Source organism: Aedes aegypti, chromosome 2 (genome assembly GCF_002204515.2).
Source record: "Aedes aegypti strain LVP_AGWG chromosome 2, AaegL5.0 Primary Assembly, whole genome shotgun sequence".
Lineage (NCBI taxonomy): Eukaryota > Metazoa > Arthropoda > Insecta > Diptera > Culicidae > Aedes > Aedes aegypti.
In genome coordinates, this window is record NC_035108.1 from 318,505,212 (window position 1) to 319,609,489 (window position 1,104,278).

At 37.7% G+C, this 1,104,278-nt stretch overlaps 6 protein-coding genes, 3 long non-coding RNA genes and 1 other non-coding gene across 10 annotated transcripts; 7 read left to right on the forward strand and 3 right to left on the reverse strand.

Moving 5' to 3' along the window:
- Positions 1-13,325: 13,325 nt before the first annotated feature.
- LOC5568888 (m-AAA protease-interacting protein 1, mitochondrial) lies at positions 13,326-19,857 on the reverse strand. The gene is made up of 4 exons (XM_001658162.2): positions 19,340-19,857; positions 19,117-19,281; positions 18,650-18,780; positions 13,326-13,628 (listed from the first exon to the last, which is right to left on the reverse strand). The coding sequence occupies exons 1-4, from the start codon at positions 19,760-19,762 to the stop codon at positions 13,493-13,495; spliced, it is 855 nt and encodes a 284-aa protein (XP_001658212.1). The 5' UTR covers positions 19,763-19,857; the 3' UTR covers positions 13,326-13,492.
- A 51,240-nt stretch (positions 19,858-71,097) lies between these two features.
- Positions 71,098-187,054, forward strand: LOC5568884 (photoreceptor-specific nuclear receptor). The gene is made up of 11 exons (XM_021845788.1): positions 71,098-72,178; positions 93,153-93,299; positions 93,362-93,599; positions 133,572-133,675; positions 169,798-169,912; positions 170,368-170,921; positions 185,520-185,620; positions 185,684-185,794; positions 185,856-186,005; positions 186,069-186,233; positions 186,294-187,054. The coding sequence occupies exons 1-11, from the start codon at positions 72,124-72,126 to the stop codon at positions 186,474-186,476; spliced, it is 1,923 nt and encodes a 640-aa protein (XP_021701480.1). The 5' UTR covers positions 71,098-72,123; the 3' UTR covers positions 186,477-187,054.
- Positions 152,101-152,816, forward strand: LOC110676741. Its single transcript, XR_002500679.1, has 2 exons — positions 152,101-152,610; positions 152,672-152,816. It is a non-coding gene; the product is annotated as an uncharacterized LOC110676741 (long non-coding RNA).
- A 59,951-nt stretch (positions 187,055-247,005) lies between the features above and the next one.
- On the forward strand, positions 247,006-247,599 carry LOC5568885 (flexible cuticle protein 12). The gene is made up of 2 exons (XM_001658160.2): positions 247,006-247,230; positions 247,299-247,599. The coding sequence occupies exons 1-2, from the start codon at positions 247,103-247,105 to the stop codon at positions 247,486-247,488; spliced, it is 318 nt and encodes a 105-aa protein (XP_001658210.1). The 5' UTR covers positions 247,006-247,102; the 3' UTR covers positions 247,489-247,599.
- A 26,532-nt stretch (positions 247,600-274,131) lies between these two features.
- Positions 274,132-274,627, forward strand: LOC5568889 (endocuticle structural glycoprotein SgAbd-5). The gene has a single exon (XM_001658159.2). It carries the CDS (start codon positions 274,231-274,233, stop codon positions 274,543-274,545), a length of 315 nt encoding a protein of 104 aa, XP_001658209.1. The 5' UTR covers positions 274,132-274,230; the 3' UTR covers positions 274,546-274,627.
- Positions 274,628-385,805: 111,178 nt separating this feature from the next.
- Positions 385,806-858,379, forward strand: LOC5568887 (netrin receptor unc-5). The gene is made up of 12 exons (XM_021845790.1): positions 385,806-386,374; positions 419,785-420,194; positions 526,129-527,490; positions 546,590-546,806; positions 631,944-632,146; positions 638,877-638,955; positions 729,036-729,206; positions 729,278-729,325; positions 754,957-755,229; positions 851,815-852,151; positions 852,328-852,641; positions 857,232-858,379. The coding sequence occupies exons 3-12, from the start codon at positions 526,537-526,539 to the stop codon at positions 858,161-858,163; spliced, it is 3,528 nt and encodes a 1,175-aa protein (XP_021701482.1). The 5' UTR covers positions 385,806-386,374; positions 419,785-420,194; positions 526,129-526,536; the 3' UTR covers positions 858,164-858,379.
- Trnaa-ggc lies at positions 774,896-774,970 on the reverse strand. The gene has a single exon. It is a non-coding gene; the product is annotated as a tRNA-Ala (tRNA).
- A 69,814-nt stretch (positions 858,380-928,193) lies between the features above and the next one.
- LOC110675767 lies at positions 928,194-928,368 on the reverse strand. Its single transcript, XR_002499780.1, has 2 exons — positions 928,330-928,368; positions 928,194-928,268 (listed from the first exon to the last, which is right to left on the reverse strand). It is a non-coding gene; the product is annotated as an uncharacterized LOC110675767 (long non-coding RNA).
- Positions 928,369-937,516: 9,148 nt separating this feature from the next.
- LOC23687789 lies at positions 937,517-938,457 on the forward strand. The gene is made up of 2 exons (XM_011495066.2): positions 937,517-937,788; positions 938,058-938,457. The coding sequence occupies exons 1-2, from the start codon at positions 937,523-937,525 to the stop codon at positions 938,395-938,397; spliced, it is 606 nt and encodes a 201-aa protein (XP_011493368.2). The 5' UTR covers positions 937,517-937,522; the 3' UTR covers positions 938,398-938,457.
- Positions 938,458-1,022,678: 84,221 nt separating this feature from the next.
- LOC110675768 lies at positions 1,022,679-1,023,208 on the forward strand. Its single transcript, XR_002499781.1, has 3 exons — positions 1,022,679-1,022,887; positions 1,022,950-1,022,984; positions 1,023,056-1,023,208. It is a non-coding gene; the product is annotated as an uncharacterized LOC110675768 (long non-coding RNA).
- Positions 1,023,209-1,104,278: the final 81,070 nt, after the last annotated feature.

Consider the following 1,104,278-nt stretch of genomic DNA (forward strand, 5'->3'; position numbering starts at 1 on the left):
TCAGAATAATAGTAGTGAAAGCCGATTTTCATACAAAATTCTCAACTTTGGCATGCTGTAACTTTGTTTTGTTATGAGCAAAACGCATGAAATTTTGACATACAACTCTAAATATCTCTTCAAATTCATTATCACAAAATTCGTCATAGTACTGCACACTTATAAAAACTAATATTACGTACGTTGATAAATTTGATGGCAATAAAACTTAAATATACGTCATTCTTGTAAAAATACGTCCAATGTGATTGAAAATGTTTGTGATTCGAATTATATTCAGTCCATTGTGACGGAAAATTACGTAATTTGTGACTTAGATTCACGTCATTTTACTTGCTTCAATATGTCGGGAACAGATGACGGTAATTTCAAAGATTTTTAAAGATTTTTGAAGTGTTTGATTGAACAGTTAGGCACCAGGTGAAATCGCTCAAAATAATAGTAGTTTTGATATCAGCTGCATTATGCTTTTTAAAAATTTTCCTCACTCATCGGTGTGCAACAGTTTTCTTCAAAATTACAAATTTATAAATGATTCATTTTTATTACAACATTGTTGCTGAACAAAAATTTACTTTTATTTTGACAGATGCGCGTCCACATTCGAAACCATGGGTAGGACAAACATTGGCAAATATTTTGTGCACAATGTGGCAAAGAAAAATTTTGGCCCTGGACTGGAAATTTTAAGTATATATGTTTTAGAGGCTCAAACGTAAAGCGTGTAAGTGACATTTAAAAAAAACTTTTAAATAGATTTTTTTAAAACAAGGTATTTGTCCCTGACCCCCCTTATTGCTTCTAACCCCCTCATTTGCATGCGAGTCGTTACCACCAGACTTAGAATGCTTTTCGTCTTAACAAAGCTGGTAGCGACGAAAATAGGAAATTGAAGGAACCAGGAAAACAAAACCTAGAAAGAGCTAAGATTTAAAACGTTGATTCTTCATAGAATCAGAGCAGGCATTTTTCTAAGATCCAAGATTTTTTTTTTTTTTTTAAATTCCTCTTTACATTACGACAAGTATTACTGAATTTGTTTTATATTGATTTTCTCTAGGAATTTCATCGATTTTTTTTTTATTTTTGTTATTGTTTTCCATTGAATTTCTCTACGAATTTTTATAGAAAATTTCTCTAAGAATTTGATTTATGATACCTCAAGAATTCAACATGAATTTTCCCAAGGATAACTACTGAAATGGAGAATCTCCAAAGATTATTTCAGTAATAATCTTTGAGGATTTTTTCAAGAAGTTCATACACCCACGATTTTATCCAGTGATTCATCCTTCGATTTTTCTGGCACATCCTCCAATATTCCCGGCCAAACGTTTTCTTTAATTCAATCAATAACTTCACCAGAGATTCCAAAGGATTTCCTGTAAAATTTGATTTTCAGGATTTATGCAAGATTGCAACTTGAGATTTCTTCAAATTTACTTTCTGCAATTGCTCCAGAGATTGCCGAGATTTCTACAAAAAAATAATTCTTTGAGATTTTCTCATGTTTCTATATGGTGGTTTGCTGTTGAAAAGGAAAGTAACCGATTATCTAGATGCATGAAAAAATTGCTTTCAGAAATTTTTAAAAAGATCTCATTTTTTTATCGCAGCACGCAGTTTAGAAGAAATGTCATATCAAATGGACCTCCCTGTAGGAAATTACTTGACCCATTCAGTAAAGAGATTTCTTTGCTTTTCTTGAAAGAAACAGGAAACTAAGCATAAATCTTGGAAGTTTTTTTTTTCTTCCAGGAATGTTTCCTGGGAAATAACTAGAAAATTTTCTGAAAAATAAATACGTGAAGAATTTTTAAAGAAATCCTAGATATACCTCTTACAAAACTTGTTTAAGTCACCCTTAATGTGCAAGGTTCTCTGATAAAAAATCGCTTGAATCTCGGAGTAGTATTTCTTAGGATTTTCTTAAGAAATTTCTTGAAAAACAGCTCTATAGAAATTTATTATTATTAAATTAAATTTGAAGATTGCATGAAATTTTTTTGACAAACTATTCAATAAATGCTTGGTAAAACTGGTTGTTTGAAGAACCCCTCAAGGAATTTTCGATTTCTGAGAGAAAACGTGAATGAATTCTTGAAGAAATCCACATGAACAGGCGAAGAAACTCTTGCAGGGTTTCTTAAAAATAAAAAAAAAATCCTTTGAGCTATTGTTTTCAAACACTCTGCACTGAACCATTTTGAATTTCTTAAAAAGAAATTCTGTACGAATCTTTGGAAGATCTCCTAGAGTACACAGAAAGAAAAATCCGTGTAAATTTCAGCGTAAAATCGTGCACATAAAGGGAATGCCAGATATGTCGCAAATCTACACGTCACATCGTGTAAAATTACATCAACATCATGTAAGTTTCCGCTAAACATCGTGTAATCTAGCATGGACTCTAACCGATTACGCGTCAATCCGCATAAATTTACACGATGTTGATATAATTTTACACGATGTGTCATGTAAATTTGCGACATATCTGGCATTCCCTTTATGTGCATGATTTTTCGCTGAAATTTACATGGATTTTTCTTTCTGTGTAACAACTGGAGGATTCGGTTAAAGGATTAGTGAAAAAAAAAAATCCTTAAGAAATTGTAGGATAATTTTGGTAATCAAAGTAATACTTGAGGAAATTACTGGAGGTAGTAGTTTTGGAGTTCTCATGGACTTCCTGGATCAACATCTAAAGGATGTTTTCTATGCATCCTTTGAAAAATCATTGGAAAAAAATTTGGGAGAATCGGTTGAGATATTGCTAGAAGTGTTTCTGGAGAGATCCCTGTAGGAGACCCTGAAAGTATACTGAATCAGTATGATAATTCCTAAAGCTTTTCTTCGGGGAATCTGAGACGAAATTCTTGAAGAGCCTGTTGAACACGTTATAGTCTCCGAAGGTTACTTGGAGCTTGTACAATTTCGCATCAGGATTCATTGCAAGCAGAATAAGAAAAAAGAGACTTTAGACACCATTTTGGTTAAAATAGATAGTTTAGAGACCTTCTATTGAAAATAGAGATTTCTTAGAGACTTACATTAAAATAGAGACCAAATCTCTCAAAAGAAACTTAATATCAGTCCTGCCTTTGGAATTACTCATTGGATCAACTTTTGTAAATGAATGAAAAAAAAATGAATATATCTTTATTAAACAAATTTGTCAAAAATAGGCCAAACTACTTGCCTTTATAACCAAAGAGGTTGTTCTTATTTCCTCATCTATTTGTAGATAACAAATGGATAAACACCAAAAATTGTGCCAATTTGTGTAGTTTGTTTTTCTTTGCAAAGAAGTGACCCTAATCGCGAAAGTTTTCAGGAGAAACTGAAGATGCTTGACAAATGTTTCATCACGCAGAAACTCCATCAAATACATTATAGTGTATTACGACGTTGATCGAGTTTGGATGTATATTGAACAAATGATAAATTGTTTAATTTATTTTTCAACCTTTCTGCTGTCGAATCGTGGGTAGGACAATCCTTTGACAGTCCTACCCAGGTGTTTTCGTGCGTAGTACATGTCCTACCTGTCCTACCCACTTCCCGCGCCACTGTTTTGAGCGATTTCACCAGGTGCTAACTTTTTAACCGGTGTGTTGTGGTGGTGATTCAACCGTTGCACTGAATTTCAAAGCAGATCGTAAAATGGTTTTATGGTGATCAGCTTACACTGCAAGAGGTTTTATTTAGTTATATTTACGTCAAATATAGCATTAATTAAACATACAATTTTTAGTGCTGCTTTCCATTAACTTCAAGTAATTTGTATCTTCTAGATTAACAATACTTATTCTTCACTGACAAAACTCCTAATTTGACTGCGGAGCCATCTATTATTTTAAACTTTTCTATCGATCCTAAGATTTCATAGGGTAACCAACTATGACTGCAGCACCAACACTCAGCCAGAGTGTTTGCATATTATCCGTACAAATTTTTACACGGTTCAATATTTTGACATATTATATTCATGTTCAGTAAATTTGACACATTTCTGATTTCAAATATTTTAAAGCCAAACCAAATGTGCTGAGTGGTCTCACTGAGCGTCATTTTCTATGATTTTTAACGGAAGAGAAATGTCCTTCAAACTCACAGGATTTGAACGGTATAATTTTTTATTTCCAGTTTATCTTAAAGTCATGAACCTATAGATCGCCGTCAATAGAATCGAATTTTAGATTAGTGTCATTAGGAATTGAGGGAGGAACTGTCTCTTGATTGACTAGCGACCCTCGAGAGAAATGACTCCAAATAAAATGAAAATGATTTACATATAAAATGTTACTGCTTTTAATATTTCCTTAAACAGTATTTTTTATATCAGTGACTATACTAACTGAACTTTACTGTTCTCAAGGAGAAGACGACTTGAAATTTCCGTTTTAAATAGAAATTTCCTAATTATGAAATCACGACTGTATGTATATAACTGCAATTTTTGCCGCATTATTTGGGAAATCCGCGAATTTCGCGACAGAATTTTATCCACCCACGATTTTTGCGCTTGGCTGGCCAAATCCGCTACAAATCCGCGAAATCCGCGAGAATCGCGAAATTCGTGCCTGTTGTAACAGCCCTGCTTTTATATAGCCGAGCAAACGAGTGAAGCTGAGAGTGGATTGTGGCTGCTCAGTCAAGGATAACGGATCAATTGGTGAGCTCGTTTCATGCTACTATTTCTAATCTATAAAATATGTATGACTGCACATTTAATCGTTACAATGGTGGGATGTAAATATGATTTTTCAACAAACTATGAATGGTTCGTCACTGTGAGTGTCGACACAAACTCTGATTCATGAATTATTTATGTTTAACATTTTTTTTTCAGAACACCCCTTTTTACCTTTATTTTTGTAATAAAAAAAACTTTGAATGGTTCGACACTACAAGTATAGACTTGCGAAAGGTTCACTTTATTCAACAAACTTTGGATGGTTCGCCACTGTAAGTGTCGGCATGAGAATAATCTATGATGTTCCAACCAATCGAGTTTTTTGTTTCTTTTCAAATAAGTAAAATATAATAACACATGCTTTCGTCCTGACAGCTGTAGGAATGTTATATTTAGATATTTGTTCAACAAACTTTTAATGGTTCGTCACCTCAAGTGTCGGCAAAATTTTCCTCTACATAGAAATTTTTCATATCAAATGAAAATATTGTATTTAGATATAAGCATGTATAGACCTCACAAATCATTATTTATCATGGTCTAATCGCTAATCAAAGTGAATCCTGTGACCCAACGATCCTTCCCATTAATAAACATCCCTCCCAGTAACCTCTGTGGAGATGCAGAGGCAAACACGGTCTTCAAAAGGCAAAGGTTACACACTAACATTCCTTCCCCCAATCCCACCTGGCTGCAAGGACGTGGCCGGCGCCGTTATTGACCCTGTATAAATAGAGGCACTGAATTATGCACACTGAAAAAGATTATGGCCAATCCCAGCCGATCTTCTAGTTGATTCTTTGTGCATTTTCACTGTCGTCGGTCAATCATGGAATAGCAACCATTGATATGTGTAGTCAGTCTAAGCTAAGCTAAGCTAAACATTTTCGCTTTCAAACCTAGCATTAATAACGAAACCAACTGATTCTTTTGGAAAAAATAAGTCAGCTACTTACAAAAAAAAGAACAACATAAAATTGCCGGCAATAAATATAATAAAGATAGAACCCGAAGAATAAAAAGCGTAAAATTTGAGCATTAGCATTGATGACCGTACAATTCGTAGTTGCTACTTTGTGATTGACAAGAATGATCGAAATTGTACAGGGAACCAACAGATGAAGTTTGGGAGTAGCATACCATCTCCATCTAGGACTCTGAAATTAGTATTGTTAATAACGGCGCCGGCCACGTCCTTACGGTCATTGGGGAAGGGAAGGAATGTTAGTGTGACATCCATTGTTACTAAAGACCGAGTATACCTCTGCATCTTCATGGTTGCCACGGGAAGGAGTTTTGTTAGTGGGAGGGCTTAAAAGCTACATGATCAGGATTCACCTTGGTAAGTGATGCGATTCTTGTAACCTCTGTTTAAAAAGTTATTTATCAATGCGTCGACATCTTAAACATCACAATGAATCTCGAAATTTTATAAACATGAATGAGCGCTTATGTCAACACTTAAAGTGACGAACCATCCATAGTTTGTTCAACAAATTCATAAAAAAATACATGTCATGATATAAATGTGTTATTACAAGCATGAAATGAGCTCACCAGTTGGTAATTCATCCTCGACTGAACAGTCACTATTGCAGCGTAATACGTGTAAGCAGGAATATAAAATAACTCCGATGGCGAGCGAAGGAAGTGCTAACTAAAAAAAAAACACTCCGAGCGCGCGAAAAATAGATCGGATAGCTTGAGCCTTCGCAAAGCACTCAAGAAAAAAAAAAGGCGTAAAATTTGATTTATTTTCTCGCTTTAGAAATTTTTTTCGGGATCCCGGGAGATTGCAATATTTCTCGGGAAATCTCAAGAAAATTGGGAACTCTAACTACAACAGTCACAAATTACGCGAACAAATTTCGACTGCAAACTCAGAAAAAAACATGTTAATAAGTTAATAAATTTCAATAATTGTGACATCGTTTTTACATATCCTTTTAAATGTAGAATCACATATTTATTTCAATACTTATTAAGTAACACATTTTTGTGTTGTTTTATTATTTGCATCATGTGTTATTCAGTCGTATGACGTTCACAGCAATTTTTCGTTATTCTTAGGTTCTCGAAACCGATTATTAAAATCATGGGCAATTCGTTTGCTTTTCTACGTGTTCACCAAACCTTGCAAAAATCTTGAATACAAAAAGAGAGCATCGGAAGCCTAAGGGCTTCAAAATTGCATCTAACTGAATCCAGATGTTTGATGTTATTAACACGCGAATGACCGATAGTGGTTAAAGCGTCTCTTATAAAATTAACAAACAAAAATCACCTCAACGCTTCATGATCATGATGTTTCTTGAGCCTTAAACAGCCTAAAACTGGCGGCCAGCGTCATGTTTTGAAAGCATTTAAGTGGCCCACATAATCAGTTAGGCTGAGTACCACTATTCCATTACAATTTTCTTCAATCATTTTATGTGAAAACAAGTCCTTCAGAAAGTCCCTTAGGAGTTTCTAACACAGCAATTTATTTATTGATTCTCCCAGGAATTACGTTAAATGAAAGTTCTGCAAGAATTTCCTCAAGGAGCTGTTCAAGTATTTGCCCAGAGTTTTTTTTAGGAATTCCATCAATTATTCTTCCAGGAACTTTTCAAAAGAAAAACCTTCAATGAATTCCTTGAATGACACTTCTGAGAATTTTCCAGAGATTTTTTATGGAGGTATCCCTTCAAAAACTCTTACGTAAATAATGGGCGACCCCTGTATTCCTGCTCGAGTTCCCGGAAAAATACTGCAATTATTCCAATAAAGATATCTTCTGATTCATGACTTTTAAAAGATCTTTCCATTAAATGTTTCTATATTTTGACAAGGGATTGTAGAAGGAATTGTCCAAGAGTTTCACAAAAAAATGTAACAGGATTCCCGTACAGGTTCTTCAAATGATTCCCTCTGTGTTCGTCCCAGTGTTTGGTTTGGATTTTTTTTATACCAACAGTCCATTTCACAAGTCGTTTAGGATCAGCTGATCGCTCATTTTATGAATAAAAATTTAACTGGAGGCGTATTACTTAAAAGTAACAGCACTATTATCAATGTTGTTTCGTAAAATTCACTACATCTCCATAAGTTTCATCCATGATAACTCATAGGTAAATTATCCTAGGTACTTCACCATTTATTTCTCCAAGATTTATTTTTTAAGATTTGCTGCAAAAATCTTGAAGGTTTGTCAAGAATTACATATATGTTATGTTAGAATGTTCTTAGAAATTCTAACAAAAAATCCTCCATGCATTCCCTTAGCAATTATTCAATGTAAACATAATCAGATCAGCATTTTAATCTCTGTTAATTGTGAAGTATTCAACCCGGTGCTAGGCAGCCATGTTTTTGTGGTGTGCATCAAACTCAAGAGCAACAACGTACATTGGCCTAATTATATTAGGGAAATTTTCCTCCAATACTAAAATGTGTTTCTAGCTAATCACATCAACCAAAATTGACTTGCTGTACTGCAATCTAATAGTTTGCAACCATTTGTTTGTTCGAATTAATGATGTTATGCAAGAAAAGAAATTTTTCGGAGAAAAAGATTTCGCCATCATCGATTGTTAGACCTTAAAGGGATATTTGTTTACAAACATTGAGATGTCAGTGGGAACCACTTCCCAGTAGGAACCAGAGATGTTTGCTCGTTATTTTTCAATGGGGTTTTATGGGCGGTGTCAGGAGGCTGGAAGTATTTTTTAATTGAAATAGTTTACACAGACAAACAGACGTAACACATAGAACAAATCTCGATCAAAATCATAGTCACGAGGACATGTACGCCCAATGCTAAAAGTAGTGTGTTTGGCCGACGGGCCAATAGATGGCGGTAGTGTGTAAACGTCAATCGCGAACAAAAATTATGCGAGCGCTGCGGGTGGCGGATTGGCCATCTACCATATTTTTGAATCCAAAAAACAAATGCTTGCTGCAGAATTACAATGAAAAAGGTAAGCACCTTCTATTTACAAGTGTAGTTGTGTGAGGCAATGAAATGCGGCATGAAATCGGAGATTTTTTTTTGAGAATATAAATCTCATGTATATTGTCGCTAAATTGATAATGCTGTATCTGAAAGTGTTGATTAAATATTGAAATACAACCTGAAGCATTTTTCTTCGCATGAATTATCCATAAAATCAGGTGATAAGCAGTTATATTTCATCGATGTTGTAAATACCAATACCATCATAACAATATGTTAATGTTTTTGGAAGAAGCCATTTTGTGATGACGCACCAAAAGGCCTTAAAAAGGTGGTCGATGGACAATGATGAGAGTGTGACGTCTGTTTGTCTGTGTAGTTTATGTTTATTGTGACAAAAGGTGATCGATCGCTTTGCGTTTATAGCCTCGTTAAAACAACCAACGCACAAACCATATTTTTGTTTGTCTCTGTCATATTCACAAAAAATATATATTTAATTTAGTCTTTAAACGGAGATGAACCATCCAAGGGCTGAAAATCTCCCTAATAAAGATAAATAATAATAATAATAATATATTTAATTTCCTCCATGCCTACCTACGCGCCCGCGCCGCCGCCGAAACTTGTGAACGGCGTGATGCCGATTGAGCAAATGGACAAATGACCACAAGGTGGATCTGAAAATCAAATTAATTTTCATAATTTCCAGCCGATTTCAATAACAAAATTTTAACAAAACACTATACAAATTTACTGACCTGTACTGGGAACCCCATTCGGATGATTAGTTCCGTATTTTATGGATGTTCCGTGGAGTCCGTCGGATCGAATAAAACTACAGTGTTTGTAATTGAATCATAAACCAGTAGTATATTCAGACTGTTTCAACTCATATGGAACCATTGTAGCAGGTTCCTGGGGAATCAGTTAGAGATCAAAATGTGATGAGCACAAACCATTTCATGCTACACATCAATTCTTAAGATTATAAAACAGTGTCTCATTGAGCACAATCTAAAATACGGACAAACTACATTTAGTAGAGATGAACAAAGTGCTGAAAGATGAAGAGCAATGATTAAGGTAAGTATCTCCGATACTCCAAAAAGTTAACCCAATAGAATTAGATTCCTGTAACAAATGTGATGTAATATAATTCAATGTGGTAAAACTGTCCCAAACGACGCTTTTTCACTTAAACTTATGTCATAGTACAATAAAAAGAGTAAATCCTATTATGAAATTTTACTCCAATTAAAACTTTTTAGGCAAACTGCTTCTCCTAGCCGACCTTAACAATGTTACAAGGGATCAGCATCGGCAGGGCTAATCCTCTGCAGCCGACTCTTGCTCGGCGCGCCATATGCACTGCAATTGTAACGCAATGTGAGTGACAGCCGTAGTTACTGCATTCCAGTACTCGGCACACATTCGCTCTATTATGTTGTCGTGGGACGTGTCACTTCGCGTGTAGCGAACATGCTATTTCTCACAGCAATGAAACGGGGGCAATCGAACACGACATGCTCCGCTGTTTTTCTCCACACCAGCACAAGTGGGGCACGCAGGAGATTCTGAGTGCCGAACCTATGCAGGTACTGTCTATAGCAACCATGTCCTGAAAGAAACTGCGTCAGGTGGAAGTTCATTTCCCCATGGTTTCTACCATACCAATCTGACACATTTGGTATTGGCCGATGAGTCCATCTACCCTTAGTGAAGTTATCCCAGTCCTGCTGCCAGCTTCTGAGCGTTGCCTCTTTACACGTGTTGCGGACTCCTCTGGTACCTCTTTGGTTGAAGCATTGAACATCTTCCTTGATGGGCGTCATCCCGGCTATGATGCACTCGGCCTCTTTAGATACCATTCGGTATGCTACTCTGAAGCACATGATCTTGAACGTGCTTCCCAATCGCTTTAGGTTTCTGTTCGTTCTAAGCGCTTTTGTCCATATTGGTCTTCCATACCTTAGTATGAATAGCGCCACGCTTGCCAGGAGCTTGCGTTTGCTGGCAATTGTAGCAGAGCAGTTAGACATCATCCTCAAAGCGCCGCTATAGCCGTAGATGCCCTTTTACAGCCATATTCAACGTGGCTAGCGAAGCTGAGCTGTCATCGATCATTACCCCAAGATGGCTAAGGGATCGCTTGAACTCATGGTCGTGTAGAAATATGTGAATGGTAAATGTTTGCTACAGTAATTTTCGCATCCCTGGCTGGGCTGCATAACAGTTGTTTAAATTCAACTATGCTACATCCGTTTTGGCTGCTTTGATACTCCGCTTGTGCCGAGTGTCCGTTGTCTGCTTTGTCAACACATATCAGGAAATTAACGATTTGCTTACGATTGCTTGCCCTATGGCCGCATTTTCTGCACAGCTTACTTCTGTCGAGACCGTTGCATTTCCACGAAACACTTATAGCCCTTCCCGAAACACTTGAAGCAAACTTCTGGAGGCTGTTTTATGCTCATTCGGCAAACCGACCAGCCTACTTTGAGTATGCCCAAGTTCTTCGCTTTGTTAACGTCTGCAACTAGAAGCCATATCGAAGCCATCTGAGTGCCTTACGAGCTCTTTCTAATACCGTTTTCGTTTTTAGGAACTAACATAAACACACCCACGACAAGCAAATTGTAGTTCGCTCTAACCTGAATCAGGTTAGGGTTGAAACTGTGTTTTAGAACGCACCAGTTCCAACCTACGTTTAAAAACATAAGGTGGATGGCCTTACTGGCTATGTCGATGTCACACTGCTCTTTGAGGGCAGCCGAAAAGCTCCGCTGCATCGGTGATTACATCCAGATGTTTACACTGGAGTGTCGTTTCTGCAGTAAGGATCAGAATTCACTGCAATGCAACATTGCAACATAAGGTCATTGACAATTATTTTCGGGATGTTCTGTAGCTGATTTCAGGACCCTAAAAAAGGACATCATTTCGATGATTGCAATATATATCATGGGACCAAGGATTGAATCCTGATAAAATTTAGAGAATCTCTCACTCTCACTGATTTGCAGCACATCGTGGGAGCCTATTTATCGTATACTGCTACAGCTCTGATTAGACCGGGGAGATAGGCGGCATCCACAAATTACGTAACGCTCTAGGGGGAGGGGGGGGGGTTCAGGCTAAGGCGTTACGGCTCATACAAAAATTTGAAATTTTTCATACAAAGAGCGTTATGGACGGGAGGGAGTGGGTCGAATATTCCAAATTTTAGCGTTACGTAATAAATGGACGCTGCCATAGCAGTGCATGAGATAATCATCAGTCTCTCCTTGAGGCTTCCGTTTACTGCTCTTATTTATCGAATTTGTTACTAATTGTGGTACATTGCCAATCAGTATAAGTATAATACAAGTAAGTAGACGACTCTCCATATCTCGATATTTAAGGGACCATCGCGATAGGAAGAGATCGAGATATAGAACACATTTTTAACAAACACTAGATTGAAAATCACTGCGTTGCCAGGAAAACTAAAAACAAACAGACGTCATTTCGTCTCTGCAAATTGTTTTGAACCCTGCATGCACAAATTACGTCACGCTCTATGTGGGGGTCAAGCCTTACAAAATTTGCGAGGGACTCATACAAAAAACGTGACAAAGGGGGGTCGAAAAAGTCGAAATTTAGCGTGACATAATTTGTGTACCATCCCTAATATCTAGTCTAGTAACCATTGATAATGGGCATATCGTCATACGGTGAGAAAATCGGGAATGAAAATCACATCGAGATAAGGAGGATATCGAGATATGGAGGGTAAACACGTATGCAGAAAGAAGGGACCGAAAAAAAAAATCATCGACATAGGGAAAGATATCTAGATGTAGAACATCGAGATGTGGAGAGTCAACTGTACCAATAATAATGTACCTGGAACAAATTGCATAATAGTTATACCATGATATGAATACTGCAGTTGTTGAGAGGCCTACCTTAGCCGAGGAGTTAGAATCCTCGGCTACAAAGCAACGCCATGCTGAAGTTTCGATTCCCGGTCGGTCCAGGATCTTTTCGTAACGGAATTTTCCTTTACTTTCCTGGGCATAGAGTATCGTCGTACCTGCCACACGATATACGAATGCTAAAATGGCAACTCTTGCAAAGAAAGCTCTCAGTTGATAACTGTGGCAGTGCTCATTGAACACTAAGCTGAGAAGCAACCTCTGTCCCAGTGAAGACGTAATGCCAAGAAGAAGAAGAAGATGGATACTGCAAGTATAAACTGAGAAGCAGCCTCTCTTTCGTTTGTAAAAGTAGATGTCACAATCTAAACCCTTCCTTACCAGCAGTATCTGAAGAAATCTCGTGGAAAATTTCCACTGACACGCATCTTTTGTCTTGGTCCTTATCAATTCACACTAAATACCTATATATAAATATTCACCTTTGCAATTGAAAGCGGACTTACTACTAAGTATCATACTTGACTGTACTGCATTTGCTGATAATCTGTACGAGAATCCATTCTCTGATTGATAAGCTTTTGATTGATTGCAAACTGCAAATAACCGACTGAGTTGGAATTCTGTTATCGAAACTGCTGGAAGCCAGTTTCTTATCATTGCGTAAGTAGAACCCTATCATGAATATGCATTTATTCAAAGATGCAACAAAGATTAATGCACGTGCTTTGCAAGGATTCTTCATTTATGGTCGTTGTCGCATTACAGGCATTGGTCAACGAGTTGGCACCAAATATAACAAGGGTTCATATTCTTGTAGGTCACTAACAACCCTCGTCACGTTTGGTATTTATTCACAAAAAAATATACACAATCCCACTAACTAGCTACAGGAAAGTTCGATTTCCTTCCTTCGTCCGTCGATACGCAACCCCAGTGTTCTCATTCGTCAATCAGATCGCTGGGCTTGAAGTGACTCACCACGTTGACGGTCCAGTCCGAATCGACGCCTTTGGTAAACTCTTTGATGAAACGATAGTTGCAGATACTGATCTTGTCGCGGTACTCTGGCATCACTCTGAAAGATAAAGATGAAACAGAAAAAAAAGTTACCTTTTAAAAGAGCGAGGAAGCTGATATTCTTAAAAACACTTATCAGCTACAACTCTGCAGAAGACTGTTTTTTTTATGTATAGCACCTCCAATAATAACTTAGTTATTGATTTTCGTATGAATTAAGAATTTTTGGCTATAATAATTGAGCTGCTCTAGGCATCACTCGATACGTGCAGTGAAACATGATTTGTATGAGCTATCTTTACCGCTAGATGCAGTAATGTTACTTGGTTGGAAGATAAACAATGGAGTGGCCCTTAAACAAAAAAAATGTAAATCTCAACGGGGCACCCCATATATATGTGCCTTAGGGTGAATATGAATCGAAGCCAAAATTCAAATTTTCTAGAGCACAAATTTGGAGAACCGAACATCCGTTTGAGCCGAAAACTTAATCGATTGGTCACAACCAGCTATATATTATATGTCTATTATTCATCTTCACCTTAGGATAAGAAAAAAGCTCTCTAAAAATTACAACTCAATTGATTACTATACCAGCTGGCGCATTCAATACGATTGTATGGGATATTCGTTTCAAATATTGAAAATTGACTCTTTCACACTGTTTCGTTCCGTGTACTGGTTGATCACGTTCAATTGAACCTAGAATGACAAATTCACTAGTTCAAACCGTAGGACACGTTCCCCGACAATATAATAGAGATAATGTGTGCGGATGCCGAGTGCTGGAATGCAGTAACTACGGCTGTCACTCACATTATGTTAGATTTGCAGCGCCTATGGCGCGCCAACCAAGAGTTGGCTGCAGAGGATTAGCCCTGCCGAGGCTGGTCCCTTGTAACATTGTTTAAGTCGGCTAGAAGAAGCAGTTTGCCTAGGCTACTTCTGCTACATGTGTGTATTGTGCTATATGCACTGGCCCCTCCCCGAAGAAATACCGTAAGGTGGTTCCGGAGAGATAAGGGTCTGAGGCCAAGGGTAATATCGATGCCAGGGAATGAAATTATCGGTCACGGCGATAATCATAAGCCTATCGCTCAAGCCGATTTTCCGGCGAAAAGAGACGTGCGATAATATCCTACCCGTCCAGTACTGCGAGAGTGTGCTCTCACGAGATCTGCAGCAGCGAATTTATATTATCACCAGGAACGAAAAGTTGGCTTCCTTCTTTGGGGCGATCCATTAATTACGTAAGACAATTTTCTGGGTTTTTCAACCCCCCCTCCCCCCATGGTAAGATATTTTGTATGGAAATTAAAAATAAATTGTATGGCGCGTAAGAAATCTCAAAAATGAAAGTAAAAACATTAAAATAGATGATGTTAAGTTGTATGACCAGTTTTGTAATCTGTCACAGTTTGTTAAGTCAGGAAAAAGCTTTTTTCGATCTTATGCTTCATAAGCAATGGAGTGTTTTTTTTTTCAAATCATATCCTAATACTGAATGTTTTTCGGAACTGCTTCGAATTGCAGAATATTTTTTTAGTAATTCAGCAGAGAATGCAAATCAAGAACTTCGAAGGCTTTGTATTAATTCTGTTAAGTGTATTATGTTAACTCAGAATAACTTTTAAGAAATGACATGCAATGATTTCCACAATTATACACTCACAAGAACAATTCCTAACTGAGCGCTATCGGGAAATCCGATAAATATGACTAATTTCTAAGCACATATTGTTAGGAGCTGGTTCATACGAAAAAATAAAATTGTTATAAAAACTAAAATACATAATTAGTTAGAAAATGATTATCTCAGATAGGTTTCATGAAACTCTTTAAAGATTTATTCTAAGGATCTTAGTAGGAAGTATTCTAAAACGATATCTGCCAAAATTATTCTGTAAGAAACTCTGAAAGAATCTTTTGGAAAACTTCGATAAGAAGAATTTCTGGAGATATTTTCTTAGAATTTCTCGAATAATATAATGTCTGAAACATATGGGTCGTCCACAAATTATGTCACGCTCCAAGCGGAGTCAGGCATAATGTGACAAGCCTAACATTTTGTTTAGAGAGCTTATACAAAAAGCGAGAAAAGGGGGGAAGGGGGGGGGGTAGGCTGTTTCAAAATATAGCGGAACATAATTTGTTTGCCATCCCATATTCCTTATTCGGAAAGGGGAATGCAAAACGGTTTTCGATCGAAAGAGCATTCGAACGTAAACAAGAATATGGAGGAATATCGAACTATGATTCCGATTGGTCTGGTCAATCGGATCGGCGCCTATCAATGGATTACATGCATGCCCTGATTCGCTACTCGCCACATAGTAACGCACTTGCGCTAGTGTCTATGCACGAAAAATCGCTAAAAGGTAACGCGAAAAATGTTTGTATGGCGAAATGCATGTAACGAATTATTTCGCAAAATTGAGAACTATTCTCGAAAAAATATTTGGTACCGGTTGTGCGTGATGATGATGGCTATCACGCCTACCAAATATTGTTTCGATTAATTCTTCCATTCACGAGTAATTTGAAGTTAGATGCCTTTCCCCATACAAAATGAAACGAGAAAACTTCTGCTGATCAACTGTGGGCAAGAGCAAAGCAGTTAATCCATTCAGTAGCTTTTTTAACCGAGAGGCCCAACCCGCCAAAAACTACGGGGAAAATCAATTAAACTCAGAGACTTGCACTAAAATAGTCTATAAATAGGGATTTAACCAACCTTTAAAAGTCATCTAATGAAAGAACTCCCATAAAGTAATCAAATCGTTATTTTTCCTTTCAAAACATTTCATAGGACCTTTTTGTAGCCTTGTGCTAATGTCCGCAGCTATTAATCCAAACCATGAAGATTTCTGGGTTTAATTTCCGGATCTTTTCGTTAAAAAGATTCGACTTTCATGAGGATGAAGTATCATCGGGCTTGCTACACGATATTTGATTGTGAGAATGGCAACTTTGGCAAACAAAACTCTCAGTTGATATCTGCGGAAGTGTTCATAGAACACTAAGCAGCGAAGCGGGCTAAGTTTCAGTGGAGCGAAATACCAGCTAGAACAAGAAACCACTCAAAGCTGAAACTGTCACGATGAGAGGAATCCCAATAAATTGGTCGGATGAAGTTAAACTACTACTAGATAAAAACTTAACTTTCAAAAATCACATTGAGGGCATTCAAACTAAATGTAACAAATATATAAAATGTTTTTATCTACTTATTAGCAGAAAATTATAAATGTGTGTTTAGAACAAGCTTTTGATCTTCAAACAAATTTTCAGGCCAGCCATGTTGTATAAGGTACCGCGGGGCAAGTGGGTAAATGGGGTAAGTGAAAACAATTGATATATTTTACTGAATATGTGAATCAACGTTTAAAACTCATGCGTAAACCTTTGAGGTCATTGAGAACATTACGATAGGTAAGAGATTTCTGAGATTTTTCAGTTATTATTGCATAATAGAGTGAAAAATTGTTAACCTGTTAACTGTTACTCCGTAACAAGTTGGCGGCGTACAATCTTATTTTAATATTTTCAGTGGAAAAAAGTTGCGGAAAATAATTTTTTGTACCACATCTTAATTGTCCATTGTGACAGTTTCAAACTGCAATAAAAAAGTTTTAGAATTAATTCGACGTAGACCTAAAAATAACTAAATTTAAACACCGTCAATTTTGTTATCAGGTGGGGCAAGTGAAAAGTTTATCATTAGAGATTGAATTTGTGTTTTCTCTTTAAGTAGTCATAAGTAAACATAGTTTGCAATTATCATAGAAAAATATAACGTGCTGATAATTCAAGAAACACTATACTCAAGCGTTAAAAGCTATTAGAAATCATGGAAATTCTCTAAAAGATGTTGTCAAACATTACAATATCAATTTGTCTACTTCGGGCAGCCAATTAAAAGGAAGACGTTGACTGAAAAGTTGTAATATTAGAGAACACACGGAAATCTCGTGGAATGTCTATGTAAAGCTAGTTCAAAATATAAAAATAGGGTATAGGTCTATCCACATAAAAAAGACCCTAAATACGTTATTGAAGGATTCCGTTTGATTTCTCCCGAAGAGTTATCCGACGTCATATCCGACTTCCTCAAAAACAAATAACGAGCGGTGGAAACTCTACAGAGCAGAAATGCAATTGCTGTCCTATAATGTAAGAACTAACATTGGAAATGTTGCAGTTATAATGTTGTCGAATCATTTCAACTAACATAACTAAACAGAAGAAAATTGAAGTGAAAAGAATAACATTTTCTTTGTTTACATGTTACTTATGTTATTGTTCATTAGGAAGCCTTAACAAGTGTTAAAGCTAATATAAATCGTGAATATAATTGTTTGTTTCTGAATTTATTGTTCAAAACGGTAAACTTTTCACTTGCCCCACTTTTGGGGCAAGTGAAAAGTAGGGAGACATTTTTCAAAAACTTTTTCTGTATTTTTTTCTTCAATTTTTCATAAAAATCAATTTCAGCATGCTGCTTATGGTGGGAGTCAAGCTAAAGAATATACACGACCTCATTTGTTTCAATTTAAAGTCTCTAGAATTGGAAGAATCTCAACTATGCGAATTCCATTACCCACTTGCCCCACGGTACCTTACTGCAACAATATCGACCAGGGAGAAAGTTCTGCAGAGGATTCAATATAATTTTGAAAATGATTTTGAAGCCCCCTCCCTTCTATAGTAATATTACTTATCAGTTACATAGAACATCCAGTGTTCAAACATCATTGGAACAAATGGCGAATAAAATTATAATTAATGTTGGATAAAACCGCTGCAATCTTTTATTGCCACAATAAATGCATTATATATTTAGCTTAAGTTAGGTGAAATCAACTCATCTGTAAAAGTTCTGAACTGCTATGGCAAATGAAATGTAGTATGTTGTTAACACAATGTGAATGGAAGCTTATCTTAGTTTTACCAAATTAGGATGATAGTGTTCTCTAATACAGAACACCTATATATAAGAAATGAATGTAATGTTTAAAATGATACTAATAAAGAAATTAAAAAAAATCCAAGCTGAAACGTTATTATATCTAAACTCACCCAACATTCAACGGAATAGTTTCACCTCGTTCCACCATTCCTTTCAAGCCTTTTAGAACATGAAACACCATAGTTATCTCGACGAATCGCTTTTGACTCGCCTCGTCCTCTTCGTCAAACATCACGCCAACCTGAAACAAAATATTGAGAAATTCAATGAAAATTCAATTTCAAGCGTATGCTAAAATAAGGGCGTAAGTCGCATGATCGATTTCTCTTCATCGATCCTCTCTTCTGTGAATAAAAGTGACAAGATGCGGGTTTGTTTGCATTTATTTTACTCCACGACGCTAGGCAGCGATGCAATCTACCGTCCTGAGGTGAAAAAATGCTGACAAACATGCGTCTTGTCACCTTTATTCACAGAAGAGAGGATCGATGAAGAGAAATCGATCATGCGACTTACGCCCTTATTCTAGCACACGCTTGATTTCTTCATTTAGGACCAGTTTGCAATAGCTACGAACCTGATACGGGAACGAAAAATAGATGTCTTCCTTCTGCACCATCAGGTCATACCGTTGCGCAACGGACATCTTTCCGATGGTATTCTTCAAATCGTTTAATGTCTGTCGATCGACAAGACCGTCCAGGGATTTCAGTTCACCTCCCGCAAGGGATGCTGATACGACCTGAAATGGCGTCAGAACGTAAATCAATATATTTTGAAATGTTTAAATGAAAACTAACCTGCAGCGCCTGTTTGGCGCCCTGGACGAATTCCGGCAGGCTGAACTCCCGATCAAAGTACGGCCGGATAATGAAGTGTACCATTATCCAGTTTTTGATCGATTTCATAATCGATGGCCAGATGATTTCCGGGAAGTCCATCAGTTTAGGAAGAGTACGCCCACGTCCTCGGGGTGGAAGCTCATCCGGTGCTTCAGTAGAATAGCTGCACCTTTGACCATAATGGAAAACGCAGCCATTACTTCCTATTGTGCTGCATAGGGCTAACCGCCGCTGCTGAGGAATTACTCCTAATGGCTCCCGCAGTCGGGAGGCTAATATTCCTGAGGTAGATCGGGAGGAACTCGCTGGGAGATTACTGGGAACAGTGTGCAGGAACCGGGAAAACTGATTTAGTTTTAGGGCACGATTATAAAACGACATTATAGCACTAAAATTAATACGAAATAACACTCTCGGATCGGCGTAACACAAAAACAATAACAGCGCGGTTTAAAGGGAAAACTGACAGTTCGAAGCCGGTTGACAAGGAAACACCCTTAAAAAATCTCCTCTACATTGGATTACCCCAAGAAGATATTGTAAAACAGTTAATTAGATCTAGGATTATGAATATTTTCCATGTCTTTGGAAATTAAAATTTATCGTACTAAAATATCAGACAGAAACCTCATATGTATAATCCTAAAAACCTCATTATGAGACTAGAAGTTGAATGTTTCATAATAATATTTAGAAAACCATAAGTGAAAATCTTTTAGGGTGCAACAGAAACTACTCGAACTTGTATCTGCTGCTCGAACTACTCGTATCCGAAGATTGCATGCAAGCTACTGTACGCAAGACTCGATACAATATAGGGGAAAGTTTTACAATTATCCCTTCCATCAAAGGCACGTATATACGTAGGAATCTGCCAAACATCATGGAACAACTCTGGATTTATTCACAAATTTCATAACATTGAGAGGGGTGGATGGATGTCCTTCAAAAGTTACAGCTCATATTAATTTCGAAAAATGTTCATAAAAAATGTGTTACGAAAGGGTGGGTGGGTGTTAAAAATGTCCATTTTTGGCGTTATGAAATTTGTAAATGAAGCCTCTGTTTAAATGTTTATGTTCAAATACGTAATATGACAAAATAACTGACTTATACCTGCACTCCGAAGATTTTTTTTTTCTTTTATTAGAATCAATTTAAACATCACATTCATTACTTATAGATATATAGCCGTTCGGTGTTAGGCAAAACTATCATTTTAAATTGGTAAAACCAGTAGGCGAATTCCGGCGCGTATTTCCTTCGAAGAAAAGAAAATTTTCTTGCTGGTGCGTAATGGAAGAAAATTTCTTCTCTTCGAAGAAATTGTTCGCCGGAATTCACCTACAGGCCCATGGCAAGCGACGACTTATCGCCTGGAACATCCTGGCTACGAAGAATACTGTGTATTGATATATGGTTGCATATGGCTTGGGTAAATCTGAATTAAGCTTTTTAGAACATTATTACATTTTACTTACCGTAGCAGTCAAGGATGTCAGTTGCCTATAAGAGAAGAAAAACGCTTTCAATTAACTTAACCTAAATATATGACGATAGAAGATTGCAATGATTTTTGTCTCAAATTATTCATAATTTTATCTGACATTTGTTGCAATGTTTCAACATTGGATGATTGGATGTTCTATATAACACAGGAGAACTATACCAAAGAGGAAGCTATAGAATAATTTTCAAAATGTTTATTTGTAAATTATTATTTTGGTATTACAACAGCTTCTCTATACCTATTGGTACAGCATATACAACATGGCCGGCCTGATTTGTTAGAATATCAAAACCTTAATCAAGCATTAATCTAGAGAACCAGACAGCGGTTTGAGCTGAAACTGGTCACACGGTGGTGGTGACCAATCGATTAAGTTTTCAGCTTGAACGGCTGTTCAGTTCGCAGAGTTGTGCTCTCGAAAATGTGGCTTCGATGCATCTTCACCTTAATACAAAGTTTTGATTTTTTGTTAACCCAAACAACCTAAAGTTTATATTTTAATTAAGCAGTGAACTCAAAGTTCACATCTAGTAGATTTTGAGTTCCAATGAAACTATATTGCTGAATAAGGGATAGCTACTAAAAGAACTTGATTCTCGATAAAGTAACTCATGCAATTATCATCAACTAGAAAGTTCAGAACAAAATCAAGTCGAAGTTTGTCCCTACTTTATTATTAGGGGAACTGGGTGTAAAATGCACCGTTGGGGTTAAACGCGCCACCCTTGTTTTGAACGAACTACGTGCTTTGGGACGCTGTTTTTCACCCGATATAATGGAAAATGTATTAAAATGCTTCTCTATATATATTTTTTCAAGTGTTTTCCAGGTAAAAATCGTAAAAATTTCGAAAAAACGTTTTTCGCTGTTTTCGTTGTAATTTTGTGTTTTTTTTTCTAGGCCATTTTTCAGGCCGATAAACAACAAAATTTTTGAAACTATCACCGAGAATCGACTTGTGCACTCCCATAGTTTGTATTTCATGCAAAAAAAGTGTTGAATCTATCCTTAAAAAGCGTATTGAAGGACTTAAACTTTAATCAACTCGTGGGGCAAAACGGCCACACCTATTTCATAATACTTAAACAGCCGTTTGAATTCAAATTCCAGCAAACGTAATGCCAAGCTGTAGTTACGTGCCAATTTGAACCTTACAAATGCACATTTTTCGAATCAGCATGTATACTATAATCGAACAATAACATCTGATTAAACGCCCTTATGTATGCAACGTATTTGCAAGCATGATTGCCAATGCGTGCGTGCGAACGACTAACGCCGAGATCAGGTGGCGCGTTTTACCCCGCAAAAAATTAAAATGCAAATAAGCAAGCATTTTATAAAAATTGATTTATTAACTCCTGAAAAAAGAAAATGGATAGCTCTTTCTATTATTTGATAGAAAACATGTTTGTCTATGAGATAATGAATAAAAAAAGTCTTATAATAATGTTCTTCATAGTTAAAAACGCTTCCTTCCTTAGAGGGCGCATTTTACCCCCAGTTACCCTACATCATTCTATGTAAGGTGAAGATGAAACGAAGCCAAAGTTCAAATTTTCAAGAGCACGCACTGAAACAAGCGTTGCAGTAGGGTAACTGGGGGTAAAACGCGCCCTCTAAGGAAGGAAGCGTTTTTAGCTATGAAGAACATTATTATAAGCCATTTTTTATTCATTATCTCATAGACAAACATGCTTTCTATCAAATAGTAGAAACAGCCATCCATTTTCTTTTTTCTGGAGTTAATAAATCAATTTTTACAAAATGCTTGCTTATCTGCATGTTAATTTTTTGCGGGGTAAAACGCGCCACCTGATCTCGGCGTTAGTCGTTCGCGCGCACGCATGCGCAGTCATGCTTGCAAATAAGTTGCATATATTAGGGCGTTTGATCAGATGTTATTGTTCGATTATAGTATACATGCTGATTCGAAAAATGTGCATTTGTAAGGTTCGAATTGGCATGTAACTACAGCGTGCCATTACCAGCCCTGTCGTCCTGCTTAGTCGTGCTTAGTCGACGACTAAGAAGCTTTTCTCAGATTTTTTTTTTGAATTTTTCACCCGAAGTCATAGAAAAAAAAATGTGCAAAATCAACAACAATTCAACGCCCCATAAAATATCAATCAAAATTTCCAATCTGTACCTACCAACGCTCTGTTACCCTATTTCTTTCAGAACTTCATATAGAACATATTACCGCCCTGTAAAAATTCCATCGAAATTTTTGAGCTGTATCAACGCCCTAGAGTAATTTCACATTATTCCACGTAGATCAAAATTGAAAACTACAAGCTGTATCAACGCCCTGGAGTAATTTTACTTTGTCCCATATAGATCCGTAGCATCCTAACGCCCTGTATGACATCAATTAAAAATTCAAGCTTTATCAAAGCCTAAAAGTAACTTGACCTCCCTTATGTAGACCAAGTGCATCTTTACGCCCCAAATCACTTGAATATTTTAAGCATTATCAACGCCCTGGAGTAATTTGGACTCGTGCCATGTAAATCAGCTACATCTTAACGCCCTATGGGACAAATGTCAAGATGTACAAACGCCCTTGACTGATTTGATCTTGTCTCACGTAGATCAGGTATACCTCAATGACCTGCATCGATTGAAAGATACAATCTGTTGACGCCCTAGAGTGATTTGAACTTGTCTCATATATATCAGCAGCATCTCAACGTACAGGGCTGTAGGACAATATTAAAAAAATTCAAACTGTTTAAAAGCCCTAGAATAATTTAAGCTCATCCCAAGTAAATCAAGTGCATCTTGACGCCCTGTGTGACCTCAATAGAAACTCCAAGCACTATCAACGCCCTGGAGTAATTTGACCTTATCCTATGTCAATCAAATACATCTCATCGCCCTGTAGTCCATCAATTGAAAATTCAAGGTTTATCAACGTCTTGGAGTAATGTGACCTCATTTTACGTAGACCAAGTGCATCTTTACGCCCTGTTGGACATCAATTGAATATTCCAAGATTTATCAACGCCCTGGAGTGAATTGACCTTGTTTCATGTAAATAAGCTGCATTTTTACGCCCTGTGGGACAAATATCCAGATGTATAAACGCCCTTCACTTATTTGACCTTGTCTTACGAAGATCAGGTGCACCTCAATGCCCTGTATCGATTGAAAATTCCAATCTGTATTGACGCCCTGGAGTAATTCGACCTTGTCTCACGTAGATCTTAGATCTTAGGTGCACATTAACGCCCTGTAGGACATCAATTGAAAATTTCATGCAGTATCAACGTCCTTGAGAAATTTGGACTCGTGTCATGTAATCAATTCATATAAACGCCCTGTTCGATATATATTTTCCTTGTCTTAAGACCTTACCCTGTATCCATTGAAAATTCCAAGCTGTATCAATGCCCTGGAGTAATCTGAGCTTATTTCATGTAGATCAGGTACATCGCAACGCCATGTAGGACATCAATTAAAAATTCCAAGCTTTTGCAACGCCCTGGAGTAATTTGGCCTTATTTCACATAGTTCAACAATATTTTAACACTTTGTATAACATCAATCGACCAAGCTATACCAATGGTCTGAAGTAATTCTGTTTTATTTCATATAGATCTTTGCAAGATCTGGAGGATATTTACGCCCTGTTGAAAATCAATAGAAATTTCTTAGCAGTATCAATGCCCTGGAGTAATTTGGCTTTATCCTTTGAAGATCAGGTGCATCTGAACGCTCTGATTGATGTCATCAAAATTGTCAAAATATATCAACGCCCTGGATTAATTTGTTCCTTTCTCACGTAAATTAAATACATCTTAACGTCCTATATGCCATCAATTGGAAATTCTAGCCTGTCCAACGTCCTGGAATATTCAAAGCTTTTCTTATGTAGTTCAAGTGCATCTTAACGCCCTTTAGAACATCAATTGAATATTCCAAACTGTATTACCGCCCTGGAGTAATTTGACCTTATTCTATGTAGATCAGGTAGATCTCAATGCTCTGTGATGATGATGATGATGATGATTATTTAGCCACCATCAGCGCAAGGATTACCTATGGCTGCAGAATCATACCGGGATGGTATGATCTACCTGATGGTTTGTTGTAGCAGGGCTAGACAATATCTTTGAAGACCTTTGGAAGACAACACTAAGGCTGTTTTCTCATGACAAAAGGCTGGCGACCCCACGCACTTTCATCCAGTCAACAGTTCAATTAACTCCCTTAGGCTACCCCTCCCCAATACCCAATATATAGTAATATATCATACATAGTATTATTAAAGTATCTTACCGTAAAATTATAAAAATAAAGAAATTAAAAATTATACTCAGCTTAATCCAAATAAACTAAAAAAAAACGTCCGGAAAAGTAATTCAAGCTTGAAAGTCAACCAGATGAAATGAACATCAAAAAAATGGAATGCTTCTGATATTGAACGACCTCTTGAATATTTTGCATCCAACAGATCCAAAAGTTCTTCTCCAGAACGTATTAATCTGGAAAACGGATCACTTCCACAGGCTCGTCACGAACTCCAAATCTAGAAAACGGATCACATCCAAACTCTCGCCACAATCTCCTGGAACTTGTATCCGAAACGCCACAGCACACACGGAAACCGAAACCTCGAACAGCTTCTATGGTTCGGAAAATTTTCTCCTCCTGAAAACGGAGAAAAAAGTTGGACGTTGGGTAGATCTCAATGCTCTGTAGGTCATTAATTGAAAATTCCAAGCTCTATCAACATCCTGCAGTAATTTAACTTAAGTCTACATTAATGAATTGAATCGTAACGACATGTAAAAATCAATCAAATTTTTCATTCTGTATCAACGCCCTGAAGTGATAATACTTTGTTTCACGTATATCAGCTGCATCTTAACGCCCTGTAAAAAAAAACAATTAAATTTTGTTTGCTCTACGACCTTAACTAACGTATATCAAGTGGAGAGTAGTATTTGGTACTTTAGTTGCGTCGTCTGCTCTTGCGAGAACGAGCGATGCAATCAAGATCAATGTTGATTGTGTATATGCTGAGAAATTTATTTATTATATTGGTGAGTTCTTTCCGTTTTATATGTTGTTTATAATATCTATATTTTGTCTCATATTATATTTCCATACTATTTGTCAAACGATGTTGCTACTTTTCCTCGAATGACAGTTCCCTGAATAACCTTTTTCCTCGAATCCCATTTTTCCGAATGACCTTTCACTTCGAGAAGTGATGCAGTTCATGAAGGTGCAAGAATAGTTTTCAGTGACAGAGTGCTACCAGATGACTGGTCCGTTCACTACTCTGAAATGTAGGAAGTTGTGAAACGGGATATTCGGAGAACAGACATTCTAGGGACTGCATTCGAGGAAACGACATTTGGGGAATCAATATTTAGGGCAAAGTAGCACAATCCCTTAATTAAATGGGCTCTATGCGCTTTATCCCAAATATTCGGTGTTATTAGAGAAATTGTTGGTTAAATTATCTTGAGAGATCCTTTGATAACAGCACGTGATTATTAAGAGGCCCAAGACCACTCTCGAAGTTTGATGAATTATGTTAATGTTTAAAGCTGAAAAAATCTTCAACTTATATGTTCTTAAGACAGTCAGTTCATACCCTTGTTTATTTTGGACCAATAATTTTTAAGTGAACTTTCATAATCAAGTATGCAAAAAGAGCAGCATTTTCGTGTTATTAAATTTGATGAAATTATGTAATTGGTACCGTCGTTGGGGGTGAGAATGGGTCAAAAAGGGATATGTACGGTTTATTTTTTGAATAACTATCGCAATTTAACTCCAAAAAACTTTAAATTTGGTGTGTATGAATTTTGATGCTACATTAACAACTGTACAAAAAATCAAAGAAAAATATTTATTCACAGCGGCACCACAAGGGAATGAAAAATGACCCAATCTCACCCCATAGAGGGGGTGACATTGGGTCACTGTATTTGAAATAACTTGTTTTTGAGAATATGATTGCAAAACCATTCACAGCTGAAAAATATTGATGAAATACGATGCAAACAAGACGAAAAGATATCTAAGATGTTTCACAGGTGTGATAAACCCACTTAAAAGAACGATTATACACACTTAAATCAGAATGCCGATCTCAGCTGTGCAAATCTCGGTTTAAGTTCGTTTGCTGACATCTCAGCAAAAGTGACGTTTGATGTCAGCGGCACCCACAGGTGCTGCTATAAACAAACATGATTTTCTGCTGACATATCAGCTAAAACTCAGTTGCCGATCGCTCGGCTGTGCGGATCTCGGCAAAAGAATGAAAATTAGCCGAGCTCAACTGAGTGTGTACCAAAAAATTGTAGATCTATGAGAACAAATTTGTAAAACCAACATTAATCGTCAATTTTACATAAATTTTCTTGTTTTTTCCCTCAAATTGTCTTCAAAGTCTCATCCCCATTGCCATAAAGCTTGTTCAGTTTCCCCGAAGGTGTACTGAAACAGTGATTATTTTAAACCTTCGCAAATAGTTAAATTTCGGTGCGACATTCCTCGATCAAGACATTTCAGGCAGATGTTGACGTCATAATCCTAATATTTCAGCGATCCAACTCATTTGAACTTCCATGAGATGTTTCTATAATATGAAAATACTGATAAATATTTTAATTCCAAAAAATTAATCCATTTAATAAAATTTTACGATGTTGCTGCGCACGGAACACAGCTGCTGGTTTGAAAAGTTGTCAAAATGCGTTGCATTGTTATTCAATGCACGGACTACTCAAGTAGACTTGCTTGATGTTTCAGAGATGCTGTATTTAGAAAAAATAATCACATATTAATGAAAAAAGAAAACACTCGGCACCGTAAAATGTCAAGAAAGTGGACTTGCAATTTCATTTACTATCGTTCTTGCTTGACCCAATCTCACCCCCATTTTTGATGTTTTAGGCACCGTACCGAATAAAATGATTTTTTTGTGGAAAAATCAAATATATTCCGGAAAATACGTGTGAAGTGTAATGAAAAGACTTTCAACTTTCAACTAATATAACGATACAGGTTAAAGTACATGCGTGATACTTTGCACAGGAGAAATTTAATGTTGTAATTTTTATCTAGTTTCAACATACAAGTTTATTAATATAGTAAACAAAAACTACTATTTCTAAAAATGTCCATTGTGATGAATTACGTGTAATAATATGTTCCCTAACATATGAATTATTAATTTTAGTAATATCAGCGTTATTAGCTGAAATATTTCATGAATAATATTTTTCCGTTTTGACCCAATCTCACCCCCTAGACCCATTGACGGTACTTGACAATTCCAAGATTCACTAATATATCCAACGTAAAACTACAAAAGATAAAACCATAGCGAAAAATATTGAAATCCAGAGCAATTGTTGACTTTTTTTCATTTTGATATCACTTTATCAAAATCACAGCGATATTTTATTTTAATTGAAGCCAGCCGTAGCGGTAAACGCGCAGCTATTCAGCATTACCAAGCTGGGGGTCGTGGGTTCGAATCCCATCGGTCGAGGATCTTTCCGGGTAGGAAACTTTCTCGACTTCCCAAGGCATATGGTATCTTCGTACCTGCCACACGATATACGCATGCAAAAAATGGTCATTGGCACAGTAAGCTCTCAGTTAATAACTGTGGAAGTGCTCATACGAACACTAAGCTGAGAAGCAGGCTCTGTCCCAGTGGGGACGTAATGCTAGAAAGAAGATTTGGCTGAAAATTGAACACCTTTTCTTAAAGTTAAAAAAAAAATTCGAACATTCTAGATGTCCTGCTTTTAGAAAACTCAAAAAAAAGTCTTGGTTAACTTAATTATTTGATTTATTTTTTTAAAGGAAAAAATATAATATTTTTCTATATGTATGTATAATACAGTCATCTCTCCATAACTCGATATTGAAGGGACCATCGAGTAAGGGAGGTATCGAGTTGCAGAACACGAAATCAGTGCAACTGCGATCTAAGGGACCATCGAGGTAGCCATGAAAACCAACTTTTACTATGGTTCTCTAACTCGATATCTACATACGAAATATCGGGTAAAGCTAAGTATGCTGTTCCGCTCAAGAAAAGTAAAAATTTCTGCGGCAGAAATGGTCAAGAAATTTTCTACAGTGAGCTTCATTTGAAATTACGTTTCATTTAAACTGCGTACTGCGATCAAAGAAAAATGCTTTTCTTGACCATTTCTTGCAAGGAATTTTCCACGCACCGAGAAAGGCGATTACTTTTCTGTTGAAGTGCATACTTCACTTAAGGGAGAGATGACTGTATATGAATACTTTACGTTCAATCATTTGAAACATTGAATCTCAAGTATTAATTTGTTTATGCTAAAATTTAAAACTTTTCTTTGCTTCCTAATCAAATTTTCTTAGTCTGACAGGACTGAGAATACGCATAATACTTCGTTAAAAATGTTTCGAGTTATGGTTGAGTAATTATCTCTGAAATGTGATTACCATTGGCATACATAATTAGAATTACAGTTTGTGTCATATTTCGCTTCAATTTCATAAAACTAGAGGAGAAGCGTTTTGGTTAATAAAAATTGGGAGGCGAATGAACTGGCTAATCAAGTTTAAACCCTCATAAATAAAAAATAACTCAAAATGCTGAACCCTAGGCTTGACAGTTTTCAAAAAGCTCAGTTTTTTGAAAAAAAAAATCTATGTACATCTTCACGTATCTTTCTTCTCATATATTCCTTGAAACACAAAGCAATCTTAGGGGCATCGCATGAAGGAGAGATGTAGTCTTATTTCGAATTCGACTCCATTTTGAATTTTCTCTGAAAAACGTGTTTCACCGTTAGCGCTTCGTTTTGAATTCTGAGATCAGCATTAATAAGCTTATAAAAAAAGGGTTTGAGCAGCTGCATAAACTGTCCAATAATATTAACCGAATGAACGAATTTCTGATTAAATGCAAACATCATATTTTGTACAAGGCCATTTTGTTCTTAGTATATTTATCAAACAAAAAGAAGTACAAGAAAGTCAAGTAATGAAAAATATCATACAATTCAGTTGTATTGTCAAAATTATGCTTTTGACTGTTGCATCAATTTGCTTAAATTTTTTATAATTTTGTTTAAAAAGCGAAATGCAATAACAATATATTGTTTTAAAAGCAAAATGCCGAACATAAGAAAAAAATTAAATTTCAAGCAGACACAAAAACGTTTCCAAATAAACGGTTTGATGAGGTTTTTAGATTTGCACTCGATGATCCGTTTTACATTGAGTGATAAGTTCTAAAAGACTGAGTTTATTTCATGGATTGAGATTTATTTTTAAAGTGCACATCGTAATAGTCTTAGTTGTTAGACTCTAATAAATAGTCACAGGCATTGTTATGGTATATTGAATTGGTACAAGGAGTAAATAATTTTCACTTTTAACATTAGCAAATTTATCAACTGAATAATTTTAAGCCTATGTACATGATCTCTTCGTTCCATATTTTAATAGAAATGGTATACAAACTTAATACGTGCAAAAGCATATTGGTTTTCGTTTGTTAGGAATGTATATTGAAGTATTTGTGATATTTGTAATTTTTATATATTAAATATTGCTAAGGGTTTTTGGATTTCTGTTTATGATCTGTACAGACTAAAATTCGAAAACCCATAGCAAATATAACCTCCGTGATAGTTGATCCCTATATACTAAAATATGTGTGAAATTTCTTATGAGAAAACATCATAACGCCTGGAAACAGAAGCGCCCTCTGGGCTATAGTAACGCCCCCCTCAAAAAGGGACGACTAAGAAGCTCAAATTTTACGACGACAGGGCTGGCCATTACGATTGCTGGAATTTGAATTCAAACTACTGTTTAAGTGTTATGAAATAGGTTTGGCCGTTTTGCCCCACGAGTTGATTAAAGTATAAGTCCTTCAATACGCTTTTTAAGATTGAATTCAACACTTTTTTCGCATGCAATACAAACTATGGGAGTGCACAAGTCAATTCTCGGTGATAGTTTCAAAAGTTTTTTTGTTTATCGGCCTGAAAAATCGCCTAGAAAATAACACAAAATTACAACAAAAACAGCGAAAAACGTTTTTTCGAGTTTTTCACGATTAATGCCAGGAAAACAATTAAAAATATATCTTAAGAAGCATTTTAATACATTTTCCATTATCTCGGGTGAAAAACAGCGTCCCAAAGCACGTCGTTCGTTCAAAACAAGGGTGGCGCGTTTTACCCCAACGGCGCATTTTATACCCAGTTCCCCTAATGAGAACCATGAACGTGTTTTTAAATTTACTATTCCAACCACGATTGAACTATCATGAACGCTTTTTATTTGCGTTTTGTTCCCTCTCAATCCAACCGCGTCGATAGCCGAGCGGCTAGCGTTCGCGCTTGACAATCGCCAGATCCTCGGTTCGACTCTGGTCTGCTGCAAGTTTTTAACCATGATATAGTAATTTTTACTATACAAATGGTGCCATGGTAAAATTGAATGCACAAAATATTCTAAATAAATGCGAATTTAGTCTGCACAAATCAAGTGGCGTTGTGTATTTAATAACCTCTGATATAGTATTTTCAACCGCAACGCTGTTCTCAGTGCGGATCTGAACATCCGTTTGAGCTGAAAACCTAATCGATTGGTCACCACCAGCTAAGTGACCCATCGATTAAGTTTTCAGCTTAAACGGAGGTTTGGTTCTCCAGATCCGTGCTCTTGAAAATTTGATCTATGGCTTCGATTCATCTTCACCTTAAGCAGCTTAAATGAACTTTATGTGAATTAAAGTACGGTCAATCCAGCATTCTACGAGCGTTAATGGACGGTATGAATAAAAAGTAGTAAAGTTGAGTTTACTACATTATCGGTAGTAAACGCTATATATGGAACACGAGTGGAACATTTTTTTTTATTCTTTATTAGTATCATTCCAAACATTACATTCATTTCTTATATCTAGGCACAGACAAACAGACGTCACACTCTCATCATTGTCCATCGACCACCTTTTTAACGGTCGATTCAAAAATATGGTAGGTGGCCAATCCGCCACCCGCAGCGCTCGCATCGTTTTTGTTCGCGTTTGACGTTTGTACACTACCACCATCTGTTGGCCCGTCGGCCAAATACAATAATTTTAGCATTAGGCGCACATGTCCTCGTGACTATGATTATGACCTGTTTATCTGTGATCTAGGTGTTCTGTGTAATTAGACAAAACTATCATCCTTATTTGGTAAAACAAATTTAAGATTATATTAACATTTTGTTAACAACATATTACATTTGTCGTAGCAGGTTAGTTGATTTTACCTGCTTATAGAAAAGAAAAAAAAACACACACGAGTGGAACAAGTTTGTGTCTGACAAATCAATAATAATGAGAAAAAAAACCAATGAAATTCTCATGTGCAATTTTTAATCCCAATTGGAGAAAATGTACTCAAACTTAAACATTTTCCCTTTAATACACATTTCATAAACCTAGTTTTGAAATCCTCATGAATACCACACACATCTCCTACAATTTCCCTAGCTATTTCGTACTAAAAAAAATTACAAGCACAGACAAACAGACGTAACACTTAGAACAAATCTTGATCAAAATCATAGTCACGAAGACATGTGTACCCAATGCTAAAATTAGTGTGTTTGGCCGACGGGTCAACAGCTGGCGGTAGTGTGTAAACATCAAACGCGAACAAAATCGATGCGAGCGCTGCGGGTGGCGGAATGGCCACCTACCATATTTTTAAATCAACCGTTGAAAAGGTGATCGATCGACAATGATGAGAGTGTGGCGTCTGTTTGTTTGTGGCCTAACTGTATGCAATTTTCTTTTTTTTATATCTTATAGAACTTCAATTATTTCTACCGATTAAGTAAGTTCGAACGATTTTTTTTTGTGATGAAATCTGGTTTGAGAATATATCTTAAGCATCCTCACAACCTTTCAGGTATATACCATGTTTAAATGATTGTTTAGAACAAGAAGTTTAGGAATGTTTGTCATTACTGCACCGTATATGATTTTGAAATTTTACATTAACATTCTTTAACCCACAAAACTTCACAACACACAATTCGCCAATAGTTACGACTAACAACGTTTATTCACTGCAGGTTACATTGATGTTCGTGCTCCATTAGGACGAAAAAAAATCGTGTGACACGGTGATTAATTTCACACTACTAATAAATTTCACCCGAATTTACGGTATCGAGTTACAAAAGCAGTGCAACTGAGATTCAAGAGACCATCGAAGCCATGAAAACCAAATTTCACTATGGTTCTCTTACTCGATATCAAGATACGAAACATCGAGTAAGGAAGAGAAGACTGTTTTACAATCACAAACCGATAGTTTGACCCTACCTTATGGATTATAATGGATATTTCATAAAAACTGCAACACTGGCCTTGGGAATAAATACGTTCAAACAACAACCTCTTTTAAAACCTCTTTTTGTTGAGGTCAACAACTCCCACTTCGCCCAATTTTAAAATACTCGCATCGCCTACGTTATTGTGAGCAAATGACACTTTGCTTCTTTGCTTGTAAAGTCTGCAGTGCGAGGATTGTAATACACTGTTTTTATTAAATTACAGTTAACTCTCCCTTACTCGATATTCCGTATCTCGATATCGAGTTCGAGAACCATAGTAAAAGTTGGTTTTCATGGCTAACTCGACGGTCCCTTGGATCGCAGTTGCATTGGTTTTGTGTTCTGTAACTCGATACCTCCCTAACTCGATGGTCCCTTCAATATCGAGTAAGGGAGAGATGACTGTAATATTTTTCAATTTGTATTTCCAATATGGATGGAATAACTTTACCCTAGCAATAAAAATATGTGTCGATGTCTTTAATTTCTATAAGAAAGCAATAAGAAGTCAAACCAAGCATTCGACAACAGTCCATTACTATCCTACACGCTCAATTTCGGTTACACATTGGTTATGAGAGTTTTATTCAATTTCTGCTGATCAACTGTGAACATGAGCTAAGTAGCTAATCCATTGCAAAAAGATGCGTTTAATTGAAGTACTAATAGAACACTTAAATGAGAAGCAGGATTTGTATCTTTTGGGACATTATTTGGTAATAAAGATAATTAGTTGAATTTCCGAACTGTAAATTCGATGGAAAATGGTAAAAGAATGCTGCATTATTCACTTTTTTAACTTTTTCGAATATTACAACGTTTTAGGAGTATTTTAAGATAAAAACCTGAGTTATGAGCTGCGATGAATACAATAAAATAATAATTACTCTAAATATAACGCAACGAATGATTCCAAAAAGTCCCAAAATAAATTCTTACACACAAAGACGCATTACTATGTTGCTCTACGTGCTGTTTTGAGGACAGACGTAAAGCACCAAAGTTTTCCATCATCAAATTGGAAACCCTCCTTTCTCAACTCAAACAACCGCCCTTCCGATGCTGCTTGCCTTTTCCACACTTTCCTTGAATCTTCCCTCCACATGAACGAGTTATTTTTTTGCTTGGTGTCTGTATCCAGGCTCCCAAGTATTGGAAGCGATTTCCCCTTTCTTTCGTCTTTTGCTGATGATTTGATTTATTTTGATTTGATTTGTTGCGAGTTCAAAGTTTTCCTGGCGTTGGCTGCCATCACAAGTAGGAGACGACGAATCCGACAACGAGAAACAGGGGTTTATGGTGACTGGTATAGAAGAGGATCACTGAGAGGTAAATTTCGGAGTAGATTCAGGATGTTGGCTTCGAGAGAAAAAAAAAATGATGCCATCATCATTCTGAACCAACATCGTCGTGCTCGTCAGTGTAGTAAGCATTCCAACATCTCAATTCCTACCAGCACACAGGATCATCGTGTTCGTTTGCTGAAGACGTCGGTGAACACAACTTCAAGGTTTCTCTCCGCTTCCAAGTCGGTCTGGATTCGGAGGTGGAGGGTTGTTATGGTTCACAGACGGGTTCCAAATGCCAAAAGGACAAAAAGTGTAACATTTGAGGTAACTCAATCAGCATAAATTTGTTCTGCTTGACAATGAAGAGTGTGTGATTGGAATAACAGAGTGAACCAATCGTAGTATATTTCTGCATATCGGAGTATTATGATTTGAATGACGTTCTTGGGTGAAACATTTTGATATATTTTTAGACTAGTACCGTAGTAGTTCCTTACCTTACATCAGTGGCGCAAGAAGTGAGTAGGACAGGTAGGATATGTTTTACGCACAAAAATATGATTTTATATTTTATATTAATATAAACAATGAGCAATTCTCGCTGAAACCAGGCCGCCATCGGCACCCATCGTTAGAATTCCAATTTTATGTCACTGATCGCTAGTTTTCGATAAAACTTAAGGGTGGTCCTTTCTGTTTTCTCAAATTGGAGGACCCCTCGTACGCCAGCTAGCTGAACAGTTTGCGAAAAAGCCCATTTTTTGATAAATCTTGGGCATTTCTTCACGGGATATGTCTCATAATTTGCTTGGAACACATAGCAAACTTAGTGGCATCGTATAGAGAAAGGATATAGCTTTCATTTTTTTATATCCTGTAAATAAAAAATAAAATAATATGTTAATCAGTCTACAGTTCGAGAAGTCCCTTCTGCGCCAACAGCAGCCAGTACTTATAGCTCAGAAGTACCGTAGGTACGAACAGATAAAAGGTACCAAGTCAAAAGGCAGAATAATTAATATCACTTGAGATAGGTAGACATGACAGTCCTTTCCCCTTTAGAAACTTTCTAATAACTCTTTAAAAGCCAGCAACAAGTTGCAACAACTCATACAACGAACAATCGAAAATATATCCAAAGAATTCCACGATCTTATTTTAAATACACAAATTTGCTAATTCCAAGACTACAACAAAACATTCAAATCATTGGATTTTACTGCTCAACATTACATTTGACAAATTCGTCAACACTAAAGAACAATTTCGTTCATCTCCATACAGCAATCGCTTCACAAAAAAACAACTATGTTCACAATAAACGACAATTTCGTCAGCTCTGAAGAACAATTTGGTTCAACACAAATTGGCAATTTCACCACACTTTCAAAAACAGATTCAATTGGAAATTCGCCACCCCAAAGAAAATCGATTATCTTCAACACACGTTTCCATGATCCTCGTCGCCACTTTTATATCCTGTAAATAAAAAATAAAATAATATGTTAATCAGTCTACAGTTCGAGAAGTCCCTTCTGCGCCAACTGCAGCCAGTACTTATAGCTCAGAAGTACCGTAGGTACGAACAGATAAAAGGTACCAAGTCAAAAGGCAGAATAATTAATATCACTTGAGATAGGTAGACATGACACATTTAAACTTGAAAAAATTTTGGTGGTCATTTTAAATTTGGCCGCCATTTTCAATTTTGTTAGAAAAATCGATTTTTCACCATTAGCGCACCGCTGGTTTTGAATTCTGAGATCACCATCAGAAAGCTGAGGAAAAATTGCGTAAGATAGGCTACAAAAACTAGGTGAGCAAAGGTATTTACTCTATGATATGAACGATTTTCTAAATCATATTCTACTATTTTGACGTATATGGTGAGTGCAATTAATGCAAACATAATTTTTTGTACAAAAAAGAAACAAGTTTTCAATCGTTAGTGTATTATTTGAGACAGATGAAGAATAGGAGTATTAATTTGAGTGAAAAAATCTGGCGGCCATCTTGGATTTTGACGCCAGCTTGGTTTTAAGTAGAATGAGTTTTCACCTTGTTAGCCCTCAACATGTTGAATTTCAATGCTACCGTTACACTTATTTTTCTTCTAGTTCTTCTTTTTCCTCACGTTACGTTCCTGCTGGAACAGAGCCAGCCCTTCAGCTTAACTAGTTTTAAAAACAAATTATCAAATAGGATTTTTTTAACGCTTATTTGCTACCTGAATGATTCTTCTGCATATCTTCGAGTTGTAAAATAGCATTATTTCTTTCATTTATTTGGTCTAAACCATTGATACAAATGAACAATCAGTTGAACAGCTGAGATAAGATAAGAAAGATAGAATCTGATTGTTTTTTTTAACGGAGGCCTTATAATTCAACATGATGAGCACTGAGATGGTAAAAATCATTCAACTGCTAAAAACCAAGATGGCGTCGAAAGCCAAGATGGCTGCCCGTTTTTCTAACCTCGAAATTATACACCTGCCTTTCGGCATTACGTCCACATTAGAACAAAACCTGCTTCTCATCATTCAATTTCGCTATTGGGCGGTACTAAAAACGATACTTCATGACTTAGAAAACCAAGGATGTTTTTTGCTTTAAAATTTAATACTTTCATTATAAATTAATGCACTTTTGTCAATGGTTTACGTTTGAACTACAGATATTACCACAAGGCTTACTAATGTCCCGTCATGCAATCTATAAATTTCATACAATTAACAACAATGCATAGGGTAATTTTTTTTTTGTTTAATACAATCAATGTTTTTTACGGTTTTCATTTATTGAATTTATTTATTCATTATTACTGAATTCAAAGATATGTCGAAGAATTATTCTGTTGTCAGAAATCGCATTAAAAAAGAAAATTCCTGTTTAATAACCTGGATTTATAACTAATAAAGCTGAGTATCAGGCTCGGTTCCAGTAGAGACGTAACGTCAGTAAAATGAAGAATAATAAGAAGAAGAGTAAACGTAACCTTTTTTTATTGGTAGCCTCTAAATTCGACATGCTGAGTGCTATCAAGGTGATAAATTAATTCTACTACCTAAAATCCAAGATGGCCGCCAGATTTTTTCACTAAAAATTTAAGTCTTATTCTTTACTCGACTCGAATAAAACACCAAAGGTTGAAAACTTGGTTCTTTGTTGTACAAAAAATGATGTTTGTATTGATTGCACTCGCCATATACGTCAAAATCGTATAACATGATTTAGAAAATCGTTCATTTGATAGGGTAAATACCATTGCTCACCTAATTTCTGTAGCCTATCTTACGCAATTTTTCCTCAGCTTTCTGATGGTGATCTCAGAATTCAAAACTAGCGGTGCGCTAATGGTGAAAAATCGATTTTTCTAACAAAATTGAAAATGGCGGCCAAATTTAAAATGGCAGCCAAAATGTTTTCAAGTTTAAATGAAAGCTATATCCTTTCTCTATACGATGCCACTAAGTTTGCTATGTGTTCCAAGCGAATTATGAGACATATCCTGTGAAGAAATACCCAAGATTTATCTAAAAATGGGCTTTTTCGCAAACTGTTCAGCTACCCGACCAGAACCACATAACAAGATAATAACACATTCCTATCAGCAGCAGTTAAAAATAACAGAAGTTGATATAATTTTGTTATCAAAATAGCTTTGTTCTCAACTTGTTATATTTTTTGTAACATATTTATAACAAGATTTGTTATATTTTTGACATCGCATTTATTAGTTTGTTGCAAATACCATCCGATGTCATATATAGTAACATAGTTTGTAATAATTTTGTTATTTTGTAACATCCTTGCAACACATTCTCTAATAATTTTGTTATTATTATAACAGGGTTTGTTATATTTTAGTTTGGTTTGGTGCAAATTTTGTTGGAATTTTTGTTATTTTAACTACTAACGTTATATGTTTTATAACAACTGGTGATATAAAAAAAACATATCAGGCGAACACAATCTGTTATAATCTTGTTTCTTCCTTCTGGTCGGGTAGCTGGCGTACGAGGGGTCCACCAATTTGAGAAAACAGAAAGGACCACCCTTAAGTTTTATCGAAAACTAGCGATCAGTGACATAAAATTGGAATTCTAACGATGGGTGCCGATAACGACCTGGTTTCAGCGAGAATTGCTCAATAATTAAATTAAATGAAATATTTCTTGAATATTTCTGTGTTCGGATCCTATTCTTGGCACTTTTGATTCACTATGGCCCTGGTTTTTTTTTTGAAAGCTGTTAAGCTCACATAGGGCCACAATATGTGTCGTATTGTACATAATGTCGTACACTAAGCTGAGAAGCAGACTTTGTCCCAGTGAGGACTTAATGCCAAGAAGAAGAAGAAGAAGAAGAAGAAGAAGAAGAAGAAGAAGAAGAAGAAGAAGAAGAAGAAGAAGAAGAAGAAGAAGAAGAAGAAGAAGAAGAAGAAGAAGAAGAAGAAGTTCCTTCAAATTCAACTTAAGAATCAAATGTCGTAAACGAGATTTTTTTTCAATGCTTGAAAAAGTGCACGCGTTTGTCTGTGAATCTAATTTCTTGCGCAAGCTATAAAAGGAGCTCAGTTGAACATTCTTAGTAATGTCGTTGTATAATAACCCAGGTCTTTTTTTTTTTCAATTCGGCTTGTGGAAATTAGATTCAGCGGATGCTATGCCACGTGCAAATGTTCTGTGGAAACATGTTTTTCAAAGTGATAAAAGTGTTTTTTTTTCGGAAGATTATTTGCTTGCGTTTTACTCGAAACTGCTCTGTGATGGCTCCAGCAATTGAATTCGTTCCGCGCGACTCGTTTTTTTATCTTCTGTGGTTCGCGGATGCTCGATTCGGGATAGGTTATGAACTGCAGTGTTTATGTCTGCGGTGCGGTGCATTTTGATGGACAGTGCCAAGTAACGGTTCACGCTATTGTTCATTATTGAGGAGCGACGGATTGCAGAGGATTTTCGAAAAAGGTATTTGGTGAGTTTGTTCTGATCAGCAGCGCAAGATTACAATGCGTAAATATTAACCATTTGTCGGCCAGAACGTCTACCGAACGTATCCTATGGCACTACCCTTTCCATCAACATTCCTCAACATCCCGTAACACCTATGAGAGGTCGTAGAGTTCTCCGTATCTTTCTTAAGTAGGTGTTCAATCAATCATCCTTTCCCATTCCCCAGCTTTCGCAAGGAGTGGACGATTTGTCCTTTGAAGGAAGCACCACACTAGACAACGCACTATCATGCAACGCCCAGTGGCACAGTCGAAACACGTTCCTGATAAAAGTTTTCCGGACTGAATCGGGAATCGAACCCACAGTCTTTGACTCGATGCGGAGGAATCTATAGTATATGTCTCGGGATAAACAAGTATCGCTCTGGAGTACTCATTCAACAAGCAGCTTTGTGGAACACGACCAAAACATCATCGGTAGAACATTCCCAAATCCATTAGCGAACGGCAACTGCTCTACATGTTGGCCCTTGGAATCAGACTCGAAGAATAGATCAACCAATTCCAAAGTATTGGCGAATTGCAGCATCCTAAAATCTTGATGAAATTATTGGGGATTCAACGGCCGAAAAGTGCATCCCTGTCAGGAGAATATGAATATGTGTGTGAATACCGTTAACTATTGAGGTAAAAACAAAGTGGCAAAATTTTGTTTTATCTACTTCCAGCTATTTTTGAAAAATAATAAAACAAAACATTGAACAATTATACAATTTATTCAATACCGAGAAATATACAACAAAAACACGCACATAAATTTTATCCACGAGTATATTAATATTCATCTAATTTAAATTTTAAATTTTATGTTTAATAAACGTTATGTTGCCAAACGTATATTAGAATGGTGTGCTCAAATGGACCTTTGCACGAGTTCACTAATTTGACATTTGAGCAGTGCCATATTCACTAGTTACCATAGTCACGTAGATAACGCGGCACCGCTCAAACGTCAAAAAGTGAACTCGTGCATTGGTCCATTGCAAAGAATTATAAAGTTCGACACATAATAATAATACGGATATTTGCCTCCGTGTGTGCATACTCCAGAACAAGCATTCCCAAATCAGAACTTTTTGTTTGGAAACTCTTTTCTTATTTGTTTTCTGAATAAGGGTATGGTAGTTTGTATGAGATTTTTAATAAACATTCCCGACAGACGGAAGAAACAAGATTATAACAGAATGTGTTCCCCTGATTTTTTTTATATCACCAGTTGTTATAAAACATGTACCGTTAGTAGTTAAAATAACAAAAATTCTAACAAAATTTTCACTGAACTAAACTAAAATATAACAAACCCTGTTATAATAATAACAAAATTGTTACAGAATGTGTTGCAAGGATGACTGCTTATGACATCGGATGTCATAAATGCGATGTCAAAAATATAACAAATGTTGTTATAAATGTGTTACAAAAAATGTAATAAGTTGAGAACAAAGCCATCTTGATAACAGAATTAAATTAATTTCTGTTATTTTTAACTGCTGCTGATAGGAATGTGTTATAATCTTGTAACGTGGTTCTGGTCGGGTTGGGCTTCATGTGCACTATGGGCGGTTTCCATACAGACTGGCGGCCAAAAATATTTTTTCCATCTCATGTCGTATTTATGAGTTTTATGATACAAATTTGATGTTTTATTTTCAAAAACAAGTTTTCGAGACTAACTTTTGAATAGGGCCCATGGCGAAATAATAAGTTTTGTTACTAATGATGCATATAAGCCATTTATGCGTTTAACGTTGTGCAAACCATAGTAAATGTTAGAACTTACAAAAAAAATGATCATATGAATGATTTAGCGATATTCAGTTGTTTTCTGAATTATTTTTTACCTGTTTTTTCATAGAAAATGGTGAAAAATATTGAAAAAAAAAATAAAAAGTCCTCAATTAAAAAAGATCAAATTTGTGCAGCTAAATTCTTCACTATCCTTTAGTTTACATCTCAAAGTACTCTTGGAGATACATTTTAGCCTGGGACAACTTGGGACAAAACAGTATGGGATGGGGACGGACCTGGTGTAGTGGTTAGAACACACGCCTCTCACGCCGAGGACCTGGGATCGAATCCCATCCCCGAGATAGTCACTAAAAATTTCAGTGACGATTTCCTTCGGAAGGGAAGTAAAGCCGTTGGTCCCGAGATGAACTAGCCCAGGGCTAAAAATCTCGTTAATAAAGATAGAAAAAAAAAAAAAACAGTATGGGATGTGTCAAGTTTCGATATATAATCAAACATATTTTTTTTCAGTGCACTCCCCGCATTTTTCCAACCTTCTTCTTTTTGGCGTTATGTCCCAACTGGGACAAAGCCTGCTTCTCAGCTTAGTGTTCTTATGAGCACTTCCACAGTTATTAACTGAGAGCTTTCTTTGCCAATTGACCATTTTTGCATGTGTATATCGTGTGGCAGGTACGAAGATACTCTATGCCCTGGGAAGTCGAGAAAATTTCCAACCCGAAAAGATCCTCGATCGGTGGGATTTGAACCCACGACCCTCAGCTTGGTCTTGCAGAATAGCTGCGCATTTACCGCTACGGCTATCTGGGCCCCCTGAAAATTTTACCAACCTATAGTACGAATTTTCATTTCATTTTATTTTTCTAAGATAGCTTTTTGAATAAGCTTTCGGACAGTGTATAAAGATCTGTTTAAAATATTACGATTATGCAGTATATTGCATTCAATGTGTATCTTGTGTTTGCACTGAATTTTTCATTTTTCTTAATTACCCTAACTTTGACATACTGTATCATTAAAAATATAAAAGATCTTGCCCAGATATTCCAGTAATATCTTAATAGAAGTGTTTACTATAGACTGATGTACAAGAAAAACAAGTCATTTTTCCGATTATTGGCCACCTGATCGTCCATAGTGATGTGTCTAATCAAAGATCAGGATCCCAGCAAATTTTGATGGGAACGTGCGTGACGTATGAACGTCCATTATCAACTCTCAAATTGTCACGTTAGTTGTTCGACTGTAGTTTTTTTTGCTGATGTTGTATTAGTTTTTCAGTCTTGACAAAATTATCCAACATCCCAAATTGTCAGCCATTTCAGCTCTTTTCTTTCTTCCACGATGAAAACTTATAATATGGAGAGAAAAACTAAAAAGTAGATTGGATTACCTTGTACCTTTTAATTGCGCCCTAAATTTAGGGCGGCATTAAAAGGTAGAAGGTATGTGCCAGTTAAGTCAAATTAGGGTTATCCCACGGAAGAGCCAAATAGAGTCAAAATAGTCAAAGTTAGGTTGATTTGTGGCTCCGTGTACACTATTATACGTTGAAAAATCCGTCAAAAATAATGCACATAAATGGAACTGCGGCTCGGCTATTTTATGTGCATTAATAACGATTGAATTTTCAATGTACAATCGTGTAAAGGGAGTCGTGTTGCTTGTAACAGTATTTGGGAGTGGACATTTTGCGCTCAATAATGTCATAGAACACCAGAAAAAATCTTCTAATAATTTCTCCAAAGGAATATTTAGATAAATTATTGAAGGGTTTCCAGGAAAGCAACAGAAAATGTTTGCCAAATTGTGGCATCAAAATTAAAAAAAGTTGAATTTTTTCATAATTCAAAATAAGTTCGTAAAGATGCGTGGAATTAGGTTATTTTATTTCTTCAATATTAAGATACAAGTTGAACAAAAATCAAAAGGTTCATTTAATGACACTGCGGAACACGTTTTTGTCTCAAGCATCAAAATACTTAATTAGACGTTGCTGAATCCATTGCCGTTCTCAAAAATTTTTGAGATAATGATTGTTGAAAATGCAAAATTTCACTATTTTAACCAACTTGCATGCAAGTTCGCCAGCTTGTATGGCAACTTATTTGCTTAATTTGCCCCAGAATTCTAACTTTATGTGTAAACAATACTTATCAGTGGAGTTCATAATGCTATCGATCTTCAAAAGCTATTTTTTTGTGTTTTAGAAAAGTATTGTATTTTGCCATATAACAGAAACAAAGCGTTTTGCATGGGGACTGAAGCATGTTAAAAAAAATCTATTTAATCTAAATTTATCTTGAAATTTCAATCAAATTATATCTAGAATGATAGTTGATGACCAATTTCACATACTTGCCGTTTTGAATCACAAAAAAAAATTGATAAATCATACTTAAAATTTCATGTAAACCTACTTAAATTTCATCTAAAGCTAAAAATTGTAACGTGCAGGGACAGACTACTAGAAACACATAATTTGATTCTTGAGACACGCAAAAATGTCATTTTTATTACTCTGTGTGATCATTTGAATGCCGTTGATTTTTTAATTATTTCACAAAAACTCTATTCTACAGGTTAAGCTCAACTGTTTTAATATATGTGTCATAACTTATATGCTGCAAATATTAATGCTGATAAAACAAAATTCATAAAAAAACTCCGTTTAGATTTTTATTTAAAATTATAATTTTCTTTTTCAATTCTATTTCCATTCGAACTTTCATACAAAACGTTCGATTCTGTATACTGGCAAACAGAATCATATCATAGCAATGAAGGCCACGTTTGGTCGATTCGTCGTTCAAACCAAGGATGTAGGACAACGCCACGGAGGTGGATTTTAATCCAATCAGAACCCGGATTGCTCTATGATTGATGAGAGCCGACGAGTGGTGGCTGACGATGTACACATACATACAATGTGCAGAAGGTATAGACAGATGCGTACCACTCTGATTGATGTGGAGCTCTTGTTAGTCACATTTGTATTCATGAGCAATCTGAAATCATACCGGAAAGTGACGAATTGAGCCTGGAAGACAAAGGATTCATGTGATGTATGGCACAGAGATGGCGTTGGATAATCCATGCATGAAACTAATGAATGACTCGGGAAGCGGACCAAGCTTTTTGGTATCAAGTGAGGAAGATTTTTTGTTCTGTTCCTGACTCATTAAAATGATTGCCTCATTCCGCAGCCACAGGACGTATTTTATTGAGCCTTTAATCGAATGCTGAGAAAAGCAAACATTTCACGTCAATTCGCCGAGTGCAAAAGCAGTGAAGCAGCGAAATAATCTATTACCGTCAAATCCGTTTATTATCGTTATTTTTCGTGCTCGGCCAAACCGCAGATAAATTGATGCTGAAATGTGAAATAGGTTCGGGTAAATTTGCCTTACCTGTTTTTGACGCGCACATTATTCTGACAGCCTCACTCCTCCGCTCGAATCCTGCAAACGCAATACGAAACACGCCCAGACCGCATCACGGCTTCAGGTCCAGCGAGCAGGAGCGACGGGCGGTGATCGGTTCAACATCCTTTTCATCGCAAATCATTTCTATATTCTATTTACGCTATTATGAGCATTAAAAGTCTGATTTTATTATACCCATCACAATTTGCACGGAACCGTAACGATTCGTGAGAAAGGCAAACGCGCAATCGAAATGCGGAAAGGTTGGGATGCGAATGGGAAACGGCGAGCATTCTCGTGGTACCTACGTCACCGAACAACACCCACCAAAGTGATCACCCCTACGCAGGACGCCATTGGCGTAGTCAGTAGAGAGCAGGGTGTTGTGGGGTTACTGTGTGTTTGAAATTTTCAAAGCTTGTTTCCGGCACTCATATTCATCAAACATTTGCGGCATGATTGATTTCTAGGAAAATTTTTGAAGTTCACCTTCAAAAACATTAATAGAATACTGAAGCCCTGTCACACTTTTAGTACCAAACGCTTAAATTTTGTCACATTTTTACTCAATTTTCTTATGTTTTCCATTGGTTTAAGTTGTAGCGGTCCTGCCGACCGAAGGAAGCATTTCCCTCCCCGTATTGAATAATTCGAAAGATCAATGATCACCATTGATCTAAGAAAAGAACCGTTTTATTTTCCGATGACGCACAGTGGGACGAAATCAAAAAAACTGGGACATGTGGGTTTGCGCTGAAACTATTGGGTTTAGCGTTTCGATATGTTCTACAAAGTTTCATCATTTTTTGAGTACTTAATTTAGACACTAAAAAAAATTAACTTAAAGTGATATACAGTGAGAAAAAAAATTAACTTTTTTGATTATTGTCAAAATTGAAAACTGTCTAAGGAAGTATTGTAGGCGACCTCATTTCATGAAATTTTGTCGAAGACGGAAAAGTTCTATCTCCTACACTGACGAAGTTAGGGGATAAAAATGATGGGTACCCCCTTAAAACTCATATTTTCTCCATAACTTTTAAATTTGAATTTTTGCATTTTTACAATGTTCTACAATGTTTAAGGTGCTGTGAAAATACACATTTTTGCCAAAGGCACTGAAGCGCTAGCTCTTCATTTTGAAGATTTACGAACGATTTTCTGATTTTTTCACATCAAATTCAAGTGTGCATATCTTGTAAAGTTGCAAGTAGTAGCAGCTAATTTTAGCATCATGCTGTTCTTCAACCTATACTCTTTTAATATATGTACGAATAATTGCGGGGTCAAGTGGGGCTCATTGCAGTTTGTTTAATTGAAAATTGTATTTCGTATAAATAAATGTATGTTTTTTAAATTTTAATTATTGTATTTTTTCTATCTGTTATTTTTTATGTTTTGTTATGATATTTAACTCTTGGCCCGTTTTACGAACGGCACATTTATAATGTTTACTGTTCAAGTTTCAATTTGACACGGTTGGCAATTGTTGTTTCCGTGAAAATTACTGGATTTTTTTTCAAGTATATCAGGTTTTTTAATAGTTAAACACAGTTTTATTAATCCTTAAATACTCAATTTTGGTCCTATACTTGATACCGTCTGTCGCTTTTTGTAATTTTGCAAATCTAGGAAATCAATGCATATACAGATATAAAGCGCTATAATAGATATCTAAGCGATGTCATTGATAGCTATCAAAACTAGTTTGTATCTTTCTATGTTTTAAGGTGACACATCTCGGAATCCAAACATGGCAGGCACAATAGCCGGCTTGTGCCCCTACTCACGATTTCAAAGGCACTAATCTGCTGAAATAATGAACGCACAAAGTCAATCTTCTTATTTTAAGCTTTCTGCTAGTGCACAAAGCTAAAATAGAAATTGCACTGTAGTTTGATGCTTCTTTCGCGAGATTTGTGCCTTCAAAATATTGGTACATTATTGAGATTTGATTTCAAGCTGTTTCACCTTAATGTTCTTAGGAGTGAAATTTAATTATTTTTTATTAATAAGATTGTAGTATATACAATCAAATTATACATTTGAATCAGTTGAACAGTTGATTTTAACCTTATAGTGGTGTTTAGCGCTTTGATATACTTATAAAAATGATGTCAGATACATGGAAAAATAAATATTACTTTAAAAAATAACTGTTCAAATTTTGACAAAAACTGTAAAACATAACATTTTATCATCGTTTAAACTGGGCAAACATTAAAAATTCCATAGCAAAATGAATACAATACTTAAAAACTATACCACATAAATAAAAACTATAAAAAATATATGTTTAATTATAGGAAATACAATTTTTATTTAAACAAACTGCAATGAGCCCCGCTTGACCCCGAAATTACTCGTCCATATATTAAAAGAGTATAGGTTGAAGAACAGCATGATGCTAAAATTAGCTGCTACTACTTGCAACTTCACAAGATATGCACACTTAAATTTGATGTGAAAAAATCAGAAAATCGTTCGTAAATCTTCAAAATGAAGAGCTAGCGCTTCAGTGTCTTTGGCAAAAATGTGTATTTTCACAGCACCTTAAATATTGTAGAACATTGTAAAAATGCAAAAATTCAAATTTAAAAGTTATGGAGAAAATAGGAGTTTTAAGGGGGTACCCATCATTTTTACCCCCTAACTTCGTCAGTGTAGGAGATAGAATTTTTCCGTCTTCGACAAACTTTCATGAAATGAGGTCGCCTACAATACTTCCTTAGACAGTTTTCAATTTTGACAATAATCAAAAAAGTTAATTTTTTTTTCTCAGTGTATATCACTTTAAGGTAAATTTTTTTTCAGTGTCTAAATCAAGTACTCAAAAAATGATGAAACTTTGTAGAACATATCGAAACGCTAAACCCAATAGTTTCAGCGCAAACCCACATGTCCCACTTTTTTTCATTTCGTCCCACTGTGTGACGTTCCACACAAGTTAGTGGATTACATCAGATGTGGGTTTTCACTGGGTTAACTAGAAACAAGCGATGTAAGCAGAAGAGAAGAACCTTACTGCTTGAGGCTGGTTAACGTGCTCCAATGCCGGATAATGTTTTTGTTTTAATTTTGTTTGTGTGTCACCCGACAGCGCTGACTGAACGCTCCAACAAGGTCTCGGTCACATGGCTGCACTAACCGAGCCAGAGCGACGCTCGTTTTGGATTTTCTCTTTTCTCTCTTTATTTTCAGATTGGGAGATTGAGTTCCCCGCGGGAGCGCGATAAAACACCCCGATCGCTGGCGGTGAGGTCCCCAGTTTTGACGGTCCGTTACAGGAGGTGTTCGCGACAGATCCGGGTGTGTACGACGCTGGCGATTCCGTGGCGTTCGGGTTAAACCTACTTCTCTGATATTTGATATAGAGGGACGACAATTTTTCGTTCAAAGTTCAGTGGACATTTTCTGCCAAATTGACGAGCAGGTCATTTCGGGTCGAGAGTGTTTGATAGTGATATAAGCCTAGGCGTAGTGCTTTAGAGTGGCAAAATAAATCGAATTGTGCAGGAGAAGAAATTGAGTGTTCAAGTATTGTTTGATCCGAAAACCAGTGCCGTGGGTGCTCGGTACGTTACAAAGTCCAAAAAGTATTTTTTCGGTTCCACACTTCTTGATTTGAACTCTAATTTCGGGTAAAATTTTATTTTCCGTGTATATTCATAGGAGCAGTTCCATTTAAAAGAGTTAAATTCATGTGGCGTTTTTGTTGATTAGTGAACTTGACGTTGATAAAAAGTGTCAAGATTTAAATTGCAGCCCATTTTTTTTTATTACAGTTTTAATATAAATAACTAACCTAAATTATCTTTTTAGTTGACCGGTTTCGGGATCGATGTTGCCCATCTACGTTGTAAGAACAATAAGTGTTGTGTCGTGTCTCACGTCGCGTCTTATGTTAATACTCAGCCGTTATTTGGGCGTAGCCAAAGTAGAAGCAAGAACACGCTCTATCGTGTTATTTTACCTACCTTGATACCTTGATGGCTACAGCGTAGCGTCACGCCATTACCGGGCGTATTGTAGAGCTCCAACTTCGTCGGTCTTGGGCGAAATTTCTCCAGTTGCCCCGAACGTTTAGGGTCACCAGGTCCTCTTCCACTGCGTACAGCCAGCGTATTCGTGGTCTTCCCCGAAGCCACCGACCTCTGCCTGGTTCCCTGCTGAATATTATTTTCGCAATTCTTTCTTCCGACATTCGCACTAAGTGACCAGCCCACTGAAGTCTGCCGTATTTTACACGATTGATAATATTCGCATCTTTGTACACTTGATACAACTCGTGATTCATGCGTCTGCGCCACACACCATTTTCGAGTTTCCCACCAAGTATTGTCCGCAGCACTTTACGCTCAAAAACACCGAGAGCTTTCCGGTCTGACTCTTTCAGCGTCCACGCTTCGTGCCCGTAGAGAGCCACCGGAAGAATCAATGTTTTATACAGGGCGAATTTTGTTTCCGTTTGCAAGCTGCGGGACCTAAGCTGGTTACGTAGTCCGTAAAAGGCCCTATTCGCAGCCGCAACACGTGTTATTTTATTAAAACCAATTTTTATCAAACAAAAATTTTAGGACCCTACACGAAAAACAATATACAAGTTCGATCAACGTGTTTCACATGCAAATTACCGACGAAGCTTGCCGAGTTGGATAATTATGACGAGTGCTGTAAAAACCGAGTTCCGCAACGAGTTACGTACAACATTTTTTGCAATTTCGTAGAAGACCACTTGAGGGTATTCGAAATTATATCGGAATGCATTCACTATCATTTTACAATTTCTGAAAAATTGTTGTGTAATGATTCATTAGGCAACTCAAAACAGTTGCGTAATGAGAAAGCGTTGCGAAATGAATCATTACAGTACTGATGTCAGCTGCGTAATGACTATTCCCGCATTGCATTCTTCAGTAGGCCGTTTCATGACAGATAGGCGTGATGAAAAACTGCCGATAAGAAATTTCAAAAATAAATATTTTTTATCAATCTGCAGAATAGAAATAATAAATCACAGTAGAAGAATGTCGCTGACACTGCCTCGGAACATCTTTTGTTGGCAGAGATATGCGGGACTATGAATGTCAACGCGAGAATGTATGCAGATTTACACTTATGTACCGTACCTAAGGTACATGTTTTTGAGCGAGAAAAAAGGGATCGCCAGCGACATTTATCCTTTACAGCTGTCATTTGACCATTTTTCTGTGCGTTTATCGCTATGGTTATATGGGCCTCCAAAACATAATATTATTATATTTGAATATAATTTTAGTTACGGCCCAATTAGTTAAAACATGCTAATACAGGCAACTCTCCATGTTTCGATATTGGGTCCCTTCAATAGAGTTTAGGGTTAGGGAGGTATCGAGTTACAGATGGTGTTACTGTGCACGTGCTATAGTCTTATATGCAGGAGCCCAAACTCCAAGATAATCTCTAATGTAATCCTTACAATGATTTCTCCAGGCATTCCACTAGCGGTTTCCCTTAGATTCCTCCAGGAATTAATTTTGTTCGCTATCAAACCGGTTTCGATAGGGCTCCAGTAATAGCTTCAGAAATTTGCTCAGTAACTTTGCAAAGGGTTTTCTGCAGGAATTCCTCCAAGGATAATTCCAGGAATTTTTGCAGGGATTTTACTTACGATTTCACTAGGAGTTTCTGAAAAAGTTTCTGCTGGAATGCCTCCAGTGATTCCTGCATAGATTCCTCCAGTAAAATATGTACAACGATTTCTACCGGAATTTCTCTTAGGATTTCTCAGGGAACTTTCCCAAAGATTACTTTTGGGAGTCATCCAAAAATTCTTCAAGCGATTTCTCCTGATATTCCTCAAATATTTATTTTAGAGAACCATCCAGATTCACATAAAAAGATTATTACAAAATGTAACAAAAGCTGCTAAAAACAACAGAAGATGATAGAATTTTGTTATACGGATGGATTTGTTCCTAACTTGTAACATATTTTGTAACAGATTTATTACAACATTTGTTATAGTTTTGACATTTATGAGTTGGCTGTAAGTAACATGTTATTAAGTTATCATCAGTAAAAAAAAAGTTGTAATAATTGTGTTAAGTTGTGACATCCCTAAAACACATTCTGTAATTATTTTGCTATAATTTTAATAGGATTTGTTATATTCTCTATATATTTTGTGTAAATTTTGTTAGAACAGTCTGTCTCGAGGAAATTTCTATAGGGATTTATGCAGAGATGTCTTCAAGTTACAATTCGGAGATTACATCAAGGATTACTCCACATATTTCTTTAGAATTTCCTGTGATACTTTTCTTGCGATTTTTCTAGGAATTATTCCTAAGATTTCCTCCAGGATCGCTCCAGGAATTCTCCCGGAGAAATTCATCTAGGAATTTATGAAAAGAAATAACTTCATGAATTCCTATAGGGATTCCTTAAGAGTTTCGTTTAGGAACTGTTTCAGGTATACATCCAGGAAAAACGCTACATGAATAATTCTAAGGATTTTTCAGGGAATGCATGAAGAATTCCCCTTGAAATTTCTGAAGAAATCTGCAGGATTCGCTGTAGAGATTTTACTAGAGAAATCCCTGGAGTAGTCTCTACAGCAGCTCCTGTAGGAATCTCCGAATGACTCCTGGAAAAATTTCTGAAGAATTCCTGGAGGTATTCCAGAAAGAATAATATTAGAGATTTAGCTGGTGGAATCCGTAGATAAATCCCTGTTAAAACCCCTGTAGAGATTTTTCTAGGGAAATCCCTGGAATAATTCTTGGAAAAATCCCAGGAGAAATCTCTGGAGGAATTTATGTAGAAATTTTCCTAATATAATCCCAGAAGTAATTCTTAGGATAATATTTGTTGAATCAGGATCTCTGAAGGAATTTCAAGAGGAACTCTTGGAGGAATCCCCGGAGGATTTTTGAAGGCCCAGAACAAGTCCCTGGAGAAATTCCTGGAGAATTCTTGGAAGATTATCTAGAGAAATCATTAGAATAAGACATATAGTGAATTTCTTCGTGATAAATCTGGGAGAATTCCTGGAAGAAATTCTTGAGAAATTTGTGAGTCGTGGAACTCCAGGAGAAATTTGGAATCCTTGGAGCGATCGGTGGAGGAATCCTGGTAGAAATCTTCGGATTAATTCTTGGACGAATTTTGAAAGGATTAGTTGTGGGTATCTTTATATGGTTCCGAGGCGGAATGAGAGAAATATCTTAAGTAATTCTTGAAGAAATTGTTCTAGTTTAAGTCCTGGAGAAATTCCTAGAGAAAACCTTGAAGATATCCCTGCCAGAATCCTTAGATGATATTCTAGAGACATTTCTGATGGAATCCCGACTTGCTGAAACTAACAACTTTGAATTTATTTATCGGAATATCGGTCTATTTTGCTCGAAGTAAGAGGGAGCATGGAGAAGAAAGTAATGAATACTAGATGGATAGGTACCGTAAGGGAACGGCGAGAGAAATTGGATTAGATGTTGAAGAGGGCATACCATATGAAACAGTATTACTTGAAACGTGACTTCCTTGTGGCTAACGTCCCCTATGAGAACGGCTTGGGTGTGTTTTGAGAATGACACTACCAAGACAGGCTGTCTTGGTAGACAGGTAGACAGGGCCTTCTTTAGCCGAGTGGTTAGAGTCCTCGGCTACAAAGGAAAACCGTGTTGAAGGTGTCTGAGTTCGATTCCCAATTGGTCGCCGTTGAGTCAGAGGGGACCAAGTACAAAATTTGGGAAAATTGGATTATTCTCTCATTAGATGCTAATTTATCTTGCCTCCGTTACACTTTGATCAGATTTGAAGAATGCTGTAAACTGCGAGACATATGTAATAAAATTACTCTGGATGATCAATAAAAATCGATAAGAGTGTGCAGTCAGAATGGACCAAGAGCTCATTACCATAACAGCGAAAATAATCAGCGCGCTGAGGAATGCGAGGAAATGAAAACATTTCAGGAGATTTATCAGATTTTTCGACATCCATTCTTCTACTTATCCATTAATAGAAATTTATAATTTATTTCTATTATTTATTTCTGATTATTTACCATATTCGGATGGGTGGTCGGAAATTGCAACAAATTCTGTGCAGACAGAGCGGACCAAGTGTTGAAAAGCAATAAAATGATTGATTACTGTATTTTTTGAGTCAATTTCAGAGTCCGATAGAAGTTTACGGTAGTTCTATGGTGTATATATGAAAATGGACTTGGTATTTTCCAAATTGATTCCGCGTCTGAGCTGTAGAACATGACGTCACAGTTAGTAACCTAAATAAACGGCAAACTTACTCCTTCTTGGTTAATGTTTTTCATATAATAAAACACCAAAATACCAGAAGAAATCATTTGAAAATCTCCGAAGAAATTTTAGACCTAGAGGACTTTTGAGAGAAATTCCTGGAAGAATCTCAATTAAAAATTTACTGGAAAAATCTACGAAGAAATCACTGGAGTCATTCCTGCATGAATTCCTTGCGATATCTCAAAAGGAATCCCTCTAAAATAAATATTTTTTCAGGATTCGTTGGACGAATCCCATGAAGAAGAATCTCTGGCAAAAGTCTTAATGAAGAAATTGTAGTAAGGATTACAGTAGAGATTATCCCTGAAGGAATTTTCGGAATAATTCTTGGAGAATTCTTTGGAAGAGTCTCTGGAGATATGCAGGGAGGAATTCTTGAAGGAATCTCTGGAGGTTTTCCTGCATGTCTGCAGCCCTATTTGAACATGTCTCAAAATTGCGATTAATGACAAAAGCTATAATTCTCCAGCAAAAAATCTCGTTTTACTTATCCAAAACATGAATTATGGGGGACGGACCTGGTGTAGTGGTTAGAACACTCGCCTCTCACGCCGAGGACCTGGGATCGAATCCCATCCCCGACATAGTCACTTATGACGTAAAAAGTTATAGTGACGACTTCCTTCGGAAGGGAAGTAAAGCCGTTGGTCCCGAGATGAACTAGCCCAGGGCTAAAAATCTCGTTAATAAAGTCAAAAAAAAAAAAAAAATATGAATTATGACTTGTCGAATGGTACCAATTCCTTATATTTTTATTTTTTTTTCTGATTTTGTAATAACGGAAATGGAATCGAGTATGATAACTTTATGTTTGAGAGGCCCATATAGCCTTAGCGGAAAACGCGCAGCTTTTCAGCAAGATCAATCTGAGGGGCATGGCACCGGTAGAGAATCTTTCCGGGTTGGAAATTTTCTCGACTCTCAAAAATTGCATCTAATTGTCAAAATTATAAGTATCTTCAGTCTTAAGGAATGGAGACGGACTTGGTGAACGTGTTCTACATGGTTGCTATTAATCATCTTGACAAAATAATGGTCACAGACATGTGAGATCAATATCGGCTCTTAGTTTTTCAGCAAGACATAGTCACATATTGCCCTTCAATCATTGTTCATCAGCTTTAGATATAAACCCTTCTATCATTTTACATGGGCGAATGATCGAGACAAGCTCTGTGATGAATGCAACCCCATCGCTGACGTATTGAACTCGATGGCTTGCTGATAAATTCAGTCTGTATGTCTGTAACGAAAAACAGAGTCTAGACAAATTAAACTAATCAACCAACAATTCACCCATTCGTTTCAACTTTCCACTTAAAAACTTTTATAAAACATGATTTGACAATGTTCGCATTTATTTATGGGGCACACTGCAAAAGTTGGCTTTACGTTAGATATCCTTTGTAGTTCAACGTTTCAGGCACAACGGGTGCGAAGACTGTATACAGTGATCATTTTTAAGTGAAATTTTTGAGTGAGCTCGCTCGCCCCCCATGATTTAAATCCTGACAACGCCCATGGCCGCCGCATGTCCTTTTCTAAACGACGGCTCTGGCGCTGACTTGCTGGGCAAACAAATCCTGCCGCGAACGGGGGTGAGCACGAGTCAGCAGCTTTTAGCCATTATTGCAGGCCACAGTCAGTAACCAGACTATACGTCCGGGCAGAACACGTTTCCAATCGACGCGACCACGCTGACGACGGCGACTGAAGTGAGGTTTGACGAGACGATGACGGAAGGCAGCGATGGAATGGAGTTCTCACAGCCCATAAAACGCCAATGGAATAAAAGATTTTGTTGTGACACACAATCCACCCATTCGCCCGTCAGCCAGCCTCTCTGTTCAATTCAATTTCATATTTTTGCATTGATTTCAACGGCAGAATTTTATGATATATGAGGAGGACGAACAACGGGACCATAATTCTCTGCCTGGCGCCAATCATTGCCGATTGAATGATTTTGTTTTGGTCATTTTACTGAGTAGTGTTTGGTTACGCCCGTCTTAGGGACCAAATTAAGCTGTTTGTGACGCATGGAGAGGTATAAAGGTTTCCAAGTTCCAAGTTTGTGGGCAAATTTGTTCTACGTATTCGAGTTTTGCTGCCGAGAAACGATTATTGTTAGAAATTATTAACTTATTTGAATACTGAATCTAAACTCAGGAGAGATCCAAACTTTTTTGGATATCGTAATGATTGACTGGATGGAGCATGTGTTGGAGTTGCTATCATCATCCATATGCGTAAAAATCATCAACTTCTGTCGTCATTTGAAACTAAAGTTTTTGAAACTTTGGGTGTTTCTGTTGAAACACAGCTTGGTTTGCTTCAAATTTACTTGCGGAAATTGACTCTCAATAAGTCAAAACATTTTATCATTGGTGACTTTAATGCCAAACATCGCTTATGGAATAATTCGTAAAGCAATTCAAATGGCAGAATTTCTTTTTATGAGTGCTTTTCAGGATATTTCTCAATTCAATACCCTTTACTTGTTTTTCCTTTTCTAGTAACCCTTCTATGATTGATTTGGTGTAAGCCAACTCTAGTCACCTTTGTAGCCAACTGGTTACTCATGCTGATTTTGATTCTGATAATACAACTATCTCAAAAATACTTATAAACGATAGGATATTGACAGATAAATCAGAAATATGTGAAGCGTTTAACTATTATTTCAAAAACATACCTAATGAATTGTTTTCAAATTTGACTCAAACATTCAACAATACACCCCGAAATTTCACTTTAGATAGATCTATTCAAAATTCTATTGTAATGCTGCCCGCTTCAAATAATGAGATAAGTAACTGCATTCGTAACCTCAGTAATTCAAGTGCAGTAGGAGTGGATGGTATTCCATCAAAAATTTTAAAACAAAATGAGGAAATTATTGCTCCTAAATTAACCTGTTTAATCAACCAAGCCCTCGACGAAGGTGTTTTTCCGAATTGTCTTAAATCAGCAAGAATAGTACCAATATACAAAAGCGGCCATAAAACGTGTGTTGGAAATTATAGACCAATAGCTATCCTGCCAATTTTGTCCAAACCGTTTGAAAGAATCATTCATCAAAGACTTTGTATTTTTTTTTGATCATCACAACATAATCAGTGCACACCAATACGGATTTCGACCAAATTCAAATACTACTAGCGCCACTGTAAATTTAGTTAATGAAATTCAATTGAACCTAGACCAACGCAAATTATGCTCAGCAATATTTATAGACGTGTCAAAAGCATTCGACTGTGTTCCTCACACTATATTATTACAAAAACTTCAAAACTATGGTATAAGAAATAAGGCTTTTGTGCTGCTTGAATCGTATTTAAAAAATAGAGTCCAATGTGTAAGAATAGGTTACAACACTAGTACATATTTAACTGTTGATTCTGGTGTACCACAGGGCTCGATATTAGGTCCACTGCTTTTCAATGTTTTTATCAATGACATTTTTGATTTGCCTTTGAGAGGAAAACTCCAACTCTATGCCGATGATGCTGTCTTAGTTTACAACTCAAGTAGTGTAGAATCTTTATACCAAGATATGCAGCATGACTTAAACTTAATACATCTCTGGTTTTTTCATAATGGATTGACGATTAATGCATCTAAAACGAAGTAGGGTAGGTGTACCAGTTATGGACATAGTGGTTCCCTATTTCGCCATACGTGATTACTTTAATGTCTTCAATTTTTGAAAATATTTGCGTGTTGTAGTAGTTAGATTTAAGATATACCTTGATATTAAAACATCCAAAAAGATTAAAAAAGTTAGAGTTATCAAAATTTCAAATATGGCCAAATAGGGAACCACTATGGCCATAACTGGTACACTTTCCCTATATTGTATTCTCCAGTACCGATCGCTTAAACGTTTTACCTGACTTGTGGTTAGGTGAAGAGAAACTAGAAAGAGTTTTTTCTCTAACTAACTTAGGACTCATAATTCAGCAAAATATGAAATGGAACTTACACTTTGAACAGACTCATAAGAAGCTAAACAAATTTCTTGGTATACTTCGACAGAGTAGTTATATTTTACCCATTAAAGAAAAAAAGAATCTGTTTTACGCTCATGTCCACTCACAGATTTGTTACTTAATTGTAATATGGCAAAACGCACCCAATTACGTTATTAGTAAAATTTCAACAACATTAAACAAATTCATGAGAATTATCTTTTGGGAAGACTATTTAGACCCGAGTATTAGAACTGCAGATCTATACAAAAACAACAAAATAATGAACTTTAATCAAATTAAATATTTTGAGTCGGTTTTGTTTGTATATAAAGTTAAAAATAATATTATTAAACATAGTTTAGATTTTCAATCTCTGAGTGAGCTACACCGATTCAATACTAGAAACATGAACAATATAAGAATGATAACACCAAGGACTAACTATATCAGATACGGTTGTATTTACCCGGCTATATTGAACTTCAATGATTTACCTCTGAATTTGAAAAACATTCCTTCGATTTATACATTCAAAAAAGCACTGAAGATGTACGTATTGGAAAACATTGTTTAAAACTTATATTTTATTAGAAAATTACATAGAATACTCTCACTTGCACGAAATACTGTCGATATAAGACCTCCCAATCAGTCCTTAGACTGTCTGAGGTCTACCATAACTTTATTCGTTATTCGTTAGGGGAAGAAAACAAGATTATCGAAACATTGTAAATTATTATTGTAAAAGTTTTAAAGGGGTTTTTACGCCTGAGATTGACCCATATAAATGATGAAAAATGTTTCCATCTTGGCTTTTCCCCTTGTTGAAAAAATAAATAAATAAATAAAATATTGAAATATCGTTTTGATCCATATTACGGACACTTAAGGACTCAGGGAAATATAACCCAGCAAAGAGCATACAAAATAAATCATTCTGTATGATTCCTTAGCGCTATCGAGCGTCGGAAGCCCTGTACTTTCGAACGGTGGGTGAAGAATACGCTTCCGCAACTTCAATAATTTTAAATAAATTAAAATGTGTGGTCTTTTCATGATTCTTATTCCGGACGCTTCCTAACTTTTGCCTCATATTACGGACACTTTGAATCGAATTCCGGACAGCTCATGATAATCATTAATGGAACAGTCAAAATATCAATTGAAATCGTAAAACCACCAAAGAGACATCTAAGGTAGTTGGGCATTATAAATTTTCAAAGATATTTATGGAAAAAGTTTACTAAAACGAGCCTTGAAATTGAGAATTTTTGAACAGCAAAAATTGAAACATTTCGCGTGAAATGTTTCCCATACAAAGTAGAGTGTCCGGAATTTGAAGCTGTCCGTAATATGAATCAAAAGGGTAAATGTCTAATAAAATCCTTAGCCGAGCCTAATATATTCCTTAGCCGAGTGGTTAGAGTCCGCGGCTACGAAGCAAAGCCATGCTGAAGGTGTCTGGGTTCGAGTCCCGGTCGGTCCAAGATCTTTTCGTAAAGAAAATTTCCTTTGCTTCCCTGGGCATAGAGTATAATCATACTTGCCACACGATATACGAATGCGAAAATGGCAACTGTGGCAAATAAAGCTCTCAGTTAATAACTGTGGAAGTGTTCATAAGAACACTGAGCTGAGAAGCAGGCTCTGTCCCACTGGGGACGTAAATGCCAAGAAGAAGAATCTAAGTTAAGTTAATTGTAAGCGTTTTTTCTCTTATAAACAGGTGAAATCCACGCACTTGTAGAAATTCTGAACTGCTACGGCAAATGAAATGTAATACGTTGTTAATAAAATGTGAATGAAAGCTCAATTTGCTAAATCATGATGATAGTGTTAGCTAACACAGAACACCTAGATATTAGAAATGAAAGTAATGTTTGAAATGATACTTATAAAGAAATAAAAAAAAAACTTTTGTTTTGAAGTAATGACGGCATATATCAGTAATCGCTATCTATGGCATCGATACGCAACATTCTAACACGTTGGTATCAAATCGATTTATTTCACTTTGAATAATTCAATATCGTTTCACATTGACACTGCATCGTCATTGAGCACAAAACCCATGAAAAAATCAATACACCATATAAAAAGCTAAAAACCTTAATGGCTGAAATTAAACCGTTCAACGTTAAATACATCCTCTTTGTCATTTTGTGACTCCCCATTTTGAATTCGGGCTTAACGGTACAGCTTCAACGAACGTCCTTCCTTTCCTACCGGATCCCCTGGTGCTTGCCACGGTTCGTCCTCACTAGCACCAGCTGCCATGCTGTGGATCCAATCCATTTCCCTCGCTGTTGACTCTTGCGAGATGTTGTGTGATTGTACACTTTTCGTACCGTTCTCATTTGTAGCCGTCCCTGGCCTCCACCAGCCCACCATCGTCCAACGAAGTCCTTTTTCCATTATCCTTGTATGCTGGTGACAACGGCCATTAGTGAGTGGCGTTGGTGTTGGTCGTAACCACATAAAAATCATCCCTTCTATCACTACTGGCTGCAACGTGTGTTACTCTGGGGAACCGTTTATGGCAGAGGTTCCCAAATCGTGGCATGATGTCTGGCCAATAGAACGGCAAGAAATAAAAATTTCGTAACATAAAACCAAGCGTCAAAATATTTGGAATATTGATCGTTGTGAAGCCAATAAATTGTATGCATTTGTTGATTAAAACAGCTATTGTGAAAAATCGCTTGTATTTGAACAGATCTATCTCAACCATCCGTAAATATATGCATAACGTTCTGATAATAGGAGAGTTTATGATCCCACCTTAAAAGCCATTTAGTAACCAAGTGTGTAGCTGATTGATACCAGTGATGGAAAGTGGCGAACGCTTCATCTGAACTGGAACAAAAACAAATCCAAACGCTCCCGAGCGCCAGAGCGCTGGCTTACTCGCATCTGTCGACTCCCGAGTAACTGAAGCTAAAAGTGATTCGCGAACGTGTTCGGAGCTGCTCAGAGTCATATTGTGCTTTTGGGAAAAAAGCTGCTTACCCTCCGAGATTTATGGGTTTTAAGGGCTTTTGACTACAAACTAATAGTTTACGATATGATGGTTATACAATTAATTTGTCTGTCAAAACCATAATAAATCACACCTTGCTCGGTTACTCGCGAGTAAACGCTCGAGAGCTTGTTGCTACTTCTTTTGACATGTTCTCCCGAGCAGACGGGTGCGGGCTTACTCACACCTAGCCAGATCCCGAGTCTGTGATGTTTGTTATGCGTTGGTATACACTCGTGAGCTGCTTCGTGATGCGAACTTTTCCAGCACTGATTGTTACTGAGCAAACGAATTGATTTACACGTTATTTAAAAATGCTGCGATGAAGAAGAGATCCTCTTCTATGATCCAATGGTGACCATTCTTATCTTGGTCCATTCATTAGCTTAAAAACAACGAGAAACTCACTTGGTTACCATAGTCTTTCGGTATCATTCTGTTCCATGTTTGGGACCCACTGACTAATGCTTCCCCATTTATGTCACCACATACAATCTCCTTTGCTCCAACGCAACAACTGATAGGAAGCTCTCACGACTCGTTCTCTCCCGCAGAGCAAGAGAGGATCCCCACTGAGCGCATCTCTTGCGCCTGCATTTCCGTTTTGCTATAAATTCGCTTAGGTTACAAGTGCTTTCCATCGCAACTGAAGCTCCGCCTCCCAAGAGAGGCGTGGTCAGCAGGAAGAAATCAAATTGCGGCCGATGGTACATGTGTTGGCAAAGTCAACAATAAATAAACGTCAGTGAGTGTGAAATGTAGAAAGAGGAAAGAGCGTATCAGAGTTCAGCAAGCATCGTTGAGATGCTCGACCTGAGGGATGGGGATTTTCCCATTTGGGATGGACGGACTGGATGGAATGGCATGGAGAGCTATGGAGTGCTATGTATTTGTAGGAGCTTACGATTTGTGGGATCATGACATGACGGAAATGGAACATTTTATCAGAAAAGATTATCAGTTTGACTTCCAATAGTGCATTGCAGATTTTTGATACCCAATGTATAGTGCAATGAAATGTATTAAATATACTCGTAAAATCTTGGAAAACAATATGCAATTCTAAGTGTGTAACCTAAGTCACTTCATATAGCTCTCACCTTTGCTGCTCTGAGTATATATTCATACCGTAGCAGAAATCTCCCAATGAAGCATATCAATGCTTGCTCTCCGCTGCGATGTTGTCGTTTGCCATTTGGTTTCCTTTCTTCTACACTTTGCCACCCAACCACAGCGACGAACTGGATGCTGTAGTATATAACGAACCCTATCCGAAGCTTTGTTTTATGATATGTGCTTCCTCTTTACTCATATAATGACTTGAATACACACCCACAGTAGAGCGCAAAGCTTAACTGGTGGTTCTTTGAGACGATTATGGTGCTAAACCTCAAGAGATTGTTTGGCGCCAGCTGGTCGACCCCCAGATAGGGATAGTGGATCATATGTAAGAAAAAGGAAGAATTGATAAACACAGTACCGAAAGGCGCAGGAAGGATAGTATAAATGTGATTTATTACTAATAATTAATTTCATAAAAAAGGATTTTATTCAAATTGAGAGTCTATTGGAATGTTGCAATAAACAGACGTAAAAGAATATTGATGGAGTAACAAATTGAACAGTAGGCTCAGCTTGTAATATAAACACTATAAATAAATGAATCTTGCCTTTTTTGAGAACACAAAACATTAGTGTCTACAAGAGAAACATCAAGACGCCATGATTAACCTTTACAGTACTAAATGTCGACTTCAAAGTTTCTAAATTATGTAACTTTGCAGTCATTTAATCAATTTTGATGAAATTTTCAAGAAAAATCACATATGAGTCATGCTTTTGATTCGTGCATTGAAAATTAAATATTTTGTGATGATTTTAGTCTTAGGCCCAAATTTGTTGGGGTACCTTAGGAATTTCGAAATAAAAACTATGTGAAAATTAAAGACATCTTATAATAATTTCAGAAAGTGAGTATAAAATTGATCTACTTGGCAGAACGTATCAAGTGTTTTAGTTTGGAGAATATTGCATACACATATGACAAATGGTGAATTTGCAAAGAAAGCTCTAAAGTCATTTTCATTTATTTTAATTTAAAAAAATATTTTTTCAAAGTTTTATGTTTTTACTGAAAAGTTGAAATTTTGAGCTTTCATTCCATGAAAAAGATTGGAAACCAGTTGAGCTGTTCAAAGTTATGATTAATATTAAATATTAATTAATAAAAAATTAATGCGCTGAGACCTACTACAGTGTGTGCCGATGAAAAATGACTGATTTTTTATTTTCAAAAAAATATATCTTAAAAACTAAATAACACCCATCGCTGAAAATTTGATGGTAAACGTAAAATTTTCTGAACTTCCAAGAAAAAATGAGTACAACAATAGCCCCTTTTTGGTCCCGAGGCCTTCAAAACATGGAAAACGGAAATCATTGATTTTTTTCCACGTAAAAAAAGTGAAATTTTATATCTTTACTTAAAAGTCAAAATCTTTAGCTTTCATTTCGTCCAAAATTTTTGAAAATCGGTCAAACGGTGCGAAAGTTTGCAAATTTTGCAAAATCGTGATTTTTCTGATCACCCTATTTCAGAAATGGTCATCCCAATCAAAAAATTCAAAAACACGTGTATCCTTATTTCGGATAAGGAACAAAATAGCAAATTTTCATGGAATTCGGTGATTCACTAGATCGGTTTTTCATGGAATAGCTTTATTCTTCTTCTTTCTGGCGTTACGTCCCTACTGGGACAGAGCCTGCTTCTCAGCTTAGTGTTCTTATGAGCATTTCCACAGTTATTAACCGAGAGCTTACTATGCCGATGACCATTTTTGCATGCGTATATCGTGTGGCAGGTACGAAGATACTCTATGCCCTGGGAAGTCGAGAAAATTTCCAACCCGAAAAGATCCTCGACTGGTGGGATTCGAACCCACGACCCTCAGCTTGGTCTTGCTGAATAGCTGCGCGTTTACCGCTACGGCTATCTGGGCCCCTGGAATAGCTTTATATTGTTGGTGAAATTTTACCTAGATATTTGATGTTGAACCAAATAAATAAATTTTAATCGTCTTTCTTCGCCTAGGTTCAGCTTTTGGGTGCAGGTTGTTAGGCCGAATGCCGTTGGACCAAAAGGCCGAAATAACATTTGATCATTCATTACTATTTCAGATGGTTAACACATTCATCAGTCCTTTCTAGTTATATTTCACAGCGAATATTGTGGGCTTCTAGGTAATGCAATCCTGATTTAACAACTAACAATCCATTAGACCCAAAAATCTTTCGGTGGCTTCTAGGTAATGCAATTTATCCTGACCCATTCTTGTTAGTTACCCATTTGACCCGTTTCGGATAAAGAATTTTATTAAAAAAAATCACCCTAAACTCAATTTTAAATCGATTTTTCTGAAAATTTCAGGAATGGTGCGTCTACATACAGTAATTTTGGGTGAAATTGATCATTTTTCAAGGTTTTTCTAGTCTGTTTTCTATAATGTTAACAATGCCAAACAACAAAATGCAGGAAAACAAGTACGAAGGTGATCCTCATCGACTCATGTAGCGAAATTTTCTAACAAATGTCATTTAGGCGGCATCCATTTATTACGTAACGCTAAAATTTGAAATTTTTGACCCCCTCCCCCCCCATCCGTAACGCTTTTTGTATGAAAAATTTCAAATTTTTGTATGGACCGTAACGCTTGAGCCTACTCCCCCCCTCCCCCTAGAGCGTTACGTAATTTGTGGATGCCGCCTTAGGTGTTAAAAAATATCTCTAAAATAAAAAATCAGGGGATCTCATTTCGGGGTGGAATTGATCACTTGTCAATGCCATTATTGGTAGTTTTCAAAACAACTCTACATAATAAATTTGAGGTCCCTGAATCCGAATATGCTTGTCAAAATCTTAACAATGTAATACTTATATAAATAACGAATAGTTAAATTTCAACCGGAAAACACCTAAATGTATGCAATTTCCTAAGGAAATCAATGATATCTAACAGAAATTCAATTATTTCAACCATTTGAGCTAATTGGTACGAGTTTTGGTGATGAAATCTAGTTTGCGGATATATCTCAAGCATCCTCACAAACTTTCAGGCTTATACTATGCTCAAATCCTTGATTAGAAATAGAAGTTTATAGGTGTTTGTCAATACTGTACCGTGCATGATTTTGAAATTTTACATTATTTTCATAGTAATAAGCATTCTTCAACGCAAAAAAAAACTTCACAACACACAAATCAACAATAGCTACGACAAACAACGTTCATTTACTGCAGCTCAAATTGATATTTGTGCTCCATTACGCATAAATAAAATCGCTTGATACGATGATCAATTTCACCCTTCTGATCAATTACACCCAGTTTTACGGTATCTATTTTACATATATTAAGGAAACATATTTAAAAGGTTATTTGGACTTTGAGGGTTTAGTCGTAATTTTCGAACCGATTTAACCCAGGAGATCCCCTCCTGGGTTAGATCGGTTCAAAAATTACGACTTAGTTACGATGCAACGAGCTTTCACGGTAGGATGAATGGGCTAAAAAATACAGATTTATGCCTAGCAATCTAGCGCATATAGAACCTGGCTCTGATTATTCAATGCAACTATAATATGTCCTTCGCAGGGGCCTAAGGTTTACATTAAACATGGGACGAGTAGGCGTAGAAGGGCAAGATATGTAGATGCACCATTCCTGAAATTTACAGAAAAATCGATTGTAAATTGAGTTTAGGGTGATTATTTCTAATTAAAATCTTAACCCGGACCGAAACGGGTCAAAAGACATATTTTTAAACAAGTACTTTTATTTGAATTATCGATTGCAGATGAATGTTTGCATAACGATTTATTTTGAATGGACCTATGATTTTACATATATTGGAAAGTCATTCTTGGTTTTTGGGTGGCTTTGATAATGGATGTATAAACAAATAAAAACCCTTAACCAGCACCTTATTCTAAACAGACTGTTCCGTATTGTGAACATTAATTGTTTCTATGATAAAAATAGCGAACTTATAGTTCGAAAAATGATTCGTTGTAACATTTCGCAAGAGGAATAGATTCATTTCATCATCCTGATCTATTAGAACTAAGTTAAGTTATTTTTAACATTTATCCAACAACATTTAAATTTCATTTACTATAGCACTTCAAAATTTTCACAGGGTCATAAAAGTCACCAGCATACAGATAAAAAACGCTTTTGATTAAACTTAACTTAAATATATGAATTACTTCTTCTTCTTCTTGGCATAAACGTCCTCACTGGGACAGAGCCTGCTTCTCAGCTATTAACTGATTAACTTATTAACTGAGAGCTTTCTTTGCAAATGTTGCCATTTTCGCATTCGTATATCATGTGGCAGGTACGATTATACTTTATGCCCAGGGAAGTCAAAGAAATTTACATTACGAAAAGATCCTGGACCGAGCAGGAATCGAACCCAGACACCTTCAGCATGGCTTTGCTTTGTAGCCGCGGACTTTAACCAATCGACTAAGTAAGGCCCAAGCAGTATTATGTCAATAAAAGATAGCAAAGATTTTTTTTTCTAAAATTAAGGATAATTTGTAGAATAAGTTCTTCCAATGTTTCCACATTGGATATTTTATGTTTAAGCTAATTCATTACTAATATACCAAGAGAGGGAGCTTCAGATTGCCCTTCAAAGTATTATTTAAATCCTATATAATGCCAATGCATATAATTTCGAATTAATACCGTGAAGAGTCATCCAATGATAAAGGCTTTCGATCAGCTTACTGAAATCTGTGAGATTGTTCTAAAAAATTAGAAAAAAATACTAAGTTGTTTTGTCACATCGCTTATTGTAACCACATAACAGTCACATTGAAATTATACATGAGTCGCAATGAAATTTTTATTAGAATTATTTTCTGACTATTCACACATTATGCGATATTGGCTATACAAAATTTCAGCCTTAAATAAGCTCTTTCAAGTTCTTGCTAATTTTTTGAAGTTTTTATTTCATCCCATACTGTCATAAAATGCACACTTGTTACTACTTTTATCGAGTGTTACAAATATTCAATTATGGGCAGTATAGACCTTTCTTCCTAGTATTACAACAGCTAGCCCATGTTGGTACAGCATGCAACATGGCCGATCCGAAAATTTGTTTGACGATCAATAAATTGTTTTTGAAACAATGCTTCAATTTTCTTAAATTGAGTGTGGTCAGCCATATTAAATTAACACAGGGAAAGTGCGTTAGCAAAAATAGGGAAGGGCCCAGAAACTTGTGCTTGGCCATCCCCATTTTATTTGTAAAATAGATGATGAAATAAAAAAACTGAATGTTGAATATATTTTTTCAAATTTCTGAATGTTCATTGTTCGAAATGCAATAGCAATATATTGTTTTAAATTAAAACGTCTCATACCTACTGCCAAATCCTTCATTGTCATTTATGTACCAAGTACATTCTAAAATTGGCAGAATTCGTTTTATGAATTTGTGGTCGTATTGTAAATCTTCTGAACTAGCTCAGGATTAAAAATCTCGTTAATAAAGATAGAAAAAATAAATGCGTTTTGGGGTCATATAGAGCACAAATTTAAATTGCAATAACTTTGTGACATTTTAACAGATTTTTGACAAACTACCGAAAAGCTAAACATTGCATATACTTTGCAATTGGATTGAATGGACAAATTGATGTGAAGTTTTGCGAAAAAGTTACACATCTTCTCAGTGAGAATCGAACTCACCACTCCCTGATCTCTAGTTAGGATGCGTTACCCCTACGCCATGAGAGGACTCATAACGCAGAAGTTAACCTGAATACGATTTCAGCTCAATGATCACGTGGTCCTTTTTCGCAAAGTGCACCTCTTTCGGAAGAAATTGATGCCCATCCAAACACAACGCTTTCTGCTAACTTCACATCAATTTTCGCAAAACTTCACATCAGTTTGTCCATTTATTCCAATTGCAAAGTATATGCAATGTTTAGCTTTTCGGTAGTTGTTAAACTTCCACTCGGCTGGTTAGCCGTAAACCACGATTCATAATTAAAAAAAAAAAACAAGTATTTATCGAGCAACGGACTCATGTTCCGTAACCAGTCGCTTGAGAACGTCGCGACCCATTGGAAGCCCACACAATAGAAACCTCAGCCAGCGCAGTTGCTGGCTAGTGTAGTGTGCTATTTCCATACATAAAAAATAATGCGCTCTCGGGCTAGGCATTGGAAATGAATTGAGTTTGGATGGGCATTTAATTCTTTTAAGCAAGTTTGTAAACCAAATTGAACTGAGTTTCAGTAAAAAATATATACCAAAAAAATAAATAAATGGGAGATAGTTCATCGCCGTGAAATGCGGGCGCCATTGTTATCTAAAAATAGAAGATCACTAGCACTTGAACACTGAGGGTGTCTGTTAGACCCAAGCAGGCATCTTGTTGATTCCATATGTAAGTGCTGGTGATCTGGCAATACTGGTGTAGTAACGACAAGTGGTCAATGCTCAAGCATCAATACTTTGAGGATGCTGAGACCGGCAAGCTTTTTTAACAACCCCAACATCTAGAATTAAATTATGCAAACAATGATTTTAAATAACAATTCGGATCGTTGTTACTAGAAAATGTTTATATAGAATAACTATATATACTTTGTATCAATTCATTCAGAGATTTTTTCAAACGAACTCACTTTGGGAAATCAGGCGGTCATATATCGAAAAAGTTTTATTTCCTAAACCATTTTTGGTTATTTTCTTCTTATTACTAACAATATTATTAACATAAATTAGGAATTTGAAGATGCTACTTGCTTTAGTTGCTGAGATATACAGTATCGAAGTCAAAAACGGATGCAAAATTTACACTTTCCTGCGAAAAAAACTCTTTCTTCAAATTTATTAAACAATTACAATTTTCGTTAATGCTCTTCATCTAAATACGCTCCCATAAAAGTTTTTACACAAGTTTTCTGCTGGACTATTAAAATAATGTCATATCACTAAAAGAAAAAAATAAAGAGAATGAAATAAACTGAACATTTTAGAAAATAATTCCAATTTGGAACTTTGATCGTCAAGAACTTTTTTTTCTTTGCATTTCACACTTATGTTTCGATAGAAATCAAACTTGGAATTTCAACAAACATGTCCCGCAGATAAATCTTGCAACAAATTGCAATTTTGAAAGTTAGTTCATTTATCATTTTTTGTAATTTGATTTTTTTTACCGTGTATGCTTCAAATAAATTCCCTTCCACATTAACAGACTTTATAGATGGTCAGAATATCGTTATTTTTATGTGAGCCTACAAAATTTTTGATTTATCTCGGACCAATTTTTTTTTTTTTGGTAGCCGTCTTCAGGATAGGGTGGTCAAAAAACATGATTTTAAGAAATATAAATTGAAGCGACTTTCAATCTTTTATTTTTAAGGAAGGTTTTTTTTCCAAAAGAAGTAGCCTTGAACTATGTTATTTCTCCTATACATGCATGGTTAAGATTTTTCGAATTTCTACTACACATGACATATAGAATTTACTTCAAAAAATGGAGAGTTACTATTTTTTTTAAAGAAAAATATGATGCGAGAAAACAACAAGAAAGCCGGCTTTACGATAGTTTTGGTATTAGAGTGGACAAACCACGATCAGGATGAGCTGGTACCAGTACAACTGGAAATGTTCGTAGAAAAGCATTTTCCAATTCCAAACTGTTGAGTAGTGCTTTGGATATTGATGAAAAATTTATTGAAAGGTTGTATAATATTCTGCTAGCAATCAACTGTCAACAGCCAATAAACCCAAACAAAATTATGAGTATTGTAAAACTACTTATTAACTATATTTCAAACAATCAGAGAGGCCAACTTGCATGACGTTTTCCTTCGCGGTTTGCATGAGTCAGATCAGATAAGTTCCAAATAAAAAAAAAGTTTCTGTGAGTTACCCTGAAGTAGTGCAAAATTTTATGATATTCGAGGATTCTAAATGCGATTTATCTGGTGACACCTTAGAACCATGTAAAAACGCTGAAACGAACACTTTACAGCGAGCCATTTTTTCGCCGTTACCAAGGATGAGAGACAGTGCTAGATGATCGCATGGACGTCGTTGATGAAATTGACGAAAATTGTGTCGATTATATAGAAGTTAACTCAGATGAAGAATAGTGTTGTATTGTTTCAGTGATAAATAAGAAAAGGAAAATAGTAAAAAACAATAGTGTTTTCATTTGAATTGAAATAAAAACGGAAAAATGTTTGGGTAAAAATTTTATCGCTAGTTTCCTTAGTATCGTGATTTTGAAGCATTTGCATAGTTCTTCATAAGGAAAATATAATATTTTTTGTAGTTTAGTTAGTTCTAGCTAGACATTCTCACAGAAAAAATAACGTAAAATATAAGAAAACTGAAGTGTTTGGAAAATCGAAGGTGTGCTAGCATGGTTAGCGTTCAAGAATTGCGTTTGTTTTTAGCGATGTTCTATGGTTTAATCCCGTTGCCGGCACTCTAGTTTTTGTGTATTCACATAGTGATAATTCTTGGGAACAGTTGGTGAGAGAAAATATGATGGAGTGGAAAAGATTTTTTTTTTTCAACCTAATCATATTTTCGCTCTCCAACTGTTCCCGAGAATTATCACTATGAGGATACACAAAAACTAGAGTGGAATGATTTTCGGTCATTCTCCATCGTAACTCTAGGGAAAATAAAAGTGAGCGAAAAAAATGTTCACGTGAGGAAGCGAAATAGGATTATTCTACGTACCAAAAATCATAGATATCGCATCATTGATATGAAAACTCAGAACCCTGCTAAGGATTAAACACTTAAAACATTAAGCTTTGTAAATTAAATTTTTGATGAAACACAAATGGGTAAAAAACTTGGCGTAAAGCGAAAACAGTTCATGTCCAAATTACTACGAAGCAGCATCATAAAAAAAATCTCCAAAAAATATAAAATTAGAGCAGAAATTTAGAATTTAAAGAACACATTTGTTCAAAACAAGGATAATTATCATGGCTGAATTTGACCAGATTTTTTCAAAAGTTTTAACTATCTGAAAAGCGCCTTCTGTTTTTGTTAATTGATGCATTCCTCAGTGCTTTCCCTACTGTCTATAAAAGGATGTGTTTCCAGCTGTTGCACACTGATCAATAATATGTCACAATTTGATCCATAATATGGAAATTGATTCATAATAGGGTGTTCAGAAACTGATAGAATTTTTATTTTTTATGCAATCCTGAGGTAATATTGTACTCAAAACAGTTTAATAATCGAAGCTTCATATTAAAATGGATTTTGTTAAAACTCCTATGAAGTAAGGTTAACTCATTGTCTTTCGACTGTGCCATGGAAAACTTTAATTAGACGTGTACTCACAGAGTTATTGACAAAACACTTTTGTGTGTTTTTGAGTTGGTGAACCCAAACTTTTGAACGAGATTGTAACTTATTTTTATAAATATGTTTGAAACTTGATGTGGCAAGCGTACCTTAAGTGAATAAGTCTATTCTATATGTTATTTACGTTTGCTTTATTCATGTGATGCAAGATATGAAAGAGCTAGCTGCGATTAGATTCGAGTTTAAGTGCCGTTTTTGATCGCTATTTTCCCACTATGCACTGTATAGGTTTCCTCATAAGTTCTTTCGCAACTGTTATCACATGGAAACGTGAACTCTTCCGATGCTATACGTTATCCGCTCTTGACTCATCTGCCAACTGTTGTTCCCTACACCAACTCGTTTACTTTGTGCGGAAACCAATGTCAAACCTTCGGCAGCATCCACCACCCGCCACCCTCTTTCTCTCTCGCTGACTTTTCCTTCCCCGCTCATTGATATCGGTCGACCGTCATCGCTCTCATGACTCGACTCAGCTGCGCTCTATATCCACAATGTGTTGTCGACGTCATCTTCCCTGGAAGCTGGAACCGTATAGAAGACAGAAATACGATATGGTGGTGGAGGAATTATAATGCCATTTGGTATATAACGGCACTGAGCGGACAGAGAGTCATTGGTGGGTGATTCTGCCTTGCCAGAGCCCACCATTTGTGTCGTCGGAGATACGCGTCAGAACGGGACGGAAGTTGGCTGAGATGAGACAAAATCACCACACCACCACACACAGGTTAACATCCACGGAGAGGAGGAGTTAGCCGTTGATGTTGCTGCAGCTGGATGGTGTTGCGGCTTATGGCAAAAGTAAAAAATGTGGAATTTCGACATCAAGTAGGACGAATCATAAATTCTCCTCCGCTATTGCATGCGTTTTCCCTGATCTCCGGGAGATGATGATGACGGTATCGGTGGTGATGTATAGAAACGGTAGTGGCCTTCCGCGAGGGTTCCTCACATGACGACATGGTTGTTGTTATCGAATTAACGGAGTGATTTTTAGTCGCTGAACGGATCTCGAGAAGTGCGCGTACGGAATTTATCGGCTGCTGCAAATCGTTGCAGTCCAGTGTACTTGTGGATCAACGCTGCTTTCACCGTTAGACAAAAAAAAAAAGAGCTAAGTCCAACCGAACGGTACAAGAGAGCTCTTTGGATGCAGAAAAAGTGCAATCGCTTAGCGAGGAAAAAATCGCACCGGCAACGTTTGACAAGAACTGTGACGGCGTCCAGAAGGACGACGTTGCGTTGGTGAAGTGCCTGGATGTGCGGTCATAGCGATACTCTGCCAGGACAAGTGCAAAGTTAATTGAATTTTTCGATTTATCGTGGTAGTCGTTTGGTGGATGCACTTTCCGCGAAGCTTTTCACTCTGCTGGTCGCGGTTTTGATCGTGTGATGTGACAGTGGTTGAGCCATCTTCAATTAATGTGTGCAATTGGAAAGGATTAACGACGTGACGTGTGCACATGTGTGAAACAGTCAGTGCCTTTCGTATCTAACGGCGAGGAAAAAAGGTCGAACGTTGTTCGATAACAACGAGAAGTGTTCACGGTGCATCGTCAAAGATCAGATGAGATAATTTCGTTCGATAATTTGGAGTGCAGGAAAAAAAGTGTCGCGTTTTAGTGGTGCACTAACAACAAATGAATGTTTTCGTTTCGCAACATGGAGGGATCGACGGTTTTGCAGGATTCTAAGCAAGGTAAGAAGGGGTATCCTATTCTTGACACTTTTTGTTTTTTTTTCTTGCTTGGGCCCATTTTTTGCAACATTTCAAGCGTGGAAAAAACATGTTAAGGCTACACGGGAGACCGTGTAATTTTTCCTATCTTTTGTCTCACTCTAACAATTATCATCAAATCTTTGTGGAAGCAAATCTCGAGTTTTAGTGAACCGATGAAGCTGAAAATTTATAGGGTTGTGCACTACATATATAGAATCATAGTGATACATTTTCGCGTCGATATATGGAGTGGTTCCTGGGATTTGCTTTTTTAAATGGTTTCTTAAAGTGAAACATGGAGGTGCCCGTCTTAAGAGGATAATAATCATTATCGTTTTGCAAATTTTCAAAACCAGTTTTTTCGCTCAAAATTGAAGCAATGTTCATGAAGATCTATCATTGCATAGCACTTACTATCTATAATTCAATGATAGATTTTCACGAGGATTTCTTTAAATTTGAACGAAAAAACTGCTTTTAAGTTTTCGATGATTGCTGATGATTGAATGATGGATTCTTGAGCCTTAAGTTACAAAAAAATAGTAATGGGAAAGATTACAATAGCACTGTGGAACACGTTTTTGTCTCAAGCACCAAAATACCGCTATTCACTCAATTAAGGGTTGCTGAATCTACTGCCGTTTTCAAAAATATCATAGCAAGTCTAGTTTTTGAGAAATTGGCTGTTGAAAATTCAAAAATTGACTATTTTAGTCAACTTGCATGCAAGTTTACCAGCTTGTAAGGCACTTTATTTGCTTAAATTGCCACAGAATTTCTGAAAATGGCAACCGATTCAGCAACCCCAAATCTACTCGAGACACATAATTTGTTCCTTGAGACACGCAAAAATGTCATTTTTGTTACGCTTGTTAGGCTAAAATCGTATGAATGGGTCGAAAATTATTGGGTCGAAAATTGGTGCTCTTACCTTACTACAGTAGTTTACAAGCGTGAATTTCATCAAGAAGCCTAAATTAGATCAAAGCTTGATCAAAAACAATCTTAATTCAAAATTTACTAATCAAACTGTTATTGGATTACGTTTTTCTAAGGGATCCAAAAAATAATTTACATATTCTGAATTGGAATTCTCGTTCTTTGAATGGTAAAGAGGACGAGCTGTTTAATTTTCTTACAGTAAATAACGTGCATATAGCAGTTATTACCGAAACGTATTTAAAACCTGGATCTAAGCTCAAAAGAGTTCCTAACTTTGATGTTTATCGTATTGATCGACTTGGTGAGGCATGTGGGGGAGTTGCAATCATCATTCATAGGCGTATAAAACATCAACTGTTTTCGTCATTTGAAACTAAAGTTTTTGAAACTTTAGGTGTTTCTGTTGAAACACAGCTTGGAAAATATACTTTCATAGCTGCCTATTTGCCTTTTCAATGCTCTGGACAGCAAGTTAATCTGCTCCAAACTGACTTGCGGAAATTGACTCGCAATAAGTCAAACATTTTTGTCATTGGTAACTTTAATGCCAAACATCGGTCATGGAATAATTCTCAAAGTAATTCCAACGGCAGAATTTTATTTGATGAGTGCTCTTCAGGATACTTCAGCCCTACATGTTTTTCCTCTTCTAGAAATCCATCTACGATTGACTTGGTCCTAACCGACTCTAGTCATCTTTGTAGCCAATTAGTTACTCATGCTGATTTTGATTCTGATCATGCCCCTGTTATATTTCAAATATCCCATGAAGCGATTCTCAATCTTATCAGCTCCACTTTCAATTATTTTCGAGCCGACTGGAATATATATGGAACGTATATTGATTATAATCTTGATGTTAACATTTCATTACAAACTAAACATGATATTGACAATGCCCTTGAAACTTTAACAAATTACATTGTTGAAGCCAGGAGCATTGCAATTCTAAAATGTGAAGTAAAATTTGAATCAGTGATTAAGGTCGATGATCATAAACTCTTGATCCGCCTTAAAAACGTGAAGAGAAGGCAATTTCAACGCACTCGCGATCCCGCTATGAAAATTATATGGCAGGATTTGCAGAAAGAAATCGAGATACGTTTTGCACAATTAAGAAACAAAAATTTTGAAAATAAGATTTCTCAATTGAACCCTGGCTCTAGGCCCTTTTGGAAATTATCTAAAATTTTGAAAAAAACCTCAGAAGCCAATACCGGCATTGAAAGAGAAAAACAAATTAATACTAACTAATGGCGAAAAAGCTCAAAAACTTGCTATGCAGTTTGAAAGCGCGCACAATTTTGATATAGGACTTACTAGTCCAATTGAAAATCAAGTTACTCAGGAGTTCAAAAATATTCTCAATCAAAAGAACGTTATCGAAAATACCTGGAAGACTGATTTGGATAAAGTGAGAACTATTATTAAAAAATTCAAAAACATGAAAGCTCCTGGCGATGATGGAATTTTCTACATCCTCATCGAGAAACTTCCAGAAAGTAGCTTATAAATTTTAGTTCATATATTCAACAAATGTTTTCAATTAGCATATTTTCCTGACAAATGGAAAAATGCTAAGGTTGTTCCAATTTTAAAACCAGTCAAAAATCCTGCAGAAGCTTCTAGCTATCGTCTTATCAGTTTGCTTTCCTCCATCAGTAAACTCTTTGAGAAGGTCATTTTGAACAGAATGATGGCCCACATCAACGAAAATTCAATTTTTGCAAATGAACAGTTTGGATTCCGCCATGGACATTCGACCACTCATCAACTTTTACGTGTAACAAAGTTGATCCGTTCCAACAAATCTGAAGGCTATTCTACTGGTCTTGCTCTTCTAGACATAGAAAAAGCATTCGACAGTGTTTGGCATGAAGGATTGATCGTAAAATTAGAAAACTTAGAATTTTTTAAAGTTATCTGTCAAATCGAACACTTCAGGTTAATTATCAGAACTCCAGATCTGAAAGACTTCCTGTAAGAGCTGGTGTTCCTCAAGGCAGCATTTTGGGACCAATATTATACAATATTTTCACATCTGACTTACCTGAGTTACCTCAGGCAGTGTTGTGAACAACTCAATTTCTCACAACTCACGCTTGAGATTTTTCATGCGTGAGTTGTCAATCATGCAACTCAGCAGTCAAAAAATCATGGATGAGTTGGCTCACCTTTTTAACTCATTGTCTCGTATTTCCATAGTTCCCCGCACACGGCAATAATTTCTTGTTAGTCTGGTAAAATCATGTCAATCCTTTCTAACGTAAACAACAACATTCGGGTTTCACGAGTTTTTGCCGGGTTTTGCGACTGAATCATTTTTTACGGTTTGAGTTGATTGAGTTGATTTTGCATCAAAATCTCAAGCGTGAGATTTGCGAAGCACATCTCTAGTGAGTTTGCTCTCACGGGAGAGCGTATTGATTGAGATTTTGAGTGTGAGTCTATCAACACTGACCTCAGGGATGTCAAAAATCCTTGTTTGCTGATGACACAGGCCTCTCCGCCAAGGGACGAAGCCTGCGTGTCATCTGTAGTCGATTGCAAAAAAGTTTGGTTATATTTTCTTCATACTTGCAAAAATGGAAGATTTCTCCTAATGCTTCCAAAACTCAACTAATAATATTCCCACATAAACCAAAAGCTCTTTATTTGAAACCTTCAAGTAGACATGTTGTCATGATGAGAGGGGTTCCAATAAATTGGTCAGATGAAGTTAAGTATCTAGGGCTCATGCTAGATAAGAATTTAACTTTCAAAAATCACATTGAGGGCATTCAAGCCAAATGTAACAAATTTGTAAAATGTTTCTATCCCCTTATTAATAGAAAATCAAAACTTTGTCTTAAGAACAAGCTTTTGATATTCAAACAAATTTTCAGGCCAGCCATGTTGTATGCTGTACCAATATGGACTAGTTGTTGTAATTCCAGGAAGAAAGCTCTGCAGAGAATTCAAAATAAAATTTTGAAAATGATTGTGAAGCTTCCTCCCTGGTATAGTACCAATGAGTTATATGTTTAGGTTAAGTTAACTGGAAACGTTATTTTTTTTTCTCTTATTAGCAGGTGAAATCAACTCACCTGTAAAAAATCTGAACCACTACGACAAATGGAATGTAATATGTTGTTAACAAAATATTAGGATGATAGTGTTTTCTAATAACACAGGACTCCAAGATATAAGAAATTAATGTAATGTTTGGTATGATACTAATAAAGAAAAAAAATCATAATTTTAAGATGTTAGTTAATTTTGCACCAAAAATGGAGTTAAGTTGGATATACTACAATTTTAGCCCAGCACCCTCTGTGTCCCAGTTTCGGACAACTTGATTTGTTGTATGGAATTTTTGTAGCTTTTGCATAGGGAATTTCGAAGCACATTATTTGTCATGGATTCTATCGATCATGGCGCGGTAAATGGCTGGGCATGGCGTACCATTGGTACCTCGCGTACCTGCAGGAATAAAATAGACCCCTTTGTGCGGTCCTTAGCCTCTTGCCCAGCAACTCCTATCCCTACCTCCTCGTGGTACTGGCCGTGGTACAAGTAACCTTGGGGAAGATCGGGTAACCAACCCCCGGTGGGAACTTTGGTCGTATGCTGACAGGGAAGGGGGGGTTTGCTTTTGCTTTTGCCTTTGCAAACCTGGAGCGTCTGTACTCCATGTTAGGAGCGGCTCACGACAGCGTCTGTTCCCCATGTCAGGGGCGGCTGATCATCGTCCGAGTGCCAGAGAAGGACTCTAAGCTAAACTGCGCACTATGGCCCTCCGAACATTTAGGGGGAATGGTCCTCCGGAAATCTAGGGGGTTGGTGTCAGGCCCTGCAAGCCAACCGTAAAAACACATCAGCACAGGAACGTCAACGAGGGAATACGGACCGGAACAATCGGCAAAGACCACAGCGACGAAAAAGAACTAGCGATTGGAAACTCGGTACGTGGAACTGCAAATCTCTCAACTTCATTGGAAGTACTCGCATACTCTCCGATGTACTGAAGACCCGCGGTTTCGACATCGTAGCGTTGCAGGAGGTGTGCTGGACAGGAGCATTGGTGCGAACGTTTAGAGGTAATCATACCATCTACCAGAGCTGCGGCAACACACGCGAGCTGGGAACAGCTTTCATAGTGATGGGTGATATGCAAAGGCGCGTGATCGGGTGGTGGCCGATCAATGAACGAATGTGCAAGTTAAGAATCAAAGGCCGATTCTTTAACTTCAGCATAATCAACGTGCATAGCCCACACTCCGGAAGCACTGATGATGACAAGGACGCATTTTAGGCGCAGCTCGAACGCGAGTACGACCGCTGCCCAAGCCACGACGTCAAGATCATCATAGGAGATTTGAACGCTCAGGTTGGCCAGGAGGAGGAGTTCAGACCGACGATTGGAAAGTTCAGCGCCCATTGGCTGACGAACGAGAACGGCCTACGACTGATAGATTTTGCCGCCTCCAAGAATATGGCCATTCGTAGCACCTATTTCCAGCACAGCCTCCCGTATCGGTACACCTGGAGATCACCTCAGCAGACAGAATCGCAAATCGACCACGTTTTGATCGATGGACGGCACTTCTCCGACATAACCGACGTCAGAACCTATCGTGGCGCTAACATTGACTCCGACCACTACCTGGTGATGGTGAAACTGCGCCCAAAACTATCCGTCATCAATGATGTACGGTACCGACGCCCGCCCCGGTACAATCTCGAGCGGCTGAAACAACCGGATGTCGCCAATATGTACGCGCAACATCTTGAGGCAGCGTTGCCGGATGAGGGCGAGCTCGATAGGGCCCCTCTTGAGGACTGCTGAAGGACAGTCAAAGCAGCCATTAACGACGCTGCCGAAAGCGTTGTCGGATATGTGAAACGGAGCTCAAGAAACGATTGGTTCAACGAGGAGTGCCAGGAGGTTTAAGAGGAGAAGAATGCAGCGCGTGAAGATCTCGGGTGAACACTCCAGTACGTTCGAGTATCGACGGGGACTACGACAGGGCGATGGACTTTCGTGCCTGTTGTTCAATATTGCGCTTGAAGGTGTTATGCGGAGAGCCGGACTTAACAGTCGAGGCACGATTTTCACGAGATCCAGACAATTTGTTTGCTTTGCGGACGACATGGATATTATTGGGAGAAAATTTGAAACGGTGGCAGATTTGTTCACCCGCCTAAAACGCGAAGCAACAAGAGTCAGGCTAATGGTGAATGCGTCGAAAACAAAGTACATGCTGGTTGGCGGAACTGAGCGCGACAGGACCCGCCTAGGAAGCAGTGTTACGATAGACGGAGATACCTTCGAGGTGGTGGACGAGTATGTCTACCTCGGATCCTTGTTGACGGCTGACAACAATGTTAGTCGGGAAATACGAAGGCGCATCCATCAGCGGAAGTTGTGCCTACTATGGGCTCCAGAAGAAACTGCGGTCAAGAAAGATTCACCCCCGCACCAAATGTACGATGTACAAAACGCTCATAAGACCGGTAGTCCTCTATGGGCATGAGGCGAGGACTATGCTCGAGGAGGATTTGCTAGCTTTTGGGGTTTTCGAACGCCGAGTGCTAAGGACCATCTTCGGCGGCGTACAGGAGAACAGCGTGTGGCGGCGAAGGATGAACCACGAGTTCGCTCAACTCTACGTCGAACCCAGTATCGTGAAGGTAGCTAAAGCTGGAAGGATACGCTGGGCAGGGCATGTTGCAAGAATGCCGGACAACAACCCTGTAAAGATGGTGTTCGCTACGAATCCGGTCGGAACAAGAAGGCGTGGGGCGCAGCGAGCTAGGTGGATTGACCAGGTGCACCAGGACCTGGAGAGCGTGGGTCGCAGTCGAGGATGGAGAGAAGCGGCCATGAACCGAGTGAACTGGCGAATAATTGTTGGCGAGGCTTTATCAAGATAATTGATGTAAAGCCAAATAAATAATAATCTATCGATCATGTTATCAAATATGCATCAAAATTGAGAGAAATGGATATTCAGAACAATATTGTAAAAGGTGTTGCTTACCATCATATATGAAGAGATTTATGGATGGACATCAACAGAATGTCAAAATTTGTATTAATATGTTCAACTTTGTTTTCGCATATTAAAAAATAATGTGTCTCATTGCATGCCAAGTATCCACGAAAAAGTCCAAACGTGTAACCAATCATCCATTTCAATAGAATTTTGATTCAATAGCGTTAGCATCAGCGTAGTTACGGTAAACTTCGTTGATCGAATACTACTAATACTCATGTTTTTTTTTATATCTTTTTCAAACTCTGCAAAAAAATATAAAAATTTCCTTGAAAACTAAAAATTTTTGTTTATTTTTTATGTAAAACAAATTTTTTTTCAGAGTTTTATAATTTTTTCTAAAAAGTTGAAATCTTAAGTTTTCTTAGCTTAGCTTAGCTTAGACTGACTACACATATCAATGGTTGCTATTCCGTGATTGACCGAAGTCAGTGAAAATGCACAAAGAATCAACTAGAAGTTTGACTGGGATTGGCCATAATCTTCTTCAGTGTGCATAATTCAGTGCCTCTATTTATACAGGGTCAATAACGGCGCCGGCCACGTCCTTGCAGTCAGGTGGGATTGAGGGAAGGAATGTTAGTGTGTAACCTTTGCTATTTGGAGACCGTGTTTGCCTCTGCATCTCCACAAAGGTTACTGGGAGGGATATTTGTTAATGGGGAGGATCGTTGGGTCACAGGATTCACTTTGATAAGCGATTAGACCATGATAAATAATTATTTGTGAGATATAAACATGATTATGCCGACACTTGAGGTGACGAACCATTCAAAGTTTGTTGAACAAATACCTAAATGTAACATTCCTAACACTCCTATTCTTATGCCGACACTTACAGTGACGAACCATCCAAAGTTTGTTGAATAAAGTGAACCTTTCGGAAGTCTACACTTGTAGTGTCGAACCATTCAAAGTTTTTTTTAATTACAAAAATAAAGGTAAAAAGAAAGGGGTGTTTTGAAAAAAAAAAGTTAAATATTAATAATTCATGAATCAGAGTTTATGTCGACACTCACAGTGACGAACCATTCATAGTTTGTTGAAAAATCATATATACATATAAGGACTAATCGAACGCGGCACTTTTTCACTTTACTCGTCCGACGCGCGACATATTTGATCCTGTCCTCATCGCTCGCCCCCGCAGGAGCAAGCGTCAAGGTCGAAGGATCAAACACTACTCAAAAAAGTTGAAATCTTAAGCTTTCTCTCCATAAAAAATATTGGAAATCAGTTAAGCTGTTTAAAAGTTATGTTTTTTTTTTTAATAAAAAATCTAATGGCACCTATAATGTGTGCCGATAAAAAATGACTAATTTTTTATTTTCAAAATAAAAAAAATGTCTCAAAAACTTAAAAACATACATCGTTAAAAATTTGACAGTAAACGTAAACTTTTATGAATTTTCAAGAAAAAATGAGAACAGCAATAGCCCCTTTTGCCCCCTTCAAAACACGAAAAAACGGAAATTTTTTTTTTCATGTAAAAACAATTTTTTTGAAATTTTCTATTTTTTCTGAAAAGTTAAAATCTTTGGCTTTCATTTCGTGCAAAAAGATTGAAAATCGGTCGAACGGTTAAAAAGTTATATTTTTTTTTAAATAAAAATTAAGCAGAATCGCGATTTTTTTGGTCACTCTATTTCGGAAATGGGCACCCTAATCAAAATATCCAAAAACACGTGTATCCTAATTTCGGATAAGGAACAAAATAGCAAATTTTCACAGAATTCGGTGACCCAGTAGATCGGTTTTCCATGGAATGGCTGCATATATGTATTTAAAGGAACTTTCGATAACATTCTTGCATGTATTTTATTAATAACAATAAAAGTTATTGTTTTATGTTCCTATGAATGATGAGTGCAACACCACATGGTCCATTCAGTCGATCATTACGATAAACAAAACAGTTTGGATCTATTTTAAGCTTGGATTCAGGTTTCAATAATAACTGCTTTATGTATCCCAAGTAACAATTCAACAGTAACTTGGCTTTCGTATGGATTCGATTATGTTTTATGACAGTAACGTGAATGCTATAATAGTTAGAGGTGACATTTAACGTTCCCAAAAGATAATATTTTGTAATTCGGCTCTTGACTGTTTTCAAACCCTTTTAGAGCCAAAACATAAATTTAAAATTTTGTGGCTACAGAGCCAGCTTTATTGCAGCATACAATATCTTATTTCAACTGCTTGCCGTGGCTGAACGACTTTTAAACTACATGACTTCTACTTGGTTTCTGATTACTTACCTTATTAAATTTCATACCTCTCAAATCAGTATTTGGGTTATTTTTTCTTTTTATTCCTTAACTCTATTTGGTTAACGACTCGTCGACTTTGGCCACCACTGGGCTGAATTACTTTACGACTTGTACATTGTATTGTATGAGTCTAAGATCTATTTATTGTGCGTATTGTTGTCCGTCGTCTCATCTCGAGATGCGGTACCTATTCCGTGTAGCAGCTGATGTAGTCGCGGTTGCCTACCTATCGGGCGGCGTTGATGTCTGTTTCTCCGAGCTATAGTCCATTGTTCGATGCCTGGTTTTGTTGTGCCGTGTAGGGGAACTGGGGGTAATATGCCCATAGGGGGCAAAACGCTCCACCATCGATTTGGGCGAACGATGAGTTTTACAATGCTTTTTTTCACCCTAGATCATAGAAAATGGAAGAAAATGCTTTTCCTAATATGTTTTTATGTGTTTTTCTCAATCAAATCGATAAAATCGTATAAAAACGTTTTTCGCTGTTTTCGTTGCAATTTTTTGCGATTTTCAATGTCATTTTTTAGGTCGATAAATAATCAAATTACTGAAACTATTGCCAAGAGCCAACTTGTGCACTGTCATAGTTTGTATTATGTGCAAAATATATGTTAAATTTGCCCTCAAAGAGCTTATTGAAGGACCTAAACTTTAATCAACTCTGGGGGCAAAACGCCCACCCCTATTTCATAACACCAAAACAGCCGTTTGAATTCAAATTCTACCAAACGTAATGCGTCGTTGAAGTTACACAAAACATGGAACCTTACAAATGTACATTTTTCGCATCAGCATGTATACTATTATTGAACAATAACATCTGAACAAACGCCCGGATGTATGCAACACATATACAAGCATGATTGTGTGTGTTCGTTTACAGCATGGCTAACGCCGAACTCAAGCGGGGCGTTCTACCCCGCAAAACAATACATATGCACTTAAGCAAGCATTTTTTAAAAATTAATTTATAAACCCCAGAAAAGTTAGAATGGATAGCTGTTTCTACTATTTGGTAGAAAACATGTTTGTCTATCCGACCATAATAAAAAAAGAGCATAAAATAATGTTTTTCACATCTAAAATCGCTGTTCTCCTTAACGTGGGCAAACTACCCCCAGTCCCCCTATATATATCATATCGTGTGCAGGAATGCCTCGAAGAGGGTCAATTTGCTTCAGTCTAACTCCGACCACAGTTGAGGATAGATGTGGAGGGGCTCCATCATCGCTCAATATTGTGGGTCATTGAGTAATTGGGCGGTTTTTTTTTGTTGGGGGGCTGGGAATCGAACCCATACCATCCGCTTATCAAAGCGAACGTGTAGCCAACTACGCCACGGACCCTCCTTAAAGTATTTGGGTTCATCAGATGCGAAAACATCATTAGCATTGCAAATTTAATACTTGCCACACCAATAAAACGTCACTAATATTGCGTTATTACTAAGGAACAGCAAGCGTGTGTTAGAATAAGGGCGTAAGTCGCATGATCGATTTCTCTTCATCGATCTTCTCTTCTGTGAATAAAGGTGACAAGAGGCAACTTTGTTGGTAATTTTTCTTCTCAGGATGCAAGAATGCAACCCCGTCTAGTATCCTGATGTTAAAAACTGCTCAAAAGTTTGCACCTTGTCACTTGTATTTACAGAAAAGAGGATCGATGAAAAAATCGATCATGCGACTTACGCGCTTATTATAGCACACGCTTGAATGGAAAAATAAAAAAACTTATACACCCGATTCGGTTTTTGCGCAGATTTTTTTTTTACACGGCCGTGCAAAAAAAGTTTCTGTACATTTTTTTTTGCCATAACCTTATTTTTGTATGAAACGTCAAGAAGTGTTGTTACCTACTATTTTGGTTTTTGAAAAATTGAACTGAAAACTTTTTTTACACGGTACGCATCTCCCGTGCAAAAACAGAATCGGGTGTATTTGTTTTCATTGTTGTTGCGTATATTATTCAAAACAGCACGCCCAAACTGTCAAACTTTATTGAATGCTTAGTTACCATAAAAAGCGAAAAGAAGCTGAATCATCTTCAATCAGCATTTATTAGGGCAATTTTACATCCACAAATGCCGAATCATAACAGTGTGCCCTTATTTGTGTATTTATGGTGAAAAAACAGCATTTGTCGTGAATCCATCAATTATGGTTCCGCCATATTAATTTCACTCCGGTTGCCACAATTTCACTATTTTCAAATCATATTATCTCCATGAATTCGCTCATAAGATGTTATGGTATGATGATTTAACTGACTATAAATATAATTTGAAGCACGCCCAAATAAACCAAGAAATGTTGAATATGCTTCATTATCCACCTGGCGGTTTCTTTTAACAAATTTTAAATAACTTGAAATACACCACTTTCCGAAGTGGCACGCGAAATTTGACTTCCTTTTCATCACATTTCACAATAAATCTCACTCGGCACTAAAGATTTAAGCACTATATCAAAATAAATCACTTCAAATATTTAGCTAGCACCAAGAAATAAATTATTACAGAAGTGCCAATATATTTTGGTTTGTTTACGTTGGAATAAATCCGGCAAGATCGACGTTATGATAAAATCATTTTCAATATGAAGCGTCATTCATCCAGAATAGGTGGCCTCAAAATAGCTACCATAAATGTTATTTTGCTTAATTCGTGTGACATAAATATACACTTCATAGCCTCTTTCAGAGTGGGCCAACTACCCGAGGAGGAACTAATAACTCCCAATAACTTATGCATACCATATTTTGGTATCACACCAAAATTAAGTATTGTTCAGTTGTCAATTCCTCAATTTGGTATTATAATGGGGAATGCGATGAAGGCAACAGTGCCTTGTGCCTTGGTCGTGGTTTTATGGGCGTTTATTTATAGCACCCTGGAAGTAATTCGTAAAACTTAAAATGTTACTTGGGATGTTATTGGCTGTTAGAAATTCAAACAGCTCTTTCTAAAAAAACACGCATTCCAATTCAGAATATTCCATATAATATTTTGATCTATTAAAGAAACGTTATCCAATACCAATTTTATTGGTAAATTTGACACCAACCGGATAAAAAGCTTTAAATCGGTCAATATAAAGGATACAGAAAAAAATATTTCATCAAGGTTGCTTGAAATTTCTATAATGTTGTCAATTTTATTTCTATGAAAATTTGGTTCAACCTTATATCATACAACACCAATCTAGAGGCCTTACTAATACAAAAAACATTGATAAAGATCGTCTTAGTCATAAAAATCACTTCAAAACTCCAAGCACATATTTCCTCGTAAATCTGCTTGCTGGAACACTGTGCATTGGTTGTAACATCACAAACACAATTATTTTGAGATGTTGCTTCTACGGTAAAATGAGAACACTTTCAATTTCAAATTACGCATTAAAATTTCCATCACCCAGGCAAAGTACACTCTTTGTTCCGAAAAAATCCACAGCACCTTGTAACAAAGTATGACATACTGTTTGCTGGCAAATATAGCCAGCTCTGCAAACAGCGTTTAATTTCTTACGCCTAACGAAAGACGTCTCGATCAATTTGTATCAACACTCTCTAATGCTTCTTCTTTTCCTTTTAATACAGATAAAAGTATATCGTTCATCAAACTGTTTGCAATCTGTTTGTAGACTACGGCACACCATCCACTCATCCAGCTTTTTCCTCTTTTTCTTCAAGTCGTATTAACAAAGAATCTTCCAGCAGTTAACTACCAGTGTCAGGTCGTTACATTGCTTGCACCAGTCAACAACGCGACGTGGGTGGATGTTTGTGTCATATGAATCACTTTGTTTCCGTTTCCTTTGATCTAGACGATGGCCTGCGCAGATGCACACTGGAGCTTGACAATTGTCGAACTGCGGTGGATTCGCCATGTTGGTGGCGAAAGAGATGTGCCGACCGCAAGCTGTGCAGTGTGGAACCGATCACCGATATCGGCCGCCATTATGGATGAGTGATGAAATATTTTACATTCTACATTGTATACGAACTAAAAATGGGTTTGATATGAATATTCAGTTTGTATGGTAAATAATTGCGAGTTTCACTTAGCTCAATAATTATAATTTTCTCAGTGTAAATGTTCCTTTCAGACATACTCGAATACCATTATGTGGGAAATAGTTCGCTCCAAATGGGGTTTCAATATAATCATTCGCTTCTTCTTCTTTCTGGCATTACGTCCCCACTAGGACAGAGTTTGCTTCTCAGCAACACAGTTTTTGAAAAAGAACTCTGTTTGCCGAAATTGAAAAATTCAATTTTTTATTTGAAGAATGTCCGAAGTAATTTCTTGGGGAACCTCTGCCTAAGGCAATGCTTGGAGTGCGCTTCGGTTACTTTGTTTTCACTGCCGGAGTGAAAGTTTTTTTTCGGTTTTCACGTTTTACTTGGCAGTGTAGTGATGAATTTGAAAGTGATTGGCAACTGCCCTATCAACTATGGAATATAAATTGGTGAGCTTGTTCCATGCTCTTATTTCAAATATATTATACATGTAAACACAGATCTTTCTGTGACAATGGTTCTTATGTTACATTCAGGGTTGGGAAAAATCTGAAATTCACTCTACAGTAGTCAAACAAAGCCAATCACAGTCAGCGAAGCCAGTGAAACTCACGCCCATCGCTGCTGTAGGCAAAAAGCCTTGAAAATTGCAAAACACCCGTTGCTAAGGGCAACCCGAAATTACTGTAGAAAAATGTTCTATTTCCCGCTGCATTTCCCGCATTTAGAGCCTTCAATGACACTACTGATTTAGGGAAATTCATGTACCCAATATAGGCTACTTGATGAGATTCACGATTTTAAACTACTGTAGTGAGAGAGCCACGTGATTTTCGCAAAATTCAAGCCTACTACTATTACCATTCCCAGCACTGGTTACGTTATTGCATTTGTTAAAAAACATTGATTAATGCGTCACTACAAGAGCCAATAAACATCTATACTTTTGTTTTTGTAATTATAAATAAAAACATTGAAAGGTTAGATACTAGGAGTATCAATGTTTTCTTAAGATACGAATATGAAGGCATATCTATTAAAACTATATGATAACATGTGAATCCTTTCTACTAAAAGAAATTTCTTCCTGTGATAATCATGGAGATGCAAAGGTATGTTTGGTCTCTAATAATAATACATATCACAAACATTCCTTTATTCACCTAACGACCGTTAAATGAAAACACAAATCGCATGTCTGTTTTTGTTTTTACAAGATCTCCGAATGGTTCGCCTTCATGGGTGTCGACATATTTTATATTTAGTCATCATCTATGCCAATAGAGATCACTTACTTAGCTGACTCCAGATTGAGCAGCTTTTGAGTCCATCCCGACAAACTACACTAGGTCTTCAGTAACAATGGATGTCACACTAACATTCCTTTCCAGATTACCGTAAGGACGTGGCCGGCGCCGTTATTAACTCAGTAATGTTTGAAATTTTCGAAATTGTACATTGAAGATGGTAAGCTACTCCCAAGCTCCACGTCTGTTGGTTCTTTGTGCAATTTTGGTTGTTCTGGTCAATCATGGAGTAGCAAATACGAATTGTACGGTCTAGAGTTTTCAATCCCGGGAACATTTCCCGGGAAATGAGATTTCCCGGGATTCCCGTTTCTCGGGAAATGATTTCCTGTTTCCCGGGATTCCCGTATTTCCCGGGATTTCTGTATTTCCCGGGTAGTACTATTGAAAAAGGATTGACCATCCATTTTTAAACCTAAACTATCGTATAATTTACTTTTCATATCAGTCTTACCAATGCAATTATCTTGCTAGATCATAGCTATACTTGGATATTGATTTGTTGTTTTTTTGTAATCAAATAGTTGTTGATAAAATTGATAGCTCTTTGACGATATGTTTTTTTTTTTTCAATATAGATTATATGCTATACAAAATACAGGATTTTTCGAGGGATCATCCATGAATTGAGTACGCTCATAAAGTTTTCATGGAAATAACCATCACATTTTCCATCGTTAGACTCTAGTTGGTTTTTATTCTAGTGTGTGGAAGGTTCAATTTAATGTTGGTACAGGTCGGACTCGATTATCCGTTGTATCATTTTTTTTCACTCCGGATAATCGAATCTTCCTAATAATCGAATCACTAAAAGAAAAAATAAAATCTGCATTAAAGAACTTAAATATTATATTTTTTCGTTGTTTTGTTTGTGTAATGCAGTGGCGTAGCCAGAAGTTATTTTTAGGAACATTAGGGGTCTTGGGAAGAAATTATTTTGACCGGCATACAAAAAACCTCTTTTTCAAACCCCCTTTTCTACCTTCCTGCAAAACCATTCCTATTGTATATTGCAATACCAAATTATCTCAAATTTATGCATAAAATCTCAAAAACAAGAATATCAAAGAACAAACTCCGGATAATCGAATCCGTCCTGTACACATTGTTTGAGCTTCATACGATGTGTCAAGAATAATCTCCACATGGACTCAATATCATAATTTGTTTTGTTCCGAAACCTAGCGTACACAACGAAATCGATAGATTTTTTTAGAAACATCAATAAATTAAAAATTCTGTTCGCATCCTTCCATAATCTTAGCAGTTTCTGGTGAAATTGGTCAGAATGATCATGGAGAATTGAGATTGATGTAAGTTCTGAAGAAATTCAGAGGAAGCAATAGCTTAATTACTATACGAATTTGAATTTTGTTTATATGAGTTCTCAGAGGCATTCTTGAATGCATTTTATTGTTAGTCCAAGGTTATTTTTATCAAGAATTTCCACAGGAAATTACAGAAAAAAATTTCCAGTTTTTTCAGTATATAACTTACATTTTCATCTTAATACTATCTATTTTTTCAACCGGGAAGATTGCCTTTGGTTGCTAACACCAGAAGATTTTCGTGCCTTTGTATGCTGTATTTTCTTGGTTTTCATGTGCATCTGAGAATTCACTAGCAAAAATGCTTCGTTCGTCCTTTGGTATTGATTTGTCGAAGAAAAGGCTCAAAATGGCACATTTTCACAGTTTTTACGAAATTGGCCCTAACTCAAAAACGAAAAAAAGTACGTTTCAAAAATTTCAGCGATTAAAGCTTATGAAATTATCTTCTCAAAAATATTTTTTTTAAATATTCCACGAGATGGAGCATAGTTTTTCCGGCTTTTCTTTACAAATTTTCTCAACGGTGGAAAACTTTTTCCAGTGAATATTTTTTTAATTTCTGAGAAAATTTGCTTTCATTTTCATAAAAAAAAACTTTGTTTCTACGATGCTTCGTTCTTGAGTTATGATTTTTCAAAGTAAGTAGTGTCAGGGGAAAACAAAAAATTTCCAACTGAGTTTTCCGGGAAAATAGGCGACCCTGAATTTTTCTCAAAGTTGGAAAAAGTTTCATGAAAATCTGAAACCTTTCGGCTCAAACCCGTACGGAAATAAAAAAAAATCCATCCAAATCGTGCAAAAGCACTATGGGCGTTTTCCATATAGAATGGCGGTCAAAAATATTATTGCCATCTCATGTCATATTTATGAGTTTTATGATACAAATTTGATACATTGTTTTCAATTAACAAATTTTCGAGACCAACTTTTGAAAAGGGCTTATAGCGAAAAAAGAGTTTTTTAACTAATGGTGCATATAGGCCACTTATGCAATTAACGTTGTGAAAACTTACATAATAGTGATGATATGAATCATTTAGCGATATTCAATTATCCCCTGAAATTTTCTTTAGCTGATATAAAAGAAAAAGGTAAAAATATTGAAAAAAGTGCAAATATGTGCAGCTGAATTCTTCAAGATCTTTTAGTTTACATCTTTGAATAGCCTTGGAAATGAATTTAAGCCTGGGACAACTTGGGACAAAAAAGTATGAAATGTGTAAAATTTCTTTAAAAAATCGAATATGTTTTTTCATTGTTGTCCCCACATTCACCAGAACTAAAGTACGAATTTTTATGTCGTTTTATTTTTCTAAGATAGCTTTTTTAGTAAGCTTTCAAGCAGTGTACAAAGAAATGTATGATATATTACGATTCTGCAGTTTATTCCATCCAACATATACCTTGTATTTGTACTGACTTCTTTGTTTTTTTAACAACTCTAACTTTGGCATACTGTATAAATAAAACTACAGAGGAAATGCTCTAGTACTCCAGGAATAGCTTAATATAAGTGTTTAATATGTATCGATGTACCAGAATAACCTATCAGAACAAGTAATTTTTTCGATTATTTGCCACCTGATCGCCCATAGTGAAAAGTTTGGGTTCACCTGAACTTACTTAAAACACGAAAATTCTGTGAAATCTGGAACCACCAAATGTCCACAACATTTGCTTTGAATTGAGCCAGAAATCTCAAATGTAATATAAAAAAATCGAACTTTTGCCCCACTTTACTAAATAGTCAAACAAATCGGACCTTAATGAACTTTAGAAATCTAGGACCTTTATGAACTCCCCCCATGAAATCAATTAGGACGCATTTTTTTTCATCGGCCTAGGAGGGGCAAAGCAACGCCAAATTCTCTGAGTGATTTCTGGAAAGAACTTCGACAGAAGTCTGGAATTATCCAAAAAAATATCATAAGACAATATCTTGCAAAAATTCAAACAATACAGGTAGGAGTTCGACCTACTTCGTCCCAATCGTCATTATTCGTCGTATCAAACTTTAAGTGTTCCACTACGGAGGATATTTGAACCTACCAACTGTATAGATTCTTCTTTCAAGTTTTATTTTGTAAAAGCAGTTATGGTTCGTCCACTTGTACACCAAACATGCAAAAAAACTACTGTATTTCGATTAACAACTTCAGTTAAATAATCCATTTGGCACTTTTTCTTTCACTTAACCGGGCACTTATTTACATTAAGGAAAACTCTCGTACATCTTCACTGAACGATTTCATTCCAATCACACGCCGTAAAACTTCTGTAATTCACGTTGTTCTCAGAAATTGCCTCAACGACCGTATATAATTGAGAACGTAAACAAAGTTTTTCATTCGTCCGACCTGAGAAAAACAACTTGCACGCATTTATATGTGCGTGATGTTCGGAGTAGAATACGATTCATTTTTCGTTTCAGTTTTCGCTGCACTAAGAGCCGCCAGGCCAAAAGTCATTGTGCTCCTATGTTTGGGCTGCATTTTGATGGAGACAATGAATTTTAAAGGGAAAACCATATATTCCATCATACTGTTGAAATGGAGAGGGAAACCAGAAGGTCCAAATAATCTAGTTAAACATGTTATTATAATGTTCACTATATCCCAGTGAGCCGTTAGTTGTGAGACGAATCAAAACTGATTACGACCGATATGAAAAAGGGATTCGACGAATGTAGGCAATAGTAAGTACCGTTTTGACTCAAATTCCGAACACTTAAGGCCAACAGTGACTTCAAATGCATCTGATTGACATAGGGGGGCTGGGGGCAAGAAGGTCACCTTAAGATAAATAGGTTCAAATCATGGTTGATTAGCACAATTTTTGAAGATTATTCCAGTGTAGGGTCAAGCTTACCTCTTGTTCTAAATGATGTTATCGATAGATTTCAAAAATATAAGAAACACATGATGATTTGAGATTTTTGAAAATGTCCCTTCTTATGAGGTTTTCAAGCGAGACACGGGGCAAGAGTGCCACTCGTATGAGGCAAGAAGACCACCAGAGCAAAATGACACAAATTGTGTATATAATTGTTTCCCCGCCCAAACGATAAATTCTAGAGTAAGTAAAGATAAAAACTGAGGGATAAAACTTGACTTATAGTTAAAAAGTAATTTTACGAATTTAATTTAGTTCTCATCTTATTTGATTGTAACAATAATAGTAAAAATTTTCAGAAACCATTTTGAATGTCCAATATGGTTTGTTTTGACTTTATTTAGCAGGAAACATTGATTTAATGCAATATTAATCAAGAAAAATAAAAAATCATTTGATTTTATATGAGAATATTGCGGTGTCCCTCTTGCCCCATAAGACACACTGTTTTTATATATGTAAAACTTAATGTCGAAAGGACTTTTTCGATAAAAAATCCTCGCAGCTATATTAAACAGTTGAAAATCACCAATACTGTGCGGAAAAATCAATATGTTTTGTATTTATTGGGAGTCAAACCTTGTTTTCCAGTCTTATATTTCTTATAATATTTCGCATTTTTTGCTTTGGTGAGTTAAAGAAATTTTTCTAATTTTTTGTACTAAACATTTCTAACTGTAATATTTACACAACCCTCAATTAGTTCTCAATTTATTTTTATCCTGAGTTTAACATAAAAAAAATGATTTGAACTACGTGAAATTAGAGGTGGCACTATTGCCCCGGGTGTCGCTCTTGTCCCATGTCCCTCTAAATTAGCTGATATTTGTGTAAATGTTAATTTCTTCGCAAAACCTAACTGTTAGCTGGTGGGTGTACTGATAATAATGTTGATTTAATTAGTTTAAGTATTGTTTTTACGTAAAAGCATGGGACAACATTTTGATTCAAATGCCGAACAGCACGAATAAACCGTATTCAAATTAATAATTTCACAAATAAATCGATCTGAGCTGATTCTACTGGTCTCAAACTAGGGAATCATCACTACCCCCGTGGTATAAATTATATTGGAGACGTTCAAATTGAATTGCAATGGACTGCCATTTCCTTGTTATTTGGTGACATATTTCAGCGAAACATTTCAACCAGATCGCCATACAAAAACCAAGTGTTCGGAATATGAGTCTGTTCGGAATTTGAGACAAAACGGTAATAATTTCATTGCATTATATTTAATTTATTGCTTCGCGTTGAAAAATGGGTTATCCAACGTGCGAAGTTTGATTTTTGACCAGCTTCGCCACATCGCAAACTAGATTCTCAATAGTGCGCATAATGCACACGGCGGAGAACATAGATGCGCTCTAGGGTGAAGCGACTCACGACGCGGCGAAGTTGGTCAAAAATCGAACTTCGCATGTTGGTTTACCCGCTTTTAGTCGCGAAGCAGTATAAACCATCAAGATTTATCAAAATATTGTTTGACATTGGTTTGTGCAATGTTGATTATTCAAAACTTAAAGCTCAATACGATGGATATTAGCACATCACTCAATTAACCTTCGTAGCAAACGAGTTAGTTTGAATTTGTGTTTTCGACAGCCAGGGAGGCGGGGTTGCAACGTATCCCCCTATCTTCCTCTGGCTACGCGCACGCAGCGCAATGATTTTTTGTGGTAATTGTATGAGTGCAACTCAACTTTAGAAACGATTTTACATCTGATTTTCATATGATTTCCCCCTGAATGGAAGTATGCATAAAAGTCTGTATTTCCGTTACAATCATTGTCTGAGGGATGGCTTCTTAAAAGTAACGTGATGAAAATGTCGAACGGAGATTTATGCAAATTCGGCTTTTCGCAATCCCATTAAAAGGTGCTGCTGTTACTGGTATTACACCCAAGGCAGACGAGTGAACCAACAGAGCGGGACAATTTGCTTTAGCACATTTGCAGCGTACTGATTTAATGATTGTCATGAGGCGGCATCCATTCTGATGGAAAAATATGAGGCACGTGATATTTACAATGCTTATCGTCGGTCGTATCATCTAAGTAACTAGCGAGTTGTTGCTTTACGTTTATCCCATCGTAATCTGGCAAAGTGGAAATTAATAAGCACTTCACGTTCTGCTCTGTTCACAGGTTTCAACAAGACATCGATTGCCGATTTCTACGACAAATTGGAAAAGGACGAAAATGGCCTTCAGAGTGGACGAGGATTTGGCATTCCAGACGACACAAGCCATTCAGCTTTGGCACGGGCGGAAAATGGACTCTCCGGAAAGACAGGTGACTTTGTAATCCTCTAACAGCATTTCGAATAAATTTGAACCGACAATCGTTTTCTCTAGATCATCGGAGCTCGCCCATATCGTGCTACTCTCCGCAGAATCGATTGTTGCCTTGGCCCTCGCAGCATCTGACTCCAGTTAGCGAGGGCGGTAGTGCCAGTGCCCGGAAAGCGCAGAACCTTGGCCTGATTTGTGTGGTTTGTGGTGATACCAGTTCCGGAAAACACTACGGAATTCTTGCCTGCAATGGATGTTCTGGATTCTTCAAGCGCAGCGTTCGCAGAAAACTGATCTACAGGTAATTGATCAAAATATTATGCTTATCTGATAGACGACCCCTCAACAAGCCGTGATTGTGTTTTCCTATTTATGTTGTATCATCATAAGTTATATTTAATTTACAAAGAAGGCACCCCTCTTTTGCCATAATTTGCCTCAATTGAAAACGGTTCTGTCGGACACCATTTGGCCAAGTGTATCCTCGACATAATTCCAATCGATCCCTCGAGAAAACGCCGTAATCTGTGGCCGGCTGATTCACCCTCCATTGTATCGAGATAGGTTTTTGCTGATTTCCAACGTCCGTGTCGTCTTTGATGGTTTGGATGATGTTGCTTTGAAAGGGTGTTTGAGGTGGACTGTATATTCGGTGATTTGATAAATGTAGAAAAACATTTAAAGGACTAAAGGTAGTGCATGATGACAGTCTGTAATCAGCGTTCAAAATGTTTTATTAGAATGAACTGTTGGTGATTCAAGTTAAAAATATCAAAAACCGGATTGTTTTGAAGCAACATACAACGTAAGAGCTGCACTTACCTAAGGCTGAAAGCCTCTATAATAATATGAATCTTGATCTATACAAAGTTTGCAACCTATTTCTATTTTGTTATACAAAATGCTCGAGCTTGTGGGTCTGTTCAACAAGTTTCTTTATTATGGTTTGAAGAGAGTTTCTACTATAGCATGATAAGTCTGTATCAATATTCCAGTACTAACGTGTTTGAAACATTTTTCAAAACTTCTTCATAGTAGTTTCCACTTACATCGTCTTTCAAACTTTTTTTTTTAATTTTGAACCACCCTTGCTTCTACAGAGATTTTTCGTTGCCAAAGTAGCCATTTCAGCATTTGTATATCGTTTGAAATATAAGATAATACTTAAGGGAACGGACCTGGTGTAGTGGTTAGAACACACGCCTCTCACGCCGAGGACCTGGGATCGAATCCCATCCCCGAGATAGTCACTAAAAACTTCAGTGACGACTTCCTTCGGAAGGGAAGTAAAGCCGTTGATCCCGAGATGAACTAGCCCAGGGCTAAAAATCTCGTTAATAGAGATAGAAAAAAAAAGAGATAATACTTACCGTTTTGACTCATATTCCGAACACTTAAGGCCAACAGTGACTTCAAATGCATCTGATTGGCATATATTAGCTGATATTTGCGTAAATTTTAATTTCTTCGCAAAACCTAACTGTTAGCTGGTGGGTGTACCGATAATAATGTTGATTTAATTAGTTTAAGCATTGTTTTTACGTAAAAGTATGGAACAACATTTTGATTCAAATGCCGAACACTGTGTTCATTCTGTCTCATATTCCGAACACCTTGGTTCAAATTCCGACCAGCACGAATATCCCGTATTCAAATGAATAATTTCGCAAATAAATTTATCTGAGCTGATTCTACTGGTCTCAAACTAGAGAATCATCACTACTCCCGCGGTATAAATTATATTTCAGACGTTAAAATTGAATTGCAATTGACTGCCATTTCCTTGTTATTTGGTGACATATTTCAGCGAAACATTTCAAACAAATCGCCATACAAAAACCAAGTGTTCGGAATATGAGTCTGTTCGGAATTTGAGACAAAACGGTATATCCATTACGAAAATATTCTGGACCGACCTCCAACATCCCGGATACCTTCAGCATGGCGTTGTTTTACAGCCATGAAAGTTACCACTCGGCTAAAGAAGACCCCTTCTGTAGATCCTTATACCTGATATTACAACTGATACTTATACCTGATAAGATGTAATGGTATGACGGAATTCTTTAGAAGTTATCATGACATCTGTTCCACTGATACATAACTGTGACTGTTAATATAAGTTCCACATAATATCTGTAGAAGATATCTGATTCTGTTTAGATTTTTAAAATGATTTGGGATGATTTTATGACAAACTTTGGATAAAAGTGGAATTTATCAACGGTTTCTTCTCAAGAACCATTATTAGCTCTAAACGTTTCCTAACATCCATAGCTCATTCCAGAGATTTCAGAGAAAATACCTCACATATTTCATGCAAAATCTTTAGAGAATGTCTAACTAAGATTTTGTAAAATTCTAATAACATATTTGGAAGAAATCTTGAGGAAACATTTTAAATCTTTCGAAGACCTTTCGGGAGAATTTCTGAGGAGACTTTCAAAAAAGTCCCGGAAAAGTCTGATAAATGTTTGGCAGGATCTGTTGCTAGAAACTTCACATGAACATGACTTTTAGAAGTTCAATTGGATTTTGACATTCTATTCTCAGCTCTGCAGAACCCGCATTCTATACAGTGCTGTGGCGATAGCCTCCCAACTAGCGCTATTGAACGCGTTCTTAACGTCTATCGTAACTACGGCGCAGTCACGATTTCCTCTTCGTTTTTGCTTCGATGCCTTCTCGGTCTTCTCCAGGACCGTCCTAATTGCGTCTACCGTAGACTTTCCTTTTCGGAATCCGAACTCTCTGTACATTTAGCCACCCTGTTTAGGATGACCCATTTCAAGAGTTTTCCCAGTGTATCCAGCAAGCATATAGACCTATATGATGATGGAACACCGGGAAGTTTTCCTGGTTTAGGTAGCAGCACCAGCTTCTGGATCTTCCATATATCTGAGAAGTGACCTTCGAGCAAGCATTTCTGTATCACCTTCCAGAGCACATTCGGTTACGCTAGGATCGCCGCCACATTCGGTATTCTATCCGGCCCGAGAGTCCTTCTCACCTTATATTTTCACCGCTGCTACAAGCTCGTCATTGGAGACCTGATGATCATCGACGTTTGCTTCTCTCTCGTCGACATATCGAGGCCACGGTGTCAGATCATACGTTGGGAAGAGACCGTCGACAATAACCCTCAGCTTTTTAGCACACGTTTCAACTAGCATTGATGGACCCTTAACTTTCGCCATGAGCACTCGATAACCGTCCTCCAGAGGCTGTCAGCTGCTCGGCACAACTCCTTGTAGCACTCAGACTTGCTTAAGGGATGAATGACCCTCGGGTTAAAGTCCCCCTCACCAAACAACAAAAACTTGCTCAGCGTTATCTCGCGTTTGAAAGCAGCCCTGGTTGCCTTGAATACGACCTTTCTTTGGTAACGCCTCCTGCCTTTAAGGCAAGCAGCGCGGAGGGCGTTGAGTGCCTCGTTCCACCAGTACGCGCGACGTCGATCGTTACGGGGCTCCCGTGTTCGTGGCATTGTTGTATCACATGCCTTTGCCATCACTGTTTTCAGCCCTACCGCATCCAAGTTCAGGGCATCGCTGTTGATGCGGAGTGCCTCAATGAAGAGATCTTCGTCTTCACTGCCGGTAGCCAGTTGTGTTCCTCTGCACTACCGCAGTGTTGCGCTGGGCAATCCTTTAGCGTATCGCCTGGTGATTGCTATGTCTGAGCTCTTCGCTTACTCTCCAGTTCATGTTGTCCGCCAGTTATGGACTACAAATGTTAGGTTAATGTTCGACTCCCGACCGTCTTTCCGAAAAGTGCTAACGGTGCCTTTGTTACACAATTGTACGTCCAGCTTTGCAAGAGCCTCCAATAGCTTTTAGCCCTTCTACCCCACTCCTCGGACCATGCATTGAAGCCACTTCCAATCAGCACTGATTTTCGACCAACTAGCTCGTCGGTCAACTCTTCCAACATCCGACTAAATGCTGCGAGCGTCCATCTTGGAGGCGCGTAGCAGCTGCAAAAGTAGATTCCGCTGATTTAGGCGATCACGAACCCCGCGTTTGAACTGACAATCACTTCCTGAATAGGAAACCTACCCGTCGCTCGTATCGCCGCTACGCTTGTGTTTTGGGCCTCCCAATTGACGTTATTGAGTGCACCATGGTACAGTAACCCCACGCAGTTGAATCACCCACAATTTATGAATCAGCTGATTTTAGAAGGCAAAATTATTATCAAACTTATCACAAAACATCACAGAATCATTTTTACTGATAAGCAACACATAGTGTTCAGTCGTTTCAATGCTTTTTATCTAAGTAAAAAAGCTCTAAATCGCGGTATGCAGCAACAATATTACTAAACTCTTTTTGTAGCTATTTGGGCTGTATTTTTGGGTAACTTTGTAAGCCGTGTGACTATTGACGCTTAGCTAGAAACGACGTTTTAAAGTATGTTTCAAAGATTTTTGTGAGAGATTAAACCCCAGACACCATTTATAGATTCAATAAACATAGCTATGAAAGATAAATGCGTATTTGGCTATGATTTTTGAGTAAAATACTTGATCAATAAATTGTGGGAAATATGCACACCAGTCACAGTTTATGAATCAGCGTTCAAACTACTAGTGCTCAGGATTTTTATAAATGATTCTCAGTTTTAAATAATTTCCAATGTTAAATTTTGTTACGGGAGTGGTTTGCGACCGTTAATAAACTACGGATTTTTTTTGTGGAAAAGGAATCTGAACATACAAATGAATTTCCATGATTTTGAAAAAAAAAAACAAATTCTTATGAAAAGTTATTTAGGGGGTTATATGGCTATTAAAATTCCAGACGTTGTTTGTTTAAGGGCTCAAAGATTATTATGTTGAATAATTTTTGGACAAATATAAAATCCTAAATTTATGAGGAACAAAAATAACCAGTATAGATGTAAAAATGTAAAGATTTTTTTAGTTACACCTGATAGGTGGGAAAAAAACTGGTTTGCATCCTCTCTGATTGATATCAATACCAATTGTTTGTCATTTTTATGATCACTTTTGTTGCACGTAAGTTTTTTTTAGATTAACTCCCAGGCTAAACTGTTGGCTCTTTTATCAGGCACATTGAGAAGTAAAAGATATTCACACTTTTAAAAAATAAAAATATCGGACAACTTTACTAATAAAAGAAAAATTAAATTTATAAATTTTCATATAACACATTCAGCTTCAAAATTTGCTTCTTCTTATTGGAAGAATAATGATGACTGTTGTTCGACACGAGGTCCAACCGCAGTTTCGTTCGCTATGGGTTGATCATAAACAATTTAGAAGTTTTGAATATGGAAATCGATAGCAAAGCTCATCGATTTCATCATAACAAACTCATTGCGCAAATCGATTAATTGATCAACTTGAACATAATGATCATGGCACAAGCTAACCATAAGCAAAACACACTGAATCCATGAGTAGATGCATACAAATCTGAAAGGAAAGCTTCGGCAACTTATTCGGAAAAATTTTGGAATCCCTGTTATCGATTCATAAATCAATCGATGAACCAAAACAAAGGAATTTGATGTGTAAGGTACCGCGGGGCAAGTGGGAACGAAAAAAACGATAGTTCAAACAAATTGTTCAATAATATTTTCAAATGTCAATATTTTTCAAATCCAACAAATCGAATAATTTCGAAATTGTGAAAACCTTGGAAGAAAGTTTTAGAATAAGCCAATGGACGTAGTTACCTCGCTAAGCGGGGCAAGTGGGACACATCCAGTTTCATGCGTCAATCCACATCAGTAAGTCAACCATTACAATAATAGGATTGATAAGTCATGGATTTTTAATTTTAAGTTCATATTCGATGTACATAAGGGATCAACAATAAAATACGTTACGTTTTAGGAAGAAACACTTTATTTAATAGTATGTCACCTCACATTTAATATTAACTGAAAATTCCTCAATAAAAGCGTAAAGAGGAATAAAACATGTTCAAAATATATCTTTTATAAGTTGTTAATTAATATGTAGCACATAAACAATCAATAATTGACGAAATTATAAATATGTTTTGTTATTATTTATATGCATGGCAGAAAATCACCTTATGGGATGGAATTGTTTTCCATCACTACTTCATTTGGTAGAAATAACAAATAAAGTTCAAATAACATAAAAAAGTAATCTTTCTCATGATGCATTTCAAATTTCAGCTGTGTGTTTGTTCAATTTTGAAGTCGTATTTCAAAAATAAAAAAAATAAATAAAAAATAAAGAATAACAACACTTTTCTTCTCTCTCTTATGCAATTACGTAATTTGAGGTTGATCTTTTTTGATAAAAATCAATTGTTTGAATGTTTTAGTGCTACTCTCTAGCAAAATGTTTGAAACGTGTACGAAAAGTTTTGATTCTGGTTTTTGTTTTGATAGGTCCCACTTACCCCAGGTACAAACAAATTTTGGGGTAAGATAGACCATCGAAAATTTCATATGAAATGAAAACAAAATACTGGTTCATCGTTAGCAGCTGGTAATAATACTAAAATTATAGCTTACTGATGGAAATTCGATTTAAAACACATTTATTTTTTGCGAGTCAATGTGAAACGTGTCACAATTTGTCATGCAAGTTGAAAATGGCGCTGAACTGACAACTGTAACATGAACCACATGGTAATAAAAATAACAATATGTTTAGTACTAAATACATTCCTTGTCATTGTATCTTCAACTTTCTAGAAGAATACCCCCATGAAAAACTTTTCCTAGTTGAGCTATGACGAAACGCCCCACTTACCCCGGATTCTCACTTGCCCCGGGGTACCTTAACACACATGAAGTTTGCAACAAAATCACATCAATTCGATATGGACGTTCATGAATCGATCCATAATTTTAAACACCCAAATCGAACGTGTGAATTTTTATCACTGCAGTAAAGGTAGTCGAAGAGTCAAACATTTACGAGTTCTGCAATCTAATCTATCTAATTACACTACCTGCCATCATCCTCCAAATAAACATAGCATATAAATCCACATCCTCCATATAAGCACATTCTCCAAATAAGCATATACAGTTAACTCTCCCTTACTCGATATTCCGTATCTCGATATCGAGTTAGAGAACCATAGTAAAAGTTGGTTTTCATGGCTAACTTGATGGTCCCTTGGAACGCAGTTGCAATGCTTTTGTGTTCTGTAATTCGATAGGGTAGATGTACCAGTAGTGGAGGTACTATGCACGATTCAACTTCATTTAACCGCCTAAATTCAAGAAGCGCAATTAATGTACATGTTAATGTTGTAACGGGAAGGAACGACCATTGACTTAATGAGAAAAATTATTTTATCGTAGTAATCCACGGCATGTCAGTGAAAAATAATACCACCACTATTGGTACACTGTTCCTTTAGTTGTGGTATATTTTTAATTTATGTTCCTATAGTTGCGGTATCCGTTGTTTTCTTATGGGATCCTCCACTATAGGAACACTTTACCGCAAATATTGGTACAAGTAAGTAAAGTTTTAGCAATTGTAGTGATATTTCTTTAGTTTTAAAGCAATTACACCGCTCTTTTCAACTATTCCGTGTATCAACAAGCCAATACATCGATTGGCAGTGTCAGTTATGTGGTTAATGTAATAAAATCAATGAAAACAGCACTACCGCAACTATAGGAACACCCACAACTTAGGCAGTAGCGTAGCTAGGGGGGTGCGGTGGGTGCGGCCCGCACCGGGCCCCGAGCTCACAGGGGCCCCAAAATTGCAGTGCGGATTTCTCATAGTATTGAAAGTTTGACCTAGCTTATACGATATTGACAATTTGTATGATCCCAAACCAAAAATTTGTATAATGAGCATAGGTTTTGGAGGAGATTTGGATTAGCTATATATAGGGCCCCTTGATTATCCCTTATTTTCAATACTGTAGGGCTAGATTTAGAGTCAGCAGAGGGGCCCAGGGGGATCGTCACTTCGGGCCCCCACATTTTAGGGGCCTCCACAAATATTTGTTAAGTAAGTTATTTTCCTTGTTGTTGTTCAATCAATTGGGCGCATTAAAGAACTGAGCCTTCGAAAAGGGCCGCGTTTAGTTAAACCTCATATGGAAACTTAAGTAGGATCAGATACCTTTTTTAAATGTCGAGTCTGATCACGGCTTTGGTTTTATAAAAAAATACTTAATGAATTTTGATTTCCAATTAAATACACCTTAATTTGTTGACCTCCAAAAATCTGGAGCGTTGGTGAGCTTTTAGCTTGTGGTAATCAAAATTCCTTATTTTTTTTCACCATATATTTTTATCTTATATAATAATTCAGGATAATTCTTTTAAAAATTGGCCTGGGAATTTATATGAAATTATGCCATGGAATTTACCACTTTTTTTTGTTAATCTTATTTTGAGAATCCTCCAATGTTTCGTTGAAAAAAGGAAAGATTCTTTCAAGAATTCGTTTAGAAATTTCAGGATTTTAATTGGATTTCTTTAGAATAAACATTATCAACAAATTCAGGGATCTTTTTCCAGTGATTTCATGTAAAGAACATTATGAGCAATGCTACCTGAAATTTTTCAATTATTTTCCGAAAGAATTGCTTTGGGCGTAAAACCGCTATAAAATAGCTAGTAATAATCGATTTGATATTACGATATGGGCGGGTTTTAAAAAAATGCCACAGGGATTCCGACAATGATAACCCTGATTTTTTTCAACGATCCTTGAAGATTGCATACAAGAATCGCTCTAGGAATTTATCAAGGTTTCAAGCAAGAATTTCATTGAGGGGACTTCTAAACATTTGCCCCTGAAAACCACTGAAGGTATTTCTTGGCACATCCTTGGTCAAGTCCGACAATTTCTCAAGTATTCCTTTACCAATGCAATAACTCCAGGGATTCTTCCACGAATTATACCTTTTCAAATATACTCCTTGAGATTTATCTGAGGACTTTTTTCTGATGTTTTTTTTTTAATTTTACGAGAATTTCTCAGATAATTGGGATTTTTTTTGGATTCGTCCTTAATTTTTCACTGGGAGCCCTTCTTGAATTTGTTAATTACTACACTGCCCATAACTGCAAAACAGTCACATTCGCCATTTTTGACAAATTGGAGTTAATACCACGGGGAGTCATCAAATGATAAATACTTTCGATCAACTTACTGAAATCTGTGAGATTGTTCTAGAAAATTCGAAAAAAATACCAAGTTGTTTTGTCACATTGGTAATTATAACCGCATAACAGTCACATTGAGATTATAAATGAGCCTCGTGATGTAATAGGAATGAAATTTCTATCAGAATTATTTTCTGACAATTCACCTAGTATGCGATATGAGTTGTACAAAATATCAGCCTCAAATAAGCACTTTTGAGTTCCTGGTATTTTTTAGAAATTTTAGTTTCCTCCCATACTGCCATAAAATGCACACTTTGTATTCCATTTACTCAATGCCTACTTTTGTCGAATGTTACAAATATGCAGTTATGGGCAGTACAGGATGTCCTTAAATTACAAAACAACAAAATATGTGAAAGATTATCTCTCATTTAAAACAATAAAAAATCTATGTTGATGTATGGTTTTTAATACATCTATGAAATAGAGAGAGATACAATGATTGATAATTTCAAAATTAATGCTTCTTACTGAGATAATCAAATATAAATTTATTGGAGACGTTTTCTTCTGAGGGCCGCTAGCCATATTAGATATAATTTCTAAAAGATGAATTTAAATATTCTATTTATTTTTGAAATTATCTACAGAATATTGGCTTTAGACTGGAAACAGAAAATAATTCAGCTCAAATCCATTGAGTTCGAAGGGCATTTCCCTTCCATCATAAAGCTCGAAAAACGGCGTTCGTTAAGATAGTCAAACACGATTGGGATGGATTTCACAAATATTTGACATCAAAAATGGGTCAAATTTGTTGCTTGAAAATATAATATTAAACCATGTAGGAATGCTCAATGTATCTTTTTCGGTTGCCTAGAGGCATGTCTTCAAATTTAGTACGGATAATATGCGGATACCCTGTACGAGAAGTTCTTCAAGTGATAAAATCAAAAATTTCCACAGTAACTTCTGCCAGTTTTTTTTATCAATAATTCTATCAAATATTCCTGCAAAATGTCTTCTAAGACTTCTTTTACAAGGAGTTTTTTTATCCAAAAATTTAGAGAATTTCGGTAGAGTTCCAGCAGTTCCAGAAGTTCCAGAGTTTTACCTTAGAAAAATCTGTCCATGTTTTTTTCTTCAAGGGCGATCCATTAATTACGTAAGACAACTTTCGGGATATTTTACCTCCGTGTTAAATATGAATTGTATGGCGCGTAAGAAGTCCTGAAATTATTTTTTGAACTTTTAATCACGATTTTTCTTAACAAATACTGAAGGTACGTGTGATCTCGCTAATAAAAGACATATTTTGCAAATCTCTTTTCGAGGGGCCCCCAAATCTATCTCCGCACCAGGCCCCCAAAACTCTAGCTACGCCACTGAACTTAGGGAACACTTACCCTACCTCCCTAACTCGATGGTCCCTTCCATATCGAAGAAGGGAGAGATGACTGTAAATCCACAAATTCAATGTTCACTAGGCCCGCTCAGTAGCAACATTAAAAATCATGAAATGTCATGTAGATTCTTGAAATACTTGGTTCCGGTTCACCTCCGGTTATAATTAACGTTGTCTGAGACAGTGTTCTAATAAACATATGATCTATATAGCATTTAATTACAAAATAATTGAAAGTAAACAACTGATTCATAAATCGTGTTCACATTGATTCATATTTGTGGACAATTTTTTTGCCGATTCATAAATTGTGGTTTAAGACAATGTTGAAATAAGTAAAAGTTTCAAATGTTTTCAACAATTTTAATGACAACATTGTGCATGAACTGCATGTATATACCCCACTGTACCATTCGGCATTGATTTCATAAAAACATATTGTTTATTTTGCTCTCTATAATTTTTCAAATTTAAGCTGAGCCTTAAATGATTCATAACTGTGGGACCAGTGTACCCGATACGGTTCAGCTATTATCGCAAAGTCGCATTTAGTTTCTGTTTTACAACAGTTGCTGCGCGGTGTCGCAGTGATTCAGGTTGATCTGCGTTACCTCCGTTATTGTTGGGCTGCGGTCGCCTTTTGGTACGCACGGCAATCGAAGCTCCACGTCGAATGGGTGTTTCCTTCCTCCAGTTATCAGAGAAAGCACCTTTGTCGATTCTTGCAATCTTTCTTCACATTTCCTGCACAGTTCGGTTCTGTCTGGACCTTTACAGCTCGGCGCCGGGTGTCCGAAGTCCATGCATTTGAAGCATCGCATCGGTGGCCTATCTGCTCGTGTGACGAGTCTCAGTGGGTGTGGAGGTTAATAATTGTAGCCTCCCGCAATTGCTGCCCGGCAAAACGGTGGAAGACGCGGAGCTCCATGCTGGACACGACCTACCTATCCAACGATGTATTGAAGAAAGGAAAAGATTGTATTCTCAAGCTGCGCACGGTGCTGACAGCAGTGTTGGCAAGCTTTCTATTCCTCTTCTCACAATCAATGTCAATTGACAGTGATCCGAGGGGTGTGTCGTAACGTATATTCGACTATGACAGAGGGTGCATCCCACAGTGGGCATATCGACCAGCCAATTCTCATCTTGCCTTTCTCCACCAGTTTGTTCACCGTGTCAACTGGTAGCCGAATCGTCGCTGACAGTGTGCCAGCATATGACTTCCTCAGACGGATTGCCATGGCCTCCTCTTCAAGGTTGCATTGCTTACGCAGCTCCTCACTAACATCGTCGACGGTTGTTATCTCGTCCAACAACTGCTTCCTGAGTAAGTGCCCTTACGTTCGCCTCGTTCGCCAAAGATTTCGCGACTAGCTTCTGGTAGGCCGAGCTCTTGATCACTGGGTCGCTCTTCAGCTCAAACAACATCTCCCCTTGCTGGGTGCGCCGCGTTCTAACCATGTTTTTCCGAGGTCCTTCAGATTCAGATCTTCCTAAACTTTTCGAAGGATATCTGTGTACGTTGTTTGGTCGTTTTCCTTAACAATTATTTCATCGCCTTACGACCACTCACGCTGCGTGCGTCTCTTCGCTTTCTTCGTCCCGTCCTTTTCTTCTCCACCTTCTCTTTCTGTTTTTTTTTATCTTTGGCGTTGACGACGGTTTGTCATCCGTCATCGTCCCGTCCTTTTCTAGCACACGTTTTCCTTGCTCATTGCGCTGCTTTTTGGCATTTCCTTTTCTCCTCTGTCTTGCTTCTTCGTATGTTCTCGTTCCTCGTACCTTCGGCTGACAAGCGCTGCTTGCTCCATAACCGTTTTCAGTGCCTTTTCGGCAGGCACTGCTTTCATCTTCATCGCTTTCTGCTCCTTCATGGCAGCGTTGACAGAGGATTTGATGCTCGTCAGCTTGCTCTTGATCGCGATATGCACCTTGTGCCGGTCCTTGACGAACTGGATGAGGTCATCGACCTTATTCTTCACCCCGTCAACATCGAGTTTTCAGGTTTTTGCCCTCCTTGAGAAGCGTTGTTGCTCGATTTCGGTGTGTACATTGGACCAAGTGCAGAGCTAGATCGGCGCAAGTCAAGAACTGAGCCTACTTCACCCAGTTGAGGTGGTGGGTTTAGAATGTACTTGGAGGCCTGCCAAGGTTTTAAAAGGACGGGGGCAACCGTACCATTAACATACTTTTGTATTAACCCGTTTCATGGCGTTGTCATCTATTCTTACAAAGGGTGCAGAATAGCACGGTTGTCAGCTCTGTAGCGTGGTCCGTAGTCATGTCCAAGTTCTTATGCTGCAAGTCTTCCATAATTAGGACTCGCTGGCCTGGATCCTAATGCGCTGAGTGGCGCTTCTGGTGATATGCTAAAGTACTTCGAAAGCGGTACGGGTCGCTTGTACGGAGATATGCTTGCGGACTTGTAGGTTTTTATGGGAGTTCAAAAGAGCCCTGCAACAGAATACAACATAGGTGACAACCTCAACAATCTGTGGGAGTCTATCCACGGTGCGATGAGCAAAGCAGCACGAGAGGTGATAGGTTCTGCTGAGAGACGACCCAGAAATGGTTGGTTTGATGAGGAGTGCCAGATTGTGACGGATGAGAAGAATGTTTCGGATGTAAGTGTCTGGTACCCAGCAGTACAAGGAAGCTAGAGCAGCCGAGAAAAGAATTCACCGCAGAAAGAAAAACCGTTATGAAGAAGACACCATTACTGAGGCGCAAAACAGCTGTATGAAATACTGCACCGTACTCTAGTTTCGGAGAATACAACTTGCAGACTCACCATCTGTTCATTGATTTCAAGGCGGCGCACGATTCAGTAAGAAGAAATGAGTTAAGGCAGATAATGATAGATCACGGTGTTCCGACGAAACTGATTAGACTGATTCGTGCAACGTTGGATGGATCGAAATCAAGTGTGCGAGACCTCCTTCGTAACCTTAGATGGATTGAAGCAAGCGGATGCGGTTTCGAACCTTTTGTTTAACATTGCTCTCAAAGGGGCTATTAGAAAAGCGGGCGTGCAAAGAAGCGGTACCATCGTCACCCGGTCGCATGTGCTCCTGGGTTTTGCTATATAAGACACTAATCCTTCCGGTTGCTCTATACGGCCATGAATCCTGGACGTTAAAAGAGGGCGACCGGAAAGCGTTTGGAGTTTTTGAGCGTAAAGTGCTGCGAACAACACTCGGTGGCAAACAAGAAAATGGCATCTGGCGGCGTCGCATGAATCATGAGTTGTACCAAGTATATAAAGAAGTGTAGCTCATAAAACACGACAGGCTGCGTTGGGCTGGTTACGTGGTACGAATGCCGGAAGAACGACAAGCAAAAATGATATTTAGTAGAGAACCCGGACGAGGCTGTCGGTTTTGCGGTAGGCTACGCACACGTTGGCTTTTTGCAGTTAAAGTGAACTTAAGGACACTTAACGTTCAGGGCGACTGGAAACGATTGGCTCAGGATCAAGCCCAGTGGAGAAGAATTATCCACCAGGCATAGATTCAACGTAGTGGATTCTAGTCCATCAAGTATCAAGTAAGTAAGGTATTCCTGATAACTGTTACCTATGATCCAGTAAATTATGACAAATAACCTTTTTAAATCAAATGATATTCATTCCCTTTCTCATGACAACTTAATTTGAATACACTATGTTTCTATATAAAAAGCCCTTTTACCAAATCCACCTACGATCATCACACGGCTAACTCCAACCTGCCTTCAAAATGACAGCCAGCATAAGCAAGAAAAATGAAAAATAAAACAACTTTCATATCCACCTACAAAACCCGGTACCTGCCCCTAACTAAATAATGGCCCCCGTGGGGACTCACGCAGTTTATCCTCGCACCTATACGGACATCGTTCGTATACCATTCGGCCATGATGGTTCTCTCCATGCTGTTGGACGATGCGGACGAATTGATGGTTGGTGCACGGTCTGTAGGCATCAATTTCAGTCAACCTGCTACCGATTGTGCCATGTCGATTCTGCTACCTTGCTATCATGGCATAGAACCTATTCCTGATAGAATCGACCGTAATCCGTACAAATTTTCCACTTGTCCAAACTCCTCGCACACACAATGAGAGCGCGGTTCATCGGTCGCTTTGCACTACTCGTACGCATCAGCAGCCACCCGAGCAGGGAAATATAACTAATTGAAAACAAATTTCGATATTGTGATATCATCATATATGATAACTCATGTACCGTAATTTCGGGTGAAATTGATCATTTTTCACGTTTTTTCTAGTCTGATTTCTATAATGTTAACAAAGCCAAACAACTAAATGCAGGAAAACAAGTACGAAGGTGAACCTCATCGACTCATGTACCGAAATTTTCTAACAAATGTAATTTTAATGTCAACAAATATCTTGAAAATAAAAAATCAGAGGATCTCATTTCGGGGTGAAATTGATCACTTATCAATGCCAATATTGTTAGTTTTCAAAACAACTCTACATGATAAATTTGAGCTCCCTGAATCGGAATATGCTTGTCAAATTCTTAACAATGCAATATTTATATTAATAATGAATAGTTAAATTTCAAGAATTACACGGAAACGCCTAAATTTATGCAATTTCCTAAGGAATTCAATGATATCCAACAGAAATTCAATTATTTCAACCATATGAGCTAATTGGAACGAATTTTGGTGATGAAATCTGGTTTGGTGATATATCTCAAGCATCCTCACAAAATTTCAAGTTTATACCATGTTCAAATCCTTGCTTAGAAATAGAAGTTCATAGGTGTTTGTCAATGCTGCACCGTGCATGATTTTGAAATTTTACATTATTTTCATAGTAATAAACATTCTTTAACGCAAAAAACTTCACAACACACAATTCGACAATAGTTACGACAAACAACGTTCATTTACTGCAGCTTACATTGATAGTTGTGCTCATTTACGAAAAAATAAAATCGTGTGATACGATGATTAATTTCACCCTTCTGATCAATTACACCCGATTTTACGGTAGTGTTGTCACAAAACTGAATTTCTATACATATTGGGCAGATTTCGCACAAAATCCAAAGCAGCATTCCCATAAAATCATTGGCATGATTCTCACTCTCAAAATATTGGTTATTTTTACAGAATCGTTAGCATGGTTTCACACAATCCTAGGCTTATCATCGAATTCGTGACATATTCGCCACAACATTTTTGGCAGTGTTTCAACACAGGTAACTTTCTGACAAAATTTTGACCACGATTTTCACAAACTGCTTGATAGTAATTCTCATAGGATCAAAGTAGAATTCTCGCAAAATCTAGGGCAGGATTCTAATAGAAAAGAATTCTGACATGAATTTCATACTGGATTCAAGCAGGAGTTTTGAAACACTTCAATTTGGATTTAGGAATATCAAAAGTGGGGCTTCCTTAGCCGAGTGATTAGAGCCCACGGCTTCAAAGCAGAGTCCTGCTGGAGATGTCTGGGTTCGGTGCTCTATCGGTCCAGTATCATTTCATAATGAAATTTTTTTGACTTCCCTGGGCAAAGAGTATCTTCGTACCTGTCATACGATTTACGAATGCGGAAATGGCAACTTTGGCAAAGAAATCTCACAGTTAATAACTGTGGAAGTGCTTATTGGGCTCTAAACTAGGAAGCAGGCTTTATCCCAGTGAGGACGTAACACCAAGAAGAAGAAGAAGAATATCAAAATAATATCAAATTTCAATGTCAGATTCAGATCTAGAAAGCTTCTATCTAAAACTGTTGTAATAATGTTACAGAAAAAATTATATTATTTTGATAACATTTTGTCATCAGTTTCTGCTCGGGCAGTTCGATCCAGATGGGAGCGAGAGGACCACAGGACAAATATCAAAATATTGAATCAAAATTTATGTATACGGGCAGGATTAGGTGGGATTACATTCTTATGATTTATGGGATTTCTTGTTCGTCGCCGGAGTGGTTGGTGCTCGTCCGGGATCTGAGCTCGCTTTTGCGACTGATGCCGCATCCCGTATCGTATCGTTGTGGTGGATGATGATGCGCTACGTACGCTTTGGATTTTGGTTCCATGTCGGATGATGGGAGTTTTTGTTGAGATATTCTGTGTTTCCGGCGGTGGTAGTCAGTGTATCAGGATAGAATGGCTGGTTGGAGGTGATCCGATGCGGATTATTTGTTTGATGGGACTCTCGTTGCTCCGGATGGCGCTGCTCAATATCTGCTGTACTGTGGAGTCGAAAGCGCGACTGTCTGAAATGACAAATTCGAGTTAGTTTTTATGATAGGCCATAAATCAGGGAATGTGATTTCTGCGCAGAAGTGTCCTCTTGCCGGCTGGCATGAAGTTGGATGGGGCATGATGTGCATGCCAGCGTTTGTACGATTGGAGATTTGGCGTTTTGTGCTTCTATAACGACGACTGATAATGTGGAGAGCAGGTGAGATTTCAGGAGTCGTTTTACGATTAAGTGCAGGTGCTGTTGTGTTGGATAATTATGACCAGTTTGTAATTGAACGGAATACTGGAGCTATGATTTGACTCAAATGGATATTCAAGTCCAATGCAGAATATCGCCCTCAACTTCTCTATTGGAGCATTGAAGGAAGGCACATCAATTTCCACAGAATCATTCGATTTGCGTTGATACAGACAGCTTAGTGAAAATGTCAAATTCTCATTTCTCACGCTTGCGTGAATTGTGCGAAGCAGATCTCAAGAATGATCGCTCTAACAGGAGAACACTATGATTGATATTTGAGTGCGAGTCTACTGCCATGCTCACCAAATCACTGTGCACTTGGTCTGTCCACTTAGCTCACTGTGCTCCACGCCTTCTTGTAACAACCGGATCAGAAGCAGCGTTGTTGTCCAGCATTTATAAAACATGTCCTGCCCACCATGTTCTTACAGCTCTTAGAAAACTTCTGAATACTGGGTTTGCCATAGAGCTGAGCGAGCTTGTAATTCATTCTTCGCCACCACACACCGTTTTTCTGGACGCCGCCGAAGATCCTCCTAAACACCTGACGTTCAGCCCTGGAGCTTGCAGGTCTTGCTCGAGCATAGTTCGCATTTCATGTCCGTAGATTACTACCGGATTTTTTTCTGAAGCTTATAGTATGCACGTCCTTCACTGATGATCTGCCTCCGTATTCACGGCTAGAAGTATTATCAGCCGTCAGCAAGGATCTAAGATAGACTAATTAGTCGACAACCTCGAACGAATCCCCGCCTATCGTCACACTGCTTCTTACCCGAACCCTGTCGCGCCAACCCAACTAGCATGTGCTTTGTCTTTGACGTATTTATCACCTGCCTGACTTATGCTGTCTCGCGTTTCAGGCGGGTGTACAAGTCTGCCACCTTCTCAAATGTAGTGGTTATTTTATTTCATCACATAAGTACTAGGCCTTCTCAAATGTTCACCTGGCAATGTCCATACCATTTGCGAAGCAATCAAATTGACTGCATCTGTTGAAAATCGTACCATGGCTGTTGAACCCAGCCCTTCGCATGACACTTTCAAGCGCAATATTGCACAACAGACACAAAAGTCTATCTACCTTGTCGTAGTTCTCGTCGTTTGAACCAGAATTGTAACGTTCGCCTGAAATTTTCACACAATTTTGCACATCATCGATCGTCGCTTTTATCAGTTTTGTAAGCTTCTCGGGAAAACTGAACTGTCCACATAGCTCAATGCGGTCGATACTATCGTTTGCAACATTGAAATCGATGCATTGGGACCTTTTATACACGCCATTTTTATAGATCTGGTAGGGCCGATGTTCCCTTAGTAGACAGTCTCCTATAGTCGCACTAGTGGCTTTTTACGGCCGTTTTGCTATAAATCTATGCAAAATATTATTTAACGTATAGGTTAGGAGCTATTAATCTAAGTACCATTGATACACAGCTCGATTTTGTTCAAAAAATGATTGAAATCAATAAGTAGATGAAAAAAAACGGATTTAGTACTAGGGTAGGTGTACCAGTTATGGACATAGTGGTTCCCTATTTCGCCATACGGGATAACTTGAATGTTTTCACACTTTGAAAGATTTTTTGTGTTGTAGTAGTGAGATTTAAGATATATCTTTATGTTTAAACATTCAAAAATATTTAAATTGTGAAAGTTATCGAAATTTCCCGTATGGCCAAATAGGGAACCACTATGGCCATAACTGGTACACTTTCCCTACACCATTTAATTCCACTAGAGTTTGTATCCTTTGACAGATACGCGTATTTCGACCTCAACTGTAAGGCCGTCTTCAGTGTCGTGTACTACACTCGACTCAAGTTTAGTACACGACACTGAAGACGGCCTTATAGTTGAGGTCGAAATACGCGTATCTGTCAAAGGATACAAACTCTAGTGGAATTACATGGTATAGTGAGCAATTCTCGCTGAAACCAGGCCGCCATCGGCACCCATCGTTAGAATTCCAATTTTATGTCACTGATCGCTAGTTTTCGATAAAAATTAAGGGTGGTCCTTTCTGTTTTCTCAAATTGATGGACCCCTCGTACGCCAGCTAGCTGAACAGTTTGCGAAAAAGCCCATTTTTTGATAAATCTTGGGTATTTCTTCACGTGATATGTCCCATATTTCGCTTGGAACACATAGCAAACTTAGCGGCATCGTATAGAGAAAGGATATAGCTTTCATTTAAACTTGAAAAAAATTTGGCGGCTATTTTGAATTTGGTCGCCATTTAGAATTTTGTTAGAAAAATCGATTTTTCACCATTAGCGCACCGCTAGTTTTGAATTCTGAGATCACCATCAGAAAGCTGAGGAAAAATTGCGTAAGATAGGCTACAAAAACTAGGTGAGCAATGGTATTTACCCTATGATATGAACGATTTTCTAAATCATGTTCTACTATTTTGACGTATATGGCGAGTGCAATCAATGCAAACATAATTTTTTGTACAACAAAGAAACAAGTTTTCAATCGTTGGTGTATTATTTGAGACAGATGAAGAATAGGAGTATAAATTTGAGTGAAAAAATCTGGCGGCCATGTTGGATTTTGACGCTATCTTGATTTTAGGTAGTAGAATTAATTTTTCACCTTGATAGCACTCAGCATGTCGAATTTAGAGGCTACCAATAAAAAAAGGTTTCGTATACTCTTCTTCTTATTATTCTTCATTTTACTGACGTTACGTCCCTACTCTATACAATGCCACTAAGTTTGCTATGTGTTCCAAGCGAAATATGAGACATATCACGTGAAAAAATACCCAAGATTTATCAAAAAATGGGCTTTTTCGCAAACTGTTCAGCTAGCTGGCGTACGAGGGGTCCACCAATTTGAGAAAACAGAAAGGACCACCCTTAAGTTTTATCGAAAACTAGCGGTCAGTGACATAAAATTGGAATTCTAACGATGGGTGCCGATGGCGGCCTGGTTTCAGCGAGAATTGCTCAGTACTAAATTCGGTTTTTTCATCTACTTATAGGTTTTGATTTGTATTTTGCCTTCGCCGTGAAGCTAGTCTACTATAGGTACATCGACTCTATTTAGATAGTAAAAATCTGGTCCGTAATTGATTGGCCGTCAACGCATAGCTTGATAACTTCTCATGAACTCGTTTACTACAGTTCACAGACTGCAGAAGATGACCCAATCCAATGTTATACTTTTTATACTTAGGTCTCATTTAGTGAACTGATCGCTTGGAAGTTTTATTAATTCCACTTGCCACGTGAACAATATTTGTTTGGGAAGGAACTAGAAGAATTGGGAAGAATGCAATGTGAAACCATTTAATTCAATTGACCAACCTAAATTCAATCTGAAATCTCGAGCATTGTCTTCTCTTTAAGTTGTAGTAAGGACTTGAGAAAAAGTTATAAAAAGTTATAGAAGCTTGATTCACTCAATAGATTAGTATCGTGTTTTTGATACTATACAATACAATATTTCAAAATCACAGCTCTGTTCAACAATTGCATCGTCAAAACGACGTTTCATAAAAAAGCTCTTGAACAAAAAATGATTGAAATAGACCTAATTACGCCAACACGACACTGACACTGACGGCACTGCAGCAGTGCCCTTGGAAACATCCTCAAATTGTCGTAGGTATTGTCAATTCGTCCCTTTTATACTACAACTAGATAACTCGAAAATCGAAGTTTTCGAAGACTTACCTTTTTTCAAGTACATGGTTCTCCGTTCCGGAGTGTTTTTCAATTCGTATTTCATGAAGTATACGTCAATTAACTCATTCTTTTTCCTATCGTGTGCAAATTTTAGCATCAACCGTGAACCGAGAACAAAAAAAAACAAATATTTGAAAAATTTGCGAGTTACCTAGTTTAAGCATGCACTATCATTCAACAATTTCAATATCTTTCAAGATACCTAGTTTAAGCCAACGTATAACAATAACTCAACTACTACATAATTGTTAGTTTTTAAGATGATTTGCAAGAATGAAGAATGTTAACTAATGATAAAAGAAAGATTTATTCACACCGGATACCTTTCTGAAGCTAACAATGTTCAAACATATATTTTAAGGTGCTAAATTAGAAAAAAGAAAACTGTTTAAACGAGCATCGTTATTTGTTATAAAGCCAGTTTAAGAACAATACTTTGGTATACTCAACTCAAAAACTTCATATCTCGAGTTATCCAGTTGTAGCATTAAGGGGACGTAATAAATCAGATATTGTATAATGCTACGAGATGAATTTAAATATAACAGCATGTGTGTGGTCAACACAATAGAAATTATCAACAAATAACCCTTTAGTACACATTTGTTGGCCCTGAAAAGGGCCGATTGAATTGTTGAATTTGAGTAACACGGACACATTTTGACGGCGTACTAGTTGAAATCCTCCTCGCCCAATGAGGTTTGCGGTGGCGATGACGATGGGCGCTTCAACAAGCGGCTTTGGCTGGTTTTCTTCAGCCATCTCGTACAAACTTTGCGTTAGCACACCGATTCCTGCATGGCCGATTCTGGAAGCACGAGTAACTTTAGAAATATTAAGTGATTTCACAATACGGACGCTAGATTTGCAGCAGCTTGATGATCAAGAGCTCTGCGGCACAGGTAGCAAGGAGCTGAGCAGATGCGGCAAGGCTCTTACTAGCTCGAAAGCGAAAATAGAATAAAACCGAATCCAACGAGGGAGGTATGCTTAGAATAGCAGATGATGCTCCTCCTTTTCGTATTCTTCGCTTTCTGATCTGGGAAACAGGCTAGATGAAATTGATGTCTTGGCAAGGGATGTACAAGATGAGCATTATTGCATCCTGACGGCACTGTAGCTGCGTCCTCGGAAACATCCTCAAATGGCCGTATTGTCGATTATTCGTAATAATGAGATTATTATTATAACACATTAGGACATTTTAAACAAATAACTCTGTAGAAAACATTTGTTGGCCCTGTAAAGGGCCGATTGAATCGTTGAATTCGAGTAACACGGACACATTTCAACGGCGCACTGGTTGAAATCCTCCTCGCCCGATGAGGTTTGCAGTGGTAGCTTCTTCGGGGTATTCTTCATCGCGGCGGTCTTTGAAACTAGGTGAGGTTTTACTTAAGAACTGTCTTCTTTATCTCCTTATCCTTCTCGGATGCCAAGCACAGCCACAGTTTCCCCGAGATTTCAGTGCATTCTTGCCAATCTTGCAATCTTGCCGAGATGGCTTTGGCTTCGGACGCCATCTTCTCCCGGTCGATCAACGGTCTGTTTGATTTGAGCGAAGCAAGACAAAGGGGGGGGGGGGGGGGGGGGTCCTTCGCTATCGATGTCTGTACCTGAGAAGCACGCCTGGTCAGAGCAAGCCGATCTATTGCCTGCTGAGATGCGATCCAAACGGAGAGTGAACAGCAAATGACGTCAACTTTTCTCTAACACCCCTATTCATAGATTTGCTTGAAATCAACGTTCTCTTTTAAACCAATTATTAAACTATTTGGACAGGTATGTGGGATTGAGTAAGTGAACGACATGAGCCTCTGATGCCTTGTCTTTCGATTGAGGTGCTAATCAAGGAATTTTGTTGAGCCAGCAAAAAGTAATAAACGTTTAAATCAGTCTTCCCATGAACCGAACCGATGTGCAACTTTGGTTTGAACCTTGCAACTTGTGTTGAACCGCAAACGCGCTTCGTCTCTGTACCAGTGCACTGGTACACTGCAGTGTATCAAACCGAACCCGGTACATTGTGTACTTCGGTTCAAATAATGGCACAAAGCAGGCAGACAGGGAACGGTTGAAATCCACGCGGATAAATTTCTGCGATCATATATGGAACTTCTTGACTCAAACCGTAAGACCCTTGAGGCTTGAATAAATGTTTCATTTATGCAGATCAACTAAGGTCAATATTTTAACCCTCTAATACCCAACCCCGCCTTTAGACGGGGTACACTTTGGAATTTTGTGTATTTTTTCGTAGCTCGGAAATCAAAATGATTTTATTTTTGGCTTATACCTTGACACATAACACGCATATAAGAAAAGTTTTTTATGACTTTTGAAACTTTTTTGTATTTTTAGAAATTGTTTGAAAAATTGCATTCTTATATAACCTACAAATGCCTGGGCTTCATTTAAAGTGTAATATAAAAAATCGTACCTTTTATATTTTTCTACGATTAACCTATCACAAACAAAGAGCCTGGTGGTATTAAAATCATTTCAAACCTGTTTTTCCGTTAGTTACACGGAAAATAAAACACGCTCCGAAAATATATTAAAAATTTAATATTTTCAAAAACACCGTAACAATTAAAATTTTTATTATTACCAAAAATCAACAACTAGAAAAGGCTTCAAGAAAAAATGAAAAAAGCTAGGGATGTTTAAAAATAAAAATTATAAAAATCAATAACCAAAATTTAAAAATTTGCGAATAATAATAAATAAATGCCCAAAACGTGTTTAGAACGATTTAAGATAACGAAAAATAATACTTAAATCGAAAATAAAAATTTGGGTATTAGAGGGTTAAATAACATTTACCGGTAACTTTATGAAAAAAAAATTAACTGTATCAAACAACAAGACACGATGAGTAGAAATTGGTAAGTGTGGATATCAACAATTTTCTGACTCTCGGTTTGTGTCATCGTTCTTAACCTCGGATGCAACCGAAGATTTGCACCACAATTTGAACCGCGGTTGCAATAGAGGTACAAATGGTCCGGTTTTCGAACCGGCGTTTGCACCGTTTGGGTTTAGGTTCAGTTTCGAGTGTTTCGGTTTGCACGCGAAAACAGAGTACAAGGAGAGTACGAAACCGCCTGAACCAACGTGTTCGGTGTTCGCTTGGGAAGACTGATTTAAACTATTTCATGCCAACGTAACGCTCTTGGTTTTGAAATTCCAATTTCACTCCTGTATAGAGAAGAAAGATGTAGTCAAAAGTTGTATGAGAGAAGTTTTTTGGTTTGTTGAAGCGCTTCTTTTGGCACTAGTTGCCAGATCATTAAATCACCAAAAAGTGAGAAAAAATATATTTCTATCTAATTGAGATAGACAGTTGGTGTCTTCAGCAAAATTGTAGCACATGTCAATCCAAGACAACAAATTTCTATCGCTTCTTTATAACAAGATAAATTTTTAAATTTTTCGGTAGTCCTTAATGCATTTTGTCTTTTTCATACAAATTTTACAGATTTCAGTGAATGTATTGCTATAACATTGTACCGAACTCGATAATGCTGTGTAACAAATCTGTTCAACTGGTGTGATTTCACCGTAATCCATAAACGGTAAAGTTTATCCATCACTCCTATCAGCACCACAAATGCGTTTCCACTAGCTATCAAACATATGGGCGCATTTTCCAACGGATTACCAGTAGCTAGATAGAAAAATTACATGCCATAAAATATCAATTTATCATAACACCATTCATCAACCACCGTAATCTCTTGCCAAACTCCTGTTGCATATAGACCCGTCACTTATGCAAAGCGGAACCCTCAATTCCCACTTGTTCCAGTCGGATCAAATCCTGCACTATCCTCTCTACGCAAGTCGAAAAAAGATTGTAACATTCTGTTAAAAAGCAACATATTCATCCCGGTTACCACCGTGTCCCATTCGGTATTTATGCTGACTGATTTCGATGAATAAAAACACCAACTGGTATCCTAAAAATTTCGTCGAGGACGACCATGTCACGAATCCCTCCCCTCGTTCAGTAGGCTGACAAGACCATATGATTCCGGTCGGAAAAATCGTACCGTGTCCTCTCTATCTGACTCGGAGCTAAATGGCAAAGTGCATTAACTCTGGTCTACGAACAATTGAATAGCGACATCTGATAAAATTTTGCCCTAATCTTTTACCTCGCTCACCCTCCTCCCGGCAGAGTAAATTCCGGAATCGCTGATTAATTAGAATTTAATTTATTGAGTGGCACTCTTGCTGGCACCGGTCCGTGTCACCCTCCGCACTATGGTGGACACAGACTACAAAAAAAATCCTCAATCGAAAGAAAGATTGAATGAAAAGATCATCTCTCCGCAGTAGGGTGCGGCTCATTTATTGAAAGATCTGATAACCAAAAGAGTACACTAGCTCTTCTGGTGTCAACTCATATTTAACAAAAGTAACCTCATAATTTGAGTAAAAAATATTTAAAGATATTGCAACCTACTTGTGTGTGAATTTCTTAATTTTAAAATATGACCTTAGAAAAGTTTTGATTTGTAAAATAATTTGAAATCTTTCAACATCATTCTATTCTAACATCAATTTTGTCTAAAATAAAGTCGTTTTCTTCAAATTCCCAAAAAAAAAGAACATTTTTTAGTCACAACTTTATGAGAATTCTCCGCCTATTCTAAATCTGCTCAAATGCTATTGATGGCAATTAGAATATTTTTAATCATTTTGAATAAATCGTGCTATTCAATTGGAGTTTATCATTTTATGTGCTTTGAGTTCAAAAGAGCACACGATCTTTTGATTTTGAACTTTTTAAAAATAAGCCGCACCCTACTTGGCAGGGAAGGACGCTTCTCGACAACCCTCACTCACTCCCTCTTTTCGGCAGGCAGAAGTGGCAGCCACGATTCCATTGTGTTATCGATTGTGTTTCGTTAAATTGATACCGGGGATTAAGTTGTAGATTCGGTTTGAGTCGGGACCAAAGCTAGAAATTACGGGAATGTTGGTGCGAAAAATGTGTTTTACTTGCACTTTGACTCGACAGGAAGCGAGAGGGTTCCACAAATTGCGGGTGTCAGAAAGATGTTTAAATATTGACACAATCGAGCACCGGGAGCGAAAATATTGATTCTGGGTGAGTGGCTCATTGAGGAACATTAGGTGGAACAATGTTTGAAGAGGATTCAGTAAGTTGAAATAATTTTGTCTAAAAGTCATCATGTTCTTGGTAACAAAAATTTATATATGGCAGCTACGATGATACTCTATGCCCAGGGAAGTCAAGGAAATTTCCATAACTAATGTAGGAGGTTTAAGTAGGCAATGAGGTATTATATAATTGAAGCAGGCTATGATTAGCAGAATAGGGACATTCGATGTTTTGTTATTCATTAATCCTCGAGACGCCAAATATACAAGACGAATCACTCAAAGCTCTCCACTGTGTTTCAATACTTCAATTCAGAAGTGGGATGATGATCACGCGCGATTTTTCAAGACGAGGAGCTGATGATGAGAATTTTTCAACCGTCAAAGGCGTTTCGAATGAAAACCAAATGAAATTGTCAAACCCAAGAAATATAGACGGCGGTACTGCAGAAGATATTGAGCCGAAACCGATTCAACGGTTGTTGGTGAACGTGGAGTTGTTACGAATGTTGTGAACAAGAATGGAGTTGGAAGTAATTCAAGATCGATGATCGGCAGTACGGGTACGAACAGCGTTCAACTATTTTTACATCCTGAAGATGTTCGTAGTTTGATTCCTGAATTCACCCCGGAAAAGATCACTGTATAGAAATGGCTAAGAAAAATCGAAAATTTGAAGAACGTGTATAGCTGGGAAGAACGAGTGGCGCTTTATTATGCAACAATACGACTGGGTACGGTTCCTCGGATTTGGTACGAAGGTGTTGAACAAGCTGTCGACGACTGGAATGATTTTAAACGAAGAATCGTACAGGCGTTTCCATCAAGAGTCGATGAAGTGGATATCCATAGTACTTTGATAAGAAGGGTGAAGCAACCGGACGAAACATACGAGAAGTTTATTTATGACGTTGTGGCTATAGCATGGTGGACCTAACTGATGCAGTTATTATCAAGTATATTATCAATGGCATTCCGAACTCAAATTTGAGGCTGGCGTTGAGTACAGCTGGACATAAATCTGTTAATACATTGTTGGAAGCAATTTTACGGTACGAAAATCAAACAAATATGCAATCAGCGGAAGGTGTCAAATTTTCAAAACATTTTCAAGATCATGTGCGAATGAATAATAAAAATCGTTGCTGCTACAACTGCGGAGAACGTGGACATTTGGCAAGAACGTGCTTTTGGAAAAATGAACAACGATTTCAAGGAAGTGGCAGTAATCTTCGACAACGTTATGATGGAGATGCAAGATACAGAGCTTCTTACTCAAGCAACGATCAGCAAATTAATAGTTTAGGAGGAGCAGGTTCTCACGACGATCATGGTGGAGAAATATTTAGAAACCAACAGCATAGGAGCGATGGAGAAAACCAACGAAAACAAGAGCGTTACACGATGAAGGAACCTAATTTGATTTCGGCCATAGGAGAAACCGATGCAGACCACCGAGGAATGAATACTGATGATTTTGAGCGTTCTCGAGGTAGTATTGAGTTTAGAGGTAGGAATATTCTAGAAAAATCATTTTTCAATATTTTAGTTAGATTTTCAAGTTTTTATAAAGAATGTTTAACTTTATTTGACACAGGGAGCCCCATTTGTTTGATAAAAAGTAGCGTTGTTCCAAGTAATTCTAAAATTTTTAAATATTCTGAACAAACATACTCCGGCCTAAATAATTCAAAGATTGATATTTTAGGGACATTTGATACAGAAATTGTTATTAATAATTATATTTACAAATTGCAGCTTAAAATTGTAAAAGACTCTACCATGGAACCGATGTGCATTTTGGGGTCGGACTTCGTAAAACGGAATAACTTGTTGGCTGAATATGACGGTAACGCGATAGTTTTTGGTAAGAAAAATGGAGAAGATAGGAAACTTTTGAACGTGGTTACAATAGAAGATGATATTCGTCCGGATATTTATGATGTGGAGGTAAGCTCAGGCACTTTCTTGAATACTGATTTGGATCAATTAGATATATGAGATACAAGTATTCCTTTTATATAAGTTACAGATGTCAGATCTCTTTTTAACAACGTGTATAAAAACGGATTAAGACCAGTTAAACCTAAACACTCGTATACTATGAAAGTTGAATTGCAAAATAACAAAAATTTTAATTTTCCACCACGTCGGTTGTCCTATTCTCAGAAGTTAGAAGTAGAATCGCAAATAAATAAACTTTTACAAGAAGGAGTAATACAAGAAAGTAATTCACCTTACGCTAGTAGAATAGTATTGGTAAAAAAGAAAGATAATTCGTGGAGAATGTGTGTGGATTATAGAGAATTAAATAAAATTACAGTAAAAGATAGGTATCCAATTCCACACATTGAAGACCATTTAGATAGCCTGAGAAGTAAGAAATATTTTAGTACTTTAGATCTCAAAAGCGGGTATCATCATCTTTTGATTGATGAAAGCTCTCAAAAGTATACAGCATTTGTAAGTCATATGGATCAGTTTGAATATAAGAGAGTACCTTTCGGCCTTTGCAACGCACCTTCAGCATTTATGAGATTTATTAATACAATTTTTAAAGATTTAATTAAAAAAGGCGTGATAAGAATTTATATCGACGACATTATTATTGCAACTGAAACAATTGAGGAGCATTTCGCGGTACTCAAACAGGTATTTAAAATCTTAGTGGAAAACCATTTACAATTACAATTAACCAAATGTAAATTTTTGAAATCTAAAGTAGAGTATCTCGGATACAATATTAATTCGGAAGGAATAAGTCCAAGTGAGAAACATGTTGAATGCATAAAAAACTTTCCAGTTCCTAAAAATGTGCATGATGTTCATAAATTTATTGGATTAGCAAGTTACTTTAGAAAATTTATCCCAATTTTTTCAGTTATGGCAAAACCACTTTATGATTTAGTAAAAAAGGATAAAAAGGATTTCAGGTTTGCAAAAGAGGAAATGGCTTCCTTCGAAATTCTTCGAGAAAAACTTATTGCAGAACCAGTATTAAAAATTTATTCTCCTTTTGCTAGGACTGAACTGCATACAGATGCAAGTGCTCTTGGATTCGGTGGTGTTTTAATGCAGGAACAATCAGATGGAGTTTTACATCCAGTAATGTATTATAGCAAAAGAACAGATTCACATGAATCAAAGCTACATTTTTTTGAACTTGAAACATTGGCAGTAGTAAACAGTATAAAGAGATTTCACATTTATTTACAGGGAATTAAATTTACCATAGTTACTGATTGTATTGCATTGAAAGAAACACTAAATAAAAAGGACATTAATGCGAAGATTGCTCGATGGGAAATTTTTCTTTCTGAATACGACTATGATATAATTCACCGTAGTTCTTCAAATATGAAGCATGTAGATGCCTTATCACGTTTGCCAATTATTTGTGCATTAGGGAATGAAAATAATAGTTTTGAAAGAGCATTATTGGCTAGCCAGATGTTGGATTCTAAAATTGAAGAAGTTAGAGCTCAGTTAGAAAATCGCGAAGATAAAAATTATGAGTTACGAGATGGAGTCGTGTATAGGAAAAGCAAAGATAATAAAATAATGTTCTATGTTCCACAAAATATGATAAGTCGAATTTTGAAAATGTATCACGATGATTTCGGCCATTTTGGTGTAGAAAAAGTTTATGAACTTATTAACAAATCATACTGGTTTCCAAACATGAAAGAGCAAATTAAGAAATACATAAATAATTGTTTAAAATGTATCGTATATTCTAAGAAAAATTTTAAGAAGGATGGCCCTTTGAATATAGTAGAGAAAGGAAATAGACCTTTTCATACGATACACATTGACCATTATGGACCAATAACGCTAAGAAATTGTAATTATAGATATATTTTTGTGGTAGTAGACGCCTTTACAAAATATTTAAAACTTTATCCTTGTAAAACAACAAATACGAGTGAAGTAATTAAGCATCTTAAACATTATTTTAGTGCATATTCAATACCTGATCAAATTATTTCTGATCGTGGAAGTTGTTTCACTTCGAATAGTTTTAGAGAATTTTATGTCGAATGTGAAATAAAACATATTTTAATAGCTACTGCATGTCCAAGAGCAAATGGTCAGGTAGAACGGTTTAACAGAGTTTTAACACCAGTAATAGCTAAACTTGTTGAAAGTTATCCTACAAGAGGTTTTGGTCCAATTTTATTAGATGCTTAACATTTTATTAATAATACTTTTTGTCGGTCAATAGGTAATACCCCTTCGCAAGTACTATTTGGAATAAACCAAAAGAAATCAACTATTAGTATTATCGAGAGAAGTATTAATGAAAATAAAGACATTGAAAGAGATTTGATTAAAGTTAGAGAAAAAGCAATTGCCATAAATAAAGCAATTCAAATTTACAACAAAAAGAAATACGACTCCGAATGTAAGATTAACACAAAATATCAAGAAGGTGACCTAGTTTATATACCACATCATGTTATACCTGGGAGTTCATCTAAGTTACAAGCACAATTCAAAGGTCCTTATATTGTCAGAAAAACGCTTCCAAATAATCGTTATGTTGTTAGTGATGTTAATGGTATTCAGCTTACACGTGTACCCTTTACCGGAGTTTTTGATCCTGTGAATATGAAGTTATGGGATATGAAAAACGAACTAAATGCACATCGGGACGATGTGAATGTCAGGATGGCCGAGTTGTAGGAGATTTAAGTAGGCAATGAGGTATTATATAATTGAAGCAGGCTATGATTAGCAGAATAGGGACATTCGATGTTTTGTTATTCATTAATCCTCGAGACGCCAAATATACAAGACAAATCACTCAAAGCTCTCCACTGTGTTTCAATACTTCACTAAAAGATCTTGGACCGACCGGGAATCGAACCCAAACACATTCAGCATGGCTTTGCTTTTTAGCCGTGGATTCTAACCACTCAGCTAAGGAAGACCCCGGATTACTGTACTTGTAGGTAGCCATTACGCAAAATGTCGTAACCATTGTGATGTTATTTGATTTCACCTCTTTCACATTCAGTACTCCACCATCACAATTCCTGTCAGCAATCTGTACGTCCCACACCAAGCATGATTGACTCGTTTTTTGAACTTTATTGAATTTGGCTGAAAACGTTGTCAGCGCTTTGGCACGGAACGAAAGTTGAGTGGTTTTCCGCCTACGCCACCCATCTTTGTATCCACCCCAATGCCAATGGCGGCGCATCACAAAACATGGCGTCGACTTCAACAATGGCGTGGTGCTGTGCTTCCCCAAGTCAATCGGATTCAATCAACGCCACTGCCAAAAGTGGCAACACATACCTCTTCAACGGTACGATGTTCGATGGTGGCGTTTCTGTTGGAAATAACGGGTGGAAGGGCTCCAAGTGGAGGAGACTACAAATGATCTGAACTTGTAGCGTTTGGATGATGCTCTCTGTTGTGCCCTTCCAAAGTTCAGAACGTGGTTTGGCTCCGTTCCCGAACTGTGTCGATTGCCGCCGTATACCCTTCAATTTCAATTAACGTCGTCGTCGTAGTCGATGTTGGATGCTCTGGCTTCTGCTTCTACTATTTGTGCTCTTGTCGATTTGTGTACCCACGTGACCCTAGAACGTTGTAAACAGAAAAAAAACATATTTCTTGAAGTCTGTGCGCCAGCCGTTTTCCAGGCTAAGTTGCATGTCTGGACAAAAAATTGTAACATATACGTCCAGTAAACACACCATCTGTATATGAGATTATAAGAGTACAAGGTGAGGCGAATACGTACATCATACAGTAGCCTTAATGGGCATGTACGTATATGCGCCTCCACTTGTGTACTCTATGCGCTATCGTATACGAGTTTTGTGAACTGGGGTAGAGCTTGTTTTTTGAAGTTAGCCCCACTATGAACATTTGCATATAGACTGGCGGGCAAAATTATGTTTGCCATCTTGTATGTCATATTTTATGAGTTCTGTTACAAATTTCATATTTTGTTTGCAAAATGAAAGTTTCAAGATTAAACTACACACTTCGAAAAAATCTGTGTAATTTTGTGTCATATAAGACCGACATTATTAAAGCGACGTCAATACACAAATTGGGTTGAAACTTATTTAACGAGGCCACATCAAACAGATTTTGTAAAATTTTACTCGGTTATAATTTGTTCTTGTAATTTACCCGTATACGCTATTTCGTTGTCAACATTACCTCAGATCACATCTTTGATATTCGATAGGAAAAAACAATTGAAAACGTCGACTATTTCTTCCGATCCGATAATAGTGCGCTGTATAGAGAATTACCTTTGCGAAACATCGCATTAATCTCCACACTGAAATATCATGTGTATAGTAAGTGAATATATCTATATCTATATTTTGTCGTGCTTTTTAGATCACTATACACCAAGACAATATACTGCCTCTTAACACCATCCCTTGATCGTCACAATTCCAGTTATTTCGGTGGTAGTTCCAATGGAATATTTGTTTCTGTTTCGATGCTTCCATATACGATATTGTTGGTTCTGTATGTTTCGATGGTAGCAAGGGAAAAATAATTCAATTACGAGGAATGTTAATGTTCGTTGACTTCAAAACATGGATGGACGTTTGAGATCACCGGAGCTAACTTGTGTTATCAACGTCTTGTAAATTACAAGATTTATGCCTCAAAAAGAGTTCAGCATTTGAATAGTTGCGAATAAGTGTCCGGAAATGTTCAAATGGCTTGATTTGACAAAGTTGCATAATTGCGTTTCTTTATTATATAACGAAAATTGAATCAGATTTCAATTTGCGTCATGTTCATCTAAGTCAGATGCTTGCCCAATGTGTCACTGTCAAAATTGAATTTTTTTAGATGTGTTATGGTTGGAATAGGTCTATAGTGACATAATAAGTTTTGTACTAAAAATTATTTTGATATGTGATTAATGTTCCGAAACATTTTTTTATTATTTATTATGATTCTACATCAATCACTTGATTAAAACCTTCGCCAACCAATAAATTGCCAAGTTCACTCAGTTCATGGGCGCCACGCTCTATCCTAGACTTTCGACCCACGCTCTCTGAGGTCCTGGTGCACATGGTCAATCCACCTAGCTCGCTGTGCCCCACACCTTCTGCACGCCGCCGAAGATCGTCCTAAGCACCTAAGTCGTTCGAAGACCCAAGAGCTCACTTCACAAAAGCACACCGGAGGTTGTGAGACTCTCGCCGAAAGCAGCCCCTAACGCGACCCAGCCTGCCTACGCCTCTAATACCGCGAATTTCTACAATTGATGTGAGTTCCACCGGTGAGTGTCCGTCAGAGATTCCCGCCTTCATGATCGTCGTCATCACGCATCTTTGACGTCGTCATCACGCATCAAGACTCCATCATTCAATCATTAGCAATAATCAAAAATTAAAAACCATTTTTTTCGTTTAAATTTAAAGACATCTACATGAAAATCTATCATCGCATCACAGATAGCAGGTGCAATGCAATGATAGAGTTTCTTGAAAATTGATTTAATTTTGAGCAAAAATAAAAACTGGTTTTGAATGTTTGAAAACCGATGATGGTTAGACTAGAAAACTTCGGAGTATTTGCTAGAGGAACTCCGGAGGCGTCCCTGTAAGAACTATAAGGCATTTTCTGGAGGAACTCCGGAGACATTCCTGGAGAAACTATGGAGGAAATCGGAAGGAATTCCCAGTGGAGCTTCAACCAAACTACCGGGGAATTGCTGGATCAAATCTAAAAGAATTGCTGGTGGAACTCCGAAAAACGAATATGGAAAAACTTTGGAGCAATTACCAGTGGAACTCTGGAGGAACTACCGAGAAGTTGTTGGACGAAATCAAGAGGAACTCCAAAAGAATTTCTGGAAGAAAAGAATTCCTGGAGGAGCTCCAGTGGAGTCCATGAGGACTCTGAGGGAGCTCTGGAGGAATTCTCGTAGAAACTCTTTAGAAATTTCTAAAGGAACTCTGGGAGATTTCACGGAGGAACTCTGTAGGATTTCCCGAAAGAAATCTAGGGGAATTCTCGATGTAACTCCAGCAGAATTCATAGTGGAACTCCAGGGGATTTCCGAGGAATTACTAGAGGAACTCCGAATAATTCCTGGAGAAACTCCGATAAAAATCGTAAAGGAACTATAGCGGAAATCCGAAAGGATTCCCGGTGGAGTTCCAATTACAGGAGAAACTCCGTAGAAACTTCACGAGGAACTGTGAATAAATTCTTGGAGGACCTCTAAATGAATTCTTCTGCGGAATATTTTTTAGTGAAACGTTGGAGAAATTCCTAAGGGAACTGTGAAGGAGACCCCAAAAGAAATCTCGAAAAAATGTATGAGGAATTCCAACAGAATACCTGAAGGAACTTTGAGGAATTTCTGTAGGAATTTCGAGGAACTTCTGGAGAACACCTAAAGAAGCCCTGGAGAAACTCCAAGATAATTTCTGGAGAAACTTAGAAGAAATTCTTGAAGAAATGCAATTCTTGGAGGAATGCCCAGAATAACTCTGAAGGAATTCCCACAGAAACGCTGGAAGAATTCCGGGCGGAGCTCTGGAGGTTTTTTGGAGGATATCTGGAGGCATTACTGGAAGATTTTCGAAGGAATTGTTGGAGAAACCCTGAAAAAAAAATACTTGGAGAAATGCCAGGAGCAACTCTTAAGGAGCTCTTAAGGAGTTCTTGGAGGAATTCCGGAGAATTCGCTGAACGAACTCAGGAAGAATTGCTGAAGGAACTGCAAAGGAACACATGGGTGAAAATAAAAAAAAACCTGGTGGACATTTGGAGGAATTCCTGAAACAAAAAAAAAAAAAAACAAAGGAAAAATTCCAAGAGGAACTATGAATGAAATCTTAAGGAATTCCCGGTGGAACTCTGGAGAAATTTCGGAGGAAATGCTGAATGAAATTCAGAAGAATGGCTGAAATAACACCGGAAGAATTTCTGAAGGAGGCTCAGGAAGAATTACCATTGAAGCTCCGAAGGAACTTTGAAGGAATTTTCGGACGAATTCCTGGAGGAACTTTGGATAAAATTATACAAAAACTTGGAAGGAACTTCGGAGAAATTCCTGAAGGACTACGGAACCATTCCTGGAGGAACTCTGGAGGCGTTCCGGGAGAAATTTCGGATGCGTTTCTGGTGGAACTCCGCGGTTATTGCTTGAGAAACTTCGGAGAAATGCCTGGAGAAACTAATCCAGAGGAATCGCCACAGGAATTCCATAGGAATTTCTGGAAGAACTCTTGAACGATTCCCGATGGACATTCGGAGGAAGTTCCGAGGAATTGCTGGATGACATCGAAAGGAATGTGCCCGAGGAAATCTGGAAAAATTTCTGAAAGGAATTTAAAAAAATCTTGAAGGAGCTTCGAAGGAATTACACGAGCAACTCTGGAAGAATTCCCGGAGGAAGTGTAGAGGAATCCCTGGATAATCTAGGATGTTTTTCGAAGTAACTTCAGAAGTATTCCTGATTTCCGAGGAACTCTGAAGAATTCCAAGAGAAATAAAAAAACCCAGGAGGAACTGTGGAAGAAATCGGCAGGAATTCCCGGTGGATCTCCAAGAAAAAAAAAAAAAAACAGAATAAATCTGAAGACATTCCAGGAGGAATTCCGAAAAAAATCCAAGAACGAGGAATTCTGAACAAATTCTCGAAGAACCAAAGGAATTCCTGCAGAGACTCCAAAGAAATTGCTGGTGGAACTGCTGAACAATTTTTAGAGAAATTCCTGCAGGAACTATGGAAGAAATCCCGGAAGAACTCTGGAGAAAATACTGGAGGATCTCCAAAGGAATACCTGAAGGAGCTCCAAAGAGTTTCTGATGGAAATCCGGGGAATTTCTGGAGAAACTTTGAATGAACTTCCAAATAATTCATGGAGTAAATCCGACAGGATTCCCTGTGGAGCTTCGAAGGAATTCCTGTCGCAACAACGGTAGAATTCTCGGAGGAAATTTTTAGCAAAAATTCTGAAAGAATTCTAGAAGGAACTTCGGAGGAATTTATAAAAGGAACTCCGAACGAATACTTGGATAAACTCCGAAACTTATCCTGGAGGAACTCCAACAAAAATCATGGAGGATTACCCGGAGTAAATCTGAAAAAAATTCCGGAAGAATTTCTGAAGGAAATCCATGGAGGAATTCCTTGTGAAAGAGGAGTTCCTGGGAGAAACCCCGGAGGAATTCCTGGAGCAAATCTTCGGAATAATGTATGAAGGAAATTTCCAGAGCAACTTCTCGTGGAATGTCTGGACGAAATCTCCGGAGATATACTTGTGAAGAATTCTCCGGAGGTATTTCTGGAGAAAATCCCCGGAGAAATTCCTGATGGAAATCCCTGGATTAATTTCTGGAGCAAATCTCCAGATGTGTTTCTGGAGGAAAATCTTGGATGAATTCCTCGACGAAATCTCCGGAGAAATTTATATTAAAACTCTCCTGAGGAATTCATGAAGAAAGTTTCCGGAGGAATTTTCTGGGGACATCCACGGAGAAATCCTTGAAATCTTCGAGAAAATTCCTGGGGGAAATCATCAGAGAAATTCTTGGTCTAAATCCATAGGGGAATTCCTGGAGGAAGTGTCCGGATGAATTCTCCCCGGAAGAATTTTTGAACGAAATCCCCAGAGGAATTCTTGGATGAAAGCCCCATAGGAATTGCTATTGAAAATACCCTGAAAAATTTCTGGAGGAAATCCTCGGAGGAGTTCTTGGGGATGAGCCCAGAGGAACCTTTGAAATCCCCGGAGGAATTCCTGGAGGAAAACCCTGAAAGAATTTCTAGATGACATCCCCAGAAGAATTTTTGAATGAAACATCCGGAGGAATTTCTATTGTGAATTTCCTGATGAATTTTTGGACAGAACTTCCGGAGGAATTCTTGGAAAAAATCTCCAGATGAGTTTCTGGAGTGAATCTCTGGAGGAATATCTGGAAAATATCGCCAGAAGAGCTTCTGGAGGGAATACTCGGAAGAATTGCTTGACCAAATCCCAGGGTTTCTAAAGGAACTGGAGCGATTTCTGGAGGACATCCCTGGGGGACTTTATGGAGGAAATCTCCGGAAGTGCTTCTGGACGAAATCCCCGGAGCAATTCCTGGAAGAAAATCCGGAAGAATTTCTGGATGAAATCCTTGCAGGAATGGATTACCTGCTTTGCTCTTGTCCACAGTTGATCAGCAGAAGTTTTCTCGATTTATTTTGTATGGGGAAAGACATCTTAATTCAAATTTCTTGTAAATTAAAGCATTAGCTGAAAAAATATTTGGTAGGCGTAATAGCCATCATCATTACGCACAACTGGTACCAAATATTTTTTCGAAAATAGTTCCCAATTTTGAGAAATAATTCGTTAGATGCATTTCGCCATACAAATATTTTTCGCATTACCTTTTAGCGATTTTTCGAGCATATATGCTATAGACTATATGTAGACACTAGCGCATGTGCGTTACTATGTGGCGAGATGCGAATCAGACCAAGTGTATAACCCATTCCTATTGGAAATCCTCTGAAGAATTCCTGGACAAAATCTCGGAGGAGTTCTTGGGGTATATCCCAGGAGAAATCCCTGGAGGAAGCACTTGGATGAATTCCTGGAGGAAATCCCCGGAGAAAATTTCTGGTGCAAAGTTCCGAAGAAATTCCTGGAGAAACTCCTGGTACAGATTCCCTGAGAAATCCTTGGAGGAAATCTCCGGATATATCTCTGAGATTATTTCCGAAGGAATTTGTGGAGAAACTCCGCGGAGGAATTTCTTAATGAATTTCTGGACGAAATCCCCAGATGAACTCCTGGACGAATTGTTAGGGATCCCCTGTATAATTTCTGGTGGAAATCTCTAGAAAAAATCATGGACGGAATCTCCGGAGGAATTCCTAGAGGAACATCCCGAAGGGTTTCCTGGAGAAAGTCCGTGGAAATCCCTAGATGAATTTTTGGAGCAAATCCCTGGTTGAAAGCCTAAGCCTTGAGGAAACTCCCGAAGGAATTTCTGGATGATATCCTCGGAAAAAATTCTGATGGAAATACCTGTACGGTTTCCTGGAGGAGATCCCGTGAGGAACCCCTGCAGCAAATCCCCTAAGATATTCCTGAAAAAAAAAAATCACCGGAGGAATTCCTGGAAGAAACCCTATAAGACACATCGGAGGAACTTCGATAGAATTCTTGGTAGAGCTCCTGGAGATTTCTCTAGGAGGACTTCGTGGAGGAATCTTCAGAAGTACTGTAGAAATTCGTGATCAAATTCCTTACAAGCCTTGGGAGAAAATTCTGAAAAGTCTTTGCTGGAACAACGAGTACAATTTCAGGATAAATCCCTGAAAAAGGAAACTCTAGAAGTCAGGGAGGTAACCTACGATTAAATTACTGAAGGATTTTATTTGAGTCTCTGGAGAAATTACTGTGTGAGTTTTGGAAGAATCCCTGAATGAATCCTTCGAAGAACTCCTGAGAAAAGCCAGATATTCCTTAAGGAATTCTACCTGGTTTATTTCCAGCCTTTTTCGCCGACAGCAAGGACAACTAGTTGACGGACCATTGTGACCCACGGCATAGGCACTCACCACAAAAGCAGCTAAACGATGAGTACTAGCGCGTCGCAAATGTGACTAGCATAATGTACAGTCCACCCGACCCGACCGGATTTGGCCACGGTTATCACGCCAATACAGTACTTATTTCTTAAAATTCTAATACCTATTTTCATGATTATCTAAAGGATCATGGTTTTCTAGTCAGGATTTCGGAAAATCGTATAAATTCGATTGCTATGTTACAATTTTAAAATTCACTGTTCTTATTGGTAAGGACAGTAAAGTATTCAACAAGCATAATGAAGACCGTTTTATCTAAAATATAACAAACAATTACCCTGAAAAATGGTTCAACAACTAAGCTGAGCAACATGGAATTCATGAAGCATTACACTTCTTACAATCACATTGAGTTAAAGTTTTTTTTTTTTGAAGAATTGTGTAATATGGGTCGATTTTGCCCCGCACGTGGGCGGTTTAACAAAGTCGCTAAGAATAATCGTGATTCAAGCGTCAAAAGCAAAACAAAATTTCACAAATACAACACTTGTTATAATCTTTAATCATGTCTTAGGCTTCAAAAACCGATACGCTGCATTGAAGAAGGGTTTATTGATTCTTGGTTTCGATGTTTAGAGTAAATTGTTTAAATAGGATCTAATCCCGTCTTCTCCTACTGAGTAAAATTGATTTATGTAAAAGCTGGGTCAAAAAATGGGTGCAACCTAGTGTTGGTCAAATTTGTCTATAACATCGATGTTAATGAATCGATTCACATTTGAACTGCCGAATCGATTGACCGATTAAATCGAATCCTATGAATCGATGTTTTTGAATCGATTCGAATCGAATTTCGATTCAAAATCGCCCAACGCTAGTGCAACCTTATCGAGGATTTTCAGCAAGTTGCTAAAAGTAGACCGAATTTGTCGTCAAATACTTCCAAATGCATCCGATTTTCAAAAACTTATAAACGTTTGAATTTGAATTCTTGCATTTTATCCATTTTAACTAATAACTCTGTGTTAACTGCTAGGCGTAACTTAACAATAAGTCTACCGTTATTTTTAAATTTTGCCAAGACATGCAGCTTAGCCATAGAAAACTACTGGTACAGATTTCATGAAGATTTTCCTTCTCATAATAACGGTCTATGGACAAACGTGACACCGGTTTTCCATCGAAATACTCGCTTTGATAGGATTTAGCCGAGTCAGTCCCGCTCCCGCGCCATCATCTAGAGAGGGGTCACGCGGTGGCCAAACAGAAAAACAACTGACTTCAGCAAAGGTTCGCTCCCAATCCGGGAGCGAAGTGAAGGGCGAAAAGACTAAAGAACAAATACGAGAAAGAGAAAATTAAACCAAAATGCAAAAGGATGATCCGGTATTAAAAATCTATTCAATTGAGAACCGTCCACCCTCTGGCCCCGGCTCTAGTTGATTGTCTGTCTGCCCGGGAAAAGTGTCGAGGAGATGAGTTCAAGTGCCGGCGCTCTCCTCGGTTTTGGGAAAGTAAAGCGAGCAAAGTTCGTTCGCAATTTGGTTCCGTCGGTCGGGTTGGGTCGTTCAGCGACGGATTTCGAGTGGATGATGCAGATGGTCCAACCGAAACCGAATTGTCTGCCGACGGAAGCTCGAACTTACCTCTTCTCATTTAAGTTTTGCCGAGCGAATCCATTGGCGTTTTGTTGCATATGGCAGAATTTTCTAACTTCTGTCACTTTGATGATTTGCGTTGTTGAAGCGAGCTGGTATGGGGATTATGTAGAATGAAATTTTCGTTGAGGGCGTGCAATCCAATTATGTTAAGTTTTGCCTTGGCGCTGTCGCCGTAATTTGAGTTTCAATATGCGCATTTTGTCTGATTCCAAGGGTTGCAAAAGACGTTGTAACAATGTTAATGTGTTTTAATTTTTTTATTTCAGGTGCCAGGCTGGAACTGGTAACTGTACAGTGGACAAGGCGCACCGGAATCAGTGTCAAGCATGTCGGTTGAAAAAGTGTCTTAACATGGGAATGAATAAGGATGGTAAGCAAACATATCATTAAATCTATGAGCTTTGATAAACTTTAAATTCAATTTCTGAATTCTTGCAATATTTCAAATGTACAAATCTGACAAATGAATGAAAATATGGGGAGGAAGTTTCATTTCAGTTTTAAGCGATTAGTAAGAGGATCTATTGCAATTGCCTCCTAACTCTTCAGATTAGGTAATGCCATTTTAAACCGTAAAAAAGCAAAAGTTTACCATTTAAGATTCTTGAATACTTTTCTTCTTATAAATTAAGTTTACATTTCTTTTTTCAATCTGTGCACTTTAATCATTTATTTGTGCAGTAGGTTATTTTTAATTAATTAATTATCCTTAAATTTGATCAGAAGTTTAAATTTAGAAAATATAATGACACATTATTACTAGAGTAAGGTCGGACAAAGCTTCGACCTTAGTGAAATAATCAATATGTCCTGAAAAACTAAGACAGCTGAAAAAAAAAACAAATACCACAAAATGGATTTTCAACAGGATGGTTAAAACTTGCCTCAACAGACTTGTGTCGAAATATTTACCCGATTTAAGTTATAAAAATTTAAAAAAAATTAACGAACTTTTGCCCCACCAGTGGGGCCAGGAGTTCCAAACCAGTATGGGGCAAAAGTTCGCTAACTGAAACACAAAATATCGATATTTCTGTGACATGAATATTTTAAACTAGCCATAATGTAGTTTGCGTAAAAATACACACTAAACAGAAGTTTTATTTAAAACCTTAAGGTGAAACGTAAAAATTTGACAGCTGGTTTTTGCGTGATTTTTTGCTGAATCTAAATAAAATGTAACAATTTTAGGTAGTTGTAAAGTTTTTCGTTGAGATAACATATGACTCGAACTTTTGCCGTGTTGTTTCGAACTTTTACCTCAGTATGGGTTAAAAACGGTTTCCACACATCTATGCTCAATCCTCCTCAAAGCGTGCTTACACAACGGAGATTCGCGCTTGGGGGCTCCACTACATGGAATGGATCGATGGCTGGGTGTTCGTTGATTGAGAAAAATTCCAACTAAAAAGCATTCGAATGTCAAATATAGAAGTTAAAACCACTTTGACATCTGACCGCCGTCACATTAAACGGCTCTTCCTCGTAGAGCACAACGCCATTTGGCATAACTATCATTTGGCATAAAGGCCATTTGGCATAACAGCCATTAGGCATAATTAGAACAACACATTTCCTCTGCATTTGTCTCTGGATTTGTTAATGATCTGCTTAAATCAAACGTATGTCACCCTTGACTCTAGACAGTAGAATTTAAGGACTTCCAAGTACCGACCTGCGCTTTTCAAGTCACGTTTGTAACTGTAAGAATTAATTCGTTCATTAACCCATCGTCAGTCGCTCTAGTGTACTGAGTACACGCACTTTACGAAAAGTCGAAAAACACGTTGAAATCCATTCATTTTCTCCATTCCCTTAATCTACTCTTCTTTTTGCTTGTAAAGAAGACATTTTTTTAAAACAACAAAAAAAGTTCATACTTGTGCATAATAATATTTTTTATACTGAAAAATCATGGCCTATTCTTGCCCTTTGTTTAAGTAAGCTTTACTTGTCTTATAGTCAAACATTATTCTTATTTCAAGCACTAAAATGTCAATGCCTCAACAACACGTTTCTTACGCCAAAGAAAAATTGAATAAATTTGTGTTATATTTTAAATTATGCCAAATAGTCGTCATTCCAAAAGGCTACTATATCAAATAGCCTTTATACCAATTGGCCATTATGTCAGTTGGTTATTATACCAAACGGAATTATGTCAAACAGCAATATGAAAAAGGGCGTTATGCCAAATGGAGTACAGCCATATTAAACCTTCACCTCGAGTAAAGTGGAGCAAAAGTTCGAATTTCTCTTTATGATTTCTTACTCAATTCAAACTACATGTTATAAATATCATGGTAGTTCTAATGTTATTCAATTAAAGAACTTTCACTGCAAATGTTATAGCAATTGATTGTGATTTAGAAAAGTTATGACTATTTGTAAGTTTTTGAAGTTAAAATTGTAATTTTAGGATGCATTTTCATTGCAAACTCAGTCTTATTAAAGGTCGGAATAAGATTTGTTCGTAAGCTCATAATTATTAAATTTGGTTTTAAAGGCAGCAATTAAATGGTATTGAATCCTTGTCAGTTTCTCTATTCCCTTAAGTGTTATCATAGCCATTTAAAGAGTATTACATACGGTGTCCGGCCATTTGTCTGAATGTCGTTTGGCCGAACGTCATTTGGCCGAGTGCCATCTAGCCCACACGCTATGTCTTAAACAAACAAATAATTATAAAGATCGAATGTACTTCGGATTTTTTCCCTCTAGATATCAGTATTTAGGCTATATTTTCATAATCGGAAGGATTCAAAATATTCTATCAGTGAAATTATTCCCATACATTTTGAATGGGCTGAAATGTGTAGCAAACGCAATTTTCGTTGATTTTCATAGGTTGTATATGAAAAAATAGCTAAAACATGAAAAAAAAAATTAAACAAAATTTCACCGATGGAATATTTTAAAACTTTCTGAAATTTAGCGGAAAAAAATCCGAGTTGCATAATCTGCTGGTTTAGACATAGCGTGGCCCATTGGGTCGTTTGGCCGAATACCGAACAAAAAAAAAACAGATTGCTACAATGCACTGCGTTTTAAAACCGTTAGTTTTAGCGATGTGATTTGTTCGGAAAAGTTTCTTGGTATATTCAAGCGCAATTTTTGATGAAAAAGTATCAAACAAATAAACCTTATTAAAACGAAATCGACTGACTATTCCTTTACTTTAAGAGATAGAGAGGTGCGATGTCCAGCAAAAACACGCGTTTGAAGATATAACAACTTTGTAGAAGCCATGAAAAATGTAAAAAATCTTGTAAAAATTATTTTTGTTCATAACTTTTTACTAAGATTTTTTACATATTTCATGTATTCTACTAAGTTGTTAGATATCTTAAAACGCGTGTTTTGGCTGAGAATAGCACCTATCTATCTCTTAAAGTAAAGGAATTATCGGTCGAATTCGTTTTAATAAAGCTTATTTGTTATATAGAGAAAACCCATGCACTGACGCTTATAGGCAAAAGTTTGTTTATCAACTTCTGAAAGGAGGGAAATGGTACTTTCATGATTTGTAAGAGTTGTCTGCGCCATTTTGCGCCGAAATCAGTTGTAGGGGCCTAAACTACCCCTTGAGAAAAGAATAATTCGTGAATAACTTTTTCACTTCAAAAGATTGCGTTATGTTATGTTCAGCAAACACACGGGTTTTTTCATGACAAACAACTTTGTAGAAGACACAAAAAATATTGAAAATCTTGAAAAAAAAGTTATGATAAAAAATGATTTTTAGGGGCCATTCACATACAACGGCATATATCTCAAAAAGTATAAGAGATAGAAAAATCGTATCTTCAACAAAGTTGTATCAAATGGCCAATTCTACAACTTTGCCGAAGACACCATATGTCTATCTAAATGTTTTAAAAAAATAGTTTTTCTATCTCACTGCTTGGTGGATTGATTACAAAACTTTTTTTTTATCAAAAGATGCGCTTTAATTCACCAAGAAACTTCTCCGAACAAACTATATCACTAAAATCAACGGTTCGGGCGCTATTCAAAAAGAGCATGAAATCGACAAAATCCAACACATTCCACTGTGTGCTGATGTGTAGAATTAATAAGTGAGGCTCGAAAACTGATAGACAAATTAAGCTCCAAGAAAATAATAAAATCTGCCCGATGATTCGTGACGAAGTTGTGAACTCCACACATCGCGTGAAGACTTTAAGCTGATGGTTGCTTACCATCCATGCTAACTGTAGTTCACATTTGTTTTTAATTTCGGCCAAACGGCATTTGGCTCAATTGCATTCGGCCAAATGGCGTTTTACCATATGAAATTCGGTCAAATGGCAGACCCGTAATCTTATACACGGAATAGAAAATGCAATAATTTGTTAAACTTTATAAATTTTATCTAAATGACTCAATCTGTTTCAGAGAATGTAATGGACAATTTAGTTTTTGACGTATATTCGTCAAAAATGAAATTTATTTACACAAAATACAATCATACTGAGATGATCAGTTAAACTTCATGCTAATTTTAAATTTGTTTTATTAAGTTGTTTAATTTATTATTCATTTATAGAATTATAATTTTATAAAACAATTTTTCAGCTCCTAATCATTTTCATACTAAACAAATGAAAACAACTAAAGTGCGAAGCCACTAAAACGTGAATCGTTTTCTGAAAATCTCTATAAACAAATACAAATACTAGCTTTTTAGGAGGATGAGAAATGTATTGTTCAGCTCATTAGTGAAACAAGCTTGAAAAGTCAAATGATAATCTGTGAAAACGTTCAATAAGTGTTTATTCATTCCAATGCATAATGCTGAACATCGACATCTAAAGAGCATCTTCTCAGTTCCTTGTAAGGCAAAATTTTAATTTAGCTGTCATAAAAAGGCAATTCATACCGTATTCAGCCAAAGGCTGCATAGACTGAACGATCAATAACGTTAGGCAACGGACAACACAAAACATGCAGTAGTCCAGTGATGATTTTTACGTTTGACAAAAAGTTTCCACCGACTGGAGCGGGAATCGAACCCACGCTTCGTGGCATTCACAATACGTTTAAACGACTGACGACCAAACGTCGCTGACCACACGGCCGATTCTACCCCATTACCCCGAATGCCTTGACATGATAACATTTATGACATGTTCCTATGATATTGGGAATCTGGTTATGCCATTCAGAATTCGGGATAATGAAGTAGAATCTATAAGCGGTATCCTAAACTTGATTTTTTATTTAATACTGAAGGAAAAAATACAGAAAAAGTTTTTTAAAAATGTATCCTTCCTTATTACTTGGCCCATTAGCGAGGCAAGTGAAAATATTGTTGTTCTGAACTAGCGTTGGGCAAATTTGACCCGAACATCGATGTCACTGAATCGATTCAAATTTAATATATCGAATCGATTCACCGATTTAATCGAATCATTTGAATCGATGATTTCGAATCGATTCAATTTGCAAGCGGATATGAAAACTTACGAAAACGTGATCTCAAAAATATACCAAAAGCAATTTTATATGGGTTTTAAATTCCTTCAATTGATTTACGTTGGAGATTAAACATTATATATTAAACACTTCAAGTTTAATTCATAATTAGGTTTATAATTCATCAAATCACTAAAAAATTCTAATCAATTTCATTGTTTTGAATCGAAACAAAAAATCGAATGAAGAAAATCGATTCACTCGATTTTGAGAGCTCCTAACATCGATTCAAAAAATCGATTAACCGAAACGAAAAAATCGATTTTCGGAACATCGATTCAAAATCGCTCATCGCTATTCTGAACAAAAAATTAAGAAACTAAAGCTTGTATATATATTTGCGATGTCTATTAACTTTACAATCTCTTAACCAGTCCCAATACACAATTATATAAGTAAATAACATGTAAGCAATGAACATTTTATTCTATTAAATTCAATTTGTTTCTATCCAATCATGTTTGTTGGAATCATTCGACAACATCATAAATATAACATTTTCAATGTTAGTTATAGCATCATGGGACAACAATTGCATTTGTTTTATACAATTTGTAATGCTCGTATTTTTTTTTTGTTGAGAATGTCGCACATAACGTCGGATACATCCTTGCAACTGAATCCTTGAACAAAGTATTTCCGTGCGTTGTTTTATACTTGAACTTTTCAATCAAAGTTTTCCTATGAAACGGCAGTCCGACACATTAATATCGTAATGTTTGGCAACCTTCTGTGCAGAAGTTCCATGATTTATAATAGTTTTTAACGCTTTCAGCAAAGGTCTTTGAATTATCAGCGTGTTCTGTTTTTTTTCTCTATGATAAATGAGAGCCTCTTTTACTTATAGCTACTTAAAGAGCATACACAAATTCAATTTCTAAAGAGAAACTATTCACTTGCCTCATGTGATTACAAAATTGAAGGTGTTTCAAAATAGTTTTTTTTTATCTACGTTGAATTGACCCTGAAACTCTATTTGTGGATTGTGAATCGGGCACTCTAAACATTTCGGTAATTTGTTGTAAGTCAACTCACCCGAGTTAAAGAACCATAGTTAAAGTTGGTTTTGATGGCTACCTTGGATCGCATTTGTACTAATTTTGTATTCCATAACTCGATACCTCTCTAATTCGATGGTTCTTTCAATATAGAGTTATGAATAGTGGACTGTATTAGCAATATTTGTTATCAAGCAGTTTTATGTGATTTTCCAATGAACTTTATGTAAAATGCAACTAGCTTGTTGCTATGGAACTTTTGACAAATAATGAAGGCACGTTGAACCTATAAGGCGCCACTGCCTCCAAAACTATGACTTACTAAAACCATGAGAAACTCGTTTTGTACACTCAGGCAAATTAATTATCGAAATACATAAGAACCCCTTATGAAAATTCGCCACAAGGAATCGGGTTGAAATTCAGAAATTTGCCTTATGAAACCAAAATTTGAAAACAAAAAACGTTTACGCTGCAACCTGAAATCGAACCAAGAACTTTGCGATCAATATGCCTGTGCGTATACCACGCGCCTATCGACGCCTTGATACGGAGTGATGCTTGAACGGTACATAGAGCGCTCGCATTGCAATAATCGGTCCACCTTTCATAAGGCGTATGAATTTTGATAGTCCAGTTCACTACGTGTAAGACCTCTATCATCCTTTAAGACAACACATTTGTATTTCAAAGCAAACTAATGTTAGTATGAACTTCAGTAACCAGAAAATACATTCACCTACAAAGAAAAAATGAAAATGACGCTTGTGTGTGCTACATTCAAGCTTTTACCATTGTCGCATTTTTCATGAGTCATATTGAGCAATTCTCGCTGAAACCAGGCCGCCATCGGCACCCATCGTTAGAATTCCAATTTTGGTCCTTTCGGTTTTGACGTATATGGCGAGTGCAATCAATGCAAACATATTTTTTTGTACAACAAAGAAACAAGTTTTCAGTCGTTGGTGTATTATTCGAGTCAGGTGAAGAATAGGAGTATCAGGAGGTTGAAAAATCTGGCGGCTATCTTGGATTTTGTCGCCATCTTGGTTTTGAACAGTTGAATGATGTTTTACCATCTCAGCGCTCATCATGCTTGTCTCTTCATTTCATAAGGTAAATACCATTGCTAGTTTTTGTAGTCTATCTTAAGCAATTTTTTCTCAGCTTTCTGATGGTGATCTCAGAATTCAAAACGAGCGGTGCGCTAATGGTGAAAAATCGGTTTTTCTAACAAACATCAAGATGGCCAAATTCGAAATGGCCACCAAAATTTTTTTTCAACTTCAAATGAAAGGTATATCCTTTCTCTATATGATGCCACAAAGTTTGCTATGTGTTCCAATGGAAATATGAAACATATCACGTGAAGAAATACCTAAGATTTATCGAAAATAGGCTATTTCGCAAACTGTTTAGCTAGCTGGCGAACGAAGGGTCCACCAATTTGAGAAAACCGAAAGGAACACCCTTAAATTATATCGAAAACTAGCGATCAGTGACATAAAATTGGAATTCTAATGATGGCTGCCGATGGTGGCCTGGTTTCAGCGAGAATTGCTCATTGTAATTTTCAAGTTTGTGTAATCCTGTATTTATCACAACTGCCATCACATTCAAACGTCAAATTTATAATCTTATGATGCTTCATATGTCTGTCATATTCGTAATAAAAACATTTAACATTGTTCATCAACGTTTTGTTTGACTTTATTTGTTGTTGCTCATTTAATTCCAGCAATCCATGAGCCACGAATAAAGCCAACCAACTTATCACCTGTATGCTTGCTGCCTTACTTCTCTGCCCAATGTATGTATTGCTTGGTTTATTTCCTCATTGTTTGACTGAAATTTCATTCACAGGTGATATATTTTCAACTACATTGTTGTTTCAATATTCAACTCACGTTTTGCTTGATCGGCATTCTTGCTTACCGGAGCAAAAATGCCCGATTATCACACGATGATGTCTTGGAAAAGCATCCTATCAAGCCAACGTGACTGACGATAAGATTTTAAGCGCTTCAAATTTGATTACAATTTCCTCCTCTTCGCTCTATATTTCCGACCCCCCGCGAATAATGATAAAAATCGGATCCAGAAGCAGCAGCGCGAAAACAGCTTTGTCTCTCGGCATAGCGTCATTATTTTCCATTTTCCCACATCACGATCACACGGATCCGTCCCATTTCCCGGCCCCGGTTCCGTCTTCGGCTGAGGGAGTCCGAGAAGAGTAGGTTGTTTGTAAATTTTCGTAACCTGAAGGCATTTTCACAGCCAGAAGCCGCCGTTGTGCGCTTAACGAGTGACACAACTTTTTGCATTCAGCTTTTGTCATTCCATGGCGGGGAAAACGGGCAGAGGAGTTGTTATCGTGGGAGTTGAAATTTTTTGAGTAATTCACATTTACTAGCAGAAACCTGTGGAAAAAATCAATTGAGGTTCAGACTGAATTCAATCAAACCCGGTTTATTCCAGAGGAAAATTTTTTACACAGAATACATGTTTATTGTGTATGTTCATGAGTTACTATATGAACATTTTAATTTTAACTTTTTATAAATTTATGTTGTGTAAGTGCGAGAAATATTCTCAAAACATATACTCGTTATGCAGCCCACAGACACTTAGACAGTTTGACCAACATTAACTCCGCCTTTAAGTTAATCAACCTGATTTATGTTGCTGCAACCGTTTGACCGATTGTCAAAGTTCGTTTCAGTAACTTTATATTTTTTCGCACGTTTTGAATAATCTCGGCAAGTCTTGTCAATACGTGAATTTTATTTTTTTTTTAAATTCTGTGGCTGTGGGACGCATATTTCTACGATTTTTGGGCAATAATCGTAGTGAAGAAGAGCAGAGCTTTCAAAATTTATGTACCGGAAGAAATTGATTTCGATGAGGAATTCCTCTAATAATTCGCACGAATTATTCCGGAAAAACTCTAAAATTCTTAGGGGTCTCTGTCGGGGATGATTCTAAACAGTAATCGATATGGGAATGGCTATGGTTTTTTTTTTTTCAAATTTTCTATTTAAAAGCTAGTTATTCTACTAAAAGTTTTTCCAAGAATCCATGCGTTACACTAGGGATTCCACCTGAAACTGTTCTTGGGATCTACCAGGAATGTTATTAATAAATCTTCCAAAAAAATATGCACAGATTAAACCAGAAATTCCCCCGGGGAAAATCCTTCAGGCATACCTTCCAGAGAGAAAAATCCTCCAGGCATTATTCCAGAGATGCCTTCAAAGGTTTGTCTACTAATTATTCAGGATTTCCTGCACCGATTCCTTCAAACATCAATCCAAAAATTTCTTTAATGATTTCTTCAGTAATTTTTCAGAGCTTACTCCAAGGCTGCCTCCAGAATTTCCTCCAGAGATTGCCATAACAATGTCTTCAAATAGTCCTTCAGGTTCTAGAAGTTAGTTCCATGGATTGTATCATGCACTATTCAGAAATCACATCACGATTTTCTTCAGATACTTCTTTAGAAATTCATCACCATAAATTCCCCCAAAGATTTCTCCAAAACTTTTACCAGGGCTTTCGCCCAGGACTCCTCATTAATTTTCACCAGTAGTTGTTTCACTAATTCCAAAAGAAATTTCTCCAGCGATTTTTTCTTGTAATTTTTCTACAGAGTCCTACAAGGATTTTTCCAATAACTTCCCAAAGGATTTCTTCAATGATTCATCCAATTTCTCTTCAAGAATTTCACTTCAGGAAATACAGGAATTCCATCAAATTTCACCAAGAATTACTCCTGTCAAAAATCTTCCAGGGATTCTTCTAGTGATTTGCCTAAGAATATCTCCACACATTCCTTCAGCAATCAATCCAAACGTTCTTCCAGGGATTACTTCAGAGATTCCTACACGATTTTTGCTTTAAATTCATTCAAACATTCCTACAAAAATACATGCAGAGATTTACTCCAGGAACTCTTACAGGGATTCTACCCAGAATTTCTCTACCGATTCATCAAGGATTCTTCAATAAATTATTTTATAAATTCTTCCAATATTTCCTTCAAAGATTCTTCCTTGTATCCCTGAGTGGACCTGAGATTTCTGAAGAATTTTCTCAGATGATTTCTGATTCCTGAAGGAATTTATCCATCAATTCCTTTTAGTATTTCTTGAAGGATTTTTTTCAAAGAATCCACCAGAAATTACCTCGGACAATCCCGTGTAGTTCCTACGGAGAGCTTAAAAAGCCGTTTCTGCGATATATTAAGGAATTTCTCTAGGGAATTATCTGGAAATTTCTCCAGTGATTAATTTCTATGGTGATTCTTCCAAAGATTGAAAATCCGCGAACTTTTCTATGCGTAATAAAGGGCTTATGGGGTAGGGGTTTAACGTTATCTTACACTACATACAAAAAAAAAATCAAATTTGAATGGAGGACCAAATTTGTTGAATCGGAGTGACGCCAGTTTCGGACTGCTCTACCGGTCTTTGAAGCTGCAGGATACTTGAAGCATATCTTGGGTTGTTAATTGCTGGACCTTTTGACGGCATTGATGGTGATCAGGCTGATAATGAATTTCAGCGGCGATCGATGATCGAGGTTGATGAATTGAGGTCATAGACGATCTAGAAACAACGGAAGACCCGGTAGATGGAAGGATAGATGATAATTTATGGACACGCTAATCACCTGATAGCGCTTCAAAAGCGCGTTGAGCATGTTCCGGACAACTCTACTGGTTTTTGAAGAATCTGTTGCTTGTGGATTGTTCTAGTTCAACATCCATTGGAATAGGTAGAATTGCGACCTTCGCAACTGGCTTCACTACGCCGTCGGCATTGGCAGTCTTCTAAGGGTATGCGAAATACCGAATGATTCCGTCAAATACGCTTCGAAACGAAATTCCGCGGAATTCCACGGAACTCGCACTGGCGAAATTAGTATTTTGCTATTTCGTTTCGTTTCGCCAAATTGTTAAAATATTTCCACGGAAAATTGAAAACAAACGGAATAAAACGGAATTTCGCGAAATTCGAGTTTAATTTCTAACAAAAAAAAGCAAAGCGTTCGCTTCTACTCCTAGCAGCTACCAGTCAAAAATGGGTCCGTAGTATGGATCAAATCGACTCACATCATGGATCAGAAAACTATAACAGCAAATTATCTGCGAGGCAAACGAATGGTGTGCTAGTGGAAGCATACGTTTTAGCGTTTCTTTAGGAATCGTCTTATCTTAGATTCATAACTGTGGTATGGGTTTCAATGCCCCACAAATATGAATCGACGCTTCTAGGCATATGTATGACATTTTATTTCCTACGAATGGAACAAATGTGTTTAAGCATGTTATTGTTGATTGCGATGCTGTATAGATTTATGGTTCGCGTAGGTAAAATGGGTTCTGCGTAATTGCTACACAGAAAAACATATTTAATTTTAAATGTAATGTAAACTGAAGCCTACTGTAAAAATAAATCAAATTCGTGTGTTGTTACAGCATAATGTAAATTTAAATGAATATACATTCAATTTTCAACTAGAAATGGTTGAATATTACATGATCGTGTAAATTTAAAGTAAATTCGATTAAAAAATAATTGATTGGTCGTTGAAATTTAGGTTGATTTTGATGCTCCAAATATGTGCATGAAAATAAACTTAAATTTACAACATATTTTTAGCTGTGTACTCTATTTGATGAGGTATTCTCCGTTTAATCCAACTTTGATCCATATCTGTGTGCTATCCATAACTGTGGGATGACTGTAGTATTGACTGGTCCGCAGGATATGATAAACTGCACTGCCGTTGTGAAGTTTCCAAACACGCCCATTTGCCCGAAATTCCACGCGGCGAATAGCCCGGGAAAGGAACAACTGCGTTTGATGAACAACCGCAACCACGGTTTCCTCCGGGGAACATCGCGTGTCCTTTTGAGCAAATCCGTTAAAATATCGCAAAAATTGTTTGTACACAAATGTCAAAAAAAGCTGCGAAGCGTGAGTCTCTGATGTTCTGGTTTTTGCTCAGGTGGTGCAGATTATTGATGCGCGCATTAGTTCTCTCTCTTGCTTTCCCGCTATGACGTCACTTTTAACTCTGCATAAGAACAGCGGGAGAATAGAAGAGAAAACTACTAGCACGCATCAATGAGTTAAGGCTCTCCGCGATTTCGTTGTTGTCTCATAAAACTCTACATGTAGCAGTGAAATCGCAGAGATTGTTTGTCGCTGTCACCGTAAAAAATCGCGATGAATTGGGTGATCCAAAGCCACACCTCAAATCTTCAAGAGCACAAATCTAAAGAACCAGACGTCCATTCAAGCTGAAAAATCTATTGATTGGTTACTCGATGGCCAATCGATCAAGTGTTCAGCTTGAATCGCTGTAGGGTTCGTTAGATTTGTGCTCTTGAAATTCTGAGGTATGCCTTCGATTTATATTCACCTTAAACAAGGAAGATACATACATTATTTTATATAGAAAAATAAATCTAGGTTTATTCACGCTGTACCACACCACCAACTACTCTCTCCTCTTATAACGTTACATAATTTCCTCACGACCCCCTATTAAAAAAAATACGAATATTGATAATATATCATTACAAGTATTGGAAACCAAATGACGCAAGGCAAAGGTCTTAACCTTTTCAATACCGACATCAAGTTTCAAAACCCTCCAGTTTTGCCATCTTTCGATCGATTTTGATGATTTGTTTTAGTAAAAATCACAAATCAGTTATTAATTTGATTCATGCATTGCAAGCACCATCAAAATTGGTTCCGGATCTAGATTTAAGTTTGGTGGGGTATCTAGGGTATTTCACAATAGAAAAGCGCAACAATTTTTATTTTTCAATTTTCGCACATCTAGATCTCGAGAAAAAAAAATAAGCCAAACATTAAATTTAGCTCATTGAAAGACGGATTGTCTGAACGAACATGGGTGAACTTGTCAATCTTATTTGCGTTTCCTCTATGCTATGCAGTCCAGGTTCAAAACTTTTTTTTTCGAATTTTTAAAATATTTTTTAAAATACTCACGAGGCTCAAAATTCAGTGAAAAAAAATTTGTAGTCAGTTTTAAACAAAGAATCTGAAAATGAGATAATATCAACAATCTTTATTTCTTCCAGAAATCGTCCAGAAATTCCTTCACAGATTTTGGAATAGGTTCATTTCTCCAGTATTTGCTCTACTAAATAATAGAAATACTTTCAGTATTTTCTACAATTTTTACTCTAAAAGTTTGCATTCATCCAGATTTGATCCCTCCAAGAATTAATTCACAGTTTATGCAAGGCTTTTCCAGAAAATTTATTAGGAACTTCTAAATTACCCCAACAGGCAATCCTGGTTAAGTTGCTGTCGCAATATCTCTTGGAGTTTATTACTTTTGCAGTTCTTTTGAATTTTTCTTGATTGATTTCTTAGGTATGTGTTGATGGATTTTTTAAAATTTAATTTAATTCAACACTCCAGCAAATACTAAAGCAAATATTCCAGTGATTCCTCTGTTATACTTAATTTTCTTCTTTTTTCTTGCGTTGTGTTCCAACTGGGAAAGAGTCTGCTTCTCAGTTTAGTGTTTTCATGATCACTTATCGACTTGTGTCCCCAATCACATTCATTCAAGCCACAAAGCATAAAGTACAGCAAAAAAAAATTAATATCATTATTCCGTGTTTTATGGTATATATTAGCATATCCACATGATTAAAAAATGTGTAAGGCGTTTCTAAAAATCAAATTAATTTTGGACTCCTCTCAATATTTTTGAGATTGTTTTAAATGTTAGTACAGTGAATCCATAATTAAAAATCACCCACAATTTATGAATCAGATGCCTTTAAAGGACAAAATAACAGTAAAAAATAGCACAAAACATCACGGAAACATTTTCGCTTATAAGGTACCGCGGGGCAAGTGAGAATCCGGGGTAAGTGGGACGTTCCGTCATAGCTCACTTAGGAAAAGTTTTTCATGGGGGTATTCGTCTAGAAAGTTGAAGATACAATGACAAGGTATGTATTAAGTACAAAAAAAAAATCTTATTTTTATTACCATGTCTTTCATGTAACAGTTGTCAATTCAGCGCCATTTTCAACTTGCTTGATAAATTGTGACACGTTTTACGTTTTGCATTGGCTCGCAAAAAATAAATGTGTTATAAATCGAATATCCATCAGTAAGCTACAATTTTAAGTATTTTTACAAGCTGCTAACGATAAACCGGTATTTTGTTTTCATTTCATATGAAATGTTTGATGGTCTAACTTACCCTAAAATATGTTCATACCTGGGATAAGTGGGACCTATCAAAACTAGCACCATAATCAAAACTTTTCCTACATGTTTCAAACATTTTCTCATAGAGTAGCATTAAAACATTCAAACAAATGATTTTTATCAAAAAAGATCAATCTCAACTTACGTAATTGCGTAAGAGGGAGAAGAAATGTGTAATTCTTCTACATATATATGTTTTATTTATTTTTAAATTTTTGAAATACGAATTCGAAATTGAACAAAGACTGGGATGAAATTTGAAATGCATCATGAGAACGATTACTTTTTTGTTTTAATTGAACTTTATTAGTTATTTCTACCAAATTTAGTAGTAACGGAAAACAATTCCTCCCCATTAAGTGGTTTTCTGCCATGTATATAAATAATAACAGAACATATTACAATTTCGTAAATTATTGAAAGTTTATGCGCTACTTTTAATTAATAACTTATAAATGATATATTTTGAACGAGTTTTATTCCTTTTAACACTTTTATTTAGGATTTTTCAGTTAATATTAAGTGTGACGGGACATACTATTAAACACACGTTTTCTTCCTAAAGCGTTACGTATTTTATGATTGATCCCTTATGTACATCAAAAATTTACTCAAAATTATATATCTATGATTTAACAATCCTATTATTGTAATGGTTGTCTTACTGATGTGGATTGACGCATGAAACTGGATGTGTCCCACTTGCCCCGTTTGGCGAGGTAACTGCGTCCAATGGCTCATTCTAAAACTTTCTTCAAAAGTTTTCACAATTTCGAACTTATTTGACCAAATTCATGCACACACCAGCAAATGTGTTGCCAAAAAGTGATGGTGTTGTTGGATTTGAGAAATATGGATTTTCAAAATGTTATTGAACAATTTGTTTGAACTATCGTTTTTTTATGTCCCACTTGCCCCGGGGTACCTTAATTTATTTTGAGTAAAATTGTTTACGTGATGTTTTGTGTTGATTTTTGTTGTTATTTTGTCATTTAAAGTCATCTGATTCATAAATTGCGGACGATTCTTAATTGTGGATCCACTGTAACTGCTTTTCGACCCACTTCTTAGTTGCTACATTTAAATTAAACCCACTCATTGACATTGTGTGAGTGTCAGCTATGTTGAAATGAAACCTTATAAAGTTATTAAGAAGATTTCAAACAAACAGAAAAGAGTTTTACCAAAACATGTAAGGATTCCGCTGAGCAACGCTAAGGTTTCCATATGGTAGAGGATTTAAAAAGACGTTATTATTGCGGGTATATTTAAAAATTTGGACAGGCTCGCGGAAATAACGCGCAACGAGCTATCTCCGCACAGAACAAAAGTCACGCAGTGTGCGTTGAATCCAGTTTCATTAAAACATCGTCATTCCTCCACTACACATCTTCATGTCACGCCTAAGACTGATCATGTTTTTGGAGAAAAGTTTTCCAATCCTATTCAGCTGGGAACCAAAATGGTTCCGTAAAAAAGGATCCGAGACGGCACATAGAGACTAGTAATTTATGGGATTTCGAGTTATTAATTTAAACACAACATTGAAAGCTTCCTTTCTTAACGGTGATTCAAAATTTAAATCTGAAGGCATTGTACCGTTTTGACTCGAAATCCGGACACTTAAGCACCGGGTTAACTTCATGCACCATTTTTATAATTCATAATTTATATTTCCTTTATTTTCTGTGGTTTATCATGAAGTTAAATGTTTATTCTATTGCATGATGTAATAAAAATAGTGATTTGTTGCACAAAAAACGTATAAATATGCTAAAACATGAGATGTGTCTTGATTCGAAATCCGGACACTAATAATTGGTTGCTTCGAAATCCGGACACTTTTGCTTCGAATCCCGGACACCTCTTTTTGACTAAATTTTTGTATATTTTGTATAAAATTCAATACACCAACTCTATGTTCCATAATTTTGAACAGTTTATTATATGTAATCACAAAAGTCTCGAGTCGGAAAAACGCAGAAGCTGCCAGAAAGGTACACAAAGTTTTGGCAAAAATTACTTCACTCTCCTTATGCTAGCGCCTGTATTCACAATGCATTACTCCACCTATAGTTTGATTCATGGTCACACTCTTGATTTAATGCATCAGATACAAAAGTAACACAATTTCTTCTTTGTAATGTTCAAAAATTAATGTTCGTTGGTTAACTAGACACAACAGCTCCCAATGAACTGAATTAAACTTAGTTTTCTTCAAATATTCGTGTGCGTCCGGCTTTCGAAGCAGTCAAATAATATGCTGCTTAATCCGGACACTGAGAATTTTTCACATGAAACTATTAATCCGAGCATTTTTGTTCATTTCCACTTCACAGCAATAAGGCACAATAGTTAGCTCTTCACTCAAAACGCGATTTTGCACAATAACACTGTTTTCAATTCAATTTATATCGAATCTTCCTTCAACGGCAATTGTAAGATGCAATCTAGCAAGGACTGAAATGTGTGGAGTATCGATACGCATTTTGTTTTTTATTTCCATTTTTAATATATTGCAGCCTACTGCGATATATTAACAACTATAACATACAATTAAAGTTGAAGAACAGTTTTGTACATAATGAACATAGAAAAATTTGAATTTATATTATTAAAAATGTAAAAACAGTCATAGTGTCCGGCTTTCGAAGCGTCCGGCAATTCGAAGCAAAACGGTATTGCTATAGGCAGAGATCTTTAATAGCAGTTATACAACCGTGCCCAATTGCCAACTTTCGCAGCTAGTCTTCTACCAATTGTATTGTTCATCGGGACGCTGTAGTTCAGGGCTGCCCAACGTACGGCCCGCGGGCCGCATCCGGCCCGCGACTTCATTTTCTGCGGCCCGCGGAGGGTTCGAAGACTCTTCTCATATTTGGCCCGTTGAATATTCTACCATTCTAGAACATACTAAGCCTATTTAATTTTCAATTTATTTTAAATCTGAAATTTTAGCAAAGTAATTATTTGAATTGTTTGGTTGTTAACAAAGATGGTTAAAGGGAATAAGATGACCGACTCTTTATTTTTCCATACATTTTGCTGACGACACACTATTCAAGTAACACTAATGCCATCTGTTGAGTGAAAAGCGCGTAAACTTTATTTTCGGCTTAATGCAAATCATTGTGCAATTGAAAAACGATGAGCAAGAGGATGAAATCAAAACAAACACGCTTAAAAGAAAGATACACAGAAATGAGTGCGACCCACACAAAATCTGGCTCTTCTAAACCAACACAAAATTTGTGTAATGCTAAAAAATCACTCCTGTGCTGGTTTCTTTTTTTTCTTACTTTTTATGGCATTCAGAGATAATTGGGAATATCGAACAACCCCGTGTGAGCTGTGTATCTTTTTTTAAGTGTAAATGTCATAAACGAACATTTCGACATCTGGACTAGGAGAACGTTACGTTTTAGTTGGCTTTTGACTCACCAGAGCTGTTCATGTCGCCTGGAAAAGACCAGAGTCGGTTATCTTTTTCCATCTAACCATCTTTGTTGTAAACCTAGATACTTAATTCATTCAAATTCTCAATTTCAAATTATGGATGTTTCAACAATGTTTCTACCATGACTTTTTCCGACATTCATCTTTGACAGGATTATGAGAAAGGCACACGCTAAGAAAATAAGATACTAGATTGCTTAAATATCATTCTAAAACCATATTCGGTCTATTCACTCATTGCGCTGCATGTTAATGTATTAAGCTTTGGCTAGTATAAACGTATTTTATATCTGAGAATGATTTTTTGAAAATTATGCATTTAAGGCATAAAATTCTAAAATCCTATATGATGAATAAAAATAAGCCATTTTCTTTAGTAACAGTAAACAAAGGCAGGAAAAAAGGAAAAATGGGAAAAGCGCATGTATTTCTTTGTATTTGAATCATATCTTGGTGTATCTTCCAATCTTTTTAACTTTGGTCACAATCAATTTCCCACACTTGTCGCAGCTGTTGCCGACTTGCTCGCGAAGGTCGGAATGGAGCTCTCCCATAAAATAATCTGGAAATTGTAAAAAGCCTGCACGGAGAAAAACGAAAATACTAGTTAGTGTACGATATATTATTTTTTCAATATAAAGCTCTTTTAATCATTGAGAAGATTGGAAATTATTCACTGAATGATTAAATTTAATACTTTACCATGCTTATCCACGATTTATTTTTTGTTGTGCTTATGAAGTGAATTTTGCTAATCTTGGGACTTGTTCAATATATAATTTCATTTGTTCGGTACGGTATCAACACAACATCGCGTTTTCCAGCATTCTTACAAATAATACGCGTTTTAGTTATTTTTCAATACGAGTGCTTTTTCATGCTGTTTCTCGAATGAATCTCGGAAAGGAAAACGGATACGTGGGCAAAATGCTTGAAGTAGATGCCTAGCCGTTTATTACCAGCACTACCAGTCTGCATCCAGTTTCGCCATTGTGTCGTGTTCAGCTATCATCAGAGACATTTGGAAAGTTGCCACAGAAAGCCATTAAAAGCTCAGCATTTGAGAGTAAAATGAGAAACCGATAATTACGAATATGATGGTAAGTTTTATTACCGTATCCGTATCGACATTTTGTGATCATTCTGTTAAACATTTTCCAGATTATTTTATGGGAGAGCTCCATTCCGACCTTCGCGAGCAAGTCGGCAACAGCTGCGACAAGTGTGGGAAATTGATTGTGACCAAAGTTAAAAAGATTGGAAGATACACCAAGATATGATTCAAATACAAAGAAATACATGCGCTTTTCCCATTTTTTCCTTTTTTCCTGCCTTTGTTTACTGTTACTAAAGAAAATGGCTTATTTTTATTCATCATATAGGATTTTAGAATTTTATGCCTTAAATGCATAATTTTCAAAAAATCATTCTCAGATATAAAATACGTTTATACTAGCCAAAGCTTAATACATTAACATGCAGCGCAATGAGTGAATAGACCGAATATGGTTTTAGAATGATATTTAAGCAATCTAGTATCTTATTTTCTTAGCGTGTATGTAGTCGAAATCAGATTGTAAATTATTTCTGTCAAATGTACCAGTAATGTGGTGGGATGTATCGTAAACATAGTAAATTGGCCTGAAATTGCATGGTAGTTTCAAGAATGGGCGTAGTCAACTATAATAGTAGTTTTTACCCCAGATTTTTTTCCCGTGCACGATTTTAGCGAATAACATTGACTGGATTCTCACAGAATTTTTACCAGGATTCCATAGCCAAAATTTTCAACGAATTCAATTCATAATTTTGTAAAATCCGGGACAAGATTACAACATTACGTTATGTAACATATGACAGAAAACTAAACGAATATATAATAAAATTATGAGCAGGTTTGTTTCGAAAAAATAAGCATTTTTCAATATTTCTAAATGGCATTTCAAAATGATTATTGAGATTCCTAAGGAATCCTACACGGGAAAAAATTCTGTGGCAAAAATTACTATTATAGCTGACTACGCCCATTCTTGAAACTACCATACAATTTCAGACCAATTTACTATGTTTACGGTACATCCCACCACATTACTGGTACATTTGACAGAAATAATTTACAACAATCTGATTTCGACTACACTGAAACAAGCGTTGCAGTAATGAGAACCATGAACGTGTTTTTAAATTTACTATTCCAACCACGATTGAGCTATCATGAACGCTTTTTATTTGCGTTTTGTTCACTCTCAATCCAACCGCATCGATAGCCGAGCGGCTAGCGTTCGCGCTTGACAATCGCCAGATCCTCGGTTCGATTCTAGTCTGCTGCGTTTTTAACCATGATATAGTAATTTTTACTATACAAATGGTGCCATGGTAAAATTGAATGCACAAAATATTCTAAATAAATGCGAATTTAGTCTGCACAAATCAAGTGGCGTTGTGTATTTAATTTAACCCTCTGATATAGTATTTTCAACCGCAACGCTGTTCTCAGTGTACATACATGGTAAAATCAAGCGCATTTCTGGTCTGCTGAAAATTGCCGGTGCGAGCGCTTAAGTTAACCCCCTAAAATAGTAGTTTTTACCGCACATTTTTTTTGCGTGTAGGCACGAAAGTTGTAAAATCTTGGACATACTGACTAAAATTTTCGCAAAAGCTTGAACAGGATTCTAGCACATTCTAGATTATGCTAATAACATTAGGTCGGATTCTGACAGAATTTCGAGTACGATTCTAAAAAAAATGTTTGATTTTATTCTTACAGGATTCACAATTTCTGAAGTAAATTTTTCAAAATATTCTGGACTAGTACATTATATAATTTTGAAAGGGACTCTCACAATGTCCAGCAGAATGCTTAGCAGCAATTATCTTCTTATCCATTTCTTCAAATAAAATTTACTCGATTCACTGATTTTCGTCAGATTTTATGAACTTCATTTACTGACTTTCGTCAAACTTCATGGGAATATTTGTACGTTTAAAAATGTGGCCCCCGGCACAAAATTATTCCTGCAATGTGGCTCGCGGTTCAAAAAGGTTGGGCAGGCCTGCTGTAGTTGGACCGACATGAAGTTTGTAATTATTTTCATCCAGAATAGTACGTTTTTGTAGCAAAAGAACTATGAATCAAATAAGAAGATATAAAAACATCAGTGATATTGAGCACAAGGGGAGACGTCAAATCATTCCAAACAAGCTATTGCACCTAACGACGCACAGAGGTGACTTTGATCAGAAGCCTGGAAAATTTACCATTCGAAGTCGTTCGATTTTCCAGGAATCATTTTTTTTTTTTGCAACGCATAATAGGCCTATTGTCAAATTTCCAGCTTTCGATAAGAAAAAAAAAACTTTAACGTGTATTCCGCGAAATAAATTCAAAAATTTCGTTTCGTTTCGAAAAATTCCGTGAGATATTTGATTTCGTATCGGGTTACACGAAACATTTTTAAATTTCGTTTCGTTTCGTCATTATCAGCGCAAGATATTCCGCGTATCGTTTCGTTTCGTATCGACATGGAAAAAATCCATATCGCATACCCTTACAGTCTTCATAGTAATGACGCGAACAACACCGCCCTTCCCTGGATGCAATTGGGTGATTCTTCGAAGCGGCCACTGCACAGGAGCCCGATTTTCGTCCTTGATGATAACAATTTGGCCCACCCGGACCGGGACTGGTGATTTACAATCTTTCGTTGCACGTGACTGAAGTTGTGCGAGGTATTCGGAATACCAACGAACTCAAATACGCTGGAACAGCTTCTGGGTGAACTGCCAGTGGTTCAACCGATTGTCTGGAGTATCGACGCAGGTTCGTTCTGGAACAGCTTGAAGGTTTGATCCCACCAGGAAGAGACCGGGTGTCAGCACATTCAAATTAGCGGGATCGGACGGGATTGGAGTCTACGGCATCGAGTTGAGGCACATTTCTATATGCGCCAGCAACGTAACCATATCTTCATACGGCAGACTAATGCTACCGATTTCACGCAGGAGATGGTGCTTTGCTGACTTCACCGCGGCTTCCCACAATCCGCCAAAGTATGGTGCGCGGGGAGGGATGAACTTCCACTGGATCTGCTTTTCAGCGCACCAGGTCGGGATCTGATTTCGGTCTGCATCACTAGATTTCAGCATCTCGAAAATTCGATGGAAAGCATTAGCTGCTCCCTTGAAGGCGGTCCCGTTGTCCGAGTGCTGTACTCTGCTGAAAGAGGATGGGTTTGTTCTGGAAGCACTTGACCACCGTTGTACATATACGTACAACGAACAAGATTCCTTCCTCCGATGACCCAATATTTCTGGTGCATTGTTGCCAGCATCAGTTGCGGTTCGGCGTGGAGCAGAACCTTGTGATAGTGTTGGGCGAACAGTTCTGCCAAGGGATGTTTTGCAGATAGAATCATTGGATGCTTGACGATATCCGGAAGTTCGGCATTCAAAAGGTGTTTACTGACATGGAGGATTCCGCCATCGTGGACATGAGGCTTCAGCAGTTTGAACGAGGAGGACTTCAGCGAATTCTTATCAGTGGTTAGCTCTTCCGCGTAGAGTTGTGATTGGGCAAGACGAACTAGTGCACGATCTGCGGCTTCAAGGTCGGCTGTTGACAGAATGCTGCTACTTGACTTGTTTCAAGTTCGTGCTGCTGCTCGTAGGGCGTTGATGTACTTCAGACAGTACGCTAAAACATGGCGAAGTTTTGTGTATGTCGAATAACGTGTGAAAAGCTGATCGGGTAGTTGATCTTCTGGGGCGATGATCGTGGTGAGTGTTACCTTCCGAGCTTCTTCGATGGCTGTGGTGGATTCTCCTACTGGATCAATCAAAATTGGTCAACGATTTAGGAATTCCGATAGTCACTGCAGGCCCTTCCACCATCTGGTTTGGTTGATGAGATCCGTGGGTGGCAGACCACGGGACAGCTCGTCAGCTGGGTTTTCTACTCCTGGCACCTGTTACCAAGAATAAACATCGGTGGAAGATTGGATGGTGGAAACACGATTTGCAACAAATGTTTTCCACCGGCTTAGTGGACATTTCAATCATTGGATGACGGTGGTGGAGTCGGTCCTGAAAAATACTTCTGCTGGGGTTTTGATCGACTGCCGCACCTTGTGATACAATTTCGTAGATAAAACGGCGGTGCAGAGTTCGTGCCGCGCTATGGTGTGCTTCGTTGCGAGCGTGTTCGATGTCAGCAGTTGAACCTTCACCTCATCTGCATTCAACGTACGGACGTAGCAGCAAGCTCCATACGTTACTTCGGAGAATAAATGTAGCTCGGTTTAAGAAACATCAGGCAGTGATACGAAGCAGGGAATTTTGATTTCAGCGAGAATCGGGAGTGTTGCATGAAACTGCGTCCATTCATCTTGCAGCTTATCCAGTAGTGGACGGTCCCATTCGTACGGGGACTTATCTTCGTTCTTGAGCTTTCATAAACGTTGCATAAATAGCTTTGCCGTAGCTATTGCGGAGCCAACAAGGCCGAGAGGATCGAAGATCTTGGCGATGTAGGAGATACCAATCCTCTTCGTGAGAACGGCTGCCGGTAGTGGAAGGTCGACGTTGAACCGTAACATATCGGTCCTTGTATCCCACACGGTACACCTGGAGATCACCCCAACAAACTGAATCGCAAATCGACCACGATTTGATTGATGGAAGACACTTCTCGGACATTATCGACGTCAGAACTTATCGCGGCGCAAACATCGATTCGGACCACTACCTAGTGACGGTTGAAGTGCGCCAACGACTCTCCGTTGTGAACAACATTCGGTACCGACGCCCGCCACGGTACAATATGGAACGACTCAAGCTACCCGAAGTCGCAACTGATTACGCGCAAAGCCTTGAAGCAGCGTTGCCGGAAGAGGGAGAGCTCACCGAAGCCCCTCTTGAGGACTGCTGGAGTAGTCTCAAAGCAGCCATAAACAACGCAGCGGAAGGTGCCATTGGGTTCGTGGAAGCAAATCGACGGAACGGTTGGTTCGACGAGGAGTGTCAGATGGTTTTGGACGAGAAGAATGCAGCTCGGGCGATGATGCTGCAGCAAGGCACCCGTCAAAACGTGGAACGATATAATCAGAAGCGAAGACAGCAAACCCATCTATTCCGGGATAAAAAGCGCCGCCTGGAAGAGTTGGAGTGCGAAGAGATGGAGCAGCTGTATCGTTCTCAAGAAACACGAAAGTTCTACAAGAAACTAAATGCATCCCGCAAAGGCTTTGTGCCGCGAGCCGAAAAGTGCCGGGATAAGGATGGAGGTATCTTGACGGACGAACGTGAGGTGATTGAAAGGTGGAAGCAGCATTACGATGAACACCTAAACGGCGCAGAGGAGGAAGATCAAGACAGCAGGAAGAATGACTTCATCAGTACGGCGGATGAGGGAGACGTGCCAACTCCCACAATAGGTGAAGTTAAGGATGCTATCAAACATCTCAAGAACAACAGAGCAGCTGGAAAGGATGGTATTGGAGCGGAACTTATTAAAATGGGCCCGGACAGGTTGGCCACTTGTCTGCACCGATTGATAGCCAGGATCTGGGATACAGAACAGCTACCGGAGGAGTGGAAGGAGGGAATAATATACCCAATATACAAAAATGGTGACAAGTTAGAATGTGAGAACTATCGAGCGATCACCATTCTTAATGCAGCCTATAAAGTGCTTTCCCAGATCATCTTCCGCCGTCTATCGCCACTGGCAAGCAGATTTGTGGAAAGTAATCAAGCCGGTTTTGTGGATGGGCGATCGACGACAGACCAAATCTTCAAGTTGCGGCAGATCCTCCAAAAGTGTCGCGAATATCAAGTCCCTACGCACCATCTATTCATCGATTTCAAAGCGGCCTATGATACCATCGATCACGAAGAGCTATGGAAGATTATGGACGAGAATGGTTTTCCCGGGAAACTGACTAGACTGATCAAAGCAACGATGGATAGTGTACAGTGCTGTGTGAAGATATCGGGTGCATTATCGGACCCGTTTGAAACACGCAAAGGACTTCGACAAGGCGATGGTCTTTCCTGCCTCCTGTTCAATATTGCGCTAGAAGGTGTTATAAAACGGGCGGGCTTCAACATGCGAGGCACGATCTTCAATAAATCCAGCCAGTTCATTTGTTTCGCTGACGACGTGGACATTGTCAGAAGAACGTTCCAGCTGGTTGCTGAACAGTATACCAAGCTGAAACGTGAAGCAGATCGGGTTGGATTGAAGGTAAATACGTCGAAGACGAAATATCTACTGGCTGGAAGAACCGAGCGCGATAGAGCTCGCATAGGCAGACGCGTGACGATCGACGGGGATGAGTTTGAGATGGTGGACGAATTCGTCTACCTCGGATCGATTCTACCCCATTACACCGAATCCCGTTTCCCCGAATGCCATTATCCCGAATTCCATTATCCCGAATGTACCATTACCCCGAATTCCATCACCCCGAATGCTATTTCCCCGAATTTACAATTATGTTGACATGATGACGTTGGTGGCATTTCCCCACGATTTTCGAATTCGGGGTAATGTCATTCGGGGCTATGGGTCGTTCGGGGATTTGGATTTCGGGGTAATGGCATTCGGGTTAGTGGCATTCGGGGTAATGGTATTCGGGGTAATGGGGTAGAATCCTCGAACTGCAGCAGAGAAATTTGAAGACGTATCATTGCCGGAAGTCGTGCTTACTATGGACTCCACAAGACCTTGCGGTCTGGTAAACTTCACTTCCGTACTAAGTGTACCATGTACAAGACGCTAATAAGACCGGTAGTCCTCTACGGGCATGAGACGTGGACAATGCTCGAAGAGGACCAGCAAGTGCTAGGAGTTTTTGAACGACGTGTGCTTAGGACGATCGTCGGCGGAGTATGTGAGAACGGCGTATGGAGGAGAAAAATGAACCACGAGCTTGCGCAACTCTACGGTGAACCCAGTATCACGAAAGTCGCCAAAGCTGGAAGGGTACGATGTGCGGGACACGTTGTGAGAATGCCGGACAACAATCCCGCAAAAATGGTGTTCAACTCAAATCCGGCCGGTACAAGACGAAGGGGAGCGCAACGAGCTAGGTAGTTTGACCAAGTGGAGCAGGATCTTGGAAGTGTGGAGCGATCGAGGAATTGGAGGTTAGCAGCCATGGACCGAGTTACTTGGCGTAACATTGTGGCGCAGGTCATGTCTTGAAGGACGTAGAGCCAGCAAAAGCAAAAAAAAAATCCCACACTAATCCAAAAGTTGATACCGACTGATCATCTTGCACGGATTTTATCGCCAAGTCTTCTGGTGGAATATCGGCTAACGCTTCTGGAACTGTCCACTGCTGGCTACCTTCGAGAGTAAAAAGCCCTTCAAATCACAGTACCTATTCTCAAAAACAGTCCGAACTTTGTTGTGCTCCTCAAACTTCTCGCTACCCAGCATATCTACTTCGCTTTGCACATGCTGGAACTCCTTGTAGATTCTATCTAGAGTTTCCAACCGCACCGCCACTTGATTAGAGTCCCGTTGGTGATTGCACTCCGCAACGAACTTTTACACCGCACCGCGAACCGCAATCACACGCTTCAGCTTCAGAAGATCCTCTTCTAGGTTTTTTACGCGCGAAAAACGAAAAACGACACAAATCGATTCGAAATATCCTTCCTGACGCGGTGTGCCGTTCCTACGCGAACCGAACGTGAGTAGCACAAGATCGAACGATTTGCTTCTTCCCGTCGCGATGCACTACCCAAACGCGGATATACGACGGAGGTACCAAGAAATCGATCGAAATACTCCTTCCTGACAACGCGATAGACCGAAAAGGGTGCGATAATTCGATTTGATTTATCCTTCCCGTCGCGACGTACCCTTTTTACGCTACGCGTGTCCGCTATAACGCCACCACTATCACTTTGCCTCCATTTCTGGCCTCCGTAATCACCGCTTTTGACCACTTGCCTCCGTCGCTGATTGGCTTGGATTGTCCTCCGATCCGGCTCGAAGGATCAATGAACGAGCCCGGCAAAATACTGAGTGCCCGGCTCGTTTAAATGACAAAAAAAAAACTGTTTTCTGGCGCTTGGACATGACATTGGAATTTCTGGAATATCTCCGGTGTCCGATGACCAATATGCATGACTAATAAAGTTGTTAAAACTAGATCAAATCTGCCGTCAACTGCTTCCAGAGGCATCATAAATTTTTCATAAAGTTATAAGCATTTGAATTTATGCAACATTTTGCCTATCCCCTGCATATTTAGTTATAAAAACCGCATTTTCCAGAACAAAATGGGGCAAAAGTGCACTTATACACGATTACTTCGGGTAAAATTATCATCATTCAATTCCTTGATGTTTTTTTTTCTATGGAATATGACAATTTTCGAGATGGTGCTTCTCGTCTCGCATGAATGAGGCGTCTTGTTGGTTTCATTTTTTCGCACGGTGAAAGAGTCAATGACAATATTCCCGATTACTGACGCTGCTAATAAAGTTTAGTGGAAAGTCACTAAGTGTTCAAATGAACGTTAACATAGTAATAAATATGTTCTTAAATTAAAGTCTATCTTCTCAAACAACTGTTTGAGAACAGTAACAACGTAATTTTACAACAAACACTCGCAACAATCACAGCTTTTGTTCTTGGCAGTTCATTTCCCAAGGTTCATCCTTTGTGTCCACGTTTTATCAAACACACATTCAGAACCGCCCCCGCATCCAACTCGGAAACACCCACTTCGTAGACTGCGTGTTGGATTCCGATCGCCCAGTACTTCAATGTGCTTGGTGAGCGCCTGCAACCAAATCCAACCCACCCAATTTGAGAAAAACATATTTTGTTTGATGATGAGCCCCAGTAGCCGCTGCCTGTAAAAACTGTGGTCTGATTCAAGCTGATTCGCTCCGGAAAAGTTCCTCAGAGCCGTAACGATTGCCGTCGCACAGTGGACGCACTTCATACTTATGTTGAACAGAAGTGAAAATCTGGCTTGAATCGTTAGAAAATTTCCATTAATTTTCAAAGCATGACTTTTTGAGGTATTGCTAAGGCTCGTGGATCAATTTGAAAACAATTATAATGCCAGGATTTTATTCGATGAATTCTCCCCAGGATATTTATCAATTCAATACCCTGATAGACCTATTTGTATTTCCTCTTCTAGAAACCCTTTGATTCTGATCATGTCCCTATCGCGTTTCAATTATCCCAATACTAACAGCTTCACTTTCAACTATCTTAGAGCCGACTTAAATACATATACAACAAAAATCGATAGTAATCTTGATCTTAATATTTCTTTGCAAACAAAGCTTGATATTGAAACAGTAACTAATTCCATTGTTAAAATTCAAATCCGTTATTACAAATTTATTCAGCGAGATAGCCGACAACCAAGAATTTACGTTTTCAACTTCCAGTCGCAACCCCCAATAAAGTTATTACAAACAATGGTTTAAAACTCTTGATTCGTTTTAAAATCATAAAGAAAAGGCAATTTCAACGCACTTGTGATACTGCTATAAAAATTATATGGCAGGATCTGCAAAAATAAATTAAAATACGTTTTTCTCAATTCAGAAACAACTCAGAGGCCGTTTCAGAGGATAACAAATTCGTACTAACTATTTGCAAAAAAGCTCAAACACTTGCTATTCATTTTGAAAGCGAGTTTGAAATTCTTTGATTTCAGCTTATATCTTAAATTAAAAACTTCGTATGTTTTACTTTTGGCCAGCTTTGGACCACTGTGCGTCTTCCCTAGCTCGCATTGGTGGCGAAGCCGAAGGCATACACGCTTCGGCAAAAAAGGTCACATTAGTTCGCTTTAGGACGCTCCAGACTCAGACCACACCGCCAGCCAGAGGACACGAAGCGGGGTCGCGCGCAACTCATGGCAAAACACGGCAGGAGGCAGAAATGGGTTGGAAACGCCATGAAACAAAACACGTGCCGCGGGAAATTACATTTTCTATTTTGTGGCGAAAGCAGATATGTAGAAAGAATGTTGGACTCTCGACGAACCTGAAAAAAATCCTATCTCACTGCTCGTTTGGTTGCGCCACCTGGAGTGACGACATAGCGCACTCAGTGCTTCAAAGTTCGAGGGAAACATTGGATCTGTTTTTGGTTCAATTTGTGTCGCAAATTGCTGTTGGTTACATTTTTGCATACAAACAATACGATGCAGTAGATGTGTGGCACATGGCTAAAGGGTGTGAAGTGATAATTCATTTTTGGACAAGAACTAGAGAAACTAATTATATTTCAAATTGTGGTACAATGTTTGCACAAACAGGAGTGAATTGAAAATGACGTGTTATTGTGTTCACAAGACGAAGGCATAATTTAGAAGGTTTTTTATAGACTGCATAGTTTAATTTTGGTTTAGTAAAATCATTATTTTTATAATGCGATGTACATACTGAAATCTCTGTTTTGTATTGAAAATCTATTGAAGCTTCGTTGAAGCGATTAAATATGATTTTTCATCAGTTGATTCGAGAAACTTTAACCCACAGTTTATGTACTTACCGTTGGTGAAGAAGCAGAATAGAATTTATGTGGACCCTCATCAGCATTGGTATAGTTAGCTCCATTCCAATAACAACTTGATTCATTTTCACTTCAAGATGTTTCAAAAGTAATTCGCGATCTCTATGTGTTTCCGACAAAACGCTGCAGTCTTCTTTCTTTGTGATTTGAAAAAAATCCTTAATTCCCTTTATGGAGTTCAAGCTCTCCTGCCTTAATCCTACAAATTCGGAAATACTGTCTACAATTGGCAGCACCTTTTGCTTCCTCAGTTGCATCGAAGGGACTGGGTTGTAGACTGCTTCTATTTGCTGTTTTTAAAATTTGTCTAATAAATCGAACTGAATACTCCTGATGTGGGGTAATATGCAACACACAGTTCTAATTCCATCGAAAACTCCACTAATCACTTGTTATTTCAATCATTTAATAATTCACAGTTAATAAAGCATTGCAATAATTTGAAATTAGAAATTAGAAGTTATCCAACAAGGGTTGTCAAAAAGGTTTTTATTTGTTTAGTGTTTGAGCATAAAATTAACCAAACTTTTATCTTGTATTTTCGTACACTACTAAGTACTGTAACTGATAGCTAATACCTCGAATGGTATATTTCTACAATTTGTGTGCTGAGAGGAACGATTTTCAGTCTTACTTTCTTACGATCAAGCGTGCAATATGGTTTTCATCTCCAGTAAACAAACCAAAACGGTAAGATTACTCAAATTCTTGCAGAAATCTTCTGTTTTATAGCTTACATCAATGGAGAGTATAATAAATTATAATAGTTTAACTCAATGCCATATAAAACTTTAATTCGGTTACATGTTGATGTGTTGCAAGTTTTACCCCTGTTGCAAATTACCCCGACGGTAATACAGTAAGGACCCGATTTTGTCAGCCCCTCGATGAATTTTAGGCTGACAAAATGGGGAGCCTCACAAAATCGGGTCATTTTATTTTGTTCCTGTTTTATAAATTTTTATGTGTTACATGGTTAAATGGACTTTAAAGAGGGCGATGGACATGGCCGTAGCCAGTTTTTTTTATCAGGGGCTCCCCCTCCCTTATAATGGTAATATCGATTTTTAACACATAATAAAAGGCATTGCCATTGCCCCCTCTGGCTACGCCCATGCGTGCATGACATCAAACATAATCATCAATTTTAATGTAAACGTGGTAAAACATGACGATAACAATTTTTTGACAAATTTAAAATAGGCTGACAAAATCGGGTCAAAAAGCTGACAAAATCGGGGGTAGACAAAATCGGGGGCAGAAAAAATCGGGGCTGACAAAATCGGGTCAGTACTGTATATTGATTTTCATCACGCCAATCTCAGTTTTCTTGAAATTCTAGTGATAGAGGACGGCGGCGTCATTCTATTTTTCCTATCGTAAATAAACTGCTAGGTTCAAAATTTTATCAGTTGAAGAATTTTTTTGTACATTATCGAGAATAGTTTTCAATTATTATAAGTATAATAGCCAGTTAGGCGGCATCCACAAATTACGTAACGCTCTAGGGGGAGGGGGGAGTAGGGTCAAGCGTTACGGCTCATACAAAAATTTGAAATTTTTCATACAAAAAGCGTTACGAGGGGGGGGAGGGTTGTCAAAAATTTTCAATTTTAGCGTTACGTAATAAATGGACGCTGCCTTATATCGTATTAATATAAGTGGTTCTAATTAAAGTGAATGTGGCGAAACTTATAAAGATATTGAACATATAGGTTTTCCACTGCACTCGATATATCAATCTATGAAATACATTTATTAGCGATTTAAATAATAATCGTCATCTAAATATTCTGAAAATATTGTATTGGAGCAATATTCCGAATTTGATGCTTTGAGGAACGCCAGTTATTACAGGAAGTCTCTCAGACTTTGAATTCTAATGATTGGAAGGGCCCATACGCAGGTGTCAGTGACATTTTGGATGGTTTTGCCTTAAATTTACTCTAAAATTTTACAGTTTCCAAGTTTTTCAACGGCAGAGCTGTTAAATGTCATAAATATCATGTGGCTTTGACAATTGAATATTACTAATATCATCCTTCCCCGTGGAAACAGTAATCGGGAAAAGTTTTTCCCGGTGACCTTTTCCGAATCACTATCGGTTGGTAATATTTGCTGATGCTAATCTAGCATGGAAGGATATCACAAAAGATAGCATTTATCCAAAAATTTGTCATATAACAGCACTGTTCAACGGTATTTCAGGTTCAGTTTATTAGTGCGTTACAACTTGCAAAACATTTCCGATCATGTACTAATACAGATGGGATGTTTTTCTTCGCTTACTTTGATCGTGCTTCGAAATAAAATGGTCAGCGATTAGTCAGAGTGTACCGAAGGAAATTTTTCATATTTTGAGAAAAACGGTCTTAAAGTCTAACACTCTGCAAATTTTTAAATCAAAAAGTGTGTGGTTCAATATTTCCACAAATCTTTGTTTAACTTTCAAACAGTGAAGTGTGAAGTGATTAGCATGGAAAAACACTCTGACTGAAAAATTTCTTGGAAAATAAAAATCATTTAATGATTGCATTGTCAGAAATATTCAAATTTGCGTTCAGTCAGAGTGGACCAAGTGAAAAACTTGAGTACTGACTGAAATATGCGGGTCCAACAGGCGAGGCCTAGGATATTCCATCCAAACTCCATATGACTACTAAAAACTACCATCCGATCTGGAATCGACTTAAAAAAGCAGTAATCAATCAGTAAAATCAAATAGCTAGTCAAATAACCAGAAATCAAAATCAGATGCATCAAATTATGTAATATTTACGAATTTCTGTTGATGGATTTGAAGAAGAATCGTTCTATGCCAAAAATCTGACGAATCGCTTGGAAGATCTTGCATTTTATTGAATTCCTCTGCGCGATGAACGTTCACGTTGTTATGGTGAAAAGCACTTGGTGATTTTTATTGATCATCCAATGTAAATAATGTAAATTTATTACATATATCTCCCAATTTACAACATTCATCTAATATGATCAGAGTGGAAAGATATAAAATATTTTTACATCTAATGACAGAATATTCCGATTTTCCCAAATTGTGTACTTGGTCCACTCTGACTTGACGACGACCAAATGAAAGCGAATTCCGCAGTCCAGTGCACCAGTAATATACGGTCTGGGTAATGCCTATCCTAGTTCGGGTTCTTTCAACGTCCTGACATTACAGGTACATTTCCATTTCCATTCATTGTCCTTATTTCTTTGCCTGGTCCTTTGCCGAAAATATCATTCTCTATTTCCTCTTTCTAAATTTTTCGTGAGTTGAAAATTCAGTAGGCTACCTTAGCAGGGTCGCACTACCTCATCGCGTTGATGGGGTTGCCATTTTGATGAACAACAGAGATAGAAAGTGACGAACATGTCTACTCAACTGGAACAAAACAAAACAATAAGCTCGAGAGCATCAGAGTGCTGATTTACTCCAATTTGCCGTGCTCGCGAGTGAACGAAGCTAAAGTGATACGTGAACCTGTTCAGATTCAATTCGCTTTAGGAAAGAAAGCTTTTTTCGCACCGATATTTCTGGCTTTCTAGGGTTTTTTACTACAAACTCGTGATTTACTGTCGATTTGATAGATATACATTTGATTTGTCTGTTAAAAGCATAATGAATCATAACTAGTTGGATTACTTGCGAGTAATGGTTCGCGAACTAAAAGACAACACCGTCTTCCGTCATATGCAACGACTGTGAAGATACATGCTGATTGATAAAACGATGGTGGTTGCCAAGTGGAGAGAGCATATGGAAACGTTACTGAATGGTGGGAATGGAAGAGCATCGGAGATCAGAATAAACATCGACAACGATGGCCAAGCTGTGGAGCCTACATCACTAGATGAGGTTAAGAAGGTGATTAAGAAGCTGAAGAACATGGTTTTCCGGCCACACTGATGAGACTGATTCATGAAACGTTGGAAGGTTCGAAATCAAGTATACGGGTTGCGGATGAGATTTCAACATCCTTCGTAACCTTAGACGGATTTATGTAGGGCGTTGCATTTTCAAACCTATTGCTCAACATAGCGTTAGAAGGAGCAATAAGGAGAGCTTGCGTGCATAAGAATGGCACTTTTATCACACGTTCGTATATGCTTCTTGGATTTGCGGACGATATCGACATAATCGGGATTGATCGCCGAGCCGTGGAAGGGGCATACGTGCCTTTCAAAAGGGAGACAACGTGAATTTGACTCATCATTAATACCACAAAGACAAAGTACATGGTCGCTGGTAGACACCGTGGGCCCATAGGTGATGTTGGTAGAGAAGTGGTGATAGGTAGTGATATTTTTGAAGTAGTTGAAGAATTTGTGTACCGTAAAACGGGGTAACTTTGATAGTTTTTTCGAAGAAAACTTGAATATTTATGCATGTTGTTTCAAAAAATTTTAATTCATATTTTTAAAACAAGTTCTGGTATCCTAACTATCGATTCCAGTTGATAGATTTCCAAAAGATTTATTTTTAATGGATATATAATTTTTCATATAATCGAATGTCGGTTTTCTGTTTTGGGGTTACTTTGATAATGGAGCATCACTCGAACAAAATTGAATGAATTATAGAACATTTGTAGGGCGTTGCATATCTTTAGGCGTTTAACGCTATATGGAAAATTCTGACTTAGATTACAAAATTGGCCCCAGTTTGTAAAAATAGTATTCGCTAAGAGTTTCGAGTCCGAATTCGAGTTCTACTATAACTAGGCTGTCAAGTATAAGTGACGAACTCATTATGAGTTCATCAAATAGTGATCGTAGAACAGATTGTTTGAGAGCATTTCAAAATTGCTAAAATCTTATAAATTTTCCATATTTGCATATAAATCCTCAAATGTACTTGATTCCAACGGAAATAGCTTTAACATGAAGTGTCATACTAATACTCTTTACTTTTGCATTCGTTTTGCTTAACAGATTAATAGGAACTTTGTTATTTCGTTTAGTATGTTGAGAGTCTCGCATTATCAAAGTTACCCGCATTATCAAAATTACCCCGTTTTACGGTACTTTGGAACTCTAGTGAATTGCGATAATGATGTTACCCGCGAGGTAAAAAGGCGTATTGCAGCTGCGAGTCAGGCTTTTTACGGACTTCGTAATCAGCTAAAGTCCCGCAGCTTACAGACGAAGACCAAACTCGCGTTGTACAAGACTCTAATTCATCCGGTAGCTATGTACGGCCACGAATCTTGGACTTTGAAAGAGGTCGACCGGAGAGCTTTTAAATAACGGGATGCGTTCAGCATTATTTCATTATTTCTAAAAATTATCGTGTCATGAATTCATTACCCAACAGTTCAAAAACAGTTGCGTAATGAAACTCAAACAGTTTCGTAATGAAAGAAAACCTGGCGTGATAATCATTACGCAACTCATTTCAGTTGAGCTATGACTGCATAATTCAGTGCAGGAAAGTAGGCCGTTTTATGAAAGGTTGGCGTGATGAAAAGCATCCAATTACTTTAAGGAATGGATAAAAAATTTGAATATTCAAATGCCTTTTAACATGCTTGAATTGAGAAACCCATTTAAAATTGAGTTAAAGTCAATGCACACGTTAAGCGAATAGAAAATATTCTGTTCCCAACTCTTCCTGAAAAATAAAAAGCCAATTTACTCTTAAATTTCAATCAATCGTTGGATCTGCGTATTTGATTTTCCAGATTTATGCACATTGAAATTTCAGTTTTTACTTCGTTCACAAATACCCGCTCCTCTCCTACACTGTTTCTTATTTGTAGTACTGTTCTACTAAGTATCTTCCTTCATCTTAATTTATGTACCTTTAAATTGGGACAATGTTTGCTTCTCTGCTATGTGTTCTATGGACTCTTCCACAGCTAAATTTTCCTTTCACTTTTTACCAAACAAAATGAATCCCGTCTAGGTTAAGTCAACATCACAAAGTACACCAATTCAAACTTTCGGAACAACCGACGAGCGTCAAAGTGTCACACAACAATCTTTGTGTATTCAAATGATCTTCCACCCAGCTCCAAAAATTCGGTTGACCCGGTTTCACTGAAGCGTCGATAACGATTCCGATAGCTAGGCCTGGGCGTAATGTTTCTCGCAGTTTGAGACACGCGTTGTCAACCCCTTGATTACTCAACACATGTCGCCACGCAGCAGCAGCAGACTACAAAGGCACTAATTATTGTAACGCTATTTACTGCAAATTGGTTCAATACTGTTTATGAGCAAACCGACCAAACTCCAAGTGGTGCGGTGAATTTGTGCATAATAATTGCATGAGGAAGATCCACATAGTCTGAAAGCTGGAATATTTTATGAGGCCCACCTCGGAGGTAACCCCTTGCCGGAGGAGCGACACGTGTCCGCGCTCGTTTAACCCTTGAAGAGTGTTAATCTTTAAACCAACGCACACGTCAGTCTGAAAAAGACTCACAAAAAAACCGCGCAGGGTAAATCACATCATCTGAGAAAATTAATTATGCATAAAAATGTCGCTCATACGTACGCATGTTGCACCAGTAAGGACTGTACCGGAAAGTATTTGGCAATATATCCAACTGTCACAGAAGAATTTTCGGCACAGTCCTTAGTGACAGCAGCTTCCATGGTTCATGATCATCGTTGTCTGATTGAGGCGTTTTACCATTTTTGCTTTTTTTTTCTTTATTTTCCTTGCATGTGCGGCCCTTTGCTGGTTGCTGGAAATAATCGTTCACGCGAGCAGCAGTCCAAAATGAGCGTCAACCACGTAATACGGCAACAATCAGACCGGAGGCGCTGCGTGATATGGAACAAGGACGTGCCCTACGGGAAGCTGCGGTCGCGGTTGGAGTTTTTGGGTAAGTGTCTCCGTTTTGAGGGCGTTTTTTGCCTTGAGAGGATTTTTATTTTTACCAACAGCATGCCTTTTACACCGCTCTCGTGATAATCAAATTGAGCAAAATTGGGATATGAATTTCAATTGTGCCGTGGGAATGTCGAATACGTACGTACAATATGGATATTTCTCAGGTGGAAAAAGCTTAATATCAGCAATTTTTCATATGGATAGTTAAAAGTGATGTTAACTTGCTAGATATGAGAGATAAAACATCTGGAAATAATAACTAAAATATATTCGTCGCACAAACAATTAGGTTATGAAAGATCTAATCAAAATCTGCGAGCTAATATTATAATCATAAAACAGTATTCATGTTTGCATCTTTGTTCTATGAGCGTGCACTTTACTGACAGAAAATAGTAATCACCCTGTAATAATGATGCCATTCAATCCATTCAATTCTTTTTGCAGCCCGCCGGTATCCCTCGCCCTGCTCTCACCGTCGCGCTACGGTCCCAGCATCCTGCCAGCCCCAGCGCTTCCAACCAGTCAGTTCCTACACCATCATAGCCAAGTTTCGTCGCTGGTCAACAGCTTACCGCATCACCACCCGCACCATCCGCACCACGCCATGCACGGCCTAGCCAACGGACTCTCGCTGGGTCTGAATGGAGTCAGCGTGGCGAGCCATAATGCATCAGCGGCGGCAGCAGCTGCAGCCATCGTCAGTGCCAATAGTAACAACAGCAACAACAACAACAGCCCCCTAGTTAGCAACAACAACCTTAGCTCGACGGAGAATCTCAACGCCACTCAATCGTCGAACCATTCGAACACCAGTGAACAGCACTCGCCCAGTGGGGGTGGATCTCCGGCGCATCAAAACTCGAACGGGGGCTGTCCGAATAGCACCGGTGGGGGAACCGGTCAGGATAACTCTCCGGTCAAACAGCATACCCATAGCACGTCTTCGTGCGGGTCAGCAAGTCCGATCCTTCAAGAGGACACCGCCAACGATAATGATGGTAAGCAAAATTCAATCAAGCTGATGGAAGTTTTATCACTCTGCTCCTAGGTAGAGGGGAAAGGGTTTTCTCCTAAATCAGAGGTGCCCAACGTACGGTTCGTGGAGTCATTTTGTGCGGCCCGCTGAGTTTAAGGACTCGTCTAATATCTGGCCCGTTGACTGTTCTACTAATTTAAAGTTGAAACATACCAATTTGTAGTGAACCGAAATATTTGGACCGATGTGCAATTTTTTTTCTAAGATTTTGCCTAACTTTCAGAAAGGTTGGGCAAGCCTATCCTAAATGGTTCAATTTAAGAGAGCGTGTTATATGACGTACACAAAAGAAGACCATAAAATAATAATCATAATTTGATGCAGATGCGATATGGGAGAATCTCGGTCGCATTCACAGCGGAAAGGGAAATCACATACTACAACCTAATTTGACTAATGAAGTTGGGAAGGCGAAGGGTGACTAGGTTAGAGAGAGGGCTTCCCGTATATGGACGGAACATAAAATAACTATTTGTCACTTTTCGGTATTTTAATACCGCATAAATAATTGCCGGTTGAAGGGTGAAACGTTTTGTTTGAACGAGGGGAACGTGTGCATGATATAGTGCGATTTTATGGCGTTATGGATATTGTAATACTGCTGAAGGGTCCTGACACCCCAATGATGTATGAAGAAGGATTAAGTGATGACCATCGGAGAGTGGTGGCGGAATTGTTTTGCTTGAGTAGATTGTGAGATGACGACGATGGAGTCCGGTATTCATTTGGAAAAAAAGTGTAGGTGGATGATTTTATACAAAATAAAAATGATAAATTATCAACAACCAAATTTAATTTACCAGACGAGTTATAACTAAATATTCAACGATAAATAATGTTAACTGCATAATTGCTTTCAGAAATGTTTGCAATCTCGAGTAAAACTGAAACAATTTAATGATCTTGCATTCAACATTCGCAAAAATTGCGTGCCTACTTGCATCTTATAAATGAAGTTTCAAACGAGAATACCGAGCATTCTCGTTTGCAATTTCATTTATAAGATGCAAGTAGGTACGCAATTTTTGCGAATGTTGAATGCACGATTTTACGCTGAATATCAAAAATTATGTACATGAAATCATTCATATGCATTATTTATGATTGAATTTTAATTGGGTAAATTTATGTATTATTTTGCTTGCAACATTCTTTGAAGGAAGACGTTTCATGTTCAGTATTAAAGATTTTGCTAGCAATGTTGGATATACTGCCCATAAACGCATGTCAGCCTCATGTTTGCTGGATTTCCTATTCACATGGGACAATTATGCGTTTATGGGCAGTATATTGGGGTCCCGTAGCCTCGAGGTTACGCTTTCGCTTCGTAAGCGGAAGCTCATGGGTTCGATTCCAAATCCCACCACATAAAAAATACCGTCCAGCCACCAGAAGACGCCGCACGAAGGACTGTGTAGTAGGGAACACATCCACTCTTCGTCAGTATCGGATGGTGACTGAGACACACTGACCCTCTTTATAGGTTGTTGCCTCACACGATACATAAACATGGCAAAATGAACCACCGCACACCAATGGACTTCGATATGGATTGGACCATCGGCAGCACTCTCCTCTACCTGCTCGGTATGAGAGAAATAGCAATAAGAACTAGGTCCTAGTTACTAGGATATAAATAGATTATGTATATGATACTCGGCATCGTAGTGGCCAAGTGCATGGAGTGCCTAACAAATAAAAGTAAGAAAAAAATGTTGATAAACTGCCTCATTGCACTCAGGAATGCTTGCAAGCTTGAGTACAACTGTAACATTTCATGATCTTGCATCCAACATTCGTCAATATTGCATGCTTTCTTGCTTATTGAAAGTGAAATTGCAAACGAGAATGCTCGCTTTACACGATTATACGTTGATTATTCTGCCAAAAATAATGCACATGGGTAGATCGACGGCTTGGTCATTCCATGTGCATTATTTATGATTTATTTATCAGTCTAAAATCATGTAAACCGAGCGGTTTTGCTTGCAACATTCTTTGAGAGAAGACGTTTTGCGTTCAATATTTAGGATTTCGTTAGCAATGTTGGATAAAATAGCTGTGTTGGTAGGATTTATCATTGGATAATACATTACTTAGAGTAAGGTGGGGCAAAAGTTCGACCTTAGTGGTATAATCAATGTTTCCAGGAGAACAATAGCAATTGAAACAAAACAAATACCATACAGTGAACCTTTAACATATTAATTATAATTTTGCTCAACAAACTTGTGACAACATATTTACTTATTATTAGTTATAATAGTTTCAAAATTGATTGTCTAAAACGAACTTTTGCCCCACCGGTGGGGCAAGGGTTCGAATCTAGTGTGGGGCAAAAGTTCGCTGGCTAAAACACAAAATATTGATACTTTTATGACAGACATATTTTATACCAGCCGTAAACTTATGTTTGCCGAGAAATACACACAAAAAATTGCCCAAAACAGGGTTAATTGTATTTTACCTTAAAAATAGCATTTTTTTTTTTCAAAACTAAGAGGAAATGTAACATTTTGGGGACATTTTTCGCACGACCAAGCAAATTTTGTTAAAATTTGAAGATAATATGTGGATTTTAGGAAATATGAAATTTTTTCCGTGATTTTATACATGGGTCGAACTTTTGCCCCGCTGATTCGAACTTTTGCCCCACTATGGGCCAAAATCTGTTTCCAAGCATCTATGCAAAAACTAATAAACATCAAAGCATCCTTATGATAGGCCTAGAAACGCCCTTACATAAAATATTGATAAAGATTTTATCTTTATTTGGTTTCATACAACGAAAGTTTGACCAAATATCACAATATTCACGTCGAAAAACAACAAATAGCCATAACTTTTCCAAATCTTAATCGATTTTCATGATATTTGGAATGAAAGTCTCTTACTTGCATTGCATTTGAACCACCATTACATTTGTAAGTTTTGTTTTGGATTGAGCTAGAAATCTTAAAAAGAAACTCTTGCCCAACTCGAACTTTTGCCCTACTTTACTTTTACTTTTGATGGCGCTACGTCCTTCAAGACATGACCTGCGGCACAATGTTACGCCAACTTATTCGATCCATGGCTGCTAACCTCCAGTTTCTCGATCGCCCCACATATCCAAGATCCTGCTCCACTTAGTCAAACTACCTAGCTCGTTGCGCTCCTCTTCGTCTTGTACCGGCTAGATTCGAGGTGAACACCATTTTTGCGGGATTATTTTCCAACATTCTCACAACGAGTCCCGCCCATTCTACCCTTCCAGCTTTGGCGACTTTCTGGATACTGGGTTCACCTTAGAGTTACGCAAGCTCGTGGTTCAATCTTCTCCTTCATACGCCTTTCTCACATACTCCGCCAAAGATCGTCCTAAGCACACGTCGCTCAAAAACTCCTAGCGCTTGCAGGTCCTCTTCGAGCATTGTCCACGTCTCATGCCCGTAGAGGGCTACCAGTCTTATCAGTGTCTTGTACATTTTGCACTTAGTACTGAAGTGAAGTTTGCCAGACTACAAGGTAAGCATGAATTCCGGCAATGACACGTCTTCAAATTTCTCTGCTGCACTTGTTATCCGACGTAATGAACCGAGGTAGGCAAATTAGGCCACCACCTCGAACTCATCACCGTCGATCATCACGCGTTTGCCAATGCGAGCTCTATCGCGCTCGGTTCCTCCAGCCAGCAGATATTTCGTCTTCGACGTATATACCTTCAATCCAACCCAGTCTGCTTCTCGTTTCAGCCTGGTATACTGTTTAGAAACCACCTGGAACGTTGTTTCGACAATTTCCACGTCGTCTGCAAAACAGATGAACTGGCTGGATTTATTGAAGATCGTGCCTCGCATGTTGAAACCCTTTCATTTCATAATACCATCTAGCGCAATATTGAACAGGAGGCAGAAAAGACTATCGCCTTGTTGAAGTCTTTTGCGTTTTTCAAACGGGTCTGAAAATGCACCCGATTCTTCACACAGCACTGTACACTATCCATCCATGCTTTGATCAGTCTAGTCAGTTTCTCGTCCAGCTCTTCGCGGTCGATGGTATCATAGGCCGCTTTGAAATCGATGAATAAGTGGTGCGTAGGGACTTGATATTCGCGACACTTTTGGAGGATCTGCCGCAACATAAAGATTTGGTCTGTCGTCGATCGCCCATCCACAAAATCGGCTTGATAACTTCCCACAAATCTGCTTGCCAGTGGCGATAGACGGCGAAAGATGATCTGGGAAAGTAATTTATAGGCTGCGTTAAGAATGGTGATCGCTCGATAGTTCTCACATTCTAACTTGTCACCTTTTTTGTATATTGGGTTTATTACTCCCTCCTTCCACTCCTCCAGTAGCTGTTCTGTATCCGAGATCCTGGCTATCAATCGGTGCAAACAAGTGACCAATCTGTCCGGGCCCATTTTAATAAGTTCCGCTCCAATACCATGCTTTGTAGCTGCTCTGTTGTTCTTGAGCTGTTTGATAGTATCCTTAGCTTCATCTATTGTGGGAGTTAGCACGTCTCCCTCATCCGCCGTACTGATGCCATTCCTCCTGCTGTCTTGGTTTTCCTCCTCTGCGCCATTAAGGTGTTCATCGTAGTGCTGCTTCCACCTTTAAATCACCTCACGTTCGTCCGTCAAGATACCTCCATTCTTATCCCGGCACATTTCGGCTCGCAGCACAAAGCCTTTGTAGGATGCATTGAGTTTCTTGTAGAACTTACGCGTTTCTTGGGAACGACACAGCTCTTCGCACTCCAATTCTTCCAGGCGGCGCTTTTTTATCCCGAAATAGATTAGATATTACATTACAAATAGATTTGCATGATTGAAACTAAAAATAAGTGACGCGTAAATTGAAGAATTTTTTGCTGTGTAGGTTTTATCATTGAATAATTTCATTAGAAATGGCTTCACATGATTGAAACTAAAATTACGTTACTAGTAAATCTAAGATTTTTTAGTGTAAGGCTACAGCCTCCATTAATGCTACAAGTTTAAAAATTATAATATTCTGATTCATCCTTTCCAATAAATTTATCTTTAACCGCGCCCCTTCCATCTGTCAGATAATTAATATTAAAATTTATGCCGTCGGTCTCCAGACCAAAATGCATAATCACCCACAGATTTTTTTGCTACTGTCCCAACCCTTACCCTCAATTTGATCAGACAGCACTTGCACAAAAGTTATTCCAACAAATCCAACATCCTCACAGTGGAAAGATTCCACTTCGTCTGCCTCTAAAATGCAAATCAGTAAGATTTCCTCCCAAGACTTTCGGCACAAAAGGAAGAAAATAAAAATTCAATCAAATAAAAAGCTTTCCAAAAGGGATTTTGCATCAAACATTTTGTTGACGTCTTGGAAAATCAATCTCGGTGTGGTGTTTGTAGCTGAACTCTCTTGAGAGTCAACCGCGTGGGTGGGTGAACTTTTCCGACGACGACGGCTCACCGTAATAAGCCTACCACGTGACTCTCGATCGGTGTCTTCGCAAACAAAAAATCGGCGTTTTTTTCTCGCAAAGTTGGAGGCGCCCGTCACTACACATAAATTACAGCAATAATCATTTAAATGCTTCACAATACCTGAACGTGCGCGCCTCCTCATGTATCCTCCTCCCAGCCAGTGGAAAGGCGTTTGGAGATTGGAAAACTTGCCACTGTAAACTTTTCCAATTCGGAGCCATTTGCCGGGAAAGAGCACAAACGAGTTTTTCATTGAAATTTTATAGCCGTTTAACAGCCGTTTAGTCTCCGCTGCTGCCGTCGCCGTCACCAATGTTTTGCAATGCGCGTAGTGAGGTTTTTTTTCACTGGTTGGCTTCTCGCGGGTCACATTTAGGGGAAGGGGGAGAAAAGTCAGCCGATTTGCATTGGGAGATTGTTTGTTGGAAATTGAAACCGAAATTGAGCAATGTGCCGACGGTGATTTGTCTGAAACAGGTCCCAGGAGGCGTGAACCACGCATTAGTGAGCAACATCTGGTGCGAGCGAATGTATGATTTGTTGAAAGTTAATCTTTGGAATTTTTGCGTAGGCATGATATTGTTGAGGATTGAGATCTGGCATTTAATTTCCGTATCAGCTGCGCTTATGTTAATGGGCTATGGGTTTTTAAACTTACATTCCAGTTTAATTTTTTCAATTTGGATACTCGACATTTATAATAAGGATAAAAGTTAAAATGGTCTCGTATTACTTTTTTCAGTTAACATAATGAAGATGTCAACTAATTCATATCCGTGAGACTGAATTGGTTAACCCTATAAAACCATATTGGGGGGAGATCCCCTCTACCGGACAGCACCCAATACTGGACACCGTCGAAAAAAAAATGATAAATCATGGTCCAATCAAGATGGTATATCATAGGAAGCGAACTATGGAAAACAACGTTTGCGTAGATTAAAAAAAATACTTCAAATATGCATGCCTCTTTGAAAAAGTAGAGATGTGTGTTTGAACCTCATTAGTAATTATTTTGAATATAGCAAAATAGATTGGATCACGCAAACATGGTCGAATATAATCATACAGTTAACTCTCCCTTACTCGATATTCCGTTTCTCGATATCGAGTTAGAGAACCATAGTAAAAGTTAGTTTTCATGGCTAACTCGATGATTCCTTAGATCGCAGTTGCACTGGTTTTGTGTTCTGTAACTCGATACCTCCCTAACTCGATGGTCTTTTCAATATCGAGTAATGGAGAGATGACTGTAGTTTGAAAATATGTATGTTCTACCATATCGAAACTAAATGTAGACAAACTACAATGTTGGTCACTTCGGTCCCCCAGTTTTGGACAGCTTGATATATTATATGATACATTTTTAATTTTTGCATCACATTCTTAAAATTTATTCATTATTCATGGAGTTCTTGGATCATGGTATCAAACATGCAACTACATGCATTGCTTATGACATACCATAGCAAAAGAAGCAAATCCCTTTTCCAAGAAACGATCCAACATTGTAATCCAGTATTACTCATCCTAGAGTATACTACGTAGGGTTAGTGTTCCCTTAGTGGACAGTCCCCTATAGTCGCACTAGTGGCTTTTTACGGCCGTTTGGCTATAAATCTCTTCAAAAAATTTTTTTAGTGAAGGTCAGGAGCAATTTATCTAAGTACCATTGATACACAGCTTGATTTTGTTCAAAAATGATCGAAATAATAAGTTTTGCTTAAAATTTGAGCTCCTTTGCGCCTATAGTAAACCTATTGGTCCTATAGTAGCATTACTGAGAGAAACAATTTTTTATTATACGAAATAATTAATGAATTAAGATTTTTTTTTTATATCAAACGAAAGCTTTTGATCCACACTTTGTAGGAAAAATATAAAAGCTTTGTAAAAATACGGTTTTGATTAGTATTTTGCCAACGCCGTGATGCTAGTGCTACTATAGGAACATAAATTAGAAATAGTGCTACTATAGGCACATCTATTCCTATAGTGGCACAAGCGATAATAATTACAAACATATGAGTTTTCGTAGTTTTAATATTTTTTCCACAAAACCAAGATAAAAAGCTTTCAGATGATGTAAAAATAATGACGCTAGCGTTATTTTTCGATTTTATACGAATATTTGTTCTTAGCTAGGCGGTTATTGGTACATCGAGCCCACCATATCAAGATTTAATTCAAGTATGCTTGCCGCATGAAATTATCAAAATGTTCCTAACGAGTGACCCCTGGCTGGGACTAGGGGTTGTCTAACTGGATTCCGGAGAATCCTTACGTTTTTTGACTCCTATGTCCTATGTCCTGAGAATGTATATTGTGGATGCTGTGCAAAATCTGTCGATTCCTTGAAAACTCATAAGATTTCTAAGGCAGTCTGTGAATTTTTAGAGGAATACTGCGGATTCTTAAGGTGAAGATGAATCAAAGCCAAAATTCAAATTTTCAAGAGCACGGATCTAGAGAACCCAACACCCGTTTGAGCTGAAAACCTAATCGAGCCAGTGACCAATCGATTAAGTTTTCAGCTTAAACTGATGTTTGGTTCTCTAGATCCGTGCTCTTGAAAATTTGAAGTTTGGCTTCGATTCATCTTCACCTTAATTGTATTTTGAATATTTTTGGTAAGATCTTGAGGATTCTGAATAGGTTTCCAGAGGAATGTGGGGATTGCTAGTGGCACTCTAGAAAGTCCTTTTGAGAACTTCGATCGGAAACTTGAGAATTTTCTGCAATATCGCAGCGGAATCTTAAAAGTTCAAGTGCTATCTTCAAAATTATTAGCAAGCTCTTTAGTAGATGAATTCCTATCTTACTCCTAAGTAAGATTCAAAGAATTCTAAGCAAGATTCTGTGGATTCCTAGCAAGCTAGTTTAGAATACAAACGGGTTCTATACCGGTTTGTAATAATTTTCAGAGGAATTTTTCATCCATATTTAAAAGACAATATACACCGTCTTAAACCAAAGGCTGCACTTATATAATACAACGGAATTCATTGAAGATGAAACATTTTTGTTTGACGAAAAGATTCCTCCGACAGGGGCGAACCTTCACGAAATCGAACCTACACTCCGTAGTATAATACGCTTAAACGATTGACGCCGTTAACCTGACGGCTACGAAGCCCACATTTCTATGGAAAATCCTTGCTTAGTCAATATTATGTTCCAAAAAATATAATAGTTTCAGCTGTTTTTGTTTGCTCTTTGACTGCAATCAGTCATTTGATATCAGATGCCTTACTATGCAATGGGATTAAAATAGAAACCGTTTTTTCTTTAAGTTTATTTAACTAGAATCATTCAGTGTTGTAACACCTAGAACTTTTTTTTTCGTATATACGCTTCCAATGAAATTTCTGTATTCTTACACTACTTTGAGGAATTGTTCTATTCTGGGATGGTCCTGGGATGTTCTAGGACGTCCAAACTGTCCTGAAGCACACTCTTTGAAATCTACAACCGTAACAGTAATTGTTTGGGTTAAAAACAATAACATTACAAATTCAAATAGAATCTACCAACCTCTGAGAATCTCAAGAGCTATTTCAAGGAACGTTTGGGATATTCCAGGCCCTCCAAATTACCCTGGAGTTCAGAATTTCAGGTCTACACTTGTTCCAGTAGTTATTCTCGCTAAACTGAGTGAAGTTATATAATCTACAATGTTTACTGAACCTTGTCACGGATCAAAAGGCTACTTCAAGAAACGTTTGAGGTATTCCAGGCCCTCCAAATTACCCTGGAAATCTGAATTTCATGTCTACATTTATTCCAGTAGTATTTCTTGCTAAACTGGGTGAAGTTATATAATCTACCATGTTCACTGAACTTTTGCACGTATCAATAGAACGTTTGGAGTATTCCGGGCCCTCCAAATTACCCTGGAGTTCAGAACTTCAGGTCTACACTTATTCCAGTATTTTTTCGTGCTAAACTGAGTAAAGATATATAACTTACCAAGTTTACTGAACCTTGTCACGGATCAATAGGCTAATTCAAGGAACGTTTGGGGTATGCTAGGCCCTCCAAATTACCCTAGTGTTCGTAACTTCAGGTTTACATTTGTTTCAGTAATTTATCTCACTAAACTGAGTGAAGTTATATAATCTAACATGCTCACTAAACCATCTCATGGATCAATAAGCTCTTTCAAGGAACGTTTGGGATATTCCAGGCCCTCCAAATTACCCTGGAGTTCAGAACTTCAGGTCTGCACTTGTTCAAGTAATTTATCTCGCTAAACTGAGTGAAGTTATAAAATCTAACATGTTCACTGAATTTTCGCACGGATCAATTAGCTGTTTCAAGGAACGGTATGGGGTATTCCGAGCCACCCAGATTACCCCGGAGTTCAGAAATTCAGACAATTGTTCTAGTAATTTTTCTTACTAAACGATGAAGTTATTTAATGTTCACTGAGCTTTCTCACGAATCAAAAAGATATTTCAAGGAACGTTTGGAGTATTCCAGGCCCTCCAAATTACCCTGGAGTTCAGAACTACAGGTCTTCCCTTGTTCCAGTATTTTTCTTTCTAAACTGAGTGAAGTTATATAATCTACTATGTTGACTGAACCTTCTCATGGATCAATATGCTGTTTCAAGGAACGATTGAGGTATTGCAGATCCTTCAAAATTTCCCCAGGACTTCAGAACTTCAGGTCTACTATTTTTCCAGTAATATTTCCTTCTAAACTGAGTGAAGTTATATAATCTACCATGTTCACTGAACCTTCTCACAGACCAATTTCAAGGAACGTTGGTGATATTCCAGGCCCTCCAATTTACCCTGGAGTTCAGAACTTCAGGTCTACCCTTGTTCCAGTAACTTTTCTCGCTAAAATGATCAAAGTTTTCCCTTTGGGGCCGGCACGGTCATTTATGACCGCAGTCGGAAAATGGCTGTATAAAAAGAACCAATGAATAAAATTTACTGTCTTTGGAAAAGTCCTTGCAAATATACTTCCCTGTCAGGGAAAAAAAATAGGTGTATGCCTTAATGTCCTACTTGGCAACCTAGAACATCCTGAACATGCATAAGTCTGACAAATAGAATAATTAGTAGAGTAAGGTGGGGCAAAAGTTCGACCTTAGTGGTATAATCAATGTTTCCAGGAAAATAATAGCAGATGAAACAAAACAAATACCATACAGCGAACCTTCATCATATTGGCTATAACATTGCCAAACAAACTTGTGTCAAAATATATACCCATTTTTAGTTATAACAGTTTCAAAATTGATTGTCTTATTCGAACTTTTGCCCCACCGGTGGGGCAAAAGTTCGTTGGCTAAAACACAAAATATCAATAGTTTTGTGCCAGGCATACTTTCTACCAGCCGTAAACTTATGTTTGCCGAAAAATACACACTAAATTTTTATCAAAAAATGACCAAAACAGGGTTAATTGTAATACACCCAAAAAATAGCAGTTTTTCGCAAAACTAAGGGAAATGTAAAATTTTTGTGACATTTTTCGCACGATCAGGCAAATTTCGCTAAATTTGAAGATAATATGTAGATTTCAGGAAATTTGAAAAATTTTCCGTGGGTTTATACATGGGTCGAACTTTTGCCCCGCAGATTCGAACTTTTGCCCTGCTATGGGCCAAAAATTGATTCCAACTATTTATGGAAAAACTAATCCACGTCAAAGCATCCTTATGATAGACATTTCGTAGACGAAAAGTGATAAGCGGGGGGAGAGATCCCCGGCATTGCAATTCCGTAGATTTCCGTTGGAAAAATCCGTAAATTACCGTAGAATAATGAGAATTAAAAAAAAAAAGACAATTTACACCGTCTTCAGCCAAAGGCTGCACAGACTGAACGAATACTAACATTAGGCAACGGACAACATGGAACACCCAATAGCCCAGTGATGAATTTTTCGTTTGACGAAAAGTTTTCACCGACCGGAGCGGGAATCGAACTCACACCCCGTGACACAATACGCTTAAACGACTGACGCCGCTAATCGCACGGCCACGAAGCCCACAATTTCCGTAGCTTTCTGTAGAAAATATACATTTTCCGTAGAATTATCTTACGGATTCGTAGAAAGTGCTCAATTCCGTAGATCTACGGAAAATTCCGTAGATCTGGCAACGCTGCAAAAAATAATATTTTCAACTCAAACGGAATCTATTGACCTCTGAGAATCTCAAAAGCTTTTCCAAACTATCCTGGAGCTCAGAACTTCAAATCTGCCCTTGTGGCAGTGTTTTTTTTTTCGCTAAATAGAGTGCAGTTATATAATCTACCATGTTATATAGGGCCCCCATAGCCGAAGCTGTAAAGACGCGGGTATTCATCATGACCATGCTGAGGGTTCCGGGTTCGATTCCCGGTCGGTCCAGGATCTTTTCGTAATGAAAATATTCTTGACTGCCTTGGGCATAGAGTAAAGGGTGTCCACGATGAAATTGTCACACACAAAATTGATTCGCAAAATTCGAGTTTTCATCCGATTGCCATCAAAACTTCAAGGATTGAGAAATAACTATTAAACTTCATTTTACCATTTTACTCGTATTTTATTTACAGTCCATACGTAAATGCCCGCACCTTGGCCTCAACCCCGGCCATGAGATTCTGCATAACCTGTGAATCAACCGTTCTTTGCATGTAAACCCATACTTTCATGGACAACGAAACATATGAGAAGGCCGACTTCAAACAGATCCCCGGCAACCTGTTTTTCACGGCCAAGGATAAGTTCAGCGTTCCGGAGCATGTCCGCACTCAGAAGAGGTCCAAATTTGCGAAGAAATTCCTGGTGTGGCAAGCCATCTGCACGTGCGGGAAGCGGAGTGCACCTTTCGTGACCTAGGACACGATGAACGGACAAGTGTACATGAAAGAGTGCCTCCAGAAGCGGCTGCTCCCTCTCCTGAAGGCCCACAACGTCCCAACAATCTTCTGGCCGGATTTGGCCTCATGCCACTACTCCAAGGACGTGCTGAAGTGGTATGCGGATAATAAGGTCAATTTCGTGCCGAAAATGTTCAACCCTTCCAACACTCCGGAGCTCCGCTCCATCGAGAAGTACTGGGCGTTTATGAAACAGCACCTTCTAACACACTTAAGGTGAAGATAAATCGAAGCCAAACTTCAAATTTTCAAGAGCACGAATCTGGAGAGCCAAACATCCGTTTGAGCAGAAAACTTAATCGATTGGTCACCACCAGCTAGTGACCAATCGATTAAGTTTTCAGCTTAAACGGATGTTTGGTTCTTCAGATCCGTGCTGTTGAAAATATGAAGTTTGGCTTCGATTCATCTTCACCTTAAATTATTTTGCCGACCTCAGCAAACGGATTGCCGAGAATCCAACAGCTGAAATTTCGGTAAAAAAAATTGCCGAATCTCGGTAAACTTTTTACCGAAATATCGTTAAAATTTTACCGAATCTCGGCAAACCAAATTTTTTACCGAGATTTCGGCAAACGTTACCGAGATTCGGTAATGGTTTACCGAAATGTCGGTAAAAGTTTTGCCGAGATTCAGCAAATATTTTACCGAGATTCGGCTGTTGGATTCTCGGCAATCCGTTTTACTGAAGTCGATTTCGGAAATTAAGTGTGTAAACGACCTAAGGTAGTGAAGACAGTCGAGGAACTGAAGAAAGTATGGGTTCACATGCAAAAAACGGTTGATTCACAGGTTGTGCAGAATCTCATGGCCGGGGTTAAGGCCAAGGTTGCGGGCATTTCCGTATGGACTGTTAATAAAATACGAGTAAAATGGTAAAATGAAGTTTAATAGTTATTTCTCAATCCCTGAAAATTTGATGGCAATCGGATGAAAACTCGAATTTTGCGAATCAATTTTGTGTGTGGCAATTTCATCGTGGACACCCTTTATCTTCGTGCCTGCCACACTGTGGAAGTACTCAAAGAACACTAAGCTGAGGAGCACGCTTTGTCCCAGTGGGGACGTTACGCCAAGAAGAAGAAGAAGAATCTACCAGGTTCACTTCACTGAACACTGAAATTCAAATTCATCGTTAAACGCATGTACCATGAGCTTCTCAAGAGTGTTACGTCTGTTTGTCTGTGACAGTACAGTAGTGACGCCTCTACACGGATAGTCGTGTTCTTCTCTTCTTCTTAGTCGGGTGTTGAATCACTGCGTCCAATTAACTAGTTAGTCGTGTTGCACGATTGCTAAAAAGAAGTAGAGCTCGAGATTTGTATGACGATTACCGGATCTTTTCGTAAAGGAAAGAGTCTTGACTTCCTTGGGCACAGAGTTTAGGCGCATGCCTGCCACACGATATATCCATGCAAAAAGGTCATTAGCTGAAAAAGATCTCAGGTAATAAATGTGGAAGTGCTAAACTAACACTAAGCTGAGAAGCCAGCTTCCTCCCAGTGGGAACGATATGCCAAGAAAAAAGAAGAAGATTCGTCGACAAACACATATATTCAAAACGTGTTTCTACTCGTTTACGCATTTAGACTCTACTGACGTTTTCATAAACTGTTCTCAAACAAAAGGTGAAAAGCAGGGGGTTGAAAATAGTATATTTTTACGTGACATAATTTATGGATGCTTCCCAATAGATGTCGCTAATTATGACTGGAAACTTTGTCGAATACACCATGTTTCGGAAGTGCTTCGTTTCGTGGTTATTAATTTATTACCACTAAATCCTGACTCTCATCGCGTTGTAGATCTTATGTACTGAACATCCCGACAAGTAAGATAATCTAGAACATTCGAAATGATCTGATAATATTTGCTGAACACTCAGAAGGTTCAGAATATACGGTAGATTACAGTTCACGGTATGATGAACAAGGTTGTTATTACAAGCATAGACTTCAAGTTATGAACTCAAGAGCAGTTTGGAAGACCTAGCACCTCCCAAAAAAATATTTGTCATCATTTCTTGTTATGTTTAGCATTTTGAGCACCAAAACTATAGAAAGGCGTTCAAAAAACTGTATAATAGTTCTTGGAAAAAATCAGGCCCCAAAGGGTTAAGCCGTAATAGACATGACAACCCTAGTTGCGTATTTTTTTTTTGTCTTTAAACCTTATTTAAACATTCTGTTCTGACTGATTTCTTTATTTTTCATTCTAGATGATTCGATTGACGTTACAAATGATGAAGATGCGGAACCGGTGCAGAGTAATGTTACCATCCCAAGTTTGGTGAATCACCCGCTTTATGGTCAAAGTCCGGTAAGTAGAATTTTCTCAGAGCTTAAATGAATGTGAATGAATTAAAAGACGCCCATATTTCAGATGTTCAACTTCCAGGAAACCATTTATGAGACCAGCGCGAGGCTACTTTTTATGGCCGTTAAGTGGGCCAAAAATTTGCCCAGCTTTGCTAGTTTAACTTTTAGGGATCAGGTAACAGAGAATGGTGCTCACGTATGAATGTACCATAAAAAATAAGTATCTCACATTTTAGGTTATCCTGCTAGAAGAATCTTGGTCAGAACTGTTCCTGCTGAATGCTATCCAATGGTGCATGCCAATCGACACTTCAGCTTGTACGTTATTTTCGCTAAACGAACACTGTTCCAGCGTTAATAATTCCGGAGTTTTTAAACCAGGACAGGTAAGTGGATTGTGGTATCGAGAAACTATAAGTAAGTCTAATCAAGAAACTCATTTTTTTTAGCTTGCACAAGATTTGCGGGTATTGAACGACACACTTTGCCGTTTCAAATCAGTAATGGTAGACCCGGCAGAGTTTGCTTGCATGAAAGCCATCGTTCTGTTTCGTTCCGAGGCTCGTGGTTTGAAGGATCCAGTTCAAATCGAAAATCTACAAGATCAAGCTCAGGTACTTTACCAATCATTTGTAAACTATGGATTTTTCGTTCAATTATTTATATCGTTTTAGGTCATGCTAGCGCAGCATTCCCGCACTCAATTCCCTGGCCAGATTGCCCGGTTCGGTCGGCTGCTGCTGATGCTGCCACTGCTTCGAATCATCAATTCGCACAAAATCGAATCGATTTACTTTCAAAAAACAATCGGAAACACTCCCATGGAGAAAGTTCTATGTGATATGTACAAAAATTAGCGAGCAAACCTCGTCCTGTTACTGGCACAGATCTGTGAATATAGAATTAGTTTAGGCTAAAATGCACACCGGCTCCAAAACGCAAATTGCACACCGACTGCTAAAAATGCACATTAACCCACTCAACGCCAGCACAGAATGTGTGGCAAGTGAATCGAGAGACAGATTCAATTATAGGCTTACCGAGGGACGTTTGTCAATTTTCATAACGTTTTCTACCGGCCTTGCATGCGGGGAAGTAACTGAAAGTGGAAAAAAACGTTGCAGATATCTAAATTGGCGGTTTTGCGTAATTATTAGAGTTTGGTTTCATTTTTTTTTTTGCTCAACCACACCAAGCGTAATCGTTATTTAGGAATCTAGCCACACGGTCAACAAGCCTTCAGATTTGTTTCATAATATCGATGGAAAATATTTTAATATGCGCAAATATTGATGCATCCTAATATTATGAAATAAGATGTTCAAATATGCGTTTATCTTGCCATAAATACGTTTCGAGCTGACAATTTATTATAATTATCTACACTGCCCATACTTGTATAACAGTCCCATATTCTATGGGATTTCCTATATATATATATGGGACTGTTATGCAAGTATGTATAGGCAGTATGTTGAAATACGCGTATCTGTCAAACGATACAAACTCTAGTAAAATTAAATGGTTTACTACTAAATTTGGTTTTCATTTACTTAAGTATCTACGGTAGTGTAGTATCTACATTTACTTAAGTATGTGTTCAGCAGCTGTCAATTTGTGACCGTTTTCAAATTTCAAGAATTCCTCTCGGACTAACGACAAATACAGTTGAAACTAACTAAAACGATAATGACAAAATTTCTCTATAGCGAATTTTCCAACAAACATTCATCCATTAAGGTGATTATAGAACGAAGCCACACCTCAAATTTTCAAGAGCACAAGACTTGAGAATCAAACAGCGTTCCGCGTTGAAAATCTATCCTATTGGTCGCCATCTCGGAGGGAGGCACAGATACTACACACGAAATATAAGACAACGTTTGTTTGAACTGCAAGATAACTCCAGCTTGCCATCAACAATCAAGGCAGGCTTGAGGAAAATCGCTAGTTTTCTTTTGTTGTGTACTTTCGATCTTTCCTGACAAACATGGAAAAAGGACCAAAGTTTTCTATGCACTAAATATTAATTTTCATTGGAAAAAGTAAAACGATGCGTTTTTCAATGCGTTATATTCAATCTGACTGACAGGTGCTTACGTGGCATTACTTGCATTATGAGCATGAATTGATTTTCATTCGATTTTTGTCACTTTTGATGAAATGCGAAAATGGGTTTAATCAGTTACGCGCTTTTTCCATGTTAGTCTAATGTTTGAGATCTGGGCTCACAGTGACAGTACGTGACAGCGGAATCCCGGCTCACTATGACGTACAGAAATTTTGTATCGGTTTCTCCCTCCCAGGTCACCACCAGCAAGCAAGGAATTTGATTGGTTTTCAACGTGACCTGTTGTTATATACTCTCATCTTGTGCACTTGAAAATTCAATGTTTGGCTTCGGTTTATAATCACCTTAATCAAACATCATTAGATGCCATCCATAAAAGACGTAGAATTTTCCTCTGATTACGATATACTGATTTTTTTTTTGTTTGCGTAACGGATTGTATCAATTATCTTGAAAAATAGTTTTCGAGAGTAATTTTTATGAAAATGGTACGCTGTCTGTGCACTGGGGTCATATTGATCCCAACTTCAAATCACTGTAATCTCGAAATACTAATGGATTTTCGATTTTTCTGCAGTTTTAGAAAGCAAAAGTGATACTTATAATATAAGTTAAAGATATAATAAAATTCGGGGAAGAGTTATTGTTAAAAAAGGTCCGAAAACAGCGAACTTTCGAGACTTTGGATGCTTATATCTCAGATGGGGTTCTATATCAAATTGTACTTTTGTTTTCGCTGAAGATTTGTATTAGGGAAAGGACGAACATAGTACACAATGGTTAGTTGAGAATTTCAACGCATGACGGCGCTAGCTTAAAAAAAAATTTCTATATGGAGCTCATATATTTGTTATGACGTTCTATATCTGAAGATATTGAGTATTTAGGAGAATGCTTACTTCAACAAAGTTGCTCATTGAATCAAGTGCTATAAGTTGTATGTCTGCCTAACTAAAAACAAATGTCAGTAGGAAGCACTGGTGAGCATCAAATATTTCAAACTTATATATCTCAAGTATGAGTTATGATAGAAACCTAGTGTCTTTGGCAACGTTGTTAATTTGTTCGAGGGGTACCAAATGCTTGTTCAGTTGGTTCCATATATTGCCAGTAGGAGAAACTAGTGAATATTAAAATAAAAATCATTTATTTCTGGATGAAGATCAAATAGCAGGCTGTGTGTTTTGTTGAGTTGATAGTTAAGCCAAGCACCCTGATTAAGTGATTAGTATGGAAAAGTGTCACTAGTTGGCATTTATGAGCATCAAATATTTAAAACCAATATGCCTCAAGATTTTTAACTCAAATTTGATGATTGGTACTTTGGGAAAAGTTGTACTTTCATTCACCATTATCCAATTAAATCAAGTTCATGTGGTTTCTCCATAATGTGGCAAAGCAAACAAATATCAAAGGATTCTAAAATCGTAAACACAAAATTCAATGGTTCATAACTGAAAAGCATCTAACATTTTTGTCGACAATGCCTACCAAATTCTGCAAGAAGTAGCACTTTGATACGAGGCATGTTGTGGCCCAATATGAGCTCATTAGCTTTCAAAAAACCCAACTGCCGAAGTGAATCAAAAGTTCTCCCTAAATTTGTCAGCATTTAGCTACACAAGGTTTTGAAATATTCGGTTCACTAGTTCTCCTCAGATGCCACAAAAGAACTTATCAGACATGTCAGACTACCAATCAAAAAACTTTATCGAACAAATCAACCTTCTTACTGAACTTCATCGCAGTTATATAATGAATTCTGTATGGAATTCAACAAATTTTGTTCTGTTGCACAGCTCACTGCCGTAAATCGCAAATCAGTCCCATCTGTAAAAGTAGGCATTGAGAAAATGGAGTGTGAATTTTCCAAACCTGTTTTCCAAACGAATATTAAAAAAAAACCAGAGAATTGGAACATGTTTATATCTTAATGAAATATTCACAATTTGCTTTTCACTACGATATCTTTTTGAGAAAAATATAAAGGTGATCATGATCATCGATTCTTTTTTGTGTTACACGGTGCCGAAATCTTTAGGGGGACTGATATGTGAATACTTTTTATTGTGGAACGATTTGAATTGCTGTTTTTCTCCTACTTTTTCCGAACAAATCATCTTATCTCATTAAAGCAGCTGAAAGAGTATTGAAACATATGTTGAAAACTGAACTCAACTCATTTATGACGAAAATGCAGATGGAACTGACTTGCGATTCACGGCAGCTCAGCTCTTCCAAGTTTTTGAATTGGTCACTTATCCGGGAATCCCGGAACCTGTTACGGAAGCGCTTGGTGGCCAATGTTACTTTAGGTAACTGAATATATCTCTGATGGTTTTTCTATGGAATCCTGTAAATTTTGCTCAGTTCTATCAAATGGTGTAAATGGATACTTCTCCGGGAATCCCGGAACCTGTTGCCATTATTGACTTAGGAAACTAAATGAATATGTCATGAATTCTGTATGAAATTATGAAAAGTTCGATGTGTCGCATGATAGGGTTGCATTAAATGCTTGAATTGACCAATTCAACGGGAATCCCGGAATCTGTTAAGAAACTAATAGGTGGTCAACGTTGTCTCAGATAATTGAAGACATCTCTAATGAGTTCTGTATGAAATTCTGAAAAGTTTTATAAATCGCGTGATACGGTTCTATAAAATGAATGAATTAGCTACTTTCCCAGGATCTTAATGGGAACCCATGTGGATAATATTGTCAGAATCAGATAGAAATGTCTTGGATCAATTTGTTATAAAATTCTGCAAATTTTTATGTGCCGCATGGCTTGGTTCTACCAAAAACATAAATTGACCACTACTCCGGATGTCGTGGGAACCGTTCAATGGCCTCCAGAATTGGCCTTTTGGACACTTTCTAACTAGTAGGGTAAAAGCACCGGTTTTGGCCAGCGTAAGAGAAAATGTCAATAAAAATTAAATGGGAAGCCGTATTTATACTACAAATATGTCAAATGCAAGCTTTCAATCCATATTATGTGTGTAAAATATCAAAACTGAGCTATAACAATTTTTCGCTTTGAAAATCTAGTTGGTCAATATAGGCCAACGGAACCAGTTTCGGCCAGAGATTTATCTTCGGTTCCTAAATTGGCCAATCGCATTGATTTCTCATGGGAGTGGACAAATTAAGAGTGCTCTGGCCAAATTAGGTGTATGGGAGTTAAAATTATAAGGAAAATGAATTGTTTTTCTTACGTTTTGAATAAATTTGGACGAGTAAATGAATGTAGCTCTATCATGTGAATGTGATCTACTGAACACAAAAGGTTTCATGCTGATTGGCTATGTAAAACGGTGTATAGGGTAACCAATATAATTTGGACCCCTATATATTTTGGACCCCTGGTCCATTTTCTTGCAAAATTCCCAGTTTTATTCGAAATACCAACTCAATTCGCATGCCATATGGAAAGATAGGACTATTTCGTACTTGCATAAACCGCTTGTACATAGAAAATATGCTTATTTTATCTGAAATTAATGTAATTTAATCAGTTCATCCATGCAACCGTTACAACACGTTACAAACAGAAATTGAAGCCGTCAAAAAAATTTCAAATGTGAACAAAAACTTTTTTCAGATTTCTGAACTAAAAACGTAGAATTTATTTGGTTTTCCATTGGCAATCGATTGATTAGACCATGGGCAAGCATATTATACAACCAGTGTCGTGGACTTTGTCGCCAAACGGTAAAAAATGCCAGGGGTCCAAAATATATACTTTGAGGGTCCAAATGTATTAGTGAGTCCAAAATAATGAAAAACAGTGCTTCACAATTCAATTATTTTCGACGTTTTTTGGACTCTATATGACCGTATGGGCATTTTTATCTCGTAGAGGAAGTTTTTCTCAACATTTTGGCATGTTCTTTGACTTGGTTACGCTGTGCAATGAATTAATTGGGATAAAAAACTAAAATCACTTCCTTAGGGGGTCCAAAACACGACCGTTACCCTAACCCCTTATGGCTACAACTGGCGTATGGCTAAAACCGGTGCTTCTACCCTAGTGCTCTGAACAACAAATCAGTTGATTAGATACCATTTTCATGTTTGTCCGCCAAAACCTTATTTTTGCATGAAACGTCGAGAAATGGTGTTACTTATTTTGCACGGTTTTTGAAATTTTGAACTGAAAACTTTTTTTGCACGGTACGCATCCCCTGTGCAAAAACAGAATCGGGTGTAAATGCATTTTGCTCTTACAAATGCTTTTACAAAATGGCCAATCCCTGGTCCTTTTGGCACCGGTACTGAGCGGCCAATTCCAACTAAACCAAGGTTTTTACCAGATTCAGCAAAAATAAGCCATGACGATAATTTTGAGTACAAGGCGTTTATATTTGGTGAAAATTAGGCTTCAAAGCTCGTAGGTCAAATATGACCCGGGTAAATATGATCCGAACACCTTAAACGTAACTTTTTTTGTCCAGCCCTTCAGAATTCTCCTTATTTTTTTCAATCGTGAAACTCTTGTTTTCCACAACAAATTTAAAGTCACCAAATTTCATAACAATGGATTACCTGCTTTGCTCTTGCCCACAGTTGATCAGCAGGAGTTTTCTCGTTTTATTTTGTATGGGGAAAGGCATCTTACTTCAAATATCTTGTTAATAGAAGATTTAATCGAAAAAATATTTGGTAGGCGTGATAGCCTTCATCATCACGCACAACCGGTACCAAATATTTATTTCGAAAATAGTTCCCAATTTTGAGAAATGATTCGTTAGATGCTTTTCGCCATACAAATATTTTTCGCGTTACCTTTTAGCGATTTTTCGTGCATAGACACTAGCGCATGTGCGTTAGTGGAGGTAGCGAATCAGGGCATGCATGTAACCCATTGGAAGTAACAAACAAAAGTTGTGGCGCTTTGAAAGTGCGTTTCAGGTGATATTGACCCAAACACATGGAACTTATGATTCTCAAGCAGCAATCTTCCCTTGGAATCTAACTTAAAATTCTACTGTGCAGTCTTATCAAATTATGGTCTTGTTTCAGTCAGCAATAAATACCGATTATGCATTGAAATTAGGAAATAATTCGCTGATATTTTAAGCCTTAGGGGTGGTCCATTAATTACGTAAGGGTTTATGGGGAGAGGGGGGGTTTCAGATTTCTTACGCGCCATACAAATTATTTTTAGTTTTCATACAAAAAATCTTACTATGGGGGGAGGGGGGGTCTAAAAACCTCCAAAATTGTCTTACATAATTAATGGACAGCCCCTTAGCTAAAATCCAATTAACACGGAATGCGTTTGGTGTGTACTGTTTCATTGGGTTACATACTTATTAAACACTACAGCCCGAAAAAGAACTTTGGTTTCACCTTCCGACGCGTTGATTTAGTGTAACTGTGGAGAGCATATATTCTTATATAGTTTTACGTTTACATTTCGAAACGTTTGTTTTAAAATTCAAATTGTTCATTACGAATATTTTGCTTACTTGTAACATATAGATTCAATGAAAACCGGTAGATTAATCGCAAAGATTAGTAAATAGTTAAACACTGTGCAATGACGACACTACATGAATGTACTATATAGTGGGATGATAATTAGATATAAAACTGTAAATTTTACGCCTAGAATTGCACACTGACAAAATCAAACGAAGAATAATGAGTCCTTTCACCAATTTTCTCTCAGTGCACAAACGCTTGTTGTGAAGCAGATATTTCTTTTAATTGTACAATTTTACGAAGGAATCAATAAAAGGTATCCAAATAAATAAGTGGTTTGGTTTTATTTTACCAAAAATAAAATCCTTTTTAAAAATGATGAAACAATCATGATTAGAGATTTAAATTCTTGTGTCTGTCGATTCGAATAATTATTTTTTCGCGGAAACCGCTAACAACATGAAATTTTCAATTCATTTTTTTATACGGATATCATCGATTCTACCCCATTACCCCGAATGCCATCACCCCGAATGCCATTACCCCAAATGTTCCGTTTCCTCGAATGCTATTTCCCCAAATTTACAATAACCTTGACATGATAACATTGATGACATTTTCCCATGATATTGGAATTCGAAGTATTGTCATTCGAGGTTATCGGTCGTTCGGGGATAAGAAATACGGGGTAATGACGTTCATGGTAATGAGGATGTTCATGGTAGCAAAGGTACACATTTGAAATAAGAAGGAACAACAAGAAAAATCCTATTTTATTCCCACTCTTCTCATGATGGATTACTTGCTTTGCTCTTGTCCATAGTTGATCAGCAGAAGTTTTCTCCTTTTGTTTTGTATGGGGAAAGGCATCTAACTTCAAATTTCCCGTAAATGAAAGCATTAATCGAAAAAATATTTGGTAGACGTAATAGTCATTATCATAACGTACAACCGGTATCAAATATTTTTTCGAAAAATGTTCCCAGTTTTGAGAAATACCGTTTTGACTCATATTCCAAACACTTAAGGCCAACGGTGACTTCAAATGCATCTAATTGGCATAAATTGGCTGATATTTGTGAAAATTTTAATTTCTTCGCAAAGTCTAACTGTTAGCTGTTGAGTGTATCGATAATAATGTTGATTTAATTAGTTTTAGTATTGTTTTTACGTAAAAGTATGGAACAACATTTTGATTCAAATGCCGAACACTGTGCTCGGTATTCTCGCTGAAACCAGGCCGCCATCGGCACCCATCTTTAGAACTCCAAATTTATGTCACTGATCGCTAGTTTTAAAAAAAAACTTAAGGGTGGTCCTTTCAGTTTTCTCAAATTGGTGGACCCCTCGTACGCCAGCTAGCTAAACAGTTTGCGAAAAAGCTCATTTTTTGATAAATATAGGGTATTTCTTCACGTGATATGTCTCATATTTCGCTTGGAACACATAGCAAACTTAGTGGCATCGAATAGAGAAAGGATATAGCTTTCATTTAAAGTTAAAACAATTTTGGCGACCATTTTGAATTTTGTTAGAAAAATCGTTTTTTCACCATTAGCGCACTGCTCGTTTTAAATTCTGAGATCACCATCAGAAAGCTGAGGAAAAATTGCGTAAGATAGGCTACAGAAACTAGGTGAGCAATGGTATTTACCCTATGAAATGAACGATTTTCTAAATCATGTTCTACGATTTTGACGTATATGGCGAGTACAATCAATGCAAACATTATTTTTTGAACAACAAAGAAACTAGTTTTCAATCGTTGGTGTTTTATTCGAGTCAAGTGAAGAATAAGAGTATTACTTTGAGTGAAATAATCTGGCGGTCATCTTGGATTTTGACGCCATCTTGGTTTTAAGTAGTAGAATTAGTTTTCATCTTATTAGCACTCATCATGTTGAATTTTAATGCTACCGTTTCACTAACTCTTCTTCTTGTTCTTCTTTTTCCTGACATTACGTCAATACTGGAACAGAACCAGCCCTTCAGCTTAACTAGCTTCATAAACAAATTATCAATTAGGATTTTTAACGCTGATTTGCTATCTGAATGATTATTCTACATATCTTCGATTTGAAAAACAGCATTCATTCCTTCATTTATTTGGTCTAATACCTATGATCGAAATGAACAATAAGTTGAACAGCTGAGATTAGATAAGAAATAAAGAATCTGATGTTTTTTTTAACGGAGGCCTTACAATTAAATTAATTGAGATGGTAAAAATCATTCAACTGCTAAAAACTAAGATGGCGTCTAAACCCAAATGGCCACCATGTTTCCCAACCTCGAGATGATACACCTGCATTTCGGCGTTACGTCCACATTAGAACAAAGCCTGACTCTCATCTTTCAATTTCGCTATTTTTCACATGCATGTTGGGCGGTAGTAAAAACGATACTATATGGTTCAGAAAATCAAGAATTTTTTTTTTGCTTAAAAATTTAAGATTTCTATTCTTAATTAATGCACTTTTGGCAATGTTTTACGTTAAAACTACAGATATTACCACAAAACCTACTAATGTCCAAACGCGCAATTTATGAACTTCATTCAATGACAAAAATGCATATGGTAAAAAAATGTTTGTTTAGTCCAATCAATGTTTTAGAATGGTATTTACTCAATAAATTGATTTATTCATTATTACTGAATTAAAAAAATAAAAGATTTGTCGAAGAATTATTCTGACATTATAAATCGCATTATAAAAGAAAATTCCTATTTAAACGCCTGTATTTATAACTAATAAAGCTGAGTATCAGGCTCGGTTCCGGTAGGGATGTAACGTCAGGAAAATAAAGAGTAATAAGAAGAAGAGTATACGTAACCTTGTTTTATTGATAGCCTCTGAATTCGACATGCTACATGTGCTATCAAGGTGAAAAATTCATTCTACTAACTAAAACCAAAATGGCGTTAAAATCCAAGATGGCCGCTAGATTTTTTCATTAAAATAATACTCTTATTCTTCACTCGACTCGAATAAAACACCAACGATTGAAAACTTGTTTCTTTGTTGTACAAAAAATAATGTTTTCATTGATTGCACTCACCATATACGTCAAAATCGTAGAACATGATGTAGAAAATCGTTCATTTCATAGGGTAAATACCATTGCTCACCTAGTTTCTGTAGCCTATCTTACGCAAATTTTCCTCAGCTTTCTGATGGTGATCTTAGAATTTAAAACAAGCGGTGCGCTAATGGTGAAAAAACGATTTTTCTAACAAAATTCAAAATGGCCGCCAAAATTTTTTTTAACTTTAAATGAAAGCTATATCCTTTCTCTATTCGATGACACTAAGTTTGCTATGTGTTCTAAGCGAAATATGAGACATATCACGTGAAGAAATACCCTATATTTATCAAAAAATGGGCTTTTTCGCAAACTGTTTAGCTAGCTGGCGTACGAGGGGTCCACCAATTTGAGAAAACAGAAAGGACCACCCTTAAGTTTTATCGAAAACTAGCGATCAGTGACATAAAATTGGAATTCTAACGATGGGTGCCAATGGCGGTCTGGTTTCAGCGAGAATTGCTCATTCCGAACACCTTGATTCAAATTCCGAACAGCAAGGAATAAATCGTATTTAAATGAATAATTGGGATGGTACACAAATTATGTCACGCTAAATTTCAACTTTTTGGACCCCCTACCCCCCCTTTGTCACTCTTTTTGTATGAGTCTTCCAAAATTTTTGTAAGGCTTGTCACGCTTGGCTTGACCCCCTTCCCGCCCCCCCCCCCCTCCTAGGAGCGTGACGTAATTTGTGCATGACCCCATTTCGCAAATAAATTTATCTTAGCTTGTTCTACTGGTCTCAAACTAGAGAATCATCGCTACTCCCGTGGTATAAATTATATTGGAGGCGTTTAAATTGAATTGCAAGTGACTGCCATTTCCATGTTATTTGGTGACATATTTCAGCGAAACATTTCAACCAAATCACCATACTAAACCCGAGTGTTCGGAATATGAGTCTGTTCGGAATTTGAGACAAAACGGTAATTCGTTGGATGCTTTTCGCCATACAAATATTTTTTGCGTTACCTTTTTGCGATTTTTCGTGCATGTGCCGAGTAGCGAATCAGGCGATGCATGTAACCCATTGCGAAATCATCACCACCAACTTAGTTCTAATACCCTCCGTTATATGAATTATGGTGGCGAGTCGCTGCAGTCAATACAGATGTCATCATATTTAGCAAGGGTATAAATTTCAAATAAAAATGAACAATAAAAAAAATCCCATTTCATTCCCACTCTTGCCATAATCGATACTATAGCCATAATTGAAACTTCTACCCTAGTGAAAGGACTGTACAAAACTTTTGATGATTTATGGTTTGTATAAACTAGCGCCATAAGGATCAGTACTGTGAGTAGTATAACTGTTGTTGAACTAGTTTAGCACGCAACAAAGTTGAAAACAGGTAACGCAAATGTTGCATCGAAGTTACATCGCATGCAGAACAACCAGCAAAAAACACACCGCTAGTCTTCTACACCGTCTAACGCAGCGTGCAAGTTTCAGTACAATGTAGTGTAGAATAATATCGTGCGACATCTACATACCACTAGCTGCAAAATAGCTATGCTTTATTCATAGCAAAGATAGGGATAAGCAACAAAAGCTCATGACGCAAGGATAACGGAAGTTTCCTATACAGGAACAGGTTTTTAGGATCCAAAAGACATTTGTTATGCATTTGAAATGCCTCAAAAACTTGTGGACTTAAAGCTTCTTCGGGCGACTGACGTTGAAAGTTCATTTACGAATTTTACACCAAATCGATCATCATACACAGCATCTGAAACTTTTTGCATGAAACGTTAAAATATTAGGAACTTCCACTTTCTCATTCAAAGTGAGAAAAGTGGATTACAAAACAAGTTAAGGTTCAATTTATTGTCTGACAAACATGTCTATTAACGGCTTGGAAAATTTCAGATTAGAAAAAAATTCTAAAATTCGATTAGTTCACACCTGAGAGAGACTCGCGAAGAGGAAAAATACCAATGTCATGCAGCCCAGATTCCGCTGTTACAAAACGTCAAATGCAGCCCGCCGTTTTTATGGCTGCAAAAGTGGAAAGTAAACTTCGTCTTGCCATCAAGTAAGCTGTTGTAAAACGTCATGTAATCTCCCACACAAAATAACACATTAGTCTTCTCCCGATTTTCTGACTATTCCGGAGACTTTTCCGATTTTTTTCCTCGCACGAACACGTCGCATCCCTTGTCGAGTGCAACAGAGAAAAACTTACGTCGATCCATTGATCTGTTCTCAAGCCATTTCGTGACATACAAACCACACTCCATTTTTATTTATATAGAATAGATAGATAAACAGTTATTAAAAACCTCAGGCGACGGAGCAGTTTTTCCAAAGTTGCTGATAAATCTAAACACAAGATTAGTTATTTAGAATGTCTGCTGCGTTTGCTGGCACGAAATTTTACTCAAGAGGCTTTTTATGATTCGGTGTGATGCAAACGCAATCATATTTTGCTGAGAGGTTCATGTGATAGTTTGAACGGCTTGCGCATGATTGGTATAAACACAAGGTGGAATAAGAAAAAAACTCAGCAATCACAGAAAAAGAAGACCGCCTTCGCGAGTCTCGTCTCAGGTTCCCACATTTCTTTCAAGGTTTCCTAAGATAGATTCCACCAACATTTGTTCTGTAACTCCTGAATTTCTGCAAGCATCCCTAGAATAGTTTTCTGGAGCGTTTCTCCAAGGAAACCGTCAGAAATCAACCCAAAAAATTTCTTGAGATTCCTTTAAAGATTTATCCAGGATTTGCTTTTATTTTTTCCTTCAGTAATGTAATATGTTAAATGGTAATCTTTAAATATATTAGTGTTGAATTTCATGTTAAAATTCGAAGCACAGGTATTTAATTCAAATATTTTTTCCTGGAATCCTCAAAGTATTTTTTTTCTTGGAATTCCATTAAAGATATATTCAATTTGTCAACGACACGTCAGTAGTGTTTGATCCGTTGAATCTGTTGCATGCTCCTTTGTACGCGAGTGACAGAATTCGGATCGTGTCCGGTTCGCATAGTAACCGCAATATCGGTATCGATCATCCGTGTATATGTTCATGTATTCATTTAACAAAACGAATCCTTTCCCATTTCCAAATTCCCAGTGTTTTCTTGTGCAGAGGACTCCTCGGCTTCCATAAAGCAAGTAACACGTCAACATTTCCCTCCCATTCCTAAATTGATCTGCATCTGTATTGTTTGTTATAATAATGAGGGCACCAGTACTTACACATTGAAGATGCTACTGATCCTGAGTAGCATCTGTCGGTTCCCTGTGTAAGTACAGCTGTTCTTGCAATAACGGAGTAGCAACTGAGGGTGGTCAATCATGCTCATGCTTATGCTCAATTCCTTCAGGAATTGTTTTTGGAATTGCTTTGTTTTTTTTCTGCCATACTTGGTCGGCGTTAGGTCAGAGGGGACCAAGTACAAAACTTGGAAAAATTGGATTATTCTCTCTTTGGATGCGAAATTACCTTACCTCCATTTCGCATTGATTAGATTTGATGAATGCTGTAAACTGTGAAAGATATGTAATAAATTTATAAATTGATCATAAATTAAAACATTCCTCCAGAATTTCATCCAAGGTAACTGTATCAATTTACCAATAATCCCTAAACAATCTATACAGATAGAAAATACTTGCCAAAAAAATATTATGGGATTTTCTTAAGATATTTTAAAAAATTAGGGAAGAATTTTTTGAAGTAATATCTTAAGAAATATCCTTGGGAATCCGCAGATTAATATTTGGTAGTGTTCTAAGAGATATTCATAGAAATATTGAAGATCAACCCGAAACATTGAATGAGATCCTGAAAGAATCTTTGAACTTTTTTCGAATATACATTTCTGTTTCAGTATTTAGAGGAAATCTGGGAAAACATTTTCTAGAGAATTCACGGGATTAATTCCTGAGAAAATTAATGCGGGATGTATTAGATAAACTTTGAAGGAAATCAAAACATAACGATGTTTGTACTTCTACCTAATTCTTCGAACTCTTGTTAATTTAAAATAAATTCTGTAATACACCCCAACCTCTTTTTACGACCGTTATCGGGGGGTCGTAAAAATAATCGGTCGTAAAAAAAATCAGGGTTATAATTATGTTTTTGAAAAATGCAACGTCTAGATGCGGAAATACTGATTCGACATATTCGGCAAAGTTGAAGCATGGGTTGAGAACTTTCCAAAATGGCCGTTCAAGTTTTCATATTTTGGTAATTTGTTGATTGTTATCAAAAGAGCCAATTTTATGGGGGTGTGATATGCAAATATCAAAAAATTTAAAGATAACGATACCGAATATTCACCAAAGTTGAAGGAAGTGTTGCGTGCCATACAGTCGGCCGAATCATAAATGTTCATGTGACTGGCAACATTGTTTAAGATGAATGGAGTAAAGATCAAAACCATCAAACTTGAGCGGAACAGAAAAATATAATGCTTAGCAACATAGCAATACTCTTCAACCGTAATTCAGTTTTTCATGAAGGGTTCAATTTTTTTTTCGTGGCTGGCAACACTGCTTAAGTGAAATTGCGCCAACAGGCAGTACAGGTGTGCATGCAACTATTGTTTTGCGTATATATCAGGATTCTGACCACTTAGAAAGATGGCGTCTTCGGCAAAGTTGTTCAATAGCTTAAGGACTATCATTATTCTAGCCAAGAGATTCGAGATTTGGCCACCAGGCGGCGCTAGTGAGCATAGAATTTTTGTTTTGTGGATAGCTCACGATCCTGACCACTTAGAAAGATGGCGTCTTCGACAAAGTTGTTCAGTAGCTCAAGGACCATCATTAAAAAAGCTATGAGATTCAAAATTCCGCCACCAGGCGGCGCTAGTGAGAATGAAACTTTGGTTTTGCGAATATCTCAGGATCTTGGCCACTTAGAGAGATGGCGCCTTCGGCAAAGTTGTTCAGTAGCTCAAGGACTATCATTATTCTAGCCAAGAGATTCGAGATGTTGCCACCAGGCAGCGCTAGTGAGCATAGAATGTTTGTTTTGCGGATAGCTCAGGATCCTGACCACTTAGAGAGATGGCAACTTTGACAAAGTTGTTCAGTAGCTCAAGCGCTATCATTATAAAAGTTGTGAGATTCGAAATTTTGCCACCAGGTGGCTCTAGTGAGCATAGAATGTTTGTTTTCCCGATAGCTCAGGATCTTGACCACTTAGAGAGATGGCGTCTTCGACATAGTAGTTCAGTAGCTCCTCATATTGTCTTCAAACTCAGCGAAATTTGCTTGATCGTGCGAAAAATTTAACAAAAACTCACATTTTCACTTAGTTTTGCCAAAAACTGATATTTTTGGGTATATTACAATTAACCCTGTTTTGGGAAATTTTCTGGTGAAAATTTAGTGTGTAGTTTTCGGCAAACATAAGTTTCCGGGTGGTAACCCGGGTATCAATATTTTGTGTTTTACCAGCGAACTATTGCCCCACAATAGATTCGAACTCTTGCCCCACCGGTGGGGCAAAAGTTCGATTAAGACAATCAATTTTGAAACTGTTATAACTAAAAGTGGGTAAATATTTTGACACATGTTTGTTCAGTAAAATTATAGCCAATGTGTTGAAGGTTCGCTGTATGGTATTCATTTTGTTTCAACTGCTATTGTTTGTCTGGAAACTTTGATGATACCACTAAGGTCGAACTTTTGCCCTACCTTACTTTATGTGGAGTTATTGTTTTATCAAATTCCTAGAAGCATTCCTATGTGAATTCATTTCAAGTTAACTCAAGAGATGTTACCACAAACCTATCGAGTTTTTAAACATTTTTTGACGAATTACTCACAAGCTCCATTGCGGATTATTGACAAAGCCTTGAATGATTTCTGGCAAGATCTTTGGTGGAAGTTTGATTTTAGTTTAACTCCAAGAAATATTCGAAAAGTTTATCATGGCACAAAACCAGGAATGCTGAAGATCATCTTTTTAAAATCAAAACATGAAATGTTGTCCTTTGTAGCAAACCAGTTGATAGTTGATAGTTTTTGTCAGCCAGGGGAGGGTCGACGGCCCTCTCCCCGCCCCTCTCTGGCTACGCCCATGGTATTTGCTAACTTCTGATCCTATAATAATAGTATACATTAATTTCCCATTAAGACGTTAAAGGAACGTTAAAGAGCAACAAAGTTAAGATTTTTCATTGTTTTCTACTATATTCTTACTAATTTCCAAGATGTTTAACACATATATTTCATTTTGACAAGTGTCATGTAAGAAAAATGCACTCAAAATAACCTATCACACGCTATAAACTGCACTACCCCTATTATTGGACACTCACCACCACTGGATCAGCCACTCTTATTGCCTAGTTTTACCTCATGTTACATTCTTCTATAGATTTGTAATGTGAAAATTTGTGAGTACTTGTAATTTGATGTTTCAGTTTTAATTGCCGATAACGGTCGAATGGTGTCGAAACCATACACAACCGTATCTGGCAGGATTTTTTTGGCATCCAGATTTGCTTATGAAGGTTTTTGATGTAGAATTTTTGCAAGAATCGATAAAGCATAGTGGTACATCTTTACCCTATTAGCTTAGCTTAGCTTAGACTACACATATCTCAATGGTTGCTATTCCGTGATTGACCGAAGTCAGTGAGATTGGGGGAAGGAATGTTAGTGTGTAAAAGGTTACTGTGAGGGATGTTTGTTAATGGGGAGGATCGTTGGGTCACAGGATTCACTTTGATAAGCGATTAGACCATGACAAATAATTATTGGTAAGATATAAACATGCTTTTTTTTTTGGCCACTACTGTGCCGGAATCAGTTGATCTGTAGCTTCTTCTTTACCGATACTGATCTATTTTCAACTTATCTTTATTTACATCTTATTTTCACTGTCTCCTACTCTTTTACTCTCACACCGAGCAGGTAAGAGAGAGCTCTGTTGTTAGTGAGGCTAGCTGCCTGCGAAGTGGGTCAGTTTGTCTCAGTCACCATCCGATACTGACGGAGGATGGATGTGCTCCCCAAAGCACGGTCCTCCGTGAGGCGTCTTCTGGTGGCTGGACGGGTTTTTTGTGGAGGGGCTGGGAATCGAACCCATGACCTTCCGCTTATGAAGCGAAAGCGTTACCTCAAGGCTACAGACCCCCCTATATAAACATGCTTATATGTAAATATAATATTTTCATTTGATATGAACAATATCTATGAAGAGAAAGATAAGAGGTGACGATCCATTTAAAGTTTGTAGAACAAATACCTAAATGTAACATTCCTACAGCTGTCAGGACGAAAGCATGTGTTATTATATTTTAATTATTTGAAAAGAAATAAAAAACTCGATTGGCTAGAACATCATAGAACATTTTTATTCTTATGTCGACACTTACAGTGGCGAACCATCCAAAGTTTGTTGAATAAAGTGAATCTTTTGCAAGTCTACACTTGTAATATCGATCCATTCAAAGTTTTTTTTTTAATTACAAAAATAAAGGTTAAAAGGAAGGGGTGTTTTGAAAAAAAAAATTATGTTAAGCATGAATAATTCATGAATCAGAGTTTATGTCGACACTCACAGTGACGAACCATTCATAGTTTGTTGTAAAATCATATTTACGTCCCACCGTTGTAAGGATGAAATGTGCAGTCATTCATATTTTATAGATTAGAAATAGTAGCTTGAAACGAGCTCACCAATTGATCCGTCATCCTTGACTGAGCAGCAACAATCCACTTTCAACTTCACTCGTTTGCTTGGCTAAATAAAAGCACTCAGAGAAATAGGCGCGCGACCCGAGAGGGAAAACAACTGACGACTGCTCGGGCTTTCTAGACGCACTGCCCAGGAGCAAGTGTCAAGGTCGAAGGATCAAACACAACTCCTTAGTGGTACATCTTTAGAGGGATTCCACGGAGGCATGCAAGTCGATTCTGATCGACCATATCAAAAATATCTGAAACTTTGCACAGTTTTTCAGTTCCATCTAAATCGTCATTTTCCGATATCAAATCTTCAAGTTAAGTCACGACTAACTTTTCAAAAGGGTGTATGCGAAAATGGTTCAAAAATATTCAAAAAGCTGCACAGCAAAAACGGTTCGTTCGATTGTTAGACAACTAAAGAAACAAAGTTAGACAACTAAATAAAGATTCCAAAAAAAAAAATACACACAGTGTTGGGCGCAGTCGTCTCTAGTTCGATGAACACATATTGAAAGCAGCGTTTACTTAACATCAGCTTCAATGCTGTAAATATTTATTCAAACTTATTTCAAATACTCCAATAACATTATTAATAGCTTACATGATAGTTCCTAAATCGACACTTCTAGAGACACGTACCACCCAACCGACTGATTACCATACACTATTCACGAAGTATATAACTTTCAGACTGCAGTGTCACCAGTTTCACTGAAACACTCTTTGAACAATCGCAACACACAGTAAAAAAATTTTTTTTTTGCATTAGAAAACCTCATTTTTGTCACAAAAACTCAAATATCTCAAAACCCTATCGGAATACCAACGTAATTTTTTGAGGGAAAACGGTCCATTATATTAGCTATCTACCATAAAAATTTGGTGATGGTAAGCCAATAAACAAAAAAGTTATGACATTTCAAATATTTCACAAATTTGACACTTAGTGAAATTTTTTTTTTTCATTGTTAATTTTTTTTAGGACCGCAGTTTGTTGCTGAATTTTTTGTTAAGGGTACACCATGAGGTTAACAAGTTGTTTTCATGATATTTTATTTAATTATTCATAACTATTATAGCATCTATTAGAAAGTTAGACGCGATCCAGTGTTGTGATCTTAAGTCTTGATAGTGTCATATTTTTTATTGTACGTAACTGAAGAAAAATTCTCTCAATAGTGTTGAAACCTTTTGATAAAAGAAACCTATAAGAAATCTAATATTGAAGACAAAAGCTACAAAAAAAGTTTTCTATACAGGTATTCGACTAGTTTACCTGCAAAAAGTTTACCTCGTAGAGAACAAGGCGGGTCTATACCCAGATAATCTAGTATACGTAAAGCAGGTCGGTTTTCTCGGCGCTGGTTTTCTCCACAAAGTTAAAATCTGATTACACCTGGGTATAGACCCGCCTTGGTAGAGAATAGACTTTGTTAATCATATTTAGGAGAAAGCGAGTAACTTCAACAACATCAAAAACATGATAGGTACATACCATGAACATACTCACGAAAAAGCTAAAAATATACTACCACTATGGTTATAAAAGATTTAATTGTAAAATTTTTCTTCAGTCAAGCAAACGACACCAAACTAGTCAGTAAAAACTTAAAAGTGATTTTGTTTATTAAAATCTAACGAGCAACATGAGTAGTCGCTTTCTCAACTGTTGCAGGCCGTTTGCAGAAAAAAAGTGTTCGAAAGAGCTACGAAATCTCACCGAAAGCACCATAGATAAACTGAAAGCGGCTGGTTATGCTCCAATGTCTACATTGAATACAAATTTACGCATTTGTACGTCCTGCCTTTTAAACGTTGACAAACGGGCAATCTGTACATCATCGGTGGATCAGGTTGCAGGAAGTTCGAAAACTACAACAACTGAGGAATTACTAGATGCACCGACAACAACTGAGGAGTTACCAGAAGTACCAAGTGCAGATAGTCTTGCCACGGTACCATCAGCGACATCTGTTTCAACAAATCAATCAGAAGATGAGTGCATCCAGAAGGTCAACATCGAACGCTTCAACGAAGGGATAGCTGGAATAAAAGTGACTCCGATTAAATGGACGAAGATGGGTTACGTCAATTATCCCGAGAAAAAATACCGTGAAATCAACGAAGCTGTACGAAGAAACCTCTTCAAATTAGGACCTGAGGATGTGGAAAATACAGACTACGATGAGGTAATTATGAATATGAAGGAAAAGTTCTCGAATCTAGCCACGACAAGGAAAGAAAAATTATTGATTTTGTCGATGCTGCCAAGCTCGTGGTCTATTCAAGACGCCATTGATGAGTTCAAAATCAATAGAAATACAGCAAAAGAGGCAAAACAATTCAAAAATAACTGTCTTGCAACCAAAAATGCTAGGTCGAGTACTTCATTAACAGATGAGACAAAAGAAAAAATAATTCAATATTTTGAAGACGATGAAGTAAGTAGAGCTATGCCTGGCCAAAAAGATTATGTATCTGTAAAAAAAGATGGAAAGCGTCAAGCAATCCAAAAACGATTAATGATGACTACTTTGAAAGAAGCGTATACACGCTTCAAGGAAATTAACGAAAATATTAAGGTAGGTTTTTCCTCATTTGCAAGCCTTCGTCCAAGGCAATGCAAGCTTCTATCCAATTCAGGAACACATAATGTTTGTGTGTGCACAACACACGAAAATATTAACCTAATCTTACATAGTTTGAAAAGAATCAATTTATCAAAGGATATTAAAATGTTAACTGGTAGTCTTTTGTGTGAAAATACAACATCAAATTGCTATCTACGATCTTGTTCGGATTGTCCAGATTCTTCATCATTGGAAAATACTTTATTCGCTGAGTTTGAAGAAAATTATATTGATCAGTTATCATTTGAGCAATGGGTGACCACGGATAGGTGTGACCTAGAAACTATTGTAAAACCTGTAGATGAGTTTGTGTCATTTTTTTGCTTGAAATTAGAAAGTTTAATTCCTCACGACTTTATTAAAACAGAGCAATCCCGCTTTTTAAAAAATAAGAAAAATACATTACAAGATGGTGAATTTTTAGTCATTTGTGATTTTTCTGAAAACTATAGCTTTGTATTGCAAGATGAAGTGCAGTCCCATCACTGGAACGTACAACAAGCTACAATTCATCCATTCGTTATTTATTTCAATGGAAGTACACAAATTGAACATTTTAGTTTTATTGTAATTTCCGAAGATTTAAGACACGACTCAGTATCTGTAAATTTGTTCATTGCCAAAATGATTAACATTTTACGCGTTGATAAGGATAAAGAAATCAGAAAGATATTTTTTTTTTTAAAAAAAAGACACTGACACGTTAATGCCTCCAGTGGGCATTTATGCCCTTTGAAGGAAGCACCACACTAGACAACGGACTAGCATGCAACGCCCAGTGGCACAGTCGGAAAACAGTTCTCACGAAAAGTTTGCCGGCCTGAGGCGGGAATCGAACCCACACTCCCTAGCACGATGCGGCTAAATGCCTCGGTGACACTAACCGCACGGCTACGAAGCCCACTTCATGTCTGATGGAGCAGCATCGCAGTACGAAAACCGTAAGAATTTTTCGAGCCTATGTCAATTTAAATCAAAGTACGGAATTGATGCAGAATGGCATTTCTTTGCTACGTCACATGGCAAAGGTCCTTGTGATGCTATTGGAGGAACCATAAAGCGCATGGCAACAAGAGCAAGTTTAGCCAAAGAACGTGAGCATCCAATTAAAACTGCAAAAGAACTATTTGATTGGGCGAATCGCAGAAAAGAAGAAGATTTAACAAAATTATCATTTTGTTTTACTACTACTGAAGAGTACGAATTAACGGCATCAGAGCTCAGCGAGCAATATAATAACGCGAAAACGATTCAAGGAACCCAAAAATTTCACTGTTTCATTCCATTGTCAGAAAATAAAATTAAAGCAAAACTATACTCGAACTGTACTGATAATGATGCAAAAGTGTTCGATATTGTAAAAAAATTGAATAACAATAAATAAATAAATAAGTATTAATAAAATGTTTTCATGATCTCATAACGCATAACCAAATCCAAAACTTTTAAAGTTTATATATAACATTTAGAAACTCATCGATCATACTCTAAAAAAAAATATCCTGGTAAAAAAAAAATTATTTTTGTGTAATCTGTTAATTCATTTTAATTTATACATATATACATATACATATAATATTTATATATATATACATAATATTTATACATATAATATTCATAATACTAATGAATACATGAAAACGACTTGTTTAATTCACGCAAGGTCCTTAACAATAAAATCAGCAACAAACTGCGGTTCCCGTAATAATTTACATCGAAAAAAAATTTTTTTTTTCTACTAAATGTGAAAATTGTGACATGTTTGAAATGTCATAACTTTTATTTTATTGGTTTACCATCACCAACTTTTTATGGTAGATAGCTAATATAATGGACCGTTTACGTTGGTATTCCGATAGGGTTTTGAGATATTTGAGTTTTTGTGTCAAAAATTATGTTTTTTAATGCAACAAAAAAAATTTTTTACTGTGTGTATTTTTTTTGGAATCTTTATTTAGTTGTCTAACTTTGTTTCTTTAGTTGTCTAACAATCGAACGAACCGTTTTTGCTGTGCAGCTTTTTGAATATTTTTGAACCATTTTGACATACACCCTTTTGAAAAGTTAGTCGTGACTCAACTTGAAGATTTGATATCGGAAAATGACGATTTAGATGGAACTGGAAAACTGTGCAAAGTTTCAGCTCAATAGAAAAAAATGAATTAAAAAATTTACCAAATTTTGGTGCTGTTGCTTGGAATCACTCTTTACCCTGTTTCGGAAAAATATACTGAGCACATTTGATAAATACACCAACCAAGATTGAAAGTTTTGGAGCTTTCTCTAATAGGATGCAAAGCTTTTCATTGCCTAAATAAAAATTTGGTGCGCTTTCAAACTTTGTAGTAGATTATTGGGCTCTTTCGTTATAAGTTAATAATATTTTCTTTTCCTCTGTCAACGGCCGGAATCGGTTTTTTAACATTTTAGATAAATTCCAAAAAGCCTTAGAGCCAGCTTCCAATAGAGATATTTGATTTTAGAAATTTCCGTTTCTGGTCCTGAAAAATGTCAATAAGGGGTCATGCACAAATTACGTCACGCTCCAAGGGGGGGGGTCGAGCCAAGCGTGACAAGCCTTACAAAATTTTAAGAGGACTCATACAAAATATGTGACAAAGAGGGGGAAGGGGGTCTAAAAAGTTGAGATTTAGCGTGACATAATTGGTGTACCATCCCTAAGTATACGTCTACACGTACATAGGTGAAATGAATTTTGGGTTAGGACAATCTCAGTAAATCATACTAAAGCCACGCTGCAGTTCTTTCTTACTTTCTGTGTATTTCGCGCGTGATGAAATATGTCAGTTTTTTTATTTTGAGAAAAATATTTCCTATAAGTTTTTTTTTAAGTTATACACACCGAATAATCACAAGAGCATATGCAAAGTTGTGAAACTTTTTTTTTAAATTTACTCTTTTATTTCGATTGTTAAGTATGTATCTGTATTGGGTTCTGCATTATTGTGACTGGCAATCAATCTCAAAAATAAATACTTCAAAATTCCATCAGAAATTAAATGAGATACATCCTCAATGATACAATGAAGTGCTTGGAGATGAAAGTCAAAACTAACACACATCATGCCATAGCACCGATTCATCCAAATCAGAATCGAGTTTCTTTTCATTAACCCATCAGTAGCATATAAATTGAAATAAATGAGTATGTTGCCAATTGGATTCGATTCATTTCATGCCAAAGTGCTTTCAGTCCTCCTCTGGCCACAGTTGCCAAAAACAGGAGGGTGAACGACTTCCGTATGGAGAAAAGTTCCTCTCCAGAGCACAGCGATGCCCCAGAAAGGATGAACGAATATACCTTCCACCAGTTGGAGAACCCAACCCATTGTCTCACCGTCTTGATTCGATTTCAAAAGACTCTCTTCAACTTTAGCGCAAACTATCGAACGTTTCTGTTTCATTCCACTGCAGGATGAATGGACCACACGATACAAATACTTATCGAATCCGTGTTTGAAATGTTGACATTCGAAGTCATACACACGCAATTTCCTGCCATGCCTTCCCCTCTCTCCTTCTGTTTCTAGCCATCCACGTTGCTTCTTTAAATGGTTTAATAAAAATAATGAAAAAATTAATAAAAAAGCAGTCAGTAAAACTTCACATGCTTATTTGTTTATACAATCGTTTAAAACATCTGGACCGATATTCGCCAGAAAAATTGTTAGACGTAATTTTCATCTACGCCCTGTTGAAATTGTTGATTTCTGGTACATGAATGTTGTATTCAAATATCAAAAATTATATCTGATTGTTTTCAATTACTCATAATTATCGAATTTTTAGAAGCTTATCAAACCAATTGTTTATTTGCAGGATCAAACAGTTTGACGCATTATGGAGCCAATTTAATTTCATAACATTAAACAAATACCATTTTTCAACATAAAAACCTTCACAGTTTGAAGGTCATAAGTTAGAACGTTTGCAAATATATTTCTCGTCCGATGAGTTTTTTAACACGATTCAGCGGTTAGAATAACTGTAAGAACAAACTAACGCAATATACCTATTTCCTTTTTTTTTTGTATAATAACACTGAATGAAGCACCGTGTCATCGTTACTTGGTTTTGGCCCATTAGCACACGCGTCAATTGAAATACGGGAATTCTTGTTTTTCTCAATTCGATACGCTTTTACTCCCTTATTGCCACATCGTCATATCATCGACCGACACCACGAATCACATCAGCTTCCGAGAGGGTGGTAAGAGGGTGCACTTGATGTCGCATTTGTTTCGAATTCTTTTGTTCGGATTTCACTCCGGATCGTCAAACTCGGTGACTTCGAAAGGGGTTGGTGCGTTCGTTGATCGTCGCTGGAAATTTCGATTTTCTTGGATGTGGAGGAGTTTGGATGCTTACACGTAGCAGCAGCTCAGCTAGCAAGTCGATGAAGCACTCGAACAAGAAAGGAGCGTGTTTTATTATATTTGCGAGACGAATTTGGGTTGTTCCCTTCGCTTGCATGCATCGGGATTTATAGCTCTTGAATGGTGATTTAGGTATTCGTTCTGGTTCCTTATGGGACTTGCACTACAGGGGTGGTTGTGAATTGTTGGTGAGCCATCAAACATTTACCGATTAAAATTCCGACGTACTCATGGTAGGGGGCAGCGAAGAAGGGGAGTTAAATTGATTTCCTGATTTAAGATTTGAATGTGGTGGAATTCCATCAATTAGACGTAGTTTAGAATGATGTGAAACAATTCTCATATGCCTAAATGGAACATGGTTGAATTTTCGTCAATCAGGTGAATTGAACGTCAATCAAATAATCGAAATGATAAATAATCGAAATAACTGCGTGTTCAAGTTCAAGAAAAATATTGTTGCTATAATTACTATTTTTAAAAGCTTAGTAAATTGTATAAGTTGTGCTTTGTTTCATTTGCTATTTTTTCGGAAAAATGGTTTGTCTTGAGCTATAAATAAATAAAGCTATAGAGCTTAGCAGTATCTATGATTCTTTTTTTTTTTCTTGGCTATAACAGACTCCCCTCTAACCACAGCAACAAACAAACGAAAACGAGTGGAACACAACGACCAATTATATGAAAAGAGCATAATTGCGGCATTTCATTCCACCCGAAAGAAACTCCTCAATGAAGCCTGTATTTATCCCCCGATCCCCCGGATGTAGCATCGGAAAACGCAACTAGGAGACTGTCTCCAGCCGTTCAGTCGTTCGGCTGAAAGAAGAAAGGTAACTTCAAGCACCTAATTTCTTTCCTATTCATCATAATAGCAGCAATCATCGCGTAATGATCATCTTTTCACCACCGTCGACAAACTGCTCTCCTACTACTTTATTTTTTCGAATTTCGTTCCCTCAGGATACATTGTCGCAGTGTTCAGTGCTATGATTTTCGCCAGGAAGGGACTACTTTTCGTAAGATCTGTGATGCGGAAGTTCTCGTTCCATGCAGGGAGTCTTTTCAGCGCGGAAGTTTCAACATTTCGTCATGTACCCCCATGTGAGACTTTCCCCACACTATGACTTTCTGTCATGTGAGAGAAGTATCATGATAGTAACTGCATTTAAACCTTTGAAAAGAAAATACGAATAGAGTATATAAACTTTTGATTAAAAATACGTGGTTTTAGGTCATTATAATCTCACTGACACCCAAAAAACAACTTACACGCAAAATAAACCGTTCCGTAAAAAGAGAACATTCAGTCACGAAACCCAGAACAAGCTGTTTTTCGCTTTACGAATATACACCAAGAATAAAAATCATGGATTCAGGAACTATGTTCCACAAAACATTCGTAACGCTTGCGATCCGTGATTTTTGTTCTGGTTATCTAGAAAACTGTTCTCGGAAACAGGAACGTGTTTATAATGGTGTTTCGAAAACCTTGATTTTTATCATAAATAATTGTTATAAGATCCCTCATTATTGCCCCTTTTCTAAAGAGAATTTCAATTTTTAAACCTAAATATCCTGCGCTGCGTATATTTAGCAGCCTGCATATTGCGTCTGTTTTAGTTGCAGCGGAATACGAAAAAGACGGCACAGCGAATGCAGCACAAATCAGTCCCGTTGTAAGCTATGCTCTGGGTGATGGGGGAATGTAAATATCCAGCAGCAAACAGCTCTTGGCACCACATTTACAGCAACATAAATAACTGAAAAATGGTTATAATCACAAAAAAAAGGGATCACATGCCAATTAAACATTCATTGGAAAGCAAACACTACAGGCTCACATTGGCTTCTTTGCTGACTACCGTATGTTTGGTTTTGCGCATGCGTTACCATTTTTGACAGCGCGCATGAAAAGAGTTCACGTTATCAGGAACCACATCGCGAATATGATGTTATGGGTTCTAGATATCGTGATTTCAGAGTCATGGTATTGAAAGCGTTACTAAGCAAGCGTGCCAGTGGAACAGGCATGAACTGTGTTCTAGGATTAGTGGTTACGTTCATGGAAAATGAACGCAAAGACTCACGCTTTTGGGAACTAAATCATGAAACAGAAAAAGCAGTGCGTTCCGTTTACCATGACTGTTTGTTCACGAATAAGGGAACGGATTTTTTTGCGTGTATTTATTATTTTTTGAATTAGTAGGCTCTTATACTACTGATCATTCAATTAAAGCGAGCTGTGCATATTCTTGGCCGTACATTATTTTTCAAGAATGTGAATTGTTATAAGTTCATCATTGGCTCGTTTGAGGTAGCAACACGGTTTGTCTTGATTTGCTTCACATACATCTATGCTCCCGATTTTTTTGTCGATTTTTATGTGACTACGTGCTTTTAAATGCCCATACCTGTTTTATCGTAGCAACATAGTGCATACCTTCGTGATCGTCGTATAGTCTCGGTTGAAGTTCACGTTTTTGTGCTACGTTTATCTCGGTTTGTTTTCCTGATTGTGGCAAACAGTGGAACTCGCATCGTTTACATAACCGCCATCGAACGCCTATCTCTCAACCCATACACTATTTCATTGTGAACTGCATCATCAGAACTGTCTTGCAGTGCTGCCTACCGAAATTCACCATGGCTTGTGAGCATTGCCACAAAAAGGTATCCAAAAAGGAAAGCGTAATTGCCAAGGCTTCTGTGGAGCGACTTTCCACGCGGTGTGTGTGAACGTCGATGGGCCTCTTCAAGAGCAATTGGCTCTAAATGCGAAAAATGTTTTCTGGATGTGCGATGCATTTTCAGAACTTTTTGCAAATACAGTTTTCCACGAAATGATGAACAATGTCGACACCAAGTATTCTGCCCTGCTAGATGCAGCCCAATCGATGCAATCGAAAATTGAAAATTTGAAATCGGCAGTGGAGGCTTTAACAGCAAAAGTGGAAGACAAGCCTTGCACTCCCACTCCCTTCGTTACGCCCAACCTATGGCCCACCAGGAATAGGATCAACACTCCATTCGGCTCAACTAAACGTCGCAGAATAAACGATGAAGCTCTGACGAACGTGCCATTAGTTACAAGCAACTTTGGTACTAAATCAACTGGTGTCATCAAAACTGTACAACTCAATCAGCGCGACGACGACAATCTACTTTAGATGTACCTTTCTGCCTTCCACCCAAACACTTCAAGGGTCAGATTGCTTCACTAGTTAGTGAATGCTTGGAATTTCTCAACATATCTAAGGTTGTTAAATTAGTCCCCAAAGGTAAAGACCCGAATTCGCTGCAATTTGTGTCTTTCAAAGTTGGTGTCGCTAGTCAGTTGAAAGAAAAAGCTCTCGCCTGCGACACTTTAAGATCTTCGATCAAAAAACGGACCCAAAATTGTGAGCTTGCTGCCGACGGGACCACCATCTGTAATGAACACCACGGAATCGAGTTCAATTGCCTGAATGTTCCATCTAGTCTACCAGGACGCACGTTAGAAAGCCCTATGGAAGCTCCCTCTGACCCCGTAACAGTCGAGCCGTTTCCTGCCATCATCAATCCACATCAACTCACCCAAGACAAACCAACTACCAGTCGTCACAGTCGTCCTAGCCCTGTTTACGGAGGTTTGGAGGGGGTCTTCCAACCTTCACTTCCAGGCAAGTATATCCGACACATCAACAATTTCTTCGGCGCTTCGATTTTCAGTTCCTCTCAAGCTGGTTTTGACAACAAACGAACTCAATCTACTGGTCAGCTTAGTCCAAAACTCGCCATTGTTGAATCCGCTACAAGTCAACCAGGACGCACGCCAAGACGCACATTGGAAGCCCCTTCTGACCCCGTGACAGTCGAGCCTACTTCTTCAACCACCATCAATCTCGCTTCCTGCCGTCGCAGTCGTCCTGGTCCTGTCTACGTCTTCTGCAAACATGCCAGTCTTCGAAGATGTTCCTCGCCGTAGTCTCGATTCGGCTGTGAGCAGGAATTATGGTTCTTCTTCTTCTTTCTGGCGTTACGTCTCAACTGGGACAGAGCCTGCTTCTCAGATTAGTATTCTTATGAGCACTTCCACAGTTATTAACTGAGAGCTTTCTTTGCCGATTGACCATATTTTGCATGTGTATATCGTGTGGTAGGTACGATGATACTCTGTGCCCTGGGAATCGAGAAAATTTCCTTTACGAAAAGATCCTCGACCAGTGGGATTCGAACCCACGACCCTCAGCATGGTCATGCTGAATAGCTGCGCGTTTACCGCTACGGCTATCTGGTTGCAGTAATCGACTCGCTTCAAACCTACATGTGTACTACCAGAATGTTGGCGGCATGAATAGTACCATAAACGATTACCTGCTGGCCAGTACTGACAACTGCTACGACATCATTGCTCTCACTGAAACGTGGTTGAATGAACGGACATCATCATCGCAAGTTTTCGATAGTAATTATGCCGTTTTCCGTTGCGATCGTTGTTCATCAAATAGTCGCAAATCAGCTGGAGGTGGGGTTATCCTTGCAGTACGCCAACAGCTGAAACCACGCATGGTTCAAAACGACTCTTGGACAAGCGTCGAACAAGTGTGGGTCGAAATACCACTGTCCGACCGATCACTTTTCTTTTGCGTGGTTTATCTGCCACCCGACCGTGTCCGAGATGCATCCTTAATAGCAGTCCACACTGAATCGATTGCAACCATTCGTTCAAAGCTGAAACCCGTGGATGAGATCGTGCTTATTGGCGACTTCAATTTCTCTGGAATAAAATGGTTGCCCAATTGTTTTGGTTTCATGCACCCGGACGCCGATCGTTCTACGCTTCCAACCAGTACCACTAGTTTGCTCGATTCGTATAGTACCAATTTGCTGCAGCAAATCAACCCCGTTGAGAACAGTAATGGAAGAATTTTGGATCTCTGCTTCGTAAGCAACGTCGACTATGCTCCTGTAATCTCCGAGGCTGTTGCTCCGCTCGTCAAACTCGCTAATCACCACCCTCCACTGCACATTGTCTTAGAAAACCGGTCTAACGATTGCTTCAGACAAACGGTAGCTGCAGTATACTACGATTTTAAAAATGCTGACTTTGACGCAATTTCTGACGTCCTATCGAATATCGATTGGGAAGACGTTTTAGGTGATTGCATGCATAATTGATAATGCAGTGCAATATTTCTCCAATATAATGAACTACGTGATTGATAGACATGTGCCTAAACGAGTTAATTCCAAGCACACACAAACTCCTTGGCAAACAAACGAGCTACGGTCAATCAAAACTGCTAAAAGGGCGGCATTGCGATACTATACAAAGCACCGGACTGAATCGTCAAGACATTATTACGTTCAACTGAATAACGAGTATAAACGAATGAACCAATCGTGTTACCAATCGTGTATGAAAAACATGCAGCTCAAGCTGAAAGCGAACCCGAAATCTTTCTGGAAGTTCGTAAACGACCAAAGAAAGGAACCTGGTCTACCCACGACGATGATGTATGAGGGAAATTGGAGCTCCGACCCTAAAATCGTTTGCGACTTTTTTTGCCGATAAATTTGGTGGCGTTTTTTTCGGAAGAAGGGATTACGCCTCAACAAATTGAAGCAGCTGTGGAAGATGTCTCCTATCTCGGCGAATCAATCACTCATATCGATGTTGATCGATCAATGATTATGACGGCTACCAGTAAACTTAAAGCTTCTTGCTCCACGGGCCCCGATGGAATCCCTCCTATCTTGCTGAAAAAGTGTGCTTCGAGTTTGGTTGTTCCTCTTCAGCGCATATTTAGTTTGTCGCTAGCCACTGGCAAATTCCCAGACTCATGGAAGTCTGCATTCTTGTTTCCTGTTCACAAGAAAGGTGACAAAATGCACATCCAAAACTACCGTGGAATATCCGCTCTGAGTTCAGTTGCTAAACTCTTCGAGCTTGTGCTACTGGAACCTATATTTAGCCACTGCCGATATTACATTGTTGAAGAGCAACACGGCTTCATGCCTAAGCGATCTAACAGTACAAATCTGCTTTCTTTTACTTCATACATTACCGAAGGCTTAAATAACGCAAAGCAAACTGATGCAATTTATTTGGACCTCACTGCTGCCTTCGGCAGCATTAACCATGAAATTGCGTTGGCTAAATTAGAAAAGCTTGGTTTCGGTGGCAGAATTCTTGGCTGGTTGCGCTCCTACCTTATTGGCCGCCAGCTCGAAGTGAGAATTGGAGACGTCACCTCACACAAATGAAAGTTCCTCGTTTGTCGTTCGCCGACGATATGAAAATTTATTTTCAAGTAAGTTCGATCGCTGATGCTCACATTCTCCAGCAGGATTTGATACTCTTTGTGGATTGGTGCAGTACGAATCGGATGAGAGTCAACCCAAGCAAGTGTGCCGTTATATCTTTCTGCCGGAAGAAGGAACCTTTGTTGTTCGAATACGATCTTTTCGGCACTTCTATCGAAAGAACCAGCTGCATAAAGGATCTAGGGGTGCAGCTTGATAGCAAATTATCTTTCCAGCAGCACATATCATACATGGTCGGGAAAGCCTCCAGAAGCCTCGGATTTCTGTTTCGTGTCGGCAAGGAGTTTACTGACATCTACTGCCTGAAGAATTTATACTGCTCGCTGGTGCGTTCCACCATAGAATATTGTTCGCCGGTTTGGAATCCTTATTACAATAATGCAGTGGAAAGGATTGAAGCTGTACAGCGAAGGTTCATCCGTTTCGCCCTCTGACGCCTTCCATGGAGCAACCCATTCAGTTTACCCAGCTACGAGAGCCGCTGTCAGCTCATACAGTTGGAAACGCTGACAATACGTTGTAATGTTGCTCGTGCGTTATTCGTTTCGGATGTCTTCACTTCCAGGATCGAGTGCCAGGTATTGCTCAACAGTATCCAGCTGCAGGTGCAACCAAGAACCCTACGAAACCGGAGTTTTCTACAAATTCCCCTTCGGCGTACGAATTACGGATCTTATGGGGCCATTGTTGGTCTTCTAGGGCTTTTTAATAGAATTGCAGATTATTTCGATTTCCATTTGTCTAGAGAAGCGCTCAAGCAAAATTTTAAAAGAGTTTTTTGTAGATATGATATCATTAGTATTAGCCTGTTGATGGAACAAATAAATAAATAAATAAACCATCAGGTAAAAATATAAAGTCGTTACGTGGATGCTAAGTGGCACCCCAATGGCCCTAAATGCATCTGACTTTTTTTTTACTAGATGGAAATCTGCAAACAGACGCCTGAGAAGGTAGCTCAGGGAGTGTAGGGATGCCGCACAAACGACGACCCACTAAAACCAGCCAATGCATTGTATATGAGCAATTCTTGCTGAATTGCTCAAGTGGTGTACAGAGTGCTCTGACATTACCCTTGACCTCAGATTCTCATCTCCCCGGAACCACCTTACGGTATTTCTTCGGGAAGGGGCCTGTGCATATAGCACTCAACGCATGTAGCAGAAGTAGCCTAGGCAGACTGCTTCTCCTAGCCGACTTAAACAATGTTACAAGGGACAAGCCTCGACTGGGCTAATCCTCTGCAGCCAACTCTTGGTCAGCGCGCCATAGGCGCTGCAATTCTAACATAATGTGAGAGACGGCCGTGGTTACTGCTTCCAGCATGCGCACACATTCTATCTATTATATTGTCAGGGGCAAGAATTGAATCCAGAGAAAATTGAGAGAATCTCTCACATATCGCTCTTTGTAACTATCATAACATGCTGCACATTATGAGAGACTGTTTATCGTATACTGCTACAACTTTGACCAGATTGGGGGGATAGTGATGCATGATAAAACCCCTCTAAACATGCTCCAAGCCTGGGGGACACTGTCGCTATTGGAAGTTCAAACAAGCAAGAACAATAGATTTTATCATCGCTCTCTCTTTGGGGCTCTCGCTCGCTGCTTCTATTTATCAGACTTGTTGCAACTTGCGATACATTGACGATCGTGGACCGCAACAGATGGGATGTTTTTCTTTGCTTGCTTTGATCGTGCTTCATACTCAAATGAGAGCGAATTCTGCAATGCCTGGTCAGGGAACTTGTCCCCTCCGCATGTAGCGAGCATGCGATCTCTCACAGCAATGAAACGTGTGCAATCGAACACGACATGCTCCGCTGTTTCCTCCACACCAGCACAATTGGGGTACGCAGGATATTTTGGATGCCTGAAACTGTGCAGGTTCTGCCTATAGCAACCATGTCCTGACAGAATCTGCGTTTGGTGGAAGTTCACTTCCCCACTGTATCTTTTATATTAATCTGACACATTTGGTATTAGCCGATGGGTCCATCTACCTTTAGTGGAGTTATCCCATTCCTGCTGCCAACCTTTGAGCGTTGTAACTTTACACGCGTTGCAGACTCCTCTGGTTCCTCTTTGGTTGAAGCATTGAACCATTCCATGATGATAAGCCAGATGGGTGTCATTCCAGCTATGATGCACACTGCCTCATTAAAAACTTACCGGTATGCGCTCACTACTCTTAAGCACATGATCCTATACGTGCTTTCCAACCGCTTTAGGTTTCTGCCCGTTCTAAGCGCTTTTGACCAGATTGGTCCTCTATACCTTAGTATGGATTGCGCCACGCTTGCCAGGAGCTCGCGTTTGCTAGCAATTACAGCAGAGCTGTTAGACATCATCCTCGATAGCACCACTATAGCCATATGTGCTTTTTAACAGGCATGTTCAACGTGGCTAGCGAAGCTGAGCTTGTCATCGATCACTACCCCAAGATGCCTAAGGGATCACTTGGACTCTATGGTGCAATCACCTACCACTACCTCCTCAGTCCTGGGTTGGCCAGTCATAGTTTCCTACACCTCATTCACTCCACGACTATATAACCAGTACACCGGCGGCTTGTTCTCTCGAGGAGTGGCTTTCCTTGGCATGGAAGAAGCATCACTCGCTCGTGATATTACAGCAACTTGTTCTTCGCCGTTTAGGTTCGGAGTGTTTCGTTCGCCCCATAAGGCTTCAGTGAATACTTCGCCGTCGAAGCGCGATGTTTTCCAACCTCGGGCTTGGGTCGAATTACATCGCACTGCCTGCCGCCTGCCTGGTATTATACTATAGCGAATCGATTGATGTTCGCTATGAGTATAACCGTCATTAACGCGCCAGTTCATCGTACCTAAAAGGTTAGGACTACAGAACGTCACGTCGATAATTGATTCTGCACCATTTCTGCGGAAGGTACTAACTGTACCAACATTTGCCAGCTCTACATTTAATGCGGCCAAGGGTAGAAAATAGTTGGCCTCTTTGGTTGGTGCGGCAGCTACCATATTCATATAAAAGTGATATTTTTCAATAGTAGTTCAATACCTCCAGCAGTCCTCAATAGCTATCGAATACTGTTTGGGCTTCGTAGCCGTGCGGTTAGCGGCGTCAGCCGTTAAGGCGTATTGTGCTACGGAGTGTGGGTTCGATTCCCGCCCCAGTCGGAGAAAACTTTTCGTCAAACGAAAAATTCTTCACTGGTCCACTGGTCGTTCTGTGTGTCCGTTGTCTAATGTTAGTTATGTTCAGTCTGTGCAGCCTATGGCTGAAGACGGTGTAAATTGTCTTTTTAAATACCAAAATGAAGTATTGATAACTGAAAAATACCTTATTGTGGTATGATACCAAAATATGGTATGCATAAGTTATTCCGAGTTATTCTTTCCTCCTCGGATAGTAATAACACGTCAGTCTTTGCTTCCGAGACTGACTGCCAAAGCTGCTGCTGGGCTGCATCACAGTGGATTAAATTTAACTGTGCAACTTCCATTTTGGCTGCTTTGATACTCCGTTTGTGTCCGGACATTTGGGTCCGCCCGTTAAATGTCCGTTGTCTGCTCTGTCGACTCATATTGGGCACTTAGCGATTTGCTCACAATCGTTTGCCCTAAGGCATCTTCCACACATCTTACTTCTGTCGGGATCAGGAGGCTGTTGTATGCTCAGCCGGCAAACCGACCAGCCTACCTTGAATATGCCCAAGTTCTTCGCTTTTTTGGCCTCTGCAACCGTCAGCCTGATCGCCGCCACCTGGTTGCCCTGCGGGCCCTTTCTAAGGCCTGTTCATTTAAGAAAGTGGACACGTGTTTTTTACAGTAAACTGTTTATTTTCGAACAAATTCATGAGTTTACCTAAAATACATGGAAATCAACGTAATTTCGACCAAATTCACATAAATTTAAACATTTATTGAGCATTGCTGGAGAATGCTCTTACTTTTCTCATGATACCTCCCATAAGGTTCTGCACAACTTTTTTCGGAACTTTTCGTTGTGCTGCTGTTCGTTGTGACCACATTTTATTGAAAAAATCGATGGAGCTTGCTTCTCTTCCATCCTTCTTAAGATGTCGTTTGATTATTGCCCAATAGGTTTCAATGGGGCGTAGTTCTGAGCAATTTGATGGATTCGATCATTTTTCTACAAATTCGACTTTTTCCTTCTTGAGCATCTCCAAAGTAGCTGAAGCATAGTGAGCCGATGCTAAGTCTGGCAAAAACAATGGAGGCATGGTATGCTTTCAGTAGATGGGCAGAAGCAATTTTTTAATGCATTCAGTTCTGTAATTTTCGCTGTTGATTGAACCCGTCGTGAAATATGTAGTATTTTCATACTGCTGGAGCAAATTGCTTGGCATACCAAATCGTTTTTCCCAAATTTTTCTGTTGGGATGTATCGTACGTCGTCAGGAATATCTGTTTTGGCCAAAGCGTTGAAAAAAATCAATTTGGACACTTCGCGATTTTAGCCAAATCTCGGAACGACAGTTTTTCTGTACACCATTTGTGCAGAAAAAAATCGCGAGTCGCCATGTCAATTCGACCCATCGCTTGGAATTTATAATTTTTTTTATATCAATTTTTGTCTGCTGTCAAAATAAACACTTGGGTACACACTGAAACAAAATTTTATTTGTTTTTATGGAATTTTCACACCAAAATGTTAATATTTAGGTGTCCACTTACTTAAATGAACAGTCCTTAAGGTGGATGGCTTTACTGGCTACGCCGATGTCACACTGCTCTTTGAGGGCAGCCGAGACCTCCGCTGCATCAGTGACCTCATCCAGATTTTTACAGTGGAGTGTCGTTTCTGCAATCAGGGATCTTACGTTAACCTCATCGCCAAGTACTTCTTGTGCCAGTTGCTCATAGTGTGCGCTCTTTTGCTTGGCGTCCTTCTTTAAGACTAGGATCATTTCACCAATCCTAGTCCGCCTTATGCTCCGCACATCTGCGCCCAATGGTCCCTACTTTTCACTGTCTTCGGTTTAGCATTCTCCTTGGTAGCGGTTTCCAGTTTCTTTTTGCCAACTCGTATCCACTGGTTGCTATTGCTTTGCGCCCGTGGTTCCTGTTGAAGCACCTCAGACCTCAGACGTGGTGTTGACCTTTCCACTGTTGCCATGTCCTCTTGATTGCAGAGCTTGGCTCGTGCCAGCTTTTTCGCTTTAAATAACAGCTGCTTAAGTCACTTTTCCCTTAGACCATGTGTCTTTTCGCCACGTATTCATCCCCGGAAGGTCCCCTCTTCCGCATCGCGTATCGAATAATATCATCAGATATTTTCGCGTTGCCTGTGAAGGAAAACACTTCGGTCTGACACGACCTAGTGTCTTTTTGGCCTTCTACCTTGCCAAGTTGTTCCTTGGCTTTCTCGTAGTCCTGCTTTGCAGCTAAGACAGATTGTCGCAATTTCAGTAGACTTGTTTTCAAGTCTTTGCTGATATTGCTTTTGCTCTTAACAAACTCGATGATGACATCAAGTCTGCAGCTACCTGCTTTTTGGGGAGGTACTTCCTATTGCGATCCATGGCCTCGATTAGTTCCGGGCCATCGGTCACCTCACATGTTGCACTGGAGCGGCCAGTGCCTGCCGTCGTCACAGTATCTAGGCTTTTGCCCACACTGTTTTCAATAAAGTTGGTCACCTCCTTCCTTGGTGGGAACCTTGGCCGGTTACTGATAGGTCCAGGAGCCTCTCCTTCACATTCCGCTAGTTGTTTGTTTTGGTTGATCATCTCTTATGGGTCCCCCTAAGAGCCGCTATCCATCTCCGCTGGAATAGTCGCCTTTATGATCTCATGTTTATCTATGTAAGCAGGGAGGCCATGCTAGGGTTGACTTAGTCCTTTATGGGGTACTATGTTCAAAGCCGGATCGGCCGAGGGTCAGGTAATGGCATCTGAGCCTACTCCCGCCCAGTTGGAACAACCAGGCCACGGATTTGGAACGTTCTCTAAGGCTTGCCACGGTTTTACGGGACGGGGGCAGCCTGCGCCATTAACCCACTCGCCGTTTCGGGCCAGTGTCACCCGACCCTACTAAAGGGGTAGAATGTCGCCGCTGTCAGCCTCAAAACATATTATCCAGTACATATACCGTTACTTGTTCTTAGTCGTGCGCTGCCAGTATACATAATTGGGGCCATACTGGCATCAATTCTGATGTGTCGGATGGCACAGTAATCATTTGTTCATTTGTTGGCCTTCAGGACAGCTGGAACGAAAAAGTGCACCCAGGAAATGTCTGGAAACACAGAGCTGTGCAAAAAACATGCTTGCCATTCTGAAATTAATTGGGCATCTTCCATTATTTGAGAGTGAACTCAAAGAATGGTGCAGGAGACAATTTGGTTTTGTGTGAGACACAACGAACCACAATCTCTGCTCTTTTAATGTCTTTCGTGCCCACACAAATATTCACTCTAGGAAAATTGCAGCAGGTATGCTTTGAAGTAGGACAAGCTTAATAAGTGAAAAACTTATAGTTGTGGATCCTAATATAATTCGTCAAGTCAGAAACATATCTTGGTAATAAATCATTTTTATCCTGTTTAAGAGTGTTGACAATCACACTTAGTGAAATGTATTTATCCTTCCAGTCGTCGCGCGGTTTGCCATCGTCAGAACCACCACGCTGCTGTTGTGAACGAAAAGCGAGGTTTTTTCAACTGTGTTGTACAAAATACAACAGCGCGACGTCTGAAGTGTTAAATAAAATTTTTGACGCGTGTACGAAACATAAAGAATGAAAATGAGACAACTTGATTGACTGTTTAACGATAAACTTGCGACGATCGACGCGCCATCATATTTCATATAACGGAGGTTATTAGAACTAACTTGGAGGTGATGTTTTGGAGGTTATTTGGAAATTTGGAGGATAAAATCACCTCCAAACACTAGCGATTTTCCGGTGGGATGTTGACGTTTGATCACGAATACCACGCAGTCCATCGTACATTGCGAGTCACTGCAGAAACATTACTCGAGCGCGTCTCTTTCTAATTTAAGGTGCTGTCCCGCAGCAGCGCGTGCAGCACCGAAAGAGATTTGAGTCGCACCCCATCCCTGAGTGCATATATTCAGCAAGAACATTTTGAGTATCGTGGATTCGAATTCATCCGATCGAGGATCATTTCTGGTTCTGGGCATAGTTTATTACCGCATTTGCTACACGATATACAATTCAAAACATGATCAACTCTCAAAAAAACTAATATTTAATAACTGTGTGCTTACAAGAACACTAAGATGACAAGCAGGCTCTATTCCAGTTGTAACGTTTTACGTTTTTTCTTGAAAAAAATATAGTGAAAAGTTTGTGAACTTTTGACGTTTTTATCTTTTTAAGCAAAATCACTTGAATTTGAATTTGATTGAGCTCAGTGTTACGTAAAGTATCGATAAGGTTTGTGTCTTGACTAAATGTACTAAATTGACGTCACTCAGTATGGGATATGTGTAGTGATCTGGAAACCTTTGTAATGTTTTTATTCGTTTAGCTTGTTCGTTTACCGAAGGCGCGAACTCTCGCCATTTCAAATTTAATTTGGGCGCAAAAAGATTAAAGAATAGGCTCTTTATGTAAGTAGGTTTCTTGTCTGTTAGAAAACTGAAACTCGGTCATTTCGCTTCCAAATCGGCTGGTTTCCAGAAGTTTTCGCGAGTTTAGGTCAAGTTGTAATTTTTAATTTCTTTTAGTGACCATTTTTACAAACGTTTTCAAGTAAAGTGATTCGTTTATAGTCGGTGCGTCCGACATTCGCGACTTGTGGAATTTTATTTCAGTTTACACCCAAAAAAGCGCTTAACGCTTTTTGGGTAGGGCTGGAGTTCGTGAGTCGACCGGAGTCGACGAAGAGTATTTTGTGGAGTTTCCTGAGTCCGTGCAACCGTCAAGGCCCGCCCTTAGGGGTAGCTAAACGGAGTGTGGTGTTTCGCCAGAAAGTGGAGCGAAGAACGACCGTCGATCGCCAATCAATCGACGGAGGTCCCCTTTACGTCAACTCTAGGACCATCATATTGGAGAGCGCGGATTGTGCGTTGCGTTGCCAATTGCGCACCACGATTCCGGACCTGATCCAACGGTAAGGGTGCATTTCATCACGGGCGGTCAGAGCGCAATACGCGAGGCCGCACGAAGGTACGTTAGCCCTTGTCCGGAGGAAGACGGTCAATTCCCGGGCCGCACGACATCAGTCGTAGCGAATCGCTCTCCGGAAGAAATCGGAGGCCATCCGTCCAGCCGCCACCCACTTCGCAACTCTAATTTCGGCCATACCAGCACGGACTCCGCTGCAAGCTAATCAGGCAGCGACGGCGAATTGTTCCCCTTCGCCGCCATTTCTACGGAGGTTCTCGTCGCCATCGCTACGAAGGTTCCCGCCGCCATCGCCGAGGTTCCTGGCAACGAGCAGTGTTAGAGTTAGACATGGCCATGATCTAGTAAATTGCTATCCCGTCCAAACCCAAGCTAAAGTCCAACCCGAAGTCAATAAACTAATGAATTAATTGTGATGTTTTACGAAAATCGAGTAGTTTACGTTTTTATTTATTCCGTTTCCGTTTAGGTGCAAAAAGTCATACCAATTGCTCTAAGTTTACGTTCCGTTATTACTTCGATTTTCATTCTCATTTTTAGTTTTTCTGTTGAGACCAGAGGGTTGAACGAGTTTCAGTGGGTTTGTTGTCTGGAGGGGGAAAAGCTAGTCTTTCTTAGGTTTGCGCTTTGAATATGAGTTTGAGCCAGCGACCGTTCGAGGACCCCTGAGGTTAAAGGTCATCAGTAGTCGGGCAAATAAAAATCGGCCGGTGGTCTCTCGGATTCGAGAGTGGCGCTAAAGCCACCGGTTGTCACAACACCTCGAGCATTTCCGCCGAACGGTTACACAGTTAAGAAGTATCGCCAGAAAGAAGGAAGATATATTTCAAGTATCCTTCAGATTGCTCTTCTCTTCAAGTATTTTTTACGGTACTGTTGTTTCATCCACGATTTTTTTTTCTTTTTGAAGTCTGTATTGATTACCTCCATTCACTCAAAAATTCTTTTGAATTATTAAAACTTTCGAATAGATTTTTTTTAATTTTTTCGTTGCATTCTTTGTCATGTGGACTTTACCCAAGTAACACCGAAAACATCTTTTTGGATAACAGAAAGCAGATCTTGTTATATATGAGTTAAAAAGGTGAATTCAATAACATCTTGCGTTATATAAAAGCTATGCAAAAGTATTCACAAAACATATTTTGTCAAAACTTTCGAACCAAAAGTGAAAACATGCATTGGTTTATTATAGCTCTACAAACGTCACTTTAACTTTATTAGAATTGATACGTTATGTATCAACGTAAATGAAATTTAAGCTGTAATAATGCTGTTGAAGTGTATTTTATACAAGATTTTAATGCCGATAAATACATAGGCATAGATAATTCTTGTTCCCATTTGACATTGAGAAGCCTTCAAAGAATTTGAATCATCAGGTCTTTTTGGATCACCATTTTTCCACATAGCCATACTGATTTCCACTAGGATTTGCCAAATAAACTATCCATAGTCTGAACCTTTAGAAGATTGTACGAAATTAACCAAAAAGCGAGCTATTTTTTCAGGGCCGAAGTAACATCTTTTGTCTCTTCTGCTAGAACTCGATGCTCCGCCGTCAGAATGAAGGCATCCACCTAAAGGATTGAGCTTTGCAAAATTTAGGTAAATAATTGCATAAAAGTGTCACTTTCTGATAGAGCGCGGGTGAGGTTCAATGTATGTTAAAGACGATTTCGAACGTATTACACAATCCGGAATATTCAACATAATTTTAAGCATCAATGGAATCAGAACAAAAAACATAAGATCACGACAGAAGATTCTTCCATTCATACCTAATTATAGAAATTTACGATTACCGACCGTCATTATTACTGAAAATTTTACAAAACTTAAAAGTAAACACCGAAATTTGACGTTTGACAGATAACAATCTTTCTATTATGGAAGAAGTTATATATTAGTTATTTTGATGTTATAATTGTTATTGGAAAAGAAAAATAAATATGTTTTTCTTGCTTTGGTGAAAATGCGCTCTCAATATGTATTATAAACGTTGAAGTATTTTTTTCCTCAAGGTGTTGTTGATGTGCTCGGAGGATATTGTTTGAACGTATTTTCAACATTTTACTTAATCAAAACACAATATTTCACATTCCAGTGCATAATCAATCCAGATTACAATACTGGTTGAAGATCTGAGTAATGATAGTTCGAATCTATTTACGCAGCGAATCAAGAATATTTTACCAGTGGAATCGATTCGCTTTGTAATTTGGATTCACCGTAGTAAATTCTGCAATCTACATATGATATATTTGAAATTTTGTAAATTGTTTTGTAACTATAATCAATGCGACAAGAGAAGTATCAAAAATTAAAGAAAATTAAACCGTTCGGAAATTTTTGAACAGCGCTGTACGCTTCGCGAAGGATCTGCCATGTTGTTTCTTTGTAAGAATCAAAACAAATTTCGCAATACGGCACATTTCTGGTGAATTTATGTTAAAATAATGATTTTTTATAATGGCGCGTGAATTACTGAAGGCTGGAAATAAAAGTTGCACCTTCAATTTTGAACCGCATCTAAAACTTCCCTACTATCATTGAGTATGATCCATAACAATTTTCATCAGAAAAAAAAGTTATCGTCCGGTTCTCCGACATTACCCGGAAAACCATTACCCGGAATGCAATTTACCGGAAGACCATTAATCGGAAAACCATTTACCGGAATGAACCATATACCGGAAAACCACACACTTCGAAAATATCATGTAAATTTAAGTCTTCATAGATGCACATAAAAGAAGCGAATTATATGATTTAAATTTACGTCCATTCTTAAAATTACATGATACCAACAGAAAAAAAAAAACGGCATGACGTGAAATCTATAATGATTTACTTTTACATCATGACGTAAAAGTAAACCTTTACAGTTTTCGCGTCATGCCGTGGGATTTGTTTTTCTCTAGGCGAAAAGGAACTGAAACACTTACCCTCTTATCAGAATCTACAGAAATTCTCCCTTACTTATCACACTGTACATTCGCTATTCAGCAAGATTCATTTTCGAAACGGACTGACATCTTCGACCATAGATTAATAGCTTAGGAGCACCTCACTTTCAAATTGCTATTCACATAAACTTGGCCCAAGTCGGGAATAATAAGTCCTTCTGGATGCCGTTATACCAATTATTCATTTCACTAAGAAGATGAAAACAGCAGGTACACTTTGATTATTAGTTTTGATTCGTTTGAACCATTCACTTAGAATAGGTTTTGAACAATTCTCCACCGGCATTCTTAGCAAGAACTGTATGGCAGCATAAACAAAAGCCAGAAGATCAAAACATTGGATTTGGTTCCATATCCGGATTTTTGCGGTCATCTTCATCACTACTGCACTCGTAAAATGATCACAAACTGCTGTTAATAACATTATACCATCACCGATTGTGAAATGGCAATCGAAAATTATGTGAAATGGAAACTTTCCAAAACAATTTCAAACGAACTCACTCCTGACGTCGTGTACCGGCCATGTTTGCAAACTGACTTGGTGGGTGCTATCGTCTGAAAAGCTGACTTTCATGTAAAATTACGATTAAATGAACATAAATATCAGTTGTGCTTTAAATTTTCATAGCAAAAACACCTGGTTTTAAAAAGGGGTCTTTATTTTTAAATAAATTTGTAAAACTAGGTTATTGAACATTGGAATATTATAATACGTCAGAAGACACATACATTTCAATTGTTTTTAAGTTTAAGACACAAAACATTTAAGTGTAAAGAGGTTTACGTCACCCGTAATTCTCATTATTTTTAAGAGTGCATTACCCGGAAGGACCATTCACCGGACAATTATTTCTCTATTTCTCGCCTTTATCATTAACGTCCTTTTAATCGTTTTGCGGTCATTCAGGTCAGTATTTGGACTTGAAATATTTAAAATGATCACCAAAGATAATGGACAGGGGATGTTCTTCCTTCCAAATACATAAGCATTGAAGAGGAGTCTAAGATATCTTCATATTTGATCATGTCAATATGCACCATCTTCTTATATTTGCATTTCATAGATGATTCACCCTTCTTTTAAAAATAAGCTGTTCTTTCAACCTATTTTTACAGCTTGTCATGGCTGAACTGGCTAAATTTGGTTACAATTATGTAACTTTACTTTTGATATTCGACTGTTGGTTCTCTAAGTGTCCAAATGTTAATTAATAAGCAATGCTTAGAATTTTTAATACGATTGGTTGTGCTACTTTTCGCCGAGTGTCAATTCACCGAATGTCGTTTCTGCAAACGTCAATCAATCGAATGCAAATCCCCCGTATATCCCTTTTTCTAGAATGACCCATTTCGGGTCATCTGATATTCACCCTTCTTTATTTGGTTGGCAGTTCTTTCGTGTTCCACCGATCTCGGCATTTTTGGCAAAATGTGTTTAGTCGAAAATGACCAAATATCTTCCTCTTATGATTGCTTACTGTTCTTTCTAGTATATTATACTAGCGTTGGATTCGGTGTACAGACAGTCAGAGTTATGACATTCGTAGAAAATAGCACAATCAAGCAAATTCAAACGAAAAGTAGATCTTTTGAGGTTTAATATTCCGGAATCCAGAGTTGGACATCACAATGGCGTATAGTGTCCTTACTCTCGATCACCAAGGCACTCTTAGTTTCATCTTGATTTTTTAGATTTCCATGCACATGCGCTGCATGCACAGTTTGATGAGCCTGTTCAAGCCACAGCGACGCAATTTCGCAGCTAGATGGTTCCATATAAGTGTGCTTGCAGCGACTGAACAACGAAATCGCGTCGATTTTTTGTACATGTCGCTAAAAACTCGTGTTGATTTGGGGAAGCTTTAAAGCTAAAATGAGAACTGCACTGTTGTATGCCACTTTCCTCGCAAGATTAGAGTTTTCTTGTTTATTTTTTGATGCAATATTTGAATTGGATTCTTAACTGTGATTTGAAGGGAATAAGAAAACCATCATAAATCCAAACATTTTCAAATGCTGAGATGTTTCATTTACAACAATGCACCCAACCTTGATCGTTAGGCGATTTTTTCGATTTATATTGGCCTCGTTAATATTTGACATCAAATATACCCAACGAAAATAATTCTTTTCATTCTTTTTATCCTTGCCTTTAATGTTTAGTTTTATAGCCAAAATCTGAAGACTTAGTTTTCCGATCTATAGGGAGCCGGATCTTATTCTTGACACTTTTGATTCACTTCGACAGTGGGGGTTTTTGAAAGCTACTTAGTTCATATTTGGCCACAATGTGCGTCGTACTGTAGTGCCTCTTTTTGCAAATTTTCTGATAATTCGGCCGAGAAAAACCTGTGGAAGTGTCGAAGTAGCTCTGTTCCCTATCAGGCCATTCTTTTCCAATAAAATCGCAAATAAATGACATGTGCAATTAAATTTTGGTATCGTAATATTCGTTGCGACAAAGTGAAGCTATTCAGAAATATCAAGCTGAGGTTGGTAGAATTGAATATCACCGATTAAACATTCTAGTTGGCAAATTTTGGCGACGTTTCAGAGCTAGAGTACTTACATACTTGTCAAACTATGTACGAATGCAAAAGTGGTCGATTGACATAGGCTCTCAGCTATTAACTGTAGAAATGTTGTTTGACGATGTCTTTTGAAAAAGTGTTTATAGAAATTGAGGGAATCAAGAATGTCCATGGTTAGCGTGACATAATTTGTGCTGAGAATAAAATTGAATACAAATGTACTGAAAAAGGTCGTCGAAAATGGAAGATTTGGCTTTCCGGGTTATGGTGCATTCCGGTAAATGGTATATTCCGGTAAATGGTTTTTCCGGGTAATGGTACATTCCGGTAAGTGGTATTCCGGTAAATTACGTTCTGGTAATGGTATTCCGGGTAATGGTATAGAATCTTATCGTCCTCATTAAGATCTTATAACATGTAAATCATTTTTTTGATTTGTGGAAGCCATTTAAACCTAATGTCATTTTTGTTTTTATTTTCCTTTCATATTTCCCACTACGTTTTGCATGTAACTGTACATGCATCTGATACTTTTGTATTATAGATGTGTTTTGCAAGTTATATCTCTTGCAAATAGCGTCATTTGAACCAATCTTTTTGTATGCAATATAAACTAATCAGTTTGTATTTTATAGCCGTAGTATACAAACTCAATTACAACAAATGCAACATGTTGATAATTTCGCATAATAATACCTAATTAGAACTAGTGATTATTTGAGATATTAGTTATGTCTCTATCATGTTGAGAGTAAGTCTGTGAATCGTCTAAAAAATGTTATTATTAGTAGTTGTTCGATCTATAGGATGTTATATAAGCCGTCATTTTTTGCGCTTTTTAAGCTGTACAAGTGTCAGATTTAAAACATATAATATTAGAAAAATACAACATCATATGCTGAAAACTTGAAATATCAACTGATATATAACAAGTTGTGTTTCTTGGGTAGCAACATCATTTGATTCTTTTCTTATTCATTTGTCAATATATCAAACAACATTCACCAAAATTCTCCTGATGTCTAACCATTACACCACATACTTCATGCATCATTCGACACAAAATTCGATCGATTGGATTCCACTCGATGGAGCACTTCGTTACTGACCACTTCCCATCACATTTGGTCCTTCTCGAAGCGACACACAACACATAGTATGTGTATAGATCCAATTTGGACCGTTGGACAAAAAGCCGGGAAAAAGGTTATTATTTGACTAATTGGTGCGAATATGCACAGTTTAATTAATAAAACACACATGTCTGGCACTGTTCGGGACCGCCCTGGAACGACCCACGACTGTGACGACCATACGATGCCCGTTTGGTCGGTCCGTGATGAACGTGACAGTATGGAAATGCCTTTCAATCACGAACTTTTTTGTTTGACTTTGTACAATTTCAAAACGAGTACCGTGCCGCGGATGGTGTCCACTTAGCGTTTCCAGCTTAAAACACGAAAACAAATAGGATTTTCAAACTGTCCTTTTTCATTTTTAATGGCACTCTGTGAAAAGAACATTTTAGAACAAGATTTCAAATTTACTTTTCCTTAAATAATTGGGATTTTAAATTTTCAAAAATAATATGCAATTTCGTTTCTACATGGTACTGTAACGTTTTCTGAGCACAACAGTTTATTTTTCAGATTTTTGCACGAGATGGCGCAAGTGACTTGAAGGTGATTTTTCGAGTTATAATATATAACATTCAATAAAGTCTTCTTAACTTTGTTATTTTTTTATTAATTTTGAAGCTTAAGCATAATTCTTTTCAAAATTGAATTTATGAAAAGTTTGTTGAATATCAAGTTTGTCTGAAATCCAAATTGCCTTAACTAAAAGTAGTTTTCTCTAAATGTTTCCACCTCTAGATCATATTATTTTTGGCTTAAAATTTGAGGTTTTCTCGTTTTATGTCAAAACACATATGAATTTCAGATTTTGGAGACTAAGAGCTTAGTTTTAGGAAAATCGGTTTAAATACAATCTGTCTATGATGTACAATGATTTCTTATGGCTCTTGTTGTTTATGTATCTTTAAAGAAGACACCATACAATCAGATTTATGGTTTTTGAATTATAATTTTTTAAATTATATAAAGTGCCTATAAATCTTTTAAAGTCAAGGAAAATATGCAAAATTGTGATGGGAAATATCATATCGTATCCGATATGATATTTCCCATCACAATTTTGCATGCGCAAAGTTTCATTCAATTCGGAATAAATAACGTCTGCGCGATTTGTGTTTTGAGCTGGAAGTGCTCAACTGGGAAACGGTGGTCAACAGCCAAATTGGGCGCGAGTTGGGTCATTCAGGATTCACACCCCTTTCCTCGACTAGCGTGTCTATGGATGGCTTCACATGTAGGAAGTTGTACCTCTACGCTGCTACAATTGTTTCCCACCCCATGTCTATTCTTTTGCCGTTCAATTAAAGTAATTATGATGGTAATCGATATAAATTCCAAACCGTTCGTTCTGCCACTCCCATACAAAGGGGGCACCACTTTTGTTCGCTTTGTTTCAATTAAAAATAAAAATTTAATTAATCCAATAGGGCTACAGCGTCCCACCTTGGGGGGTCTGCTAGATTCCTTGCATGTAGGCGCTAGACCTGTAAGCCATCACGCCGTCGCAGCCAAATGTTTATAAGTCAATTTTGTATTTTATAAATGTTTAAGCTTAAAAATTTAATAATACAGTCAACTCTCCCTAACTCGATATTGAAGGAACCATCGATTTAGGGAGGTATCGAGATACAGAACACATATCTTCCAATTTTTGAAATTTTCAGTATTTCGACAAAGTACAAGCAAAATAGAAAATTAAATGTGAAAAATAGTAAATCTTTAGTTTATATATCAACGTGACACTTTTAGCATAGTCTTCAAAAATTCAAATTTGTATCACCCTGAAATGACTTGAAAACCTTCATTTTACTTTCAGTTTAATCATAATAATCAAAGTTTTGAAATGTATTAACATTTGGAGGTTATTTGAGAGTTTTCATGGAAATAAACTTGAATAGAAAACTGAACAGGTCGCATCGAGTTAGGGAATATCAAGTTAGAGAATTATAGACTTACAGAGGAATTAAAGTATGCTAGATTGAAGGGACCACGTATTCCATCGATTTAGGGGAAATATTGAGTTACAGAATATCGAATAAGGGAGAGTTAACTGTATAAAAAATGCCCTTGGATAAATTTAGTTTTTTTTATGAATTCTTATAGGAAATCTTACACACAGGGACTCATTCAGGAAACTATCCAGTTAATCCTCCAGGAATTCTTGTGATGATACCTTCTGGAGTTCTTCAGAAATTCCTCTACGAATATGAATTCATTCAGAAACAGTTCTAGAGCACTTTTGAATTCCTATTAATTTGGCTGAAATTTTGAAGGAATACTTTTTAATTCATAACGATTGTGAAAAAAAGGACCTTTTTTGTTATTTGAACCATATGTACGTATACGGTTTCATCTATTATACTTTCGAACAATTTTCTTCACGTCAATGTACACCGAAGCCGATCAAAAATATTTCGGTGCACGAGTCTTGTAGCTGCAGTGCATGCTTTCGATCCCTTCAGTCGACGAGAGGACAAATATAATGGGTGAACCTTATCCCAAAATGGGAAATTGTTCCCGAAATCGCGTTCGTGCCTTTGTTGATTGTTTATTTATTGCATTCGTTGGTTGTTTGTTTTGGTGTGTGCGAAGCTCGGCACAATCACGTGGATTCGTTTAAATTACGACACTTTGGGGCGCAAGGGTGATTAACCGAAGCCCTTCGGTGTCACGTGAATTAACCCAAAAAGGAAGGATTTTACAGTTGAGCTTATTTCATGTAACGTATGTGCGACTTATGCAATTGTATTCAATATCACTTATTTAACGAATTTTAATAAAGACTTCCTTCCCAATTTATTAGAGAAAACGCAAACTGTTGCATGAGTTCAACCACGCGCAGTATCATATCCATTCCCCACCTCAAATGAATCAATTAACATCAATTGCACCAACATGGAAGTGACATGTGAAATGAATAAAAATTAATTAGATTTTTGCGTGTTTTTCCTGGTCCTTTACGCTGGCAGGCGTACAAACGAGGGTATTGATTCAATTGCTACAACTCATTCATACAGATGTAAACCACTCCTTGCTGAAGTGCTCTGCACATATATAGGTATGTATGTGACAGTAATTAAAAATGCTTCTAGTGTGATTGATATCTCCTGATGATTAAGCATACATAGGTATTTGGGGAAAATAAATAGTAACAGTTTAGAGTGCATTGTAAATAGTCCACGATATTTTAAAAGTGGTTGAGACAAAATCATTAAGCAGAAAGCAACCACAAGTATTCCAGTTGTTTGAGATAAAAAAATCCTTTTATTTGGAATTTAGTGGAGTTTGAATGAATTTAATATATGAAGCCTCACCGTGCAATGTTTAATACAGCTCTCACTAAAGTGCACAGTGTAACCGTACGTTCAAACGTGTTTTCCGGTAAGGTTTAAGCACTACTTAGAAACAACCTCTCAGAAATACGGGTAGTCATAGCATTACTAAAATTTAGTAATTCATTATTATTTTCTTTATGCCTCTTTTTCATTCTGCTGGGATTTTTTATGCTATATTCGTTAATTCGCCTGGGTTGAAGCATTGCTCTGCTTCATCCCAGTCGAAATGACACTTAGTATGAAAAATCACAGCAAAATGAAAGAGAGGCAGGTAGAAAAAAGTCGTTAATGCTTAAACTTTAGTAATTGGGGACTATTTGAATTTCTGAGTGTCTACTTGTGTTGAGGGTTGACTTGTTTAAGACCTCTCAAGGGAAAAGGTTGTGGGGTCCAATAGTGTAAGAAAAGTACGAAGCATGATTGGTTACGGTGTTGCAACAACCAGACTCTTCTTGAAATACTCTACACTCATATTCTCATTAATTTTCGCACCAACCTGGTTTTACATCTAAAGTAGTTACAAATTAAGCTTGAAAATTTTATCTCCCATATTTTTTATACCATCTTCACGATAAAATTAGCGTTCTGTGAAATTTTCAGCATTTTCAATGGATATTTAAAGGTGGCCCAAATATTATGAAGGTTCCTTAGGAAAATACTATGAAGAAATTTTGAAAAATGTTTCAAACACATTAGTATTGTAATATTAGTACAGGCTTATCATTCCATAGTGAAACATCATTCTACAAATCATAATAAAGGAAGTTGTTGAAGAAACAAATCTTTTTAAATTTGTTTTGCTTGAGATTTTTGCAGAACTCGCCCAGTCTATAATTCCACATGTGACGAATTCCATCCAGAATGAGTCGAAAAAAATAAAAATCGTGCTCGATAGTCTTCGATTTGGATTAAATTTTACACATGTTTTTGGTATGGTAGAATAAGTGTTTTCCATAGAAAAATTGATCATTTTAACTCAAGTGTAACTTTTGAAAATGGCCTATAAATTTTTGCATGTTGATTTTAGAGAAACAGTAAACAGTGAACAGTTTGGACTATAAGAAAAAAGTATACACTGAAAATAGTTATTTATGTAACAAGTTGCAAAATGATGATTTTTTCAGCGCGAGTCGTACATTTATCCAACGAGGCTCGCCGAGTTGGATAAATAACACGAGTGCTGAAAAAATCGAGTTTTGCAACGAGTTGCATACAACATTTTTTGCAATAACGAAAAATGTCAGTAAAGTTGGATTTTTGGGGATATTTCAAAAAAATCCACATGGCCATCCATGCGTTGTAGCAACTCAGTATTTCTCAATCAGGTAGGCTGTGGAATGACTGTCACAAATTTTCACACTTTCATTGCTGATTCTACTTCCAAAGACAGACCAGGTAAGGACGTCCCACTTAGAATTTTCAACCATATTATATATGAATTGCCACGATTACAAGTACCGGGCCATAACGCTCCCATCCATTTTTTAGTGAACCCATAAATCCTCTACTTCTGCAAGACTCATAATCCCCACGGTCAACCAGCTTCTGATTCCAGGATCCGAATCCGATTTAATTCGTTTTTTTTTTCAAATGGATGAAGAATCAACTTAAGTTCTGATTCTACATCCATTTGACGAACCGAATTGAATCGGATTCGGATCCTAGAATCAGAAACTGATTTGAGAAAATCACAGCATTTCAATAAATGACGTATGTAGGTGATCCGACGCCGATTCGGTAACTTCCAAAGCAGTACTGAAAAGTGCTACTTTTCGATACTGTTATTAGTGCTGAAAAGTAACACTTTTCAGCACTGTTTCTATTGGTAGGAAAAGTAGGCTGTTATGTAGGTCATTTTCTTGATAAAAAGTAAGCCGATATGTAATCGAATAGCAAAAAATATTTTATTTATTTTCATAGAAAAATCAAAAATAAAACTTAAATTTTAAATAACACAAAAACCCCATTTTTAATATTTTTTAAATGTTCACCATATAATCTTGACAGAAAACAGATGTTTAGAACAAAGTTTCATGATGGAGAAATTTTTAATAAAAAAATTTTTCTTAGGAGAACCTTTGGTCGATTTTCAAAATTTTGATTTTTTGTCAAAATAAATACGTTCTGATGATACAGTAAGCATCTTGAAATGATTCTTAGCCATAATGATATAGTAAGGATGACTGCAGTGGTTGATGGTTCGGTACAGAATGATTTATTTGACAAAGGTATTCCTGACTTCATAATCTCTAGCCTACTTTAACGGAAAATGAAAATAAACAACGTACTAGATCAACACGCTACTATAACTCGGCCATCCTGAAGAAGACTTCGACCCGAAGTGTATTGTCATAAATCAATAGGTTTCCAATGCTTAAAATTACACGGATCAAAAACCGAATTGAACGGCACTTGATTCAATTGAAAACCATCAATATCTGCTACTACAAATCTGTTATTTGGAAGAATTTTCTTAATCTGATATGGACCTTTAAATTGTTTTTGAAGTTTACGACATACTCCAACTTCTGGTCTATTAGGAATGTAAACCAAAACACCAACAGTGAAAGTATTATTAATTTTACATTTTTTGTCATAGAACTTTTTATTGCTTAATTGAGCTGTTTTGATCTTTTCAGAAGCTTTTTGTCGAATATCAGTTAAATCTCTTTCCACATTTAATTTTGATTCTAAATAAGTTCTTATATGATCATCTGTTTTACATTTTTGATTGACTCCAAATAATAATTTTGATGGTGTTCAACATGTACTTCTGTTAACAGTATTATTTAACAACAATTCAGCTTCATTTAGAATTGTACTCAAACCTTTATACGGAAAAGAATCAATTAACTTAGCTATAAGCGGTGTAATAGTTCTATTGAATCTTTCAATTTGACCATTTGATTTTGGGCAACCTGAAGCTATTAACACGTGTTTCATATTTGAATCATTCATAAATGTTTTAAAACTATTTGCTGTAAAACATGAACCTCTATCCGAAACTAATTTTGTTGGAATGGAATAATTTGAACAATAGTTCCGAAGATGTTTCAAAACTTCGCTAGTATTTGTTGTTTTGCAAGGATATAATTTGATATACTTTGTAAACCCGTCTACTATATCAAAAATAAACTTAAATTTTGAATTATTTAGTTTTAAAGGGCCATAATGGTCAATATGAATTGTTTCAAAAGGTGTATTACCTTTATCGATATTATGTAATTGTCCATCATATTTACTTAACTTTTTTGAAAACATTACACACTTGAGACAATTTTTTATATAAGTTATCACTCTTTCCTTCATATTTGGAAACCAATAACATCTCATAATCATTTCACATACTTTATCACATCCAAAATGTCCCAAATCATCATGACATACTTTAATAATACGGTTAACCATATCATGTGGAACATAAAATAATAATCTGCTTTTGTATTTTCGATAAACCATTCCATCGCGTAACTCATAAAATTTGTGTTCAGCAGTTTGTAATTCATCTTTTAATTTGTTTATTTCTGCGTCCCTCAGTTGACAAGCTACTAATGCTCTTTCAAAATCATTACAAGTATTGTCTAGTAAATGTATACTGTTAATTCTTGATAATGCATCGACATGCTTCATGCTACTTGAAGATCTATGAATTGGCTCAAAATCGAATTCTGAAAGAAATATCTCCCATCTGGCAATTTTTGGATTTATATCTTTCTTTTTTAACGTATCTGTGAGAGCATTACAATCAGTTACTAGTTTGAAATGAATTCCTTGCAAATAAATTTGAAACCTCTTTATGCTATTATAAACTGCCAATGTTTCCAATTCAAAAGAATGCAACTTTGTTTCTGCAAGTGTAGTGCGTTTACTAAAATACATCACGGGGTGAAATTGGCCATCTGATTGTTTTTGTAATAACACTCCACCAAAGCCATGACTACTGGCATCTGTGTGAAGCTCTGTTGGAGCTGATGGATTATATATTTTTAGTACAGGATCACTTGTCAGTTTTTGCTTCAAAAGTTCGAAGGAATTCAATTGATCGACGCCAAAATCAAAAGATTTTTCTTTTTTACTGATTAAACTATACAATGGACTTGCAATCAAAGAAAATTGATGGATGAATCTCCGAAAATAACTGAATATTGCGGTATCCCACTTCTGAAGTTATAGTAAGGATGACTGCAGTGGTTGATGGTTCGGTACAGAATGATTTATTTGACAAAGGTATTCCTGACTTCATAATCTCTAGCCTACTTTAACGGAAAATGAAAATAAACAACGTACTAGATCAACACGCTACTATAATGATTATAGGTATTATTATCTCTAGAAGTAGCCATTTTTAAATTATATCGAGTTAAATGCAAAAAATATTGTTTAAATATTAGAATAGGCCATTTTCAGTAGTTATTATACACTGACGTAAAAATTCATCAACACAATGTTTTTAAAATATAGGGAAAATCATATAAAATTTCCAAGATAAGAAGTTAATAACAACATATTATGTTTTACTTTTACATATATGGCTTTCTTTTCAATTCTGATGAAGTAATTAAGAACAAAAGTAAAAGTTAACTTAGTATTATGGCTTTGCTGGCGATTTCTTTCAATCATCCATACAGTCGACTCTCCACGTCTCGATGTTCTACATCTTGATATCTCTCCCTATGTAGATGATTGCTTCGGTCCCTTCATTCTGCATACAATTTGTCTATCCATATCTCGATATCTCCATGTTTCGATGTGTTGCTGTTGATTTTTGACGTTGGATAACGTCTTACGGCAACATACTGGGGTACAATTTCGAAAAACGAAAAATCGCTCGCGTCACGAAAAGTGGTTAAATTTTGACTGTTAATAACTTACTAACGCCAGCATAGATTTTCAAGATTCTTGCACCAATCGATTGGAAATATTTCTACGAATCTATTCCAATAATGGAAACTATTGATTTTTATGAATAAACTATTGAAAAATTAGTACATATCGAGACATGTCTTATATTCCATAGAAAAGCACATATTTCTTGTTGTCATAAGGTTCTGAAGTTTACATGTACCGTAATTTCGGGTGAAAATGATCCTTTCATGATTTTCTTGTCTGTTTTCAATAAGGCAGCGTCCATTAATTACGTAACGCTAAAATTGGAAATTTTTGGCCCCCTTTCCCTTCTCCGTAACGTTTTTTGTATGAAAATGTTTAATTTTTTGTATGAGACGTACCGCTTGAGCCTACTCCCCCCTCCCCCTAGAGCGTTACGTAATTTGTGGATGCCGCCTAATGTTGAAAATGCCAAACAACTGAATGCAGGAAAAATTTTCTAACAAACGTGTTTTTAGTGCTAAAATCAACCCTTAAATAAAAAATCGGGGAATCCTATTTCGGGGTGAAATTGATTACTTGGCAATGCGATTATGCGATTATTGTTATTGTTTGAAACGACTCTACATAATGCATATGAGCTCCCTGAATCCGAATATGCTTGCTTACTTCTTAATAATGCAATATTTAAAGAAATAATGAATAGTTAATTTCAAGAATTGCTATGCAAACGCCTAAATGTAGGCCATTCCTAAGGAAATCCCTGATATCTAACAGAAATTTAATCATTTGAACCGTATGAGCTAATTAGTACGAGTTTAGAAGATGCGATTGGACTCTGGGATATATTTTAAGCATCCTTACAAACTTTACTTACTTTGAATAATACCGTTGTCGTCGTCGCTACCTACATGTAAATGCATGCTAGAGCGATCGGAGTACACCCGATTTTGTTTTTGCACGGATTTTTTTACACGGCCTTGCAAAAAAAATTCCATACATTTTTTTCCGCCATAATCTTATTTTTGCATGTAACGTCGAGATATGGTGTTACTTATTTTCCACGGTTTTTGAAATTTTGCTTTGCTTTCCATCTCATACTATAAAATTTTATTTCTTCACTTCCCCACACGTGGCTCCGTTTGGCACATGTCACTTGAGCCTTCATTAGGTGCCTTAACATAGTCTTGAGGTTATATGTCCTCTACATTCGGTACAATATATACGTAAGAACGGTCATCTACAGCAGTATGCTTAGCACATAATTGGTCACTACTTTCTGTGGGACTGTTATGCGTAGAAATTCACCAAAAACCTCGTATTTCTAGGCATAACAGTCCCACTTTGAATTTCGTAGCTAAATTTATTTTTTTCCAGTAACACAAACTCTTGACTCTATTGACTTGACGCTATTCTTTATACTATTGTAAACATTTTAATTTAATTTACCACACACCTGGCCAATACGAGGCCTAAATGAGTTAAAAAGACACTACACGTTAAAATGCTTCCAGTGGGCTGTTTGCCCTTTGAAGGAAGCACCGCACTAGACAACGGACTAGCATGCAACGCCCAGTGGCACAGTCGGAAAACATTCCTCTCGAAAAGTTTTCGGCCTGAAGCGGGAATCGAACCCACACTCCTTAGCACGATGCGGCTAAATGCCTCGGTGACACTAACCACACGACTACGAAGCCCACTAAATCTTTAAACGCGTTTTTCTCGATTGCATGTTTTAGAACATGGGACAATTATGCGTATAACGGCAGCGCACCCCCGTGCAAAAACAGTCAAACTTGTCAAACAAAGAGCTAAAACTAATCAGCAACAGCTTTGTTGATGTTTTGATTTGGTAATAAATTGTCGATCGAATCGAAATACGCACACAGAGAAGACTGCAAAAACGCTACCGCCGCCAGACCCGAGCGACGGGAACCTAGGTAAAACTTTGTTTGCCATTTATCTTCGTTGAAAACTAATCAACCAAAATTATAATTTATAAATAAATAAATTAAGGTGAAGATAAATCGAAGCCAAACCTCAAATTTTCAAGAGTACGAATCTGGAGAACTGAACATCCGTTTAAGCTGAAAACTTAATCGATTGGTCACACCCAGCTAGTGACCAATCGATTAAGTTTCCAGCTTAAACGGATGTTCGGCTCTCCAGAAGTGTACTCTTGAAGATTTGAGGTTTGGCTTCGATTCATCTTCACCTTATACTGCCTTCGCAGACTTTTGTGAAATCGTCACGGACCCCTAAGGGTCCACGGATTACTAGTTAGAATATCTTCGATTGATACAAGATCCAGAGATTAATTACAGAAGTTGCACCGAAATAAGACTCTTATTGTTCCAAGTTCCTATATTCATCAACCAGTTTATTTATTTTGCCTCGCAGTAACGCCTATGGCTATAACGCAAATCGATGCTGATGGATTCTGGATTTCATTCCCGACATAATCAAGTTTGTTTTGGACTGGAAATTAAATATCACTCAGAATGCAAATTAGCATAAGATCCTAACTCATAACTATGGAGTTCTTTCGTAGATCTTTGAGGAACTCTTTGTTTAGGAAGATGTAATGCCAAGAAGTAGAAGACAATTATATGAGCGGAAATTTTTGTTCTGATCTTTACCTGACCTTTATCTTTGAATACCTGTTCTGATTAGATCATCTAGGTTCGTTACAGTTTAGTGACATTTAATCAAATTATAATACAGATCGTATGAGCCAATGGTCATTGAAAATAACCTCTCTCGAGTGATTCTACGAATATCACCCATAGTTTCATTGACATTGAAATATGTAGAGCCAATCGCAAACAAAATTCAAAAGCTTAACTGACACCATGCTGCTATCCGAGCACATTCCGTCACCTCATTGTCTATTCATCAAGTCATCCTTCGAATTAGTCTGTAGCCACAAAATGGCTCAAGGTCAGCAAACACCCGAGATACCATCCACCCTCATTCGAAATGCATTTTAATCACATCGCGAAAAAAAATCTAGCGGGCAAACATCTTCTGTGACCCGATCGACAATCTGGCCAAACCGGTTAGATGAATTGACGCTACTACGATAGATAACGAGACCCGAAAATACTTGTTCTTCGTCCATTGATCATCAACCGTTAAAAACCCACAAATTTCCAACACAGCCTGTCACTATAGTTTTGTTCAATCATAGTCCGTTGCACTCCACTGTGGTGCTGTCCATAGGCCAAAAATGGCAAAATAATTTGTCTTGTTTTTTGGGAGCAACATGTCAACAATATGAACAACAATAATATATTTTGGCTGCGTTTCTAAAACGCATGGCAATAGAGTTTCTGGCTTTTGTCATGAAAGTGTACCAATTATGGACTCTCGATTATGCACGAAAGGAACTGAATACGGTGCTACATTACAGTACGATTGATAATGCACCGTAATAAGTACCTAATAAATTAATTGCTTATGAGTTATTACATTTCCCAGAAATGTTTTGTCAAATTGATATTAAGCCAATTTATCTCTATGCGTTGGTGGAACCAAATAAATTTTCGAAAAAGAAGCCGAAGTGTTGCGATATGATTCAAAACAACATCAATGAACACATATTGCCATTCCGGTTAGCGGTTTTAAGGAAAAAAGAGCGAACATTTAGAATCGAGTATTGCTAAATCTACCCTCTTCGCCATGGAATCAGCAGCTGCCGCTTGCGGACATTTTCGAACATAATGATTGAAGATCCTAGTACATTGTAATTTCATTTTACGAACTAAAACTTGCTCTAGGCAAAGTTCACCGTTTAGTAATTCAGAGATTTTTTCGAAAACTGGTTGAGGGATTTCATAGATTTCACCTCGACGTAATTCAGATATTTTCACGAAATTTCACCAAGGATACTTCAAGAAATCCCCCTGGAATTCCTCTAGAAATTCACCAGGGATTCTTCCAGGATTTACACCTTCAATTAGTCTAGGGGTCTTCCAGGGATTTCTTCTGGATTTTTTTTCAAGAATTCCATCAACATTTCTAAGCAATAACAGCTGTGAATTTCAAAGAGCAGGGCAGTCAACTGAGCGTGATGAAAGACCATGCACTCTTCTATCGCTTAAGCCGAGTTTTCGGAGAAACGAGACTTACGATACTACAGCCATTCCATGAAAAACCGATCTAGTGGGTCACCGAATTCCGTGAAAATTTGCTATTTTGTTCCTAATCCGAAATGAGGATACACGTGTTTTTGGATTTTTTGATTAGGGTGACCATTTTTGAAATAGGGTGATTAGGGATATTTGTTTCTGAAAATCTTAAGCTTTCATTCTATAAAGAAAGATTGGAAATCGGATGAGCTGTTCGAAAGTTATGATTTAAAAAAAAAAATCTAAAGCACTGAGACCTACAGTGTGTGCCGATGAAAAATGACTGATTTTTAATTTTCAAAAAAATATATCTCAAAAACTAAAAACATACATCGCTGAAAATTTGAATGTCAACGTGAGCTTTCAAGAAAAAATGAGGACAGCAATAGCTCCTTTGGTCCCAAGGCCTCCAAAACACGAAAAAAAAAACGGAAATTATTGATTTTTTTTTTCATGTTAACAAACAATTTTTGTGCAATTTTATATTTTTCCTGAAAAGTCAAAATCTTTAGCTTTCATTTCGTCCAAAAAGATTGAAAATCGGTCGAACGGAATTATAATATTTTTAAAAATAAAAGTTATAATATTTCTCCAGTAAATCACCCCCTCTAGATTTCACTCCTTGATATCTTCTATGGTCTTTTTCAGAAATTTGTCTTTGGATCCACCAGGATTGTTCTCAGAAACTTCTCCACGATTTCTTTCAACTACACATCCAAGGATACTTCAGAACGTCTATCTGAATTCCCTTCAGGGTTTTCTTCATTAATTCTTCAAGAGATTTCTCCAGGCAATATTCTATCAGGATTTACTCCACACAATCCTCCATAAATTCATCCAGATATTGTAGATTCCTTTAGAAAATGTTCCATGAGTTCTTTCAAGGACTTCTCAAACTTTTCCCTCACATACTCCCCATGTGATTTTTCCAGGAATCCGTCCAGTTCCTCCAGCCAATCCATCAGGATTTCTTTAAAAAGTTCTTAAGCTTCAGACTACATACCCGAGGAGGCACCTGTTTTATATTTTATCTTTCTATAATATCACAGTTTCGGCTATTAATCGTAAAATACCGTTTAGAACCCGATTCCATACCAGATGTTACACTTAAACAATTCCCACATTAATTTATCTCGGCAATTTTTCAGGAGTTTCCTATGTTATTATATTTGTTCATGAAGTCTCCTGGGTTTCATACAGTTCCTCCTCTAGGGATTTCTTTAGGAAATCTGTCAGGAGTGCTTTGCAAAATTTCTACTGAGATTCTTTTAAGAATTCCTCCAGTTATTTTTATTATTGAGTTTATAAACGAGGCTTTCAGCCCGTGGTTGGTTCACCTCGACATTCCTCCAGTGATTTCTCTAGGCGTAACTTTATGATTTCTTCCAGGAATTCTTCTTTCATGGTGGAATATCTGCCATTAGGAATGTATAATTATCCAGTATTCTTCCAACAAATACTCCTTGGATTCTTCCAGGATTTCATCTAAGGATTTTCCAAGGTATTTCGATAATGCTCCACAGTATTTTTGAATGATTATTTCAAAGATTTTTTTCTAGTTTGTCCTTTTTGGGTTTGAGGTGTAAATCTTGTCTAACTGAGCTTCAAATACGATAACACAAAGTAATCAAATGATACTTAGCAACTATGATCCAAATCATCGCCAACCTAGCAAAGGAAATCAAATTCTGACTTAAAAGACACGGACACGTTAAAGCTTCAAAGTGGACGATTTTGCCCTTTGAAGGAAGCACCACACTAGACAACGGACTAGCTTGCAACGCCCAGTGGCACAGTCGAAATACTTTCCTAACGAAAAGTTTTCCGGACTGAAGCGGGAATCGAACCCACACTTCTTAACACGATGCGGCTAAATGCTTGGTAATATTTACCGCACGGTTACGAAGCCCACTTTTTACCTGAAGGCGTTCTGGACAACTATCGGTGGTAGAGGTATAGTGTAATGAATAAAGTGATTGTAAATTAGAATTGAAGTTTTTAAAAAGTTGAAGAAGTTCCTGCCGAACTTAAGTGGTCCTTTCGCCTTACATGCGGAAAAAGCTTACCGCGATTGGTGTTACCGCATTTAATATTGGCATTTCAAACGCACACAGAAGTATTCTGAGAGACTAGTCAGGGGTCCCATACAAAAAGCATGGAGGTGGGGGAGGTGGACGAAAATGTCTAAACTAAGTGTGATATAATTTGTGTCCCATCCCTAGTTAGTTTTGAACAAGGAAAGATGATATTTTCAAAGTCACTTTTTGGGGCATATAGCTTTTCAAATATCACCGCCTTCACTGTGTGTGAAGTAATCTTAAATCACAATTCTCGACATGATTTCAATACATACAATCTCGAGATATTTTTTTTTGCCAAAATATGATTGTTTGGCAATTTCGAAAGATATTTTTTTATCCGATATTGTATAAAATGAGTTATAGTCACTTCGTAAAACAAATGCAACCACCGTGCACCGCGTTGCGCCAATTCCTAAGGAGTGGGATCGCTCAAAAATTCGACCTTTCCTCGGAGGCTGCGACCACTGGCTGCGCTGGTTGTTCGAAAAGAGGCGCGCAATGACACGACTTCACGCGCATCGCAGGGTTACATCACGCAGGCAAGGCCTAGAGCAGCATCCAGCGGTGTGATCCGATGCCGCCTTGTGGGGCGCCTCATTTGAATACTCGACTTGGGTAGACTGCCGAAAAATTCTGGGTAGGGAGTCTAGCGATCGACTCTCGATATAAATACCAAATGGAACCTCTAAATCTCGTTCAGTGTTTTGAAATCAAGCAATTTGTTAAGTTAAAGAGCATTCAGTCCTTCTCAGAAAGCTAAACATCATTATCGAAAAAATGAAACTGTTCATGGTTCTCGCTGCTGTTCTGGCCGTTGCTCTGGCTGCTCCTCCACAGGACGAACGGGATGCTCATATCACCAAGTACGAGAATGACAACCTGGGCCTAGATGGATACCGATTCCAGTAAGTGTAGCATGAAACCACTCAAAAAGTTGGAAGTTTAAAATTCGTATTCGTATTCGCCCTTGTAGGTTCGATACCAGCAATCGGCTCCAACGTCAGGAGGAAGCCCAGCTGAAGAGCTTCGGAGATGATGTTAGCGCCCTGGTCGTTCGAGGATCGTACTCTTACACCGGTGATGACGGTCAGGTTTACACTGTGAACTACATTGCCGATGAGAACGGATTCCAACCGGAAGCAGCGCATATTCCTCGGGCTTGAAGTGCTCGTCGAAGATCGTTCTAGTCAACCGATAGCCTAGTGTGATTGTGTGTATATTGTGAATTCTGTTAGGATAATTTTGATGAATACAGTATGAATTTGAAAATTGAACACTGGATTGTGTAATATGTCAGGGCAATAGAGGCACATGGGAGACAAAATAGTAAGAATTCAACAAAATGGGACAACGTAACGGTCCTTTTACCTTTCTGCATATCAGATTACATTTAAGATACAATGCGCCCATTGTCATCTAATTGTACTCGTTGTGTTTCACGACTTCTTGTATCTGATGGATAAGAAGCATACATCATCTTCGTAGGTTTGCTGTCCAGCATTAATACCCCGCTCAACGCATCTCTTCAAGTTTTGCTACCTTCTACCATGGTAGAATCGCCGTTGAGTTGGGCGAGATCGTGGTTCATTTTCACGACTGAACACTGTTCCCCAACGAAACTTGTCGGCTTCGTCTGCGCCTATTAGCATGTTCCTTCCCGACTAAGAGAATATAACAATTTTGTAACATATTAAAGTTAGAAATACTCAATTTATTATGAAAATTACTCGAGTCCTATCAAAAAAGTAACATATTTTGTTACAATTTAAAAAATAATTGTAACCTTTTGTAACAAGTTGAAATATCAATTTTTGTTGCAATATAACTTATTTATAACTTAATGTGTCACAAAACTATATCATGATTTCAAGTCCTTAATTTTTAACAGAATTATATCGTAGTTAGGGGCCCATTAGGGTGGTTCAGATAAAAAAAAAATGAAAATCCAATCTCCCATATATTTCTTACCATCCTTACCATAAAAATAGTGTTCTGTGAAATTTTCAGCTTATTCGTTGCTGATTTTAAGGTGGCCCAAAGACGGTGTAGGTTTATATGGAAAATAATATGGAGGAATTTTGAAAAATGCTCCAAACACGTTAGTACTGGAATGTAAATACAAACTCATCATCCCATAGTGAAAACTCTATCTTCAAACCATAATAACCATAAACTATAACCCGGCCCACATAGCCGTTGCGGTCACCGCGTAGCTATTCAGCAAGATCAAGCTGAAGGTCGTGGGTTCGAATCCCACCCGTCGAAGGTCTTTTTGGGTTGGAAAGTTTCTCGACTTTCCAGGGGATACAGTATCTTCGAACCTGCCAATCGATATACACATGCAAAAATAGTCTACAGGGAAAGAAAGCTTTTAGTGTGAAAGTGCAAACTAGAACACTAAGCCGAGAAGCAGGCTGTGTCGCAGTGGAGCGTAACGCCAGAAAGAAGAAAAGCATGGTTTGTTACAGTATTCATGGAGTCCTGTTACTAATATCTAATCAGGAGATTGATGAATATTCTAAATTCAAGGCCAGTGAATGGGATACAATCTTCTTCATTGCGTTTATCCTTTCTTGAATAACCTGCTTCTTTCCGTTTTGATTCGAAATCCGGACACCTAAGCACCTAGACAATTTCAACACAATATTTTTCAAGGAATTTCATATTATGGGATGAATTTTTTGGTTGAAGTATGTAAACAGCTGTCTTTTGAAAGCAATATTGAATTAAAAATAACGAGTAATATGATATAAACCACTTAAAATACACTAAACGTGTGGGATGTCATGCTTCGAAATCCGGACACTGAATAATGCATGCTTCCAATTCCGGACACTTTTGCTTCGAAATCCAGACACTATGAAATTGTCAATAAATTGGGAAAATTTAATAAATACAGTAAGGACCCGATTTTGTCAGCCCCTCGGTGAATTTTGGGCTGACAAAATGGGGAACCTGACAAAATCGGGTCATTTTATTTTGTTCCTGTTTTTCAAATTTTTATGTGTTACATGGTTACATTGACTTTTAAGAGGGCAATGAAAATGGGCGTAGCCAGTTTTTTTTTATAAGGGGTTCCCCCCTCCCTTACATTGGTAATATCGATTTTTAACACTTAATAAAAGGCATTGTCATTGCCTCCTTTGGCTACGCCCATGCGTGCATGACATCAAACATCATCGTCAATTTGAATGTTAACGTGGTAAAACATGACGATAACAATTTTTTGACAAATTTTAAATAGGCTGACAAAATCGGGTCAAAAAGCTGACAAAATCGGGGGTAGACAAAATCGGGGGCAGACAAAATCGGGGCTGACAAAATCGGGTCAGTACTGTATTTGCGTAAAAAATTTCCGACACATTCTACAAACAACATAAAGCTATGATGCAAATATAAAAAACTATTGAATGTACTGTAAAATCCAATTTATCAATTTCAGACAAGAAGGAACAGTCCACTCTTAGATGTGAACCTACTTAGAGCATAGAGCCTGTATGATAAAGTAAATTTTATCTTATCAGTTAATGCTCAAAAATGAATGAAATTCGATTGAAGCTCAACTTGATTATAGTAGAATAAATACTACTTATATGCAGTAAGCATTCAAGTTTATGAAAAGATTTGCATCCAGAAGTTGAAGCTATATTCTGTTCCCCCCACTGGACGAGGATATAACTGCTGAATAGCACTTTTAAAAGTATTAATTCCTTATCTGTTTTTGCTCAGCATGGATTTGTTTACTTCATATTTAAAAAAAAATGAATGAAATATTTCCATACCATCACTAAATGTAGTGCAGGTCTAAAACATCCATTTGTGTTGAATTTAACACTTGCTCTCTCACAGTCCATCACTTTTCCAAGATTTTAAAAACTTTCATCCTCTATAAATCACTTATTAACACTCTTATTAAGGTTTTTTTCATCTTCCTTCAACAATCACTATGAATGGAATGTTTGAAGCATGGGGTGTCCGGTTTTCGAAACGGTAGATTTTCATGCTCCAAAACCCGGACACCAGGTATTTTTGACAAATACTGGAAGCTTGTGCAGTTGTTATCACTTTTCACTTTATACAAACATCACTATAAACAAGAATAGTGTTCGGTTTTGCTCAATATCACTTAAGTATACTTCAATACTCTGAAATGATAAGATTTGTTTTAAGGGGAAGCTTCATCACCGAGCCGAAAAAACGGGAAAAACCCCGACTTTGGCGCACTTTTTGATTTTTTAAAATTTAACGGATTAAGATATCAAAAAATAAAACAAATCACGATATTGCTAAGATCTTAGGGAATGTTTTCGTAAAAAAATATTTGATTTTACTCAAAATTTGAAGGAGCTGGACTCTCGGGAAAATTAAAGTTTTTAGATTAAAAATCATCCGCAATCCAATAATTTTTGTGTTTGCACAACGATTTTGTGCATATTATTTCCATTTTCAGGCAAGTTTTTACACTCATTATAATCAGCAACTCATAACAAGTCTAATGGTATAATAATATGATGATGTTCCATACAAAATTATTGAGTTTGAAGCATTTGTATGAACACATTCCAAAAATTTACGCGCCGCGCCGCGCACCGACAGCAGATAACGGTTCATTTACTTGCATGCTGGAAGGCGGGCATTAGTGTGGGACAAAATTTAGATTCTCGCTCCAGTCCACTTTTTTGATTGCATTTAGGTCCCATAACAACTGTGCAAAATTTCAGCTCGATCGGAGAAACTATATTTTAGCGCCAGCCGTTCAAAGTTTGTATGGGATTTACTATGGGAAAACCTACTTTTGCAAAGAAAAATCGCTGAGGTCACCCATTGACCTCTATAAAAATTCTGAACACAGACCTCGATAGGTATTTTTACGATGAAGAATATTGCCGAAGACCGCGAAACAATCCGACACTTGTGAAAAAAGTTATTCAATGAAATCCTTTTGGCAAGGCGTCGTTGATTAACACGTAAAGGAATAACAATAATAACAAAATCGGGAAAATTTTCCGAATAGTCTATGTTTAATAACTTTTTTCACAAGCGTCGGATTGCTTTGCGGTCTTCAGCAATGTTGTTCATCGTAGAAATACCTATCGAGATCTGTGTTCAGATTTTTTATAGAGGTCAATGGCCGGCCTCTGGCGATTTTTCTTTGCAAAAGTAAGTTTTCCCATAATTAATCCCATACAAACTTTGAACGGCTGGCGCTAAAATATAGTTTCTCCGATCGAGCTGAAATTTTGCACAGTTGTTATGGGACCTAAATGCAATCCAAAAAGTGGACTGGAGCGAGAATCTAAATTTTTCATGTAACCTTGTCCCAGGCTAGCGGGCATACGGATGATGGAAAAGGACGGTAAACGGTAAAAACTTGTAGAAGATTTGTCTCTGTGCTTAGGTTTCCACGCCAGGCAAATAAACCTACCATGACCATGAAATCAAACATCGTATAGGAAAAAATTGCTTTAGAATGGCACAGATATTTTAGAAAAGATGAGCATTAGATATCAAGAAAACCTTCCTATATCTAGTGTCTCTATTTTTTTTTTGTTCAAAAAATAAATCTGGAAGGAGGCGGAAATTTTTATGCAGCCAGGATTGTAACGATTTAGGATTCTTATAACTGTTTTGAGCCTTGCTTGCAGTAGGGCAAATGTCAATGACAATAGCTTTGATCCTGATGCAATTATCTGCAGTTATATTAGTCATGGTTAAAATAGTGTTTCTGTCATTTCACGGTTGGTTGAATACAAATTTGACTTTGAAGAGGTTGAACGCATGGTCTTATTGTTGTGTATGACAAGTTACAGTTATGCTGCATTGTTTCTAGCGCCTGGAGTAAAAGGTTATGTGAAGCAAAGATGAAAAAAAATCCCGTTACTTCTCGATGCATATGGGTTAGAACAAGCTTCTATTGTTGATTTACTCTGAGCGGTTATGTTGGTTCAGTAAAGATTGAAACACCATGCCGCGTAAACGTAAGCGACAGCTCCAAGGAGCAAGTGTGTGGAAGAAAATAAAACACCAAAACAGGAGTGAAAGTGAAAAAGTGAGGGATCCCAATGACGCTCTTCCTCAGCACGACGTGAACGAAAATCATGATGAGGAAGAGACTTGTCCTGAAAACTGTGATTGTAAACGCGGAAACAGGTAACAGGCACAGAGAATTTACGAATCGGCAGTCTAAGTCGATGCCACGCTTCTTTTGTATTTTTTTCGGAAATTAGCAGAAAAGTTACGTGTTTGTTTGTTTACATTTATGCGCCACTCAATTCTCTATCGATTTACCTTCTGTGTGAGCTTCTCTACTGGAAAAGGGTGAGCTTCTCTACTGGAAAAGGGTTGGCTCAAAGCTTCGAGCTTTGCTACCAACACAGGCAAAATACAGGAGGCTTCAATGTGCTCTTTTGCCTGTGTTGGTAGCAAAGCTCGAAGCTTTGAGCCACCCCTTTTCCAGTAGAGAAGCTAGGCAAAATACAGGACGCTTCGATGCTTACTGACTTTAAAATGGCTTGCTCAATTTTCACCACCTAATAAAATTTCAATCTTGTCGCTCCCTTGCGACGCCTATGCACCTATTCGTTTCCATCATTTGCTTCTATAGACTCCCTTTACCTTTGAGTCGCATGACCGATATAGCCATAGAACAATAATAATTTAAAAAACAATCGATAAATCATCAGGAAAATCCATCATTTGCTTCTATAGACTCCCTTTACCTTTGAGTCGCATGACCGATATAGCCATAGAACAATAATAATTTAAAAAACAATATATATATATATATATATATATATATATATATATATATATATATATATATATATATATATATATATATATATATATATATATATATATATATATATATATATATATATATATATATATATATATATATATATGAAATTTGGCTAATTAGAAAAATGCAGTTCTAACTGGATCATGTGGTGACTGGCGGGAAGAGCACACATGAAAGAGACAAATTCTCTGACTGCGTGTCAATTCCCAATATCAGTCATCGATCGATAGAACCGTTCGGTTGATTGCCGTCAGTATAAGAGCACATTGAAGCCTCCTGTATTTTGCCTGTGTTGGTAGCAAAGCTCGAAGCTTTGAGCCAACCCTTTTCCAGTAGAGAAGCTAGGCAAAATACAGGACGCTTCGATGCTTACTGACTTTAAAATGGCTTGCTCAATTTTCACCACCTAATAAAATTTCAATCTTGTCGCTCCCTTGCGACGCCTATGCACTTATTCGTTTCCATCATTTGCTTCTATAGACTCCCTTTACCTTTGAGTCGCATGACCGATATAGCCATAGAACAATAATAATTTAAAAAACAATCGATAAATCATCAGGAAAATCCGGAAGTACTTAAATATCACTTCTAGAAAGATTCGCGAATCAGGCGAAACTGACAAAATGTACACAATTTAAGAAAATATAGCGTTGAAATTGTATCTCGATTGTCTATTCACTGCACTTGAACTTTTCCCCTATCGATAATTTAGCTATTCAAAAAACGCAAATTTGTAGAAGACGAAACTTCACCTCATGCCAAACCACACACTTTATTGGTTAGGGATCATCCAAAAATGACGTCCATCATTTAGGTGAGGGGGGGGGGGTCTACAAAAGTGTGACAGTACGTGTAGAAGGTATTGGAAAAAGCGTGACACAGGGGGGAGGGGGGTCTAGAAATCTCAAAAAACGATGGACGTCATATTTGAATCGTCCCTTACGCCTGTGTTTTTGTTTATCAAAGTGATGGGCGCATCTGAAATCGAAATCAAAACACGGCGAGAGTAAACGGCGACACTGCAAACAAAAAATAAACAAGGCGTACATGGCGGGCTTAATTGAAACCAGAATGTAAACACGGCGCAAAAGTAATAGGCGACACTGAAAATAATATCGTTTACAGGCTCATAGCATTGGGCGATACTGGCATTCTCGAGTACGTTTTAGGCGAAACCTTTAAAGATTTTTTGAGTACGAAATAGCTAGGGGAATTGTAGGAGATGTGTGTGGTATTGATGAGGATTTTAAAACTTGGTTTATGAAATATGTTTTAATGTGAAAAGGTTAAAGTTTGAGTATATTTTCTCCAATTGGGATTTAAAATTGCACATGAAAATTTCATTGATTATTTTCTCATTGTTATTGATTTGTCAGATAGGCCCTAATCGCGAATTCCTCTAGACTTCTTCTAATTTTGCTAAAAATTCCATGATAAACTCTTGCAGTAGCTGTAGCAGAAAATCTTCAAACATCAAACAAATATTTTAATATTATTTTTGTTACTGGCATTGTTTCACTGTGATAGAATCTGAACACATTCACAGTTATTAACTGAGAGTTTTCCGCGATTGTTATCACAAAGCTAAGAAAGGCCCGCTCAGTCAAATTCAGTAATGTAAAAAATTTCTTTGGCACATCTATGGCAATAAGCGTGGGATTGTGAATAAAAGTGCGGGATTACGTCAGATCGATCTGAACATCATTCGGCATCATACTAAGAATAAGTGAGAAGAAGACATAAAATGTTCCCGAAGTAACAGTAAATTACGATTCCACACATAAGGAGAGTTCCAGTTACCCATGCAGTTTATAATATTATAGCTTTAGCCATTTTTGATTACAGAAATCCCCGTTCCGTGAAAGTTTGAATCAAATTCGTCAACTCTAATAAGGGACAAATCCAGAGGGAAAATTGTATGAAGAAAATCGAGAAAAACTGCTCTAACCGCATATTTTACCATGTGCTGTAGCTGATGAAATTCTTTCGTTAGTGTGTGGATATTTTTTCAATCAATGGAGAAGATACTGCAACAAACCGGAAGACTTTTCGTTAAAAAACAAAACATATAATAAGAAAACTGAATTTTAGTTTTAACCCAGGTGGGACGTATTTTTCTATCAAAACACACAAATGAAATTCAGATTATTCAGATTATTTGTTTTGATGATTCTGACAATTTCCGAGACTGAACAAACAACTTTGTCAGGGATAATGTAGAAGCACCGGTTTTGGCCATACGCCAGTTGTAGCAATAGTGGGTTATACACTCTTTTAACACTTCAGTCGTCGCGCTGTTGTAAATGTTTTGTACCTCGCTTTTCGTTCACAACAGCAGCATGGAATTCTGACGGCGGCCAACGCGACGACTGGAAGGTTAAATATCAAATCACCTTTTGTGTAGAGCTGTATTCATTTACTCGTCTGAATTGTGATCAAATCAAATCAAATCAATGTGATTGGCCAATGTAGGATCCGAAGTTGAATCTCTGGTCGAAACTGGTTGTGGTGGCATATATTGACCAACGAGATTTTCAAAGCGAAAAATGGATTAAGCTCAGTTTCGATATTTAACCTACATAATATGAATTGAAAGCTTGCATTTGACATATCTAAAGTATAAATACGGCCCTTCATATACATATATATATTTTTTGAAATTTTCTCTTAGGCTGGCATAATCCGTTGCTTTTACCCTATCACTAATTAAAATTAACACTTCTCAAAATTGAGATGATTTGGAGCTGCCGCAGTTCTTATGGCAAAGGCTGCCGGAAATAGCCACACTAACATGAAATGTTCGATACGTTGCAAAAACGTTTCCAAAAAGCTTTGAACAAGTCTGTCGGTGTAAATCGATAGAGAATTGAGTGGCGCATAAATGTAAACAAACAAACACGTAACTTTTCTGCTAATTTCAAAAACAAAAATACAAAAGAAGCGTGGCATCGACTTAGACTGCCGATTCGTAAATTCTCTGTGCCTGTTACCTGTTTCCGCGTTTACAATCACAGTTTTCAGGACAAGTCTCTTCCTCATCATGATTTTCGTTCACGTCGTGCTGAGGAAGAGCGTCATTGGGATCCCTCACTTTTTCACTTTCACTCCTGTTTTGGTGTTTTATTTTCTTCCACACACTTGCTCCTTGGAGCTGTCGCTTACGTTTACGCGGCATGGTGTTTCAATCTTTACTGAACCAACATAACCGCTCAGAGTAAATCAACAATAGAAGCTTGTTCTAACCCATATGCATCGAGAAGTAACGGGATTTTTTTCATCTTTGCTTCACATAACCTTTTACTCCAGGCGCTAGAAACAATGCAGCATAACTGTAACTTGTCATACACAACAATAAGACCATGCGTTCAACCTCTTCAAAGTCAAATTTGTATTCAACCAACCGTGAAATGACAGAAACACTATTTTAACCATGACTAATATAACTGCAGATAATTGCATCAGGATCAAAGCTATTGTCATTGACATTTGCCCTACTGCAAGCAAGGCTCAAAACAGTTATAAGAATCCTAAATCGTTACAATCCTGGCTGCATAAAAATTTCCGCCTCCTTCCAGATTTATTTTTTGAACAAAAAAAAAATAGAGACACTAGATATAGGAAGGTTTTCTTGATATCTAATGCTCATCTTTTCTAAAATATCTGTGCCATTCTAAAGCAATTTTTTCCTATACGATGTTTGATTTCATGGTCATGGTAGGTTTATTTGCCTGGCGTGGAAACCTAAGCACAGAGACAAATCTTCTACAAGTTTTTACCGTTTACCGTCCTTTTCCATCATCCGTATGCCCGCTAGCCTGGGACAAGGTTACATGAAAAATTTAGATTCTCGCTCCAGTCCACTTTTTGGATTGCATTTAGGTCCCATAACAACTGTGCAAAATTTCAGCTCGATCGGAGAAACTATATTTTAGCGCCAGCCGTTCAAAGTTTGTATGGGATTAATTATGGGAAAACTTACTTTTGCAAAGAAAAATCGCCAGAGGCCGGCCATTGACCTCTATAAAAAATCTGAACACAGATCTCGATAGGTATTTCTACGATGAACAACATTGCTGAAGACCGCAAAGCAATCCGACGCTTGTGAAAAAAGTTATTAAACATAGACTATTCGGAAAATTTTCCCGATTTTGTTATTATTGTTATTCCTTTACGTGTTAATCAACGACGCCTTGCCAAAAGGATTTCATTGAATAACTTTTTTCACAAGTGTCGGATTGTTTCGCGGTCTTCGGCAATATTCTTCATCGTAAAAATACCTATCGAGGTCTGTGTTCAGAATTTTTATAGAGGTCAATGGGTGACCTCAGCGATTTTTCTTTGCAAAAGTAGGTTTTCCCATAGTAAATCCCATACAAACTTTGAACGGCTGGCGCTAAAATATAGTTTCTCCGATCGAGCTGAAATTTTGCACAGTTGTTATGGGACCTAAATGCAATCAAAAAAGTGGACTGGAGCGAGAATCTAAATTTTGTCCCACACTAATGCCCGCCTTCCAGCATGCAAGTAAATGAACCGTTATCTGCTGTCGGTGCGCGGCGCGGCGCGTAAATTTTTGGAATGTGTTCATACAAATGCTTCAAACTCAATAATTTTGTATGGAACATCATCATATTATTATACCATTAGACTTGTTATGAGTTGCTGATTATAATGAGTGTAAAAACTTGCCTGAAAATGGAAATAATATGCACAAAATCGTTGTGCAAACACAAAAATTATTGGATTGCGGATGATTTTTAATCTAAAAACTTTAATTTTCCCGAGAGTCCAGCTCCTTCAAATTTTGAGTAAAATCAAATATTTTTTTACGAAAACATTCCCTAAGATCTTAGCAATATCGTGATTTGTTTTATTTTTTGATATCTTAATCCGTTAAATTTTAAAAAATCAAAAAGTGCGCCAAAGTCGGGGTTTTTCCCGTTTTTTCGGCTCGGTGATGAAGCTTCCCCTTAAAACAAATCTTATCATTTCAGAGTATTGAAGTATACTTAAGTGATATTGAGCAAAACCGAACACTATTCTTGTTTATAGTGATGTTTGTATAAAGTGAAAAGTGATAACAACTGCACAAGCTTCCAGTATTTGTCAAAAATACCTGGTGTCCGGGTTTTGGAGCATGAAAATCTACCGTTTCGAAAACCGGACACCCCATGCTTCAAACATTCCATTCATAGTGATTGTTGAAGGAAGATGAAAAAAACCTTAATAAGAGTGTTAATAAGTGATTTATAGAGGATGAAAGTTTTTAAAATCTTGGAAAAGTGATGGACTGTGAGAGAGCAAGTGTTAAATTCAACACAAATGGATGTTTTAGACCTGCACTACATTTAGTGATGGTATGGAAATATTTCATTCATTTTTTTTTTAAATATGAAGTAAACAAATCCATGCTGAGCAAAAACAGATAAGGAATTAATACTTTTAAAAGTGCTATTCAGCAGTTATATCCTCGTCCAGTGGGGGGAACAGAATATAGCTTCAACTTCTGGATGCAAACCTTTTCATAAACTTGAATGCTTACTGCATATAAGTAGTATTTATTCTACTATAATCAAGTTGAGCTTCAATCGAATTTCATTCATTTTTGAGCATTAACTGATAAGATAAAATTTACTTTATCATACAGGCTCTAAGCTCTAAGTAGGTTCACATCTAAGAGTGGACTGTTTCTTCTTGTCTGAAGTTGATAAATTGGATTTTACAGTACATTCAATAGTTTTTTATATTTGCATCATAGCTTTATGTTGTTTGTAGAATGTGTCGGAAATTTTTTACGCAAATACAGTACTGACCCGAGGCTTTGACCTACCCAGCGGGAAAACTTACGCTCAATATGACACGAGTTTGTTTTTTAAGAGTTTAACAATCATTTTATCAGGTTACTATGATGAAAATTATAATACCATGTGGTTTTTAAAGTTAGGCATCGATTCGTATATAACTTTTTGAAATTAAAATGCATATGCATGTTAAAATAGATGAAATTGTACTGAGTGTCCGGTTTCGAAGCGTCCGGGAATTCGATGCAAAACGGTATATGAATCACTGTTTTTTTTTAAAGACATTACACGTTAATGCTTCCAGTGGGCTGTTTGCCCTTTGAAGGAAGCACCACACTAGACAACGGACTAGCATGCAACGCCCAGTGGCACAGTCGGAAAACATTCCTCACGAAAAGTTTTTCGGCCTGAGGCGGGAATCGAACCCACACTCCTTAGCACGATGTGGCTTAATGCCTCGGTGACACTAACCACACGGCTACGAAGCCCACAGCACTACATGAGCTAAAAGATTTTTCAATTATACTTTCCAATCCTGAAACATACTTAGTATGGAGTAAAACGTGCATTGAACCAATCATTTGTGCAAAACCGTTTGCAACCTGGGAGCATTTTTGAACTCCTCATTATACCTTCATATAGGTATAATGAGGAGTTCAAAAGCGCTCCGAGGTTGCAAACTTCTAATAAGTTAAAGTTATGTCGCGTCAATGATTCGTTTCACATAGCTGTTAATGTGGGAATGCTTTGCAAATCGATTACTCAAGTTGTTTGAATTCAAATTCATGAACAAAAAATCATAAGGTATTGAAGTCTCATATCAAATATTGTTCGATAGCGAAAATAAACTTCTTTTCACTGTAACAATGTTCACTATCATAATTTCTTACAATCTTACTGGACGCCAATGAATCACAACTAAATTATATCAGAATAAGTTATAAATATCACATTGGCTTGTAATCGTGTTAATTTTCTGTTAGAATCCTCCAATCGAGTAGTCCGACTATTGCAACCTCACGTCTACGGCATAAAGAATACAAGACAGTCTCTTTACCAGTGTAAATATCGATTTTGATTATAAACATGTGACGTCATTCCTATTGTAGAATATACGATCTAGATCACTAGATTATTTTTTTCAACACATTTCACAGTGGTTTAAATCCCAAAAAACACGATCATCAGCTTTTTCAGTAACAAAGAGTGAAAATATTGCCATACTATATTGGGCAAAGTTACTGCATATGTTAAGCAGCAACTTTTGACATTCACAAATTTTTGAATAATTTACCCATAAGTAATATAAAACTTTTATTTTCTCTGTTTACCATTAAAATCAACTGGTGTCTTCAACAAAGTTGTTGGCATTGTTAAATGAAGAAAAGTTGTCGAAGACACTTAAACTCTATCTATTAAAATGAAGGATTTATAGCGATTTTCGTATAAAAACCACTTCAAAAGTACAAATACTCACTTAACTTTTTTCGCAGCGATTTTAATGGCTTACAATGTTCTAGGGCTATGTATATATTTTAAAAATACAAAACTTTGCTGAATATACCAAGACAATATCTTAATTTTTTCTATGAGTTACAAGCATTTTATTGTGGAAAATTCACCCTTTTTACAATAAAATATCTCGAAAAGTTGCAAAACGTTGCAAACAAAATTACATGTATTAGAAAGACCAACATCTTTTCTATGTTTTCCTGATGGACTCATCCGTGTCTTCGCGTGTCTTTGCTTCTTTTCTGCCACTTGAAAAATTGAATATTTTTACTTATAAGTATTGATTTTGCGTATCTGAGCACTATTTATAACTATTTATAACTACGCATAATTGAGATGATGTCAATACTAAAATATCAGAAATTTGAAGAAAAAGTTATCTACTATCTATTAGTATTTTGTTACGATGTGGAACCATCTCCACCGTTTAGTTTCCATGGACTAGTTCCACTAACATTCTTTTTCAATTAACAAGTCCGCTTATTTGCCCTCCTACTTTTTAAAAAGGTTACAATTGAATGCAAGCTTTAAAGCGACACAATTAATTTCATTCGATCAGGATTTTGATATTACAAAATGACGTATTTCAGGGCCACTGCTCATATAAGACATCAATCTGACGGTCAAAATTTAAAAGATAGTAAAATCATCCACATAAACTTCTCTGACTGAAACTTTTCTGAAATGCAAGAGTTTATCTTCTTAATCGCATGCTAGAGTCGTCGGATCTAGTGGTGACGAGCTTATGGAAAGTGACATTGAAGTTTTCTCAACTATTAGTATCGAATAAAGCGTACATGCAGAAACTTGATTATTCAGGTGAGGAGGGAACTGAGTGAATCAAATATGGATGTTTCTATTTAGTACATGTTTATATTTAGATAAGAATAATTAATTGAATAAAATGAATTTGTTCGCCCATTGTATAATACACATAAACACGTAAAAAATGTGTGCGGTAAGAACTACCATTTTAGGGAGATCACTTGAGCGCTCGCATCGGCAATTTTCATCGGACCAGAAATGCGCTTGATTTTACCATGTCTGTAGTCGAAATCAGATTGATGAAATTTATTTCTGTCAAATATACCAGTTCACTATTAACGTAGTAAAATGTTCTGAAATACCATGTTAGTTTAAGGAATGGGCATAGTCAGCTATAATTGTAATATTTACCAAAGATTTTTTTCCAGTGTACATATGTAACAAATAAACTATTAAGATGAACAAAATAATAACTTTACGTTAGAAAACTTTAAACTTTAAGCTTTCAAAGATATTTATCTCAATTTTGCGTGGTTATAAATAGTTATAAGTAGTTATAAATAGTGCTCTGATATGCATAATTAATACTTTTAAGTAAAAATATTCAATTTTTCAAGTGGCAGAAAAGTGCCAAAGACACGCGAAGACACGGATGAGTCCACCAGGAAAATATAGTAGAGATATTGGTCTTTCAAATGCATGTAATTTTGTTTGCAACTTTTTGCAACTTTTCGAGATATTTTAGTGTAAAAAAGGTGAATTTTCCACAATAAAATGCTTGTAACTCATAGAAAAAATGAAGATATTGGCTTGGTATATTCAGCAAAGTTTTGTATTTTTAAAATATATACATAGCCCTAGAACATTGTAAGCCATTAAAATCGCTGCGAAAAAAGTTAAGTGAGTATTTGTACTTTTGAAGTGGTTTTATATGAAAATCGCTATAAATCCTTCATTTTAATAGATAGAGTTAAAGTGTCTTCGACAACTTTTCTTCATTTAACAATGCCAACAACTTTGTTGAAGACACTAGTTGATTTTAATGGCAAACAGAGAAAATACAAATTTTATATTACTTATGAGTAAATTAATCAAAAATTTGTGAATGTCAAAAGTTGCTGCTAAACATATGCAGTAACTTTGCCGAATATAGTATGGCAATATTTTCACTCTTTGTTACTGAAAAAGCTGATGATCGTGTATTTTGGGTTTTAAACCACTGTGCATTTGTTCGAAATGGATAGGTATGACGTTGTCAACGTCTGACAGTTTTTGGAATATATAACCATATCAATATTGTGAACCGTGCTCTCGTCTATTTCCTTTGAAATGTTCTGGATTTAATGAAAATCGTGAAGTGAATTAACGACTGAATACTTTTTAACGTGTCAGGTTCGCTTGATTTTTTAAAATAAGACTGCCGAGCCAATCCACCTGACACGTTTGTTGAAAATCGTTTATCAGCTGTTGAACCCAGCTCTCCACCATGTAGTCACAAGTGTTCACCTGACATCTTAACATAACTAATTTAGCAAACCTTCAATATGTTTGTTCTGTTCTAGTGGATTTTCACCCTTGACGAGTTCTACACTCTATTTTGCACTCAACCATTGTTCCTGAAACATTCTGAATCCGTCAAATTAAAAATGCAATAGTTATGTAAACAAACACTTTGAAGGGGTGATTATAAAATATACACTATATCTTGCAATCTATTGAAGTTAAGAACTTGGTAAGTTGGACAAGAGCAGCACATGGGAGACAAGATAGTTAAAATTCACCAAATAAATTAAAAAAAAAAAAACTTTCGAGAAGACAGACAGAATGCTAGGAATCATAATTAAGGCGCTATTAATTAAGAGCGCTAATATGTAGAAATTTTTCTCAGTGCAGGCTGGTGAGCTGCCCGCGAGAGCTAAGTCCATATTCTTCAAACAATTAATCAGCTTCTTCGGATCCAGCTTGATGTGTTCAGTTCCGATACCACCCATCCCAGCTCATTACTTGCGCTCTTAGTATCATTCAGGCGTTCAACGAAATACTGTTTCTACCTTACGATCACCTCAAAGAGAGAAATAGTATTGCGACTTTTGCACCCATTTAGACTTACCCCAAATTTCTTATTATCACAGTCGAATCTCGCATACAATTTCGCAGTGCAAATGTATACAAGCAAGGTCTGTCATAAGATAGGTTGTTTCAGCTTTTTGACAGTTGAACAGTTGGACTACCTAGTTAAACAGATCTTGCTGTGCGCGATTGTGTGATTTGTGCGCAATAAATCGTACTGTGATAATCGTTGAGTCTAATCGGGGGAAAATTTCGCAGCGAAATCATGCTTGGAGGGATGTCAAAATTATCACTGAAATCTAAACACTCGTGCAAGACCCAATATTTCGATGAACACTTTAGTGTTTTGTTACGTTCCTTGCTGCAGCATAACCAGTCCTGACTCCGTACAGCGTAGCTGAAGCAGCTCTCAGCTACATTGTTAATGACTGCTCTCATTGTACTCCAGGAGTCATCAAGTGGGTTTTAATCAAACTCACCTTCTTCTGTTAATGCAGTCTCAAGTTGACCAGTAGTTAGATCTGTTGTGAGATCACTCGTATCCTTAGAGTAGTGCATGTCGTATTACTTAGTTGCAATAGGGATATTCAAAACAGAAAAGAAAATAAATGTTTCTATTTCATTGGTAGTAAAAAATGAAATCTTGAAGCAAAAGTAACACCACCCGAGCAGAAGAAAAGTGCTACTGAATACCAAACTTGGAGCTTCGTGGCCATGCGGTTAGTGTCGTCAGGCATTCAATCGCATCGTGTCTTGGGGTGCGGGTTCGATTTCCGCTTCAGCCATTGAAACTTGTCGTCAGGAATGTTTCACGGTTGTGCCACTGAAGCACGCTTGTTCGTGTCTTCTTTTTTTTTAAATACCAAACTGAGGTACTCCATACCAGATAATTTCCAATACTAACAACCTGAATAAACCCTTCATAAGAGATAAAATACCACAAATAATATCGCATGCATGTTCTTCTAACACCAAACTGATAATTAGACCAGGTATTGTAATATCTAAATACTACATGATAGATTTTCATATAAAAGTGAATTTTTTCAATAGTGGTTCATTACCTCAAACAGTCCTCAATAGCTGTCGTATACCTCAATGAAGTATTTTTGATTGTTTGAAACAGTTTTTACAATACCATTATACCGTTTTGATTCATATTACGGACAGCTTCAAATTCCGGACACTCTCGTTTGTATGGGAAACATTTCACACGAAATGTTTCAATTTTCGCCGTCCAAAAGTTCTCATTTTCGAGGCTCGTTTTATTAGGGTTTTTCCATAAATATCATTGCAAATTTATAATGCCCAACTACCTTAGACGTCTTTTAAGTGGTTGAACGATTTCAATTGATGATTTGACCGTTCCATTAATGATTATCATGAGCTGTCCGTAATTCGAATCAAAGCGTCCGGAATATGAGGCAAAAGTGAGGTAGCGTCCGGAATAAGAATCATGAAAAGGCCACACGTTTTGATTTATTTAAAATTATTCAATTTGCGGACGCGTATTCTTTACCCACCATCCGAAAGTTAAGGGCTTCCGACGCTCGATAACGCTAAAAAATCATACAGAATGATTTATTTTGTATGGTCCAAGCTGGGTTATACTTCACTGAGGCCTTAAATGTCCGTTATATGAATCAAAACGGTAATACAAAATTGAGGTATTGACTACTGAACAATGGCTATATCATGTTTAAATTTTAATTTAAAAATTGGGTCCATAAATGAACCTTGACACTTGTGATCATGTTTGACGTTCGCTTAGTCGACAAAAACACCACAGGGGTTTTAGTTTTAACACTGAGGTTGTTCCTATCTGACATTTCGAAAAGGACACGGAAAACAAAATACACCTAAAATTTGAGTTTAAGCCAAAGGATGTGACAAAATCTAATTTTTGGACCTAAACTAACGGAAAACATTAGAAAATTGAGTAAACATGTGTTTTGGGCCTAAACTTAAGCGTTTGGCATTAAAATCGGGACATGGCTTTAGGACCCTATTGTGGTATGATACTAAAATCTGGTATTCATATGGCATTCATTGCTCCTCGAGCATAGAAGATGAACTTAACACAAAGAGTTATACAAATGAAATACAAACATCAGTGTCACCGCCCGGCAGCCAGTGAGAGAAACTGAATGTTTGAAAGGTTGTTGTCTGTGGTTTTTGCCGTTGGCACCAGCTATTAGCCTTTAAGAACGATGTAACAGCCGTTATCCTATTGAGGATCAATAAAGTTTCGATTTCGATACAGTTATTGTTTAGTCTCCTCAGAAACATCTGACTGAAGAAATCAATTAAGCTGCAAAGGTTCCGCTATTAAAACCTACCTTAAAGAAGGGGACACAACTTCCAGTGTGAGTGCTCGGATCCTTTATTACCTATCTAATTTTCCAGCGTAACCGTGGATAAGAATTTGGAATGCGGGACCAGATCTGATACAGTTGGTCATAGAATAATTGAATCACCTTGAGTTGTCGGCATTTGATGCACTTTTACACGTATGATAAACGGGCCAATTTTAATGGCCATGGCTGATAGAAAACAATTTTGGCGAAGTACATCCAATGCTCTGCACGTAGGATACCTTTTTCTTCTAATGGTGAATTATTGTTGTGATTGTAACCTCCAGCTAAATTACATTCCTTGGCCAAACATGTGGCTTTGATTACTGAGTAAATGACATCCATTAATAATTAATTCAATCGAAAATAATTAAACAAGAGAATTGTGTTTAATCCGTGAGGTAAGACTAGTCGACTTAGATGGCAAAAGCTGAATTGCTTCCATTCCAGATCAGCACGTCACGTCGGTTCATCCGATTCGCAGAGTAAGCCTGAATGAGAAAAAAGACATCGGTTTTGTGCGGGGGCTGACATGAGCCAATAATTAGCAACATTGATTCAACATAGCGTCCTGTGTTCTTGTTTTGATTGTTTTGAGAGGGGTAAAACATATGTTTTTATCGGTTAGAGACATTAATGACACCTCAATGATGCGTAAAACATAAAAAAATGATGAAAAAAATAAATGCGTCATCAAATATGACGATTCAACGCGACACTTTTAATTGGCTTGTTTAGGGGTATCCTGTTTTTTACATATTCTGATACTACGCTAAAAACTGAGCCAGAATCCAAAGTTTCATAATTTTAAGTGCCCTGGAACTATTTTTAAAACACGTTTGAATTTCGTATGGAAACCGCGTTTGAATCACTCCTCGGCAAATTTTAGTTTGGGACGAGCTGTCATTATGTAAATTGAAATGTCATTGATTCGACGGAATGAAATCTTATTTAATCATTTACTATATCAAAATTAGGATATTAAATCGCAATAAAAACGTGTTACAGTTAGAAAAAATGTGCTCTTCCGATCAAGCTACAAAAAAATGTTTTTTTTTCATCACTAAACAACCCAATTGCCAGAAACTAGCACTTGTAGCGTATGAGCCGTACACTCGAAAATCAGGAACAAGTTTAGGGTAAACCAACCAGAAAGTGGGTATCAAAACGCGAAGTACCAACACGATGTTGGGAAGTGGCGAAATGTATGCAGAATGACAGCCGTGCCAGTTCCCTGGTGTTGTGGGGGAATCTGAATGATCAACTGGAACTCCAAAATAGGTTCACGGTCGCATTTTGGACCCCTTAAATAAGTGATTTTGTTTTTTTGTTCCAATCAATGAATTGCACAACGTAACCAAGTCAAAATATAGAAAAAAAACCTTCTCTATGAGATAAAAATGCTCACTCGGTAATGTATGATCTAAAAAACGTTGGAAACAACACAGCGTAACAAAAATGACATTTTTGCGTGTCTCCAGGATCAAATTAAGTGTCTCTAGTAGATTTAGTTGTCGCTGAATCTGATGCCATTCTTATAAATGTTCCAGCACGTCACAATTTGAGCTACAGGTCGCCAAAGTTGTATAAAACACTGGTTTCATTTATGTTTACGTGGAATTTAAAGTATGATTTGTCATTTTTTTTAATGGATAATAGGACCTTAACTTTCAATTTAAATATAATTTATTTGAAGTTGCAAGATAAAATTTACATTAAATTGATTTTTTCAACATGCTTACAGCCTCCATGCAAAATTCTTTGTTTCTCTTATATGATAAAATTCAATGCTTTTCTGGACCATCAAAAAACAACTTTTGATCATCGAAACTATTATGAACTTTATTGATGAGAATCAGTAGCGCAACCAGGATTGTTCTAGGGAGGTTTTGCAAAATTTAAAATACTTTTTGAGAAATAAATGAGATAAAACAAATCAAGTTGAAGAATTTAAGTACGCTTTTTTGCACAGTAAAATGAATTAAGTAAGGTTACAATAAATTAGCGCGAGGTTATTCAGCTGCTCTTCTTCTATGTTGTTGTAATATATGTTTTAAGGTTTTAAATATGAGAATGACTCCGACAATAATCTTCAAGTGCAGCAGTATGCAAAGTAGATCAGCATGCTACACTAAACTGCCGGTAAAATACTTATTGTCACATCTTACTTAGTGCAAGCTAGAAAATCGAGTCTGAAGGCTTGATATGAGTTCTACTTTCACTGTGAAGATTTTATGTCGAAATATGTGAACACATTTTAAATTTTTTAATACGACAAATAATCTTTGTTTTTAAATGACTTTGTAATCCGATTGATTTGCAGTGCAGCGCTAATGCATCTATTTTTCTAATAAATAAATCCGAATTACAATTTTCCAACATTTTTTGAACAATCTGAAATTACCCTGAAATCGACTAAATGTTCTTCCTACCAAATATGAGGTGCAACTTTATACAACTGTCGGAAAAATGTTCATTCGACTAAATGTTATTCGACCAAATATCGTAGATTCGAAGAAGGTATACCCCTCATAAATCATAATTGATTTATTTTCGGAAAGAAACAAACACTAGTACAGATATATGGCTATGCATCCGAGACCCAACCTCGCTGGACTGCTGTTAAGGTGAAGATGAATCGAAGCCAAAGTTCAAGTTTTCGAGAGCACGGGTCTGGAGAACCAAACACCCGTTTGAGCTGAAAACCTAATCGATTGGTCACCACCAGCTGGTGACCAATCGATCAAGTTTTTAGCTTAAACGGATGCTTGGTTCTCCAGATCCGTGCTCTTGAAAATTTGAACTTTGGCTTCGATTCATCTTCACCTTAAACTATTCCTAGTAAATTATGAAAAACCCGGGGCTTACTTTTAACATCAAGAGCATTTCAAACAAGAAGGATCGTTCAGTAATAAGGATTCTCGCATGTTCCTTGGATAACGGCATTGATCAGTCTGAAGAGTATTCAGACAGTACATTCAGAGATCCCTCACCATTTTTTCTAATTGCTTGTCTCAAGTTTAGCCTCGGCTGGTCCCCTTATAAATACCAACAAAATTATCTAAAGTAATGTTGTTCAATTTGGAGACTGCTACCGGTAATTAGGACTAAACCAAAACTTTTTGATTAAAACAACATTTTCGTAACGCTTCTTGTAAAGGTGGTCTACCTAGGCTACGAGAAAAAATCTCCAATTTTTCTCAACACATCATCACAAAAAATTAACTTTCCAGGTATTTTAATAGAATTAAAACAACATATTTCCGATTTATTTAGATCAAAACCTTAAAAGTTGAAAAGGTTATAAATTTTTGCTATTTATACATGTTTTAATACATTCAAATTGGAAAAAATGGCAATCCAAACAAATCTTTCAACATAACATACAAGCATGCAAGTGCTAACGGTTTAATCGCCTTCTAGAAGCATATTTGGTGTATATATGAATGGGAAGAGATTGTTCTGAACTTTTATTAACTGTAGAAGAAAGTTAAAAAAACATCTATAAGGCGCAGTCATCCCACTAAACGGGGTAACGCATTAAATTTCATTCAACAATCGACCATATACCATACCATTCAACAATCGACAATATGGTCAGCGTTAAGTCAGAGTGGACCAAGTGACATTTTTCATGTTTTGTGAAAAATGGGTACAAAGTCTAACGGTCTGTAATTTTTGTAGTCGTTAAAATTTTTGGTTTAATATTTCTACACATCTTTGTGTTACTCCAAACAATATAATGTGAAGTGATAATCATGAAAAATCATAACCCAAATCTCTGATAGAACGATTTTCTGATGGACTATGTGTACTTGGTCCATTCTGACTGAACAATTTATGGGAAAATAACATTCATTCAATACTTGCATGATCAAACTTGATGCATATCTCTAAGATAAGCAGATTATCAAGACCCTTCGACAGTGTCGGAAATTCTTCAATAATCCATTTCGTCAATACCGAAATCAATGGCATTATGATAGCTTGAAAATTAATGTTTTGCAGGGTCAGGGTATTGAAGGCCAGAAATATTCAAATATGTGTTCAGTCAAAGTGAACTAAGTTAAAATCTTGAGTACCGACCAAAATAAGGACTGTTCATTTTATAAAGTGGACACTTTGTTTATGCTATATCTTTTTTATTTATTTATAAAATCTAAATCGGTTTTCTGTGCATCGTTCAACTATTATTCTACAATGCTATGAAAATATAAGAACTAAGAGAATGCTTTTGGTTGGAGAGCTAAATGGTTTTTCCCAAAACTCCTAAGAAAAGCTGTTCGTCATAGTTTAACATTTGTTTGTATTCTTTACTTTTCTAATAAAGGTATGGCTTTAAAAAAATCAATTACATTCCACCATTCTCTGACATAAGGTAACTTTGGTGATTTACCCATCTATGCCCAAATTTGCTGATACACCATCTTTTCAGCAAAAGAGAAAAGTAAAAAGCGTGTTCAAAACTAGTTTGGTTTACAACTATATTTGTACAATCGTGCGATTAAACCATAGTCTTAAGAACAAATTTTACTGTTTATGGTCGTTTTACTAAAAAGTCTCATACTTTTAAAATCGTGTACGCATATTTATCAATCTACAGCAAATTGTAAACGGTTTTCTCCAAATATTTCAATTGGTAAACTCAGGATAACATATTATGAAAATAATATGTGGAAAATTAAATCGATCTTATTACAGCAGTGTTGCCAATTTTGATGATTGTCAATGTATTTTGAAAGGTCTTCTAAGAATAAAGCAATTGTGTTTCTTTTGTGCTTTAAATGTGACGTGGGGACTAAATAAGTAACTTTATGAAGGCGTTAGTTATTTTTCATATTAATGCTATATTAGGACTTCCGTCAGGACATACTTTTGACCAAAAAATTCTACTAATATGGGGTCATGCACAAATTACGTCACGCTCCGAGGGGGGGGGGGGAGGTGCAAGCCAAGTGTGACAAGCCTTACAAAAATTTCGGAGCACTCATACAAAAAACGTGACAAAGGGGGGGGGGGGGAGGGGGTCAGAAAAGTTGAAATTTAGCGTGACATAATTTGTGTACCATCCCTATCTGTAAAATTATTGTTCCAAAAATAACTTGTTTTTTTTCCATCAGGCTTCTGACTGATGATGCTATTGAAGAACAAGCCTTTTTTGAAAATGAAAAATATAAATTGTCGAACTTTCCACCCAATTTCTAACAATTATTGATTTTGATAACCTCGAAAAATCGACCGTTCTAATCGTTGTTCCATATTCGTGTGAAATTTAATTATTATGGAGAATCACAACATTGTACAATACTAATCGAACGATGTGCAGAAAACCTATTGAAATTTCATTGATAAATTAAAAAGATACAGCATGCACAAGGTGTCCACTTTATAAAATGAACAGTTCTTAACTGGTCCAATAAGTGGGTTTCAGCACATTTCATACATACACCATAGAACTACCATAAACTTCTATCGGACTTTGAAATTGAATTAAAAAATTGCAATAATCAATCAGTTTACTGCTTATCAACACTTGGTCCGCTCTGTCCGCACAGAAATTATTGCAATATCTCACCAAATATGGTAAATAGTCAAAAATCAAAATCAAATGCATCGAATTAAGTAATATTTATTAATTTCTATTGATGGATAAATAGGAGAATCATACGATGTTGAAAATCTGACAAATCTCTTGAAATAAATAAAGCACGCTGATCATTTTCGCTGATATGGTAAAAAGCACTTGGTCCACTCTAACTGCACACTTTTACGCGTCCCGAATACGAACCGTCTTACTTGGGCTTTCCAAAACACTGCCCGAGTGAAAAAAAAATCAATCTGGCGATGCACAAACAGAACTCGCTTGCTTGGGCTTACGGACTTTTGCAAAGTTTTCTGTTCACATAACACTTGTTTCTTATTCCTTACTTTATGGATGCAGTTTCCTAATTTTAAGTTATTCACGTTTCCATTTTTTTCCATACGATTCGATACTTTTTGACTACCATTCCTCCATGAACTTGTGTTGAAAGTTTGAGAAACATGAGAACCAAGCGTAGCACGATGAAGGAGTTGAATACGAACTCATGTGTCGCCGGTGGAACGGTCAGGTCAGCGGTGGAAACTGAATGTTCGAAAGGTTGTACTATGTAAAGGGGGACGAGCATGTAGTGGTTAGAATACACACCTCTTACGCCGAGGACCTGGGATCGAATGCCATCCCCGAGACACTTATGACATAAATGTCATAGTGACGAATTACTTCGGAAGGGAAATAAAGCCGTTGGTCTCGAGATGAACTAGCCCAGGGCTAAAAATCTCGTTAATAAAGAAAGAAAAAAAACTATGTATAGAATCGTCACCCTATTATGAAATACGAAACACTTTTCTTGAAAAATATAATTAAAAACCAATGTCACATTACACTTAAAATTGACTGATTTTTCATGAAGAGCATTAACAGAAGTATTAGAAAGTGAAAAATAATCTTTTATTAGTTGCCTATTTATATAATACCATTTAAAAAAACTTCACACTGACGTTTTTGTAAATATGCCCTGTTAGTTTTGTTATAATAACATTAGATTTCTAAGTACACTCAATCCTTCTTCCGTTTTAGTTCCCTTTATTGCGGTGCTGTGCTCTAACAGCCCAAACGCATAAATTCAAGTCCTTTGCTATGACTTCAGTAGTACATACAACGTTGACGCATTCAACAAGGATGTTGCTGTGGTAAGATAAAAACTATGATTTTATCTTGCGATATGCATTGATTACTCTCGTGTACTGTCAAACGGAAAAAGTTTTTTATTTAACTGCTCCAAACGAACCCTCTAACAACTACCACCCATCAGGTCGATTCAACTGCTTACATTGCAACCAACAATTCCGCGGCGGTTAGGACATCCTGCACATCGCCAGACGCTTCCATGATGGGGTATGCTGGCTAGCATCCCATAAAGCAATTATTTCCACTTGAGAACAATCGAGACAAAGCGTTTCCCCCATATCGTCGCGACTATGATTTTGAAAACGGGAAGAATCATATCGTATACATACACCAGCAGGCAGCACCAAGTCCAAGTCCAAGAACTGTGAAAACGTCAGCTCAAATCTTTCGCTTGAACTGTCGGATGGTTTTATGACATTGCGTAGACCAGAACCCCCTTTTACAATAGAAGAGATTCGTTGGGTTTTGTTAAAGTGCTAGCAAGTAAATCCCCGGCGTTGTGATAAAACGATGATGGGTACTGGTCCTAAGGCACAACATTGTAAATGGATGGGGTTTGCCACTTTAACGCCATGTTATGAGTAAGCGCATAAAAATTGATTTATGTGAGTTGTCAGATCTTACTAATTGCCACACTTTCACTGTTTTTGTAGAACTGTTTTGAAAAATACTACAGTCAACTTTCCGTAACTCGATATTGAAGGAACCTTCAGCACAATTACGAAAACCAACTTTTACAATAGCTCTCTAACTCGATATCGAGATATGAAGATATCGAATATCGAGTAAGGAAGAGTTTTTTTTTGTTTTTATCTCTTAAGATTTTAAATGCTGATATACGATTTTTGATAGTTGATTTTTGCTATTTATTTGGTGAAAAATATATTCCTCAATTCTACTCTGGAATTTGTAATTGCTTAATTATACCCAATTATTGCAAGTTTCGAATTATTTAATTGACAGTTTTTAGTGCTGGTTATCCTTTTTCTTGCATTTGTTTCCAAATGTTTCCGAATATTAACACCTTACGATGTCGTCTTCAAGCTAAACACTCCACTAAGAAAAAAACATCAATAGGGCTCTGCACTGTTTTGATTTTGCATGGCATTTTGACGTTTACTAGCCTTGTTGTTTACTAATTTCACAGAGGAGTGAAAGAGACCGAATGATTTTTGTGCAGAGTTCGTGACTAATGGCAGACGTCACAAGATGAGCAACATATAAAAATTAAATGGAAATTATATGTCAGTACCGGTGTTTTTGAAGTACTCCATTTTCTGCTTGAATCCAGGATCGATTAAAAAAAAAGCGAATTCACTGTTTTATGACATCGGTTGAAAAATTATACATTGTTTTCACATTGATTTGAAACTCGGGAATAGTATGAAAATCAACTACCTCCCGAAAATTTCTTTATGGTCTCAAATATCAGAATATTAAAAGAGACACTGACCTTGCCCAGAACACAACTGGTAAGGCACCAACTTCACTCAGCAACGCAAATTTTAAACCGGTTCTAATATTTGCATATCTTTTGTTCCTTCCTCATTTTGTCACCTTGACATTCATTCCCAGCAGTCAAGAAAGCAACTCATCTCCATCTGGGGGCATCTTGGTCGGCATTTTTTTCGCTCTCGCTCGAGTTCCACTCTCGTTTTCAAATGTGTATCAATTTCACTAATGCGATCTTTGCTGCAGCCTGCTTAGTCCTGGGTGGCAGAACGAAGAAGATCCGATGTGTTCCGAGTGGTATAAAAGCCTTAACCAGTTCCCTACCTCATCATCAGTCAACTGTCGAACAGTGTTAAGTCCACACACTCAGTCCACAAAAACAGCACAGCAAGTCGCAACCCGACCATCAACTTTTCAAGATGAAATTCCTGATTGCATTCGCCGCCGTCGTTGCCGTCGCTTTGGCCGCCCCTGCTGATGAACGTGACGCTCACGTTGTCCGGTACGATAATGACCACAAGGGAATCGATGGATACAACGTGGCCTACGAAACCAGCAACGGAATCGCCGGAAAGGAACAGGCTGAACTGAGATCGTTCGGAGATGACGTCGCTGCCATTGTGGTTCGTGGATCGTATTCGTACACCGGAGCTGACGGACAGGTCTACACCGTGAACTACGTTGCCGATGAGAACGGATTCCAGCCGGAAGCTGCCCACATTCCACGTGCCTAAGAAGTGATCGAGAACGACTTTGAGCGAGTGTTTTTGTGATAGAATGGTGATGTAAATATACTGATTTAGGTATTTTGAAAAAGAGTGTTTTCTTTGGTTAGTATAGGATCCAACAGTCCCATTATCACTTCTAATCATTCAAACCTACCGCTAAATTTACCAATCAATGTTCAAAGTTGGCTATCGCAATATCGAATTCTTCATAGGGTGCAGAGCTACTTGGGCACTTCCATGATTCACTTTAGCATGGGGGGTTTTCCTAGGCCGATATGACCCATATTGTGGCCTAATTTGAGCTCAGTTGCTTTCAGAGAAACCCACTGCCGAAGTGAATCTAAAGTGCCAAGAATTGTCTTGTATCTTTTAGTACTGTAAAATGGGGTGAAATTGATCATTTTTGAGTGATTCTGTTCTATAGTTCCTAGTAGGATGTATGTATTATCCAAATATTTTTAAAACCTATACTGGTTGGATGTTTATTATTCAAACGAAGTTTTGATAAAATGTTTGCATAATGATAAAAACATATTTTAGAAATCAAAAAGTGGAGTTTTTGATTCCGGGGTAAAGTTGATCAATTACTGCGGTCAATTTCCTAAAGTAAAAAGATACGCAATATACTCAATTTGGGGTCACTGAGTCTGAATCAAGTCTCAAAAATCTTACAATCGGTCAATTTTAGAATTGAATGTTGTGAATTACAGAATACACCACATTAAACGCCTAAAGGTATGCAATTTTCTTCCAAATTAGCAACTTACTCACATAAAGAACATTATTTTCTCTGAAAATGATTTTCATCATCAATGCAAATTCAAAGCTGGCTTCACAGAACATATCTGGAATGTATGTAATAGTTTATTTAAATAATATTTTTATATAGCCTTGGCAATAGTCGATTGTTTGGAGGAGAACCATTCAACAGTCCATCAAACATTTCCTAAAAAAATATGTTTTTCCATGGTATAATTATCTTAAATGTCAAACGAAATTTAGGAACACCAAGAACAGCTATCAGGTAATGCGACATCATAGAAATTGTGATGATTGAAATTGTATCGTAGCTCTCTTAATAGTTTTTACATGTGGGTACATGAATGATCAACTTCTCCCCACTGATCAACTACACCCCGAATTACGGTAATGGACATTTCTTTGACTTCCCTGGGCAAATATACGGATATGAAATTTGGCGAAATTAAGCAAATATAACTCTCACAATCAGTTGATAACTGTTGACGTGCTCATTAGAGTGTTCCAAAATTTAACTTTGGCAGAAAACTTGGGGCTAAGGATATGACAATTATACTTTTGTATGGAGGGAACTTAGAGAAATGACTTTGTGAGGTTGCTCCGTCGAGAGTTTTGATTTTCGTTAACAATGTCAAACACATATTTCTAGTTCAGCTAAATTCCGTTAAATTCATAATTTTTAATTTCGTTTAATCCATTTGTATCATTCCTTGTATTATTCTTTATTTGTATTATTCTTTATTTACGAAAAGTTGGGAAAATTTGTAAGGAAATACTTGGTCGAAGACATCGTACCCCTAATTTTATGCATTCTGGAGTTATTCGAGATTTACTATGGGCAGAGTAGCGACTTTTTTGCATTTATTTACCTTGATACCTTGATACCTTGATACAGCGTAGCATCACGCCATTGCCGGGCGTATTGTAGAGCTCCATCTTCGTCGGTCTTGGGCGAAACTTCTCCAGTTGCCCAGAACGTTTAGGGTCGCCAGGTCCTCTTCCACTGCGTACAGCCAGCGTATTCGTGGTCTTCCCCGAAGCCGCCGACCTCTACCTGGTTCCCTGCTGAATATTATTTTCGCAATTCTTTCTTCCGACATTCGCACTAAGTGGCCAGCCCACTGAAGTCTGCCGTATTTTACACGATTGATAATATTCGCATCTTTGTACACTTGATACAACTCGTGATTCATGCGTCTGCGCCACACACCATTTTCGAGTTTCCCACCGAGTATTGTCCGCAGCACTTTACGCTCGAAAACACCGAGAGCTTTCCGGTCTGACTCTTTCAACGTCCACGCTTCGTGCCCGTAGAGAGCCACCGGAAGAATCAATGTTTTATACAGGGCGAATTTTGTTTCGGTTTGCAAGCTGCGGGACCTAAGCTGGTTACGTAGTCCGTAAAAGGCCCTATTCGCAGCCGCAACACGTCTTTTCACTTCGCGGGAATCGTCGTTGTCACATGTCACAAGTGTTCCAAGGTAAACAAATTCTTCAACAACTTCAAACACATCCCCATCAAGCACTACTTCAGCACTTACACCACCATGCCTGACTCTATCTCTACCTGCAACCATGTACTTCGTCTTGGTAGAATTGATGGTCAGGCCTATCCTCGCTGTCTCCCTCTTCAGAGGCACGAAGGCCTCTTCCACTGACCTGCGATCGATTCCAATCAGGTCTATATCGTCCGCAAAGCCAAGGAGCATGTGCGACCTTGTGATAATAGTGCCATTTCTTTGCACGCCAGATCTCCTAATAGCACCCTCAAGTGCAATGTTGAACAGTAAATTCGAAAGTGCGTCTCCCTGCTGAGTGATTCCAAGCAACAGCACCAAAATTTGGTAAATTTTTAATTCATTTTTTTCTATTGAGTCGAAACTTTGCACAGTTTTCCAGTTACATCTAAATCGTCATTTTCCGATATCAAATCTTCAAGTTGAGTCACGACTAACTATTCAAAAGGGTGTATGTGAAAATGGTTCAAAAATATTCAAAAAGCTGCACAGCAAAAACGGTTCGTTCGATTGTTAGACAACCAAAGAAACAAAGTTAGACAACTAAATAAAGATTCCAAAAAAAATACACACAGTAAAAAAAAAAATTTTTTTATGCATTAAAAACATAATTTTTGACACAAAAACTCAAATATCTCAAAACCCTATCGGAATACCAACGTAGTTTTTTGAGGGTCCATTATATTAGCTATCTACCATAAAAATTTGGTGATGGTAAACCAATAAACAAAAAAGTTATGACATTTCAAACATGTCACAATTTTCACATTTAGTAGAAAAAAAATTTTTTTCGGTGTAAATTATTACGGGAACCGCAGTTTGTTGCTGATTTTATTGTTAAGAGCCTTGCGTGAATTAAACAAGTCGTTTTCATGTATTCATTAGTATTATGTATATTATATGTATAAATATTATGTATATGTATAAATATTATATGTATATGTATATATGTATAAATTAAAATAAATTAACAGATTACACGAAAATAATTTTTTTTTTTACCAGGATATTTTTTTTTAGAGTATGATCGATGAGTTTCTAAATGTAATATATAAACTTTAAAAGTTTTGGATTTGGGTATGCGTTATGAGATCATGAAAACATTTTATTAATACTTATTTATTTATTTATTGTTATTCAATTTTTTTACAATATCGAACACTTTTGCATCATTATCAGTACAGTTCGAGTATAGTTTTGCTTTAATTTTATTTTCTGACAATGGAATGAAACAGTGAAATTTTTGGGTTCCTTGGATCGTTTTCGCGTTATTATATTGCTCGCTGAGCTCTGATGCCGTTAATTCGTACTCTTCAGTAGTAGTAAAACAAAATGATAATTTTGTTAAATCTTCTTCTTTTCTGCGATTCGCCCAATCAAATAGTTCTTTTGCAGTTTTAATTGGATGCTCACGTTCTTTGGCTAAACTTGCTCTTGTGGCCATGCGCTTTATGGTTCCTCCAATAGCATCACAAGGACCTTTGCCATGTGACGTAGCAAAGAAATGCCATTCTGCATCAATTCCGTACTTTGATTTAAATTGACATAGGCTCGAAAAATTCTTACGGTTTTTGTACTGCGATGCTGCTCCATCAGACATGAAATATATCTTTCTGATTTCTTTATCCTTATCAACGCGTAAAAAGTTAATCATTTTGGCAATGAACAAATTTACAGATACTGAGTCGTGTCTTAAATCTTCGGAAATTACAATAAAACTAAAATGTTCAATTTGCGTACTTCCATTGAAATAAATAACGAATGGATGAATTGTAGCTTGTTGTACGTTCCAGTGATGGGACTGCACTTCATCTTGCAATACAAAGCTATAGTTTTCAGAAAAATCACAAATGACTAAAAATTCACCATCTTGTAATGTATTTTTCGTATTTTTAAAAAAGCGGGATTGCTCTGTTTTAATAAAGTCGTGAGGAATTAAACTTTCTAATTTCAAGCAAAAAAATGACACAAACTCATCTACAGGTTTTACAATAGTTTCTAGGTCACACCTATCCGTGGTCACCCATTGCTCAAATGATAACTGATCAATATAATTTTCTTCAAACTCAGCGAATAAAGTATTTTCCAATGATGAAGAATCTGGACAATCCGAACAAGATCGTAGATAGCAATTTTATGTTGTATTTTCACACAAAAGACTACCACACACAAACATTATGTATTCCTGAATTGGATTGAAGCTTGCATTGCCTTGGACGAAGGCTTGCAAATGAGGAAAAACCTACCTTAATATTTTCGTTAATTTCCTTGAAGCGTGTGATTGTACCCCGTTTGGCATAAAGTCGTTTGGCATAAGGTCGTTTGACATAAAGCCGTTTGGCATAAAGTCGTTTGGCATAATGGTCGTTTGGCATAATGGCCGTTTGGCATAATGGTCATTTGGCATAATGGCCGTTTGGCATAATGATTGACTTAGAATGAATATAGGCATTTTTGAAGCTTTTACCGAGGTCAACACCGTCGAGCCCATAGCAAAAACTTTTGGTAGGTTCTCAACGAGCGTGGTGTTCGTCCAGAGATTTTTCAAAAATGGTTGTGACATTAGAGAGCATTTCTATTAGAGATGGTCGGGTCTCGGGTTTTCAAACCCGAAACCCGACCCGAACCCGAACCCGACGGGTTCGGGTCGGGTTCGGGTTTGAAAATTTTTATTTTTTCGGGTTCGGGTTCGGGTCGGGTTTGAAGGCTAAAAAAATATCGGGTACGGGTCGGGTTCGGGCTTGAAAAATGTCGGGTTTAGTCGGGTTTGGGTCGGGTTTGGTGAGAATTGTTCACAAAGTAACAACCTGAAAGCTTCCCAATGCATCAGAAACAACGAATTTATCATATTTTTTAACCCGGGTTCTATTCGGGTTTTTCTTAGAAAACTTGTTCGGGTTTCGGGTCGGGTTCGGGTTTGAACAGCGAAAAATTTTCGGGTTCGGGTCGGGTCCGGGTTTGCTTTTCAATTTTCGTCTCGGGTTCGGGTCGGGTCCGGGTTTGAAGGAATAAAATAAGTCGGGTACGGGTCGGGTTCGGGTTTGGAAAATGTGAAACCCGACCATCTCTAATTTCTATATAAAAATCGTGCGGGTCTGGTGGAAGATGTTTTCGGAATAATAATTTTCTCTATATCCCAGAACATAGAGTATATTTGAGCTTGTTGCGATGTACATATTTGAAAATAGTAAATTGGCAAAGAAAGTGCGCAGTTATTATTAAAGGAAACGTTCATAGAATATTTCGCTGCAGATCAAGCTCTGTCCCAGTTTGGACGTAACACTTGATGAAATTTACTTGATGAAAGAAGGGAAATTTATTTGCAAAATATTAAAAGCTTTACGATAGCAGATTATTTTTGGTTTAAAATGTTTAAAGCTCTAACGCAAATAATCTTCTCACATCATAACTCAAAGGAACAACACATTTTTAAAAGAAAATATTTGTGGCAAAACAACGATTCAACATAAATTTTAATTTCGGAACTGAACATCAAAAACACCGTCTATTATCAAAAGAAGGGAAAATTTGTGATTGAGACAATATTTTTCCAGCATATCTCGAAAGGAGATCATCCAACATTTAGAGCCAAAGTTGAATATTGGCAGGTTCTAAAGTAATTAACATTATAACAGCACGTCTTGTAAGAATTGATAAAACAGCATGATACAAAAATGGTTAAAATTTAGCTTTACTTATTATTAAATAAACACTATAAATATAAAGAACAACCTATTTCTAAAAGAAGGCAAAATTTATGGTTAAACCAAAAGAAGATTGGACGTTGAAAACTATTTCGACATAATAAAATGAGAAGACATTAACATTTGCGTTCAGAATCATCGAAGTGATTGTGGTACTTTTCCCCGAATGTCGTTTCTCCGAACGTCGGTCCCCCGAATGCCAGTCCTCGAATGACCGGTTCCCCCGAAAAGTGGTGCAGTTTAAATAGGTGCTATAATAATCTTCAGTGGCTGGATAGTGAACGAGATAGAACGATAAGTAATCAAAAGAAGGAGTTATTTTGTCATTCTCAGCTATACACATGGTGGCAAAAAAGCTGAGGACGGTAAAATTTGAAAGAACAGCCAATTAAATAAAGAAGGGGGCATATTAGATGACCAGTTTGTTTACAACCCTGAAATTTAAAAAGTAACGACAGTTATGAGTGCTAAAAACTATTCGAGGAAATTGGCTAATCGGTGAAATGGGATATTCGGGGAACTGGCATTCAGGGAATTGACGTTCGGGGAAACGACATTCGGGAAACCGACATTCGGTGGAAAATAGAACAACCCATCGAAGTAACTGCAGTAATCGAAGTCTCTTTTCGCTGATAACTTGAGCAGATCAATGTTATCGAATGCCGCCCTTTTGTCAGTTGGGAACAATTAAATATTTCAAAAATATAACTCAAAGAACAGCCTATGTATAAAAGAAGGTAAAATTTATTAAAATTTGAAATCAACAGTTTCTATACCTATAATTATGATTACATCATATTTAGAAAAAAAATAGAACGTTTGAAAGAAGGGTAAATTTGTGCTGAATATATCAAAATCTTCAGTGCAAAAATTTTTTCCAATAGCGATAGTCAAAAGAAGAATTAATATTTGAAAGAAGGGTAATTTCAAGATAAATAATAAAATACTATTGGCAATAACTTTCCTAATATGCTTTAGTTTATTCAAGAGCATATGATTGTTGAACAAAGTGTCACTTTATGTCAATTGACTCCAAAACAAGCCTGATGTAATCAGAGAATTTCAAAAGAAACGTAAAAACGAATGTCATTTTAAGAAATTCTTGGTTTCAGACTCATTATACCAAACGGCTATTATGCCAAACGACCATTATGCCAAACGACCGTTATGCCAAACGACTTTATGCCAAATGACCATTATGCCAAACGACTTTATGCCAAACGGCTTTATGCCAAACGACTTTATGCCAAATGACCTACCACCGAAGCGTGTATACGCTTCTTTCAAAGTAGTCATCATTAATCGTTTTTGGATTGCTTGACGCTTTCCATCTTTTTTTACAGATACATAATCTTTTTGGCCGGGCATAGCTCTACTTACTGCATCATCTTCAAAATATTGAATTATTTTTTCTTTTATCTCATCTGTTAATGAAGTACTCGACCTAGCATTTTTGGTTGCAAGACAGTTATTTTTGAATTGTTTTGCCTCTTTTGCTGTATTTCTATTGGTTTTGAACTCATCAATGGCGTCTTGAATAGACCACGAGCTTGGCAGCATTGACAAAATCAATAATTTTTCTTTCCTTGTCGTGGCTAGATTCGAGAACCTTTCCTTCATATTCATAATTACCTCATCGTAGTCTGTATTTTCCACATCCTCAGGTCCTAATTTGAAGAGGTTTCTTCGTACAGCTTCGTTGATTTCACGGTATTTTTTCTCGGGATAATTGACGTAACCCATCTTCGTCCATTTAATCGGAGTCACTTTTATTCCAGCTATCCCTTCGTTGAAGCGTTCGATGTTGACCTTCTGGTTGCACTCATCTTCTGATTGATTTGTTGAAACAGATGTCGCTGATGGTACCGTGGCAAGACTATCTGCACTTGGTACTTCTGGTAACTCCTCAGTTGTTGTAGGTGCATCTAGTAATTCCTCAGTTGTTGTTGTTTTCGAACTTCCTGCAACCTGATCCACCGATGATGTACAGATTGCCCGTTTGTCAACGTTTAAACGGCAGGACGTACAAATGCGTAAATTTGTATTCAATGTAGACATTGGAGCATAACCAGCCGCTTTCAGTTTATCTATGGTGCTTTCGGTGAGATTTCGTAGCTCTTTCGAACACTTTTTTTTCCTGCAAACGGCCTGCAACAGTTGAGAAAGCGACTACTCATGTTGCTCGTTAGATTTTAATAAACAACTTTTAAGTTTTACTGACTTACTGAATTTTCACTTTTAAGTTTTTATTGACTAGTTTGGTGTCGTTTGCTTGACTGAAGAAAAATTTTACAATTAAATCTTTTATAACCATAGTGCACAGTGGGACGGATAGGGGTTTTAGGAGGAAAGATGGAACTCACGCCTTCAATTGCGATTTTACGTAAAAATGATGTTCTACAAAGTTGTTTCTAATATAAAAACATTTTTTTTTGGTCGGAACGAAAATTAGGGTGGCCCTATGTAAAAAAGATAACCATTAAAACTTTTTTATTTTAAGGAATATTGACATAGCTTGTTCTACAAAGTTGAAGATCGGAGAATTTTAAGCTGATTTGATAAAAAAAAGTTTTTTTCTAGCTCAAAAATTTACCGTTTTAGAGCATTTTTCGCTATTGATGTAGGGTGGCCCTTCAAAAATAGGTTTTTGTGTTATTTTTTTTGTATTTTTAGATATCTCATCAAAGTTGTCATTCCTTCATCTTTAGACGATTGAGACGCATATTTTAAGGCCTATACAATTTTGTCGGTGAATAGTTATAAACATTTTTCATGAAAAACAAACGTTTTTTTACATGTAAATGTAGTTGTGGCTAAAAAGATTTATTTTTTTGCATGTCAATTATTATCTTTCGGCTTTAAATCGGAATAAAAAACTAACTTATTTCATATTCTTATATACGTACTTCCGAAAAGAGTCAAAGGAGCTCAGCAATATAAATAAGGAGAAAAGTTTTTTGAAAATATCTTCTAAATTTACCTTACGGTTGAATTTCCTGACATGGCTCATCCCAAACTTCCGAATACTTCTGTTCTGGGATTTGCCGGGCTCTTTGGGAAACATTGATTGGAAGTAACGAATGCTCAATTACTAGTAATTTGTCCATCGACAAATTACTAGTAATTTGTCCACCGTAGGAGATATATCGTATCTGGAACGGTATATTACTAGAGTACGATTTCTGATTATGACGCTGACTTTCAAGGCTAGATTAAGAAGAATAACTATATGCATTATTTGATCATGCTTAGATGTTTTGATTAATTTAGGCTATAATTTAGAGATAGCCATGCCTGAAAATTGAACATTATAGTAAATTTGGGAGTTCCTTCAGAAATCTGTTAGTAACGGTTATTGATATATGAACCAGTCATATCATTAGCAAACAGATCCACCGAAGTATAATACGATTATTCACATTTTTAAGCTGACAAACACTATCGTCATGTCAACACAATTCATTTTGTTTTCCCAACTATTCAAACATATAAACATGTTTTTTTTGGTTATCAAAAAGTCTTTAACTTTACATCAGAAAAAAATTGTATCAATATTCTTTTTTTTTGGCATCGCGTCCCTACTGGAACAGATCATACTTCTCAGGTTATTGTTGTTAGGAGCACTTCCACAGTTATTAACTGAGAGCTTTCTTTGCCATATTTTTCATTTTTCATTCGTTACTCGCTTTCTCCCAAATATGATTAACAAAGTCTATTCTCTACCAAGGCGGGTCTATACCCAGGTGTAATCAGATTTTAACTTTGTGGAGAAAACCAGCGCCGAGAAAACCGACCTGCTTTACGTATACTAGATCACCTGGGTATAGACCCGCCTTGTTCTCTACGAGGTAAACTTTTTGCAGGTAAATTAGTCGTATACCTGTATAGAAAACTTTTTTTGTAGCTTTTGTCTTCAATATTAGATTTCTTATAGGTTTCTTTTATCAAAAGGTTTCAACACTATTGAGAGAATTTTTCTTCAGTTACGTACAATAAAAAATATGACACTATCAAGACTTTAGATCACAACACTGGATCGCGTCTAACTTTCTAATAGATGCTATAATAGTTATGAATAATTAAATAAAATATCATGAAAACAACTTGTTAACCTCATGTGGTACCCTTAACAAAAAATTCAGCAACAAACTGCGGTCCTAAAAAAAATTAACAATGAAAAAAAAAATATTCACTAAGTGTCAAATTTGTGAAATATTTGAAATGTCATAACTTTTTTGTTTATTGGCTTACCATCACCAAATTTTTATGGTAGATAGCTAATATAATGGACCGTTTTCCCTCAAAAAATTACGTTGGTATTCCGATAGGGTTTTGAGATATTTGAGTTTTTGTGACAAAAATGATGTTTTTTAATGCAAAAAAAAATGTTTTTTTACTGTGTGTATTTTTTTTTTGAATCTTTATTTAGTTGTCTAACTTTGTTTCTTTAGTTGTCTAACAATCGAACGAACCGTTTTTGCTGTGCAGCTTTTTGAATATTTTTGAACCATTTTCACATACACCCTTTTGAAAAGTTAGTCGTGACTCAACTTGAAGATTTGATATCGGAAAATGACGATTTAGATGGAACTGAAAAACTGTGCAAAGTTTCAGATATTTTTGAAATGGTCGATCAGAATCGACTTGCATGCCTCCGTGGAATCCCTCTGCTTCAATCCGTCTAACGTCACGAACGAAGTTGACACCTCGTCTGCGATCCGAACACTTGATTTCGAACCATCCAGCGTAGCACGTATCAGCCTAATTAGTTTCGCCGGAAAACCATTTTCAGACATTATCTGCCAAAGCTCATTTCTTTTCACTGAGTCGTTTTGCATTTATTAGTGCAACATATATTCCCATAAACCAAACGAAATCGAGTGGCACACATATTTCACATTTAATTGTTGTTAAAGCTGGATTTATTATTTGGAAGACAGGTTTTAGCTATTTAGACTATTTTTTTCTTCATTGTACTTACACAGCAAAAAATATTAAATTTACATGGCACGTAAACTTCTATAATCATCATGTTAAACGAGTTATAACTGATGTTCAACGATAAATAATGTTAACTGACTCATTGCATTCGAAAATGCTTGCAGTCTTGAGTGAAACTGGAACATTTCATGATCATAGGTCCAACATTCGCCAATATTGGATGCTTTCTTGCATCTTGAAAGTGAAATTGAAAACAAGATCGCTCGGTTTACATGATTTCACGCTGAATATTCTGCCAAAAATAATGCACAAGGAAGGATCGACAGCTTGTAATTCCATGTGCATTATTTATGTTTGAATTTTCATGTAAACCGAGCCGTTTTGCATGCAACTTTCTTTGAGAGAAGACGTTTCGCGTTCAATATTAAGGAATTTGGTAACAATGTTGGATATAATAGATGTGTTTATAGGTTTCTTCATTGAATAATACTTGAGAGATGGCTTTCCATGATTGAAACTAAAATAACCTTACGTGTAAATCCAAGATATTTTTTGGTGTGCACTACATTATCCATTTATTTTCAATAGTGTTGTAATGATATTAGCACACAACCTCAAAACATTATTACAAGTCAACCAAAACGATTTGAATTTTTGGTTAATTTCGAAAGTAAATCACATTTTTATCATTTAATTTTGATTTAATTTTTCAAACTTGTTTTGTTTATGATTCAATTTTTCAAACTTGTTTTGTTTTAAATAATTTTTGTTTTAGCCTCTATCCTCTATGCTGTACAGAAACTGAAAAGGCGAGGGTAACCGTTTTCGATTAAACATATTTTACATGAGAACTTTTCGTATAATACACTTCACTTGATGGACGTTTAGCATATAATGAAACCGATGAAACCTGCTATATTATTTCAACAAGCAGTTTTTGCATGAAACTAAATAGTCCACCATATTATGAACTAAGCCTTACTGATTAACAATTTTATGTGGAATAAGATGCGCCATTGGATTGCTTCCGGTTTATAGGATCATATGTTAGATATTGTGTCACATTTCTATGATATTCTGCAAAAAAAACATTGAAACACATTTCTGTACTCAGTAAATGTTAAATAACTCCAAAACGCGTGAAATTAGGAGTAAGGAGCCGGATCATATTTTTGGCACTTTTGATCAGGCATTACAATCTCATCTGATCACTTTGATCATCTTCGGATGGGGGAGGATATTATCAGCAATCAAAGAGCGCTTTGATATAATTCCATCTCTCTATCAGATAATGATCTTGAAGCTTGTTCGGTGACATATGGGGATATTTTTTTTTTATTCAATTACACTGCTATGCTCTCATGGCTCACGGATATTTTACTCAGTTGAGATGACTGATAATAGTAAATTCTACATGGTGAGCATTTTCTTTTGCTTTCAATGCTACATGCTGAATAAGTTAGATTCGTTGATGAACCGCTGAGTATGGAATTCCTCTTCATCAATAAATGCCTGCAGTTTCATGGGAAAATATCACCTTTTCCATGAAATTTAATTTATGTTTTCATAAATTGTGACGTGATTTATAGGAAAATTGTACCTGCTAAGGTGAAAGTAAGAGGGGCAAAGTAATTAGAGAATCATTTTATCATGAATGTATCACGAAGGAAGCTTTTATTTCACTTTATATTTATTTAGTTTTATTTTTCGTTATTAAAACTTGTTATATTCTGTTTCTTTATTATTTAAGAAGGATTTCTGCTCATGCGCTCCATTCTCTGATCCTAATACTTGAGAGTTTTGTTTGTGGTCTTCGAGTTTTGCAAAAGAAAATTATGTGCGTAGCCGCAATATTCGAGGCCAAACCTATAAAAACATAAAAAAAGAAACGAATCATCTATTTACTACCGTTGATTGAAAGCTCAGAGAATAACCGGACGTGACAGCCGGGCTGTTTCGAATCTTTCTGTTATGGCTCTCTGATGCACGGATTGCTCAGATGATAAGATTTCATATTAAAACAAGAGAGTGAAAGATGAAGTTCAAAAATCAATCAATCAATTTGATCCGTATCTTGCTCAGAAGATCGAAAGATGAGATTAAATGCGATGCATGCTTTTGATTCACTTCGGCAGTGGGTTTTTTGAAAACTACTGAGCAGTGGCGAAACTAGGGTTTTCGGAGCCCGGTGGGGAGTCAAATTCGGGAGCACTTAGAAATAAGGGTAAGTTAATACTTTTGTAACGAATGAACGGCAACTTAAGCGCCACTCTCCAAGGGGAGATACTGCTGCGGCTGTTTGGGGGCCCGGCAGAGGCTCTTCAAATAGGACGAGTTAATAGACTGCTCAAACACTCGGAATGTATTCGAGTGTTTGAGCAGTCTATTAACTCGCCCGATTTGAAGAGCTTCTGCCGGGCAAACCAAAATTGTAAACCAACCAAAAATTTGTAAACCAAGATATCAAAGACAAAATGTAATAAGAGACTCAAAACAAACTTCAAAGAAAGATAAAAAATAAAATTCAGCGTGATGTAAGCTGAAGTCTACTGAGAAAATAAATCGTGTGTCGTTACATCATCATGTAAACTTAAATAACTTTGATAGTGTTTTCGATGAAAACTTGAATATTTATGCATGCTGTTTCAAAGATTTATAATTTATATTTTTAAAACAAGTACAGTGACCCCACGCAGTTGAATCACCCACAATTTATGAATCAGCTGATTTCAAAAGACAAAATTATTGTCAAACTTGTCACAAAACATCACAGAATTACTTTTACACTTAGTTTCTTATCAGTAAAAATAATTCTGTGATGTTTTGTGACAAGTTTGATAATAATTTTGTCTATTGGAGTCTGCTGATTCATAAATTGTGGGTGATTCAACTGCGTGGGGTCACTGTACTGGCATCCTAACTATCGATTACAGTTGAAAGATTGCCAAAAGATTCATTCTGAATGGATATATAATTTTGAAAATAATCGAAAGTCGGTTTTCTGCTTTGGGGTAACTTTGATAATGGAGGTACAAATCAAACAAAATTGAATGAATTATGGAACATTTATAGGGCGTTGCATACCTTTAGGCGTTTAACGCTATATGGAAATTTCTGACTTAGATTACAAAAATTACCCTGACTTAGATTACAAAGTTACCCCGTTTTACGGTACATTCCATTTTCAACCATGCTTGAATATTACATGATCGTGTAAATTTAGTGTGAATTCCATTGAAAAATAATGGATTGGTCGTTAAAATTTAGGTTTATTTTGATGCTCCAAACATGTGCGTGAAAATAAACTTAAATTTGCAACATTTTTTTTAGCTGTGTTACTAATTAAAAAAGAAAACAAGATCGAAACAACAGCCAATTAAATCTGAATTATTTGAATTCGAACAAGAACCATTTGATTCGTCTGCCTTCCAAGACGTAATCACAGCTTGCATTAAATTTCGCTCAAATATTTGCAGAGACTTGTCAGCAAGCTTAAAGAAGGTGACATCACTTAAAACCTAGCTCTAATTATTCCTTATTAGGGTTCATTCATAATTTCATAACGCCGAAAATTACCATTTTTGACACCCACTCATCCCCCTTTCTACACTTTCTGTAAGAATATTCTACGATTTTTGTATGAGCTGTAACATTTCGATGACAACCACCCATCCCCTTTAGCGTTATGAAATTGGTGAACAGGGCAACGTTGTTTGCCCACGTTAAGGAGAACAGCGATTTTAGATGTGAAAAACATTACCGTGGGCTTGAGTTCGGTGTTAGCCATGCTGTAAACGAACGCACACAATCATGCTTGTATATGTGTTGCATACATCCGGGCGTTTGTCCAGATGTTATTGTTCAATAATAGTATACATTGTGACGCGAAAAATGTGCTTTTGTAAGGTTCCAATTTTTGCGTAACTTCGACGTGGCATTACGTTTGGTAGAATTTGAATTCAAACGGCTGTTTTGGTGTTATGAAATAGGGGTGGGCGTTTTGCCCCCAGAGTTGATTAAAGTTTAGGTCCTTCAATAAGCTTTTTAAGGGCAAATTTAACATATGCTTTGCACGTAATACATACTATGACAGTGCACAAGTTGGCTCTCGGCAATAGTTTCAGAAATTTGATTATTTATCGACCTAAAAAATGGCATGGAAAATCGCACAAAATTGCAACGAAAACAGCGAAAAACGTTTTTATACGATTTTATCGATTTGGTTGAAGAAAACACATAAAAACATATTAGGAAAAGCATTTTTATCCATTTTCTATGATCTAGGGTGAAAAAAGCATTCTAAAACACATCGTTTATCCAAATCGATGGTGGCGCATTTTGCCCTCTATGGGCATATTACCCTCAGTTCCCCTATTAGCCTTACTATCTAGATCTGACCATTCGGTAAATGCAACGGGAACAGACCATGCATCAAAATCCCTCGAAGCGAAAGATGCTCGGTGGAGATGCTCTTATCCGTCGACGTGCTGTGAGCCATTTTACGAGACGCTTCGGAACAGCTGATCGCCGCAATGGCGTCAATTGACAGGAGACCTGGGATTAAATCCAGCGTGATTTTCAATAACGCCTCATCTTACCAAACAGGGACATGGAGAAAATGACAAAAATGAGATCCAAAAATGTTCGTTACTGCAACATTACACCTAGTTATTGTATCAGCTACCTCTTTGTTACCCATATTGCACATAAAAAAGCACTTTTGTGATCAGAAATATTTTAATATTTTTTCTCCATTTAAGTTTTCGCCTGGATGAAAAGCTACGCTAGAAATGCGCACAGTCATCAACCATCATCATCGCCAAAACTGACGACGATGATTGAAAAATCCCAGGTCTCCTGTCATTTGACCTGCTTCATAAAATGGCTCATTCCGAAACGTATGTGTATTACGGTTCTTTTGAAAATTTTCCGTTCTGCGGTAGCCGCCAAGTTCTACCGCAGCTGTCAAAGCTCTACCGCAGGCTTGAAAATCATTGTATCATTGTATCATTGATCATCAAGCCATCTAATCGAAGTGTGCTAGTAGAGTGCAAAGCTTAGGAAAACAGCAGAAAACAACAGTCATTAGCGTGGTTTCCAAGGTATCATCGCAGCCGATCGATGATGCTTTGTGCAAATCAGTAATATGACTGCTGCGGTAGCTTTCTGTTCAACCGTAGAACGGAAAGTTATCCCTAAAATTGCAATAATATCGGCGGTGTATCCGACCGACTCCTAAGCAATAACATTGGCGCACGGCATAAAAATTAACAAGGCAGGCTCTTTACTGATGTAAATATCAAGTTTGATTGTAAACATGTGACGTCACTCCTATCTAGAGGGTCTTGTTTCCCGGACTTTAAAAAATCCCGCGATTCGGGATTTTTATTTTCGAAATCCCGGGATCCCGGGATTTATTAAAATTCGTTTAAAACTGACGTAAAGTTGACAAAATGCAATGGAAGTGCAACATATCAATGCATTTTACTTTCAAACGGGCTTTAATATGTTTAAGGCTTTGGATAATATATTGAACGTTGTCAATTTGTATGATTGATTAAAGCTTCATTGGGTCTCCACACTTTCCATTAGAGAGATTATATTTATGATATATTGGTTTTAAATAATACTTTTCCTATAAGGGGGATTAATGGCATAAGGGACACATTTAGTTAAAACTTATTTCAACACCAGAAATAATCGTATTTTTCAGTTACCCTCAGCTGGATTCCAAGTTTGTAGTAAGTACGATGTTCTGAATTTATTCATGATAAATTTCAAGAGAAGCGAGATAGAAAATTGGGAAGGCTGGTAAAAATGTATCGGGGCAAAACGAAGACTTTCGTGGAATTTAGCAAAAACTTTATTTTTAATGTTTGTCAAACGTTCTGATATGTAAAAGGGCTCTCCTTCTATCACATTAGCAAGAAACAACTTCTCTCAAAAAATCTCTCTCTCAAAGTATCACTTGAAAATTTGTGTGGCTTGCTTAAGGCTTATGATGCTTCTTTTGAAATTTCGGGAAATCCCGGGATCCGGGGTTTTTAGGATCCCGGGAAATCCCGAGATTTTTGTCCCGGGAAATCCCGGGCAAGATCCTCTAGGAGTAAATACCATATACCTTCCGGACCACTAGATAATTTTTTTTCGCAAATTTGTTCGAGGTGGATAGGAACTAAACAGATTGTCGTTTTTTGGTCGCTTCGTGAGATCAAAAGTAACTTTGGCAGCCTTTTTTTGTCGCGCGTGTTTTATTTTGTTCTTAAATGATTGTATGTGTTGAATTGCGGAGTGCGATTTGGAAGCCCAAGCATGTGGTTTTGTTATTTTTCCGCATTCAATTTTTCCATTCACGCGTACAGTATTTTGCTACGGTGACCAAAGCCATCAGGGTCGTTTACACCACCCTGAGTGTAGAAATTTTATTTGGACGTTCAATTGAACGGCGAATTGCAGAGAGGTTGCAAATGCAGAATCCGACGAGTTTGTTCCAATATGAACCAATGCCAAAATATTATTCATAGATGCCAGAACGTCTGCCAAACGTATCCTATGGCCTTTCCCATCCCATTAACATTCCTCAATACCCCGTAACACCTATGAGTGGTCGTAGAGTTCTCTGCATCTTTCTTAAGTAGGTGTTCAATTATTCATTCCTTCCCATTCCTCAGCATTCGCAAGGACGTGGCCAGGACAGCTCTCAACTGTTGGAGGATGCGTCAATCTTGTCTAAGAGTTAAGGGTTAGTCCCAAATCTTTGACTTTGGTAACGGACGGGAAGGAGGCAACCCTCATGCAACGGTTTAGGACTGTACCACATACGAATTTGTGCGAATTGCCTAATGCTAATGCTAAATTTGTTCGAGGTGGATAGGAATGACGTCGTCAAATAGCTGTCAGAGTTCGGAATATATCAACTTCTTAATATAGTACACCGTGACTTTGGCGCAGACAATTGTAGCGATGTCACGCCGGTGGTTGTTGTTGTAGCACCACGGAGAGTCGGCGTACACAGTGCGTCACAAGGCAGTGGGTGGCGCACGCTATGTCTAAACCAGCAGATTATGCAAATCGTTTTTTTCCACTGGAGTTCAGTAATTGGGTTATATTTTCATAATCGGAAGGTTTTAATACATTCCATCGGTGAAATTTTGATTTTTTCCACTTTTTAGCTATTGTTTCATATACAGACTATGGAAATCACCGATAGAATATTTTGTAACCTTCTGATTATGAAATTATAGACCAAATACTAAAATCTAGTGGAAAAAAAATTCGAGGTACATTCGATTTGCATAATCTGCTGGTTTAGAGATAGCGTGTGGCGGGTTGGGAGGTGATGGTCTCGCTTGAGGTAAGAGCTCCGCTCACTGGTCGAGCACTAGGGTTCTTCTCTCAATTTTCAAAACCTAGGAAAATACCCGCATCGATCAGCGTGTTTTATGATGACGTTAAGGAAAACAGCAATTTTAGATGTGAAAATCATTAATTGAAGATGTTTTTCAATTGTTGTCGGATAAACCAATATGTTTTCTATCAAATAGTGGAAATAGCTATCCATTTTAGCTTTTCTGGGGCTGTGCTTGCTTAACTGCATATGTAGGGGAAGTGGGGGTAATATGCCCATAGGGGGCAAAACGCGCCACCATTGATTTAGGCGAACGATGTGTTTTAGAATGCTTTTTTTCACCCTAGATCATAGAAAATGGATAAAAATGCTTCTCCTAATATATTTTTATATGTTTTTATCAACCAAATCGATAAAAAACGTATAAAAACGTTTTTCGCTGTTTTCGTTGCAATTTTGTGCGATTTTCAATGTCATTTTTTAGGTCGATAAATAATCAAATTTCTAAAACTATTGCCGAGAGTAAACTTGTGCACTGTCATAGCTTGTATTACATGCAAAACATATGTTATTTTTTTCCTTAAAAAGTTTATTGAAGGACCTAAACTTTAATCCACTCATGGGGCAAAACGCCCACCCCTATTTCATAACACCAAAACAGCCGTTTGAATTCAAATTCTACCAAACGTAATGCCACGTTGAAGTTACGCAAAAATTGGAACCTTACCAATGTGCATTATTCACATCAGCATGTATACTATTATTGAACAATAACATCTAAGCAAACGTAATGGTTTCCACATCTAATATCTCCTTAACGTGGGCAAACTACCCCCCGTCACCCTATTGTTTTGCGGGGTAAAACGCCCAGTTTGAGTTCGGCGTTAGCCGTGCTGTAAACGTACGCACACAATCATGCTTCTTTATATGTTGCATACATACGGGTGTTTGTTCAGATGGTATTGTTCAATAATAGTAGACATGCTGATGTGAAAAATTGTGTATTTGTAAGGTTCCAATTTGCACGTAACTTGAGCGCGGTGCGTTTGGTAGAATTTGAATTGAAACGCAGGGTATTGACTACCTGGAAAAACCTGGAAGGTCAGGGAATTCCATTTTTGACTTGGAAAGGCATGGAAAATCAGGGCATTTCAGTAGAAGTCAGGGAAAAATATAAATACTATAACATCAAACAAGTTGATTGTCTGCAATTTAATACGATGTCCACTTAATAATGGAATGTATTTATTAATGGAAAAACCTCGCCTATTGTTGAACAGTATTTCCTATGGCGTGTTCAACAATTAACGAGCATTTTGACCGTTCAACAATTGGCGAACTACCCTACATCATTGAGAAAATGCTTAAGTCTGATTGTTCTTCAAAATTAATCAGCTGGTGTGCATGATTACTTGCGCCACTTCCATTTTAGCGTGAATTTGTCGTTTCTTCGAAAACATTGAAAACAATCTCGTCAAATTCGGTTTTCTTCTTATTTTAAAAGTAATTGACCAGTGTGTCAACTAAGGAGCCTTCTAGGGCTCTTCTCCGTTTCGATGTCGCACTTACGTCTTGCTCTCTTAACTGTTTGCTGCTTTGTTCTACACTTTTCAGATTCGTAGAAACGATTCGGTTGTTGGCATGCACAAGAATGGTTTAAAAAGAAGCATTTGGTCATACTTTATCCACTTTTTCACCGGTTTTGCAGCTTGCTCAGTTTTTGTGTTATTTTGCCTAATGGAACGTTCAAAGGTATCTCGTAAGTTTTTAAACTTCTTTTTTACAACATCACCTATAAAAAATATAAATGTTATATAAGTTATCATGTAAAATATTGGCAACTTCCTTGGCTTGGGATTACATTTTCTAGGGAGCGATGATTTTAGATATTTGATAGCTTTTGTTTGAAGTTTTGATTAGAAGTTGGATGAGTTTATCATAAAATCCAAATTTTATGTTATGTCCTGAATATTCTGGTCAAACTACTTCATAATACGCCTATCATTCATCAAAATCACTATTACTTCGGGAAAATAAAATTTCCAGCTGGCGAGAGGCTTACAAACTGAGTGTGGGTTATGAGCACAGTCAGACACTTGATTGTGCAATGTGGTTAGTATATGGGAATGCCATTGACGGTTCTACGAAGTTTTTAGAGACAGTGTGCACCGGGTTGCGAATAGCAGCAGTATCAGTAGGGAGATCAGTAGCATCCACTTAAATAATAGGACAAAATGCTGTACTATGACTAAGTGATGTTATGTGAGCTCCTATGGTGTTGTAGAAGTATAATGTATCTCACTTTCTGATAATTTAGGCCTTGATATTATTTATTTTACTTTTTTTTCTGTTCGGATGCGCCACGGCGACCATTATTTAGATCTATTGTGACATTACCCGTATCCTTAGTGTAATGTGTATGTCGCATTACTCCATTTATATTGATAGGTCATGAAGCATCGATTTCTGTACAGTAGTTTTGATTCCTCAGAGATTGATAAAAATTGAATGTGATGAAAGGGTCCTTCATAGAGACTTACATTTGAGCGAAGGCGCGCCCATTAGCAAAGATAATCGATTTAATTCCTGAGGAACCAATTGGTACTTCTAATATTTGACCATGCAATGGAAATCTCACATCCTTGTTTCGCTTTTAGTTTAGTCCTAAAAAAGTACTAGAAAAAAGGGACTTTGTGCTAGCAGCAAAACCATATCAAGCTAGAAAAATTGTTTAGTAATCAGCATTCACATGAGTCCTTGAATTACCAGTACTTAACTGTTCTTGTTGAGTTAATACTCATGATTGTTATCCTGGCTTCAAGTGTAGTCTCGGGACTGATGAACTCCGAGGCTTAAACCATCTGCAATTCAATTTCAGATATTGTTGTCAGTACCGCGAATCCTTGAACTACCAGAACATATTACCCTAGCCCGCACACTAAGCTCTTAAGGTGAATTTCACCGTTATCTCAACAGCTGAACAGTTCGGTGAAACAAAACTCCGTAACTTCGTCGAAATTTAACGGATTTCGGTGATTTTTCACAGAATTTTGTAAACATTCACCGTACTCCGTTAATTTATTTTACCGAACTGTTCAGCTGTTGAGATTTCACAGGGATCTGTAAAATAATATGCGACAAACAGGATGAGACTAGGGTTCAAATTGGTAGATCTTACCCCGCAACGCATCACGAAAAGGTGATCTACCCGCGTTACGGTTAATTTTTTACTTCATTGATAGAATAAAATAATTATGCATTATAAATACAAAGCAGCTCCACTGCAGTAATAAATTGAACAATATCAATTTTCTATATTTCACAAGATTTTAAAGACAGTCAATGAATGAAAGTACTACTTATTGAATAAGACACATCTTCTAAGTCCATACATATACATGTGTTAGTCATAGGGTCATGGAGGGCGATGGATATATATGGTATCAGTTGATTCTTAGCTAATGGTAATCTATCAAGTAACATATTCTAGAAAACAAACAGGATTGCTCCGGAAAAGTTGATCTTTTATTGAAGAGATTGTTCTTCTCGGGACCAACGACTTTCTAGTCGACACTGTAGAGTAGACTGGGGAGACTTGATCCATTTTTCTACTCTACAGAGGAATACTAAATCACTTCCTTAAGGTTAGGATGAATCGAAGAAAAATCTTAGATTTTAAAAAAGTACAAATATGGATAATCGAACCGAATTTTTTGCGTTTTACTTTGCTTCCAAATCCAACCCGGTATCCTACAAGAATCGGTAGTAGCCCCATAGGCCCCGGAGTGTACGAAACGTCTACCTACCGGTTTGTTCAGTTGCTTCGGCGACTGCGTCTGATAAATTTAGAATCCGTTCCATCCTCTAGGCAGGGTAATCCTGAGACACTGGAAGAGATGGACCGTGACCGGTCTTAGCCGTCTCCCACAGATACCGCAGAGAAAAAAAATCCCGTGACACCGGACTTAATCGCGTGGACCAACGGAAAATAAATCGGAATATAAATAAACAACATTTCTGAAGCGGCCGCCTACGGCAACCCGATTTGACAGAAGCGTCGCGACGCCGAATCGCATCCATATCAAGCGTGTGCTTGAATAAGGGCGTGAGTCGCATGATAGATCTTCTCTTCTGTGAATAAAGGTGAGAAGATGCAAGTTTGTTAGCATTTTCTCACCTCAAGACGCAAGATTGTATCGCTACCAAACGGTCTGAAGCGAAAAAATGCTAACAAACTTGCATCTTGTCACCTTTATTGACGGAATCTATGCGAGTTATCATACTTCGGAAGTAGGGCGCATTAGAGCCCATCCGGCACCACTTCCGAAGTTGGGTATTTCGCATGGATTTTGAGAAAAATCTAACTTTGGTGAGCAACCGTTTTTAACTTTTTGTACAAATGTAGAGAACCTGAATTGAACAACGCGGTCGACCCATTTGAGCCTTGACAGTCGAGTAGTTATTTCGGAACAAAGTTGACAGATGGTTAGTTATTCTCAAATTCACGGGAGCAGAAAATAACTTTCGAACTGTCAAGTTTAACCATGCTCCAGAGCAGGGTTATTTCTAACCGGAGGGGAAATAACTATCGAGCTGCCAAATTTCAACTAAAAGTTAAACGAACTAGTGAAACGGTTCACAGCCTAAGTATATTATGATTGATTACGATACTGTACAGATTTATGGTTCACGTAGGTAAAACGTGTTCTGCGTAATTGCACTTGTTTTTGATGAGATATTCCCGTTTTAGTCCAACTCTGATCCATATTTGTGTGCTATCCATAACTGTGGGGTGACTGTAATTATCATTCTAATTGGCTTGCAAGAATTGATAACATAGCAAAATATAAAAATGGTTACAATTTAGCTTAATCAAAGTTTAAAAACAGTATAAATATAAAGAACAGCCTTTTTTGAAAGAAAGCTGAATTTATGGTTAAACCAATAAAAGAATGGACGCCAAAAATTATTGCGGCATAATAAAACGAAATTGATGCCTTGCGTTCAGAATCATCGAAGTGATAGTGCTGCTTTTCTCCGAATGTCGTTTCTCCAAATGTCATTTGTCCGAATGGCCCGTTTCTCCGTGAAGTGGTGCAGTTTAAATAGGTGCTATAATAGTCTTCAGTGGCTGGATGGTGAACGTGACAGAACGATAAGCAACCAAAAAGAGGAGGTATTCTATCATTCTCGGCTATATACAAATTGGCAAAAATGTTGAGGACGGTAAAACTCGAAAGAACCGCCAAATAAATAAAGAAGGGTGCATATCAGATGGCCAGCTCGTTCACCACCCTGAAATGTATAAAGTTACGACAATTATGAGTGCCATAAACTTTTCAGGGAAATGGGGAAACAGGATATTCGGGAACTGGTGTTCGGAGTAACGACATACGGGGAACCGACATTCGGAAAGAAATAGCACAACCAATCAAAGTAACTGCAGTAATCGATTTCTCTTTTCGCTGATAACATGAACAGATCAATGTTATCGATTGCCGCCTTTCTGTCAGCTGGATACAAAAAATATCTAAAATATATAGCTCCAAAGAACAGCCTATGTCAACTATATCAACAGTTTTTATACCTATAATTATGGTTACATCATATTTAAAAAACATAGACAATTTGAAACAAGGGTAAACTTATGCTAAATATATCAAAATCTTCAGTGCAGAAATTTATTCCAATAGGGGGTAATTTCTGGATAAATAATAAAATTATATTGGCAATAACTTTCCTAATAGGCTTTAGTTTATTCAAGAGCATATGACTGAAGAATAAAGTGACATTTTGTATCAATTGACTCCAAAACAAGCCTGATGTCATTAAAAAGATTCAATAGAAACGTAAAAACGAATGTCGTCATAATAATTTCTTGGTTTCAGACTCATGCCAAACGACAATTATGCCAAACGACCATTATGCCAAATGACTATTATGCCAAACGACTTTATGCCAAATGACCATTATCCCAAACGGCTTTATGCCAAACCACTTTATGCCAAATGACCTACTACCGCTCACCGCTCACACCGCTCAAACGTCAAATAGTGAACTCGTGCATAGGTCCATAGAGCAATGCACGTGTCAAGCGTAAAGGCTCCCCCAGATCGACGCGATTTTGTCATTATGTGTGATTATTTGTCATTATGTTTTTGTCGCAACGACTCTCTGTATAGATTTGGATTAGAGTGTCCACACCGGGGCGAAATCGTCGGTGACGACAAGCGACAATGTAGGGGGACTGGGGGTAGTTTGCCCACGTTAAGGAGAACAGCGATTTTAGATGAGAAAAACATTATTTTATGCTCTTTTTTCATTATGGTCGGATAGACAAACATGTTGTCTACCAAATAGTAGAAACAGCTATTCATTTTAACTTTTCTGGGGTTTATAAGTTAAATTTAAAAAAATGCTTGCTTAACTGCATATGTATTGTTTTGCGGGGTAAAACGCCCCGCTTGAGTTCGGCGTTAGCCATGCTGTAAACGAACGCACACAATCATGCTTGTATATGAGTTGCATACATCTGGGCGTTTGTTCAGATGTTATTGTTCAATAATAGTATACATGCTGATGCGAAAAATGTACATTTGCAAGGTTCCAATTTTTGCGTAACTTCAACGTGTCATTACGTTTGGTAGAATTTGAATTCAAACGGCTGTTTTGGTGTTATGAAATAGGGGTGGGCGTTTTGCCCCCAGAGTTGATTAAAGTTTAGGTCCTTCAATAAGCTTTTTGAGGGCAAATTTAACATATGTTTTGCACGTAATACAAACTATGACAGTGCACAAGTTGACTCTCGGCAATAGTTTCAGAAATTTGGTTGTTTATCGACCTAAAAAATGACATTGAAAATCGCACAAAATTGCAACGAAAACAGCGAAAAACGTTTTTATACGATTTTATTGATTTGGTTGAGAAAACCACATAAAAACATATTAGGAAAAGCATTTCTATCCATTTTCTATGATCTAGGGTGAAAAAAAGCATTCTAAAACACATCGTTCGGCCAAATCGATGGTGGCGCGTTTTGCCCCCTATGGGCATATTACCCCCAGTTCCCCTAGTGATTTTCGCTTCTTTCGCCGGCACGTCGCGTCTCGAACGCTACAAGCACAGTTTTCGGTGCGATTTCTTGGTGCGTGTATGCGCATCGCAGAGTGGAGAATATGGACCATCCGGATTTTGAAAAACTGGATAAAACAGAAAAATTTATAAAAGTAGTTAAGAGCTACCCCTAGCTGTTTGACATGGCAAACAAGGACTACAAAAATGTCCGCAAGAAGGACAAGGCGTGGGAGGAAATCGCAAAGTTCTTGGAGGAAACAGAAGGTAAGTTCAATTATTATTTTCATTTATCTATGTTGTCTTTATCTAAAGTTATCTACTTGGGCACTCTCATGATTCACTTTGGCATGGGGGCTTTTTCTCGGACGAATTGTCCGAAACCTTGCAATAATGCATTTTAATATGATGCAAATATTCAAGATTACAAATCTAGAGAACCAGATAACCGTAAAAATGAGGTAAAAATTTAACTCACTGGTGGTGATCCATCGGTCAAATTTTCAGCGCGTACGGTTGTCAGGTTCTCTACATTTGTACAAAAAGTTAAAAACGGTTGCTCACCAAAGTTAGATTTTTCTCAAAATCCATGCGAAATACCCAACTTCGGAAGTGGTGCCGGATGCAGTGTTGCCACAAGTACAGATTTATCTGGAAAGGTACAGATTTTCAATTAGTTTCTGGTACAGATTCTGTACGGTACAGATTACAGATTTTCACGGAAAAGTACAGATTGGTACAGATTTTTGGAATTGGCGATTTTTGTAACTCAAAATCCAAAAAATGCTTGAAATTTGAAACTAATTTCCACGAAAATATTATTGAAAAATACTATTTGCATAAGATTTAACATATAAAGAGTGAATTTATTTCAATAAAAACTGTGTTAGATTTCCAAATAAATTAGGATTAATGTTTCTTTCAACTATTAATGTTGTGTGTGGTACAGATTTTGGGTACAGATTTTCAGAATCTCTGATACAGATAAAAAAGATTTTTGAGCCTACGGTACAGATATAAATGTGGCAACATTGGCCGGATGGGCTCTAATGCGCCCTACTTCCGAAGTATGATAACTCGCATAGATTCCGTCAATAAAGGTGACAAGATGCAAGTTTGTTAGCATTTTTTCGCTTCAGACCGTTTGGTATCGATAGAATCTTGCGTCTTGAGGTGAGAAAGGCGGCAATCGATAACATTGATCTGTTCATGTTATCAGCGGGGGCCCAGATAGCCGTAGCGGTAAACGCGCAGCTATTCAGCAAGACCATGCTGAGGGTCGTGGGTTCGAATCCCACCGGTCGAGGATCTTTTCGGGTTGGAAATTTTCTCGACTTCCCAGGGCATAAAGTATCTTCGTACCTGCCACACGATATACGCATGCAAAAATGGTCATTGGCATAGTAAGCTCTCAGTTAAAAACTGTGGAAGTGCTCATAAGAACACTAAGCTGAGAAGCAGGCTCTGTCCCAGTGGGGACGTAACGCCAGAAAGAAGAAGATGTTATCAGCGAAAAGAGAAATCGATTACTGCAGTTACTTTGATTGGTTGTGCTATTTCTTTCCGAATGTCGGTTCCCCGTATGTCGTTACTCCGAACACCAGTTCCCGAATATCCTGTTTCCCCATTTCCCTGAAAAGTTTATGGCACTCATAATTGTCGTAACTTTATACATTTCAGGGTGGTGAACGAGCTGGCCATCTGATATGCACCCTTCTTTATTTATTTGGCGGTTCTTTCGAGTTTTACCGTCCTCAACATTTTTGCCAATTTGTATACAGCCGAGAATGATAGAATACCTCCTCTTTTTGGTTGCTTATCGTTCTGTCACGTTCACCATCCAGCCACTGAAGACTATTATAGCACCTATTTAAACTGCACCACTTCACGGAGAAACGGGCCATTCGGACAAATGACATTTGGAGAAACGACATTCGGAGAAAAGCAGCACTATCACTTCGATGATTCTGAACGCAAGGCATCAATTTCGTTTTATTATGCCGCAATAATTTTTGGCGTCCATTCTTTTATTGGTTTAACCATAAATTCAGCTTTCTTTCAAAAAAGGCTGTTCTTTATATTTATACTGTTTTTAAACTTTGATTAAGCTAAATTGTAACCATTTTTATATTTTGCTATGTTATCAATTCTTGCAAGCCAATTAGAATGATAATTACAGTCACCCCACAGTTATGGATAGCACACAAATATGGATCAGAGTTGGACTAAAACGGGAATATCTCATCAAAAACAAGTGCAATTACGCAGAACACGTTTTACCTACGTGAACCATAAATCTGTACAGTATCGTAATCAATCATAATATACTTAGGCTGTGAACCGTTTCACTAGTTCGTTTAACTTTTAGTTGAAATTTGACAGCTCGATAGTTATTTCCCCTCCTGTTAGAAATAACCCTGCTCTGGAGCATGGTTAAACTTGACAGTTCGAAAGTTATTTTCTGCTCCCGTGAATTTGAGAATAACTAACCATCTGTCAACTTTGTTCCGAAATAACTACTCGACTTCAATTTAACCATTTGAGGGGAAAATAACTATCAAAATGTCAAATTTTAACTAATAGTTAAACGAACTGGTGAAACGGTTCACAGCCTTAAGTATACATTTTCCTTCCGTAGGAAATAAAATGTCAACCGTATTCCCAGAAGCGTAGATTCATATCTGTGGGACTAAAGAAACTATAAGCAAAGAAGCGAAATGTTCCAATTGGAATTCCAAGTTTACTGTCAATGTCATTCCAATCGAGCTGGAGACTTGTCAAACACTTTTTCACACAAGCTGAAAACGGCTCACACAAAAATGTTACCGCCCACGAAAATTTTGCTTCTTCTGAAGTAGCATTTTTTCTGAATACATGAGTGTCGGTTGCAATTTTTATGCTCTGCATAAGGAATGCTCTACTCATTACATTGGTTTTCCACACATTCAGTCAATTTTTCATTCGTTCCCCAAACCTGTGAAAATTCAATACATAAAACCTGTGACTCACTTTTAGCGTGAGATTCAACATTGGCAGTGCTGCGTAATAGATTTGGCATAGTTGCCAGCTGATTTATTTTGAATATGATCAGATTTCGTCTCTTTATAATTTAGACTCTTTATGTGGGGCATTGAAGCCCATACCACAGTTATGAATCAAAGATAAGACGATTCCGAAAGAAGCGCCAAAACGTATGCTTTCACTAACACACCATTCGTTTACTTCGCAGATAAGTTGCTGTTATAGTGTTTTGATCCATAATATGAGTCGATTTGATCCATAATAAGGATCCTCCCCTCCCACTGATCCACATCTGTGGGGTGGACATAGTTTGGAATTTCTTTTGAAATCGACACTATTTGGTAAATAACCGAGAATTTTGAGCTGTATTCTCGAAAACAACTATATTCTGCAGGGTCAGGAAGGTAATTTTAATTTTTACAGCGTCACCATGTTATTTAATCATATTTTGTTCAAAAAAATGACCCTTAGTTGATCCATAGCTGTGGGGTGACTGTACTTTAGAACCTGCAAATATTCAACATATTTTTTGCAAACACAAGATCTCCTTTCTAGATGTGCTGGAAAATATATTATTTCAATCACAAATTTTCCCTTTTTTCGATAACAGACAGTGTTTTTGATGTACAGTTTCAAAATTAAAATTTATAATGAATCGTTCAAAAGTTTTGCCACCAATATTCTCAAAATTGTTCCGTTCAATTGAGTTATGTTGTGAGAAGATAGTTAGAGCCTTAAACATTTTAAACGAAAAATAATCTGCGCTCGTATGAAGGCTATTTTTGTATTATGCTGCAAAAATAGATCATTGGATAAGAACCTTTAATATTTTGCAAATAAATTTTCCCTTCTTTTACCAAGTAATTTTTACCAAGTGTTACGTCCAAACTGGAGGTATTCTATGAGCGTTCCCTTTATTAATAACTGCGAAATTTCTTTGCCAATTTACTATTTTCAAATATGTATATCGCAACAAGCTCAACGATACTCTATGTTCTAGGATGTGGAGAAAATTATTATTCCGAAAGGATCTTCGCCCAGACCCGTCAAGAGTTTTATTTAGTTATGCTCTCTAACTACAATTTTTGACATTCGTAGCTTGGAATATCTCTGCTATGGGCTCGGTGGTGTTGATCTCGGTAAAAGCTTGGAAATGCCAATATTCATTCTAAGTCAATTATGCCAAACGGTTGTTATGCCAAACGACCATTATGCCAAACGGCCATTATGCCAAACGACCATTATGCCAAACGACCTTATGCCAAACGACTTTATGCCAAACGGGGTACAATCAATTCGGCACCGATCAAATGTCAAACTCGTGAACTCATGCACTGGTCCATACAAATACAAGGTTGTTAGGCAAAGATGAAGCTTATTTTTAGGGCTTCCTAAGCCGAATGGTTAGAGTCCACGGCTACAAAGCAAAGCCATGCTGAAGGTGTCTGGGTTCGAATCCCGGTCGGTACAGGATCTTTTCATAATGGAAATTCCCTTAACTTCCCTGGGCGTAGAGTATCATCGTACCTGCCACACGATAACGAATGCGAAAACGTCATAAAAACACTAAGCTGAGAAGCAGGCTCTGTCCCAGTGAGGACGTAATGTCAAGAAGAAGAAGAATGTGTATGCAACCTTTAAGCTGTTGATATTGCCTTGTCGTCACAGGACATTCGCTACTGAAACTAAAAAAACATGCTCTTTTATCCCAGCGGGGGCATTTCAATTACTTACGCATTGGAATCTCTATTCAAGGATTACGCAGACACACACAAAAATATTCATAAATCAGTTCTCTTGTTTTTGCGCAATTTTTTCTCCTCTCCATAGTGCAGTTTTGTCTAAAAGCGAGGAATCCCTCCCCAAATGAAAAATTTCGATCTGAACGGAAGAGCATTGTACGGCATCCCCTATTCTCTGGAAAAAAAAGTTCACCCTGTGGTTCGTTAGTCATCACCAGCTTTCACTGGGATAGTATTGTGATGCTGTGAAAATCTAACATTCGAAAAAAAAAAACAATATCTAAGTCTACAACATCAAATTGCATGCTTTGCAGATGTGTGATCTAGTAGATAAACGAGGGGACATTATTTTGTATTATCTTGTTTGGACGAACTTGTTGGATAACTCTTATAGTTGCTTAAAAGATTGAACATCTACGCAAGTGTATATCACAAATTGATTTGAGTTTTGATTGATAATGTATGTCATTTCCATTCCATTCCATGGAGACAAAAATGCTTTTCTCGCGGCTATAACAAATTATGAAGGTATTATTAAAATGTGAACCACAGAAACCGTTCGCGGATGCACGTCAAGCAAATTAAGGAATGCAAGTGGCATGATATCAAATTAAAATTTTATCAGACCAAACCGGAAGCCAGACTCAGTGTCCAGTTTGTTTATCTCACTGACAGCACCGGGAAAGTTGTGAAAAGTTCTCAGGTAAGCGAGTAATTTGTCGGAAATGAGCTAGGTTCGTTCGGCACAGTGGAGATTACGTTTCAGCTTAGTTAGTTTTCTCTTTCCGGTGCCAGAAACGGATGGGTTTACAGATTCCGGAGCTTCCGTTAGTTGGACGGTTTTATGTGATTTGCACTTCGATGGAAGTTTATGTTAAATGGATTGAGTTACATGATTTCTGAAAATATTTCTCATCCGTAATCCAGCTATTAAATACTTGTAGATAGTCGAAGTTACTTCAAATCGTTTTGGAGTTTTCTGTGTACAAAATATTGACAATCATCTACCGAAAAGCTAAACATTACATATAATTTGCAATTGGATTAAATTGACAAATTTATGTGAAGATTTGCGAAAAAGTTACACGTCTTCTCAGTGAGAATCGAACTCACGACTCCCTGATCTCTAGTTAGGGCGCGTTACCCCTACGCCATGAGAGGACCCATGAACGCAGAATTGGAAGCGTTGTGTTTTGATGGGCATCTAATCCTTCTGAAAGAGATGCACTTTGCAAAAAAGGACCACGTGATTATTGAGCTGAAATCGAATTCAGATTAACTTCTGCGCTCATGAATCCTCTCATGGCGTAGGGGTAATGCGCCCTAACTAGAGATCAGGGACTCGTGAGTTCGATTCTCACTGAGAAGACGTGTAACTTTTTCGCAAATCTTCACATCAATTTGTCCATTTAATCCAATTGCAAAATATTCATTCATTTATTTAGTTCACATCTACACAGATAACACTGAATCAACAATTTCACGCCACAATACTCGGTTCGTGGCCGCATCTCTCCATCCTCGGTTCTGCCCCACGCTCGCCAAATCGATACGCACTTGATCCGCCCACCTAGCTCGCTGCGGTCCACGCCTTCTTGTACCAACCGGATTCGAAGCGAATACCATCTTTGCAGGGTTGCTGTCCGGCATTCTTGCAACATGCCCTGCCCATCGTATCTTTCCAGCTTTGGTCACCTTCTGGATACTGGGTTCGCCGTAGAGTTGGACGAGCTCGTGGTTCATTCTTCGCCGCCACACACCGTTCTCCAGCACACCGCCAAAGATCGTCCTAAGCACCCGACGTTCGAAGACTCCAAGTGCATGCAGGTCCTCCTCGAGCATCGTCCACGTTTCATGCCCGTAGAGGACTACCGGCCTTATGAGCGTTTTGTACATGCTACATTTGGTGCGGGCGTGAATATTTTTTGACCGCAGCTTCTTCTGGAGGCCATAGTAGGCCCGACTTCCACTGATGATGCGCCTCCGTATTTCACGGCTGACGTTATTGTCAGCCGTCAGCAAGGATCCAAGGTAGACGAACTCGTCGACCACCTCGAACGTATCCCCGTCTATCGTAACACTGCTACATAGGCGAGCCCTGTCGCGCTCAGCCCCACCAGCTAGCATGTACTTTGTCTTGGCCGCATTCACCACCAGTCCAACTTTTGCTGCCTCGCGTTTCAGGCGGGTGTACAGGTCTGCCACCTTTTCAAATGTTCTACCGACGATGTCCATATCATCCGCGAAGCAAACAAATTAACTAGATTTCGTAAAAATCGTACCCCGGCTCTCCGCATAACACCTTCTAGCGCAATATTGAACAACAGGCACGAAAGTCCATCACTTTGTCGTAGTCCCCGGTGGGATCCAAACGAACTGGAATATTCGCCTGAAACCTTCACACAATTTTGCACACCTTCCATTGTCGCTCTTATCAGTCTCGTGAGCTTCCCGGGAAAGCTGTTCTCGTCCATGATTTTCCATAGCTCTACGCGGTCGATACTGTCGTATGCCGCCTTGAAATAGATGAAAAGGTGATGCGTTGGGACCTGGTATTCACGACATTTTTGGAGGATTTGCCATACAGTAAAGATCTGGTCCGTTGTCGATCGGCCGTCAACGAAGCCGGCTTGATAACTTCCCACGAACTCGTTTACTACGGGTGACAGACGACGGAAGATGATCTGGGATAATACTTTGTAGGCCGCATTTAGAATGGAGGATCGCTCGAAAGTTCTCACAATCTAACTTGTCGCCTTTCTTGTAGATGGGGCAGATTACCCCTTCTTTCCACTCCTCCGGTAGCTGTTCTGTTTCCCAGATTGTGCCTATCAGCCGGTGCAGACAAATGGCCAGCCTTTCCGGACCCATCTTTATGAGTTCAGCTCCGATACCATCCTTACCAGCAGCTTTATTGTTCTTGAGCTGGTGAATGGCATCCTTAACCTCCCTCAAAGTGGGGGCTGGTTGGTTTCCATCTTCCGCAGTACTGACGAAGGCATTTCCTCCGTTGTCCCGTCCTTCATTACCTGTGCTCTCAGCACCATTCAGGTGCTCGTCGAAGTGCTGCTTCCACCTTTCGATCACCTCACGCTCGTCCGTCAGAATGCTCCCATCCTTATCCCTGCACATCTCGGCTCGCGGCACGAAGCCGTTGCGGGATGCGTTGAGCTTCTGATAGAACCTACGCGTTTACTGAGACCGGCACAGCTGTTTCATCTCCTCGCACTCCGTCTCCTCCAGGCGGCGTTTTTTCTCCCGAAAGAGGCGGGCCTGCTGTTGCCGTTTCCGTTTATAGCGTTCCACGTTCTGCCGGGTCCCTTGCTGCAGCATGACCGCCCGCGCTGCATTCTTCTCCTTCAAAACCTCCTGGCACTCCTCGTCAAACCAATCGTTCCGTCGACTCCGTTCCACGTACCCGACGTTGCTCTCAGCTGCATCGTTGATGGCTGCTTTTACTGTTCTCCAGCAGTCCTCAAGAGGGGCTTCGTCCAGCTCACCCTCTTCCGGTAATGCAGCCTCGAGTTGCTGCGGGTATGCCGCTGCGACATCCGAATTGCAAATTATATGTAATGTTTAGCTATTCGGTAGTTGTTAAACTTCCACTCGGCTGGTTAGCCGTAAACCACGATTCATAATTAAAAACATGTATTGACAATCATGTAAAATGGTACAGAAGCCACCTTTACGATTTGAAGTAACAATTACAATACAAAAGCATTTTCATAGATTTCCAAGATTGCCTTCACAATTAATTATCGTACAATGCAAAGAATTAAATTTCCAACAGAGGTAAACCGTGCAGAAAATCTGAACGATGTACAGTATGGCCCATAAAAAAATGCAAACAATTCTCGAAGTTGAATTTAGCACTCGCAAACGCTATTTTTATTATTTTCATATGTGATTGTGATTTCTGATTGCTCTAGTACATTCTAACATGACTTCGCCATGTAGGACAATTATTGTCATATACTTTTACTAACCTAGCTAATGTAGTAAAGTAAAAAAGATTACTGACTTTGTTATCTAGAAGTCAGAAAAAGCCTTTTAGAGGCTAATATAAACTTTTTGTAAAATAAATTTGCTCCTTTCGTTAAAGACAACTTTGATTAATACGGGTTCAAAGTTTTTCAGTAATGCTGAGCCTTGTCTGTTCATGGGGTTCACCCATTGTCTGTTTTATGGGGTCAATATTACCCCAGAGATTTTTGAAGGGCTGTAGTTTTTTCACACATTAAATTCTCATTTTGAGTAATAGTCATTGTTTGAATTGCTATGGAAAGTTGAACTTTGGTACGTTTGTGCTTTTGATTACACAGATTTTTGTCAAAAATATGTCTAGAATTGTCACTGAATTAATTTTGGAGGTATTCTTACACCTGTGACGTAGATTTCACGAATGAACGATATATAATATCTATTATTCTATCCTTATCCTACTCCTTGAGCATCCTGCATTAACGTTTGCAGTATATATGTAGCCGTAGCGATTTCTCGTTTAACGATTCGAGCAGTGCAAGTGACCATTTATTACGCCCGAGTCCACCGGAAAAGTGATGATGACCAAGTGCTCAAGGCTCATATCCTCGCATTTTCTAAATGCTCCCATGAATTACACATAACCTGCCTCTATTCACAAACGGGCAACGGTCGTTAAGAGACCGAAGTGTGTGATTTAGTCACCATCATCTAGAAACGACTCATCGTCGTCGGCCCTTCGTGTCCCAATACGTGCAGAAGACAATCAGTGGAAATTTTTCTCCCTATCATTTTTTCCAGCTGGGAAATCCTGAAAACCAACCGTTGTGCAAAATTATTTATAGTCATAATATGATGGTCATTAGATCGCAAATCAAAAGTGGATTTGGTGCGCTGCTTGGAATAAAGTTATTCCCCATAGAGTGACTATGCGGGTGAAAGTACCGACAAACAGACTAGGAACGGAAGCAGTAGCAGTTCAGTTGGTCTTCCAGCTCAGATTGCAGTGTTTGCAGTTTTCTTCTCAGCGGGCGGTCGCATCTGAGATCCATTACGGTTATCCTGGTTGTACGGATCAGTAGTGTGTGGATGTGATGGTGGAGGCCACAGTAATGGTGGCTTGGTCTTATTTCATTGGGGAAACGTGCGATGGAAAAACAATTCCATTCTTTTTCTATGATTTATGCTGGATTGTTTTGCGAGAAGGGAAAAAACATAAAGTAACAAAGATGCGTCGTACTGAAGATAAAGTTTTCAGGAAAAGCCCTTCATTGAACTATTGCTTTTCAGGCGTTTCATGAAGGGTTCAGATTGCAGAAAATTACCTAGATTTAATTTTTTAGTTTACATGCATAACTCATATAACAAGTGCCCTTCATATAATTTTTTTTTAATCGTGATCAGAAAGTTTTGAAATAATTCGATTATATTTGGAAGATATTTACCAAAAAGTGTAAAATCATTCTAATTTTTTACTGAACATCCGTTAGAAGATCTTTGCTCCTTCCGTTTATTCACTAAACATAATAACAACCACGAAAAAAACGAAGAGAAAATCTCTGAATCTACAACATCCTTCCATAAAAGCGGGTTTGAAGTGCTGTCACTAAATGTGGCAAAAATGGATGAAAGGACGTTCCTCCAGAGTGCGCGCTTTCTTCCAAGAATGAATTGATTAACCCGTATAGGCCTAAGTGAAAGCAAAAATACTAAAACCCTCACTGCTCCGCGAATTCTTAACGGATTCAAATGATTTTATGTCAGTTCGCTGGCCCACATATCTAGTTTATAAAAGTGGACAGAGGAACTCGGAAATATTCCTGTGGCCGGAGTTATTCCGGTGGGTCACTGGGTCAAGTCGGGTAAAAAAGGGCTATTTTTTGGGACACGCCAAGTTACTTTTATTTGTTTGCAACGACAATCATTTTAATTTGCATAAATCATTCAGATCTGATATTCAACATTATAAATGAAGAGTTTTGCACCATTTAAAATATACCGGATGTGGCTATTCGGACGTAAAGCCCGGAAGAACTGGCTATAGATTTGTCATATACTAAATCGTTTCAATTCTCGAAAAGTAGAAATCAAACATAATTGTGTACTAAAATGCCTTCTTATAAGCTTGGCACAGACGTTCAGATACAAATTGGCCACTTTATGGTAAGTTTGAGGTGTCCCGGGACACGAAAATGGTTATTTGTAGGATCAATCAAATGCAGTTGACATAATTATTCAATTCAATCCTTTCTCAAAAGGATTACACAGATGCAATTTTCTTTGAATTCCGTCATGTAGTAGCCACATTATCGCCGATTTCGGAAATTATCACTGACTTAAAATTTGCCTACCACCAGGGGCACAAACACACAGTACCCTTCTCACTCGACCTGACCCAGTGATCCACCGGAATAACTCTGACCACAGGAATATTTAAGCGTTCCTCTGTCCACTTCTAGAAACTAGATATGTGTGCCAGTATATTGACAAAAAATCATTTGAATCCATTAAGAATTCGCTGAGCGGTGAGGGTTTTGGAATTTTTGCTTTCACTCAGGCCTATACGGGTTAATGTTGATAATTGCTTCAAATTAGATCGATGTTTAAGACAAATTTTCAGAACATCAAATCGAAGCGACCTCTAGCCCAGGCTCTTTGATTCAAGTGAGAAAACAAAGAGTACCGCCTATTGTGGTCAGTATTTTCGAATTTGGAGGATTCAGGAGACTGTCGTGCTTAGCCGGAATCTCTTACAGATCGCGAACTTCTTCTCGAACATCTTGAATAGAAGAAGCACTTACTTGTGAAGACAAAACTGCACGTTTGTTCAAGGTCATCTTGAAAGGTCTCTCAAGTAACTTTAACCCCTCAACCGGCAGCTTCATTTTTTACCGCCCAAAATTATTGAAACCGTGATAACTTTTTTTGATTCTCGATATTTTTGCACCATTATTTTACAAGTTCTCAAAAAACTCTTCTAGTTTTCCAATAGGTATGTGTCGATGTCGATAATTAGTCATCTGGATCCAGAGATATTTCAAAATTCCTTGGGGGACCGATGCGTAACCATAACCCACGTAAATATATCAGGCTACAGAATTTTTATCTTGTTCGGATATTCACTCTTTAAATGATACATTAGTGCGAGTATATTGTGAAAAATTGAAGCAGCCGTCTTTGAGTTATGAGCATTTATGTTTCTGGTACCACCCTAAACAAAAAAAGATCTTGAAAACTCTCAAAACCTCATATAATAATTTTCAGATTTCTCCAAGAATACTGAACCGATTTGTATTATTTTTTCAGAGTAACTCCTCATCACCTGGCATTGTAAAGTAGACATTTTATTTTTTGATAAATTAACCAAAAACAAAATGGCAGCCAAAGGCATTTGATATGCTTGTTTTTAATTATGAATCGTGGTTTACGGCTAACCAGCCGAGTGGAAGTAGGGTAGGTGTACCAATTATGGATGCACTATGTCGACAGTAGTAATAAAAATCAAGTTGTAACCGCGTTTCTAAAACGCAAGCATGACTTGTTGGTGTCAATCACTAGTTTAAAGCCTTGCGAATCTGTTGATTTAAACAGTTTTAGTACTAAATTGACTTTAAGCTTCTAAAAATGGATTTTAAAAAGAGTTGTCTTTGTACCAATTATGGCAATAGCGTTCCTAGCATTCGACATAAAAGTGTGTACCAATTATGGACTATCGAATATTTGCACGAAATGAACTCAAACGCCATAAAGAGCGAATGATAATGCAACGCTAATATGTAATGAAGATATCGCTCATAAAATTTTCCAAAAATTTTGGGTTAAATAGATGATCAATCAATTTTTTGCAATGGGTTCATGTAAGGGTATGCGATATGGATTTTTTTCCATGTCGATACGAAACGAAACGATACGCGGAATATCTTGCGCTGATAATGACGAAACGAAACGAAATTTAAAAATGTTTCGTGTAACTCGATACGAAATCACATTTCTCACGGAATTTTTCGAAACGAAACGAAATTTTTGAATTTGTTTCGCGGAATACACGATTAAGTTTTTTTTTCTTGTCAAAAGCTGGAAAATTGACAATAGGCCTAAAAACGTCTTTTTAAATCCTCTACCATATAGAAACCTTAGCGTTGCTCAGCGGAATCCTTACATGTTTTGGTAAAACTCTTTTCTGTTTGTTTAAAATCTTCTTAATAACTTTATAAGGTTTCATTTCAACATAACTCACACAAGGCAATGAGTGGGTTTAATTTATATGTAACAACTAAGAAGTGGGTCGAAAAGCAGGTCCACACATTTAAAACAATCTCAAAAATATTGAGAGGAGTCCAAAATTAATTTGATTTTTAAAAACGCCTTACAATTTTTTTGGATGTGATGTTACGCTAATATATACCATAAAACATGGAATAATGATATTCATTTTTTTTGCTGTACTTTATGCTTTGTGGCTCGAATGAATGTGATTGGGGACACAAGTCGATAAGTGATCATGAAAACACTAAACTGTTCCAGTTGGAACACAACGCAAGAAAGAAGAAGAAACATAAGTAGAACAGAGGAATGTCTGGAATATTTGCTGTAGTATTTGCTGGAGTATTGAATCAAATTAAATTTTAAAAAATCCATCAACACATACCTAAGAAATCTATCAAGATAAATTTAAAAGAACTGCAAAAGTAATAAACTCCAAGAGATATTGCGACAGCAACTTATCCAAGATTGCCTGTTGGGGTTAATTTAGATGTTCCTAATAAATTTTTCTGGAAAAGCCTTGCATAAACTGTGAATTAATTCTTGGAGGGATCAAATCTGGATGAATGCAAACTTTTAGAGTAAACCTTGTAGAAAATACTGAAGGTATTTCTATTATTTTGTAGAGCAAATACTGGAGAAATGATCCTATTCTAAAATCTGGACGATTGCTGGAAGAATTAGGGATTGTTGATATTATCTCATTTTCAGATTCTTTGTTCAAAACTGACTACAAAATCGCTTTTTCACTGAATTTTGAGCCTCGAGAGTATTTTAAAAAATATTTGAAAATTTCGAAAAAAAAAAGTATTGAACCTGGACTACATAGCATAGAGGAACCGCAAATAAGATTGACAAGTTCGTTAGATGATCAGATGTTCGTTCAGATAATCCGTCTTTCAATGAGCTAAATTTAATGTTTGGCTTATTTTTTTTTTTTTAGATCTAGATGTGCGAAAATCGAAAAAATATTGTTGCGCTTTTCTATTGTGAAATAACCTAGGTACCCCACCAAACTTGAATCTAAATCCGGAATCAATTTTGATGGTGCTTGCAATGCATGAATCAAATGTATAACTGATTTGTGATTTTTACTAATATAAATCATCAAAATCGATCGAAAGATGGCGAAACTAGAGAATTTTGAAACTGGATGTCGGTATTGAAAGATCTTTGCCTTGCGGCATTTGGCTTCCAATACTTGTAATGATATATTATCAATATTCGCTTTTTTTTTTAATTGGGGGTCGTGAGGAAATTATGTCACGTTATAAGAAGAGGTGGTGTGGTACTGCGTGAATAAACCTAGATTCATTTTTCGATATACAATAATGTGTGCATCTTCCTTGTTTAAGGTGAATATAAATCGAAGGCATACCCTCAGAATTTCAAGAGCACAAATCTAACGAACCCGACAGCGGTTCAAGCTGAACACTTGATCGATTGGCCATCGAGTAACCAATCGATAGAGTTTTCAGCTTGAATGGACGTCTGGTTCTTTAGATTTGTGCTCTTTTTTTTCCTTCTAAGCAATAAGGAAAATCTGCTCAACAGACTCCGGACCGAGGTCCGGGAGTGTGGGGTTGGGGACCATTTACTACATACAAGCAGTAAACAGGACTACACGCCCGACCCACTAAACCATTTCCATTGCCGCCAAACCCTTCGTCTCTCCGGGACCACCAAGAAGGCATTGCTTCGGAGAGGGGCTATTGTACATCGCATCCTCCAGGTTAGCTGCGTAGCCAATCAGCAACGAACATCGATGACACGCTTAGGGGGGTCCACCAAGGTAGCATGCTGGCGCTTTGCAGCTTCCCGGGTGGTCCTCACATCCTGTTGTCCGCTGAAATCGGGCAGGGTCGACCACTACGCCCGCGCCCAGCTGCATCGCAGGTATCAAGAACTGATACTGCGGGTTTCGCAATTTGACCTACTGAAGGCTCAGGTCCTATCAGCTAGCACCAGCTGGGATTGCTGACGAAGGGGCCTCCACCTGCCCCGAACAACCAGAGGCTCGTATCTAACCCAGTAGGCCGGCGCCACGACAGCAGCGCTACCAGGATGTTCTCCCCGCGGCCACTTAATCGCCGTAAGGGTCGATTTCGACCGTAGGGCACTGGTATGACCTACGTAGCCGACTGCGAACCCTTGGACCACCTGTTGTTTAGCGTCTGCACTAGTCACTCCTCGAGTCCACTCGCCACCTCCTTTGTAGTTCCGAGACGATGTGGGTGATAGCCGATGAAACGGCATTCCAGCCAAACTCGTCTTCACACATCCTCTGGACCAAATTGTCCGGAGTCGTGTCCCGACCGCATGTGGCAAACATGCGGTCACGCATTGTGCGGAAACGCGGGCACACGAACAAACCGTGTTCCGCCGTTTCCTCTAAAACTTGAACAAACTGGACATTCGGGAGAACCCGCATGACCGAAACGGTGTAGATACTGTCTAAAGCAACCATGGCCCGAAAGGACCTGTGTTAGGTGGAATGTTAGTTCCCCATGGTGCCTATTGACGCAGATATCTAACCTCGGAATCAACCTGTGAGTCCACACTCCCTTGGTGGAACTGTCCCACGCACGCTGCTATTTGACCATAGAGGCCAGTCTGACAGTCGTGCGTATGCCTCTTGTGCCGCGCCTTTCGAAGCACTCTATGTCTTCCATGATAAGGATACCAATAGGCACCATACCGGTGATGACGCAGAGTGCATCGTGTGACACGGTACGGTACGCGCTCGCAACCCTCAGGCACATTAGCCTATACGTACTCTCTAGCTTGCTACGGTAGCTATCGGTACTTAAAGCCGTGCCCCAAGCCGGGCCACCATACCTCAGTATGGACGAGGCGACATTGGCCAGAAGCTTACGCTTACTGGCGTACACCGCAGAGCTTTTGGACATCATCCGGGACAGTGCCACAATAGCTGTGGAGGCTCTCTTGCAGGCATAATCGACGTGGCTACCGAAGGTAAGCTTATCGTCGATCATCACCCCCAAGTGTTTGACGGAGTGCTTCGAAGTGATCGTGCAGTCGCCTACACTGATCACCGCTTGCTGCACCGACTTTCGGTTGGTGACAACAACAGCCTCAGTTTTGTGGTGAGCCAATTCCAGTTTCCTGGAGCTCATCCACTCCTCCACAATTGCGATCGAGTGGGCTGCAGTCAATTCCACTTCTTCGATCGATTCACCGTAGACCTCCAGCGTAATATCGTCGGCAAAGCCAACGATGACCACACCCGCCGGGAATTTTAATCTCAACACCTCGTCGTACATGACATTCCATAACACCGGACCCAGGATGGAACCTTGCGGGACTCCTGAGGTTATGTGAAAGCACTTCCGACCCACCTCTGTGTCATAGACTAATACCCGATTCTGGAAGTAACTTCCGAGAATCTTGTACAGGTACTCGGGTATCCCCAGACGCAGGAGCGCATCAGCAATAGCCGCCCAACTGGCACTATTAAATGTGTTCCCTACATCCAGAGTCACTACTGCGCTCTTGAAAATTTGAAGTGTGGCTTTGGATCACCCAAATCAACGCGATTTTTTACCGCGACAGATGCTGATAGACATTCGTTAAAAATGTTACCCGAAACTCGTGGAGTGCAAGATGCTAGGCGGTCACTCCCTGGTTTAATTTTGTATTTTCGGCCATGGCATTAACTCCACTATAAGATCAACCAAATGGTCGCAATAATAATACGCCCAACACAGGAAAAAAAACTCAACTAAAATTTCACATTGTGTTTTTTAGAACATATTCAATGATGGCAAACGTACAAACTTTTCCATTTGATATTTCTTTGAGTTCCAAAAATATAGCAAAATGAAAGAATGCTATTACGATGCAAAAAAAAAATTGCACAAAGATATGAAACTGTTTTATGTTTCTATGTTTGCTATCATCTGTACTGGAGCTAGTTTTTGGAGTTTCGGTGAGTTCTTTCATTCTGATAGCAATAGAATTCTGTGAAAATACACCAAAGATGATAGCTCGTGTTTTAATACGAGCCCAAATGATTACCAAAACCAGAATCGCCAAACATCGACTGAACCTGAAGGTGTATGAAACGCAATCCAAACTTTCTATGTGACTGAAGTCGATTTCAACATGGTTTGCCTTTAGAACATTCTGATTGTTTTTAGGTAATTATTAGGATAGCTTTTTATTATTCGAATTATCGTTAACATTCCAAGGTATTCGTCTAGCAAAAAGAAGCAGTACAAATCTAGAAATATGAAAAATAAATCCGGACGCCTCAAAAGAATCTCAAAATCAGGACATGTCCTGCTAAATCAGGACGGATGGTAACCCTATATGGAAGATAACATTGCGGTAGTTCATCAAACGCAGTTGTTCCTTTCCTGGTCTATTCGCCGCGAGGAATTTAGGGCAAATGGGCGTTTTTGGAAACTTTATAACGGCAGTGCAGTTTATCATATCCTGCGGACCAGTCAATACTACAGTCATCCCACAGTACACAGATGTGGATCAAAGTTGGATTAAACGGAGAATATCTCATCAAACAGAGTAGCAATTACGCAGAACCCATTTTACCTACGCGAACCACAAATCTATACAGCATCGCAATCAACAATAACATGCTTAAGGTGCAAGAAAAAATGGCTCAAAAGTCAGAACTAAAGAAGCAGTTTTCTCTTTTAAAAATAATAAATTGATGAAAATAAGAACACACAGCCTTTTTATTTGGCAAATAAAAGAGCTGTGTGTATTTATTTTCTTCGATTTGTCCATTGAAAAAGAGAAAACTGTTTTTTCAGTTTTGACTTTTGGATCATTTTTACTTGGGCCTTAAACACTTTTGTTCCATTCGTAGGAAATAAAATGTCATACATATGCCTAGAAGCGTTGATTCATATTTGTGGGGCATTGTTATGAATCTAAGATAAGACGATTCCTATAGAAACGCCAAAACGTATGCTTTCACTAGCACACCATTTGTTTGCCTCGCAGATAATTTGCTGTTTTAGTGTTCTGATCTATGATATGAGTCGATTTGATCATAATACGGACCCATTTTTGACTGTAGCTGCTAGGAGTAGAAGCGAACGCTTTGCTTTTTTTTTATTCGAAATTAAACTCGAATTTCGCGAAATTCCGTTTTATTCCGTTTGTTTTCAATTTTCCGTGGAAATATTTTAACAATATGGCGAAACGAAACGAAATAGCAAAATACAAATTTCGCCTGTGCGAGTTCCGTGGAATTCCGCGGAATTTCGTTTCGAAGCGTATTTGACGGAATCATTCGGTATTCCGCATACCCTTAGGTTCATGGGAGAAAATTAATTTTCGAAAAAGAAGTCAAAATGTAGTGTAAATGCAAATTATGATACAAAACAGCATTAATGATCTCACATTACCTTTCCAGTGCCAATTTTTAACGAAAAAAGAGGAAAAAATCCAAAAATCGAGTGTCGCTGAAAACCCCTCTCTATCATGAAATTAGCATCTTCCGCTCGCGAACGTTTTCGAACGTGTGATTGAAAAATCTTAGTAATTGAGTACAAAACATGAAGATAATGCCTTACCGAACCGTCCTGTCGTGGAAGTCACCCGTAAAATAGCTTTACTTCTTTTATTTTACTGATCAAAAAATGTAAACAAACCGCCTCCAGAGTATTGCCATAATTGGGCTCTCATACACTCTTTGTACCAGTTATCGACATAGTGGAAATAACACGATTTCCAACTTAAAACAGTAGAATTGATTGCATACCAGCTAAATTTATTCATTTGTTCTCACTAGGTAACATACATTCATCGGTTGAAACAGTTTATCCGGATGAAAACATACATTTCGTAACGGAGGTCCCTTAGCCAACTGCTAAGAAGGTGACATATATGTGAGGCAAAATTTTCAAATGTTCATTTTTCGAAGCTTATTGCACGAATGTTCTTTTCAAGGTTTAGTTACCATCAAAAACAAATAGTTGAATCATTCCTGTGAATATAAGCTATTATAGTCTAGTGAAACAATAAGAAAAATCTCTTTTTGTTCCCACTATTGCCATAATTGGTACTATAGCCATAATTGGTACTTCTACCCTATAACAACTACCGAAAAGCTAAACATTACATATACTTTGCAATTGGATTAAACGGACAAATTGATGTGAAGTTTTGCGAAAAAGTTACACGTCTTCTCAGTGAGAATCGAAGTCGTGAGTTCGATTCTCACTGAGAAGACGTGTAACTTTTTCGCAAAACTTCGCATCAATTTGTCCATTTGATCCAATTGCAAAGTATATGTAATGTTTAGCTTTTCGGTAGTTGTCATTTTATATGGAAAATGTCGGTCCCCCAAGGAACATCGGAATATTTTTAAAACCAGATCACCAATGATTAAAAAATGACACGGATTCTTAAACCAGAAGAGTTTTTTGAGACATGGTGAAAATGGTGCAAAAATATAGAGAAACAAAAAAGTTATCGACATTTGAATATTTTTTTTGGCGGTAAAAAATGAAGCTGCCGGTAGAGAGGTTAAGTCACCTCAAGCGATCAAAATAAATAAATTATTTACTTGGATTATCACCAGTCCAAGTAATGATTATGAAAAAGAGAATCCAATCTGACATTTGTCGAAAAGGGCTTTCTCGAGATTATTATTTAGTTCATTTTAACAAAAATGATCTCCGTGTGATATGGAAACATTTCCAGAAACCTGGTGGAGACTTCCAGAATTACACTCAGAACTGTCTCTCCAAAATAGGGGTCATGGACATTGGCGTAGGAACAAGGGGGAGGGGGTTCAGGTGAGTACGCCCCCTCCAGAACCAGTAGTTTTATTTATAATAATATATTCGTTTTATTTTAGATGACTATAGTGAACAAACCTCGCTTATCGTACACAGCATCAGCGTCCGGCTGTCGCTCGATTGGTGTGCGATCAGCGCAATTTTTCATTGCTACCGTTGCAAAATTTCCATAGTACAAAAAGCTTCAATATCTTCGAAATTTGGTTCCTAAAATATGTATTTTCTGTATTAGGCAAGCAATGATGTTTAAAATGTTATGATATAAAGTAAAATATTCAGTGCATTATGATTTCCCTTGTTTTTGGAAGATACCTTGCTTGAGGTGTCGGATGATGAATATATCCAATTGGCCAAGTTCACTAAAGAAATCCATACATTAACTACAACACATATGATGTACTACAAAATGATTCGACTGAAAAAGGAAAAACTACGACAATAGATAACAGGAATTGTTGGTGATAAATGAGGCTTTGTTCTTAACATACTTTTTCAAATAATTTCAACTTTGCTAGGTTTTCTTCAAGTGGATGGCACGAATATAAGGTGAAGATGAATCGAAGCCAAACCTCAAATTTTCAAGAGCACGGATCTGCAGAATCGAACACCCGTTTGAGCTGAAAACTTAATCGATTCGACACCACCAGCGAGTGACCAATCGATTAAGTTTTAAGCTTAAACGGATGTTTGGTTCTCCAGATCCGTGCTCTTGAAAATTTGAGGTTTGGCGTCGATTCATCTTCACCTTAATCTGATGTGAAAAGTCATACAAAATCTACCATATTTTTGCAGCATTGAATAATTTCTATGACTTTGCTTAATTTTCCAAGTTATTTCGCCTGATTTATTTATTTCCAATAGATTTGTGGCAAAATTCTAGAAACCATCCTTCAATATTCCTTAAATAATTTTATATTTATACTGGGATATTTTGTTGAAGGGTTTACTAGAAATTCCTTCAAACATGTTTCCTAAGATTTTTTTTACGAATGCTTTCACTAAGTTCATTAAAATTCTTCAAAAATATTTCCGAAATACATCACAAGTTACACCAGAAATTCTCCTGTTTTGTTTTAAAGAAATTCTGTCCTAAAAGAATTATCTACAAAAAATGTTTTTTTTAACGTCTCTGGCCGAAACTTCAGAGGAAATTTCTTGGAAAGACCCAGGAATACCTTTGCTTCCGAAATTAGCATAGCGGTAAAAGACTTTTTCGCTTATTTTTTTTAAGAAATAGTTTTGTAAATTGTTTGCAGAATCCATACTCTGGGATTCAATTCTTGTGCAAAACTAGGGCAGAATTCCTAAAGGCTTTCTGGATGAACTCTTGGAAATCCAGAATTCAAGGAAGGAATTTTGCTAGATTTTAAGAATTATTATCAAAGATGTTCGGATTAAACTTATTGATTTTTTTCATAAGACGTTTTAATTATCCTGTAATCATGCACCACTAAAAAAACATAAATATTAAATAATCTTTCGTTGTTCCTTTGTTTATCTGTTGTTTAAACTTGCTTCAACATGTTGTTGCTTCTCCTTCCTTCGAATGCCGCTTTCTTAAGGAACTTCATGCAAATATCTTTTCATATTTCAAAAAGCAAACCTTTTAAAATCCAAAGAAAAAGTTTTTTGTATGACATCTTAAAAATTCCAGAATTCTTATATTCATCAAATTTGCAAAGTAATACAACAGTTCCTTATGAGCATTGGAACATGACGGAACAAAATGAAACAATGCTGGATCATTTGCCTTAAAGTATATCTTTAAGATGGACAAGACAATTAAGACAATTTTATAGAATAAACATTTTTGCTAAAATCGTTATGGAAAAAGTTATTTGAAAAATCTGTTTTTAGGAGGATGCTCTGTAACTCCTGAACAAACGTTTGTACAAAGTTGGTGTCTTAGGAGAAACATTTTCATATATTTCATATTCATTATCTACAGCTTTGCTAAAGACTGCTAGCACACTGCACTGTTAGTTGGATAGATTAAATTATGTTTATATATGCTTAAGCAATATCCACCAACTCTTCAGAATATACCATCCTTCTTAAATCACGTTTAGACATCGAAAACTAAAAAACGCACATTTTTCGGGCCTGAACCAGTGTGTAACGCCAAGATAAAAGCACATTTTTGAGTCCTACAAAAACCACTTAAGCTTTTTTGTTTAATAAATCGTCAGGAACTTCGTCAAAAAGTTTCAGAAATTCTACAGTGAATTCTTGAATTTTCCGAAAAGGAAATTCAGTTATTAATTAAACTTGGGAAATTCAATTTAAGCTGATATTTTCCTTTAAACTTCTTAAGAAGTTCTTCTAAGATTTTTTTTGTGTGTGTTGCTCTATAAATCTGAAATAATTTTATACGGATATTGAGTGAGTCGTGGAATAAATTGTTATGAGATCCATGAACATAGTTTTGAGGTTTTCCTGTAGTAGATTTCGAACCCAAAATAAAGAGTGGATAAATGGTTTTAATTGAAGACTCCTGGGATGAACATTCAGTAAGAAGTATGGTGTGAACTCTTGTACCCGAAAGAATTCCTGATAAAAATACTGGCGAGTTTTTTTTTTTGAATAGTTAGATTTTTTCAACCTTCCTAGGTAAGCATTATTGACAATATTAATTTTGAGACAGTTTTGAAGGATTCAAGGAGTTACATCAAATTAATTTTTAGAAGAATCCAAAAACACACTTGAAAAATTTTCTGTGATAAAATTGCAGGTAGATCTGCAGAGTCCTTCTCTAAGAAACCTCTTAAATTGCTTATGTAGAACATTAGGAGGAAACCTTAGAGTAGCATCTGGAGCAATCATTTAATGGTTTTTTTTTTATGGAATTCTTGCAAAATTTTCAAGTAATCAGTGAAGAAATTTAGAGAGATTTTCTGAAAGATTTGTTGAATGAGTATAAAGATAAACTTAGGGAAGAACCTCAAAGACAAAGTTGGAAAAACTGTTGGTGAACTCTCTAAAGAATTCGTGGAAAGAATCCCTGTTTGGTGGTCTTGAAGACCATTTTGGTGAGATTGCTAGAATTTCTGGTACTGTTTTTTGGAGAAATCTTCAGTTATTCAAAGGAATCTTTAACAAATTATGAATGAGCAACTGGATGCTATTTTGAACTATCAATTGGAATTTCTGTATGATAAGTACGTAGAGGAACCAACTTTGAGAAATGTTTAAAAGAATTACTTAACCATTCTCTGGAGAAATTCTTAAAAAGATTTTTTCGAGGAACTTTCAGGTAAAAGCCTGAAGAAACTTCAGGTAAAACCTGTGAATAATAACTGCTTATCCCGGGAGTGATTTTCCCTAGAAATACCAGGAGGAAAACAAATATCACCAATGTGCAGCTATATGAGACAATATCACAAACAAATATAAAACAATTCAAAAGTCTACAAATTTCGAATTTTGTGGACGTCGTGATTATTACGACTGACATTACTTCTGTTAAACAAGAATCTTCTAGGCTCCCCATAGGCCCCCTCCAGAACAAAAATCTAGCTTCGCCAATGGTGGAACCAGACAGACTAACGGCAACGAAGCCGGAATTCCTCAGGTAGAATCTCTAACAATGCTCATTTTTAAGTTAACAATCGCTTGCTTAATAATCATATCCATCAGGTAAATTTTAGTCTGCTCGTTCACAAGATAATTTTCCTCCGTCGAGTAACCGTTCAAATCGGAAAAATATCCAAGAAAATTATTATGCCAATGTTGTCACAGGTAATTGTAAATCATATCCTTCAAATTTTCTATTTACGGGTAAGCGTTCGATTTTTTTTCAAATCAAATGGTATTATCTATGCTAATGCCACCACAGGAAACTTCTATTCCGTCTCTCCATCAACGGAAAATCCCAATAAAAAATGTACTTCTTTCAAGTAAAATGTCTCGCTCCCATTTTGATTCTTTTAATTGAATTATTGAATCAAAGATTAATGCAATATCGTGGGCTTCGTGGCCGTGCGGTTAGCGGCGTCAGTCGTTCAAGCGTATTGAGCTACGAAGCGTGGGTTCGATTCCCGCTCCAGTCGGCGGAAACTTTTCGTCAAACGAAAATATTTAAACCCACCTCTGATTTGCAAGAAGTGAAAACTATTAATAAAAAATTCAAAAATATGAAGGCTTCTGGCGTTGATGGAATTTTTTACATCCTCATCAAGAAACTCCCAGAAAGTAGCTTATCGTTCTTAGTTGATATATTTAACAAAAGGTTAGTATTGGAATATTTTCCTGACAAATGGAAAAGAGCTAAGCTTGTACCAATTTCCAAACCGGACAAAAATCCTGCAGGAGCTCTCAGCTATTATCCAATCAGCTTGTTTTCCTCCAACAGTAAACTTTTGGACAACGTCATTTTGAACAGAATGATGGTCCACATCAATGAAAATTCAATTTTTACCAATGAACAGTTCAGGATCCACCATGAACATTCTACACTAAAATTTTACGAGTAACAAATATGATACGTTCCAACAAATCTGAAGGCTATTTTTGACCTAGAAAAAGCATTCGATAGTGTTTGGCATGAAGGCTTGATTGTAAAGTTAAAAAACTTCAATTTTCCATAATACATTGTTAGAATAATCCAAAGTTATTTACACATAACTGTACACTTCAGGTTAATTATCAGACTCCAAGTTTGAAAGAATTCCTGTAAAAGATGGTGTTCTTCAAGACAGCATTTTGGGACCAATATTATACAATATTTTCTCATCTGACTTACCCGAGTTACCTCAGGGATATCAAAAATCCTTGTTTGCGATACAGGTCTCTCCGCCAAAGGACGAAATCTGCGTGTCATCTGCAGTCAATCGCAAAAAAGTTTGGATATTTTTTCTTCATACTTGCAAAAAAATGGAAGATTTCTCCTAATGCTTTCAAAACTCAACTAATAATATTCCCACATAAACGAAAAGCTCTTTATTTGAAACCTTCAAGTAGACATATTGTCACGATGAGAGGGGTTCCAATAAATTGGTCAGATGAAGTAAAGTAGATAAAAATTTCTCTTCCTAAATCAAAAATTACATTGAGGGCATTCAAGCCAAATGTAACAAATATGTAAAATGTCTGTATCCACTTATTGACAGAAAATCGAAACGTTGTCTTAAAAACGAGCTCTTGATCTCCAAACAAATTTCCAGGCCAGCCATGTTGTATGTTGTACCAATATGGACTAGCTGTTGTAATACCAGGAAAAAAGATCTGCAGAGGATTCAAAATCAAATTTTGAAAATGATTCTGGAGCTCCCTGTTTGGTATTATGCTAATGAGTTACAGTTGTGTTCAGAATAATAAAAGTGAAAGCCGATTTTCATACAAAATGCTCAAACTTAGTATGTTGTAACTTTGTTTCCCTATGAGCAATCGGTATGAAATTTTGGCAGAGAACTACAAATATATTCAATTTTATTATAACAATATATGGAATTTTTCACATTACCGGCAAAAAGTTAAGCACCAGGTGAAATCGTTCAAAATAATAGTAGTTATTCTTTTGTAAATTTTTGTCCAGCAACAATTTTATAGAATATTGGCTTGTTTATACAATTATAGCTTGAGTGGAAATTGTTAAAACGATGAGTAAAGAAATATTTAAAAACTCTAAATACACGGGATAATTAAATTATTAAAACTACTTTTATTTTGAGCGACATTCACCTGGTGCTTAACTTCTTAACCGGTAGTGTGAAAATTTCATATTTTGTGACAATAAAATTAAGTATATTTGTATACAAAGTTACAAAATGCCAAAGTTGATAATTTTGTATGAAAATCGGCTTTCACTACTATTATTCTGAATACAACTGTACATAGAATATCCAATGTTGAAACATTGGAACAAATGTCAAATAAAAAGATTAATACTTCTTGACAAAAATCGGTGCAATCTTCTATGTTCCAATCAATGCGTTATATATTTAAGTTTAGTTAGGTTAAGTGAATTGGAAGCGTTTTTTCTCTCTTATATCTCTTATAAGCAGGTGAAATCAACCCACCTGTAAAAATCTGAACTGCTACGCCAAATGAAATGTAATATGTTGTTAACAAAATGTTAATAAATGCATAATTTTGTTTTGTCATATTAGGATGATAGTGTTGCTTAACACAGAACACCTAGATATAAGAATTGAATGTAATGTTTGGAATAATACCAATAAAGAATAAAAAAAAAAACTCTGCAGAGGATTCAAACAAAAATTTGAAAATGATTCCGAAACCGACGAAGAAGAATTTCCACAATACACCAAACAAAAAATAGTTGAATGCTAATAGCCGTAGTTTTCGTTTTTGAAAATAAAAGTTTCTCAGTTCATATTTTTCAACTGAGCATTTACGAATGCTTCTTATAATACCAAAGGGTTTTCGACAAAAAAGAGCACATGTTTGATCCAAATCGAGCACAACGATCCATTCCATCATACAATAGATCACATAAAAAGTTAGAAAACACTCAGAAGACCGGATTAATTCTACAATTGAAACTTTTTCAAACCGTCCACCATTGCGCCGTCCCCATCGAACAGAACAATCCTACCCTAACGACTTGCAGGTGATCCCGCAGTGGTGTCCCGCAGGAACAACGCAACGGAAAGGTAGCAGGAGTTTTCCTGGATCAAACAATGAAGTCATCCCGGTGAAAAATGTGCAACAAGGATTAACAATGTTAAATACCTTGTTTTACGCTTTGCATTCAGAGCCGACTGCTGCTTCTGATTCTGCTTATGGTTTACTGGTATGGTGGTAGAATTTTCTGTACGACGACATCGGTAACTCAAACACAGAATGGGACTTTGGAGAGTGGGAATAAGCGAATGGCTTTCACATGGTGGGGGGCAGTGGGAAGTGTATCATCATCGTTTTATGCGCTTTTGGGCAATAACTTCCATAGCCAAACCATCGCATCGGCATTGGCGAAGCAAGGATTTTTTTTCTGCAAGGGTTTTTTTGGTGTCGGTAAATTTGCATGCAAGTTGATTGACATAATTAAAAAATACATTTTTAACAGCCAATGTCTCAAAAACTAGACGTGTAATGATACTTCTGATAACGGAAATGGTTTAAGCGGCTTCAAACTAAGATTATAGCATTATTTCAGTTGAGTCATACAATTGTTCCGCAATGTGACAAGTAAAAAAGGGGAGAGGCGGGTTCGTTTGCACTGCAGGATTTTGGAGGGGATCTGATCCCCCTGGCACCCCCTTATTTCTACGCCAATGCGCATCGGGCGTTTGGAAAGCGCCGGGGGTGTGCGGAAAAAAAAATGCTTCAAAGAGAACCTGGTCTGCAACTATGAATCTTCTTTATGAATGTTATAATTGTTGTCACTTTAGCAAGAAGAGGTGGTTGAAGTTCGGAGGTAGAGGAAGGATAACTGCAGCAGAATCGTCGCTTTTGTGCAAGCTTCCGGAAGTTGACTGCGGTGCCTGCACAGCCTGGCGGGAGAAACTGGGGGGAGGCACTTGGCCGGATCATTTCTGTGGGAATTTCTAACTGTTTTGCGAAGCTTTTCGGTTTCAATGGCGAGGCGGCCAGTGTGTTTGGGCTGTCATAAATTAAGGCAACAATATGAGACAATTTCTATTGAAATTAGACACTGAAGCGTGACCGGTGGCGGCTGTGGGCTGGATGTTGGATTCGGAGTTAAGCTTCTGGGTTCCGTTAGGGGATGGGGTGTGAACAATTTTGGAAATGTTGAAATGTTTGTCGCTTCCGGGAATGTGGCGAAAGTTTGTGGACGAGACCCAGTAAACACACGATCTTATATAATAGGATATAAGAGTACAAATGTGGAGGCGATATACGTACATTTTGCATGTAGCCTAATGGCGCATGTACGTATATCGCCTCCACTTTTGTACTCATATGCGCTATCGTATACGAGTTTGTGTTTACTGGGGATGCGCTGTTTGCATGGTGACCAAACCAATTATGAATGCAACATTCGATGCAGATAGCAAGTTTCGAATGCTTTACGCAACAATAATTCATATCGGATGGCAGCTCGAGCAGAATGTGATCTATCATTTGTAGATAATTGAATTGTTAACTATTTAGTGTACATTTTTCTTAGATATAAAATTGAATTATTAGTAGCGTGTTACAATAGATAGGGGTGGCCGGTTTGCATGAATCTATTTTATTGAAATACAATCAGGATTATGATAAGAGCACTAATTTTGTTTTTCTAATACCTCTATGAGTATCATTTCAAATATTACATTTATCTCTCCAATGTTTTTTTACAAGGGGGAAATCTGCAATCAAACCCCTGAAAAGGTAACTCAGGGAGTGTCATGGGACAATCAGTACTGCCTGGAAGAAGTTGAATTCCAAGAGATGGAGTTGCTGTACCGTTCTCAAGAAACGCGGAAGTTGTAACAAAAGCTCAACGCATCCCGCATCTTGACGGACGAACGCGAGATTATCGAAAGGAGGAAGCGGTACTATGATGAACACCTAAATGGCGCAGAGAACACAGACACAGAAGATCAGGACACGGAAGGTGATGGCTACGTCAGAACAGCGGATCACGATAAGGAAAGTTAAGAATGCCAATAGCTCAAGATGGTATCGGATAGGGTGATGCACTTTTGTGTCTGCTGTTCAATATTGCGCTTGAAGCTGTCATGCGAAGAAATTGAATTCAGATATCTGTCCAGTTGAAATCTTCGAATGAATAACTGCAATGCCTAAATTATTTCTCTAGGGGTTTCTGAAGGAAATCTGTGGAGATTTTTTTCAAAAACACCTTTGGAAGAATTATTGGAGATTTCTTTAGAAGAACTTCTAAGAAATAACTTAAACATTTCTTCAGGAAAACATTCAAGGAAATCCTTGGTGAAAGTAGTATCATGCTGAAAAAGCTTTCAAAAATATCTCTGAAATATTACCTGGGGAAATGTTACTAGAGAAATTCGTTTAGAAATCTCCAAAGGAGCTCTTGGAGGAGTTTCTGAGGGAATCCCAGAACAAATTCTTAGAGGAATTCTGTTGAGAAATTCTTTAGAGCAATTGCAAAATAGAGAAATTGCAGATGGAATTCAAGGAGGAATCTTTGGAGAAATTCTTGTAGAAATTTCTGGAGGATTGACTGGAAGAACCAGTTGAGACATTTTTGGAAAATATCTTAATTATGCCTAGGTCTAGGTGAAATTTTTTAAAGAATTACTGTAGTCCTTGGAGGAGTTTTCAAAACAATCTCTGAATTATTTCGTGGTGAAATTTCCCTATAGAAATTCTTTTCCCCGAAAGATTTTCTTGAGGAACACTGTGAAGGTGAACACCGCTAGCAAATGACGGCTCACCATAGTAGCATGTCCAAAAGAACTTGAAATTATTGAGAACCAGAGCTACAGGTCCAAAGCCCTGATAAAGGTGGATGGTTGTGATGGCTATGACCGTGGTTATCGTGTAAAGAACAAACAGACAATGCTGTATCGTGTCAACACCGAGGAGGCAGCCCCTCTAGTACGGTGTAGGTAGCGCAACCCTGGTTAGGTGGCCTATCGAAGACTCTTCACAAGCCAAGAAAGGCAAAAGTAGAGCAAACAGATTGGTTTTACGGCAACAGACCCGGCAACGAATAAAGGACAACTCCTGGCTCGTGAACTGCGGAATGTCGTCGTGAACGTGGCAGCTATCCAGAAAATACGCTGGCCGAGAACCGGAGAACGTGAATTCCGAGCGGTGGACCCCATCGCCAAAACTTCATTCAAGTACCACATCTACTACAGCGGTGGTGACAGAACAGAACGTGGAGCTTGCTTCATAGTGATTGGGAAGCAGATGAAGCGAATTATTCGGTGGAAACCGGTAAGCGGCCGAATCTGTGTGGTGAGAATGAAGGGCAAGTTCTTCAACTACAGCATGATCAGCATATATGCGCCAACGAACGATAAGCCCGATGACATGAAGGATAAGTTTTATGAGAGCCTGGATAAGGCCTACGGAGAGTGCCCAAACCAAGATGTCAAGATAGTCATAGGCGACGCAAATGAGCAGATCGGGAAAGAAGATTTCTTCTGACCCGTCATTGGAACAGAAAGCCTTCATTCCGTTACCAATGATAATGGCCTGCGGCTAGTAACCTTCGCTGCTGCTAGAGGGATGGAAATCAGCAGTACCTACTTCGAACCAAATAATATCCGCAAACACACCTGGTGACACCAGAGTGGCGATGCCTGCTTCCTAACAGACCACGTGCTGGTTGATGGGTGACATTTCTCAGATGTCATGGATGTCAGGACCTTTCGAGGCCCTAATATCGACTCGGATCATCATCTCGTTGTAGCTAAAAATCGGGCGCGGTTATCCAGCGTCACGAGTTCCAGAACAAACAGAACGCTGCGGTTCAATATACAACGCTTGTCGACTGATGGGGTAGTTGCACAGTACCGCCAGCAACTAGACGAACAGTTGGGAAGAATCAGCTTCTCAAACGCGGAAGTGAGCAGCTTTATCAGTCGATCCACCAAGTACTTCTGAAGGTATGGGAGGACGGAGAATTTCCTACCTGCTTTTATTTATTTATTTATTTATTTGAACATCAACAGGCTCCTAGCCCCAATGATGTATGAATTGTTGTCGTTAACATTAAAACAAAAAAAAAACACAATCTTACTGTCTACCTTAAAGAGTTAGAAAAACAATAGCGAAGCAAATCACGGGACACATTAAAATCAAAATCAGTTGCCACCCTATTGAATACTCTTTGCAAGCCTGTAATTGCACTGTTCATTCCGTAATTAGTCCTGGAAGTGCGAGGACGCAGCAACGCGTTGTTCCGCAACAGTCTTGGCTGGACGTAGAGATTTATCTGCTGCAGAATGTAAGGGCAATCAACACGGCCCTGAAGAATATCGGATACTAAAACAGCATTGGCGACATCTCTACGAGTGCTGAGGGTGTCCATACTAATTAAACGACACCGGTTATCATAAGAAGGGAGACGAAGCGGGTCTTGCCAAGGCAACAGACGAAGAGCAAAACGGACAAACCGTCTTTGATTTGACTCGATTCTCAAGACTCCATTTTGGTAGTAAGGACTCCATACGGTTGAACAGTACTCCAAAGTGGACCGAACTAATGCACAGTATAGCGTCTTTAAGCAGTAAATGTCCGTAAATGATTTAGTGATACGAAACATTAAACCAAGTGATTTGGAAGCTTTGTCCACTATATATGATACATGTTGTTTAAATGTCAATTTAGAATCGAGAATCACACCTAGATCCTTGATTTGATCTACTCTACTCAAAAGCACGCCATTGAGGTCATAACTATAGGCCATAGGGTTCTTCGAACGAGAAAACGTTATTATAGAACATTTTTCAGGATTCACAGTCATGCGATTCACATTGCACCAATTGGCAAAGGCAGTCAGCTGTTTTTGCAGAAACTGAGCATCAGCGTCAGAGCGGATTTTACAATAAAGCTTAAAATCATCCGCAAAAGAAAGTCTTGGTCCTTCGAGCACATTGTTGACATCATTGAAATACAGAAGAAACATCAAAGGCCCTAGATGACTACCCTGCGGGATTCCAGATGTCATTGCAAAATCAGCGGAGACTGAATCATCTATCATAACTTTTGAACGGCGATCATATAAATAGGATTGAAACCAACACAATAAACTGCCGTATATGCCCAACTTTGCCAGCTTTGCTAAGAGAATTTGGTGGTTGACCTTATCGAAAGCTGCAGAAAGATCCAGGTAAATCACATCTGTTTGTGCATGTTCGAGCATACTGCCAGTGATTGGATGGCACTCGAGGGTGCTATTAGGAGATCTGGCGTGCAGAGAAATGGCACTATTATCACAAGGTCGCACATGCTCCTTGGCTTTGCGGACGTTATAGACCTAATTGGAATCGATCGCAGGTCAGTCGTGCCTCTGAAGAGGGAGACAGCGAGGATAGGCCTGACCATTAATTCTACCAAAACAAAGTACATGGTTGCCGGTAGAGATAGAGTCAGGCACGGTAGTGTAGGTGCTGAGGTAGTGTTTGATAGGGATGTGTTTGAAGTTGTTGAGGAATTTGTTTACCTTGGAACACTTGTGGCATGTGACTACGACGTTTCCCGCGAAGTGAAAAGACGTGTTGCGGCTGCGAATAGGGCCTTTTACATTGATTCTTCCGGTGGCTCTCTACGGGCACGAAGCGTGGACGTTGAAAGAGTCAGACCGGAAAGCTCGGTGTTTTTGAGCGTAAAGTGCTGCGGACAATATTCGGTGGGAAACTCGAAAATTGTGTGTGGCACAGACGCATGAATCACGAGTCGTATCAAGTGTACAAAGATGCGAATATGTAAAATACAACATGCTTCAGTGGGCTGGTCACTTAGTGCAAATGTCGGAAGAAAGAATTGCGAAAATAATATTCAGCAGGGAACCAGGTAGAGGTCGGCGGCCTCGGGGAAGACCACGAATACGCTGGCTGTACGCAGTTGAAGAGGACCTGGCGACCCTAAACGTTTGGGGCAACTGGAGAAGTTTTATCCAAGACCGATGAAGATGGAGCTCTACAATACGCCCAGCAATGCACAGTGGACTTTTCTGCAAAAAAATGTCTTGAAATTCAATATCTCTGGATGCCGCTGGAATAAAATCGATCTTTTTACCGCAAAAGAAAGATTTTTTCATGGGCTAAACGCTAATGGCAAGAGAATTCACTGCACGTTATTTTTTCGTACGGTTTTGGCCTATTAAAGGTCATATTACCCTATTTTCAATGGAAGTGATACATTCATAATTCAACATCTCTGGATTCAGCTCGAATAAAATCGATCTTTTTACCGCAAAAGAAAGATTTTTTCATGGACGAAAAGAGAGTGTGGTGAGAATTTACTGCACGTAATTTTTTCTTACGCTTTTGACCTATTAAAGGTCATTTTACCCTATTTTCAATGGAAATGATATATTCATAATTCAATATCTCTGGATTCCGCTGGAATAAAATCGATCTCTTTACCGCAAAAGAAAGATTTTTTCATGGGCTAAACGATAGTGTGCTGAGAATTCACTGCACGTTATTTTTTTGTACGGTTTTGACCTATTAAATGTCATTTTACCCTATTTTCAATGGAAATAAAATATTCATAATTCAATATCTCTGGATTCCGCTGGAATAAAATCGATCATTTTACCGCAAAAGAAATATTTTTTCATGGGCGAAACGATAGTGAGGTGAGAATTCACTGTTCGTAATTTTTTTCTTACGGTTTTGACTTATCAAAGGTCATTTTACCCTATTTTCAATGGAAATGATATATTCATAATTCAATATCTCTGGATTCCGCTGGAATAAAATCGATCTTTTTACCGCAAAAGAAATATTTTTTCATGGGCAAAACGATAGTGTGCTGAGAATTCACTGCACGTTATTTTTTCTTACGGGTTTGACCTATTAAATGTCATTTTACCCTATTTTCAATGGAAATGATACATTCATAATTCAATATCTCTGGATTCCGCTGGAATAAAATCGATCTTTTTACCGCAAAAGAAATATTTTTTCATGGGCTAAACGATAGTGAGGTGAGAATTCACTGTTCGTTATTTTTTCTTACGGTTTTGACCTATCAAAGGTCATTTTACCTTATTTTCAATGGAAATGATATATTCATAATTCATTATCTCTGGATTCCGCTGGAATAAAATCGATCTTTTTACCGCAAAAGAAAGATTTTTTCATGGGCGAAACGATAGTGTGCTGAGAATTCACTGCACGTTATTTTTTCGTACGGGTTTGACCTATTAAATGTCATTTTACCCTATTTTCAATGGAAATGATATATTCATAATTCAATATCTCTGGATTCCGCTGGAATAAAATCGATCTTTTAAACGCAAAAGAAAGATTTTTTCATGGGCAAAACGAATGTGTGGTGAGAATTCACTGCACGTTATTTTTTCTTACGGTTTTGACCTATTAAATGTCATTTTACCCTATTTTCAATGGAAGTGATACTTTTATAATTCAATATCTCTGGATTCCGCTGGAATAAAATCGATCTTTTTACCGCAAAAGAAATATTTTTTCATGGGCTAAACCAGTGCTTCCCAAACTTTTCCAACTTTCGCCCCCTTGAGGCCAACATATATCTGGAATCGCCCCCCTGATATGCTATTTCAATATTTTATGTAATTATATGCTGTACGTCAAAAAATGTCTTTAACTCGCATATCCACAGAATCATGATACAATAGCTATTACGAACATTTAAAAATATTTTCTAAAATATTGATATTCCAAAATTATTAGGAATGATTTATTAGATTGCAATTTGTAATAGCAATTTTAACAATATTTTGCGTGCATTACAGGCTACTGAATCAGTTTTTGATAGAAGTTCAGCCCAGCCATTCGAATGTAATTTATGCATAGGCGCCAACTTGTGACTTAGTTGGCGGATAATTCGTTAATGGTGATTAAATACTGATTTATCTTTTATATCTAAAATTACCGAAATAATATTAAGAAATTGTGAATAATAAATGTTCGACGTTTCTGAGAACGATTTTTTTATTCAATCCAAACACACTCAATCCAAATATGTTGTGTTTTAAATGTTATCTGTGACTAATTATCCGACCTTATGAAAATCTCAAATACCGGCCATTCTTAAAACTCACATGATATTAAAAAACCGAAAGCATGTTTTTGGCAATTATCAAGTGTAGTCTATCAAAATTTTAAAATGACCATGATTGGAGAAATATCGATCCAAGATAAAATATTCCTGGAATTAGTTTGGAATTGATTAATCTTCAGATGCGTGTCCTAAAATATTATGAGTAATTATTTTCAAATGCTCCCGTGTTAGCCTTTTCGCCCCCTTTCTGAATTTTTCGCCCCCCAAATTCTATTTTACAAATTTTCGCCCCCTTGAGCCTGAAAATCGCCCCCAGGGGGGCGAATTCGCCCACTTTGGGAATCACTGGCGCTAAACGATAGTGTGCTGAGAATTCACTGTTCGTTATTTTTACTTACGGTTTTGACCTATCAAAGGTCATTTTACCTTATTTTCAATGGAAATGAAATATTCATAATTCATTATCTCTGGATTCCGCTGGAATAAAATCGATCTTTTTACCGCAAAAGAAATATTTTTTCATGGGCTAAACGATAGTGAATTGAGAATTCACAGTTCGTTATTTTTCGTACGGTTTTGACCTATCAAAGGTCATTTTACCCTATTTTCAATGGAAATGAAATATTCATAATTCAATATCTCTGGATTCCGCTGGAATAAAATCGATCTTTTTACCGCAAAAGAAATATTTTTTCATGGGCAAAACTATAGTGTGGTGAGAATTTACTGCACGTTATTTTTTCTTACGGTTTTGCCCTATTAAATGTCATTTTACCCTATTTTCAATGGAAATTATATATTCATAATTCAATATCTCTGGATTCCGCTGGTATAAAATCGATCTTTTTACCGCAAACGAAATATTTTTTCATGGGCTAAACGATAGTTAGGTGAGAATACACTGCACGTTATTTTTTATTACGGTTTTGACCTATCAAAGGTCATTTTACCCTATTTTCATTGGAAATGAAATATTCATAATTCAATATCTCTGGATTCCGCTGGAATAAAATCGATCTTTTTACCGCAAAAGAAAGATTTTTTCATGGGCGAAACGAATGTGTGGTGATAATTCACTGCACGTAATTTTTTGTATGGTTTTGACCTATTAAAGGTCGTTTTACCTTATTTTCAATGGAAATGAAATATTCATAATTCAATATCTCTGGATTCCGCTGGAATAAAATCGATCTTTTTAACGCAAAAGAAGGACTTTTTCATGGGCTAAACTGTAGTGAGGTAAGTGTTCACTGCACGTTGTTTTTTCGTACGGTTTTGACCTATTAAAGGTCATTTTACTCTATTTTTTATGCGAATTAGATGTTTATAAATGTATATCTATAGACTCCGCGGAGATAGAAACGATCTGTTCGCCTCTGAAGAAAGATTATTTCATATTTAAATGGATGGTGGGATGAGTATTCACGGCAAACGAGTATTTTGCACGAGTTTGTCCGACCGATTGTCATACTACTGTTTTTGTTAGAAATATGCTTCTTAATCAATATCTCTGAATTTTGCAGAGATAGAAACGATATTTTTGCCTCAAAAGAAAGACATGCTCAATAACAAAACAATATTGAGGTAATAAGGTGGGGAACGTGATTTTTGAGTACGATTTTTGCCAATTAAAGGTTATTTTTTTAGAGGATTGAGATATTCTTTAATCGTTTCTTTTGATTCCGCTGAAATTTTTGATTCTTTCGAGGTACAAAGATCGTTAGTATATCTTTGTACCTCGAAAGAATCAAAATTAGTAAATATTGAGTGCAGATGTCTAACTATGCAGGTGTCTCTATCGTTTAGCCCATAAAAAATATTTCTTTTGCGGTAAAAAGATCGATTTTATTCCAGCGGAATCCAGAGATATTGAATTATAAAAGTATCACTTCCATTGAAAATAGGGTAAAATGACCTTTAATAGGCCAAAACCGTACGAAAAAATAACGTGCAGTGAATTCTCACCTCACTATCGTTTAGCCCATAAAAAAATATTTCTTTTGCGGTAAAAAGATCGATTTTATTCCAGCGGAATCCAGAGATATTGAGTTATGAATATTTCATTTCCATTGAAAATAGGGTAAAAAGACTTTCAATAGGTCAAAACCGTACAAAAAATAACGTGCAGTGATGACTTATATCACTATCGTTTAGCCTATGAAAAAATCTTTCTTTTGCGGTAAAAAGATCGATTTTATTCCAGCGGAGTCCAGAGATATTGAGTTATGAATATTTCACTTCCATTGAAAATAGGGTAAAATGACCTTTAATAGGTCAAAACCGTACGAAAAAATAACGTGCAGTGAACACTTATCTCACTATCGTTTAGTCCATGAAAAAGTCCTTCTTTTGCGTTAAAAAGATCGATTTTATTCCAGCGGAATCCAGAGATATTGAATTATGAATATATCATTTCCATTGAAAATAGGGTAAAACGACCTTTAATTGGTCAAAACCATACGAAAAAATAACGTGCAGTGATTACTCACCTCACTATCATTTAGTCCATGAAAAAATCTTTCTTTTGCGTTAAAAAGATCGATTTTATTCCAGCGGCATCCAGAGATATTGAATTTAAAGATATTTTTTTGCAAAAAAGTCCACTGTGCAATGCGTGCGCTACGTTGTAGCCATCAAGATATCAAGGTTTCAAGTTAAGTACCGTTCTTTCTCGAATTAAGAAGACACCGCCACGTTAATGCTTCCAGTGGGCATTTTGCCCTTTGAAGGAAGCACCACACTAGACAACGGACTGGCATGCAACGCCCAGTAGCACAGTCGGAAAACATTTCTCACGAAAAGTTTTTCAGCCTGAGGTGGGAATCGAACCCACGCTCCATAGCACAATATGGCTAAATGCCTGGTGACACTAACCACACGGCTACGAAGCCCACATTACGTGCTTATTTCAAGGGAAATGGCCTACATTTAGGCGTGTGATTCAGATTTTCAAAGTTTAATTTTGCAATAAAAATATGAAATACTCTAGTTGTTAGAATTTTGACATCATTTTCGGATTCAGAAGACCCGAATTTAGAAGAAAGGAAATTTATTTTTCTTAAGTCTGCTGTGTTAAATGGTGATCAATTTTGCCCCAGTGTGTCATTTTCAATTTTTAATATTAACACTAATTTTATGATATGTTAAATATTATTCCATAAAGAATGGATCATATAAACTGATAAGTATCAATGAAGTACAGATTTTGTCGAAATTTATTTGAATCCCAAAGGATAACACAAAAAATAGTTGTAAAATAGTGATCAATATGCCCCTGGAGAAGTTCTCGAAAATATCTCTTATTTCCTGGCAAAATAATCTTAGAAAAATACTTCGAGATATCTTTGAAGTAGATTTTTGAGAAATTCCTGAGGGAATCACTACAAAAATTCCACGAGAAATGACTGGAAGACCCTTCTTAGGAATCCTTGAAAAAATTGAAAGAGTGAATCTTGGAAGAATCTCTGGAGGAATTCCTGGTGAATTTCTAGAGGAATTCCAGGGGGAATTCTCGAAAGAGTCCTTGGAGAAATTTCGGGAAAATATCCGAATTATGTCGAGGTGGAATCTATGAAGGAGCTACTGAAATACATGGAAGAGTTTTTGAAAAAACTGAGTTATCAAGCGATGAAATTTGCCTTAAGCAATTCCTTTCAAAATTGTTGAATCAGTTACTAGACGAATTTCTGAAGGAATTCTGTAGAAAAATCCCTCAATAAATTGCGGGACTCTCCGGTGGAACCCTGTTGAAGTCCCTTTGGGATTTTTTGGAAGAATCTCCGGAGAAATCTGTAGAAAAATTCGGGAAGGAGTCTCGGAAGAAATTTTTGGAAATTATCTGAAATATGTCAAGGTAAATTTTTTAAAAGAATTGCTGAACATATTGGAACAAGGAGTTTTCGAAAGAAACTCTTTGAATTGTTTGGCAGTGAAATTTCCCTATAGAAATTCCATGTCCTTGAAGAAAAATTCCTGAAGAATTTTCTAGAAGAGTTTCTGGAGAAATCGCAAAAGGAAATCCTAGAGGAATCTTTGATAGAACCCTAGAGGAATCCTTGGTAGAACCCTGGAGAAATCTCCAAGAGTATCATCGGAAGAATGTGTGGTCAAATCTGAGGATAAATTTCTGGAGAAGTTTCTGCATATATCCTTGGAGGAATTTGTGGAAGATATCGGAATTATTTCTAGGTGAAATCTTTTAAGAAACCATCCAAGGAAACGCGGGAGTGCCTAAAGAAGTTATCAAATTTTTTTCGGTAAACGCGTAGCTATTCAACTAGACCAAGCTGAGGGCCTTGGATTCGAATCTCACCGATCGAGAATCTTTCCAGGTTGGAAATTTTCTCGACTTCACAGGGCATAGAGTAACCTTGTACTTGCCACACGATATACGTATTCAAAAATGGTCATTGGCATAGTAAGCTCTCAGTTAATAGCTGTTGAATGGCTCATAAGAACACTAAGCTGAGAAGCAGGCTCTGTTCCAGTGAGGACGTAATGCCAGAAAGAAGAAGAATTTCCCCAAGAAATTCATGAGAAATTCCTGAAGAGAAATTCTTGAGGGAATCGGTGGACAAATTCCTCAAACAATCTCAACAGGACTCTTATGAGGAATCCCTAGGGGAGTTCATTGTAGAAGGAATTCCTGAAGAAATTCCAGGTACAGTACTCGGAGAGGTCCCTAGAAAAGAATACATTGAGAAATTTCGGGAAAATATCTGCACTAGTTGAAGAAACTATTGAAATTCTTGGACGTGTATTCAAAAAATTTCTGAATTATTTCGTGGTGGAATTTTCTCACACAAATTCCTTGATAAATGGACGTGAAGAATTCCTTGAAGGAGAGGCATACTTTGGAGAAGTAGCAGGAGGAATCCCTGGTACATTCCTGGAGAAGTCCCTTTAGGAATTCTCGTAACAATCGCTCGAGGAATCTGTGGAAGACTTCTTAGAGGAGTCTCTGGAGGTGTCATTGGAAGAATGTCTGACATATTTCTTGGTGCAATTTTGGAAGAAATCATTGAAGGAGTTACTGCATTCTCTGGTTTTCTTGTTTTCGAAAAAATATTTCTGAACTATCGCCAACTAATGTCTCTTGATAAATTTCCTGACAAAACCTTGGAGAAATGCGTTTGCAAATTTGAATAAAAATATCCAAACTTTTTCTGAAAACTACTATTGCAGACATACAGGCATTGTCCATGTGAATTTAAGTTTTTTCTTGTAAAAGGTTTGCTGAAAAATATCTTGAAATGTTGTAAATTGAAATCACTCATAACATAAAAAATCGACTTTTCCGACATGCTTGTATCTCTATAAAAAAAACCTTCGATTCTCTAATGTTGCAGTATACAATACTTCTCAAATTAATCTCAAACTAACTTCTGAGTATCTAAAGTATCATGAACTTTGTCGATAAGAATACATAAAAAAAATCTTGAATTTACACGACACATAAACTTGATTGTCATGAAAAATAAGTTACAACTGAATATTCAACAAAAAATAATGTGAAATTCCTCATCGCATTTAAGAATGCTTGCAATCTTTGTTGAAACTAGAACATTTCATGTGCTTGCATCCAATATTCGCCGATATTGCATGCTTTCTTACATCTTAAAAGTGGAATTGCAGTCGAGAATTCTCGGTAAACACGATTATACGCAAAACATTTTGTCAAGTATGATGCACATACATGTTATTAAATTTTATGGCTGTAGGATTTATCATTAAATAATACATTATAAATGGCTCCACATCATTGGAGCTCAAATAACGTGACATGTAAATCCAAGATTTGTTTGTGTGCGTCCTTTAACACATAAATTTTGAATTCTGTGATAAATTGAGCAAATATTTTGCCATGAATCTATGACAAAAGGTCGAAATACAAAAGGTCGAAGGAACAGAAGGTCGAAAGACAAAAGGTGGAAAGGACAAAAGGTCGAAGAACAAAAAAGAAGGGACAAAAGATCGAAAATCTTTTTTCAAAGAAGGAAAAATTTCCCACCAAGTAAGTCATTTTCGACCTTTTGTCCTTTCGACCTTTTGTCTTTCGACCTTCTGTTCCTTCGAACTTTTGTCTTTCGACCTTTTGTCCATAAACCTTTCACTATAACTGGACGTGCGGTGATATTTTTATCGGCAAAATTCGTTCGTCAAAATCAAGTAGATTTTTCAATACACATTCATTAACATATCGTTGACACACAAAGCGCCCTATTTCAGAATCATGAAAACAATTTCGGGTATTATCCACTCCTCAGAAAGAATAGTCGCCAAATTTAAAACAGTAACGGGTGCTCCCCCGTTAGCCAGTGGGGGAAAATAGAAGCAGCAACCATTATCCTGTCAGTGTTTGCCAATGAATCGAATCCGTGATGATGTAAACACATTTGCAATTCAAATCGTCCGACTGCATACGAAGCGTGGGGCCGTTCAGAATAGCGAAAGTCTGTTTTCCACCAAAGACCGCCTGCCTGGAAGGGGAAATAATGGACGATGCGATTCACGATTCTATCCCATCGTTGAGGAAGAAGCACTTTCCGAACTGAAGTTGTGATGTCATTGTTGTTGTGATTGTTTTTCGTTTGAAGCTCCCCTCCGAATCGATCGCCGTATAATATCAATGGAGTTTGAGTCCTGGTTCGTAGGGATGAACGTTCTGTGATGGGTGCTATTTATTTTAATTTAAAAATTTATGTCACTCTACTGTTGCTCTGATCGGAATACAGAGCGGATATCTCTGGAAGAGGACTTTTGTAAATGTCATTAGAAATATCAGATTAAGTAATTCGATATGATACAAGGTTTTCGATAAATCATTGTGTTGGTGTCTAAGCATTTTTTCTCTTTTCGTCTGGTCCAGCTTCCCTTTTATGCATACAGATCGAAAAGTTATACAGGTCTGCTCTACGCTAAGCCAAGCTAAAATCATAGAAATGGTTATGATACATTACAATTTTTAAAATTACATTTTAACAAAATAATTAATTAGACGACACTTTGGCATTGCAATAAAAATCTCGCATCCATTTTTTTTATTATCACAGACCCATTCAAAATGCTATCGATAGCCTAAAAAACTTTTCAAATGCCATTCCTTAGATGTCTGTCTAAACCAGACACAATGTCTCAAATTATTTCCGAACCCCATTTTACAGCATGAGCACCGCAGTGCATATTGTCAGCAAAGCTCGATTGTTATTTCCACATAACACACTCTGATTTGCGGACTTACACCGACAACGCTTGAGCAACGATGGCGAAATCAAATGATCCAGTTAACGATGTCCAACAGAGATGGATAATGTCGGGATGGGTATTTTTCGGGCACCCTACAATGCAGAGTCTTGCTGTCCAGTGGGATCCAGTGATGTTGCTGTCATTGTTCCTCTTTCATAGCAATGCTGCAGCGGTCGTTGAACTCTTGAAACTCTTGCAAAAAATGTTCAGTATACATAGTTTTGACTTTTATTTGACTGCAAAGTTTCAAGGAAATGGTTCGTAAATATATAAATGCAATCAAATTGTAGCTACTGTTCACTATTTTTAAGTTATAAACAGGTCTTAAATTTTAGAATATTATTTGTATCTCTAATTTCCATGTAAACCAGCTAAACCAATATTCATCCGTATGCGGCCAATATAATGGTTTTATAATTTGTAATTATATGATGGCTAGGAGTGTTTTTCTTCATATTTATACTCCAGCTTCACGCTTATGTTTTGCTAGCGGATACATTTCTCAAGACAATAAGTTCTCAAATAGGTACTTTTCCTTGATTTATAGCTTATAGGAAATTTTAAGAATCTTCAAACTTCAAACTCAAGTTTCTTCAAACTCAAATGATTGACCGTTCAGGTGCCTCCCGGATTATTCGTAGTCGTTCGTAGGTTATGGAACTCTTCATTTCTTTCATTGTTTTGGCTCCTATCTTGTGAGATGCAGTGCTTGATGTAGCCCTTTAGCATTTTCCCATTTGTGGTCATTACATCTCAGCTCGACTATAGTTTGATTCGCATCAAACAGACTTCCACAGTTACCAAATGAAAGCTTTCTATATGAAAGGTGCTATGTGGCAGCCACTATTCAAATACATTATATCGAAAATAAGGGTGGTAAATGACTGGACAATGCGTACCATTGGTACTTCGCGTACCTGCAGGTATAAAATAGACCCCATTTGTGGTCCTTAGCCTCTTGTCCAGTAACTCCTATCCCTACCTCCCCGTGGTGCCGCCTGGGATACGAGTAACCGTAGGGAAGATCGGGTAACCAACCCTGGTGGAACCTTGGTCGTATGCTGACAGGGAAGGGGGGCTCCTCTCTTCTGAGGGTGTAGCTTATCAGAGCGTCTGTTCTCCATGTTAGGAGCGGCTCAAAACAGCGTCTGTTCTCCATGTTAGGAGCGGCTGATCATCGTCCTAGTGCCAGCGTGGGACTCTAAACAGTGCTGTGCACGATGATCCTCCGGCGAGACAGGGGGTTGGTGCAGGCCTTACAAGCAAGCCGTAAAAATCATCAGTACAGGAAGCATACAATGTAAATTCGGACCGGAACAATCGGCATAGACCCAGGCATCGAAAACGGACTAACGATTGGAAACTCGGATCATGGAACTGTAAGTCTCTCAATTTCTTGGGAAGTACCCGCATTCTTTCCGAATTATTGAGGGTCCGCAAGTTCGAAATCGTAGCGGTGCAGGAGGTTTGCTGGGAAGGGACGACGGTACATACGTATAGGGATGGTTATACCATCTACCAGAGCTGCGGCAATAGACATGAGCTGGGCACAGCTTTTATCGTGATGGGCGAAATGCAGAGGCGCGTGATTGGGTGGTGGCCAATCGACAACAGAATGTGCAAGTTGAGGATCAAAGGCCGTTTCTTCAATATCAGCATAATCAACGTGCACAGCCCTCACCTAGCAAGTGACGATGACGATAAGGACGCTTTCTACGCGCAGCTGGAACGTGAATACGACGGCTGCCCAAGCCATGATGTCAAAATCGTTATCGGAGATCTCAACGCTTAGGTTGGACAGGAGGAGGAATTTAAACCGATTATAGGGAAGTTCAGCGCTCACCAGCTTACGAACGAAAACGGCCTTAGACTGATTGATTTCGCCGCCTCCGAAAACATGGCCATACGTAGTACCTACTTCCAGCACAGCCTCCCGTATCGGTACACCTGGAGATCACCCCAACAGACTGAATCACAAATCGACCACGTTTTGATTGATGGAAGGAACTTCTCGGACATTATCGACGTCAGAACCTATCGCGGCGCAAACATCGATTCGGACCACTACCTTGTGATGGTTAAAGTGCGCCAACGACTCTCCGTTGTGAACAACATTCGGTACCGACACCCGCCCCGGTACAATCTGGAGCGACTCAAGCAACCCGAAGTCGCAACTGAATACGCGCAAAGCCTTGAGGCAGCGTTGCCGGAAGAGGGAGAGCTCACCGAAGCCCCTCTTGAGGACTGCTGGAGTAGTCTCAAAGCAGCCATAAACAACGCAGCGGAAGGTGCCATTGGGTTCGTGGAAGCAAATCGACGGAACGGTTGGTTCGACGAGGAATGTCAGACGGTTTTGGACGAGAAGAATGCAGCGCGGGCGATGATGCTGCAGCAAGGCACCCGTCAAAACGTGGAACGATACAAATAGAAGCGAAGACAGCAAACCCATCTATTCCGGGATAAAAAGCGCCGCCTGGAAGAGTTGGAGTGCGAAGAGATGGAGCAGTTGTATCGTTCTCAAGAAACACGTAAGTTCTACAAGAAACTAAATGCATCCCGCAAAGGCTTTGTGCCGCGAGCCGAAATGTGCCGGGATAAGGATGGAGGTATCTTGACGGACGAACGTGAGGTGATTGAAAGGTGGAAGCAGCACTACGATGAACACCTAAACGGCGCAGAGGAGGAAGATCAAGACAGCAGGAGGAATGGCTTCATCAGTACGGCGGATGATGGAGACGTGCCAACTCCCACAATAAATGAAGTTAAGGATGCTATCAAACAGCTCAAGAACAACAAAGCAGCTGGAAAGGATGGTATTGGCGCGGAACTTATTAAAATGGGCCCGGACAGGTTGGCCACTTGTCTGCACCGATTGATAGCCAGGATCTGGGATACAGAACACCTACCGGAGGAGTGGAAGGAGGGAATAATATACCCAATATACAAAAAGGGTGACAAGTTAGAATGTGAGATCTATCGAGCGATCACCATTCTTAATGCAGCCTATAAAGTGCTTTCCCAGATCATCTTCCGCCGTCTATCGCCACTGGCAAGTAGATTTGTTGGAAGTTATCAAGCCGGATTTGTGGACGGGCGATCAACGACAGACCAAATCTTTATTTTGCAGCAGATCCTCCAAAAGTGTCGCGAATATCAAGTCCCTACGCACCACCTATTCATCGATTTCAAAGCGGCCTATGATACCATCGACCGCGAAGAGCTATGGAAGATTATGGACGAGAATGGTTTTCCCGGGAAACTGACTAGACTGATCAAAGCAACGATGGATAGTGTACAGTGCTGTGTGAAGATATCGGGTGCATTATCGGACCCGTTTGAAACACGCAAAGGACTTCGACAAGGCGATGGTCTTTCCTGCCTCCTGTTCAATATTGCGCTAGAAGGTGTTATGAAACGGGCGGGCTTCAACATGCGGGGCACGATCTTCAATAAATCCAGCCAGTTCATCTGTTTCGCTGACGACGTGGACATTGTCGGAAGAACGTTCCAGGTGGTTGCTGAACAGTATACCAGGCTGAAACGTGAAGCAGATCGGGTTGGATTGAAGGTAAATACGTCGAAGACGAAATATCTGCTGGCTGGAGGAACCGAGCGCGATAGAGCTCGCATAGGCAGACGCGTGACGATCGACGGGGATGAGTTCGAGGTGGTGGACGAATTCGTCTATCTCGGATCATTGATAACGTCGGATAACAACTGCAGCAGAGAAATTCGAAGACGTATCATCGCCGGAAGTCGTGCTTACTATGGACTCCACAAGACCTTGCGGTCTGGTAAACTTCACTTTCGTACTAAGTGTACCATGTACAAGACGCTAATAAGACCGGTAGTCCTCTACGGGCATGAGACGTGAACAATGCTCGAAGAGGACCTGCAAGCGCTAGGAGTTTTTGAACGACGTGTGCTTAGGACGATCTTCGGCGGAGTATGTGAGAACGGCGTATGGAGGAGAAGAATGAACCACGAGCTTGCGCAACTCTACGGTGAACCCAGTATCACTAAAGTCGCCAAAGCTGGAAGGGTACGATGGGCGGGACACGTTGTGAGAATGCCGGACAGCAATCCTGCAAAAATGGTGTTCAACTCAAATCCGGCCGGTACAAGACGAAGGGAAGCGCAACGAGCAAGGTGGTTTGACCAAGTGGAGCAGGATCTTGGAAGTGTGGGGCGATCGAGGAATTGGAGGTTAGCAGCCATGGACCGAGTTAGTTGGCGTAACATTGTGGCGCAGGTCATGTCTTGAAGGACGTAGAGCCAGCAAAAGTAAGTAATATCGAAAATAAAAAAAATCAGACTGTAATTGGATGATTTCATGTTATTGCTTCACTGTCGTAGACATTTGTACAAGGCCGAAAATAGTCCCACAAACTGTAAAGCACTATGCTGGCCATAACTGCATATTTGTTACATTCACATTCTTAACAATTTAGAGTTAATACCGTGGGACGTTATCAAATTATAAACACTTTCGATTAACTTACTGAAATCTGTGAATTCAAAAAATACATTAAAACCTCAATTTACGAAGCCTTTTTTTTATATATAAATTCAATTGCCTTTTCAATTGTTTCTTCTCTTATGGAGCAGGGAAAAGCCCATTGGAGGTGATCTTCTTTCAAGAATCTTTCTCCAACAGGAGGCCTAAGGCCTTCACTTCCTAATTTGCAAAAACTCCTTAAAGTTCATGATATTCTTCATAATACTAATGTTCACTGTAACCTAGTAATGGAGGGAGGTAACCGATTACATAATATCAGACAACAACATATAACGCGTACAAGAGCTGTTACTGATTTAACCCGTATAGACCTGAGTAAAAGCAGAAATGTTAAAACTCTCACCGCTCAGCGAATACTCAACGGATTCAAATAATTTTTTTTTTTTTTTTTTTTTTTTTTTTTTTTTTTTTTTTTTTTTTTTTTTTTTTTTTAATTTCTTTATTAGTATCATTCCAAACATTACATTCATTTCTTATATCTAGGTGTTCTGTGTTATTTGACAACACTATCATCCTAATTTGGTAAAACAAATTTAAGATTTAATTAACATTTTGTTAACAACATATTACATTTCATTTGCCGTAGCAGTTCAGTTTTTTTACAGATTTCACCTGCTTATAAGAGAAAAAAAAACGTTTTTAATATACTTAACCTAACTTAACCTAAACATATAACGCATTAATCGTGGCAATAGAAGATTGTAACGATTTTTGCCTGAAATTATTAATGATTGTATTTGACATTTGTTCCAATGTTTCAACATTGGATATTCTATGTAACTCATTGGTACTATACCAGGGAGGAAGCCTCAGAATCATTTTCAAAATTTTATTTTGAATTCTCTGCAGAGCTTTCTTCCTGGTATTACAACAGCTAGTCCATATTGGTACAGCATACAACATGGCAGGCCTGAAAATTTGTTTGAATATCAAAAGCTTGTTCTTAAGACAAAGTTTTGATTTTCTATTAATAAGGGGATAGAGACATTTTACATATTTATTACATTTGGCTTGAATGCCCTCAATGTGATTTTTGAAAGTTAAATTCTTATCTAGCATGAGCCCTAGATACTTAACTTCATCTGACCAATTTATTGGAACCCCTCTCATCGTGACAACATGTCTACTTGAAGGTTTCAAATAAAGAGCTTTTGGTTTATGTGGGAATATTATTAGTTGAGTTTTGGAAGCATTAGGAGAAATCTTCCATTTTTGCAAGTATGAAGAAAAAATATCCAAACTTTTTTGCAATCGACTACAGATGACACGCAGGCTTCGTCCTTTGGCGGAGAGGCCTGTGTCATCCGCAAACAAAGATTTTTGACATCCCTGAGGTAGCTCAGGTAAGTCAGATGTGAAAATATTGTATAATATTGGTCCCAAAATGCTGCCTTGAGGCACACCAGCTCTTACAGGAAGTCTTTCAGATCTGGAGTTCTGATAATTAACCTGAAGTGTACGATTTGACAGATAACTTTGAATTATTCTAACAATGTATGTTGGAAAATTAATGTTTTTTAATTTTACAATCAAACCTTCATGCCAAACACTGTCGAATGCTTTTTCTATGTCTAGAAGAGCAAGACCAGTAGAATAGCCTTCAGATTTGTTGGAACGGATCAAATTTGTTACACGTAAAAGTTGATGAGTGGTCGAATGTCCATGGCGGAATCCGAACTGTTCATTGGCAAAAATTGAATTTTCGTTGATGTGGGCCATCATTCTGTTCAAAATAACCTTTTCAAAAAGTTTACTGATGGAGGAAAGCAAACTGATTGGACGATAGCTAGAAGTTTCTGCAGGATTTTTGTCTGGTTTCAAAATTCGAACAACCTTAGCATTTTTCCATTTGTCAGGAAAATATGCTAATTGAAAACATTTGTTAAATATATCAACTAAAAATGATAAGCTACTTTCTGGAAGTTTCTTGATGAGGATGTAGAAAATTCCATCATCGCCAGGAGCTTTCATGTTTTTGAATTTTTTAATAATAGTTCTCACTTCTTCCAAATCAGTCTCCCAGGCATTTTCGAAAACGTTCTCTTGATTGAGAATATTTTCGAACTCCTGAGTAACTTCATTTTCAATTGGACTAGTAAGTCCTAAATTAAAATTGTGCGCACTTTCAAACTGCATAGCAAGTTTTTGAGCTTTTTCGCAATTAGTTAGTAATAATTTGTTTTCCTCTTTCAATGCCGGTATTGGCTTCTGAGGTTTTTTCAAGATTTTCGATAATTTCCAAAAGGGCTTAGAGCCAGGGTCCAATTGAGAAATTTTATTTTCAAAATTTTTGTTTCTTAATTGAGCAAAACGTTTCTTGATTTCTTTCTGCAAATCCTGCCATATAATTTTCATAGCAGGATCGCGAGTGCGTTGAAATTGCCTTCTCCTCACGTTTTTAAGACGGATCAAGAGTTTAAGATCATCGTCTATAATCACGGATTCAAATTTTACTTCACATTTTGGAATTGCAATGTTCCTGGCTTCAACAATGGAATTTGTTAAAGTTTCAAGAGCATTGTCAATATCAAGTTTAGTTTCTAAAGAAATGTTAACATCAAGATTGGAGTCAACATACGTTTTATATATATTCCAGTCGGCTCGTAATAATAATTGAAAGTGGAGCTGATAGGATTGAGAATCGCTTCTTGGGATATTTGAAATGTAACAGGGACATGATCAGAATCAAAATCAGCATGAGTAATCAGTTGGCTACAAAGATGACTAGAGTCGGTTAAGACCAAGTCAATCGTAGATGGATTTCTAGAAGAGGAAAAACATGTAGGGCTATCAGGGTATTGAATTGAGAAATATCCTGAAGAGCACTCATCAAATAAAATTCTGCCGTTGGAATTACTTTGAGAATTATTCCATGACCGATGTTTGGCATTAAAGTCACCAATGACAAAAAATTTTGACTTATTGCGAGTCAATTTACGCAAGTCAGTTTGGAGCAAATTAACTTGCTGCCCAGAGCATTGAAAAGGCAAATAGGCAGTTATGAAAGTATATTTACCAAACTGTGTTTCAACAGAAACACCTAAAGTTTCAAAAACTTTAGTTTCAAATGATGAAAACAGTTGATGTTTTATACGCCTATGAATGATGATTGCAACTCCCCCACATGCCCCATCAAGTCGATCATTACGATAAACAAAAAAGTTAGGATCTCTTTTGAGTTTAGATCCAGGTTTTAAATACGTTTCGGTAATAACTGCTATATGCACGTTATTAACCGTAAGAAAATTAAACAGCTCGTCCTCTTTACCATTCAGAGAACGAGCATTCCAATTTAAAATATTTAAATTATTATTTGGATCCATTAGAAAAACGTAATCCAATAACAATTTGATTAGTAAATTTTACACCTACTTGGACTGCTTCAGTCATAGTGGTGGCTTTGAACATTGCATCAATCATTAGATTCAATTGTTCAGTTAGAAAATTAAAATCAGAGGCAGACATGTCATGTGATTTCCCATTGGAATTTCCGGTAGACGAAGAAGCAGAGTTACCTGTGGTGGTAGGGTTTTTTTTCCATTTGATTTGAAACAAGTAGAATGGGTACCCATGGATCGACCAGGGGAAGAGTTCGAATTTCCTGCTACGATATCGGCAAAGGATTTACCGTGGGTAGATACATTCGAATTTGAAAGATTCGAACGGCTACCCGACGGATTAAAATTAGTTTGTGAATGAGCATGATTATGATCTTCCTGATGGGTATGATTCATGATCAAGCGATCGTTAACTGAAAAATGAGCATTGTTCGATACTCTACCAGGCAAATTCCGGAAACGACCGTTATCGTAACGGATATTATCTTTCATCTGCCTGGCACGAGCCTCAATGACCTTTTTGCGTGAAGGACAATTCCAAAAATTGGACTTATGGTTAGCCCCGCAATTACAACATATGAATTTGGTGGTATCTTCCTTCACTGGACAGACGTCTTTGGCGTGAGAAGAACCTCCGCAAATCATGCATTTAGCATCCATGCGACAATTTTTTGTACCATGACCCCACTTTTGGCACCGACGGCACTGAGTGGGGTTCTGGTAATTTCCTCCAGGTTTCTGGAAATGTTCCCATGTCACACGGACATCAAACAAAAGTTTTGCTTTTTCTAAAGCTTTAATATTATTTAGTTCTTTTTTGTTGAAGTGAACTAAATAAAATTCTTGAGAAAGCCCTTTCCGAACAATGCCAGATTGGGTTCTCTTTTTCATAATGATTACTTGGACTGGGGAAAATCCAAGTAAATCATTTATTCCATTTTTGATCTCTTCAGGTGATTTATAGTCACTTGAGAGACCTTTCAAGACAACTTTGAACAAACGTTCAGTTTTGTCGTCATAAGTAAAAAATTTGTGCTTCTTCTCTTCAAGATGTTTGAGAAGAAGCTCACGATCTTTAAGAGTTTCCGGCAAAACGCGACAGTCTCCTTTCTTTGCGATTTGGAAGGAAACCTTGATTCCCCTAATGGAGTTCAAGATCTCCTGCCTAAATCCCGCAAATTCGGAACAACTAATCACGATAGGCGGCACTCTTTGCTTCCTCACTTGAATCAAAGAGCCTGGGCTAGAGGCTGCTTCGATTTGGTGTTCGGAAAATTTGTCTAGAGCATCGAACTGATTGCTCATTTCGATACAATTATTCATTTCACCCTTGGAAGAAAGTTCGCATTCCGGGGAAGCGTCCTTTCTTCCATTCTTGCCACGTGTAGTGACAGTTTTAAAACCCACTTTTTTGGAAGGAAGTAGTGAATTCAGAGATTCACCCTTCCTTTTGTTTGTTGTTGATACCATGTTTAATTAATAAACGAAAGAAGACGTGACCTTCGAAAGGTTTTTTCCCAAGACGGTGTCCAAGAAGGATTACCACCGCTAGCTTTCGCCAACGGGTCCAACGAAAAATCGAAGGCACGGGTCCAAACAAGGATCGTAAAGGGATCAATAGTAGAAAAATAGTACTGAAAAGTACTGTTTTAGTAGCACTGAAAAGTACCGTTTTTAATTTTAGCACTGAAAAGTACTGTTTTTGTAGCACTGAAAAGTACTGTTTTATTGCTTTAGGTAGTTTTTAAGAAAACTTCCAAGAGCAGAGAGAATTCGTGTACGCACAGCACGAAGGTACGATGCGCACTGACGGATTCAAATAATGTTTGTCAGTATATCCTTGTGTACCATCATGTGTAGATTATAGAAGTGGACAGGAGGACTCGGGAACATTCCTCTGGCTGGAGTTATTCCGGTGGGTCACTGGGTCAAGTTGGATGAAAAAGGGCTGTTATGTGAAGTAATTTTCATTTATTTGCAATGGCAATCATTTTAATTTGCATCAATAATTAAGATCCCCTATTCAACATTATATATGAAGAGATTCTCAGCTACCGCATGCACTGCCACACTAGAATCGTTTACTCGTTCATTCTCAACGGCATTTTGATGTTCTCGTAGGAGAACTTTAAATTTCCGATGAGTTTGGCCGATATAAATAGTTGGGTAGTTTTTACACGAGATTTGGTGGATATATAATAACCGTGATGGAGCCCAGATAGCCGTAGCGGTAAACGCGCAGCTATTCAGCAATACCAAGCTGAGGGTCGTGGGTTCGAATCCCACCGGTCGAGGATCATTTTGGGTTGGAAATTTTCCCGACTTCCCAGGGCATAGAGTATCTTCGTACCTGCCACACGATATACGCATGCAAAAATGGTCATTGGCATAGTAAGCTCTCAGTTAATAACTGTGGAAGTGCTCATAAGAACACTAAGCTGAGAAGCAGGCTCTGTCCCAGTGGGGACGTAATTCCAGAAAGAAGAAGATGGTAACCGTGATTCTTCAGGACTTTTTGGACTCAGTTTGTCAAATTTGAATAAAACGTAAGACTGATTCTGTGAGCTTCTTTACTTTCAGATATGTGTTATGTCCGGTTTCGTGTCGCGTTATGTGAGTGTGCATTACAGAACAGCTCCATTATGACGAACTTATTTGTAACTGTTTCATTTCATCAAATTATTATTATTACTACTTTCTGGTGTTGGTGCCTTCAGCTTCAGCTGAATCAGCTGCAAACATCGCGTTTTTTTCTAAGTTCTGGTATAGCAAAATATTTTATAATATACCGTTTTGATTCATATTACGGACAGCTTCAAATTCCGGACACTCTACTTTGTATGGGAAACATTTCACGCGAAATGTTTCAACTTTTGCTGTTCAAAAGTTCTCAATTTCAAGGCTCGTTTTAGTAAACTTTTCCATAAATATCTTTGAAATCGGACCTTAGATGTCTCTTTGGTGGTTTAACGATTTCGATTGATGATTTGACTGTTCCATTAATTATTGTCATGAGCTGTCCGGAATTCGATTCAAAGTGTCCGGAATATGAGGCAAAGGTAAGGAAGCGTCCGGAATAAGAATCATGAAAAGGCCACACATTTTGATTTATTTAAAATTATTGAAGCTGCGGAAGCGTATTCTTCACCCACCGTTCGGAAGTAAAGGGCTTCCGACGCTCGATAACGCTAAAAAATCATACAGAATGATTTATTTTGTATGCTCTATGCTGGGTTATATTTCCCTGAGTCCTTAAGTGTCCGTAATATGAATCAAAACGGTATGCATGATTCAAACTTCTGAACGCCCTGCCTAGAAAACACAGTGATACAGCAGTAGCTAACCTGGCATTTAGGAGAGAAAAATCATGTGAACTCAGATGACATCCATAGTTAGACTGGCAAATTGTTGGTGCTGGCGTACATTTTGTGTTATAGAAGCACACCTTCAGTTATTTGTTGATTTGCATGTTATTAGTTGTTAGTAGAATAAATGAAGCCTTATACTTGTTTAGCCTTTGCGTTTGCATTTTCGATGATCACCAACATTACATTTAATCATCTATGAATCCCTTCAAAAGAAGACATGGGATTTCGTATAGATTATTGTTAAGATTAGAACTCGTCCATTTTATAAGTTTTTCGCTCGTTTTCCTCTCAGCTCAGAAATATAGATTCTCTATTATATCTCAATTTATCTGGGAATAAATGTGTTTACTACCAGGAGGCTCTTCTCGCAATAGATTCTTTTGATGAGATAAGCTGTACGGTGTGGAGGTGAGTTAGAGTTTTTACGAAGTGCGTAAATTTAGTTTAGACATTTTAATGGGAAGTAATGTATTGCAATGATGAGTGTCGCGGAAATAATCTGATATGTTTTCAACTTATGCTTTGTAGATTAGTTTAAACGTGTTAAATTATTTTATTATTTTTACATATTTTTAGCCAATACCTGCCATAAACTCCAGAATACTCTAGAATATAGTCTCCAGATCTACAAGTGTGCTCCATGAACCATCAAAATGGTTGTTCTAAAAGGATAAATTTCCTTCTTATTATTTATAATACATGGTGGGGAGCACATCCTTCTGAATTGATAATTCTTTATAAAACAACTATTCGTTCAGTCATGGAATATGGATGTTTGGAACTTGGAAAAATTCAATTTCGATGTTTAAGAATTTGTTTAAAACTCATGAATTCAACTAATACTCAATCTATTGAAGTATTAGCTGGTATTGAACTTATAATATTCGTTTTCCAAAACAAAACAAAAATGCAAATTTATCTTGCAATGTTTTTTCATATAAGCATCCAATCATTGATGTTTTAAAATCTTTCTGAAATCTTTCTTTCTTTTGAAATTAATCCTACAAGTAAAATATTCAATTCCTTTATCTATTGTTCAAATGAAAATTTCATGCCAATGTCTTCCCCTGGTTTCCAAAATTATAATATTGATGTTCATTCTTTCGACCCCTTAGTCATTTCTCTTTATATGAAAAATTGAAACAAATTCCAAAAATTTAGCATCCCTATTATGCGAATTTATTATTTAAACGAAAATTACAAGGTATTAGTCATGATCAATTCTATTTCACTGATGGATCTTTAATTAAAAGTGTTGCTGGCTTTGGAGATTTCAATAATCATTTGGCTCAATGTTTTAAATTCTATATTCATTGTTCTAAATTCATAGCTGATCTAACCGCATAATACTTTGCATGTAACTTGATTAGACCCTTTACTCCGAACATATATATAATATGTTCTGATAGTTTCAGTTCTCTTCATGCGTTGAATTCTATAAACTTCAATTCAAAAACTCATCACATTCTTTCGGAGCTTAAAAATCTTTCATACGATTTATATACTAAAGGATTTTTGATTAAATTTTTCTGGGTTCCTGCTCATTGTAATATTTATGGCAATGAAAAAGCTGAAAACTTAATAAATATTGCATGGATAATTGGTATCAATTTTGGAGTTCAAGCGATAAAGAACGTTGGTTTCATTCAACGTGTCCATTTCTAATCTAATCTTATCTAATCTAAGTGCTTGCACAGCCAATATTGAAAAACATCCTGGAAATACCGAAATTTCTTAAAGCATTTTCTTGTCAGCATTAATATTTGTAGCATATCAATGATTGGATACGAATATTAAAATGGCCAGGCCCACTGTGCAGACTTGGGGTTTGAAGGTAATTCGAAAATTAACGGCGATCAGGCTATTCATGAATGATTAACATGATAAACGAAAAATTTTCAAATTCTGTGGAGGAAGAAACGGGGACAACCGTACCAACCGTTCCATATTGATAGATAGGTAAAAGCGTTGGGAGTGGCGAAGCTAAGAGTATTGATGCACACTCCATTGTTGTTTGTTTGTGGTCTACTTCCTGGGATGGGGCACAGGTATTTCCTCCGTGTGTGCTGGCTATAGAGCCTAGGCTTAAGCGCCGTTTCTCGCTTATTCAATTTGTCCGTTTGTTGAGAGTTCTGTTTGATCTTTCGACCTTGACGCTTGCTTTTGCCGGAGCGAGCGACGAGGGCAGGATCAAACATGTCGCACGTCGGTCTAGTAAGTGAAAAAGTGGCGTGATCGGGGAGTTCGGTTGGAGTAAGTTAAAAAGTGCCGCGATCGGTTCGTTCTTTCGACGAGCTTGACGCTTGCTCCTGGGCAGTGCGTCGAGAAAGCCCGAGCTGTCGTCCGTGTTTTTTTTCGGGTCGCGCGCCTATTTTTTTTTTCTGAGTGCTAGCCGAGCAAACGAGTGAAGCTGAAAGTGGATTGTGGCTGCTCAGTCAAGGATAACGGATCAATTGGTGAGCTCGTTTCATGCTACTATTTCTAATCTATAAAATATGTATGACTGCACATTTAATCGTTACAATGGTGGGATGTAAATATGATGTTTCAACAAACTATGGAAGGTTCGTCACTGTGAGTGTCGACACAAACTCTGATTCATGATTTATTTATGTTTAACATTTTTTTTTCAGAACACCCCTTATATACCTTTATTTTTGTAATTAAAAAAACTTTGAATGGTTCGACACTACAAGTGTAGACTTGCGAAAGGTTCACTTTATTCAACAAACTTTGGATGGTTCGCCACTGTAAGTGTCGGCATAAGAATAAGAGTGTTCTATGATGCCCCAACCAATTGAGTCTTTTGTTTCTTTTCAAATGAGTAAAATATAATAACACATGCTTTCGTACTGACAGCTGTAGGAATGTTACATTTAATGTTACATTCAACAAACTTTGAATGGTTCGTCACCTCAAGTGTCGGCATAATTTTCCTCTACATAGAAATTATATGAACAATTATATTAACGTATAAGCATGTATATATCTCACAAATCATTGTTTATCATGGTCTAATCGCTTATCAAAGTGAATCCTTTGACCCAACGATCCTCCCCATTAACAAACATCCCTCCCAGTAACCTTTGTGGAGATGCAGAGGCAAACACGGTCTCCAAATAGCAAAGGTTACACACTAACATTCCTTCCCTCAATCCCTCCTGACTGCAAGGACGTGGCCGGCGCCGTTATTGACCTTGTATAAATAGAGGCACTGAATTATGCACACTGAAGAAGATTATGGCCAATCCCAGCTGAACTTCTAGTTGATTCTTTGTGCATTTTCACTGACTTCGGTCAATCACGGAATAGCAACCATTGATATGTGTAGTCAGTCTAAGTTAAGCTAAGCTATTCAATTTGTCCGTTTGTTGATAAATTCCCATGGTTTGAAATATATCCGCAAATAGAAATTTTATTTGCACTTTTTCACGCATAATATCGAACCATTACATATGCAACAGCTATTCATATCGCAAACATATGAAAGATTCAAACTTATGTGATATTGGGGAATTTTATGAAGATATTGATCATATTGTTTTTGTTTGCACCAAATTTACGATACCCAGAAGTAAATTTATTAGTAGTTTGGAAACATTATATCAAACTCCCCCTACATCTGTCCGTGATATCCTTGGAAGTAAATTTCATCCTTGTTTGAAATTATTATATAATTATTTGAATGAGATATCATATCTTGTTGGATTTGAACTGCCGTTATTTTCTCTGTTTTTTATTTCAGGATTGAAATTTGAGCCATTCACCAAGACGGATTCCCCTTTCCTTTTTTCTGATACAACGATTCGAAAGATCAAAATCCTAGCTCTGTATTGGTTCAAGCCGATTGCGCCTTTAATTCATTAGTTATTTGTTATAACGTTTTTAGAAAAAATGAAAAGGTTTTTGAGATCTCTTCAATTGATCACTCAAAGGGGTTTTATCATCTACCAAATTTTAGTGAAAACAATAAATAAATAAATAACTCCCTGTTGCACGACATGCGTCGTTCCTTTCGTATCTTTTGCTCTCTCATTCTTCCTATATTCATCCCCAGAAACTCACGAGTGGGCACTTTTTCTGACTATCTCTCATCTGCTAGTGTGCAAGTGAGCGGGACAAATTAGTTTTTTAACTGTGAATGCTGAGAGTGCGGAACTGCAGCAAACTGTGTTTGCAAAGCTGAGAAACAAACGTGCGAGTACCTACAGGGGGAAAAAAGTTATTCGTTCTTTTACCGGGTCATTTTTTGTTTGATCCGTGCTTATCAAATGACCTGACTCTCACCAAGAAAAAGGCCACGGATCACTCGTTCTTTTGAGTGATCCGGATCTTTTGATCGGCTCCGATTCTTTATGCCCATCTTTAATGCTCAGAATAGTTTGAAGAATTTAACTGCGAATTTCGATAAAAACAATGGAAGTTCTTAGAAATTTAAAATCTTCCGGAATTACTGTCCATAAGATCTACAAGATCTACCAGCTTAGTACCTGTATTTTTGATAAGCGGTACACGTGTAATGTTCTCATGTTAGTAAGATCTTTGAACTGTTATGTGCAATATACTGTTTTTTGTTCATTAACATCCTGGAATATTTACATGTATCATACACAGCAAAAAAAAATTTCAAATTTACATTACACGTAATTTATTATGATATTCATGTAAAACGAATTGAAACTGAATATTCAACGATAAATAATGTAAACTGTCTCATTGTATTTAAAAATGCTTGCAATCTTGAGTGAAACTGAAACATTTCAAGATCTTACATCTAGCATTCGCCAATGTTTAATACACTTATTTGTTACATAAACGTCGCCTGGGTAATTCTTATTCCAACTGAATAATCTCTAGTCCCAAGGATTGCATTTTTCCGCCACTTCTAACCATCACGAATCGCTCGGATCCTTGAGTAACGACACGTTCGCTTCGGATGAAAAACAGCCATCAGGGTGACGAGGTGAAAAACAGTTCTCGTTTTCCCCTCTTGTTAGCCGGGAAGCCATCCATTGTCGTTGGATTGGACGCAAGATTGAAGCGGGAGAAAATTGTGGCTGTTACGTGTAAAACTGTGGCAACGATGGCGTGTGCCCGTGGATAGTAAGTTACACCAATCGCTGGGACAGATTCGATCGCAGAGCGTGGATAACTTTCTTCGTCATTTCTTTTCAGCTTGATTTTTGTTTGTGTGCACACGGTTGGAAGAGCGCGCGTCGTTGCTGCGGGACGGAAAACAAGGCAATACTTTGGGGAATCGAACCCGGAAAGGGCGGAAGTAGTACGGGCGATGGCGCATCGGAAGCTGCGTCGTGGGAGGGAAAATTGAAAACGAGGAAAAGAATTATAACAAAGCGACAACTTTTTCAATTAAGACATTCCGGAGATTCATATTGATTGCGATTTAGAGTGGATTCGTTAGCTATTTGCTGTGTTGAGCTGGATCTGCTGCTTGCTGCTCCATAGTGACGATTCGATATCTCAATATGCGGGTGGATTGGCGTGGAAAAAAAGCGAAACAAAAGCACAGGAAATCAGAAGGAATTGAGCTTGAGACAAAACACGATAGCAAAGGAAAAATATCCCAGCACAGCGTTGGAGATTCGTTTTGTCGATTTATTTGGTATCAATTAGCTGAGCGCTCCAGACGAATTGGGAATAACGTGGAAGTACGGATTTATTGGTTTGGATTTAATGTATTTTACAGGTAAACTGGAATGGGATAGAAATCGATTACGGCAGATATGCCTATTTAACTATGAACCGTTAAATACGTAACGTCGTTAAGGTTGCTATTGGGCGAAAAATGCGTATGTCCTGATTAACTTGTACATAATTTCCAACTTTGTTGTCCTTTTTTTTTAAATATGATGTACCGTCAAGCTACCATTCACCGTGCATTTAAAAAAAAATCTGCACTTCAAAAAAATATATAACTTTTCCAAATAATTTGAAGCGTACTAGAATACCACTACGTAGCGTGCAATTATATCATAATTCAGGGAAAAATCTAAAACTAGTGATGTATAGCAAAAGATTACTTAAAAATTATGTATGAAAATGTCATGTTAAGGGCGCCTCGTACCGTTCTATGTCACCATTTACCGTGCACACTAGTGCACCATTCACCGTGCGTATAGTAATCTTCATGATTTTATTTCGTATCTTGAAGAAACGTTGTTGATGGAGCAACTATGTTCCAACTAGTGTGCGCACTCATTTTTAAGAGTATTCAAATCTTCATTTACAATAAAAGCCATAAAAAGTTAGAAAAATGACTAAATCATTATTTTTTCATTAAAATCGTTATAGAAGGTTTGACTGTATTGTCTAAACCATTCCATATTCACTAAAAAACTAAATATGAAGTTGTTTAATCACGACATAACAATAAATCTAATATTACCGTATAATTTCATGCCTTTTAAACTAATGCACGGTAATAGGAACCATATATATTGAAAAGGGTCCATTTACCGTGCATTTGGGTTCCGACTGAGAAGCAATAAAAATTCTAATTTGCATTAAATTTCATTGCTCACACGATGAAATACATCTCACTTATAGCATCCACAGTGAAAACTTGTTGAAATTTTGAAAAATTTCATACTCTAACGTTAAAATGAAAAATGTGATTTTTTGGCGTTTCTGCTAAGAGTGTTGACAAATCTCATTATCGAACAGAATTCACATGATTTTGACTACATAAACTAGGTTTTTCAGAATGCTTTGTGACAAAAACTACTTCATTTAATCAGTTTTATCTTATTTTGCTGACAAAAGAATAATTTGTGAAAATTGTATGAATATTCTGTAGGAATTTGTATATGTGCACGGTGAATGGAGTCCGCACGGTGACTGGTGACATAACGGTACTACTTATCGGTAATGTATTATTTTATTTTGAGGATTTTGTTTGTAAAAAAATATAAGGGTTGAAAAGAAGTAAAAGTGTATGAAAAAAGTAAAAATTGTCCTATTCGAATAAAAAGTCTAATTTTTTGTACTGTTTGGCGATGGTTTTCATTTTATTCATTTTGTCCTAACAACAACCTAGTTAGCAGTAAATTAGCACGTCATATCACGAATCAAATTAATTTATTCCTATACATGCACAAACTAGCTATCACCTCGAATTACAAATTAGTCACCATGTTGAATCTAACTCGGCCTCCCACCCCGATGCCGTGCAGTCTTGTTTCCATCACCCTTTTCCTCTCTCCATTTTAAGAGTACGACTGCTAGATCTGTCTAGAGCAAAACAAAAATCCCGAATCGTCGCGCCGCAGACGCCGAATGGTAAGTAGCACGTAAATAAACCGTTTCGCTTCCCTTTTGCCCGTCCTTTGAACTTGCAATTTGAATTCCAGGCCTCGTTGACAGGCTGAAATCCATGCGGAACCCGAGACCGGACCGGAATCGGAGCGAGAAATCAAATCAAACATAAATTGATGGGGTACGTCACATAGGGGAAAAGTGGATCAAAATTCACCCGTGATAATTGAACAAATGACTGATTTTTTTAATAATATGTTTTTTAATAATCATATTGAAACATGCGATAATTTTATAATGTTATAATGTTAAAATGTTTTAATGTTCATAAAACATATTGAAATATGTGTTAACCTTCAGATCGATTAACCCATATCTGTCAAAGTTTACAAAATCTTGATGGAATTAAATGATTAAATTTGGTATCTACTTTTCTTATATATTTTTATCTAGAAACTATCCTCAACATTGAAACCCCTTTATGCCACATATTGAACCATGGTTGCCCACTGAAAAACTGCGGTTCGTTTCGGTCGCCGATGGGAAATTTGCAGTACTGAATGGAATGGAACACTTAATAGAGCAATGCTTCGTTGGGGGTTCTCTGATGACCGAAAATAAGTTAGTCATGCTCGTGCGTACACGAAGTAGTAAAGCATGACAGGTTTATTTGATTTTATGGTATCGCATTCATATGCAGATGCATTTGATATTCCTCCCCCCATAGGACTTTTCTGGCAATAACAAAGCGGAGTTGCATCGAATTTTTCCGGTGGTGTAAACGCACTTTTCATTGATAATTGTTTCTTACACATATTTTGTGCCTCATGGCAAGAATTGTAGTGCGCTTGCACCGCACCAAAAACGTCTTTAAAAATTGAAATTATGTAGAGATGCATTTCACATCTCACTCACACTCAATCTGTTCGGTAAAAATGACTGGATTTTGGAACTACCGAAAAAGTCAGTCAACTGCTAAAATACCTTTTTATACAATTTTAGCATTTTTGAGAAATGATTGAAATTTGGATTGTTTCATAAGACACAAATTCCTGAGTCTTATTTAATGTAGTATAGCGGTTTCCAACCTATTTGAAGTTTCAGCTTCCTTTGAACATCTTGCAGCCCCTTAAAATTAATGAAAACCAAAAATGCTGAGCCACACATCCGTTTATGACCGACAAAAAAAAAAAAAAAAATACTGAGATTCGAATCAAGAACCTTCTGATTGAGAGCCACGTTCTCTACCACTCAACCACTTCGTCGAATCGAATAAGTTGAAGCAAAGCACACCGCTTAGTGTTTTCACCCTGGATGTTACGCTCATGAAGAATCATGATTATGACTCCAGGAACCATGATTATGACCTAATCAATTCATGAATTTCATGATTTGTAAATTATGATTTGGGGATCAGAGTTTTATCCGTGTTGTGAGATTTCCACGAATAATCTCGTCAAGCAGCAAAAGGCTCAAACAGGGGTTGTTCGTAACTCGGAGAAAAGCAGCAGACTTACATATGTTCTTTGGGAATGAATTTCTCGTTAATTTACTAAAGACATAAAACTTAAAACAACTACGACACTGATTTAAACGGGGTGAAAAAATAGGCGGCGAGTTGCCCCTTCATATGGATGGATCTAAACTAACTCCCAGATGCTGATAGCGTTGATAGTCTTCATTCTCTCTTCTATGGCTCGTTCATTAGCGATACAGATGTGATAGATAGGTAACGAAAAGAATATTGGTTCTCGCACAGAACTGTCGGATTTTGTAAAGGTGAGTGATGACCAAACAAGGGTGGTTCTGTTGGTGTCCGATGATAGAACTGCGACCAAACAGGGGTCCTGTCCACAAGATTTCCACTTAACTTAAACCCAAAAATTGCTTATGTAATCCATCACATAAACTTCAGTAAAAAATTAGCCAGGATAATACCAAAAACAGTTTCGGGAATAACAAAATAAGTATTGGACGTTATTCTTACATAATAGTCAATTTTGTAGGCCTGAATATCAGTATCCCAAGCTCAAAATTAATTAAGTATGTTTGGGAAAATTCCAAAAAAAAAACAACAGTAACTCATCAATGCCAAGAGTTTGTTGAAGATTTCTCCAGAAATCCTCTCACAAGGTTTTCAAAAACATATGACTAATTCCTCGGATATTTCCTAAGGATTTTACCGAAAACCAAGATGAGCTCACCAGGATATTTTGTTGAAAATGTTGACTTATAAGGCCTTAAACCTGGTTTAATCGTATGGGTAAACGCTGGGGGATGCGAGTTGGAAATCAACAAGCAGCCAGACTGCTGTCAATCTTAAATTTTCGTAAAAATGATCTGAGTGTGCCTAGAAATGCACGGTCATGATTTCGTCACACTAAAAAATGCTTTATAATTTATATAACACAAACTGTTAAGAAAAGTTGTACTTGGTCAAAATTATGCATGAGTATTTTCCAACTCTTCTAAAATATGTTTCTTATCAACAAACGGTTGGCAACTTTCTGATTTAGTATGTTTATTGAATTAATTGCCTACACCGAAATGTTGAAGATTTGTATGAAGTATTTTAAGTGTGTTCTTTTACTGTGGTTTCCTGAGAGACAACCAATCAAACAACGATTAGCACTCGTGGAAAAGTTTGTGTTCAATTTGAAAACCAAAATGTTCGAGTCCGCCCCCGTAGGGGGTAATAATAATAATGAATTCTTTAAAAGCAAGTGAAGTTAGAGTCATCTCACATCTGTTCTCCAATGAACCACCACGGCACTTAATTACCATGGCATCGCGGACCCCCTAAAAAGTCGTCACAGCCCCCTGGAAGTACGCAGCAAAGTAGAAAAATGTCAAAAAAAATTCAAAAAAGAAAATTGATTTTCACATTTTTTTTATTGGAGATTTAACTTTGAAAAGCTTTGCCAACTACAGTAATCGAACATCAGAATGATATGGTCAGCCTCACCGATCATATTTTTTCAGGAGGCGATGAAACCCACAAATTTCGAAAGTAATTTGAATTGAAATTCACTGATATTTGAAAGCCCTGGTCCACAAAGCACCGATTGGGAAACCCGGATGTGGAATATAAATATGTGTAAGTTCCATTTGTTTCTGAGATCAACCTTTCTTGAAAAAGAGCCTGATGTATTAAATTTTCTCCGAGAGTGATTTCCGTTTGTAACACAGAAAGTAAAACATATATAACGAAAAAACACTGAAAATTATCAAGTAGTAGTGCAAAAAACTTATAGATTAAATCATTAAAATAAATAATTAAGGTGAATATGAATCGATGCCAAAGTTAAAATTTTCAAGAGCACGGATCTGGAGAACCAAACACCTGTTTGAGCTGAAAACCTAATCGATTGCTCACCACCAGCTAGGGACCAATCGATTAAGTTTTCAGCTTAAACGGATGTTTGGTTCTTCAGATCCGTGCTCTTGAAAATTTGAAGTTTGGCTTCGATTCATCTTCACCTTAAGGCCCAAGTCAGTGGCGCGTCTGAAATGCGCGCGGGCAACTTTGATCACAATTTTAACAAATTTGAGTACTTTTTTCAAAATTCTAATCTCACTTGTCTCTTCGAAATTGAAAGGAGATCATTTCTTGTGAAGAAACCATGTTCATAAAGTTATTAGATTTAGCTGGAATGTCTTTTGAGTGGTAAATGAAATGCCGAAAATATAAGACATTGCTTGCTATTCCATGTGATAAAAGCTGTTTGGGGGCATATTTTGAAAATTGGAAAACATCCATCGATAGATATTTCCTCAAGGATTATTCCTGTAAAAAGATATTTCCTATAAAATTACGCAGGAATACGGGAATGTCTTTTAAACGCGATTTAAAAATCATAATTTTTATCATAAAATTGACCATCAAATCGCCAACGATAGCCATGAAACGATCGATGAACCAGTTGTAGTTCATCCGAGTGGGCAAAATGAATTCTAGGAGTAATCCACGTTGCAGCTAATGGGAAACTTACTGGTAGTTGGTGAGTTATGATGATAGATATTTTGTTTCTTGGATAAATACAATTTCATAGTGAAAGTTCAAAATGATAATTTCATTTCGTATCATGTGATATAGAAGTCAGGTAGGGCAAAGATCCTTATAATCTATACACATATATGGAGTTGGATTCCGATATTTCCGATATTTCCTACATTCAAAAACTAAATACTTTTGCAGGACATAAATTTTGTACCATTTCTTTACCAATATATTGCGCATTTTTTTCAGCACTGGACTATCGTAAAAGCTTTTACAAGTGCGGGAAAACAGATAAAAGTGCGCGATTCCATCAAATCGAGTCGGTGTCTTCAACGGGGTTATTCATCGCAGTCCAAAGAATAAGTGCATTGAAGACACCAACGTGAATCGTTGCAATCCCGTTCTTTTATTCGCAGTAAAGCAGTGAAAGAAATTCACAATGACTTGATAAAAATTTTGCGCTAATTAGAACTGATTTGACGCTTCCACACTGATTTTGATTTTTGCATGAGGAAACAGATGTCAACAATAGATATACATATGTTTGCTAAAACCTGATAAGTTGGTGTTGTTATGTTCCATGTTCATTTGAAAATGATGAGTAAACTAACTATCTACCATGACCCCACAGTTATGGATCAAATAGTGTGGAGTCCAACCTATAAAATTCAATAAAACGACATGGAAAACGTAAAATTGTAATATAAAAGCACGAATCGAATCGTTTCAAATTGGAACTTCGGTTAGTAAACTGTTTTGAGTGTAATATTTACATATGATTGCATAAAAATTAAAAATTGTATCGGTTCCTGAAATAGTTATTTATGCAACAAGTTGCAAAATGATGATTTTTTCAGCACGAGTTGTACATTTATCCAACGAGGCTCGCCGAGTTGGATAAATACAGCGAGTGCTGAAAAAATCGAGTTTTGCAACGAGTTGCATACAACATTTTTTGCTATTACGAAAAACTCCGTTTGAGCTGGATTATTTCCAAGAGCACAAACAAACATTTCAACAGAAACCACGTGAGCATATATCCACGCGTAGTACTTATCATTTCAGTATTTTTCAATCGCGTAGGCTGCGACTCAGTAGTATCTACGAATGTCACAAAGTTTGTTATCCACAGACCTACATTCCCTATTGGAGGACAGAACAGGTATAGTATTGGATTCTGCTGCAACCTCTACGAATTCTGGACGATCCGTTCTCAGTTCCGCAGCTCGCTGGTAACGGATTTTTCTCGGTATCCTTGCAAGATACCCTGCATCGAAAGTAGGGTGCATTAGTGCATGTCCGGATGCGAATTGAATGCACCACTGCCGAAGTTAGGCATCTCGCATAGATTTTGAGAAAATCCAACTTCGGCGAGAAACCGATTCAATGTTTTTATCGCGCCGACAATATCACCAGTCTTGCATCTGTATCGCTCATCAGCTATAGAATCAGATGCTATAGCAGAATAGACTGGGATATTTTGCTGACGCCTTCCAAACAGAACTGAAAAGCGCTACTTTTCAGCACCGAAAACAGTGCTGAAAAGTAGCACTTTTCGGCATTGTTTTTTTGGTAGGAAAAGTAGGCCATTATGTAGTGCAAATTATCAATGAAAAGTTGATTAGTTTGCAACGGAATCGCAAAAACCATATTATGGATCAATTTTCATATTATGGATCAAAATGAAACATATTACGGATCAGTGCGCAAAATCAAGAGATTTTCAACTCTATGCATCTGTATTGCATGGTATAGCGAAAGTTAACAATGTGTCATATATTACTGCAAAAAATAGCAGTGTTAGAGCTGGAAACAAGGGTAAAATGGCCTTTTTTTGTGATACTGCATTGTAGTAACTGAGACATGAACTGTTTTCGCTATACACCAAGTTTACCACCCATTTTTGTCTGCTAAAAAATGAAATTTACAAACCTTGATGTTTTATTAGTTTTATCCTTAGTGCTATTGTCTGAAAATGTTGAATCCAATGCACAAAATAGCAGAAATCTACATTCTTTGTAAGTGATCCATAACCGTGGTAAACAATCATTTCCTGGTCCATATTATGGATCACTAGTTAGAAGTGCTAATATTCAATATTTAGAATCAAGAATCAAGAAAAATGGTTTTCCAAAGATGAATTCATACTAAATCGAAGCGAACGAGCATAAAATATGTTATAACATTTGAATTTTACCACCTGTGGGAGCTAATGAATGCTGACGGCACTTCTTACAGAAAACGACCATATAATGATAGCTATGTGGTACCAACTAAACATTTGTCAAATACACCGTTATTTAGCGGTCGAATGTTGTGCTTAACATTACAAATGGTAGAAGACAAATAGTTTAACATGGGAAAAATATGTTTTACGTCAACGTTTATGTTTTGAGCGAGTTATCCGATGTTGAATGCCAAAGTGATCCGTCACTGTGGGTGATCCGTAACTGTGTGGGTATGGTAACTGAAGATATTTTAAATTGAATTTGACTGCTCCAGTAGCAATATTGAAATTACATGAATATTCGCATGCCCACCCTAGCCGTTGAAGAAATGAATCGTTCCTCTTTGATTGCGGCAAAGGATGCTATTAGCATGGATGTGTGGCTGCGCTCGTAAGACATGCACTTGTTTCCCCCAAGATTATTTGGTTTTCTAATATGAACGCATACACTTTTTTATATACCAATTAATTGCTGAGAAAATTTGCAATCTATTGGTGCTAATTATAAGGCTGAAAAATAAAATTCATAGCATACTTTTTCAATTTCCATTTCATGCGCAAATGATTTACGCTGCAACAGCAGCGAGCCGTGTGAAGTAGAAATGCGAAAACCTACAGTGATAAATGAAATGTGTTCATCTAACTGTGAGTCATTTTGCTAATGATGTAGGATGGGTGATCTGCTCATATTGATATTGGTATCACATGTTGATTACTTCGAGAATCGAATTATTGGTTCAATATTAATATTAATATTAATAACTAGTGGTCCCGGCAAACTTCGTCTTGCCATCAAGTAGGCTGTTGAAAAACGCTTTTGATCGTCCCATATAAAATTGCAGTTTGGTTCGCGCTCATTTGTTCAACTTTCCCGGTGAATATCCTGGGATTTTTATACACACGAACACGTCGGAACCCCTGACGAACAAAACTGAGAAAGAATCATTCAAATCCGTTGACCCGTTCGTAAGCCATTTCGTGACATACAAACACCATTCCATTTTTATTTATATAGATTATTTATATAGATATGTTATTTATATACGATAAGGGTTTCTTGATGAAATTCTGATGAATGTATGAATGAGATGAGTATTTTTAATTGACTGTAATATTTGAAATATAATAAAATTTGTTGAAAAATCCGGTCTTGATAACAATTGAGAATTTCTCACAAGCATTTGAATAAGATGAGGATTCCAAAATATATCTGAATAACATATAAATGAAATGCGTGTCTTGTTATTTGAATTACATAATGGTTTCCTAAAGAAATCCTGAAAAATACATGAATGAGATGAGAATTTTATCAATGACTCTGGAATACTTGAGTGTTTTATGAAATTCTTTCAAGTGTTTCGAATACTTGATGCCATTTGAGAAATTCTGACATATGTTTGAATGATATTAGGATATTATAAAACTTCTATTGTATGCACAAAAAAAGTGTTTGACAAGAAGTTTTGAAGAATGCATGCATGAGATAAGTATTTTTTGTTTCATTTAATTTAAAAAAAAATCTAGAAAATGTATTGATACTATAATAAAATTAATATCTCGTGAATGATATTCAAACAATATAAGTACTTTTTTTTAGAATTTCTGCTAAATATGACTGGGACGAGAATCTTTTCAATGACTCCGGAATATTTCAGTAATTTATGAAAACTTTGAATATTTCTAAATTTTTGATGCCAATTGAGAACTTTTGGCAAATATTTTAATGAGATGAGGATTCGAGAAAATTTTAGAATACAAGATATATGAATGAGATCAGTTTTATAAAATTAAATAAAGACAATACTTATTCATACAAATATATGTTCTAATGTCTCAATTGCTGAAAATTGTACGAAATTTGAAAAAAAAATCCATGAAATACTCAAGTATTTCGGAGTCGTTGAAACATATTGCATCTCATTCATACATTCTTTAGAATTTCGTTTAGAAACAATTATATCACTCAAATGTCATTTACAAAATACACATTTCATTGAAATATTATTTGGAATCCTCAACTCATTCAAATATTTGTCATAAATTCGCAATTGTCATCGAGAATTTAGATTTTTCAAAAAGTTCCATAACATTTTGAGCATTGCATAGTCTTAAAAAAATAATCGCATCCATACATTTGTCATATTCTCTTTTAGAAACTCTTCAAGTAACATTCACGAGATACTTATCTCAATTTTCTCAAATTTTCTTTCATCCTCATCTCATTCAAATATTTTTCAGAAGTTCTCAATTGGCGTCAGGCATATTTGGAAATATTCACAGTAATTAATAATTTGCTTAAATATTGCGGAATCATTACTAATCTCAGTTATACGTTCAGCGGAATTACTTTAAAAAAAGTATTTATGTTATTTAAATGTCATTCACTCATCTTATTAATATATCATTTAAATGTTTTGTAGTATCCCCGTATTATTCGAAATTGAATTAAGGTAAAAGTTGTTCTATTCACGCATTCTGCAGAATTTGTTTCAAATCACATATTTTATGCAAATATCACTCACACTTATCTCTCCAATTTTTTCAGATATTTTCTAGAATCCTAATCTTATTCAAAATATGAATTTATCAATTGCCATCAAATAAAAAGAATAATTCAATGAATTGCACTGAACACTCAAGTATTCCGAAGTCAATGAAAAACACTCATTATTCATACAATTTTCAGAATGTCTATGAGAAATCATTATATAATTCAAATATAATTTATAAGGTGGAAACCTCATTTCGACTTTCATTATCTATCTTTATTAAAAAGGTTTTCAGTCGTTGGTAGGCTCGTCTCTGTCTCATTTTTTTATATATTAGAAATATTTTGGAATCCTTATCTCATTCAAATAGTTGTCAGAAATTTTCAATTGCTAACTATAATTCGGATTTTCAAAGAATTCCATAATATTTCTTATATTAAAGTTATTTAAAAATACTTAAATCATTCATACATTCATTAGTATTTCAACCAGATACACCTATCGTATATGAATATCATTCACGAGACACTCAACTTATTTTTTTTTTTCAAAAATTTCTTGAATCCTCATCTTATTAAATATTTGTCAGAAGCCCTCAATTAGCATCGAGTATTCGGAAATATTCAAAGCATTTAATAAATTACTCAAATATTCCGGAGTCATTTTAAAGATTCTCATCCCAGTCATATATTTTAGCGGAAATTCTTTAAAAAAACACTTATATTGTTCAAATGTCATTTACGAGATTTTTATCATATTCATATATTAAACAGAGACTTTCTAGTATCCTCGGTTCAATTTTATTTAAACTAAAAAAATATTTATCTAATTCATACATTCTTCAGAATTTCTTTAAAAACACTTCCCGGTTGCAAATATTACTTACGAAATACTTATTAGAAATTATCTAATGTCATAGTCTTATTCAGAAAATTTTCAAAAACTGCCCAGGTATTCAAAAATATGCGAAAGATTCCAGAGAGCATTGAAATATTCAAGAGTTATTTAGAATATTTTCTTTCGTATTTAATTCAGAAATTCTATCTTATTCAAATGCGATTTACGAAATACTCATCTTATTCTTACATTTCTCAATCAAATATTTGTCAGAAATTTTCAATTGCCATCTGGAATTCTAATTTTTTAAAGAATTCCAGAACATTTTAAATATTTAAGTCAATTTAAAATTTCATTCAGAAACCCTTATCGTATATAAGTATCATTCACGAGAAACTGATCTCATTTATATATCTTGTATTCTAAAATTTTCTCGAATCCTCATCTCATTAAAATATTTGCCAGAAGTTCTCAATTGGCATCAAAAATTTAGAAATATTCAAAGTTTTCATAAATTACTGAAATATTCCGGAGTCATTGAAAAGATTCTCGTCCCAGGCATATTTAGCAGAAATTCTAAAAAAAAGTACTTATATATATAAGTACTTCAGTACTTATAAAAAGTAAAAATACTTATCTCATGCATGCATTCTTCAAAACTTCTTGTCAAACACTTTTTTTATGCATACAATAGAAGTTTTATAATATCCTAATATCATTCAAACATATGTCAGAATTTCTCAAATGGCATCAAGTATTCGAAACACTTGAAAGAATTTCATAAAACAATCAAGTATTCCAGAGTCATTGATAAAATTCTCATCTCATTCATGTATTTTTCAGGATTTCTTTAGGAAACCATTATGTAATTCAAATAACAAGACACGCATTTCATTTATATGTTATTCAGATATATTTTGGAATCCTCATCTTATTCAAATGCTTGTGAGAAATTCTCAATTGTTATCAAGACCGGATTTTTCAAAAAATTTTATTATATTTCAAATATTACAGTCAATTAAAAATACTCATCTCATTCATACATTCATCAGAATTTCATCAAGAAACCCTTATCGTATATAAATAACATTCACGAGAAATTTCACTCATATATTTTTTTCTGAAATTATCTGGAATCCTCATCTTATTAAAATATTTAACAGAAGTACTAAATAGGCATGGAGTATTCGGAAATTCGAATATTTTCATAAATTACTAAAATATTGCGGAGTCAATTCAAAGATTCTCAGTTCAGTCACACATTCAGCGGAAGTTATTTAACACTTATATTGTTTGAATATCATTCACAAGATGTTCATGTTATTCATATATGATATGGATATTTTCTAGTATCCTCGTCTTATTTAGAATTGATTTATAAAAATACTCTACTTATCTCATTCATGCTTTCTTCAAAAATTTGTTTCAAAACACTCCTTTTATGCAAATATCGCTGACGAGATACTCCATTTTTTTTTCAGAAATTGTCTAATATTCTATTCAAATATATGCCAGAAATTCTCAATCACCATCAAGTATTCAGAATAATTTGAAGAATTCCAAAAAACACTCAAGAATTTAGAAGTTACTGAAAAAATACTCAGCGCATTTACACATTTCTCAGAATTTCTTCAAGAAACCTTTCTATAATTTTAATATCATTTACAGATTCCCATCACATTTATATATTTTTCAGAAATATTTTGGAATCCTCTTCTCATTAAAATATTTGTCAGAAATTCTCGATTGGCATGATGGCATCGATAATTCGTGGCTGTTCAAAGTATTTCATAAATTATTCGAGTATTCCGGATTAATTAAAAAATTACTCATCTTAGTCATACATTTAGCGGAATTCCTGTAAAAAGCATATTACTCAATTGTCATTCATGAGATACTCATCTTTTTCATATATTATTAAGAAATTTTCTGACACTCATATCATTTGAAATTATATTGAGAAAATATCTATCCCATTCTCGTCAGAATTTCTTTTGAAACACTTCTCTATATGCAAATATTACTTTCGAGATGTTTATCTCCTATTATTCAGAAATTTTCTAATATTCTTATCTTATTGAAAGAGTTGTCAGAATCTTTGAAATTCGCAGATATTCGAAAATATGCGGAAGATTCCAGAGAGCATTCAAATAGTCGAGAGTTATTTAGAAAACACTCGTATCATTCATGCATGATACCGTATTTATTTTAGAAATTCAGTCTTATTCGAATGTTGCTTACGAGATATTTATCGCATTCTTATATTTCTCAGAATTTTCGTAAAAATCCTCATCTCATTAAAATATTTGTCAGAAATTTTATATTGCCATCTATAATTCGGATTTTTTCCAAAGAACTCCATAATATTTTAAATATTGAATTGAAATAAAAATACTCATCTAATTCATACATTTATCAAAATTTCATTCAGAAACCATATATGAATATTATTCACGAGAAACTCATTTCATTTAACACTTCAGCCGTCGCGCTGTTGTATTTTGTACAACACAACTGAAAAAACCTCGCTTTTTGTTCACAACAGCAGCGTGGTGGTTCTGACGGTAGCGAAAATATTTTGTTATACTTAATTTTTTCAAAATCCTCATCGCATTAAAATATTTGCCAGAAGTTCTCAAATAACATAGAATATTCAGAAATATTAAAAATTTTCATAAATAACTGAATTATTCCGGAGTCATTCAAAATATTCTCATCTCAGTCAAACATTCAGCGGTAATTCTTAAAAAAGGAGCATATATTGTTTAAATAATTTATTTAATTATATTCATATAATATTGAGACGTCTTATTTAAAATTGCATTAAAAAAATACTTATCTCAAACATGCATACTTCAGAATTTCTTTTAAAACATTCCTTTTATGCAAATATCACTGACGAGATAGCCTATTTTTTTAGAAATTTTCTAATATTCTAATCTCATTCAAATATAAGTCAGAAATTCTCAATCGCCATCAAATATTCAGAATAATTTAAAGAATTCCACAAAACACAAGTATTTCTAAGTTGCTGAAAAAATGCGAATGTTTCGAGAGAGCATTCAAATATTCGAGAGTTTATTAGAAAATACTCATTTCGTTTATACATTGAACCGTTTTTTAGAAACCCTTATTTCATTTGAATGTATAATTTTGGTAAAGCTCCTCATCTCATTCAAATATTTGTCTGGAATGCCCATTTGTTATCAGGTATTCGGAAATATTCAAATTATTCCATAAAAATCTCAAATATTATTAGAATTTATTTTAATAAACCTACATGTCATACAAATAGTGTTCTTGTCATAGCTTTGTTTGTTTTCAACTCGATGTATTTAAAAATATTGTACACTTTATCAAAGACTTTTTAAGCAATCATCTTTTCATATTGCAGCCTTTTTCAGTGTCTACCAGTAATTGGAAAATATTCAACAAATTCCCAATAATCACATTCAAATTGTCTGTCCAAAGTTCTCAGCCACAAACAATTAGAATATTTTCAATGAATTTCGAGCATCCCACTTAGAAAGCCTTGAGATACAAATATATACTTGGAATTTCCAATGCCAATTGTAATTTGAAATATTTAATTCAAGATCAGTTGCATCGTATACTTAGTACCGTCAAGCTACCATTCACCGTGCATTTAAGAAACATTTGCACTTCAAAAAATTATATAACTTTTCCAAATAATTTGAAGCGTATTAGAATACCACTACATAGCGTGCATTTATATAATAATTCTGGGAAAAATATAAAACTAGTAATGCATAACAAAAAATTACTCAAAAATTATGTTCGAAAATGTCATGTTAAGGTCGCCTCGTACCGTTCTATGTCACCATTCACCGTGCACGCTGGTGCACCATTCACCGTGCGTATAGTTTTCGTCATGATTTAATTTTGTATCTTGAAGAAACCTTGTTGATGGAGCAACTATGTTGCTAGTAGTGTGCGTACTCATTTTTAAGAGTATTCAAATCTTCATTTACAATAAATACCATAAAAAGTTTAAAAATAGGCTAAATAATTATTTTTTCATTAAAATCGTTATAGGAGGTTTGACTGAATTGTCCAAACCATTCCATATGCACTCAAAAACTAAATATGAAGTAGTTTAATGACGACATAACAATAAATCTAATATTACCGAATAATTTCATGCTTTTTACACTAATGCACGGTAATAGGAACCATATATATTGAAAAGGATCCATTCACCGTGCATTTGGGTTTCAGCTGAAGTACAATAAAACATTCTAATTTGCATAAAATTGCATTGCTCATACGATGAAATACATCTTACTTATAGTAACCACAGCGAAAACTTGTTGAAATTTTGAAAAATTTCATAATCTATCGTTAAAATGAAAAACGGGAATTTTTGGCGTTTTTACTAAGAGTGTTGAAAAATCTCATTATCAAACAAAATTCACATTATTTTGACTACATAAACTAGGTTTTTCAAAATGCTTTGTGACAAAAACTACTTCATTTAATCAGTTTTATTTTATTTTGCTGACAAAAGAATAATTTGTGAAAATTGTATGAATATTCTGTAGGAATTTGTATATGTGCACGGTGAATGGAGGCCGCACGGTGACTGGTGACTTAACGGTACATTCCGCACAAGCACGCTCGCTTGATACATACAGCACGAGCATGTTGATCGCCAGAAGCAAGCTGAGAACCGACCGCTCTGAAATTAAAAATGACTTATGACGTATTATTTACTAATTTAGAAAACTCTAATCCCCCAATATATTTTATTCAACAAAATTAAGAAGATTTGTTCAGAACAATTTGCAGATAAAATTAAAATTGATCCAAAAATTCGAGGCTCGAAGTAATCAACACGTGATAGGGGAATTAGGGGCATAATGGACACGTTAAACAAATGTTCGTTTTAAGACCATAAAATGGCCATGTTTTTAATTTACCCTCGGCTAGTTTTCAAATTTGATGTTAGTACGACGTGCTACATTCATTCATGATGATAAAAACCATAGCATATGTCAGAAAAGCGAGATAGAAAATTGGGTCGAAAACAAGGCTGGTAAAAAGGTATCGGGCGAAATGAACACTTGCATGAAATTTAGTGATTATAATATATTTAATGACTGTCAACTATTCCAATTTGTAAAAGGGCTCTCCCTCAATCATAATAGCTAAAAAGAACCTTTCTGGGCTCGTTACTTTGCTCACAATTTAGATTTTTCCACGGCCTTGCTTATGTGCCAATTTGAAACAGAGAAAAACTTAAAGTCAAATTTTGAAGGGCAATTGAAGCAAAAACTAAACTTTTATACTGTCAAACATTTCAAATGCATTACAGATTTCATGCACTGTATGAAATTTTGATGAAGTATGCATATTCTCAGATATTGAGGGGGTGTCCATTTCGCCCCGTATGTTCATTATGCCCCTAATCCCCCTACCAATATCAATATCAACAGATCACCCATCCTACATCTTTAGCAAAATGACTCACAGTTAGATGAACACATTTCATTTATCGCTTGTTGGTCGGTTTTTCGTATTCCTACTTCCCACGGCTCGCTGCTGTTGCAGCGGAAATCATTTGCGCATGAAATGGAAATTGGAAAAGTATGCTATGAATTTTATTTTTCAGCCTTATAATTAGCACCAATAGATTGCAAATTTTCTCAGCAATTCATTGGTATATAAAAAAATGTATGCTTTCATATTAGAAAACTAAATAATCTTGGGGCAAACAACTGCATGTCTTACGAGCGCACCTACCATCCATGGTAATACCATCCTTTGCCACGTTCAAAGAGTAACGGTTCATTTCTTCAACGGCTAGGGTGGGCATGCGAATTTTCATATAATTTCAATATTGCAATTGGAGCAGTCAAATTTATTTCAGAAAAGCATCAGTTAGATAGGTAGTTTACTCATCATTTTCAAATAACCATGGAACATAACAACACCTCCTTATCAGGTTTAAGCAAACATAATTTTATATATTGTTGACATCTATTCCTTTGTGATAATATTGCAAATAGTGGGAGTTCATACCCGGAGCGAGATCTCTCTGTCTCTGGAAGTTGGTATTGAACTGTGGTGGTCGTGCATCAATTTTGTACTCGTTGTCAATTTGCAATAGAATTATTTACTGAATATTTTTGACGGGATATTTGAATCCTTGTAATGCAATTATGAAGTGGCATTATCCTATATGTGCATTCTTTATATGATAAACCATATCATGCATGGTGACTTGGATTGCTATATAGAGGGATTATAAATAACGAAAAGTCTATTATTTTTAAAGCTAAGTGGTACTGGTAGATTTTTAAATATTGTGAATAAACATTCATAATATTATCGCATTTTCTCATGTGGAGGATAACAATACTTTTTCCGGTAGAGAAATATTCCTTTGCGCATGTGGTAGTAATTAGTTCATTTTGGTAAAGATGTTCATTCAATAAATTTCAAATTGTCGGTTGATTCCAGATCCTCCACTGACTTGGGCCTTAAATAGTTAAATAATCCAAATAGTTTTTTCATTCCCTTCCAGTTTTCTATTTTAAACGTTATGTCCTTTTGACGTTTTGTCTCTTCAACAGATGTTTTATTACTCAACTGATTCATTGAACAACATGTTGGGGCTTCGAATCTAAGGAAAGAAGCAATCAACAAGCAGTAAAAGTTAACGATACTTGGATTTTGCTGAGGAATAGTTTCTGCATGCAATGAAAGAATAATAAAGTTAGAGTGCTTCGTGAAGCCCAAGCAGGATGGTTCGTTGTTGCGTCGTCGGATAGGTTTTGTTCTCGGTTTCGCGCGTGTTTTCGTCAACGGAGAACTTTTTTTTCCCTTGTTTACGCGCGTCTTGCTGGGTAGGTATTTGGGAAAGCCCAAGCAAGACGGTTTGTTTTCGGGTCGCCAAGAAGTTTTTCTGTTCGCACTGTGTGAGTGCGAAGAGATATTTGTGTTCAGTCGAGGAACTGGTGAGTTCGTTTCATGCTTGTGATAACACATTATTTTCTTGAAAGCGTAACTTTTTTGTAATATTAAAATAAATAACAAATGTTTTCAGTTAGCATATTTTCCTGACAAATGGAAAAATGCTAAGGTTGTTCCAATTTTAAAACCAGACAAAAATCCTGCAGAAGCTTCTAGCTATCGTCCAATCAGTTTGCTTTCCTCCATCAGTAAACTTTTTGAAAAGGTTATTTTGAACAGAATGATGGCCCACATCAACGAAAATTTCAATTTTTGCCAATGAACAGTTCGGATTCCGCCATGGACATTCGACCACTCATCAACTTTTACGTGTAACAAATTTGATCCGTTCCAACAAATCTGAAGGCTATTCTACTGGTCTTGCTCTTCTAGACATAGAAAAAGCATTCGACAGTGTTTGGCATGAAGGTTTGATTGTAAAATTAAAAAAACTTTAATTTTCCAACATACATTGTTAGAATAATTCAAAGTTATCTGTCAAATCGTACACTTCAGGTTAATTATCAGAACTCCAGATCTGAAAGACTTCCTGTAAGAGCTGGTGTGCCTCAAGGCAGCATTTTGGGACCAATATTATACAATATTTTCACATCTGACTTACCTGAGCTACCTCAGGGATGTCAAAAATCTTTGTTTGCGGATGACACAGGCCTCTCCGCCAAAGGACGAAGCCTGCGTGTCATCTGTAGTCGATTGCAAAAAAGTTTGGATATTTTTTCTTCATACTTGCAAAAATTGAAGATTTCTCCTAATGCTTCCAAAACTCAACTTATAATATTCCCACATAAACCAAAAGCTCTTTATTTGAAACCTTCAAGTAGACATGTTGTCACGATGAGAGGGGTTCCAATAAATTGGTCAGATGAAGTTAAGTATCTAGGGCTCATGCTAGATAAGAATTTAACTTTCAAAAATCACATTGAGGGCATTCAAGCTAAATGTAATAAATATGTAAAATGTCTCTATCCCCTTATTAATAGAAAATCAAAACTTTGTCTTAAGAACAAGCTTTTGATATTCAAACAAATTTTCAGGCCAGCCATGTTATATGCTGTACCAATATGGACTAGCTGTTGTAATACCAGGAAGAAAGCTCTGCAGAGAATTCAAAATAAAATTTTGAAAATGATTCTGAGACTTCCTCCCTGGTATAGTACCAATGAGTTACATAGAATATCCAATGTTGAAACATTGGAACAAATGTCAAATACAATCATTAATAATTTCAGGCAAAAATCATTACAATCTTCTATTGCCACGATTAATGCGTTATATGTTTAGGTTAAGTTAGGTTAAGTATATTAAAAACGTTTTTTTTTCTCTTAAAAGCAGGTGAAATCAACTCACCTGTAAAAAAAAAGTGAACTGCTATGGCAAATGAAATGTAATATGTTGTTAACAAATTGTTAATTAAATCTTAAATTTGTTTTACCAAATTAGGATGATAGTGTTGTCAAATAACACAGAACACCTAGATATAAGAAATGAACGTAATGTTTGAAATGATACTAATAAAGAAATTAAAAAAAAAAAAAAAAGACATAATCAAAATAGGCATAAGCTAATATTTGTAGGAAAGACCATTTCATTGCTTAATTTTACTGTAAACTATTTAGTTTACTGATAAAAGTGATAATTTAAAATGTTATAACTATATTTACTTTGTTTCATGAGTTTTGCTTGAAATATATAAACCTCATTTTGTTTCGAATTCCGAAAACGTTCGTTCAAATTCCAAAGAGTATGAATCATTGTAAAAGTAATCAAAAGAGCACAAAGCTGAGAAGCAGGCTTTGTCTCAGTTGGAACGTAGCACCGGAAAGAAGAACATTAATAACCAATTGTCAAATGCTTAATTGCGCATTAAAATTACCTGAGCTAGTTTTACTGGCCACGAACTAAGAAATAATTACTATTTCAAGTTTTCTAGTTTTCTAGAGCAAATAAAGCAAATATATTTTTATATATTTTGGCCTATTTTGAAATATATTCCAGGTGTTCAAGTTAACATTAATATTATCAGTATAAATTTTTGCTTAAGGGTTAAGCAGTTTGGACTCAAACTTCTAAGATTGCACTGAAACATAAAAGGCTTCTTGTAACGAAACTATCCAACAACAGTGCATTTTTTATTTTGGCTTTGAGCACAAGCAGAAAGCTTAAAGTAAGAGGACCAGAAAAGATTACCAACTATTTCTCCAGTTTAGTGCCTTTGAAAACGTCAGTAGGGGCACAAGACGACTATTGTGACAACCATCTTTGGATTCCTAGATGTTATGTCCAGCATGAGGGGTCGTCCGTAACATATATAACGCTCTATAGGAGAAGAGTACTTTAGTGAAACTTGACGCCGATCCATAACCAATTTTTGAAGTCTCCTATATTCAGTGGGTGAGGAGATCTTGAAAAGCCGAAGTTCGCGTGACTTAATTTATGGACGCTTCCTGACGTCAAATATCACCATATGGAAGCACCTTTAATTTGAACACGATAAAACACGACGAAAAATATTATATTCTAAAAAGGTTGACAAAATCGGGTCCAAAAGCTGACATTGCGTTGCGTTGCGTGGTAACGGAGTAATTCGTAGATTGCATACTGTAAGCTTTCATGTTGGTTACTTTACTACTCTTATTCCAATTGCGTATGGAAAACTATTTCGAAAAGAATAGCAATCAAATCGGAAGTCAGAGATGAAAAGACATGACAATTTCCATTGTCGTGCTTACTGGTTACTTGGGTAACCAGTAAGCACGACAAAGCGGCACGGTATTAGCATTATATGCGCATATAGGATAATCATTTGATGCATGTCAGTTTTATACACGCATATAATGCTGTTATAATGCCAGAAAAGGCGAAATAGCGTGCCACGATATAACCGTGCTTCTCTGCACCACTAAATGCTAATATAAGACCACGTGAGAAAAGTCAGTTGTTTTCGCCAGGTTTTTGGGGCGATGATGATGAAAATTCCTTATTTTGCGTCTCAAACTGCGACACCCGTATTGTTAAGTCCTGCTCCTTTGATCCTTCGGCCACATTAGATGAATATTATTGGAAAGAAAAGTGACCAATTAAAATCATCACTTTACCCCGTCATAAAACCTGCGATTGTAGTAGTGAGATGATTCATTTTTGACTCCCTCTTACCACTATATGCAAATACAAAGCACGTGGTACATTTGTCAAAACACTAGAGAGCATTTAAACATGCCCTATGTGCGAATAAAGTTCCAATGTAGTGCTTATTGAATTCCTATGCATAAAAGTACAGAAAAAAAAACAAAACTCCACCAATCATCTTCAGATATGATCTCCTAAAACACTTTTGTCACTTTGAAAAACATGTTTCCACAGAATATTTGCACGTGGCATAGCACACTCCGCCGAATTTCACCAGCCGAATTGAGAGAAAAAAAAAGCAAGACGAGGTAAACGTGATACAAAATTCAAAACGAAGCCGCCCACGCGCATGGCTTGCAGTTCAATTCACAGAAAATTTAACGGCAAATAGACGCATACTTTTATTAAGATGTATTCTAAAATATTTCTAAAAAGTATAAAATTAACTGTCGATTGCAAATAAACTTAAGTATTTCAAGCCTTCTTGAACACTAGGAGTTGTAATTGAATTTAAGTTCGAGTTCACTTAAACAGAAAGCAACTGAAACAGATGATTAGGAAGCTGAGACACATTTGAAGTTATCGTAAATTCGGGTGAAATTTATCACCGTGTCATGCGATTTTATGTCTTACTCGTAGTGCACAAATATCAATGTAACTTGTAGTAAATTAACATTGTATATCTTAACTATTGAAGAATTGTGTTTTGTGAAGTTTCTATGAAAACAATGCAAATTTCCAGAACCATGTTCTGTGTGGCTTTGACAAACATCCTTAAACTTCTATTTCAAAACAAGGACATGGTGCCAACCTGAAAGTTTGTGAGGATGCTCAAAACATGTTTTGGTACTAAAATCATTTTTTTAACAATATTTTGGTACATCAACCAATGAAGTTAAAAATTGAACTTGTATTCCTGCATTAAGTTGTATAGCATTGACAACATTTCAGAGAACAAACCTGAAAACCCATGCAAAATTATCAATTTCACCCGAATTTACGGTGCTGAATGTTTCCGAGAAAACGGCAGTGTTAAAAAACGTTATATCTAATTTTTCACTAGAATTTCCAACCCCGTGAACATTTCCTGGGATTCCCGGTTCCCGGGAAATGATTTTCTGTAGCTCTACTTCTCAGTCCACTTTAACCTCACGGCGCGATCGGTCGCTTATTTAAATTACATACCCGTGAATACAGTTTGGTTTATTACGTAGAATATAGTAGAATATTATAGTAATAAGTTGAGAACCATTGGTTTTATTTGAACGGTACGAACTGAAATTCCCGCGTTCGCTCGGATTGGCTCAGAGTGTCTGTGGTTCTGCTGCGACTAAATTGAAGGTGATTCTGGAGCTAAAAAGAGTGTCATATTGTGGACGATTTACTGGTACTGCATAGTGGAATTGTACGATCGAGTGGCGGTGATTGCGCCAATTTGTGACCAGAAATTTATTGTCGGTAACTGGAGCCTAGGCAAGAGTTTGAACCTTTTTTTTCCAGAATTCGAAGGTGGGTTCCGGACCCGACAATTCATATGCTACCAACTAATGTTCTCACTAGATCGCTTATAATATTTTGATGTTTATTGGTTTTTCTTTGTTATCAAATAGGTATTGATAAATGTATATTTTTTTGACGATATGTTTTTCCAAGAAAGTTTATATGCAATACAATATAAAGTAATTTCGAAGGATCTATTCCATGATGTGAATACCCGAATAGGTGAAAAAAGCTGATCATAATTAGCTGTTCTAAAGTAATTACTGACGATCATAATCAGTTATTGGTTTATGATTTCAATATATTTTTTTGGAGATAAAAGATCAAAACTTAATGTGGAAAAGTATTGAACAATATCTTGTTAAGATATTATACAATCAAAATAATCTCGCAAGTGTATTGATTGACCAACAAATTAATATCAAAATATGATCTGACAGATGGCAAAGAATAAAAAAATAATCAAAAAGCCGGCAACCAGGATCGAACCCTTGACCTTTAGATCTATACACAGAGATACTAACCATTCGTCTTTGCCTTACACAAGTCAGATTTAGGAAATAAGAGTATCATTTTCTTCGCTTTCTGAGACTACTTCTTGCTCCTTGAGGTTGTTCTGACGTCGCACTATTCAATCCCGCCATTTTCTGTTGAATGTATTTTGTTTCATCTCAAAGAACTAATTTTGATCTTCTTAACTTATTTTCAGATGTTAAGTTTTATAAAATTATGAGATTTATAAAATTTTTGAATATCTTTTGAATATCAAATTGAGATATGCGATCATAATTTGTTTGTTTCGAGATGTGAATTTCATTTTTCCTTCTTCCCGGGTAGGGTTATAAAATTTTCACGACTTCTGTTCAATGTACAGGTGACAATTTTCAACGAAAGACTTTAGTTTGTTTTTATTCTAGGGTTGATTAAATATTGGCAAATATTATTTGAACTCCATACAATTTATTTATAATGACCTAATTTTATTTTAAAGCCTAGCAAAAACAAAGCCAACAGATATTTTCAGAGAAATAATAATAAATTATTCACAAAAAAGAGAAGTTACCGCACAATATTACTGGTCTTAAATATAATATACACAAGAATATGGATAATTTTAGAAAACTTCATCAAATTAGCCTGTTTTTCACGTTCTTAAGAATTTCCCGGGATCCCGGGAATTCCCGGAAAATTACAATTTTATTTCTTGTTTCCCAGGAAGTCAAATCCAGGGAAAATTGGAAACTATATTTTTCACCTTTTCAAGCATACTCAAACAAAAAACTGAACCAATTTAAAAATGCTTAATAAATGTTCTAGAAATGCTTTTTTTATTGGTCCCTAAACTTTAGTTTTCTTCAAATATTCCCAGGTAACCATAAACCGTATATCGGGCCCAATCCTCCATATACGACTTATATAGTGCTATTTAACTGCTTATTGGCATTATATCAGCCGTAAATCAACATTTTGGCCCAATATACGGCTTATTGGTTACCTGGGTTGATCAGAAAAAGAAAACAAACATTGTTTTCAAAAAAATCTAAAATAAATTCAGGAAATCGGCCGTTCATATTCTTTTATCAGTTCCATGAACATTCTGGTTGCAAGCTCCAATTGTTCATCTATTTTTTCATGGCTTTCAAGGCTTAGCAAAACAAATATAACATGGCATAAATTGTCCCAAAACAGTCGCATATCTTTTTTTCTACAAATTTTCAAGCCCCATAATTCAAAAATATCCTATTTATAATTTTAGCAATATTTTTTATTACATTTTTTTTAAGCAATTGAAATCAATTTCAATGTACAGTAAACGTTTTCAATTACAAAATTTCTATAAACGAATAAATTGTACTGATAAGGCAATGAGTTGATTTAGGATATTATACTCACAAAAATAATAATTAAAAAATATGAGCAAGCATTGATAAAATTGAGGTTTATTCCTTGAAAAAGTTGAATTCCTGTTATATGACAATTTTTCGAAAATTTGGCTATTTGGGGACGGTCCAATTGTCAAATATCCCTTGACGTTTGAAGTCGAAACTATAAAAAAAAAACTAATTGAAATGAAGTCAGATTGATATCAATTTCTTGGGTAAAGGTCGATTGAACAGGAAGTTGGTGTCTTTTTAACTCGATTGCACCCAGTGTCCCACCGGAATAACTCCAAACCGATAGACGTTTCCAAATGAATGGAGTTTTTTTGTTATAGAAATTTATCTATGCTTTCTTAAGGTGAAACATCTCGGAATCCAAAGATGGCCGTTATAATGGCCGACTTGAACCCTTACTCATGTTTTCAAAGGCACTAAACTGGAGAAGTAGTTAGCAAACGTTTCTGATCTTCTTATTTTAAGCTTTCTTTTAGTGCACAAAGCCAAAATAGTTCACTGTTGTTGGATGCTTCCTTCGCGAGATTTGTGCCTTTGAAGTTTCAGTGCAATCTTTGAAGTTGATTCCAAACTGTTTCACCTTAACCCTCTAATACCCAAATTTTTGTTTTCGATCTAAATATTATTTTTCGTTATCTAAAATCATTCTAAACACGGTTTGGGCAATGATTTATTTTTCTTCGCAAATTTATAAATTTTGGTTTTTGATTTTTATTATTTTTATTTTTGAACATCCCTATCCTTCTAATTTTTTCCTTGAAGCCTCTTCTGGATACTGATTTTTGACAATAATAAAAATTTGAGTTTTTACTATACTTTTGAAAATATGATATTTTTAATATTTTTCTGGAATATTTTTTGTTTTCCGTGTAACTAACGGAAAAACAGATTTGAAATCATTTCAATACCATCAGGCTCTTCTTCTGTGATAGGTTGATCGTAGAAAAATATAAAAGGTACGATTTTTTATAATACTCGTTAAATGAATCCCAGGCATTTGTAGGTTATATAAGAATACAATTTTTCAAACAATTTTTAATAATACAAATAAGTTTCAAAAATCATAAAAAACTTTTCTTATATGCGTGTTATGAGTTAAGGTTTAAGCCAAAAATAAAATCATTTTAATTTCCGAGCTATGAAAAAATACACAAAATTCCAAAGCGTACCCCGTCTAAAGGCGGGGTTGGGTATTAGAGGGTAAAAGAATTCACTGGTTTGTCTTTCTTTTTATGTTGGAGTTCAGAAAAACACAATCTGGAGAGACCATCGAAGTGAATAAATTTCAATAGAGCCCTGTGAATTTACTTATTCTTTCGTTAATTTGCTTAAAGGATTTATGTAAAAATATCTTTAGAAATGCCGTAAATAATTAAAAAAACATTTTAGGAGTTTCGCAAGAGTTTGAAATTTCTCATTGAATTGACTGCGTTGTAGCGCCGCTCGTCTTGTTTCGCTCCGGCGTTTCGTCCCAACTCGAACACAACTCTCAGTTATCAGCTCTGTGTTGATATATTTCTTGCCAACTGGCCATTTGTTAGACCACATATCGTAGAATATTGTGTATAATAAAAAAATATCCATGGCCCTTGTTGATCAGGTTTTTCCTGCACTCATTATTTTCTCATGCTTGTTATTCGAAGGCTTTCAAAATGCTGAATAAGAAGTTGGATCTTATACGTGACACTTTTGATTGACAGAGATTTTTAAAGGTATTAAGCTTATATTTGGCCAGATTTTGATTCGTTATGAAATACCTTTTATGGTGGTAAGCTTCATCGAAGTTAATACGCCGATCGCGTATTATCCTCGATTTTACTATGTAAAAGTTTTTTACAATTTGCCTGAATGATGAAGCCAGTGCCAAAGTGAGTCATAAAGGGTTCCAAGTAGAATTTTTTCATTCTAGGGGAGGAATGTTAGTTAGACAATCAAATACCGCATATACCGCAGTATGTCCACAGCTTTTATTGGGTTATTGGGAAAAGGGTCTTGAAGTCACAACAACGCAACATTGACTCAGTCAAGCTTGTTATAGCCCGTAAATGCTGTCAGTGCATTTCGCGCCTCCAACTTGGCAGCTTTCGCGAAAAGCTTTCGGTAACTCTCACTCTCCGAGTTCCTCGGATAGAATCATAAACACAACACTCAATTCGGAAAGCACTTTCATTGATACGAAGCAGAATCAAAACAAAAACATAAATCCTCACGTTTCGTATTTTGGCAACGAACGCCACTTCTGTTCGTGTCTCTCTTTATGCTTCGTGGGAAAGCTTTTCGCAGCATAAATTTTCTCCAGAGCGCAGTTCATAGTTTCCTCTCCGATTCTCTCCGCCAAAATGCATATTCCGCTATGTTGCTCATAATACGATCTTCTATCTTTACCTCTCTATGCTCGACAAAGCCGTGACGAAACCGTTCTCTCCCAAGGCGGCTATTAGATATGCTACTTTGCTCATGTTGATACTCCTCGTCACCTTCGCCTGATGTTTCCAAACAGAGAGCCGCCGATAAAAACCCGGAGAGACGAATGTTCGTTTATGCTTTACCAGCTGTAACGTGGCCTGGCACGGGTGGCACGCGGTCGGAACGAGCGGTCCCTTGGGTTTGCATGCTGGGATATGTTGGTTGGTTCGTTCGTACTACGAGAGTGTAATACTATGCTTGCCTTCCTCAGGTCCCTCTCTCCGGTCCCGTTGATTCCGCTGGAGTTCCTCCAGTCCGTGTCTGTCTGGCCACGGCAAAGCGTTTGGGGTTAGAACGGTTTCGGAATGGCATGCACCGTTCAGTCTGGTATCGGTTCTAGTGCACGCTGGAAGTGTGGGCTTTTCGCGTCGTTCTGCGTCTTGCGAGTTGCGAGTTCGACGGTTTTTCTGACGATCGGAGTTACGTTTTCGTTGGCGATACGTCGCGGCGCGCGATTTGGTGTTTCGTCTTTTTCGCGGCGGTCGTAAACATTGGTGTTGTGTGTGGCGAGCGTTGTTGGGAGTGATTGCTCTCGCTCGGAAGTGGAATGAGTCATTTTGGGTTTGTCGATGGTATTCGACAGAGAGCGGCATGCTGAGGGATGCTGTGGTTGATGAGTGGTGATAACACTGGTTTTGAATTAGGTGCCGAATCGAATTGGATTGTGGAACCATTGAAGGATTAGTGTTTTCTTGGAATCAATTTGCGGTGAATAGAAATTTAGTGAAATAGTGCTGGATATTTACAATATATCGATACCGTAAATAGTGATCCGGCGATCTTCATTGTATCACAAGGTATGTCCAGTGTTCTTTCAATGAATATCCTATTCTAACGCAAGTTAGAGCATGAATAATACTACAGCCACACTGTTGATACACTCACGATTTATGAACCAGCTGATTTTAACAGACAAAATTATTATAAAAAATATCACTAAAATCACAGAATCCTTTTTCATGATAAATTGCATTTAATGAAAGACTACATCGTACATGATCCATAAAAACTTTCAACTTATCGTGATAAATCATAATATTTCCAAGCAAATAAGAAGCTTTACACTATAATACAAAAAAATAATTGCTTCAAAACTATAAAATAGAATATAAATTTAGTACCGTAATCCGGGGTAACATTGATCATTTCTCTGAATGTTTCTTTACTATTTCGTTTGAAAATGCAAATGTTGAAAATTTTATATTTTTAAAACAAGTACTGCTACCCATAGCTCGAGACTATATACTGTATTTTATTTATTGAAAGATTTAAGCATGTTAGAAAAAATGTTTTAGGCGACGTTCGGTAATACTGAAAATTCCATTACTTACCTAACTCATAGCCCCTGAAGCCGATTATGAAGGCCAAACGCTTACAAATCATTTACTCTTTGAGTTATTTTAAAATTAAAAACACCTAGAACCACGGAATACGCCTAAAGGTAGGCAATTTCCTAAGGGAATTTTACATTCCTCACAATAATTCGGTAATGTTGCCTAATTGAACATACTTATAAAAGTTTTGAGAACGGAATCGTTTTCGGCGATGCCATTTCTAGTAAGAGACACATTTTCCTTGCTTATATCGTTTGCAGAACTTACGTGAGACATGAATATTCGGTAGTGTCATTCTTGGCAATCATTATTTCGAAAAGTTGACAAATTTACGCATAATGTAAATGCAATTTTTGCAAAAATATTAGATATTATCGATTTGAAATACATAAGTCCCTCATTTGTTATCCGCAGAAAAAGAGTAAGAATAACATTACTTACGTTGGCTGCCCAGTTAACACAAACTCGTATACGATAGCGTATAAGAGTACAAAACTGGAGGCGATATACGTACATGCGCCATTAGGCTGCATGCAAATAGTACGTATATCGCCTCCACATTTGTACTCTTATATCCTATTATATACGATCGTGTGTTTACTGGGTGAACATAAAGATCAAACACCTATTGATTTGCCTGTATCCACTTATTCCACCGATAGCTTAGTTATCGATTGCAGCTAGAGTTTTTAATATTGCAGCTAGAATTCACCTAGATTTTTTAATATAAACAAAAAACCCAGTTTTGGTTTGAGGTAGCTTACAAGGGAAGGTCACGATGGTGTTACACGGGGTTTTCATCCGGACTATTTTTATCAAACTGTACATGTCAAAATATTAGAGTCTTTTGGGTGATGGACCAGTGCTGTAGTCAGGAGGGGCTCTGAAAAGGGACTGTTTTGTACATATATAATATTTTTGAGTTATTTGAAAATTTGACATGAAGATTTTTGTTCAGTATTTATCGTGATGGTAGCAAACAGAATTTACATTGATGTATGTTTAAAATGTATTTTTAATTCCATGGGCACTACCAACATGCATTCTTCTTGACATACTATTCCAATTCACATTGGGTCAGACCGCAAGCTTAGGAGGAAAAAAATTTTTTTAACTGTGAAGATGATTTTTTAGAACAAAAGTGTCTTTGGCAAATTTGTTACATATGATGAGGACTACATTTTGACATCTAGTGACATTAGGGTGGTCCAATAAAATTCGGAAATATTTTTGCCAACTTTTATGCTTTTCATGTTAGCGCTTTGACGTATTCTAGGAAGTTGTTTTTTGTTTAATTTTGAACAACTTCGCCGAAGACGCCAACCTTGTAAGTCTACTGTAGCCCTTTCTTTGACGTTTTCAATCATGCAGGGTAGGGTGGTCCATGGAAATTTGATATTTTGCCCATAACTTTTTTTATTTCAAATTCTTTCAAAATTACGTCTTCTACACAGTTTTAGAACTAGTTGAAACGCGCATTTTGGTGTAAAAATTAAGTGATTTTATTCATTTGTTCATGAGATATGACCATTTAAAAAAAAAAATCATATTTTTCAAACGTCAATATTTCAAAAAGGGGAAAAACGGGGATACAATATGCGCAGGATCTGAAAGGTATAACTTAGAGGTTCAAATGGTATATTATATCTCTGGAGGATATTAGAGGATTTACTGTAACTTTTCGATGTGAAAAATGAGCATTTTTTTACTGAAAATTCATGTTTTTGGCTGAAATATTGAACATGACGATAAAATTCTACACAAAATTTGTTTAAAAACTGTTCAACACTTTGACCTCCTCATTATCTAGGACAAATAGGTGGGTCTTGGTGATTTTTTACTCTCTCATACTCTTCCGACCATAACTTATCAGTATTAACAAGATCAGATACAACAAGAGTACAATCTGGTAGATCTTACCTCGTGACGCACATCGAAAAGGTGATATACCCACGTTACGGGATAATACCTAGATTAGGGCGATTCAAATTTCAAAAATGTTTGAAAATCCAATCGTCCATATGCTTTATACAATCCTTACCATAAAAATAGTGTTCTGTGAAATTTTAAGCTTTCTAGGTAGTGATTTAAAGGTGGCCCAAAGACGATGTAGGTTTATATGGAAATTACAATGGAGAAAATTTGAGAAATGTTCCGAACGCGTTAGTAGTGTAATGTTAGTAGAAACTTATCATTCAATTTTGAAAAAATTATTCTTCAAAACTTAATGAAGGATGTTGCTGAAGAAACAAACCCCTTTTGAACTGATTTTGTTTGGGATTTTTGTACATGTTTGCAGGGCTATAATCTCATATTAAGCTAAATAATAGCTTGAGCTTGACTGGCCGCCCGTGGATGCTACTCCAGTATTGCCAGATCAGCTGCACTTACACAAGGAACCAACCGAATGACTGCTTGGGACTAACAGGCATCCTCAGTGTATAAGTGCTGGTGATCTTCTATTTTTAGCAACAATGGTGCCTGCCACGTCAGAATGCAGACTAATGTGGGGAAGGGGGAGGAATTGATGATGCATTATACTGGCTCCCACGTAGACCGTACATACCACTGCATCTAAGCCAGTTCATACGGGAGTATATGTATTGGGGGAAAGGCATGGCAGAGAGGTTTGCCTTTGTGGTTAGCAGACTGCCTATGTATCAGGCGTAAGGAAAGGCATGCGCGTGGAAGAATGGAAGCGTTAGAGAAACGGTTTCTTGTCTGTCTCTGGTTTTAGCGTTTGCTATGAACGAATAGCTTGAGGGTGATAGATTTAGAATGGAAGAAAGATGCAAGTGAGAGATATACAACTATAAAGTTCGAGGAAAGGGACGGTCCTGGGATTGAACCCATGATCTTCTGCTTATGAAGCAGAAGCGGTAGCCATCAGACCACCAACCCCGTCTTCCATATTAAGCTAAATAATAGCGAACAAACTCATGAATATCTTTTCTGCTATCCGTTGGATTGAATTTCTCTCGTCAACAAATTTCTTTATTATGGTTTGAAGAATGAGTTTTTACTATGGGATAATAAGTTTGTACTTACATTACAGTACTAGCGTGTTTGGAACATTTCTCAAATTTTCTCCATTGTAATTTCCATATAAACCTACATCGTCTTTGGGCCACCTTTAAATCACTACCTAGAAAACTGAAAATTTTACACAACTCTATTTTTATGGTAAGGATGGTAAGAAACATATGGGAGATTCGATTTTCAAACATATTTAAATTTTGAATCACCCTAACCTAGATATAAGAAATGAATTTTATTTTTTTATTTATACACATAAAGGAATAAGAAAAAATATGTATTCTTCTTCTTATTCTTCATTTTTCAATTTCTGGAACAAGATTTAAATCAATATCCATATATCCTGTATAGAACGCATTCCCTTATGGCTTCAAAATAGTTTTCGATAACTTTTCTAAAAATTGGTTCAATAAAATAAAGCCATAGATTAAAAGCGCAAAGTTTCATGGTATAATTGTATACACTATTCAATTGGATATCACCAAGAGATTTATCTTATTGTTTCTTCAGTCTAGTAAATTACACTGAAAACACTATCATCGCATCGCCTCATCCAAATGGTAACGATTCCGAGAGTAATGCACTTTAGATAGCTGTGGAAGTGGTTTGAAATAAGTGGAAATCAAACACAGTGCGGTGTTTCTGGCGAGCAATAAACAAATCGGAAACGTGTAAATAAATTGAATTGTAACTAATGCCTGTCGTGCGTTCGTTGTGCCATTATCGAGTTGTTATTGGAACTGTGGTTTTGGTCTTGTCATGTGGAGAGCTATTGTATCGATTGCATTGTGGAATCGGAAACGGCATTGTTAGTTTTAGGCGAATAAATTTGTACGAAACACCAACGATATGTGATTATCATCACTATGTCGGTTCACACTGTTTGTAAAACTGAATGATAATTAGATAAATAATTATCATAACCACGAAGTCCATTTGGTAATGGTTTGTGTTAATAAATAAATTGATTAGGCATATCATTGTTAGCAATATACATTATGGATGTATGAGAATGTCGAAATATTGTACTTCGGTTGTCTTATATATATCTGAAAAATCGTATTGTTACTCATTGAAGCCTACATTATACAATATGGAAAATGACAAACATATGTTCCCAGCTTTGGTGACAGTAAGAGAATAGCAAGAGAATTAGAGGTAATCTGGCAACTAGGTCAAGTTCTTTTTATTTGGAGACATAAATAGTAGCAAGAATTTAAGTATGGACATAACAATTAAAAAATATATTATGAGAAGTTTTAGACTAATTTAAAAATCTATTACCTCGTTATATCATATTTTGAGTGTCATTATCTATCAAATCTAATAAGCGTAACTCCACTCGTGCTAAACATAAACAAAGCTTTCACTCTAAGTGGCCGATTATGAATAAAGTCTAGACTGCAGACTACACAGGAACAATCAGAACCGATGCCAACACTTGGTCACTTGCCAGTGCTGTCCCGTCCGTTTTATGGTTTATGCAACAGTACAGAGGTTCCATTTCGATTGCTATGCTGTAATCTACCTATTGTATAATCCTTTCCATATCACCTTGGTGAAAGTGGTAAAAGCAAATCAGAAAAGAATTTTCCTACAATGAAGGAATTCTACCAGTAGCTCGACAACAAATGCTGTTTACCTTCCACAAATCAAAGCAATTTTCCTCTATTTTACACAGCTTTCCATTCGATCCATGGCACCCTTATTCACTCATTCATGAATGAATGGACCAACAATGTCGGGAAAGACAGAAGCAATTGTGAAATGGAATTTATTCCCATTTCCTTGTCCACAATACCCCGTAGTTCAAAGTGATGCAACCTGTTATGTTCTCGCTATTATATCCATCTTTTCACAATCTTCCCTACACCCAGAACGATAGTCTTCTTGCTGAGCTCAGCTTTATCTGCCATGGTACCGCATTTTTTCCAATCAACTTTCAATCATATCGAATTACAACTTTTTTATTCAATTTTTGCCATACTCTGTTCTAGCGAGACAACGACCACGTTCAATATGGATCGCTTTTCCAATCTTGTTATTGTTTACTTCCTTCGAATCTGGTCACAACGATGCATTCGCTTGTGGTTTTGTGTGGTCTGTTCGGTGTCCACCGGTTAACCTGAAAGCACTTGCCGATGTAAAAATATAACAGCGAACGTATGGAAAATTGACAGTAGCAAATGAGATGAATTGAATTTAAACTATTGGCTACCCGAGTGAAATTAAATAACAAAAATATAACACGTCTTCTTTTTATTCCTCTTCTTGTCATACCGTCCTTACTAGGACAGAGCCTGCTTCTCAGCTTAGTGTTCTAAGGGGCACTTTTACAAATATTAACTGAGAGCTTTCTTTGCCTAAGTTGCTATTTTCACATTCGTATATCGTGTGGCAGGTACGATGATACTTTATGCCCAGGGAAGTCAAGGAAATTTCCATTACGAAAAGATCCTGGACCGACCGCGAATCTAACTCAGACACCTTCAGCATGGCTTTGCTATGTAGTCGCGAACTCTAACCACTCGGCTATGGAAGGCCCCATCATTGGAACATAAAATCTACTGAAAATGAACATTAGAATTCACTGCCTAAGTGAAATCCGCTTTTGGATGGTCAAACAAGTGTTTTGATTACAATACTTGAATAAAAGTGGATGAACAAAAATACTTGAAATCACTTTAAATTTCTGTTGCTTTCAGCCAGTAGTGATCTGATTGCTTATAATTAGCTCAGAACACTAATTTGTACGATTCTGTCAAATTGCATTCGGAGTTTCCGGGCAATTGGAATCAACCTGTAATCTCTCATAAGAAATATGTACTGAAGTTTCCGAATAAATCCTACAATGCTAAGTTCAACCAAATCAACGGCGACAAAATGACCATCAAATTCTAAAAAAGTCACCAATCGCTACATTCTCCAACTATGTTTCCAATTTCCGCGATACGATTGCTACAAAGTTCCCAAACAACTCTTGCACGAAACAGAATCCACTCATCCGAAATCAAATTTCCAACAAATCTTTCTCAAACATTTTTTCCCTTTCCCATCGGTGTCAACTTTCTGTTCTGCAGATTCCGGAATCCACCGTCATTCGAAAAATTCGAAAGGAGAGCAACTTTTCCCGAACGTACAAAACTAGAACGGGTTGATCACTTCACACCATCTGCCATTACACGAAGAGCTACTCCTGTGGAGCTCTTCACCGGCAGCAAAATTCTGTGACTGACGCTGCATCCACTGGGAAAAATATTGTTATGCCCTGGAAAAGCATAACCGTCACAAGTTTATTCAAGACTTAGTCGACTAATAAGCGGTTTCTTCACCACCGCTTTGGCCTTAAACCTGGTTTAATCGTATGGGTAAACGTGGTTTATGGCTTAAGCGAAGGTGAAGAAATTGGCCTTAAGTGTAGTCTGGTACTCGACACTGAAAGCGACCTTATATTTGAGGTCTTAATACGCGTATCTCTCAAAGGATACCAATTTTAGTGCAATTAAATGATATAGTACTTTATTCTGTTTCCGAGTACTAAATTAAAATAAAAAAAATGGGACACTTTTTCTGCGTTTGTTGTAGTTTTTAAAATTATTAAGTAGTTAGTTAATATTTTTCTTTGCAATTTTTTGAATATGTAGAGCTAATTAGTATTTTTTGAATATTTGAATTTTTTCAGTCTTTTTTTAATTTTCGGTTCTTATTCCTTGTGTTTTTTTTTATTGATTATTAAAAAATATATATTTTATCGCCAGCTTACAATTTATCATTGTTTATTCTACCGATTTATTGGTGGAAAATTATTTTTCTGATTGCATAAAAATTTCAAACTATTGCTTATGGATGATTGTTTTAGTGACTACTTTTTGATAAAACCACAGAGTGTCCCCTTCTTTAAATGCTTTGGCTGCCGCATCCTCTGACTGCATTCCAGATCGCGTATAAAAACATTACCCACTGCAAAAGAGAACGGTCCGATTGTGCATTTGTACTTTTTTTTCTTCTTTTTCCATAATTCAAACCCTACAAAACGTACTGTTGACGGCAAAAACGACTAACTGAGTGATTCACCCGGGCGGAGCGTTGGCGGGAAAACTAACACAGCGCAAAAGTATCGCCGTCAAGTGAAGTCGTTGTTGGAATTCTAAAAATACTCACGTGTTTTCCGCGCGAACCTCAAAGGGGGTACTCCTTCGCCCCATGTGGCAATGAAAAGGGGTGAAAAACGCTGCATTCGGAGCTTTCTGTATAGTTGTTTGTTCGGTGAAAGGACTTCTGATGGGAGTTGAGTTTTTCGTAAAACTCTCATGTGCTTCATCGTCGTCGCCACAAAGTTATCAGATTGGGTAATGTTTCTGCAGTTCGGTGTACATATACGATTGCGTGCACTGACACCTCCGTTTACATAACTTTTATTGACTTAAATTATATATTCGTAATTCTTCTCGAATGTGATCTTGTGTTTATTTGAGGCTTCACGGCTGTCGTTTAGCATATATGTACTTATGAATGGTTTGTAAATTCGGAACGTTTTTCGTAGCCGGAATGCTCCAGGCAGAATTTCCAACAATCATCATTTTACAGTGTAAGAACGCTTGCTTAATAATTCTACCCACATTGCTCATGCTCATTAACAAGCTTATTTTATTTCGTTGGGTAACCGCTCGCATCCATGGGGCAGGACACTAGATCCAGTATTAAAATATTAATATTTATTAATGATATTAATTTTGATATTGAGAACATAATCAAGTATGCATGGAGTTTTGTTGTTTGCCCAACGACAAATTAAAGACCTCCATGTCCCTTGCAGCTGCCCAAAATTTTAGGGCTCATAAGGTAATCTAGAATGCCGTGAAAAGTGTACTGTGATCTATCAAACTTGGGTACCTTTTGCACTACCGAGGGACCAAATGCAGTACTAGAAGTGGTACCCAATCTGAGCCCGAGTGGGACGGACCTGGTTTGCCTGTTGCCGGAGTTGCCAATGAAAATTGATTATTTATATGAAAAAACAAGTTGTGTTTATTGTCAGTTCGTCTCAGATCCACATGGTCATGATATCATGCAATCAGCAATAAGAGGAAGATTAAGACAAGAAAAGATGTTCCTGAAGCATAATATGTGTTGGAGTAATATCAGAATCTGTATCTGACAGGTCTCTGCAGACCAGGATATTCCCCATACTACCATACCACTAAAAAATTCAGTGATTAAAACATCCTTACCTCCATTCTCTATATTGAGCAAAATAAACTGGCTAGAAAGAGACTGGCACCTTGTACGATGCATCACATTCGGTTATGCTTTATTGTCATCAATGCCCCACATCTTTCTATGATTTCCGGGCCATTCCGCAACTCGATTCCGATGCAATCTGTCTCCTGCGGTATGTCAGATCCGCAAGACATGCAATCCCTAGCCGCTTGTTTATAAGCCCCCTACATTGACTTAAATTCAAGATACTTCTGTCAGATGTCTTATGTAAAATCGTGGCTATCTCGATGATATCATAAAAATAATATATATTAATCCGTATCAACGGATATTAATACCAATATTAATGAGTGTCTTACCCCATGCTCGCATCTTTTCAATTCGAATGGAAATACTCACGATTACGCCGCCACAGGTGATATCATATTGTCTCTTTATCAACGGAAAATCCCTTTAGAAAATGAACAGATAATGTACAGGGGATATGCAAAATGATTGCGATTGGCGAAATTTTGCCTAAATTCAAATGCTTGTAACTTTATGAAAAATGGATAAAATGGGTTGCAACCGAAAGCAGTCGACGGAAAACTTGGTCTAGTTTCATTAAATTGCTCGGTCCTCTTAAGGGTGAACACGAAATTATTGCGACACCGAAAATGTCATGCCAATTATTTTACAATGTTTAGAATCAAACTAAAATTCTAGGGTAGTTTTATACATATATCAACTTCAAAAATCAAAAGAAAAGTTAATCTATTGAGCCTTGAGTGTAAAATTGAAGGCATGTTCGCTTGATGCCCTCCATCAAAGTCTTTATCCGAGCAAAATGAATTGAATACTTCAATTAGTTTGAAAATAATTTAACTAGCTTATTTAACATTGAATTGTTTGACGTGGCGCCCATTTCACATGAAAATCATTTGTAACAATTATAAATAGACGGTTGTCTTATGTTACTGATTAAATGAAATAAATAAATAAATAAATAAATAAATAAATAAATAAAGTTGAATAGCAAAATGATAATAAATCTTGTTACCTGGTTATCATCATTTGATAACTGATTTTGTTACCATCTTGGTTAAATTAACAGCCAACATAACAAAAATGAGAGCTCAAATTTGTTTGTCGAATAACAAAGTAGTAGTAAGTTATGTTATTACTGAGTCAAGTTGCTAACTAAATTTACAACATCATATTTTTTTAATTTTATAGTCATAAATCACGGAAAAAAATGGATTAAACTTACGCTTCAAATAATTTTACGAAATTTTTTATGACGAAAAGTCATCTTTGTTAATCAACACATACTTTGTAAAAATGTTATGGGAAAGATGTGTGATAACATATTTTGTTATCAACCTGTTATCAATGATGTCTGTCACGGATTCAATGATAACGAATTTTGTTATATTTAATTCGATTATCATTGATAACAGAATATCAAATTGATAGCAGCTATAATGAAATTTTTTATCATATTGATATCATCCAGTTATCCGTCTTTGCTAGGGTACAGTATCACCCGGTACCAGTTTCTCATTTTTTGTTTTTCATTTTCTTAACATGTCCTTCTCGTCTTTGACAGTCTTCTTGCTCTTCCGAAGTTCCCGCTTCATTATTGCCCAGTACTGCTCCACCGGGCGCAGCTCCGGACAGTTTGGCGGATCATGTCCTTTGGAACAAAATGGACAGAATTGGCCTCATACCACTCAAGGACACTTTTAGAATAGTGGCATGATGCCAAATTTGGCCAAAATAGCGGAGCTTCGTCGTGCTGATGCAAGAACGGCAAAAGGCGCTTCTCGAGGCACTCAGATTTGTAGATCTCGCCATTTACTGTGTCGTTTGTCACGAAAGGCTCACTCCTCAGTCCGCAAGAGCAGATGACCTGCCAAATGAGATATTTGAAGGCGAACTTCGACATTTTCTTATTCTTCAATTTGTCTTCCACATCGAACTTGCTCTTGCCGGTGAAAACTCCAACCCCGGAATTTGCCTAAAATCGGCTCTTATAAGGTACCCCGGGGCAAGTGAGAATCCGGGGTAAGTGGGGCGTTTCGTCACAGCTCAACTCGGAAAAGTTTTTCATGGGGGTATTCTTCTAGAAAGTTGAAGATACAACGACAAGGAATGTATTTAGTACTAAACATATTGTTATTTTTATTACCATGTGGTTCATGTACCAGTTGTCAGTTCAGCGCCATTTTCAACTTGCATGACAAATTGTGACACGTTTCACGTCTTGCATTGACTCGCAAAAAATAAATGTGTTTTAAATCGAATTTCCATCAGTAAGCTATAATTTTTAGTATTATTACAAGCTGTTAACGATAAACCAGTATTTTGTTTTCATTTCATATGAAATTTTCGATGGTCTATCTTACCCCAAAATATATTTGTACCTGGGGTAAGTGGGACCTATCAAAACAAAAACCAGAATCAAAACTTTTCGTACACGTTTCATACATTTTGCTAGAGATTAGCACTAAAACATTCAAATAAATGATTTTTATCAAAAAAGATCAACCTCAAATTACGTAATTGCATAAGAGGGAGAAGAAAAGTGTTATTATTCTTTATTTTTAAATTAATTTTTTATTTTTGAAATACGACTTCAAAATTGAACAAACACACAGCTGAAATTTGAAATGCATCATGTGAACGATTACTTTTCTATGTTATTTGAACTTTATTTGTTATATCTACCAAATTAAGTAGTGATGGAAAACAATTCCATCCCATAAGGTGGTTTTCTGCCATGCATATAAATAATAACAAAACATATTTATACTTTCGTCAATTATTGATTGTTTATGTGCTACATTTTAATTAACAACTTATCTATATAAATAAAAATGGAGTGGTGTTTGTATGTCACTAAATGACTTGAGAACGGGTCAACGGATTGACGCAAGTTTTTCACTGTTGTCTTCTTGAAGGGTTCCGACGTGTTCGTGCGACGAAAAAGTTTAGGAAAGTTTTCGGAAAATTTGGTGAAACGGGGGAGTACTAATATGTTATTTTGTATGGGAGCTCCAATGACATTTTTCAACAGCCTACTTGATGGCAAGACGAAGTTTGCCGGTACCACTAGTAAATGATATATTTTGAACATGTTTAATTCCTCTTTACGCTTTTATTGAGGAATTTTCAGTTAATTTTAAATGTGAGGTGACCTACTATTAAATAAAGGGTTTCTTCCTAAAATGTTACGTATTTTATGGTTGATCCCTTTTGTACATCAAATATGTACTTAAAATTAAAAATCTATGACTTATCAATCCTGTTATTGTAATGGTTGACTTACTGATGAGGAGTGACGCATGAAACTGGATGTGTCCCACTTGCCCCGCTTAGCGAGGTGACTGCGTCCATTGGCTCATTCTAAAACTTTCTTCCAAGGTTTTCACAATTTCGAAATTATTCGATTAGTTTCATGCACACACCAGCAAATATGTTGACAAAACGTGATTGTGTTGTTGGATTTGAAAAATATTGACATTTGAAAATTTTATTGAACAATTTGTTTGAACTATCGTTTTTTTCGTTCCCACTTGCCCCGCGGTACCTTATACGTTTCGTCGTTCATCACACAGCAATCATATTTTGTCAGCATCTTCTCGTAGAGCTTCCGTGCCCAAGTTTTAGCCATCGATTGTTGCCGCTCATCGCGGTTTGGGAAGTTCTGTACCTTGTATGCATGTAGTCCAGCTCTCTTCTTTGCATTCTGGACGATATGCTCTGCGATATGCCGATCTTTTTAGCCAAATCACGGCTTGAGACGTTGGGATTTGCTTTCATCATCCACTTGACCTTTCCCTCCGTCTTTTTGTTCTCCGATCCCGGTTTTCTTCCAGCTCCTTTTCCGTGGTCCAACGTCAACCGCTCCTGGAACCGCTTCAACACTCTGGAGACGGTTGAATGGTGAATGTTCAAAATTTTTCTTAACTGTCGGTGCGACAGGTCAGGAAATTCCAGGTGTTTGGAAAGAATTTGTTCTCTCGACTCGCGTTGTTTCACCTCTTTTTTCGTTGAATCGACAAACACGACTTCGAGTTTAGCGCATGCAGAACGAAACAGTCATCGGGGAGAGTGTTTGGAAGCAAATGTCCGAGTATCAGGAGAATGGATACATTCAGAAAGCGACCAAAAATGAGCTCGATAAATCAGATCCAAGGCGTACTTAGTATTTACTGTTAGGAGTGGTAATCAATCCCAAGAAGCCATCCAAAATCCGAATATTCTGTGATGCGGCCGCAAAAGTGGATGGAATCTCCCTTAACACGATGCTGATGAAAGTGCCCGATCCTCTAAACACGCTACTAGATGTACTCTTCGCCTTTCGAGAAAAACGTATTGCTCTGTGCGCGGATCTGAAGGAAATGTTCCACCAGATTAAAATACGACCGGAAGATCGACATGCGCAGCGCCTGCTCTGGCGTGAGGATACCGCTGAAGCACCCGATGTCGTTGCCACATTCGGAGCTACATGCTCACCGTGTTCAGCACAATTTGTAAATAATATGAATGCAGAAGAACACGCCAAGTACTACCCGCAGCAGAAGCAATCATTCGAAAGCATTATGTGGATGACTATTTAGACAGTGCTGACGATGAAGAAGAGGCTGTGAAACTAGCACAAGATGTCAAACATGTTCACTCATTCGGAGGATTCAATCTACGAAACTGGCTTTCCAACTCCAAAGATGTTCTCGCACGGGTCAGGGAGGGAGAGCCAGTCCCAAACCTCATCACGGAGAAATGCTTACGGCTGGACAAGCAGAGCTCCACTGAACGCGTATTTGGGAAGTTTTGAAAGCCGGAGGAAGACGTCTTCACGTTTTCCACCGCTGTGGCCAGCGAAGCAGATCACTCAACAAAACTACAAGCGCTACGAGTAGTCATGAGTCCATTCGATCCGGCCGAACTGTTGAGCTTATACACGGCAAGATTCTGATACAGGATTTCTTCTTCTTCTTTCTGGCGTCACGTCCCAACTGGGACAAAGCCTGCTTCTCAGATTAGTGTTCTTATGAGCACTTCCACAGTTATTAACTGAGAGCTTTCTTTGCCGATTGACCATTTTTGCATGTGTATATCGTGTGGCAGGTACGAAGATACTCTATGCCCTGGGAATCGAGAAAATTTCCTTTACGAAAAGATCCTCGACCAGCGGGATTCGAACCCACGACCCTCAGCATGGTCAAGCTGAATAGCTGCGCGTTTACCGCTACGGCTATCTGGGCCCCACAGGATTTGTATATCCTTTTGGAGACAGCGCAACAAGAAGCTCTCACACCGAACCACTTCTTACTTCTTAGTTCGAATGGAGTGGCGCAGACACCACGAAATTTGACAGACCCGAAACAAGCTTGCAGGAACGACTGGAACCTGTGCAGAACGATGGTTGATCAATTCTGGCGCCGATGGGTACGAGAATACCTTCCGACCATCGCACGTCGGACGAAGTGATTTGAGGAGGTTAAGCCAATCGAAGTCGGCGACTTGGTCGTTATAGTTGAGGAGAAGATACGCAATGGATGGATACGATGACGTGTGGCCAAGATCTCAGTAGGGCGTGATGGACGAGTACGTGAAGCTATAATACAGACTGCGGACGGCATGATTCGTCGACCGATTTCGAAGCTAGCGAAATTGGATGTAGCAGTGAGTAAAGCCGAACCGGAGATACCGGACCATCCTTACGGGCAAGCATGGGAAAATTCAATCACTCACCCGAACGCCGCCGATAAAAAAAATAGCAAAAAAAAATTGGGGTGGGTAATGTCTGTTACATTACCGCGGGGTTCACGTAGAACTACTATGGACTCTCTTTTGTTCATGTCAAATAGTGTCTGAAAACCCTCCCCCTGTTGATTATCGACAATAAACTATTGAAAATATGCGTCAATCGAACGTCAAAACGGACGGAACGTTCAGACAGCGACAAAACACGCAATCGAAAATAGCGCGAAAGCATTAACCAATCGCGTGCGAGTATCATACGGAGCGACGAGGCAACAAAGCGAGAACCCCACCACTCGCCAGCGGTGAATGAAACTGGAACAAATAAAACCAGTGGTTGTTCTGCTCCCAGCTCATTCCAGTCCGTACGTTCGATCTGATCGGACGTGTTTCGGTACTCGTCTTTCTGAACCAGTTTGGTGAAAGTATATTTTGCGGTGACTGTTCGTCTTGCATCCGGATCCCCACCATGGGTGACTCGGCGGCCAATCCGGCCGCGAAAGCAACGAAGCGTTCCAAGAAAGAGGTTGGAAATCAACAGAGCGAGTCTCTCGCCAGTCGCTCCCCTTCGACGAGCAGGAAGAAGAAGAAAAAGACGGATCCAGCTGGCATTCCGCCCGATAAGCAACGCGAGAAGAAATTACTCGAAAGCAATACTTTCCACGCGCTAGTGGACGACGCGACCGGCAATCCGCCGGCCCAGCAAGGAAATATTCAGCGGAAGGAGAAGTGCCCGCCAATCTACGTTCCTAACAAGAACCCGGCGTTCCTGCGGCCCTTGTTATTAGATCGTGACGACCCCGCTACGTGCACATTCCGGTTATGCACTGGTGGAGTCAAGTTAATCTTCGACTCAAAAGCTTGCTACCATCGAGCTTTGGAGTACCTGGTGAAACCATGGGTTGAGCACTACACCCATGACGACCCGGCAACAAGGCCATTGAAAGTGGTGCTCCGTGGCCTGGAGGACATGGACACTGAACAACTGAAACTGGACCTGAAGGAAAACGGACTCGTCCCGCTCGCCGTCCACAAAATCTCTCGACGTGACACCACGAGAAAATACCGGGACCAGCCGTACCTCGTGCACCTTGTAAAAGGAACGGCTACCCTGAAGGAACTTCAGAAGGTGAGGACCTACGACGACTGCGTAATTACTTGGGAACGGTACAACCCGGTACACCGAGAAGTCACCCAATGCCTGAGGTGTCAACGTTTCGGCCACGGCATGAGAAACTGCCGTATGGGCCGACGATGTATCGACTGCGGCGAGCATCACACTGCCGATAGATGCAACATGGAGCCACCGAAGTGTGCTAACTGCGAAGGCGGACATCTAGCAAGCTCCAAAGAATGTCCAAAACGTGCGGAATTCATCGCGATGCGAAAGAAGTCCGCAATCAACAACCAGCCGAAGAGGAGGAAGGCAGTCCCGGTCCTCAACGAAGCGAACTTTCCGGCTCTTCAACCTCAACGCCCGGCGCTTGGTGCTGTATCGGCTCCTAGTTCCGAGGCTCGACAGACACCACCATCCCAATGGCCAGCTAAACCACCAGGATTCCAGCGTCAAGCGACATCCGAACCACTTCCCGAAGAAGATGGAAGCACACTGTTTACGGCAGAACAGTTGGTGACTATCTTCCATCAATTGGTTGCCCGTCTTCGTGGCTGTAAGTCCAGAATCGACCAGATCTACGCATTAGGCCTTTTCGTTATAGAAAACGCCTTCTAGAGTGGATCTGGTCGGTTCACATTCCAGCTCACATTGGCTGGCAGTTTCTTTCTTTCTTAGGTAGGTTATCAAATTAATTAATTAAAAGATACATCATTAAATGATAGATAGTATTAAGCTTTAATAAGCACACAACCAATCTTGTAAACATTTACGAGCAAATTGATCAGAGCTGAAGAGCCAACTGGCTGACCACTCATGTACACCCAAATGTATCGCACAAAGAAATTGAAATAAATAACTTTTAAACAAAAAAAAAAAAAAAAAAAAGCTCCCAGCTCATTCACAAAACGAACGGCGTCACGGACAGATCATCTGGAGCAGCAAGGAAGAGCGCGTGAAAGCCGCAGCAGTGTGCGAGTAGCGAACGGAGCGACAAAGCAACAAGGCGAGAACCCCACCACTCGCCATCGGTGAACGAAACTGGAGCAAACAAAACCAGTGGTTGTTCTGCTCCCAGCTCATTCATAAATCGAACGGCGTAACGAACGGATCTAGCAGCGGAGCAGCAAGGAAGAGCGCGTGAAAGCCACAGCAGTGTGCGAGTAGCGAACAAAGCAAAGAGTTGTTAAGAATGATTTCACTTAACAAAGAGTTGTTGATAAATATTCCTTTTAATAAGAGTTGTTTTGAAAAAGTTCACTTTTAGCAGAATTTTCTTCGGAAAATTTCTGCTTTACCAAAGAGTTGTTAATGAAATTCCTGCAGCAAAGGGTCGAGTTTCTCCCCACGAATATTTCCGGCCAGGACCAGTCATGGAGGACAATCCATCCCGAGCACTACGGCTCCCGCGGCCACTACCGGGGACAATCGGACATTTCGACATAATCTGCTGAGTACTTGTTCAGATATACACTTTCGTTGGTGATTCTCCGTATCATGGGAACCAACTGATAACATCCCGTAGTGCTATTCATCTGTAACAGCATCCAAGCTCAATCGGCCCTTTTCAGCGCCAACATACGTTCATAAAAGAGTTTATTGAATAATATTTCCTGATTTATCTATAATGATCTAAATCTCCCGGTATAATACCAAACCTGAATTGGTTCACATAATTTACCCCACATAATCACATGAATTTGAGAATTTACCCGTGTACGCTGCTACAGCGCCTTCAGACCGTAATAACATCATAGTGCTTAGCATTGTATTTTATTTCCAATATCGTCGTTGATTTATCATAATGGAGGAACACTTCCTAAATTCTCAAGTACGGAAATTGGAAAATGTATTAAAATTGCGGCAGATTTTAAATACTGTTCAATAAACTGTTTCTTGACCAATTGTAATGAGCAACTATTGATCTGAATTGATTTTTCTACATGTTGTCTATTGCATTGTTCTGGAAAATAGGCTATATGAAATTGATGTCTTGGCAAGGGATGTACAAGATGAGCATTATGCTGTTAGTGCATCCCGACGGCACTGCAGCAGCGTTCTCGGAATATCCTCAAATTGTCGTATTGTAGATTATTCGTGATCAGATATTGTATGACGCTACGATATGAATTAAGAGATATTAGCAAGTATGTGGTAAGCACATTAGGAAATATTACTAACTATACTGTGTTTATCACGAGAAGTTCTTACTAGCTCGAAAGTGTAAATGAAATGAACCGAGCCCTGTTGTTGTTTCGGAGGGATTTTAACCCGAAGGTCATTCGCAGGGCTGTTACAAAAATCTTAAAATCGTATCCGCGAAAATCGCGACTTAAGAAATTCGATCCGCGCCTAGGACCTTTAATCCGCGCCTCAAAGAAATCTGTTTCATTGACATATTTACTACTCATTATAAAAATGCGTAAGCGTGCTTGATCAAAAACTAGTTTTTAATGGTACTAAGTGATTATTTTCGTCTTAAAGTATCTACAATTGAGCAAGACAAATTGGTATACGGATTTCTATCAACACTAAGAGAAGAGTTAAATTATGAAATATGTTTAATTTACTTTAGTTGCGCCACTAGGCAGGAAATAATGTAAAAAGCGAAAAAAATCCAATAATTCGAGTTTTTCATGGAGAAAATCGTATTCAACAATATCACTCAAAATTAATTTGTTATTAACATTTCAATATATTTTTATAAAAAATCGTGCAATTTAATAAATGAGTGTCACTACAAGCAGAGAGGAGGCCTAGTTTGCAACTATATTTATCACAATTCGATGTCTTTGCATACAATAGGAGATGCAAAATGTAGTTATTAATGATAACTTAAAAAGAAAAACACACACAGTAGTTTTACATTGTCAATTAAAAGCATACAAAACCTTAAATTTCGATTCTTTGTCTCATCTAACTTTACACTATATTTAAGTGTAAGTGGTGAAAAGATTGCCATTAATAAGATTAGATCACCAACTGTATTTTTTATTTTTCATGAAATACATGGAAAGTCAAACACCATCATATTATTTAAAAAAAAAATCTTGCAATTTTTTTTTATGAAATGAGTTCAGTTAAACAATAAGTTTGAAATGCATGCCATTTATTGTTTGAAAACTGTTTTTATTTTTATAAAACTACAAGTCCTAATACTCAATCAATTTGAGGTAAAAATACAAGATTGTTGTGATAATTTAATATTTTTAACAAATATCTGTTTTTATGAAAATTGTAGCATTTTCATAAAAATTAAAAATTTTAAATATTCATTAGTCATTGGCAGTACTATACATTTAAAACTCTCTCGACGTTTGATACAAAATGTCCAACTCTACAGGGCAGATCTGAACCACCTATAAATCAATTTTGAAGAAATGTTAACAAGACCTTATTTATATATTAAAACAAATGAAATTCAAAATTTTAACAAAAAACGCAATAAAATTTTATAAAAATTGGTTTGTAAACTACTGAGTTTAATTATGCGGAGCTTATTATTTTACACAAAAGTATTGAAAATGTATTGTATATACAGTTGTATTCAGAATAATAGTAGTGAAAGCCGATTTTCATACAAAATTCTCAACTTTGACATGCTGTAACTTTGTTTTCCTATGAGCAAAACGCATGAAATTTTGACAGAGAACTCTAAATGTCTCTTCAATTTCATTATCCTGAAATTCGTCATAGTACTGCGCACTTAGAAAACCCTAATATTACAAACCTAATATTATTCAAATTTTTAGTGCTGCTTTCCATTAACTTCAAGTAATTTGTATCTTCTAGATTTACAATACTTATTCTTCACTGACAAAACTGCTAATTTGACTACGGAGCTATCTATTGTTTTAAACTTTTCTTTCGATCCTAAGATTTTATAACGTAACCAACTATGACTGCAGCGCCAAAACTCAGCCAGAGTGTCCGCATATTATCCGTACAAACTTTGAATGCATGCATTTATGTAATCAAGCTGAACAAATTTAGCATTCCTACACGGTTTAATGTCTTGACATATTATATCTATGATCAGTAAATTTGACACATTTCTGATTTCAAATATTTTAAAGCCAAGCCAAATGTGCTGAGTGGTCTTAATGAGCGCCATTTTCTACGATTTTTAACGGAAGATAAATATCCTTCAAACTCACAGGATCTGAACGGTATAATTTTCTCTTTCCAGTTTATCTTAAAGTCAAGAACCTATAGATCGCCGTCAATAGAATAGAATTTTAGATTAGTGTCATTAAGAATTTAGGGATGAGCTATCTCTTGATTGACAAGCGACCCTCGAGAAAAATGACTCCAAATAAAATTAAAAGGATTAACTGATGAAATGTTACTGCTTTTTATATTTCCCTGAACAGTATTTTTGATATCAATTAAAAATAACTGAACTAACTAACTGCTCTCAAGGAAAAGACTTGGATTTTCTGTTTTAAATAGCATTATCCCAATTTTGAAATCACGACTGTATGTATACAACTACAATTTTTGCCGCATGATTTGGGTAATCCGCGATTTTCGCGACAGAATTTTATCCACCCGCGATTTTCGCGCTTGGCTGGCCAAATCCGCTACAAATCCGCGAAAATCGCGAAATTCGCGCCTGTTGTAACAGCCCTGCATTCGTCACTTAAATGAACCGAATCTGTCGAAGATAGTATGTTTTACATAATTTGAATTGCAGACGATGCTCCTCCCTTTCGTATTTTTAGCCTTCTTCTGATTGACCAATCTAGGATAAGGTACATGAAGTTGATGTCTTGGTTAGGGATTTACATATCTTGGAAAATTCACATGCACGTTCGTATGGACAGTAAAAATATCAACATTATTTAATAGCTTACAATAAATTAAAATCACGCATGTTTTGTTTTCGTGCAAATTTTAAATATTTCTGATCAATGTTCAATGTGCTCTGATTTATATACTATGACATTTGCAATAGACTAACATGTAGAAAAATTTCAGATCAATAGTTGCTCATTACAATTGGTCAAGAAACAGTTTATTGAACAGTATTTAAAATCTGTCACAATTTTAATACATTTTCCAATTCCCGTACTCGAGAATTTAGGAAGTGTTCCTCCATTATGATAAATCAATGACGCTGTTTAAAAAAACCATACAATGCTAAGCACTATGATGTTATTACGGTCTGACGGCGCTGCAGCGGTAAATTCTCAAATTCATGTAATTATGTGGGGTAAATTATGTGAACCAAATCAAGTTTTGTAGAATACCGCGATATTTAGATCATTATAGATAAATCAGTAAATATCATCCAATAAACTCTTTTATGAACGTATGTTGGCGCTGAAAAGGGCCGATTAAACTTGGATGCTGTCACAGATGAATAGCACTACGGGATGTTATTAGTTGGTTGCCATGATAAAACGGAGAATCACCAACGAAAGAGTATATCTGAACAAGTACTCTGCTTATACGACAAACCAGCTGAATATTTTCATGGGTGCACAACAGCAACAGAGTAGCGGATCACAGGGATTTGGTTGAAATCTGGAAACGAAACTCAATCTTGAAATCTTGAGCGATTTCATAAGCCAGACGCTCGATAAGCAGCTCCTCGGATCAGCCACTCAGGGGGCTCTGGTATTGGTGCATAGCGGGCTTGTTTCTTGACTGCACTACCGATGCGGAGTTTACCGCGAGTCGAAATCTAGAAGCGCGGATCGGTCAACCTAGAAATCTTGAGCGATTTCTCAAACCAGATGCTGGATTGGCAGCTTGAAGATTAACAGCTCAGCAGGTTTCTAGCAGTGAAAAACTTCTCGCTAAGCAAGTTCGGAGGAGCTCTTACCAGCTCGAAAGCGGAATTGGAATGAAACTGAATCCAACGAAGGCAGCATGTTTTATAACCTTGGAATAGCAGATGATGCTCCTCCCTTTTGTGCTGTTCGTTTTCTGATCGACCAATATGGGAAATGGGTATGTGCCAATAATGTGTTGGGCTTAGAATTACTTGAAAATTGCGGAGAATGCTAATGCGTGAGAAATTGGTCGAACATGAATTGCTGGAAGGGTAGACATTAACTAAATATTCAATACGAGCTATTGATAATCAATAGTTTTCTTTATTATGAAGGTAAATTTCTGATCCATGGGTGCCAAAATTATTACAATTGTTCAATGAGAATGTCTTTTCAAAGGCATTCTTAATATGTCGCAATTTTGTTAGGGAGACTTACGGCTTCGGCACCATTCGTTTATTATCGGCAACCAAATTTCAAACGCCGAATACACAGTATTTTTCTATCAAAACACATCAGTGGAAACATTCAGTCTGCCCGCTTCCCGCTGGCGAGATTTCCGAGACTAAACAAACGATATCGCCGGAGATGTCAAAAATTCAAATGAGCACGCCTCAAAATGCGACTGATTTGGAGCTGCCGAATAGATTCACCAGCAGTTGTTATGGGAAAGTTGCCGAAGAGAGTGGGGCTGCCGACAATAGTCACACCGACAAGGTATGTTCGCAGACTTGTAAAAACGTTTCCAAAAGCATTTTGACAAGTCTGTCGGTGTGAATCGATAGAGGATTGAGCAACGCATAAATGTAAATAGACAAACACGGAATTTGTCTGCTGATGTCCGAGAAAATTCCAAAAGAAGCACGGCATCTGCTTAAGTTTCCGAGAATACGTAAGTTCCCCTACATGTGATAATTTTGCTAATCAAAGTGTTCCCATAAAATATGGAACATCAAAGACGCTGTTGGAAATGCCACTCTATTTTACAATCGTTGTGAAATGTTGAGCACTCACCCCGACGGCACTGCAGCAGCGCCCGCGATTACAGTCTCAAATTGTTGAGTCATAAATTATTCATGACAAAGTGAAGCTGTGAAATTGATTTAGGAATATAAGAAGTCATAAATAAAGTCGGAAATGTTTCTCTTTCAACTCTTTTGCACTAGTTTGATGGCCCTGAAAAGGGCCGATGGCTTTGTTAGCTTTGATGCTTTTACAGATATATAACACTGCGGGATGTTATCAGTTGATTGCCATGGTCAAACGGGGAATCCTCAACTCAAATGTATAAATTTGAGCAAGTTATTTGCTTATACGACGAACCGAAAGTTTCGTGGCGTGGATGGCGCACAACAGTAACACCGGGCTTAAGTCGAAATCTGAAGATGGCGGCGGTGATAATGGCTGGGTGAACGCAAACAAGCGGTGAACCACAAAGCGAGAATGATTCGCCCGACCGTGTTCACAGTTCGACCGCAAATTCTCCTGTGGACTGCTTCCTCTTCTTCTTCTTGGCGGCGGCAGCGGTGATGACTTTGGCTTTGGACGGCATCTTCTCTCGCTCGCTCGACAGTTTGATTTGAGCGAAGCAAGACAAACGGGGAGGTCCTTCGCTATCGATGTCTGTGCCTGAGAAGCACGCCCGGTCAGAGCAAGCCGACCTGCTTCCTACTGAGATGCGATCCAAGCGAAGAGTGAAAAGCATCTTTTCTCTAGCACCCCATATTTATAGATTTGATTGAAATCAACGTTCTCTTTTAAAACAGTTATTAAACTATTTGAACATGTATGTGGGATTCAGTACGTAAACGAAATGAACCTTTGATGTTTTGTCTTTCGATTGAGGTGCTAATCAAGGTATTTCGTTGATCCAGCAAAAAGTTATAAACGTTCAAAATACTTCATGCCAACGTAACGCTCTTGTTTTTTTTTTTTTCATGCAAACTGACTAACTTTGTTAAATTATATCTCAGTTATTTATGGACCGATTTGAATGAAGTTATCACAGAATATCAGACATAACTTTAATTTTAACATATATTTTTGAGTGATTTTTCCAATCACACGTTGAAAAGCAGTAACGGTTTGACTAAAATGAATTTTTTGACGATTTTTTTTAATAATAAACATAACTAAACATATTGAAGAAATAGCTTCATGGTATCTTCAGCAAAGTTGTAGATTTTGACGAGATGAATAAGTTTGCTGAAGACAGTTTTTGTGTAGGGCTATCAGATTTTGAGATAAAAAGTTTTGAATTTTTCGTCGAAAATTACACTTTAGTCAAACCGTTATTACTTGTAAACTCGTGATTGGAAAAATTATTCAAAAATATATGTTAAAATTCAAGATATATCTGATGCTCTGTGAAAGTTTCATTCGAATCGGTCCATAAATAACTGTGATCTAACTTACCAATGTTGGTCATTTTGTATGGAAAATCGAAAAAGTGGCAAATGCATGTGAATAAGTTGGGGCCTTCCTTAGCCGAATGGTTAGAGTCCGCGGCTACAAAGCAAAGCCATGCTGAAGGTGTCTGGGTTTGATTCCCGGTCGGTCCAGGATCTTTTCGTAATGGAAATTTTCTTGACTTCCCTGGGCATAGAGTATAATCGTACTTGCCATACGATAAACGAATGCAAAAATGGAAACTTTGGCAAAGAAAGCTCTCAGTTAATAACAGTGGAAGTGTCATAAGAACACTAAGCTGAGAAGCAGGCTCTGTCCCAGTGAGCACGTTAATGCCAAGAAGAAGAAGAAGAAGAAGAAGAATAAGATGTGAATAAGTTCTCTGTTTATTCGACAAACCAGCTGAATATTTCATGAGTGCACAACAGCAACAGGGTAGCGGATCACAGGGATTTAGTTGAAATCTGGAAACGTAGCTCAATCTTGAAATCTTGAGCGATTTCACAAACCAGATTCTGGATTAACAGCTCAGCAGGATTCTAGAAGCGAGGTACTTCTCGCTAAGCAAGTTCGGAGGAGCTCTTACCAGCTCGAAAGCGGAATTGGAATGAAACTGAATTCGACGAAGGCAGCATGTTTTATAACCTTAGAATAGCAGATGATGCTCCTCCCTTTTGTGCTCTTCGCTTTCTGATCGACCAATCTGGGAAATGGGTATGTGCCAATAATGTGTTGGGCTTGGAATTACTTAAAAATTGCGGAGATTGCTAATACGTGAGAATTTGGTCGAACATGAATTGTTGGAATGATTGACATTCCCTAAATATTCAATACGAGCTATTGATAATCAATAGTTTTCTTTATTATGAAGGTAAATTTCTGATCCATGGGTGCCAAAATTATTACAATTGTTCAATGAGAATGTCTTTTCAAAAGCATTCTAAATGTGTCGCAATTTTGTTACATGTGATAATTTTCCTAATCAAAGTGTTCCCATAAAATATGGAACATAAAAGGCGCTGTTGGAAATGCCACTCTATTTTACAATCGTTGTGAAATGTTGAGCACTCACCCCGACGGCACTGCAGCAGCGAGTACAACCTCAAATTGTTGAGTCATAAATTATTCATGACAAATGAAATTTTGTATGTAGCTGTGAAATTTATTTAGGAATATAAGAAGTCGTAAATATTTTTCTTTTAACTCTTTTCCACAAATTTGATGGCCCTGAAAAGGGCCGATGGCTTTGTTAGCTAAATTTGAGCAAGTAATTTGCTTATACGACGAACCAGCTGAATGTTTCGTTGCTGGAAACGTTGCTCACTCTTGAAATCTAGAGCGATCACATTAGTCCGACGCTCGATTAGCAGCTCCTCGGACCAGCAACTCAGGGGGCTTCTGGTATTTGTTCCTAACGGGATTGCTTCTTGACCACCAATGCTGATTTTATCACGAGTCGAAATCTTGAAGCGCGGGTCAACAGCTCCTTGGCCGATGAAATTTGCGGCGGCGATGACGATGGCTGGGTGAACGCAAACAAGCGGTGAACCACAAAGCGAGAATGGCTCGCCCGACCGTGTTCACAGTTCGACCGCAAATTCTCCTGCGGACTGCTTCCTCTTCTTCTTCTTGGCGGTGGCAGCGGTGATGGCTTTAGCTTCGGACGGCATCTTCTCTCGCTCGCTCAACAGTTTGATTTGAGCGAAGCAAGACAAACGGGGGCGTCCTTCGCTATCGATGTCTGTGCCTGAGAAGCACGCCCGGTCAGCCGATCTGTCGCTTGCTGAGATGCGAGCCAATCGGAGAGTGAAAAGCAAATGACGTCAAATTTTCTCTAGCCACCCCTATTTATAGATTTGCTTGAAATCAATGTTCTCTTTTAAAACAGTTATTAAACTATTTGAACAGGTATTTGGGATTCAGTAAGTAAACGACATGAAGCTTTGATGTCTTGTCTTTCGATTGAGGTGCTAATCAAGAAATTTCGTTAAGCCAGCGAAAAGTTATAAACGTTTAAAATATTTCATGCCAACGTAACGCTCTTGGTTTTGAAATTCCAATTTCACTCCTGTATAGAGAAGAAAGACGTAGTTCTACGTCAAAATCTGCTGGTACCGAACATTCAGTGATAGCTGAACCGTACTGGCTGGAGTGTAGCATGAAAGCGGCGAAACCGATTGTGTAGAAGCAGGGACGAAAAAAATCATGCTCATTATACTCAATTCACCGACATTTATGCCACCATCAAAGTAACCGCACTACCACCAATATGATTGTATCAATGAAGATGGCACAAAAGTAGATTGGCAAAACAAACAACGATGCCCGTATGTCGTTGGTGTTTTTGATTATCAGAAGCAGAAGAGTGTCAGTTTTAGAAAATTGATTATCAATGAGGTTCATATTAGTTAAAAAATATGCTGCTTTACGGGTAATGAACGATCCGATGCACGTAATCGATTATATTGACGCGTCTTTAGTGTGCCTCGTGCAAAAAATAAAATTTCCCGAAGCGGAATTTCCGATTATCACAAAGCGGTTGAGTAGCAGCAGGTTAAAAGGAAAATGAAAATCTTGCGCAAGCGCTTTGCCAATCTTTGTTGTGTTGTCAAGGTGAGGATGAAAACAAATAGAAATCAACGAAGATTCTACCCAGCAAGTATCAATGTAGGCGAGGGTAGATTGAGTATTTTCGTCCCTGTGTAGAAGCAAGAATCGGAAGGAACACGAAGAGATGTGATTACCAATACACTTGTATCTGCGAGGCACGAGTGAACGCATTAAGCATCCATTCGCCGAATGCATTGAACTGATTGAGCGGATTCCCACTCTTTGAATCATTCCGTGGTGTGGATTGCCAGTCAGTGAACACTCATCAGCACTCAAACCCGAATACCACTCGAACGGAATCAGAATGTAAACAATCATTCGGTATGCATTCGGTTGCCTTCGGCTTTCAGAATCGGTAGCGACTCAATCAGTTGCCGTTTTTTTGTTTTGCTTGCTCGCCGAAGAAGCAGTAAGAACACTGGATATTGAAACGTTCGGCTTGGTTAAAGAAACGGCTTTCTCACTTCCGAGAAAGCTTGGAAGCGAGTGAGGGAAATGCAAAAACTGAGTGAGTGTTTCCCATGCTTGCTTACGGGTCGGGGAACTGTTACGGAATATCGCACCGATCCCGTACGATTACCCACAGATCGAGTACCTTTCGGAAGAGGGGATAGATGACAGTTCAGGTTTTCATCGAGCGCGTAATATGAGAGATGTCAAAGGGAAGAGGAAAATCACATAAAATCAAATAGGAAGGCTCGGAATTGATAAACATCTTTGTCTTAAACTGTGCTATTAAAGCTAATTAAATAATTTATTTTCCATATTTTGTACAGCAGTAAGTTGAATATATTTCTTTTCTGAATTGCGTATAATTAACGTTAAAAACTTCATTAAGGTGGTATCATGTAAATGTAAAACAATCATTCTGAATTTGTTATTTGAGCTTAGTGTGAGGTTGAGGTAAGATAACCGTGAGTATGCTGAAATAATGTTAAACATGCGAGTTGTATTGTGATTTAACTATTATTTATTGCCCATTTAACTCAATCGAAAGATCTTCTTATCGTTGGGTCACTAGAAGATAAATTATTGTGACATTAGGAACTTAGGAAGAGAGACCGATGAAGTAAATATGCTCTACTGTTCAGCATAATTATTAATAAAAAATACAGCTTTTAGCTCACGCAAGTTACACAAAAACAACTGTGCTTGCTCAAAGGACCTTGAAACTCCCACGCTCAACAGCACAATTTGGCAAGGTAAAAGGCAAAAGAGACACTAAGTCGTGTCAGAATGAAGTGTTTTCCTTCACAGGCAACGCGAATATATCTGATCATATTATTCGATCCGCGATGTGAAAAAAAGGACCTTCCGAGGATGAATACGTGGTTGCTAAAAGAAAAGTGAGCTATACGGCCGTCCTCCAGAGCGGAAAAGCTGGCACGAGCTAAGCCCCGCGATCAAGAGAACGTGGCAACAGTGGAGCCCAAGGCCAAGAAAGCCAAGAAAATTGAGCTACGGAATACCCCGAACCAGGCAGTGCATCCGCAGGAATCACAGACGCAAGGCAACAGCAACCCGTGGATACGAGTCGGAAAAAGAGGAAGCGAACAAAATACGCCGAGGTTCTGAAGGCGATGCGAAGCACGGAGAAGTTATCGCCATTGGGCGCAGATGTGCGGAGTTTAAGTCGGACTAGGATTGGTGAAAAGATCCTTGTCTTTTAGATGGACGCCGGCACTCAAAAGGGTGCAGTCTATAAGCAACGAGCACAAGAAATACTTGGCGACAAGGTTGATGTAAGATCTCTGACTGCAGAAGCGACTCTTAGTAAAAATCTGGATGAGGTCACCGATGCAGCGGAGGTCTCGATTGCCCTCAAAGAGCAGTGAGACAGCGATGGCCGATCCTTCTAAAAGGGCCCGCAGGGCACCCAGGTGGCGGCGATCAAGCTGCCGGTTCCAGAGGCCATCAAAGTGAAGAACTTGGGCATACTAAAGGTAGGCTGGTCGGTTTGCCGGCTGAGAATACAAAAGCCTCCTAAAATTTGCTTCAAGTGTTTCAGCAAGGGCTATAAGTTGTGGATTTGCAATGGTCCCGACAGAAGTAAGATGTGCAGAAAATGCGGCATCGAAGGTCATAGAGCAAGCGATTGTAAGCATCCCGAATGTTGCCTTAAAAGCGGCAGTGAACGAGGAACCGGACATGTTCAGAACCACGATGCAATATATACGGGAATCTTCCCGTATATATGGAGCGACAGAAATTGGTGCTACTACCAAAGACGGGGAAACCACCAGGACCTATCTGCTAGATACGAAGGGCAACTTGTTGGAGAGGTTGATCCTCAACAAGCTAGTACCGTATACGGAAGGTGCGGACGGCCAATCCAACAACCAGTTTGGATTCAGGAAAGGTAAATCTATTCTAGATGCTATTCAGTCGGTCGTTCGTACAGCTGAGGTGGCAATCGAGCAAAGAAGGAGCGGTATCCGTTACTGCACGGTTGTCACTCCGGATGTGAAGAATGCGTTCAACTGCACAAGCTGGGAAGCTATGTTCCACGTACTTCACCGCCTCAAGATACCGGTGCAGTAGTGTTAGCTTCTAGAATAGGATTCTAGTGTATGACACAGAGGAGGGGCAGAAAAGCGTTCGAATAACCGCGGGAGTACCTCAAGGTTCAATCCGGGACCCGCTGTTATGGAATGCGACATACGACTGACATCGACATCGTACTGAGGTTGCCCCTTCCGACGGGAGTTAAGATTGTTGGCTTCGCCGACGATATCACCCTAGTGGTCTATGGTGAATCGATGGAGGAAGTAGTGTTGACAGCAGCGCACTCTATTTCCATAGTTGAGGAATGGATAAAGTCTAGGAAATTAGGACTGTCCCGTCTTGGTGATTGCACCATAGAGTCCAAGCGATTCCTAAGGCATCGTTGACAAGCTCAACTTCGCTAACGACGTTGAATATACCTGTAAAAGAGCAACTACGGCTATAGCAGCGCAATCGAGGGTGATGTCTAACAGGTCCGCTGTAATTTACAGCAAGCGCAAGCTCCTGGCAAGCATCACTAAGGTATGGAGAAACAATCTGGTCAAAATCGCTTAGAAAGGGCAGAAACCTAAAGCGGTTGGAAAGCACGTAAATGATCATGTGCTTAAGAGTAGCGAGTGCATATCGAACGGTTTATAATGAGGTCGTGTGCAGCATAGCGAGGTAAAGGCCATCGGGCTCGTCATCAAGGAAGATGTTCAATGCTCCAACTAAAGAGGTACCGGAGGAGTTCCAGGTACCGGAGCGTGTAAAGAGTCAACGCTCAGAGGTTGACAGCAGGAATGAGATAACTCCACTAAAGTTAGATGGACCCATCGGTTAATTCCAAATGTGCTAGATTGGTATAAAAGAAGCCATGGGGAAGTGAACTTCCACCTGACGCAGTTTCGGTAAGGACATGGTTGCTATAGGCAGTACTTGCATAGGATCGGGCATTCAGAATCTCCTTCGTGCTCCAACTGTGCTGGTGTGGAGGAAACAGCAGAGCATGTCGTGTTCGATTGCCCCCGTTTCATTGTTGTGAGAGATCGCATGCTCGTTTCATGCAGAGGGGACACGTCCCCCGACAATAATAGAGATAATGTGTTTGGTCCATTCTAGGTCTCTTTTGGGTTCCTATTTAGTACTTTTCCAAACTAAAGGTCTCTTAAGCAGTGTGATCGATAGAGTCATTTTCAGAATGAATATTAAATTAATTAAGTTCAATTACTTGATCTGCTGATATAAAAATTGCATTTTGACCTAGTATTAAACTTCATTGAGACAGCTTTCGTTACAGTTGGAGTTACATTAGACAATTGTAAGGAATTTAAATAAAAGCTATTTGAGGAGGGCGCTCTAATTGTTAATACAAATCGATATTGAATCTTTCTTAATCTTATTCTGTCACGTGAAGTCAACAAAATCTTTCTGTTTGTTCTAACATGTTCTTCTTCTTTCTGGCGTTACGTCCCAACTGGGACAAAGCCTGCTTCTCAGATTAGTGTTCTTATGAGCACTTCCACAGTTGTTAACTGAGAGCTTTCTTTGCCGATTGACCATTTTTGCATGTGTATATCGTGTGGCAGGTACGAAGATACTTCTATGCCCTGGGAATCGAGAAAATTTCCTTTACGAAAAGATCCTCGACCAGTGGGATTCGAACCCACGACCCTCAGCATGGTCATGCTGAATAGCTGCGCGTTTACCGCTACGGCTATCTGGGCCCCTCAACATGTTGTTTTAGTTATTTTATTTGAGATAAATTGCATACATTGAGCACATTACTCCTATTTATATAAACAATTTAATCTTTCAAATCATATGATGCGACTCCAAAAAGTATATGCTATTGCATTGCTTCTAATTATTCGTAAAAGTTTAACTATAAATATGATCTACGAGATTTGTAAAGGCCCATCAATGTGAGGGCAAAGGGGTCATGGCCCCTCGAATCCTCCGTAAATACGGCAATGCTCGCAATGATCTGAAAGATCATGCATTGAGCTAGAATATCTAATTGTATGAATTTCAAGTGGTTCTTGGATAACCTTAAACAGTCGTTGTATCAAAATCTTGCAAAAATAAAATTTAATATGCTTGTTAATAATGCTTCGAGAGATCACTGGTTACGCTTGAAGACTTCTAGACCTATACTTAAACAAGTTTTTGTGTAGCTTGAAACGGTCGTTCAACTAAAAACTTGATAGAATGTATTGCCATGAGCCTGATGGGTATGACTGTTGTTCAAAAAACGTTCGGCAGGTTATGCTTACGCTCTACTAAAAGTAGTTAATGATCACTAGAAATAGCTGACATAGTTTTTCTCAAGCTTCGTTACAGAGTTGTTATTTTTAATCTCTACCATATAAATCTATAACATTTCATAAAAACTGAATTTCGATGACGAATTATTAAGCAATATAAATTCCGTCCACGTAATGGTTCCATATGCGTTAAATTCTATTTACGTAGCCTCGACTCATAACGAAAATAGAGGTTTCAGTGTATTCTTTTGAAAACAACCCGACAACGACAACCAAGCTCTGAAAATCCAGTGGTACTAGCGAAAGAAGTTCTATGCTCCGAACTTGTTTCGAATGAAGGGTTTTAAAAAATGTGATATTTTAGCCTACAAAGCGAAGAAAGCTTCCGGCTAAACGAAAGCTGTAACATGTGCGCCCCAACAGTGTACTACAGATGTGCAAATCTACATTCCACTTCTAAGGGCAGATAAACCCTTGCTAGCAGGAAAGGAAACCAACCAATGGCACAAAACGGAAGTGCATCCACGCAATGCATCGTGCAGAATCATCAACACTTCCCCGCACGCTCAATGAAAGAAGATTAAAATGAATGTGCAGATGAAAGTTTAAGTGAAAAAGTTTTCCTCATTTCCTTGTGAATCGGATTGTGGCGGGTCTTTGCCTTCCTTGGGCGAGAATGGGCGGTAAGAATTATGAACAATGCATTAATACTTTCTTATGTTTGAATTCATCATGTGCAGTTTTGGGTTTGAGGCGCATAAATTGCTCTTTTAGGTACAAGAGAAGCATTTATAAATAAACTTTTCAATGATTTTGAAAGGTATTGTGTGGAAGTTTTAATACTACCTAGGAAAAGCAGTAAACGAGTACCTCTTAGAACATATAGCAGTTATTACTGCACTTATTTGAAACCTGGATCCAAACTCGTAAGAGATACAAACTTTTTTGTTTATCGTAATGATCGACTTGATGGGGCATGTGGGGGAGTTGCAATCATCATTCATAGGCGTATAAAACATCAACTGTTTTCGTCATTTGAAACTAAAGTTTTTGAAACTTTAGGTGTTTCAGCTGAAACACAGCTTGGTAAATATACTTTCATAGCTGCCTATTTGCCTTTTCAATGCTCTGGACAGCAAGTTAATTCGCTCTAAACTGATTTGCGTAAACTGACTCGCAATAAGTCAATTTTTTTTGTCATTGGGGACTTTAATGCCAAACATCGATTATTGAATAATTCTCAAAGTAATTCCAACGGCAGAATTTTATTTGATGAGTGCTCTTCAGGATATTTCCTAATTCAATATCCTGATAGCCCTACGCGTTTTTCCTCTTCCAGAAACCCTTCTACGATTGATTTGATCTTAACCGACTCTAGTCATCTTTGTAGCCAATTAGTGCTGATTTGGATTTTGATCATATCCCATGAAGCGATTCTCAATCCTATCAGCTCCACTTTCAGTTATTTTCGAGCCGACTGGAATATTTATGAAAAATACATTGACTCTTATCTTGATGTTAACATTTCTTTGCAAACAAAACATGATATTGACAATGCTCTTGAAACTTTAATAAATTCCATTGTTGAAGTCAGGAGCATTACAATTCCAAAATTTGAAGTAAAATTTGAATCCATGATCAGAGACGATGATCTAAAACTCTTGATCCGTTTTAAAAACGTGAGGAGAAGGCAATTTCAACGCACTTGCAATCCTGCTATGAAAATTATATGGCATGATTTGCAGGAAGAAATCAAAAAACGTTTTTCACAATGACGAAACAAAAATTTTGAAAATAAAATTTCTCAATTGGACCCTGGCTCTAAGCCCATTTGGAAATTATCTAAAATTTTGAAAAACCTCAGAAGTCAGTTCCGGCATTATTACTAACTAATTGCGAAAAAGCTCAAAAACTTGTTATGCAGTTTGGAATTGCGCAAGATTTTTTTTCTATTTGAGACACACTTATTTAATCACGAGAAAAAATGTTTGGTAGTTGGTTTGATTTTTTGGATAAAGTTCACAAGTTCTGTGGGCATGTACTGCAAATGTGATAATAAAATGTACATACTCTCAAAATTTCCTGATTTTATTTCTGAGCTTTCAAATATTTCCTGGTTTTTCTACGGAACATTCCAGTACTTTGACTAAGTCAAATACATTTGGTTTGCTGATGATTTTTCTTTCTTTTTCTCCCGAATTGCAGGAATTCCCTTGGTCTGTCATAATCTATCAGCATCGCCAGTTAGTAGTGCAGTTACTCCGGCAACTCCGTGCATATTTAATCATCTGTGTAAACATCATAAATATAGACAGCCAACCAGCCACCGGGATAAATCCGACTTGTACACTTCCTAGGACAAAGTGGACGCGATTCGTCGGAAGTGCTCATGCTGGTGCTGTACATCGCTTTGCCATTCCAATTCCGACCTTTGAGAGAATACTGAGAATAGAAGAACGATTCGTTCCCAAAGAGTTGCGAAACAGATAACCATTCTTCGGAGTCGGAGTTGGCTGGGGGCAGAAACCAAACCGGCATCTCCTGTCCCGGAGAACCCGATGTGTACGGATTTGTGGCCAGCCGGAGTTGGAGCAACTCATTAAATAAAGAACGAGGTAAGTTGATAAGAGCATCAAAAAAGTTTTTGATAGTTTTACGGTCGGGTTCTCCGATGGTATTTCATTGCTTTCGAGGAAAGCTTAGGGTTAGGTTGCGCAATATACACTCATGGAGTAAAATGGGTCAGTTTATTTTATAATTAAATTAATAAAATTTACAGTACTTTCCAGGTAGGAAAAAGTCTGTTCAATCATTGTATAGAAAAGAAACATATTTAAGTAATAAATGGTGAACGTTGGTTATTCAGCTATTTTCCGCCCTCGCATCATGAGTTTAAGGCCTTCTTTAGCCGAGTGGTTCGAGTGCGCGGCTACAACGCAAAGCCATGCTGAAGGTGTCTGGATTTGATTCGCGGTCGGACCAGGATCTTTTCGTGATGGAAATTTCCTTGACTTCCCTGGGCATAGAGTATCATCGTACCTGCCACACGATATAGGAATGCGAAAATGGCAACTTTGGCAAAGAAAGCTCTCAGTTCATAACTTTGGAAGCGCACATAAGAACACTAAGCTGAGAAGCAGGGTCTGTCCTAGTGAGGACGTAATGTTAAGAAGCAAAAGAAGAAGAAGAAGATCGTGAGTTTATTTGAAATTTTGTTTATGTACTATTTTTGAATGCTTCATTAAAATTTATATTTTACGTCAAACTGCTTTTTCTGGGAAAATATTTGATTTGGCAATAAGATATATTGTAAGCCACTGTGTTACCGTCGATGGGGGTGACAATGGGTCTAGGGGGTGAGATTGGGTCAAAACGGAAAAATATGTTTTGTGAAATATTTCAGCTAATAACGCTGATATTACTAAAATTAATAATTCATATGTTAGGGAACATATTATTACACTTAATTCATAACAATAAACATTTTTAGAAATAGTAGTTTTTGTGTACTACATCAATGAACTTGCATGTTGAAACTAGATAAAATTTACAACATAAAATTTCTCCTGTACAAAGTATCACGCATGTACTCTAGCCTCTATTGTTGTATTAGTAGAATGTTGAAAGCCTTTTCATTACACATCATAGGTATTTTCCGGAATCTATTTGATTTTCCACAAAAAAATCATTTGTTTCGGTACGATGTCTAAAACATTGAAAATGGGGGTGAGATTGGGTCAAGCAAGAACGATAGTAATTGAAATTCCAAGTCCACTTTTTTGACATTTTACGGTGCCGGGTGTTCTCTTTTTTCATTAAGATGTGTTTATTATTTCTAAATACTGCATCTCTGAAACATCAAACAAGTCTACTTGAGTATTTCGTGCATTGAATAACAATACAACGCATTTTGACAACTTCTCAAACCAGCAACTGTGTTTCGTGCTCAGCAACATCGTAAATTTTCATCAAAAGGGTGTTTTTTTTCTAAATTTGATTATTTATCAGTGTTTTCATATTATGGAAATATCGCACGGAAGTACACATGAGTTTCATCGCTGAAATACTGGGATTATGACGTCAACTTCTGCCTGAAATTTATTGATCGAGTAATGTCGCACCGTAATATAACTATTTGCGTTTCAGTACACCTTTGGGGAAACTGAATGGGCTTCATATCAATGGGGATGAGACTTTGAAGACAATCTGAGGGGAAAACCAAGAAAATTTATGTAAACTTGACGATAAATGTTGGGTTTACATATTTTTTCTCATAGCTTTTCAATTTTCAGCATAATCTTTCTTTTAAGTGGGTTTATCATACTTGTGAAACATCTTAGATATCTTTTTGTCTTGTTTGCATCGTTTTTTGTCAATATTTTTCAGTTGTGAATGGTTTTGAAATCATATTCTCAAAAACAAGTTATTTCAATTACAGTGACCCAATGTCACCCCCTCTATGGGGTGAGATTGGGTCATTTTTCATTCACTTGTGGTGCCGCTGTGAATAAATATTTGTCTTTAATTTTTTGAACAGTTGTTAATGTGCCATCAAGGTACATACACACCAAATTTGAAGTTTATTGGAGTTAAATTGCGATTGTTATTCAAAAAATAAATCGCACATATCCGTTTTTGACCCATTGTCACCCCCAACGACGGTACGTTACAAGTTTCTAGTAAAACTTTGTAATTTCTCTGTGACACTCTATTGATCATAAGTTGACATTTCGAACCATCTTCCCCTACTCGGGGCAGCCACAGTGCAGTGGAAGCCCGAGCAGAAGGATAAATTTTGATGGCTGGAAAAAAATTTCCATGTGAGCAACCGGAATTCGACCTATTCCAAACGGGGGTGCAGATTTATAACGAAGATAAATAAGTTGCTCTCTCTCTGCATGTGAAAAGTTAGATCATAACTGGCTGCTAAAGGGTGCCGGGAATTATTAGGGGAAGTTTTGACCTAAATACTGGCGACGCACGGCACGAGCGGAGACAAGGAGCTTCCAAATCTATGGAAATTTGTTCCAACAGGGTGAACGTTGCTAATGGCTGCAGTAAATTACGCCTGAATAAACTGATAATTCCTGCAGCTGGGTCATAGTGTGCAAGTTGACCTCTGAGCTGGAGAAGTAAAGGATTATTCGAAGTTTGAATCTTATCATATAGAATTGTTCTATGGATAGAGAGCATAAGCGTTTGAACCTTTTGTTTTCACAATTGCACAATGGAATAGACAGTTAATAATAAACGTTTGCAATGGAGTATATTAGTTTGCAAGCATACTTACACGTTTATCAGGATTACCATTGCATAATGTTAGAATCATTTTTTGTTTCTCTAGACGGTTTTATCATAACATTTTTTAATACTATGTTATCAATGAAGGCGTGGTCATAGCTGATGTACGTTAATCGGTCGTTCCACACTAAGTGTGGTTTAAGATAATTACTTACTAAAACAATCTCAATTCTTTACACAGTTTTTTTTAAAGAATTTTAAAGAATCTTGCCCTGATTTTTTTTGGGAATGCGGTCAAAGATTGTGTGAGAAACTTACACAGAGTTCTGCCAAAAAATTCACATATTGTCACACCGGAATTCCGAGGATTACTACATGAACGACAAACTAGCTCATCAATGCTGGAGAAAATTTTCACTTCACTGTATTTATGTTTGTTAGAGTAAACATTCCCTAATAACCACATATAAACGGTAGCGTGGAAACAGTGTGCACAAACCGGCCAGCTGTCAATTCCACCTTACACCTTCCAGCTAACCACACCGCACACCCACTGACTGCTTAGATCAGTAAACATGTCATTATAAAAACCTTGCTCCAGACCCAGCCCTGTCGTCGTAAAATTTGGGCTTCTTAGTCATTCTCTTTTGAGTAGGGCGTTGCTATAGCCCAGAGGGCAGTTGTACCTCCAGGCGTTGATGAGGGAGTCTCACACGAAAATTGTATCAAATTAATATATATTTCAAACACATGAGAACTAATTTGCACGTGTTTAGTTTGTGTTCAATGCTCATTCCAAATCAAATGTGAAACGGAGAAACACCTAAAAATTTAAAAAAAATATATGTATTATGTCGAGCCCTCTAGATACATCGGAATATCTTCAAAACCAGGGACAAATGATCAAAATTCACACAGTTTTTCAAAATGGAGAGTATTTGCTTCAACTCAATTTTTATTTCATTTCAACATGATGAGTATCATCATACTAAGTAACTCATACTTTTGCTTAAAATTAGGACGGCCGCCAGATTTTTTACCCAAAATTTAATCCCATTTTACAGTTTACTCGAGGAAAGAACCAGCGATTTAATACTTTTTACTTTGTTGTACGAAATATGTTGTTTCCATAAATTTAGAAAATCGTTCATTTCAAACGGCTAATACCATTGCTCACCTAGTTTTCGCAGCTGTTCTAACACAGTTTTTTCTTAGGGAAGTTTCACGTCCATCATTTTTCGGTATTTCTAGACCCCCCACTCCCCTCTATCATGCATTTTATTACCTAATAAAAGCACTGTCACACTTTCGTAGACCATCGCCCTCCCTCAAATGATGAATGTCAATTTTCGGTGACCCCTTACCCGAGCAAAGGCGGATTACTGGATGATATCAAAATGATAGCAGTCTTCATTATCACTGTTATCAATTTGATATTCTGTTATCAATGATAACCGAATGATAACAAAATTGGTTATAATTGTATCCGTGACAGACATTATTGATAACAGATTGATAACAAAGTATGTTATCATACTTCTTTCCAATAACATTTTAACAAAGTGTGTGTTGATAAAAAAAGTTGACTTTTCGCCATACTAAATTTTGTAAAATTATTTAAAGCATAAGTTTAATCCAAAACACTCACTTCCCAAAAATTGTCCGTGATTTATGACCATAAACTTCATAAAAATATGATACTGTAAATTAAGTTATCAATTTGAACTCAAAGACAACATAATTTACTATTACTTGTTATTTGACAAACAAATTTGAGTTCTCAATTTCCGAACAAACAATTTCGCAAGAGATGTCATTGATTGAAATAAATACGCCTCAAAATGTGGCTTATGTGGAATTGCCGAACAGATTTACTTGTAGTTCTTATGGAAAAGGCTGCAGAAGAAAACGAGGATGCCGACAATAATCACAATTACATGAGATATTTGAAGTATTGTAAAAACGTTTCTAAAAAGTTTTCAACAAGCCTGCCTGTGTGATCCAAGACAAGATTGAGCAGCACATAAACGTAACAAACATTTAGTTTGTCTGCGTATGTCCGAGAAAATTACAAATTAATCACGGCATTGGCTTAGAATGCTGAAAATGCATAAATTCCCTTATATTTTTTATATAAAAATAGAATCGAAAAATTAAGTTCACGAACAAATGCTCAAGGTTTCTTAAAGCGGGACATCTAGAAAGTTTGAACCTTATTTTTCAATTAAACAAGAGGTTCGAACTTCAACCAAATATATCGCTTAATTTTAAAATGAAATGTCACGTTTTGAAGTGATATCAAAGTACAAAAAATTTGACAATTGCCCTGTATTTCAAAATATTACGCTATTGTTTATAATAGTAGTATGGCGTTGGATCTATTAGTGGATTTTAGACTTGTTAATTATTCATTACAGCAGGTTTTCAAACTCATTTCAGCAAATACCGTTTTTGATGCGTACTTGATAATGAATTTTCATCACTATCACATGAAAACTATTGGTCCAAAATGAACAAGAATACGAACTGATTGTCTTTAGAACATATTAGGTACATTATTTTTTTCTGCTTAAAAATTTCATGTTTCTCATCAAACTTCAAGACTTACTTGAGATGATTCTGAGTTACTGAGACAATATCAAATTACTCCAGTGTGTTAATACAGCTCGGATAATTTCGATTGTTGTTATAGAGGGCGTTAAGATGCAGCTGATCTAAAATTTACTCCAAGGGATTTATACAGCTTGACAAATTTGATTCATACCATACAGAGCGTTGATATGCATATGATCTACATGGAATTAGGTCAATATACTTCAGAGCGTTGATAAAGTTTGAAATATTTAATTGATGCCCTATAGGGCGACGAGATGCAGCCGATCTACATATAATAAAGTCAAATTACTCCAGAACGTTGACACTGCTTTGAATTTTCAGCTTATGTCCTCAGGTCTGACCTAAATGAGACATGATCAAAATTCATGACTTTAATGAAGCTTAACTATTTTGATTGATATCATAAAGGGCGTTAATATGCAGCTGATCTATGTAGGGTAAGGTCACATAAATCCAGTGCCTTGATACAGCTTGAAATGATACAGAGTGTTAAGATGCAAATGATCTACATAAGACAATGTCAGATTACCCAAGTAACCATAAGCACTAATAATAAGCCCTTAATCAGCATCATAGATGCGTACATGCATTATAATAGCACCACAAATGCTTACACACCTTATACCCGCACTTCCGCTGCATAGAAACCCAGCATTTCAGCATCATTAATGCTTCTAAGCCTGATGCATACAGGCATTAAATAAGCACTATATTGGTTTTATATTCGAATACAGGGCATGTTTGTGTTTTGTGTTGCCATCCAGTGTTTTGACAGATATACCACGTGCTTTGTGTTTGCATATAGTGGTAAGAGGTAGTCAAACATAAATCTTCTCACTACTACAATTGCAGGTTTTATGACGGCGAAAAGTGATGGTTTAAATTGGTCACTTTTCTTTCCAATACTATTCATCTTATGTGGCCGTAGGAGCAAAGGAGCAGGACAATAACTCAACAATATGGGTGTCGCAGGTTCGAGACGCAAAATAATGTGTTTTAGAAGCATGTATTTTACAATTGATATCCTTCAGGGTGTTAAAATGCACCTAATCTTTTTGAATTAAGGTCAAATTACTCCAGGGCGTCGATACATCTTGGAATTTTTAATTGATTAAGGGTGTCAAGGCGCACTTTATCTACTTAGGATAAGGTCAAATTTGTCGTATGTACCGATTAGAATTTGCAATTGATCTTAATCAGGGCGTTAAAATGCAGTTGATTCACAGAACACAAGATAAAAAAAATTCAGTGTGTTGAAGCAGCATGAAAAATTTCGATGGATTTTCCAAAGGGGTTTTTAGATCCTTCAGATCTTGCAAAGATATAGGTGAGATAAAGTCAAATTACTCAAGGGCGTCGATTAAGCTATATTTTAATTGATGTTGGACCAATTTTAATTTGATACAGGACGTTCAAATACACCTGATTTATTTGGAATACTGTCAAATTTCTCCTGGGTGTTGATACATCCTGTAATTTACAATTGAAGTTCTACAGGGCGTTAAGATGCACCTAATCGACAAAGGATAAGGACAAATTACTCCAGGGCGTTGATACAGCAATGATTTTATTAAATGACGCGTTTAGATACAGCTCATCTATTTGAGGCAAAATCAAATTACTCCAGAGCGTTGATACAGCTTGACAATCTCGATTGATGTTATACAGGGCTATGAGGTGCGCATGATCTACATAGGATAAAGTCAAATAACCATAGGGGTTAGATACAGCAAGAAAAATTCGATTGATTTGCTATAGGGCGTAAAGATGCTTCCAATCTCGTCAAGATCTTTGTGGACTCTTACTTCAAGGCGTTGATATAATTTGGAATTATCAAATTAAGCCCTAAAGAGCGGTCACATGCATGATATACATGGAAAAATGTCAAATTAATCCAGAACGTTTCCAGCTTAGAGTTTACAATAAATGTCCTACAGGGCGTTAAGTTGTATCTGATATACATGAAATAAGCTCAAATTACTCCAACGCCCTGGAGTACGATATGCTATAGATCTCGCAAAGAGCTGTGAAGAATAGAGCCAGGGCATTGAAAAAGATAGGAATTTACAATTGATGTCCTCAGAGCGTCCAGATGCACCAGATTTACATGGAATAAGGTCAAATTACTCAATGACGTTAACACAGCATGAATATTTCGATTAATTTTCTACAGGACGTTGAGATGTTCCAGATCTCGCAAAGATCTATGTGGAATAACGTCAAGCTACTCCAGGTCGTGGACACAGATGGATTGATTTATTTCATACAGGGAGTTAAGATGCATCTGATCTACGTGAAACAATATCAAATTACTGCACGGCGTTGATAAAACTTGGAATTTTCAATTGTTGTCCTACAGAGCGTTGAGATGAACCTGATCTACATAGGGCAAAGTCAAAATACTCCAGGGCGTTTAAACAGCTCGGAAATTTAGATCGATTTCACTGCGGAACACGTTTTTGTCTCCTGCACCAAAATACCACTATTCACTCAATTAAGGCTTGCTGAATCCATTGCCGTTTTCAGAAATATCATAGCACGTCTAGTTTTTGGAATATTGACTGTTGAAAATGCGAAAATTGACTATTTCAGCCAACTTGTATGCAAGTTTGCCAGCTTGTACGGCAATTTATTTGCTTAATTTGCCACAGAATTCAAAATTTATGTGTATAACAATACTTTTCATTAGAGTTTATAATACTTTCGATGCGGAAAAATTATTTTTTGATGGTTTAGAATATTATTGTAATTTGCCATATAAGAGAAACGAAGAATTTTCTATGGAGACTGCAAGCATGTTGAAAAAATCGGTTTAGTCGAAATTTAATCGTGAAATTTCAATCAAATTATATCCAAAATAAAAGTTTAAGTCCTATTTTGCATTTTTTTTGGATTAGATTACAAAAAAGTTAGATAAATTGTACTTTAAATTTCATGTAAACATCAATAAAACCAGTGTTTTATACAACTTTGGCGACCTGTAGCTAAAAATTGTGACGTGCTGGAACATTTCAGAGAATGGCATCATATTCAGCAACTCCAAATCTATTAGAGACACATAATTTAATCTTTGAGACACGCAAAAATGTCATTTTTGTTACGCTGTGTTTTCTACAAGGCGTAAAGATGCTCCTGATCTCGCAAATTAGTCTAGGGCGTTGAAACAATTTGAAAATTTCGATTGATGTCCTACAGAGCGTCAAGATGCACCTGATATACATATATAATAAGGTCAAATAACTACAGGGCGTTGATACAGAGACATTTCAATTGATTTTCTACAGGGCATAAAGATGCTCCCGATTTCGAAAAGATCTGTGTATAATAACGTCAAACTATTCCAGGGCGTTGATACAGCTTGATCGATTGATTTCATACAGGGCGTTGAGTTGCACTTGATCTACATAGAACAAAGTTAAAATACTCCAGGGCGTTGATACAACTAGGAATTGATGTTTTCAGACCGTTAAGATGCACCTGATCTACATAGTTCAAACTATTCCAGGGCGTTAATATAGTTTGTAATTATTTAATGGTATCCTACCGGGCGTTAAAGGCCACTGATCTAATTGAGACAATGTCAAATTACTCCAGGGCGTTGATACAGCTTGACAATTTAGATTGATGTTACACAGGGCGTTAAGTTGCACCTGATCTATATGCAACAAAGTTAAATTAATTCAGGTCGATGATACAGCTTGAATTTTCAACTGATGTCCCAAAGGGCGTTAATAAAAAGTCTGAGAAAAGCTTCTTAGTCGTCGACTAAGCGCGACTAAGCAGGACGACAGGGCTGTCCAGACCTCCAAAAATGACCACACATATTAATCGCCTTTGAAGCGATACGAATGAATTCACAGAAACTAAAAGCGACGCTTCAAAAGCCCAAAATTGAAAAAAAAAAACGTATTTTTCAAACTTTGCCAAATGACCGTTATGCAAAATGACCATTATGGCGTTATGCCCAAGAGGGAAAAGCCGGAGGAACATAGAGAAATCCGAAGACGTATTTTTACGTACTTACCTAGGGGGTGTGAACTCGAATATTTAGGTCGTACAAATTGAACACAATCTTTTCCACCAGTGCGAACCTTTGTTTGTTTGTTTGTCTCGCAGGAAACCACATTCAAAGTGTACACTTAAAATACGTCACACAAAGCTTCATCAGTTCAATACAGACAATAAACACAATTAATAGATGTAATCAGAATGTCTCTGGCCGTATGTTAGTTAGAAACACATTTTATAACAGCTGTAAAAGATTTATGAATAATTTTGACCAAGCACAACTTTTCTTTAACGCTAAGCAGTTTTTGTGTTACATAAATTGTATAACAATTTTTAGCGTAACGAAATCATGACCGTATATTTCTAGGCATACTCAGATCATTTTTACGAAAATTTTAGTTTGACAACAGCCTGGCTGCTTGTTGATTTTCAGTTCGCATCCCCCAGGTACTTACTAAGTACCGTAATCCGGGGTAACACTGATCAGCGGGGTAATATCGATCGGTATGACCCTTCTCGTAAAAAGTTCGAATTTTCATTTATTGATGGAATATTTTCAAAGCATGAATGGTCCCTCTTCTTCTTACATTAATAAGCTTATAAAAATGAGTTTTTTTTTTTGCGAAAATCGCATTTCGTTCATGCGTAAATTTGTCAACTTTTTGAATCAATGATTTTTATCATTATGGATGACACTACCGAAGATTCATGTCTCACATGAGTTCTGCAAATGGTATTAGCAAGGAAAATGCGGTTGTTACTAAAAATGATATCCGTTGTCAAATCTTTTATTAGTTTATTCAATTAAGCAATATTAACGAACTTCTATTAAGAATGCAGAATTTTCTAAGGAAATTGCCTACTTTTAGGCGTGTTGCGCGGTTTGTATGTGTAATGGTTTGTAAGAGTTCGGTCTTCATCTTTGGCTTCAGGGGCCATGATTTAAGTAAGCAACGATATTTTCAACTTAACTGAATGTTGTTTACATGAGTGATCAGTGTTACCCCATGTCAGGTAAATAATTGAAACTCATAACACATTTATTTAAACTTACTTAAATCTTTTGAAAACCGAAATACAGTATACAGCCACGAGCGGTGGGTGGCAGTACTTGTTTTAAAAATATACAACTTGCGACATTTGTATTTTCAAATGAACAATTCAAGAAATATCCCAAAAACTGATCAATGTTACCCCGTTTTACGGTACTCTCAAGTATTGGAAACATTCATACGAATATTGCGTTTCCCTCGCTCACTTCCACACGCAGTCAAGAGCGAGTTTGCCGTTTCTCTAAGCAGGCTCAGTGTTTCAATTCTCAATGCACTTTCTAAGTAGTACTTTACGATCGTACTTACGATTTATCCACGTAAATTAGGTGACAATTTGAGCTAGTGTCGATTGAAAATATGCCTTCTTTTAGATGGTAATATTATTTTGTAAAGCAATGCATTCTCTCCGAGATGAGCATGACTCATCGTTCATCAAATTCCTCGAATCTGACGCATGAATCACCATCCGTTCCGCACTCATCTATCCAAAGTCACCATAAATTTTGTTTGCTCGACTTCACAAACGTTAAACCGATCCCTTCCACGAAACGGGAAATTTCTCGGAAAACATTCGTCCATAAATCGATTCGCACTTCTCTTTGGGCGGGCCCTACTTCTACACCAAGACAAGACTCACCAGTTCACCACGCATTGCCGCCGGTCGAGACTGATAAATTACTCAAAAACCGGCAAACCCTGTCTCCCTTTGCGGCTCTCGTTCATATTTGCACTATCCATAATGTGTAACTGATATCGCATTTATTGTGGCAAGCCAAACACAAATAAACAAAACACAAACCCGGAGACGACTTTTCCGCCACGTTTTGGTTGGTGACACCAAATCGACCTTCCCCTGTCCTGATCCTTGAATCAAACGCGACTGAGGAAAAGCCAAAAGCAAACCCCCCCTCACCCTAAACGGCTTGGCACGTGGTCGTTCTATGTCTTTTGGTTCCCAAATCGCCGGAAATTTGATTTCGGAACACTCCGACTTGAGTAAACCCCCTTCTCGCGCAGCCATCCACTGGCTCCACAATTTTCCGAAAGAAAATTTATATGTGCAGTGCAGTGGCTTTCCGGGAAATTGAATTACACTCCTCGCTTTTACAACCGTACGCCGTACAATGCGCGACGGTTTGAAGCAAGGAATCCTTCTAATCTGGCCACTCCGGATCCGCCTGGGGGGGAGGAGCTGGGTTCGAATCCCTTTTTCACGTCTGATTCCGCGCGTGCGATTGTGGCCAATGAATGGTGGCTGATTTATTTAGGATTCGATTCAATTCACTCCAAAGTTAGCACCAATCGATGGGAGAATGTGTTGGGAATGGAAATCGGTTAACGTGGCAGTGCACTTACTGACTTTTCCGACACGGGAGTTGATAAAGAGTTGGTAATCGAAAAAGGAATAGGTGCTGGCACCAGGTATTCCTGACCAGTTGAAAGTATATAAACTGGGTTACCAAAGTTTACCTTCCAATCATTATCGATAATCTGGATAGTGGGTGGAAGAATGGAAGGATACGACGGTGGATGGCGTGTAAAAGAGGGTTCGGTTGAAGGTTGCAGTTCATAGATGGTTAGAGCGAGTTGAAATTAGACTAAACAGAAAGGCGCCGGCAAGGAGCAATTGAGCTCGTCTGGAGTAGAGATAAGGTAATCGACCTGATGAAAAGTTGGTGTAATTAGTTATTTGCTTCGAAATTGGTTCGAGATAATCTTCAAGAAAAATTGATGGAGCCCCGGCATGCATTCTAAAACGGCGAAAACTGATGAGAAATACAGCACTGGCGGAATGAAGCACGATTTTTTTTTTCTTATAAAATATTCAAGTTCGCAGGAGATTGGATCTCAGATGCTCCAGTGACCTGACATATTACCGATTTCTGGCTGAAAAAACAAATAGGATTTCAAAGCAAACTTTTGAGTTATCCCAAATATTTTATTCTGATATTGATCTCTAATATGACATTAATAAAATTCGCAAAAACTTTCAAGAACCTCAGCATGGATTTACCCAAGGATAACTTTAAAGTAGGCCGTCCCTTATTTTTTCGAAAATGTAAAATGTTATGATCGTAATTGAAAAGTGCTTGTTTTGGTAAGAGAATAATCAGGTAAAAATTTGAAGTCCGTACGTGGACGCTAAGTGGTCTCCCAACGCACAGAGGTTCCCCCCTAAGTCATAAATCCAAAAATACCAAGTATCTCCATAGATTCGAGCACGCAGAGCCGCCACACTGTCCAGACTGCCCAAGATATGCGGAAGTGCGCAACGAAATGCTCCGAAGCAACGACGGAGATCTAAACCTTCGTCGGGGACTAGCTGAGTAGATCGCGAAACAGAATCGGCATATAATCGTCGGGGCACTTGTGAACCGGAAGTTTTCTTCCCCCGGAATCGCAGGCCCATCCGGATCCCGATGTCTATGCAGATCTATCCGGATCCCGATGCCTATGGAGATCCACCGCCGCTGGAGAAATTTTCGTCGGGGGCTATTCTGATTAGTACGGGCATATCTCCGGTTTGAATCGTCGGAGCGCTACTGAACCCAAAGCCTTTCTTCCAACCGAAGTTGCTGGAGACCGATTTCGGCACTCTAACGGCCAACAACGGAGTAAGCACAACGCGTAATATTACCGGCTTCGGGAGATATTTCTCCGTCGGAGAACTCTCCATCGGAGTGGGCTAGCTTCACTGTCGGGAACTACGACGAGTATTAGAACACAAAATCAGTGTAACTGTGATCCAAGGGATCATCGAGTTAGCCGCGAATACCAACTTTTACTATGGTTTTCTAACCCGATCTCGAGATAAGGAAGGAAGTAAGGGAGGGTTAACTGGTAAAAGAAAGACTCACATGGCTTAGGTGTGTGGCTTGTCAATAGAAATATTAGTAGTAGAACGCTAATGGCGCTGTTGTCATAAAATTGATTTAACTAATTATTACCTTTAATTGTTATTTTTCATTAATTGATCGATCCCACGCAACAGAGAATGTTTTGTTTTGGCCTTTGACACTTTGAGGCCCGGTACTCACGCTGTCACATCGCAGCAAACTAGATGTTGGTCACACGAACAGCAGCGACATTAGCATTCTTAGGTTTATGCTTCTATTGGCTTGTCTCATAATGTGAATGACGTTGAATGGACAAATTGCAGCCAGAGCGAATAGAGCAAATTAAATTAAATCTCAGTATACTTATACGGATGGTTGCCATAATTCAAGACGATCAATAGACAAAGTTTTAAGTACATGGAGTAGGAGTAGTTGTAGGATCAAGAATCAAAACTATACTCCGTTTACTTATGTAAGCCATTTTTTTTTTGGGTATGAGTAATAAACAGTTAGTGCTCAACTTCCAAACTGAGTGGATGTGTTCGGTATTCACGGGAGTCGTTTACGGGTTATTTATCAAGTTTCTATTTCCTCCGAGTTTTATTGTTTCTTCTGGTATCGCCGGGCCAGTAATTCCGCGAAAAACTCGGAGATGAGGCGTCGCGAAAATACGTTTCGCATTGAATATGCAAACGTACAGAAAAAACCGTCATTCGAAGAATTGCACGAGTTCATCGGAACAGTACTTGGGATGTCTCATGAAGAGGTTAAATGAATTCAATGCAGCAGGACGCTAGGCTGCGCATTCATCACGGCCAGCGACCTCTCAGTGGCTCAAAGAGTAGTGGAGCAGCACGACGACAAACACGACATCGAATCCGATGGCAAGCTATACAGGCTCAGGCTGAAGATGGAAGACGGAGCGGTGGAGGTGAAGTTGTATGATCTTCCCATAGATATCACCGATGCTCAAATAGCAGAGTTTCTTCGTGACTATGGCGAAGTACTCTCAATATACGAACAGATGTGGGGAGAGAACTACCGCTTCGGTGGTTATCCGACCGGGGTGCGAATCGCCAAAATGGTTGTGAAACGCAACATTCCGTCGTATGCTACTATTGATGGAGAAACGACCAATGTGTCGTTTTTTGGCCAGCAGCTCACGTGTCGCCATTGTACCGAGTCTGCTCACTCCGGTATATCGTGCATACAAAACAAAAAGTTGTTGGTCCAAAAACTCTCAGCTGACCAAAATTCGAAATCGTACGCGAATGTGGCGCGAAAATCGGCCGGTTCGAAGCTGCTACCAAGACAGACGACTACCTCTAAACAAGGAAGCGCTTCAAAACAGGTAGAGGGACAGAAGCAGGCAGGGGGCAACCAGTCGGCGCCGGGTGGTGATACTCCTTCAACGTCTTCTGCATGGCAAACCGTTGGGAAAAAATCTGCTCAAATACCAACACCATCGCTCACGGCTCCAAAACATGTTGGTTCCGTGGGTACTGCAAGCAAGCAGACCAAGGAAACACTCTTCAAACAACCTCAAAATCTCGGTCCTCAATCCTCGATGAGCGACGAAGGGTCGTTGCTAATATCAGGCCGTAAACACGTTGGTACAGAAACAGATGACTCTACCGCTTCTTTAACCAGCAGGCGCACCTCTCGACGGTCGAACAAAAATTGAAACCAGACGATCACGAAGCAATGGAAGATGACGATAAACATCTATAATGGATCTCACCAGCTACAACTTTGCCACTATCAATATTAACACAATCACGAACACTACAAAACTGGATGCCCTGCGCACATTTTTTCGAACCATGGAATTGGACATTGCTTTTCTACAGGAGGTCGATAATGATAAGTTGACTATTCCTGGCTACACCGTAATATGTAACGTAGATCACGGGAGACGGGGCACAGCGATAGCGCTCAAAGAGTATATAAAATACAGCCACGTCGAAAAGAGCATCGATAGCCGTCTAACATCACTACGCGTAAACAATACCACCCTCGCCTGTGTGTACGCTCCTTCGGGGTCTGCTGCTCGAGGGGAGAGAGAGCGATTTTTCAACACAACTATTGCTCACTATCTTCGGCATCGAATAGATCACGTCATTCTCGGAGGTGATTTCAATTGTGTTCTTCGACAGCAAGATGCAACGGGATACAATATGAGTCCTTCACTACATGCAACCGTACGACAACTGCAGCTGTGTGATGTCTGGGAGAGGTTGAGAGCAAGTGATTCCGGTCTCTTCGGCCTCATATCCTAACCGCAGAAAACATCGAGGAATTCAAAATCCGATGGCAGTATTGGACGAGACAAAAGCGGAATTACCAATCGTGGATTTTGTGGTGGCAGCGGTATGCTAAACCCCAAGTTCTCAAATTTTTCCGCTGGAAATCAAGAGCTGCTTTCAACGAGTTTCATTGCGACTCTCAACGGCTGTATTCGCAGCTGAATCAAGCCTACAACGGATATTACCAACACCCAGAGTTCTTGCCCACCATCAACAGACTGAAGGCCAGTATGTTGGCTTTTCAACGCAGATTCTCACAGATGTTTATCCAAATAAACGAAACCTACATATCGGGGGAACCTCCGTCAACATTCCAGCTGGGAGGACGCAGAAGGAAAAGAACGGCGATAACTCGACTGCGAAATGAGCGGAGCGAAGTCCTGGAGAGCTCCGAACAAATTGAAAATCATGTGTTAGAATATTTCACACACTTGTATGCTGAAACTGCCAACAATGATGTCGTCGACGAAACATATAGATGTGATAGAGTCATTCCAGTGCAAGATGAAGCGAACGAAGCATGTATGCAAGAACTCACCACTGCCGAAATCTTCGCTGCGATCAAATCTGGTGCGGCAAGAAAATCTCCGGGCGCAGATGGTATCCCGAAAGAGTTCTACCAGCGCTCCTTCGATGTCATACACAGAGAACTAAATCTGGTGCTCAACGAGGCAATACAGTCAAATTTTCCTCCAGATTTCGTAGATGGAGTGATCGTATTAGTAAAGAAAAAGGGTTCGGACGATTCCATCCGAGCATACAGACCCCTATCTTTACTGAACTACGACTACAAACAACTTGCTAGAATACTTAAAGCAAGATTTGAAATCGTAATGAGACAACATCATATAATAAGCGACGTTCAAAAGTGTGCTAACCCCGATGGTAACATATACCAAGCCACGATTTCTCTCAAAGATCGCATTGCATATTTGATCAAAAACAAACAGAGAGCAAAGCTTGTCTCGTTTGATCTTGACCATGCTTTCGATAGAGTTCGTCGCACGTTTCTACATCGGACCATGTGCTCGCTCGGGATAAATCCCGAATTTGTCCAACTACTAACGCACATTGCCAATGTATCATCATTGCGTCTAATGGTTAACGGGCATCTGTCTGCGCCATTCCCGATTCAACGATCGGTTAGACAGGGTGACCCGCTGAGCATGCACCTGTTTGTTCTCTATTTGCATCCCTTACTTCAACAACTTCAACGTATCAGTGGGAACGACCTTATCGTTGCCTACGCCGACGACATAACCGTCATCGTCTCTTCGCTTCAGCAGATCGTAGATATGAGAGAACATTTCAAGAGATTTGAAATAATCTCTGGAGCAAAAATCAATTGGCAGAAAACCATGTCGATGGATGTTGGTTTAGTTAATAGAGGACAGTTGGACATTCCTTGGCTTCAAACGGTAGACAAATTGAAAATCCTAGGCGTATATTAAATTGGGATTCTCTCGTCAGCCGCTTTGCTCAACATGTATGGCTACAATCTTTTCGTATACTAACACTTCACCAGAAAGTAGTAGTTGTTTACACATACATGACACCCAAAATTTGGTTTGTTTCATCTATCCTGCCTCCAAATAGCGTTCACATAGCCAAAATAACTGCTGCTATAGGATCGTTTCTGTGGGCCAGAACACCTGCACGAATAGCGATACAACGACTTGCTCGCAACCTTGAAAAAGGTGGCCTTAAACTGCAACTTCCAGCACTAAAATGCAAGGCCTTACACATCAGCAGACACATTAAAGAGATTGATGTACTGCCTTTCTACAAATCTCTGATTTTTCATGCAAATCCAACTCCGACTATTCCTGCTGATTTTCCAGATGTAAGACTGATTTACCAAAACTTTTGCGAGCTGCCTGTGGTACTACAACAGCACCCTTCCGCCTATGCGATACATCAATACCATGTAAGTTTGACTGATATTCCTCGGGTAGAAAGGAAATACCCACACATCAACTGGACGAGATGCTGGAAGAATATTGGAATGCGACAACTTGAATACAAAGTGAAAAGCCAACTATATATGTTGGTAAATGAGAAAGTCGAACACAGGAATATCTTCAGGCGTATTGGACGTGCAGATAGTAGTGACTGCCCACACTGTGATGCGGGGTGTGAAACGCTACAACACAAGTTCAGCGAGTGTCAACGAGTCACAGCAGCCTGGGATCTCTTACGCCGAAAATCTAACGCATATTTTCGGGGCTGGCAGAGCCTGCCGGTACTTTAAAAAGAGCCATCTGTTACCTCTTAATTTTGACGATCGTCCTATTAGCACCCAGACAACCAAAATGTACGTATAACGAAATCACCTGGAGGCTTTGTATGTGCAACATTTCACTTATGAGATGTCGCGAAAAGGCCTTCTACGTACAAAAGTGGAGGCGATATGCGTGCATGTGATGAATAATAACATACAATGCGAGTGTATAAATATTCCACCGAACTAACCTGTGATATTATGCGACTTAACTTATGATAACAAATGTCGATTTGACAGCTGCTACGGATTGATTCGACTTACTTTGTACGAGTGTACGGGACGAAACAAAATGTACAAATGAACTCAGAAAAGAAGTGTTTTATGCGAGGAAGCTCATCAATCTGACGAGTAATCAACGGTGTTTGATGTAATTAGTATGAATAAACGAGTTGTAACATGAACTTTCATGCGATTTCTGGTTGTCTGGGCAAAAAAGATCTTTTTTTATAACAGTCAACGTGCATAAGAACATTGAGCTGAGAGTGAGAAAGTTGCTCTGTCCCAGCTGGGATGTAATGCCAAAAGGTAAAAGAAGAATTGACTAAATACAGAATTCACTCAATTATCGATCACCTTCGGTTGGGAACACAACTACGTTAGACTGGTGAATAAGCTTCTAAGAAACAGTCTTCAAAAAATCAAATATGTGATTCTATTTAAACGTTTCTAATGACCGATATGATTTAATCAGGTCCGTCACACTCGGGCTCAGATTGGGTACCACTTCTAGTACTGCATTTGGTCCCTCGGTAGTGCAAAAGGTACCCAAGTTTGACAGATCGCAGTACACTTTGAACGGCATTCTAGATTACCTTAAGAGCCATAAAATTTTGGGCAACTGCAAGGGACATGGAGGTCTTTAATTTGTCTTTGATTTAATTGCATTTCTTCTACATCGCCTCCCGTTTGGAAGACTTCATTTGATCTAATCCCCTATGAGCTGTCTAACTTTCACATTCAAGACGGGGAGCATTTCATAATCATTCGATTGATTGCCCATGCGCTCAATGACAGGGATTCAATCCGTGCACAAATCGCGCATGCTGAGATTTGAAAAATCAAGATATAAAACGATCCCGCTCATTGAGATGAATTCAAAGCATGCTTGTTTGAATCTTGGAGCAGAAGGATGCTCTTAGAAGACTGCTAAGAAACAAACACAAAATGACAAGCTTTCTAGAGCAACCCCGCACTCCTAGAAGCTTGCAATTTGTGCGATAGGCACAAGGGGATATTGCAACTGGGCGGAAACTGAAACACATAAATTTCACTCCCGGCTTTTCGCTCAGCTCCAAACAAATCCATAAGTTCCACTTCATGTGGAAAGCGCATTTAGATGCATCGCATAAAAAGCTAAATTTTAGGCAGCTCATTGCAGGAGACCTTGAAAGCCATTTAAAATCCTACACGAAATCCGTCGTTCGCTTGTTCATACATAACAACGAGTGCTTTCTCGGACATGAAGGGCGAAGAACATATCTCCAATCCGGGTGAACAGCCTGCAGGAACAGATAGACGGAACTGGCATAGGTACACCAGAAACAAGCATAAATAAGCTGAGCGAAAATTTATTACCGCAACTCCTATGTGGGGTGAAGAGCGCGCCTTGTGTGGACTAAAGCTCAGCTTATCAAGACCGAAAATGTGCGGAAACGCTCCATCTCCATGTTTCGTCGACCAGAGATTTTAACCTCTCTCTCTTCTTCTGTGTGTAGGGCTGTTTTATTGAAAGTGAAATTTTAAGAGATTTATTACGATATTGTTCGCGTCCGCTGCTAAATGTTGCCTTGCGGGGTCCTCCGGCTGTTCGTAACGATGAGCGGGTGGTCAGCAGCACAGCACCAGAGAGAAGCCCTGAGACGGACGGCTGGTCTAGTAGGGTGATGCGTTTCATGCGAGGATATCTGTGGACTGCTAACTACTTCAAAAACGATGACAATACATAGTTTCCTCTAGTTCCATGATGACCAGATCTGGTTATAAAATCGTTATTCTGCCTATTCATCGGCATAAACCCATCACGAATCCGGCGTACGACTGGATAAATTAATTTCGGTATAGATTGAAACAGGAATTTCTCGCAAGGTTGTTACTTGAACTCCTCTTAAGCAAATGTTCCCAAAATCCTGGGGTTTTCAGAATACGCATCTAAGAATCCCACTCAGGCGTGCCGTCGTAAAATTTGAGGTACTCAATCGTCCCTTTTTGAAAGGGGCGTTGCTATAGTACAGATAGCGTTTCTACACCCAGGCGTCAATGATGTCGTATCATAGGAAATATCACAAATATTTTAATGAAGATTATCAGAATAGAAAAGTATTTGTTTTAGTTAAATTCCCATTTCAATTTAGCATGATGAGTACTAGGGTGTCGATGCACGTTATGGATCCATTGCGTATTATGACCCCTCACAGAAAAACACAAAATTAACTCTCAAAGCAACCTTATTCTTCCGGAGGAACTTCGATTATTATGAACCTTTTTATGTGGTTTCAATTACAAAACTATTCTTCTTCTTCTTCTTCTTTCTGGCGTTACGTCCCAGCTGGGACAAAGCCTGCTTATCAGATTAGTGTTCTTATGACCCTTTCACAGTTATTAACTGAGAGCTTTCTTTGCCGATTGACCATTTTTGCATATGTATATCGTGTGGCTGGTACGAAGATACTCTAAGCCCTGGGAATCGAGGAAATTTGCATTACGAAAAGATCCTAGACCAGCGGGATTCGAACCCACGGCTCTCAGCATGGTCATGCTGAATAGCTGCGCGTTTACCGCTACGGCTATATGAGCCCTTATAAAACTATTCTAATATCTGTATATATGCACCTCAAACCTAATACTTTGCCTGAAACTGCTCACTTACAATGCACAATGGATCAAATCGATAATTTAGCCGGAAAAAGTGTTTTCTCTGTTCTTGTCGATTTCAGACGTTCGATGTCTTCAGAGAAGTTATTTGTAATAGAGTTTTGAATCTTTTAAGAAAAAAATTGAATAGGATGGCCCTTATTTAAGTTAAAATTTTGACTCAAATTTTTTTGCTTGATGAAATTTGTGGCTTGTGCAAACTTTTAGAAAATGTTATTTTGAACAACTTTGTCGAAGACACTTTTGAGCTAAGTAAATTTATTTTGAAAGTTTTCACTTAAGGTGGACCCAAAAAATCAGTTATTTTGATCTAACTTTTTTATTTTCAATTTTACGTGAATGTGATCCTCAGAAGAGTTGCAGAGGAAGTAAAGGTACACATTTTTGCTGAATATCGCATGTTTGTAATTCTTGTAATTTTGAAGTTATAAGCAAATTTAAAAGTTCCAGTCAAAGTTTAAACTGAAATAAGGTCCACCCAATTCAACTTTTCTCTTTAAAGATGCAAAACTCAATTACGAATAACTTCTCTGAAGACATCGAACATCTTAAATCGACGAGAACAGAGAAAACACTTTTTTCGGCTAAATTGTCGATTCGGTCCATTGTGCATTGTAAGTGAGCAGTTTCCGGCAAAGTATTAGGTTTGAGGCGCATAAATACAGGTATTTGAATAGTTTTGTAAATGAAACCACATAAGAAGGTTCATAATAAGCTTTTCCAGGTGGGCACGTAGGCAGTGAGCCAGATTACATCGGAATCAAATGGATAATCCCATTTTACAGTCGACAAGATGAAAGAACCAGCGATTGAATACTTGTTAGTTTAATATAAAATATGATGTTTGCATTGATTTAAAAAAATGTTCATTCGGTAAATATCAATGCTCAGTTTCAGAAGCCGCTCTAACTTAGTCCTTTTATAAGCTTTTTTATGGCAGCCTCAGCATTCAAAACGAGTGGCACGCTTATGGTGAAAACACGTTTTTTGATAAAATTCAAGATAGATGCCAAATTCAAAATTGTCGCTAGAATTATTTCAATTGAAGCTACATTTTTCCTCCATCCGATGCCACTCAATTTGTTTTGTGTTTCAGGGGATACATGAGATACATGAAGATGTAACATTTATCGAAAAGAAATAAATGGAAAATTGATGATATACTGGTTAGCTAGCTAGAGTACGGGGAGTCGACCAATTTGAATTAACCAAAACGCTTTTTCTCTGGTTTTGAAAAATCGCATGATTTCAGGGATAATTATTTAACCATAACTAACAAAACATGTTTTTAATTAAATATTATGCGTGTTCTCAGTCCTATTTGTAGAATAGAAAAATATGTAGATTTGACTAGGGTGCAAAGAAAAATTATAAAATAATACAAAAAAAATATATTTTTTTTAGATTCGATGTTTTAAACGTTTGATTGTGTTTGAACGTCAAGTAATATATGAAGCATGCTTGGAGAAATGTATGATATATTTTTCTTCAGAAAAAGTAATGGAATCAAAAAAATAAGTTTACCAAGATTTTTTTGAGTTTTCTAAAAGCATCTAGAACGTTTGAACTTTTCTGAAATCATCTAGAACGTTTGATTTCTTTTGCTCAGAAAAAGTGTTTATTTTTCAGTCAAATTCATTCATTTATTTAGTTAACATCTACACAGATAACACTGAATCAACAATTTCACGCCACAATACTCGGTTCGTGGCCGCATCTCTCCATCCTCGGTTCTGCCCCACGCTCGCCAAATCGATACGCACTTGATCAACCCACCTAGCTCGCTGCGCTCCACGCCTTCTTGTACCAACCGGATCCGAAGCGAACACCATCTTTGCAGGGTTGTTGTCCGGCATTCTTGCAACATGCCCTGCCAATCGTATCCTTCCAGCTTTGGCCACCTTCTGGATACTGGGTTCGCCGTAGAGTTGGGCGAGCTCGTGGTTCATCCTTCGCCGCCACACACCGTTCTTCTGCACACCGCCGAAGATCGTCCTAAGCACCCGACGTTCGAAGACTCCAAGGGCTTGCTGGTCCTCCTCGAGCATCGTCCACGTTTCATGCCCGTAGAGGACTACCGGCCTTATGAGCGTTTTGTACATGGTACATTTGGTGCGGGCGTGAATCTTTTTTGACCGCAGCTTCTTCTGGAGGCCATAGTAGGCCCGACTTCCACTGATGCTGCGCCTCCGTATTTCACGGCTAACGTTATTGTCAGCCGTCAGCAAGGATCCAAGTTAGACAAACTCGTCGACCACCTCGAAAGTATCCCCGTCTATCGTAACACTGCTACCTAGGCGAGCCCTGTCGCGCTCGGCCCCACCAGCTAGCATGTACCTTGTCTTGGCCGCATTCACCACCAGTCCAACTTTTGCTGCCTGGCGTTTCAGGCGGGTGTACAGGTCTGCCACCTTTTCAAATGTTCGGCCGACGATGTCCATATCATCCGCGAAGCAAACAAATTGACTGGATCTCGTAAAAATCGTACCCCGGCTGTAGAGCCCGGCTCTCCGCATAACACCTTCTAGCGGAATATTGAACAACAGGCACGAAAGTCCATCACCTTGTCGAAGTCCCCGGTGGGATCCAAACGAACTGGAGTGTTCGCCTGAAACCTTCACACAATTTTGCACACCTTCCATCGTCGCTCTTATCAGTCTCGTGAGCTTCCCGGGAAAGCTGTTCTCGTCCATGATTTTCCATAGCTCTACGCGGTCGATACTGTCGTATGCCGCCTTGAAATCGATGAAAAGGTGATGTGTTGGGACCTGGTATTCACGACATTTTTGGAGGATTTGCCGTACAGTAAAGATCTGGTCCGTTGTCGATCGACCGTCAACGAAGCCGGCTTGATAACTTCCCACGAACTCGTTTACTACAGACGACGGAAGATGATCTGGGATAATACTTTGTAGGCCGCATTTAGAATGGTGATCGCCCGAAAGTTCTCACAATCTAACTTGTCGCCTTTCTTGTATATGGGGCATATTACCCCTTCCTTCCACTCCTCCGGTAGCTGTTCTGTTTCCCAGATTGTGCCTATCAGCCAGTGCAGACAAATGGCCAGCCTCTCCGGGCCCATCTTTATGAGTTCAGTTCCGTACCATCCTTACCAGCAGCTTTATTGTTCTTGAGCTGGTGAATGGCATCCTTAACCTCCCTCAAAGTAGGGGCTGGTTGGTTTCCATCCTCCGCAGTACCGACGAAAGCATTTCCTCCATTGTCCCGACCTTCATTGCCTGTGCTCTCAGCGCCATTCAGGTGCTCGTCGAAGTGCTGCTTCCACCTTTTGATCACCTCACGCTCGTCCGTCAGAATGCTCCCATCCTTATCCCTGCACATCTCGGCTCGCGGCACGAAGCCGTTGCGGGATGCGTTGAGCTTCTGATAGAACTTACGCGTTTCTTGAGACCGGCACAGCTGTTCCATCTCCTCGCACTCCGTCTCCTCCAGGCGGCGTTTTTTCTCCCGAAAGAGGCGGGTCTGTTGTTGCCGTTTCCGTTTATAGCGTTCCACGTTCTGCCGGGTCCCTTGCTGCAGCATGACCGCCCGTGCTGCATTCTTCTCCTCCAAAACCTCCTGACACTCCTCGTCGAACCAATCGTTCCGTCGACTCCGTCCCACGTACCGGATGTTGCTCTCAGCTGCATCGTTGATGGCTGCTTTTACTGTTCTCCAGCAGTCCTCAAGAGGGGCTTCGCGCAGCTCACCCTCTTCCGGTAATGCAGCCTCGAGGTGCTGATTATGTCTGCTGTGGTGATCTCCAGGTGTATCGGTATGGAAGGCTGTGCTGGAAGAAGGTGCTACGAATGGCCATATTATTGGAGGCGGAATCAATTAGTCGTAAGCCGTTTTCGTTCGTCAGCCGGTGGGCGTTTAACTTTCCAATAGTCGGTATAAACTCCTTCTGCTGGCCAACCTGAGCGTTTAGTTCTCCTATGATGAATTTGACGTCATGGCTTGGGCAACTTCGTACTCGCGTTCAAGATGCGCGTAAAAGAAGTCCTTATCACCATCAGTGCTTCCGCAGTGGTAGATGGTATGGTTGGTTCCCTCTAAACATTCATACCATTGATCCCTTCCAACACACTTCCTGCAACGCTACGATGCCGAATCCGCGGTCCTTCAGCACGTCGGCGAGTATGCAAGAGTTCCCGATGAAGTTGAGAGATTTACAGTTCCACGTACCGAGCTTCCAATCACTAGTCCCTTTACTGGTCTTCGCCGATTGTCCTGGTTCGTATTCTCTCGTTGATTATTCGTTGCTTGATTTTTTTACGGCTGGCTTGCAGGGCCTGACACCAACCCCTTAGATTTCCGGAGGACCATTCCCCCTAAATGTTTGGAGGGCCATAGTGCGCCGTTTAGCTTAGAGTCCTTCTCTGGCTCTCGGAGGATGATCAGCCGCCCCTGACATGGGTAAAAGACACTGTTGTAAGCCGCTCCTAACATGGAGTACAAACGCTCCAGGTTTGCAGAAGTAAAAGCAAAAGCACACCCCCTTCCCTGTCAGCACACGACCAGAGTTCCCACTGGAGTTGGTTACCCGATCTTCCCTAAGGTTACTCGTACCCCGGCCAGTACCACGAAGAGATAGGGTTGGAGTTAGGATATGAGTTGCTGGGTAGGAGGCTAATGACCGCACAGAGAGGTCTATTTTTTTCTGCTTTTTATGCTAGCATGCCACACATTTTGAATAACCCGCTTCTGACATTCCTTGCCTACACTATAAATTTTATAGTTTGATCAAAGCAAACTTCGGAAAGATTTTTTTTATGGGGCTCTGCACTGTTTTGATTTTGTATAGGATTTTGACGTTTACTGGCCTTGTTGTTTACTAATTCCATGGCAGAGTGAAAGAGAGAGGATGATTTTTGTGCAGAGCCCCATTGAAGCAGTGCCAAAGACGTCCCATTAATCGACAAACATCAGTTAATTATATCTTTGGAAGGGTACCTCAAATAATATAATAGAATACAGTTATTTGAATGATGAAGATACACGTAAGAAAACTTCGATACTAAGAATTCATAATATTGAAAAATTTTGACAAATGGATCAACAAACGCTATTCATTGTCTACTAAGATCAAACCACAAAAACTGTGGGCAAGAAATGTCAATATCAATTCACCCACCGTTGTTTATAGCTACTGCAAAAAGCTTGATTCCTTCAGGTACGCGAGGTACCAATGGTACGCCATGCCCAGCCATGAGACGATTGACTTTCACTGTGCGCCCTGTTTTCAAGTTGCCCGTGAAAAAGAGTGAAACAACACCAACACACGGCGCACAGTAAACGTCACAAGAACAAAAGAATTTATGGCACGTACAGAGGCTCATTTACCGTGCCGATTTCATTGAAATATGTCAATAAATTTGTTTCCAAACTGCAATTGTTTTCCAAATTGCAAGAAAACTCCAGTTTGCCAACGAAAATAGCTAGTCTTCATTTGTTGTGTACCTTCGATATTTCTGGACAAACATTGAAAAAGGGACACAGTTTTGTATGCGTTTAATTTTCAGTTTTAAAGAAAACAGTTAAAAGAACCTCATTCCAATACGTTACATTCAATTAGAATAAACGGTTCTCTCGTGACGTTACTTTTGAATGTGCATGAATTGATTGTATATCGATTTTTGTTACTTTTGATGAAATGCAAAAATATGTTTAGGCTAATTACGCGCTTTTATCATGTTTATTAGATCCGGGCTCACAGTGACAGTTCGTGACAGCAAAATCTCGGCCCACTGTGACGTAGAAAAATTTTGTATTGGTTTCTCCCTCCCAGGTAAAGACTAGTTAAACTAGCTCAGATAAATTTATTTGCAAAATTATTCATTGGAATACGAATATATCACGCTGTTCGGAATATGAGATCGTATAAACACAGTGTTCGACATTTGAATGGAAATGCTATTCCATACCGTTTTGACTCATATTCATATGAGCAAGTTCTATTGGTCTTGATCTAGAGAACCTTTACAATACTCAAAGTATAAAGTAGATTAAAATACATTAAAGTGGACTTCCAAACGACTGCTATTTTCTGCCAGTTCAATGACATATTTCAGCGAAATATGTTTAACCAAACCGCCAAACCCCAAAAACCGAGTGTTCGGAATATGAGACAAAACGGTACTTCAAAGTTAAAACAACACTATTCAAGTTCAAATAAACAATTTTATCGGCACACCCAACAGCTAATAGTTAGACTTAGCGAAGAAATGGAAATTTCCCCAAACATCACCTAATTCATTCCTATCAGGTGCATTTAAATTCAGTGTTGGCCTTAAGTGTTCGAATCATGAAACAAAACGGTACCTTAAACGCTTACAAGATATACATAATTTTGGAGGATGCTTTTGAGATTTAATTACTTTTGAAGTCATCTTAAAATCACACTTAGTGCTTAAAGAAGGCAGGAAAGTTAAACTGCAATTCACCTCGAATGCGTGCACCACCCTACTGTGAGATCCCATTACGGGGGATGACTGGGAATCATTTTTTGAGCTTTGAGCCATTTTTACAGGCTTCTTTTCTCTTCATCTGTGTACAAACCCTAGTCAGTCATTTGGACGGGGTTGCCCGGTGTTGGACACACGCCATTATGGATGTTGTCTGTACAACTTCTCATTCTGAGGGATGTTGCTGGGATCCACCACCGGTTCAACCGGAGGCTTGGTAAAGCACTTTGAAAAAAAAAAAAAAATCTATAGGTATTGCTGTTTTCGCACATATTTTGTCTGCCGACGCTGTACACTCGATGGTCTTGTGAACATAAATTTTACAATCACGGCGACCACAACGACAGGGCGGGGGATGTGTGGAGTCTGGTTCTGTAATTGGAAACGGAGACGAGACATTACCGAGCCATGAGCTGTATGGGAAGGTGGAGAGAAAGGCTGCCATGAAATACGTCTAGGAAAGGGTATTTTTATTTATTCATAAATATTAAGTGAAGCACTCACGTTCACCACTGTTATTTAATGCATTTTTTATTAACACTTAATAGCTCGACGGTCTATCGATTCAATATTTAAAAGATTTAAACGTTTCCAATTTCTGTCTCACGCGCACCATCCCGAGTTTACATTTCTTTGAAAGAAAGTGCTTCAGTTCTTCCTGAAATACAGCCATTCCTCGATACAACGTAACTTTTGTTTAGCTTCAATATTGTGCAGTTCAAAGTTGAGGTAATGTTGAGAAGTAGGTTCTGATTAAATAAGGAGTGGGCTATTTAGTATAACCAGAATTAAATCCCTTCCTTCAAACGATGGCTGTTTTAAATGACCCTTATGTAAAATAACCTCTATACCAAACTCTGGGCCGTTTTAATAACGTAACAAAAAAAGGAAACAGGAACAACATTAAAAATAAAATATTGTAAAATCGCCTGCAAGTGAGTGACATAAATTTAAGATTTATTCTATTATTAAAAAAATTAAGACACAAAACATCGGTTCGATATAACGTAACGAAAATAAAATCGAGTTACGTTATATCCAGGTACTAGTGAGGTATTACTGTAAATCCTCCTTCCTTGTCCACAACATTGTCGTATAGTACCTTCTTGGAAACGGAACCTACACTTACACGCACCTATCAATTTCCAGTCGCCCGCACCGAGACCATTGATTAATGGTTCCGGAAACGTCTTTTGATTTATAATTTACGCTCCAGTCCGGTCAGTGGCACGGACAATCTGCACCGGAAACTATTTCCACCGAATTCTATACACTACCTATATTCGACGCCACACACGAACGGAGAACGCCCAGAAGCGGAACATTAACCTTTGTGATTATCACATTGTTTCCGATCGATTGCATTTCTAATTGATGATGATTTGGCGGGAACCCACCGATTCCAAGTGACCGGCCACTACTCCCTCGCCATGGTTGCATTCCATTTCCACGAGCCTATTAACCAAGCCAAGCTTAAGTGGCCGGTTAATAATGAAAGCACTTGCATTATGATTCCACCGGCCGGATAATAGGCGGCTGCATAGTTGCTGCGCTACATTGCTGGGAGACCCCATTATTGACGCCTTTCGGAGGGAGCCATGGGCGTAGCCTCAAAGTGGGGGCTGTTGCACCCTTATAAGAAACAGAATAAAGGCTATTATTTTGTTTAATATTTTTCATTTCGCTTAATATTTTTTAACTTAATGTTAATAAAAACACGCGTTATAGGTTTTTTCATGGCCAATTGCGCAATGCAACGTACTTCGGAACAACTAGTTTTCAACAGTTTCTTTTAAAATGCATCTGTTTTCTTACTCACGTGTAAGTTGCATGAGTAGTACTTTATGGTATTTTCTAAAAACTAATTCTTGTATAGTTCTTTTGGTATTCTGCCTTAAGCCCCATTCATTAATTCCATGTGCAACTTCGATTGTTCTGGTCAATCACGGAGTAGGAACTACGAATTGAACGGTCATCTATGCTCATGCTCAGTTCGTTTGGTATTCTGCCTTAAATAACTACATGAAATTCTTCCAGAATCTCTTTAACGCCTCGCGATCAAAAATGTAACGTGGAGCCCCGGGATCAAAAACATCTATATAGATTATCGGTTATATCTCAGCCAGTTCTGAAATTCTTTCACTTAGGTATCTTATGTCCAAATCCTCAAATTTTGTACGAATGGAAGAAACTTTTCCTAGGGGTGTTCAAATTTCTTAAAGGGTAGTTAAATTGGTACATTTTTTTTGTAAACTAACACTGCATGCAAATCGTATCAAATGCTTGGAACAGATCTATATCATTGTTATCTTTTATTATGAACTTCATACTTTAAAACAACCGTCTGCAATGTGCAATAATACGTTTTTGAAATTTTTTCGATATTTATTTGCTTGTATAAACGCAGTAAACACGTTTGACCGGAAATATACATTTTTGAATACTCTCAAAATTTATATTACTGAAACGATCTAGGAAACACCTTTTTTTCTTAACTGTTTGTGTATGCACAGAACTATAAAACAATAAAATGTAGCTTTTTGGTTGCAGTAGTCCAGAGAACATTTTTTATTAGTAATATAAATTCGCAACTACACTCTTAATCTATTTTACTTAAAAAACTTCAAGAATTCCTAGTTTTTAATCCTGTTTGCATATAATTCACATTTCAATTACATGTATTTTTTCGGCATAAATTATATTTAATGAACTCAGTGAATATGTTTGAGCAGAAATATCAATTATGGGTTACAATTATAATTTCATTTATTGCAAAACCTACGAGAAACCCAAAACTTTAATCCTCGTTGCCTGTAAAGCAATGTTCAAAGCAATGACTTGTAGTTATTTTAATTGTCTACTTTGAAAACAAAAATCAAAGCAACGAAATGTAGTTTTTCGACATAAATTTTGAATAACAACAGGACCAAAATTTGAGCACAGAGAAGAACTCTGGATCAGACTGAAAACTGCTTTTTGCTTCAAACGAGTACCAAAATTTCTAGTTTAAAATCTTATTTGCCTGTGAATCAGAATTGAAATCTACAACATATTGTTTTTCAGAATTGAATTTCTAGTCAAACTCCTGTGAACATGATTAAGAAAAATAGACATTTTTGATTACACTAAACATTTCAACAATAAAAAAAAACTTAAGAAAAAAAACGTATTTTCATAATGTATATATTAGGGTGCCAATGAAAATCGATTTTTCAAATTTCAAAAAAAGGTGGGGCTCAAAAGTTTTGTCTCCTCGAAAAAAGTCCCCATGCAAAATTTGAGCTCAATCGGACTTCATTAAGTGGACCCCCAAAGCGGTCAAAGTTTGGCTTTTTTGACCCATGAAAAATCTCCAAAGGGGGGGGGGGGGTACATGAAATTTCCGAAATCGAAATTTTTTTTTTGATGCCAGATGTCTTAGAAATGCATGAAACGTCGAGATCTGGTGTTATTTGGAAAAATTTTTTTTTGAAAAAATCGACCTTTTGGGACTTAGTAAATTTTTGAGTTGGGGGAGTGAATTGAATTTGAAATGAACGATTTGAATTCAATTGCTGAGAAATTCAAGGCAATAGTATTGAAACATATCCTATATGATTGTTGGCCACTGAAAGCATATGATATGTGATATTTCATTAGGGTGGTTCATTTACTTTGCATTAGAGTGGTCCTTTTTGTTAAAAAATAAAAAAAAATAAAAAATAGAATTTTAATTGAATATTGAAGACAATAGTATTGGAACATCTCTCACATTATCGTAAGCCATTTTCTACATTTAATATGTGGTATTTTATTAGGGTGGTTCACTTATTTTCCATTCGGGTGGGCTTTTCTGTCGAAAAATCATAATTTGAATGGGATATTAAAAAACAATAGTATTTTATCACCTCTTTCATCATCGTAGGGCATTTCCTTCATTAGATTCGTGATATTTTTATTTAGAGAGGCTTTAAATTCCTCTGAATTCATGCGCCTCTAGTTCCATTTGATATGCGACATCATCGTAGGATACTGTTAACATATTTCATTAGGGAGTTTTCTTATTTTCCATTAGGGTGCATCATTTTTCGTATAGTTTGAAACCATGATTTCTCGAAAAAGTCTCGTCCACTTTCCTTAATTATGGTATCATTGTAAAAATTTCAACCTTAATATCTACAGACCGAAAGATTATGGTGTGGACTACTACATAATATTTGCGTAATGTTCGACGAAAAATGTAAAGGTAACTTAGTTAACAACAAAAGAGTTTTCTAGAAAGCCTCTCATTGTTAGAAAGGTCTTTTGAAAAGTTTTGCGTGATTTTCATTCGGAATGCAACACTTCACTAAGCTGAACCAGTTTGGAGTCCTCGTCTCATACAAAATCCGCTTGCTACTTCGTGATTTCAGATGCACTCATCTCAGAGATCAAGCATTGAGCCTCGTGACCTTACCAATTTAGTTTTGCGAATTCCAAAGGAAATTCTACAGAAAATTCTGAAGGAAATTCTAGAGAAAATACTGAAGGAAATTCCAAAGGAAATTCCAACGGAAATTCCAGAGGGAATAACGAAGGAAATTCCAGTGGAAATTCCGAAAGAAATTCCAGAGAAAGTTCCGAAGGAAATCCCAGACGAAATTTCTCAGGAAATTCCAGAGGAAATTTCGCAGGAAATTCTAGAGGAAATTCCGAAGGAAATTCCAGAGGAAATTCTAGAGGAAATTCCGAAGGAAATTCCAGAGGAAATTCTGAAAGAAATTCTAGAGAAAATTCTGAAGGAAATTCCAGAGAAAATCCCGAAAGAAATTCCAGAGATAATTTCGAAGAATATTCTAGGGGAAATACGGAAGGAAATTCCAAAGTAATTTCCGAATGAAATTCCAGAGGAAATTGCGAAGGAAATTCCAAAGGAAATTCCGAAGGTAATTCCAGAGGATATTCCGAAGGAAATTGCAGAGAAAATTCCGAAGGAAATACCAAAGGAAATTCCAGAGAAAATTCCGAAGGAAATACCGAAGAAAATTCCAGAGGAAACGAAAATTATAGTGGTACTTCCGAAGAAAATTCCGAAATAATTTCAAAGCTTCAAAAGAAATTCCAAATCAAATTCCGAATCAAATTTAGCATGAAACTCCAAAAGGAATTCCGAAGAAAACTCTAGAAGAAATTCCGAAGCAAATTGCAAAGTAAATTTCGACGAAAATAACGTAGAAAATTCCAAATCAAATCCCGAAGGTAGCTCCAAATGAAATTCCAAAGCAAATCCCGAAAGAAATTCCAAAGCAAATTCGAAAGGAAATTCCAGAAAAATAAATCCAAATGGATTTTTGAAGGATGTTCTGAAGCAAATTCCAAAGAAAACTCGGACGAAAATTGCGCAGAAAATTCCAAATGAAATTCCGAAGCCAGCTCTAAAAGAAATTGCAAAGGAAATTCTATAAGAAATTTCAAAGGAACTTCCGAAGCGAATTCCAAAGGAAATTCCGAAGGCAATTCCAGAAGAAATTCCAAAGGAAACGCCGAAGAAAATTTTGAAGAACTGAAGAAGGAAATTCCGAAAGTAATTCCAAAGAAATCCAAAATAACTTCCTGAAGCAACTTACTGAAAGAAATTCATGAAGAAATTCCAAAGGAAATTCTGAAGTAAATGAGATATGAAGTTCCGAAGAATACAAAGAAATTTTAAAGGATACTCCTAAGAAAATTCCGAAAAAAAAATACGAAGGAAATTCCAAAGTAAATTCCGCGAAAATTCAACGGAAAACAGTCCAAAGGAAAAAATTCCAATAAGTATTGATTATAAAATAAATAAAATTTCGAAATCTCCATAGGAAATTCCAAAGGTTATTCCAAAGGAAATTCCGAGGAAACTCTATAACAAATTTGGAAGTAAACTTCAAACGAAATTCCGAAAGAAATTTCAAAGAGAATTTTGAAGGAAGTAATAAAGGAATTCCTAAGAAAATTCAGAAGAAAATTTGATAAGTAGCCCCAAAGAAAACTGCAAAGGAATTTTAAAGGATACTCCTAAGGGAATTTCGACGGAAATTCCAAAGTTAATTCCGAAGGAAACTAAAAAAAATCCAACGGAATTTCCGAAGCAAATTTCAGAAGAAATTCTGACGAAAATTGCGTAGAAAATTCCAAAGGAAATTCCGAAAAAAACCCAAGGGAATTCCGAAGAAAAATCCGTGGAAAATTCCAAAGGAATTTCCGAAAACTCCATAGGAAATTACATAAAAAAATTCAAAGCAAATTCCGAATGGAATTCAAAAAAGAATTTCTAAGGAAATTTCGAAGAAAAGATCATAGCTCCAAAAGAAATTCCAAAGGAAACTTCGATGGAAATTTTCGAAAATACAAGGAAAATAAGGAAATTCCAAAGAAAATTCCAAACAAATCCCGAAGCAAATTGCAATGAAAAAAGGAAGTTAAAAGAAAATTTTGTAGAAAATTTCTAAGGCATTTTCTATGGAATATCCAAAGCAAATTTGTAAGGAAATTCTCAAGAAAACTCTGTGGAAATTCCAAAGAAAATTGTAAAGGAAATTTCTAAGAATATTCCGCAGTAAATTTCAAAGGTCCAAAAGAAATCCCAAATGAAATTCCGAAGAAAGCTCTAAAGCAAATTTCGAAGGAAACTCAAAAAGAAACTCCGAAGTAAATTTCGAAGAAAATTCCAATGAAAAGTTCAGAATGAAATTCCGGAGGACACTTTATAGGAAATTTCGAAGGAAATACCACAGAAAATTCAAAACGGCACTTCTAAAGATACCGAAGAAAATTCCACAGGATATTCCGAAGCAAATTCAGGATAAATTTCCGATTTTGATAAAAATTCCGTAGAAAAAAAAAGGAAATTTCGTGGAAAAGTCAAATAAAAATTTTTAAAAGGAATTTCGAAGGAAATTCCGATTAAAATTCAAAAGGAAACTCCAAAGAAAATTCCGTTGAAAACTCCAACGAAAAAATCCATATGAAATTCCGACGTAATTTCTTGAAGGAACTTTGTTACATCTTTGAAGAATAAACGAGAACTGATTGTCAAAACTTGAATTACCTACGTTGTCACAACCGAATCGCGTGTACTATAGCAAGCAGAAGGCAACGTACTTTTGTTTCGGGAATGAAGGAGCCCAAGGCTGAGAATCTCTTTTGAAAATATAAACTAAACACTTTTGTTGCCCTTCATCGTCGCCCATCAAGCTATTGTCATAATTTGTATACGTCAAAAATTATTTCATTCCTTTTTTATCTGTATTTTGATTATGGCAGTTAGAGTTGTGCTTCACTGAATTCACTGATGATTGGAACGTTTTATTTTAACTAGGGTAATTTGCCCATTATTGCGGTATTCCCTATTATTGCGGTATAAGAATTAAACCCTCATTATCAATCGAAAACTCTATTTTCTATGGATATTATTGGTGATGATGAAAGCTTATAGTATTCCCAAGCTGTACCAGATGAATGTTTTAAAAATTAAACGATTTTGATCGTTGGAAGAACAGTTTTAAATCATGCATCAAGAAAAGCCTATATTTTTAACCAGTCTCTCTATCTACGGGTGGGTTTACATAAGCTTAGTTTTTTAAGTTTAGAACCAAAACAATTATATGTAGCGGGTATATCAGTTCAATATGGATGTAGTTACATGATAGATATTGAATTTTGAATAAAAGTTCTATATTTTTGAGAAAAAGCATATACCGCAATAATAGGACAATGAAAAAAGCGTTTTGCGTATTATTGCGGTATCTGTTAATCTCATTGAAAAATTCGATATTTCATTAGTCATTTTAAATGTAATTGCTGGAAACATTAATTATATTATTAGGATACTAATTAGGGACATAATTTTGAGTTATTCATACATTTATTTAGTCAAACAAAAGATTTATGTTTATCTTTACCCTGTAGCTCCTCTTATTTACAAATATTTTGCAAATAAGCACAATCTTTTACCAAAAAATCACGTAAACTGACTGAAAATCGGAAAACATGCCAAAAATACGTTGAAAAACTAAGATATAAGATGATCGCAAGGAAGCAATCCTTTAAAATCGTGTTGCTAGTGGAAAATATTTTTAAAAGCATCAAAATTGTAGGTTATACTTAAGCCAACAAATTCATTTCTTATATAGCGACTAGTGGTCTCAGATGGAAGAACCTTTTCTATTTACTTTAATATTGTCCACCTACGACGAAAGTGGAGACGAAACCGGCAGAAAATCATTCGATTCTGTTGATTTGTTTTCAAATCGTGATATAAAGTAATGAATTAGTTTTCCTCATAGATATGTCCAAAGTCACACAAACTGACAGTACCGTGCAGTGTCATTAACATGGAGGGAGCATAATTTCAATGCTCGAACATTGTGTGGTATTGAATGTATATTGAATGTAATAAAATCTATGGTTTTTGGTATACCGCAATAATAGGACGGCACTACCGCAATAATAGGACAAAATACCGCAACAATAGGACAGAGGAAGAGCTTCAGATTTATATCCAGAAAATGTATGTATAATTCCAAAAAATATTTTTTCACTCCACTATTCTCCAGATAAAGGATAGTTTTAACACTTAACATTGCAAAATACTATAATATTTAGATTTTGGACACTGCAATACGATTTTAATTTCAACACCTTGCTTAAGTCCTCCATAATAGGACGGATACCCTATTCAAAAGAAACCCTTAATGAAAATAGCTTAACGAAGAGTTGCATGCCAATGAAGAATCATGATTCAAAACTATACAAACAAAGTTGATTTGTTAGATCTGTTGAGAATATTTTACAAATTAAATGATCACCCTTATGCAAAACTGAGGACAATAGCCCCAATGAAATATCACATATTATACATTAACAGTGGCCTACGATGACATAGGAGATGTTTAATTACTCTTGTATTTACTATTCCATTCAAATACTCAATTTTTTTTAAAGAATCACCGTAATTGAATATAAGTGAGCCTTCCCAATGAAATATCACGAATCTAATGAAGGAAATGGCCTACGATGATGAAAGAGGTGATAAAATACTATTGTTTTTAATATCCATTCAAATTATGATTTTTCGACAGAAAGGCCCACCGTAATGGAAAATAAGTGAACCACCCTAATAAAATACCACATATTAAATGTAGAAAATGGCTGTGAGAGATGTTCCAATACTATTGTCTTCAATATTCAATTAAAATTCTATTTTTTATTTTTTTTTATTTTTTAACAAAAAGGACCACCTTAATGGAAAGTAAATGAACCACCCTAATGAAATATCACATATCATATGCTTTCAGTGGCCAACAATCATATAGGATATGTTTCAATACTATTTCCTTGAATTTCTCAGCAATTGAATTCAAATCGTTCATTTCAAATTCAATTCTCTCCCCCAACTCAAAAATTTACTAAGTCCCAAAAGGTCGATTTTTTCAAAAAAAAAATTTTCCAAATAACACCAGATCTCGACGTTTCATGCATTTCTGAGACATCTGGCATCAAAAAAAAAATTTCGATTTCGGAAATTTCATGTACCCCCCCCTTTGGAGATTTTTCATGGGTCAAAAAAGCCAAACTTTGACCGCTTTGGGGGTCCACTTAATGAAGTCCGATTGAGCTCAAATTTTGCATGGGGACTTTTTTCGAGGAGACAAAACTTTTGAGCCCTACCTTTTTTTGAAATTCGATGGCAAAATTTTTCCCATACATTCCATTGGCACCCTAGTATATATCCACTTACTGGAGTGACTTTAAAAGTTATTACAGCAATGGTTCCGAACACTATTCAAAATGAATGCACACTTGAAAATTCTTGAAACAGGCTGTCTATCTCAAGTTATTAGCTAAAAGCATTACCTAGTTTTATCTGGTATGAACATTTAGCCGAAGCTTGTTATAACGACATCGCAAGGGACCGTCGTAATAGATACATGTCACTATAGAGAACAGTTATAACATTTAAATATTTTTCAAGGGACCGAAAAATGTCGCTTAAGAGAGCTGTTGTCGTTATACAAGTTTTTTTTATTCAACTCAAAGTTCGTTCCACTCAAATCTCAATTTCTCAAACCTGTTTGTCTATGAGTTCAACCTTAACCCGATAACATATAGTTTGTTTTCGACATGAATTCAATTATGGAAGCCTAGTGAACATGTTTAGGCAGAAATGGAAATGTTTGATTAAAAACCGAATCTTTAAATTAAAAAAACTACGTAAGCCCCAATTTTTAAAACCTGTTGGCCTATTTATTAAAACTTAAAGCAATGATATGTAGTTTCTAACATTTTCACATAACATAAAAAGCTTGTAAATATGTTCTTGAGGAAACCAAAAATTTGGATTACAACTAAAATTTATTTTACTATTAATCTCTGTTTTCTAACCTTCTCCAGGTCAATCAAAATTTGTAGCGAAGACATATTTCATTTGTAGAAATCCTTTAAGCACATATTTGTGGAAACCAAACTTTTTGAAACTTACTCCTAACAACTCTCTGTTTTCTTTGAACTCAATGCAATGTCTTGCGAAAAATTTTAATTCGAAAAAAAAAATGCATGTCATCGCTTTCAATTTGATTTACGGGTAGTCTATTAGAGAAAAAAAATGTGTCTTAGATAAATTTACAATAAATGTGTATAATTAATGTTGACTGTAGTCTAAAATTACAATATATGCCCATGGACGTCTTAGAGATTGCTTTGAATGTTGATTTCAAGCAATCGGTTCAAGAACTAGCATTTCTTGTAATACTATAAAATAAAATAACATATAAAGTGCAATAAAAAAATATTATCCTGCTCCTGAGTTTGTTCTAGTATGATACTTTTTCTTTTGTGAGCCTTCCGGATCGTTTTTGTCCGCGTCGTGGAACTTCTGATCGTTTCTTGAACGGAAAATGTTATTTTCGGAGTTTGATAATTATGTTCAGATTGCGCATTCTGTCCGGGCGGGTGTTACGCAACTAACAATCGGTTGTGGATACTTTTTAACCCTGGAGGGATCGATTCTGCTTTTCGTTTAATTTTGAGCAGAAAAACCGACTGTGTTATCCTAGGGTGTTTAGTTCGAACGCGCTTCCTTCGTTTGTCGATTATCTAAAAATACAGTACCACCCAGTACAGTTTTTCAATGGGCACAGTACAGTTTTTCAATAGGCGTGATTTTTTTTTTACGCGTATCGTTATTTAATACAATGCGATGACCCTGGAGGGATCGGTTTTGCTTTTTACTGGTTATTGAGCAAAAATATTACTGCACAATCGACAAGCATTTCGCGAAATACTATTTATACTATAAATAAGCTATTGTTTTCTCTTTTGATTGCCGGCATTCAAAAGATTAATTTGAAAACGCTTAATCAACAAATATTTATGGTCTATCGCCAGCTTTCTAGGCGAATCCTGACAATATACCTTCCCCAACCTCCAACTCCGTAGCACTTATGAGGGTGTCGCTGAGTCGGTGGCCTCTCATTAAGTAAGTGCTACATCAACATTTCCTTCCCCTATCCCAAGTTACGGTAAAGGTGGGCGTGGCCGGGAATAGCGATATTCATGCTTTTAGTATTCTTGTTTATGATTTGAACAAGGTATACTCCCCTGCCTTGTTCTTGAAAGTAGTCAGGATGAGATTATTAAAAAGAAACATGAATGTTGCTAGTATCCAATCTACGAAGTATACCGTAACTACCCTAACGCTAACGCTAACGCTAACGCTAATAAAAAAATATTATCCTGCTCTTGCATGTTAACTTGACCTCTACATTAAATTTCATGTCGAATACAACACACAGGTTAAAAAACAAGGTTTTCCATAGTTTCAAGCAACAAATTTTGAACCTTTACAATGATTTTCTACAATACAATGGTTGTCAAAAACTTCATGTTCTCTCTTCAAATTTCGATTTACAGCAAATAGTTGTAGACATTGGGGCTTTGCTTAGTTTTCTTTTCTGTTAATGAAATTTTGAGTGTAATAAGAAAAATATATTCTTTTCCAAACATATACATTGAACATCTTCAACTATGTTGCGTATGCAGGTGCTATGCAAAATGATTGAGATAGGCAAAATTTTGCCTAAATTCAAATGATTACCTATAACTTTATGAAAAATTGATGAAATGAGATACATCCGGAAGTCGACGGCTAATTTAGTTTAGTTCCAGGAACTTGCTTGTCCATGTAACTTGGCCACCGGACACCAGAGATGTTCCGGATTATCCTAGGTAATGTCCAAATTGCATTTTGCTGTCGCTTGTATTTTTGTGTGGTGTGAAGATTCATAGATTTGTGTTAGTTTGTTAGATACTAATACTAATGGGAAGTTGAATTGCGGCGGACGCATTAGGATGCGTTGGAAATCTTCAGATATATGGGAAAAAATTGCCTATCTCAATCATTTTTGCTATCCCTTGTTCATCAAAGATTGCTTTGAGAAATCTTTACAAAAAACCCCTTACACATTTCTGATCAATTTTAAACCAGCTTTATTGAGAAATACATCGAAAAACTTGTTGAACTCTAGAATACTGCTAGCAATCACCCAACATGCAACGTCTGTGGCGAACAGAGTTCCATCGCTGAACACCTACTGCTAACTGACTGAGGCATGTCATCGTATTGAGGATATGCGTCAATACGGCCAGCCAGTAAACGCTTAGGCTTCCTGATGTTATAGACTGGTCCATTTTACAGACTGACACACACCCCAAAAATTCTTTGCCGGATGATTGCAGAAAATCTGGATTGATTACTGGATGAATCGCTGGAGGAAATTATCCTGTAAATTTCCTTGATTGAGTTCGGGCCTCTTTCGCCACCGATCGTATTTAAATGCTGTTTCCAATCTGTCCAATACCGTTTTCTGAACCCGTTAGAAACAATTGAATCGCATTTTGAACTAAACAAATCCCTCTGAAACAGGATAAAGGAGATTTACATACTTCATAGTCATACATTTTTTCAAAAAATGGTAATTGATCAGAAACAAGATGGTATGTGGACGCCGTGGTAGTCAAAGACAACATTTTTGTGATGAGTGGTTTACTTCTTATTTTCCTTTTTATTTTTTCCCTTATTTTCAATCGTATTCTTCTTAGCTTGCCTTCAATCCAAGTTTTTCACCCAAGATTGACAGAAACCTCTCTGTGATGCAAAAATGAGGCGGTTTCGTAGCTTAACACTTCAGTCGTCGCGCTGTTGTATTTTGTACAACACCGCTGAAAACACCTCGCTTTTCGTTCACAACAGTAGCGTGGTGGTTCTGACGGTGCCAAACCGCGCGACGACTGGAAGGTTAACTGCGGTGATTTTTAGGAGTATTATCAAACTTGATTTCACTTATCGCCTACAGGTATACTACCCGCCTACAACTTGTATGCAAGTTTCGCCACCACGCAAGCCATTACAGATAGAGTAACAGAGAGATTACACGGTTTTTGTACATAGGGTAACCCGGTATAATATGTCCCCCTCCCCCTAAGGGATCATTCAAAAACGACGTTCATCATAAGGGGGAGGGGGGCGGTCTATCCGAGCAAAGTCCAACATCAAAATGAAAGCAAGTTGAAAACATATATTGTTTTCAGCATCAAGTTGAAACCATAATTTGATATCAATTTATCAATGGAATATTCGATATCATATTTTGTTTTCGCTTTGCTATCATTTTAAATTTTTGTTTCTATTTTTTTTTAAATTTAATTATAAATTTATTCGTGCTACATGGTTAAATACTATGAGAATATAAAAATAAAGCATTTATCTACTCGCAGCCACATTTCAATATCAATCAAAAATATGTATATCTCAATGAGTTCTCAATTTGCTCTCAATGATAGCAGAAACTGTTTTCAATTTGCTTTCAATGACAGCAAAAAGAGTTTTCAATTTGATATCATGGGAACATTTTTCTGCTCTCAGTTTTGATATTTTAACCGTTAAAACGACCAAAATGACAACAAACTGAGTTGTCAAAATCCGCGACATCACAACATCAAAATTAGTTTTTAATATGATCTCAAGCTTTGCTCGGGTAGGAATGTGTGACAGTGCCTGTATAAGATATTGGAAAAAGCGAGACAGAGGGGGGAGGGGGGGTCTAGAAATCCCGAAAAACGATGGACGTCTTATTTGGATCGTCCCTAAGAAAAAATGGAAATATCTCTGTCAAAAGCACTATCTCTAATGAAAAAAAAAAAATAATCTGGCTCAATATCTTACTAGTTGTTTGAAAAATGCAAGCTTTTCCGCAAAATCTACTTAATTTATCGAAAATAACATCGTTTTTACAATCATCCAAATCTCGCACTTTAAAAAAAGACTGGACAATATGCCTCAGTATCAGTATAATATGCCCCACAACAAACGAATAGTTCGCCCCATGACAAATGGATAGTATGCCTGATTATATGCCCAGGACTTTCAGCTGCTTATGCTCGCTAAAAAACTGCTAAGGAGCTGGCTCGGGAACAGATGGCATCAAGAGTGGGGCATATCGTCCAGCCCGTGGTGGGGAATATTGCCCAGAAAAGCGAAGATGTTGGAAAATGAATATTTTAGTGAATTTCCACTCTTTTTGGTCATTCTAACTAATGACACTCGTTCAGCGTCGACGTTTTACCATTGATTGCTTTGATGTTGTTGCTTATTAACTCAAATAAATGCTTAAACAAACTGCGTGAAAAATTACGTCGATATTCGATTTTTCTTTTAAACTTTTTGCATTGTCTCTGTTTTGCTGGGTGTAACAACTGTCAAATTTTCATGAATAGTAAAGATTCCTAGTTATTTTCAATTTTATATTGAATCTGGTTCGTTAAACATCGAAGAGGGTCGTTATGCCCTGATGGGGCGTATAACACCGAGTTACCCTACTGCTTCTTCTTGACATTACGTCCTCACTAGGACAGAGCCTGATTCTCAGCTTAATGTTCTTATGAACACTTCCACAGTTATTAACTGAGAGCTTTCTTTGGCAGGTTGTCATTTTTGCATTCGAATCTCTTGTGGCAGGTACGATGACACTCGATTCCCAGGGAAGTCAAGGAAACTTTCATTACGAAAAGATTCTGGACCGACCGGGAATCAAATTCATACACCTTAAGCGTTTGTATAAAGTAACCCTAGCTACGCCCATGGAGACAGGTCACTTCAAACAGATCCCGCCACGCCGAAGCCACACATTTAGCTGAATTGAGTCCAGTCGGGAATCCAATGCACACAAAGCTTTCCGACCTAGTCCATGAATGCACAGTCCATAGGCTGAGGCTTCCAACTGCAGTCAGACATCGCGCATCAGGAGAAGAGGTGTAAGAACAAAGTATGAATGCGACTCGATCTAACTGGCTCGATTGTAATGAGGTAAAATTAAATTATGTTCTCATTGTTCGGAAGGTGTGTGCAGCACCTAATCGCATCCAGGTCCGAAGTGATGGCGAAATTCGAATTTGAGTGTTGGGGTGTGGACGACACACATGAGGTGGAAAAGGTGTTGGGAAACTGGCTATGTGATATGCTGACGCCAGCAAAATGCCATAGTAGAAGCATTTATTCTGCGGGAGTTAATGTATTCAGCGGTTTAGTTTGTTAGACGTTGGGGAGACTTGGCTGAATCATACCTGAGAGGAATATCGGAATATATTAGTGACGAAGTGTAATTTCATTAGACTCTAGCTTGACTTACGTCTGTTAGAAGTTAAACGAATTAGGACTATTCCATCGATCTTCAAGAATTTGGACCAAATTCAGAAAAAGCCTTCACTTACTTTAAGTAAGACATAAAGATGAATCCGTCTTTAACCTAATAACAGTTAAATAAATATAGGAAAAATATATACAATCTATAACAGTGACTCCCAACCTTTTGAAGCTGCGACCCTGTTGGTTGAATCGAAAGTTTTGAGATGATTTTTCTACGCAGATCTAGATGAGGGTTAGAACAAACGCTCTATATATAGCAAGTCATATTATTTGCAAGTATACGCTGTATAATGGGGACCTTCCTTAGCCGAGTGGTTAGAGTCCACAGCTACAAAGCAAAGTCATACTGAAGGTGTCTGGGTTCGATTGCCGGTCGGCCCAGGATCTTTTCGTTATAAAAATTCCCTTGACTTACCTAGGCATAGAGTATCATCGTACCTGTCACACGATGTACGAATGCAAAAATGGCAGTATTGGCATAGAAAGCTCTCAGTTAATAACTGTGAAAGTGCTCATAAGAAAACTAAGCTGAGAAGCAGGCTCTGTCCCAGTGTGGACATTAATGCCAAGAAGAAAAAGAGATAGAGCTATTTTATAAGCCTGGTATTCAGCTTCACATAGTAAATAATTAAGAGCTGGTTTTGCTAATTTACCATTCTTGCTTTTCAATAAATTGTGTAGTAGAGTTTGAAGATACTCTAGAACTTCGATTTGCGGGATTAGAATTCACCTCTATATAGCCATTTATTCCCTTATGTGATAGTCCAATTTATGGTGAAATGTGCAACATTTGTTTCAAGATAGAATGATTTGATTTGTAAACATTCAGTAATTTCAAGTCCTCACAAAAATACTACACGCAAATGCCCAATGAAACGTCGTTGGAAGACTCAAAACCAAAAGAAATGTTAAATTACTTTATATTTTAAATTATTCTTTCAAATCATTGCATCGTCCTTTTTTCTTCCTTCGGCTTCCCAGCGATAGCAAAAGTTTCGACCAACTTTCGGTAACTAGCTAACTATCTTAACTTTTCGTTTTGCGTTCTGCCAAGATTCAGAGCTTCTTTTCCTTGAGAGTCAGCCTTTCACTATACATCTTCTAGCAGCAAAGTAGCATCGCTCGGCATAATTTCTCCAGCCGTCATCAACTGAAAGTTGCCTCCCATCGAGTGAATGAATGTGGTTTATGTCGTTTGCAACGAAACGCAAAACTTTTCCCAGCGTTGAAATGGATGAAGCGAAAATAGCTCTCCTCAACCAGAAGAATGTTGCATCCTTGGTTAGATTTTTTGTTTTGTTTTTTTCGCAGACATGGAATTATTGCGGGAAAAAGTTGCTGAAAGGAATAAAAACGGAAGTGGTGACGACCAGATACCGGGCTGTTGCTGTTTCGGTGCTGAATTCGCAGGAATGCGGCTGCTTTTGGGGCAGCAGCTGCGTTTCATTTCTGTCTAAAATTCTTCAATGGAAGTCAAAATTACTCTTTGCACTAAATTACTTCAGCTCTGGAGGATTAAAAATATGACTGGAATTAATCGTCGCAGATGCGTCTTATTAATCTCTGCTTTGGCAGAAAGGTAGAACCACTTTTCCAGATAACCTCGCAATTTGAACGGATTATCCTCAGTCAAATCAAACAGATCTCTTCATCGTCGATCGATAAACGGAGAACATTGGAATAACATTTCCTCACAAAACGACCGCAGCTTATCTCACTGTCCATTCAATTGCCCACCAGATCCCAAACGAAGCTTTTCCAGCTTACTTCCATGGTGACGACGACGGGGTATTGCTTTTCCATATTTGCATTTGCGCTTATTTTGTGGCCGCCGTATTTTCTTCTTTGTCCTACAGTTTCGCTCCATTCGTTCTCCACCATTTATTATTACGATGTTCCGGAAAGCAGTCCTTCTTCCACGCACCTCCCGAATCCAAAGATTTTCTTTCTTAGCGCTGCACTATGGGCCTGAAACAAAAATTCCACGACAAAACCCCAAATGTTATTTTATTGGTTTAAACATATGATATAAACTTTCTGTATGATTTTTGTTCATTATGAAAGTGCTGGGAATTTTGACGCAGAAAATCTATTCCTAGCCCATAGTGCACAGCACGAACAAAGTCCGACTTGGTATAAATCTCAATTTCATCCGAAAGTGGCTCGTTGACAGCAGTAGTGCTTTCGCAGACCACAATAAACTTAACAAACTGGTAAGACTTGCACACCATCGCCCAGACCCTCGCGTCACGACTTCCGGCAATTGCCAACCAAATTGACAAGGGCACAGTGTTGCGCCTTCATAAAAAGATCGGGCAAATATTAGTTTTTTTTTTCCTGAAAAATTGCAATCGATGCAAACAATCTTCATGAAAATAAACAAAAAGTATTTTGCCCAATTGACTTTTTTTGCAAATTCAGGTAAAAAAGTTGATTTCACATTAATTTTAAATGAATTCAAAAAAAATTACCATAAACTGATAGCAGATAGGTCTTATGATAGTTTAACTAGTATTTTAGAAAATTTGTTAAACAAGATGCAATTCCATGTGTTAGATTTCCCTTGGTATAGAGAAACAAAAATATAACATTTTCATGTCGGGAGAAAAAGTAGCATGAAAAGCTATTACACATTTGAAAATATGGATTATTTGTTGCCTAGTAGCAAGTGACTCATTTTTCCATACAACTATAAAGTAAACGGGCAAAGCCTTGAAAATTTTCGAAAACTTTAATACAAGATTTTATGATATCTTTTTTTTGTTATAACTTAAGACAGAACTTTTAGAAAACTTTATGGTTATTCAGAGATTATAATACATGGAATTTCATGGAGACAAAGCTGTTTGAATGCGGAAATGAATATTGTAGTGGATGAAAAAATGGAAACCAAACCGATCAACCTATTAATATGATGAAACAGCATTTATTAGTATTGGAGTCCAAAAAAATAGGTAGTTTTAGGAATATCAATTTCAGAGGTTTTGTTTGTCCACGCGCCACTGTGAGATCGTCCATCCGCTTATAGCACGCTTCCGGGTTCGATTTCAATATAATCCTGCTTAGTTCCTCGTCCATCGTCCTCGCCAAAAAACAGTCGACAGAGCTCCCGCTCCCATCAAGAAAGTGGAATTTGTTTTTTTTTTCAGCGTGTTTTATGTCTTGTCGATGGTTATAGATTTTTGCCCAGACCCGCGCAATCTGCAGATCATTGACAGCTGGTGGATTGGAATGGAGCTTGGATATCGCTCTCCATTATCGTAAATATAGGCAGTCGATGTTCGGGATTCTGGATATTAGCATCCAAGATGCGGAGAGGATGATAGGTCAGGTCGAGGGCATGTGGTCCAAGTTTCATTAATTCTGGACTTAAGAAAATGTAAAGCTTTATTCATCGTTCGACTTTTACAAAAGTCAATCGCGATTATTGCTAGTTTGAATTTGAGTGGTACAATGGATTTGTGGTGAGCAATAGGATAGTGTTATAAAGCATTTATCCGCATCGGTTTAAGGAGAGTGAGTTCGATTCTCGCTTCAGTCCGGAAAACTTTTCGTCAGAAATTTAGTTCAACAGTGTTAATGGCGGTTCGTCAAATCGTCCACTGGAAACATTAACGTGCCGGTATATTTTAATACACTGCTCAATACAGAAATAAAAAATAATAATAGTAGTAAAAGCCGACTTTCATACAAACTGTCAACTTTGACCTGCTGTAAGTTTGTTCAGGTATGACTAATTGAGACGAAAATTTTAAAGTGAATATAATTTAGTCATCGGGAAATTTATAATTTTCCGAGTAACTTGTTTAAAAGCTGAGCAACATCGGCTTAACACATTTTTTTTTTTGTAAATTAGAACTACTTTTAATATGGAAGGCTTTTAGGCATATCTCAAGATTTTTTTTTGCAAAATTACTCTAAAAGTGACTCTATGGCTTCAATAAAGGATGAACCATCAGTCTCAAAATTTCCAATATTCCCACCATGGTGGGGCAAGTGGATCATTTGGCGTAAATTTCCAAGTCCCTCATACTCAATATATAACAAACAGAAAAATCTAAATAAATGAAGATTTGAAGTATATTAGTCCCTCATTTGTTATCCATAGAAAAAAAATTGAATTATGTTATTCACGTTAGCTGTATATAACAATGAAGTTGACTATTTTTTTTCTGTATCCACTTACCCCACGGTACCTTACATATATCCTGTTTGTCTGTTCTAAGTTTAGACATTTTCTCCAAAACATTTGGTTTTTACCTCTAGGATTTTCACAGCATTATATGTGTGGGATGTGTTTTTAAAAAGTTGTTAGAATTTGGTTTTGAATTCTTCAAAAAATAGTTTTATATTTGACTTTGCAACGGCAATACTTTCCTCTTGGAATTTCTACTTACTTCTGTGGTTTCTTCAGAAGTTCACTATTAAAATCTTTAAGGAAACCTTAAAAATATACCCATTTTTTCTTAAAATCCTCTGCGAATAACTTTTAGCACTTTTATGTTTTCTGTAAAAAAACATCCGAAGCTTACTTCAGGAATTTATTTTGTGTTTCTAGAAGTTTACGATTTTTTAAAGAAATTTTGTGAGATAGTCTATTTTAGTTTCAAAGGGAATCCCTTTATTTTTCCCCGATGCATTGTCAGAAATTCTGGGATGAATCAATGGAGAACCAGAACAAAACAAATGTAAAAAGAGCATGATTGCTGGATGAGCAAAGTTTGTTCGCAGCCGTTATTTTCCCGTTTATTGCTATTTTTGTAAATAATTTGGTGCATTATGATTATAATAGATAGATTATAAACTAATGTACGTCAGTTTTCAGAAAATTAACCGATATAGGGTGATATTGTAGAAATATTACAGGGAATCAGATGCGTGAGTGCATTTCAAAGTAAAATTATACGATGCCATTTACAGTATTTGTGTTCGGGCGATCATGAGCAAAGAAAGTAAGATCGTAATCGCGCAAAAGGAATCACCGTTGCGGTAGCATTTTTCTGTTGTGCATGGCAGACCCTGTTCACCGTTTTCCACCACTGGCTATATTAAACAAGTTTTTTTTTCGATAACACAGTGGTACCAGTTTTTTGTCTCATCCAACAAAATATAGATATTTTACGTCGCTGAATCTATTCCAGTTTTTTAAAATGTCACAACTTTAGGTTCCTCTAAGGGGGTCCACGAACCTTCGACCACAAGGAAAGCTAGCTGAAATAAGTTGCTTTACACGAGCTTTTTTCCATGTTTATCAACATTGGAAAATAGTTTGCTAGAGAATTTGAATCAATAAATGTTGTAAAATTTCCTTCATTTACACATCAGCCTGGTATTTTGTACAACACTGGTAAAAACCCTCGCTGTTTTTTCACAACAGCAGCGTGATGGTTCTGGTGGTGACAAACCGCGCAACGACTGGAAGGTTTGAACAATACTTTCTTATCGCGATTCATCTGATTTACTTACCACAGAGTTGAAGCACTATGTGCTGAAGAATATTTATCTATAAAGTTATTTATTAAAACTTTATAAAAGTTTTGTATCTTGTCATATGAAAGAAACTTTATCCTAAATGAATGTTTACATACAATTCTGCGTGCTTGGAGGTTCGATAATAGAATATTTCGTTTAAATTTAACATCAATATTAATGATACCTGTTTTATATACAACTTTTGTGGCCTGTAGCTCTAATTGTCACATGGTAGAACATATCTAGGAGCAGCATCCGATTCAGAAATATGTTAGTTTTGTTACACTATATTTTATCAGGACTTTTGACTTTAAGCTCCAAAGAAATGTTCCTTTGAAATTTATTCAAGTACAAGTTCAATGAAGATTTTCTACGCGGTTATTATTATTATTAGCTTTATTAGGGAGATTTTCAGCCCGTGGCTGGTTCATCTCCAAAAACGCGGTATATTTCTGCGCATTTTTTTTTGACCTAATAAAATATTTCACATTCATAGGAATCACCTGATTCTCTCTGGAGTATCGCAATATGATACGAGAATGCAAAAACCGTCATTTCAATGGAAATCTACGGTCACATTTGGGTCAAATGCACGCAAAATATATTTTGAAAAAAAAAAAATAAAAATATTTGCTTATTTTTGCAGATGTTTGAAGGTGGTAGGGCGCATTAAAAAGTGACATGATATTGTGACAAAATAATGCAACAACGGTAATAACATGTCACCTAACATAAATATAAATAACAAATCTAAATTTTTTCGAACATTATGAAAACTACATGATGCTGAAATGTGATAAGCGTACGAAACAAGTACTTAGACGTACACACACAAACGTAATAAAATTCACTGAGGGTTCAGCAGGATTCCCAAGGTATTTCCATATTATTTCCACAGGACTCTTGGAGGCTTCCTTAAGAACTCCGATAGGAATCCAATAGGGTTCTCACAAGGTTCTCAAAAAATATCTGCCGGTTTCCCACAGAATTTTCATTTGAATTTCCACAGGAAGCTCATCCAAACTGTAAAAAATTCCCATTGGATTCTCACATTTCCTGCTGTATTCTCACAGAATTCCTAAAGGTTTCGTACAAAGTTCCTTGAGAATTGTCACATGACTCTTAAGGGTTTATTACATGATTCTCCCAGGAATTATAATCTTTTGAGCATAACTTTTAAAGGATCCCTACCAATCTCATACTGGATCCTTCCAGAGTATCCAAAGGATTACTACACGACTTTAACTAGAATCCCAGGATCTGAGTAGGCAGTAAGATTCCCAATGTATCAAACGATTTGCCTACTAGTATTTAAAAATAATTCTCACATAATTCCTACAATATTTCCACTAGAAGCCCAGGGTTCTCATAGGAGCAGGGTTGGTAATCATCGGTTTCATCACTGACCGATGACAAAAAAATTGAAAAAAATATTCAGTACGTAAAAGATCGTCATTTCATCTGTCTAAAATGACTGACAAGGAGACCACGATGAAACAAAGCCGCAAAAAGTCCACGAGTAGTATTTTTCGTCACTCTTCCCGTCACCCCTCCGCAATGAACCAACATAAGTTTCTAATCGTCAACGAACACACAATTGCAGACAAAGAGAATCTGAGCTACGAACTACTAGTCAACAAGGTGTCTTGTATTAGCAATTGGGCAATCACAATTCAAGCAGCTGTGTTAACCATGGCGGTAGGCGCGTGCTAGCGATAATCTTAAGGTTTTTTGTTCAACTCCGGAAGCGCGCTAATTTTTTTTTTGCGTGTTCCTTTTTGGTCGGCCTTTCATTTGGCACCGATTATTTGTCTGCCTTTTTATTCAAGCTGAACATGTTCAACGAAAACACAGACAGAGAGAAACGGCAAAGATTTTTCGTCGCGACGAGTTGCTTGGTAGCTGGTAGTTGGGCGTCGTTCGTTGCGCTGAGCTGAGGTAGTGACGAAAACTTTTTATTTTTCATCACCGTCACTGATGGTCTGTCGAATCCAGTGACTAATAACAACCCTGCATAGGAGTACTAGGATTTTCATTTAACCATTCCCACTAAAATTCCAGATTCGTCACTGGAATACCAGCATCCACACTGGAATATCGGATTACTCACTGGAACCCTAGGATCCACACTAGAATCTTTCAATCGACACTAGAAATTCAGATTCTATACTGCAATTCCAGGAACTACTTAAAAAATAAATAAATATACCGTCGATGGGGGTGACAATGGGTCTAGGAGGTGAGATTGGGTCAAAACGGAAAAATATGATTTATGAAATATTTCAGCTAATAACGCTTATATTACTAAAATTAATAATTCATGTGTGAGGGAACATATGATTATACGTGATTCATCACAATATACATTTTTAAAAATAGTAGTTTTCATTTACTTTATCAATAAACTTGTATGTTGAAACTAGATAAAATTTACCACATTAAATTTCACCTGTGCGAAGTATCACGCATGTAGTTAAACCTCTATCGTTATATTAGTAGAAGGTTGAAAGTCTTTTCATTACACTTCACACGTATTTTCCGGAATCTATTTGATTTTTCCACAAAAATTTCATATTGTTCGGTACGGTGTCTTAAACATCAAAAATGGGGGTGAGATTGGGTCAAGTGAGAACGATAGTAAATGATATTGCAAGTCCACTTTTTGACATTTCACGGTTCCGGGTGTTCTCTTTTTTCATTAAGATGTGTTTATTCTTTCTAAATACAGCATATCTGAAACATCAAACAAGTCTACTTAAGTATTTCGTGCATTGAATAACAATGCAACGCATTTTGACAACTTCTCAAACCCACAACTGTGTTTCGAGTGCAGCAACATCGTAAAATTTGATATAAGCGATTTTTTTTGGAAATTAATATTTATCAGTGTTTTTATATTATAGAAACATCTCACGGAAGTACAAATGAGTTGGATCGCTGAAATACTGGGATTATGACGTCAACATCTGCCTGAAATGTACTGATCGTGGAATGTCGCACCGAAATTTAACTATTTGCAAAGGTTTAAAATAATCACTGTTTCAGTACACCTTTGAGGAAACTTTTTTTTTTTTTTTTAATCTTTATTTGAGTGTATTTTAACGCACGAGGGCTAGTTCTACACTCTTTGAGGAAACTGAATAGGCTTTATGGCAATGAGGATGTGATTTTGAAGACAATTTAAGGGAAACAAAACAAGAAAATTCAAGTAAACTTGATGATAAATGTTGGGTTTACATATTTTTTCTCATAGGTCTTCAGTTTTTTTTTGTATAATCGTTCTTTTATGTGGGTTTATCATACCTGTGAAACATTTTAGATATCTTTTCGTCTTGTTTGCATCGTATTTCATCAATATTTTTCAACTGTGAATGGTTTTGCAATCATATTCTCAAAAACAAGTTATTTCAATTACAGTGACCCAATGTCACCCCCTCTATGGGGTGAGATTGGGTCATTTTATATTCACTTGTGGTGCCGCTGTGAATAAATATTTTTCTATAATTTTTTGAACAGTTGTTAATGTACCATCAAAGTACATACACACCAAAATTGAAGTTAATTGGAGTTAAATTATGATAGTTATTCAATAAATAAATCGCACATGTCCCTTTTTGACCCATTGTCACCCCCAACGACGGTAATCCTAGGATTCACACTGACGCAACGATTAACACTATAATCCGAAGATTCACACTGCAATAGAACAAAACACACTGGAAACCCAATATCCACATTAGAAGCGTAGTATTCACAATTAAGTAACACAACCCACACACATCTACACTGAAAATCTAAATCCAGCCTACAACATCAGGATCTACATTGCAATCCAAGGATCCACATTTGATTCCCAGCATCGCTAATGGCATCCAGAACCCATACTGATGTCCCAGAATCTTCACTGAAATCCAAAATTATACAAAAAGAACCCAGAATCCACACTGGCATTCTAGGATTCAAACTGAAATCCTAGTATTCAATCTTAAATCCCAGGATCCACACTAAAATACTAGAATCTACACTGGAATCCCAGGAACAACACTGTAATCTCAAATATTCAAATAAAAAACCAAGGTTGATCCAAAGGTATCCGCACTGGAATCCCAGAATCCAAAAACCTAGGAAATATTAGAATTCACACAAGGAATGCAGCTTCACAATGAAATCGCAGCATCCAGATTGGAATCTCAGATCAATACTGAAATCCCAGAATCCACACTAGAATATCGGGGGGACAGACCTGGTGTAGTGGTTAGAACACTCGCCTCTCACGCCGAGGACCTGGGATCGAGTCCCATCCCCGACATAGTCACTTATGACGTAAAAAGTTATAGTGACGACTTCCTTCGGAAGGGAAGTAAAGCCGTTGGTCCCGAGATGAACTAGCCCAGGGCTAAAAATCTCGTTAATAAAGTCAAACCAACCAACTAGAATATCGGGATTCACACTGTTATCCCAGAATCCAAGCTGGAATTCCAAAATCCATACTGGAATCCTACGATTCACGCTGATATCCTATGATCAACACTACAATCGCAAGATCCACACTGGAATCAAAGGATCCATACTGGAATCAAAGGATCCACACTGAAATGCCTGAATTGACACTAAAATACTATGATATACACTACGTTCCTAGGATCCACACAGGAATCAAAGGATGCACACTGCAATATCAGGACTCACAATAGAGACTCAGGGTTAATTAAAAACCGACTTAAAAACAGCGTTAATTCAAAAACTTATGTAAAAAACCTGAATCAATATTTAATCCATACAATACAATGTTCTACATAATGATTCGTATAATCATAAAACGACGAAAAACATGGGATCTTTTTACGTCCTTTCTTTGAATTAACGCGGTTTTTGTCGTCAGTTTTATATTTTAATTTTCGCGGGACATCGACCGACGTAAAAAAATCATTAATGTGTTTCTTTTTAATTTACTCAAGCATCTATGTCCTCCTGAAATTCCCTTGGAATTCCCATAATTGTTTATACATTCTTTTCAAAAATTACCTAAAGAAATCATTTTTCACTAGTAAATAGCACATTATTTCTAACAGAAATTCTCTTTGATCTTCTAAAAAGGTTCTACAGAAACATCTCCTTATAATTTTCCTCGAGTTCAAGCCAACACTCGTAAAGAAATTTGGTCGGATATTATTTAAGGTAATTATATTGTTAGTCCTCTACACGATTCTCCATGAGTTTGTCGAGTTACACTCCCGTGCATAAGTTTGGGTTCACCTCCTAAAAAACATGCAAAAATGTTATGGCCATATCTCTGTGATTACACGTCCAATTGAAACTCTCTAAGAAGCATTCGAAAGGCAAAGAATTATTCTTACTTCGTATGTATTTTTCCAAAAACATTCTTTGAACTGTGTATACTAAATTTGTACTTAAAGTTGTGACATTTTTCAAAAAACACACTGAAAAATCATATCTAATTTCTTCAGTATTGGATCGACCAAAATTTGAAAACAATGTGTCATTAGAATCGTAATCTTATATACTTTGAAGAGCAATCATGAAATTTTGGCGGAAAAATCTGAAAAGTATTCAAAATCAATAAAACAGTCAGTCAAGTCATCGTGCAAAAGTTTGGGTTCACCCCTCAGTATGGTGTATCGTGCAAAAGTTTGGGTTCACCTGAACTTACTTAAATCTGTGAAAACTCAGACCAATCATGTACGCGCCATTATTTGCGCTCAAAAAAGCTATAGTTTAAAGCTTCGGTTGAAAAATGACCGAGATATTGACAAAAATTATGTGCATCATGTGATCCGTACAGGTGAACCCAAACTTTTGCACGATTTGCATCATACACTGAAACAAGCGTTGCAGTAATGAGAACCATGAACGTGTTTTAAAATTTACTATTCCAACCACGATTGAGCTATCATGAACGCTTTTTATTTGCGTTTTGTTCCCTCTCAATCCAACCGCGTCGATAGCCAAGCGGCTAGCGTTCGCGCTTGACAATCGCCAGATCCTCGGTTCGATTCTGGTCTGCTGCAAGTTTTTAACCATGATATAGTAATTTTTACTATACAAATGGTGCCATGGTAAAATTGAATGCACAAAATATTTGAAATAAATGCGAATTTAGTCTGCACAAATCAAGTGGCGTTGTGTATTTAATTTAACCCTCTGATATAGTATTTTCAACCGCAACGCTGTTCTCAGTGTACTGAGAGGTGAACCCAAACTTTTGCACGATGACTTGACTGACTGTTTCATTGATTTTGAATACTTTCCAGATTTGTCCGCCAAAATTTCATGGGGTTTCTTCAAGGAATATAAGATTACGATTCTAATGACACTTTGGTTTGAAATTGTGGTCGACCCAATGCTGAAGAAATTAGGTATGATTTTTTAGGGTGTTTTTTTGAAAAATGTAACAACTTTATTTAAAAATTTAGTAAACAAAACTTGAAAAATGTTTTTGGAAAAATACATACGAAGTAAGAATAACTCTTTGCCTTTCGAATGCGGCTTAAAGAGTTTCAATTGGACGTATAATCACAGAGATATGGACAGAACACTTTTGTATGTTTTTGAGGGGGTGAACCCAAACTTTTGCACGGGAGTGTATACCCCTTTGGATGTCTTCAGTCATTACGTTTTAATGAATATGGCTGGGATTATATAAGAGCTTCCATTGAAAATTTTCAAATAAAACTTCAGGGTTCTTACAATGAAAAAAAAAGTAATTAGAAATTCCATCTGAAATTTATCCAGGATTTTCTATAAACTTTCTGAAAAAATAAATACATATAACATTGAGGCTTTCCTTAGCGGAAATTTACTGGAATTTAGAGGAAATTTACTTGTCTTCCTTAGGGCATAGATTATCTTCGTGCCTGCCAGACAATATATGAATGCAACAATTGAATCTTAAGCAGTTAAAACACTTAGCTGGGAAGTAGGTCCTGTTCTTGCAAGGACGTAATGTCAAGAAAAAGAGAAAAAAAAAAGAATACAAAAGAGAAGAAAAATAAGAACAAAAAGGATGTACCAAGCAATTGACGGGAGATTGAACTCATTTGACGTCCACTCCTACTTTCTTACATACGTTTCTTGATGTAGAGAATTGTTTCTTTGTATGTTTTAATTGTTTTTCTGAAACGATGCTGCTCTTTTGAACTTCATACATTCTCTATATCTCATAGGATAAATATCTCACGCAGTTTTGTCAGATTATTAAAATCTTTTTTATAACACTGTTGAGCATTCAATCAAAGATGAAATAAATTAATGGTGGTGGATTGCAGATACAGTTAACTCTCCAAAACTCGATATTTAGGGGCCATCGACTTATAGAACACAAAACCAGTGTGAATATGATCCAAGGTACAGTCACCCCATAGTTATGGATAGTACCAGATATGAATCAAAGTTGCATTTAATGGAGAGTATCTCATCGAATAGAGTTGTAATTACGCAGAACACATATTATCTACGTAAACCGTAAGTCTTTAAGCTTCGCCATCAATTGTAATTTGCTTAATCATTTTTCTAGAAGCGTCAATTCATAACTGTGGGCAATTTCCAATGAATCAGCAAGGATCCTCCTCTCCCACTGATCCACATCTGTAGGATTGACAACGTTTGAAAATTATATCGAAATTGACACTTCTTTTCGGAAAAAATCGCGAGTTTAGAGGGGTATTTACGAAAACAACTATATTCTTCACTACCTAGGAAGTAATTTTGTTTTGTACAGTGTGTTTTTAATCATATTTTCTTCTGAAAAATTACCCTTAGTTGATCCATAACTGTGGGGTGACTGTACCAATTTTTACTATGGTTCGCTAACTCGATATCAAGACACAAAATATCGAGTAAGGAAGAGTTGACTGTATCTTATTTGAAAATATTTGGTAAGCTTTGTCAGCTGCAATAATGAAGACCATTCAAGCAGGCATTTGTTGCGCCCCAAAGAACAGCCTATGTATAAAAGAAGGTGAAATTAAATTAAGTTATTAATCAACAGTTTTTATACTCATAATTATGATTGCATCATTTTTAGAAATAAGATCCAATGTTTGGAGGAAGGGTAAATTTGTGCTTAATATATCAAAATCTTCAGTGCAAAAATTTATTCCAATGGCGCAACTCAAAAGAAGGATCAATATTCGAAAGAAGGGTAGATTCTGAATAAAAACTGAAATACTATTGGCAATAACTTTCCTAATACACTTCAGTTTATTCAAGAGCATGTGATTGTTGAAAAATGTGTTATTTTTGTATTTATTGACATTGAGATGAGCCTGATGTCGCCAGGCTTGATAAAAGTCCTCAACATCATCAGAGTTCGGTGACATACTCTAGAGCAGCGTACTGCCTTTGTCTCTTTGCGAGCGAGCGAAAAACTGTTTGGCTGGGAGGCATCGAAAATTGAGCGAAGAAGATGCAGCACAAAATACACCAGAGTAACATTCCATCAAAAAAGAGAGAGTACCAAAAAAAATCCTCGCATTTTTTTTGCACTCTCACTCGAACCCTTTTATGCCAAACGACCATTACGCCAAACGACTTCTTGCCAAATGACCATTATTCCAAATGACTTTATGCCAAACGGGTTTATCCCAAACGGCTTTATGCCAAATGACCTACCACCGTTACGAATTATTTCGTACCTTAAATTTGGCCTTGTACATACCGTTTTGTCTCAAATTCCGAACAGACTCATATTCCGAACACTCGGTTTTTGTATGGCGATTTGGTTGAAATGTTTCGCTGAAATATGTCATCAAATAACAAGGAAATGGCAGTCAATTTCAATTCAATTTTAACGTCTCCAATATAATTTATACCGCGGGAGTAGTGATGATTCTCTAGTTTGAGGCCAGTAGAACAAGCTGAGATACATTTATTTGCGAAATTATTCATTTGAATACGATTTATTCGTGCTGTTCGGAATTTGAATCAATGTGTTCGGAATATGAGACAGAATGAACACAGTGTTCGGCATTTGAATCAAAATGTTGTTCCATACTTTTACGTTAAAATAATACTAAACAAGTTAAAATTAACATTTTTTTCCCCTCGTGCGTTAAAATACACTCTAATAAAGATTTAAAAAAAAAAAAAAAAAAAAATTAACATTTTTAATGGCACACCCAACAGCTAACAGTTAGGCTTTGCGAAGAAATTAAAATTTTCACAAATATCGACTAATGTATGCCCATCAGATACATTTGAAGTCACTGCTGGCCTTAAGTGTTCGGAATATGAGTCAAAACGGTACCTAACGAACGATTCTGTACAGATCATTATTCTTTGGGCAAAGAGGAACAGAAATTGTTTGTCCAGTATGGAAGTGTTTGTTACACACGACAAAAGTAATTATCTTCCCTTGGATAAATTTTAATAAGGCACCGAAATTGTAAATTGGCTATACTGCCGTGAATCACAAGTCAGTCCCATCTGTAAAAAGTGGGCATTGAGAAAATGAAGTTTTGAAACTCGTTTTTTATACGAATATTCATAAGGTTCCAGAGAACTGGAACATGTTTACATCTTGGTGAAAGTTTCACAATTTGCTTTTCTTTATGATATCTTTTCGAGAAAAATATAAACATGTTCAAAACACGGTTCTTTGTTGTATTACACGGTGCGAAAATCTGTAGTGGGACTGATATGCGGTTACTTTTCATAATGGGACAATTTCATTTGCTCTTTTTTTCCTAATAAATCATATTATCTCATAAGTGTAGCTGAAAGTGCATTGAAAGATTTGTTGAAAACTGAACTTATCAATTTTGACGAAAATGCAGATGGGATTTACTTGCTATTCACGGCAGAATATTGAGAAGGAATAGTTTTTGAAATAAACATATAATTTTAGCATTTTAGCTGATGAATTACAAAATCCTTATCGTGCTCTGCTGTACGCGCCGATCCGATAGTGACATCCAACACCTCTCGCAACACTAAAAATTAATTTATTCTTGGAATAAGGTGATAAATGGACCGTTTGGAAACCACGTGGATTGCAGAAGGTGGAATCAAAGTTTCTGGCTGCAGTTAATGCTTCATGCAAATTATCAAAATTACGTCAATGCATTTATATAAAAATGAAATACCAACTGCGATTGAATTGGAACCTAAGAATCATAAACTTGAACGCTGAAACACAAACAAAGCAACTCCACATTTGAGAAACACCAGCACCAAACTTCGGCAAAATATCTGGAAATGAAATATTGAACTGTTGAAATTGTAATTTTCAAGTTTCGATTCCCCGCGACTCCCTACACAAACTTTCGCACTCCTTCCGGAGCAACATTTGTTGAATCGTGTGCACAGAACGATACCGGGCCTGGCTCTGGAAGCGTCCGAAGAGGTATTCGATTTGTTTTGATTTATCATTATTGCCGCCGAGGAAGCATAAAACAGCCGTCGAGGAAAACGGAGGAAAAGTTTTCATCATTTTTATTTCTCAGTTTTTTTTTGCTTTGCTTTCATCGTGTGCTCTAACTTACTGCTTTTGCAGCTGATTTTCGCTGCCACAGTGCAAAGTTTTCACTTTGAATCTTTCCCCTTGAACCAACGCAAGTCGTGTTTCTCCGATTGAAACTTTATTCTTCGTCGTTGCGCTCTTTCTTTTTTGCTAGTTGGTTTTATCCTGTCTTCGGGTCTCTAACTCTCGTCGAATGTTGATAAAATGTATAACAAATTATATTTTTCTTTCTCCGTTTTTCATGGTTGAATAATTTCTTCTGTAGATGTGCTTCTTTGCAGCGCAGTTCCGAGCTTCATCCTTTATCTGTCTACTTCAATGGAAGAAGAAGCTCGTTTCGAGACGCTGCGTCACATTCGCCGCTGATCCATTCATTCATGAAGCCCCAGGAAGGGGTCGTATCTTTTTGGCACACACTCAGAATAGTTTCACGCCGACGACCACATCGAGGGAGAGTCCGGTGACGACAGCAGCCAACCAACTTGCGGGAAAAGTCGGAAAAATTGGCGAAATTTTCCTGGTCGAATTTTTCTCTGTGTCTGCTGTATGCGTTTAGTATCTGCGTCTGGTCCGCCTTCCAGGTTCGAGTGAAAGAGTTTTTTTGCAGCTTCCTGCAATCGAGATGATGCGGGTTTCGGGTGCAACCGTAAACGGTAGCCTTTCTTTGTAGCGCTGGTGGTGGTGGTGACTCTCTATGGCTGTCCGCTTCTGCCGCTTCTGCGGTGAAAATCGAAAGGCAAACCAATGTCACCCACAGCAGTCAGCAAAGAAGAGTCACCGTAAGGTTTCGGGTCTCGAGGACGACAATGTAGACTTTGTAGAGGAATACACAGGCAGTAATACGAGGTCGTCGCTATAAAGAGCAAGGGCAGACAAAGTTTGTCTAGAGCGAAAATTTGCTGAACAATGTCGGTGTGCTTTTGGTTCGGTGCATTCGGTCGACCAAGGAAGTTGTTCCCCTGTGCGAGTTGCTTCAATGATGTCAATGCAGGTGAACAGATATCGGGCACAGGGTTGAATTTTAGTGACTATTTTTCTAAATGGCTCTAATATTTGGTAACAATTTGTTTCGAATCAGATTTTATAGTTAGAGAGTTTTTTCTTCATGAATTTCAAATTAAATGGCAGTTGGTAACTGCTGTTTCAAATGGAACTAAAGAAAAACAAAATTTGATTGTGCCAAAAATTATTATGTTCTGAATTGTGTTTGCCTTGGAAAAGCGCCGTGACTTGACTGGCATAATATTTGTCATCACGGTGAGAATTTCTGTTGGTTCCTTGAAAGGGAAGATTCAAATATGACGTCCATCGTTTTTCGGGATTTCTAGACCCCCTCCCCCCTCTGTCACGCTTTTTCCAATACCTAATACATGCACTGTCACACTTTCGTAGACCCGTCAAAAATCAGTTAACAAGTATTGCAAAAATAATGTGCTACTAAGTTTAGTCGTTGGGTGGGTCTAACAAATATTTTGTAAAACTTTCCGCTACGAGTCTACCAAGCAATTCGTAGGAAATTCTAATGAACTCTCATCAATGCTATTCGTCATATGTTCAAAGAATTCCATTTTCAATTGATAGTAAGATTGAGGTCAGATGTATGTAAGTAGTCAGAGAGCTCCTTTTTCTGGTTCTAAGTGAATTCTGTTTAGTTTTGCAATTAAGCCTACGTTTCATGTAATCGCTCAGCTATGTTTTTTTTCAGCAGGATCTAACCAAATCTTCTTGATGCTTTTTGAAAGTTCCAACAAGAATCCAACCATGATTCAGGCTCACAGTACATAATAAATGAAAAATGCTATGAATCTCGACGAAAATTCGCAGAGAAAGGGAAAAGCGCAAACAAATGCTTTGTGTTCTTTCCATAATTTATTAAAAGATTATCACTTAATCACAGACTTGGACTTTATACAACCCAATAAGATAATGAGGCTCCATTTAGATCCTTGGAAACAGTTCTGGTTGAGCTCTATTAATACTTTCATGGAATGCATTATGAATTTCTTCAGTTATTACACGAGAAACATTTCCATGGATTACTCTAGGGATTCCTCTGAAAATTCTGCTAGCATTTCCACCATGAGAAATCCATGAGAAGAAGTTCCTGCAGGAATTCCAAAATTATGAAAAAAGTTGTTTTACGCACTCCAGGAATTCCATGAGGGATTGCTACAGGAATTAGAGTCAACATTATCCAGAAATTTAAAAAGAGTTTCATCCAAGAACTTCTTTAATAATTCTGTGAGGGGTTCCTCGCAGGATTATTATAAATTTATCAAGGGATACTTACAAGGAGTCTTATTTTTTGCTGCGTGAATTCGTTCGGAAATTCATTTATACATTTCTCAAGGATTTGTTCCTCATCAATTCCTATAATTTTGCATTATTTCAAAGATTTCTGCAGAAATTTCTCATGAAATTCATTAAGTTATTCTTCCAATGATTCCTCCAGATATGTCTACATGGATTCACCAAGAAATTTCCCTTGCCAATATTCTGGAGTTTTCTCCATAGATTCATCCAGAGTTCCCTTCTGAAATGTGTACTGATAATCCTTGAATGATTTCGCAAGGATTTCTTTCAGTCATTTCTTCTAGGATGATTTCAGAAAGTCTTCCAAAGATTTCAGAGGGATTTCTTCAAGATTTTTGCCAGAGGCTACTTAGGAATTTTGCTAGAAATTCTTCAAATAGTTTTTCCTTGGATCCTACAAATTTCTAGCTTAGATTTTTATGAATTCCTTTTGGGATTCCTCCAAAATTTTCTGCAGGATTTCCAAACATTAATTCCGAGATCCCTTAAAAAATCATGCAATAATACTTCTAGGGACATAGGGGCTTCCTTTAAAAAACTTCAGGAATTACCGAATGTATTAATCCTAAAATTCTCCAAGTGCGTCTCCAGGGATCCCTGCAAGATTTTTTTTTGAAATCGGTCCAGTACACTTCTTCCTCTTTCTGGCGTTACGTCCCAACTGGGACAAAGTCTGCTTCTCAGCTTAGTGTTCTTATAAGCACTTCCACAGTTATTAACTAAGAGCTTTCTATGCCAATTGACCATTTTTGCATGTGTATATCGTGTGGCAGGTACGAAGATACTCTATGCCCTGGGGAGTCGAGAAAATTTCCAACCCGAAAAGTTCCTCGACCGGTGGGATTCGAACCCACGACCCTCAGCTTGGTCTTGCTGAATAGCTGCGCGTTTACCGCTACGGCTATCTGGGCCAGTACACAATGGTGGGAAATAAAGTTGTGCCGAACCTAGTTTTATCACCTTAATCAACTAAATATGAAGTATGATATTTGGTGCTTTTGGCTTTAGGACATTTGGCCGAAAGTACATTTGGGTGAAGGGATATTTGATCAAATGAACGTTTGGTCGAATGACTTTAGAAATTTCCGTTGAAAGATTATTTATCAACTGTCAGGGGGAACCTATGACATATGATCAAATGACATTTAGTCAACTGACGTTTGGTCGAAAAAATATAGTTGCATTAAGAAGCATATGACATTTGGACAAATAAGGATTTTCAGAATTTTTTACAGAATGTAGTTTTGCTGTTAATACACAGTGATTGGCCATTGAAAAAGGGGAGAACATATAAGGTAGGTGCTATTACTGGAGGTTGCATATGCTAGAATAACATGATAGAATGCAAAAAAAAAACCTGAATTGGTATACTAGTACATCGTATACAAACTTTAAGCCTTCAATATGCGGAGAGTGATATTTTGTGATTCAAGTTGTTCACTCAAACTCCCCCATAAATGTATTTATTCTTATTCAGACTTATTCTGCGAGTCGGATGTATCGAGACGAACTGATCTCAAATGGAAGTAAGTCAACTTTTGTCACCTAAGTCGGCTCGTCTTACTTCACGCGACACACAGGATACACACAATTCTCTTGTTTATTATAAGTAATTGCCAACTTATTATCAAATTTATCGAAAAAATAGTTCCCAGTACACAGACTGAAAGTTATCCTTGGATAAAGATCGACAGTTACACATAAAGAACGATGACATTTTGAAAGAATAGTGAATTCAACAATTATTATTATTCTAATAACTAAGCAACATAAATATACAGAAGAAATTATCAATATATATATATATATATATATATGAATATTGCAGCGCCCCCAAAAAATAAATTAGCATCACCTAAAAACAGTAATATTCATGATGTAATATCTCGGAATCCTTACTTTCTACAAAGGTCTTCGGCAAAGTTGCTCAGCAGCCTTATGGCGTTTATTTGGTGAAAATTTTAATGCGTAATTTTTCCGCTACATAGCGCTAGTGTGCGTGTAACGTGATAAAACTCATTATACCTACTCTAGCTCATGATCCTGACCTAGAGAGTACGTATCTTCAGAAAGGTTGTTAAGAAGCTTGAAAGCAATTTGAGGCAGCACTGTTTAGTTGGCAATTTTGCCGCTACGTTGCACTATGGGCGGTTTCCATACAGACTGGCGGTCAAAAATATTTTTTCCGTCTTGACATGATATTTATGAGTTTTGTGATACATATTTGATGTTTTATTTTCAAAAACAAGTTTTCAAGTCTAACTTTTGAATAGGGCCTTTAGCGAAATAATAAGTTTTGTTACTAATGATGCATATAAGCGATTTATGCGATTAACGTTTTGAAAAACAATTATAAATGTTAGAACTTCTATGTAAGTATAATAATGATGCTATTTATGATTTAACGATATTCGGTTATTCTCTCAATAATTATTTTTAAGCTGTTTTTAATATAAAATGGTTAAAAATATTGTAAAAAATCAAAAGGCCCTAAATTAATAAAGTGCAAGTTTGTGCAGCTAAATTCTTCACGATCCTTTAGTTCACATCTCAGAGTACCTTTGGAAATAAATTTTAGCCTGGGACAACTTGGGACAAAAAGTATGGGATGTGTAAAGTTTCGGTATAAAATCAAATATATTTTTTCAATGCACTCCCCGCATTTTTCCGACCTAAAGTACGAATTTTTATTTCATTTTATTTTTCTAAGATAGCTTTTTGAATAAGCTTCCGGACAGTGTATAAAGATCTGTATAAAATATTACGATTATGCAGTACATTATATTCAATGTGAACCTTGTGTTTGCACTGAATTCTTTATAAAAATATAAAAGTCCTAATACTCCAGGAATATCTTAATAGAAGCGTTTGCTATGGAATGATGTACAAGTAAAAACTATCAAAACAAGTCATTTTTTCGATTTTTGGCCACCTGATCGCCCATAGTGCGTTGCAGTGGTTTCGGGTCATTTGGCCGAAATTGAAAATTAATTGTGAAATACAGCATGCATTTGTAATGAATTTCCAAGCTGAACTTCAAAGTACTTATTCAGCTTATTCTGAAAGAAGGATAAATATTTGTTGATGTATATAAACAATAAATAATTAGCTTCTAAGTGTTAGTTCAAGAAACAGTCAAAGTTGAAAGAAGAATATCCTATATGTTTGCATTTTTTTTTTTGCTAGCGCTAATAGCCGCCAGCAGAGGTTTTTGCATTGGGGATTTTTTTTTATTTCCGTACGGGTTTGGGCCGAAAGGTCTCAGATTTTCATGAAACTTTTTCCGCAGGCAGGGCTCATCAATGTATGAATAAACAAAATTGGGAAAAATTCAGGGTCGCCTTTTCTCCCGGAAAACTCAGTTGGAATTTTTTTGTTTTCCCCTGACACTACTTACTTTGAAAAATCATAACTCAAGAACGAAGCATCATAGAAACAAAGTTTTTTTTTATGAAAATGAAAGCAAATTTTCTCAGGTATAAAAAAAATATTAACTGGAAAAAGTTTCCCACAAAATTTTCCTCCGTTGAGAAAATTCATAAAGATAAACCGGAAAAACTATGCTCCAACTCGTGGAAAATTTTCAAAAAAATATTTTTGAGAATATAATTTCATAAGCTTTAATCGCTGAAATTTTTGAAATGTACTTTGGTGTAATTTGGTCATTTTAAAACAAATTCTAGCTCAGGGGTCATGCACAAATTACGTCACACCACAAGTAAGGAGGGAGGTGACAAGCCTTGCAATATTTTCGGAGGACTCATACAAAAACACGTGGCATAGGGGGAGGGCTTCAAAAACGTTGAAATTTAGCGTGACATAATTTGTGTACCATTTCTCATGATCCCGACAACTTAGAAAGCTCGTGTCTTTATCAAGGTTGTTCAGAAGCTCGAAAGCAATTTGAGGCAGCTCTGTTTAGTTAGAAATTTAGCCGCTACACGTGGCGCTAGTGTGCATGTGATTTGATCATATTTTATAAAGCTCTTGCACATGATTATGGCCACCTATAAAGGTCATGTCTTCAACAAAGTAGTTTGATAGCTTGAAAACAATTTGAGACAACACTGTTTTGTTAGTAGTTTTGCTGTTAGCACCACAGGAAAAATATAATTTTGAGAAGAATAACAAAATATCCGAATAGTAGTATTTTTAAACCTTGAATGTTTTGCAGAAATTATGTTTCTACGAACTTGTACACCTAGGAAAAAATCGTAACATGGTGGAATATAATGTAATACGGTAGGGATCATGAGTTAGAGTCTACTGGAATATGACCAAATTACATGCACACTAGCGCCACGTAGCGGAAAATTTGCGCATCAAAATCTTCTCCTTATGAACGGCATAAGGCTTCTGAACAACTTTGATAAGGACCGCAGCTTTGCAGGAAGTAAGGATTTCGAGGTACTGCATCACAGGTATTATAATTTTTAGGTGATGCTAAACTTTTCGGGATGCTGCAATATTCAACTGGGATGTTACAAAACTAGGTGATGCTATTCTATACTTATGGTAGGTAGTGTATGTATTTCTAACGTTCTATCCGTTCTAGCCCTATCGTGTGCGTTTTTCTGTCTACCTCTATCCTGCACTCATGTGCTCGCTCTATTTTCATTCAACATTCTCCATCTCACGCAGGTTTTCCACGACGATGCCAGCAGACCAATAAAATGCTTGGCACCCGGGTGGCTAATAGAAATTGGGTTGGGTGGACGTTCAAAAATTACGTGCGCTCGTTTTCATTCATATCGCATCCAACCTTAAAGGCTCCCCCAAATCTAAGCGACTTTTTACGGCAACAGCAACAAATAATCGTCGCGATTTCGTTGTTGTGTCACGGCAAGCACTCTTCTATGGAACCATCTTGAATGACAACACGTGAATCGCGTCGCTGTGGCTAAGACGCGCTCATCAAACAGTGCATGCAGCAAAACATCAGCGAAATCGCTACGATTGTTTGTCACTGTCGCCGTAAAAAGTCGCTTAGATCTGGGGGAGCCTTAAAGTTTCATGGACACGCCTCGAGGCGAACTTGGCAGTCCAAATAAAAATACATGACCTATGGGCGGCAAAAAAAATCCTCCTTCACAATAAAATAAGCAACGGACGCACCGATTACTGCAGGCGCTGGTATGGGTTACCTACGGTAGCGGTGAATAATGGCGATCGTTGGCTGTTGGTGGTTCTGCGCTCTTGGTCTTAGCGCGCGTAGACCATGGTGGTGGAAAGCGACCTTATGACCCGCGGTCGACGATCCACGTGGATTTGGGAAGATGGGCTCGTGGTTGACTTCGAAGGGGTTTGGTGACGGATCGCTTCTTTCCCGACGGTGATCTAGTACTTTTCGTTCCGGAAATGGCAATGAAGCGGTCGCAGTTGTTATTCACGAGGTCGTCGGCTAATAAATAATAAATTAACACAGTGCACGGAAATTGGGGACACTGACCACATACCTGTATTATCTTCAAGAAAATGTACAAACCAAGGTTTCTAGAAGGGAGGTAGTCCAATATGTCAGATTTCTCATTCCGCCATTTTGAAATGCCAAGTGACAGCTGGCGAGTTCGCTTTGGTTGTTTGGATATCAGGTGCATGGCGTGACAAAATATGTATAGAAGTATACAATGTTTCTTTTACACCCGTATATGTGTAGTATACGCGGCAATGTACCTGAATTTCCTTTACTGTGTAATGTACTGATAGTAGAATGAATATGATTAATTGAACTCGTCGAATACAACCGTCACCGTCAGACGCCAACATCATGGCACATCCTGTCTTTCATCGGTGGTTCGTCGGTGGTGGGTGGCTCTCACCTGAAAAACTATTTGGAATTTCTTCAATAGATACGCATTACATGCAACTATTCACCAACTTTTTAAATTTGTAATTCACTTTTCTGCGTTCCAAAACACCGGCTGTCACTTCCACCTTCCCCGCAGCTAACCACACCGCGCACCCACTGACTGCATAGATCGGTAAACCTGTCATTAAACAAACCTTGGTACAAACTTACTGATTAGGCACAACTTTCCTCGATTTTTACTATTCAACTAGGACTAGAACAAAAAAAACTAGATTGAATAAAAGAAACAAGAACACGAAACACGCACAACGCGACACTTCTGCCTTGGTTGACGGTTCGGACGAAATTGAAGCCTTCTTCTTCTTCTTCTTTCTGGCGTTACGTCCCCACTGGGACAGAGCCTGCTTATCAGCTTAGTGTTCTTATGAGCACTTCCACAGTTATTAACTGAGAGCTTACTATGCCAATGACCATTTTTTTGCATGTGTATATCGTGTGGCAGGTACGAAGATACTCTATATGCCCTGGGAAGTCGAGAAAATTTCCAACCCGAAAAGATCCTCGACCGGTGGGATTCTAACCCACGACCCTCAGCTTGGTCATGCTGAATAGCTGCGCGTTTACCGCTACGGCTATCTGAAGCCGTTACCCTCAGATTAGGGAAGGTGACCTCGTTCGAGTCCAGCAGAAGCTGGAAATGTCCCACGAATTTCTTCGAAATAGTTCGGTAATTAAGAAGAATATCGCTCAGGTTTCACGTTCGGCCGCGACCTTTTCTCTCTCAACTTGCTCTAAAAATTCCGAATGAAACTTGACCTTCGGAGCCAATTTTCAGGACCGAATGCGTTTCTTAATAACGTCCGTAACCAAAATGTCGACAAATTTGTGCAATAGGTCGGTTTACTTTACGGCGCAGTGTGGAATATAAGATAAGAGTGCTTTCAAGGTAACTAATTGATTTGATGGGTTACATACATGGCCTGATTCGCTACTCGCCATATAGTAACGCTCATGCGTTAGCGCTTATGCATGAAAAATCGCTAAAAGGTAACGCAAAAAAATATGTGTATGGTGAAATGCATCTCACGATTTTTTTTTTCTCAAAATTGGGAACTATTTTCGAAAAAAATATTTGATACCGGTTGTACGTAATGATGATGGCTATCACGCCTACCAAATAGTTTTTCGAATAGGGCAAGTGTACCATTAGTGGTGCACCTAAGGGAAAACTGCTAAAACACGTTGTTAAGATCATGAAATATATGATTTTAACGTATCATTCGATAGATCTCAAATCCTTCTATCATTCAAATGTATAAAAATCACGATTCATTTGAAATTTCCCTGCAAAAAGCCTTGCACCAATAATAGGAACACTGTTCCTTTAGTGGAGGTATATTTTAAGGATGGTTCCTTTAGTGGCGCAAACCATTGATTTCTTATGGGACCCTCCACTATGGGTACTGATGCACCACTATAGGTGCAAAGGAGCAAAAAAATTAAGCAAAATAATTGTTTTAAACAGTTTTACGGTTAAATTTCATGAATATTATTCGATTACTTGTGTCATTTTCGCATCGTGCATAATACAAAAATATCACATAATCATTTATTAGCGCGAAACATGCCAAAACACACTACCTCCACTATTGGAGCTACCTCCACTAAGGGAGCGTTAGCCCTAATGATTTCATTTCCGAGAAATTTGATGTTAGATGCCTTTCCCCATACAAAATAAAACGAGAAAACTTCTACTGATCAACTGTGGACAAGAGCAAAGCAAGTAATCCATTGAATGAATATAATGTTCAACATGGAGCGAAGGCTACAACATCTTGATAAACTTGACTTTATTGCTACATATTTGCAGTAAATCTTGTCGTTTCAGAAAAGTTTAAACGTCCAACATGGAGTGAAATGCATGTTCTTTGGAACGGCAGTGAAACATTATGAGCATTTGATTCTAATATGCAATCGAAGTAGAACTAGGCAGGGCCGGATTTACAAGTGTGGGGGCCAAAACCTTGTGGGGGCCTTTTCTCCAGAAAACTTTTTTGAGCTGAATTTTGGAATGGATTACGAGATAATTTCATTATTACATTTTATTTTTTAATGCTAGGCAAGGTTCACTTTAACTAAAAGTTCAATATTCTATGACACTCTAAATTTTTTTCAATATTTTTCTAATGATCTTACTTAAATTGACTACTTGTCTCAGAAATAAACTTTTTTATTGGAACTTTTCGACCTCTAAAAAGAGTGTTCCAATAAAATTCTACATCAATATTTCAAATAAGAGAGTCACTCACGAATCATTCAAAAGAGTCGACTCTCGAAAATGAGTGAACGAAATCCGTTTTTTTTTTCAAAAGAGTCATGATTCACTAGCACTACAGTTTATGGAAAGTCAGCTCAAAAATACCATGCAAAGTTTTTATTTTAATTACACTTAACATAGTCAAGTACACCAGACATGTATAAGTAATTGAAGTATTTAGTTATATGAAGTGTGTTCTCATTTGAAAATCCATATTCTAAGTACAATAACCGGAATGCATGATTTTTTTTTTCAATGAATCGATCAAAAAAGTCGATTCACTTTTGTGAGTGAGTCACCTACGATTCGCTCCCAAATTTCGACCATTCTACTCATCTCTATTTCAAATATTTGCTTAGATATCTAAAATTATGCTACCCTAACATCAACCCTTTGACCATCCATCGTCACCCCATCGATGGAACTATTGAATAAAATGACTTTTTAAAACTTAGGAACGAACATCCTTTTGTAAATTTGCTAGGTCCTATACATTAACTTTTTTGCCTTTTCATCATCGGTAACGTTGATTCCATTTTTTTGTCTGCTGTTCCCAAGCAACCAATAGTTCGGATTGTACTTAAGCAGTGAACTCCATAGTTCACTTTTGGTATAAATATAGTTTCTGTGAAAATTTCTCGCTGATTAAGAGATCACTACGGATATTAAGTGAATTTGATTCTCAGAAAAGTAACTCATGAACTCATCAACAACTTGAAAGTTCAGAACAAGTTTGAATTGAACTTATTTTGTACTTGAAGGTAAAAATCAAACTTAAACGAACTTTATGTAAACAATAAAGTTCGGTTAATTACTTGAAAAGTGATCTGATTAAGCCAAAACATGCCCTTTTATCCGAACTTTTGGTTGCTTGAGTTCTTTCTATTTGTTTGGATTTAAAATTACGAATGGTTTGCTTATGACTGCTAAAGCGATATTTAAATAAATTAACTAAATTGTGTCCAATTCAAGCCTCTTAAGCATACTTAAGTAAATCTTTGTTACACTTAGGGCCGATTTCTTCACCTTCTCTTAAGCCGTAAACCACGTTTACCCATACGTTTAAACCAGGTTCAAGGCCTAAGCAATGGTGAAGACACCACTTATTAGAGAAGTATTGGAGTGTTCTGTTCACAGTCGTTATTCGAAATTACATAACTGTTAACTATTCGATTAATAAATTCTTTTCAATTCAGGGAAAAGGTTCAACAATTATGGTAGAGTTTCAATGAATATGCTTAAACATTTTTTGATTTCAAACAAAAAGTTGACACTCTAATTATATGACTCACATTGTTTTTGAGTCTTTCTAAATCTTTAACAATCTTGTAAAGGCAGCTCAAACTCATTCATGAAAATTTAAGTATTCAGCTTTAGTATTTTGATTTAAGACTTACTCGCCTTGTAACTTCTTTCAAATCGTTCGATGTGGTTCAAAAAAGTTGATACCATTTCATCGGCTTCTAATTATGATTTGTGGGGGCCCCTAAAATGTGGGGGCCCGGGGGCCATGGCCCCCTTGGACCCCCCGTAAATGCGGCCCTGGAACTGGGTAAGTTACAGATGCTTTTATTGATATGGTTGAAACCATTTTTGGAAAGCATCTCTTTTGAACATGTTTAACGTGCTACTTGGGATTCTCTTTATTTTGTAATTGAAGATAAATATCAATATATTTTGAAGGAAAACCTTTGGTGCAACATACTAATTGTTTTATGAAATCCTCTACACTTGGTCCCTGCTCACTCGCCATTATCGAAGATTAGTCGAATAATTTTCCCCTAAATTTTCCCACGGAGCACCAGACACTCGAGAGTCGAGCCTCCCAACAGACAGACGCAACGTCTACTGCTGCAAACCAAAACCAGACAGCCCAAACCAAAGGCGTCTCGACAAAGTTGTCCCATATAAATACTGGCAGCTAATGCACCAAAACCAATCCAATTGACGTTCGAACGGCGGTAAATTTTGGTAGCACCAGCCAGCGCAGTCGAAAATCGATTGCCGACCAATGTCCAACATTTGCTGGCTAGGTTCCAAACTGCTGTAGAGTAGGTTCGGTCCCGAAAGGAAAAACAGATCAAACAACAGCTTGCGGCTAACAAACGTCGATGAAAAGTATGGCACCGGAAGGCAACTTCTGTTCTGACACAATGCTCCCGTGTGTGAATTTGAACGACGATGAACATGGTGAAAAGATAAGGCCTCGTCCATTTGCATAGAATAAGGGCAGTTATTTGCAAACGATGGCTGGATATCTGGGACAAGTGTATTAAGCAGTCCATTATCCTTTCACGCTTCGTCAGCTGACTTTGTGCTGAGTCGAAAAAGAACTACCCTTACGGGACATGTTCAACGGTAATGTAATTTTTTGTTTGATGAATGACCGAATGACCTATCTGAGGGATTCCTAGGACCGTATCGAAAACAAGTTTGAAGTTGAATGAATCTTTTTGTTTTTCTGACATCTTAACAATCACGTGCAGTTTAAGAGTTATGTTTGATCCTTCAACCTTGACGCTTGCTCCTACGGGGGCCGGCGATGAGGGCAGGATCAAACATGTCGCGCGTCGATCGAGTGAAAGTGAAAAAGTGGCGTGATCGTTTAGTTGTGTTTGATCCTTCGACCTTGACGCTTGCTCCTACGGGAGCCGGCGATGAGGGCAGGATCAAACATGTCGCGCGATCGGTCGGGTAAAGTGAAAAAGTGGCGCGTTCGATTAGTTCTTTTTGATCTTTCGAAGTTGACACTTGCTCCTGGGCAGTGCAGCAAGAAAGCCCGAGCAGTCGTCAGTTGTTTTCCGTCTCGGGTGATGCGCCTATTTTCTCTGAGTGCTTTTATATAGCCGATCAAATGAGTGAAGCTGAAAGTGGATTGTTGCTGCTCAAGGATGACGGATCAATTGGTGAGCTCGTTTCATGCTACTATTTCTAATCTATAAAATATGTATGACTGCACCTTTAATCGTTACAACGGTGAGACGTAAATATGATTTTTCAACAAACTATGAAAGGTTCGTCACTGTGAGTGTCGACATAAACTCTGATTCATAAATTATTAATGTCTAATTTTTTTTTTCAAAACACCTTTTTCCTTTTACCTTTATTTTTGTAATTAAAAAAAAACTTTGAATGGCTCGACACTACGAGTGTAGACTTGCGAAAGGTTCACTTTATTCAACAAACTTTGAAAGGTTCGTCACGTCAAGTGTCGGCATAATTTTTCTCTACATAGATATTGTTCATATCAAATGAAAAAATAATATTTACATATAAGCATGTTTATATCTCACCAATAATTATTTATCATGGTCTAATCGCTTATCAAAGTGAATCCTGTGACCCAACGATCCTCCCCATTAACAAACATCCCTCCCAGTAAGCTTTGTGGAGATGCAGAGGCAAACACGGTCTCCAAATAGCAAAGGTTACACACTAACATTCCTTCCCCCAATCCCACCTGACTGCAAGGACGTGGCCGGCGCCGTTATTGACCATGTTTAAATAGAGGCACTGAATTATGCACACTGAAGAAGATTATGGCCAATCCCAGCCGATCTTCTAGTTGATTCTTTGTACATTTTCACTGACTCCGGTCAATCACGGAATAGCAACCATTGATATGTGTAGTCAGTCTAAGCTAAGCTAAGCTAAGCATCTTAACAATCACGTGAAGTTTAAGATATGCCAAGAACGTTATCTTTCGGTTAGGATTAATCAACAATTACCCTCCTTCCAAAAATTACCCAAATAATATTTTTGGAATGTTCATCACATTTGGCTGAGCTTATTTTCATCCCAAAATATTACACAATGTTTTCACGAGAAAATCCTGTTAAGCAGCTTGTGGTTGGCATAATTGGAGCTGAAAACCATAAATTAGTAATAAGTAATTTTAATTATGAGCATCATGAAGGAACATTACGAACCACTCTCGTTCAAAGCACTTGCTGCTGTTACCACCTCACGGGAAAATGTAGCCTCGTGGCAGGTAGTTTCTCCGTGGTTTTGGGATCTCCCGCAGTACTCTGATATCAGAAGCAGCTTTTGAACGGTATGCTCTGATGATACCTACTGCTATCCTCCGACTAGTTGAGAAAGGACAGATCCCTTCAATGTTCTGGGAGAAGTATGAATTGCAAACTGTTGGACAAGGGTGGAAAACCACAACGAAAGATTAATTCCACACCTTTTCATTTTTAACTTCCCACCCTCCATCCGCCATCGCCACCGTTAGGAGAATGTGCATGGGTTTTCCTTTTTCATGCTTGAATCTGCTGGAAACCACAATACGCAGAATACCAAACATCTGACAATGGTTTGAACAATCGTGTTGTTCAGCTGCGTAGCTGAATGTCTGCGAGAGGGAGTACCGTTTTGACTCATATTCCGAACACTTAAGGCCAACAGTGATTTCAAACGCATCTGATAGGCATAAATTTGCTGATATTTGTGAAAATTTCAATTTCTACGCAAAGTCTAACTGTTAGCTGTTGAGTGTGCCGATAAAATTGTTTATTTTACCTTGTTTAGTATTGTTTTTACGTAAAAGTATGAAACAACATTTTGATTCAAATGCCGAACACTGTGTTCATTCTGTCTCATATTCCGAACACCTTGACTCAAATTCCGAACAGCATGAATAAATCGTATTCAAGAAAATAATTTTGCAAATAAATTTATCTGAGCTAGTTTTACTGGTCTTGAACTAGAGAATCATCACTGCTCCAAAGGTATAAAATAGATTGGAAGACGTTTAAAAAGAATTGCAATTGGCTGCCATTTCCCTGTAATTTGATGACATATTTCAGCGAAACATTTCAACCACATCGCCATACAAAAACCGAGTGTTCGGAATATGAGTCTGTTCGGAATTTGAAACAAAACGGTAGTAAATCATTAGTGTCATTGAAGGCTCTAAATGCGGGAAATGCTGCGGGAAATTGAACATTTTTCTACAGTAATTTTGGGTTGCCCTTAGCAACGGGTATTTTGCTATTTTCAAGGCTACTACAAACTTAAAAAAAGGGAATGCAACTGCATTGGCATTGTCCAATCTAGTGAAAGCTTCAGCTTATATTGGCAGGACTTCATTTAAATTCGTCGAGTTTTCCTTTCATTGACGGTATTGTATGGCAAAGACCGAAAATCTCTGTAATTATTAACGATATGAATCAAAATAGACATGATAAATATCTAAAAACTTCTTGTTCATGCTAAGAATGATGCAGTATTTTTGAATGTATTTCAAAATGTTTGACTGTAATTGAATAAGAATCTCAAGAAGTAAAGAAAATCTGTTTCCTAAGTAAAATTAAGGGATAATTCAGAACACATTTATTAGAGAAAATCAAAAATCACTATCACCAAATTTTCTTAAAATGCGCTTTAAGATATGCTTATTTAAGTAACGGGAAAAGTTTTTGATTTCACTTGCGCCATTTTGAAATGTTACGCTTGGGAAGGTGGGTGAAAAAACTACAAAATCGCTTATATCTTTTCATATGAAAATTTTAGAGGTATGACGTCTTGAGAGAAAATGTGTATTTTGCTTATATCTAAAACTCTCCAGAACATTGTAGGCCTGGAAAATTGACATTCTCGTTAGTATTGAGGAAAAACCGATTTTTGACCATAAAGTTCTAAAGTGACCTATATCTCTAAGGGCCGATTTCTTCACCTTCGCTTAAGCCGTAAACCACGTTTACCCATACGATTAAACCAGGTTTAAGGCCTAAGCGGTTGTGAAGAAATCGCTTATAAATCTATCAGATATAGAAAAAAATGATGTTCTATAAAGTTTTCATATTTTCTATAATCTTCAATATTGTAGAACATTTTGTTGCGCTATCTTTTGAAATAAAAAAATTTTGAGAGCCAATTTCGAAAGCTATGAAATTTGGCGCCTAGGACACTTTTGCATATAATGCGATCTGACCAGACAAACAAATGTTCAGAAGACACCAAAACCCTTTCTCTTATATTTTTCAAGTTATTAATTTATTCCACTTAATTTCGTTCCGTGGACCAATGTGCAATGGTGCCTGCCACGTCAGAATGCAGACCAATGAGGGGAAGGGGAAGGAGTTGATGATGCATTCACTGGCTCCCACGGTAGACCGTATATACCACTGCATCTACGCCAGTTCATGCGGGAAGGATGAAGGGGTGAGGTATTTTTTTATTGCAGAGAGGCTTGCTGTTTAGTTAGCAGACTGCCTATGTATCAGGCGTATGGAAAGGTGCTATAGTGATGGAAGAATGGAAACATAGGGAAACGGTTTTTTTGTCCGTCTCGGGTTCTAGCAAATGCTATGAACTGTGATAGATCAACTGTGATATATTAAAAGTCGTAGATAGAAGCAAGTGAAAGATACAACTACAAAGTACGAGAGAAGGGACGGACCTGGGATTGAACCCATGACCTTCTGCTTATGAAGCAGAAGCGGTAGCCATTGGACCACCAACCCCGTCTCCGGCGCGAATTTTCTTCGAAGTAAAAAAAATTCTTACTGGTGAATAATGGAAGAAAATTTCTTCTCTTCGAAGAAATTTTCGCCGGAATTCACCCACTGGGCTGTGAGGGCCATATTGAATCCCATAAATATCTTTAAAAAAAAAACTCAATTTTTTTTCAAAAACTTGTTTGATACGCATGTTGTGGACCTACCTATCTGACAAAAAGTAATTATGATTCTCGAGTTACAAAAAAGAATAGAAATTTTCTCAGAGAGTATCCTGTGTAAGGTCACGTTGGGTATTAGAAAAGAAATTATCTTTTATACAAGGTACGTAACTTTGTCAGTGAGGATTTAGTGTTATCTAACAAGCAATGATTTGATGAAATGCGTTAAAAATGATTAAAAACATATTAAAATTTATCCACACTTCACAAATTTGGTGTTTTTACATCAAGCTGAATATCTTTGAAGGGCCTGTTTGTTAAGTCGAGTCCATCAAAATGATTCGATGGAACTGGAAAATTGACCAAAAGCATCGTTTGAAACAATTTTCCTGCTCGTGTTTTTCGACAGTTGTGACTCTCTAGAACTGGAATGAATCTATGACATTTGGTCGAAAGATATTTGGTCGAATGACATTTAGTTGAATAGCATTCGTTTGAAAGTACATTTGGTCGAAAAGGTGTAATTGCAACAGCATTTTGTCGCGCATATGCAGGGTCATTGAATAATGAAAAACATGTATCAACAATTATACAAACATTTGATATTATGTATTGGCTTCTCTCGGTGACAAGCCAATATCAATATCAAATAGAAGTTCACGGTGATCAATTCAACCAATTATACAAACAATCTATATGCAGGTGGCAAAACATTTAATGCTCTTGCTTCATTCAGACATTTTCTGAGAGCCGAGATCAGCAGATTTTAAATTGAAGTAAGCCGACTTTTGTCAACACAGTCAACTTGTCTTCCCTCACCCGATACTTAGTAAGCACAATTGTCTCGTTGAATTATTCAAAGCTTCTAACGCAAACTCTGATATTCACTTGAGGTCATCAACACCGTCAGAAAAGCCATATCTTTGCTTGACGAAGTTGGAAGCTGGGAGCCACAATAAGCCAATTGGTCATAAGTAGAGTTACCGACATGTAACATTCACTTCACCTTAAAGGTTTTCTCTAAAGCATTTTTTTCATATATCTAACCCAATTCTACCTCATTACCCCGAATCCCATTACCCTAAATGCCATTAACCCGAAAGCCATTACCCCGAATTCTAAAACCCCGAACGACTCATCACCCCGAATGACATTACCCCGATTTCCAATATCATGGGGAAATGTCATCAATATCATCATGTCAAGATAATTGTAAATTCGGGGAGATATCATTCGGGGTGATGGAGTTCGGGGTAATGGTACATTCGGGGTAATGGAATTCGGGGTGATGGCATTCGGGTAAATGGCTTTCGGGGTAATGGTGTAGAATCATCTAACCCACGTCCGTAAGCTGCATAACCCAGAAATTGTAGAAAGATGCCGAGCACACTCTCCAAATGCATCCATCAGATTAGGATAACCAGTTCATTTTGAAAAACGATGATATTTTAAGAGAATAATAAATTCATAATATCATAAAATTCACATCGATGATAAAAAAAATGACTTGTTGAGCAGTCTTCAAAGTATGACGACATTTTAAAAGAATAATAAATTCACTAGAGCTAAATATTTCAGCCAATGTAATAAAAGGCTACTTCTTAAAAAATCAATGAATTAGATGAATTATCATCGAAATCCTACATATTGACTTAACTTCAAATCACATAGATCACAAATAGGTTTATGAAATTTAAAAAAAATGTCCCATTTCTCATTCAACAACTGTCAATAATTCAGATTATTAAAACGAATACGCTATCTTACCAACTTTGCTAAACACAGAAAAGAATAATCAATTGAACCAAATGCTTTTCAAAATAACCTTTGGACCAAATTACCGTTTAACTAAACAACATTCGACCAAATGTCAGTCGATGAATTGTTCAAAAGCCATTCGATCAAATGTCCATCCGACCAAATGTCTCTTCGACCAAACGTCTTTCGACCAAATATCTTTCGACGAAATGTCCTAGAGCCGACTGGAATTAATACTATAGAAACACGAATATGATCGATTTATAAAATACTCTAAGGTTTTTTTTTACAAAAAAAAACATGTTCCTTTTGGAATCCGTGTTAAAAACACCCTATTTTCAAAATCCACGCAAAACCTGTTCATACATATCCGTATTAATTATGAAATCCGTGCATAAAATACTGTGCTAAAACCGTGTTAAAATATCTGTGTGTCATAGAATAAAAGTTCTTCCGAAGTTTATGGAAATTTCTGTATTTTGCAAAGAAACTCCTTAGGAAGCAAGTTGAAATTTTATGGAAAATTTTTAGTCAAGTGGATGACTGTCTGAGTTAATATTCCGTTGTATCATATTTTTTCTCATTTGGTACTAAAAAAATAAATTAGAATATATTTAATGAAGCTACTAATGGTCGCCATCTGCTAGAATTCGGTATTTAGGTCAAGTTGCAATTGAAAAACTAAAAAGACTCCTAATACTTTTCCCCAATACGTCATTGATCATTACTCAAATGATAGGATTCACACACTGTTCTCAAAAAAACACCCAAAACCACCAGACAGTGGAATTCATTCCACGGGCTCATAACTCAAACAACCGCAGAAAATTACAGGCTCACCTGAGAAGCAGATTCCAGCATCATCTGCCCGCTTCGGAAAACGTTGACTCTGACAACGGTAACAACCAACCGCGTCACATTAGAGTAGCAAATCTTCGTCCGAAAACCAGCAGCCTGGATTCCTTTTCCCTTAGGGGGATTGGGGGCATGGTGCACATTACGTTGTTCTCTGGTAATATGCATATTTTATCAAAATCTTAAACAGTATGTGAAATGTGTACTGTATTGTTTGACGGTATAAGAATTTATTTATTGCTTTTGTTCTTTGAAATAACAGCCAATAGAAAGTTTTCCTCAGCTTCAAATTAGTATGTAAGCAAAGCGATAACAGAAATAATTATGAATCTATTTAAAACGGAGGAACTCTTTCATATATCAGAACTACTGAAACTCATTTTCAATATTAAATTCACTAAATTCCACAAATTCTTCCAGTTCATTCTACTCCAATACCTTTTTATTACCCTAGTTTTCAAGCCAATTTTCCATCTCGTTTTTCTGACATAAGATATAGTTTTAATCACTATGAAATGAATACATAAAAGGAATGCGTACTTCAAAATTAGTTTACTTTACTGAGTTTACTGAAAAGTGTTGTCGTTTTATGATCTTGAAGAAGTATTCTCTTTATGTATCAATTATATCACTAACTCCCCTACTAGTCGTTCTACTGAGGAAAAGCTAGATACAAAGCGCTGAAAGCTTCCGTTCCCATTCCTCTTCCCGTCTTCTCAACCAACTCTGGCAGCAACCGCCAGTGTTCACTCTCGTTAAGTGATAAAAATTTGATTAAAATTCCGAAAAACTAACCGTAAAGTCAAATAATTGCACCTTAAAGGCATAATTAAAATAAAAAGAAAAGTGCGACGGCGAAAACGACGACAGTTGGAAAGTTGTGCGAAGGGAGGGTGGAAATTCTATAATTAAAACTAGTTTTCCACTCCGTATCGACGTAAGTTGGAAGGACCGTCATCGCACCGTCTTCGGCCTAAGGTGCCGCCCGAACGAAGGAGGCTTTCCAATTATGAACTCTTTGAGTATTATTGAAGGCTTAAGTTGGTCGTTTGGAGTCGCTTTCGGGCAGGAAGCGAGAAAAAAGTTGGTCGTAGTTTGCCCGTTCGTCGGTTGGAACGCTCTGGATGGACGGAAATTCTCTACGATGAGTTCTGGTGGTGGATATGTGAGAAACGAGGGAGATTCTTCAAATAATCAGAACGTCTGCTAAATCAAATAGTAATTATCTTCTGAAAGCCTATTGTGACAAATTAAGTTGTGCTGAGCTGCATACACTGAAATGAAGATAGTGGAAAAGTTTGTTCTTATGTAACTTGATGAAATGAGGGTGGCTTTCTTTACTTTCTCTTTGGGATATCATTAATTACGAGTTGGTATGTGGACGCCGTGGCCAAAGTTTTTAATACACAGGTAAAGGATTTTCACAAATGTGTATTTTTCTTCTTCTTAGCATTACACTATCATTGGGATAGAGCATGCTTTTCAGCTTAGTGTTCTTATGAGCACTGCCACAGTTATAAACTGTGAGCTTTCTCTGTCAAAACTACCATTTTTGCATTCGTATATCGTGTGGCAGGCACGATGATACTCTATGCCCAGGGAATTCAATCAAATTAATTGATCTACTAGTCTCTGAGCTGCGGCCATTTAAAAATCCAAGGTTTGTCTCGGGAATTTAAGGATTAATGAATTACAGACCAATTGGAATTGCCTTAATCAAAGGTTTTCCGGCATTTCTTGTAACTGATTCCGCATCAAAACTCACTTTGTAGATTTGTATGATTGGCAACATTGCAAATCTCACGTCAAGACTGCTGATAAAAAAAATAATTGTGCTGAACTTTGTGTTACCAAGTGGAGGTTTTGTTCTCACTTAAACCTTCGAAATGTTTTTGCTCATATGCATTTTTATAGATCTTTCTTGAAACATCGCAACGACAAAGGGTGACGACTGTTTACATCGTTCTAAAATGCTAACAGTTGACGCCAGCGACAAAAAATGCGGATAACAACCTTTCAAACAAACAGTTTTACACTTTGCATTACTCTCACTGATCGCGATTCGCTCGTTTCTCAAATTTCTTAAATTTCCAATACAAGCGCATGGAGGAATGGTAGTCGAAAACTGTCAAAACGTATGGGAAATAATGAAAAACGAAAATTACTTGCAACTGGATCGAAAAAGTAGTGATTAGAAATCAAGCGTAATGTGAATAGATAACTTTTTGTGCTTAGTTTATCTTCCGTGGTGCTATCTCTGCTTCAGGATTTCGTTTTTACTACCACTGAAAAAAAGCCATATATAGTTTTTTCAGTTTTTAATATCACCCTATTCTACAGGGGTTCGTCTAGACGTTCTTCTCAGAATTCCTCCAGAGATTACTTCAGTAATTGCATCTCAATTTCATTAGTTGAGGAAGACAGTGGAAATTTTGATGTCAGTGGATTCGGAATATCAAGTGATTATTTGCATATACAAAATGTCTCGTAGATTTAACCTAGAGATTTAGTATTCCTGCAAATTCTCTATTGTGGAATCCTCCAGCGACTTCTGCATGTTTTCCTACAAAAGTCAACCAAGATTTCATCCAAAATATCTCATTTTTTTTCTAGCTCACTAACGTCACCTGGCTTTTAAGCTACTGGACAACTTTTGAATGGTTAGGATTTTGCAATATCCGTTAAACAAAATCCTCATGTTCACGAGCACCGTCTGATGAAATTTTGTTAAATCGGTAAACTCAAACAATAATATTCCTTGACTTACAAAGAACTTTGTCGAAGACGACATCCTTCTAAACAGTTTTCCCACGAACCGATTTAAAACTTTGGTTTGAACCTCGTTCGTCTCTGTACCAGTGTACAACGTCAAACCAGGTACAAATATGTGTACTTCGGTTTAAACTTCGGTTCAAACTGAGGTGCAAATAGTGGCACAAAGCAGGCAGACAGAGGACGGTTGAAATCCACGCGGATAAATTTCTACAATCATATATGGAACTTTTTGATACAAATCGCTAGACTTTTGAGGCTTGAATAAATGTTCTATTTTAGCAGATCAACTAAGATCTTTATTTAGGTCAACATGAAGCGGTAACGTTATGAAAAGGCAAAAGATTTTTTCTATATAATACAACAAGACACTATAAGTAGAAATTGATAAGCGTGGATATCAACTGTCCGTTTTTAAGATACCGTCAAACGGGGTAACTTGCAACACAATTCAACTTTTTGAATGAAAAATTTAAGGATTCAGATGAGATAAAAACCATCTGGTAGCCTAATCGCCACGTAAATAATACCACGCGATAATAATTTTAACAGTATTTGGTTTTCTGGGCTCAGGAGAGACGAAAAGTATACATTTTTCATGCTACCCCTGATGTGGGGTAACATGCAACACATAGTGCAACCTAAATTTCATCATTAAAAACTTAACCTATATCGTTTTATTATGATCATTTACTAAACTTCTGCAGTAAAAGCATAACAATAATCAGAAACAGGATACTTTACTCTTAGAAAACTAATTATTTTTGATTGAATTATGAGCATTAAACCAATTCGATTGAAAACTACATTGGTATTGCATAGGATGTCCACACGGGGAAATTCTAGCATATCATAAGTCTTGACCATTATTGAAAAGCCATTAAAATGTTTCAATACAATTTATCAACAAATGTAATAGTATTTTAGGTTATACTTCACATAACTTTTATTTATATATATTTCAACCGAAGCAACGTATCTTATATTGATATGTATGTCTTTAAACAGCCTTTCTTAGTGTTTTGACATAACTATCATCATAATATATGCATAAAGTTTCCAATGCAGAAAGTTTTTACTATTTTCATGAAGGAAATAAACCTAATTCTAATTGTATTGCGATTTATATAAATTTTCTAATATTCAGTACCAAATGCTTATAGAACTGATTGATGTACAATTTTTTTAATGTTACTGAACAAATATATGTTCAATTTCGCTTTTTCATGTGTTTTTAATGGCAACCGGCAAGAAATATCGAACAGTTGAGATTAAAATTGCTGTCGCAAGTTACCCCACAAGGGCAGTCAAAAACGTTTTTGAATTTTTATAGTGTTCAAGCATCAAATTATCAAAACTTTTTTACTGTCAATTAGTACACTATTATGAACTGTAACTGATAGCAAATGCCCTGAATGGCTCATTTTTACCGTTTGTGTTGTACGAGGAACGATTTTCAGCATTAATTTCATACAATACAACGTGTAATACGATTTTTACCTCCAGCAAACCAAATAAAAAAGAAACAATACTCAAACCCTCTACAAAATCTACTGTTTTAAGCCTAAAGTCAATAAACGGTGAAATGAATAACAATAATTTGACTAAATGCTAAACGAAACGTCAATTCGGTTACATGTCGAAGTGTTGCAAGTTTCACCCCTGTTGCAAGTTACCCCGTTTGACGGTATATAATGAATTCAAATTGTAAGGTACTCGAACCGTATAAAACGCGTTCATTGTTATGCACCTCCTATGTAGATTTGTCGATGTTACCGCATTATGTAGGGCTACACTTTAAGCAGCTTAGAAGCTGTAAAATATTGTTCGCAAGAAAACTCTTGAGAAAACCATTTTGGTTGGGTGTCGATAGATACCGCTGTTGCAATATGATAGCATAGAAATCACAACTATTGTACCAAGTATAGCTGCGTAATATCTCGAAGGTTAACCAAAACTTCCTCGAGAACTGGGTTTAAGTATTTTTAAATGATTTCCTCCAGTAATATATTCAGATATAATAAATGGAATGCTGCAAGAAACCCTTCTAAACATTCTTTAGGAATCCATTAGAAAATTTTTCAATGGCTCTTCTAAAATTGGATTTTTTTAAAATTCATTCTTTTAGGGATTCCTTTAGGTTTCACTGCAAAGACGTCTCCGTATTTTTTTCTGGAAATTTGCCTAGATAACTGCAACGCACCTGTCCAGAGATTTCTTTAGGAATATTGTCACAGAATCACCTAGTTTTTTTTTCGAAAAACTCCTTCAAAAATTTCTCCAGAATTTTCCCAGAAAATTCTTAACATATTTTGTGATCATGTCTGCAAAGATCCATTAAAGGATCATTCAAGAATATTGGTGTTCCATGGCATTTTAGATCATTTAACGTCGTCTGACACCTATAGTAAATGAGTTGGAGGAAGTTTTCAAGCTGACTTCGTGAACGACAATGGATCAGATCTGTACGGCAAATCCTTCAAACGAATTCAGAAAGAAAATTCTTCGAAAATTTCACGCAAACACTCCAGTCAGTTTGTATCTGCTGCCAAGGAGTACGACGAGGAGACGGATTAGGTTAGAGGGTGCTATGCGGAGAGCCCGATGTAACCGTTGCGAATTTTCAACGGATCCAGTCAATTTGTTTCCTTTGCGGATGGTATGGTCTTCGACTGGAACGCGTAAAAATGGATCAATTTCAAATTGATATGTTTCTATTGAAAATGCATTGAAAAAACCTGAAATGCTGCATTTGAAAGTTGAGTGTATATAGATTAATTGCCATGATGATTTTTCACCAGCTGCTCTCTAGTTTTCAAAATAACGTCCAAGTAAGAGGAGCAGCGTGTCAAAATTTTACTCACGCAGCAAGAGAATCCGACGTCCTCGTGCTAAACTTTAGTGAAAGTGGATTTTAAGAAGTTTCCGAAGCAGGAGCTTTATACCGCATCAGGAAAAGGGAAGGTACCCGAAATTTTCCAAACAATACCTCGTCCGCCATGCCACATACACGTGTAGTCTAAAAAATGACATTTCATCACTACGGGAAGGATCAATCATTAGATCAACGTCTAAGAGTAGCTTGAAAAGCGACTGCTACCATTCCTGAAGCAACATAATAGACCTGTATTGTTCTGGCCAGACTTGGAGAGCTGCCACTATGGGAAAAAGGCAATCGAGTGGTACAATGCGAAAAACGTTGGTTTGGTACCCAAAGACCACAACCCTCCCAACAGCCCAGGACTTGGCCCTATCGAACGGTATTGGGCCTTGGCCACACACGCTAAGCCAACTCCATGCAGCGCATGTGTTTAAACTACACATAATGAGGCAACCAATGCAGAACTGGCTGACTAAGTGAAAATTCTGTGTAGGTTGCACTCATTCTCATTCGAAGTGTTGGCCATCGGCTGTGCGGGGATCGATGGAAACGGAATTGTCAACCATCTCCCGCGCGGCCGCTGGTAAGATGGGAAGTTTTCTGGGATTTTTTCTAGCGAAAAGCCTAAGACGGTCGCATCGGCAATTCGAATGAAAAAATCTCTGAAAAACTTCAAAATTGGAATGTTTTTTTAATGTTTTCAGAAGCAAAACAAAAATGGAAGCGAATTCCAAGCGTTCCTCCTCTGTGCGCATTTCACTCATTCAGTTTTGTTTACCACCGTTTGCACAAAACTGTGTACAGCCCCCTTTGCACATAATATGTGCTGTACCAAGAGAGGCCGATTTTGTGCGCTCGGCACTCATTTTTGAGTTTAGCAAGTTTAGGGTGTATAGGACCGGTAGTTCTCTATGGACATACAACGTAGACTATGTCCATGGAGGACCTCTGGAATTTTCAAACGCCGAGTACATAGGACCATCTCAATGGCGGAACTAGTATTCAGAAAGTGGTGAAAGCTGAAAGGATTCGATGGACAGGACATGTTGCAAGAATGCCAAGCAGAAACCCCGGAAGGATCGTCATCATCGAACCCATACGGATCCGGTTAGAACCTATCAGCAGTATCCGTTTATTACGTAAAGCTTAAATTGGAAATTGTTGATCCCCTCCGTAACGATTTTTGTATAACAAATTCCAAAATTGTGTGTGAGTCGTAAAGCTTTCAACATTCTTGAGGAACCCTTCCATGGAAAATTCTCCAGTGACATCTTAAGGTTCAGGAAATACTTCTAGAATTCTTTCAACGATCTTTTTCTAAAATATATTAGAAACAATTATCAAAAATATCTATAAATTAAAAAAAAATCAAATCGTCATGCTTTTTTTTTTCAAAAGTTATTGTGAATCTAAACATTTTTTATTATGTTTTTTACGCTCTGTTCAAAGCAATGTATTTTGAGTTAAGTTTGGTAACAGTTAGTTCAAATAGTTTGGAATATGTAGGTTGTCGTGCAAAATATATCTAAAAAAAAAAATGTCCTTATTAGGTCTATAAAAGAGAACACTATCAACGAAACCCCTAATTGAATATTCCTGACACCACACATCACAAGCCATCCTGGACCGTATCTCATTCAATCATGCCCACTTTCATCGGCAAACACTCATCTTCGGTAGGTACCCATTCGTTGCATTTGTCATTATCGCCATCACCGGTCGGTAACGCTTCAAACACTAATTAATTAAGCGATAGATGAGCCCGGGATGACAAGATAAGAGAATGGTTCTGCTCACCCACAGACACAACATCTCAATTTGCCGTTATCTTGCCAGCTGCATCAAGTCGCTACCATCACCGTATGCGTCGTCGTCTTCGTTGTCTGTTGGTTGAGCTTTCGAATCTCTGATAGCTTTGTAAAACAGCCACTCTATTCATGTCGGTTGATTGTTGGTCTGACGAGAACCTTTGACGAAGTGAAACCAGGTGGGTATTCCTATAGCAACGTTTATCTTTTATCCATCGGGTTGGTGTGTTCCCAGCATGGGTGTAGGCAGTGTTCGTTTTTCTAGGTATGATACTAAAGAAATTGTGCTATTTAATGTAATTATTCTAAATATCTAATTGATTCAATCTATAAGCACACTAATCAGGCATTAAGTCCTCACTAAGCTAGAGCCTGCTTCTCATCTTAGCTTAATTTGCACTTCAACAGTAATTAACTGAGATCTTTCTTTGCCATTTTTGCCATTTTCGCATTCGTATATCGTGTGGCAGGTACGATGATACCCTATGCCCAGGAAAGTCAAGGGGGAGGGGAATCGAACCCAGACGCCTTCAGCATGGCTTTGCTTTGTAGCCGCGGACTCTAACCACTCTTAGCAATGTTAAGGATGCCCCAATTTCGTCCTTTATCACCTCATATTTCAAGAAAAAAATTGAATTACAACATATTAATGAAGCGGAAAGCGTCGTTGTATTTTTGTAAGAAACTACTGAATAATGCTTTTGAAGTCGTTCGTCCGTCTCCTAATGTTAATCCTGGCTACATCCATGTCCGTTCCTGTCTAGATGAAAAGGTACCTATGCCTCTACTTGTTTTACAACTAGCAATCTAACATGGCCGAGCTGCCCAGTGCTAGAGGGACCGACCGCAGACAGCAACGAGAACCACGCACGAATGATGGATCCGGTCGGCTCTTTAGCCTCAGTAGTCCGAGTTGATCTTTCTTGAAGTGCAGCTTTGGATCCAAGTCCGGGTGGTAAGACGTGTGCAACGTGACGATATGCATGGAGACCGAATGTTAACATGGTTGGGCTCTGAAGGACTGGGTGCAGGGAAGGATTATGTGCTTTACCCATTTCCTTAACCCTTGCAGGACGAATCTTTCCTCCGACTATTTTATTAATGAATTTGAATTTTTTATATATAACATTTCAAAAGTATGAGAAATAATTTAGATATTGTAGGATGTATTTGTCAGTACTGCGGACGATGCAAACAAACCAGCCTCCACTTTGAGAAAGGTTAAGGATGCAAGCTCAAGACTAATAAAAATGCTGGTAAGTATGATATCGGAACTGAACTCAAAAAGATGGTTCGGGCGAGGCTGACCATTTGTCTACACCGGCTGATAGACACAATCTGGGAAGCAGAACAGCTACCGGAGGAGTTCGTGAAGAGTAGCATTCGTTGAAGGCCGGTCGACAACGGACCAGATCTTCCCTGTACGGCAAATCCTCCAGAAATGTCGTGAAAACCAGGTCCCAACGTATTACCTTTTCATTGATGTCAATTTCACAAAAATTATAAAATCAATGATAAAAAGTTTGCAAGAACAAAAATAAAAAGACGAAAAGGAAGACTTCTGAAGGTTTCGGGCCATTCCACCCCAACCCCCCAAACCTGACACCCCCAGAAGCGCCTTCCTTCCTGATACCGTAAATAGCAGCTCACAACCTAACATCGGTTTCATGGTTCATGATCGTCGGAGCGGAAGTCTTGCCCCAACCAGCATCGCCGAATCGACTCCAGCATCATGCCCAACGTATCAGTCATCTCACCACCCTTAACAGTCGGGGCGCCAACATTCCGGAAGCTCTACTCCAACCGGAATTGTTGGGTCGACCCCGGCGTCTTGAAGGATAAATGGACGAAGAGCTCCTGCTTCTTTCTGTTCGTTGCCCAGCTAAAACTCCCGGCAGCCCCGTCAGTGCGGTCTTTTCCCACTCCGGAACTGGTGGACAACCTTTGGCGTTGAGACCTGGAAGAGGAAAATCAAGCCTTCGAGCCTAATTCCCTCAACAACATGGGAGGGGAAGGTTTTCAAGTAATCGGGACGCGTTGGGCTCTACTCGCCATCCCAGTGGACAACGTGGGAAGTCAAGCCCTCATACTCCAAACGAATGCCAAAGCGAGCAATATCAGTAAATTTGAAGCCTTATTACCCTCCAGTATTCCTGCCGGCTCCTTCGCGAAGAAGCCTGAGCACCCCAACCCGGGTGGTAAGTCCCACTCTGTCAATAGCTTTTCCGGTACCCTCAGCTCGCGTTACTCCACAGTACCTGCAGTCTCTGTTAGACATCACAAGCAACGCTACCCAAATCCCGTTGAAACTTCACTGCCACCGACTGCCCCTTCAATGCCATCGTCAGGGCTTTCCGAAACATCTTTCTCAGACAACAAGCCCCAGCGGATAGATAACCCGTTTGAGATCCTCGGGCACTCCAACCCGGGTGGTAAGTCCCTCTCCGTCATTAACCCTACTGGTGCCAGCACAAAATCCTCCATCACCTACTTCAGTTTGAATACCAGGCCTTCTGGAATTCCTATTCCTTGAGGATTTTCTATTTTTTATAGAATGTTCGCACTTCAAGCAAAGCTAGAATCTTTCACCTTACCCAGCTTTCTGGGGAGCAAATGGGGTTTAGGCTCTGTGGTTCTCACTTAACGGTCTACTGCGGATGCACGTCTCAAATATGATAACAGTGACAAAAGGGGGAAAAAACTCTGTACTACGCCACCTTTCTTAGGCTTGGGCTACAATTCCGATGTCCCCCTAGAACTACTTCATAGCATAAGGAAGCAGAGGGCTTGTTGATGCCTCTAGGACTTTTCGTTACCTCTTGTCCTATTCGATCTGGCTGCAATTTGTCTCTTCAACGCCAGAGCCATGTTTGTTGGTGCACTGCTCGCCACGGGCGGACCGGTTGAATGCCGATGTCGGTCTTGCGTTTCCGGTTGAGGGGTGACTGCTAGTTCGCAAGCGCCTCGACGTCCCAAAGCCGGCGGTTCGTTGTGATCGATACTACTCGGCGTAGTTCCCGACGGTGAAGCTAGCCTACTTCGATGGATAGTACTGTTTGCATGCAAATAGTATGTGGTCGGCCGATATTGCACTCATCGATCGATGCAACATCCCGAGTAGAACTCAAATGTATCACCACCCTGTACCTGTCGCCATCCAACACTTCTTTCATAAGACCGGCAATGTGTGCGAGATCGGCGATGTAACGACGGAGCAACGTTGGCACTACTACAAGGAGCAGATCAACTAAGAGCGGGAGAGCTGGAGCTGAACGATCCCTTCTCGAACGAGAACTCAACTTATGGGTGGAAATTGGGGTCTACGAGCTGTCGGGAAACCCATCAGACACCTTCTACACTTCGCCGGGATCGGACGTTTTACAAAGTTCAGTGCAATTTGATTCGCAAAGTAAATTACGTAAAAAAAATAGATTTTAAGAAATTATTATTAATAAAACAAGTATTCGATTGAACATTCACCAATAAAGTCTACGTATAGTGCAACTAAACGCGTTGAGTGCCTTTGAACTGCGAATAACCGAACTCACTCCGAAACAAAAAGTGATTGTGTCGCTCGAGCTAAGTGTCGTCGATGGATCGAGTGCTTTCGTTTTTGGATGTCATTCTACTCCTCACACTGACAGCTACACTGCCGTGAATCGCAAGTCAGTCCCATCTGCATTTTCGTCAAAATTGAGTTGAGTTCAGTTTTCAACATATCTCCCAATGCTCTTTCAGCTGCACTAATGAGATAATAAGATTTGTTCGGAAAAATAAGGAAAAAACACCAAGTCAAATTGTCCCATAATGAAAAGTAACCGCATATCAGTCACACTACAGATTTCCGCACCGTGTAACACAAAAATGAACCGTGTTTTGGTCATCTTTATATTTTTCTCAGAAAGACATCGTAGTGAAGAGCAAATTGTGAAAGTTTCTTTAAGATTTGAACATGTTTAAATTCTCTGGAATTTTTTGAATATTTGCATGGAAAACGGGTTTGGAAACTTCACAGCCCATTTTTTCAATGCCTACTTTTTACAGATGGGACTGACTTGCGATTCACGGCAGTACAAGTACCTCGACGGAGGAATATCTCCCGAAACCGGTAACGTTACGCGTTGTTCATAGTTCGTTGTTGGCCGGTAGAGTGCCGAAGTCGGCCCAGTGATTCCAGTTGGAGGATGGCTTCCGGTTCACTGGCGCTCCGACGACTCAAGCCTGATACGCTTGTACTACTCAGAATAGCCCCCAACGGTGGATCTATCCTACTCCGATGAAGATTTCCCCGGCGACGGAAGATCTTCCGAACCGGTGTTACCCGGGCAGATGCCGAGGTCGGACCTGTGATTCCGGTGGGAGGTAGCATCCGATTGACAGGCGCCCAGAGAACATTTTCCGGTGCTGCTTCGCGATCTACTCAGCTAGTTCCCGGCGGAGGATCTAGCCTACTCTGACGCGATGGTGGTCGACCAAGGTGCCAACTCCGATCGCGCCCGAGGTCTCCTCTCATCCACAGACTGACTGATCGAGTGCCGAGGTCGCTCCGACAATTCCGGTGGGAGGTTGGCTTCCGGTTCATCAGCGCCCCAACGACCTGACGTCAAGCGCTGCTCTCTGCATCTCGTTTCGCTGCTCTGCTCTGTTCGCCAGTTGCGCTGAAAGCCAGACATTATTTGCACCACCATGTTGGTCATCATATTCCAAAAATCAGGATCGCTTATCATTCCGTGTACCATACCTTCTACGCTGAAGTACTCACCAACCGCAGCCGCAACCGTGTTTCGTACTATGTTGAACCTCGGGCAGTCGAAGACAACATGTTCTCAGGACAGAATGGTGAAGACGCATGGCCGAATCGATGCAGATACTGCTTGAAGCAGCCGTGACCTTTGGGAACTGAGCAAAGGTGGAAGTTCACTTCTCCATGCTCCCTGTTCACCCAGGCCGATAGATTCGGGATGAGCCTGTGGGTTCACCTTTCTTTCTCGAAAGCATCCCATTTTAGCTACCACTTAGCCAGCGAACGAATTCTTGCCAACTTCCTAGCTTGCCTGCTTTATCTTCGCTGATAGCAGCCAATGTCTTCGAATAGAATGATGCAGATCGGTGTCATCCCAGCAAAATAGTCCAGAGATCAGTCGCATGATGATGACTTGGAACGCGCTGTTTAACTTATCTCGATTCCGTTTGGTCTGTAGCGCCTCGTCCCAGGCTAGCGCACCGTATCTTAGTAGCGATGTTGATACGCCAATCAAAAGACGCCTCTTACTGCTTCTAGGACCGCCTATGTTGAGCATAATTCTAGTGCAGTTTCAAACTAGTAGCACCTCCGTTTTGTGGTGGACTATCTTCAGTTTGACACCCTCCATCCAATCTTCGACCAGACCAATTGCCTCTGTTGCCAGCATTTTCACTTCCTCTTGCTACTCCTCACCGTTAGGACGACGTCATCGTCAAAGCCGACGATCTCATCCCCTTTGGGTTGCTCCAGCGATAAGTATGACACTGTCGTGCATCGCATTCCACAGCATTGAACCCAGTATGGAACCTTGTGGGACTCCAGCCATTAGTCGAGAACCCACATTCTGTGCAGCGCTGTGGCAATGGCATCCCAGCTGGCGCTGTTGAACGCGTTCTTCGCATCTATTGTGACCACGGCACAATAACGATCTACTCTATGCTTTTGTTTCAATGTTTTCTTGGCCCTCTCTAGCACTGTCCGAATTGCGTCCACCGTCGACCTTCCTTTCCGGAATCCAAAGTGCCTTTCTGCTAGTCCGTTCTCGCTCTCTGTGCATTTCATCACCATTGGCGTAGCTAGGATTTTTTTTCTGGAGGGGGCCTAGGGGGGGCCTAGCAAATATTTGTTTTACAGATGTAATGTCGGTCACAATAATCACGATTTTCACAAATTTCATAGTTTTAACAGATTTGTATTGATTTTTTTTATTTCTTATTGTTATATTTGTATCAGCAATTTTCGTTACGAAAAAGTTTCATTATTTTTGTACCCAGTCAAAAATCCTTCAAGAATTCTAGCAAAAAAAAAACTCACCAGATATGTCCTTTGTGATTCTTCCACTAACTTTTCAGGTATTCAACCATGTGCTTTGATGAGATTCCTCTGATAATTCCTACGGAAATTTCTCTATGAATTATTTTCGTACTTTTCAGTACTTTCTCTAAGAAATCCATAACCAGTTTTCACTGAGTTCATCCTGGGAATCCCAAGGAAAATCATTCCCAGATTTTTTGATCTCAGCAGAAAATTACTCTAACAATCTCTATCGAATTGCTTAAAAAATCTCTCGAAGAATTCTGCCAGAGAATGCATTAGAGATTCTTTTAATCATTTCTGCTGAAAGGTCTCCTACGTACTTATTACATATAAATTGCAATTGTTAGTATAAAGTGTTCATTAATAACTATTTTTAATGTATTCGAATCCTCTGAGCAGAATCTCAAAAGAGAAACTTAAAAGTAGATTGGAGTATCTTGTACCTTCGGAATTCGGAGGCAAGAGACAATAACAATTTTCTTTCTAATTCTTAGATAATCCGGAGATTGAAAGCAAAATTTCTAGAAAAAAAAACATAGAAGAATTTCTGACGCAATTCGTGTAGTTTTAAGGAAATATTTCCTAAAGACTTTTGATGAACTTCGCGAAAGAATTTGTAATACATTTTTTGGAAAATGATATAAAGAAATTTACAGAAGAATTTCTAATACAACTTTCAGCAAATTTTCTCAGTGTTAGGTCAAACAGATTCAATGTTTTTTTTTGAAAAATTGCGAGGAAAAACTGAACTTTTGAAAAATAATTAATATTTTTAAGGTAAAACCCGGGGAAATTTTCCGGAATCAATTGCTAATAACAAGTATACATAGAAGGAATGGATGTCAACCAGGAGGAAGTTGCGATGAAAGTATAAACAAGCCTCACAATTGTATTTGACTAATTTCCAAGAGATTTGCAAAAGGTCTGAGGCCACCCTTAAATATTCCTTGAAGAATTTGATTATTTATACTAAAATTCTATAAAGACCATCGAAATTTTTTGAAAAATTTGTGTTGAAAATTAATCAAAAAAATTATGAAATAATAAGTTGTCCTGGAAAAATATAGTTTAAGCAATTAATTTATTAATGCAAAAATAATTAATAATTTGAATAAAATCAAAGAGAAAATTGATTGCTGAAATAAAACACTATGGTCGGTTTTGTTACATTTTTTTTCATACCAGGTTAAGTTTCTGTTATTCATCTAAAGGAAACTTGGCCATGCCGGAAAGTCTTGAACGTTAAGCCTTATTTTTTGACAAAATTCCCTGCTTTATATTGTCTGCGAAATTACTTTAGTAATTTCGTCTTGTTTTTTAATTATTTGTTTTCGGACACTGTACGAGTTATAGTTAATTTATGGATTTCTTTTGTGAATTCTTTTAAGGGAAATCTTCATCACCGGACACCTCGAGAAGGGATTCCTCCAAACACATGAGAATGCAGTGAATGTTCTGCTCTATGCTGTAACAGCATTATTCAGAAAAAGACGAATTTTGGGAATCAAATTTCCAGGATATCAACCCTTTTTGTACCTTGGTATTTTTTGCAACAAAGATGTCGAAAAATTGCACTTACCGCATATCACAAGAAGCAAGTTCTAACAGTAGCTATTCGATCAACAGCCGAACGGTTAAGCTTTCGGTTGTCGTACGATTCACCAAAGTCAGAACTACCACGCTGATGTTGTGTAAGATAAGCGAGGTTTTCTCACTATAGTTGTACAACATAAAATAACGTAAAAATTCAGAGAATTTTGCTTCATGCTAAATTGTTTTTTTTTTAATTTATTTTTATTACCATCAAAAATTCTGGGGGGGGGGCCTGGATGATCCTGGAGGGGGCCAGCCCCCCTGGTCCCCCTGTTCCTACGCCAATGTTCATCACCCTGTTGAGGATAACCCGTTTCAAGAGTTTACCAAGTGTATCCAGTATACACATAGGCCTATATGATCCTGGATCCCCGGGCGGTTTTCCTGGCTTCGGCAACAGTAAACGTTTCTGAATTTTCCACATTTTTAGAAATTGACTTTCGTTTAGGCATTTCTGCATAACCTTTCTTACTGTAGCGGTCCTGCCGACCGAAGGAAGCATTTCCCTCCCCGTATTGAATAATTCGAAAGATCAATGATCACCATTGATCTAAGAGAGAACCCTTTTATTTTTCGATGACGTTCCACGCAAGTTAGTGGATTACATCAGATGTGGGTTTTCACTAGGTTTACTAGAAACAAGCGATGTAAGCAGAAGAGAAGAACCTTACTGCTTGTTGCTGGTTAACGTGCTCCAATGCCGGAGAATGTTTTTGTTTTAATTTTGTTTGCGTGTCACCCGACAGCGCTGACTGAACGCCCCAACAAGGTCTCGGTCACATGGCTGCACTAACCGAGCCAGAGCGACGCTCGTTTTGGCTTTTCTCTTTTCTCTCTTTATTTTCAGATTGGGAGATTGAGTTCCCTGCGGGAGCGCGATAAAACACCCCGATCGCTGGCGGTGAGGTCCCCAGTTTTGACGGTCCGTAACAGGAGGTGTTCGCGACGGATCCGGGTGTGTACGACGCTAGCGATTCCGTGGCGTTCGGGTTAAACCTACTTCTCTGATATTTGCGAAGAGGGACGACAATTTTTCGTTCAAAGTTCAGTGGACATTTTCTGCCAAATTGACGAGCAGGTCATTTCGGGTCGAGAGTGTTTGATAATGATATAAGGTGGATAAAGTATATTTCGGGAAATTGGTGGAACTACCCACATACGCGATCAGAATCGAGGGAAGTGAAAGGGTCTCCATCGATTCCTTAAGATCGATTCTAAGGGCGGAAAGTTAGTGAATTGTGACGACTTTTAGTGTGAACATCTATAAAACTTTCCTCATTAACGAAATATGGTGTGGCCGACCACATTGTAGGGCCATGCATTGGAAATAGACCCTTGACGATGACTCTCAGTTTGTCCGCACACGTTTCGACTGGCGTCGACAGGCCCCTGATTTTCCCCATTATGACTCGGAACGCATCCCCCCATGGATTAGCATTAGCTTCTCGGCACAGCTTTTTGAAACAGTTAGGCTTGCTCAACTCAATCTCACGTTTGAAAGCCAGAGCAAATTGGCTTGCTGGAGCACAGTTCTCCGCTCTTGTCAAATTTCTTCGTGTCTCGCCCACTGATATCGTCTCCTGGCTTCAAGACAAGCGATGCGAGGGGTGCCTCATTCCAGCGGAATGCGAGACGCCGGTCGTTTAATGGCTTCCGTTTTCTTGGCATTGTTATGTCACATGCCCTGACCATTGCCCTTGTCAGCTCTACCGCTTCGATATCCGCGATATCGCTGTTTACACGAAGTGCTTCGACGAAAAAGTCCTTGTGGAAGGCCTTCGTCTTCCACTGCTGCACGATAGTTATGTTTCTTGGCGATGCCGTGCAGTCCCGTCGGCCAATGGTATAGCGAATTGCCTGGTGATCGTTATGGGTATACTCCTCACTTATCCTCCAGTTTATGTTGCCCGCCAGCGATGAGCTACACCATGTAAGATTAATGATCAATGCAGGTCCGTTTTTCCTAAATTTGCTAACGGTACCTTCATTGCACGGTTGGAGATCTAGCTTTATCAGGGCCTCCATCAGGCTGTAACCTCTGGCATTGGTTACCCTGCTACCCCACTCCAAGGCCCATGCATTGAAGTCTCCTCCAATTAGTACTTGCTTCCGACCGACAAGCTAATCGGTCAATTCATCTAACATCCGCCAAAATTCGTCGAGCGTCCACCTTGGAGGAGCGTAGCAGCTGCTACATAGGCACCATTGACATTTGCGATCACGAATCCTATTTTGGTGCTAGAAACCATGGAGAATGGTGTGTGGCAGTGAAGGTTGAACCACGAGGCTCACTTAACTCTACGCGAACTCAGTAGAAGGTGGCCAATGCTGGCAGGATTCGATGGGCAGTTCAATTTGCAAGAATGCCGGACAGCAACCCAGCAAAGATGGTGTTCGCTTCGGATCCAATTGGTACAAGAAGGCGTGGAGTACAGCGAGCTATGTGGGCGTATCTGATGCATAACGATCTAGCGAGCAAAATTCAACCACGAACCGAGTATTCGGTGTTATCTGTATAGATGGTAACTAAAGAATAAGAAATAAACTGCCATATATAGAAGCTAAGTCAATGTAACCCATGTGACCTGAAAGGGTTAAACCTAGATATATGCAGCATTTTCTTCTATTTGCATTTGTCCATCGCAAAGCAACTTGGAAAAAGAGGAAGGATGATGAACACAGCTAAAAATATGTTGTAAATTTAAGTTTATTATCATGCACATATTTGGAGCATCAAAATAAACCATTATTTTTCAATCGAATTTACTTTAAATTTAAACAATCATGTAATATTCAACCATTTTTAGTTGAAAATTAAATTTATATTCATTTAAACTTACATGATGCTGTAACAACACACGAATTTGATTTATTTTTACAGTAGACTTCAGTTTACATCACATTGAAAATCAAATATTTTTTTCTGTGAAGATTTCCATCCATGATAACAGTTCATTGAGAGAACAGGCGTTATGCATGCGTAAAACTTGCCCAAGCTCCGGGTGTTGAATAGAAGTGCGGGTTGTCTGATTTAAACACGGTTGCAGCACATCCATTTTGGGCATTTGAATTTGGTGTTATGGCAACTATCTTCAAATTCAAGATACAAACAAAAACCACAAAGCTATGCAATCATGATTTTGTGCAGGTTATCCTCTCTATCAGGCGAAGCCCGGCTTATAACTGAAACTCATTCCGGAGCAGTTGACTTTTGCCAAATGAAACCATGGTCACCCACACACACAAACAGAGATTGGCTATCAGATCCAGGCTAAGGACACAATGCTTTTCAATTAGCCTTCTTGCAATCGCTTCGGACCAGGCACGGGAGATGGCACTTGGCTTCGTCTTGGGAACTCCATTGTTCTTAACCGAAAGATGAGTTCAATCTAGGTTAGCCAGTTTTGCCATATAGAAGTTCTTCGCCTTCCTCTGGTTCTCTCTGGAGGTTTACCTGCCATTACCAAAGAAGGCTAGAGCTGGATATGGGGCTAAATTGGTTACAGCTTAATTAATTTGAATAAAACTACCGACTGGCAGCTACTGCACGCCGAAGGAAATGCAAACCATTCATTTGCATCCCAAGGCAAGTTGGTACCCAGCACAAGCGTTGATGGCTAATAACAATGAAGAAGTTATTGCATTACAAAGGTGCTATTTATAATAGTGGGTTGCGGTTTCGTGTGTGTAGGAGAGATGATGGTTGGAATTCGTTACAGGTTGAATTAATTATCTGGATAATAATAATGTAACAGTAAATATCGCATTTCACGGTGCTCGTGCAAGTTTTAATGAGTGTTTATTGGGAGAAAATTATACGTAGTCGTGAAGTTTCACAAAGCAAAGTAGTCAAAGTGTCAAGCAAAGCGATGAAAGCGGACGATAGTGGTAGTAGTGATTCTGTGATTGCATGTTTGTATGCTCTTTGATACTCTGTAAATAAAATGCAAAATGTAGTGCCTTTCCAAAACAAGAACGGCTTGGAAGTAAATTTAAGTTGCTCGGCCATTAAGATGGGACACTTATACATTGAATATCAGTCATCCATCTTCAGTCACCAATATTATATCCTCATAATGAGTCTTTGACCTTCTTCTTCTTTCTGGCGTTACGTCCCAACTGGGACAAAGCCTGCTTCTCAGATTAGTGTTCTGTGTATATCGTGTGGCAGATACGAAGATACTCTATACCCTGGGAATCGAGAAAATTTGCTTTACGAAAAGATCCTCGACCAGCGGGATGCGAATCCACGGAGTCATCAACTCCGCCATCAAACCAACAAAACCGTTTCCTAAAAGCATGGCCATTAAAACTCGTCCTCTTATCTACCTTTGAACGTGCATAAGCATACAACTCATAGTGACCATGGTCAATCGCATCAGGTCTTTTAAATTCTTACCCACGGTCGTACGCTGTAAAACTTGAGCACTTACGCTCGAAGTTGTCATAAATAAGATAAAGATCAACCAATATATATAAAGAAAGCTGACATTTTTAAAGAATAATAAATTCAACAATTTTTATTTCTTCAAAAACTGAGCAACGAAGGTATTGAGGAGCATTTTTTGCATATAATGATGATATTTTGAAATTATAAAGAATTTTGTTGCCAATATCGAACAATGAGTACCTAAAAACAATTAGCTTTTCACTTATGCAAAATTTAGTAAAATAATACGTCCCGTCTCTCGACCCAAAAATGTATAAGGAATGAGTACATGTACAAAAATAATTAATCCTATATAGACACTAATACATTCATGCTAACCACGCTATAAAGCGTAGGTAAAAATGAAAAGTATATTTGCCAACAATAAGCTTTAGATCATTCATGATTGCGCAACTATTTTTTGCCGAAGAAACTACTGTTCTATCTCTTATGGTTACAGAGTTATCAGAAATTTTCTTCGAAAAAATGGTTGTTTTCAAATGCCGATATCTCCGAGAGGCGCAAACGGATTTTCAATCTTTTGTCGGCATTAGAAATATTATTTCTTCCTCTGTTTATGGTGAAAAAAAAACTTTTTTTTGGTCGTTTTTTGTTTTAAAAGATTGACAAAATCTTGAAAATGATATGTTTTTTAACCGAAAATTGTCTATAACTTGAAAAATATTCGAGATAGCTCTTTGGTGCCTTCAGCAAAAAAGTGCAAAATTGAAAGTTCTGAAAGTGCTTCATACAAAGTATTCATAAAAATCATTGCTTTAAGATATATTCACCATAAACCGAATTGTGTATGATACCGTGCTGCATCAATACCCGGACGCTTAAGCAGGGACCTTTGTTCAAATTCTATTTTAAATAGATTATCTCTAGAATTAAACAATGTTCTGTGTTGCAACATATAGATTCATATCTTATCTAAGTAACAATAAGGAGTTTTTGATTGAAAATTAAGATTTTATCATTTGAATAGTGAAATCAATAATTCTTGTCTTGTCCTTAAATCCGGACACCTGGAACAAGCCTTGTCCTGAAATCCGGACACTTGTGAATCAAAATCCGGACAGCTGTATAACTTCATGAAATATTTTCGTAAGATACGTAATAAGTGTTCCTTTATCCAATTAAACTCCACCTTGTTATGTTATTGATGTACTCATTTACTCTACGTTACTCAAAAATATATGAAATATAAGTAAATTTGTGTTTTTATTACCTCAATTGGTCGGCGTTAAGTCAGAGTGGCTCAAGTGACATTTTGCATATTTTGAGAAAAATGGGTTTAAAGCCTAACGCTCTGTAATTTTTGAACTCGTTTAAATTTTGCTTCAATATTTCTACACCTCTTTGTACTACTTTCAAACAATATAATGTGAAGTAATAATCATGAAAAATCATAATCCAAACCTCTGATAGAACGATTTTCTGATGAACTATGTGTACTTGGTCCACTCTGACAGAACCAAAGACCACCGTTCAGTGAGTTAGTTCACTCTGGCTGAACAATTTCTAGGAAAATGACAATCATTGAATGCTTGCATGGTCAAACTGAGTGCATATCTATAAGATAAACAGATTATCAAAACCCTTCTACACCAGTATCGTAATTTCTTCAATAATCCATATAGTCAATACCGCAATGAGTGGCACTACGATAGCTTGAAAATTAAGAATTGCAGGGTCAGGGCATTGATGACCATAAATATTCAATTATGCGTTCAGTCAGAGAGGACCAAGTGAAAATCTTGAGTACTGACCAAAATATACTGGTCCAATAAGCGGGTCCTAGGACATTCCATGCATACACCATAGAACTACCATAAGATTCTATAGGACTCTGAAATTGACTCAAAAAATTGCAATAATCAATCAGTTTTTTGCTTTTCAACACTTGGTCCGCTCTGTCTGCACGGAAATTGTTGCAATTTCCGACCACCCATCCAAATACGGTAAATGGTCAAAAATCAAAATCAAATGTATCGAATTAGGTAATGTTTATAAATTTCTATTGGTGGATAAATAGAAGAATCATTTGATGTCGAAAAATCTGACAAATCTCTTGAAATGGTTTTAATTTCTTCGCATTCCTCGGCGTGCTGATCGTTTTCGATGTTATGGTAATAAGCACTTGGTCCACTCGGACTGCACACTTTTACCGGTTTTTATTGATCACTCAAAGTAAATTTATTACATATCTCTTGCAGTTTACAGCATTAATCAAATCTGATCAAAGTGTAACGGAGGTAAGGTAATTTCACATCTAATGAGAGAATAATCTAATTTTCTCATGTTTTGTACTTGGTCCCCTCTGACTTAACGCCGACCAATTGAAGTCATAGAATTTCTGTGGACGCTTGTGTTTAGAACTGCGGTTTCACATAAATAATACAGGTTTTTAAGAGGAAAACGGAGTAATGGGTCTCATAACACTTTAACTAGATATTCTGCAAGTTTTCTCTTCAAGATACTATCAAAATTTTTATTCACATATGCCAATTTCAGAAATATTTTATCTCGTCCGGATTTCGAGCCACACGTCTTCAAACCCGGACAGTCAATTTAAACACTTAAATAATAGCATTTAACCGAAATTTATAAAGTTTCATGCCACTGTATTGTTAATTAATAATTACGGTCGCACTAATGTTGAAAACACCTTTGAAAAACTTGAAATCAAACACAATATTATCAACCCGAACTGGATGGAGCTTCCATCGACGCGTAACCGAGAAGAACTTGCACTGCGAAGAAAAAGTGTCTGACTGGAGCAAATTTTCTGTTTTTGTTTTTATCAATTATTTGGAAATGGTTACTAGATCACAAGTTTTAGGAAAATGTTAAAGGTAAAATTGATGCATAAAACTAAACATACTAACATATATTTTTTCCTTTATTTAATCAATGTTATCAGAGTGTCCGGATATTGATACCGTCCGAATTTTGATTCACCACGGTAAAAAAAGTGAAAAAAAGAGATATTTGCTGGAACGGAATAACTGGATCAAAATCCGGACGGTACCAATATCCGGACACTCTGGTTATATTAGTCAAATAAATTAAATGGCAATATGTTTGGTTTTTATTCACTCCGTTAATTTTTAGTAATGCTTATAACTTTACATTTATTTTTAATCTAGTAACCATCATCATATAATAAATAGAAATAAAAACAAATAATTTGTTCGTGTTGAACGTCATTTCGCCGCGGTTTGACTCCAACTCAAGTTTAACGATCGACGACCGCTCGAACAACGTTTGATTGAAGGAACAGTTTGTGAACTATATTTTATAGCAAGTTTTAACCATAAATGTTTAAGAAAAGATATTTCAAAAGTTTGGTGACTCCACTGTTGGTGAATAAGTCGGAAATACATATTCATCGGTGCTTCTATTGACTGTCCGAAATTACGAACCAGTATTTTAAAATCCGGACATCTTCTAAAAGACCCTGGTTTAATTAGTGTAAGTGAGTTTTGTGCAAGAAAAATAAGAGAAAACTTGAAAAATAACTATTGGAAGCATTGTGAGTATTCAAAATTTAACTCGATGTGAAATAAATAGTGTTAAACTTTCCTAATAACAGTTTGAGCCGCACCGATTGCAGTTCAAGCCACACGCTTCTCGGCTGAGGTAATCAATTCACTGATATTACAAACATGCTATTCTTTTTGACATTATAAGGCAAACGCTGACATCAAGCTTTATAAATATCTATATTTTATTGTGTATTGATATGATTTTCATTAAAATCAAACGAATATTATGTGCTATTACACATATGTCCGGATTTTGATTCATAAGTGTCCGGATTTAAAGACACCGTTTGCATCAGTTGTCCGGATTTATAGAGAAGACATGATCAAGTATTTTAATGATTTTCATGTTGAAATCATGATTTTTACCAAAAAGTTCATCAGTAGCATGAAGATCTTGAGTGAAACATGGTTTGAAACAATATTATATTGAAGGTTTTCTAAAACAACACCTTGATATTAGCATTTGAACATTTGTGTCGACTTAAGCGTCCGGGTATTGATGCACCACGGTATGTAAAGTCATTTAAAATTGAAAATATGTATATGTAATGAAATAAGATCGATCACAGTAAGCGAAATGTTTGGAGTTAGGGAAAATTAGTTGCTGAAGCAGTTTTAACAGTGATCCATGGAACATTAATCCATAAACGATGTCTTGTTATTTTACGCGACATAATGTTTGTCCAGCTAACCTATGCCGTGGTTGGTTATAAATTGCAACCCCTTCGGCTTACTAAGCAGAAGGTCATGCGTTCAATACCGGTTGCGTTTATTATATTATCAACCCCAAACGATAACAAAACGCATACTTTGAAGAATTCCTTCAAATTACCAAAACCTTACTTCCCGTGGTATCCTCCCACAGAAATATAGAAGTATCTGCAATTATTCTATCTGGGAATCCAACTTATCCCATTCAATTCAGTCAAATCCAATAAATCTGCCACAACGAATTAGTCAGGGCAGCATTCGCCTGTTGAAGAATGCATGAATCTTGAACAAGATCCAGAGTGGGCCTTGATTAGAGTTTTCAATTTTCCCGGGATTTGACTTCCCCGGAAACGGGAATGAAAATTTTCATTTCCCGGGATTTCCCGGGAAATTCATGAAAACCGTGAAAATCTAATTTGATGAAGTATATTTATGAATTATCCATGTATATGTATATTATAATTTAGACCAGTAAATGTGTACGGTTATTTATTTTTTTATAAATAATTTGTTTACATTTAAAAAAAATCTGTTGGCTTCGTTTTATTCTAGGATTCAAAACAAAAAAACTTTATAAATTTAAGCAAAAATCCATGTGGAGGTCATTCTAGACAAATCGTATAAGTTCAAATAATATTTGCCAACATTAAATCAATCTTTTCGAACATTAAATCAAAACCAACTAGTCTTTCGTGGAAGATTGAGACTGTTACACAGCGTAACAAAAATTAAATTTTTGCGTGTCTCAAACATTAAATTATGTGTCTCTAGTAGATTAGGGGTCCCTGAATCTAATGCCGTTCTCATATATGTCCCTGCTCGTCACAAATTTTAGCTACACTTCGCCAAAGTTGTACGAAACACTGGTTTAATTGATGTTTCCATGAAATCAAAGATATGATTCATTAAACTTTTTAGTGATCTAGTCCAGCAAACATGCAAAATAGAACTTCAACTTTCATTTCAGATATAATTATATTGAAATTTCGCAATAAAATTTAGATTCAATCGATTTTTAAACATGCTTGCAGTCTCTATACAAAACTCTTCGTTTCTCTTATATGGTAAAATACAATACTTTTCTATAACACCAAAAAAATAACTTTTGAGATAGTAATGGAAATTTCCTTGACTTCCCTGGGTATAGAGTATAATCGTACCTGCCACACGATATACGAATGCGAAAATGGCAAATTTGGCAAAGAACGCTCTCAGTTAATAACTGTGGTAGTGCTCATAAGCTAAGCAACACATAACACTAAGCTGAGAAGCCGGCTCTGTCCCAGTAGGAACGTAATGCAAAGAAGAAGAAGACGATTACGAAAATCAGCTCAATAAATGAAGAGTAAATTGAACGATGGTTTTTATTTGAATATAGATGATCAATTCTTCATTGAAATTGAGCTTCACGGGAAATACGGGAATCCCGGGAAGGAGACAATTATTTCCCGGGAAACGGGAATCCTGGGAAATCTCATTTCCCGGGAAATGTTCCCTGGATTGAAAACTCTAGCCGTGATCACTTGAAAACTGCTTCAGCCAATAATTTTCCTTTTATTTAACTCCTTAGATTCCGCTTACTATGATCGATATCAATACATGTGTATTCAATTTTAAATGACATACAGTTATTACGATGGTTCCAGCAAATATCGCTTTTTTCGCTTTCTTTACCATATAAAATTCGGTTTATGGTGAATATATGTGTTAGCGTTGATTTTTTTTATGAATACCTTGCATGAAGCACTTTCAGAACTTTCAATTTTGCACATTTTTGCTGAAGGCACCAAAGAGCTATCTCGAATATTTTTCAAGTTATAGACAATATTCGGTTAAAAACATATTATTCTCAAAATTTTGTCAATCTTTTCAAACAAAAAACGTCCTCACAGTTTTTTCACCATAAAAGAGAAAAAAATAATGTTTCTAATGCCGACAAAAGATTGAAAATCCGTTTGCGCCTTTCGGAGATATCGGCATTTGAAAACAACCATTTTTTCGAAGAAAATTTCTGATAACTCTGTAACCATAAGAGATAGAACAGTAGTTTCTTCGGCAAAACGTTGCGCAATCAAAAGTTCTAAAAGTGCTCGTAACAAAGTTTTTGCGAGAAATTATGGTATAAAAAGTTATCAAGAAAAAACTGATTTTTCAGTACCACCCTAACTTTTTTGTTAAAATAAATCATTATTCGCGAACCATAAGAGATATAAATTTAGGTTCTTCGGCAAAGTTGCTCCAAATCGGTTGTTCTAAAACATTGTAGAACATTGTGTAGTCCTAAATGCGTCAGCAAAAAAGTTTATGTGCTGATCTCGTGAACCATGTGGGCCATCCTAATTTCACATCTCTGAAAAAAAATGTCTGAAAAATATGAAGAAACTTTGCCGAAGACACCATATATCTAAAATTGACGGTTTAGGCGCAATCATTTTTGTCTTCCTAGATATGGCTTTGGGACCAATGTGCATTGCTTCGTTTTAAGTTATATTCTTAAGCCCACACTGATACTATTACAAAACTGGCACTACTCGTACACTAACACAAGCAAACTTTTTAGCTGCAAAAAATAATTAATTTGAACCTTGAATTGTTTTCCTTCAATCTAAAATCCATTGTATCTCTGTCAAAAATCGAGTACTTCTAGTTTTTTCAACACATCGTGAGCATTTCGATTTTAATTGAATGAATCACCAAGGAAAATATGTGATTTTTAAAAATGAATATAGATATATTGTGCATGGTACACTTACCCCTACTTTTCAATGGGGTGGGGTAAGTGGATCAAGTATTATTACTATTTATTGTCAGATTGTTCACGAGAATTTTAATAAAATTAAATATCCGCAAATGTTGTTTTCCTTTTACTTTATTTATTCTCAGCATAAATTTGTCAAATTGACCATAGCAAATTTTATTTAATGAAATTAATTTTATTTAATTTAATAATTATTTAATTTTATTTGACCATAGAAAATTTTATTTAAGGTTTTTAGCTACAAAAAAAAACTATTGAAAATAATAATTTCAAAATTCACACGAAACTTTTCCTAGTTTATCTTAGCTGAGTTGCAAAAGAGCAAAATATACAAATTTTCCAATTAAATGCACTTAATCTTACCTTATTTGACCATATAAATTGTTCTTGATAAATGATACAAATATATTCATAAATAGAATAAAAGGATTTCAGTTTGTAATTCAAAAGTATATGTAACTAATATTTTTAAACTACGAGTGTATTTCGAATACATCGTTTAGAATAATCATTTTATACTTTTGTATAACTTATATAAATGACGATTTGAAGTATATTAGTCCCTCGTTTGTTATCCATAGAAAAAAAGTTGACTTACATTATTCACTTTAGCTGTATATAACAATGAAGTTGACTATTGATTTTTCTGTATCCACTTACCCCACGGTACCTTACATCAAAAATAACAGTCGCTCAGTCAAATAATAAATACGTCCTTATGATACTGAATGCGAGAAAATAAATAGAAGAAGTGTGATATTTATTTATGTGTTTTTGTTATTTACACCGATATTTATTTTTGACCATTATACCATTTCTGTAGTTTCTAGCCAATCGGAATGACATAAAATGTCGTCAACTTGACCTTAGCATCCCAAAACTTTCCAGAATTTTCACAACAAACTACACGATCGCATTAATATCTCGCCATCATCAGTGAAATTGAAAGCAATTTCCCGTTCTCTCTGTTTCCGTTACAGATCCGTACTGACATCGACAAACTTTTCCCATCAACCGTCCCATAACGGGACCATCTCTCCTCGAACGAGGATACCATTAGGCAAACCCGCTCGAAGGAATGCAGGGCCGGAAATAGTGACTCCGTTAACATTCAACTCGCTGCCATCCATCGCGGGCCTTGAGTTATGAGCAATTTTTCCCATCGTCCAGCTCAACACGAACAGCCAACCCGGCAAAGCTTGTCAAACAAAGGGCACTTCTTCGTCAACGAGCGCGACGTGAGCAGGATGCGACTTCCGTTGGCAAGGTTCAGCTGAGCATAGACACACCCCGAGCGGCGATAAACTACTACACTTCAGCCTTCGCCATTCGCCAATAACTAGCAAGCGAATTTGTTCAGCTGGTTCTGTGGAAGAAACTGCCAAACAATGAAAGTTTCTTATAAATTATCGCATTTCCTCAATCTATATTTCATTTTCGCGACAGCGACAACACTTTGGACGGAGGCTGCCAAACAGTCCTTGACGACGACGTCGACGAACAGCTCGGGGATTGATGGGGATGCTGAACAACATCTCCCGGTCACCCCTAGTACAGGGACGAAAGTGGGTGGAGTGAGGTCGGTTGGGTTGAAAAGCACGTCGACTCCACCCTTGCCTCCGGTTCTGGCAGCATCCTTGACGGTGCGAGATAAATCAGGACTAGAACGAGATCCCAAACCGGTTAATCATCATTTTTCCTCGTCGAGTTCGATACTGTCGAATGCTAAAGGGTCGTCATCGACGTTGTCTGGCGGGTCTGAAGGAGAGCCCTCATCGAGCAAAAGTCGATCAAAAGTGAATTTTAATATTTTGTACGAGAGCAGTGGGAGGGCCCGACTGTCGGGAGTTGAAGAACCCTCTGAAGAGGCGGAAGGTGGCGTCACTCGAAACAATGAACCGGAGCTGAGTGTGTCGAAACAACAGAGTGGGAGTGAAGATGAAGATGAGTACGACTACGGTGACGGCAGAGGTGATAATTATGAGGATGACAAAATAATCAATCCGGCAGCTTTGGATAATTTTTACGATAAGAGTTTGAATGGAGGCGGAGGGTCGTTGCTTGGTGGAAGTCGGTTCGGGCATACGGCAACCACCAAGGCGGATTACAATGATGAGGATGAATATAGTAACGAGGGAGATGACATTGACGAGGACTCCTATGGAGAGGGTGGTGATATTTTGCCGGTAGATGGAGCGTTCGAGAGCTTTGGAAAAATTGGTGGGGAGACGGAAGTGAAAAGTGATAGTTCATTGCCTTATTTTCTGGTGGAGCCTCAGAGTACCCATGTGATACGGAACAAACCGGCCATTCTGAAGTGTAAGGCGGCGAATGCGTTGCAGGTGAGTGATTTTCATGTGTTAAGATAACTTTATATGGTGAGGTTTAACCGAAGGTACTTTTGAAACTTTAAACAACACAATCCTTAAAAACCAAACAGTTAATCACGTTGAAAATTTGATCGGTTTATTTCTGATGGTTTTCAACCCATTAAACTCTCAGCGTGATCGGTTTTTGGTTCTCTAGATTCATAGATATTGCTTCGGTTTATCTTCACCCTGAATTATATTTCAATCAATTCAATCAATTAAACTCATTACATGTGATACAATAAACAAATTTTCCCAAGTTATAGCCTTTCCAGTGCCACTTGTTTAGTGGAAATATTTAGACAACCTTCAATGGTATGTTTAAGTCTATGAATATACTTTGGCTCTACCCCATTTGGCATTATGTCATTTGGCATAATGCCGCTTGGCATAATTCCATTTGGCATAATTTAAAATAATATTATTTTTCTTTCACATTTCAAAACGTTCATTTAAGTGCTTGAAATGTTTGTCTATGACAAGTTGAGTGTACTGGAATAAGGAAGAAATATTGATCATGATTTTGGTCCAAAGAAGTGAATATGAATTACAAGGAAATACTTGAAGAGAGACTCTCTATAAAAGTATATAACGGAGAAACTTCAGGCAGAGCTATTCTCGCACTAAAAAATGAACAACGCGTGCGTGTAAGGCTGATGATGAAAACATTAGCACCGTAAAGTCACTACATGTCACATCAGAGATTGAGCATAACGCTGGAGAGGTATCGTGTAGATCAGTGATTCCCGAGGTGATCAAATTCGCCTCCGGGGGTGGTTTTCTTACTCAAGGGTACGAAAGTTTGTAAAACAGAATTCGAAAGGCGAAAATTCCAGAAAGGGGGCCAAAAAGCTAACACGGAAGCATTTAAAAAAATACTCATAACCTTTGCAGGACATACATCTGAAGGTTAACCGATTTCAAACATAACTAGTTCCAGGACTGTTTTACCTTAGATTGTTATATTTCTAATCGTGATCATTTTAAAATTTTGATAGACAACACTTGATGATATGTGAGTTTTAGGAATGGCCGGTATTTGAGATTTTCACAAGGTCGGAACGATTCATCTAACACAATATTTTGAGTGTTCAAAGCATGCATCTGAACATTTATAATTTTATGTAAATGCCCAATGTATGAGGAACTTGTTTTGTTTGGGAACTTTGAGGTTAGGCAGCTTATATTTCTTTTATTAGCTTCATTCGAAAAAAAATCTTTAGTACTCATTTTGAAGTCTCAATTGCACTCATTCTTATCATTTATAATGGTACAAATCATATTGGAAATAAATTTTGCAAAAATTTGCGGACAAAAAACGTGTTCGTACGATAAAACCGCTCGATGCAGAACACACTCTATTTAAACATAGATTGGAAGAAATATCAGAGATGTGAACAAATCTGAGTTTTTCTTGGGGTTTGAAAAAATATCCTTTTGGTATATTTTATTGAAAAATGAGTTGAAATCCCTTCAGGATTTCCATATATTCTTTCAGGGTTTTTGGATTTTAGTGAATAAGCAGTAATTTTAGAAATAGCAGATAAATCAGTTTGTAATCATAATCTACGATTTATATTACATAAACGCGCCAACTGGTGACTTATTTTGATGGGGGAGGTTGTTTTCGGGCGAGACCTTGTAATTGTAAACAAAATCAATGCAGTTCACCCAAATACAGTGTAATCTCAATTTACAAACTAGGTCGGGGGTGCGTAAATTGAGTTCGTGCGTAAATTGAATCAGTGCGTGAATCGAGGGAGCTCAATTCATAAAACGAGGCTTTGCCGATTGGAGTCTACTTTTATGAAATTAATATATATTATTTAGAAAAAAATATGCTCTTTTAGTATTATTAACATATTATTAATACATTGGGTTCCTAATCAGGCTAGAATGTGTGCAAGTTAAGGTCTTCCAAGAACTCTTTGGAGTTTGGGCATATGATTCTACATGAATTAACGGAGATCAATATATCATTTCTATGTAGAAGAATGTCTCTCAATACTGAACCCCCACAATACTTTTATTTTTAAGAAGCGTTTGTATTGTCGGATCCAAGTTTTGGTAACTAAGTGAGTACAACAGGTGTCCTAGTTCATACAAAAAGTTCCTGGAATATATACCTGCAATGTACTGGCATATATAGCGATCCTTTGATGTTTTTTTGATATGGCACAGGCCCTTATCTATTCATAGTAGTAAAATTAGTATTTTTATAATTTGTACCGATGTCATGGGTCCTCCAAAGACTTCATTGAATATTGGCCTTTGAATCTTCAAACGTGATCAATGGTCTATAGGTAGTTTTTAAATATGGCACAGTATATTAACCATGTATTCAAGTAATCGGAATATTTTATTGATTTATACCATTCCACAATGGTCGGAAAAAAAGGAAGTTTGGCCAAAACTAGTGTTATTGCCCAAATCGATGAAATATGTAAACCTAATATGTTATTTGGCGTTTTTATTGTTTCAGAAGGGGTAGTTCATATATTATGTAACTTTTTTGAAAAAAAGTTTTTTTGTCATTAAAAATGTTATCAAACTGGGCTGAAAGCACATTTGTTGTTTGAATTTGACCAAGTGATGAAATATACTTTAAATAAACTTAGTATGAAAAATATCTTCAAAATATATGAGAATATTGAAGTATTTAAATAGCTCTAACAGGCAAAACAGCAAATTTCTGCAAAAAATTTGAACGTTTTTTGTAAGATCTAAGGATGCATTTTAATGTGCAATTTTCGAAATGGTGGCGACATGACGCGACAAGAGTTGTTTTTCATGTTAAAAATCATCAAAATTACTAAAGTGTAATATTGAATAGTATTAAAACTTCAACCAAATTTTTTTTTTCACCCTCATGCTCGATAAAAGTGTTGAACCATAAGCTTCCAGATAGTGCGTAACTTTGGGGAAATATTGCATTCCTAAATTATAAATTTCGTACTTTATTTTATTGTATCATTTTTCAATTTTTTGACTTCAGCCAGTTTGCCGTCCTAAAAGTCATATAAATTTAAATTTTAGGTCAATTCCATATGAGGTATATTTTAAAATGATAAAAACATAAAAATCTCAAAAACAGTTTTTGGTATTTTTGGCTACCCCTTTATATGGAGCCCGACCATTGTGGCATTCCTGTGAGTAAACGGTGTATTGTATTAATATGTGCGGATGTTCTTGGTCCTCTAAGATCTCTATCGAGAATGGGCATTTGGATATACAAGCGTAACCAATCATCAATAGAAGTTCTTCAATATTGCAAAGGCCTCTTACTATCCATATTAGCAAATGAAGTGTTGTATTGATTTGTGTCGATGTTTTTGTATTTCCAAGGACTCCATGGTGTATAGGCCTGAGTATCTACAAACGTAAGTAGTTGTACATTGATGCTACTTATTTATGGCAAATCTAAACTCAAACTGTTGAATTTGCAGATTGCAATTTCAAAGTGATAAAACTCAGTCATCTAAAGTAGTATTCATTCGCTACTTGCGCTTGCATACAGAAAGTATGCTGATACATTTTCAGCAATGTCAGTGCAAAACCAAGGGATTTTCTTCCATTCGCAATCGTGAGATGGATTGACCACAATCATCGATGCCCAGTACAAATATCAATGACGGCCTACTTCGCATTAATATAAGCAAATGGATCAATGTACTGATCTGTACTGATGTTCATGAATTTACTTCGTTAAACAAGTGACGTCAATTACATTTGCGTAAAAACACACTTAGTTAATTGATGTTTAAGTGAATTGAATTTAAAAATGGCGTCAGGCAGCGATTTTCGTCATCCCCTCGTCGTGGCCGTTCCGAAAATACCCATAATGCATCAATTTCCAACGATTTTTTCAAACCAGGTGACGCCGTTTTGGATTCCAAAATGGCGTCGGACATTGATTTTCGTCATACCCTTGCATGAATTTTCTAACGGGTTTCCTCAACCGGAGGTCGCCATCTTGGTTTCCAAAATGGCGTCGGACATCGATTTTCGTCATCCCCTTGTCGTGCCCGTTCCGAAACTACCCATATTACATGGGTTTCCAAAGGTTTTCCCCAACCGGAGGTTAATAATTTCCCACATAATTGTCTAAACTTAATTTACGCACTGCGTAAAAAAAAGTGACGTAAATTGAGTTTATTTCGTAAAAAAGTGACTTAAATTGAGGTAGCGTAAAAAAACTTCGTAAATTGAGGTTTTAGTGTATGACATATTCGTGTGAAAAAAGGGAATTTGCTCGGAAAACATTGCATTTGGTTCAATTTTGGAGAGCTACGCACCCAACTGCGTCATAAGCTGGCACCTATGTATACATTACATTTTAATAGATTCAGTAGACTGTAATGAACGCAAGATATTGTTGAAATTTGCTATTATAAATTACAGTTCAGTAAATCATTCCTTATAATTGTGGGTTGAAGATATTTAAAAACAAAATGTTTGAATGTACATAATATTTATTATGTTATGACTCTATGGTTATGTAAGTCGAAGATATTTTTGGCGTACAGCGCCTAATAAAAATACTTGCATCTTGGGCTCTTACGGATAAATATTGGCCTCAAGGTTAAAAAAAGTATGGGAAGCGCTGGTGTAAATGGATCTCTGGATTTCTGGATTTAACGTATACGTTATATACAGTAATGACCCGATGTTGTCTACCCCTTATTTTGTCAGCTTTTAGACCCGTTTTTGTCAACCTATTTTAAATTTGTCAAAGTAATGTTTTCGTCATTTTTTACCACGTTTACACTAACATTGATGATGATGTTTCATATCATGCATGCATGGGCGTAGCCAGAAGAAGCAATGGCAATGATAACAGGCATTGCCATTGCCCCTTCTGGCTACGCCCATGCATGCATGACATCAAACTTCGATATGAACTCCAATAATATTTCCAGGGTTTCCTCCAGGAATACCTTCAGGGCTTCCTCCAGGAATACCTCTTGGTATTCCTCCAGCAATACCTTCAGAGATTCCTACAGGACTACCTCCAGGGGTTCCTTGAATAATAATCTCATGAACTACTAAAGGAATATCTTCAAGGATTGCTCCTGGATTGTTTCCTATGATTCTTTCAGAAATTCCTCTAAAGGTTGCTCCTGGAATACTTTTATGCATTCCTCCTGGAACTCCATCTAGAATTATTCTGGGATTTACTCCAGGGAAAGAGCATTTTACAATAACTTCTGTAAAAATTTCTTCAGAGGTTTCTTGGTCGAATTGCAGAATTTCTGCGACGATTCTTCCAAAGTATCCTCTAGGATATAGGTGATTTCACCTATGGTTCATTTCTCCTAAAAATTTCATCAAAAGCCTGAGACTATTAAAATAAATATTATCAGGTTATCTTTGGAAATATTTTTTTTAAGACCCGCCACTGACCCCCACACCAAAAAGCTCACACAGAGAACCCCCTGGTAGTGGACACTTACTTGTATAAAACTAGTTTAAACTAATACGCGGAGGTTTGAATAACATATACAAACAGTGTGAAATCCCAGTGGAACATTGCTCCTTTGAAAAGATTCACAGACATAAGGAATATATAACAGATCGATAAACATATTACAAACTACAGTGATCAAAATTGTGGCTTAATATAATAAAAAGTAAATAACTATGGCCCATGGGGCAGGATACTTAATAATAATGGTATTAATATCTGTTAATATCAATTAATATGTATATTAATCCATTAATATTTTCGAAACACATCGAAAAAGGCATAGCTTGATGTGGAACAACTGCATAATTTATACGGGCATTTTGCAGTTTGGAAGGTGGAAGAGAAGGCAACCAATGAAATAAAACAAGCGGGTGGATACTCTGTTCCTTACGCATGTTTAAGTGTCCCTTGTTTCCATCCATGAAAGAACTAAGGTTTTTTAGGACATATTTAGACATTGCATTTTTCCATATCCATCATGCAATTTTTACACGTTTTTTGAGAAATGATAAAACACGCTATTTACAAAGCTACTCCCTCAATTGATCTTTCAAGATCTAAGGGTGAAATCGGCTCAGAAGTACTTCATAATTCGTACAAACACGACACATATATATAGAGGAAACTTCCAACACACTAGATAATATCTTTAGTATCAGTTGTAATATTATTAATATATATATCAATATTTTAATACCAGATCAAGTGTCTTGCCCCATGCTATGGCCACTCTGCAGAAAACCTGCCCTGGAAAAGATATTCCAGGGTCTATATCTATATAATATCACATTTATTTTAAGGCATGTTTAAAATATATATGGTATAATATTTATGTGTTTGCCTGACAATTGCTAGTCACACGATATACATAAGCAAAAATGGTGCTGCGGAGATGTTCACAAGAATACTAAGCTGAGAAGCAGGCTTTGTCCCAGATTGAATCATGAATTTCGAAACGTCAGAGTACTCTGGTACCGGAAAGTCAATAAGGGCCCCATTTTAGGTCTAGCGGAACTGATATCGAAATATCCGGATAAAGTCATGTCTTGTTATTGGTCTAAGGCACAATTTATATTTACTTACAAATGAAAAATCATTAAATTTAAGCCGTCGTACGCTACCAATATATAAAATTCCCTAACGTAACCTGTACCAGATGACCATGTGGCCACAATAGCCCAATATGATCCTAAGCTGCTCAGGATACGATTTAATCGATGTTTTAGAGTGATCCAAAGTATTTATTATTGAGTATCCTGTTTTGGTTGCCTTAGGTACCCAAGAAATTTTGGCCTTATTTTAAAACTTCACCGATTTTTAAAATCATTCATAATTTTCTGAAAACTTTATTAGATTCTTGATCTAACCGTGGTGGAATCATCAAAATTGGTTGAGAATTGATAAAGTTTTTGCAAGTTAAAGAAAAAAAAATATCGATTTTTTATGTTGATACTGTAAAGGTTAATAACAGTGGAAGATAAAAATACCTAACTGATAAGCAGGCTTTGTCACAGTTGGGACGTCATGCCACAAATTATAAGAAGTCCACCTAAGATTTAGCAAGACGATTAAGTATGACAAGAAAAATACAAAAACATATCATTTGAAAGCTTTAAAGTAATAAAACTAATTTAGTATATTTCACTCAAACTTTATCAAATTATCATTTACACCCCTGAGCATTTAGGCCCCTCAAATGTTGAGTTCGAACCCAATATTATCATCTTTTTTTTACAATTTTAAACTAAACAAAAATAGGATACTATTTACCAATGAACATGCAAAGAATCCAGCTTAGATCTTAGATGAGAACTACAAGAATTTCACAAACAATGCGGGGTTTTTCAGAGAGATTTCTTCAAGAATTACGAAAGCATAGTGCCATCGTCAATTTAAAAATTGGATCAAAATTATATTTTATACAAACCATTGCGTAAATTCCATCCGAAAAATAATCCAATTCTGCGTTCTCATTGCTCAAAATTACATTCCAACAAAGCGTTCATCAAGCTAATCGCTCACCGAGAGGCTTAATTTTGCATCATTGTAGCGTTCCACATCTACTGCCCCATCACCATATGAGCATCGCTTTTGCCCCCTCGGAGCGTTTAATCATTTAATCCACTTTCAAGCTTCGCTTCCCAAATGGGACTGGATATGTGTACGAGAGCGCCAAACTGCCTGCTTCCTTGTTACACACAGATCCCGTCAACGAGAAAGGAAAAAACGCCAACTAACCACCCACGATCCCAAAAGCCATTGGAGGTTGCCCCAAAAAAACACGGAGCGATCTCCTCAAGCTCAATAAATCACTCGGCGGGAAATTAAACAAAGCCTTGGTCCTCTGGTTGGGGAAAATGATGCACACCGATGTAATCTCACACGAGCTTAAGGAAAATCTTTTCGCCCGTCTCTTTTGATTCCGGTCGGTGTGGTTGAGCGAGCAGTGTGCATGTTTCGATGGACTGCTTTGCATAATGTAGTATGGAGAGGATACCTAGAATCTCTCTTCTGCCACAGAAGGGTATGCGGGATGTGCACTTTTGTGATGTCGATACGAATATCTAGAAATATCTTAACATAAGTGGGATGATGTACAAGAAAAAACTATCAGGACAAGTAATTTTTTCTATTATAGGCCACCTGATCGCCCATAGTGCTGTCTGGTCTAGTCGACTGATACTTAACCCTCTAATACCCAAATTTTTGTTTTCGATCTAAATACCATTTTAGTTATCTAAAAATATTAAATTTTTTAATATTTTGCTGGAAATGTTTTTACTTTCCGTGCAATTAACAGTGGAAAAACAGGTTTGAAATTATTTTAATACCACCTAGCTCTTCTTTTGTGACAGTTTGATCGTAGAAAAATATAAAACGTACGATTTTTTTATAATACACATTGAATGAACTCCGGGTATTTGTAAGTTACATAAAAAATACAATTCTTCAAACAATTTTCAATACAAAAAAAGTTTCCAAAGTTATTAAAAACTTTTCTTATGTGCGTGTTATGAATCAAAATTAAAGCCAAAAATAAAATCATTTTGATTTCCTGAGCTTCGAAAAAATACGCAAAATTCCAAAGTGTACCCCGTCTGAAGGCGGGGTTGGATATTAGAGGGTTAAGCACTTAGTATTAGACTTGGAATGGTTTGCTCCGATGCCGTGGCATTCCGTGGCGCTTTCGCGGTAAAAAATAAAAAAAAAAATCAAAATCATTAGAAATATCGCATATCCTTACTTCCTCACACGTGTGTACAAATGTTCGTCCGCCCCACGAGGCTTTCTGGGCGCAAGAGGATGAACATGCATGAAAGTGGAGAATTTTAATGCCAAAGCTTGTTTTTCCGGAAACTGCAAAATGCTAATGCCCTGTGCCTGCCATTGTTGCTCTGAATCCGAATTGGTTTTCGGTGGAAGGAGCGAGGAGTTGTGGAAAGGAAGTCAAAGTACATGTATCACTCGCTTTTGGCATCCTTTCGAGTTTGATTGAGGTCTTGGGCAGAAGTTTGTAGGGGGCGTGGAAAGGAAAGTGAAAAGAACAACGAAGTGGCTTCCACGAGCAGCAAGGGATTGTATTTAACGGAACGATCTTTCACTTTTCCCATCAACATCAATGGCAGAAGCAGCTGGAAACAATTCAGGCTATCCCGAACAGGATGAGATGACTGAGTATTGAGAGCTGTTAGGAAATTGGTTGAAACAAATAACCATTCGGCTGCCACGCGTTTTTAGGCGCCAACGCTTTTAATCACGTCACAACGCCCTGGCTTTTTCATAGGAAACCATCTTAGATTAATTTTGTTGAGGAGATCGAAGGCTGGCATGTGGTGATCATTAAAATTGGGAATTCTATCACCAAAATTCTAAAGATTCTAAATGCTGCCACCAGGTGGCACAAATAAGCATTAAGAGCTTGACCACTTTGAAAGATGGCGTCTCCGGCAGAGTTGTTCAGTTGTTTATATGAGCCGTTGATTTCGATTTTTTCTATCAGGTGGCGTTAATGAGAGAACTAACTTAGAAGGATGGCGCTGAGTGAGAATTTTCTGCTCAATAGCGAAACTTTGAATCAAGTATCTTGAAGAATGATAGCCCTTCAAATACTGAACAACTTTAACGAATGCGCCATATTTTTAGGTGGTCAGAATGCTTAAATGTTGACAAAACAAAAATTTCTTGCTCATTTGCGTCAGCTAGTGCAAAAATCATGTATTTCTTGGCTAAAATAATGATACCCCTGACTAACTGAAGAAATTTTCCTAGAATGCCATCTCTCTGAGTAGTCAGACTCCTTAGATATCAAAACAAAACTTGTATGCTCTCTAGCGCCTTCTGGAGGCAACATTTTGAATTAACTAGTCCGAACAATGATAGTCCTTGACTTACGGAAAATTTTGCCAAAAATGTCATCTCTCTGAGTGGTCAAGATATATGCAAAATAAAAAGTTTATGCTCACTAGCTCCCCCTGGTGAAAAAGTATCGGATATTTTTGCTAAAATTATGATAGATCATGAGCTAATAAATAACTTTGCCGAGGACACCATCTTTTCAATTGGTCAGGCTCGGGAGATATCCGTCAAACAAAAGCTCAATGTTCACTAGTGCCATTGCACAAGTTTTTCACAGTTTATCAAAAAACTCTTCTAGTTCAAGAATCTGTGTCGATATTGATCATTAGCCATCAGAATCCGGAAATATTCCAAAATTTCTTGGGGGACCGAAGTGTACCATTACCCATGTAAATTTCTCATGCTACAGATTTTTCATCGTATTCGGATATTTACTTTTCGCTCATTAAAAATAGAGAGAGTATATTGTGACAAATTAAGCAATTTGGTGCATCCGTCTTTGAGTAATGAGCATTTAGGTATCGGGTACCAAGCTGGCAAAATAAAGATCTTGAAAACTTAAAAAAAAAACATAATTTCGTAATTTTTAGGTATCTGCAAGAGTTCTTAACCAATTTTTATGATTTTTGCAAAGTATCTTCTTATTACCTGGCATTGTATAGTCCATATTTAATTTTTATTTATTTTTTGATAAATTTACCAAAAACAAAATAGCTGCCAAAGACATGGAGAATGTCAGTCCCCAACAAACATCGGATTATCTTCCAGTAGATTCCCGTAAATCCACCACAGGACACCACCCATTTCCACTCATTCTATCTCCCACATCACGCTGTGATTGAGCAAGTAGCACCACCATCAAGTGCAGAGCATGGGTCCAGCAAGTCTTCTACGGGGATCTCGCTCAATGAAAGTCTCATGGTTGGACCTACTGTGCAGGATACTCTGTATTCCATCGTATTGCGATTTCTTCTGTACGAGACAATTGTCATGGCAGACATCACCAAAATGTACCGCCAGATCTGGGTACACCCTGATGATCGCCACCTTCATCGCATTTTATGTAAAGGCGAAACTGATTTCAAGATTCAAGCTTTTGAGCTCACCACGGTGACCTACGGCACAGCAAGTTCACCGTATTCTGCAACACGCTGCTTACAGCAACTGTCCTACGACCACTTATAGCGCGAAGATGACTTCCCAGCGTAGATCGGCAAGGACTTCTACGTGGACGACTTCCTCAGCGGTTCCGACTCAATAGACGGTGTGGTACAGTTGTTCTCCGGCGTTCAAAACATTTTGGGGTCCGCAGGGTTCGAACTTCGAAAACGGTTGTCCAGCTCAGCTGAAGTGCTGGCGCATATTCCGGACAACCTAAAGGATAAACGTTCTATTATGGCAGTCGACGAAATCCAAGGATCTGTCAGCACACTAGGTCTTCTGTGGCATCCTGAATCGGATACTTTCCGGTTTGAAATTCCGGAGTTTTTCATGGATCTCCCCATCATCAAGCGAATTGTTGTGTCAGAGCATGTCAACTCCTGCTTACGCTGCTATCGCATCAGACCCCAGTCGGAATACCAGCTAATGGGTCAACTTCCGAAAGTTCGAGTCACTCCGGCTCGTGCATTCCTTAACATCGGCGTTGATTACTGCCGATACGATGACCTGTCTGGCCGAAAGTCCCAGTACGCCGAACTAAACCTATTCCACCGATCAGAGCATACGTCGCCGTATTCATCTGCATGGTCATGAAGGCCGTGCATCTCGAGCTGGTCAGCGATCTCAGCACAGACGCCTTCATCGCCGCGTTAAAACGATTCGTTGCACGTCGTGGCAAGTTAGTCACCCTGTACTTCAAAAGCGTGGACAGGGAGCTGCGTGATCTCTACAAGCAACTCTACAACCAACATCATCAACAGAAGGTAGAGTCGTTCTGTGCTGAGTCTGCCATCCAGTTCAACTTTATTCCCGCTAAAGCAACAACTTTCGGTGGCCTCTGGAAGGCCGCTGTCAAATCGATGAAGCACCACTTCCAGAGTCGTCAGCCTGGAAGCCCTGTCAAGCTTAGCCATGATCACCGTCCTGTATGAAATCGAGAGCTGCCTCAATTCGCGGCCGCTGACCGCCGTCTCCGAGGACCCCAGCGATATGGATATCCCCACTCCGGGGCATTTCCTGGTTGAGTCCCCTCCCAAATTCCCAGCAACCGGCATTCGCTTTGGCAGGAGATGCAACGAAGGGCCAGACGTTTTGGAAGGTTTGGTCGACAGACTATCTCCACCAACTTCAACAGCGGTTGAAGCATTTCATCCGACAGTCGAACCTTTTGGTCGGCAAGCTACTACTCCTGAAGAACGATGACCTGCCGCCGCTCAAATGGAGCGTAGGTCGTATCGCATCGGTACACCCCGGCGTGGATGGATGGTCCGTGTAGTAAAGGTCAGACTTGCATCTGGCGCAGTCTTCGACCGGCCTATCGTGAAGGTCAGTCTGCTTCCCATCAATGATGACGCTTGTTCCGCTTCCACTTCTGGCGAAGTGCCTAGCATCCAGAGTAATAGCGAAGCATCCTCTGTCAACCTTAGATCTTAAGACCTCTGAACTGTTAGATTTATGTACACAAAGAACTTTGAGTTATAATGAAATTCTTCATGGTAGCCGGTACTTTGTGTCCACCGCAACGAAATAAAACCGTAGTACACAGAATGCGCGAAAAAGCCCTGACACAATTTGTTAATGCACTCCACACTTTCATTCGCGTTGTAACTCACATCTAAAGGCCGATAGATACGCTCTTTACCTCTCTGAGCAGCGTTTGTTCGATCACACACCGATCGGTACAAGTAGGTTCTATGTCATCAAGTCAAATTAATTGGTATCACACTTTCTCCCCGTCCGATTCAATATACGCCGTTGTTAACTGTGACGAAGTACAGCTCAATTTTTCTCCCGACCGAAAACCCACAGTGCAGTAGAGACCGTCAAAGAGGATTCCCTTGCGTGGACAAGAGGTATGTGCTATTAAAAATACAAAAACGAGCTCACCAGTTAGTTATCCATCCTCCACTAAACACGAATATCTATTCGCACTCGCACTTCGTGAACCGGACACAATTGACCTTGATTCCGAACCGCCGACGACATGCGAAAAACAAAACGAACACGTTTGCTTGGGCTTCCTCGACGCACTGCAAATCGCGCGCTAACGGAGAAAAGGGAACCGCACCGACGAAGAGAAGAAAAAAAAAGAAGTTGAGTTTCCCTGACGCACTGCTCAGAAAATCGTGCCCAAACGAAGATAGAAAAAAGAACCGCACCGCCGCCTACAAGAAAAAAAAACGATCACGATTACTTGGGCTTCCCGATGCAACTTAAAATAACACTGCGTAACAAAAATGACATTTTTGCAATTCCGTTGCAAATAAATCAACTTTTAATTGAGAAGTTGATCAACATAACGGCCTACTTTTCCTACCGAAAGAAACAGTGCTGAAAAGTGCTACTTTTCAGCACTCTTTTCGGTGCTGAAAAGTAGCACTTTTCAGTACTGTTTCGGTAAGCGTCAACCGAATAACCCAGTCTCTTCATGCCATGCTTATTCTGCGCTGCGTGTGAGTCGAGATGAGTCGTTCTCACCTCGGGTGACGTGAGGCGACTAATGTTAATCAAATTGAAACGAGTCGACATCTCACCGACTCGTCTCGCCATGCCGCACAGCTTAAGCATAATTGTATCTGATTCTTGGGGTTGCCGGTCGTAGAATCGACGTGAGGTAAGAATTGTCGGTATCGTATAGCGAGGTGACAATACTCTACTCGAGTGAAGTGACTGTCCATTTGGTTTACACGGCGAGTCACTTCCCTTGAGTCTAAGCCCGTTGTGCGATCTGGTTCCGACATAGGTTGGCGATTTTGATATGGGATCGGATCGCCTTGCTTTTGTAGTCAGCTACTGAATTGAAACTACGCATGGCTGTAAGCCCACGTGCGTTTTCTTGAAATGTTTGTTTTTGCTTAGAGTTCATCCAGTTCAATAGCATTTTTCGAAATAGCAAAAAATGTTGTATGCAACTCGTTGCAAAACTCGATTTTTTCAGTACTCGTTGTATTTATCCAACTCGGCGAGCCTCGTTGGATAAACGTACAACTCGTGCTGAAAAAATCATCATTTTGCAACTTGTTGCATAAATAACTATTTTGCGTGTCTCAAGAATCAAATAATGTGTCTCTAGTAGATTTGGGGTTGTTGAATCTGATGCCATGCTCAGAAAGTTTCCATCACGTCACAATTTCTAGCTACAGGTCGCCAAATTTGTATAAAACACTGGTTTCATTGGTTTACATGAAATTTAAACAATGATTTATCAAAAAATATTATGATCTTATCTTCCAAGCATGCAAAATAGGACTTTAACTCTCTTTTCAGATATAATTTGATTTGAATTGAACGATTAAATTTAGATTAAATCGATTTTTTCAACATGCTTGCAGTCTCCATACGAAATTCTTCGTTTTTCTTATATGACATCGGAAGTATTATGAACTTTGTTGATAAGTATTGTTAAACACATGAAGTTTGAGTTCTGGGGCAAATTGAGCAAATAAATTGCCATACAAGCTGGAATACTTGCATGCTAGTTGGCTGTTATAGTCAAATTTAGCATTTTCAACAGCCAATATCTCAAAAACTAGACGTGCTATGATATTTCTGTAAACGACAAGGGATTCAGCAACTCTTTATAAAGAAAATAGTGGTATTTTGGTGCTTGATACAAAATTGTGTTCCGCAGTGTAATTGAAGTAGTTCCCAAAAACTGTTTCAGTGGTACTTCCGAGAACTCGTTCTGAGATAACACCAGAACTTTTATTATGTATATTCCTGCCCCTTTCCAAGCAGTTGCCTCAATGATGCTAAGAATATTATATTTTAAATAAATCCAAAAAGATTCAGGAAACTTTTTCAAAAGTTCCTTCAGAGATCCCTCTGGTATTTTATTGAGCTTTCTCGTTGATTTTTTAAAGTTCTTCCAAAAAATTTTAATTATACAGCCATTCCATGAAAAGCCGATCTAGTGGGTCACCGAATTCCATGAAAATTTCCTATTTTGTTCCTTATCCGAAATAAGGATACACGTGTTTTTGGATTTTTTGATTAGTCACCCATTTCCAAAATAAGGTGACCAGAAAAATCGCGATTTTGCAAAATTGTTTTTGTTAATTATAACTTTTGAACCGCTTGACCGATTTTTAATTTTCTTGGACGGAATGAAAGCTTAAGAAAAATATATAATTTCACAAAAATTGTTTTTTTTTTTCATGAAAATAAATAACAAAAATCCGTTTTTTCGCGTTTTGAAGGCTTTGGGACTTGAACTTTCAAGAAAAAATGAGAAAAGCAATAGCCCCTTTTGTCCCAAAGCCTTCAAAGCACGAAAAATCGTAAAATTTTAATATGTTTTTCGGGTTAATAAACAATTTTTGTGTAGTTTTTTATTCTTCTTTGAAATTTAAAATTTTAAGCTTTCATTCCGTCCAAGAAAATTGAAAATCGGTCTAGCGGTTCAAAAGTTAAATTTTTTTTAATGAAAATTTAGCAAAATCGCGATTTTTCTGATCACTCTATTTCGGAAACGGTCATCCCAAACAAAAAATCCTAAAATACGTGTATCCTTATTTAGGATAAGAAACAAAATAACCCACTAGATCGCTAGATCGGTTTTTCATTGAATGGCTGTATATTTTCCTGAAATTTTTCAAATAATCGGTCCTTTAATTTTACAATTCTCTAGAATGAATATATCAAAGCGACAATTCTTTTCAGGCTATATAATACAAATGATCAATATCTTCTTCAAATCTAAAACTGATTTGCAGCAAAACCTTTTTCACGTCTCACTGAAAGAGAACGTCTAATCAAATTTGAATCGCAAAAAGAAGCATGAGATCGATATTGTAGAAAACAAAAAAAGGAAATAGATTTTGAAGAAATTTAACTCGGAGATAGGATCTTTTAACTGTTCTCCATGGGGTTTTCAAAAAGGTTCTAGAGAATTCTCCACATATCGACAGATGTCTTTACAGAAATATTGACAGAAGTTTCGATACAATTCTCTGAAGAAATCTTAATAGAAGTTTTTATAGAAGACCAAGATTACGTTTTGTACTGAAGTATCACATAAAATTAATCAGAAAATACTCCTGGAAATATTATAGCAACACCTCAATTGAATAATCATAAGTCCTTCAAACATTTTTTTTCCTATCCATTCCCTCAACAATGTTTATACACGTTTTTCCAGTACAGTTGTCAAACTTCCTGAAGAGTTTTTTTTTTCTGAAATATGCCAAAGAATTTGTACATTAATATATCCTGGCATTTCTTTCACATTTCCTCGTGTATAAGTCCTAATTTTTCAAAATTGCAGTTGCTGATTTGATTTTTCTTTACATAAATTTATTAATTTTACTCCAGCAGCCAACACTGTAGTCTAGTCTATATTTATGAACAGTAGAAGATACTTTTAGTTAAAAGAAGTTTTTATTAAGCAAAACTTGATACACTAAGGTTTTATTACACGGTCCCTCGTGCCGTGCAAAAAAAAAATCCGCACAAAAAAACCGTGCTGATTCCGGAATCCGTATAAAAATGAACCGTGTTAATTCTGGAATCCGTGGAAAAAGTACAGTGTTAATTCTGGAATCCGCGTAAATAGTATAAAAAGCCGTATTAATTCTGAAATCCGTGAAAATAAGTAAAAAAAAAACCGTGTTAATTCCGAAATACCGTGCAATAAAGTCCGTGTAAATTCCTAAAGGCGTGTAAAAATAAAACGTGCAAAAAAAAACCGTGTAAAAAAACTTTAGTGTATTAGATCAGAAATTAAACAATGAACTTAGAAGTGTGGTCAGCTTTTTATACCTTAGAGTAGGACATTTACTGTCCACTTTGAAGAATTCAAACTTTTGAGTGCTCTGTTTTTGTCGGATTTAAGATGCTATGATTTAAAGGGAATTACCTGAGCAGTCTTTGCAGTTCCTATTCAGCTTCTCCAGCTCAACTCGACAATAGAAATAGTGTTGTCAAACAGAGTTTTTTTTTTAATGTTTGTTATTTTGTTGTGATATTTTTCAACGATAACCGGTTGTGCTGCTTATTCCCGAATGCCGGTTCCCAGAATATCGTTCCCCGAATGCCAGTTTTCCGAAAGTTCCTTCCTCGAATACTTTGTTTTCCCTAATAGCCCATTTTATGACGAGTTATAACTGAATATTCAACGTTAATAATGTAAACGGCCTAATTGCATTCAGGAATGCTTGCAATCTTGAGTGAAAATAAAATATTTTTTGATCTTGCATTCATCAACCGCCAATGTTGCATGGTTTCTTGTAACTTTAAAATGAAATTGCAAACGAGAATGGTCGGTTTACACTGAATATTCTGTCTAAAATAATGGACGTGTATGGATCGACAGCTCGGTCTTTTCATGTGCATTGCTCATGATTTATTTTTCAGTGCTAAATCATGTAAAACGAGTGGTTTTACTAGCAAAATTTTTTGAAGGAAGGTATTTTGTTTTCAATATTTAGGATTTTGTTGGCAATGTTGGATATAATAGCTGTGTTTGTAGGATTTATTGTTAGGTAATACATTACAAATGGTTTTTCATAATTTATGCTAAATACACGTGGCGTATAAATTTTAGATTTTTTTATGTGCAATTCAAGAACCTTTTTCTGATCGGGATGCGAATGTATGTTGCGCCTTTGGTGGAAGAAACACTTGAGAGTTTGGAAGCAACATAGGGCGAATGGGATGGAGATCAGAGGATGCAATAAAAGGATTATTTTATTTAAATTTCTTCTTTCGTTGCTGAGATTTTCTTGGTATGAACGAAGGAGTCTTACTTGTTCCGGGAAGAATGGGTACTAGGATTCTGATTTCGTATTTAGTAACACCCATTAGGATCATTATGGAAGCCTAGGGATCTGCAGTTAGGAAACTGTTGATTCTTTCATTACCATCTGACAATTGTTATGATATTTTTCATTGGTAAACCGACATTTGGATGACTTGAACGATATGATTTTATTGTTTTATCTTATTTGCGATACACGATTCAAACAGTTTATGGCCCTGTTTATTCAAACCCAAGGTAAAATTTTTATGCAAATTTATAATTGTCAGCAAAAAATATTGAAGTAAATAAAAACATTAAAAAATGTCTGTCTCTCAGTAGAGCAGACCATTTATAGGATACAAAACTATACCTCTGTTATAATTATTTTTCAAATAAATCTCAGATGACACTAGCATTATTGAAAACCAACTTATTTCAAAACTTGGAAACTATCAGGGCACCCCTCAGAGCACACAGCATCCACGGGCCGGGAAATGGCATCCTTAATATTTAATACCTACTCTCCATAACCATTTTCTTAGAATCCAAACAAGATTCAATTTGGTATTCAAAGTCTAGTTCCATTTCCTTCTCGCACTCTAAATCCCTACATTTGCATACACTTATCCACCACCAACACCAAACTAACCGTCGTTGTCGTTGTCTGCCCTGTCTGGATTGTTTTCACTCATGGATGACTGGCCGGATAGTTGGGCGAATGAATATTTCATGCGAAACTCTACAGCAACACCAACTTCGGTAACTGTTCGGCGTAGGTTGGCAAGGATTTTTGCTCTTCCGGCACGATTCATCCCCTGCCCGGTGCGAGATGTAAGCTTTGAATGTCTCCAGAATAAGGTAATCCCTCATTCGATCATTCAGACCCCAAAGACCACTGTGAAAATTTGAGCGAAATCCATCAGAGACTGCTACAAACTATTGATAGGAGAATCTTTAAATAATTAATGAAAGAAATGTATTGGCTACAGAGCCACCTATGATCAAAAATGTAATTAGAAGAGTATTAAAAAAACAGATAGTCGATTTTATTCATACAAAATATAAACTCATTTAACCACCCTTTGAAGTTGAAGGATGACACTCAAATTTTCTCAGTAGGTCATGGGCATCCAAAAGAACAAATTTTGTGGTTGTAGCTCAAGATTTTCGTAATCTGATCATTATGGGCCACCCTACTTTACACTCAGCCTCCCCGGTAGTTGATCATCCAATAAATCCACACCCACTACAGACACCTGTCGTGCATTATTCAAAACATGCCGGAAAAGGATCACCATAAATCTAATCGTTTCCGATTGTTTGCTCTCTCTCTTTCTTTTCACTTGTAGGTGCATTTTAAGTGCAGTGGCAGTAACAAACCGCCTCCATCGGTCGAGGAATCCCACGTGGATCCTCACAGTGGCGTCCACTACCAGGAAGTGACGGCCACCATTTCGCGTGATCTGGTGTACGAGTACTTTGGGAAGGCGCCGTTCAAATGCGAGTGTCACGCGTGGTCACCACGAGGGAAAACCATCAGCCAACCGGCTTCGATTGTCGTTGCTTGTAAGTATGATTTTTGTTATTAATTTTTAAAGTGCGGGATTTTGTATGAAAATAAATGTGAGCAGTGAGAACTCTTGTACCTACAATGAATCTCGTGGTATGGACTTTCTGATTTTAAACCAAACATATCAAAAACCTTAAATAAAACCTCGTCAATTCTTCGATCTTCTGTACATTTAATAATGGCTAAGTGGCTCATCTCAAATAAGGATGCACATTGCACAATTTGGCCCTTTTCATTAAAAAGTACTCTATCGATCGAACAATTATAAATGGTCATAATTTTAGTAGGAATTTCAGGTATCTCTAAATAAATTCTGAATCTAGAACACGGCCCTAAATACGACATTATAGTTGAGGTCAAAATACGTGCATCTGTCAAAGGCTACAAACTCTAGTGGAAATATATGGTAAAGTACTAAATACGATTCTCAAGATAAAGATATTCCACTTAATAGCTCGAAAATGAATCAACTTAAAAAAAATCTTGGAGGAAGAATTTTGGAGATATCTCTATCTATGGAAAAATTCCCAGAGAAATCGCTGGTGAAATTCCTAAAGGAATCTCTGGTAGAATTCCTGAAGGGATTCCTGGATAAATCCCTGAAAGAACTCCTGGAGAAATCCCTGATGGAATTACATGAGTAATTCTTGGATAAATTTCTTGTGAAATTCTTGGAAGAGTCAATGGTGGAATTTCTGTAGTAATCTCTGCTGGAATACTGTTGTAGAGGAGTTTCTATAGGAAATCCAAGAAAAATCTCTGCTGGAATTCCTAAAAGAATCCTTGGTGGACTTCCTAGAGGTAACCTTGGTGAAAATCTTGGAAGATTCCCTGTTAGAACTCCTGAAAAAATCGTTGGTAAAATAATTAAGAAATCCCAAGAAAATTGTCTGAAGGAATGTCTGGTGGAATTCCGTGAAGAAACCTTAGTTAAATTCCTGGAGGATTTCTTGGTATATATAAAACATAGGGGAAACTCAAATAGAATTTCCATAGATAGTATCGCCTTATTAAATTCCTGGAAAAATCCCTAGTGTATTATTTAGAAGAATCGTTTCAGTTTCAGTTTCTGACCTTGTAAGACAACTTGGTGTAATTTTTGGAAAAAATCTCGAATCTATCCATTGCAAAATTGCTGAGGGAATTCCTGGAGAAATACTATTGGAATCGCTGGTGGAATGCTTGCAGGAATCCCTAGTAAAATTTCTGGAGAAATTTCTGAATTCCTGACTGATAAACTTTTGGAGAATACCTGTTGCAAATGCTGGGGAATTTCCTGGTGAAATCTCCAATGAAATTCTTGGAAGAATCCTTGGTATGATTCCCAGATGAATTCCTGGAAGAATCATGACAGCAATTGCTGAAGAAAGTTTTGGTCGAAATCTTGAATTAAATACTAGTATTCCGAAATAAAAACTGCTTTCTGATGACGGTTTGTAGTTTTGTCTTGTAACTTCTGGATGAAAAATCATTTTTTGGAATGCATCATTAGAATCGTTCCAGAATGCCATAAAACATAAGGAATTATGATTCGTTTTTTTCCATTAGGTGTTACAGGAGTTCTAGTGAAAAACTTATTGAGAAGTTTGAACAGATTATTTTTTTCAAATATTCATCTAAGACGGCACTTTTGGGGATTCCTCTGTATCACTTTTAAAATGCTTTGAATGCATTTTCTCAGTCAGGAGTTACACTCGGAACTCCGCTTAAGGAATAATTTAGATCAAAGAATCATTTTAAGAGTTTAATCTATTCTTTGTAAAATTCAGGTTCGGGTTATTTTCTTTAGATATTTTTATTTAGTCCTCAATATATTGTATTCATTTTATCAGGAGTTGAACCAGTGATTTCCCAAGGAAAAGTCTTACGATTATTTCAGGATTCCTCCAAATATTCAAACGGGAATTCTTCCAGAGATGACTTGAGAATAATTTAGGGGTTTTTTTTCAGGACTTCGTTGAATGCCTACATTAGTTCCATCATTTTTTAGAAAACGTTTAAACTTTTGAAAGAAATTTCTCAATATATTGTTTTTTTTTGGGTTTCAATCGGAAATAAAATCCTAAAGATATCCTTGGAGGAGTTCCTGAAAAAAGTTTGGAGTATTTCTTGAAGGAATTTCTAAACCAACACCCGAGAAATTTCCATTAGATTTTTTGGTAATTTTGGGTATTTTTTTACTTGAGATTACTCTTTCAAATCATACCTCATTATACTTGAAGAAATTCCTAGAAGAGCTGCTAAGCATTTTTTTTTTTACTGTTTTGGAGGAGTTCTAAAAAAAACCTTTTTTGCGTCCGCCGAGAAAATTTCGTTTTTGCGGGGTTTTGCGACCGCCAAGTAATTTTTTTTTTCCTGTTTTCGTGCTTCTTGCTGGGCAGTGATGCAAGATTACTCGTAACTCATTTAGCTCGTATACCTTACCCGAGCAAAGTCGGATAACTGGATGATATCAAATTGATAACTCAATTGATCTCAATGATAACATAATTTACTATTACTTTGTTATTCGACAAACAAATATGAGTTCTCATTTTTGTTATGTTGGCTGTTAATTCAGCCAAGCTGATAACAAAATCAGTTATCAAATGATGATAACCAGGTAACAAGATTTGTTATCATTTTGCTATTCAACTTTGCTCGGGTAGGCGTGTTGACCAACTTGAAGTGCTTAACGATGGATCATTAATTAGTGAGCTCGTTTCATGCTTCTATTTTACATGTCTATCGTAATAACGGCATGAGCGTTGTTTTTATTTATTTGTTCATAAAATAATTATTGGTTCAACACTTCAAATGTCGGCGTATTTATTTTACATAAAACATATTGAAAGCCACATACATTTACCTCTGTTTGTAATTTCAAAAAAAAAAAAACTTTGAATAGTTTGACACACGAAATGTCGACGTTTTATCATAGACTTACTTATAGAACATTATTTCGGTTCATGTTTCATAAATCGATTCACTTATCAACGCAACAAACTCTTTATATGGTTCGTCACTGAATCTGTCTGAAAATGTTTGTGCAGATGAGACCACTATGCAAATGGGTAAATTTTATATGGAGGTTACACGAATCGCATCACTTACCAAGGTGAATCTAGATTGTGTAGCTTCCCGATCAAAGTCCAACATCAAAAAGAAAGCAAGTCGAAAACATATCTTGTTTTCAGCATCAAGTTGATAACATAATTTGATATCAATTTGTCATTGAAATATTTGATATCATATTTTGTTTACGTTTTGCTATCATTTCAAAAGTTCGGTAATGATTTCATTTTATATAATTATAAATTTATTCGTGCTAGATGTATAAACACAATGAGAATATAAAAATGAAACATTTATTTTGTCCCAGACTCGTTTCAATATCAATTGAAAATATTTACATCTCAATGAGTTCTTATTTTGCCTTCCATGATAGCAGAAACAGTTTTCAATTTGCTGTAACTGATAGCAAAATTAGTTTTCAATGTTATTTCATGGGAACATTTTTCTGCTCTCAGTTTTGATATTTTAACTGTTAAAACAACCAAAATGACAGCAAGCTGAGTAATCGAAATTCGCGACGTCACAACATCAAAATTAGTTTTCAATATGATCTCAAGCTTTGCTCGGGTTCTGAATCCTTCCCACAAACAAAAACTCCTTACCGTGACAACCATGAAGATGCATAGGTATACTCGGTCTTTAGAAACAATGCACTATGGGCCAGGGACGCAATCTGGAGGGACAAAATTAATAACTCGGTAACGAAGCGTTTCCGGCATTTGGTGTCTTCGGCAAAGTTCTTTGTAACAACGAGGACCATCTACTGACATAAACGGATAGTTCGTAAATCGTCCGCATAGGTGGCGCCACAATCTAACTTTTTACTGTGACGTTCTAGAGACTTGGCATGTTCGGCAAAGTTGTTCATTTTGATAAAATAAACAACTCTCTCGAAGACGTCAAAATTCCACAGCCTACTGTTTTCGAGTTATTGGCAAAATTAGAAAAATAAGTGAAAAAACGATTTTTGTCACCGAATTTGACATTTTTCCTAAGAATTATGTCATATAATATTTTTTGCTGATAAATATATAACAAACGCAAGTTATGGTGGAAAAATTTTAATAAAACGACGCACAGAAATTAAGAAACTATGAAAAATCTTGAAAAATAGAGCAATTTTTTAACATTAATATCTCCAAAAGCGCAAAAAATCGCAAGCTCACATTTTCAGGCAACATAGAGCAATACTTGATGAAATGGATGTTAAAATTCCAGAGAGGTATATTTTGGTGTTTTTGAGATTTTTAATTTTTTTACAATGATTATATTACTCCAATACAGTTAGATTCCATGAGGAATCTGAAGGGACGATCGGCTTTAAGAAATAACGAGTCGTGGAACAAAAACTTTCGAAAAACTGTTTAAAAAAGCCATCATAGTAATCATGAAATTCAGTTTAAGAGCAGTTCCATGAGTTGATATCGAGTAATGTAGATGAAAGTGTAGATTAAAACTGGGTACATCATTTTGTTTCTTCAATAATTCAAATGGTATAGTAAGCCATGATAAACTTGATCATGTATCAGTTAATTGTTGTCATCATGGTTCGAGGTGAGTAATTTATTTTGTGAATGTGTTACTTTTAACACGGAAAATCAAATTTTAAAGCATATTCATGTCGATATCTCTAAATACTAAAATTTCAGAGCACACGATCTCTTGTCTGGAGCTTGTATATTTGTTTCAAAGCGGAAAGAGCGGTGATTCTTGGATGTTTCGAAACAGAGAATACAGATCAAAGGTATCAATTTGGAGATTCCTTCGATTTTGAGAACTGTTAGGTTGTTTAACTTTAAATATGTGTTTAATCAACGGATTTGCTTAAATTTTGAGCTTCCGGAAAATTGTAACAACGGATTCAAGATGAAATCCAAAGCCAGCTTGTACTGTGAGCAGATATAATAATTTCATGTAATAATAATATATATTTTTCCGCTAATTTTAAAATACACTTAAATATTTTCCATGAAAATATTAATCGCGTAATGAAAAGTAAACCGTAAAAAATCAAAAAATCTCAAAAACACCAAAATATACCTCTCTGGAATTTTGACATCAGTTTCATCAAGTATTGCTCTATGTTGCCTGAAAATTTGAGCTTGCGTTTTTTTGCGCTTTTGAAGTTATTAAGGTTCAAAAATTACTCTATTTTTCTTAAATTTTCATGATTTCTTAAGTTTTATGCGTCGTATCATTAAAATTTTTCCACCAAACCATGCGTTTGTTATATATTTATTAGCAAAAAATATTATATGACATGGTTCTTAGGAAAAATGTCAAATTCGGTGACAAAAATCGATTTTTCACTAATTTTCTCTAATTTTGCCAATAACTCGAAAACAGTAGGCTGTGGAATTTTGACGTCTTCGAGAGAGTTGTTTATTTTATCAAAATGAACAACTTTGCCGAACATGCCAAGTCTCTAGAACGTCACAGTAAAAAGTTAGATTATGGCGCCATCTATGCGGACGATTTACGAACTATCCGTTTATGTCAGTAGATGGTCCTCGTTGTTACAAAAAACTTTGCCGAAGACACCAAATGCCGGAAACGCTTCGTTACCGAGTTATTAATTTTGTCCCGCCAGATTGCGTCCCTGGCCCATAGTGCAATGGATTTCGCACTAACATCCCTTTTCTTCTTTTCCCCGATGCCCGTAAGGACGTGGCTGGTGCCGTTATTGATTTTTAAAATATAATATTTAGTATTCTTGAAGTTATACACTGAAGATGGTAAGCTACCCATTTGTTGATTCCTTGCACAATTTCGATTATTCTGGTCAATCACGGAGAAGCAACTACGAACTGTACGGTCATCAATGCTCATGCTCATTTTTCTTCAGCAATTTTGATGATCTGGAAGAAAATTTCAGATTCTTGGTGTAGTTCTCATTGTTAATTCTAATAAAATCCTAGAAAGTATGACATCAAAAGATTCTATTGGAAATACTTGATGAATTTTCAGAGTTTTCCTGAAGTATCGTTCGAATGGAAGAATTTAATTTATGATCTCAGAATTAACAAGTTCCTCTGGAATGAGATTGTAGAAATCTTAATAAAATTCTTGGCAAAATCCCATAAAAGAAATATCTTGAGAATATCTTAAGAAAGAGGTAACATAAAATTTGAAAGAAGGTCTTAAAAAACACTTGAATTGACTCTTAAAAATATATTTACGTTAGTCCTGCATAAACTCTAAGAGGAATTCTAACAGTTATTCCAAAAGAAATATAAGAGAAAACTTTTGAGGGCATCAGATTGTTTAACGCTTAAAAAATACCTAATGAATTTAAGGAATTAATAGATAGTTTTGCAGTTATTTACGGAAGAATCTCTCTAGCAAATTATAGCATAAAACTCATGCATTGTGTCTCGTCAATAAATTTTGTGAGTTCCTGAAAGAACTTGAAGCAACATTTGCTCAGTAGATGTCAGGAGGAATTTGTGAGTTATTTCTGGAAAAATGCTGATTTAATCTATCTAAGGGAAGTCTTGGAGGAACTGTTCAAAATCCTTATTTCAATTATTGACAAGGCTGAGACTGCTGGTCAATAGTGATCGTTTTTCATGAAATTCGTGAATAAATTTTTGAGGTCGCCTGCCTCCCCTCTGATAAAAATCCTGGCTACATCCATGCTGCCAAACCTACAATCCTACATAAAGACGCGATTCAACTCAATTTTTGGTGGTTCTACGCAATTCCTTAATGGAGCTAAATTATTCAATTTTGGCTAAAATTCCAAGGTTAAGCTCCCCACTAAAAGATTGCCATGAATTCCATTCGGTGAAATTCACTCAATGTTTGGTTAATTTAACAAAATCTAGTTCTTTCAATCCAAGTTTAAGTACACCGGGAGATTTTGGATTTAGAGAAAAATCGATACATTTAATTTTGAATAAAATAAACCTAAAATTTAGGTATAAAAAATGTCTCCGTGTATCATGAGTAACCGACCATTCTTACATTGCTAAAAATGATTTGGTTGATGAGCTAGCTTGTACTGGAGCGTTGTCTGGTTCTATAGATCGCGGCTATAGATTTGTGCTCTCGAAAACTCGAGATTTAGCTTCGATACATTACGCGATGGTTCGTTTCATCGCGCAAAATAATTGGTTCTCCTTACTATGATACACAAAAATCATTCTGCCTACGTTGACACCTCGTGACCAATCATCAGTAGAGTGAAGTCGGGCAAAATGTTCATTGAAATATTTGTAGCTGAATTCAAATCAAAAGGTATAAATGTGATTTATGTTTAGATGCTGCTAAAGTAAGAGACCTTCACTATGAATATAAAAGACATCGGTTGGGATTAAGTAAAATCAGAATTTTTGACGTAAATATTGTAATCGTGGGTTGAACTTCCATTGCATAAAACAAAATAAGAATAAACCATCCATGATTAGAATTGTTTCGCAATTTGTAGTAAGCTTGATAAACAGTAGCAGCGAACGAGAGCCCCAACAGAGAGCGATGATAAAACTTTTTTGCTTAACAACTACCGAAAAGCTAAACATTACATATAATTTGCATTTGGATTAGATGGACAAATTGATGTGAAGATTTGCGAAAAAGTTACACGTCTTCTCAGTGAGAATCGAACTCACGACTCCCCGATCTCTAGTTGGGGCGCGTTACCACTACGCCATGAGAGGACTCATGAACGCAGAAGTTAACCTGAATTCGATTTCAGCTCAATAATCACGTGGTCCTTTTTCGCAAAGTGCACCTCTTCCGGAAGAATTAGATGCCCATCCAAACACAACGCTTTCTATAGTTGTAAACTTCCGCTCGGCTGGTTAGCCGTAAACCACGATTCATAATTAAAAACAAGTATGTTTTGCTTGCTTATTAACCATTTGGGATAGGTATTTTATTTAACAGTCATTGCATCAAAATCTGTTCCTCCCTAATCTGTAGGCTGTAGCAAAAGATAATACAGGTTCTCATAATGTGTTGCGCATCGTGATTGTTACAGAGAGCGATAAGTGAAATATACTCTCAATCTTCTCAGAATTCAATCCCTGGGGCATTTGTAGACCTATCATAAGGATTTAATATTTATTCATCGAACGAAAATTTAGAACGATCACCCCTTTGATGAGTGATACCCATTTGAAATCGTCCCCAAATAGCACAAAACCCCTTTACATTTTCTCATAACGTTACAGAAACAAATTTTAAAACTAAAGGCTCAATCGGAAATTGAGTATTCCACAAGTTCGAACTTATGCCTCAACCGACTCCATTCTGGACAAACATTTCAATAGGGCACATCGACATTGGTAAACATTAGCTTTGTAAGACGCTGTTGAGCCCAATTCAACTCGATCATGCTCACCAATATCATTATCAGGAAGAGCTGATACCAATCTTTCTGATAGTGAGGTTAGTTTGCATGGGCGGGCTAAAAAGGGCTCAACCGCAACATTTCTGAAAAAAAAGGCTCAAGACCTCTTGGGCCCTTTTCAAATGTTTGTCCAGCATTGCTCTGATGCCAACCAACTCGAAACGAAAATCGTCACCCGGGGAGTTCAAACTTTGCCCCTCTAGTGAATTTAAATTTGCCGATTTGTGTTGTCTCAACTTTGGTGTGAGTCCTGCCAACACTCCGCCAGATGATGACATTGGCTTGGCTTGAAGACGAAGAGGTATCGTCGTTTGCCGCCGCCAAGCATTAATGGGAGTTTGGGAATAAACTTTCGGCAAAGCATGTTTTAGAAATTTATACTCCCAGGAAGGTGACTTTACGCCGACAACTCGAAAAGGGCGAGACGCTGAGTGTGGTTGGAAGAAAATAAAACTTTCGGTCGTCTCCTCCGGGCTGGACGAGTCTTTCGGTGTGCTCACGCATTGGATCCACACACAAAGAACTTCGAAGAATGGAGACTAAGTTTTGCAATTGAATTATGATTAGTTGTCCAAACAGTTTCATTGTGTGGCCTCTGCTGGCGTTGTCGTCGTTCTCCCGATAGATAATGGCGATGATGATGGTTTGATCTTTGGAGCAAGATTGTCGACGCAGATTGGAGACGGATCGTGATTCTGAATTGGATCCTAATTGTTGTGGTGGAATAGAATTAAAAACTTTTTTTTTCTGTGAATCGAATGATGGCAGATGGTGAGTTGTTGAATGTTTTGGGTGAAGCTGTCACTGTATATCTGCTTGGCTTTGAATTAGGTAAATAAAATTTACGTAAAGACAATTACAAAACTTTTTAAAATTTCAAAATTAATATTTTGGTTGATTGGATTTGCCAGTCTGTTACTGTTAGAGAGGTCCCAAACAAACGTATATACACAACCTCTAACCTAAGGCCGTCTTCAGAGGCGTGTTGTAGACTCGACTTTTCCAGTGGTTTACATTATGTTCACAGGGGTTCCCAAAAGTTCATAGAAGTTCACAGAGGGTTGTTTGTTTTTTTAGAGCTTTTTTAGCTTCAGTAAAGCTGTTAGGCTTATTCTAATATTTAGAAAAAATTGTATCATGTTTCCAATAAAGTTGTTAACCATAAAACCAAATGTAGTAAAAGCATACAAATACCACACACATTCCAATCATAATGCACTCTAAAACAGCTTGTACCGAAAAGTTTGCAAAGTTATACATTTTTTAAATACTACTTTCAAATATATTTTTTTTATAAACCCTTATAAAAAGTAATGATCTTCGGGTAAAAACTAACGATTGAAACTAGCTGCAATAATTAAAATGAAACACCAATTCACCACTTTTTCCGTATGTCATGACATAAATTGTAGCAAATAATATGCAATAAAAGCCAAATTAATTTTCTTCAATGTACAACACTAGTCTGATATAGAAAAGAAAAGTCGCCTACTCTATGTTTACACCCTTGATTTTTTTTTTTATTTCAGTTTATTCTTCGTACTCAACTGAACTTAATTAAAAAAAGAAAAATGTTTGAGGAACGTAATCACCGAAAAGAGCATTGAAGACCGCAACTTTTCGGTTATTTTAGTCACATTATGTCACCTAATACCACACCAATATGGCTTCCCAAGGCAACGGTTCATTGACGCTAATGCGTGCTGAGAAACTCTCGTTCTTAACAGCACTTCAAGAACACATTGTACAAATTTTTGAACACATGTGACGAACGTCAAAGGCCACTGCTGCTACAGTATTTGAAACTCAGAACTCGAGAATTTGTAATTAGAGTTCAAGAGTCCAATGCTCCCTGCCGGTCGACGACAATAAAGCCATACAAAGAAGAGCATTTAATCAGCCGCAATGTTTTCTTACATGCAGTGCAAAGAACCAACAAAAGCAGCTGAAGTGAACTCAACTTGAAATCCGATATTTGTGCCCGAAAAAAAATGGTAAATTAGAACGGAAGCAGAAACACACGGCCGGATTGCAGTTCCTTTTCCTGCACGCTGCTGCTGCTGGTGAGACGTTCTGCACAACCACCTCTACCGCACGGGTTATAGGTGAACCGTATTAGGGGAAGTTGGTGTGAAATGCGTAATCGGGGTAAAACGCACCCCCGTCAAATGTGCAAGATAAAATGTATTTTAATGAAATTCGGTCTTTACGTACGATATCTTTGTCAATGTTAACATCTTTCTTGGGAAAAAATCCCAATTTCCACATAGAAAAAAATAAAACTGTTTTGGAAACATTGGAAATACATGACGTGGGGAAAAATGGGCAATACTTAATGGTTGCGCAGCCATACTGCCCATAACTGCATATTTGTAACATTCGACAAATGTAGGTATTGAGTAAATTAAATACCAAGTGTGCATTTCATGGCAGTATGGGAGGACACTAAAATTTCAAAATATTACCAGGAACTCAAAAGTGCTTATTTGAGGCTGATATTTCGTACAACTAATATTGCATACTAGGTGAATAGTCAGAAAATAATTCTGATAGATATTTCATTGCTATTACATTACGAGGTTCATTTATAATCTCAATGTGACTGTTATGCGGTTATAATTACCAATGTGACAAAACAAATTGGTATTTTTATCGAATTTTTCAGAAAAATCTCACAGATTTCATTAAGTTGATCGAAAGTATTTATCATTTGAGGACTCTTCATGGTATTAACTCCAATTTGTCAAAAATGTCGAATATGCCTGTTATGCAGTTATGGGCAGCATAGGTGAAATTAAAATTATGTCGCAAAACCACCAACTCAAACGAGACATAGAACTGCATAGCATCTGTTGCATATATAAGAATCTAGAAATCAACTGGATTTTGTCATAAAAAATATTTGGAACTGAACAGGTGCGTTATACCTCACTGTTTTATTTGTTTTGTATGATTGCCTCAATCGAATGACTATATTTAGTAATTACGAGCCTATTTATATCTTTTCCATGTAAACCCAGTTATAGATTTTCGACAAAATCCGCATTTAAAATTGATTTCTTCTTCAGGGGGTGCATACCACCCCGTCTTCCCTTCCGGCACGCGTCCGTCGAATCGAATGCAATATTTACCATACAAATGTCTCATGGATACTTGTGTGGCATCCGCAGGCTAAATACCGCATGTTTGAACAAATGTTGTACGAGTCGACTACTAGAATGGGGAGGGAAGGCATGCAATACCATCAATTTTTCCCTGGAGCAATACTTGGTGGTGGAATTCAACTTTCCGTTTGCGGCGATGGTTTGGTTGGTTACTTGTAAACGCGCAATTTAAACTTCCTTCGGCTGTTTGCCATTGTGGGGCTCCCGCAGCGGTCTTTGGAGTTTCCCTTTTTGTTTACTCACTTCGTGGTTTACTTGCGTTGTTAGGTTGCTTTCCTTCGTTGTTCTGAAGGTTTCTGGTTCAAACGAAGCCAAATATCTACGGTTACCGTGGAGAGGAGTTGTTTTGGACGGTGAGCTTAGGATGGTGAATATAGTGTCCCAAAATTGCACTTAGTCGGTAAAGACAAAGAAATTCACATTTCCTTTCTGAATAAATCTTTAAAACGTATCTACTCTAAAACGTATATAATAAGGAAAATGCAATATCCTGGAAATTCGTTTCCAATATTTTCCTAACAATGCAAACAATGCTGTGTTAATGGCTCTAGAATGAAGCAGCATATCCATTGCATTATTATTTCCCATGTTTTTGGAGGATTTCTTAGCATTTTCTCCGTTTTTCCTCGCATTTTCTCCAAAAATAATTGATTTCATCAAACCTTATACTGAGATATTTCGCTGAGAATTACATATAAAAATCCTTTGCCAAGTTCATCAAAAGTTTGTAAAAATACATGTTTCCAAAATACATCTCAAACTGAGTTATAATGGAACTTCTGCTTGAAACCCCTGAAATATACAAGAATTTTCTATGAAAAGTGTTGCTGAAATGTCTCTTTCCTTCAATTCTTTAGAGGAAATTTGTTGAACAGCCCCAGGGATACTTCTGCTTCCAGAATTAGCATAGCGGTGAAGTAATATTTGGATAAATATTTAGCAAAATAGTTGGGAATAGATTTTTTTAAATATTCATAGAGAAATTTCTTCTTGAAACAATTTTTTGGAAATTGTTGTACCAATTTTGAACAGAATATCCATAGAATGGGATTGAATTCTTTTTCAGCTTCGGGGTGGAATGCCTAGAGGCTTTTTAGCAGAATTCCAGGTAATCCAGAAGTCAAGGAAGAAATTCTGCTAGATTTATAAAATCTATTCTCACATCTAATGGAGCTTCTTGGATTTTTTTTTTAATTTATTAGAGAGGTTTATATTCGTTGTTCCGTTGAGCATTTATTGTTTCTACCTGCTTCAAAAGTTTGTTGTTTCTCCTTCGATCGCATGATGCTTTCTTGAGGAACTTTCCAAAATTCAACACTTTAAAGTATCTGAAAAAAAAGGTAAATTCTAGGTGTTTTGCAAAATTGCTGTCTTAAACGTATGATTCTTGATTTCTAAAAGTCCGTGAGTAATTCATCAACAAATTTCCAAAGTAATGCAAGCATTTCTCACATTAGAAATTTAATGACAGCACGTATTTAGCAATGCTCTTAATGAATACCATTTAGGTACACAGACTGTAAGTTAACACTCCACAATGAACAAGCATGCTCCAATAGAACAGCCGAGAAACATGTTTGGTAAAAAGTTCCAATGGCTGAAGAGGGAATCGAACCCACACCCCATGACATGATTTGCCTATTTACACGACGACATTAACAGATTGGCCGAAGCCTACAATCATGAAACTTCAAAATATATTCAAAACATTTTCTACGATGTTACATACAAATACCTTGTGAGGTCTTCAGGAGCTTCGTAAAAAAAAATCAGAATTTCTATGGTAAATTCTTGAATATTCCTATAGTAATTCGGTTAATTTATACAAAATTTGTTATATTTAATTCCAAAACTTTTGAATGTATTATTTAAGAAATCTGACATAAATCAGGAATGGATATGGAGTGATTCGTAAAGTAATTTCTAAGGATACAGTGGTGTAAAAATAAATAGGATTTTTTTAGTCGTCAGGAGAAAAATAATCAACAAATTCAGCATTATTTTTTTCATTAAAACATTATGTGTGTTCTTCAAAAATGACTATGAATATTGGGAAAGGGACCTGATCAACCGTACGACGCAACTTAGTCGCAATGACCTTGGCCCACCAATTATTTTTGAACACTAGGGCACTGAGAGAACCGAATAAATCCTCATTCCTGGAATCCACATAATAGAAACTTCGGGAAGTGCGTGTCGGATTATCCCCTGAATCCACGGATGGCGGGGAGCTTCCGATAAGAGAGCAAAGTAGCAACTTGCTGAGTCGGTGATTATGACGATCGGGCGGGAGGATGGCTTGGTAGCAACGTACAATATTACCACTGCTTCAGCGGAAAATATTGAACACTGTTCGCGAAGATCTAAGCTTACGGCGAGCTCGTCATCCGCAATGCCTATTCCAACCCCTTGCTTGGAGAGGGAACCATCTGTATAACGCCGCTGATGTGTCGCATAATCGGATTGTAGGAGCTCGGTGACAGATTGTCGCAACCGTGTTGATGAGTCTCCTGCCCTGAAGTTGTCCTTTATTCTGCCGTCGAATTTTAGAGAAGAGTGATACCAGTGGATCTTGGCGATAGGAGGGAGCGTCACGCCGGCTATGCTGTCGAGCAGGATGTCGGCCTCTTCTAAGAGGCGGGTTCTGTCGTTTCCAGCGGTCCTCTCCGCAAAAGCGGCTGCTTTCGTACAAACTATAGCAGTAATCAAATATCGGAAGGGAAGTAGGCCAGCCTCTACGCAGGCTGCGTCGGCCGGAGTGGACGGTAGAAGACCCGAAACTATTCGTACGTAGCGGTTATAAATCAGAGACAGTGTCTCAATAAATCTGTTCACCGCAAGAAAGTTTCTACACCATAAAACAGTCGACTGTCAATGAGAGCGGCGGCGACTCGGAACCGGATACCTCGGTTGTTACTGCGGTGCGGTCTCGAGAGAGATTTCAGTAGGTTCAGGCGGCTACGGCAGTTGGCTCTGACTGCTTCTCAGTGGGGCTTGAAGGTCAGGCCACGGTCGAAAATGACTCAAAGAACTTTTGCTGTCTTACGAACAGGAATACCTTGATTGTTGATGACGAGCGGAGGCCCATTGACCCTATGCACTGGATGAGCACTTGTGGCACCGAATGCTCTTTGAAGCCGCCATGGAAAACCAAAGGAGACAGCCCATTTGGCTACTCGTGAAACGACTGCATGGGCTCCTCTGCGTGTAGCTGCGATTGTCGGTGCAGTCACTACGATTAGTATGTCGTCCGCGTATACGCCCCAGCTGATCAGCTTTTCTAGTACGAAAGGCGTCCAAGTCCGGATAAAAGGCTTTCGAGAGTTCCAACGAAATCAACTCAGTGTGATGGTTCTTATCTTTCGCTCCATACAAGACCTCGCCAAGGGCCGCAAAGTAGGTGTTAGTTCCATACCCCGGCCTGAAGGCGTGTTGCCGGTGGTCGAGTAGACCATGTTGCTGTAGATAGTGCATTAATCGGCGGTTTACCATCCTCTCAACTACCTTTGAAAGGCACCAAGTGGGTAAATGTTACCAGTCCACAGGTTCTTAATAAGCTCTAGCAGTACTAGTTTCTCTGATCCGTCAAGCCTCTTCAATATAGGGTAGCCAATATCATCAGGACCGGCAGACTTTCCTTTACTTTGGCTTATAGCGTATTGCAGTTAGCCTACCAAAAATGGTTGATTGATGGAAAGTTGGATTTTGTTCTCAGGTACGTTGAAGTTTACTATGTCATCGGTTGTAACACCGGATCGTCGGATGAACTCCGGATCGTAGCTGTCAAAGACTGCAAGATTAGCGAAGTATTTGACGAGCTCCATTCTTTTGACGGCACGAAGGGCTTTTCTTCGCGCTTTGATAGCTTTTTTTTACCTCTGAAGACTACCAACGAAGTGCCTTCCGGCCAGGCTTATTGCTTGTTTTCGGGATTGAAACAATTGCCACTTGGGCGAGGACGGTGAAGAACTCGGATATGCTACTCGGCTGTGGAGTGCGGATAGCTGCATTTAAGTTGTTATTGTATGCGGCCCAGTCCCCCTGGTCCCCCAGCCAGCGGAATCGTCTAGTTGTGGTGGGAGCCTCAGCGGCTACCGAGATTTGTATAGGATGGTGATCGCTTCCGTAAGGGTCAGCTTTAACATTCCAACGGAATCGCTGGACCTCCGACCGGGTAACGGATGAAACGTCGATTACCGTTGAATAATGCCCTTTGAAACACGTGGGAGAGCCATTATTAAGAATAGCGATATCGTTGTCCTCCAAGAGGTCAGAGCGAGAGCAACTTCAAACAGGGTGGTGTGCGTTGAGGTCACCGACGACCATTCTTGGTCGCATTTTTCTACCTCCCCGCGTAGGTCAGGGACATTCCCACATGGTAGGTAGACGCAAGCTACAGATTTTGGAAGACTTCCCTGGAGCTTAACTCCGATTACTGGTGGTTGAGAATCGATGTTGAGAATGGCGAACGGAATCGATTTTAGCACATCTCCAGTTTTTTTGGGAATCAATACTGTGACTTGCCTAAAATATTATTTTCTAAGAATTCATCGGAACATTGAAACAGAAATTCTCCCAAGAATATTTCATGGGATTGTTGGAAAAATACCCTTATAAAACATTGAACGAATCTTTTTCAGTCTGTTCCAAAGAATGCTAAGGGATGGTACACAAATTATGGCACGCTAAATTTCAACTTTCTTGACCCCGCCCCCCCTTTGTCACGTTTTTTGTATGAGTCCTCCAAAATTTTTGTAAGGCTTGTCACGCTTGGTATGACCTCCTCCCCCCCTTGGAACGTTGCGTAATTTGTGCCTGACCCTTAACAGGTGCTTCCGAGAAAATAACTGTTAGGAGTTTCTAAAGAAATCCTAATAGTTGTTCTGATTCAAGTGCGATTCTTGATTCTTTAAATACTTGATGAAATTAATTCTAAAATTAAATCTAAAATGATGAAATTAATTCGAAAATGACAGAAATTTCTGAAAATATATTAGAAGAGAGATTTTTGATTTCTAATTTATCCTTATCTTTTCAACATTGGGGATTTTATTTATATTTATCTTAAATGGTTGCGTAATGGGAGTGGGATCAGATAAAGTTTTCTTTTCGTTTCGAGTAATGGCGCTTAAGCCAAGGCTTTCGAGCCAGGGCATATGGAAAAAATATCTGTGTTCCATCCCAAGGGACAATAACAAATAGCAATGGAGTGTGAATTAATTATCTTAGCTACGCCACTTCCAACAATTGCCTATTCCCCCTCAATGAAACGTTTCTTCTCTTGCAAAATTGAAAATTTTTCGCTCATCTTGTTATTCATTCGTGAATAACCTGATGGTCGTGAATTTTTAATTATCTACAAACCCTAGTCTGCACAGTAGGCCTGGCCATTTTAACATTTGTATCATACTATCGATATGCTGCAAAAATATTTGGACAAAAAATACAAGAATTATTTCTAGTATTTCTAGGATGCCTTTCAATACTGGCTGTTCAAGCGCTCAGATAGATGCATAGACATATTACAAGAGAGATTTTTCTCGAAGACATCCCTGAGATAAATTGTGGAGATATCCTTAGATGAGTCTCATAAAGAATCTTTAATGAAATTACTCCAAAGATATCGATCAAAGAAACCTTGAACAAATCCCGGAACAGGTATGACAGATTGCCAGAAAAATGCAAGGAGGAATATCTAATGAAATACCTGAAAAAAACAACAATTTGAATAAAATAACGAAGAAAATCTTGAAATAATTTTGAATTTATTCCTGAAATAAACATTGACAGTATTCCTGATACAATCGCTGATTTCAATTACAAATGGTCGGGGTTTTGCCAAACCGCACCAAGCGCCATATTTTTCAAAAATAAGTTATTTACACACGAGGATTCAGATTATCATAACCTTTCCACATTGCAAATATCGAATAATTTAAACCTCGTTGTGTAAATTCAAAATTTTTTTCTGGCAGAAGATGTAAAACTGAAATTATATCCAACCAAAGCGAACCATAAATCTAAGCTAGTCATTGGAGGTAATTTAATATTCTGATTCAAAACGAATTTTTTTTCAAATTCTTCCCAAAACATTGTAAATTGGTCATTTCGGACAACATACAGGATCAGCACCAACAGATTTTAGCTTGTAGTGTCAGCGAACAGCCATGTAAAATAAAGTATTGTTTCGGTGGTGCTGATGAATTTTCATTGAAATTTTGTTCAGCCACACCACACCAAGTACCATTAATATGAAAATCGTGTTTTTGTATGAACAAAAGGTGTCAACACGCGCTAAACGTTCTCCTTTGCTTTTTATATAATATGTTGATGGATCCATGCAGGAGCCGTAATGAAATAACAAGACATTTAAATTTGTTGATGTTTGAATAATTTGGTAGCACTTGGTGTGCTTTAGCTGTTCAGGAAATGACGTTTGCACCATCAAGCATATTTGATCAAAGTGTGCATAAGTTGTTTCGAGCTTTTAGCTCTCAATTCAACAGTTCGAAATTACCTAGAGCAGGCCTGCCCAACCTTTTTGGACCTTTTTTGACATAAATGGCTGCCGCGTTTGCAATAATAGACCGATCTGTGAAATTTATACTTGAAATGAAAGCTTGGTATGATGGTATGATTGATCCATGTATAGTAATTCAAATTTATATCAAAATTTTTGCTAGCGATGCAGACAAAGGCAAAAATCAATCCGGCCCGCGGGCCGCACCAATTTTTTGACTTATCTGCATATGCCGCAAAGAGTGTGATATAAATTCAATTTTTTATACGTGGATTAGTCAAATGTAAAACCAAGCTTAGATTTGAGGTACAAATTCCACAGATCGGACTATGTTTGCTAATACGGCAACCATTTATGTCAAAAGAGAGTCAAAAATGTTGGGCAGGCCTGACCTAGAGGTAGCACGCCTAATCACCACTTGAAGGACACGAGTTCGAATCCCGATTAATATTTTTTTAGGTTACCCGTAACATACATTTCAACCAAGGTACTCTAAATGCCAGTAACTTGGTGTGCTCTGGTATAACAAATTCATGGTTTTCATCGATCATTACATTCCTCAACTACATCATTGTTATCTCTGTCGAATCTTTGAATGCGTGAGGACCTTGATTGAACATAATTTCTGGTAAAATTATTATATAATCCACCTAGGGAAAGGCAGACATAATGTGTTTTGGATGCCTTGTACAAATTCATTGTTCACATAGGTCCCCAGCATTACATTGTGGGCCAACACCATTTTCTTCAATTTTTGTTCAGCCAGAGTGAACCAAGTGCCTTTCAATTTGAAATCAAATCTAATTACATGCAAAATAAATGATGATTTTCTTAAATATTCTACCTTGTTTTACTGATTAGACCCTGTTAGTCATTTGTGAGCGATAACAATTTGAAAAGAGTGATTCGCGATATTTTCGCAGGTGAGTGGACTTTAAAGTTAAATATCTCAAAATAATGGTTTTGGAGGAAATAATCGAAAGAACGTGTTGAGAAATTGAATATATCATTTGAGGATTCCATAGATAAGTACTAAGAGGAATCCAAGAAAATAAACTAGAGAAATCTTTGAAGTAGCTTACAGACGAATCTTTGCAACAAATTTTACGATGAAATATACAGGTTTGTGTTTTCTGTTTTTGTAGTTATTTATTTGATGGGGGTTAACTAAAAATATCTCCTGAAGAAATCTATAGGGATCTCGGGACATTTTCTGGGAAAATTTTCTGATGGATTCCTCAAAGGAATACTTTGAATAACTGTTTGAGGACGCCAGCAGATATTCGTAAGTTTGGATTTTTGGAACAAATTTTGGTGGAATCTTATAAAATCTTCGAAATCACTATATGAACGTGATGTATCCAGTGCTAATACTTATCCAGGCTCTCTGCCAATTAAATTTTCGAGCTTTTCACAATATTGAATTTTCCAAACCGTTAATGGACATGCTACTCGAAAAAAAGATGAACCAAGAAGGTTTTTAAACTCTACTTTGCTAACTGTGAATAAAAAAGAAAGAAGGATGTCCTTCATAGTTAGCGTTTCATACAAAAATGGTGCAGCTATTATATATAATGATCAATTTGCGCAAAAGTCATGAACGAACTTTTATGATCGCTTGCCCCCTTCTGACGAAAATCCTGACCACGCCCATGTGACAACTAATGAATTTGTATACAATATGTACTTGGAATCACGATTTTCACAAATTTCACAAACAGCCGGGGTGCGATTTTTACGACATTCAGTCAATTTGTTTGCTTCGCGGATGATATGGACATTGTCGGTCGAATATTTGAAAAGGTGGCAGATCTGTACACCCGTCTGAAACGCGTGGCAGAAAAGGTTGGACTGGTGGTGAATGCGGCCAAGACAAAGTAAATGTTAGCTGGTGGGGCTAAGCGCGACAGGGCTCGCCTAGTTAGCAGTCAGGTCTGTCCCACTCGGGCTCAGATTGGGTACCACTTCTAGTACTGCATTTAGTCCCTCGGTAGTACAAAACTGGGAGGGAGGCACCGATACTACACACGAAATATAGAACAATGTTTTTTTGAACTGCAAGATAACTCCAGCTTGCCAACAACAATCAAGGCAGGCTTGGGGAAAATTGCTAGTTTTCTTTTGATGTGTACTTTCGATTTTTTCTGACAAACATGGAAAAAGGGCCACAGTTTTCTATGCACTAAATATTCATTTTTATTGGAAAAAGTAAAACAATGCATTTTTCAATGCTTTAAATTCAATCCGATTGAAAGGTGCTCACGTGACATTACTTGCATTGTGTGCATGAATTGATTTTCATTCGATTTTTGTCACTTTTGATGAAATGCGAAAATGTGTTTTAATCAGTTACGCGCTTTTTCCATGTTAGTCCAATGTTTGAGATCTGGGCTCACAGTTACAGTTCGTGACAGCGGAATCCCGGCTCACTATGACGTACAGAAATTTTGTATTGGTTTCTCCCTCCCAAGCTACCCAAGCTTGACAGGTCGCAGAACACTTTTCACGGCATTCTAGATTACCTTATGAGCCATAAAACTTTAGGCAACTGCAAGGAACATGATGGTCTTTAATGTGTCTTTGTAGCAGTGTTACGATAGACGGGGATACATTCGAGGTGGTCGACGAGTTCGTCTACCTTGGATCCTTGCTGACGGCTGACAATAACGTTAGCCGTGAAAAACGGAGGCGCATCATCAGTGGAAGTCAGGCCTACTATGGCCTCCACAAGAAGCTGCGGCCAAAAAAGATTCACGCCCGCACCAAATGTATCATGTACAAAACGCTCATAAGGCCGGTAGTCCTCTACGGGCATGAAACGTGGACGATGTTCGAGGAGGACCTGCAAGCACTTGGGGTCTTCGAACGTCGGGGGTGTGCAGGAAAACGGTGTGTGGCGGCGTAGGATGAACCACGAGCTCGCCCATTTCTACGGCGAACCCAGTATCCAGAATCTGGAAGGATACGATGGGCAGGGCATGCTGCAAGAATGCTGGTTAGCAACCCTGCAAAGATGGTGTACGCTTCGGATCCAGTTGGTACAAGAAAGCGAGGAGCGTAGCGAGCTAGGTGGGCGGATCAAGTGCGTATCGATTTGGCGAACGTGGGGCAGAACCGAGGATGAAGAGATGCGGCCACGAACCGAATATTGTGGCGTGAAATTGTTATGTGTTATCTGTCTAGATGTTAACTAAATAAATGAAATGAATGAATCCTCTCTGACAAATTGCAATTTCAAAACGCTACAAAGGTTTTTAGACTCTTTCTGACGAAAGCCAATAAGACCGAAAAACATACAAAAAATATACACACATACAAAACAAAAATATATAAAAAATATATATTTCTGTTATATGCAAGTCTAATCGAAGATTTATATGGCTCATTAAAAGAGCAAAGTAAATATTTTCTTAAAGATATTTAAACATTGTTTTTTTTTTAAATTTTGGTTCAATTAATTTTTAAAAGAAACGAGAGATCGCAGCAAGGCATGCACGCGGGCGGCTGAGTTTTGAATTTTGTGTCACGTTTACCTCGTCCGCGTTCATTTTTTTCAATTCCGCTGGTGAAAATTAGATTCGGCGGTGCTACGCCACGTGAAAATGTTCTGTGGAAACATGTTTTTCGAAGTGATAGATGTGTTTTTTTATCGGAGATTATATCTGAAGATGTTTTGTGAAGTTTTGTTTTCTACTTTTATTCGATTTGCTTGCGTTTTGCTCGAGAGTGCTCTGTAATGGCACCACCAATTGAATTCGTTTCACGTGACTTGTTTTCTTTACCTCCCGTGCGTGCTCAAAAAATGAATGTGGTTCGTGGATGCTCGATTCGGGATGTATTAGGAACTGCAGTGCGTGCATTTTGATGGGCTAAGTGCTAAGTTATGGCTCACACTATTGTTCATTATTAGAGGAGCGACAGATTGCGGCGGATTTTCGAAAAAGGAATTTGGTGAGTTTGTTCTAATCAGCAGCGCATAATAGCAATGCGTAAATATCAACCGTTTGTCGGTCAGAACGTCTACCGAACGTATGCTATGGCACTACCCTTTCCATCAACATTCCACAACATCCCTTAACACATATGAGAGGTCGTAGAGTTCTCTGCGTCTTTCTTAAGTAGGTCATCAATCATCCTTTCCCATTCCTCAGCTTTCGCAAGGAAGTGGCCAGGACAGCTCTTGATTGTTGGAGGATGCGACAATCTTGTCTAAGAGTTCGAGGTTAGACCAAAATTTCAGGCTTTGGTAACGGACGGGAAGGAGGCAACCATCATACAATGGTCTAAGACTGTACCACCTACGAATTTGTGCGAAATGCATAATGCTAATGCTAGTGCTAATTTGTTTTTAAAACAAACGCAAAAACAGGACTAGTATCCTTCTAATTATCTCTGGAAAAGTCCTTCGAGTAACTCTTCACAAAACATTGAGATGACTTGCATAAAGGCTCTTTGGAAGAATTACTGTATAAATATCTGAAAGAATTTCTAAATTCAACTATTAGACCTAACACTAGGTAAAAGTAAAGGTGAGGTAAATAAAATAAAATCAATGAACTCACTAGACTTGGTAAAGATGCATAAACCATGAAAAAATCCAAGTGCGCATACGGGATCTGAACCCACGACTCTTGTAGACTAGAGGAGTGCTTCACCAACTAAGCTACCAAGCCACTTGGTTACCCAATAACTCAGGAAGTGACAAGTTTCGAATTCAAAGCCCAACACGCACGTATGTATTCCCTATTATTAGAAGCAATTTAGATTTGAGTGTTTTGTACCTTCTAGCTCCGCTATTAAGAAAGAAAAATACGCGTATTATGATTTCCACTTGCAGTCTTTTTCTGTGTTAGTTACTTGCATTCACTAATTATAAACATTCATTAAACTTTGTAGCATCACTCATCCCCATCAAACTAACATCAGCACACGGTAAAGTTGAGTAGAACACGACACCAAAGTTCACGGCAAACTTCGACGAACCCCCCTGTGGAATTATATTAAAAAGTATTAACCACATGTTTTGAATGTCTTTAGCCACAGTTTAAGCCAATAAGTACGGGGAAAAGCACTTTCATGCCTCGGTTTATTGCCATCAGTTCCCTTCGTCGCAGTCATTGATGTCTCGTCTTCAAAACACTGGTTCGCTGCGAACCTAATACGCTTCTAATGAATATGACCAGGTTGTTTAACAATATGAAGCAATCTACGAACACCCGAGGACTACATCCAGGCACAACAACTGTTTCTGCCGGGAAGCAATATCTATACTTGAAGAAGGCATAAGCGTTTACGACTCTTCCTCGAAAGGGAAACTAACGCTATATTGGGGTTGGATTTTAAACTTGTATCCTTGGCGTTGCCGTTCTAGTACCCCCCGAGGCACTACTTCAACCGCACGTTGATTTCGTTGTGGAACAATGCCGAAAGAGGAGCTTTTCAAGGGGGAATGAATTAAAATTTATTGATACAAGTGTATATGTTAGGAATATGTGCGGTGCTTATGGTTCGACAAACTTTGCCAGGCTCTCGTGTTTCTTCATTATAGCCAGGTCCGGGAGAAGTGGGTGGAGGTTTTCCAAATCGATTCTTTTTCACTTTCATAGAGTTCGTCTTTTGAATGTGAGATCATTCTTGACATTCTTGACATTACGTCCCCACTGGGACACAGCCTGGTTCTTAGCTCTCAGGTGATCTAAAAGCACACCCACAGTTATTAGTTGGGAGCTTTCATTTTCGCCTAAGTCGTCATTTTAAAATGTGTAGTATTAGTATATCATGCGCCAGGCACGATGATACCTTAAGCCCAGGAAAAACAGGTAAATTTTCATTACGAAAAGATCCTTGACTGACTGGGAAACGATCCCGTACGTTTTCATTATTCGCCTTCATGAAGCCTCGGACTTTACCATTAAAGAGGGAAGGCTCACGACACCAATGATTGATTGATTATTGTTAAACTTTTTCAAAATTGATATATCAATTGATAGTTTTCCACTTACTTCGTGTAAAAACAGTGCGCTGCAAAAATATGATTTTGAGTCACTGTATTTCTTCACACAGGTACATTTCAATGGTTTCATCACACCTGTCATTCGCCCTCCAACAAATTCGAATCATCCTCGGTTACCAATAAACTAAAATAAAAACCGTTGATGAGGATAACACACTGAAAAACGATGTTACATCGAACGAGAATTCACGTCAAGCCAGGTGCTGCCACCCTATATTCAGGTGGGATGAGACGAGTTAATTTAAACTGAAAAAGTAATAAAACACCTTCGCCCATTAATTACCCTGACGCGGGAAGCATAAAACCGAAATATTTCATGCGCTTTGCACCGTTGTTGAGGCACGGGTATGGAAGAAGCGGCGCACAGTGCTTCGAACGTATGGCACTTGGGGACAAAAGTCAGAACTGGATGTTTTATGCGGTTTTGCCCTACGAAGTTGAGGAGAAACTCGTTATACACAAAAAATCTCATTATTGGCATGAATGACACATATTACATCAGTAATGGCATAAGTGGCTTATACGCCACGTTTTACACTTGACACCATAGAACAGTGCTCGATTTTGAATAAATGTTTAAAATAAGAATGCATGAAAAAGTACTTGAGTCGTTTGCATCTGGGAGGGAGGCACCGATATTACACACGAAATATAACACAAAGTTATTTTGAATTGCAAGAAAACTCCAGCTTGCCAACGACAATTAAGGCAGACTTGATGAAAATCGCTAGTTTTCTTTTGTTGTGTTCCTTCGATCGTTCTGGACAAACATGGAAAAAGGGCCAAAGTTTTCTGTGCATTAATTTTCGTTTTTATTGGAAAAAGTAAAATAATGCGTAAATTACATTCAATCAGGATAAAAAATGCTATTGTGACATTACTTTTGAATAAGCATGACTAGCTTTTCAATCGATTTTTTGTCACATTTGATAAAATACAAAAATACGTTTTAATCAAATACGCGCTTTTATCATTTTTGTCCATTGTTTTAGATCTGGGCTCACAGTGACAGTTCGTGACAGCAGAATCTCGGCTCACCGTGACGTACATAAATTTTGTATTGGTTTCTCCCTCCCAGGTTTGCATAAACGATGTATGTGGTATGCGTAAATGTAAAAGTGTCTTAATAACCAAATTTTCATAAACATATTAAAGCACGGATTATTCCAATGACTTAAATCAAACCCAATAAAAAAGGTTATATAAAATTTATTTTTATTAGCAATACAATTCATTTACCAGCTATTTATCATACAAAAACATATCAATCGAATCATTACCTTCTTTTCTACAAAGAAAGTTGAAATGTCGTGGGTTTCTGTTTCATGACTATTAGAAACAGTTTGACACATAGGCTACGAACGCGAGCGCTTCAGGTTCATTATTGTTGATAAGATATATATAGGTTTTTCATGAACATTCATTGAACGGCATGAAAGGCCTTCCCATGCCAGCCTTTACAGCCGAATTGGAAAACTCTGCATCGTCAATTTTCTGTTTGCGCGGAAGCAAAACTGGCTTCGCTAATCAGTCGAAGTTTTGCTTTACAAAAATATCGTATGGTCTTCTATATTTAGCCCATTTTTTGGTGTATTTTGCAGCAAAAAAATTTGCTAAACGTATTTAGCTTGTTTTCAAATATCTGGGAGAAAGAATCAGTGCTATAACAACCGTACATGAAATCCACAACATGATTTTTTCGAATACGTGGATTGGCAGAATACCATTGCTTGAAACAATTTTTATTGATGACTGTGGCAGCATAACCTAAAAATCATAAAATGACATACAATCGGCAAACATATGCAGCTGGAATCACTTTCAGAATTTGAAAAATACTTCAAATTTTTTTTTAAAGTGGATTTCAGAAAGGTACTTTGAGGTACTTTTTTGTATGGGCTAGAAGAAGATAGGAGTTTTAATTTTCTTCTGCATTAAAGAGCTTATTGTTCAGAAGCATCTTTTTCTACAATTTTTAAAATATATCACAGAAAATTAAACGGAATGACTCCTACTTACTTGTTTCAACACGATCCTTAACGGCTTTCACTTTGAAAATGTGATTAGTATGGGAATAAAGCGAATTAAAAAGGGATTTGATTGACACAAAAACAATGAATTATATATAACGATGAAACAACTTGTCAACACGTGGTGTTTTGGTTTGTTTTGATACGCGCACGAACTTTCTAGTACCGTAAAACGGGGTAACTTTGATAGTTTTTTGGAAGAAAACTTCAATATTTATGCATGATGTGTAGAAGAATTACATTTTATATTTTTAAAACAAGTACTGACATCCTAGCTATCGATTGCACTTGATAGATTGCCAAAAGATTTATTCTGGATGGATATATTATTTTTCATATAATCGAAAGTCGGTTTTCTGTTTTGGGGTAACTTTGATAATCGAACAAAATTTATTGAATTACGGAACATTTATAGGGCGTTACATACCTCTAGGCGTTTAACGCTATATGGAAATTTCTGACTTAGATTACAAAAATGGTCCCAGTTTGTAAAAATGGATTTCGCTAAGAGATTTGAGACCGAATTCATGTTCTACTATAACTAGGCTGTCATGGATAAGTGACGAATTCATTATGACTTTATCAAATAGTGATCGTAGAACAGATTGTTTGTAAGCGGTGCAATAACGCTAAAAACTTGTATTTTTTTAAAATTTGCATATAAATCCTCAAATGCACTTGATTCCAACGAAAATAGCTTTGACATGAAGTGCCATACTAATACTCTTTACTATTTCATTCGTTTTTCTTAACTGATTGACAGAAACTTCGTTTTTTTCGTTTCATATGTTGTGGGTCTCGCACTATCAAAGTTACCCGCATTATCAAAGTTACCCCGTTTTACGGTATCTGTATTACACGCTCAAAACATATGTCAACATCATGGCCTACTTGATTCTTTCGAATATGAAAGTTGATTTTTTGATTTTTGTCCAAGGGACGAAGCACTGTGCGGCGTTGATTCCCACCTTGTTACCCAAGTCATCATCTTCGTTGATATGGGTATGGTAGTACTGCGAGGTGTTGCTTCGAACCTTAAGGGTTCTAACACCGTCATCTTCGGATGGAGTTGCAGGCAGAGCAGCGCTTGTAGCTACACGTGTAATACAGTACGAAGGGTGTTTTGGAGGATCCTTGCCCTCACGTTGCTTGGTTTTATTACTCACCGCTCGCCTGTATTTGATGATGGTTGCATTATTCGAGTGGGTGAGACGAGTCTAAATGATAAAGAAGGAGTGCGATTGTGATAGCTGAATAAACGTGATATTTCAGCTGCTAGTATAATAGTATTGAAGGTCAGATACAACGAGATTGTTCACATCGCTTTCTTCAGTAAACGAGGAACTTTAAACTTGTCGCACTAAGCCATATCAGTACTTTAATTGAAGAATTTAGGGCAAATAAGAGCTAAGAAGGGGCCTTCCTTAGCCTTGTGGTTAGAGTCCGCGGCTACAAAGCAAAGCCATGCTGAAGGTGTCTGGGTTCGATTCCCAGTTGGTCCAGGATCTTTACGTAATGGAAATTTTCTTGACTTCCCTGGGCATAGACTATCATCGTACCTGCCACACGATATACGAATGCGAAAATGGCAACTTTGGCAAAGAAAGCTCTCAGTTAATAACTGTGGAAGTGCTCATAAGAACACTAAGCTGAGTAGCCGGCTCTATCCCAGTGGGGACGTTAATGCCAAGAGGAAGAAGAAGAGCTAAGATTGTACACAATTTACACATGTATCAATTTAAAGTTTTAAAATGAGAAACTTGGTGTGGGGTGAAAAATCTTCATCTTGGCATTACGCCTGCTTCTCAGCTTAGTGTTCATTCCACAGTTATTAACTGATAGCTTTCTTTGCCAATGTTGCCATTTTCGCATTCGTATATCGTGTGGTAGGTGCAATGATACTTTATACCCAGGGAAGTGAAGGAACTTTCCATTACAAAAAGATGCTGGACTGACCGGGAATCGAAACCAGACACCTTCATCATGGATTTGCTTTGTAGCCGCAGACTCTAACCACTCGGCTAAAGAAGGCCCCTGGGGTCAAAAATATTCATTATGATTAACAGTTCTGATCGTTTCTATGCAAATTGCATACAGATGTTGCATCGAGTAGGTTAGTTCCAATATAAAAACAAATAATGCAGATAACTTGATATTTGGAATGCTTGGGCCATCTTCAGCACCGTTTGGTAATTGGTATGGAACTGCAAGGCACTGCTACCAATAGTTTGCGGCTATCCAGATTGATCGGGAAAAGAAGTAATGGTGATAACCTTTCTCGCTCAAAGAGCCGAGAGTATCCACAAAGAAACAATAATGAAGCAAACATAAAATCAGCACAAAAAGAATCAAATGGTGCACTGACTCAGAATGAAATGTTTTCCTCGTTTTCCTCCTAATGACAGCCACTTTAAAAATAAATTGAATCACAAAGGGTAGGAGGCGTTCCCTTCGCCCAACTCTCTCATTCCACAGTGATTCAAACGAACTCGAAGATGGCACGGGGACCCAATTCCAAGTGCCCCACTCGCACAATGAATGTGTGCAGTCAAATATTTCATCCCGACCTGGCATCCTATTAATTGCACATAAGTTCTCGTTGCCTTGCGTTTCCTTTTAACTCCGAAAAATATTTCACGGCACCATCAAGGCCGCAGTCGGTCTTTGCCGTCGGGACAACCGAGCGACGTTCATTACTGACTCTTAAAATCGTTCCCACATATGTTATATGTTCTTGTTGTTTTATGGAGCCCTTCTATCCCGCAGCAGAAGTGTAGGGGAGACTGGAGAGACTTGAACCTTTTGTCTTCCGGGTGCACGACGTTAGGCATAAATACGTTAGGCATAAGGACGTTAGGCATAAGTACGATAGGCATAAATACGATAGGCATAATGGACTTTTGGCATAATGGATGTTTGGCATTATAGACATTAGGCATAATGGACGATAGGCATAATTCTCAAAATACAAAAAAATGAAATTATTTGTGTGAAAAGTGAGCTGACTTTTTTGGTAATTGTGGAGGGCTTCAAAGATCAAAATTGTGTCCTTTGAAATACGATTGTCTTGCAGTCGTCCCATAGTTGTGAATACTTTGAGGTCAATTTCTAGGACAAAACTTGATACAATGATTAGCATGAAAATGCTGTTAATTACCATCATTAGCTTTGTGGTAACTTCTGTGACCATAGAGTAAAGCCATGCTGAAGGATTTTAGTTCGGTTTCAAGTCGATCCAGGATCCTTGGCCATGAAGTGGAAACGTGTTCATGTGTTGTGCACAAATAAGAATGCAAAATGGCTACTTTGGCAAAGCAAACATTTGGTTATTAACTGTGGAAGTGCTCCTAGAACACTAAGCTAAGAGCTTTGGTTGGGGAGTAATGCCAAGAATATGAACGACGCTGTAACTGCTGCTCATCTTTTGAGTTAGGTCGTATACATAATATTGACAATTTTTTCATCAGAGATTATCCCTTCTTTAAATTGGAGGCAGTTCTTTATAGTTATACTGTCGACAAAATTATTGGAGTTAGTGCTGCTAATGTTAAAATCAGATTTTTTTTCTTCTTTTATAGTTTATCTGTTCTTTTGAGACATACTTATTAAAATAATAATATCACTATTGCTCTTAATACTTCCATCATACATTTTCCCTTCTTTGAATCAAAGGCTGTTCTTTTAACTTTTTAGATCAATTTAATGATTGTAAGAAAGGCACCTTCTTTCAATAATATACTGTTTTGTGGATCATTTCTTTTCCAATAGTTATTGGAATTGTAGATGTAAATATTTTTATTAAAATATGAACGCCATGCCTAATGCTGAATGCTACGTTATGTTAAATTTGTGCTTGACTGTTAAATTGACTTGAAATCAAGTTTTACTATTCAAACGCGACGAATTTCAAATATTTTCGAGGTGCTTTTGGCAATGCTTGTTCGTATGTGGCTGATCAAAATTGTTTGAAAACCATCGAAAAGAAGAGGCAAAAGAACTGTTTTCACCACATTAAATTGACGAGCAGACTCGGAGTGGGAAAGTAACGTTCTTATTGGCGTCACACTACCAGAATATTGTTGAAGATAATATCACCTATCATAACTTGAATTTTTGGCTTGACTCTAGATTACTGTCTTCAAGTTAATTAAATGCAAATAATAATTATATGGAAGATTTCCCTTCTTTATAATTACGCAAATATGTAAGTGAAATGTAAAAAATGGCGTATATTCACCAAACTAAACATCTCTAGAAATAAATAACACTTGCACATTGCAAATAAAAATGGATAGTTACAAAAATGGGTTGAACTGAACTTTAGAATGATAACAATGACCATGATAATAATCTTCTTCCATATCTTGCGATAATCGATTCATTGTCAAATTTCATAACACCGGAAATTGCAATTTATAACCAACCAATTAACCTACCTTCTCGTAACGCTTTTTGTGTGAATTTTCCACTATTTTTATGAGCTGTTACATCTTAAAGACACCCACTCACACCCATCAACGTAATGGAATTTGTAAATGGATCCGAACAATTTTCGATAGGAGAAGATTTTTTGAGTGACACATACGCTAGTTATTTTATGCCTAACATCCATTATGCCTAATGTCTTTATGCTTGACGTCCATTATGCCTAACATACTTATGCCTCCTTATGCCTAACGTCTTTATGCCTAATGGGGTATACTCTTGTCTTCCGACCTATTGTCATACATTCCGATCAGAAACATATGTGAAATAGAAAAAAAAAGTCTTCGATTTTGTTCATTCCAATCAGCAAGATGTGAATTATTGAGACGTTTCAATTATAAACTCGCAAGTTTATTATGATTTTGTTAAACCGTTTAAAAGATTTTTGTTGAAATTAATTTGAATTAATACAACAAACTGCTCCTAAAATATTATTTTTTTCATAATCTGAAACTTTTGTATTAACACAATTACACGGAAAAAACTGATTCAGATTTCGAAAAAAATAGATAGAATCAAGTATCGCCGGGGTTCAATCCTACCCAGTTTCCCCTATGTGAAGCGCAGGAAGATCCACACTGCATATGCAGAATCGGTGCGGCCTTTGTCGGTTCTTCCGCCGAACGCCACGCCACTCAGTTGAGGAGTCATGCCTTGGAAGTGGTAGAACGATAAATATGTTTTTCTCCCTTCTGACTCCTTCACTTCGTTCAGCGTCGAGATCATCCGCCACTAGAAATATCCACCGCCGTGCGTATACCAAATTTGCGAAACAGCTCTTGTTCTAATCTTAGCTTGACTTATTTGAAGTTTTTTTTTGTGCGAATTTCTGTTTGGTGTTTTTTTTTTCTCTCGTTTGGATGTTTATTAGTCAAAGCAGCAGTAACAAATCTACTGAGGGGTTGTGTTTTGGGAAGATACAAGACTCATAAATTTCACTACACGGTGTGGTGTTCCGAAACGAGAAACATCCTCCTCTAAGAAATGTTCGCTGTTTTTCGGTAAATTGTGAACATCCTTTTTTTTCATTTCGTTAGCACAGATGTGTGTTGAGCCAAATGAAGTATAATCTTTGTCGGGATATGTTTTCGCGGAATTTCCGGAGGCAAACCATAAGTTATGGCTGCCTATTGAAATGTATTCAATTTGTTCGTTGAATTCATCAGCGGTTTCTAATTGTTTTTTTTTTTTTTGGAAATGGATCATCGAATCACGGGTCAAAAATATTAAGAACTGAAACATTAAATGAAAAAGCGTTAGAATTATGATGCTTTTTTCTTCAACATTGTTCTATTGGAATGCATATTGAAAAAAACACCAACATTTCCTAGAACTTTAAGATATAGCTCAAAAGTTTATAAAAGAGAAATGTTTTTAATGATTAAGTTTGAAAGTCAAACGGTACAAACTTCCAACCTTTCTTCAACGTTCACTTGCATTCATTATTATGGAACGCACAGCAATGTTTAGGAGTTCCTGGTTGACGATAGCAAAGAATGCACTATCTTCCATAACTTCAAAAAAACCTCGCCAAAAGTCACAAGCTCCCTCCACATGGCTATAAATTGATCCACACTCTATCCCACATGAAGTAACTATTCTCCTCGGACCGATATTTATCGGGTGATTTATGGGAAGATAATTTGTTCGGAATATTAGATTAATTACCCGATCGAGATGAATCGGTCACTCGAAGTTGTGGCAGATTCTCCTCAGATTCGTTTTTTTTTTGTTTTGCTTTGAAGCGACCACACGTAAGCACCAAATTCGCGAACAAAACCCATTCGATGCGAGAAGTTGGGATAAATAAAAGATGAGTGATTTGACATAAACAAGGTTCGCTAGCCGAAGACGAAGGTAGATGTATGCAGGGCCAGATTACGAAACTATGAGGAGAATTTATCTTCCTTCATGGCTTGAGTGAACTTCGCCGAGAATTGGGTTATTCGGAACGCCGGAATAAGATAGCCCTCCCATCAATCTTGGGAATTGGTGCAATAAAATGCTCACTCGGCTCGATGTGGACAACCAAGGCAACGGCAGGCTGTATGTGGTACAAGGCGACCGAGAAGCACCGAGCAATGGCCGTACATATGTCTTATTAAGAAATTCATTTCAGCAGTACAAGCATGAAGCACACGGATGGTTCCATTCCCATTGGCGTAGCAGGGATTTTTCTGGATGGAGCCTTGGAAAGGCCAACGTGTTTTGGTGTCACGGATTTTTTTTCCGTAGCAATAATCATGGATGTGTTTCACGAGTCTCGTAGTTTTCGTGAATTTTCATTATATCCTCAGATCTTTTTGTCTCAAATCGCTTGGCAACTTCAGAATTTATTTTCCTGTCAATTTTCAATACAGAATTTCGGTCAGAGTTTACCTAGCGCAGTTTCTTCAGAAATTTCTCACCTGGTATTCCTCCAACATGTTTCCACAATCTCCATTAGTTCACTCATAACGACCATCATGCTTTTCTTCAATTCTTTCTTTTATGTTTCTGGAATTCGATTAAGAATTACTTCTACGTTAGAGATTTGGACAACAATTATAATTTTCATCTTATTTGTCTCTGTTTGTGAAAAATCAATAAAAACACAATAAAAAACGAAATTTTAATCTCTTTACATATTCTAAAGAAGTCCATGGTAGGAGCATGAACACTGAGATGTAAAACAAGCATGGGTGAACATTTTAACCCAACTTTCAGTTTGTCAATGCTTTGTTGTTTAAGTTCTTTTCCTAATTTTAAAATAATACAAAGGCTCAAAATTTATTAAAAATGTGGTTTTGAGGTAAATAAACTAAATAAAATCAATGCTTTAATTTCTGGCATTGCTTGTGTCTTACTACTGTAGGAATTCAGAAAGACATTGACATGGGAATTTTTTATGTTTATTTAATCGTATATATTACTGAAGGTATTTTGAATGGAAATTTTGTAAAATATATCTTTAAAAGTTATATAAAAACTTTCAAGAATTCTTTGGCAAGGTAAGTAAGTGTGAAGAAACTGAATTTAATCTTCTTCCAGAATTTATCGGTTTACCTTATTTGCGTAGAATTTTGGTAAAATGCATGCAAATTGTTCTAATTATTTGGGAACTGTTCAAGCGATGGTCACAGAAGCTTCTAAACTACTAATCAGGATATCTTTTGCTTCTTGAGGACACTGCCAGTTTTGTAATAAAATATCTGAGCAATTTGTTATTGCAATTTTTGAAATCACATTTTGGGAAGACTCATCTCTAAAAATATCATTATAAATTACCAAATTATAAATCGTAAAAAGAACACAAGTTAGAAACAAATCTGGTTTTGAGATAGCTTGAAGTATTTCCTCATGCAATATGCCAAAGTTTTTATAATGTGAGTCTCCTTCAGAAGGCCTTTCAAATAATACGTCAATAAAAATAAGGTACAGTGGGGTTAGTGAATACAGAAAAAAAACAATATTTACCTATACTTTATGTTCAGATAATGTAAATAATGTAATCGTAACTCTTTCATGTGAATAACTGTGATATTACTCTCATTTTTGTTACTAGTACTATGTTACATATTTTAAAAGTTTTGAAATACAAAAATTCTTAAACAAAAAAATCTAAATAATATTTATTTGTTAGTTCACACTAATTCAAATGAAAAATACTGTCACTACAATATTTCGGAGAAAATTCATCCATTTTAAACACATTAATTATACAGAACTATTGAAGGATGGCACTCGTAGTTCAGAAATACTAACAGCATTTACTTTCGCTTAACAAACTGAAATCTTTATTATTTTGTGAATAAGACTGCAAGTGGTAGTCGGAATACTTTTTAATTTCTCTTTTATGAATGTAGTTGTAACGTATGTCTAGAAATTTTGAGATGGTGAAATAATGTACGAAAATATGCTTTCAGTTTGAAGAATTTGATTTTTTTTTATAGTAGATAGATAGGAAAAAAAACTTTTATTTTTTTCAATCAGCTAGAACTAAAAAAAAATAAAGGAAAGCAACATTTGAGGATGATATGATAATAATGTGATATGATATGATAATAATACTTAATAATAATACTTAATCACACTAAAACTAGGAAGTAGTGTACAATGTCCAATATATTTGTATATATTTATAAAAAAAAATCATTTTGTTTTTCATTGTGATTCATTCAATTAAAACTGGAAAGTTTACCATGTATTGATAGGACCTGAAAGAGAGGAGACAGCTAGCTTAGATTGTGAGCTCCCAAAAGTCAAGGGAACCTGTCACTGGAAAACCGGTACGCTGCAAGGCTGCAATCATTAAAATTCAAGAAAAAGTAATTAATATTTCTAGGTGTTTTTGATGATTTCACATTTTGAAAAGCTGAATACCTAATTATAGTTGTATATTGCCAAACTGCTATTGATTGTTTTTATATTCGCATGCTTTTTCATATTGAACAACAAGAAGTGAATAATTTTGACCAAAATAAGTTCATCTGACCATTGTGCACAACCCAACAATTAGAGAAAGAAGTCAAAGAAGGCAAGAAAACATGCCAACTGTCAGTGAGCTGTCTCCTCTCTCTCAGAATAAAACTAAAAGGACTTGATTTTAGACAAAGATATAATGGATTTTTGATTCACAGAAACCAATTTCGAAATTGATTGATTTTTGCACTTAACATTTGCGTCCCTGGCCTATTTTTACAACCAAACTCACGCGATCTTTTTGTTCTAGTTTCCAGAACTTTCAGCCGTTTTTAATAAAATTTTGACACAACACCACAATACTACTCAAGTTTCATGACCTGTACCGGCAACCTCAGTCGGAAGGTAGGTACCACCCAGGCAACCACCAAGCTTTTAAATAGGCTGTACAGCTGGCCGCTCTCAGCATTTGAACTGCTTGCTGCCCTAGTCAAGCAGTTTGATTGTATAGCTGCCTTTGATTAGGAAACGCAATTCTACTCAAAGACACTTGGTCAATTAGGGATGGTACACATGCTGGATGGACCCCCTCCCCCGCCCCTTTGTCACGTTTTTGTATGAGTCCTTCGAAAATTTTGTAAGGCTTGTCACGCTTGGCTTGACCACCTCTCCCCCCCCCCTTGGAGCGTGACGTAATTTGTGCATGAACCCTTACAAGCATTTCAACTGCGCGAGCTGTTTTCGGTACGGAACACTTGGAATGCTTTTTTGTTGCTGTGTTAATTCTTCGTAAGAGAAGTACAGATAATATGTTACTGATTTGATAGTATTTTTGTCCTTCTCATACCCATAGAATGGGGCTATTAGCGGCTAGGACGATGAAAGAGATGTTGAATCGCACTCGCACCAATGAAAAATCACGCAAGGAACTGTCAACAAGTGTGTTCATTCTGTTTTTCTCGCATAAAACCCAAGACAACATCAGCAACTTCGAACTCCCGAATTGTTGCCATTGAGATTAATTTAATTGGAAAACTAGCCAGCACAAACCTCTCTATTTTGCTTTTCACACAAGGGAATGCGTTAGTTCCACAGGAACAAATTTGTTTTACCAGCTGATCTTAAACGATCCTCATTTTGTATTATTCTGCACCTTAATAATATGCTCGTATATGATTAGCTGTATCGGGAACCTAGGCGAACCGCACACACCTTAAATAGGGTAAAAATCTTCACGCAGCATATAACGTCTCTAGCTTATCCTGTAACGCGGAAAACCATCATCCACACGCTGTTATTAATCTTCCAGGTCATCAGTTCAAGTCCCAATACTGATGCCAAAAGCAAAAATATACTCCACCTCAAAAAAAACATCTCAATCAAGCAGTGTCATGGGAGAGAAAAGGAGGGTAAACATATTTTTGTTTTGTTTTGCTCTTACCTTAGGCGTTACATTTTTTGACAGTCAAAAGCAACGTTCCTAAAGGCCTAGCATTAAAGCAGCACGTTATTTCGCCAAAACCTGCTCTGAAGGAGCACTAAAGGCAGCTATACGTTGAATGAGCATTAATTTCGTTGCCGTTCAGACGCATATAATGCAGTATGAATGCTGGTCCTAGTGCTTAGTGGTTACTTGGACAGATTTACACGGATTTTCCGGTGGGGTCCGTCCGAAGGTCATTTTGCTCGGCTCAAACAGAACTAAGGTGTTTGTAACTGAATCCTAAACCATTAATATATTACGACTTTATCAACTCATTGGGAAACATTCTGGCCGGTTCCGGTTTCCCTGGAATTCCAGATTGATGTCCTGCTCCAGGATTCTGGGATCAGCTCTAAGATATTTCGGAAGTACTTGTAGATGGTCCTATGTTGCAGACAATTACTTTATACATTTTTATTATTCTTCTGTTGTAAAATCTTGAAGATTGATGTGTGTGATATGGGTTGTGCTTTTTAAATTTTGGTTCCCAACTGAGACCCCAGAGCCAGGGAATCCAGAATCAACCAGAATGATTCCAAATGAGTTGAAATAGTCGGAATATACTAATGATTTATGACTCAACTACAAACCCTGCAGTTTTGTTTGTTTCGAGCAAAATAATAATGGAAATGTCTTCTATGACATTCGGACAGACCCCACGAAACATCCGTATTAATCCAGAACCGACCTCCCGATTGAGGTTCCCGGTACAGATCACGAAACTTAAGTAGTGTTGTGGAGTTGTGATAAAATTTTATTGAAATCTGCAGAAATTTTTGAAAATTCGAAAATTTTATTGTAACAATAGGTCAGCGACGTAGAAGTTAAATGCAAAAATCAATCAGTTTCAAAATTGTTTTCTGTCAGTCAAAAATCCATTGCATCTTTGCCTTAAATCAAGTACTTTTAGTCTTGTAAACACATGGTGAACGTTCCAATTCAAATTGAATGAATCATCCCACAAAACATCTGTATAAATGCGGAACCGACCTTCCAACTGAGATTCCCGTTACAGGTCACGAAACTTGAATAGTGTTGTGGTGTTATGTCAAAATTTTATTGAAATCGGCTGAAAGTTAAGGAATTTAGAGTGAAAAAATGAAGAAAATTTGGTAGTAAAATAGGTCAGAGACGCAAAGGTTAACAAATTTTATTGTGTTGCACTTGTAATACCATTGTTGCAGTAGTATCAGTGTGACCGTAGGAATATAACCTAAAACGAAGGAATGGTGCGAAAACATTCAAAATATTCAGGTAATAATCCTGATGATTCTCTTCTCACGCTGTATCTTATCTGAAATCAGTATAATAAAGCGTCATTCATAACTACTTGAATTCTTCTAAGATACTTACTTGATACTTGATAGGCTACAATTCGCTACGATGAATCTGCGCCGAATGGATGAGTCTTCAGCACTGGGCTCGGTCCTGGATCAATCATTTCCAGTCGTCCCGAACGTTAAGTACCCTTAAGTCCTCCTCAAAAAGCCATCGTGTGCGCGGTCTACCACGAAGACGGCGGCCTCGACCGGTGTTCGAGTATCACAACGATCGGCAATCCCTTTGAAGAACCCCCCGGTGTAGCATAACCGATCTTTGAACGAATTACTTCGTCACCCACCTATATCCATGTGAAATACGTCGGCAAAGGGCTCGGACGGAGCCAAGAATCCAATTGTGGAAATATTCCCATACCCCAAATAAATGTAGTTAGTTTAGTGAAATAAATGTTGTAATTTGTGCGTAATAAGTGTGTTAAATGTGTAATGGACCGTAATAAATTGTGAAGGTGTTAATTTGATGTGTTGAGTGGATAAAACCCTAAGAAAACTCACTGAGAATCGGCTCAATGACCGCCCAATACAGTCCACTTCAGCTACCCAAGGAATCGCTACCTCAAATGCAACCAAATACAGTCCACTCGGAAGGAAGGTAAGGACCAGCTCCCAAACATTGGTCCTTCGAGCCGGATAATTTGAAGGAAGAACAACTCGCGCCATTGCACATTCTCCAAGACGACCACTCGATCGAAAGAAGGAGCCTAGAAATCTTGCCGAGAAGTGTAGGGGGACTGGGGGTAATATGCCCATAGGGGGCAAAACGCGCCACCATCGATTTGGACGAACGATGTCTCTAGAATGCTTTTTTTAACCCTATATCATAGAAAATTGATATAAAAATGCTTTACCTACTATGTTTTTATGTGTTTTCCTCAACCAAATCGATAAAATCGTATAAAAACGTTTTTCGCTGTTTTCGTTGCAATTTTGTGCGATTTTCAATGTTATTTTTTAGGTCGATAAATAACCAAATTTCTGAAACTATTGCCGAGAGCCAACTTGTGCACTGTCATAGTTTGTATTAGGTGCAAAACATATGTTAAATTTGCCCTCAAAAAGCTTATTGAAGGACCTAAACTTTGATCAACTCTGGGGGCAAAACGCCCACCCCTTTTTCATAACACCAAAACAGCCGTTTGAATTCAAATTTTACCAAACGTAATTCCACGTTGAAGTTACGCAAAAATTGGAACCTTACAAATGCACATTTTTTGCATCAGTATGTATACTATTATTGAACAATAACATCTGAACAAACGCCCGTATGTATGCAACCTATAAACAAGCATGATTGTGTGCGTACGTTTACAGCATGGCTAACGCCGGACTGAAGCGGGGCATTTTACCCCGCAAAACAATACATATGCAGTTAAGCAAGCATTTTTTTAAACTTAATTTATAAACCTCAGAAAAGTTAAAATGGATAGCTGTTTCTACTATTGGGTAGAAAACATGTTTGTCTATCCGACCATTATTAAAAAAGAGCATTAAATAATGTTTTTCACATCTAAAATCGCTGTTCTCCTTAACGTGGGCAAACTACCCCCAGTCCCCCTACTCTCTGTTGAATATAATCTTTGCATGTCTTTCTTCCGGCATACGGCAACGTGACCAGCTCAACGCAGCCTGCCGTGTTTCATGCGCTTGACAATATCCACCTCTTTATACACTTGGTACAACTCGTGATTCATGCGACGCGGCCAGATGCCGTTTTCTAGTTTACCGCCGAGTATTGTTCGCAGCACTTTACGTTCAAACACCCCGAAAGCTCTCCGGTCGACTTTCTTCAATGTCCATGATTCATGGCCATATAGGAGAACCGGAAAGATCAGTGTCTTGTATAACGCGAGTTTTGTTTTCGTTTGTTTTTCTTCCACCACTTCAAGCTTTTCACTACCTAGCACCATTTCGCTACCACTAACACGTCCGGACCCACGTTGACCACCAGCTATCATGTACTTCGTTTTTGTGGTGTTGTTCGTGAGCCCGATTCTCGCTGTCTCCCTCTTGAAAAGCAAGAACGCCTCTTCCACTGCAAGACTGTCAATCGTGATCAGGGACGAACACAATCACGCTCACTATACTCAATTCCCTGTCATTTATGCCACCATCAAAGTAACCGCACCACCACCAATATGATTGTACAAATGAAGATGGCAGAAAAGTAGATGGGCAAAACAAACAACGATGCCCGTATGTCGTTGGTGTTTTTGATTATCAGAAGCAGAAGACTGCCCATAACTGCAAAACAGTCACATTCGACATTTTTGACAAAATGGAGTTAATACCATGGAGAGTCATCAAATGATAAATACTTTCGATCAACTTACTGAAATCTGTGAGATTGTTCTAGAAAATTCGAAAAAAATACCAAGTTGTTTTGTCACATTGATAATTATAACCGCATAACAGTCACATTGAGATTATGAATGGGCCTAGTAATGTGATAGCAATGCAATTTCAATCAGAATTATTTTCTGACGATTCACCTAGTATGCGATGTGAGTTGTACAAAATATCAGCCTCAAATAAGCACTTTTTAGTTCCTGGTAATTTTTAGAAATTTTAGTTTCCTCCCATACTGCCATAAAACGCACACTTTGTATTCAATTTACTCAATGCCTACTTTTGTCGAATGTTACAAATATGCAGTTATGGGCAGAAGAGTGTCAGTTTTAGAAAATTGATTATCAATGAAATTCTTATTAATTAAAAAAATTGCTGCTATACGGGTAATGAACAATCCGATGCACGGAATCGATTATATTGACGCGTCTATAGTGTGCCTCGTGCAAAAAATATAACTTCCCGAAGCGGAATGTAAAAAAGTCAAACTGGTTAAAATGAATATCATTTTTTGTTTTCGATTATCACAAAGCGGTTGAGTAGCAGCAAGTTAAAAAGAAACTGACAATCTTGCGCAAGTGCTTTGCCAATCTTTGTTGTGTTGTCAAGGTGAGGATAAAAAAAATAAAAATCAACGACCACAATCAACCAGCAAGTATCAATGTAGGCGAGGGTAGATTGAGTATTTTCGTCCCTGATCGTGATGATGTCGATATCGTCCGCAAAGCCAAGGAGCATATGAGAACGTGTGATAATGCACACCAGCTCTCCTGATAGCACCTTCGAGCGCTATTTTAAACAGCAAGTTAGAAAGAGCGTCACCCTGTTTCAATCCATCTAAGATTACGAACAATGACGAAATCTCATCCACCACTCGCACACTTGATTTCGATCCATCAAGCGTTGCACGAATCAGTCTAATCAGCTTCGCCGGAAAGCCATGTTCGGACATAATTTGCCACAACTCGTTTCCCTTCACTGAATCGTATGCTGCTTTGAAATCTACAAACAGATGATGAGTCTGCAAGTTGTACTCCCGGAATTTATCTAGGATTTGACGCAGGGTAAACATTTGATCCGTCGCTGATCGGCCGTCTCGAAAACCAGCTTGGTATTCGCCGACAAAGGACTCCTCATACGGTCTCAATCTGTTGAACAGAATTCCAGACATGATTTTGTACGCCGAATTAAGGAGTGTTGTCCCTCGGTAATTGGCGCACTCCAGTCGATGCCCTTTCTTGTACAAAGGGCAAATGAGACCTTCCAACCAACTAGTAGGCATTTGTTCTTCCTCCCATATCCTCGAAATGATACGGTGAAGGAGTTCGTGCAGCTGCTCACTTCCGTGTTTGAGAAGTTCGGCCGGGAGCTCGTCCTTCCCAGCAGTCTTGTTGTTCTTAAGCCCATTGATAGCTTTCTCTACCTCATCTAGCGTTGGAGGTTCCACAGCTTGTCCATCGTCATCGATTTGAATTCTGCTACTAGATCCACTTCCGTAATCTCTGTTTGACAATGTCTCAAAGTACTCTTTCCACCTGGCGGTCACCAATATATCTGATAGATATCTGCTAGAATTTATTCGTTAATCTTCTGGATCGTCCAGAGATTTACCAGATACTCCACCGATGAATTTCACCGCAAACAAGTAAGAAATTTTTTCAATGTAGCTTCTATTTAGAATAATTTAGATTTAATTCTGCAAATAAATGAGGGGCCCAAACGCAAATGGGTGTAATTGACGTACTGGTCGGTATTTGTTGATTTTAAGGTAAATGTTGTTTATGGGTATATTTTACACATTTGAATTTGGCAAGATCTGATAAAATTTGCTATTCATGAGGAAGGTATGAATTAGTTTATTTTGTCATGATTTGTCAAGAAATATTTAGTAGAATATCCTAAAAAACTTTTTGCAAAACTTTTTGTTTGAGTTTTTAACGGTGTATTAAGAGATATCCTGGATTTGTGTATGGTAGAATTCTTTTTGATTTAAGCGAAATCCAAAAGGCAGTTCTAGAGGAATAAGAGAATTCTTAAGAAATTCATTCAAATGGTAAAATTTTGCTCGATTATTAATTTATAACAAAATTATAGTCGATGCTTCCGGTGAAATTTCTAGAACAATTTCCTTAAGACAATCTTGATGAAACTTTAGTGTAAATTTGAAATTTTTTGACTGGTTTTCTGAATTATCATAACAGAAACATGAAAAGCTTTTCTGGTACACCTTTTTGAAGAAATTGGTGAAGGAATTTTTATTGGAATGTGTGTGAAGTTTTCGAAGAAATACGTTAAGCATATTCATACAACATTTCCAGTACAATACTTTGAGAACCACATGGTGTAATTCCCAAAAAAAGTGATAAAATGGATGATGCCAAACTTCCAAGCATAGTTTAGATGTCTTTTTTAACGGTTTTATAAGAACTTCCAGGAAAATATGCCAGATTGAGATTCAATACATTTCTGGAAAACTGCCAAAATTTTTTTGTGAAATTAGTTGCGGGAAAAATTCGGTACAAAATTATAGAACAAGTAGAGCAAAAAGGATTGATGACCTCCTGGAGGAACTCTTAGTAGAAGCACAGAGAAACAGACGTCACACTCTTATCATTGTCCATCAACCATCTTGTCAACTGTCGATTAATAACTATGGCAGGTGGCCAGATCACTACCGCCATCTGTTGGCCCGTCGGCCAAACACACAGATTTTAGCATTGGGCATACATGTTCTCGTGACTATGATTTTGATCGAGATTTGTTCAAAGTGTTACGTCTGTTTGTCTGTGGTAGAAGTAAAAATTCAAGGCTCAAGTATCATCGACTCCAAAATCTTCTGCAGTGAATTAAATTGTCATCGAAACGGACGAAAATCAGTATTGTTATATTATGTTATATCCATCATTGCTAACAAAATCCAAAAAATGAACGCAAAACGTCTTCTCTTCAAGAATATTGTACCATAAAGCTATCATTCACCGTGCATTTATGAAAAATCTGCACTTAAAAAGCAAACAAGAATACCACTCCGAAGCGTACAATTACCGTGGTGAATCAAAACTCGGACGGGACCAATATCCGGACACTCATTCGGTACATATTGATTTAACGAATAAATTCAATAGAAATCTGTTTATACTTGCCCGCATTTTTAGATTTAAACAAATTTCATCATTTTACAATAATTTGCCATCTAGTAAGCTTTGCAATGAAAATAATAAAAAAGAAAACAAATTCGCAAATTCAGTTTTGCATTTTTCCTGCGTCGTTCAAGTTATCGTTGTGAAGTGTCCGATAAACTTTTCAGATTTGGTTCATTTGCGAATGTGTGAATGAATATTAGTTTTACTGCTTGTTTAGTTCAACATAGTGAATATGATGATAGATTGTAAACTACATTGCAGAAAAAAAGTGATTTGGTGTAAATATAAACTAATTCAAAAGCAAAAAGACGCTGTTCGGGTTTGTGAGCCAGTGGTTCTTTAGCCGGACACAAATTGATATCGCAATATATTTGCTGTGTATAGTGTAGTGACCGGCGGAACTGCTGATTCGACTAATTTTAAAAATGCTTCCGTTCTTCCGTATATCACTCGGTAAACTGATTCTCAATATTCACATCGCGAAGTTCATACTTGTATTAACAAGTCATATCATGGTATATGTAACACGGGCCATATACTGTTACCAATACGAATGTAATTATGAAATTTCTTCTGTATGTATTTGAAATAAAACATTTCTGGAGATTCATTTCAAAAGGGTTTATTTATTTTTTTTTGTATTCTATCATGTACTCTACATATAGTACTATTTGTGAAGCATTTTTGAGGAAAACTGAAAGCTACGGTGGCTATCAATACAATCGAAGATAAGGCAATTCATTTGCGTAGAAAAAACTGCCTAAAATCACGATTCCTTCAGTGGCGCTGCAGCATAAAAATGTTTTTATTAAACATAAAATTGTCCATTGTATTATATTACAAAACAAACGTATGTTCGTATGTATAAAATTACCGGAATAACCATTTTCAAGTTGATTTCAATGCATTTTATATAAAGATGATCAACAAGTCCAGATTTCGATTCATTAGTGTCCGGCATATTGATTCATATGTCCGGTTTTAAGAACAAGACTTGCTACATTATTTTCACGATTTACAAATTATTCTGTTATTTTTTACTGAAATATTCTTCGTTTTCATGAATATATGAGCCTACACTAATTGTATGAAAATCATTTTTTAATCATATGAGTAAAAAAGGTAGTGAAAATTGAGCTGGAATATTTAGTGCCTCTTAAGTGTCCGGATATCGGTGCAGCACGGTATACCACAAACCAAAAAAATCTTAGATTTGCACTTAACGTTATTTTAGTTTCAATCATGCAAAGCCTTATCTCATGTATTATTCAATGATAAAACCTACACAGCAAAAAAAATCTCGAATTTACGTAAACTTTTAAAATAATCATGTAAAACGAGTTATAAATGATTATTCAACGATAAATAATGTAAATTGTCTCATTGTATTCGAAAATGCTTGCAATCTTAAGTGAAGCTGGAACATTTAATGATCTTCCATCCAACATTTGCCAATATTGCATGCTTTATTGCATCTAGAGAGTAGAATTGCAAACAAGAATGCTTGGTTTACATGAGACTACGCTGAATATCATGTCATATATAATGCACATGGATGAATCGACGGCTTGTCATTTGATGTGCATTATTTATGATTGAATTTTCAGCGTGAAAATCATGTAAACCGAGCCGTTTTGCATGAAACATTTTTTAAGAGAATACGTTTCGTGTTCAACATAATATTTTACTAGCAATGTTGAATATAGGAGAAGTGTTTGTAGGTTTAATCATTGAATAATACATGAGAAATGGCTTTGCATGATTAAAGCTAAAATTACGTAACGTGTAAATCTAAGATTTTTTTGGTGTGTATAAACACATCTATTATATCTAACATTGTTACCAAATTGCTTAATATTGAACGCGAAACGTCTTCTCTAAAAGAATGAAATCGCGTAAACCAAGCGTTCTTGTTTTAAATTTTACTTTCAAGATGCAATAAAGCATGCAATATTGAAGTACACTCTTAAAAATAATGGAAATTACTGTGGACGTATTTCATAGTATGGCTGAATTGCACATGATGTAAATGATGAAACGACACAAAAATGTGTCCTTGAAGATGTATTGAACAAAAAATGTAATTTTACACGTTAATGTACACGAAAACGATGGAACTATAATCGGCATTTCCCGAATCAGACGCTATGGTATTCAAAATGTGATATAAATTCACGTCATTCGGCTCGCTTCTTTTATGTGCATCCAAAAGACGTAAAATCACATGATTTTTTTGGAGTGTGTATGTTTGATGTAAGATCATGAAATGTTTCAGTTTCACTCAAGATTGCCATCATTTTCGAATGTAATGGGACAGTTTACATTATTTATCGTTGAACATCCAATTATATTTCGTTTAACATAATTATCATAGAAGCTCACGTACTATGTTAATTTTTTTTGCTGTGTGGGAGAGGAAAATGGCTTTGTTGCTGCGTGTGGGTTGACAATTGATTCACTGATATTTTGGCATGATATTATCATATTTACATTTAATATTGGCTAACATATTTCATAAAACATATTTTGATTTCTTTCCCACAAAAACTTATTTTTATTTGTATTGACCTTAAATAATTTCTGAATGATGCTGGCCCCCTCCGTTTCTACGCCACTGTCCGCTCTGTGTTTTGATGGTCAGTCCAAACAGCCAGCCAGCAGTAGCAGCGGGAGATGTATGCAATCAACTTGCTGCTGGCTGTGCTGAGAAAGTCATCAAAGACGAACATCCTCCACCCAGAGGGCCAATCACATCAATCACACATTCTCACGGGAAATTGACAAGTTCTTTCTTCAACGTCCCTCTGTGAGTTGAATCCCGAGAACGAAAACGTAGCAAACGAAAATTATTTCGTGGTATTAAAATTAAATACCAGCATACCGTGGTATGCCCTTCATAAAGTGGGAATAAGAAGCAAAATATCAAATATCAAAAAGTACCTAGGGCTCATGCTAGATAAAAATTTAACTTTAAAATATCACATAGAGGGCATTTAAGCCAAATGTAACAAACATGTAAAGTGTCTGTATTCACTTATCAACAGAAAAACGAAACTTTGTCTTAAGAACAAGCTTTTGATCTTCAAACAAATTTTCAGGCTAGCCATGTTGTATGCTGTGCTAGCTGTTGTAATACCAGGATGAAAGCTCTGCAGAGGATTCAAAATAAATTTTTGAAAATAATTCTGAAGGTTCCTCTTTCGTAATTTGTTTGAAAAAATAAGCAAAATGGAACTCTGAGCAGCTAATTCTGTACTATTGTTACAATGCGGTCGTCATTAGGTCTCCATACTCATATAATAGCTAATCAAAAATAAGTCGAGTTATAATAGCAATTTCTATGTATGTGACTTGCTATTTTCTTCTGCTCGGGATGTGAGTAGGTAGTATATAGCTTGGCCCATTTAAGATGCACTTTATTGCCGTACGGTGGATTGGGCGCTGGATGCGTTAACTCGGTTACCTCTTTTGGAACGATATGATGTAGAGATCATAAATGTTCTCGGGTGCCCTTCGTGGTTCTGAAAAAAACTTCAAAGCGGTTTATATGATGGGAAATAGCAAACGACTGCACCTTTTATGACAGTTTTCAATGAGGAAAGGGTAATTGTGTGGGATGCACCAAAACAGTCGAACCGATGATGACGTTTCGTAAGGCATGATGAACGAAGTTTTATACCTCTGACGTGCTTATGGATTAATTAGAAGTTTCGTAATATGATAGTATTTGAAATATGAAAAGAATTTTTATTATAAGCATTCTAGTGATCATGTTTCATAATGTCTTAAAACTTGGACATTAAAGTTCCAAAACTTATATGCCAAAGTAATCACATAAACTTTTGAATTTGGACGAACTACAACTTATGCAAGTATTCTTCTTTCTGGCGTTACGTCCCCACTGGGACAGAGCCTGCTTCTCAGCTTATGACTACTTTACAGTTCTTATGAGCACTTCCACAGTTATTAGCTGAGAGCTTTCTATGCCAATGACCATTTTTGCATGCGAAATACGTAATCGTGTGGCAGGTACGATGATACTTTATGCCCTGGGAAGTCGAGAAAATTTCCAATCTGAAAAGATCTTCGACCGGTGGGATTCGAACCCATGACCCTCAGCTTGGTCTTGCTGAATAGCTGCGCGTTTACCGCTACGGCTATCTGGGCCCCTAATGCAAGTATGTACTTGTCATAAAATTATTTCTTCGCAGAATATAACGAATAATAGAAGTACTGTTCCATTGCTTTATGATGAATTGAATCTTTTGTAATCAAGAAGCATTTATAAGTACGCATACGAGAGTATGAGACATTTCTTGAACAGATGAGTCAATGTTAAAGAAATACATCAATTTGTGCAAAAAATTAATGGTTTCACATTTTGTTATAAGATCTCATTGCCATACAAAACTAAATTAGAGAATTAACAAAAAATCACAAAAACTTAGTACGCCACTTGCACGAATTCCATTCGATGATTAAAAGCTATAACCATAGGTTAAGCTACACTAGCGCAAAAAAAAAACTCTGATGCCGGATCATACCGACCTGACAGCATTCCATCTAAAACGATGAAGTTCCACCAAAAAGCGGGGAAAATTAAAAACCCATTCTGCATCGGCCGGTACACGACGGCATCAAATTTCCCAGATTGAAATTCCCAAATTGCCGTCAGAACAACCGAACGAGAGAAAAAAAATGTAAAATAACTATTACGATGATGGACATTTGAAATAAATGGTTTCGAAACAAAAGCACGATCCTCTTAGAGGGGTTTCCATTTCCCAGGATTGAGCAAGGAAAAAATCCTTCCATTCCCGGACTGTGGAGGCTGTGCCGAACGAAACAGGGAACGCGAACAAGGCGACCTGTTTCGCGCTCGATTCACGCACTATTTATTCATATTATGCCTGGACAAACAATAAGCCTGATGAGAATTTTTTCTATGGGTTTTTCATGTTTTGTTGTTCGGCTCCCTTTCGGGTTCACTGCACAAATAGAATGGTAATAGAAAAACCCATAGATTGTGAACAATTTTACCGAGCGCGTGCAAAAGCTCCGTTGCATGCCTGTTGCTCATTGTTCCAGGATTTGATTGGCCCCTGGGATGGCAGGGCATAGTGGTGCAATTTGATATACAAAGCGGTCATACAATAGCTGATGAGAAAAACATCAAGTATTGCCATATTATTTATGGTTTAACTAGCAAAAAGTTGTTTTCATTGATAAAATTTCTAAAATTCTGATCAAGGATTTCTCCATATCGTTATGTGATCAGGGCCGTATCTAAAGAGGGGTTGAGAAAGCCATGATCCCCACATTTTGGAGCTCTCATTTCAGGGGCCTCCACATTATTTGCTGCACTGCTCATCATTTTCGTGATAAAACCCATGGAACAACTTTAATTTCAAGAATTACCTGAAGTATGAAAACATGACATATGAAATGTGAATGTAGCAAGATTTTAAGTTAAATTGAATTAAAAAAATTGAACATAATATCAACCAGAAGAAACGAATAATCCCAGAAGCTAAATCGAGTCGATTTTAAAAGCTGATAAAAGAACACATAATCATGGATTTCGATGAAGAATCTATATTTCTTCTTCTTCTTGGCATTTACGTCCTCACTGGGACATAGGCTGCTTTTGAGCTAAGTGTTGTTATGAGCACTTCCACATTTATTAACTGAGAGTTTTCTTTGCAAAAGTAGCCATTTTTGCATTTGTATATCGTGTGGCAGGTACAATGATACTCTATGCCCAAGGAAGTCTAGGAAATTTCCATTACGAAAAGATCCTGCATCGACCAGGAATCGAACCCAGACACCCTCAGCATGGCTTTGCTTTGTAGCCGCGAACTCTAACCACTCGGCTAAGGAAGGCCCATCTTAATTTATTATTAATTAATTTTGGCTGGGCTGATTAAAAACTAAATATTTAATAGACATTTAAGGGAAAAAGTTTGCAACAGTGCTGCCGGATTTATTAATTTTTACGAGTGCTTTATATTGATTTTGTTTTCTACTCAGTTGCTATATTAATGAACGGAAGTTTTACTCTAACCATCTAATGTTTGGTAGTATTTCCACATTCACAAATTCTTATAACTAAGCATTTTTTTTTGAAAAATTCTTGTTCTTACATGGGTGATTTTAAAAAAATGTTCAATGGAGAAGTTGTAGTGAACTGCTTGGGCTACAAGAAAAATGAATATACACTGAACAAATATTTTAATTTTTTAATATGGAAAAGTTAAAGATAAAACTTAAATTACCAAAAATAAACATTTTTAATATTTTTTGAATATTTCCCATGCAATTTTTAAAGGGAACAGATATTTGGGACAAAGTTGCATGATGGGGACATTTTTAATAGAAAAGAACAACTTATGGTGGTGGTGCTAAAATAGGAATCTTGAAATTTTTCTGAATTATAATGATTAGCAATATCACCTCTCTAGAAGTAGTTATTTTCGATAGTAAACCTTCGAGCTATTAAGTAAAATACCTATAAGTAGATGGAAAAACCGAATTTAGTACTATACCATTTAATTCCACTAGAGTTTGCATCCTTTGACAGATACGCGTATTTCGACCTCAACTGTAAGGTTGTCTTCAGTGTCGTGTACTAGACTCGACTTAGTTTTGACTTTAGTTATTTTCGAGTTATTTTCGAGTTATTTTAGGTTTTATGCAAAAATGTATGATAACGAGCTACGAATAATTAATGGAATTGGCCTATCTAAAATAAAATAAAAACATTTAGCATTAAACTTCAAATAAATCGAAAATGGCTTCTTCTTGAAATGTGCTCGTGATAATCATTATTGTTTTGGAATAATTTGAAGTGCTTATTTTATCATCATATCGTATTCATTTCGTAAAAACAAACATAAACACTAACACAACTAAATTTAAGAAGACTCATACAAAACGCATGACATGGGGGAAGGTTTTCGATAAAGTCGAAATTTTGCGTGACATAATTTGTGTACCATCCCCAAGTGTTATGATTTTAAAATCAATGAAACCAAATAATAACGCATGCTTCATACTTCTCTAAAGCGTATTTCAAGTGCTGAGGGTTTCTCTTCACGAGTTAGCTTAATAATGAGTTAATTGATCACAAAAGTATTGAAAGTGGCCTAGAGTTCTATAGTTTGGCCAAAAGTTACTCAGCGATTAAAGTTTAACCCCTCTACCGGCTGCTTCATTTTTACCGCTAAAAAATATTCAAATCGCGATAACTGTTTTTCGATATTCGATTATCGAAATTCGATATCGTTCTCTTCTAGTTTAAGAATCCGTGTCGATAGTAATCATTGATTATATAGTTTTGAAGATATTCCGATGTTCCTTGGGGACCAACATTTTCCATATAAAATGTCTTCGGCGGCCTTTTTTTTTGATTAATTTATTTAAAAAATAAGATGTCTACTATACAATGCCAGGTAATGAGAAGCTACTCTGAAAAAAAAACATACAAATCGGTTGAGCATTCTTGGAAAAATCTGAAAATTACGATATGAAAATTTTTTAGAGTTTTCAAGATTTTTTTGTCTATGGTGGTGCCAGAAACATTTATTACTTTAATACGGCTGCACCAAATTGCTTCATTTTTTCATAGCATACTTGCATAAATGTAGCATTCCTTGGAGTGAATCTCCGAATACGACAAAAAATCTGTAGCCTGAGATATTTACGTGGGTTATGGCTACGCGTCGGTCCCCCAAGGTATTTTGGAATATCTTCGGATCAGGAGAACCAATCATCACTATCGACACATATTCTTAAACTAGAAGAGTTTTTTTGAGAAAATGGGGCAAAAATATCGAGAAACAATAAAGTTATCGTGATTTGAATATATTTTTAGCGAAAAAAAATGAAGCTGCCGGTAGAGGGGTTAACTTCTAGGGTACAGAGTTAGCTAGAACAGTAGAAGAAATAGCTAGTTGGGCTTTACCAAAAATTTTAATTATATCTCAAAAATGGCTGCGTAATGCCTTACAGCGCCTGAACCTTTGAAAAAATAATCAATTGTGAAAGACTTTGGCGACATGTAATGTGTCATTGAAATTATTTTAACATGCTTATCGGTATTGGAATGCCTTATTAATCTATATTGGAATGCCTTATTAATCTATATTAATCTCTCTGAACTCCACCAAGAATTTACAAATTACTGAACAAACTCACTTGGAACCAAATTTTGATGAAATATTTCTTCTGATAATCAGGACCAATGAAAATCCGTTTGAATTTCTCAGATGTCCTTTGAATAGTAGACTTATACACTCAGAAGGGCGTAACATCAAAACGGGCCCTACGATTTTTTTTTTTAATTATTCTCAGATATGCAGTTTTACTATAGAAAACGACTGGTGAACACAGATTTTATGGAGTTTTTTTTAATAGTAACGGTCAGGGGAGCACCGTGAAAAACACTGTTGATTTTTTCTGTGTTGGTTGGTTGACAGCAGTTAACAAAACAAGTGAAGAAAGCAAGAAGTAAGAAATTAGTGATAGGTGATCTTAGATGTGATTCAAATGGCGAATGCCCATTAAAAAACTATTCAAATCATATAGTGTTATGGTGTTGCTCAATTTTGATAACTACAAATACACAAAATATAGTATTGTTCTTTTAAGGAATTTAAGGAGCTTTTCGGCTTCTGTAGGCACAAATATTCGGTGAATTGGAGAAAACTTGAAACAATCCATACAAAATACAAATTTTACTTGTTGCATGACTATTAAAAATGCAATTAATTCAATTGTTTGTATATTATAATATAAAAGGCAAAATACTTTTCAAAACAATACTTATTATTTTAGTCGTGTATTTTCATTTGATATCCATTCAATTAATTGTTTAATAGTTTTATATTCGACTTTGATAACTATAAAAAAAACAATTACATAAATTGGTTATTCTTTTTTTTGTATACTATGTTTGAGAAAATAGCAATATTTGTATTGTTACAATACTTAAGACCCCGTACGTTATGTTCCAAAACCTAAAATAGTACGTTATATTGATATTATTATTTTTTTAATCATATGTTTTATCCGGGCGGCCTAAAAATTTAATTATAGAAAACTAAGGCAGATAAAACCAAAACAGTCTATTATTCGATTGTTAGCCTCTGTGCGATACCACTGTGCAGCACGGGCGAAAGGCGAGGGGGATCTAATTGTTGTCACGAACAGGATGGGTTTTGTGGCCTTGTTGTAGCTGCAGACGTCGTCACCAACGCTCGTTGCCTTTGTACTTTTTGCTGGAACAATGGGACAGAATGCTGCAGAAGAAATACCCCGCGAAACAATGCGTATCGCGAGGATTGAACAATGACGTCAGGTTCTATCCATCGCCGCGACATAATCCATTGCAAATTACGCCATCTTGTGACAAATGTTCGGAACGAGTCTCGTTTGTCATAGCCATAAATACTAATTGGAAACAGATCTTCACTTTCCCAAGTTTGTCTTCAGATTGCGGCGTTTGCATTAGTTCCTGGTTAACGCAGAAAAATGGGGAGATTTACGATACCCAAAATCATGTTAACAACTTAGAAAAAGATTGTTTCGGAATTTGTGGTGTGCTAAGCATATGTTTTTTTTTCTCCATTCTGAATGGAACATCCGCGGATATATTTCACCCAAACCAAATTAATTGGGCAGCATGTTCCCACTACTTCATGGAAGACAGGCACCCATCGCCACCAAATTGACCACACATTCGGGTTGGTTTATCCACGCAAACCAGTTGAACCCGCGAACACTGTGAGAATATATTAATAGAGTGCAATGATTTATGATGGTCATAAAAGAATTGTTTGTTAAATATATCATCGCGGTGAGAGGTGGCTCGCGAGTTGTTGGTGGATTGTCACAAAGCGATGAATTTATCGGCAGAATTGTTTGAGAATGGTTACCTCTTCGCTTTGAATTCGTTGACAAACTCCTTGTACTTTCATCAGACTCATTATTGTGTAGACATGCTTTATTGGCCATTGTTTGACGATGGAACGTTAATTTGTTACCGCCGTGAGGCTTTGACCACACTTTCCAATTCATCATAAGGCTAGTTTGTACATCGAAGAATTATTATATTGAAATTCATTTCGCTTAAATTCTAAATAGATAACACTGAACCATATTTCACTTCACAACTCAAGTAACAATTCAATAGCAATTTGGCTTTCGTGTGGATTTTTTAATGTTATATGATAGTTGACGAATATCATGCTGGTTTACGTGAGGGCCGATCGACGACAGATCAAATGTTTACCCTGCGAAAGATCCTTGAAAAGTTACGGTAAGACAACCTGCAGACTCACCAATTGTTTTTTTTTTTATTTCTAAGCACCGTACGATTCAGTTAAGGGAAATGAGTTACAGCAGATAATGAAAGAATATGGTTTTCCGACGAAACTGATTGGACTATTAGTATGTTATCCAAAACCTGTGCTTTATCCTAATAATGACTAAGTAATTTCCAAGTTTCTGGATCATTGCAGTCCTCTGCCCACGCATAAAATGGCAACATTGGATGTCATAATTTTTCTCCTGATTGTTGTGCGAGCCTTGAATTAGTCATGAAACATCTCAAAATGCCATCAACATTTATCAATTTCTCGATTATACCGCAGCTAAACGACTGTCAAGTCAATAAAGCCAACCCATTCAAATGACACCCGGCAAAGGCTTATGCTATGAGCTACAACTTGCCCCGGACTGTATTATAGACACCAATCCAAACCAATGTCGTGCAGTGAAAAATTTATTTTAAATTAACTCAATTGACGATGTCTTCATCTCGACAACCGAAGACGACGACGACAACATTACGATGTGGTACACGAGTTTCATAAATGAAGTTTATTATGTCATTAATTTGCCTCACTTTTTTCCTCGTGTTGTCTTGTTTTCTTCCACTTTAATCTCTTCATCGGACTGGGTCGGCTTGATCCGTCGTTGCGTTCTTGTGGCCAATCCGTGCGACTAAGATGGGATCATTGAAGCTAATTCGACGTCGTCCAATTGCTGCCTGGGCCTTCAACATGAGCAAATATAGCTTAAGTGTCGTCTTACAACCCATGTGAGATTCCGGTGCAAAAAGAACTGGTACCTCACCGAGCCATAAGTCTCGTCTAATAATTTAATAATGCTTGTCTATATTGCCATTACTTCCACCGTCCCGTCATGGGCATGGAGGCCATGCTCAACCCTTTGTCTGTGTTCTGGGGTCAATATGACCCCAGAGAACTAAGTAAGTCGATTTATTATATTTTTTTCACGCCTTTGTACGTTTTGGTGAACTTTGTTTAAGCTTTTCAGAACTCAGTTAGCAGTAGTCACTATAAAGTAAAACCAGTGAATCAATTGCCACCTAACATGCAGCAAAAAAGCATTGTCATCTCCTATTCTTGTTACAACAATTTTATTCTACAACAACAATTTATCGCTACTTGAACTGAATATGACAATGATCGGTCACCACGTGTGCAACGATTTACTGGGCTTCGCATTGCAATTTTCTAGAACTTTCTCCGTGTTAGTTAACATTGACACATTATCGAACAGCATCCATAATATTGTGTTTGAAATAACTGATAAATCGCGAGTTGAAAAGGTTGCAACAATGTTGTGCCCTGTGATTGTCATGACAATTTTGCTTTTGATTGTATCCTTATCCGCAAAAGTTGGGACAAACGGTTGTGAGCGAGCTTGCTTTGTTGTTTGTTATTCGTTTGTTTCGATGACAATTTGATTCCCTGAGTAAAACTGTAAGTAACAGCCAAAGTTTAAAAGAAGGGTAAACCTTTTTTGTAAAAGAAATATTTTTATACGGGTCGGACTCGATTATCCGGAGACTCGATTATTCGGGATTCGATTATCCGGAATTTTAGACTCGATTATCCGGAATTTGTTTTTTGATGTTCTTGTTTTTCAATTTTAATGCATAAATCTGAGATAATTTGGTATTGTAATATACAATACGAATGATTTTGCAGTTCAGAACGTATTTAAGAAAAGGGGGGTTTGAAAAAGTGTTTTTGTTTTTGTGTATGTTGGTCAAAGAATTTTTTTCTTGAAAAGACCACTTCTGTTCTTAGAAAATTTTTTTGGCTACGCCACCGCATCATATAAATAAAAAAAAAAAAGATAATATTTAAGTTCTTTCGTCAAAGATTTCAAGTTTTTTCGTAGTGATTCGATTATCCGGAGTGAAAAAAATCGATACTCCGGATAATCGAGTCCGACCTGTACCAACAATCACCACCAACCAACAGCTGATGTAAACAGAAAAATATATCTGCTTAATTTACTCGCAAAATTACTGAAAAAAAAACAAAAGGAATATCCAACGTTGAAAACATATTAAATAAAAAAAATAAAAACTGTAAAGCATAGGAAACATGTAATATAAAATTTTCTTTTCAAAACAAAATAAAAGGAAATCAAAGTGCAGAATAACAGCCAATGACAAAAGAAAACAGCTATTTACAACAAAGATGAATGTTCGTTGAAAAAAATAGCAAAAAGAAAGCTTATAATAAGGCTAAAGCTTAATTCTTATTAAGGACAGCTGATGATAAGAACAAAAATTCTATCGATATATAACTGCGAAAAACCAATGATCCCTATTGATGGTATGGTTGAAAATAAGGAATGATCAGATTCATATTCTGATATCTTATGAATATGTTAGCAGTCAAAATGTAATTGTAAAACAAAACTCAATAGAACAGACAAATTATTAAAGAATCATCTTGTTGGTAACCGACGTGGGGACATAATCAACTGCTCCTATGATTGACCTCTTCACCCCCTCCCCGGTCATGGTCTCCAATCCAATCATCTTCCATATTCAAGAAGTGGTAACAGTAGGAAAAGTAAAGCTTGTCTACTTGCCAACTCTAAAGCAGGAAGCAGATATTCTTACAAAGTCCCTACCAGATTCTAATTCTGCTACGTTAGAGCTGAGTATGCCGTTTTTCTCAGGAAAAATATAGAAATTCCTTGATTGAATAGGTCAAGAAATTTCCTACAGATAGCCTAATATGAAACGAGTCTCAACTGCGTACTGAGATCATAATATGTGATTTTCTTGACCATTTTAGGGAAGAAATTTTTCACGCATCTAGATAGGTGATTACTTTTCTTGTCAAAATCAAACCAGCCTGATTTGCGGATGAAAAGAAATTCCTTGCAGGAATTTTCTACAGCGATTCCCGTTTACACTCACATGTTTTTTCAACTGTGTAACTCACTGAACAACTCATTTCGATGTATTCAGCCTCCGTGGACGACATTACAAGTGCGCTCTGCTTCTTGGATAACCACAGGACAGTACAGCCAAATACCTTGATCAAAAATCCAGACACACATTTGAAACCTAGCTCATCACTAGCGTATGTAGCGTATACGAAAATCTTGATTGGCGATTCTTGCGAGTTTTTCCTGAAGATCAGCTTCGTACTCTTTGTAGCTTGAAGGGTGCGTGTGGCATATTTCCAGTGTTAATCTCATGCTTGCTAAATATCCGACAATATAGCACAAGTCGAGCATCAGGAACATCAAAGTGCCAATCAGTTCACGATATGGATAGCTGCTTGTTTCATTTATCGGGTGTTGTTTCTGTAATTTCGTTTCAGAGAGCGTACTTGCTGGTCTACAGGTCTCCATCCCGAAACGCATAAGTATTTTTCTGATAGAAGCTTCTTGTGAAGGCTACATACCACCTTCGTCTCGTTCGATCTTGATACCCAGAAAATGGTGGAGTTCATTCGGTTCTATCCCGTTTGGCCGAATGCCGCTAGGCCTAGAAGGTCGTTATTCCGAAAGGGTCATTAGGCCGATAATGGCCAATAGTTCCGATGAATCGTAAGGTCAAATGGGTAACTTAAACGGATAGGGCATATTAATTTGCATTAGCCGTCGAATGAATTTTCAAATCAAATGGATTGTTATTCGTTAGATCAAAATAGCTTGCTTTACCTAGAAGCCCACAATATCAGCTGTGGAATATAACTAGAAAGGATAGCGTCTGATTAAAAGAAGAAACAAGGAACACTGATGAATGTGTAATTGTGAAAGCCATTTGAAACAATAAATGATCAAATATTATTTCGGCCTAACGACCTGTACCCCGCCACGTATGTCATGATGTAGACTATCTACTTGCCCGTTCCATGAACGTATACATAATCCTGTGGCAACCAAACGAGCCTTATAACTGTAGTAGTAATAGGTAGTATGAAAAATATAAAAAAAAATAAGAATAACTTTGCATCACTTGAAAATATTTAGCGTGTAGGGTGCTAAATGTAACATGCTATAAATTAACGGAAAACAAAAATGATACGATGCATAAGGAAACGAAACGATGCGATGGATTCGGGAATCGAAAATTTTCCGGTGGAAGCGAATGCGTCGGTTTAATGAGCAGAGAGCGAGAAGTACGATATGAACTTATCAGGGGTAGACTTCGGGTGATGTATGGCACGTGACGAACCATCGAGAGTTTAAAAGAGGAGAAAGGTGCGCAAACTGGAACTACATCAAAGGTTCAAAGCCGCTGAAAAGATATTGAAAGTTCAGTCTACTGGAATATGTTGACTCGATTGGACGCGCTTAGTAAGAGGTGCCTAATCACAGTGTTAGTTAGTCCCGATAATTGGGGGAAAATGAGCAGGCGTCACGACAGTATGCCCAAGTAGCAAAGTTAATTTTATGCTATTCTTGAAGTATTATCTTACACTAATTCTATAAAACTAGAAATAAAACCAGTAATTCTACAAACCTACACTAACCCAATGATAAACCTCTCATAAGACTAAAGTGGACCATACTAGAGACGGTGTTGGAGAGCAGCTGTCAAGTATCTCTTAAAACTTGTAATCATCACTTGTGACAATCCTCAACACTTCCATAAAACTTCCACAAGTAGTTCTCAAGACAAGTTAATCTCACAATATGTTTAGCATGTTGGTTTGGCTAACGAATTTATAAATACTTCTTCATAAAATTATCAATCAATGATAAAACAAAATGCAAATTGAAACATCTGTGATGATAACTTTCCGTTTTTTTTCGATACCTACGTGTGTTTTCGTTTGTCACGCTTATGACATCGTGAATATCATGCATGAAACACTCGAAACGCACAATGCGCCTCGACAATATTGCATTTTCAGAAAAACAATTTCATCAATTTGGTGCCCGAAAATGTTGAAGAATCCAGCATAGAGTAAGGTGGGGCAAAAGTTCGACCTTAGTGGTATAATCAAAGTTTCCAGGAAAACAATAGCTGTTCACGCCAAACGTGAACGACCAATCATACTTTTGGCCACTACAGAAATTCTCCGTATGCACAGTTCGTCCTATGCAATAGATATAGTCAACTATTATATCTTCACTATACCTTCTATCGTGTATCTGCACAGCTGTTCTACAACAATCCAAATAGGGGAACAATACCTCCAGACACAACAGAGCCAAAATAGAATATATCACTTTCCGAGCCGTTCGCATATCGTTTCGTAAACAACACATTGATCTCACTACCAAATCTACACCCCGCTCCCCACTTTCGGTTCTCACTATACTTATTGTTGTCTATCATCAGCATTTTGCAAAGTAGAAGAGCGTTTAGAAAGGTAGAGTTAGTTCTGTAGTTGACCGCCGCATACCTTGTCCCACAGACTGGGAAAAGAGATACCAGCAATAATCATGCATGTAAATAGTGTAAATAAGTTAAGGGACTAATATAATCCACGAAAATACAGTTTGTTGTAACCAAATCCGTGTATTTGTCGTGATTACTATCGTGAAGAATTTAGTGCCCGAACACCTCTGCACTATGGTCAGTTTTCCTGTTAACTGCACTCCAGGCCATGAGTCCGGCCAGTGTCTATCAGCGGCGTCAACAATAGCAGTTAAAACAAAACAAATACCATACAGTGAACCTTCAACATATTGGCTATAATTTTGCTGAACAAACTTGTGTCAAAATATTTACCCATTTTTAGTTATAACAGTTTCAAAATTAATTGTCTTATTCGAACTTTTGCCCCACCGGTGGGGCAAGAGTTCGAATCTAGTGTGGGGCAAAAGCTCGCTGGCTAAAACACAAAATATTGATTCTTTTATGACAGCCATACTTTACACCAGCCGTAAACTTAAGTTTGACGAAAAATACACACTAAATTTTCATCAAAAAATTGCCCAAAACCGGATTGATTTTAATATACTCAAAAATAGCAGTTTTTCGCAAAACTAAATGGAAATGTAAAATTTTGGTGACAGTTTTCGCACGATCAGACAAATTTGGAGATGTGGATTTTAGGTAATTTGTAAATTTTTCCGTGATTTTATACATGGGTCGAATTTTTGCCCCGCTGATTCGAACTTTTGCCCCACTATGGGCCAAAAATTGTTTTCAAGCATTTATGCTAAAACTAATACACCTCAAAGCAACCTGATGGTAGGCCTAGAAACGCCTTTACATAAAATATTGAAATTTTTTTATCTTCAATTGATTCCATGCAACCAAAGTTTGACCAAAAATTACAATATTCACGTCAAAAAACAACAAATAGCCATAATTTTTCCAAATCTCAATCTATTTTTAAGATATTCAGATTGAAAGTCTCTTACTTGAATAGCATTCGAACCACCATGACATTTATAAGATTTGTTTTGAATTGAGCTAGAAATCTTAAAAAGAAACCCCTTTTCTTACCCCTTTCGAACTTTTGCCCCACTCTACTCTACATGGATTCTCCCATCATGGCTCCCTTGCTAAAGTATCGATAATTACAATCATGGCGGTAGTTTTACTCAACACCATTATAGAACCATGATAAATGTTACTGAACTCGGGGAAGCGTAACAAATATCACTTGAGAGTTCTTACAAGGGAAGGTCACGATGGTGTTACACGGGGTTTTCAACCGGACATTTTTTGTTAGATTCTACATGTCGAAACATGAAAAACCCCAAAGCCTTTCGGGTGATGGACCAGTGGTGTAGCCAGGAGGGGCTCTGAAAGGGTCGATTTTTTCGAATGTAACATTATTGAGTCTATTGGAAATTTGATGGTTTTTGAAAGGCGTGAAAAATTAATGAGATTATCACAACGCTGTTTTTGAGATAAAAGCGTTCAAAATTGTCAAATTTCGGTGTTTTTTACCTTTTTCACGCTTAACCCTACTCGCGATGAACCATACCTATCTTCTTTTTGAATTTTCTTGTATCAAAAAAGAATCCCAAATTGAATTTTCTTTCCAGAGCTGCAGAATTTCAAAAATCCGTTCAAATTTTGTGAAGTTATAGCGTTTTGCATTTTGGGTCAACATGACCCCAAGGTGTAGCGGTATTCCAATATTTAAGAAATTAATTAGTATTATTGCAGAATAGAATAACGAATAGTAATATGATTCAGTCACTGTTGAAAAAGAACAATTCAATAAGTTGATAATCTTGCATACAAAAATAAATCCATATAGCTTGTAAGTAAATCCTGCATAAAAGTTCACTCATTTTAAGGTCGGTTCACTCACTTGGTGCGCAAATTACTCATCTCACGAAACATGCGTTCGGATCCGTTGGTTTGAGATTTATCTCCCAACTGGAACACTTGTCGTTGTAAGAATAAGAAATTACATAATCGATAAATGATTTGAAGAGCTAGCTAGATGCGAAAAGTTTTGAAGGGAAAGGGACAAACCAACTGATCGGCTCATAAGGTAATCGGGACTCGTCATTGATAAGATCGGTCCATGATTTCCGGAACGAAGACCAAAATCCATATTGCGACCTATCTGAGGATCTACCAAAGTCTATCTCGTCCACTTTAATCTGATCCGTAGAAGAGGCAGCAGCGTGAAGTCTTTCTTTTAGTTTCGCGGTGTGTGTTCTAAGGTTTGTAAAACGTGAGAAGTGTCCCAAGTTCAGTGTAATAAGTGTTAGTTTCTTCCTTTCCGATAGGTATAGTGCTAATTTAGCTAATTAGTAGTTAGCCAGTGCGGTACTGTGCGTGATAATGAAAATTCGATAAAAGGTAAAATTCAGTACTATCGATTAATAATGTGTAGCTAACCGATCCGAACAGCCGTTCGACGGCTTTTATTGTCAGCTTTTGTTTGTCCGCTTTATCTCACGCCAGCATTAAAGGTCCCAACTACCGTCCGGAGTCGGAAGGGAGTTGCTCCGTCAACCAAGCACTTCGGAAAGAGCTAATTTCCCGCCAAAGCTCATTACGCGCCGACGGCGGATTTGCCATTCAGCGGTGAGATATTCAATGTGTTCACTTGGGTGAATCAGCACCGTCGACGCGACGAAGCAGACAGGGGGACGTCGGTAAAGCAGAAGACACAGTGAGTAGAAGCCTGATAAATGTTAGCATGCATGCAGAGCTTTAGAGAGTGAAAAGTTTGATAGCTTGATGGCAGAGAAGCTAGAGTAGAAATCCGCACAGTTGAGTTCAGGAGAGAATAGAAAAAAGCTTGAGGAAACAGGAAATAAAGTAGGGTACCCGAGTAATGACAATACATGTATGTTTAAAATTGAAGAATTTGTTGTTAGTTTTCATGTAGTTAAATGTGGCCTCGATAAGTTCTCCCGTTGTTTGTTACACTGGTCAGAAGAGTCTTCTCACGTTTCGGTCGTTTTGTTGTAAGGTCTAGTAGTGTTATACTCCAAGAGTGGACTGCTTGGGAATCTCAGTCCCTCGTTGTTGCTTGTGAAACGTGTAGATTGATGTCTTCAAGATGGTTTGACCTGTGATGAGAACTAGTCGCCCTTGTGTCATCGTTCGGTAGGAAGTCGGGTTCGTGATTACCTTTACGTTGGTTACGAGTAGAGTTCTGATTACTTGAAGAACTTTAAGCATCTACTAGAACGTTCGAGTAGTTGAGGAAAATTGAACTCGCACTGGGGTTTGAGTTTTGCCGGGCAATTAAACGACAAGTGGTCCTCTTAGGAGATGGCGCATAAGCCATTTGTTAATCCAATATTTCGAACGCCCTAGTAGATCGGATGCTCAGCCTCTCTGGCCGTCTACAAAGGCCCACACAACGTATCTTTTTATGGTACAGTCAGAAGGTTAAGGTTTAGGTTCCCGCAGTGGGGATCCTTCGCGAACCACAATTCAATCAGCAATAAACCGAACGGAAAGATACGATGGGACTCCATATGAACGGGTGACGTGCAATCGAAAAAAATAAGGAAAATTGCATATAAAACTCCCTTCCCTTCGCGCTGCATCCGAATGTCGTAATTCACATTGTAATTAATAATTATTATGTCCATAAATAAACGACGCATCAGTCAGTTGCAGGAGCCTTGGTAGGAACCTATATGAGAGACGACGTCCGACGACGGGATGGCTCATTGTTGCAATCGGAACAAAACGCATTACGATGGCCCGCGCGAATGGTGCATTTTCTGAAGTAATAATCATTCGCAGCACAATATATCTTTCCGCAGTAAACGATTTCGCAGCGCCACAAATAAGGATCGAAACGACAGGCGGCACTGTGATGATAAATGTTGCAATCCCGCGAAACAACTATGCGTGCTGGTTTTACCTTCGGGATCATATGGAAAGAACAATAATTCGGCTGTTTTGAGCTGAGAGAATCGATGAACTTTAATGATGGTGATTGCAAACAGAGAATAAAAAGGAAATTAATAATAAATTTTATTTTCGTTTCAACTGTTGGAAATTGTTTTTGTTTTATGGGCAACCGTAAACCATTTTTTTAGTTTGCTTGAATGGACATTACTTCATCACAAGATCGAAGCCTCAAACATGTTCAAACTCCTTGATACATGAAGTTTCCCTGGAAGATCTTCAAAATTTAGATATAATTGCTGCAGCGTATTAATTAATGGCGATAGAGATAACTTTGATTTTGTTATAAAAGTTAGAAAGTGGGCTTCGTGGCCTTGCGATTAGTGTTACCATGCGTTTAGCCGCATCGAGTCAAGGAGTGTGGGTTCGATTCCCACTTCAGTCCGAAAAACTTTTCGTCATGAACGTATTTCGACTGTGCCACTGGGAGTTGCATGCTAGTACGTTGTCTAGTGTGGTGCTTCCTTCAAAGGACATAACCGTCCACTGGAAGCTTTAACGTGTCCGTGTCTTTTATAAAAAAAAGTATGTATCACAGCAGACTATTTGATGCACTTATTAGTATGACATTGTAATAACAATAAAATCGTGTCAACATTTCCACGCCATACTTATTAGTTCTCTGCTGCCTCCCTCCATCTTCGGCTGCGACCAACTCTCGCCAACAGTTTTTTTTTTTTGGAAACAAGCTTCATCGTTATACGAACTTGCAAGTTCATATAAACACTTAGAAATGAAGCGTCTTAGAAGACTACAGACTAGCTTCAAACAAGCTGTTTAGCTTCTATCGGAACTTCACATACGTTTCATTTTGTCATTAAGCTAAAAACAAATTAAGATGGTTCGACATTTATGTTGAATGTTGACTTATTTTATTCTTTCATTTCTTATTTTATTATTCCAATAACTTTTAATCTTGAGACAAAAATGCAATACTTGTTTTATGTAAGAGTTTATTTTTCCTCCTTATCCATCGCATCACCAACCAAAGGTGACTCCGAGATCTTTTTCCTCCCTCACTAATAAACTTCCCGTGATGATTGTGGAGATGCAGAGGTACTCTCGGTCTCTAGAAGCAACAAACATTAAACACTAACACTCCTTTCCCATCCCAACTGACTGTAAGAACTTGGCCGACGCCGTTATTGATCAATAATATAAGATCTGCTTCGAGAATAAACGGAAAGCCCATCTCTTGTTCATTTGCATCGAAGTGCAAGTCTTTCCAGTTCCGATCAATCACGGAGTAGTAACCATCGCCATGTAAAGTCAATATATGCTATTGCTAATGAGATCTACGGTAGCTTTCCGGCAATTTTTTTTCTTTTTAACAGCTTGAAAAGCTAAGAAGTTTTCTCGACTTTTCATTATTTTGGTGCTTTTGCCACTAATTATACTAATGCTCTCATTGATGAATATGATAGTTCTTATAGAACATAAGATGAGAAGGAAATTCTGTTCAAGTTGAAAAGTAACGCTCGCAAGAAGAAGTAGAAGATTAGGAGAAGGGTCAATGAAGTTTTCAAAAAACATGTTCCGTACTGACAATATTCATAAATTCATAATATATCGAATTTATCAACTTCCAAAAGACCGATTTCAATCGGCAATCAATCACAGTCCCATTCAATGATCAACCAACTGTTGACCAGCCGATGCACGATGGATTAATATTCTTCGCACATAGTTCATTCATAAAGGGAAGTAAGATGTGGCGCTGAAAAACAAATGGCGTTGACAGCGGCAACTACGAAGGTATACCTATCTCGATACCAAACCGAGCATGCCGCAGGTCACCGATTATGGAAAACGTGTGCCTGTTGCCTTCCCACTACCTACCTCCACTTGGAGTCATTCCTTCAGGTCAGAACAAGGAAATCGCTCCAGACAACAATATATCGCACAAGAAGTGTAACGCGCGCCGTCAGCCAAACTGTTCCGCATTAGCGTCGAACATGAACCCCCGGTCCACAGGCAGTGCGCTCTCCGTCTATACAAAGGCGTAGCCAATAGGGTTAGGGGGTGATGATTGGTTTCTGGGAGTCTTCAGCTATACCTCATGCTAATTCAAGAATGCTTCTAAGGATTTTTCCTGAAGTACCGTCGTGCGGGGTGACATTGGTCCATAAGGGTGACTTTGGGCCAAGATTTCTACAGCAAACTAAGGGTATGCGATATGGATTTTTTCCATGTCGATACGAAACGAAACGATACGCGGAATATCTTGCGCTGATAATGACGAAACGAAACGAAATTAAAAAATGTTTCGTGTAACTCGATACGAAATCAAATATCTCACGGAATTTTTCGAAACGAAACGAAATTTTTGAATTTGTTTCGCGGAATACACGTTTAAGTTGTTTTTTTTTTCTAGTCAAAAGCTGGAAATTTGACAATAGGCATAAAAAACGTCTTTTTAAATCCTTTACCATATGTAAACCTTAGCGTTGCTCAGTGGAATCCTTACATGTTTTGGTAAGACCCTTTTCTGTTTGTTTGAAATCTTCTTAGTAACTTTATAAGGTTTCATTTCAACATATCTGACACTCACATAATGCAATGAGTGCGTTTAATTTAAATGTTAAACCTAAGAAGTGGGTCGAAAAGCAGTTTTAAACATTTAAAAAAATTTCGAAAAAATATTGAAATTAATTTCATTTTTAGAAATGCCTTACAATTTTTTTTAATCATTTGGATGTGATGTTATGCTAATATATACCATAAAACATGGAATAATGATATTCATATTTTTTTGCTGTACTTTATGCTTTGTGGCTTGAATGAATGTGATTGGGGACACAAGTCGATAAGTGATCATGAAAACACTAAACTAAGAAGCAGACTATGTCCCAGATGGAACATAACGCCAGAAAGAAGAAGAAAAATAAGTAGAACAGAGGAATCACTGAAATATTTGCTTTAGTGTTTGCTGGAGTATTGAATTAAATTAAATTTAAAAAAATCCATCGACACATACCTAAGAAATCAATCAAGATAAATTTAAAAGAACTGCAAAAGTAATAAACTCCAAGCGATATTGCGACAGCAACTTAACCAGGATTGCCTGTTGGGGTTAATTTAGAAGTTCCTAATAAATTTTCTGGAAAAGCCTTGCATAAACTGTGAATTAATTCTTGGAGGGATCAAATCTGGATGAATGCAAACTTTTAGAGTAAACCTTGTAGAAAATACTGAAGGTATTTCTATTATTTTGTAGAGCAAATACTGAAGAAATGATCCTATTCCAAAATATGTGCAGGAATTTCTGGACGATTTCTGGAAGAATTAAGGATTGTTGATATTATCTCATTTTCAGATTCTTTGTTTAAAACTGACACATTTTCACTAAATTTTGAGCCTCGAGAGTATCATTAAAAATATTTGAAAATTTCGAAAAAAAAAAGTTTTGAACCTGGACTACATAGCATACTTACTTACTTATATGGCTTTACATCAATTATCTTGATAAAGCCTCGCCAACAATATTTCGCCAATTCCCTCGGTTCATGGCCGCTTCTCTCCATCCTCGACTGTGACCCACGCTCTCCAGGTCCTGGTGTACCTGATCAATCCACCTAGCTCGCTGCGCCCCACGCCTTCTTGTTGCGACCGGATTCGTGGCGAACACCATCTTTACAGGGTTGTTGTCCGGCATTCTTGCAACATGCCATGCCCAGCGTATCCTTCCAGCTTTAGCTACCTTCACGATACTGGGTTCGCCGTAGAGTTGAGCGAGCTCGTGGTTCATCCTTCGCCGCCACACGCCGTTCTCCTGCACGCCGCCGAAGATCGTCCTTAGCACTCGGCGTTCTAAAACCCCAAGAGCTTGCAAGTCCTCCTCGAGCATAGTCCACGCCTCATGCCCATAGAGGACTACCGGTCTTATGAGCGTTTTGTACATCGTGCATTTGGTGCGGGGGTGAATCTTTCTTGACCGCAGTTTCTTCTGGAGCCCATAGTAGGCACGACTTCCGCTGATGATGCGCCTTCGTATTTCCCGACTAACATTGTTGTCAGCCGTCAACAAGGATCCGAGGTAGACGAACTCGTCCACCACCTCGAAGGTATCCCCGTCTATCGTAACACTGCTTCCTAGGCGGGTCCTGTCGCGCTCAGTTCCGCCAACCAGCATGTACTTTGTTTTCGACGCATTCACCATTAGCCCGACTCTTGTTGCTTCGCGTTTCAGGCGGGTGAACAAATCTGCCACCGTTTCAAATTTTCTCCCAATAATATCCATGTCGTCCGCGAAGCAAACAAATTGTCCGGATCTCGTGAAAATCGTGCCTCGACTGTTAAGTCCGGCTCTCCGCATGACACCTTCAAGCGCAATATTGAACAACAGGCACGAAAGTCCATCGCCCTGTCGTAGTCCCCGCCGAGACTCGAACGAACTGGAGTGTTCGCCCGAGATCTTCACGCAGTTTTGCACACCGTCCATCGTTGCTCTGATCAATCTTGTGAGCTTCCCGGGAAAGCTGTTCTCGTCCATGATTTTCCATAGCTCTATGCGGTCGATACTATCGTATGCCGCCTTGAAATCGATGAACAAATGGTGCGTAGGGACCTGGTACTCACGGCATTTCTGGAGGATTTGCCGCACGGAAAAGATCTGGTCCGTTGTCGAGCGGCCGTCGATGAAACCTGCTTGATAACTTCCCACGAACTCGTTTGCTATAGGTGATAGACGACGGAAGAGAATCTGGGATAGCACTTTATAGGCGGCGTTTAGGATGGTGATTGCACGATAATTTTCACACTCCAGTTTGTCGCCCTTTTTGTAGATAGGGCATATAACGCCTTGCTTCCACTCCTCCGGTAGCTGTTCCGTTTCCCAGATTCTGACTATCAGCCGATGCAGACAAGCGGCCAACCTGTCCGGGCCCATCTTGATGAGTTCGGCTCCGATACCATCCTTGCCAGCGGCTTTGTTGTTCTTGAGCTGTTGAATGGCATCCTTAACATCCCCCATCGTGGGAGCTGGTTGATTTCCGCTATCCGCTGTGCTGACGTAGCCATCGCCTTCGCTGTCCTGACCTTCTGTGCCTGTGTTCTCTGCGCCATTCAGGTGTTCATCGTAGTGCTGCTTCCACCTTTCGATCACCTCGCGTCCGTCCGTCAAGATGCTCCCATCCTTATCCCGGCACATCTCAGCTCGCGGCACGAAGCCTTTGCGGGATGTGTTGAGCTTCTGATAGAACTTCCGCGTTTCTTGAGAACGGTACAGCAACTCCATCTCTTGGCATTCCACCTCTTCCAGGCGGCGCTTTTTGTCCCGGAATAGGCGGGTTTGCTGTTTCCGCTTCAGTCTGTATCGTTCCACGTTTTGCCGCGTACCATGCTGCAGCATTGCAGCCCGCGCTGCATTCTTCTCCTCTAAAACCTCCTGGCACTCCTCGTCGAACCAATCGTTTCTTGAGCTCCGTTCCACATATCCGACAACGCTTTCGGCAGCGTCGTTAATGGCTGCTTTGACTGTCCTCCAGCAGTCCTCAAGAGGGGCCCTATCGAGCTCGCCCTCGTCCGGCAACGCTGCCTCGAGATGCTGCGCGTACGCATTGGCGACATCCGGTTGTTTCAGCCGCTCGAGATTGTACCGGGGCGGGCGTCGGTACCGTACATTGTTGATGACGGATAGTTTTGGGCGCAGTTTCACCATCACCAGGTAGTGGTCGGAGTCAATGTTGGCGCCACGATAGGTTCTGACGTCGGTTATGTCGGAGAAGTGCCGTCCATCGATCAAAACGTGGTCGATTTGCGATTCTGTCTGCTGAGGTGATCTCCAGGTGTACCGATACGGGAGGCTGTGCTGGAAATAGGTGCTACGAATGGCCATGTTCTTGGAGGCGGCAAAATCTATCAGTCGTAGGCCGTTCTCGTTCGTCAGCCGGTGGGCGCTGAACTTTCCAATCGTCGGTCTGAACTCCTCCTCCTGGCCAACCTGAGCATTAAAATCTCCTATGATGATCTTGACGTCGTGGCTTGGGCAGCGGTCGTACTCGCGGTCGTAAATGCGTCCTTGTCATCATCAGTGCTTCCGGAGTGTGGGCTATGTACGTTGATTATGCTGAAGTTAAAGAATCGGCCTTTGATTCTTAACTTGCACATTCGTTCATTGATCGGCCACCACCCGATCACGCGCCTTTGCATATCACCCATCACTATAAAAGCTGTTCCCAGCTCGCGTGTGTTGCCGCAGCTCTGGTAGATGGTATGATTACCTCTAAACGTTCGCACCAATGCTCCTGTCCAGCACACCTCCTGCAGCGCTACGATGTCGAAACCGCGGGTCTTCAGTACATCGGAGAGTATGCGAGTACTTCCAATGAAGTTGAGAGATTTGCAGTTCCACGTACCGAGTTTCCAATCGCTAGTCCATTTTCGTCGCTGTGGTCTTTGCCGATTGTTCCGGTCCGTATTCTCTCGTTGACGTTCCTGTGCTGATGTGTTTTTACGGCTGGCTCGCAGGGCCTAACACCAACCCCGGATTTCCGGAGGACCATTCCCCCTAAATGTTCGGAGGGCCATAGTGCGCAGTTTAGCTTAGAGTCCTTCTCTGGCACTCGGACGATGATCAGCCGCCCCTGACATGGGGAACAGACGCTGTTGTGAGCCGCTCCTAACGTGGAGTACAGACGCTCCAGGTTTGCAAAAGCAAACCCCCCCTTCCCTGTCAGCATACGACCAAAGTTCCCACCGGGGGTTGGTTACCCGATCTTCCCCAAGGTTACTCGTACCCCGGCCAGTACCACGAGGAGGTAGGGATAGGAGTTGCTGGGCAAGAGGCTAAGGACCGCACAAAGGGGTCTATTTTATTCCTGCAGGTACGCGAGGTACCAATGGTACGCCATGCCCAGCCATTTACCGCGCCATAGCATAGAGAACCGCAAATAAGATTGAAAAGTTCACCAATGTTCGTTCAGACAATCCGTCTTTCAATGAGCTAAATTTAATTTTTGGCTTATTTTATTTTCTCTTTAGATTAAGATGTGCGACAATCAAAAAAAAATTTTTTTTTGCGCTTTTCTATTGTGAAATACCCTAGGTACCCCACCAAACTTGAATCTAAATCCGGAACCAATTTTGATGGTGCATGCAATGCATGAATCAAATTTATAACTGATTTGTGACTTTTACTTAAACAAATCATCAAAATCGATTGAACGATGGCGAAACTAGAGAATTTTGAAACTTGATGTCGGTATTGAAAAGGTTAAGATCTTTGCCTTGCGGCCAAATTCCAATACTTGTAATAATATATTATCAATATTCCCTTTTTTTTTAATTGGGGGTCGTGAGGAAATTATGTCTCGTTATAAGAGTAGAGAGGAGTTGGTGGTGTGGTATACAGCGTGAATAAACCTAGATTCATTTTTTGATATTAAATAATGTATGCATCTTCCTTGTTTAAGGTGGATATAAATCGAAGGCATACCTCAGAATTTCAAGAGCACAAATCTAGCAAACCCGACAGCGGTTCAAGCTGGCCATCGAGTAACCAATCGATAGAGTTTTCAGCTTAAATGGAGTCTGGTTCTTTAGATGTGTGCTCTTGAAGATTTGAGGTGTGGATTTGGATCACCCAAATCAACGCGATTTTTACGGCGATATCAACAAACAATCGCTGCGATTTTACTGCTACATGTAGAGTTTTATAACACAACAACGAAATCGCGGAGAGCCTTTACTCATTGATGCGTGCTATTCGTGATCAAACGTCAACATCCCACCGCTAAATCGCTAGTGTTTGGAGGTGATTTTAACCTCTAAATTGCCAAATAACCTCCAAATCATCACCTCCAAGTTAGTTCTAATAACCTCCGTTATATGAAATACGGTGGCGCGTCGGTCGTCGCAAGTTTATCGTTAAACAGTCAATTAGTTTTATCTTCTATTCTCCTGCTGTTCTTATGCAGAGTTGAAAGTGACGTCATAGCGGGAAAGCAAGAGAGAAAACTAATGCGCGCATCAATAATCTGCCCCCCTGAGCAAATTCAGAACATCAGGGACTCACGCTCCACAGCTTTTTGGACATTTGTGTACAAACAATTTTTGCGATATATTAACGGATTTGCTCAAAAGGACACGCGATGTTCCCCGGAGGAAACCGTGGTTTTGCTCTCCTCATTCTTATGGAAGATAACATTGCGGTAGTTCATCAAACGCAGTTGTTCCTTTCCTGGGCTATTCGCCGCGAGGAATTTAGGGCAAATGGGCGTTTTTGGAAACTTTACAACGGCAGTGCAGTTTATCATATCCTGCGGACCAGTCAATACTACAGTCATTGGCGTAAATAGGGAGGGGCCAGGGGGGGCCTGGCCCCCCCGAACCATGGGCTTGGACCCCCCAAAAAAATTGAGAAGAAATGACAATACAGAACCTTAAAACTAGTTTTTAGTACCAAACACTTATGATACTAGACGCATTAAATGCATTTTGAATATAAATTTATGGATGATTATTGTTTGACAAACAATAGCAATATGTAATTTTAAAACGTCACCTACTGTTTCTTTTCTGCCTTTCCCGATATTGAAATTCATTGAAGCATGTTTTAGAATTAGAAGAACTGGCTTGATCCATTTGTAGTGGTATTATTAATTATAAAATCAAAGTCTATTCATATTTTAAAACAAGCTGCGATATTTTGTTATCAGTTATCTAGAACGAGTCGTTGTTACTGGGAAATGTTTGTGTATGAGAGTTATGGTAAAGTTTTACAAAAAAAAATATATCTCGTAAATAAACAATGGTGCACTAAACGAACGTTTGTTTGTATACATTTTTCGCGAACTTTTAAATGTTTCATATTCAAATTTATGAGCTATTCGATAAATTTGACTCCGCGACGTCGGGAACAGATATAAACTGCTAGAAAGTAGACGACAGTGAAGCAGTTGCATTCAAATGTGACAGCTGTGAATATTCAAATTCCTTTACATATAGTAAGATAGTTGCGGATTCGTACAAAAAACCACACCAAACCGTGTAAAATCGTAGATGTCGCAACAATTTTTTTCAGTGTTATGTTGACACCAATTTTCTGAAGTTTTAGATTGAAAAGATAATAAGACCATGTTACTATTTGTTTCTGTAGAATAAACGTAAAACCTTATTCATACTGAAGATTGTTTTAAGACACGCATTCAATTCTTCTATAAGTGTTTGAAATATGACCTTTTTTTTTATTTTTTAAATTTTTTTCTTGTGCCAATTTTTAGGCGTCTTACATAGTTTAAATGGGCATTACATCAATTCTTTTTGTTTGTCTTTGTTAACGAGACCAACAGCTTCACTTCCCTTCCAAATGAAGTCGCCACTATTACTTTTTGAGTCATAAGTGACTACCTCCAGAATGGGATGCGATCCCAGGTTCTCGACGTGTGTCCTACACCAGGTCCGTTCAGAGATGTTTTTTTTTTCGTTATAAACATATATCCATTCATGTAAAATTTCTGTAATTAGAAGACGTTGCGTTATTTGTAAGAAAAATAGATAAAACTTGTTTCTAGATTAATGATAAGATATTAAATGTTTAGGATTTCTTTCTCAAATCAAATCAAAGCTTATAAATGACATAGTGTTCAAGTAAGAGACTTTCACTCAGGCATTGCATTTCATCTCATCATTTGATCATCTGAGAAAGATATGGATCGAATAACCCAATATAATCTTGGAGCTCTTTGATCGATCTTTGATCAATATCTTTGACTCATTTGATGCTCGATGAAATCTTCAAAACACAGTAATCAATGCGGTTATGGAAAACAGTTTTGACAATGACACCGTATGACAATGGGTTTGGAAGGCAAACGGCAAACGAAGGTTAGTGAAAGAAATACATTTTAAAAAAAAGCAATTTTTCATTTAATATTCTTATAGGTTTTCCAGCATGAGACAGCAGTGAACACATGATCCAAAGTCCCATCCAAAGTTGCGCGTTCTACTTGAAATTGAATATAAATGCTGGAAAAAATGGAAGCCAGTCCTAGGGCCCCTCAGCTGGACATTTTAAATATATGTATTTTAAAAATTTGTTCCTTTGTGATTCGTTCAGTTGAGATGGATTGAAGCTAAATTCTAATAAAATATCCTTCAAAAAACCAATGCTGCAATGACATATTTGCTTATATCTCCTGCATACATGCCAATAAACTTGAAATGCTTTGGAATTGACAGCAACGGAATGAAGGAATATTTTAAGCATTGTTTGGCAAATGAACTCTCTAAGTTTGTTTCACAGATTCCGGTAAATTTTTACTGGTGGGCATTTTTTTTTTATTATCGGACAGGTTTGGGCCGGAGGTTCTCCGATTTGCATGAAATTTTTACCAGAGGTAGGGCTCGTGGATACATGACCAAAAGTGAAATTCAAAAAAATTATAGTGGCCTATTTTCCCGGAAAACTATAGATGAATTTTAACGATTTCTCTATATACCTCAAACTTTGAAAATTCATGTTTCCTGAACTATGCATCGTAGAACAAAAGGTTTTAGTGAAATCGAAAGGAAATTTTCTCAGCAATCTATTAAAAATATGAAAAGAAAAACATTTCTCGGAAAATTTTTCACCATGGAGAAAATTGTCGGAAAAATAGCGAAAAATCTATCGTCTGTATCATGAAAAATTTTCAAAAAAATATTTTTTGTTTCATCAATCCATACTCTAACTTTCGTCCATAGACGCCAAAGTGGTATCTTTTACCGTTTAGGCAACAGAACTGAAAAACCGATGACCACCCGCACGCTTCCCATAGGAAAATGTGTTCTATTGTGGGCCTCATAACCGTGCGCTAACGGCGGCAGTTATTTACACGCATTGTAAGTGTAACACAGTGAACCATCCTTTCCTTTGCAGTCAGAAGAAGCTTTTCGTCAATCGGACCACTCTCCATTGGTCAGTTGGGTGTTTTGTGTGCCCTTCATCAGCAACGTTATTTAGTATTAAAGCTAACAGTCTCTATGAAAGCCGCACGGGAAGTTCTTGTTACAATCAATCATTATAGTAACGTTTCAAGGATCAAATCTCAAGATCCACTTTCTTTGAAAACTTATGAATATATTGTTAATATGGTGTTTCGGCCAGGACATCTTTCCTACGTTATGTCTTTTACGATACAACGGACGGCAAATCAAGCGAACGGCTTCACTTTAACAGATTTATTACCACTGAGAGGCAGCATGCCTACTCGGTGGAGAAACGAAAGAAGCTACATTCTTACAAATTCAATGGGTGCGCCTTACAAATTCGGATAAACGACAAACATTTGAAAAGGGCCCAAGAGGTCTTGAGTCTTTTTTTTTTGAGAAACGTTGCTGTTGAGCCCTTTTTAGCCCGCCCACGCAAACTAACCCCACTATCAGAAAGATTGGTGTTAGCTCTTCCTTATAGTGTTATTGGTAGTGTGATCGAGTTTAATTGGGTTCAACAGCGGCTTGCAAAGCCAATGTTTACCAATGTCGATGTGCCCTTTTGAAATGTTTGTCCAGGAATGATTGTTTACATTCTGATTCCGTTCGAATGGCATTCGAGTTTGAGTGCAAAGGGTTCATTCAAATATTACGTAACGCAAAATTTGTCAGTTTTTGACCCCCTACCTCCCCCACGTAACAGCTTTTGTATGGTAAATTTTAAAATTTTGTATGGACCGTAAAACTATATAAGACCCTCCCTCCCCTGTTGCGTTACGTAATATTTGAACGATCCCTAATGAGCGTTCACTGACTGGCAGTCCACACCACGGAATGATTCAGTGAGTAGGAATCCTCTCAGTCAGTTCAATGCATTCGGCGAATGGATGCTAAGTGCATTAACTCGTGCCTCGCAGATATAAGTGTATTGGTATTCACTTTTTTTCGCGTTACTCCGATTGTCGCTTTTACACAATAGGTTTCGACGCTTTCATGCTACACTCCACCTAGGACGGTTCAGCTATCACTGAATGTTCGATAGCAGCAGATATTTTTGCTATTTTTCATCGGTGGCGTTCGGGTGAGTTCGTGAATTTTCCCATGCTTGCTGAGGGTCAGTTCCTATTAGCTATATTATTAAATGTTAGGATCGTTTTCAATTAAAGACTGTTGGTCTCAATAGTAAAGGTTACGAATAAAGGACATACAAAACACCGAACAGTAGAAGCATTAACCTAAGAATGCTAATGTCGCTGTTGTTCGTGTTTCCAACATCTAGTTTGCCACGCGCTAACAGCTTGAGTACCGGTCCTCAAAGTGTCAAATAAATTTTAAAATCTTCCACTACAACATGGCACCGAACAAACAATAAAAAGATACAGTTAAAGGTGAAAATAAACTAATTCAGTTTTGTGAGAACAGCGCCATTAGCGTTCTATTACTAATATTTCTATTCACCGAACAGACCAAAAGAGAGTGCTCCGATTGACGAAACTGGAAAGGAAAGGATGGTTTACTGCGTTACACTTACAATGTGTGTAAATTACTGCCGCCGTTGGCGCATGGTTATGAGGCCCACAATAGAACACATTTTTCTATGGAAAGCGTGCGGGTGGTCATCGGTTTTTCAGTTCTGTCGCCTAAACGGTAAAAGATACCACTTTGCCGTCTATGGACGAAAGTTAGAGTACGAATTGATGGAACAAAAAATATTTTTTTGAAATTTTTTCATGATATAGACGATAATTTTTTCGCTATTTTTCCGACAATTTTCTCCATGGTGGAAAATTTTCCGAGAAATGTTTTTCTTTTTATATTTTTAATAGATTGCTGAGAAAATTTCCTTACGATTTCACTAAAAACTTTTTGTTCTACGATGTATAATTCAGGAGATATGAATTTCCGCCTATTTTTTCCGGGAAAATAGGCCACTACATTTTTTTTGAATTTCACTTTTGGTCATGTATCCACGAGCTCTACCTCTGGTGAAAATTTCATGCAAATCGGAGAACCTCCGGCCCAAATTGTCCGATAATAAAAAAAAATCCCCAACAAATTACTTTATTGGATAATTTTCGTCAGCAAATTGATTTGCATAGCAAAGAGTTGTCAAGATAATCTCTGGATGTATAAGATTGAAAGATGGAATCCTTCCAATGCGCTCTTGGATTGAAGATGCTATCTTTCCACCATATGAAGATGATCTCTACGATCAGATGAGATTGTAATGCCTGCTTTCACTTCAAATATCATAAGAATCGATTGAGATTTGGAAAAATAATGGTTATTTGTTGTTTTTTGACGTAAACATTATAGTTTTTGATCAAACTTTCATTACATGGAAATAAATAAGGATAAAATCTTCTTTAATTTTTTTTATCTAAGAGTGTTTTTAAGCATCATAAGGATGCTTTGAGGTGTATTAGTTACTACATAATTGCTTGGAATAAGTTTTTGGCCCATAGTGTGGCAAAAGTTCAAATCAGCGGCCCAAAAGTTCGACCCATATAATCTAGCAGAGAAATTTACAAATTACCCCAAATTCACATATTATCTTCAAGTTTAGCGAAATTTGCCTGAACGTGCGAAAAAAGTCACCAACATTTTACATTTTCACCTAGTTTTGCGAAAAACGTTCTTTGGGCAACTTTTTGATGAAAAATTAGAGTGTATTTATCTGTGAACATAAGTTTATATAAAGTATGTCTGTCGTAAAAGTGTCGAGCCCCACCGATGGGGCAAAAGTTTAAGATAATCAGCGAAATTATAGCAAATATGTTGAAGGTTCACTGTATGGTATTTATTTTCAACTGCTATTGTTTTTATAAAATTTTTGATTATACCACTAAGGTCGAACTTTTGCTCTGCCTTACTATGATTGGATATAAATAAATCCATGAGTAAAATACCTTCCATCTCAAACAACTGTTATCGTACGAATTTGCTGACGACAGCTTTATTTGAATAAAAAAAAACTTCAATCCTTCAATATGATGGTAGCGAAACAGCTTAAGGATTTAAAGTTTCTAACAAAAAAGGTATTATTCATTCCTATGTACAAATTTTGGTTTCGAGATGTTAAGAGAAATGAATCGTTCGCTACAGAAATGCTGAGCAACAATAATCCATATTTTCAAACCAGCAAGCATTTTTTTCTTCAAAGGCTTGGGTAAGACATTTAAATCTTTATCTTGTTTTATAACTTTGCAAACATCTAGTTCAAATCGAATTGGAAAGGTAAATCCTGATAATAATCTGCTTATAAATCCTTGTATTCTATTCGAGATCTATAAGATTGGGTTGAATACGTCATTTTAGCAATAAAAAACGAAAACATAGATTTTTAAATAAATGTTTACTATTTTTCCATAAAAGTGACATTTGGTATATAAGAAAGTTGATCAGTCGGTTTTAGACGATTTTTAGGTTTTGATCTACCTCTGTATGAAAGTGCGCCACTATAATCGGTTCACAAATATTATCGAAACAAGCATTGTTAAGCTATCTAACTCCTTTACGACTTTTATCTCTCATGAGAAGGGGCCGTGGCCCCCCTCAAGTTTGATGGCTATTTACGCCCATGACTACAGTCATCCCACAGTTATGGGTAGCACACAGATATGGATCGAAGTTGGATTAAATGGAGAATATCTCATCAAATAGAGTAGGAATCACGCAGAACCAGTGAATCTAATTGTCATCAAAATAGACGAAAAATAAACAACAAAGCAAGCTCGCTCACAACCGTTTGTTGCAACTGTTGCGGATAAGGACACAATCCAAAGCAAAATTGTCATGACAATCACAGGGCGCAACATTGTTGCAACCTTTTCAACTCGCGATTAATCAGTTATTTTAAACACAAAAACAAATTTCTTTTATGGATGCTGTTCCATAGTGTGTCAATGTTTACCAACATGAAGAAAGTGCTCGAAATTGCAATGCGAAGCCCACAAAATCGCTGCGCACGTGGTGATCGATCTTTGTCATATTCTGTTCAAGTGATGATAAACTGATGTTGCGGAATTTTGCAACAGGAATAGGAGATGGCAATGTATTTGTTGCCGCGTGTTGGGTGACAATTGATTCACTGCGCAGAACCCATTTTACCTACGCGAACCATAAATCTATACAGCATTGCAATCAACAATAACATGCTTAAACACATTTGTTCCATTCGTAGGAAATAAAATGTCATACATATGCCTAGAAGCGTTGATTCATATTTGTGGGGCATTAAAACGATTAAAACCCATACCACAGTTATGAATCTACCTATGATAAGACGATTCCTAAAGAAACGCCAAAACGTATGCTTTCACTAGCACACCATTCGTTTGCCTCGCAGATAATTTGCTGTTATAGTGTTCTGATCTATGATAGTCGATTTGATCCATGATACGGACCCATTTTTGACTGTAGTTGCTAGGAGTAGAAGCGAACGCTTTGCTTTTTTTGTTCGAAATTGAACTCGAATTTCGTGAAATTCCGTTTTATTCCGTTTGTTTTCAATTTTCCGTGGAAATATTTTAACAATTTGGCGAAACGAAACGAAATAGCAAAATACAAATTTCGCCTGTGCGAGTTCCGTGGAATTCCGCGGAATTTCGTTTCGAAGCGTATTTGACGGAATCATTCGGTATTTCGCATACCCTTACAGCAAACAAAAACTATAATAATGAAAACAATGTGGCAAGCTTCAAGAATACGTTATAAATAGCCACTGTATGGCCATGGATTAGTTTGTTGACTCCCGTACTAGCCATGGGATGCACCGAAAAGGGCGGTCAAAGTCACCCCCTAGGCCCAATGTCACCCCGTACGGCGGTACATCCATAAATTTCACCATTGCCGTAGAGGGGGAGGGGCTAGCAGGTGGCGCCCTCCCTTCCTTCCCAGAATCATTCACGCCCCCTCATAATCATGATTTGGTTTTCAGAAATGTTCCACGTCACGTCACAATTTTAAGCTACAAGTCGCCAAAGTTGTTGAAGGCACTGGTTTCATTGATGCTCACATGAAATCTAAAGTATGATGATTTATCAAACTTTTTGTGATCTTATCCACCAAGCAGATGAAGGAGGACCTAAACATTAAATTTAGAAGTATTTTAGTTGAAAATGCACGATTAAATTTAGATAAAATCATTTTTTTTTCAATATGCTTGCAATCTTCTTACAAAATTCTTTGTTTCTCTACAATACTTTTGTGAACCATAAAAAATATAACTTTTAAACAACAAAATTATCAGGAAATTTGTAGATAAGAATTGTTATACACAAGAAGTTTGAATTCTAGAGAGAACCCTAGTAAACAAAACAATCTGTGGAGACACATTTAGCGACATGATTGGGAATTCATAAAAAAATTGTAAAGATCTTCCTTAAAATATTCCTTTGGAAATAGTTGAATCAATTCTGTCAAAAATCCTTATTTTTCAATTGAATTTATATGCAATTCCAAAACAGAGCTCCAAGAGGCTTTCTGGCAGAAATCTAGGAGCTTCATACAGCCATTCCTTGAAAACCCGATCTAGCGGATCGCCGAATTCCGTGAAAATTTGCTATTTTGTTCCTTATCTGGAAAAAGAATACATGTGTTTTTGAACTTTTTGATTAGGGTGACCATTCCCGAAATATAGTGACCAGAAAAATCGCAATTTTACAATTTTTTATTTTAAATTATAACTTTTGAACCGCTTGACCGATTTTCAATTTTCTTGGACGAAATGAAAGCTAAAGATATTGACATAATAGCAAATTTTAACGGAATTCGGTGATCCACTAGATTTTTAATGGAATTACTGTATAAAAGACAATTTTAGAAGAAGATTCTAGTGGAGCTTCTTGAGAAATATGTTTTTTTTTTATAGTAAGAGAAGTTTCAATTAACCTGCAGGCATTCACTTCTAGAAAAAAGATTCTAAATCATAAATTATCTTTAGTTGTTCCGTTATCCATATTTTGTTCCTACCTGCTTCTACATTTTCTTGTATTAACCTTCCTTTAAGTTACGCTTTATTAAACAACTTCACGTCAAATGTCTTCACGTCAAATGTCTGCAGTTCTACTACAATAGTTTAAAATAGTCCTTCCAAAAAAGTTTGATTGGAATTTCTGCAAGTAAGAAACAATGAGTTCTTCATCATTTAGCTCGCCATAGTATCACGAAACTTTGGAGATCATGGAAAACTTTTCCTAATATGTTTGATACAAATACCTCCAGTAGAAATTCCATCCGTTTTAACATGAAGCATTGTCCATTTTAAAAGACGAATAACAAAAATAACAAGACATTTTGTTGTAAAACCTACGAAAAACCACCTTAGCTTTTCTGTGAGGTTCATCGTCAGGATCTTCGCCAAAAAGTTTCAGAAAATCAAAGATGAATTCTTGATTTTTCCAAATAAAATTTAGATTTTTTTTTCCAAACACAACTAAAGCTGAAATTATAAGAATATTAGTAGTTCTTCCAAAACTCTATAAATCTGATATAAATTGGATGTTGATATGGAGTGGTTCATAGAGCAGTTAGTGACGAAATACATAACAAATATTGATGTATTCCTGAAGTACCAAATATGAAAATGCATAGATACTTAGAAATTATTAATGGAAGAATCCCTGAATTATCACAAAAAATGGAGTACTTTTGAGCACTTCAAAGAATACTTGATTAAATTTCTGGATGATGTTTTTTTTTCGAAAAATTCAAGAATAAATTAAAAAATCCTTCAGTAAATCAGGTAAGCAATTTATTTTAAAAGTCCCCAGGTGAATCACTAATGCTGTTTAAAGTAATAAAAAATATCTGGAAAATACATGGACAGGAGTTTGATGATTTTTTCGGAAGAATCCAAACATAAGGAAGAAACGGAAACAATAGTATAATTCTCAAAAAGAACGGAAACAATAATATAATTCTCCGAAGAAATTCCTGAACAAATCGCTCAGGAAATTTTTCAGTATTGCCGCGAAAGAGTTGATGAAAGAATAGTTGAACGTGCTCCGCTAAAAACTTTATTGGAATGTGTGATTTTTTAAATTTTCCTAAATAGGCATTTGTAGACAAATTTTAAAAAGTTATTTTTGAGAGAGAATTTTAAAGGAATGTGGGGATCAAATATCATATTGGTTTTAAGATAAATTAAAACACTTGGAAAATTCTCCGTGAAAAAACGCAGATAGTTTATGTGGCAAACTTCTCTGAAAAATTTCTAAAAACATTTTCCAATTGAATCTTGTTTCATTGTCTATGAAAATATGTTTCAATATAAGGAGGAAATCTTAGAGTAGCTTGGAAGAATCATTTTTTTTGCAGGAAGTCCTGGATAATTTTTGCTGTGAATTTTTAAAGCAATCCTTGATGATTTTTTGAGAGATTTTCAGAAAGATTTGTTGATGGAATTTTAAGAGTAACTTTAGGAAGAATATCAATGGCTAAGTTGGAAAAACTGTTGGTGCACTCTATAAACAAAAATGTGGAAAGACTACTTGCTTAATGATCTTGAAAACGATCTTGTTACAAGTTACAGACTTCTGTAAGTCGCAGACGAAATAGGCCTATCTGTCAAGATAAGCAACACATTTTAGAGTTTAAAGATATTTGCTCACCTTAGTGATTTTAGTATTTTATTTTTTTTGCAAAAAGTGAAGTGTTAAAGTTCATTTGTAGATTTCCAAAAGAAAACCGTTAAAAATTCCTCTAAATTTTTTTTTTGGGAGATTTATTGATCCAAGGGAAATTCTTAGATTCATGGTGTTAATTTTTCAAGAATCTTAGATGTCAAAAAGTTTTTAAGGATATAAATTTTGTTTCTTTTTGTTGTTAAAATATGTTGAATAAAAAATATGTTGGAATTGATTAGAAATAAAATGTACATTGAAAATCACGTTGGTCAATATAAGCAACCACAATCAATTTTGGGCACGTTTTAACACACATTTTCATACACATTTTGCTTCAAAAACAGTATAAAATCCACAGGGGTCAAAATTGCTGCTAAGACCAAAATCGTTGCTACTAACAATTTCAAGATAATTTTTTTAAGATATGTCTAGGGCGGTTCCATTTGAATTCGAATGTCGGTTTACTTTTGTATTTTTTGATTTGGCTGAAATTTGGCATATGCTTTCTTTATACCCAAAAATGCCTATTTGCATCATCGGTTCGCCATTTTTACCCTAGCGTTACTTTTGAAAAGGGCCTAAGAAAAAAAGCCTTAACAATTTTCAAAAAATTAAAACTCAGAAACTATTTGTCCGATCAGTTTGGTGTCTTCTGCAATGTTTTAGGTTATTGTTGGGACTATCTGGAAAAAAACTATACACTGTAAAAAAAATGTTGTAATTTTTTATATATCGAAAATAAAGCCTAAAAATCCATTTTCTCAAAAATCGTATTTTTATTTTTTTTTTAATTTTATATGTTAAAGTAGACAAAAAATGAAGTCTTTGCACAGTGGGTCAAGATGGAGAAATCATGGACAAAAAAGTTATGATTTTTTGAAAAAAGGTGAATTTTTGAAAATGGTCATAATAAACTTTTTAAATAGTTTTAAACTCGATTTTATGTAAGTACGCAAAATTTACAACAAAAAAGGTATACGGAAAAAGCAGGCTAACTTTTACCGTTTTAAAGATACAGCGATTTTAATACAAAATTATGATATAATTTTCAATTTTCGGTCATTATAATATAACTTAGAAACGGTTTGTCCGATCAGTTTGGTGTCTTCCGCAAAGTTTTAGGTTATTGTTGGGACTATCTGGAAAAAAAATATACACTGTAAAAAAACATGTTGTAATTTTTTATATATCGAAAATAAAGCTTAAAAGTCAATTTTCTCAAAAATGGTATTTTTGATTTTTTTTTTATTTTTTTATATGTTAAAGTAGACAAAAAATGAAGTCTTTTGCACAGTAGGTCAAGATGGAGAAATCATGGACAAAAAAGTTATTTTCAGCAAATAAATTTTATTTACCAAGTTTCGTTTGGATTTGTCCTCTAATTTTGTCGAGATTCACACAGCCACACTGCAATTCTCTGAAGAACAGCCTATTTCGAAAAAAGGGTGAATTTGTTATGAAGAGGAGAGCTACATATAATATGTACAAAATTGGGATGTATTTAAATCTCCTTTTGGACTCTGCTACTCACTCAGTTTTTTTAGATGCAGATCTTCCAGCATCAAGATATTTTTTAAGATTTTGTTCCATAAACGATGGCAATATAAGATCACGCTGATATTATCGCTGCAAGTGGTGTTCTTTGGAACCTGCAAAAACCAATATGATAGACAATCGTTCCGCTGTGCCATAGAAACGCTATTACTGGATTATTGGACAGAGAAAGCTTTTAGTTAATTACTGTGGAAGTGCTCATAAGAACATTAAGCTGAGAAGCAGGCTCTCTCCCAGTGAGGACGTTAATGCCAAGAAGAAGAAGAAGAAGAAGAACAATCGTTTTTAGGTGAAATTCGAGTATGAACTATTGAGGTTGCTCTCGAAAACCTGGCTACGTCCATGAAGGTAGATGAAGGGAGCCGATATGACTGGAATCAGCCCTCTTCCCATACCGCAAGTACCACAACGCTCTAGTAAACGATGCAATGATATATTTGCTGAACGTGGCTGGACTAATCGGTGCGATCATTGTTCACCGATAGGAGTGAGTGCGCTCGGCTTGCCGAAAGGCTGATTGATTACAATTATTACTTTTCCGGTCGATTCCTCTGAACAACCTGTATTTCACACCTGAGGTCCAGTTTTGCGGAACGCTGATAGTATTGGCAACTCTGAAAACAATGTTTCAAGCTCAAACGGACCGCCTGAATCAGGTTCGGACGAAAGACTACAGCATATCAAAGTATCTGGCAGCAACTAGGACTTGGAATCGAACGCCCATTTTTACAGTGGTCTACAAAGCAGCACATTAGCATTCGACGCTCGTGTTCCAGTCGCCGCTGTTCAAGAAATTATGAGCACGTTTTTTCGTCGCAAAGCAAAACTCCCTTCGCCAGGCTAGACAAATTGATGGAAACAAGACGACTGGCGGCTAGCAAAGCGTATCGATGTGATGTATCGTCGGAGTTCGTGCGATCATAAATCATAAGGATGACACTACCAGTCAGTGTTTCGTGGATTTGGGTCACGCTTTGCAGCGAGAGATGGATTTTCGTGAGTTTTTTCTTGCTGTGAATTCTATTGATGCATTACAAATTTCTGTAGATTCACTAGTAGTCTTACTCTCAAAAGCGCGGGAAAAGACTTGAGTGGATAGAAATGGACTCGCTCTTTGAAACTAGTCAACCAAATTACAATCTTTTTGAGGTGATTTCAAGGGAAGGGGTAGTAAGGGAATAGTAAGGCTACACATCTTTTTCTTCTTTCTGGCGTTACGGGGAGACAGAGCCTGCTTCTAAGCTTAGTGTTGTTATGAGCACTTCCACAGTTATTAACTGATAGCTTTCTTTACCAAAGTTGCCATTTTCGCATTCGTACATCGTGTGGCAGGTACGATGATAATCTATGCCCAAGGAAAACTAGTAAATTTCCATTCCGAAAAAATTCTGGACCGACCGGGAATCGAACCCAGACACCTCCACAGCATGGATTTGATTTGTAGCCGCAGACCTGGCCCAGTGTAGTCTTGCCTCACACAAAGGGCTTTACTTCCGTTAGTACCTTGATGTTCCAAACACGTTAATACTGTAATGTACAAAAACTTATATTACATATGACGTAAATTTCAAAATTAGCAAAATACTAACCAAATGTAAAAAATTAAATGACGTAAATTTAATGGTATTCTCACTTATAAACACGTCATTCTTGTGAAATTGCGTCCGTTACTGAATTCATTTGTTATCAGAAAAATATTCAGTTAAATGTTATGGAAAATCACGTGAATTGTAACTTAAATTAACGCCAATTTACTAGCTGTGATATGTCGGGTACATATGCCGTAAATTGCAATGATTTTTTATAAGTAGATTGTTTCCAAAATCGATTTTTTATAAGAATTCAAGTCTTGTCCCAGATATTCGAGAGCTAATCTGCTTGTTACGTTGAAACACAAATTGAAAATTCATGTCAGCATCTAACGTAAAATAAGGAAATTATTACAAATTGAGTTTTCTACCAAAGCCAAGAATCATCACACCGTACAATATTTCCAATCTCTTCATCCAATTAAATAAATAAAATCCCGCTCACCATTTTCCATTTTCTATTCTCTTTTGCAGATCTGAAAAAGAACTTCGTGCTCCCTGCACCAAAACTGCGCGCCGAGGCCGGCACAAAGCTGGAAATTAAATGCACTGCCCCGAAGGGTTATCCGAAGCCTCAAATCACGTGGTTGAAAAACAATTTCACCCTCACCGGGTCCAGCCCGCTGCTCACGTTCAGCTCCGAGGGAAACATCCTGATAAGTGCCGTAAAACTACAGGTGCGGATCCGCGAACATGAACACCGAACGCGAACGAGCGAAAGCAGTTCGAAAATCCTTTTACCTCCTCCCATCCTCCCAAGCGCGGGGAATCACGGTTGTGTGCCGTAAACTCCGTTAAAACCTATTAATATTCAATATAACACGCGTTCAATCACCTATCCAAACCGAGTCCCGATGAGTCCGGACTGCCATTGGACAGTGGATGATTTTCCAACGTACCTATCTCTGATGTCCCGCTTAGACTGGTTCGGAATGTGAAAAAATCAGGAATCAATGCACTCCATCCTCTTTTAACGACCGTTCCTTATAAGCCAATTTTTTTACGACCGAAATTCAGATAACGATCGTTTTTTATAAATGATCAATATGCTAAAAAGTAATCAAAATAGAGCGTCATGATGTTCAGCAAAATTGTTCAGTAGATTAGACGCTTACGTGCGGTGGTCATTTATATACAGAATTCTGACACACATTTTGTTTTACAAATATTTCAGGATCCTGACCACTTAGAAATGTGGTAAAATCATACTCACTAGTGTGGTCTTGGGCAAAATATTGAATTGCAGGACTCGAACAATGATCACCCTTGACTAATGAATAAGTTTACCACAGGCGTCAGTGTCCAAAGATATTTGCAAAATAAAAGCTACATGCTCGTTTGTGTTTTGGTTTTCCAAACGCAATGTGTAACAAATGATACATACTTAAACTTTGCTCAAGATTCCACTTAAATAATGTGCAGAAGTTTGGTACATTGAGTTTCATCGATTTCGCTTGAGCAATGTTGCAAGCTACGCCAAAGTTTTTAACCCTTCATGAAAAACTGGATTTCAGTTGAAGACCATTCCTATGTTGCTAAGTATTCTATTTTTCTATTCCGCTCAAGTGTTATGATTTTGATCTTTTCTTTTCTCTTCTTATACAGTGTTGCGAGCCACATAAATATTTGTGCTTCGGTCGACTGTATAGCGTGAAACACCCCAAGTAACAATGAAAGCTGAACAGCAAGAGTATTTGCTGAATATTGGCTGATCAATGGTGCACAAGGCTGAACACCGTGACAGCTGAACAATAATTTGAAGAAAAGCTTATTAAACACTCTTATTCAGCAGTATACTCAAAGCTGAATATTGAGTTGAACAAACTATTTTTCATCAACAGTTTTAACTTTTGTTCAGCCAACCTGAATGATATTGATTAAAGGTTCTTCTTCTTCTTTCTGGCGTTACGTCCCAACTGGGACAGAGCCTGCTTCTCAGCTTAGTGTTCTTATGAGCACTTCCACAGTTATTAACTGAGAGCTTTCTGTGCCAATTGACCATTTTTGCATGTGTATATCATGTGGCAGGTACGAAGATACTCTATGCCCTGGGAAGTCGAGAAAATTTCCTTTACGAAAAGATCCTCGACCGGTGGGATTCGAACCCACGACCCTCAGCTTGGTCATGCTGAATAGCTGCGCGTTTACCGCTACGGCTATCTGGGCCCCTGATTAAAGGTTATTTAAAGCTTTAATCAAATCAACAGCCATTGTCGAAAAATTGTTCACCTGTATGTTGATAAAAATATACATACCGAAATATATACCTACATTGGGTCGAACACTAAATTAATTATTATAAAACTGTTTCATTGTACAACAAAATTTTCACATCGCGAAGCAGACATGCTGTAAACGCACACGGGCCTATCATTTGTCGAAAAAAATCCTGAATCCGGCATCGATGACCTTGTGTAACAACAAGATAGAACACTACACTTGATGACGCAGATTTCTTCGTAACATTTTTAATTAACTGTACGAAATCGAAATTATTACCAACTTGCGTTGACAACAATTGAATAGCAGAAATTAAAAATTACCGAGGATTCTATTTTGAAACAAAAATCACAACACACGTTGACAGCTAACTCAAGTGTTTTTGCTTAGCGCTGTTATCACTTCTTCAGCCTCAATGCAGCCTTTAAAATAGCCCTTATTCAGACAAGTCAATTTGTTAGTCCCTTGCTGTTGATGATGTTCACACAGTCTCATGTGGAGCAGATGTCAAGGTAAGTGGTTATAAATCAGCGAATCCCAGTTCAAATCTCAATGGTACATATTTACTAATCTTCATCTTTAAATTCCAGCACTTCTCTACACTATGTGTTTGAAATTGTTAGTTGCGTTGATAACACCCGAAACTATAAACCTGTAAATACTTTTTAATTTTTTTTGGTTAATTGTTGAATAATGGATGAATAAGCGATCGTTAAGCTTTCGAAGGTTGCCATCTGTTCTAAAAATAGAATTATGGTTATTGAAAGAGGCCTGAATAAGCGCATGCTAGACCTTTATTCAGCCTTCTATATAGCTTCAATTAAGCTTTAGGCTGAATAAAATCGCCAGAATTAGATGTTTAACAGCTGAACAACAGTGAATGCAGGTTATGAACAGCTTTTGTTCAAACAAAGGCTGAATTGAATTAGCTATAAAAGCGATTGAGCAGCTTCAAATTGTTACCTGGTACTTCCTTTAACTTTGGTGAACATTCGATATCGTTATCTTTAAAATTTGATGTAATCTGCAATATAATTTTAAGCATTTTAAGAGGTTTTTTCTCAAATGTTTCCGTCATCTAAAATGTAATTGATTAATTTTAAGTATCTCCTTCAGTAAAAGGTAAAGTATGGCATAATTTCTCACGTGTAACCTCTTATCTTATCTTATGTTAATGGTTGATAGCCTCCAGAAATACTTCAGAAATTATTCCATGTTTTTTGTTGGTATCTTTTCAATTTCATAATGACGTTTACGTTACTTGGATAGGTAGCATAATTGCTATAAAAAGCTGATCAAAATGAATAACAACTGAAAGTTTTCGCTCTCATCAGCACTCACTAAAATTGTTATCCGAACTATATTGAATACACGGTGCTCCCCTGACCGTTATTATCAGAAAAAAATCTCCATTAAATCTGTGCTCTCCAGTCGTTTTCTATAGTTGAGGTGCATGTCTGGGCTAAATTTTAAAAACATCGTAGGACCCGTTTTGAAGTTACGCCCTTTTGATTGTATTAGTCCTCAATTTCAAAGGAAATCTGAGATATTTGAAAGGATTTTTATTGGCCATGATTATAAGAAATATACCATCAAAATTAGGTTCAAATTTGGTGTTTTTAGTTATTTATAACTTCTAGGTGGAGTTTTGATTGAGAACGTCAACAAAATTTGGAGTTACGCCCTTTTGTAGGTGTAACCATTGACGACACTAATTTTAATATATAAATTAGGCATTAACAGTGATACCTCCATGGGTTGATGTTCCATGACTCGATATCGACTCATGGAACCATACCAAAAACAAAATTTCATGGTCACTATGATGGTCCCTAGAAACAGCTTTCCGAAGGATTGCTGTTCCATGACTCGATATTTCCATGAGTCGATGGTCCCTTCAATATCGACACATGGAGGTTTCACTGTAATACCTTCATGCACGTTCAAATGTTTTCAATGACACATTGATTTTACATGCCGCAAAAGTATGTCACAATTTACTGATTTTTCATAAGCTCAAATGATATAAGGCATTACGGAGCCAATTTCATCATGTAACCAAATTTGTTCTTATACAACAATCTTCTGGATAGTTAGGTGAAGCAAAGAAGGCACGATTCAGATTATGGAACATGCAATCCATGTTGTATATCGAAGCGCAAATAGATGTCAAGAATACTTTCGGATTTGAGTTTTCGGTTGTGGATATCAGAATCAAATTAATGATATGGGAAATAGCGATACAAAATGGAAGAAAATTATGCAATGTTTAGAACATCCGTTATTATTTCGTTTATTGGAATATCAAATCGTAGCACTTGCTTAATTTTCAATATTTGTCTTTGTCTCATATGAAAAGTTTGTTTAGCAAAGTATGATTTATTTTGGTTTGTCTTCACTGGTTATAGCAGCGGGTGAGTCCTTACTTCACAGGCACAGTTTGCGATAAAAAAAATTATGAAATTTACAGATAAATCATCAGTATGTAGAGGATTCAAAATCTGTTATAGTACATAGATTAGCAGGTTCAACATGGGCACATAACAATTTAAGGTTTTCTGGTAACAAAAATTGGTAGTTAAGTCTTTTTAAAGTTATACCCCTCTGAATCCCAGTACCCCGAATACCATGAACATGAAAACCAACCTCATGTTTTAGTTCCTAGAATGGCATTAATTCGAATACCAATATCACCAGGCAATGTCATTCCATGTAATTTTAAATTCGGGACAATATCATTGGGGGTGATGACTCTCGGGTTAATGACATTATAATAATTTCGGGGTTATGTGGTAGAATCTTTTCAAGAGAGATTTGATTTGAGTTTCAATTTTTAAGGAAGACATGTAAAATTGAGCTCTGCAAGTATAACGATTATAAAATCAAAGAATCCAAACAATACCGTATATTTATTACTTTTCTTGAACTTATTTCAAGTATTGAGGCTACTATTCACAAGTTGGCTTGAGAATGGGTTGATTGAATTATACAATTTTTTCACTATTGTATTTATCCAGGCTCTCTGTGAGATCGGAAAGACCGGGAAAGTCACAGGTAAAATTATAGATTGTAAAATTGAGCTCTGTGAGTACCACAAGTGATATTGTCCTAAATGTTGTAATGTATGCTACTAAACTCAGCAATAGGAGTTTAAGTTCTGGGGCAGTACAAAGTTAGCCAGAACAGCCAAGAGCAGCTGATTAGGTTATACAAATATTTTATGACAAATAATAACATTACAAAATTGGCTCCGTAATGCCTTATATCGCTTGAGTCTATGAAAAATCAGTCAATTTTGAAATACTTTGACGGCATGTAAGTGCATTGTGTGATTGAAAATATTTGAACAGGCTTAACGCTACCAGAATGCTTAATTAATTCATTTAAAATTAGTGATTTTAATTGTTACACTTCAAAAAAGGGCGTAGCTTCAAATTTCGTCGATCATCTCATTAAAAACTGCGCCCAGAGGTCGCAAATAACTAAAAACACCTACTTTGAACCAATTTTGGATGGTTTATTTGTTCTGATAATCACGGCCAATAAAAATCCGTTTAAATATCTCAGATTTCCTTTTAAATTGTGGACTAATACAATCAAAAGGGCGTAACTCCAAAACAGGCCCTACGATTTTTTTAAATTTTGCCCAGACATGCACCTTAACTATAGAAAACGACTGCTGAGCACAGATTTGATGGAGATTTTTTTTTCTGAAAATAACGGTCAGGGGAGCACCGTGGAATAGGTATTCACAAAAATCTCGTTGTCAACCAGTATAAGACAGCAAGCCTGTATAATAAAGAAAACCAAAATCAAATCACAGCCACATTTTCAATGATCGCACACTAAACTTGTCAATGTGATGCTCACCAGAATCATTTTAGATATTTTTTTCTGAAAAACACCAGAATGAGAGTTTGTACAATTGTATGAACAGTTTAAGCATACATCAGTGATTTCTTAATTAAACATGGATGTTTATAAGATGAAATAACATCACCAAATACATGAAAGCTGTAGTTTTTTTATGATTTCAGAAGATGAGTGTGGTCCACTTTGCAAAGAGATGCAAGATTAACTTTTGCATACATCAGTTTCATAAGAAAATAGAAGAAGGCGCAGTAAAATATTTACGACAAATGCTCACCCGAGCATGTATAAAAACCTTAAGAACAGCAAATTTTGATATGGAAGTTGTATTAATTCTCGTATGTATTAACTGAATATGATCAGTTTTTGTAGATCTAACGAATAGTTGTGGCTATTCATTAAATCTACAAACATCAAATTTTGCTTTTTTTTAAGAAATTCCAGGAACCAAACGTTGATATAACCTTCAGATCTTTTATCTTTTATGTCATTCAAGTAAATATCACGTATTCACGGTGCCCCGACAGACCGTTATTTTGAAAGAAAACTGTCCATAAAATCTGAGTACAGGGCTCAACTCCTAAGGTCATTCTGTACCTCTGGGCCACCAAGGCAAAAGTAAGGAAGCTTCCAAGTAAGAATTATGAAAAGGCCACACAGTTCTATTTATTTAAAGTAATTCATGCAGTGGATTCAAAATCTTCACACACCATTTGAAGGCTCAATAACACGGAGGAATCATACAGAATGATTATAACTCAACTTTTAATTTCACTGTGACCTTAAATGTATGAATCAAAACGGTAAATGAAAGAAAAGTACAAGATGAATTCTACGTGGCATAATACATTCTTAATCTTATTTCTTATCTTCCACATGTACGTAAAATCATTTGAACCAGTCTAAAAATCTAAATTTTCCCAAAAAGATCCTTTACTCCCCCTCCTTTTCCGAGGAACCTTTGACCGAAACAATAATAAAACTTTATTTTATTATTTCAATTTCACCCATTTCGTGCCCATCTCTACGCCATGGACAACAACATTGCGATGCTGCCCCGTTTCGGACGTCACGCGGTTTGGACTGTGGACCGATTTTATGGCATCCTAAAACAACAACTTTCCGGCCTGCAAATCTCTCCCATCGGGGAACGTCCTGCCGTACAAACCCGAACCCTTTCACTCGTTGACCACATCGGTGACTGAAAACGGCCGCGTGGACAAACTTCTGCTTTCGGAACGTCCTGGCTTCGTCGAACGGTCGGAACTGCTGGAATGGTGCCTTTTTTCGTGCTCGTCTTATGGGACCGCTCTTCAGGACATCGGAAACTACACATGTGTCGCGGAGAACATCGCCGGCAAACGGACATCGGAACCGATCGAACTAATCGTTTACGGTAAGCTAAAATCGATAACCAAAGAGGGAAAAAATCACTTTGACAGTTTGGGCTCAGGCAAGTCGTCGTCGTCGCTTTGGTTGATTGCGTGGTGTGGAAAAGGGGATAAAACGGCAAAGTTTTAAGTGCAGGATTTTATTGTGGGTACCACAAGCTCCAGCAGCGCCCGGGAGATGTTAAGTGGAAATGGAATTCCAATCGGTCCGGTACGGTTGGACGGTCACGGAGAACCGATGTTTTAGTGTTTTATGTGGATTTAGCATAATCAGTTGACCATGTGATTCAATTCCCATGCGTGTGATGGGATTATTGGGGAAAGCTTAGTGATTGGAATGGAAGAGTTTAGGATTCGTGAGGTTGGGTCATACTGGTACCTTTTTTCGCAGAAATTTAAGTCTACGCAAAGAATCATGAGAAAAGTTTGCCTCACCTAGCAACTCTGCTTGAAGAGAATAGAAGATCAAATTCAGAAATTCATAGTATGGTGGCAAAATCGAAAGTTTAGCAGATAAGAAATAAATTTTCAGTATTATCAAATTTTTAGTAAAGGATACAACATAATTTTAAAGCTTGCTACAGATCAAAATGAAGAAATCTAAACATTTCAACTGATAGTCAACTACAGTGGTCACCAAACTGCGGCCCGCGAAAGGATTGTGAATGGTAATACCATGTTGTAAATTTATGATAAAAGTTTATATTTTGTTCGTTTTATGCAAACGATCATCAGAAATTTACCCAATTTGTCTGCGTTTCTCCATGTTGGTCAATCGAAAAACTTTGAGTCATAATCAAGACATCAAGACATAGTCTAATACACATATCAGAATCGGTTTCATACTCTCTGCTTTTTCAAACTTATAAGTTATCTAAAATATGAACGGAAATTCAAACAACTTTTTTTTTGCTGGATTTAGCAAAATTTTGCTGTATCTTAGCATTGAATTGCTAAATTTTAGCCATTTGCTACCGATTTTCAGTATCTTGGTTTGCTGGCCCCAATAGCTTGGCAATTTTTAGCAAAATATTGCTGGATGGGTTTAGACTTGGTTAGAAGTGTAGGTTAGCTTTTGTGCTTCAAAATATCCACAAATTACAAAATAAACAGTCAATTTATTAAACAGAGTTTTATTTAAGTATCATTTTAAAATGACTTTAGAAAAGTCTACAAAGATTTTAATTTCCTTAGAGGCGTTTCATTGTTTATGTGTTGACTTGTTTGATAGCATCAAGAGTTCAAGGAATTATACATGCTTCAGAGATGTTTCTAACCATTATTTTCTCTAGAAGAGTGTTTTGACATTCCCAAAAATCTCATTTTGGTATCAAATTAAAAATATTTTCAATGTCTTCTTATGTATAAGAAAGGTTCTAGCTATAGAGTCATTCATTTCGAAAATTAAATTGATTCTCACATATTTTGTGAACCGTGTAATTTTTTTTATGCATTCGAATGGCCCGCCTGATCCGTTAGGCTGAGGACCACTGGTCTACTAAGTCGAATCTTGAGCAGAATTGAAGTAAATGATTAATGTTATCTTTTGTGTTCAGAACAGTGAAACACAACTGTTGTTGAAGCTGACAACACTGATCCTACGAAACAAATAAAAAACAAATATCGCTAGTTCACTGTAACATAGCAAAACATCTAATTTTCAATTTATTTGAAGTAATGTTGATTATTTCCATCATAAACAATTAAACGTTTTTGAGGGCTGGCATAACAGTTCGAGTAAACAAAATGAATATGTCTGTCCCGATGTAAGATTACCCATTTGAATCTAAAAATAAATTAAAGAATTGCCTATAACATGGTCAAATTCTTCATGAAGCCGCTAACACTACTCAAATAAAATGAAGAATAGCTAAATACCTAATTTAAATCAGCAATTTCGGTTGCGAAGAATAGGGTAACCAATATATTTTGCCGTGAATCGCATGTCAGTCCCATCTGCATTTTCGTCAAAATTGAGTTAAGCTCAGTTCTCAACATATCTTCCAGTGCTCTTTCAACTACACTAATGAGATAATAAGAAGTGTTCGAAAAAAGTAGTAAAAAACAGCAAGTCAATTTGTCCTATAATGAAAAGTAACCGCATGTCAGTCCCACTACAGATTTCCGCGCCATGTAACACAAAAATAAACCGTGTTTTTTCATCTTTATATTTTTCTCGGAAAGATATTGTAGTGTAAAGCAAATTGTGAAAGTTTCATCAGGATATGAACATGTTCCAATACTCTGGAATTTTTTGAATATATGTATGAAAAGCGAGTTTGGAAACTTCACAGCCCATTTTCTCAATGCCTACTTTTTACAAATGGGACTGACTTGCGATTCACGGCAGTATATATTTTGGACCCCCTAGGTCATTTTCCTGCATATTCTGCAGTTTAAATCGAAAGACCAACTCAATTCGCATGTCATTTGGACAGATAATACTATTCCGCACTTGAATCAACCGTTTGTACATAAGAAATATGTTTATTTTATTTAAAAATAATGTGAGGCGCAAGTAAAAATTGATCATTTGTCAAAATGAAAACGCAGTTTTCACCCTTGAAATGAACAAATCGGAAAAACAGAAACACACAGCCTTTTTATTTTGCAAATTAAACAGTTGTGTGTTCTTATTTTTTCGATTTGTCGATTTTAATGACGAAAACTGCTATTTCACTTTTGACATTTGCCCCATTTTTACTTGGGCCTTAATTTAATCGGTTCATCCATGCAACCGTTACATCACGTTACACACAGAAATTGAAGCCGTCAGAAATTTTTCAAATGCAAACAAATTTTTTTTATTTGGGCGGGTGTCCAAAATATATACTTTGAGGGTCCAACATGTTTTGGTGTGTCCAAAATAATGGAAAACAGTGCATCAAAATTCAATTATTTTCGACGTTTTATGGATCCTACTTGATCGTATGGGTATCTCGTGGAGGAAGTTTTTCTCTACATTTTGGCATGTTCTTTGTCTTGGTTACGCTGTGCAATTAATTAATTTGAACAAAAAACTTAAATCACTTCCTTAGGGGGTCCAAAATACGACCGTTACCCTAATTGGTATCAAGCAAGGCTTAATTCTCAAAATTGCAGATGGAAAAGGCGTTCACTTTTATCTCATCTTTTGAATATTTACCATCTTTTACCTTCAAGAATTTTCTCCATTTCTATAGAGAATATGTCAAGGAAGAATTTTCGAGTGGTTCCTTCAAGAAAGCCACCAGGGATTTTACCAGAGGTAGAATTCATCCAGGAACTCCACCAGGATCTCAATCAATTATGATGTTTTGAATCTAAAAAAAAATATTTCTCCAACATTTCTACCAGAGATCCAGAATTTCATCAGAGTTTCCACTAGGACTTCCACCAGATGATTCTTGCAGGAATTAGCAGAATTGCAGTTTCTTGATCAGAGCATTGATTAGCCACTGCCACAATGGTCCGAATCAACATTTTAGCAGGAAAATAGTGCTTTCTCTGTTCTTGTCGATTTTAGACGTTCGATGTCGTCAGAGAAGTTATTTGTAGTTGAGTTTTGTATATTCAAGAAAAAAGTTGAGTAGGAATATGAGTTCTTATTTAAGTTTAAATTTTGACTCAAACTTTTATGTTTGATGAAATTTGTGGAAATGTTATATTGAATAATTTAGTCGAAGACACTTTTGATCTAACTCTTCATTTGAGCTAAGTAAATTTATCCTGAAGTTTTACTCAGGGTTGACCCGAAAAATCAGTTATTTTGGTTAAGCTTTTTTGCCTTCTGGACCGATCAATCGGTCCCGTTTAACTTCATACTAGGAATTCATTTTCTAAAAATTCGTCAAAGAATTCCGAAGAATTCAGAAATTTGGCGTGGATGCCCATCATAAATTTCTCCCGAAATACTTTTAAAGATTTCCTCCTGAGATGACTTCAAGTACGCTTCCTGAGATTCTTCCAGGCGGTCATCCAGATAATCTTCTACTAATGTCTTTGGCAACTTGTCAAGAGGTTTTTCCGTGTATTTATTCTTAAATTCCTACAAGGTGTAAAAAAATCCGGATTTCAATCAGAGAGATGAAAGAGCACAGGTACTCCGTGCAACTGTTTGAGGTTTCATACTACCATCTGTTGGCTCATCGGCCAAACACACTGATTTTAGCATTGGGCGTACAACTCAAATAAGGAATTGAGCATCGATGGTTTTTTTTCTTAGTTGCAAAAGAAATGTGTACAACTCGTTGCAAAAAATTATGTTTTTCAGCACTCGTCGTATTTATTTAACGTATGACTCGTGCCAAAAAAATTGTCATTTTGCAACTGCTGCTTAAATAACTATTTGCGGGTTATCCGAAATCATAACTTTTTTTTTGTAGTCCCCTTACTTGTGACCTCTAGTTACCAAGTTGTTTAACTTTATATTAGTAGTGTTTAAAAGTGGCACAACAACCTTGTATTTCAGTTTTGAACAATGATGTTTCTTGCTTGATACTATTATCTTGCTGTATTGCACTTCGAAACAAGCATGTGATATTTCGTCATTTATATCCGATGTATCGATTCAAGCGAGATAAGTGCCACAAAACTGGGTGTGATCTTATTTTTACAAGACACTTGTTTGTGTAAATTTGCCTTGTAATTTTACAAGATTCTGGATCGCTAACAATGTAACCTCAAGCTATTCAGCCTATTGCGGAAATTTATCTGCTCAAAAATAATTAAAACCAATGTTTTATATTTGTTCATTATATATTTTAGGTCAAGTGGTCCCGACAAGCTTTGCCTTGCCATCATGTAGGGTAACCAATATATTTTGGAGCACCTGGGCCATTTTCCTGCAAATTTCCCAGTTTATATCTAAATACCAACTCAATTCACATGCCATTTGGAAAGATAGGACTATTCCGCACTTGCATCAACCGTTTGTACATAAAAAATGTGTTTTTTTTTATCTGAAATCAATTTAATTTAATCGGTTTATCCCTGCAACCGTTACAACACCTTACACACAGAAATTGAAGCCGTCAGAAATTTTTCAAATGTAAACAAAAACTCTTTTCAAATTTCCGAACCTAAAGCGTAGAATTTATTCGGTTTTCCATTTTCAATCGATTGTTTAGACTATATGTAAGCGTGTTATACAAACAGTGTCGTGGACTTTTTTTGCCAAACGATAAAAATGCCGGGGGTCCAAAATATATACTTTAAGGGTCCAAAATGTATTGGTGTGTCCAAAATAATGAAAAACAGTGCTTCACAATTCAATTATTTTCTACGTTTTTTGGATCCTATATGACCGTATGGGCATTTTTATCTCGTAGAGGAAGTTTTTCTTTACATATTGGCATGTTCTTTGACTTGGTTAAGCTGTGCAATTAATTAATTGGGACAAAAAACTAAAATCACTTCCTTAGGGGTCCAAAATACGACCGTTACCCTAGGCTGCTGTAAAACGCCAAGTAATCTGCCATACAAAATAAATCATTTGTTTTCTCCCGTTTTTCTAATTATTCCGGAGATTTCTGAAACTCAAACTATCACGTTGCATCTCTTGTCGAAAGCAATAGTAAAAAACTTACGTCAATCCATTCATCCCTTCTCAAGCCATTTCGTGACAAACAAACACCACATTCACATGATAGAGCTATATTCATTAATTCGTCCGAATCGGTTAAAAAATAAGAACAATAATTTATTTTCCTTATAGTTTTAACTCTCATTCAGCCAATTTGGCCAGGGCACTCCTAATTTGGCCAGTCTCGTAAAAAACCAAGGTTGGGTGACAAAACGTCGAATGCCAAAATGTCGAAAGCAAAAACGTCGAATGACAAAAAGTTGAAAGGAACAAAAAAGGTCAATTTATTCGTTTAACCATTCTACAAGCAGCATAATTTTTTTAAACCAACAAAATATTTGAATCGTTTTTTGATAATATAAAAAAAACGATTATTTTTGTACAATTTATTCAATTTTTTTTTTCAAAGTACTTTTCTACTTTCAGAATCTTCGTCGATTTTGATTATTGATAATCCGGATCCAGAGATTTTCCAAAATTCCTTGGAGGACCGACGCGTCCAAAGAAATTTTATACAGGGACTGTCGATCCCCCGGAAAAATCGGAATATCTACAAAACCAGTAATGATAAATATCGACACAGATTTAGAAAAAAGGGAAAATTTTTTGATAACTTGTTTGAAATGCAAAAATATCGGAAACGAAAAAAAATAATGAAGATTTGTATATGTTTGTTTTCCACAGTTAACACATTGTTTTTCGAAACTACATTGTTTCCCAAAGTGATCTACGTGAGAGGTATCCTTATTTTCAACTGTCGAAAAAGAAAACTAAAAAAAGGTAATTTGTCTTGTCAGTATAGTTTGCCAGAAAATTGAGATTGAACTATACAGTCGATATTCACAAATATTGTTCCTTGATCAACTTCGATTATTCTGGTCATTCGCAAACTAGTAGCTACGGTTTGGGCAGTCATCTATGCTTATGCTCGATTCGGTGCTTCAAGAAATATTTTAAGTTATCTGTTCATGTGGACCATGAATTGCTTATTATCATTAACTTAAATGCTTTCGCTTCATACCACATGGTACACTGATTCCCCCTAGTTAACTCCTTTGAACAATCAAATTTAGTTCAGAATTAATTTCCTTTAGCAATAAATCTTCCGGTCCGTTTTGGGCTTCGTCTAACTCACACATTCGTATCACCACCTAGTCAAAGGAACCATTCTCCTGAATCAACCAACGCAACGACCGGCAATGTAATGTACTATCCTTCCTCTGATCCCGAGTGCCATAGGTATGTGATAAACGTTCACTTTGCACGTTCCCGTCATCACCCTCAGCTCTGAAAAGGCAAACCCAGCTACGATGTGTTGCTCCACTCTCACTGCATGTGTAAAATTCATTTGTATTTTCGGTTCAACTCCTCACCCGAGTCAGTCGGTGCATTGATTCGCTTGTAATTTCATTGTTATATAGGGAAATTTATCGACGTGAACATCTCTCTGGGTCGGTCGTTTTCCTCGTCTTCGTCGTCGCTCATTCGATTTCAAATGCCAAGCCTCAACGGATGGTTTACTTCATTGGAGTAGCCAGGGTTTCTATCAGAGATGACTTCAGAGCTCTTCCACGAATAAAGGAAAATCATTCAAAAGAAAATACTTCAAGAATTTCTTCTAGTTTTTTTTTTAAGTGTTATACAAAGCATTCTTTTAAAAATTTCACTAAAACTTTCACCAGAAATTTCAGAACAGAGCTTGAGCTTGATTGGCCACCCGTGGTTGCTACTATGGTTTTGTTAGATCAGCTGCACTAACACAAGGAACCAACCAGATGACTGCTTGGGACTAACAGACTCCTTTAGTGCATAAGTTCTGATGATTTTGTAATTTTAAGCAGTAAAGGCGCCTGCTACATCAAAATGCAGATCAATGATGGGACGGAGAAGGAAAATGTGTTGTATTTTGAACTGGCCCAATGTAGACCGAATATACCTCTGCATCAACGGCAGTTCATGCGGGAATGTATTGTGCATTCAGATTAACTTTAGACCGAAGTTCATCAGAGAAATGAAATATAACCAACAAAAGTTCGCCGAAGGTCGGCGTTGGCATTCTAACAAAGTGCTACGCCGACAAAAGCATTCCTTATGCGTCGGCGAAGCACTAAATTAGAATGCCGACGCCGAACTGCGCCGAAGTTTTGAAAACCGAACTTCCAATTGTCACTCGAATTGTCAATATGAGTATTGGGGGTAATGCAGTGTTGTAAGGCTTGCTTTTGTTAGAGGACTGCCTATATTTCAGGCGCAAGGAAAGGCGAAAATACTTAAATACTTCAGTGCTGGAAAAAAATCAAGATTTTTTTGAGGGTACTCAAAGAAAATCCTTTAAAAATTTCTCGGCAAATCCATCCAATTACAACAAATCTGTGTCCATTTTCCGATTTATATACAAAGTAGACCGAAATCGTATGGAACGGTAGAAAATTGGTGCTGTTCGTCATTTGACAGGCAAGATCTTTGGTATAATTTTGGTGAATTACAACAATAATTTTTGGCAGATTCCTTGCGAGAGCCGTTGCGAATTCGCAAGGATATCTTTGAGAGATATATGGCAGCAGATTTTTGAGTTGGACTCCAAGAAACTTATGACGCAATTTCAAATAAGTTTAAATGCTGAAGTCAATTTTAGAAAATTTCAAACATTGCTCCCCTCTGGCTACTGCCATGTACCCTACGAAGCAAACGGTTCTTGCTTCGTTGCCTCCACCTGTGTCTCCATCCTTATGATACACGTACGACACATTTGCCCATCCTTACTGTGAGGAGACCAATTTCCTGGGATGATCCACGGCCTGGTGTTCATCTTCACTTGAGGCTAGGGGTTACACCGAAACCATGGTGAAGGAAAGACACTGACTGGCACTGCTCGTTCAGGTCTGGTTTGGTCGTGTAATGTTGGATCTAGTTGGGCTGATACCGGCTGTACAAGAGCGCTGTTCGGTTCCAGCTCCGCTGGGGAAGGTGAGAAATGTTTGCAATAATTTCCACGTCGATGAATTTGTTAAACTTTAGATGACCTTTTGCCAGTCGTGAATCATGTGCCTGAGGAGCCGTGGTTAATTTATGCTTATCGATAATTTTCACACTCGATTTCTTTTGGATCCCGGTGGTGGGATGATCGACGAAGTGGTGGGAAGAATCGGATGCAGTCTTGTTTCATGATGTTACACACATTTTTGAAGTTTTTCTTATGTAACTATACATAACAAAAGGGCGTTACCATAATTAGTACACAATCCGAGAAGAATGTCTGGGGCCTACTAGATGTTTCAAATATTAAAAAATATGGTTGACCACACTGTATAAGCAGCATCAACATAGTCTATATATTTCTGAGCTGATAAAAGATAGGAAACACAGTTTGAGTAGAATAAAAAATAATTAGGTTTTTAACAGTGAATCAATTGTCAGCCAACACAATTCAATTTTCGCAACAACAGTTGATCACCACTTGAACAGAATATGACAACGATCGCTCACCTCATGCCCAGCAATTTTCTAGGCTTTGCTTTGCAATTTTTGGGAACTTTTTCCGTGTTGGTAAACATTGCCATTGTATTATGAAACAGCATCCATAAAACATGTGCTTAAATCACGAGTTCAAAAGGTTGCAACAATGTCGTCTCCTGTGATTGTCATGACAATTTCTCTTTTGATTGTATCCCAATCTGCAAAAGTAGGGATAAACGGTTGTGAGCACCAGGGATACTCAATCTACCCTCACCTATATTGACACTCGCTGAGTAGAATATGCGTTGATTTTATTTGTTTTTATCCTCACCTTGACAACGCAACAAAGATTGGCAAAGCGCTTGCCGCATTATTGTCAGTTTCCTTTTAACCTGGTGATACTCAATCGCTTTGTGATAATCGAGAACAAAAAAATGAAATTCATTCGAACCAACTTGACCTTTTTGCATTTTGCTGCGGGAAGTTGTAATTATCGCACGAAGCACACTAAAGACGCGTCAACATCATCGATTTTGTGAATTGGATCGTTCATTTCTTATAACACAGCTTTTTTTAAATTAATATGAACCTCATTGATCCTCAATTTTCAAAATAGACATTCTTTTGCTTCTAATGATCAAAAACTCCAACGATAAACCCCTCTACCGGCAGCTTCATTTTTTATCGCAAATTAAATATTCAAATCGTTATAACTTTTTTGTTTTTCAATATTTTTACACCATTTTTTCACAGGTTTTCAAAAAACTCTTAAAGTTTAAGAATCCGTATCGAAAATAATCATTGATGATCTGGTTTTGATGATAAACCGATGCTCCTTGGGGGACCGACATTCTCCATAGAAAATGTGTTTGGTGGCCATATTGTTTTTGATCAATTTATCAAAAAAAATAAAATGTGGGCTATATAATGTCAGGTTGGGGAAGGGGTGGTAAAATGAACACCTTAAGGAAATCATCTTGTTTCTGATAGTAAAACGAGGAATTTGTGTAGTTCTATCGCATAACATTGAAAATAGGGATGTGATCTATAGCAGCGACATGGATTCAGACTAAAATAGGTAAATTTCCATATATTTTCATAGCTAATAAGAAGCTACTTTGAAAAAATCATACAAATTGGTCAAGTATTCTTGGAGATATCAAAAAATTACGATATGGGGTTTTTTGAAGTTTTTAAGATCATCATTTGGCATGCGTAGTCCCAGAAAGCTAAATGCACATTATGCAAAGACGGCTGCACCAAATTGATTCATTTTTTCACAACATACTCTCATTAATGTATTGTTCCGAAGAGTGAATATCCGAATAAGCATAAGCATAAGCATAGATGACCGTACAATTCGTAGTTGCTACTCCGTGATTGACCAGAACAATCGAAGTTGCACAGGGAATTAATGAATGGGGCTTGGGATTAGCTTACCATTCTTCAATGTGCACAAATCGAGAGCTCAAATTTAAAAATCAATAACGGCGCCGGCCACGTCCTTACGGTCATCGGGGAAGGGAAGGAATGTTAGTGTGACTACCGTTGTTACTAGAAGGTTCCGAAGTGTGAATATCCGAATACGATTGAAATTCTGTTGCCTGAGAAATTAACTGGGGGTTATGGTTACGCGTCGGTCCCCAAGGAATTTTGGAATATCTTCGGAACCAGATGACCAATGCTCAACATCGACATAGATTCTAAAACTAGAAGGGTTTATTGAGAACTTGTTGAAAAATGGTGCAAAAATATTGAAAAATAAAAAAAGTTATAACGATTTGAATTTTTATTTTGCGGTAAAAAATGAAGTTGCCGGTAGAGGGTTTAATCTACTGTTGTGCCATCTTCATTGGTACAATCATATTGGTGGTGGCGCGATTACTTGGCATTAACATCCCCACTGGGACTGAGCCAGCTACTCAGCATAGCGTTCTAAGAGCACATCCACAGTTATTAACTAAGAGCTTTCCTTGTCAAACCCAGTAAACACGAACTCGTATATGATAGCGCATAGGAGTACAAAAGTGGAGGTGATATACGTACATGCGCCATAAGGCTGCATGCAAAATGTACGTATATCGCCTCCACATCTGTACTCTTATATCCTTTCATATACGATCATGTGTTTACTGGGGAATTGCCATTTTCGCATTCGTATATCGTGTGGCAGGTATGATGATACTATATGCCCAGGTGACCCTATGACACTACCCCGAACGCCACTACCCCGAATGCCACTACCCCGAACGCCATTATTCCGAAAACCATTACCCCGAATGGGTCATTACCCCGAACGCCACTACCCTGAACGGGTCACTACCTCGAACGCCATTACCCTGAATGCATAACATTTTGAGACTTATTCTAGTTTGAGAGTGGGGAGATAATTGTACGATTCTTTATGAGTATTTAATGAGTTTGGCTCAACAGTATATTTTTAAAATATTAGAAGATACAAAAGCAGCTAGTATTTCAGCAAATAAATTTTACATACTAAGGTTTGTTCGGATTTGTCCTCTAATTTTGGTGAGTTTCACACAGCCACATTGCAATGCTCTGAAGAACAGCCTATTTAGAAAAGAAGGGTGAATTTATTATGAAAAGTATAGCTATGATATGCACAAATTTGGGATGTAGTAAAGTCTCTTATTGGACGTCGGTACCCACTTTCTTTACTCATTTTTGTAGGTATCGGGCTGCTAGCATTAAGAATTTCTTAACGATTTTGTTTCGTGAACGATGGTAATGGAAGGTCACCCTTAGATTGTCGCTGTAAGTGTTGTTCTATGGAATCCGCTTAAATATCAACCTGATATACAACCGTTCCGCTATAGCACTTGCACACTTGTCCATGTGAGAAAAACGGTGGCCTCTGATTGCCGTCACAGTAAAAACTTTCGTTGGTTTGTGGGATCATTAATTTGAATTTCAGTGAGATAATCACAAAAAAAATGTTTTTTTTTTATTAGGGACAATGAAGAAATGATTATGGCACAAAAAATGATGAGCAAATCCATTAGAGACCTGTCTGTTTTAAGACAAGAAAGGGAAAATTTTAAAATTGCTGTTCTATAAAGAAAAATTAGAGACTAACATATCCAACGAACACTTGAAAGAGCAGCCTATTTAAGGAAAAAGGGCAAATTTCTGGTGAAATGTTTGCAGCTATGACGTGAATGATCAATGTAACAACGTGATGCTATGGCACAACCTATATTCATAAGAATGGAAAATATTTGTTTGAAAGCTAAATTCAAATATGAACACCACCAAGAAGTCCAAATACCGATGGACATTCAGCTGTCCAGCAAGACCAGATTCAGGGTTATAGGTTCTAATTCCTCCGGTGGCGGAACTTATACATTGAACATTTCCTTGACGTCCTTGAGCATAGAGACACATGTACAAGAAGGGTAAATTGATAAGGAAAGCTATAAAAGTCAATAAAAGGCTAATTTTATTAAAAGCCCATTCACAAATTCCGTAATGCTCAAGGGGCAAACAATTTTGTACGTGGTTGTCCTCAAAATGTTACAGCCCATACAAAATATGTAGAATTTCTATACAACAAATGGTACGAGGGGGTGACTAGGTGTCAAAAATGGCAATTTTTGGCATCATGAAATTTGTGAATGAACCCCTGAACTGCGGAAGTGCCCACTGAGCTGATAAACAGGCACTGTCTCAGAAAGAATGAGAAGATGATAGCTGCCAACAAGATATTTCGAAAAAATAGCTGACATATAAAAGAAGGGAAAATATATGTGATGAACATTTTACCGACGAGTTTTACGCGCCATTTATTACTATTTGTCATTACAGACGCATTTATGCCCGCAAAACTGTATCTCATACTATTCGGGGTAATGGTTCATTCGGGGTAATGGTTCATTCGGGGTAGTGGCGTTTAGGGTAATGGTGTTCGGGGTGATGGGATGGAGCCGCCCAGGGAAGTCAAGGAAATGTCCATAACTAAAAGATCCTGGACCGACCGAGAATCGAACCCAGACACCTTCAGCATGGCTTGGCTTTGCGGCCGCGGACTCTAACCACTCGGCTAAGGAAGGCCCGTTTTGCGTATCCTGTTATTTGATAATTTATGTAAAACAAAACCAAGTTTAACACTATCCGGATAACAGACAACCACAGTGCAATTTTGTTCATAAACACATCCAAAATTGCAAATTTGCTCATCCGGCCGTGAACGAAATCCAACCTAGCAAGCCATTCAATTGAGAAATTTCCCATTTAAATGTATCTCACCTCCAGATCTACCTGTGTCGGAGATGGCTTTCCGATAGGCTCGGTGACCCTTTAGCCATTTATTCAGTTCCCAAGTGAACACGAGAGAGAGGCCGGCTGACATGTTTCGAACCAAATTAGTTTATAGCCCATCTGACCGAGAACGAGTTCCAGAGACTTGACAGAGCGAACCGCTAGAAATAGCGCAAAGTGCTTTTCTTCATACGGACGGTCGTTGGAATCTCGAGGACGAGGACGGTCTTTTCTAGACTTCCAAACGCTGCACAGTGGGAAAAAGCGAATCCATAGTCACACAGGTTTAATTAATATTTACAGGATAGTCAAACTATGATTTAGGAAACATTCAAAATATTTATAACATGAAGCTTTTAGAATATGACCTAAGATTTGGTTTAAACTACCTTATTAAATTTAGTTTAAATCGGCTATTTCAACATTATAAAGCATAATGCAATAGTTTTCTCCATTATTAAATAACTAGTGGTCCCGACAAACTTTTTCTTTCCATCAAGTAGGTAATTGAAAATATATCATTTAATCTCCCACAAAAATGATAGATTAGTTTTCGCCCTTGTCAGTTTTTAGTGGCTTCTGAATAAGACCGAATACGGAGTTGTGTTTGACCCTTCGACCTTGACGCTTGCTCCTGCGGGGGCCGGCGATGAGGACAGGATCAAACATGTCGCGCGTCGATCGAGTGAAAGTGAAAAAGTGGCGTGATCCGTTATTTGTGTTTGACCCATCGACCTTGACGCTTGCTCCTGCAGGGGGCCGGCGATGAGGGCTGGATCAAACATGTCGCGCGTCGGTCAAGTGAAAGTGAAAAAGTGGCGTGATCCGTTAGTTATGTTTGATCCTTCTACCTTGACGCTTGCTCCTGCGGGGGCCGGCGATGAGGGCAGGATCAAACATGTCGCGCATCGGTCGAGTAAAGTGAAAAAGTGCCGCGTTCGATCAGTCCTTTTTGATCTTTCGACTTTGACGCTTGCTCCTGGGCAGTGTGTCAAGAAAGCCCGAGCAGTCGTCAGTTGTTTTCCCTGTCGGGTCACGCGCCTATTTTCTCTGAGTGCTTTTATATAACCGAGCAAACGAGTGAAGCTGAAAGTGGATTGTTGCTTCTCAAGGATGACGGATCAATTGGTGAGCTCGTTTCATGCTACTATTTCAAATCTATAAAATATGTATGACTGCACCTTTAATCGTTACAACGGTGAGACGTAAATATGATTTTTCAAAAAACTATGAATGGGTCGTCCCTGTGAGTATCGACATAAACTCTGATTCATAAATTATTTATGTCTAAATTTGTTTTTTTTTAAAACACCTTTTTCCTTTTACCTTTATTTTTGTAATTAAAAAAAACATTGAAAGGTTCGACACTACGAGTGTAGACTTGCGAAAGGTTCACTTTATTCAACAAACTTTGATAGGTGCGTCACCTCAAGTGTCGGCATAATTTTTCTCTACATAAATATTGTTCATATCAAATGAAAATATTATATTTACGCATGTTTATATTTCACAAATAATTATTTATCATGGTCTAATCACTTATCAAAGTGAATCCTTTGACCCAACGATCCTCCCCATTAACAAACATCCTTCCCAGTAACCTTTGTGGAGATGCAGAGGCAAACACGGTCTCCAAATAGCAAAGGTTACACACTAACATTCCTTCCCCCAATCCCACCTGACTGCAAGGACGTGGCCGGCGCCGTTATTGACCCTGTATAAATAGAGGCACTGAATTATGCACATTGAAGAAGATTATGGCCAATCCCAGCCAAACTTCTAGTTGATTCTTTGTGCATTTTCACTGACTTCGGTCAATCACGGAATAGCAACCATTGATATGTGTAGTCAGTCTAAGCTAAGCTAAGCTAGCATCTGACCGAGAACGAGTTCCAGATTCGCCATGCACACCACACACTCAGATTCAAGATAAATGACCGTACCGAACCGAACAGAACCAAGCCAAGCCAAGCCATCATCGTTAACCCACAGTGAGCCACAGCCGCAGATATTTGTAAAATCAAGCCTTTCCGTGTGCACTCAAATCGATTCGAATTGAATTATATATGAATTGGTGATTTTGATAGTTATTAAATTATTTCACAGAAATTAGCTTGCTCCATCGCCGTTCGGAGATGAGGGCCAGAGCTGAACTCCCAATCAGCTGCAGAATTTTGCATCATGTGAGGGAAGTTTCCTGTATGCGAATGCAGCAGAAAGCTCGGTGAAACAATTGCTTCTTGGTGCTACGCCTGGAATAAGCTCGACGCACAGTGATGCGAGGGCGGAAAATAGTCGAAAAACTAACTTGCACTATTAATTCCCAAAATATTTTTGTATTTTTATACGATCATTGAATAGTCTTTTTCCATGGTTTCATAAAGATTGAGTGGAAATTGAAGTTTTGAGTGCATTTTAAAGAACTCGACCGACGTAATTGTATATTTTGCTCCTTTGTAAAATATATGGAGCAAACCAAATGAAATACAATATAGTTTTCAAACACGAGCACACACTCGCACACATATGACACTAGTCTTGAATTGAAGATTTTCCTATCAAGTTTCGGTAAATCATAGACTCATCTTGCGCAAACTTGCGCAACATACGCTTTCTGTCATTTGATTAACCGGATTGAATGTGACAATTCTGAGTACGATAATATATTAATGAGTGTAATAAATACTTCTGTTTGAGTGCTAACCAAAAGGCATGTTTGTTTAAAAATCATTTCATAAGATACTATATAACGATACTGAAGGATTCCATTTCCAAACCATTTACTAGCTGGGCACAAGTGCCGTATGGCCTAACGAAGCCAAATCACATGTTGATAACATGAAATCCTGATATATTAAGAAATCACATAAAAATGAATTAATTATACAATGATGATAAATAATTCCAAAACATGTACAACCTAGTCAATCAAAATAAAGAAACTTTATGAGAATATGATAAATCTATTTCAAGACTTTTTTTCTATCTTTTGTATGGAGAGGAATCACTGTGCGACGGCCGGGAAACCTCTGAGAGAACGAACGATAGTTTGTGTGTTGTGGGTGGACTAACTCAATGATATCAAAACTGATGGCAAGGGTCAAGGGAAGGTGCACAGCACTGTATCTATGCATGCACACTAGGGTGCGACTTATTTTTCTGATGTTCTCAAATCCAAAATTTCGTATGCTCTTCTGAATTCAAATGACCTAAAGAGAGAAACCTCAGAGTGTGAGCCAAAACATAATGGAGGCGCCAGCGACTAAATTTTCGTGGTTCAAAATACAGCCTTCAGCGAAGTTTACATAACTTAACTATTTTCCAACCTATTTTGAATTTTTTAGCGCCATTCCGTTTGAAACTAAATTTATGAAATGTTTTTTGATTGTAAAATGTGTTTTACATTGCAATAGCAAATTCCTCCAAATTTATCGTAATTTGTAATTTGTAAAACAGTGAACTGTGTTTGACCATACTTTCATGAATACTCAACCGAATGTTTCTGAAGAAAAGTTTGATGTTGTTAATAATGTGAATAAGTTAAATATCGTTTTGGCTGAGTTTTCTCTTGCAAAAACTATTTATCAAAATTAAAGTTCAAAAGGGGCTTGTGGTATTTTTACAAGGTTTTTATGCAGTTTTGTTCAACATGAAATATTGAAAACACGCCAAACATTTATTTTTGTTACAAATTAAAAGAAAACTGTTGCTGGGACGTTTTTTACGGCTTTAAAAGGTGGATCATTTAATTTATGCTTATACTTATCAACCGTTTAACTGGCATACTTGAATTTTGACACCTCTTCTGTTCGAAAACTTATTCGAATTCAACGTTCTGCACTGCCGTTTTATGTATATTTGTCTCGCGGACTATAAGGTTTACATAGAACATGGGACAGATAGGCGTAGAAAGGCAGTGCATCTGTATTACATTTTCAATATATTTTTTCGAACTGCAGGCATGACAGTAACTCCTCTGTAATGCAAAAATGTTGCGATTTCGAGGTTTTTTTGAGGAGCTGAAATTAACCTCCAAATTCATAACACAAATCTTCATACAAATCGAGAGAGAGTGCATCGAAATGCGAGGATAATTTTCTGGTACTCTTTCTCTCTTGCCTATATGCTCACACGTACTCACACTTTTAAACAATCTTGAGTGACTCGTTCGAACAAAACAGACTTCGCGAAGTTGTGATGATACTCTTTTGTGATAGAATTTTCCTCCGTTGTGTTTTGCGTCGCATCTCCCTCGCACATTTTTCGTTGCCTCTTCTACTTCTTATTCTTTTTCTTGGCATTACGTCTTGGGGCAGAGCATGCTCCTGGATCCTGGATCGACCGGAAATCGAACCCAGACACATTCAGCATGACTTTGCTTTGTAGCCGCGGATTCTAACCACTCGGCGAAGGAAGGCCCCGTTGCCTATCTGCTTAGTATTTTTTCGCTCACACCCAAAGAAGCGAAGACAGCATGCTGCCAAACTCTGGTGGTTTTGAGGAGTATTAACAAGCCTGCTCAAATATTAACACTGAATGGCCAGGCCACAAGCACTACCGTTTTTCAACGCGTTGCTTAATAGATCTAGGGATGATTCTACCCAGACAACCAGAAATCGCATGAAAGTTCATGTTACAACTCGTTTATTCATACTAATTACATCAAACTCGCAAAACACCGTTGATAAACTCGTCAGATTGATGAGCTTCCTCGCAGAAAACACTTCTTTTCTGAGTTCATTTGTACATGTTGTTTCGTACAAAATAAATCGAGTCAATCCGTAGCAGCTGTCAAATCAACATTTGTTATCATAAGTTAAGTCGCATAAGATCACAGGTTAGTTCAGAGGAGTATTTATACACTCGCATTGTATGTTATTATTCATCACATAATATATGCACGCATATCGCCTCCACTTTTGTATGTAGAAGGCCTTTTCCCGACATCTTATAAGTGAAATGTTGCACATACAAAGCCTCCAGGTGATTTCGTTATACGTACATTTTGGTTGCCTGGGTATTTTTCTCTACTTAAATGATTGCTCTGAACTGCTGGCAGGAATTTATGTGTTTTAAATGGGAATTTAATAACTATCCTTTCAAATATTTATTTTCTAAATCTTTCAGTGGATTTGTCAAAGACTTATCCTACAACATTCCAATTTTTTCAAGGGTGATCGTGGTATAAGAAAGCGTCAATCTACCGGAAATTTTGTCCCCAAAATTTGTATTTTTTGAATACTGCAAACATTGTTGTTTTCAATGTTTTAGTTATACCGTAAAGCAGCATTATGACTTTCCATGATTACAGAGGCGCGAGGCGTCCGGTGATGATGATTTGTCTTATAAAAAAAAAGAAAAATTACTAAGGGACCGTCTATAAATGACGCTTAATTTTAAGGGGAAGGGGGAAGTCTACGATTTTGTGACGAATCATGTATCAGGTTTGGAAAAATAGGCTATGAAGGGGAAAGGAAGGGGGGTCTCAAGAATCTACCAAAAAATGCTACGTCATTTATGGACGTTTCCTAAACAAATTTCATAGACAACACATAGCGGGATTATTTGGCGAAAAATAAGGCTAAATTCGTTACAGATCTATTCAAGCAACCTAGCTTTTTCAGAAGCTCATCAGAAACATGGATTGAAAAATTTTAAGAAAATCGACTCAGTTTTTTATTACAACAATAATATATTTCATTGATTTTGCATCAATTTTTTAAATTTATTTTTATGAAAAGACTGATTAGGGTAGATGTACCGGTTATGGACATAGTGGTTCCCTATTTCGTCATACGTGATTACTTTAATGTCTTATAGTTTTGAAAATTTTTGGGTGTTGTAGTAGTTACATTTAAGATATATCTCAATGTTAAAACGTTCAACAAGGCTTAAAATGTTAAAGTTATTAAAATTTCACATAGAGTAGGTGTACCAGTTATAGACATAGTGGTTCCCTATTCCCTATTTTTTGCTTCCGAAATTTCAAAGGAAATTTTGATAAGAAACAAATTTTGTTTTGTTTCTGAAATACGAAATACGAAAAGCCATAAAGAAATTTGTGGAGGACCATTTAGCAAAATATCTGGGTAGGGGGGAGGGATTTATTAAATATTTATAAAGAAGTTTGTAAGGATCTTCCTTTAAATACCATGACCCCACAGTTATGGATCAAATAGTGTAGAGTCCAACCTATAAAATTCAATAAAACGACATGGAAAACGTGAAATTTTATTTAAAAGCATGAATTGAATCGTTTAAAATTGGAACTTCAATTAGTAAACTGTTTTGAGTGTAACATTTACATAGGATTGCATAAAAATTAAATATTGTATCGGTTTCTTAAAACCATATTATGGATCAATTTTCATATTATGGATCAAATTGTGACATATTACGGATCAGTACGCAAAATCAAGAGATTTTCAACTCAATGCATCTGTATTGCATGATTTGGCGAAAGTAAACAGAGTGTCACAATTTACTGCAAAAATAGCAGTGTTAGAGCTGGAAACAAGGGTAAAATACCCTTTTTTGTGAAACTGCTTTGTAGTAACTGAGAAATGAACTGTTTTCGCTCCACACCAAGTTTTCTACCCATTTTTGTCAGCTAAAAATAAAATTTACAAACCTTGATGTTTTAATAGTTTTATCCTTAGTGATATTGTCTGAAAATGTCGAATCCAATGCTTAAAAAAGCAGAAATCTACATTCTTTGTAAGTGATCCATAACCGTGGTAATCAATCATTTCCTGGTCCATATTACGGATCACTAATTAGAAGTGCTAATATTCGGTATTTAGAATCAACAATCAAGAAAAATGTTTTACAAAGATGAATTCATACTAAATCAAAGCGATCGAGCATGTTTTATGCTATAACATTTAAATTTTACCACCTGTGGGAGCTTATGAGTGCTAACGGCACTTCTTACAGAAAACAACCATATAATGATAGCTGTGTGGTACCAACCTGGGAGGGAAGCACCGATACTACAAACAAAATATGACATGATTTTTTTTTTTCAAACTGCAAGAAAACTCCAGCTTGCCAACGACAATCAAGGCAGACTTGATGAAAATCGCTGGTTTTCTTTTGTTTTCTATGTATTTCATTTTCGTTTTTATTAGAAAAAGTAAAATGGTGCGTATTTGAATACTTTGTATTCAATCGGAATAAAAAGTGCTACCGTGAAATCACTTTTGAATAGGCATTTGATGAAATGCCAAAATATGTTTTGATCAATTACGTGCTTTTTCCATGTTTGTCCATTGTTTAAGATCCGGGCTCACAGTGACAGTTCGTGACAGCAGAATCTCGGCTCACTATGACGTACAGAAATTTCGTATCGGTTTCTCCCTCCCAGGTACCAACTAAACATTTGTCAAATACACCGTTATTTAGCGGTTGAATGTTGAGCTTAACATTACAAATGGTAGAATGTAAATAGTATACCATGGGAAAAACATGTTTTACGTCAACGTTTATGTTTTGAGTTATCCGATGTTGAACGCCAAAGTGATCCGTCACTGTGGGTGATCCGTAACTGTGTGGGCATGGTATTTCTTCAGAAATAACTTTATATAGAATTTTGGAAAATCCAAAAGTAAAGTAAGATTTCAAGGATAGGGTATTTTGATAGAAGAACTTCAGAAATTAATATAATAAATTGAGTAATAATTCACTTATGCAGAAAAGGTTTTCAAATAATACCTTTAATTTTACTGAACATCTGCTTCAACATTTTGTTGTTTCTTCATCTTTCGCATGACGCTTTCATGAGGAACTTCATACAAAAAGCATTTCATACTCCTAAAAGCACTATAAATAATTTAATAAAAAAAGTAAAATCTAGGATTTTTGAAAAATTGCAGAAGTCTTTTTCGAATATTTCCCAATCCCTGAAAGTTCATTAGAAATTCCTCAGAATAAATCAAAGTAACGCAAACATTTCCTCTAAGATTAAAATATAGTCAAAATCTTACATAAAAGCAATGTTCTTAAAAATCCCACCAATAATTTCGTATAAAACTTCTACAGAACAAAAACAATAAATAAAATTAGTCCTGGAGTCGATTTTACAATAGAACGAGGATAGATTTGTAGATGTTATTTATGAAAGAATCCCGAAATAACCATTCAGTATATAAAGTAATTACTGAATCTAAAACAATAGCTGATGGTATTTCTGAACGAATTTTTCGCGAAGTTCAAGAAGGAATTGCAAAATCCTTTTTTAAAATTGTTGAAAAAAAAATTTGATTTCATTCAGATGAGTCACTAGTGCTGTTTAATTAAAAAAATCTCAGGTTGATACTTTTTTTTGGAAGAACATCCCAGGGAAACAGTTATATAATCCTGTGAACATATTTCTCGGCAAAATGTTGAGTAATTTCATGGCAGAATTTTAAGGAGAAACCTTAGTATTTTCCGTGAAAAAAGCAGATAAATCTGCGGAGAACTTTTCTGAGAAATCTAAGAACATTTTCCTTGAAACCTGTTTAATTGCTTGTGAAAATATTGTGGAATACTAGGAGAATTCTTCGAAGAACAACCGAAAGCATCATTGAATATTTCCTGTAGGAGACCCTGGATAAATAACTGCGAATTTTCCAAGCAATGCTTGAAGAACTTTCGAGACATTTTCTGCAAAATATGTTAGAGATATCTGAAGATGATTGTACTATTTTTGAGAAATCGTCTAATTGATGAGCAACTGGATGATATTTTACCTTCCTGGAGAAATGTTCAAAAGAATTTCTAAAGCATTCTATGGCTTTAGATTTTTTAAGTAATTTGATAGAGATTGTTTGAGAAATTTTTGGCAAGGTCAGAAAGCCTTAAGAAACTTAATGAATTTTTTTTAATGATGACTACTTATCATGGGAACGGTTGTCAGTGGGAATCCCAGGAGGAGCTGAAAACTGGTAAAGAAGTTCTTGTAAAAAGGCATTGAATAAGTAAGAAAATAAATCATTAAGAACTCCACGTGGGAATTCGCAGACGAATCTCTTAAAAGCACTTGATTGAATATCTGAAAATTTCTTTGAAGAGTCACAAGGGATTGTTGTGGGTCTCGTGGCCGTGTTGTGTCGTCAGTCTACGTAAACTACGAAATTTGTGAAAATCATGATTATTGCGACCGACAATACATGTGTAGAACAAAAGTTTGCTAGCATAACACCACCCGCCTCCCCCTAGGCCCCCTTAAGATAAAATCCTAGCTATACCAATGACGAATACAAAAATGTACGATTGGAAAATAATGCTTTCGATTGATAACTGTGAAGGTGGCCCTAAGTACACTAAGCTGAGAAACAGTCTCTTTCCGAGTTAAGACGTAACACCAGAAAGAAGAAGTAAAGTATTCATGAAGTTGTTGTCGAAAAAATTTCGTTTAATATTAGTTACTACAAAATCCATTTGATACATTGCTAAAACTTTTTCATATTGGCTCAGATAACTTGAATTGATAACATACTTCTGAATTGAATGTGGCAAGGGCAGTGTCGACAAACTCATGCTTGAGTTTTTCGTGAAAAATCACTCAGATTCAGTCAGAAAGCCCATACTATAATTCTATCGAAAAAAAAAACTGAGCAAACTCATCCATGAATTTGTGATTGCTGAGTTGCGTGATTGTATGACAAACTTCAATCATGAGTTATGAGAATTTTTAAACAAGTGAACAGGTCTTTCGATCATTCCACCAAGGTCGAAGTTTAGCCCAACCTTTCTCTAAGGTTTCTTTTTTTAAGTGATTTGAATTCAGAAGGTCTCACCTAGTTAAGGTTTTGGAAAATGAGTCGCACCCTAAAGCATACACGTGAAATTGAAAGAGATCCCAGCCTAGATGAAAGGAGTGCAAAATTGCAATCAACCTATTGAATATGTGTACCATCCTTACCTGCATGGATGCACTGTGTACTCTGTCGTATCTACATTTTGAGAGCTACACTCCCGTGCAAAAATGTGGGTTCACCCCCTAGAAAACATATCACATTGTTTTGTCTATATCCCTGGGGTTACACATCTATTTGGAATGCTTTTTTGAATGAAATTTTCTCGGCACTGAATCGACAAAAAGTTAAAATGGCTACGGCATTAGAACCCTTATATCCCCTTGCACGACGACTTAAATAGGTAACTGATTTAATCTTTTCCAGTCTTTCTATCTCGTTAACTGTTTTTATAAATTTGGAATGTTCTGAGATTTTTCCGCCAAAATGTTTTAAATATTTTTTTTAATAATATGAGATTACGGTTCTAATGCCGTACTGTTTTGAAATTCTAGTGGATTTAATGCTGGGAATAATATTTTTTCGGTGTTATTTTTAATAAATGTCCCAACTTCAAGTTAACAATTTAGTAAGTAAATAAAATTTAAAAAAATGTTTCCGTCTTTCTTGAGATTTTTTAAAACTAGTATATCAAATTATAACCTGCTACAAGGTACGATGTAAGATTGCCTTTCGAATGAGCCATAGAGAGTTCCATTTAGCCGGGGATAAAATACGTTTGTATGTTTTATGGGGGGTGAACCCAAACTTGTGCACGGAAGTGTAAATGTGCATCAACATTTTATTATACCATATATTGCAAACATAAGATAGAGCAGCCGGAGCTGGATGCGGACAAAGTACATTCGATTGCACCGGATCCAAGCGAGAGTCAATAGACATGTTGTAAGCAAAAACGAAAACGAATAGAAGCTACACAGCACAAGCATATCGGATCTGAGGGGGGAACCCTTTTGGTTCTCCGGTGAAGAATGTATGCAAAGATCTTGAGAAAATGGGTTTCTTACGTGAGTGCAACACTCGATTTGGTATCATTCGAACAGAAAGCCAAGAGCCAACGACCACTATCATCGGCTTAGAGGAGGAGTGTTCCCTACTCTTCTCGATGTCTCATGCGAAATCTTCAAAGTCGGCACAAGAGTTGGTCTTGGTTTGAAACTTTGTGTCCGATAAATGTGAATTTGCCGTTAAATGATGCGAAAAATCTTGCTCGGCACTTTTCACGCTTGATTCTAGCGCTGCGCTGTTACAAATTGGCGGGCGGATCAATAGCTGCACGGGATGGGAAATTCCGAGGAAATATTTCTTATGGGCGTATAGTTTTGCTCATCTCGATTAGAGAGAAATTGATTGCTTTACGGCTGGGATATTTAAGATATGGAATCATAGTTTTCAAAACTGATGGAATATAATTTAAGCATTCTTGTGATCTTGTGCACAGATCAACATGTATGTGAAAAACACGCAGTTATTCATCCAATCCAAACTAATTGTTGTATATACGCTCGACTTTCCAGTCCTTTGAGTATTTTTTTATGCTTTCCACATGAGATATACATAGAAAGTTTATCCGACATATAAAAACTCCCTGTACTAACTTTGGACTAATCATAAAACGGGATAACTTTGACAAATTTATGATAGAAAACCAAATTTTTTGGAACATTGTCCTGAAGATTTGTATGTTATACTTAATAAATAAAAAAAAAATGACGGTATCTAATTAATCGAATCAAATTGAAAAATTTCATAAGCAAAATTTTGAATCAACTAGCTCAAAAAATGATAGTCCTTGAGTTACCGAACAATTTTGCCGAAGACACCATCTTTCTAAGTGGTCAGGATCCTGAGATCTGCAAAATAAACTCATGCTCACTAGCGCTGCCTAGTGGCAAAATCCCGAATTTCTTGACTCAAATAATGATAGCCCTTGAGCTACTGAACAATTTTGCCAAAGACCGAAAGGTTAAGTTTAAAATTTGATTCGTCGTATTTAACCTTTTGTCAAAATTGAAATTGGAGTTTGTGTTTCGAGAATACAAGAACGATTTTATGTTTCTGGATCATAAATAACATGAGATTGTTCCGCATCTATTAGCTCATTCCACATAGATTTATTTATTTGGAATCTCAAAAGATATTAAAAGACTAATTGACACACACTTTACAAAAAAAACTGGTAGCAGACCTGCAAAGATTTATTTATGCACTAATCAATTCCTCATTGATAATAATCAGTAGAATTACCCAATATCAACCATAACCCACCATAAGACATCTTAAATCCAACAGAAGCTCCATCCGCATTATAATCTTCAACAAGACATTGACATCAACGACGCCACGCTTGAACGCTTCCTTCGACTCCAAGCCAAATCCCATTTCCATGCACACGAGATTCCGCTACTAGAACGAACATCTTGTTGCTTTACGGCACGCCGGGGCCACAGAGTTCCACTATATGGTTGCTTTGAAGATTTCGTCTACATATTCCGTTTGGTTTTGCTTGGGAGAACTGCATACTTCTTGGCCTTGGTGGCTGTTGCTGGATGACATGTTGTCGGCATTTGGGGCTGCGGTCTCCTTCAGCTGCGTGTGTGGTCCCGTCATCCCGAAAATTCAATGAATATAAATTTGCACCAGAAAGCAAACTGCGAAACGAACATCACACAGAGGTCCAGTTTTCATAGAAGCTAGTAGAAACCCAATTTACAAACATGAGTTCAGTTGAAAACAGAGTCAAACATTCATCTACAATATCAGTTTGTTTTTTTTTTCATGACTACAAAATAAATAAAAATTTAATAAAAAGTTTAGTGTTGATCGAGGCTCCTTACGCAAGATTAGGGCCTTTGAAGTTTTGGCGCAATCTTGGAAAGTTGGAATCTGTCACCATAAAACAGCTATTTTATCTTTACCAAAACCCAAAAAAAATAATAACTGTTCCCGAAATAGGATCTGAAACCTCAAATCATATTCCATTTAACTAATCAGAATCAAAATTTGTAAAATATTATGACTGCTTGATGTATGGGTCATAATGAGATTGATGAGTTTTTTCTTAATACGGACCACTGTGCGTCAGGGAAATCCTCATGCATAGCCAAATTGCTACTGATTGGGTTGGTTTTAGGTGGTAGTATAGAGTTGCACTTGATGCAGCAGCAGCAGTAGCGGGTGATATGTGTCAGAACGATCTTTACCGGATTGTATTTTCCACTATACAAGTAAACTATCCGGGAGAAGATTGCTTGAAAGAAGCTGATTGCAAGATTCTGATGGTTTTGTACACTTCATGGAGATTAGGATGGTTGATGTGGGAGACGAATGGTGATTTTGTTAAGGAAGTTTATGGTCGATGAGGGATCATCATGACGTTGGTAGCTAAGCGAGGGAATTAATTCCATTAGGATTACGAGTGAGTTTGAATACGAAGAGGAGTCTGAAAATCATACGAATGTTAGCTTACATGGTTTATTGAAAAGCTGTACAAAATACTCGTAATGATGCTTTTTGGCTCAAAAAACAACTTATAGAATCGGTATAAGCACGTTTGATCACACACAAGAATTTTATTTTCAAATGGTTATGTACAATAAGTTCTAAGACGGGCTTTTGTAAGAGTCATGACATTTCTTCTGTAATTTGATAATGAAATGAGGTAAAAGACAATATAAGTGGATCAAAACTTTTCAACTATCCTATCTGATGAGAATCTTAATGAGATATTTTATATAATACGAAATATGTTGGATTGTTGTTTTGATCGATTCCTCATAGAATTTTTTTTAATTCTCTCAGATATTACTCTAAATGTGTCATCAGGGATTTTTGAAAGCATTTCTGGTATTTTTTTTTGCGAAACTGCTGAACTCATTTTTGAAATCGTACAGTATTACAAAAATAGTTTTTTGCTCGTAAAACCGTTTTTTGTTGAATAACGTGCTTATTTCAAGGGAAATTGCGTACATTTAGGCATATTATGCAGATTTACAAAGTTTAATTCTGCAATAAAATGATGATATACAAGAGTTGTAAGAATTTTGACATCATTTTCAGATTCAGGAGACCCAAATTTAGTAGATAGGGAAATTTTACATTCTAGAATATGCTTTATTATAAAGTGATCAATTTCACCCCAATGTATCAATTTCAATTTTTTATATTCAAACTAATTTTATTAAATGTTGAATTTTATTTCATTAAAAATCGATCACATAAACTGATAGAGATCACTAAAGTACTGATTTTATCAAACTAAATTTGACAATTTTTGAATTCCAAAGGAAATCATGACAAAAAGTTGTGAAAAAGTGATCAATTTGCCTCCGGATTACGGTACTTTGAAGAATTCTTTCCAAGGAACTCCTTTAGGATTCCTATTGGGATTCATTCGAGTGTCACTTTTGGAATACTTTCAGACAAATTTTCTGAGATTCTCCAAGTAAATAAGGATATACGTGTTTTTGGATTTTTTGATTAGGCTAAGGAACAAAATAGCAAATTTTCACGGGATTCGGCGACCCACTAGATCGGTTTTTCATGAAATGGCTGTATATATAAAGAACGATGAAATAAAAAAAAAACTTAAATTCAACAAAGCTTGATATTTTAACATCTGAACAATAGCGAACAATATTCACGAGAATAATTGGAAAACATTTTTTCCGAAGAATGATTATATTTTGTAAGAATAATTAATTCAACAAAAACAATCCTTGAAATATGCATGCCTTTTTAAAAAAGAAGAAAAGTTTGAAAATCTTTAAAAATTGACGTTTTCTCTTAATTTTGAGCCTTTTAAGTAATTATTTGGAATATGAAAAAATACTTTGGATCACGCAAGCAAGATCAAACATAATCCTTATTTGATAGTATGAATTTATTCTGTACCATAATTGAACTAAATATAGACAAATTTCAATTTTCGTTAAGCACCTCCTGTCCTTCAGTTTCGGACAGCTTGATTTTTTATATGATATCATTGTAATAATTGCGCCAGTGTCTCAAAATACTTTCATTTTTCATGGATTCCGTCGATCATGGTACCAAACATGTAATAAAATTAAGAAGAATGAACATTCAGAACAATATCGTAAAATGTGCTATTTTTCATCATATATGGAGGAGGTTTTTGATAGGCATCTTCAAACTCAAATTGTTCTTGTAAATGTTGCAAATGCATTGAATTGGTAATTATAAACTATTCCTATAGTGTACACATTCAATGATGTTCAAATTTGCAGAATTCGAGGCATTTCCAGATCGTGTCCGGTATTGGATGCCACCTTTCAAGATCGATCAATTCGGTACTAAAATACAACATCAAAACGCATTGTCGGAATTCATATTTATATTTTCAAATATATTTTTGTACGCTATAAAAATGGTATTATTAACCCGTATAGGCCTGAGTGAAAGCAAAAATTGTAAAACCCTCACCGCTCAGCGAGTTATTATTGGATTCAAATGATTTATTGTCAGTATACTGGCACACATATCTAGTTTCTAGAAGTGGACAGAGGAACGCGGAAATATTCCTGTAGTCGGAGGCCATTTTTAGAAACTAGATATGTGGGCCAGTGAACTGACAAAAAAATCATTTGAATACGTTAAGAATTCTCTGAGCGGTGAGGGTTTTAGTATTTTTGCTTTCACTCAGGCCTAAACGGGTTAATCATAAATGGGTAACACGAGCCCATAAAATCAATATTTTTCGAATTATGAATTTAGTGGCTTAAGTGTTCGGTACTGGGGGATCTCCCCCTACGCCGTTTTGTAAATCCGGAAATTAAACGTTCTAATATTGAAAAATCGGATTGGTTTAGAGCAGAACGTGTAGAATTTCATTTTCGAAACACGTATCGATAAAGTATGTTTGTTTGCTTTTCTGACTTGAGACTCTTTGAATAAGTTTTCAAGAATTATCTTTTTCCAAGAGGTAAATAAGGCCTGCCTAACTTTAGGAACGACTTCAGACGTTCATTCAGGTGTTATTTAAGGAATCTATCCTGAAAATCTTTTAAAAAAATAATGGTTTCCTTTTAAATCTTCCATTGGTTGATTCAGAAAATCCATTAAGGAATTACTCAAATAAAATCTTCAGAAACTATTGGAGGAAATATTGGTCAAATTTATAGGAGAAGTAATCTCTGAAGTAGTAGTAGGAGAAGTAATTCTGTAGTATACCCGTGAAACTTTTTCTGGAACACTTAGAGAGGTTGACTCGGAACCGCTAATTTCTCGACGAAGTCTTTATAAAATCACAGGATAAAAAATTGAAAACCCATTTCTTGTAGAATTAAGTGGAGAAAACACTGGAGTTAAAGTATAATCCTTTCGATTGCTGAAGTAATCACCAAGCAGGAATCCTTAAAAGGAATCCTTTGAGGAATTTGAGTGAGAAATTTTGAAAGAAATCTCTTGGCAGCATTCTTGAGGTATTCTGGAGAAGTTTACAGTATTTCTAAAAGAGTCTACCTTGAAGCTTTTATTGTATTTCATGTTGTACTTCCAAAACTACAACCTAAAGAAATGTATACAGGCAATTCTTGAAATTTTCTGGATACATGGGCATAGCCAGTATATTTATAAGGAAGTGAGAGGGGCGACCTCAAAAATGCATTTGCATGAAACTTTAAACTGTATGGATAGCTTTCTTCGTTTCCTCTCACGGTGAGTCGGAAACGCGTTTTTGTCCATTTTTTTGGCTAAATAGCGAGTTTTAAGATATCCCTTTAGACATTACTTCTTGTAATTCCCCAGAGTCCAAATTTTCTACGATTTCCATCAATGTTTCATCCTTCGATCTCCTTTCTGGGAAATTTCTCTGGAATTTACTAAAATTTTACATTCCCAATAACCAATTTTTCACATTATCAAAAGTTTTAAGTTTTAAGTTTTAAGTTTTAAGTTTTAAGTTTTAAGTTTTAAGTTTTAAGTTTTAAGTTTTAAGTTTTAAGTTTTAAGTTTTAAGTTTTAAGTTTTAAGTTTTAAGTTTTAAGTTTTAAGTTTTAAGTTTTAAGTTTTAAGTTTTAAGTTTTAAGTTTTTAAGTTTTAAGTTTTAAGTTTTAAGTTTTAAGTTTTAAGTTTTAAGTTTTAAGTTTTAAGTTTTAAGTTTTAAGTTTTAAGTTTTAAGTTTTAAGTTTTAAGTTTTAAGTTTTAAGTTTTAAGTTTTAAGTTTTAAGTTTTAAGTTTTAAGTTTTAAGTTTTAAGTTTAAGTTTAAGTTTTAAGTTTTAAGTTTTAAGTTTTAAGTTTTAAGTTTTAAGTTTTAAGTTTAAGTTTTAAGTTTAAGTTTTAAGTTTTAAGTTTTAAGTTTTAAGTTTTAAGTTTTAAGTTTTAAGTTTTAAGTTTTAAGTTTTAAGTTTTAAGTTTAAGTTTAAGTTTTAAGTTTTAAGTTTTAAGTTTTAAGTTTAAGTTTTAAGTTTTAAGTTTTAAGTTTTAAGTTTTAAGTTTTAAGTTTTAAGTTTTAAGTTTTAAGTTTTAAGTTTTAAGTTTTAAGTTTTAAGTTTTAAGTTTTAAGTTTTAAGTTTTAAGTTTTAAGTTTTAAGTTTTAAGTTTTTAAGTTTTAAGTTTTAAGTTTTAAGTTTTAAGTTTTAAGTTTTAAGTTTTAAGTTTTAAGTTTAAGTTTTAAGTTTTAAGTTTTAAGTTTTAAGTTTTAAGTTTTAAGTTTTAAGTTTTAAGTTTTAAGTTTTAAGTTTTAAGTTTTAAGTTTTAAGTTTTAAGTTTTAAGTTTTAAGTTTTAAGTTTTAAGTTTTAAGTTTTAAGTTTTAAGTTTTAAGTTTTAAGTTTTTAAGTTTTAAGTTTTAAGTTTTAAGTTTTAAGTTTTAAGTTTTAAGTTTTAAGTTTTAAGTTTTAAGTTTTAAGTTTTAAGTTTTAAGTTTTAAGTTTTAAGTTTTAAGTTTTTAAGTTTAAGTTTTAAGTTTTAAGTTTAAGTTTTAAGTTTTAAGTTTTAAGTTTTAAGTTTTAAGTTTTAAGTTTTAAGTTTTAAGTTTTAAGTTTTAAGTTTTAAGTTTTAAGTTTTAAGTTTTAAGTTTTAAGTTTTAAGTTTTAAGTTTTAAGTTTTAAGTTTTAAGTTTTAAGTTTTAAGTTTTAAGTTTTAAGTTTTAAGTTTTAAGTTTTAAGTTTTAAGTTTAAGTTTTAAGTTTTAAGTTTTAAGTTTTAAGTTTTAAGTTTTAAGTTTTAAGTTTTAAGTTTTAAGTTTTTAAGTTTTAAGTTTTAAGTTTTTAAGTTTTAAGTTTTAAGTTTTAAGTTTTAAGTTTTAAGTTTTAAGTTTTAAGTTTTAAGTTTTAAGTTTTAAGTTTTAAGTTTTAAGTTTTAAGTTTTAAGTTTTAAGTTTTAAGTTTTAAGTTTTAAGTTTTAAGTTTTAAGTTTTAAGTTTTAAGTTTTAAGTTTTAAGTTTTAAGTTTTAAGTTTTAAGTTTTAAGTTTTAAGTTTAAGTTTTAAGTTTTAAGTTTTAAGTTTTAAGTTTTAAGTTTTAAGTTTTAAGTTTTAAGTTTTAAGTTTTAAGTTTTAAGTTTTAAGTTTTAAGTTTTAAGTTTTAAGTTTTAAGTTTTAAGTTTTAAGTTTTAAGTTTTAAGTTTTAAGTTTTAAGTTTTAAGTTTTAAGTTTTAAGTTTTAAGTTTTAAGTTTTAAGTTTTAAGTTTTAAGTTTTAAGTTTTAAGTTTTAAGTTTTAAGTTTTAAGTTTTAAGTTTTAAGTTTTAAGTTTTAAGTTTTAAGTTTTAAGTTTTAAGTTTTAAGTTTTAAGTTTTAAGTTTTAAGTTTTAAGTTTTAAGTTTTAAGTTTTAAGTTTTAAGTTTTAAGTTTTAAGTTTTAAGTTTTAAGTTTTAAGTTTTAAGTTTTAAGTTTTAAGTTTTAAGTTTTAAGTTTTAAGTTTTAAGTTTTAAGTTTTAAGTTTTAAGTTTTAAGTTTTAGTTTTAAGTTTTAAGTTTTAAGTTTTAAGTTTTAAGTTTTAAGTTTTAAGTTTTAAGTTTTAAGTTTTAAGTTTTAAGTTTTAAGTTTTAAGTTTTAAGTTTTAAGTTTTAAGTTTTAAGTTTTAAGTTTTAAGTTTTAAGTTTTAAGTTTTAAGTTTTAAGTTTTAAGTTTTAAGTTTAAGTTTTAAGTTTTAAGTTTTAAGTTTTAAGTTTTAATTTTTAAGTTTTCAGTTTTCAGTTTTAAGTTTTAAGTTTTAAGTTTTAAGTTTTATGTTTTAAGTTTTAAGTTTTAAGTTTTAAGTTTTAAGTTTTAAGTTTTAAGTTTTAAGTTTTAAGTTTAAGAACAAACCCTCTACAAAGCGATACGTTTAAGATTCTTGATTTTTTTTCCAAATGAACATTTGAAAGTTTTTGATTTATCTATAAACATTTTTGAAAAACTTTTTGAAAAATCAAAAAAAAAACTTCAGAAATAATTCTAAAATTCACTTTTTAGTATAATCTCCCTTGAAATGCCAAAAAAACATCCAGACAATTTTCTGCAGGATTCAGCAGAAGTTTTTATGTAATATTTTTAAAGTAATTTCTGAAATAATCCAGAAAAAATGCTCAAAATTCCTAAACAAATTCCAATTATCGGAAGTATTCTGAAAACTTTTTTTCAAATAACTACAAAAGTATATCTGTGGAAATAATTAGGATAGTATCCAAAAACGAGTTTAAACAAATTATGTTTCGTCTTCATCTTCTTCATCTTGGCATTACGAACATTTTCAGCATGGCTTTGCTCCATAGGTAACTGACTCAGGTGTTTCTTGTAGAATTTCTGATTGAATCATTGAGAAATTCCTGTTCACCTCTGACTACGCTCATGGCTTTCCTCTAAAAATCCCTGGACTACTCTCAGTTGGAAATCCTAAAGGAATATGTTCGTGAAACTCTTTTAAAAAGGCTAGGAAAATGAAGGAAGGTATCTCTGTGGCGTTTTTACGTCACAAGTCTCTGAATGATCTTTCATTATTGTCCAAATTTTGAACGTGACCTGTTCATTATAGAAGTTGAATAAACTATTGCAAAGTCTGCTATCTTATCTTGATGGAAACCGGTATTTTTTCTAAAAAAAAAAACTACTGAGAACCCCCAACTGCACCTTTCACTGCTATATGTGAATTCAAATTCACATAATCCGCCACAAATCTAGCTTCTTCTTCAGCAAAGCGTTTCATCTACAAGATAAACACATTAGCCCAATCGTGATAGTGAAATCGAATCCCTAATTTGAAAACCAATCTCCTCGTAGATTCCCCTGGTTTCTGCTTCTATTTCGTTCCACTAGATTGCAGGCGTAAATTAAAACCCAATATTGAACAGATTTATTTGCAGCACTCCCTCAACATCAGGTCTCTGCTCTTTGTGCAGCAATAACATCTTCCCACACCACTCATCACTTAATGTAAATAAAATTTATCCTCTCCCAAATCAGATAATTGTTTGTTTGGATTAATTATGATCTCAACGCCACCTTCAGGTTTTTCCGACTTCTGCACTTTCTACGCTGAGAACCTTGCTGCCTGTGGCAGCTCAAATTTTCATACTGCAACCTCCCCCTGGGGCCCCTTTTTCAGCTCCAAACTATGTTTATCAACGCAATAAGTCAGACGCTTTCGCGTTATTCTGCGCTCTGTTTCCCATTCCTCCAAACGTCCAAAGTCAACGATCCGAAAAAGCTCAAAATTCAAAGACCTTTATCTCGTTCCGGTCGCTGCCTGAGGACACCTAAAAGAAAATTAAGATATTCCTATCCCATCAAAGCTGGAGCCTTGTCTTTCTTCAAACCGGTGCACTGTGGTTTCATCTGTTCCACAAAGTGGTCATAAATGATCTTATACAATGTGTGGTGAAAAATACCATTAAAATGACCAACAAGTTTATTGATGGAGGAAAACAAGCTGATCGGACGATAGCTGGAAGCTTCTGTAGGTATTAAAAATGGTACATCCTTGGCATTTTTCCACATGTCAGGAAAATATGCCAACTGACAAAAATTATTTCATATGTCAACCATGAATGATGAGTTACTCTCTGGAAATTTCTTTATGAGGTTGTAGAAAATTCCATCATCGCCAGGGGCTTTCATACTTTTGAATTTTTAATAATGAATCTCCCTAATTCCAATATCAGTCCCGCAGAAGTTTTCGAAAACGTTTTTTTTTATTGAGAATGTTCTCGAAATCCTGTGCAATCTTATTTACATTTGGATTAGTAAGCCCTAAATTGAAATTGTTGCACTCGTTTATAAAGCTATGTTTCCTCATTCTTGAGATCATAGTTGGTCGGTGTTAAATCAGAATAGATCAATTGATACATATTGGTTACAAAAAGGAATTCCAAGGAAAACAAAGTACATATTTGAATTATTTGCAGTAATTTTGGAAATTATTCATCTGTTAAAATTTCTGTAACAAAATTCCATCGCAGTTAAACAGAATTAAGAGGTTCCTTGATTTATCTTGGCTAGGCGAAAATATTAAGCATCAAGTCCGAACTTACTGAACACCGAGCCAATAGATTCGTAGGAAGGTGAAAAAATGAAAAACAAGACCACTTATGTTTTTGATTTTTGGCCTAGAAGCAGTACCACTGTGCACTCGTTGCGGAAACTACTGCCATCTCAAATGTATTCACTTTTGAACCCCGGATGATGAAGACTAAAAGTGGAAAAACCTTTAGCCGTGTGTTTGCCCCGAGTCGGCAGGCAGCCAACCCTGGCGAGGCTTAGTTAAGAAGGGGTCGTCGGTATCCGGGAAAAGTTAGTTCAAGGGACGACGGATCGGCGGAATGGCAAAACACTGAAACGAATTGTAAACAATTTTTCAACGTTTCGAACGTCCTCGCACCGGATCCCACATAAACAAGTGACAATCGACCCGGGCTGCTGACATGAGGGATAAGTGCACACCCTCTCCTTGGTGATGGGTGCGCATCATTCAAAAATGCAAACTTATTTTTCGGAAATCGTTAAGTGTGTGAACGGAGACATCTGACATAATATGGGCATCTTTCGGGCTTGAGAATGGAAAATGGTATACAGTATTGGACAAAACATCTGCTACTTTTTCGATTTTTCATACAAAATGACCAACTTTGGTGACATTGTTGATTGCTGTTCTGACTGCTCATGTACTTCTCCAGAGCGATTCGTATTTTATGCTCAGTTATGTGCTCCGGATCAGCAGCCGTTGCATCGATGACGGCCTTCAATAGAACCGGAGACCTGGAAACTACCATAGCGTCTAACAGAGCCGTAAAGGGCTATTCTCATTGCGCCGTGCCGGGCCGGGGCCGGGGCCGGGAAGTTTGCATTTCGCGACGGTGCTTTTTCGATCAGTTTACACTGCGACCGTGCTTACCGGGCGTGTACCGGGTTTTCTTGATGTGAGATTGCACGCACACTACGACGAAACTGTCAATTGGTTCTGTTTTTGCAGATTGAGATTGATGATTCAGTTCTAAAATGTATGTTACTTTGGAAATTCAGAGATTAGGATTACTGCAGGATTTGTATAAGATTTTCGGTGCGGTTTTTGTATACATGGCGCACTTATTTCTGATATTCTTTGGCAATGTATTGCAATTATGCAAACAATAAGTATTTATTCGACCAGGGAAGGGAGGTCGACCTCAAAAATTGATATCAAATTTCTTACGAAAACAAACCATATGTTGGTAGCTATTTATGCCTAAGTGCTCTGATTTCGCTCTTTATAGCAAGTACTGGATTAAATGAGAAAACATACAACTTATTTTGTTTCTGCAGCGAAACTTTTTTGATTTTTTTTTTCCAAATACACACCAGAGTTCCTTTGAAGAAATAATTAGGCATCCCTGAAGGAGTATTTTGGGGGATCGTTCCTAGAAACCATCTGGGAATTCTTCTAAACTTTTTTATTGACGTACCAGTATATAATATCCTAGTAATCTCTGAGTATTCATCTAAAAATCCATCGAGGATTTTCAACAGGGATATTTTTTTTGGTGGATTCCTCCGGGATTTTTTCAAAATTTAAATAAATCAATTCGACTAAATTTAAATACGTAAATTTGACTAGAATTCCTTCAAAGATTGCTACGGGAATCCCTTAAGTATTCCTTCAAAAATTCATTCACGGATTCCTACGAAAAAAAGGAGATTCCTTTGGGAAATTTCTCATCTGGGATTCTACCAGAACTTGAATTTCTTCAGATATTCCTCCAGAATTCCAGGAACTCCTAGAGGAACTTCTGGTAGTATCTCTGGAAGAACTCCCGGAGGAATCCATGGAGGAACTTTTGGAGGAATTCCTGGAAGAATATTTAGAGGAATACATGGATAAACTCCAGTAGGAATCCATGATGCGAGTTTCTCAATAAAGAGGAGAAATTTCTTATTCAATCCTTCAGGATACCAAGAGTTCCCAAAGGAACTCCAGGTGGAATTGTTAAAGGAATTCCAGGGGCAATTCTTGAATAAACTCTTAAAGAAAGTCCTGAAAGTGTTCTTGAAGAAACTCCTGAAGGAACACCTGGATGAATTCCTGAAGGAGCTCGTGGAGGATTTCCTGAATGAACTCCAGGAATAATTCCTGAAGAAATTCTTGTAAGACTTTTGAAAGAATTCAAGAAGAAGCTTCTACAGGAATTTCTGAAGAAACTTCTGGAGGAATTACTGATAGAACTCCTGAATGAACTTCTGGAGAAATTTCTGAAGGATTTCTTCGAGGGATTCCTGCAGGAATTCCTAGACGAATTCTTTAAAGGACTTTTGTAGGAATTTCTGAAGGAACTCCTTAAGGAATCCCTGAAAGCAGCCTTAAGTGAAAGTGTTGCACCGATTTCTTTTTTTCTGATAGGAAAGTATCCGGAGTAATAATAATATGGCATTCTCAAAGATTTTTTTCGGGAATTCCTTAGAAGAAATTCATCTAGGAGTCTATCGAGGAATTTTAACAAGGTTTTTTTTCATAACATTGTTCCTCCAAGAACTTCTACAGCAGTTTAATTGAAAATTTCTTGCAAAGATTGCTACGGAAATTCCTTCAAAGATTCTTATGAGAATTCTTGCAAGAATTTCTACGAAAATTTGTATACAGAGATTTCTCAGGGAGTTCATTAAGAAATTCCTTCAAGGATTCATCCGAAAATTCCTTCAGCCCTTTTTCGAGGAGTTTCTTCAGGGACTCCTCCAGGAGTTCCTTCAGGGATTTTTTCAGAACTTCCTTTAGGAATTTCTTCAGGAATTGCTCGGAAGGATTTCTTAAGGATATCTTCTGGGAAACCCTTCTGAATTTTTCTCGGGAAATTTTAGGATTTCCTAAAAGATTCCTCCCGGATTTACTCCAAGAATTCATCCAGGATATCCTTCACAGATTTCCTCCTCTATGTCTACATATATCCTCCTAGGATTTTTTCCAGTAATTCCCCTAGATTTTTTCTAAAATTTCTTTCAGGGATACCTCCTTAATGTTCTCCAGAAACTATTCCAGGGTTTTTTGTAGTAATTCAGTAATTACTCCAGGTTATCTTGTTGGAACTCCTTCAAAGATTCATTCAGAATTTTCTCATTCAGGAATTACTCCAGGAACTCATACAGCATATGCTTGAAGGATTTCCTTCTCCAAAGATTCCTCTAGGAATTCTTCCAAGGTTTCCTCCAGGATATTCCAGGATCAAGGAATACCTCCAAGCATTCATCTACGGATTCATACAGAAATTCATCAAGTGATTACTCTAGAAATGTAATAATAATATGCCCAGGAGTGTTTTTTGGAATCATAACCTGGGATTCCTTCATGCATTCTTCCAAAAATCTCATCACGAGTACCCACAGGATTTCCTTTTGGGGATTTTTCAGTTATTCGTTTAGGGATTTTCCACTTATTTCACTTATTCATGAAGGAATCCCTGAAAAAAATCCTGGGGAAATTTCTGAAGGAGCTCCTAGAGGAATCTCTGAAAAAACTTCAGGAAGAATGCTAGGAATAATCCTCGTATTCTGGTAATAATTCCTGAAGAAACTTCAGGAGGAATCCCTGAAGGAACTCGTAGAAAAAAACTCCTGGAGGCATCCATAAAGTACAATCTCTGGAAGATCTCGAAGGAATGCTTTATGGCATACAAGGATGAATTCCTGGAAGACCTCCTAAGGGATCTCTAGCGGAACTCCTTTAAGAATCTCTCTAGAAACTCTTGGAGGAATCGCTGGAGAAACTCCTGAAAAAATTTCTTAAGGAACTCCTGGAGTAATTCCCGAAGGAACTCCTGAAGGAAAATAACCCTGAAGGAATTCCCAAAAGAACTCCTAGATGGAATATTTGAAGTAATATTTAAAAGAATACCTGGAGGAATTTCTGGAGGAATTTCCGAAGAACCTTCTGGAGGAATTCCTGAAGGAACTTTTAGAGAAATTCCTGAAAGAATTTCTGGAGGTATTACTGAAGGAACTCCTGGTCGAAATCTTGGTGATACTCCTAAAGGAATTCCTGAACGAGCTCTTGGAAAAAAATCTAAAGGAACTTCTGAAGGAAATCCTTGAGGAAATGGAGGAACTCCTGGAAGAATCCCTGAAAGAACTCTTATTCCTGAAGGATATTTTTTTTGTAAGAACACCTGGAGGAATTTCTGAAAGAACTCTTGGAAGAATTTCTAAAGGAACTCCTGGAGGAATTCCTAACGGAACTCGTGAAGCAACTTCTGGAGTAGTTCCTGAAGGAACTTCTAGAGAAAATCCTGAGGGAACTCCTGGAGGAATTTCTGAAAGATCTTTTGAAGAGGTCCTGGAGGTATTCCAGAAGGAACTCCTGGTGGATGTCCTGAATGAATTCCTGGAGGGTATTCCTGAAGAAACTCTTGAAGGAACTCCTGAAGGAATTCCTAAAAAAAATCCTGGAACAACTCCAGGAGAAATTCCTGACTGAACTCCTAGAGGAATATTCGGAGGATTTCCTGGAGGTAATACTGAAGAAATTGCTGGATGAATTCATGGAGAAATTCCTGGAGGGATTCCTAGAAGAACTCTTGGAAGAATTCCTGAAGGAATTCGTGTAGGATCTTCTGAACGAATTCTTTAAGGAACTCCTGTAGGAACTCTTGGTAAAATTTCTGAAGAAACTCCTGAAGAAATTCCTTGAGGAAACCCTGCAGAAATCTTGAAAAATCTCGTGGAGGAATTTCTGAACGATCTCTTCAAGAAAAGATTTTTCTGAAGGAACTCCTGAAGAAATACCTGAAGAAACTCCAGGATAAATTTCTGGAGATACTGCTGGAGAAATTCCTGAAAATAACCATGATGGAAATTCCGAAGGAACTCCTGGAGGAATATTTGTAGTAACATTTGAAGGAATAACTGAAGGAATTCCTGAAGGAATTTCCGAAGAACCTCCAGGAGGAACTCCTGAAAGAACTTCTGGAAAAAATCCTGAAGGAATCCTGGAGTAATCCTTAGGAAACTCCTGAATGAATTCCTGAAGGAACTCTTGATGGAATACGTGGAGGATGTCCTGAAGTACATCATCGCAGATTTCCTGAAATGTTTCCTGTAGTAAATCCTGAAGGAACTCCTGGAAGAATTCTTGAAGGAAATCATGGAAGTATATTTGGAGGAATTTATGGGCTAATCTCAGAACAAGCTCTTTTAGGAATTCTTGAAGGAAATCCTGAAGGTATTACTGAAGGAAATCCGTGATGAATTTCTGGAGATGCTCCTGGAGAAGTTCCTGAAGGTACTCTTGGAATAATTCCTGAAGGAACTTCTGAAGGAATTCCTGTAGAAACTTTTGAAGGTATTCTTGAGGTATTACTGAAGGAACACCTGGAGGAATTCCTGAAGATTCTCTTGGAGTAATTCTTGAACGCACACTTGGTAAAATTCATGAAAGAACTCCTGGAGGAATTCTTGAAGGAAACACTGGAGGAAATCTTAAAAGATCTCTAGGAGTAATATCTGAAGAAATTGTTAGAAGAATTCCTGAGGATAATCCTGGAGTATTTTCCCGAAGGAGCTCCTCAAGAGACTTCTGGAGGAATTTTTGAACAAATTTCTTGAGGAATTCCTGAAGAATTTCCTGGAAACTCCTGAATGAATTCCTAAAAGAACTTCCTGCAGAATTCCTCGAAAAATTTCTGACGAACTCCAGGAGAAATCTCTAAGAAACTCCTGAAGCAATTCCTAATAGGTTTCCTAGAGGAATTCTTGTAGTAATTCCTGAAGGAATTCTTAGAAGGGAATTCCGAAAAGATATCCTGGAGTAACTCCTGAAGTAAATCCTCGAAGAGTAATTCCTGAAGGAACTTCTGGAAGAATTATCGTAGAAATTCATGGAGGAATTCCTGGAGGAGCTCTTGAAGGAAACTCAGGAGGATTTCCTGAAAGCTCTCCTAAAGGAATTTCTGAAATTGCTCCTGAGGGTATTCATAAAAATACTCCTGGAGGATTTTCTTGAAAGAACTCCCAGAGGAATTCCAAAAGAACCTCTTGTCAGAATTCCTGAAAGAACTCCTGGAGAATTCCTAAAAAAACTTTAGAAGGAATTCATGAACGAACTTCTGGATGAATTCCTGAAGGAATCCCTTAGTAACTCCTGGAGGATTTCCTGGTGCAATTCCTGAAGGATTTCCTAGAAAAGCTCCTGGAGGAATTCCTGAAGGAACCCCTGGAAAAAAAATATTATTGGGTATTTCCTTCCTGAAAGAACTTCTGGAGTACTTCCTGAAGAAACTCCTGTGGGAATTTATGTAGGTAGTCCTGGAGAAATTCCTGAAGGAACTTATTGAGGGATTCTTTAACAAATTCTGAAGGAGTTCATGGAAGATTTCCTTCACAAATCCCTGGAAAATTCCTTCTAGAATCCCTGGAGCCCCTGGACCTCTTATTTACAAATTGCACTGAAGATTTCTGTGTGTATACATCATTATCACCTCTATGGAAAAATGAAATATTTCACACAGCAATTGAATATTCAATCTTCATACATAAAACTTCTCTCCCCAGCGACTGGGAGTACGAGGAAGTGCCGGAATACAATAAAGCAAATTACAACGAAGCCAAACGTAGACTATGTACAATTAATTGGCAACATATCATAAGTATTGAAGGAAATGTCGACACCGAAGTAGACAAGTTCCAATCAATTATTCAACAAATAATTAATGAAACTGTGCCAACAAGAAGAAAAAGACGAATACAAAATAACAAATTACCGGTGTGGTTTAGCCCACATCTGAAAAACCTAAAGAACAAGAAACAGAAAGCGCATAAATTATACAAAAAAGAAAATACTGCCACCAACTTACAAAATTATCATGACACATGTAACCAACTCAACTCAGCCATTAACTCCGCACATGAAGAATATAATCGTAAGGTCGAATCCGAAGTCAAATCATGTCCTAAAAACTTTTTTAATTATGTAAACACACAATTAAAAAGTAGCAATTTCCCTTCGCGAATGCATTTTGACGGAAACGTAGGTGAAAACTCTTCCGATATCTGCAACCTCTTTGCAGATTTCTTTCAAGAAGTGTATACCACCTACTCTGAAGAAGACCGCGACCGCAATTTCTTTTCTTTTTTCCCAGAAATTTCTAATAGTATATCTATTGAAAAACTATCACAACAAGAAATCTTATCGGCACTAAAAAACCTGGACGCAACTAAGGGAGCAGGACCGGATGGCATTGCACCCGTGTTCTTCAAAAATCTCTCAGAAGAACTTACCCTTCCCTTAGAACGCCTTTTCAACATGTCTCTAAATAATGGAAATTTCCCAGTAGCTTGGAAATCCTCATATTTGGTGCCTGTTTTCAAATCAGGTACAAAATCTGACATAAGGAACTATCGCGGAATTGCCATTATCTCATGTATTCCCAAACTCTTCGAATCTCTCGTAAACGACAAAATTTTCCAGCAAGTAAAAAACCAAATTACTTGTAGGCAGCATGGCTTTTTTAAAGGCCGCTCAACATCTTCCAATCTGCTAGAATTTGTATCTTTTATTCTCAACGCAATGGACAATGGCAAGCACGTAGAAGCCCTCTACACTGACTTCAGTAAGGCATTTGACCGAATCGACATACCATTATTAATCTTCAAATTGCAGAAAATAGGAATGGAGCCAGGACTCTTGAGTTGGATCCAGTCATATCTATCACATAGGAAACAAATTGTGCGCTTTCAAAATAAATTATCAGCACCCATTTCTGTAACCTCCGGAGTACCTCAAGGTTCTCATTTAGGCCCACTTCTTTTTATTTTGTATGTAAACGACATTTCCTTTTTACTTAGAAAAATAAAATTTCTTATATATGCAGACGACATGAAGCTCTTCATGGAAGTAAGTAATTCTAGCGAAGCAGAAGAATTCCAGAATGACATTAACTTATTCTTCACTTGGTGCCATAAAAGTTTACTTCAGCTCAATATCAAAAAATGTAATTCAATAGCATTTAGCCGAAAATATGTAACACCACCAATTGAAGTATTTTTAGGAAATCAAGTAGTGCAGAAGTGTAAAATTGTAAGGGATTTGGGCGTAATCCTAGACTCTAAACTCACTTTTGTAGAACATTATAATTCCATAATAAACAAAGCAAACAGCATGCTTGGCTTCATTAAGAGGTTCAGCAACAATTTTCAAGACCCATATACTATTAAACTATTGTATACTACATATGTAAGACCAATTCTGGAATACTGTCACCTAGTATGGAACCCGTATCATGTCGTACACGAAGAACGCATAGAATCAGTACAGAAGCAATTCCTTTTATACGCCCTTCGGAAATTGAATTGGACTGTGCTGCCACTTCCGTCGTATGAAGCACGCTGCATGCTCATCAACTTGGAAACACTTAAGCAACGCCGGGAATTCGCAATGATTCTCTTTATAAACAACATTATTTCGAACCGTGTAGACTCCGCTGCACTTCTTTCTCAACTAAACTTCTACACACCCTCTCGGCATTTAAGAACAAGAAAATTATTTTCAGAAAAATCATGCAGAACGCATTATGCTCAAAACGGACCAATAAACCGTATGATGCGTCAGTATAATGTACATTGCGAATTCATTGGCATTACTATGTCCAAAGAGCAGCTTAAAACACAACTAAAGAACAATAGAAGTAATCCATAGCATGTAAGAAAGTATTGTAATTATTGTATGTAGTCTACCTATGCTTGACGAAATAAATAAATAAATAAATTAGATATTCTTTGAAGAATCCCTGGATGAGTTTCATCAGTATCCTTAAGAGGAATCTCTAAAGTAACTTTTGGAGGAATCCTTCAATAAATTCTAGGAGGACTACCAAAAGGATCTTCTAAGAGAACTCCTGTAGGAATTTAAAACTCTGCATGTCTCATTTACTATTTTTTGACAGCATTACTAGAGATCGAGCTGGTCGAACAAAGGCCAAGATTTCCAGAATCGATAACCCCGCAGCTAATCTTTAAACTGCCCAAATCAACTACATTCTCAAGGAATTTACAACAGTCAGCCAGCAAGTGTTTATCCATGGAATCCTCCAACACCCTAAATTTCCAGTACGGGTGATATATTTTCAAAAACTAAATAGAAAATCTAAGAATTTGCCCAGAAGTTTGTTCCGGGTAATAGCATGATATATTGGGAAAATTAAACCAACACTAAAAGCATCCTTCAAGAGTACTTCAAAAGAAAATCTAGAGATATTCTTGAGGATAATTTATTTGATGAGTGCTTGGAATTTTTTGAACATTTTGTTGATAATACTTGTATACTCTGGGATGTGAATGTTTCTTGGACAAAAATAAATACCTTATGAAATTTCGATTTGAGATTCCACAAGAACAACTAGAAGAATAATGCATAATTAATAATTCATAAACTAATATTAATACAGAGATCCCATGTGAATTTGATATTGGAATACTGAAGATTTCCTTGAGTGAATCCTTCGAAAACCCCCTCTGGAATCACCGGGAGAATCTTTTATCGTTTTCTAATCATTCTGGAGACATTCCTTTACGGAATTATTGGAGTAAGGTGTAACATCCTAATATGATACGGTGGTCGCATACCGCAAGGAACTTGATTCCTAAAAATGATCCAAAATGTTTTCAAATCCAAATATCAACCGCCATACCCACACCGTAAATTAAACTGATTGCGTACAATTTTTGCACAGATGGAAACGAAACTCACAAAACATCGACTTGGTTGAATTTGTTCGAATTTGCGCACTAGTGCTCGCAGCAGGCTCTGTCCCAGTAGGGTCGTTAAGTAAAGACAAATTTTATCGCAAAAAAGCAAAACTCTTCTCGGGTGCGTTTCATCTTTTTCATAAAAGTTGATACATAACAAAAATAAAAACAAATCTGCCACCTCTCTTCATATTGGTAATGCACAGAGAACTCACAACTACACACTCATGACAAAGAACATGCTGCCAGCCGTGCAGCCACCGGAGGGTTCCAAATATCGTCGCCGACGATATTTTTTGACAGCTCGGTAACACCCCGGTTTAACCCCGGGCGAGGCACGGTAGCTTTGGTGTGAACGCTCACATATATAATACATGAAAGTTATCCAAAACATAACCCGGTCGGGCCCCGGACGAGTCCCGGCCCCGGCCCGGCACGGCGCAATGAGAATAGCCCTTAAGACAATTTTCAAAGCTAACTCTCTCGGCGCTGTTTGCGATGAACTCTGAGGAACGCAACGGGAAATGCTGATTCTGCAGCTTCTGCAAAGCTTCCGCCACGGATGCTTTCTCAAAGTCTGAATCTCCCACCAAAGCCGGAAGTAAGAACATGGCCTTCGCTTTCAAATCCAACGAATTCTGAGCATTGGCGATCAAGATCAGCAGCCAGCGTTCGAAACCAGCTGCTTTACGCCCAATTTCACTGAGTGCAAATGGACTAGCCATTGCAAGGTTGGACATAAACTCAACAAGACGAAGATCTGTTGATCCAAACTTATTATTAACTATGTAACTAAACATATTGAAGGAATAGCTTCAGCAAAGTTGTAGATTTTACCGAGATGAACAAGTTTGCTGAAGACAGTTTTTGTGTAGGGCTATCCAATTTTGAGATAAATAGTTTTTAATTTTTCGTCGAAAAATACACTTTAGATAAACCGTTATAACTTATAAACTCGTGATTGGAATAATTATTCTAAAATATATGTTAAAACTCAAGTTATACCTGATGTTCTGTGAAAATTTCATTCAAATCGGTCCATAAATAACTGAGATCTAGCTTACCAAAGTTGGTCATTTTGTATGGAAAATCGAAAAAGTTGCAAATGTTTTATCCAATACTGTATATTCGGAATGGTTGGGTAATGTACTCAGTGAGTATCTTTCTGTTCAAGATTTCTAACAGTTTCAAAATCAAATAAGAGAATTCTAGAAAATTTTTCAATATCAATTAAAAGCTGAGTTAATTAACTCATTACGCGTGGTAAAGATGGACAAATTATGGGTGAAATTATGAAAAAAATCCACGTGCTCGGCTGGGATTTGAACCCAGGACTCTTGTATGCTAGACGAGCGCTTTACCATCTAAGCTACCGAGCCACTTGGTGACCCAATAACTGAGTTTATTACAAGTTTAGAAATTCAGCAAAAAATCATGTAAATCGAGCATTCTTGTAAAGTAAAATTGCAAATTACTTTCAATATGCAAGAAAGCATGCAATATTGGCGAATGTAGCATGTAAGATCATGAAATGTTTCAGTTTCACTCAAGATTGCAAGCATTTTCGAATGCAATGAGACAGTTTACATTATGTATCGTTGAATTTTCAGTTATAACTCACTTTACATAATTGTCATAGAAGTTTACGTGCCTTGTACATTTATTTTTTTTTTCTGGGTACTGTTTTATGTATTCTTGAAAAAATCTCAAGAAGAACTTATTAAGAAATTTGAATTGGTAAATTATTTTTCAGATAACTTTTTTTTAGAAAATTAGTTATGAATTGATACGTACAAATGATCTATCATCCATCACGGATTACGTCCAAAATCGGTTCAAACCCTCGATCGACGGGACCACTTTTCATGATTTATAACTCAACAACGATTTGGCGAGCGTGGGGCAGAACCGAGGATAAAGAGATGCGGCCACGAACCGAGTATTGTGGCGTGAAATTGTTGATTCAGTGTTATATGTGTAGATGTTAACTAAATAAATGAATGAACTCAACAAAAATACATGATATGCTTATATTCTTAAATATACAACTTAGAGAATTTAAAACGTAGAGAAAAACAATCCTCAGTTTTCGTGAAGGAAATTATTCGAGGAATCTAGAAAAATAATTGTTCTAGATATAGAATTGGAAACTATACTTGTTTTAAGTTCAAAATGCTTACAATCAGTTTTTCATTGCATAAGCGTTCTGGGTTTCTGTGCGTATTTTCTTTTATACAGTACCCATATCAATAACGGAGGTCATCACCATCTCATCTGAGCAACTTCACAAATCCATTGAGAAGATGGAGTGATAAGAGAACCGTCCTACGATGCATCCCAAGCCCCGAATTTAGAACTTCTAACTTGTCGTGAAAGTATGAGAAGATGTAGAAGCTAAACAAAAGCAATATAAACATTGTGTATAACGTCATTGAGTTGGCCCCTAATACTTAATGGTAAGGGCCTAAATAAAGAAAGGTTTGTGGGTTTTATGCCTATAGGAGGCTTTCACTTATTCAAAAAAATAAATAAATAAACGGAGGTCTTTTATTACAGATCGGACACGATTATCCGAGATTCAATTATCCGGAATTTGTTTTGATATTCTCGTTTTTTAGTTTTTACGCATAAATTTAAGATAATTTAGTATTGCAAAATACTATATGAATGGTCTAGTAGTTTTGGACGTAGATAAGAAAAGGAAGAGTTTGAAAAAGGTTTTAATTTTATTTTTTGTATATGTCGGTCAATTTTTTTTTTCTCAAGACTCCTAATGTTTCAAGTAATAAGTTCTGTCTGCGCCACTGTATCGTATAAATAAAACAACAAAAAAACACAATATTTGAATTATTTTATTGCAGATTTTAATTTTCTTTAAGTGGTTCGATTATCCGGAATGAAAAAAAAATCGATACTCCGAATCGAGTTCGACCTGTATATCTCTAATCGTCCTCCGTTCATTTTAGAGCAATCGAGAGAAAAATCGTGGTCAATTTTCTTTATAGAATAATTAATCGTATAACGAAGATAAATATATGCACAGATAATCTACAATAAATGGGCAGTGCGTCGAGAAAGCCCGCAAAAGTGTCTTTTCTTCCTCTCGGGTTGCGCGTTCTTTTTGCCGGGCAGTGCGTCGAGAAAGTCCGAGCAACATCAGTTTTTTTTCTCTTAGGTTGCACGTTATCTTTTTATTTTTAAGTGCTTTGTCAGTTTTGTGCCTCGATGATAGCAACAACGTTCATTCGTCATGCGCACATTTTGCTGGGCAGTGCTTCGTAGAAGCCCAAGTGTTCGTGTTTTTGTTTTGTGTTATCAGAGCGATCTTTTGCATCAAAAGCAAAAGTTAAGTGAAACTAAAAGTGGATTGTGGCTGTTCAGTCGAGGATGAAGGATCAATTGGTGAGCTCGTTTCATGCTTTTATTTAAAATCTGTAAAATATGTATGAATGCACATTCAATCGTTACGACGTTGGGACGTAAATACGATTTTTCAACAAACTATGAATGTGATGATCCAGTCAATCGAGTTTTTTTTTCATTTCATATGACTACAATATGATAACACATGCTTCCGTCCTGACAGCTATAGCTATTTGTTTAACAAACTTTGAATGGTTCGTCACTTTCAGGTGAAATATCTTGGAACCAAAATTCAATAATGTACTCAAACTTTGAAGGCATAAACCGCCCGAAAGAATCTTCAAACTTTGTCGACATTATTTTTTTCTACATGGAAATTTTTCATTTAATTTGAATACATCATATTTATAAGCATTCTTATGAGAGCGGTTCAAAATAAAAAAAAAAGTTTGAAAATTCAATAGCCCATATATTCTTTATCATCCTTACCATAAAAGTAGTGTTCTGTGAAATTTTCAGCTTTCAAGGTGATGATTTAAAGGTGGCCCAAAGACTAAGTTGGCTTATATGGAAATTACTATGGAGAAATTTTGAAAAAATGTTTTAAACATTTTTGTACTTGAATGTAAGTACAAGCTTATCATCTAATAGTGAAAACTCATAATAACCATAATTAGGAAATTTGCTGAAAAAAGCAATTCAATCCGACGAATTGCAGAAGAGATATTCATGAGTTTGTTTGCTATTATTTAGCTTCATATGGGATTAAAGCTCTTAAGCAAACATCTACAAAAACCCAACCCAAATAAGCTCAAAAGGGATTTGTTTCATCAGCTACATCCTTCATTACAGTTTGAAGAATAAGTTTCCACCGTGCAATGATAAGTTTGTGCTTACATTACAGTACTAACGTGCTTGGAATATTTTTCAAATTTTTTCCATAGTATTTTTCATACCTTTAAATCACCACCGAAAAAGTTGAAAATTTCGCAGAACGCTATTTGTATGGTAAGGATGGTGTAGAAGATATGGGAGATTGGATTTTCAAACATTTTTAAATTTTTAATCGCCCTAATGCTTATATCTTACAGATAATCAATTATGGTCTAATTGCTTATCGAAGTGAATTCTTTGATAAGCCTATCAAATGAAGGTATGAGATAAAAAGCCGTTTTAAAAATTGTAGCTCTCAAAGAAGAAATGTTCACTCTTCTGGATGCTGTGGATGTTCCGAACGTTTGCAAAATTGTTATTCAAGACCAGACGATAGTGAAACTACGAACTAGAAGTCTGAAAATCCAAAGACGCATGACGCAACCTGCCGCTTTTCATATCCAAAATTGGAATCATAAATGACAAGTATCTAAATTAATGAATAATGCTTATGCTTTCATTAACTGTGTTCGTGATTCCATGATTTAAATTACCACTTTTTATCACCGCAAATTGAAAACGTAACGTTAAGGCAGCGTTACGGTGTTAATTCAACAATTCATTATTTCATAACTTATGTTCATGGCGTATTGTCTGTTTCGTAGACGACAAAACGCACCGCCAACTTTCAAACAGACCGACAAAATCACGAATCAAAGGAGGTGATATGCCTTTGTGTTGGTAAGAGTGGTGAAACGTCAAATTCCCAGCGGCTAATTGGCTGGCGATAATTTTGGCGACGGTTTCACCGGCGATGATTGCAAATCGTCGCGTTCGATAGGTGCAAAATTTACAATATTTTTATAAAATAAAAATGCACGTTCCTCCCGAACTCATGATTTGTTTTGTTTGTTTGTGTGGGAATCATGAATCATTTAACCGTAACGCCAGCTGTATGTAACGTTGTTAAAGTGTCAAACTACATATTGGGGATTTTGCCCTCCAATAGACTCACACCTAAAACATTTTGTCCCACCAAAATATTCTCCCACCATGTTTGCCATATATTGGATGGCGTCATAGCTAACAAAACCAACACGTAACGCACATGTAACGTACACTTTTGGATTGTGTATTGCATGCAAGGTGCGTGCTTCTGCTAAATTGCCATATAAACAGACGTGTGAGTATTTATTTCCCCACGATAAAAATTTGCAGGACAATCTATTCGTCAACAAAGCGAACAATAATCAAATCATAAAAGTATGCTTAAACAATGAATATAATTAATAAAAACATGAACACATTACTTGGATTTATGATGGATCATGGATCATGAAGCAGGATCTGGAAACATGAATTCATAAGCATTAATCGTGAATTTAGATACTTGTCATTTATGATTCCAGCTTCGGTGAGAGTGGAAATTTGAGTCATGAAATCATAGAGCAGGATCTTGAAATCATGAGCCAATTTCAGTAAAACATACAATCGTCAATTATGATCCCAGTATATTTGTCATGGGTAACCAAATAACATGAAGATGGATCGTTCCGGCGTTTGTTCCGGTAGTTTCGGAATGAACTGTGAAAAGAGCCGACTTAACGAGTGTCACATCTTTAGCAGGAACGCGAACATCCAATTGTTAGGTTTGTACGCAATATGATATTTCAAACATCAATTGAAATGGTACATTATCCCTGGGCTGCAAAATGCTCGTTGATTGTGTTGACGATGAAGTCCTTAACCCCTCTACCGGCAGCTACATTTTTTACCGCAAAAACAAATTCAAGTCAAGATAACTTTTTTTGTTTCTCGATATTTTTGCACCATTTTTTCACAAGTTCTCAAACAACTCTTCTAAATTTAAAATCTGTGTCAATAATGATCATTGGTCATCTAGATCCAGAGATATTTCGAAATTCCTTGGGAGACCGACGCGTAACCATAACTATATATAACGTATATATCTCAGGCTACAGAATTTTTATCGTATTTGGATGTTCACCATTCGGAACAATACACTAATGAGAGCATGTTGTGAAAAAATGAAGCAATTTGGTGCAGCCGTCTTTTTCAATGAGCGTTTATGTTTCTTGTACCACGCTGGCCAAATAAGGATCTTAAAAACTTCAAAAAAACCTCATATCTTAATTCTCAGATATCTCTAAGAATACTTCACCAATATGTATGATTTTTTCAGAGTAGCTCCTTCTTACATGGCGTTGTATAGCCCACATTTTATTTTTTTCGATAAGTTGACGTTAAACAAAATGGCCGCCTAAAACATTTAATATGGAAAATGTCAGTCTCCAAAGGAACATTGGAATATCTTTTGATCCAGATCACCAATCATCAATATCGACACGGATTCTTAAAATAGAAGAGTTTTTTGAGAACTTGTGAAAAAATGATGCAAAAATACCAAGAAACAAAAAAATATCGCGATTTGATTTTTTTTTTCTTGTGGTAAAAAATGAAGCTGCCGGTAGAGCGTTTAAAGACTCTAGTGCTAGTGTGGAAAGTGGTACGAGATCATCCGGCTGCCAAAGGTTTGTGTGAGCTGCTCTACTGTAAGATGTGGAGAATGCATCACATCCGAGCAGTTAAAATCTCCGATAAATTTGTCAAGCAAAACCTTCGTCAATCATTGCCCGGTACTGCATAATCAATGTGAAAGCTGGCAAGTACATTTTCAAACATCTTTTAGCACCGGCAGTTTAATTGGGCCATAGGGAATGTCATCGATATGATGGCAAAGCTACGACGAGCATGGTCTTCAAACTCTTCCATGAACAAAACTTATTTATAATTTCACTGGAAAACACTACCGATCGCAAAAGACGTGTTGACTAAGATGGAGGAAGTGACAGTTAGACTTATGTAACGTCCTGAGCATACAAATTCTTGATTAATAGGCATGATTTCATGACTTGTAGTCGTGATATTGTGAAACATAAAATTTTATGATTTCATGACTTTTCGTTCATGACTCCGGCAACGAATTGCATTTACTACGATTAAATTGTCCAAAAAACAGAAGTTGATTGAATTTTTACCCGATCTGACCCAGGGGGACTCCGGAATAACTCCGGCCATCGGGAATAAATTGGGAGCTAAAGCCCTGCCTCAATTTCAATATCAAACACTTGAGTTTAGACCAGAAACACATATTTAATCAATTATTAAACGTTTTTCTTGGGTCTTACAGTCGCCTCTCTACATCTCGATATCGAAGGGACCATCGAGATAGGGAGAGATCGAGACAAAGAACATGAATCTAATGAACACTAGATTGAAAATCACTCCGTTACTAGGAAAATAATAAACAAAAAACTTCATTTCGAATTTCCAAATTGTTCTGAATCGCTTAAATCTGGTCTAGTAACCTCTGATAATGTTCATATCGACATATAGAGAGAAAATGGAGAACAACAAATCAACCGGAACACATCGAGATATAGAGATATCGAGATAAGGAGGATATCGAGATATGGAGAGAGAAATCGTATACAGAATGAAGGGACCGTAGCAATCATCGACATAGGGAGAGATATCGAGATGTAGAACATCGAGATGTAGAGAGTCGACTGTATTTCCAATTTTTAGATTTTGTCACACCTCACCTGATTCAAACTCAAATTTTGGATATGTTTTGTTTTCCATATGCGCGCCGAAATGTCAGATAAGAACTACCCCCGCTTTGAAATGTTGAACCCCTGTGACGTTTTTGACTACTAAATAAACGTCAAACATGATCAAAAGTGTGAAGATTCATATTTGGACCCAATAAAAAAAAAGTTTGAATATGACATAGCCGTTATTTGAACTGGAAAATTTTCCAAAATAATAGCAAAAACAAATAATAGCGTCTATCGTGTTATTCAATGATAAAAGGGGAGCTTCCTGGCCGTGCGGTTAGTGTTACCATGCATTAAGCCGCATCGTGTCTAAGAGTGTGGGTTCGATTCCCGTTTCAGTCCGGAAAACTTTTCGTCAGGAAATATTTCCACTGTGTCACTGGGCGTTGCATGCTAGTCCGTTGTCTAGTGTGGTGCTTCCTTCAAAGGGCACTGGAAGCATTAACGTGTAGGTTTCTTTAAAAAAAAGTTACATCAAAAGTTTTAGGACCCCATTGCACTGTGTATTATTTTCTCGATTTCATGCGCTTTTTGAATAGCGCCCAAACCGTTGATTTTAGCGATATAGTTTGTTCGGAGAAGTTTCTTGGTATATTAAAGCGCAACTTTTGATAAAAAAAGTTTTGTGATCAATCCACCTAGCAGTGAGATGGAAAAACTATTTTTTCAAAACATTTAAATAGGCATATGGTGTCTTCGGCAAAGTTGTAGAATTAGCAATTTGAAACAACTTTGTCGAAGACACGATTTTTCTATCTCTTATACTTTTTGAGATATATGCCGTTGTATGTGAATGGCCCCTAAAAATCATACTTCTTATCAAAACATTTTTCCAAGATTTTTAACATTTTTTGTGTTTTCTACAAAGTTATTTTTCATGAAAAAAAAAACTATTTTTTCAAAACATTTAAATAGGCATATGGTGTCTTCGGCAAAGTTGTAGAATTAGCAATTTGAAACAACTTTGTCGAAGACACGATTTTTCTATCTCTTATACTTTTTGAGATATATGCTGTGTATGTGAATAGCCCCTAAAAATCATACTTTTTATCATAACATTTTTCCAAGATTTTTAACATTTTTTGCGTTTTGTACAAAGTTGTTTTTCATGAAAAAAACCGTGTTTTTGCTGAACACATCATCACTCTATCTTTTGAAGTAACAAAGTTATTCATGAATTACTCTTTTTTCAAGGGGTAGTTTAGGCCTCTATAACTGGCTTCGGCGCAAAATGGCGCAGACAACTCTTACAAATGATGAAAGTACCATATCTTCCCTTTCGGCATTTGATAAAAACTTTTGTCTATAAGCGTCTTTGCATGGGTTTTTACTATCAAACAAATAAGCCTCATTAAAACGAATTCGACTGATAATTATTTTATTTTAAGAGATAGAGAGGTGCGAGGTTCAGTAAAAACACGCGTTTTAACATGTTGAACAACTTTGTAGAAGACATGAAATATGTTAAAAATTTAAGTAAAAAGTTATGAGAAAAATGATTTTGAACGAGTTTTTTCATACAAATTTGTGTAATTTGTGTTAAAAAACTCGTAACTCTTTTACAAGATTTTTAACATTTTTCATGTCTTCTACAAAGTTGTTGAACATCTAAAAGCGCGTGATTTTGCTGAACATTGCACCTCTCTATCTCTCAAAATAAAAGAATTATCAGTCGAATTCGTTTTCATAAAGCTTATTTGTTTAATAGTAAAATCCCAAGCAAAGACGCTTATAGACAAAAGTTTTTATCAAATGCCGAAAGGTAAGATATGGTACTTTAATCATTTGTAAGAGTTGTCTGCGCCATTTTGCACCGAAGCCAGTTATAGAGGCCTAAACTACCCCTTGAAAAAATAGTGATTCATGAATAACTTTGTTACTTTAAAAGATAGAGTGATAATATGTTTAGCAAAAACACGGGTTTTTTCATGAAAAACAACTTTGTACAAAACGCAAAAATGTTAAAAATCTTGGAAAAATGTTATGATAAGAAGTATGATTTTTAGGGGCTATTCACATACAACAGCATATATCTCAAAAAGTATAAAAGATAGAAAAATCGTGTCTTCGACAAAGTTGTTTCAAATTGCTAATTCTACAACCTTGCCGAAGACACCATATGCCTATTTAAATGTTTTGAAAAAATAGTTTTCCTATCTCACTGCTAGGTGGATTGATCACAAAACTTTTTTTGTCAAAAGTTGCGCTTTAATATACCAAGAAACTTCTCCGAACAAACTATATCGCTAAAATCAACGGTTTGGGCGCTATTCAAAAAGCGCATGAAATCGAGAAAATAATACACAGTGCATTGGTTCACTAGCATATAAACAAAAGCCTAATCTAAATTAGTCGAATTAAACGTTCACAATAACAATCTGGAAAAAAAAAGTCGTAACCCGGTCGGATACGGGTTAACATAGATGTATCCCCAAACACAGATGCTTCCACAAAAGGTTAACCAAAGGTTCCACGGAAGACTCCTCGTCACAGAGAACCACAGTGGACTTCACAGAAGTCTAAACTTTTTTACATTGGTTTCCCCAGGATTCTCCTCGAAATTTTTGACAGTGGACTTGTAACCACATTTGTATTAAAAAAAAGACTTAAAGACACGGACAAATTAATGCTTCCAGTGGATGGTTATGTCCTTTCAAAGAAGCACCACACTAGACAACGGACTAGCATGCAACGCCCAGTGGCACAATCGGAAAATTTCCATAGTTATCTTCGAAAAAGAATTCTCCGAAATTTTTCCAGAAGTCCCCATTGAAATACGCTGAATACGTCGTATCAAAGTTTGTATAAAATATAACAAGTAGTCTACAAATGTTTTATGAATTTCAAAAATATCTGCAGTTTTCCATGGGAAAAAAATCAAGAACGCCATCACTCAATTTCATCCATCCCGATTATTGCTTGGGTTAAGCATGACAAAACAGCAAACCCTATATCTACTCATATGTGGCACTTGACTCCCGGAATCGCATCGCATCACCGACCGGCGATTGGCATCTGGTGCAGCGGCATTTGGCCATTGTCGGCATGTGCTGTGACGCCAACAACAACGTCATCGCGTGATGGAAAATGTCACGTACTCTTAATCTCCACTGATCCACATAAACCGCCGCTGACGGATCTACGTGCGGATGAGGAGGCACCACCACCCTCAAATCCGTTTGGAAAGGGCAGTTCTTTGGCGAAACTATTTGCATATCAGTGGTCCCGCTCCGTGTGCATTAGGGTGCGGCTTGTTTTTCGAAAGTTCTCAAAACTGAAATTTTGTGTGCTTTTCTGAGTTCAAGCCGCATAAAAGGATAAATCTCTTAGTTTGAGCCAAAAATATTAATATCTTGAGGTGCCGCAAGCGATTTGTAAGCGTGATTTTGAGTTATTTAACAAGACAATCAATGAAGTTACATAACTGTGTCAATTTCCAACAAATTATGAATCCTTTAGCATCTGCAAAACTTATAAAAGTTAAATGCACTTTTCTCCACATCTTATTATATATCTGAACTATATTTTACCAAAACTACAAAAATACTTAAACATTGAACATTAAACATTTTTTCAAACATTGAGCATAAATCATACTATTCAAACATAGATTTCGATTAGGTCATGAACAAAACTACCCAATACAGAATTTCAATACATTTTTCAATTGTTTACCAGTTTAAGGTGAAGATGAATCGAAGCCAAACTTCAAAACTTCAAGAGCACGGATCTGGAAAACCAAACATCCGTTTAAGCTGAAAACTTAATCGATTGGTCACCAGTTGGTAGTGACCAATCGATTAGGTTTTCAACTCAAACGGATGTTTGGTTCTCCAGATCCGTGCTCTTGAAGTTTTGAAGTTTGGCTTCGATTCATCTTCACCTTAACGTTGGTATTGAATATAAAACTCGTTATTCTACTTTTTTTACTGTTTCAATAGTCTAAGAAATGTTGCTTAGACTACCTCTAAATATTTGAACATTTGTCTCAAGTTTTGATATATTTCTTTTCGTGTGATTTTAAGAAGATAACTAGAAAGCACTAGAAAGCCGCACCCTAGAGCACTGCATGTGGTGATACAGCTGCTGCTGCTGCTGCTGCCGACGGCTGACCGGAGATCGACATTGAAAATCAAGATTCGTATTTTAGTTTCCAGGTAGGAAGGTGGTTGGTACGCGTGGGATTGCGGACCACCTAATGCATTTGGGAGCCTGTGTGGGAGTGATGGTGAACATTTTTCAATTTGCATTTACATCGGCCATCGGCTGACGAGTCAATATGCGAGATGAAGTTGGTCGATTTTGCACACATGGTGGATTGGTAACGGCTGCGAGATTCGTATATGTTCGTCCATCCGATTCCGGTCGATTGAAAGGGTGCCGGTTGGCATTCGGAGGTGGTCTTTGAGATGCACTTTGAATTTCAATTTCTGTACAGAGCGTTCAGTGGGTATTTCATACAGATTTGATTTATGGTGGAAACCAACTCAATATTGATATAAAACCTTTTCAAACGCCATGTATCATTTAATATAATTCAATTTCATCGTTTTGTGCTACCACATTAGGAATTGTAGTAGATTTTTTTTTTTTTGAATATTTCATCTAAATATGTCTGAATCAAAAATTGTCCAACGAGTGTAGTAAAAATAAATGTCCATTACTTTGAAACATCAGTAATACAACTTAAACTTCATTGTGAAATACCAGTACCTATTGTAGAAACATGTCCAAAGAATGGACATCCTGTTGCATGTCTGGCACCTTTCCAATGTTGCACCTTTTTCATCCGAGGTCACGTTCCTGTTTCACACCACGCCGCCAATTAATAAACTCACTGCTGCCGTGTTTACTTCGTACTGCCTTCGTAAAACACAACCAATCGGGTACCGTCTTCCCAAAAACCGTCGGTAAGACAACCGTGGATTTCGCTGATTAATCCAATATATCACGATGAATTATGATTAAGAATTTGAATAAAACACCAGCATACAAAATGCACCGGAGTTGTCTTCCTCGTTCGTATTGCCGTGTCGTTGTTCCAAGCTCAACAAGCAAGCAAGCACCATCCAAAGTTAAGGTATCACTTTTCCAGATCAGGAGATTCGGATGCTGCCAACTGCTTGGATGCCTAGTATTTCACCTTCCGTAGGAGCAAAAAACAGCATCGTGTTTGGTGGTGCAAATGAAATAATATTTGCCCGGTTGGATCCTGACGAGCCGGGATATAGGCCGGAGACGTGCTTCGTTTGCTACGAATCCACATGAAATCCGAGGTGAAAAAGCGCAAAACATGTATAGTCGGCCGGATCGCGCTCACGTAATCTGTCTCGGTCGGTTCATCCACCTACAAGCTGCCTTTGGGAATTCTCAGTGTAACATTTACCTCATCCTCCCTCACTCGAAATCGCGAACCCCGCTCGATTTAGTGTGTATAATTTAATCACGCGAAATTATACACTGAATAAAGAGCACGAAAATAGACTTGTGCGCCGCCGCCGATCATTTTCACGTAACAATCAGCATCTCACCACCTTTTTTGGATTTTCCCACCGAACAATAATCAAGCTCGAAAAAAAAAAATGAAAAAAGATTCCTATAGAACTTCTTCAGGAATTCCTGTACACGCTGTGAACTACACTTCTGAAATTTATACGTTTTGTCTTTCGAAAGCTAAACCGATTATTGCAATACGAACGCTTTATGTATCGTTTTAGCGTCAACTCACATCAAGGCGTCGATAGTGTACGCACGGGCCTATTGATCGCAAGGTCCTTGGTTCGATTCCAGGTGGCCGCGAAAATATTTTTTGTTTTCAAATTATGGTTTCATATTTTCATAAGTGGTTCTAATGTATTCCGATAGTCCATTTGCTTGAGTGTATTCCTCTTCCGAGATTTTCCGGGGATAGCTCTTGGAGTTTCTCGATCGGCTCATTGAATTATTTCTCCCGGAAGTCATTTTTCAAAATCTGCAAGGATATTTTCAGAGACATCTCCAGTAAGAAACCCCTAAGGTTTTTCTTTTAGAAAGTCCTTTACTGGTTGTTCTAGGGTTAGTTATTATAACAAATATTTGGATTTCAATTGTTCTATGAATAGTACTAAGAATTCCTTCATTATTGTTTGCAAAAGTTTGTCTTGCAAGTTCCAGAATCAAAATAGTCACATAACCCGACCATCTTCGATTTAGAATAAATTTGAGACATGCTTTCGATGATTTAGAGTAAGCATTTCCTTACATAAATCGATCGTTTTGACTCAAGAACAACTTCTGAAAATGGCCTTTGAGTTATTGAATACAATTTATTTGACAAAATGTTAGCTCTGAAGCTGTAATTTTTTGATAAAAACGATCCATAAAGAAGTTGTAGTAAACTGTTTGGGTTACAAGTCAAAAGTATACACCTAAACAGAAAAAAAAATGTTTAAATTTCAATATGATGTAAACTAAAGTCTACTGTAAAAATAAATCAAATTCGTGTGTTGTAACAGCATCATGTCAATTTAAATTAATATTCATTTAATTTTTAACTTAAAATGGTTGAGTATTACATGATCGTGTAAATTTAAAGTGAATTCGATTGAAAAAAAAATGGAATGGTGGTTGAAATTTAGGTGTATTTTGATGTTCCAAGTATGTGCATGAAAATAAACTTAAATTTACAACATATTTTTAGCTGTGTACATAGAACTTTTTGTTTTCTTTTCTTAAACCCATAGTTTCGAAGCTAAAACCTTTCAAGTACATTGTGATAATAAAATAATGTTGCAATTATTGTTGACCATTTACGAGGTCATTTTACCAGTTTATCATGATTCTTTATAAAAAAAAAAAAACAATGAGTTAGTAGTTGAAAATGTGACGGGAATTGTGACTGTCAAATAAATATGAGCAATTCTCGCTGAAACCAGGCCGCCATCGGCACCCATCGTTAGAATTCCAATTTTATGTCACTGATCGCTAACCTTCGATAAAACTTAAGGGTGGTCCTTTTTGTTTTCTCAAATTGGTGGACCCCTCGTACGCCAGCTAGCTAAACAGTTTGCAAAAAAGCCCATATTTTGATAAATCTTGGGTATTTCTTCACGTGATATGTCTCATATTTCCCTTGGAACACATACCAAACTTAATGGCATCGTATAGAGAAAGGATATAGCTTTCATTTGAAGTTAAAAAAAAATCCGGCGGCCATTTTGAATTTGGCCGCCATCTTGAATTTTGTTAGAAAAATCGTTTTTTCACCATTAGCGCACCGCTCGTTTTGAATTCTGAGATCACCATCAGAAAGCTGAGGAAAAATTGCGTAAGATAGGCTACAGAAACTAGGTGTGCAATGGTATTTACCCTATGAAATGAACGATTTTCTAAAACATGTTCCACGATTTTGACGTATATGGCGAGTGCAATCAATGCAAACATCATTTTTTGTACAACAAAGATACAAGTTTTCAATAGTTGGTGTATTTTTCGAGTCAGATGAAGAATAGGAGTATTATTTAGAGTGATAAAATCTGGCGGCCATCTTGGATTTTGACGCCATCTTGATTTTGACTAGTAGAATGAATTTTTCACCTTGATAGCACTCAGCATGTTGAATTTAGAGGTTACCAATAAAAACAAGGTTACGTATACTCTTCTTCTTATTATTCTTCATTTTCCTGACGTTACGTCCCTAGTGGAACCGAGCCTGATACTCAGCTTTATTAGTTATAAATACAGGTTTTCAAATAGGAATTTTCTTTTATAATACGATTTTTAATAACAGAATATTCCTTCGACATATCTTTGAATTCAGTTATTATGAATAAATAAATTTAATGAATAAAAACCGTCCAAAAACATTGATTGAAATAAACAATTTTTTTTACCATATGCTTTTTTTGTCATCGAATGAAGTTTATAAATTGTGCGTTGGGACATTAGTAAGTTTTGTGGTAATATCTGTAGTTTTAACGTAAAACATTTCCAAAAGTGCATTAATTTAGAATGGAAATCTTAAATTTTCAAGCAAAAAAAATCCTTGATTTTCTGAATCATAAAGTATTGTTTTTACTAACACCCAACATGCATGTGAAAAATAGCGAAATTGAAAGGTGAGAAGCAGGCTTTGTTCTAATGTGGACGTAATGCCGAAACTCAGGTGAATCATTTTGAGTTTGGAAAATCTGGTGGCCATCTTGGATTTCGACGCCATCTTAGTTTTTAGCAGTAGAATGATTTTTTACCAGCTCAGCGCTCTTCATGTTTAATTAATTAAAGATCTCCGTTAAAAAACAAACAGATTCTTTATTTCTTATCTTATTTTAGCTGTTCAACAGATTGTTCATTTCTATCAATGGTTTTAAACCAAATAAATGAAAGAATTAATGCTATTTTTCAACTCGCAGATATGCAGAACAATCATTCAGGTGACAAATAAGCGTTAAAAAATTCTACTTGTTGATTTATTTTTGAAGCTTAGGGGCTGGCTCTATTCCAGTAGGGACGTAACGTCAGGAAAAAGAAGAACAAGAAGAATAGTAAGTGTAACGGTGGCATTAAAATTCAACATGTTGAGTGTTATCAAGGTGAAAACTCATTCTACTACTTAAAACCAAGATGGCGTCAAAATCCAAGATGGCCGCCAGATTTTTTCACTCAAAATAATACTCCTATTCTTCATCTGACTCGAAAAATACACCAACTATTGAAAACTTGTATCTTTGTTGTACCAAAAATGATGTTTGCATTGATTGCACTCGCCATATACGTCAAAATCGTGGAACATGTTTTAGAAAATCGTTCATTTCATAGGGTAAATACCATTGCACACCTAGTTTCTGTGGCCTATCTTACGCAATTTTTCCTCAGCTTTCTGATGGTGATCTCAGAATTCAAAACGAGCGGTGCGCTAATGGTGAAAAAACGATTTTTCTAACAAAATTCAAGATGGCGGCCAAATTCAAAATGGCCGCCGGATTTTTTTTAACTTCAAATGAAAGCTATATCCTTTCTCTATATGATGCCATTAAGTTTGGTATGTGTTCCAAGGGAAATATGAGACATATCACGTGAAGAAATACCCAAGATTTATCAAAAAATGGGCTTTTTTGCAAACTGTTTAGCTAGCTGGCGTACGAGGGGTCCACCAATTTGAGAAAACAAAAAGGACCACCCTTAAGTTTTATCGAAAGCTAGCGATCAGAGACATAAAATTGGAATTCTAACGATGGGTGTCATCCAAACACATTTTTTCAACAAAAAAAGCAACATGTTGTTACCTGCATGTTACAATAGAGATTGGGTGTTTTTATAACGTGTTGTGTTCAACGTCACTTTATGTTAATTTCCTTTCATGTTTTGTAATAGTAGTGGTTGGCAACTAACACACCACTGAGTTGTGTAAATATTTCAATTCGTTCCATTTCGTAATAGATTTTATTCAAATTATCTAGTTAGTAGTTTCAAAATGTAGGAGAAAAATGATAGTTTGTATTGTTTTAGTGAGCTGAAGAAAGTTAGGTCTCAATCTCCTCCCGTAGCAAGAATAGCGACGGCAACATGAGACAGCAGAACATGTCAAGCACGGTGGCAGGAAGTGGCGGTTTTGTTGTGTGTTGTCAGCCTTATTCGACGAAAAACAATTGGGAAACAGTGGTGAAAGAAAAGTGTGTGGTGGCTTATAAGAGAACTGACTGTAATTGTTTTTGCTAAAGTACATATTTCTTCAGAACAGATTTTGCAAAGAGATCAATAAAACCATCCGCTCAACCTCAATGAACAACATTACCAGCATCAAAAAATGTTAAATGTGAGTTATTTGAACTTATCAGTAACATATGCGTAGTTTTAGGATGTCATGTGTTTAAATCAATAACAATCAAGCTCGCTAGTATAAATCATCAGGCGCTGTATACTGCATACGTGGATGTTTAGTGCCACATGTACTCCAATCCAACTCCAATTATCCAACTAGTCTTAAGTTAAAATGTCATTATCGTTTTACGAGTTGGTACACGAAAGCCGCCCAATGACATTATATGTTCCTATCTCTCCCACCGTATATAACCTTCTAGTTACTTGTTTGCAAGCCTTTAGCAACATCTATGCAAGTATTACAGATAGAAAATAAGACAGATAGATAGACACTTATGTTTTCTGTAGATAGGGTACACTTGGCTCTACTCCTCCTGCAGCTTTCATGTCTCCCAGATTTTCACTATCAGCCGACTTTTTCGGGCTCATATTGATGAGTTCCATTCGTATACCATCCTTAACAATTGCTGTGTTATTCTTGAGCTGTTGAAAGGCATCCTTAACTTCCCTCGAAGTGGGATCTGGTAGGCTGCTATTGTCCAACATTCTGACGTACAAATGCACCCTGTAGACTTGAACCTCCGTGCCTGTGCTATAAACACCGGTCTGCTGCTTTCGCTTCTACGTAAGGTGCTTCACGTTCTTCTCCTCTAGAATAATTGTACATCCTTCGTCGAACCAATAGTACCGTAGACTACTTTCAACGCACAATGATTCCACCTGTGAGTTGAAGACTACTTTCACTGTAGTACAACAACCAACAAGGGTTTCAGCCAGCAAAACCAATTCTGGTAACGATTGCTCAAGATGCGGAGCGAATCTGTGGCGACATTCTTCTACTTTAGTCGCTAAAGGTCACGCTGAGGCGAGCGTCGGTACCGTTCGTCGTTTCAGGGAGTGTCAAGCGGAGTTCTAAGATTATCAGGTAGAGAATAGAGTGAATATTAGCACCACGATAGATTCTGACTCTTGATTATGTCGGAGATGTGCAATCCATCAATCAATATCTCATCGATTCGAGTCCGTTTGCAGTGGTCATCGCCAGTACGAGAAGGAGGAAGGTGCTATGACTGACCATATTCTTAGAGGCGACAAAACAATTAAGCGTAGGACATTCATGTTCGCCAGTCGTAGATTACTGATCTTCCCAATCGTCCATCTGGCGTTCTAATCTCCTATACTGATCTTGACGTGGAAGCTTTGGTGGCGGGCCTACTAGCGTTCCAGTTGTGTCTTTGTGTTGTTTTAAGGGGACACGGGAGACCGTGTTATTTTCCCTATCTTTCGTCTCACTCTAACAATAATCATCAGAACTTTGTGGAAGCAAATCTCGAGTTTTAGTGAACCGATGAAGCTGAAAATTTATCGGGTTGTGCGCTACATATATAGAATCATAGTGATACATTTTCGCATCGATATATGGAGTGGTTCTTGAGATTTGCTTCTTGAAATGGATAGGGTGATTATGATGACGTCCCGTGCGGCCTTAACATTATAAAACTAATATAATCTGGAAATTCCTTCCTGAGTAAACCGCTGGTTTATACAAATATATTGCTAGAATACTGAAATAGGATAATACGATTTGTTATTCCGATCCTCAAGATCGGTAGTCGAGAAGCTTGACGTTGGGGCTATATCACATATGTAATTGCTTGGCATCAAATGCGAATGTAGTTTGAAACACGACTGCGTTGATGACATTTGATAGCTGTTTTCTTCAATCATCATCCATCATTGAAAAAACAAAGCTACTATGTTCAATTTTGTAACATGTCAGCAATTGCGCCATTTAGCAGCAGCTCTTAATGCCGTGAAATGAGGAATGTCGTATTTCAGACGATTTTTTACAATTTATCTGTAATTCGGATACAAAAATGATGCACTACAATAATGTTCAGAAATGGCAAAAGAATGATACTACGGTTGAACTTTTATGATTAGGCATGAGGCATAATACGATTAACTAGTGGTACTTACTTACTTATTTGGCTTTACATCAATTATCTTGATAAAGCCTCGCCAACAATATTTCGCCAATTCCTTCGGTTCATGGCCGCTTCTCTCCATCCTCGACTGTGACCCAAGCTCTCCAGGTCCTGGTGCACATGGTCAATCCACCTAGCTCGCTGCACCCCACGCCTTCTTGTTCCGACCGGATTCGTGGCGAACACCATCTTTACAGGGTTGTTGTCCGGCATTCTTGCAACATGCCCTGCCCAGCGTATCCTTCCAGCTTTAGCTACCTTCACGATACTGGGTTCGCCGTAGAGTTGAGCGAGCTCGTGGTTCATCCTTCGCCGCCACACGCCATTCTCCTGCACGCCGCCGAAGATCGTCCTTAGCACTCGGCGTTCGAAAACCCCAAGAGCTTGCAAGTCCTCCTCGAGCATAGTCCACGCCTCATGCCCATAGAGGACTTGGCGTTTTGTACATCGTGCATTTGGTGCAGGGGTGAATCTTTCTTGACCGCAGTTTCTTCTGGAGCCCATAGTAGGCACGACTTCCCTTCTATCGTAACACTGCTTCCTAGGCGGGCCCTGTCGCGCTCAGTTCCGCCAACCAGCATGTACTTTGTTTTCGACGCATTCACCATTAGCCCGACTCTTGTTGCTTCGCGTTTCAGGCGGGTGAACAAATCTGCCACCGTTTCAAATTTTCTCCCAATAATATCCATGTCGTCTGCGAAGCAAACAAATTGTCCGGATCTCGTGAAAATCGTGCCTCGACTGTTAAGTCTGGCTCTCCGCATGACACCTTCAAGCGCAATATTGAACAACAGGCACGAAAGTCCGTCGCCCTGTCGTAGTGCCCGCCGAGACTCGAACGAACTGGAGTGTTCGCCCTAAATCTTCACGCAGTTTTGCACACCGTCCATCGTTGCTCTGATCAATCTTGTGAGCTTCCCGGGAAAGCTGTTCTCGTCCATGATTTTCCATAGCTCTATGCGGTCGATACTATCGTATGCCGCCTTGAAATCGATGAACAAATGGTGCGTAGGGACCTGGTACTCACGGCATTTCTGGAGGATTTGCCGCACGGAAAAGATCTGGTCCGTTGTCGAGCGGCCGTCGATGAAACCTGCTTGATAACTTCCCACGAACTCGTTTGCTATAGGTGATAGACGACGGGAGAGAATCTGGGATAGCACTTTATAGGCGGCGTTTAGGATGGTGATTGCACGATAATTTTCACACTCCAGTTTGTCGCCCTTTTTGTAGATAGGGCATATAACGCCTTGCTTCCACTCCTCCGGTAGCTGTTCCGTTTCCCAGATTCTGACTATCAGCCGATGCAGACAAGCGGCCAACCTGTCCGGGCCCATCTTGATGAGTTCGGCTCCGATACCATCCTTGCCAGCGGCTTTGTTGTTCTTGAGCTGTTGAATGGCATCCTTAACTTCCCCCATCGTGGGAGCTGGTTGATTTCCGCTGTCCGCTGTGCTGACGTAGCCATCGCCTTCGTTGTCCTGACCTTTTGTGCCTGTGTTCTCTGCGCCATTCAAGTGTTCATCGTAGTGCTGCTTCCACCTTTCGATCACCTCGCGTCCGTCCGTCAAGATGCTCCCATCCTTATCCCGACACATCTCAGCTCGCGGCACGAAGCCTTTGCGGGATGTGTTGAGCTTCTGATAGAACTTCCGCGTTTCTTGAGAACGGTACAGCAACTCCATCTCTTGGCATTCCACCTCTTCCAGGCGGCGCTTTTTGTCCCGGAATAGGCGGGTTTGCTGTTTCCGCTTCAGTCTGTATCGTTCCACGTTTTGCCGCGTACCATGCTGCAGCATTGCAGCCCGCGTTGCATTCTTCTCCTCTAAAACCTCCTGGCACTCCTCGTCGAACCAATCGTTTCTTGAGCTCCGTTCCACATATCCGACAACGCTTTCGGCAGCGTCGTTAATGGCTGCTTTGACTGTCCTCCAGCAGTCCTCAAGAGGGGCCCTATCGAGCTCGCCCTCATCCGGCAACGCTGCCTCAAGATGCTGCGCGTACGCATTGGCGACATCCGGTTGTTTCAGCCGCTCGAGATTGTACCGGGGCGGGCGTCGGTACCGTACATTGTTGATGACGGATAGTTTTGGGCGCAGTTTCACCATCACCAGGTAGTGGTCGGAGTCAATGTTGGCGCCACGATAGGTTCTGACGTCGGTTATGTCGGAGAAGTGCCGTCCATCGATCAAAACGTGGTCGATTTGCAATTCTGTCAGCTGAGGTGATCTCCAGGTGTACCGATACGGGAGGCTGTGCTGGAAATAGGTGCTACGAATGGCCATGTTCTTGGAGGCGGCAAAATCTATCAGTCGTAGGCCGTTCTCGTTCGTCAGCCGGTGGGCGCTGAACTTTCCAATCGTCGGTCTGAACTCCCCCTCCTGGCCAACCTGAGCGTTCAAATCTCCTATGATGATCTTGACGTCGTGGCTTGGGCAGCGGTCGTACTCGCGTTCGAGCTGCGCGTAAAATGCGTCCTTGTCATCATCAGTGCTTCCGGAGTGTGGGCTATGCACGTTTATTATGCTGAAGTTAAAGAATCGGCCTTTGATTCTTAACTTGCACATTCGTTCATTGATCGGCCACCACCCGATCACGCGCCTTTGCATATCACCCATCACTATGAAAGCTGTTCTCAATTCGCGTGTGTTGCCGCAGCTCTGGTAGATGGTATGATTACCTCTAAACGTTCCCACCAATGCTCCTGTCCAGCACACCTCCTGCAGCGCTGCGATGTCGAAACCACGGGTCTTCAGTACATCGGAGAGTATGCGAGTACTTCCAATGAAGTTGAGAGATTTGCAGTTCCACGTACCGAGTTTCCAATCGCTAGTCCATTTTCGTCGCTGTGGTCTTTGCCGATTGTTCCGGTTCGTATTCTCTCGTTGACGTTCCTGTGCTGATGTGTTTTTACGGTTGGCTTGCAGAGCCTGACACCAACCCCCTAGATTTCCGGAGGACCATTCCCCCTAAATGTTCGGAGGGCCATAGTGCGCAGTTTAGCTTAGAGTCCTTCTCTGGCACTCGGACGATGATCAGCCGCCCCTGACATGGTGAACAGACGCTGTTGTGAGCCGCTCCTAACGTGGAGTACTGACGCTCCAGGTTTGCAAAAGCAAAGGCAAACCCCCCCTTCCCTGTCAGCATACGACCAAAGTTCCCACCGGGGGTTGGTTACCCGATCTTCCCCAAGGTTACTCGTACCCCGGCCAGTACCACGAGGAGGTAGGGATAGGAGTTGCTGGGCAAGAGGCTAAGGACCGCACAAAGGGGTCTATTTTATTCCTGCAGGTACGCGAGGTACCAATGGTACGCCATGCCCAGCCATTTACCGCGCCAACTAGTGGTATTTATTTTTATTTTAGTTTTTCCAAATTCTCGTTAGAATTTTTTGAATGTAAAACATAGCTAAAACACAAATTTGGTGTGAGGCACCTCCTAATCTTCTCCAAATTGGATGAAGATTTGTCTGGTAGTTTGTTTTAGTTTTGCAACTAGGACTAGGGGTGACTGGTTGAATCACAGACATTTCAATTTTTGTGAAACTGTCTAGTGTCCAACTGTTACTTAAAGTGACGTGTTTGTCAAACACAAATACCTATATCCTTAGTTTTATCTTCGTGTGTTTAAAGTATTTACATTGCAGCGACACAAAACGTCCTGAAATCTGTGTCAAATAACAATAATATTAAAATATTTAAAATTAAAATTAAAACATGCATAAGTACAAACATACGCACGAATTCAAAACATTTGCACAAGAACATATTATTTACTAGAAAACTGTCCAAAACATACCACTTTTTACATTTTTCTAGTACACAACTTTTTTTCTCCCACGACGAATATTTTTGGCCCCATATCAACTTTTTCTTGTCTCATTTAGATCTTTTAAATGATATATGAGCCATCCGTGTACATTCCGGGATCAAATCCCATACACTTTTGCCCAATCTCCTTTGCCCAACGCAACCCACAAATAATGGATCACTTAGCCTAATGGGTTTATCTCGTGATTTTTCAGTGGATTCCACAACAGATACTTTTTAGAATCCCTGCGGGATTTTTTTTTTCAAAAGTTCTGTCTAGATATTTTTCTAGGTTTTTTTTACGAGTTTAACTATGAAGCCTTGCATTAAATTCTTAAAGAGCTCCATCAGAAATGTTAGCAGCATTTTTTTTTCAAAGAACTCGTCATCTTCCAAATGCAAAATTATCGTTCATACTATCCCATATAAATATGAATACATTCATCATTCATGTTTCTCCAAGAGTTATTTTAAAAACTTTTTCTTAAACGTCATCACGACTTTCCACAAGGTATGTCCCATGATTTTATCCAAGATATTGTCAATAATACTTCCAGTAATATTCATAAAAAGTTTTGGTATTCCCTCTAAAATAAATTCCATACAATTTTCAAGGAGCCCGAAACATTGTTTTCTTACATTCCTGAAAGAGTTTGTTTTAAATTTCGTCAAGAATTCAATTATTTGTTCCGAATTCCCGCAAAACTTTTTCGGGGATTCCTCCAGTTTTTTCTCAAAGGAATCCGTAGTTTAATTCTCCAGACATTCCCGAGAAATTTCCTATAAATATTCAGCAACGTTTTTTCAAGTTTTTTTTTATGATTTTTCCAAGATTTTTCAGGAAATATTTATATACCTAATTGAGGAATTATTGTGTATTTTTCAAGAATTTATTACATTAATGCTTACATTCCTCCTTATATTTTTCCTATAGAATTCTTCTAGAATTTTTCGCAATATTTTAGTTCGAGTTGAGTTTTTTTTAGTAATATCTCTGAGACTTTCTTCCTTGTTCTACTTCTTAATAAATTACTCTAGGGGTCATCCCATTATGTTTTCAAAATAATCTAATTATTTGCTGCGAAAATTGCCTGACGCCGCCGTCGATCAAAAATATGACGGCACCCAGGTCTACACGAAAAGAGGCGATAAATGGTTCAAGGAAGATGATCTCGCTCCAATGCAAAATCCGACAAGGACAATTGTCGCGTTCTCATACCATCAGCATCATCATCATCATCTTCATCGCGGTCGTATCATAGTCCAATTATTGCTGGGGCGTGCGCTGCATGATCTCCGCACGATTTCAGCCCACTTTCATCAAAGAAGATCACGTCCCAATGCAACGAGGCAGGCACGGGGAGCTTTTATGTTGGCTCCATTGATACCATTTATTATACGCCTTGGCCTGAACCTATCAACAGTACGGTTGACACACATAAAAAACGACCATCCCAATCAGCACATCCCGAACAGGAACGAATAAATTGCAGCTATCTTCAAATAGCTTTGTTTAGTTTAATACCATAATTAGATATTGTTCAGCAGTCCAGTTAATACCTCAATTTTGTAATATTATGGTATTGAATATATTGTTGAATATAATTAAATTATAGGAATTCGGAGAGCTGCTTGTGATATCGAGCTATTATTGAAAAATTTAATTTTTTTTTGTGAAAATTTTTCATACTTTATTAGGTATTGAAATAGATGATCCAAAAATCAGTTTGGTATTTGTAGAATACGCCAGAAATAAAGTAAATACCTCAATTGTATTTCTTATGCAATGATTTTCATACCTCTAACAAGTGATAAGTATAGAAAATTATCTGATTCAGAATACCTTAGTTTGTTATATTGCCAAAATTTTCTTCTGCTCGGGTTGGAATGACGCAAAACTGAAGAAGCTCGCTGGTTTCTGCTACAATTCATATTTCTTCGGCACGACGACGATGACAACGAACGGACGTCCAGAACAAAGACCCACTGAAAGCTGACTGAGTGAGTGGGTCTGTGGAAGAAAAGGGTCCTCTTCTACCACACGCTTGCATTGTTCTGCGGAAGTTTGGTTGCGCGCGTGTTTCGTTTTCGTCGGTTTCGGTGGCTTGATTTCAGCAACGACCGTGTAAGACTTTTATTTAACGGTGCTCGGCAATGCAGTGGAGAAATGTGCTGGAATTTGTTTTGTGTTTTCATGGTTCAACACCTACGCGAGGGCCACACTCTAAGAATACGTTTTCGGAGACCGCACACGTTGACCATCGTCGAAGTGGGCTTATTTGATGATTGGGGAATACATTATTCTGCTCTACTTTTTGGCATTACGACCTCACTGGGACAAAGCTTGTTTCTCAGCTTAGTGGTCTCATGAGCATTTCCACAGTTATAAACTGAGAGCTTTTTTGCCATTTTAGTATTTGTATATTGTGTGGTAGGTACGAACTATGTGCCCGGAAAAGTCAAGGAAATTTCCATTATGAAAAGATTCTGGACCGACCGGGAATCGAATCCAGACACCTTCAGCTTGGCTTTGCTTTGCAGCCGCGGACTCTTACTACTCGGCTAAGGAAGACCCTATATGGACATCTATCTTAATAAATCCTAATACGCCTGAGATACATACATATTTGCCTGCCGTTGAAGCCTCAGAAACACCAACGACTAAATACTGCAGGATGGATGCTCTAATGAAAACATAACTTTTAATGAATTCTGATTTAAACGTCACTTAATTGGTGAGAATAACATGCAAAAGCGCACACACCGAGCGTCGAAGCATCGAAAAGGCAAATGAAGCAAAATAATTTAAATATTGATTAAAATGCAGATTAGTTCTGCTCTCGCCCTGGCTGGACAGTGGGCGCTGAACTCATCGCTCTTGCACTTCATGCCAGCCAGTCGGCGGGTGCATTCCTGCGGGCGAATCTTTGTTTGCTTCAACCTTAATTACGCTTGGATTAATTCTTCCGTGCAGCTGTTGATCTCACAGTGAATTGTTATTGTCCTTTTTCGACGTCGCATTCAATAACAGCAAGTTCGAGATCAACATTGAATGCATCTTCCAACGCCAAGTCGTACAAAACCCATACCTTGGAAACCTTTCAATCGAAAGCTGTCAATGTTACCCGCTCATCGAGGTGTCCTTAATCTGCACAGACATGGTGCCATTGTCGCAATCACAACCCAACCAATCAGAATTAAACTTGTGGAGTGGTAAAAAACAGGCAACGAATCGAAGGTGCCAATAGTTAATAAATTAATGCACTTGTGACTTTCGGAGAGCTTGCTTCTGCGTCTGAGACAGAAATCCCCAACATGCGCTTCTGATTGAGGTCACAATATGCAAATGCACGGTAGCGCTTTCCTGACTGGGCAGAGGAAGTTGTTTTTTCGTTGCATCAGCGCACAGTGGAGCAGGGCTAAACATAATCTCAACTATTGAAGTTTTTGAAAATTGCTTTTGTACATTTACTGAATGACGTTTCCTTATAATTTGATACTTATGGAGTTTGTTTTCGATGTTTGGCGTGAGCTTAAGTAAGAACAAATGAGATAAATCTGAAGTGTGTTTTTAATTCCATTACAAGTATATTTCAAACACTACTATCGTTTCTTAAATTGAGGTGTTCTGTGTTAGACAACACTATCATCCTTATTTGGTAAAACTAAATTAAGCATTTATAAATATTTTGTTCACAGCATATGTATAACATTTCATTTTCCGTAGCAGTTCAAAATTTATACAGGTAAGTTGATTTCACCTGCTTATAGGAAAACAATGCTTTCATTTAATTTAAGGATAATAACTCAAGGATTTTTTTTTATTTCCGTACAAAGTGGGCCGAAGGGTCTCAGATTTCCATGAAACTTTTTCCACAGGCAGGGCTCATCAATATACGAATAAAAAAAATTGAGAAAAATTCTGGGTCGCTTATTTTCCCGGAAAACTCAGTTCAATTTTTTTTGTTTTCCTCTGACACTACTAACTTTGAAAAATCATAACTCAAGAACGAAGCATCGTAGAAACAAAGTTTTTTTTTATCAAAATGCAAGCAAATTTTCTCAGGAACAAAAACAAAATATTACCTGGAAACAGTTTTCCACAAAATTTTCCACCGTTGAGAAAATTCGTAAAGAAAAGCCGGAAAAACTATGCTCCAACTCGTGGAAAATTTTCAAAAAATATGATAATAAATCTTCGAGCTGTTTAGTAGAATACCTATAAGTAGATGAAAAAACCGAATTTAGTACTATACCATTTAATTCCACTAGAGTTTGTATCCTTTGACAGATACGCGTATTTCGACCTCAACTGTAAGGCCGTCTTCAGTGTCGTGTACTAGACTAAGACGAGTCTAGTACACGACACTGAAGACGGCCTTACAGTTGAAGTCGAAATACGCGTATCTGTCAAAGGATACAAACTCTAGTGTAATTAAATGGTATAGTACTAAATACGGTTTTTTCATCTACTTCAAAAATATGTTTTTGAGAAGGTAGTTTCATAAGCTTTAATCACTTAAATTTTTGAAATGTACTTTTTTTTTCCTTTTTAAGTTATGGCCAATTTTGTGGAAAATGACAATATAAGCCTTTTCTTTGAAAACCCATATAGGGAAAGTGTGCCAGTTATGGCCATAATGGTTCCCTATTTGGCCATATGCAAAATTCGGATAACTTCCACCTTTTTAATCTTTTTGAATGTTTTAACATCAAGATAAAAGCTATATCTTACTGCTAAAACACAAAAAAACTTTTCAAATTGTTAAGACATTCAAGTTATTACGTATGGCGAAAAAGGGAACCACTATGGCCATAACTGGTACACCTACCCTATCAATCGAAGCATCGGAAAAACAAAGATTTTTTATCAAAGCAATTGCAAATTTTCTAAAACATCTGAAAAAAAGATATGGGAATGATTTTAATGAAGTATAAGTCGGAATGGATAATATTTTTCATGAAAAATTACACCGCTAAGAAAAACTGAAAAAAAACTGTTTTTGCCTCAATTTTTCAATACACTGAAAAGGGTTTCTTTCTTTTCTATGGAACAAATAAGATTAATTATTTTTTTTTTTCAATTTTATTTATTCAATTATTCAGTATATAACTAACATTTTCATTTTAATACTATCTATTCATTCAATCGGGAAGATGTCTTCGGTTGCTAACACCAGAAGATTTTCGTTTCTTTATATTATTAAGAACAAAGCATGCTGTATTTTCTTGGTTTTCATGTGCATCTGAGAATTCACTAGAAAAAATGCTTCGTTCGTCTTTTGGTATAAATGAATGATATTTTTTGTTCCAGGAATTGGAACAAGGTTAGAAAATCTTCCCTGAAGAAATTTTTCAGCCTCTGAATAGTCATTTTCAGTTGCATAGATAAATTCCCAATCTTTTTTAAATTGGTCTTTCACCTTTTGCAACACAGCCCGGTCGAAAAATTGTTTGGCGTAATAATAATTAGAAAGTGTTAGTGTTAGTGTTAGAAAGTCAGCAGAAATTAATAATTTCTGCTGACTTTCTAACACTAGCATCTCTAGCCATTCGCTTAATGTTGCCACCGATACCATCACAAGGACCTTTTCCATGTGAGGTTGGGAAAAAGTGCCATTCTGCTTTAATTTCAAAATAATTTTTATGGTTGCATACAATTTTGAAGTATGATTTATTTTTGTATTGCTTTCCGCAACCATCAAAAAGATAAATGATTTTTTCAAGCTCCGGAAATTTGTTATTCAATCTTGAAATTAGTTTTGTTTGAAAAGCATAAACTGATGTCGTGTTATGCTTTTTAATGTCAGCAATTACAACAAAATTTAAGACCTTGATCGAAGATTTGTCTTTGTAATAAATTACAAATGAATGTATTGTTACTTGAGGTCGTACGAAGTAATGGCTTTGAATGGAAACTTGTATCATGCACGAATAATTTTCCGCGAAATCCATCTGGCACATTATTTCTTTTGTTTCCACAAGTGATTCCTTTTTAGATCTTATAAATTTATTTTGTTTTTCTACTTTAAATTGATGCATTAGAAACTTCTCGGTCAGATTTTGCAAGTTTTCAATAAAATCATTTACATTTTCCTCTTTGTTGATAATTTCACAACGAGGAGAAATAATTCATGCAGATTTTCATCTTTTCCGTACTCCACCGAACTTCATTCGAATGAAACTTGGTCGTTTGTCGTAAATTTGTCCTTACTGATTTGTGGCCGTCAAGTCCGAAGGGGTTACAGCATAGCGAATAGTATTCGAAGTATTGAACTTTGCCCATTTCAACAGCTTCGGTGATAACGAGTAATATACAGCTGACAACACTTGAACTTTCTCACTGCTCTTTGTTAGTTTTTTGGTAAACTTATGATTCTCAAGCCATTTCAACGCTTTAAACCAGAATTGGTAAATACCTAATTGCCATATTGTCTACCCATTGATTTAACTGTCAATTTCGTAGTTACCTAACAGGTAGCTGGAAAAAATGCCTACATTATGATTGAAGAAATCTTTGTTTCTATGCTGTTTCGTTCTAAGGTAGTTTTGTTTATAAACTTATAAATTTTAAAATAAGCTTTACACACTTATAAATGTATAAATTTGTAAACAGCTCATCTTGAAAATATTTGATCATGTTTTAGGAACGAAAAATGAGCGTATTTAAAAAATGTTTAGGATTGGATCTTATTGATCGTTCTTTTCAAATATACTTTGTTTGAAAGCTGGAATAGCTAATCGGGTTATCATTATTTATTTTCCTTAACGGTGAAAAATGTCCTGGGGAACTTATTCCATTTCAAAAAATCTCAAAGTTTTGAGAAAATTTGATTCCGATTTGACAAAAAAAAATGTTTCTGTGAGTTATGATTTTCGAACATAAAGACTTGTACGAGAAATCTGGGCATTTTTCACAAAACTATGACCAAACACAGAAATTAAAAAGTAGTACATCCTAAAAATTGCAGTGATTGAAATTTATAAAATTCTGTTCTCAAAAATATTTCTTTGAAAATCTTACACGAGTTTTCCCGGCTTTTCTTTACGAATTTTCCAAACGGTGGAAAATTTTAAGGAAAACTTTTTCCAATTAACATTTTTTCTATTCCTCAGAAAATTTGCTTTCATTTTCATAAAAAAAATTGTTTCTACGATGCTTCTTTCTTGAGCTATGATTTTTCATAGGAAAGGCTCAAAATGGCACATTTGCACATTTTTTACAAAATTGGCCTAAACTCAAAAACAAAAAAAAAAACCATTTCCAAAATTTCAACGATTAAAGCTTATGAAATTACCTTCTCAAAAATATTATTTTGAAAATTTTCCACGAGTTGGAGCATAGTTTTTCCGGCTTTTCTTTAAGAATTTTCTCAACGGTGGAAAATTTTTTCCAGTTATTTTTTTTTATTCCTGAGAAAATTTGCTTTCATTTTCATAAGAAAACTTTGTTTCTATGATGCTTCGTTCTTGAGTTATGATTTTTCAAATAACCCAAGTAACACCGAAAACATATTTTTGGATAGCAGATATTAAATCTTTACAAATAACAGTATTATATGCGAATTCCATAACATCTTTCGTATTACAAAAGCTATAAAATAGCTTTCGGAAAACATATAACTTCAACAAAAATAATCGGAGAGCGAAGGCCTGACTAATTTGATTTATTGCTCTACAAACGTAAATATCACTTTATTGGAATTATCACTTTGTGTATTGATGTGTAGAAAATTCAAGTGGTAATAGTGTTTTTAAAATGTATTTTCTACGAGATTCCAACATGAAGCATTATGGAACAAAAATGAGTCGATATAAATTTGATGGCTGCTTGTTATAACGAATCCAAAAAAAATCCTAGCCTAGAGACCTACAGACGTTCAAGACAATTTTTGTTCACTCTCATTTCGTATTTATTTGTGAATTATCATTATTCACATGCCCACAGAATGCTACACGTATGATTTTCAGGATACATTTAGCTGGAGTACTATGCTCTGAATTCGATTGCTGTTCATTAAACATACAAATAAAACACATCCAGTGTATATTTTTGATTCAATGTTATCGATGCTAAAGTTCGGAAAGTGCTACGAGCTGATATTCTAACAGTTATAGCAAACACGGGATCATGAGAAGTACTTTAAGTTAACAATTCAAAGAAATTGGCCACTTCTGACAGGGCCCAATGCCTTGCTGCTAGATCGTAGATATGCACCACAAGAACTCACCTACCTTTGCAAATGACGACAATGTTTTGGGTAATTCATAAAAATACCACTTCCTGGAGCAACGGGTGAGGTTGAAGGCCATTTCGTAACAATTCACACAGCAGCAAGCAGCATTAAAACCATATGAAACACTAGATCGCTCAGATGCACGAGTTTTGTATAGCAATACTTTTGAAGAATAAACAAAACTGATATGAAAACAGACGTTTGACGTTTGACAGATAAAAATCAATGCATCAAAGAGCTTATAATTGAGTTATTTTAATGTAATAATTGTTATCTGAAAAGCAATCAAATTAATTCTAAGAGCGTGTGTTGAACATATGCTCTCAATATGTGTTATAAACGTTATTCAAATTTTTCCGAAAGTCAGTTATAAAGATGCTCTTAGGATATTATTATAACGTAATTTCAGCTTATTTTCAAATCAGAACGGATAATTTATCATTTTGCTAAATAAATGCAATAGATTACAGTACCGGCTAAGAATATGAAAAACTTGAGTTTGTATATTTTAAAACTGCCTGTAAGGAATATTATGCCAGCGACTGTAAACAACTATTTAACTAGACTGGATTTACCTTAGTGGATTAAGCGATCTAGGCATAGGATATTTTGAATTGAGTAACATTTGTAATGTGTAAATAATGCGAATGTTGAGCTATGCTTAGGTTATTAAAAAAATAACCGTCCGAAAATTTATCACCAGCGCTGTAAGCCTCATGCTGAATCTTCCATATTATTTTCTAATGGAGAATGAAACCAATTTCACGAAATAGCACAATTAGTCTAAATTTGTTTTACATTTAGCAAATTTTATAATGGCGCGTGAACTATTGAGAGGTAAAATTGTAAGTTACACCATAAATTTTAAACCGCATCTTAAACTTCAGTACTATCCCTGAATGTGATACATTTTCAATATTTTCAATAATTTAGCATTAAAGTTTTCCTAACTTGTAATTATTTTTTTGACATGGGGGAGCCGTTAATTTTATGAATGCAATTTCATTATTATTTTTCTGTAGGATACAATAGGTTTGCGTGATGATGGACATGTATCTAATAAATTTGTTACAAACATGTTTTTTGCAAGTTGTATTGCTTGCAAATAGTTTTACTCCAACAAAAACATCGGCCTGTATTATTAGTTAATCAACTTGTGTCTTAAAGATGTTATTTGTGGTTTTAAATAACTCAATACCAACAAATGAAATATTTCGCAGTTTACAATGTGTTTTATAATTGAAAGCTGAAACATAACTTAATTAAAACTTAAGATCATTTGGGATTTTATTCTTGTGTTTATTTTGTTGAGAATAAGTTTATAAACCGTCCATTGGATGCTATTATAAATAGCTGTAGAAACTATAAGATGTTATATAAGCCGCCATGTTTTGCGCTGTTTTAGCTATACAGGTGTCGGATATATAGTATATAATTCTCGAAAAATACATCAGATTATGTACAAAACATGAAATAATAACTCTTATATAACTAGCTGTGTGAATTGGGAAGTAGTGACAGGGGAAAACAAAAAATTACCTACTGAGTTTTCCGGGTAAAATAGGCGACCCTGAATTTTTCTCAATTTTTTTTATTCATATATTGACGAGCCCTGCCTGTGGAAAAAGTTTCATGAAAATCTGAGACCTTTAGGCCCAAACCCGTACGGAAAAATCCCCTCTAGGGACCTTTCAAGATGACTTTGAACAAACATGCAGTATTGACGTCATGTGTTAAAAAGTGCTTCTTCTTTTCAAGATGTTTAAGTAGAAGTTCGCGATCTTCAAGAGCTTCCGACAAAACGCGACAGTCTCCTTTCTTCGTGATTTGGAAGGAAAACATGATTCCCCTAATGGAGTTCAAGATCTCCTGCTTAAATCCTCCAAATTCAGAAATTCTAGATTTGAGGCACTTTTACGGTTTTGACCGATCTCTGCATGAAGACGCGCCACTGTGCACCGTTCAACGCTTCCATATGTATGCGCCTTAATCGCCCGGTGGTGGCACACACCGGTTACGATCGGCACCAGAATTGCTGTGCCAATAATACTTAATGCGAATCGAATCAGATTGCGAGAATCAACACAAAAGCGGGATAAACCAGATGAGCAAAATGTGTGGGATTGTTCGACCGACGGCAATGTGGCTACCGAATTACGGAGATTGCGTCGCCTGGATAAGGTGTTCTTGCGGAGGATGGAGAATTAAGCAGTGCGCACAGTAGTAGGTAACTGCATGGTGGGTGGTCGTTTTTCAGTATTGTGGTGTTTAAAATGACAGTTGTTATACAATATGTCAATCGGCGAGGGGATTAGAATTGGTTGCGGAAAAATGTTGGCAACTTGAGTGAAGGTGGGTGTTATTGAAGGTTGTTTTGTGTAACCTGCTTGAATAGTCTTATATTGCAGGTATTCTACACAACTTTTTATGAATGCACTAAGTTAAAATATATCTTCTGGTAATCTAATCCCAAGCCCCATTCATCAATTTCGTGTGCAACTTCGATTATTCTGGTCAATCACGGAGTAGCAACTTCGATTTGTACGGTCATCTATGCTCTGTTCTGCATTAACTGAACTTCTATACATATATTTGAATAAGTTTAAAAAAAATGTCTTTCAAAGTTTTTAACAGAACTTCCTGAAAAAGCCTGTTAAAATTTTTAAATATATTCTCAATTAAGTTCCTTTGCTACAGCTATTCCATTTTGAGCCTCAAAAGAATTCAGAATAATTGTCACTCGTAACTTTCTAATCGAACAGTAACAGTCATGAATTGATTAGTTGGTATGTGTCAGATGAGGAATTTATATCTAATTATAATAATATGTTGTGAGCATTGAGTAGAATTAATGGCACGAAAATCGATTCATTCTACTCAAGTCACATTTATGAGGGTTTTCAAGCAGTTGAAAAAATGAACTTGTGGTAACTACAATCTTACATAATTGTTCTATTTTGAATACTATAAGAGGTAGAGATAATTAAGTGCTATTGTATCAACGAAGTTTGTGGGAAAAAGGTCACCGCAAGGCTTTAGGTTTAGACCTTTTGGCTGCACATTTTAAAATACGGAATTGAGCATGTTCTGCCTGCAATGAAATAGTTGCCATTTGAGTGTTCTTGGATTACCTTAAGATATTTAAATACAACAACCAAATACAACACTTCATGTGATCAATCACTCTTCTGGATATGTACAGAATGCATAATCTTTCAAGGGATTTTAGAATCACATTTATTTTGTGATGGTCTGAAGCTCAGCGTAAGTTGTAAAGGAATAATTATAACTATGTTGTGCGGTTTATGTATAACAGAGTGATACAAGCGATTCTAACATGAATTGGCAAAAAAGTATATTTGCATCATGCAACATTTTACCATTCACCCCTTGACTTTAGCTCAACCAATTGTGAATATCACACAACAAAGTAGCCTAAAAGCACATAAATTATGCAAAAGCCTACATGAACTGCGTATAGAAGGATTTTAGAACGTTACAGGACGAACTATAGCTTCTAATCGGCAGCCCAAATGGAAGGTTCAATTTGTTTCCCGCACCGATTATATGCCTGGATCGTATCCTACAGAAACAAGGCTCTACTACAGTTTAGCACATTTTCCGCAGCAAACAAACTAAACTTTTCACCTCTTCGAAACGAGCGTAACCCCGCCGAAGGGCTTTTCCCAAACCCAAGAGGGCCCAGACGGTGCGTAAATAAACTCATTTGAATAATCTTTCATCAACTGTCTAAACATTCCGGCAAACAAATTATTTACACTTACCTCTGCCATAAACGGGAAGCGATGGTAGCAGCACTTGTAATCCGACATGCCGACGACCGATGTCGCAGGGAAAGTGACAACAATCCCCAGGCAAAGCTTCTTAGCAGTAGATCCCTGCCGCATCGACTTTGACTATGAGCGTAGCCAGGGTTGCGGCAGCCCCCACCCTTTGTGCTGCTCGATAAAAATCAAAACCAATTGGCTTGCTACAAAGGTTAATATTTCAGTTGATTTTTTCAAAAATAGTTTTCAGAATTAAAAGGAAACTGCGTCATGATAAACTTTTGCAAGTGAGTTTCGATAGTTTCTGAGTTCACCTAAAATTCAGACTTCTGAGATTTCTGAGAGATTTCGTAGTTGCTCTTAAATTGACCGATGGAAAAAATCTTGCTACGAAAATAATACTTATGTTTCATTTTTTTCGAAGATTGTTTTCAAATAATTATGACATAATAGATTTCTCGAAGAATGTTTGCAGTTTATCAAACAAAGGGATTCCTGATGGCTTTTCGTGCACCCTTGTAACAAGTCTTCGATGTACAGTAAAACTTTTGAAAGTCACATTAAAACGCTGGAAACCACTAGGATTCTTGAGAAAATCCGAAAACGCCTAAGATTTTTTGAAACCACTGTGATGGTTTCTAGAACTTAGGAAACTGCTAGGAGCCTAACCCCTGGAAAAATCTCCGAAAGTCCATGGAAATCATAAAGATCCTTTGAAATCACTCACAAGGAACATTTTTGGAAATATCTGGGAACTTATGCGGACACTAGGAACCCCATAAATAACTATTAATCCCTTGAAGGACATTGATAGCCTCTGGGAACCACTTAGAAATCACTGAGAAAAAAAAACTATGAAAACTCGATTTTGAAAATTACAATCCATTTATATATTGAAACTGAGGAATTTTCTGCTTCAAAATACCTTCTGCCAATTTTTGAACTACTCCATAGATTCACGTTATGTGAATAACAGTCGATGCACAAGATATTGTTTTTCCAAGTTTGGAACAATTATACACATACATTTTAAGCATTGAGATCAAAAATTCAAACATTCAGAATTTTCAGTTGTTTGTACAATCAACTCTCCCTAACTCGATATTGAAGGGACCATCGAGTTAGGGAGGTATCGAGATACAGTATACCTATATCTCAATTTTTCAAGTATAATGACAACTTCGACAAAGTACATTCAAAATAGTAAATTGACATTCAAAACAGTAAAAGACAAAGTACATGAAAACAGTAAATTTTTAGTATATTTAGCAACGTGACACTTCTTGCATAGTCTTCAAAAACGCAATAACACCCTAAAATGACTTGTAAACCTTCATTTTATTATCACTATAATTTCATGGGAATATCGAGTTAGAGAGGTAAACTTGCATAGGAAACTGAAACAGATCGCATCGAGTCAGAGAGCATCGAGTCGATGCCTCTGACTTACGGAGGTATCAGAGTATGCTAGATTGAAGGGACCGCGCATTCCATCGAGTAAGGGGAAATATCGAGATACAGAATATCGAGTAAGGGAGAGTTAACTGTAGTAGGGCATCAAGGTTGGATCGAATTATCAAAGATCACTTATATCTTGTAGTTTCTATTTAAAAATCCTTCTCTAGTGGCTAACTAGGTGAACATAATTTACATTTTTTTATTGTAGTCGTATATGTTCTATTTGATATTAAAAAAAAAAACATTGCCTGAAAACGTTTAAAAATAACTTTTTGTGTTATTTCATCACAAAGTCATAGTGGAGAGTCTATGCTATGTTTAGACTACGGAGTTATATCATGATACAAGCGGTTTTCATGATGTTGGCCCAATATCATGTTTCTGTATCGTGATACTACCATACATTTTTGACAGCTCCTTTTGAAGGTGATATTTTGAATATAATGATGCAAATTACTCGACTATGCTACTCGAAATCAAAGTTTGCGACAACCCTGCGGGACAGAAATGCCATTCTAGTTGTTTCCATTCCTATTATGTTTATTTTTCCACCCGGAACGCCCGAAACAGTGTTGAACGATGAATTAGGGACGTTCCGATACTTCCGATATATCGGAGTATCGATATTTTGCTTTCGATATTCGATATTTTGGTATCGATATTTCCTATTCAATATGTCGGTGGTATCGATATTTTCTTTCGATATATCGTACATTAATATAAGGAAAACAATTGTAGGGTTTTCTCCATTCATAATTCATTTTATGTATTTAAAAAGTAGTTACCATTCGAATTGTACTATAATGTATCTGAACAGAAGATGTTTATGTTCATAACAGTCAAAATACGAATAATCTTGAGTATTCAATGATTTTTTTCGAATCTTATAAAACTAAACAACAGGTCTCTAAGCGATTTAGGAGTTTTGCTTCATTCAGATATATCATATGATATTCCGATATATCGATACTTTGATTCGATAATCGTATCGAATCAAATATCGATACTTTGCAATATCGGAACGTCCCTACGATGAATGTGGATTTCGGGAGAGAACCACAACTAGTTCGGATAGAATTGGAGTTGGCCATGGCTGAGTGAGCTGGAGGCGAAACGAAAAAAATGATCTATACCTGTTTGGTATGCATTTTTACGGATCTACTGGCGGATGAGGAAAGTTATATACTCGATGTGAATTTATGTGAGGCCCACTTGGCTATTGCTGTTTTTCGATTGCTTTCCAATTATTTCGGACAATCATAACGGGAGCTTTGTGAACTTCCAGAAAATCCTTAGTGAATACGTCTGTTAACCACGGGGATCCCATTATGACCACGGGGAAAACTTCGTGTGAATCATCCTCGATATTTCTTTTTTTATTCAACCGGTAATACTTAGTATTCTTTGGACCAGCATTGCAAGTTATTACCTAAGGGGTCATTCAAAAATGACGTCCATTATTAGGGGGAGGGGGGATCTACAAAAGTATGAATGCACATCTATTAAGTATTCGAAAAAGCATGACAGAGGGGGGAGGGGGGTCTAGAAGTCCCGAAAAACGAAAGACGTCATAATTGAATCAACCCTGAACAAATCGTTTAAAACGTTTTGACAATTGTTTTTGTTTTTCTTAAGATTTTTTTAGAAATTTATTCCACAAATTCACAAAACGGGAACTAATAAATTTTTTTCAAGAGATTCTTCGGAGAAGTTTAAAGTTTTTTTTTCAGAACGCTCGTGATTGTTCCAGATTCCTCAAGAAATTATTCCAGGAATATTTCGAAGAGTTATTTCAGAAATTGCTTTACAGATTCCACTGAAAAATCTTAGAATTCCTCCGAAAATGTCTTCAGCAATACCTCCATGAATTCTTCCACATGTTTATCTTTAAATTCCTTCATGAATTTATCCTTAAATTTCTCTAGAAATATCTCCAGGGATTACCCTAAAATGATCCAGCGATAAAAATTTTTGCAATGATTCCAAGCGATAAAATTTTTTCCAATGACTACCAAGTTCAGATTGCTCAAATTATCTTCCGAAAATTCCTCAGAACATTATTCCAGGATCCCTTGGAAATTTCGAAAGAAATGCCAAATAAATTTCTGGAGAAAATTCCAATTTCCAAAATTTCGATGGAATCCCCGAAGGAAATTGCGAAAGAAATTTCAAAAAATCCAAAGGAAATTCCAAAGGAATTTCAAACGAAAATCTGAAAAAAACTTCCCGAAGTAATTTTTTAGTTAATTTACCGAAAGAACCGAAGGAACCTCAGCAACTTCCTAAAGGAAATTCCACAAGAAATTCCGGAAGAAATTTCAAAGAAAATAAATAGGAAGTTTCAAAGGAATTTCCAAGATAAATTCCAATGAAAATTCCAACGAAAATTTCGAAGACAATTTCAAATAAAATTTCGAAGAAAATTGCGTAGAAAACTCAAAAAAAAATCCAAAGTTGATTCCGAAGAAAATTACATAAGAAATTTCAAAGGAAATTCCAAAGTAAATTCCAATGAAAATTCCGTTGAAAATTCCAAAGAAAATTCCAAAGAAATTTTCAAAGGAAATTCCGAAGAAAGTTCCGTAGTAAATATCGAAGGAAATTCAAAAAGAACATATCAAAGAAAAATCCGAAGAGAATTTCATAGAAAATTCCGACGAAAATTGCGCAAAAAATTCCAAATGAAATTCAAAAAAAAAAAAATCAACAGGAAATTCCAAAGAAAAATCCGAAAGAAAATCGAAAAAAAAATTCTGGAGGAAAATCCGAAGGGAATTCTTAAGAAGATTCCGAAGAAAATTCCGTGGGAAGCTCCATAGGTAATTCCAATAAAAATTTCTTAAAAAAAACTCCAAACGACAAAATCTGAAGCAAATTTTGAAGGAATGTGAATGTGAATCGCAGTCACGGACGATCAAGTGGCTCCTATCGTTAAAGAAGTTTTCTAATCGACAATCGATCGAAAGAATTCAGAAACAATTGAAAGGAACATTTTTGTAATTCAATTAGTTTTTAACAATTCAACTCGATATTTCGTGAATTTCCGTTTTATTGCGTTTGTTAATGATAAACATCGGCGGAATTTTTTCAACCTCTTGAAACGAAACGAAATCAGAAAATGATAATACCGCTTCATTAGATTCCGTGAAATTCCGTGGTATTTCGTTTAAAAAGGCTTTCGGCGGAATCATACGAAATACCGCATACCCTTAACATTTATATTCCTTTGAACTTTTTTTACGATTCTTTAAAAAATACTTCAAATATCCACTAATCGGTCATTGAATTTCTCCAGCGTGTACTCAGAAATACTTTAACATATTTTTGATTTTTTTCTAAGATTTTTTAAAAAAGTTCATCCATGAATTCCTCGTTGAGATCTTTACAAATATTTCACAAAAAAAAAATCTTTCAAGACACATAAGAAATTTTACTAGAAAAATCTTCGAACATTGTAGAGATTATCCAAAAAATTACACCTGAGATCAATCAAAGTAATTAACCTTAAATTGCTTCCAAATACTGTCCTTTGAATTACTCCAGGAATACTTTTAGAGCATCGTCAAAAAATATTAGAATAAAACATCCAATAAATTGACAATTTTCCCTGTTGGAGTATTTCAGAAATTTCTCAAGGCATTTGATATCAATCAACCTTATGCAATTTGAACAGAATTATTTTCAGGTAAATTTTTGGGATTTTATCAGAGATGTTTTCAAAAACCTAAACTAGAACTACACTTTCACTTTTTTGAATCCAGAAACTCTCCCTGGAGTTCTCTATAGGACTTCTCTGAAATTTCCTCTGAAATGCAAATTTTCAAGATTTTTTTGGAGAATAATTCTGAAGCAATAATATCTAAAACATCTATTTAATATCGGTAGTTTGACGTTACATGCAAAAATAACGAATAGGGTGTGTATAATGATGGTTTTCGCCTGAAATTCGTATATGAACTTTTAAGATCGTGAAGTCGATAAACGGGTGAGCCTGATAAAAATTCTGACTACGCCCATGGCTTCGACGACAACGCATCTACCGGGAAAGAAAACTCACAAAAGCCAAATCGAACTTGAATTGGAAACTTTTGCCTTGCATAGTGGAAACAGTAGCAACTCACCGACGACGACGACGACAAAGGCAAGTTGTAACACTTGGCGAAAATTTGCATTTTTCCGGTCTGGCTGTCTCAGTTCTGAGACGCCGGATCGAATCGGATCACAACGGTGGCAATGGAAGAGCCTACCGAGCCATTCGGCGCGTCACATCAATATTCAGCGCCCGTAATGTAATCCCAGCTGTTAGTATACACAAACTTGCGACACTTGAGATTGGTTGTTGTTCTGCCGACGCACGATGGAGGAAGTTTATCACGATGGTGAAAGTTTTCGCTTCTTGACAGGATAGACAAGAATTTTGAAGGACAAAGTTAAGTTGTCGTTGTTTTGAAAAAAAAAATGAAAGTTACGGAGAGTAATTAGCAAATTGATGGAATAAACACGAATCCGAACATTTACTTAATTCATTGCTGTTTTATTAAAATATCATGACACGTCTAATTTTTGAAATATTGGCTGTGGAAAATGCAGAACTTGGCGATTTTGGTGAATTTGTATGCAAGTTGACTAGCTTGTATGGCAATTTATTTGCTTAATTTGCCAAACAGTTCAAACTTCATGAGTTAAGCAACACTTGCCAACAAAGATCATACTAATCGAAAAAAAAAAGATTTTTTCGAAATTATAATTTGATAATATATATTATTATTATAATTTGATATATAAGAGAAACGAAAAAATTTGTCTGGAGACTGGAAATATGTTGGAAAAGTCAATTTTATCTATAGTCGTTTTCGTTTTTAGAAACTGGTTCCAACGGTACGGCCGATGATGACAAATTTGCTTGATTTGATGATAAACAGCCTACCATTACGATGAGGATGCTAAAATAAAACATACCTACCGTTTTGATTCATATTACGGACACTTAAGGACTCAGGGAAATATAACCCAGCATAGAGCATACAAAATAAATCATTCTGTATGATTCCTTAGCGCTATCGAGCGTCGGAAGCCCTTTACTTTCGAACGGTGGGTGAAGAATACGCTTCCGCAACTTCAACAATTTTAAATAAATCAAAATGTGTGGCCTTTTCATGATTCTTATTCCGGACGCTTCCTCACTTTTGCCCCATATTCCGGACACTTTGAATCGAATTCCGGACAGCTCATGATAATCATTAATGTAACAGTCAAATCATCAATCGAAATCGTTAAACCACCAAAGAGACATCTAAGGTAGTTGGGCATTATAAATTTTCAAAGATATTCATGGAAAAAGTTTACTAAAACGAGCCTTGAAATTGAGAACTTTTGAACAGCAAAAATTGAAACATTTCGCGTGAAATGTTTCCCATACAAAGTAGAGTGTCCGGAATTTGAAACTGTCCGTAATATGAATCAAAACGGTATTTGAAGCTTTACAGTATTTCAAATCAATTTGTTTATTGTCACAGAAACAAAATGTATATCAAAATTCAAAATAATCAGATTACACAATTTTACAATTTTTGAGAAGCTAATTGCTTAACTCTTCATAATATCACATGATTTACAGTCATTGTTTGCCTGTCGAAAAAAAAACCCCAAAGATGAAAATTGAAGGTGTGAAGCGGATTTCGAAATCAATTTCCATCCTGGAAGCCCTGAGGGCCTGTGGATATTACCAATTACCAGCCAACATGTGTAAATTTGCATCGTTGTTTCAGCGTCGTAACAACAGGTCCCGACTGTCGGGATGCTGCACAAAGTGGATCCCATCAGCACGATTACCCCAACGGCAAACAACTCCAGCCCGGCTTGGAACTCTCCCCGGCTCAGGAAGCAAACTGCAACAATCAGTTCACAGCGAAACCAGCCAATTGAAATCGGATACCAATCAGCCAGAGCGCGTTGCACAAGCTGCTTCAGCATCCATCTGATGTATTTCGCGCTGTCGATGGCGGTGATGCAAAATAGCTTCCAGGCAAAATGTCTCGCATTTCGTCATTCATGAAGCGGCAGTCGTGCTGTTAACTTTAGAGCAAGCAACTAGCAACAACCAAGGGGGAGACCACAGTAAAAGTAAAGATCATCCATTACCGTTGCTGCATTGTTACCGGGCTCTCGGTGACGTGTTGGCTGTGGTTTGGTTCGGTTTGTGATGACTGCCGAGAGTCCCTCGGGGACAATCGACTGTAACCAATTGTTATTCGGTGCCATAATGACAGCTGTGAGAGCGTCATTTTCTCATATCGATTGCTGCCTTCCGTCACTCGCAGTATGAAATGGACCATGAATATGCCGATGCAGTACGTTGATTTGTACTGATTTGAAGGTGGGGTCTTACAGTAGGTAATCGTTGAGTTTAAGTAGTAGGTATCAATAAGGTCTAGTCTTACGTTATTCGCCAAATGCCTTAAGCTAGTAATAATTTGGAAGGTGAAAACAATAACACTATGTCGCTGAACAAAACAAAATTTTGTAATTACTTACCGCAAGTTCCAGGTCAAGTAGAATAGAAGACACAGCGTAACAAAAAAGACACTTTCGCTTGTCTCAAGGATCAAATTATGTGTTTATAGTAGATTTTGGGTCGCTGAATCTGATGCCGTTCTCAGAAATGTTCCAGCACGTCAGAATTTTTAGCTACAGGTCGCCAAAATTGTATAAAACACTGCTTTTATTGATGTTTACATGAAATTTAAAATATGATTTATCAAACATTTTTGTGATATAATCTACCAAACATGATAAATAGGACTTGAACATTCAATTTAGACACAAATCAGTTGAAATTTGACGATAAAATTAACGCTAAATCGATTTTTTTCAACATGTTTGCAGTCTTCATATAAAATTCTTCGTTTCTCTTATATGGCATAATACAATACTTTTCTGAACCACCAAAAAATAACTTTTTACCATCGAAAATATTATGAACTTCGTTGATAATTATTGTTCTATACATAAACTTTGAATTCTGTTACAAATTGAGCAAACAAATTGCCGTACAAGTTAGAAAACTTGCATGCAAGTTGGCTGAAACAGTCAAATTTAGCATTTTCAACCGTCAATATCTCAAAAACTAGACGTGCCATGATATTTCTGAAAACGGCAATGGACTCAGCAACCTTTAATTTAGTAAATAGTGGTATTTTGGTTCTTGAGACAAAACCGTGTTCCGCACTGAGATAGAAAATAGAAGATAGAAGATAGAAGATAGAAGATTAAAGATAGAAGATAGAAGATAGAAGATAGAAGATAGAAGATAGAAGATAGAAGATAGAAGATAGAAGATAGAAGATAGAAGATAGAAGATAGAAGATAGAAGATAGAAGATAGAAGATAGAAGATAGAAGATAGAAGATAGAAGATAGAAGATAGAAGATAGAAGATAGAAGATAGAAGATAGAAGATAGAAGATAGAAGATGGAAGATAGAAGATAGAAGATAGAAGATAGAAGATAGAAGATAGAAGATAGAAGATAGAAGATAGAAGATAGAAGATAGAAGATAGAAGATAGAAGATAGAAGATAGAAGATAGAAGATAGAAGATAGAAGATAGAAGATAGAAGATAGAAGATAGAAGATAGAAGGTAGAAGATAGAAGATAGAAGATAGAAGATAGAAGATAGAAGATAGAAGATAGAAGATAGAAGATAGAAGATAGAAGATAGAAGATTAAAAATAATTCAATGCAATCAACTAAATTCGACAATCTTATCTTGATTGTCAAAATAATCCTAGAAATGAAACTACATCTTCGTGTTAAACAGCAAAACGCCTCGCACATTAACCTCATTAACCACTAGTGTACTGTCGTATTACCCACCTAAATCAGGCATACCGAATTACCATAGGATTAATTCAATTATCGGCTCCCCCTTGAAACGGGCTCATTCACGGATATCCATTACTTACCTTCATGCTATTCACCGTCAAATTCCCCATCGTGTTCACACCAAGCAATCCACTTCATGGACAATTCGCCAAATGACGCCGTCAAAAGCAGCTCGAAAAAGCCCTCGGGGACCCGAAAATTATACACAAACCAAAGTTAACACCCTCTCTCTAGTCATCTTGGCTAGCAATGGGACACGTCCGTCGTTGTCGTGATCAGCCGTGTAAAGAGTCATCAAACCAAACTAGGCAATAGTAAACTGCAACGATTCGCCACCAAACAGGCCATCTCTGCTTCTCTGGTCGGATCACTGCCAGCGCCTGGGACGGTAATTCGGTGTGGTGAGCAATTTTATTAGACAGTCAAAAGCACGACCGGTACACCGATGCGAAAAGGGCAGAAAAAATGAACCCCAAAAGGAGCTTGTAGATCAGTGGTTTCCAAAGTGGACGTATTTCGAATTCTAAAATGTAACCCTGTAATACACAAATTTGTATTTATGATGTAAACATTATTTTTCACTATCTTCAGTGCCATCGATCTGAACACGTTTTGACCGACATTTTTGTTATCAGATAATTCAACGTGAAATAATGAAAATTTTGATAAGATTTTGATTAAAACTTTTATACAGTATTGCGAATATTCAACTTACATATCGGGGGCGATTTCTTTACATAGTCTAAAGAGGGAGGTGAAGGGAATCACTGCGTCAGTTGATCACCCGCTGAAAATTGATACCGGTCGGCACAACGCAGAATACAGACCCCGTCTAATTATCTCGTGCCAATGCAATGTGACGATGATGTGTGCCATATTGAGCCCGTAGGTAATTGATTGATTTGATTGTGTCCCACTAACCCGGTACTCTTTGTGTAAACGAAACTGTTGAGTGATTTTGGTGATAGGTATCCAATTATCATCCGGTATCTGTGTTTTTCGTTTCGCTTTTGTTGCAGTGAATGGCGGATGGAGTCAATGGAGTGCCTGGTTGGAGTGTCGATGCCCCGGGAAGCCTGCCCAAGGAAGAAAACGAACCAGAACGTGCAGTGATCCGATTCCGCTGTATGGGGGATTGCCCTGCGTAGGACCAAACCAGCAGAAGACACTGGATTGCGATACGTGTCCTGGTAAGTTAGGATGGATTTTTTTTTGATGATCCGATGGAGAAGACCTAATTGTTCAACGTTTGTCTTTTCAGAGGATACTCAAATCATAACTCCTAATGGGTTCGAGGATAACACATTTGGTAGGTGTGATCGCTTTATATTGTCTGTAAAATGGTGTAGGTGTCATCGATTAGGGCAGGAAACTCTTTTAGGTTCCTTTTTGAAATTGCAGAAAATACTCATTCGAAAATTTTGCACGAATATCTAATTTTGGAATGTTTCAATTTTTTCTGGAATCGAATGTTTATATTGACTCTAATGTCAATCATGTGAATACCACAGTCAAAAAATACATCTAGAAACATTTGCAAGGATTCGTCTTCCTTGGAATATTACTAGGAAATATCACATAATATTTCAAGAACATGTTATTGAGAAAAAAACATTAATTCCAGTTCAAAACTCGATTGGGGAGGTTATCCGATAGTGATTCTGAGAAAACTGAGACACTTATTATATTATTATTTATATTTATTAGGGAGATTTTCAGCCCTTGGCTGGTTCATCTCCGTCAAGACACGTATTGTTCTTCGTGTCAAACCCAAACTTTTGCACGATACACCACGAAAGGGGTGAACCCAAAACTTTTGCACGATGACTTGTTCATTGATTTTGAATAGTTTTTAGATTTTTCCGCCATAATTTTCATAAGTGCTCTTCAAAGAATAATAGATTCTAATGAAACATTGCTTTAAAATTTTGGTCGATTCAATGCTGAAGAAATTAGCCATGTTTATTCATAGTGTTTTTTTTTTTGAAAAATGTAATATTGCGATATTTTATTGAACATTACATTTGGTATTTCGCCTAAAATTTCTCATCCAACCCCTTTCTGACAAATTTCTATGTAACCAAGCAGAACATATTGATCATGTTTTATGTGGTTTAATATCATGACCTATGATTTATTGACAGCTGATTGGGCACGTCAGGAGTTAACCTCAATATTATACACTTTTTTTCCGATCAGTCTAGAGAGCCACGTAGTCTCGGTAGCGATTGCTTCAATTGGTTAAGAATTAACACTACGGACTGTCTGTTCCGGTAAAAAAAAAGTCTATCTCACAGGTGACCCCTAATTCATGGTCTAAATAAAGGCTAACCGCAAACGAAGCCTGTGGAGTATTGTGCCCTTCTTGTGCTACACGGAGCAATGGTGCAGGAGACCTTGGGTTTCTCCTAGATATGCTGCCCTTCTCCATTCTCAAGCCTGAGGCTGAATAAGGATGGGTTTATGAATATGTTTTAATTTAGTTTAAATCATTACCTATATAATTTACCATTATGCGTTTTACACAGTGTATTCTGTGCTTTTTCGCCTTTGGCGAAATAGATACCGATCTGATCTTAATGTTGCTGGTCTTTTTTGTGCTGAGACTACATAAAGCCTAATCCTACCTAGTTTGGGTACACGCTCAAAAAAGAGTTCTGGAAAACGTGAGCTGTCAATAATACACAATAAAATACCATCATGTTTACGCATAAACATGATCTAGTTTACGGTGTATTTTTGCTAATTGACGAGTTCACGTCTACTGTTCGCGGATACGAGAACGGATTTTTTTCTGTGTAGTGGCTATGGTAAGGATAGCTGAGATGAATCTTCAGCATAAAAGAACAGCAAAGATCAATCTTTGCAGTTGCATACAAAATGGGACAGCCCAAGTAGCGCAGTTCAAAAACCTCACTTTCGTAAAGGGAATTTCTATCTAGGTAGCCGTGTGGACCCAACCCCCCAAGATCCAAGATGAGCCAGTTGTTTTTTTTCCAGAAAAGTTCAGTAGAACGAGGGTTGTTTGGCAGTAAAAAATCTGTTTAGGAATTCGTTCGCTAGTTGACGATAATAACATATTTTGCAGTTTTCTATATCTCTACTTCTTGTACTCGCATATATAGGACTGCCTATATATAGAATATGGGACTGTTATGCGAATATGGGCAGTCTAGATCCTGATGAGCTAGAAAAAAATGAGTCTTCAGCAAAATTGTTCAGCAAAACGAGGGCAGTGAGAAATCTGTTTGGGAATTCATCCGCTAGGTGGCGCTAGTAAACCATTTTCTTCAAAACTCTGTGTGGTAGCTTAAGTTGATATGATAAGAATTTATGTATGTGAAGATAAAAAAATATGATTTCATGTATTAATTTAAGTGTGTATGATTTGTCGTCAGTGTACAATATATTTGACATGAATCTTCTGAGCGTCCTTTTAAGTGACAGTTCGAGAAGTCAGTTTAGTGAAAGATTTTGTAGCGAACGGATGTGTTGATTTGCAACCAAAACATGTGCGTTCGGCTGATGGTGGAATCGGCCAAAAGTAGAGTTTGATGGTGGCTTCGGATACAACATTGGCGCAGTCGGTAGGTGATCATAGCTTAAGATCCCGATACGATAGAATATTTGAGTCTTATGCAAAGTGGTGAACTGCCCATAAAAGCATAACTGTCCCATATTGATTTTCGGTCCAATATGCACTTTCAACCCAAATAAGTACTGCAAGATGGGAATTACGGTCAAGTTTATATTTTAGCTGATCAATAGAAGCAATATGAGTTATCTGAGCGATTGTGTTCAATGAATATGGTATGTAGAAACGTACTAGAAAATTATTATTATTTGAATTATAAAACAAACATTCAAACTTTGAGTGCCATTTTCTCAATGCCTACTGATTCCATATGGGAAAACTTTCCTGCCTTTATGGGCAGTGAAGCAGATCAAGGACTATATTCTTGGTAGAATAAGGTATTTAAACAACAGCTAACGGTTTAACAATAACGTCTGTTCCGGTGAATCTAATGCATCTTTCAAACTTATCGGATCGTTCAGGTCTGACAGACTTGTAGCCAGGAAAGCTTCATGATTTAGTCCCTCCGGAGGTATTTCCTTTGTTGCACGTGTTGACCTCCTTACCGGTTCTTGAATAACATCCGGTTCTTTAACATACGAAAAGCTTTCATTCATCTGTTCTCCTGTTCCTAATAAACTCTTGAAACTATCATCACCGTTCTCGAAATCCACATAGTCATCTTGCTCGTCATTTGGATCGCAATCATTGTCTTCGAAATCTACTATGAACTCGTTATGCTTACATTTCACTTGTGCTTTCCCAAATACCTACCCAGCAAGACGCTTCAAAACAAAAAAAAATCTTCGGTGACGAAACCACGTGCGAAACCATGAGCAAAACCTATCTGACGACGCAAAATCGAACCATCCTGCTTGGGCTTCACGAAGCACTCCGAATCAGGAAAAAAAAAATCTCCAGCGACGAAAACACGCGTGAAACCGTGAGCACAATCTATCGGACGATGCAAAACCGAACTGTCCTGCTTGGGCTTCACGAAGCACTGCCTATAAGTATATGGAATCTATATAAATAAAAATGGAATGGTGTTTGTATGTCACGAAATGGCTTACGAACAGGCCAACGGATTTGAATGATTCTTTCTTAGTTTTGTTCGTCAAGGGTTCCGACGTGTTTGTGTGTATAAAAATCCCAGGATATTCACCGGGAAAGTTGAAAAAACGAGCGCGAAATAAACTGTCATTTTATATGGGACGATCAAAAGCGTTGTTCAACAGCCTACTTGATGGCAAGACGAAGTTTGCCGGGACCACTAGTTATTAATAAATATCCTAAAAACTGATCGAAGTTGCCCTGGATTACAGTACGTTATTATATATGTTTGACACAATTAGGTCTTCTTCTTTCTGGCATAACTTAACAAAACTTTTTACCATAGATATAAGATATAAAAAATTTATTGAATCGATTGAACATTTGTCTCAATTCAAACCAATCACCATGATTTAAAGATTTCTAATTTCTGATTAGCTCTACAATTCAAGCTTCAAACAATATAATGTGATGTGATAATCATGGAAAAACATAATCCAAACATCCAACATAATCTATAAGAGAACGATTTTTTGATGGACTATGTGCACTTGGTCCACTCTGACTGAACTGAAGACCACCGTTCATTGATTAGGTTCACTCTGATTGAACAATTTCTAGGAAAATAACAACACTTGGTCTGCTCTGACTGCACGGAAATTGTTGCAATTACTGACCACCCATCCAAATATGGTAAATGGTCAAAAATCAAAGTCAAATGCATCGAGTTAAGAAATGTTGTTATATGATTTTCTATTGATGGATGAGAAGAAGAATCATACGATGTCGAAAAATCTGACTAATAACTTGAATTGTCTTTCATTTCCTCGTTTTCCTCAGCGCGTTGACCACTTTTGCTGCTATGGTAATGAGCACTTGGTCCACTCTGACTGCATACTTTTATCGATTTCTATCGATCATCCAAAGTAAATTTGTTACTTATCTCTCGCAGTTTACAACATTCATCAAATCTGATCAAAGTGAAATTGAGGTAAGGTGATTTCGCATCTAATGAAAGAATAATCAAATTTTTCCGTACTTGGTCCACTCTGACTTAACGCCGACCATATATGATATGATTCTTCGATGATGTCAAAATTAAAAAGTAATGTAAATCCAAGAGCAGAACTTTTTATTATTCTACATTTTTGTCCTTTTAACCTTCAATCCTTTCAATGACTTGTCTTGTGAAGTTTTATCATTGATTTCATTATAATGCGTCACACATCATGGAAATAAACTGCTTATGATCATGCAAGGAATTGAAAAGGGTAATTCAAAGAACTTATGTGTGTAAAAGAAGAAATCACCCACTGATACGAAAGTTTTTTAATGTACAAACTACAGTCGAAGCTCGTTATAACGACAACTTTACTGCGACAAAAGCTCTCCATAACGACATTTTTTGGTTCCTTGAAGTATATTTTAGTGTTACAATCATTCTCTATAACGACTTTTCTCTATTACGACGGTCCCTTGCGATGTCGTTATAACAAGCTTCGACTGTGCCTAAGAATGAATGGTTAGCGGGGTCTAAAAAACCCTAACCGCAAACGGAGCCTGTGGAGTACCAGGGCGCCCTCTACAGTATTGTGCCCTTCCTGTGCTACCCGGAGCAATGGTGCAGGTGACCTTGTGCTTCTCCGAGACAATCGGCTTCTCTTCTTCAGTCTCAAACCTGAGGCTAAATAAGGGTGGGATTATAAGGATGTTGTAAATTAGTTTAAATTTTTCACCCTTATGGCTTCGCATTATGCGTTTTTTTTTTTTTTGTTGGGGCAGCAGGGACGAAAGTCCAGGGGCTTAACGGACCCCCCCCCCCAGGACCTCTGCGAGTTGGGGAGTTGCCCAGGATGTGGTGAAGTTCGCAGTGGGCTCTGATGAACCTTCATAAAAACCACAAAAATCCGAATGCAACTCTGTCACAGCGACCGGTGCCGCTTAAAGTACCCTAGCCCAAACTAACAGGAGTGCCAACCGGCACATCAGGATTGATACCAGTGAGATCCTGATTATGGCATACTGGTCGCGATACAAACGGACAAGGCATGGAATTACGAGTAGGAGTGCTTCGAGCACATTGGGACCAACGCCAGTACGGCCCCAATTATGTATACTGGCAGCGCACGACAAAGGACAAGTAACGGTATATGTACTGGATAATATGCTTTGAGGCTGACAGCGGCGACATTCTACTCCCTTAGTAGGGTCGGGTGACACTGGCCCGAAACGGCGAGTGGGTTAATGGCGCAGGCTGCCCCCGTCCCGTAAAACCGTGGCAGGCCTTAGAGTACGTTCCAAATCCGTCGCCTGGTTGTTCCAACTGGGCGGGAGTAGGCTCAGATGCCATTACCTGACCTGCGCCGATCTGGCTCTGAACATAGTACCTCATAAAGGACTATGTCAACCCTAGCATGGCCTCCCTGCTTGCATAGATAACCATGGGATCATAAAGGCGACTATTCCAGCGGAGATGGATAGCGGCTCTTAGGGGGACCCATAAGAGATGATCAACCAAAACAAACAACCAGCGGAATGTGAAGGAGAGGCTTCTGGACCTATCAGTAACCGGCTAAGGTTCCCGCCAAGGAAGGAGGCGACCAACTTTATTGAAAACAGTGTGGGCAAAAGCCTAGATACTGTGACGACGGCAGGCACTGGCCGCTCCAGTGCAACATGTGTGGTGACCGATGGCCCGGGACTAATCGAGGCCATGGATCGCAATAGGGAGTACCTCCCTAAAATGCAGGTAGCTGCTGAGCAACTTGATGTCATCATCGAGTATGTTAAGAGCAAAACAAATATCAGCAAAGACTTGAAAACAAGTCTACTGAAATTGCGACAATCAGTCCTAGCTGCAAAGCAGGACTACGAGAAAGCCAAGGAACAACTTGGCAAGGTAGAAGGCCAAAAAGACACTAGGTCGTGTCAGACCGAAGTGTTTTCCTTCACAGGCAACGCGAATATATCTGATGATATTATTCGATATGCGATGCGGAAGAGGGAAGCTTCCGGGGATGAATACGTGGCGAAAAGACGTATGGTTGCTAAGGGAAAAGTGACCTACGCGGCCGTCCTCCAGAGCGGAAAAGCTGGCACGAGCCAAGCACCGCGATCAAGAGGACATGGCAACAAAGGAGAGGCCAACACCAAGCCTAAGGCCAAGAAAGCCAAGAAAAAGGAGCCACGGGTTAACCGGAACCAGGCAGTGCATCCACAGGAACCACGGGCGCAAGGCAACAGCAACCCGTGGATACGAGTTGGAAATAAGAAAAAACAGAGGAAACCGAAAACGGAGCCCAAGGAGAGCGCTAAACCGAAAACAGCGAAACGTAGGAATTTAGGCGAAGCCCTCGTTATCAAAACGGAGGAAGCAAAATACGCCGAGGTTCTGAAGGCGATGCGAAGCACAGAGAAGCTATCGCCATTGGGCGCAGACGTGCGAAGCATAAGGCGAACTAGGATTGGTGAAATGATCCTAGTCTTAAAGAAGGACGCCAAGGAAAAGGGTGCAGTCTATAAGCAACTGGCACAAGAAGTACTTGGTGACGAGGTTGATGTAAGATCCCTTACTGCTGAAGCGACTCTCCAGTGTAAAAATCTGGATGAGGTCACCGATGCAGCGGAGGTCTCGGCTGCCCTCAAAGAGCAGTGTGACATCGACATAGCCAGTAAGGCCATTCACCTTAGAAAGGGCCCGCAGGGCACCCAGGTGGCGGCGATCAGGCTGCCGGTCGCAGAGGCCAACAAAGCGAAGAACTTGGGCATACTCAAGGTAGGCTGGTCGGTTTGCCGGCTGAGCATACAACAGCCTCCTGAAGTTTGCTTCAAGTGTTTCGGGAAGGGCCATAAGTCGTGGAATTGCAATGGTCCCGACAGAAGTAAGATGTGCAGAAAATGCGGCGCTGAAGGCCATAGGGCAAGCGATTGTAAGCAAATCGCTAAGTGCCTAATATGTGTCGACAGAGCAGACAACGGACACTTAACGGGCGGACCCAAATGTCCGGGCACAAGCGGAGTATCAAAGCAGCCAAAACGGAAGTAACACAGTTAAATTTAAACCACTGTGATGCAGCCCAGCAGCTGCTTTGGCAGTCAGTCTCGGAAACCAAGACTGACGTGGTGTTACTATCGGACCCATACCGCATACCAGCCAACAACGGGAACTGGGTGGCGGATAGGTCTCAACAGTTAGCAGCTATAGGGACGACAGGACGATACCCAATCCAAGAAGTAGTCTCTAGCTCAAATGACGGTTTTGCGATAGCAAAAATCAACGGCGTGTTCTATTGCAGTTGTTACGCGCCCCCAAGGTGGTCGATTGAGGAATTTTCCCACATGGTCGACAGGATGATAGCCGAACTAGCTAATCGGCAGCCAGTAGTGATAGCTGGCGACTTTAATGCATGGGCAGTGGAGTGGGGTAGCCGCTGCACCAATCAAAGAGGCCAACTATTGCTGGAATCCCTGGCCGCTTTAAATGTAGAGCTGGCAAATGTGGGTACAGTGAGTACCTTCCGCAGAAATGGTGCAGAATCGATTATCGACGTGACGTTTTGTAGTCCTAACCTTTTAGGTACCATGAACTGGCGCGTTGATGACGGTTATACTCATAGCGATCATCAATCGATTCGCTATAGTATAATACCAGGCGGGCGGAAGGCAGCGCGATGTAACTCGATCCAAGCCCGAGGATGGAAAACAGCGCGCTTCGACGGCGAAGTATTCACTGAAGCCCTGAGGCGCGAACGGAACACTCTGGACCTAAACGGTGAAGAGCTAGTTGCTGTGATATCACGAGCGTGTGATGCTTCCATGCCGAGAAAAGCCCCTCCTAGAGAGAACAGGCCGCCGGTGTATTGGTGGTGCGAATCAATTGCAAATCTTCGAGCAATCTGCCTTCGAGCTAGACGAAGAATGCAACGCGCACGCACAGAAGCACAAAGAGAGGAACGCGGTGCAGCATTCAGAGAGGCAAAGTTGGCTCTCAAAAAGGAAATCAAGAGTCGGAAACGGGCATGCTTTGAAAGCCTATGCGAGAGTGCCAATTCTAGTCCATGGGGTGACGCCTACAGAGTGGTAATGGCTAAGACCAAAGGAGCCATAGCGCCCCAAGAGAAATCGCCCGAGTTGCTGCGATCGATAATCGATGTACTTTTCCCGCACCATCCCATAAGCCCATGGCCCCCAGCGCCGTATGCGGCAGATGAAGAAGAAGAAGTGGCGAGAGTGACGAACGAAGAGCTGGCAGAAGTCGTGAAATCATTCGCGTCAAACAAGGCACCGGGACCCGATGGTATCCCGAATGTCGCCTTAAAAGCGGCAGTGAACACGGATCCGGACATGTTCAGAACCACGATGCAACGCTGCATTGATCAAGGAATCTTCCCGGATGTATGGAAGCGACAGAAATTGGTGCTACTACCAAAGGCGGGGAAACCACCAGGTGACCCGTCGGCGTATAGACCTATCTGTCTACTAGATACGACAGGCAAGTTATTGGAGAGGTTGATTCTCAACAGACTAGTACCGTATACGGAGAGTGCGGACGGCCTGTCCAACAACCAGTTTGGATTCAGAAAAGGTAAATCTACTCTGGACGCCATCCAGTCGGTCGTTCAAACAGCTGAGGTGGCAATCGAGCATAAAAGGAGCGGCATCCGTTACTGCGCGGTTGTCACTCTGGATGTGAAGAATGCGTTCAACAGCGCAAGCTGGGAAGCAATAGCACACGCGCTTCACCGCCTCAAGGTACCGGTGCAGTTGTGTAAGCTTCTAGAAAGCTATTTTGATGGTAGGATTCTACTGTATGACACAGAGGAGGGGCAGAAAAGCGTTCGAATTACCGCGGGAGTACCTCAAGGTTCAATCCTGGGCCCGCTGTTATGGAATGCGATGTACGATGACGTACTGAGGCTGCCCCTTCCGACGGGTGTTAAGATTGTTGGCTTCGCCGACGATATCACCCTAGTGGTCTATGGTGAATCGATGGAGGAAGTAGAGTTGACAGCAGCGCACTCTATTTCCCTGGTTGAGGAATGGATGAAGTCTAGGAAACTACACAGTTAAAAATAATGAGGATTACGCGTCATGTAAATTTCATTCATGCAATGTAAACACGACGTCATGTAAATTTAAGTCTAAAATCATGTAAAAATGTGTTATATGTCATGTAATCACTCAGGATCCTGCTGGATTACATGGCATATAATTGAAGTTTACATGGCATATCATGTAAATATCCATGATATTCCACGCTCCAATTATGTGCATTATATGTCTCAGAAATTTACACGTTTCGTTCGAACTGTGTAGGACTGGCCCGTCACAAGACTGAGGTGGTGGTGGTCAACAACCGCAAGTCCGAGCAACGGGCGCTTATCTCGGTAGGTGATTGCACCATAGAGTCCAAACGATCCCTTAGGCATCTTGGGGTAATGATTGATGACAAGCTGAGCTTCGCTAGCCACGTTGAATATGCCTGTAAAAGGGCATCTACGGCTATAGCGGCGCTTTCGAGGATGATGTCTAACAGCTCTGCTGTAATTGCCAGCAAACGCAAGCTGCTGGCAAGCGTGGCGCTATCCATACTAAGGTATGGAGGACCAATCTGGTCAAAAGCGCTTAGAACGAGAAGAAACCTAAAGCGGTTGGAAAGCACGTACAGGATAATGTGCTTAAGAGTAGCAAGTGCATACCGGACGGTATCTAAAGAGGCCGTGTGCATCATAGCCGGGATGACGCCCATCGGGCTCATCATCAAGGAAGATGCTCAATGCTTCAACCAAAGGGGTACCAGAGGAGTCCGCGACACGTGTAAAGAGGAAACGCTCAGAAGCTGGCAGCAGGAATGGGATAACTCCACTAAGGGTAGATGGACCCATCGGCTAATACCAAATGTGTCAGATTGGTATGGTAGAAGCCATGGGGAAGTGAACTTCCACCTGACGCAGTTTCTGTCAGGACATGGTTGCTATAGACAGTACCTGCATAGGTTCGGGCACTCAGAATCTCCTGCGTGCCCCAATTGTGCAGGTGTAGAGGAAACAGCGGAGCATGTCGTGTTCGATTGCCCCCGTTTCATTGTTGTGAGAGGTCGCATGCTCACTACATGCGGAGGGGACACGTCCCCCGACAATATTATAGAGAGAATGTGTGCGGATGCCGAGTGTTGGAATGCAGTAACTACGGCTGTCACTCACATTATGTTAGAATTGCAGCGTCTATGGCGCGCCGACCAAGAGTTGGCTGCAGAGGATTAGCCCTGCCGAGGCTGGTCCCTTGTAACATTGTTTAAGTCGGCTAGGAGAAGCAGTTTGCCTAGGCTACTTCTGCTACACGTGTTGTGCTATATGCACTGGTCCCTTCCCGAAGATATACCGTAAGGTGGTTCCGGGGAGATGAGGGTCTGAGTCCAAGGGTCATGTCGATGCACTGTTCACCACTTGAGCAATTCTAAATGAATTGCTCATGCACAGTGCATAGGCTGGTTTTAGCGGGTCGTCGTTGGTGCGTCATCCCCGCATTCCCTGAGTTATCTTCTCAGGGGATCTGTTTGCAGATTTCCCCCTTGTAAAAAACAAAAAAAAAAAAAAAAAAAGCTTCGACTGTATTCAAAAATTAGGGCATGGAAAAAGTTGATGACTTTATTTCGATGTTTTGTTTATGGCTGAACATTTTGTAATAAAGTTTCTCTCGATTAACCCCACAGCTTGATCATGTATCAAATTACATGTCGCCCATCACATTTCATGTACTCGCTCTTGCATTTTTATTTCATACTCCTCCTTATAATTGAAGGGTGTTACACGCATCGTGGGAAAAAATATACGATTTTTTCCTGTATCACATCTGAGTGACACATCGGAAAACAATCATATTTCGGTGGATACCGTTATAAAACAGAACAGAACAGAACATATACCGAATGGAGCCCAATTTTGAGTGCATCGTTCAGCTGTAAATTAACTATTTATTGACTTGCTCTTTTAGCAACGCACATGTTCAGTGGAATTACGCAGATAAAAAATGTAATACTTTTAGGAATGTGAAATTCGTTGAAACGTAGTGTTTGTTTATTCTTTCCAAACAGTATATTTTGCTACTGGAATTAGATATGACTGTTAAGAAATCAAAGAGATAAATTTGAACTACTTTGGGCCTTCCCTAGCTTTATGATAAGGTTATGAAGTTGTCTGGGTTCGATTCCCAGACGGACCATGATCATAATAATATATCTTGGAGCTGTTTAGTGGAATACCAATAAATGAATAAAAACCGAAATATTATAACATTTAATTTCTCTGAAGTTTGTATCCATTGGCATGATCGTTACGTAATGGAAATTTCTTCGATTTCCTTGGTCACAGATAATCATGGTGAGAAGGAAAAATGATTACACTAGATAAAAAAACTCCAATATATCCACTTTCACAGTAGTGATTATGGAACAATAATTTGAGAAGCACGCTCTTCCTAAGTGAAGCTATAATGTAAGGAAGAAAAAGAAAATGCTTACTCACACCTCTTTATCTTTTTTGAGAAAAAAAAACTCAAACACTTGGAGTTGAACCACTTAGGGATGCAAGAGCAGTGTCACGAGTAGTACTGACAATCTCAAGCATCCGTGCCCACTTCTTCTCAAAGCCACTTGTTGGATAAGTGAATGTGTGACTCAACCTGCCGACCTGCCACTTGCATCCCATTTACCAACACTGGTTCAAATTCTTCACTCTCGGTGGCCCTTTTCCTTCCATTGAATTTCTTTTCGGCACCCACCCAAGTCAGTCATTCACCCACACACTTTTCACTGCACATGAAGATTTTCCTCGTGCAAATTTAAGCTCGCCGTTCGGTCCGGAACGTCCTTTCAAGATGACGAATTTCATAGCTGGAATAGATCATTCCCTTGTTTCCCCTTTGCTTCTGTTCGACGGAAACCACATTCTTTGACAAATTCCAACACGAACCGCTCCGCAAAGGACCAATCTGCTACGCCAATCTTCCCATAAAAGGGATGGGAGGTTCAGGACGCGTACAAAAATGTCTATTAGATTGCAAATCAGGTTAAGAATTGCATTCATATGCAAACTCCTTCCGGCCGCATTTGTTGGTACTCGCTTCTATGCTCCCGGGCCCGAAAGAACGTCGTCGTTGCGCGTACTCAATCATTTTTCTCGTTCAGCTTAAAAGGATTTTCCCCCTATTGCTCGAGCGTGTGGAGGAAAGTGATTTCTTTTGAGCCTTGCAGGTTAAAAATTTATTATTCCATTCTTGCTGACGAAGGCGAACCAATTTTTAGTTTCCGCTTGCTTGATAGAAGCTGTAGTGCTTCATGCAGCGGAAGCATTAATAGTGAAAGAAGATTGAATTTATTTCGGTACTAAAAGGATATTGTCCTTCGCGTTGCTTTTTCGATTTGACATTGTCTGGCGTGAAAATGTGACGGAATTTCAGGAATTTTCATTAGTGAGGGACGTTTCTTTGGAGTGTGCTAGTGGCAAAATACGGTGAACGTGATTACTCTTTTCGTTTTTTTCTTCATAGAATATGAGACTTGAGTATCTTAATCGAAAAACGATTGAATATTGGTTATTTCTTGTCAATCTTGGAATTTTTCCATTTGTCAGGGATATATGTCAACTGAAAAAATTTGTTAAATATATCAACTAAAAATGATAATCTACTCTCTGAAAGTTTCTTGATGAGGATGTAGAAAATTCCATCATAGCTAATGGCTTTCATATTTTTTGAGTTTTTAATAAGAGTCCGGGGTCCAATGGAGAAGGCTTAGTTCTGTTTGATCCTTCGACCTTGACGCTTGCTTTATAATAATAGCTAATAACTAATCGGGTTATCATTGTTTATTTTCCTTAACGGTGAAAAATGTCCTGGGAAACTTATTCCATTTCAAAAAATCTCAGAGTTTGGAGAAAATTTGATTCCGATTTGACAAAAAAAAAAAATGTTTCTGTGACGCTTTTATCTTCAGTTATGATTTTCGAACGAAAAGACTTATACGAGAAATCTGGGCATTTTTCACAAAACTATAACCAAACGCAGGAATTAAAAAGTAGTACATCTTAAAAATTTCAGTGAATGAAATTTATAAAATTCTGTTCTCAAAAATATTTCTTTGAAAATCTTACACGAGTTGGAACATAGTTTTCCCGGCTTTTCTTTACGATTTTTCTAAACGGTGGAAAATTTTATGATTTTTCAAAGTAAGTAGTGTCAGAGGAAACTTATGAAATTACCTTCTCAAAAATATTTTTTTGAAAATTTTCCACGATTTGAAGCACAGTTTTTCCGGATTTTCTTTACAAATTTTCTCAACGGTAGAAAATTTTGTGGAAAATTTTTTCCAGTTAATTTTTTTTATTCCTGAGAAAATTTGCTTTCATTTGCAAAAAAAAAACTTTGTTCTATGATGCTTCGTTCTTAAGTTTTGATTTTTCAAAGTAAGTAGTGTCAGGGGAAAACAAAAAAAACCAACTGAGTTTTCCGGGAAAATAGGCGACCCTGAATTTTACTCAATATTCTTATATTCATATATTGATGAGCTCTGCCTGTAGAAAAAGTTTCATGAAAATCTAACACCTTTCGGCCCAAACCCGTACGGAAATAAAAAAAAAAATCCCCAGGACTGAGAATCGCTTCCAGTCTTCAAAGATCATCATTGCTGCACAGATATTTTGAAAAGCATGCTTTGAAAATATCAATGCTTCGCATAGGATTCGCGCCTTTTCAATTCAATTGCTCCTGTGCTCACTTGATCGAAAATAATGCATCATTGATTCAAATCATTTCACCGCAAACTGCATACTCTAGACCTCGGATTGCCAGCCTCGGTAAGCATAAAAATAACCCCTTTCAAAAATGCGGTTTTCAGCGAGCTTTCATTTGGAACTTCTTGAAACCTATCTCAAACCTATCTAAAGGGCAACGTAAACAGTATAGTAAATAAATAAAAGTGTTGTAGTCTAATGTATTTACCTTTGGTATAAATTTATAATTTATATTAGTAATATCATTCGTTTGAAGATTAGTTCTTTCTACGAAAAAAAAAAACAGTTTGATGTAAAAGGTCACTTATATTTTCGCTAGTTGAGGTCATTTATGTCGTCGGTATTCTGCTAGTACTGCAGTATTAGCTTATTATCACATAACTCAGAAACATATTTCCTATTGGCAAGAGACAATTTATAGTGGGAATTCGCTCGCTGGGGGTTCACTACATGCAATGACTCAATGGTTGGAAAAGAAAAGATGTCAAACTGCGCATTGAAGTATCCCTTTATAGAACAAATGTACGCACATATTTCGTGAGGATTTGCGCTCCAGATGCGTTAGCCTGGAACATTTTCACCAGCTGTTAGTCGCTCCAACTAACGGGTCGGATTTGATTGATGGAAGGCAGTCGTGTTCCAACCAGCGAATCCCCGCTGTATATGTTTAAAAACATTGCAGATCAGACTGTCAATAATTTTAATTGCTTTGGTTTGGCACCCAGTCTTATGGAATCAGAAGAAATACATAGCGCCGATTCATCAACTGGATAGGTACTAACGAGCACTTTTTGACCTTGCAATGAAAAGAAAACATTCTTGGTTGCTAAGCCTACCAACAATGTTTGTTATCTTCCTGCAGCCTAGTGCACTAAGTCGAAGGAGTCACAAATGATTCAAATAAATGATGCAGTATTTTCATCGAAATGATTGGAGCAAATCAAAGCCTTGTTGGATTGGAAAATAAGGATCGTGCATTCTCTTTCTCCTTGTTTTATGCAACAAAGCAACGAAATGCAAAGGCAATTTTGAAGACTGATCGCTTCATGGGATATTTAAAATGTAACAGGGACAAGCTCAGAATCAAAATCAGCACGAGTTGGCTACAAAGGTGACTAGAGTCGGCAGAAGGGTTTATAGAAAAGGAAAAACATGCATGGCTATCAGGGTATTGAATTGAAAAATATCATGAATATCACTCATTAAACTAAATTCTGCCGTTGGAATAACTTTGCCAGTAACCAAAAAATGTACTTACTGCAAGACAATTTTCGCAAGTCAGTTTGGAGCAAATTAACTTGCTGCACAGAGCATTGAAAGGCAAATTGGCAGTTATGAAAGTATATTTATCAAGCTGTGTTTCAACAGAAACACCTAAAGTATCAAAAACTTTAGTTTCAAATGACTTAAAAAGTTGTGTTTTATACGCTTATGAATGATGATTGCAACTCCTCCACATGTCCCATCAAGTCGATTATTACTATACAGCCATTCCATGAAAAGCCGATCTAGTGGGTCACCGAATTCCGTGAAAATTTGCTATTTTGTTCCTTATCCGAAATAAGGATACACGTATTTTTGCATTTTTTGATTAGGGTGACCATTTCCAAAATAGGGTGACCAGAAAAATCGCGATTTTGCAAATTTTTTATTTTTGAAATAATTATAACTTTTGAACCGTTAAACCGATTTTCAATCTTTTTGGACGAAATGAAGGCAAGAGATTTTGACTTTTCAGGAAAAATATAAAATTTCACAAAAAAATGTGTTTTTTACATGGAAAAACTCAATAGTTTCCGTTTTTATGTGTTTTGAAGGCCTCGGGACCAAAGGGGCTATTGGTGTTCTCATTTTTTCTTGAAAGTTCAGAAAATTTTACGTTTACTGTAAAATTTTCAGCGATGAATGTTTTTTAGTTTTTGAGATATATTTTTTTGAAAATAAAAAATCAGTCATTTTTCATCGGCACACACTGTAGATCTCAGCGCATTAAATTTTTAATGTTAAATAAAAAATAATAACTTTTGAACAGCTCAACGGATTTCCAATCTTTTTTTATGGAATGATGCTTAACCCTCTTATACCCAAATTTTTATTGATATTTAGTTATCTTAAATCGTTCTAAACACGTTTTGGGCAATGATTTATTTTTATTCGCAAATCTATGAATTTTATAATTTTTATTTTTGAACATCCCTATCCTTTATCATTTTTTCTTGAAGCCTCTTCTAGTTACTGATTTTTGGCAATAACAAAAATTCAAGTTTTTACGGTATTTTTAAAAATAATAAATTTTAAATATTTTTCTGAACATATTTTTATTTTCCGTGTAATTAACGGAAAAAAACAGGTTTGAAATTATTTTAATAACATTAAGCTCTTCTTCTGTTATAAATTTATAGTAGAAAAATAAAAAAGGTACGATTTTTTATATTACACGTTAAATAAACTCCAGCCATTTGTAGGTTATATAAGAATACAATTTTACAAACAATTTTCAAAAATACAAAAAAGTTTCAAAAGTCATAAAAAACTTTTCTCATATGCGTGTTATGAGTCAAGGTTTAAGCCAAAAATAAAATCATTTTGATTTACAAGCTACGAAAAAATACACAAAATTCAAAGTGTACCCCGTCTAAAGGCGGGGTTGGGTATTAGAGGGTTAAGATTTCAACTTTTCACCTGTTTTGGAAGTGGTCACTCTAATCAAAAAATCCAAAAATACGTGTATCCTTATTTCGGATAAGGAACAAAATAGCAAATTTTCACGGAATTCGGTGACCCACTAGATCGGTTTTTCATGCAATGGCTGTATAAACAAAAAGGTTTGGATCTCTTTTGAGTTTGGATCAGGTCTCAAATTAGTTTCAGTGATAATTGCTATACGTATGTTATTAGCTGTAAGAAAATTAAACAGCTCTTTATCTTTTCCATTCAAAGAACGAGCATTCTAATTCAAAATATTTAAATTATTATATGGATCCATTAAAAAACGTTATCCAATAAACATTTGACAAGTAATGTTTACACCAACTTGGACTGCTTCAGTCATAGTAGTGTTTTTGAACATTGCATCAATTATTTGATTCAATTGTTCAGTTAGAAAAATAAAATCAGAAGGAGACATATCACTTGAAGTAGGTACATTGTCTGATGATTTTCCTTAAGGATTTTTCAGGTAGACAAAGAGGCGGAATAAAAGTTTCCTGTGGCGGTTTTTTAAGAATTAAAACAATTAGAAACAATACTCGTAGTATAAAAAGAGGAGGAGATTAAATTACCTGCCACGTTATCGGCATAGGATTTACCTTGAGTAGATCGATACGAAATTAAAAGATCCGTACGGCTACCTGACGGAAAAAAATAGTTTGCTAATGAGCATGATTATAATCTTCCTGATGGGTAAGATTCTTAATCAAGCGATCGTTAACTGAAAAATGAACATTGTTGGATACTCTACCAGAGGAATTCAGAAAACAAAAAACATGACCGTTCATCTGCCTGGCGCGAGCCTCGACTACTCGTCTATGCGAAGGACAATCCCAAAAGTTTGACTTATGATAGCCCCCGCAATTCGCGCATACAAACTTTGTGGTTCCATCCTTCACAAGACAGACGTCCTCAGCGTGAGAAGAACCTTTGCAAATCATGCATTTAGCATACCGTTTTGATTCATATTACGGACACTTAAGGCCTCAGTGAAGTATAACCCAGCTTGGACCATACAAAATAAATCATTCTGTATGATTTTTTAACGTTATCGAGCGTCGGAAGCCCTTAACTTTCGGATGGTGGGTAAAGAATACGCGTCCGCAACTTGAATAATTTTAAATAAATCAAAACGTGTGGCCTTTTCATGATTCTTATTCCGGACGCTCCCTCACTTTTGCCTCATATTCCGGACAATTTGATTCGAATTACGGACAGCTCATGACAATCATCAATGGAACAGTCAAATCATCAATTGAAACCGTTCAACCACTTAAGAAACGTCTAAGGTAGTTGGGCATTATAAATTTGCAATGATATTTATGGAAAAAACCTAATAAAACGAGCCTCGAAAATGAGAACTTGTGGACGGCGAAAATTGAAACATTTCGTGTGAAATGCTTCCCATACAAACGAGAGTGTCCGGAATTTGAAGCTGTCCGTAATATGAATCAAAACGGTACATGCGGCAATGTTTTGTGCCATGACTCCACTTTTGGTACCGACGGCCACTGGAGTTTCCTTCAGGTTTCTAGACATGTTCTCATGGCATACGGACATCGAACATAAGTCATGCTTTTACTGAAGCTCTAAGACGATTTCCATCCAGAATGAGTCGAAAAACATAAAAATCGTGCTTGACAGACTTCAATTTGGATTAAATTTTGAACATGTTTTTGATATGTGTATGATACAATAAGTGTTTTCCATAGAAAAATTGATCATTTTGACTCAAGTACAACTTTTAAAAATGGCCTTTAAATTTTGGCATGCACCTTATTTGAAAAGTTCCAATCCCGAAACTGTTGATTTTAGAGAAAAAAGATCTATGAAGAAGTTGTAGTGAACTGTTTGCACTATAAGAAAAATTTATACACTCTAAAAATATTTCATTTATTTTCATAAAAAAATCAAAAATAATACTTGAATTTTAAATTACACAAAAACCCAATTTTAAATATATTTTAAATTTTTACCGATTTCAAAATTTTAATTTTTTGTCAAAATAATTTCTCTAGAAGTAGCCATTTTTGAATTATATCAAGTTAAATGCAAAAATATTATTTAAATATTAAAATAGATCATTTCAATTAGTTATTCGCAATTCTTCATCAAGGAAAATAAGAAAGTGGAAAGAAATATGGTATTTAATCTTAAAATCATATTATTATTAATTAAGAAACGCGAATAAATAATGAAAATGGCCTATTTTAATATTAATATAATATTTTTAGCATTAAAATCGATATAATTCGAAAATGACTACTTCTAGAGATATTATACATATAATCATTATGGATCAGAACTATTTCAAGATTCTTATTGTATAATCAGAACGTATTTATTTTGACAAAAAAAAAAAAACAAAATTGTAAAAATCGGACAAAAGTTGATCCTAGAAAAACTTTTTTATTAATAATTTCTTCATCATGAAACTTTGTTCCAAACATCTGTTTACTATTAAGATTATGTGTGTGTGTGTGTGTGTGTGTGTTTTTTTTTTTTTTTTTCATGCAACTAGGAGTTTAAAAATCTTCATAGACTGGCCTGTATATGTTCATGCTCATGCCAGTGTAATTTTTGGCGCGGTGTGGGATCCACTTAGTGCCTTCCCCACTAAAAACACTCTCCTAGGTTTAGTACCATCACCATCACCCTCCGGAACTACCTTCCGGTATTACTTCGAAGGGGAGGACAACGTGCTGAGCGCACCACTTCAATTTGTTATTCTACATGCTGAGCCCTTCGGCTCCTGAGCCCTTTGGCTCCTGAGCCCTTCGACTCCTGTTAGCAGTTTTAAAACCGTTCAACGACGTGCCTCATGCTGAGCCCTTCGGCTCCACTCGTTAGTAATTTGTTAATACCTATTTTCGCCCTTTGGCGACCCGTCAATTTGTTAGTACCTACATGCAACATTCTGAGCCCTTCGGCTCCAGTTTGTGCACCACTCTGAGCTCATACAAAGCCCGCACTCGTAGGTTACGGCGACCATCTCCTTTCCATAGTTCAGCTGGTAAGATGCCGAGGTCGGTCCAACGATTCCGGTTGAGCATAACTTCCGGTTCGTAGGCGCCCCGACTAATCAATACCAGCGTTCCGACGTATTCTACTCGACCAGTCCCCGACGGTGGACCTAATCTACACCGACGGAGAGTTCCCCGGCGGTGGAATTTCTCCCGACACCGATTCTTCTACTTCTACGATACGAGCCGACCGGAGGGGTGCCGAAGTCAGTCCAGCGATTCCGGTGGAGCCTAGCTTCCGGTTCACTGGTGCCCCGACGACCCTCAACCGTCGCTATGACACGTCTACTCACCTAGTCCCCGGCGGTGAACCTAGCCTACACCGACGAAGAATTCCCCGGCGATGGAAGTTCTTCCGATACCGATTCTTCTTCTGCTGCTGCTACTGCTGCTCTTCAATTTTTTACGGGCCGACCGGTAGGGTGCCGGAGTCAGTCCAGCGATTCCGGTGGAGGCTAACTTCCGGTTCACTGGTGCTCCTACGACCCGGGACCGGTGCTACGTCGCGTCTACTCAGCTAGTCCCCGGCGGTGGATCTAGCCTACTCCGGCGGAGAGTTCCCCGGCAAAGGAATATCTCCCGGAACCGAGCAGTATCACTTTCCCTTCGTCCGCTCTTTTAGAGTGTCGAAAACAGTCCGGCGCCCTTCTTCGTTCGGCAGGGCTGCCTACGTCATCTGACGCTGCTCCTCTCGCCATGTCCGCTGTAGTGTTGACATAATCTGAACAACAGATCGGTTCACCGCGTTCCACTTATCTTCATTACTACACATCTTTAGGACGATATTTTCCACGTTCACGTCGTCTCCGACGATGGCAGTCATTTCGCTTCGCTGCTGTGCAAACCGTGGGCAAGTAAAGACTACGTGCTCTGGTGTTTCTTCTATGTCTCGGCATTCAGGGCACAACGGTGACCTTGCGTGACCGAACCTGTGCAAGTACTGCTTAAAGCAGCCATGACCAGACAGGAATTGCGTCAGTTGAAAATTAATCTCGCCGTGCGCTCTAGTGGTCCATATCGACACGTTTGGAATCAGTCGGTAAGTCCACCTGCCCTTCTCTGCGTTGTTCCATTGCTGCTGCCATTTACTAAGCGTGTTGGCTCTCGCTCTGTTCCGGCCTCTCCCTGTGGCTCGATCCCTGTAGCACTCGCTATCCTCCTCCAGTAGAAGGCAGATAGGAATCATTCCGGCTATTACGTGCACGGCGTGCGATGATATCGTTCGATACGCACTCGCTACACGCATTGCCATCAGCCTAAACGTACGGTTCAACTGGGCACGATTTCGTCCTGTCTTCAGTGCCGCCGACCACGCTGGAGCTGCATACCGGATGATCGACGTTGACACGCTCGCCAGTAGCCTCCTCTTGCTACTGGAAATCGCAGAATTGTTAGGCATAATTCGGGATAAGGCCGATATCACCTTTGTCGCCTTATTGCAGACGTGTGTGTGTGTGTGTGTGTGTGTGTGTGTGTGTGTGTGTGTGTGTGTGTGTGTGTGTGTGTGTGTGTGTGTGTGTGTGTGTGTGTGTGTGTGTGTGTGTGATACAATCCACCTCCCACGGGCCGGCAGTGCTTTTGTGGAAGAAAATTGTATGCATGTATTTAATGATACCCTTCGATATCTTTATATCTGCAGACAATTTTAGCCCAGGAGATGAAAGGTGATAGCTCTACTGAAATTCCAACGACCCATTTCAAGAATGGCAGTAAATACACACACATTCTGAGGTCATTTTCATTTACAGTAAGCCCCGCATAAAAACATCCAGATATCAAATGGATATATGCAATGTTTTTACACTTCCCGAATCGAAAATTATATTTTCGACCCTGGCACGTATTTAGTTTGAATTGGTAACAAGTGAGTAAAGTAAACAATAATAAAGAACGATTTTACCAGGATGTAAAGCAGTTTTTCTCCGTCGCCGCACTGGGGTTTCCGTAAAATACTATACACTTTTTCACTGCACTCCACGCGTAACACGTTCGATCCTGACCGCATCACCCGCCCCGCAGGAGCAAGCGTCGCAGTCAAAGGATCACACACTACTCATCTGTTTACTATTAAAATTTTATATAGTGAAAATAGAAAAAAAAATAAAAATGGGGTTTTTGTGTAATTGAAAATTTGAGTGTTATTTTTAATTTTTTCATGATGTGTATTTTTTTCTTGTGGGCCAAACGGTTCACTACAACTTCTTCATAGAACATTTTTCTCTAAAATCAACAGTTTCGGAATTAGAATTTTCCAAATAAGTTGCATGCAAAAAATGTATAAGCCTTTTTCAAAAGTTTTTCTTGATTCAGAATGATCGATTTTTCTATGGAATACACTTCTAGAAAGATTCACGAATTAGGCGAAACTGACAAAATGTACACAATTTAAGAAACAATAGCGTTGAAATTGTAGCTTGATTGTCTATTCACTGCACTTGAATTTTTCCCTTATAGATAATTTAACTATTCAAAAAAACGCATATTTGTAGAAGACGAAACTTCACCTCATGCAAAACCACACACTGTATTGATTACGCCTGTGTTTTTGTTTATCAAAGTGATGGGCGCATCTGAAATCACTGCAAACAAAAAATAAACAAGGCGTACATGGCGGGAGTAATTGAAGCCAGAATGTAAACAGAACAGAAAGTAATAGGCGCCACTGAAAATAATATCGATTACAGGCTTATAACATTGGGCGATACTGGCATTCTTGAGTGCGTTTAAGGCGAAACCTTGTAATATTTTTTTATTACGAAATAGCTAGGGAAATTGTAGGAGATGTGTGTGGTATTGATGAGGATTTTGAAACTAGGTTTATGAAGTGTGTATTAAAGTGAAAAGATTAAAGTTTTAATATATTTTCTCCAATTGGGATTAAAAATTGTACAGAAAAATTTCATTGGTTATTTTCTCATTGTTATTGATTTGTCAGATAGGCCCTTATCGCAAATCCCTCTCGACTTATTGTATCATACCAAATACATGTGCAAAATTTACTGCGAATCGAAGATGGTCGAGTTCTGCGACTGAGAATGAGAATACATGAGAAAGTCCTTTCCGAAGAATGTTGAGGAAATCTACTGTTTCCATGCATTCTTATGATATTTTCAGTTGATTTTACCGCTCAACTAAAAAAATATAATAATTCTTGGAAAACTGGCTTGTTATTGACTCCCATACAATTTGTCTAGAATGTTTTTGCCACTGACACTTCTTTGCCTCTCACCCTTTTTTCATGCTAGTAGTTACCACAAGACTAAGAAAACTTTTCATATTTACAAGGTTGGTAGTGACTGAGTACCTTTAAAATAAGAAATGAGAGACCTCTTGCTACAAAAGGAGACCTTAAAGCAACCAAAAAAAGGCCTAAAAAAGATCAAACAGGGACCATGAAAACAAAACGAAACCTAATTAGAGCCAGAAGATACGAGTATGGGTCTTCATAGCATAATAGCATACATTTCTTTAAGATCTAAAACTTTATTTCTAGAACTTATCGCGACAATATGACAAGTATTTCTCTAGGAATTGATCAGAAATTTATTCAGGTATTTACCTTAATAATCAGTTTTTTTTTCGTAAATTTCTAAAGGAGTTTATTTAATAATTATTTCCCGAGCAATTCTCCACGAATTTTCTTAGGGAATTTCTCCAAGAATTTTGTTAAGGAAACCTCAAGAATGCAAACTTGAATTTGAATCATTTATCATCTGAATTCCTGAACATATGAGAGGTTTTTAAAGAAAGTTTAAATTCCCCAAAGATTTTATCCAGCGATTCATCCATCGACGGGGCATCCTTCAAGATTCCCGGTCATAACATCATCTAAAGTTCAATCAATAACTTCTCCATAAATTTCTAGGGATTTTCTACAATATTGTGTTTCAGGATTTACCTAAGATTCCAAGTAGGGATTTTTCTGTAGATACCTTAAGCAATTGATTCAGAGATTCCTTCTAATGTTTCTACAAAAATCCTCCAGTAATTTTTTGAGAATTTCTCATGTAAGTCTTGGAAGTTTTTTTTTCAGTCAGTCTTTCAGAAATGCCTCAAGGGAAACGCCAGAGAAATTTGTCTGGAAAATAAATAAATCCGTAATGTATTTCAAAAAAAATCGTAGAGTATCCTCTGATAAAACTTGTGTAAGTTTAATAGTCACTCCTAATGAACAAGGATCGCTGAAAAAACTCCTGAACTCTTGAAGGAATTTTGAATTTCATGGAGAAAAAGTGGATTATAGTTGTATATTCTTGCTTCTATCTTCCACTCTTAATTTGTTATCCTCAAACTATTCGTTCATAGCAAACCCTAGAACCAAAGACGGACAAAAAACCGTTTCCTTATGCTTCCATTCTTCCATAATCATAGCACGCCTTTTCTTACGCTTGATAGAAACTCCTCTGGAATGCAAAGAGGAGGCAATTTTGCAGTTTTTTTTTTTTTTTTGAGGAGAAAAAACTGAACTCATAATTTTCAACACAGATCCTCAAGCGTTTCGAGTGAGAGTGCAAAAAATGAGAGGATTTTTCAGGTATTCTCTTGTTGCGATGCTCACCACCACTCACACTTCACACTTCTGCCGCCCGAACAAGATAGTCCTCAGAGAGTTGTAAGAGCACCTTTTTTTGATGGAATTTTACTCTGTTGTGTTTTGTGCTGCATCTTCCTCGCTCATTTTTTGTTGCCTCTCTGCTTAGCATTTTTTCGCTCTCTCGCAAAGAAGCAAAGGCAGCACGCTGCTCTAGAGTATTTTACCGAACTCTAATGATGTTGAGGAGCATTATTAAGCCTGGCTGTGAGTAAACCTCTCTGCCATTCCTTTCCCTCAATACATACACTCCCGCATAAACTGGCGTAGATGCAGTCGGATTCCACGGTCTAAAGTGGGCCAGTATAAGTGCAACATCAATTCCTCCTCTTCCTCAATGGTCTGCATTCTGACGTGGCAGGCGCCATTGTTGCCTAAAAATAGAAAATCACCAGCACTTATACACTAAGGGTGCCTGTTAGTCCCAAGTATTCATCTGGTTGGTTCCTTGTGTAAGTGCAACATTAACCATTTCATCAGCATTCTGGAGAAACGTGTTTTTCTCCGGAGGACTCTGTCCCTCTTTTTTCGAAGAAAGTTGTGAATTCAGAGATTCACCTTTCCTTTTGTTCGTGGTTGCAACCATGTTCAGTGAATACACGAAAGAATACGTGACCTCCTAAGAGTTTTTTTTTTTCTAAGACGATGTTCAAGAAAGACTTCCTTTAGGGTTTTCGAAAAAATCAAAGGCACAGGTCCAAGCAAGGATCGAAAAGGGATCAATGGTAGATACTGAAAAAAAAAACTGTTTTGTAAGCACTAAAAGTATTGTTTTATTGCTTTTGGTAGTTTTAAGAACTTTCAAGAGCAGAAAGAAGTTGATTTTTCTATCTATTCTAACGATTTTTTGGCCCTGGGCTAGTTCATCTCGGAATCAACGGCTTTGCTTTCCTTCCAAAGGATATCGTCATTGAAATTATTAGCAAATATCTCGGGGATGGGATTCGATCCCAGGTCCTCGGCGTGAGTGGCGTGTGTTCTAACCACAACACCAGGTCCGTGCCCAGAAAGAACTAATCAACAGAATCAATCTTGTGTCTCTTAACCTGTGTTACACAGGGTACACAGCATATAAACAATTGTTTATTTAGCCATATTTCGAAATATATATAAAAAACGCAATAATAAGACCGGTATTCGGTAATATCTTTAAGAGCCATAATTGACCGCTCACACTGTTTTATACTCGTTTCTATTTTACAGTTCGTCGCTGGTCCGCGTGGTCGACGTGGAGCGGTTGCACGAGCAAGTGCGTCCAGGTTCGACGCCGCGTCTGCCGCACTCAGAATCTGGAATTTTACGACAAAACCCTGGTCAAGCACCATCAACAGTTGGCTGCCCTGATGGACGATCGAACGACTATTGAGCAGGACGACGGAGGAGGAGCAGGAAGTACTAGCAGCGGTTTCGGTTGCCCCGGAAAGGACATTCAGTCGATTGTGTGCCGAGGTGGTGAATGCAAAATTGATGAGACAGGTAAGTGGATTTTTTCGTTTGCGGTGCGCGATTGGGTTTGCGCTCTTTTTGCGTTTAATTTCCTTATCATATTTCAATAAATCAATGTGGGCAGTCGATGCGGATTGGTACCAAGCGTGGTGCCAAAATCTGTGTTGATTGTATTAATTTTCTCTCCCGGTGCAAGGGCTGCAATTTTCTCGCTGTGTGCTGAAAGTATAATGTGCTCATTCATATTGCGTTCGCATTTATGAGATGCATCGGTTGGGTACTAATTGATATTCATGAAGCGTAAAAATATCAATATTCATTAATTGAGTCATATAACGAATGCATGACCGTTTGGTTTCAACGTGCCGGAATGGATTTATATTTTGCTCGGCCTTTGTAGACATTAAAAGGAGAATTCAACTATTATACTTTGAAACCATAAGATATGTTCTTAGTGACATATTCAGTCGTGATTTAAGATTTCAATGTAACTATTACCAAAAACATGCCATGTGCAACCTAAAGGATTAACCGCAGAAGTTAATCTGAATTCGATTTCAGCTCAATAAGTCTTACAAACATGAGGAGAAGGTTACTTCTCTTAGTTAAGCAAAATGTAACATGCAATTGTTAGAAAACCACCAAGTTGTAATAGTTTTAGCAATACAAGATCATCTAGGGTGTTTACGGATTAATCAATATTAAAACATTTTTTTTCATCTTTAACCCAAAATTAAATTTCAACACCATGCTTTACTGACTCACACATATACGCGGACGGCATGCGGAAACTAAAAAAGTACATTTTCAACTGCATGTAAAAAATCCAACTTAAGTCCGCGTAGTTCAACCTGGAAAAAGCGAACCATATCACGGTCCGCGAGCGGCTAATTTGAATTGAATGAAATTGAAAAGGCATTGATTGTGAACTGTGGAGCATACCTGGCTGTGATAAGCCTTGTGCATGATCCGCCACCAGCACCAAAATGCATCGGATATGGAGGACATGGAGCCCATATTTGCATGATTGACGTATTGATCATATTGATCATATTGGCGCTTACGCCGACTATGCGAACATGGCCAGTATGGACCTTGCGAGCATTTTTAACCTACTGCAGCAAGGGTACACGAAGAGCAAAAATTTGGCACAATGTTCTGATCGAATCAAATTTACGACCGTTCAGTGGAATCTAACTTGTTGCAATCATTATACCGCTCGCCCTTTACCCACCTCTTCCTGAACCAGTTATCAAGCGATGATGGTTTCTTTCTAGATTACCTCATACGAATATACAATTGCATTAGCACAAACCAGGATTTTCCGAAGGCATATTATAAATTTAATAACGTTAATTAGTCCGATGGAAATGAACTCATCATGGGAATACATAAAATGGATCATTGCGCCAGGTAAATTGATTATCATGCTTTTGATAGGTTTTAATTGGCATGAATATGTAAATTTGCGGGATCTGACTCGGTTGATGGCCCTCAGTTCCATTAATTCAATCAACTCTCGGCATATAGCCGTGGCATAACAAGCTGACTTGATAAGCTTTAATAAAAATTAAAATTTAAAAACGAAATTAAATTTCTAAGAGCAAGATTACAATAACTAAAACGTTCAAATAATATTGACGTCGCAGTGTCGGAAGTAATAGTAACCTTTAAAAACATAGAAAAGGGTTTGATTCATATCTCTCTCTCTATAGCTCTCTAGTCGCTATAGCTCAGTAGAAAGGTAATGGGTTAAGGCTGAGTAACATTTCATTCTTTTTGGCAGCTTTGTACAGTTCGTTACATAGTCGACTCTCCACATCTCGATATTGAAGGGACCATCGGGGTATAGAGAGATCGAGAGAAAGAACATAATTTCAAAGAATACTAGATTGAAAAACCGGTCCGTTAGGAAAATCGGGAAAATAATAAATATTGTCTGTTTTATGGACAACGAAACGCGCCGCCAACCTTCAAACCTACCGACAAAATACTCGCCAGTAAATACATCAAATTTTCAGTGGCCGTTTGGCCGAATGTCGTTTAGCCGAACGCCATATGGCCGAATGCCGTTTGGCCAAATTACGAACAAAAAAAAATAATCCATTTTTTTCAATAATGATGTGAAGGATTGATAAGTGTGGCGAATAGCTGATCAGCTAATTGATTGGCGGGACCTCATGTTCGTCGCTATATAAGTACCCCAAGAATATAATTTAAACAATCTGTTCATTTAGGACGAATTTGTGAACTTCCGTCAAGACTGTAAGTTGATGGTTCATCTCTGGGATACCAACGGTGTCCCTGCACTTGCTCAAATTTTCAAAATGGAATTTTCCTTCTTTTGAACATACTCTGTTCATTCATATTTTAATATTTTTCATAGTTTTTGGAATTATAGCTTGTAATACGTTCATAAAGAGACTTATTAAAATGTTTTTTTTTTCGCACAAGTGTTACCTTAGGTGAGATGTCGTTATCCTCCAAAATTATGAATGCAACGTGTGAACACTGACGCTAAAGAAGCTCACTGTTTCTCCGATGTGAAAAGAAAAAGCCAAAAGTTAGAAATTATTGAATTTACCAAATCAGAATGATTGAAGCAAATCGATGCTGTCAACTGTCAAAGCTGACTACAAACTCAATGTGAAAACCTATGCTGGCAGCAATTACCGCTAGCAGAGAAGTGAATAATTGCTTACATTTAGGATGTTCTTCTCTCAGCATTGACTGTTCCTTGAATTAACATTAAAGATCTGTATATCAAAGATTTTCAACCTTTAAGAATAAGCTGTTCTTTGAAATTTAGCTTAGAAATTCATAACAAACGCATGCTAACAGTAGTTCACTATTGTTTTCAATTTTGGCCAAACGTCATTCGGTTGGTGCTCCGTCAAACGGCATTTGGCCAAATTACCCGGAACCGCTTCGCATAAAGACTTTTCGCATAAGGACTTTTTGCATATGGACATTTGGCATAATGAGAATTATGTGCCTTCTCTAAAATGCTACCTGTTCTTGTATGAAACTGTTTTATGTGAAACGTCCATTATGCGAAATGGGTCACCCCCGATTTAATTTCAATAAGGAAGTATTTCACTACCGGAAGCTGTTTTGAGATGTTTACAAATTCATACATTATGAAAAATAAATATAATTAACTGTTTTTTTATATGCCTCAACAAAGCCGATTTAATTTCTTAACCACTTACTAACTCAATTTATGGACATAACAATTTTAATAGTTTAAACATCATAAATTCTGGTGTTATGGTTGTATTACAAAGCGTTTGTTTGTTTCAATGAAGCTTCTGTAAGTAGGGATACGCAATTGTAAAATGTAAATTTCCAAAGCAGTCTCCAGTATATGTGCCATTCAAACCCAAGACTCTGTGGAACAAGACACAAAATGAATCCATAAAAAATCAATATTTATTTACTAGAGGAATCCCTTAAACATTCCATGGACAAACATGGAGTCACCAACCGTTTGGTATAATTGACGTTTCATATGAACCAGTTTCATACATTTTAGAGAAGGCACATAATTCCACCCCCTCATAAGGGGTCATGCACAAATTACGTCAAGCTCCAAGAGGGGGGCAAGACAAGCATTACAAAATTTTCAGAGGGCTCATACAAAAACCGTGACATGGGGGGAGGGGTTGACAAAAAAGTTGAAATAATTTGTGTACCATCCCTAAGTTTGCTTTCTGTTATACAAACACACTTTCTTGAGTAGCTTTAGCCAATTTTGAACAAGTTTTTTGTTTTACTTTTTTTATTGGACATAAAATAATGATATTTCACCAAATTACGCCTATAATAGATAAACTACTAGAGTGATCTGGTGTCAGATATTGTTAGAATATTACGGAGTGTAACGAAAATAAGCTATTTACATAGTTTTCTTTCTAATCATGTTAAAAAATGATATTTTATTCAAACAAAAAACTGATCCTGTATTGTACAAGGTTTAGGGGCGGTCCATTAATTACGTAAGACAATTTTCGAGGTTTTTCGACCCACCCTCCCCCCATGGTAAGATTTTTTGTATGAAAATTAAAAATAAATTGTATGACGCGTTAGAAATCTCAAGTCCATGTTGGTTCTCTTGCAATGTTTGTTTGTGCTTTTAGAGTTCATCGAGTTGAAACGGCATTTTTCGAAATAGCAAAAAATGTTGTATGCAACTCGTTGCAAAACTCGATTTTTTCAGCACTCGTTGTATTTATCCAACTCGGCGAGCGTCGTTGGATAAATGTACAACTCGTGCTGAAAAAATCATCATTTTACAACTTGTTGCATAAATAACTATTTACGAACTTTCGAACTTTTGATCGAACACTTTTTATCATGTTCCAGACAAGAGTTGCATCACATTTTTTGGACGCTTGAGCCCAATTTTTTTTAATTACTGCATGTTCCCAGTTGCTTTACCAGTCTTCTTGAAGACCCTCTTCACGATTGCCCAGTAACGTTCGATGGGTCGAAGCTGAGGGCAATTTGGATTGATGTTTTTCTAAACAAAATCTATACCGTTTTCCGCAAGCCAATTGAGAGTAGTTTTAGCATAGTGAGCCGACGCTAAATCCGGCCAAAACAGTGGAGGGGTACTATGCTTCTTATATAAAGGCAGCAATCTCTTCTGAAGACACTCAGATCGATAGATTTCCGCATTTATAGTTCCGGTAGTGTAAAAAATTGTCGACTTCAAACCACAGGTATATATTGCTTGCAATAACAGCACTTTTGGACCAAATTTCTCCACTTGAATCGACCTGTCCACATCGCTTACATCCTCCCTACGATGGCAGTAAAGTATTGTGGACCAGGAAGGGTTTTTGAGTGCTCCTTTACATAGGTCTCATCGTCCATCAAAACGCATGCATTCGGACGCTGCAAAAGACGCGAGTACAACTTCCGGGCCCTTGTTGCTGCTCGCTTCTTCTGTTCTGCACTTTGTTTCGAGATTTTCTGCTTCTTGTAGGTCTTCAGATGGTTCCGCTGCTTGATTCGCTGGATCATTCCGACACTTGTTTCTGCTATTTTGGCCAAATCACGTATTGACATAGATTTGTGCTTCATGATCAGCGATACCACTCTCCGGTCCAGTTTCGGGTTGGAAGAACCGGGTTTTCTGCCTCTTCCTGGTAGCTCATCCAAAGTATAGTGCTCCCCAAACTTGTTGATGATGGTTTTAATACTTGCATGATGAATTCCAAAGCGCTTCGCCAATTTGCGCATAGTAATTCCTTTCTCACTTAGCCGTGTGTCCAGAACCTTTTTTTTCACTTCCTTTTCAATACGCGACATTTTGGAAACCAAGAATTTGAACCGCACAAACAAGTAAACAAACGGAAGCTGACAGGCAAACAAACAGCACGCAGTGATGACAACATAAAAAATCATCCCAAATACATGCGCAAATGTATGTGGATAGCTTATTTTCGATACACTCCTTATTGATAGCTTTGAAGCTCTACAATCAGAAAAAAGTATAAGATACTAACATATAATCTATGTAAATAAAAATGAAATGGTATTTGTATGTCACGAAATAAGTTAAGAACAAGTCAACGGATTTAACTGATTTTTTTACAGTTAGGTTCTTGAAGATTTCCAACGTGTTGTCTTTTGTGGGCTTCGTAGCCGAGCGGTTAGTGTCACCAGGCATTTAGCCGCATCGAGCTAGGGAGTGTGGGTTCGATTCCCATCGGAGGCCGGAAAACTTTTCGTGAGGAATGTTTTCGGACAGTGCCACTGGGCGTTGCATGCTAGTCCGTTGTCTAGTGTGGTGCTTCCTTCAAAGGGCATAATGCTCACTGGAAGCATTAACGTGTCAGTGTCTTTTAAAGTGTTCCGACGTGTTTGTGTGATAGTATAACGAAGTGTGGTGGGGAATCCCTGTAGGCTTGAGCTCCACTGCTCTGTATTGTTTTCCACTAAACAGAGGTTCACAGCACACTTTTCACGGGTCGTGTTATTTGGGCGATCTGAGGAGAAACTTCAACCCATTAGGTGAACTTTCAACCCACTTACCGACAGTTTTCAGCACATAAACTAAACCATGAGCAAAGACTAACAACAAAAAAGATGGCAGCTTGAATTGTGGGGACCAGGCACTTTAAAAGAAAAAAAGCTTAAATTATGTTTTTTTTTTTTACTTGCGCATTTTATTCACTTGTTAACCACTGTGAATGATCGTTGCGGCCGATGTGATGCTCGTTGGTCGACATGTTCCACTGGGAGACGCTTCACGGTGGAGGGGTGATGCTGGGACGGACGCAGCCGGCGAGGGGTTTCAACCGGATCCCTTTACGATTTGGACAGGGAGTCCCGATTTTCTGCGGCAACTCGGCCCGTGTAACGGTAGGCCTGGCGTTTCACTTCAGTTTTGGGCCCGGGGAACGGTACCGTGTGCACATTTGGTTTCGCGAGTGTCTTTAGCTAGTCGAGTGGGATTTAACGATTCGGTCGGGATCAAATACGGTTTTTCTCCAGTGGTTCTATTGTTCGTGTCTAAACTGATCGACACACACTATGCCAGTACCGCTTCTGGCAAGCACTTCCACGACCTTTTGCACTCGCTACGTACGGCGTACGGTTTCAGTTTTCTGGAACCACTGGATTTAACTTTTAGTCCACACTAATCCCACTCGACGAATCGGTTACGGAATTAACTATTTCGTGTGGCTTCACTAACCGATAGCAGATAAAACTTTAACGTTTCCGAAACGCGTGGTCACTGAACTTCACTATGTGACGAACGCTGCCGCTGTCTTCGTTCCTCCGGGCCAAATCACAAATTACAAGAGGACGCTTGGGGGTCCCAAGGTCTTATATATCTTTCCAGATCCCAAAAATCCGCCACATCATCTCCATGTCATATCCGTTCCGATGGTCCTTGCACCACCCCAGAGCGTTGATGACAGTTGATGCTGGTTGAAATTTCTCCATACAAACGACGAGGGTATACATTCATTCAGTTGGTGCCATTTCAAATTTGAATATGTTGTATGCAAGTTCTTCTTGTAATGTTGCAACATAATTTTAAGGAATTTAATTTTAATTTTAATTTAACAATATTTCAAATGGAATAACAAAATGACAAATAATATAAACAATCAACGAAAATAATATTAACATTAAAAGAGAATATTGGCACCAACATAGGCTAATAAATATATAATTAATGTCACTCAAACGTTTATGGAAACGGATCACAAACATTAATTTTATATTTAAACATTTACTAACAATAATATTTACAAAAAATACAATTTATTTAAACAAATTCAAGCTGTTTAAGCTGAAAACTATGGTTGAATTGTAACCATGAAAACAGTTGGTTACATGTGTTTACAAAAAGTCAAAGAACTTGAAAAGAAAATTTAAAAAAAAAAACAGGGATAGAAAACATACTCTTATTAGTAGTTTTTTTTTTTCATTATCAAACCACTACTGTGGGACAAAACAAGGTTTGCCGGGTCAACTAGTTTCTTCATAAAAAATAAGGATATTTATTTAGCGAACAGTATTGTTTAACTTTGTTCAACAGCTTTTGTTTAGGATTTATGGCAAACCCATTTAGTTCTTCAATCACAAACATTTTTTTGGACCTCATGTTTTTATAACATTATAAAAAAGAAGTTAAACAGAAAACCGTTTACGATTCCACTCAGAAATAATAAAATAAAAGTATCGTTCCCTCTTGAATCAACTTGAAATGAAATGGCAGAATTGATTTTGAAAGAACAAATGGCAAAAGCAAGATCGTCTCAACTTGATATAGTTTCTGTATCTCCAACATAAAGAAGAAGTAGTATTACCAACATTTAAACTAATACAAGTTTGCAAGCGCTGTTTTAAAGCCCCATTATTTGAACCAACAATAGTGCAACCTTCAATTTGGATCTCTTACACGTAAAAGAAGCTCCGTACCTTGCAATGCCACCAGCAGATACCAATTATCCGAAGTAAATTCCAGCTATTTGAAATGATTTCCACTTCCCGTACACGTGAAGTCTTAGTTTCTGCACTCGGCTTTGGACCTGGCAACGATCCTTCCGACTGTAACAAACGAAAGTGATTCCGCTTCCTGGTGTTGAATTGAATTCGTATATCTCCCTGTTTTTCCATTCAAAGGCAAGAAGGCTTATTATTCTCTTTACTGCAGTCTTAGCTTGAACGCTGGAACTCTATTGGGCAGAGAAGAAATGTGGAATGCAAGTTGCCTTTTCCGATAGGATATTCTTCTTCCATAGCAGATAGTTGCCCTTCAGATTTAGGAGGTTCCTCCCGAGTGAAGCAAAATACAGAAATAATACCAAAATGGCTTTAGAACGGTACACAGCAAACCTTATTCTTTATTCTGGCTTTATATCCCAATTAGACAGAGCCAATAACTGTGGAAGTGCTTTTAGTACACTATGCTGAGTAGCTGGCTCTGTGCCAGTGGGGACGTTAATGCCAAGAAGAAGAAGATATCGTGTGGCCTTATCCAAGTGGTTCACTCCGTGGCTTCAAAGCAAAGCCATGAAGAAGGTGTCTGGGTTCGATTCCCCATCGCTCCATTATCTTTTCTTAATGGAAATTTCCTCGACTTTCCTGGACATAGAGTACCTGCTTTACGATATTCGAATGCAAAAATGGCAATTTCCGTAAAGAATGCTCTCACTGACTGTGGAGGTGCTTTTTAAACACTAAGCTGAGAAGCAGGCTTCGTCCAGTAGGAACATTTATGCCAAGAAGAATACCTGTTTTGTTTTCAAATTTTGAACATTTTCTTTATATTGTGGGCCTCGTGGCCGTGCGGTTAGTGTCGGCAGCATCGTGTCAAGGGGTGTGGGTTCGATTCCCGATTCAGCCACCGCCCCGAGCAACACACATGTCATAATTGTGTATTATCAACTTATATATGACTTATTTTGGTCATATTTAAGTTGATAATACACAATTATAACATGTGTGTTGCTGGGGTGAAACTTTTCGTCAGGAATGTTTCTCAGCTGTGCCACTGGAGCATGTGTGTCCGTTGTCTAGTGTTAAGTTACAGTCTGTGCAGCTAAATGGCTGAAGATGGTGTGCGTGTCTTTTTTTTTATTCAAATTTTATGTTTTCTGTATTTCTATGTAAGGATCTAATACATTATATTGTTCTAGGTTTTGTTCATAGATATTGCAATTAGAGAACTGGTGAATCTACTTGTTTATAATGAAAGTTTCTGAAAAAAATTCGATATGCACCAAGAGTAGACGTAGTACTTTCAATACCTAAGCTTTTCAAAATAATATTCTAGATAAAACTAAGCTTCATTTTAGTATCAACGACTGCTCGGATTTCCCTTCAACAATGCACGTAATGCGCGGAAAACTGCAAGAATCGAACAACATTTACCACTGGCTGTATCATTTCGCGTGTACATCACGACGGTAATAAATAGATTTCTAGCCTCCGATAGAGGGGCAATCTGCAGCACTGAAATCGGGAAAACTAAGGGTAATGCCAAGTGGAAAAACTTCAGTCTACTCGGGGAAACTGTGCACGGCAATTATCCCGATCCTCATCCCGCTGCTGGCTATTAGCTATCATTCTTTTTTCTTGTTCGAGGAATTCAAAGAAAGACGCAGAATTCACTCACACCGCCCTGGGTTTCTTTCTATTTTGTTGCAAATAGGCAGACAGTACCTTACCCACAGTCAGTGTTTCGTAACGGGTAAAGAAGGTTGTGATTTTTCTCTGTGTCCTGGTAATCGTTTCGCTTCGTGCCCTCCATGGCATTGGTTGCTTGCTACAATAGAACCAAAATTTAGGTGATTTTTTTTTCACGCTAATTTAATTTACGTAACCTTCTTGCAATGCTACTTATTCTTCTTCTTTTTGGCATTACATCCTCACTGCGGCAGAGCCTACTTCTCATCTCAGTGTTCAATGAGCACTTCTACAGTTTTTAATTGAGAGGTTTCTTTGCCATTTTCTCATTCGTTTATCGTGAGGCAAGTACGATGATACTCTATACCCAGGGAAGTCATGGGAATTTCCTTTACGAAAAGATCCTGGACCGCCCGGGAATCGAACCCAGACAGCTTCAGCATGGCTTTGCTTTGTAGCCGCGAACTCTAACCATTCGGCTCAGGAAGGCCCCAAGAATTCCATTCACGAAATGATTCCATTTACGCAAAGTTTTATTGATATACTCTTGACGTATTGCATAAACGGAGCTTACAGTGTACTACTCTTTCTATTGCTAATGTAGGAACATCTCAAAACCACCATCAACCACTGACTGCGACTGTGTTGTAGAAGAGTGAACCATTCAATGAATTGCTACTGCCGCCGCACGCCGTGCTATTGAATTGATTGCAGCAATCGAATAATGGTGCGGCGGAAAGCAAGCTAATATCAATGGAGAAAACGTCGCGGCGCAGGAAAAAGGAACTCATTGCAGTATATTCTTCCGTACCATCACCACCCCCGCCACAGTCACTGCGTCGCACAGGGGAGTAACTTAGAACAAATTCAAGTTCGAAACAAAACTGCGAAGCTGTGAGAAATATGTATATTTTGAACATTTTTAAGCAGTTGTGCTACTTGGGTAGTGAAAGAGAAACGCTTATAGTTGTCCTGTCCTGCTCCTAATTTAACCGTAATTAAGCTCAACCCATTTTTCTTGGGAATATTTGGGCATGCGAAGATCATTGAAGGCACATCATAATTTTGACCTTGTTAGACCCAAATTACTCCTCTGTGCGTCATCGTCGTAACCAAGGCACTGAGCGGTTGTCTAGAACGAGGATGCTGCCTTTTATGTGTGCAACCGGATAGGAAATTAAGTCGTTCGAACGTAACGAAATGTTTCGCTGAATTGCCGCCGTCATCGAAGATCAATGCCGCTAATGGCAGGCCGTGATAGATGAGTCATCTCGATAGGGAAGCTGAGGGTGGGATGCGTATGGGATGGAAGGCAATAAGAGGATGTAAGTGTGGTGGTACAAATGGTGATGGAGGAAAGGATTCCGACAGTCGTTAATCGAGCAAATCCTTCCCGCATCATCCAAGTGACGCTATTGGCTTGTATTTGAGGCTTTGTGGTGGAATTTCGTATTACCTCAAAATTATATCCGAAGGAGATGTTGGACGCATCAAATGGTGCTCGAAAATAATGAATGATTCTAGGAATAAATGAGTCAGTAGTATTTGAATGGTTTCTATTGTTACTCATATAGCCGTTCCATGAAAAAAGATCATATGAGGGATTCCACGGAGGCATGCAAGTCGATTCTGCTCGACCATTTCAAAAATATCTGAAACTTTGCACAGTTTTTCAGTTCCATCCAAATCGTCATTTTCCGATATCAAATCTTCAAGTTGAGTCACGACTAACTTTTCAAAAGGGTGTATGTGAAAATGGTTCAAAAATATTCAAAAAGCTGCACATCAAAAACGGTACGTTCGATTGTTGAACAACTAAAGAAACAAAGTTAGACAACAAAATAAAAAATTTTTTGCATTAAAAACATCATTTTTGTCACAAAAACTCAAATATCTCAAAACCCTATCGGAATACCAACGTAATTTTTTGAGGGAAAACGGTCCATTATATTAGCTATCTACCATAAAAATTTGGTGATGGTAAGCCAATAAACAAAAAAGTTATGACATTTCAAATATTTCACAAATTTGACACTTAGTGAATTTGTTTTTTTTTCATTGTTAATTTTTTTAGGACCGCAGTTTGTTGCTGAATTTTTTGTTAAGAGTACCACATGAGGTTAACAAGTTGTTTTCATGATATTTTATTTAATTATTCATAACTATTATAGCATCTATTAGAAAGTTAGATGCGATCCAGTGTTGTGATCTAAAGTCTTGATAGTGTCATATTTTTTATTGTACGTAACTGAAGAAAAATTCTCTCAATAGTGTTGAAACCTTTTGATAAAAGAAACCTATAAGAAATCTAATATTGAAGACAAAAGCTACAAAAAAAGTTTTCTATACAGGTATACGACTAGTTTACCTGCAAAAAGTTTACCTCGTAGAGAACAAGGCGGGTCTATACCCAGGTGATCTAGTATACGTAAAGCAGGTCGGTTTTCTCGGCGTTGGTTTTCTCCACAAAGTTAAAATCTGATTACATCTGGGTATAGACCCGCCTTGGTAGAGAATAGACTTTGTTAATCATATTTAGGAGAAAGCGAGTAACTTCAACAACATCAAAAACATGATAGGTACATACCATGAATATACTCACGAAAAAGCTAAAAATATACTACCACTATGGTTATAAAAGATTTAATTGTAAAATTTTTCTTCAGTCAAGCAAACGACACCAAACTAGTCAGTAAAAACTTAAAAGTGATTTTGTTTATTAAAATCTAACGAGCAACATGAGTAGTCGCTTTCTCAACTGTTGCAGGCCGTTTGCAGAAAAAAAGTGTTCGAAAGAGCTACGAAATCTCACCGAAAGCACCATAGATAAACTGAAAGCGGCTGGTTATGCTCCAATGTCTACATTGAATACAAATTTACGCATTTGTACGTCCTGCTGTTTAAACGTTGACAAACGGGCAATCTGTACATCATCGGTGGATCAGGTTGCAGGAAGTTCGAAAACAACAACAACTGAGGAATTACTAGATGCACCGACAACAACTGAGGAGTTACCAGAAGTACCAAGTGCAGATAGTCTTGCCACGGTACCATCAGCGACATCTGTTTCAACAAATCAATCAGAAGATGAGTGCATCCAGAAGGTCAACATCGAACGCTTCAACGAAGGGATAGCTGGAATAAAAGTGACTCCGATTAAATGGACGAAGATGGGTTACGTCAATTATCCCGAGAAAAAATACCGTGAAATCAACGAAGCTGTACGAAGCAACCTCTTCAATTTAGGACCTGAGGATGTGGAAAATACAGACTACGATGAGGTAATTATGAATATGAAGGAAAGGTTCTCGAATCTAGCCACGACAAGGAAAGAAAAATTATTGATTTTGTCGATGCTGCCAAGCTCGTGGTCTATTGATGAGTTCAAAACCAATAGAAATACAGCAAAAGAGGCAAAACAATTCAAAAATAACTGTCTTGCAACCAAAAATGCTAGGTCGAGTACTTCATTAACAGATGAGACAAAAGAAAAAATAATTCAATATTTTGAAGACGATGAAGTAAGTAGAGCTATGCCTGGCCAAAAAGATTATGTATCTGTAAAAAAAGATGGAAAGCGTCAAGCAATCCAAAAACGATTAATGATGACTACTTTGAAAGAAGCGTATACACGCTTCAAGGAAATTAACGAAAATATTTAGGTAGGTTTTTCCTTATTTGCAAGCCTTCGTCCAAGGCAATGCAAGCTTCTATCCAATTCAGGAACACATAATGTTTGTGTGTGCACAATACACGAAAATATTAACCTAATCTTACATAGTTTGAAAAGAATCAATTTATCAAAGGATATTAAAATGTTAACTGGTAGTCTTTTGTGTGAAAATACAACATCAAATTGCTATCTACGATCTTGTTCGGATTGTCCAGATTCTTCATCATTGGAAAATACTTTATTCGCTGAGTTTGAAGAAAATTATATTGATCAGTTATCATTTGAGCAATGGGTGACCACGGATAGGTGTGACCTAGAAACTATTGTAAAACCTGTAGATGAGTTTGTGTCATTTTTTTGCTTGAAATTAGTAAGTTTAATTCCTTACGACTTTATTAAAACAGAGCAATCCCGCTTTTTATAAAATACGAAAAATACATTGCAAGATGGTGAATTTTTAGTCATTTGTGATTTTTCTGAAAACTATAGCTTTGTATTGCAAGATGAAGTGCAGTCCCATCACTGGAACGTACAACAAGCTACAATTCATCCATTCGTTATTTATTTCAATGGAAGTACGCAAATTGAACATTTTAGTTTTATTGTAATTTCCGAAGATTTAAGACACGACTCAGTATCTGTAAATTTGTTCATTGCCAAAATGATTAACTTTTTACGCGTTGATAAGGATAAAGAAATCAGAAAGATATATTTCATGTCTGATGGAGCAGCATCGCAGTACAAAAACCGTAAGAATTTTTCGAGCCTATGTCAATTTAAATCAAAGTACGGAATTGATGCAGAATGGCATTTCTTTGCTACGTCACATGGCAAAGGTCCTTGTGATGCTATTGGAGGAACCATAAAGCGCATGGCCACAAGAGCAAGTTTAGCCAAAGAACGTGAGCATCCAATTAAAACTGCAAAAGAACTATTTGATTGGGTGAATCGCAGAAAAGAAGAAGATTTAACAAAACTATCATTTTGTTTTACTACTACTGAAGAGTACGAATTAACGGCATCAGAGCTCAGCGAGCAATATAATAACGCGAAAACGATCCAAGGAACCCAAAAATTTGACTGTTTCATTCCATTGTCAGAAAATAAAATTAAAGCAAAACTATACTCGAACTGTACTGATAATGATGCAAAAGTGTTCGATATTGTAAAAAATTGAATAACAATAAATAAATAAATAAGTATTAATAAAATGTTTTCATGATCTCATAACGCATACCCAAATCCAAAACTTTTAAAGTTTATATATACATTTAGAAACTCATCGACCATACTCTAAAAAAAAATATCCTGGTAAAAAAAATTTTATTTTCGTGTAATCTGTTAATTCATTTTAATTTATACATATATACATATACATATAATATTTATACATATACATAATATTTATACATATAATATACATAATACTAATGAATACATGAAAACGACTTGTTTAATTCACGCAAGGCCCTTAACAATAAAATCAGCAACAAACTGCGGTTCCCGTAATAATTTACACCGAAAAAAAAATTTTTTTTTTCTACTAAAAGTGAAAATTGTGACATGTTTGAAATGTCATAACTTTTTTGTTTATTGGTTTACCATCACCAAATTTTTATGGTAGATAGCTAATATAATGGACCGTTTTCCCTCAAAAAATTACGTTGGTATTTCGATAGGGTTTTGAGATATTTGAGTTTTTGTGTCAAAAATTATGTTTTTTAATGCAAAAAAAAAAAGTTTTTTTACTGTGTGTATTTTTTTTGGAATCTTTATTCAGTTGTCTAACTTTGTTTCTTTAGTTGTCTAACAATCGAACGAACCGTTTTTGCTGTGCAGCTTTTTGAATATTTTTTAACCATTTTCACATACACCCTTTTGAAAAGTTAGTCGTGACTCAACTTGAAAATTTGATATCGGAAAATGACGATTTAGATGGAACTGGAAAACTGTGCAAAGTTTCAGCTCAATAGAAAAAAATGAATTAAAAATTTACCAAATTTTGGTGCTGTTGCTTGGAATCACTCATATGACTTTTTAGATTTCGAGAATTAACGTGTGATTGTTATGAAACCTCCCTTAGTAAGCATCTCCTCTCTGTGATTTCTTAAAATATTGAGAATGTCAAATTTTGAACTTGCATAACTTGCTCCCAATATGGAGACTCGTTTAAATAAGCATTTTCAATATTTCTGAAAATTTAGAATGGTCAACTACGACAGACATCTGTCTAATAGCTAGGTTTTAAGACTACAACAGACATCTCTTTAATTATAGTTTTCATGATCTGTCCGGAAATCGAATCAAAGTGTCTATAATATGAGGTCAAATTGAGGAAGCGTTTGGAATAAGAATCATGAAAAGGTCATACATTTCGGTTTATAAGTTGCGGATTCGTAATCTTTACCCAAATGGGTGATGGGTCAAAATATTTGAAATATCTCAGCGCAATTAAGCCTTGCAAACACTTGAAATCCGAGGAAAATTTGTAGGTATGGATTCCACAACTTGAATTAACTCTAGTAAATATAAATGTGTGGTCTCTTCATGATTCTTATTCCGGACACAACCACACTTTCGCTTCATATTCCGGATACTTTGATTCGAGTTCTGGACAGCTCTAAGAAAAGTCAAATTATTAAATAAAATTACTCATCCGTTAGAAAGCCTTCAAAACTATTTGAGCATTGCAAATTTTCATGGTTTTCTATAGAAAATGTTTATCAAAACAATTCTTCAAAATGGGATATTTTTAACGGCAAGTTTTAAAACAGTGAGTGAAATCTTTCCCATACAAAGTGAGTGAAATTCGAGTGAAATCTTTCCCATACAAAGTGCAGTGTCCGGGCTTGGATTGAAAATGGTACAATTTTAATGGTTTATATTCAACTTGAAGAGTGTACGATTCTTCTGCTTTGTTCCTAATGTGCACAATCGCAGTTTCTTTGACCCAATTTCACCCCTTCGATGGGGTGAGAACGGATCAAAGTTTGTAGTTTTATAGATTATTACGGATTTTGAACAGAGTAGTGCGTGGTTTTTTGATTCGGTTGCATGTTCCGGTGGGACGAGCGACAGAATCAAGACCAATCGTGTTCAGTTCGTGTTGTTCAAATGCGAAAAGCTTCGTGTTCAACCGAGGATGAACTACTGGTGAGATCGTTTCATGCTTATAACAATTCATTTTAATGTTTGAAAAGCTACTTTTATGTTAATATACCTTTATGTTTTCGTCATTGCTAAAAATAACCATTGAATAGTTTGACATTATGAATGGCAAAGTAAGACATTATTTTATTGCAACGTAACATTTTTTTTTTAATTTTCAAACATACTTTGAATGGTTCGTCATTACATGTGTCGACAATACCCTTATTTCTGTTACAAACAATTTTAGAATACACAACCTGTTCTGTTTTCGTCATTACTAAAAATAACATTTGAATAGATCGATATTATGATTGTCGACATTTTTTTTATAACTTCTTTCAATACATTTTACTGCGATAGAAACCGAGATCTACACCGTGTCCAGTATATTCTCATACAAATTCGAGATAACATTTCTTTGCGCTTGTTTAACTGACATCATTGGTGATAATATTTTTTGAAAGTGGTTATAATACTGATTCACTACAGGAAATATTTTGGAAATATTTCAATTATAAACTTATTTTATCAACTTAAGAATTTATGAAAAATATTTCCAGCGGCACGCTCATAGGCAGAGCCCAATTTCAATCTGCAGTTATCGCACATATATTTATTAAATTTTATCAATATTTATCTATTCAAAACGCAATATGATTAACTTAAAGTTTCTGAAACTTTTTTGTGAATGCTCTGATTTTCACTTTGTTAACCAGACCAATATGAACAAAAATTCATTTTAAGTGCAAAACACAACTTCAATGGACATTTCATCACTTATCATAGCAATTATTTTTTTCTAATTCATAAAACAAGCTATTCTACGTTAGTATAATACTACCAGACTACAATGAAATACTTAAACATTGGATTATCCTACAATCAGTAAAGTTATACCAAAGAAAAGAAAAAGTGTATGAGAATATATTGGACACGGTGTATTCTAAATTTGATCATATTGTATGAAAAAGGGCCATTGCGTATTCTATTCAATTTGTTTAACTCTAAGTTTAAATTTTACAGTTTAAATTTTTAATTGTTATTTCTATTTCAGTTGAAATGAAATTAACCATTTGCCTGTGAAAGTTAAAAGTATCGCCACGGAGTTCAATTTATTCATTTGAGGGGAAAATAAGTAACCAAATGTCAGCTTTGGACGAATAGGTGAAATGGTTCACATCCTTAAGCACGTATTCAACTAATCGCAATCTTCAGTTGTTGCAAAAACGAGACCACTGTTGAAATTTGAAAACTCTTATTGGATAGCGGACGTGAACGATGCATTTCAAATTGAAGGCTGTAGGAGTTAACGTATGGTCAAAGCTGACATAATGTCGAAAATTCAAACCTGAAGCATTTGAAATACACTTGGATTGCTTCAGAATACGGCATTGTATAGCATTCAGAAAAAAATCCTTTTTTTATGTCGATAAAAAAGAATAATTTGTTGAAGAAATCGGAAATTGACAAAAACGAAAACGTTACATACCTGTATTATAAAAGCATAACACGCATTTTCCATTTTGTAACAGAGGACAATTATACTTGTATCAATGTTGTTAGCAATCGCGGTAGACGACACGTTTTGATTGATAATCGGCAGTGCTGCCCTTAAACATTTACAACACGAGCGATAAAACGAATGTCGGAAAGAAAAATGTCAATTGAATGCCTCTGACCACAATAGCTTCGCTAGAAAACGTCATGGTTTTGTTTTTTTATTTTTTATAATTAACGCTGCTTTCACTGTATGTGTGTCGCATTCACATAAAAAAACAAGATCAAACTTTTTCTGTTGTTTATGATCCTATGAATTCCATGCAAATCTTATGATTTATGCAAATGTCATCGTATCAGACGACATTCAATTGACACTTTTATGTGTTTCTCAAAGTTCATTCTACCACTCGTGCTGTGTGTGAGAGGTTACGGTAGTGTATGAATGCAGAAAAATAAAATGACTGCTGGCCAGGGTAAAGAAACGAACATCGAGCAAAGTGTCGAATGTTTACAGCACTGATCAGCATATAAGTATTGCAATGCTGATTTACTTCCGAACTACAGCAACCATACTGGCGATGATATCTATTACTAACTAGTGGTCCCGGCAAACTTCGCCTTGCCATAAAGTAGAATGTTGTAAACCTTCATGTAATCCCCATACAAAATGACACATTAGTCTTCTCCCATTTCACCGCTTATTTTGGATAGTTTCTCAAAGTTTTTCTTCGCACTATCACGTCACATCTCTTTTCGAGTGCAACTATGAAAAATTAACTTCAATCCGTTCATCCGTTCTCAAGCCATTTCGTGACATACAAACACCACTTCATTTTTATTTATATCTCGTCAAGATCATTCTCATTGAATTTTGAAAATGTCGAAAGCCCCTAAATGAAAAAAAGTCAAAATAAGGAAACACACGTAGCTTTGGGCGTTTTGTTCTCTTCGTCGTGGGCGATTTGTAAGATGTGCCTACATGCCAAACTAAAACCACATGAAGGGAAAGAACAAAGATGCCAAAAATGCAACAAGTTACAGCTAAATTTTTCACAAGCTAAATTTTTCACAAACCTTGAATTCACATTTTACAATACCCTTCTCAAACAATATTAGCCTGGGATAAATTGGGACAAAAAAGTGTCGGATGAGTAAAGTTTCTATAACATATCGAATACATTTTTTCCGTGTTATCCTCACATTTGACCGAACAAAAGTACGATTTTATATTTCATATCAATTTTCTTATTTGGCTATCAGAGCATGCTTTTCAGTAATGCATAAAGATATGTATAAAATATTTGGACTCAGCAGCTTGTTTTATTAAATTCGTATACCTTGCGTTTGCGTTTAGTTCTTTACTTTTTTGAAACTGTTATTTTGCCATACCGTTTCAATCAACCTACAAAAGATCTTGCTCTTATATTGAAGGAATATCCTTATACGAATGTTTGCTATGAAATGATTCATAAGAAAATCCTATCGGATCAAGCCATTTTTTTTATTCCCGTCCAGATAATCGCTCATTGTGCATTTTAAGGTTTTCATTAGAATTTCTTTAATGACTTTTTATTCAAAAATTTAAATAAAAAAAAAAACAAAAATCTACGCTTATATTGAGCTGTTCGGTCAACCAATTCGCATAGTTTTTAAATTAAATAACTCATTACGCGTGGTAAAGATGGATGTATTATAGGTGAAATTATGAAACAAGAATCACGTTCTCGACTGGGATTCGAACCCAGGACTCTTGTATGCCAGACAAGCGCTTTACCAACTAAGCTACCGAGTCACTTGGTGGCCCAATAACTTAGAAGGTTACAAGTTTCGAATTCAAATCCCCAAAGATCACGCAGACCCCGTTCATAACCCATATCCATTCATCTCATATACCTACTACACATGTGTGCAGAGCGAGTGCGATTTATTTAGTGTTGAAACTGTTTGTATGAGATGGATGAGATGGATAAAGCGCTAGTCTAGCATACATGAGTCCTGGGTTCGTATCCCAGCCGAACACGTGGAATTTCACTCCTAATGAGGTAATTAATTTACAAAAATATGATTTCATTTCCCTACTGAATATTCAAAGACCATTATTTGTCATATATCCTACATAAACGATACACATAAACATACACCGAGAATCCCTTAGCAGGTCCGCAATCTGCTTTGTAGGTGTGGTGATATACGTCCTGTGAGGCGATAAGCCGTCAAGAAAGCCTGTATACGACCGGTAACTAGTGCAAGTCATTATCGGTGCGTAGCATACGATATACGAATGCCAAATAGAAATTTTAACAAAATATATCAGAAACATCTGTGAAATTGCTCACAGAACGCTAGCTGGGAAGCAGTTTCTATCTATCTGTTATGAAACCAAAAAAAAAAAAAATGTATGAAATTGTCGGAAATGCTTAGATACAGGGTGCGTATTATAACATTTTACCACTACACTACAACATTCACTCATCAGTTCGTTCCAAAAACCCGGAAAGCTTAATGTAAGACCATAAAACATAAAAAGAATACATAAAAGTTTTGTGTATCATGGACCATTTCTTGGCGTCTATTGTGTATCTATTAATCGAATAAGAGTCAATTCGATTAATTCCGGCAATCCTCTCGCCCTGTCTTAATCGCACCACCCTAAAATCAATGAATGTCACAGTTTTTCCCCTCGGGCTATAAAAAATACGTCCGCGTTTATCGTAACATTCTTCAAATTTGGAGAACGAGGGTGTCTGGTCTGGAAAGCAGGAAATGCAGCTACACAATTATAAAACACAACTTTAATAGGTTGTATCGTTAAAGTTATGACGCCGAAAGATTTACCGATTAGAATCTCTCGGTCTATTATTTTTCCTTTTTTCCGATTTCTACGGTCTGCTCCCAGTTTGGACGAACATTGGAGTTGGTATCATTTAGAGGTTCCAGTTTATCACCTCTCCCAGAAAGCCAGTCGATTATTGTGGAACCGCCTGGGGAATGGGTAGTGTGCAAAAGTTAGCTGTGGAATTAGTCCCACCGACTGCTGGGGAGAGCGGATGCGTTACCCACATTCGGTTCGAGGCTGAATTTGACAGTGGAGAAGGAGTGGAAGTGGTCGTTTCGATGGTTTTCAGACAACTTTTCTAATTAAAATATAAACTTTGCTGCTCTGTCAGGGGTTAATCAGATTTTATGTTTATTGCCGGGGCAGCGAGTGAATCAGCATTAGATGGGTGGTGCGCGTTGCTGAGACAAACGTAACGGATGAATGCTGATCTGGATCGTTGTCAAGCGGTGCAGATTGACATATCAACGCTCTATGAGGATCACGGCATTAGACTCTCAGAAGTTGGACGGTTTTAGGTATTTTAGTCTCTAATTAACAAAATAATAATGGGCTTACTCCGACTCTAGTTTTGCTCATCTGTTGAATGACATGTGGAAAATTAAAATGGATTTTGGGTTCCTACCGTTATCCATGGTAAAATTAATGAGTTTTTCAATATGTCTCAAAAATTTCATTAGAAAATATAATTGTTTCCAGTATAATATTTTCAAAACAAGTCTGATATCCCAAGCATATGACAGTATATTGTATTTGGCTTTCTGCAAATTTTAAGCTTAAATACATGTTTTACTCAACTCAATGATCACATTGTCCGCTTTCGCAAAGCGCACATTTTTCGGAAGAATAAGATGCCTACCCAAACACAACGCTTTCTATCGAAAATGCAATGCCTAGTGGATCAAGCAATTTCATGCACAAAACATAATATTATTACTCTTTTATATTTTTCCCGTTTATTAGAGGTTTTGTTTTTTTTTATTAGGTGATCCAATATTAGTACTGGCACCCTAGTAAATTTCTACAAAACCACTTTTGAAACAATGACGCAATTTCGATTCATTGATTTAGGTATTTTGTTAAGTATGTCTGTTTTTTAGGTTAATCTTCAGATAAGTACATAAGTGGGTACTTCAGTGAAGCCATTTCTCTATAGGACAGCACAACTGTGAAAATTGAATTCTCTCCTTATTCATTTAAAACTTCAGATCTGTCCCAAAATGTTGAAAACCCCAAAATATTCCTTTTTCATTTTCAAAACCTTTCCCCTTCTGATGTATTGTCCTTCATTTTGTCCATAACAAATTGACAACGTCAACCAAGCAGCATCCTTCAGCTGAATTCTCTCCATCCTTCTCGTAAGCCCCATGTAGCTGTCATGTACGGCTTCCGGTTTCTGTCAGCATTGTCTTCGTCATCATCAGTCATCAGTTGGGTGACCGACCGACCGACCAACCGAAGAGTCCAACCACCGCAATGCCACTGACACTGGCTGATGTGACAGCTTGGGCTGGAGAAGCATTCCTTGCGCTCCGGATTGCATTCCCTTGTCATCTGCCAGTAAAGAGGGATACGCTATCCCCTTGTTTGAACGTCACGCGTCTCAGTTAGTTGGCGAAGCATTAGCGAATGAAATCTGATACATTTATTTGTTCAAGCGATGAGCTGAGCGTACAGTCATCCCACAGTTATAGATAACTTACAGATATGGATCAGTGCAGGGTTGAACACAAAATTTCTCTTCTCAAGAGATTTGTAATAACACAAAACAATTAATCAAATAGTGTATTAATAGTCTTAAAAGCTTTGCAATCAGCTATCATGAACTTTTACACCATTTTCTGTTCCTGAGAAATAAAATGTCAACCATATTCCTAGAAGCGTTCACTCATAACTTTGATGCATTTCATATCATACCACAGTTACACTCACGCAAATGGACTATCGATAAACATAGGAACCCCTTATGAAAATTCGTTACAAGAAATCGGATTGAAATTTATAAATTTGCCTTATGAAACCAGAATTGGAAAACAAAAAACGTTTTCGCAGTAACCTGGAATCGAACCAAGAACCTTACGATCTATAGGCCCGAGCGTACACCACGCGCCTATCGACGCCTTGATGTGGAGTGATGCTAAAACGATACATAAAGCGTTCGTATTGCAATAATCGTTCCACCTTTCATAAGGCAAAATGTATGAAATTCGATATTCCAGTTCGCTGCGTGTATGAATAAAATAATTTAAGTTTTTATTGTAGAGCACCTGATTTAGGTGGTAATGTTGGTAGTTTTCTAATTCCCGAGCAGGAGGTCGTGGATTCAATCCCAGGCTCGTCCCTTTATCATTCTCCTTTTCTAAAAAATTACACTCAGTTGATCCACAACTATGAGCTGACTGTACTGCTTGGACAGAGTAGTTAGCATGACTAAGGAAAAGGGAAGAGTCCAAAGTCTGGACTCTGCTTTGTGGAAGGGTATTCAAAAAGCGGAAGGATGAGTCGTGAATGCGTGAATTGATTTCTGATCTCAATATTCTTAATGGTGGCACGTGGCCAGCAAAGAAGATAAGGGTCAGTCGGGAGTTTTGTCTGCATTGAAAATTGCAATGCAGTCTGCGAGGGGTGGTCCGCTGTGTGTGTTGATTTGATAAGCTGAGCTATTGCCATTATTGACTGTAGTTTATCGAGTTATTTGGGAAATTAATTGCTGGAACCATGCTGGCAAGGGTTTTGATTACTCTTTTCTAAGTGATGTTTAATAACTGCAGATTGTTACAGTGCTTTGTATACTGTTTTTATCAATCAAAATAAGCCATCAAAAATGTTAATTCCGGGCATACGTATGAAAATAATTGTAGAAAGGTCATTAGGCAAAATTTTAAGTTTTGCCTTTTGTACTGAAACCTTGTTAACAAAGCTTTATTTTTTGTAACGCAATCTATACTACTGGGAAGGAACATTTGTAACGCATTTTTTTTGTACATGTTTTAAAGTAGCAAAAGATAAAACTTGGGTTTTGATTATAGAATTGATTTTTTGAAGCATACTAGCTGATAACTGCAAACCCAAGCTGCCAAACAAGTGGTTAAGTTACCATGTTTATTTTAAAAAAGGTGTTATAAGTCATTGCATTTTAGTACATCACAAGACCACTTTCTGTAACCGTTTGAAAACTCGTTATGATATTCTCATGTCACATATATGTGGCTTTTGAAAGTAATTTAATGAGAATTGAGTTCTTTTATAAACCTCTATCAAAGCTCAACAATAGCTTCAGTAACTAATGTTTGATGTAGGAACCGAGTAATAGGTATTTCAATCTCAAATTACTGAAAAATAACAAACTTTTCACATCACTTTTGCCGTGACGCGAAAAGACAAAATTTTTGTAATATGTGCTTTACTTTTGAAATGTCTCATTACTTTTCTTCTTGTTATATGTATTTTTCTTTAGCCTTCCATACATGTTCATTGCCTATCGCATACAGGCAATAGAGCACCTAGTATTTAATTCTTGGGGTTGGGGGAAGAGGTTAGTCAATTCGAAAGTGATGCTTTTTGGGAACGTTGAACAAAAAAAATCGATTTAAGGAGTTTGAGTTGAATTCACCTTTTTCACACTCATAGTTAAAATTGATTATATAAGTTTACAATACATTAACCAGCGTGATACCAAAGACAAAATGAAGACTTCCATGTTCCATGTTCCAAACCCGACTACTATGTATGTCTCTATTCGTCTCTGGTCCTTCAATCGTCTTTCAACAGTGTTGTTTCTTAACATTCCGGATGTCGCGCAGGTGCACGGAGAACAAAATATACGGTTCATAATAATTTTTCCGATCAAGTCAAGACGTAAAAACAAACCTTGCAAAAATCAAAACAAAGTGCGCGTTAGCAAACTTGATATGTGGTCACCTGCGTGGGTGCCGGTCATCTTATAACTTACACTATTCCTCGCAAGTTTGAAATAAATACATTTGTGAGCATGTCTCGAAGTCTAGGGATGTGAACGTTTTCGGATAGTGGTAATTATCAAAACTATAATTGACATAAGTACGGTCATTTTAAATGGCAACACAAGTACAGTCGGGTCTCCTATTAAACGCATTCCTATAACGTGCACTCCTATTACGCTCACTCCTATAAGACACACCAGGACGTTATAGGAGACCCAGGGCTTATGGGATTTCATCACTTTGGGGGTGTCGTTGAATATCTCGTATGCCAAAAGAGATAGTACAGTACTGTCTTCGGCGAAGTTTCAGTACTAAGTACGATCTACCTTTAGGAGTTGAGGATCATCCTTTTAGTTGAGAACTTGGCCGGTAGGGGCGCTTTTTCTGATTTGCACTATATGAACCATGAGGGATAAGAATGCAAAATTTTGTAACATATGATATCTCTGAATCCTGATGTTTTGGAAGGTTGGTGTCTTCGGAAGAGTTGTTCAGTAGCTCAAGGGCTGACATGTGGTGGTCATTCTGATACGGAATTACGCCGCCAGGCGGCGCTAGTGGGCATGGAATTTTTGTTTTGCGCATAGTTCAGTTGCCTGACCACTTAGAAAGAGGGCGTCTTCGGCAAAGTTGCTCAGTATCACAAGGGCTAACATTATTTGAGCCGAAAGTTTCGAAATTTTGCCACTAGGCGGCGCTAGTGAGCAAAGAATTTTTGTTTTGCGCATAGCTCAGTAGCCCGACCACTTAGAAAGAGGGCGTCTTCGGCAAAGTTGCTCAGTATCACAAGGGGTAACATTATTTGAGCCGAAAGTTTCGAAATTTTGCCACTAGGCGGCGCTAGTGAGCAAGAAATTTTTATTTCGTGGATAGCTCAGTAATCTGACCACCTACAAAGTTGGCGTCTTCGGCAAAGTTGCTCAGTGTCACAAGGGCTAACATTATTTGAGCCGAAAGTTTCGAAATTTTGCCACTAGGCGGCGCTAGTGAGCAAAGAATTTTTGTTTTACGCATAGCTCAGTTGCCTGACCACTTAGAAAGATGGCGTCTTCGGCAAAGTTGCTCAGTATCACAAGGGCTAACATTATTTGAGCCGAAAGTTTCGAAATTTTGCCACTAGGTGGCGCTAGTGAGCCAAGAGTTTTTGTTTTGCGCATAGCTCAGTAGCCTGACCACTTAGAACGATGGCGTCTTCGGCAAAGTTGCTCTGTATCACAAGGGCTAACATTATTTGAGCCGAAAGTTTCGAAATTTTGCCACTAGGCGGCGCTAGTGAGCTAAGAATTTTTGTTTTGCGCATAGCTCAGTAGCCTGACCACTTAGAAAGATGGCGTCTTCGGCAAAGTTGCTCAGTATCACAAGGGATAACATTATTTGAGCCGAAAGTTTCAAAATTTTGCCACTAGGCGGCGCTAGTGAGCATAGAATTTTTGTTTTGAGCATAGCTCAGTAGCCTGACCACTTAGAAAGATGGCGTCTTCGGCAAAGTTGCTCAGTATCACAAGGACTAACATTATTTGAGCCCAAAGTTTCGAAATTTTGCCACTAGGCGGCGCTAGTGAGCAAGAAATTTTTATTTCGTGGATAGCTCAGTAGTCTGACCACCTACAAAGTTGGCGTCTTCGGCAAAGTTGCTCAGTGTCACAAGGGATAACATTATTTGAGCCGAAAGTTTCGAAATTTTGCCACTAGGCGGCGCTAGTGAGCTAAGAATTTTTGTTTTGCGCATAGCTCAGTAGCCTGACCACTTAGAAAGATGGCGTCTTCGGCATAGTTGCTCAGTATCAAAAAGTCTAACATTATTTGAGCCAAAAGTTTCAAAATTTTGCCACTAGGCGCCGCTAGTGAGCAAACAATTTTTGTTTCGTGGATAGCTCAGTAGCCTGACTACTTAGAAAGATGGCGTCTTCGACAAAGTTGATCAGTATCACAAGGGCTAACATTATTTGAGCCGAAAGTTTCGAAATTTTGCCACTAGGCGGCGCTAGTGAGCTAAGAATTTTTGTTTTGCGCATAGCTCAGTAGCCTGACCACTTAGAAAGATGGCGTCTTCGGCAAAGTTGCTCAGTATCACAAGGGATAACATTATTTGAGCCGAAAGTTTCAAAATTTTGCCACTAGGCGGCGCTAGTGAGCATAGAATTTTTGTTTTGAGCATAGCTCAGTAGCCTGACCACTTAGAAAGATGGCGTCTTCGGCAAAGTTGCTCAGTATCACAAGGGCTAACATTATTTGAGCCGAAAGTTTGGAAATTTTGCCACTAGGCGGCGCTAGTGAGCCAAGAATTTTTGTTTTGCGCGTAGCTCAGTAGCCTGACCACTTAGAAAGATGGCGTCTTCGACAAAGTTGATCAGTATCACAAGGGCTAACATTATTTGAGCCGAAAGTTTCGAAATTTTGCCACTAGGCGGCGCTAGTTAGCATGGAATTTTTGTTTGGCGGATAGCTCAGTAGTCTGACCACTTAGAAAGATGGCGTCTTCGGCAAAGTTACTCAGTATCACAAGGGCTAACATTATTTGAATCGAAAGTTTCGAGATTTTATATATACGTAGAAATCGGGAGAAAAAGTTTTTTTATGAAATTGAATTATCGTTATGAAAAAGAAGGTTTATATTCTAAAAATATTCAAACAAGAGTGTCGTGTTACTAAAGAGATAAAGCCAGTCATAGTTATCTTATTAAGATTGTTAGCAAATGGATTTCCCAATTTATTAGTAATGACTGACATTCCAACCTAACTTCATTTCTTTCCAATCCATACCTTGGAAAATGTTCAAGAAATGAAGTTCATGCAATGACGAAATATAAATAAACATACATATTTTTTTCTCTGGTTCATATGAAAAGCTAACGATCACATATTTGAGTAGTTAACGGATCCTCACTCATTCTCATATCAAATTATTGATCAAAAATTCTCCCATTCCGTTGAAAATACTAGGATACTAGCCATACTTTTATCCGATTGTAAAAATAATGTATATATTTTTCTCCAGGCACTTTTACTTAAACGTGACAATGCGAGGATAATCGATAGCCTAGTGTCATATTGAACAACTTTGGTCAGGCTACTGAGCTATCCGCAAAACAAATTCTTCGCTCACTAGCGCCGCCTAGTGGCAAAATTTCCAAACTTTCGGCTCAAATAATGTTAGCCCTTGTGATACTGAGCAACTTTGCCGAAGACGCCATCTTTCTAAGTGGTCAGGCAACTGAGCAATGCGCAAAACAAAAGTTCTATGCTCACTAGCGCCGCCTGGTGGTAAAATTTGAAACTTTCGGCTCAAATAATGTTAGCCCTTGTGATACTGAGCAACTTTGCCGAAGACGCCATCTTTCTAAGTGGTCAGGCTACTGATATATGCGCAAAACAAAAATTGTTTGCTCACTAGCGCCGCCTAGTGGAAAAATTTCGAAACATTCGGCTCAAATAATGTTAGCCCTTGTGACACTAAGCAACTTTGTCGAAGACGCCAACTTTGTAGGTGGTCAGACTACTGAGCTATCCACGAAATAAAAATTTCTTGCTCACTAGCGCCGCCTAGTGGCAAAATTTCGAAACTTTCGGCTCAAATAATGTTAGCCCTTGTGATACTGAGCAACTTTGCCGAAGACGCCATCTTTCTAAGTGGTCGGGCTACTGAGCTATGCGCAAAACAAAAATTCCATGCCCACTAGCGCCGCCTGGTGGCGTAATTCCGTATCAGAATGACCACGACATGTCAGCCCTTGAGATACTGAACAACTCTTCCGAAGACACCAACCTTCCAAAACATCAGGATTCAGAGATATCTCGCGTAACAATTCTAAAAGGCCAATGATCAAATTGTAAGCAAATCGGGTTTTGATACCATTCGATAGCACCTCCCAACACCCACAAACTATGCAAACATTGTCAACACAATCATAAAACTTACCGTTATAAACTTGATTTTCAAAACGGCCAATAATCGCTTTTTTCCAAATCATTCATTGGCCCCCGCTCGAAAAGGCCAATGATCGGTTCTCGCTCCATCAAGAGGTCCTACAATCGGAAAATTTCGCAAACTGTCATTGGCCTTAGCATGGTGAGAGGCCAATGACTCTCTCTTGCTCATTAATTGAAAACCGAAAAGGCCTAGCCTTGGGCCAAGCACGCTAATAAAATTCTATTTTGGCCAATAAAAAAGGCCCATGCCTTGTTGAAAATCGAAAATGGGCCAAGCATTTAAACTCATCATTTTTTCCACATTTTTGTCAGTTTTCAGAATAAAATCGATTATTAGCGTGTAGTAATAGTAAATCGTCACTCAACTAGCAAGAAATCACATTGATTGATTTGAATATTGAGAAATACGAATTGAAAATGTGGTGAATAATATTCAAATAGAATTTTCTCAGAGTCAACGATCTGAGGATTGGCCCTTTTGAATTGTTACGCGAGATATCATATGTTACAAAATTTTGCATTCTTATCCCTCATGGTTCATATAGTGCAAATCAGAAAAAGCGCCCCTATTGGCCAAGTTCTCAACTAAAAGGATGATCCTCAACTCCTAAAGGTAGATCGTACTTAGTACTGAAACTTCGCCGAAGACAGTACTGTACTATCTCTTTTGGCATACGAGATATTCAACGACACCCCCAAAGTGATGAAATCCCATAAGCCCTGGGTCTCCTATAACGTAGATTCCTATTACGCCCTTCAACCATGTGTCTAATAGGAGACCTGACTGTAGTAACTTCGTGGTGGCGCTACTACCGCTAAGTTCTCATGACGATATAACTGGTGAATATGAAATATTTCAAGATACTGATATTCACCACTGCTTGACGCAATAAGCTGCGTGGTGGCGCAAGTGATTTCAACTAGACCTGTGCGCCGCCGCGCCACGTCGCCGCCGATGATCCATTTCAGGTCACGACGACGCCGAATGAGCTATCGGCGGCGCGCCGTACGTCGACCAGTACTACGCCGCCGATTTTGTGCCGACTACGCCTAGGGACTGAAGTGTAGAGTCCTACCCCTTTTGTAGAAGACTATCTTGCAAATGATGATCATACAGCAAATTATATTGTTGTTCAATAGATTTGTACACAATGCACAACGCACTATGTATGCTTCCGGTAGCATTAGTATATAAGGCGGGAGCACCCTGTTGGGGCTCTCTTTTGTATACTGACCGTAGACTAATAAAGAAGTCTAAGTGAACCCCGTGCGTTTTGTGAGTATAGTCCGAACATATCAGGGACTTCAGGAATTTCTCTATCAAGTCCATATTGGAACCTTCCAGAGATTCTTTCTGGATTTCTTCTGGAATATCTACACGGATTTCTGCTTGAACACTTTCAAAGTTTTCTGTACGAATTCCTGTAGGTATTACTTCAGAATGCCTAATTACTAGTCTTGATTACTCTAGAAATATGAACAGACATTCTTTCAGTTAGCACGGATCTCAAAAGATTCCTCAATAAAAATCAATTGAAATTTCTCCAAGAGGTCCTACGTGACACTATCAAGAAATCTTCAAAGGAGTTCCATCATATATTGCTCAATGAATTGTTGCAAGTGTATGCCTAGGAATTATTGCCAAAGAAGGTTTTTCAATGTTTTCTCTTATATATTTTTTATGTTAGTCCAGTGATTTCTTCATGAATAATTTCACAGATATTTCAAAGATTCCTCTGACATTTCTATAGAAACTCATTTGAGGTTTTTTTGTCCAGGCCTTCTCGGATACTTTTAAATTGCTTTCCAGAAATATGTAAGAATTCAACATATTCTCTCATTTATTACTTAAGAGCTATCCCAGCACTGCCAGGCATTACAATCTCATCTGAGCGCAGGGATCATCTTTCCACAAAGAAAGATATTATCTTCAATCCAAGAGCGCATTGAAAAGCTAATATATTTCCATCTTTGAGACAATCGATGATCCGAATAGTTTTGACCTGAGAGAGACTCGCGAAGAGGAAAAATATCAACGTCATATGCAGCCCAGATTCCGCTGTCACGAAACGTCAAATGCAGCCCATCGTTTTTATGGCTGAAAAAGTAAAAATATTGTATTCAAAATAAAGTATTATTAAAAAGCTCAGTCAGCGGAGCAGTTTTTCCAAAGAATATGATAAATCTAAACATAAGACTAGTTGTTTATAATGTCTGCTACGTTTCCTGGCATGAAATTTTACTCAAAATTCCGTTTATGCTTCGGCGTGATGCAAACGCAATTATTTGTTTGCTGAGATAGTCACGTGAAAGCTTGAACTGCTTGCGCAAGATTGATGTACACACTGAGTGGAATAAGAAAAAACTCAGCAATCGCAGAAAAAAGACCGATTTCGCGAGTCTCGTCTCAGGTTAATACTAGTGTTTTCCGTTTGCGCTGGATCTGAGAACTTTCTCCTGCATGATTTTTTGCATTTGACAAACAATACAACGTATGCTTGCTTAGTTGAAAAAATTTTATCGACGATCAGAAGAGCGAGAGATTTTGGTATAAATTCGATCAAAGAGCTCTTAGATGATATCTCTTTATTCGAACCCTATCTTACTCAGATGATCAAAAGATAAGATTACATGTAATGCCTGCCCAGCAGTCTATTTTGATAAGTACGTGTAATAAGAGATAATCCAGGGATCTCATACAAAAAAATCCTGCTGCAAATCTTCTACAAACTTAAATGACCCTTCCGGGATTGTTTTATATGTTTCTGCTCTAATTTCTTCAATCATGTATCTTACAAATGCTTCAAATTTCCTTTAGTCATTTCTTCAATCGTTGTTATAGGGATTCATCAACAAGTTATTGCAAGGATTCTTTCAAGAATTCCGTCAGCGTTCTATTCCTTGATTTTTTCAAAGGACTATGTGGATATAGGATACCTACATTTATTCAACGAATTCATGAGTAGGTAATCCGCTAAGAATTACTCTTGAAATTTATTCAGAACATTCTCAACTTTTAACATGGATCTCCTCTACCGACTTCTCCCGGAATACCACCAAAGTTACATCTTCGACTTTCGTCAATAATTCGTTCGATTTTTTATTTCAAGGAAAATCCTTAAAGGGTTGTTCCAAATTCTCTAACAGTGTTCTCAAGTAAATTTTTTATGATTCCCCATTTTTTCCTTTGGTATTTTCAACAAGAACTCCTTCAAGAAATTTCAAAAGAATTTTTGAAAAAAATGCTACGATTTCTTGTAGAGTGGCTTTGGAAATTTCTATGAGCGCACCTGTATTTTCATTGGTAATTTTTACTGAATTGATAAACTAAATTAATAACCATTGCTTAAGAAAGTTATTCAGCAAACACTCCGCCTGTTTTTCAAGCAAAAACAAAATGTTAAAATGTTTAATGGTTTCACAAGTAAAAATTATCACATTTTATGTCAAAAAAATACGTAATGCACATTTTTATCGCTCTTTTCGAGCGGGTGAATGATAGATTTCCAAACTTGTTATTGATTTAGCTATTTTTGTGGAATTTTGAATATTAACAGAAAATAATAACAACAATTTGCTTGAAAAATAACATGACCTAGTCAATAACTTGTTCAGTTTTTCATTCCCGTTCGAGTTTCTGTAATGTTTCACAACATCAATATTTATATGCGTTTTTGTTAGTATTGGTATTGATGTTCTTTATAGTACTGTTGTACTTTACACAAAACACAATATTTTCGATGAATCATACACATTTTTCTGGAGTTTTTTTTTTCAAATATTCCTGCGATTTCCTTTCTGGTTCTTCGAGTAATTTCCTGATTATTCATTATTTTTTTCCAAGGATTCGTCCAGGAACTATTTTAAATATTGTCGAAAGAATTAATTATTTTGAACTATTTATTTTCACCGTCTCGAATTGTTACATTCCACAGACTGTTTCGCATGCTAAATTATTATGCTAAATTATAAAAAAAAAATAATTAATTTTTCTTTCGGGGTTTGTTGTAAATATTTCTTTAGAGATTTTTCAAAGTTTCCAAGATCTTTCAAAGATTATTCCAAAAAAGCGAATACGGGGCAACAATTTCAATCGCTGTTTTATTTGAATTATTGTGATGGTGCATTAACTGTTTCATCGTTTTTATTGTATTTCATGTTTATACGCCTCGGGTTGCAAATCTCGTTAATAAAGATAATAATAATAATAATTAGATTGTGAGTTTGAATCCCACCGCTCGAGGGTCTTTTTTCATAATTTTATCGACGTTTCAGGACATAGAGTATAGTTATGCCCGCTGAAGGTGTCTGGGTTCGATTCCCGACTAGTTAAGGATCTTTTTGTACAATAGGAAATTTCCTTGCTTTCCTCGGCCATAAAGTATCAACGTATCAGACCCATGAAACACGAATGTGCAAATGGCAACTTTGACAAAGAAAGCTCTCAGTTAACAACTGTGGAAGTGCTTGTAGAAAACCAAGTTAAGGAGTAGGCTAGTGTTTCAATTTGAATATTTATACAGGTTTTCAGATTTTTATTTGTTCTAGCATAAACATCTATTATCTGTTATCTGTGAGTAAAATTAATTAACAGGATTGTAAACTCAACATAAGGAAATTCTTCTACGCGTGCTGAGTACAAAAAGCGAGATTTTTCCAACAGAGTTGAAACATTTGAGCTCAGCAATTTGCAAGATCAATAACGCCTACAAAATTTCCACCAGCATTTTATGGTTTTGTTTCTCCATAATCTTTGAAAACCAAATACAGTTTACTCTCCCTTACACAGCTAAAAATATGTTGTAAATTTAAGTTTTTTTTCATGCACATATTTGGAGCATCAAAATAAACCTAAATTTCAAAAACCAATTCATTAATTTTCAATCGAATTCACTTTAAATTTACACGATCATGTAATACTCAACCATTTTTAGTTGAAAATTAAATGTTTATTGATTTAATTTTACATGATGCTGTAAAAACACACGAATTTGATTTGTTTTTACAGTAGACTTCAGTTTACATCACATTGAAAATTAAATATTTTTTTCTGTGTACTCGATATTCCGTATATCGATATCGAGTTAGAGAACCATAGTAAAAGTTGGTTTTCATGGCTCACTCGATGGTCCGTTAGATCGCAGTTGCACTGGTTTTGTGTTCTGTAACTCGATAGCTTCCTAACTCGATGGTCCCTTCAATATCGAGTAAGGGAGAGATGACTGTAATTTATTCTCCGGGAACTCATATGCAAGTTGTGAAGTTTGCCTAAATGTTGATTCTACTAAAGATTTGTTGATGCTTTGTGAGCTGCATCAAGCTGTTTAAAAGGTCCCAATAAAGCTGATTGATTGACAAACTTCTCAAACAAAACCTTCAGCTTGTTTTGCAGAAACGGATACAAAGTTTCGCTATAAATAAGTTTACAATTCGTTGGTAAATTTATTAAACTTCTTAGGGATATCTGAGTATTTGAAATAAGAAACACAGAAGAAAATAACTGTAAGACTCACTGAAACTTTCATTTTTAATACGAACTAAACTTTAAGTTACTGATCGTAATTGTTGAATGTGTACGGTAAGTGATCCATTAGTTGTGGGTGTTCCTATAGTTGCGGTAGAGCCATTTTCACTGATTTTATTGCATTAGCCACAGAACCGACACTGCCAATCGACGTATTGGTTTGTTGATACACGAAATACAGTTAACTCTCCGTTACTCGATATTTCGTATCTCGATATCGAGTTAGAGAACCAAAAGTTGGTTTTCATGGCTAACTCGATGGTCCCTTGGATATCCATTGCACTGATTTTGTGTTCTGTAACTTCATACTTCCCTAACTCGATGGTCCCTTCAATATCGAGTTAGGGAGAGTTGACTGTAGTTAAAAACAGCTTCCAAATTGCTTTAAGACTGTTTAAATATCACTAAAATGGCTAAAACTTTATTTACTTGTACCAATAGTTGCGGTAAAGTGCTCCTATAGTGGAGGATCCCATAAGAAACTACGGATACCGCCACTGTAGGAACAGATGGCTCTGAACATCATGCAAATTTTAGAATTTATTATTCAATATTGGAACATTGGAGCAAACGTCAAAAAATAATAATAATAATAATAATAACTAGTCCCGGCAAACTTTGTCTTGCCATGTAAGTAGATGACAAACCGAATTTAGTACTATGCCATTTAATTGCACTAGAGTTCATATCTTTTGGCAGATACGCGTATTTCGACCTCAACTGTAAGGCCGTCTTCAGTGTTGTGTACTAGACTCGACTTGTGTTCAGTGCCGTGTACCAGAGTTGAGTCTAGTACTCGACACTGAAGACGGCCCTACAGGTGAGGCCAAAATAAGCGTATCTGACAAAGGATACAAACTCTAGTGGAATTAAATGGTATAGTAAGGACTGTTCATTAAAGAAAGTGGACACCTGATTGTTAACATTTTGGTGTGAAAATTACAAGGAAAAAATTCAAATTTTGTTTCAGTATGTACTCAAGTGTTTATTTTGACAGCAGAAGAAAGTTGACATCAAACAGTTGTAAATTCCGAGCGATAGGTCGGTTTAACATGGCGACACACAGATTTTTTCCGCACAAATGGTGTTCAGAAAAGCTGTCGTTCCGAGATTTGGCTTAAATCGCGAAGTGTCCAAATTCCAATTTTTCAACACTGTATCAAAAACAGATGCTTATGACGACGTGCAATACATCCGAATAGAAAAATTTGGGAAAAAAGTTTTTTTATGGCAAGCAATTTGCTCCTGCGGTATGAAAAGTACTACATTTTTCACAACGGGTTCAATCAACGGCGAAAATTACAGAACTGAATGCATCTTCTACCCATCTACCGAAAGTATAACAAGCCTCCATTGTTTTGGCCAGGCCTGGCATCGACTCACTATGCTTCAGCTACTTTGGAGATGATCAAGAAGGAAAAAGTCGAATTTGTTGAAACATGGAAGATTTTACCGAATTGCCCATAACTACGCCCCATTTGGAAATATTGGGCAATAATCAAACAACATCTTAAGAAAGATGGAAGATAAGCAAGTTTCATGGATTTTTTCAAGAAAATGTGGTAAGCAACACAAAGAAAAGTTATGAAGAAAGTTGTGCAGAATCCGATGGGAGGCATCAAGCGAAAAGTCAGAGCATTATCCAGGAATGCTAAATAAATGTTCAAAATTATGTGAATTAGGTCGAGATTACTTTGATTTCCATGTATTCCAAGAGAACTCATGAATTTGTTCGAAAATAAACTGTTGTTCTTTTCTTTAAAAAATACGTGTCCACTTTCTTAAATGAACAGTCTTTACTAAATTCGCTTTTTCATCTACTTATATTACTTTTCATTTTCATCCATAGATTTCACAGTGTTGCTTAACATAGAGTACCTACCAAGATATGCGAAATTAATGTGGATCATGAATGAGAATGAAAAAGAATACACTGAATCAAATATATCTTTCATTTTGATCAAAAACTTAACTTTAGTAGTTCAAATGTTTTTTGATCGATGAATGTTTAACTGCCCCCAACGATATGAATGTGGAAATGCACTAATAAATCGAAATACATTTATGACCTTGGATATTTTATTTCTATAATTTTTGGAGATGAACCAGCCTAGGGCTGAAAATCTCCTTAATAAAGCTATAATAATAAATTTCTATAATAAAAATCTAACTTCGATTCGCTCTTTATTCCAAATGAACTGGAAGGCTATCAAATCTTAACTTCTTGATCGTAATTGGCAGATGTAACAGAAAGAACCAAGTTCGTTGCTTAGTGAAATGAAATTAGTTCTCGAACATGTACACCATATACCAGCGTTTTACGAGGTTTGCACTCTTGTTAATTGATTTCTTCAAGTATTGATTACATTCGAAAGCGGCATATGTGCGTTAGCACTTAGAAAATGACTAATCCCTGAAAATCAGACGCTGATTAGAACTCCACCGCCTTTTATTGATCTGCGTTTTCAAACACCTTGAAATCTTTAACCTATTTCTAATCGTCACAGTCCATTTCACGATTCTTCAACGAGTCCTTTAGAGAGCTCTTTCATACTTTCGTGAATAACACACGTAACAACCAATCAGTTCAAACAGTTTGCAATCGTTTCCGCTTGGCCAGCCTCCAATGAAAACGAGCACTTCCGGGCATGGGGCGAGAAAAAAAGGAAGTCAACAGCTTAAGCCAGAGCCTTTTCCTCGCAGGGATCAACACATTTCCTCCAAGAAAGAAAACGTGCTCTTTTCGGGTTGCCTCGAAGCGATCAGCAGGGGCTCTCGTAATTATTTTCCACCAACGAACCATACGCGCGTCATTGTCGACATCTTGCCCTAAGACGACATAGCCGTCGAACCATAAGTTGCCATTATTCTCCGAAATCGCTTCTTCATGACATTCAATAGAATCCTCTGCACAGAGTGACTCCTTCATCCCTTCGTTCGTCGCTGTGGTATCAATCGTCTTTTTCCCCATCCGTTTCGGTTAGACTAGACCAAAGATGGGTTGAGAGACGATGGAAGTGGTTAGCCCATTGATGCCAATAACAGAGCAGCGAGCTGCATCCAATATAACAAGTGAATGAACCCCCCGTTGAAGACGAAGACGACGACGCACTTTGGTGGAAAACTGAACAAATTATCAAAAATTGACTTCCAACAGGTTGCCAATTTCAAAGGAACTTGCATACCTTGACGCGTTTAATGTGGTTTATTTTGCAATTCACAGAATTAAATTGTGAAATTTATCGATTTATCAAGAAGTTTTAAGATTCCTTAGACTTCATTCAGCGTCAGATATCCTATACCTAGTGACCAACACATCCCTTTATTTTTGGAAACCTATCGCAACAACTCCGGAATCGAAAACATCAATTTTTGATTTCTTAAAATTTGTTTATGTTATTATTACAGCATTTTTTCAAAACTTTTGACGCCATTTGACGGTGCTAAAATTACCAAACGGTGATATTTACATCTATTCTGAACAAAATTTAAGGTTTTGTCCAACTTCAGTGCCAGTCCACCACTGTGCGAAAGCCGGTCCAAGAAAGGAAGTTCAAAATTGGCGCAGTCATCCCAGCAACAGCACGAACACCAGAAGAGAGGAAGTGTTTCTTTTCTAGCAAGAGGGCTACTCCTCGGCGTACGCTTCTTACAGAAGAAACAGGAACAGGAAGGTTAAAATTGTCCGAACGTTAACGAGACGCGGAAGGACGCTCCAGTACAGAAAAGGTTCTGCAAAGTTCAATTGAAATAAATTTTCCCCTGCAATGATCGGTGGGTTCCGGAAAAAATAGGCGAGAATAGACCAGCGGAGAAACGAATCTCTGTTCGGTGTAAATTGTTCCGTATCATGGTCCTTGGTCAGTGTCACTGTCGCCATTGACTAATACGGATCCGAAATGTTTGAAGGGAAAAGGGAAATCGTTCGCAATGCTGTGATTTGGCCAATTGAGTTTTTTTCTATCCAATTTTTTCATCAATCGTTTATGCTTCATTCTAATTGATCTTTGAATGAAATAACAATTTAAGTGTTCGTTGTGTATGTACAACAAAAATAATTAAATGACGCTTATCAGATGAAGAATTCTGGAAAATATCTTTGCTTCTATGTGTCTATTTATTAAAAAAAAAAAATGCATTTCATATGGCAAAGACACTAACATTATCTTTCATGAACAATTTCAAACAAAGGGCTCTAATGGCCGATATGTGAATCATTTGTCGAGAGAATTGTTAAATGGTTTAAACAAGCTGTTAATACATCTGTAATATGCAATGCACGTAGATACTTGGAGCGTAACGCTACGTCGCAGCCTACAATAAGATGTACATATGCCTCTGATTTTGATTTTTTAACTGAACAATTTAATCAAATGATTGATGCAATGTTCACAACCACAACTATGGTTGAAGCATACCATACTTTTTTTTAGAAGGTGGTTAATTGTATTTACGAACTAACCCAGCGTTCACGTTCGATATGGAAGCTAGTTATATCGTATTTATAAATCGTGCGCCAGAAAGTCGGACTTGAATCCATACCGACTAAATTCACCATCGCCCACGAGCCATTCCTCCCGGAACTGCCTCTTGGCATTACTTCATGGCTTGTGCTTGTGCTAACCTGTGCACTGCTGTTTGCTTCGCTTTCTGCGAGTAACTCACGTGCATCTTGCGCTCCTGCACTTCCCTTGCTCTCTTCGTACTGCATTCTAGTGCCGTTTCTGTGATTGCTACGCTTCGTTGCTCTGCTGCGGCGCATTTGGGGCTGGCATCTAGCCAGAGCCCTGCGCAACTTTTGCGCCTGCTGCTAATCCGCTGATTCTCGAGCTCTCCAGATTGGACCAGTTGGATGCCGAGGTCGAACCAGCGATTCCGATTGGAGGGTAGCTTCCGGTTCATTGGCGCCTCGACAACACAAAACTGGAGGATTGATACGATCGCTACTCGGAATAGTTTCCGACGGTGGCGCTAGCCTACTCCAGTGGAGAGTTCCCGACGTAAATATTCCTGAAACCGTTAACGTTACGTGTTTGTTCCCGCTTTACTGCTGCTGACCGGTGGAGTGCCGAGGTCGATCCAGCGATTCCGGTTGGAGGATGACTTTCGGTTTGCAGGCGCCTCGACGACTTAGTACCGATACTACGCTACGCGCGCTCTACTCGGTCTAGTCCACGACGGAGGATCTAGCATACTTCGGTCACGCCCGTTGGTCTCCTTCATATGTTCGCTTCAACAGGCTGACTTGTCAAGTGCCGAGGTCGGTCCGACGATTCCGGCTGCCCCAACGACTCAGAGCCATGTGCTGTCCACTGTGTTGAGTGCCGCTGCTCCTCTCGCCATCTTTGCTGCAAAATAGACATCAGCTGGACGATTGTCCTGTTTATCGCGTCCCATTTCTCTTCGTCAGCACATATTCGTTGGACGATATTGTGCACATTAACATCATAACCAATGACCAATGTCATCTCGGCTCGCTCATGCTCGAAGCGTGGACATTCGAAGACCACGTGCTCGGGGCAACTGGCACTGTTGAAGGCATTTTTTACGTCCAGAGTGACCAAACCGCAGTACCGATTTCCTCTCTTCTTTCGCTTCTTCGCCGTCTCCATAACATCCACGACCGTTAGGATGGCATCAATGGTGGATCTAACTTTCCAAAAGCCGAACTGCATGTCGCACAGGCCGTTTTCTCCCTCCGTGTATTTCGTAAGCCTGTTTAAGATTACTCGCTCCCGCACTTTGCCAACTGTGTCCAGCAGACATATCGGTATGTATGCTGAAGGATCTCCAGGAGGCTTGTCTGGTTTAGGCAACAGCACCAGCTTTTGTCGCTTCCAAATGTCTGGGAAGTTACATTTTTGTAGCACAATCCTGAAAATATCCGGGTTTTCTTGGATTGCTGCTTTCAGAGCTACGTTGGGGATTCCGTCTGGTCCCGGAGCCTTCCTGGTTTTTAAGGCTTTTGCCACCGCGATCAGCTCATCGTTCGTTACTTGGGCTTCTTTTTCGTCGGCATCCTGAGCTCTGTAAGGTGTGAACGGCCAGCTCGTCGGTTCGTACCGGGAGAACAGCGCTTCAATGATGGCCATCATCTTCTCCAGACACCTCTCGGGTGGTACAGCTGGGACCTTCAACTTCACCATTGCAACTCCTCCAGACAGGCTTCCTTGCTGAGCCTGATTTCCCTGTTGAGAGCGGTTTTTGCCACCTTGCATGCTGGTCTTCGATCTGCTCTTTTAGCGTCGTTGCGGGCTCTCTGCATCCTTCTCCTAGCCCGAAAGCAGCTCGCAAGCAGATCGGCAATCTGCAATATGTCCCCTTCTATGGCCGTAGGATATGTCGGGGAGATGACGCAAAGCGCAACGGCTTGAGCCACGTTATGTGGTTCTGTGTTGTTAGTGGTGCTGATGGTTGGCGCAATTACTTCGTCAGCGCTGAACCATCCCATTTTGGTAAATCGCAACTGTGGCACTCGTTGGGTTTTCGTAATCGCACAATCACAGTTTTCCGAAAATTCCACTGCACACTAATCACTATTGTACCGAGCTGGATGGAACTCAGATCTGCTTGATTTAATTATAATTACTGCATTTGTTTCCACTCCTGGCAGGATCGCCATGCAATATGTCCCCTTCTATGGAATTCTTTTATGTAGGAATAAGAGGTCTTCACTGCTACGTGGTAAAACTTAGATTAACTTTATTCATTCGTTCGGTCGGTCCGTGCGGTGGCTACGTGCTATATTTTGTTTATCTCAGCATAACTGCGCTCATCGCCCCGAGTGGCGTGATCGCATTTATGCTGACCTATGTTTACTTTATCGGGTTGCGTTTGTCGCAACCACTTAAGCTACGTATCCACCACAAATCGTCGAGTTCTACCAGCAGGCTGGGCGGCGATTATGACGCGGTTTACCTTCCCTGTACATGGTTGCATCGCACGCTCGTGCTAATGCCACTGTCGACTAATTCGCATTGAAGTCTTGAGCATTGCACTCCAGCCTCTACGCCTCAACGAACACCTCCTTGTCAAACTGTCACATTTACCTCCGCCGCTCCTTTGATGGAATCGCACGCGCTTCCAACTGCCGTCCACTTGGTGGTCACTGTGCGTATACTCCTCACTAACTCGCCAGTTCAAACTTCCTGACAGCCCAGGGCTACAGAAAGTTACGTCAATAATTGACTCTCGGTCATGCTAAGGCCTCCATTAGGCTGCTCCCGCTTGAGTTGGTGAAGCAACTGCACCATTCTATGGCCCACGCGTTGAAATCGCCGACTATGACGTCTGGTATGCGGTCTGTGAGCACTTCAGTCAGCTTGTCGAGCATTTCGTTGAACTGGTCAATAGACTTTCGCGGGAGTGCGTAGCAGCTACAGAAGAAGACTCCGTTAATTTTGGCTATAACAAAGCCCTTATCTGCACAATGTACAACTTCTTGAAAAGGAAATCTTCCAACCGTCCATATCGTCACTGATTTTGCGTTGTCTGCTATCCAGTCCTCATCGCCGGCCGGGACACGATGTGGCTCGATATGATAGCCACATCGCACTTGTACTCTGCACTTGTATTGCCTCAGAAAGTGTTGTGCTATGTCACAATGGTTGAGGTTAATTACCTCCACTGTGGTTTGGTAGCAGTCGCCTTTATGAAGGCCGGGCATCGCAGGCCTCCGGTAACGTGGTTGTTATTCTCTCTGTTAGCGCAGATCATGCACTTTGGAGGCTTCCGGCAGGCTTGCGGATTCTACCCCATTACCCCAAATCCCATTACCCCGAATGCCATTAACCCGAACGCCATTACCCCGAATTTCAAAACCCCGAACGACCCATCACCCCGAATGACATTACCCCGAATTCCAATATGATGGGGAAATGTCATCAATACCATCATGTCAAGATATTTGTAAATTCGGGGAAATAGCATTCGGGGTGATGGAATTCGGGGTAATGGTACATTCGGGATAATGAAATTCGGGGTGATGGCATTCGGGGTAATGGGGTAGAATCTACTCTTATTTTCTAAGTTTTTAGTGCTTTGACGGCCCCTTCAATTGGAAGCCTGATTGATGCTATTAGCATTCCAGATGGCCTCTTCCTTATGCGAATCAGCATCTGCGCTTCCCCTAGCTCGCACTGCTCTTCCAAGGCGACCCTTACATCTTCGTCCGTAGAGATTGTGTCCAAGTTCTTGCATTCAAGGCTGCACACATGGCTCTAACTTCTACCGTATTAGCTCCAGGATGATATATCCAGCGTGGGTGCGCCTGACTTGCCACACGTCTGCACCTGAGACGAGACTCGCGAAGACGGTCTTCTTTTTCTGTGATTGCTGAGTTTTTTCTTATTCCACTTTGTGTTTATACCAATTATGCGCAAGCCGTTCAAATCCTCACATGAACCTCTCAGCAAAAAATGATTGAGTTTGCATCACATCGAATCATAAATAGCCGTTTGAGTGAAATTTCATGCCAGCAAACGTAGCAGACATTATAAATAATTAATCTTCTGCTTAGATTTATCAGCAACTTTGGAAAAAACTGCTCCGCTGACTGAGATTTTCAATAACAATTTACTTTGAACACAATACTTTTCACTTTTTCAGCCATAAAAACGGTGGGCTGCATTTGACGTTTCGTGAGAGGGGAATCTGGGTTGCATATGACGTTGATATTTTTCCTCTTCGCGAGTCTCTCTCAGGTCTGCACCTAACTGTTCAGGCTCCGTGTTTGTCCGCATTGCACTTCTCGTACGAGTAATCGCTTGCCTTGACTATAAGCGCCTCGGCTCTCTTCGGGCCCTTGAAGAATTTTTATTTTTCGGACCTGCTCCTTGTTTTCGTCTTCCGAATTTCCATGGGATATTGTTGCCTTCCTTGGTGGTTGCTGCGTTCGCTGGACATGACTCGTTGACGCGAGCTCCTTGTGTTTCTTGGGACCACCCGGTCCGGCATTTCCTGGTGATGCTCTTGGTCTCTTCGGCATGAAAAGCACGCTCTCCATCCTCTGGGATTTGCCTCTCTTTGCGTTGGTTTCCCTCGCAAAAGTGATTGGCATCGCCGTTTGCTGAGTCGGCGCTTGCCTTACTTCTAAGGCAGTCTTGGCCGCCGACAACTCCTTCTCAGCCGATTACACTTTCTGTGCAACGGCCGTCCATTTCTTGACAGCTAGTCCAAGGATTCCTTGGATCTTCAACACCAAAGTCTTTGATGTCTTTGTGCACATTGCTTCTTTTATCGACAAATTCGTACAATTCGTCCACCAGTTTCTAAGCTGCTACAACTCTCGGTAGCTTTGGTACTTTCGACCATGCACTGACCTGGGCCTGTTGCTGCTGCTCTCAAAGCTGCTGCTGCTGTTGCTGCTGTTCGTCCTGGTCGCGCTGCTGTTGCCCTAGCTGCGATGGTGGTGATCTTACTAAGCCATCTTTAGCGAAAGGGTTCGCCGCACCTTCTTCGATTTCAATTGGACCCTCTTCCATTCTCAGGCTGCTGGGTGTTGGAATCACCCAACCTTACCCGGGGAATAGAAAAACACGACTGTCAGCTCTGTGTCGCAATATAGTGTGTAATCCTTAGTCCGTAACTTTGAAAGCGGTACCACGTCGCTTGTTCAGGGCTACTAGCAGATCAGACCCCCGCCACATCCTAAGAATACCATGCTTGAGCCCCTGGTCAGATACACCAGACGCTTGGCCACGTGTTTTCTCATGTTGAAATTGAGGAGATAGAAACGAGCCACCCCGTTTAGTGTTGTTACTCTGGATGTTACGCATATGAGGAATCTTAATTTTGACTCCAGGAACCATGATTTGTGGTCCTGGTATCATGACCTATCCAAATTATGAATTTCATGTCTTGTAAATCATGATTTGGGAATCCGATTTTTATCCGTGCATAAGCCTGCTTTTATCTGTGTCTTTATTGTGAATTGAAAACCGAAATATTAAGGGTCTCAGACCACTTTCGATGCTGGGGTCCAGATAGCCGTAGCGGTAAACGTGCAGCTATTCAGCAAGCCCAAGCTGGGTTGGGTCGTGGGTTCGAATCCCACCGGTCGAGGATCTTTTCGGGTTAGAAATTTTCTTGACTTCTCAGGGCATAGAGTATCTTCGTACCTGCCACACGATATACGCATGCAAAAATGGTCATTGGCATAGTAAGCTCTTAGTTAATAACTGTGGAAGTGCTCATAAGAACACTAAGCTGAGAAGCAGGCTCTGTCCCAGTGGGGACGTAACGCCAGAAAGAAGAAGAAGAGCACTTTCGATTTAAATGTTACCCATATTGTGTAAAATCAAAGCGTAAGATTTTTCAAAAAATGTTCCATATTTTTAATTTTCAAAATATCTCTAGCATATCTAACCAAATTATCCTTTGACTGTAAGCGCTAAATTTGAAGAACACAAAACCATAACACATTACTTCAAGTCATCTCGCAGTCGACACATCAACAATCATAATACTTTCATCACATGTCATCATCATAAGAAGGCAGCAAAAATCTCAGCTCCCGAATAAAAGACGACTCCCCAGAAAGAAAAAAGAAGAATCCAGCCTCTTCATGGAATGTAATGAAAATAAGCCTCTTTGCGAAAGTCTCACTCTCGTCCCATTCAACCGCGAGCACTCAGCACAAGATCACGCAAGAACAAGGCCCTCCTACGCGTTCCTGATGGGCTCGGCATCAATGGACGGGTAATGCCTCTTTGCAGAGCTCTCTTCTGGTTTGCCTCAAACAATACACGCCATCATATTTGCCAACCCCCCCTGATTCTGACTTTATTCTTTCGGTAAACAGAAAAAAAGTGAAGCATAAAACCCATCATCAGAATCAGACAAGCTGCGAAACAAAGACGCATCAGCCAGTGGCAGCGAAAAGCGGAAAAATCCACACTCCCGTGCTCCTGTGCGAGCGTGGCGGTGCCGCGTGTGGGTGGTAACGGTATCCCCATCCGTACTTATACCATAAGGCATTCATTGGTATTCAGCGTGAAAGTGACAACAGCGTGGGGCGACGAGTAGCGCTCCACCCATACATTTTGCAATGGCAGGGGGTATCCACAAAAGACGATAAATATCAAATTGAATGCCTCATTGGCGTGCAACTCTAAATAGGTTCCACTTGGTGGCTCCCGAAAAAACAGCAACGCATGGTTTGCAACTACAGCGAATAGCTCTGCATCTGTTGTAACAGCAAAGAAGCAAAGTCCCCGGTTGGAAACTCAAATTTAATGCGCCACGAAACAATGGGAAAATCCAGGAAACATCCATAGCGTTGGGTTTTCCAGCTGGCGGCAGGGTGGACAAAAAGTGAGCAGTCTCTCTGCTTGGATGGAGGCTTTTGTCTATAGGTTTGCCTGGTGGATGCGAGATGGGGATGAAAGTCATTACTATTCGGCTTAAAATTTATGACAAAATTACACATTCCGATGGTGCCCATTTGCCTTTTTATTTAGCGGTGGTTGCTTAGTATGAGGTTGGCTATTGTGTCAAAGGTAGGAAGATGCAATGTTGATTCAGGGGTTCTGAAATTGTTTGTTAATAATGAACTGAAACCTCCATTTACGTAGATTCTATTATTGTTATTTAGCTTGCGTAATACAACGTTAAAACATATTTTATGCATTTGAGTCAACACAGTATTAGTTTTGCACATAATTATGATACTAGGAACATTGCAGCCAAGAGAACATCTTAAAGGCGGCTCCATCCTTCATGATGATCTAAGGTCTGTCTTCTTGAACTCACAAAATCCTTACATTCAGGTAATCAGATACATGTTTTTAGATCTTACTTCTTTGGATTTGAAGCTTCGAATCTACACATAAGGACTGTTCATTTTATAAAGTGGACACCTTGTGCATGCTGTATCTTTCTTATTAATCAATGAAATTTCAATCGGTTTTTTGCACATCGTTCGACTAGTATTGTATAATGTTGTGATAATAAAAATTCTAAAAAAAAAATAAAATAAGGTAGTTAAACGGATTTTTGTTTTGCGAAAAATAATGTTAAACTTTGACGGACAGCTCTTCAACCGAAAGCATTTTCAAAGATTTTATATTTTCATAGCATTTTAGAATAATAGGTCAACGATACACAGAAAACCGATTACGATTTTATCAATAAATAAAAAAGATATAGCATAAACAAAGTGTCCACTTTATAAAATGAACAGTCCTTATAACCAGTGACCTTTCTGGCGTTTATGAATAAGTTTTACACCAAAACAGGCTCAATAAATTATGTCCTATCAAGTTTCAAATTCAACGATTGTTTGTGGTTTCCCAAAAACATCTTTAAGTATGTACAGACGTAGCTAGAGATCCTTCATAGATTGTGAATAAGGTTCATACTCATTTATTTTCTTAATTCGTTGATTTGGTAGGCCCAAACGCCCTAGAGCTTTACGGGGCTGATTCGTAAAATATTTAACATAAAATTTAATTAACTAATTGGGATCACAACTATTATGTGAACTCTGGATTGCACACATCTTTTTGTTCTCCTTCATACGCCGAGTTGACAACCTTCGTTTGTAGGCAGTTTAACTCGTATGGGATGGTACACAAATTATGTCACGCTAAATTTCGACTTTTTTGACCCCTCCCCTCCCCCCTTTGTCACGTTTTTTGTATGAGTCCTTCGATAATTTTGTAAGGCTTGTCACGCTTGGCTTGACCCCCTCCCCCCCCTTGGAGCGTGATGTAATTTGTGCATGACCCCTATGGTGAAGAAGAGTCGCTCCCGTTGTCATCGTCGTCATCGATCCTGGAACTTTGATGTCTTGCGTCCGTAGTTAATATTATCGATATAGAGTCGGTGGTTGCCTTATCATCACGTGCTTCGTTGTTTTGTGGCTCTTGAACATCAAGCGAGTTGATTATTTCGACGAGTCCGTCACTGCTGATCAGCGTCGCAGAACATCTTTTCGGTTGGTGATGTAGTTGCTGTTTTGCGTGATTAGTTGCGGTTATCTCCAGGCATTCCTGCTTGGGATGAACCGCCTTGGAGCACCATTTAAGCTGGTTTTTGTGCTCAACGAAGCAGACCTCGTTCTCGATCGTGATGTACGACGGAATCGAGCCCTCCAGTCGCATTTTCAGCACTCTCACTCCGTTGGGTATACCCGGAAAAAATTGTCTCCATCTCTCGCTTTGGATTGATATTACATCTCCGAACATAGCCATGAAATCACCTATGGTTTTGTGAGGTACAGAAGGTCATGTACCTTTACTGTAAAAGCCTCACTATCAACGTATACACGCAAATAAAATCGTTCCTAAAAATGGGCACTATCAGTCACGAACTCTGGATCAAGTGGATTTTCGATTTATGAAAATACACCATGAATAAAAATCACGGATTCGGGAACAAAGTTCCACAAATCATTCGTAACGCCTGCTGAAATGATCACAGCATGAAGACATAATGGAAACGTGAAGTTTGTTCCATTAAACAAGAACTATTTTCACGAATTCAAGAACACATTTCTGAATCGCGTTCTGGTAATCCGTGATTGAAATGACATATTTTGAGAACCTCTCATTGCCCACTTTCTAAAGATTCATTTAACAGAACTAAAATTTGAGATGCTACCGCTTATTTTCAATATGGCACCATGACTATAAACACACTAGTTGCACATTTATTAATTGCCCCGAAAACTACATAATTTTAAGGAGTATCAACAGAAAAAGTTCCGTTGTTCGTCCGGTTGAAAAAACAGCTAAGCTATCAGCTGCAATTTCAGTCCATTTGAACAGCAGGCTTCATTTTAAGCAGGAGCAGCGACTAAATAATCCATCTTTGGTATCCATCTGAATGAAATTCCGTCTGTAATCAAACAAATTGCAGTAAAAAAGTAAGAGGTTGTTTCCGAGATACATCCGCCAAGTTGTCGTTGGATAACGTTAGCTTATTCTATTTCCTGGCTTGAGACGAACTTATAAAAGATTTCTACTGATAAAAATCCATCAATTTTCATACTTTTTGTTGTATGTCAATTATGACCTATTATGGGCATTGTGTGTTATTATTTGGTTGGTTCGGTTAACACTTCAAAAGCGATAGAATCGGTCGATGGAAGAAGAAGCATGAGCGGTAACTCTTTCCCAAACAAATATTCCGGTCGAACTTTAGGTCCACGCATGATCCACTAAGATTGCTAAGGTACTTCTCTATGAAGTCCGCGAGCTCCATGTTCTCCTCTTTGCTCAAATCGATGTTAAAGTTGCCAGTCACGATACTCGAAGAAGTTCCGCACCACGAAGAGTTTCTTCTGCTTCGTTGTGGTATCCGGGGAAATGTAGAGGCAAATCTGCGATTCCAGAGCTCGGCTGTCATGGTCCTGCAGGAAGCGAGTGGCCTAACTGATCGGTTTGTTTGAGGATACCAACCTGTGCGCGATCCACACCAAGCGTGTTAACATCATGCCGAAGAACATCCAGCTGACTCGTCGTATCCGTGGAGAACGCGCTTAAATTGAATTGCATTGTCTTCTCTGTGTGCGTATTTCGATTCTTTCGACAATTTCTTATCAAATGAAAACATCAACAAAGCTGTTGCTGATTAGCTTTAGCTCTTTGTCTGACAAGTTGATACTCTGATCGCTCTAGCATGCATTTACAAGTAGGTAGCGACGACGACAACGGCATTATTCAAAGTAAATAAAGTTTGTAAGGACGCTTAAAATATATAGCCGAGCCCGATTTCATCTTTTAAACTCGTACCAATTAGCTCATACGGTTGAAATAATTAAATTTCTGTTAGATATCAGGGATTTTCTTAGGAAATTGCCTACATTTAGGCGTTTTCATCGCAATTCTTGAAATTAACTATTTATTATTTCTTTAAATACTGCATTATTAAGAATTTAGCAAGCATATTCGGATTCAGGGAGCTTATATTCAATATGTAGAGTCGTTTCAAAAAACAACAACAATCGCATTGACAAGTGATCAATTTCACCCCGAAATGGGATTCCTCGATTTTTATTCAAGGAATGATTTTCAGCACCAAAAACACATTTGTTAGAAAATTTTGGCACATGAGCCAAAGAGGCTGACCATCGTACTTGTTTTTCTGCATTCAGTTGTTTGACATTTTCAACACTATTGAAAACAGACAAGAAAAACCATGAAAAATGATCAATTTCACCCGAAATTACGGTACCGTAAAATCGGGTGTAATTGATCAGAAGGGTGAAATTGATCATCGTATCACACGATTTTATTTATTTGTAATGGAGCACAAATATCAATGTAAGCTGCAGTAAACGAACGTTGTTTGTCGTAACTATTGTGTGTTGTGAAGTTTTTTGCGTTAAAAAATATTATTACTATGAATATAATGTAAAATTTCAAAATCATGCGCGGTGCAGTATTGATAAACACCTATGAACTTCTATTTCTAAGCAACGAATTTGAACATGGTATAAACCTGAAAGTTTGTGAGGATGCTTGAGATATATCCCAAACCAGATTTCATCACCAAAACTCGTACCAATTGGCTCATATGGTTGAAATAATTGAATTTCTGTTAGATATCATTGAATTCCTTAGGAAATTGCATACATTTAGGCGTTTTCTGCGTAGTTCTTGAAATTTGACTATTCGTTATTTATATAAATATTGCATTGTTCAAATTTTGACAAGCATATTCGGATTCAGGGAGCTCAAATTTATCATGTAGAGTTGTTTTGAAAACTAACAATAATGGCATTGACAAGGGATCAATTTCACCCCGAAATGAGTGATTCCAAGCAACAGCACCAAAATTTGGTAAATTTTTTAATTCATTTTTTCCTATTGAGCTGAAACTTTGCACAGTTTTCCAGTTCCATCTAAATCGTCATTTTCCGATATCAAATCTTCAAGTTGAGTCACGACTAACTTTTCAAAAGGGTGTATGTGAAAATGGTTCAAAAATATTCAAAAAGCTGCACAGCAAAAACGGTTGATTCGATTGTTAGACAACTAAAGAAACAAAGTTAGACAACTAAATAAAGATTCCAAAAAAAAATACACACAGTATTTTTTTTTTTTGTATTAAACAACATAATTTTTGACACAAAAACTCAAATATCTCAAAACCCTATCGGAATACCAACGTAATTTTTTGAGGGAAAACGGTCCATTATATTAGCTATCTACCATAAAAATTTGGTGATGGTAAACCAATAAACAAAAAAGTTATGACATTTCAAACATGTCACAATTTTCACATTTAGTAGAAAAAAAATTTTTTTTTTTCGGTGTAAATTATTACGGGAACCGCAGTTTGTTGCTGATTTTATTGTTAAGGGCCTTGCGTGAATTAAACAAGTCGTTTTCATGTATTCATTAGTATTATGTATATTATATGTATAAATATTATGTATATGTATAAATATTTTATGTATATGTATATATGTATAAATTAAAATGAATTAACAGATTACACGAAAATATTTTTTTTTTTACCAGGATATTTTTTTAGAGTATGATCGATGAGTTTCTAAATGTTATATATAAACTTTAAAAGTTTTGGATTTGGGTATGCGTTATGAGATCATGAAAACATTTTATTAATACTTATTTATTTATTTATTGTTATTCCATTTTTTTACAATATCGAACACTTTTGCATCATTATCAGTACAGTTCGAGTATAGTTTTGCTTTAATTTTATTTTCTGACAATGGAATGAAACAGTGAAATTTTTGGGTTCCTTGGATCGTTTTCGCGTTATTATATTGCTCGCTGAGCTCTGATGCCGTTAATTCGTACTCTTCAGTAGTAGTAAAACAAAATGATAATTTTGTTAAATCTTCTTCTTTTCTACGATTCGCCCAATCAAATAGTTCTTTTGCAGTTTTAATTGGATGCTCACGTTCTTTGGCTAAACTTGCTCTTGTGGCCATTCGCTTTATGGTTCCTCCAATAGCATCACAAGGACCTTTGCCATGTGACGTAGCAAAGAAATGCCATTCTGCATCAATTCCGTACTTTGATTTAAATTGACATAGGCTCGAAAAATTCTTACGGTTTTTGTACTGCGATGCTGCTCCATCAGACATGAAATATATCTTTCTGATTTCTTTATCCTTATCAACGCGTAAAAAGTTAATCATTTTGGCAATGAACAAATTTACAGATACTGAGTCGTGTCTTAAATCTTCGGAAATTACAATAAAACTAAAATGTTCAATTTGCGTACTTCCATTAAAATAAATAACGAATGGATGAATTGTAGCTTGTTGTACGTTCCAGTGATGGGACTGCACTTCATCTTGCAATACAAAGCTATAGTTTTCAGAAAAATCACAAATGACTAAAAATTCACCATCTTGTAATGTATTTTTCGTATTTTTTAAAAAGCGGGATTGCTCTGTTTTAATAAAGTCGTGAGGAATTAAACTTTCTAATTTCAAGCAAAAAAATGACACAAACTCATCTACAGGTTTTACAATAGTTTCTAGGTCACACCTATCCGTGGTCACCCATTGCTCAAATGATAACTGATCAAAATAATTTTCTTCAAACTCAGCGAATAAAGTATTTTCTAATGATGAAGAATCTGGACAATCCGAACAAGATCGTAGATAGCAATTTGATGTTGTATTTTCACACAAAAGACTACCAGTTAACATTTTAATATCCTTTGATAAATTGATTCTTTTCAAACTATGTAAGATTAGGTTAATATTTTCGTGTGTTGTGCACACACAAACATTATGTGTTCCTGAATTGGATAGAAGCTTGCATTGCCTTGGACGAAGGCTTGCAAATGAGGAAAAACCTACCTTAATATTTTCGTTAATTTCCTTGAAGCGTGTATACGCTTCTTTCAAAGTAGTCATCATTAATCGTTTTTGGATTGCTTGACGCTTTCCATCTTTTTTTACAGATACATAATCTTTTTGGCCAGGCATAGCTCTACTTACTTCATCATCTTCAAAATATTGAATTATTTTTTCTTTTGTCTCATCTGTTAATGAAGTACTCGACCTAGCATTTTTGGTTGCAAGACAGTTGTTTTTGAATTGTTTTGCCTCTTTTGCTGTATTTCTATTGGTTTTGAACTCATCAATGGCGTCTTGAATAGACCACGAGCTTGGCAGCATCGACAAAATCAATAATTTTTCTTTCCTTGTCGTGGCTAGATTCGAGAACCTTTCCTTCATATTCATAATTACCTCATCGTAGTCTGTATTTTCCACATCCTCAGGTCCTAATTTGAAGAGGTTTCTTCGTACAGCTTCGTTGATTTCACGGTATTTTTTTTCGGGATAATTGACGTAACCCATCTTCGTCCATTTAATCGAAGTCACTTTTATTCCAGCTATCCCTTCGTTGAAGCGTTCGATGTTGACCTTCTGGATGCACTCATCTTCTGATTGATTTGTTGAAACAGATGTCGCTGATGGTACCGTGGCAAGACTATCTGCACTTGGTACTTCTGGTAACTCCTCAGTTGTTGTCGGTGTATCTAGTAATTCCTCAGTTGTTGTTGTTTTCGAACTTCCTGCAACCTGATCCACCGATGATGTACAGATTGCCCGTTTGTCAACGTTTAAACGGCAGGACGTACAAATGCGTAAATTTGTATTCAATGTAGACATTGGAGCATAACCAGCCGCTTTCAGTTTATCTATGGTGCTTTCGGTGAGATTTCGTAGCTCTTTCGAACACTTTTTTTCTGCAAACGGCCTGCAACAGTTGAGAAAGCGACTACTCATGTTGCTCGTTAGATTTTAATAAACAAAATCACTTTTAAGTTTTTACTGACTAGTTTGGTGTCGTTTGCTTGACTGAAGAAAAATTTTACAATTAAATCTTTTATATATATTTTTAGCTTTTTCGTGAGTATGTTCATGGTATGTACCTATCATGTTTTTGATGTTGTTGAAGTTACTCGCTTTCTCCCAAATATGATTAACACAGTCTATACTCTTCCAAGGCGGGTCTATACCCAGGTGTAATCAGATTTTAACTTTGTGGAGAAAACCAGCGCCGAGAAAACCGACCTGCTTTACGTATACTAGATCACCTGGGTATAGACCCGCCTTGTTCTCTACGAGGTAAACTTTTTGCAGGTAAACTAGTCGTATACCTGTATAGAAAACTTTTTTTGTAGCTTTTGTCTTCAATATTAGATTTCTTATAGGTTTCTTTTATCAAAAGGTTTCAACACTATTGAGAGAATTTTTCTTCAGTTACGTACAATAAAAAATATGACACTATCAAGACTTTAGATCACAACACTGGATCGCGTCTAACTTTCTAATAGATGCTATAATAGTTATGAATAATTAAATAAAATATCATGAAAACAACTTGTTAACCTCATGTGGTACCCTTAACAAAAAATTCAGCAACAAACTGCGGCCCTAAAAAAAATTAACAATGAAAAAAAAAATTTTTCACTAAGTGTCAAATTTGTGAAATATTTGAAATGTCATAACTTTTTCATTTATTGGCTTACCATCACCAAATTTTTATGGTAGATAGCTAATATACTGGACCGTTTTCCCTCAAAAAATTACGTTGGTATTCCGATAGGGTTTTGAGATATTTGAGTTTTTGTGACAAAAATGATGTTTTTTAATGCAAAAAAAAAAATTTTTTACTGTGTGTATTTTTTTTGGAATCTTTATTTAGTTGTCTAACTTTGTTTCTTTAGTTGTCTAACAATCGAACGAACCGTTTTTGCTGTGCAGCTTTTTGAATATTTTTGAACCATTTTCACATACACCCTTTTGAAAAGTTAGTCGTGACTCAACTTGAAGATTTGATATCGGAAAATGACGATTTAGATGGAACTGAAAAACTGTGCAAAGTTTCAGATATTTTTGAACTGGTCGATCAGAATCGACTTGCATGCCTCCGTGGAATCCCTCAAATGAGATCCCCTGATTTTTTTATTTTCGAGATATTTGTTGACACTAAAATGACATTTGTTAGAAAATTACGGTACATGAGTCGTTGAAGCTCACCTTCGTACTTGTTTTCCTGCATTTAGTTGTTTGGCTTTGTTAACATTATAGAAAACAGACTAAAATAAACGTGAAAAATGATCAATTTCACCCGAAATTACGGTACATATTAACATTAAAACGTCAAAACCTTATAACAGCAAGAAAAATGTGCTTTTCTATGAATAATAAGACATGCCTGGATATTTACCTATTTTTCAATAGTTTAGTCATGAAAATCAATAGTTTTCATTATTGGAGTCGATTTGTAGAAAGATTTCCAATCGATTGGTGCAATGATTTTGAAAATCTATGCGGGCGTTAGTAAGTTATTAACAGTCAAAATCTAACCACTTTTCGTGACGCGAGCGATTTTTAGTTTTTCAAAATTGTACCCCAGTATGTTGCCGTAAGACATTATCCAACGTCAAAAGAAAGTTTCTGGGAGAAAATCAATGGCAGCTTCGTACAAGGGTCTGTTTTGTTGACTACTACACACTTCTAAAAAATCATGTGATTTTACGTCTTTTGGATGCACATAAAAGAAGCGAACCAAATGACGTTGAATTTCAAATACGTTAGTGTCTGATTCTAGGAATGTCGATCACAGCAATCATTTTCGTATCCTTTATCATGTAAAATAACATTTTTTGTTCAATACATCTTCAAGAACACGTTTTTGTGTCATTCCATCATTTACATCAAGCGTCATTCAGTCATAACGTGAATTACGTCAACAGTAGTTTTCATTGTTTTTAAGAGTGTAGGTTTAGCGCATGCGTTACTATTATTGACAGTGCGTGTTAACAGAGTTCGCGCTATCTGGAATCAAATAACAAACATGAATTTGGGGGTTTTTGATATCGTGATTTCAGAATCATGGTATGGAAAGCGTTACGAAATGAAGACGCCTGTACAGAAAGAGGACTTTTTTCTCAAACTAGAGAAACAGATCACGGAAACAAGAAGTGTTGTATCACAATTACGGGAACTAAATCATGAATAGGCATAAGCTGTGTGTTTCGCATATTGTGATATTTTATTCACGAATATCAGAACGGATTTTTTTACGTGTATAGGAATTTTGAATGCTTTGTTGTTGCAAACAAAAATCCGCTTTATATTGTGCGCTTGTTGGTAGCGCAGCGCGGATTTCTTTGCAGTCTTCGGCAATGTTGTGCATCGTAGAAATACCTATCGAGATCTATGTTCATAATTTTTATAGAGGCCAATAGGTGACCTCTGGCGATTTTCTTTGCAAAAGTAAGTTTTTCCATAGTAAAACCCGCACAAACTTTGAACGGCTGGTGCTTAAATATAGTTTCTCCGATCGAGCTGAAATTAGTTGTTATGGGACCTAAATGCAATCCAAAAAGTGGACTGGAGCGAGAATTTAAATTTTTCATAAAACCGTGTCCCAGGCTATTGGATATTCTATGTAACTCATTGGTACTATACCAGGGGCCTCAGAATCATTTTCAAAATTTTATTTTAAATTCTCTGCAGAGGTTTCTTCCTGGTGTTACAACAGCTAGTCCATTTTGGTACAGCATACAACATGGCTGGCCTGAAAATTTGTTTGAATATCAAAAGCTTGTTCTTAAGACAAAGTTTTGATTGCCCTCAATGTGATTTTTGAAAGTTAAATTCTTATCTAGCATGAGCCCCGATTGTCCGACATTTCCCCGAATGAATTTTTCCCGAAGGATTTTCTCCCGAAACCCATTTTCCCGAATGAACTGTTTCCCCGAAAGCTTTTTTCAAAGACATTTTTCATTCTTTTTTTCACTTACCGGTGTAATAGACTATATCCAGCAAGTTTGATAATTGTTTCAAACTAATGATTCTCTTATGAATAATTTGAAACGAAAAACGAAGGATGTGATACATGGATTGTAAACTGATGATACTTTTTACTGGCATGTCTGTTTTCAAATATATGTTAAAAATGAAGTTCGGTATTCAAGTTATATTATGCTGATAATCGTAGAAGGTAGGGTTTGAAAGAATATTTAAGAGATGGACAAATATGATGCTTAATGCCGTTTGTACGAACATAATTCATCTGAATGACATATGGCTGAACTGGCAACGGCAGAAATAAGAAATAAAGTTTGATTGGTTGAAACCAGTTGACAGGATTCAAAGACGCAGTGAAGACTGCATGAATCAATAAATGAGTCACTAAGTTGATTTGGGACGTATCTGAAAGTTCAGCATACCTGGGTAATTACTTCCGCGTTTATATTTTGTTTTTAACATAAGCAGATGATTTTTTTGAGCTACAACTAATAACGTAAAAAGGCTGTTTTCAATTTTATAAACATTCCTCCTTTAGAACATAAGCTGTTCTTCCTTATATTATTATATTTGTTGTTCTTCCTTATATCTAATAATCGTTGGCATCAAAATAGTTGATAAATTCAAAGCTTCTCGCCTTCTTATCATCGCAGGCAGTTCTTTGAGGTTTTGCTGTATTTCATCAGAAATTTGCCCTTTTTTATTACAAGACTGTTCTTCATAGAAAAATATATCAGTAAAATTAACAGAACTACTGAAACTTTTACCAGATTTTTTTCTGGTTATCATATGCTATTACTTCAAATGTCATTGTTAGAACAAATACTGCAGATTTTCATATTTTGATCCAACCTTTGTCATGGTTTCGATCTACTCTCAATTGAGATTTTTTTTGTTTCAAATAGATTTTTTTTTCTATTGGTGATTATTAGCATTTTTAGTTTTCAATACATGTTCTATGTATTTGACGTTTTCGACTAGAAACGTTTCGGAAAAAATACGTTCGGTTTCGATCCAAGACATAAAAATATTTTAATAAGATTTTTATATGAAAAACTGATATCGATTGTCAGTAAATCAATAAAGAAGCATGTTGTATTTTAAAATAAATAGAAGGAAGACTCGAGGTTCAATTTCAAATAAATAATTACAAGGATCAATGGACTCACTGTAGCTACTGGCACTGAGGAGGCATCCATAAATTACGTGACGCTCTAGGGGGAGCGGGGGAGTAGGCTCAAGTGTTTCGGTTCATACAAAAAGTTGAACATTTTCATACAAAAAGCGTTACGGACCGGGGGAGGGGGTCAAAAATTTTCAATTTTAGAGTTACGTAATAAATGGACGCTGCCTAAGTATAATGAAATTACGTTTAATCCAGTGGACATAAGGCATGAGAACGTTTGGCCAAATAAGGCATGTTTGCGTAATAATGCGAAACGATGTGAAAGAACAGCCTATTATTAAAAAAAGGGAAAATTCAAATTGAAATATTATCAGCTAAGTGCCTTCAAATATTGGAACAGTATAAATATAATTAACAGCCTATTATTCTAAGAAGGCTAAACAAAGCCGAATGTTCATTTGGCCAATTGTCCATATGCTAAATATCTATACTCCAAAGATACCGCTTCCAATGAAATTGACTATCATGTGCTCGCTTTTCTTCATTAGGATATCGCAAAAAAAATCTAAGTTGCGTTAAGTCAAATGCACGTGGCACATTATTTGAACATCTGTTACTTTAAGCACATGGATTTTATAACAAATTAATCAATTTTCATCTCATCTTACATCAGCTAGTACGTTAAATACTTTTTGGCAGCAGGATCATGAATAGCTTTGGGTTCATTCACAAATGGCTAAAATATTAACGTCCCATAAAAAATATAAAATTTCCATGAAAAATGCAAAATTTGCCAGTAAAGAAACAAGGGTAAAATCAACAGAAAAGTTAAAAATTTACATAAAAAAATAAAGGAGTACATAAAAAAATCAAAATTTTCCATAAATAAAAAAAATGGGTAATAAATAGATTCAAAAGTGCAGTAGAATTGACAATAAAAAAAAATCTACAATAAAAAATATCAAATTTTACATTTAAAAACCTCAAAATGTCCCTATTTTCTTCACAAAAAGCAAGAAATAATTATAAATTTTCCACAAAAAATGCCAAAATTTGCAATAAATAAATAATAATTCGCCCCCAATAAATCAAAAATTTTCATTCAAAAAATCAAAAAGAACAATAGCAGTAAATGCAAAATTGCAATAAACAAACCCAACCGAGCAATTCAAAATACATGAAAATGTTGTAGAAAATTCCAATATTTAAGTAAAACTTTCCATAAAAATAACGTAATTTTCCAATAATGAGTAATAATGTGTGTAATGGATTTCATAAATTTTCAGTCAAACTGAAGCATTGTTTTCACAATTGGAGCTAATTAGTTGTCGTATGTAGATTATAATTGCATTTTAGAGTTCGATAGTTAATTACGTAAGAATTTAGGGGAGGGGAGAGCGGGGAGATTGGCCGGGTTTGAAAAAGTTTGTAAACACCAGTGCCCTGGCTGGTGGGGCATGAGAGCATAAGCTTCTAGTCCGCACACTAAGCTCTTACGGTGAATTTCACCGTAATTCCGTCGAAATTTTACGGATTACGGTGATTTTTCACCGAATACTGTAAAAAATTACCGTACTCCGTTAATTTATTTCACCGAACTATTCAGCTGTTGAGATTTTACAGGAATCCGTAAAATAATTTAGGTGTGCGTCAAAATGCTCCCATCCTTATCCCTGCTCATCTCGGCTCGCGGTACAAAGCCGTTGCGGGATGCCTTGAGCTTTTGATAGAACTTCCGAGTTCCTTCAGACCGGCACAGCTGTTCCATCTCCTCGCACTCCAGGTGGCCTTTTTTCTCCCGAGAGCGGCGGGTCTGCTGTTGCCGTTTTCGTCTATAACGCTACACATTCTGCCGGGTCTCTTGGTGCAGCATGACCGCCCGCGCTGCGTTTTTCTACTCCAGAATCTGCCTACATTCCGAATCAAATCGTTCCATCGACTCCGTCCTATGTACCCGATGTTGCTGTCAGCTGCATTGTTGATGGCAGCCTTCACTGATCTCCAGCAGTCCTTAAGAGGGGCTTCATCCAGCTCACCCTCTTCCGGCAATGCAGCCTCAAAGTGCTGCGCGTATGCAGCTGCGACATCTGGTTGCTGAAGCCGCTCTAGGTCATACCGAGGCGGCCGTCGGTACCGTACGTTGTTAACGACGGAGATTTTTGGACGCAGTAAATACTAGAGTGGTTCAAAAAATCGTTTTTGCTCCACACCACTCATTCGATTCTAGATCAAATTCTGAGTGTCCTCCCAAAATTTGAGCTCATTTGGATGAAAACTGCGACTGCACAAGCCCTCTAATGTTTATATGGGAATTACTATGAGAAAAGCAACCAATTCGTTCAATCGGTCATAGCATTTGCCGATGTGCTCTTGGAGATTTGAACTACGTTAATACTGTGAGATACATTTATCAGCTATAACTTTGCCGAAGACCGTTTTCAAATCGGACGCCTCAGTAATTAGTTATTGATTTAAATCCAGTCACTAATTCTTCAGCAGTGCTCATTTAACTTCTGAACAGGCAACATTGCTGCACCTGGCGCGAAAGATAGCACGCACAAATCATGGCTACTATGTTTCACTGCATATATCCAGTGATGCCTGCAGAGCAGCCCAATAATTATAGCCAAAGTTTTACAACTAATTAAAAAATCAATAACTAATTACTGGGGCGTCCGATGTAAAAACGGTCTCCGGCAAAGTTGTAGCTGATTATTGTATCTCACAGTATCAACGTAGTTCTAATCTCCAAGAGCACATGGATAAACACTATGACCGATTAAATGAATTGGTTGCTTTTCCCATAGTAATTCCCATATAAACTTTAAAGGGCTTGTGCAGTATCAGTTTTCATCCAAATGAACTCAAATTTTGGGAGGACACTCAGAATTTGATCTAGAATCGAATTAGCGGTGTGGAGCAAAAACGATTTTTTGAACCACTATGGTAAATACGTTAGTTACGTCAATTATGAGTGCTAAAAACTTTTCCGGGAAGTGGGCTAGTCGGGGAAACGGGATATTCGGGGAACTGGCATTCGGGGAACTGGCGTTCGGGGAACCGACATTCGGGGAAAAGTAGCACAATCCATCGAAGTAACTGCAGTAATCGATTTCTCTTTTCGCTGATAATTTGAGCAGATCAATGTTATAGATTGCTACCTATAATTATGGTTACAACATATATAGAAAAAAATAGAACAATTAAAAGAAGGGTAAATTTGGGCTAAATATATTAAAATCTTCAGTGCAAAAATTTGTTTCAATAGCGAAACTCAAAAGAAGAATTCATATTTGAAAGAAGGGTAATTTCTGGATAAATAATAAAATACTGTTGGCATTAACTTTCCTAATATGCTTAAATTTATTCAAGAGCGAATGATTATTGAATAAAGTGACTGTGACATAAGGGCGATGGGGGTTCTAAGTGCCAGAGTTATTCGGTATGGAACTGAACATAACACTATGATAGGTTTCGTCACATGATCAACTGTTTATTAATTCCACTTCACATCACAGTAATACAGGATCTATTACGGTTCTAACAGTAATGTTCCTACAGACAAATGATACTATTTTAACTAGCTGATAACTGAGGATTATGGATAATGATGGAATACAATTCGATACAAAACAAAACTAACTTCAGTCAACTGATTATTAGGCTTCTTATATATCATCTCAAGCTTATTGTACTACAGAAAACTATTCAATTTATGCAACAATGCTTTCTCAGTTCAATGTACGATATAAATGTATTAAATCAGTGTATGTATGTATAAAACATCGCAATCCGTGTATACAATACAGGATGCACTTTGACGACAGACTGTTCTGCATAATCCGTAATAAATGATGGAAAATTGTGTGAACAGTGACATTTTGTATCAATTGACTTTAAAACAATCCTGATGTCAGCAGAAAGATTGAATAGAAACGTAACGACGAAAAATTGAGAAATTCTTGGTTTCAGAACCATTATGCCAAATGACTTTATGCCAAATGACCACTATGCCAAACGACTTTATGCCAAACGGCTTTATGCAAAACGACTTTATGCCAAATGACCACCCACAATACAACACATTCCTGAACATGTCCGGATATGCCAGGATGGCAGCTTTCTGCGCCACATTCGGTATTCCATCTGGACTAGTGGCTTTCTTCGACTTTAGGCGTTTCTATAAACTCGTCGTTTGATACTTGCCGGTCCTTGGCGATTGCTTCTGCGTCTTCACCATACGGCTTTGGTGGCCATAAACACGTTTGGCAGATAGGAAGATATTCTATTCCCTCGCCAAACAAAAAAAATGTCCTTGACGAAAAGATCCTCGACCGGTGGGATTCAAACTCAAGACGCTCAGCTTGGTCTTGCTGAATAGTTGCGCATTTATCACCACAAATTTGATCTTTTCAATTTAAAGCCAATGAAAAAAAATCAAATGGTCAGAAACTTTCTGAAAGTTCTCTTGAATTACATTCGACATAGTCCTGCGTCTGCTCTTGTCAACTTATTTTTTCTCCCATACAATAAGTTGACAAGAGCAGACGCAGGACTATGTCGAATGTAATTCAAGAGAACTTTCAGAAAGTTTCTGACCATTTGATTTTTTTCATTGGTTTTAAATTGAAAAGATCAAATTTGTGGTGGGTCTAATAATCACTCTCAGATCTATTGGATTCGTTTGAATATTCCTTAGAACTTCCAGGGTTTCAAAACAATCAATTCAAGAGATACTAAAGTCTCTTGCGTTTGACTTTTTTCTTCTCAGAGTAATCAACCCACACTAATATACACCTACCTTTCCCAGCCCACCACCCCCCTCGAAAGCATCAATTTTCCAAGCAGTTGATTCCTTTTTAATTACACCCACCAGCTCAGCTACATAAGTAGCCCGTCTAGGGACTATTCCATGTCTTCGTGACGCTATCGCAATTGAAAATCCGCTGATAATCGTCACTCCACAGCTGTCATCACCGCCTTCGACTGTTTCAGTAACAACTTCCGTCTCTGCTAGAGCAGCACAAGCAATTGTATAGGTATCTATAGACCTACCAGCCAACTCATACGCCACCAAGTGCATGCGGAATTGGTTGGTACTCCATCAACCGCGATGCTTGCCACTCTTGTACATCTGTCAGAGAGACCACATGCGGAATGTCTGCACAACATCATCCTCGCTCAATATGTACCAACCCCATACATGCAACTCGAAGGCTTCCGACAGGACAGGAAAGGTGCGCAGGAAACCGAGCTCCAATAAGGACTCCGTTCTCTGCCATACACATAATAGCTAGATAAATATTCCCCTGGCGAGTAATCAGCTCGGTTATTATGATTCCTATTACACAACAGAGTCTACCCTTCCGCTGGTGCTCCTTCCCCAGAGAATGCAGCCTGCTTGCTGTTCCGAGTGCAGGGAACCATCCGACAGACTGCGGTGCTTAACCGGTAGTGTGTCTGTGGCAAAAGATGAATGATTATGTTTATTGTTGATATGCTGCACCGTTTTCCCCCTATTTTCCACCTTGGCCCACCTCCAGTCTCGGACAGGAGAGATGGAAATCGATGATGCTGGGCTGCTGCAAATTACCGTTTGATGAAGCCCTTACCTACATTTGAATAGGGCTGTGACTCTATCAGTCGACGTCGCACTAAGGGGTATTTGGGAAATCGAGCTGGCCAAATGAATTTCAAGACAGTTTTCAAATTCTTCATGTTCAGTTAGTAGTTAATCATTCTGCATTCTGTTTTGTCATTGAAAACTAAAGTTATTCAAAAAACTAAAAACATGCCAATTGTAAGATCTGACAAAGTATCGACTGAAACTCGAAACTTTTGCAAACCCGATATCAGGGTTGATGCAGTGCTAACGTAGACTTCAATAAGGGAAAACTAAAAAATTAAAGACGGGTATTATTCCACAACTGTTTATGTGTCATATTTATAATACTATTTCAAAATCTTAGCGAATTATCAAAATGACTTGTGGCCAACGAGTTTTGCCAATCAACTCTTAGTGAAACGACAGTCAGTCACTCCTGGCTTGAAGCAGCAGCGACATCTGTGTGACGAAGCGATCCAACAGCGACGCGATGACGATGGTCTCTTTGGGGAGGACAACAGCGTCTGTAAACATGCATTTTTTTTCCCGCGCTGCATCGATACTGCTGCTGTTGCATCTTAAACAGATGCTGCAACGCCGTGGACTGGTGGTGGTTCATTGCAGTTGCATGGTGGATAGATAGCGTGGATGCTACGGTCTGTCTGGGGAGCGATGGATGGGCACCGAGAGGTACCTGATCTGCAAAGCTGTTAGTGTATCTATTGACTGACTGACTGACTAACTGGCGGGCTTGCTGGTTTGACTTTGAATAGGTGAATCAGCAGCACCGGTTGATGAATGGTTTATACCAAGCTAGTTAAGGGAAAGGTATTAAAAGGGAGTCTATAGATGAATGGAAGTGTCACCTGAGCAGACATGACGTAAACTAATATCTGGGATAATCAGATTAGCAAAAACAAAACGTATCAGTCGAATAACTAATGTAATTCCGGCTAATTGGGTTTTGTAGTTAAAACGATTAACTACGTTTACTCTCACTATTAGTAACATCAAAATGTGTGCTAGTTTGAGACAACAATTTCTTGGAAAACTTGATTTTGATCAATCAACCCCTGCAGGTATTTTAGCGAATTCTAAGTGGGATCTTTAAAGGATTACTCCTGAAAGCTTGCGTTTTATTCTTGGATTTCAAAAAAGGGGGTTTTTGGAGATCTAATGACAAGATTTAAGACTCAGTGCTTTGGAAGCCGATTTGAACTCATGAACGCGTCAACCATAAGAAGAGATTTGAAATGTTATATATGAACTTACAGAGGTACGTTGAAGGCAACCAATGGTACCTCTTGTCCTACCTATTGTCCAGTAAACCCCATTCCGTGATTTTCGCTGTACAGGAAGTATATAATGGATAGCAGTGGTGAAAATCTTCGCATCACGAAGCACCTTACGAGTGTGAACCAATGCAAAACAAACATGACAGACTCGCGACCAAGCTTGTGGTATGAGTGAGTTCGCAACCCCCCTGTTTGGGAGATCATTCCAAAAATATATAGCAAAAAATTTACGCACATATACACTAAAACCTCAATTTACAAAGTCTTTTTCTACGCTACCTCAATTTAAGTCACTTTTTTTACGAAGTAAACTCAATTTAAGTCACTTTTTTTACGCAGTGCGTAAATTGAGTTTTGACAATTCTGTAAGAAATCATTGACCTCCGGTTTGGGAAAAACGTTGAAAACCCATACAATATGGGTATTTTTGGAACGGGCATGACGAAAATCAATGTCCAACGCCATTTTGGAATCCAATATGGCGACCTCCAGTTTCAGAAAATCGTTTGAAATTCATGCAATATGGGTATTTTCGGAACGGGCACGGCGAGTGGATGACGAAAATCGATGTCCGACGCTATTTTGGAATCCAACATGGCAACCCCCGGTATGAAAAAATCGTTGGAAACTCATGCATTATAGGTGTTTTCGGAATAGCCACGACGAGGGGATGACGAAAATCGATGTCCGACGCCATTTCGAAATCCAAGATGGTGACCTCCGGTTGGATAAAATCGTTGAAAACCCAGCAATATGGGTATTTTTAGAACGAAAATCGATGTCTGACGCAATTTTGGAATCCAAGATGGCGACCTACGTTTGGAGAATATTGTTGACGAAAATCGATGTCTGACGCCATTTTTAAATTAAATTCACCTAAACCTCAATCAACGAAGTCTGTTTTTACGCAAATTCAATAGACGTCACTTGTTTAACGAAGTAAATTCATGAACATCAGTACAGATCAGTACATTGATCCATTTGCTTATATTAAGGCGAAGTAGGCCGTCATTGAAATTTGTAGTGGGCATCGATGATTGTGGCCAAACCGTCTCACGATTGCGAATTAAAGAAAATCACTAGGTTTTGCACTGACATTGCTGAAAATGTATCAGCTTATTTTCTATATGTAAGCTCAAGTAGTTATACTTTTATGAATCAATATTACTTAAGATGACTGAGTTTTATCACTTTGAAATTGCAATCTGGAAAATCAACAAGGCTACCAAATCGAATGACGGGCTACTTAGCCTTAAGAGTTTATATTTTATGCTATAAATAAGTATCATCAATGCACAACTACTTAAGTTTGTAGATACTCTGGTCTATATATCGTGGAGTCCTCGGAAGTACAAAAACATCGACACAACTCAATACAACACTTCGTTTGCAAATATGGACAGTAAGAGGCCTTTGCAATATTGAATAACTATCTATTAATGATTGGTTACGCTTGTATATCCTAATGCCTATATTCGATAGAGATTTTAGAGGACCAAGGACATCCGCACAAATTCATACAATACATCGTTTACCCACAGAAATGGTAAGGGGCCTTTGGAGTATTTGAAAACTATATTCTCATCACTTATTATGGTCGTAGATCCGAAGGCTTTTATTCAATGGAGTCCTTGGAGCACCAAAAACATCCGTATAAATCAATAAAATATTCCGTTGACTTAAATGAATGGTTAAGAGACTGTGCCATGTTGAAAAACTACCTATAGACCATTGATCACGTTTGTAGATTCAAAGGCCTCTATTCGATGAAGTTTTTGGTGGACCTAGGATATCGGTACTAATTATAACAATACTCATTTTACTGCTACATATAGATAAGGGCCTGTGCCATATCAAAGAAGCCTATTGATAATTGGTTACGCTTGTAGATCCTAAGACCTATATTCGATATAGATCTTGGATGACCTAGGACATCCGCACAAATTATTACAATACATCGTTTAATCACATGAATGGTTCGGGGCCTGTGGAGTATTTGAAAAGTAACCTCTAATATCTTATAACGGTCGTAGATCCCAAGGCCTATATTCAATGGAGTTCTTGGAGGACCTAGGACATCCACACAAATTATTACAATACACCGTTTACTCACATGAATGGTTAGGGGCCTGTGGAGTAAATGAAAAGTAACCTCTAATCTCTTATTACGATCGTAGATCCCAAGGCCTATATTCAATGGAGTTCTTGGAGGACCTAGGACATCCGCACAAATTATAACAATACACCGTTTACTCACATGAATGTTTAGGGGCCTGTGGAGTAAATGAAAAGTAACCTCTAATCTCTTATTACGATCGAAGATCCCAAGGCCTATATTCAATGGAGTCCTTGGAGGACCTAGGACATCGGCACAAATTATAAAAATACTCATTTTACTACTATGAATAGATAAGGGCCTGTGCCATATCAAAAAAACATCAAAGGATCGCTAAATATGCCAGTACATTGCAGGTATATATTCCAGGAAGTTTTTGGATGAACTAGAACACATGTTGTATTACCAAAACTTGGATCTGACAATACAATGCTTCTTAAAAATATAACAATCTTCTAGGGTCCAGTATTGTGAGACATTCTTCTACATAGAAATGATAAATTAGCAAAACCTCGTTTTACGAACTGAGCTCCCTCGTTTTACGCACTGATTCAATTTACGCACCAACTCAATTTGCGCACCCCTGATCTAGTTCGTAAATAGAGTTTACAGTGTACTCGCGAGTAACTGAACAAGGTGTGATTTATTAAGATTTCGACAGACTAATCAAACGAATCACTTTAGCTGTGTTATCTCGCGTGCACAACAGATGCGATTAAAGACTCCCCCAATTCAACGCGATGTTTTTCAGCGACAACGTCAAAATTCGCCGTGGTTTCGGTGTTTTGTCGTTGCAAGGAGTCATCTAGACTGGCGCGTCGGAAATCGGTAGTATGTGTTTAGACGACAATCTTCAAATTTCCTTTTCTTTTGATTACTTATCGTTCTTAATTGATAACCACGGATTCGCTGACGACTATTCAAAGATTTTTTTTTTGAACTGCTGTATTTTTCGGGTGAACTGGCATTCATGGATATGGTCTGAATTTTTATTTGAGGCTCAGAAATAACACGAACTTTACTCAGCAGAGATAACACAATTGAAATATACACAAACTTCTAGGACGTTGCAAAACTCCCATTTTGCAAAAACTGTTTAACATTAATTTGGACATAAAACAATCAACAATTCTAGCTCTAGATTATTCAAATATTATTCCATATTCAAAGTTTAATTATGTTTGTCAAAATTATAAATGTTTGATAACTTGAGAGATTGTTTATGGCAGCGGTTATCATATCGTGCTCCGCGGAGGCAGATGCTCCGCGACAGTTTTGAAAATTTGTACCAAGTCTTGGAATATATCAGCTTTTGACTTGGAAATACGCCTTTAGGTATACCAAACTAGGCCATACCTAAAATTTTCAAGAGTATAAACTTAAAGAACAAAACAACCGATTGCGCTGGAAAACCGTAACAGTTTTTATGAGTTTTGTACACATGGTATCAACATCTTGAACATAATTGAACTTCCAAGTAAATCGGATATGTTTTAGAAAACATTCAGGAGTTGGGCTTAAGTTTTGTATTTGAAAGGTTGAAAATTTACTGTTGGTGTAAATTTTCTCATCCATTTCGTATGAGACAGTTTTAGGTGCAAAATTTAATTTTCTTTAATTTAATGGAAATCATCCCTTAAAGTTGAAGAAATCTAAATTATCGTGATAGAATATTTTGAGTTTTCAAGGTAGGAAAGTTTTTATTGGGATTCTAATCATCATACAAAAAATCTAAGGTGCATGCAAGTTCGATAATAATCGAAATTTCGATACCTGGTACAATATTAAGAATATTTCACTAATTTCATCAAAATTATAAATATTTTCATTGATTGGCGAATGGTCTTTGTTAAAAACTTTTAAATAAATAATACAAATGAATATTTTTGAATGTGCTGAACTTTTGGTTTACCCATTCAGACATATGAATAGAAGCTATATAGAGGAAAATTGCTGAACCAACGCAATTCTGCCTACTTATTATTTATTTATTTGGCTTTACATCAATTATCTTGATAAAGCCTCGCCAACAATAATTCGCCAATTCACACTGTTCATGGCCGCTTCTCTCCATCCTAGACTGTGACCCACTCTCTCCAGGTCCTGGTGCACCTGGTCAATCCAACTAGCTCGCTGCGCCCCACGCCTTCTTGTTCCGACCGGATTCGTAGCGAACACCATCTTTACAGGGTTGTTGTCCGGCATTCTTGCAACATGCCCTGCCCAGCGTATCCTTCCAGCTTTAGCTACCTTCACGATACTGGGTTCGCCGTAGAGTTGAGCGAGCTCGTGGTTCATCCTTCGCCGCCACACGCCGTTCTCCTGTACGCCGCCGAAGATCGTCCTTAGCACTCGGCTTTCGAACACCCCAAGAGCTTGCAAGTCCTCCTCGAGCATAGTCCGCGCCTCATGCCCGTAGAAGACTGCCGGTCTTATGAGCGTTCTGTACATCGTGCATTTGGTGCGGGGGTGAATCTTTCTTGACCGCAGTTTCTTCTGGAGCCCATAGTAGGCACGACTTCCGCTGATGATGCGCCTTCGTATTTCCCGACTAACATTGTTGTCAGCCGTCAACAAGGATCTGAGGTAGACGAACTCGTCCACCACCTCGAAGGTATCTCCGTCTATCGTAACACTGCTTCCTAGGCGGGTCCTGTCGCGCTCAGTTCCGCCAACCAGCATGTACTTTGTTTTCGACGCATTCACCATTAGCCCGACTCTTGTTGCTTCGCGTTTCAGGCGGGTGAACAAATCTGCCACCGTTTCAAATTTTCTCCCAATAATATCCATGTCGTCCGCGAAGCAAACAAATTGTCCGGATCTCGTAAAAATCGTGCCTCGACTGTTAAGTCCGGCTCTCCGCATAACACCTTCAAGCGCAATATTGAACAACAGGCACGAAAGTGTATTGCCCTGTCGTAGTCCCCGCCGAGACTCGAACGAACTGGAGTGTTCGCCCGAGATCTTCACGCAGTTTTGTACACCGTTCATCGTTGCTCTGATCAATCTTGTGAGCTTCCCGGGAAAGCTGTTCTTGTCCATGATTTTCCATAGCTCTACGCGGTCGATACTATCGTATGCCGCCTTAAAATCGATGAACTGATGGTTCGTAGGGACCTGGTACTCACGGCATTTCTGGAGGATTTGCCGCACGGAAAAGATCTGATCCGTTTTCGTGCGGCCGTCGATGAAACCTGCTTGATAACTTCCCACGAACTCGTTTGCTATAGGTGATAGACGACGGAAGAGAATCTGGGATAGCACTTTGTAGGCGGCGTTTGGGATAGTGAATGCACGATCATTTTCACACTCCAGTTTGTCGCCCTTTTTGTAGATAGGGCATATAACGCCTTGCTTCCACTCCTCTGGTAGTTGTTCCGTTTCCCAGATTCTGACTATCAGCCGATGCAGACAAGCGGCCAACCTGTCCGGGCCCATCTTCATGAGTTCGGCTCCGATACCATCCATGCCAGCGGCCTTGTTGTTCTTGAGCTGTTGAATGGCATCCTTAATTTCCTCCATCGTGGGAGCTGGTTGGTTTTAAACGGTCCGCTGTTATGACGTAGCCATCGCCTTCGCTATCCTGACCTTCTGTACCTGTGTTCTCTGCGCCATTCAGGTGTTCATCATAGTGCGACTTCCATCTTTCGATCACCTCGCGTTCGTCCGTCAAGATGCTCCCATCCTTATCCCGACACATTTCAGATCGCGGCACGAAGCCTTTGTGGGATGTGTTGAGCTTCTGATAGAACTCCCGCGTTTCTAGAGAACGGTACAGCAACTCCATCTCTTGGCATTCCACCTCTTCCAGGTGGCACGTTTTGACCCGGAATAGGCGGGTTTGCTGTTTCCGCTCCAGTTCCACGTTTTGTCGCGTACCATGCTGCAGTATTGCAGCCCGCGCTGCATTCTTCTCCTCTAAAACCTCCTGGCACTCTTCATCAAACCAATCGTTTCTGGAGCTCCGTTTCACATATTCGACAATGCTTTCGACAGCGTTGTTAATGGCTGCTTTGAATGTCCTCCAGCAGTCTACAAACTGGGTCCTGTCGAGCTCGCCCTTATCCGGCAACGCTGCCTGGAGATGCTGCGCGTACGCATTTGCGACGAACGGTTGTTTCAGTCGCGCTAGATTGTACCGAGGCGGGCGTCGGTACCGTACACCGTTGATGACGAATAGTTTTGGGCGCAGTTTCACCATCACCAGGTAGTGGTCGGAGTCAATGTTAGCGCCACTATAAGTTCTGACGTCGGTTATGTCAGAGAAGTGCCGTCCATCCATCAAACCGTAATCGATTTGCGATTCTGTCTGCTGAGGTGATCTCCAGGTGCACCGATACGGGAAACTGTGCTGGAAATATGTAGGTGCTACGAATGGCCATATTCTTGGAGGTGGTAAAAGCTATCAGTCGTAGGCCGTTCTCGTTTGTCAGCCGGTGGGCGCTGAACCTGGCCCTGGCCAACCTGAGCATTTAAATCTCCTATGATGATCTTGACGCCGTGGCTTGGGCAGCTATTTATTTATACTGTTGAACTAATGATCGTCAATAAACATGCCGAAAGCCCGTATGCCCGTATAAACATTCAGAAGAGTGATTTTTTATAATGTGTTCATGGGAAATCCAATTGCGGAAATTCTCTGCAGTTAACAACGGATTCTTGCTTACTTTCTAGCTATAACCTTTTGAGGATTCTTGTAGGGTTTTTAAACGAAGATCTTGTGGATTCTCTGTTAGATTTCGTTTCTATTCTCCGCTGAGTTTTTTTTAGAGCATTTCTGCAAGGTTATTGGCGTATTCATGAAGATCTTCATGATAGATTTCCCAAAGATTGTGGAAAGCATTTTTTCCCAATGATCGAAGAGCTCTTGCCCGTGACTGCACCAGAAAAGATTTATTTGAATATTTTTAAGAATTCATAAAGCTTAACCCGTTTTGTGGGTATAACGGAAATGTTTCATAAAGATTTTTGCAGAACTTTTGTGACTTATGCCCTGTACTGCCCTGACTGAGTGACCAGATCTGTTGGTAACGAGATCTTTCTTAATTTTTTGACATATTCCTTCCTTCATATAACGAAGATTCTCTTGATACCTGTATCAGGTGCTCGAGAGTGGCAACATACGTTTACACAAAGCTTATACCTCATTTATTGACATTTTTTGTCAAATAATTAAAGGTTGTGACGTTGAACGATAGGTTTTGAATATAAAGCTGAAATGTGATCATATAAGTTAATATTGAGTTCATTCTCCATTAAGTGACCTATTTTCTCTGGGTTTCGTGGCCGTGTGGTTAGTGCTACCAAGCTTGAGTTGTATTGATCCAAGGAGCGTGGGTTCGATTCCCTCTGCAGTCCAAAAAACTTTTCGTCAGGAACATATTCTGACTGTTCCACAGGACGTTGCATGTTAGTGTCTTCTTTCGGATTCACGAAGTTTGTGAAGTCACATGGCTTGTTTTGAACGTACAACGGAAATATTCTCGAAGAGGCTCTGTCGGAACCTGTGCCAGCTACATCAGTTGAGGGGCATTTCCCCAAGGAGGCCCTAGCGCTAGGTGTTTCAGAGTAGCCACATCTTTTCCTACCGAGATCATTGTATATTTATTGATGAGTTCTCTCGAATTCATGAAGATTGAGACGTCGCACGGTATGTTTTGAACATAAAATGAAAATGTCCGCAAAGAGGCCCTCGTGAAATTGATGCCAGGAGTTCTCGAGTGGTCACATTTATTTGTACAGAGTTTATTCTCAGTAGTCGTGACATCAGTACAATAATAACTGGTAGATCTTCAAAATCAAGTGAGAGTGGTCTGAAAAAAATTGAATGAAAATTGACGTATTGGCAGTTATTTGAAAATTTGTTTTCGGGAGTCGGGGACGTAAACGTTGATAACTATTGAAATACGCATAAGAAAACTAAATGGAGAGACAGGCTCTTTCCCAATGGGAGCGTTATTCTAAGAAGAAGAAAAATTTTCGATCCATTCAAGTTTCACTAATCTTTTGGATGAAGAGTACATTTCAAAAGTATTGAGAATATCATGAGTACATCTGGTCTGAATCGTCTTTTAAATAAAGGGAATCAAAGTATTCAGTATTCTTGATCAATTGTCATTATATACAATTTTCCTACGAACATTGCTACTTATATTGAACTAACTTTAAAAGACTTCGTAAAATAATATCCAACGGTTTATTTACCGTTGGATATCAACTTTAAGGCAAACGGCAAATCGCTTGCGATTAAAGCATAAAATATTTCGATGGAACCCGAGGAGTCTGCATGCCTACGCATCGAGGGTGGACACTTGCAATCCTTCTGGGATTTGAGAAACGATTTTTGCCTTTGCCCCCCTCCCCCTTAATACCGTACATAACTTTTCACAGCTCTTAGCGACGCCACTCATCAAGGCTATACACCACACTGTTCGTTTTATATGCTGTTTTTTTTTTCCTCTGGAGCTATCTCGACGTCGAAGAATCCCGTGGAGATAACGAACGATTTCATGCCGTGTGTGTATGTGTACTTTTAACGCAGCCGGAACAACGCAACAAAAACGCAAAGGGGGATGCCTAAATTATGCTGTATTTATGCAAAGAGACCCATTCAAGTGAACAGCCATTTTAGATGAAAGAGTGCCCCTCCATAGTAGGATGGAGAATATGCTGCAAATGATGACATTCTATGGTTGATGTCGCAGCTGACAAAAACCATGGAGGGGAGAATTGTGATGAAAATGCCTTTGGTTTTTAGTCGCTCTCAAAGTGCACTCGTTCACTTTCCTCGCTCGGTTGGATGGTGCTTTGCTGACTACGACTTGGTGCTAGTATGGAAATTAATTTCTTTCCAGCACTCAATCGCCATGGACGCGGAAAGTGTGAAGTGCGATTAAATTTTGATTTTATGTAAATTTTTCCGAGTTAGGGATCTTCCCCAAACTTTGACTCGAGTTTCGAGGAGTTACGCGCGCGTTGGGTCTGTAATTGTTTTCTCATTATCATATAGTTCCGATAATTTCCTAGACTCATTGCGATTACCATCCATCCAAAGCTGAATGCATTGCAGATTGGAAACCATCCAATCGTCAACAAAATGCAGATATTCACCGGGCAAAAAGTAATAATTTTCAATCATTTCCGATCCGCATTTCCCGCCGACAGAGGAAGAACGGTTGGTTGGCTCTTCGCTCCATAGGAGACGAGCAGTATCATAATCAACATAATGGAACATCGGTATTCCGTAGATAATGTGCTATGCTGGTCTGGCGGTTGTATAGTCTCTCACACCACTTACCGTCGGCACACAATATCATCTGACACACAAATATTGAGGAGCAATAGCGAGGCACGGTGTATCTGAAATCGTTATTAATAATAAAAAAAGACCGTCAATTCTGCACCCACAACTAGGCATCCTAGCATATACCTTGTATAATAATGGCGACTCCGTGCTATCACGCCATTGCCAAGCGTATTGTAGAGCTCAATATTCATCGGTTTTGGTCGATACTTCTCCAGTTGCCCCGAACCAGGTCCTCTTCCACAGCGTACAGCCAGCGTATGCATTGTAATCCACGAAATATCGAACTCTACCTGGTGACTAGCCTACTCAAGTCTGTGGTAATTCTCACGCTCAATAATATACGCGTCTTTATACACTTGTTATAATTCGTAATTCATGTGTCTGCATCGAACAAATTGTGTGCTGGCATCACTATTCTGATATTGGTAGAGTTAAAAAAAAAATAATATTCCACCGTTTCCTGGCACTAGATCGCTTTAGGGATTTACTCTTTATGGCCAAATTTGCTGGTACACCATCCTTTTACTCCCAGAAAAAAAGTAAAGTATAAAGCTTGTTTAAAATTGGTTTAGATTACATGAAAAACTATATTTGTATGAATGAGAGCCCAATCGTGAGTTTTAACCACGTTCTTGAGTATAAATTTTACTCTTTATGGTCGTTTTATTGAAAAATCTCATACTTTTAAAATGATATACGCATGTTTATCGATCTACAGCAAATTGTAGGCGTTTTTCTCAAAATATTTTGATCGTAAATCTCAGAATAACATATTCTAAAAATAATGCTTGAAAAATTAATTCGATTCAATTACAGCAGTGTTGCCGATTTTGATGATTGTCATTGTGTTTCGAGAGGTCTTCTGAAAATAAAACATTTGTTCTTCTATTGTACTTTAAATGTGAGGTGCGTATTAAATAAGCAACTCTATGAAGACAAAGGTTATTTTTCATATTAATACTATATTTGTACTTTGAACCTATCTATTTTGCTCATATCAGTTACCTTTCATTTTAAAATATTTCTCTTCGAACAAATCGGTGAAAAAATGGTTTTATGATATCTGATAAATTATTGCTCCAAAAATAACTAGATATTTTACAGCAGTCTTTGGTAGATAAAGCTTCCGAAGAACAATCCATTTTTTAAAATAAAAGATATAGATCGTTGAATGTTTCAGAAAATTCCTAATAATCATTGATTTTGACAACCTCCAAAAATCGACCGTTCAAAATGTTGTGCCTTATTCGTGTGAAATTTAATTATTTTGGTAGCTTTTTTATTATAGAGCAATTCTCGCTGAAACCAGGCCGCCATCGGCACCCATCGTTAGAATTCCAATTTTATGTCACTGATCACTAGTTCTCGATAAAACTTAAGGGTGGTCCTTTCTGTTTTCTCAAATTGGTGGACACCTCGTTCGCCAACTAGCTGAACAGTTTGCGAAAAAGCCCATTTTTCGATAAATCTTGGGTGTTTCTTCACGGGATATGTCTCATATTTCGCTTGGAACACATAGCAAACTTAGTGGCATCGTATATAGAATAGAAATAGCTTTCATTTAAACTCGAAAAAATTTTGGCGGCCATTTAGAATTTGGCCGCCATTTTGAATTTTGTTAGAAAAATCGTTTTTTCACCATAAGCGCACCGCTAGTTTTGAATTCTGAGATCACCATCAGAAAGCTGAGGAAAAATTGCGTAAGATAGGCTACAGAAACTAGGTGAGCAATGGTATTTACCCTATCAAATGAACGATTTTCTAAATCATGTTATACGATTTTGACGTATATGGCAAGTGCAATCAATACAAAAATCTTTTTTTGTACTACAAAGAAACAAGTTTTCAACCTTTGGTGTTTTATTCGAGTCGAGTGAAGAATAAGAATATTATTTTGAGTGAAAAAATCTGGCGGCCATCTTGGATTTGACGCCATCTTGATTTTAGGTAGAAGAATGAATTTTTCACCTTGATAGCACTCAACATGTTGAAATTAGAGGTTATCAATAAAAAAAAAAGGTTACGTATACTCTTCTTCTTTTTATTCTTAATTTTCCTGACGTTACGTCCCTACTGGAACCGAACCAGATACTTAGCTCTATTGGTCATAAATCCAGGTTATTAAATAGGAATTTGCTTTTATAATGATTCCTGACGACAGAATAATACTTCGACATATCTTTGAATTCAGTAAAAATGAATAAACAAATTCAATAAATGAAAACCGTCCAAAAACATTGATTGTATTAAACAAACATTTTTGACGTTGGATAACGTCTTTCGGCAACATATGGGGGTACAATTCAGAAAAACGAAAAATTGAGCATGTAACAAAAAATGGTCAGGTTTTGACCGCTAATAACTCAGTCATTTATCGATAGATTTTCAATATTAATCCATGAATCGATTGGAAATTTATCTACGCATCGATTCAAATTAAGGACACTATTGATTATTCGCAACAAACTATTGAAAAATCGTAAAACGTTGACCCCTTTCTTATCTAACCAATCACGTCCAAGCACATTTTTGGATTCCGCTTCCCTCTATAAAAGCGCACCGCACCCTGCTTCTTCCTTCATCATTCCGAATCGAACTGCCGTTGTGAACGGTTGTGTCTATTGAGTTGCGAGGCAAGTTCGAATTCTCCCCCGTTCGTGTGCGAAGTGCTCTTTTCGCGATTTCCCGCTCCCGCGACTGCTCTCCGGCGCTAACCTACCTCCTTGGGGTGGCTAGCCAAAAGGCATCTCTGCAAGCAGAGCAACCGCGGCCCATAGCGATGGGTCGCAACAGGAAGCAAAAGGCAGACTCCGCCTCGATCCCCGCCCCGCTGGCCGACAGTGGGCAGACCAGCGCGTCGAAACGCGCAAGAAATGAGGATGCCAACCCGGCGGCGTACAGCAGGCTGCTGGCAAACAACCAGTTTGCCTTCCTGCCTGTGGACCAAGCCCCCCCGGGCGCGAAAGTTCCCCCCCTCTTCACGGCGTCGAAGGACCTCTCGGCGCTCCGGTCCGAGCTAGCGGCCAACAACATCCGACCGCTATTCAAGCTGTGCCATACCGGCACTAAGATCATGTGCGCCTCCGGCGCCGATTTCGACAAGGCCGGCAAGCTGCTGAAGGCAAAAGGGGTGGAATTCTACACCCACGATGCCCCCGGCAGCAAGCCGTTGAAAGTTCTCGTCCGAGGGCTGCCGGAGTTCACCCCGGAGGCAATCGTGGACGAAATGAAGGCGGCTGGACTCAAGCCGACGAATGTGTTCCCCATCCGGAGAGCACAAGGAGGACGACATCGGGACCAGCTCTACCTGGCCCACTTGGAGAAGGGGTCCACCACCATGGCGGGACTGACGAGGGTGAGAGCGCTCTTCAACATCGTCGTTGAGTGGGAGCGCTACCGCCCAAAGAAACGTGATGTGACGCAGTGTGGCAACTGCCTCGCGTTCGGCCACGGGACGAGGAACTGCCACATGAAGCCTCGCTGTGGCAAATGTGCCGGCGCGCACGCCACGATAACATGCCAGCCAATGGAGGAGGGCATCGAGCCGAAGTGCGCCAACTGTGGCGCCAACCACGAGGACAGCAGCCGCAACTGCCCCAAACGTGCGGAGTTTCTGGCAATCCGCCAGCAAGCGTCCGCCAGGAAGCTGGGACGGCAACGCCAGCGCCAACTACCCCCACCGCTGACTGAGGAGCACTTTCCGACGCCCCGCTACCAAGTGCCCAATCTGCCACCGCTTCAACCAACCCACCGGCAGGCATCCCGCCAGTCGGCCCCCTCCGTTCAGCAACGCCTCGCGGCCGCCGCCGCTGCTCCATCGGTCCGGAATGCGCCCCCTCCTGGATGGGGGAATCCTGGACCCAGTGCTTCCGGCACTCCTCCTCCCTCCGACGACGACGGCTCCCTGTACACGCCGGAGCAAATGTTGGAGTACACCAGGGACTTGTTCCAACGGCTGCGCGCCTGCCGTTCCAAATCGGAGCAGATCAACGCCGCCAACTCGGTGGTATTCGCCTTTCTCGCCAAATATGGCCCGTGAGGCCACCACCAAGATCCTCAATTGGAACGCTTGCTCCCTCCGGAGCAAAAACCGAGAGTTGTCCGCCTTCCTGGACCAGGAAGGCATCGACATAGCCGTGATCACGGAGACGCACCTCAAACCGGAAGTTAACATCTTCATCCCCGACTTCCGGCTCGTACGGCTTGACCGGTGCGGATCCGAAGGTGGAGGCGTTGCGGTTGCTCTGCGGAGGAACGTAAACTGCACCCTGCTGCCGAGCTTCCAACTCCAAGTCATCGAGGCCGTAGGTGTTCGGGTGGGAATCTATGACAAAAGGTCGAAAGACAAAAGGCCGAAAGGACAGAAGTTGGTGATATATTGGCTTTTCAGTCTTGACAAAATTAAAAACTGCAATGGTGATCGATATTGGATCAGGTACTAAATTCCGGCGCGCAGCTTTAAGTTCGATTTTCCCACCGAAAAAGCATCCTAAACTGGCTGCGGTCGTGCGTGAAAAATCAATCCTCCAGACAGTTACAGGTTCTACCGAACCACACTGGACGAAAGAACTGTAACAATTGAGTCCCTGAGGAAGGTCCCAAACGGACCGAAACGTTGGACAAAATAAAATAACAGTTTTTAATTTTGTCAAGACTGAAAAGCCAATATATCACCAACAACGAACTACAGTCGAACTACCAACGATAAAAGGACAGAAGGTCGAAAGACAAAAGGTCGAAAGGACAAAAGGTCGAAGAACAAAAAAGAAGGGACAAAAGGTCGAAAATCTTTTTTTCAAAGAAGGAAAAATTTCCCACCAAGCAAATCATTTTCGACCTTTTGTCCTTTCGACTTTTTGTCTTTCGACCTTTTGTCCTTTCGACGTTTTGTCTTTCGACCTTTTGTCCATAAACCGATTGCGTGTGACCATGTGTCATTCCAAAGAAGCCCACAATGGAAAAAGCTGACAAAACTGATTTTTGGAATCAGCACAATCATCTGCCCACCTCTCAATCACTGGGCTATATGCTTGAAATGGAAATGGTGCAGCAAATCTATTCAATGAACCACAATGGCCATGACGATGATGATAGGTTCGTCCAATTTTGATATCGATCTAGTAGCTACCTATACTATTGGGCTACTCCATCCGGATGATGGCATGCGGAACTTGAATTCAGACATTCGCATAGGAAGCAGATTTTTTTTCTCCACTTCCCACTCACGGTGTGTTTGGAACCGTTATAAACTAGAACAAAAAGTGATCGCCACTCAAAAGAAACGGTATCCTAGCATCCTCTCAGGAAATTCTAAATTTTTTTCATCGAGGAAAAGGAAAGTAATAGTGATTAAGAGATTAAGGTCCTTTTCAAGAGATATTGAACAATATTTTCGTATGATGAACGAACCAACTGCCACAAAATCTCCAAAAGATGGCTAGGTGAAGAAAATCTATGGGTGGCGCAATGACAGCTACAAGAGGACGGATGTGGGGAAAACGGGACGAGCGAAAATCGAACATGGTAAGACATGAGGGTTCGTATGAGATACGGTGGTGCGATCGAAGAAGTTTTAATCGAGACTACAGAACGTGCCACATCGACGGGCATACGAAGTATGAGCTAGTGAAGTCCGCAGCGATTACCTACCAATAATCGCGAAGAACGATTTGTCGAGTGGTCATTCTGGTAGAGATCAATTTTTGAAGCCCATTGGGCTCTAGTAGAAGAAGCCTTGTTCGTCGGAGCCTCAGCATTCCACTGCATCGCGTGGTTCGCATTGTTCAGAGCAAAGCAACGGAATCTACTTCACACACTGTATTGTACACGAGGCTTCGTGGCTAAACTGCCTTCGTCATCTGCGACCGTCACCGACTGTAGGTCGGCCACCGGATTCCCGCCATCGCCCATCCTGAGAGTCATGGCATACCGCTTTCCCACGTCGTTCATCAGCCACCCATCTTCTCAGGCCGGACACCTCCCCAAGTCGTCCGCCGTACCACAAACAATTCAAGACTATCGTCTCGACCGGTCGTCCATCACCATCCCGCTGTGAACGCTATCGGGGCACCCTCCGTCGCCCACATTCCACAGTCACCGCTATTGTAGGTTTCCTCGCTGTATTGGAGAGAAAACGTATATTCTGTACCGTGAGCCAATACAAAACATTAAAACTAACCCTAATTTGTATGCTAACAGGGTCCGAAAACCTCCCTATTACCTCCTCAAATGACCTTTTGAAGTCTTTTGAGCCCGCCCCGCTGACTGCCGTTGGCCAGACCAGCAGTCTGGCGTTTTGACCGGTTCTCCATCTGGGCTTCGGTGTCCGATCCACGAGGGCTAAGAGAGCCGAATCAGTAAAACGGTAACAGACTATCTGGGTATTCAAATTTCTTTAATCGTCCATGTTTCATGCCCGTAGAAGGCTATCGGCCTTATGAGCGTCTTGTACATGATACATTTGGTACATTTAAGGAGGCCATAGTAGACCCGAATTCCACTGATGATGCGCCTCCGCATTTCACAGCTAACGTTATTGTAAGCCGTCAGCTAGGATCCAAGGTAGACGAACTCGTCGACCACTTCGAACGTATCCCCGTCTATCGTAACACTGCTACCTAGGCGAGCCCAGTAGCGCTCGGCCCCACCAGCTAGCATGTACTTTGTCTTGGACGCATTCACCACCAGTCCAACTTTTAATGCCTCGCGTTTCAGGCGGGTGTACAGGTCTGCCACCTTTTCAAATGTTCGGTCGACAATCTCCACATCCGCGAAGCAAACAAATTGACTGGATCTCGTGAAAATCGTACCCCAGCTGTTGAGCCCGGCTCGCCGCATACCGCCTTTCAGCGAAATATTGAACAACAGGCATGAAAGCTCATCATCTTGTCGTAGTCCCCGGCGAAATCCTAACGAACTGAAATGCTCGTCTAAAACCTTCACACAATTTTGCACACCTCCCATCGATGCTCTTATCAGTCTGGTGAGCTTCCCGGGAAACCTGTTCTGGTCCATGATTTACGCGGTCGATACTGTCGTATGCCGCCTTGAAATCGATGAAAAGGTGATGGACCTGGTATTCACAACATTTTTGGAGGATTTGCCGTACAGTAAAGATCTAGTCCGTTGTCGATCGGCCGTCAACAAAGCCGGCTAGATAACTTTCCACGAACTCGTTTACTACAGGTGTCAGACGACGGAAGATGATCTGGGATAAAAATTAGTAGGCCGCATTTAGGATGGTGATCGCTCGAAAGTTTTCACAATCTAACTTGTCAAACTTGTCAAAATGCTCCTATCCTTATCCCTGCACATCTCGGCTTACGACACCAAGCCGTTGCGGTATGAGTTGAACTTCTGATAGAACTTAAGTGTTTCTTGAAACTGGCACAGCTGTTCCATATCCTCGCACTCTGTCTCCTCCAGGCTGCGTTTTTTCCCTCGCAAGAGTCGTGTCTGCTGTTGCCGTTTCATCTATAACGTTCCACGTTCTTTAGAGTCCCTTGCTGCAGCATGATCGCTAGCGCTGCATTCTTCTCCTCCAGAATATGCCACATTTCTCGTCGAATCAATCGTTCCGTCGACTCCGTCCCACGTACCCGACGTTACTCTGAGCTGGATCATGATGGCTGCTTGCACTGTACTCCAGCCTCGTGTAATGCAGCCTCGAGGAGCTGTGCGTATGCAGTGGCGACATCCGGTTGCTTAAGCCGCTCTTGGTCATATCGGGGCGGCCGGCGGTACTATACGTTGTTAACGACGGAGAGTTCTGGGACCATTTTACAATCACCAGATAGTGGTCAGAGTCGATGTTAGCGCCCCGATAGGTCCTGACGTCGATAATATCGGAGAAGTGCCGTCCATCAGAACGTGGTCGATTTTTGATTCTGTCTGCAGTTGTGATCTCCAGGTGTATCGGCTTTCCATTGTGCTGGAAGTAGGTGCTACAAATGGCTATATTTTTGGAGGCTATGATATCTATCAGTCGTAGGCCGTTTTTGTTCGTCAGCCGGCTGAACTTTCCAATAGTCGGTCTGAACTCCTCCTCCTGCTTAACCTGAACGCTTAGATCTCCTATCATGATTTTGACATCGTGTCTTGGGCAGCTGTCTTACTCACGTTCGAGCTGCACATAAAACCCGTCCTTAGCATCATCAGTGCTTCCGGAGTGATGGATGTGCACGTTTATCATGCTGAAGTTGAATAACCGGCCTTTGATCTTTAACTTGCACCCTCTCTCATTGATTGGCCACCACCCGATCACGCGCCTCTGCATATCACCCACCAATATAAAAGCTGTTCCCAGCTCATGTGTGTTGCCGCAGCTCTGGTAGATGGTATGGTTACCTCTAAACGTTCGCACCATTGATCCCTTCCAACACACTTCCTGCAACGCTACGATGCCAAATCCGCGGTCCTTCAGCACGGCGGCGAGTATGCGTGTTCTTCCGAAGATGTTGAGAGAATTACAGTTCCACGAACCGAGCTTTCAATCGCTAGTCCCTTTACGTCGCTGTGGTCTTCGCCGATTGTCCTGGTTCGTATTTTCTCGTTGATTATTCGTTGCTTGATTTTTTTACGGCTGGCTTATAGGGCCTGATACCAACTCCCTAGATTACCGGAGCATAGCATGCTCTCAGTGAATTTGGAAATGTTTCATTAAGATAAACTAAAGAGATTTGAAGACCCAGATCATCATACCTAGCGAATCCTAGATGCTAGGATATCTAACATTGATAGAGCATGACGGCTCACCATAGTAGCATATCCGAAAGAACTTTTGAGATCCTGAGCTACAGGTCCAAAACCCTGATAAAGATGGGTGGTTGTGATGGCTATGTCCGTGATCATATAGCTATGACCGTGGTCATAATGTCAATAATAAGTTGACACTGCTGTATCATGTTAGCACCGAGAAGGCAGCCTTTCTAGCGCGATGTAGGTAGCGCAACCCTGGTTAGGTGGCCTATCGAAGACTCCTCACCAACCAAGAAAAGCAAAAATAGAGCAAACGGATTTATTTTACGGCAACTGAACCATCAACGAATAAAGGATAATATTTGGAATGTCGTCCCGCGCGTGTTGAGCTCGTGGTAGCTATTCAGGAAGAGCGGAGAGCGCATAAAACAAGATGTCAAGATAGTCATCGGTGACGCCAAAACGCAGATCGGAAAAGAAGTCTTCTTCTGACCCGTCATTGGAACAGGCAGCCTCCATTCCGTTGATAATGGCCTGCGGCTTGTAACCTTCCCTGCTGCTAGAGGAATGGCAATCAGTAGTACCTTCTTCGCACGCAAGAATATCCGCAAACACATATGGCGACACGCGAGTGACTGCTACCAAATAGACCACGTGCTGGTTGATGTTTGAAATTTCTCAGATGTCTGAACCTTGCGAGGCACTAATATTGACCTTGTAGCTGAAATTCGGGCGCGGTTATCCATCATCAGTAGATTCAATATTCAATGCTTGTTGACTAATGAGATAGGTGCACAGTAAACGCTAGCAGCTAGACAAGCAGTTGTGAAGAATCAATGTTTCTGGAGATGTCAACAGACTGTGGGACCCTATCCACAAAACTGTGACAACAACGGCGGTAGAAGTGGTTGACTCTGGTCAACGACGAAGACAAAACGACTGGTTCGATGAAGAGTGCCAGAGAGTGACCGACTTAAAGAATGTCGCCAGAAGCCGTATGCTTGTGGCCGGTACCCTGGCTACACAGGGCAGCGAGAGCCAAAGGAAAGCGAATCCAGCGCTGACAGAAAAGGAAGCACGAAGAATGTGTGGTAGGTTAAGCGCAAGATAGCATGAACCGAAACGAAAAGTGAATCATTTATGCAACGGTGCGCGGCACAATACAGTACCAGTGCTTACTATGAGCAATTATCTAGAGGGTTTATGGACAAAAGGTCGAAGGACAAAAGGTCGAAAGGACAAAAGGTCGAAAGACAAAAGGTCGAAAGACAAAAGGTCGAAAGGGACAAAAGGTCGAAAGGGACAAAAGGTCGAAAGGGACAAAAGGTCGAAAGGGACAAAAGGTCGAAAGGGACAAAAGGTCGAAAGGAAAAAAAGGTCTAGGAGGACAAAAGGTCCAAATGGAAATTTCATGTAAAAGGAAAATATTTCAAAGAATAATTTCAATTCATTTTCCCTACTTAACATTTTGTTTTTTCGGCATAGTGTTACCCACATATGTGAAACAAATTCACTAAAGTGATACAGACATTTTGAAAATAGAAAAAATCACGCTTCTTTTCATTATTATTTCTTATTCATTTTAATAACAAATTATAAAGTATTATGTATTTTATTAATTATTTTTCGTTCTTTCATTCGGTACAATTTTTAAATTACAATTGTTAAATTGAGGTATGATTCTTTCTTAAAATACAGCAATTATAAGAATACAGGATCATATCACAGTTTTACATTTTGATATGATGATTTTCCTTAATTTTTTACCAAGAATTCTTTAAGATTGAAATTGGTTAAAATTATGTGAATGTGAAGATTTTAGTTCATTTTACATGGTCATTCCTTCAGAATAGAAACATACAATTGATTTAACATAGTACATCGTTACAACATGAAATTTTTCCTTCTTTATTCAATGAGCATTCTTAAAAATTGAACACGTTTTTGGTTTTGTTTCATATATCATAGAAACAGGCAATCAATTTACCACATATTATTCAAAATTGAGAATTCTCCCTTCTTTAGCATATTTTTCATGACCCTTCGTTAATATATTTTTCATGAAAGTCCGAACAAATGTAACTAACAATCGTTTCTTTGTCTAATAGTACCATCAAGATATTCATAAACTTTATGAGTAACACAAAACGAGAAATATTTTCTTTGGACTCCGATTTCCTGAAAGTACGAAAACAGTTTGGCCAAGCACTCGGCATATTTGAAAAAGCTTGGACCTTTTATTCTTATGACAAATTGCAACCAGCCATCGCAATTACGGTATCCATTCACCCAGAAAAAAGTTGTCAGCTTTATCCTTTCCGAATACTGAAAGGTGCTAGATAGCATGATTTTCTTGATATATGCTGGCCAACGATATACAGGCCCAATGATATCCTGGATTTCGAACAGGATATCAGCAGAGTAATCATTCCGGTAGTATATTTTTGACATTTCCTGAAGAAGATTATTCATCCTTCACAAAAAGAAGCGTATTCTGGAAAAAAATAAAAATCTCTAAAAAACACTCATGCTAATAGTGACATAAAATAATAACTTACAAAAATTAAGGTTGATTGACAATTTGATCCGGTGCTACTGAAGTTCTAAAAATGAATGCATGAAATTAATGACCGCTGCGGTGGAACAATTAACAAATTGTTTAAACAAAATCCAAGACAACGCTAAATCTCCATAACAACGATAAAAAAACTTATCACGTGGTCCATGAAATAAATGTATCAGAAAAAAAATCATTTTCAAGCAGTCATTCGTCCGACCAAGAAGTGAAAATGCAAGCTGAACCAAGGTACGAATTGTTGGAAACAAACAAGGGAAAACCGAAGCTGGCCCTAGAAGGTTACATGTACCATCTGAACAAAAATGTAAGTAGTATTTATATGCGTCATCTCGAATTCTCTCGCTGCATTTTTCCCCTAATCTAAATCCTATTCCGATACAGGTGAACGACATGTTCTATTGGACCTGCGTTCAGAAGCGATCGAAGAATAATCCGTGTAGTGGCAAAGTAGTCTCGAGGTTGATGAACAACCACCACGAGTTAAACTTTCCTGGGCAATCGGAGCATAATCATTCACCCAATATGCTGCAGATTGAGCGCGTTCGACTGAGGGAATCACTGAAGCGAAGAGCTGGAGAAAGCAGGGAACCGCCGTTGGTGACAATGCGTCACTGTTCCATGGAATCGTCTGTAGAAGTGAGTACTTATTGGCTGATATTTGAAATGTAGTATTTTTCAATAAAGTTTAGCACAACTCACATATAATGTTGGTCGTTACCGAGTTATAAAAATATTTTGTTTATTCCTATCGTTTGAATACATCAGGTCCAAACAATGATTACGGCGGCCGCTCAGAAGAAGATTTGCCAGCGAGCTAGAAAATCGGAATCAATTCCAGTGGATCCCATTACACCCGAGGACTTCGAAAACATTGCAGAAGCATACAAAACAACGAATGATGGCACCCCTTTCATGCTCAGGAACATTGAAGTTGAAAGTGGTCGGCTACTAATGTTTTCAACTGCTGACAACATCAAGCGGCTAGCCGTGTCCAAAGTTTGGATGATGGATGGCACCTTCGACACTGCTCCAGCAAATTTCAAACAAATCTACACTGTTCAAGGTTCTCTCGGTGATAGATTTTTACCATTTGCGTTTTTTCTCCTGCCAAGTAAGACCGAACAATGCTACACGGAAGCCTTAGAGGAGCTGATGGAATGTGCGGGTGAAGTAGGCGTTACTCTGGAGCCGGAACTAATCATAACCGATTTCGAGAAGGCCGCTATCAATGCAGTAGGAACATTGTTTCCGCAAACAAGACGACAGGGATGCTTCTTTCATTGGACGCAAAACATGTTCAAGCGCATCCAGAAATCCGGGTTGAGTGTCGAATTTTCGAACGACAAAAACGTGTTTATGAACTTTAAGAAGGTCGAAGCCCTAGCATTTGTTCCTGCAAATTTCGTAGAGAAGGCGTTCAATTATGTGGAAAAAAGTAGCCCTGCGTCAATGGAAACATTTTTCAAGTACCTCGAGGAGAACTACGTTATGGGTTCGGTGAAGCGAACGCTTAAAAGCGGTAACATAATACGTAACCGTCCGCTTTTTGAAATTCCCTTCTGGAATGTCTACGAAGCTACAATCAAAAATCAACCGCGCACTACGAACCGGCTTGAAGGATGGCACAACCGCTGGAAGACAGCCGTAGGTTCGGCAAAAAGTTTTTATGCCGTTATTGCTGAACTTCAGAAAGAGCAAAATCTCACAGAAGGAGAAGTTCTTCGAGTCCTTCAAGGTTTGCCAGCCCCGAAACGGAACGCGAAGCAAATGGAAAAAGATGAGAAACTTCTTCAGGCAACCAGACAATTCGAAAACATTGAACTAAAAGATTATATAACATCAATTGCACTTATCCTTAAAGAGTAATATTGACTGTTTAATCTATAAATATACGATATGTTTAAGCAACCAAATCACTGCATTTTATTTCAGATAAAAACACTTAGAATTTTGGAACCATATAGTACTTTCGACCTTTTGTCCTTTCGACCTTTTGTCCCTTTCGACCTTTTGTCCTTTCGACCTTTTGTCCTTTCGACCTTTTGTCCTTTCGACCTTTTGTCTTTCGACCTTTTGTCCTTTCGACCTTTTGTCTTTCGACCTTTTGTCATAGATTCCACGCAATCACAGCAGCGATATAGGTTCTAGTCTATTGATCTTTTATGATTATGTTCGATAGGACTGGTCTTAATGGTTGAAGCTATTCGTCAATCTAGCATTTGTAATAACAAGTATAATGTCGTTTGAGATAGGAATTATGTTTTCCGGATTTCCTAGTCTAGATTTGTAATATTGAAAACTTATTCCGTAATGAATGTATATCGATAAGTTTATGGAATGTAATGAAGAATATCGATAAGTTTATGGAAATGAACACATAGGTTTATTCGTTTTATCAGTATAATCTCGCTCTTAATTCAAAATAACTCAAAATGACCACTTTCAGAAAGTAAGTAATTTCGATGATCATGGTTCAGAATAATTTGAATGATAATGTTTTTAATCACAACGTATTATTTCATCAAAACCCAACGTTTTGAAAGCCTACTGAAAGTGGCTCTTGAAAAAAAAAAACTAAAAAGGCATCTACTATTGAACATTGTTATAAACATTCAATTCATGAAGAATCTATGATGAAAATTTAAAAAAAATAATTTTATGACTGTCGCGTTGAACTCTTTAAACACATTTGCATCAATTTTGTATCCCATATCTCTATTTCTCTTTGGTCAATATCAAGACGTGTAAAGTAAACTGCATACACTGAATAAAAACGCAAATTTGTTATTTCAAAATATGTAATAATAATTAAATAATGCAATAAATTTGATCTTTTGAATTGTCAATATACGACATAATATCATCTCAGAACAGTAGCTCCCTGCTGTTATGTTTCCATTTTTTTAACAAAGAATGCTTCATAACCCATTTGAATCAAGAAAAACTAAGACAATTATGCTGGTGCACAGCTTGTCATCTAAAAGAGAGCATTCTTCCAGCTTAATCCCAGCCCCTTCAAAATTCTATCGAACAATGAAGCCCTTTCTTACCCGCACTCATGTACATGTCTTGACATCCGAGTCGAGTTCATATCAATTTGATACCAACTACCGTTAAATAACGAATAATGATGTAAACAACAATAATTTCATCAATTTACTGCCATTCCACAGAGATGAGGGAGTGAGGCTGCCGTCGAAAATTGAAACGATCTCTTCTATACCAGCCCGAGAGTAAAACCATCGTTTTTGTCTGGAAAAGGGTTCACGTTCTATTTGATCTTCGTTATGATGGGAAAAAAGGAGCATCGATTCTGATATTACGTAATTTGATACCTCTTTCCTTGCAGGAATTGCCTATGGCTTTGCCTTCGTTCTGTGGATCTGGGTCGCATGCTGGTGTAGATGCGGTTTATTAGAGAACAAGCATATGGCGCACAGATGTTCTTTCTTTTAAAATCCTAGCAAAAACCCAATTGACAATCATGTTTTAGATGAAAATCAAAGTAAAACATTCATCTATAAGATTAAGAGGCAAAAGGTCGCAAATGATTTGTATAGTTTGAAATTTTTTCTTTCTATGAAAAAAAAAGGATTTTTGTCCTTGTTTTTGCTTTTTGACCTTTAATCCTTTCGATTCTTCTGTCCTTCGACCTTTTGTGAAAGATTCAATTCACCGTCGCTCAACCCGGAGATTTTTGCTCGAATGCTAGTTCACTTCGAAGTCATTGAATATTGATAATATTATCCTGGCTAAATTTGCCCAAAAAAAAAATTTTTTTTTAAATAAATAAACCTCTTCATATGTATGAAAAACCGCATTTTTCATGAAATGTTGTTATACGAAAACCTTGAATGACCAAAATAGGGACTACAACCCCAAAACCTGTCGCATAATACTTGTAATGATCAAAACTTGTAATCAATCGAGAATGAGTAATTTTTGGCAAGATTTCTCAAATCGGGACCACTGCGTGTCAAGGGTTTGCTGCGGTGGACGACGACACAACAGGGATAAATTCGGCTAGAAATTGGATCGAATAATGTTGTAAAGGGAAAAATACTGTGGGATAATGATGCCCATTACTGCCACTAGTTTGGATTGTTTAACTTAACTGCAAAGGCTTACTACCTTCTTCTGCGTCACAGAAATTAAGACAACATAGTGGAAAATTGTCTGTTTGCTTTTAATTGCAGCGTTTGTGGGTATTTCACTTGGGTAACGTTTTATGGATCTCTTAATTGCCGTTACTTAATACGATGTTTGTTGAAAAAGGGATAGGTTACAAAACATTAATAAAAAAACTAGGGAACATCAATTGAGCACCAACCTTTAACCTTCCTTGTGTTTCCTAATTTTAAGAAACGAACATGTTCATGCAAAGAGAAACTTTCAGCAACCTCTCGGAGTGGCGTGCTACAATACAATATGTATATGCTACACATAATACATTAAGAGAAAAATATCTACCACACAGTGGTCTAGAATTTAAAAAATATCATGGCAAATATTACGCATCCTAAATATATGACAAGTTTTGATCTTGACAAGTATTGTGAAACATGATTTAGGGCTGTGGATACTGTTTTGCGCATAATCATTTTTTTTTTTGGGTTTCATAGAACAAAATTTTAACAAACTTGCTGTTTGTCATTCATTTTCAGGTTTTCGACTTTTTCACAAAACGAATACTTAGGCAAACATAGGCAAGAGTACTCTTCTCTAATCGGTTACTTAAACTTAGAAGAGCATTCGAGCATTATATCTCCTCGGGGAGTGACGGGGAGTAATTTGTACGATATGATGAAGCTGTGGTTATTTAACATAGGTACTTATAATAATTATTAATAGTTGTAAATTTATTAGAATTAACGATAAGCGACAATAAATAAGCACCCAACAGAATAAAATCTAGAGAAAACGGGTTACCGGTCAGAAAACAAGTGTTGGTAGAGATGATTATGTTGAGTTTTAAAGCAAATACTAAGATTTTTGGACAAGTGAAATTATTAAGGGTCAAACACAAAGAAAATCAAATTTCCATTGAAATTTTCGTATGTTTTAATAACTATTTGATTATATAGATGAATGTATAAATTTGTATTTTCAACTAAAATCATGTTTTGAAATTATCATGTCATAGAGGAAATTCATATCAAAAATATCATGGAGTATCATCATTTGTCAGCTTAAAAACTATGTTTTTCAGGCAGATTTGAATAGATGCCAAGTAACCAAACATAAAAAGGTTGATTCTGGATATCCATAATCGGTTCTGGTTCTGCCAAATAGGGCAGTTTGATAATATAACACAAAAACATCACTTGAAATCCGTTACCGTATTCATAGAAACAGCTCCACCAGTAGTTCTTCCAGAGAAAGAATTTTGTTGTTTTTTATGTATCGAAGGATTTCTCTCGTGATTCCACTGAATTTTTCCACCATTAATTCACATATTACTTCTTCTAGGGATCCATCCAGAGACTAATTTCAAAGTTTCCCTCGAGGAAGAATTCACCTACAACTTTTTACGAATTTGAACCAAAGATTATTACGAGAATTTTCGCAGAAATTTCAACACTAATAAAACCTAAATTGCTTTCTCCATCCAACTATTCTTCCAATGGGACAGTCTAGGCCTAGGGATTTTGCAAGTAATTCTTTAAGAAACATCATTTACATTCTGAAGGGATTCCTGAAAATTAAAACAGTGATCTCCACAAAGATTTACAAAAAATAATGAGGGATTTTGAAAAGAAATTACTTCATTAATCCCTGATGAAATTCTCAAAGTAGCCTTTTACAAATTCCAGCAGAGCTGTTCTGCAAAAACACCTGGAAAAAATCCATGAATAAAAATTTGGAGTGACGTTCGAAGGTACTTATTGAGAAATTGGATTATAATTACCTAAAATTTGAAAGCTTGAAGTTTCACAGAAGAATCTGTGGCAAATTCCTAGTAAAATCCTCTAATGAGTTGTTGGAGGAATTATTGAAGCAATTCGTGTTGGTAGACTCACACTCAAAAAAATCAATCATTGAGTTCTTCCGCAAGAGCAAACTAATTTGAGATCTGCTTCGCAAAATTTACTCATAAGATTTTGATGCACAATAACTTTTTCACACTCACTCCGTCAAAAATTATCTGATCATAAAACTCATTGGAAATCTGGTAAAACCCGGTGCTATTATTTACATTAAACAGGTTTGTTATATTTCCAGCAGGAAAAAAAAAACAGATGAGCCAACTTGCTCATACATTTTTTTTTGCTGTTGGGTTGCGTGAGCTTCAACTCAAGCGTGAAAAGTGAAGTGATTGCTGAAGAGAGATTAGACAAATTTTTAAATCAATATGTTCTGTCAATAAGGCCGATACAAATAATTATTGTCTTCTTGTTTTCCTTTTAGTTTTATATATAATATTTGCATTAATCTTCTCAAATGGGGGTTGATACCTTTGCAAAAATAATCAATATTTGTTTCAGACTAATAAAAAGTTTCTGGATGAATCTCTAAAGGAATTCCTGTAGTCTGACAGGAATCTATGTAGGAAACCGGTTAAAAAAATGGGGTTATCTTTGGAACAATACCTATAGGCATCACAGAAGAAGTTCTTATAGTAATCCCTGTAGGAATCTCTTTAATTCTAACTTGGAGATACACTTGGAGAAAATCCTGGTAGAATTTATTGAAGATTTATTGAAAGAATTCCTTAACGAAATGTTTGTGGAATCCTTGGAGGAGTTTTAGTAGAAATCACGGAAAGAATTGAAGGGAATTCTGAGAAATTGAGTAAGAGTATTACTGGAGATATTGTTTTTTGAAAAAAAAAATAAACTCCTGGATAGATCCCTGCAAACTGGAAGAACGGAAACTCTAGCGCTTAAAAACGAGTTTTGTTCCAAACACGCATAGTATAGAAAATGGAACATTCTACGATTTTGACGTTAATTGTACAAAAAACGTAAAAATTTAGTAATTTTCACATTTATTATCATAGGTTTGCTGTTTGAAGTTCCAGAACTTGGGTGTCTTCGACAACTTGTCGTTTTCATACACGTTATAAAACTTAGCCGAAAACACAAAAGCTCTAGGACGCGAAATAAAAAAGTTTGCATTGCTGCGAACACAGCATCTAGGATGTCGGCAAAGTTGGAAGGGTACTATGGGTAGGACACGTTGTGAGAATGCCGGACAACAATCCCGCAAAAGTGGTGTTGACCTTGAAACTTTCTGGTACAAGATGAAGTGGAGCGCAACGAGCTAGGTGGTTTGACCAAGTGGAGCAGGATCTTGGAAGTGGGGGGCGATCAAGAAAGTAAAGGCTAGCAGCCATGGGCCGAGTTTGTTGACGTAGCATTGTGGTGCAGGTCATGTCTTGAAGAACGTAATAGTAAAAGTAAAGTAAGCATCGCCCACCACCTATGCGACAACATTTCCTACTAACTTTTAAGCTAAGTATGATCCTTCGCTCAAGAAAAGTAAAGAAATTCCTTGACTGAATGAGTCAAGAAAATTTAATACAGAGACCCCCCTTTGGAATGACATTTCTTCGCAACTGCGTACTGCGATCAGAAAAATATGATTTTCTGGAATCACTGCCTCTTGCTGCTGGACGTTTCGCATCAAAAATGAAACGTAATGGACCGATGCACGAGTTCACTAATCTGACATTTGAGCGGTGCCAAATTCATTCGTTGCCATGGGCTCGTATATAACACGGCACCACTCAACGACAAATAATAAACTCGTGCATTGGTCCATGGCAACCAGACACACACGCATGAATGTTGGCTGTATTGGAACAGTCACTGCCTAACGAACTCAGCAGACAGCATTTTGGGGACGGACCTGGTGTAGTGGTTAGAACACACGCCTCTCACGCCGAGGACCTGGGATCGAATCCCATCCCCATGATAGTCACTAAAAATTTCAGTGACGACTTCCTTCGGAAGGGAAGTAAAGCCGTTGGTCCCGAGATGAACTAGCCCAGGGCTAAAAATCTCGTTAATAAAGATAGAAAAAAAAAGAAAAAAAAGCAGACAGCATTCGTGATCATGCCGTAGCGAGCCAGTTTTCGGCTACTCGAGCTAGCTATTGCGAGAATGCTGTCGTGGGCTGTCATGAAACTAACGATTCACGCTAAACATTTTTCACATAAGATTGCAATATTATACACAAATGTGGATATAAACCTAATTTGAGTAAGTAGATGAAAAAACCGAATTTAGTACTATACCATTTAATTCCACTAGAGTTTGTATCCTTTGACAGATACGCGTATTTCGACCTCAACTGTAAGGCCGTCTTCAGTGTCGTGTACTAGACTCGACTTACGAGTCTAGTACACGACACTGAAGACGGCCTTACAGTTGAGGTCGAAATACGCGTATCTGTCAAAGGATACAAACTCTAGTGGAATTAAATGGTATAGTACTAAATTCGGTTTTTTCATCTACTTATAGGTATTCTACTAAACAGCTCGAAGATTTATTATCAACTTATTTGAGTAGTATGACTTGGAAAGCATTGATGATATGATTATTTTCAGCACTACGTTCGTCTTGTAAGTGCATAGTCTAGTAAATGCATAGCAAACGTTTTCAAGTTTCAAAAAATAAGTGTAATGTTTAAGCGTGACATATCACATAGCGCGAAATACAGAACACGAGAGGCCCCGACTGCATATTCATTTTGCCAGCACGATGCTCGGGTGTACGAGAATTGTTATGAATGAAGAACCTAGCTTGTCATCTGCAAACGAACGCTCAACAGGCAATGTGATTGAACTGCCGTATATTGTACAAGACGACATCGTTGCATGTCGCATGACCATCACATGGTAGGCTGTCATGGATGGTTCCCCAGCAACACACATGTTATAATTGTGTGTTATCAACTGATATATGACCAAAAAATAAGTTGATAACACACAATTATAACATGTGTGTTACTCGGATTCAATCATAAGGCTGTCGTGGGAAGCGACCAAATGAGCCCCAAATACGGTAAGAAAAAACAATCAAAGGACACCTAGCAACGATCACTCATATCACCGCCAACCTAGCAAAGAAAAGCTATCTTTGACATCGAGTTGCTTGTGGTAAATCTTACCGCGTTTGGTGTTTCCGCATTTTTGCATTTCAAACGCACACGGCAATAATATTTAAATTTATGATTGTAATTAATATTTGGATGACATTTGATACTTTTCATAAAAGTGATCAGTTAATGTAGTAAAATTGCAAAGCATACAAATATAGACAGTTTTGAGTTAGAGCACATCCATAACTCGATATTGAGTATTTCCCCTTACACTTATCGTGTTACAGAATATTGAGTAAGAGAGAGTAGTTTGTATATCATGCAGATAGTTTTCTTCTATTATTTATATTTACTTTATTCGGTCAATTAAACGGTACTGATTTGTTCTACTGCGCGCGTTCTCACTGTGAGTCTATTATTCGAGCCTATAGGCTATCTACTATGGGGGTTTTATACTTCTTAAACGCTATTAATTTGGTTGAACTGATACCTGCTAGCTCAGGGTTAATGGAAATCTCAAGGTCGCTTATCGGCTTGTTCCCTCAACACCCACTCAGTTGGGAGACGCTCACTATGAGCTGGAACGACTCGAAATGAACTCCTGCCCACTGGCATCACACGTGTCGATTGAACGGAAATAAACTGTAATGTTCGACACCGAGAAAAAACTCTTATTCAAATGAAATATGGAAATCCGAAAGTGGAAGACGGAGATGGTGGTAGAGGGTGCTTGGCGGCTAGGAAAATGGCGGTGGCTTCAAATATCGGTCGACAGGGCTGGTTCGACCCTTTTCCTTCACAGCAATGTTGACGGTGCTGTTCGAACCTGGACGCGCTTGACTTTTGGCCACTTTCTTCCTCACTGTGTCCACTCTGACCAACCGTATTCTCGTTTGCCGATGAAACGCACAAAAGAAAAAGAAAAAGGCCCGCTTGGCTTTTTGTTCCCACAACTATACTTTTCAATACACTTACAAACTTTTAACGTATAATTTTACTAATACCTTTTTAACCACTTTGACTATATAGGTGATTGTTTGTATTAACAACTAATTGTTCTTCTAACAATTGCCACCTTTAGAATTAATTAAAATAACTTCTTTCGCGCACTACTTCCACTTTGAGATTTCCAGGTAAAAAGAGATCTTTTGCATAGCCATGACGGCCTTTTTATCAAAATCGAGAATCCTCGATGGAGCCGAAGTTCTGTCGAAAATCATTCGTGTGCAAAGATCACGAACGATTTTTGACAGTTATGCTCATAACATGGCGGTTTACCCCATTATCGATTTGAGTTCCACCCTGGGAGGGAGAAACCAATACAAAATTTCTGTACGTCATAGTGAGCCGGGATTCCGCTGTCACGAACTGTCACTGTGAGCCCAGATCTCAAACATTGGACTAACATGAAAAAAGCGCGTAACTGATTAAAACACATTTTCGCATTTCATCAAAAGTGACAAAAATCGAATGAAAATCAATTCATGTACACAATGCAAGTAATGTCACGTGAGCACTTTTCAATCGGATTGAAAATAAAGCATAGAAAAAGGCATCGTTTTAATTTTTCCAATAAAAATGAATATTTGGTGCATAGAAAACTGTGGCCCTTTTTCTATGTTTGTCAGGAAAAATCGAAAGTACACAACAAAAGAAAACTACCGATTTTCCCCAAGCCTGCCTTGATTGTTGTTGGCAAGCTGGAGTTATCTTGCAGTTCAAACAAACATTGTTCTATATTTCGTGTGTAGTATCGGTGCCTCCCTCCCAGGTTCCACCTATGAGCAAGTAGTACACCTCCTAGTGGAACTTATTTTTCACCACGGAGAGCCGTTCACAATGCCCAAGAGCGCTACTCAAGGTAAGTAATGTTGTGAGTGGTGCAGAGCTCTGACACTCATCAAGCCACTGAGTGCAGCCCTTGTCCCATGCAATGATGTTAGTGGGAGACCTACTTTTGGAAAGGGCGTAGTGTTATTATAAGGGAAAGGAAATATCCACTTGCGGTGGAGCCAGCAAGTAAAAATTGTACCAACTGGTTACAGAACAAACATGTAACAAAAAATATATAAAATACAAAGCATTGAAGCATACACATATACACTGATTATGACGCGAACTCTGCGCTACTGCATGTATGCTGCCAATTATGTACAGTGTGGCTGTTCTATTCTGACTGTACATGAACAGTATCCTTGAAGAAATATATAAGGAATTTTCGGAGGAATAACTGAAGAAATCCCAGGAGGAGATCCTGGAGAAAATTCTGGATGATCATAGAAGAATTTTCTGAAAGAATCTCTAGAAAATGTCTTGAGGAATATCAAAAGGAAATCCTTGAAGAAATCTTCTGAAGGAAACTCAGGAGAATGTTTTGGAGGAATTTAGGTAAACGTCCCGGGAGATATCTCTGGAGGAATTCTTAGAGCAATTCAAGGATAAATTTCTGGAGAAAACCTTTGTGGAATTGCTAGAAAAGTCCAGTTCCCGAAAAAAGAACTTGAGTTCCTGGAGTAATCCCTGGAGGAGTTCGTTAAGATATCCATGGTGGTTTTTTTTAAATTCATTGCCATTTTTGGCTTTACTGCACATGGCAACATCCATGTATCCTACTCCCCCTTTCCATAGAACGTTACGCACTTTGTGGACGGCGTGAAACTTGTTCTTAATGGATTAGATGAACAAATTGTTTGAACATTTATTAACAGTGGGGTCCTTTAATTTCATCCGCGTTTTTAGATCTTGTAATGTCAGATATTTCAAGTTAGTATAACGATAAAAAAATGTATACCTCTTTTCCGGGTACTTTTGATTCACGTGTGTACTTATTGTCGTTTTTTTTTAATTTCTCCTCCCAGCATCGGATTGGATCTTCTACCTTGGACTGGGATTCATTGTCACCTTGTGCATCACCTTCTTCGTATTCTTGGTTCACATCCGTCACCGCCAGAAGATTCCAACATATAGCATCTCGAGAACCGCCCCGGATCAGCACACCTACACTCACGAGTTCCAGAAAAAGCTCACTCACAACTCGAACATCATGCCGGACATCAACATACGGGTGAACAACTACGAATATTCCAATGGCAGCACAATGGAAGCTCCAAAGATTCCAGGACAGAACGTGCCCCTCTTGCTTCCGAGGTCGATTTCAACCGAACATCACTACGACGAGCCACAGTTCGCCTCAAGGTACCATCTTCATTTATGTATATCCCCACTTTGACCCAAAAACCCGACCCCGATAATTAGTCACCGAACATGATTGAATTACACGATTCCCAGAAAAATAGCCTCATCCATCACGAACTATCTAATTAAGATTAATTGATCTGGGTTCACTTTTTTCTCGCCCTATATCCCTGCAGCTATTCGAAGCCTATTGATGGCAAAATCCACGAGAAGGCTAATCTGTATCACCAGCAACAGCAGAAACACCCACAACTATACCATCAGCAGCACTTGTATCATCAACAGCAGATCCACCAGCACCCATCGGCGTCACCCGTTCCGAATGCGACATCCAGTCTGAAAAGCATCGGACAACAGCAGCAGCAGCAACAAAAACAGGCCACCCTTCAAAGCCAACAACAATCGGCGCCACCCTCACAAAAGAGTGGAGCTGGTGGTGGTGGGGGGCAGTACATCAGTACGGAATCTTTGAACAGTAATACCAATACATGTAAGTAGCATTTTTCTTTATATGGTTATGTGTTAAAGTTCTGATGTCTTAATTTTTACATTCAATGCAATTTGCATTTCCAATAACACTGAGCATTTTGTACAGTTACTTAAGGTGAAGATGAATCGAAGCCACCAGCGAGTGACCAATCTATTAAGTTTTCAGCTCAAACGGATGTTTGGTTCTCCAAATCCGTGCTCTTTAAAATTTGAGGTTTGGCTTCGATTTATCTTCACCTTAACAACATTTCACATTGATGTTTAGGTTATGAACGGTTTTGTTCCAGTTCGTCGTAAGCGCTATTAATTGTCGTATCAAACTTAAAATGTTCCACTACGGCAGATATTCAAACTTACTTATCTGAGCGAAATGCTTGAGGATAGACTGAGCCACACCTCCTAACGATACAACTTTCTTCCCACCCCCATTAGTAACTTACTTCACTGGGCACTTATTTTCACTATGGAGAACCTTCGTACTTTCACACTGATGGATTTTATTCCAATCACACGCCGTAATACTTCAATAATTCACGAAATTTTATGGAATTTCCTTAACCTTCCAAGCTCACTTCGCCATGCTCCCTGTTTACCCAGGTCGATACATTCGGGAGTTTCTCAGAGACATCCCATTTTTGCTACCACTTGACCAGCGAGCCGATCCACGCCAATTTCTTCACCTGTCTAGTGCCTCTCCGCTGATAACAAACGATGTCATCTCCCAGGGAGATGCAAATCGGGATCATCCCGGTGATCCCACAAACTGCCTTCAACGATGTTGTTCTGTATGCGATTACTACTCTCATAGTCATACGTCATGGAACGTGATGTTGAGCTTGTCCCGATTGCGCTTGGTTTGGAGTGCTGCACCCCAGGCCGGAACTCCGTATTTCAGTATCGATGATGATACCATCCATTCCAGTGACCCAACAACACCAGCTGAAATGTAGCCCGACGAACTAAAGTTGATAGTGGACGGTCTCTTTCCTACGCATGTTGCTACCGCGTGGTGTACGATGGAAAGCTAACCCTGACACGTCCGAATGAAGTCGAGATCGTCGGGTTCGCGGATGATGTTGTTCTTGCGATAACTAGCGAGACTGCGGAGGAGATGGAGATGCTGACGGCGGAATCGCTAAACACCATTGAATCGTGGGTGACTGAAGTCAAGCTGCAGTTGGCTCATCACAAAACGGAGATGGTGCTGGTCAGCAACTGCAAGGTGGTTCAGCAGTTCGAGATCAACGTCGGAGGACGCAATCTCATCGAAGCGCTTTCTAAAGCATCTTGGATTAATGATCGACAACAGGCTGAACTTCAATAGACACGTAGACTATGCCTGCGAAAAAGCAGCTAACAATGTAGCTAGGATCATGCCCAACATTGGAGGACCAAGAAGCAGTACGAGACGTCTTCTGGCGACCGTATAATCGTCCATACTGAGATACGGAGTTCCGGCTTGGTCTGTTGCATTAACAACGAAACGTTATCGAGAGAAGCTGGCAGCTACGTTCCGGTTCATGGCTATACGGGTGGCGAGAGCTTACCGCACTATATCGTCAGAGGCAGTGGACATTATCAACGATCATTGATCACTCTGGCATCACTCTGGCTGAGGGCATGCTACCAACAAAGGGACACTAGGAGTTTGAGGAACACCATCAGATTGGTTACAATGGCCAAGTGGCAGCGAAAGTGGAATAACTCGGAGAAGGGAAGGTGGACCCACAGGCTCATTCTTAACGTGTCAGTGTGGACGACAAGAAAACATGGAGAAACTAACTTTTTCCTGATCCAGTTTTTGTCAGGCCATGGATGCTTCCGGAAACATCTATGCAAATTCGAACACGCTGAGTCTCCACATTGTCTGGCCTGTCTAAATATCGAGGAGACCCCGGAGCATGTCATATGCGACTGCCCCCGAAACAGCGATATACAAAGCGAGATGATGTCAGAAACCGCAAGCGTCCTAAATCCGGACAACATCGTGCAGAGCATGTGCCAGCATGAAAGCATTTGGAATGCGGTGAACAGGGGCATAATGCAGATTTTGTCGTTGCTGCATAGGAGACCAGAGGGCTCCGGGTCGCGATCGGAGTAGGCTAACATCGGGGACTGAATCGAGTTGAGCGGGCGTAGCATAGTATTGGTAATAAGTCGTCGAGGCGCCTGCATCCTCCAACCGGAATTCCTGAACCTACTCTGGCACTTGGCCGACAAACTTTGAGTCGGAGTAGGCTGAGTGCACCGCCGAGGTCTAGCTGAATAATTCGCAAAATAGTACCGGCAAAAGGTCGTCGGGGCACCTGTGAACCGGAAGTCTCCCACCACCGCAATCGCAGAACCGACCTCGGCATCTGCCAGGATAGCATCGGTTTGGGAGATCTTCCGCCACCGGGAAAATCTTCACTGAAGCAGGATAGATGCACCGCCAGGTAGAGTTACATATTTCTCAGGAGCATATAAATGTACTGACGTGTCTCCAACCAAACCGTCTCTCAGCTCAACGGAATCCTAGTGTGCTGCGCTAGACGGAGGCTCACGAAAATTCTAAAAGTGCACGCTAGGTGATGTGCTCTCGGGGAGACTCGTCTCATGCGCTGCTCGGCGCTACGGTTCGCCATTGGTATCCAAGTTGTGAAACAACTGCTTAGTAACGAAGAGACTCTACTACTATTTTCAACCCATAATGCAGATGTCTAGATGGCCTACATGATATGGTCGAAGACTCGCGATCCAAGAGTTACAATCTCGATCCTCGTTGAAAACTTTTTTAATCACTTCAATTATTGCGCTGACTTTTAAACAGCACATGTGACGGAGCGCATGAGACCGCAGTGGGACACATCTCAAGAAAAATGAGGCGCGCCAAAAAAGGTCTCACAATGTACAGCGCTCCCGTGCACTTGCAAGCAATGAGGCTCCTGCACCTAAGGCTACAGCACGCGCACAGTAACTCTACCGCCAGGGACTACTCTGAGTAATACGTAGCGTATCACCGGCTTAAGTCGTCGAAGCGCCAGTGAACCGGAAGCCATCCTCCAACCGGAATCGTTAGACCAACTTCGGCACTCCACCGGACAGTATCGAGGCATGAAGAAGCGCGTAGTCGGAGTAGGCTAGCTCCACCACCGGGGACTAAGAGTAGCATCGATCGTCACATACCAGTTTTGGGTCGACGGGGCGCCAGTGAACCGGAAGTCATTCTCCAACCAGAATCGCTGGACCGACATCGGCATCCAACTCGAATAGCTGCAGCGGAGGACGAGTCGTCGTAGAACAACGAAAGTTCAACAGGGCTCTGATGCGAGGCCAGCCCAAGGGAAGTATGTGTCGTCGCACAGAAAGCTGTCCAAAGCCTCGGCGAGATCTTCAACCGCCAATTGGGCAAAACGAGTAGTCGCAGAGAAACCATATAAATATCTAAGTGAGCAGCGTTTTTGACGACATTAACCTCCAATGGCGAACTAGCAGAAAAGTTAGAGGCTGAGATTGACGAAGTTCATGAGCACGGATCTCCACCGATAAAGATGCGTGATGTAGTTCCGTGGGAGATCGAGGCACAGGAGCAGTAGGGAAAGTTTTTTAGTGGTTAAACACGCCTAACGTGAGTCCCACACCTTGACAACACACAAGAGGCCAGCTTGTTTGTACCCTACTATAGATATAGAAAAAAAAAAGATCTTCCATATATCTGGGAAGTATCTTTCGTCCAGGCATTTCTCTATCAATTTCCGGGACATATCCGGGTACGCTAGGATCACCGTTTTAAGTGCCACATTTGGTATTCCATCCTGTACGAGGGCCTTTTTCACCTTCAATGCTTTCGATGCTGCTACAAGTTCGTCATTGGATACCTGACAATCTTCAGCGTTTGCTTCTTCCTCGACGACATACGGTTTGGGTGGCCACGATGTCAGATCATTTGTTGGGAAGAGATCCTCGACATTATATTCTAAGTTACTCACATATTTGTTCATGATATTGTCTAATAGTTTCATAGATAAATGCATTGAACCCAAAAAATTCGAAAAAAAAAGGTTTGAAACATTTTTAATACCTAGAATCTACAATACTTTATATAAATATACACACATAATGCATATAACACATAATGCAGCTCACAATGCACCGAACAAACCAAGCAATTCAGATGACTGAAATATCGACGTTCGACGTTTCTGTGACTATTGTCGAACTTGATAAAGAAATTCAATCCCTTAAACCTCTTAAAGCTCTTTTAAACCCCATTTTACGGTACAGTGAATATTTTTTTCAGATAGTTTGGACCCCAAGGGATTCAAAAATAACAATAGGTATCATCACGAAAAGATATCCCGAAAATAATAATGTAACTAATCTATGAACTTTTTATCTGTTGATTAACCTGTAAGGTGCACATATGACTGAAAGTATACTATCTATTTCAATCAAATTGCTTCATCGTATCCAATGTGTGAAGCATGATTGCTATAGTATTTTGAAGGGCACCTTATTGTTTACTTATCAACTTCACAATAAGCATACATTTTTGATTATTTCCTAATTCAAGAAATATTTCCGACCAATTTTCTTCCTTTTCCTATTCCAGCAAACTCGACATACGCTGTGGCCACCACCGAGTCCATGGATACATCCAGCTCCAATGAAGCCATGTACAAATCGAACAGCATGCGTCAAGTGGTTACTTCAGACGGAGGCTGGCTTGAATTGGATCACCTCCAAACGTCACTCTCAATTCCAGAAGGAGCCCTTCCGGAAGCACTCAAAATAAACGTATTTCTTGCCGTCATGTACGACTCCAAAGACACCATTCTAGTCGAAAACCAAATCACCCACATCAGCCCCACCATAGTGTGTGGCCCGGCCAAGAGCAGTTTCTCAAAGCCGCTGATTCTCAAGGTACCGCACTGTGCCGAAGATATTAGCAATTGGAAAATATCGCTCTTTTACAAAGAAGAAGTGACGAACTGCTGGAAGAAGATCGCATCATCTGAAAATGATGTCCCAAGTCCGCAGGCGTACATTCAACTGGACCTGAAAAATGCCTACATTATGACCCGAAAACTGGGCAAATACATCCTGGGAGGTGAAAACCTATCCCCGGAAGTCACCGTCATGAAGCGATTGAAGATCTTCATGTTTGGTCCGAGCCGAAAACCGGAAACGGATTTCAACATTCGAGTGTACATCCTGGAAGATTACCCCAGTTCTCTGGAACACTGCTCAATCATCGAAAGTCGGATGGGCTACTTCATGATCGGTCAAAGCTCGCCATTCCACTTCCTCAACAACAAGGAAAATTTGGTCCTGCGAATCAACTGCTCCGGAGGTTGGACTTCCAAGCAGGACACCGCCACCCAAAGGATCCCGTTCAATCACGTGTGGAAGAACATGTCGATTTTGCACTGTGAGTTCATGCTTCAGAAGGTGGTCAACGAGATTCCTTGCCTGAGGGTGGAACTGGCCGCCGAACAGGAAAATGGTTCTAAGGTTCTCATCACTTCGGTGGCATTTTCGTGATAGTATATACGGACGGCACTGGAAAAGCTGATGACGATCTAGTGACGATTTCGGTAACGGTCAGCGAATGGAACGGTATTCATCCCTGTAGCCTCTGTTGGTGTAGTGATATTATTAAAGCCATGGATAGAAGTGTAGATTTAAGAAGTGACATAATGTAGGATAATATTTATTGGACACAGTATAATGGAGGCGTCGAGGTAGGATGTGAAAGCAGCAGAAACAGTATAAAGTACGATAGTGTTTATTTAAAGTTGCAGCACTAAACTTGTTAAGATGAATAAGCATTCACCCAGAGTTAGTTTGTAGAATCGATGAGCCAAAAAGTTAAGGAAATGTGCAGCATCAAGAGATGTTCAGAAATTCAAACAAAGTGAAATATGTAGATTGAATTAGTAGTTGTTCAAAAAGACTGACAGCGAGTGAATAATCGACTTTGGTACTAATGCCTCTATTCTTGGAAATGAGTTCTATTCTGGTGAATTTGAAATATGACAGCATAGATCATGATTTAATATGAAGAAAAAAAAATGATTGCGTATTAAACAAAAAAAAAACATGCTGAAGCAGAACTCCTTGAAAATAATACAAACGTTAGTCATTGAAGTTAAGGTTAACTGTATATTCTTGATACATTTGATGATGACATCCTTAATCTACAGGGCACCCAAACTGTTTTTTTTTTATATAAAACCATCATTCATTCATTTATTTATTCGTATTTCACGACTATAACATTGTTGTCCGCCGTCAGCAAGGATCCGAGGTAAATTAATTCATCTACCACCTCGAAGGTATCCCCGACCAATGTAACCTAGGCGAGCCCTGTCGCGTTCGGCTCCGCCCACCAGCATGTATTTTGTTTTCGACGCATTCACCACCAGTTCAACTCTTGTTGCTTCGCGTTTCAGGAGGGTGTACATTTCTGCCTCCGTTTCAAATGTTCTTCCGAATAAATCTATGTCATCAGCAAAGCAAACAAATTGACTGGATCATGTGAAAATTGTACCCGGCCCTCCGCATGACACCCTCTAGCGCAATGTAGCCCCAGGGGAGATTCGATTGAACTGGAGTGTTCGCCCGAAATCTTTACGCAGTTCTACACACCGTCCATCGTCGCTCTAATCAGTTTTGTGAGCTTCCCGGGAAAGCTGTTCTCATTCACGATTCTCCATAGCTCTATGCGGTATGGTAAGTGTACCAGTTATGGACATAATGGTTCCCTATTTAGCCATACGTGACAATTTAATTGTTTTTGTGTGTTTCAATAGTTCGACATAACATTCAAAAGTTTTCAAAATGTTTTCAAAATGTGAAAGTTTTTGAGAATTCACATATGACCAAATATGAAACCACTATAGCCATAACTGGTACACTTTCCCTAGATACTGTCGTATGCTGCTTTAAAATCAATGAACAGTTGATGCGTAGGGACCTGGTATTCCCGGCATTTTCGGAGGATTTACCGTAATGTAAAGATTTGGTCCGACGCATAGCGGCCGTTCACGCAACCGGCTTGATAACATCCCACGAACTCGTTTACTATTGGTGATAGACGACGGAACATGATCTGAGATATTAATTTGTAGGCGGCATTTAGAATAGTAATCGCTCTATAGTTCTCACATTGTAGCTTGTCGCTCTTTTTGTAGATAGGGCAGTAGATAGGGGGGGTGTGGTCCACACCGGGCCCCGGATTCTTAGGAACCCCGAAGTCATGGTGAATATTTTTCATGGAATCGGAAATTGGGTTTGTAACAAATTTAAATGTAAAGAGGCAAGGAAAGTCAGGTTTGAAAAGGAACCTGAATTGGTTATGAGTAGGGGACCCAATATCGTCCAGTATATTGATTAGGGTAGCGTTTATTTCAACGCTATAGAACAGTACTTTTTAACAGACAATCTTGGTTGGAATCAAACATACATTTTTCTGGAACTGGATTGGAATCATTTTATTTTGAACCATATCCTGAACAAATCCTAAATGAATATTTTCCCCAAAATACTGTATGCAGTCTTGAAAAGCACCAAAGCATATTTCGATGACAAGAACAAAGGTGAACAAAGATCTCTAAAGTATCTTTTTCACGTCGAACGGTATCTTAAGTCCCCTTTCTGTTTTATTTTGCATTGCAATGAATGTTGATGAAAATTCTTGAGACTCCAGAGATTACTGCGCAACTGCGCCATAAGTTCATAAATATTTATCTGCAGGAGTTGTGTTAGATATTCATTCCGAGTTTTCTTCAGGAACACGTACAAAGAAACTGTTATAAAGATTCCTCTAGTAATTCTCCCAGAAATCCATTTTGAAATTCTTTTAATGATTCTTTAGGATATGCTATGGGGAATACATTAAAAATTTGCTCCATAAAATCTTCCAACAGTCCACTAACGGATTCAAGACGAAAATTCTCTCTGGATTGTTCACAAAATTCCTTCAGAAAGTCTTGTTAAGATTTCTACAAGTATTACACTGAGATACCTTGAAAATATTCCCACACAAGATACCTAGGGATCGTAACGAATGTAATGTTGTGTACTTGTGATTTTAATTTATTTATTTATTGTAAGATGGCTTATCTCAGGTTTATGATAGGATTAGTGAAATTCGTGCAAAAATAATTTCAAGGTATCATGCACGAAATCCTCGAATAAATCTCATGGCAATTTTTCAAAAATACATCCAGTCGTTTTCAGAGTCAATACTTTGAAAACTACCCCAAAAAATATCCCATTATTATCCACAAAATCTATAAGGAATCCTTCCAGGACTTCCACAATAAATTAAACCTCATGAATTTCTCAATAAATTAGGAGTACTTTCAAAGATGTTTTGAATTATTTTCGAGATAAATTGTACTTGGATTATTCAATTTAAAAATCATTTAATGGTCATTATTGCAAAATGATACAGCAATTATTGCTGCAGATACTCTAAGAGTTCCGCACAACATTTCTCAGGGTTTCCCTTTGGATATTTTTGTTCGGTCGATTTACTAATTATCATTTTATTAGTTTCTCTGAAGGCTCATCCAGGAAGAGTCCAGAAAAAAAGAAGAGCTTTCAAACACTTCTCTTTTGTATGAACTTATCATGTATTTCATAAGTGATATCTTAACGATTTCGCTCAGAAATATCTTCAGGAGTTTTATATGAATTTCATCTTGAAAATTTTCAATACCAAAAATTAGTGTTGTTTGAAAATACATTATTGTTACGATTAATTGACTAGTCAATTGGTACATATCCTTATTTAGAAGGGTCCCCGAATTCGACTCTGCACCGGCACCGAAAGCTCTAGCTACGCCATTAAAGGGCATATAAACCCTTTGCTTCCACTCCTCCGGTAGCTGTTCTGTCTCCCAGATTCAGACTATCAGCTGATGCAGACAAGCAACCAACTTCTTCGGGCCCATCTTAATGAGTGCCTGGGAGTGGGAGCTGGTGAATTGCTATTGTCCGACATTCCTTCGTAGTCATTTCTTCCATTGTCTTGAACCTCCGTGCCTGTGCTATCAGCGCCATTCAAGTGTTCATCGTAGTGCTGCTTCCACCTTTCGATCACCTCGCGTTCGACTAAATGTTCCCATATTTATCCCTGCACATTTTGGCTCCCGAGTTTTTTATAGAATGTTCGCGTTTCTTGGATATGGTGAAACAGCTCCATTTGTTCGCATTCCGTCTCTTCCAGGCGGAGCTTTTTACTCTGAAACAGACGGTTCTGCTGCTTCCGCTTCTGTCAATAACGTTCAACATTCTGTCGAGTACCTTGCTGCAGCATTGCTGCCCGCGCTGCATTCTTCTCCTCAAGAATCATTCTACACTCCTCATCGAATCAGTAATTCCGTCGACTTCGTTCAACGTACCCAACAATGTTCTCACATGCGTTGATGGCTGATATTATTCAAAAGGGGTTTCGGCAAGCGAATGTTGGGCGTTTGCAGCGACGACATTCGGTTGCTTGAGCCACTCTAGGTCATACCGGGGCGGGCGTCGGTACCGTATGCTGTTAACGACGGATAGATTTGGGCGCAGTTCAACCATCACTAGATAGTGCTAATGACGACGGTTATGTCGAAGAAGTGCCGTCCGTCGATCACATCGTGGTCTATTCCGATTCTGTTTTCTGTGGTGATCTCCAGGTGTATCGGTACGGAAGGCTATGTTAGATATAGGTGCTACGAATGGCCATATTCTTGGAGGCGGCAAAATTAATCAGTTGTAGGCCGTTCCCGTTCGTCAGCCGGTGAGCGCTGAACTTTCCAATAGTCAGTCTGAACTCCTACTCCTGGCCAACCTGAGCGTTTAGATCTCGTATGATGGTTTTGAAGTCGTGGCTTGGGCAGCGGTCGTACTCGCGTTTGACCTGCGCGTTAAAAGCGTCTTCATCATCATCAGTGCTTCCGGTCTGAGGGCTGTGCACGTTTTTATTGCTGAAGTTGAAAAGCCGGCCTTTAAGCTTAAACTTGCACATTTTCTTATTGATCGGCCACCACTCGATCACGTGCCTCTGCATTTCACCCATCACTGTTCCCAGCTCGTGTGTGTTGCCGCAGATCTGGTAGATGGTATGATTACCTCTAAACGTTCGCACCGTTAATCCATTCCAACACACTTCCTGCAACGCTACGATGCCGAATCTGCGGTCCTTCAGCACATCGGCGGGTATGCGTGTGCTCCCGATGAAGTTGAGAGATTTACAGTTCCACGTACCGAGCTTCCAATCGTTAGAACCTTTCTGGACCCCCTAGATTTCCGGAGGACCATTTCCCCTAGATTTCCGGAAGGCAATAGTGCACATTTTATCTTAGAATCCTTCTCTTACACTCGGACGATGATCAGCCGCCCTTGACATGGGGAACAGACGCTGTTGTGAGCTGCTCCTAACATGGAGTACAGACGCTCCAAGTTTGCAGAAGCAAACAACCCCTTCCCTGTCAGCATACGACCAAAGTTCCCACCGGAGTTTATTAGCCGATCTTCCCTGAGGTTACTCGTACCCCGGCCAGTACCAAGAAGGTAGGGATATGAGTTCCTGGGCAGGAGACAAAGGACCGCATTGAGGGTTTATTGTATTCCTTTAAGTACGTGAGCTACCAACGGTACGCCATGCCCAGCATTTACCATCCTGGACCCTAGCCTTTTATGTTATTATAGCTTAAACGTGACGATCCAAACATATTTTTCAAAGTATCCATACAAAATGCGTGTCAGAGAGTGGAGGAGTGCAAAATTGTCAAATTTTGCGTGACGTAGTTTATGGACGTTCCCTTCTCATAGAGTTTCTTATCATTTTAAGATGCTTTGAAGTGTAGATGTCACAGCTTTAACGATATTCTTGAGAACACCTCAGAAAATCCATTTGGAACCTCTACCATCCAAAGTCGAGTCCAGTATACGGCACTGAAGAACGGCCTTACAGTTGAGGTCGAAATACGCATATTTGTCAAAAAATACAAACTCTAGTGGAATCTAATGGCATCTTAGTAATTTCGATTTTTCATTTATTTTTCGGTATTCCTATAAACAGCTCGAAGATTGATTATTCAAATGAATTTTCGGAGCTGTTCTAAAGACTATAAATATTTTTTTGGAAAGCTTCCCTTTAGAGCTTCTCAACCCCCTCTAAAAAACTCTGAGGACGCCTTGAAATTTTTTAAAATCTGTAGAAGCTTCATGTTTAATATAAAAAAAAATAATTGGAAGAGTGAGCCTTCCTTAGCCGAGTGATTAGAGTCCGCGGCTACAAAGCAAAGCCATGCTGAAGGTGTTTGGGTTCAATTGCCGGTCGGTCTAGGATCTTTTCGTAATAGAAATGTTTTTGACTTCCCTGGGCATAGAGTATCATCGTACCTGCAACACAATATATGCGAATGCGAAAATGGCAAGGTTGGCAAAGAAAGCTCTCAGTTAATAACTGTGGAAGTGCTCATTGAACACTAAGCTGAGATGCAGCCTCTGTCCCATTGAGGACGGAATACCAAGCAACGGAGGTTATAAGAGTATTCTCTGTTTAGTTATATGAGAACACACTTCAAACTTGTAAATTGATCTCCTCTCCATAACTCATTTGTGATACCTTGGGTCAACCCAAATCGAAGAACTCAACTGCAAACGTAACCCAAAAAATCCATCATATTCCACCGGGAACGGACCGAACCGTGCCGCCAGCCGCCACAAACCACATTCAACATCAATTAATTTAATTTAAATTTAATTTCGTCTCATTTTGCCGGTTGCGGAGCTCTCGTCAAACGACCATCACCGCCACCAGAGAAGAGCTTGTGTCATCGTTTCGGTTGACGATGATGATCAAACGCAAAGCAAATTTCCACAATCAGCGGGCTTTCTCTCAGATGTGGGCGGGATGCTGCTTCCTCCCATGGAGAAAAGGAAAGCAAAAAATGTATGAGTATAAAGGTGGCCCATTTTTATACGAAATAAAATATCTTGTTAAACATAATAAGTTATGTCCTCCAAACATATTCATTTGGATCATCAGATGATACTGTGGAAATTTTAGAGGAATGCATCAACTCTAAGGTGGAAGGAAAACGGAACGAACCTGAAGTTTGTAAGAAGAAAATTGACCAACCAGTACTCATAAGGCTTCTGACAACATCTTATTTATACGGCATTTTAGCACTTATAAGCATCGCATAAAGCAAGAAATGATTTTTTTTACGTACATTCTGGTTGTTTGAGGTGGGCCATCCTAATGAGTATGATGAGTTGGACCGCCCATTCCTATGGGAGAACATGTGAACATGTCAAATAGTGGACGTGATATAATTAGAGACAAGTGGTCTTCCAGATTAGTGTGTGGCCATGGGGTTTGGATTTTTTTGCTCTTATTCCATTCCGTTCCATGTTTGATCAGCAGTAGCAGTAGTTTGTATGCTTTGGAAGTAGGAATAAATTGATTATGTCATCAATTATCCAATTTGCTAGATGTATCCGCCCAAGAAGCTTTGGGAGATATGATGGATAATGGATGGATGAATGTTAATTGGGTTCTGGAATTATGTGCACACACGAAAGGGGCACCTCGGTAGGAATGAGTGAAGATTCACTGGAGGCAATTGACCGCATTAACTGCTGTTAAGGACTTCAAGGGGTTTCTTCTTATTTTATTCTTCATTCCTTGACTAAATTGCAATTATGTAGAGACCGCTTTTAACAAAGCGTCCACACTTGGGGTTTTTTTTTTTTTTATTTCCGTACGGGTTTGGGCCGAAAGGTCTCAGATTTTCATGAAACTTTTTCCACAGGCAGGGCTCATCAATATATGAATAAAAAAAATAAAGAAAAATTCAGAGTCGCCTATTTTCCCGGATAATTTAGTTGGAAATTTTTTATTTTCCCCTGACACTACTTACTTTGAAATATCATAACTCAAGAACGAAGCATCATAGTAACAAAGTTTTTTTTTATGAAAATGAAAGTAAATTATCTCAGGAATAAAAAAAAAATATTAACTGGAAAAAGTTTTCCCCAAAATTTTCCACCGTTGAGAAAATTTGTAAAAAAAAACGAAAAACTATGCTCCAACTCGTGGAAAATTTTCAAAAAAATATTTTTAAGAAGATAATTTCATAAGCTTTAATCGCTGAAATTTTTGCAATGTACTTTTTTTTTCGTTTTTGAGTTATGGCCAAATTTGTGGAAAATGACCATATAATCCTTTTCTTTGAAAACCCATATTTCAATCGAAGCATCGGAAAAACAAAGACTTTTTATCAAAGCAATTGCAAATTTTCTAAAACATCTTAAAAAAAAAGATATGGGATTGGTTTTAATGAAATTATGAAATTACCTTCTCAAAAATATTTTTTTGAAAGTTTTTCACTAATTGGAACATAGTTTTTCCGGCTTTTCTTTACGAATTTTCTCAACGGTGGAAAATTTTGTGGAAAACTGTTTCCAGTTAATATTTTTTTTTATTCCTGAGAAAATTTGCTTTCATTTTCAAAAAAAAAACTTTGTTTCTACGATGCTTCTTTCTTGAGTTATGATTTTTGAAATAAAAGTCTCAAAATGGCACATTTGCACATTTTTTACAAAATTGACCATAACTCAAAAACGAAAAAAAAGTACATTTCAAAAATTTCAGCGATTAAAACTTATGAAATTATCTTCTCAAAAATATTTTTTGAAAATTTTCCACGTGTTGGAGCATAGTTTTTCCGGCTTTTCTTTACGAATTTTCTCAACGGTGGAAAATTTTGTGGAAAACATTTTCCAGTCAATATTTTTTTTATATCTGGGAAAATTTACTTTCATTTTCATAAAAAAAAAACTTTGTTTCTACGATGCTTCGTTCTTGTGTTATGATTTTTCAAAGTGAGTAGTGTCAGAGGAAAACAAAAAAAAATCCAACTGAGTTTTCCGGGAAAATAAGCGACCCTGAATTTTTCTCAATTTTTTTTATTCATATATTGATGAGCCCTGCCTGTGGAAAAAGTTTCATGAAAATCCGAGACCCTTCGGCCCACTTTGTACGGAAATAAAAAAAATCCCCACTTCTGATTTAAAGCGTTTCTATTGTCAATGGTTTTTTTTAGCATACTTGATACCTTCGGCTTTACATTTTGGGTCATAATACATAATGGGTCGGGAGCACGTATATAAAATTTTACACAAATGGAAATGGAAGTTGTGTAACGTTAATGGTATTCTCATCCTCTATATTCATTTTGTATGCCTTGAATTGACAATAAATAAACTAAAAATTAGTGTTGGCGAACCCCTGGACAGTACTCGCCAGTCAGCATATGAACTGAGCGCTGTCAAAAATGGGAGATGATGAGTGATGGCAGTACGAGAAGAATTGAAAAACCACGGTAGAAAGCAGTTCTATGGAAAGTTGAAATTTGTTGAAATACGGTCAGAAAGTTAGAATTTAGTTCAATTGAATTTCGAAGCAAGTAGCTTAATTTGAATTGGAAAAGCAGTGGGAAAAAAGGTAGGGATTGATTTATGTGAAACATGAATTAGTTGCTAAATACAGTTTCTTTAGTAGATTCCAAATACACCACATTTAACCATCATCACTCCAATAATCAGTTTTGTTAAACAACAAAATATAAGTTGTGGCCGATTGGAGTAAAAATTTACCCTAACAGATTAATAAAATTCCAGCTTTGAAGCTGCATCGAATGTTGCTAACAAGGAGGTGTTTGACTAATCGGAAAACGAAGAATTTGTCCTAACAATTAGGTTTGGGTAACTAACTTGATAGTTGATGGGCTAAAATTCGCTACGATGAGTCTGCACCAAATTAACGAGTCTTCTCCACTGGACTCGGTTCAACATTATATGACCCGCTCGATTCAAAAATTAGAAATAATATAAAATTACTGTACTTGTGAATGTTGTCTACATTCTGGTTGACGAAACAAATAAATAAATAGATATACAGTAATGACTCGATTTTGTCAGCCCCCGATTTTGTCTACCCTCGATTTTATCTACCCCCGGTTTAAGCACCCTTTGTGACCCGATTTTGTCTACCCCCGATTTTACCATCCTTTTTCGCCCAATTTTGGCAGCCTAAAATTTATATTTATTTTAATCAGACTAAACACGTCTATACTAGCAATATTGGGTGCATAAAGTCAATTATGACACGTCTATAAAATCATCTAATGACTGAAATTTAAAAATTTATAATCATTATCCAAGAAACTGATCAATGTTACCTTGGATTACGGTGCACAGAAAATGGAAGTAGAAAAAAATGTTTTTTTATTAACAAAACCATAAAACTGAATCTTTAATTTAAAATAAAACTTCAAACCAGTTGAAATTTTTTTTTTCCCGATATTTGCTATTTCCTGATTTTGTCAACCCTAAATGCAGCATGGAGCTGACAAAATCGGAACATTACTGTAATATCAAAAGGGCATAACTCCGAAACGGGTGGAAAAAGACTGGCGAGCACAGAATTGAAAGAGATTGTATTGCTGATAATAACGGTCTTTGGAACACCTTCATTTGGTTTTAATGATCATGCCGTCGAAATGAATAAAATAAAAAATTGAGTAAGCTTATTTAAATACCTTTGAACATATTAATACCTTAGTCTAGAATTCAGTTTGATTTTGTAACCCCACTCTGTCGCTCTTAGTGACTATCATTCAGTTCAATTTAAATCATTCAAATAAATCATTCATGCCAGCTCCAGAAGCCAATCAACGCCAACGTTTCGATCCCGTAGTGCCGCCAACCAACCGCCCACTCACTATCAGTAATAATAGTGCACTGAATTTATGACACTCTCCAATAGTATGGCGTAAAAGAAATTCATAAACAGCAGAAATATGATTTCTCTCGCCCGTTCGTTCGCGGATGCTTGTTGGCGCCCACCGGTATGACGAACATTGGAAAGCAACATTATCCTGCTGCAGCGAATCCTTACATCTCGATACAGTGATAACTTATACACTGATAGAAATGCACATAAATGTTTAGCGAACAATTTTCAATTTGATTGTCAATTAATGAAAAATCATACCTCTCTAAAGAATTTTCTTAGCATGACACTCAATTTCATTACGCTACATTATTTCATTTGTGATATGATAAATGATTGGAAAAATTTCAATCAATAGGCACAATGATATATGGACTTCCATAATAACAGCTGCAAACGCGTTTTAAAATGGATTTTAATCTCTTTGTATGTTTCAAAAACAAGAAAAATAATTCAAGTTTTGTGAAAACATATTTTTTTACGAATAGTCGAGTAGGGGTCCTGCCATAAAAGAAAACAGATCTAAGGAAACGTTTTCTTCCAGTGACCATAAGTTTGATTTAGTGCTGGCCATAAATGGCAATACTGCTACGTAAATCGGCAGATGCCACCACTAACTCCATCATCGAGCGTTGCAGCAAGTCCATAGCCCAGAGCGGGGGATCGCTGTGCGTGTCAAATCGAGTCAAGTGTGAGGGAATTTTTCGTGGAAAATCACATTTATCAATTTCAGCAGCAAACATATTCACTTCCATTGAGCGAATATGGCGACGTTATATCTCTTTCTTCAGTGTCCCTTTCGCATCCTCGATGGTCTGGTGGTGACAACAGAACTGCGTTGCACCATGGAATGAATGGTTGCCCGATTAAAAAAAAATTTCAATTAATTTTATAGATGAACCTATTCAAACGCCATAACGCCCATGGTGAACAAAAGAGTCTATAGTTTATTCAATGTTAAATGTTTCAGCAAGGTTGATACATTAATTATTTTTACTGTAAATTTACAAAGTTTTTTATTGTATCAATTAATTTTATTATGTTTCTTTATTTTTCAAAACGTCTTATTATGAAATAAATAAGTACAATGAATGAAGTAATTATTTCAAGAGTAACAGGCTAACGATTAATAATTGTCCATTTTGGTCAAAATGTGTACAAATATTTATGAAAAATGCGAAAGCTCATGTAAATACCTGCAAAAACATAAAATCTTTTTGGTGTCTTCTGCGCTACATTTTTAAAGTATCAAAACGTTGTGGTCATCAATCAGATTTTGAGTTACTTCTAACTTCTACAAATTCAAGTTATTTTACAGGAGAATTTTTATCACAATTTGTTGTTAGACAAACTAAAATTTAATGGAAGCATAATAAAAAAAACAATAATTTCATTCTCTTATTAATGTTTGAATCATCTGAGCAGAATCTCAATAGAGAAACTTAAAAGTAGATAGAGTACCGTGTACCTTTTAATTCCGCTCCTAATAATTTCATTGTTTTGCTAAAAAAAACTGTAGAAAAACTGTGTAGAAAACTTTTCAATTCAAATTCATCCAAATAGTATCACTAATTTTATTGATTAAGTTTGGACCTAGTATGGGAAATTCGAGAAAAAATATATTGTGCAAATTTTAACGACTCTGACGGACCGTTTTCTATTGTAAAAATGTTATAGATACAAAACACTGAAAAGATTGTGGATGAATTGTAAAAAATACGTTTCGTTTTATGATTAACCTGTTGGAAAATTTGTTTTTTACAATAAAATATATTGTATTTTATAAATATTTTTATCAGGGTAGCAAAAGATAGACGAATGAGATCGCCGACCGACCATCAGACCGTATGCTACCGTCGGTATCGGTTCCGCCCGGTATTGTGAAGATGACACATCATGTGTTCACATATGGTCCTTTGGCACACTGGATGGGCAGCCTGTATTGCTACAGTTACCATGACGGTGGCTTTCGCGATGACTTCGAGTTAGATGATGGAAGCCAAGCTGATGGCATCGAAGCGTAAATGTTATCAATTCGGCTGTTATCGCTGCCATACGAGAGTTTTTTGGAAAGTGCGATGTGTCTAGCAGATATATTTCTAAATAAAGCTATGACTACACGCTTTGCGAAATGTCTTAAGCATATATCAACATCGAACATAGGTTTTAACTCTGACGAAATCTTTGCAATATCAAATATTTGTTTGACTTTTTACCAATCCAAGCCAAATATTTACCAAAGTCTACTGATAGGTTAAGGTGAAGATTAATCGAAGCCAAACCAAAGACGAAATAAAGACCTTAATGGTCCTTGCAGTAGCTCAAAATTTTGTGACACATAAGGTAATAGAGAATCTAGAATATCATGAAAAGTGTATTCAGATGTCACCCGTCGACTGTCAAGTATAGAGTGACAACTGTCGAAAAACTCGAGTAACAGAGCCGTGTCGAACTAATTTTTTGGTCGACAATCGAGCCATTTTGATCGACTCGACTTCTTGCAAGACTTTTATATGTAAAATTTATTATACTCAATGCCGTAAATTTATGAAGAAGCCTCATTTCCCAAGCTGCGTCCTAGTTATGACAGCTTTTTCGTTTTCATTCCGCACCGCACTATTTGAATAGGTCTACCTAGTCACCACCTTTCGGTTGAATTGCTAGCTGTTATCGCGTGAAAGAGTTATCCCGAATACCAGGAGAGATGTTAGCGAAAGGATGCCTACACTCTTCCCAGGCAGCGCCATAGGGATGAAAATGTTTTATTATTGAATATATTTGCGAAATAGATCATGCGATGTTGTTGCGTTCCTGCAGAGGGTGAACACAAATATCTCGCACAGATTCATTCCAGAGGTGCCGCGGTTTTTCGATGAAATGGAATGCGAAGGTTTTGGCAGCTTGCCGCTTGAATCGTAACTTTGACTTCTCCGGGTGGCTGCTTTCAAAAGAGTAGGAGTACAGGGTGGTAATTATTTCCTTTCAATAAAATAAACAATCATAGAAAAAAGCATGTATGAATTTGAATTTCTATTTTATATCCAGTTTTGTATATCTAAACAATTTTTGTCTAAACTATTTCAAATATTTTTTATGCAATTCCTCATCGTAATAGGCTGTTTTTCATCACGCCAATCTATAATGAAACGGCCTACTTTCCTGCAGTATAGTATGCAGTGTGGGAATAGTCATTACGCAACTGAAACCAGTGCTGTAATGATTAATTACGCTACGCTTTCTCATTACGCAACTATTATCAGTTGCGTAATGAATCATTACACAACATTTTTTTCAGAAATTGTAATATAATGGTGAATGCATTCCAACATAATTTCTGATACCTCAAGTGATCGTCTACGTCCTCATACGTCGTTTCACTATAGTTCGCATGCATGTTATCTAGAAGCATCTAATTTTACCAAACAAGGTTGGAGCAAAAAGGCGTTATAAATTTTCAAAACTGTACACTGGAAATTAAGATTCATGCGATTTTTTTTTTTTTCAATGATCATTCATTTCTCTGACAGAAAGTAGTGTACACCCTGTAGAGATATGGGAAACCAACATTCGCTCACCGGGAGATGTTGTGTCGTCTGGCGATGCCTATTGTGGAAATTGCGGAAATTGAATTCTATTCTATGGCGAGCTCAAGTGCGGATCGGAAATGGGTTTTCGGCGTTTGCAAATAATGGTTTCACTTGCGGGAGATGTGTGGGAATGATTTACACAGGTGCTTTTCATCTCGAAAAAGCGAGGGGTTACATCGGTGGATAGGTACTATAGTTCGGTGGTGCAATTTATTCTAAACATTTCGTGCTGTTGGTGACATGTCCCACGAAAACATTTCCGATACTGGCGGCGACAACAAAAGCTTGGATATAGTTTATCATTGTAATCTTTTTCGATCAGCTCTTTGGACTAGTTGGTACGAACAACTAACTGGTTGTCTGTTTAACACGCAATATCTTTATTTGATGAAACAATGGGGTTTGGATTTTTCATCATATTGAAGTAAGCTGCATCTGTCACATCTATGGATACAAATTTTTGAACCTTTCCATCAAACAAGTTAATGAAAATATATATCTTGCTCGATATGCCCGGTATGTATGCCAGCAATCGGTAGGTATGTTCCGTGTGTTGTTCCTCTGCGTTTTCCTGTTGCCTGTGATGACGTCGTTCATTCATCTTGTTCTCAAGTCGGTGGCAAAGAGTTGTTGGATAGTGGTTGATTTTCAGTGGATTGTCAATGATGTTGTGTTTTTCTTCTTCTGTTAGGCTTGTTGATAATCGGTTGACGCGATGAATGAAGTTTTTAGCCACATTCAACTTCATCTTCATTGGATGGTACTAGTGATCCTTTATAGAGAGATAAGCGGAAGTAAATTGGAATGATTTGGCAACAGACCCGCAGTGCTGATTTTGCTCGGCGTCGAGAATAATATTGTAACACGGACATGACTTCCTCATTGCGAAAAAGTGTATTTTGGTTCGTCATAGATCTTTGAGCTACATATCAGAACTAATAAACAGCCGAAAAAATCAAAATTAAAAATCGCATTGACAAAAATTCAAAAAAGTAAAACATTTCATTTTTTTTGCTTCATGCAAAATTACTTGAAATAATTTCAAGCGGATTACATTACTCCTCAAGAAAAGTTCAAAACAAACATAACGCATGTTCGTTTGGCTCACACTTTGACAGCTCTCGCTGCTCGATTGACTCACACTTGGACAGAACTGTCAGCTTCCGCGAATCTCTCTTATAAAGGATTTCTAGATGGTACGATAGAAAGTCGAGAAACCTGCCACTCGCTATCGGTTTGGAATACCATTCGGTTGTTACAGTTTGGTTTTGTTGCCGTACTAGTGTCATATCTAGGTAGCATAATCTGTTATTCATTTCCATTTCGTGGGTGAATTGGATATGAAGGTCGTAGCTGTTGAACACGTCCAGAAAATGCTGAGACTGAAACTGAGAAGACTGAAAACCAGTTTCTCAATGACGGTGTCCAGCAAACTTTCCATCACCAAATCTTAGACTATGAGGGACAGCGGATTGCCCATAGCAGTGCCAAACTTCAGCCTATAGCGTTGACCTTCGTATACAAAGTAACTAGAGTCAATGCAAATCTCCACGATCTTAATAAATATACTTCGATTAATGTCCGTGTGTTGCCTGATTTTTGTGATGACTAAGTGCTTTGGGATTAACGTGAAAAGTGCGGTGACGTGTAGCGAGATAAGCACGTAATTGTCTGTAAGTTGTATGTTATTGATGAACTCACAGAAAGAGGAGTTTTTTACATTGTAAGGGATGTCCATTGATTTTTGTAGGATGTTGTCAACGTACTTAGCCAAATTGTTAGATGGTGCGGTCATGTTTGGAACGACTGATCGAAGCGGTAACTCTGTTTTGTGGGCTTTGGGTTGTTCATAGATTCTTGGACAGACTGCTGAGTAGGTTTTGAGCGTTCGAGCTATTCTGTCGTCTATCAGCTTGAGTGCTTTTAGACGCCGTACGAGATCATTGTTTTAGCTTTGATATCGACTGGTAGGATCACGTGGAATACGCTCGTAGGTTTGCTGGTCGCCCACTAAGATTAGCATTTTCTGACGATAGTCATTCGCGGTAATGAGAACAGTTGTGTTTCCTTTGTCCGATGGAATGTCAATAACATCAGGGTTTTCTCGGAGGAACTGCTCTGAAACTTTTTCAGCTGTGCTGCAATACTTTTCCATACAATGCAAAGAATGTGCAGCCTGTTACGTAGGAATGACGACCAACAAGTTGAACACACGAATGAGCGGTCACAGAACACATTACAGCACACTGGACCGATTAATTAAATGCAGCAAACATCAACACCACCGACCCACAGATCGTCCTCATCAGCCAGAAAACAGCATTACTCGAACACAGCATCCAGAACAACCACCGTTTTGACCTAGAATTAAAACTTTAGACAAACATAACAAACAGTACAAACTAGTGATCCTTTATAGAGAGATAAGCGGAAGTAAAATGGAATGATTTGGCAACAGACCAGCAGTGCTGATTTTGCTCGGCGTCGAGAATAATATTGTAACACGGACATGACTTCCTCATTGCTAAAAAGTGTATTTTGTTTCGTTATAGACCTTTGAGCTACATATCCTAACTAGAGGGTCTTGTTTCCCGGACTCGAAAAAATCCCGGGATTCGGGATTTTATTTTTGAAAATCCCGGGATTTCCCGGGATCCCGGGACAAAAATTAAATGCTTCCAAAATGACTATAGAACAGTCAAAGCGGGTTTTGAAGCAATGTTTAGTTTTATGGAGTAGTTTCATAATAATCGAACCTGTTTTTGAAGGTAATGTTGATTTTTTTTTGGGAAAAAACAATGCAATCTTAGATTTTATTAATCACAATTTCACATACCTGCAATCGAAGTTAATGATCATTTATTTAAGTTAATTTGAAACGAAAATCAATCGTGACGCATAAGGTATAGGTGAAGATAATACCAATCACTCTCAAATTTTACCAAGAAGTCTTTTAAAATCTACTCTCATGATTATGCAACTTATTTAGATTGTTGTTTCATATGGAATCTTCATGCTTTTAAATGATTGGCATAACAGCCATGTTAGACGTTAGAGCCACGTTCGACCAGGAAAAGTGTAAGGTATACCGGGCAAATTGAAACGGTTACGGAAAGATATAAAAACAATCCACCAAATCAATTGTTGACAAATGGAACAAACCGTAGATAAATCTCTTATAGTTTATTGAAAATTACGTAACTAACATGCCAGAGAAACACAAGTTTAAGCATAAGTGACCTTAAATCTCAATAAAACTCTTAGAGAGTAAGCCGAACGCAATAACTTAAAAACATTCTTGCATCAACAGTCACAAAAAAAAACATGTCGCTTGTTTTGTGACATTATTTGAAAAAATACAACAGCATTTTCTAGTTAAACATGAAATATCGGGAAATCCCGGGATTTTAGAAGATATCCCGGGATTCGGCATTTTTTAAATCCCGAGATTTCCCGGGATTTTTGTCCCGGGATTCCCGGGACAAGACCCTCTAATCCTAACTAATAAACAGCCAAAAAATCAACAACTAAAATCGCATTGACAAAAATTTAAAAACAAAAGTATTTTATTTTTTTGCTTCATGCAAAATTACTTTTACCGAAATAATTTCAAGCGGATTTCATTACTCTTCAAGAAAAGTTCAAAACAAACATAACGCATGTTCGTTTGGCTCACACTTTGACAGCTCTCGCTGCTCGATTGGCTCACACTTTGACAGAAATGTCAGCTTCCGCGAATCTCTCTTATAAAGGATTACTAGTACAAACTACCTCTTCTAGAACAACAGAAGAACAGATACAGATGGATTAAGTGCAATATATGCAGGTTTCTACATGAAATCAAGAATCGAACAAACACAAACAGGCAAAATATACCACCAACAAAATCACAAAATGTTCAAACACAATAAACACACACAATATCAAGGAAAAACATACACATACTAGTTCATTTTCATCAGTTAGAAAAGGCAAATGCAACTCTGCGCGAGCGATTGTCACGTCGAGCTTTTATGGAAAAGCGTAGGTGTCGGCGAAAGCTAGATTAAGAGCCTAGGGAAACATTTTGGAACACAGTGAGAGCGACAAAGAATGATACGACAGAGTAAGTTGAAAAATGAAATGTAAACAAACAATTTTGAAGTTAATTTTTGAAACATCAGTCATATTAGGACACCATCAACAATTTTAAACAATCATTTTTGTAACGTTGCCGCCATGAAAAATGTTCGAGCGCTTCACATTTTTTTTTGCTACAGACCGTCAATGTTGTACCGTGTGGGACCGAAATCCATACACCTAAGCACTTTGCCAAATAAAACCCTCTGTTGAAAATCAACCAATCAGTTATTTTTCTGAAACTTTCACATCTTTCGAGATATTATTAATTACAACATAACCTTAAAGTAGAGCAGAAACCTTAAATAATAGGTTTGCAAATCACTTGCCTCGAATCGAAATCCGTACACCTGAGATTCGAAATCCGTACAGCTGCCCAAAATTCAAAGCTTGAATGCCAAAGACTTTATTTTTATTTGCTTATTTTTCTTTCTGACATTACATATGCTGAATTTTGCAAAAAACAAAAGTTTGAAATATAAGAGATGAATGTTTGAATTATTAGATATCATATCATGTGGAGCGCAATTGAAGTGGAAGATCTTCGATTATAGATACAGTTATACCTCGTTGTAACGTAACCTCTTTATAACGTAACTTTAACCTCGATATAACGTAAGTTAATTTTGCCTCCCATATATTATACATTTTTTTTTATTAAAACATGAATGATCAAATACAATGAATGTTTATTGTTATCAAGATTCAAACACCAACCAATACTAAATCAGAGCAAGGTATAAGTTCAATATTAAGATCAACACTTTGTCGTTGCTGTACATTTATATACATCATTCTTATTTATTTTTGTTGAATTTACGCTCCCACTGGAACCAAGCCTGCTACTCACTTCAATTTTCTAAGAAAACTTTGATAATTATAGATTTAGGTTTTGCAATCAAAAATACTAGATCAAACTCGGATTAGACTTGTGTGTCGTCGGGCCACGCCTGCCATCGCCGATCCATGTAACGTATATTTGATTATTTTTTTTTAAATGCTTAAGGAAATATTTAGCTATTGCTTGAGGAATTACTGCGGATATTCTTGAAATGATTTCTCAATGAATTTTATGTTTTATCTAGAATTTCGTCACGAATTTCAACTAGAATCATTCCGAGGATGCCTCCATATATTCATCCAATATTTTTTTCTCTGGACTCATCTTTAACTTTCCTGATATTCATGTATAAAACTTAATACATATTTTTTAAATATTTTCGACAGGGATCTTCCAGAAATTGCCCTAGTTAACATTCTTGATATTCATGTATAAATATGTCTGAGATTTTCTTCAGAAAGGATTCCACCAGATGTTTGTTAAAGCAATTTCAGGAGTTCCTCCAAGAGTTTTTAGGAACATTTGATCAGTATTGACAGAACGGATTCCCGTCTTAAGGATTCCTTGAGGAATTTCATCATTCATTCATTCAATTATTGCATTCCACCAAGAAATGGTTCATGAATTCTTCCTGTGGCTCAATAAAATAACTATTCAATATTATTTTTTGGAATTTTCTAGAATTTACTCTAAAAAAATAGTACAGGTGTTCATCTAAACACCTGGAAAAGATTGAAATATCTCTAGCATTTTTTCATTATGTGTTTCTACAGATTTTTCTCCAAATATTATGGAAGAACCATTCTATGTACCACTTGAGTTCCTTCATTAATTTCATCAGGAATTTTAGTTTCGTTTAGAGATTTTTCCACGGAATTTTTATTACAAAACAATATTCAGGGATTCGTCCAAAAATTGACCAAGTATCGCGGATCACCCAGAAAATTATCATAGAACACTGCCGATACTGCACCACGTATTGGTTCAGAAACTTTTTATTGGAAAACCCCTCAAGAATAGTTATTGTTTTAATGGAGTTTTTTAGTGATTTCTTCATGAAATCTCTTATACATTTTCAAAGAATTTTTAGGAAATTTATTTGAAAATTCTGTCAAGAAATTACAAAATTATTACAAAATTACAAAATTATTACAAAATTACGAGTTTCTCATTATAAAATTTTTAAAATTTCATAATTGACTGCTATGAATGCTCATGGACCGCTTAACATTAAATTTTCAAAGATTTCAGAAAGATCTCATTTTTGAATTTAATTTAGAGTTTCTAAGTGTTCAAGTATTCCTCCTAAGATTTTTCCGAAATACATTTCTTTGAGGATTACTGCAATAAAGACGTTGAAATAAAAAAAAATAAAATAAAATAAAAAATGAACATGGAAATATATAAAAAAAAATATGTAAGAAAGGCTGAAAATACCTGCTAGGTCAATAATATCAAGTAAAGATCCATTTTCTCATCAAATAATACATGTTGAACGAAATTTGGAAAAAATAATATTTTGCTTCGATATAACGTAATGAAAATAAAAATCGAGTTACGTTATATCGAGGTATTAATATATTACTATTGTTTTAGTTAACTCATAGTGAATTTAATCAGTTCTCGTCCATTATCAAATCGATAATTTGTTAGTGCTACAATGTCTTCGTAATACGAGCGTTTACCATTTAGAAAAAAATACCGCTATTTATACTTTTTGTAGAATGTAGTTTGTCACCATTGAACTCTCAAAAGTAGAGATGTACCGAATATTCGGCCGGCCGAATATTTGGGCCGAATATCTCGATAATTTTAATTTTGCCGAATAATGAATTCCATTATTCGGCCTAATAAGCAGGGTTGCAATATGGTGAGTCGAAAACCAAGAAGGAGCGTCCAACATAGCTCTGGTCCTTGCAAGTCCCTACATCACGCTTCCTGGTAGTGCAACCTGGGCATTGTTGTCCTTCTGACATCAGCTAGAGTGAGGGGGTGCGTCCCAATCGTCTGTTCAGGTGCCAGGAGGTGCGGCTCAAACAGCGTCTGTTCTGGTATCCAGCGGCTGAGTATGAAACGCTGTATCACGTCAACTAACCTAAGGTGGCAGCCCCATCAACGTGATGTAGGTAGCGCATCCCTTTTAAGGTAGCATACCGCATTTCTCACCTACCACGAAAAATGGAGAAAGAAGAAATAATGAACGACATTTTCGGCAACCGAACTGGCAACGAAATAAGGACTATGAATGGATACTTGGTACTGCCTGTTCCGGTGGTAAAATTCCACCTCACAGGTGACCCCTAATTTATGGTGTGATGCGTACCGTGCCTAAGAATGAATGGTTAGGGGGCTCTAAATAAAACCTAACCGCAAACGGAGCCTGTGGGGTACCAGGGCGCCCTCCACAGTATTGAGTCCTTCCTGTGCTACCCGGAGCAATGGTGCAGGTGACCTTGTGTTTCTCCGAGATAATCGGCTGCCCTTCTTCAGTCTCTATCCTGAGGCTTAATAAGGGTGGGATTATGAATATGTTGACATTTAATTTAAATTATCACCTATATGGATTCGCATTATGCGTTTTACACAGTGTATTCTGTGCTCTTTCGCCTTTGGCGACTTTAAATAGATACCGATCTGGTTTTTTTCGTTGCTGGTCTTTTTCGTACTGAGATTGCAAAAAGCTTAATCCTGCCTAGTTTGGGTAGTGGCTACGGTTAGGTTAGCTCAGATCAATCTTCAGCATAAAAGAACAGCAACGATCAATCTTTGCAGACTCATGCAAAATGGTGCAGCCCAAGTGGCGCTAGTTCAAGAACCCTACTTTCGTAGAGGGAACTTCTATCTAGGTAACCTTGTGGACCCAGTTTTTGCTACTTTTAGCAAACTTGAAATGGCAAACTCGCGCTCCATGCCCCGCGCATGCGTGCTCGTTAATAAAGCAATCGTTGCTACATTCATTTCTGAGTTAACTACCAGAGATGTATGTGCTGTCACAATCGATGTTTCTGTTGGTTACCTCAACAGGAAATACGTCTATTGTTCGGTATATTTACCACATGATGAACCATCCCCAACGGATGACTTCAAACGAGTTGTCGTACACTGCGTAACAAAAGGCCTTCCGCTGATTGTGGGCAGTGATGCCAATGCTCATCACATCATCTGGGGCAGCTCAGATATCAATTTGAGAGGCTCCAGTCTGATGGAATACTTAAGTAGTACAGACCTTGGATTACTTAACATAGGCAATCGCCCAACCTTCATGGTTTCTAATAGAGAAGAAGTGTTAGACATAACGCTCTGCTCGAATAGAATCAGTCACGAGTTGACGAATTGGCATGTATCAGATGAGGAATCATTATCTGATCATCGCTACATCTTCTTTGAACATTCAAATGTAACTGCGCAGACTTTGCGTTTTAGGAATCCCCGGTCAACAAACTGGGAACTCTACATTGAATTGGTTGCGACCAAATTTCATGGATATTCTCCGTCCATTGAAAATCCAAGTGATCTGGATGATGCCGTTGATACTACAACATCCTACATTATGGAAGCTTTTGAAGAAGCATGTCCTCTGCGGTCTGTAAAGACTACAAGAGGGACCCCATGGTGGAATTCCGATCTGACTAGACTCAGGAAACAATGTAGAAGGAGTTGGAACAGACGCCGTTCAGCTGGATCAGAGTCGTTCAAGTCAGCTCGCAAGGCTTACAAGAAGGCTCTTCGTTCTGCTGAACGATCCGGCTGGAAAAACCTTTGTACAAATGTTTCCAGTTTGAGTGAAGTCAGTCGGTTGAACAAAATTCTTGCAAAATCTAAGGATTTCCAAGTGAACGAAATTCGCTTACCTAATGGTGACTTTACTTCTTCCGATGAAGAAGTTTTAGAATGTTTATTCAATACACACTTCCCCGGATGTGTGGACATAGCATCTACGGATGAACCAAATGTCTTTTCATGTAGTTACGAGTCTCTGGCCTCGGCTCGCAGTATCGTAACTACTGAATCGATTCAATGGGCACTTAATAGTTTTGCTCCTTTTAAATCTCCAGGAGCGGATGGGATTTATCCTGTTCTGCTCCAAAAGGGATTTGAGTTTATCAAACATGTTTTGAAAAAGCTACTTGTAAGCAGTTTTGCTACCGGGTACATTCCCAAATCCTGGCGTGATATTACTGTAAAGTTTATCCCAAAAGGAGGACGTGCGTCGTATGAGGAAGCGAAGAGTTTTAGACCAATCAGTCTGACCTCTTTTCTTCTGAAATGTCTGGAACGCATTATCGATCATCACATCCGTGATGTTTATTTGGCAAACATGCCTCTTCATGTGAATCAACATGCTTACCAATCTGGAAAGTCCACTGTGACTCTTTTACACAAAGTTGTATACGATATCGAGAAAGCATTCGCTCAGAAGCAATCCTGCTTGGGTGTTTTCTTGGATATTGAGGGTGCCTTTGATAACGTGTCTTTCGATGCCATATTGGAAGCCGCACGAAACCATGGGCTACCTACAATGATTACCAATTGGATTCATCAAATGCTCAAAAACCGACATCTCTTCTCGACATTGCGTCAAGCAGCGATTCGAAAATTGAGTGTTTGCGGATGCCCCCAAGGGGGAGTCTTATCACCACTTTTGTGGAATCTCGTAGCAGATACGCTATTGAGGCAACTCAATAATTGCGGTTTTCCAACCTATGGATTTGCCGACGACTATCTAGCTCTGATAGTTGGTATGTGCATAAGCACCCTATTCGACCTGATGCAAAGTGCTCTTCAGGTAGTCGAGAGTTGGTGTCGCCAATATGGCCTTTCGGTTAACCCGAATAAAACATCTATTGTTCTTTTTACGGAAAGACGAAACCGCGATGGAATTCGACCTTTACGTCTTTTTGGCACTGAGATTAATGTGACTGATCAAGTAAAGTATGTTGGAGTCATTCTAGATTCCAAACTTTCATGGACACCTCACATTGATTTCAGAGTCAAAAAAGCTTGCATGGCCTTCGGTCAATGCCGGCGAACCTTTGGTAAAACTTGGGGCCTCAAACCCAAATATATCAAATGGATTTACACAACAGTTGTTCGACCAATATTGGCATATGGATGTCTTGTGTGGTGGCAAAAGGGCGAAGTGAGAACAATCCAATCAAAATTGGGCCATCTCCAAAGGATGTGCTTGATGGCGATGTCTGGTGCGTTCTCTACAACTCCCACAGCAGCGCTCGAGGCCCTTTTCGACGTTGCGCCACTACACATATATCTTAAACAAGAAGCACTTTCTTGCTCTTACCGTTTATGGGTACTGGATCTACTGGAGAAAAATCCAGTGAATCGTAGATCTACACACACTTCGTTGTTTCCACTTTTGGTGAATTGGGACAAAATTGTCCTTGCTCCAAGTGATCTCACAATTGCTTGTAACTTTCCTTACAGGACATTTACCACACAATTCCCTTCACGGGAAGAGTGGACGTCTGGCTATTTGGAAAGAAGTATATCAAGCAATATAGTATGTTACACTGATGGCTCCCTTCTTGAAGGTAGAGCTGGTGCAGGAGTATATTCTCGTGAGCTAAGGCTGAATCAGTTTTACTCACTTGGTAGAAACTGCACCGTTTTTCAGGCGGAAATATTTGCTCTTATGTGTGGAGTGCAATCAGCACTCCAACAGCGCGTAATGGGTAAAGTCATATACTTCTGTTCAGATAGTCAGGCTGCTATAAAAGCTCTCGCTTCGGCCAACTCAAGGTCGAAGCTTGTCATCGCATGTCGAACTCAAATTGAGGAACTGAATTCAGTCAACTCTGTAAACCTTGTATGGGTACCTGGCCATTCTTCCATCGCTGGAAATGAATTGGCTGATGAGCTAGCTCGCGATGGAGCATCGCATGACTTCATTGGCCCTGAGCCGGCTATTCCAATTTCGAAGTGCTGGGTGAAGCTTCAGATAAACTCTTGGGCGGCAACTCAGCACAAGCAATATTGGAATAGTTTGGAGTCGTGTCGTCAAACAAAATTGTATATTACTGAGCCATCTCCAAAGGTGGCGAAGTATTTAACAAATCTGTCAAAGCAGAATTGCAGTCTCTTGGTCAGAGCGTTGACAGGCCACTGCCGACTCAACTATCACATGGCAAATATTCAGCGTGCTGACTCATTTGTGTGTGATAGTTGTGACTCCGATTATGGAACTTCGTATCACCTGATATGTAACTGTCCAGTTTTTGCGCAAATGCGATTCCAATTACTTGGTAAACACTTATTAAGTGAAACTGAATTCAGAAGCCTGAATCTTCAGGACATTCTGTTATTCTTAACCCGCTGTGGTAATGAGCTATAGGCTCTCTTTACGCTCATGCGTTTTGCAGTGCCCTTTTTAGGGCGCTGTTCGAACCCATTGTGGTATGGAGCTACATGCTCTCATTTCGCTTATGCGATCTTCCCTCTTCAAGGGACCCCACTCCTATTTCCTCCCATCTTTCCCTTCCCTTTCCTCTCCCATCGGGTAGATGATGAAATAGGCTCAAATATGGCGATGGCACAAATCTCCCAACTGGTGGGGAACGTGCCTTTGGAGCCGGCCTTCTGATACCTGATAGGGTTGCAATATGGTGAGTCGAAAACCAAGAAGGAGCGTCCAACATAGCTCTGGTCCTTGCAAGTCCCTACATCACGCTTCCTGGTAGTGCAACCTGGGCATTGTTGTCCTTCTGACATCAGCTAGAGTGAGGGGGTGCGTCCCAATCGTCTGTTCAGGTGCCAGGAGGTGCGGCTCAAACAGCGTCTGTTCTGGTATCCAGCGGCTGAGTATGAAACGCTGTATCACGTCAACTAACCTAAGGTGGCAGCCCCATCAACGTGATGTAGGTAGCGCATCCCTTTTAAGGTAGCATACCGCATTTCTCACCTACCACGAAAAATGGAGAAAGAAGAAATAATGAACGACATTTTCGGCAACCGAACTGGCAACGAAATAAGGACTATGAATGGATACTTGGTACCTGGAATGTCAGGACGTTAATGAACCCGAACGAGTGAGCCTGCAGAAGGTTAGAGTGGGCGTGGCCGCTATTCAAGAAGTACGGTGGCCTAGATCTGGAGAACGTGAATTCCGGACGGTTGATCCCATCGCCAACACTACGTTCAAATATGTACCAACAAATGTACCACAGCGGCGGCTATAAGGCAGAGCATGAGTCAGTTTCATAGTGATCGGGAAGCAGATGAAACGCGTTATGAAGTGTAACCGATTAGCGAGCGAATCTGTGTACTGAGGATACGGGCTTCGGCTACAGCCTGATCAACATCTATGCACCGACAAACGACAAACCTGATGACGTAAAGGACGCGTTCTATGAAGGCCTTGATAAGGCCTATGGAGAGTGCCCAAAACACGACGAGAAAATCGTCGGAGATGCGAAGGCGCAGGTCGGAAGAGAGGACTTTTTCCGATCGATCATCGGTAAGGAGTGTCTTCACTCCGTTACCAATGACAATGGCCTACGACTAGTGACTTTCGCTACTGCCAGGGGGATGGCCATCAGCAGCACCTACTTTGCACGTAAGGATATTCGGAAGCACACCTGGAGACATCCAAACGGTGATATTTGCAACCAGATAGACCATGTGGTGGATGGCCGACATTTCTCAGAAGTCATCGATGTTAGGAGTTTCAGGGGTCCTAACATTGACTCGGATCACTACCTTGTTGGCAGTAAAATTCGAGCGCGGTTATCAACTGTAGCGAATTCAAGACCACAGCGAACAATGCGATTCAACATCAAGCGTTTCTCAGCAGACGGTGTTACAGATGAATACCACCAAAAGCTGGACGAGCGGATAAGTGAGGTCAATGTGAGCAAGAACCTGAACAATCTATGGGATGCATTCCATGAAGTGGTGATTGAAACAGCACGAGAAGTGATAGGTACTGCTCGACGACGCCACAGAAGCGGATGGTTCGATGAGGAGTGTCAGAGGGTGACGGATTAGAAGAACGTGGCCTGAAGACGGATGTAAGTGTCTGGTACCAGGCTGAACAGAGAGCGGTAAAGGGAAGCAAGATCAGCCGAAAAGCGAATCCATCGCAGGAAGAAAAAAGAGTATGATGAGAATGTGATAGACGAAGCGCAAAACTGTATGGAACAGAACGATATGCGACTATTCTATGAAGCCATCAATGGGCTCATTCATTTATTTCATAATGCTGAAATTGGCCTTTTTGGACACCCACCCACCCCCATGTAACGCTTTTTGTATGAATATTATTCAGTTTTTGTATGGGCCGTAACATCGTTTGGACACCCACCCACCCCCTCCAGCGTTATGAAATTTGTGAATGGGCCCAATGGCATGCGGAGAAAGTAAGCGCCGTTTCCCGTCATGTGCAACGACCGTGAAGATAAAACGATGGTGGCTGCCAGGTGGAAAGAGCACTTCGAAACGTTACTGAATGGAGGGAACGATAGAGTATCGGAGAAAAGAACGAACATCAACAACGATGGTCAAGCTGTGGAGCCTCAATCACCAGATGAGGTTAAGAAGGCGATTAAAGAGCTGAATAACAACAAGGCTGCTGGGAAGCTTCCGGCCGTACTTCTCAAGCACGGTAGTGAGCAGCTGCATAGAATAATTCACCATATACTACTAAGGATATGGGAGGAAGAAGAACTACCTGCTAGCTGGATGGATGGCCTCGTTTGCCCTCTCTTCAAAAAAGGGCATAGATTGGAATGCGCCAATTTCCGAGGAATAACGCTCCTCAATTCGGTGTACAAAATAATGTCACGTATTCTGTTCAACAGATTGAGACCGCTTGAAGAGTCCTTCATCGGTGAATACCAAGCTGTTTTTCGTGAGGGCCGATCGACGTTGGATCAAATGTTTACCCTGCGACAGATCCTCGATAAATGCCGGGAGTACAACTTGCAGACTCATCATCTGTTCATTGAATTCAAGGCGGCGTACGATTCAGTTTACAGGGTGATTACTAATTCCTGTCAGTAAAGTAACTGATTGTAGATAAAAGATGTATGTATGAATTTTAATTTCCAGAGTACATCCTGTTTTGTACATCTATAAAGTTTGTTTTGACAAAGTAAAGATTAAATCTTTTTTCATTTACCTTAATTTTTAGTCATATGTGTTGTTTTAAAGACATAATACCTGGCACGCACGTTTTCCACAGATATGTATTTTTGACTAAACGCCGCTGAAAAATTTGCCTGATTAAAACAGTATGTTACCACAATCTTTCAGACTTACTAGGGAATAGCATAAGACTGATTATGGAAAATTTAAGCGGAAAAAATATGCCTTTTTTGGTTAAAATATATGCTTCTGAATAACGTTTGTGTTAACTGTAATGCTTATGAAACAACGCATGTGGCTGGAAATTAAGGTAAAGGAATAAATATATTATCTATGTACAGTGAAGACAAATATTATAGATGTCCAAAACTGGATATGCACTGGTAATTGAAATTCATACAACTATCTTTTTTCTATGATTACTAATTTTACTGACAGGAAATAGTAATCACCCTGTAAAGAAACGAGTTGTGGGAAATAATGATGGAACATGGTTTTCCGACGAAGCTGAATAGACTGATTCGTGCAACGTTGAAAGGATCGAAATCAAGTATAGATGGATTGAAGCAGGGTGATGCACTTTCAAACCTATTGTTCAACATAGCGTTAGAAGGAGCAATAAGGAGAGCTTGCGTGCATAGGAATGGCACTATTATCACACGTTCGTATATGCTCCTTGGTTTTGCGGACGATATCGACATAATCGGGATTGATCGCCGAGCCGTGGAAGAGGCATACGTGCCTTTTAGAAGGGAGACAACGCGAATCGGGTTCATTATTAATACCACAAAGACAAAGTACATGGTCGCTGGTAGACACCGTGGGCCCATAGGTGATGTTGGTAGTGAGGTGATGATAGGTGGTGATATTTTTGAAGTAGTTGAAGAATTTGTGTACCTTGGAACACTTGCGATAATGATGTTACCCGCGAGGTAAAAAGGCGTATTGCAGCAGCGAGTCGGACTTTTGTCGGACTTTGTAACCAGCTAAACTCCCACAGCTTACAGACGAAGACCAAACTCGCGTTGTACAAGACTCTAATTCTTCCGGTAGCTCTGTACGGCCACGAATCTTGGACGTTGAAAGAGGTCGACCGGAGAGCTTTTGTGGTCTTTGAACGTAAAATACTGCGAACAATACTCGGCGGACAATGGCATCTGGCGGCGTCGCATGAATCACGAGTTATACCAAGTCTTTAATGAAATGGATATTGTTAAGCGTATAAAACACGGCAGGCTGCGGTGGGCTGGGTATGTATCTCGCATGCCGGACGAACGTCAAGCTAAAATTATATTCAGCAGAGAACCAGGGAAAGGCCGTCGCCTCCGTGGAAGGCCATTCACCAGATGGCTTTTTGCAGTTGAGGAGGATTTAAGGTCGCTTAACGTTCAGGGCGACTGGAAGCGATTGGCCTAGGACCGGGTCCAATGGAGAAGGCTTCTTCATTCGGCGTAGATTCAACGCAACAGCAAGGAATTGTTGCCCGTCAAGTATCAAGTAAGTAAGTAAGTATTATAAGCATGAGCAGAAATCTTCTATTTTTGCATGAGTGAAAAATATATCAAATTTTTTGTGCAATCTACTACAGATGACACACAGACTTCGTATTTGGCGGAGAGGCCTGTGTCATTCTCAAACAAAGATTTGTGACATGGAATTCTGGAGTAGCTGCTTTTAACTCAAGTTGTGTCTGGTCCAAGAGGTGAATATATTTGTCAATTAGACAGTCAAATGCGTGAAATTTGTGTAAATCAAGCAACGCCCTGTAAATGGACCAAGCAAAAAGCTAGTCTTCCAATAAGAAAAAGACAGAGAATTATTGAACATTTCACATGAAAAGGAGTGAATGCAATTATGTCTAATCTTTGTATGAATAGAAATTCAAAATTATAATTCTTGCTCCAAATTGAATCACATTCAGGTAATCAGCTTCCGAACATAGTCTGTCTACAACGCTCCCACGAAACGGTGAGCCTCCAAATCGTTTCCCAGTAACCGCCGTTGAATTTAGCATTCAGCTTATAGCTGTCATACATAGAACGGATTTTCCGAAAAAAGGTGCAGTTTTCTTCATCCAACTCGAGGCAGTAGTCATTTCAGAGTTTGTTCAAAATTGACTGAGATGGATTGTGTCGCCGTAAAATTCAGCAGTCTAGATGCTCATACGTATACCTACCTAGCAGCGAGAAGGGCAATCGGATCTAGATAACCGGCCGATCCGTCTCCGGTTCGCATGGCGGAAGAAAAATGAATTGCGAAAGGATAAGCCGAATGTAATGAAAGGAAAAATGATAATCAGATTTTTATTTCGCCTGAAACTCCACGGGCCGGGTGAGTTGAGTATATTTCAACGATGAGATTGCAGGAAGAGCGATAAAAGTTGCGGAAACCACTACGCACAGCAAGCGGAAGGAACGAAGTGCTCCCAAGTGCTGCTCAGCTGCTGAATCGGCACACTTGACTGCCGGAGTTTGTTCCCCGGTCCGTGTCCTGATGCTTCACTATGGGTGATCAGGTGGCCAAAAATTAAAATATTTACTTGATCGGATTGGTTGAGCTTATTCATCATTCCACAATAAATACTTCTGTTAAAATGTTTGTGGCATAACATATTATAACAGCGAGATCTTTTGAATTTTTTAGAAAAATAAAGAATTCAATGCAAACACAAGGTATTTGCTGAATGAAACAAAGTGTGGGTATTCTCATAGTCTTCTACTACTTTCTGCTGTTACGTTCCTACTGGGAAATAGTCCGCTTCTTAGCTTAGTTTTCTCATCCACGGTTATTAACTAAGAGCTTTCTGTGAGGATTGACCATTTTTGCATGAGTATATCGTGTGGCGAGCACGAAGATACTCTCTGCCCTGGAATGTCGAGAATATTTCCAAACCGAAAAGATCCTCGACCGGCGGGATTCGAACATGTTGTTTGAAATCAAAATATAAAATTCTTATCTAAAATGTCATGTTCAGGTGTATAACATAGGCCGACAAAATATGTTTATCTACATGTTTATATGCATACCACCCACAGTGCACTCTCCGCGCTTAGAAAAGTTTGCCAGGGAAAGTGAAAGCATCAGCATAATTGAGGCAATGCCTGGAAGTCGGGGGCAAACTAACTAGTCGATCTTCTTCGTCGGAAAACTCGAGAGACGTTCGAGATGAAAGATTTCGTCTCAAGAAATAATCGTAGATGTCGTCGGGGCATCGAGAGAACTTCATCACAAATATGGTCTGCCGGGTCCAACGACCGGTGGTGAGAGAGAGTAGAAAGTCTTTAAAAAGTTTATCATTGCATGTCGGTTCTGCACTAGAAGAGCTGGGATCGTGTCCACGAAGAAGGCAGAAACAATTTGGAAGAAATCAAAATGCTGAAATAATGAGATTATAAATAAAACATGTCGAATTAAACGAATTCTATTTGCTGGAATGGAGCTCCGTTCGGAAGATGACAAATGGTTCTACTGTGGAACGGGGTGGTTCCTTTTCGTTCGCAGATTTCGTTCATATTGAAGCAATCATCGTAGATATATTGAAACGAATAGCAAGCTGTATCTATTCTGTTTGGCGATTTAACGCTTGATTGAATAATAGCATTTTTGGCAACAGATTGTCATTATGTGAGCGAGTTTAAGATAAATGGCAATAAGTAGAATATATGAATGTCGTTTTATTCCATTGTCGGTTGTACGTTTTTAAGTATTGTAGGATGATACGTAACGCGTTAGTACCCACAAGAACTAGTAAAATTTCTGAAAAAACCTTAAATCAACAGATTTTAAGAGAGAAGTTTGAATTTCATTCTAAAAATCCTTCATGAGTTCGGGAATTTATTTCACATCTCGGAAGCAAAACCAAACCGATGCAATTTTTTTTTGTCTAAATTGTTTTTAGGTAGGATAGAAGCATCGATTTCGGCCATACGTCAGTCGTTGCCATATTGGATTACATCGTTTTATATAGCCAATCAGCATGACACCTTTTGTGTTCAGTAGACTGTCCATAACTGCATATTGGTAACATTCGACAAAAGTAGGCATTGAGTAAATGCGATACAAAGTTTGCATTTTACTGCAGGGGATTTTTTTTATTATCGTACAAATTGGGCCGAAGGGTCTCAGATTTTCATGAAACTTTTTCCACAGGCAGGGCTCATGGATATATGAATAAAAAAAAATTTAGAAAAATTCAGGGTCGCCTATTTTTCCGGAAAACTCAGGTGGAAATTTTTTGTTTTCCCTTGACACTACTAACTTTGAAAAATCATAACTCAAGAACGAAGCATCGTAGAAACAAAGTTTTTATATCAAAATTTAAGCAAATTTTCTCAAAAATCCAAAAATATATGAACTGGAAAAAGTTTTCCACAAAATTTTCCTCTATTGGGAAAATTCGTGAAGAAAAGCCGGAAAACTATGCCCGAACTCGTGAAAAATTTTCAAAAAAATATATTCGAGAAGGTAATTTTATAAGCTTTAATCACTGACATTTTTGGAATGCACTTTTTTTCGGTTTTTGGGTTATGGCCAATTTTGTGAAAAATGTCCAGATGCGCCATATAAGACTTTTCTTTGAAAAATCATAACTCAAGAACGAAACATTGTAGAAACAAAGTTTTTATATGAAACTTTAAGCAAATTTTCTCAGAAATCCAAAAAACAAATATGAATTGGAAAAAATTTTCCACAAAATTTTCCACCGTTAGGGAAATTTATAAAGAAAAGCTGGAAAATCTATGCCCGAACTCGCGGAAAATTTTTATTAAAATATTTTTGAGAAGGAAACTTTATAAACTTCAATTCTAGTAACTTCTAGGATGTATTTTTTTTTTGTTCCTGAGTTATGGTCAATTTTGTGAAAAATGACCATATTAGCCTTTTCTTTGAAAACCCATATTTCAATCGAAGCATCAGAAAAACAAGGTTTTTTATCAAAGCAATTGCAAATTTTCTAAAAGGTCTGAAAAAAACGATATGAAGTATAAGTCGGATTGGATTATATTTTTCATGAAACATTACACCATTAAGCAAAGCTGAAAAAACTGTTTCATTTCCATTCCAAGGGATTCTTTCTTTTCTATGGAACAAATAAGATTCTTTTTATATTATTCTTTAATTTTATTTATTCAATTATTCAGTACATAACTTACATTTTATCTTTAAACTATCTATTTTTTCAACCGGGAAGATTGTCTTTGGTTGCTACCACCAGAAGATTTTCGTTTCTTTGTAGTATTAAGAACAAAGCATGCTGTATTTTCTTGGTTTTCATGTGCATCTGAGAATTCACTCGCAAAAATGCGTCGTTCGTCTTTTGGAATAAATGAATGATATTTTTTTTGTTCCAGAAATTGGAACAAGGTTAGAAAATCTCTCCTGAAGTAATGTTTCAGCCTCTGAATAGTCATTTTCAGTTGCATAGATGAATTCCCAATCTTTTTTAAATTGGTCTTTCACCTTTTGCGACACAGTCCAGTCAAAAAATTGTTTGGCGTTATTAATTTCCGCTGACTTTCTAATACTAGCATCTCTAGCCATTCGCTTAATATTGCCACCGATACCATCACATGGACCTTTTCCATGTGAGGTTGGGAAAAAGTGCCATTCTGCTCTAATTTTAAAATCATTTTCATGGTTGCATACATTTTTGAAATTTGATTTATTTTTGTGCTGCTCTCCGCAACCATCAGAAAGATAAATGATTTTTTCAAGCTCAGGAAATTTATTTTTCAATCTTGAAATTAGTTTTGTTTGAAAAGCATAAACTGATGTCGTGTTATGCTTTTTTATGTCAGCAATTACAACAAAATTTAAGACTTTGATCGAAGATTTGTCTTTGTAATAAATTACAAATGGATGTATTGTTACTTGAGGTCGTACAAAGTAATGGCTTTGAATGGAATCTTGTATCACGCACGAATAATTTTCCGCGAAATCCATCTGGCACATTATTTCTTTGTTTTCAACTAGTGATTGCTTTTTAGCTCTTATAAATTTATTTTGTTTATCTACTTTGAATTGATGCACAAGAAACATCTCTGTGAGATTTTTCAAGTTTTCTATAAAATCATTTACATTTTCCTCTTTGTTGATAATTTCACAACGAGGAGAAATAATCGAAAAACAATACTTAACTTCTTCAACGTTGTTTTCATCTAAGCGATTGGCAACAAAATCTAATTTCTTTAATTTACAATCCTCACAGGACCTCAAGTAACAATCATCTGTACTATCTGGACATATCATTTGACTTGTCAAAAAGGTGTAAAGTTTTTTTTTCTGTATTATTAACTTCAAAGCAATTAGTTTTTTTCAATGCATCAACCATGAATTTCAAATTCTCATGTATCATGCAAACACAAACATTCATGGTCGATGAATCCTTTGTATAAACACATTGTTTTGGTTTAAGTTTCCAGAACGATGTGAATGAGACATATTCCTGTTCACTCTTACAGGTTTCCAAATATTGTTTATATAAAGTATCCGAAGGGTCAAGCAAAAGGCGTTTTTTGAACATTTTGGCGCACTCCATTGGGTAACTTAATAGATATGGTATCTTTCAAGCCAGGAAATGGCCGACTGATATCATCCCTTAGGTAAAAATTTGAAACTATGTCTTGGACATCCGATCCATGCGAGCGTCGTCCTACTTTTGAAAGTGGTTGAATCCCTAAATTGTATTTTTTTGATACAGTTATAACGTGTTGAGGCACGTCAAAATGAGCTTTAACTTTGGCATATGACCAATTCCTAGGAAGTAATTTTGGAAGTTCAATTTGCTTGTCAGGTTCGACTTTTGTAACAGTTGAGTTCAAATTTAATAAAACGGAAATAAAATCCTCTGTAACATCGACAATATTAGGCGGAAACCAAGTATTAATTTTACTCAAAATTTGATTGAACATTTCGTCCATAGAAGCATTGCGATAGTTACTACCGTCAAGCTACCATTCACCGTGCATTTAAGAAAAATTTGCACTTCAATAAATTATACAACTTTTCCAAATAATTTGAAGCGTACTAGAATACCACTACGTAGCGGGCAATTATATAATAATTCAGGGAAAAATCTAAAACTAGTGATGCATAACAAAAAATTACTCAAAAATTATGTTTGAAAATGTCATGTTAAGGTCGCCTCGTACCGTTCTATGTCACCATTCACCGTGCGTATAGTTTTCGTCATGATTTGATTTTGTATCTTGAAGAAACGTTGTTAATGGAGCAACTGTGTTGCTAGTAGTGTGCGCATTCATTTTCAAGAGTATTCAAATCTTCATTTACAATAAAAACTATAAAAAGTTTAAAAATTGGCTAAATTATTATTTTTCAATTGAAACCGTTATAGGAGGTTTGACTGTATTGTCCAAACCATTCCATATTCACTTAAATTCTAAATATGAAGTAGTTTAATGACGACATAACAATAAATCTAATATTATCGCATAATTTCATGCCTTTTACACTATACACTCCATTGGGTAACTTAATAGATATGGTATCTTTCAAGCCAGGAAATGGCCGACTGATATCATCCCTTAGGTAAAAATTTGAAACTATGTCTTGGACATCCGATCCATGCGAGCGTCGTCCTACTTTTGAAAGTGGTTGAATCCCTAAATTGTATTTTTTTGATACAGTTATAACGTGTTGAGGCACGTCAAAATGAGCTTTAACTTTGGCATATGACCAATTCCTAGGAAGTAATTTTGGAAGTTCAATTTGCTTGTCAGGTTCGACTTTTGTAACAGTTGAGTTCAAATTTAATAAAACGGAAATAAAATCCTCTGTAACATCGACAATATTAGGCGGAAACCAAGTATTAATTTTACTCAAAATTTGATTGAACATTTCGTCCATAGAAGCATTGCGATAGTTACTACCGTCAAGCTACCATTCACCGTGCATTTAAGAAAAATTTGCACTTCAATAAATTATACAACTTTTCCAAATAATTTGAAGCGTACTAGAATACCACTACGTAGCGGGCAATTATATAATAATTCAGGGAAAAATCTAAAACTAGTGATGCATAACAAAAAATTACTCAAAAATTATGTTTGAAAATGTCATGTTAAGGTCGCCTCGTACCGTTCTATGTCACCATTCACCGTGCGTATAGTTTTCGTCATGATTTGATTTTGTATCTTGAAGAAACGTTGTTAATGGAGCAACTGTGTTGCTAGTAGTGTGCGCATTCATTTTCAAGAGTATTCAAATCTTCATTTACAATAAAAACTATAAAAAGTTTAAAAATTGGCTAAATTATTATTTTTCAATTGAAACCGTTATAGGAGGTTTGACTGTATTGTCCAAACCATTCCATATTCACTTAAATTCTAAATATGAAGTAGTTTAATGACGACATAACAATAAATCTAATATTATCGCATAATTTCATGCCTTTTACACTATACACGGTAATAGGAACCATATATATTGAAAAGGATCCATTCACCGTGCTTTTGGGTTTCGACTGAAACACAATAAAAATTCTAATTTGCATTAAATCTCATTGCTCATACGATGAAATACATCTTACTAATAATATCCACAGTGAAAACTTGTTGAAATTTTGAAAAATTTCATACTCTATCGTTAAAATAAAAAATGTGATTTTTTGGCGTTTCTACTAAGATTGTTGCAATATCTCGTTATCAAACAGCATTCACATGATTTTGTCTACATAAACTAGGTTTTTCAAAATGATTTGTGACAAAAACTACTTCGTTTCATCAGTTTTATCTTATTTTGCTGACCAAAGATTGATTTGTGAAAATTGTATGAATATTCTGTAGGAATTTGTATATGTGCACGGTGAATGGAGGCCGCACGGTGACTGGTGACTTAACGGTACTAGAAGCATCCAAACGTGAAGATTTTACTTAAAAAGAAATTTCCAAGAATTTAGCAAGCTCTTGTATTTTTTGTACATTATTTATAGAACCAACTAATTACGGGGTTGGTGGTCTGATGGCTACTGCTTCTGCTTCATATGCAGAAGGTCATGGGTTCAATCCCAGGCCCGTCCCTTTCCTCGTACTTTGTAGTTGTATATCTCTCACTTGCTTCTATCTTCCATTCTAAATATATCACACTCAAACTATTCGTTCATAGCAAACGCTAGAACCAGAGATGGACATGAAACCGTTTCCCTAACGCTTCATACTTCCACGCGCACGCCTTTCTTACGCCTGATACATAGGCAGTCTGCTAACCACAAAAGCAAACCTCTCTGCCATGCCTTTCCCCTAATCCCATACACTCCCGCATGAACTGGCGTGGATGCAGTGGAATATACGGTCTACGTGGGAGCCAGTTCAATGCATCATCAATTCCTCCCCCTTCCCCTCATTGGTCTGCATTCTGACGTGGCAGGTGCCATTGTTGCCTAAAAATAGCAGATCACCAGCACTTATACACTGAGGATGTCTGTTAGTCCCAAGCAGTCATTCAGTTGGTTTCTTGTGTAAGTGCAGCTGATCTGGCGATACTGGAGTGCATCCACGGGCGGCCAAGCAAGCTCAAGCTCAAGCTCAAGCTCATTATTTATAGAACCAACTGACTCACCCGAGGAAGGAGAACTTTTTTCACTTTCCAAGAATTAATAACGAGGAATATACAGCTGATAGACAACACTTGCACTTTCTCACTGCTCTTTGTTAGTTTTTGGTAAACTTATGATTCTCAAGCCATTTCAACGCTTTAAACTTGAATTGGTGAATACCTATTTGTCATATTGTCTACCCCTTTATTTAACTGTCAATTTTGTAGTTACAGAACAAAATTGCCTACATTATGATTGAAGAAAACTTTGTTTCTTTGTAGTTTCGTTCTTAAGAAATTTTGGTTATAAACTTATAAATTTGTAAATATATGGTTCAAACAGCTTATCCTAGCAATATTTGATCATGTTTTAGGAACGAAAAATGAGCGTATTGAAAAATATTGTAGGATTGGATCTTATTGATCGCTCTTTTCAAATATACTTTATTTGAAAGCTGGAATAGCTAATCGGGTTTTCATTATTTGTTTTCATAAACAGTGAAAAATGTCCTGGGAAACTGATTCCATTTCAAAAATTTCATATTTTTGAGATAATTTGAATCCGGTTCGACAAGTCATGATGAGTCTTGAGTCATGATTTTTAAACGAAAAGGCATGTATGGCAAATCTTTGCATTTTTTACAAAATTGACCATAGATCAGGAACTAAAGAAAAGTACATCCTAAAAGTTACCAGATTTGAAGTTTATAAAGTTTCTTTCTCAAAAATATTTTATTAAAAAATTTCCGCGAGTTCGGGCATAGATTTTCCAGCTTTTCTTTATGAATTTCCCCAACGGTGGAAAATTTTGTGGAAAACTTTTTCCATTTCATATTTGTTTTTTGGATTTCTGAGAAAATTTGCTTAAATGTTCATATAAAAACTTTATTTCAATAATGTTTCGTTCTTGAGTTATGATTTTTCAAAGAAAAGTCTTATATGGCACATCTGGACATTTTTCACAAAATTGGCCATAACTCAAAAACGAAAAAAAAGTGCATTCCAAAAATTTCAGTGATTAAAGCTTATAAAATTACCGTCTCGAAATATTTTTTTGAAAATTTTCCACGAGTTCGGGCATAGTTTTCCGGCTTTTCTTTACGAATTTTCCCGATGGTGGAAAACTTTTTCCAGTTCATATATTTTTGGATTTTTGAGAAAATTTGCTTAAATTTTAATATGAAAACTTTGTTTCTACGATGCTTCGTTCTTGAGTTATGATCTTTCAAAGTAAATAGTATCTCTAATTTTTCTCAATTTTTTTTTCATATATCCATGAGCCCTGCCTGAGGAAAAAGTTTCATGAAAATCTGAGACCCTTCGGCCCAAACCCGTACGATAATAAAAAAAATCCCCATGTGACAAAACAACTAGGTATTTTTTTCGAATTTTCTAGAACAATCTCACAGGTTTTAGTAAGTTGATCGAAAGTATTTGTCATTTGATGACTCTTCATGGTATTAACTCCAATTTGTCAAAAATGTCGAATGTGACTGTTATGCAGTTCTGGGCAGTAGATCTCATTCACATGATAGCTATTTTAAATTTACTAGTTCAAATTGATTCGAAACAATAGAAAAACAATTATTTTCCTTATAAATTTAACTGTTATACGTTACACCACAAGCGATCGGCCTAGCCACACTCGAAGTTATCATCCTATCGTAACATCAGCAGAACCCAACCGTGGCCCTAAGCAACAGCTAGGCCAACCAGGCATGCAACCGTATGCCGATAAATCGATGACGTGCGAGGATCGTACAGACCACGCAGGCAAAGGTTGCATTAGAATCGAACCACCCGAAGAATCGACGAGTCAGCAGCAGTCCTGAGAGCAGTGCTTTAAAAGTGTTTTTAATTCAATTTGGCCTTTCTTCTTTAAGTGTGATTTGTAGTATTCAGTTCAAAGAGTAATACATTGTTTTTTTTTATCAAATGCTAAAGTAGCATCGCTTAAATTATACACCAAATCTTTTCAGGGTACTCCTAATTTGGCCACTCCTATAAGAAATCAATGTGATTGGCCAATTAAGCAACCAAAGCTAAATCTCTGGCCGAAACTGGTTCTGGTGGCTGATATTGACGAACGAGATGATTTCAGTTCAGTTCCCATATTTTTCATACATAATAGCTGGAAGCTTGCGTTTGACATTTTTATAATGAAAATACCTGAAGGTCGTAGACACAAAAGTCAATTTGGACAAATTGAAATGTAAAATTGTGAAAAATAATAAATAATAGAATCGTTCTAGTGGGCTTGGATCCCACGACTCCCAATACGCTGGACTGGGCGCGTTAATCAACTACGCCACTTCTCAAAAGTTTACTTCTAGTAAATTTGAGTTCCAATTCAATTTTATCGCTGAATAAGAGAACATAACGGATACTAACAGAACTTGATTCTTGAAAAAGTAACTCATGCACTTATTAAGAACTAGAATATAGGTTCCCAAACTTTTAAAATGCACGGCCCACCTAGCGATCAAGCATATTTTGCGCGACCCACCGTGGGAAAGGAAATGACGTTTGTACTATTTTCGCATTTACAAGTTATCAATTTAAGTTCGAATCAAATAATGTACCAAAACGTTTAAGAATCCATTCTCAAAGAAGAGGAGTTAGGGGACGGACCTGGTGTAGTGGTTAGAACACACGCCTCTCACGCCGAGGACCTGGGATCGAATCCCATCCCCGAGATAGCCACTAAAAAAAAATTAGTGACGACTTCCTTCGGAAGGGAAGTAAAGTCGTTGGTCCCGAGATGAACTAGCCTAGGGTAATAAAGATAAAAAAGAGGAGTCAAATCAGAGTGAAATTATTATTTCAACCTAGTGTACTAGCAGTAAGCTTAAATAGAAAAGTTCTTCGGATTCCAAGATTTTTCAAATTATATCATCGTCATTCGTAAGATTATTTTTTAAGAATAAATGAATTTAAGAGAAAAATGATCAGTAGAGAAAACTGACTTTTATGGTGGCTGTAATTGGAATCAATCAACTGTATCCTGAACGTAACAACTATAGTTCTTCACAATATTGACTTTTGCATAAGTTATCATTAATTTAAGCTTTGTTTTTCCTCGTGGGTAGCTTCAGCACGACGAAGGCAGACATTCTCTTAAAATCCACTGAAATTTCAGCTAATAAGTTGATTGACATTTTCACAACATTTTCAAGTTGTAGAAAGTAAGCTGAATCTTAAGATTAATCACCATGATTTCGCAGAGGTTTACAAAAATTATAAAAATGAATGTCTTCTGCAGATGATCATATTTTTGACAAAGTCAAAGTCTGTTTTCGAAGGCAAGAAATTCAGACGTTACAGCCGTAAAATACCCCAAGTTTAATTTATCAAATACATGAAAAAAATCAAATGAAACTCTAGAAGAAATTTAAAAAAGAAGATGATAAGTGAAACTAAAATTTTCCCGCGACCCACCACAGAGCAACTGTTTTTGGAAACTATGAATTAGAAAGTTCAGAACTAGTTCGAGTCGATCTGTTTCCATACTTTATGTTAAGCATAATTCTACCCAGACAACCAGAAATCGCATGAAAGTTCACGTTACAACTCGTTTATTTATACTAATTACATCAAACTCGCAAAACACCGTGGATAAACTCGTCAGATTGATGAGTTTCGTCTCATAAAACACTTCTATTCTGAGTTCATTTGTACATTTTGTTTCATTCCGTTCACTCATACAAAGTAAGTCGAATCAATCCGTAGCATCATTTGTTATCATAAGTTAAGTCGCATAAGATCACAGGTTAGTTCGGTAGAATATTTATACACTCGCATTGTATGTTATTATTCATCACATAATATTGAGCATTTTGCACCTTATTAGACTACTGTTCAGAAAATTTTTGCACAGTGAACATTTGCACACCTCACAATTAAACCCACATTGCAGTTTTACAGCATGCTTCGATACTAACTTTTTTTAAAGACACTGACACCGTCTTCAGCCATTTAGCTGCACAGACTGTAACTTAACACTAGACAACGGACAAGCATGCTCCAGTGGCACAGCAGAGAAACATTCCTAACGAAAAGTTTCAATGGCTGCAGCGGGAATCGAACCCACACCCCATGACACGATGCGCTTAAATGCCTGGTGACACTAACCACACGGCCACGAGGCCTTTGGTCTTTGTTTTGATTTTGTGCGAACGATTGGCATAAGCGATGGAACACAAACTATGCCACGTTCAATTTTACCGCCCCTCCCGTTTTTGACTCGCTTTTTTGTATGAGCCCTAAAACAATTTTGTAAGAACTGCCACGCTTGGCTTGTCGCCCTCCCCATTTGGAGCATGACATAATTTGTGCATGGCTCCCAACATAATTGACTTACCCACTGGTAAACCAAATTCACTTTGTCTAGGAATGCAATCCGAACATTTCTGAAAACGCCATCGAAAGAATGCCCCAGTGTCTGGTGCAGAATTAATACCTCAAAATGAAGAGTTCTGAGTCAGAACTTCAGACATCGATTAAGATTAACTAAGATAAAGTTGCTGATAGTTCTTTCGTTAGGAGGAATGCCAAATCGCTAATCGATTACGTCCTGAATCGGATCTGATTCCGAAGACGATGATTCTATCATTTTGGATCCAGTAAACAATAGTTTCTCAAAGGTAATCCACCCCGATGAGCTTTACGGCTGATGGCTATTGGTTGCCGTTCACGGTTTCAAAGATCATTTGTCGGGAAAAGAAGTCTGTTAGTGGGCTGTAGCTGGATGGTGCATAATTTTTACATCAATGCTGGTTGCTTTCAAATAAACTTAACTATGAAAAAGTTTTGGTTCAATCTATTTGACTGCTTTGAACAGCTTTGAACTATTTCGAAACGTCATAAATAGTTTTCAAAGCATACGTCTGCTGATTTTAGTGAATGTGCAAATTGTATCTAGCAAATGCACAATTTCATTAGAATCTAAAAATTCGTGCAACTATCAATATATGCACACATATCGCCTCCACTTTTGTACGTAGAAGGCCGTTTCGCAACACCTTATAAGTGAAATTTTGCACATATAGAGCCTCCAGGTGCTTTTGTTATGCGTACATTTTGGTTGTCTGGGTATTTAACGCATTGATTTTATAGCTAACCTTAATGGAATTTTACAAATTGAGTTCGTCACAGTCCTTATAAGAATCCAACGGAATCGTCCAACTAGTGATTATTATGTACCATAAAATGGAGAGAAGTTGATCACTTTCTATCGATTATGTATTATAAAACCTGGCAGAACTTATCTTTAACAAAACTCAGTCAAATATTTCAGTTGACATGCTGAAAAACATGCAAATCGATTGCATTCAAACTGTTCCCCACTTCTTGTTCTTACAACGCAAACTGTGGTTGATTTGTGGAACCGTGCATTTTCATAACACACTTATTCAATTCATCTTCACAATAAAGAGACAAAAGTGTGCTTCTGGCAGTTTGAGTCACCCCAGATTATTTTTCCGGAGTTCGTTTATTTTCTATCACCTTCCCATCTCAAAACGTTGTCACCTTGTTCAAAGATCCGATTGCATTATCATACGTAGCAAAGAATAGCGCATCTATTCGTATCTGAAGAAAGTATCGAGGAATGTTTATCTGGGGCATCTTGACACCTTCGTTAGATTCCATTGTCTGCTTTCCAATATTTCGCCATCAGCCGAATATTTAACGGAGGGGGTTTTGTCGAAAACATCGAAAAGGAAGGAACCCTTCACGCAAACGGTACCTGTGTGCTAAACCTGTTCTAATCGCTTCGGGAAAAGTTGTTGTTTTCTTCATTCTTATGTCACGGCTCGTACAAGTCCTCTAAAGCGAGGGGTGAGACAAGTGGCACTTTAACAGCATTAAAATAAATTTATAATCATCCTTAGCGCGTGTACGACGGGTGTTGCCTCCTCGTGGGGCCTTCAGGGATTGACAATTGTACCACCCGTGGCTGCAGCGTTTCTGGAAAAGTTTCCGTTAGAATCCCCACTCCTCGGTCATTCACCGTCATAACTGGGTCGACTGTAAAAGCATTGCACAATGATTCGAAGACGGTCGAAAACTCAAAAATCAAAACAGTTTTCTCCGAAAGATAATATTTTTCTCGTTTCCTTCAACACTTATGTGATTTACGTCCAAAATTTGAAGAAAATTTTGAATGTTCCATAGCTTTTTAAGCGTTAGAGCCCGCGGCTACAAAGCAAAGTCATGTTGAATGTGTCTGGGTTCGATTCCTTAGCGATTCAGGATCTTTTCGTTATGGAAATTTCCTTAACTTCCCTGTGCATAAAGTATCATCGTACCTGCCACACGATATACGAATGCGAAAATGAAAACTTTGGCAAAGAAAGCTCTCAGTTCATAATTGTGGAAGTGCTCATTGAACACTCAGCTGAGAAATAGACTTTCGCCCAGTGAGGACGTAATGCCAAGAGGAAAAAGTTATAAAGTTAAGCAGTTATAACATCACCTTATTTTGAACCAAATTTCGTGGCCGACCATATTGTACTTGATCGAACCACTGTGCATTGTCTTCGCTTCCGAACATTTTGATCCACGCGTGATACGGAAAATCTCAAGTATTTGATTAAGGTGACAGCAGATGTTTTCAACGACCAGCAATCAACCCATCCTCTCCAGTTGAGCACCCACCTCGCTACTCTTCCGATGGTACTTCTCGGTCATGCGACTTTTACACTCCATATAAAACAGAATGGGACCTAACCGGACCGGCGACTGTTGGAAGGAAGAAGACTGGTCATTTTACAGGGTGGATCCCCAACGATTACTTCTGGCCATCTAATTGAGCTGAACGTCGTCGCTGGAAAGCTTCCGCCGGTGACAGCCTGTCAGAATAGCCGAGAGTTATGAAAAGTGATACGTGAAAATGGTGACACAATGTATTTAGGAAGGGGTGCACTGCTGGTAGTGACGTTAATGGTACTTTGATGGCGTTTCAGAGTGCACTTTGGAAAGCTCCACTGACAGCTTGGATTATTATGATGGTTTGATTGAGATTATCAAAAGGACATGTCGCAAAATCAATACATGTTAAAAAATTTGGTCAAAATTGTTTACCAAGAAAGACATAAGTCTGTGATTTGCATTGAAAACGAATTAATGATCTGATGAGCGCGATTTTTACTTATGATGATTTAGGTTATACAGGAATTTAATTTTAAAAAATTTGCTTCCAAGTTTCAGCACTCAAAAAAAATTCTTAAAATTTTCTGAGTTTATAATGAAATTCTTCTTATTTTCAGAAGCGACAAACTTCATGATTTTGGTTTAGAGATTTTTGATGGCTAAGACACTGAAATTTTATGATTTTTTAAATTCAAAAGTAAAATATGCAGCAGATTTTTAAATATTTTCGTTACCAGCCGGTTGAATATAATTATTATTTTTTTTATCTGGAAGACGCTTAATTTATCCAACAAAGAAGCAAGCTGAAAACTTCGTTTGTGAAACGTGCCGCAATCTAGTTGTCAGAACCATTAAAATCAGGAACACACCGGCATTTGTACAAGCCGCCCAAGAACTCTCGAACCACCAGATCTTGGTTTTCACAATCTTGAAGTTTGATATGTCGCTTCCCACGTTTCTGATTGAGTATAAAAGTAGCTGAAAAACGAATTTAATACAATACCATACGACATTAGACTGATGCAAATTTTGAAGTTTCTGCTCCCCTATGCTTAAACGATGTCAATTATGATGAAAATCATTCTCCCAAAATTTGAGTTGATTTGGAAGAAAATTGGCTGTGCACACGCCATTTGAAGTTTATATGGAAATTACTATGGAAAAGACAAACCTTTTGTGTTTAGTCCTCTATCTGCTCGTCATAATAATGTATGAAAAAGTGAACACACTCTTCTCAAGTGAAATCTTCGCAGCTACAACTTTACCGAAGACCACATTTTGCTGGGACGTAAGGATAATTTATTATTCTTGATTCCAAAGCCTAAACCATGCTGAGATGATCATTCAATTACTTTCAGAGCAACGCTGCTCTTTTGCTGTAGAACATAGTAGCCTGGATTACTTTGATCTATTCTACCCGCCAGGAGCACCACTGTTGCCTGCCGAGCAGTTGGTTAAGCATGTAAAATGCAAACTCACTTTATGATTATGAATAGCAATTTATCCTGACGTCCAATCGAAATGTGGTCTTCGGAAAAGTTGTAGCTGCAAGAATTTCACATAAGTAGAGATTGTTCACTTTTCTATAAAATATTATTGCGGCGAGATAGAGGGCTGAACACAAAAGGTGAGCGTTTTCCATAGTAATCTCCATATAAACTTCAAATGGCGTGTGCACAGTCAAATTTCTTCAGAGTCACTTCAAACTTTGGGAGGATGCTATTTACTATAATATAAATCGTTTAAGCATAGGGGAGCCAAAATTTCAAAATTTGCATCACTCTAATACGACATAGTCGAGTCTAGTACACGACACTGAAGGCGGCCTTACAGATGAGGTCAAAATACGCGTATCTGTCAAAGCATACAAATTCTAGCATTAACTGGTATAAAATTAAATTCGTTTTTTATTCACTTATAGGTATTCCACTGAACAGCTAGAAGATTTATCATAAAAATAGCTACTGAATCGTTAGGAGGGGTGAATCCTGCTACTTCTTGTCTAAAACTAAAGAAACTTAGAAGAAATTCCTGAAGGAATTATGGAGGCAATCCCGGAGGTGCTCTGGAGAAATTTCTGGAGGATCTCCAAAGGAATTCTTGGAAGAACTCCGAGGAATTTCTGGAGGAACTCCGAAATAATGCCAGGAGGATCCATGAAGGAATTCCTGGAAAAAAAAAATGAAAGAATTTTTGGAAAAATTTATAGGAAAACTCCGAAAGAATTCCTGCAGAAATTCCGAAAGAATTTCTGGAGAAATAAACAAATCCTAGAGAAACTCTGACGAGGAGGAATGCCCGGAGTAACGAAGTCATTCTGAAGGAATTCCCGGCGGAACTCTGGAGGATTTCCAGGAGGAAGTCTGGAGGAACGCCCGAAGCAAGGAAGGAATTCCTAGAGGAACTTTTAAATGATTCTTGGAAGAACTCCGGATGATTTGCGAGAGGAACTCCGGAGATATTTTTGAAGGAACTCCAGAAGAATTGTTGGAGGATCTGCTGAGGAGTTCATAAGGGAAATCAGGGAATATTCTTGGAGTAATTTCGGAAAGAACCAAGCATGGGAAAATTCATTCACTGAGCCGAACGCTACCGATACAAAATAGCAAAGTATCTGTTGCCACCGAAAGGTCAGAGATAGTCGAACGAGCAAATGTCCGATAAATCGCTAACGATTGAGATAACCCGAAAATCGACAGTGAGAACCAATCCGCTCTTAACTGGGCGACACGTAGGAACGCCTTCAGAAATCAGTCACTGAATGCAAGTAACTGAAAGTACGGATTTTGCTGAATTATTTTCGCTGGCTTTTCACTGAATCAATTCTCCGGGTGTATTTCCATTCAGAGAGCGCTCATCAGCACTCAAATACGAGTGCCACTTCAGAGACTGCAATCGGATGACTTCGGCACACGGAGAAGGTAGTGAATCATTTAGTTGTAGTTTTTGACTCTCTTGTCGTTCGGCGAAGAAGTAGGAAGCGCATTGGAAGTTCACTCTTCACACTTCACACTCAGCTTGGTAGGAAAAACTGCAACCTCGCTCGATTTTGTGTGTAAGTGAGCGAGGAGAATGCAACAATCGAGTGAGCGTTTCCCGTGCCTGAAAAAAAAAAACTTCGGAATAATTCCAAAAGGAACTATGAAGAAAATCCAAAGTAATCTGTGGAGCTCTGGAGGAACTCCGAAGGATATGCTGGTTAAAATCCAGAAAAATTACTGAAAGAACCCTGGACAAATTTCTGGAGAAACTCAGCAAGAATTACCAGTGAAGCTGCGAAGGGATTCGCGGAGCAACTTAGAAGGAATTCCTGGTGGAACTCTGGACAAATTCCTAGAGAATCTTCAAAAAAAAATCCTGTAGGAACTACGGAGCGATTCCTGGAGGAACTTCGGAGGCATTTTTTGAGTAACTCTGGATATGTTTCTGGATGAACTCCGGAGCCATTTCTACAGGAACTCCGGAGTAATTGCTTAACGAGCTCCGGAGAAACCGGCTGGTTTAAATCCAAAGGAATTGCCGCAGGAAATCCGGAAGAATTTCTGGATGGATTTAATAAAAGAGTGAAGGAACTCCGTAAGAATTTTACGAGGAACTCTGGAGGAATTTCTGGAGGAAGTCTAGAGGAATTCCCATAGAAACTCTTGAGACATTTCCTGAGGAACTCTGGGGAAATCTCAGAGCACATGTGGGGAATTTTCTGAAGTAGCTCCAAAGAAATTTTTAGTGGAACTACGGAGCATTTTAGAGGAATGGCTTGAGCTCAAAAAGAATTCTTGAAAAAAAAGAGGAATTTCTTCGGAGGCATTTCTGGAGGAAATTCTTGAAGGAAATCTTTGGCCCCGGAGGAAATCTTTGATTTAACCTCAAGAGGAGTTTTTAGGAAACATACCATGCCCACACAGTTACGGATCACCCACAGTGACGGATCACTTTGGCGTTCAACATCGGATAACTCGCTCAAAACATAAACGTTGACGTAAAACATATTTTTCCCATGTTATACTATTTGTCTTCTACCATTTGTTATGTTAAGCACAACATTCAACCGCTACATAACGGTGTTTTTGACAAATGTTTAGTTAGTACCAGACAGCTATCATTATATGGTCGTTTTCTGTAAGAAGTGCCGTCAGCATTCATAAGCTCCCACAGGTGGTAAAATTCAAATGTTATAGCATGTTTTATGCTCGTTCGCTTCGATATAGTATGAATTCATCTTTGGAAAACATTTTACTTGATTTTTTATTCAAAATACCGAATATTAGCACTTCTAACTTGTGATCCATAATATGGACCAGGAAATGATTGTTTACCACGGTTATCGATCACTTCAAAAGAATGTAGATTTCTGCTATTTTATGCATTGGATTCGACATTTTTAGACAACAGCACTAAGGATAAAACTAATAAAACATCAAGGCTGGTAAATTTCATATTTTAGCAGACAAAAATGGGTGGAAAACTTGATGTGGAGCGGAAACAATTCATGTCTCAGTTACTACAATGCAGTATCACAAAAAAGGGCATTTTACCCTTGTTTCCAGCTCTAACACTGCAATTTTTTGCAGTAATATATGACACATTGTTAACTTTCGCCATACCATGCAATACAGATGCATTGAGTTGAAAATCTCTTTAGTTTGCGCAGTGATCCGTAATATGTCACAATTTGACCCATAATATGAAAATTGATCCATATTATGGTTTTCAGTAACCGACACAAGGACTATGGTTTTCAGTAACCGACAGGAGGAAATTTTCAAAGTAATTGTTGGAGGAATTCCCTGGATGAATGTCTGGAGCATATCTCTGCAAATTCCCGGATTGTCTGCATGTTTTTTTCTTCAGGGGATTTGTAATGTCTCTCTCTCTCTCTCTCTCTCTCTCTCTCTCTCTCTCTCTCTCTCTCTCTCTCTCTCTCTCCTCTCTCTCTCTCTCTCTCCTCTCTCTCTCTCTCTCTCTCTCTCTCTCTCTCTCTCTCTCTCTCTCTCTCTCTCTCTCTCTCTCTCTCTCTCTCTCTCTCTCTCTCTCTCTCTCTCCTCTCTCTCTCTCTCCTCTCTCTCTCTCTCTCTCTCCTCTCTCTCTCTCTCTTCTCTCTCTCTCTCTCTCTCCTCTCTCTCTCTCTCTTCTCCTCTCTCTCTCTCTCTCCTCTCTCTCTCCTCCTCTCTCCTCCTCTCTCCTCTCTCTCTCTCTCTCTCCTCTCTCTCTCCTCTCTCTCTCTCTCTCTCTCTCTCTCTCTCTTCTCTCTCTCTCTCTCTCTCTCTCTCTCTCTCAAAAGAATTCTTTTTCCGCTCTCCGTTAACTCCGTTAACAGAGATAGGGCAGCCCGCTGCTCTAGTGTACGTCATCCAGCTTTTAATAATGTTAAGGAGTATTATCAAAACCGGCCTACAGAGATTTCGTCTAGATTAGATTTCATAGACGGGGATTTTTTTAGAGAATTTATTTCAGAGATTTGTTCTTGAGATCCAATTCAGGAAATTTCTCAGAGGATTTTTCTCCAGGAGAGGATTCGCTCCGGGGATTTTCGCCAGAAATTCCTTTGGAGATTTTTTCCAATAACTCCTCCAGGGCTTTCGCCAGGAAAATTTTTCCTGGAAATTTCATGAAGAAGTTCCTTCAGGGGGTTTTCTTCCAGATTTCCTCTAGGGATTCCTTCGGCGATTTGTTCCAGGAATTCCTTTGGCGATTTCCTCCAGGAATTTCTCAGGGGATTTCCAACAGCAGTTCCTCTGGGGATTTCAGGGATTACCTCCAGGAGATATTTCGGAATTTTCGGGAGGAAATCTCCGGAGTTGCTATTCCGGGGATTTCCTCCAGGAATTTCTCCAGAAATTTTTCTGGAGTTTTTCTCTAGAAACTCCTCCGGATTTTTTTCCAAGAATTCTTCTAGGAATTTCGGGGATTCGGGGATAGCCTCCAAGAACTCCTCCGGGATATTCTCAACAAATTCCTCAGGTAATTCCCAATAGCAATTCATTCGGGTGTTTCCTTCTGGAATTCGACCAGAAAACTTTCCGGAAATTCTTCCGGTATTTCCTCATGGAATTCCTGCGGAGATATGCTCCAGGTATTCATCCGGGAATTTCCTCCAACAACTGCTCTGAGGATTTCTTCCAGAAATTCCTACGGGAATTTTCTCCAGGAATTATTCCTGGGATTTCTTTCATGAACTCCTTTTAAGGCTTAATCATGGATTTCCTGCAGGAAATTCATTCATAATTACCTCCGTAGAAATTATTCTTATTTTTTCAAGAATTCCCCGGGAATTCTTTTGAAGCTCCACTAGGAAATCCTTCGCATTTCCCCCATAGTTCCACCAGTTTTTTTTTTTCGAAATTTCTCCAAGAATTCACCAGAGTTCCTCAGGAAATCCAATGTCTCAAGAGTTCTTTCGGGAATTCTTCTAGACTTCCTCCGGGAATTCCTCCAGAGTTCCTCGTGAAAATCTTTTTCCAGGTTTTTTTAAACCTCGAGGCTTTTTTTAAACCCTTCCATATTTTTTCCGGATTTTCTACGGTAATTCCATTGGATTTAAACCAGTTGGATTTTCACCGGAAATTCTCCCAGAGTTTTTTTTTTGTTTGCAGAATCTTCTTTTGGAGTTCCTCTAGCGATTCCCCAAGATTTCATCCAGTAAATCGTGGAAAATTCCTCCGGAGCTCCATCGGGAATTCCTTCGAGATTCTTTCCTAGTTTCTTCAGGAATTTCTCCGGAGTTCGTCAAGCAACAGAGTTCCTGCAATAACACATCCGGAGTAACTCAAGGAACGCCTCCGGAGATACTCCAGAAATTGCTTCGTAGTTCTCACAGGATTTTTTTTTTTTGAAGATTCTTCAGGAAATAGTCCAGAGTTCCTCCAGGAATTCTTTCAGAGAATTCCTTTGTAGCTTCACCGATAGTTCCTCCTGAGTTGCTCCAGAAATTCCTACGGAGTTTTTTTAGTAATCCTTCTGGATTTAAACCAGAATATCCTCCGGAGTGCCTCCAGAGCTCCACAGGGAATTCCTTTGGATTTCTTGCATAGCTCCTATTTGAATTATTCTGTAGTTCTTTCGAAAATTCCCCCAAGATTTGTTTTTCGGATTTCATTCATGAATTCCTCAGCAGATCCTCCAGCAATTCTTCTGGAGTTTCTTCAGCAATTTCTCCGGAGTTCCTCTAGCAAATCATTCGGAGTTTCTCCAGGAATCATTTAAAAATTCCTCCAGGAATGCTTTCAGAGTTGCTTCGGGCGTTTCTGCAGACTTCCTCCTGGAAATCCTCCAGAGCTCAGCCGAGAATTCTTTCAGAAATTCAGTACTCCGGCCATTCCTCCTCTTCAGAGTTCCTCCAGAATTTGCTTCCTAATTTTTACAATTCTGTCGGAATTTTTCCAGGAATTCTTTCGGAGAAACAAAAAGTAGATTGGAGTACCTTGTACCTTTTAATTCTTTGGCAGATACGCCAGTCTTCCTCAGCGTTAGTTACTCGTATCCACACTCTAGTGGATACGAGTGACTGACACTGAAGAAAACTGCAAGTGGTAGTCGAAATACGCGTATTTGTCAAATATATGCAATTAGGGTGGAATTAAAAGGTACAAGGCATTTCAATCTACTTTTTGTTTCTCTTTTGAGATTCTACTCAGAGGATTTGAATACATCTAAAAAAGTGGATTCTTTCGGAGTTTCTCTAGGAATTCCCTCGTAGTCTCCCTAGAAATTTCTCCAAGAATTATTTCAATTTTTTTTCCAGAAATTCCTTCATGGATTCTCTAGAAATTCTATTGGAGTTCCTCCAGAAATTTCTCAAAAGTTCCTCAGGAATTTCTTCTAAGTTTCTTTAGAAAATATTCCGCAATTCCTACAGTAAATCTTTCGGTGTTTCCCCAGCAGTTCTTTTGGAGGTTCTCCAAGCATTTCTTCAAAGTTCCTCATGAAATTTATTCGGAGTTTCTCCCGCAATTCCTTAAGGTTTCCTCCGGAAATTTCTTTGGAATTCCACTGGGAATTCCTTCGGATTTCCGCCAAAGTTCGGAGTTTCTCCAGGAATTCTTTAGAGTTTCTTCAGTAATTTCTCGGAAATCCACTAGGAACTCTTTTAGAGTTACTTCGTGAATTCCCCCAGATTTTCTTGGAGAAATCCTCCAGAGTTCCTCCGCTCTTTTATCGATTCCCCCGTAGTTCCTCTAGGATTTTGTTTTTTATTTTTCAGATATCTTCCAGGAATTAATTTAGAGTTCCTTCGGTGCCCCACCGGTAATTCCCTCCGACGTTCTTCATGGTTACCTCGGAGTTTCTCTAGGCATTCCTTCGGAGTTTCTCCAGAAATTCTTCCTAGGTTCCTCTAGGAATTCCACTGGAGTTGCTTTGATAGTTCCTTCAGATTTCCTCCGGGAAATGCTCCGGAGTTACTCCTGGAATTCCTCCGCACTCCTTCCAGGAATTCCTCTATACATTTGTTTGGATTTCCTCTAGCAATTCCTCCGAACTCCACCGGGCATTTATCAGCAGTTCTTCTGGAAAAGTCTCTAGAGCTCCACCGAGAATTCCTGCGAAGCTCTGCCGAACCCAAATAAAAATCACTGCTCCTTTCGAAAACCTTCCATAAATTGTTACGTGAATCATCCAATCTTAGTTAGTATTTTTCACCAGTTTCCCGTCATTTGTTTTCGAAAAAGGTCTGCCAGAATCATTGGATTTGTCGCTGGAAACTGTTTCATGAAACCCACCAATAAATACAAAATTTGATTTTGAAAACCATAAGGGACTGTAGAAAATTGAATTGTCTTTATTCTTGTGGATTTATGCTGTTAGTCATGATAATGTTAGAATTTAACTGTTTTAATTTTATTACACAATTTCAATTGAATGATCCAAATAATTATTCTCTTGAACAATAACATATCAGTTTTGTTGTTCCAACTCACTATGAACATAACAAGATACATACAAATCACAGTCTGGTAAAAAAATGAATTGAGTTTTACATTTGTGTACCATCATCTCAAAAAATCTACCTGTCTAGCACTTATCATAAATCAATTGCACCATCAACTACTGCCGTCTGTCAATCCAAATTCCACAACAATCACACATACCTACATCGCACCCAATCCGAAGTGGAAATCTTTCGGGAAACAAAAACCGGAGTCCATTCACAGCCAGTACCGCAATACGAATCCACCGCAATCGCACTGCAGCCGGAAACGATGATTCCTGGTGGCCATACGGTTGCAATTGCAACCGCCTAATCGAATAACCTGAATTGTGGCAGATGAGCACATCCATCAATCGAATCCCCTTTCTCTCTCGGATACCTTACCCATAATCCAATACAAAGTTCAACAAACAAAACCCAATTGGGGAACTAGGTATGAAGTGCGCCATCGGGGTAACACAATAGAACTAAGATAGAAGGTGATTAAATCACATTCAATCATTGCATACGATTTATCCATCAATTTTAAATTTCTCACGAAAAATGTTCCTCAATTTCCACATTGAAAATAAATTCAAAAACGATTTAGGGCCTATTCACAAATTTCATAACGCTGAAGGGGGTGGGTGGGTGTCTTAGAAATGTTACAGCTTACACAAAATTTGAAGGATTTCCATACAAAAGGTGTTACGAGACGGTGGGAGGGTGTCAAAAACGCCCATTTTTGGCGTTATGAAATTTATGAATGATCCCTTTACCAACATCGGAAATAAATAACGTGAATTAAAATGTACCATACTTAATACGGACCACTGTTGTTCGCAATTAAGTTTTGCATCTTCTTAAAAATAAAGTTTAATAGGGTGGTCCTTATTTGGATTTGAAATTTGAAACAAACTTTTTTGTTTAAGGAATTTTGTGGATGTGTTAATAGAACTTTTAGAAAACGTAATTATGGACAACTTTGCAAAAGACAATTTCGATTTAACTCTTTATTTTAACAGTGTATAAAATTAAGTTTTTTTCATTAAGAGGAGCATATTACCCCGTCATCCTTTACTCACTAGAGGGTCCCCCAATTCTCCGATGAACAGGTGCCAAACTCTAACCGGGATGCACCGAGATAAATAAAACTGATAGCAGTTAGGCAGTGGTGATCTACGCCATTACTCCCGACCGTAGGGAAAAACTGAACCATGTGGCAGTAGGTACCTACTCCGGAACAGATCCAATTATTTAGGTACATACACGCACCGTACCGCCCCATGGTGCCGGAATCCCTTCGGATGCCCACCCAGTGCCGTGTCACGATATCGGAAACCATTCATGTCAACGTCAAGTCAATGTCCACACAATTCATCAGTGGATATTGAATTTCGACTGCCATATCCGATAGAGCCACGAAGTTCGGTGCAGTCGATGGTACTAAGTGGGAAAATCAATAGGGCTTAGTGCCTTGGTTGTTGGTTGATGGTTTGGACTACGATGCAGGTGTAGATTCTAAGCGATCTTGTTGAGTTCGGTATATAATAAAATACACAAGGATTTTGTAGTTTTATTTTTTCAAGAACTTAATCAAGATGCGTCCATTATATGTCAAAAAGAACTAACCTCAACACAAACATTAAATTTGAGTGGGTGTTTGCGCAAAGTATCGCCAAATGTGTACCTATGAGCACAGAACACTGTAGGCGGAAAAGCCAGTTGGAACGTAAGCCCAAAAGAATAAGAATATAGTGGTCGACGGAATATCATATGAACGCTATCCATTCAAAGACATAAGTAGCTACCAACTCAATAAATTTATTATGATTTTGCAAGTTGCGACAGTTCACATAACCAGGTAATGCAAACCGTGAGACTGAAAAGAATTGTAGAATAGCGTTGGTAAAACGGAGAAAATTATACCCTACAAACTCTGAGAGGATAGCAGTATTTTTTGCGGTATTGTATACAATTATAGCAAATTATTGGTTATTGATTCTCAACAAACTTGTGAACATCAAAACTTTTAAATGAATATTTTGGAAAAACTACTCCAAAACGCCCTATGTTGTTCTACGGCATATAAATCATGCATAATTTGGCTGGTCGTGACAACATGTCTACATGAAGGTTTCAAATAAAAAGCTTTTGATTCATGTGGGAATATTATTTGTTGAGTTTTGGAAGCATTAGCAAACTTTTTTGCAATCGACTACAGATGACACGCAGACTTCGTCCTTTGGCGGAGAGGCCTGTGTCATCCGCAAACAAAGATTTTTGACATCCCTGAGGTAACTCAGGTAAGTCAGATGTGAAAATATTGTATAATATTGGTCCCAAAACGCTGCCTTGAGGAACACCAGCTTTCACGGGAAGTCTTTTAGACTTGGTGTTCTGATAATGCAACAGGTAGAGAAAGTGTACCAGTTATGGCCATAGTGGTTCCCTATTTGGACATATGGGAAATTTTGATAACTTTCACATTTTAAATCTTTTTGAATGTTTTAACATCAAAATATACGTTGAATCTAACTACTACAGTTAACTCTCCTTTACTCGATATTCCGTATCTCGATATCGAGTTAGAGAACCATAGTAAAAGTTGGTTTTCATGGGACCCTAACGAAAGGCGGAAACACGAAAGGCGGAATCACAAAAGGCGGAAACTCAAAAGGCAGACTAACTTAGACGTGTAACAAAAGGCGGAAAATAACATAAGGCATAATCTAAAAAGGCGGAATCATTCAAAAACGATTTTAAAATGATTACTTTAGCTTCCAAACCATAATTAGACTGAGTTGTTTAGGTTCCTATTTATATCAGCGTTTTCAAAATCACTAAGCGGACTTAGAATTCCTTTTGAAAAACGGGGTTTTTTGTTTTTTTAAATTTATATGTAGGAATTATACATAGATGATAGGTAAATACCATCAAATGCCTTCCATTACGCTACGGTGCCACTATAGCCGAGAAATATTTTCTCGCACCAGGTTGATGTTAGGTGAAATAACCGTCACCTGTTTCTATTTATTTTATTGTCGCCTGTTTCAGCCTTAGGTTTGCGCTAAATTTTCGATAAATCTAGCTAATTTTGTTGCTTTTTTTTTCTTGCCACTACGCCCCCACTGAGACGCAGTCTGCTTCTCAGCTTAGAGTTCAAAGAGCACTTCCACCGTTATTAACTGAGAGCTTTCTTTGTCAAAGTTGTCATTTTCGAATTCTTATATCGTGTATTTCTACGTCACTAGCCCAAAAGGCACTTGCTCGAAAGTGACATTAGCCCGAATGATGGACAGTCTATTCTTTGAAAAAAAAAATCTAATACATTATCAGTGATTTGTCCTTCTTTTAATCATCGGCTATTCTTTCTGGACTTATCACCTTGAATATGTTTGGCGCCACGAGCCACTAAAGAGCCAGTTGAAATTGATTCTTCTTTGAAACATATACTGTTGTTTCGCCCAATTACTGCTGCTAGTGATATTCAAGCTGCTCATATTCGCGGTTATGTTATGGCACAGAAAAACAGACGTAACAGCTAGAACAATTACCCGTTTGAAACTTTGTCTCGCAAATGTTACTGTCCAATGCTAAAATTGCTGTGTTTGGCAAACCGAGAATCAGGTGGCAGTAGTGCGCAAAAGCGACCATACAATATTAGAATTGTGCACAATTTTGCTGTACGATGTACATAATTCGAGTATTCGTCTGTTTGTCAGTGGTTATAGAATCCTCGCATTCCAAAATGCTTCATAGAAGTGTCTCTAATACGGTGCAATAATAGATTTACTACAAACTCTATAATTCGGACCATCGCATTGGCTCATGGAACATCAAGTCATGGAACAGAAATGTTTTGGAGAGTTGTACAGAATACAAAACTGTTAAGTCATATTCTTTACTAGTGTGAAAATCAAATTTGATTTGTTCATTCCTATTGTAGCATTACCACCTAAACAACTAGATCATTTTTTTACAAATTTGTTCGAGGTGGATAGGAATGACCTAGGGAAAGTGTAACAGTTATGGCCATAGTGGTTCCCTATTTGGCCATATGATAAATTTCGAAATCATTCACATTTGGAATCTTTTTGAATGGTTTACCGTGACGGCATTTTTAATACCTCACAACTGAGACACAAAAAATAATTCAAAATTTGAAAACAATTAAATTAACACGAATAGCGAAATAGGGAACCATCACATCCATCGCTGGTAGACCTACTCTATATCACCTTTTTAATATTGCACACCGTAAAGAACTGTTTGAGGGCACCATCGTATTAACCATGAAATTTTAGTTTTAGTATGATATCGTGAGTCGTTATAAAGCCATGGAACATCGACACATGGAAGTTTTACTGTAAAAGCAAACCACAGAATCACATAAGGCTAATTTAAATTTGACGGACTTTTTGAACCAGCAGAGCAAACGGCCAGCCGTTTGCTCTGCTGGTTCAAAAAGTCCGCCAAATTTAAATTTGCCTTATGTGATTCCGCCTTTCGTGTTTCCGCCTATCGTGTTTCTGCCTTTCGTGATTCCGCTTTTTGTGCGTAGTCGCCTTTTGTTAGTTCTGCCTTTCGAAATTCCGCCTTATGTGTTTCCGCCTTTCGTGTTTCTGCCTAACGTAGGACACCCGTTTTCATGGCTAACTCGATGGTCCCTTGGATCGCAGTTGCATTGGTTTGGTGTTCTATAACTCGATACCTTCCCAACTCGATGGTCCCTTCAATATCGATTAAGGGAGAGTTGACTGTATAACACACAAAAATTTTCAAAATTTGAAGACATTAAAGTAATCATGTATGGCGAAATAGGAAGCCACTATGTCCATAACTGGTACTCCTACCCTACATGATCAGAATCTAAATCAGCGTGAGTAACTAGTTGGCTACAAAGGTGGCTAGATTCGGTTATTACCTAACCAATCGTAGAAGGGTTTCTAGAAGAAGAAAATCAAGTAGGGCTATCATGGTATTGATTTGAGAAATAACCTGAAGAGCAATCGTCAAATAAAATTCTGCCGTTAACCCGTTAACGCCCAAGGTATCTCACAATTGGAATTCAGCTCCGTTTTTGTTATTCATAGTCGTATTCCCATAAATTGAACCCTATTTCACCAAAAAAATTCAAGTCTATGGTGGGGATCCAAAAAAATTCTTGAAAGTGTGTCGTCCATATCTAGCTGTTCTATAAGTTTATTTTCGAGATTAATCAAATATATTTTCATGCTATTCGACGCATTACAATGTAAACAAGTTGGAAAAAACTGAAGGTGAGGGGTAATTCATAAATTACGTCACGTACAGAAGAGGAAAGAGGGGGTTACAATGAAACGTGACTACCCATATAAAAAAGTGTGATACAGAGGAAAATTGAGGAGGATGAATATGGCTAAACTTTGCGTGACGTAATTTATGGACGAACCCTGATAAAGAAATTGCAACATAAAGAATAAAAATTCCAGAGGCGAAAGGTGCATGCCAGAACTAAATCATTTAGTGACTTCAATTCAATGTTCTGCTCTACCACGTAAGTAAGATACAGACATACATACATTTCCATACATGTACATGTACAATTATGCACACTTAAACCATTTATACCAAAAACAAAATAAAATCTTACGTCTTCTTCTTCTTCTTTCTGGCTTTACGTCCCAACTGGGACAAAGCCTGCTTCTCAGCGTAGTGTTCTTATGAGCACTTCCACAGTTATTAACTGAGAGCTTTCTTTGCCAATTGGTTTGTTTAGGGGTATCCTGTTTTTTTACATATTCTGATTCTACGTTACAAACTGAGCCAGAATCCAAAGTTTCATAATTTTCCGTGCCCTGGAACTATTTTTAAAACACGTTTGAATTTAGTATTGAATTCGCGTTTGAATCACCCCTCGGCAAATTTTACTTCGGGACGAGCTGTCATTATGTAAATTGAAATCTCATTGAGTCGACGTAATGAAATCTTTTTTAATCATTTACTATATCAAAATTAAGATATTGAAGCGCAATAAAATCGTGTTACACTTAGAAAAATGTGCTCTTTCGATCAAGCTACAAAGAACTGTGAATTTTTCATTACTAAACAACCCAATTGACCATTTTTGCATTTGTATATCGTGTGGCAGGTACGATGATACTCTATGCCCTGGGAGTCGAGAAAGTTTCCAACCCGAAAAGATCCTTGACTGGTGGGATTTGAACCCACGACCCTCAGCTTGGTCTTGTTGAATAGCTGTGCGTTTACCGCTACGGCTATTTGGGCCCCCAAAATCTTACGTCAATTATGTTGATTTAGAAAACAAACCAACAGATGTTTCAGAATAGTATTCAAAAAGATTCTATAACACTTGCCAGCTGATAATGAAAACATAACTATCAAAATATTTTCTATAGGTCAAGTTATTAGTATAGAATGTGGCTCGGAACTGACAGTGATCGAAATATATATTTGGCAATATCAGAATTTCGTTAGTGCTGATTAAAAGTTAGTCCTTCAATCCAATGACAGTCAAATATTGGACTCCAACTATTACATGCTTGAGATGTGAATATTTGAGCCAACATTATTCGGCTATAACGTTGAAGTTACTGCATCACTGATGCATATAGTCTTATCCACCGATAGAACCGAATCCACGCGGTCCAAGATTTTTTACACTAGAGCTGGCCAGAATACCTGGGGAGCATACTGAAGCGTGCCCGCTCAAATGTCACAATTCTTGGACCGAGTGAGTTCAGCAAGGAAGGCTCTTTACTGCGCGTCGCTGGTTCTAAAAAGTAAACAGCCATACAAAACTATGACCAAACAATGGTGAAGGCGTAATCAATTTTCTCGAAAACATTCATTTTGGGAATTTAGTACAATTTTCTGATTAAATTGGTAACAACGCACTGTAGTAGCGCGTAGTAAATAACAACTTGCAAACAATATTTTTCAAGCGCATTTATTACCTGTAATTTTGCGAATAATAATTTTTACTTTTCCACGTTAAGCCATAAAACTCGTTCTGGAATAAGGTTGGCAGCTATTCAATTTTACTCTCATTTGACAGTCGCCCTTCACCCTTGGAGTTCAGTTCATGGATGGATAAGTCAATTTGTCGGTTTTTTCGTTCTTCTCTCCCTTCAAAAGATCAATAGATATAAATGGTGTCAAGGTTCATCTAAAATGTAAGGAGCATTGCATCCGAAATAAGCAATTGTTGCTCGAATCGATAATAAGTATCCATTGTTTTGATCTAGGCAGACCAATTTTTTATTGGATTTTTCTTTGATGTTTCGCACATAAAAGCAATTCCCTACTAATATGTTTACATTTTGCGAAAATATCTCCTTTAGTTGATCATCGTTATCGAAGATACCAATTTTTTCATCACTGGACTTCAATATAGGCGAGTAAAATATTTGTCGACTAGCGCCATCATGACTTGCGAACTAAGAAGGTTTTAGGCGAATAGCTTTTTATGGATTTAATCAGTGGACTGATATATAATCGAATAAAATGTGTGCCCAGTAGTGCCTTTTAGGTGATTTCCGAAGTAATAAGTTTCCAGGCGAATAGGTCTCATTCAGTTATTCAACTTTGTCAAAAACACTAACTTTGTAGATTGAGATATAAGCAAATAATATGATTGGCTACTAGCGCCACCTTGGGAGAATTTTCCAAACTACTATGTTTCTGGGCGAATATATCCCATTTAGTTGAACACTTTTGTCGAAGATACCAATTACAAGTCTCATCGCTGGACTGATATAAAAAAATAAAATATTTGACCACTAGAGCCACCTTGTGAGTGTTTTCCGTTTTTAGGTTTTAGGCGAATAGGATTAATTTAGTTGTTCAACATTGTCCAAGACACAAACGTATCTAATCACTTGACTGAGATATTAGCAAATAAAATCTTTGCCCACTATCGCCATCTTGTGAGTGTTATAAGGTTTTATGTATGTAAATCATTTAGTTGCTCAACATTGTCGAAGACACCAATTTTGTATCTCATAACAGAACTGAGATGCAGGCAAATACAATATTTGCCCACTAGCGCAATCTAGTGAATGTTTTCCGAACTAATAAGTTTTCGGGTGAATAGATCTCATTCAGTTGAACACATTTATCGAAGACACCAATGTTATATCTCATCACTGAACTGAGATATAAACAATCAAAATGTTCGAACATTAGCGACATCTCTTGAGTGTTTTCCGAACAAATAAGGTTTTAGGCGAATAGTTTTCATTTAGTTGATCAACTTTATTGAAAACACCAATATTGTATCTCATAACTGGACTAAGATATAAGCAAATAAAGTTTTGGCTCACTAGCGCCATCTTAGGATTGTTTTCCGAATTTGTAAGGTTCTATGCGAATAGGTATTATTTAGTTGTTCAACTTTGTCGAAGACATCATTTTTGTATCTCGTAACTAGACTAAGATATGAGCAAATAAAGTTTTGGCTCACTAGCGCCATCTTGGGAGTGTTTACCGAATTTGTAAGGTTCTATGTGAATAGGTATTATTTAGTTGTTCAACTTTGTCGAAGACACCATTTTTGTATCTCGTAACTGGCCCAAGATATGAGCAGAGTTCTGTTTGATCCTTCGACCTTGACGCTTGCTACTGGGCAGTGCGTCAAGAAAGCCCGAAAAGTTTTTTTTTTATTCATTTTGGGTCGCGCGCTTATTTTTTTTTCCTGAGTGCTTTTTTATAGCCGAGCAAACGAGTGAAGCCGAAAGTGGATTGTGGCTGCTCAGTCAAGGATAACGGATCAATTGGTGAGCTCGTTTCATGCTACTATTTCTAATCTATAAAATATGTATGACTGCACATTCAATCGTTACAATGGTGGGATGTAAATATGATTTTTCAACAAACTATGGATGGTTCGTCACTGTGAGTGTCGACACAAACTCTGATTCATGATTTATTTATGTTTTACATTTTTTTTCAGAACACCTCTTATATACCTTTATTTTTGTAATTAAAAAAACTTTGAATGGTTCGACACTACAAGTGTAGACTTGCGAAAGGTTCACATTATTCAACAAACTTTGGATGGTTCGCCACTTTAAGTGTCGGCATAAGAATAAGAGTGTTCTATGATGTCCCAACCAATCGAGTTTTTTGTTTCTTTTCAAATGAGTAAAATATAATAACACATGCTTTCGTCCTGACAGCTGTAGGAATGTTACATTTAGGTATTTGTTCAACAAACTTTGAATGGTTCGTCACCTCAAGTGTCGGCATAATTTTCCTCTACATAGAAATTGTTCATATCAAATGAAAATATTATATTTACGTATAAGCATGTATATATCTCACAAATCATTGTTTATCATGGTCTAATCGCTTATCAAAGTGAATCCTATGACCCAACGATCCTCCCCATTAACAAACATCCCTCCCAGTAACCTTTGTGGAGATGCAGAGGCAAACACGGTCTCCAAAAAGCAAAGGTTACACACTAACATTCCTTCCCCCAATCCCACCTGACTGCAAGGACGTGGCCGGCGCCGTTATTGACCCTGTATAAATAGAGGCACTGAATTATGCACACTGAAGAAGATTATGGCCAATCCCAGCCGAACTTCTAGTTGATTCTTTGTGCATTTTCACTGACTTCGGTCAATCACGGAATAGCAACCATTGATATGTGTAGTCAGTCTAAGCTAAGCTAAGCTAAGCTAAGCTAAGCGTAACTGGCCCAAGATATGAGCAAATAAAGTTTTGGCTCACTAGCGCCATCTTGGGAGTGTTTTCCGAATTTGTAAGGTTCTATGTGAATAGGTATTATTTAGTTGTTCAACTTTGTCGAAAACACCATTTTTGTATCTCGTAACTGGACTAAGATATGAGCAAATAAAGTTTTGGCTCGCTAGCGCCATCTTGGGAGTGTTTACCGAATTTGTAAGGTTCTATGCGAATAGGTATTATTTAGTTGTTCATATTTGTCGAAAACACCAATATTGTATCTCATAACTGGACCAAGATATGAGCAAATAAAGTTTTGGCTCACTAGCGCCATCTTAGGAATGTTTTCCGAATGTGTAAGGTTCTATGCGAATAGGTATTATTTAGTTGTTCAACTTTGTCGAAGACACCATTTTTGTATCTCGTAACTGGACTAAGATATGAGCAAATAAAGTTTTGGCTCACTAGCGCCATCTTGGGAGTGTTTTCCGAATTTGTAAGGTTCTATACGAATAGGTATTATTTAGTTATTCAACTTTGTCGAAGACACCATTTTTCTATCTCATCGCTGGACTGAGATATAAAAGAAGCAAATATTTGTACGCTGGAAAGTTGTTTCATATGTTGCTTATGTATGCGATATTTGTTGGCGTCTGTGCGCCACCTGGTGAGTTAATTCTGAATTAAAATAGTTATCAAGTGGAAGTCAGCAGTCCTGTGATCAACTTTGCAGAAGACAGTTTTCTCCTAAACCTCTTTATACTCAAGATATTTGCACCACAAGTACTGTCCTATTTATAGGACGCTGGGCGTTCGGGGCTTCTGTCCTATTTTTAGGACGCTGGGCGGATATGGGTTAATAACTCATAATAACATTTTCAGGCATTTTCAACTATTCTCAAAAGCTTTACGGTATATTTTCAATATACTTTGAAATGTATGAATCATGTCAAAATCTACAATATATTTTGTAATATGAAATATGAGCGAATTTGAAATAATAATGCCTTTCCATTGAGATCTATAAATCCCAAGGAGGCACACAAATACAAACACGGCAGTGGGAAAGCAAAACAAGCTACAGTAGTGTTATGTTGTTTTAACAGCGTAGCGTGGTTGCTTGTAGATTGATGTCGATAAGCTTTATCAAAGTTTCCGAATAATCTCGGTTATAATCTAGAAAATAGGATTTTATTTTTTTCAGCTCATCGGTTTGCAATGCTCTATATTTAACAGGCAATAGGCAATCATTGCTGTTAAACTCCATAGTGAAAACATCTGATGTCACTACCTTGATCAAACCCTGTGCATTTTTTCGACACTCCAAAGATTCATACTTGCTGAGCTCTGTAATCTAGAGTAAGATTAAAAATAAGCTTAAACGGCCTAAACAATCACGGAAATATCTTAAGTATTACGTCTGTTTGTCTTAGCCATGTTTCCATGTACATTTAACCGATGCTAAATAATAAAAGTAAATTGTATATTTGAATAAACAAACCTTTGGACGTGCTGTTTTTGTCACAGAAATATGACTGGCCAAGAACTGGTTCTGTCCTGATGATTTCACTTGTAGAAGACTTGATAAGAGCTTTCTCCGAGTCGCATCTGGATACTTTTTACCACAATCAAGTTTACAGTTGCAAGATGGTTTGATCGATCTAGCGGGAACAATTGTACCGTCTCGACGTTGATATTCCAAACCTTTCTCCTTATTACGCTTGTTTCGATTCCTTATATGTTGTTTAGAAATTTTGATTTGTACAGCTTCCTTTTCTATGTTATCAGTTCCTTGAATGCTTATGTTGTTATCTCGGTTGTTCAATATATTCGATTCACCTAAAGCATAACATAATAAATTCATATTAAGTCAGTGACAGAAAGCTAATTCAATAATAAATATGAACCAACTACATATAGGCACAATGCTAGTATTTTTTCATCATCCTATTGTTTTTGATTTTGCCGATGACAAACAGATGTAGGGGGACATGGGGCAAAAGTGACACCCGGGGCAATAGTGCCACCTCTAATTTCACGTAGTTCAAATCAATTTTTGATGTTCAACTCAGGATAAGAATGAATTGAGTACTAATTGAGGGTTGTGTAAAAATTACAATTAAAAATGGTTAGTACAAAAAATTAGAAAAATGTCTTTAACTCTCCAACGCGAAAAATGCGAAATATTATAAGAATGTAAGACTGGAAAACAAGGTTTGATTCCCAATAAATACAAAACATATTGATTTTTCCGCACAGTATTGATGATTTTCAATTGTTTAATATAGCTGTGAGGATTTTTTTTTTTCGAAAAAGTCCTTTTGACAGTATGTCTTATGGGGCAAGAGGGACACCGCAATTTTCTCATATTAAATCAAATGAACTTTTATTTTTCTTGTTTAATATTGCATTAAATCAATTTTCTACTAAATAAAATCAAAATAAACCATCTTGGACATTCAAAATTGTTTCTGATTTTTTTACTATTATTGTTACAGTCAAATAAGATGAGAACTAAATCAATTTCGTAAAATTACTGTTTAACTATAAGTCAACTTTTATCCCTCAGTTTTTATCTTTACTTACTCTAGAATTTATCGTTTAGGCGGGGAAAAAATAATATACAAAATTTGTGGCATTTTGCTCTGGTGCCATACTCTCAAATCATCATGTGTTTCTTATATTTTTGAAATCTATGGATAACATAATTTAGAACAAGAAGTGAGCTTGCTCGTACACTGGAATAATCTTCAAAAATTGTGCTTATCAACCATGATTTGAACCTATACATCTTAAGGTGTCCTTCTTGCCCCCAGCCCCCCTCTATATGAAAATTACTTTAAAAAGATATCGCCGTACGTCTTTTAGAAAACACTACCACCATCTATTGGCAGAATCGCAAGACTCACAGTCAATCAGATAAATTTCAGATAAATAGGCATTACAAATCGTAAGATAAACGCAAGGACGATGAAAAATTGATGAATGTTGCGTCTGGTTGCCTGTGGTTTTACATTCGCAACCTGTACCCACAAGATTTGATCTTAGACCTTGACAACGTAGAATCAAACTGAATTGATATTGATGTATAGCTTGAGTAAATAGGATTCAGTATGTCTCTTTATATGTAGTTGGACCCTTATGAAAAAATTGGTGTGTTTAAATTTTAAATTTTAAATTTTTGAACTCACCCAATCCAAGGCATAAACGCTTCGACGGTAAAGGATGATTATTAGCTGCTCGTTTTTGTGGTTTATCGATCTCGTCTTCGCCATCAGAATTTTCAGAATCATCTTCACTGACTAATGTTTGGTATTTTTCAAAGTATTCATAAATGGTTAAATCATTTAGGCATGTAGGATCTCCATCTATGCTTTCTTCAGAGTCACTGTTGATGTCAAGATCTTCGTCACCTCTGTCAGTATCTTCGGACTTTGCTTTAGGTGTACGAATCATTCGAGCAGGATCCTCATCTTCGCTATCTTCAATATCGTTTTTATCAGGATGCCAGTCAGCATCTTTGGAGGCTGATTCAGACTCCACAGCTGAACCATCTAGATCGTCGTGATCTGCCTCGCGCGGTAATGCTGTGCTTTGATCCTGGTAAACATTCAATTTATGTCGAACAGCAGTTGGTAACTCGCTACATGCCTCGATAGTGGCCTGTTCAGATGGAGTAACATTCCTAGATGCGCGTAGGTCCAGTGGTGAAATGGGAATTTCTTGCTGTGATGTAGCTTTCGGTAAGGCCAGGCGAAGTGCTTGTTCGCAACTTGGCACAGTTAGATCCATTGCCTCATGTTGAGTGGAAGAATTGATTGAATAATCAATCGAGAAAACTCGATTTGGCGTTGATATTATGACACGACTGAATGATACCTCCAGATTGGTGAAACTTTCGTTGAATGATACAGATTGCTTTGATTGATTGCTGTTCATCTGTATACTGGGATCGTTCATATTCCGAAATGTTGTACCCATCGAACCGTTGAACGCAGCTGAATAATAATTAAGATTAAATTTCGCATTAAACTTGTATTTCATATCAAATCTTAGAGGCTTACCTTTTAGATTACTCGGATGAAAAGTAGAACCATGATGAATGGAATTGTCATATCGACTAGTAGAAGAAGAATGTGCTTCAATAGTCTTCTGCACCCTTGATTCATCAAGACTAGGACGAATAGAAATGGAATGACGTTGAAGGTACGATCATTGCTCGAGTTTTGAGATTCCAGACAAACCTTCAAACATCTCGTTAGTCATTGACTCGAAAACTGCAGTTTGAGTGGAGCTCGATAAAGAGGTAGAGTGATCCGATCTGCACAATTCATCAGATGAAACGTTCAGAGTGGCTGAAATATTAGGATAAAGTTGTAATGGACTTGAATGTAATATAGCATATACTCCTACCATGTTTGACTTGCTTGATCATCTCCGAATGCTTACGGGCAGAGCCGTTGTCATCAGACTTGACGTGTTGACCAGCTGATGAATGCGCTCTGATTGTACTCGTGTTCTTTGATCCATTAGAGCCCTATGAGTTACTCATGGATCCACGAGATATGTTTCTCTTTTCTCCAACGTACCCAGTACCATGGAATAGTTCGCGAGAAGAGTTTGAACGGATGCTCGTCTTCGAGATGCCCAGGTGCATCATCATTCCAGCTGTTATTCTCAATGAAAGCTTAGGGGGCGCTGAAAATATGTCATGCATGCTTAATATTTACCTTCAACACACAAAGGGAAAATAAGCCTGTCTGGCTGCCCAATTCTGTTCATTTGCTTTTCCATATTTTTGTTCTAAAACAAAAAGTTAAACATAGGCGAGGCACGGGTTGAACGGCACGTACAAATGAATGAATTTCAGAAAAAAAGCTACACATTACTCAACCAAATTTTAATTATCTTTCATTGTAAGACATTTCGTAGAAAAGACGAATAAACTGGCTAATTAGGTTTACAGCGAGTGATTAGAGTCCGTGGCTACAAAGCAAAGCCATGCTGAAGGTGTCTGGGTTCGATTCCCGGTTGGTCCAGGATCTTTTCGTAATGGAAATTGCCTTGACTTCCCTGGACATAGAGTATTATCGTACCTGCCACACGATATACGAATGCGAAAATGGCAACTTTGGCAAAGAAAGCTCTCAGTTAATAACTGTGGAAGTGCTCATAAGAACACTAAGCTGACCAGCAGGCTCTGTCTCAGTGGGAACGCTAATACCAAGAAGAAGAAGTAGATTGTCAACGTTTTTATGTAAGGATCTCGCCTATAGTGGAACAAGCACTTTCACTGAGTGGTTCAAAGTCATGTGTCGAAATTGTTAGTCATCCAAAAACACTGGCCATAGTCCACGGTTCATATAATTTTTTAAAATTTGATATGAACCAAAGTGTACGAGAAAGAGGTAGTCTGAAATGCTTAAAATTTGGTCTACGCGGTCATTAACGAACCCTTACAATGACTACACTGAAATGAATTTAAATGTAGAAACTACTGAATCCATGGTAAAATTGAGAACTGCACCAACGATTTTCAACCGACTACATTGATCGGTTAACTCTACCAAAACATAGTCAATATCACTACACAAGAAAATTTCTTCTGTTGATTTAACCAGAGTTGTGCCAGAGCGCAACTTTTGGATACTCTTGCGGCCCGAGGTAGACAACCCTATGTTCCAGTTAGAGATGTGTTGGACACCGGCGATTTCATTTATATGGTCGCAATTTACGATTTCCTTCGCTTGTCTTGTATAAAAGTTTAATTATCTTGTGTTCTCTTCTCCAGTTTTTTTTTCTGTGTTGTCCCTTTTGTGTTGGATTGAGGATCCTGGCCATCCGGCAAGAAATTGGTACCAACGCCATGATACGATAATAGAGCTACCTCCCGGATGAGCTGCAGAGAACCCTAAACCCAATCCTTACCATGTCCTTCCCTTTCAAATTGTGACCATTAACCTCGAGTTGCCACGAGTACCCTGGCTCCATCCCATACTAACTTTGGTAATGAAATAGTAAATAAATTGTAAATAGTATAAAAATGAACTTCGGCTCCGTAAAGCGTTACACGCATTTGAGCCCCAAATAAACGAACTAGTTAAAAAAAAAACAGAGTTGTAGTATTTTTGACTAGAAACATTCTTGATTTGAGAAGTTTAGCATCATACTTTTGACCACACTGTGTTGTACGGTGGGTGTCACGGATTGAAATACAATACTTTGTAGTGGATGCTACTATAGCCATAGTCAAATTTACTGCACTGCTCAGTGATTTTCACCAGATTATAGTAAACTTAACAGATTTGTGTAGTCGGTTGAAAATCGTTGGTGCAGTTCTTAATTCTACCATGGATTCGGTAGATTATACAACAAAATTTGTTTGCGTGTATGCTTAATAGTTTCAAATCAAAGTTAATCATCAGTGTTATGTATTTAACGGCAAAATGCAATTCAAATTTGGTTGAATGATGTGTAAGATATGATTTTAATGAGTGTTTTTGGGAATTCATTCCTTCGCACGAGCCTATTGACCATCTTTACCTAGCTACGCCTATGTTTGACATTCTTTTACGGCAGAAGATTTGAGTTTTGTTATGTTGAAAGAATATTTCAATTTAGATTATCAATGTAAGGGCTATAGTATTTTGAAAAGAATACATGAGGCATGGTAGCTTGAATCACATACAAACATACGTAACATTAATTTCCAATGTTTCATCGTCCATGTGTTTATCTAACAATTTTAAATCCACTTAACTTTGCGTAATCATTATTAGTTGATGATGATCAGAGTCATAGGATTGACATTTTGTGTGAGAGTGTGCATGTGGCATGTGTGTGGTAAACGTAATACAGAAATCGATCATGACTAACTGTGGTTTGCGTGATTCTGCCAAAAGATAGCGGTAGTGTTTTTTAAAGTTGTTGTTTTCAATTAATGTTAATACAGAGAGTTACGTCTGTTTGTCTGTGCCTGAATAATAATACAGTGATACCTCCATGAGTCGATGTTCCATGAATCGATATCGACTCATAAAATCATACTTAAAACAAAATTGCATGGTTACTTTGATGGTCCCTAGAAGCAGCTTTCCAAAGGATTGCTGTTCCATTGCAATATCGACTCATGGAGGTTTCATTGTATGTAAAAAGCTTACCTTTATAAATGTTCTGGTTATCTTTTTACACATCTACGGCCTGTTTATGTGCCACGGAGATATTTTTTAGAAGTACCTGCGCTGGTATATTTTTGCTCTTAGCATCCTGGAATCCTCGGTGGAAATTTGCGTCGAATGATGTTCCCTTTGGTTTGGTTTTTGGAGAGTTGGCAATGTTGCGGAGTACTGCACGGTGTATCTGGTTCTGTTTGGATCCAGCAGAATCGTTCACGGATGCTGAAAGTCAAGAATGATCTCTTAGTGCTCAAATTTCTGAAAAAAAAACACCTAAACTTACCGTTCTCAGTTTCACATGGCAGTTTTACTCCTGATCCTTGTAAGGTTCGCGCTTTCTTGGTCGATGCTGGTATATCGGAGGCTGGGCACTGGGGGCTCGAAATGAACTTTCTGAACTCCGCTCCAAATGACCGCGCTGTTGACATATACAGAATGTTTGAAAAAGGTGCACATCACAAGAGAAAAATGTACTTACATTTCTGTACAACAGCTGTTTTGTTTGTGTCGCCTGATGCCATCGCCGTTTGTGAACAATTTCGATGTAACCTGATTGATTTAAGTTTAGTGGAGTACATTTACTTAAATTTTATCACAATAGCAAAGACAAAAAACTGTGTTTACAATTTGGCTCACACGACGTTGAAACCGATTCGTTAAATAATGTTGTATACGACGTTTGGTCAGTCATTTGACGAAAGCGTATGGCGTTACGAGCGTTACATAATTCATAATACCGACAAAAAGACGACACTGGAAAAAAAAATATTTTCACTTTGATTGTGACTGAGGCCAATTTTGAAAAATGTATTTTATGAGCTGATTAATAATAATTTGAATTTTTCATTTGAAAACCATACAAAGCAGTGCACGATCTATCACTTTTTGTTTTTTTTTTTTTACTTTAATTGTTCATTAAGACACATAGTCAGATGAATTGTCAAATATACAAATACAAATGATTTTTGTTGACAATGTTACCACAGACAAACAGACGTAACACTTAGAACAAATCTCGATCAAAATCATAGTCACAAGGACATGTGCGCCCAATGCTAAAATTATTGTATTTGTCGGCCAAACAGATGGAGGTAGTGTGCAAACGTCAAACGCGAACAAAAACGATGCGAGCGCTGCGGGTGGCGGATTGGCCACCTACCATATTTTTGAATCGACCGTTAAAAAGGTGGTCGATGGACAATGATGAGAGTGTGACGTCTGTTTGTCTGTGATGTTACTTACGTCCTATTGAAAAAGGGGTCTTGATATTATAGGTTTTTTGAATTCGAGGCAGGTTTAGTGAGGTTTCTGTTCAAATTCGATAACCGATCCAGTTGAATCTCATCCATTTCTCTGTAGAATCTTAGGTACAGCATACCCAAGTAGCACATATTGTTACAAGTAGCTTACAGCAACGGCTACTTAACATATTCAAAAGTTACAATATGGTACATTTGCAACATGGAAAAATACTGCTATGTAACCGAAAAAGCGCAAACTGTCGAGCCTTATGTAACTTGTTTGTTCGTTACATAAGAAGTTTACGAGCGACTGCTATGTAATTTGTTGATTACGCATCAGTTTTCCTGCGACAAAATAAATGAAACGGCGTTGAAGTTGTTTTTACTTTCTGACAGTTTTGGAAACGAACAACCATTTTAGAATTGAATGTCAATAAAAGTAATAATCATGATTTTCGAACGCGTAATTATTCACAAGAACATAATAGATTTAACATGCCGATTTGAATTTGTGGTGATATCAATCATTTTACTTACTCAAAATTCACGCGCTCATAAAATAGATAATAATTTTATATTGAATAACGCATGATACCTGGATTGTTGAGATATTATTCCATTAGAACTGACAAAAAAATGGAAATTGGCACTGTTACTCAAATCAGCAATGTTTTTGATTTTAATTTAATTGTTTGTGAAGATTGTGATTCTAAAATCACGTTGTTTCGTGTCCCGCAGTTGAATTTTCTGGGTTGCCTATCATAAATCGCCATTTAATTTCATCTTGCTGCAGAAACACTTCCGAATAACTGTTTGAGGACAGCCAATCTAAAATGATGAAAACTATGGGAAAGCTGTTAGAGAGGCTGCAAATTATAAATTCAACACTTTTAATTAATCACCGGAAAAATATCCATGAAAACAATAACTAGTCATAAAATAGTAAAGTTCTTATAACAAAATTCACAATACGTATGAAAATTTTTGACATGTAGTGTTGACCACTGTCAGCAAGTTACTCGTTTGTTACACATTAGTTACACAGAAATCTTATGTTATTTTGAAACTGATGTGTAACTATACTGAAACTGCCAATAAATTACACAGCTGTCAATAGGGGAAGGTGTATTAAAATGAACACCTAAACGATATCGTATTGCTTTTAATGGTAAAAACGATGAATTTGCGATAAGTCATCAAATAATGTGCAAAAATCCCCTAAGCCAATTGACTGGAACCTCACAAAAGTATGAAAATTAAATTCTCCGTTCAAGAAAGCACATGGTTTGTGACGTGCTTAAATGGCTCAATTAGCTCGAAAGAAGGCAAATTCGAGCGTGTGCGCTCGATAAGGGCGCAAGTCGCATGATCGATTTCTCTTCATCGATCCTCTCTTCTGTGAATAAAGGTGACGATCCTCTCTTCTGTGAATAAAGGTCACTACAAGACGCTAGGAAGTAATGCAATCTTGCGCCCTGAGGTGAAACAACAAGTTGAATTTAGAAATTGATCAATTTGTGCCAATATTAGGGACTGAGAGTATTATGCCCATGATATGGAAAATAGCGATTTAGATGTGAAAAAAATGCTTTTTTTATTATAATCGGATATACAAATATGTTCTCTATCAAATAGTAGAAACAACATCCATCCATTTGAGTATTTCTAGGGTTAATAAATCAATTAAAAAAATGCGTGCTCTTGGGTCATCCATAAACCACGTAGCCATTAATTGGGGGAGGGGAGAGATTCTGCCCAATGACCACGGTCCATACAAATTGTAAATTTTGTGTATGGACAAATGACTACTAGGAGGAAGGTGGGTCTAAAATTGGGAAAAAATAACCGCGTTGTTAATGGTAGCCCCTTGTGCATTTCTGTGCTGTCACTTCAATAGGGCCTAACTAACATGAGTGATTTCTCATCATCGATTATTCATATATAATGCATACCTACAGGCGTTTGTTCTGATGTTATTGCTCAATGATAGATACATGCTGATGCGAAAAATTTACATTTGTAAGGTTCTAATTTGCGCGTTACTTCAGCGTGGCATTATGTTTGGTAGAATTTGAATTCAACAGCTGTTTTGGTGTTATGAAATAGGGGGGTGGGGGTTTTGCCTCCACGAGTAGATTAATGTTTAAGTCCTTCGATAAGTTTTTCGAGGACAAATTTAACATATTTATTGCACGTAATACAAACTATGACAGTGAATAAGTGGACGCTGTGGGAGTTGGAATCCCAGAACAAATTTAAACAAAGAAGACAGCCACTGACTGCTGTCGTCTAAAAGTCATTAAGCTTAACAAAACACAATAATTTACGGGATTGACTGTTTAACGAGAAACTTGCGTCGATCGACGCGCCACAATAATTCGTGGAGAACTAAGTTGGAGATGTTGATTTCGAAATTTTGAAGTAATCATCACCTCCAAACACTAGCGATTTTGCGGTGGAATGTTGACGTTTGATTACGAATTGTCTAGATGACCCAAAACACTTTAACGTTCAAGGATCCGTCATCGTAATCATCGAAACTTCAACAGACATTTTTCTGTTCAAAACTGAAATTAACTCATCGAAAATGTGTTTACTGTGTTTCGGTAGGAGAATAAAATACAGTGAACACATGAATATATTCATGATTTTGAACGGAAAAACTGCTTTTGAAGATTATCGAGTTGATGACAGATCCTGCTCCCTTAAACGAATTCTCGTCATTCCGTGTCATCGGTTCAAAGTTTGGCGTTCCCCACAAAAGTAGAAAAGAGAAAATTACAAATGTAACTCGTTGTTCTGTGATATGTCTACTTGCAGAAATTGTCCTTCATTTATTAATTTGTTTATTAATTATAACTAGTTCTATCGCACAACATCAGAGATGTTAATTAACGCAGCGACACGAATTAAGTCTAAGGGCCGATTTCTTCACCTTTGCTCAAGCCATTAACCACGATTAAACCAGGTTTAAGGCCTAAGCGGTGGTGAAGAAACCACTCATAAGACAACTAAATTTTCACATACTTTCATCGTCATTAAAATATTATGGAAATGTTTTCATTTTAAGTTGGTGGTAAAATACACGAGCAAAACAAACATTTTTGATTTTTTTTATCACGGTCCTAAAAAACATCTATGAATGATTATAATCCCTTCGAAAACAGTTCTAAAGGTTTCTGCTTCGACATCATAATCATTACGATATTCATTTCATTGAAAAACCTCAACATCTCCGTACCTTAAATTACATCAGTTTTAATTTCTGAACGTGGTTCTGACTTCAATTTATCTCCGTATTAACAAAAACATTCTTATTTATGCTCTAAATCATCCGTGCGTAATAAAAATTATTGAAATTTGTTGTTCATGCGTAACAAGTTCGGTGTTCATTTACCATCCTGTTCATTTTTTCACCCCTTCCCCTATGACAAATGGTAAACAAACTTCATGCTGTTACACACATGTGACTTAGCAATCTGTATGTAACCTAGCGTGTTATTTGCTTCTTTGCAACCACAGATTCAATTTCAATGTAACTTATTCATTTTGACAGCTCTAGGTTAAGTTACATGCAAGTAACAATGCAACACCTATATAATGTAAACAAAGCGTAAGATACAATGTAATAGTTTAGTAACCAATCATCAATAAGATATGCTACAAATTATCTGAAATGCAACTGCAATGTAATTTGTTTTATTTTTCTAAAATATTGCATTTGTTACCAGTGCTACTTGGGATAGCATAAGTTTTACACAAGAATTTAATTTAATACATTTACTCTAGCATTATAAAAAATGAAACAAAAAAAAAAAAACAAACTGACATTTCTCTGTGTCCAAGGGAATATTTCGTATGAAATGTTTCATTTCAATGCATACGCAGTTTTCGTTTTACGCAACTTTAAGTGAATACCCCTATTATAATATTGATATTCTTTTAAGAATATTGAATATTGAAGGGTGGCTTCAGAACTGTTACAAATCTCTTGAAAATTAGTCAAACAATATTGTGAGACTTGCTCATCAGGTATCAGGTATCAGAAGGCCGGCTCCAAAGACACGTTCCCCGCCATTTGGGAGATTTGTGCCATCGCCATATTTGAGCCTATTTCATCATCTACCCGATGGGAGAGGAAAGGGAAGGGAAAGATGGGAGGAAATAGGAGTGGGGTCCCTAGAAGAGGGAAAATCGCATAAGCGAATTGAGAGCATGTAGCTCCATACCACAATGGGTTCGAACAGCGCCCAAAAAAGGGCACTGAATAACGCATTAGCGTAAAGAGAGCCTATAGCTCATTACCACAGCGGGTTAAGAATAACAGAATGTCCTGAATTCAGTTTCACTTAATAAATGTTTACCAAATAATTGGAATCGCATTTGCGCAAAAACTGGACAGTTGCATATCAGGTGATACGAAGTTCCATAATCGGAGTCACAACTATCACACACAAATGAGTCAACACGCTGAATATTTGCCATGTGATAGTTGAGTCGGCAGTGGCCTGTCAACGCTCTGACCAAGAGACTGCAATTCTGCTTTGACAGATTTGTTAAATACTTCGCCACCCTTGGAGATGGCTCAGTTATGTACAATTTTGTTTGACGACACGACTCCAAACTATTCCAATATTACTTGTGCTGAGTTGCCGCCCTAGAATTGATCTGAAGCTTCACCCAGCACTTCGAAATTGGAATAGCCGGCTCAGGGCCAATGAAGTCATGCGATGCTCCATCGCGAGCTAGCTCATCAGCCAATTCATTTCCAGCGATGGAAGAATGGTCAGGTACCCATACAAGGTTTACAGAGTGGACTGAATTCAGTTCATTAATTTGAGTTCGACATGCGATAACAAGCTTCGGTCTTGAGTTGGCCGAAGCAAGAGCTTTTATAGCAGCCTGACTATCTGACATACTTTACAAACAGCCAGACGTCCACTTCTCCTGTGAAGGGAGTTGTGTAGAAAATTTACCTATAAGCAAAGTGACAAGCAATTATGAGATCACTCGAAGCAAGGACAATTGTGTCCCAACTCACCGGAAGTGGAAACATCCGAAATACTAGGATTTCCAATGGACGGAGAGAATCCATGGAATTTGGTCACAACCAATTCCCAGTGTATGCAGCGATGATCAGATAATGATTCATCATCTGATACATGCCAATTCGTCAACTTGTGACTGATTCTGTTCAAGCAGAGCATCATGTCTAACACTTCTTCTCTAGCAGATACCATGAAGGTTGGACGATTCCCTTAAATAAGTAATCCACGATTTGAACTACTTAAGCACTTTATCAGACTGGAGCTTCTCAAATTGATAGCTGAACTGCTCCAGATGATGTGATGAGTATCAGCATCACTGCCCACAAGGAGCAGAAGGCCTTTTCATAGGCAGTGAACGACAACTCGTTTGAAATCATCCATTGGGGATGGTTCATCATGTGTAAATACACCTCATAACGAAAGACGTATTTCCTATTGAGGTCACCAACAAAAATATCAATTGTGACAGCACATACATCTCTGGTTGTTAACTCAGAAATGAGTGTAGCAACGATAGCGCTATTTACGAGCACGCATGCACGAGGCATGGCACGCGAGTTTGCCATTTCATGTTTCAGAAAGTAGCAAAAACTGGGTCCACAAGGTTACCTAGATAAAAATTCACAAAAGTAAGGTTTTTGAACAAGTGCCATTTGAGCTGTAGCATTTGCATGAGTCTACAAAGATTGATCATTGCTGATATTTTATGCTGAAGATTGGTCCAACAAAGCTATCCTAACCGTAGCCACTACCCAAACTAGGCAGGATTAAGCTTTTCGCAATGTCAGAACGAAAAAGACCAGCAGCGAAAAAACCATATCGGTATCTCTTAAATGTCGCTAAAGGCGAAAAGCACAGAACACACTGTGTAATACGCATAATGCGAAACCGTAGAGGTGAAAATTTAAACTAAGTTACAACGTATTAATAATCCAGTTGAATCTCATCCATTTCTCTGTAGAATCTTAGGTACAGCATAGCATAAGTTTTACACAAGAATTTAATCTAATACATTTACTCTAGCATTATAAAAAATGAAACAAAATAAAAACAAACTGACATTTCTCTGTGTCCAAGGGAATATTTCGTATGAAATGTTTCATTTCAATGCATACGCAGTTTTCGTTTTACGCAACTTTAAGTGAATACCCCTATTATAATATTGATATTCTTTTAAGAATATTGAATATTGAAGGGTGGCTTCAGAAATACAGAACTGTTACAAATCTCTTGAAAATAAGTCAAACAATATTGTGGGACTTGCTCATACTTTCTTAGCGAATTCGTCTTGGTGGACATCTACGCCTTCTATGTCTACTAGCATGGTACACGGTTATATGAAAAATTCAGATTTGCGCTCCAGTCTACTTCTTGGATTGCATTTATGTCCCATAGCAACTGTACAATCGGTGAAACTATATTTTAGCGCCAGCCATTCAAAGTTTGTATGGAATTTACTATGGGGAATCTTACTTTTGCAAAGAAAAATCACCAGAGGTCGCCCATTGTCCTCTATAAAAATTCTGAACACAGATTTCGATAAGTATTTCTACGATAAACAATATTGCCGAAGACCGCGGAGCAATCCGATGCTTATGAAAAAAATTATTAAGCATAGACTATTCGGAAATTTTGCCCAATTTTGTTGTTATTATTATTCCTTTAAGCCAAGTATGCTGTTTCGCTCAAGAGAAGTAAAGAAATTCCTTGACTGAATTGGTCAAGAAATTTCCTTCTGAGGGACCCTTTGAAGTGTCAGTCAAGGAATTTCTTTACTTTTCTTGAGCGAAACAGCATAGATGGTGGTAGTGTTTTCTAAAAGACGTACGGCGATATCTTTTTAAAGTAATTTTCATATAGAGGGGGGCTGGGGGCAAGAAGGACACCTTAAGATATATAGGTTCAAATCATGGTTGATTAGCACAATTTTTGAAGATTATTCCAGTGTAGGAGCAAGCTCACCTCTTGTTCTAAATGATGTTATCGATAGATTTCAAAAATATAAGAAACACATGATGATTTGAGATTTTTGAAAATGTCCCTTCTTATGAAGTTTTTAAACGAGGCACGGGGCAAGAGTGCCACTCGTATGGGGCAAGAAGACCACCAGAGCAAAATGCCACAAAATTTGTATATTATTATATCCCCGCCTAAACGATAAATTGTAGAGTCAGTAAAGATAAAAACTGAGGGATAAAAGTTGACTTACAGATAAAAGTAATTTCACGAAATTAATTTAGTTTTCATCTTATTTGACTGTAACAATAATAGTAAAAATTTTCAGAAACCATTTTGAATGTCCAAGATGGTTTACTTTGATTTTATTTAGTAGGAAACATTGATTTAATGCAATATAATATAATAGTTCATTTGATTTTATATGAGAAAATTGCGGTGTCCCTCTTGCCCCATAAGACATACTGTTATTATATATGTAAAATTTAATATCGAAAGGACTTTTTCGAAAAAAATTCCTCACAGCTATATTAAACAATCGAAAATCATCAATACTGTGCGGAAAAATCAATATGTTTTGTATTTATTGGGAGTCAAACCTTGTTTTCCAGTCTTAAATTCTTTTAATATTTCGCATATTTTGCGTTGGTGAGCTAAAGACATTTTTCTAATTTTTTGTACTAAACATTTTTAACTGTAATATTAACACAACTCTTAATTAGTACTCAATTTATTCTTATCCTGCGTTAAACATCAAAAAATTGATTTGAACTACGTGAAATTAGAGGTGGCACTATTGCCTCGGGTGTCCTTCTTGCCCCATGTCCCCCTACTTAGCTTTAAGCCGCACGCACAATGTGAGCGGCAGCGCGGCACAGCGGCATGACGGCGGGCCCATCTTGAGCTAAACTCTGCTTGTCAAGTCAATGTTGAGAAGGATTTAGTCAACATGGGATTCATAAGTAGGGTGTGGATCAAGATGGGCGTGCCGTCATGCCGCTGTACCGCGCTGCCGCTCACATTGTGCGTGGGGCTTTACATGTTAATCAAAGTCGCCACGCCAAGAGGTTTCCATTGAATAACTTTTTTCACAAGTGTGAAGCATTTCACATTCGGCAGCCACGCCTTTCCATTTTGCACGCGCAGCAACGCAGCGCGACGTCGCCATCCACTGAACGGAAATTCTCGTCCCCTCAAACGCATCGATCGAAGAAGCCATTGCCCAAAGGAAATGAAAAATTTTCTTCATTCGAATTGGAGCTCTCAAGCCAACAAGATGGAAAAGTCCAACCTGTTCTTCAAGTCCGCTTCCCTGGCCCTGGTCCTGGTGGCAGTGTTCCAACTGGCCCCTGCAAGCCCTCTCCATGAAGCCGAAGAACCAATTACCGTTCCTTCCATCCAGTTCCGAAGCAAAACCGATCAAGATCTTTGCGCGGCTTATCAGCTGAATGGGAAAATGTTCATCACCCTGAACCGCTGCTTGGGATCTGAAGCGAGGTGAGTGACTAGTTTTCAGAAGTCTTGCATCGAAACAAGATCCTTGAACAGTTTCTTGTTGAACTAAATTTGAGAAGCTTCAAGAATTTTTAAGCTAATGGTGGAAAATATTTGTGCTGGGATCTGACAACAGTTCAACCAAATGTTTGACTTTACCTAAATTTCTTTAGTGTCAAACAAATGTTTGAACTGTTGTCATATAACAGTCAAATACTTCACACATAACTAAGAAACATAAAAATCTTACAAGAATCTTTCATTACTTTCAGCCGAATCAACCAACTGACCGAGCTGGACGTTGTTGGAAAGGGTCAACAGGCCATCCAAGCTTTCGCTCTTCAACCTTCTGGAACTGACTCCATGGGTGACCTGGCCGTTATTATGTATACTGGAGCTGTCGAGGGCGGAGATCAGCCGCAAGCATCTAGTGCCGGACTGTTCGAAAAGTTCGGTCTACGCAGCTTGGTTCGCATTGGACGTCGGGGTCGCCAGGATGAAGCCGGAGCAGCGACAGAAAACGCCACCGATAGTGCCCCGTTCAACGGTAGGAACGCCCAGCTGATTGGAGCCGCATTAACCTTTGTGGGATCCGTTTTGCTGATGCAGTAGGATGATGTGTGATGTGTTTTATTTTTGGTATTAATAAAAACGATTGTGTAATTATTGAAACGTATGAGTTTTTGTACTGCTTAGAATGGGTGTGGAAATCCTGAAAATGCATGAAATGACGCGTCATGTTTTTGCAATGCACGGTATGCTTTGATTGCTGAACAAATGAACGCTAATTAATGAGCGAATCAAATTGGCAGTTACGGGGGTTTGAGCCGTATTAGCAGAATATGTTTTTGCGCAATTTTATGTAAACTTTTTCCACAAACGGAGAATCGGAACAAGTACTAATTTCATACATGGGCTTTTTCCACGAGTTGTGTGAGGTGACAGTTCTAGACTCAAATGAAATGAATCACTGTGTAAATCAAAAGGGTCTCCTCTTTGAGTTGAACATTGCCACCTCGCTATACTGCCGTTATACGCATAATTGTCCCATGTTACTTTTTGTTCAATTTGACTTTTCGCCACCCTGAGTAGCGTCTGTTGATTCCCTGTGTGTAGGTACAGCTGCTACATTGATAGGCAAAATAAAGTGCCCACCTTACCAGTTTTCGAATTTCTCTCATTGATTTGGTTCAAATTAAAGTTAACACACTTAAATCTTTTTTGATATTTTATTTTTGATATTCTTTTAAAGTTACACTTACGAAATTTTGATAAAAAAAGAATTTCACTCAAATAAAAAGAAAATCAATTTGTATTGAAAAATAAAGTGCCCACTTCCTTCTTGGCCCCAGAAAAGATGATTTAAGAAAAATAAAAAGCAATTTAATAGTTAATGTGTCCTCCTTTGGCCTTAAGGACTTGCTGGAGGCGCTTCGGCATGCTTTTCACCAGGTTTTGTAGGTGTTGGGGTTCTAGTTCTTCCCAGGCGCGCTCCAAGGCTTCAAAATAATTATTTTTGTTGGTAACACTAGTTTTGTCAACCCTGGCATCGAGAATCGCCCACAAATTCTCGATGGGGTTGAGGTCTGGGCTTTGTGGAGGCCATTCCAGCGGTTTAATCCAACAAGACCGGAAGAAAGACTTGGTCTTCTTGGCAGTATGCTTCGGGTCGTTGTTCTAGAGAAATATAAATTTCTCTTCAAGGCCCGTCTGGATCAGCGAAACCTCCAGATTTTCCCGCAAGATGTTGATGTAGGAATCTGTCGTCATTATTCCGTCGGTTTTCACGAGGCTTCCTACTCCACTCCATGAAAAACACCCCCAGACCATCCCCGAGCAAAGTCCAACATCAAAATGAAAGCAAGTCGAAAACATATCTTGTTTTCAGCATCAAGTTGATATCATAATTTGATATCAATTTATCATTAATTTATTCGATGTCATAATTTGTTTTCGTTCTGCTATAATTTTAAATTTTTGTTAAAGTTATAATTTTAATAAATTATAAATAAATTCCAGTTCCATGTATAAACAATATGAGAATATAAAAATAAAGCAACCATTTTGACGCAGACTCGTTTCTTTATCAAACGAAAACATGTATATCTCAGTGAGTTCTCAATTTGCTGTCCATGATAGCATAAACAGTTTTCAATTTGCTTTCACTGACAGCAAAAATAGTTATCAATTTGATTTCATGGGAATATTTTTCTGCTCTCAGTTTTGATATTTTAACTGTTAAAACGATAAAAATGACAACAAACTGAATTATCAAAATCTATGACATCACAACATCGAAATTAGTTTTCAATATGATCTCAAGCTTTGCTCGGGTCACATGTCATCACATCACACCTCCATGCGTCACCGTTCCTTGGATGTAGCGCTCCTGAAGCTCGAGCTGTTTAACGGAAAGCGGCGGGCTCGTGTGTGGTGCAGAGCGCCACATCCAAGGAACGGTGAAGCATGGAGGAGGAAATGTGATGGTCTGGGGGTGTTCTTCATGGAGTGGAGTAGGAAGCCTCGTGAAAATCAACGGAATAATGACGGCAGATTCCTACATCAACATCTTGCGGGAAAATCTGGGGGTTTCGCTTATCCATACGGGCCTTGAAGAGAAATTTATAATTCTCTAGAACAACGACCCGAAGCATACTGCCAAGAAGACCAAGTCTTTCTTCCGGTCTTGTCGGATTAAACCGCTGGAATGGCCTCCACAAAGCCCAGACCTCAACCCCATCGAGAATTTGTGGGCGATTCTCGATGCCAGGGTTGACAAAACTAGTGTTACCAACAAAAATAATTATTTTGAAGCCTTGGAGCGCGCCTGGGAAAAACTAGAACCACAACACCTACAAAACCTGGTGAAAAGCATGCCGAAGCGCCTCCAGCAAGTCCTTAAGGCCAAAGGAGGACACATTAACTATTAAATTGCTTTTTATTTTTCTTAAATCATCTTTTCTGGGGCCAAGAAGGAAGTGGGCACTTTATTTTTCAATACAAATTGATTTTCTTTTTATTTGAGTGAAATTCTTTTTTTATCAAAATTTCGTAAGTGTAACTTTAAAAGAATATCAAAAATAAAATATCAAAAAAGATTTAAGTGTGTTAACTTTAATTTGAACCAAATCAATGAGAGAAATTCGAAAACTGGTGGGGTGGGCACTTTATTTTGCCTATCAGTGTATGTCTTAGATCTGAAGATTGTCTTATCCGAAGATTGTAAGCGGGGCAAAGTGAGCACTCCAGAAGAATGTAAAGGCTCCCCCAAATCTACGCGACTTTTTACGGCGACAGCGACAAAAAATTGTCGCGATTTCGTTGTGGTGTCGCTGCAAGCACACTTCTATGGAACCATCTTGACTGGCACGACGCGAATCGCTGCACAGCAAAAAATTCTCAAATTTACATGGCACGTATTTTTTTATGATAATCACGTAAAAGGAGTTGCAACTGAACATTCAACGGTAATTGATGTAAACTGTCTCATTGCATTCGAAAATGCTTGCAATCTTGATTGGAACTGAAACATTCTTCAAGGAAGACGTTTCGCGTTCAATATTAAGGAATTTGGTAACAATGTTGTAGATAACAAATGTGTTTATAGGTTTTATCATCGAATAATACATGGAAATGTGTTGCCACCGATACCATCACAAGGACCTTTTCCATGTGAGGTTGGGAAAAAGTGCCATTCTGCTTTAATTTTAAAATCATTTTCATGGTTGCATACATTTTTGAAATTTGACATTAATTTGTGTCGCAAAAGGTGAAAGACCAATTTAAAAAAGATTGGGAATTTATCTATGCAACTGAATATGACTATTCAGAGGCTGAAAAATTTCTTCAGGAAAGATTTTCTAACCTTGTTCCAATTCCTGGAACAAAAAAATATCATTCATTTATACCAAAAGACGAACGAAGCATTTTTGCCAGTGAATTCTCAGATGCACATGAAAACCAAGAAAATACAGCATGCTTTGTTCTTAATAATACAAAGAAACGAACATGTTCTGGTGTTAGCAACCAAAGACAATCTTCCCGGTTGAAAAAATAGATAGTATTAAGATGAAAATGTAAGTTATATACTGAATCATTGAATAAATAAAAAAAATATAATAATCTTATATGTTCCAAAGAAAAGAAAGAATCCCTTTTCAGTGTAATTAAAAATTGAGGCAGAAACAGTTTTTTCAGTTTTTCTTAGCGGTGTAATTTTTTCATGAAAAATATCATCCATTCAGACTTATACTTCATTAAAACCAATCCCATATCTTTTTTTTCAGATGTTTTAGAAAATTTGCAATTGCTTTGATAAAAAATCTTTCTTTTTCCGATGCTTCGATTGAAATATGGGTTTTCAAAGCAAAAGGCTTATATGGTCCTTTTCCACAAAATTGGTCATAACTCAAAAACGAAAAAAAGTACATTTCAAAAATTTCAGCGATTAAAGCTTATGAAATTACCTTCTCAAATATATATTTTTGAAAGTTTTCAACTAATTGGAACATAGTTTTTCCGGCTTTTATTTACGAATTTTCTCAACGGTGGAAAATTTTGTGGAAAACTGTTTCCAGTTAATATTTTCTTTTTATAGGCCGGTTTGCTACTGACAAGAAAAGGAATCGCCTATCTAGATGCATGGAAAATTTCTTCGAAGAAATGGTTAAGAAAATCACATATTTCTGATCGCAGTACGCAGTTGAGAAGAAATGTCACTTCAAAGGGGGCTCTCTGTAGGAAATTTCTTGACCCTTTCAATCAAGGAATTTCTTTACTTTTCTTGAGCGAAACAGCATACTTAGCTTATTCCTGAGAAAATTTCCTGAAAAATCATTAAAAAAACTTTGTTTATACGATGCTTCTTTCTTGAGTTGTGATTTAAAAAAAAGAGGCTCTAAATGGCACATTTGCACATTTTTTACAAAATTGGCCATAACTCAAACAGGAAAAAAAAGTACATTTCAAAAATTTCAGCGATTAAAGCTTATGAAATTATCTTCTCAAAAATATTTTTTTGAAAATTTTCCACGAGCTAGGGCATAGTTTATTTGACTTTTCTTTACGAATTTTCTCAACGGTGGAAAATTTTGTGGAAAACTTTTTCCAGTTAATATTTTTTTTTATTTCTGAGAAAATTTGCTTTCATTTTCATAAAAAAAACTTTGTTTCTACGATGCTTCGTTCTTGAGTTATGATTTTTCAAAGTAAGTAGTGTCAGAGGAAAACAAAAAAAAATCCAACTGAGTTTTCCGGGAAAATAAGCGACCCTGAATTTTTCTGATTTTTTTTATTCATATATTTATGAGCCCTGCCTGTGAAAAATTTTCATGAAAATCTGAGACCCTTCGGCCCACTTTGTACGGAAAAAAAATCCTTAATAATAAAAACCGATTTCATAGGTAAAATATCATATACAGAAGAGCTATGGTCAAGCTTCAATATAACCATCAACAGTGATGCCAGATGCCAGATCTCCTTGAATTCAAAGAAATGATCTTGGAATTCCCTGTGCAGTAGTTCTTAGAAAAAAATATCGAAAGAATTCTTGAAAGGTGTAAAAGCGTATTTTACGCACTGTCGCCCAGCACAAACACCTTGCCCGGCCGACGGTGCAAACAGTAAAGAGGCTAAGGCATGCTCTCACGAAATCTCGTACCCGCTGGACTGATCATCCATACGGTTGGTAGTACAGTTAACTCTCCCTTACTTGATATTCCGTATCTCGATATCGAGTTAGAGAACCGTAGTAAAAGATGGTGTTTGTTCTCAACAAGTTCCCAACCAGATCTTTATAGATTCGCGCCGAACCCACCTGATCTAGTACTGCATTTGAGTGCTAGACTATTGTAGTAGTGCTATAATTCAGTAGCATATAATTTAATTTTCATAAGTTGTAGTAGCTGGCTAGGTTTCGTAAAATTAAGATTTGTAGAATAAAATCATTCCAAATCGAGCTTTAAAAGAAGTAAGAAGTCCAGAAAAGTTGTAGTTCCAAAGTTATTTGCCCAATAAAATTTAGTTCAAAGTGTTGGAAATTTGATAAGTAAAGAGAAAGAAGACGCCTAGTGACTGTTGGCGACACCTCCGTGAGCTTTGTGCTAGTGTTTTCGCCGGTATTGCCGTTTCCCGCCGAGCATATTGGCTACTTGACAGCAAGTGGCCGTTTTTCTCCACCGTTCCAATTCCAACGGAAATCGCGAACCTGCCCCAACAGATGGTTTTCATGGCTAACTCGATGGTCCCTTGGATCGCAGTTGCATTGATTTTATGTTCTGTAAGTCGATACCTCCCTAACTCGATGGTCCCTTCAATATCGAGTAAGGGAGAGATGACTGTAGTGTGCTGTCAAGGCGTTGACAGCCCGGTTGCATCGTAACGTCCCGAGGTGTAGAATGTGTTACGATGATGATCAGTTACTATCTCACAAAAGGGTACATGCACAGTAAAAAATAATGAAGATTACACGTCATGTAAACTTCATTTTTGCGATGAAAACATGACGTCATGTAAATTTAAATCTGAAATCAAGTAAAAATGTGTTATATGTCATGTAATCACAGAGGATCCTGTTGGATTACATGACATATAATTGAAGTTTACATGGCATATCAGGTAAATATCCATGATACTCCACGCTCCAATCATGTGCATTATATGTCTCAGAAATTCACACGTTTCGTTCGAACTGTGTGGATGTCTCCACTTTCAACTCAAGAATTTATGAAAACATTTTTCTAAAAGATCTTCTAAACAGAATGAGTGAAACAATACTTGGGAATCGCTGGAGTTATCGGAATGAGGTGTAACTCTCAGAGAAGACAGAACTATCGTGTGTGAGAACCGTATAAAATTCTTTATAGAGTGTTCTTGAGGAAAATCGGATATATTTACAAATGTCTATACTAGCAACCGATTGTTAGCTAGCGATGGTATAATGCCGCAGTATGTGCATTGGCGTAGGAACAGGGGGGGCCAGGGGGGCCTGGCCCCCTCCAGACTCATCCAGGCCCCCCCAGAATTTTTGATGGTAATAAATATTGAAAAAAAAAAAAAAACAATTTACCACTTTCTGACACAATGTCCATGACACTTGTTATTGACAAAAATCTCTTCACTAATTACGTTATTTTACGTTGTACAACTATAGAGAGAAAACCTCGCTTGTCATACACAGCATCAGCGTGGTGGTGCTGACTTCGGTGGAACGCGCGACAACCGAAAGCTTAATCATCCGGCTGACGATCGATTGGTTCTTGTTGAGACTAGCTTCTTGGTGTAGGCGATATACGCAAGTGTTTTCGACATCTTCGTTCCAAAAACTACCGTGGTACAAAATAGCGTCAATATCCTGGAAGTTGGAGCTTAGCTTAGCTTAGCTTAGACTGACTACACATATCAATGGTTGCTATTCCGTGATTGACCGAAGTCAGTGAAAATGCACAAAGAATCAACTAGAAGTTTGACTGGGATTGGCCATAATCTTCTTCAGTGTGCATAATTCAGTGCCTCTATTTATACAGGGTCAATAACGGCGCCGGCCACGTCCTTGCAGTCAGGTGGGATTGAGGGAAGGAATGTTAGTGTGTAACCTTTGCTATTTGGAGACCGTGTTTGCCTCTGCATCTCCACAAAGGTTACTGGGAGGGATGTTTGTTAATGGGGAGGATCGTTGGGTCACAGGATTCACTTTGATAAGCAATTAGACCATGATAAATAATTATTTGTGAGATATAAACATGATTATGCCGACACTTGGGGTGACGAACCATTCAAAGTTTGTTGAACAAATACCTAAATGAAACATTCCTAACACTCCTATTCTTATGCCGACACTTACAGTGACGAACCATCCAAAGTTTGTTGAATAAAGTGAACCTTTCGGAAGTCTACACTTGTAGTGTCCAACCATTCAAAGTTTTTTTTATTACAAAAATAAAGGTAAAAAGAAAGGGGTGTTTTGCATAGCATAGCATAGCATAGCATAAACTGACTGTACATGTCAATGGTTGCTACTCCGTGATTGATCGGAACTGGTAAGAATTGCACTACGATCCAAATGAATAAGGGATGGGAGTTTCCGCTTACTCTCGAAGTGCAATTTTAGCAGATCTAATATTATTGATCAATAACGGCGCCGGCCAAGTCCTTACAGTCAGTTGGGATGGGGAAGGAATGTTAGGGTGTAATGATTGTTGCTTCTAGAGACCGAGAATACCTCTGCATCTCCACAATCACCACGGGAAGGGTGTTTATTAGTGAGGAAGGAAAAGATCTGGGAGTCACCTCTGGTCGGTGATGCGATCCATGGACAAGGGGGAAATATACGACTTGTATTTAAAGCTAGTTTTGTATTTTTGTCTCGAGAAGTTTTTGGAAAAATTACGTCAACATCTATAATGTCGAACAATTCAAAAGACGTTTTTATTAATGACGAAAACTGAAAATTACATGTATATATTTTAACTTATATGAAACAGGAATAATGCCGACACTTGTAGTGACGAACCATACATAGTTTGTTTGAAAATTACATATGAGTATTACTGTGCATTTTGTCTCGATATGGTAGAAGTTTTAGAAAATACGTCAACATTCACAATGTCGAACAATTCAAAGGATAATTTTTAATAATGTCAAAAAGAGAAAAATATATGTATATTCAAATTGTATAAGAAAAAAGCATAATGCCGACACCTATAGTGACAAACCATACAAAGTTTGTTTTAATATTACATAAAAGTTACGCTTTCAAGAAAATATGTGTTATCATAAGCATGAAACGAACTCACCAGTTGGCCATCCATTCTCGACTGAACACAAAACTGACACTGACAGCAAAACTTCTTGGCGTCCCGAAAATAAACCGTCTTGCTTGGGCCTTCCCAAATACGTACCCAGCAAGACGCTCCAAAACAAAGGGAAAAAAAAAAAAATCTCCGGCGACGAAAACACGCGCGAAACCGTCAACAAACTCTATCGGACGACGCAAAACCGAACCGTCCTGCTTGGGCTTCTCGAAGCACTACCCAGCAAGACGCTCCAAAACAGGGGGAAAAAATTCTCCGGCAACGAAAACGCGCGAATCCGTCAGCTAAATCAATCGGACGACGCAAAACCGAACTGTCCTGCTTGGGCTTCACAAAGCACTACCCAGCAAGACGCTCCAAAACAGGGGGAAAAAAATTCTCCGGCAACGAAAACGCGCGAATCCGTCAGCTAAATCAATCGGACGACGCAAAACCGAACTGTCCTGCTTGGGCTTCACAAAGCACTACCCAGCAAGACGCTCCAAAACAGGGGGAAAAAAATTCTCCGGCAACGAAAACGCGCGAATCCGTCAGCTAAATCAATCGGACGACGCAAAACCGAACTGTCCTGCTTGGGCTTCACAAAGCACTACCCAGCAAGACGCTCCAAAACAGGGGGAAAAAAATTCTCCGGCAACGAAAACGCGCGAATCCGTCAGCTAAATCAATCGGACGACGCAAAACCGAACTGTCCTGCTTGGGCTTCACAAAGCACTACCCAGCAAGACGCTCCAAAACAGGGGGAAAAAAATTCTCCGGCAACGAAAACGCGCGAATCCGTCAGCTAAATCAATCGGACGACGCAAAACCGAACTGTCCTGCTTGGGCTTCACAAAGCACTACCCAGCAAGACGCTCCAAAACAGGGGGAAAAAAATTCTCCGGCAACGAAAACGCGCGAATCCGTCAGCTAAATCAATCGGACGACGCAAAACCGAACTGTCCTGCTTGGGCTTCTCGAAGCACTCAGCGTCAATATCCTGGAAGTTGGATTCTCAAAACTCGTTTTTAACTGCATTTTGATTTCTAATGTTTTTGGAGGATAACCTGCTCGAGATGTCCGGCGATGATGATTTTTCTTATGAGAATTCACTTAAATAATCCATACCTTAATTTCAACTCGTATAATGTCCCAAAAATTTTCTAAAAAATAGACAAAATTACTAATTTCTAGTTTCATGGCAGAAATTTTTGTCGAAAAATCAGGCTCAACTTTCAAGGTATTTCAGCATTTCCTAGTTGTCTTCAGATGAATGGTAGAACTTAAACCTGGTGTGAAACAATGTAACAAAATCAATCAGAGTGTTTATTCCAGCAATCTCTTTGATGTTGATTCAATTTTTTTACAGATTTGTAGCAACATTTTTGAAAAAAAAAACTTTTCTATTTAGTATAATCAATTTCCTCAAGTAACATTAAAGGTTGGCTTCAAACTTTTGCAAATCTTTTGGAAATTAGTCAATTAAAATTATGGGACTTGTTCATACTTTCGAAGCGAATTCCTTCTGGAAGACGTTCATTCCTTCTTTGTCTACTTTTTATTAGCAAATTGGTTCCGGACAATGTTCCCGGATTTACCTACAAAAGAGTTACTTAATCTTTCAAAAGTTCAGTTTTTCCTCGCCATTCCTCCAAAAATCATTGATTCTATTACATCTAATACTAAGATATTTCGCTGAAAGTTCTATTAGACATTTCTTTGGTTAGTTTTTCAAAAGAAAAAATATTACATTTTTTCCGCGAAGTTCATTAAAATATTTCAAAAAAACATCGAAAATTGCATAAAAAATCCTTTTTCAAGGAATTTTACTTTAAATCTCCGGTTCGTTTAAAAATTGGAAAGAAAATTGTTTTTGAAACGCCTCTTGCCATAGAATCATCAGAGGAAATTTGCTGAAAACCTCCAGGAGAATTTTCGCTTTCAAAATTAGCATAGGGGTAAAGTAATCTGTAGAAAAAAATGTAGCAAAATAACTGGGAAGAAGGAAAAGATTTCTAAGATATTCATAGATACATATATTGGTCTTCTTTAAAAAACTTCTTAGAAACAATGTTATCAATTATTGGCAGAATCCATATTCTTGGTTTGAATTTTGTGCGATACGAGGGCGGAATTTTTAGAGGCTTCCTGGCAGAATTCTAGAAAACCATAAGTCAAAGAAAGATAAATTTTAAGGATAATTTCCAAAGAAGATTCTGATGGACCTTCTTGAGAAATTTGTAAGAAAATCTGAATATTTCTGCATTAGTTTTGAAATATATTTATCTAATATTTTTGAAACAAGTACTGGTATCTCAGTTATCGATTGCAGTTAAAAGATTGCATGACGTTTCATGTTGAATCGATCAATAATTTTTCATATAATTGAAAGTCTATTTTCGGTTTTGTGGTAACTTTTTGATAATGGGTGTTTACACATGAAAATCGCCAACCTAACTGCTGTTCAGCATCATTTCAGTTAGAATTTGATTGGAGAATGTTAATGGAGAACGTGGGTTCCAATTGGTTTATAAAATAACAGAATTTGTAAAAAAAATTCACCTGCAAAAGTGTTTCAAGTTCAAATATGCATAACAAACACTTATAGGTCTGTATAAATGGGTATAAACTAATATATCTAAAAATATATGGAATGATTCACGTTTCGACATTGAATTCAACATAAATCAAACATTTTTGAAATATAAATATTTCGGAAAAAACCGAGTGAGGATGTCGCATACCTTCAGGTGTATAACATTATATGGAAATTTCAGACTTTGATTACAAAAATGGCCCCAATTTGTGAAAATGATTTTCGATATGAGATTTGAGACCGGATTCATGATCTACCGTAACTGGGCTGTCAGGGATATGCAACGAATTATTTAAAATCTTATCAAAATGTTTGTAAGGATTTCAAAAATGCAAAAATCTCATTGATTTTTAATTTTAGAATATAAAAACTCAAATGCTATCGCTTCCAATGAAAATAGTTCTGACATAAAGTATCATACTAATACTCTTTACTTTCGCATATATAACTGATAAACATAAATTATGTTATTTCGTTTAGTATGTTGTGAGTCCCTCACTATCAATGTTACCCGCATTATCAAAGATACACCGTTTAGGGTATTTCGAAATTTATTAGAGAGGTTTTAAGTATCCGACTTCAACATTTAAGTATTTTTTCCGAATTCTTGTGAAGAATTATTCAAAAAAATATCAACAAACTTCTTCCAACCCGTTCTATGTGTTCTAGAAATCTGATATGCAGCGATTGGTATAGGAATTTGTAAAGCAATCACTAAAAATATTGAAATATTCCTGAAGTAGTTAATCAGATGATATTTTTTTTAGTTTTTTCGTAGAAAAATGAAGTTATTTTTAGAACCTGAAAGTTATTTTTAGAATTAGTATGAATATTTCTTGGAATTTATGAAGAACTTTTTTGAGAAGTTTAATAATGAATTGCAAAATCTTAGTTGATCTGGTGAAAAAAATATTCAAAAAAAAACTCCCAAAAGAATCGTGAGTGCCGTTTGAAGAAAAAAATTTCTCTGGAGAATACTTAGATTATACTCTGGTTAATTTTTTGGGAGAATCTTAGGGAAACAGTGATATAATTCTCTATGAAATCCCTGAACAAATTACTCGAGAAATCTTTGAGACTTTCGCGGAAGAGTTTTGAAATAACGGTTGAACGCTAGGGCATTTATAGGAATTTTAGATTTCTTCAGGCATTTTTAAACAAATAAACATATTTTTGAAAGCGTTTTGAAGGAATACGAGATGTTGTTCCTTTATTTTAGAGGAATCTAAAAATAATATTTTGTGAAAAAACACAGATAGATCTGCGGAGAGCTTCTATGAGAAATCATGATTAGTATTTTTACAATTGAATTATTTTTAATTTCTTGTGAGATATTACGATGAAACCTGGAAGAGTCATTTAGTTTTTTTGCAAGAAGTTTGGATATTTTTTGCTAAGATTTTTTCAAACAATCTTGTAGAGGAACTTTAGGACGAACTTCAAAAGCAAAGCTGAAGAAAACTGGTTGCAAACTTTCTTAGGAATCCGTGGAATTAATCCTTGCTTGATGATCTTAAAGACATTTATGATGAAACTCCTAGAGCTTTTTTTGGAGAAATCCTCAATAATTCCAAAAAATAATAATCAAATTATTAATGAACAAACAGAGGATATTTTAAACGAAATATTGGAATTTATATGTTATAAGTACGTAGAGAACCTTCCAGGAGAAATAATTAAAATAATTTGTAATGCATTATCTGGCAGAGTTCTTCAATATATTTTTTAAACTATTCGTTAAAAATTCTTCGAGACATTTTCTGGTAAGATCAGAAAGTCGTGGGAATCCCAGGACAAAATCAGTGAAAACTGGTAAATGAGTTTTTGGAGAAAACACTGAAACTTACAAAAAATAATTCCTGAAGAAAATTCCGTAGGAATTTTCAGAGGAATCTCTTCAAAACACATGTTTGAATTTCAAAAATTTCGTGGAAGAATAACAAAGGACATTTCTTGTGATTTTTTGTTAAAATTATATAAGAAATTTTGACTGGATTACAAAAAAAAAAGAATCTTTTTCGTAGCGATCATTGAAATTTACAAACATCACTAATGTGCCGTGAAATGAGACAGAATAACAAATAATTAAAATCAATACAAATCTGTTAAAACTATGAAATTTTGCTAAGGATGATATAAATCTGTGGTCACCAAAGTGCGGTTCGCGGGCCGGACGTGATGTCTGTATCTCTTAAATCTGAAAAGTTCCGCAAAATTTTTCTTCGGAAAACTGTTCTACTCCCAAAGATATGAAGAACATCAAACAAAACTATTACGAAAACAATCCTCCATCAGGAATAAAAATGGTTGAAAAACAAAACAGGGCTGAGGATCACTGCTATAAAACTATGAAACCAAAAAAAAACATGAAACTTTGAAATTTTCTAGGCCCCCCCTAGGCCCCCTCCAGAAAAATTTCCTAGCTACGCCAATGAGTATGTGATTGTAAAATAATGATAAAATCTTCTCATCGAAATATTACCACAGCATCAAAATGGCACGTGACTTTTTCAAGAACATCGAAACAATGGAATCAACAAAAAATCAGTGGGTATTCGGACAATTAGCGCTTCTGTAAGCCATTTATGCGACAGCCACGTCTGTCTGCACTGGCACAAGCCAGCATCGTAAACAGGCACGTGTCCAGTCACCGCTGCTTGACACAAGCGGACTCCCCTCGTAGAGTGAAATACGAAGTAAGTACATATTGCAAATTTATCGAAGGGATTTCAAATTAAAAAGTGACACACAGCATCGTCCACTGAACGCATGAGTGTCATTTCGGTGGGTGGTAATTAGTGGAAGATTAAAAGGCATGCTTTTGTATTTGAGTGGGAAAATAATTTGACAATAATTATAGGTCTTGTTCAGGACGGATTGGTAGTTATGCAAACTAGTAGAATTCATCACCGAACTAACAAGGAATCATTTAAGATTTTTAGCACAAATCGAGTTTTTTCATCCATAGATGAAATTTTGCATATATTAGTAGCTACAGTCGACTCTCCACAACTCGATATATTCTATATGTCGATGGATTTTTCGGTCCCTTCAAATTTCCATACATCCTGCTCTCCATAAGTCGATATTTCTATAATTCGATATCTTCACTCGTCGATGAGAACTCGATATCCATTTTGAAATCATTCTTTTTCGGAGAACCCTGGACTAATCCAGTTTGGAAGTGAACAAATACTTGCAAGTAGCAATGAAAGTTAAAAAACTTGGAAATAGAAAAAAAATATTGTCAGTAAAAACATCGTGATATGTCGAGCATTTCCTAAAAAAAAATTCCAAATAATAGTAAGTAAAGTACTATCAACAAAATAATATTGCTTTCTTATAGAAGTGATCATCTATGTTTGTATTGAAAGTACAGATATTTGTTCCTTCGATATTGGGATTTTTTGCGTCGGTATATCCTAGAATTCGATGGTCCCTTAATTATCGAGTTCTAGAGAGTCGACTGTATAAGATATATCGTTTTTCATCAACTTTTTGCCAAATTTTCTAGACTATTTTTAGAGAAGGGTTTATCAATAAAAATATTTTTATACTTTGGAAATTCAGAACTAAAATATTAACGGATTTGAATTAAATGAAGTCTTCAATTATGCTTTTTTATGAAATAACAAGGAAAATAAGCAAACAATATGCACTGAGTGGAAATATCATAGTGAATCCATATTTAATTATGTATAAAGTTAATTTTCGTAAACTCAGATTTTTTCTATTTTAATCTAGGCAGGAAAGGGTGGTCAAGAACCTAAGTTTTTCACAGAAAAATGAATGTATAACCATTATTCTGTAAACAAATATAAGTGAAAACCGGTTTGATAAAACCATCATAGAAATACTGCACAGAACAAATAACACAATTCAAATGTCACACAACATCAGTCCGATCCAGTCACAATGAATAAGATCACGTGCCAGTTTGTCACATTCGTTTCTCCTTTTATCTGCGCTTATTCAAACTCAACCAGCAAGAAGAAAAAAATAAGACGCCTTCCTATTGCACTTCTGGCCTTCATTCAGGCATGTGTACACATGCATATTTTCCGAATAAATTGGAGCGTGAAAATGCAGGAAAAAAACTCTGCCCAATGTGACAGTTTAAAGCACGACAAAGAGAGTGCAGCGCATTTTGAAAAAGAGTTGTCTGGATACCGTACGACACTTTTGACAGTGGTTTAAATATGTTCCACATCCCTCCTCCAGTGCACCATTCCTACCAGGAGATCTGAGTGAAAAATTGCAGCAAAAATGAACCGAGAAAAACAGAGCAGAGAAAGAAAATTCCTGGTAGGAAGGGACATTAAAATATTGCATATTAAATGGTACGTTTTAAGCTGATGGGGAGCTCCATGGATTGCAACAGGCTGGTAGGCAGTATACTGCTTCGCTTCGTCAGCTTTTGGGGAATAGGTACGAGAGGAGATTTACGTCTGGCGTGTCGGTGTATGTCCGATAGATAGTGTTTGACGAGATCGGAATTGGGGACAATGACAAGAACTGGATGAGACGAATTTGTTTTCCCCTTTGAACTTGGGGAATTTTAATTAAACACAAAAAAGTAATTTGTCATTTTTGCATTCCGGTTTTGTGGAAAGTTAACGAAGAATGGGGGAAACCTAGTATATTTATGGTATTTTTGTTTCCATCATATTTTTTCTCTGTGTGCCGAGGTCAAAATATCATTTTTATTTGTACTCTTTTCACTTGTGAATTGGATAAACTGAAATGAGGAAGGAATTCTCGATTTGGTAGAAGAATTTATAGGCGTAACCTGAGATCTAAACATATGTGGGCCCATACAACAATGTTGAACCAGGTTTTGGTTCCGACTATGCTCTCAAGTTGTTGAATTCCTTCAAATAAATGTTTCAAGATGTAGATTCTTCAGGCATAGCTAGTAATCTATACTGGGCTCATGGTGCAGCACACTCACACACATTGTTTATAAAGGTCACTGATTAGGATTGTAGATCTGGTGACCTATACTTCAAGTAGTTTTTTCATAAGCATAATCATAGATGACCGTACAATTCGTAGTTGCTACTCCGTGATTGACTAGAACAATCGAAGTTGCACAGAGATTTAATTATTGGGGCTTGGGATTAGCTTACCATTCTCAATGTGCACAAATCGAGAGCTCAAATTTTAAAAGACAATAACGACGCCGGCCACGTCCTTACGGTCATTGGGGAAGGAAAGGAATGTTAGTGTGAGTACCGTTGTTACTAGTGACCGAGATCACCTCTGCATCTCCACGGGTTAGTGGGATACGGTAGAGATCTGGGAGTCACCAATGTTTGGTGATGCGATCCATGATATAATAATGCCTAACCGGATTCACGAAATAATTCAATAATCGCATTGTACGCCGAACAAGTTTTCGTCACTCGCCCACGCAGGAGCAAGCGACACGATGAATAGATCAAACGCTACTAACGGACCGAGCACTGTCTCTACTGTACTACCGACGCGCAACATGTTTGTTCCTGCCCTCATCGCCCACCCCCGCAGGAGCTAGCGTCAAGATCGAAGGATCAAACACTACTCTTCAAGTAGTTTTCTTTATAATTTCAAATAGTAAATGTACTATTTACATTGGCGAACCCATAACGCGGGTAGATCACCTTTTCGTGGTGCGTTATGGGGTAAAGATCTACCAGTGAACCCTAGTCCTGACTGCTTCAAACGAAGAAAACAGGATCTTATAGTAATCAAAGGAACACTTTTAGTCCTTGTTACATTTTAAACCTTGTTGATAGTGACAAGTCTCGGTTTTCCCAGTTGCCGAGAATGATCTTGAGACAAGGAAAAAATGAGTCGAATTCAATAATTTGTTTTCTAATCTTTTATTTATTTCGTTCTCTAGTTTGAAGAAGTAAGGACTAGGATTCTGATGCATGGACAATATCGGTGTAATTTCTTGGCTTTATCGAGGGATCCGATTTTGCCTGATAAAGGGGCGCGCCTGTGGAGAGTGCATGCACCACACTCTTCGAAGGGTAGGAACCTTTCAGTTAGAATCCTTTCCTGTGATCAAGTTAGGAATTACAACTGTAAGAAAACCGAATGCTTTATCACTTCTCGATAGTGACAAAGTAAAACGACATGCACTACACAAAGGACACGGGATATACTACAATAGATCAAATATTGGTCGCAGTGGTTTATGTTCCGAACAGAAAAAAAAAAATTACATTGGCACAGTTAATGGGTGGGCATGACGTACCATTGGTACCTCGCATACCTGCATGTATAAAACAGATACCTTTGTGTGGTTCTTAGCCTCCTGTCCAGCAACTCCTATCTCTACCACCTCCCTACCTTCCTTATGGAAGATCGGGTAACCAACTCCGGTGGGAACTTTGGTCGTGTGCTGACAGAGAAGGGGGGGTTTGCTTCTGCAAACCTGGAACGTCTGTACTCCATGTTAGGAGCGGCTCACAACAGCGTCTGTTCCCCATGTCAGGGCGGCTGATCATCTTTCGAGTGCCAGAGAAGTACTCACAGCTAAACTGCGCACTATGGTCCTCCGAACATTTAGGGGAAATGGTCCTCCGGAAATCTAGTAAGTTGGTGTCAGGCCCTGCAAGCCAGCCGTAAAAAAACAAGCAACAAATAATCAACGAGAGAATACGAACCGCGACAATCAGCAAAGACCACAGCAATGTAAAGGGACTAGCAATTGGAAGCTCGGTACGATGAACTGTAAATATGTAACCAGTGGTGTGTCTGTCTGTCCGATATTTTTGAGATTTCCGCGATGTAGTGTGTTCCGTGTAATATTTTGTACGTAAAAACCATGAAGGTTTTTGAATATTCGTGAACATCACCACCCATCGCCACTGGACAACATGCAGCCACATCGAAGCAAGTTCCGCTACTCACCACCAGGCATCGCTGGACGAGCAGAATGAGCGGCCATTGGGGGTGGTGTAGAAGGAGCCATGATGGGGCGAATTTATCATAATGCGGGAAACTCTAGGTCGAGGGTTCTAAAAAGGGCATTCACCATTGCTCTGGATCATTATCGAGCCATAAGTTAAGCGAGATAGACGTCTGTGACAAAATTAGAAAACTCGAACCCAAGCCAGAGCAAGAAGTTTGAGATGGTAGAAGTGAAAAAAACAGAAACATCCAGGTAATAGTCCCTCGACCAGAGCCCGTTCGAACCCATCATTAAAATACCCTCCATTTGTCCTCCAAATTCCCGCAGGACCCTTAATGTTACCCTTGGAGTGACCTTGGCCGTTGCCGTTCAACCCCGTTGGCGTAAAGAGTGGACCGTGGAGTGCGCGTAGTAGACCCGAAGATCTCCTACCGCCTCGAAATACGCTGTAGTGCTCTTCGAGACCGCAGACAAGTGACGTAGTGCCTTGTGCTTGAGGCCGCGTCTGGAATTGCCATTCTGCCAACAGCAACGCAGCATCGGCAAGCCAAGGCCTAGGAAGGTGAAGCCTGTAGGAAGCACTGAGAGGAGTCGCGGTCGTAGTACAAACAAGAAGAGGAGCGAACCGATGGCGACAAAGCATGGGCGAAGGTGTGGTTGCAGAACGGAGAAGGGGCCCCGTCACCAGCAGACGGAAGAAGGGAAAGAGTGGAAGGTAGGAGATATAAAGTAAAAAAGTGGGAAATCAAAAGGTACCTGTGTGCAAGAAAAGCTAATAAAGTGGGTTTCAGTGTTGTTGATCGGTATTCAAGTGTTTTCTTGATCGCGATTTATCACGTGCATATGCCGACCCTGAGGCAGTGTAGAAGGTGGTCTCATTATTGCCGGATTGGGGGCTGCCCCATTAGTTACAAATCTCTTGACTTCATCGGGAGCACATGCATACTCGCCGACGTGCTGAAGGACCGCGGATTCGACATTGTAGCGTTGCAGGAAGTGTGTTGGAAGAGATCAATGGTGCGAACGTTTAGAGGTAACCATACCATCTACCAGAGCTGCGGCAACACACACGAGCTGGGTACAGCTTTTATAGTAATGGGTGCTTTACAGAGGCGTGCAGAGGCTCGTCTACGTTCGAAACCATGGGTAGGACAAACGATGACAAATATGTTGTGCACAGTGAAACTAAAATAAACTAATCCTGGACTAGAAATTAAAGGTTACTATATTTAAGGGGCTTAAACGCGAAGGGTGCAAGTGACATTTTGGTCGGTTTTGAGTTGAGGAGATTCTATTGTTTAAAAGCGCTCTGACGATATTTTCAGATGTTTTTTTCTGCTCAACAGAAAAATAAAATAATTCTTAGAAGACAGGCTTGATTTTTTGACTCCCATACAATTAGAGAATGCAAAAATGCCTCAAATTAGTGTTTATCAAAACTAGGTTCTTGTCACTGACACCCTTTTTCTTCTAACCCTGTTCGTCTTTACATAGCTGGTAGCGATTGAGTGCATTATAAAAAAAGAGTTAAATTCAATCATTTGAATTTCTCCAAATGTTCTCTGAATTTTTTTTTTAAGAAAGTCCTAAATCCATCGAATTTTCTGGGACATCCTCAAATATTTCCGTTCAAGACTTCTTCTAAAATTCAATCAATAACTTCTTTAGAAATTTCCAGTGGTTTCCTTCAAAATTATATTTTAGGATTTAAATAGATTTCGCTTAGGGATTTCCTTCAACAATTACTCCAGAGATTCCTCCTTAGATATTCCTCCAGTAATTCTTCAAGATTCTCTCACGTAAGCCTTGAATTTTTATAAATAAATCCAAGAATATCTCCAGGGAAATGCCAAGGAAATTTTTTTGAAACATGAATCGTGATGTATTTGTAAATAAAATCTTAGAGTAACCTCTGATAAAACTTGTATAAGTTTTGAAGTCACACTCAATATACAAGAATCTCTGAAATAACTCCCGGTTTCTTGAGAAAGTTTTAGAAGATTTCCTAGATTACTTGCTAAGATAATCGAAAAAAAAATCAATCAAATCTCTTTATAGTATTCGGCAAAATTTTCTAAATAAATTTATCGAAAAACATTGGACAGAATGTCTATAGAAATTTGTGTATAATGATCTGAGGAATTATTGGAAAAAAGTATGAAGTATAAACTAGTGTGAAAACTTAAATATATTTTCGAAGATTGCAAGATAATTTTTTGAGAAACATTTTCAAGAAATGTTTGGTAGAACTGCAGAAAATTATATGCTGCAAAAATTTCTGGAAGAAAAAAGAACTCTTTTTTTATATCTGGGAGGAAACGTGAACATAAGAAGAAATTCTTGCAGGAATTCATGAATAACATATTAAGCTATAATTTTTAAAAATCTCTGGAACAAACCTCGGAATAAACCTATGTGGATTTCCTCGAAAGAAATTCTGTATATTTTTTTGGAAGTTCTCTAGAGTAAAAACAGGAAAATTCGGTTGAAGGATTAGTGAAAAAATATCTGGCGAAAATTTTAAGATAGTTCTGGAAAAAAAAAAAAACAAAATAATACCTGAGGAAATCACTGATACTACAAGAGGAGTTCTCAAGGATCTCCTGGAGCAAATTCTGGGGAAAATCTGCTCAACATTGTTTGAAAAATCGCTAGAATATTTCCTAGTAGAATTGGTAGAGAAATCTCTTCATGTTTATTAATGATGGCACAAAATATCAGTAGAAATTTGGTCAAATCATTTATCAGGAATTAAAAGTGGATTCAGCCAAGCACTTCTAGAAAGTCGTTTTTAAATTTTAAACTATTTAGTTTTTTTTTCAAGCTTTTTGCTGACTTTGTATTATTTTTTTTTTTTTTCGTTGAATCGTGGGTAGGACAATCCTCTGACTGTCCTACCCAGGTGTTTTTGTGTGTAGTACATGTCCTACCCACTTCCCGCGCCACTGGAGGCTTGTGATCGGGTGGTGACCGATCAATGAGAGAATGTGCAAGTTGAGGCGCAAAGGCCGGTTCTTGAACTTCAGCATAATAAACGTGCACAGCCCTCACTCCGGAAACACTGATGATGATAAAGACGGTTTTTACGCGCAGCTCGAACGCGAGTACTACCGCTGCCCAAGCCACGACGTCAAGATCATCATAGGTGATTTGAACGCTCAGATTGGCCAGGAGGAGAAGTTCAGACCGACGATTGGAGTTCAGCGCCCACCGGCTGACGAAAAAAAACGGCCTACGACTGATAGATTTTGCCGCCTCCAAGAATATGGCCATTCGTAGAACCTATTTCCAGCACAGCCTCTCTTATCGGTACACCTGGAGATCACCTCAGCAGACAGAATCGCAAATTGACGACGTTTTGATCGATGGACGGCACTTCTCCGACATAACCGACGTCAGAATCTATCGTGACGCTAACATTGACTCCGACCACTATCTGGTGATGGTTAATCTGTGCCTTAAACTATCAGTCATCAAAGATGTATGGTACCGACGCCCGCCTCAGTACAATCTACCGTGGCTGAAATGCATACGCCAATGCGTACGTGCAGCATCTTGAATCAGCGTTGCCGGATGAGGGCGAGCTCGATAGGGCCCCTCTTGAGGACTGCTGAAGGACAGTCATAGCAGCCACTTACGACGCTGCCTTGAAAGCATTAACGGATAAGTGGAACGGAGCTCAAGAAACGATTGGTTCGACGAAGAGTGCCAGGAGGTTTTAGATGAGAAGAATGCAGCGTGGGCTGCAATGCTGCAGCATGGTACGCGACAAAACGTGGATCGATATAGACTGAAACGGAAACAGCAAACCTGCCTATTCCAGGATAAAAAGCGCCGCTTGGAAGAGGTGAAATGCCAAGAGATTGAGTTGCTGTACCGTTTTCAAGAAACGTGAAAGTTCTATCAGAAGCTCAGCACGTCCCGCAAAGGCTTCGTGCCGCGAGCTGAAATGTGCCGGGATAAGGATGGGAGCATCTTGACGGATGGACGCGAGTTGATCGGAAGGTGGAAGCAGTACTACGATGAACACCTGAATGGCACAGAGAAAACAGGCACAGCAGGTCAGGACAGCGAAGACGATGGCTACGTCAGCACAGCGGTTAATGGAAACCAACCAGCTCCCACGATGGGGGAAGTTAAGGACGTCATTCAACAGCTCAAGAACAACAAGGCTGTTGCCTAGGATGGTATCGGAGCCGAACTCATCAAGATGGGCCCGGGCAGGTTGGAACTGCTACCGGAGAATATTCCCTATCTACACAAAGGGTGACAAAATGGAATGTGAAAATTATAGTGCAATCACTATCTTAAACGCCGCCTACAAAGTGCTATCCCAGATTCTCTTCCGTCGTCTATCACCTATAGCAAACGAGTTCGTGGGAAGTTATCAAGCAGGTTTAATCGACGGCCGCTCGACAACGGATCAGATCTTTTCCGTGCGGCAATCCTTCAGAAATTCCGTGAGTACCAGGTCTCTACGAACCATCGGTTCATCAATTTTAAGGCGGCATACGATAGTATCAACCGCGTAGAGCTATGGAAAATCATGGATGAGAACGGCTGTCCCGAGATGTTCACAAGATTGATTAAAGCAACGATGGACGGTGCACAAAACTGCGTGAAGATCTCGGGCGAACACTCCAGTTTTGTTCGAGTCTCAGCGGGAACTACGACAGGGCGATGGACTTTCGTGCCTGTTGTTCAATATTGCGCTTGAAGGTGTCATGCGGAGAGCCTGACTTAACAGTCGAGGCAAGATTTTCACGAGATCCGGACAATTTGTTTGCTTCACTAACGACATGGATATTATTGGGAGAAAATTTGAAACGCGAAGCAACAAGAGTCGGGCTAATGGTGAATGCCTCGAAAACAAAGTACATGCTGGTAGGCGGAACGGAGCGTGACAGGGCCCGCCTAGGAAGCAGACGGGGATACCTTCGAGGTGGTGGATGAGTTCGTCTACCTCAAATCCTTGCTGACGATTGTTAGTCAGGAATACGAAGGCACATCATCAGTGGAAGTCGTGCCTACTATGGGCCCCAGAAGAAACTGCGGTCAAAAAATATTCACGCCCATACCAAATGCACGATGTACAAAACGCTCATAAGACAGGTAGTCCTCTACGGGCATGAGACGTGAACTATGCTCAAGGAGGACTTATAGGCTCTTGGTTTTTTCGTACGCCGAGGGCCCAGGACGAACTTCGTCGGCATGCAGGGAACGGCGTGTGGCGGCGAAGGATGGACCACGAGCTCGCTCAACTCTACGGCGGAAGGATGCGCTGGGCAGGGCATGTTGCAAGAATGCTGGACAAGAATCCTGTTAAGATGGTGTTCGCTACGAATCCGGTCGGAACAGGAAGGCGTGGGGCGCAGCGAGCTAGGTGGATTGACCAGGTGCACCAGGACCTGGAGAGCGTTGGTCACAGTCTAGGATGGAGAGAAGCGGCCATGAACCGAGTGAATTGGCAAAATATTGTTAGCGAGGTTTTATCAAGATAATTGATGTAAAACCGAATAAATAAATAATTAATAGAATTTAGGAATTCAAAAAAGTTTGCGAAGACGAAATGACGTCTATTTGTTTTTAACTTTCCTGGTAACGGAGTGATTTTCAATCAAGTATCCATTAAAAAAAAATTCTGTATCTCGATCTTTCCTCGATGGTCTCTTCGATGATCGAGATGTGGAAATTGGCATAAGAAAATTGCAAAATTCGAACGACTACTCAATTGAATTTTTTAAATTGATTAATTGCAAATCACCCTGATTAAAATCTTTTTCATACCTTTCTGAAACAAACACCTTAAAACATAAAAATGTTTAAAACTCTTCTCGTTTACTCCATTTTTTTATATCATTATCGAGGTAACAGATGTTCAGTGAACGACCCTCGAAAAGGTTTTGCACGAATAAATGCATACACGTCCAACTTCGTGTTTTTTTCACACCCTTCTTCCTCAACTGCCGTTAACTGGAAATGTAAATCGAAAATTGTATTTTAATCTTTTCCCATGAATAATTTAATTTGGAGGCTCTCGAAACTCACTCCTCCGCACGTGGATGGCGCGAACCCGAAACACTTGACACTATTGCTTCCCGGGAAGTGGAAATCTTTATCGGTGTGACAATGGGTAACAGAGCTACAGAGTGGCGACAATTCGGCGACCTCAGTTATACTGTGGTGGTGGTGCTGGCTCTATGTGTGGGTGTGAGAGGGAATTCCCGTCCGGAATGAAAAATTCAGTTTCCAATAAAAGCGCTCAAGTGCTTACTTATTCCGCAGATTTTTTTTTTGTTTCAGTGTGCTTCATTTCTCACACTGTATTTAAATGAGACATCGAGCATTTCAAAGTAAGTACAGTCACCCCACAGTTCTGGATGACCCTCAGATATGGATCAATGATAAATGGAAAACAGAATTTATCATCAAGTAAATGTGCAAGTACGCAAAAAAAAGCTGCGTGAACTAATATTTAACAGCATCGCAACAAAAGTGTTCAATGAAATCTTATTTTTAATAACACGAATAACTGCTCAAATAAGAAAAAAATTATGTTTAAACATTAATTTAAAAAGTTGCGTTGAAATTTCAACCTTGACGCTTCTGTTCATGTTTGACGTTCATTTTGTCGATCAGTGTTGTTCAGACTCATTTCCCCGAAAATATCATTTTCCGAACTACGAAGCCACGAACTACTACAACCATACTCTATCTTCCTAAGATAGAAAAGCAGATGGTTAAGCTTCAGTACTGCACACAAAATTGATCAGTTTTGATCCCAAAGAGCCACAATTCAAGTTTCGATGAAATGAAATGAGTGAGTGAGTGAGTGAGTGCGAATCATTTCACCGAAACTTGAATTTCGGCCCACCGAGATCGAAACTGTCGGATCCCATGTGCAACACTCAAGCCCAACCACCTCCCCCTCCATCTCAGGAATACAACACACAGTTGTAACAGTTCATGGCTTCACAATTCGAATTTCGGGGAAATGAGTCTGGTCAACACTGTTGTCGACAAAAAGAAAACATTGGTGTTTTGTTTTTAATACTGAGAATTTTCCCATCTAACAGTTTGGAAGGTACACGAAAAACAAACAATAACTAAACATTGATCAATACTGAACCAAACTAATATTCAACATTGGAAAATTGATTAAACTTGTATTTCTTAGGTAAGCTCAAACGTTTGGTACAATAATTAAGACAGGGCAACAGATAACAGACGTTTAAGTCCGATTGTAGAACTGTGGCAACACAAGTAGCAACATCGTGGTGGCGCTATAGGGCGATATTCAAAACTGAAAAAGCAATAGATGGCTCTTTTTCAGTGGTAGTAAAAACGAAATCCTGAAGCAAAGAAAGCACTACGGAAGATGAACTAAACACAACAAGTTATGTATTCACTTTACCAGTGTTGACCAGACTCATTTCCCCGAAATTCGAATTGTGAAGCCATGAACTGTTATAACTGTGCGTTGTATTCCTGAGATGGAGGGGGAGGTGGTTGGGCTTGAGTGTTGCACATGGGATCCGACAGTTTCGATCTCGGTGGGCCGCAATTTAAGTTTCGGTGAAATGATTCGCACTCACTCACTCACTCATTTCATTTCACCGAAACTTGAATTGTGGCTCTCTGGGATCAAAATTGATCGATTTTGTATGCAGTACTCAAGCTTAACCATCTGCTTTTTTATCTTAGGAGGATAGAGCATGGTTGTAGTAGATCGTGGCTTCGTAGTTCGGAAAATGTTTTTTTCGGGGAAATGAGTCTGAACAACACTGCACTTTACACTTGATTTCTAATCACTACTTTTTTGATCCAGTTTCCAAATTGCAAGTAATTTACGTTTTTCATTATTTTCCATACGTTTTGACAGTTCTCCGACTACCATTCTTCCATGCGCTTGTGTTGAAAGTTTAAGAAATTTGAAAATCCAGCAAAGCGCGATCAGTGGGTGGAATACAAACAACAGTGCCGTCGCTCGCCGGCCAGTGAAAGAAACTGAATGTTCGAAAGGTTGTTGCCTGTACTTTTTGCCGCTGGCGCCAACTGTTAGCGTTTAAGAACGAAATATACAGTCGTTACCCTATTACCTCTTATTCCCATGACAATGACAGTGGTGAATTTGAAATATTTCAAGATAGCGATATTCACCACTGTTTGACACAATACACTGTGTGGCGGCGCTAGCGATTTCAACGTGTTACAGTTTGAATATTTGCACAGGTGTTTAGAAGATTTTTGTTCTAGCATAAACATCTGTTATCTGTGACATGACCATTCTATAATAAGCTTTTACACATTTTTTCTGTCAGTGGAAATGAAATACCAACCATATTTCTAGAAGCGTTGATTCATAACTGTCATTGAAAACAACATCACAGTTATGAATCAACGGTAAAAATATTTCGAAAGAAACGCAAGAACGTATGTTTTCACTTTACCTTATGCTCTCTTCATAGATAAATTGTAGTTGTTATATTCTGATCAATAATGGGGGTCCGTTTGATTTGTAATGAGGGTCATCCTCTTGCTCTTGGGATGAACAACTTGGAACTATGTTAAAATTCACACTCATTCGCAAATAATCGTGAGATTCACGTGTATTCGAAAACAAATATATTCTGCAGCATCAAGGAGGAAAGTTTGCTTCGTACAGCGTCACCATGATTTTAACCCATATTTTGTTATAAATAATAATCCATAACTGTAGGTTGTTTGTAGACAGGAGCACCAGTGGCGTCGGAAAATTGTCGCGTTTTTGAAGGTTTTTGCCATGAGCGCTTATCGTCGGCACTTGTAATGGAAATTACAAGAATAAGGTGGATAGCCCGCTTTGCCCAATGATGGGCGGCGGGCGAGCAGAATGGTGGTCCGATGTCGGCGTTGGGTGATTCCAGCTGTGAAATTCTCAAGCAGGGTCAAGTGGTCTCCGATCTTTCTTCCGTTTTTTTTTCTTCCAGTGAGCAGTAGGCAGCCGCTTTATGGGAAATTGCTAGATTTTGGCATTCGACCTTGATGGATTGATTGATTTGATTATTTCATTTTAAACGACGATTGCATCATAAGAAAGAAGAGGGATTCCACGGAGGCATGCAAGTCGATTCTGATCGACCATTTCAAAAATATCTGAAACTTTCCACAGTTTTTCAGTTCCATCTAAATCGTCATTTTCCGATATCAAATCTTCAAGTTGAGTCACGACTAACTTTTCAAAAGGGTGTATGTGAAAATGGTTCAAAAATATTCAAAAAGCTGCACAGCAAAAATGGTTCGTTCGATTGTTAGACAACTAAAGAAACAAAGTTAGACAACTAAATAAAGATTCCAAAAAAAATACACACAGTAAAAAAATTTTTTTTTGCATTAAAAAACATCATTTTTGTCACAAAAACTCAAATATCTCAAAACCCTATCTGAATACCAACGTAATTTTTTGAGGGAAAACGGTCCATTATATTAGCTATCTACCATAAAAATTTGGTAAGCCAATAAACAAAAAAGTTATGACATTTCAAATATTTCACAAATTTGACACTTAGTGAAATTTTTTTTTTTCATTGTTAATTTTTTTAGGACCGCAGTTTGTTGCTGAATTTTTTGTTAAGGGTACCACATGAGGTTAACAAGTTGTTTTCATGATATTTTATTTAATTATTCATAACTATTATAGCATCTATAAGAAAGTTAGACGCGATCCAATGTTGTGATCTAAAGTCTTGATAGTGTCATATTCTTTATTGTACGTAACTGAAGAAAAATTCTCTCAATAGTGTTGAAACCTTTTGATAAAAGAAACCTATAAGAAAGCTAATATTGAAGACAAAAGCTACAAAAAAAGTTTTCTATACAGGTATACGACTAGTTTACCTGCAAAAAGTTTACCTCGTAGAGAACAAGGCGGGTCTATACCCAGGTGATCTAGTATACGTAAAGCAGGTCGGTTTTCTCCACAAAGTTAAAATCTGATTACACCTGGGTATAGACCCGCCTTGGTAGAGAATAGACTTTGTTAATCATATTTGGGAGAAAGCGAGTAACTTCAACAACATCAAAAACATGATAGGTACATACCATGAACATACTCACGAAAAAGCTAAAAATACACTACCACTATGGTTATAAAAGATTTAATTGTAAAATTTTTCTTCAGTCAAGCAAACGACACCAAACTAGTCAGTAAAAACTTAAAAGTGATTTTGTTTATTAAAATCTAACGAGCAACATGAGTAGTCGCTTTCTCAACTGTTGCAGGCCGTTTGCAGAAAAAAAGTGTTCGAAAGAGCTACGAAATCTCACCGAAAGCACCATAGATAAACTGAAAGCGGCTGGTTATGCTCCAATGTCTACATTGAATACAAATTTACGCATTTGTACGTCCTGCCGTTTAAACGTTGACAAACGGGCAATCTGTACATCATCGGTGGATCAGGTTGCAGGAAGTTCGAAAACAACAACAACTGAGGAATTACTAGATGCACCGACAACAACTGAGGAGTTACCAGAAGTACCAAGTGCAGATAGTCTTGCCACTGTACCATCAGCGACATCTGTTTCAACAAATCAATCAGAAGATGAGTGCATCCAGAAGGTCAACATCGAACGCTTCAACGAAGGGATAGCTGGAATAAAAGTGACTCCGATTAAATGGACGAAGATGGGTTACGTCAATTATCCCGAGAAAAAATACCGTGAAATCAACGAAGCTGTACGAAGAAACCTCCTCAGATTAGGACCTGACGATGTGGAAAATACAGACTACGATGAGGTAATTATGAATATGAAGGAAAGGTTCTCGAATCTAGCCACGACAAGGAAAGAAAAATTATTGATTTTGTCGATGCTGCCAAGCTCGTGGTCTATTCAAGACGCCATTGATGAGTTCAAAACCAATAGAAATACAGCAAAAGAGGCAAAACAGTTCAAAAATAACTGTCTTGCAACCAAAAATGCTAGGTCGAGTACTTCATTAACAGATGAGACAAAAGAAAAAATAATTCAATATTTTGAAGACGATGAATGATGCTTGAAATTAGAAAGTTTAATTCCTCACGACTTTATTAAAACAGAGCAATCCCGCTTTTTAAAAAATACGAAAAATACATTACAAGATGGTGAATTTTTAGTCATTTGTGATTTTTCTGAAAACTATAGCTTTGTATTGCAAGATGAAGTGCAGTCCCATCACTGGAACGTACAACAAGCTACAATTCATCCATTCGTTATTTATTTCAATGGAAGTACGCAAATTGAACATTTTAGTTTTATTGTAATTTCCGAAGATTTAAAACACGACTCAGTATCTGTAAATTTGTTCATTGCCAAAATGATTAACTTTTTACGCGTTGATAAGGATAAAGAAACCAGAAAGATATATTTCATGTCTGATGGAGAAGCATCGCAGTACAAAAACCGTAAGAATTTTTCGAGCCTTTGTCAATTTAAATCAAAGTACGGAATTGATGCAGAATGGCATTTCTTTGCTACGTCACATGGCAAAGGTCCTTGTGATGCATAAAGCGCATGGCCACAAGAGCAAGTTTAGCCAAAGAACGTGAGCATCCAATTAAAACTGCAAAAGAACTATTTGATTGGGCGAATCGCAGAAAAGAAGAAGATTTTACAAAATTATCATTTTGTTTTACTACTACTGAAGAGTACGAATTAACGGCATCAGTGCTCAGCGAGCAATATAATAACGCGAAAACGATCCAAGGAACCCAAAAATTTCACTGTTTCATTCTATTGTCAGAAAATAAAATTAAAGCAAAACTATACTCGAACTGTACTGATAATGATGCAAAAGTGTTCGATATTGTAAAAAATTGAATAACAATAAATAAATAAATAAGTATTAATAAAATGTTTTCATGATCTCATAACGCATACCCAAATCCAAAACTTTTAAAGTTTATATATAACATTTAGAAACTCATCGATCATACTCTAAAAAAAATATCCTGGTAAAAAAAAATTATTTTCGTGTAATCTGTTAATTCATTTTAATTTATACATATATACATATACATATAATATTTATACATATACATAATATTTATACATATAATATACATAATACTAATGAATACATGAAAACGACTTATTTAATTCACGCAAGGCCCTTAACAATAAAATCAGCAACAAACTGCGGTTCCCGTAATAATTTACACCGAAAAAAAATTTTTTTTTCTACTAAATGTGAAAATTGTGACATGTTTGAAATGTAATAACTTTTTTGTTTATTGGTTTACCATCACCAAATTTTTATGGTAGATAGCTAATATAATGGACCGTTTTCCCTCAAAAAATTACGTTGGTTTTGGGATATTTGAGTTTTTGTGTCAAAAATTATGTTTTTTAATGCAAAAAAAAAAAATTCTTTTTACTGTGTGTATTTTTTTTGGAATCTTTATTTAGTTGTCTAACTTTGTTTCTTTAGTTGTCTAACAATCGAACGAACCGTTTTTGCTGTGCAGCTTTTTGAATATTTTTGAACCATTTTCACATACACCCTTTTGAAAAGTTAGTCGTGACTAAACTTAAAGATTTGATATCGGAAAATGACGATTTAGATGGAACTGGAAAACTGTGCAAAGTTTCAGCTCAATAGAAAAAAATGAATTAAAAAATTTACCAAATTTTGGTGCTGTTGCTTGGAATCACTCAGAAGTAATTAAAGATTATTCTAAAACTAGTCGTCTTGCCATCAAGTAGGCTGATTAAAAATGCCACGAAACCTTCCATGCAAAATGGCATATTAGTTTTCTCCAGCTTTACCGAATTTTCCGAAAACTTTCTTTCGCCCTATAAATGTTACGTAAATCATTCAATTTTGTTCGATTTATACTGCATTATCGAAGTTACCCCAAAACAGAAAGGCGACATTCGATTATACGAAAAAAATATATTGCTGTTTGCATTTGGGATGCAAATCTAGACTAAACGTCCTCCAAATGCGGTAACACAAAACAATCAAAGGAAACCTAGAAACGATTAAATAAATCACCGCCGCCCTAGCAAGAAAAATCTATCTTTGACATCGCATTTCTTGTTAACAATCTTACCGCGTTTGGTGTTCCCGCATTTGATATTTGCATTTCAAACGCACACAGCAATATATCCATTCAAAATAAATCTTTTAGCAATCTATCAACTGCAATCGATAGCTAGGATGTCAGAACTTGTTTTAAAAATATAAACTATAATTTTTCGAAACAGCATGCATAAATATATAAGTTTTCTTCGAAAAAACTATCAAAGTTACCCCGTTAAACGGTACTTATTTTCCAAGATGCCGCATACCGTGTTGATTCGAATTGCCTAGACGTTGCGAATCCCGGACACAGGGCCTAATTCATTTAAAACTTTTTATTTTGCCATTTATTATAAATGAATATAAAAGACGACATAACGCTGGGTCCTTAGCGAAAACAATCGTGATTTATTCCAAAAATACAGTTAAACGCGAGTGTCATGCTCTCGTTACATTCGGCAATTCGAAGCAGCACGGAAGGTAAGCATAAGGGTCCATAAAAAACATATGCAGTGATTACTTCAAGAAATACCTTATACTGCCTATATTAGCCGACTAGAAAAACATGGAATCCAAAAAATATTCTGTTGGATGCAGAAAGGAAACTTTTAGACCCAGCTAAGGATCGTCAGAATCTCATAAGAAACATTTTTGCTATTACGTTGCAAATAAGCCTACTTTATATCAAGGTAATGCACAACATAACGGCCTACTTTTCCTGACAACAAAAACAATGCTGAAAAGTGCTACTTTTCAGCACTCATTTCAATGCTGAAAAGTAGCGCTTTTCAGTTCTGTTTTGATAGTCACCAAATCTGCGTCTCTCCATACTCATCATATACCACTAAACAGCTCGAAGATTTATCGTCTCTTTATACGCCAGTATCTCAAGTTTTTGACCATGGTCATGAATACTACTGCTTCTTCAATTATTGGGCGATTAGTATCCGAGTAAAGGGAGATCGAGAGCCATTCTGATTAAGAAGCTGGTCACCCAGTGTTTATAAAGGTTGATGTAGGGTAAATCCCAAAATATTCGGAACCTAACTTCAAGCTTCTTCACGGTTCGTGCAGGCAATTTGGTACATGAGAAATAACTTTTAAAAGTCGAAATTGTGTGAGGCGTCTAGTCTGGTCCCTCGTCGAAATCCGATCAATAGATTCTCGATTGAAGCGTGAAAATTTGTGACTATCATAATTAAGATCAGGCTGCTGTGTAACAGCCTACCTGATTGAAAACTACGGAGTCTATGCGTCGCATGGAAGGCCATGTGGATACTCTTGAAATAGGATTGTGCTGTTAAAAATAATTCAATAGAACGGCATTTTTCGTAATAGCAAAAAACGTTGTATGCAACTCGATGCAAAACTCGATTTTTTCAGCACTCGTTGTATTTATCCAACTCGGCAAGTCTCATTGGATAAATGTACAACTCGTGCTGAAAAAATCATCATTTTGCATCTTGTTCCATAAATAACTATTTGAAAATCGAAAGTCATACAAAATCTCTAACAAAAAAAAAAACGTTGTTTTAATTAATCAACGCAGATAGTTCAATATACACACTCAATACACAGTAAAACTCAGTAATGTAACGCATACATTTTGTGTTACTGGCCCATCGTATTATTTCGCAATATTCATTGATTTTGCTCATTTTTTTTTATTTTAAGGTGAAGATAAATCGAAGCCAAAGTTCAAATTTTCAAGAGCACAGATCTGGAGAACCAAACACCTGTTTGAGCTGAAAATCTAATCGATTGGTCGCCACCAGCTAGTGACCATTCGATTAAGTTTTCAGCTTAAACGGATGTTTGGTTCTCCAGATCCGTGCTCTTGAAAATTTGAACTTTGGCTTCGATTCATCTTCACCTTAAGTGACAAAACAAGCACCTTAACGATCGATGGATAATCGATTTGTGTAGCCTCTGTTAAAATTATGCATAATATGACAAATCCGAAATTTACTTGACTAACACGAAATTTTAAAAAGGGGTCATGCACAAATTACGTCACGCTCCGGGGGGGAGGCGGTCAAGCCAAGCGTGACAAACCTTACGAAAATTTCGGAGGACTCATACAAAAAACGTGACAAAGGAGGGGGGGAGGGTAAAAAAAGTTGAATATTAGCGTGACATAATTTGTGTACCATCTCTAAAAGTAAAGAGAACCGACTTTTTGCTTTATTTGTTTCTACTACTGCGGTATACTTTTAGAAATACAATGCATTGTTGTTCTATAAATGTGAGCTGAAAAGCCGATACAAAATTTGTACTATGTGGCGAAATATTCGTGTCAATTCTGCGCGGCGTGTGAGGTGACACGAGTCGAATGAGGTGACAATTGTCGACTCGCTCCCATTTGATTAACATTAGTCGTCTCACGTCACTCGCGGTGAGAGCGAGTCGTCTCGACTCACACGCCGCGCAGAATAAGCACAATTGCTTGTATTTTGTTTGAACGTGTTGTTTTGCTGATCAGGCTCCTGAGATATTTGTAAAACAAATGATTTATGCTCCCTAGCGCCGCCTGGTGGCAAAATTTCGAATAAACTAGCTCAAACAATAATAGTCCTTAAGTTACCGAACAACTTTGCCGAAGACGCCATCTTTCTAAGTGGTCAGTATCTTTGGATATTCGCAAAATCAAGGGTGTTGTACAAAGTACAACTCGCGACGACCGAAAGGTTCAATTGCATAAATATTTGTGATATGAAAACATTGAAAAGATAACAATTACCATTTGTACTTACAGCAGATTTAATGTTTCTTAATAATTTTCTATCAAAATATAATATACTACGTTACAATTTTGCTTGCCCCTCGTCAGCATCGTCGAGCACGACGGGCCTTGGACCGACTCCGACTTCGACCTCCAGAGCTTGAGCTTCGGTTGCGCTTGCGTCCTCTGCGGCTTGCCGACCTGCTGACTCGTCTTCCCCGAGAACTTGCCCTGGATAGTTTCCGCGACCCGGACCTGGGACTTTGCACACCGCAGGGCGTAACTCGCTGGGGATGTCCACAGGCCTGCTTCACATATGGTGCACGCTCTTCCGGGCCCATACGGTTCCAAACGCTGGCACCTTCCACGGCCGCATCCACAACCGATAGATTCGGGTGCTTTCCTCGATAGTCCCGCAGGAAGTTGAAGAACGGGTTCGTGGTTAGCTTTCCTCGGGGATGTCCACCAGCTCCATTAGCTCCAGATGATCGTTCTCTAGGGGACGACGGGCAAGGTGGGCAGATGGCATCTCGTTCCATGCTTTTGAAATTTTCCTGCAGGAATGCTCGAAACTGCGAACCTAGAGAAAAAGGTGTGTCTTCGGGTGTGGTTGACATTAAAATGAATTTTCCGGTGGCAAAGCTTGCTGAGCATTGCTTTTCCCGGATATTAGGTTGCTGAGATTTCGGAGGGAAATCGCCAAGTCGAAGCATTGCAGTAAATCGATGCGCCGCGTTGCATTCGCTAAATTTCTTCGTGGCTGCGCGATCACAAATTCACGTTAGGGTGCAGCCATAGTAAACGTCTCAGTAGTAAACGTGTCATGCGACAGTAGAATTTTAACACCGTTGTGAGTTTTCTAATGCCAGGCGAATATTTCCTGCTAATCATTTGAGATCTAGTTAATGAATCTTTGATAATAATGGAATTTACTGAGGAAATGGCTGAACCATAGGAAATAAACCAGGTAGAATTCCGTAATGAATTTTTGGATTTTCCAGGAGTTCGTCAGGGATTTCTCCATTCGATCAGGGATTCCTCCAAAACTCATTCAGTATTTTATTCCAGATACTCATAAAAAACCCTTCAGAAATTTCAACCGATGTTACCATCCTGACTTCTAGAGATTTTTTCAGGAATTTATCCTGTACTCGTTGTTCCTCCAAGCACTTTTCAGAATTTCCTCCCGAGGCTTCTTCTTGCAGGGATTTTACTTTGACTTCCTCCAAAGTTTACTACAGAATTATTCCAGTAGTTCCTCAAAAAAAAAAAAAAAATCAGAAATACTTTTAGGATACCCCTAGAATTATCTCTAAAACTTATCTAGGAGTCCTCCATAAACTACGTCAAGCTCTAAAGAGAAAGAGATGATTTAGGGAAATCTATATACAGTGTACTGAAGTGGCTCATGCAGTATGAATTAATGGAGAATTTCAAGAAGAATTTTCTAGAGGAATCTTAGAGAGAATTCTTGTAAGAATTCCTGAAGAAATTTTATAATGACCATTGGTGAAATTCCTACTAGGATCTTGAAAGATTCCAAAGAAAACTTTAGAGATGTTGGCGGAACACACTGAAAAATGTGTTCCACTTGGAAACAATGAGGATTCCTAAATGAATATCCCAAACCCATATATGTTTTCATTAGAGGCAAGATTTCATGCATCTTCATTTAAAAAATGTCTTGAAAAAATCACTGAATAAATCTCAGTAACGATTGAAAAATGAATGAGTGAAGGTATTTCTGGAACATTTCCTGAAGAAATTTTTAGAGGAATGCTTGAACACATCACTGGAAAAGTTACTGATGGAATCAATTCCTGAACGAATCCCTGGAGGAATTACCCCAATGTTCAATTTTTAAGAGGAACCTTAGAGATTATTTCTCCGGGGAATCCATTAGGCAGGAATTCGTCCATGTTTTTTACCACAAATTTCTACGGGAATACTTTCGAAGATGCCTCAACGAAGTCTTGTTACGGAAATTTCCAAGAGTTCTTCCAGGAATTCAACCGAAGTTCCTCGAATGTGTCTTACAGGATTTCCTCCATGAATTCATCCGGGGATTACTTTCAGGAATTCCTCCGTAGATTCTCTTCAGGAATTCCTCCAGGGATTTCCTGCAGAAATTCCTTCAAGGATTTCCTCCACGAATCCTTCAAGACATTTCCTCCAAGAATATTTCCATGGACTTTCCCAGAAATTCCTTCAGGGTTTTCCTCCAGGTACTCTTTCAGAGATTTCGTTCAGAGGATATCAATGAATTCGTAAGTAGATTTCGTCCATTAATTCATTGAGATATTAGGAAATTCCTCTGAAGATTTTCTCCAGAAATTCATTCAGAAATTATCTTAGCGAATTTATCCAGAGATTTTCCTCAGGAATTTCTCAGGGGATTTACACCAGGATTTTATCCGGTGATATCCACCAGGATTCTTCCGAAGGATTCCTCCTGAGATATACCCTAAGAATTCCTCCGGAAATTATCTCCAGAAATTTCTCTCAGAAGATTTTTTAAAGCAATTTCCCCGGAGATTCCATCCAGGAATTCATCCGAGAATTTGCTCCAGCAGTTTTTCCCCATGAATTCCTTCGCAGTTCTTCCGTCAATTCTTCCTGAGTTCCTTCAGCAATCTCTCCAGAGGATCCTTCAGGAATTTCATAAGAGTTGCACCAGATATTCCTTCTGAACTCCTCCAAGAATTTCTTCAGAGTTGCTCCCGGCATTTCTCCTAGATTTTTTTCAGAGTTCCTCCAGTAATGCCTCCAGACGTCCTCCAGGAAATCCTCCAGAGCTCCGCCAGTAATTCTTCCTGAGTTCCTGCGGGAAATCTTTCACAGTTACTCCAGGCATTCCTGCAAGAATTTCTCCAGAGTTCCTCCAGGATTGGGTTCGGAGTTTTTTTTTTCAGGAATTTCTTCTGAGTTTCTCCAGGAATTCTTTCGGCGTTCTTTTACAAATTCCTACAGGAATTTTCTACAAAAAATTGTCTGGAATTCTATCGAAGCTCCACTGTGATTTTTTTTCACAGTCCCTCCATGGATCCAGCAGGACGTCTTTTGGAGTTCCTTCGGAAGTTGCTCAAAGTTGCTCCAGAAATTCCTCGAAGTTCCTCCAGAAATCGTTTTTTTTTTTTTAAGTTTCTCTGGAAAATATTTCACAGCTCCCCCTGCAAACCCTTCAAAAAGTTCCTTCAGGAATTCCTTTAGAGATCCTCTAAGGTTATTTTCAGAGTTTCTCATGGGATTTGTACGTTCCTTCGGGAACTGAAGCCCCACCGGGAGTTCCTCCAGGAATTTTAGTTTCTCCAGGAATTCTTCAGATTTCCTCTAGTAATTCCTCGGAAAAACTCCGGAGCTCTACTCTGAATTCTTTTGGAGTTACTTCGAGAATTTACCTAGATTTCCTCCGGGAAATCCTACAGTTTTCCTCCGGGAAATCCTACAGAGTTTCCACGAGAAATCTCCCAAAGTTCCTTTGGAAGTTTCTCAAGAGTTTCTCCAAGAATTCTTCCGAATCTTCTTCAGATAGTTCCAGAGTTCCTCCAGGAATTGCTTCACAGCTCCTTCAGGAGCTTCACTGATCATTGCTTCAGACTTCCTCCGGAAAATACTCCAGAATTCCTCCGTAGAATCCTCCAGAGTTGACCTGGGAATCCCTTCAGGAATTCATACGCATTTTCATAAGCAATTCCATCGCAATTCCTTTATGCATGCCTTCGGAGCTCCTGAACTGTAGTGGAAAATAAATCTCTAGGTATCCCTGGTAGAATGTTTGTATGAATCTCCAAGATTTTTTTGGAGGTCAACACTTGGAGGAATCCTGAGTGGTTTTGTTGAAGGAATTGAAGATATTCCACAGATAGATTCTGGACGACACTGGAAAAAACTGTATAAATTACAATTAAATCCTCTGAATGAAACTTTAACAGAAACCTGGAAGGAATTCCGAGAGCAAATTCTGTAAGAATGTCTCAAAGGAACTCAAAGAAACTTTTAGAGCGACCTCTGTATAAATTCTTGAAGAAATATTAGTACGAATTATCGGAGGAATTCCTGAAACAAATCTTAAACAAGTCACTAGATCAATCTCTTCAAGAATCCATGATGGAATTTCTGACTGAAATTCTGGAATAATTCCTGCAAGCTTTTGGAAGAAATAAAAGAAATATTGTGAATAAAGGAATATTGGGAAGACACTCTGGAAGTAGTGCTGGAAACATTTCTGGAGGAACCCGGGAATGATGCTTGGATGAATGTTTTGAAGATATTTTCTGATGGAGATGATTTTCTGATGTAAATTCTGAAGAATCCTAGGAATGATGAATGGAAATATTCCTTAAAAAATACACATTTGTTGATCAGTTTGGATTTTTCTCTCTAAAATAGAGATTTCCACCAGGAATACTCCCGTGGATGTCCCCCAAGAATTTTGAGAATTTCTCTGGGGATTTCGTCCAGAAATTATTAAGATATTCCTCATATGATTTTCTCCAAGAATTCCTCTGGAGGTTTTCGCAAAATATTTATGTGGAAATTTCCTCCAGGAATTTTTCAAGAGATTTCTTTAACAACTCCTGTGAGGATTTCGTTCAGAAACCGGGAATTTTATCCAGAACCAATTCAGTAGATTTCGTCTAGGCATTCCTTCAGAAATCGCTGCGGAAATTTCCTCCAGAAACTTTTCCAGGGATTTGCTCCAGGAATTCCTCCGGGAATTTCTTTCAGGAACTCTTCTAAAGAAGAAGAGAAAAATAATTCCTCCGTGGATTGGTTCCAGAACTTCCTCCGGGATATTTAACAAGAATTCTTCAAATCAAAATCCTCTTTCAGGAAATTTCCGCAGAAATCGCTGCGGAAATTTCCTCCAGAAACTTTTCCAGGGATTTGCTCCAGGAATTCCTCCGGGAATTTCTTTCAGGAACTCTTCTAAAGAAGAAGAGAAAAATAATTCCTCCGTGGATTGGTTCCAGAACTTCCTCCGGGATATTTAACAAGAATTCTTCAAATCAAAATCCTCTTTCATTTAATCAAAACCCAGATATTTATTTATCACTACTTAAATGCATCCACTCATTATTTTCATCATAAAAAACCCCCTCCACCATTATTTGCGCAATGCACACGTGTAAAACACGCACCAAATGACGACGTTTATGTCTCTCGGTTGACATACGGATCCATCACAACGCGTTGCAACGGAATGCCATATAAGTACACTTACCGATGTCTTAAGAGCAATATACATACTGTCAGGTATTGTAGACATCTGCGTCGAGGCATATTGCACTGTTAAATTACTCACTGTGCTGCCTATAATTAGAATAGAAGAGACACTACGCTTGATTGTTGGTATGCGGGGCAAAAGTTCGACCTTAGTGAAATAATCAATATTTCAAGAAAAAAAAAAAACTGCTGAAAAGAAACAAATACCACGCATAACATATTTATCCATTTTTACTCATAACAGTTTCAAATTTGACTGTCTTAACCGAACTTCTGCCCCACCTTACCCTACTGCGAGCACGCAGCAGTCACCACATCTTAGAAAAAGGAAATTGAATACGACATTATTACGATGTTTATGGCACTCGAGCGGGAGCACCACGGGTAATAAACTATGTGCGCGTTTTTGGTTGGCAGTGGCGCTCGCTCGGAAGAGAAGAGGCAGCGCAGAAGAAATGCGACTGATGATGCTTGATGCTCTGCACGCATCTCATCGATCAAAGACAGAATTTGGTCCGACAGCGCATCGGGAGACATGACACTTTATGACGAAGTTGACTACAATCCGGCGCAGAAGGGAAGTTTGTTTTAAAATGAGTTCAAGTACTTGTAAATGTCCTATTAGGTGCAATTTATGCGGTGATCATTTTGTGCTTTCTCAGGAGGAATGTTAGAATGTCTTCGTTAGTAAAGGCCATGTTCGATAGAAATGTTATTTTGATAATTTTTGACGATAGTTCATATCCATTTCATCTATATCTTAGCAGTCAAGCCACCTAATATTACTTTCAGACTAGAGACTAGAGTCACATAACATTTACTCTGGGGTAGTAGGCGTAGGCATTGGCGTTGCTACCCGACCAGTGGATTACATCAGAGTCGTAACAGATTTTGTTGCTTAGTCAGCGCGTTATATATGTTATAATTTTGACTGGTAGTTAAAAAACAAAAATTATAACACAATTTGCTCTACACTAATCAAAATTGGAAAAAGTATGTTATAATTTAAACAAAAATGTGACTAATCATTTTTCAAATCAAACAAAAATATGGCTCATTTTGTAATTTTCCATAACTGAACTATAATTATATTATAAGCAATTGCTCTCAATTTTTTAAAACAAATTATGTTATAATTATGTTTTAAATTGAAACAAATTTGAAACAGACTTTGTTACTATAACTGATTTTGTTTTAATCATGTTATAATTTCCTCCATCAACTCAATGTGATTCTAACAAAAATAAAAAATAAAAGTTATTTCTAACTAATATTAATACAATAGTGGTGCAAATTTGTTGTAATGCACTGGTCGGGTAGATTTTTTTTTGGAGGGGGCCAAGGGCGGGCCTAGCAAATTCTTGTTTTAAGCTAAGTATGCTGTTTCGCTCAAGAAAAGTAAAGAAATTCCTTGACTGAAAGGGTCAAGAAATTTTCTACAGATAGCCCCCTTTGAAGTGACATTTCTTCTCAACTGCGTACTGCGATCAGAAAAAAGTGATTTTCTTGACCATTTCTTGGGAGAAATTTTCCACGCATCGAGATAGGCGATTCCTTTTCTTGTCAGTAGCAAACCGGCCTTTACAGAAAAATGTCGGTCACAATAATAACAATTTTCACAGATTTCGTGGTTTTCATAAATTTTGTTTGTTATTTTGTCTGACATCGCTGCACGTAAATGATACTTGTCATTTTATATTTTTACTACGAAGAATATTCCTTTATCTATTCCAGTTAAAAAAATCCTTCAAGAGTTCCAACTCACGGTGAAGAAATCTTGTGATTCTTCAACGAACTTCCCAGGTATACAACTATGTGTTTCTAAAGAGATGCCTGTGAGAATTCCCAGAGAGATTTCTTCATGAATTAATTTCGTACTTTTCCATTGCTTTCTCCAAGAAATCCTTCACCAGTTTTCACTGAATTACTCCTGGGATTCCTGAAAATCAGTATTTCTCCAAGAAACTCTAGGAGTCTCTCCAAAATTATCTTCAAGATCAAAAAGCAAGGATTCTTGCCAAAAATTCTTCAAAGAGTTCAGCAATATTTTTCCTATTTTACCTTTGAGGTTCTTCTGAAGGTTCTCTGCAGATATCTGCAACACGAATTTCAGAAATTTGTAGGAAATTCTTCACGGATTGCTTGAAAAAATCGAAGCACGAAATGACTTCCTGCAACAAGAAACATTATTTTTTTATGGGAAGTATGAATTTAACAGAATAGAAAACGCCTATCTCGATGCGTGGAAAATTTCTTGCAAAAAATGCTCAAGAGAAGCATTTTTCTTTCATGGCAGTACGCAGTTGAAGAGAAATGTGAATTCAAATGGAGCTCACTGTAGAAAATTACGTGACCGTTTCTGCCGCAGTAATTTTAACCTTTACAGAGCGGAACAGCATACCTAGATTTAGGAAGGATTCCTTCCAATATTCTACAAGATTTTCATAAGCAATTTATGAAAATAAGGAAAAAGTTCTTAGATATTTGATCTATTTGAGAACATAAAGAAATGATAACATTCCTAAATTTTTTTTTGACTATTCCGTGAAAATATTCAAGAACAACAAGAGCAACCTGTTCAGAGATTTTTTTTTTCAGAAAGTGCTTTTATTGTTTCCCTACCGATGTCATCCTTGGATTCTTCCGAAAAATTCACCTGAGGTCTATCAACCCATTTTTCAATAATTTTCTTTTTTTGAACAACATTAGTTATTTCCTGAGAGAGAGAGAGAGAGAGAGAGAGAGAGAGAGAGAGAGAGAGAGAGAGAGAGAGAGAGAGAGAGAGAGAGAGAGAGAGAGAGAGAGAGAGAGAGAGAGAGAGAGAGAGAGAGAGAGAGAGAGAGAGAGAGAGAGAGAGAGAGAGAGAGAGAGAGAGAGAGAGAGAGAGAGAGAGAGAGAGAGAGAGAGAGAGAGAGAGAGAGAGAGAGAGAGAGAGAGAGGAAACAGCTGGCTTAGATTGCGAGTCCCGAAAAGTCACGTGAACCTGTCACCAACTGTCACTGGAAAACCGGCACATTTGAAGGGCAAAGCGTGAAAAACCGTCTACATTCAAGTAACATTCATCAAAATTTCTAGGTGATTTTCGATGATTTCACATTTCAAAAAGTTGAAAATCTAAATAGAGTTGTGTTCTGCTATTGATTTTTTTTATAATCATATCCTTTGTCATGGTGAACAACAAGAAGGGAATACGATGTTGACCAAAATAAGTTCATCTGACCGTTGTGCACAACCCAAGAATTTAAAAAAAGAAGTCAAAGAGAGCAAGAAAACATGCCAACTGTCAGTGAGCTGTCTCCTCTCTCTCAGGTTATTTCTTACCAAAGGATTTTGCAATTCATTCTTGAACTTTTAAAAAAACTTCTAAAGAAATTACATCGGTTATTCATTTAAGCCTGAAGCTAAGTATGCTGTTCCGCTCAAGAAAAGTAAAAATTTCTGCCCAAAAAATGGTCAAGAAATTTCCTACAGTGAGCTCGATTTGAATTGACATTTCTTCTCAACTGCGTACTGCGATCAAAGAAAAATGATTTTCTTGAGCATTTCTTGCAAGAAATTTCCCACGCATCGAGATAGGCGATTACTTTTCTGTTGAAGTGCATACTTCGCTTGATTTGGTACTGAAAAGGAATCGCTAAAGACATTTCTCGCCGATTCCTTGCAGAAATTTTCTACAGCGACTCCCATTTAAACTGACATGTCCTTTCAACTGCGTACTGCGATCAGAAAAAAGTGCATCCTTGATCGATTCCTTGCACAAATTTTGCATGCATCAAGATAGGCCGAGAAATTACTTGTCAGCAGCGAATCAGGCTTTAGGCCTTCAAAATAACCCTTATTTTAATGGATTCTTAATCCCTGGATTTTGCCATAAATATTGTGGTTGACTTTGATAGATGCGTGATTGTGAAAGTTGTGTATCGCACTTCGAAGGTCATCAAGCAATGGCTTCAAATATTATTCCATTAAAATGGATGCCTGCGCAAATTTCTTCACGTGAATATCTACCAGACAAATTACGGAGGATTTTCTATTCAAATGCAGATTGCATCATTGCCACAATATGTTGCTATCGATGAAGCCTATTTCAAGCGGCGGAAATAACAAAATAGTAGTTTACGGATACAATTACGACGAGTGCTGTAAAAATCGAGTTCTGCAACGAGTTACGTACAACATTTTTTGCAATTTCGTAAAAGACCACTTGAGGGTATCAGAATGCAGGTATGTAGGAATGCATAGAGTAAGGTGGGGCAAAAGTTCGACCTTAGTGGTATAATCAATGTTTCCAGGAAAACAATAGCAGTTAAAACAGAACAAATACCATACAGTGAACCTTCAACATATTGGCTAGAATTTTGCTGAACAAACTTGTGTCAAAATATTTACCCATTTTTAGTTATAACAGTTTCAAAATTAATTGTCTTATTCGAACTTTTGCCCCACCGGTGGGGCAAGAGTTCGAATCTAGTGTGGGGCAAAAGTTCACTGGCTAAAACACAAAATATCGATCCTTTTATGATAGGCATACTTTACACCAGCCGTAAACTAAAGTTTGACGAAAAATACACACTAAATTTTCATCAAAAAATTGCCCAAAACCGGGTTAATTGTAATAGGTTGGGTGACAAAACGTCGAAAGACAAAATGTCGAAAGCCAAAACGTCGAATGCCAAAACGTCGAAAGGACAAAACGTCGAAGGGACAAAACGTCGAAAGGACAAAACGTCGAAAATCAAAATGTCGAATGCCAAAAGGTCGAAAAAATAAAACTTCGACAGGACGTCGAAAGAAAAAAAAGGGAGTATTTGTAACAAAGCAGGTCGACGATCTTGATTCGATCAATATGAAATATGTAAAAAAAAATCGATAAAAATATAGCTTCCAATCTAAATACTTAGCAAAGAACTTTGAACAGTTAAAACATTGAAAAACGTAGCCTTTTCAAATGTTATCTCTGTGATACGGTATTTTTCCGCTGGAATTAGTAAAGATAATAATAAAATGTAATTGAAAGTAGTTGAAATTTTTCGAAATTGCATTAGATTTTTTGTATTATTTTCAGGTTTTTAAACAAATATTGGGGTCTCATACACAAAGTGCTAGTTTCAGTATAACATTGAAAGATGGTTGCGAAAGCCATGTTTTGAACTCCTTTGTGTTTTCACGATAAAACTATAAACATTTATGCGTAGGAAATGTCAATGTATGTATAGAAGTCAATTCACTAGCACAAATTTCGAACTTGCTGGATATCCTGGTACAGAATATCGGTTCCCCTTAGCAAATAGATAAATCGATGCAATTGTACTTTTTTGATAAAAGAATGAGTACTTTAATAAGAATAAAGAATTTACTAAAACTCAAAACCCCAGTTGAAAATTTTATGAAATATATGGCACCAGTTTGTTGAAAGAATGAGTGTATTTTAAAAGAATAAATAATACACTATTAATCAACAGAAATCTTAAATCTTGCTGATATTCACACGTTCTGATGCATAGTGCTTTAGTAGAAATAGGTTTTGTTCACCCATGAGAAGTAGCCAAAATGAATAATGCGCTAAGGAGATTTTTTTCATCTGTTGTTGTTAGTCCAGCGATACTCTTTCTCATCACTTCAGCTATGATACTTCTTTCTCATCACTTTTCATCACATATGAATGTTGCCATACCTCTTTGAATATTTCTTCATTATGACATTCATCACCTTCATTACAACTGGTGCAGCCAAAATATTTCAGGCTTCAACTTCGAAGTACTGCATCGCTCGTCAGAAATGGATGCAAGATTGACATTTTACTGAATATTTATTCCATGCTTGCTATGATGAAAATTGAAAATTTTGCTGCTACCAACGCCGTTTGCGTCGCAACCATTTTTTCATTAGCAACGCTAGCAACAAACATTTGCTACAAAAAGCACTGCTTTCGACGTTTTGTCTCTTCGACGTTTTGTCCCTTTCGACGTTTTGGGATTCGACGTTTTGGCATTCGACGTTTTGGGTTTCGACGTTTTGTCTTTCGACATTTTGTCCCTAAACCATTGTAATATACTCAAAAATAGCAGTTTTTCACAAAACTATGTCGAATTGTAAAATTTTGGTGACAATTTTCACACGATCAGACAAATTTAACTAAATTTGAAAATAATATGTGGATTTTAGGCAATTTGTAAATTTTTCCGCGATTTTATACATTGGTCGAACTTTTGCCCCGCTGATTCGAACTTTTGCCCCACTATGGGCCAAAAATTGTTTTCAAGCATTTATGCAAAAACTAATACACCTCAAAGCAACTTTATGATAGGCCTAGAAACGCCCTTACATAAAATATTGAAAAATATGTTATCTTCAATTGGTTCCATGCAACGAAAGTTTGACCAAAAATTACAATATTCACGTCTAAAAACAACAAATAGCCATAACTTTTCCAAATCTCAATCGACTTTTATGATATTTGGATTGAAAGTCTCTTACTTGAATAGCAGTCGACCCACCATGACATTTATAAGATTTGTTTTGAATTGAACTGGAAATCTTAAAAAGAAACTCTTACCCCACTCGAACTTTTGCCCCACTTTACTCTACACTAACATTTTACAATTTCTGAGAAATTGTTGTGTAATGATTCATTACGTAACTCAAAACAGCTGCGTAATGAGAATGCGTTGCGTAATGAATCATTACAGCACTGGTTTCAGTTAGGTAATGACAATTCCCGCACTGCATACTTCAGTGCAGGAAAGTAGGCCGTTTCATGACAGATTGGCGTGATGAAAAACAGCCTATTACGATGAGAAATTGCAAAAAAAAAGGTTTTACAAGCAAGTGTGTTGTAAACCAAATAGACTAGCAATTTGGCTGAACGCAAATGGTTGGCGAACCCGATTTACTGCGTCTTCTTGTCCGTCAACGGCGAAAACAAAGGGTTTGACGTTTCTGCCCTCATGAAGCCGCTCGCACTTCTGAGGTGCGGGGTCCAGCAAGTTGGAAACTGCACAATAACATCTAGAAATTTATTCTCTCTCCATTTGTTGTTCAAATAGTACTCCAAGAGTACCTCAATATATATTTTAGGGATATCTTTACGAAATACTTTAAGAATCACTCCGTATCTTATGTTAATCAGATTTCTGCAAAAAAAAATTTTGTGGGAATTTCTAAAAAAAAAAATTTACAGTTCAAAGTAAAGCTACCGCAACTGTCGCATCACTCATTTGCTCTGGGAAATCATCAGAAGACTTCACTGCCCATGTTTGCACGGATGATGTAAGGGGCTATCCATTAATTACGCAAGGGTTTATGGGGGGAGGGGGGTTTGAGATTTCTTACGCGCCATACAATTAATTTTTAAATTTCATACAAAAAATCTTACCATGGGGGGAGGGGGGGTTGAAAAAAACCCCGAAAATTGTCTTACGTAATTAATGGACCGCCCCTAAGCACCAGCAGCACATTTGCTGAGAAAATTTATTTGTTGTATTTCCAGCAGCATTCTTCCATATTTCAACAAACCTTTGAGAAGGACTTTGCAACAATTTTTAAATAATTTTGAAACAAAAATGTGTTTGCATATGTTTAAAAATTTATGCAATATTCAACTCGTTATTAAGAAAAGATGCTTTGTAAATTTAAGTTTTAAAGAAAACATGTAATTTCCGGCAAACAAAACTTAAATAATCCAAAGAAGTTTGATGTTTTTATTAAAAGTTCAAGTTTTGGGGTAGTTTTTGTTAAATAAATAAGTCGAAACCATTTTTTGGAAAAAAATTGTTGTATGAACAGTTTGAAAACAACTTAGTTTGCTTCAAAAACATATAAAAAGATTCAGAATCGATTGAGTATTAATGAAGTTATGATCAAACAAAAAATATTTTTTTAAGTGAAAAGAGGAAAAAATTGGATAAAAGAATTTTTAATCAAGACTACTTTTGATATTAGGTAGATTTAATGTTTACAAAGTTTTTATAAATTTAATTTTGGAGATAATGGTGCATGTTTACTTCACTGAAGGTAATTTTTTATAACTTCCTGACGCTTGCGCCACCTCTAAATGTTAATATTTTTGGTTCAGATTTTGTGGTTTCTCTTTTAATGTGATTTGAAATCAGTAGGGCAAATGTACCATTAGTGGTGCACCTAAGGGAAAACTGCTAAAACATGGTGTTAAAATCATGAAATATATGATTTTAACGTATCATTCGATAGATCTTAAATCCTTCTATCATTCAAATGTATAAATATCACGATTCATTTGAAATTTCCCTGCAAAAAGCCTTGCACCAATAATAGGAACACTGTTCCTTTAGTGGAGGTATGTTTTAAGAATGGTTCCTTTAGTGGCGCAATCCATTGATTTCTTATGGGACCCTCCTCTATGGGTACTGATGCACCACTATAGGTGCAAAGGAGCAAAAAAAATAAGCAAAATAATTGTTTTAAATAGTTTTACGGTCAAATGTCATGAATATTTTTCGATTACTTGTATCATTTTCGCATCGTACATAATATAAAAATATCATATAATCATTTATTAGCGCGAAACATGCCAAAACAGACTACCTCCACTATTGGAGCTACCTCCACTATTGGAGCTACCTCCACTAAGGGAGCGTTTGCCCTAGAGTACACGAATTTTTGGCTTTGAGAACTTTTGAAAAATAAGCCGCACCCTAAAATACAGTTAACGCTTTCTTCTTGTGAGTAAGGGTAGCAAGCGGGATGAAGAAAAATTTGCTTGTTGACGATTTTGGATTGAAGTTAGTCATGCATGCTTTCGGCGATGAAGAGGTGACGACCTGCCAGAGTTATTATACTGGATGACGATGTCTATTTTTATTTCGCCATCGCATTGTGACGAATCTGACGATTGCCTGCCCTGACCGTAATATTCGTATCGAATATCTTAGAAAATGTTGTGCATGTCTTCCGAAGTTTAATGATACAAAGTCGATTAAAGCATTAAGTAGTAGATTGATTTATTAACCAATTTTTTACTACTTGCAGAAATCAAAAAAAAACTTCTTTCTTTTTTACGTTTATACATGTTTCAAACCCACAAATATTTAACATTTTCATCACATATTAATTATTACACAAGTTGCCTTGATAATTTGACTAGCTTTCAGAACAATAAGGACATTATAATAATACATTGATAAAGCGATAAAAAAAATCATCGATTTTGGCAACACCCGTTTTTGTCTACCCCCGATTTTGGCAACACCCGCTTTTGGCAACATTTACTTCCCGATATTGGCAACACATTGAAAAATACTTTCAATTGATTATTAAGTACTGAAACCTAACATATCTGGTGGTGATTCCAAAATATGCTGTTCTTAAGGTGGTGAAACTTGAAGAAGTTTGAAAAGCACTGCTTTACAGTAATTCTTATAAAAAGATAAACATTTATTAAATGTCTTATATTTATATTTTGTTCAGTTTTTAAGTTGATTCACATTATTAAAAGCGTAAACATTTAAGTCGTATACTTAATCGTATACGCAGTACATTAACTCTTCTTTCATATCTGTGAACATTTCGAGCATGTATGTTACTTCCCTTCAAACCAACTTACAATAAAATATCTCTTACATTTTTATCATAAATTTTCGTTTAAAGTTTCGTTTGAGAAACATTGTTATAATCAAGATTAGTTAAAAAATTGTTATATTTAAATCTCCCTTACTTGATATTCCGTATCTCGATATCGAGTTAGAGACCCATAGTAAAAATTGGTTTTCATGGCTACCCGGTGGTCCTTGGGATCGCAGTTGGATTGGTTGTGTGTTATGTAACTAAATACCTCCATAACTCGATGGGGTCTTCAAAACGAGTTATGAAGAGTTAACTGCAATAGGAAAAAAAAAACTGTTGTGTTGTGCTGTGTTTCCGATCTTTGAATTCGGTACCAGCATTTTAAAATGTCGCAACTGATTTTGTTAACTAAATTTTTGTTTATTTGACTTTGCGACCGGTCTATCGTGTACAGAGTACACGCGACATAAAAACGCAAAATATGTTCTCAGCAATTCTGAAACTAGGTATTTGTATGTATATTAAGGTCTCTAATTTAAAGTGAAAAAAAACAATAAAAAATATTATATTAACACTCCCCCATCTCTGTGAAAATTTGAGATTAATCCGTCAACTCTAATGAGGGGCTCAACAAGCTTGAATTTTGTATAATGCAGCGTCCATTTATTACGTAACGCTAAAATTGGAAAATTTTCATTTGTATATCGTGTGGCAGGTACGATGATACTCTATGCCCTGGGAGTCGAGAAAGTTTCCAACCCGAAAAGATCCTCGACCGGTGGGATTCGAACCCACGACGGCTATCTGGGCCCCCTAAGGATATCCATATGTAAATATAAATTATATTGTTCTGGTATTTTTGAATGATACGACGAACAATATTTGAATGAAATCGAAGCACTTGAGAATAATACGATCTGCGGAGCTACTCGTTTCACCTCAGAGTAGAACGGCGATTAAGTTTTGCTACACTTGGGCAAATGGATCATTGAAATACATAGAAACCCCTTATGAAAATTCGCCACAAGAAATCAGATTTTTCTTATGAAACCAGAAAAGGTATTCGCGGAAACCTGGAATCGAACCTAGAAATAAAGCACGTGGCCTCGATACGAAGTGATGCTAAAACAATACATAAAGCGTTGGTATTGCAATAATCGTTTCGTCTTTCATAAGTCAAAATGTATGAATTTCTATTGCCCAGTTCGCTGCTTGTAGGTACCTATTACTTTTATGTTTCACAACGAAAAATATTTCCGATCTTTTCTATTAGTTGGAAAATTTTCAAATCATTAATGGAAGACATTCAATGCGCCACCTATAGTAGAAAATGATATAGGAACCATTGTCTTCGTATGTTTCGTTAATTTTCTTCATAAAAACATAAAGTTTGTTTAGCTCTCCTCCTCCCCTCATTTAATTGTTGGTTTTTAGTTTTTCTTCCATATTAGCTTCTGAAGGTCCATATGAACAAATTTGAAAGGTTTACTTAAGATTTTTGTAGTTCCACTATTATGGGCCATCCTTGTGTCATTGCATAATAGTTTAAGTATTATTATATTAGATACCAGCTAACATTAATTTGAAAAAGTAAATTTCATGAAACCTTCATAAAACTTGATAAAAAAAAAACTGTTTGTAAATTATAAGGGTCATTCAACTTTCTGAAGTTAAACTTTTGAAAACGACTATATACTTATAATATACTTATATACTTTCCAAATAAAAATTCTTGATTCAGGACACGTTCAGAAATATTGAATAATTGACCAGTGGAAACGGCAGAATTTCTGAGTTTTTTAAGAACTTCTTTTATCAAATGTCCAAAGGTCTATTGTAATGATTAATGTTTTATATTTTTCATAAGCCCTATAGGCTCAAATATTTAAGCTGATTCAATCGCATTTTTCTTTTTAACAACTTTCTAGAAAATAGATTTTCAAATCAACACGTGGCATTTGGAAACAAAACTGCCATTTAAAGAAATAAGCGAAAAACTTATCAATGTAATCATGAATAACGGTAAGCTGTATGCAGAGGTGGGAAAATACCGGTACAGTACCGGTGCGGTTCAAAAAGCTTCAACACGGTGTACTCAACTGCTGCACACCGTGTTCGGTTTAGACACTGGTTGTGTTTTGTGAATGGCTTGTAAACCAAACCGTGTTTCGTTTACACGGCACCCCGGTTGAGTTTTGGTTTTCGTTTACCGGTAAACGAAAACCAAAACCAGACCAGGGTTTCTTGTGAACCAAACCTGGTTGTGTTTTGGTGAGGTTCAATAGTTTTTATCTATGGCATACGACAGTGGTTCCAGAGCAAATATATGTAAAATCGATATTTTTGGTTAGGAGGAAAAATTAATGAGCCGAAAACGATGATTTGAAAATCCAAGATGGCGGCCCAATATTCAAGATGGCGTCCGTTTCTTGATGGTTTAGCCACTAAAACCATGAAATATGGGTATTTTTGGTATAGGGAAAGAGTCTAGAGGCCATTTGAAAATCCAAGATGGCGGCCGGAAATTCAAGATGGCGACTGTTTCTTGATGGTTTAGTCACAGACAAACAGACGTATACCTTAGAACAAATCTCGATCAAAATCATAGTCACGAGGACATGTACGCTCAATGCTAAAATTGGTGTGTTTGGCCGACAGGCCAACAGATGGCGGTAGTGTGTAAACGTCAAACACGAACAAAAACGATGCGAGCGCTGCGGGTGGTGGATTGGCCACCTACCATATTTTTGAATCGATCGTTAAAAAGGTGGTCGATGGACTATGATGAGAGTGTGACGTCTGTTTGTCTGTGGTTTAGTCTCTAAAACCATGCAATATGGGTATTTTTGGTATGAGGAAGAAGTCTAGAGGCCAAAAATCATGATTTGAAAATCCAAGATGGCGGCTCAAAATTCAAGATGGCGACTGTTTCTTGATGGTTTAGCCACTAAAACCATGCAATATGGGTATTTTTGGTATGGGGAAGGAGTCTAGAAGCCAAAAATGATTATTTGAAAATCCAAGATGACGACTGTTTCTTGATGGTTTAGCCACTAAAACCATGCAATATGGGTATTTTTGGTATAAGGAAGGAGTCTAGAGGCCAAAAATGATGATTTGAAAATCCAAGATGGCGGCCCGTAATTCAAGGAAGGAGTCAAGAGGCCAAAAATCATGATTTGAAAATCCAAGATGGCGGCCCGTAATTCAAGATGGCGACTGTTTCTTGATGGTTTAGTCTCTAAAACCATGCAATATGGGTATTTTTGGTATAAGGAAGGAGTCTAGAAGCCAAAAATGATGATTTGAAAATCCAATATGGCGGCCCATAATTCAAGATGGCGACTGTTTCTTGATGGTTTAGTCTCTAAAACTATGCAATATGGGTATTTTTGGTATTGGGAAGGAGTCTAGAAGCCAAAAATGATGATTTGAAAATGCAAGATGGCGGCCCAATATTCAATATGGCGACTGTTTCTTGATGGTTTAGCCACTAAAACCTTGCAGTATGGGCATTTTTGTATGGGGAAGGAATCTAGAAGCCAAAAATGATGATTTGAAAATCCAAGATGGCGGCCGGAAATTCAAGATGGCGACTGTTTCCTGATGGTTTTGCCACTAAAACCATGCAATATGGGTATTTTTGGTATAGGGCAGGAGTCTAGATACCAAAAATGATGATTTGAAAATCCAAGATGGCGGCCCGTAATTCAAGATGGCGACTGTTTCCTGATGGTTTAGTCTCTAAAACCATGCAATATGGGTATTTTTGGTATGGGGAAGGAATCTAGAAGCCAAAAATGATGATTTGAAAATCCAAAATAGCCACTAAAACCATGCAATATGGGTATGTTTGGTATGGGGAAGGAGCCTAGAAGCCAAAAATGATGATTTGAAAATCCAAGATGGCGGCCCGTTATTCAAGATAGCGACTGTTTCTTGATGGTTTAGCCACTAAAATCATGCAATATGGGTATGTTTGGTATAGGGAAGAAGTCTAGAGGCCAAATTTCATGAATTGAAAATCCAAGATGGAGACTCAAAATTCAATCATTATTATAGCCTCTTAACTTTTTACCGATATCAAAAATACCTATACAGGTATGTTCCTTTTTTTTCAAAACGATCAGCATTTTTCAGTTGACAAAAGCGGAGCCGTGAGAAAAACGGAACCGTGAGAAAAACGGAACCGTGAGAAAAACGGAATAATTTTCTTAGAGAAAATATTTTACAAATTTTATAATAAAATTGCAGTCTTGCCACGAAAATACACAATTTCATCATATAAATGCACATTACAGTAATGACCCGAATTTGTCAGCCCTCGATTTTGTCTACCCCCGATTTTAGCATCCTTTTTGCCCGATTTTGTCAGCCTTAGAATTGATATTTATTTTAATCAGAGTAAGCTCGACTATACGGGCAATATTGGGTGCATCAAGTCGATTACGACCCTGGCCACGTCCATACAATAATCTTAAGACCAAAATTTTGAAATCTAAAATTTTCAATAATTATTCATGAAACTGATCAATGTTGCCTTGCATCACGGTACAGTTAAACCTCCATGAGTCGATGTTCCATTACTCGATATCGACTCATGGAACCATATTGAAAATCAAATTTCATGGTTACTACGATGGTCCCCTCGAACGGCTTTTCATAGCATTGCTGTTCCATGACTCGATATTTCCATGAGTCGATGGTCCCTTCAATATCGACTCATGGAGGGTTGACTGTACATAGAAAATTGAAGTTTAAAACACAATGTTTATATTAAAACCAAAATAAAACTTGAAACCAGTTGAAATTATTTTTCCCGATTTTAGCTCTTTTCCGAATTTGTCAACCCTAAATTCAGCATGGGCTGACAAAATCGGGACATTACTGTATTGATGTTAAGAAGCTGTGATGAGCATTAAGATGGTTAAAAAGACACCGAAACGTTAATGCTCCCAGTGGGCAGTTTGCCCTTTGAAGGAAGCACATTCGTATAAGTTAGTAAATATGGTGAATTTCAGACTCTTATCAATCAATTTGATTAATTAATGCGATAAATCATTAATAGTTTCAGCTTTCTTGGTTAGAATTTCAATGTATGAAATATGGAATATTAAAACGATAATCACACAAATGAGCTTTGCATCATGAGATGGATCATTTTTGTAAAAAATAACTATGAGGAAGTGGGTCACGCTGATCATTGTTTTATTTTTTCGAGAAAGATTCGACAAGAAACAACTTCTTTTTCTTCTCTTCATCATTGTCCTTCTGCTTCCTCTTCTTCTTTATGGTATTATCCCAACTGAGGAAGATTTTTTTTCTCAGCTTACAGTTCTTATAAATACAGTAATGAAGTATCAAATCTTTGAGTCGATGTTCCATGACTCGATATCGACTCATGGAACCATACTAGAAACAAAATTTCATGGTTACTATGATGGTCCCCTGAAACAGCTTTCCAAAGGATTGCAGTTCCATGACTCGATATTTCCATCGACTTCAATATCGACTCATGGAGGTTTCACTGTACTTCCGCATTTATTAACTGATAGTGTTTTTTGGCATGATAGATTTCTTGCATTTTTGACACCCGATTTGCGATTAAACGTGGGATTATGTTGCAAGACTTTTGCAAGCTTAAATGAATATTTACGGTTTCCTGTGCTTTGAATTGTCAAAATCTGTTCTGTAAAATAATTGTGGTGATTTTTCTTCTAAAGTTATCACTACCAACATCGACTAAGATACACTAATCATCATTCTAGAGCAGTGCTATCTTCATGTTTTAGCTCTGCGGTAGATCACGAATAGGCTAGCACTAAACTAAACTAAAGTCCTACTGTTTTGTTTAGTAAAACAATATTGAATAGGTTTATCAAAAACACAAAAGTGAGGGCCCGTCGTCAGGCACTTAAGCGCATCGTGTCATGGGGTGTGGGTTCGATTCCCGCTTCAGCCATTGAAACTTTTCGTCAGGAATGTTTCTCGACTGTGCCACTGGAGCATGCTTGTCCGTTGTCTAGTGTTAAGTTGCAGTTAAATGGCTGTCGTTTTTTTTAAACAGTGTACCAACTCCACAACAAGCATAACCAATTTAGAACTTTTTGGTTATAATCTCTTCTGTTAAGTTTTATGAATAAGCGTATGGCAGTTGGTATAAACTCTTAATTAAACTTTTGGTCTTCACGTGAAGAAGAGGTGCGTGTTATAAGAACTGTAAGCTGCTTAAAGATCAAAACCCCAAAAAATTGAGATAGGAACGTACATGACATAGGACTATCCAGTATCAACAGTTTCTCAAATTGTCAGCCATTTCAGTCCTTTTCCTTATCACTTGATGCAAACTTATGTTAAGTTTCGCTTTCAATAGCTGTTGCTATAATCTATGCAATGTTATCGGGTTTGAGAGATAAAATATATTGTACAAAATATGACGAGGTCTATAGTCTTATCAAAAATAAAATGAACTCGAGCATGTCCTTTGCCATTGCTTAAACATTCTTGAGTTCATTCTCAGGTGCATCCCTTATATCAAAGAACTGAACATTCTCATTGATTTATTATGTCTATCTCATTCACATCGGATTCTATGATGCCATGTTACAAAAGAAAAAGGAGAGGTCTCTCCTGCAATGCTTATAATTTCGCAATAAAAAGATCATCGAGCTGACGTGGTATGCGAAATTAATGATAAAACTTCTGTGAGTCATAGACGTTTTGTTTCTTTTTTGTCAAAGCTTATGCTTTGTTCAAAGACAAATTATTTTTATCGGCATACTCAAGTGGGCTGGTCATATAACGTGAATGCCTGATAGATTAAAATTCTAGTTAGATACTGTCATGCTAGAGATTGATGACTTCATAAAACGTTGCGAATACACGCCCATCTAGAATGGGTTACATGCATGGCCTGATTCGCTACTCACCGCATAGTAACGCACTTGCGCTAGTGTCTATGCACGAAAAACCGATAAAAGGTAACGCGAAAAATATTTGTTTGGCGAAAAGCATCTAACGTATTAATTTTTAAAATAAGGAACTATTTTCTAAAAAATATTTGGTACCGGTTGTATGTGATGATAATGACTATCACGCCTACCAAATATTTTTTCGATTAATGCTTTCATTTACGAGATAATTGAAGTTAGATGCCTTTTCCCATACAAAATGAAACGAGAAAACTTCTGCTGATCAACTGTGGACAAGAGCAAAGCATGTAATCCATTGAAGAAGCGCGTACGGGACTTCTACCAGTCGGTGTGATTTGGGGGAATATCCACAATAATTGAGCTCTGGAATGCAAGAAGTATGGAGCTAACGTGCTTTTTAGTTCACTAAACCTAAAGACACAATTATATTAACAAAAAAATACAAATTTTAAAGGAATTCAAAAATGTTGCCAAAAACGGATCCCTTATGTTGCCCAAATCGGGGGGTGCCAAAAATGAAGCATGCCAATAACGGAGCATGACAAAATCGGAATCCCACTGTATTGCATGTGTTGGGGGCACTACGCCACTGTCCGATGAAGTCGGACAGCTGCGTTCACTTGACAGCAGTTGAGTCGAAGCGTGGTGACAGCTTGATTGTCAAAATCCTCAAACCATTATTTGCAAGTCACAAAGAAGGCAGAGTTAAATTGAATTTCAATATAAAATTATAATTGTTGGTTGGTAGGAGAAGTTAGTGTTCGACCAAAATTGTAAGTAGAAATAAGGTATGAATTCGAATCAGTAATGTTTATGTCATACGTAATATGAATTACAGCTTTTGAGCGCAGTCTAACACTTAAAAGACGTGCTGCAAAAACGAGGTCCGAAACTACCCCCCAACATTTCTCAAAAGAATTTTGTTGGTTATCGACGACTGGTGACCACAGAATGCCGGAAACAAGCCGTTTCGATTGCCGGTGCTGTAGCTTGGCAAATAATATTGACGACATGGTCGAATGCGAAGGCGGATGCGGCGGCTGGTTCCACTACGGCTGCGTGGGATTTGATGACGGAAAGAAGGAAGAACATTGGAAGTGCTCGAGTTGTGTTACTGGGACTTTGGCTAATGCACCGGAACCAGGAGCAACGGGTGGATCAGGTTCTCGGCAATCGGGTTTCACCACCGTCTCCGGGATGGGTGGACCGTATTCTTCAGACCCGTCGGCAGAGCGAATGAAACGCAACCTCAAACTGCTAGAGGAGCAACAGTCCTTCTTACTGAGGGAGATCGAGTTGGAGCAGAAGCGAGAATTCGAGCAGAAGAAGCTGCAGCTGGAGAAGGAGGCTTGGAGAGTACGGTACGAGCTGTTGAATACGCAGACTGGCCAATTGCAAGATGTCAACGAGCTGGGGGTTGTCGGGGGCTGGGCGAATCGTCTATCGCTAATCGCTAGCACCATCAATTCCACATCTGGGACATCGAAAAGTGACCTCACGTCAGCAAACACCAACGTATCCATCCCCGCGCCCCTCAACTCCGCCAGTGCAATCAGTTCTCAAGCTAGTGCCCCCATATCATCGTTACTAGCTTGCTCAACTGGTCCCAGTCAAGGAATCAACTCCATGGGCATGCTGCCGCCTGTATCAAGTACCCTTCAGCGGTCATCGTTTCCAGTTGGTGCTAGATCGATCGCGATGGATGTCCAGTCAGCCAGTGCATCGAACCCGTACGTTATGGGACCGGCGCCAAGCTATATTCACGATTTTCTACCCGGTGGTGGAAGAGGTCAACCTGGTTCATCAACACCCATCACGTCAACAACGTCAGTCCCTTGGAGCGACCCGGCAACGAGCTACACCTATCTCACCCAATCGTTGCCACCTACGATAAGTACGGTAGGGCAACTTGGAAGCTTTCCGCTACAAACAACGCACGTAAGTCAAAACAATCAGTTGCCAAGTTATGGAAATCAAATGTCGTTAGGAATAGGGCTAGGTCAGGTTCCTCAACATCCAATGTATAGCACAGTAAATCCACAGGCTAGTCAAATAAACGTGAATATGCCATACGCCCCCATTTCCTATCCTCAATCCATCCCTAATCCTCCACAAATATTCAGCACCAATCAAGCACCCTCGACAGTAAATATGGGTGATCTCGGAGGGCCATCGCCACGTCAACTGGCAGCCAGGCACGCGATATCGAGAGACCTTCCATCGTTCAGCGGCAATCCGGAGGAATGGCCTATGTTCCATAGTGCATTCTATACGTCCACAGAAGCATGCGGTTACAGTGAAGTAGAAAACCTCGGCCGACTTCAACGCTGTCTAAAAGGCAGCGCATTGGAAGCAGTGCGTAGCCGACTCCTTCTGCCCTCTGCAGTACCGCAGGTTATGCAAACCTTACAACTTCTGTATGGGCGTCCGGAGCAGATTATCTACTCGCTCCTCACAAAAGTTCGAGATGTTCCTGCACCAAAGGCCGATAACCTGAAGACGCTAGTGACGTTCGGCATGGCAGTACAGAATTTCTGCGATTACCTGGCGGCAGCAGGACAAGTGGTTCATCTTTCGAATCCTGTACTTCTGCAGGAACTGGTCGACAAGCTTCCAGCGCATTTGAAATTGGACTGGGCAGTGTACAAACGGCAGTTTCCTCTAGTAGATCTGCGAGTCTTCGGTGCATACATGGCAAACCTGGTTTCAGCAGCGGCGGACGTAACACTTACGTTGGATTCGGCTGCTACGAAGGTTGCTAAACCAGACAAGGCAAAAGGATACCTCAACGTTCATTCCTCAGCATCGTCGGTTATAGATACAGTGAAGCCAAAATCGGATCCAACGAAGAGTGCGGCCTCTGGTGTGCGATGTTTGATCTGCAGTGATCCGAATCACAAAGTTAAGGAGTGCGACGTTTTCAAGCGATTGAACGATGAGGATAAGTGGAAAGCAGTTCACAGACATCAACTCTGTCGAGTCTGTCTCGGCAAACATGGACGAAAACCGTGCCGTTCTCAATCACGCTGCGAGATTCAAGGGTGTCAACTTCGCCATCATCCACTTCTACACTCGAGCTCTACAGCACCTTCGACGAGTTCGGTTTCCCGGAACCCGGAAAGCCGCGTTCCAGCTACTCCGACAATTGTTTCGAATCATCCCGAAGGAGTGAATGCGCATCGACATGGCCAGAATACAACACTTTTCCGTGTTTTGCCGGTTACACTATTTGGCAACGGAAAAAGTATCAACACGTTCGCTTTTATTGACGAAGGATCTTCAGTTACGCTGTTGGAGAAGTGGATTGCTGACGAGCTCGATGTCAAGGGTTTCAAGAGGCGACTTTGCTTGACTTGGACGGGCAATGTCAGCCGCGACGAAGATGATTCCCATCAGGTTGAGATAGAGATTGCAGGGAGTGGAGCTGATGTTCGCTATAAGTTGGAGGAAGTCCGCACTGTTAAATCCTTGGCGCTGCCTAAACAGTCACTCCGGTACGGTGAACTAGCTACACGTTATCAGCACCTTCAGAAGCTACCAGTCGAGGATTATGAAGCAGTGACTCCGGGGATTTTAATTGGAGCCGAACATGCCCACCTAACTGCCACCAAGCAACTCCGTGAAGGGAAGACTGGTGAGCCAGTCGCAGCAAGGACCCGACTTGGATGGGCGGTATATGGACCGGTTCAGCAAGGGATGCAGAATAGCAGCTTCAACTTCCACATATGTGAATGCGGAGATGATGGAAAGCTGCACGACCTGGTAAAACAGTACTTCACCGTTGAAAGCGTTGGAGTTTCAGCAGACAAAGGACCAGAATCTGATGAGGAGAAGCGTGCCAGATCAATTCTCGAGCAAACAACCAGAAGAGTCGGAGAAAGATTTGAGACGGGGCTGTTATGGCGGTTCGATCATGTGGAGTTTCCTGACAGCTACCCAATGGCAGTTCGACGGCTACAGTGCTTCGAGCGACGTCTGAAAGCGAACCCTAAAATCGAAGAAAGTGTTCGACGTCAAATTGGTGAATACCAGGAGAAGGAATATATCCACAAAGCTGTGGAAGAGGAACTGAATTCGGCGGAACCCCACAAGGTCTGGTATCTCCCATTGAGTGTAGTGCAGAACCCCAAGAAGCCCAGCAAGATCCGTCTCGTCTGGGATGCGGCAGCAAAGGTGAACGGAATCTCTTTAAATAGTATGCTGATGAAGGGACCGGACCTCGTCGTGCCGTTACCAACTGTTTTGTATGGATTCCGAGAACGGCAAGTGGCTCTTGGGGGAGATCTGCAAGAAATGTTTCATCAAGTGAAGATACGCTTTGAGGACCGGCAAGCACAACGTTTCCTGTATCGAGAAACTCCAACTGAGAAACCTACGGTATTCATCATGGATGTAGCTACGTTTGGTTCCACTAGTTCGCCATGTTCGGCGCAATACATTAAGAACCTCAACGCAAGGGAACATGCGGTAGAGTACCCGAGAGGAGCCGAGGCCATCGAGCGTCGACATTACGTTGACGATTATCTCGACAGCTTCGACGATGAAGACGAAGCATGTCGCGTAGCGGAAGAGGTGAGGACAATCCATTCAAGAGGCGGCTTCACCATCCGAAACTGGTTGTCCAATTCTCCTGAGGTTCTGCGACGGGTCGGGGCAACAACCGATTGCCGTCACATGGTGGTTGGTGCCGACAAAACCAGTCAAACGGAGAGAGTTCTTGGCATGCTGTGGGACCCCAGGTCGGACGTTTTCGTCTATGCAGCCGCATTGGATTTGTCGACAATTACTCCCACCAAGAGGAACATTCTTCGCTGCGTTATGAGCCAGTACGATCCACTGGGATTACTTTCCCATTTTCTTATCCACGGCCGTGTAATAATCCAGGACATCTGGAGAACGAAGGCTGCCTGGGATGATACTGTTGGAGAAGAAATACAAGAGCGCTGGAAACGGTGGACTGAACTATTTGAGGATCTCAAGAAGGTCAGACTACCGCGAGCGTATTTTCCTGGCGTAGTTTCATCAGAGATAGAGGATTTACAGCTCCACATTTTTGTCGACGCCAGTGAGACTGCTTATGCCTGCGTCGCATATTTTCGGGCGAAGATTCGTGGAAAGTTCCACACAGCGCTGGTTGGCGCAAAATCAAAGGTATCACCATTGAAATCGCTGTCGGTTCCAAGACTCGAGCTTCAGGCGGCGATCATCGGTTGCAGGTTGTTGAAATCGCTATGTGCAAGTCACAGTTTGTCCATCAAGCGAAGGTTTATCTGGACCGACTCCAAGACGGTCCTCGCATGGATTAATTCCGACCATCGTCGCTACCGCCAGTTTGTGGCCTGTAGAATTGGAGAAATTTTGTCCAAAACGAGTGCCGAAGAGTGGATGTGGATCCCTACGAAACAAAATGTCGCCGACGAAGCTACGAAGTGGGGAAGAGGTCCAAGTCTCCATCCGGAAAGTCGCTGGTTTACTGGGCTGCAGTTCCTCAAAGAACAACAGGAATTCTGGCCGGATCAACCCACAAATGTTGAAACGCCAGAAGAGCAGAAGCCTTGCCTAGTGCAGCACGTTCAGCCGCAAAATTTCTTAGTCGATTGGAGCCGCTTCTCAAAATTCGAGAGACTCTGGCGTGCCATTGCCTACACTCATCGTCTGGTTAACAACTTTCGTAGAAAACGATTAGGACTGGAACCGAACGTTGGCCACCTTACACGAGAGGAGCTGAACAAAGCTCAGAACAGCCTGTGGCGTTTGGCTCAAGAGAACGCTTTTCCTGATGAAGTGGCTTTGTTGAAGAAGGCAGCCGATGACAAACGGTCAGTGAAACTGTTGAAGACGAGTCGCATCTACAAATTATCGCCATGTATGGATGAACACGGTGTGATCCGGATGGACTCTCGACTTCGTGCAGCTAAATTCCTTGCATTCGACATCCAGTTCCCGATTGTTCTACCAAAAAACCATCCACTGACGAACCTTTTGTTGGATTGGTTTCACAGAACCTATCTTCATGGAAACAACGAAACCATCGTCAACGAAGTGAGGCAGCGATTCCACGTTCCATCATTGCGAACACAGGTGCGAAAAGTTACGAAGTTCTGTATGCAGTGCAAATTAAAGAAAGCGAAGCCTTCTGTTCCTCGAATGGCGCCTCTACCAGAAGCAAGGTTGAGCCCTTTCGTTCGACCATTTTCGTACGTTGGTTTGGACTATTTTGGTCCGATTCAAGTTAAAATTGGCCGTTCATTGGTAAAGAGATGGGTGGCCCTGTTTACGTGCCTCACCATTCGGGCAGTGCATTTAGAGGTCGCACACTCGCTTTCTACAAACTCCTGCAAGATGGCTATTCGACGCTTTCTAGTACGCCGCGGTTCTCCGCTGGAAATTTGGAGCGACAACGGGACGAACTTCTTGGGTGCCAGCCGCGAGCTACAAGAACAGATGAATCAGATGAACGAGAAGCTGTCAGCAGTGTTCACCAATGCCACCACAAAGTGGGTTTTCAATCCACCGTCAGCCCCGCATATGGGTGGATCCTGGGAGCGACTGGTTCGCTCCGTAAAGGTTGCTTTCACTGCACTGTCGATTACCAGAAACCCTGACGATGAAACATTGTTGACACTGATGGTTGAAGCCGAAGGAGTGGTCAATACACGCCCGCTCACCTTCATGCCTTTGGAGAATGATTCACAGGAAGCTTTAACTCCTAATCATTTTCTCCTGCTCAGTTCTCAAGGAGTGACGCAGCGTCCAGAGCCACGCATGGAGCGGCCGGATGCTCTGCGGAACAATTTTGCGTTAATGAGGAGTCTAGTGGATGAATTCTGGCACCGCTGGATTAAGGAGTACTTGCCAACTATTGCTGGCCGTTCGAAGTGGTTTGAAGACCCCAGAGATTTGAGGGAGGGCGAGTCTGTAATCGTGGTGGATGAATCTACCAGAAATGGATGGTTACGCGGACGCGTATTGTCGGTGGTGAAAGGATGCGATGGACGAGTTAGGCAAGCCTACGTCAAGACTCCAACGGGAGTTCTACGGAGACCCACTTCGAAGATTGCGATCTTGGACATCCAGGATAAGAGTTCGCAACATGGTTTTGGTAAAGCAGGACAAACGGAGACCATTGACCAGCATTACGGGTCGGGGGATGTTGGGGGCACTACGCCACTGTCCGATGAAGTCGGACAGCTGCGTTCACTTGACAGCAGTTGAGTCGAAGCGTGGTGACAGCTTGATTGTCAAAATCCTCAAACCATTATTTGCAAGTCACAAAGAAGGCAGAGTTAAATTGAATTTCAATATAAAATTATAATTGTTGGTTGGTAGGAGAAGTTAGTGTTCGACCAAAATTGTAAGTAGAAATAAGGTATGAATTCGAATCAGTAATGTTTATGTCATACGTAATATGAATTACAGCTTTTGAGCGCAGTCTAACACCTAAAAGACGTGCTGCAAAAACGAGGTCCGAAACTACCCCCCAACAGCATGGTTTTAGTGGCTAAACCATCAAGAAACAGTCGCCATTTTGAATTTCCGGCCGCCATCTTGGATTTTCAAATCATCATTTTTGGCCTCTTGACTCTTCCCAAAAATACCCATATTGCATGGTTTTATAGGCTAAACCATCAAGAAACAGTCGCCATCTTGAATTTCCGGCCGCCATCTTGGATTTTCAAATAATGATGTTTGGCCTCTAGACTCCTTCCCCATACCATAAATACCCATATTGCATGGTTTTAGAGGCTAAACTATGAAGAAACAGTCGCCATCTTGAATTTCGGGTCGCCATCTTGGATTTTCAAATCATCATTTTTGGCTTCTAGACTCCTTCCCCATACCAAAAATACTCATATTGCAAGGTTTTAGAGGCTAAACCATCGAGAAACAGTCGCCATCTTGAATTTCCGGCCGCCATCTTGGATTTTTAAATCATGATTTTTTGCCTCTAGACTCCTTCCCCATACCAAAAATATCCATATTGCAAGGTTTTAGTGGGTAAACCATTAAGAAACAGTCGCCATCTTGAATTTCCGGCCGCCATCTTGGATTTTTAAATCATGATTTTTTGCCTCTAGACTCCTTCCCCATACCAAAAATACCCATATTGCATGGTTTTAGAGGCTAAACTATCAAGAAACAGTCGCCATACTAAATTATCAATTTATCACATGTGGGCTTTGGGTACTTTTCATACTTGGTGGTACGGCAGCACTTATCCTGAATATATTTATTTTCATATGAAACCTTAAACCGTGTTCCATAAAAACCGGGTTCGGTTTTGCTATATTTTACCCGATACCGCGGATTATATTCAAAACACCGATACGAAACTCGAACACACATGTGAAATGGTAAACATACACTCGGTTGTGTTTTCAAAACCAAACACCGTGTGAGGTTTCGGTTTCGTTTACCGTGTGCACGAAATCTCAACCAAACCGGGTGTGCACCACTCGTTTACACGTGTTGCGAATTGGTGAACCAAACCAGCACATACGCGTACCGGTTTGGTTTTTTCCCCACCTCTGGCTGTATGTTAATTATTTTGGAACATATGTATGCATTACAGAGTCACAGTTAATTTCAATTATCTTTCAGGTTCAGAACAAACTTAGATTTACTAGACTCCTAAACCGACAATAGACAGCATAAAGCTCGGCGAACCAATTTCTGAGCATAGAGCAAACCACTCACTCTCGCTCAATAGCGAACGGAAGCTTGCTCAAAGACACTCAACCACAATAACCATACCGGCATTTGGCTTCAAATTGTAAACAGAGAGCTGGCAAAACATAAACATTACGCCACCCATTCTCAGCCGGTGTTCGCAAATACCACCTCACATGCTAACACCCCTCAGCAACCAGTTCGGAGCTTTTATGCTGCGAAAGGTTCAAAACAGAGAACGCTCCTGGCGCTTATCATTCTCGCGCTCACCGCTCAATTGAGCATCAAGCCGAACACCGGTCACGAATCGACCAGCCGAGCGGTCCATCGCGTGAGCAAATGCAACCGGCTTCTTTAGTTGCTCTTCATCTCTCTTCGGAGGTACGTCGGGCGTTGATTCGAGATTCGAACGAGTGGGGCTTGCCAAACCCGGCTTTCGGTACGATCCCATCCCGTATCCCATTGAAACTGGACACCCATGGACTTCCGGACGGGGTTTCGGGGGTGAGTGCGCGCGCGTAAACCAAAGGGTTCGTTTGCTGAACTGCAAGTCAATGTCTGTGTATCTGTCTGATGAGGTGCACATCATTAAGAAATGAGAAGGCCCTTCCCGAGGTGCGATAATTAGTGAGTTGTGCAGAAGTTCGGAAACTGGGCCACCTGGGCAGGAAGAAGACACGTCTGCGGTGCTAGTGAGTGCTCTTGGCCAAAAGTGCGCGCGGAACGAGTTCAGTAGTGCGCTGCTTGCACCGGAATCGTATTGGTTCGTAGTTTCTTGGGAAGAAACCACAGGGAGAAGATTGTGGGAAACGCAACGGAGTGGTGCGAAAGCAAAGTGGGAAATTATCGGTTCATTTATCGTGATTATAACCGGAGCCGTTGCGGAGTGTAAGGCGCGAATATATCGGAAGAATCGTTTGCCGCGAGGTGTGCGGTGTTGTTTATCGTGCTGTGGCGAATAAAGGCCGCGACCAGTTCGATCTACGGACTCCGTTGCGGGTTATTACTTTTCCGAGTCGTTTTAGACCATTCTTCTCGCCTCGGTCTTTCGTTGTTTGAACAACGGTCTGCAGTGTGACTCGGGAGTCAATTTATGCTCACGGCCGATAAAAATCGCCAAGTCTGCAGAGGTGCCGTTCGCTCATGAATGATTCTCAGGAAATCTATTTGGTCGATTAGTGGAATTACTGCCATTGGTTAGCCGCACGGTGCCGGTGATAATTGGGCGAATGGGTGGGAGGTCCGATTCGAAGAAAACGAGAACCTCGGTGTGATTTTGGAAGGTCCTCGCCCACGGCCAGGGTGACGAAGATGATGATTTAGAAGAGAGTGTGTGTTTACGTGATTGTTTCGGCTGCTCGCAGGAAGAAAGTGATTAGAGAGCCAAAAGTTGTTCAAACACGCCGAAGAAGGTTCCAAGTTTTTGTGTCAACACCGACAACGAGTCAGTTCCCAGTGCTTTGGTGCTTTTGTGGAAGAAGAGCCAGAAAGGATTAAGGAGCGTCGAAAGTCGACGCCGGAGTGTTATGTTCTTGTGATTCGACGCGAAATAAAAAGGAAACAGAAAAAAGGATAACCTCGTCGCAGACGAGAGATTCATCCTATGCAAGGTTTTTTTCCACGTCTTCATGCATCTATGCCATAAGAGTGTACGTTTTTAACGAGAAACGAGCAAGTGAACGGCGAGGACAACGGCAACAACTGCTTTGACGGTGAACAAACATTTTAATTGAATGTCATCAGAAGGATAAAAACAGACGAAAGTCGAACGGACGGAGCCGGAGCACGCTTCACTAGGAGAACGACGTCTGTTTTTTTATACTTACCAACTAGTATAGTTAAGAGGAAATTTCTGAAATTGAGGAGTGCTTTGCAAGAGCAATAAAAAGTAAGTTGAGTTCAAAGTGTTTTTCAGTGCTTTCTGGAAGATTGGTTTGGCGTGATTTAAATTGCTCGGGTACGAAATGTGCCATCAAGGCAATTAGTGAACTTCTGGTTATTTAACAATTCAAAATGTAGGCATGAATAACGGATATCACAAAGCAGAAGCAGTTTTCTAGTAAAATCTATTGAACATATTTCGTTTTTTTTCATAAATTTTCAAAATTGCCATTGCCACAGCTTTCCGTATTCTATATATTCTATACTATATATTCCGTAAAACAAGATTTCATACAAATAACGCGTTTTTCTTTCATCATACGACAAATTTGTACTTGAAACAATCTCGTGATTCAGCAACTATATGAAATACTCTTTAAATAATCGTTTTATTGCTGATTACATCCCAAATTGGACCGTCATAGCGTGCGATAGCTGATCAGTGTTACATTCAATCGTGATAGAGTCTTAAACGCTTTTATTCCTTTTCGTTCAAGGAACAAGTGCATTGACTATACCGAGATGATTCGATGCAAACGTGCACTTTGATCACGCTTTTTGTGCACCCTACAACTTCTGTAATAGTCTAATGAAGTGCGCAATACAATGTGTGGATCAGCGTTCCATAGTTTTTGATTAGGTTTGATAGGTTCATTTACGGAAAATACAGAATTTTCTCGATTACTTTTTCAAATCAACATAAGTAACTTTCATACGGTTTTCAGAACATTAATTGAGAAGAATCACAACCTTCTTAAACTGTTTATATTTGAATCAACTTGTTGACATTTTTTCGTCGTGTACATCGCCTTAATTTTTCATGCAATCAGCTCGCGCTCAAAGACTTTGTAGTTTCTTTTATTTCCCAATAAAAAAAATATGACAAATGATAAGCCTTTGTATTCAGTTACTTACGACGTTTTTGTATCAGGGTAAAATCGACTCAAGTATTGTTTTAAGTAATAAAAATGTTCTGTTTCATGGCCAAAAAACTGGTTATTATACTTATATATGACTGGAAAAGCGCAAAAGGTGGAGCTTGTGCAACATATTTTTGTTGTCTAAATTATGTATTATATAAGTTTAGGCTTATAAAAATATGTATTATATTTAGTTCAACAAAACACAAACGCAAAACAAATGCAGAGAACATTTCAATTTGTAGATGATGGTAGCTAAAAATGTACATGTTTAAACATGGATGAGCCTTCTTTTTTAATTCCAGGATTACAGGAGACTACTGAAGTTAATTGTTATTTAACTGTAAAATCATGTGCGACTCAAAATTCATGGTGAAAAATGCAATTTTGCTTTGGAAAAACAAGTTCGCCTTCATATATTCCTTATTTAATTTTGTGTGACTTCAAACCAAGTGAAAATATGAGAAAAAAGATCATCAGATTCATTTGTTAAAAATAATGTAGATTTCTACTAAAACGTGTCAATTTTATTAACTTTTTAAACTTAAGCTATAACTGTTTGGTTGTGAAGGTTGAAAATCTGACTCAAGTAGTTTTGTAAATCCGTAAATTTAACGCTCTAAAAGTGAAAATCGAGTTGGTTTAGTGCAGAACGTGTAGAGTTTCGTCTGCAAAGCACGTAAAATCGATGGAATAAGTACCATACTTATTCCATCGATTCTACGAATACTTTTCTGACTTAAGACTGTTTGAATAAGTTTTCGAGATTTCATCACATGCTATCGTACACTGAGGCAAAAATACTTAGGTTTTCCATACATCAAGACTTATGAACCAGCCAAATTATGGTTTCATTGCACGATTAAACATTTCGAAAATGGGATCATGAGTTTCATAAGTGAGAGCTTTGAATTCTTTAACAACAATTACTTGAAATATTTATCATGACAATCGCTAGAAGAACTACTCCGCTTTCGATGTCGGCTACAAGTTAATCGAAAACAGATCACATGTTTTCAAAACATGTCAATTTTTGTGCACGCCTGAAATAAAAGGCGAACAACATTATCGATTGATAATACAATATGAGTTAATACCATTGCGTTTATTACCGAATTTCATTGATTGACTTATGAAATTCATTACTGAAATTTTTCACCAAAATCATAAGTAAAACTTACAAATTTCAACAATAATCGTTGTGGCGCCAAATCATAATTATTCCTTAAGAAATTATTAAGTTTTTTTGCCTCAGTGTATCATTTGTAAAATGCACAGACGCATTTCGTTGAAAGCACTATAGCTCTAAAACTAAGTACACCAGACTTTGCACGGATTTTTTTTTACACGGTCGTGCAAAAAAGTTTCCATACATTTGTTTTTGCCAAAACCTTACTTTTGCATGAAACGTCGAGAAATGATGTTACTTCTTTTCGCACGGTTTTTGAAATTTTTAACTGAAAACATTTTTTGCACGGTACGCATCCCCGTGCAAAAACAGATTCGATTGTACTGTTTTTACGTTTGGTTTGTACATTTCTCGCGTTCAGTATCATACAGGCGTATCTGCAGTGATCGATTTCTCATCGTCGATATCCTCTTTAAGTTAGTGTTCGAAATGCCATCGATTTTCGAAGCATCGTAATCGATCATTGAACATCGTAATCAATGAAGGACGATGAGTACTTTCTGCTGAATCAAAAATAGCCGTCGAATTCAATCGCCCGGTTCAGTAATTAGCAGGGGCGACTCGTAACCTCACTTTTTACCTGTTCGACGACACTCGAAACTGACATTTTAGCTAATTTGCAGTCTAACGCTATGAAACGCTAGCCTTCTTTTTTTTCCTAAAATTAATCAAGAAATTCCCTGGGGTTTCTAGGATGTATTCAATAATTCTTTTATAGGTTTTCGTCGGATTTGCTCTAGCAATTTTACTTTTTTTCGTATATTTCTTTCAAAATTTTTGATAGTAAATATATAAAGATTCTTCTAGAATATTAAATTAATTCTTTCAAGAATACCTTTAGAGCCTTGTCTGAAAATGTTTAGCATATTATAAGAAAAATTTCTGAAATTATCCAGGAGGTATTTGCGAAATAAATCCTGAACTCATTTTTGTTGACTTTTCTAGAAAAGCGTTCGACGAACTCGTGCAAGGATCTTAGATGAATCTTCTGAACCCTTGAGAAAGTCCTGGGTGATTTTCTTCATAAATTGATGGATTAATTATTGAACAGAAAACACTATTCCGAATACTATTCTGGAGAAATTCCTGAAAAACCTCGTGCAGAAACTCTTAAAATATGTGTATGGAAATTATTATTGATGTGGCTAAATACATTACAAATGCATTTTTTGTGGAATCTCTAACTAGAGATCCTCTCATCTGTGGAAAATAAGTATGTGAAATCTTTAGAGTACACAAACTTATGATTTTTTTTTTCGGTGTTCAGAAGAATTCTTGAAGGCTTTTTTCTCTGGAGGAATTCATGTACATATAATGGAGAGAAATCGAAATCCAAAGGCCAAAGGACACGTTTGGCACATATAAATAATATTTGGACAATAGTTTATATTGGAACAAACTCACCGAATTCTGCATTTGAAATCTGTCTGCAATTCGTCCAAACAAAACATGTCTACACACGGTTAGAATAAACTAAAGTTTTCTGTCGATTCGTAAACTTCAGATTAATTGTCAAAGCTCGAAGTCTGACAGACTTCCTATAAGAGCAGGAGCTCCTTGAGGCAGGCGTTGGGAATAATTGCGTAAAGTTTGTTGAAAAAAATGTCTTGTCTAGCAAGTAGATAAAATAGAAAGCCTTGAAAAAACCGCTGTGCCGATTTGTCTCCAAGAAAACAGCCAGTCGCGTCCAACAGTCAAATCATCCTTAATTTCAATTGTTCTCCAATCAATCCACCATAGATGAGATTCGTCATCGGTATATTTAGCGAGAACCAGCAACTCATGGCCAACATCCCGTCCAGCCTACAGCTTATTTGCATAAACAAATGATAACCGATTGCTATTACAATGCAGCGTACATACCTTGTGACTCAACCCGGCCCATCAACTCCGAACATCACTTCGATTCTTGGCTTATCAAACAGATAGAGAAAAAAAAACAAATTCGATCGCAACGAGTCCAGCTTATCAATCGCGCGCGCCCGGTTCGCACTCAATATGATTTGCGTTCGTACACTTGTGTTTTGCTCCACAACTCGAATACGGACAAATTCAATAACGCGAAAACACTTGTTTGCCTCCGGACCGTATGTAATTCCAAGTGCGCACAAATCGCCGACAGAGATTGATGAGGCGCGTTCAATATACATAAATATTGGCGCTATCGAATGGAGGGGTGTAGCGAATATACGCACTCGAGAAATCTGGTCAAACGTCGGACGAGATGTGGTCATGGGCGAAGTCGGGATTTCAATCAGGGATCAGAACGATTTCAAAAGCATTACTCACAAGTTCTACACAAAATGACAGTTTAAGGCACTGTTTACATCTTTTTCGTTTGATTACTATATTTTTTGGATCTAAATTTAATACTATGAAGGATACAAACACTTCTCATTACGTAACAGTGGGCAGACTTCAATTCGATTCATTTCAACTTTTTGACTAGTCAACGTGTTCAGGATCGCGTTTTAAATGGATCACAAAAAGTCTGAAATAAAAATATTTACATCTCCAGGAGAAATTATTCAAGGGTTTTCTTTAAAGAATGCGTCAAGAATTCCTCAGAATTTTATGTAGAGATTCCTGTTGAAGCCGATCTAGCCATATTCACAGAGAGTGTAACAGTTCGTGAACCATAACAGTTTGTAGCACATTGCAATCGAAGAGCCTAAAGACAGTTGGGATTCCATTCTCTTGTTTGGTACGAGGCGAGAGAGCGTTCAAGAGCAGCATTTCTCACAGACTACAAGGGTATCGAGCCATTCGTGTGATTTTTTTTCGCTTAAAATTGATAATTACTTTCAATTTTTGGTAATGCAACTTTAAACAACTTAATAATAATCTATTGGATTATCGAACACCCCTCTTGTTGCAAACATAGCACAGAAAATGGAAAATATTCGCCTCTGTTTCTTGATCAGAATGAACGTGAGTTAGCGAATGTTACATGTGGTGACACACAGTGATCGGCGCCAAACAGTGGGTGGTGTGTTTGTCTCTTTTTCTCTCGTGGAACGTTATCTTCCACGAATAGACCGATGCACGAGTTCACTATCTGACGTTTGAGCGGTGCCATGTTATTTACGTGACCAACTAATTAATTCGGCACCGCTCAAACGTCAAATTAGTGAACTCGTGCATTGATCCATGGTAAATGTCATGCGTGTTGTGTGAATGCAGGCGGATAAATGGGATTTAGGCTAAGTAGCCCGTCATTCGTTTTGGTAGCAATGTTGATTTTGCAGCTTGCAATTTCATAGTGATAAAACTCAGTCATCATAAGTAGTATTGAATCAGAAAAGTATCGATGCCCAGTACAAATTTAAATGATGGCCTATTTCGCTTAAATTTTATCGTTAATTTTCTAAAGCCTGCTCGAATTACAAAAAATCCTTCAGGGATTCATAAAAGAGTTGCTATATTTCATCATAAGTCTATTCAGTGATTTTTCCAGTTATTTGTTAAGAAATACATCCAGGAATGCTCATGGCAATCAATTCAAGAACATTTACATCTAGCTTCAGACATTAATAGAAATGATGTCACTTAATGTAGGTCAATCCTTTGACTGTCCTATCCAGGTATTTTTGTGCGTAAAATATGTTCTCCCTGTCCTACTCACTTCCCACGACACTGCCTTGAAGTAATTTCTGCCTTGAAATCTTAAAAACAAAATTGATAGTTCTCAGGAAAAACTAAAAAAAAAATGAACAAAATAAAATCTAAGAATCTTTGTAGTTGTTCTTGAAAAATTTCATAGGAATTTCTAAAAAAAAAAAAACTTTGGGAAAAATTCTCAGACAAGATTTTTAGAGAAACTAATGGAATCATCATGAATTCCCTGAATAAATTCCTAAAAAAAAACACTGTAACAATTCGTTGTTATTTGAATTTCGATCAACTTTTAGAAGAATTAGAAAACAAATGGAAAAATATTGAAGAAAAATGCCTTGATGTTTCATATCAACTTTCTGGAGAGAATGCCAGTTAAAAAATCTGAAGAAAAATAAAGGGAAATATAGTGAGAATTTCGCGGCAAATTGTTACCTAATAAATGTTTGGAGATACCCTTAGTCCAATTCCTGATCAAACCTTCCGGAGATTCCTGTAAGAATACTTCAATAACCTTCGAAAGGATTTTTATTACATTTTTGAACATATTTCTGGAATAGTAGTTTAGGGCCCGAATAGCCGAAGTGGTAAATGCGCAGCTATTTAGTAAGACCAAGCTGAGGGTCATGGGTTCGAGTCCCGCCAGTCAAGGATCTTTGGGAAATTTTGAAAAGTTCCCTGGGCATATAGTATCTTCGTGGAGCCTTCCTTAGCCAAGTAGTTAGAGTCCACGGCTACAAATCAAAGCCATGCTGTAGGTGTCTGGGTTCGATTCCCGGTCGGTCCAGGAACTTTTCGTAATGGAAATTTCCTTGACTGTCCTGGGCATAGAGTATCATCGTACCTGCCACACGATATACGAATCCAAAATGGTAACTTTGGCAAAGAAAGCTCTCAGTTAATAACTGCGGAAGTGCTCATAAGAACACTAAGCTGAGAAGCGTAGGCTCTGTCCAAGTGAGGACGTAAATGACAAGAAAAAGAAGAATAGTATCTTCGTACCTGCCACATGGTATACACATGTAAAAATGGTCAATTGGCAATGAAATCTCTCAGTAAGTAACTGTGGTAATGTTCAGGAAAACACTAAGCTGGGAAGCAGACTCTGTCCTAGTTAAGACGTTACGCCAGAAATAAGAAGGAGATGTTGTGGATTGAGCTTTGGGTGGATTTCTTTTAGAAATACTTAATAAGATTTCTGATGAAAGTGCTCAGCATCACAGAAACATTATGAAAGGAATTTTTAAAGGAATTTCTTGAACTTCTTGGTTGATTTTTGTAAAAGGTTGCAATTTATTATATATTGTTAGAAAAAGAGGAATTCCAGGAGGGATTTTTGAGGAATTTATGGAGTTACCAAATAAGGGATCCCAATGGAGTTATACAAGGAGCAAACAAACACCTTAAAAAATGTCTCACGAAATTCTTAAAAAGTTAGTATCTAGGATCTATTAAAATAAATGATCGCTAACAACCATCAGATCCAAAGAGAAATTCCGGTTACAATTTCTGGACGAGCTCGAGAAAGTATGTTGAAGAAAATTTATAAAATTGTTTAAATAATTGCCTGAAATCGTCTTAAGTACAATTACTGCTACACGAATACCTATAGTAATCCATAAAACTATACAAGAAATACTGTAAGCCTTCATAAAGTAATTTCCTCGTTTTAAAAAAAATGGAAAATTTCCAAAATTCTTAGAATTTTTGAAAAAGTTTCCCATACAACTTCGTTTTTGAATTTTTTTAGAAGCTCATGTCGCATTTTCTGAATGAATTCTTGGAGAAATTCCTATCAAAATGCCTGGAGGAATCACTAAGCTTCGAATAAATTCTAAATATGTTTTTCAGTAAATCGAAATGTATGTAAGAAAATCGGTGAAAATTTCTGGAATAAATCTTGGTACAATTCCTGGAAAATTCGAAATTAAGATTTTGAAGGAATAAAAGAGCTCTTAAAGATCATATGAAAGATGACTAGACAATTCCAATGGTACACAAATTATGTCACGCTAAATTTCTACTTTTTCGACCCCCTCCCCCCTCTTTGTCACACTTTTTGTATGAGTCTTCTGAAAATTTTGTAAAGCTTTTCACGCTTCGTTTGACCCCCCCCTTGGAGCGTGACATAATTTGTGCATGACCCCTAGGATGTATTTTAGTAAAACTAATAGCTTCAGAAACAAACAATTTTGATTTTTGGCATAGTTTTGACCTGGGAGGGAGGCACAGATACTACACACGAAATATGAAACAACACTTTTCCAAACTGCAAGATAACTCCAGCTCACCAACAACAATTAAGGCAGGCTTGAGGAAAATCGCTGATTTTCTTTTGTTGTGCACCTTCGATCTTTCCGGACAAACATGGGGAAATTGCCAAAGTTTTCTGTGCGTATTATTTGTATTTTTATTGAAAAAGAGTAAAAAAATGCGTGTTTCAATACAATATATTCAATAAAACAAAAGGTGTTATCGTTATATTGTTTTTTTGGATGTGCAAAAATTGATTTTCCACTGATTGTTGTCAACTTTGATAAAATGCAAAAATAAGTTTTGATGAATTACGCGCTTTTACCATGTTAGTCCACTTTTTAAGCTCTGGGCTCACAGTGACAATTCGTGACAGCAAAATCTTGGCTCACCTTGATGTGCAGAAATTTTGTATCGGTTTCTCCCTCCCAGGTTCTGACGAATTTCATAAAACAGTCAACTATCCATTGCTCGATATTCCTTATCTCGATATTGAGTAAGGGAACCATAAAGGCAAAATTTGCATTTCATGGCTAACTCGATGGTCCCTTGGATCGCTGTTGCACTGCACTTTTCCGGCATTTGGTGTCTTCGGCGACCTAATCGGAACTAGATTTTGAGTTGGACTCCAGCAATTTATCAGGACACCAGAGACCATCTTCGGGCCTTCCTTAGCCGTGTGGTTAGAGCCCGCGGCTACAAAGCAAAGTCATGCTGAAGGTGTCTGGGTTCGCTTCCCGATCAGTCTAGGATCTTTTCGTAATGGAAATTTCCTTGACTTCCCTGGGTATTGAGTATCATCGTACCTGCCACACGATAAACGAATGCAAAAATGGCAACTTTATCGAAGAAAGCTCTCAGTTAATAACTTTGAAAGTGTTCATAAGAACACTAAGCTGAGAAGCCCCTAACAGGGCAGAGCCCTAGTGAGGACGTAATGCAAAGAAGAAGAAGAACCATCTTCTATAAACACCGATAAAATGTTGAGCTGCTTCACAATTTTGTTCACAACGGCCCACCATGCTTTCTTCTGGTTTCGCCCATGGCCGTACTGTTCTGCATCTGGCAATTATATTTGCCAGGGAGTTAAACCGATTTTCAATTGCGCGCTGCTGCCCGGATGATTGGCAATCATCATTATTCATGGGAATTCTAATTTTAACGAGTTTAAACCGCACTACTCGAAAGTGTGGAATGGGAAAAGATCCTTCAAAAAAACGAAAGGATGCTGCAGGTGCTCTGAATTACTTTTCTTGTTCTCTCGCCGGTACGCTATCCTCTCGCCCAGATAAGCTATTCGAAGAGTTTTGTAACTTTTCAGCAGGAAAACTACCGCCGCGGATCCGCATATTTGAGGTGGTTCATCCCACACCCTCAGCACCGCCGCATCATCGCGTTGATAAACTTGGTGGTTTTCTTGCGGGGCGCGTTCCACCACCCCTCGGAGGCAAACTTCATCTTTTCCTTGAAGAAAACTTTGCCCGAAGAAATAATGAATCCTCTTCGGTTTTTGGAGGACCCCGTCGGATGGCGAGACGACAGCGGAACGAACACATTTTAGCTGCATCAGCGAACAAATTAGAAAGAAAGAATACACTTTTCTGCTCCTCGCACTCAATTGATGGTGGCTGTTTCTTAGATGGAACGGAGAAAACTGACTCCTGGAAGAGAAGTTCCTAGTTGGCGGAAAAGTTGAACTATTCCCGTTGGGTTGAGAGCAGCAGAAACTCGCGCAGTGATTATGTTCCATGGGGAAAACTTTACCTTTCGCGCTGAATCATCTTCCGAGGCGCTTGTTTGTGTATGGTTTGCATAAATCCATCATCGAACAAGAAGTGTGGGGCGGGCAAAGTCAGACTAACAATCTAATTGCGGTTCAATAGTTGCATTTCGCACGGGATCAAAGTTCATTCAACCGGGGCATTTGTTCCGGTTGATTTCGTTGAGCTGGGTCATGGTCTTGGGCGTAAGGTGACTGCCGGAGGAAGCTGTAAAATTAGCGTAATTTACAAAAGAAGGCATAAATTCAACAGTTGAAAAAGGTGTTACGCTACTAAAAGCCCACATGTCGTGCCATTAATTTGAATGTCGTGATACAAACAAGCGACAATAATGCAAACTATGCTGTTTTACATGTTTTAACATAGAGCAGCATATGCTTTGCAGCATGATTTCCCATGTTTATGGAGGATGTTCTGCTCGAAGTTGTCCGGTGACGATAATTTACCTCAAAATAATTTACCAAAAATTCCATACATAAACTACAACTCGTATGAGATTCGATAAATAGGCAAAAATGCTGAAGGAATTCTTAAGAGAAAATAAAGTGGGTACAAATCAAAGCCGTGCTGAAGGTGTCTGGGTTCGATTCTCGGTCGGTTGCTGATCTTTACATAATGGAATTTTCCTTGACTTCATTGGGCATAGAGTATCATCGTACCTGCCACAAATATACACGATTGAGATAATTTTGTTGTCTTTCACTCAAAAGGAACAACCGCGATAAATGCAACTTTGGCAATTAAAGCTCTCAGTAAATAACTGTGATAGTTCTCATAAGAACACTAAGCTGAGATGCGGGCTTTGTCCCAGTGAGAACGTAATGCCAACAAGAAGAAGAAGATAAAGCTAATCATAACAGATATTTTCATAGAATTTCAACTTGGCTTGTATTCCTTAATTCCTTCTCTGATTTTGCCTAAATTTTTACAGTAATTTATGATATTTTATCATGTTTTATTTGTTATATTCCCAAAAATTATTTGACATATATCCAACAGATTTGCTGAAAAATTGTGGAAGCTGCCTTTCGATATTTTCTAAAGAATTTAAGCATAATTTAATTCTTCAAGGAATATCGCAGAGTTGCTTCAGAACTTTTGCTACAAATCTTTTGGAAGTTAGTTAAATAATATTGTGAAATTAGCTCATACTGTCAATTAGTACTTTTTACCCACAAATTGATTTCGGGATATGTTCCCGGATTAAAAAAAAAACGTAGCCTTTCAATGCTTCATATTTTTTTCTCGCAATTTCTTCAAAAATGCATCATTAATGACATAGTTTATACTGAGGTATTTCACTGTAAATTCCTTCGAATATATTTTCAAAAAATTTTACAAAAATTATTAGTTTATCTACAGTTTTTCAGAAATATTTTCAAAAAAAATCTCTCTTGCCTTCGAAGCGTCTGAGTGAATTTCTTAATAAGCTTCAATAATACTTTTGCGTTCGGTAGCATAGCGGTGAAGAAATCTGTGAAAAAAAAAACATTTGGATAAATAACTGGGAAGGTTGAATGGATTTATTATGATATTAATAAAGAAATGTGTAAGGTTGTGTCTTAAAACATTTCTTTAGAAATAGTTTTATAATTTTTTGGCAGAGTCCATATTCTGGGATTGAGCTCTCGTACAATTTCTGGAAGAAAGAAAGTTTTCTTAATCATATTGAAGCTTTAGAAAAAGCAAGACTTATGTTCGATGTCCGTGTGACATGGGAAATATTCTTGAAACCTGGAGGAAATTTTCAGAACCCCACTCGGTGCCTCTCAGGTGTCAAAAATGGGGTCATGGCATAAAACACTGTCGCATGGATGCTAAATGCATGATTTGCGGAGGTTCTTCTCACGCTAAGGACGTCTGTCCTGTGAAGGAAGATACCGGTAAGTTCATATGCGCTAATTGCGGGGGCAACCATAAGTCAAACTTTTGGGCTTGCCCTAGGCGATGTCGAGGCTCGTGCCAGGCAGATGAACGGTAATGTCCGTTATGATAAAGGTCGTTTCCGGAATTCTCATGGCAGAAAAATGCTCATTTTTCAGTTAACGATCGCTTGAATAGGAATCATACCCATCAGGAAGTTTATGGTCATGCTCATTCACAAACTAATGTTATTCCGCCGGACAGCTGTTCAAATCTTTAATTTCGAATGAATCTACCTAAGGAAAATCCTTTGCTGATATCGTAGCAGGTATTTTGTACTCCTCCCCTTTACATACTATGAGAACCAGTTCTAATTGTTTCAAATCAAATGAAAAAAAAACCCTGCCGACACAAAACCGAAAATTCTAACGGCAACTCATCACATAATGTATCCTTCTTCTTTTTCTTCTTCTTTCTGGCGTTACGTTCCTACTGGGACAGAGCCTGCTTCTCAGCTTCCATAGTTATTAACTGTGAGATTACTATGCCAATAACCATTTTTACATGCGTATATCGTGTGGCAGGTACGAAGATACTCTATGCCCTGGGAAGTCGAGAAAACTTCCAACCCAAAAAGATCCTCGACCGATGGGATTCGAACTCACGACCCTCAGCTTGGTCTTGCTGAATAACTGCGCGTTTACCGCTACGGCTATCTGGGCTTCTACATAATGTACCCACTTCAAGTGAAATGTCTGCCTCTGATTTTAATTTTCTAACTGAACAATTGAATCTAATGATTGATGCAATGTTCAAAACCACCACTATGACGGAAGCCGTCCAAGTTGGTGTAAACTTGACTAATCAAATTGTTATTGGATAACGTTTTTCTAATGGATCCAATAAATAATAATTTAAATGTTTCAAATTGGAATGGTAAAGAGGACGAGCTGCTTAATTTTCTTACAGCTAATAACGTGCATATAGCAGTTATAACTGAAACATTTTTAAAACCTGGATCCAAACTTAAAAGAGATCCTAAATTTTTATCGTAATTATCGACTTTATGGGGCATGTGGGGGAGTTGCAATCATCATTCATGGTAGTACAAAACATCAACTGTTTTCGTCATTTGAAACTAAAGTTTTTGAAACTTTAGGTGTTTCAGTTGAAACACAGCTTGGTAAATACACTTTCATAGCTGCCTATTTGCCTTTTCAATGCTCTGGACAGCAAGTCAATTTGCTCTAAACAGACTTGCAAAAATTGCCTCTTAATAAGTCAAACATTTTTGTCACTGGCGACTTTAATGCCAAACATCAGTCATGGAAAAATTCTCAAGGCAATTCCAACGGCAGAATTTTATTTAATGAGTGCTTTTCAGGATATCTCTCAATTCAATAACCTGGTAGCCCTACATGTTTTTCCTCTTCTAGAACACCTTCTACGATTGATTTGATCTAAACCGAATCTAGTCATCTTTGTAGTCAACTGATTACTCATGCTGATTTTGATTCTGATCATGTCCCTGTTACGTTTCAAATATCACATGAAGCGATTTTCAAACCTATCAGCACCACTTTCAATTATTTTCGAGCTGACTGGAATATATATGAAACATTTGTTGACTCTAATCTTGATATTAACATTTCTTTACAAACAAAACTTGATATTGACAATGCTCTTGAAACGTTAACAAATTCCATTGTTAAAGTCAGGAAAACACAAATAAAGTTTGAATATATTTTCATCAAACTTGCAAAACTGGAATATTTCTCCCAATGCTTCCAAAACTCAAGTCATAATATTCCTTCTTCTTCTTGGCATTTACGTTCTCACTGAGACAGAGCCTTCTTCTCAGCTAAGTGTTCTTATGAACACTTCCACAGTTATTAACTCAGAGCTTTCTTTGCCAAAATTTACATTTTCGCATTCGTATATCAAGTGGCAGGTACGATGATACGAAAAGTTCCTGGACCGACCGGGAATCGAACCCAGACACATTCAGCATGGCTTTGCCTTTAGCCGTGGACTCTAACCACTCGGATAAGGAAGGCCCTCGTAATATCCCTACATAATCCAAAATCTCTTTATTTGAAACCTTCAAGCAGAAGTTTGTTGCCACGTTGAGAGGAGTTTCAATACTTTGGTCAGATGAAGTTTAGTATCTAGTGGCTCATGCTAGATAATAAATTAAGTTTCAGAAATCACATTGAGGGCATACAAGCTCTTGACCTTCAAATAAATTTTCAGGTCTGCCATGTTGTATGCTGTACTGCCCATAACTGCAAAACAGTCACATTCGACATTTTTGACAAAATGGAGTTAATACCATGGAGAGTCATCAAATGATAAATACTTCCGATCAACTAAATGAAATCTGTGAGATTGTTCTAGAAAATTCGAAAAAAATACCAAGTTGTTTTGTCACATTGGTAATTATAACCGCATAACTGTCACATTGAGATTATAAATGGGCCTCGTAATGTGATAGCAATGAAATATCTATCAGAATTATTTTCTGACATTTCACCTAGTATGCGATATGAGTTGTACGAAATATCAGCCTCAAATAAGCACTTTTGAGTTCCTGGTAATTTTCAGAAATTTTAATTTCCTCCCATACTGCCATAAAATGCACACTTGGTATTCCATTTACTCAATGCCTACTTTTGTCGAATGTTACAAATATGCAGTTATGGGCAGTGTAGTAGCAAGTAAATTCTACAGAGAATTAAAAAATTATTTTGAAAATGATTCTTAGGCTCCCTCCCTGGAAAACTACTAATTAGAATGTAGAAGCGTTGTAATAAATGTCGAATAAAATTATTAACAATTTAAGACAAAAATCGTAACGAATACTAACGAAAGAAAACAAAAAAAAGAGTTAACTAAGTTTGAGATTATTGAAAACCGTTTCATTTTGGCTTTCAAGCATATGAAACGATATGTATTTGTTTGGTTAAAGTAATAATAAAAGCTTTATTTATTTTAGACAAATTAGGATGAACGCACTTCCTAACATATATTAGAAAGATGAAAAAAAAATGAATGTAATGTTTAAAATGCTATAAAGGTGCTATGAAGGTATTTAGAGAGTTTATTTTAAGATATTTTCTTAAGTACATATCAAAGTTTCCATTTCAGTGGAAAATTTTAAATCCATTGAAGAAAAAAATGTTCGCCTAAACATGCAAAAAAAAAACTTGGTGTATGTAGTACAAATTGAAGATCTTAAGCCTATTATCAACTAAATCCAACACAACATGAGCCTGTTAAATAATTCGTTTCGCTTCCAGTGAGCACCAACTATCCTTGTTACAATTCGAGGCTTACCATGAAGCACAAGAAAGAATTTTCCATTTGGAGTCACACACACTCACTTCACGCGGTGAGATTATTCCTTTCGCACACTTTTTCCGCCTCTTAGCATCTTTGGAGGGCTCGCTTAAAGGGTATAAAGCACCATTTTCTCAAGAGGATTTCCCGCTCTGGCGTCGTGGTGATACGAAACACATAGCAGCAAAGTGTCTAGCTGCTAGTGCGTTCCGCTGTTTCCAACCTCCACGTACCGCTTCGAGCATCGCACGCCAGTCAGAAGATAAGCGACGAGCAAAGAGGGATTCACTTTTTAATCCTCCTGATGAATACATAATGAATAATTTATAAAGTCTCGTTGGTTGTTGGGTCGGGTCGAGGTGTGGTCGGTGCCCGGAGGAAGGTCGACGATTTCCCATGCATACGGCTTTGTTCGGCGTTCAACAGGAAGATGGAGATGGAGACATCCTTTTCGGGGTGGGCTGTTCGAAGTGGACGAGTTCAGCATCCAAGCGTGAAAATGGGTTAACTTGAGCTGTCCACACAGTGTCTCCGATGATTAATGAATTGTTATGAGCTGTGACTTTTATGTGTTTGCATGGGACTTTTTGATGGGTCCATAAATCGAGGCTTTCGAAAGTGGGGAACGGGGTTGGCGTTCGAGTGGTCAGGTTTCCATGGAGAACCATCCAGTGGAAATCTCCGTTTCCTATAACACAATCACCCGAACAAGATAGAATCAAGGACAGAATACTATTTTCATGCAACGACACCCGTCAACCGAACCACGCACGAGTGCCCATCTACGACTTTTCGCCTGTGTCGCACAGTGGGACGAAATTGAAAATCGACGATCAAAACCTCTTAACCCGTATAGGCCTGAGTGAAAGCAAAAATACTAAAACCCTCACCGCTCAGCGAATACTTAACGGCTTCAAAAAAAATTTGTGTCAGTATACTGGCCCACATATAAATAGTTCATAAAAGTGGCCAAGGGATCTCGGGAATGTTCCTGTGGTCGGAGATATTTTGGTGGGTCACTGGGTCAGGTCAGGTAAAAAAGGGCTATTTTTTGGGACATGCCAAGTTGTCTTTATTTATTTGCAATGGCAATCTTTTTAATTTGCATAAATCATTAAAATCTGATATTCAGCGTTATAAATGAAGAGGTAAGCACCGTTTAGATTGTACTGGATGTGGCCACTCAGGCTTAATGCCCTAAAGAACCGGCTATAGATTTGTTGAATACTGAACCGTTTGAATTCTCTAACAGTAGAGATTAAACATAATAATTTACTGAAATACGTTCCCATGGGCTTGACACATATATTTAGATACAAATTGGCCACTTTGTCGTAAATTTGAGGCATCCTGGGGACCCAAAAGGGTCATTTCAAGGGTCAAACGAATGCAGGACACAATGTTATCCAACTCAATCGTTTCTCAAAAAGTTCACGCTGATGCGTTTTTCTAGAAATTCTTTGATATAGTGGCCACATTATAGCCGATTCAGGAAATTATCTGTAACTTGAAATTTGCCTACCTCCAGGGGCACAGAAGTACTGCACCCTTTTCAGCCGACCTGACCCAGTAACCCACCTGAATAACTCCAGACACATGAATATTCCCGAAATCTTTTGGCCACTTTTAGAAACTAGATATGTGTGCCAGTATACTGACAAAAAATAATTTAAATCCGTTAAGTACTCGCTGAGCGGTGAGAGTTTTAGTAATTTTTCTTTCACTCAGGCCTATACGGGTTAAAGACATTTTAGGCCATAGGTGTCTTTGGGACATTGTTTTGAATAAACATCCCAAGTAATAATAAAAAAAAAAGTTTTAAATTATACTTAATAGGGCACCCGAGAATAAAATATTTTTTTGAAAAATAAATTTTAGGGCTATAAATACTTCAGCAAAGTTTTAGATCTATTTATTTTCAACAACTTTGTTGAATATACTTGATATTTTTGACTTCATTTTCATAGTTAAATTTTTAAATTTAACCTATTTTACCATAAATATCAGTTTTTTGACCATATTTATGCTCAATGTGCAATTTATGAACATGACATGTTCTACAACACTTTATATACTACAAAAATACACAACTTTGCCGAATATACCAAAGCTGTGAAATCATCACATCGAAAGATATATTGAATTTATGTTATATTTTTTGTAATTTTCGTACATTTTTATAGGCAAGTGACTCCTTAATCGGCATTTTTCGGCAGCCATAATTAGTATACTTTGATGCCTCATTATATCAGCTAAAGCCCCATGGCAAAAGAATGATCGGGTCTTACAGGGCACATTGATTTCAAACACACTTTGTCGAGCTTGGAATTTCGATCTTAAATGGGTTTTTGACCTTTGTATGCTCACAGTGTAATAAATAAACTTGGAATACTCTGTATTTATTCTTTAACAAAACAACATACTGAAAAAACATCTTTGTCACATTAAAACTGTTTAATTTTAGCATCAAATCATAGTAGCCGACGATAATTCGGCTTCGTTCACAATGCGTGAAAAATAAGAACAAATAAACATATGTATTTTATGATAAAAAGCGAAAAATACTTAATAGAGAATGAAAAATAGTTTCGCCTGTTACGCCCAATTCTTCTAATTTTCATCCATTAGATTGTTGTGCCAGCAAAAGTGGAATTATGCCCAAACTTGCTGATACAAGAGAAACCTACCTAGTAAATTCTCAAAAAGTATTTATTTTAATAAAAACATTATGTTTTTCGATGCAATACTTTTACAGCTTTTCGGCTTATACAGATGTCTTAAACTATGTTTTTTGATTTAAAAAATAATAGAATATCCCAAGTTTATTGATTGCACTGTGAGCACACAAAACGTCAAAAAACTATTCGATGTCAAAATAGTATTCCATGCTTGTAAATAAATGGATGAAATCAATGTACCCTGTGAAACCCGATCATTCTTTTGCCATGAGGTTTCAGCTCATATAATGGGGCATCAAAGTATACTAAAAGTGGCGATTCAGGAGAAACTTGCCTATAAAAATGTTCGAAAATTATAAAACATATAACATAAATTCAATATATTCGGCAAAGTTGTGTATTTTTATAATACTAGTGGTCTCGGCAAACTTCGTCTTGCCATCAAGTAGGCTTCTGAAAAACGCTTTTGTTCGTCTCATATAAAATTACAGTTTCGTTCGCGCTCGTTTTTTTCAACTTTCCTGGAGAATATCCTGGGATTTTTATACACACAAACACGTCGGAACCCTTGACGAACAAAACGGAGAAAGAATCATCCAAATCCGTTGACTCGTTCGTAAGCCATTTCGTGATATACAAACACCATTCCATTTTTATTTATATAGATAAAATGTTGTAGAACATGTCATGTTCATAAATTGCACATTGAGCGTAGATATGGTCAAAAAACTGATATTTATGGTAAAATAGTTTAAATTTAAAAATTCAACTATGAAAATGAAGTCAAAATATCAAGAATATTCAGCAAAGTTGTTAAAAATAAATAGATCTAAATCTTTGCTGAAGTATTGACAGCCCTAAAAATAATTTTTCAAAAAATATTTTTTTCTCGGGTACCCTATTAAGCAGTCTTCAAAAAATCTCTCTCCAAGAGTTGCTGAGATTGAAAACTCACAGGACAAGATCGATTGCATGCGCTCATTATATTCCAATCCAGGCATGCATTGAATCATGCACTTTGTATGGTAGGATTGAATCCTAGGATTCGATCCTTGATTGATGAGTATTATAAAAATAAATCGAGTTAACCTTGATAATTTATCGAACATTAGCGAACAATCATCTTTGACAGGACACCACGAATGCTCTTGACCCGTTGGACCAAGTATGTTTTTCTCTTCAAATGATCTTTATAGTTTTATGCCAATATTTTCCCCTTATTTACAGCTGTTAATGTGCAAATGCTTAACGAAGAGGATTCGGTAAAATGCTTTATGTCCATAGTATTCAAATTTGAGACCATTTAAAAACTCACATTATTTTTTCTTTACAGTGAATTCATAACAATTCAACCGAAGCTTTAGATTCGGATTTGTAGTGGAGCGGAATCCTCTATAATGTGAAGAGTATGCTTGAAGCAAAAAATATCAGACCACCATCAGTACTCGGAATTTATAGAATTAATAAATGAATCAAATTATTATAAATGAACAAAATGAAATATTGATGTTATCAACATCCTTCTCAGCGCATCGGCCTTATTTTAAAGTATTTGAAGCACTTTGAACTATAATTTCCGGCTTGTTTCAGAAACAGCCATAAAGGGGTCGTCTTTTGTCTTTATAAAAGTTTATAGAGGAGGATTTTCCGAAATTTCATATGAACTATTTGAAATTTATTCTCAGCAAAAATAAGCACGATGGGGAGATGGGAGTTCAAATCCCCTTTGATCGAATTTCTTTTATCAAGTGGTAACGCTCAAGAACGTTTGTCATTTTTAAATGAGTTTTCCCATGCAAAACTCCTTATAATGACTTGTTGGAAACACGAATATTGCTGCTGGACAGTTCGGTAAAATAGTTAAAGGTGCAACATTTAATCTTTTTTTCTAAATCGGTCGTCATCAGAAGGTATAATCACGGATTATATTGTATGTTCCTATCCCAATGGAAGCGGAATTGCTTGAGAGTATGGGGTCTATGGATGATATTTTTCTTCATAAAAAACCTAAAATGAAACAATTTTAGTTATATAATAGATGACAAAACAATTTTTTCACACACCTTTCTGTTGAAAGAGAATGACAACTCATACATGAAGATTCCATCCTAGGATTGAATCCCAGAACAAATCCCGTTTACTGAGATCGGATAAAATCAGGATTCAAAACGATCCTGCTAATTGAGATTTATTCAAAGCATGCTTGTTTAAATCTAAGAGTAGAAAGATGATCTTAGATGACTGCTATTAAGTATAATTTAATTTTTTTTTTTATTATTACTTGGGATGCTGATTTAAAACAATGTTCCAAAGACACCTATGGCCTAAAATGCCTCTACGAGGTTTTGACCGTCGATTTTCAGTTTCGTCCCACTGTGTGTCGTTGCGAAGTAGCGGATTGCCTTCTCCGGGAAGCTTCTATGTGCCTTGAATACGTCCGCAGAAAAAACGGTTGGTTTGATGCACAACTCAATCAGAAATCGAGATAAGCGTGTTACGAAGGATACCAACGAAGGCTATGGAAACGCTTCGACTCTGACAATGACGACGCCACTAGATTCCTCAAAACTGATAGACAGCTCTGTTGGTTGTGGGGCCGGATATCAGAAAGATGTGACACATCATCATCAGCATCAATGGCAGCTTGGAAACTGGTGAATCTTTGCTGTCTATTGAAAACTGTTGCGTAAATTTTGAGGAAAATGTGATTTTGCTAATTTTACAGCTTCCTTGCGATAGTGAAATGAGAAAATCGGATAAGCGAAATATGAGCATGTAACCGCCGTACCATAATCAGTACAAACAGTGCCCTTAACAGGCCACTGCAAAATGTATGAGCATAATGAGCTTCTATGGCTCCTTGCTAAAACGAGTTAAAAATCACAGAATTCTCTTGTAATTCAAGTGACTCAAAACAGTTTTGAACAAGTACTTTGAATGACAGTTGCATAAAAACTGAACAAGGCGTATCAGTTAATATGATATTTCAAAATCGGATGAACTGCTGTTCTTCCTAAGGCCTTCCTAATCGGAAACTTCCTAAGGGGCCCAGATAGCCGTAGCGGTATGACCGCTGGTGGAGGATCTTTTCGTAAAGAAAATTTTCTCCATTCCCAGGGCATAAGAGTATCATCGTACCTGCCACACGATATACACATGCAAAAATGGTCAATCGGCAAAGAAAGCTCTCAGTTAATAACTGTGGAAGTGCTCATAAGAACACTAATCTGAGAAGCAGGTTTTTGTCCCAGTTGGAACTTAACGCCAGAAAGAAGAAGAAGATGAACTGCTGTTCCTTATGAATAAGTCAACATGTAACAATCCTTTCTGTTTCGTAAAGCTGACGGCTTAAGCGCCACCTTCTAATTGAAGGACCGTTAAGGTGAAGATAAAGCCAAACATCAAATTTTCAAGAGCACGGATCTGGAGAATTAAGCATCCGTTTAAGCTGAAAACTTAATCGATTGGACACCAGCAGGCGATGACCAATCGATTAGGTTTTCAGCTCAAACGGATGTTTGGTTCTCCAGATCCGTGCTTTTGAAAATTTGAAGTTTGGCTTCGTTTCATCTTCACCTTAAGCAAACTTTACTTACGACAAGTAAATCCGACAAAAATTATAAAACTAAAAAATATCGTACAGTCGAGCAGTCGAGTTGTGTCTTCGCTAACGAGACCAACCAATTTGCAAAAGTTTCCTCTTAAATGACGTCACGAACTAGTGGAGGGAGAACTGAATTCGAAGTAACATTTATTTCTCATCAAGCTTCGCATTTAAAATTTTACTGATCAGGTTTGTTATAAACTTCACAGATAAAATGAACCAGCTTATTATTCGAATCGATTCAGTTCAAGATAACCCTACTCTACTACTATTAAACAATATTTGTCCTGCCTTGAGGGATATGAGCTATTATAGAAAATGAACAGAATTGATGTTCTGGAGTACAATTTGGAAGATAAATTTGAGTTATTCAAAGCTCAATGATCAGACTCCATGCAAAGAGGCGGAGAAACTATCACAGATAATTTTATTATTTGTATAATTTTAAAAGTATTACAAAGAAGTGGGAACTGAATGGCTCTCAGCCCGATTTTAGATATCCCATCAATGATCTTTGGTCTATCATGTTTACTTGATTCTGTGAGAATTTCATGTTCCAAGACATAGTAGTGTTCAGTTTTCCCTCGGAGTAGCGCGAGTCAGGAATGTTTCGCACGGTCGGCAAAACCTTCTGCTGGACGAACAATTAGTTGCCGTCATTTTGTCCTATCACGGTATTCTGCGTGCTAAAGAACATTCCGATTATTACGCAATATCGTGTGCTAAAAGTGTCTATAACAGGGTTAATTACATGATTAGAATCAAGATGATGAATCTCATAGTAAATACCTTTCTTGAATGATCAGATAATCCCCGTCCATGAAATGTAGGTCAGTCGTGATGCTTTTCCCCAATGGGTACTACAACCCAGACTTCTGCTGCAGAAACAACAATTTCCATCACATTCGAAGAATGAAGAAATCGATAAGCAATTCTGACAAGATTAGGATCCGCATAATGCAGGTTCATTTCCCGCCTACGAAAGCGATCCGCATTCGGCCTCCCCATGACATGGCTTGATGATGGCGCTTAGCCGTCGACGTTATGTTGCCACATAGCCACATAACCATTCAGGCTGCCATTTGAACGCCATTCATAATCCTCCCCCTTCGCAAAATACGCGTTTCCTGGCGCTCAATACAGAATCCGAGCGACGACTCAGAAGATGATGCTTTGTGTGAGGCCACAATAACCTGCTTTTTCATATCACATGAAGGTAACCTACGAAACAGTAGCCATGGAGCAAACGAACACGAAAAAGGTCTTTCCCAAGAAAACCGCAACGGCACAACATAAGAGCGTAACGTGATTCCTCCCCTGGGACGATTTATTTCGGCAAATCGAATCCAAAGCCGGCTGATGGGAAGATTTGATGAAAATTCAAATATGCTGCTGCGTGAAAGTCTCGTCCACTTCTGGAGTTCAACGTCAGGTCACTCTGGACGGTCACCGTTGTATGGATTTCTTTTGTGACGATTTCGTTTTCTTTTCTTTGGACCGGAACGGGCGAAATCGAAAAGAGGAGTTTCTTCGGTTCGGTTTGCTCACGATTGAGATTTCCTGTTGAAATAAGCTGGAAAATGAGTATCATTGTTGGGAACCCGGAACGCTCCCGTCACCGTTGTCGTGTGCACGCTCATGGCTGTTTTGTGACCAAACATCTTCAATAGATGGAGAAGAAATGAAACTGTTACGGTACTTTTACCCAGCGATGAAGATGCTTGAAAACTGAAACGTTCAATCGACTTTCCGATGACCACCCACTCTTTGGGCGAATCGAGCTTGAATTGTTCATACAAAGCTGGTGAGAGAAGTGGGAAGGAGAAGAGCATTACGAAACATTTCAATTTATCGGTTCTGATTGAACATCTAGATAGATCAGATCACAATGCAGTGGATAGCGCTCGACTCTCGCTTCAGCAAATCTGATCGGATTTAAATAAATTATACACGTAACCAATCGAGATGAAGAAACCGCAAAATTAATACCGCTTTTATTGCGTGACCTCCTCCCTTGGCATGGCTTTCGAGCCCCTCGAGCCCAGCTCATGAGTCATCTCAATTCGCAACGCAACCCTTTTTTTCGCAGCGTTGGTCGTCGATTTGATCGTGCAATCGAAATATTTAGCAATCGTGAAGGAAACACCTTACCACCTCAACCCTCGAGGCCTCACCAGTCGTCAGTGGTCGAAACAGATGATCTTAACGTTTCAATTGCGTGATTAAATATTTGCATGATTTTCGTTATCGCTCGTGGATCACCAACACGCCAGTGGTTAATCGCTGCTGCAAACAGCTGGCGGCCAGAAACAGTTGGTCGGTTTGTTAATAAACTCTTGCCGCGGAATTATGATATTGCAAATTAATAATTTCGAAACAGCCGCTGCCGCCAATGGCTTGCGGGGGATTGGATAAATTGTGGCTACGGTGGAACGGTATTTTGCCAGCACCGACAGCTTCGACCTTAAGATTCTTCGCGAATTAAGTTGTCAAAAAGTTGTTTGTTTGATTGGTCAACGAATATCCAAAAGATTATATTTCTAAATGGATGTTCATTAATGGAGAATGGATGAGCCATTTACAGCGAGTTTGCTGTAATGCTCTACTTTTGTCTACACATAAGATAAAATGAGCAAGATACATGGCGTCCCCAGGAAAAAGTATACAGCCGAACCTCTTTTTGCACTCCTAACTGGGGAAGCGTAAAAAAAGGGAGCGTAAGTTCGATATTCGAACGTAAAAACAATTAAAAATGAAAAAAGCTTTTCGTTTGTTCTCAAACAGTTTTGCGAAGAAAGGGAATTTATCTGTGGTTCTTCTCAAGGGTATCAAAAGGGATGACGGAAACCATAGTCTGACGCCATTTTGTAATCCAAGATAACGACTTCCGGTTTATGAAAATCACGTGAAACACGTGCAATACAGGTATTTTTTTAAAACGAGACAGATGAGTAGGTGCCGTAAATCGATGTCTAACGCCATTGTGGATTCCAATGATGAGTATTTTTGGAAAGTGGCCGATGAGTGAATTCCGAAAGTCCATATCCGACGCCATTTTGGAATCCAAGATGGCGACATACGGTTTGTAAAAATCACTTGAAACCCGTGCAATATGGGTATTTTTGGAACGGGACCTATGAGGAGAGGCCGGAAATCGATGTTTGACGCCATTTTGGAATCAAAAACTTGAAGTCGCCATCTTAGATTCCAAAATAGTGTCAGATATCGATTTCCGGCATCTCATTATCGGTCCCGTTCCAGAAATATCCATATCACGTAGATTCTACAGTGAAACCTCCATGAGTCGATATTGAAGGGACCATCGACTCATGGAAATATCGAGTCATGGAACAGCAATTCTTTGGAAAGCTGTTTCTAGGGACCATTATAGTAACCATGAAATTATGTTTTTAGTATGGTTCCATGAGTCGATATCGAGTCATGGAACATCGACTCATGGAGGTATCACTGTAGTAAGTCGTCATCAGGCAGGAGTGTAAGTAGGGGTTTGGAGTGTAAAAAGAGGAAGCGTAAAAAGAAGTGGCTGTATTAAAAAAAAAAAAGGATTCTTTATGAGACCACCATTGGATTCTACAAAACTTGCAAAAAGAGTCATTTTTTTGGTTAAGGTTTTTAAGTCAACACTTTTCTTATGTAGATCAAAATCTGGATTTCTTTATGTAATACATTGTCGTGGCCGGCTTTAGTCATGACTTTCTTCTATATTTTAATAACATTTGTGTTGTTTACCAATGTTTGGTTATAAATCAGTAATGAAATCATAGAAAAATATGACCACTGACCATCGCATAGTGCAAGAATGATGCAAATGGAATACATCTTTCTAAACAAAACAGTTCGAAATACGTATCATGACATTTTTAAAGAATTTGTGCTATTTTTAAATCCAATATTTCAAAACAGTTTCTATTAAAATTAGAATAAGCATCTGAGAACACTTTGTAGTGTTTTCAATGTTTAAATTACAAAACCGTAGAGATTGTGAAAGCCTTTAATCTTCTTTTCAAGTTGGTCTTCGAAAGATAGCTACTGAAACTACATAGAAAGCTATTGATGAAATTATCTGACAGTGTGACGAAACTTGTAAAAAACTGCATGCTTAATAGAATATATGGCCCTTCCTATCATATTAACTTTCATCCAGCCAACATACTTTTCACACACTAGGGGAAAAGCACTAATTTTCGACCTACAAGAATTCCGTGACGATTTTCATACAAAGTAGGCCAAAATCGTATGAATTGGTTGAATACTTAAGCTGGGTCGAGAATTGGTGCTCTGCCCCTAAAATGTGCATAACTTTTTTTGTTTCTAGATGAGTTTTGTTGAAATTTTCAGAATTTCTCGAAAAACTTTTCTAGTGAATTGTTCGGAAAACTTTGGAATATGGGTTAAGCAATTTTGGAATTATTTCGAATTGTCTTAGGGTACAAAAACAGGCCAAATCATACATTCAGCGGATATCTCAAGACCCTGAAGAGCTAAAAGTTTGCTTTACTCGGCAAAGTTGTTCAGTAGATCAAGGGCCATCTGGCTGTAACAAATCTAGTAAAAAAATCATTCGATAGGTGAAACTAGTGAGTAACAAATTGCATTCAATTTTCTATATCTTTTGATCCTGATATGCTACAAAGTTGATGTGTTTGGCAAAGTTATTCAGTAGAGCAAGGGCTATTAGGCAGTAACAATTTGGAAATTCATCCGCTAGGGGGCGCTAAACACAAATTACCTCCAATTTTCTATATTTTAAAACCCTGATGAGCTGTGCAGCAAAACAAGGGTTTTATGGCAGTGACAATTATGATTGGAAATAAATCCATGTGTTGTTTTCGGCAAAGTTGTTCAGCAGATAAAGAGCAGTAACAAATCTGATTAGAACTGAACTGAACTAAGAACAAGAACTGCAATAAACTGAAAACAAGAATGTTTTCGACATGGCAGCAACAAATCTAATTGAAAACGGATGAGTTTGATGACGGTGAGGTGACGCTTGTAACAAATTTTCTTTAACTTTCTATATCACGAGATCCTGATAAGCCAGAAGATACTTTGACAAAGAGAAGTGTCTTTGAGTTCTGAGAAGTGTCTTTGACAAAGTTGTTCAACAGATGAAGGGCCATCCGGCAGTAAAGCATGCGGTTGAGAATACATCCGCTAGGATGTGCTTGTTACCAATTTTTATCAATCTGATTTTGTGAAATCTTGAAGAACTATAAGGCTGGTGATGAAAAATCTGAACGGAAATTCATCCGCTAGCTGGTCTAGTGACAATCTTTCTTTAAGTTATATATATATCGAGATCCTAATAAGCTAGAAAGTTGAAATCTTCGGCAATTTTTTGACGTAGAAGTACGTCTTTCTTCTCTATACAGGAGTGAAATTGGAATTTCAAAACCAAGAGCGTTACGCTGGCATGAAATATTTTAAACGTTTATAACTTCTCGCTGGCTTAACGAAATTTCTTGATTAGCACCTCAATCGAAAGATAAGACATCAAAGCTTCATGTCGTTTACTTACTGAATCCCACATACCTGTCAAAATAGTTTAATAACTGTTTTAAAAGAGAACGTTGATTTCAAGAAAATCTATAAATAGGGGTGGCTAGAGAAAATTTGACGTCATTTGCTTTTCACTCTCCGATTGGCTCGCATCTCAGCAGGCGACAGATCGGCTTGCTCTGACCGGGCGTGCTTCTCAGGCACAGACATCGATAGCGAAGGACGCCCCCCTTTGTCTTGCTTCGCTCAAATCAAACTGTCGAGCGAGCGAGAGAAGATGCCGTCCGAAGCTAAAGCCATCACCGCTGCCGCCGCCTAGAAGAAGAAGAGGAAGCAGTCCACAGGTGAATTTGCGGTCGAACTGTGAACACGGTCGGGCGAGTCATTCTCGCTTTGTGGTTCACCGCTTGTTTGCGTTCACCCAGCCATCGTCATCGCCGCCGCAAATTTCATCGGCCGAGGAGCTGTTCATCATTGGTGGTCAAGAAGCAATCCCGTTAGGAGCAAATACCAGAAGCCCCCTGAGTTTTGCTGGTCCGAGCAGTGTTATTTATCCGTAACAACATCGAAGCTAACAAAGCCATCGGTTCTTTTCAGAGCCATCAAATTTGTGGAAAAGAGTTAAAAGAGAAATATTTCCGATTTTTTTATAACTTCTAATATTCCTAAATCAATTTCACGGCTTCATACAAAATTTCATTTGTCATGAATAATTTATGACTCAACCTTTTGAGATTGAACTTGCGGAAGCTGCTGCAGTGCCGTCGGGGTGAGTGCTCAACATTTCACAACGATTGAAAAATAGAGTGGCTTTTCCAACAGCGCCTTTTATGTTCCATATTTTATGGGAACACTTTGATTAGGAAAATTATGCCATGTAACAAAATTGCGACATATTTAGAATGTTTTTGATAAGACATTCTCATTGAACAATTGTAATAATTTTGGCATCCATGGATCCGAAATTTACCGTCATAATAAAGAAAACTATTGATTATCAATAGCTCGTATTGAATATTTAGGGAATGCCAACAATTCATGTTCGACCAATTTCTCACGCATTAGTATTCTCCACAATTTTCAAGTAATTCCAAGCCAACACATTATTGGCACAAACCCATTTCCCAGATTGGTCGATCAGAAAGCGAAGAGCACAAAAGGGAGGAGCATCATCTGCTATTCCAAGGTTATAAAACATGCTGTCTTCGTTGGATTCAGTTTCATTCCATTTCCGCTTTCGAGCTGGTAAGAGCTCTTGATTAGCGAGAAGTACCTCGCTGCTAGAAGCCTGCTGAGCTGTTAATCCAGAATCTGGTTTGTGAAATCGCTCAAGATTTCAAAATTGAGCTACGTTTCCAGATTTCAACTAAATCCCTGTGATCCGCTACCCTGTTGCTGTTGTGCAACCATGAAATATTCAGCTGGTTTGTCGAATAAACTGGGAACTTATTCACATCTTCTTATTCTTCTTCTTCTTGGCATTAACGTCCTTACTGGGACAGAGCCTGCTTCTCAGCTTAGTGTTCTTATGACACTTCCACAGTTATTAAGTGAGAGCTTTCTTTGCCAAAGTTTCCATTGTTGCATTCGTATATCGTGTGGCAGGTTCGATTATACTCTATGCCCAGGGAAGTCAAGAAAATTTCCATTACGAAAAGATCCTGAACCGACCGGTAATCGAACCCAGACACCTTCAGCATGGCTTTGCTTTGTAGCCGCGGACTCTAACCACTCGGCTAAGGAAGGCCCCAACTTATTCACAAGCATTTGAAACTTTTTCAATTTTCCATACAAAATTACCAACTTTGGTAAGTTAGATCTCAGTTATTTATGGAAATATTTTCAAATGAAACTTTCACAGAACATCAGATGTAACTTGAGTTTTAACATATATTTTTGAATAATTTTTCCAATCACAAGTTTATAAGTAATAACGATTTGACTAAACTGTAATTTTCGACGAAAAATTCAAAACTTTTGACGTTGGATAACGTCTTACGGCAACATACTGGGGTACAATTTCGAAAAACGAAAAATCGCTCGCGTCACGAAAAGTGGTTAGATTTTGACTGTTAATAACTTACTAACGCCCGGATAGATTTTCAAGATTCTTGCACCAATCGATTGGAAATCTTTCTACGAATCTACTCCAACAATGAAAACTATTGATTCTCATGACTAAACTATTGAAAAATTGAGAAATATCGAAGCATGTCTTATTTTTCATAGAAAAGCACATTTTTCTTGTGTATTCCTGACACAGACATCATTGCGCGATATCTTAGCCACTTTCGTCATTCAAAGGGAAACGCCCCTTTCGGTCTTCTTCTTACTTCTCTCCATTATCTCGTGTTCAGTCGAAGCCAATCAAATTCCACTTCACGCGCACGCGCACGACCGCATTTTAATTAAATCGTCTTCGGTAATCTTTTGGTGTGTTTCTGTCTAAGAATGGAATGAAAACCCAGTTCGATCGATTGTGACTACCACCAACCGTCCTTTTCAGGACGACAATTTCATTTTGAAAGAGAGTTATGAGAATTTTACAACGTGAAGAGCGACATTACTGGTGAATGGATGTGATGGATTCATATTTCGGTCAGTCATTTGCATGCAATCTTTCATAAGCGTCAACATTAGTGCTTTACGAGAATCACAGGGCCAAGAAATCAATTTCCCATCGCACTCTTGCAGGGCAATCTTCGACATTGTGTGCATGAGAGATAAATTGGGGACGGCACTAGAATGAGGATCCCGGTTTGCCTCGCATTATGCGATGATTGAATAATGCCGTTGTCGTCGTCGTCGCTAACCACATGCATGACAAAGCGATCAGTATAAACTTGTCGATTTGAAAGCTAAAACTTATCAGCAACAGCTTCGTTGATGATTTGATTTGGTAAGAAATTGTCGGTCGAAACCAAATAACCGCACAGAGTAGACTGCAAAAATGCTACCGCCGCCCGACGGGAACCTATGTAAAACTTTGTTTGCCATTTCACTCCGTTGGAAAACTAAACATCCGAAATTTCAATTGGCAATTAAATAAATAAATAAATTAATAATAATATGTGAAATATCTCTAGCCGTAACTCTTTTACGTGGAATGCATTGTTGTGGCTCTGAAAAGGGCCGTTTTGCTTGTGTCATTCAATTTAAATTTAAACTCGTTCGTCACGGATACGACGAGCCAGCTAGAAGGCTTTCGGCATGATGGTCACACGCTTGGCGTGGATCGCGCACATGTTGGTAGCCTCAAAGATAGGCCTAGCTCGCTTCCTGCAGGGCCATGACGGCCAAGCTCTGTAATCGCAGATCGGTCTTGAAGTCCTGAGCGATTTCACGGACCAGGCGCTGGAAAAACAATTTGTGGATCAGCAGCTCCGTCGAATTCTGGTAGCGACGGATCTCACGCAGAGAGACCGTTCCTGGCTGATAGCGATACGGCTTCTTGACTCCTCCGGTGGCTGAGGCGCTCTAGCGAGCGACTTTCGTGGGGCCGCTTCCACCAGTGGGCAGTCTGCTTGGTAGAGCCATCGACGTAGTGTTCTCTGGACGGATTGAAACAAATGAATGATTGAATGTGCGCGGCTGCCGGTCCCTTTTATGACCTTCTCTTGCGAGCGAGCGAGACGAACAGTGAACAGCGAGCGAGCAAGAAGAATTCATCCATTGCGTACCGCATAAAAGGTGCCGAGCGGCGGCCAAGCATCAGTTTTCTTACAATCGTTGCCGAAGATAGATCGGACTCGGAAAAGGAAGCGCCAAGCGTCATCGCAAGGTTTTGCGTGACAACATCAATTGCATCATCACCAAACCACCGCCGTCTGGCTCGCCGTGGTGACGTCAAGCGTACCTTCGGTCTCATCTACGAGAAAACCCGCGGTGTGCTGAAGTCATCCAGAATTCTGTCGCCTACACTCTGAAGTGGCAGGGCCGTACGCTGTACAGATTTTGAGGTTAAATCACCTCCATCACCGTGACCAGAATTCAAAACTGAAGCACTGAATCCATCAAACCTGAGCATGGAATGGCGATCGACGATATCCAAACCCAACCGTCCTTTTCAGGACGACAATTCAATTTTGAAAGAGTTTTGAAAATATTTCTACCATGAAGCGCAACAGTATTGGCAATTCTCACAGCAACAGACCTGTCGGTGAACTAAATAATAGTTACTCGATTCTCACAGTTCAATCGGCCCTTTTCAGGGCTAACAAATGTGTACTAAAGAGTTGTTTGTGTTATATTTGCTAATGTGTTTACCACATTCTTGCTATAATTCATCTCTGATTAGTTATGAATAATTGACAAAACGACAATTTGAGAATGTTTCCGAAGACGCTGCTGCAGTGCTGTCGGAATGCAATATATTTTCTATTGTTAAGGAATGATTCAAATATTTTGAAGTAATTGCTCAACAATGATTAAGTATACACTTAAAAATCTATTCTTCAATATAACGGACTAAGCTTCTGAATACATGTAAAGTGATTATTTTGTATAAACACAAAATAATAACACAAATGTCTATAATAAATCAGAATCATGCAACAAATAGTGTGAAAATTAATTGGATTTTTAGCAGTAGAAATCTTTCATAAGTTCGTGACGGTCCCAAGCCAGGAAATAGAAGAGGCTAACGTTATCCAACGTCAACTTGGCGGTCGTATCTTAGAAACAACCTCTTACTTAATTTTTTTATCTTATTATCTGATAGCCTTACACAAAAACTGTCTTCAGCAAACTTATTCATCTCGTCAAAATCTACAAATTTGTTGAAGATACCATGAAGCTATTCCTTCAATATGTTTAGTTATGTCAATTATAAAAAATCGTCAAAAAATTCACTTTAGTCAAACCGTTACTGCTTTTCAACGTGTGATTGGAAAAATCACTCAATAATATATGTTAAAATTTCAGTTATGTCTGATATTCTGTGAAAATTTCATTCAAATCGGTCCATAAATAACTGAGATATAGTTTATCAAAGTTGGTCATTTTGCATGAAAAATCAAAAGAGTTGCAGTTTTTTTTCTCAGCGAAGAATCACACCATCAACGAAAATAGCGCGAAAGCAATAACCAATCGCGTGCGAGTAGCGAACGGAGTGACGAAACAACCAAGCGAGAACCCCACCACTCGCCATCGGTGATCGGAGCTCGAGCAAATAAAACCACTGGTTGTTCTGCTCCCAGCTCATTCACAAATCGAACGGCATAACGAACGGATCAAGCAGCGGAGCAGCAAAGAAGAGCGCGTGAAAGCCACAGCAGTGTGCGAGTAGCGAACGGAACCAGAGAGCAACGAAGCGAAAGCAACAACTGAAAAACATTCAGTGGACGGATTAGTAGTCAGCGCCAACCGGCGACCTGTTGGAAACTAACGCCAGCGAAATATACACCATATCTGCCTCTCCTTACCATTCATATTCTTGTACTTGATGAATTCAATGAAATGGTTTGGTTTGGCGATGGAGCAAAGAGTTATTTAGGATGATTTTATTTGACAAAGAGTTGTTGATAAATATTCCAATCAAAAAGAGTTGTTTTGAAAAAGTTCACTTTTAGCAGAATTTTCCTCGGAAAATTTATGCTTTACCAAAGAGTTGTTAATGAAATTCCTGCAGCAAAGGGTCGAGTTTCTCCCCACGAATATTTCCAGCCAAGACCAGTCATGGCCCCCGCTTCCAAAATTTCGAGTACGGAAATTGGAAAATGTATTAAAATTGCGACAGATTTTAAATACTGTTCAATAAACTGTTTCTTGACCAATTGTAATGAGCAACTATTGATCTGAATTGATTTTTCTACATGTTGTCTATTGCGTTAATCTGAAAAATAGGCTATATGAAATTAATGTCTTGGCAAGGGATGTACAAGATGAGTATTATGCTGTTATTGCATCCCGACGGCACTGCAGCAGCGTTCTCGGACCATCCTCAAATTGTCGTATGGTCGATTATTCGTGATAAATCAGATATTGTATGATGCTACGAGATGAATTAAGAGATTATAGCAAGTATGTGGTAAGCACATTAAGAAATATTACTAGCTATACTGTGTTTATCACGAGAAGTTCTTACTAGCTCGAAAATGTAAATGAAATGAACCGAATCCTGTTGTTGTTACAGAGGGATTTTAATCCGAAGGTCATTCGTCTCTTAAATGAACCGAATCTGTCGAAGATAGTAAGTTTTACAAAATTTGAATTGCAGACGATGCTCCTCCCTTTCGTATTCTTCGCCTTCTTCTGATTGACCAATCTAGGATAAGATACATGAAGTTGATGTCTTGGTTAGAGATTTACATATCTTGGAAAATTCACATGCGCGTTCGTATGGACAGTAAAAATATCAACATTATTTTAACAGCGCACAATAAATTAAAATCACGCATGTTTTGGTTTCGTGCAAATTTTAAATATTTCTGATCCATGTTCAATGTGTTCTGATTTATATACTATGACATTTGCAATAGACTAACCTGTAGAAAAATTTCAGATCAATAGTTGCTTATTACAATTGGTCAGGAAACAGTTTATTGAACAGTATTTGAAATCTGTCGCAATTTTAATACATTTTCCAATTTCCATACTCGAGAATTTAGGAAGTGTTCCCCCATTATATGATAAATCAACGATGCTTTTAGAAATACCATACAATGCTGAGTAGTATGATGTTATTTCGGTCCGACGGTGCGCAGCGATAAATTCTCAAATTCATGTAATTATTTGGGGTAAATTATGTGAACCAAATTATAGTATACCGCGATATTTAGATCATTATAGATAATTCAGTAAACATCATCCAATAAACCCTTTTATGAAAGTATGTTGGCCCTGAAAACGGCCGATTGAGCTTGGATGCTGTGACTACGAGTTTACCACGAGTCGAAATTTAGAAGCGCGGATCGGTCAACCTAGAAATCTTGAGCGATTTCACAAACCAGATGCTGGATTGGCAGCTTGAAGATTAACAGCTCAGCAGATTTCTTGCAGCGAGGTACTTTTCGCTGAGCATGTTCGGAGGAGCTCTTACCAGCTCGAAAGCGGAATTGGAATGAAACTGAATCCGACGAAGGAAGCATGTTTTATAACCTTGGAATAGCAGATGATGCTCCTCCCTTTTGTGCTCTTCGCTTTCTGATCGACCAATCTGGGAAATGGGTATGTGCCAATAATGTGTTGGGCTTGGAATTACTTGAAAATTGCGGAGAATGGTAATGCGTGAGAAATTGGTCGAACATGAATTGCTGGAAGGGTTGACATTAACTAAATATTCAATACGAGCTATTGATAATCAATAGTTTTCTTTATTATGAAGGTAAATTTCAGATCCATGGGTGCCAAAATTATTACAATTGTTCAATGAGAATGTCTTTTCAAAAGCATTCTAAATATGTCGCAATTTTGTTACATGTGATAATTTTCCTAATCAAAGTGTTTCCTTAAAATATGGAACATCAAAGACGCTGTTGGAAATGCCACTCTATTTTTCAATCGTTGTGAAATGTTGAGCTCTCACCCCGACGGCACTGCAGCAGCGTCCGCGATTACAGTCTCAAAATGTTTAGTCATAATTTATTCATGACAAATGAAATTTTGTATGAAGCTGTGAAATTGATTTGGGAATATTAGAAGTCATATATAAAGTCGGAAATATTTCTCGTTTAACTCTTTTCCACTAATTTGATGGCTCTGAAAAGGGCCGATGACTTTGTTAGCTTTGATGCTCTTACAGATAAATAACACTGCGGGATGTTATCAGTTGATTGCCATGGTCAAACGGGGAATCCTCAACTCAAATGTATAAATTTGAGCAAGTTAATTGCTTATACGACGAACCGAAAGTTTCGTGGCTTGGATGGCGCACAACAGTAACAAGTAGTGGATCACCGGGCTTAAGTCGAAATCTGATGATGGCGGCGATGACGATGGCTGGGTGAACGCAAACAAGCGGTGAAGCACAAAACGAGAATGACTTGCCCGACCATGTTCACAGTTCGACCGCAAATTTTCCTGTGGACTGCTTCCCCTTCTTCTTCTTCTTGGCGGTGGCAGCGGTGATGACTTTGGCTTCGGACGGCATCTTCTCTCGCTCGTTCGACAGTTTGATTTGAGCGAAGCAAGACAAACGGGGAGGTCCTTCGCTATCGATGTCTGTGCCTGAGAACATGCCCGGTCCGAGCCAGACGATCTGTCGCCTACTGTGATGCGATCCAAGCGGAGAATGGAAAGCAAATGACGTCAAATTTTCTCTAGCACCGCTATTTATAAATTTGCTTGAAATCAACGTTCTCTTTTAAAACAGTAATTAAACTATTTGGACAGGTATGAAGGATTCAGTAAGTAAACGACATGACCCATTGATGTCTTGTCTTTCAATTTAGGTGCCATTCAAGGAATTTCGTTAAACCAGCAAACAGTTATAAGAGTTCAAAATATTTCATGCCAACGTAAGGCTCTTGGTTTTGAAATTCCAATTTCACTCCTGTATTTTTATTTTACTTTCAAACTGTGCGGCATAATCAAATGCAAACGCATTCAGTCCCCGATGGTTAGTGCCTGTGCTTTTACTGTTCATAAGTCGCAAGGTGGAACTTTCCCAGAGGTCGTGTACGACTATGACAAAAGCCAGGATCAGCAATTAGTATATGTTGGTTTGTCGCGGGTTACTTCATTGCAATGACTATTTTTGACAAACTCTACTTTTTTCAAGTTCTGGCGTGATGGAACTGTCAGCAATTCTCCCAAGAGGGTTGACTTAAGGAATGAGCTGCAGCGCTTAGGCAATCATCGATTAGTGACGCTTTGAGACGAACTGCGTGAAATACTGGATCATAGCGGCCAAGCCTGCATATTTATGAGTATCAATGTACAGAGCCTAAATGCTCATGCAATGGATATTGCTACAGACCAAAGCACTGGACCGATTCTATCAATTCTAACGATCGAAGCACCCGAGCTATCAAACATCTAATCTACTAGAGGAGTTTGGTAAACTACCGCTGGAGCCAGAAACCGATCACCCAACCAAGCAACACAAGGAAGCAACGACCAAACAAACAAATTCAATCATCTGGCATTATTCCTGGAACACCAAACACTGGTTCTCGGAACCACAGAACGACAAATGGTTCTTTCCAGGACTACCAAAATGAGTCCAAAAAGAGAAAACTTCATCCGATCAATAACAACACAAAACTAGTACACTTACAAATTCATACACATGACAAATCAAATTATTAATCATCGTAGTTCTACGTCAACCCCGCGGTAATGCAATAGACATTACCCACCCCAAATTTTTTTCTCATCAGGACAAGGTATATCTTGCGGCGAAAAATCTGATTGGAAATGAGAATTTATCTGCTATCTGCTATCTTTTTGTCTACAGTAAATATGGCTAAAGGGCGAACACGAAATTATTGCGACACATTCAACAGGTATGTTTCAAATCAAACAAAAATATAATTCATTTTGTTTTTTCCATAACTAAATCATAACAAAATTTGATATTTTATCATTTCACAGATTTCTATAACAAATTGTCTTATAATTCACTTTTAAATTCAAACAAACTTGAAACAGCTTTTGTTATTATAACTGATTTTGTTTTTATTTGTGTTACAATTTACTCCTTCACTTCAAAGTGCTTCTAGCATAAAAGAAACTAAATTTGCTGTGTGTAACAAATCTTGATGAAATTGTGATATAATTTTGTTGTAATTCATTGGTCGGGAGGCAATACAGCAAACCCATTTCGTTTCGATTGTTCATGGAATTACCTTTTCTAACAATTTCTGTGAACAAATGTTATCGAGTAAATGAACATCGGCTCAAGGTGGTTTTTGATAACTCACAGCTTAAAAAAAAATTGAACAAGTTTTGTTATCAATGACATAATATGTTGTGAGCCGCATCGTACCATAGGGTTTGGGTTCGATTCCCGTTTCAGACATTGGAACTTTTTCTCAGGAATATTTCTTGGATGTGTCACTAGGATATGTTTGCCCGTTGTCTTATGTTAAGTTACATTATGTGCAACTAAATGGCTGAAAACGATGACCGTGTCTTTTTTTTAATTATTTTTTTTATTACATAGGCTTTTTTTTCTACTCAGATTGCATTACCCTTCCAGTCGTCGCGCGGTTTTCCACAATCAGAACTACCACGTTACTGTTTTACACGAAAAGCGAGGTTTTTCAACAGTGTTGTATAAAATACAACATTGTTTATCATATGAAGTTTGAATTTTGTGACAAATGAAGCAAATTAATTGCCATACAAGTTGGAAAACTTGTATGCAAATTGGCTGAAATCGTCAAATTTAGCATTTTTAACAGTCAATGTCTCAAAAACTAGACGTCTTCTTCTTCTTTCTGGCATTACGTCCCAACTGGGACAGAGCCTGCTTCTCAGCTTAGTGTTCTTATTAGCACTTCCACAGTTATTAACTGAGAGCTTACTGTGCCAATGACCATTTTTGAATGCGTATATCGTGTGGCAGGTACGAAGATACTCTATGCCCTTGGAAGTCGAGAAAAATTTCCAACCCGAAAAGATCCTTGACTGGTGGGATTCGAACCCACGACCCTCAGCTTGGTCTTGCTGAATAGCTGCGCGTTTACCGCGACGGCTATCTGGGCCCCTTAAAAACTAGACGTGCTAAAATATTTTTGAAAACGGCAATGGATTCAGCAATCCCTAATTGAGTAAATAGTGGTATTTTGATGCTTGAGACAAAAACGTGTTCCGCAGTGTTATTGAACGACCTCTCAGGTTTCTGAAATAAACAAAACTAAATAAGTGAATAAATTCCCAATAAGATTTCCGATGAAATCCCTGGAAGGTTGCTTATGAACATCCTGATTGAATTCTGTTGAGAATCGTGGATATCTCATAATGGGAATCCTGGAAGAATCTCTTTGAGAATCACGGAATGTCAAATAAGATCTCTGCAATGTTTCCGATGAGAACCCTAAACAGTTTGGAAAGAGTCGTGGAAAGATTTAAAGTGAATCCTGGAGGAATTTCAGATAAAAATCCAAAATGATTTTTGATGAGAATTTATGAAGGATATCAATCAGAATACTGTAAACATTTTGAAACAGGAAAAAAAAACTACTGAAAGGATTATTTTTAGAAGATTTATCCTTGAAGGATTCTGATGAAAACCCTGGAAGTATTCTGAAGTAAAATTTGGAAAAGGTTTTGGTTATTATTATTATTGTCTTTATTAACGATCGTGGCTGGTTCATCTCGAAAATTTTGGTGAGAATCATGAAAACATCCAAATGAGAATCCTGTAAAGATTATGATGAAAATGCTGGCACGATTGTGATGAGCATCCTGGAAGGATTTTGATGAGAATCCTGGTACGATTTTTATAAGATTCCTGGAACTCTTCTGATAAAAATTTGGCATCAATTCTGATGAAATCCTGAATGGATTCAGATGAGAATCATGGGAGGTTTCTGATGAGAACTTTGAAAAGTTCTGAATCTGAGAAGAATCATCGGAAAATTTCTGATTTTTACGAGAATTCTGACAAGCATCTCGAGAGATGATATCTGATGAGAATCCTGAGAGGATTTTGATGAGAATCTTGAGGTGATTCTGATGATAATCTGCAGAACATTCTGAACATATTTATGAATATAATCAAAATTAAATTTCTTGCAGGATTCTCATCAAAATAATCTCAGGCTTCTGTTTAGAATTAATGAATTTTCTCAGAATTCAGAGAATTTAATAATTCTAAAGAGAAGCCTAAGATTTTTATTGATGAGAATTCTGCAAGAAATTTACTAAAATTGCGAAGAAGAAATTTACTACTACTGCGATGACTAAAATTAATTCTGATTATGTACATGAATAGATTCTTATGAAAATCCAAGAATAATCTAATGTGAATCTTGAGAAAAATTCAATAAGAGTCCTGAGAAGATAGGTGAAAATTATGAGAAATCCCTGTGAGGTTTCATCAAAAACTTTTCAGGATTCTCATACTCCTTCCAGGATTCTCTCTGGCATCTAAATTTCAAAATTATAACATTGGAGCTTTGTTAATAAACTTGAGTATCAGCATAATGATGAAATAAGTACAAATTACTTAAATTCAGCTTGCGATAGTTTTACATTTGCGAATCAGTTGGATTTATCTTTCACGTTATGAAAGATTTCTTCAAGTCTTCAATTATGTGTGTTGTACAATGTTAACAATTCGTATATTGTTAAAAATATGAATTTAAACTCTAAAACCAAATACCAAAGCCCAAAATTGCTAATATCTACATCTAAAAGTTTTCATTTGCTGAAACAGTGCTATTTAATTTAATTTTCTTACGATAGAAATTGATCTTTGGGTATCGAAAACGAGGTTCCAAAACTAAACTTAAAATGATCACCTATACTCAAGGCTTCTTTCTTAACCTTCGGGCTGTCGCGCTGTTGTACTTTGTACAACAGTTGTGATTTATATGCTATCATTTTGCAACAAAGATATCTATCGACACCAAACCAAAATGTATTCCTCAAGAATCTTCTTAAGAACAATACTCAACAGTTTTTATTTACAGTATGGCCCTTTATAATACGGTAAAATCAACAAATATACATGGAAGTCGCATAATAATGAACGCACTATGTACGGTTCGAGGAAACCATAGTTTCAAATCCTCATATCTTAAAATCCAGATAGTATAGAAAATTGGGGTCTTTATTAAAGTTGTTCTGGAGGTGAAGCGCTATTTGATGGTACCTCATTTAATTCGAAATTTGACTCCTAGGTGACACTAGTGGGCATGTAAGTTTTACCTTTGTTTTGCAGATATTTCAGGCTCTTGACTATTAAGAAGGATGTCGTCTTCGGCAAAGTTGTTTAGTAAGTTAAGGACTATAATTTTTCGAGCTATTTGATTCAAAATTTTGTCACTAGGCGGCGCTAGTGAGCATCAAACTTTTGTGTGCAGATATCTCAGGAGCCTGACCACTTAGAAAGATAGTGTCTTCGGCAAAGTAATTCAGTAGCCCAAGGGCTATCATTATTTGAGCCAAGAAATAGGGGTTTTTCCACCAGGCGGCGCTAGTGAGCATGAAATTTTTGTTTTGCGGATACTGCAGGATCTCGACTTTTTAGACAGGCACCTTCGGCAAAGTTGTTCAGAAGCTCAGGGACTACCATTGTTTTATAAAATCTCAAACTTTAAGGATTAAACAAAGAAAGAATTTGAGCTACTGAACAACTCTGCCTGAAGACACCATCTTTCTAAGTGATCAGGCTCCTGATACATTTGCGATACAAATGTTTTATGCACACTAGCGCTGCCTAGTGGCAAAATTTTGAATCAACTAGCTCAAACAATGATAGTCCTTTAGTTACCAAACAACTTTGCCGAAGACGTCATCTTTCTAAGTGCTCAGGATCATGAGATCTGAGAAACAAAAGTTTCATGCTCACTAACGCCGCCTAGCGGTAATATCCCGAATTTCTTGGCTATAATAATAATAGCCCTTAAGCTACTGAACAATTTTGCCGAAGACGTCATCTTTCTAGGTGGTCAGACTCCTGGGATATTCGCAAAACCAAGGGTGTTGTACAAAGTACAACGCGCGACTACTCTCGTTACTAAAAATTGCGCGACAACCGAAAGGTTAAACATTGTGTAAGATTTTGACAAAAACTTAGGTGAATTTTTAATAGAATGATGAGCAGATTTCTTTTGCAAATTGGACAAATTACTCAAAACATTCAAGGTATCATTTCGAAATGAATATACATGGCGAGATTCAGAAGAAAAACAAGGCACAATACTACACATAATTCTCGCTTTATTCTGACTAAAACTTTTGCCAGGTTTTGGGATATGACTTTTACAAAAATATTTGCAGGATTTTGAATCATACATACGTTGAATTCTGAGTATGACTTTTATGAAATGCTGGGCATTATTTTCACAAATTTTAGGGTCGATTTTTCAAGGTCTACCAGATTATTACATAATCGCGATCATTTTTTTTTTTTAATTTAAAAAAATATTCAAATTTTTAATTTCTCTTATATTTATCAGATTTCATTTACCGTAATCCGGGGATAAATTGCTAACTATTTCACAAGTTTTATTATGTTACCTTCAGAATTCAAATATTGTCAAACTATTCTCAACAAAATCATTTAAAAATACACCAACACGTTAATACTTCATAGATCTCCCTCAGTTTAAGTAATCGTATATTTATGTAATAAATTTTTATGTTTTATCAATTAGTTTTAATATCAAATATTGAATATGACACACTGGGGAAAAAATGACAAAAGAAAGTAAGTTAAAGAAAAAAAATTACCCTATATACTTAATTTTGGTCTTCAGGAACCCTACTCGAACGGCCTCAGACCGTTAAATTGGATGCGTGACAGTATTTTGTACGCTGAATTTAACAGGGTAGATCATTTATAATTGGGGATCCCAGAGTATAACCTTTCTTGTAGATTGAGCGAAACCATCGAAACCATAGGTATTCCTTCGTCCTCCCATAAATTCTAAGGTACTTGATATTTCGATTGGTTAAGGTGTTGATTTCGATGCTTTAGAATCTCGACCGGGATATTTACAGTTTTTAGCTCAGTTAAAGCTTTTTTAATCACCCATATGGTTATATAATCGGTGGGTCCAAAGAATGACCGTCACCATCTATGTTCATCCTGTTTGTCGCTTCCGTTTCCACCGTTCAACATCGGTCAACAAAGTCCTTTCTCGATTATTGTACATGGCAGGCACTGGTACGGTGCTGTGCCGTGCGCCGTTACTTAAAATCTTCGCATATCTTTCCGGTTCATGCTATCTTGTGCTTAAGCTATCGCGCTTTCTTCAGTTGTTGCAGTCCAATAATGCTCTATGTACCGTGATGCATCAATACCCGGACGCTTAAGCTGAGACATATGTTCGAACTCCGTTTAAAACCATTTTTTATCGAATGAGATTTGAGTTTATTATTGCTACATATAGTTTTATACCTGAACTTGATAAGAAAATCAAATTTTATGATAAAAGTTATGGTTTCATCATGAAAATCATTGAAACAATCAAGCTTGTTTTGACCTTAAATCCGGACACCAGAAGCATTACTTGTTTATAAATCCGGACACTTGTGAATCATAATTCGGACAGCGCTCTTTCAATATGGAATATTGCATCAGAATTCATAAAAAGTGTATAATCATTTAATTTTATGTCTCATTTATAAACATTACAGTGATCTATAATGCTTTTGTAATGAAATGGTTGTAAATTTTTGGTTCGATTACCTCAATTGCATCCGTACATATGGGGCTGGGCGCATGTCGTTAGAACCTCCGAAATATTTGAGTCACACTGCTTTTCAGAGCATAAAACTGCATTTTATTCACTAATAATACCTGATTGATAATATTTGTAATGATTGTAAAATTTCTTCCAGATATATCCTTAAATATTCACTCTTAGAAGTAAAACACAATACTTTAGAATGGTGTCCGGGTTTAAAACTACCTGCTGACAATCCTGGACAGTCTCTTTTACACCTTTATATGCGTATTTACACGAGCTTCACGAGTGTAGTGCTTCCGAATACATGAATTAATGTTTATTTTACTGTTATATTCAAAATACGTTGAGAATAATGTAAATTAAACACATATCTGCCAGCTGAATATAAACGCACGTTCTTCTTTACTTCTACCGGAATGATTCACAATGTAACAAAAAAACACGTCCAACACGAAAGACTTTTTTGTTTTGATTATTATTAATTATTAGGCAATGGTAACTAGATTACGAATGATTGTAAAATGATCAGCAAACATGGAAGTAGAAATTATGAATAAAATTTACCACTATAATATTTAATTCCACCAATAATTGATGTATTTTACCAGAGTGTCCGGATATTGGTACCGTTTGGATTTTGATTCACCACGGTACTGCTAAAGACAGGCCTTTAGCATGCGGCTTCTAAAGTCATTCTTCTCGTGTGTCACTTTCTAGCACTCTTCATCGAACCAACCGTTTCGTCGTCGTCGTTGGCCGGTGTGAATTACATCCATTATTGTCACTGATATTGGATCTTCAAACTGTTAACATCTTCAGAAACGTTGATTCTGCCCAACTGTTAGTCTGATTGCTGACAATATTATGCAGCAACACCATCCGTTGACAAGCGTTGGATATTGAAGAGTGTACCAATGGTAAAAATGAGTCAAAAGTACCTTTATAGTCGACCAATTTCAGGGTCAATGTTGCCCATCTACCTGCTAGCTATTATGCTAACTATTCCTCCACTCTAAATAAGAATCGACCTGATTTTGGTTTGCAAATCTATCATCAAAGTTCTACCAATTGACACATCTACCTGTACAGCAGCACAAAGATTTGCATATATTCAATGCCTCGCACATTTATAAATGCATTTGCGAACCTTCGCATCAATTAATCATTCGTGAAATCAAATAGATATGGTAGGGATTTATTAGTTGGCCTCATCGACTGTTCGAAGTTTTATTTTCCAAAGCTTTCAATGCAGTTCATTCGGTAGTACGGTTGTTCGGGTGCGGAAATCGTGCCCACATTATTATTCGATTCGAAATAAATTATGACAGATCGATTGCTTCGGGTCTCCACTGGGTTCGGTGAAACAAGTTTACGGAGCACAAACATGCTAATTGAGTTATTCATTACCATCAAGGGAATCGGAAAGGTTCCGGATTAGTTTGACTAATGGGTGTTTAGTACCCGTAGATGAAGCTTCAAGGACCAACGGAGAAGGTAATCGAAATGAATTTAAATGCAGTACAGTAATAGCGTCATCCATTCAAAGGGCTTTCGTTAAGTGATTCGTTCGTGACACAGTCAGGGGATGATTACTTGTAATCGTGTGGAAGCAATCGTCGGGAAATACGGAGTTCAGAAAGCATCTTCATCGATAAGATACAGCTTTAGAACGCGATGTGGTTTGTACGCAGCGCACGTTACGATGAAAGCAGAACTTATCTCAAAATGCATTCAAGCAATCAAACCGCGTGTTCGAAAACGGATCTTTCATTCAAAGTACCGCCACTGCATTTTCCATGCTCCGGACCATATCTGGCTGACGCTATATTTCATTCAACGACTCTCATTCAATTCCACTTCCCCATATGTTCAACCCTTTTCCGCCGAGTGACTTTCTGCATCTCGCTGCTGCACAGATTGATGGGTAGGGAGAGCGTCATCGTCATCATCACCATCATTAGGTACCGTCATCCAGCAGCGTCAGCATCAGCAGTTCAAACACACTTTAGCTATGATATTGCCCCGTATTAAAGCGAGCGAACAAACGAGAACAGATCAATGAATCGAGTCTCCCTTGAAGAACACGAGCCCGTTCATTGCCTGCACGGCGATGCTTCTGCTGGAATGGTGCTCCATCGGAGATAAGACGGATTCTTCCCCACACTGCCTTCCGTCCCCAACAGTTGGAAAGCCATCGAAAGAAGATGAGAAGGGACTGCACTACATATATCGAAACGACGCTTCTCGCAGTTCGAAGCAGAAAAGATGGGAGAATGTTTGACGACGACGGCGCGAGGAACAATCGACAGCAGATGTTGAAGTGTGCCACACCAGGCACTGGTAAGAACACTCGTACGAGAACTGTTCGAGCAAAACCCAATCATGAACCTCCCCGTTCTTCAAGCCAAGAATCGACAACCACTGCGCCACATGCTACTGGGAGCTCTTGGAAATCTGTTTGATTTTCAGCTTTTTATAAAAGATGGAATTTAGCTTTCTTGGCTTTGTTCCTCCACATGGGGGGAGACTGCCTTGACAAGCAGTTCTCTTCAGAATGGATGGAGAGCTCCAGGCGTATTCGGAAGAATTAATCCTTGAATCGATGGCTTTGTCTTTGTAATTTTTCGATTGGTTGCCTTCTGTCTGCCACTGGATTGATGCAATTTAACGTTCGATTCTGAGCTTACCTCAACCATGTGTCACGAACGAGAACCAGTTCGTTCCGAAAATTAATCTTCCCGACAAGGTATTTAAACGGTCGTTGACTTGAAGCTATGAGCTTAAGCCCGATCGACTTAACAATCAGAAACAATTAACAGCTCGTCTATGTCCACCGGGGAGCTCGTTCCCCACAATGCCAAAACCACCCCGGGCGGGCAGATAAGCTGTAAAACAAATTTCCCTCACAAATTGAACCATGTTGTCTAGCCATCGTTCGGAGATTTAGAGATAGCGAACGAAAATAAAACTAATGCGAGCAATCTGTGAATTACGAATTTGGAAAAACAGAAGAAGCTAAAAACCACATTAACAAATGCCTTAAATTACGGGAATTTCATTAAGATCAAAGATAGGCGAAAGGCGAGAATCAGCGAACAACTCTCCCGCCAGATCTTCTCCTCCACGAAGTTTCGGTCCCAAAAAAAAACTGGTAAGAAACAAAACGTCTTCGAGATTCTAGGATTAGAGCGCGCGAACGTACGGCACAAGGTGGAATTGAAAAATATGTTGCTTCATTCTGTCTAAATTAATTAACCAACCCGACGGAGCTAAATTATGGGGGAGCTGCTGACTGCCGAATAGATGCTCTGCTGGAAGGTGAAATATCTCTAGTTTTGGTTTCAGAGCTCCATGGAGCGGGACGGGGCGGTCCTAAATTGATTGGGCGATTTGGAAACAATAATGAGTGCCTAATCAATCGTGAATGGTTTAAGTTTTGAGGTAATCGCTTAGAAAGGTGGAAAAAAATAAACTCAATTGGAGATGAATACTGCAATGGACATTGTACTGTGAGTGTATTGCATAGTACTTAAGATGATTAATAACAATTATTCGATTGAACTTCATTTGGATTTGACAGATACACTGTTTTGACTTTTATTGTGTTTTTTTTTCTATGCTTTTCAGGTGTTTGGTAAACTGCTGCTTTTTTCTTTTCAATAATAATTTTCCGTTAAAGAGATAAAAAACAGCAACATGTAATTTATTTCTGTAGACGATGTTGTCTTTTGAAAGAAACACCACACTAGACAACGGACCAGTGGTACTGATTGAAAACGTTCTTTTTTAGTTTGTAAGAATCATTGTCTTCATCCTTTTTTATGGATCGCATCGCCGACGAAAGGTGGCTCCCAGGTCCTTTTCATTCCTCTCTAATCAATACGCTTCCTCCACAATCAAGATGCAGAGGTATTATCGGTCTGTAGAAGCAACAATCATTACACACTAATATTCCTGCCCCATCCCAACTGTCTGTTAGGACTCTGCTGGGACTATTGATCAATAATATGAGATATACCAACATGTGCACTTTGAGAGTAAGCGGAAAGTCTTATTCCTAGTTTATTCAGATCGAAGTGCAATTCTTACCAGTTCCGATCAATCACGGAGTAGCAACCATTGAAATCTACGGTCAGTCTATGCTATGTGCTATTACTTCAAACTAAATATTGATAACATATAAGATGTACGAAATGGAAGTAATCATCAAAAACACTCCCACAATTAACATTGAAACAATATTCCTGAAGTTTTGCAAATAAAAACTTTCCAAAGCTATCTTGATGCGATAATTTCCACAACAATTTACAAATACTCGTTTGAATAGAGCTCAATCTCACCCAAACATTATCGAATAAACGTCTCTGCCAGCCAACACTGATGATGATTACCTCGGCGCAATGCAAACATCATTTACCGGAGCAAAACAACCCCATTTAATTATTGACCCAATCACGATAATCATTGCTCCGTTTCCCAAATTACAAAATTGCGAAACAACCCACTGCTGTGCGCCGCCAAACTTACAACCCGAAAAAACGCCAAAGCGTGAATCGCAAGCAAAAACAACTTTCTTAATCGATTCACCTTTTTCTCCATATCATTTGCTCAATTTACCATTAATTTCTGTTTACACTGAAGCTCGCAGATGCAACTTGGCGTCTCCTTCTCCTCCACCTCGACCGAGCTCGTCCACCAACTCCCTCCGGTCGGATAGATTGCTGTTACCTCGGCTCCTCTTCTGAGCCATCGCGTGTGTAAAGCATTTGCCTTGGCTTCCTTCGCGTTTGCTGTTTTCCGGCAATCAGATAAGCGGTAGCCCTCGGGGCGATGGGTTCTTCCTTCGCCGGCGGGGTTTGGGGCTAGCAGCAAGCATAAGGCGATGCCGCCACCACCTCTCGGTTGTACGAAGTAACGTAGCGAGCAACATATGTGCACCCCATCCGGACCAGAAGGCGGATGAATCATACCGAGCGAATATGGTCGACCGACAGACAGACAGACCGACGATAGTTGGCAAGGATTTCCATCGGGGAGAGGCTTCCCCATGCATTTTCGTAACACTTGGGAGAAAAAAAACTGTTCGAAGGTAATAAAAAGCATAAATCTACCTCCGCCGCAGTGCCAATTCACGAGGTCTGCCGATTCAGAGCATCATCTGTGGGGAAGGGATTTACGTGACTGGGAAGGGTGTAAATTATGCACGCAATGCTTGCTATTTTTTCGTTGGATGCATTTTCAACCCAGTTTGGTGTTTTCCTGGGTCGATAATCAAGCGTGAAGATGTGTGAGTCGTTGGGAAACACGTTGAAATAAGTACGAAATGACGAATTCCATGTCACAGAACTCGACCATGGTAGTTAGAAAAAGTGTTTTCTATAGATATTTCAGTCATTTTGACTCAACTTTTGACATGGCCTCTGAGTTTTCGCATGCAATTTATTTGAAAAATTCCTGTTCCAAAAATGTTGATTTTAGAGAAAAATGTTCTATAGAGAAATTGTAGTAAACCGTTTGGGTTACGAAAAAAATACACTGCAAAAATATTTTACAGATTTTTGGTACAAAGTTTCATGATTGAAACATTTTTAATAAAAAAGTTTTTCCGATAATAACTTTTAGTCGATTTTCACAATTTTGTATTTTTTTTTTTGGTGAAATCAATACGTATTGATGATACAATAAGCGTCTTGAAATTATTCTAAACCATAATGATTATCTTAATGACCTCGCTAGAAATAACCAATTTCGAGCTTCATTTCATAAGTTATTCGAGATTCCTCGTCAAGAACAACAGGTTTTTGACAATATAGGCCATATTTCTCTCTGCTGATTTATTTTCGTTGGAGAAACGCGAATAACTAATGGAATTGACCTATTTTATTATATAAATAATATTTTCCACAGGGGACGGACCTGGTGTAGTGGTTAGAACACTCGCCTCTCACGCCGAGGACCTGGGATCGAATCCCATCCCCGACATAGTCACTTATGACGTAAAAAGTTATAGTGACGACTTCCTTCGGAAGGGAAGTAAAGCCGTTGGTCCCGAGATGAACTAGCCCAGGGCTAAAAATCTCGTTAATAAAGTCAAAAAAAAAAAAAAAAAAATATTTTCTTGCGTCAAACTTGAAATAACTCTCAAATGCACACAGTTTTCGTCATTATGGTTAAGAGTTATTTCAAGATGTTTATTATATCATTAAAGCTCAATTTGACATAAATAAACAACAAAATTTTGGAAATCGACCATTAGTTTTTCTTAGAAAAAAATTTCATTAAAAAATTCCCCATGATGAAATTTTGTCCCAAAAATCTGTTTTCTTTTAAGACTCTATGGTGAAAATTTAATTTAACTAAAATTTCTCCATTAAACATTTTTCTCTAAAATCATTGGTTTCGAAATCAAAATGATCGATTTATTCTACTATACTGAAAACATGTATGAAATTTAATCCAAATCGAAGATTATCGCGCACGATTTCCAATTTTTTCGACGCATTCTGGATGGAATTCATAAAATTTAGGAATGTGACTTGAAATATTATTAATATACTTTGGATTACCTCCAGAGCATCTTCAGTAGCGTCAAAAATTGTGAGCTAAGTAACATATATTTTGTAACTCGTCAAACAATTTGTAACTCTACTGGAGCAAGAAATTTAGTCTAAAATGTTTTTTTAAATACTTTCTCAGAATCATGAAAATATTAAATTAAATTTAAAAAATATATTTAAAATGTCTATTATTTATAAAAATAGGACAGTTAGCAGGTCTTCTTTTAAAGATTTAACAAGCCACTATTTTCAATAGAATGTTTCTGAAATTTATTTTTAACTTAAAAGATTTCTGCTTTGAAATCCTATCCAGTAGAATGTGGCTTATTTTTCTAAACGTCTCAAAACCAAAAATTCATGTGCTCTTTTAAATTAAATTCACTTAAAAATGGAAACCTAAAATTTTAAGCCAGAAATATTAAGATTTACAGGTGGCGCAAGCGACTTGAAGATTAATTTTTAAGGTAAGAAATACGAAATCAGTGAAATCGAAATTGAAACTTTTAGCATAATTCTTTTCAAAATTAAATTCTTAAAAAGTTTGTAGAATATCAAATGTGTCCTAAATCAAAACTAGTCTGAGCTAAAAATAGTTTTCTAAAAAAATTTCCTCTTTTTACTAATAGAAATCGTTTTTAATTGACCATAACTTCAAAAATCACGGTGCCCCGACAGACCGTTATTATGTAAAAAATTGTCCATCAAATCTGAGTACAGGGCTCGATTCCTGAGGTCATTCTGCATCTCTGGGCCAATTTAAAAAAAAATCCCTAGGCGAAATCTCAAGAAATCTTGATTTGAAGATTTGACTTAAAAAATTCGATATAAACCATATTGAAATTAGGAAAAAACCTACACAAACGCTCAAAAAATTGGCCAAACTGTTCTCAACTAGTATGTAATTGTTGTTATTGTTATAATTAGAAATATTTACAACTGACTTAACTTACCGGAGTTGCTTAAGTATGTTTTTTTTATAGTTTAATTGTTTCAGTTTATTTTATTGTTTTATTTCTACGTTAAACCGATTGAAATAATACAAAATAATAAATTTACAATTACTAATGTTGTGATTTCGATAGAACAAGGATCTTAGAATGAATGTAACATAATAAAAGTCCGGAGATAAGCCATGTGATTACTGTTATAGTCGATTAGAGAAAGTATCAAACGTTAGTTTAAAATCTGCAATGATTTGGTTGCTTTGGTACGCTCACGTCATTATCAGAATAAGCGGATGTCTTTTACGGAGCCGCTGACCCCCACCTGAATGATGTAACTTTTTATTCCGGCATTCGCACTAAATGACCATCACATTGAAGTTTGCCTATTTTATTCGCTCCTGTTCTTAACCTTTTAGTCGTCGCGCGGTTCGCCACCGTCAGAACCACCACGCTGCTGCAGTGAGCGAAAAGGAAGTTTTTCACCAGTGTTGTACAAAATACAACAGCGCGACGACTGAAGTGTTAAATAAATATGGTTAGGGAGCCAAGAATCAACGTTTTATACAGGGCAAATTAACAATGATGTTTTATTTGGGCATGCTTGCATCACAGATGTTTATGCTAGAACAAAAAATTTCTGAAAACCTGTGTAAATATACAAATTGAAACTCCTTGCAATCACTAGCGCCGCCACACAGCGAATTGCGCCAATAAGTGGTGAATATCAGTATCTTGAAATATTTCATATTCACTACTGACATCGTCAGTCATTAAAATACTTAATCGATTCTAAATCTTTTAACATGATTTTGAAGCAAATTAAGTAATTCTTAAATTGTAAGTACTACAAAATAATAAAAAAGTTTGGCAGTTTTTGTTAAATAAGTAAGTCAAAATTATTCGTTAAAACTTAAACTCAGACTGGGTTTCATTATTTGTTAAACCTTTTAAAAATTCTCAGAAGCAATTTTTCATAAACTAAATTCTTTATTAAACATTTAGTTTGCATTTTTTTACTTGAAGTTATAACAAGATGCTTAATAAACTCATGTGGTTGGCTATTTCTTGTTGAATAACTAAGCAAAAACGTTTCATTTTTTATTCGTTGTATATACAAAAAAAAAAATGAAAAAAACTAAATTAGCTTCAAAAGCATGAAAAAGATTTGCAATTGGATGAGTATTCATAAAGTTATGGTCAAACATAAATAATTTTTTAGTGAAAAGAGAAAACTACATTTAACAAGTTTTGATTTTAGACAAAATTGATATTCTACAAACTTTTCAAAAATTAAATTGGGAGAGAATGATGCTTAAAGCTTCAAAGTTGGTTGTAAAATGACAGAGTTATAAAGACTTCACTAAAGGTCATATTTCATAACTTGAAATTGGGAATCCATCCCAGGTCCTTGGCGGACTCTGTTTTTTTTTCTCAGCTTTCTGATGGTGATCTTAGAATTCAGAACGGTGAAAAAAACGGTTTTACTGACAAAATTCAAAATGGCAGCTGAATTGGGTCCTAAAATATTTAATGAAATCTTGTTTTTATTTAATGACACGAAAGAGCATGTTACTGCAACTATTTTACCATTTTTTTCCCGCTCAAATAATGGCTACATCATATTTAAACTTTAATTTTAAAATTGGGTCCATAAACGAACCTTGACACTTTTGATCATGTTTGACGTTCGCTTAATCGACAAAAACACCACAGGGCTTTTAGTTTTAACACTGGGGTTGTTCCTATCTGACATTTCGGAAGGGACACGGAAAGCAAAATACACCCAAAATTTGAGTTTAAGCCAAGGATTGTGGCAAAGTCTAAAAAAAATGGTTTTTGGACACAAACCAAAGAAAAACATTTAAAAATTGAGTAAACATGTGTTTTTGGCCTAAACTTAAGCGTTTGGCATTTAAATTGGGAGAGGTCTTTAGGACCCTATTAAAAGAGGCCGCCAAATTTGGTTTAGCTTCAAATGAAAGCAATATCCTTCCTTTATACTATGCTACTAAGTTGGCTATGTGTTCCAAGAAATATATGCGACATATTACGCGAATAAATATCTATGATTTAAAAAAATGTCTTTTTCGTAAACTGTTATGCTAGCTGGCGTACGAGGGGTCCACAAATTTGAGAAAACCAAAAGCACCAACTCTTAGTTTTAGCATATACTAGCGATCAGTGACAAGTCTATTTGCTGTTTGGTCGTAGTTCTAGTTCATTTCGTTATACTTGTTGTTGAAAGCATTTATTGGTAATTTTTTTTATATGAAAATAAAAATAAAACATTAACTTTATTATTCTTTTGCACGTTCCTACAGTAGCGGGTCTCATGAGAGATCCATGTTAACCACTATTATAGAAGCAAAAGTAAGAAGCAAAAGTCATTTTGCGTTCGGGTTTGAAAATCGTTTGGAAGAAGAAGATTACAGTTTTGAAGAGCTGAGACATTTTTTTTTTGTTTTTAACGGTCATGGTTTGCTTTGGATTTTGATGGTCGTGTAAGAACATGCAAATGTAGACGCGATAAATGTTTACTAAAGTACTTTTTCCATCCCTGGTGTACGCTTTAGCCTTGTATAAACACTTAATCGCGGTTTCTCTGTTCGGTAATTTTTATTACGGAGTTCATACCGCAAACTCACAAAAATACCGATATTTCAGCGAATTCATTTGAAACTATTGATGCTCGGTTATTGCTGTCTTATTTAAACTGAACTCGGTAATTGTTAATGCTGATTTACTGCAAAATTTGAATTTTGCTGTATAAATTCAGTAATAATTGAGAGTCAGTAATGAATAAGTACCGACTCTTCAGAAAAAAATAAATTTTTTACTGGGATTTCCCGGGAACAACATAGAAGCGTTCAGTCAACTGTCAAACAAAAATATTCTTCGTGTGACCTTTATGGCGATGGCGATTTGCCTCCAAGTTGGAAGAAAAATACAATTTCCCCATTTCCAATAATAGCATTTCGGTTGCTGATAAGTTGAGAGAGGGGAGACAGCTCGCTGACAGTTGGCATGTTTTCTTGCCTTCTTTGTTTTTTTATTCAATTCTTGAGTTGTGCACAACGGTTTGATGAACTTATTTTGGCCAATATCATATTCACTTTTTTTTTGTTCACGATGAAAAAGGATATTCATATAAAAAAACAAATCAATTTGCCAACACAGAACAAAATTTAAGAATTCGACTTTTTAAAACGTGAAATCATTGACAATTACCTGGAAATTTTAATTTTTCAAGTTTTGCTCTTCGAATGTGCCGGTTTTCCAGTGACAGTTGGTGACAGGTTCCCTTGACTTTTGGGAGCTCGCAATCTAAGCCAGCTGTCTCCTCTCTCTCAGCTGATAAGTATTTCCTGAGAGGAACAGTTGCTTGATCCGGAAGAACGCTGCTGACCTGGATGTATCGATCGGGATTGCTCATACCATCATGACGAAGGACCTGGGATACAAGCCGTACAAGAATGGGGGGGGGGGGGTGATTTTTTCCCAGCTAATTTGCCCTAATTTTTTTCAATAAACATTGCATCAATAGAAATTGACTTAGAAAAGCGTATCTTTTATTTTTATTTTTATTTTTATAAACACATAAAGTGTATTCGATCTTATTGAACATTGTTCTAATAATGAACAATTGGCCAAATTTAGTCCAAATCGGTGTAGTTCGATGATGGGGGCTTCGTTGGACTTTAAGGACTTCCCTCAAAATTCCACAGTAACATCTGAGGGGTCAAAGTGAACAGATCAAGGGCTTGGAATTACTCATGACTTCATGAGTTCTTAAAAGCCACAATTTCTTCTTGCATTGACTTGATGGAGTTCATCAAATTGCTCTTGTACCATTCCGGCATTCAAAGACCCATGCAGCAAGCATCTGACCATGGACGCACCTTTCCTATCAGAGAGGTGCAGACGAAAAATGGAATCATTTTACAAAAACCGGAACATGGGTAAACCTTCACCACACGGTCATTGGTGCTGCTAATCAACGAATGAATCGCACCAAGGAACCTGCATCGACAACAGAATCTTAAAGGGGAGGAACAACCGCGGCCTGAGTATGTTTTAAAGCGTTTATACCTCGTTTGGAGATTTATATCAAATAAGAAGTGGGAATCGCAGCACACCCAAGGAAGGATCTCCTCCGAACAACACCAACTTCACGGGGGGAAATGTTTTCACGGTGTAATTAGTGCGAGGTTGGTACTGCTGTTTGCAATGCACTGCCCGAACCCAACCAGGCAGCATATAGGCGGCTAGCAAGTAAACTTTAATTCGTAGGTTGGGCCTCTGGATGCACTTTGACTTCCTGGGAATTTTATCATTGCGCTGAAACTTGGTCTGGGCCCGGTTCTGTTCTGTTGCGGCGAAAAAGGGGTACTGGATTTTGCACCAAGAAATGAATTGCATCGGACGGTTTGGCCGGAATGTGGTGTGGTGGGAAGATTTATGATGATTGCACGAGATTGGCATCGGCTGGTAAGTGAAACAGGGTATTAACGGAGGGTTGCGGGAAATCGATCGCAGAAGGTGAATCATACTGCAAAATATACGAATTGGTTATTTGAGAAATACAGAAAGAAGCAAGGTTTAGTGATACAAGAGAGTTTATAGGAAACGTTGGCTTAAACAACGATTCTGAATGAACCATGTCTAGTTTTGTTAATATTTGAAAATATCCTCGAAATCTGAACTTTTCACAAATAGTCAAATCCCTTGAACATTATAACATATCTTCACGCAAACATACCGTGCTAAATATCGTACTTGAATTTCTCACTGCTTACACCGCTTTCTTGAGATTCAATTACACCCATAAAACCTATCTAACCGTTGATTCAATCACTTTTCACAACTACCTAATGCTTGTAAAACCGCCCCTTGTTAGCTGGTGTCTTCTAGTTCATATTTGCATATTTGTGTTTCATAATGCAACAGAACGCCAGCCTTATTTGCTTTCCTGCCTATACATGCAGCAGGCCATCACCATCATCATCTGACTCAACCAGAAGGCCCAGCCCGCCAAGACAACAACATCTACAACGCGGGCATCCAGCAACTAACAGCGAATGCAGCTTGACTCTAAATACCACGGCAAATATACTCATGTCAGTTGCAGCATCACAAGAACCAGAAGACCTTTGTGTTTATCCATACCAGCATCCCGCAGCTAAAGCCGACATATGTAAGTGTCCTGCCGGGAGCTGCTCCGGAGATTCGGAGCTCAACAAAAAAAACGCTCAGAGGACCACATAATGGATTTTCGTCAGTTAATCATCCCGAATATTATGTCTCAATTTTTCATGCGCCACTGCTCAGCCCGTAATACTCATATTTTCCCCGCCGCTTTCGGCCCATAAAGTCATTAAGTACATTCACTATACGCTTATGCCTTTATTGCCACGTCCAAACTTGAGATAACAATCAAATTGTTTGTTGTTGGTGGTGGAAGGGAGCAAAAACTTCGCTTCGATTAAAAAAGTAGTGAAAGAGAGATGGGACCAGAAAGGAAATAAACAAAAAAAGAAATCCAGTTCCAGTTCGTTCATTTCCCTTCACAAAAATTTGTTGTACCCTGCAAGTGACTTTGCATATTTTTTCGCCGCACTACTGAAGAACCCACCTCATGTCGTGTGCGGAAATCCGCGGAACGCACGCTGCTGGAATATCTCCGCATGCCACAAAAATGACTGTTTGTTTCGGGCTATCCAACGGTTGAACGGCATGACATCGCGATGGGTCGCAAGCAGGGGTAACTAGCACAATTTTGTGGAAATAATTTCAAATTTAGGAAATTAGATTTTTTTTTATTAATGGTTAAAACTATGCAACATGCTGTAGCCATTAGCATTGAGAATTGAAATAGTTACCTTATACAACAAGATCTGGCCATGGTTCGATCGCAGTGCGAATCTTTTTGATGTTATTTATCAGTTACAGTATTGAACTCTTCCCGTGGGGACGGACCTGGTATAGTGGTTAGAACGCTATCATGTCGAGAACCGGGAATCGAATCCCATCCCCGAGATAGTCACTAAAAATTTCAGTGACGACTTCCTTCGGAAGGGAAGTAAAGCCGTTGGTCCCGAGATAAACTAGCCCAGGGCTAAAAAATAAGCTCTTCCGCCATCCATCCTTGAAATTCCAAATCATTTGAAAATGTCAGTCAGTGTTGTAAGCAATCACGGTAGTCGACACGTTTTCGCTAATATTCGGCAGCGCTTCCCCTAAACATTCACAACACGAGCGATCAAACGAATGTCGAAAAGCAAAATGTCAATTGAATGCCACTGACCACGATAGCTTCGCTTGGAAGCGTTATGATTTTGTTTGTTTTTCTTCTGGTTTTACTGTATGTGTGTCACATTCAACATAACTGACAAGATCAAACTATCCATGTTGTTTAAGATCCGATGTCTAAATTCATTGCAAAACATATGATATATGCAAATTTCATCGTATCAGACGACATTCAATTGATACTTTTTTGTGTTTGTCGACGTTCATTCTACCGCTCATGCTGTGACTGCTGACCATGGCAACGAAACGAACGTCTCGCAAAGTGTCGAATGTTTACAGCACTGATGTCAGTATTTAACGTGTATGTAAATAACCTCCAATCGCTTATCCACAAATGGAAATGTTTTAATGTGTTTTTTTTATGAAATGTTAAACAAGAACTATAAAATAATATTTTTGTTGTTTGCATAACACAGGAAGAAGTCCTGTCAGTATTTCATTTGGGTGTGTAATTTTTGATAGGTTAATTATATTCATGTCTGTATGTTTTTCATTTAGAGTGTATCCGAATGTCAACACGGCTTGCAACTTTGTTTTGAAAATGCATTCGTTTATGACGCGTAAAAATCATGGAAGCGAAAAGGGAACTTGTGGTAAATTTGTTTATGAAACAGTATCGACTATGTGCTATCTTAAGGGAGCTGAAACCATTCGGAATACACGAAATAATTATATTCCGCACTATCAAACTATACAAGTCTACCGGTTTTATGAAAACCGCTCCCAGGTCTAGACGAAAACGCACTGTCAGGAGTCCGGAAGACATCAAAGTGTGAGAGAGCGAATTTGGTGAAATTCTGGTAAGTCGGGCCGTAAAATGGCTAAAGAACTGGGAATGTCGCAATCAACGCTTAGGAATGTTTTGAAAGATGATCCCGGAATGAAAGCATACAAAAAAACAGCGAGCTCACGGTCTGAATGAAAAACAAAATATTGCTAGAATAGAAAGATGCCGGAAGTTTCTCAATCGGCACGGTGATTGTGAAATTTTGTTTTCGGACGAGAAAATGTTCCTGCTACAGGATTAGCACAACCAGCAAAATGATAGGGTATACGCACAGAAAAGGTATCAACATGTTTCCAGAGTTATGGTTTGGGGATGCTTGTCTAAAAATATGAATGTTCCATTGCCATTTATTCAACCAAAGATCAGAATCAACAGTAAATATTACATCGATAATGTTTTGAAGAACCGTTTGCTTCCTCACGTTAAGAAACACTTTAAGGATATACCTACCATACTGCATTCAACAATACTCTGCGCTGTCAGTCAGCTAAGAAATACTGAAGGACAGAACCTGGAAACGTTTGGTGAAAATTTGGGATGAAATATCTTAAAATATCGTGCGTGCCAGCTGCGAAGCCTTTCTACTACGTATCCGGCTGGTAATCAAAGCTTAAAACTAAAGGAGTGAATTGATCCGTTTGTTCTGTGTAATCATACGTCAAAGCAATTAGAACATTGTATGTCTTCCAAAAATTCCATCAAAAATTTGATTGATTCCATCAGATAGTTGATTAATGTATTCTTCTTGATAAACTACACTCGTAATACTTTCAAAGCTCAATTTAAGTATACTACCAAACATTTTCCAGCAATAACTTCAATTATTCATCAAACTCTTGATTTATACAAGTTCATTGTAGGGTGATCTCCAGCAAAACAGATCGAGGTATAACTTTGGACTCCTGATAAATTATTTCATTTTTTAATGGCATTGTTGTTGTCATACACTTCAAGAAGTCTTGCATAGATTTTTGCAGGCATTATTTCCGCCATACTTTCAGAACACAAACATGAGTAGTCTCTTGGAAACTTTTTCGAGCTCTTCGTAGAAGAATCTCCACTAAACTTCCTGAGCAATGATGCCATAATATTTATATAACTCTTCAAGAATTATTTCAAGAACTGTGGTACCCCAAGAAATCTGTGTCTTAGATGGTCTAATCTTTTTTCTAGGTATTTTTCCAAGTATTCCTTTACGAACAATTTATTGTTTTTTTTTATTTGAATAATACTCCTTGCTAATGATATGTGGATTTTTTATGAAACTCGCCCAAGAAGTTTGCGATTATTCATCACATAACTGATCATTTTCCATGGATACGTTCATCAGTTTACCTTATCCGATTAGTCCAGCTATTGCTCTAGGTACTACTGTAAAATGTTTTCCAGTTATATGTGCAGTAGGGCAGTTCAAAATTCAAAAAAGTTTGAAAATCCAATCTTCTATATATTCTTTACTATCCTCACCATAAAAATAGTGTTCTGTGAAATTTTCAGCTTTTTCGGTGGTGATAAAGGTGGCCCAAAAAAGATGTAGTTTTATATGGTAATTACTAAAGAGAAGTTGATGTGATGGGAAAAAAGATATTCATGACTTTGTTGGCTATTATTTAGCTCCATTTTGAATTATAACCCTTCTGCAAAAATCCTAAACAAAACTAGCTTCAAAAGGATTTGTTTCTTCAGCAACATCCTTCATTAATGTTTGATGAATGAGTTGTCACTTTGAGATGATAAGTTTGTACTCACATTACACTACTAACGTGGTTGAAACGTTTTCCAAAATTTCTCCATAGTAAATCATCTAAACATTCTTGTAGGAATATTTTTATGTGTGCTACCGGAAGTTTCTCTAGAAAATCTTAAATTTTCAAAGAATTCAAGATAATTATTTTTACTTCACAGCAAGTTTTCTTTAAGCTTTTTTTTCAAAAATAATAAATTACCTCAGATTGTTTGAGCAGAAATTTTTCGAAGGATACCTTTGTTTGTTACGCTAATAATCACTACAAAAAATCGTAATTTGTGCAAAATTTGCTATAAGCATTTCTTCAGGAAATTTACATTCGATTGTTTCACTTTTTTAATTATTTTTTCCAAGTGATGGCATTAGCTTATGAACACTTCCATAAATTAATAGAGGTGTTTTTCAATAGTTTTTAAAGCAATGTATCCAAGAAACATATCAAAGTATACCTCTGAACTGCTCATAAAAGCATAATTGTCTGATATGGATTTTCAAACCAACATTTTTCATAGCAACTTTCATATTTTAGTATAATCTTAACATCGCATATAAAAATTAGCACACTTTGTATGAAAATGTTGTGGAGAAATATGAAGTTGGTGCAGTCCCATATTGAAAGTTAAAAGTATAACAGTCGCTATGAGAACTTTCAACTCAAATAGCAACTGAAAAAAGTTGAAGATTATATGTTTTGCTGATCAACATAGGCAAAATGACTAACCTGTGTGATAGTGCTAAATGAATATGGCTTCCTGAAATTTAGTAGAAAATTATGAACATTTGTATGAAAAAGCAAATTTCAAACTTTGAGAACTAATTCCTTCAAATAATCCTTAAAGAAGCATTTTAGAGACATTTTTAGGATATTTTGAAGAATTTAGTAAGAATTTCTCTAGATTTAATGGAGCGAGTTTTGCAAGGACATGTCCAGTTATTCCTTTTCTGTAGGGATTACAACGGAAGCTTCCATATCAAGAAATTTAAACTTTGCTTAGCATAGCATCATTACCCCTTTTAGAATTTGTGGTAATACTTTCTTCTGAAGTATTCATCTTCATTTCCTTGGATTTCTTACCTCCAGGGATTACAAACTGCTGGTTTTCATACATCGATTATTTTTTCAGTAATACTCGAACATTTCTACATCTTTCTAGAATCATTTTGAGCATTTCTTCAAATTTACTTCAAAAATTTCTCTATGGTTTCATTGCTCATTGTTTTTAGAATATTCACAACCTTCCCAGAAATTTTCTCGAGGGAGTCCTTGAAGAATTCTTGTAATTATTCGCTGTGAAATCTCTCGACAAAGATTTTTCGAAGGAAAGTTAAGACAAACTCAGTAGTAGAATTGTTAGTATAATTTAAAGAACCTTTGAAATATTTCCAGCTATATTTTCAAATAAATTCATAATGAAAACTTTGAAAAATAAAAAAATATTGGAAAATTCCTTAACAGCTAAAGTTTAACAGAGAATCATTTAGAAGAATTTCCGAAAAAGACCTTTCAAAATAATCTTGAGTGGTACTTTCTAAAAAGAACTTATCAATCAATAAACTCAATCAAACCTGATAAAATTACAATTAGTTTCCTTGTAAGATTTCTCCGAAAACTTCTAGAGAAATCTTAGGGACCGTCCATTGATAACGTAAGTGTTTAAAAAAGTCTTAACATGGGGGGAGGGGGGTTGAAAAATCCCAAAAATTGTCTTACGTAATAAGTGGACCACCCCTTAACAGTTCTTCCAACAAAAGCGTTGAAAAAACTGGAGAAAATCTTTAAGGTGTACCGGGATTCGCCATGTACCAGTCATTTGCCACCCCGAATTATTTACCGTTTTACGACATATATGGTTGCCAATTGTTTAGTGTTCGCTGAATTGCTTTTAAATGATACGGAAACATTCTTGGAAACCGCAAAATTTTCTCAGAAAATAATAGAAAAAAATCCTTTTCCTTAAAATTTTTGCTCCTTTGCACCTTTTTTTTCGTGATGGTGTTCCTGATTCGCCACCCTCCATAATAAATCAACGTAGGTGGTGAATTCAGGAACCGAAATTAAAATCGTGGCGAATACTGGTGCAAGTGGTCCAGTATACGCCACCTCCATTTTTAATACAGAAACAAAGTTTCTGATTAGTTTTTATGTTTTCATTGATTGAAAGCTTTCGTTTATTGTATTGACAGTAACCAAAGGTCGTTTGATTTATGTGTAAACAATATTTTTTCTTAGGGTGGCCAAAACTGGTACACCTACCCTAAGCATTATTTATACCCTTATAAACCAAGTAAAAATTTGTATTTCATTCCGGTCACAAAACAAATAAATTAATTTGCACAAATATATTGCATCTATGAAGCAAAAGTATGCTTAAAATGGTTTATTCTATAAGAGGTTGTCACATAAAATTGTACTTGTATTGACATTCCACAAAAAGATGTAGCAACTAGTTAAGATACTTTATATAACTTTTTGGTCAACGACAGAAGCCAGCTCACGACCAAACAGTACAACTGTCATCCCGACCAGTGGATTACATAAAAATTGTAGCACAATTATATCAAGATTTGTTACAAATAACAAATTTTGTTCAATTTTTGTTAGAAGCACATTGAGTTGGAGACAATAATAACATTTTTAAAACAATATCAATTCTAATAACAAAGTCTGTTGAAAATATGTTTGAGTTTAAAACAGAATAATTACACAATTTGTTATGAAAAAAAAAACAAAGATCAGTTGCTTAAAACAATTCTTGTTATAATTCTGTTATGGAAAATAACAAAATGAGTTATATTTTTGTTTGATTTGAAACATAATGAGTTACATTTTTATTTGATTTATAACACATTTTTTTCAGTTTTGTTTACTGTAGAGGAAAATGTGATCAAATTTTTGTTAGTTTAACTACTAACCAGCCAAAATTAAAACACATTTTGTTAGGAAAAAAATGCGCCAACTGTGTAAGATCTCTGTTGTAATTTACTGGTCGGAATTGTTCCCTTCCCGGCATAGAATAATTTAAAATAAAAAAAAAATAGAAATCAAATATTAGTTTTTGAATCATATTTTGAAGTGCAAAAATGTCACATCGGATTTCCCGTGAAAATGATTGTGAAAAGTGAATTGAGAATAAATCGATAGTGATTTGATGCATGATATGGTGACGGGGTTGGTGGTCCAATGACTACCGCTTCTGCTTCATAAGCAGTAAGTCATGGGTTCAATCCCAGGCCCGTCCTTTTCCTCATATTCACTTGTTTCTATCTTCCACTCCTAATATAACACAGTTGATCTATCACAGCTGATAGCATTTGCTAGAACCCGATACGGATAGAAATGAACCGTTTCCCTACGCTTCCATTCTTCCATCATTATAGCACGCCTTTCATTACGCCTGATACATACGCAGTCTGCTAACCAAATAGCAAGCCTCTCTGCCATAAAAATTACCGCCCCTTTGCACCCTTCCCGCATGAACTGGCGTAGACGCAGTGGTATATACGGTCGACCGTGGTAGCCAATTTAATGCATCATCAATTCCACTCCCTTCCTTTCATTGGTCTGCATTCTGACGTGGCAGGCACCATTATCGCCTAAAAATAGAAGATCACCAGCACTTATAAACTGAGGGTATCTGTTAATCCCAAGCAGTCATCTGGTTTGTTCCTTGTGTAAGTGCAGCTGATCTGGCGATACTGGAGTAGCAATCACGGCGGCCAATCAAGCTCTGTGATTTGATGCATGATACGGTGATTATGACTTTGAATTTTAATTTTGAAGAGAATATTGCTGAAAATATAGTATATAGGTTATAAACTATAAGTTATAGTCGCATGCCATAGGATACATACAGGGGGTTGTCAAAATAAATGGGACAGGCAAAAATTTGGCCAATTTCGGAATGCTGTAACTTTGTCAAACATTGACCGATTTTAGTCCTCTTAGAAGTACTGGACGGAACAACTAATCTATGTATGGTTTCCCCAGGGCTCTTGGAGGCGCTATGAGTGACCAAATCTGTCCAAGGCTTGTTTTCAATTTATAATAGGATTATTCATGATGAGCTATGGAGAAAAAAAATTGCACCGCATATTTTGAATGGACAAATTATAAGATCCCCATTCGGATACTTAATACTTAGCGCACCAATCGCCTTAGAATTTCATCTGCTATCTCCATGTGCACTAAAATTTGGACTTTTCAACTGATGTCTTTGGTTAAAAAGGTCATAATTTTACTGCATAAGACATGCTTCTGGAAATCTAGATTATCAGCGATATCCGGTTGTCATAGATCATCTCCGTGGAAGCTTCTCAAAACTAGATCAGTTGACCCGTCCAATACTTTTTAAGGAACTAAAATCGGTCAATATTTGACAAAGTTACAGCATTCCGAATTTGGACCAATTTTCGCCTGTCCCAGTTATTTTGACAACCCCATGTAGATATTACAAGCCGTTAAGTGAAACTGTTACCCTGTCGAGAGATTCAAGTTTGGTGCATTTTTCAGGGTAGAGAAGGTTGGATGGCTCTCAAAGGGTAATATTCCTTACAAAAAAGGAGTAATTACACAATCGGGTGTTATTTTTGTGTAAAATATGTACAGCATCTTTCAAGGACGTTCGACCTCTTCTACCACCTTTCCCCTAACTTTGTCATAAATTCTTATGAGTTTGCTTACAACAAAAGCTTGAGCATACATACATACATACATACATACATACAAGAACTGTTTTAAAATCTATTTTGTTATCAATAACTTTTTTTGCTATACATAGTCTAAGCTATACTATGCTATGCTAATGCGAGCATGTTTTTTTATACAATTACTTACTTTTTTTGAATAGATGTTTTGAAACGGTTCAAAATTATTTCTTATATAACTATAATCGTTATCCGGTAATATTAGAACACAATAAGACCATTACAGACAGAAAATGATTTCGGACATGATTAACCCATATAACTCCTGCCTGAATCGTTGTAAACTGAAAAGCGAAGCGCGCTCCAGTTTTTGTAACGGGTGCTTCCCTGCTACCACCTACCTAGCGATTCATTGACAGAAGAACGGCGCGTGGTGGCGCTTGCAGCATGATGACGACGACGATGACGTTGTGCACACACAGAGGTCTGTTGATGATGGTTCAATTCATAGCCGCGGAATTAATGCCTGTGTGACCACCAATCATCCCGTTCATTCCGGAAAAAAATGTTGAGCTGAGCAGCAACGGGGATTCGGAAATATTGTTGTTCGCGAAAAAAGAACCCATTTTCGATGAGCAACGCACATTTATGCTTGATGGGTTTGTTGCCTGTCGTCGTCATCGTTGCACAGTGGTCCAAATAAAAAAATGATGGCGAAAAATTGCGCATTCCTTTAAAGTTTTGATCATGACAGGTATTAAGGAACATGTCTCGCCCTAAAAGTCATTAGTAAATAAGTGTGTAGCTTGTGTTACTGAGTAAACGAATTACTCGAACTACTGTTGTTACTGAGTACACTTATTTACCAAATATACGATGAAGAGAATATCATCTTCTGTCTCCCAATGGTAATTATTTTAATCCATTCATTTGCTTAAAAACTACGAGCTACACACTTGGTTATCAATGGTTTTAAGGGCGATATCATAAGTTATGCGAGATGTTTAAGAATTGCAGATCCTATTACCTACTTTTTCACCGATTTTTTGCAATTGAGATACTGTTATACTCAGGAAACGGTAAAGCTACAATGTGAATTGTAAATACCCATTTTGCATAGATTATAACCTCCAATTGGAGCCTTGCCAGCTTTCTAAAAAACTGAACCTCTGTGCATCATCGTCGTGGGGTGAAAAATGGGTTTTATTGCCATGGCATGATGCTGTCCTGTCACACACGGCGCGGCTGGATTACCGGGAAGCGATCGTTCGTCCTCCCCAACCTCCCACCAAGCCTGCCGGCTGCAGTTGAAATATGACTGTCATCATATCTCTCTCTCTCGCTTTCGAGAAGATGATTGGACGAAAAAGTTTTTTGATGGGCCTCGGAAAGCAATTTTTATTTTATATTTTCGAGGATATTGGATGGTGCGAACATTGGCGGCCTGTACAGATAATTTCTGCGAATGATCGTTATTTTCGGGGTATCATAAATTTTGTTCAATTAAATTTTATCATTAACGACAGAAACGTTTTACGAACGGGTCTTTGCCTGTTCTGAATCGCCCTAGATGATGGATGATGGGACGTCAATTGCATTTGACTGTGAGTCAGAAACTTTTTTTTCATGTAATGGAAGAGCAATACTTTTGCATTCGATGGCAAATATTGTTTTTGTTTAAAGAGACTGTGCCCACTATGGAAACTTATCTCTATGAATAACAATATAATTTGAACCACTATTGGCAGCACCAGAGTGCCTTTGGTTCTCTCCAGGGCCTGACGTTTGTAACACTTTAAAAACAAGTTCATTCCCATTTAGCTCATTTCAATCTGAAATATATTACAGGATGCTTCGAAAGGCATAACATTTTATTATGTCCAAATTTTGACAAACTTTTACCTTTCTCAACTTCTTTGTCAAACCACTGTTTTTGAAAAAAATCGCATTTTTGTATACCGATTATTCTCTAATTCCGAACATGACTCATATTTCGAACAATAGTTATTTCAATGGTATAAATTGATATTTTCACGGCTTTTGAACGAAGAGCACGTGAATCAAATAAAAATTTATCACCCTGTGAAGAAATTTGAGTGGTGTTCTTGAAAAATTGCCGTGAAAAGTCGAGTGTTCGAAATATGAGTTAAGTGCGCATAGCATAACAGCAAAGACTGACTGAACATGTCAGTAGTTGCTACTCCGTGGTTGATGGCAAGTATTTCACTTCAATCTAAATGAATAAGGGACGGTACTTTCCGCTTACTTTGAAATGCACATTTTAGCGGCTCTCATATTATTGATCAATAATGGCGCCAGCCAAGTCCTTACAGTCAGTTGGAATGGGAAAGGAATGTTAGTGGGTATTGGTTATTGCCAAAGAGACCAACGATAGCTCTGCATCTCCACAATCACCATGGGAGCTTTCTAAGTGGTGATTTAAAGGTGGTCCAAAGACAATGTAGGTTTATATAGAATTTACTTTGGAGAAATTTTGAGAAATGTTCCAAACACGCTAGTACTGTAATGTAAGTAGAAACTTATTATCCCATATTTAAAACTCATTCTTCAAACCTTAATCCTCCATCCTTGCTGAAGAAACAAAACCCCTTTGAGCTTATTTTATTTGGGATTTTATACATGTTTGCAGGGCTATAATCCCATATGATGCTAAATAATAGCAAACAAACTCAAACATCTCTGCTATCCGTTGGATTGAATTTCTCTCTTCAAAAAAATTCCATTACTATGGTTTGAAGAATGAATGTTTACTATGGAATAATAAGTTTGTACTTACATTACAGTGCTAGCACGTTTGGAACATATCTCAAAATTTATCCATAGTAATTTCTTCGCGAAGAACAGTATTTGACGTTTGAGCGGTGCCGTATTATTTATGTGACCATGGAAACCAGTGAATTCGGCACCGCTCAAACGTCAAATTAGTGAAGTCGTGCATCGATCCATTGATTTATTATTTGGTTTATATAAATGGTAGAAAACCTCTAATCAAAATTTTCCAGACCTCTCATGTTTTTCAACAACATTTAGGTAAATTTAACTTAATTCAACAACAAAATAACAAAAACATACTTTTACATCTCACTAATAATAAGTGTCAAAATCAGATTCGTATGCATGCCATCGATTTTATGTTGCAATTGTACCTAAACATCAGTGTTGTGAAAAACTCAATTTCTCACAACTCACGCCTGAGATTTTTCATGCGTGAGTTGTCAATCACGCAACTCAGCAGTCAAAAAATCATGAGTGAGTTGGCTCACCTTTTTGACTCATTGTCTCGTATTTCCACAGTTTATTAACACACGGCAATAATTTCTTGTTAGTCTGGTAAAATTACAGTAATCCTTCCTAACGTAAACAACAACATTCGGGTTTCACGAGTTTTTGACGGGTTTTGCGACTGAATCATTTTATACGGTTTGAGTTGATTGAGTTGATTTTGCATCAAAATCTCAAGCCTGACATTTGCGAAGCAGATCTATAATGAGTTTGCTCTCACGGGAGAGCGTGAGTCTATCAACACTGCTAAACATTACCAGAAACTGGTTGCGCAATTAGCTCAATAACGGTCGCGTTCCAAGCCATAGCCAGCAGCACCCAGCCACGCTCGTGCTGTGCACTTCAAGCGTGCTTTTGTTGGGCTGCATGTACTCGGTACACCATGCAACCAGCAGAGTGTTTGCTTGACTTTGCGAGAAGAAGCAACCTTGCAATGAATCACGAGAATGAACAGCGCGTAGATAAATGAATTCTACGAGTGGAAAGGCTTCGCGAGCCATTTATCGGTGTGTTCATTTTGCCTCTTCGGCGTTGCATCCGCTCGCTTTATGCGATGCTCTTCGTGACGCAAAAATGAAAAATGAATTTTGGCGAATGTTGGATCGCGAAGATGCGTCGATCATCGTTCACGAAGAAGATCCATCGCAACACTGCTTTCCGTTTTACGGTTCAAATAAAAGCTACCGCAGCTGTCGCATCACTGATTTGCACTGGTTAATTCAGTAGGCTTCAATGATACCTTGAATACCGTATTGATGATTGTTGTTTGTTGCTTTTTTTCATAGCGTTTCCTCTTTCGAGCATGCTATGATTGAATTGTTTGCTTCAATGAAAGATTGATTGCTAAGCCTACGGTCGAACTTTGTTAAATTTTTTAATAACCGTAATAAATATGTTTTGATTTGTGACAAATTTGAAACCACCTTCTTCACTATTACTGATTTTGTTATATATATGGTAAAAATCTCCGTCACCTCAAAGTGCTTCGAACAAAAATGAAATACAATTTGTTATTTGTAACAAATCTTTAAATAATTGTACCACAATTTTGTTGGGAAAATATTTGAAAGTTTCCGAGTAAAGCTTAAGTTACTGATTAGATTTATAGAAAAACCACCAGATAAATTCCTTACCATCCTTTGGAAAATCATTTTAAAATAAATTCTACAATAACACAGAAATCAATCTCTAGAGGAGCTTAAGGATTTTTTTATGATTTAAGTAAATCTCAGTATTTTCTGATACAATCTTTGAGAAAATCATGAACCAATATATGGAGAAATCTTTGGAGCCATTCATTGAAAATCATTGTATAAATTCTGTGGAAAAGTTCGTGGAGTAACTCCTGAGAAATTCTGAAAAATTCCCCACAGTATTTTTTTAAATGAAGGATGAATAAAACCCATGGAGAAATTTCTAAGAATACCCAGACATTTTTTGAAGAAATCTTATCCTCGTATACTTCGATCTATTCTTGGATCAAGGTTTTCAATATTGTCTGAATTTTTTGTTTTAATTTTTATTTTTGGAGAAATCTTTCAAGAAACTTCTCAAAGAAATGAGAATAAACAACTCTTGAATATATTTCTATGAATTTTACCCAATCATGTAAAATTCATACAAATATTCGTACAGGTATGTTCCGTTTTGGTCACGTTACGATTTCTCCAACAAATTATTCCTTTGTTTTCAACACACACAAATGGATTTGTTACATTTATTTTCAATACTAAAAATGTATCTTATACAAACTGCCATATATTTATTTATTAAAACTATTAACAAAATAGTTTCTAACTAACAAGTTCTAATTCGGTGATGCCAGTACTGATTGTCCCGGCGTCCCGAGGAGGAAAGAATAGCTCGCAATTACTTATGCGTACCATATTTTGATATCATTCCATAATGAGGTATTGTTCGGTTGTCAATACCTCATTTTGGTATTCTTCTTTCTGGCGTTACGTCCCAACTGGGACAAAGCCTACTTCTCAGATTAGTGTTCTAATGAGCACTTCCACAGTTATTAACTGAGAGCTTTCTTTGCCGATTGACCATTTTTGCATGTGTATATCGTGTGGCAGGTACGATGATACTCTATGCCCTGGGAATCGAGAAAATTTCCAACCCGAAAAGATCCTCGACCAGTGGGATTCAAACCCACGACCCTCAGCATGGTCGTGCTGAATAGCTGCGCGTTTACCGCTACGGCTATCTGCGCCCCTTATTTTGGTATTATAATAATATTTGAAAATAATGTTTAAAACAATTAAAAATACTTCATTTTGGTATTCGATAGGTATTGAGGACTGCTGGAGGTATTGAACAATTATTGAAAAAAAATCACTTTTATATGAAAATCCATCAAGTATAATTTAGGTATTACAATACCTGATCTAATGATCAGCTTGGTATTTGTAGAATATGCTGAAGGTTTAATTTGAGGTATTTTACCTCTTATGCAAGGCTCATTCTTACCTCAATCATGTTGGAAATTATCTGGTATAGATTACCTCAATTTGGTATTCAGTAGTTATTTTCTTCTGCTTGGGATGTTTCGCACTGCCCAGTAGGCTTTGGAGTAGGTCATGAAAAATCCCAACACAAAATGTTAAATTCTATTTCCCGTTTTTTAACTTTATCGATGAGTTTTCTACAAATATTATTCCACACAAACACAGCCCTAGAGGAATGTAGCAATGTAGAAATCACGTAAATCCGTTCATCCTTTCTCGAGCCATTTCGTGATGTACAAACACCTTTCCATTTTTATTTATATAAAAAATAGATAAGTTTTACTGAACAAAAAACTAATACTTACGATAATATAAGTGTATAAGTACATCCCTGTCGAAGTTGGTAATGATGACTGTAAAAGAAAAATGATTTTACTGATAAGATTTTAACACTCGAGAGCCCCAGGAACCGTAAATATTCATTTGAGTTTGCAAAATTTTTGATTGCCAATCGGATGTGGCTACAAATGTAAAAATATGTATCTTGACAATACCGCTCTCAATTTATAACTGCAGAGGTGTTTATAGGAACGCAAAGCTGAGAAAAAGGCTCTATCTCAGTTGAGATGTAATGCCATTAAGATGAACAATAAAAAGCAGAGAGATAAGGTTGAAGAGAAATAATAACTTGTTTTTTGATGAGTTGTGGTCCGCAATCAACATTCATTTCGAACCTATACGAATGAAAAATCTAAATGTTGTTCACAGCTCCTAGACATCAATAATGTTTGTGGTAAAAATGTGTACTTTCCTGTCAAAACTGCAAATTTCTTTCAAATTTGTAAACTATTTTGTCTAAGAAAATTTTTCCGTTTATGTCAATTGGAATTTACTGCTAGTGTTGATAAAAACGGAACATACCTGTAGTCGAATCTTGCTTAATTTCAGAGCAATTAATTAAACATAATTTGGAAAAACGAAATCTGGACAGGATAAATGGAGTTCTGAACCCTAGGAAGCATATCTTGGGCAATTTTTCGAAAAGTAGTTGAAGGAATTTTTGATACGAAATCAGAAATTATTGAAGGAATTAAGAAGAAAACCAAAGAAATAGGGAAGGTGTATTAGTATTCGCCATGTACCAGTTATTCGCCACCCCGGATTATATACCATTTTACGACATATATGGTTTCCAATTGTTTAGTGTTCGCTGTATTGCTTTAAGATGATACGGAAACACTCTTGGGAACCGCAAAATTTTCTCAGGAAATTAATAGAAAAACAAAACATTTTTCTCAAAATGTTTGCTCATTTGCACCTATTTTTCGCCATGGTGTTCCTGATTCGCTACCCTCCATAAGAAATTAACGTAGGTGACGAATTCAGGAACCGAAATTAAAATGGTGGCGAATACTGGTGCAAGTGGTCAAGTATTCACCACCCCCATTTTTAATACAAAAACAAAGTTTCTGATTAGTTTTTATATTTTCACTGCAAAGCATGGATTGATAGCTTTCGTTTAATGTATTGACAGTAACCAAAGGTCTTTTGATTTATATATAAACAATAATTTTCCTTAGGGTGGCCAAAACTGGTACACCTCCCCTATTTTATTCTACATAATTAACGGACTAATTAAACTCCTAAAGGAATGTATTCCCGAGCAGAAACAAAGAATTAACAATCGAAACGTGATATTGACTAGGTTGACATAAGAAGTAAAATATATTAAATGATATCCAAATTTTGTTATATGAACTGCTGAACAATAGCAACATTTGATGTTTGCAGATCCAATGAGTAGCTCGCTGCTATTGGTTAGATCTTACAAGAGCTAAATATGATATGCTAATGGTATTCTAGGAATTTGAGGTATATCACTTGTAGATATCCATTTCAAAATATGCTATAACTAAGCTATTTTGCCTACTTGGGTTCCTTTAGCAATCTTTTAAACATTCTTGACGAATAGCAAAGCATTTAAAAATTCTTGACGAATTAATCGGAATATATACCGAGTCATGTCAAGAAGTTCCATCTAGATTCAAAGGAGGAATTTCTGGAAGGATTATTATAATGCTATCCGGAGGCGTCTAAAGTATAATCAAAGTGAAAACCCTACAAGGCATTGATGTTCGAGTAATTGCAGAAATTCTTGAAATTTCTTTCGACAAATTTCAATCTCTTACTTTGTCTGAAAAATCTTATTTCTACAAAAAAAAAAAATCAAATTCATTGTTTACTGGAATGTGCTTTAAAATAATCACATTAAACAAGGCAAAATCCAGCTTTTTCTATGCTATGCATACACCTCTTACAGTTTTCCAGTTTTATCAAGTCTACTTAAAAAGATCACCCCCATATGATCGGAATCCTCTAAAATCTGTTTCTATATTTCCGGCATTTTGCCCAATTCCTCAGTTCCTCTTACTGCGCGAATCATCAACTTTTGTGTGAAATGTATCTAATAGTTAGATATTTCATTGATACACATGTAGATTATACATTCAATAAATGATAATGCATATAATAAGCAATTCCTGAGCTTGTTGATGGATGTCTGTCTGCTGTGACTACTTTTATCTCTGATATTAGGAATACCGACGCCAGCTGGACCGAATGTAGGTTTATTAGGATGGGTGGCACATGTTGACGAGGATTCCACCCTATTACCCCGAAACCCCTCACCACGAATTCCAAATCCCCCCGAATAACATTTCCCCGAATTCCAATATCATGTGAAAATGTCATTAGTATCATCATGTCAAAATAATTGTAAATTCGGGGAAATGGCATTCGAAGTAATGGAATTCGGGGTAATGGTACATTCGGGGTAGTGGAATTCGGGGTGATGGCATTCGGGGAAATGGCGTTCGGGATAATAGGGTAGAATCGTTGACTTCCCAGATAACCAGAAATCGCATCAAAGTTCACGTAATAAATCGTTTATTCATACAAATGACATCAAACCCGGTGGATAAAATCGTCAGATTGATGAGTTTCCTCGCATAAAACGCCTTTTCCCTGAGTTCATTTGTACATTTCGTTTCGTCCCGTACATTCCTACAAAGTAAGTCGAATCAATCCGTAGCAGCTGTCAAATCAACATTTGTTATCATAAGTTACTTCGCATAACATCACAGGTTAGTTCGGTAGAAAATCTATACACGAATGCTATTATTCATCACATAATTTATGCACGTATATCGCCTCCACTTTCCTACACAGAAGGCCTTTTCGCGACATCTTATAAGTGGAATGTTGCACGTGCAAAGCCTCCAGTTGATTTCATTATATGTTCATTTTGGTTGTCTGGGTTGTTACTTGCTCCATAGGATCCATTGAGTCCTCTTCACAAAAAATAAGATTTGCGGTGATAGGCCAGCAATTTATGCAGATGATAACTACAGGTAACACTCTCTATTACCTAGCGCACAAATGGATCGCATGAGCAGTAGTACTATCAGTTCTTTTGCGTTCAATATTTTGAACCTGCCGTCTGGATAATTCAGGTCCTGCTTTGTTGGAGATCTCTAGAATTATCAATAGCCGTTTTGAAATGTCTATGAAACAGACGGTTAAACTTGTCGTTTTGTTAATTATCTCGAAATATAACAATATATGGTAGCATTGCTACAACCATATTCAGTACAGACCTATTAATGCGATCAAAGACCGATTTTATTTTATTTAGTTTTTAAAATTTTGAACATTTTGCTCTATAACTAACATTCATTATTTTGTTTCTTTTCAGGGTATTGAATTCAACTCTATATTGATTATTAAAAGCTTCTCTTGTAATAAGGTATGACTCCTGATCTTACAAAAATGAATCGACAATCTTCTCGCATGAATCACATCGAGATTGCTCAATCACCCACCGCAAATACTTTGACCACAACCGTCCATCAAAAGCATACACATTCCCAGCCTGTGGGTAAGCATAAAAATTCCCTTATGCAGGCACAAATAAGATCTCGAAATTAATAAAATAAAAAAAAACCGCACCGCTTTCGATATCTACCCCACACATGGATGTCAATCATTGGCAGCGTAATGATTCGCCCATGCGTGATGAATTGCCCACCAAACACGCGCAATGCATCATTGCATGCCTACCTGCCTGCGTTGTAGTTTAGCCTTCATCGAGATGATCGAGCTTCCAACAACATCAGCACCATTAACTCGGAGTGACAGCAAATTGGAAAACATTTAGCAGTCAATTTCCAGACACGACCCGCACTTCTGGGAACCAAAGGCCCTTTCGTTGGTCCTGGCTGGCAATTGTTTGCTGGTCTCAAGAAAGCGGAATTATAATTGACTGTCGGCGCAGTTTCCATCGCAATCACTGCAGGTTAGGGTGTGGCATTAGACTGATGCAAATTTTGAAGTTTTTGCTCCCCTATGCTTAAACGATGCCAATTATGATGAAAATGATCCTCCCAAAATTTGAAGTGATTCGGAAGAAATTTGGTTGTGCACACGCTATTTATAATTTATATGGAAATTACTATGGAAAAGGCAAACTTTTTGTGTTCAGTCCTCTAACTGCTCGTCATAATAATCTATGGAAAAGTGAACACCCTCATCTCAAGTGAAAACTTCACAGCTACAACTTTGCCGAAGACCAAATTTTGATTGGATGTCTGGATAATTTGTTATTCTTGATTCCAAAGTTCAAACCACGCTAAGATGATCATTCAATTACTTTCAGAGCAACACTGCTTTTTTTCTGTAGAACATAGTAGCCTGGATTACTTTGATCTATTCTTCCCGCCAGAAGCACCACTGTTGCCTGCCGAGCAGTTGGTTAAGCATGTAAAATGCAAACGCACTTTATGATGATGAATAACAAATTATCCTGACGTCCAATCAAAATGCGGTCTTCGGCAAAGTTGTAGCTGGGAGGATTTCACATTAGAAGAATTTGTTCACTTTTCCATAAAACATCATGACGAAGAGATAGAAGGCTGAACACAAAATATTGGCGTTTTCCATAGTAATCTCCATACAAACTTCAAATGGCGTGTGCACAGTCAGATTTCTTCCGAATCACTTCAAACTTTGGGAGGATGCTATTTACCATAATTGAAATCGTTTAAGCATAGGGGAGCTTAAATTTCAAAATTTGCATCACTCTAGTGTGGCATATGTTTATAAAAATATATTTATATATTTCGAATTCTAAAGTTCGTACGCTCTTCTGAATTAAATATAAAGATTAATAATTATTTGACCTAAATTTTGAGTTTTCTCTCATTGTTTGAATTTGAAAGAGGATGCCTTCTTTAGCCGAATGGTTAGAGTCCGCGGCTGCAAAACAAAATCATGCTGAAGGTGTATGGGTTCAATTCCCGGTCTAGCAGCTTTTCGTGACTTCCCTGATTATAGAGTATTATTGTACCTATCACACGATATACGAATGCGAAAATGGAAACTTAGGCAAAGAAAGCCCTCAGTTAATTACTGTGGAAGTGCTCATAAAAACACTAAGCTGAGAAGCAGGCTCTTTTCCAGTGAGGACAAAATGCCAAGAAAAAGAAGAATTAAAAAGAGCACACATATTTTTATTTGAAAACTTTTGAAAAACAAGCCTCACCCTATGTAGCTGCATTACAGTCCAGGTCCAGGAGAGAGAGGGCGTCAAAATCAAGTGGAGTCCCGCCTTTGCGATTGCTGCGAAAGGTTCCACTCCCCGAAATCGAATCACCGAACGAGGAAGAAAAAAAGGAGTTGATTGCGTATGTGCAAAACTTTACTCTTTTGCAGCAGCCCCAAAGTCAACACACACAGATTGTGTTTGGTCAACTGACAACGGCACCTTCCCATATGCAAGCAGGCAAACGAGCGAACTCGCAGAGGAACAAACAGCAAAACCGCTACGCTGCTGACGGAAGAGTGGGATTTTCAATTAACTCTTATCTCAAATCGCATGCGATTTGACATAAATTAAGTTTCTCCCCCTCCTGGAGGTTTGGGATTGGGCTGGGACTGTTGCAGGCGCTGTTTTGATGTGAATGGTGATTCGTGGTGGATTCCACAGGTTGTTGGTTGGGCTACAAGCTTGAAATTCGGGTTGGTTGGTGAGGATAGTTTGAAGGTAACGTTTTTTTTCCAAAAGTTAGCATAAACAATAATTACCTACTGAAGAAATGTGAATAAATAATAATTCAGAAAACTTGTTGTTATCTTAATTAGCAAACAACATTGGTGTTCTAAAGCCTGCGTTTTGTTCTGCTTGGGAGATAACAACAAGTTTAAAGATTAAATTCTTGCTCTACACAGCTAAAAATATGTTGTAAAATTAAGTTTATTTTCATGCAAATATTTGGAGCATCAAAGTAAACCTAAATTTCAACGACCAATCCATTATTTTTCAATCGAATTCACTTTAAATGTACACGATCAAGTAATATTCAACCATTTTTGGTTGAAAATTGAATGTAAATTTATTTAAATTTACATGATGCTGTAACAACACACGAATTTGGTTTATTTTTACAGTAGACGTCAGTTTACATCACATTGAAAATTAAATATTTTTTTCTGTGTATCTTTTCTTAATTATGCATTCAAAAATTAACCCACTTTGGAAGATTTGTGGGAAAATATGTAGTCAGATGTTGTTTTTTAACTCAATATTTTTATTTTTAATTTTATGTGTTACAGGATTTTCAGGATAGGTTTTTAATGTTGTTGGTAGCTGTATGTATAAGAGAGAACAAGTTCGTTATTATAATTTAAAAATACATATTTTGCAATTCCAACGCATATCAGTCTACTTTTTATCCAAAGAATGAATAACACAGGAGTCAATCTACACCACGGAATGATTCAGTGAGTGGGAATCCGCTCAGTCAATACAATGCATTCGGCGAATGGATGCGAAATGCGCTCACTCGTGCCTCGCAGATACAAGTGTATTGGTATTCGGAAAGAAGTTCGTGTTTCTTCCGATTCTCGCTTTTAAACAATCGGTTTCGACGCTTTCATGCTATACTCTACCTGTTCGGTAGTAGCAGTTTTTTTTTCTATTTTTTTTTTATCGGTGGCGTTCGGGTGAGTGAGTGAATTGCCCATGCTTGCTTGTTGGAGGACTCGATTTACTATTACTTAACAAGTTGTACAATGAGAATTTTTACTCAGCTCAGCGTAGTCTGTGGTCTGCTATGGTAAGCCGAGATTGTCGACCGGGTAGAACTCGGACAACTTGTACCGCTTGTTAACCCCAGCCTCGGAAATCTCCATCGGGACGACCTCTGTTCCAGCGATCGTCTTGTGTGATACCTCCGGTCCACTCGATATGCAAAGCCTCAACTTCTCCGCTGGCACCAAGAACTTCAGCGACTAGTGATACTGACGATCCGTCGTCTAGGAATTCGAAGTTGTTGAGCTGTCACTTTGCCCCGAATAAGGTCACTGGCGGGATGCGCAAGAGCGTGGACGATGACAGCTGACGATGAAATTAAACCACCGCACTAGTAGTCTTAGAAGGCGTTGGAAGTTCGAAGTGAACAATGGTGTCGCTTTGGGCAGTCGTTAATTCCGCAAACTTCCCCTTCACAAGGCCATCAGCATGTGAAGTAAGACAATGAGCGCACAGTTTATTTGCCTTCACTACTTTCCATCTGCTATCTAGACCAGCCCTTTGGACAGTCCTTTTGATGACTTTCGAAGTTGCATATGGAACAAGTTTTGGCAGGCTTCGCTGCAAACGTAGAAGATTTTCTGAATCACTGTACCCATCAATCTGTTTTGAGTCTGTGGATTGCCGGAGAAGATCGGAAGCTCCTTGGTGACTCATTGTATAGCGGCAATCTGTTGGGGAATTTGTCCAAACTGACCCGGCACCAGAGTTGGCGAGGGTATTTGCGAATGGGTTGCTGGCCCGAAGCAAGCACGTTCGTTGTAGGGGGAATGGGGACAGGTTCGTTCATCATTCCAACACCACACGATCCAGGTTGAGTCACATATTCCTGTTGACGATTGAGAAAACCAGAATCTTCCGACATTGGAGGAGGCGGCGGGGTAAATGCATGATTCAAATCGACGCGAATGGAATTTTCAATGTTTGGCGCATTCGTAGATTCAAACCAAAACGAAGGCGGGGGAGGCAATAGAGGGAACAATCGCTGTCTCCCAGTGCATCTCGACTACCGCTGATCAACTGTTGAACTTCGTCGCGCAGGTCCCAATACTCCTTCACCGCTTCGTTCCGTAGACGATGTGATTCATTTTCAAGTTACTCTGCTGCTTCTAGTTGGTAATTCAGCAGCTGTTTGCTGTCACGTAGACACTGGATTTCACTCTCCAGCTCTGTCCTCTGTAGTTGAAGCGTTTCGGATTCCTTGTTGCGCAGCACACGACTCCGTTCCTTCTCCTCGACGAGAACTTTCTCCAGAGTTTCCACCTGAGCCTTCAGCACCGCTTGTTCACGTCTCGTTGATTAAGCTGGATCCGTAAACATTCTTCCGATTCCGAGTTGAAGAAGGGTGTACAACTTGCAGATTTTCTGAGGACGCACATACCGACAAATCAGCATTCACAGACGATGACGCAGGTATCTCACCACCGATTGCTTCATCAGCTGTCTTCGTCTGCCGTACCCAATCATCGGTACGCTTGACACTCCTCTGGCTGCTCCGCATACTCCGCACACTGCTACCTTCTTCTCAACCTTCCGATTTAGCAGTTCAAGTTTGCGTGCGATAAACTGCTTACCCTCGTTCAGCTTCCCCTGGAGTTTCTTCTCGTTCAACGTTCGTTCTCTTGCAATCCGCTCGCGATTCTGGTCCTCGAGAAATTTCCGCTCTTCTTCCAGACGCTGCAGTTCACGTTCCACTCGGGATCTACGAGCACTCGACGTACCCGAAACACCGCTTATCTGGCTATCTGCCGGTTCGGACAAACGAAGCTAACAGAGTGTACTGTGGCCTTGTTTACGCTTGCACAGGTAAAGTGGAATTAGCAGTCACAATTCCCACACTCCGCATTATTCGGCCATCACAATCGCATTACACACCTCCATTTTCATCCACTCCGGATGGGATGAAAGATGCCTTATCATCGTCACCCGGGTTGAGGTTAGCATTCGTCTGCTGGAACCTCGTTTGCGACCGGGTTTGCCGCACATAAGACAACGAGTTCACCATGCTCCGGTGAATTCTTCAAGAAATGTTGCGTTGGGCTATTCGGAGTTCTTCCAGTAGATAACACTTCCCGTTGCAGGTGGTAATCAGCGTGAAGGTAAAACGTATGATGTATTTTGGATAGGTTTATAAGTAGGATTTCGTCTCAAACGTACTCACATATCAGTCTCCGAAAATTATCTACCCAATTCACAACAGAGTGCACTAGATTTGTTCTTTAATCTGTAAATTAACATATATAATAGCCTCATTGAAATAAAATTATATTCAACGTACAGCACAAATGGAAATGAAAAAAATAATTCAATAATAGTCTCACAAATACAACCGATGAATTCAATCCACTTATCACCGTCAAAATCTGCCGTCATCAACCCAAACGTCAATCTCCACTTGGGTCTAATGGCTCACAATGGGTCAACGGGCTGTTGCGGTAAACAGCACGACAAGCTGTACATTTATCCAACCAGACTTGCCAAGTTGGACGACGAGTGCTGTAAAAATCGAGTTCTGAAACGAGTTGCGTACTAGGATGCATACAACATTTTATGCAATATAATAAAATGCCACTTGGAAGTATCAGAAATCATATCAAGATGTGTCCAAAATTGCGAAACATTTTTTTCTTTTATTATTCCTTAAAGCTTATGCTTTGTACTGAGACAGCGTAACCATCACAGCTTTGTGTTGTTTGAGCATTTCATAGCTATCAAATGAGAGCTATCTTCGTTCTGAGCCAGATCCTAAAGGCACAGATAACAGATGTTTATGCTAGAACAAAAATTTTCTGAAAACCTGTGTAAATATTCAAATTGAAACTCCTTGCAATCATTAGCGCCGCCACACAACGAATTGCGTCAATCTGTGGTGAGTATCAGTATCTTGAAATATTTCATATTCACCACAGACATCGTCATGGGAACTTAGCGATGACAGCACCACCACGATGTTGCTACTTGTGTTGCCATTCAAAATGACCGTTAATTGTCTTACACAGTTTTACAATCAGACTTCAACGTCTGTTATCTATGCTAAAGGTATCTTTGTAGGAACTCAGACAAGTACATCACAGCAAAATTCCTTGCAAGAATTCCTGTTGATACCTCCGCAAAAATTCCAAGAAATATCTAAAAAAACATTTATGCAGAATGTTCTTGAAGCAATAACTTCTGGCAGTCAACAACTAATCTTTTCCGGATTTTTTGTTGAAATCTCTTGATAAGTACTTCAACAATTTCACCAAGGAATTCATGTAGGTAGTGCCTTGCGAAACACTTTGAAAAAAGTAATTTCTGTTGAAATCCACGGAAGATCTTTTCGGTGCTCCAGAATATATTTCAAATTAACACTAAATATTGCACAGTCAGTGAATCATGGAAGAATGGCTCAAGAAATTTATTAGTATGTTTTTTTTTTGAAAAAAAATTGCTGTAGAAATGTGAGCAAATCATTGGGAAAATTACTGGAGAAAATCTGTAGATGAATTCTTCGAGAGTTGATCAGAGAAATTCACAAATATATATGTGAAAATTTCACGATAAAATCACTGGAAGAGTACCTAAATCATATGGGAGACATCCTGGTGAATAATTTCTTGAAAATAAATCTAGGTACATTAAATGGAATTTTCGGAACAATTCCAGGTGGAACTAAAGGAGTTCTTTGAGAAATTCCTTGTCAAACTAAAGGTTGAAACTTTGGAAAAATCCTGATTCAATCCTGAAAACATTCCTAATTACCTGGAAATTTTGAAGAATTTTTGGAGAAAACATGAAATAACTTGTTAAAGAATAAGCTGGCCGAATACTTAGATATCTTTCTGGAAGGATTCCTGGAGGAATTCTTATGGGAACCCTGAAGGAATCTCATAGTGAAACCCTTGGGCATATTTCAGGATGAATGCCTGAAAAAAAAAAATATTGGAAGAATCCCTGGAGCCATTCCAGGGATTATCTTTACAAGAATCCATGAGAGGATTCTCATGGTACAAGGTCATTTTCTTTTTTTTTTTCCTAACGTAACGTCCCAACTGGGTCAGAGTCTGCTTCTCTGCTTAATGTTATTGTGTGCATCTTCACAGTTATTAACTGAGAGCAGTATTTCCATGAAGAGAACCGGTGTTCAAAATTTGTTCAAACTTTGCAACTTCTGTTGAAGCGCGAACGCGCTTCGTCTCTGTACCAGTGTACCACGCTTTACCCGGTACATGTGTACTTCGGTTCAAATTTTTGTTCAAATAATGGCACAAAGCACTAAAGCAGACAGACAGAGAACGGTTAAAATCCACGCATATAAATTTCTACGATCATTTATGGAATTTCTTGGTACGAATTGTAAAATCCTTGGAACTTAAATAAATATTTTATTAAAACAGATCAACTAAGGTCAATATTTTAGGTGACATTTACTGCTTACTTTATGAAATAAACAAAGGATTTTACTTTCATAAAACAAGACATAATTAGTAGAATTTGATAAGCGTGGATTTCAACTGTCATCTGTCTGTCTGTTTTGTACCGTCGAACGGTGTTTGAACCGGTGCTCGTACCGATGCTCACTTTACAGATGTTTGGGTTTAGGTTCAAGTTCAAATGTTCCGGTTTAAACACGAGAACAGAGTGCGAAACCGCCTGAACCAATATGTTTATGTTTTGGAAGACTGACTGAGAGCTATGTTTGCCGACTGACCATTTTGGCATGTGCTTTATGTGCCGCAATTACGATGATACTAAATGCACTGGGAAGTATAAAAAAATTCCTTTACGAAGAGATCCTCGACCGAGAGGATTCGAATCAACGACCCTCAGCTGGTATTGCTGAATAGCGTATCGTGACATCGCAAATAGCTACTGTTTCTGGTTATGATTAACACCAGAAACAACAGAAACAAACTCCTGAACTTCAGGAAGGTTTGAGAGGGTTTAAACACAGACAAACAGACGTAACACTTAGAGCAAATTTCTTCAAAATCCATCGCCCAGTTTACATCATCATCATTATATTTATTGACAATTCAATAGACTGAAGGAACATGGTTGAAAACAGATAAGAACTTTGTATAACCTCAAATGTAAAACGTCGAAAGATAAAACGTTGAATTCCAAACCGTCGAATGACGAAAGGTCGAAAGGACAAAACGTCAAAAGGACGAAACGTCGAATAGAAAGAAGTTGAAGGAAACGCAATTTCTCGAAAGAATGGTCCTATTCCGAAAAAAAAAAATTCATTATGAGCCAAACATTATTAATACCATATTTATTCGTTCCCTATGTGAAAAAAGTAGTCTCGCAAACAATGTTGAAAATTCACCGCTTTCGACGTTTTACCTTCGACATTTTGTCCTTAGACCTGCGTCCACGGCTACAAAGCAAAGCCTGCTGAAGGTGTCTGGGTTCAATTCCCGGTCGGTCCTGGATCTTTTCGATATGGAAATTCCCTTGACGTCCGTAAGCATAGAGTATCATTGTACAATGTACGAATGCGAAATGGAAACTTTGTCAAATAAAGCTCTCAGTTAATAAATGTGGAAGTGCTCATTGAACACTAAGCTGAGAAGCAGGCTTTTTCCCAGTGAGGACGTAATGCCAAATAGAAAAATAAGTACTCAACCAACAGTGTGGCTAAGGACAGGTGGACTCCTACCAAACTAATAAACACGTATTCATACGATTTACAACATCATCTGTAAGATCACTAATGAAAAAAATGAACGTGAAAGAGTTAAAAGCAATTTATATCGATTCACGAGCTTACTTAGGCAACACGGATATTTAAATCACAACTTGCTGCACGTCGCTATCCGGCACTCAATTATTTATAAAACCATCTGCTCCTGAATTTCATTTTTTTTCCTAGAACGGACGAGACGTACAAATATCGCATTACTAGAAAAGTGTCAAAAATCAGTCGGATTCGCATCAATTTTTGATCAGCTCTTTCTAGCATCCAAAGTGCCATCAACTTTTGACTGTCAATTTAAATCGACACTGATTCACAGCACTTACTAACAAAAAAAAAACGGGAGTCCTCTGTCTTCTTTACATGCATGTCCTGAACACATACCAGACGAGCCCCCGCCTCCGCCCTTTTGCGATGCGCCATGACTAGTGAGACAGATTTACGGGTTCAATACGGAAAAATTGACACTGATTCCCGTTGCATGCATACAGGGGCGACCGGAAAGAGCAGACCAAAACCCCAGAATCAGAAGTTGTTCTTCTTCGTCGAGTTCGGGACAAAAACTCTGGTCCCTACAGTTGCTTCGAACAAACGGTGAACCATAAGGCATTTTCGGTGTGAATAATTTAGAGCGGTTCCATTTTCCAGTCGGTTTTACATTATAGGTTCTTGTACCGTGGTAGGAACAAATTTTCTGCCCTTTCCGTACACTACGACAGCAAAAGAGGAAGAAAAAAATAACATCCAACTAAAGAGCGTTGTATTCGGCACACGAGTAGATACATCACGTCCTCAAAGTGGCAGAACGATGTTGGTTCAAGGAACGTTACGGCTCCCTCTCAAGCCGAGAAGTTTATGGGTATACAAGATGCATTTTGTTTTTCGTTTTGATACACATAAAGACGTTTCGCATACGGACGTTTTGCAAAATCGACATTTGAAATAATGATAATTATAAGCCTAAGGCCCTTCTTTACGCGAAACGTTCATTATGTCAAACGTCCGTATAAGAAACGTGCTTATGTGAAATTGGCCACCCCGGCTTTATGCGAAACTCCCATTATACCAAACGTCCTTATGCGAAACGTCCTTATGCGAAACGTCCTTATGCGAAACGTCCTTATGCGAAATGGGTTTCGCATTCGTATTCTTTATGTGAAATGGGTCACCCCCGTTTCTCCTTGCTGAAGAGTCTCTCGAAGTAAAATTTAAAAATGAGTCGAATAAGTGCTTTGAGTTTGTTAAATATTTTGATCAAAATTTCACGAAATTCAGTTTTTTTTTTCGTTTCTAACCATCATTGACGAAATCTTCCAACATACCGCACACCCTTAAATAGGACACGGGCGAAAGGGCTTCCGGGCAAGGCGGCAGACCTGTTTTATTATTAATGCAGCAATCAAACATGAAATTCTGCTGCCAACGTCGATTCTTTCCTCCGCTGAAGTGACTCGGTTGTTCACCCCCTGATTCATGTCTCCCGATCAGCCCGAAGGAAGTCATGCAGCCCGAACCAGCTGATGATGGCGGATGGTGATAATACGGAATGACAGGGTGTCGCTCCGGTCTCTAAATGGACCAATTTACGTGAATCGGTAGTGAACTCTGGCGAAGAGACTAAGAGGCGATGATCGGTGTCGGTCGGATGGCTCGTTCTGCTAGCGTGCTGTTGGGCCGTATCAAGGCCAGCTTGTGTCGTTAATACCTTCCCCCTGAAGTTGGCGCTTAATTTTTGCTCCCCATTTCGTTGGGGTAGTCAAATTACCAAGCATTTAAAGAAAGTAAATACTCTATGCTTTGGTAAAAAGTAGCCAATAAAATGAAGAAAATTCAATTTTCGCCAATTCCGACTTGGACATTAGACCTTTTATTAACTTTTACTTGTAATGAATTTGATTCGTTCCAACAGATCTGAAGGACTTTCAACTGGTCTTGCTCTTCTAGACTTAGAAAAAGAATTCGACAGTGTTTGGAATAAAGCCTTGAATGCAAAATTGAAAAACCTTTAATTCAGCAACATTCATAGTTAGAATAATCCAAAATTATTTGTCAAACTGTACGCTTCTGGTTAATTATCAGAACTCCAAATCTAAAAGACTTCCTGTAAGAGCTGAGGTTCCTAATGACAGCATTTTAGGACAAATACTATACAATATTCTCAAATCAGACCAACCTTAATTACCTCAGGGATATCAAAAGTCTTTGTTGCAGGTAAGAATTTTAATTGGTACTTTGTATTAAATTATCGCTAAATTCAAATTATTCTGTTAGCTGCTTTTGAATAAACTTCTGCTGGTTATCTTTTCCAAAGGATGGAAATATTTTTCCCTTTCATTGGGCTGGTTTGTCTAAGATAGGACCATCTCACTGTGTCCAACAGTCAGCGGATTTTCTCGTATAATCGCCACTCATCGTTGCCCGAAATGGGAGAAGTGGTGGAGGTAGTACGAAAAATGGATTGAAGATGATCGCTTATTTTGCGGGGAGCGCTTCCAGCAAATCTGGCGTTTGACCTTGCAAAGTGGAATGGGATTATGAAGGCAGTAACCGAGAAAAAAAAACCTGCGGAAAATGGAGCGATGATTTATGATGATGGGTTTAAGTGGTAGTAGAAATGTTTTCTCGGTGAGTGACGTTTATGATGGTCACTATTTCGGTGGTTATCTTATTTTGATAGTTTTACGAGGAGCTGTTATTCGCAAATATAATATAACATGTGGCGTGTAGCGATCGTTCCACAAGATGATTTGATGAATGACATTTTTATAACACTGTGGCACGATTTCAAGCTTGAAGTCGTTGTGAGATTAATGATTCAGTACTAGAAATTTCGGTTATGAATTTATTCATTCATAAATTTTAAACATTCGTTTTGCATAGAGAACAGTTTTAATTTCTAACTTTATGCCTCAAAAATTACTTATTACGTTCTTGGACGATAAGTCCTGAGATCTTAGACCACTCTTTGGTGAGAATTTGTACGATTCACTGTATGGATTCTGTTACGGTTTCTACCAGAATGGTAAACAGACATCTTGTAGAAAACTCGCTAGGTTTTTACTGAGTTCACAGCAAAACGTTCTCGATAAAAGGTTTTTATTTGGACTTTTTGCAGGAAGCAACTTTAAGATCTACATTAGGAAAGACTTGGAAGCAGATTCCTGGCGAGATATCTTAACGCATTTCTCGGGTGATTTATGATTATAGCTAGATTTGGAGTCAACATAATTTCAATGAAGGGGCCCAGATAGCCGTAGCGGTAAACGCACAGCTATTCAGCAAGACCAAGCTGAGGGTCGTGGGTTCGAATCCCACCGGTCGAGGAACTTTTCGGGTTGGAAATTTTCTCGACTCCCAGGGCATAGAGTATCTTCGTACCTGCCACACGATATACACATGCAAAAATGGTCATTGGCATAGTAAGCTCTCAGTTAATAACTGTGGAAGTGCTCATAAGAACACTAATCTGAGAAGCAGGCTCTGTCCCAGTGGGGACGTAACGCCAGAAAGAAGAAGAAGATAATTTCAATGAATACTTGCATAAATCGGGGTCGAGATAGCCGTAGCGGTAAACGCGCAGCTATTCAGCATGACCATGCTGAGGGTCGTGGGTTCGAATCCCGCTGGTCGAGGATTTTTTCGTGAAGGAAATTTTCTCGATTCCCAGGGCATACGAGTATCTTCGTACCTGCCACACGATATACACATGCAAAAATGGTCAATCGGCAAAGAAAGCTCTCAGTCAATAACTGTGGAAGTGCTCATAAGAACACTAATCTGAGAAGCAGGCTTTGTCCCAGTTGGGACGTAATGGCAAAAAGAAGAAGACTTGCATAAATGTTTTAAGATCTAGTGTTTCTCGGGATTCCTCGTTGGATTATTTGTTAATACGATGATGGATTACTCTTGAGTTTTGTAGTGTTATTTTGAGCTTCTAGATAGATTCCTTGTAACTCTTATTCTGATCAAGATACAAAGGCGAATATTTTCCATTTTCTTTGTTATGTTTACAACCAAAGCGGTGTTTGATGTTCCAAACGATTCTTATTAGGTTGTTGAAGGCTGCATAACCAGAAAATATGAAAGTTATTTACAAATTTATGCAAAACATAAACCACCCGAATGGCTCAATACCGTTGTAGTTTGTGATAGTTGCTGCTCTTGCACGCGCTCTCGCCACGTACCAAATGAGAGAGTGGATGTTTCCATTCATAGGGCTCTCCGGATGCGATGTGCTACGAACTGTTAAGGTTCACGAACTGTTACACTCTCAGAATAGATTCGATCGGCTTATTCGGATCAAAATCCAAACACTGGATCTTTAGCACATTTATGAAAAAGTCATGTAGGAGGATATTTTCGACGAAATCTAGATTTGTGTTTCATCAGATATCTACGTGCTACATGATTATTTCCCAACAAGTAGTTTCCTGATTTCTGATGCGATCTCTGGCAATTTTCTTGAAAGACCATACCTGGTAATTCATGCTTGAATCTATGCTTGATGTTCATACTAGCCATGAGATGCATCGAAAAGAGTGGTCAAAACCCCTAGGCCCAAATTTACCTTACCTGAAGATACCTATTTCCCGGCAGATTGTAAAAAGAGTTATGATCGACTCAAGATACATTTTTGATGAGTTACCAATAAAATCCTTAGGGTCTTTACCTAAGACGGGGTACGTGGTCTAAAGGCTACTGCTTCTGCCTTCACAGCAAAAAATGATTTGCCAATAATTTGTGCCGAAGTTATTGCTACACACAGGCTTGGGAACTGTGATCACAATTTGCCACAGTTCATCGATTCTGCCAGACAACCAATACACAAAGCAGCAGCAGCATCAATACCATCAGGTGTTGCGCTGCCAACAGTTGACACACACTGCTTGACTGTTTTTGTCTCTCCACTATGACCGTTTTCGAGCAGCCATTCCAAGGTGAATGATTGAAAAAAATGTTGAATAATTCAATCGCTAATATTTCACTTGTGTTTTCAACTAATTGAAATCTATTAGCGCTAATGGCAAGAGCACAATCATTCCGTTGCGATACATATAAACAAGTTGAATTTCATGCTGCCTTTCTCGAGCATAAATGCAAAACCCCGAAAACCGGAAAAATCGTGTCACCACTGTGTTCGAGTCATTTCGTAGTCGTAGAAAAATGTGAATGTCGAGGTGGTAAATGTTTGTTACAGTATATTTCCCATCCCTGGCTGTACATCACTAGTCATAATTTTTCCGTATAATTGGATTGAAATTATAGTTGTAATATATACAAAAATGACGCAATTTGACGTATCACGTAGTTTTATGTATGATATTGTATAATTTTAAATATTTCACTCATTACGAGTGGTAAAGACGGACAAATTATGGGTGAAATTATAAAAAAACACGTGCTCGGCTGGGATTTGAACCCAGGACTCTTGTATGCTAGACGAGTGCTTTACCAATCAACCTACCGAGCCACTTGGTGACCCAATAACTGAGTTGGTAACAAGTTTAGAATTCAAATCCCCACAGATGTATAATATTTATTTCATCATCTTAAGAAATTGTGTCGTACAGATAGGTTGAATTATCCGCAATTTGAATGTTTTTTTATATTTACTGGAAGTAAAAATAAATGCGTATGATGTATTGCAAAACGTCATGATATTACATTTTATTGTTTCGCTGAGTACCTAGCTGAAGATCAAGAGTTAAATCGGTTCCAGGTAATTTGGCCGAAAGCCATTTGTCCAAATGCCGTTTGGCCGAACGCCATTTGGCCGAAAGAGTCATTTGGCCCAATTCCATTTGGCCGAATGCCGTTTGGCCGAAATTTAAAACCAATAATGAACTACAGCTAGCATGCATTTGTTATTGGGCCTCACTTATGAATCCTACACATCCGGCCAAATAGCCGGACATCGCCTAATCGTAACCATGTTCCATATATAAAATACCTAGAAAACCTTCCCTCCAAAAAATCTCACTTTCCAAGTTATATATGAGATAAAAGTTCTCTGACACATTCTTAATTAGGCATCCAATTCAAAATCATTCAAGAGCTCAGCTAACGTGAGGTTCTCGACTTTTGCAAGATGTGCCATTTTGGTCCAAAAATTGTGAAGTTTTTCTTATGTTTAGAAATGGAAGTGAAGGAGTTTCTCTGGCATGATTCTGGGCGAATTTTCGTTAACCCTCAAAAGCCTGAGCAGTGTTGTGAAAAACTCAATTTCTCATAACTCACGCTTGATATTTTTCATGCGTGAGTTGTCAATCACCCAACTCAGCAGTCAAAAAATCATGGATGAGTTGGCTCACCTTTTTGACTCATTGTCTCGTATTTCCACAGTTTCCTCACACACGGCTATAATTTATTGTTAGTCTGGTAAAGTTATAGTAATCCTTTCTAACGTAATCAACAACATTCGGGTTTCACGAGTTTTTGACGGGTTTTGCGACTGAATCATTTTTTACGGTTTGAGTTGATTGAGTGATTTTGCATCACAATCTCAAGCGTGCGATTTGGGAAGCAGATCTCTAATGAGTTTGCTCTCACGGGAGAGCGTATTGATTGAGATTTGAGTATGAGTCTATCAACACTGAGCCTGTGTCGAACCTTGAAGTTTTAAATTGCCACAATCCGAAGACCAGTAGATCAATTCATTTGAAGTAAATTATAAACTAAACACGGTAAGTTGGTCTTAAAATCCATGGATGAAACATCTCCTCTGACCACTCCCCCTTCTCAAGGTAACAGAAAAAGTGTGGACATGAAAAGTCCATAATTGACCTGAAATGGATATCTCAACATCTGAATGAGCTAGAAGGTTTGTGCCTCCAACAAAGATGAGCAGCAGTTTGAGAGCCATAGGGAGGTAAATATTCTAATTGACTAAGTAGATGAAAAACTGAATTTAGTACTATACCAATTAATTCCACTAGTGTTTGTATCTTTTGACAGATACGCGTATTTCGACCTCAACTGTAAGGATAAAAATTCATCCGCTAGGAGGCGCTTGTAAAAAAAAATATTCAATCTTCACTATCTCAAGATACTTTTAGATACTTTTAGCTAGAACGTTGGAGTCTTCAGCAAAGACGTTAAGCAGATTGAGGGGTAAAGGGAGGCGAATAATCTTAATGAAATTGTATCCACTAGGTGGTACTAGTGATATTTTCTTCAATTGTATGTATCTCAAGATCTTTATTATTTAGAAGGTTGGTGTCTTAACCAAAGCTGTTCAGCAGAATAAGGGCCATCTGGCGGTAAAGAGTCTGATTAGACACTACCGTTTATTTTTTTCAGTATATCGAGATACTGGAAATTGAGAAAAAAATAGTTACTAGCCATACCTAGCGTTTGAATTCTCAATCAGACTTTTCATGGTCAGATAGCCTTTGATCAACTGATTGGATATTGAGAAACAAGAGATTGAAGAAAATCTGTCTATTTGATTTTCCATCACAAGATAGCCCTTAATTTGTTGAGCGGTTTGGACGAGGAAACCAACCATCTAGCTGATAAGGATCTTGAGATAGAGAAGATTGAAAATTTGTTTTTACCAGCGCCCCTTAGATGATGAATTCCCAATCAGACTACTCACCTCACCGCCAGGCAGTTGAATATATTTGCCAAAGACCCCAATCAGACTGTTTACCATCAGATGGCCCTTATTCTGTTGAACTTTTTTGCCGAAGACACCAACTTTCTAAATAATAATATGGATACGGACAATTGAAAAAAAAAAATGTCACTGGTACCACCTAGCGGATAAATTTTCAATCAGATTATTCACCTCCCTTGATCTGCTGAACAGCTTGCCGAAGACGCCAACCTTCTAGCTCATTTGGATAATTAGATATCCGTTTGAGGCCAATTTTAGAACCATCGTGTCCACGCTTTTTCCTTTACCTAGAAAAGCGAGAGGGGTCAGGGGATGTTTCTCCCAAGGATTTTGAAACCAAATAATCGCATTTACTCTGAAATTTAATTGATCTACTGCTCTCTGAATTGTGCCTATTTAAAATTCAAGGTTCGTCTCGGGATTTCAAGGGTTAGAGATCCACCCCTCACAATATATTTATTGGTATCTTGGGATATCCTTGGCGCATCCGGGAATTTATTTTTGATAATCACAAATTCCTTAATAGATGTTTGCGAAGAACTATTCTAGTTTTTATCTTGACCTCTGCTGAATTTCAGACATAATCCTTGTACGCTGCAAATCCTTGGTGAACTACTCACGAATCCTTGTTGAATGTGTATGAAATTCAAATGTTTGTCGGGATAAAGTCTTAAACCTTGGAGCTTTACACTTGAGGAGTCAGTTGGATTCCGCAGATTTATCAAGCATGTTGAGAAGAATTAATAAAAAAAAACTATTGTCGTTAATACAGGAAAAGCAACAATCGACTGAAGTTTTTGTCAATTAGTTGTTATATAAATATGCATTAAGTTTATGCAAACACCATTCTACTTTTATTCTAGATTGTATTTGAATTTAAGCTCCAGTTCTTTTAACATAATGGTTAACGGTATGTATCAATAAATTTCTCTTATTTCTAAAGTGATTTCTTAGGATATGCCAAGAGGAGTTTCTTCAACATATGCTACAGAAAATCCTTCAGCAGACCAACAAAAATTATTACAACGAAAATACTTTCAGAAATTCTTGTAACGATTTCTAAAAATATTCGTACAGATTTTCAAAATATTTCTTTAGATTTTTTTTTCAGGAAAGTGACAAAAGTTTATTCTAGAATTGGTGTGATTCGTGTAAAAATAGTTTCGAGAAATCACACAAGAATTGGGGCCCAGATAGCCGTAGCGGTAAACGCGCAGCTATTCAGCATGACCATGCTGAGGGTCATGGGTTCGAATCCCGCTGGTCGAGTATCTTTTCGTAAAGGAAATTTTCTTGATTCCCAGGGCATAGAGTTTCTTCGTACCTGCCACACGATATACACATGCAAAAATGGTCAATCGGCAAAGAAAGCTCTCAGTTAATAACTGTGGAAGTGCTCATAAGAACACTAATCTGAGAAGCAGGCTTTGTCCCAGTTGGGACGTAACGCCAGAAAGAAGAAGAATTCCTCGAAAATCACTCATGGCAACTTTCCAGCAATACTTCCAGCCGTTTTCAGAATCAATCCTTCAATCCCACTGATTATCCTAGGATTTGTTTCATAAGCTCTTCCAGGAATTATAACACAAGCTTTTTAAGGATTTTCCTAAGAATTCCACAATTAATCCAACGAAGGATTCCTTTAAGGCGAAGTAAGCCGTCATTGAAATTCGTACGCGTCGTTGATGATTGTTGCTAATTCATCTCACGATTTGGAATCAAAGAAAATCAGTTGATTTTGCACTGACATAGCTGAAAAAGTATCAGCATACTTTATGCATGTTGGCGCGTACAGTGATCCTTTTTCAAGCCAATATAAACTATTAAGCCTGTGTTTTATCACTTTGAAAAGCAAGCTGAAAAGTCATCATTGTTGCCAAAACGAATGACGCGCTACTTAGCCTTAAAATTGCTCAATAAACAAAGATTCCTTTCAAAGATTTCTGATTTATTTTTATATAAATTCTACTGGAATTCTTCAATTGAAAAATTTATTTTGTGTTTAAAACCACAAAATCTTACAGCAATTATTCCTGTAGCTCCTCGAAGAGTTTCACCCGAGATTCCATTTCCAAAGGTTGGTTGGGTAATATTCCATTTTTTTTTAGTTCGGTTTCACTGAAGACGCATCCAAGACTTTGTCAAGGGCCCAGAAGAGATCCCGAGATCTTTGAAAAACTTCTCTCTTTTAGGAATTTATCATGTATTTCAACAGTGATATGTTTACGATTTAGTTTAGAAATAAACATACTTTTTTTAAGGAATCCTCTCCAATTAAATCAGCTAAATATCATTAGCTGAAATTTTATAACAAATCTTTGAAGACTTTTTTGGCTAATTTTCTGAGGGAATCATAGTAAAAAAAATCTGTGTGTGCATTGGAAAAAAATCTTGGGGAGTCTGTGAAGAAATTGTTGTATCTACTCCTCTTCGAATTGATAGTTGGAGCAAACTTTTAGCAAGTACCTGAATTACATTCTGAAGAAAATCATTTCATCACGCAAACACTTTCAGAAATACGCTTTGAGAGTTGTCCGGTTGGATTACTTGAGGAAAGCTTGTCAACATATAATTTCTGTTAAGTCCCATTTTGGTTTAATTTTTCAGGCATGAGGTCACTAAAGCTCCTTTTTTAGACAGTTACATTTTTATTACTGATAAAAATTAAAAACGATTTCAACAATAGATGATCACAAGGTCCATTATGTTTGATCCCAAATAATAATGTTGATTGAAAGTATATTATTGTTTCGACTAATTGAGTAGTCCAGCGGCACATACCCATTTTTGGAAGGGCCTCCGAATTTGACTCAGCACCGGGCCCCGAAAACCGTAGCTACGCCACTGATGCAACTATTGTGGAACTATTCACACCACGATGCAAGTTCGCACCCGCCTGCTCGAGAGAACATACCAAAAGCAATAACGAAAAGTTCGTGAATACATACTCGGGAGTAACCGAACAAGGAGTGATTTGTTATGGTTTTGACAGACTAATCAATTGTATATATGCATATATGTACCAAATCGACAGTAAACTACCTTGAAAACCAAAGAAATCTCGCAGGGGAAATAGATCTTTTCTCAAAAGTGAAATTGACTATGAATAGCTCCTAACGTGTTCATGAAGCTAAAGCTAAAGTGCTTCGTTGCTGATTTAGTCGCATCTGTCGTGCTCGCGAGGCCAGATGCCTCTAAATCCGCACTCAGATGTTCGCGAGTAATTAGTTTTGTTTTTATTTTCGAGTCAGCAGACATATTCGCTACTATCAACCACTGATGGAATGGCAAAGGATATACATTGTGAAACTGTATGCTGTTAAACATTCCATTTCAAGGTGAAAAAGTAAAATAAGGAATGTTTTTCCCAAAAAACTCAAGAATACTTTGAAAATGGCTTAAGTATTTGACTCAACTTGCTATCATTTTAACAAAAAAAATCAAAAGTGATTACACTCTTAGAAAAATATTTAAAATTTGCGTCATATGCGCCCGACTTACTAAAGCAAGTAAAACGACGTAGATTTTAACTACAGATGACGAAATTTCCCATCACATTGAACTGAATATTGCTCGAATCACAGAAATTCTTCAGTCACATTGGACGTAATTGTAGATGACGCAATTTTTATATTACAATGTCATTAAGGCTTAGTAGCTCGTAATTTTATTGGGCAACAATTATGACTTTTCAGCTTGCAATTTCAAAGTGATAAAACTCAGTCTTGATAGTTTATATTGACTTTCAGCTGTGTCAGTGCAAAACCAACTGATTTTCTTTGATTCGAAATCGTGAGATGAATTAGCAACAATCATCAACAACGCGTACAAATTTCAATGACGACCTACTTTGCCTTAAGTTCACGTCATTTCATTTTTTCTTGAGTATTCTGCTTACCATGTTTTTTAAAGTACTGGACTTTTGGTCATAGAGTATCATTGTATCTGCAACAAGATTTACAAATGTGTAAAAGGACCCTATGGCAAAAAAATAGCTTTCAATATATAATTGTGAAAGGGCTAATTGAACACTAACCTAAGAGGCAGGCTTTGTCGCAGTGAAGACGTAATGCCAAGAACAAGAAGATTTAGTTCTAGTAATATCCAACACACAAAGATTTCCCATTTATTCCAGAATCAGATCAGTCTTAGTGCATGAAAATCAATCTCGAAAAGTCATCCATTCCATTTGGATGCTTTTCCCATCGCTCTCAATCAACCAATCACCTTTCGATTAAAAAGATCCATCCCTGGAACGTAGCTAAATTGATTGATGTTTGTGTCCTCAGGGTTGCAGCAGAAGCAGCAATCAGCTTTGAAAAGATACCCCAATGCTCACTCACCCGTATCCCCACCCATCCACCATACATATTATTGATTGCCCTCTAATATCTACTCTGGGAAAACTTTGAGCTTCTGGCATAGTTTCATCACTCCGGTTGCTCCACCACAGCAACGACAGCTCATCGATACCAACTATACACCCCGAACGAACACATGAAATTCTTCGACAATGATCCCCCCCCGCGACTGGAAGCTGATGGATGCCATCGGTCCGGGCCATGCAATCCGGGCCCCAAGTATGTGGAATGTTGAGCAGAGTCTACTGCTGCTGCTGCACTAGAAGAACTTCTTGAGTTTCCGCCGCGACCCTCCCGAAGTGCCTTCGTTTCATCACCGAAAAACCTCAATCAATTTCAACTAACTTCAAACAAAACAAATTCCTTTCGGCGAGCGAAGCCTCCCGTCGTTTGGCGTTCAAGATCCCAACCAATCCCACAGGCCTTCTCAATTGACTGACTTCGACGACCCCGGCCAACGAACGCTCAGACGGCCTCTAACTTGTGCTCCCAGAAAATTTTCGGTTGTTATTTTTTAATTAATTAATAATCTATGCCTCCTGCTCTTCATGTGTAAACGTACATGTACTACATATATTGACAGAGCGAGGTATGGGATCACCAGCGGGCGCCCGAATGCTTCCAAGCCGAACGTTTGTTGATTTCGTTCAAGTTGAAGTTGATGATGATGATGATGTGTGTAGTACCACTTCTCCAATATGAGGTCATGTCGAGATAGACTTTCTTTCCTGTTTGATCTTTTACCGCCAGCGGCTATTTGAGTGCGAGTTAGTTGTAAGAGTATGCGATATTTTGAACGATTCCTTCGAATTTTGTACCTTCAATCGTTTTACTGGGTATTTTTGAAATTAAGTTACTCAATGTTCTGTCACCGCCGACCAAAAATATTTCGGCGCGCAGGTTTTATTAAATATGTATAGCCAATTTCAAAGCGTTTTCAAGATTTTCCCAGGAGCAGGTATTCAAATGTTCTCAAGAAGATCTTAGAAGTTTCTGGAGTTTCCAAGTGCATAATAATAAAATACATATCGCATACCCTTAATATGTTGGCTCGCACAGCCGTCGAACGGAATCGGGCAGCTGGTAGTGGCGCTTGATTGGTATACTACATGAATTGCCGATTGTGTTTGAACCGAGTCAAGAGTTCCAAGTCATTTTTCAACCACGATGTGTAATCTTAGAAAAGCCTATGTCAACACAACGGCTTCAGCAACCAATCGCATTCCCTTACTTAACCTAACCCTGAATCTAGATCTAGCCCATCTCACTTCTCCATAACCGACGGGATGATGCTCCACCCCGGTCCAATTTGTCCCAATTTGTTTGCCCAGAAACAGCTTAATCGCACTTCCTCTCACTCAATTAGCGCGAACCGAAATTATTCCGGTTCACAAAACGGGGGCCCATTTCGCCTCTCTGGCCTCATCATCGTCGTGCAGACTGGTAACTGGATTCCTCATCGCTACCTTACTCCATTAGAGTGGCAACAACAATCGGATTGAGCCGAATTAATGTGCCTCAAATAAACATGCTTATTACTCGGGCTGACTTGCCTTGCCATCATCATCATCATAACCGCGCCGTTGTTACCATAAAGCAAATGAATGGGTTAGAAAAGCAAACCTCATTGGGCGGTGGTGGGCTGATAGATGGAAGCTCTTCGCTGAAGTCGCTCAGTTAAAACAGCATACATAGTTGGATACAGGCGGAATGGGAGGCTGGAAGAAGTAAGCACTCGCTTTGATTATACGAGTCATGTTTACTTATGGCATCTCACTCATTTGCCTTTGGTTGCGGATTCCTCTTTGTACCACCATATCATCATCAGCCTGACCCCCGAAATGATTATTTCGATGGTAATGATGTTATTGCCATGCTATCATAACTGGTTCAATGTATGTTTCTAGGTTTACTGAGGTCAGATACAGTCCAAGTCCACTGTAAAGTTTTGCTTTCTTGCCTTCTGTTACCTAAGACAGGTATTTAGGGCTATTCTGTGGCTCCTACGCATAAGTAACGCATCCTCCAACAGTCAAGAACTGCACTAACCACATCCTTGAACTGGTAAAGGATTAGTAGGATGCCTTCTTGAGAGACTTACAGACTGCATCCTCTCATAGGTATCTTATAGAAAAGTGCTTTTTCATGAGTCTCAGATTGAACTCATAAACATTTGCCTGCTAAGAAAAAGTGGCAACTTTTTTTTTGTTTTGAGACAAAAGGGTTTGTCTGCGACAAGTTATACGAAAATAATCAGCCTCTTCAGTCTTTAGCTTAACACTCTAATACTCAACTCCGCCTTTAGACGGGGTGCACTTTGTAATTTTGTGTATTTTTTCGTAGCTCAGAAATCAAAATGATTTAATTGTTGGCATAAACCTTGGCTTATAACACGCATTTAAGGAAAGTTCTCCATTACTTTTGAAACTTTTTTGTATATTTGAAAAATGTTTGAAAAAACTGTAACTTTAAATAACCTACAAATGCCTAGGGATAATTTTACGTGTAATATAAAAATCGTATCTTTAATATTTTTCTACAATCAACCTATTACAGAAGAAGCTGGATGGTATGAAAATAATTTTAAACCTGTTTTTTCGTTAGTTACACAGAAAATAAAATGTACTTCCGCAAAAACTTCAAAAGTTCCGCAAAAACTTGAATTTTTTTAATGTCAAATTTCAGTAATCAGAAAAGGCTTCAAGAAAAAAATTAAAAAGGATAAGGATGTTCAAAACTAAAAATTATTAAAATCAAAAACATATTTGCAAATAAAAATAAATCATTGCCCAAAACCTAGGGGGTGCGGATTCGAACATTTAAGGTTAACAGGTATAATGCGACAACCGTTGAGAAAACTCGTAAAGAAAAGCCGGGAAAACTATGTTCTAATTAGTGGAAAACTTTCACTCCCCGGATTAAGATGAAAATGTAAGTTAAATACTGAATAATTGAATAAATAAAATTAAAAAAATAATAATAATCTTATTTGTTCCATAGAAAAGAAAGAATCCCTTTTTAGTGTAATGAAAAATTGAGGCAAAAACAGTTTTTTTTTTTCAGTTTTTCTTAGCGGTGTAATTTTTCATGAAAAATATCATCTATTCCGACTTAAACTTCATTAAAACCAATCCCATATCTTTTTTTCAGATGTTTTAGAAAATTTGCGATTGCTTTGATAAAAAATCTTTGTTTTTCCGATGCTTCGATTGAAATATGGGTTTTCAAAGAAAAGGCTTATATGGTCATTTTCCACAAAATTGGCCATAACTCAAAAACGAAAAAAAGTACATTTCAAAAGTTTCAGCGATTGAAGCTTATGAAATTACCTTCTCAAAAATATATTTTTGAAAGTTTTTTACTAATTGGAACATAGTGTTTCCAGTTATTTTTTTTTTATTCCTGAGAAAATTTGCTTTCATTTTCATAAAAAAAAAACTTTGTTTCTAAGATGCTTCTTTCTTGAGTTATGATTTTTCAAAGAAAAGGCTCAAAATGGCACATTTGCACATTTTTTACAAAATTGGCCATAACTCAAAAACGAAAAAAAAAGTACATTTCAAAAATTTCAGCGATTACCTAAAGATTATGAAATTTTCTTCTCAAAAATATTTTTTTTAATTCTCCACGAGTTGATTCCTGAGAAAATTTGCTTTCATTCTCATAAAAAAAACTTTGTTTCTATGATGCTTCGTTCTTGAGTTATGATTTTTCAAAGTAAGTAGTGTCAGGGGAAAACAACAGTTTTCCGGGAAAATAGGCGACCCTGAATTTTTCTCAATTTTTTTTTATTCATATATTGATGAGCCCTGCCTGTGGAATAAGTTTCATGAAAATCTGAGACCTTTCGGCCCAAACCCGTACGGAAATTAAAAAAAAACAATTGCTCATTTTTGCATTCCTATATCGACTGGCCAGCATGAATATACTCTATATTCTGCTAAGCTGGCAAAATTTTCTTTGCGAAAAGATCCTCGACTGGTGAGATTTGAACTGACGACTCTCAGCTTGGTCTTTGCTACGTTTACCGCTACACTTAAGTACCATGGGCTTTAATGCGACTAATTTTTGAATCATAAAGTAAATTTAGCTCGCGAAAGAAGCAAGCAATCTTTGAAGAATTTCGTAAAAAAATATCTGAAGGTATTCCAGAAGGAATTTTTAAACAAATTTCTGTTGCACTTTTTGAAGAAAAAACGACATTTAATGTCTTCATATACAACAAATCGACCTTGAAAGATTCTAGTAGAAAACAAAGAATTCATGAAACGAATTCTGAAACAACCTCAAGAAAATGATCATGAAAACGTCACTAAACAAAACTTCTTCTTATTTTTTGTATTACGTCTTTACTGGAACATTCTTTTCAGTTGAGTGTTTTAAGAGTACTACCGGGAAATCCGTGGGAACATGAATCTAAATCCGTCCACTTCATACAAAACGCCTACTATTTATATGAAGTGTATGGATTTCGGTCACCCACTGTACCACATTGTTTTACCCAGAGACGAAAAAACTTATGCTCACCATAATGGAATCTCTGACATTTATGCCACCAACAAAGCAAGCGCACTACCGCATAATGGTCCAAATTCAAAAACTCCTGACAAAAATTACGCATTCTCCGTGCGTGACAAGTTTTGACCACTACACGCTCAAAAAAGAGTTCTGGAAAACGTGAATATTTACGCAAAAACATGATCTAGTTCACGGTGTATTTTTGCATGTTGACGAGTTCACGTCTGCTGTTCACGGATACGAGAACGGATTTTTTCAGTGTACAAATGTTGTGGAACATGTTCAAAGTTGCAGACCCCTTTTTCAAGCAAATTGATCATATTTTGGTGTTCATAGAACAAAATGTTAACAAAATTTCGGGTTTCCATACATTTTGAGGCTCTCAACTTTTTCACTATGCGAATGTTTAGGCAAACTTAGGCAAGATTGTTCTTCTCTAATCAACTCCTTAGACTTAACAGAGCATTTGGGATAAATATCTCAACGGAATGTGGCGGGGAGCGATCTGTATGATATGAAAAATCTGTCCTTTTATTATTTTAAGTACCTACAATAATAGCTGCAAATTTAATGGGGTTAACGACAGACGAAAATAAATTTGCATGCGGCGAAGTTAAGTCTTGACAAAAATGAGTTACCGGCCAGAAAAACTGAAATTGAGTTTTGATGAAGATTTTTAAAGGTTTCCGACATGTAATTTTGTTCGTGTTCATATCTATTCGATATTGTAGAATAATATTTGACTTCAAATTGAGACATGAATTTGCGAAAAAATACGCGTTCTAGTTCGAGTCTCACGACTCCATGTGCGCTAGACCGGCGCTTTAACCAACTAAGCTACAGAACACCTTATGATTCTGCGGAATAGGAAGACAAACTGCATCTGAGTACAAACTAAGAACACATCTCTTTTCGCAAATCCATGTCTCTCTCGGACTTATTTGCCAGTAAAGAGCAAACATTCATTAATGTCTCTCTTAAGAGCTTCTTAAGGCAAGACTCAGAAAACTTCACTCTTAAAAATAATGAAAATTACTGCGGACGTAATTCACATTATGACTGAATGACACATGATGTAAATGATGAAATGACGAAAAAATGGGTTCCTCAAGATGTTTTGAACGAAAAATGTAATTTTACACGATGCCACTATGATTGACATTCCCCGAATCAGACAATGTGACACAAATCCACGTCATTCGGCTCGCTTCTTTTATGTGCATCCAAAAGATGTAAAATCACATGATTTTTTTTTTTTTGGAGTGAAATCATATTACACATATAAGCCAGAAACGGTGAGCAATTTTTTTTTGTAAAATTATTGATAGAACTATTTGTAAATTCTCATTTTTTCTGAAGAAATCTGTTTTTCTTAGATACATAAAGCTTTTAAACTAATCGATTATAGTTCTCTGTGATACAACACATTTTTTTATCTTTGGCAATATATCTTATAACATATATCAATAACAACATAACTTATACGGTCGAGTCTTCGCAGCTTAGAAATCAGAGAAACCTTCTCAATTTAGAGAACTGTTAATTGACGATCAATAACATCAGAATCAATTTTATAAGTCCGCATGGAATTTTTAATGAAAAAATTAGAAAAAGAACAACTGAATGCATGTTTATTTGATTACATTTGTAAAAAATTCTCTAGATTCTTCACGTATATAACGAACGTTTCAAATTTAATCTTAGCTTCATTTCTCATTTGTGGCATTTTTTAAGTAAGCTGAGAAGTAGACACAAAAAGAAGAAATATAAGAGTATTTCCAAAGTTATCAACTGTGAGCTTTATCTGCTGACCATTTCTGCATTTCAATATCGTATAGCAAGCACAAAAACTCGCAGAGTAAAAAACAACTATTTTGTAGATTAAAAAAAAATTAAATACTTCCTTTTTAAATTAGTTATAAAATGTTATAAGTTAATATCATTCGGAAGTTGTCATTTTCGCATTCGTTAATCATGTGGCAAGTACAATGGCCCAGGGAAGTCAAGGAAATTTGCATTACCCTCTGGACCGACCGGGAATCGAACCCAGCCATCT

Excerpts from the sequence above, each read along its gene's own strand:
- LOC5568888 (XM_001658162.2), bottom strand. The coding sequence starts at position 19,762 with ATGTCGTTTTATAATCGTGCCCTAAAACTAAATCAGTTTTCCCGGTTC. Across the intron at positions 19,282-19,339 it reads GCGCCAAACAGGCGCTGCAG|GTCGTATCAGCATCCCTTGC; the intron begins GTTAGTTTTCAT and ends ACGCCATTTCAG. Across the intron at positions 13,629-18,649 it reads ACTATTCCGTTGAATGTTGG|AGTGATGCCAGAGTACCGCG; the intron begins GTGAGTTTAGAT and ends TTTATCTTTCAG.
- LOC5568884 (XM_021845788.1), top strand. The coding sequence starts at position 72,124 with ATGTTTTCGTTTCGCAACATGGAGGGATCGACGGTTTTGCAGGATTCT. Across the intron at positions 170,922-185,519 it reads CACCGCCAACGATAATGATG|ATGATTCGATTGACGTTACA; the intron begins GTAAGCAAAATT and ends TTTTCATTCTAG. Across the intron at positions 185,795-185,855 it reads GTTTAACTTTTAGGGATCAG|GTTATCCTGCTAGAAGAATC; the intron begins GTAACAGAGAAT and ends CTCACATTTTAG.
- LOC5568885 (XM_001658160.2), top strand. The coding sequence starts at position 247,103 with ATGAAACTGTTCATGGTTCTCGCTGCTGTTCTGGCCGTTGCTCTGGCT. Across the intron at positions 247,231-247,298 it reads CTAGATGGATACCGATTCCA|GTTCGATACCAGCAATCGGC; the intron begins GTAAGTGTAGCA and ends TCGCCCTTGTAG.
- LOC5568889 (XM_001658159.2), top strand. The coding sequence starts at position 274,231 with ATGAAATTCCTGATTGCATTCGCCGCCGTCGTTGCCGTCGCTTTGGCC.
- LOC5568887 (XM_021845790.1), top strand. The coding sequence starts at position 526,537 with ATGAAAGTTTCTTATAAATTATCGCATTTCCTCAATCTATATTTCATT. Across the intron at positions 638,956-729,035 it reads GATCGAACTAATCGTTTACG|TGAATGGCGGATGGAGTCAA; the intron begins GTAAGCTAAAAT and ends CTTTTGTTGCAG. Across the intron at positions 852,642-857,231 it reads GAACAGTAATACCAATACAT|CAAACTCGACATACGCTGTG; the intron begins GTAAGTAGCATT and ends TTCCTATTCCAG.
- LOC23687789 (XM_011495066.2), top strand. The coding sequence starts at position 937,523 with ATGAAAAATTTTCTTCATTCGAATTGGAGCTCTCAAGCCAACAAGATG. Across the intron at positions 937,789-938,057 it reads TGCTTGGGATCTGAAGCGAG|CCGAATCAACCAACTGACCG; the intron begins GTGAGTGACTAG and ends CATTACTTTCAG.